At 37.8% G+C, this 1,103,220-nt stretch overlaps 1 protein-coding gene and 1 pseudogene across 5 annotated transcripts; both read right to left on the bottom strand.

Moving 5' to 3' along the window:
• Positions 1-241,354: 241,354 nt before the first annotated feature.
• On the bottom strand, positions 241,355-253,438 carry LOC106845592 (large ribosomal subunit protein uL4 pseudogene; annotated as a pseudogene).
• Positions 253,439-254,717: 1,279 nt separating this feature from the next.
• Positions 254,718-1,054,287, bottom strand: THSD7B (thrombospondin type 1 domain containing 7B). Of its 5 annotated transcripts, none has more exons than XM_044768990.2 (28): positions 1,053,995-1,054,287; positions 932,460-932,632; positions 773,398-774,208; positions 747,899-748,147; positions 735,690-735,859; positions 697,646-697,801; positions 685,658-685,855; positions 619,334-619,525; positions 617,380-617,614; positions 609,690-609,805; positions 582,412-582,541; positions 578,782-578,885; positions 490,936-491,130; positions 475,921-476,184; positions 438,964-439,142; positions 343,269-343,402; positions 336,074-336,224; positions 295,107-295,248; positions 293,278-293,393; positions 291,793-291,910; positions 277,827-277,972; positions 272,603-272,762; positions 271,805-271,978; positions 271,610-271,705; positions 269,268-269,350; positions 266,796-266,988; positions 263,252-263,339; positions 254,718-255,897 (listed from the first exon to the last, which is right to left on the bottom strand). In XM_044768990.2, the coding sequence occupies exons 2-28, from the start codon at positions 932,596-932,598 to the stop codon at positions 255,816-255,818; spliced, it is 4,821 nt and encodes a 1,606-aa protein (XP_044624925.1). In that variant the 5' UTR covers positions 932,599-932,632; positions 1,053,995-1,054,287; the 3' UTR covers positions 254,718-255,815. The 5 variants fall into 5 exon arrangements, with proteins under 5 accessions (XP_044624925.1, XP_044624919.2, XP_070363705.1 ...); XM_044768984.2 differs by having other exon boundaries at positions 254,718-255,576; XM_070507604.1 differs by lacking the exon at positions 271,610-271,705.
• Between the last annotated feature and the right edge of the window lie 48,933 nt (positions 1,054,288-1,103,220).

The raw sequence follows: 1,103,220 nt of genomic DNA, 5'->3' as shown, positions 1-1,103,220 counted from the left end.
GCACCCCTTCAAAGTACGGCTTCTCGGGATATATCCCCGTGCCTTCCTGCATGTAGTCTCCCCTCGTAGTCGTCCCTCCTTCTATAATGGCTAGCTTTCCCTCTTACCCCACTCACTGAAAAGCTCCCCATTCTTCATGTGCTGCCACTTTCCTGAAGCCTTCCATGTTTCCCTCAAAAGGATTAGCACTCATGCTCTTAATTTCTGAGCCTCATACAACTTTGACAGCATTCATCCTTGTGTTATGGTCTATTAATATATTTGCCTTATCTCCCCTGCTAGTCCCATGTGATTGTTTGTTGTTATGTTATGTGCCATCAAGTCACCTACAGCTCCTGGCAACCCCCTGTATGAGTGACGTCCACATTGTCCTATCCTCAACATCCCTACTCAGCTTCACATGATTGCCAGCTCATAAAGACAGGAACTGAGTCATGATTATTCTCTCCGTTGTGTGTTGCCCACGGGAGGCTTTTAATTATTTTAAATGATTAAAATTGTGCTTGAGCATTTCCACTTTTGAGATGTTCTCCACTATCAGATGTTCTTCATCTCTTTCATTATTGAGCAACTCTAATTGTTGTTAATACCTCTAACAATTCCATTTATTGAGCATTTACTATGTGCCAGGAACTGTGTGCATCTTTTCAAATTTAGTATAGGACTTTCACTTTGCAGTACCTCTGTAAGCTTCCCTATATTACAGATGGAAAACCGAGATTCTGGGAGGTTGGGTCCTTTGCTCAAGGATGCCTAACGAGGAAGTGGCAGGACTGGGCATGTAATTCTAGTTTGTCAAATCCCAGGACCAGTGCTCTCACAAAAGTCTTTCCATTCAGCCAAAATCTGCCTCCCTGTAACTCCTACATAGTGTTCCTCTCTCTGCTTGCTTAAACTAAACAGAATGAGTCTAATTCCTTCTCCATATAACACCCGTTGAAAAACTTGAAATTGGATCTTAGGACAGCCCTACTCCTACAGGTGTCCCTTCCATAGTTCATAGTTCTCACTCCATTCAGGCTACTACAACAAGAATATCATAGACTGGGTGGCTTCAACAACAAGTATTTATTTCTCACATTTATTTCTGGAGCTGGGAAGTTCAAGATCAAGGCACTGGCAGATTCGGTGTCTGGTGAGGGCTTATTTCCTGGTTCTTAGCTGTCTTCTCACTGCATTCTTATGTGTCAGAAGGGTCAAGACAGCGCTCTGGGATCTGTTGTATATGAACACTAATCCCTTTCAAGAGGGCTCTACCCTCCTGACCTAATCACTTCCCAAAGGCCTCCCCTCGTAATACCATCACATTGGGGGTCTAGATTTCAATATATGATTTGGGGAGTGTACAAACGTTCAGTCCATAACGGTTCCTAATTATTTCCTTTACAATATAGCTTTATATAATCCATTACGCTGCTCTCCTTCTTTGGACAAGCTCTAGTTGGTCAGGGTTCCTTTAAAAAATTGGTGTCTGGAAACAAACACAATGTACCAAAGGCTGCCTAACCAGTGCAGACTCTTACTGTCCAGCTTTAGGCTAGACTAGTGTTTCCCAACAATGTTCTGCACAACCCAAGTTCTTTCAGGTGTTACTAGGTGCTCTCCAAAAAAAATGACTTCCATGGTCAAATAATTCAGAAAGTAGCATATTCAGTTGCTTCCTCTGGATAGTCATAATGGACATTAACATATCAAAGATTCATAAAACATTTGTCACTTTCCCTGTTGAAAGCCAATACACTATGTTTATAGCATTTCTCTGGTTAGTCTTTTGGCCCCTTCAAAAATAAAAGAGGGAATCTTGTTGTTTTCACCATGACTTGATTTTGAGTAAATGCTGGTTTTGACAATCACAACTTCCTTTTACAATTGCATATAGGATATCTGTTTCATAATCCTTAATGCATCTGGAGTGTCCCTAGGGATTAAAACATCTAACTGGCTGTTTGGAATTACTAAATTTTGAGAATCCGTCTTTTCTGCTTTTTTTGAAAATGGGGGCAACAGTCTGGCATATCTATTATTTTCCATGACTTCTAAAGGTTACTGGCAACAACATCGTTATTGCTTTTACAAATCATTTTAGTATATTGGGATGTGATTCTTCTAGGCCTTGAAAGATTGCCTAATTTAGAATTCTTAGCAGTTTCCTTACCTATTTTGGGCTTCTGTCCCCTGTTACCTACCATTTATTAAGCTGTTACTGTGTCAAAGTGCCTTCCATACCTTATTTCATTTAATACTCCTAACCCTCTGGGGATGGAACTATTGATATCATGAAGCAAGGCTGAGAGCAAATAAATTGTACAAGATCATGTAACTCATGAGAGAAGAGTCTGGATCCAAATTCATGTTGGTTAATTCCGTGGACCATTTTCTTTTTTTAATTACATCATACTACCCCACCACTCCGTACCTTTCCAACATGAAGATCATTTGCCATGTTAGAGAAGACTGAAACAAAGAAAAAGTGGACTAATTCTGTATTCTTTCTATCACCTATTAATATAATACTATCCATGCTAAGTCAAAAAGCAAAGGGTTTCCCTTGTTTATTCTTGTTGTTCTGTAAGTGCTATGCCAAAAAACAAACAAAGGAACAAAAGAGAAGAATAAACAATAGCAAAATCCTAAGGACTCATTTTATTGTACATAGCGTTCTTCAGCTATCTCCATTCACCCTGGTCTGTAGCCTTCTGAACAGTATTCTTATTGGCCTGGCCTCTTATCCTTAGTTGAATGCCCCATAGCACAACGTATATGTATATTATAATGGCAGTATTGTTAAATTATCTTAATCAAATAGTTAGAAGAGTCCCATTTTATTTTCCCTTGTTAAGAAAAGGAGGAAGGTATCTGATGAAAATTGATTGGCTCACTTGATGTGCTGGTTTGTTTGAAATTTAGCAGGCAGGCTGACCCAACTGTGGTCTTAAATGGAGGTTTGAAATCATAGTACATAAAATTTTAGAGCTTGATTAGTCTGGTAATTTCAGGCAAATATGATAGATATCGGGAATCTTACTTTCAACAGGACATTTGGCTAAGTTTCTCCTAAGTGTAGAAGCAAGCCAAGAAGCAAGAGACCTGACTGTAACACAAGCTTAGCCTCTTGCCAGGTAAATGACTTTGGGTAAACGAAGTAACCACTCTAAATTAACCCCCCTCCCTGCTATATATAAATATGGGGAAAGAAAGTAGACTAGATGATCTTTAAGGTTTCTTGAAGTTCTAATTAGTCTTCGTCTTTTAAAAGAGAATAAATTACTATGGGCTCATTAAACTAAAAATAGGTATATACGTAGCTAGTAGAGCCACTGTATCCAAAGACTGTCAATAAATCATAAATGATAACCTGAAGCTAGTCTCTGGGTAAGCAGCCCCTTGAATTTATATAAAATGCCATTAGCCACATTTTATCAATGTAAGTTGCTTAAGCTCACACAGCTGGTAATAATGCCATATGTCTCATTGTTTTTAATGGCATAGTTATTTCAATTGCACTTTATTAACATGGACTTTATAATGGTTTTGTTTTAATTAACTTAAAACAGAAAAAAAAAGGCCCCAAATACCCAGAGAGGAGACAAACCAAATGAAATAATGCAGAAGAAATATTTGGAGAATAATTAGTTGAGACAGAAGAGGGTGAATGGGTAAACAAAGAATGTTAAAAGCTATAGAATAGTAATCAGTGATATTTAGAGGCATAAAGCTTATGTGAAATGATTAAGGGTAGGAACAAGTAATGAGACAAGACAAAGAAGAAATAGTCTGTGAAATTGGTAAACAGAGACCTCATTAAAATGGAGTCAGGAGGCCAGAAGGGGGAGTGCTCATGCCCTGTGTCCATAAAAGAGGCCAACAGGAAAGAGAAAGGCTTCCTCTTCTTGACTGACAAAAAGCTCAGCCAATGAGAGACTGTCCCAACTCAGCCAATGAAAAGCTACCACACTTTGAACTTTCAATTCCTCCAGTGGACTCTTAGTTTACAATAGCCCTCCCAACTTCCTCTTCCCCTTTATGAAAGAATTTCTCCTGACCTTGCAGCTCTGGGACTTACACATGGCTTGCCATGGTTGCAGACCACTAATTGCAATTCTTTGCTGATCCTGAATAAGCCTATTTTTTTCTGGAGAAGTAACTGGCTGTCTGTTTAAGGTCAACAGTTCGTATTTAATAATCCAAAATTTTTAAAAAATCACCTGGAAAGGTCTAGATCCCCTTTCAAAGATAGAGGTTGGTAAGTATTCAGAACCTGGTAAGTTATCAGGAACTGGACAGTTATCAAAAAACAAAAACAAAGGGCCAGGTCAGTGACATAGTGGTTAAGTTTGCATAGTGGACAGCCTGGGATTCACTGGTTTAGATCCCGGGCATGGACCTATGCACCATTTATCAAGCCGTGCTGTGGCAGGCATCCCATATATAAAGTAGAGGAAGTTGGGGATGTTATCTCAAAGCCAGTCTTCCTCAGCAAAAAGAAGAGGGTTGGTGGCAAATGTTAGCTCAGGACTAGTCTTTCTCTGAATAAATAAATAAATGAACATAGAAGAAAAGTTCATCAAACAAGCTTTGCCTGAGTCCATAAGATCATCTCAGTTACTGACTTCAGTGACCCTAAGAGGTAGGTCTAAGGTTGAATTAGGGATGTGGTGAAGGTTAAGGGTTCATGTAAGAGAAGTTTTTATAGAAAGAGTGGTAATGGTAAACAAACTTCTGCAGCATTTGGTGCAGAGGCGTGTGCTCAGGGATATGCTGGACTAGAACAGTTTCCCATCCGGGAAGCCTTATGTATGCATCCAGAGACTTAAAGGAATACTCATGTCCATGGGACCCAAAGATTACTTTTTAAAAAATCATCAAAGCATAATTTATATACACTAAAGTACACAAATCTCAAGTGCATAGGTTGAGGAAGCTTTACATGTGTATACATCCTAGCAGATTAACTCATGTCTGCGATCAATAATACTGACCCCTGCTCCAGATAGCCACCATTCTGACTTTTATCCCCATAGATTAGTTTTCCTGTTCTTTAACTTCATATAAAAGGGCCATAAACAATATATTCTTTTGTGTCTGGCCTCTTTTACTCATCATAATATTTTTGAAATTTGCCTATTTTTTGGAGGCGGGCAGCCATTTATTCTTTTTTATTGCTGGACATTATTGTATAACTATTTCATAATTTTTAATCCATTTTTCTCTTAATGGACATTTGGGCTATTCCAGCTTTTGGCTATTATGAATAAAGCTGGTCAAAACATTCTTATATATGTCTTTTGATGGAAGTTTGCACTCATTTTTGTTACCATGAGTGAAATTATGTCATAAGTAAAAGTTTAGCTTTAGAAGGTATTGCAAAAAAGTTTTGCAAACATCCACAATCACATAGTATAAGGGTATTTGTCGCTCCATGCCCTCACCAGTTCTTAGTAGTGCCAGTCACTTTTGCCTTATTCCTTCTGGGGGTGAAATAGCAGTATCTCTTTGTGGTGTTAATTTGCATTTTCCTCTGAGTAATGATTTTGAGTGTGTTTTCAAATACTTATGGGCCATAAAAGGTATATATTCTTTTATGAAGGGCCTGTTGAAGTCTTTTGTCCATTATTTAAACTGTATTGTATTGATCTATTTTTTTCTTGGTTCAGTTTTGGATGGTTGTATGATTCTAGGAATTTATCAATTTCTTCTACATTATCCAATTTGTTGGCATATAGCTTTTCATAGTATTCTCTTACAACCCTTTGTATTTCTGTGATGTTCACTGTAATTTCTCCTCTTTCATTTCTGATTTTATTTATTTGAGCCTCCTCTCTTTTTTTCTTAGTGAGTCTGGCTCAGGGTTCATCAATTTGCTTAGATTTTCAAAGAACCAGCTCTTAGTTTCAATGATCCTCTTTTTTTTTTTTTTTTTTTTGGTGAGGAAGATTGTCCCTGAGCTAACATCTGTGCCAATCTTCCTCTATTTTGTATATGGGATGCTTCCGCAACGTGGCTTGGTGAGAGGTGTGTAGGTCTGCACCTGGGATCTGATCCCACAAACTCCAGGCCACCAAAGTGGAGTGCATGAACTTAACCACTACGCCACCAGGCTAACACCCATGACCCTTTTTTATTGTCTTTTTAGTCTCTCTTTCGTTTACTTAAACTCTGATTTTTATTGTTTCCTTCCTTCTTCTGATTTTGGGCTTTTTTTGTTCTTTTTCTAGTTCCTTTAGGTGTAATTTTAGATTGTTTATTTGAGATTTTTCTTGTTTCTTGAGGTAGGGCTGTAGTGCTATAAACTTCCCTCTTACTACTGCTTTTGCTGCATCCCATAGATTTTGGTATCTTGTGTTTTTATTTTCATTTGTCTCTAGATTTTTTTTTATTTCTTCTTTGATTTACTCATTGAGCCAATAGTTGTTTGGTAGCATGTTGTTTAATCTCCACATATTTGTTACTTTTCCAGCTTTCTTCTTGTATTGATTTCTAGTTTCACACCATTGTGGTCATAAAAGATGCTTGATGTTATATCAGTTTTCTTAAATTTATTGATACTTGTTTTGTTTCCCAACATATGGTCTATATTTGAGAATGTTCCATGAGCACTTGAGAAGAACGTGTATTCTGTTGCTTTTGGATGGAATGTTCTATTATATCTATTAAGTTCATCTGGTCTAATGTTTCATTTAAGGCCAATGTGTCCTTGTTGACTTTCTGTCTGGATGATCTATCCACTGATGTAAGTGGGGTATTAAAGTCTCCTACTATTATTGTGTTGCTGTCAATTTCTCCCTTTAGGTCTATTAATAATTGCTTTATATACTTTGACGCTCCTATGTTAGGTGCATATATATTTATGAATGTTATGTCTTCTTGATGGATTGTCCCCTTTATCATTTTATAATGTCCAACTTTGTCTCGTTATCTTTTCTGGCTTGAAGTCTATTTTGTCTGATATGAGTATGGCTACACCCACTTTCTTTTGGTTGCCATTTGCTTGGAGTATTATCTTCTATCCCTTCACTTTGAGCATATGTTAGTCTTTAGAGCTGAGATGTGTTTCCTGGAGGCAGCATATTGCTGGGTCTTCATTTTTAATCCATCTAGCCACTCTGTGTCTTTTGATTGATGAATTAAATTCATTTATATTTAAGATGATTATTGATATATGTAGACTTAATACTGCCATTTTTGTCTTTTTTCCCATGATTGCTCTATATTTCCATTATTTCTTTTTCCTTGTGTTTGTTTGCCATTTCAGCTGGTGGTTCCCTGTGATGTGCTTCTCAGTTTTCCCCCTTTTTTTTTGTTTTATGACTTTGGTCTGAGTTTTTGTTTTGTGGTTACCATGTGGTTTATATAAAAAGTCTCATAGATGAGATAATCCTTTTTCTTCTGATAGCCCTGGGGGGAATTTTTAATACTGGGATCTAATTGTGAAGGTACTAGAAGACCTAAAGGGCAAACAGAGTTGGTGAGACAAAGCGCCAGGAAGCTCCTACCACCTGTAGGGCTGGAGGGATGAAGGAAGAACATGGTGGTACCAAAGCTCTGAACCTGGGCTACCTAGTGAGAGCTATAAAAATGGAGGGGACAGGGGCTGGCCCCGTGGCCGAATGGTTAAGTTCGCGCGCTCTGCTGCAGGCGGCCCAGTGTTTCGTTGGTTCGAATCCTGGGTGCGGACATGGCACTGCTCATCAAACCACGCTGAGGCAGTGTCCCACATACCACAACTAGAAGGACCCACAACAAAGAATATACAACTATGTACCGGGGCTTAGGGGAGAAAGAGGAAAAAGTAAAATCTTTAAAAAAAAGAAAAAATGGAGGGGACACAGTCCCTCTTGGAGAAGTTACCTGAAACCTAAGCAATTTAGCAGAAATACCCAACATCTCACCTGTTTCTACAGTCTCATCATTGCCAGTTTCCCCCTTTACTGAAACTAACTGCGAACTTGTTGGCAAGAAAGTTTGGGCAGTGTAACATACAGGATTTAGCCCTCTGTAGTATTGAACAGAACAGGAGAAGGTCCAGAAATGGATCTGACAGCACACAGGCAATGACCAGCAGAAGTGCCTGCTATATTAATTTGCTATGAGAGTTAAGTTAAAAAAATCATAGAGCAAAACAACTAGAATATATTAAATGCTCAATGAATGCCAGATAATCACAGTAAAATAGTGAAAATAAAAGCTATTCTCACTGTATTATGCTATTATTATAGCTATTATGATATTATTATATGTTATATATTATATGATATTATTATAGTTATCATGATAGGTACAGAGTCAAAGGAAGGCCAGTATTCCTGAAGTCTTAAAGAGCTGAGATGATTGACAGTGATCATTAACTTCCTCAGGTCCTTGGGAAGATTGGCTTTGTTTTGGGAGGAGGGCATTTGGTTGAAAATTATTTCTTGGGAATCTATAAGGGGTTCATTGAGCTCATTAGAAAGAACCATCAGTGGGCACCTGGACTACTCTGGCCTCTGAAAGTTTCAGAGCCGGCCATGAGCAGGGTCAGTAGGTCCCGTTTTCCTCAGGCACTCAGATGGAGTTAGTAAGTAGAGTAGTGTGTTCTACTTCTTATCACTCTAGTTACTAGCTCCCTCTGTGACTTCGAGCAAGGAATTAAATCAGTTAGCTGGAGTTTCTTCAAATGTAAGGAACTACGTCCCGTCATCTCACTTCCAGTTCTAAAATTCTAAGATTATTTGGATTTAAACCTCTTATTGAGAGATACAGCTAATATTTCAGGTTGGAAGCAAGATGACATTTCTCAAAAACTTGGCACTCTGTATGCCTCCTTCTCTGACTCTTTGGTACCCACTTTCTCTAAACTCAATGCTATTTTTCATTTTTAAGCACAGATTATGCCATCATAATCCACTAACTATTTGGAAAACATAAGGGGATCATAGTAATTATCCATATGCTCTCAGGCAATAGAAAATAATTAAGATCTGTTTATCAGTATGGCTAATTAAAAACGAAAAGCATATATACCAATGTTTGTTTTATCATTTCCTGTACAGGCCTCTAAGAGTTGTTGCTGATATCTATAGAACCTAAGGACCTTGCTCCTTTCCCAGGATGTTCTATAATCAGACGTTATACATGGGGTGTCAGGCAGTTTAAGTAGTTTAAGTAGCTGTAAGCACAATTGCCGTTACATTTCAGAGTTATCAATTCTGAATGCATTTTGTGCAGTCAAATTTGCAGTCAATAAACATAGGATTAAAGGAGGAAGCAGAATGTTTACAAAGTGCATATAAAACCTCTCTATTCTGTTGTTCCAAATAAGTACTTCCATTGGTACAGTTCTAGCAGCAATGAAATGCAGATTGGGTCAAAGACAGTGAAAGTATGTGGAATTAACTTGGTTACTTTTGAAAATTTGCTTTTGGGAATTCTTAATACATGTGTGGGGGCTATCCTGCCTTTAAAATATCATACTACCACACAAAAAAGCAAAAAGACACAGAGGGATTTTTGCCTCCCACAAATTCCTGCCCTATTTTACAGTCTGCTTTTAGTTTGGATGCCAAAGGAAACGCTGGTTGAAATTTCAAAGTTGGTTAAAACTTTTCACAGTATTTGTCCTTTCACTAGTCAGATTAAAACGGAAAAACTCACCTGTTTTTTATAATATTGCTGCTAGAGTCATTTTCTTAAGGTTCATTTTATCACCTTTTTATCTCCAGTCAGGATAAGAAATGAATGCATATTGGAATTTAATTTGTTTAGGGAATTCATTTTGTTTAATTTGGTTTTATAATACTAACTGCAATCCAGCATTGAGAAGAGATAGCTCAAACTCCTTAATAGCCTTATCCAGAGAGATTTCCATCATGAAAATGGAGGAGAGGGGGAGGTAGATATTGATGATATTCAAGAAAATAATTTTAGAAAACCCATGGAATGAACTCAACTTATGTATAAAAACCCAAATTGGAATTAGAATTCAAAGCAAGGTCTCAGTGAATACAGAGCCTTGCACACTGCTGCTAGATGCAGACAGAGGGAAGAATAAATGAGCTCCAGCTTTTGAGAAACTTAATTAAAAGTTATATCAAACTTGGGATTCTCCTGGAAGAATTTGTACTTTCCTTAATAAAGGCTGTTTCTCATTGAGAAGCAATTCTAATTTTATACCAGGGTTGCAATTCTATGCCGAAAATGGCCTTTCTGTGAGATCTTGTTCATTTTTGCAAGCACAATATATCCCCACCCCCAGAACCTTCCTCTGGCATCCTTACAGGAGAGCAGTTGCCAAAACAGTGATAGGAATGTGTGATAGGAAGACAATAGCTCTTCTTTGAATTTTATTACTATGAGCTACAGTGCAACAAAAATCCAGACCAAGAGCAATGCTGAGGTAAGAAGGAAACCAGATTCACCACCCAGATGGGAAATTTTCATTTCCCATTTTAAAATTCTGGTAGGGACAGAGAATAGGTCAGTGGTTGCCAGAGGTTAAAGTTTGGGAGAGGGTCAGACTACAAAGGGACAGCAAGGTGGCATATTTTTGGCATGATGGAACTGTTCTATACTCTGAGCATGGTGGTGGCATTTGTCAAAACTCCTAGAACTCCTGGAACTCAAAAAGAGAGATTTTTACTGTGTATAAATTTAAAAATAAATAAACAAGCAAACATTATCAAACTACAACATTTTTAAAAAGTATGACAGTTTGGCTTTATGTTACATGTGTCCACCAGTAGACTTGACATCTGACTGGTATTTCTCCACCTCCCTAGTTACTATTTCAAAGCCCCCTTCCCTCCCACCTCTCCTCAGTTTCCCTGCTTCCCCAGGGTTTGCTATGATTTCCTGATTTCTCTTCTTTTATAAAAGAAAACCAAGGCCTCAAATTAATGATGGTGATGAAGAGAATTCAGACCTGGGAAAGAGCATTTTGATGGTGGGGAAAATGTGCTGATGGAAAAGTTTCACACAGCAAGTTGGTGAGGGTGGGGCTCCTTTTTTTGCAAGACCTCTGTGAGTCTGAAAGAGACGGAATAGGGAGAAATGAAGACAAGGACATCATAATAATCTTACCTTATATTTGGAAAATGTGTTATAGTTTACAATAATCCTAAACTCACTCCTATAGTTCTCTATCAACCTGCTACTTTAGGTGGGGATCATTATTACCTTTTTATAGATGGGGAAGCTGTAGTCCAGAACAGTGAATTGCTCATGGTCACAGTGCTAGTATATGAAAAAGCTTATACTTGAGCTAGGATCCCTGGTTCTAAGCACTGGCTTCAGTCTACAACCCATGTAGCTCTGCCAAATTACTGAGCCCAAAGCAGGTGACAGCAGGGTCACACCCAGTGAAATCCATGCAGTCAGTTGCCCAAAGGGTGTGGGTAGGAAGTGAGTCAGCAATCTCCACTGTGGGCTTGTTTTGTAGGGATAGCTTTGCAGCGAATTCTGTGTTGATGGGTTCACTCTTACTCTTTTAATTTGGTCTAGAAAAGCTACAGAAATAAGTAGCTCAGAGTTCTCTCAGTCAAAGGCCACGTCCACAACAGGCAGCATCAAATTGAAAATTCAAACCCAGAAACTGGTGCCTGAGATCTCATCTCCCATGTGTTGAAGGAGAGGAATTCAATCAATTCAAGGATGAACATGACAGACAGATTTTCCCTCATGAGGCAGAAGTTGATTAGCTAGAGATAAAAACCTTTGCTTATTCTGTGCCTTGTTCCACAAATGATTTGAGAAGGCTAACTGGGAAAGCACATATCTAGTCCTATTAGCCAAAAATACTTCAGGAAAGATGGACCCCAGCATTTCCTGAGAAATTTCCTCATGAGACTTTGGTTTTGCCAAATGTTGTGTGTTTTGCTTTCTGTAGTAGATTCAGTATTTCTCAATATGTTTCAAAGTATAAATAGCAAGCAAACCAGTTAAGCAAATGCCCATCTGGTTGTCTAATTTCCTCTTTTTAAATAGAGAAAAAGAAATCGCCTTTGGCTTGAGGAAAATCATGGAAGAGAGTTGGTGGCTCCATTCCAGATCTGATCTGGCCACATTAACTCATGTAGCGATGCCTGAAAGTCATTTCATCAGAGGAATGATCCCTGATCCCCATAATCCAATCCCCTCCTCGCCCCCTGCAGCCTATTTTTCTCTGATATAATTTAGCTCGTTTCCTTCAAAACATTTATGAAAATCTTCTTCATTAGGCAGAAATACCAAGGGAGCAAGGTGTGTGTTTGAGCCATGGTTGGATTTGTGTGTATCTCCAATGCCTCGCACAGTTACTGGCACGTGATATAGGTTAAATTAATGAATGGAGTGGACTGCTATGGGAGTGCCCATATGTTCCAGAAAAGCTGTGCTGCCTTTCCTTTATAAGCCAGAGACAGACTTTCTTCTCTCCCTTTCATTCCTCACTTTGCACGGTAGGAAGAATATGTCTCATGTCAGACTATTGTGGATACATGGACTGCCCACCAGGGGTGTTTGAGCAGCAGGAGGATATAGAGCTACTCTTTCTACCTGAAGAATGAGGTTTCCTCTTGCAAAATTTGAACAGGCTGGAAGGCAAAAATTAAAGTGATTATTCCTAGCTTTTGCTCCATTTTGGTGTGGGAAACTCAGTATCCTAGGAAGTAAAATGTGCAAAAAGTTGTGGAAAGACCACAGGGCTTTTTGTAATGAAACCCTAAAAATAGCAGAACTAGAATACTTTAGAGAGCATTGTGGCCAGTGGTTTTCAACCCTCACAGTGTATTGAAATCCCGGATAGAGACTGAAATAAATGTTTGGATACCTGGGCCCTACCTCTAGGGTTTGGATTCAATTGGTCTCTGGTATTTTGTCATTTAATTTGTCCTCAGAGCTCTCCAGGTGATTCCTTTATGCATCCAGCTTTCAGAACAACAAATATTAACCAAAGCTATAATATACATCAGTCAGTCGTCTTGGCTGCCCAGCATCTGAACGCAGGCCCTGTGTCCAGGGGATCCCCCACCTTGTGGATTGTGTTGGAGGAAGCACCTTTCCTCATGTTCCCTAGCTTCCCTTGCAGCTGGAGGAAGGGTGTGAGGGCCTGAGAGTGAGGTTCCTTCAATCAGATACACCAGTCCTGGACTTTGAATGAGAACTGAAGACCCCAGGATACAGAGGTCACAGCGACTTTGCTCTGGTGGCAGTGACTGTGACACCAAGAATTACTTTTTGGGCAACAGTGGAAGCAGGTCCACCTTAGCATCAGTTTCAGCAGCAGCAGCATCCTCATCACATCAATTCCAGGGCATCATTTCAGGCTTGTTTCTGGCAAGCAGTGCCGAGATCCACTTTTCCAGGCCTCCCTGTGAGACAATCAAAATTCTTGGGAGGATTAAAGTAAATAAATGCCTCTTCTGCCTAGATCAGCTAGACTCGGTTTCTGTTGCTTATAAAGAGGAATCTTGAATACTAAAAATGATTTTTTAAAATTTGTTTTTTTAATGGCTATTTTTCTTGGAATCTTATGGTTCTGCAGGCATCTCAGGAGCAATATGGAGAAGACAGAGTTAAGCCAAGTCTCCAGTTCTCTGGGTCGCTGTCCCCTTCAACCAGAGAAGCTCAAATTAAACGTTTTCTTATGAAAAAGGGCTTCTGCTAAAAAAAAGTTGGATACTACATTTGGATGTCAGGGAAGAGGTTCTTTAGTCTCTATCAAATTCCATTAATTTTTCTAGACTTTGCGTGGACAAAGACAGAGCTGTTCTTCTAGACTTGCGTGGAAGATTCTAGTAATAAACTGAGCCAAAGTGACTGCCTGCTCCTTCTCTGACATTCAAAATTTGTCCAGTTTATATTTGTAACCAGGGGTCTGGAGGACTAGTGTAGATCATATTTCTGCCACTTCATAGCTATGTCACATGGGAGATATCTTATTTCCACTAAAATTAAATTCCCCTTTCTGTAAAATAGAGCAACTAGTACTCTTCTGTTAACCTCACATGATAACTGTAATGTTCAAATGATATAACAAGTTCAAATGATATAGTAAATAAAGTCATCTTATGCACTTATAAATTACTCTATGCATGCAAGGTGAAATTGTTGCCATTACTGCATGAAATCTTAAATCAGTTGGTGAGTTTGTTTCCTGGATGTTAGTGAACTGAACTAGTTTATCCAATGGGAGAAAAAGCTGGTTCTTGTCACGGGAGGATGTATAGTCTTGCACCATGGGTCTGTGATTAATTTTGAGGTGATACTGAGATCTTATAACGTATAATCTTTATACTTCAAGTGCCTATACACTTTGAATGATTTACTTGCTTTTGGTATATTATTTGTGGAGAGATTTAGCAGTAATAAAAATGATTAAAGGACAATATCCCTTATATGTTAATTTACATAAATTTGTATATTTATTTATAATTATGTTCAAATATCAATCAAAGAATGAATTTTGTTAAGCACCTTCAAAGTATAACACTACGTGATTCCATGGTTACATGAAGGTGGGCAGGAAGTGCTTGGATTCTGCTCAGTAGTTAAGGAGCCGTTGGAAGTATTTCAGAAGATTCATATGAGAACAGCAGTGTTTTAATAAGAAGTAAAGATTAATTGGATGATAACAATTAAGGAATTAGAAGGGTGAAATATGATGCAAAATTCCTAATTTGGGAAATTAAGAGAATGACATTAAAATGCCCAATGCAAAGAAATATCTGGCTAGGTGTTTTAGGTGAAGCTTTAGAACGTGTAGAAGCTTCAAATACGACCAGAATGAAAACAGGAACAAGTACAGAATATTCTTGATCTGTATCCACTTTTAACAATCACTGCCACCCTGTGGCTTATGACCCTGCTTCCACTGAAGGAAGAAACCCTGTTGATTCTTGACTCTGCAGACCTGAGCAGGGATGAAGCAGAACAGAAAGAATACTGACCTGGTATAGCAGAGATCTATGTGTTTGGAGCACAAGGCTTAAGGGCCTAGTAACCTTGTGCAACATCATAACACGTCTCGTCGGTAAAGATCCTCTAGCTATAAATGTCTGTACTTTCATGATATCTTATGAAACTCACAGCCAAAGCTGGAATCCAGAAAGATTTCTGATGGCAGTAGATGTGGGTTAAAACTGCAAATCCCATCACATATGTTTGAATTACTCCTTTCTCTTTCCTTTTGACTCAGTAAGCCTCATGTCTCTCCTGAATTATTAAGTAATGGAAGACATAGGAAGCACAGTAGTGAAGGAAAGAGGAAGTAATAGGTAGACAGACAGAATCACAGTGAGAAAGATAATGAAAATGAGCAGCCCGGGAACATTTCAAGGAATAAGTTAACAATTATATTTTTGTGAGGCAGCATCATCAGCGTAGCTGCTGATGATCTTGATTCTGAGAGCGAATATTTCGTCTCAGGGCCAAGATTCCATCATCTATAACTTCTTATCATTTCCCAAGAACAACAGGCCATTTTAAGATTTCTTGATACCTTTCTTAACACCTCCTGTAGCTTGGAAATTCCACCCTGCTATCTACACATTTCCTTCAGAAACTCCTCGTTCAAGGTTCCTCATGCCGAAAAGACTTCTAAAACTCTAAGCAGAGACAACATTTCTCTCCTCTGTGGCACCACTGATTGTATTTTGTTTTCATCTTACCGTATTCTTGTCAACTCCCCATTATACTCCTATCAAAACAGTATGTGTCCTATCTGTTTAAATGCATATCAATACCACTGCTCTTCGGCACTTCGGCCTTCTTCAGATCAGACACTTTGTCTTTCAATTCTCTATTCCAGATACTCTTATGGCTGACAGCTGCTAGAATAGCTAATGCCTCTCTCACACATCCAGGAGAATAATGCTGGGGGAGGAGTTGAATAAGCATGTGATAGACCTAGACATCAGGTTCTCTGAGGGTTAGGGAATGAAAACAGTTTAAATAAACGTCTGCATGCTTGTAACACCCACTGGCCTTCTAAATGGTTTCTTAGGGCCCCACTCAGGATGCATAGGTAGAGTCTGCCAACAAGTGGGTTTTATCATGGAGGCTGACCAAAGGGGTGGCTTTTTCACTGAGGATCCCTTTACTGATGATATGTAGACAAAGTTTCTGAGGCTGCTTCCTTTATCTAGAGAGCACTCCTCCACCTTTACCCAAGGGTATAGCTCCTGACTGCCAGTCAGTGCTCTAGAAGCAAAGTAAGAGAGGATGTCCAGGAAACCTAAGGTTAAATATGCAGAATATGGAGGAAACAGAGATCAGCCAAGGAAAAGAGGAAAGATTAAAAAGCAAAATAATACTATCATTAACAATCTGAAATAGATAAGAGATGGTATTATATCCATAGGACTAAAGTGCTATGAAAAAGGAAATTAAAAATACAATAGCCAAGACAAATGCAATAGAAAGGTTAGAAGATGAAATTAAGGATATCTCCTCAAAAATAGAGCAAAAAGGCAAAATAAATAAAGTTGAAAATGGAAGCAGAAGAGGTAGAATGAGAGAAATGACATCACGAGAAGGATTTGACAGAAAGGGGCCATGAGCCAAGCAAAGCGGGCAGCCTCTAGAAGCTGGAAAAGGCCAAAAAACGGGTTCTTCTCTAGACCCTCCAGAAAGGAAGGCAGCTGTGCCAACACGTTGATTTAGGCCAGTGAGGTGCATTTTGGACTTCTGGCCTCCAGAACTAAGATAATCCATGTTGTTTTATGCCCCTAAATTTGTAGTAAGTTGTTACAGCAGCAAAAGGAAACGGAAAAAGACCATATTGCATTGATTATTTATTTCCTTCTGTGGTCATTTTAGCTCATTTACTGCAGTCCAGCTCCCCTTATCCCTAATCCCTAATCTCAGGGAGTCTGCCTTTCCCGCAAGATGTGGTCTCTCCTTTGCTAGAACACTCAGCCACCTCTACTCGCTGCACTTGGATCAGTTCTAACTCCTTGTTGGCTTCAAGTCCCAGGACTGCAGTGTCACTGAGTTAGCTCAAACTCTAGCTGTCCTCTGGCACTCCCACCCTTATCCCCTGATGAAGACAGCAGTGACAGGGAGACTAAACCTCCTGAGATTCTCGGGCATCATCACATGGACAAAAAGGGTGCCGCACCATGACTTCTTTGACCCCTTTGGGGCTCAAGAGCACTTACGTGACTGTTTTCAACTATGGATGAAGCTTAGAGATCTCCATTGAACTCTCCATGCGCAGTTTTTAAACAAAAATGCCTTCAATTACCTAGCTTATCTCTGACTGAATCCTTGATGTCAGTGAGAAAAATTATCCTACTGGGATCCAGTTCTTGCCAATCTACAAATAATTATTATCATTATTATTATTATTTTAAAGATTGGCACCTGAGCTAACAACTGTTGCCAATCTTCTTTTTTTTCCCCTGCTTTTTCTCCCCAAGTCCCCTCAGTACATAGTTGTATACTTTTAGTTGTGGGTCCTTCTAGTTGTGCCATGTGGGATGCTGCCTCAGCGTGGCCTGATGAGCGGTGCCAGGTCCCCGCCCAGGATCTGAACCAGCAAAACCCTGGGTCCCAAAGCGGAGCATGCGAACTTATCCACTTGGCCATGGGGCCGGCCCCCACAAATAATTATTAAATAAGGGTGTTTCTTTTGGATTGGCAAAAACTGCTGGAAACTGGGACCTTTAACCAGAGATCTAAGGGGAAAAGAGTAAGTTGGTCTATCAAGAACATAAATAATGACTGAGAGATCCCAAAGCAGACTGCGGAGTGCAGAGGCTGCTAGTGATGGGGGAAACACCAGGAGTGGTAGGAGAGATCCAGCAGAGGCCAGGATCTGCAAGAGAGGTCAAGTTCATTTGAGTTCAGAATCCAAGTCATATAAGAAAGTGCCTGGCTTGATAGCAATTTGCCCCAATTACCCATTGCTCTCTGACCTAAGACTAAAATCTAATTATACTCAGCGTGAAAGGGGGCCTAGTGGGAGTTTAATATTCACAACCTCTCTCCGATCTCTTTGATAGAGCTCTCAGAGGTGGCCTACAAACGTAAACAAGCCTGCAACCAGGATTTTGCATCACTCTGACTAAACTCCATTTTAGGAGACAACCAAACTGTCAGGGATAAAGAACAGATTCTCCTATCTCCTATGATTCTCCAAGGTTGTTTTTATTAAAGTGAAAATTTCCCAGGCTTTATGCAGGGCCCACGCATCGATGAAAGAGCTGCCTGACCAGCAGCAGAGCTATAATTGTGCTCTCTTCTTCCTGAACTCAGCACTTGGCTGTTCATTAATTAATGGTGCACCCCATGAGCATAGCATTTCCAAACTGTGGGCTCCTAAACAATTCCTTGGTGAACACAGTGTTGCCTGCATTAGCATTGCTGCTCCTTGCTGTTACGGACTTCTAATTGTAATTTTATTCATTTTTCATTTGGCACGTCTGTATCAAACTTCTAGTGCAATAAGCCACTTTATTAGCTCTTGTGGAGGACGTAGAGATAAATAGGATGGAGTCAATGCCTCAAGGTACTGAAAGCTGGCAGCTGGGACAACCCCTAGAGGAAATGTAGTGTGTGGCCATCACTTTGGAGTTAAGAATCCAAACCCCAAATTACTTCCCTCTTCTCTAAGCCTTCTATTTTTACTATCAGCAAAAATTTTTCCTTTATAATTTTAGTTATAAAATAACAGATTCCAGAAATGTTTGTGCCATGCTATTAGACTCTGTTGGATACTGTGATTGGTGTTAACCTTCATCATTAACTTATGAGGAAAATGATATACTTTCCTATTATATATATATATATATATATAACCTGAATTTCCCCAGTTTTCATGAGACTATCATAAATGAGGTCAAATAATTGGCTATAACCTATGTTTTCCTTGCTTTTGCCTCCACTTACCAATGAAAGGCTTCCAGGAACACGTATATTTCTAGTCAAAGAAACATGCAAGATGAACTCAAGGCTGTCCACTCCTGGTGGGCCTAGTGAAGTCTGCACTACAGTTGGGATCCCTGCTCTGCAAAGATGAGAAATTTGGGCTCTGTGAGTCGGTGAGTCACCCAAGGGCACACTCTTGTCAGAGACAGAGCCGGCTCAGACTCTGCACTTCTGACTCTGAGTGCAGTATCTTCTCTCTGTGTTAGAGCCAGTCCATCTCTCGTCTAAATAGAAAAGTCATCACGTATTATCCCACTCGTGTATGTGACTATGTACTTTCACAGACACACAGACTAGTTTCCTCTGGCTGATAAGCTAGAATTGCAAGAATTGAGTGACAGCCTGGAGGAAAGGCAGGACAGAGGATTTGGGGTCTGAAAGAGGCTTCATGAGACCTTTGGGCAGCAGTCCCTGAGGATAGTGAACCACAGGGACTCAGTGTGCAGGCCCCAAGAGGGGCCAGTGCCAAACGCAGGCCTCACTAATGGTCAGGGCTGAGCATAATTTAGATGATATTATGTACTTAATATCTAGTAATATCCAGTAGCTAGACCACAGACTTCATCACTAAGCAGAAATCCGTGTAAATATTAACCCATTGCCCACGCTATGCCAAGCACATATACCATGATTTGGTAATTTTCATCTGTTTATACAATCTTCGTAAGCCCTTAAGGTCTTTGGGAACAGAGAATGTCTATTCCTTCTTGTACACCCTAACCACCTAGCTCATAATGCATGGTTAATAGATTTTTTTACTTCAAATTCCAAGTGTAATGGAAATTCAACAATTATTAACCAAATAGATCTCCCTTGAGTAGGGCCAGTAGCCTTCCTTAGGATACATGGGACTTCCCATGTACCTTATTATAATGAACAGCTCTGCTGTCATTGATATGGTTAACTTCAGACTCCCCTCTCCCTCTTTGAACATCAGTGGCTGCATTTTATTTTTCTTGTTTTGCAGAATTAAGGAAGCCACACCCTCAGCTTCTTGGAGAAAGTGCTCTTCTACTGCCACTAAAATATCTCTTCTTGGAAGGCCATGACCTCAGAAAAGTGAGCACTTGACTTTTCTAAGGTAGTGAGTATTGCATCTCCCTTACTTTAGACAAGTATTGAGTCACATATTATTCCTGCTTCATGCCCCAGTCTGTTCACTCTTAGTTCTTTCTTCCTCTCTCATCTTCAAGTGAGAGCTTCAGATTGCACAGGAATTCTAACTGCACCATCCCTTTTACTCTCAACATTTCTATGAGCTTCAAGTACTCAAGGAGAATTTGTTTCTCTCTGCTTACCAACTGAATTGGTGTGGACAGAAGGGCACATACCACACACCATTTGCAGGAACTATTTCTTATGATCAGTAATTTTAAAGCAATACACCTCCTCAGGCTCTTAAATATGTCATCCCAGGAGCTGCTGTTCCCTTTTTCCCATCTCCTTCATCATCAATGTGTCAGACATGCCTTAGGCCTGCTGGGCATCTGCTGTTTACCAGTGGGCCCCTCTCTGCACCCAGCCCCCTTGTAAAGCCCTCTGAGGAATGAATTATGGAAAGCACAGGAGCCCACAGGGAATACAATCCAAAATGTTTTAGTTCCCGGCTTGGCGAAAATAGGTAGTGAATTAACTGAAGGTTGCTCACTGTGGGCGCTCTTCATAAGCATAATATTTAAAATTTGAAAATAAGTAACTCCTTCTCCTGTGATTTCTGAAGTGATCTGGATAGCTCAAAATGGTGATTTTACATATTTGATTTAACCAAATTTTGAGAGAGAACTGTGGGCTGGACGTTTTATATAATTCTGGTGATATCCTGATGAATAAGACAAGGGCAAGGGAAGGCTGTAGACTTACTGGGGGAGACAAACATATAGCACGAAAATTAGAGCAGTGTGTGGTTAGAACATCAGTAACGCTGTTGACCAGTAGGAATGCGGAGGAGGGTCCTTAATGCAGCCTAATGGAGGTTGGAAAAGGGAGATGGAGAAATTCTCTGGAAAGAAAAGCTACCTAAATTGAAGGTTAAAGATTGAATAGTTAGTATCTTTTAAAAAGGGAGGAGATTGGTAGAAAGGAGAAAAAAGAATTCTTAATTCTGTTTTCCTCCAGCTCATATGTATTATTAGCACACCCTGGGAAACCTGTAACTACTGCTTCTGCAGAATTCATTACACCTGGCAAATTCCATGGTCCTCTGCCCCCATATAATTTCTATGCATTTGCTTAATTAAGATGCTGTGATAGACTGGGTAGACATTTCCTGGCAATTAATAGTCAGCTGGTGGAGCTTAAGTCTTGAAGCAAAGCTGTGAAAATATGCACTTATATTTATATAAAAAGTAGTCAAATTATTACCTTTTCATGTCTTGATCAGCCAAAAGTTGAAAAGGCACATTGTTGTGGTTGACAAGCTGCATTTACTGTTTGGTTCTTTGCCTAATCACTAAAAGCCATCCACAAATAAACAGGAAGAGAGAAGCATACACTCTGAGGTTGACACTTTCTGTTCTGCGTTAGGTGTTTGGAATCCAGGTTAACTTGGAGAACTTTTCTGAGTGTAGCTGCTGGTTAATACTGGGATTAGTTATGTAGAGATTTGGGCGCAATCATCGTAAAGACTTTTACAGATGTTTTTATTTAATCAAGACAGGTTTGTCAGAGTTCTGCCTAGAGATGGTGGAGTGGGCAAAATGAGTCAGGTGATTTTCTTAAAAAATCTCTTTAAAAAGTGTAATACATGAATTATGCATGGAAATGACAGATAGTATGGGTTATTTACCTGTAGTGAGTTCATAGAAGATTCTAGGCTTTGCACTGAGTGTTTTCCATTTGTAACAATTACAAGGCTCTGGAGATACTTTCTCACTTAAGTTCTCTGATGGGTGGACTGAATTCTTGCACCCCATCCCACCATTTGGGCTGAACCACGAGACTGGAGTTTTAAAGGAAGTTAGGAACAGGAAGCAAATGATGTAGGACAAGTTCCACTCAGACAGGAAGGGAAAGTTAAAAATGAGCTTACCCCTTACTGTTCTAAGGAGTAATAGAAGAAGAAAAAGATAGAAATAGAGCGAAAAGATTCTTATTCCCCCTGCCTCACCTAAGACTCACACATCAAATGCAGAAATTTTTTAGGAACATAGAAATAGGAGTGGGGTAACATACAAATATCAAGGGAATAGCTTACTTTCCAGGACAGACTGTGGGGGAGGCTGCAGGACCCTAAAACAGCCTGTCCCTTCAACTGAAACCAGACCCAATGTGGCACTGAAGCAATTCTATGGCGGATGGGTTCAGGATGGGTTCAGATACAGGAGCCCAAGATGGTGGTCCTAGCTCCTCATTGTTTGCACTTGGTATGAAAAGAATCCAGAAGTTTCCATATGCCCCAGAGAAGAGGTGGAAATGGTGAGAAAGGAGTGGGACAACTTTTCAGAGGCTGTGAGTAAGAGCAACTGCGATATAATGAGAGTGAACTTGGAGAACACATAAGAATTACACAAGTGTAGTGTAGATTAGAATATAGATCAGTCTGAATCCAAAATCCATGGTCTTACAATGATGACTCATGATTTCCGTTTTTTCCATCTATATAACATATCATATGTATGTCTTAGGGTTAAATGCTAAACAGTACATCGTTGGAGCTATTAGTTGGAGAAATGAAGAAACACAAAAACATTGATTGCTCAAGAGGTAGCAAGCAGTATGTGGTGTTGGTTTAATTGGGAGAGAAGAGAACAGAGCTGAACCATTCAATACAACAGACATTTATTCAGCTCCTACTATATACATGGCACAATGTGAGAATAAGATGATGCGTAGACCATAACGAGGTGCAATAGGATATGCTACAAACCAGTGCACTGAAACTGATTTTTTCCTGTTTTTAAAGCAGCTCCTTTCTTGCTCTAATCTTTGTAAAACTAAAGGCAGTATCTGCACCTGTGTGAAGGAGATATGGCAGAGAGCTCTCAGGAAGGATTGAGCCACTTAATAAATTTGCAGCCTCTTTTCACCTTGTTGTGATCTCGCTCTCCCACTGCGCTATCTGTGGCCTCTATCGCCTATTATGCCTCTCTCATTTTCTTTATACTCTTATCCAGTTCAGCTTTGTTTGTCAGCTCTTATGCAACCTACAGGAGTGGAATTCTCCTTGGACTCTTCCGGCTCAAACATAAATTGAAAAACAGCAACTTTGGCAGCGGCCCGTTGGACACATTTCAGTGCACTCATATCTCAACAAACTGAGTCAAAGAGGCCGGCTTGTTTTTACTGACAACCTAAAGACAAAAACACTTCAGGGTTATGAAAAAGGCTTACTTTGAAAATGCAGTAAGGGGGATTGTATGGAAAAAAATGAATGGCAATGGAATTTTACTGTTTTCAAGAAACAAAAATTTAAATTTTTAGGCTATTAAACCCAGATTTCTGGGAAAAACTGGGCGTTTGTTTGTATCTTTTAGAAAAGAGCAAAAAATACTGTGTTTAATTCTCCTAGGAGAATTAACTAGGAGGGGAAGTGTGTTCCTAGGAATGTCTCACAAAGGAATGAATGCCACACCCAGCCCACTCTGCTTCCAAGCTGGACCAGCCTGGAGTGGAACTGGGAGGTCCCCTACATGCCCTGAGACGACCCCAATGGCACGAGAGAGTAGCGTGGGGCTTTGGTGCTGGGGAGATAAACCTGTCTGAACTATGGCTTTCGGGTGTGATTAAGGTTTATGTGGGATTCCTTAGAAAGAGTAGAGGGGGTGAAAGGAAGATATATGTGCTTTGCCTCTGCCTCTTTTTCTAGGGTCTTATCCTAGCTCTTTTGCTGTCCATTCCCACCATGACTGAAAACATGGAGCACACTCAGGGATTTACTCTCTTTTCTTGTGTACACAGACCTACTATATACAAATCATGACTCTGCATGTAGAGTGTGGGAGCTTCAAGACTTCTCGGATGAAAGTGGATGAAGCTCTTCACCACTCCCTGCACATACATCCTCAAACTGACACATTGGCTCTCTCCTCATTCTCTAGATCTAAAACATAAGCTGTATGCGGCCTTCTGCTTCCTCTTCCTTTTATGAACACATTTGCTCATGCACTTCCTGAGTAACATAGCTCCATAGGCAAAAGCAGGTGGGAAAATGTTGGGAAAAGAAGTTGAAAGTAACTAGAGAACATTCTGGAAGAGCTAAGAAAAGGTACACTTTTTCTTTCTTCTTTTTTTTTTTTTTTTTTTTTTTTTTTTACCATGTCTAGGAACACCAAGGGCTACAGTAGAGATAGTTATTCATCAATACCCTGGGCACACTCTAGATATTTCTCAATCTCCCTTGCAGTTAGGTGACATATGACCGCATCTGGCCAGTGGGACATGGGCAGAAGTGATCACTGCTCTTGGCCGCTTACCCTCCTGCGAACAACCCTCTTTCTCTTCCCTTGTTGCTGCTGGATGTTGATACCCAGGGAGACCTTGGAAGCTCTGCACTGAAGATAGTGGATCCTCTTTCAGCCTGGATCTCTGAAAGACTGTGTATACCATTGTTGTGGACTGAATTGTTTCCCCCGCCAAAAACTCATATTTTGAAGGCTTAACCCCCAATGTGACTATATTTGCACATAGAACCTTTAAGGAAGTGAATAAGGTTAAATGAAGTCATAAAGATGGGGCTCTAATTCAATAGGACTGGTGTCCTTATAATAAGAAGAGACACCAGAGCTCAGTCTCTCTCTCTTTGCGAAAGCACAGAGAAAAGGCCATGTGAAGACACAGCAAGAGGATGGCCATCTGCAAGCCAAAGAGAGAGCCCACACCAGAAAACAACCCTATGCATGCCGTGATCTTGGACTTCCAACCTCCAGAACTGTGAGCAAATAAATTTCTGTTGTTTAAGCACCCAGTCTTTGGTGTTTTGTTATGGTGCCCAAGCTGACAAATACAAACATAGATCCCACTTTCATTCCCATCTCTGCTGTGGATTGGATTTTACATGATGAGAAAATAAACCTCTTTTTTTGTGAAGCCACTGAGATTTCAGGCTTTATCTCTTACAACAGCTAGTGTTTACTTTTCTAATGCAAAGACAATGCAGGGCTAATCAAGTTTGTGATATCCCTTTTCTCAAAGTGTATAGGCTAGAATTTATGCAAACTTTACCTCATTGTAAAAGGTTCCTTGGGTCAGCTCCAGAGATTATCTTTTTAAAAAAGAAAGAAAACCTAACATCTCTTTATTTATTTAATTTTGTTTTTCTTACAGTGTAAAATATGATGATTTAATATACATATACATTGTGAAATGAATACCACAATCAAGTTAATTAACACATCCATCACCTCACATAGTTACCTTTTTGGGTTTTTGGTGGTGAGAACACTTAAGATCTACCCTTTTAGCAAATTTCACATATAGAACAGAGTATTATTAACTATAGTCACCATGCTATACATTAGATCTTCAGAAACTTTCATTTTATAAGTGAAAGTTTATATCCTTTGATCAACATCTCCCCATTTTCCCACCCCATGACAATCACCATTCTACTCTCTGGTTCTACGAGTTCAACTTTCAGATTCCACATATAAGTGAGATCATACAGTATGTGTCTTTCTGTGTCTGGCTTATTTCACTTAGCATAATGTCCTTCAGGTTCACAAATGGCAAGATTTCCTTCTTTTTTAAGGCTGAATAACATTCCATTGTGTGTGTGTATAGATATATATGTATATATATATATCTCATTATATATATCACACATTACATTTTCTTTATCCATTCAGTTACCAAAAGACACCCAAGTTGTTTCCAGATCTTGGCTATTGTGAATAATGCTGCAGTGAACGAGGGAGTACAGATATCTCTTTGAGATACTGATTTCATTTCCTTTGGATATATACCCAGAGGTGGGATTGCTGGATCATATAGTAGTTATATTTTTAATTTTTCTTTTTTAAAGATTGGCACCTGGGCTAACAACTGTTGCCAATCTTTTTTTTTTCTGCTTTATTTCCCCAAACACCCCCTGTACACAGTTATATATCTTAATTGCAGGTCCTTCTAGTTGTGGGATATGGGACGCTGCCTCAACGTGGCCTGATGAGTGGTGCCATGTCCGCGCCCAGGATCCAAACCCTGGACCCCCGCAGCGGAGCGCGCGAACTTAACCACTTGGCCACGGAGCCGGCCCCCTATATTTTTAATTTTTTGAGGAACCTCCATACTGTTTTCCATAATGGCTGTGCCAATTTACATTCACACCAACAGTGCACAAGGGTTCCCCTTTTCCCACACCCTTGCCAACACTTGCTATCTCTTCTCTTTTTGATAATAACCATCCTAACAGGTATTAGGTGATATCTCATTGTGGTTTTGACTTGTGTTTTCCTAATGATTAGTGATGTTGAGTGCCTTTTCATATACTTTTTGGCTATTTGTTTGTCTTTTTTGGAAACGTGTCTGTCTATTCAAGTTCTTTGTTTTAATCAGGCTGTTTGTCTTTTTGCTATTGAGTTGTATGACTTCTGATATATATTTTGAATATTAACAGTTTATCAAATATATGGTTTGCAAATATTGTCTCCCATTCCACAGGTTGCCTTTTCATTTCATTGATTGTTTCCTTTGCTGTACTGAAGCTTTTTAGTCTGATGTAGTCCCACTTGTTTGTTTTTGCCTTTGTTGCCTATGCTGCTGGTGTTATATCCAAAAAATCATGGCCAACACTAATGTCAAGGAGCTTTTTCTCTGTGTTTTCTCCTAGGAATTTTATAGTTTCACTTCTTACATTTAAGTTTTTAATCCATTTTGAATTAATTTCTGTGTATAGTGTAAGATAAGGGTACAAGTTCCTTCTTTTGCATATAGATACCAAGTAATCCTAACACCATTTATTGAAGAGATTGTCCTTTCCACATTGTGTATTCTTGATGCCCTTATAAAATATTAATTAACCATATATGTGAGGGTTTATTTCTTTGCTCTCTATTCTGTTCCATTGGTCTATGTATCGATTATTATGCCAGCATCATATTGTTTTGATTACTACAGTTTTGTAATATAATTTGAAATCAGGAAGTCAAGAGACAAAGAAGGTCACTATATCATGATAAAGGGGTCAGTTCATCAAGAGGATGTGACAATAGCAAATATATATGCACCCGACATTGGATCACCTAAATATATAAAGTAAGTATGAACAGAGCTGGAGGGAGAAGTAGACAGCATTACAATAATAGATACTACACTTTCGACAATGGATAGACCATCCATGCAAAAATCAATAAGTAAATAGTGATCTTGAATAATACTATAGACCAAATGGAGCTAACAGATGTATACAGAACATTCCATTCAACAGCAGCAGAATACACATTCTTCTCAAGCACACACAGAACATTCTCCAGGATAGATCATACAGTGGCTCACAAAACAAGTCTTACAAAATCTAAGAAGACTGAAATCATGTCAAGTATCTTTTCTATTCATGATGGTATAAAACTAGAAATCAGTAACGGGAGGAAAATTGGGAAATTCAAAAATGTGTGGAAATTAAATAAAACATTACTGAACAACCAACATAAAGGCCTAATGTTACCTTGGCTTAGTCTGAAGAGGCTTCTGGCACAAGGCTGGATTAGGGCCAGATATAAACAAGGAAACAAAAAGTGGAGCTGGGATACTTATAAAATTCACACGTTTGTATCATTCTTCAGAGATGGTCTGTACAAGTTGGCGCCATCAGCTCAATATTTATTAAAAAAAAATCATGTTTTAAATGTAGCCAAAGAACTTTCTAATTAAAATGATATGATTCTCAACCAATATTTGGAGGGTAATGCAGCAAGGATCAGGGAGAATATATGACTTTGAAAATAAATATATTATTTGGCCACCGAAAAGTAAAAGCTCAATCTATCTAGTGTGTAGAGATACACAGAAAATAAACCATCTTCTAAGAATACCAGTGATTTTAAAGGGACTGAAGTATGGTGGGGGGAGGCTATCAGAAGCTCCATGCAACTTCACAAAACTTTATATTTATCAAAAGGGAGTATAAGTTAAAACAGCCTAAGAAACAAGAGCTTAAGGTATTCTATCCCTGACATTAAAGGTCTATGTGGCCTTGGGTAAGTCCCATAACCCAGCTGGGCCTCAGTTTGTTCATCTGCAAAATGAAGATATATTGAAATACTTTATTTATAAGATATGTGTATATGTGTTTATGAGCAATGTGAATTTATATTTACAAATGTCAAGGTTTCTTAGTTGTGGTATAACTGTAATAAAACAAATAAAGTGACACATTTTATTTTCATGACAACCAGCTCATCTCATCAGGTAATACTGATCTTAGGGCAATATTGTCTCCAGTTTCCAAAGCCTAGATCTTATGTCTCAAAAATAGTGGTACCTAACTAGAAATGCTTTGTGTATTCACCTTGTAATAATAATTTAAAAAAAGAATCAGCCTGTAAGAGTAACTAGATTAGACAGCCATGTCCCTTGAAAGACCACATTTTCTGAACATTAATTTTATCTGGAGGAGTAAGACACAACACATGTATCTAGTACCCAACCTAAAGCCTCCGCCACCACAGTGGGAATTAGATCTCAAATTGTCTCTAAGAAGGGCAGTCATTCTAAAGTTATTACAACTCAACAAGAGCAAAGGGATGACTTAATCAGAAAATTTGATTCCTGAGACATAATAAGGCAGGCTAATTGAGGAATGGGAAATGACCCTACGAGGGACATTTAGCATCATCACCCTCAAGAATCATGTCAGAAAAATCCAGAACAATATTCTCTGGGTGGTACATATTTAGAAGGGTATGTGCTACATCAGCTCTTCTTTCCCTTCCTGGGAAACTGATGCTGCCCAGCACACAACTGAATTCAAAGCAAGAACATACTCTAGAATGTCATCTCATTTCTAAAGGACTGAGAAATCTCAAGAAAAAAATATAAGACATTGGTGGCAGTAGGGGAGGGTGATGGGAAATTTCAGGGGCAGGAAGTATTTTTACATAGAGATAAATCATGCAATGGCACTTTCTGAACTGCAAAGAAGAAATAATTTCTTTTTGTTGTTGTTGCATCTAGGAATAAATTGCTGACTCATATTCCAGATAAAATAGATTCTATTAATTTAGAACTTTTCTAAAAATAGGATGGCTTAAATTGGGATTAAAAATCTCCAAGGGTGTATACCCATGTTCATAGCAGTCAAGAGGTAGAAGCAACCCAAGTGTCCATCCATGGATGAATGGATGCAGATAATGTGGTATATACATATAATGGAATATTAGTCAGCCATAAAAAAGAATGAAATGGTGTCACATGCTACAACATGGATGAACCTTGAGGACATTAAGTGAAATAAACTAGTCACAAAAAGATACTCACCAAAGCAAACAAACAAAAAACCCCACTGTTTACTCTCACAATGCCTGGCAAAAAATAGGCACTCAGTAACTGCTTTTTTTTCTCTCTCAATACACACACAGTGTTTGCCCTTCCTGAGCTCAAGAAGGGGAGTAATCAAGCAAACAGGCTTCAGCAAATTTCGAGGGAAGCAATATGGTGCATGGCCTTGGGGCTGTCTAGACAATACGAGAGTCAGTTCCTGATTCTGCCATTTACTACCTGTGTGATCCTGAGCAATTCACTTAACCTCCTTGATCTTCATTTTTATCCTGTGTAAAATGATTACATTAATAATAATGTCTGTAAAATGAAGTTTGAGAGCCTGCATGCCTTCTAGTAATAGACCAAGCATTTGTCTCAGGGCTCCAATTAATGTAGCTGTTGGTTTTATCCCTGGGGGTCCCGAAGAGTAATTCTAGAGACAGAAATCCTTAAATATACCTCTCCAGAAAGGTAGATCCAAAAATGTCTCCCAAAGGGAAGCTGCAGAACATTTCTCCCTCAGCCTATAGTTGGATAGAGTGATGAGGTATCAAGATGAAATCCTATAAAACTGAGGGCTGTTAATACATATCATTATTTTATTGAGGACCTAAAAGAAGTGACTAATAACATATATTTTTAGAAATTGCCTCAATATAGTTTTTATTAATTTTTTAATTAACATTTATATAGTTTATATAAAATCTGCATATAAGAGACAAAGGGTTATCCTTGGTCTACAGCCAGTTTCTGACAAGACAGTTTTTTTAGAAATATCTCGTAGAGTAAGAGGCCCTGACTCCAATACAGTTGGAATGTGGTACAGTGGCCCCTCTGAATCCCCCAGTTCTGCATCTGCAGATTTAACCAACTGCTGATCTTATGTGCTACGTTTACCATTCGCAGTTAGAATCCTCAGATGCAGAACCCGTGGATTCAGAAGGCCAAGTAAGGGACTTGAGCATCTGCAGATTTTGGTATCCATGGAGGTCCTGAAGCCAATGCTCCACAGATACCATGGGACCACTGTATTTGCTTTTGTTGAAAGTGCTGATTTCCCACTTACAGAGTTTATATATTCAATATAGTGTTAATACACAGAGTTCACCAAACTCTATGGAATCTGCCTTCCTACTCGAGTCAGTGCCCTGCCTTATGCTAAATATAAAGCTCCCTGCAAGAGTTTCCTCAGGATGCTATAACAAAGGATTGCAAACTTTAGGTGGCTTAAAACAGTATGATTTTATTCTCTCACAGTTGTGGTCCGAAGTCCAAAATCAAGGTCTGAGCAGGGCCGTACTTCCTCTGGAGGTTCTAGGGGAGAGCTCTTCCTTGCCTCTTCCACTTCTTTGGGTTTCCTGGCTTGTGGTGGTGTAACTCCAATCTCTGCCTCCATCTTTACATGGCATTCTCCCTCGTGTCTCTGTGCTCTTCTCCCTTCTTTTAAGGACACCAATCATTGGATTCAGGACCAACTCTAAATCCAGGATGATTTCATCTCAAGATCTTTTTTTACATCTTAATTACATCTGCAAAGACTCTTATTTTCAAGTAAGGTGTGTATAAGTTTAGGGGGGCGACACTATTCAACCCTCTAGGTCTCTTTTCCTTTTTAACTAATTTCTATTTGGTTAATGATGCCTCAGGTTTATTTAGTGACAAGAACATCTATAGTTAATTGCTGAGTTTCTCATTAGAAATGGAAATATGGCTGTCAGCAGCCAACAGAAAGTGTGGGCCAGCAGAAATCCTACCCCACTCCCCATCTTAGAAAAAAAGAAAAATCAAGACATGGAGACATGAAATATGCTTTGGGTCTATGTTTTCCTGTAGCTTTTGTGTATTTCAGTCTCTTACTTGGAGCTTTATTCATGTCTTATTTTTTAATTTTAGCATAAATGAATGTTGCATTGCCTTCAATTTACGTTATTATATTTTTACACCAACTGGTTTGTATGTGTGGTGTTGGCTGGTTTTAGTTGTGTGTGGGTGTGTGTGTGAGTCTTTTTCCTAAGGAAGAAAAATACCAAAACTTAAGAATTAGGTCAACAGAACTGATGTTATTAAATGCCTACTATGTATCCAGGCACAGAGCTAAGGAATAAGAACAATGATGAGTAATGGCTGTCCCTGCTCTCAAGGTGCTCACAGGCTATGGAGGAGCCTGCAACCTGGCAGCAAAACAGATAAAAACAAACCATGGAGAATGTTTCTCTCTACAAAGGTCCTCCATCTTCACCAATTGTAAAGGCTCTGGAGTCATTGGAATTTTGTAGAAGAAAATGCAAGGAGATTATTGCAGCTGCATCTGTGTGTCACCATGACTGCCCAGCACCATGGGGGACAAGGGTCCCCTCTCAGAGCAGACTCTGACCAAAAAGAGACTTTATCAATCCGTCTCTGCTCTAAACTTCCCTCAAAATAAATTTCTCTCCTTTGTGAATCTGCACTTTTGAAGAGAAATCTCCCCAACTTGGGGCCATGTCTATGTATAAGAAACAAGATTTTTATAATTTTGTATATATTCTTTTTGTTGTTGTTGGCTTATCATTAATTAAAGCTTCTGTCTTCCTGGGATCTTCAAAGTCAGTGCTTTGCCTACATGCAAATGCTTCACTGTGTTGGATTCTTCCCACAAAACCACATGCTCATTTCTCCCACAGACTGCATCTTCTATGAGTCTCCACATAAATGGACACTGCAGACAGAAAGCGGCTTTCTCTCTCAGCAGGACTTGACTGGTCCAGGTTTCCTTTTTGCTTTGCTGAGTTGGATCTCAACGTGTCAAGTCTCAGATGCATCAGAGGATTTGTCTTTCCTGCCTACACCTTTAATTGCCCTTTGCTCCTGCTGTTATTTTCCATTTATCTTCTTGGGCTTCTTAGTTTCGTAATGTATTTTTGGACATCATTTGGGTAGAGAGAATCATGGAAATGAAGTGAGAAGAGAATGAACTTTAGCACTCGGCATCAGGTTTGTTTGCTAACCCTTATGCGTTTGTTTTTGTGCCTTCCAAACACTGTATTTTTTGGTCCCAGGAGCCCTGGCAAACAAGCTGTTATGCACTTACATTACTGATTTATACTTCCATGAATCTGGTACTAGAGAAAGTTCTGTGGTAAATAATTTAAAAAAATCTGTTTACAATGATAGCTGAGGACCACTGAGGGTGCCTCTCATGACTCCTGTTCCTGTTGCTGACCTTTGTCAGAAGACTAAAGTTCGTTGAGACCAAGTTTCCACCAGACTTTTATTTTCCTCCACGTGAAACTACTTATTTCCCAAAATTAGGACCAAGAATTTTACTCTCTCATGCAGTAACTAACAATTCACTCTAAGAAAGGCACAAGAAGAGGGGAGAAATTACAACTGCAAAAAGTAACTCTTTGAGTGGACTTGTAAAGGGCCCATTTCCTCACAGAGTAGGAGAAATTGAGTATGTGTATTATCAAAAAACCAACAAACAATCCATCCACCAACATGAGTGGTAGGTGGGGTGGGATTCTCTGTCTTATTCACTTTTGCTCTTTAACATAAGAGCCATTTTGACTGTAGGAGCCAAAAGCTCGGTCTGCCTGGTCCGTCATGTTTGGCAGAGTATAATCAGACAGGGCAAGTGACAATGGGATATGTCCTCTAGGCTTTGTGCATCGGTCAAAAGGAGAGAAACTGTCATTTCAGAATCCCAACTTTGAAGGTAGACAAACCAGAGTTTCAGTTTCAATCCAAGCCCCTCCTAGCGGTGAGATCATCAGTAAATTTCTAGAAATGTTGGAGCTTTGGTTTAGTTAGCTATAAAGTGAGAATAATAATTTCACCAGAAAGTCCCAGTTCCCTGCTGGGGACAGTTGGCATGCTAAAAAGAGTAACTGCTTAAAACCCAACAATAAGAAAACAAACAGCTTGATTAAAAACTGGGTCAAAGACCTTAACAGACACCTCACCAAAGAAGATATACAGATAGCAAATAAGCCTATGGAAAGATAGTCTACATCGTATCTCATCAGGGAAATGCAAACGAAAACAATAATGAGATACCTCCTAGAATGGCCAAAACCCGGAACACTGACAACACCAAATGCTGGTGAGGATGTGGAGCTTCGAAACTCCTTCATTGCTAGTGGAAATGTAAAATGGTACAGCCACTGTGCAAGGCAGTTTGGTGGTTTCTTACAAAAAAGAAATACTCTTAACATATGATCCAGCAATCACATTCCTTGGTATTTACCCAAAGGAGCTGAAAATGTATAGCCACACAAAAACTCGCACACAAAAGTTTATAGCAGCTTATTCATAACTGCCAAAACTTGGAAGCAACCAAGATGTCCTTCAGTGAGTAAATGGATAAATAAACTGTGCTGTATCCAGACAATGGGATATCATTCAGTGCTAAAAAGAGATAAGCTATGAGGCCATGAAAAGGCATGGAGGAACCTATATGAATAGGTTACATATCGTATGATTCCAACTATATAACATTCTGAAAAGGCAAAATTATGGAGACAGTAAAAGGATGAGCAGTTGCCAGGGTTGGGGGGGGTGGAGGGAGGAAAGAATAGGCAGGTCACAGAGGATTTTAGCACAGTGAAAATACTCAGTATGTTGCCATAATGATGGATACATGTCATTATACATTTGTCCAAACCCATGAGTACAACACCAAGAGTGAATCCTAACACAAACTATGGACTTCCGGTGATTATGACGTGTCAATGTAGGTTCATCAGTTGTAAGAAATATACCACGAGGGGTGAGGGTGGGGGGATGTTGTTAATAGGAGAGGCTATGCATGTGTGGGAGCCTGGGGTATATGGGAAATCTCTGTACCTCCCTCTTTATTTTGCTGTGAATCTAAAACTGCTTTTTTAAAAAAATAAATAAATAAAGTCTTATATTTTTAAAAAAAGAGTAATTGAAGAGAGTTTAAAGAAGAGATCATTTAGGATGTAGACAGAATTAAGGGAACCCACCAGGAGTAGTGAGGCACCCAGGGAATAGCAGTGGTAAAAGCCATACCACTCTCAGATCTGTGGAGGCAGGGGAGGTGGCAGCTCTTACCAGAACATTTGAGAACTTTTAAATAACAGAAACTGCCCAATAAAGAGCTGTTACAGTGACAGATGCTGCCACTGTCCAATCACTGCCTGGCAGGGTGGGGTGGACTATATACCCCTCAGGCTCTTTCCTTTTGCTTTTCAATCACCTGGCAGTTTGCTCCATTGGCTGCATGCAACAAAATGTGAGAGGACAAAGGAGGACAGGGGTGGAGGTGAAAGACACCGGGTTCCAGGACACAAATTCTGAGCAGAAAATGATGAAGAATGGATATAGAGGAGCAAATAGAGAATATTTAGGATCTCCCTATATTAGATGTTTCTTGTTTGCCCTGCCTCTTTTCTTTGGAGTAACTACAACTCCTCACTCAACAAAACTTGGATGAGGCTGGAATAATAACACCCTATCCCCCTTGACCAGGACCAATCAGAGAATTTCATTCCCCTGAACTCCAGTAAATCAATCAGACTCAACCTTGCGATTTAATTCTGGAAAGAGAGTCCCTTTTTCATTTGGATTATGAACAGCAAGGATGTAGACTTACGCCAACCAACAATCATCTTTCTGGCTATATAGAAAGACCTGGCCTGACAATGAAGACAAGGCAGAGAGGGCACAGAAGAGTCCCGAGATGGGGACAAAGTGACTTTGATTGAAGCCCTGGTTCTAATTATATGTTAAGACAGTTTCATTGTTTAATATTCCAGTTATATGAATCTTTAATTTCTTGTGTTGGAAGAGTTGAAAGGGCAACAAGGAACTGTGAAGTATCCAGAGGTTAGCATCAGCAGGAAGTCTCTATTGTGCCAGCATTGGGGCCCAAAGGAAGGCTTTGGTACGCATTAGCTGAACTTACTCATTTGGTAAAGGGAGTCTGGGGAAGACTGCATTCATAGCAGAGCCAGAGAGGGGCAGGGGACGGCTTTGAGAGCCAACAAGTGACCAACACAAATGGTTAGGACACATCAGCTCTCTTTTTCTCTTTCCTTTCAAAATGCATTACAAACTTTGGTAAAGGACAAACTTTGCACAAGGTGTTTTTGTTTTCAAAGTCCAGAGGATGGTGATCAAGTTATTTTCTGCTTATACATTTTAGTAAGCTACATTTAAGACAAGGCTGTTGGGTCTGATATTTAAGTTCCTTTAAAATATGGTCATAATTTATGGGCATGAAATAACATGACTGAAAAACGTGAAGGTAAATTATAATAGAGTCACATTAGACGACTTGCTCTTTTTCATCACTGTGCACTTTCTTGTCCTTGCTAATGATACTCCCTCTGCCAGGCTTACCATCCTCTTCCCCAACTCTCTTTATTGAAACTTATCTTCACATCACAACTTAAACGCTATTCCTTTAAGAAAGTTACACTGGTTTGCCCAGACTTCATTTTATCTTTGCCTTCTTAAACCTTTATATCACTTTCATGGCACTTAACAAATTGCATCTTGTATTTTAGATATTGAAACGTCTATCTTCTCCTTCGATAATGGACTATGTATGAGTTCTACACGGGCAAAGAGTATTTTCCACAATTTTGTATCCTTCGGAGAAGGTTTGAATGATCCCTTGTACCTACTAGGTACTTGATAAATGTATGTTGGGGTAGATGGACATCGGGAACAGTATCAGAAATCTAAATTCCATTATTTTCATGTCACATTAGGTTGATTTGCAGAATAACACTGCCTCAGCTTTCTCATCTGCACACTGAGATCAGATTAGATGAATTCAGAGGTCCCGCCTGGGCCTTTTCTAATTGCTTAATTTCAATTGGAAGCTAGAAGATTAAATTTGTAAGCAGCAATTTTCTAATTTCATTCCAGAATTTCTATTTGGGGAAAGCTAACATTCCATGATCTCACTCTTGGTAGACTCTTTCTCAAGAGTTTCCATGGGGCTAAAATTTACCCACACCTAAAAAAGAAATGGGAGTGCCCCATGATCCTCACTCTTCTTTCTCTTCTCTTATGCCGTTACCCTTGTGATTGCCTATTTTGCACCAAAAAAGCACCTTATTTTATAAATACTTTGTAAAGCATAGCAAGAAATAAAGGAATAAAGATTACAAAATATTACATTCTATAAAAGGATACTACTCCTAACGCATCCACAAAAAACCAAGTTCATAAATGCTGTATGTCAATTATGATGGCAAAATATGTATCTATATAATACATGTGATATAATGGATGCTATTGGAGTGGCTTTGGCATATTTATTAAAGTGTGTTTTTATGAAAATAGACAAAAAGTATAATGTCTGCTGTATGCAGTCACATGAAAACAGATAAATACAAAAGCAAGCATAAGAGGATTCAGCAGAGAATTTTGAGCCTGAACAATTAAGTTTCAGGCAAATCTTATGTGGTTCATAATTTTAGGCCTTGATTATGCAAAGCTGCCAATTCAATTTTACAATGCAAAGAAATGTTTGGCATGATTATCAAGTTATATTTACTGTTCTGTGGATCTACTAAAAGATGGACTATCTTGAAAGAGTCTGTTCCAATTACCTCTGAACACAGTCTGTTCAAATTACCTCTGAACACGCTTTTAGATCCTCAGCGGTAAGCAAAAGTTGACAGAGTAAAATGTATTATTCTTAACTCGCATCGGCATGTGAGACTTTAGAAAATGGTAGAGCAAATGATGACTCAGCTGCAGAGACAGAGAAATGATTTCCAAATCAACAAATTCAGAGAAAAAGTTGCTGATGCTAGATGAATTGCCACATGTTGCCACTTTCTTTCACATGTGTCTTGGTAGAAAAATCTCTTATAGAACTTTTCTCACCCATTAGAATAAAGTGTTCGCTATTTTGAATCCTTACCTGCTGAAAAATCAGGATCTCAGAGGACCCACTGCTTAACCCAGAGATGAGAGGTTGGGGTGCAAGCTTGAGAAACTGGTAGAGTACTAAATTCTGGACCACTGTTCCCCCTCCAGCTTCTCTCTCTCCCTCTGCAGCTTCTCGCTCTCCAGCTCCCTCTCCCTCGAAAGAGTTGTTTACATTCGCTGAATTCAACTCCCCTTCTCCCTCCCCCGTTCCCTGTTCAACATAGTCTGTTCAGGCTTTTGTTCTCATCCCTCCACCAAAACTGCTTTTAGTCGACATCATCAATGACCTCCATGATACAGATGCCAAGTTTCCAGTCTCAATTCTCATCTAACTTGAGACAGCGGCATGAAACACAATCGATTACTCCTTGAAGCATTTTCTCTTGTCTACCAGGACTGCACACTCCTCGTTTTCACTCACTGCCTCCTCTTTTTCAAGGTCCTTTGCTGGTTCCACTTCTTTCTGACAAATTAATGTATTTCATGGCTCAGTCCCTGAACCTCTTCTCTTCTGTCTGTCTATACTCACTGCCTTTATAAGTTCCTCTAGTCTTAGATAACTCCATAAGGGACCTCTCCCCTGAGATACAGAATCAGTGATCCAGCTGACCACTTGCTATCTCCACTTGGGTGTTCAACAGCCATCTCAAACTCAACATGTCTAGATCCAGACTTCTGATATTCACCCCACCCTCACCAAACCTGCTTCTACAGCCTACCCCAACTCAGTTCACAGTGACAGCATTCTTCTAGTCAGGAGTGGGACTAGGATAAAACAGGTGAGTCGCTTAGGCGCAAAATTTAAGACATTCAGACTATCATGCAAATGCCAACCCTGCTTTTGCATGACCCTGAGAATGCGTGCCTCCTGAAACTGTGACCCCTCACTCACCTCACTCTAGTCTCATTCTTCTACTTGCTGAAGCCAAAAACCTCAGCATCATTCTTTATACCCCTATTTCTCTCACTCCCAGGTCCAACCTATGAGGAAATCCTGTTGGCTTCAACTTCAGAAAGAGAGGCTGGTCTTCAGTGGAAAGGCTCAAGGAACAAGCAGCGATGGTCTCCTGGGTCAAATTTTAGACACATCGCAGTTGCCAGGAGGAACAACTGGTCCTGAGGGTGTACACTGAAATGGCAGGTTTGTGCTGCTGTGGTCTCGTACCTTAGCTGTTGTCACACTGGGGCCCCAGGTTTCCATGCCAGAAGCTGGGCATTGCCCAAGGCCTTTTGGGGTCCTGCAAGGCTCCAGATTGGTGGCCTGTGCTTGTGCAGTTTGCTCCCCCTGCTGGCTTTGGGTGGTCTCTCTCCTGCACAGCTGGCCCATTCCACCTCAGGGGCGAGTGGAAGGCGGAGGGTAAGGCATCCACATGTATCAGGGTTTGTGTGATAGGTGGTTTGAGCCCACTCCTTCCCAAGAAGTCTGGGAAGCAGCCGGGCAACCCAGGTGTTTTTCATCCCAGGATTTCCCTGCTGGTTCCCTAGAACTTCTGAGACCCCACAAGATCTGGCTTCCTCTGGGAAGAGTGATCAGGGCTGCAGAGCCCCGGGCCTGATTCTGCCATTCTCTGAGCTGACCCTGATGGTCAGCATATCCCAGCCCATCCTCTCCCTGACCCTTCATCTGGACCCGCACTCACTCTGCCCCACACAGCTGAAGTGCACCCATTTGCCTTCCTGGGAAACCCCACACTCCACTCACCAAGACCAGTCCCTAGTGGCGTCCCCCAGCCCCAAAATATTTCTGGCACACTTCCTACCGGGCGTCTGTAAGATTTGCTTCTCCTTCCCCTTGAAATTAGGGATGGCTATGTGATTAATTCTAAGCAGTGGATTACAGCTGAATATGTGTGTAATTTCTGGCCAGCAAATTGGTCAGTTGAGATGTTCTAGAACCTTCTTCTCCTACTGCCACAATTGGAGATGCTCCAGATGGCAGAACTTCCATCAGCCTGAGCCGTAGAATAAGATTAATACAGAACAAAGCCCCCACAGAAATGCAGTGGGCATGTAGCGTGATCTAGAAATGAACCTTGGTGCTTTAAAGCCACTGAGATTTGAGGATTAGTTACCATCTAGCATAGCAGAACCTGTCCAGATTAATCTAACCAGGTTACCTCTAGCTTAAAGGCAAGATGATTAAATTCTATACAATAAAATAGTAAAAACAATATCTAAGTTTCTTGTGAAATATCCAAACTTTGAGAAACATGCTTTTAATAACTTAAAGGGAAACACACACACTCCTGATATGCCTTTAGAGGCATCATTCCAGACATAGCAAATAATCCAGTGGTTTTGATTAGATTAACTGTAAAATTGTTTACAGTTGTGCATTTACCTGGTATGAGCCTTATCATGCTGGTTCCTTCTTGGTAAGCATGATCAATACTTATTTATTGGCCATGCATTGACCTTTGAGGATAAGATAGAAGGAAGATTAGTGTGTGTACAATGGGGTATTTAAGTATTTGGTCCAGTTATTGAAGAAATAGTCACAAATGTCAAAAATAATGGAGTAAATTTTTTATAAATATGTTTAAATATTATGCTTCTCCTAAAGAGAGGAAATCAAAATTCTGGGGTTGTATCCACAAAGGCAGAGAACTAACAGAAGCTGGATGCACTGTTTCTGGGGCATTTTTTCCCCTCAGCTAGCAGCGACATATTTAGGTACAAGGAAAAACCACTGTATTGCAGCATGATCACTACTGTCTGTGTTAAGCAGGTTAGAGACCTAGGGCAGAAGCGACATCAGCTGCCCTCCATGCGGCAGCCTGCCTTTGATGCAGTCAGAACTCAGGGCCCATCGGGCCATGGGTCCCAGCTACCCTCTCCCACACTCAAAAGGAATGACCTTCCAGACGTATCACAAGTACCCTCTCCTCGGTAGAGCTGTCCGGATCCCTCCTAGGAAAATTAGTTACTCAATTTTCTTTATCCTGCTAATGATATTAGATACCTAATTAGGGCACTCATCAGGCTGTCTGATTCTTTGTTTACATGTCTGTCTCCCTGACTAAACTGTGGGCTTTTCAAGGGCAAGTGCTCCATCTTAGTCATCTGTGTCTTCCTCAAGACCTGTACTTGCCATTTTCTTGGTACACGTTGGTAATGTGGGAAGGACTTAGGGGTTATTTTGGGGTAGAAGGAAAGAGGAATGAATAAAGAGAAATAGGGAAAGAAGAAAGAAAGGAAGCAAGTGAGCAAAGCTGCAAGGAAGGAAGAAAGGGAAGGAGTTTACACGTTCTTGCCTTTTGTCTGAAGGTCTCCATGGACTGGCATAGGCTTCACCAGAATAACAGGAAGACGACCGAGAGAGGGTATCTCAGAGTCAGGGTTGTCACATTCCTCACACCTAACAATGCGGCCACATAGCTGACTAATTCTAGGATATTCTGTTTCTTCCCACTAGCTGCCTTGTTCAACGTGTGAGACTGTTGCCTGTTATGCCACTGACTTCATAGAGTAGTAAAAGCTAAGGATGAATTAGTTTTATAGTACATAAAACATTTAGTTTGATAGGTTATTCTAGTTTCATATATAAGGAAACTCAGCCTTATTATAGAAGTTGATAAATTGGTTCAATACATTTTATCGAAAGACAAAGAAGCGAGACTTCTTTCAGGTGGACTAGAGAAAGTTTCTAGGTTCCCAGAGGGTCTTAAGCCTCAGTGTGAGCAGTTGGTACATTTGTTTTGTATTTCTTTGGCCAGCTCATCAATTTCCAATGAGTGGTGATGTTTTTGCAAAAGGTAAGTTACAAAACAAAATATTTTACATTTTGTGCTCCCTTCTCTCATTGAAATTTTTGTGGGCTTAAAGGATTGAAACTCTTCAGTTTAAAATGGAACTATTATTAAGGGAAAAAGTTGAAGTTTTCTGAATTATTAAATTGAAGATTCAAAAGTGTGCATGTAGTTGGGAATATTGATTATAATTTTAATGTTCATGTTCTTTTGTTCCAACACTACCATTTCCAAAAATTTATTCCACAGAAAACTACAACATACGCACAAAGTTATGGCAAAAATTATGTGTGGCAAAATTATTTGCAGTCATGAAAAATTCAAAACAATGCAAATGGTTTTAATAGACATTTAAATAACTATATTTAATGGAGAGTATGTTATAAGCTAAAAAAGAAGGGTTATTTTGAATAGCCAAAAAAAAAAAAAGATTCTCAGATACATATTCAGTAAAAAAAAAAGTTTTGGGACCACATATTTGGATCATTCCATTTTTGCAAAACAAACAAAAAAGAATAAAAACAAAAGCTATGTGTGTATACACATATGCATGCCCACAGACACAGACCAGGACACTTTTGTGAGCTAACGGAGACACTGTTAATATTTATATCTGAACCATCAGCGTGAGACAGGAGTGTCTAGAGAAAACCAGGATATATGGCCACTTTAATAACAGACTTTATATTCTGGATTATATACTTTTGTAGGTTTGTTTTGACGTGAACATGCACTACTTGTAATAATAAAATTTAATTTTTTTACTTAAAGTATCTATGGAAAGAGCACTGAGTTAATCTTAAACTTAGATCTCAAGTCTGGTACCTCTAGTTCTCTGAGAACTACCTCTCTTTGTTCCAATGCTGTTAGGTTGATCTATCTTCTTCAGAACATGCCCCGCGGTATTTTAAATTCATGTATCACCAGGACATTCTTTTCTCCTGTTCTCTTATTGTCAGAACACACTGTTAATCCTTTCTGACAATCTGACCATTGCAAAGCTCCCAGGCTTGTCAGTTTTATCTTCTATCATCCAAGTATCCATAGCAGCAGATTTATGGTACTATATAGTCTTTATTTTCGTCTTTTGGATTTTTCCAAAGATAAATTAAAGTATCTATTTAAATGGATGATGGGTGACCACCCCCTTTTGCTGGTTCTTGTTGTTAATGAGGCCAAAGTAAAGGCCTTTGCTGAATTCCCACATCAGCTTGGTTGATTAGTCCTATCTTTGATAAGTTGCAAGCCATACTCACATGACAGTCTTGTAGATGGTGCTATTGGTCATATGAAGCCTGGAAAAGAAAGTGTAGTGATAGGGATCAATACAGACCCATTTCTGAGCAAAACACATCTCAAGGCATGTGCATGATGACTGCTGAATCAGAGGTATTATCTTCATATTCAAAGACTAGCATATAATTATTAAGGAGAGAAATGTAAAGAACATGAACAGCTTGATGATGGAATTGGTTCACATTTATTATTAGAAATCCTGTTTGAAATCCAGAGAACAACTCAGTCGATAAAAACATGTCAGAGAGTAGGTGACAAAGAATATGAGAAAATTACAACTTTTTCACCCCCACTAAATTCAGCAGTGTTTTGCACCAAATTGCTTACTTGACTGACTGAGTACTCTGGCCCTGCAAGGATATGGACTGAGGGAGTTATTCTTTCTGCCTTTGTTTCAATCTGTGATGCAGCTGTTCCCAGATTTACACGCTGTGCTGGTCAGCACGACTCCAGGAATACTCAGGAGAACACAGGCATACATTCTCTTTTTCAACAAACATCCATTGAACATGAAATCAGACTTCTCCTGGTACTGGGGGTACAATTCAGAATAAGTGAAAGGTTGTGAAGTTTGTTTTTGAGTTTAAAAAATAAAAGCATTTCTGTGTGAAATAGAAATGCCACCATGATGCTCAAATACACAAGATAATGTCATTGTGAAATTGATCCAGAATTATCAGCTTCTTCAGTCTTGTCCTGTACCTCAGTTGGAACACATTTAAAAGCTAATGGAGAGGAAGATGGCAGAGTAGGAAGCACCTATTGTCTCCTCACCTAGACAGTAATTGTACTGGCAGAATCTGTCTGATGTAACTATTTTGGAACTCTGGAGTCTATTGAAGGTTTACAACTTCCAGAGGAATGCTTGGGTAGTAAATTCAGTTAATTACAGTCAGTTTCAGCTGTTATCACAGTAGCACCTACCCATCCCAACTCAGGCCATGTGGCAGGCAGCAATGCACAGTTCTCTCAGAGTACCTTCCACAAACTGGTGGGAGGCAGGGTAGACAGAAAGGACCTTGTCCTCCAAATATCAGGGATCTATAATCTGATTACTGATTGCTGCTTCTGAAGTATACACAGAAGTGTACACAAAAAGGTGAGTATCCATCGTTTTTGCACCTACTCCATTCCTACTCCATTATTGCAAGCCCCTCTTTTCCTGCTGAAGTGACTTTCAGGGCATTTAAAGGGCTGATGCCCTTTGATCCCACCCTTCATTCTTCTATTTTCCTCCCCTTTCAGAGCCAGACATTAAAGACCAGAACATTCAACAACCACTACTTATACTAGGAAAACTAGAAAGTGACCACATATGCCCAGGGAAAGGCTCAGAAAAGACCTTAAGCTTATTCCTGATCTTTGGCAAAGAGAGCCTACAACAATCCAAAGGAAAAAAAAACCCCAATAACAATAACGAAACTCAGCAAACCCTGGAAGAAGGAGAATCTGATTTCCAGAGTTGCCATGTTGTTAGATTGAAATGGCCAGTTTACAACAACAAAAAAATCACAGGGCATGAAAAAAAAAATGAAACAGGAAAATATGGCCCTTTCAGTGGAAAAAATAAACAGAAACTATCCCTGAAAAAGACCTCATGGCAGATATAGTAGACAAAGACTTTAAAACAACTGTGTTAAAAATACTCTAAGAGGGGCTGGCTCAGTGGTGTGGTGATTAAGTTTGCATGCTTGGCTTCAGTGGCCTGGGGTTCTCTGGTTCAGATCCCAGGTGCAGACCTACATACTGCTCATCAAGCCATGCTGTGGTGACACCCCACATACAAAATAGAAGAAGATTGGCACAGATGTTAGCTCAGGGCCAATCTTCCTCACCAAAAGAAAAAAAAAATACTCTAAGAACTAAAGGAAGATGTGGAGAAAGCAGAAAAAAAAGTATGAGCAAAATTGAAATACAAATAAAGAGATAGAAAATCTAAACAGAAACCAAAAAGAAATTCTGGAACTGAAAATTACAATAACTAAAATAAAAAATTCACTAGAGGGATTCAAAGATAGATTTGAGCAGGCAGAAGAAAGAATCAATGCATCTGAAGATAGGAAGATGAAAATTATCAAGTCTGAGGAACAGAAAGGAAAAAGATTGAAGAAAAGTGAACAGAGCCTAAGCGACCTGTGGAACACCATCAAACAGACAACATATGCATTGTGGGAGTTACAGAGGAGAAGAGGGAGAGAAAGGGGCAGAGAGAATATTTGAAGAAATAATGGCTGAAATCTTCCAAAGTTTGCTGAAAATTATGAGCATAAACTTCCAAGAAGCTCAACAAACTCCAAGTTAGATGAACTCGAAGAGATCCATGCTGAGAAACATTGTAATCAAACTTTTGAAAGACAAAGAAAAAGAGCAAATCTTGAAAGCAAGAAGAGAGAAGCAAATCATCACATACAAAGAATCTTCAATAATATCATCAGCAGATTTGTCATCAGAAACTTTGGAGGCCAGAAGGCACTGGGCTAATATATTTAAAGCGCTAGAAGAAACAAACTGTCAACCAAGAATTCTTGTTTCAGCAAAACTCTCCTTCAAAAGTGAGGGAGAAATTAAGACACTCACAGATAAACAAAAGTTGGAGGAGTTCGTTACCACTAGTTCTGCCCTGCAAGAAATGTTCAAGGGAGTCTTGCAGGATTAAATGAAAGGACACTAGATGGAAACTCAGAGAGGTATGGAGAAATAAAGATCTCAATAAAGGCAAATACATGGGTGATTATGAAAGCTCGTATTATTGTAACATTGGTTTGTAACTGGACTTTTTGTTTTCTGCATGATTTAAGAGACTAATACGCTAAAGAAAAACTATTAGTCAAAAAGCTAGGATTATTGTAATTTTGGTTTATAACTCCAATTTTGTTTCCTACATAATTTAAGAGACAAATGAATTTAATAGAACTAAAGGAAATAGGGGACTTAAACAACACAATAAACCAACTAGATCTGACAGGCATATATAGGACACTCTAGCCAACAACAGTGTACACATTCCTCTCGAGTGCACATGGGACATATTCCAGGATAGACTATGTATTAGACCACAAGTTAAGTCACAATAGATTTTAAAAGATTGATGTCATACAAAGTATCTTTTCCAACCACAATGGGATAAAGTGAGAAATAGAAGAAAAAGTTAGGGATAGAAGAAAAACTGGAAGTGTCACAAAATGGTAGAAATTAAACAGCACACTCTTAACAAGTGGATCAAAGAAGGAATCACAAGGAAAATCATAAAATCCTTACAAACAAGTGAAGATGAAAACACAACATACCAAAAATTATAGGATGCAGCAAAAGCAGAGCTAAGGGGACAATTAATAGCTATAAATGCTTAAGTTAAAAAACAAGATCTGAGGGGCCAGCAAGGTGGTGTAGTGGTTAAGTTTTCTCACTCTGCTTTGGCAGCCAGGGGTTTGCCAATTTGGATCCCAGGCATAGACATACATGTTTATCAAGCCATGCTGTGGCAGGCATCCAACATATAAAAAATAGAGGAAGTTGTGCACAGATGTTGGCTCAGGGCCAATATTCCTAAGCAAAACGAGGAGGATTGGCTGCAAATGTTAGCTCAGGGCTAATCTTCCTCAAGAAAAAAAAAAAAAGATATGAAACTAATAAATTAACTTTACAATTTAGGGAACTAGGAAAAGAAGGACAAACTAAACCCAAATCTTGCAGAAAGAAGGAAATAATAAAGATTAGTGCAGAGATAAATGAAATAGAGAATAGAAAAACAACAGACAGAATCAATGAAACTGAAAGTTGCTTCTTCAAAGAGATCAACAAAACTGATAAAACTTTAGCTAGACAGATTAAGAAAAAAAGAAGGTTCAAATTACTAAAATCAGAAATGAAAGTGGGGACATTACTACCAATTCCACAGAAATAAATAGGATTATAAGAGAGTATTATGAATAATTGTACACCAACAAATTGGATGACTTAGATTAAATGAACAAATTCCTAGAAACACAAAACCTACCAAGACTAAATCATGAAGAAATTAAAAATATGAACAGGTCTATAATCAGTAATGAGATTAAATCAGTAATCAAAAACCTCCCAACAAAGTAAATCCCTTTACAAAATGACTTTGCTGGTGAATTCCACCAAATGGTTAAAGAAGAACTAATACCAGGCCTCCTCAAAGTTTTCCAAAAAGTTGAAGAGGAGGCAACAGTTTCTAACTAATTCTGTGAGGCCAGTATTACCCTGATATTGAAGCCAGACAAAGACACTACAAGAAAGGAAAATTAAAGATCAGTACCCCTTATGAACATTGATGCAAAAATCCCTCCAAAATACTAGCAAACCAAATTCAGCAGCATATTAAAAGGATTATACACCATGAGCAAGTGGGATTATTCCTGAATGCAAGGATGGTTCAACATATGGAAATGAATCAATCTAACAAACTACATTACCAGCATGAAGGGAAAAAAACACATGATCATCTCAATTGATGCAGAAAAAGCATTTGAAAAAGTTCAACACCCTTTCATGAGAAAAACACTTAAAAAACTAGAAATAGAAGGAAATTACCTCAACATAATAAGAGCCATATATGAAAAACCCACTGTGAACTTCATACTCAGTGGTAAAACACTGAAAGCTTTTCCTATAAGATCAGGAACAAGGTAAAGATGACCACTTCTATTTGACATAGAAGTTCTATCCAGAGCAATTAGGCATGAGAAAGAAATAAAAGGCATACAAATTGGAAAGAAAGAAGTCAAATTATCCCTGTTCACAAACGACATGATCTTATATGTAGAAAACCCTAAAAATTCAACACACAAAAACAAGTAGAAATAATAAATGAATTCAGTAAAGTAGCAGGATACAGTCAATGCACAAAAATCAGTTACATTTCTATATACTAGCAATGAACAATCCAGACAGGAAATTACAAATACAATATTATTTATAATAGCATCAAAAAGAATAAAATACTTAGGAATTAACTTAACCAAAGAGGTGAAATATTTGTACAATGAAAACTGTAAAATATTGCTGAACAAAATTAAAGACATAAATAAATGGGAACACATCCCATATTCGTGGGCTGGCAGACTTAATACTGTTAAAATGTCAATACTGCACAAAACAATCGACAGAATCAATGCAATCCCTACCAAAATCCCAATGACTTTTTTTTTGCAGAAATAGAAAAAAAGCCTCCTAAAATTCATATGGAATATTAATGGACCTCGAATAGCCAAAATAATTTTGAGAAAGAACAAAACTGGAAGACTCATGTTTCCTGATTTCAAAGCTTACTACAAAGCTACAGGAATAAAAACAATGTGATACTGGCACAAAGACAGACATAGAGACCAGTGGAATAGAATAGACAGCCCAGGTATAAACCCTCACATATGTGATCAAATGATTTTTGACAAGGGTATGAAGACCATTCAATGAGGAAAGGACATCTTTTCAACAAATGGTACGGGGAAACTGGATAGCCACATGTGAAAGAATGAAATTGGACCCTTATCTAATACCATACACAGAAATTAAGTCAAAAGATCAAAGATCTAAATGTAAGACCTAAAACAATAAAACTCTTAGAAGAAAACATAGAAAAAAAGATTTACAACATTGGATTTGGCAATGATTTCTTGGATATGACACCAAAGGCATAGGTAACAAAATAAAAAATAGACAAACTGGACCTCATAAAAAATTTAAAATTTTGTGCCTCAAAATACACTATTAATGGGTAAAAATACACCCCACAGAATGGGAGAAAATATTTGCAAATCATCTATCTTGATAAGGAGTTAATATCAAGAATATATAGAGAAATCCTAAAACTCAAGAATATATAGAGAAATCCTAAAACTCAAGAATATATAGAGAAATCCTAAAATTTGACAACAAAAAAACAAACAACCTGATTTAAAAATGGGCCAAAGATTTGAGTAGATTTTTCTCCATACAAATGTCCAATAAGCACGTGAAAAGATGCTCAGCATCACTAATCATTAGGGAAGTGCAAATCAAAACTATAAGGAGATACCATTTAACACCCATTAGGATGGCTACGGTCAAAAAAGACAGCAACAAACATTGGCAAGGATGTGGAGTAATTGGAACCCTTGTGCACTATTGGTGGATATATAAAACTGTATAGCCACTGGGAAAACAGTACAGCAGTTCCTCAAATAATTAAAAATAGAATTACCATGTGATCCAGAAATTCTACTTCTAGGTATCTGACCCCCAAAATTGAAAGCAAGGTACACCCGTGTTCGTAGCAGCATTATTCACAATAGCTAAAATGTGGAAGCAACCTAAGTGTCCATCGATGGATGAATGGATAAGCAAAATGTGGTACATGTTGCTACCACATACATGCATACAATGGAATATTATTCAGCCCTAAAAAGAAAGGAAATTCTCCAACAGACTGTGCAATGGACTAACCATAAAGACATTATGCTAAGTGAAATAAGCCTGTCACAAAAAGATAAATACTGTATGATTCCACTTGGAGTAGTCAAAATCATGGAAGCAGGGGCCAGCCCCATGGTATAGTGATTAAGTTTGGCATGCTCCCCTTTGGGCACCCAGGTTCGCAGGTTCAGTCCCAGGTGTGGACCTACACCATTCATCAGCCACCCTGTGGTGGCAACCCACATGTAAAGTAGAGGAAGATTGGCACAGATGTTAGCTCAGGGCTAATCTTCCTCAAGTGAAAAAAAAAAAGAGGAAGATTAGCAACAGATGTTAGCACAGGGTAATCTTCCTCAGCCAAAAAAAAAAAAAAAACATGGAAGCAGAAAGTAGAATGGTGGTTGCCAGGGGCTAGAGTTCAGAGGGATGTGGAATTACAGTTTAATGGGTACAGAGCTTCGGTTTTATAACATGAAAAAGTTCTGGAGATGAGTGGTGGTGATGGTTGCACAACATTATGAATGTAGAACTGTGCCCTTAAAAATGGTTGAGATGGTAAATTTTGTTGTATGTATTTTATGAGAATAAAAAAATTGAAGAAAAAAGCTAATGGACAACACTGTTTTATGTTTCAAAGAGGACAAATAATATAAGAACACATGATTCTAGCATCTTCAGATATTCAAATAAGTAAATATCTCATATATATCTCAGTTTGCCCCAATATTTTTAAAACATATTTATTATTTTCATTTTAATGAAACTGTCTCCAAAATACCTTAATAATTTTTTCTCTGATCAGAGGAATTTGGATATGATGAATATGAGTTCATCTTTTCTTTGTGACTAACGATCATTACTGGACGTCATCAGCTTTGGGGCTGTGCTTTTAAAATGTGATGCTCATTGGGTTTTTGAGGTATAATGCCCGCCCCTGAACTAAATGACCCCAAACTGCTCTATAGTTGTTGATTTTGCTACAAATATTGTTTCCTTCTTCACTCCCATTTTGTATTTCAGTGTATCACATTCTAAATGTTTTTACCAGCTGAAACATCAGAGAACATTACCAAGATTAGTGATCATCCCACTAAAGAATAAACGCAAGATTTGTTTTCGCCAGAAGATGGATGAATAAAGTTACTGTATAGCAGTATTTCTCAATCTTGAGCATACCTCAGAATCTTCTGGAGGGCTTGTTAAAACACAAGTTGCTGGGCCCCACCCCAGATTTTGTGATCCAGCAGGCGGAGAGTGGGACCTGAGAGTGTGCGTTTCTAACAATTTCCCAGCTAATACTTTTGCTCTGGGAACCGCACATTGAGAACGACTGCTGCAGAGCAAAGTGGGATGGGGGCAGTTTGAAATATCAGTAAGAATTTGAGGTTTTAGGAAATGTTGGAAATCTAGACGTCTACAAATAGAAAAAGGGGAATGTCATTTTTCTCTTCACGTATTGGGTGTCATATCCATGGAGCTTGTAACACAAAGGAGAGCTATGGAAAAAAATCCAGGTATTTGTACAAAATGGTAAATTAGAGTTACATGTCGGTCCCCTAAGAGGTTTTAGGAAGATATATTAAATACTTCCATCATTATAAACTGACACTGCATCAGATAGCCTTGATCTCCATAAAACGTCTCGCGTTGCCTCTCTCACAGACTGGTCTGGATGGACCATTGGTTTGACCCCGTGTGGCATTCCTAATGTCTCTATATTCTAATCCATTGGTTGCCACTAAAGTGCTTTGCCAACAGATTTTGTTCTCAGATAGTGCACAGCACTGAAAAGAAAATCACTTTGCAAATCCAGTGATTTCATGGGCCACTAGTCTCTCTGCATTCTCTATTACCCAGTTTATCTTTTGTTCATTTAATGCATCACAAACAACATTGAATTAGTTTGTTGGACAATTAGGTAAGATATTAAGCTAAAGATGTACATATAAATATGTCAAGTAATTATTTTAAAACTACATCTGTAAAGAGTAGCCGGAGAAGGTACTTGGTGACGGCTTTTCTCCTGCTTTTTCTAATAGTTCAACGCGTCCCCATTTTTATAAATAATACACGTTTCTCTAAAGTGTGCCTGGTGAAAGAATTTTCTATAATGAATGTTTAAAAAATAATTTCCAAGGAAACCAGCTCTTGTAAACATCCTAGAAATGTCAGGAAATTAAATTGGTGTTTGTTAGTAGAATGAATATCCCAAATCAAATCCACTCTTGCAAATGTTGGCTGAGACCTTGTTTCTAGTCTCTCTGTCTCTTGCTTCCTGAGCTGTGGCTCCACAGCCCTCCTGCAGTTTTCCCACTGCCCTGACTTTCAGCACTAATCCTGAAATGTTGTTGGGGAGATTTACATGGCTGCGTGTCTGGAAGCTGTAGTTTGATCCTGTTTATTTGGCCTCTGCTCTAACGTCATACATTAGCTCTGCTAAATGGATCTCAGTTTGACCCTAAGTCTTATTTGCCTGCTTCCCAGGCATCTAAGTTTGATGACTGAGCTTCAGCCTGATCTCTGTTCCTGAGCTCCTCTTTCATTATCTGCCATTGCCCTTCTCAGGAAGAGGTAACCCAGTCCTGGATCCTGGCCCATTGGCTTGGACCTTCCTCTGTAGTGACAGATACCCCTCATTCGAATTGCTTATCCTTCCTGTAAGAATGAGTTGTCTCATATTCCACCCATCTGTTTGGAGGGCCAACAATTCATTCGTGATCTTTTGTTGATATTTACTTACCGGGAGTATAACCTGCTGTCATTTTATTCTATTGTCATGCGCTTTGGTCTCTACATCTGTAACAAGATTCATTTACCCAGATCCTGTTCAGTGATTGAGTCTTTTCCTAAATCCTGATCGTTTCTCACCTCAGCTATATGACAGTAAGTAACTGGACTTACCTGCTTTGGTCATTCTGAAAATACTGAGTGCTTATTGGATGCTTGGAACTATATTGGCCGCTGGGGAGATGGACATGAACAAGACATAGTTTCTTCTTAAAGAAACTCATTCTGGATGATGGAGTAAACAAGGAAACAATTGAAATACAATGTTTTAACAGGAAGTTCTAACAACCTTTTTCATAGTACCAGTGTACATAGTACCATAGTTCAGACAATTGTCCTTCCACAAACATTCATTCTACTAACATTTGCCTAAAACCTACAGTGTACCAGGTATTTTGTTTTCACATTGGGACTGGATCCAGAGAACCTGTCTGAGAATTGTGAGTCAAACCCAGACATTCACTCTGGCCTGGAGTGTCCAGACTGTTACCTCTCAGAGACTAATGTTTTGTGGCTTCTGGTCCTAAGAAGTCAAGAGGAACCCTTTGTAATGGATAGCCTCTGAACCTGGCTCCTTCTCCCTCAATTTGCAGATGATCTACCGTGAACCCTGACTACAGGGTGAGGAGCTGTAAGTTCAGTCACTTTGTTGCCAAGTCTGCTTTCTTTCCAGAACCTCTGAATCCAGTGTCAGTCTGTTCCATTTCACCCTTCTGAATCAGCTAAAGATGGTTATCCTGAAGGGATGAAAGTTTTCTGAGCTCATTGCAGTGCTTGTTGGAATAGGTAGAAGGAGTCCCTGATGATAAATCTACTGTAACTTTCAAAAGTCATTACTAACCCCTGAGTAGCAGGAGGTTGAGTTTGTGTTTCCAGTGGATGTGTTTCCAAGATGTCCCTTACTACCTAATTCGTTGGAGAGACACCTGAGGAGTCTCTGGAACTCCCTGAGTGAATAGTGACTGCCCAGAGACTTCTAAAACATTCTTTAGGCTGAGTTATTAAGACTGCCCAAAGCCTTTGGCTGGTGGGATGAAATCTGGGCCTGAGATGAATATATCTGGGATTCCTTGGGACATCCTGGGAAATGTGAGATTGCCCTGGTGCCTCTAATACTAACTCTAGAACTAATATTCACTTCGATAATCCCTTTTGCTCCACTTCCCCAATTCTAAACCGGCCCTGGTCCACTGGAGGATAATTTGGAAACAAGCCTGGAAATAACTTCCTTACCTATCAACGTTCCTGAAGTTTCATGAGGACTCTTAAAAGAAGAGACAGGTGTTTGGCTTAGAGAAGGTAGGAAGGCCAGGGTGAGGAGAGGGCTCAGAGGCAGTGCGATCACCGTAGGGCACTCCAGAGACCTGCAGCCAATGGGACTAAAGCAATGGCCACCGACACGTGACAATCCAAAGTGCTAATTTCAGTGTGCTTCTGAGATTATGAAAATACAAAATCAGTCACTTAACCTCTTTTAATATCTCATCTATAAAACTTATAGATTCTACCTCACAACACTGTTCACATAATCTAATAAGGAAAAGCACATTAAGGTGCTAAAAGTATTTTAAGGAGTTAGGTAAATATAATATATTATTAGGGTAGATTATAGATTATAGTTCTATCATTTGTCTCTTTCTCATTTGCTTATTTACTGAGAAGCTTTTAGGAACTTTTGGTTAATTGTTTTTCCTTCCCTCCTTGTTCATGAGCAAGTATGTCTTATTGAAGTTCTAAAATATCATTTCAAAGTTAATAAAGTGTTTCAAAAATCTAGCTATGTGCCTTATTTACTCACAATATTTTATCTGGAAAGTTGTTCTTAAAAAAAATAAAAGGTCTATTTACTGTGATGAGATCAAGGCTGACTATAAACAAATGCTTGCAGACCAACAGAACAAGTGTGCCCAGCAATATGGATGACTTTCCCAAGGTACCATAATCGTTCCTTAAAGCCGTTATGAATTATTCCATAAGCCCATATTTAGAGACTTTTAAAAATGCAGATCATTGGTCTGAGAAACCATGTTGTCTCCAAAGGAACATTTGCAGGCTGTCATGCAAATCTGCATTTGAGCTACTTTCACATTATGATCTTAGTGAATTCTTGACCAGATGGACTTGAACAGCTGCCACCCATGCCCGGGAAGTCCCTTTGCTTGAGAAGACAAAATAGCTCATTTGTTTGCAATTCCTTCCTGAAAGTACACAAGGGCAATTTTCTACGCTGTGAATTACTTCTATCAGAGCAACATTTTCCCTGAAAGACCATAGCTCATTATGCTATTTAGAAACAAACAAAAAAATGCACAAACATTTTTTTTCAGGAGTCTTATAATTTGTGCCCAGAAGGGACAAGTTTCTTTTCAGATTAAGTTTTAAAAAATGTTCCTTAGTTGCCATTATGTTCAAGCTGACATGGAAGGTTATAACTGAGAAAACCTCCTCTGAAATAATAACGCCTTGCGTTTGTATAATACTTGATAACTTTTCAAAGTGCTTTCAGACACATTGTCTCATTTGATCCTCAAAACAACACAGGAAGGCAGGGAAAGTGAGTGTTTTTATTCACTACTTTATAGATAAAGAAATTTATTCATCCTGGAAATATTATCTGAGTATCTACTAACTCCATTGTAATTTACTAAATATTATAGAGGATGAAATAACATGTATTCCCGAAAGAGGAATCTATTTTGTAGATAAGACATAAATACACAAAGCTAAATAATGCAAAAAAATGTACAGTATGTTTCAAAAGATGACAAAAGGCAATATATAAAAAAAATATATGGTTAAAATATTAGAGATACTTAAGCAAACTGTGTTCTGGAAGATTCGGGGAGACTTTTTAAAGCAGGTGGCACCTAGAATATGTATGCCTTGAAGGAGGCTTAGAATTTGTGGAATCCATGAGAATGTTTACTCTTTGGCATCACAATCATGTACTCATCATGTGATGATTTTGGCATTCATCTGGTTTATCCTGATACTCCATGCTGTAACTGTTTCTATGGCACCACCCCGGGCAAAAATGTTGGAACAGCTATAGTTTTTAGAAAATTCTATCTTACTTGAAGTTGCAATCTCTATCTCTATAATTCTACCCCTTGCTGACTGGAGCAAGACAACACCAACGTATTTTCTCTCTCTGTGGAAAGCATTTAATATATCTGTAGACAGCTATCAGATCTGTCCTTAGTTTTTTCTTCTTTCCATTAAATCTTTAAACTTCTCTAGGAACTCACAGTCATTATCATACTGCTGGACCTCTGTCTTATTTGTCCAAATTACTTGTGACTTTTGCCATCCCAAATTGATACACCATTGTAGGTATGCAGAGTTAAGTAAGATTCTTACCTTCTGGCCTCCACACACTGTATTTATCTTTTCAGTTCACTTTCATGTAAGTTAATACTGTCATTTGTGAATGTTTATAGTAACTATCATGTAAAAGCTGCTTAATCAATATGCCTGGAATGAGTTAGGAGGGCTTTCCTAAAGAACAAAGGCCATTTTCATTGCATGGCTTCTTTTTCTCTTTTTCTTCTTTTTCTTAAGTCATATCCAGGCATATCCACCCACATGATGCTTGCATAAGGGATTAATACCAAAGCTCCAATATTGCAATGATCTTTGGTATTTTGTTTCTGATTTTTATTAACCAGGAAAAATAAAAATTAATAGCTCATGTAAATTAATAAGCCAATACTGACCTCTGGTGTGTAGTGAAGAAATTGCTTACTGGATGAACTAGTGGACACTTGGGAAAAGTTTTATGTTTTAGTGTAAGAACACCTTTGTCCAAGCAAAGAAGTTTCCTGAGTTATAATTACACACATGGACACTGGGGAACGTAAAACTAATGGACAGGCTAAATGGAGAGAATTTCCCCATGTGAGTCCCTTGTAGTAGGTGAGTAAAAAGGCAAAGAGAACTACTGACGCTAGAATAGCCCCGTTAGATGATGTTTCTGCCCGATTTGGTCAGCTTTGAAGCAACTGAACACACAGTGAGTTGAGAAATGATCTACCTTCCTTCACTTGATTCCATGTGAACTGGATTTTTTTTAAAGACCTGTTGTGAATTTATCTGTTTCCACCTCAGATGGGAGATGTATATTCATTGCCTGCTATGCCCCAAAATACCTCTTCACTTATTTCAGAACAAGGTCCCAAAGTCATCTTTTTCTAGTCTTATTTGCTCATTTGTTCTCCTGTAATTTTCCGAAGCTATACTTTATGCCTGGGATAGACTTGCTTTATAATTTAAAAGCCTAATTTGGTTAGAGTGGTTCTTATTTCAGATGCCCCATTCTCCTCCCTATTTTCAGTATATGCTCTTCCCTCACACTACGTGCTAAAGCCAAATTATCTATCAACCACCTCCCTCCTTGGTCCTCTCGTGGCAGAGCCACTGGGGAGTGCACAGCAGGGGCTACAAACCCGGTCAATTACCCTGCAGACAGAGGTGTCAGCCGTGCAGGTTCAGGCCTCAACTGCCACCAGCAGCTCTATTGCTGCCTTACCCTCTCCTGTAGGAGTGCTCAGAGGATCTTAGAAACTCACATGTTGGGGGAGTATCATGGGGCTGGTAGTCAATGGACCAGATCTAATTTAATCCTGGCACTGCCACTGACTTGCTAGGAGACCTTCTACAACTCGGTTCAATTCCTAGACTGCTAGACTTCTATTTCCTAATCTGTAAAAGGGGATGATTACACTAGACCATCGCTAACATCCCTTGCGGTGCTCTAATTCTATAAATCTGGGCTCAGGAAGCCAGCTTGGAACCCTGGGTTCTTTACTGCCTGCAGTGCTCCCTTAATTCCTTTCTCCTCTCATTCTCTAGTTTGTTTATGCTTTTCTACTGTATACTTCCTACATACCTTAATCCATTGTACTGATTACACTGTACTGAAACTATTTGTCTTTTTTCTTCATTGGCCTAACATACTGCAGACTGTTATTATCCATTGAGTGAATGAAAAAAGAATAAATGTCTTGTCTTCATCTGCTCTTCCGTATCCGCCATGTAGTCCTCAGAAGCTCCTGGGCCCTGGAAGCTTTGGAGTCAGATCAACCTTTTGTCCTGATTCTGCAAACCAGATAATATGCAAGAACGTTGCCTCTCCAAAACTCTCAAAGGTGACGAATAGTTGTGATCCATACTGGAGGAAAATGGAAGACACTGGATTGTTAGTGGGGACTGAATCTCAATGCATAACAGAATGAGAAGCTTTAGTTCCCAGAGCCAGGCAGACTAGGAAGAAGCAGGTAAAAGGAAGAGTTTGCGGTCAGGGGAGGAAGTGGAGTTAGTGAAACGGCTTGAGGTTGAAGATAATGTAGGCTGAAGTTCCGGTGACTGTTTCCAGCTCTTGAGGTGGCCACAGGAAATTCTTAAAACTTGGAATTAAGTTTGATTTGACTAAATTTGCTTGCCTATTCAACTCCCAATTTCCAACTTTCAGTAAACTCTTCTATACTCACAAATGCCTTGTGTGGGTAGCTTTTCATGGAAAACAATGAAGAGGATGAGTAAGGCATCAGGGTCTGTGGTTCTCAACCTTTAGTGCTTAGAATCACTTAGGGAGCTTTCAAAATCTGGGTATTGACGTTATACTCCAGAACAATTACAACAGAATCTCTGGGGGTGAGGTCAAGTTTTATTTCTTAAAAGATACCCATGTGAATTTAACATGCAGCTGGGTACTGAACCACTGGCCAAGGTATATAGCAGAGAGCTGGCAAGCATCAGAGCAGTTGGAGAGAGTTGTTATGCAATGATAGATTACAGCTACATTTAGCAACGTGAACTCATCCAAACAACTGCTCAGCAACTGTGCGTATGTTGTTTTTTAACCCACTCTATTTTCCATTATTGAAAAGAACTATTTTAATTTCATGAAACTTAACTCTCCCCAATTCCATTGATAACTTCAACAAATGATCTATCTTCTACTTTTCAGAGATAATTGATGTCCAAAATGAAAAATTCCTTTGTTTCTTGCCGCCAGATCTGTAAATCTGTTTTTGTCTTCATTCTTTTTTCACTAGTGCCTTTTCACCAATGTTTGATGACCCACAGTCATCCCTCTCCTTACAGCAAAGATTCAGAAACACAGATGTGTGTGTGTGTGTGTGTGTGTGTGTGTGTGTCTTTGGGGGAAATAAAACAATCCTACCAACAAAAGACCCCTCTGAACCAATGTAGAAAAAAGAACAGTTTATTACTAAGTAAGCATTATCAAATTTACATGCTTGCAAAGTAGCAAAAGAAGTGACTAAAAAACTAGACAGATTATCACATAATTTACTTAGCAAAGCAAAAGCAAGAATAACTTCTCTTATCTCCTCAAGAGAAAAAGGGCTACACTCGATGATAGACCCCTTGTGAAAGTCTCCTGAGTTAATTTTGGAGGTGAGTGTTTAGAGTTCCAAGGATCAGAAGGTCCCCAAACTTGCATTGTAAAATCAAAAGATTGAGCCTGTTAAGATTCCAAGGAGACACTCTAAGGAAGGGAGTGTGGGGAGAGTGCCAGCTCCCTCCTCAAAGAAAGTTTCATCATTTTATCCTTATGGTATGCACTGGTAAGTATATACGTATTATGTTCCTTAGTTTTGTCCAGTGGGAGGTCCTAAAAGCAATGACACTCCAGTAGAACATCTAGCACCTAGACTTTGGTATCTCAACACCATTTTTCAATAAAAGGATCCAGTGCACATTTGAAAAATGGTAATTGTTGGACTAGGGTAGGGAAAACGCAAGATGAGCCTGGAATATCTTGTGGTCCCAGAAAATAAAAAAAAGTGCTAAAAAGAAATAAAAAGTAAAAGAAAAAGATAAGTGTTTGTTGGAAGACACAGCAGCTGTCTTGAAGGTGCTCCTAATGGTTAAAGCTCAAACAATTTGAGCAATAAAATAAATAACGATGTTACTGGATTTTGTTCCATAGAATAGAATAAATGTCCATGAGTCTATAACCATATAAATAATTGGATAAGTAAATAAATGGAGGAGGGAAGACAAGTCTGCTTGAAAAAAATTCTAAATAATTAATGTAGATGACAGAGGAAGATGGGTAATCACCATTAGGCAATCCCCACGATAATAGTCATTAGCGACAAGATCCCCCAACAGATGCTCCAATTAGTGGGCAAAAATTGGGGGTAAATGGGGCATCTTCATTTCTCAAATGATCTCCTTAAAGATATTTATTAGCTACAATGGGAAAGATAGTATTTTTTACAATAGAGAAATCTAACAAACACAACCTGAGCAAGGTGATCAAGATAAACACCATCAATCACAAGACATACCATCACTATCACATAATCCCTGCTATGATGTGCTGAGAAAGGAACAGCACTTCTGATTATTTTTGCCCCAAATGAACATCCCCAATCTAATCATTAGGAAACATCAGACAAACCCAATTGAGGGACATCCTACAAAATAACCAACCAGTACTCTTCAAAGGTAGTAAGGTTCTAAAAGACAAAGAAAGAAAGAAACTGTCTTAGATTACATGAGGCTAAGGGAACATGACAACTAAATGGGGATTGGGATGGCAATTCCAATGGCAAGGCAGGATCCTCCGTAGAATCTTGGGACAGAAAAAGAATGTTTGTGGAAAAACAGATGAAATTTGAATAAGGTCTGAAGCTTAGTTAATAGTATTATACCAATGCTAGCTTCCTAGTTTTGATGATTGTACTATGGTTATAGAAGATAAAAGCATTCAGGAATGCTCATTGTGGGGTATATGGAAACTCAGGGGTATACAGAAATTTCCACAACTTTTCTGTAAGTCTAAATTTAGTTCAATACAAGGACAAAATACACTCATGCATAGAATACTAGGCAGCTATTTTTTTTTAAATGAGACTGGTATTGGTCCTACAGTATATAGGTGCTATAATGCATAGGAATTTTGAACTTTTAAATGAAAAATAGTACAATTTATATAGCATGATACTTTGTTTAAAATTTCTGTGCGTATATGCTCCATGTTTTTTGGGATGTTGCCAGAAACATACAATATTAGTTGGGTGATTTCGTTGAAAGTGACTAAAGAGTTACTAACAGTGGCTTAAGCAATCAAATAATTCAGTCTTTCTATATAACAAGACCTCTAGGAATGGCAGCTACCAGGCTTTGTGCAGCAGTTCAACAATGTCACCAAGCACCCAACTTTTCTCTAACATTCTGCTCTGCTATCCTTAGCATATTTGATCTTCATCCTATGTAATTCTTCACGCTTATAAGATGTCTACCAAAACTCCAATAATTATGTCTTTAAACAATAAAGCCAAAGAAATTTTTAAAAGTATTCGTTTTTTTGCCATCTCTCTTTCTCATCAAATGTCAAAATCCTACCCATAAGCTCTCTCCCACAGCATGTTTCCTAATACATCTGCTTAGTTAGAACAGGATCAAATGTTCATCTTTAAACCAATCACAAGCAAAGGGGAATTAAATCAACATTTATATTAGTCAACCTTTGCTCCAGGAAGGCAGCTGGAGAAACACACTAACAGGTCAAGAAACATATGCTTGTTATTCTTGCTTGTGAGTTTGTGGATTAGTTGCAGCAGTTCCTCATTCCTGGACCCATTCTGAAGCACAGAAACTGCCTGAGACATATGATTGTCATAATTCAGGGCAGGAGTGCAAGAGGAGAAGCAGAAACACGTGATATTTCTTGAAAGCTCTGCTTAAAATAGTCACCCTCTCACTTGTACCCACATTCCATCGGGTAAAGGAATCATAAAGCCAAGCCCAAGTCAATGAAACAAGGAAGTATTCTCTTCCCTCACTGAAACATGGCCAGGGTGGGGAAGGACCAAATAGTTATCAACAAATTAGACAATCTACCACAAATTCATGGCCTAAACCAATCATGGTTCATCCCTGCAGATTGGGAAAAGAATCCATGTTCTGTGCACTTGTTGCAACACGCACAAAATATGATTATTATAAACTAAGGAAATAAGGAATTATGGTTATTGGGTAGGCAATCAACGTTATCTGAGAGAGTTCACATCAACATCATGATGCGTATGCCTGGGCTGGAGACGAGAGTGGGATAGGCAGAGACCACTGTGAGGCAAAAATAAAACAGTGCTTGTTGACTTCTCACTATTTAATCACATAAACTAGAAGCCTTTTCTAATTGGGAAAACACACAAAGTTGGAAAAGCAATTCAAATATGGATGAAAATAGCACTGGTTTATTTATTGACTAAGCAGTTTAATTCACCAGTTGGAAATAGACTCATTGCCTTCCAGAAACTATTCTGCCTTATTTCAAAAAGACTGAACTCTATGTAATACCACAATATATCGAAAAACTCTCTGACACCTTGGGTGAAAAACTCCCAATTGTTTTACCTGCAGGACAGCAACATTTATACTGTTTTAATTCTGTCCCATCCAGTGGCACAGACTGTTCACTTATGTTACTGTCATGGGCAAGTGATGCAAGAAGAGAAACATTGCTGATCTGTGAAATTAGACAGTACATTAAATCTGTCTTGGTACTTAAGCCACAGTAAGTACCATGTTTAATTGGGTTTATGAAATAACATCTTGTTCAGGGCAAGGATCAGTATGGAAGAGAAGCTATAATGGATGCTAAATTAAATGCCTAAGTTAAAGCTAAACTACTACATGTCCAAGTCAGTAATTTCAGAACTATGACTCCCAAGTGAATCACGGATTGACCTCTTTGAGCATACTGTAGGACACACTTTGTGTGACATTATATGGCATTCATTTTAAAAGCCTAATCTGACTGCTTTCCAATTAGATGCCGAAAAAACATAACTGGGAATGCTCTCTCTTTCTCTGCATTTCCTGACATTTTTTTCCCAATACTAAGTTAATGAATGGCTTCAAAGCTAAAATCATGGAAAATGCAAGAGCTTACCCAATTGCTAATATCTGAATCTTAGGTTTTATCAACTGTAACATATCTAAAGATACAAACCCCACCTTTTCTGGTTTTCTGGAACCTCTAAATGTGGAAATAAAGACCTCATTACATGTGGAAGTGCCATACCAGGCACAATTTTCATAAAGGGAATTTAAATGGCTGTTTTAATTTGTAGACTAGACCATGAGTGCCTGGAATCTAAGACTAATGAGCCACTTTCTCAGAGAATTGCCTCTTCTAAATAAACAAGTCCTTTTGCACTGACCCAGGAACCTGAGTTGTAGCTGAAAGACTAATTATACCAATATGATCCTGGGCACAGCCACAGTAACAAAAAGAATATTCTCTCCATCTTCAAAGTTAGATGCTCATTCAAATAAAATTTATTATCAATTTATTTATCTGGATCATCTTTAATTTTTTCCTTTGCACCTATAAAGGAACTGAAAGACTTTTCCTTTTAAGAAGCATTTTGAAAATCCATTATTTTTACTTTTTTCAATATGTATATAAAAACTCCTCTATAAATGAATTCCAAAACTAAATTTCTCCCTTGGTAATTTGATTTGGAAGAAAATTAGAACAAATCATTATGAACAGAATGCTTTCAATTAAGACAATTAATTAAATGTACAAATACAGAATACATTTGAATGCACAATTAGATGATTGATTATACTGGAAACCTAATTTTACACTTAAGTTGCCAGCCACACCCCCATCTTGAGCTGTTGACCCACCACAAGTGACCGCAAGGTTGGACCTTACCTTCAGAGGAAATGACCTCAGTGAATCGTGTTTCTGCAATGATTCTAGAATCACCTGATAGTGTCTGTCTTTAGCCTGCAGTCAAAGGCAACATGCATGAAAGAGTTTTCTTCTTGCCTTTGTTCTTATTTTTAAATCAGCATTTTGTTTGATTTTAAGTAAGTGATGCATATCTTGGCAAATTGTGAAAGGCCTCTTTTATCCCTTTGTACTTAGTAACTCTTTTCTTTTCTGTTACTCTTCAAAAGAAAGTTGATAATCAAAATATTAAACATGTGTGAAAAGGTACTGAGCTTTGAATTTTTCCTTTAGAAATTTAGTATTGCATTTCAAGTTGTCTTTAAGTTATACATACAAATATGTGGAATCTGCCAGTTGCTATTGGCATTTGTGGCTTAGGAATGCCCAAAAACTAGCCAGGACGATGAATTTTACTGCCTTCAGGAGTGGAAGAGGTGATTCGCAAGGTTTGTAACGGATATGTATCAATGTTGCTCTAAAGATTGAAGAGATTCCCATATCATCCTAGAAACAATTTATAGTTCCAGAAATTAGTGAAAGTCATTATTTGTCCTCTAATCAGACGTTGTTTTAAGTTCTTTGCAAATATGGAAAATTTGAAAAATGTTTTCAGGATTCTAAAGAGTTGGTAATAGGGGAAGGAAGAAAGAGGTAATGAAAACGAGAGCGTTTGTTGAATGTCTACCATGTGCCAGGAAGTGTGCTTGATATTCTCTTGTATTACACCTATGCGTGTCAATTATTAATAGATCATCTCTCAGCTCCAAACCCACCCTCTTATACCTTTTCCTGTGACACTGGGTTTGGAATTCTGCAAGCTACCTTTCCCAGAGGCAGCACGTTTGTTCCACAGAGCATGATGGGAATGTCTCTTGGATTAAAGACATCTCCCTCACCTGAAGTATAGTCATTAGCATTTCAGCTCATTGAGTTAGATGTTTTCCCCTTCAGATAACTTTTAAAAATGCAATTGTCCATCAAAGACAATAGTAATAACCTTTAGGTCACTGACAGTTCAATATTAACAGGTTTGCCAGATAGTTTTCTTCAACCATAGTGGATACTCAGTCACAGAGGCAGAATAGGGAACCTGGGTAGATAGGAAAAAAACAGGTGTAAGAAAAGGATATAGACAGCATCATAGCTTACTGACCTCATAATTGTGTCTTATTTTGATCTTAGAGCTACTGAGGGATAGCCTAGTTTTCCCTATTTTGTGTGATTCTTTGATCCAGTTGTGGTTTGATCTTTGTGAGCTGACTGTAGGAGGAGAAATAGACAAAGATACCTCATTGTTAACAATCTTTAACCAAGAAATCCAAAACAGTGGTTATCAACGTTTGCTGCTCATTGGAACTGGGAAATTTAAGAAATACTCATACTTGAGTCCATGCCCAGAGATTGAAAAAAAAATCTTCTAGATGATTCTGAAATCCTAGTGAAGGTGAAAAGCCACTGCTCCAAACAGTTAATCAAATGAACATTTACCAGGTGCCCACATGATTTGCAATTTAGGAAGGCCTACCATAAAGGAAAAATGTAGAAAAGTTGCATACTCTCCTACTTCACCTTTCAGCGTCCAAGTCCATGTTTTTTCTTACCTCCAACTCCATCTTTGGCCCCAGCAACCTGTGCCTCCTGCTGCTGCAGGGAGCTATCAGTTAAGGGACTGTTCCATTGGACATCTAAAGACTATGGTTGTAACAGAAAATGTGAGATATCAGAAAGCTCCATTTTTAGTGAAGAGGTGAAAGAGAAGCAGGTTTTCCTAGAAAACTCTGTGAGTGATGCAGGAAATTCCCTAGAAATTGTGCAGTTTTGCAATTGTGGTGGACTGGAATTGGCCACCCCAAGATATATCTGTTGGGCATGAGGATTGTTTGGGGCTGGTTACTTTTAAAAACTGCAGACAGGAAAGAAACTCTGAAAAGTAGAATTTACTTACCCTTTGTTAAGAAACATTTACATTGTAAAGGAAATCTCCATCTGTAAAGGTGTTTCCCTCTCTGTACCAGGAAGGAGGGGGGATGACCTTATCTCTAGAAACTTTCATCAATGTGGAAGGCAAGGACTCAAATCTGCATAATAATCTTACTCTTGTTTACCGTACTTGTCTGGTAACCTCCTGTAACTGACTCCCCCCACCCCTAACATCCTCCTTTGTCTTTAGCTGAAGATGATATTTAAAGTGGTGGCTTTGGCCATTTTGGCAAGTTGCTCAGTTTGCCTGAGCCTCTCCCATGTATACATGTTATAAAGCTTTGTTTAATTTCCTCCTGTTATTCTGTCTCATGTGAATTTAATTCATGCTCTGGTCAGAAGAATCCAGAGTGGGTAGGGAAACGTCTTCCTCCCCTACACAATGATATTTGGTTTTCTGGGAAGACATAAACTGAAATATGAATAAAAGACAGAAAGTTAAAGATTTTTCTCAGGACCAGTACATAACTTTGAAGAAGGCAACCAGGAGAGTATGTAGGATCACATAGCTAGAATGAGACAAGGTAGGAAAATGAACATGAGATAAGAAACTATTATGACCTCAATAAAATTTTTAAAAAGGAAAAGAAAAAGAATTGTGTTTGTTTTTGAGGACTCCACTCTGTCTATGGGCCTAAAATTTCTACTACTTCCTTTGTGTCTTTTTCCTATTTTCTGTCTAAAATTGTTGGGTTCCCTTAATTTTAACTATAGCTTGAGAGGAAGGATTAGCAGAGTCCCTAACAGGCATTTATTAAGACACTACCCTGGGGCACTGCCCCAGGTAAATGGTTGTAAAATTTGAGCATGTGGTCAGAAACACCCAGAGGGTTTGTTTAAACAGACTTCTGGGCCACACTCTTGGAGTTTCTGATTCAGCTGATCTGAGCTTGGGCATGAGAATGTGCATTTCTAACAAATTCCAAAGTGATGCTCCTATTGCTATCTGGAGACCACACATTGAGGACCATTGCCTGTAGGGATGAAAAAATAAATCAGATATCAGCAATCTGTCCTTAATGAGATTCTTAAGGAGATGTGTTAGGGATGTATTTTGTCATATGTATGACAAAATAGGAATATTGGCAAGTAACATATTTCAAAAGTAAAATATACTGCGATACATTCTAGAAGTTCTGAGACAGATACCTAATTAAATAGTGAGACGGAAGAGGTTAGAGATGACAAAGAATAATACAGACAGTGGGCTACAGGGATTGTGATGGGCTGTGGGGCTGAGTTTATTAGGGAACACACACCAGTGAAGAAATTCACTGAATATTTGGGCCTAAAGGGAAAAGCTCAGGGTTTAAATGCTAGAAAGTGGGGGGCCACGGTGCTTATGCTAATTAAGCACTGAAAATTCACCTTTCACAAATGGCCTAGGTCTGTGCATGAGATCTGTAAACTAGTTCCCTAGTTTACTGATCATGAGTCTTCAATTAGATCCAGAAAGGGTCCGGGGTATGGGGTCACTCAAATCCTTTGTGGTTTAACAGCTTCAGTTGGTTGGGACCCATTGTAATGAAACACATTTAATTTTTTTGCTTAGGCAAGTGCTTCTGCAAGTGAAAAATTTTCTTAATGCAGAAAAGAATACCTGGAGGGGCATCAAGAGTTAGGTCTCAAAAGCAACGCTGGACAGGGATTGACACAGGGTCTTTTGGCCAAGGGTATTTGTGAAATAAAAAATATCCTGAAGTTGGAGATAGAAAGATCCTTGGAGAATTGTTGAGCAGATTGGGTTGGCTGCAGTGAAGGGACCATATGGGTCTAAAAGGAGAAATAAAGATATTTATTTATCTGCACAGCATTTGAAAGGTGTGACCACAGATAGCAAGTGTAATCCCCCTAGAATGACAGTTATATCCCAAGTGAGTGGTGGGCTTCCATGTAGTCACATGGAAACACTAAATATTTAGATTTACGCTAAAAATAAACTTGACACCTAAGAGACTAGAACTTTTTACTTTGTTATACATACATGGGGGCTCGCACACATTGTATTATTCAGGGAATTTTCCCAACTATATTCTGTACAACTATATTTTTTTCCAACCTTAATCTATATGACTACCCAAGCTTTACTCTATTTGATTTTTGGCTATTTTCAGATTGCGCATATAGTCTCAAAGGATCATTGAAGAGATTCAAAGAATCTTTGATAGGTTCTAAGGAAAATTTTGTGAAAAAGAGCAACAAACCTATTATTAGTAACAGAAATGGCAATGTCATGAGATACTTTGAAGAGGTGGCACATACTCAATTATATAATTCCTGATCTGTCTGTTAAAGAAAAAATATCCTTAATAAAGTAATTCTGAGACTCTATATTTACACTATTCTAAAATCTTTATAGGTGTTTAGGTGTGAGAAAAAATTAGACTCAAAGCATGCCTGGGGACCCAGTACTGATGCACTATGTAATCAAGGTCAATACAATGTCCCACAGGCTGTTCTCTGGGTTAGCCAATATACTGAAGCCAATTTACCATAGAGATTTTGTAATTTAGCAGAATTAATTTCTACACCAATTAAACAGATTAAGATATCAAATAGTTTTCTTTCCATTGAAAAGTCAAAGAGAAAGTCTTTCTATAAACGAGAAAAATGAAAGGCAAAGTAACCATTTTTTCTTCTAGTCATGATGAAACTAGAATTTTCTAATAGATTCTAGACTCAAAGTGGCCTCCACGTCCTGACACTTCAGGTTGTGGTGAGGGTATCATGAGAGGTGCTGCATGCAGATGTGAAGGATCACTCTAGGCTCCATTTACCTTATTCTGTGTGCCCAAAGTCTCTGGTAGAAGAGCAGATGGAAATGGTAAGAATTTCTGATTAGAATGGAATGGGATGCTGTTGGAGGTACAGTTTCCTGGGCCTGAGAAGGATAAAGGAGACGGGGAAGAATTGAGACAATTGCTTGAGAAAAATATAGAAGGAAAGCTATAATAGCAGTGTTGTTTAAGAAGGTCCCGCCCATCCCTATTTTTAATATGAAGTCTCCTTGAAAGTCTAGATATATATTATGTATAAATTTATTAATAGCTTTAGTGTCCATTTAAAATGAACAATTCTGAGTTTACTGGAAAGCATTAAAAGATGGAGGTCCACTTTTATTTACTTCCAGATGTATATCCAGTTGTATCTATATTATTCATTAAATAATCCATCATTTTCTCATATAATTGAACTACCACATAGATCATTGATTACTTCTCATGTATATTGGATGCTATGTCTGGATTCTCTATTCTGTGCCATTGATCTATTTGTCCTGTCATCTAATTACAGAGATGAATTAATTATTCAAAATATTTTCTAATAACTGGTAAATCATCATGTTATTTTTCTTGGCTATTCTTTAATAATGGTAAGCATCTTCTATAGAAACTTTAAAATTAACTTCTCCAATTAAAAAGATTTGTTGAGGGGCCCACCTGGTGGCTTAGTGGTTAAGTTCACGTGCTCCGCTTTGGTCGCTCAGGGTTTGTGGGTTTAGATCCTGGGTGTGGACCTAGCACTGTTTATCAAGCCATGCTGTGGTGGCATCCCACATGAAATAGAAAAATATTGGCACAGATTTTAGCTCAGCAACAATCTTCCTTAAGCAAAAAGAGGAAGATTAGCAACAGATGTTAGCTCAGGACCTATCTTCCTCAGGAAAAAAGAAAAAAAGAGTTGTTGAGTTTCTGATTGGAATTTCATTAAACTTAATTAAGGAGAATGAACAGTGACATGAAATGAAGTTTTCTCATCACAGATTGTGTGTTTCTTTCAGATATATACCTTTTAATATAATTTCATAATTTTCTTCATGTAGACCAGTGACTCTTGAACCCAATACCACATTGGAATTACTTACGAGTTTTAAAAAATGCTGATGTATGGAGCTCACACCTACAAGTTCTGATTTGTTTTGTTTGAGGACATCAGGATATTTTAAAGTGCTCCAAGGTAATTTTAATGTAAAGCCAAGGTTGAGAATCATAAATATAGATCTTGTGCCATTCACGTTTAATTTATTCCAAAGTATTTTATAGTTTTCTTGGAGCCTTTTCCAATAATATATCTTCAATAAACTTTTGAATCTCTTCTATTCGGTTTAACCCATCCTAGTTTCCTACTTCTTAATTTGGCAATGGACACTTTGTTAGGAATTCATTCATTTACTCCAGGTTTTCAAATATATTTCTATGGAGTTCCATATTCTCTTTTTATTATTTTTTTGGTGTTGCACTTGAGTTTCCTTATGTATTTTCTTTTTTTTCTGGGTTTTCTTCTTTTTCTCTAGCAATTTGGCTTTACTGGTTAATGTTTTTTGATTGTTCTGCCTGATGTCCCTCTCTCTCACTGCTGGCCCTACTTTTCTTTTTCACCTCATTGGGACCCATCTGATTATTGGAAAAATACAGATGGTGTAAAAAAAAGGGGCTTTATCCCTGTTGGCCTCCTCTGTCCGGCCCCTGCCAAGGCAGCTGGGTGAAGCTTCTTGCCTCTTTGTTGTCCAAACACTCAATTTACTGAAAATGCACAAAATCCTCCACTTACACATTTGGCTTCTTCACTCTTTGGGGATGAGAAAGCTCAGCACCTTATATGAGACCCGTGTGGCCATTCTCCCAGATGTGCCCTCAGATCTTTGAAAGCCAAGTTAGTCCCTGGATAAGTCACTTTTTTGTCAGTGCTCATCCCTAGGCAATGACACTCTTCTTTCTCCTTTGATCCCTTGCCTACCCCTGAGGGAGAAATCCCCACATCAGTGCTCTCTGTTGAAACCTGAACAGAGGCTCAGGTGAACCAGATCCCTTCCTGCTGGAGCGAAGAGGAAGCTGGTTCCATTTAGTATGCCTTGTTCCCTACAATGGTAAGATAAGAGATCATTAGATCACACTCCACAGCATTTCATGAATCTCCCAACTTGCCTATCTTTGGTAAATATTCAACTTCACCCTGCCCTAAACTATCTTGTCCAAACAAATATCACAAAGATATTCTTCCCAAATTTATAGGTTTATCTAATTGGCTTCTTTGGCTGATGTTGCCTAAGGAGAGGAAGAAAAAAAGCCAGCACACAGAAAGTACATATTAGGAAAAATAGTGCTTAATGGGCATGGTGCATCTAAAATCTTTTGTGCATTAATTATAAAGACAGTGCATAAAATTTGATCCTTTAAAAACTTCTTTTCAGTGTTGATGACAAACTAATACCCCACATCAGGGAGAGTGTTTTATAGTTATTCTAAATATCAAAGGGACATCATGAGATTAATTGAGGAGCCTCATATAAACAGCCATTGTACGGCACTGAACTTATTTTGGTAACGTATGATCTATAACAGATAGTAAAACAGCCACAGGTAAATTATGTTTTCTGTGGTTTAATGAATATCTGATCTGGCATTAGATTTCTTGATGGAATTTGAACACCCCTGGTCAACTACCAACAAAAACCAAGATGAAAAATGGGGGCAGGGAGTGGAAACCTATTATTACCTTTCTTCGAATATTTCTGCTTTAGCTTATAGACAAGTGGATTTTTGCTTCTCTTTCAGGTCAAGGAATGTGAAGAGAACTATTCTAGCCACATTCTGTCTCCACACAGAATAGTCACCTGTTTTGTGAAGCTTTTGTTTGTATGCCTGAAAAACACTGGGTCACATGATCAGTGGAAAAGTTAACCTGGCCCCCGAAAAGAAAATAGGCTTCTCCCAGGTTTTTAAGTCTAGTTTCTCTCCCTTTACTCTGTCTGGACCCAGACACAGCATGCCCTTAGACTTCTGGTCCCATATTATACTTCCCCCCGAATTGTGGGTGAAACTCCAATATTCCATAGCTCTTCTGCCTGAATTTTGATGGGTAAGTCATGTCAACTCTGCCTCCTATGATCACCCCTCTTCATTCTCATGTTCCATGTTGACCTCAGTTTCCAGAAGTGTTTGCAATTAAGCTGTAGCAGAGAAGCCTATCCTATGGGAATTTTTAGACCTCTGTTGATGCTATAAATACTCCAAATCATCACATGGAGATTCACGTTTGTTTTCAACGTGTTAGAATGTGAAGGAGAGGATTGCTAGCTCACTGTCATTCCCAATCCCAACAATTTGTAGAATTACTTTCATTGTTCAGCTGGCTGACAACTAACTTTTCTAAGAAGTCATTTTTTCAACGAAATTTAACACTGACTATTGCCTTTATAACATTAGATTTCATGCATTAACCTCGGTGATAACTATGTGTTTTATAATTTCTAACACTATACTTTCTCTCTGTCTAAAGTGATCTACAAAAAGACCCGATTTTAGACATATTGAACTGTTTTGGATTTCAAATCAAAACTAGTTTGACTGTCAAATGGTTAAGAATAAATTGATTTTATGAAAGCTTCTAATAGGATTAAATTCAACATACATTACCATTAATAATGGAGTCCTCTGCTAGATATGCAAGAGAGAAAGTCACGGTGCCCAGATCTACAGTTTATTGAGGACTTTGACACGTATAGTTGTCTTAACCAGTTCAAACTGCTGTATGAAGATAATGCAGCCTGGGGGGCTTAAACAACAGGAGTTTATTTCTCACAATTCTGGAGGCTGGAAGTCCAAGATGAGGGTGCTGGCAGATTCAGTGTGTGGTGAGGGCCTGCTTCCTGGTTCATGGATGACTATCTTGCTGTATTCTCATATGATGGAGAGAGAGATCTCTCTCCCATCTCTTCTTACAAGAGCACTAATCCCATTCATGAGAGCTCCACCCTCATGACCAAATTCCCTCCCCCAAGGCCCCACCTCCTAATACCATCACACTGGGGATGAGGCCTCAACATAGGAGTTTGGGGGGACCACAGATGTTCAGTCCACAGCAACAGTGAACACTGTTGATGGTCCAGTCGCTGCCCTGGATCCTTTGCCCTTTCTGTGGACCCTCTGACAGCTGCTCTGTGCTTTGTCCCTGAAGGCCTGCAGCTGAGACTCTCCTTGGAGACCTCTGCAGAGAACTGGGGGTGGGGGGTTGGGGTTCTTCTAGGGATGTTATGACCCTCCGAGCAGCAGCTCGGCACTGACCGGCATCCAGGATCAAGGCTGTGAAAGTCTGGCCCCCGGCCTCCAGTTGGATGGGCTGAAACTGGACTTTGTCCATAATCACAACCTTACTTGTCTTCTCTTCCCTACCCTGCCTCCCCCACTCCTTCCATATTTTCTTCTGACACCACTTTCTTAATAAAGCACTTCCACCTGATCCCTCATCTTGAGACATTCTTGAGGAGAACGTGAACTGAGACAACTTATAAACAAAGAGCTTTACAATAGAATAAGAGAACAACTTTTGTGACCAGAATATGAGCAGAGCCCTTCATGACAGAGACTGCACATTAATCTTAAACCAACAACAGCCCGATACTCTGTGGGGATCCCTCAGAAATATGTGGGTAAGATTAGAGGAGGACATGACTGGCAAAGACTGGGAACCTAAATCGATAAAAGCGGATTTATTACAATGATCCCATTTCTACTCAGAGGTTACTGAGGTCCAAGAAATGAGGGCTGCACACTGAGTAGTAATGTGAGACCAGCCTAACGGTGAAGGAAGTTGGCAACCTGTTTTATATCTAAATTTGGAATGAACACCAGAAATCTGTTATATATGTAAATTTGTAATGCAACACCAGAAATTGTCTCCTTTACAGGTTTTCCACAGAACCTGAAATATAATTATAGGAATTTATTGAATTTAAGATACACTTGTATCCGGGAGAACAGAAGCAACGGAGCATAGGAAAGATAGATCTGGAAAAAATAACTAAAATGTTATAAGTGATTACCTTAGGAAGGAAATAAATAGAGATAGATTTGTTTTGAATTTGCTAAAATTTTGTTTATTCTGCAAATTTTCTACAATAACATGCATTAATTTTATAATGTAGAAAGTTAGGGGCCGGCCCCAGGGCCGAGTGGTTAAGTTCGCGCGCTCAGTTTCAGCAGCACAGGGTTTTGCTGGTTTGGATCCTGGGCATGGACACGGCACCACTCATCAGGCCATGCTGAGGCGGCATCCCACATGGCACAACCAGAAGGACCTACAACTAAAATATACAACTATGTACTCAGGGGCTTTGGGGAGAAGAAGAAGAAGGAAAAAGAAGATTGGCAACAAATGTTAGTTAGCTAAGGTGCCAATCTTTAAAAAAAAATAAATAAAGGGCTGGCCCAGTGGCATAGCAGTTGGGTTTGTGCGCTCTGCTTCGGCAGCCTGGGGTTCACCAGTTTGGATCCCAGGCTTGGTCCTAGGCACCACTTATCAAGCCATGCTATGGCAGGTGTCCCACAAATGAAGTAGAGGAAGATGGGCATGGATGTTGGCTCAGGGCCAATCTTCCTCAGCAACAAGAGGAGGATTGGCAGCCAATGTCAGCTCAGGGCTAATCTTCCTCAAAACAATAAAAATAAAATAAAAATATAAAAAGTAAATTAAATTTTGATTACCTCATAACTTTATACTTAAGACATTTAAAAATAAAGTAAAATTTCCATTACTAGGAAATTGTTAATAATTGTGAACATTCAAACAGGGAAATATTGTACAATCATTAAAAAAGTTTAGGGGCTGGCCACCCAGTGGTGTCATGGTTAAGTTCACACACTCCTGTTCAGCGGCCTGGGGTTCACAGATTCAGATCCTGGGCACAGACCAACACACCACTCATCAAGTCATGCTGTGGTGGCATTCTACATACAATTTAGAGGAAGATGGGTACCAATGTTAGCTCAGGGCCAATCTTCCTCACCAAAAAAAAAAAAAAAAAAAAAGTTTATGAAGTGTTTTTGAATGACATTGAAAAATATGAGATATTATCAAATAACAAAGGCAGGATTTAAAACTTTACATGCAACTTGATATCCTCTATATTAAAATATTTAGGAAATATCCTAAAAGGCATTACACTGTACTATGAGTTAATTTTTACTAGATTATGAAATAATGGATTTTTTCCTATTATTTGCATTTTACAAATATTCTGTACTGAATATTTACAATCAAACAGAAGTAAACTTAGTAAAATTTGGAGATGTGTGCTTAGATCCTCCTGGGTCTGAAATGCTAACATCCTGAGATGGTACTTCTTCACATGCCTGGGAATAATTAGTTCTATCTAAGACATTTGAACTAATTTATGCCTTTAAATTGATCCCATTTCTCTCTGCTACATTTCCCCATTTTCCTCCAAGCATCTATCTTTCTTTGAATGCCTGCCACTTCTTTGTCTCAGGAAAGCTTAAATTTACTTCCAGCAGTTTCCCTCACATTCACATGAAAAATACACATCTGCTTGTGTGTGTGTTTTCCTTTTTTCTCATATCTCACTGAGAGCACGCTAGCATTTTTCTGATGATTTACGGAAAAGTAAATATAGTTTTCCATTGCTATTCACCCCATGTAAATTTCTAATGATCCCAAATGTGAGGGTGTGTCTGACAATGACGCTTGGTAAGAAGCCAGCTGCTCTTTTCATTTGAGCAATAGTTTGATATTATTCAACTCCCTAAGTGAGCTTGTTTGTTTCAACAGCTGTTGACTTCATCTCCTTCTCAATGGATGAAAAGAAAAAGGAGAAAAGAGAACCCTTCCCTCCATATTCCTTGCCCGGCTACCTTTCAGCAGGCTCTTTACTGGGAGGTAGACCTCTTATCCATTATTAGAATCAGGGACATTTGGAGCTAGAAAGGATCTAATGGATTATAATTGTCAAGCAGCCTCTTTGTGAAGTAGTTTTGCATTGCATACATTAAGGGAAGTGTCATTAACCACTTTTTGTCAGATAAGAAAATCACAGCTCAAATCCATTAAGTAGCCTGCCTCTGGTCACAAATCTTGGGCACGGAGAAGTCGAATCACTCCTTTCTTTCTCTCACAGATGGAACTGTAAGGTCTGATAAACTTGTTTGCTGAAGGTCTAATCAAGGATATAAGCTGTAAAACAAATCTCTTGTTAGGCTTCTATGCTGACTTTTAAACACTTGGTTACAATCTTCAAGTAAGGGGGCTGTTCCTGAGGGCTGTGAGGGAGAATCTGTTCCATCCTCTCCTGTAGCTTCAGGCATTTGTTGGCCTGTAGATGGCGTTCTCCCTGTGTCTTCACATTATCTTCCCCCTGTGTGTTATGTGTATGTGTCTGTCTCTGTGTCCAAATTTCCCCTTCTTATAAGGACACAAATTATAGTGGATTAGAACCAACCCTAATAACCTCATCTTAGCTTGATCTTCATAAAGATCCTATTTCCAAATAAGGCCACATTCACAGGTACTGGGGTCAGGACTTCAATGTCTCTTTGGGGGACACAATTTAACCCACAACATCATCCTAATTCACCACACATGAAAGCTTAGCAATTACAATGCCAGGGGCTCCACATATCACCTGTGATAGGATCCTTACTGCCATTTGGCTGGTGACATAACTCTAGAACCCCATCCATAGAGTCTGGCTTCGAAAACCATCACTGTACTCTTGGTACCAAATATCTTATGTAGGCTTTCCAGAAGCAGACCCTGAAATACAGCTTCACGAGCAAGGGATTTATTAAGGGCTAGAGGAAGCAAGTGAAAGAGAAGGGAATACAGGACAGAGATGGGCACAATTTTAGACAACTCCGCAGTCTTAGCCTGATCTCTTGGGGAGCTCTAGACCATAGATTAGGTGAGAATTTGCCTGACTTTGAGATGAGGGAGCCAGGCTTTCGGATTCTTGTATAGTCAGTCATTGGTCACGGGCAGCCCCAGACAGACCTAAGCAACTGAGTCATGTGTGGCTCTCCCTGTGTGGAGTTGAACTGACTCACAGCCAGCTGTCTGCAGAAGGCCACAGGTGCAGGGCATTTGGAACAAATCACAGAAACTAAAGGATGCGTAGATACACCTGGTAATGTGGATTGGCAGGGATCGGGGGAGAGCATGAACAGGGTCCACTACACAACATAACACACTCCTTCTCGCTTGTGTATGAAACTTACAACGTAACACACTCCTTCCCATTTGTGTATGAAACTTACTGTGGCTTCAACACATGAGTGTTCAGATAAGACAGGGTTACTCTGGAACACTGAGGACCAGGAGGACCAAGAATCCTTCATGATAAGACTCAGCATGTCCTGGAAGCTGGCTGTCATGGTATGTGAGAGAGGTGCCTGGCAGAGGTCATTCTCAGATCAGTGGCAGCTGCAAGCAGGAGGCAGCTGGATCGTGGGGTGGGAGTGGCAGGAACCAGCCCTTCAGGTCAGCGAAACAGAGCAGCAGCGGTTGGTCCTGCTGGAGACCCTGTTTGTGGTTCCCCCAGAAACTTCCACAGACAAATGCAACAGAAGCAGTAGTGGGGGCCTCACCGTAACAGGTCTGTAGGTATAGGTGGGGAAGGAATGCTTATTATTTTTAAAGTGTCACACTTTTTCTTTTTAATGCTAGACAGGTATGGCAATCCTCTGTTAAGGACAAACATCATTTTATTTTTTTCTTACAACGGTACAGAACATTCACAGGGCTTATTAGAAAGATTTAGTGTATGGAAGGTAATTTGAAGAAATAGATTAAGTTGAAAATAATTAAAAGAAATCAGATAGGGGCAGAAAGAACTAGCAATTTACTCGAAGGCAGGTAGATTTCAAACCAGGGAGCTATGAGGACGAAGCCTACATAAATTCTCTCTTTGAAGTGGGAAGTGTGCAGGAAAGGAAAAAACAACTGTCAAATGCTCTGTGCCCAAGATTTAGGTGTTCCCCTGAGACTCAGTCTTGGGAGTGAAGATTAAATATTTGTGATAAAACTGAGATTCTAAGGGGTTAATTGATTTTTCTCAAAATTACACAGCTGAGGAATTTGCAGCTCAAAAAAAAAGACAAAATCACTAAAATCATAACTGAGAAATAGGTGTCTTTTTTGCTAACAGAATGTTCCATAGCAAATCCTACACTTAGGCTTTTATAACCATGGCCCTAAACCGTGCCCAACATCCACCCACCCCCACTTTCCCATTCTTCCCGGCAGACCTCGTATTAAGTGTCGTAATATACGACGTCTCTGATATACGTAGCCAACATCAGCACACGGTTGCCATTTATTAAGTTCCTGAGGCAAATTAGCATCAGCTTTGCCCCGGCTGGGCAAATGTTTCTTACGCATCTGACCTTTACCTGCAGCGTTCTTGCGGAGTGCGTCTTACATTTTGCAGCGCCTCTCTCACTTGGATCCCATTAGGAGGGATTTGTGGCCACTAGACTGAAGCTTGCTCAGAGGGGCCTTCAGGTGTGAGGCAGCCAGCTTCCGAGGAGGCAACATCTGGACTGGTGTTTGAGGCTGCTCCAAGCCGCTGGCTTAAAGCTTGTAACGTTTTTTTTTTTTTGGACACGTGGGCATTTAACATCCCCGGAGTTACGTCTAATATGCTCTCCATGGAATGCTGAAACGGCAGAAAGCAGAGCAATTTAGGTCGAGATTGTATTTTACCTCTCCAGTGCCCTTATTTGGCATTTCGAGATTTTGTCTCTCTGGGCCAGGGCGCCCTCTCGTGGCCAAAGATCCCACTGATTTGGTAACAGCCTGACAGCAATGAGGTTAAGATCGTGCTCCACGCTCTGCGGAAGGGCGGGGCAGGCCCAAAGGCAAAATCCTTTCACTATCTCTTCACTCCAGCTGCAACAGCAGCTAACCTTAAATTTTAACTTAAGCAACATCGTGTTTTTTATGGAATATTTCTATTCGGAGGCTAGATTTCGTTCTATTTTGACCAAAAAAAAAGAAAAAAAAGACCTGCTTGGAAAAAGTCTTAGAAATGTTGACTTTGGTATGTTACCTGAAATATTGCTTCCAAAGCTGACCATTGCTTTCCTGTGACCATGACCCTCAATCCATGGCAAAGAGGGCACTGAAACTCATGTTCTGTGAGAGTCAAGCTTATTTCATCTTTTAATGTGAGCTCTTCATTCTCTGAGTGGATCCCTGGACTCTGAAATACAAGTCATCTTTGATGAAATCCTACCCACTCTGCAGGTTTTACTCTCCTCTACGCTGTTTCTAAACAAGAGAGGTTATTTTACAATTTATTTAAGTTATATTTCAAGTTACTGGAATATGGAAGAAATTAAACACCACAAAACCACTGGCACTGTTATAATTTTAATCTATTTCCTTTTCTTCTTTTTTATATGCATTTACACTATACATATACATGTATACATAAAACATATATTTTGCCCTACAACATTCATTTTTTCATGTTATTTAAAATTTATGATTATATATTATATGCTATGTGATATATATCATGTTATAATTAAATATAATATCTATTGTTTTATTATTCATAGCTTTTTTGATAATGTTGATCAATTATTACCTTGAGTGGATTATATTCAGAGAATATGCTATAGCTATTAAAAGCTTAACAGCAAAAGATCTGGACTAAAGCTGACCTCGTAAGCCTGCATCCAGTTTATGGGAAGATCTTTGGAAATGTATATATATAGTCCACCTTTCTCCTAGAAGCAGATAAGGTTATTAAAATGTAACTTGTGTTCCTAAATTTAACATGATTTGTGTGCTCCTCTCACCAAAAATAAACTACAAGGAAGAAGAGAATTTTGCACCTGAAAGATCCAAGACTGTGCTGCCTTGTGGAGAATATTCTTACAGACTAGCTCCAGCTCCGCCTCTCATTGTCCATAGTGTGTGACCCAAGGGATCAGAGTTCATGCCGCCTCCAGCTACTCAGGCCGTCCTCCTGGGAAGACGGGTTTGCCGGAGGAAACTTTGTATACAGTGACGCCCTGGAAAATATGTCCCTGTCTTCAGTCACAGTCCATCATGGTTTTGCTTGCAGTTACCCAGTCGTGTAGATAACTCATACCAAGTGAATTCAGGGCTATTTTGGCCAACCAGGCAGCCGCTGGCAGTTTGGGAGGCACAGGGCATTCAAAGTCTCTGAAATCCCTCACACCCTGCAGGCAATACCCTCCCCAGAGTGGGCTGGTTCCTCAGGGGAGCCCTTCAAAGCACAGGCAGGGCTGTTTGTATCTATTCTCTCCTTAAATCAGAGAAGGTGACATCATACACACGTCTTCCCATGACACCTAAGTGTTACAAAATGCCGACATTGGCCACAAAGATAAAGATAAATCATCTTGACCAAAATGGGCTGGCGCTTCCAATGAGCAGCAGAAATTCCAGACATTTCCCCATTACTTGGCACCCTTAGTGTCAGGGGGATATGAGGTGTCTGGACTTGAGAATTGGGGAGCATGGGGACGCCTCCTCCGACTCCCTCCTTCCAGAGAAGGGTTGTCTGCCACTTTCTCGCTAGCCTTGCCCTCTGCCCAGGTCCTTTCTGACCTCCTCGCCAGGAGGTAAAAACTTTAGCTTTCCTCTGCTCAGGAGGGGCAGAAGTGGGGAAAAGCTGGGTAGATAATTGGGGTCCAAAGCATCTCATATGTCACCCTAACTTGCATTTGCTCTCAGCATCATAACGCTATCTTAAAATATATAATTTTTAAGTAGAAAGAAAGAGTCCCCTTCTTTTCCGTTTTGTACCTGAAATTATTGTGAACAATTTGGTTGCTTTGTGTCAGTCACATTAGGATTCTCTTAAGATATACTCACATATTATCATGTATCTGGCAGGCATACGCTAATGTATATTGTTGTAAAATATGCTTATGGGTATTAAATAAATACCAGAGATAATTATTGTATTTCATTTCAACTTTAGTCCACAGCATGGGACCTCTTCTGAAAGTGTGTATACAAAAATGATTATGTCGAGTATGGCCAAAAGCATTATCTTCCTTTCTTCTCATTCCTGGAAAGTACTCCATTTTGTCCTCCCTCCAGAATTTTGTAATTGCTGTGGGGGAGAGAGAAACTAAATGATGCTAAATTTGCTGAGTGCAAATCTTTAAAAACTTCACAGGTAAAGTTGCCACAAAAACATTGTTTCAAAATAGTGCTTACCACTGCTTTAATGAAGGAATCAGCTGAAGACTTGTCTGACATGAAGTTATGCCATCCTCACAACATCTTTCTCCCTGTGATTAAAGTTTATAGTCCTCATGTCCTAATTTAGTTTTATTCTCTGCTGTCTATAAAATATATTTAAGCTAATGTGAATTTCCTTTCCCTACCCTATTTCCCTATTAAGATCTTTAATTGCTCTCATTTACCGAAACAAGTTTAAAAGTTGAACACACACGAGGGAAACGTTAAGGAAATGTAGCAGAGTCATCATCATGTCATAACCAAACACACATTGATTGAGCTCTTACTAAGGGCCAATCCTTGTGCTAAAGCACTTTACATTCCTTATTTCATTTATTGAATGAAATTCTGTAACACTCTATGAGCTAGGAACGATGAGATGCCCATTTTGCTGGTGGGGAAACAGACCTGGAAAGGATGTACATTTTCATAATATCATTTTCCTGAATTTAGCAACTTATTAGAATTCAGTCCTGCCTGACTTCACATCCTGAGAGCTTAATCTTCACCCTTAACTGCCTCCTGTGTCCAGCGTGAACAACAGAGACAACGTCTATGGATGGATTCGAGCCTTCTCCTTGGTACCACATGGCCATGTGGACTCCTGTTTGTCTTCTATACGAAACTTCATTTATCCTGAACCACTCCAGATAGCCTTGCTTTCTTGAATACTGACAGTTTTCTCAAGTCCACATTCTCTCTAGATAACTTCATCCAGTGTCATAGCTTGAAATATTACCAAAATGCTGATTATTTCCAAATTAACACATCCAGCCATGACCTCTGCTCAGACTCTAGATTCAGACATCTAACTGCCAAATGAGCACCTCTGAGGGCTGGGATGTCTAATAGACATTTGGAATTTAAATCCAAACAGAAATCTTGGCTCCTCTTTGTCCCAAATCTGATGCTTCCTCTCACTTCCAATCTTGGTAGAAATATCATGTCTGATCCCCTAGTTGCTAGTAGCTCAGGCCCCAAATTTAGGAGTCAACCTGGATTCCCTATTGATGAGGATTTTTAGGCTGCTTAATTTTAAAACGGTTTATGATGAGGATTTTTAGGCTGATTACTTTTAAAACTACAGATGAGAAGCAGGCTCCGAGGAGTGGAATTTGCTTGTCCCTTTGTTGGGAAACATTTACATTTCTAAGGGAAACCTCTATCTGTGAAGATGCCTCCCTCTCTGTGCCAGGAAGAAGGGGGATGGCCTTATCTCTAGAAACTCTTAATCAATGCCAGAGGCCAGAACTTAAGTTGTTTACTGTCTGGCAACCTCATGTAACTGACCACCCCCCCCCCCCAAATCCTCCTTTGTCTTTAGCTGAGGATAATATTCAAGCGGTGACTTCTGCCATTTACTCAATCCGGTTTGATTCTTATCTAAAAGTTGTGGGACCACCAAATGGCCAGACCCTACGGGCACTGATACCATTTTAACTTTTTTACATATTCTTTGTCTTGTAAAGAGATAACTCACATACCTATGCCTTAAATTTAGCTCTAACCCTCAACTTGGGGCAGCAGAAGCTCTGATTGCCCATGGGTCCTGTCCCCATGCTATTCTATTCTCTAAATAAAAGATCACTACTGCCAGATCTTAAGAGTCTAAGAAATCTTTCTTTCGACTCCTCGGCTCACAGACCCCGCATCACTATTTCTCACACTTCCAGTCTGTTGGAGAAGCCTATCAGCTTTATCTTCACAAGACATCCTAAATGGAGTCCACATCTCTTTTGCAGCTACCCCTCCCCGATGCCCCCCACGACCCCCACCCCCAGCCAGCCCACACTTCCGTTATCTCTCTCCTAAATTAATGCAATAACTTCTGACTGGTCTCCTTCTTGCATTACTATTTCTTTAGCACCTCAGTCCCAGGCTGTTTTCCAAACAGGGGCCACATCAATTTTTTCTAAAACATTTATCAGATCACATTATTTTCCACTCAAATTTTATAACGGATTTCCATCACACAAAGAACAAATCCAAGGTCTTCATATGCATCTTCTGGGCCCTGGGTAATCTAGTGCCTGGTTATCTTTTGGGTTTAGCGCCTACCCTTTTCCTTCAATCGCTCCATCACTTTTGCCTTCTTTTCTCGCTATTCATCGAACTCTCTTAGCTCTTGCTGCCTTCGGGCCTCTGACTGGCTCTTCTCTCTTCCCCCAGATATTGATGTTGATCTTTTGTCATTTCTGTCACTTCTGAGCCTTCTCTCTGACTATGGCACTCCCCTGCCACACACTCATTGTGTCCCTCTATCTTTAGGCTTTATTTTTTCCTCACAGCCCTTGTCACAACCTAACCCTGTATCACATATTGTTTCCTCAACTTGTTCACTGTCTGTTTTCCTCATTAGAATGGAACCTCCCCAGGGCTAGAGATTTTGCCTGTTTTGTTCATCTTTGTATCCCAAACATTTAAAAGCATACTTGGAACACAGAAAGTTTTAAAAATAAATGTTAAATCAAAATTTTTTTTTCTAAAATAAGCTTTTATATTCTGTATTCTTGGATTATGCAGAGCGCAACTGGCTTCCTCTAAGATTTTCAGCATTTCTTAGAAATGCATGTTGTGCCAATCTGTTAGAAAGTACAGTTTTAGAAGGAGAAGTATGATGAGAGAGTGTGGAAGGCTGGAGCCCACTGTGACCTTTGTCTTCATCTTGAGCGTCAATGTAACAGCCACGTGATGGAGATGTTTCTAGCTTTTGTTAAGCCATCACTGATTACATCACCCTTGCTTTTCTTCAGTTCCTTTGTATGCTATGCCATGTAATAAATTTCTCTTACAGTTTAGTTGTTTTTTTTTTCCTGTTGAATGCTTATTTACACCTCAAGATACAGTTAAATTTTACCCTCATCAGTACTCACAGTTGTAATATTATCTTCCTCCTCTTCAAATAGATAGGTAATTATATATAATTTTCCTACAGGATTTATTATATTATTGCAATTTGGTTACTGAAAGAGCTAGATTTGGTGGAGTACAAGCAAAAAGTAGCTACTTGCTTTATCCAGTAACTTTCAAATTCTCTTTCTTTCATCTTTTTTTCACACCTGGACGTTAGTTTGAGGAGATTCCAGACTTTTTCTGGTCACATTCAGGCACTGAGTGTCTCGTTTTCAAGTAACTGAAAGCCTTATCTAAAGCTATTTAAAAATTTATTGGGAAATACCAGGGATCTAAAGTAGCCAAGATAATTTTGAAGAAGAAGAAAATTAGGATTTATATTATCAAATATCAAAACTTACTAGAAAGCTAAGTTAAATCAGACAATATGGTATTAGACAAGGATGGACAAATAGAACAATGAAATAGAGCAGCTCAGAGCAGACCTCATTTTTGACAAAGGCACTACTATAACTCAGTGTGGTAGAATGGTCTTTTCATAAACGGTGCTGGATCGATTGGTTATCTACGAGGGAAAAATTTATTTTGATGTCTCCTCATACCCCACCCAAAGATCAATTTGTTATGGATCTGACACCTCAGTGAGAAATATAAAACAATGTAGCCTAGAAGAAAACACAGGAAACCATTTTTGTGGCCTTGGGATAAGCAAAGGTTTTCTAAACTATGCACAAAAATGATTAACCATGATTGTTAAATAGCCTTCTTTAAAATTAAGAATTTCTGTTCATCAAAAGATATCATTCAGAGAATGAAAAGCCAAGCCATACACTGGGGAAAATGTTGTGGTAATATATATCTGACTCAGGGCAAACAACCCAATAAAAATGGTCAAATGGTTAGAAGAAACAGTACACACACACACATATACACAGGCAAAGAAATGGTCAATAAGCGTAAGAAGGAGTGTTCAACATCATTACTTATTGGGAAAATGCAATGAGATATTACTACACAATGGCTCAAATTTAAAAGACTACTAAATAGAAAATTTTCAAGTTCAGGAAGCAGAGCAGCTGGAACTCTCCTACACTGCTGATTGCAGTGTAAATATTTACACCACTTAAGAAAACTGTTTGGCGGGATCTAACGATGTCAAATGTAGTCTTCTATGACCCAGCAATTCTACTCCTAGTAGATACCTGAGAGAAACATGCATACAAATATGTTCATAGTGGTTTTCTTCCTAATCGTCACAGCCTGGAAACAACTCATCCATCAGCAGTGGAATGGATAAACAAATGGTGATACATTTCACACAATGGATGTCTATACACCAATAAAAAAGTGCTACTGGTACACAACATCCTGGATGACACTCACAGACGCAATATTGAGGGAAAGAAGACCAGACACAAAAGATTTCCTACTGTAGAACTCCATTTACATAAAGTTCCAGAAGAGTTAACCATTTAAAATGAAAAAGGTCAGGATAGTGGGTGTTTACTCAAAAGATCTGGCTGGTGGTTATGCACATGTAGAGGCATATAAATAGTCATCTGGCTGCACACTTAGGATTCTTCACTTTATGCGAACAATTTCTTCAAAGAAAAAGAAATGCCAACCTAGGCTTTGCAGACCCATGACAGATGTCCACATTCTGCCTCTTTAATCTTTGGCGTGTGTAGGAGAGGAAAAAAAGTTTTCCTCTGCCCTCCTAAATTCAGTGGCAGGGGCCCTACAGATTAAACTGACAAGAGACAGATTAACAGGAGAAAAGAAGCAGCGTTTACCCATGCAGCGCAAAGGCACGGAGGAGAAACTCAGGGATGAGTAACTCCAAGGGGTGGTTAGAAATTGGGGTTTATGTATCTAACTTAGTAAATGATGGGGAGGAGGAAAAAGGGCACTTATGAGGAAACAATGAGTGTTTGGAAAGATAAATGGGCTTTCACGAGAACAAACAGGAAATAAGAAAGTTTGTGATAATGTTTTTTTATACAGCTCTGAGTGGTCTTCCCAACTCCTTCAGGGCCATAAAGCTCCCCAGGAGAAGGGATTTGCAATAGGTTTTATTTATATTCTCTCTTCTGGGAGCAGATATGAACCAAAGAGGAATTATGGCAGCCCTATTTCCCAGAAGTTGCTGCTTTTAGTCAGATAATGGAAGCTCTGAGAAAGCTTTTTTTGTTTTTTGGGGTTTTTTTGGTGAGGAAGATTGGCCCTGAGCTAACATCTGTTGCCAATCTTCTTCTTTTTGCTTGAGGAAAATTGTTGCTGAGCTAACATCTGTGCCAATCTTCTTCTATTTTGTATGTGGGATGCTGCCACAGCATGGCTTCATGAGTGATACATAGATCCTCGCCCAGGATCCAAACCCGCAAACCCTGGGCCCTTGAAGTGGAGCGTGAACTTAACTACTATGCACCAGGCTGGCCCCTGAGAAGACTTTTTAAAAATTCTTCTTTTTTTTTTGGCATCTGTTGACTCTCAAATGTCTTCAGGTTAAAATAATCTTTACACCAGAGTGGCATATTTTGGGGTGGCATATTCTGACCTCTTGAGATGCTCTAGTCTATTCTTTGGGGATGGCCTACTTTGGAGGGCACCTCCCTCTGCACCATTCCTTTGCAGGAACTCTCAGAGTCACCTCACCCTGGCAAGGCCACTGGAGTCTTTTAAGATGACCATAGGGTTGCTACCTCCCACTAAATGGATTTCTCCCACATGAAAATCCCAATCCCTTTGTCTTTCTCAATTCTGGAATTACAGACTGCTCCCATTAGGTCTTCTCTCTTTACTTTGCAACCCAAAGCACTTCGGCCAGCTTCTCACAGAGGTTTTCTGACAAGAGTCAAGCACTGATGCCTTCCCTTCGGACTTCAGGGGTTCCCGTCAAGCTCTTTAAGCGGATCTTAGAGTGCAGCCTTCACTTGCCTAGAGCGGGTGGGGGAGGGGCTTTGAAGGGAAAGGAAGGGGCGTGATTGCTAACAATTCTCTTCAAGGAAAACCAATCTCTTCTCCCCAATCTTCTGGCTTCCCCTTTACAAATGCTCTTGTTTGGGGGCTCATAATAGGCTCAGGTTTGCAGAGCCAGCTTGGGGACCACCTATCAGGAAAACTTGTTAGATAGTCTGTCCTCTTCACCCATCACCATTGTCTGTACTGTTGAATCTCAGGAAAATATCAGAGACCATTAGAAAAAAATGCCCTTACATATTTGTAGGCGTAACTACTCCTCCCCCTGCATTATCCACACATTGAGAACAGAGATTGGAATGTATTTCTTTGTATCCAAAGTGCCTACCTCAAGTCTGACCATGGCCTGATATTTAACCAGGTTTTCGGGAAAAAATGCATGAGAGTTATATTTGTTTAGAAACAACACACTAGTCTTGGAAATTTATTATAATTTAAGCATTCATAAAAGTGCAGTCTCAATGCCTTTGCATGCATCAGGACAAGCTAGGTTATGCTCCAATAGCAAACAAAACAAAAGTCTCAGTGGCTTAAACACAGAAGTCTTATTTCTTGCTCATGCTACATGCCTATTGTAGATCTGCAAGGGGGTGACTTCGGGTTCCAGGCTGATGGAGGCTCCATCTCCACATGTTTCCATGATCACAGACAGACGGGAAAAGGAAAAATATGAATCACATACTGGTTTTTCAAGATTCTGCTCAGAAGACATATGTTAATTTCCCTCACATTTCATTGACCAAAGCAAGTTGCAAGGTGAAGACAGATGTCAACGAGATGGAGAGGTCTAATCCTCTCCCAGAGAAGGGCAATGAATATTTGTGAATACTTCAAGCTAGCGTACAGTCATATTTCATAAACCAGGATTAATCACTCTTCAAATTTGCCGTATTTTCCTCCAGTGCTCTTTCTTCAGTTTCTAAAATGATGATTTTATTTAATATCTATGGATTGCTATATTCCAGTCATGGTTCTAAACATTTAAATATATAAATTAATTTAATCATCACAGTAAGCCTATGAGGTTAGTACTAATATCATAATTTTAAAATGAGGAAATAGAAACTCAGAGCAGTTAGGTAACTTGTCCAAAACCACACAGCTAGAGGAAGAGAGATTCGAACTCAGCAAGTCTAGTTGGAGAGACTATAACCTTAGTCATATCTATCTATCCAGCTATCTGAAATGTACTGTATAATTACTATATATAATTCTATATAGTATATATCTGAACACACATATAGATCATGTGTAATGTATGCCCCTTTTTAATTTAGAATATTATAAAATGTTGCAAAAGCTTTTCTAGATTTCTGTCTTCATCTGGACCCTACTTTGTCCAAATATTATGAACTTGGTGCATGTACTTCCAGTCTTATTCTGCACGTTTTCATAGTAAAATTTTCCATAAAAAATATAATATTGTTTTTTGCCTTATATTTACATAAATGACAATATTTTTGCCACTTCTTTTACTCAGCATTATATTTTGGAACTATAGCCTTTGTTGATAGATCTAGATCTAGTCCCTGCCTTTACAGTTTAGCTCACTCATTATTTTCTAACCACACCTCATAGTCACTGGATCGTACACTTGATTTCTCAAGAGTCAAAGACTTTTTGTTTTTCTGGGGGGGTTTTTGCTTTAAAATTTCTTTTCTGTAAAAAAAATTAGGGAGTCTCGACAAATGCTAAGAAAACTGTGTTCTGTGGCTTCTTTCAGGTTTTCAATGATAGGGTCTGGAGGAGAGCCTTTTAGTGAGAGCAGGAGGATTCATGTCAGCTTTTAAAGTCCACTGGGGGACTACTTATTCTAACCGTGAGACAAAAGATCAAAAGCTCCACTTATCACTATAAATCCAGCAATTTGAAAGATACCGCATATCATGATGTCCAAATATGTCCCATATATGACATCACGAAAACTAAAAATCTGTATAGTTGTAAGTTAGATTATCTTCTGGATGTTCTGTATGATAAAAAATAGCTGATATCGATTCTGTAGACAAGGATTTCAAGGGTTCAGAAAGACAACGTTTTTTCAACAAAAGTGTAAGTCTAAAATAGTCATTGGTCTTTGATACAAAATATTTCTGTTAGAAGACACAGGCAAAAGTATGATCTTATAAGTTGTACAATAAAATTTGGGGGGAGCTATAAATATTTTAAGATTTATATATTTTTTTTTTAAATCAGAGAGAATTTTTTCTTCTTTGAGCAGAAACATTTGATTTCTTGAAATGTATTTAGATTTGACACCTTTACCTTTTCTATTTTGTGACCTGATTTTAATTTCCTCACCTATGGCACATGTGTTGAGCAATGTATTTCACAGTGAAGTCAAGACCTGTCGGAGTTCTCCTTCAGTTTCAAAGATTCTAGAGAATATATGATATAAGTTATGTAAATTTTTATGTTTTTCAGTGATATTGATGTTGTTTTATTTTTATTTTATTTTATTTTTTTTCTGAGGAAGGTTTGCCCTGAGTTGACATCTGTTTCCAATCTTCCTCATTTTTTACTTGAGGAGGATTAGGCCTGAGCTAACATCTGTGCCAGTCTTTCTCTATTTTCTATGTGGGTTGCCACGACAGCGTGGCTTGATGAGTGAAGTAAGTCCACGCACAGGATCTGAACCTGTGAACCCAAGCTGCCCAAGTGGAGCGCATGGAACTTTAACCTCTCGGCCACAGGGCTGGTCCTAATATTGTTTGATTTTTAACTCTCCATTTTGTTAATCTGAGATTCTCAAAAAGAATTTGTAAGTTTTTAATTTTTTTTTATATACTCTGGAAGAGTGTTCTTTAATATTTAAATCCCCTGTTGGTAAAGCATTCTGGGTCTTGTGTAGCTTGGGGGAATAAGTTTTAAGTTTTTCTTCAGGTCTTTTAAAGTTATAAAAATTTAAAAATTTTCTTAAGTTACTTAAAGTTAGAAAATACTATTCTGAGTTTAATTGGTCTGTTCACAAGTTTTGCTAAGAATAATTTTGTTACTATTTTCATTTGCAAAGTAGTGTGCCATTGCAGATTTTATTTCTTATTTTATGTGAGTATTGAGATTTTTTTTAAATTTCCAGTAGGATATTTTGGAGAATTTGTTGTCCATTTATTATTCCTCAGGTTAAAATGTGGCCAGGGAATATTATCACTAATATTTCAGGATTTAGATTTTTCTCTATAGCTTAGTGTATTTATTTGTATAGAAGTTCCATGGAGAGCATAAAAGAATATTTGTACATTTTTTATAAGCTTTCATATAAGATATACATTATTGATTATATAATTCATATGTGCTATATCTATAGTTTCCTTTTGTTTAAATTATTTGTAAATGACTGAAGGAGGTGTGTTAAAATCATTTCCTTACAATGTACTTTTGCTTCTCAAATTGCAATGCTATGCTATTCTATGTGTATATGTGTAATGTGTATAAACATTATAATTATCCATAAGAAATATTTTTATCCAATTTACTTATTTTCGCTTTAAATATTCTTTGTCATACATTAATATTAATGCTCATTCATTCTTTTTTTTTTAAAGATTTTATTTTTTCCTTTTTCTCCCCAAAGCCCCCTGGTACATAGTTGTGTATTCTTCATTGTGGGTTCTTCTAGTTGTGGCATGTGGGACGCTGCCTCAGCGTGGTCTGATGAGCAGTGCCATGTCCGCGCCCAGGATTCGAACTAACAAAACACTGGGCTGCCTGCAGCGGAGCGCGCGAACTTAACCACTCGGCCACAGGGCCAGCCCCAATGCTCATTCATTCTTTATTGATGCATGTGTGTACCCATCCCTTCCTCCTCCATACCAGCCCATAAAGTCAGAGGACCAAGCAAATCTACACTGTTATGATGAGAAGTTTGATTATGAGTAAGGAATCAAGTAATGGGAGTTAATTAGATGACCAGATACCTAATGAGATTCTGTTAAGAGAGGTAATACATTCACTTTCACATTGCACGATTCTGAAAAAGGGAGAATCTTTAAAGTTTATAGGCAAAAGTTCTCTTTTTTTTTTTACTGCTTTGTATCTAAGTTTCTCTTTTATCATGTTAAAAGTTTGAGTCTTATAGATAACATACTATAAGTTTCTGACTCACTTCAAAATAGATTCTCACGGGGTGGACAGCAGATCCTGATTCCCTGTGTTTGAGGATCAACCATGCAAATTACAAGGCTAGGTTCCAGCTTCCATTGGCTGTAAAATACGGCAGACCTCAATGCCTCCTCCAACTGGGGCCCCTCACATTCTTTATGCTTGTAATACAGACTTTTCTTTTGATTTATTTTAATAATTATCATTCCAAAACAGATTATAGCTACACAAAGTTTCTTGCTTGGAATGACACAATATCTTCACTTTTATGGTTATGACATGGTTTCTATCAGATTGTTCTGGCTCTCTATTCAAACACTCGGGTCCCAGAAAATCTGAGAATGGAAACATTTAGATTAGTTATAGTATTATGATGCCAGATGACATGTCCATGTCCATTTTTTTGGTGATCTGTAAAGAATGAGACTTGGTTGGAGGAAACATTGTGGCACGATACTGAAGTAGTCCAATTCATGCTGGTCGTTACAAACCAAATTTGCTGAGTGCTGCTTTTCTTCTATAAGACCAAGGTTGACAGTGGCTGATCCCCCCACTCCAACTAAATATACACACCCACATACACACACAGAATCCTACATCCCTCAGTAAGGGGAAGCTGAAAGGGAATACATTGGCTGACATTCTGTGTGCCAGCACCAGAATGTTATTCTCAGAAGAGCTGGAAAGATTAATGATTACTTCTCATCCACTACCCTCAGCCCAGCAGCCATCTTCTGAACTTGGTGACATTAGGTTCTGCTGGGTGTTTATTGGACTTTGACTTTACCCGTGATGTCTTAACTGTTGGTCAGACGTCCTTCCTTATTCTGATCTCACCTGTGCTATATCTTGAAAAGATTCCACAAAATTTCTATTTTTAATGTGGTGTAAATATTTCCCTATAGATTGGGGGAGTTTGAAAGATGATGGGGAAAGTACAAGGCCAATTTGCCCTGTTCTATTGAAAAGTATGTCATTTAGTTAATTTAGACTGTTTAATTAACTGTATCAGCTGTTTAATGAATTGCTATGTAATAGTTGGAAGTATATTGAGCTGAGATTAAGGACACACAGACCTGTTAATAACTTACCACAAGACCTTATGCAAGCCACTTAATCCATCTGGGCTTCAGGTTTCATATGTGAAATACGAGATAAGGATTGATCTCTAAAGGTCCTCTCACCTGTCTTATTTCATGACTTTGTGGTTTGTAACAATGCATTTAACTGAAGCGTTGCACTAGGACTCATTTCACTACGGTTTGATCGTTATGAGTTAACCCTCACATGAATATGAAAGTCCATTCCTATATAAAAAGGGAGTGCCATTCCCTCTGAAATTTGAGCAGACTGCAGCCATAACAAACCACTTGTGTACACCCACCTCACTTATCTCTCCTGGTAATTGTTCATTTACAATACTTGATATCGTAGACATTTTAAGGACCATTTCTCCTGGATCTTCTTGCTGAAAAACATTATGCTCCATTACTCAGTGTTTAGAACTAACAACTGTTACTCTCAGCTTGTTGTCAGCTGGCTCCCATTTTTATCTTCAGAGCACTTATGATGGCAAAGGGCATCATTTGAAAGACATTAAGGTCAAGAAAGTTTGTATTCACGAAGTCCCTGGTCCCTGTCAATTCTTCAACAAAATATTTAATCACGTGCCAGCTGACAGGAAGGCAAATGCTTGCTGAGAAGCTCCATTTCACTGAGGAAATAGCAAACAAGATGACTGCCTATAAAAGGGAGGTAGTACCCTCCTCACAGTCTGGTTCATTTATTACTTCGTGCCCTGACAAGTCATACAAAACTGTCAGATGCAGAAGTGTTCTTTAGATTAGTGTACAAGATGACAAAATCAGTTAGCTAAATTGAACAGCTAATTTTTCAAATATATTAATCATCCAATACCCGAAGAGTTTTTTAAATTGTGGTTTGATATATATTTGACTATTAGAAAGGATCGTAGGTGTTACCTTGAACACCCTCTGAACCAGCACAGTGAGTCCTTCTAATATAGCCATGACAGGTGGCCATCTGGACTTTTTGAGCATGTCATATTACAAGGAAATCTCTATTAACAAGATAGATATTTCTCTTTTTGAATAAGTTTTAAAAAAGTGATGTTTACTAATTTCCGCTCAGTTTTGTCAGTTGGTTTTAATTTTTCACCTACATCTTTATCCCCAACTATATCTTTCACCCCTATATCTGCATAGAGAAAAGAAAGACTTCCCTCTTTCATTCATGCATGTAGTCATACGGCAAGATGATTATTGTATATATAATGTATGTGTCTTTGTGTATTTAGCGCTTACTACATATCACACACTATGCCAGATACTAGAAGAAAATAGGGATTAAGGTAGAAATTGTGGCAACCCTCAGAGAATTTACTGACTAGGAGTAATATGCACAAAAACTGTCCATTTCAATATATGTCAGTATTTCAAATTTTTGAATACAAGTTTTGGGAAATAACTTTACATCTAATGACTTTATATGTGTTCAACCTTCCCCACCTCCAAAATTAATAATTTTAACAGTATATTACATTTGTAAAGTACTTACAATATTGCATTGCATCTGTGCAGTACTTAATAGAATAATAATTACAAACCGTGTTCGTAATAATTGAGTGCCATTTCAATAGTACTTTGATGTGTATTGTTACCTTGACTTTATTTTTAAGTGTGAGGAGACTGAGATTCATCAGGTGACTCATTCAAAGTCAGGAATTAGTGACTGGAAGGGCCAGACTTAATACCCAGTTCTCCAACTGTTAGGCGTCTCCTGAGTAACAGTCATGGAAAAAGAAGCCTTGGCTTTCGAATAGGGAAGAGCTATTCTCCATTTTGAATCAATCTGATAAAGTGATACTAAATAGCACAAATGGCAAGCCGCTCCAACAGTGGAATGGACATTTAGAAAAGACTTCTTATATATGCATATTTACAATATCAATCTTTATAAGGAAAATGTTTTCAACTGATGCTCAAATTATAGCGACAGAGTCATTAGAAATATGGCATTGCAATTTTAACCTGAATAAGTTTAAATATGTTTTTAAGAAACAAAGACACTTCTATAAATAACCCTGGGAAGAAATATTGAGGATATCTACATTTACTATGCCAGTGGACTTCAGGCTTCACCCAGTCAGTTAAGCCCTACTATAAATAAACTGCAAAGCTAGCTGTAAAATAAACACCAACAAATGTCACAGAACATTTGGACCGCTTAACTCTCAGGATGTTATCTTGACTCAGTTTGAGGATGAGTGACATCCGGTAAATACACATTGTCCTGAAACATTGTTCATCAGTGACAGAAGAGGCAGGGGTAAGTCCATTAGTCCTGGGAACGAATACAAGTGACCAAGAAGAGTTCTTAAAAATTTATATTGTTATATATAGACTGTTCTTCTGCCATGACAACATTTGCTGAGAACCACAGAAATAAAGGCATTTAAGCTTTTATTTCTTAGGGCTTAGGAACAACAGACAGAATTCATACTTAAGTGCTGAGGCTTAATCATCATCATTTCTAGTTAACTTCAATTTCACAAAATTTGTGAAACACATACACACACACTTTAAATGACTTTCCAATTCCAAAAGTGAGAAAGTAGACAACTCCCTTAATGTTTTCATGGCTGCATTGATTTTTTAGAGTTCATGTTTGCAGGTACATTTCAATTTACAGATGGCGATAAAATAGTCATAAAAAACCAAGTACACTATTTTTCCCCAAAGCCTTATTTCACATACGCTCCACAAGGAATAATAGTAGGATACTTAAAGCAAGGCAATGTTAGAAAACTTGAGAGCAACGATATCACTCACTGGATAGATAAATAATTAGAAGTTACAGAAAATAATACTTACCTACATAATCCATTCACCTGTATACTTCAGCAAAGAATATTTAAAATCCAGTTTCTTTCCCTGCGAGTCAAACAAATGCATCTGATTCCCTTTACTCCTCTTTTATGTAATTCTGACTCTAAAACTGAGGGGAGGAGGAAGATGGAGCTAGTTATGGTCGGAGAGAGGAGGGCCTCCGAACCTTCAAAATTAAATATGCGATAAAATATGCAGTAATGTACAGTATAATTTTCCCATTTTAAAGGATGCATAATGCATGTTACACTACCTTGCATAGTGTGAATGCTTTCCTAATTTTGTCAAAAGCATAAACTTCATTTTTTTCTCAATAAGAGCCAGCGGATATACTCTACCCAGGGTTATAATTTGGCCTTTGTTTCGAAACAAAAGCTAATAAATAACTTTGTATAACTGAATGACAGTTTACACTTCTATTGACAGGAAAAGATCAAGATCCATATGGAAATGGCATTCTTGTTCCTTAATGACATGTTTATTTGGTGTCACTGGACATTGATGAATATCATTTTCTCAAGACCTAGAACCCTTTTCTTTGGGGCTGAAAGAACATTTATATTAAGTCAAGTTTTCTTTAACATTAATGTCAGAATTTGATTACATGTTCCCAAGTTTGTACTGAACTCCTTTCTTTGTGAGATTAAAATTGTCTCTGAAATGAGTACTTTCTTATCAGACTGTTTTTAAATTAAAAAGGTAATGAGACTGATGTGTTCATCGTGTGTGAGGTGCCATGAGTTCAAGAACCATGGAGGAGCTGTCAGTCTTAGGCACAGGCATGCCTTTTGTTTACACAGTGGTGTGCATTAGAGCGTTATACCGTAGATGCAGGGGCTTAGCTGTTTCTGTCTGTAAAGGTTAGATAAGCCTTTAGCTTCAAGTAAATGAAAACTTGAATTACAGGGCTCCAAATGAATAGGGGTGTATTTTTCTTAAAGAATCAAAAAAACAGCTTGAGTAAAGAAGCTTCTGGAGTTGGTTTAACAGCTTGATAGCAGGGGTAATGTCCCAGATTCCTTGTGTCTTTGCTTCATCCTTGCGCCCTGTGGTCCAGAATATCTACCCAAGTCCAGGTATCTTGTCTGCATTAAAGGACAGAATAAAAGGGAGACCAAGCCACAGAGCCTGTAGTCTTTCCAGGAGAAGTCAGGAGTGTTTTCATCTTAATTGCCGGGGTCATATGGTTATTCTGGCTGCAAAGGATCATGTCAAAAGGAGCATTTAGAGTTTCCAGGTTCTAAATGTAGAGGCGAGCAAAATACTTGGGTGAGTATTGGGTTTGCAAACCTGCAGTGCCTGCTATAACAGTTGATTTTCAATCTTTTTTGACCAAAAAGCCACAGAGGAGCTACCTGCTAAAAGACTCTTTAGGCTGGCAATTCAGAGAAACAATAGTTTGAATTAACAATCTCCCTTCAGTGAACCGGAGAATAAATTAATTGGTTATATTTCTAACATGTACACTGGTTGAACTTATGTTATGTAGACTTTTCATTTTATACATACATATATTTATGTAATATATAATATATAGTTATATATAAGCAATATATAATAAATAATATATATAAAATAAAATGTCTACATATATGAAATGTGTGTATATGTGTATATATATGTAATTTATATACATATACATATGTAATCACACATATGTAATTTTCCCCCTTCAGGTCTTTAATCAAATGTTCCCTCTTCTGTGAGGCCTTCTATGGCCATTCTGTCTAAAAGCATTACACTCTTCCAACAAAAATGTCGCCACTGCTCTCTATTGATTTTTTTCCATAACATTTATCACTAACTATATATTTCATATATTTACCCTATTCAGTGTTTTCTCTCACACTGGAAAATAAGTCTGATAAAAGCTGACATCATCTGCTCCATGTCTGTCTACCCTACTCCTGGTCCAGTACCTGCTGCATTGTAAGTACTCCATAAACACGTGTTACAGAAACCAATGAGTGAAAGTCGCTACTGAGTTCAGAGAGAACCTTCTCATCAGCCAATAGATTCCTGTGAGCTAGGACTTTGATTCCACTTAAATTGTTGAAGATGAAATAGAGTTATTCATTCATTTTCATGGTGGCGTAATATTGATTAAACTCAACCCATCATTTGATACCTCCTTATTCTAGATATCATTGATCCATCATCTTGAAGGCAGGTAGATTTGCTTTTCCTATTGAGGGTACCGGAAGTTTCAGTTGAACTCTTTATGATCCTGTAATAACAAGTTTCTTCTTTTCTGCTCAGTGAGGATAGCCAAATGGTACCGGGAGAAAGACAGTCTGAATAAAGTTATGTAGATCAAGATGTGCTGAGAAAGATGTACAATACACAACTCATCAGAAATGTGGAATATAGAGAAAAATTAAAATTCTCCTTCATTATTTGGATTCAATTTAAGGAATTCCCCCTAGTACATAACAATAGGTTTAATGTGCATGTGCTTAACTTTTCAAAGCCCTTGTACATAGCTAAGGGCATACCTGTATTCCTCTCATACCGCTAACTGGGGACCTGTCTCCCCCAGCGACTCTAGTGCCTTGAAGACAAGGATTATTTCTTCATTTTTGTGCCATTTAGTTAAAACATTCATTTAGGTTAAAATGTATGTATATTTATATATAAAATGCATATTTTGTACTTAGATAGATATCTCCAGAGACTGGTTATTAATTGATTACTTCTTGAACTTGGAGTTGGTGGATCAATTCTTTCTTCGTAGTTTTAGAGACCAAACGAGACCAACTTTCTGATTCCATTCTGTTCTGTACAAATTTGACATTAAGACAGCCAAATCTCTTCATTGATACAGAGGTTGTGAAATGTATGACCTATTCTAGTTTGTCAATCATGAGATCTTACTGAAGATCTGAAAGGTCTTAGCACAAAATCAAGTAATTGGAATATGCTTTTGAAATTACATATTTTCTATGCCTTCAAAGAAGATACAGTATTTGACTACTTATAACTTGACAAACAGGCCACTCCTCCCAAAAGTTAAAGGTTTATCTGCCAATGCAGACATTTATACTTCTTGTGAAGAAATGCTTTCATTTTCTGCTTGGTTAATTTTGCTTCATAGTACTAAAATTCAGCTCATTCTGCCAATACACCTAGTCTTAACTCTTTTGCCCTGTGGATTTTATAAAAGTAATAATTTAAATTATTGCCACATAGAAAGAAATACAAGCACTTTAAAATGTGCATTCCTCCAACACAAATTTGATCATTAAAATTCCATGAAGTTTCTTCAAGAGCCTCCCAGTCATCTTAAATACTAACTAACCGCTTACTGCTGTTAGCTTCATGGGAAGAAAGCCAATGGGGCATTGCTGCATTTTTTCCCAGGTATGCCGTTGAAAAGACTGTGAAGATATGTCCAAACAAGTGCCTCCAAGGGCAAGTCTGTGCTGTTTTTCAAAATTTGTTTCAATGACCACAGACTGCTTCCTGGGTCAGATGATTGATTAGAGGTTGTTTCCTTCTGGTTTCTGTACCTGGCAGGCTGCCACCCAGCAAATTTGCATCATAATGAAAACCAGGGGTTTATATAAGCTCCATGTGATAACATCCGCTTAAACACGTACTGGAAAGTTTTTAAAGAGATGGTCCTATCTTTGAGTCCTAGTTTTCAGGTTACTGACCAGATGCTTGACTCCACAAGCTCCTGCCAGTGTTCTCCTCATTGCAGCTGTACAAAGGGTGTTGGATTCTCCCACTGGACATATTGAACCTAGTTGCATGATGACAATCTCCAATGGATGATGTTAAAGAAATTGTAAATTTCCATTGTGAGCCAGTATGTGCTCTGTTTAATATATTAAGGAGTCCTTATACAGAGTGTTGGGCGGTTAGATCAACCAGTATTGTCTAAGCTGAGATAAATTGCCAGATATCTCCCAGCTTCATGCTTGTAATTGACCTATTTTCAATGTTTTACACAGGACTACTGTAATTGACACATAAGGAGCATAAAATCTTTTTATAGTGAAGTTCTAGATCAGTCAGTTAGATTAATCTCAACCCCAAGGGCAAGACATCCCTTGGGAGACAGGGCATCTGAAAAGAGGAAGAAAACGACCTTAGAGGAGAAACTTAGTAGTATTCATCCTGGGTGATAAACCCTTCTCCTAGACGTGATACATGGCCACACAGTTACAGGCATTCCATAGTATATAAAAAATCTGTATTTATATAATGCATGGGTTAGCACAAATCAATTAGTAAAAAATAGCAATATCAAGACATAAAAAATAAATTAATTAATTATGTGTATTTGGAATATATAGACATATGCATTAGATCTTACCATTGAATAACTATACAGAGAGATACAAAGAACTTTTTATAATTTGCATATCAGCTTGACCTCCAGGAAACAACTCATTTATTCTGAGCTAATATACAACAAATCCTGGTTGTCAAAAAGGATGAAGACCGGGGCTAGTACTTCCATAGTCACATAAAGTCACATGTGACAAGTCTTCAGTCTATCATCATCATTGTCATCATGCTAGAGATGGACTGACATTTAATATCAGAGTTTCAGTTTTACTACAGTTGCTTATACATATTGTATATAATTTGTTAAATGTGTTTATCTTGATGTAAATATTTACCAATCTATGTATAGTATATTCAATATTTTGAGTAAAGTACTTATCGAAAATTTATTTTATTGCCTTTGTAAAGAGCCAAGTTACAGAACACTATTATGGACATTATCCATTGATTACATTGTTAATAGCACCAGATAAACTGTACTGAGTTCCAATAATTTTAGACAGAGAATGGTTTGGGGCTATTGTTCAACTCCCATCTCCTATAAGGCAACTGTGTCTGTTAATACGAATTGTAAAAATACCTCAGGGACTTTTATAATAAAAAAACTGTGTATAATTACAGTAAAGCCTCAGTGTTACCACAGTGATTGAAGTATAACAATTCAATTTTGTGGGAATATGGGATTAAATTGCTGTGAAGTTAATGAATTAATTGGTGCAAGTCCATATAGTTAGCCAAGATGACTTTCAGTGGCCTGGGTGTGTGATCTAAATCCATACTAGTTTGGGCTGTACTTTGGTACCCCTGGTGCCTAGTGTCCATGTTGGTTTAAATATTGATGGGGTTGATTTTGGGTCTTGTGGAGGACTGGGCTTCCCAGACCTCAGCAGGGATTCCAGAAAGCTCTCTATAAGTTGACATCTGGAGTTGGGTCTCGAGAACACTACGGATGCTGGGACTTCCCCTGAGTCTCCCTGCCCCGCAGAACAACATATTTGCTTGCTATTTCCCTGCCTGACTTCATTTTCCTCTACCCTCCTTCCATTCTTTCCTACCCCCACAGACATCTAGAATTATAGACTGCTCCACACTTGATGAAGGATAGAGGCAATCGCTGATTGTGTCGTGTACGAATTTATGTTATGGGTTGTGGCATGTTAACATGAGGTTTAATGTTTGGATGCTTCAAATTAATATTTAATTTCACTAAAAAATTAGTGCTCCTTAAGCTTTTTAACTCATCTAACAAATTTTTTAAAATTTATAAGTAATATTTAAATAAAGGTGAGAGCAGTCTCTTTTATTTTACTTAAAATTGATTGATTAACCCAAGTGAAGCAGATAATGTCCCCTAATCAGTGATTCCCACTTACCAACTTAGCAAAGTACATTCTCTTAAGCATACTAAATTGAACTTATAAATTTAACATATTTTATTTATTTATTTATTTTTTTGAGGAAGATTAGCCCTGAGCTAACATCTGTTGCCAATCCTCCTCTTTTTGCTGAGGAAGACTGGCTCTGAGCTAACATCCGTGCCCATCTTCCTCTACTTTATATGTGGGACGCCTGCCACAGCATAGCCTGCCACATGGTGCCATGTCCGCACCCTGGATCCAAACCGGCGAACCCCAGGCTGCTGAAGCAGAACGTGTGCACTTAACCGCTGCGCCACCAGGCTGGACCCAACATATTTTATTTTTTAAACATAAAAAACTTTATTAATCTAATAAATAAATCAATAAAAGTTGAGGACAGAGTTCCTATAACTATTTCAATTCAATTCATAGACTTAATCATAATTTCTCATAGCTAAAAACTGCAAAACTAATCTATCAATGTTTTCCAACATTACAAATATTTTAAATAATATACACAAATTATCCCAAATTTAACGTAAAATATTAATACTCTGGTTTGATTAATTATTACATATTACACATATTTCTGTGTCCGCCCAGTGCTCTAGACAGTTCTCAATGAACTAATCTCATTTAAGTCTTCTCAATAACATCTTAGTAGGCTAACTTAAAACACTGAGGTCTGAGTATAGAGCTTATCTGTTTAAGTTTGACATGGGGACGTGAATTCTACCAGAATGATTTTACCAGTCTCCTTATAGTCACTATGTCAGCAGGTAAACTGAAGTTCATGCCTTTCACCTGGAATTTGGTTTTACATTCTATCCCCTTATCCAATGTTCTGAACCTCTTTTAAGTTTTAATGATGATTTTGATGGACAAAATTTTACCCCCATCCTCAGGTTTTTGAATTTCCCATTTAACATGTGTCTCATTAGCAGCAGCTCTGTTATCATTTGCTGATATCCTATTGTCTCTGGCAGCCCTTTCATACTTTTCTTGTTCTTAGTTGGCCACAAATGTGTAGACTGACAACCTCATTAAATAAATATTTGAAGAATGATTTTTTCAATGAAACTAAAAAGAACATATTATCTATTTGACACAGATGGTTCCAAGATCCATTCATTCAGTAGTTTGCTTCAACATGATTCTCTTTGACACTGACTGAGCAACTCCTCCCATACATCGAAATTTCTCTAACCATAACGTATAGACACTCATAAATCATTGTAAGTTGAGACCTCTGAATGGAAAATGCTATGAAGGGACTAGAAATACATCTATCATATATATATTTCGGATACCTCCAATTTGAGAGCTAACTGCAATGTCATGAGTTTATTTCCCAATGTATAATGTTGATGAAACATAATACTTTGCTCATATCTTATAACCAAGCCACTGGATATAACCACATTATTGTTCTTGCAAAGAAGTGAGATTGGTGATCTAACGCCTCTGATTATTTTCCCTGGAAGTAATTGCATAACAATGGATATATAACATTTTTTTATTGTTTAGGATATAAAGAAATATTGTTGGTACACAGTTCATATATAAATATGTATATAGACCTACATCAAAAAATCCACCAAGCAAGATTTTTGAGCAGAGAGTCAGTAAGTTATGTGTTTTTCCTTAGTGCAGATTTACAAGAGACACAGCAAATCTGGAAATACCTGGCTTAAGAACAATGAAGTCATAGTTTCTTAGACCTAAATCTTTTCCATGAGAAGGAAAAAGGTCATAGTAGACATTGGGTGCTATCTGAGTTTGCTCTGAGGGTTTCTAAAGACAATGCTGAAATTAACACTTCTTGAGTCATTATCACATACTGCCATTGAGGATACTATTGAGAAAAAAATGTAAGCAGAAAACAAGAATATCCTATGGAAGCCCATCTACAGTCTTTGACTATCTTTGTAATGACTTCCTTTCATTTTTAGCTGGAACTAAGAAGAAAATACCCAATTCTGAAAGACATATTTATCTTCCGAGACAATGTTCGCTAATGTCATTGTGAAAAATAACCAGCCAGCCAGATCTAGACAGCTGGTAAAGGCAACAGTCATTTTACCAGTTGTTCACCATTAAGGCTTAAAATAATTCTGCTTGAAATCTTTGAACAACGGTACATAAGAGACAGTTATTTTCAGGAACATATGCAATGCTAACATAATTGAAAATAAATATCTCCCAAAAGTTAATGTGGATGTGGTTTGAAAGAATGAGTCACATGCAATTAATAACTAAACAAGATGAACAGTTATCGTTCAGGCAAAGATATAAACTTCAATTCAGAAAGTAAAGTGCCTTTAGAAATAAGTGAATTAAGTAAATATGTTTATTTTTAAAATTAGAAAATATAGGGAAAAAAATCAACTTACTTAGTTCCACTGCACAGGAAGAACTCTTATTTGCCATTTGGTATGGATCTCTGCAGACCTTTTTTTCTGTGGAGGGAAAAGGGGCGGACACTGGCAAATGAGCAGCTCCAAAGCAGTTGCAGGATTTAAGAGAATGAGAGAAGAGAGAAAATCAGTTAGTGTGTTGTTGTTGTGGATGAGGCATTTTATAGCCTTTAATATTCTTTGAGAACTATAGGTTTTATATATGTTTTAATTGATTTGACCCTCAGGCATATTTCTTTAAATGCATCTCCATTCAGAGTTTGGACCTTATGAAGCCTGTGGATTCACTGGGGTTACAGTAATGTTTAATCAATTTTATTTCACAGCAACATATTGTGAAAATGTTTCTGTGTCAATAAATATATTTCTAAAATATTTTAGGGCTGACTTTTGTAGAAATGTGACGTATTTCATTAACCAAGTCCGTTTACAAAAATACAGATGTAGTTTTCTTCTTTATCCTATTACATAAAGTGCAACAATTAGTGTTAGATAAATATCTGTACAGATTTACGATTTTCTTAAGAATTAATGCCTAGTAGTAGAACAAGATGAGTTAATATAGTAGACTAATTTTACCTGTCTCTTTTCCCTTCCAAGCGTGCATTAAAATGGTTATATATAAATATTAAAGAGAATAAATGCTAACAGTGAGAGAAAAACAAAAAAGAATCATTGGTGGACGTGCAGTTTCAATAAATTCTGGGATATTGATGGCATGGCAATATGACTGATAGAAAAGGAGAGAAAGTCAAAGCCAAGAACAAGATGCAGTGGAGGAAGAAGCAAATCCGACAGGCAGACCTCAGAAATACTTGGTTTGTTGTTAGCGTATTGGAGATTTAAGAGAAAAAGGAAACAAAGCAGGAGATTAAAGAAAAGTCTATCCATGGGGTAAACATCCCAGTTTCTTCTTCACATCCCTTTCCCATACACTTGTAATGGAGCATTTACTCCCAGGGAAAATCTATGGGGCTCTTTCCTAAACAAAAAATCTCCTGCTTGGAATTATGGATGTTAGGATGGGTGTTGACATTCTCCTCTTCCTGGTCATGTGCAGTACACACAGCTTAGTCAGATCCGTATCCTACTATCCTAAAGTTAAGCCTGCGTTTTATACACATATAGCCTTTCTGGTCTTCCTTCAGCACAACGGAGAACTCTCGCAGTCAACTGAAACTCGCAGACAAAAGAAGAGGAAACCACAGAAACTTCCTGGGAGAATCAGCCCAGAAGCAAGGATTACTCTCTACATATGAAGTTGACTAAAGTATTGAAAGAATAAGATAAACGCACTTTTAAATTCAGAATGCATTGCTAACATTTTTTCCACCTCTTTCTTAAATCCGGACAATCAGTAAAACAAAAACTCAAGCCCTGATTTGTAGTGTTTACCAATTTCTGTGGTGTAAATGCTTTCTCCATTGGAGATTTCAAACCATCAATGTGGCATCTTTGAACACTCAGTTGGGAGGAGATACACAGAGTACATCATCACATAGTATTCACAATGTAGAAATAGATGCAAATAACCTCAAGAGCATCAATAATAGTAAAAATAATTGAGAAGTGGTGAGTTTTTAATACTTATCTTTGTTTTTAATATATGTCCATTTAAAGTTTATCTAATTTAATGTTTAATAATGACCACATTTAACACCTGCCTCACAAAATTTCTAGTAATTTTACAGTTGGCTTTTGTGAACAATTACAAGCCAGCTCCCACACACCACTCACCTTAAGAACTTCTTTTCTGCTGACGACTTTTCCAGGATTGTTCTTCTCCCAAAACGTTCAACGCATTCTTCAGCTTTCATTTCTTGGTAAGATCTGTTTTGATCACACTATTTAACACTGCAGTTTAAATTACCCCTAACCGGCATATGCTGTTCTACTTGCTGTACTCCATTTTTTTTCTATAACATTTCTCACCTTGAATACACTATATTATTTATTTATTAGGTTTATTTATATTTTCACCTCCCTCCTCCATCTAAAATATAAGCTCAAGGGGCCCAGGAATCTTTGTCCATTTTTCAGTATCACAGCCAATAACCTAAATCAGAGATTCAACTTATAGTTTTAACTCACATTACCTCTTCAAAGAATGTTTAGAAATCCCCAAACACTCCCAAGTCCCACTTTAATCAATCTCTCTGCCTGTCCTTGATTATATTCGTCAACGTCCATTGTCTATTATACCAAAATAAATGTCCGAAAAGGTTTAAAAGTCAGTTGAATTATTTTTTATGAACTTGATTGAGGAAAAAAATGTAGATTATTTGACTACATTCAACTAACTTTTCTTGGGGAGATTTCATGTCAAACAGTTCTGGGTGTGTCAATCCAGTCTTGCTTTCATAGATGGTTAAAATTAGTACAATCATAATATGTGGCTGCTGAAATCTTGACCTCGGATTTAATTTCCAAACACAAGACAATTGATAATTCTTGATAATTCTGATATGTACAGAACTGCTCTTACCAAAGCTCCTCAATCCCTTGACTAGATACGATCAGAGCTGATGAATGTGCATTTGTGACTCAACCAGGTTCTGTATTTGAATTTGGAGTTAATATATTCCTGAGGAAAATCATTATAGTGTGAGTGGTTGGGGAGTGTGAGTCGTATCTTCTGTTCATTAAGAATGTTTTTATCTATAAATGTTAATCATTACCCATTTACCATAGAGTTTAATGAGCTCTAGTTAGAAAGAAGCTCTTAATTGGTTTAAAAACAACTTTCAATATCTTCAGAAGACTAAAAATCAACACGGTCAGATAATTAAGCTTATCATTTACTTCAGCAATGTACACCATAAATTAACAATTTATTTTAATTGAAAAATCTTTTTACTTTTTTAAAAGGGTAAAATTCAAGAGTTTTTAGTATATTCACAGGATGTGCAACTATCACCACTATCTAATTCCAGAATATTTTCATCATCCCCCAAACAAACCTGTACCCATTAGTGGTCACTCTGTATTCAGGTCTTTTCCCAGTCCCTGGCAAGCACTAATGTCTCTATTGACTTGCCTGTTTGGGACATTTCATATAAATTGAATCATACCATATATGGCCTTTTGTGTCTGACTTCAATTTTTTATAATTAAAGTATAATGTTTTATATTTGTGCATAATAATACATGCATAATGTTTTCAAGATTCATCCACATTGTAACATGTGTCACTACTTCATTTCCTCCCTCCTCCATTTTTTTGACAGCTTTATAGAGATGCAATTCACATACCAGTAAATCATACATTTAAAGGGTAAAATTCAGTGACATTTAGCATATTCACAGAGTTGAGGGTCATCGCTAAATCAATTTTAGAACATTTTAATGTTCAAGAAAGAAACCTTGCTCCCCTTAGCCATAATGCCACAATTTTCCCACCCACTCCTCACCAGTCCTAAACAACTAATATAGTTTTTGTCTCTATGAATTTGCCTATTCTGGACACATCATATAAAGGATCATATAATGTGGTCTTTTGTGACTGACTTCTTTCACTTAGCATAATGTTTTCAAGGTTCATCTATTTTATAGCAGATTTCAGTGATTCATTCCTTTTTATTGCCAAACAATACGCCATTGTCTGGATACACTGCATTCTGTTTATCAGTTTATTAGTTGATGGACATTTGGTTTGTTTCCACTTTTTGGCTATTACGAATAATGCTATTATGAATATTCATGTACAAGTTTTTATGTGGACATTTGTTTTCATTTCCCTTGGACCTATATCTAGTAACGGAGTTGCTAGGTCACATGGTAACTCTATGTTTAACCATATGATGAACTGATAAACTTTTTCACAGTGTCTGCACTGTTTTACTTTACCATAAGCAATGACTAAGTGTTGTAATTTTTCCACATACTTTTCAACACCTGTTATTATCCACCTTTTTGGTTTTAGCTAGCATAGTGGATGTGAACTGGTATCTCATGTGGTTTTAATTTGTTTTTACCTAATGATTAATGATGCTAAGTATCTTTTTATATGCTTATTGGTCATTCATATATGTATATATTTGAAGAAGTGTCTATGCAAATCCTTTGCTCTTTTAAAACTCAGGTTATATATCTATTTGTTAAGTTATGTGTTCTTTATATATTCCACTAAACCCTTATCCCATATTTGATTTTAAAATATTTTATCCTATTCTGTGGGTTGTCATTTTACCTTCTTGACAGTGTCCTTTGAAGCACAAAAGTTTTTGAATTTTTGTGATGCCCAATTTATCCCTTTTTTCCTTTGCTTTTTTGTGTTTTTGGTATCATGTCTGAGAAACCATTGCTTAATCCAAGGTCATGAAGATTTACACCCATGTTTTCCTTAAAGAGTTTAGAGTTTTAGCTCTTACATTTAGGTCTTTGGTTAATTTCAGTTAATTTTTGCATGAGGTGTGAAGTAAGGGTAGTCCAACTCCATTCTTTTGCATGTGGATGTCCAGTTGTCTCAGTACCATTTGCTGACAAGATTGTTCTTTGTCCGTTGAGTTGTCCATGCACCCTAGTTGAAATCAATTGGTCATAAATTTATGGTTCTATTTGTCTTCATTCCATTGATCTATATGTCTGTCCTTACACAAGTACTACATTGTCTTAATTACCATAGCTTTATAGTCAGTTTTGAAAATGGGAAGTGTGAGACCTACAACATTGTTCTTTTTCAAGATTGTTTTGGCCATTCTGGGTCTCTCAAATTTCCATGTGAATTTCAGGATCAGCTTGTCAATTTCTGTAAAAAAGCCAGCCGGGATTTTGACAGGGATTGCATTGCATCTGTAGATAATTTGGGAAGCTTTGCCTTCTTAACAATATTAAGTCTTCCAATTTGTGAATAGGAAAGCCTTTCCACTCATTTAGACCGTGTTTAATTTTCTTTTAGCAATGTTTTGTGCTTTTCAGGGTACAAATCTTGCACATTTTGTTAAATTTATTCCTGTTTTACTCTTGTTGATGCTTTATAAATAAAATTTTCTTAGTTTTGTTTTCAGATTATTTATTGCTAGTGTATAGAATGCAATTGTTTTGGTATATTGATCTTGTATCATGCAACCTTGCTGAACTTGTTCATTAGCTCTAATAGTTTTGTTTATTCGTTTGTGTGGATTCTGTAGGTTTGTCTACATACAAGAGTAGGTCATTTGCAAATATAGATGATTTTTCTTCTTCTTTGTAATCTGAGTGTTTTTTTTTTCTTTTTTGCCTAGAACCTACAGTATTAAACAGAAGTGGCAAGAAGGGACATCCCTATCATGTTCCTGATTTTAGAGGAAAGCTTTCACTTTTTCACCATTAAGTATGATGCTGGCTGGGGGGTTTTCACAGACGCCCTCTATCATATGGAAGGAGTTCCCTTCTATTCCTAGGCTGTTGAATAATTTTTTTATTGTGAAAGGGGTTTGGATTTTGTCACTCTTCTGTGTCTATTGAGATGATTGTATACTTTTTTCTCCTTTTTTCTATTAGTATATGTACTAATATACTAATAGAAAATATAATAATTTTCTATTAGTATTTCTATTAACATTGATTTTCATAGTTCTGAACAAATTTTGCATATTTGGGACAAATTCCACTTGGTCATGGTGTATAATTCTTGCTGTATAATCCTATTGCTGGGTTGATTTGCTAGTATTTTGTGGAGGATTTTTGTGTCTACATTCATAGGAGATAATTGGTCTTCAAGTTTTTAATTTTCCTTGTGATGTCTTTGTCTGGTTTTGGTATCAGGGTAATAGTGGCCTCATAAAATGAATTATGCTTTCTCTTCTTCTATTTTTGGAAGTGTTTGTAAAGTATTGGTAATTCTTCTTTAAATATTTGGTAGAATTCACCAGTGAAGTCCTTTCCTTGTGGGAAGTTTTTGATTAGTAATTTAATGTCTTTATTTGTTTTAGGTCTACTCAGATTATTCATTTTTTTCTTGAGTCAGTGTCCGTAGTTTGCGTCTTTCCAGGAATTTGTCCATTTCCTCTAGGTTATCTAATTTGTTGGCATACATAGTGTTCATAGTATTTCCTTATAATCTTTTTTATTTCTGTATGATTGCTAATAATGTTCTCACTTTCATTCCAGATTTTAATAATTTGAACTTTCTTCCCTCACCCCCCAACTTTGGTCAGTCTAAGGGTTGTAAATTTTGTTGATGTTTGTGAAGAGCCAACATTTGGTTTGATATTGTTTTTTAATTCTCCATTTTTCCCGACACACTAATCTTTATGTTCTTATGCTTGCTTTGAGTTTAATTTTCTCTTTGTTTTTTACTTTGTTAAATAAAAGGTTATTGGTTGAAACTTTCTACTCTTTTGATAAGACTGTCTACTGATAGAAATTTCCATCGAAGCACTGCTTTCATCACATCCCATAAATTTGTATGTTGTTTTCATTTTCATTCATCTCAAAATATGTTCTAATTTTCCTTTCCATTTCTTTTTTGATCCATTAGTTATTTAAAAGCGTGATCTTAATTTCCACATATTTGTGAATTTCTCAAATTTTCTTCTTTTATTGATTTCTACTTTCATTCCATTTTGGACAGCAAACACACTTTGTATGATTAAGTTTATTGACATTTGTTTTATGTCCAAACATGTGATCTATTCTGGAGAATGGTCCATGTGCACTTAAGTAGAATGTATATTGTGTATTGTGGGTGGTGTTCTATAGATGTCTGTTAGTTCCAGCTTGATGATAGTGCTGCTCAAATATATTTCCTTGTTGATCTTCTGCCTAGTTGTTGTATCCATTATGAAAAGTGGGCATTGAAGTCTCTAACTACCATTATTGAATTTCCTTTTCTCTCTTAATTCTGACAATTTTTGCCTCATGTATACGTTAGGGCTCTTTTATTAGGTGCATAAACATTTATAATTATTATATATTCTTAAGGAATTTGCCCTTTTATCATTATAAAATATGCTTCTTTGTGTCTAATAACAATTTTTGTCTTAAAGTTTATTTTGTCTGATATTAGTATAGTGCTCCAGCTCATTTTTGTTTACTGTTTGCATGGTATGTGTTTTTCCATTCTTTCCCTTTCGAACAACTTCTGTCTTTGAATCTAAAGTATATCTTACATTGGCAGCATAGAGTTGGATAATATTTTTTATCCATTATACCAATATCTGACTTTTGATTGGAGTATTTAATTTAAATAGAATGTAATCAGTAAAGTAGGATTTACATCTGCCATTTTACTATTTGTTTTTTGTATGTTTCATGTCTTTCTGTTCCTTTATTACTTCCTTCTTCTGTGTTAAATAGACATCTTCTAGAGTGCCATTTTAATTCCCTTACCATTTATTTTGATATATATGTATTTTAAAAATCAATTTTCTTAATGGTGACCCTGGGGATTATAACTGACATCTCAATTTATAACTACCTATTCTGGATTAATATAAACAATTTCAATATTATACAAAAACTTTGTTCCTATATAGCTCCCTCCCCCTCCCCTTTTTGTGCTGTTGTTGTCATACAATTTACGTCTTTATGTATTGTATATTCATCAACACATGTTTATAGTAAGCACTTTATGCAGTTACCTGTTAAATAAGATAGGAGAAGAAAAGTGTCACAAACAAAAAATACACTTATGCTATCTTTTATATTTAAATATGTAGTTAAGTTTACTGGTGCTCTTTATTTTCATGGGTTTCCAATTACTGTCTAGTGTCCTTTGATGTCAGCCTGAAGAACACCCTTTTGTATTTCTTTAATGCCAAGATTGCTAGTAATCAACAGTCTTTTTCTTTCAGCGCTGTGAATATGTCATCCCACTGCCTTCTACCTTCCATTAGTTTCGGATGAGATATTAGATGCTTATGTTATTGAGGATCTCATATTCCTGCTGCTTTCAACATTCTCTGTCTGTAGCTTTTGATACTTTGATTATAATGTGGATCTCCTTAGATTTACCCTAGTTAGTGTTTGTTAAACTTCCTTGATGTGTAAATTTATGTTTTTCATCAAATTTGGGAAGTGTTTGGAAATTAAGTCATCTCTTTCAATGCCTTTTTTCTCTCCATTCATTTTTGGAGTCCCATTATGCATATGTTGGTATGCTTGATTGTATCCCAAGGTCTCTGAGGGTCTTTTGATTTTACTCCACTCATTCTCATTCTTGTCTTCTGTCTGAATCGTTTCAATTGACCTATCTTCAATTCCATGCATTTTTAATTTCTGCCTGCTCGAATCTGTTGTTGAGCCCTTCTAATGAATTTTCCATTTCAGTTGTTGTACTTTTCAACTCCAGAATTTCTGTTTGGTTCTTTTCTATAATTTCTATATGTTGATATTCTCTATTTGGTAAGATGCTATTCTCATACTTACTTTAATTCTTTAGACATAGCTTTCTTCAGTTCTTTGAATATAAAATGGTTGATTTAAAATCTTTGTCTATTAAATCCCATGTCTGACTTCCTTGGAGATAGTGTCATTCCCTATTGTTGTTGTTTTTTCTCCTGTATGTGTAAAACTTTCTTGTTTCTTTGCGTATCTCATTTTTTTTTTGTTGAACACCGAACATTTTAAATAACGCAATATGGCAGCTTTGGAAATAACATTCTCTCCCCTCCCCAAGGTTCACATTAGTTGCTTTTTGATATTGTTATTTGTTTAGTGATTTTTCTGAATGAATTCTGTAAAGTCTGTACTCTTTGTTGTGTGTGGCCACCAAAGTCTCTGCTCAGTTAGCTCAGTGGCCAGTTAACGATTGGATGGCGATTTTCTTAAATAACTGGAACCAACATGTCTCCCAATCTTTGCCAAGTGGTTCTGTGTGTGTGTTCAGGCATGCCTTCAACACCAAGCCAGGCAGAAGACAACTCTACCTTAGCATCCACCTCCTGCTTGTGCAGAGCTTCAAGGTTAGCCATAAGTGAGAGACTCGGTCCTTCTCAGGTCTTTCCTGAACATGTGCACAGCACTGCGCGTGGGCATGTCCTTCTAGATTCTTGGGAATATGTCAGAGCTTTTTAAAGTCCCTATGAACATCTTGTTCCCCAGCTTTCCCTTTATAGCTTTTTGGTTAGCCTCTTGTTTTCCCATCTGTTATCCACCACCTTATGCAGTTTGAAGTTAAATAATTGTCTCTCAGTGTTTTCAACAAACACCTCTTGGAGACAGGCTGTTCATCTTGGGTGAGCTCTGAGCCAGGTAAAATAACGACATCTTTGTGGTTGGAGTCTTCCAGGGAACCACCAGATGAACGAAATCATGACGGTTTTCTGGGGAAAGGGTTTTCAAGGAGCTTCAACCCATTCTGCCCCTTCCAGTGGCTAACAGGCTGCTGTTTTTCCCTGAGATTGCAAGCAGCTTGTTTTCAAAGCTATAGCAAATCTGGAGGGGTAGGATGGAAATAGGGCAGGTTAAAAAGCCACAAGCTCACTGTTTTTATTGATATCCTGCCATTTTTCTTGAACAAATACTTTGAATAGCTGCAAGCCTTATTTAACTTTTAGAGTTCTGAAAAAGTTGATTTTGACAATCTTTTCTAGTTTTCTCATTGCTTTTACAGAAACAAGAATATTTGGAGGTCCTTATTCTGCCATTTTCATTGACACTACCCCTGAAAAACATTTCTTAAATGTAATTGATAATCTTATGTCTGTTATAATGAGAAATACTTTTATAGCAATACACTGTGTAGGCTCTGCAAAATAAAGGATAAAATTTTTAGTATGAATTATGAACAATGTCCTAATAATATATTTCCTATGATTTTGGATTTTTCTAGCAAAAGCCATAACTGTGATAGTGAATTTCTGAGGCGAGTGGAAGCACGTTAGCCTATTCTGGATTCAGCTATAGACAGTCTCATGGCACAGACGTTAGCAGCCAGCCAAACAGTTTACATACCCCAACAAAAAGAGGGTGCTCATCTTAAGCAAAGCCTCTAGAGCAGATCCAAGACTAACAAACAAAAAGTAGATTCTGAAAATAACAAGGGCTGTGTTTGCCAACGGAAAGCTATCCCTAGATGAAAAAGCCCATAGTCACACATCGGAACTTTTAGACACATCTGTGAGCACAGCTATGCTCACTTGGGAAAGTCATATTAAAATAGGAAGCCCAAAGATCCATGGTCACAGGAGGGATCCAGTAGCAGAATGTTCCGAGGGGCTGTTTTCCGTTTGAGATTTCAGGTAAAATTTGGGAATTGTCTTTAATGAATTTATGAAAAACACGGGGTTGCTCAAAAGGGTATCCTATGTTGTAAGCATATTTTGATTCCCATATTTGAGAACGCTAGTTTAGAATGAAAATTGGAATTAAACTATGTATTCTATCACTACAGTATACTTCAACCATCTGCTCATTATTCTAATTTGGATTTAATGTGAAAGTGAGCTAACAGTGATTGGTATGATTTGTCGTTTGAAAAGATTCCAAAATAATGTGATTAGATCAATATTTAGTAGAAACTTCCCTGGAAATCAATCTAGTTTACTGGTGGAAAAACATCAAGTATTTCATTTTACTTTGTTTTACTGTGAAATATATACATAGAAAAGCCTATACAACTACATAAGTTACAAGTAAAGATTAACAAATAATTACTTGTACAATGTCTTGCAATAAAATACAATTGTTACAATTGTGGTGATGCTGCTGCTGGATACCCAAATTATACCAAACCAGTAAGTGGGAGTTCTTCAAAGTATCTCCCATATCCTTTTAAAATATTTGATTCATTTTCAAATGCAAATTAAGATATCTAAGCTCACCTAATATTTTCCCTGTCTAAGGCATGGAATGAGCCAATAGCTCTGATTGTTTTTAGTGAAGAATGACATATAGAAACTGTATGAGTGCTAGTTGTCCCCATTGCCACTAGCATCAGATTCCTCCCAGGAATGGTCAGCGAACTGAGCTGGGACACACGCACCCATACACACAAACATATTTAAAAATCATGAGTTCACTCTGATAGTTTTAGTTAAATTTTAACACTATGTTTCTATCTTTTTTATCCACTGAATAATTTTGTTTCTAATAGCATTAACAAATTTACTTGTTGCTTTATCCTAAACACAGAATTTTCAAACATTCAAATAGTTTTACAGTATCATTATTACTGTTGGCAATAACACTACTAAATGAAATTTCAAATCTCGTTGCTCTTTTTTGTCATTAGACAGTTATTTTGTCCTTTTAATTTTTTTGCTATGTAAAACATCTTCATGGCTCAGAAGCCAAAATTATATAAAAGGGCATATTCCAAATTTTCACTTCTATTCCCTATACTTTGAACTCCCCATACCCACATTTAAAAACAATTAACTTTTAATATTAAAACAATTTTAGATTTCCAGAAAAAACACAAAGATACTACAGAGTTCCCACGTACCCCAAACCTATTCTTCCCTATTATCTTACATTAGTATGATACATTTGTTCCAGCTAATATACAATTAACTAAAGTTTGTAGTTTTTCAGATTTCCTTAATTTCTAAACTAATGTCTTTTTTGTGTCCCAGAATCCCATCCAGGATACCACATTATATTTAGATGTCATGTCTCCTTAGGCTTCTCTTGGCTGTGACAGTTTTCAGATTTTCCTTGCTTTTGATGACCCTGACAGTTTTAAGGAATATTGGACATATGTGTTGTAGAATGTCCAGCAATTTGTGTTTGTCTAATGTTTTTGTCATGTTTAGACAGAGGTTATGGGTTTGGAAGAAGAAGACAACAGAGGTAAAGGGCCATCCTCATTACATCATATCAAGGCTACACAGTAACAAGATGACTTATCGCTGTTGATGTTGACCCTGATGTTGACTACAATGTTTACTATGATGTTGACTTGGCTTGAGGTAGGATTTGCCAGATTTCTCCAAAGAGAAGTTATGCTTTTCTCACTTTCCATACTATACTCTGGAAGAAAGTCAATACATGCAGTCCACACTTAAGGGTGGGAAGTTATGCTCCATCTCTTTACAGGAGGATTATCTACATAAATTATTTGGAATTCTTCATGGGAGATTTGTCTTCTCCCGTTTATTATCTATTTATTCAACTATTTATGTCAGTATGGACTTATGAAGAATCATTTTATACTTCAGGTTATAACCCAATACTACTATATTTTGTTTCTCAAGTTGACCATTGAGAGCTCTTCTCTTTCACTTGGCTCCTGAGTCCCTTTGACATACTACCCTCTTGTTTGTGTACTTCCTTACTTTCTGGCACTACATGATGTTCCAGGTTCATCTTATATATTTTCTGTTCCAGTCCTAGAAGTATCCATTTCTCCAAGCATCCCTGATTCCTTTTATTGGGACTGGTATTGAAAACCATGATCCTGGTGCTGGGTATGCTCATTACCACTGGACCCACTCCCACATTTGATAGGAAACATTTTAGTAGTTTCTAGACTATAATGTCTGTATTTTATTTTGCAAAAAAAACAAATATATTTGTACATGTAAAATAAATAAATATATGTAATGATATATCCACATAAACTGACATATTAATAAATTATCCATTGAATAAATTTTATTAAGGATTTTTATCAGGAATTGAATTTCTTAAGATGTCTATTCAGATTATATGAAGATAGTCATATTGTTTTGTGTGATATATAGATATTATATACATATATATATATATATATATATCTAGAGTCATTTCATTAATGCATTTACTAAAATTGAAGCATCTTGCCTTCCTGAAATAAATCCACTTCATCTTGGCATATTAATTTTATAATATGCTGTTGGATTTTTACATCAACATGAATAAATGGGATTGGAGTGTAATTTTCATTTTTTGTGCAATCTTTATCAAGTTTAGATACCAAAGAGAATTTAGAATAACTTAAGCAGCTTTCATATGATTTTGACTTGAAGGTCTGATAGAATTCTCCAGTAAAATCATCAAGTCCTGGTGCTTTTGCAGGGAACTTTTTTGTTAGTTTTTTTTTAAACTTTTAGGGAATTAGACTGATTAGATTTTCCTCTCTACTAGGATCAGTTTTAGAAATTTATATTTCTACAAGACTATCCATTACATCTGGATTTCAAAGTTATTTGCATACAGTTGGGCAAAGTAGATTCCAATGATTCTTCAAAATTTTCCTTTGTGTTGATGGTTATTTACATTGCCACTATTTATTTTATTATTTTATCCCTTTTCATACTTTGTTAGCTAGTTTTTTCAAATCTATTTTTTTCTCTTTTTTTTTGGCTGAGGAAGATTCACCCTGAGCTAACATCTGCTGTCAACCTTCCTCTTTTTGCTTGAGGAAGATTCACCCTGAGCTAACATCTGCTGTCAACCTTCCTCTTTTTGCTTGAGGAAGATTCACCCTGAGCTAACATCTGTGCCAATCTTCCTCTATTTTGTATGTGGGTCACCACCACAGCATGGCCACCGATGTGTGGTGTAGGTCTGCGCCCGGGGAACCGAACTCAGGCCACCAAAGCAGAGCACACCAAATTGAACCACTAGGCCATGGGGCCAGCCTCTCTCTTTTTTTCATTAACAAACTAGACTATTCATTAGTTATGTATCTGTTCTATTATTTTCTTTTTCCTAATTTATAATTTTTCTGCTTTATCTGTTGTTTCCTTGCTTTCTTTCAGAATAATTTTTTTTTTATCATTTTCTAAATTTTGAGTAGGATATTAAGTTCACTTGTGTTAATTTCCTATTTTTTATTGATATAAGTATTTGACTATTTTCCTTAGATCATTACTTTAATTATATCTCATATGTAGTGTTTTCATTATTTATTTTAGAAATTCTAAAATTTGATTTATTTGATAAAATTTCTTTTCACTCAAATATTATTTTATATGTAGTTCCTAAATTTCCAGTTACAAAGACCCTTTCCTTCCTTATTTTCTTGTTTTATTATGTTGAAATCAGACAAGGTTAATATGTTATTTCTACTTGCAATGAATTGGTTTTGATTTGCTCCTAGTCAATATTCATGACCATTCCATGGGCATTTTTTAAAAAGTTGTATTCACTATTATTGGTGTACATAGTTCAACAATACCAATTAGATAGATCAAACTTATTGATGTTTTATATACTTATTTTTTGTCGAAATTACCTGTCCTATACTGAGAGTGCTATATTAAATTCTGATTTTTAATGTTTCTATCTTTTATCACGTATCCATTATTGTGTGTATAATGATGTTTGATATATATTAAAATAACTGGTAATTGTTTTATCTCCTTTGTAAGTTATGCCTTTGTTATCAATGAAGATTTTTTTTCTGTCTAATTTAATGTTTTCAGATATCAAAATCACGGTTTATTACTGTTTGCATTTGCCTGGTATACATCGTCTGTCGCTTTATTTTTAGTCTTTCTGAAGCACTTTGGTGTATTTAGATTTGTTTCATGAGACAATTGAAATTTTTTTCTGTTAATAGAAGTGTTAGGCCCAATTACACTTATTTGACTGATATTTTGATTTCAGCTCTGTGATTTTTTTTATGTTATGTTCATTTGGGTTTTTTTTTCTATGTGGCCTTTTCTGTCTCACTCTGTCTCCATTCAGATAGCAATATGAATATATGTACATACATACATATATGTATATTTATCGTTTGGCGCATATGATAGACTATGTGTTTTTTTTGTATCTTTATAGTAATACTTTTATTTAAAGTTTTAGTTCCCTTTTTTCTTATTGGACTCTTACAATTTGTCAGATTTAAATGATATCTTTGACTTCCACTTATACATATGACAGTCAATGGCTTTATTTTACTCCTTTCTTGTTTTTCCCTTCTCTTTCCATTTTTAAAAGTTATTTTGTTTCTTTTTTATCTGAGCATGTTATATTTGCATTTTATTCTTCCATTTTTACCCAGCTTTGAGTCTTAGACCCAAAATTAAATATTCAATGCTTTCTACCAATGATTTTGCCAGTTTCCTCAATTATCTCTTAGATGGAAAAAGTTTATCTACTAGTAACTTCTGCAAAAAGAATGCCTGAGAAAAATACTCATAGATTTTCAAGGATTTATAACTGTTTTTTATTCCTATGGCCTGATATTGTAAGGAAACTGGAACTGAATATGAAATAATTAGATGATAATTTTTATTGGGTTTCTTGAAAATATTTCTCTATTGTTGTGTTGCTTTCCCTGATTTTGTTGATGAGTCTAATTTCAACCCAATTTTCTTTCATTTGTAAGTGACTTTTGCTTTAGGCAAAAAAACCAAATCACTTTACTCATCTTTAAAGTCCAATCATTGAATTAGGAAACAGCTAAGAGTTGATAATCCAGGTTTTCTATTAAAAAATTTCTTGAATGATAGTTTTAAATATTGATTCAGTTTCTATTTTTTCTTTTTCCTTTTCCACAGACTCCAATTATATATATGTTGAATCTTCTTTGCCTCTCTATGACTTTCATTGGACTCTAATTTTTTATCTATTTTTATTTCATTTTCTTTGCTCTTTTAATTCCTATTATCTGTACTCTTATTGAACTTTCATTTATACCTATTTTGCCTTGTGTCTTGCAAATTTTTTCTTTTCTTCTGTGATGACTTTGTTTGTTTATTTATTTTAGAGTCAGACCTTATTTCACATATCTGCTGGTTCAGATTTTTGCAAATTTATGATTTGTGGCATTTGTACTTGTTCTTCTGATTGTTTGAAAGAGTCATATTTCAGGGCCCTCTCTTCAGCTGCTTCCTACCTTTCTTTCATCATTTAATGAAGGGAGCCCCCTCTTCCACATTGCCTTCTCCACTCAACAAAACCCAGAAACAAATTTTTCCCCAGGGCTGTTTCCTCTGCTGCCTCACATATTCCAATCCTTTTTCTATTTTTTTAACTCCCCAGCAGTCAGTGCTCTGATACACCAGGTTTCAAACCTATTCATGTTTTTCCACACATTGGGTTCCTTTTCTTATGAGGGTCCATCCTAATTGATGTAATCTGTGTTCCCCTAGGGAAATCTGATGCATCTCCTGTCTTCTGCACAATCCATACCTAACTTGCCACAAATGCATGGACTCCATATTCAATTCTGATGATCTACCTTATTTATTTGCCCAATTCAATGTAACTTGAAGTTCTAGTAGTCTTTATCTTCTAGTTATCTGGGGTGTGTATTCTGGAATATTTTTATTTTTATAGTTAATCTGTATGAGATTTTTGTTGATATTTGGTAAGATTTGAAATTAGGGGCCCATCATATTTTCAAAATCCTTCTTCATGAGGAGTTTCTAAATTAGTAAGTATATTTAGCTTATTTTACATTAATTATAATAAATTTTGAATTGGTGATTAATGACAGTAGTATAGTAATGATGATGATAACATCATTAATAAGAAGATGATATATAGATATTAACAAGAAAATATAGAGAGGCTTATTTTTAAATTTTCCACAGTATTTTAAGAATTTTTTAAAATTTTGTTAAATAGATAGTTAACAGGACTGGGAGCTGATTCTATTATCATAACTTGACTAAACTTCAGATAGAGTCATTAGAGTCAATGATATGCTCTTCAATCTATTTTATGTTAGACCATTAAGTTGTGTTAAACAGCACATTGCAGCTTGCCAGAAAGAATAAAATGAGAAGGAAAAGGAAGCCATGCTAGTCAGGGGACAGTTTTCACTTTGTGATGGTTTTTTGATATTGCAATTGAATTGTCATTTCATCTACTTCAATCTATTTGGTTGAGTAGACAATTTACTGTTTTTTGACCCTTGTGAGCCTATCCTTCAATGCCATTTTACAAGATGTTCACATCTAGAAAGATTCGCTAATGCATCATTATTTATTACTCCAAGGTTATTATGGCATTTAGATGGTTAAGATTTAATTCAATGTACTGACCTTTCAACAAAAATTAAGCATCCTAGAGTTAAGAATCATAGGTAAAAATTGGATATCCTCAATTAAAACATCTTACTATGTCTTTTGGGGATGGGTACTTCCAATAAAAATGATCAGTTCATTTCTCTTTGTCATGACACAGATAAGTACTAATAATTTTAAACATTTTGTCTGAAAGAAGGTAGTAACCCAAAACTTTGAGGCATATAATGCCTATCGAAGAGAAAGATATTTAGAATCTACATTCAAATTTGTTCCAAAACCTATGCAAACTAGCAGATGTCAGCCATATCTCAGTTCGTGAAGCATAATTAGTTTGAATCCATTGACACTTGGATATAAAGAACATGATATTTAGGCAAAGAATTGAAGGAATCCAGTTAGAATGTTTCCATTTGTTACCGTTAATGTTCAAAGCTAAAAAATCATCTGGTTGTACAAAAAATTACAAGGAAATAATGTGCTAAACTGAAATTCCTGAGACAGCTAATGCCAGTTGACCAAGGTGGTATTTTCTTCACCCCTGGTTAAGCATGACATGATTGGAAAAGTTGTTCTTCTAATCCTAAGCTTCCTCTGTGTTTCTCTATTTAATCAGTGTTTTTAACCCGAAGAGTCTATTACCATGACTGATGGCAATTTAAAAAATTAAACATGGAAAATTGGGACAATCTTTTGGAGAGCAATCTGTCATTATCAAAATACAAATCATGCATGCTCTGGAACCCAGGAATTCTATTTCTACACATGTGCATGACAGATATACATGTAGAAGTATACATGCATATTTGTAGAAAAATATCTAGAAACTAAATAAGTAACTATCAATAAGAGACCGGTTAATTGCATAATGGTACAGATATATAAAGAAATACTAAGCAGCTTTTGGAAAGAATGAGGAAACCAACATAAAAATATGTTTTCAATTTGTTATGTGATAAAACAAGTCACAAGTCAGTATATATGCTGTAATGCCATTTATGTAAATATATTTGTGTAAATATATACATATATGCATATATGCACACTTACATGTACATATTAAAATGTATGGAGATATACATGTGAAACAATAAAAGAAAGGGAAGGTGAGTTCAGGAGATTTATTTTGTATCTCATATTACATATTTTTTTAAACATAGAACATATATTTCTTTTCTAATATTGATAGCAATATTTAATGCAAATGTTTGAGCGTAACACTCAGAGATTCTATTCTGTTTCAAATATGTAAGGTATAGGTCAAGTACTTTTACAATTTTAGAATCTCCACAGCTGATTTTTATGCATACTGCTATTATTTTCTGAGCGTCTACTATTTGATGGGAATCCCACTAACACTGAATAGCCAAATGTTGATCAAGAACAGACAACAGGGGGAGTGTATTATTCAGTTTATGCTGCAGTAACAAATCAACCCCCAAAAATCCATGATTTAGAACAATAAAAGTGACAACAACCAGTAGGTCAGCTCTAGGACCAGGTTGAAGGAGCAGCAGCCGTGTGGGGTCTACTCTTCTCATGACCAGTGTCAGGAGCGTGAATTAAAAGGCAGAAATAGGCAAGACATCTTGAAGCATCTGCTCTTTTTCACCCAGAATAAAAACCGAAGTTCTTCCTTTGGCTAACGAGATCTACATAATTTGTTCATCAGATACCTCCCTCCCCCCCCCCCTTATTCTGTCTGTTGCGCTTTGGCCTTTGGCTATTCTTCAAACACTCCAGATATGCTCATGTTGCTGCGACTCTGAAGTTGCTGTTTCTTCTACTTGAGGCAATCACTCATCATTTGCAAAGGAAATTCACGTCAAGAGAAGAATCTTTGAATCTCTGTCATTCAATATTAATATTTACATGTTTATTTAAAGTCATATAGGACAATATTTAGATTTACAATAGAATGAGTGCTTTTTTTGATTAATCAATAAAATAAATTACTTTTATTTTTCAAATTCTCATTTTACTCAAATCCAAAGGAAATTACAGTCACATAGTATCTTCCTGACTGATATTTAGGATTCCTGAAGAGTGGCTGTTGGTTTATTCTACAGACATTTGAATTTCAAATCTAGCAATGTCTTGCTACAAAAAACAGACAGAAAAAAAAAACCCTTGGAAAGTGTAACTATGGCTTTCATATTATCTTCTTTATCATGGGATAATGGGACAGCTGAAATTTGTTTCAGCCTCATGACAAAGATGGGAGAATCACTTTTTGGTTTCTAATTACACTGGCTAGAACAGACATGTGAGTTCCCCCTAAAATAATCTAGTTTTTGCACAGCCTTTGCTGGCATCTTTTAAAAAACATTTCCAGTATGGTTGAATAGTTAAGCACACCTCATTTTGCATTTTGTTTGCTGTGATATTTACATGACAATAGCAAAGTAAGACACAACCAGAATAGCACGGCGATGTCCTAAATATCAGTTCATTTTAAAAGCACAAGTACCTTATAATTAAAGTAGGCAATAGCATTGGTCTTTATCATCCCCTAGCAACCCTTTTTCATCCTGTTCCTGAATCTCTTGTCCTTTAGATATGGCCAAAAGAGGGCACTGGCAAAAGGTCAGAGGGCAGGAAGAGACAAACTTCCATATTCCTCAGGTTGCCTGTGGGAGATCAGCAATAGCTGTACTCCCCCATCTACAGCCAAAGCTCCTATTGAGCAGCCTCTCTTACAACTGCAGCTCTCACAGATTCTGGCAACCACTTAACCCCTTCCCTTCAGACCTTGAAGTGGCAATGGCTTTATACTGCTGTATTCCTCTGTGCTTCACCTTTTCTTGCTCCTTCCCTTGACTCAGCCTCCGGCTTCCTAAATAGCCCCTTCATTAAATTCTTTCAATGACCTTCCTTGATACCCATTTGTTTCCTGTCCAAGACCATGATTAATGCAATCATCTATCATGCACTGTGACCTACAAAAGTTTTAAAATAAAAATGGTAAGGGTGAGAATAAGTTAGTTTTCCAACTGGTAAGTCTATTTCAAATCATAAAAATGAGATTCAACTAATCTAACCTCTCTTTCTAGTAGACTTGTACCCGTGTTCTTCTGACAACTGGGCTGAACTTAGTCTTGCTAATCCTCTTCCTAGATCCCCAACCCTTTGACTCCCCAGCCTGTTGGGACCTGATAGCCATTGAGGGAAACCAAGTGGCTTACCTGCTTGCTTGGATTTTGTTTTTAGCATATTGGGATAATCTGTTTACTTTAAAAAAATCCTGGGGGCCAGCCCCATGACATAGTGGTTGAGTATGGCATGCTCCACTTTGACAACCTGGTGTGGATCCCAGGCATAGACCTACATCACTCATCAGCCATATTATGGCGGCAACCCAGATATAAACTGGAGGAATATTGCAACAGATGTTAGCTCAGGGCCAATCTTCGTCAGCAAAAAGACAAAACACAAAAACAAAAAACCCCTTTTGTATAGTTAAAGGATTTTTGCTATGTTTAAAAATATTAGTCCCCCTTTCTAATGACAGGAGTAATACATGAATATATTATTATTTCATAGTAATTTGAAAATATTATTTCAAATGATATAAAGCATACAGAGTAGAATGTAAAAAGCCTCTTTGTTACCTCCTAATCTTTCTTCAGTCCCTAGAAATAAGTGTTCTTTAAAAATCAACTAGGCCTCCCTTCAGTCTTTGTCTATGCACTGACATGCATATCTTATTTTTATTTTTCACATCAATAGAATCATATTATAATTATGTGGCAATAGATGTTACATATATATCTTATATATATGTTATATAAAGGCAAGTTTCTATATGTATATTGCTATATTCATATACATATTATCATATAAAAGGCATATCTCTATATTTTGATCTATCTGTCTAGTCTATCTGTAGATGCCTTGGGTCTCTTTCCAAGTCTATACATATTATTATAATTTGTAAGTGCTACATAATATCGATAGAATTAACGTATTTTTTCACTGTTGCGAACAATGTGGTAATAAACCACTTTCTCACACGTGTTTAATTGTATACTTTCTTTGGGATAGATCTCTGAAAGAAGATTGCTGAATCAAGAAATATGTTCTTTGAAATTTTTAATAGATACTGTCAAATTGCCATATCTATTAGCAGTCACTCCCCTTACCCACTCAGCCCTAGATGACAACTAACCTACTTTCTGTCTCTGTAGATTTTCCTATTCTGGATGCTTCATGTGAATGGAATCATAGCTTAGCATAATATTTTCAAGGGTCATCATGTTGTAGCATGTGTCAGTATTTCATTCCTTTTGATTGCCAAATAATATTTCATTATATAGATATACCATGTTTATTTATTCACCAGTCAGTGGAAACTTGGGGTACTTCGTGTACTTTTTGACTATTATACATAATGCTTCTAATACCATCCATGTACGAATTTTTGTGTAGATGTATGTTTACACTTCTCTCGGGTATAGAGCAGTGAATTTGCTGGGTCATATGGTAACTCTAATGTTTAATATTTTGAGAAAATTAGAAATTATGACTTCAATATCTATAAACCTGGTTTTATAAATTCAATATCTTCTGGACTTTCTGAAGGTAGTAATCAACATTAGTTTTTCTTTATTATTTTGTTTCTTATTCTTTGAATTAACTACTTTCTCTAGTCACCCTTCTTTCCTTCCATCCTTCCCTGTTTACTTGCTTCCTTCCTTTGTATTTTATGTCTATCTTTTCTTTTGTATTATATATTTATTTTTTCTTTTGTGTTCATATTGTCAACTTTCCTTGCATGCTTGTAGATTCTTGATTTCCTGTTCATATTCAAGAACAAGGCAGTTGAGAAGTTGATGGGGGCTTTCGTTTACATGAATGGGGACTGTTAATTAGCAAGAATAACTAAGGAAGAAGTAGATCACTATCTCATTAGCTGGGGAAATTTTAAATGATTGAAGCTGGATGTCTTTGAGCCAGGGTACCAATGCTCAGGGTACTCAATGTCCAATGAGTAGTTGAGCTACTTCACCAAATGGTATGCTTCATTATTGCTGTGTATTCTTATCTTAGGAAGAAGAGAAGATAAGCGCTGTTGTCAAACCACCATCTAGGAACATCATATTTAACATCATTAACATTATTTTGGGAATTGATGGGCTCAAGTTACACATTTGTAAAACTTGGGTTTTGGTCTAAAACAAGCCCATACTGTTTTATTGTTGTTAAATCAAAACTTCTTACTGGAAACCAACTTGTTCTCTGGTTTTTACTATTTCCATTAGTGTTCCTGCTGCTCTCCTTGTATCCCATATTCAAATACTTGAAGTTGTCTTTGGATTCTCATCTCTCTTCTGGAATCCAATTTAGTAATTTGTCTTGCATCTGTCCCTCATTTCTGTTTCCCCTGGAGCCACCCTTTGCCTGGACTTCTATAAAGTTCTTTTAATAAGTAAATCATATTTGTCATGAATGTGTCCACCCTTGAAGGAAGATAGTGTCTCTAGAGCCAGGTAGAACTGGACTCAAATTCTGACTTTGTCACGTATTGTCTGTGTGAAATAAGAAACTTATCCTCTTCAAACTGCTATTTACTCTTTTATAAAGTTGAGATAATCGTAATTCCTACCATAAAGAGTTTTGGGGAAGGCTAAATGATATAAATAATGTAAAACACTTCACCCAGTGCCTGACACATAGTAAGTACTAAAACTATTATGTTTGGTTATTTTTCATTTTATTATCTGTCAATTTTTAAATATTACATTTAATCCAACATTCTTAACACATAAAATAAGAACTATGGCTATTTCTTTCAAGTAGTTTCTCTTTTGCACAGAAAACCACTTCTCGATTCTTAATGACAAATCAACGGCTTCTAGCATTTTGCTCTATTTTTAACCACTTGCAATCTAAAAATCACAGATTCCTATAACTTCTTTTTGCATGTCAACCTCATATTGAGAAATCTCAATTTTTCTTCCACTTGCCTGGATAACACAGCCGAGACGTCTTATCTGATATGGAAGGTGATTTGCTATCTGATCTCTACCAACTTTTGATTCACCATTGATGCCCCATTATTTCTGTATATGAATGACCCATTCATTCCAGCAAAATCATCTGCTTAATGTCTAAAAGTTTACATTATATATTCTTGTCCCTCTCCTTTTTCTGATGAAATGACCTAAATCATTCCTTGAATTCCCAATTCCAGTTTCTATTCCTACTTGAAGTCTGAAATCTATGGTTCTTAGTTTTTCCATCATTGTTTTTTCACATTTATGACAAGCTATGTAGTACTTTCATTAATCTTTTTTACAAGTATGAGAAATCTCTAAACTTAAAGTCAGGTACCAGGTGTATTTCACCATTATTAGTCAGTAGATGGTAAGCAAGGAGAGGAGAACTATTTGTAATTGTTGTTACATGCTGTCAGGTCAGGTCTGACTCCTGGCAACCCTATGAATGAGTGATGTCCGCTAGGTCCTGTCCTCAACAACCTTACTCAGCTCCTGTAGACTCATGCCTATGGCTTCCTTTATGAAGTCAATCCATCTCATATTTGGTCTTCCTCTTTTCCTGCTGCTTTCTACTTTTCCCAACATTATTGTCTTTTCCAGAGAATCCTGCCTTCTCATGACGTGCCCAAAGTAGGAGAGCCTTAGTTTTATAATTTTTACCTCCAGCTATAGTCCAGGTTTAATTTGCTCTCCTTTGTAATAGGGTATTTAAAAAGTTCACCCCTTTGATGCAGCCAATCCAGTTGGCAAAACCTAGAATGAAGAGTAACTCAAGATGCAGAAACAGTGTTATGCATACAGATATTCACGGTAGTTTGTTTAAAATTGCAAAAATTTCAAAATAACCTAACTATTCAACTATATTAATATAATTACAAACATCACAGTGCATTAATTTGGTAAAGAAATATATATGTTAGAAATGAGGATGTAATCTGTATGAAAAGCATAGGGAAATCCCTCTCCTCATGTTCCTTACCATTTATTGAGTACTTACTCCACACCAGAGTTGGTATAAGAGGTCATATAAATCCATTAATTTCATTCTCCTTATATCACCTAATGCAGTTGGTATTTCTGCTGTTTTGTTATTCATCTATTTACAGCACTGTAGCCATTATATTTGCAAACACTGGGAAAGCTTGCTGATAATGTTGATGAGAATCACAGTGTCTGTCTTTCAAATGAAATACAGAAAAGTAGAGCTCTACTGCCATTTTGCATTTTGATCTTTTTGGAGGGGACTTGTCTTCATGGGTTTAGGCTGTTACAGTCATAGAAGTATATTTGAGCTCCCATGTCATTGCCAAGGTAGGTGACCTGGAGTCAGTATCTTGTTATGTGTTCTAGCTTTCCCTAAGGGCAATCATCCATTTGCAGAGCAGGTGATCTTCATAAAGTTTAAAAACTAATAGAGCATGGGCACTCACCAATCAGAACAATGTCACAGCCAAAATGAAAGGATACCTGCATAGGTAGCCAGTGAGCCCGTACCTGAGCATAGTGTGTGAATATCCACCCTGGAGACTGGGGATTAGAAAGTTACTTGTGCTGTCCTCTGCCCTTTCAGTCACACGTCGTCAGCAAACCCAGAACTATTAGACTCTTAGTAATCAACTTGTGCTTCCACGGATGGCTGAGCAAAGTTTTAATGAGACACTCCTTTAAAACATTGAAATCAGTTTCCTCATGAAATCCCAATAACCAAGATAAGTAGGGTTTCCAACAACCTATACTGGGAAATCTGTACAGAGTTCTTAATGAAGTGGCAAAGATAATTACAGACTTCTAATTAACTACTTAATTGCTATGAATTAGTAAATCTCCCAGCTTGGATAGCTTTTACTCAGTTTTATGGTTGAAAAATACATTCTCTTCAAATTTTTTTGTTATTCCTTCAGTGTAATTAACCATTTCCTTTTACCACTGACCTTTGCTAAGAGACATTTTATCATTGTTAATCCTTAGCTCTTGTTTTTAATCATCCAAAAAATTAATGACTTTAGCATCAGTAAGCACTTTAGCTTAGAACTGCATCTATATAAATTATAGAACATTGAGTCACATGACCTTGAGACTAATGTAGCCTATTTCTTAAATAGATGAGAAACCATCCCAAACATCTATTACCAGGGAAAGGAGAGCATTCACTAATATTTTATGATACATTCTGCGTCTTGTTATGTATTAACGCGTTTCTCCTCCTCATCATTCTCTCATTACAGGAATGAGAAGTGCATCGTAATGGGACAATTAAGTTTCACCTTTAATCCAGGCTAGGGAAGGGGAAAATATTAAGAATCTCCTTCAAAACATTCCTTTTCACTAACTGGACCTGTTCACAGAAGCTTGACACAAAGACTCATTGATCCCTTTCTGCTGATTATAGAAATAAAGAATCATAGAGTAGAAACAAAATTTTAATTCAATGTGTTGACAGAAGAAACCAAGAAATTTTGTCATAATTAGTATATGACATGTAACACAGCTGTTCTTCCTTAACCCTATGGGGGGTATAAAATATTCCATTACTCCTACTTTCTCTCACTGGTTGCTTTTAACGCTTATTACATCCATTTGCTCATCTACTCTTTCATTATTTTATTTAATAAACCTGTTATCACCTGGAGGATCTAATCCAAAACGAAGGGCAAATGACAGTCCCTGATCCATTTTGAATGCTCTTGATGAAAATCCACCCCACAAGCAATCCAAATGAGACCCCTCTCAGGGTCACTTTCTACAACCTAGCAGGGAGGGTATGGAGGTGACCAAAGTTGGAGAGGGGACAAAGATAAATTGTGTCTGCAAAGACTGATCAGTTGAATAAAATTAGAAAAGTCAATTAAATATCTTTAAGGTTAGTTTGTTTATATATATTTGGCTGCTCTGTTTTTAGGTAACATCAGGGAAATCAAAGGGGTTAGAGATGCAGAGTGAATATCACACTCTTCTTTACTCTCTGTGTGAACTTCAGAAAGTCGTTCGACTTCTTTAGCCCTCAGTTTCATCAATGATTAATTCTACCCACCTTATACTGGGCCAATAAATAATGTGTATCTACTTCTTAGTAGAGTGCTTGCCATTTCTTAAGTACCACATAAATATTACCAACCAGTCCAATCTATCTACGTTCTGAATTGAACTAGCTGCTTCTTTCTAAAAGCCAAACTCTATACAAATTCTGTTTTCAAAAAGTTCCCAATGAGGCAGAGAGGAAGCAAATATGATGGATTCTTGGGTGAGTCCTTTCCAGTGTACTCACTGACTCCCAGGCTCTGCTGGAATGTGGCCTTAGCTACCAGCAACTGGACTGAGCTGAAGGTCTTGTCACCCTGAATTAGTGTGCTGACCTCGGCATTTACGTTGAGCTGAGGGTTGAAGACTTCTCCTCGCTCAAGCTCCATGACTTTCTCTGAGACACGTGCTTGGCATATTCACAACAGTGCCATAGAATGTTCTTTCCGAGGCACCGTTGCCCACAGACTCTGCCATAGCCTCATTACCCAAGCCACGACCGCCTCCCCACCCAGTCTGTCTTGGCCTCAGCCGTGTTAACTCAGGATGGAGGCTGGGTTTGTCAAGCTGCCTTTAACGTCCCCATGCTGAAGTCCCTGGGATAACGAACATTAAGCTTGTGCAGCCTGAGAGGTGTGATGATCTTGTTGCAGGTTCTAGGTTTTCCAGTCCCCACGTAGTCCTCCATCTTTGGAAGTTTACAGAGATGCCATCAGGAGTAGAGCTGTAGCCACGTACAAAATGCATGACCCTTCTCAATGCTGCCACCAAAGTGAGAGGGTTCACAGAAACCCGGGAAGCACTGGTCATGGCCACATCTTTCCTGCTTGTTCCAGGAAGTTCTAATAGATCTGGAAGGAAGTGTTCTGTTTCCCGATTCTGTCGGGGGCATCAAAAAAACCTCAGAGGTAAAAGTAAAACAGAGTATTGGCAACCTTTTTATATTTCTAATGTGCAAAGTAGCATTTTGCTCTGTAGTGTAGATATTCGAGGAATTCATGCATCATAGCCATGAAAGAGTTATATAAATCCTAAGATAAAATATGTATGAAAAACATATTAGATTCAACTAATTCAGAACTTTTTACCAAAGTTGCAGAAATCACCTTCTCTAACGAACATGTTTCTAAGTAAATTTATTATTGAATCAAGATTTTAGGAGACTCATAGATTGAGCCTACCTAAAAACACATTTTTTTGTAATAACGTGACTATGTTATATATGGGTAGCTCATCACCAACGAACTTTTTCATTCGTTATTTCAGAACTTCCACTTGAAAATCAATTTTAGTATCCTAAGAAGGTTTTAAAAAACATTTTAATTTTATTGCTAAAAGTTGTTTTATATCAGTAGTTTTATAGTCTTACAATGGGGTGATCAGAGCTGCACATTCACACAGAGGCGTTCATCATTGTGTCACCTGGAGGGCCGTCTCACCCTGGCATCCAGCTCACACCCATGTGCCCCAGGCACCACCAGGACCAGAGTCAGCTCTGCCATGGGCCTAGTGTAGAAGCTATTTTTGATGGATAGAAATTGTGTTTTCAGGTATGAAAAATGATTAGAAGCAAATCTATTAGTCATTTTTGTCTAAACTCCTGCCTAAAACTGTCAAATTAGACAATGCCAAACCATCACAATTTCATTAGGGAGGAGTTAAGAGAGCACACGTTTTTGCTTGTGATTTTAACTACTGCACACATGCGGCCATAATCTGAGTGCTGGAGGTGGGCCTAATTCTTTCACTCCACTGTTACACAAAAGATGACCAGGTAGGGTCCGTATATGTGGGACAGGTGTAGAGAAGAAGTGTACATGTGTATATGGAGGGAGGGGCAGGAATTTGATGTGGATTCTGTAGTCGCGATTTAAAGAGCAAAATTTAAATACAAATTAATTACCAATACCAAAAAAGGAAGACGCCAGAAACGATAGCTTCTGCCATTAATTATTTTCCCACTAGATGGCAGTATAGTGTAAGCAAAAAGGAAGTCGGGTTCCTCAGCCTTGGGCTTCTCTTGCTGCTGATAAGGGCTGCTTTACTGCTGTTCAGGAAAAGAGGAAAATCAGCCAAGTCAAGGCTATCACCTTCGAGGGGTAGGACCAATCTGGACTGATCCCAGGGCAGCGGAGTCCTAGAAAGAGCATGGACCTTGTGGGTCTCAGCGCCTGTAATTCCTAGCTGTGGGATCCCGGCAGGTTACTTACCGTGTCAGGGCCTCAGTTTCCACATTTGTACAATGGGTCTGAATATTAATATCTTCCTTACAGGGCTGTTATGAACATAAAATGAAGTAATATAGTTAAAAGTCTTAGGATGTAATAGGCAGTCAATTATTAATAGTTCTTTCTCTTCTTTGGGGAAAAGAATAAATAGAATTTAAATTTTGGACCTTAAGCTCGTATAATCTCCAGGTATGGCTGTGATGAAATGAAGAGTCTTGGAAAGTAAGGAGAGATGATTTATTCCTTACTCTTCTTTAGTTTGGCTAAAATTTTCCAAAAAAGCAATACCATAACCATCGCTCCACGCTCTCAAATGCAGTTGCTGTCTACCCATCTCTCCACTGTGGCTCAAGTTCACCTCCTGGGAGAGGATTGCCAACTTTCCCTGAGGTCTGTGATGCTAGACCGACATTTCCTGCTCCCTACGCCTGCAACGGGTTGGCCTTCAGCCTGAGGGTGCGCGAGAAGCCCAAATAGCAGAATTTGATAGTGTAGTGAGTTGAATGGTGACTCCCAAAAGATATTTCTACCTGGAACCTGTGAATGGGAACTTATTTAGAAATAGGGTCTTTGCAGAGGTAATTAAGTGAAAGATCCTGAGATGGAGTGTCCTGGATTATCCAGGTAGGGCCCTAAATCCAATGAGGTATCCTTAAAAAGGCAGAGGGAGATTTGAGACAGAGAGGAGAAGGCCATGTGAGATGGAGACAGAGACTGCAGTGAGGCAGCCACAAACCAAGGAGCACATGGAGCCACCATAGCTGGAACAGGCAGGGTGGGAATCTTTCCTAAGGTCTTCAGAGGGAGCATGACTCTGCAGACACCATGATTGCAGATTTCTGATCTCCACAACTGTGAGAAAACAAATTTCTGTGGTTGCAAGCCACCAAGTTTGTGGCAATTTGTTACAGTAACTGTAAGGGACTAATACAGATTTATATCAAGAAAATTCCTGTTCCCAAATATATTTCCACTGTTGCTAGAAATGCCTTCATTAGCAAATTTACTCCTTTGGTTTAAATTGCAGCCTCTTTTAAAATAAAATGCATAAGGTCCCTTAGGAAAGGTAACATGTTTCAAAGAATGAATTTTTCATGTTGTATACACTGTGAATGGAAGGTTCGGATCTGCAGAAAAGCGCTGGGTACTTGGAAGGAAGTCATTCTAAAGAGGTGAAGGGGATTAGCTCTAAAAGACCAGTTTGACTTGCAGAGAAACTTGTCTGGCATTTGGCCCAGTGATTCTTCATTATTTCAGTGGTTCTCAATGAAAGAAGCCAAGATTTGGAGAAATCTCGAGCAGTATTGCCATCTAAGACGATCTCACTCTACTAATTCCAGTATGCCCCTTGCCAACAAGATAAGGCATCATAAGGCCAAAGGACACAGGCCCTCACAACTAGCATTTTCCCCTTCCAGGCCATGAAGCAGTGCCCAGAATCCCAGAATTCCTTGCCCAAATGCCCCGCAAGCCCTTTTCCAAGGCCCACACAACCTTCTTCTCTAGGTCTACACTCCCTAGGGTGGATCACACCACCTGTGTGCACACTCCTAGGCCCAGGGCTATGAATCTGAGAGGCTCTCCTCGGCGCAGAATGGGGCCACAAGTGGAGAGCAGAGGCTCCCTGAGGCCCAGGACCTGTCTATTTTGGCACCACTACATTCTGGCCAAGGAATTTGGTGATTCTAAATTCAAACACAGCCTTCCTAGTCTTTATAAAGGAACATTTGTCAAGTAGAAGGATTGAACATATTTTATTAAACATTTGTTAGGTTAAATATAAATTAAACGTTTAGACAAATGGAATGTGGGCCTGCATTCGTGCCCTTTCACCTGGGCCCAGCAAAAGCTAGCGGTGGCCCCGCCTCTGAGACACATAGCACTTTAGCAACAATCCGTGAAGGCAGGGCAGTGAGCCAACAGCAGTCCATAAAAGGCAGGGCATAAAAACAGAATCACAGCGCTGGAAGTGCCACAAGAAAAGTCTTGGAAAGGAATTGGTAGTAAAACTTAAGAGCTGCACTAGGCGTGCAAATGACCACGTGGTAGGAAGCAGATAAGGCTCCATCATCTCTCAGCCATTTGACTTTTAAAAAGATACATAAAGTCTTCACACTGCAGTGTCTTCAAACATAAAATTGGGATGATTAAACCTCTGTCAAAGAGTTACTATGAGCCTTCAGAAAGGAGTAAACTAGTCATTGCTTTAAGTGAGGACACAGTCTGAGTGCCATATAAATTGTAACTGTCCTTGCTGTGACTGCTGACAATTCTCTCATGGTCTTACTGGGGCTTGATGGGATGAGGCCTGGCACTGGGTGGAGCACTGGAATGAACACCTTGCTCAAAACGTCAGATGTCTCAGGAAATGAGGCAAACACTGTTATTCAAAATTGACTTTTGCATGGACAAATATCTATGTGTGGTGAAAATAAGCTGCCGTAAACAACATTCTAAAGGGATTGATTATCTTGTCTGCCCACTTTAGACCCTAGATGTGAGTCTTAAGTGTGATTTTCAGTTTGGGCTAGCTCAGACCAGATCTCTCTCTGACATGATCCAGGGAGAATTATTGTTATTAATTTTTAATAATAGGATACTTTGTGACAAAACAGATGGGCTATTTCAAAATGAAAACTATATGTAGTTTACTAAAAGTAATTTGAGCGTAGTTACATATAGTAAACTAAAAATTGTAAATAGCAAAATCTTAAATTTCATTCTCTCTTTGCTAACGTCTGGTGAAATCCTTGGTCAGCTAGAAATGCTGACGGGAATGGCTTTGGTTTTGGCGTAGCTCAGAGTTCTTTCTTCTTTCTCTAAGCAGAACTTGTCAATTTCCTGTGTGGGCTGCATCCCTCTGGGTCCTTTCCAGGCGGCTGGGACGGTTGTTTCCTTGTATCACAATCTTCACTGTGAATGCAGAAGTTCTTCCACTCCATAGCTACAACCACTGACAGTTCAGATTTTAAGTCACAAAGTCTTTACACCAGCTATCTCTAAAAGAAATTCTTCCTCTTCCTCTAGTCTGCAAAAAGCCAGCCTGCTGGCTGTGGGCTACTCAATGGCCAGGAAAGAATGGCCTCTCTTTCTGCTGTGTTGGGTCAGTATCCTCGTTCTGTCTTGGCCTCGTGTGTTTGCTCTGCCTTCTGCCCACTTGACTCCACGTTGTTCTTAAAGCTGTGACAGTGAGTAGGCTTTTAAGATTCATGGGATTTTTTGTACTTTCAGCATGCAAAGAGGAACTTTCCAATTAGATCTTAGCTAAATATTGATTCTCCATTAAGCAGAAACATAAATACCATTTTATTTCCTGTGTAACCACATTAAACATCTTCCCTGGCTACAGCAGTCCAAGTTTTATGATTTTTACTCTTTCTTACCCAGTGGTCATTTGGCTGCTGAACCACCCTGATAAGGCAGACTGAGAAAACCAGAAGAGAATGGCCCCTGTCATATCACTAGCCAACAATACTATACCTTAGCAGTGATCAAAAACTTCAGTTCTGACTTTTAGGCATGATCCAGGCAGATCTTTCTTGGGAGCTTATCAATAGCTTGAATAAAGATATTGATGAATGCAGAAAGGTGGAAGAGGTAGCTATTACACTTGAAGTCAGAATCAGAAGAGAAAAATGTCTTTACTTGGGAAGGATGAGCAGAAGCCAACAATGTCCAACGCAGGATGGATAAGTGAAATTCCTGCAGTGAAGCTGGAAAATGTGCCATCCAGGAGCAGGAAGGGGAGACGTGTCTTAACAAGTGGGTGTGTACCAGAGACTCATTCTCCACATCAGGGTTAGAGGCTGCTGTGGTGTTCAAAGCACTTCATGCTCTGTTCTTTACCTTCCTGTCTAGACTCTTCTCTAGTGACATTTTCTCCCAATTCACTCTCTTCACACAGGTAATGGGGAGTTAGATTTTAGTTCAATATAAGCAAGAATTTTTAACAGAGCTGTCCAAAAATAGAATGAACTTTCTTCAGAAGCAGCCAGTCCCCCCAGCAATAACAGGGGTTCCAGCTGAGGCTTCATAACCTTTTGTGAGGTAATTTCAAAGAGGATTGCAGTGTAACTAAGCAAATAGACTTTGGAATAAAAAAGTTCAAAGACTCTCTTTAAATAAATGTATTATTTTGGGTCGAGTGGTGGTTTCTGGAGCTCAGTGGCCTGGTTTTAAATCCTCTGCCACTTAGCAGCTGTGTGACCTTCACATGTCATTATAGCTCTCTTGGCTTCAACTACCTCATACGTAAAATGTGAACAATAGTACCTTCCTCACGAGTCCTGTTCTCAGCTTTGTATGAGGATTAAGCCAGTCAACGTACATAAGACTCTTAGAACATTATGTGACATATAGTAAGACTTAATAAATGTTACTAATTATTATTATTATTGAACCACTTAAACTATGTTTCCTCCTTGGTAAAATAAAGATAATATTTACCTCGTAGATTTGCTTTAAAAAGGAAATGAAGTATGATTAACATAATGCTTAAAACGCTAAACAACCATGATTATTAGTTTGATGAAATGTTTTGCAGTGTATAATATTCAATATTTCTTATAAACCCAAGATTCTGTGATTAAATGACTCACCAATGGCCAGATAGCAGAAGAATTTTCCCAGCGTGCTCTGTGGAGACAGATGCCTAGAACTTGTATATGGAAACAAAACATTCCATCATTCCATACAATTTAATACATTGATTATTTGGGGGGAAGGGTAGAGAGGAAGATGATGAGGGAGAAAGAAAGAAATGAAAACTTGAAGATAATAATTCTCACTCCCAATATTCCATGAAACAACATATGGGCAATTAGTTACCAAAAGAGAGATAAAGAAGAAAACTGCACTGGTGTCATATTCTTTCTGATGTGCAGTGTAATTTTTAGTCTTCATTATCATTGTATTTTCATTGGGTTTGAAAAATATGCATTTTTGAGTGTGAAGGATGGAAATTGATTTCAAAACTCCTACTTAATTTTTCAACTATATTCTAAAGACTGTGAATTCCTTCAGAGTCTAATCACCTTCACTGAACTTTATTACGACATGTGAATTGCGTTTCTCTGTGAATAACATTTTTCAAATATATTTCTTGACATTATGGATTCAAAGATATTTCTAATACACTTCTCTCTTCTATTCTGGCATTAAAATGTAAGAACCAAAACACCTATTCTCATAGTTCCCAAGCCTCTATGAATTGGAATTGAGCACTCTGTGTACAGCTTTTATTTTGGTTTTCTAATTGAGCAATTCATTTATAGCTCTGTGTAGTAAATACTAACTGGTCTGCATGCAGGGGGCCCTACAGAAGATACAAAGGGAACGTAGAGCTCATCCCAGATTTCTAAGTTCGTATAATCTAGTTGGGGTGGAGGAAGGAGAAGGAAGTAGGAAGTATGTCTACAAAATAGCTAAGCAATAACACAGACAGTGCCTGCTTACAAGGTGGGCACTGTCAGTACACTTTGGGCTTCAGAGATAACTCTGCACTGAACTGGGGGAAGTTATCTTTCTTAAGGGGTGCTACTCCAAGGCAACAGCAAATGCTGGCTCCTGATGTCTGTATTCTGTGGTAATGGGCAGAATAACCTCACAGAACCTCTATTTTTCATCTACAGAATCAGCGTAATAATGTTTCCCTCGTTTGCTGGTTGTAAGAACTAAAGACGATGTGTGGGTGAAGACTGTCATGTGAAAATAGTAAATAGCTGTGAGCTTCTTATCTTTATCCTTGACATGCAATGTCGCTAGAGTTCAAAAGGATAGGTAGAATTCAGAGACATACACAAGGATTTGAAATCTGAGTTTGTATGACACATTGAGGGGAAAAGGAGTAAACCACAGGAGTACAAGTTCCGTGCTGACACTGGGAGTTTGGGAAAATTTGGAAAAAATATGAGCAGCTCAGAAGAAAGGACACTGAATCCCAAACTAGTTGTATTTTTTTTTTTTTAATATAAGCAGGAGTGAATCTATGTTTTTTAACTTAAAGCTTATATAATTGGGTACCCTCATAAGAATTTTCATAGAAAATTAGGTACAAAAATGAACGTTTATTTCAAGTAAGGACATAAACCACAATAAATTACAAATTTTTAAAGGCTGATATATTTCAAAGACACCACAAAATTTACGAAAATAGCCTAATGTTATTGTGAACCAAAAAGGATATATACCACTGAAATGGATTGAAATGTATTCCCAACCAAAATTCTTGTTATACGGATCCAATAGTGAAAGCAGAAAGACATCACAATCTTAACTGATTTGGGTTAATATGTCATACTTTTGGTAATTTTGCAGTAGCGTATGACCACATGAACATGATGCTGGATCTGCTGCCAGTGAGAGGCTCTCAACGTTAAGCCTCATTAACTTTCGGGCAAATCCACCTCTGCATAAGGATAATGGGAAAACCACTGAAGTGAGTCATCTGAACTACTGTTTTAGGAAGATGAATCTAGTGTTGTCACAGCTAGAAAAGCAACTGAATGTGGAGGGACCCACATTTAGAAGTCAAAGAAGTGAGAGACATCAGAGAGAGTTTCAACACTTATTAGATGACTGATAAGATATGGACAATGACAGAGAGGGAGGACTCCAAAGTGACAGGAATGTTGAGCTCACATGACTGAGTGGATACACACCAGAGGCTTTAGCAAGGAAACAGCTACTGTCTTTAAGAAAATCTGTCCACTTCATATTGGCCATGGATTTCAGGACATAAGCACATCAAGTGGCTGGGGAGAAAGGAAAATGCCCTATTTGTAGCCTGATTGACCTCATCAAACATAGAAATAGAATGAATAGTTATTCCAGTGCTTATGATGGTTAGAAATCAGGGAGAGATTGGGTTCATCCTGTGGCCGCACTATTGCCAGAGTCTAAGGATCCCCAACTTAACCTAGACCCAGTTTTTAGAAGATTACAAAAGAAAATATACTCACAGCAAATAGAAAGCCAATTATTCTTGGTTATTGTGGGGCCTCTGTGCAATTTCCCAAATGGGAACTGTAGTAACCTGGGATCCACCATATATAAAACTCATTTTGCTCAGATTAGAAGCCTTCTCCCTAAATCTAATCCTGAATCTCAATCCCAACCATGATGGGGGAATGGAAGCAGCTAGACAGCAAATGAGAGAGTGTTTGCCCACAGTGCCTTTGTTGAGCTGGCCTAGAGCCTGGGCACTAGTCCCACCGGGCTTCCAGATGAGGTGAAAAGTGAGCATCCAAATTAAGAAGGGGTAGCTGGCCAAACACTCCAGCCATGGAAAGAAGCAAGAAGGGGACAATATCCATATTCTGTCTTTGGTAGGCAACTGGACTCAATCCACCATCTTCCCTGACACTGACTAAGCAAGAGAGTGATTCCAACTCTGTGGCAGCAAATTTGCTTTCTCATTTGATCATCACATTCACTAACAGGCAAGCATTGTTAGTCCACTTCACAGATAAGCTAATAGGCTCCAAGTTTAGCTGCTTCATCCAAAACTTTTTGCTACAAAGGCAATATCAAGCTAATAATTAAGATAGGTAACATAGTATTGTAAGTAGTTTAACTATGCTAGCTCATGTAATTATCACCACAACCCTAGGTTGTGCTATTACTATCCCATTTTACAGATGACACAACTGAGGCATAGTGAAGTCAAGTAGCTTGTCTAAGGTTATACAGCTTAAAAGTGGTGAGAGTGAAGGCAATTTGGTTCCAGAACATATAATATTCACCATATGCTGTTCTGCCTCTCCAAGATTTCAAAGTATGACTTCTGATTCCACAGCCATCCTTCTTCAGCTCATTCCACTACCCTGACCTATAATACACCCAGATTCCCCCCCCCCCAAAGACAGAGAGGAGAAATTTGTCCTGAGTGCCAATAGGAGAAGTAGGAAGGGGGAGAAGCACCTGGAGGGAAGGCGGTCAGCTCATTTTTGGAAATGCAAAATGGAGATTTGTGAATGTCCCTGAGGAAATGGAGCCTTCAGGGACTTGTCTTAGAAATGTACATCTGAGAGTCAGCAGCAGGGGGTAATAGAGCTAGGTAATGAGATAGGATCTGCTCATGTATAATTACGTAATTAAAATAATGATACCTTAGAGTCATTTAGTACTTTATAATTTCGAAAACACTTTTACATATACTATTACATTTAATCACCTGTAATATTTTTAAATTTAAGTGATCTTGAATTTGTTGCATGTTACAAAAATTTTGACTGTGTTTTTATTCCAGAGATAAAAGAACAAGATGACATAGGAGGGCAAAGAAGCTGGCATTTGTTGAACTCATGCTGTGTGCCAAGAAATGTGCAAGGTGCTTATGCCATTATCTTACTTAATCCAACAACAAATTTATGAGAGCAAATCATATCTTCACTCAACAGACAAAGAAGTGAAGGATCAGAGAGTTCATGTAACTTCCCCAGGTAACACAACTAGCAAGCGTTCAGCCACGTTCTCCCGGTCTAACTGTGACCTCACTCCCTTACACGACACTACAGTGGGCTTCTTTTGAAAAAAGTCTTTCCAGGTGTGCTAGCCCCTTACATGTCATCCAGTAGATGACACTGTCCAAATAGATACTTCTAGCTTTGGTGCTTTGTACTATTCATTTATTAAGTCCTGGTTGTTCTGGATACGTATCACTCATACAGTCATACGATATGAATAGAATGACGAATAAGAAAGCTGTCAATACATCCCCCATGACCAGCAAACTCACACTCCCGCTTCAGGCCCAGTTCGTCTGGCTGCAATTATCTTCCACGTGACCAGCCTTTGCTCTAAAATCAAGCTGCATCCCCAGCCATGTTGCTCTTTCTCATCTGCTAAGACTTGCTGAATTAATATGTTTTATCTGCCTCCTCCATCCCTCCTATACTCTTTACTCTCTGATTCCCAGGACTTCTGTTGACCTTTACAACTTGATTTCAACCCTTACATCTGCTGGGTCTCTTCTAAGCTCAGTCCCCAGCAGACGAGGCCTGATTGTTGAACTCTTTGGCTAAGAGATTTAGAGTTCAGGAAGCCTGGGATGGAGCTGTTAGAATCTATGTTAGTGTTTTGTTTAAGTTTTTATGGTGTTTTGTGCAAGGTTGAGGCTTTGTGGAAAACAGGGCTCAGAGGAACCTGGATAGAGTTTGGTCAAGGAGAGAGTCTTTGTCATGACAGAGGATTGGTGAGTGTTGTTTACAATCTTTCCTTCCCTTGGTGTCAACAGGTGCCTTTCTGCCACTCAGTAGGATTAAGGATAAACATCTATGTAGTATGTGTTATGTAGCACGTAGCACAGGCCTGACTCAGAATGAAAGAGTTTCTTATACTTGACATTGGGACCTCCTTTTATTTAGCACTGACTCAGACCCCTTGTTCTTCTCCAGTGTCCTGTCTTTTCCTTCTTATCAAACCTGTGGTTCCAGTTGGCCTCTCTCTGTTTTGGGGAGAATATGCCAGAAAGAAAGTGGTGCGTAGTTAAAGAAATTCCCACAGAAGTGGTGGTCCTTGCCTTCAAGGCCTCAGTCCACTTTTTAAGATCCAATGGCCATCAGGGCCATAGAAGCAGCAGTGTTGCCATGGCAGCATGACTAGGCTGAATCTTCCTGGACTCCAATCCCCTGGAAGTATTTCTTTAGGATTCTTCAGAAAAGGAAGAACCCTGAGCCAGGTTATCCCCTAAACTGCCACAACACAGCCAGATGGGAAATGCTATCACTTAGCCATTTCTTAACCTGTTACAGTCTGGTCAGTGTGGGGGCCATTCTCCTGAAACTGTGGCACAATGGTGAAAGACATATATTCTTGGACTAGACTCACTGGTGGCATTGCGGCTCTTTTTACAAGCTGAGCGTCTTTGGGTACTGCTTCTCTGTGTATCAGCTTCCAATCTGTGAAGTGGGATGGTAACTTGTGAGGATTATATGATTGATGTGTACAAAGTATTTAAAACAGTTCCTGACATAAGCAGCTTTTAAGTATTTGCCATTATTATCCCAAAGTTTCCGATAACTTTCCAGTTGTCTTCCCCTTTGGCAATAATTTATACTGCAGATTACAGATTTGTTTTTAAATGTCTTTCCTTCTTTTATGTGACTCAGACCCACTTCTGCCTTCTGATTTCTCTCCTTCTCCATGTTCCTACTCCTTCCTGTTTCCCACTCCCCACCCAAATTAGGCTATCTCAACATTTTGTTCATGGCCATCTTTCTCTTGTTCTCCATATGTTCCCTTCAAACAATTTCAGTTTCTTCCTGCAGCTTCTTCTCTCATGACAATGTGGATGACTCAAAGCCCCTGTTCGGCCCTCAGATGGGGCTTGAGACTTGGCCTTGTGGTTGGAACTTGCGTATTGATTCAGTCGTTGATCAGCTTTGGCATCAGAAAAACTTTGAGCTTTGCTAGATGAGTGGCATACCTGGTAAATCACTTAATTTCTCTAAGTCTAGTTTTTCTCCCAATAATGTGGGGGTGATAATAATAGTTTCTACTTCATAGAATAACTATATGCATTAAATGGACAGTTTATATTAAATTCTTGGCAGAGTGCCTGGTGTATAGAATGTGTTCAAGCTATTCTATTCAACTTCTCCAATCCAGCATCTAAAACCCAGATTACTGCTCACTTCCCACAAGAACCGGCTCCTCCTCGAAATTTCTCATTACTATCAATGGTACTATCATGTTCTCAGTCACCGGCTTTCATGAGTTGAGTCATCTCTGACTCTTCTCTTTCTTTTATACCATATCTGATGGGTCAGCAAATTCTGTTGCCCTTTGTTCTTCAGGTTCTTGCTGATATCTATGTTTGCCCACTCCACTCCCCCATTTTTGTTGTCACTGTCCTATATCTTATTTGGTCTAATATGCTAGTCTGCTAAATAATCTCTTTGATTTTGTAGCCCCACTCCTATATTTGGATCTTCAATTGCTACTGGCAAAATCAGGGTCACAGAAAATGTTAAAGGCCTGAACATGATAGATATGTTGTGTGTGTTTTAAAATTTAACATTGAATGTCTTCAATCTTTTCAGTATGTTACAAGGCACATTATTTCCTTTGCTTTTTTATTCTATCTATTTGGTGTCTGAAGTTTTTTGGATTTGCAACCTCTGCTAACCTGTTAATGCCTATCCTTCGATGGTGTAATGAGGAGAATTGTCCGGAAGGGAACCCGGCAGTTAGCTGAGATTTGGGACCTTCATCATACCTCAACTTCCCAAGTGGTCTCCTCCCCCCACAGAGAAGACTGTAACATCTCATGGTTTCCAAGGGCTGCAAATTCTGGCTATTTGCCTTCCCCAGACACTTCCTATAAATAGCTAGCGCCCCAAATTCAGACTCCAACTGACTAAGTAATCTGTGCATTTATCCACTGTGATGCTTAATTTTATGTGTCAACTTGACTGGGCTAAGGGGTGCCCAGGTTAAACATTATTTCTGAGTGTGTCTGTATGGATATTTCTGAATGAAGTTAGCATTTGAAAATGTGGACTCAAGTCTCGTAAAGCAGAGCTCCCTCCCCAATGTGGGTGGTCATCACCTAATCTGTCGAGGGCCTGAAAGGAAAAAAAGGCAGAGAAAATAAAGAATCCATCCTTTTTGCATCCTGCCTGCCTGCCTGCCTGCCTGCTGGAGCTGGGGCATCAGTCTTCTCCTGCCCCGGGACTGAGATTGGCTCCTCTGGTTCTCAGGCCTTTAGACTTGGACTAGAATTATACCACTGACTTTCCTGGGTCTCCAGCTAGCAGACAGTGGATCATGAGACTTCTCAGCCTCTATAGTCGCGTGAGCCAATTCCTCATAATAAATCTCTTCCTACATATAAGGATATTATTAGTTCTGCTTCTCTGGAGAACCTTGACTCATACATTCACTGATGGGCTAATTTCCCATGATTTTCCTATAAGAAATGAGAGTGACAAGGGAAAGTGGACTGTCAACTACTGCTTGGATTCTCCTCAAACTCAGCACTGCCTTGACCCCAGCACACTTCTCTCTGGGATGAAAGGAGAACCAGGGCTCCCATGACTTCTTTTCCTTGCTTATCTTCAGCCTATTTAAGCTTCCCTAATGAAGCTTGTTCCTTAATTCCTCCCATGTGAAGTTATGAATGTTGTACTGAACCCTAGGGTATTACAGGTGGGAACCCAGAAGTGATCTACGTTACCAAAACAACCTGTTAGCCTGTTATGTAAAGCTCTTTATAATCCTGTGACCAACTTGTCTTTCTTCCATTTCTCCTTTCAGTTTATCTTCTACACACACTAAGGCACCCAGCCTTTAAAATCACTACTTCGTGGTTTGCTCCCTCTACCTTTAGGAAGTTCTCATCCCGTTCCTATTTCCTCCTGCAGAGATGCTGCCCACCTTCCGCCATCTATTTTAAAGGCCTCCTAGGAAAGCCTCCCTTGAAGGCCAGTTATGGAAATTTCTCTTCCCCTAGGTGTTCTTCTGTAGACCACCCTTATCACACGTAACACACAGGGCCTTTGCTGGTGAATATTTGGATATATTTTTTTTATCCTCTTCTCCTTCAGAAATAAGACTGGTGTTATTCATCATTGTATGTCCCATAGTCAACACACACTGCTTTGCTGGAAGTATTCAATAAATGTATGGTAAAATAGGACTATGTGTCATAGCATACATGAAGAAAAAGATGGCCTGTTGAAACGTCTGGGGCTTTCAAAACTAACACAAAGCTTCTCTTGAATTTTAAAGGCTGTACGATCCAATGATTCAGTGAATGCAAACTACAGCTACAGCCTTTCCCTGCCGTTCTGACTCATTGGAGATACGTCTTCTAAGTCTGAAGGACTGGCAAGTACTCCGAAATGAGTTTTATTTGTTGTCTTTCTTAGCTATACAGAGTGAATAGCCCTGATATTTTTATTTGATTGTGTTTGGTCCTCAAATTACTCTCAAGCAATTTGGCTGGGCAGTGGGACCTCACTTCCTAGCCAGCTTACTTATCAACACAGCAGCTGTTTTCTGTATGTGGACCACCACACCTATTTCACTGTCTTGTATATTCAAATATATGTCAAATATGAGTGAATACTTGAGAAGAAGTCTGCATGATAAAACGTCTTTCATCTTATGTAAAATAAGACTGTATCAACAGGGTATAAAACTTCTGGATATAATGTCAAAACAATCTAGGTGTTTGACATAAGCCATACATCCTCCAAGCATTTGCCTTTTTCTCCCATAAGATGTTCAGTATTCTTTCGAGTAAATTTTTTAATTTGTGATTGTTGGACTGATTTATTCTGGCCTAAAATAGGGATGAGTGGAAAGCAAAGCTGTCTATATCTATATTCTGACAAAGAGCTAGTTTTTTTTGACCAAATTCAAGCCAACATAAAGTAACCAAAACCTTAATTTCCAATCAAGAGTCATAGGGACTGACTTCACTTTCTGTACAACTTTACTTTCTGAATGTTAGAGGCTTCCCCAAATTCATACATTTAAGCCCTAACCCTCAATGTGATGGTATTAGGAGGTGGGACCTTTGGCAGATAATTAGGTTTAGATGCGGTCTTGAGATATAGAGCTCCCATGATGGGCTGAGTGTCCTTATAAGAAACAGAAGAATGACCAGAGCTCTCTCAACCTCTCTGTCCACCGCGTGAGGACACAGCGAGAAGGCAGCAGCCATATGCAAACTAGGAAGAAGGTCCTTACCGAGAACCAAATATGCCAGCACCTTGATCTTGGACTTCCCATCCTCTAGAACTGTAAGAAATAAATTGTTTAACTCATCCAGTCTATGGTGTTTTTGTTAGAGCAGCCCAAGCTGACTAAGATACCCTCTTGCATTAAACAATTGAAACATAAGACAAAACATGCAAAGCAATAGTTTTTAGACATTGAACAACAGAGTGTGCATCACAGTGATTCCCGAGAGAAAGGATGCAAACAAGATGAACCCTGATTGTCCCAGCCTACTGACCAGAGAATTTTCAGGCAACGTTGTAAGGAGGGAAACCATAAATGGAGCCTGGTAGTCTTTCTGAGTTGAGGAAAACACATTTGGACTTCAGGGAGACCAAGGAAACTAGAATTTGTGGGGCAGACTACTAGAGACAAAATAGCTTCACAAAGAGAGAGTTCCAGAGATCTTCAGAGAGTTTTTCTTGGGCCTTTAGATGAGTACACATCAGTATACATGATGAACTACCAATAATTAGGGAAGAATCATCACAAAGAGGCCGGAAGAATAATACTTGGAGCTCGCACAGGGCCAGGAACTGTTCCTGTTTCCACCAGCCAAAGTGGAAATATCTCCTAATCTATATGCATCAAGTGGAGTCTTCAAAATGGTACTACCTTAGAAGTAGGCTAAATAGGCCCCAAATAAAGGCTGTTCTATCCCCAACTAACAGATTTTAAAAGTAAGCCTGAAAAGCATAAAACAAATGATTTAACTGATCCCAGAACAAAGCTCCAAATATTTAAAGGAATAAAAAAAGAGCTAGCACAAAATTCACAATGTCTGGCATACACTGACAGTGTCACATATACCCTAACTCATTGAGGAAGGAAGAAACATACTGTTTCTTGACTGAATGAAGAGAATGACGTGTGAGCTGTTCTTTTCTGACATTTTATTTGGTGAAGAAGCTACAGTAGGAGAGGACTGAACTAGGTTTACTTTCCTTTATTGTCTCAGTCTCATAGTGTGTGGGCGCCAGTGCACAGAATCTACTCTTTTAGACTTGGTTTGACATTGAAGAACACTAATACTTGTCACTATATCTGAATAATCTACAGAGAGGAAAAATATATATCGCTGGCTGGATTTCAATGAAAGGCAAGGACACAGTATACCACACCAGTTATGCCATCAATAAAATATGTCAGAAAAATATTTCCTTTAAATAGGATTTTTCTGAATTGTGAATTGCAAATAAATAAGATCTACTATTTCTTGTCTTATGCTCTTATTTTTAAAGACATTAAAATACAAACAACTCAAAATGTTACAGCATCCAGTCTAAACCATTCAAAGTTATTTTGCATGCTGTGAAAGAGCCAAGAGATAATTTGTAGCCAGACATATCCAGAGGTGCTTTATTTATTTATTAGTATTTTATTTATTTATTTATTAGTATTTATTAGTCCTATGACTTGAACAATTTATTTTAACTCCCTGAGTCCCAACATAAACCTTTATAAAATGGAGATAGTGACACCTGTTGATGCAAATAATTCATAATCAATATATAAATAAAAATTGGGGTGAGTTTATTGTGATCCAGATCTGAGGACTAGCCTGGGGATTTCCTTCTCAGGGAAGGAAGGGCACCAAAGAAGTGGGGTGTACAGAGTGGTTATATAGCATCTTGAAACAAAGAGCATACATCACATATAATGTCTCTTTTACAGTTGTCAAGAGATTACTTTGCTGACACAGCAGATTGGTGAACACAGCAGGTTGGTGGCCACAAGGTGAGTGGTCACAAGGTGAGAACAGTAGGTCAGTAATTAATCCTTAGTTTAGGGAGAGATGCTTATCCTAAAGGAAATGCCAATATGAGGGAAACTACATCCCTATCTTTAAGGACATCATTCTTGTCTTTGGGACATAGTAAGTATTTAAAGCAGATGTACAATGCATACTCAACAGGCCACATCAGGCCCTTTTGGAACGACAATGTCAGGCTGAATTAGTTTGAAACCAAATGGCTTCCTCACATACTCCAATGTATCCTATTGCTTTTCATTTATTTGTCACACCTCATCTGGTAATTGTACAGATTAAGTGAGGTCATGAAAATAATCTCTCTCACTCAGCTCTTGGCACTCAGTAGGTGATCAACAGATGTTAGTCCTTCCTTCACTTGCTATATCATTCTTGCCTAAACATCTTAGCATGATTTAACATTTTAATCCAGTAATGAGCAGATTCATAGCTTTACTCAACATTTGGGAAAATAAATTTGGTCACTTCCTGAACAAGATGGCAGACTGGAGCCAAACTGTGTGCCAACTCTGTGGCAACAGACTGTGTGCCAAAATATCATTGAAATTAGAATATGAAAATACAATGGAATAACTCCTTAATAACACCAAGAATGGGAAGCATGCCTCAGCAAATCAGATATTTGGGGAAAGTGGATGGGATCACATTGACATATAAGCCAGAATACAGGAAAAAGTCTAAAGAAGGTGACTTCAGAAATATGAGCTGTGCTTCCTGGCAGAACCCTGGAAAAACTTGAGGTTCAGACTTGTTAGGCAGGGAAAGCAGGAAGCGTGGGGTAATAATTAGAATAATTCATTTTGAAACTGCCTATATGAAAGCTAAATTGATTGACCTCTTTCAATTAAAATACTCCCACATACACCAAGAATCAGAAAGCAGTGCAATTTCCCTCCCTAAGAATGGAGAATAATTTTCCAAAGATTTTGAACAATCTATCCATGTAAGGTTAGGATTCCTAGTAAGGGTATGTGTGCCTAAGAGTAAAGCACTTCTCTTTCTGTAGAGGGGAAGGGAAGTTTGCCTACCTACTCCCCACATGTGCACCCTTAAAAGGAAACCTGAAAAGCAGCTGTCTTGCCCAGACACCCAGGACTTTTAGACTTATAGGTAGTCCTTCAATTTCAAGGAGGTTTTTTGTTGTTTTTGGTTTGGTTGTTTTAAGAACCAAGTTGTCAGATTGTCAGAAGAAGCTTAGATCAAACATCCAATTATCTATGGTCATCCACTTCACTGATTACTCATACATATGGTAGAAAGACAAAGGCAACTCGACATTTGAGGAAAGCAAATGGCTCAGTTTAGGATTACCAAAAGGAATACACATATCAACTGATCAAAGGAAAATAGATATAATTCAGTTGAGATAGAATAATTATTTTAAACTCCAATTTTTACTTTTAAAGAGAATTGAGAAGATATTTATCTTCATTATACGTGGACCACTAGGAGAAGAGAACGTTGAGCAAATACAGAAAGTACTTGAAGTAAAAACACAATTGAAATAAAAAAATGAGAAATGAAGGGTGAGGAAATCAAACACAACTACAGCCAGAAGCCTCTTATCTTAGGAGATTATATCTAATACAAATTCAACATTATGATTTAAAAGCTGGAAGATTTCAGTTCAGACTGAAAATTTAATTAAAAAGGAGGGAAGAGAAAAATTCATGAAGGAGGAAAATTAATTTTTCTTTTTTTTTTTTTGAGGAAGATTAGCCCTGAGCTAACTACTACCAATCTTCCTCTTTTGTTTTGCTGAGGAAGACTGGCCCTGAGCTAACATCCATGCCCATCTTCCTCTGCTTTATACATGTGACGCCTACCACAGCATGGCTTTTGCCAAGCGGTGCCACGTCCATACCCAGGATCCAAACAGGCAAACCTCAGGCCGCTGAGAAGTAAAATGTGCGTACTTAACCGCTGCGCCACTGGGCCAGCCCCAGGAGGAAAATTAATTAATGAAGAAGGAAGAAGAGAAGAGAATTTACTGGACCTACCTACAAAAAGACAGAAATGTTGAACTGAAGCATGAATGAAACAAGGTTGAAACTTAGACACATCCTTATGAAAGTTCAGAACACCAAAGATAAAGTTTCCTGAAAGAATAATATAAAATATCTCAATAGTAAATAAACAAAAATTGGTATCAAACTTTTTATCAAAAGCACTAGATGCTAGAATAGTAATTCAAAATTATGAGAAAAACGCTCAACCATACATAACAAGCCTGTATCAGTCAGAATAGGCTATGTAATGCTGAGGTAACAAGTAACCCCACATGCTTTAGTTACAAGACCTATTGTGGGTTCACTGTTCCACAATGTCTTCACCCCAGGATACAGGCCCCTTTCTGGGTTATGGTTATTCTAGGAATAGAGGGAAAGAGTGTACCAAGAAGAATGACTGAAAGATGGAAGTGACATTATTGATTAAATATCATTACTTCAATGCTGGACGATTTCAATTATGTCATAAGGAAACCATGGGGGTTCTTTTAGACAAGAGAATAGAGGTTGATTGGGAACCATCAGACAAACAAACAGCTTTACAAGAAGGTAATATTTGAAAAATAAAGCCAAACAAAATATGATATGCTTTAAACAATTAATAGAAAAGTTTAAAAGATAATTATTTTGACTAGGTCCATTCTTTTTTCATCAGCATTTTCTACCTGATGTCAAATTATATTTCATTCTATGGGATCAAGCATACTACTTGGTTCTGAAAGAAGTAGTATTTGGATAATCAAAATAATACTATTTATTTGTATTCAGATTTTTAGACTCTCAGACTATAGAGATATCTGAATTAATTATGGTTTTATACTATAAAATATATCTCATAAGTCTTGATACTCTAATAATACTCCAATAATGGTATAGAAGGAAGAAGGGTGATTATTGAGAGTATGAATTTCCTTCTTTTTTTAAGGTTTAAAGTTGATGGGAAAAATACATTGGCCCATAAGTTTTATTTACATTATAAGGAAATCTGTTGAACAAAATAATAACTAAGAACTAAATAACTAAAATAATATAACTCTCAAAACTTAGAATAAAAGGACTTGGTGGATGGTAGAATAATTGAACTAAATCCTTTAGTCTTCAATAGCTGAAGAAAAGAAAACTATCCTAAGTTGACAAATCAAGCAATGGACTCATATACATATAATTAAAATATCGTTAACCACTAGAAATCTAAACACATGAATAGCTAAAAGTCTTTACCTGTGAATTACCTGGAAATGGCAATGGTATCATAGATTTTTTCATTGCATTTCATACCATTCTGTGTATGTATTATTCTTTAAATTAAAATACTGATCAAATTAGAGCAAATATGATAGAATTTAGAAAATTTTAAAGTAGAAAGTGCCTATAAGCTACCATAATTCGTACTTGGCAAAGTTATCTGAGAAGAAGAAGAGGTGCTAAATTCAGGAATTATTAGCACTTAGTAGATACACATGAACAAAATTCTATTGGATATGATTTTTTCACAATTTATGTATCTCATCCTAGTTTTTCCATAGAGCCTAGTTTTATTCTTTTATTACCAATCAGATTTGTCTCCTCAGAGGCCCATACTGCTTTTGACATCATGCCTTTGTTCTATTTTTCTGAAACAGTTGACAAGTTGATGACCCATTTAACTAGAATATTCTCCTTATCAAATATTCTCTTTCATTCAACCAGGTGATAATTTTTGGAGAACCCATTATGTGCCAGGCATTATTCTAGGGGCCAGTGAGGGTACCCATTCATAGAGATGGCCACCAAAGATATGCTGCCTTTGAGGAGCTTATGGACTATCAGGGAAGAGGCAACTTCAAGACCCTGTAGTAACTTCTAGGATGGAGGTAAGTAAAGATATTTTAAAGACATAAAAAAAGCAGTTTCTTAATCCAGCCAAATGGGGGTCTGAGAGGCATGCTAGAGTAAGAGATGTTTGAGTTGCTCTTGAATGGCTAAAAATTGGTGGTGAAAATAGGGTCAAGAATTGGGTATGGCTTTCTAGGCAGAGGGAGTAGCAAGCGCAAGTCATGGAGGCATCACACCAGATTGGGTTTTTGGGTAACATTAGTAGTCTGTGTTCCTGGTCCAGAAGTTTCATCTGAAGAAATAATGAGGATGAAGCCAGAGATGGAAATAGTTTAATCATGACAGAGTTTATTCTGGAGTTTTATTCTGGAGCTGCTGTTTCTTGAAATAGTAACTGATCATACAGACCAGAGTAATTGCTCCCTACTCAAGCCTTTCTAGGCCACTTACTCAGGGTCTTATTCAGCTTATTTTCCACTCATCAAAAATGCCATGGATTTCGTTTTTCCTCAGTAAGAATCTGCATTCCAGGAGGCAGAGACTTTGGTTCATTTGTATCTTCCATAGATGTCAGCATTGTTCTTGGTATACAGTTGTACTAAATATAGATTGTTGCATTAAAATGTTCAGGAAGATGTTTATTAAATACGATGTGATAGACCTGTGACAGTCTACTTCTTAGGATGTCAGCTAAATGGATAAACACGGTATCATTGTAGATGTATTTATTTCTTCAACATGAATTTTGGCATACCTAATTTTAGAATATTTCTCTTTTTCGGATTACTGAGATTAAATGGGAAATATAAATGAAATGCTACACTATTCTCTCAATTTATTTTTACACTTAAGACTTTCCCTAAGTTTAAAACAGAAATGCTTTCATCAGAATATGTCTCCATATTCGAGAATAACATCACCATAAAATGAGTGTTAAAAATAGCTTTCGGTTCTCTTGTCAGTCCAGACTGCCAAAGTATTGTGACATTTTTAGGCAAGTCTAGATCCTCATTTTCAAATGAAGGTTTGACTTTTCTTCTAAATTCTGGGCTATGTATCAGCCAGACACCTCATTAAAGCCTAGGTTTGTTAAAATAGAGGAAATAGCAACTTCTAACGTTGCTTCTATAATATGCACTATCTATAACAAGCCCAACAAATAAAACTTGAATGGCTGTAGAGTAAGGGAATAACTAATTAGTGAGATGCATTATAATGAAATCAGAGAAGTTAGAAAATACGACCTGAATAATAAAAGGCCAGAATATTTTGTATACAATGGAACTCCAGGAAAATATCCTATGAATTCCAAATAATGAGTTCCCCACAGGAGAGCAGATAATAAACGATTTTATCATTTTACTTTGGATTTAATTACCTCCTTTTTAGCTACGGTAGATAAAACTATTGGTTGTTTTATTATGCAAACAATCTTCCTCTGTGTCCCCATCTCACTCTCCAGACCGTGTGTCAGTCACATTACAAATGCTCAATAAATGTTGGTTGCACAGAATTGGGCTTCTAGATCCAACATCTTTTCCTGAGATGAAAGATGGGAGAGCCAAATCAGAATAAAACATTTTTTAAGTTTTAAAACATTTACCTTCCTACTGCCAACCTTACCCTTTTCAAGGCTGCTTTGCACTCACATCTGTTAACTTGTCCAAGTGCCACATCGCGTTCATAGGGTTTCCTAAGTTGAATGATAATGTGCCTCTATCCCCACTACCAAACTTTTCCTTCTCCATCTTCCCTGAAGAAGTCACCCGCTAGGTATCCATTGCCATTGTAAATTTGTGGTCACCAGCCTTAACCAGTCCCTTCTACTGTGTTTCTCTACTCAACTCTCTCCCATTTCCTTTAATCCTCCAACACCTCCCTCTGTGGGACTCACAGCAGACAATCTAGTCTCCTATTTCTTTGAGTAAACAAACGCAACCAGAAGCAAACTATTTCAGCTTCTTGTTATGAAGACCTCAAGTCTCTCTCCTCTTAAACCCATCCATTCTGCCTTGACTTGTGTCAAAATGATAGTGGAGTCCTTCCTCCAGTCTAAGGCTAATCTTCCTGGTCCTCTGATGCATTCTTGGAATTCCAACTCTTTTAATCATCTTCCTTCTTTTTGGTACCCTCAAACTCTCTTTCTCTACCAACTTTGCATACTAGCATTTCAATATGCTCCAGACTTCAAACAAAAAGACATACTTACCGAACTTTTACTTCTAGTTACTACACTCCCTGTGCTGCCCTTCAGAACCAAGTCTTCTTGAAAGTTTCCGACACCAACTGCCTCCAGTTCTTTAACCCTTGCTTCCGCCTCACCCCATGGCAAACTAGCTCACCCTGCCCTATGCAGAAACTGCTTTACAATATCACTGATAACAGGCTTGTCACATAATTCAATCACACTCTTCAGTTCTCTCTAGCCTTAACCTTCATAAACAGCATTTGCTCTTTGACACTGTGCAGAAAAGAGCTAACAAAGCAGGTCTGACTGCTTATCCTTAGAAAGGCCTGCTTACAAGGTTGGCCCTTGGGGGGCGTCCAGGAACTTGGATTTAGGGAGGGTTCCTCCAATTCCCAGAACTGATAAGCATGGCTCCTGGTACCTAAACCGCCTGTGTAAACAATAGGGTTTATGCTGAACACATGCTTTCCTTCAGGCAGTCTGGAATTTTGATATGTGCAAGGCAAAGGGTACTTATGTGACCAGCCCCCAATAAAAACTCTGGCCACTGAGTTTCTAATGAGTTTCCCTGGTTGGCAGTGCTTTATTTATGTTGTCACAACTTGCTGCTGGGGGAATTAAACATGTCCTGTGTGACTTCCCCTGGGAGAGGACACTTGGAAGCTAGTGCCTAGTTTCTTCTGAACTTCCTTCATATGCCTTTTTTCCCTTTGCTGATTTTGCTTTGTATCCTTTCACTGTAATAAATCAGCCCTGAGTACAACTATATGCTGAGTTCTGAGAGTCCTTATAGATAATTATGGAAACTGGGGGTGGTCTTGGGGACTCCAACCCAAAAACCCACTCCTTTAAAAATTCTCTCCACCTCTAGCAACACACTTTCCTCATTTTCTTCCTGCCTTTCTGTGTCTTTCTTAATTTTTTAGATGCCCTTTTCTCTCTCCATCCACTAAATGTTAATGTATAGTGGGCTCTCTCTCTCGGTGATATTTCATTTATTATAGCATCACCAGTGGCAGTTTTTATGCCAATGATTCCAAAATTTGTATTTTCCCTCCAAGTTTCTCTTCTGACTTTCAAATTCTTATATTCAATTGTCAAACATCTCCACTTTGGTGTCTCACAGATTTCTCAAATATGACAATTCCAACACTGTGCTCTTGCTTCCCTCCTCCAAATCTTTCTCCTCCAAGGCTTTCCAACCTCAGTGGTGGAACCATCTCCCATATCTAAATCATCCACAAGTTCTAACGTTTCTACCTCTAAGCTTTTCTTTCTTTTCTTTGTTTTTTTGTGATTTTTGGTGAGGAGATTGGCCCTGAGCTAACAGCTGTTGCCAATCTTCCTCTTTTGTTTTTCTACCTAAAGCCCCAATACATAGTTGTAAGTCATTCTAGTTCTTCTACATGGGACACCACCCCAGCAGGCCTTCATGGGTGGTGCTAGGTCTGCACCCAGGATCCAAACTGGCAAACCCTAGGCTGCTAAAGTGGAGCATGTGAACTTAACCACTCAGCCACGGGGCCAGCCCCTCTAAGTTGGCAAGGTCAAATTCCAATTTCAGGGCTTTCTGACTCAATCATCCGTCAATTGGTGGTTTTTAATACAAAAACGCTACTAATCAAATTAACTCAGAGCTTGTTGGTTTTAAATCATGCCTTTAAAAACGTGTCACAATGTTCTGTGGCAGGAACAGTCTTTTTCGAGGTACTTGACTCTCTGCCCTTCATTCAAGCCCTCCTTAAGCCAATGGTTCTGCTTCAGAGGCAACGATCCCTCCAGCAACCAAAAGATTTTACAAATGCTTAAATGAGTACAAAATAAAATGATCCTCATTTTTCTGAGTGTCTTTAATTTCTTATTCCTTAAATAAAATTTAAGTAAGCCCAGGGCTTTCTTGAGAAAGCAGCCTTCCACAGGCTCTGGATGTTTACATATGATTACAGTGTTAAATAAGACTGGTTGGCAAGGAGAAGCATTTTTGCTAGTAAACCAAAGGTTGCTTTGGGTGAGTTGATCAAGTTGGGCGCATTAGATTGTTTCCTGACCTGTAATACAGCCTCAAGTCTGATGCTGAAGCACGTTCCTCCTGCTCCACCCCAGCTCTACCTTCCTCTAATCCCTTTCCTTCCACCTGTCCTGCATGTCCTTCAGTCTCCCTTCTTTGACATAGAACCGTGACTAAATCCTAGCAGCTCTGCCTTCTTCATCTCCTAGCTTATGTCACTCTTCTAATCCCTATTTTTAAGCCTCATAATCTCATGTGTGGTTGAGTCATTTTTGTACTCTGAGTAGAAGACGATTTATCAGTTCCGCTTATTTGTCTTTATAATAGGACAAATGTTGCCAAGGAGAACAACACAACCCAAAGCAGCTTAAACAAACTAAAAAAAATGGGGACATTTATTGCCTTAGGAATGTAGAAAGGATACTCGGAATTGAGGAAGAGCTGTAAGAACCATGGCCTCACCTCATGGACCAACACAAGGATTCAAACTCCATTTCTAATTTTTTTTATCCTTACCACCACTTTATTAAGCCTAGCGGAAAGATGGTTTAATTCTCTCAGCATCTGGATATCAAAAAATAAGATAATCAAAAGCTAAATGTTGGGCCAGCCCCATGGCCTAGTGGTTAAATTCAGCATGCACCGTTTCAGCAGTGTAGGTTTGGTTCCTAGGCGTGGACCTGCACCACTTGGCGGGTGGCAGCCATTTTATGACAGCAACTCACATACAAAATGGAGGAAGACTGGCACAGATGTGAGCTCAGTGACAATCTTCCTCAAGCAGAAAGAGGAAGATTGGTGACAGAGTTTAGCGCAGGGCAAATATTCCTCAACAAAAATAAAAAAACTAAAATGTCAACAAATAATCAAAGTAATATCTATCTCTTGGACAAATTACTTGTTCGGTGAGATGGGATATAACAATTGGTCAGACTTGGGACATGTGCCCATTCCCAAATCCTGAGGAATGTAGATGAAGGAAGGATGGTTCTCTGGAGGGAGTGGGGGAGACTAACCATGGGTATACCTGCTGATGTGCTGTAAGAAAACTGAGATAACAAAGAGCTCACGCACTCGCTTAGGCAGTAATTAGCTGAATGGCTTACCCTCCCTGTTTCTCAGTCTTCTCTTTTTCCTTCCCATTATGCTTGTGAGTACCAAGCATAATGACGTAACAGAGACAAACTATTTAAAAACTTTTAATGCTGTATATAATTAGGGTGTTGACTTCCTCCAAGTTTTGTCTGTTGACTTTTAGCTTTTGATTACTTTTTTCCCCTTTGCCATGACAAATCCTGGCTTATACGACTTCTGGGGTAATTTCATATCTGGCAAAGTTGAGTTTCAAAATAGAAGAATTTCTGCTATGTTGTTGCAACAGAAAGTCGTATCACAGATGCCGTTAAACATCAAGTAGTCCTGGAGGAATGCCACTCTCTGCATGTCCCAGGAGAGGGCTGCAGATCTGGTCACTTGTCCCTGGCTAGATATTCTGTTGCATAGTGGCTGCCTTGTCTCAATTACCTTGTCCTAAATTTGAGAGGTGTTCTGCATCCTGGGGTCCACAGCATACTAACAAAGCAAACTAGGGCTAGTAGTCATTATTCCACAAAGCAAGTGCACTAAGACACCTACAGATACAAGATGACAAGCTGAAATCTGAGGGTCACATCAGTCAGAGGTCAAATGAGAAAGCCAAGGAGGTTGAGAGAACGTGTTTCAGAGCATGATCTTCCTGCCCCTGTTCCTTACTTGCTTTTACACAATAATATTTCACTTTGGACCAAATCCACTTATCCACTCTTATATCTGCATTTCTTTGCTTCTTTAAGGTTGCAAGCAGGAGGCATGAACATGCTGCATTCGGTAACATATCTTTTTCAAAGATACTCAGAAATGTAGGGTGGCAAAGAACTTCAGTGCTTCATCTAGATAATTTTTCAGGCTTCTACTAAGACTGGGATATATGACAGGTCTTATGGAAAACTAGGAAAAGTCTCAGGATTCTTCAGGACTCACACTATAGGCATATGTACTGCCTTCTCTCTGCACCCAGGAATTCATTTCCACGAGAGAGAAACTGATAGACTCTTTGGCCACCACACAAAAGAGGAACCCTACTGGGTGGAATTTTTCCCCATGATATTTTAGGGGCTGCCTTTTCTTCAAGTGCTAATCCATGAACTCATTTAGGTCATTAAGAGAAAAGGTTTGCTATTATTCAATATGTGAATCACGGTTATTTGTGCATCTTCTTTCCTGCGAAAGTAGCTGGGCTTTTGGCAAGAACATGAGGCTGCATTGTCTAGTGAACATCCTTTCCCTAATCCAGACCTAATTTCCAAAGGGAATAGACCCAAGAATTTATGCATGCAATTCACTCACTGAATGAATATAACTTAAACATGCCAGGTACTGTTATACTCTGGAAATTGAAAGATCAATAAACCAACGTCCTTAGATATGGAGGAGCTTACAATCAAGTGGAGCAGACAGATATGTAAATCGTCAGTGTAATTTAAGATGGTAAATGCTGTAAGAGATGTATGAATAAAATGCCTTGGAAACACAGAAGGAATGAGTTGAACTCCCTGGGGTGTCTAGACAGACTAGAATCCTCCAGTTATCTATCTCTCGGAAGACTGCAATAAGAGGAAGTAAAGGACTATTTGGAACCACTGGCTCAAAAGTGGATCTTAAAATAAAAAAGATTTTCTGCAGTTTAGATGAGCACAACAATGATGTGTCCTGATGTCTAATGACTAGGATGACTGTCTAACGTAAGTCCAAACTGAGAAACATTTGAGACGCAAAGGAGGCTCTTTTCAAAGTTACTCAAGGGCAGCCAGCATGTCTTTCATTATCTTCCCCTAGATGCAGACTTGGAGACAAGAATTTGAAAATAAGCCACTTATTTAGGAAGTTATCATAGGAAGCAGCAGTGGGAGAGTTGAGGAACTAAGACAAGGACTGGAGGGAAGCCAATAATAGATACACGTCAAGCCACTTTCCACTGGGGTCAACTGGGGATCTATCCTGCTGAGAAACTCTGAACATCAATCTAGAACATACCTCAGAGTTATCCCCAAGGGGAAAGGAAACTGGGCTGTTTATTCTTCAGCTTCCAGCTTTCATTGTCTGAGGGCCACTCACAGAGGAATAAATAACTACGTATGTCTGGCCTGCCTTTCTTTTGAGCTAAGAGAAAGCCTTATAGAGAGAGTCCCAAGTGCTTGCACTGGGACACCTGAGACAAAGACTTGAATGTGATGTGAAGGTGTTATAGGTGGAAAACAATAGGATCTGCTGTAACATAGTAACTAAGACTGGGACATATGATCTCCCTACCAATGACCCTATATATATATTAGGAACACATTTTTTCAATCTCTCCTTGAATTGAATATGAATCTGAAGACTTCAAAACAAATTTTAGGGAGGCAAAAAACTTCCATTATTAGACTTCTCCTAAGCTCCTCTCCTAATATCTTGCTCATACAATTCCACAATTATATAAAAGCTCACTGGATGGCTATGTTCCTTCATTCGATTACAGTTGCTCCATCTGTACTTGCTTGTGAAAATGCTCTAATTACAAGCATGCGTTTAATTAAGCACCTTTTTAGTCACTTAGCATGGAGTTGTGAAAGCTGTAAAAGTGAGAATCAGTTATATGAGACGAATAGCAAAAAGCGTAATAAACCCACCTGTTTGAAATTGGTGGAATAAAATGAAATTCTAGAGCAGTAAATATTCTGAGCAGCAACTTCTACTTTATTGTTTTGCAAAAGGGCTTTCAAATCATCATTAATGCCCAAAGTAATTAATGAATGCCAGATGGAACGTGAAACAGGGCCACATCCATCAGGAGGTGTTTTCTCAGAGTAAATGAGGCAGAGCTTGGAAAGTTTTCACCTCTTTTAGTCTTGGTTCAAAGAAGGCTCTTAGAGGCCTTTTTACATGCTTTGGAGGAAAGCTGCATGCGTGCCTTGACCTCTCTGATCCCAGATATGAGACACAACACTTTCCTCTCACCCACCTCTTTCTAATTCAAGATTCTGTGATCTGACCCCGTATGTCTTCAAGCGATTTTCCTTCTTCCCCACTAGGTAAAAAGAACAAATCTGAGAATCTAAAAACCGAGGGGGAAAGAGAAAGAAAGGAAACCCTATCATTTCATGTGGCTAAATCATGAAAAGGAATGAGTCAGTATTTACTCCATGGATCTCTGGGAGCCGAGGTATATATTCACAGCTGAAGCGTATCGTCAGTAATTAGTACTTCCAAAAAGTCATAGAGACAGAAGGTCTGAGGTTCTATAAGGTCCTGAAGGACAGGGACGCAGGTGCATAACCTAGGGAATGTCAACATGCAGGGAGATATTGAAGATACGGTATTGTGGGGTTTGGTGGTAAGTCAATATGCAAGGACTGTGTTCTGCGACGCAAGAATGGAAAGACTGTCCATTCTTTAGACTTTTCTATAACTTTCCTTGTATCTGAAACTTTGGCAAGTATCAAAAGGAATGGAATAAACTCTTCAGTTCTAGCAATGAAAATTTCATTGGCAGAATAGTTTCTGAGGATTTTATGTGGAAAGACTCAATCAGAAATGAAGCAAAGGAGGATGAGCTATAAGGAAGTTCTCCTAAGAAGTGAGTAACACACAAAGGTATATAGACAGCTCCATTGATTACACTCCAGGTCTTGAGTTTGATTCTCATCCAAACCAGTCAGAAAGTTGGAAATAGGGGTTATACAAGTTAGAAACAAACGAATTTCCACCATTTGAAAATGATGATATATTGAGCCATTTCCTTACTTGGCCTTCCCATGCTTACTCTCCAATCTGGGCTCCTGGTCATGTAGTCCCAATTAACTGAATTACTATTACCCACTATCTTTATCTTTCATCCATCTACACGATAGATCTACCTACCTTAAAGGTCAAACCCAAGTCTAACCCTCTCCAGGAAGGTTTTCTTTATCTGTTGAGTCCACCCTGAACTTTCCCTCTTCTGAAATATTTTGATACTCATGATCTGTTCCACTCAATTCTTGACTAAAATGTAGTCTGTTCTACAATGCCTGCTGTTATTTACACACATAGCATTATGTCTCTAACTAGACTTTAGGTTCCTCCAGCCACGACCGTGACTTATACTTCTGTATACCCATACTATTGAACGTAGAGTAACATGGCATATGGACTGCTTGAGCTAGAATAGAGATTTAATTTTAAATCCCAGATTTAAGGATGAGGCAACTGAGACTCAGAAAAGGAGAAAACTTTTCTAACGCCTTTAAAAGAGTTAGTTACAGTGTCAAAACTGGGGTATAAAATTTCTGACTCGTTTAATGCTTTTCTGTTATACCAGATACTCTCCAAGATCTAATATGTAATGGGACAAATTTAATCACTTTAAAGTCCTGGAAATTCTTATGGGCATTCTTCAAAACACAAAGATCAGAATCCACCATTTTCTGGGAGGGAAGGGGAACCTTTTTAAAAGTTGAAAAACAGAAGAGTTTCCCTCAAAAGAAGATTTAACCCATTTTGGTTGGAGCAGAGAGGTCTGGTTTTTCTTATCGCTGTCTCTGCTCTTTGGTTCTATCTAATAATCAGCAAGAAGGAGGGTTAATGTCATTTAAAGTAAATCACTCTACCTGACTATGAGACCATCTTTCAGTCTTCTCTAGCAGTTAGGAAGTCTATAAATTTGGTGACAAGTGACAGGTAGAAAAGGTCTAGCTACAACTCGAGACTTCATCAAAAACCTGCCTGTCCCTTCCAGCTATAGATCACTCAGCATTTTTCTAGCAGCGTATGAACTTTCTTCCAAATCAAAAAGAACAAATACATAGTAAGAGAAGAAAGGGAAAGGGCAGGCAAAGAGCACAAAGTGACAGAAAACACCAGAGAAGTCTCTCTTGCAAAGCTTATATTTCTTGACCCCCAAACTTGACCCTCAAACCTTACCCACAGGTAAGAATGTGACAGCTGCCAGTCAGCAGACACACGTGTGAGCTGCTGAAAATACATAACACCTGGATTTCTTAAACTCTGACAGCAAAGATTTGCCTGAAGGAATCTTATAGGGACATTGCACATCCATCATGGGGACAGAAGCAACAATGGGCACTTACACGAGTGCTGTGTGAAATTAACAATCAGCATACATTTTCCTTGAATCTTGAACAAACAGCAGAGCCTTCATCTTAGGGGAAAAGGCTGACCAACTAATTAGTCCTACGCCTGGCAACTTGAAGTGCTTCTAATCAACTTCTTGATTTTTAAATTTGTTTTGCATTAGTATTTTTTCTCTCTTCTGGGCTAGGAAGTTATCAGAGCTGCCTTAACATATTCTCCTATTTCTTTCTCTTTTCAAATGCAGTCACAAAGTTGGATTTTTGAAATGTGATTTATTCAAATTAATTCACATATGAGAGAAAATACTGGGTATCTTTCATGTTTTGAATATCTCATAAAAAAATTCAGACTTTACTTGACAACTAAAGGAAATTAGAAAACAATTTATGCTTCTGCCTCTTTGAAAACTGCTCCTTTGACTTACCCATGATTTTCTTCCTATTGTGCCGAAATAAAATGATTCCTGGAAACAAAGATAATAAGAGGGCGGGTCCGGTGGTACAGCAGTTAAGTGCGCACATTCTGCTTCAGCAGCCCGGGGTTCACTGGTTCGGATCCCAGGCATGGACCTCCGCATTGCTTGGCAAACCATGCTGTGGCAGGCGTCCCACATATAAAGTAGAAGAAGATGGGCACAGATGTTAGCTCAGGGCCAGTCTTCCTCAAGAAAAAGAGGAGGATTGACGGCAGATGTTAGCTCAGGGCTAATCTTCCCCAAAAAAGAATAAATTTTAAAAAGATAATAAGGCATGCCCTATTTGATGCCAGTTATAAAACAATTTGCTACTGAAATATATTTATGTGTGTATGTAAATTTTAGCATTGACTTGTAATACACTTCACTACAAGTTAAAGCTGATTTATTTTTCCAAGCTTTTTAAATGCTATTACACACTTAGAGTTAATGTGACTTAGTGTTGTGATTCAGAGCCAGGCCTCGGGGGAAGTGAGTGAGGCTCCTAGGGAGCAAACTTTAGGAGACTCTCAGGGCTGACAGTGCCCTTGCACGACCCAGAGAGAGTGCCTTCTTCAGTTTTGCACCCTAGGAGTTTCACTGGCCTCACCTTGGTTCCAGCCCTAGTTGCAAATTGTGCCCTACACTCTTCACCAATAAATGATGTGCCATATTAACTTGAACTGAATACTGCAGTGTTGTCTACCCTGATACGGCCTCTCTTCTTACCATTTCCTTGTGTTCTAGTAATAATTTAGACCTATAAGTGTCTGATTAAATGTATGCAAGGGATAGAAATGGGTCAGAGATACAAACGAGGATATTATATGAGGAGCTAAAATGCCAACTCCATCGTCCCTGAAAGAAATGAAGGACATGATGGTAAAATACCAGAAAGTAATTGGGATCGGGAGAAGCACTTTGGAATTACTAAGGGTATTATAAATTTCCCTGCCTGAGATTACTGACCAATAATTATTCGAAGTGTAGCTGGAAGAAACTGTGGGTGGTAGCATGTTCCAACTTCAGGAGATTTGAAGAGAACAGAAGTTGCCAGTTTATGCCTCTGGCAACCATCTCCTCAGACTAACCTATAAAAACTCAACACAGCTATGATTCAACTATCTCTGGAGCTCATGATTTGGTGAGCATCTACCTTGTTCTATTTTTCTAGATACCCATCACTTATTAACTCTCCATTCTCATAGCAACCTATTTTACAGATGAAGTTATGGCGTATCAGAGTGATTTCGGTGATTGCTTGGCCCCCAGGAAGCTAGCGATTGTCAGAACCTGGAATTTAATCCAAGTTCATCTAACTCCAAAGCCTTCAGTATGGATCACTGTTTGTGTTACATGATTGTATGATGTGAAAACAAAGTAATTACGTACTGTAATTAAAGAAGCTAGGATGATGTTATAATCCATCTGAATATATTGTGATTAGCCTGATGACTTGGGCAATATGTAAGCATCTCACCCGAAAACCAGATCACTAGACTCTGTTTAGTGGATGTATTCTTATTAGGTTTTCCAGTAGAAACACAACACTACACTACACACACACATTTGGACACAGATTCAAACAAACATTTTTCTCATCTCAATATGCAGAATGAAAGATCAGCTTAGTTTTCCAGTGCTTTCTAGGTTAGCATAGGCTTGCAGATCATTGGCATCCCTATAAACTTTTAGAGAAACATGTACCTGACCCCACAGTTATTAAGAGATTTTCTCCTAAGTTGTTTCTTTCTTATTTGAGAGATAAATTGGAAGGACTCCATCCATTCTCATACACATATCACTGTTTGTGTAAGAACATGGAGTGTGCGCACGGGAGGGTGGGACTGATATTTGTTAAACATCTTACACATGACAGACACTCCGCTTAGCTCTTTACATCGTTTTTTATTTTGTACTTACAAAATTTGATCATGTTCTATATTTTTCAGAAGTCTTCTGGTTACATGTGACAGAAATCCAACTCAAAATGGCTTAAGCTAAGAAGTGGTTAATAAAGCAAACTCATAGAACCACAAATGCAGCAGTAGGCCGGCTGCGGGCAGAAGTGAATCCAGGGGCTCAGACGATGTCATCAGGGCACAATATTACTCTCCAAATCTGCGGTCTACATACTGTGGTCCTGGCTAAGTTCTCCAACAGGCTCTCGAATCATACAAGCAAAATGGCTGCCAGTAGCTCCAGCCTTCTGTCTGTACCTCCTCAGTTCCAAAAGAAAGCAAATTCATCTTCCAGAGTTACTGCATTGTGTCCCAGGACGGAGTCTAAACGGACCACTGTGGGTCACATGATTAGCTTTGAGCAAGAAACAGTGACAAGAAGAATTTGGTGCCCGATTAGCCAAACCTGTCTTCTACTGCCTGTTTAGTGCTGAGGCGAGAAAGACTTGACCTGAAACACACAGGTTTAGTTTGGGGGAGAGTCAGGAATTATCAGAAAACAGGGGGATGGGATAAGCATAGAATTGCTGGATAAAATACAGGATTCTCATTTAAATTTGAATTTCAGACAAAAATGAAAAGTTTTTTAGTATAGGTATCTCCCAAATATTTCATAACTTTTAGTATAAATATGCCCCACGCAATATTTGGGACAGATTTACAATAAGAAATTCTTCATTGTTTATGTGAAATTCAAAGTTAAATAGGCATCTTCTATTTTTACTAAATCTGGCAACCCTAAATAAGCAGAAATAGCAAAGGTCCACAACAGAGGTCCTATCATTTATATTTTTCACATGAGAATGTTATAGCCCAGAGAATTTCCTAACAAGCCCCAAATCATACACATATTGATTATCTTGACGGGATATAAACCTATGGCTATCTGATTCTAAGGACCTTGTTTTTTCTACTCCCACCCTTCCTCCCCCCACATCCCTTAAAGTAAAGGGCCCATGTGTTCCCCGGAACTAAGAAAGTAATCTTTGCTTTCAACTTAGTGGTGCTTAGCTGGGATCAATTGAAATGATCTCCTGACTCATCACCACCAACTTCAGTAGGATCAGCAAACATTTGCAGCTTCACGTTAAGAATTCAAAGTAGCCAATATTCTGTAAAACGTATCTTTTCCACCAGGTTCTTCCCACCAGGTTTTTCACCTGACCCATTGAATGGAGGGTTCCAAGGCAGAGGGAAGATGATCTGAGAAGGGACATGGAGATTACGCAGAAATTGACCTCCATTACACACAGCTTACCAATAAAGAAATAAAAAGGGGGTTTGGTAGCGCCTGGAGCCAGAAGTTTCAAAAAACAATGACAACTTGGGCTCTATGGAAGAACAGGAAGTTAAAACCCTAAAAGAGGATTTAAAGAGAACAAAATTTTTGTTTCATTGGCTTTAAGTACATGAAGCAAACACTTATTTTAGTCTCGGTATTATCACACTAGTTTTATCTGTTTTGTTGTCATTTCAGGAAAAGCATGCAACTGGTTCCATTTCATTGCCTGAATACAGTATATCCATAATGTTTTTTATCACCTTGCAAAATTAGTATATTAAGGTTAAATGAACCTTTTATTTTAATTACGAATCTTCTCACTGTGCTTGCAATCTTCCCTCTGAAGACAGAGTACAAAGAATTGAGAACATAGATGAGGGAGGAGCCAAGAGAATCCTTGCTTAAACTAGTTTATTAGCTCATTCGGATGGATTAGCCCCTATCATTTATGGACACTCCATGTAGATGAAACCAAAAAAAAAGGCCAATTCTGACAAAATAGTAAGACATAGCCATGAAATCAATAATTGGATTCAGTTAATAGGTCATTTTCTTCAGTCCATCCATGTTTCCAGAATGATCCACCACCAAGTTGACATAACCAGGAAGAAAATAATCATAACCATAACAAAAACACGACACTTTCAGTGATGTAGGCTGTATGCTAAATACTTGTATTAGCTTATTTAAAATTTGCAACAATTACATGAGGTAGGTTTTATCTTCGCATTTTGCAGATTAGGAGAATATGGTTCCAAGATTTGTAATGGCATTTGCTCAGTGGCAGAGCTAGTGTTTTAACACAAATCCATTCAGTTTCAAAAGCCCATCCTGTTAACCACTGCACCACACTGTTCTCTAGGCTGCAAAATAAGTATAAACACAAGGTCAGAAAAGCTTTTACTGTAAAGATATTCATTCACATATCAGCTACTCATCAAAATTATTTAAGTAGATGAGCTGTAAGATTCCTTTCAAGAACATAATCCCCTGAGGCCTAATACCCTCACGGGGAATCTGTCCTGACTGTGGGACACAGAGCCCTTCCCCATACTCTGATGCCCCGGGCTCCTGTCTTGGGACCTGACCTAGGACTTCCTTTCCTGGTCAGGCCCTAACGGTCCAGGCAGAACTGCCGTGGCCTGGAATGAGCACTGCAGCCCTCCTTACATGGAGAATCTTGCGACACTTTGCGGCTAACACCTCGGGTAGAAGGAGGTGAGAGATTCTGGTTAACCCCACATCCTGGGTCCTGGATTTTCAGCTTTGCTGCTCTTCTCTGAAATACTCCTTTGTATTTCCAGTCCGTGATGATCCAACGAGTCAATTTGAAAAACTGTATTCCTCATTATACAATTGAGGAGCTATCTGGACATACACTTTTGAGGTAAAATCCATAGAGGAGCTGCCATTCATTTTTCGTGACACCCCACAATTCGCAACCTCACCCCCTAATGCCCTCTCCTTCTCTATAAACACCACTACCACTTAGCGGTTCAGGCCACAGATCCTAATGGATTCATCAGTAACCAATTACCTATGGCTGTGAGAATTAGGGGTGTGGGTTAGAGTAAAAAGCCAAACCACAGCCACCTGGGTGAGGACTTGCACCCTGTTTAATTCCGTGACTGATCAGTTTTGTACCTAGTGTTACCACTCAGATTAGCTGTGTTTTTTTTTTTTGAGTCATGTATTTTTTTTGAGTATGCTTTTTTTGTTGTTGGGGAAGATTAGCCCTGAGCTAACAGCTGTGGTCAATCTTTCTCTTTTTTTAATTTCTTTTTCTCACAGAGCCCCAGTACATGGTTGTATATCCTAGTTGTAGATCATTCTAGTTCTTCTATGTGGGATGCTGCCACAGCATGGCTTGATGAGTGGTCTGGTGTAGGTCCAGGCCCGGGATCTGAACTGCTGAACCCCAGGCCACCAAAGAGGAGCATGCAAACTTAACCATGCAGCCACGAGACCAGCCCCAGCTGTGAGAATTTTAACCCAGAGGAGTCTAATATTTGGAATCCCCAGTTCCAAGTGATAAGTACAGAAAATTCTATAAGGAGAAATATATTTTTTCATTCCTCAAATCATACTCTCATATGTTGATGCTGTGTTATCTATATACAAGCCGACCTTGGCAACATGGACGAAGGAAAGAGCCTGTACTGGGAATTGAATCCAGGGACCCCTGTTATAATATTGGCTGCGGCTGAAGTGGGGGTTTTAAGGGGAAAAAAGTCATTTAATCCCTTTAAGACCACTTACGAATTTGTAGATAATTTCTAGAACCTTGTCCAGATTGCTATGCTTTTATGATTCAATATAATCTAGTCAAGGAGGAATTTCTTTGCCTAGAATCACCTGAGTACTTGTCTTAGTTCAGGCTGCTGTAGCAGAATACCACGGTCGGGTCTGGGGCAGGCCTCTTCCTGGTTTGCAAATGGCTGTCTTCTTGTTATGACCTCATGAGGTGGGCGGGGGAGCGCGTATCTCTTCTTTTTATATGCCTTTGCATCACTCCCATCAAGAGGCCTCCACTCCCATGACCTACTCTAACCCTAATTATCTCCTAAAAGCCTCGCCTCCCAATACCTCCACCTTAGGTATTAGGGCTTCACCATGTGAATTTTGGGGAGACACAAACATTCAGTCCATAACAGTACTTTTTGTCTAAACATCGCTATCATTATACCCATTAAAAGGTATTTCTTAAGTGTCTGCTAATGTTTCTCTGCCAACAAGAATTCCACAGACAGGGAACTTTCCTGGGTAATTCTTAAAAAGATAGCATTTGCTTATTGAGGACTTACTACGCTCCAAAAACCGTGCTAATACGTGTTCTAAACTTTAAAGCAACTCTTCAGGGCAAGCATGATTACTCCCTCTTTGCAGTTAAGAAAACTAAAGCTCAGTGAAGTTTGTAACTTATCTTAGGGTAAAAAAAAAATGCTAATTGGTAGAGGCAGCAAGATTTCACTCCAAAGAACCAGATCCTGCTTCTGTTCATAGGTATGAATGGAAAACTAGCATTTTTTCTGTGTTACTGCTAAGTGGAGTAAACTGGACAGAGAATGCAAGAGATGAGGGAATATTATGGCATTTCTTCCATGAAGTAGAGCGGGGTCATTAAGGGATTGATTGCTCTGTAGCCAGACCTGTGTTCAAATTCTCTTTCTGTGTTATTTGCTCTGTGAGCTCAGATATTAACCATGTGTTTCTGATGTTTTGACATCTGGGGCCTTTCTGACCCAGGAGAGATTGCCTCTCCCAGGTTTAGCCCATTCCTAGAGATAGTAAAGGACTCACCTGGGAGTGTGACTTTCATCTGCAAACCAACCAATCTAGAGCCCATACCCCCATTGGCCTCCTATATGGGGCTCTTACACACCAGGCCAGTATTCCCCTGCCCTAACCATCCAGGGCCAGGTACCAGATAACTAGGGGCAGCCCCGTCACCCTAGAGCCAGCTGAAATTGTTCGAACAAGCCAATCCTAAACCTGCTTACACTGCCTCACCTGTTCCTTCCCATGGAAGCCACAATAAAGGCTCCTGCCCACATTTTCCTTCCGTTTCTTCTGCCTCCTGATCAACCCTGGTGCTGCCCTGTGTGTCCTTGCGTGGCGGAGCATGGTGTGCCTTCTCTTGGAAACCGTAACAAGGTATTTTTCAATTACCGTTATATCCTGATCTGTTGGCTTCACCATATCTGAATAATGATAAAAATCTACATTTCAAAGTTCCTTAGGAAATTCATTTAATCTCTCCAAGCCTCAATTTTTTTCTGTAGAATTGTTGATCACAAGTTTTTAATATGAGGATGTACACGAAAGGCTCAACATAAGGCCAGGCTTGTGGTAGGAATTCAACAACTGGTAGCTTTGTTGATACTATCTTTAATCAGATTATTGTTACCATCACAGAGTGTGCCTCTGGAAAGCAGGGACTGAATCTGACTCACCTCTGCATCTCAAGTGGCTGGCAGAGAGTAAGCACTCAAAAAATTTTTGAATTTAAAATAAGTTAAGGCATTTTTTCTTCTGAGAGGCCCCTACAACTTATGTTGAGGATCTAGTTTAGCTAACCTGTCTTTATGATCAGAGTGCTATAAATTATCAGCGCCTTTGCAGAATAGTTGAGCAAAACTATTAGTTCTTGGGTATACATATTTTAAGCCTATTTATTTTCTAGGTAAATGCATGAACATAAGAAACATTTACACACACACAAACAATAAAATGACAGCAAAATTCTTCCATATGTGCTCTTCTCAATCCTGCCTTATAAACTATTGAGAGGTTGGTGTTTGGGATATATCCTTTGAGAAGAAAATTTACACATTCTTTTTAAAATGAAATTAATAACAAGCAGAACCTGGTGTCTGGTGGGGACAAATGAATGCTGCTGGAAACAGCATGCATTCTTCCAAAATTGTTCCATCTTACTTTTTCAATTCTAATTGTGAATTCCAGCGGCATCTTCGAGCATGAAGGCCTGGTGAGTGAAGTGGAGCCACTCTTAGGAAGGCTTTGGATTCAAATGACAATTAGTGAGGAATGAGATGATCTGAGCTTCTGTCCCATATGGGCAGGCTCTGATCTCCCTCCAACATGGGTTTCTTTATCTGTGTGGGGGAAGTGTTCCCCAGTGTGCCAGGCAGAAAGCATTGGTGTTAAGAGCAGATACTGTCTTGTCTGGACGATAATTTCTTGGAAACTAAAATTTCTCTATAATAACTCCAATAACTTATAGCAGCTATGAGAGAAGAAATGGGTGCTGTAGGAAATTCCTAAATACCATTAGCACTGACTCCGACTAACAAGGTGATTACAAAGTAATGGCCACAAAATTGTCCAGGGATTCCCACCGCTTCTCAATCTTAGCTCTCTCACCCTCTCTGTGGGCTGAAGCCAACTGGTTTAAGAAGGAACTTCAGTTCTCCTCTTCCAAGTCAGAGGTTTATCTTTTCACTTATGTTGCAACATCTATCTCTTATTTCACATAGAAATTAGGGCAATAGCAAAATTTGGACTAATATCAGTAACACCCTAATAATTTATGATTTTTATCTGCTTTTAAACCCACTGATGTTATATGGCTAAAATTGCTTCTATTTTTCTGACGTTGGCTAACTGTTGGGGTTGGACTGAAAAAATACTCTATAAATACTATTTAAATTATCATTTATTCTATGCCTACTGTGTGCTGGGCACTATGCCAAGTTTATTGCACTCATTATTTCTAATTCTTACAAAAATTCTCCCAGCTAGACATAGTCGTTTTACAAATGAGGAAACTGAGACTCAAGTCAAATTGGGCAAGAAAATTCATTCAGATATAAGTAGTGGCCCATGACCCCTACAGCTCATATCGTCTACTATATCTTGTGTTTCAAATTACTGCATTTTCGGTGAATTCTCAGAGTTTACTAAAATCATTTGGTTATTTAACATAGGAATTCACACTATTTTTGTCCTTGGGCATATTAAGAAACAAGAAAGAAGGAAAGATTTTTTGGTTGAGTCAGATTTGTTTGATTCCATTGCATTTCTGCGGAAAGCTCATCTTTTAGGCCTTGTCCAGCCTCCAAATCGAATGTCTGTGCTTTTTCCTTTCCTGTGGAAACATTTCCACTCAACTGTGGGGAGTCCCAGGCGCACACCAGGCACCCTTCTGATGTCATAGTCCCCAAAGCTGAGCTAGGATGGCAGATGTTACATGACTTCATGAAGGCCTGGGATTAGGTGGGACTTTTGATGAGGCATTAAATTTGGAGCTTAGACACTTTCATGTAGCAAGAACTGCTGGGCTGTTGATAATGCCTGGGGCCTAGGCCTTTAATCACCTGGTGTTTGTTCTGTCTTGCTAAAGTGATTTCTTCAGCTTATTGTAAAACAATAAGAATTATCAAACAGAAAGCTGCTGGAATGCCAGCAAACAACTGGCATTTCTGTACTGTGATACAAGCTAAGTATAAAAAGTTTAATGAGAGTCACCCACAGGAGACTCATGGTAGAGAGAAACAGTGAAATCCTGAGGAGCGAAAGGTCTGAGCCGGTCCCGTGGCACCCCCAGGACCTAGGGAATGAAAGGGCAGCCAGCCTCCTGGTATGAGCGCTTTATCAGCATCCCAGTTAACCAACGGCTATTGTGGCTGTTTTGTTCCCCCTCTCTCTCTGTTTCTTTTGTTTGTTTTTGCTTCTTAAGAGTTTAAGGCTTAACGCAAAGGGTTATTTTTGTTTGTTTTTCCTCAGCCTTATCACAAAGTGTTAACGCTGAGAAACTGGAAATCTCTCAGAACTAAAGCCCCCTCTGGCTTCAGCTTTGTGGTGGTGACAACCTGCTCTTCCATGCTGTACTTTACAGATTTAACATGAGGATTTTACATGTTAAGGGCGCCCAATATCACCTAATACTTTGGTTGCTATTGGGAAATATTTTGAAAAAGAGCATATTGGTATGGGAAAGAGAAAACAGTAGTATAGCAGATCACAGAATAAGAGGGCCAGTTTTTGTGACGCAGCTTTGCCAGGGTCAAAATAAGAGGAAGCCCAGGCCATCCAGCACACTTCTCCTTGCGTGTGAGTGACATCAAAATGCCAGGTCGAAGGGTTTTCTTAGACTCACACAAGATATGATCAGGAGTAGAGATCAAGCTGAGAAATTCAAGATAAAAATGAGCAGATTTGAGGAATATCCCTCAGTTCACACATAGATCTTCTCATCTATGCCGTTAAATGAAGTCTCCTCAAACACTCTTCTTACTTTTTTCAAGATTTACAAACCCACAGAAAAACGCAAAAGAGAAGACAGGATAATTCATATTCCCTAGTCCAAACTAACTACTGTTAAATCTTGGCATATTTGATTTGAGCCAATGCTTTTTTTTTTTTTATCTTTAAACATTTATCAATTGTTTTTATAAAATGGAAAAATGTTCCTGTAGAATTTTTAAACAAAACACAAAAGTCATATGAAAAGATTTTCCACATTACGTGTCATCAAAATGCAAATTAAAATGACAATGAGATACCACTACACACTTATTCGAATGGCCGAAATCTGGAACGGTGACAACACCAAATGAAGATGAGGATCTGGAGCAGCAGGAACTCGCATCCATTGCTGGTGGAAATGCAAAATGGTACAGCCACTTCAGAAGACACTTTGTGGCAGTTTCTTACAAAACTTAACAAGCTCTTAAATATGTTCTAGCAATCACGCTCTTTGGTATTTACCCCAAAGAGTTAAACTTATGTCCACACAAAAGCCTATACACAGATTTTTCATAATGTATTCAGAGTTGCCAAAACTTGGAAGCAACCAAGTTTTCCTTCAGTAGGTGAATAGATAAATAAACTGTAATACATTCAGACAGTGGAATGTTATTCATCACTAAAAAATGACCTGTCAATCTATGAAAAAGTATAAAGGAACCTTAAATGCATATTACTAAGTGAAAGAAACATATGAAAAGGCTTTATACTATACGATTCAAACTGTATGACATTCTGGAAAGGGCAAAACGATGGAGACGGTAAAATCATCAGTGGTTGCCAGAGGTGGAGGGATGAATAGGTGGAGCACAGGGGATTTTTAGGGTAATGAAACTATTCTGTATGATACCATCATGGTGGATACATGTTATAGTATATCAATAGGATGTGTGTTTCTACAGTGAACTGTAATGTAACCTATGGACTTTGGGTGATAAGGATGGTTCAATGTAGGTTCATCAATTACAACAAATGTACCACTCTGGCATGGGATGGTGACAGGGGAGAGCTCTGTGTGTTTGGGTGTGGGAGGACACACAGCGGGTAATGTGAGCTTTCTGTACTTTCTACTCAATTTTTTTGTGAAGCTAGAACTGCTTTAAAAAAAAAAAATAAGTCTATTAGAAAATACACACACACAAAGGTGAAATTTTTTAAAAAAAAGCTATTTTACCATCCACATTTTTATTAACATATTTCAATATTATTTTCTAGATCTCCAGACAGATGAAATTGATATACGGGTAAAGATAAATGAGCGAATATACTTAGATAAAATGAATTTATAAAGCACATACTATTTTAATAACGAGGTTTTGACCATTCTGGATCCTTTGTCTCTCCATGTAAACTTGAGAATAAGTTTGCAGCTATCCATAAAATAGCTTACTGGGAACTTGATTGGGATTGCATTGAGTCTATAGATTAAGTTGAGAAGAACTGGCATCTTGACAATATTGAATCTTCCTGTTCATGAATATGGAATATCTCTCTAGTTCTTCTTTGATTTTGTTCATCAGAGTTTTTTAGTTTTTCTCACATAGATCTTGTGCATATTTTGTTAGACTTGTACTTAAGTATTTCATTTTTTTTGGTGCTAATGTGAATGATATTGTATCTTAAGCTTCAAATTCTACTTGTTCATTGCTCGTATGTAGGAGAGCAATTGACTTTTGTATGTTGACTTTGTATCCTGCAACCTCAGTATATTTGCTTATTAGTTTCAAAAGTTTTTTGTCAATCTTTCAGATTTTCTGCATAGATGATGATATTTGTCAACAAAGACAGTTTTATTTCTTCTTGCCAATCTGTATATCTCTTATTTCCTTTTCTTGTCTGATTGCATTAGCTAAGACTTCCAGTATGACATTGAAAGGGAGTGGTGAGACGGGACATCCTTGTCTTATTTCTGATCTTAGTGGGAAAACTTCAAGTTTCTCACCATTAATATGATGATAGCCAGAGGTTTTTTGTGGATGTTCTTTATCCGGTTGAGGAAGTTCCCTTCTATTCCTAGTTTGCTGAGGTTTTTATCATGAATGGTGTTGGATTTTGTAAAATGCTGTTTCTGCACCTATTGATATGATCATTTGCTGTTATTACTAATTGACCTCTATATATTGTATTTTTCATAACTGATATTTTAATTTCAGTCTCTGACATAATCTTTCCCCAGGGAAGATTGGCTTTTGCTTCTGTCTTGTGGTTAGGCTAAAGCAGATTCACTTAGTCCAATCAGGCATTGAGCTAATTTGAAGTTGGACTTCTATCTGTGAAGCCTCCTTATTCCAATTTACCTTTATTCTAAGTGTATGGCCCTCCTAGGGCCTTGTAGGGTGTGGCCATTTGTAGTTGGTTGCAACTGGAAATCTGGAATATTTAACAGGGCTCTTTCTCCCTCATGGTTCCTGAATTTTAACTTTTATTGTTCAGTCCTGTGAAACAGGCAAATCCCTGCTCAGATTCTTAATTCCTCTACTTTCCACTCAGAACCTCAGAAGCTGTGCTACAAGTTTGCATTCGTAAAGTTTAAAGTGGAAAAATGGCACAAATATAGGCTTCACCAATTGGGGATTTCTTTCACTCTAGACTCTTCACCCTGCACTTGCTTTTTGCTTTGTTCTATCTCCAGTGGAATTAAATAGAATATATATTTAACAATAGATATCTGTTCATTTTTCCTGTTTACTGAAACAGACTTGGTCTGAATTGTTTGTCCACCAAGTCCAGAAGTGGGATTTTTTTTTCTTCTTGAAAGACATTTTAACTGGGGAAAAAAATTTTTTGACTCTATTTTTTCTCCAACTTTGAAGTCATTGCCACTGCCTCTGACATTGAATACTGCTTGGAGAAATCTCAGTCTCACCTTGACAATGATTGAGTCTTCTACCTGTGTATCTAAAAAGAATCTTTATTGGTTCCTGACCTTTTACAGATTAACTAGGGGCTATCTTTGTAAGAAGGTTTTAGGATAAAGTTTTCTTAAATATGAAATGCCATCTTGATATGCAAATTTATTTTTTCTGTCTTTAGAAACTAGAAATTTTCTTGCATTATATTTTGAATTTTTTCCTATTTCATTTGTAGTGTTCTCTACCAATTAACATTATGATGTATTGTTGTCTGTATTCTTTAACTTATTACTATCTTGCCTTTTATCTGTATTTACTGTGTTTGTATCATGATTTTCATCTGTCAGTAATTTGAATAACAATGCTTATTCTGTTGCTTTGTTTCTAACTTACTTAATTTCATAATGTTCTTCATTTTCTAGGTAAATTTGTACTTCTATTTTTATATATCATTTTGTTTTAATATGTTGTCTTTGAGCTCTTGCTGCACTAAGATTTTATAATATGAAAGAACTCAGAGAAATTTGCTTCTAATTCTTGAATTATATTTTCATCTGTCAGGGGCTTGTTTTCTGTTTTTTGCATGCACAGTGCATTTGTTAAGGTAATTTTAGGTGCCATAACAAAGGAAAAGTGTCTATAGTGGTTCATATGTGATAGAAATTTCTCATATATTGATATTCCTAAGAGTGGGCAGCTGTCTGCCAAGTTTCTTTTCCAAGAACCCAGGCTCTTTCTATCTTGCGGCTGTATCATTTTCAACACATAACTTTCAAAGTCAACATATTTGTCTGTATCAAGCTGGTAAAAGGCAAATAACCATATTGCATCTCATGTGGAATTTTTAATGGGCCAGTTCTTTCCTCCTTTCCTTTATTTTCTTCTTTCTTTCATCCCTCCTTTTCCTTTCTTTTCTTAGATTGGCCTAGTTGCCAGGATTGCTTTATCTTTTTATTTTCTATTTTGCTCCTTTTGGGGAATGAGGAATCTCCATCTACACATTCTATTTGCTCTTATAGATTGTGGTTAACTTTTAGACTCTCTCCCCAGAAGTGTATTTTTGCTTTTATTTTTTCTTTTTCACCATGAGCCATAGTGAAAGCTGGATATTATTTCCATTTTTCTATAGCCTGAGGAAATGGCAAAGCAATGGGTCAAACTCAGCTGAGGTAGCGTGTATTCTTGGTAAGATTAGCTTGAATCTGTTCTCTCTCCTGAGACTTTTGTAATGGGAATAACGAAGTATGTAATAACATTTATTTCTCCTAGCTTTGGCTAGGGTGGGCTGGTTATGCCATTCCATTGGGAACACATCAGAGAGATTGATTTTTCTAGAGTTATGGTACTTAATCAAGGTGGGGGAGAGTGAGAGACACTATTCCCTTGGCAACACACCTTAAACTCTAGATCATATTTTGTCTTCTTTATATAGCCCTCAAGTCCTTCCATCTCTCCAAGAAGGTCAGTTCCCTACTTTAAAATTTTCAATTTCCTGTCATAGGGATTTGCTGTATTCTTTCCAGTATTCTGCCATCATAATCCAGAATTTCCAAAGTGTTCTCAAATGTTCAAGTTACTCAATTCCTCTGGGACCTCAGATGCTGGAGTAATCTTGCATTATCATACAGTCACATGAAGCAAAAGAAACGTGTCCCCTGATGTTCCGTGTCTATAAACAGGACAATAAGTACGAGGTTCCCGATAGATAAGAAGCCACCTTACTTTTAAAATAAATAAGTAAATGTCCCGCCTAATATAGGAAAAATGATTGCTTAATCACATACCCTCTCGTTGGGCTTTTTAGTTATTTCCTTTGATCAAAGCCACACAGAAAACCAGGGCTGCCCTAATGAAAAGATTGCCCTGGATAAATTGGAAACTCTCCTTTTGTACACAAACAACTATTATTAAACATATTCATTAAAAATAACTCTCCTTTTGACAAGGTAAATAATATTTAAAGATAAGACATTTATAGCCAAATTAGATTTATTAATGAAAAAATGGAAACAGCTTGGGGCAGGCCTAGGGGCACAGGGGTTAAGTTCGCGTGCTCCAGTTCTGTGGCCGAGGATTTGCCATTTCAGATGCCAGGCACAGACCTACACACCACTTATCAAGCCATGCTGTGGCAGGCATCCCACATATAGTAGAGGAAGATGGGCACAGATGTTAGCTCAGGGCTGATCTTCCTCAGCAAAAAGAGGAGGATTGGTAGTAGATGTTAGCTCAGGATTAATCTTCTTCTTCAAAAAAAAAAGGAAACAGCTTTAATTTTCCCAGAGAAACAATCATGTAAACAATGATAATTCTCAATCATGGGAGATCATGAAGCTTAAAAAAAATGTTTAAATAGTTGTAAATGACATGGCAAAAAAATGATAAAATGTTCTAACCAAGCTGTCAGCTCTACAAGATCAGAGACAGTGTCTGTGCTGTTCACCATTTTATCCCCAAGCATATTGCAGTGTCTGGCAGTATAGACTGAAGGAGCAAATAAAAGGATGGATCTGACTACCTTCCTCCAGGAAAAGGAGGATAACATGGTCGGTGATCAAGTGTAATCAATTCCAACATACCACTTCCAAATAGAGGACCACATCTAAAGGACACTCCCTAAGATACCACATAAATTAACTTTTTTTTCTCTCAATGGAACTTGAAGTTTTTGAGTCTTCTTAATGAATTCAGGCCATTTAAAAATCTCAAGAGAAATATACATCACATTGAAATTCTACCAAGTTCTAAGCACCCACATTCTTTTTTCTTAGCTCTGCTCCTAATTACTATAAAATTTTGACAAGTAGTTCACACATTTAAAATTCTGTGCTCTGCTCTTCAGATTCCCCAAATCCTTTAATCATCTCAACTCTGTGAGCTGTGTCAGCGCGGAACCAGGGAGGAGTACCGCAGCCAATAAGGAGTGGAGTGGCCCAGTGCGTCCCTCTTTCAAGCCTAGAGTGGCAGACAGGATACAAAGTAAAGCATAGCCACAAAGCTGGGGTATCTGTTTCAAAGACCGACTGAAATTTAATGAAAGGGGAAAGATTTCATTAAGCTGAAAATCAGAGAAACCAAAAAAGTTTGAGACATTTTACTTTTAGAGGAGTCAGGAAATAGCAACTTTGAAATCAAAGAAGGTTGAGGATTTTGAATACATTGTCAGGTATTTTTAAAATATCTGCTTTGCATAGACTCAAGTAATATTACAAAGAGGGAGAACAATATGACACTTTTCATTTCTCAGCCCTTCAAAGTTTATTCATCAGATCTTCACAATTTTGTGAATTGTTTGACTTATCCTCAGTTAGCTGATAATTCATAAAAGGGATAGATTGTCCATCCATTCGTTCACTCTCTAATTCAACAAACTAGTATCAAGTCAATTTGCTAGGCACAGGATAAAATACAGATCCTGACCATGTTGTGGACAGGTAGACAAATGAACAGATGAATAAGGACAATAAAATTCTAGCTGGTTATCAGGAAAAGACATATAGTTTCATCTCTACCTCATTCTATAAAGTAAAATCTTACCAAAATATTCATGTGGCATTTCTTGAAAAACATACAAAAGGACTCAGCTTAAATGTTTATCCTCATCTTTTGAATGGTGAGAGCAGATAAAAATAATTAGGTAGGAAACATGCTACTATATGTAAAGACTTCAAGTTCATCTAGCTTTTCCAGGGCTGGGCCAGAGGAGGGAAAGTTAAGAGCGTGCCCTCTGGGACTTGACTATCTGTGTTGCATCCCAGCTCTGCTTCTTTCCAGATGTGTAAACTTGGCCAAAGTTTTTTTACACCACATACTTCGATTTCATCATCCTGAGATGTGAATAGTAATAGTACTTATCTCACGGGGGTTTTGTGAGGATTATGTCAAGTTAAGATATATAATGAACTTAAAATTTTGCCCATCCCATAAAAGTAGGATATAATTGAAGCTATTATTACCACTAAAGATACGTCATTTCATAAATGAATCAGAGAGCAAACAAAACATGCATTCTGAGCATGATGATGTAAAAACTATATGTTTTCATGTGTGTTCATATATATATAGGCATATAGACACATAAAATTATTTCTGAAGCATATATATTCAACTGTTAACAATAGTTCAATCTTTGAGTGAAGACTAGGGGTATGGGAAATTTTTTTTTAAATGAGTGTCTTTCCAATTGTCCCAGCATCATATATTGAAAAGACTATTATTTCCCCCATTGAATGATCTTGACATTTTTAGTGAAAATCAATTGACAATAGATGCATGGGTTTATTTCTGGACTCTCAATTCTATTCCATTGATCTATATGTCCCTATGCCAGTACCACACTGTGTTAATTACTCTAGCTTTGTAGTAAGTTTTGAAATCAGGAAGAGTGAGTCCTCCTACTTTGTTCTTCTCTTTAAATATTGTTTTAGTTATTCTGGGTCCCCCAAAATTCCATAGGAATGTTAAAATCAGCTTGATAATTTCTTCAAGAAATCATCTGGGATTTTGATAGGAATTGCCTTGAATCTCGAGATGAATTTAAGGAGCATTGCGATCTTAACAATATTGTTTTCTAATCCATGAACATGAGATGTTTTTCCTTTTATTTAGAACCTTAATTTCTATAACAATATTTCGTAGTTTTTAGAGTATACATTTTGTGCTTCTTTTGTTAAATTTATACTCAAGTATTATTAGTGATGCTATTATAAATGGAGTGGTTTGCTTTTATTTTGAATTGTTTGTTGCAAGTATATAGAAATACCATTGTGGGGCTGCCCCAGTGGCCAAGTGGTTAAGTTCACGTGCTCCGCTTCGGTGGCCCAGGCTTTCGCCGCTTCTGATCCTGGTGTGGACATGGCACGGCTCATCAGGCCATTCTGAGGTGGCATCCCACATAGCACAACTAGAAGGACCCGCAACTAAAAATATGCAACTATGTACTGGGGTGGGGGTGCGAGGGAGGGGTTGGGGTGTGGAGAAAAAGGAAAAATAGAATCTTTAAAAAACAAAAAAAGAGAAAAAGAAATGCAATTGCTTTTTTGCGTATTGATATTATATCCTCCAAAGGCATTAAACTCATGTATCAGCTCTAATAGTTTTTTAGTGAATTCCTTAGCAGTTTCTATATACATGACCATGTCATCTGCAAATAGATATAGTTTTGCTTTTACTTTTTTCCTTTCCAATTGGGATGCCATTTCTTGCTGCCTGCCTGCCTGCCTGCCTGCCTTCCTTCCTTCCTTCCTTCCTTCCTTCCTTCCTTCTTTCTTTCCTTCCTTCCTCCCTCCTTCCCTCCCTCCCTTTTTTTTTCTTTCCTAATTGCCCTGCCTGGAACCTCCATTGCAATGTTTAATAGAAGTGGCAAGAGTGGACATCCTTGCCTAGTTCCTGATCTTAGAGGAAAGAAGCCAGTCTTTCACCATTCAGCATGATGTTAGCTATAGATTTTTCACAGATGCAATTGATCAAGTTGAGGAAGTTTCCTTCTATTCCTACTTATCTTAATGTTTTATCATGAAAGGGGGTTGGATTTTGTCAACTTCTTTTATATTGATTGAGATGACAATGTGGCTGTTTGTTTATGCTTTTTTCTATTCATAATGGTGTATTACATTAATTTTCAGATGTTAAATCAACCTTGCATTCCTAGGATAAATTCCACTTAGGTGTATAATTCTTTTCATATGTTATAATTTTGTTTGCTAGTATTTTATTGAGGACTTTGGTGTCCATACTCATGAGAAATTGGTTTGTACTTTTCTTCTGATATCTTTATATGTTTTTGGTATCAGGGTAATACTGGCACACAGAATGAGTTGGAAAATGTTCACTTTTCATGTATTTTTTGGTAGACTGTGAAGAATTGGTATTAATTTTTCTTTAAGTATTTGGTAAAATTCAGCCATGAAGGCATCTTTTCCTGAAGTTTTCTTTGTTCATAGTTTTTTGATTACTTACTATAGATTCACTCAGATTGTCTATTTTTTCTTGCATCAGTTTTGAAGTTTGTGATTTTTAGAAAATGTGTCAATTTCACCTCAGTTATTTAATATATTAGCATACAACTCTGCAGAGTATTCCTTTATAATCTTTTGTGTTTCTGTAAGATCAGCCATAATGTTCCCTCTTTCATTTCTAGTTCTAGTAATTTGAGTTTTCTCTGTTTTTTTGTTTTGGTCAATATACCCAGATGTGTCTGAATCTTGTTCATCATTTCAAAGAACCTCTGTTGGTTTCATCAGTTTATTATTATTATTTTGCTATTCTCTACTTAATTAGTATCTAATCTTTATTATTTACTTCCTTCTGCTTGGTTTAGGTTTAGATTTCTCCTTTTTATCCCTGTTGCTCAAGTGGATGGTTAGGTTATTAAGTTGAGATGTTTCGTACTTTTTTAAACATAATTTTCCTCTAAGGACTGTTTTAATTGCGTCCCATAAATGTTAGTATGTTGTGTCTTTATTTTTATTAATTTCAAAGTATTTTCTAATTTCTCTTTTTATTCCTATGACCCACTCATTATTTAGGAGTGTGCTTTTTAATTTCCACGTATTTTTGACTGCCCCAGATTCCTTTCTGTTACTGATTTCTAAATTTGTTATCCATATTTTACTACAAAAAAATCCAATAGACAAAATAGAATGAAATATTGAAAAATATGGTATTAACCCAAATAAGATAACAGCAATCAAATAGTAACGTGGTAGACTTAAACCTAATTGTAGCAATATTTACATTAAATATAAATGGACAAAACATTTCAATGAAAAGGCAGAGATTATCAGGCTGGATAAAAAGCAAGATCCAACTTTATAATATTTATAACAGAGGCACCATAAATATGAAGATACTCTATATTTAGGTTGCTTTAAATATAAGACTTTTAAAAGTAAATGATGAAAAATATATATTATGCAAATATAAATTGTAAGACAGCCAGTATGACTGCATCAGATCTGACAAATTAGGCTTAAAGACAAAGAGTATAACAATAGAAAAAGAGGACCATTTTGTAATAATCAAAGGACAAAATCCTGCATATAATCATTTATGCACTGAATAATAAGAGATTTCAAAATACATCAAACCTAACTATAAAAGCCAAAAGTAAAAGTAAAATAGGAAATTCTACAAACATATTTTTAGATTTTAAAGTGATTTTAACACCTCTTGCTAATTATTAGGGTAAAACAATAAATTATTAAGTATACAGAACATTTGAGTAACACTTGGGTTGTTCTAAGGTTAGATTTCCTGAGAAACAGACTCAGAGACAGATATTTGCATGCAGAAATTTAAGGAAGAATGCTTTCCTAAACAACTTTAAAGAGTCGAAGGAAATAGAACTGAGCAGAGAGACAATTGAACTGCTATAGTATAAAATTACAGAAATTAAGATTGCGTGGTCTTGGTGTAAGGATAGACAAATATTAGAGTCCAGAAATTACCAGTAAATGTATCGTCAACAGATATCTGGCAAGATGCCAAGATAATGAGAAACGGGCAGTCTTTTAAACAAATTTGATTTGTGAAACTAGTTACTCAGGTAGAAAAAAATGAACAGTTATAATAATATGATAGATATAAAAATATGGTATATAACTTAAAAAATATGATATATAACTTATATATATATGACAAAATACTTTGTCCAGAATATATAAACTATGAATCAATTATAAGAAGAAAATCAGTCCAATTTAAAATGACAAATGTCTTGAACAAATGCTTTCCAAAGTAAGATATAAAAATGGCTAATAAACACACGAGATCATTTTTAACCTCATTAGTCATCAGGAAAATGCAGACTGAAATCATAAGGACACACCATTTTGCACACACTATAAAAGGTAAAATTAAGATTTACAATGTCAAGTGTGGAAAAGGATATAAAGCAACTGGATCTCTCATACACTGATGATTTGAGTGTAACATTATCCCACCCCTTGGGAAAACAGTTTATTAATTTCTTAAGAAATTAAATACCAATATTGTGACCCAGCAATTCTACTCCTATTTACCCAAGTGAAATGAAAATGTATGTCCACAAAAAAAGTTTGTGAAAGAATGTTTATTACAGCCATATTCATAATGGCCTAAAATTATGAACAATCAAATATATATCAACAGGGAAATGGAAAAAGACATTTTGGAAAATTCACACAATGGCTCCTTCTCAGCAACGAAAAGGAATGAATCACTGATACACTCAAAAATGCAAATGGATTTCAAAAAGATTATGTTGAACCAAAGAAGCCAAGCACAAAATAGTATATACTGTATGAGTTTTTTATATGAAGTTCCAACAGACAAAAGTAAGCTATAGTGATATGGTGACATAAATCAGATCAGTGACCATCTTTGTGTGTGTCAAGATGTGGCAGCAATGGAGAGATAATTGTGGGATCTTTCTGGGGTAATGGAAATATTCTATCTCTTGATTGCAGTGGTAGTTACATTGGTATACAAATTTTGCAAATTGTATTGAACTTGCACTTAAAATCTTTGGATTTTATCAAATGTAAAGTACCTCAATTTAAAAAGAAATTTAATACATTACTTTTCAGTTCTTGAAAAACAAAACAACTCAAAGATGAAACCTCATAAATTGGAACTTAATTAAAACTAAGACACCAGGAATGGAGAAAGTAATGGTTAAAAAAGCATTGAATCTATACACATACAGAATTAAAATTAAATGGTTGTAAAAATTATGATTATGATATAGAATACAAATTTTTAAAAATTTGATCATGAAAATATTAATATGGCTATACATGATGGGGTCAAGAGTAGGAAAAAGTTTAAGCACATTAATTTCATCAACTTCTATCCTATAAACAGTTATAATTATTGTAGATAAACTTTTGCTACAGATGTCAACTGGATGCTTAGAGATATCCATGCAAAACATTTTCTGGTAAAAAAAGAAATATCTTTTTCTATACATATGTAAAAGAACTATACATGTGATCCAAGGATCCATTTATGTGGAAGTATCATGCTCGATCATTGAGTATCAGGCTCAACCATTAAAGGTGTGTCTTAAAGTTTATAAAGATTTTCATGTTTACAAAAATGGAAGATTTAATTAAGTAGTAAAACAAAGGAAGGAAAAAATCCCCAGAAAAGCAGAGATACTAACAACAAGGTTATAGTAATATATCTTGTATTTGAAATAAGCCTAGGACTGGCAGAAACTAAAGAATTTCTGCCAACCTCAGCAACATGACTCCCAATCTCTGTATGCTTCTGTTACAAGTTATGCATTCTGTGAAGGAAGATTCTAATGAGCCCATGCTGAATTAGGATCTAAAGTGGATTCACTGGCTGTGGCCAAGAAAATAGAGGATGATGTTAAAGAGATCCGAGCAGATGGCACCCACTCCAATGTAATTACCAAAGAAGAGAAAATAGTCATGAGCTGAGAGCACACAGTAAGATGTGCCTACTACATCAGATGTTCAATTTTCTTTCTTTCTCTCTTTCTTTTTTTTTTTTTTGCTGAGGAAGATGGGCCCTGAACTAATATCATTTCCAGTCTTTCCCTTTTTGCTTGAGGAAGATTGTTCTTGAGCTAACATCTGTGCCAATCTGCCTCTATTTTGTATGTGAGATGCCACCACAGCATGGCTTGATGAGCAGTGTATAGGTCCATGCCTGGGATTCGAACCTGCGAGCCACAGGCTGCTGAAGCGCAGCGTGTGCACTTAACCACTATACTACCGGGACAACCTCTTCAGTGTTTTTTTTTTATTCTCCCTCTTTTATATGCTATTTAGACCATATGTTATTTCTTTTATTAAAATTATCTTCTTGCATATATCTCAGAAAAAATGTGCCTAGATTTATCTAGTCCCACGAAAGTCATTTTTCTCCAGTTGTTCTAACACTGAGGACGGTTTTCTTAAAACATTTATTTGAAGAACCCTCTAGATCAATTAAAAAAAGAACTAAAATGAGCCTTTTCATATTGTGTCTCTATTAGTTTTATATCATTGAACCAATAGCCAGTTCTAGGCTTATATTGAGTAAACCCAGTTCAGCCCCCAAATAATTATTAATTTTTTAAAAAATTACATTCTGAGACAATTTTTATCTCAATTACCTGGATTTGTCCAAAGAAATTCTTCAGTCTTAATTATTTGCCAAATATTTTCAATTCAACAACTTCATAGCATTAAACTAAGAAAGAGTTAACAACTTTAAGATACACAGATTAGGAGTAAAAATGTTAATTGAAATTCATCAGCTTCTCATATGGTTAATGTATTATTGAACATATTTCTGGTTTCATGAGAAAATTAGAGTTGATAATCTATGTAGTTTTCTCATGCTACCATTTATGCAAATGGCATAGTGGAAGAATCAGAGACTTTGGGGCCAGACAAACTGAATTCAAATCTTAGTTCTGATCCTCCAGCAGATAGATCTTCAATTTCCTTAACCACTCTGAATCTCATTTGAGTTATATATAATAGAAAAATGATGTATAACTATGATTTGATATTATGAAATGTATTAATAATGAAAATATTACGGCAGAACCTCACAAATAGTCGTTGCTTCATAAATGGTTACACCTCTTATAAGAAGTTTTCCCTATAAGGTGTGAGAAGAGATGAAGAGAGAAATGCTGACACATGGCTGAATGTAATGGATATTCAATGAATCTTTGCCTAAGAAAAGAGAGAGAGGAGAATATGAATTCAATAGAGAGAGAATGTATTGTTAATAGTAGGAAACACCAGCAAAGGCACCTACTAGGTAATCTTCAGAGCAAATGAGCAAGAAGAAAAGCTAATAGCTTTCTGTATCCAGAAGTTGTGTTTTTCTTCAGATGTATACAATTTGCGGTGCTTTAAAATTAACAAACTATTCTTTGTTAATTTTATCCACCTTGTGTGGTGATACATAACCTTTTCTATTGCCCCTATGTCAAACATCTCAGACTAAATTTGGCTACAGTATCAAATAACTCCCTAAATCTAAGTGACCTCAACAGAAGTTTAGTTTTGCTTGTGTTACATTGTCCGTCGTGGATTAAATGCAGCTCATTGTCTTTACTGTGGAACACAGGATGGAGGAACAACTCTTATTTGGGAGACTTCCAGTCCTGCCGCAGAGGAAAAGGGAACGATAGGACACGATGGCCCCAAAAGCTTCTATTCATCAATAACACACGTCATTTCTGCTCATATTTCGTTGGTCAAAACAAGTTATGGGTTAGACTAAAGTCAGTAATTTGGGGTGTATAATCCTCCCACAGGAGAGGGTAGAAAATATTTTTGTAATAATCTAATCTAATGGAAGCTCTATTCTTCCTCTTCCAAAAAAATTTGTATGGATTAAATAAGTACTTAAATATTACCATGGATATAAATTCATATTTTACTCTGGTTTTAGTTCGTAGTAGATTTCGGGTCCTTTCACTGTATGTCAGGTATATCAAGAACAAACCAACAAGAACTCCTTCAAGTGTCTGGCTGATGCAGCTAGATAGATAAAGCTTTGATCATTGGCGTGCTATCAAAATATTATCTTCAGCTGACAGATTGCTACACTACCATAAAATCTGGATAACTATTGAAACCTGATGCTAGGAGAATTTCTGCATTCTAAAACATTTAAGAGTTAGGAAAAGAATTAAGTTTAGAAGGAAAGAAAGAGAACTAACCTTGTCAGCTCAGCAAGATCACTGCTGACATCTACTGGATGGAAAATTAAGCAGAAAAACTTGGTCAGCCTCTGAGAACTATTGTTCTGAAAAAATCCAGAACTGGCTATTAACATCTTTTTGACCATCCAATTATATTTGGAAGTTATTTTATGGCATTATGATGGCAGTTATGACAAAAACTATTTCGCAGTAATATTTTATTGAAAAATTTGACCAATCCCTCTGTCGGTATATATTAAAGCATCCACCACATGCTGAGCATCGTGATATGCACGCGAAATGATATCTAACAGCTTCCAATATTAAGGTCATTCACTGTACCAGAAAATGTATTAGCTGCTTATGTATAATGTTTCACCTTATCTTGTTGTCAAGAATTCTGAAAGTTTTGAGATTTCAGTCTTCTTGCAAACTGGTAAATTAGCCCGCCACAGTTTCATGGATGCTAGTAGATTACATGAGGCTCTTGGTTCAGAAAAGGACTGTTTGTTACCCATAGTGATAGTGGCAGCCAGGTTAGCTGCATTTTTTTGCACTGTGCCTCCAAGTCCCAATTTCCACATGGCTAATTGAAGAGGGACAGAAAGCACTTGGACATGCTGCAGGTTATGTTAGAGGAACTCTGTGATTATAACTCTAATATTTCATAGTAGGCAATAAGCATGCCTGCCCTTTGCTCCAGAGGGATATGTTATCTTCTTTATATTTGATGGTAAGCGTGTTTGCACTTTGCTCTGGAGGGAAACGCTATCTCTATCTTCCTAAGGCTGTTTTCTATACAAGCATCCTTAAAAAGATAGTTCAAAATAATAGACAATAACTACCTTTCTTACAACCTGTAACAAAACATGGGAGATCCCTGGAGGTTTTTCTCCCAACAATATCTTTCCCTCATTGCTACTATGTCTTGGCTTCTGGTGAATTTTCCCATGAGCATGCCAGTCTGCTGGCCACTCTCATTAATCTGAACAACATAGGCTGGGATCAAGTCCATCAATTTGTTTCATGTATCGTTTCTAAGACCACCATCACCAGTATCCAGGCAGCAGGAGGAGACCAAGCTGCAGTATTGACCATTCTCCCAAGCTTGGTGCACCAAGATGAATAAATTCCATAAACCATCAGAGTCTACCACAGAAATACAGATATTCTCTTCTTAGATTTCTGCATTGACCTTTCTACTTGGTCCACAACCTTAATCCAGGTATAAGGGATTATGCAGACTTCATTTTGTCCCACAAGGAGGAAGTCTAGGACAATTCTATCATGTTTCACAACTCTGGCCATTGAGTTGTGGCTGACCTGAATGCATTCCAGAGCTGAGGTGGTGTAATTGATCATGTCAGCTAAGTTAGGGGGCCAATTTCATACTACCTTTTCTAGTTAGATGACTTCCATTGCAGGAATAACTGCCCACAGGGTGGGTATAATTGATTTACTTATCTCTCCAGGAATCTCCTCTGAGTAACTAAGGGTGACCAAGTTTTGGAGAGATTTCTACAGTCATATGAGGTTACATGATCTACTGCTGTTGTTTTCTTAAATAATTGAAGGTCCTCTAAGGTAAAGTCACCACGTTCTCAGAAGGAAGTGAAGTTAATGCCTGGCTTCCACATAAGAAGCAAATGTGCATGCTACCTTTGGGAATAAAGTGTCATTTACGATTGTTGGTGCCCCCAAAGCAGGACCTATGTTGGTCAGGGCCACAGGTTGACAGAGCTTTTAATATGGTCTCCTGTCTGGCCAACAGACCTTAGGGTCCCCAGTTGAGTTAAAATAATTGAGCCAAATCCTTGTTTTGGAGGAACTATTTGAAAGAAGTCTCTCCAAAATGTCCTGTGTGTCTATGCTGCCAGTTGGGCGGAATTAGTCTGCTGCATGGGACTGAGCAAGGTCTATAAGAATAGAGATGGGGAAAACATCCAGATGTGTTGACAAATATTCTACATGGGAGGTACAGGAGATGCTTTCTCCAATAGACTTCTCAGTAAGGTTAAGGGGAACGGTCAAATTATGGTCACAGAGAGCTGGTGGAAGATAGTACACCAAGCAGTCAGTTGAATTTAAAGTGCTTACCATCTGTTTGGAGAGCAAAACCACAGCATTTTCCTTTGTGAAAAAGGCTTCAGGGGTGATTCTTAAAAATAAAGATTATTAATGTACCTCCCTCTCCCCTTCCGTCCCTTCTGGTGTCTGAGGTTTTCCTCCCCATGGTGTCAGGATGTTGTTCTCTCTCCATTGCCACAAAAATCAGTGTGCCCCACTTCAGCATCAGTAACTTCACCTTTTTTAGTCATCTCTTACTCACACCTAGACTTTTCATACAGATAGTTTAGGTATGAGAGAGAGAAGGGCATTTTTACAAAACTTATAGAAACCTATTTTGTTCCTCAATTAGGCTCTGGGTGGGCCACTTCCAGTGGACTCAGTGGTCAATCTAGTCTACCCAGGAGATCATTATCCTATGATCTAGGACCATGTCAATAGAACAAAAGAATCCAGATAGGTGAACCAGAATTAAGTTTATATTCCTTATGCCCCCATTTGGCGGGGCTGCCATCCAAAGAGTTTACTAGCCAAGCTGACCTGGTTTTTCCACTAGGGAAAAGTAAGAAGCTTAATGCCCAGAATTGTAAAGGAAGAATCCTGAATTTTCAAAATAGATCCATATAATCTTCCACCCCTTTGATCTTGATCATTACCAAAGAAGCAGCCACAAAGAGAATCCTTTTCTGGGCACAGTTGCATTCAATGACCAAACTGCCTTACTAAGGTGTGTATACAAGGAAGACATGAGAAAGGTAGAGTCAAAAATCATTCTTCAGTTTTTGAGGAGGTCTTTGCAATGTGCAATATTGGATATATGGGAATGGAAGGGAATATGGAAATTCCATCAAATACCTTTATGATCAACTCATTAAGTAACTTTTGTGATCAAAAGCACTTATCAGATGGCAAATGGTTTGGAAGTCCAAACTCATGACAAGGATTGGTTTTAAGGGTCATAACTGTGGCCAGATATAGCTGATCATACAGGAACACCATAACAAGAAAAAGAGTAAAGAGTGGTAAAGCATCACTTAACAGCCTTAAGAAGGAGTCAAAGGTTTGATCCAGCCAATCTACAGGAGTAGGTGAGAGCCACACCCTGTCCAATGTGGTCTCCCTCACCACAAGACAAATGGGTCAGCTGTTGGCTTGGATCATGAGTCTGGCAAGTGGTGGTAACCTCTGCATCAGAAACAGAGTCCTTTATTTTGTGCCCAGCCTATAGTGGTGGATATATTGCCCTATCTGGTATGATGATGAATCCAGACAACAACGGCAGCAATCTGAACAGTGCAAGCTCAAGTAGTCAGTCTCAACAGGGAATGGACTCTGACCATCTATACTAACAGCCAAGATGGTTTCATTAGCAGACATGATTTGTTTTCACAGCTTGAGACCCCAAAGAAGGTTTACTTTAATCTGCCATTCTATAGTATACCAAATGGCAGACCAAACAGGTAGGCCATTGGCAAGAGCCCAAGAGCCAGTAAAAATATAAGAAGGTTCACCAAGGGCAGTATTACCCTCTGAACTGAGCAATCACATGCATTTCGGTTTTTCATAGCTGATGCTGTGATTGAACAGCTGCAGCAGACCATTGGGCACCATTGGGTTTCAGCTTAGGTATGCCATCACACCTAAGGCACAGAGGCCCAGGCACTGTATTGAGAGCACAACTGGGCCAGCGGTTTTGCTTCAGATGGTGGAGTAGAGTATAAAGATTCCCCCAAAGTGATAGTTGTCAGATGTAATGTAAAAAACAAGATGTCACCCCAGGCCAGGCTGTGTTCTTGAATATACCAGTTCCATTTGATAAGCAAGGCTTGTTGGGCCTTTCCTACCTTGTTAACCATTGAGTCTAAATTGATGCATGCAGAAAAGGGACTATTAGGCTCATAAGGCCTCCATGGGTCTAGTGTTCAGTACCAAGAAGAACCCAACAGCAAGCCAATAGTTGCTTTTCTATAGAAGCGTACCTGATTACCATATCAAGGAGCCAGCAAGTCCAAAACCCAAATGGATGACTTCAGATGGAGGCTGCCTCTCTTTACAAGGGGATCCAATCAAAATAATCAGTCACAGGGATTTTTATCTTAAAGTATCATTAGAAAAATCCAAGTAAGATGAATGCAATGAAAACCACACCTAGGCGCAGCATAGCCACTCTGTCAAAATCCAGGGATTAAAAGGAAAAGCTTTAAGGCACTAAGAGAAAAAAAAAAATGATCCATTACGTAAAAGGTAACAACAATAAGAATGATGGCCAACTTACTGTAAGAAACAATAAAGTTCAGAAGAAAATGGAATGATATCATTAAATTGCTCAAAGAAAAAATTCTGTATCTAGGAAAATCTATCTTTCAAAATGGAAGGCAGAATAAAAACATTTTTAGATGAAGAAAAAAAAAGTAGAGTACTCTGCATTCCAAGAAATGCTGGACGAATTTCTTTGCTCTGAAGGAAAATGCTACCAGTTGATAACTTGAATTTCCAGAAGCAAAGATTATTGGAAATGGTACATATAGAACACTAACTTTGTTCTCTTAATTTTTTATAAATGACAGATTAAATATATGCATATTAATATAAAAATGGACTATAGACTCTAAGAGGCAGAGAGTATTAGGCTGGACAAAAGCAAGATCTAACTATATACTTCCAACAGGAGATGTATTTTAAATATAAAAAGTAATTTGTACTTGGTATTCTCATAGACAGCAGGCACACTATCTTAGGTAGCTAAACCAAAGTTTTAAATTAGTCTGCAAATATTTACAGGTAAAAAGTGTAGAGACTGAGATGGAGTCAGACTAGAGGTAGTGGTGGTGGTGGAGATTATCATCATCATCACAAGAGTGTAGTTTTAAGGCCTAAGGAGAAAAAAGTGAGAATCTGACACATTTTAAAAGAAAAAAACTGGAATTGGTGACAAATTGAATATAAAGTGAGTTGAAAGGGTAAACAATGACTTTGGACTTATCACTGAGGCATTCTCAAATTAACATTTTATTGAGCAACGCTTTTTTGTCAATTCAGTGATTTTAGTGGTTGCCATAAAGGAAGCAAATACAGTTTTGAGTACTTGATTTTCTTTTTTTTCCCCCATTTGGCCTCAATCATGACAGATGTGTTCCTGGATGGGCAGAGCCCATTCAGAGCCTTAAATTGTGAGAAATGGCAGAACCCAAGTAGTTCTTGAGAGAAGAGACACTGAGCTTCTACAAATTTTTTTTCAGAAAGTTTTTTTTTTCTCCTATTCCTCAGCTAAATTTCTCCTTCTGGTACTATCAAAATGCTCAGCTGTCTTTTTCTCCTTACTAATCTTACTAATTCTTACATGTGATCTTATCTGTAATGGAAAAGCTTATCTTGCTGAGGAAGTAAGACTTCAGATACACAATTCAGTTTTAACACCAAGAATCCACAGCATGTTTGCCATCTCAACTCAATATACAGAGAGATGCATGTTACCACATTATGAGAACCTGGAGTAAATTCCACACATACAAACACATTCAACTTCAGTATCTCTAACTTATGAATAAATGACACCTAAAATCAAAGCTGTTTTGGTTTTTCCATGAAGCGGAAATGTTCATCCTCAAATCTCTCTAGGAGTCTTCTTGGAGGGTTGGATTCATTGGAGAACAAGTTGTGCTCATTATTATTATTAATTTTTTTTGCCAAGTCTCATGGGGATGTTTTAAGAACAGATTTTCCTTTAATGTCAATGGTTCCCCTATGTTTAGATTAGCTTTATCAGTTCATAGCAGAATAAGAAATAGCCTCATGGGGATAATATCCCTGAAAAGGAGACATTAATAATCCAAATAAATCCCAACTGTCCTGAGGAGATAAGATATGAAGAAATGAGAAGGCTGAATGTAGATTGAATGAGAGACATCAAGTACAGAAAAGACTGTTCTAAGAAGGAAACTACCTACTATTCTCTGTTTGAATACACACAATTTTTAGACATTGATGTAGTGATTTACTAGAGCAAATACTACAAGATTGATAAAAATTTACTGTCTTCCAAAAGCACAAATTGTAAGCCTCAAACATATATTGCATTATAAAGCCAGTTGACAAAGCATGATGTAAAGTAATTCTACAATTTTCTTTCCTTCCCAATTCTGCTGAAATGTCCTCAGCTAAAACAAAGGGACTTCACATTCAATGGTAAATATAGAATATTTTGAAAAGTAAACTGTTTCTAGAGGGTTAAATGTATGGTCTTGGATAATGTATATACTCCTTTGGAATAGTTATTGATTTTGTTTCTTGGCTATATTGTTTTTCATTTAGGTCAAGCACACAAGGATAGAATTAAGCCGCATTAGGACTGAATTTTATATATGCAGCTGCTTACCTGTTTAGTCCACTTAGGGCACGAGAATCTTCACTCTAATTTTATAAAAGGGTTTCCATTCGTCTTGTAACAAAATGTGGAGGGCTCTTTAATTGGTGAATACACGAGAAGACTAAAAGAAAGACAATAAGAACTATATAACATTTAATTTACACATATATAATTGACCCTAAAGTAATTCAATGGCTTTTGATGTTTATTTGCATTTCTAATTGCCACTGAGCTGCTGATAATCTCTAAGCATGTGCTAAAGGACTAGTTCTGATCTCTGAGTTCTCTTTTTGGGTGTGCTCTAATGTCTGCTTCTTTCTTTGGGTTCTAATGATTTATTTTGTTTCTACTTTTGCTCATGAGACAGCCTTTAGCAATTGATTTCCGTAGAGGCTGTATTTTACTCCATAGTTTCTGCTCAATGCTAGCTTCCTGTTTTTCATATTCCCCCAAATAGCTGTGGGCTCTTGCAAGCATCTACACTCTGCCTGCGGTCTGTGGCTGTCCTGTCATCTGTGTCCTCTGTGAGATCAATATTAACCCGGGTGCTGTTGAGATGGGTAGGGTGTTTCAAAAACCTCTTCAGTGGTAAAAGTCACTTTCTTCCCAGAGACTTTATAGAAAATGTGTTGCAATCTAGCTTAAGCCAATGTAATATGGTCATTCACAATTAGGAGGTTCTTTTTTGGTTGATACTGGGAAGTCTCCAGTAGTTTAAAGGTAGTTGAGAGCTATAGGTATTTCCTTTACAGCCTCGCTACCAGGTATCTGGTTACAATGAAAACAAATTCTGCCATACGTATTAAGATTATTAGCAAGCATGCACAAAAATAATCATAGAACATGTTCAGTAATATTGATGTAGTCCCAGGCCTCTGTCCATTTCATTGTTCTAATGTCACCTTACATAATCACTAGAACTAGATGTGACATCATTCTAGAGGTAGCATTGACTTAATGTTATAGTTGGGGTGGATGTCAAAATTCTCTGATAAGTGATTGTGATGGTTAATCTTATGTGTCACTTTGACTGGGCCGTAGGATACTCAGACATTTAGTCAAACATTATTCTGAGTGTTTCTGTGAGCGTGTTTTTGGATGAGTTTAACATTTTAATCAATAGACCGAGTTAAGCAGATAGTTCTCCCTAATGTGGGTGGACCTCATGTTATCAGCTGAAGGCCTGAATAAAACAAAAAGGCTAACCTTCTCCCAAGAAAGAATTCTTTCTGCATAACTGCCTCTGAGCAGAGAGATTGGTTCTACTCTGACTTTGGCCTTGAACTGAAACATCAGCTCTTCCTGGATCTCAGACCTGCCACCTTCAGACAGAACTTAAACTATTGGCTCTCTGGTCTCCAGCTTGCCTCCTGCAGATCTTAAATGTTGGCAGCCTCCATAATTGCTTTTGCCAATTTCTCGTAATAATTATATACTATAATCTCCTATTAGTTCTATTTCTCTGGAATAATAATACAGTGCTAAAATACAGGTCTAATTTCAGAATCCTAAATCTGAGACAACATTCCATAGAATTGAGGCCTACTGGGTTTTTTCAGTTCTTACTCTGTTCTTATAAAGGTGTTGGGCTGGGACATGTTGCCCCACACAATAACTCTACTCTACACTCATCTTAAACACCACTCAGTTCACTGGGGAAAATGAATTTTCTCATATAGTATGTCAATTTTTAAGGAGTCTGATGTTGTCTGGAGATACAGACAGTTGAAGCCTCTGGACTGGAGGCTTACAGAGTTCTAGGCTGAGGCATTTCCAGTCAAGGAACTTTAAACATTCAATCAGTGCACCTAGGTTGTAGACTAAAAATAATACACACAGATAGTGTCTGTGCTGAGGTATCTTAAAATCAAATACAGACAACATAACAAAACAGACCCCTTACTGAAAGTGCATGGGCAGCAAAACCCTTTTCACAAAAGCTAGTGCTTTCCTCTCAACAGTGGTAACTTGAGGCCTTTCTGTTTCCTTACTGTCTGTCCTATCTTATGTGGCTATCCAAGAAATATGGTATTTCATATTTTGTACGAGACCAAATCTTCAGATTAAGGCTCTATTATCAACACTTTTAAGGAACATGTAGAAACAGTAGAGACAGCTGTCTTAATGTGACATAGTCTTACAAGTTTGTGGTCAGAATCTCAGCTCACAAGCTTTTCTGAAGATATACCATTTCACTGTCCAAGTAGAAATACATCTTGCAACATTTCATAGAAGCAAATTTCATAGCTTCTGGATTCTCTTGAATATGTGAATTCACAGACGAAAAACAGACATCCACTCCACATTATCCCAGCCTCTCAGTTGGATAGTTCTTTCTTTAAAATGATTCCAAGTCCTAAACATTCTCCTTCATATGCCTTCCTTTGACTAAGAAAATAATATATACTTCTCAGTCTCTTTAAATTGCTTAAAAAAAAAAAACACACAGAGCACGGGGCTGGTGCTCATTACCACAGTGAAACCCTGGCATATAGATGAGATCATCTGGGGACTAAAATATCTTCTCTTTTGATAATATCCTTTGTATTTTAGCATAGCTATTGCTGGTCAATTTCTGATGTTGACTCAGCTTAGAAATGTCAAGAAACTTAGTTTGATTATTGCTACCCACTTGCTAACTGTACTGATTTTCAGCCTCAAACGCAGTGGCTAATTTTAATTTCAAACATATGAAAGAGACTGCTCCAAGCCAATGGCCATATCCAAATAAGGCATGTCTCCTATCACTCTGGCACCTAACACAGGAGAGCAACAAGGAAAGGGAACTTCTGAGTCTAACCTGAGTGCTTCTGGGCCAACAGTTATTTCCCTCCTCCTGTATCCTCCTCACGTTTCCCGATAAGGAGAGCTTCACCCCCACTTCGACTTATAAGGGTATAGCAACAATATACTGTTTAATGAGCTCCCAGCTTATTATTTTGGCTAAAATTTGGGCCATTTTCACCTGGATAAAATCTGAAATGGAGGCATCGGCAACCTGGTACCCTAAAAGGCAAAAAATAGTTTTCGTAAGTCCTTAATAAGAGGCCAGTTAGCTAAAAGCAATAGGCCAATCAGTTATTTGACTGGATTACTTTCTTACCTGAATTTAGCAGCCTATTGAGTTAAAACAAGTAACCTAGAAATGGCAAACTAAGTGGGATCCCTTCTAGGATGTTAGAATCTACTAGCAATATGTACGACCTAATCTGATAGGTTACTATGACACTATCCAGATTGGCTGAGGCAACCGGTGGGAGAGGAAACACTGATTGTATGACTAACTTTGCTCTTGCAACCTTCTTCCCCTCTCCACAGTGATTTTAGAAGCCCCTGCCAAGTCCAGAGCTGCCTCTGCTGGCTATGAACACCAGCTAGTTTTGTTTGGGCAGGTTTTAGTTTTGCCCGGTGGCCCTGAATGCTTGGAGGGTCAGGAGGAAAGGGCTGCAGCTTCCAACTGCTTTTACGGTCTCTGGCAGAAACAGCAGATTGAAGCAAGATTTCTAGGGGGAAGGGAAGAGAGCATAGTAGAAGCTTATGTGGTACCAGGGAGAAAGTCAGAGGCAGAAGACAAAGAACACTATGGACTGGGGTGGCAGTCACCCCAAAAAGCGACACAACTGAACTGATGAGGTTAGAGTGCCTGTGGGGGCAGGAGAGCAAGGAGAAGCACCCATTTAACAATCAGATCAGTAGCTGCCTGTGCACCGCCATAAGGAAATGCAAATGCGACAGGGCTCAAAGGGGAGAATAATGCACCCTGTCTTCAACTGACAAGTTCTAATTGTCCTGCAGGGCTGGGAAAGGATCAGCCTTTGAAGGAATACACTTCTAAAAATACCAAGCGGAAACCTCAGGCCTTTCAGGTTGCTTAGAAATCTCTGTGCCCTTTCAGAATCTCTGATATAAAGGAATGCTCAGCCTTGCAGCCTTTGGCTGGTGTTAAAGTGACTGAGGAGGAGGAGCTGAACAAATGGGCATGTAACAGGCTGAATTTCCAGGTCAGCATTTAGGAAGCCATAGTTAAGACTGGCTTGATTTTTTTCTTAAAGCAGTATTGGTAATTGTTCAGAAGAGAATTCTTGAGTCCTAGAGTATAGATTCACATTGCAGCTCTGCCACCCACCTTGTGACCCTGGAGAACTTAATTCCATGCCTTGCTTTACTCAACCTATAAAATGAGGGGACTAATGCTGCTGAGAGGATCAAAGGGATGATGGGTATAAAGGGCTTAGACCAGTGCTTGGCACAGACTGATCAACAAATGTTTCTTATGATTTCTCATGGCCCCCACCTCTTGGCATGTGCCTGCCTGGGCTAAAAGGAAAGCCTTCAGAATTCTATGCCTTCTCTTGACAATGAGAATATACATGATGGCTTGGTCCTTTTCTGTATTTCTTTTTAAGCGAAGGGTTTGGATGGTGATAACAGGAAGGATGATGACAAAAAGACCTCTAGGGAATGGTGACAGGCTCCCACACAAAGAGGATTGGAGGAGAATTGCTGTTTTTGTCGTCTTTTCTATCTATAATTAACTGAAGCAACAAAGCTTCGTAATGTCCTTTCTTGGCATTTTCATCACATGCCTTGAGCCAGTTCCAGGTGTCACAACAGGAAAACTTGGTAGTGCTAAGCTAGTTCCAGAAATTTGTTGGAAAATAGCTTCTGAAGGAAAGAGGCCAAGCACCTTACACAGCTAAACTATTGGAGGTGTTGTGAGAGGTCGAAACCTTTCGGTAAGTTAATGAAGTAACAGTCTCCCACCTGCAGCTTACATCCCCTTGTCAGTTCAATTTACTTTCTTGCCCATTTTCCCTTCAGAATGCAAGGCCATCAGAACTGAGTTTCATCTCTTTTTGTTGTGGAATCCGTTTTATATTCATTTCGTTACTGTGTGGCATTTTTATATTAGGAAAACCACATTCGCTGTCATGAAATGACCCTAAGGGAATAAACCATGAATTATCTTTAAAACCTGGTAAAAGATTTTGAAGTTATAAACAAGTAATAAAATAATTTGCAGGCACTGTTATTTCCCTACTAGATTTACTCTTTAGGACTATTTTGTGGCAAGATCAATTTATTACACAAATTATTGTAAAGATGGTGAATGGCTATTCCAATTTTTATTTACTTTACTTTCAAGTTGGAAGAGAACTACAGGTGGAAGTTGCAGGGAAAAGCTCCAATATCAAGTTCACTGAAGAATTAGAGAAATAATTTTAAAGTGAGCAAGCACTTTCAGGACTTCACATCATGTTTAATATAAGAGATGGAAAAAAATTCTTTAAATCTGCTATGGAATAAAATTGTTAAAGTTCATGTACATACATACATATTGACATTTTATACCAGCAAGTAGTATGCCATGCTATAAAAATGACTGGGATCAAAGATGTACCAAGAGGACTTCTTATTTTGCTTTTCTTTTTTTGCCAGTAATTTGTGTTCTTATTGTTTTGTAACAAAAACTCTCTCTAAAGATCACTCACCAGTATACAAGAGTGTGTGTGTGTACAGCCAGTTCACTGACACTACTAGTCATTTTGCCTGCTAAACTACCCCCTCTTTATATTTTCCAAAATTTCAGTAACTCTAGCATTTGGGATGGGGGTAGAGAGAGAGAAAGAGTAAAATAATAACTGATTTTTCAGAGTTGTAATATATATTTAAAAACGCGTAAAATGGAAAAGTAGATTAAAGAAGAAAGAAGAAATGGAAGTGAAGAAAAGATAGGAAAAGGGAGAAAAGCAAAGGAGGAGGGTAGAATGAGAAGGAAAGGAATGGAATATTGAAGAAAGAGAATTGGAAATTAGGGAAAGGAACTGAAAAAGAACGAACCAGGGAGAGAGAGTCTCTCAATTACCCATGAGCAGGAGGCTCAGAAATAGTTCCCCGAGGGAAGCAGGACTTTGTTAAAGAATGGGAGAAAAAGAAGAGAATTAAATGACTACAACTTCTCTCTCGGTTGAAGAGATAATAGGAAAAGGAAGTCTTGCCAAGCCTCAACTAGAAGTACAGAAAGCAGGCTTGAAAATAGTTTTGAAAAATCATCATCTCTTGTACTGCACCTCCTAAAATACACATAATTTACTTCCTTTTTATGTAATTATGTTTCCATGAGCCCTGCAACTGTTAGGGATTGAATTTGTCTGCCTGGGCTTCCTGTAACTTTTAAACAAATTGGGGATTTATAGTCCACTCACACAATGAGAAGTCTGAAGACAGGTATTTGCAGGCATTGCTGCTATCAGATCTCCCAGTCCAAGCTTTTGTGAGTCTCCTGGCTTTTCTTTAATGGTCTTAAGATGACCGCTTCGGTGCCAGCTCTCATTCTCCCACCAGGAAGGAAGAAAGGAGATGGCAAAGGTACAAGGGCATGACCCTGTGAGTCTACTCCCTTTAAAGGAGTTTTTCAGGAAGATCTGTCAGCTACTTGTACTTATATCTACTTGGCCAGAGTTGCATCACTTGGCCATCGCCGTTTGAGGGAGGGACAAGATAATGTAAGTTTTTTTAAGCTGAGCCTTTTGTTGCTGCCACAAAATTGGGATGTCGGTAAAGAAGGAGAGAATGAAAATTAGGTAGGAGCTCTCTTTGAATTGTGTAAATTAAATTTATTGAAGTTAAAATAATAGATAGGACTGGCCTATTTCTTTGTTGATGATATGAAAGTATTACGTTTCTCAGTGAATACTTATGTCTTAGAGAAGATAATTCATCCAAAGCCATAACTAAATGTTTACTAATGGCTACACTTTCTTTTCTTTTATTATACTCCAATATTCACTGGGGAAAGATGAAAAATTGACTTAAATATAAATAAAGGTACTAGCTACATGAATAAAACAAACATGAATAAAAAAAGTACTGCTTGTATCAGTGGCATGGATGACAACAAATCTCTGGAAACACTTAGGAATCATTTGTAAGCAAAATTCCTAATTTTAAAAATAACAATTTTGGCAGTTTACACAGGAACATTATGATTATATAAATTAGATTAGCTTGAATATACAAAGTAACAATGAGATAAAAGACACAAAAGGTAGGTGGTCCATGCTCAAATGATTTGATGAATTACTCAGTCACCTAACTCCTTCTAGTTTTCTGCTCAAATATTTTCACTACAGGGCTTCTATTTTTGAGGTTACTTCACGGACAAAGATGATTTCTGGGGTTCAAGCCATCTTATCTCCAATACAGGCAATAAGAAAGTAGAAGTGATACCGAACCTGAAATGAGTTCACTCACCCACTGTACAGCAAGCCAACCTCTAACATGGGGATAGTGGAAGAAAGTAGGAATTTTATTATTGCGTAGGGCTGAGCAAGGAGAAAGGGCAGCTAACACTGAAATCCCAAACTCCCTGAAAAGCTAAAAGGAAGTGTTTTTATTTGGGGTTTTAGGTAAGGGAGGGGGAGCATATGGCTTTGCTAGTTGAAGCTTTCCCACCAGCCTTTCTTTGGCCTTGAGCCTACTTGAGGAGAGGAGGGAGCCTGTGACCTTGCTGGTCAGCAGCTTTGCCACCAGCCTGTATCTCTTTGTGGGGAGGAGATAGTGAATCCAGGTGCTTGTCCTTGGTGGTGTCTGTCTCCGTGGAGGATAGTGGATTCTGGAGCCAGGAAGCCAGAGAGTAAGCAGGGAATGGGTGCTTTGGTTTTAACCCCATATATACTGGGTTTAATGTAGGTAAACTGATGTCAGGGTTGGTCGGTATCAAAAGGGAGGACAGAGAGGCTGTGGAACTAAGTCAACTCCTGCTAAGAAACTTTCCAGAAAGTCCCATAGCACACTGGGTGGTAACATTTTCACACACCCACAACTTGTTGAAAGGAAGACTGGAAAAAAATAGTGGAAAGTTGATCGCATTGCCACTCTAAATAAACAATGAGTCCTATTTTTGTAGAAGTGGAGATGGATATTGGGTGGCAAGTAGCATCTACACTATTATACTTATAGTTAGGAAGGTTCTTGATACATGGTGTGCCTCAACAAATACCCAGCCCAATTCATGATTAGAAGTAGCAACTTCATGGTTTATATAACACAACAAAGCAATAAAGAAAAAAATGTTTCAGTTGCTTACTGTAACACACATATATTTGCAGCCTCTGCCCTTGTCTTGTGCTCACATTTAGGCTAGGCTTACCATTTGGTAGCCAACCCCTAAATCCCAAATATCCAACCTTGAAAGATTTGCTGAATAATAAAGATGTCAGCGAACCTTTGTGTGCAGAGATAAGGGTCACTTTGCATATGATGCAGGAAATGGCCCTGTATGCCACTTTAAACCAACTGGTCTTCCTTCATGGGTTTTTTTTTTTTTTTTTTTTCCCTCTTTGGTAGCTACATCTCTCTCTTCTGTCCCAATTGTTGCTTCTTCAGAAGCTTCTCCTGCCATCTGTTTGGGCCAAATTCTTATTCAAATTCCTAAGGCCTTCAAATCTCATTCACAGCGACACCAACAACAAGCCCAGAGGTCTTCAAAATGCAGACCACATAGTGCCCTTAATTAATCTCACTACATATTGAGCAATTGTTTGCTGTTAAGATATAACAAGGATTTGGATTCTTAGCAGAGTACAAGTGCATATAAAGCATCCTCATGGGGTTCCAGGAGTTTGAACTCCAGTGTAAAGTAGGCTGTACATTTCGTGAGAACAATGACTTGTTCTGCTTGATTACAAGTGAGTGCTGTGTGCATCAGCAAGAAAAATCATGAGCAAGTCTCACCATTGTGTCTGATCGAGCCCAGCATACCTTCTCTGTACCTAAGTATTCTCTCCTTGGTTCATTTGCTTCTTTCAGCAAATGTTATTCTGCAGTCTTTTCTGCTCACTTTTTCTAATGAATATCAGAAAGAGATATTTGATCTTTTTTTTGTAACAGTAGCAGAAAGTGTGCTCCCCACAAAGCTAATAGACATAGCTACCATTTATTGTAACTTTCTGTGTGCCAAGCACCGTGCAAGTTGCCTTACAGATTTTATTTTATGTCACCCTCTCAATGGTCCTTCAAGCTAAGTATCTTACGCAGAGTATAACTAGAATGCTTGGGGAAGAAAGGAACCTAGAATACCTTGATTGAAATTTTGTACTATTTTCATTAATACAGAAAGAATAAAACCATAAATTGTTTCATAATTTTCATAGATGATTTTTTTCTACTTTGACAGTTTTACTATAGTTTTGTGGGTTAAAATATTTCCCAACCAGCCCTACCCTGCCTTTGGGAGATTGAGAACAGGGCACCTGCCTCTGTTCTCTGTACCTGGGCCACCTATACCTTACTTAAGATAGTTAACATATCGGTGAACTACAGGTGGAGAAGCTGAAGCTTGGAGACAGTAAGCAACTTGCCCACGGTTATGGAACAGGACAGGGATTTAAAATAGGAACTCATCAACTGCAAAGTTCCTTCTCCTAGTCATTATGCTATTCAATCTACAAGGTTCTTGATATTAGGAGAGGCTTTCCCATAAAGGAAGAATAAAACTCTTTTGGGTCAAAGCTTGAATGACCAGAATACTCATTAAAGAGTATGTTGGTAAAAGTTTAATGACCAGCTATCAAAAAAAAAAAAAGAAGAAGAAGAAAACTCAGCCCTAATTTTTAGCATTTGCCAATTTCTGTGGTGGAAATATTCCCTCCATGGCTGATTTCAACACCATGGTGACAGTGTTGACAGAGGAGTTGGGAGAAGATGTGCACAAAAGCCTCTCATTAGCCAGTGTGAGCCAGCACATCACGGACTGTATGATAATTAGTAACGGTATCTGTGTTCTGCATTAACAATTAGATCATTAACCAATCTGTGAACTAATATGGCAATATGTTGTTTGGGAAAGATTTAGATTTCTCAGCCAGGTCAATCAGAATTGAGTCCTGGCCATCCTACTAAATAGCTACATGACCATGTGATTGGTGGGCAACTTATTCATCCTCTCTGAGCCTCAAATGCTTTATCTCATACGTGGAGATAAGACCACCTACCTCTTGAGATTAGGTGAGTAGCTAATGTCATAACATCAGGAAATTGCCTGGCACAGGGTAAATGTCAAGTATTTTTAGTTCCCTACATATTAACACTTAGTTATTTGTTTTCATTTCATTGACAAGCGTTTACTGAATAATAAACACAAAACAATAACTTTTCCTGGCTTTATGAAATATGTATTTTTTTGTTTTCCATATCACGAAAAGCCATTTTATTTTCCAACTTTTCAAAGAGATGTTAATATAAGAAATATTTTACTCTCCTCTAATGTCACTTTTAAAGGCAATATACCAACTAACAAAACTAGCACAAGTTAAATGGTGACTATTACCTCCGTCTCAGTATTGAGGAGACAGTAGGGAGGAGAGATCTGCTCTACCTAAGTAAAGCCCCAACTACTCCGCATCTGCCAATTACTATGAGACAACATGCAGTTTCAGCATTGCCAGATCTTTCCATTTTTCTGAAGAACCAGGAATCTGAATCTTTTTGTGAAACCTCCTAATTTTGATTTTTTAAAAATTTTATAACTGAAAGTTTATACCTTTTTGACCATCTTCACCCCTTTCACCCACCCCTACTCCCTGTCCCAGCAACCACCAATGTTTTCTGTTTCTGAGTTCAGTTACTAATTGATTGATTCCACATATAAGTGAGATCGTATGGTATTTGTCTTTCTCTGACTTATTTCATTTAGCATAATTTTCTCAAGGTCCATCCATGTTGTTGCAAATGGCAGAATTTCCTTCCTTTATTATGGCCAAATAATATTCCATTGTGTATGTGTGCGTGTGTGTGTGTATATAGATAGATAATCACAATTTCTTTATCCATTCATCATTGATGAACACTTAGCTTGTTTCCATCTCTTGGCTATTGTAAGTAACATTGCAATGAGCATAGGTGTAAAGATATCTTTTCAGGTTAGTGTTTTCATTTCCTTCAGATTAATATCTAGAAATGAAATTGCTGAATCATACGGTAGTTCTATTTTTGACTTTTTGAGGAACATCCATACTGTTTTGCATAGCGGCTAAACCAGTTGACATTCCCACCAACAGTACACAAGGGTTCCCTTTTCCCCACAACCTCACCAACACTTTTTATCTCTTGTCTTTTTCATAATAGCCATTCTAGCAGGTATGAGGTTATAGTTTACTGTGGGTTTGATTTACATTTCCCTGATGATTAATGATGTTGAGCCTCTTTTCATGTACCTGTTGGCAATCTGTATGTCTTCTTTGGAAAAATGTCTATTCAGATCCTCTGCCCATTTTTTAAATCAGATTGTTTGTTTTTGCTACTGAGTTCTATGAGGTATTTAAGTTGTTTGGATATTAACCTCTTGTCAGATATGTGACTTGCAAATATTTTCTCCCATTCAGTAGGTTGCTTTTTATTTTTGTTGATGACTTTCTATGCTGTGCAGAAGCTTTTAGTTGGGTATAGTCTCACTTGTTTATTTTTACTTTTGTTGCCTTTGCTTTTGGTGCCAAATCCAAAAAAATCATCTTCAAGACCAATATCAAGGAGCTTACCACACGTGTTTCCTTCTAGGGGTTTTGTATGGTGTCAGGTCTTGTGTTCAAGAATTTAATCCGCTTTGAATTGGTTTTTCTGTATGGTGTAAGATAATTGTCCAGTTTCATTCTAATTTTTTTTTTTTTTTTGAGGAAGACTAGCCCTGAGCTAACTGCTGCCAATCTTCCTCTTTCCGCTGAGGAAGACTGGCCCTGAGCTAACATCCGTGCCCATCTTCCTCCACTTTATATGTGGGATGCCTACCACAGCATGGCTGGCCAAGTGGTACCATGTCTGCACCCAGGATCCAAACTGGTGAACCCCGGGATGCTGAAGCGGAACGTGTGCACTTAACCACTGCACCACCGGGCTGGCCCCCTCATTCTAATTTTTAAATATCTTATTTTAAAACATCATGAAACCAATACTGCATGGGCCAGATCTGACAGATCTGCTACTAGTTTGCAGCTTGTGTATTAATGGATGAGGAGGGCTTGGGTAGCAAAAAAAACATAGAGAGTGGAGCCTGAACAAAGTATAGAGGGAGGTGTGATGAAGGGAGAGGCATGCTTCATGCAGAGTAGAGACTCTGCCACTGCTGGAGAGAGGTGCTCATTTAGTAGACAAGCCTGGATCAGTACTATTGGAGGAAACTAAGCACTGTCTAGAATTCCAAGAAATAAGATTTTTCTTTCATAAACAACGGAGACTTTCGCTATCATGGAAAGTGATATAATTAAACTGGTGGTAGCTGAAGATGAATTTGAGAATGGGAAGCAGTAATAAGTATTTTAAGAGCCTCATCTTTGATGCCAGGCTGCCTGAGTTTGCATCTGGCTCACCATTTTATAATTTTGTTACTATGGAGAAGACAGTTTCTCTCTCTGGGCTCATGATAATATTATTGTGAGAACTTAATGAATTACTGATTATGAAGTGTTAGGTAGTGCCTAATACATAGGAAGCACTCAAAACAACATTAGCTATTATTATTAGTGCTCAAATAAAAGAAATGAGTGGCAGAACCCTTGGTGAAGAGGTCACTATAAAATGCAGGTATAAATTGTTCAGTGACAGTGTCAAAGGCATTTGATGGCCTTAAAAGGAGAAGAAAGATGGGGAAGTATAAAAGTAAAGACTGAGGGCTTTTCCTGTTTTTCTTTAACTTGGCTAGTAAGAAAAATGCCCTACCTTAACAAAAATGAGGAATTGTAAATGAGGAATCTTGTGATCAGGGAAGATGAGTTCAACTTTAGATGTGAGTAGAATTTGAGATTAAAAAAAAAATACAAAGTGCAGTCAGCAGTTGAAGATGTAGGACAAGAGGTAGGTTGCAATTTACATATGACACATTTACTGAACAGTGAATGATGAGCAGTACCTTATGTTCAGTGTCTTAGAAAGAAAACAGGTACAAAAAACACAGTCTATGGCCTTCATCAAACAGTATGCAGTTGATTTAACAAGAAAGATTAGACAAGGACACAAATGGCCATTCCACCAGGTAAGCACTGAAAAAATGGTGGCAACATGTGCTCTGGGTGTTCACAGGAGAGAAAGATAATGTCCAAAATGGAGGAGCACGGGAGGCTTTTGAAAAGGCTTCCTATGGAATGAGCAATGTTGTGGTGCAGAGATGGGGGGGGGATGGGGAAGAAAGTAAGCTTGAGACAATTCACACTGGGGAATATGGAGGGTGCATTGAGGATCAAGGATCGGGTTAGTTTGGCTGGAATGTGAAGGTTCTATGGGTGGACATATTGAAACAGAAAAATTGGTCAGGAGCATATTAGAGAGGTCTTACCATCAGGATGAGGACTTCCCTTTTAATGCATAAGGTGAAGAGTTTGCACTGAGAATTTTGGCAGTACAGTAATATAAGGAATCTCTGCTTTTGAAAGATGGCCATTTTAATATAGGAGAAGGCAAATAACTATATGAGGTACAATCAGTGTGATTTAGCACTGACTGTACGAAGGTGGGGAGCTTGAAGGAGGAGATTAGAAATGCTTTTAGGAAAAGCAGTGAAGTTGTGCAAAGCAGCTGATGCCCAGGAAAACATCTGTAATTCAGAAAAAAGACTGAGCTTTAAATTGCAAATTTAATAGTAGGCTAGAAATCATTGTTGAAACCGGAAAACAATTGGGGTTGTCAAAGGAGCAAATTCAGAAGAAAAGAAAGATATTCTGTCTTAGAGCCTTGGGTGATACCTGCATGGAAGGGGTGGAAGGAAGAAAACATACTGAAAAGGACAGAGAAAAAGGGGTCATCAAGGTAAAGGAGGAGCTGAGATAGTGCCCTGTCATGGAAAGTAAATACACAAGGGTGCTGGCAGCAGAGAGCCAAAATCATGCTTGGGGATGAGTTCCTGGGCTTCCTCCATCCTTTTCCTTCAAAGAAAAGGGAGTTTGTGGGAAAAGGTTAAGCATCCAGTGAGCTCTGTCCAACTCTGGGGAAGGCCCTGCACTGTAGGGGGCAGAATAGGAACTGCCAGAAATAATTCAGAAGCCCAAAATATTCCAAATCACAAATAAAAAAATGCAATTGGATTTCTTGGAAATTCATTTACATGTTATACACCTATATAAATTAACTTATTTAGATTTTTAAAAGTTGTTTACTTTTAATGGAAATGTCTGGTTCTATGTAGACATATCATGTTAATGGAACTCCATGGCACTAAGGAAACCATTTTATAGTTTAAGATTTGTCAACCTTGACACCACCACTGACATTTTGGACTAGATATTTTGTTGTATAGCACTGTCCTGTGGCTTGTAGGATGTTTAGCAGTATCCCTAGCCTCTACCCACTCTATCCCAGTAGCACCCCTTCACAGGTGACAACCCCAAATTTCTTCAGTTGCCAATTATCCATTGCAGGGCAAGATTGTCCCCTTACCCCTGCCTTGGGAACCACTGCTACAGTTTAATAGTAGTCAGAGTCAGATCTTTTCTTTTTTTCCTTATGCAAGTGGAAAGAAAACATATGTAGGCAATGAATTTCCTAGAGTAATAAAATTATAGTTACCAGATTTGTGACATAAAGATGTCATATATACATATATGTGCAGAAAGAATGAGAGAGAAAGTTATGCTTTCAAGTATCTAACAAGTAGAAGAGGCTGCAGTTATAAAACCACAAAATAAATTAACCATTATATCTAAACAGATATGCCAGAGGGTAGTATTTTCATTTAGTGGCAAATACAATTAAACCGACATTCAGTTTGAAGCAAATAAAATCCTCCATATATCTGGTGGCATCTTTACACTGATATAAATTGCAGTGAGAAGCAATTTGTATAAATCACTATTATTCTAGAGAGAGATATATAGACCAAGCAAATCTAATGTGACAGCTGTTATAAATGTCGTCATTATGGTTTTTCATTTCAATTCAAACCGTTCATAGACTTCCTCCACTGATTGTGTTAAATAGGGGATTGAAGCTTTTCCTGTCAGAAGAGACAACCGTTTTTTGAAACTTTGCTACATAGCACTCAGGTTGAGCTTATTTACCTTCCTGTGGGTAAAATGGGCTCCAAAATATGGTATTCAAAGCAAATACCTTGGATCAGGAATAGGCTGAGAATCTATCTGAAATCAGAAATTACAACAAAACAAAGAAGAAAAATTTTAGTCACTATGTAAACAATTTTAGATCAGTCTGTGCAAAACAATAATGCATTTTATATTTTTTCATATCAATAAATATTAAAATGCACAATACAGGGCCATATCAGTGGTTCATAAAGGTCTCAATTCTCATATGCAGAGACTGTAAGAGGTGTCTTGTGGCAGAAGTTGGCAATTTCTTTTTACTCCCTCAAATGCAATGGATGATGGAGAGCAAACTTTATCTGTCTGTATAGGTATGTCTGTAAGGCTATTTCATGAGCGATATTATTTCCTCTTAAGATCTTTCCTAAAATAGCAATATACTGCTTGCTATCTATTGGGGGTGAGTTGGCTATGAAATCTTAATAGCAAAATGCAGACTTTATTTTGAGATCCTTTTCAGAATCATGTCTAATATTTATTACATACATAAGTATGTATGTACTTACATGTAAGTATGTATGTACTTACACAAGTATGTAATAAATATTATAAAATCTTTATGTGTATAATTTATTTTATATATATATATATTGTCAAAATACAGCACAATTAAAGATTACTCTTTTGAAAGAGCAGATACCCATGAAACCAGAGTATCCTGGGCTTTATTAGATGTTATGGACTGAATTGTGTCCCCTCAAAAATTCCTATGTCGAAGCCTTAACACCCACTGTGACTGTATTTGGAAATAGGACCTATACGGAGGTAATTAAGGTTAAATGAGGTCAAAAAGGTGAGGCCCCAATTCAATATGACCGGTGTCCTTATAAGAGGACGAGACCCCAGGTGTGTATATGCTCAGAGAAAAGGCGTGGGAGGACACAGTGAGAAGGTGGCCATCTGGAAGTCAAGGAGAAAGGCCTCAGGAGAAACCTAATCTGCTGACATCTTGATCTTGGACTTCCAGCCTCCAGAACTGTGAGAAAATAAATGTACATTGTTTAAGTCACCCAGTTCGTGGTGATAATTTGTTATGGCCCATCCTAGCAGACAAATATACCAGAGAATGTCACCTTTGCCTGAATTCCTCAGAAATTCCATGTTCACTACTACCATTTCTTAGACTTACAAGAACATACAGACTTTGAAAGATTCTGCCTCTGCATATACCTCCAAAATTCCCTATGCATGAATATGTTTCTATCCCAAAGGAGAATTTAGTAAGACTTGCTGTTCTTTCCTGGTGGAATAGTAATGCCTGTGGGCCTCTCAAGACAAGACTCTATAAACCATTGGTTTTCAGGTTAGTTGACCAAGAAAGTTTGGGCTAATGCCATCTTGGTCATTGCTCCACAATGATAGTCATAAAATCTGACACAGCTGCTACTGTCTTGAAGGACAATGGCCGGGAATATTCATTGCTGCCATTGTATTCTAGATGTCATTTCTTCTACTGAGAAGAATAGGGCTGTTGCCACTAAGACTGTGGTGGTTGTTGGTCACAGATCTAAAAACAGCAGGAACAAAGCACCTATCCACATGGAGCTTGTAATTGAGTGAAAAAGGCGGCAATTAATTATCTTGTAATTAAAATGAGAGCATTGTCATGTAACTGAAGTACCTAAAGCTTTCTCTGAAAAAACAACTTTAAGGTTGAGGCCAAAATAATGTATAGTAATCAACTACTTGAAGAGTTAACCAATGAAAAGCATTAGTGAAGACCTGAGGAAGTACAGAGGTGGAGGAACCTGGGCAATTGAATACCTGTCTGCTAGACCACAGTGAGCATGCACAGTGGTGCTGGACAGGCAGTGGGAGAAAAGGCTGGTATGAATACATACTAGGGGAAGACTGGAGACCCCACAAGGATGCTTGCAAACCACTTTTTGTGTCTGGCAAAAAGTGAAATCTACTTTGTAATGCTTCAAGGTGATTAATTTTACTATGCCAAATTTTAAAACAAATTACCTTGAAGTGATGATTCCACATGTCTATTGGTAGTAATTGAGCATCAAGTGAGATTAATTCAATTGATTACATGAGAGAATTTCTTTGAGCTGGTGCAGAGATCGCCAGTGTTGGATTTGTTACTTGAAATCTACGTCAGTGGGAAGCACTTAAGATGTTTGAAATGGAGCTAGAAGGTGTCTTCAAAGCACAGAAAACTCTGACTCCTGATAAGAGTCTCCATTTGCCCAGAAAAGAATAGGGTTGTCTCTTAGTTTGTTGCAGCCCCACAGGTCCGCTGCCTGAAGAATTACATCTCTTGAGACTAACTCTTTGCCTAACCAGAGAGTCGCCCAGAGTTTGGGAGTGAGAGTACTAGGACCAGAACTCCACCCTCCTGCTATGTTCTGTGCCTCCAACAGGAAGGTGAAGTGTGTGGTTCTCTCTGCTGTGTTAAATGCCCCAACTTAGTCTTAGATAGAAGAACTATATCTTTGATGACAGGTCACGAAAGCTAGTTAGTATATCCTCATTCACTTTCCTACCAGAGAAAGATTCCTGCTTACCTTTCAAATCATTTCGGAGTCAAAGTCACTTTTGAAAGACTTAAGTAGTCATTGCCTCAGCCACAATCTGTTATAACCGAGCCTGATATTTCAGCAAATGAGTCTTAAATGCAAATGGCTCAACAATGCTTTTAGCCTATAATTTATTTCTAAGACGCTTATTATTGTCTACCCCAGAGCTGTTGAAATTGTTTAAGCTAGAAAAGTAGTGATGCCTTTCAAAATGAAAACTAAGTAATTAGGGATGGCTCTCAAAATACCCCCCAGGTAATCACTGGATTCATCGAGCAAAGATAATTGGTGAAAAGAGACTTTGTTTTAAATTTTTATTGTTGTTGAGTTACTTGATAGTTCCTACAGTTAAGATTTGAACATTTATGGGTAAAAGAAGTCTTAGTTTGCCCAAATTTTAGTTTTACTTATTTCCCACTCAACCTAGCACTGAAATTAAAAAAAAAAATCAGTTTCTTCTGGGATGCATGCATGGCATAACCTTCAGAGATTTATTACTCAACACTGACTCTATATAAGACACATAATAGGGGCTGCCTGGCTACATGGGGAAGACAAAGATGAATAGGAGAAATACTTTTTCCTCTAAGGGGAACACCATTTAATGGAAGAGAGAGAAAGATACCTTAATAAATATAACACCAACTATGAACTGACAGCTACTGAAAGTAAAGAATGAGAAGTGCCATTAGATCAAGGCTTTGGTGCGAGTTGATCGTGAAATAAGAAAAATATAGAGATTTTTCATCAAGTTAAATATGTTTAATTGAAAGGACTAAACTTAATTCTAAGGTAAAGGTCCTTCCTGATTTTTTTGAGGTGAAGACAATTATTTCACGAAAAGATGGTGATATAGACGGTAAGGTAGGAAATCTTGTGAGGGGCTCAGAATCTCTTTCCTTTACCGGACAAGAAAATCTAAGTCTCTGAGATTCACTGTTTTGAGCCAAAGAGGAGCAATTCAGTACCTCTGTTTAAGGATGTCTTCATGAAGGAGGTAGCCTTGAGGTAGGTCTGCCTTGATGGACTACTCAGCATTCTATCCGACTTTGTTCTCTGCTTCCCACAATGAATAAATATTGTTGACAGAAGAATGGATACTAAATAGATCACTCTAGTCACCTTAACATTCAAATAATATTGAAATGTTTCCTACAATCAAGAGATTTAACTCATACATATTGTATTAGTGAAGTCTCTTTTGTTGAAAGAGATGGAAAGCAAGTCAAGGAAAAATGTAAACACTAAATATGAGAACTTATGAATATCCCCTAGAACCCAAAGGTAGAAAAAAACTATACCTAGCCCTCAATCAAAAAGAAAAGACATCTAGAAGACATAGTCACACCACAATGCCCAAGTTCACTTGTTCCAGATCAAGTTATTGATGGAGACTAACTTGATGTCTCAGTATTAATTCCATACTCCCAGGAGATCATCTGTTAGATGCAGTATGAAACGGTGACCCCACCCCGACCCGCAGGTCAAGTTAATTTCATCCTGGGATGAAGAAGGGGAAATAGACCCATGGATTTATGTAAAATAATAATCACGTGTCAGATACTACTTTAAAAGCAGTACTTGTGTTAGTATTGTATTATTTAATTGTATTATAGAACTAATATTGTATTTATCATTTAAACCACCCGGCAGTCAATGAGGAAGTATTGTAATTATTATCCTCAATTCAGAGATGAGGAAAGTAGGGCCCAGCAAGGTTAAGATCCTTGCTTAAGGTCATATAACACTGAAGTAGAGCTTGTATGTAAAATCTTGTAACTTTGTGGAACCAAAACTTTGTCACATGACTCTTGGGCTTTCATGCCTGTGGATCAGAGGGCAATTCCCTCAAAAAGGGGGATCCCTGTGAGTTGGAGAGACTATAAAATACACGGAGGGTATTCTAACTGTGACCACTGAAAGATGCGGTCATCCAAGTGGCAGAAAATTTTATTTTCTCAAGACAAATGCAAATGAAAATTGGATTTTTAGAATGTGCAATTAGGATATGAACTCAGATACAGCATATTATTAAACTTGTTCTCATTTTGATCTGGTTGTGCAAATATGTTCTAACTGACAGAGAAAAAACAATTACTCATTATCAAAATAGGCGTAAGCTAATTGTCATGCTGAATTCTTTCTTATTAAAACTACATTACTTTATAATCTTAACAAAAGTTGAGAGAGAGTAACAACTTATAGAGATTTTAGTAACCACATTTAATAAATACTGCCATTTTGGACATTGGAAAATATCTTGACCATATACTTTTTATATACCAGTTATAAATATCAAGTCATTTTAAGTATTAAAAGACAATACAGAGTATCATTGTGATGAAAGACACGGTCCAAGATGAGCTGGGGAAATATAAAATTATTTGAAAATATAAATTGGTATAAATAGATATTGGCGGTAAATTATCCAAATCCAAGAAAATAAGCTGACAAAGTTGAACTTATTGTGAAAAAACTGTGATGTACCTCAGTGTCTTAAATGAATATCCAAGGAAAACTAACTAAATATGCAATAAATTAACTATAGTTGCCATGCTATGTATTACCCCGCTGACTTTTTTATTTTGTAACTAGAAGTTTATAACCTTTTGACTCCCTTCACTTATTTCTCCCTTTCCCATACCCTCTGCCTCAAGCAACCACCAGTCTGTTCTCTGTGTATCCCTCAGTTTGGTGTTTTGTTCTTTTTCTTTTAGATTCCATATATAAGTGAAATCATTCAGTATTTGTCTTTCTCTGTGTAACTTATTTCACTTAGCATAATGCCCTCAAGATCCATTCATGTTGTTGCAAATGGCAAGATTTCATTCTTTTTTATGGTTGGATAATATTCCATTGTGTATATATATGTTACAATTTACTTATCCATTCTCCCATCAGTGGGCCCTTCGTTTGGTGCCATATCTTGGCTATTGTAAATAATGCTGCAGTGAACATGAGGGTGCATATATCTTTTCGATTTAGTGTTTTCATTTTCTTAGGATAAATACCCAACAGTGGAAATGCTAGGTCATATAGTAGTTCTATTTTTAATTTTTTTAGGAAACTCCAAACTGTTTTCCACAGTGGCTGCATCAGTTTACATTCCCCCCAGCAGTGCACAAGGGTTCCCTTTTCTCTATATCCTTGCCAACACTTGTTATTACTTGTCTTCTGATAAGTCACTCTGACAGATGTGAGATGATAATCTCTTTGTGGTTTTGATTTGCATTTCTCTGGCAATTGGTGATATTGAGCATCTTTTCAGGTACCTCTTAGCCATGTGTGTGTCTTCTTTGGAAAAATGGCTATTCAGATTCTCTGCCCATTTTTTAATCAGATTGTTTGGTTTTTTGCTGTTGAGGTGCATAAACTCTTCATATATTTTGAATATTACCTCCTAACAGATATAAGATTTACAAATATTTTTGTCCCATTCAGTAGGATGTCCTTTCATTTTGCTGATGATTTCCTTTGCTATGCAGAAGCTTTTTAGTTTTATGGGACCACAAGTGTAAGCCCTACTGGCCCCCAGAGTGAGATGATCTGGAGGTATCCCCCGGTCAGTAGTCACAAAAGTTGGGCCTCCAGATGAATGTACAAGCTCCTTTCTACCAGTAAGCTGTAGCAAGGGAGTGGGAAAGTAAAAATATGGCATCCTCTGGCCTACATTCTCCAAGAGCACTTCTGAAGCTTCTAGATGTATGCCGAACCTGAAGCCTGCCCCTAATGCCAAAGCTCCATGACTAGCATGTAGGCATCTTTCACAGAAAGTCCAGGGATATATTTCAGTCTGCTGTAAGTGTAGCGCCCTGGGTGTTGCAGCCTGCCAAAAACTGTCACTCCAATTGTTACAGTCCCATAGGATTAAGGAATGCAAGGCCCCCCTGGCCACCAGAGCCAGGCAATCAAGGGGTATCCCCTGGACAGCAGCCACAAAAACCAGAGCACTAGACATTAAAACTGAGGTACCAGACATGTACAAGAGCTCCCCTCTGAGAGATGCTGGTGCTCTGGAGCACGGCAGAAGGAAAGCATGAAGAGAGTCCCTACCTTCTGAGGTCTCAGGAAAGGGTTCTAGTTGGCCCTTAGATGTGTGTTTAATTAGAAGCCTACTCTTTAGGTGCAGCTATGATGATAAGCTAATAGGCGTCTTTAACAGAAAGACTGAGCTCCTGGGTCTGTTGCCTCTTGCTGTGCCCTGAGGTGGTAGCTGTTTAAGAACTCTTTCTCTGTTGGTTACAGTTATGTGGGACCTGAGAGTATAAGCCTTGCTGGTCATCAGAGCCAGGCAATGTATGGGTGTCCCCCCGCAGCAGCTACAAAAATCACAACACCAAACAAGGTTATAAGCTCCTTTCTGAAAGACACCAGTGAGCTGGAGAGTGCAAAGACTGCATCCACAGGCTTCCATTCCCTGAGAGCACTTCTCTAGGTTCCTATAAATGTGCCAAACCAGGAGCCTGTCCCTCAGGCCAAAGCTCCTGGACAAGCAAACAGGCCTCTTTCACAGAAAGACTGGGGGTGTGTTCCAGTCACTGTCTGTGCAGTGCCCTAGGAGTGGTGGCCTGCCAAGAGCTGTCTCTCCAATTGTTACAGCTCTGTAGGACCCAGGAACGCAAGCCCCCTGACCTCCAGAGCCAGGTGATCAAGAGGTGTCCCCGGGGTGGCAGCTGCAAAACCTAGGTCACTAAACATAAAAACCAGGTCACCAGGTGTGTGTAGAAGCTACCATCTGGGAGACACTGGTGCTCTGGAGCTTGGCAGAGGGAAAGAAAAGATCGTGCTCACTAGCTGGAGTGAGGCAGAGGAGGAGTACAAAGATGGCCCCTACTGAAAAAGGGAAAAAAAGGAGAAGAAAAAAAACAAGAAGAAAAGGAAAAAAAGAATTTAAAAAAAGGATATGAAAAAAAAAAGAAAGAAAAGATGATACCTGTTGGCTTTAGCAAGGCGGAGGGAGAGCAGAAAGATGGCGCTCACCAGCCTCTAACCACAGAAAATATCGCAGCAGGCCCCTACACCTCAGACCAATGCATTAAAATTAGGAAACAATGGGGCTGGCCCGGTGGTGCAGTGGTTAAGCACACATGTTCTGTTTCAGCAGCCCGGGGTTCACCGGTTTGGATCCTGTGCATGGACATGGCACCCGTTGGCAAGCCACACTGTGGTAGGCGTCCCACATATAAAGTAGGGGAAGATGGGCACGGATGTTAGCTCAGGGCCAGTCTTCCTCAGCAAAAAGAGGAGGATTGGCAGCAGATGTTAGCTCAGGGCTAATCTTCTGCAAAAAAAAAAAAAAAAAAAATTAGGAAATGAGTCTCTTTCACATGAAGTCTGGGTGCTTTTCAAAGGGATGCTTCTGCATTGGGCCCTGAGGTGGGTGAGTCAGCATGTGGGCCCTTTAAGAGCTGATTCTCAGTTCACCACAGTCCCTCAAGTCTCATGGGTACAAGCCCTGTTGGTCTTCAGAGTCTGATATTTTGGGAGCTTCTCTCTCAGGTGCTGGTCTTAGCAATTGGGGTGCCCAATGTAGGGTATGAACCCTTTGCTCCTCAGGGAGAAGCTCTGGGTTTTGAGTTCCCTGGTGATTGTGAGTCGCCACTCTGGGGGTGGGGTTAATGGAGAGATTGTGTCTCAGTCTTTCCGACCCTCTTCGATGTGGTTTCCCTCTCATTTGCCTGATGTGAAGTGGTCACTTCACCAGTTTTTAAGTTTTTTTCAGAGGAAGTTGTTCCATATATAGCTGCAGAGATTTAATGCGTCTGTGGAAGGAGGTGAGTTCAGGATCTTCCACATTACCATCTTAATCTGGAACTCTTGAGTAAAGTTAAATAGTCTGAAAAGTACACTTATTTTCAGTTAACCTACAGTGACCATGAAGAGGTTTTGAGCCCAGTGGGAGCTGGAAATAGGGGAAAACAGTGCTAGAGGTGGATTCCTCTTTTCCAGTGGTGCAGGTCTAAAGATCATGGCTGCTGATCCTACAGGTACCTCAGATTAGATGTGTCTCAACTCTTCTCATCTTTTTCCTCAAACCAGATCCACATATCTTTCCAGTTCATCTCCTTTTTGATTCCATAGGCTCTTCTTTCTTGCCTCTATTACCCTGCCCCCTATTCCATGTTACTCAAATACAAATCTGAGTAATGTTCTGTGTAAGCATATTCAATGGATCTCCCTGCCTTTGGATAATGTGAACGCTGCTTATTATGCTATGAGTAACTCTCTACAATCAGCTGTTCTCTACCTCTAAAGAAGTCCATTCCATAGTGCCATTTACATTTATACTTCTGTCACTCTGGTCTAATTATAGTTTCCAAATATTTCGAGTATCTTATATCTCCACAATATCCTGCCTCTGTTTCCTCTGCCTGGAATGCCGTTCCCCAATCTATCCAACACTTAGCTTCAAATCCTTTGCGAAGACATCGCCTAATTATTCCAGGCAAACATAGCATCTTTTGTCCTCCAGTATATTCTGAACATGCTTTTGTAATATTACCTAAACATTTTATTGTAACATACCATTTATGAGTCTGTCTTTCTCATACATATTATAAGTTCTTTGAAGGCAATACTCATATCTATTTCATCATTGTGTCCCCAACACCTAAGCATAACATTGCTGAGTTACATACTAGTGTTACATACTAGTATCCTAGCAGTTGTGCCTGCACAATGTTCTAGATAAACTAGAAAAGAAAGACAATCCAGATTGTAATGAATTGTGAAATTGTATTATTCTTCCAAAGTCAAGACTCTTTCAAAGCAAGTAAATGGAACTCTCATAGTCATCTCAGAAGTATTTATATATATGCATTGCTTTTTTTTTTTTTTTTAAAGATTGGCACCTGAGCTAACAACTGCTGCCAATCTTGTTTTTCCTTTCTGTTTTTTATCCCCAAATCCCCCCAGTACATAGTTGTATATTTTAGTTGTGGGTCCTTCTGTTTGTGGCATGTGGGACGCTGCCTCAGCATGGCCTGATGAGTGGTGCCATGTTGGCATCCAGGATCCGAACCAGCGAAACCCTGGGCCACTACAGTGGAGTGCACAAACTTAACCACTTGGCCACAGGGACGGCTCCAAAAGTATGTATTTTAACATAAATACCTTTCTTCTCTCATTAGTTATAATTTGCTCACAGATTTTTGCCTTTATATATTAATAATCCCATCATTTTGAATAATAACAATGTCTTTCCATTATTTGTCTTTTCTTATCTTACCAGACTGGGTAAGACCTTTAGAATAATATTGAATAGGAGCAATTATATCGGTACCCTTAACTTATTCCTGATTTTAAGAAGAATATTTCTGACATGTCTTTATTAACAATGAGAACTCATGTAGATGACTCATGTTAGGCTAAAGGAGTTCCCATTTATTATTAGTTTGCTGGCAGTTATTATCATTAATTGTTATTGAATTTAATCAAATGGTTTTTGTATATTTTGAGATAATTTCTCTTTAATTTCTAAATGTAGCAAGTTACATCTATAAATTTGTTTTTAAATGTTAAACATCACTACATTCTTGGACAAACCTGATATGGTCATGATATTTTTTAAAACAAATGCTTAGATTTGATATGCTAATACTTTTTAAAAAGATGTTTGCATCTATGGTCTGAGTTGGCCTGTAATTTTCCTTTTTACTTACTTTTCGTCTTTTATTCTTGCTTTTGCATCTTTAATACTTTCATTTTTCTATCGTTTATCTTATTTACATATTTGTTTATTCACTGTAACAAAAAAAATAAATCTGGTAATATTATTAGGGTTGTATCTTTTTTTTATTTAAATTATTCTAGTTCTCTTGTTCTCATCTTTCCACATGTATCAATCCTCACCTCCTATCCAGGAATGTAGGCATTATTCAAAATTTCTCCATTATCTCACAGTAATATTTAAAAATATGTATGAAGATAAAATACATAATCAGGGGGCCGGCCTCATGGCCAAGTGGTTAAGTTCATGCGCTCAGCTTTAGCAGCTCAGGGTTTCACTGGTTCGGATCCTAGGTGTAGACATGACATGGCTCATCAGGCCATGTTGAGGCAGCGTCCCGCATAGCACAACCGGAGGCACCCACAACTAGAATATACAACTCTGTACCAGGGCTAGAGGGGTGGGGGGGCGGGGGGGGAGGAAGGCGCTTTGGGGAGAAGAAGGAAAAAAACAAGATTGGCGATAGATGTTAGCTCAGGTACCAATCTTTAAAAAAAAAAAAACAAAGGCATGATCATATACGTTCAAATATATTGAAAGTCTGGGTGACTTTGATAAGAATTCAATTTTCTACACACTTTCTTTTCAGCATCTCACTTTATTCACTTGATGATACTTCATAGAAATATTTCCAAGTCAAACAGTAGCTCTAAATCTTTCTAATGGCTGTATAATAGTCCATGGTGTGCACATATCATTACTTATTAAACAGTCCTTATTGAAGGTATTTACCTCTTTTTTTTTTAACTATAAAAAATGCTGCAGTTAACATTGTAAATATGTTGTTATGCCCTGGTGGTTTAATTTCTATTATTTGATTTCCTAGGAAATATATTCCTGAAAACTTGTATATTTGATTCTTTTTCAGTAAACTTTTAATAATGTATATCATACATACTGAATTGTGCACAAATTATAAGTGTACACCACATGGTTTAAGGTATAGAAGATTAGCAGTATTCTATTGTTGAACTTTACACAGAATGATACAGTATATTCTCTCTTGTGTATGACTTCTTTTGCTTAGTATGTGTGTGAAATTAATCCTTCTTACATGTAAAATTATTGCATTATTCTCATTATATAATACTCCATTGTGTGAACTGACTACACTTTGTCCAATCCACAATTGAACATTTGAGTTGTTTCTAGTTTAGAGTTATGACTAACAGTGCTGTTATGTACAGTGTTGTACATATCTTTTGGTGCACATGGGTCTGTGCATACATAGAAATGGAATCATTGGGTCACAGGATGTGCTTTTATTCCACTTCAGTGGAAACTGTTACAAAGTTTATCTAAAATTGCTATACCGATTTATACTCTCAACTGAAGGATATGAGGGTTTCTATTGTGCCACATTCTTACCAACACTTGATACTATCTTTTATTTTTCTAATTTAGCCATTCAGAAAATATGTAGTAATAACTCATTGTGGTTTCAAATTCAGTGTATTGAGAACTAATGACATTTGACACTTTTTCATTTATTGTCCATTTGGATATTCTTTTTTATAAATTGCTTATTCAGGTCTTTTGTTTATTTTCCTATTGTATTACCTTTCTTTTATTGGTTCATAATAATTCTGCATATATTCTGGTCACATATCTTCTACTTCTTGCTTTATCTTTTCACTCTGTGTAATGGTGTCTTTTGATGAATAGATATTTTAAATTTTAATGTAGTTCATCTATCAATCTTTTATTTCGTGGTTTATGTTTTTATGTCCAGCATAAGAAATCTTTGCCAACCTCAAGCTTATCAAGATAGTCTAACATATTTTCTTCCAGAAGTTTTATTGCTTTATCTATCACATTAGATTTATAGTCCTTCTGGAATTGGTTTTTTGCATATGGTGTGAGGTACATGTCAACATTAAATATTTTTCTATATGGATATCCAACTGACTCAGCATCAAGTATTGAAAAGACAATTCCTTCCACACTATATTAGAGAGTCATCTTTGATATAAATCAAGTGGCCAGATATGTGTAGAGTCTTTTTTTGGACTCTCTATTTTATTCCTTTGATTTATTAGTCTGTCTTGCACCAACACCACATGGCCTTAATTGGTGTAGCTTTATAATCAGTTTTGATATCTGGTAATAAAATTCCTCCAACTTTGTTTTTCTTCTACAGATTTGTCTTGTTTATTCTTGGCCCATTGAATTCTCAAATATATTTAAGAACCAGCTTGTGAATTTACACACAGACATATTATGGAATTTTCTTTAATTTATAGAACAATTTGGAGATAATTGGCATCTTTACACTTCTCAATATTGCAATTCATAAAGCTCCATTTACTTAGGCAGGCTACCTTTAATTTCTCTCACAATTTTTTTGTAATTTTTCTGTCTTATGCAACTATTAGTTTTATTCTTTGATATTTGATGGTTCTTGATGCTAATGTAAATGGTATCATTTTTAAGAAAACATGAGTTTTTAATTGTATGTCATTACATAGAAATACATATTTATTTACATAATGACCTTGTATCTAGAGGCCTTATTAAATTCATTTTTAATTCTATTTTTAATAATATTTTATATTTCTATAAACATCATGATGCCATGTGTGAATTATGTCCATTTTGTTATTTTTCCTAAACTTTATGCATTTTTTTCCTTGCTATATTGTAGTAGAGAGGGCTTTCAGAATATTGCACAATGTTGGGTAGAGGTAGTGATAGTAGACATCTTCTTGTTTTTGATCTAATGAGGAAAACTCAATAGTTCCCTATTAAATAGAATACATTATAGATACATTTTTATATAATTTTAATTGAATTAGAGCTTACATGCAGTGAAGTGCACAAATATTAACTATTCAGCCTAACTAATATGTACATATGTGTATACTTTTGGAATTACCACTAGAACAACCATCAATAATCGTAGGACTAATCAGAGTACATTCCAAGCATCTCAGCTCAGATGTGCCCCCTCTTCCATTTCTACCAGTGCCTCTGGCTTGGTGACTGAACCTAGCTGGTGTTAAATGGGCAAGAGGCTCGTTGATGAAATTCATAAATCATTTTCTGGAGCATAGAGCATAGTGGGAAAATGTAAAGGTTAAATTTGCAGGGATGAAGGTAAATATTCAGCCTTTTTCCTCCTCAGAATTTACTTTTCCCTTTGGTTGAAAAATATGTTCCTATGCAAAGTCCCAACAGCTACCATAGCATCATCCTGAGCTGATATCAATTCAGTCACACTTCTTCCTGAAACCTAAAGCAATGCTCTTTGCTCTTCATATAAGACAGCAGTAGAAAATGGGTGAAGAGTGAGAGAAACCTATTTTATGTTAATTTATGTTGGAGTTTTGATCTCAGTTAAGTTATAGATAGTCACAAAAATCAATTGATTAGTCTAAGAAAAAATATATAAACTTTAAAAATTATCTACTTTCCAAAGCCATCAAAGAACTATGGGCAGAAAGAAGTCTAAATAAAATAATTTTAGGCAGATGGTAGCTCTTGGGAAATGAGCAAAGACCAGCAACATTCTTTGTTTCTTAATGAAGTTGTTGAGTCCACAGAAACAATTTGGTGGAAAAGTAAGATCATTATAGGCAGAGGAACATTAAGGAGAAAAGGGGGGACCACTTGAGATTTTTACCACAAGTTGGCTGATATGGCTGCTAACCAATTCTCCACATAAGGAATTTGGATGGCAAAGCAGTGGTCCTGGAAAATTGAAAGCTGCTTGGAAAGTGAAGAGAAGTTGATTTCTCTTTGATTGAATTTCAAAGCCCTGCTGTATCACAGGGCCTGATCTCACTGTGGAGAACACAAATCACCTAAGCTACTCAAAGTGAAGATAGGAGCACCTAGCTGCGTAACAGAGGAACCAAGCAAATCCTTTCCAGAATAATTTATTATCTGCCTGCATCTCTACTGCTATTTTGTACCTAAAGCACAATTCACACACACAAAAAAACTAGAAAACATGCAATGTAGGAGGACAGTGTCACTCACAATAAAAAAGTAAAAAAGACAAAAGAAGCAGAACCATAGATGGCACAAATGCAGGCTAAAAAATAAGTATTGTAAATACCTCTATTGATATAGAGGAAAAGATGGATGAAATGGTATAATGGTGAATTTCAGCAGAAAACAAGAAACAGAAAAAATGGAAATTCTAGAACCGAAAAATGTAATAATTAAAATAAATAATTCATTTGATTGGCTTAAAAGTAGAGTGGACCAGGGCCAGCCCGTGGCATAAAGGTTCAGTTTGTGTGCTCCACTTCTGTGGCACCAGGGTTCACCAGTTTGGATCCTGGGCTTAGACCTACACATCGCTTATCAAGCCATGCTGTGGCAGGCATCCCACATATAAAATAGAGGAAGATGGGCACTGACATTAGCTCAGGCCAATATCCCTCAGCAAAAAGAGGATGATTGGTGGCAGATGTTAGCTCAGGGCTAATCTTCCTAAAAAAAAAAATAAGTGAACCCAAGAAAAAAAGGATTATTAACTTCAAAGAAGGTGATTTGAAATTATCTAACGTAAAGCACAGAGGGAAAAGTAAATAATTTTAGAATAAGTGATCAGAGCCCTTTAAGAGAAAGTCAGATGTTCTTATATATGTGTAGTAACAAATACCTGGAAAATAAACTTGTAAAATAATACAATTTATGATAGCAGCCAAAAACACTCCATAAAATATTTGATAATTTTTAAAAATTATTTTATTCAGGTTATATTTGCTTACAACATTGTGTACATTTCAGGAGTACATCACTATATTTCAGTTTCTGTATAGACTGCATCGTGTTCACCACCAACAGTCCATTTTTTTCTTTTTATTTTACTGAGATCATATTGGCTTTTTAACATTGTATAAATTTCAAGTGTACATTATTAAATTTCAGTTTTTGTATAGATTGCATTGTGTTCACCCTCAATAGTCTAATTTTTATCCATCAGCATAGAAATGTGTCCCTTTACCCCTTTCACCCTCCGCCACCTGCCTTTTCCTCTGGTAACCACTAATCTATTCTCATTATCTGTGTGTTTATCTTCCACATAGTGAAATCATACATATTTATCTTTCTCTCTCTGACTTATTTTGCTGAGCATAAAACCCACAAGTTCCATCCACGTTAGCACAAATGGCACAATTCTGTTTTTTTAATGACTTAGTAGTATTCCATTGTATATATATATATATATACCACATCTTCTTTATCCATTCATCTGTTGATGGGCACTTGGGTTGCTTCCACATTTAGTTATTGTGAATAATGCTGCAATGAACATAGGGATGTGGATATCTTTTTGACTTATTGATTTATTCTTTGGATAAATACCCAGTAGTGCAATAGCTGGATCATATGGTCTTTCTATTTTTAATTTTTTGAGAAATCTCCATACTGTTTTCCATAGTAGCTGCACCAGTCTGCATTTCCACCAGCAGTATATGAGTGTTCCCTTTTCTCCACAGCCTCCCCAAAACTTATTATTTCTTGTCTTGTTAATTATAGCTATTCTGACAGGTGTGAGGTGATATATCATTGTAGTTTTGATTAGCATTTCCCTAGTAATTAGCCATGTTGAACATCTTTTCATATGCCTATTGGCCATCTGTATATCTTCTTTGGAGAAATATCTGTTCATATCCTCTGCCTATTTTTTGATCATGTTGTTCGGTTTTTTTGTTTTTGAGTTGTGTGCATTTTTTATATATTTTAGAAATTAACCCATTGTCAGATATACGATTTGCAAATATTTTCTCCCAGTGGATGGGCTGTCTTTTCAGTTTGTTCATGGTTTCCTTTGCCTTGCAGAAGGTTTTTAGTCTCATGTAGTCCCATTTGTTTATTTTTTCTTTTGTTTCCCTTGCCTAGGGAGACATATGCAAAAAGATACTGCTAGAACCAACGTTAAAGGGTGTACTGCCTATGTCTTCTTCTAGAAATTTTATGGTTTCAGGTCTTACATTTGAGTCATTAATCCATTCTGAGTTAATTTTTTTTCTTTTTTCTTTTTTTTTTTTTTTTTAAAGATTGGCGCCTGAGCTAACAACTTGCCAATCTTTTTTTTTTTTTTTTTGCTTTTTCTCCCCAAATCCCCCCAGTAGATAGTTGTATACTTTTAGTTGTGGGTCCTTCTAGTTGTGGAATGTAGGATGCCACCTCAGCATGGCCTGATGAGTGGTGCCATGTCCACACCCAGGATCCCAATCAGTGAAACTCTGGGCCACCAAAGCGGAGCGTGCGAACTTAACCACTCAGCCATGGGGCCGGCCCCATTTTGAGTCAATTTTTATAGTCCAAGAATATAGTCTACTTTCATTCTTTTACACACGGCTTTCCAGTTTTTCCAGCACCATTTATTGAAGAGACTTTCATTTCTGCAGTGTATGTTTTTGGATCTTTTGTCAAAGATTAGCTGTCCATAGATGTGAGGTTTGATTTCTGGGCTCTCAATTCTGTTCCATTGATCTGTGTGTTTATTTTTCTACTAACGTCATGCTATTTTGATTACTATAGCTTTTGGGTATATGTTGTAGTCAGGGAGTGTGAAACCTCCAGCTTTGTTCTTTCTTCTCAGGATTTCTGTGGTTCTTCAGGGTCTTTTGTTGTTCCCTATAAATTCTAGGATGCTTTGTTCTATTTCCATGAAGAATGTTATTGGGATTCTGATTGGGATTGCATTGAATCTGTAGATTGCTTTAGGTAATATGGATATTTTAACTATGTTTCTTCTTCAAATCCATGAGCATGGAATATCTTTCCATTCTATTATGCCTTCTTCAATTTCTTTCAATAATGTCTTATAGTTTTCAGTATATAGGTCCTTCACCTCTTTGGTTATGTTGATTCCTAGATATGCTATTCTTTTTGTTGAGATTGTAAATGGGATTGTAGTCTTAATTTCTCTTTCTTCTAGTCAATGTTAGTGTATAGAAATGTAACTGATTTTTGTATGTTAATTTTGTACCCTGAAACTTTACTGTATTTGTTGATTATTTCTAATAGTTTTTTCTTTTGGTGGAATTTTTAGGGTACTCTATATATAGAATGTCATCTGCAAGTAGTGAGAATTTTACTCCTTCCTCTCCTATTTGGATCTTTTTTGTTTCTTTTTCTTGCCTAATTGCTATAGCTAAAACTTCCCATCCTATGTTGAATAACAGTGGACATCCTTATTTTGGTCCTGCTCTCAGAGGAATAGATTTCAGTTTTTCACTATTGAGTATGATATTGGCCGTGGGTTTGTCACATATGGCCTTTATTATGTTGAGGCACTTTCCTTCTATACCCATTTTATTAAGAGTTTTTATCATAAATGGATGTTGGATCTTGTCACATGCTTTCTCTGTATCTATTGAGATGAGCATGTGTTTTTTATTCTTTATTTTGTTAATGTGGTTTATTACATGGATTGATTTTGCGGATGTTGAACCATCCCTGCATCACTGGAATAAATCCCACTTGATCATAGTGTATGATCCTTTTAATGTATTGTGTTTGATTTGCTAGTATTTTATTGAGGATTTTTGCATCTATATTCATCAGTGATAGTGGCCTATAATTTTCCTTTTTTATGTTGTCTGGTTTGGGTAACAGAGTAGTGTTGGCCTTGTAGAATGAGCTATGAAGCATACCATCCTCTGCAATATCTCAGAATAGTGTGAGAAGGATAGGTATTAAATCTTCTTTGAATTTTTGATAGAATTCACCAGATAAGACATCTGGTCCTGGACTTTTGTTTTTTGGGAGGTTTATAATTACCGTTTTGATTTCCTAGCTGGTGATTGGTCTATTCAAATTCTCTATTTCTTCTTGATTCAGTTTTGGAAGGTTGTGTGATTCTAAGAACTTATCCATTTCTTCTGTTACCCAATTTGTTGGCATATAGCTTTTCATAGTCTTTCTCATACTTCTATGTATTTCTGTGTTATCCTGTGTAATTCTTCCTCTCTCATTTCTGATTTTATTTATTTGAGACTTCTCTCGTTTTCTTGGTGAGTCTAGCTAAAGGTTTGTCAATTTTATCTTCTCAAAGATCCAGCTTTTAGTTTCATTGATCCTTTCTATTGTCTTTTAAGTCTCTACTTCATTTCTTTCTGCTCTGATTTTTATTATTTCCTCTCTTCTGCTGACTTTGGGCTTTGTTCTTCTTTTTCTAGTTCTTTTAGGTATAGCATAAGATTGCTTATTTGAGATTTTTCTTTTTTCTTGAGGTATGCCTGTATTGCTATAAATTTCCCTCTTAGTACCACTTTTGCTGCAGCCCATAAGAGCTGGTATATTGTGTTTTCATTTTCATTTCTCTCCATGTATTTTTTCATTTCTCCTTTGATTTCTTCATTGATCCAATAGTTGTTCAGTAGCATGTTGTTTAGTCTCCACATCTTTGTGACTTTCCAATTTTTTTCTTATAGTTGATTTCTAATTTCACACCATTGTGATTGGAAAAGACACTTGATATGATTCTTCTTAAATTTTTTCAGGCTTGCTTTGTTCCCCAACACACGGTCTATCTTTGACAGTGTTCCATATGCACTTGAGAACAATGTGTATTCTATTGTTTTTGGACAGCATGTTCTCTGTATAGCTATTAAGTCCTTCTGGTCTAGTGTTTCATTAAAGTCCACTGTTTCCTTGTTGATTTTCCATCTGGATGATCTATCCATTGATGGAAGTGAAGTGTTAAGGTCCCCTACTGTTATTTTGTTGCTGTCAATTTCTCTCTTTAGGTGTGTTAATAGTTGCTTTATATACTTTGGTCTTCCTGTGTTAGCTGCATATAGATTAATAAGTGTTATGTCTTCCTGTTGGAATGTCCTTTCTATCATTATATAATGCCCATCTTTGTCTCTTGTTATCTTTTTATCTTGAAGTCTGTTTTGTCTGGTATCAGCATGGCTACACCTACTTTCACTTGCTTGCCATTTGCTTGGAGTATCGTCTCCCATAACGTCACTCTGACCCTGTTTGTCTTTAGAGCTCAGATGTGTTTCCTGGAAGCAGCATAGTTTTGGGTCATATTTTTTAATCCATCCAGCCACTCTGTGTCTTTTGATTGTAGAATTCAATCCATTTACCTTTAGAGTGATCATTGATATATGAATGAGGGCTTAATACTGCCATTTATCTTTTGTTTTTTAGTTGTTCTTTATTTCCATTGTTGCTTTTTCCTTGTATTTCTGTCTGCCATTTCAGTTGGGTGGTTTTCTGTGAAGTTTTTCTCTATTTTCTCTTTATTTATGATTTTTGACTCTGCTTCGATTTTTTGTTTTGTGGCTACCATGGGGTTTGTATAAAAGATCTCATAGATGATACTGTCCTTTTTCTGATAGCTTCTTACTTTTATTAGCCTATGCATGCTCCTTCCCTTTCTTCTTCCCCTTCTGTCTTTTGATTATCACAAATTCTTCTTTTTTGTTTTGTGTTTGTGACCAAATAGAAGTGGTTATAATTATTTTTGATGCTTTATTTCCCTTTATCTTTTTATGTTATAATGTTTACTAACCTATTCTGATATAGAGCTGCAATTTTCTGATTCTGTTTATCTCCTTGCTTAAGGTTTTATAAACCTTTGCTTTTTAGTTTCAAATAGGAGGGGTTCTTTCAACATTTCTTATAAGGCAGGTCTAGTGGTGATGACTCCCTCAGCTTTTGTTTGTCTGGGAAAGCTTCTATTTTTCCATTATATGTGAAGGATAATCTTGCTGGGTAGTGTATTTTTGGCTGATAATTTTTGTCTTTCAGTATTTTGAATACATCATTCCACTCTCTGCTAGCCTGTAGGGTTTCTGCTGAGAAATCCAATGAAAGACTGATGGAGCTTCCTTTGTAGATTATTTTCTTCTGTCTTGCTGCCCTTAATGTAAAATGCATAATAATTTTAAAGAACCATTTGTAAGACCTATACGTTGAAAATTGTTGAAAGAAATTAAGTCAAAATAAATGGAGAGATATATTATTGTCATAAATTGGAAGTCTGAATATTAAGATGCTGTTTCTCCTAAACTTGATCTATAGATTCACATTCATCCCATTTCAAATTCTAGCAGGTTTTTATTTTAGAAGTGGAAAGTTTATTCTTTATAAAAAAAACTTATAAAACTTATAATATATATATAATTCCATGTTATACATTAACATATAATTAATTGTTATAATGTATAACATATTATACATTATATAATTATAATTTATATGAATTATAAAACATATATGATTATAAGTATACATTTTATATGTAAATTCAGAGAAAGATCAGCCAAGGGAATCTTAAAGACAAAAATTAAAGATAGAGGACTGACTTACCATATTTCAAGACTTAGAATAAAACTACATTAATTGAGCCAATGAGATATTAGTATACAGACAGACAAATAGACCAATGCAACTAAAAAGAAAATCTAGAAATAGACCCCTATACGCAATTACTTGATTTTTGACAAAGGCACCAATGCAGTTCAATAAGGTTAAGGAGGGTTATTCAATTTTAAAAGTGAATTTATTAGTCAGGATTTTGCAGGAAAATAGAAACAATAGGATATATTCAGCTATAAAAGAGGATATTTATTATAGGGATTGTCTCATGCAGTATGCTGACCAAGTTCCACGATCTGCTTCATCTGAATGCTGGAGAGCCAGGGAAGCCAGTGGTGTAACTCAATCTGAGTCTGAGATGGGGGGATGGCATTGTGTAAGTCTCAGGGTCCAAAATCCCAAGAACAAGAGCTCCGAGGTCTGAGGGTGAAAAAAGATGGATGTTGCAGCTCAAGAAGAGAGAAAGAGAAACAAAGAGAGAATTTGCCCTTCCTTTACTTTTTACTCTCTTCGGGCTACCCGTTCACACTGGTGAAGATGGATGTCTTTAATCAGTCTACTGAATCAGATGCTAATCTCTTCCAGAAACATCCTCACAGACACACCCAGTAATAACGTTTTGCCAGCTATCTGGGCCTCCCTTAGCTCAGTCAAGTTGACACATAAAATTAATCATCACAGCAAATATTGCTGGACAAATTGGATATTCAAATGGAAAAAAATGTTTACAAAATCAGTTCCCATTGACCCTCTACCTCACCCCTCGCACCAAAGTTAATTTAAAATGATTCATAAACCTAAATGTCAAAGCTAATATTTTAAAACTTCTATAAGGAAACATAGACAAATCTCCTGGTTTAAGCTAATATTTCTTAATTAGGACAAAAAAGGCACTAACCATTAAAAGTTGAAAAGTTGGACTTAAAATTAAAATCTTCTTCACATCAAAAGATAAAGAAGTGAAAAGACAAACCACAGAATCAGAAAGTATGTTCAGAAAACATATATCTGGCAAAGGATTTATATCCAGAACATATAAAGAAATCCTACAAATCAATAATAAAATGATAAACAATTTTATTTCTTCAAATGAGCAAAAGATTTGGATGAACACTTCAGAAAATGAGGTATCTGTATGGCCAGTAAGCATATGAAAAGGTTCTCAATGGAATGACTAATGCAAATTACATCCACAATGAGATTTTAAAGTTAAATAACAACAACAACAATAAAAAAACACTACACCTACCACATCAGTTACTATTAAAAAAAGACTGAAAACTCCAATGATTTGTGAGGATGGAGGACAATTGGAATTCCTGTGTTGAGAGTCTAACATGGTGCAACCACTTTGGAAAACTATTGACTACTCTCTGATAAAGCTAACCAAGCTTTGATCATGTGAACCTGAAGTTCCACTCCATATATGACTATGCATGTCTTGCACAAGAATGTTCATTAAAATTTAACTTATGAAAGCTCATAACTAGAAGGAACCCACATCTTAAGCAATAATAGATTGGATAAATAAATTGATAACTCCAAGACTTTCAAACACAGTAATCCTAAACTGCTATGAATAGGAATCAAAAATTTCTTTGTTGAGTGATTTGGTGAAATCCTAAGAGAAATCACTCCTACCCTGCCATGGATTGAATATTTGTGTCCCCTTGAAATTCATATGTTGAAACCTAATCCCTAATGCGATTGTATTTGGTGGTGGGGCTTTGGGGAGGTGATTAGGTCATGAGGGCAGAGCCCTCATGAATGAGATTAGTGCCCTTATAAAAGAGGCCCAACCCAGTGGCATAGTGGTTAAGTTTGCATGCTCTGCTTTGGTGGCCTAGGGTTTGCACATTCAGACCCTGGGTGCAGACCTATACACTGCTTGTCAAACCTTGCTTTGGTGGTGTCCCACATACAAATTAGAGGAAGATTGGCACAGATGTTAGCTCAGGGACAATCTTCCTCAAGCAAAAAGGGGAAGATTGGCAGGAAATGTTAGCTTAGAGCCAATCTTCCCCCCCACACACACAAAAAAACAACAAAAAACAAAACGAGAGAGACCCGAGAAATCTCTCTCACTCATTTCTGTTATGGTGATGTTAAAGCAAAAGGACAGCAGTCTAGGAAGTGGGCTCTCACCAGACACAGAATCTGCTAGTGCCTTTATCTTGGACTTCCCAGAACTGTAAGCAATAAATCTCTGTTGTTTATAAAGCCACACAGTCTATGATATTGTGTTATAGCAGCCAAACCAACTAAGATATACCCCAACACTTTGATTTTAGAACCTATTCATAGGTGAGACCGTTGCTAATTTAAGACAACTTAAAGGGGCTTATGGCATGCTTTAGCATGCTTCTGACCTTGAAGAGGTCAATCTCCTAGATGTTGCTATCCATAAGCAATTTCACCATTCAATCAAGCCTGTTTCTTATGGGTTAGGGAAGAATGTGGTAAGACTGCTGAATTTAGTAGCCTGTTGTCCCACTTCATGTGTCATACAATAAGTTCCCTAGTTCAAAGTGATATTGTGTGGAATGCCTGGCAAAGGATAATACATTCTGTAAATCCATTAATGGAGGTGTTGGTAAAGGTATGGGCTAGTAAATATGAACCCGGAATATATTTCTATCTCTGTGAAGTCAACTCCTAGCTCCCTCTATGATATAAACAATCAGCTGTCTATTGGCTAGTTGGTTTCCTTGGAAATGGTGCTATTTGGGGAGCAATATTGGTGTCTGTTATTAGCAGGTTTTGCACTCAAGAATGATGATATGTAGTTAAGATTTGGTGAGGGAAAGTACAGGCTACTGAGCTATGTATAGCCTCCACACCTATCATCACGTCCTTGTTGTACATGAGCCAAATGAACAAACACCAGAGTGCCTGGGGAAAGGCTGACTGACATCAGAAAATGGATCAAGTGTATCTTATTATTAAGGGTGTCCTACCTTGTGGCTACCCTCTAGTGGGCATTTATGTAGAACGTGAATATCTTGATACTCTATGCCAAGGTATTCATTAATTTACTTTACTCTCAGACCTCGTTGTCATTAGTTTCCAAAGTTTGTTCTTTTCAAGTCCCTGACTTACCAGCCAGCATATAGTACTACCTGTGAATTGGTGTTAATCTTCACCATGGACCATCTCTCTTATGTAAAGTGGGAAGATACCCCATCACCACTATCTTCCTCTTTTCTCTATTTTCACCTGGTGATAGAACACTCTGCAGATCCATTCATACTCTAGATCTTTCCATTTTCCTTTTCTATTAAGTTGTCTTATATTACTTTCCATAAGGCTATAAGGAGGATAAGGAAGAGACAATGAAGCAGCAGGAGTAGGCACTGAAATCTGAACAACTTTGTACAGTTTACCCATGCATTCTGGACCTGCTAGTGCTGGATTGCGTGCTATTTCCACTGCATAATGCGATGGCTGCTGAAGATGTTCCAATTCTATGATTTGGCAAATTATGTAGCACCAAATACATAATGGGCAGGTTAGATTGCATGGATACTTGGTGCCTCTAGTCGTGTATTTAGTTTCTCCTAGTGCCCACTAGCAAACCAGGGGCTGCTTTTCAAATGGAGAATAGTTGTCAGATGAAGAGGACAAAGAGGACATGACCCAACTCCAAAGTCCTCAGTGCCTGCACTGTGGTTCTTCAATGGATGCTTGGTAGATGTTTCATTCAGCATCTCTCTAGCAGAGGTATTTCCAAAACGGTGTGTCTGTGAGTTGTAATTCCCAAATGACAGGGCAGCTTTCTCTGCAGCCTGTAGTTGTTGCAGAGACTTTTTGCTTCAAGACCCCACTCAAAATCAGGAGGCTTTCAGTTCACCCAGTAAACAGCTTGAAACAGCATGCCTGAATAAATTATAGTTACCCCAAATCTGGAGTATCACTGCCGTTAGGTCTCTTTCTTCATTGGTGAGGCGGACGAAGAATAGTGGTTTCCTTTTTTACTTTATAAAACATATGCTAACATGCTATAGATCAGAGGGTCCAGAAGCTTTGATGTGGCGGCCCTGAACGTTCACGGGTATTTATTGCACACCTCTGACACACACATGTTTTACTTCCTACTCTCGAGGTACAATGAGGAAAATATTATCAATATAATGAACGAGCATAATGTTTTATGGGGTGTCAGGAAAATCAAGCTCCCTTTGGAATATATTATGGACAGAGAACAGAAGGGTTAATATAGTGTGGTGACAAGATTGTAATAACAAACTGTTGTCCCTAATATGTGAAGATAAATGGCTTCTAACTAATTTTGTTGATACGAAAGAGGGAAAACATTGTCAAGTTAGTATCTGTATACTAGGTGCTAAGGGCTGTGTTGTTTTGTTCCAGAAAAATACCACATTCAGAAAGACAGCTGTAATTGACATCACTATCCGATAAAGTTTGTACTGATGTTTGCTAGGAGACATCTGGCTTTTGCACTGTTCAGACAAGATAAAACAGAATGAATAGCCCTCATTCCACGGATCAGAAAACCATATTTTGAGAAGCACTGAGCTAGAATAGCAAATTTGTTATCTGAATCACAGAACAAGGGCTATTTTGGTAGGTAGGGTTCTCAAAGTATGATCTCTATCATGATCACTTGAAAACAGATATGCGAGTTGGTGGCTCCATCAGAGACCTGGTGAGTGGTGCCCAGCAATCTGTGTTTTGAGAAGTCCTTCAGGTGAGTCTGGTGTATGACAAGGTTTAAAACTACTGTTCCCTTTACTTATTATACCTGTGTCGAGTCTTAATTCTTGGGTAGAGCAAATCACCACAGGATATATTTGAGCTTTCACTGAACTCTGTGAGATGGATTGGAGAGAGCCATTTATCTATTATCTGTCTTCCATAAGCCCCTTTCTGGCTTGTGAAACACATTAATGTTTTCAGTACCTAGGGATTAGCATCAGTGAATAGTCAGTAGACACTTATGTCCAGAAGGTCTGTGTGTTTCCATTTTGTAGTTCACAAGGATCATGGGAAATGGCCACAGGTATCTCTGAGAAAGGCTTGAGATATGATTTATAGTATAATACATGGCTATGTTGTACAGTTTCCTTTTCTATGTAGGGACTCTAGGTCCATAAACTAGCTTGGAACTGAGTGTTGTATAAGAGGCGACAATTCTCTACTACAGTGAAGCAGATCTATGCCACCAGACCTAGAATTTTTCATCCTGTTTACGTAAAGTAATGCCTTAACAAACTTCCAATCTGTTTCATTTCTATGGAAATTGTGATCAATTAACAATCACCACGGATGCCTATGTGTCAAAATATTCTGATTACTGCTCTGTCCCTGTCAAATTTTGTGACAATTGTGCCTAATTTTAGTTGCAGATTTTTAAGTATAGCAACCTGACGTTTCCCGTATAGGATCTTATTATTCTCATTGGAAACAGGGAACCCAATTCCATTGCAGCATCCTCCACTATCATCTCTGACCTACAGAAGTCAGCCACTACAGAACTTATCATGGAAGCTGGTGACACTTGTCAATGTATTTCATTTTTAATTTTTCTTCCAGTTGTATTGAGATATAATTGACATACAGCACTGTGTAAGTTTAAGGTTTACAGCATAATGACCTAAATTACGTATATCGAAAAATGGTTACCACAATAAGTTTAGTTAACATCCAGCATCTCATATAGGTACAAAAAGTGTTTTATTTCTTTGTGATGAGAACTTTCAGGATTTACTCTCATAACAACTTTCAAATATACCATACAGCAGTGTTAACTGTAGTCATCATGTTTGTATCTTTGACCACCTTCATCCACTTCCCTACTACCCATCTCTGGTAAACACAAATCTGATCTCTTTTTCTATATGTTTGGTGGTGGTTGTTTTTGTTTATATAAGATTCTACATATAAGTGAGGTAATACAATATTTGCTTTCACTGTCTGACATTTCACTTAGCATAAGGTCTTCAAGGTCCATCCATGTTGTCACAAATGGCAAGAATTCCTCCTTTTCAGGGCTGAATAGTATTCCTTTGTGTGTATACACACACACTTATACACACATACACTGCATTTTCTTTATTCATTTATTGATGGACACATGTCTTGGCTATTGTAAATAATGCTGCAATGAACAGGAGGGTGCAGATATCTCTTTGATGTAGAGATTTAATTTCCTTCAGACATACACCCAGAAGTAAAATTGCTTGATCATATGGTAGTTTTATTTTTAATATTTTGCAGAAATTCTGTATTGTTTTCCATACTGACTGTACCAATTTACAATCTCAGCAACAGTGCACAAGTGTTCCCTTTTCTCCACATCCTCTCCAGCATTTATTCTCTCTTGTCTTTTTGATGATAGCCATTCTAACAGTTGAGGTTACATCTCATTGTGGTTTTGATTTGCATTTCCCTCATGATTAGTGATATTAAGTACCTTTCCATGTACCTGTTGGCCATTTGAATATCTTTCTTGGAAAAATGTCTATTCAGATTCTCTGCCCATTTTTTAATTGGATTGTTTGGTGTTTTTTACTATTGAGTTGTATGAGTTCTTGATATATTTTAGATATTAACCCTTTATCAGATACATGTTTTACAAATATTTTATCTCATTTGGTAAGTTGCCTCTTTATTTTGTTGATGGTTTTCTTTGCTGTGCAAGTTTTTAGTTTGATGTAGCCCCACTTGTTTATTTTTGATTTTGTTGATGTGCTTTAGGTGTCACATCCAAAAAATCATGGCCAAGGCCCATGTCAAGGAGCATCTTTCTTATGTTTTCTTCTAGGAATTTCGTGGTTTTAGGTGTTACATTCATGTCTTTAATCCATTTCAAGTTCATTTTTGTGAGTGGTATAAGATAGGGTTTAGTTTCATTCCTTTACATAGTACTATCCTATTTTCCCAGCACCATTTATTGAAGAGACTGTCATTTCTCCATTGAGTATTCTTGGTTCCCTTGGCAAATATTAGTTGCTCATATATGCAGGGGTTTATTTTTGGGCTGTTGATTCTGTTCCATTGGTCTATGAGTCTGTTTTTATACCAGTTTGATACTGTTTTAATTACTGGAGCTTTATAATATAGCTTGAAAACAGGAAATGTGATGACTCCCTCTTTTCTTTTTCCAGGATTTCTTTGACGATTTGAGGTCTCTTGTGGTTCCATATACATTTTAGCATTGTTGTTTCTACTTCTGTAAAAAAATGCCATTGGAATCTTAATAGGGATTACATTGAATCTATAGATGGCTTTAGGTAGTATGAACATTATAACAATATTAATTCTTCCAATCCATGAATATGTAATATCATTCCATTTATTCATGCATCCTTCAATTTCTTTCATCAGTGTCATGTAGTTTTCAGCTCCTTAGTTAAATTTATTCTTAAATAGTTTTTTTGATGAAGGTGTAAATGGGATTGTTTTCTTTATTCCTTTTTCAGTTAATTTATTGTGAGTATGTAGAAATGCTAGGAACTTTGCATGTTAGTTTTGCATGCTGCAACTTTACTGAATTAGTTGATAGATGGAACAATTTTTAGGAGGAGTTTTTAAGATATTCTACATATAAAATCATATCATCTGCAAGTAGAGACAATTTTACTTCTTCCTTTCCAATTCTGATGCCTTTTATTTCTTTTTATTGCCTTAATGCTCTGGCTAGGACTTCCAGTTTAATAGGAGTTGACTCCTATGTAGAATAGGAGTGGGAAGACAGGCCACACTTATCTTGTTTCTAATTTTAGAGTAAAAGATTTCAACCTTTCCTTGTTGAGTATGATGTTAACTGTGGGCTTGTCATTTATGGCCTTTATTATGTTAAGCTATGTTCCTTCTATACCTAATTTGTTGAGAGTTGTTGTCATGAACAGATGGTGAATTTTGTCAAATGCTTTCTCTGTGTCTTGATTTGCGTGTGTTGCACCATCCTTGCATCCCAAGTATAAATCTCACTTGATCATGATTAATGATCCTTTTAATGTGCTGCTTAATTCAGTTTGTTAGTATTTTATTAAGAATTTTTGAATATATGTTCATCAGGAATATTAGTCTGTCATTTTCTTTCTATTTTTCTTTTCTTTCTCGCTTTCTTTCTTTTTTTTTCTTTCCTTTCTTTCTTTCCTCCTTCTTTCCTTTTTTCTTCCCTCCCTCCCTCCCTCCCTTCCTTCTTCTTTTTTGCTGAGAAAGATCAGCCCTGAACCAACACTTATGCCAACCTTCCTCTACTTTATATGTGGTTTGCTTCCAGAGTGTGGCTGATGAGTGATGTAGGTCCATGCCCAGGATCCCAACCCACAAACCCAGGCTGCCAAAAATGGAACACACAGAACTTAACCATTAAGCCACGGGGCTAGCCCCTGTCATTTTCCTTTCTTTGTAGTGTCCTTATTGGGCTTTGGAATGAGGGTATTGCTGGCCTCATAAAATGAGTTTGGGAGTATTCCCTCTTCTTCTAATTTTTGGAAGAGTTTGAGAAGAGTTGGCATTAATTTTTCTTTAAGTGTTTGGTAGAATTCACTGGTGAAAACGTCTGGTCCTGGGATTTCTTCAGTGGGAGATCTTTGATTACTGATTCCATCTCCTTACTTGTTATTGATCTGTTCAGATTTTTCTATTTCTTTGTAATTCAGTCTGGGTGGGTAATATGTTTCTAGGAATTTATCCATTTCTTCTAGGTTATCCAGTTTGCTGGTGTATAATTATAGTCATACATAGCAGTCTCTTATAATCCTTTGTATTTCTGTGATATCAGTTGTAATGTGTCCTCTTTCATTTCTAATTTTGTTGATTTGGGTCCTCTCTCTTTATTCCTTGGTTAGTCTAGCTAAAGGTTTGTCAATTTTGTTTATCTTTTCAAAGAATCAACTCTTAGTTATGTTAATCTTTTCTATTGTTTCCCTGTTCTCAATTTCATTTATTTCTGCTGTAATCTTTACTATCTTTTTCCTTTTTCTAACTTTGGGCTTCATTTTTACTTCCATTTTTAGTTCCTTGAGGTGTAAAGTTAGGATGTTTATTGGAAATCATTCTTGTTTCTTAATGTATACATTTATTGCTATGAACTTCCCTCTTAGAACTGCTTTTGCTGCATTTCATAAGTTTTGTTATGTTATGTGATTATTTTTCTTTGTCTCACAATACTTTTTTACTTGCCCTTTAATTTATTCTTTGATTCATTGATTTTCAGAAGAGTGTTTCTTTACTTCTATGTATTTGCGAGTTTTCCTTGTTATTGATTTCTAGTTTCATAACATTGTGGTCAAAGGAGATAGTTGACAAGATTTCAGTCTTGAACACTAAGACTTGTTTTGTGGCCTAACATACAGTTCATCCTAGAAAATGTCCATGTGCTCCTGAGAAGAATGTGTATTCTGCTGTTGCCAATAGAATGTTCCGTATATGTCTGTTAAATCCTTTTGCTCTATGGTGTTGATCAAACCACTGTTTCCTTAGTGATTCCCTGTCTGGTTGATCTATCCATTATTAAAGTTGTTAAAGTCCTCTACTTTTGAATTACTGTTTATTTCTCCTTTTAGCTCTGTTAGTTTTTGCTTTGCACGTTTAGGTGCTCTGAATTTGGCTGCATGAATATTTATAATTGTATCTTCTTGATGGATTGATTCTTTTTTCACTATATAATTACTTTCTCTGTCTATTTTTATGATTTTTAGTTTAAAGTCTATTTTGTATGATATAAGTATAGCTACCCCTACCTTTTGGTTACCATTTGCTTGAAATATCTATTTCCATTCTTCATGTCAGTATGTATGTCTTTAAAGCTAAAGTGAGTTTCTTGTAGGCAGCATATTGTTGGATCTTGTTTTTTAAAATCCATTCAGGTATTCTGTATCTTTTGATTGGAGAATTTAATCTATTTACATTTAAAGTAATTTTTGACAGGTAAGGAATTATTGCCTAGAACCATTGCCATTTTGTTGTTTTCTGCTGTTTTGTAGATCCATTGTTCTTTGCTGTTTTTCCCATTAACCTTAGGTTGTTTATGTTTCAGTTTTATATTGTGTATCTAATGAAAGATTATTGTGGTTATGGTTACTTTTAATATGTTTTTTTTTTTTTAGCTCTAAACTACAGTTGTATGTGAATTATGCACCACCATTACCGCATTAGAGAATCTGACTTTGACTATATATTGACCATTACCAGTGGGTTTTATGCTACCTTCACATAATTTTATGTGTCCTTTTACTTCCACTCGAAGAACTTCCTTTAGCATTTCTTGTAGGGCAGGTCTAGTGGTAATGAACTGCCTCAGCTTTTGTTTGTTCAGGAAAGTCTTTATCTCTCCTTCATTTCTGAAGGACAGCTTTTCTGGATATAGTATTTTGGGGTGACATTTTTTTTTAATTTCAGTAATTTGAATATGTCTTCCCATTCTCCTCTGTACTGAAAGCTTCCAGCGAAATCTGCCTATAGTCTTATGGGGATTCCCATGTATGTGATTTGTCACTTTTCACTTGCTTCTTTCAAAATTCTTCCTTTTACTTTGACAATTTGAATTATATTGTGTCTCAGTGTATCCTTATTCGAATTCAATCTTGATGGTCTCTTTTGGGCCTCGTAAATCTGAATTTCCATTTCTCTCTCCAGCTTTGGGGAGTTTTTAGCCAACACTGCTTTCAAGATATTTTCTGTCCTTTTCTATTTCTCTTCACCTTCTGGGATTCCTATAATGCAGATATTGTTTCTTTTGATGGTATCCCATAATTCCTACAGACTTTCTTCACTTTGTTGTGTTCTTTTTTCTTTTTACTCCTCTGACTGGATAATTTTAAATGTCCAGTCTTCAAGGTCACTGATTCTTTCTTCTGCATGGTTAAGTCTGATGTTGATGCTCTCTTTTGAATTCTTGACTTCAGTCATTGTATTCTTCAGCTCCAGGAATTCTGTTTGTTTATGGAGTTTTTTCCCCTGAAGGTTTCTGTTTCTTTGTTGAACTTCTCATTTGTTCATGTATTGTTTTCCTAATTTCATGTAGTTGTCTCTCTATGTATTTTTGTAGTTCACTAAACTTCTTTAAGAAGATTATTCTGAATTCTTCATCTCATAGTTCATAGATCAGCATTTCTTTAGGATCAGTTATTAGAGCTTTTTAGTCTCCTTTGTAAACATGACGGAGCAATGTTTACTTGAGTTTTCATGATCCTTGATTCTTTATAGTGGTATCTGTGCTTTTGAGTAAGCACTTTCCTCTTCCAGACTTTATATGTTCATTTTGGCAGAGACAGTTTTTCACCAGTCCACTCATCTTGGGGTTCTGGATGTGTCAGCTGGTCATGTTCTTGGGCAGGTATGGTTTGCTTTTGGGGTCTATTTTTGGGCAAGGCCACTGCCCAAGCACTGATGGTAGGGGGAGAAGTACCACTGGCTGGGAAAAGTTGGATATGATTTCTGGTTTTGTTCCCTGCCCAAGAGAGGCTGTAGGGTGGATCCTGCAGTTTCCTGGGTTCTCTGGTCAGGCTTCCTAGATGATGGGACTCAAGACAATACTCAGCAGTAGGTGGGGCTATGAATTAGCTTCCCTGCCCTGGTGAATCAGTAGAACAGGCACCAAGGCCTACACAGATTGTTGTTTGAGGATCTGAATCAGGCAATACTGTGCACTAAATTCCATGGCTAGATGGGGCCACTGGTTTTGCTCTGCAGACGAGGAAAATCACAGGCTCTATTCTCTGTTCACGTGCCACTGTAAGCGAGACTGTAGGATGGGGTACACAGCTTCCCATGTACTCTGGTTAGGTTCCCTGGTCAGGGAGGCTGAAGGCTGTATTTGGCTGAGAGGGGGACTATGAATTAGTCTCCCTGTCTGGGTGTGGCCCATATACAGGCCCCAAGGCCAGCAAGGCTCTTGTTTGGGGATCAAATTTGGCAGAACTATGCACCAAGTTCCCTGGCATAATGGGCCACCATCCTGGCACTGTAATTGCGTAGAGCTGCTGGTCAGGTTCTCCACTCAAGTCCCTTCATAATCACAGTTGCAGCACCAGCTACACAGATTCCTGGGAGCTGTGGTTTGATTTCCTTGTCCGGTTGGGCTGGAGACTATATTCAACCTTGAGCAACTCTATAAGTTAGCTTCCCTGCCCAGATGGGCCTGCAGAATAGGCCCCAGGACCATCAATGCTCTTTGTTTGGGAATCAAATCAGACAGAACTGCATGCTAAGCTTCCTGGGCCACCACAAAGGGCCACCATATTGGTTCTGTGTATGCAGAGCCACTGGCTGGGCTTTCCATTCAAGAGCCATTATAACGGGGGCTGCAGGGTAGGCTACTGAGATTACCTGAAACTCTGGATAGGTTTCCTGGTTGGCAGGATTGGAGGCTTACAGATTACCTTCCCTGCCTGGGTGGGAAGGGGGGTGGGATGAGGCTACAAAATAGACCCCAAGGTTGGCAATACTCTTATTTGGGGAACTAATCAGGTGGACTTGTACACCAAAATCTCTGGCCAGATGGGGTTGCTGGCTTGGCTCTTCAGAAGAGCAGAGCTGCTGCCTGGGCACTCTACTCAAGTTCTGTTGAGCCAAGCAGTTTCCCAGCTGCTCAGGCCTGGCTTCCTGGTCAGGTGGGGCCAGGAGCTACCCTATGTAGTGGGTGGGGCTACGAGTTAGTCCCCCTTCCCTGGGCATAGTGGCAGAACCAGCTTGAAGAATGTCAAGGCTCTTTTGTTTGAGGTCTTGACTCAAGCTAAAGCATGCTCCAAGTTCCCCGGCCAAAGAGGGCTACTGGATTTGCTCTGCAGATGATTAGTCCTGCTCTTCAGGCTCTCCATTCACGTACTGTGGGGTTAAGCAGCTTACCAATTGTTCTGATCAGGTTTTCTGGTTGTGTAGGGCCAGCAGCTATACTTAGCAGTGAGTGGGATTATGAATTAGCTCTCCTGCCTGGGACGAGGGGCTGACCAGGCTCCAAGGCTAGCAAGGCTCTTTATGTGAGGTCCCAAAAAAGGCAGACCTCGTGTCTCATAGAGTTCCCTGGTAAGGCTACATCACTGTCTTGGCATTGCAGTTGAGCAAAGCCACTGGTTGGGACTATTACTTGGGTGTTGAAAGTATGAACTCTGTCTGCCAAGATCCAAGTGCTGGTTGCTACAAGCCCATCCCTCCTTCTCTGTTACAATTCAATTCCTAGTAGTCAAGCCCTGCAGATTCCCCCACAATCCCCGTGAGGCCAGACCAGAGTGGGACTCCCAAGAAGTGACCCACAACACTGGGGGAGGTTGATGTCCCACCCTGGGCTCTCTTTTTCACACTGGAAGAACTGTAGGCTCAGGGGAGTCCTCTTGGTTCTTTGCTTAGCCAGCCTGGGGGAAGAGTGTTGAGGTCAGTGTGCAGCCCCTTCCCTTACCCGTCTTATGCAGTCCATCTTGGTCTTTGTGGTGCAGGTGATTCTTCAGCCTCACCTCCGTGTTCTAGGATTTTCACAGTGGTGTCTTGACCACAAATAGTTGTTAGTTTTTCTTCTGATGAGGAGCAAAGTTGGGTATGACTTATGTCACCATCTTGGTGACATCATTTTCCCAATTTGCCAATGCATTACTTAATGCCTTGGTGAAGGCATTATGCTCCAAGCATTCCATGAGGGCAAAGTTAGTGGGTAACTGAGCAGGTTCAAAGAAATTCCATTCAAAAATCTCCATCTCCTTGAGCATTCCTCCTCTTCTTCCAGAGCACATCTAATCCACCACTGAGTCCAGGCTTAAATTAGCCAATCTAGATGTCTATTAACATAATTCCTACATGCTCAAGGTAACACATTAAATCATGAATTCCAGGTGACTAAATCTATGTCAGTAAACTCAGGTTAATCAAGTCTTATATTATTTTTTATTTTTGGTCTAACATCCCTAGAATCCATTCACATGAATGCTCCTCAGATTTCTGCCTAAATAAAGTTGGTGAATGTTTTCATCTTTCTCACCAGGTCTGTACTTCACATTCTGATCTAATTCTCCTCTGAGCCTACGGGGAAATAAGTAGTGATGGTAACTGATCTTGAGGAGAGTAGGCATCCCAAATTTCTGAAGTTTTTATCCAGGGAGAAGTCTAATCTCCTAAAAAGGGGAAGGAAGTTTGCCTTTGTTGGCAAAGGAGTTCCAGAGGTATCTGCTGGTTTAAGTTCACAGGATTATTTGTGTCTTCTCAAATGCCCTGTCCCATATCTCAGGGTTCCACTCCTTCCAGACCAGTGGTCTTGTTTTAATGAAAGATATCTGCAATAATTACAATCAAGCCTTGGGCTTTATGTCTCAGCCATAATTTTTCTGAGACACTAGCTGGCATACAAGTGTTCTAATTTTTCACCCATATTCTGAGATGGCATTCATGGCCTTTAATTTTTCCTTTTCCTTGTTTGTGCTCTCCTGCATCATTGTAATTATTTTGTTGTCATAGCAATCAAGGGCCATAGGTAATCTCTCAACGTCTCACTCTCTATTTGCATTCCATAACATTCTACCACCAGGATTAACCTTGGTATTTGTGAATACATTACAAGTCACCAATTACTAGAGCAAGAAAATAATTTGTGCTCTCCTTAAACATATGAGCAATGAAATACTAGAATCCTAAGTTTGGGGGTCACTCTGGTACAAATTTCTTTATCATTCAGAGGTTAAGCAGGAAAGAACAGCTGATTGATTTGATTAATAAAAGTATTTTTAAATAAATGAGCAGGATTAAGGGAAACCAACAATCCTAAGCAAGTTTCCCCCTTATGCCTAAAGGGGAAAGAAAAGGAGACAGAGGGAGTGGGTGCTGGAACCCAGAGGGAGAATCTCTAGTTGTATAAGAGAGCCACTTTACAGAAGCTGTGGCCTTCATTAGAGGGATATAATCAATCTATGGCAATCCAGCAGAGAGGCAGCTGGGTGAATAAATAGTCTCTCTTTTTCTCTCTCATCTCCTGCCAGTCCTTCTCATTGGCTGATGTCTACCAGAATCCAGAGTCCAAGGAAGCCCATTGATGTAGTTCATAAATTCAGTCTTCCAGAGATGGTGGAAAAGAGTTCAGAGAGTGGGTGGGTCTAGAGAGAAAGATGGAGAACATCTAGCACATACTCCCATTTATTTACATTTTCTTTATTGCCTCTAATAAAGTGTTATCCTACAGAGAGGTCTTATACATCCTTTGTTGAATTTGTTCCCAGTGATTGGGGGCAGGGTGTTATTATTTCAAATGTCATCTTTCTATTGCATTTCTAACTATTTGTTGTTGGTATAAAGAATTGTAATGGACACCAATATTTTGATTGCCTATCTAACTTACCAAATTCTCTTATTAATTTTAATAGTTTGTAAATTCTTCTGTATTATCTGTGAAGACAACTTTTCATCTGCAAATAATGTTTTTTTTTTTCTTTCACAATCTTTATAACTTCCCTCCCATCTTTTGTTTTTTGTCTCTCACTTTCTCTTTGATTAGGTCTTTGTTCAATAAGCTGTCTAACATGGTTTGATCTTTATGGAATAAACAAATTTAAGTTTTATGCAGCAAGCTTCTTTTCTTCTTGGAAGGTTTCTGTTCTGCTGGCTTCATTTCAGCTGCTAACTTCTTGGTAGCCAGAGCCTTTCCTCCCATAAAAGGCTTCTTCTGATTCTTAACACCAATAGCCATCTTTCCTTTCTTTCCTACCACAGGCTTCTTGTCTGGAAATCCCTTCTTATTTGATTTGGCTTCAAGTGCTGCTGCTGCCTTATCCACATGGAATTTGTGACTCTTGGCCTGGCCAAAAATGGTGTTCTGGCACATGGTCTTTGCATTCAAGTTTAGCTTCAACATGATTCTCAGTTTTTTCAGTGGATTCTTCTTTGGGACACTGAAATTAATCTTCTTGCGTGGTACTCAGAGGGCTCTTTGGATTTCTGAGCTTTTCAAGATTCTGCTAAGATCTTTACTGAGCATCTTGTGCATGGGAGGATTATAGTTACTCTGAGGGAGACAGCTTTATGCCAAGTGCCATACAGATCATCTAACTTGTGGAGAGCAATACCAGTCCAAAGGCAGAAATTCCACATGCCCAGCAGGAGCAAGTGTCAAAATGTTAAGTTTGCTTACATTAAGCAGAGAAATTCCAAGATGTTTCTGATGGCCTTGATAATACTGTTGTCCTCATTACAGAAGATGCAGGGTCCCCTGAACTGGATATGATGCGGCTTCTCATTTTGCCCTCACCTGCTCTCATTTGCTGAGAGGCATAGACATATTTTATATCATTCCAGGCCTTAAGTTTCTTAAGAAGCAAGACAGCCTCCTTGGTCTTCTTGTAGCCTTCAACTTTATCTTCAACCATCATAGGAAATTCAGAAACTTCCTAAATACAATAACCTTTAGACATGACCAGGGCTGGTAAGACTGAGGCAGCCAGGACAGAGCAGATGGCTTATTGCTTCAGTGTAGTGTTCACTCTGCAGTGGCAAGAAAGCCAGGTTTTGGTTGGGGAACACATTTGGCTCCCACAACATGTATTTCTGAAAACACCCTGGCCAGACTGTGAGTCCCATCACCTCAAACTTTGGGTTCCAGCCACAGCTTTGCCAGTACTCCAAGACTCAGCAGTGGTGTGATGACCTGCTAATTCACTGACAGCACAAGGCTGTCTGTTGTTTTTGCACAATTTGGTGTGAACAAAGTTCACAGTGTCTGGTCAAATGGGAGCCTTGAACACAGCAGGCAAGTGACATTTTTGCCAGATGATCCCCTTTTTGGAGTACACTGATATCAGTGGACATGCACAAACGATGGTGGGGAGAGGAGAAGGCCATGATCTTCTCAACTAGAAAAGCTCCCCCCATCTTATTGGGCTGGCTAGAGCCTCTTAATGTATGATATTGAAAGCAAATGATATCAGAATTCCTTCTTTTATTTTTTATTTAACACAAATATTTTAATATTCCATTACTGTATATTGAGTGTTATAAGTTTGTATAACAACATTTTATCAGGTATCTTAATTACCTAGTGCTGCATAACAAGTCATGTTAAAAATTAGTGACTCAAAACAACAATAAACACGCATTATCTCATATCATCGATGGATAATGAATCTGGGAGCACCTTAGGAGTATCATTCTGGCTTGTCTCTCATGAAGCTGTAGTCAAATTTCAGCCAGGGATGCAGTAAGTTGTAGTCAAAATATCAGTCAGGGTTGTAGTCATCTGAAAGATTGGAGTGGGAGTAACAGCTTCCAAAATAGCCAACTCATAAGACTAGCAAGCCGGCACTTGTTGCTGGATGAAGGCTTCAGATCCTTTCCGGATGGACTTTAAGGTTGCTTGAGTGCCCTCACAACATACTAGCTGACTTCCCTGAGAGTGAACAATCCCAGAGACAGCAAGGCAGAAGCCAAAATGTTTTTATAACAGCCTTCAAAAATCACACAATTATTTCCTCAGTACCTTATTGGGTACACAGACCAGCCCAATACAGTGTGAGAGGGAATTACATAAGTGCAGGAATACCAAGAGGTAAGGATCATTGGGGGCCCTTTTGGATGCTAACTACCATATCAAGTTAGTATTTTTCTACTCCTTCTATTAAGAGTTTTATCATGAATTGGTTATCAAATTATCTTTAAGTATTTATTGAGATGATCGTGAGGGTTTCTTGCTTTGATATATTGATGTGCTTCATTACTCTGGCTTATTGTTAATCAATTAATCTTATATTCTTGGATATATCCCCCAAATTGTCATGATGTATTTTGCTAGATTAAATTTGTTAATATTTTCTTTAGAATTGCATTTATTAGTGAGATTTGCTAATGATTTTCATATTTCATGAACTCTTTTGTTGTTTTAGATTCAATGGTATGGTAGCCTCATTAAATGAGTTGGAAAGTGTTGTCTCTTCTACAATTTCATGTAAAAGTTTGTGAATGTTTGGAATTACTTAAGCAAAGTCATCTGTGCCAGTTATTTCTTGTATTGGAAGATATTTAATTATCTATTGCATTTCTTTAATATTAAGATGTCTTCAATTTCTTTCTGAGTTTTATTTTTTTATGAGAATTTTCTGTCAATTTTATTCTTAGGAAGTTGATCGTGTTATTACCATTACTTTTCACTCTCTATACCATGTAATATGTCTCTTTTTTATTATAGATATTCTTTATTTGTAACTTTTCTCTTTTTCTTTTGATTAATCTTTCCACAAGACTATGTGTTTTGCAGTATTTTAAAAAACTTGACCTTTGACTTGGTTCATCCTCTATTTTATATTTTTCCAAAAATTTTCAACTCTATGTGACAGCTTGTCTTTGTAATTTCCATACAATTGTGGTCTTACATGTTTTATATATGCTTGGTATGAATGTATATTCTCTGCCATTGGATGTGATTTTCCATAATTTACAGATTCTAATTGTACTCACAAATTTACAATTTATCTATTTAAGTGATTATTTACTGAAAGAGATGCTAAAAATCTTCCACTCTGATAGGAAATTTGATCATTTCTCATTTTACCTTATTCAACATTTTATTTTATATTTCAAGCTATATTAATGTATTACAATAATTATGATTATAGTTCTTGAAAAATTAAACCTTTCATTATTACATAAAAACTCTTTTAGCCTAGAATCAATCCATATGAGGTTGAATATGCTCTCTTCAGACATGAAAAGACTCAGAAAATTTGCCTCTATGCATCTCTTCTGAGGAATTTATTTGAGGATGTTCACCAGCAAAATAATGGGGTAATGTAAGAAGAGGGAAGTCATGGGGTCTAAGAAAAAATGGATTCATCCAGACAAACAATAAATAGAAGTCTTGGAATTAGACCTCTATAAAAAAAGAACCCTAAAGTACAACCAGTTTGGATGGAGAAAGAGAATGAAGGACTCTGGGAGCTTGGTAACTGGGGAAAAACAAAATTTTTATAGCATACAATCTATATTTATGATGTTAAAAAATTAGGCTATGATAAATGTATGTAATACAAGGAGAAAAAACAACTAGACACCCAAGAGGGGAGGGGGAAGTGGCAGCCCAAATATGAAGTCAAAGAAAAAGGAGCATAATTTTGAGCAATTAATGAAAGAAAACATCTATTGGAATGGATGTCTAGCGAAGAAAATATAATCCAATGTGCTACACGGTCAACCAGAATACAGTGTTGGTCATTAAAAATGACTGTGGCATGTGGATGAGAGGAGGTGGGAGAGAAGTGTTAATAGTCTTATTATAAAAAAAGAAGGGTTCAAAAGACAACTGTTAAAGATTTAGAGGTTTAGGGGCTGGCCCGGTGGCACAGCCGTTAAGTGGGCACGTTCCTCTTTGGCCCGACTTTGCCAGTTCAGATTCTGGGTGTGGCCATGGCACCGCTTGGCACACCATGCTGTGGTAGGTGTCCCACATATAAAGTGGAGGAAGGTGGGCATGGATGTTAGCTTAGGGCTAGTCTTCCTCAGTGAAAAGAGGAGGATTGGCAGCTGTTAGCCCAGGGCTAATCTTCCTCAAAAGAAAAATATATATATATACAGAGGTTTACATATATATTTAAATGTAAAATAGAAATGATAGAATGTTTAAGATAATATAAGTATGAAAAATTGGGAAGAGAACATATCTGCAAGCTCATCTTTCATATCATGAATTCAATAACTATTTTCTAAAATTAATAAATACTGCTACAGGTGTATTTTCTGGATTTATGGAGCTGTGCATTTACCTATGTAAAGCTGATGAAATTACTCAAGAAATTCCATGTGTTTGGAGTCAGCTGCTACACCTCACATTGAGGGTGAGACCTAAACACTCACTACCCTGTAAATAAAACTGTGGGTCACTTTGAAACTTTGTGGTATCCCTTGTATTTTCTTTCTAAGACACGCATACTTGTTAGAAATCTTACTCTTCAAAGAAAGACTTCAGAGGGCTGACTGGGTGCTGGTTGTGGAGGAACCAGCAAGGTCATGTTGGTCTGAAGGAGAGTGAGTTTGTTGGCAAATCTTCCAACCCAGATTGCTTGATGGCTATCTGGGGGACAGGTACTGGACACTAGAACCAAAATGGATAATAAATGAAAAATCCCTTGAAATTTGAGTTCCTCAGCCACAAGACAAAAGACAAGTTGGAAGCTAGTGAGCATGTTCTGGGATGACCGTCTGAAGCCCAGAGGATTTTTGATGTGTTGTCTTAATGGGACAGGCATTGCTTGCTATGTGTATTGCGCTGGCATGAGAGCATAGCAGCAATTGGGGCAACCAGTGGGTTTTGTCTCTTGATCTGCAAGCTCACGGTTTACTAGTGGGCAGAATGGTGACAGAGTCTGATGATAATTTTTCAGCTTGTATGAAAAAGCTGATTTCATCATTGTGTGAACATCAAAGAGTATATGGAAGGAGGACAAGATTTGTCACCCTAAAAAGTGTCTCTTTAACATGAGGAATATTTTAGGCTGATTATTTTTAAGAAAAAAATGATTTGGGCCAGCCCAGTGGTGTCATGGTTTAGTTCGTGTGCTCCATTTCAGTAGGCTGGAGTTCACAGGTTTGGATCCTGGGCACAGGCCTAGCACTGCTTGTCAAGCCAGGTTGTGGCAGCATCCCACATAAAATAGAGGAAGATTGGCATAGATGTTAGCTTAGTGACAATCTTGCTTCCCCCAAAAAATGAAACAAAGGACTTGGAACGTTTTTCTTGTTACCTCCCCCTTAACTGCCTAAAAGAATTCAGATTTAAAAGCCTGTCTCAGGAAGGAGCTATCACAGCATAACATGAACTAGGTGGTAGAGAGGGAGGAACCTAGAAAAACCTGTTTGTGGGCTCCCCTCCATGTTTTCTGTTTCCATGTGACCACTCATTTTCCAAATGTTTGCTTTTCACCTACCTGTGAATTGCCTTCCTTCCCTTTGAAGTCACTAACTTTGCTTAACATTGAAGTCACTAACAGCTGCTTTTGTCTTTAGCTGAGGATGGTATTTAAGGTGAAAGCTTTGGCCATTTTGGTGCATTACTTGGTTTTCTTGGTTTTTCCCATGTATATATGTTGTTAAACTTTTGTTTTTCTCCTGTTAATCTGTCTCATGTCAATTTAATTCTTAGACCAGCCAGCAGAGCCTAGAAGGGTAGGGGAAAATTTCTTCCTCCCCTACTTAGACAAACCTAGATGGTATAGCCTGCTACACCTAGGCTATATAGTACTAATCTTATGGATCCACCATCCTATATGCCATCCATCATTGACCAAAACATCATTATGCAGTGCACGACTATATATTATTATAACAGGCCACTTTACAGCATGTAGCAATACACCATCCTGCCCTGTTGCTCTTGAATTTTATGTGAGTGAATGAATGCTGTCCTTAAAGTCCACACAATGCTCCCCAGCCCCCAGGGAACAGTGTGCTTTAATTAACATATACATTACACAAATATCTGTTCATCTTAGTTTTGAGCATGAAAGGGATTGAAATTTGTTCCACCAAAGAAGCAAAATCAACACGCTCAGAGGCTGAGGGCAGGTATATTAGCATTTCAGAGGCTCAAGTGTCATAACTGGTTTAACTAAACAAAGCCATAATATACATTTCAGAAAACTGCCAGAAAGGAAAATCACTTCTGTATTTGAATTCAAATAAATTCAGCGCCGTGTATCTGCACTCTGTATACCCTTGCTAGGATTTCTACAAATTATTTGCAATCAAAGTCTTACTTAAACTTGTTTCAAAAGAGACATAAATTTGCCATCTTTCTTAAGCTGAAAGGTTTGTCCTTACAAATTTATGGAAATATCTTGTATCCTTAAAAGTGTCTGTTGATCTGCTATTTTTCAATTTCTACCTAGGTGCAATTATTAAGATTTTAAACTTTAATTATAAATGTACTCATTTTTGGGGGGAGATGGCCTAAGTCAATTGGTACTGGCATATAATGCCTAGAAATAGATTAATCAATGCAAATGAAGAAAACACACCAAATATTGTCATGTCTATATTTAGTGTTTCTGTAAATTGATAAACTAGAAGTTTGGTCTTTTAAGGGAAATCTAGGAAGTTAAGGAATTGAAATTACTATTTAGTACTTAAAAAGTTATTTTTCATCTTTTCTGAATCTTAGGATAAGGCAAGATAGTGGTGTGGTATCAAAATATTTGAAAGAGATGATGCGGATAAAAATGTAACAAATTTAAGATCTTAAAGTCACTCTGTTTAAAGAGTAGAATTAACAAAACACAGTTTTTCAGGTAAAAAAATGTATAGGACTTAATTTGTTGTTGCCATTTCAAGCCTCTGTTTATTTGGTGTTCTAACTTCAGTGTAAAACATTCCATCTTATTCTTCATTTAAACATGAAATGATAATTTTTTTAAATTTTAAAATTAGAGGCAATTATTCCAAATTGTCAGACTCTGAACACCATTGGGACTGCAGATTGTGCACCTCCAGTTGGAATCATTCACATAGAAAACATCGAGAATGGTGACCCCCCATTGCGCACCTATATGTGACTGGAGCTCCGTGGGGCTGGGCAGTGCCCTGCAGCCTCCATGGGGGCTGTGAATGTTTATCTTTTGTGTCAAGTATACAAAGAGGAGGACTTGAAACTCTTCGCTAGATGTCCTCTCTCTCTCTCCCTCTCCTCCTTGTTGACAACTCTTTAAACTGCCCAGGTATCTTCTTCATTCCCCTAGAGGTGATTAGCCTCCTTGGCTTGTCCTGTCATTCTGTCCAAGGGAAGATATATTACAGAAGCATTAAGAGGGACTATCTTATTCTGTTAAAAATGAAAGAATGGGAACAATAACTCTTAGGATTCTTCAGTGACCCTGCATGGAGCACAGCCACATGGCCACGCTTGACATCACAAACAAATCAGTGTGAAGATCTTAGTTTGCGATGTTATACACAGACATTCTTAACATTGGTTAGGCTACAAGATTGTGGGTCATAGCTTGTCTGTTGGTTAAAAGATTAATCTTAAGTAGTTGTAGGCCTATTTTAGTGAATTTGTTACAACATACTGAGAGAATCATCTTTCAAAGTACCTAACCTCATCTGTAAAAAGAGAATAATAATTTATTTCTTGCCTAATGTAGTGAGCTACACTATATTAACTCTTGAGTAGTTTCAGATCTCCTCTTGTTGGTCTTAAATTTGGGTTCTCTGAGGAAATGCTTACAAATATATATATATAGAGAGAGAGACACACACACACATGCATATGCATATATATATGTATTCTCAGGCAATGTTACAGTCAGGAACAAAACTTCCATAAATTGCTTTTAATGGCAATGGCTTTGGATCCTTTCAAAATGCATCCTTTCAAAATGAATCCTCCATGTTTTACTTCTATTCTTTCCACTTCTCTGGAACTTTTTGCTATTTCCTGTCTGCTGTTCCAACTGCATGTTCCCTGTCTACTATTGATTTGGTTTTGTTTTTTTGTCGTGAAGATTCTTTGAGCTAACACATGTGCCAGCCTTCCTCTGTTTTGTATGTGTGTTGCCACCACAGCATGGCTTGATGAGTGGTGTAGGTCTGTGCCTGGGATCCAAACCCATGAACCTGGCCCACTAAAGTGGACTGTGCCAGACTTAACCACTATGCCACAGAGCCAGCCCCCCTATTTACTATTTTGTCATACGTAAAGATAGTTATGTTGAATAGCTGTTAATGAGAGGTGTTTGGGTAAAGCGTCTGGTGATAGGGAACTTGGAGGAGAAGTCCATATTATTCCATTTTAAAGAAACCCTTTATAAAAATAATATCTGTACAGAACATATTTACTAGGGGTGAGTGGTCATACACAGAAAAAAGCCCTTTGACTGCTCCCCTTGTGCTTTTAAACATGTAGCAAATCAATAGTGTTTGATAGAGAGATATTTGGAGATTTGAGAAATAAATTGAAGCTGTATTTTGTGGCATGAAAACAACCACCAAAAAATGAGGCTCAAGCAGTTATTCATCCCTGAAATGAAAAACAGGTCCTTGGAAAAATAGACATGGATATCTAAAACCAAGAGGTATTCATGGCCCTTCAGAAATACAATCCTGATTGGCTGTGTATCAGAGGTCTCTTTGAGATTACATTCACCAGATTTCAAATTTATAAGGAAAACACAGCAAAATGCAGCGTCTGACAGATATGGTGTGAACTACTAGCTTGAGTTCATGTTTCAACACTAGATTGCACCACGTTTCTTTTGATGATGTCACATCTTTATGAAGCTGGGTTTTCATTGACTGCTGTGATCAAAGTGAATGGAGAAAGAAAATCTGTATGGAATAGGAAATAAGGATGGCAGCATCCAATCTGATTCCAAGGTTTAAGTTTCAGGAGCACAAATCCACTTAGTATGTAACTGTGGTTGCTGAAAAATGAAAAAAAATTTTCTTTTATGTGTATTTTTTTAATGTTACTAAGTTAAGCATCAATTATTAAGTTGTTTGACCCTAACTACTTCATAAACAGAAAGGTTAGTTATTGCCTTTGGTCTATTGAGCACTTATTATCGAAAAATTATGGAGACACTGGGGGACCTATAAACCAAGAAAATCTGGAAACTTCTGAATTACACAGTTTTGTTGTTTGACACTTTTGAACTGTTTTAATCTGTTGATTTTTCTTTGATAATAATCAAGAAAGCCAAGTAACACTCTAGGAAGGTTTTTTGGTGTGTGTACGTGTGTATGTGTGATCCCTAGACTGTGGCTACATATTCCCCATCTCCTCAGTCTAAATACCAATGAACTGAAGCAGGGTTTTCCTAATTAGGTATCTGAGTAGCATGTTCCGCTTTCCACAACTCCCACTTCTGGTGTGAGATTGATGAAGCTGCTCCATAGTAGACACAAGATAGAAGCTCTTTAGTAGGGAGAATCTTAGTGATTTGGTTCTGAGAAGCCCCACCATAGGAGGTGTAAATGATAAACCGTTTCACACTGCTGGATGAAGGAATTGACACATCATGATTTGTTCTTGGACCAACCCAAGAATGTGAAAATTATTCTCGCCTTGGTCCTGATTCTAAGGAATGTGAAAATTATCTTAAATCTCTGGGGCAGCAATGTGGAGCCAATTAGCACACCTTTCCTCCATGCCATCAAAAAGTCTTCACTCTTCAAAGTGTAGCTCAAATTTCATGTTCTTCTTAAGCCCCTCCTTAATCCCGCAAATGAAATTACTCAAGCCTTCCTTGTGCATCCATTTATATGCATCCCTTGGTTCATAAATTCGTTAAAAATAGAAATATACTCAGGAAACCTTTGTTGAATTGTCTTAATGAGCCTCATAATCTTAGCAGTAGCCACAAACAATGATTTTTCTTCTCTTTTGGAAAACAAATATAAGAAATTATGATTATTGTTCATTGCAGGACCTCTTAACCTTATGACATTCATATAAAATGATAATAATTCTATAACATGTCAGGATAAATGGATAAGGCCATGGCTGACAGAGAGAGGGGGCTCTGGTCACACCCTAAGTGGAGGGGAATTGATATCTGAGCATACCTGTAACCCGTGGGGGGCACACTAGTGCACTCTATTATATTAATTGGTAAGCTGGGTTTCATTGTACTTTGGTTACAATAATATCTTTGCATAAATTTCTCAGAAGACAACTGATTACATTATAATAAATGTAATAAATAAAATGAAATTCCCACAATCTGTTTCAAAATCACTGAACTTGCTATTTAATATTGTTATTGAAGAACTGGGCAGAGCTTGCCAGTAATCCCATCTCTCCCTGAGGCTTCTGCCCACAAAGGAATGTTCTGACATAGAGTCACTGAACACCAGTCTTTTGGGAGTCCATTACCATAATCATTTCTCATTCATGGAGTATTTGCTGGACTAAGATCTGTAGCATAGGCCAGGGAAATAACACAGATCAAGGGGCCTGGTCACTCCAGGGTAAGGGGGGAAGTAAGTCATGGGACCATGGTGGACTGGATCACATGATGTCACTCCACTGTTTAAAACTCTCTTGTGCCTCCCCATAAATTTAGAATAAAATCCAAATTCTTCACCATGGCTTTCACGGTCATATGCTATATACTGCATATTTCTCTAACCTCATTCACTCATTCTACGAATACTCATTGAGTACCTACCATATTCCAAACATTTGGGATCCAAATATGAACAAAATTAAGATCCTTACTCTCATAGTGTTAACATCTTGATGCAAGAAAGAAATAGACAATAAGCTATAAAAACATATAGTAAAAGTAATTTTAGAGATGACAGGGCTATGGAAAAAAGGAAAAGTTGGGAAATCTATAGGAGATTGAGAGTTCAAGCAGGAATGGGGTCAGCAATTTTTTTCCATTCAGGACCAGATAATATTTTAGGTTTTGCAGGCCATAGAGTCTCTGTGGCAAATTCTCATCCCTGCCCTTGTAGCACAAAGGCAGCCGTGGACAACATGTCAATGAATGGGCGTGGCTGTGGTCCAATAAAATTTGACAGAAATAAGTAGTTGGCCTGACTTGGCCAATGGGCTGTAATTTGAATACTCCTGGATAACAGTATTCAACCATTACTGGGGAATGACTCACTGAGAAGGTAGGATTTGAGCAAAGTTACTTTCTGTCTCATTGTCTTCATAGTTTTAATTAAAACATTTATCATCAAGTTAATATGTTTATTTGCATGTTTGTCAGCAAGCTTTGTTTCTAACTCTGCCTCTGAGTATGTAAGTGCCATGAGGGCAGCAAGCTGGTCTCTTTTTGCTCAGCACCTAGAATAGTGATGGCACACGGTAGATATTCAACAAATATTGGTTAAGTGAATGAGTGGAGAGTGAACGTCGTTTCTTAAGACAGCAGCCGATACTCAGTTTCAGCAAATTATTACCAGCAAATTATGAGAGATTGAGGTGTTTGTTACCAGATCTTAAGTTTTCAAGAGAAGCTAGAGATCCAAATTATTGTCTAAAGTCTCTCAATTTCAAATAACTGCAACTAAGCAAAAAATATAAAACCTCTGCACGTCAAAATAAATATATCGCAAGCTAGTTATAGAACTTCTGCTATATACGCTCATGCTGTTGAACCAATGAACAAAAGCCACACTGGCCACCAGGACCAGGCTATCAAGGGATGTGTCTTCTGGGCAGTAGCTACAAAAGCTGGGGCCCCAGATGTGTGTACAACCTCACTTCTTGGAGACACCAGTGACCTCCGGTTGGGTAGAGAGAGCCCAAAGATGGAGCTGGCTGGCCTCACTCATCTCAGAAGAGGATTGCAGTTGGCCCCTACAGGTATGTTTAATTAAAAACCTACTCAGGCCACAGCTATGAAGATAAGCTAATAGGCGTCTTTCATGGAAAGACTGGGGTTTTTTGTCTGCTGCCTCTGTACTGTACCCTGGGGAGAGGGTAGCTTTTAAAAAAAAATGTTTCTCCCTTTTTTATAGTCCTGTGGGACCTGCTAACATAAGCCCTACTGGCCACCAGAGCCAGTGGATCAGGAGGTATTCCCTGGGTGGCAGCTGCAAAAACCAGGGCACTAGGCAAGTGTACAAGCTCCTTTCTGGGAGATACTGGCAACCTGGAGTGAGGCAGAGTGAGAGGGCAAAGATGGTGCCCACTGGCCTCCATGGTCTTTAGAGAGTATTTCAGTAGGCCCCTAGATGTATGTTAAATTAGATATGTGCCTTTCAGGCCAAAGCTTTTAAGATAGGCAGATAGACTTCTTTCATAGAAAGACGGGGCGCTTTTCAGTAGTTGGTGCCACTGCGCTGGGGCCCTGAGTGGTAGCCCTTGTGAATCTGTGAGCCCTTTAAGAACTGTCTCTCAGATCCCTATAGGCTTGTGCGTCTTGGGAATGCAAGTCCCTTTGGATCTCAAAACTAGGTGTTTTCGGGGCTGTCTCAGTTGCGAGTCTCAAAAGTTGGGGTGCCAGATGTGGGGTTCAAACCCTTTGCTCCTCAAGGAGAAGCTGGGGGTTGTGAGTTTTCTCCGGATTACGGTTGGCATGCCAGGCATGGGGTTTATGGCCAGACTGTGTCTCAGCCTCTTCCACCCATTTTGATGTGCATTTTTTCTCATTCAGCCGATGTGTAGGAATCACTCAGTGAGTTTTTGGATTTCTTTCAGAGGGGACTGTTCTATGTGTATCTGGATATTCAGTGCATCTGTAGGAGGAGGTCAGCTCAGGATCCTCCAACATCGCTGTCTTAAACAGAACCCCACTTTGGGTTTATTATTAACGTCTAACGTAAGAGAAAAACGATTTTATCTTCATTTTGTGGGTCAACTGCGGCAGAGAGAATTGGTATCCTTGTATGGTATCATGTAGGTAGCAAAGGGCACAGCTGGGTTTTGATCTCAGAAGCAGGATCTCTTGAATTGCTGTGAAGACTATTGAAGCTTTAGCTAAAGCGAATTTACAAAAGTACAGCTCTAGGAGTTTTTTCCTCAACCACGCTGTTGCCATAAGCTATTCTCTTTGCATAAACTTCTTTCTTTTAAAATCATGGTGCCATTGGACAAAATCAGTTAATCAGTGTTAAATGGTTAACAGAAGTCATAGTATAAGTGAAAACATCCTCTATCTTGCTCATTGTATCACATTTCTACCTTTCCCATTTTCTCAGGTCTTTCCGGTCATTTACATAACGGTGTTTGCATTATTACAGTGGTTGGTTCGAGTCTTAACTGAGCTTTAAATATTCCTTAAAAGCTACTCTAATTGTTGTTGGCTTTTTTTTTATAGTATACTTGACAGTGTTGAGAATGTGGGGTAAGATTCCTTTTCTCTGTCAGTGATTTCAGCTGTCAAAATCTAAAACAATGACACAGGGAAACATTAAAACTTTTTCATCAAAGCAAGGGCATTTCAGAAGTGAGTAAATCTAGAACAGCCAACATCTCAGTCTCTTGAGCACTTTATTTGTTATAAATACAAGTCAATACCACAAGATGGCACCTTCTTACTTTCAACATCTACGATTACAAACAATTATCGTCATAAAATGGTTTCAGCTTTTCAATGTGTTGTTTTGGATATTATTGAAACCTTATAAAAGCAAGACTTGCTACATCAGGATCGGCGTTTGATGTATATTAAATGAGGTCAGAATTAAATTCAAAAGAAGAATTTATAAATATTCAGATAAGAAAATTGAAATTACAAAAGCAGAGTTTGTCATCATTAAACTGAATTACAACTGTATGTGGTTAACGCTATATCTACATGGCTAAGTTTAGTTAAAATACAGTTTTAGTAATCAAAGAATCTACCTCATTCTCCAATATAACCACCTATTTCATTTGTACACCCTAACATTCAGTACACATTTCATTCAGAAACCACCCAGCTTTCATCTAGCCCAGCGATTGCGTACATTCCATCTTTTTCAATAGACACAACCCATGAAGTGCCATCATCCCCTGGCTACAAAACAAAATACAATATTTAAAGATAAAAACTCAGAGAATTTCTGAAATGGTAACCCATTCTCTCTGTGTTCATGAAAATAGGCAATCCAATTTGAAAGTCTTTGAACCAATGTAAACTCTAGAAACTCAGTGTTGAAGTATGGGAAGAATAAAGACCTGCACTAATATAGTGCGTAACAATGCAGTGTCAGACTCGTCATTTACAGTAAATGCCTTGATTGGACTTTCCTCCGGATTGTCATGCTGCTGAAGATAAAGTTGACTCAAGTCTGTGGGAATTCCATCATGTTTTCTTCCTCCCATTTCCAAACAGGAAGAGAAGGGTTTTCAGGTCCCTCGAGAAAATCAAAAAATTAAACACTCACACCCATAAACAACTGGAAAGCAAAATGGCAGACCAAATAATCCTTGACTCCATGTCAAAATGAAGTTGAGGCAATATTACTTTTGCAATATTTGTATTCTGCCCAATATATCACATCATGAGATTCCTCAAAAAACTGAGAAGTCTGAGAGCTACAAAAGAGAAAGCGGTTAAGGCAGTTGATGTCTACATTTGGATTTCTTTTTCAGGTTACATGTCTAAGTCTCCATCGTAGGCTAAGGTCAGAGGCTTCTGTTGGGGAGGTGTGCTTTGATGTGGTTTTGGCTTCTTGCTGCAAAGGGAAAAGAATTCCTGAGATAAAGTTCACGGAGCTCTGTTTTACTGTGAGGTACAGAAATTCAAGTGGTTAAATGACAAAAGATTCATTTCTCTTTTATGAATTTCTTTGATGAATACTTGTACACTTTAACCCTGTGTTAAGGAGAAGCCATTGTGCTTTCAAAATCTTAAAAATGGTTTCGCGGAAACAATTAACTTGGTTAGAGGACTACTTCTCCCTCTTGGTCTTGTTTACACGCAGCAATGTGACATCTGCTGCTAATTCCTAAGCTCCTGCGACCTCCACGTCACAGATGTTTAACATCATAAGCAGCTGGAGCAGCCAGACTCCTGTGCCTTCCCCTAGTCTTGTTTTTAAGTAAACATATTTCTGCTCTGGCCTGAAACCTGACACTTAGCTGCCAAATCACCAGAGCCGGTCAGGAAAATTGCACTGATCGTGCACCACACAAAGCTATTCTCACCTGGTCTGTTTTACCTGCGATCAACAACTTTGCCAGGTCAAGAGGGCTGCTGTTCCTTCTCACAGGGAGAGATGCTGAAGTTGAGCACCATTCTCAAATCACACAGTGATGCCCCAGATTTGGGGCAAAACAACTGCCTTACACTCTGATTATTAGTATGGGTGAACCTCCATTATGTTTATGAATATTCATAGTTTGAAGTCTTTATTTAAAGCAACACACTGCATCTCACTCCTCCCCCCCCCCCCCCACACACACACTGTACTGTTTCCCTTCCTACTCAACGCCTTTGCTTTGCCAGGCTTCCAGAGCCAGCATTCTTTTGACCTATTCTCACTAGCAGGGAGCTATCTCCCTCCTGTCTCTAAATTTATTTTACAGTAACAGCTATTATTAATTGGATGCATACTAAGTGCCAAGCCCTTTGCTGGGCATCTTACATAAAATATCTCCATAAATTTCAGGAAAACCCTGAGACGGAGGCATTAGGATTATTGCTACTTTACAGAGAAGGACTAGAGAGGTTGTTTACCTTCCCTCAGGTGACTGAGTGAGTGGCAGAGCCCGGATTCTAAGCAAGTCTAACACCCAGACCCACACCTTTAACCTCCTCAGCACATTCTCTCTACACATGTGCCATTAATTAGGCACTTGGGAGAAACAATTTTTTTTTATCTGTACATATGAATTAATTTTTATACTCTAAGTGAATTTAAACTAAAAGCAAACATCTCAATGTGTACAACTTAGTGGCATCTAGTACATTCACAATGTTGTGTTACCACTAACCCTATCTAGTTCCAGAACATCTTCATCACACCAAAGAGAACCTCTGTACCCGCTAAGCACTCTCCCCGTTCTCTACCCCGCCCCTGCAGCTCCTGACAACCACTTACCAACTTTCGGCCTCTATAGATTTGCCTATTGTGGATATTTCATATAATGAATTCATACTGTATGCAGCCCTTTGCGTCTGGCTTCTTTCACTTAATGGTTAAAATGGAAAATTTTATGTGAATTATACCATACTAAAAGAAAGATGTTTGATAAAATTAAAATGGTTGTAGGGAGAACCTCCTATTTTAAAATGCTCAAGTTCCAATTCAAGGAGAAAAACTATTTGGTTTGATGTTTGAAGCAAATTATAGAAGCTAAAGAGAGAAATTAAAAATTATTGAAAAAGAAACTACTCCAAAGAACCACAGATCCTATCAGTGGCCCCACCCTGGCACTGGGCATGCAATGGGTGCTCACTGGATGAGTGCTGGGTGCTGGGCACGGGCTGCAGGCACACAGTTTCCAACCAGAGAAGCTGAAGAGAGGCAGAAACATGTTTTAGAATCCTCTGCAAAGGGACCTGCAGCCTCCGACTTCCTGCTTCCCGGGTCTTTTCCATATCGCAAAGGGTATTTATTGCATAATTAGCTGAATAACATTCAACTTTAGATTAATATACATGTATATTCCAGTGGCTCTTGTCACATTGCTGGGCTCAGGCTCTGGCATGGACAATGGATCCAGCTTGAAATGCAGTCCTGAGTAGCCCAATCTGCAGCACTTACAGGTACTAAGAAATCACATAAGTAAGAATTTATGACAACTTGCAAGTGACAGTTTGTAGATCCTGGTGGTGGCAATGGTGATAGTGGGGGCTGTCCTAATATCAAAGAAGAATATGAGTAGGTTCATCTGAAATGACAATAGGGGTCTTCCGCCTCCCACCTCTCCTGCCTTTTTGAGGAGAGGGGGAAGAAATGTAGGTGATTCCAGTCAGAGTTTGTGGCAATCCACTCTTAAATGGTATTTGCTCAGGACTATTAGGCAAAGAGACATGGGAGAGCTGAGTTCTGGGGAGTGGGGAGGAGGGATAGAGATGGCTGGATCTTTATAACAAGACAATGATAGTGCCAGAGAGATGGCTAAACTGGGCCAACCTCGGTGAGCCAGGCCTGGAAAATTGTGCTCAAAATATCAGATATTATACCAGTTTCCAAGGATGGAAATATGAACATTGTGTCCACCTCTGTGAAAAAAGAGTGAGCTCCTACTATGTAGGCCTTGGATTTCTGTGGGCCAAGGGGTGTGCTTGGGATCATTGTGATGAAGATTGATTTTATTATGAATTTTTTCATATTGTGTAACCTCTCAAATTACAGATACTAAGATCACAACAATGAATGTGAGACATTGAGAACTTTTATAGAGTTTGAAAGTTCTCAAATTTTGGCAATTGCTGAATAAGATGGTACTTTGCTGGGTAGCTGTGGCTTTACAAAACTTCCTGGTCAGTTAGAAAGAACCTAAGAGGAGGAGCTGAGCAAAGCAAAGCCAGCAACCAGGAGACAGGTCTTCAGAGGCCCCTGCTTCCTTTCCTTTCTCCCTTACTGGTATTCATTTTCCCCTTAAGAAATAAGGGTTTGCCTTTTTTTTTTTTTTAAAGGATTTTTCCTCTTTAACTCCTCTGCTCAATTAGAAAAGGTGTGATCGCCTCACTCACACTAAATCAGGACCCACAACTGCCTGGCACATAGGCTGCCACCACCACTAGTCATGCTGTACCCCCGGTGCACACCTCTAATCCATCATGCTATTCTTTCCTGTTGGGCCGAGGTACAGCCTCATAATTCTTCCTAATGGAGCACTCTTGACAGCCACCCCCATTTTTAGAGTTGGCACAAGAAATAAAACCATTATGCGACCCTGGCTGTAAGAGATCATTGACTGACACATTTTAAAGGAACCTCTTCCACGATCATTTGCCTTGTAGCAAAGGATAAATCCATTAAGGCAGAAATGTGAGCTCATTACGAACTGACAAGCAAGCTGCTGGCGCTTCTTAGTGCTGTTGAATTCAAGCTACAAGGACCCATCCTGAGGCCAGTGGAGATTAAATAGCTTGATGAAAGCCCGAAACACTCTTTTGTATAGGCAGCTACTTGTGAGAGCCGACCCTCTGGAAGTGGGGGCACCACTCAAACTTGGGCAGAATGAGAGCCCATTTACTGAATTGTGCTGAGCAAGGCAGAATGGATGTCGTTATCCCAAGTAACTTCCAGGCACTATGTCTAGATTAACTACAAATTCACCCAGTGGTCATCCTCACTAAATTGCCTCATGGATCTTTATTGGCAGGGGACCTGGGGAATCAGTAATATTTCAAAAACTCTGAACACTAATGGCAGATGTACAAAGGGTTGTATGTGCACAAGGTGGTCCTTAAGAAGACTATTTTTCTATATTTTGTCAAAAGCGTTCCCAAGTGTTGTTATAAATTGCTTTCATCTGAAGTATACACCTAAGAGTTGGCATATTACAGCAGTTCTCTTGTCCCAAGCCTTTTATTTTGGAGCAAAAATATAAAATCTCCAAAACTCATCCTCTAACTCTTCTGCAAGCTATTTAATAGAAGGAGATGCCGTGGAAGCATCTATTTGGATTCTTTAGGCATCTCATATGTAACAGTAAATGGTATGTGTTTTGATATCAATAGGTCTGTTCCCAGGTCTATGGCTTAGTTTACTTGGGAAAAGAGCAGCCTCTAAAAACTGTGAAAGCTGTAGATACCACCTTGAGTCTAAAGAGTTTTCAGTATTATTCATGGGAAAGAAATTACAGAGACTGGAAGACCAGTGGAAAGAGTATATCCTCGGGGGTTAGGCCAATCTGGAGTTGGTTTTACCAGGCTAATGATCTCAGATAAATTACTTAACTTTTCTGAGGCTCACTTACTCTCTCTTTAAAATAAGAATGAAAATAGCAACTTCTCATTCACTTATTATTACATAGATTGCCTTATGTAAGGTACTTTGTTTGAAATATAAATATTAGATTCTTTTTCCTGACCTTTGTCTCTGAAAATCATGGGCAATAAATTGTTTTACTTATCCACTCTTTTATTCACCCACTTATTCATTTGTTCAATAAATATTTATCAAACTTGTGCTCTGAAAAATACACCAATGAAACATAGTCATTACACCTCTTCCCCTTCCCCCCCACAAAGTCCTTGGTGTTGAGTGGACGAGGAAGATGTTGATACAAATAACTACACTATCAGTGTGGAGTAAATGGAGGAGGTACTGACAAGTTATTCCAAACTGTTTGATAAGGAAAATTTGACTTTTACTTGGAAGAACTGGTGGAATGCCAATAGCTAACGATGAAAAATTCTTTCTAGATGATTGGGACATAGGGAATAAACCATGAAGGCACAAGCCTCCTTGTGAAACTAGAAAGTGCCATTGTAAGTGCCCTAATATAAGGTTACTTCTTGCCAAAAATTATCCTTCAGAAAGAGGTGGTAGCCTTACTCAACCACTATAAGTCTTTCATATTATGAGGAGCTACCTTTACAATACAAAAGTTTTTTCTAAATAGAGAGCATAAATATACATACACAGTACAAATAAAAAGGCCAACTTCTCTAATATATGGTTCTAGGTACTTGGGTCTTGGGATAAAAGCTCTGAAACAGCAACACAAACAGATTCAAAGCAGTGCTTTAGCTCAAACAACTGGATGGAAATGAATATGGGAAACTTGAGGAACTGAATGTGATTGTGGAAAGGAGACTAAAGCAATGACAGTGTGACTGATCTGAAATAAGATGTGAACTTGGAATACAACCGTGTTAGGAAATTAGAGAAAATGAGTATTTTATAACAAAATAATATGTAATGTAGGATTATTGATGGCATGTATAATTAAGAACATTGGTTACATAGTTAAATATGAGAGTAGAAAATTTACTATTTTTTTCAGAATAAGAAAAGTTTATTAGGGAAAGAATTTTTTTTTCTACAATGATAAAATAGAAGATGAAGTTGAAAGAGTTGTTCGGGCTCAAATTGTGGAAGCCTTCCATTGACTGGCCAGGCAGCTAGAACATGACTTTCATTTTGCTGTCAGTGGGAAGCCACTGCTTGTGTCTGGGTAGGAGAGGGACTGATCGCCTGGCCAAGTTTTAAGAAGACTAATCTGGCTGTAGAATGCAGATGAGAGCATTTGTAACAAGTCCAAATATGCAGCTATTGTGCTACTCCCAAAGGGGAATTATTTAGACCAGGCATTGAGGATAAAAATAATTGATATGAGAAATAATGTATATAAGTATTTACGTAATTTGGTTACTGAAAAGTAAAGGGAAATTCCTTTGATCTTTTACATGAAAACTTCCTTAGAAAATTGTTTCTTACCAGAATTCAGTGATGTATCTAATTAATCCCCAGAGCCTATAGTCAGGCAGAAAGGGCCTCGGTAAATATTCATTAGTGAAGGAACGGATTAAGATTAACACAATTTTAAGTTAGAGGAAGTGAGAAATATAAAAAGGCAAAATTAATGAGTATTACTAAATGTTAATTTTAGATATTCGAGGGAAGAGGGAACCATAGTATCTGAATTTGGGGATGTGGCTAGATATAACAACTAGAACATATCCAAGCTTTTACAGATGAATAGACTATCTGATTATCTTACACTGTATTGGGCCATTGCTTTGAGAGCACTTTCTCATCTGTCAAACCTTCATGCCCTTTTTTGCAATTTAAGACCTTTCCCTCTTTTTGTAATGTTTTCTGGTAGTTCAATTCTTCCTTTCACTATGAGCCTCATATAATGCTTTCAACTTCACATTTGTTCATTAAGACCAGATCTAGTCAACGCCTACAAAACTGATCAATTCAAGCATAAAAATAGGTCAAATCATTAGATTATAGGGTGAATGACCAACTGAGGGTGTTACTTTTTACTACAACACTGTGGAAACATAAGTTGGATAGAAATTCAATTTCTAGAGATTCAATTTCTATCACGATAAGTGGCAGAAAGAATTAAAGTCATCTTATTTTCGTCACTAACTTTCACCAACCAAGAGCAAAGATTTAAAAACCTGTGTAGCCTTGGAAACAGAATTTGAGGCTAAATGTACAAAGGCTGGATTTGAATCGAGATTAAAACTTGGGTAAAAATTCAAGGAAATAGTCTATGAGACAGATGATGAATATAAATATCTCGCTTTGGAGAAAAAAGTGAAGTAACACTTTGATCTCATGAAAATAAAAAAATCCTTTGAAAATTTTGCTTAGGAAGCTAATAAAATATTCTCAACACACTTAAAAACATTCAAATATATTTACATCTGCCTGGTTTCAAGACCAGCTCATAAGCTAAAACGTATTCTGTACGATAAACTAATCACAATTTTCTGAGAAGAATGGATTTTCAGAAACTAGTCACTTACAAAATGGAGTTCCTGGAATTGGCAGTGAAGTTTCCTCTCAGGGCTGGTCAGTGTAGATAACACCTGGCTCTACTATTTACAATATACTAACAGGCTGTTTGGACGGACTGGTCAAACAGTTAACCTGTTTGTTAACCTAACTGATCAAAATAGGCCAATTTAAGAACAAAATTTAAAAACTAGAATTATCTAAAGTAATGGTTCTCAGCCTTGGCTGCATTTTAGAATTACCTAGGGCACTTTTCATCATGCAGACTACATGAAAGACTAATTAAATCAGAATTTCCAGGGCTGGGACTGGAGTACCTGTCCCCAGGAGATGCCAGGAGTTGCCACTGTGCAGTCAAAGCTGAAAACTACTGATCTAAATCAAAATACTAAAACGGGAAAGTCTTGACTAATGATTTGTCTCTTATACTTTCTGATGTTATTTGAAAACCAAATAGAAATGTTATTTCAAATGAGGACAATAAAGATAATCTCCCACTTGAGCTATCCAACAATTCTACTGTTGGTGACTATTTGGGAAGTCAAGGCTCCTGTTATAATGGCCAATGGTCCTGACTTGTTTCCTTTTAGTATAATATGTTTTTATATACCATAAAACATGGAATATAAACTTTTTAATAATTAGTACTTACCAAACAAGGTAGGAAGTAAATACTAGGAAAATCATGATAAGGAAACCACCACCTGAAACGCCATAAACCCAAATTTTTACTCGACCATCTGTTTAAAATAGAGATAAAATAAGCTTAGTGTACAAAAGCTGTATTTCTCATCTGAACTTACAATATATTTCCCTTCTGAATTCTGAGACTTGCATAGGTCATAGGTAGAAATATACATATGTGGCAGCTCTCAAATGAAAAAAAAAAAAAAAAAACAGGTAAAAACCTAAGACAGTCTACTAAATTTTTCACAATGCTAAACAGACACTGACAATCATTACTTCATAAAGTCTAAAAATTGGCAGGCAACTTTGAATTTATTTTCATGTCTGTATAGTCATGCATATAATACAGAAGTATTGCAAAATATTTTGACAACATAAGTAGAAAAGAGAAATAAGGGACAATCCTGCAGGCAAAGAAAACTACTATGATCATCTTGGTGGCTTTGCTCCCTGAATGATGTTGGGTAAAAAAAAAAAAAAAACTATATGACCAAACAAGCTAATCAATTCACCAAATTACTGTAAAATTATAATTGCATGTGTACGTGGATACATTATTTTGGATTTGATATCTGCTAGAGTTGAAAAACAGATTATGCAAATAGTCTCATCAATTTTGTGATTTTCACTATATAAGGTATAACTTGAGTCTATGTATGTCTTTTCTATATATGATAGAAATTTGAGTTATTTCTAGAAATCTAATGTGTTTTGTTCCATTTTATGTGAGCATACAGTTAACTAAACTTAGAACTGGACTGACCAAGGCAATGCCTTAGCATCCCAACGAAACTGCATTCCTTTCAGAAAGATATATACACACGGAAGTTTCACTAAACTACATATGTGTTTTTTTCAACCTGCAGTTAATTACACTTAGTATCTTATTCTAAGGCTTCTGTGAGATGAAAAACCAAAGTCTTTTGTAAACAACACTTGTTTGAAATAAAAATCACAATTATGTTCAATTATATTACGACTACCTATTATAGTTTTTGCTTACAAGACACTTCCAAGCCTCAGTCAGGTTTTAGAATGAGGTTTTAATGTAGTAATGATATTTTTCTATGGTCATAAAATTTTTAACAAAGCTTTGATTCTGATCTCTTTGAGACACTAATGATGAAATCCCCTATTCTGAGTGTTTTACACTGGCAATAAAAAAAAAGACTTCCCTGAGTGAGAACACACCTTTCATCTTATTACCCCTAAATCTCACAGAGCTGAAGCACTGGGAGGATTCAGTGTTTTTAAATCCCTAGAGTAGAGGTATGTGGTCCATGACCTTTAAACCATGTTACTGAAAAAAGAATTAATAAAACTTTTTATAATAATAGAATGGATTGGATCAAACTTCAAACTATTGAAAAAAGATATGTAGTGAAAAATAAGTCTTCTGCCATCCTTGCTCAGTTCCCTCCCTAGGAGCTACCACTGTTACCAGTTTCCTTGTGAATCATTTCATAATTTTCTCTGCATATGCAAGCATATGAGTACATACACACAAAAAGATCTTTTTTAAAAAGACACAAGTGGAATATATCATTCACTTTGGTACTTTTTTTTCCACTTAGCAATATATGTTGGAAATATTTCCATGCTAATTCATAAAAGCTGGCCTATCTCATTCTTTTCAATATATCGGAGATATATTACAGAATTCTATCATATTTTTTCCCATTCTATTTATAGACATGTAGGTTGTTTCCACTCATTTGCTATGTACCAAGCAATCATGTAATGAATATCATTTACATACTTCTTAGTATATGTGTATATATTTGTATGGTGAATTTCTAGGAGATAAATTTTATGTTATTTATTTTTGTAGGAGAGAAATTTTAGATCAAAATGTGTGATAGTGCCCAAATGTCCTTCAAGATGTTACTCCAGTTTACACTGTCATCATGAAAACCTAGTGAAAGTTATAAACTCTCTTCTCAGACTAAATATATATTATATATATGCTTATATACATACGAATGTACACAGTGGTATATATGAATGCATACATATGTATGTAGGTATATATACATGTGTGTGTATACACACACGCATTCAAATATATGATACTATTGATGCTTTAGTTAGACCCCCAAATATTAAGGGACCCATTTTCCTGGGACCTCACCCTAATTCTCTTCCAGAAATAAGGTCTACAGGCAATGGGTGAACCTGCCTACATTTCATATCATGCTTCCTTCAAATTTAAATCTACTGCTAATTTAGTCACAGTGAATATGATGGTTTTAAACATCTATGGCATTTCTAGACATATAGGGGAATCAAAAGTGAATAAGATATTGTGGTCATCCTCTAAAGGTGGTTGAAGAGGGTACATCTTGTTTCCCTCACTAAATCTAGAGTCCTCTGGGCTGGAGCTCTGGTTTTTGCTTCATTTAAGCACATCATCAAGGCACTTTGGGTACAGCAAAGGCCTAGGGTCTGGGAGCAACGTTCCCAGGGCATATTATACCTGATCTTGTCTGTCTCTTCCCTCTCCATGCCCTGTCAGTTATGCTATTTTCCTGTCATAGGTAGCATTTTGTTCCCTAGAAGAGGTATGTATGAAAGACACAGAGAATCTTACTTTCATTTTCTGCCCACTTCACGAAATGGGAAGCGGAGACCAGTGCTATGGAAAAGGCTTAATGACTTGCCTTGAAACCTTCCTGTCAGGTACTGGTGGTTTGAGCTTGGTCAAATTAGTTTGAACTGCCTGTTCCAGATTCCTAATCTCTAAAATGGGGATGATGGCATCTCATTAGATTGCAAGAACATAATGAGATGACTCATGCAATATAATCAGCACAGAACCACAGAATACACAGAAAGCATTTAATCAACATTCACACCTGTCCTTAATAATCACCTATTCTTGAGCCCTACAGGCCCAATACTGTGCTAATACTAACAACAGTCCTGCAGGGTAGATCCCTCTAGACTGATTTCATAGATGAGGAAACAATTCCAGAGAGGTGAAGAGACTACACTCAATCATAAAACAGGTACATTCTGAGCCACAATGCCAAGGGTCTCTCTGCCTCTAAATTGGTGCTTTTTTCCATTTCTCTAGTGTTTCTCAAGCCAGATAGGGTCCCTGAACATTTCCTAAGATATCTGTATGTTCTTGAGAATCTATTCCAATTTTTGCTTTTAATTTCAATTATATACACAAAATCAGTTATAAAAGCAAAGTCTTTCACAGAGATAACTAACAATTAAAAGCTATTTTTAAAGGTTAATATTTTGGTTACTTAATTCAGTGTCTCTTAGGGGTTGGCAGACTTATCCTCAACCATCCATGAGAACATTTTACATTTAAAGGGGACCATACATACATTATGCAACACTCAAATTTGGGAAACCGTGAACTAAACCATATTGCCTCTTCCTTCTCTCCTCTTTTTGCCCTTCCCTCCATTCTTCACACCATGATCAGGGGCCACAATGTGAACCCCAACCCCCCACGAGAAAATCTGCATTTCTTACTCATAACTGAAACACACCTGGATCAAGGGGTTGGAGAGACCATCCTTTAAAAATATCATGTATTTTTGAATTCACAGGTCTGTTTTTCCCAGCAAGGTTTTTCACATCAGCTTTCTTATCCTCTGAGCCAGGTACTTTCATGCAGTAATCCAGGAAACCATTTGATCTCATTATCTCTGTATAGCCCTTCTCACAACCACAGACTCCACCCTACAGAATAAAAATATGTCTAAAGTTACACAGTGAGTTGTGCAGATGAAAAAAGAACAACTTAAGTGTTGGAATCACTTAATATTTGCATGCTATGTCATGGAAATTTAGGGTTTTTCAGCAGCAGACTTTGCCAAAGAGATGAAAATCCCATAAACAGTTCATCTTTCTGAATTCTAAAGCCAACCCTTAAATAAATTATCAGGTTTTTCTAGCGGTTTACAATTCTTACACTTTCCAAATATGAAATCAGAATTCTTTGTCAATAGAGGGCATTAACTACATCCTTTTCTCTCTCATAGAGATGTTCAAGGCAGTTAATCAAACTAGCCCCCGCTCTCCCTCCAGCTGTTTTAGATTCCTGTCCACCCTCCAACCTGCCCTTGATGCTGAGAAGCACAGCAGCAGGGATTATGTACATGGCGTCTTTGAGGTCTCTTGCTACTCCAGCTGCTGAATGCCTCTGCCACCTTCTACCATTAATCACTGACTAGTCTGAACTACCTCTCTGCTTGTTGGCTTGGTTCAGCACTCAAGGAGAGCAGCCCAAGTGGGGAAAAAAAGAGTTCACCAAAGGCACATGTCCAAGAGAGGGATGAGATTTATTTATGATATGATATCTCATATACAATATATCATATATATCCCTCTCTTTAGTAGCCCAAATGTCACTACCACATCATATCATCACATTCCTAGTTGGCATTGTGATAATGTGTTCTTCGTATCTGTCTACGGATTCCTGGTCATTTTCATGCACAAAAACCTCTCCAAGAAGCTGACTTTGATGAAGTATTATGGACAAGGATTTCTATCCATCTCTCGAAGTGGAACTGAAAATAATTGTTCTTCCTTCCTCCAGCAAACAGAGATTATAGAGAAGAACAGAAAAAAATTAAGCATAAGATTATGAATCTCTATGACTTTGCTATCAGTGCTCCTTACCTAAACTGTTTAATCTGGCATTTTCTGAACGGGCCCTACCTCATGTAGTACTCATGTCAATCCTTATCAATCAGCCAGATTTATTTAGATCATCAATTGTTGACTGAACACATGATTTTGAGGAGTGATAGATAACTAAAGTTAAAGAGGGCACCTCAATCTTCTACAAAAGGAAAAGGTAAAAAAGCATATAGTATAATTAATAACTGCCCACAGTTAGCAAATAGGCAGCAATCATATAACAGTGACAATTACTGTGGTATTTCCAGTTACTTATAATTGAAGGCATTACATAGTGTTCAATGGAGAGAACTAATTAAGAAAATTTGTATCTGCTTGGCAATGAAAGCCATCTTGTCAGGATGCATGTCTATTAGTCTGAGTGAAGAGTTATAACCAGTCTCATAGGCCAAAGGTTCAAGGGAAAAGGTAATGTGTGTTTTATTAAAGAGGGTATCCAGAGAGTTGGTGGAAATCTACAACTTCTATCTTGCAGATATCATTAGCCCATGAAGTTGCTGCTGATATCTTCTTCTCCTTTGCTCCTCTGTAAGCTCAGTCACTAGCTTTTCTCTGGTAAAGAACTAACCCACCTTGAAGTAGAAGAGCCATAAAATAGGATTGAGAGCTTTAATTATTTTTAACCTAATCATTTTTGGAAAGAGCATACTATAGGAAGAAACCTGTTTCCTTGAGAGACATGGCATAACTTTTTTTTAATATATATGCACTGCACACTATGAGTGCCATTGATTGGAATACAGTACAAATTTTGCAATAATTCCTGAGCAGTGGTACATGGGAATTAAGAGGCGAAAAAGGGAAGAAATGTTTCTGCTTTAGAAAAAAAATTAAAAATATACACATACACACATACAACTATTATCCATAGCCACATATTTGACTTATTTAAAATGAACTAAAAATTTACTCCCACTAAAGTAATCATAGTGTAATCAATTTTACTGAATAATATTTAGCAAAGATGAACATGCATTTATAATATCTTTCAAAATAGTTTAGGTATATGAAAGGTTAAGAGTGGGGGAAATAAATCAACTGAGAACACATTGATAAATAGAGCTAACATAAATTAAATATCTGAAAGCCAGATTTGGCTGTCGACAGACTTAAAGAAAAACAGACTGCTTTCCTTAACACACGGCCCTGCAAAGAAATTCTTAATAGCTGTGATTACTCCTGCAAATGCCTCTAGATGGTATCATGGGCATGTGGAACTGCTGCATGGGCTATAGCAGAAAGGAAATCGTCAGACAGCAAATGCAGAACACAGCAATTAAAACACTTGTAGAAGTCTCCAGCATCTGACTTACCTGCGTACAGTAGGAGAAAGGTTTTCTGCAGGCTGGATTACACTGCCGGATAGCAGCCGGACGCGCCTGAGGGGAGCAGCCTCCTACAAAGGAAGTCCCACCATCACTTGCAGATTTTTCTATGATAAACATTTAAAAAATGTTTTCTCTTCCTCTCTAGCACTGGCCACTTTGTGACAGTGTTTTTTTTTTTTTTTAAGCTGTTTGCTGACATGTGGCCCAGTCTTACTTTATTGATTACTCCAAGATGGACTGTTTGAGATGGGAGGCTCTGCTAGCAAACAATGTTTGCAGTAGAGTTTTTATACCTGCTCATGGGCAATGTGATTCAATCATATGGCTATGCTTGAGGGCAAAGTCTGTGAGTGCCAGGATCAGTAAAAGAATTGATGAAATCTCAAATTTAGTTCAGGAGCAGAAAATATGTCTGCTTGAAGACTCATTCCACATATTTTTTTCTCCAGCTCCTGAATATCCCAACTAGGCACTAGGCCAATTCCCAACGTGCAAATGCTAAAAGAATTCTGCTAATCGAGTCATGGGACCACAGTTCAAATGCTTTGAAATACATTTAAAAATGTTACCAATCAGGATATATAGACACACACCCACCCACACAAATTTTTAAAAACAGATGTGTACGCTCCAGGAGAGGCACTCACACATCTGACACAATACTTGCCAGTGCTCATTAAAGGTTTCGGAACAAATGGATGTAACATGCATGCCCCTATAATCTGAAAATCATTTCCATGTCAGTCTTGCCTTCCTGGCTTCAAGGAAGCAAGTTAAGAAGGTGACATAACGTTCGAGGACATTATTTAAACCTTATGTATAACACTGGTTGCATTTATAGGTTCTAGCCTTTGCATTACTATAATTGTCAACCAATTATAGTTTATGATTTTATAGCTAGCAAAAAGCTTTGTGCCTAGGGCAATGTAGAGAGCAGTCAGATTTACATTTTCCCTGGGAATGAAGCAGCTAAATTCTCACTGTTACTGGAAAAATAAAACAAATCATCCATACAAATAAAACAAATTCCACAATCCAGAATTAGCACCTAGGTGTGAAATTGATAACTTGGGCCTTCGTGGCAATAACCACGCAGTCCTGTTGCTACCAACTGTGTTTGCAGGGGGTGTTTTCCAGTCTTCAAGCCAGTGGTCTCCAAAGTACAGTGTGTGCATCCTGGGAGCGGGCATCTCTTGTGAATTGGGAAGAAAATATTTGAATTTATATAGTTTATACAACATTTTTGTTTAAATTTTAAGACTGAAATTAAACTCATGATATGGAGCAGATGATTCATCAGATGTCCCAGTGTTGTACACTGTGCTTGAAGTACTCTGTGCTGAGAAGTTGATAGTGTAAACCTCACCAGTTTAACCCCTAGTATATTGCAGTGTGATGCTTTCCATGTTCCTAGTTAGGTAGATTTGCAGTACCTTTAGTTTTAACAATAACTTACAAAAAGGACAAGTATCTTAAATTATTGAATGGAGAAACTACGGAATAAAGGGAATACTAATAATGCAAAAATAGGTAAACAAGAAAAAGACGGAGCTGACAATTCTTTTATTCCTATAGAACAATAAAAATTCTCCCACTCCTGAGATACGCTCTTTGTCAGCCACATTATTTGTACTAAGTGAAAACAATGACAATTTAATTTTCTCTTATAGGAAGGCATCAACATAAAAAACCGTTTAAATTATTGGGAAGATCATTTGTAGATCAAATTGTATCCACCATGATGAATGAGGAACGCTTCCTTCGGTCTGTATTTAGATATCAAGTAATAATCATGACTCGCGCAATATTCAAATACTATGCTTCCAGTACATGAATGCAAGCATCTATAGTTTACAGCAAAGAAGTTTTTTGCACCAGTAACAAATAAGATTTTAATTTTTTATGATATCTATATCAACCCTTTTAATTTCAATTTCTGTATATGTTTTATAATATATATTAGCATAGCAGTACAGGAATATGATATGTTGACATATGTCCTCAAAAACTTTTCTCCAAGAAGGTACAGGATTTGAAATTTTAGAGACCATCGTTTTAAACTAGCATGTGGCTTTTTCAGTCTCAGATCACAGTATTTAAGGAAGTTTTACTGTGTTTCAGCTTATTTCTTTAGGTTGTCTGATATATTACGGGTCTTCAAATAGAACTGTTTGCTGTCTGAGATGCAGAGGTCTAAGGACAATTTGCCATGAAGATCATCTAAGGCTATCTGCCCAGTCTTCCCTTATAATTTGTAAGGTACTTCTCACAAACAGCAACAGCAGGGATCTTTCTGAAGTGCCCACACAAATCTTAGGTAGGAATACCTGTGACATTAATGCCATCTGAACGTTGGCACCATACAGTGCGTTCATTATTGTTCCAAAGACTTGCTTTCCATGTGTAGTGATAACATTTGCCTCCTGCAAGCAAATACGATAACAGCGGTTCTATTACACCTCACATGAAATCGAACAAACATTGATCAATCAAGGCTAAGAACTGAAAAGTGCTCTTGGTACCTGTACAAGGGCGTGTTTCTAGAACCTGTTCGGGACAGCTGTCTTGGTTCTCAAAAGACTGAATTATAAATGTTCTTGACCTAGACTGGCGGCCCATTGCCTCAAAGCTTCTTCCATCGATGCAGGTCAGTTCACACGTGCTCCACTCTGACCATTCGGTCAAATGGCAGTCTCCTGGATGATGTGCAGTACAGAGCAGGGGGGACAACAGGAAAAGTGGTACTTGACAACACTTACATGGACAATATGTTACATGCCATATTATAAGGATATTTTAAGCCACCTTAAACTTATGTCACACAAGCTAAGTTGCGTTATTAGGGTTAAAATAAACTCATAAATTTTGTGTAACTAATAATGACCTTCACAGTTACATAGAACTTGATCATTGAACAGAGTGCTTTCACAAACCTATAGTCTTGTCCCCATCATGCCATCACCCATGTATGCATCCACTCATGTATTCAGTCAATATTTTTTAAGTGCTAGCCAATGTGCTAGGTACTGTCAGGTCAAGTATTATTAACATATTTTCTAGATGGAGCAACCATTACTCAAAAGGGCTAGACTCTATACCCCAGGTAAAACACAAGTGAAATGATAAAGACAAGATTCCAACTTAACTCTTAAATTTCCAAGTCTGGTGCTTTTCTTTTCCTACAGCTTTATTAGGGGCAAATTAAGCACGAGAATATTCCAAAATGATAACCACAATTAAAAATGAATTAAGGTTACTAGAAGATAGATAAATAAAAAGATCACTATGGAAGGTACTCCCCATTGTTTAAAACTGCATACCTGGGCAAGGCACAGAACAGGGCTGCTTCAGGATGCTAACTTGAAAGGGCATTTCTCCACACAGTGCATTGTCTACATGTATAGCCCAATGAGAGATTGAACCATTGTGGACCACGCAGGAAAGGCTGCGGATCTGGACTCCTTCCCCGCAGTCTCCACCCTGAGAGAGGAAAGGATGCTGTCAGAATTACCCCAACAATTAGCATCTCAGAGTTTTGATTCCTGCCACCCCCTTGCCCAAGAAAACTCTAGTTGTGTATTTCAGCAACTTCCTCCTCTTGAGATTTATCTTTCAATTGTTGACAAGAAAGTATCACTGAGCAATTCTTCTAGAGCTGAAAGAGAAGCAGAAGTAGAAAGGCAAATTTATGCCATGGAATTTATGTACTCAGACTATGACAATTCATTTTGGAACTCAGCCAGGATTGACTGAAAAAGAAAAACAATACATAATTTGTCTAGGTGTGTGTGATAAAATGGCCTAATCCATACTCACTCCCCAAAAGAGCATGTATAGCCACAGGGCATAAATTTCTCTCTTACTTTGCTTGCTTTTCTTCCGTAGGGAATTCAGTACTTTCTCATATGGATTAGGCTGTGGTTTCCACTAAAACCCTGATTTTCTTTATTGCCACAAGAAGTTGTTTTCCTGGTATCCCTTCTGTGCTGAATGATATTCTTTGAAGAGATTTCATACAAATTCCACTCAGCTTATTCTGGGCAGTTCGAAAAAAAATCTGTGCAGTGTCTCACAGAAGCAGAAGCTTAGACTTGGAGGGCTCTTAGTGGTTATCTAGCCCAACTGTCTGCCTGATGTTATAGCAGGAAAACTTGCATTTTTGGCAGATACTCATGAGATGAGTTTTAGTTCTCAGTTTTAGTCAGGTGCTCACAGTTCAAAAAGAGGTCCATTGGATATTTGGATAACTTTATACCATAGCTCTGTTTTTACATAAATACCTTAGTAAACAGTACCTAAGGCAAAGCTTTCATGCTAAGGAAGTGAAATCCCAGGATGGCAAGAGAGAGGGTAAAAGAACTGTAGCAGGGACAGAGGGAAAACAAATATAAGCTAGTGTGCTAGCAAGCTGGCCTCAACTCCACAAGAAAACACAGTTGGTGTCTTGGCCACCAAAACATCTTCCAGACAGGCCATGTGGTATCACTGGGCCTCAGTATCATCCATGATGGGGGAGGAGGGGAAGAAGGGAGAGGCATTTGAATGCCAGCTCCTCCTTGGATCCAGTTCTCATTGATCAACCTTCATCCCAGGGAGTAGTAACCTCACTATACTTGCAAGATATGTTACTCAGCTTCCCCTACATCTAGAAGTTGGTGGCAGAGCTAGAGCCTTCATGATTACTATGGTATGATTGGAGAGAAAGAGAGCGAGCCTTTGCACCTCTGTGGCTGCAGTAAGGGGTGCTACATGCTAAAACCATTATTAGTTTACAGTCTGATAACTGTGCTCTGCACTGGGAAACCGAGTTTTGTCATCTCCTTATCCCTTCTCCCCTGCAGGACCCAGAAACTGCATGACCTAGGCCTGGGAGCTTCCATGGCTCTTGCAGTGGCAGGAGTGAAGAAGAACAGGGTGGTCAGCTAAAGCAGTCAGGACAGTGTTCCAGGGCATAGAGCAGGTGATCCGGGGCCTGATGGGCCTGCCAAGCACCAAGGTCAAGGCACTGTGGCAGCATCTGCTGAGAGTCGAGGGCAGATCGCGGACTGACTGCTGGAGGCGCAGGATGTTACAAAGTGGCTGCTGAGAAAAACTCTTGACATAATTATGATTCTTGACATAGTTACGATTCAAACAGATTGGCCAAAAGAGAAGGTGAGACTTGGAGGAGGTCCAAGTTAAAGCCTGAAGAATCCAAATCAGCACATAAATTAGGGCCATCATATCCTCTCCTAGAGATGTTTTGACAAGAATTATGGTTTGTTTATCTAAGACGGCAATTTTCACACTTGATTTATCAATACTTTGTAATTGCTCTAATAGTTTCTATGGCTATTGTGAAATTGCCAAAAAGAATTTACTCTAATTTTGAACCTAAGTGCAGTTTTTTTTGGAGATAAGTGGAGATTTAAAATCAATTCACAGAATTATTTGAAGCAAATGTTCTAGTAAATGTTTATTCCCTAGTGGAATTGTCTAGGGTGTATATAGTATCAGACTTTGTGTACTTGGAGAGAAGGGTCTGAAGCTATTCCAGCATGTATGAAATTTGAAATTACTCCTATCTGGAACCGCAGGTAACAGAAGATGTGATTGATTAGAGTTTTGTTTGACATTCCAGGAGATGGAGTGTGAAGAAATGACGGGAAACAAGTCTACATCAGAGATCACTTTAAAAACCAAGACAAAAAAATATGCTCCTAGTATGTATCCATATTCCACCTTAATCTCTTATACCTTTGACAACAGCCATGATATGAAGAGAAATCAGCAACAGAATGATCAATTCATTCATAAAACACACATTCACTCACTCTAATTCATGAGACTTTATACACCAAGGACTGAAAACAGACCCAGGCTTCTTGGAGCAAGATTGTCAACATCGAGGCTTCTCTCACCGACTCTTCACTGTCCTGACCACTAACAGACATTTGGACACTCTGAATTGGCATCTCCACCAGACGTGGATAGGCAGATGGTGCTAATAATCATAATCATAGTTTTAATCAAAATTATAATAGCAACTGCAATTTATTGAGCTCTTAATTTATGTCAGGTGCTATGTTAAGCACTGTATATAAACTGTCTTATCCCTACCAAAACCCCTAGAAAAATAGGTACTATTGCTACCTCCATGATATGGATAAGAAAACAGGAACTCGGAGAGTTTAAAGACTTGGCAAAAATTGCAGAGCTAGGAGCTGGCAGAACCTTGACCAAAATTAGGCTTGCTAGACTCCAGAGTCTCGGCTCCTAAAGCAGATTTATCAACATGTACGTGGATACGTGTTCTCAGCTGAGGAACCTGGAAAGAAGGAGTTAGGAAACTAAAAAACAGTGAAGCTTGAGAATAAACACTTCCTTTCATTAATCTCTTTCCACATAAGATGGTGGCAGAATTGGTGCATCCACTGTGCCCTGCGCAAGCTTCTCTTATTATGGTTTGATACACTTCATGTCAATTGGCCACTTGAATATCAACACCACCCTCAGTGAATGAGCAGGTTATAAACCAGTATTTGGCAGGTTAGGATATGATGGGACAAGGAGAAGCAGAAGCGCAGCTGTGTGAGAGGTGTTCTTCCTTTGTGTGCAAAGGCCCACGTGTATTTTGATCAGTAATTCCAAAATCTCAGTTTATATATAAATCTAAGAAAAGGCAACTCACTGAAAAGATATTGTGTCACCTATCTCACAAAGAGTTCACAATCAGGCTTTGGGAAAGGCAGTTCAAACTCAGGGAAAACTCAAATATCATGCTTCCCTTTCTCTATGGCCTCTGCTTTTTTGTGTGTCATCTTCTTTCTTGCTTCTGAGCGACTGACTTTATCTATAAGGTGGGAAAATGCAGCAGCTAAGCGTTCCTGAATAGAGTATCTTTGAACAGCTTCAATTCTATTCCAAATTCTTGGGGAAGAATGCTGATTGGCCCTGTTTCGGTAAGGTGCCCACCCCAGAATAATTAACTACACACTGGTGTTTTGAGAGCTTTGTCTGGATTAAGTCGAACTCAAGTTTCCTCCTGATTGGAAGTGTCCGTGAGTCAGAGGAACCTCATCTAGAAGTCTAAGGCAGCTCTGAAATTTCTGGATATATAAACCAATCACCTTCTCTCGTGGTCTCCAGTGCCTTCGATTCTGGGTTATCTCCAACAGATGCCACAAGCCCCAGCCTCATCAGTACTGCTACAGAGAATGTTCACAAGCCACCACTCTTGCCCCTATGGTTCCGGCAAAAGCTCAAGATGTGACAGCAAAATGAAAAATGACATCTGGCTTATCCCCATAATGTTCTTATGGGACAAGTTGGCAGAATTGTCTATCAGAAAAGGCTACTGACACCTGAGAAGACAGATACAAGGGAAAGTACAAAAGAACAAGTAAGGTCTAGCAGCAGTTGTATGCCTTGTATGACTCAGAGCATGGAGTGTGTCAGCCCTCCATCCATCCTTCCTTCCCTCTCTCCTTCCTAACTTTTTTTTTCTCTCCCTTCCCCTGCAATGGGTTCCTAAATTCCTTCCATTTTCTTAATTGTAAGTGATTCCAAGCTGCATTTCAAAATTGCTGAAGATTTAGGAAAGAGGATTCTAGACTAGCAGACAAAGTATTCATATTTAAAGCCTATAGGTTATTATCAAATTAATTAGCATGGTTACCTTCTTTTCTGTAAAACGGAGACTGAACAAATGTTCCACACATTTTTGATCCTCTGGGACTTATTAAAATACATGGGCATTTAACTTCTGCAAGATAATAATGCTGCGTGACAATGTCATCCTGACAGGAACACTAACCATCTCTATGAGAATACTCTGCAGATTTCTTAATGCATAATCAAAATTATTGTTACCTAATTAAAATATGCTTTGGAACATGAGCTGAAGGATAAACTAGTAAAATAAGAAAACAGGAAAAATCAATGTGCTTTTTCTTATGCAAGAAGCCAGAGAGAAAATGCAGTAGAGGATCTTTGCTGATCCAGCAAAAGCTCCGGGTATGTGATATATTATGATGTTGCTAGGCATTTATATTTCAGGCCAATAAAAAAGTAATCAATGAGGAAAGTGTAGTAACCTTGGTTTGTGTAATAATGTTAAAATATAACTTTCATACACTTTTGGTTTTCTGCCCATATGCAAGATTTTGTCTAAGCCTAAAAGTGCCTCTTTAAGAAATACAGTCTACAGCAAGCTGTGCATTTCCATAGCATCAGGGTTTGGCCTAATTCAATAACACTTTGATATTTACAAAAAGCCAAGAAAATAACAGAGAATTCTTGAGGATGCCAAAAGAGATTGAAAGTCCCATGATCTGGTCCATTATAAGCAGGGCCTAATGAATGGCTATTTATTTTCCAAGCAATATCACTCTGCATGAGGTTAAGTCATTTGGTTGTATTTTTCCATGTTCTCCATTGCATACAAATACTCTGTGCCAGGCCCCTGGTGCTGTGAAATTTATTCCATGAGAGAATAGGTTTGACCAGACAAGTGCTTTGGACATACTGAGAAGCATTTCTCTTGAGTGTCATTACACGACCTACCTCCAATTTACATGCAGACCAGTTGCTGAGGACCCAGCTGTAGCAGGGGGTCACTGGGCAGGTTTTCTGCTGGGTAAGCTCTGTAGGGCACGGCCGTCCTTCTCCTTGGGTTGGCATAATGACAAATCGAGTCCGGCTCATTTGACCTAAAATGATAAGGAAGGTGTCAGCTTTTCAGTTAGACTTTGGCTTAGAAAAAGAATTAAAGGACAGAATGTTGCCTTACATACCTAAGTCTTCATTAAAACACACTGTTAAAATTGAATGATGTACACATGAAATTTCTATAACATTATAAACCAATGGGACCGCAATTAAAAAAAACACTGAACTTTGTCATGTGCAGCTTTCAGTTTTTCTGCCTTTTTAATTTAAGTTTCTATAGATTATCTAAAGTCTGCATAATGCTCAAGGATCTGAAATTTTTCTGTCTATCTTTCTACTTCTTTAGTCTCCCTAAATCCAAACTCTGTATTTGTTACCAAATACATAGACTGATTCCGTAAACATTGGCAGAATGTTAATTCATTCAACAAATATTTATTAAGCTCTAGTAGAATCCAGGTATCCTGCTATGTGCTAGGGAAACAGTGATGAAATTGCCAGGTGTACCGGCTGCCCTCACAGACCTTATGTTTTAGACTAGGATTACAAATATTAAATAAAAACAGAGAGAGTTGCATCCTCATTGTCTGTTAGGTTCTACATTAGCATGTAAGATAAAAATTTCACATAACCTAAATTACCCTAGAAATCCCCTAGGGAGGTGCCACTGGCCCCCCCCCCACCCCCTGCCCCGGGTCTCAATAGAGTCTTTTAATTAATTCAACATAACCAATTTTCCTAGAATTCGACTCATTTTTCTTTTCACTGAGCACAAGATAAAGTTGTTGCCTTGTGTCAAGGAGCCATAATGTTTGAAAAAGATAAGTTCAAATACTTATATTCCATTTCATAATGAAGGAAAATTGGTTAATCAGAATAGCTGAGGAAAGAGCAGGGCTCCCATGTCATCTTTTGCCAATACCTAGGCATTAGGTCATCAGCTTGTTAAGTGGCATAGTGGATGGAATTTAAATGCTTGTGTTTCTCTCTCTCTCTTGCTCTCTCTCCCACTCACTCTTGTCCTTACTCTTCTTTTACTGATGAGGTACTAATTGCATATAGTTTCATTACTATTAGTTATCTGTCAACACGATGCCCTTCTATTGTTGTTATAAAGTTAATTATTTGTATCTGTATTTGTGGTAACTGTTAAAGAAAAATAGAGGGTCCTATGAGAGCATGTTATGGGGATGCAGCCCAGTGTGGGAAGGAATTAGAGAACATTGCCTTGAGCAGGTGAGCTTTAAGCAGAAATCTGAAGGAATAAGCCAGATGTGATGTACAGGTTGTCCTACACAGAAGAAAGAGCGTGTGAAGAGGTCATGAGATGCAAAGGAGCAGAACATGTCTGAGGACCTGACAGGCTAACGTGACTGAAACAGAGAGAGCTAAGGGAAGAATAGATTGGAGCAATGCTGTTAAAGCTATTCAATATGGGGTCTTTTAGTCAATGATATCTTAAGAGAAATGGAAAGCTAGTGCTGACTTCACACCTCTACAAAGAATTCACTCGAAAGCCCTGGGTAGGAATAATTCTCAGATGCCCTCAAGTTCAGGGACAAGTAAAGGTGACTCACACTTTCAGTGGACTAAACCACTTAGTGGCCACCAGAATATTATAGATTTGGTGGTAAACTAATTCTCTCTGAGAAAACCCTTGAAGAAAACTAAAAGGTTCTAATCACTGGTTTCTAAATTCCTTGAGATCTGGGCTTCTATCCCTAACATGGTGCTTCACATATATTAAGCACTAATTTAATATTTAATTCATATTTTCATAAATTGTCTAAATGACATCTAGTATCTGAGAATGTGTGATGTAATTATTGAGCTGGTATCATGTGCTAAGCAATATTCTGTATACACTGACTCAATCATAACAACTCTAGGGTAAAATTCTATTATTTTCCCATATTTTAGATGAGGAAACTGAGGCACAGAGAGTTTAAGTCACTTGTCTAAGGTCAAAAGAGTAGTAAGTTGCAGAACAGTATTTTAAACCTAGAAATTTTCTTTACAGAAGCTGCTATGTTAGCCATGATGCTGGGCAGACCCAGGCAGGAGAGCAAGAACAGTACCTGTCTAGGTCTTTTATGGGAAACATGAAAATTTGTGTCAATGATAACATGGGCTTAGTGAACAACAGAATCTACCCATTCTGCATTCTTGGGCACTGAGTGGAACTCGTGTGTGGAACATATGTGTTTGGACAGACGTTCTTCCCAGCATCATTAAAATCAACTCATACAGGTTGAACATCACCTCATTCACATGAAATGTTGTCCATGCTTGATGAACACATTAGGCTCAAGATTTTACATTAATTCTTAAATACTTTTCACTTTTATAATAATCTTTGTTTATTCTCTTGACCTATTACCTCAATGTCATTATAATAATTGCATTCTGTTCTATATCCATCTTTGTAAGAATAATGACAATGCAGTGTTGCTTTTATCACAGCTAAAGAGGCTCTATTTCATTATAACCAAATAACTTCAAGCTTGTTCTTGAATTGATGGCATGCAGATGGCCATTACTTTAGAACTATTTTATTTATTTCCATTAAAGCGACAGATATCTTCTACTGGACATAGAGATAGAGGGAACCTAATGAATTGAATAGAAAAAAAAATGATGCTATTGCTTTCTGAAATAATGAAGTCTTAAAACCATTCATTGAAAGCACAGCCATATATGGGGCTGGCCCCGTGGCCGAGTGGTTAAGTTCGCGCGCTGAGCTGCAGGCGGCCCAGTGTTTCGTTGGTTCGAATCCTGGGCGCGGACATGGCACTGCTCATCAGACCACGCTGAGGCAGCGTCCCACATACCACAACTAGAAGAACCCACAACTAAGAATATACAACTATGTACCGGGGGCTTGGGGAGAAAAAGGAAAAAATAAAAAAAAAATAAAAAAATCTTTAAAGAAAGCACAGCCATATGATTTCTCTGCCTTTTACTATCCAAGCACAAAGATAAGAGTTTCAAACAATACCAATTACTACCAAGAGTACATTTTTAGAGCCAAAGAGTGCATAATAAATCTACATTTTGAAGTATATTGTCATGTTTAATTGGCTAACAAGAAAGTTCAGTAAGAAAAACATTGCTAAGCCAGGCATGAGAGCATATAAGGTAACTGATTTGATGTTTCTGTGGGCTATTTGATATTTTTAAGTCAGGGATATTTAGTTGTATAAGTTAATCAGAGAAAGTACCCTTCGAATTAGTCACTTTCACAAATCCTGAAGCTGTAAGTATAAAATCTAGACACATGGTCTACAGATGGTATCAACAAGGAGGGCGGCCATCGCCATGGTAGTCGTCAAATATTACTGGGATTCCAAACATCAGACTGCATGGAATAGTCAACCAAACAACTCTCTTTCAGCAATGACTATTCTAAAAGGGACCCCTAATGGCAGAAGCCTGAACAAATTGTTTTGGTGATAGTGAATTTTCACGTGAGAGGAAGAGCAGTGGAGGATGTGGCCAAATTAAAGATATTTAAAAGTATGATGTGATATAGAACAAGAGAGAAAGAGAATTTTAAAATAGCTAATATACGGTGAAAAGAAACCTGGACTTGGCGTCAAAATTCTCTAGTTGGAAACATTTCTCTCAAGTCAACAGCTAGTAAATGATGCGACTGCGTGAAAGCACTTTAACTCTTCTGAGCTCGAATTTCCTCTTCTGTAAAATAAAATTAAGTACACAGAAAGTCCTTATTATCTGAGGATAATTCATGCAGGGAAAAACGCCACTTAAAAATGAATCCGTTTAAAATGGGAATTAAATTATTTTTAATAAATAATGAAAAAATGTCTAAATGGGACTGTTTCTGGAATTAGAAAGTATGCAAGTGGGTTTATTTTATCTATATCAACTACCATGTAGATTATAATTGCAATTATGCACTCATTATTAAGACATGGAAAAATCAGCTATTGATGTTTCCTATATATTATGATTGCCCTATAAAAGACCCATGGTTTTATGACTGACTTTTGCAGTTTGACATAGAATTTTGGGCCTTTGAGTCATTTTTCGTCAGTTTCCTCAAGAGCGCCCTCTAATCTTTGCTGTACAGATTGCTCCATTTTTACCCCTTTGTTGTGAGTACACATTCCACTTGCAGCTAGAGATTGACCAACTCCCCTGATGCAAAGACAGAACATGTGTGTCAATGGAGGAGGCTTGTTGGCTGGGAAATGGCTTAAAGTGGTCAGTTCATTAGTGGATATTTGATAGAATGAGAGGTTTATGCTACCTACAGAACTCACAATTATGGTGATTTAGGCGAAGAATGCTCAGATGAGGGGGACTCCTTGGACCTACCTCACATTGGTTATATGAATTAAAAAATACTAAACATGAACCACCTAACAACACATCTAAACTACAGTTAGCTGCTTGTTAAAACTTTTAATATTTTTAAGCAGTTATTTTAACAATGATTATTTCATATCAATTCCTAGAACTGGCCCTGGAACAAGCCTATGATGAGTATATAAACCATGCTACCTGTATTCTGTTGGGTTTATAATATTAAATGCACACAACTATGAAATCCACAATGATCTACCCTGGTCCCAACCCACCAAATCCATTACACACTGGCCTGGAAAACTTTGGCCTTTAGAGTACAAGTGAAAGTTGCTACCACGTGTATCCTCCTGCTTGCAATCTGAGAGTGACAGAATTTTCTTAGACCTCTTGTATGGCTTTTTTCCCCAAAAGCATAAGATATGAGATGAGGAATCTATTTGGAACTTGAATTCAACAGTAGATATGGACAATATGCTTAACGAGAAATATCAATAAGATGTAGGAACAGAAATTCACTCATTCTCTACTCACCTGCTCCTCAGGCTATAAAAGAAAGATACTTCCTACAAAATATGTTTCCAATTTAATAAAGACCCAAATTATGGTAGGGTAAGTTTGCTAGCAATTCTCTCTGAGACTTTTCCTCTCCTCCCTTGGGGAATATTGTGAACTCATTATAAGCAACGGTGATATTGGGCCTTCTATTAAATTAGCAATAATTACTTGCAATGAAGGAAAAATGATTGCCTGGTAAGAACTCCAGAAAAAAAATAAACAGAGGCATGCTAGTTGTAACATACACAAAACCCAAGGAGAGGCTAGTACTGGTACGTGCATATACGTTTAAAGCATATTGGAGCAGATCACATTTCCATTGAACTCATCAGTAGTCAGACTTCATTCTAAGGCTCCACTGACAAAGCAAATGTGAGATATTTCAAGCAGCATAAAAACTCAAACCTGGTTAAAAATTTGTTAATTTATACCTTCATAAAAAGAAATGAAGTCAAATGCAATGGTTCCCTGTTCTGACCACACCCTCAGATCCAAAAGCCAGCCACCATGCACCTGCACAGTGGAATGCTTTAAACAATGATTCTTCTGTGGCCCTGACACATGGACATTGAATTAACTAAAAATTACAGTTTTTATAGCTCTGGACAATTTGAATATGACCCAGGCAAAAAAATGTATATATACAGGGGAAAAAGGAAAAGGAAATGCAAGAATAACAGAGCAATGAAGAACATGCCTATTTAACCTTAAATAGCTCATCAAACAAAATATCTGAGCAATTTACATGAACATACTTATAAACTCCAATGACTGCAGACATGTAAATATAACAACAGTAGTATACGAAGTGACCTTGAACTTACAGCATGTTATTTGAATATTACTATTACTGGTTTCTTTTCCACCTGGGCACTATGTCTTTGGAATATGAGTTGAATTTTCAAGGCACATGCACAATTGTTGGCAGGGAATGCTCTTCCAGAGCCAACACCCACTAGGAGTTGTCCAACTTACACCACCCAAGATGAGGTTCAATGTACTAACCTCAAGTTGCTGGTGGTCCTTCTTGATGTGCACCCCAAAATTGGGTTATTGAATAAAATGTTTCCACTTTTAAGTATTTCCTCCTATGGATTTATTCTTTAGCTTTTGGTACCTGCTACCTAATGTTAGTCAGTAGCAAATACCAGCAGACGACAAAATAAATGAAAACGAAACAAAGGGATACTAATAAAAACTTCATTAATAGCTAGTCATGTCAATCTATTAATTTTAATCACATCTCTGTGATTAAGGCAATTCATTGTACAATACCTTTGTCACTATAAAAGTATTGCTCGTTATGGAGGGAGGGACTAAAGTGAGTGCATATAATGTCCTATGATATATAAGTGATACAGCATTTTCTTGCTTAGTTCTTTTGCCTCTTTATCCTGCTTTCTTCATTCATGTAGCTCTGAGAGCACCTGCTCTCCTCACCCCCCTCAAATAGATCACTTCAAGAATCCTAGTCTCAGACTCTGCTTCAGACAGTTATCAATATTTAATATGTGGCAAACTGAAGCTCAGAGAAGTTAAACATTTCTTGCAAAATCACACAGCTGGAAGGAGTGGAACGAAGGTTTGTCTTACTTCAAAAGCATGTGCTTTCCAACAGATCTCATCATCACAGTCACAGTCACAAGTAGTAGATGCCACGCTGTAGTTAGGCCACTTGAGCAAGTTTGGGAGGTGCACTCAGGTGTACCCTCTGCAATGTGTTACCTGGATTCATACACTTTGTATTTTTCTTTAGTAAAAAATAATTTAAATTATGGTGCTAACACCTTTCTCTGTGATAACTATTTTTGGGTACTTGTCAGTGTAAATTTCTGAAAGCAATGACAATTCAGATTGTCTGTAAAATGCTCAGTTACTTTCATGCAACATTTTATGCTGGACATCTACCAAAAAGTGGATGTAACTGTACTTTTTACGTCTCAACAAATATGTGGAATTTTTATCCAAGTTTATTTAAGTGTAAAAATTGTTTTGATTATATACCCTGGTGGACATGGATTTGGAATCAAGGTTATTTTCTACTGTAATGGAGTGAAGAAAAATTACAGTCCTGATCTGCAACAGAAAGACAGAGCTCCAGCATGTGTTTGGCCTTGTTAGAGACGGCAGATGCAGCAATGGTTCTTCACTCAGAGCTAAAGTTCAGAGGTTTCCTCTGTAGAGGGATGCTTTGGTTGATCTGAAAATTGCTTCAGGTACCCAGATACCCTTCATCCTAGAGAACACTTAGCTTAGGCAAGGTACAGATTCCAGAAGCTTTTCAGAATAAGATAGACTAATCCCAGCCATGACCATCTATCTGGGAGTGATGTCAGCTAAGCGAGGAAATGAAAAAACCACAGCTCAAGAGGTCAAGACAGACCATGGTATCACAGGAGTGAGATAGGTCTTTTAAGGGCAGAATATCAGGCACCTTTGGCTTTGCTCAGCAATGAAGAGTTCCAGACTTCTCTGGAGCATGTTTATGTGTTCTAACTGTTGACCTCCAGTTCTTTTCTCAATGATCATATTTCAGCTCCATTAGAAGCTAACAAAACTTGATGGATGATTGTAAGTACCTCTCCACAGCAGAAATACCCCAATGGGGAGCTCTCCAGGATATGCAAAATGAGAAGGTCAGAGAGCATGATATTGGCAATCCTGGAGCTACTCTGTCCATCAGAATCACACATTCTCTGTCTGTAAGATTGGCTCCCTGCAGCTATATTCTAATTAGATGGACTAGATAATATGCAACATTATCGATTATGAAACAAGTATACATTTAGGAGAGACCAATTAAAATTAAAATTCAGAGAGACTTCTTCAAGCGCTCATTGCCCTTTGTGTTCCAATCTCAGATGCATTTCTTCTGCTTAATGTTAAATATACCTATAAATTAAGAAATTTTTTATAAAGTGATATAGCACCCAACCCAGGGCCATGTATGTAACAGGAACATTTATATGTACTGAGTGTCAAATGCAAAGAGGCAGAGTGTGACAAATGGGGCTTTGAGATGCCTGAACCTGGGTTCAAATTTTTCCTTCACAACTGACAGGCTGAATGACCTTGAGAAGGTTACTTAATTGCCTATCACCTCACCTATAAAATTATGTCTATATTTCATAGTACTGTTATATAGAATTACTAAAATACTGCTGGTATCAATAATTGCGCCTTTGGCCAACAGATAATAAAAAAGCACTCTAACATTTCATCATTTAACAGACAAAACATAGTGCAAGTTCTGGAAAGACTAGCTCTGAGTCCTACAACTTGCCACTGGAGAAGCCAGGTCTAAAACTCAGATCTTCAGATTTCTTGTCTAGTCTTTTTTTTCCCCATTCTACAATTTAGCTTCCTGTTGTTTTGTTATAGGAACTAATTACCGGATGTAGTAAATAAGTTTGAACTGTTATACCTATTGAACTGTGCCTGATCAAGGATTCCATACTGATCACATTTTATCCAGATACTAAAAATGAAGGTTACTCACTTGCCTTTGAAATCTGAAAAAAAAAAAAGAAGCTGGAAACCACAAAGTGTCAGCGCTTTCGAGTTAACACAAAACTATTTTTTCATTATGAGGTAGAATTGGCAGAAAAATTATATACCATCTGAGAGACACAAGAGGCAGGCTTGTATAGATTACTTGGTATAGAAAAATATTATAAACTCATATACACTGCATTAAAATATGAAATAGGGAAAAAATCATAGTCTGGGATTAATAACATTCTTAGATGTTATCAGTTAAATAATAACTATGAATAATTCATGATATGCTAAATTTAGGGAGTTCTACATTCCACTGAACTGATGAAAATTCAACAAAGAACATGACTAATCCAAATATTAAGCTCTTCTGTTACAAGCTTTGATCTTTGAAACCTATCTAAAAAGATCCCTTAGTGGAAGCTTAGAATCTGTCTCTCTCTAACGTGAAATAAATTGGATTCAAACTGTTCTGACCTTGACAACTTTAACACAATTAGAAAGTATATGCCAAGCATCAGGCGGACATTAAAGAGGCAATCCAGACGCTTGGAAAATAAAGGAAGAGCTCACTTCACAATTTCCCCTCAGATCACTGTAGTTCTGTGGGTTTGATGGTGAAGCGCGTGTGGCTTGTGGGGAAGCATCCGGGACACCGAGCACACCAGGTTTTGCCCAACAACCCAGTGAATTCATAAACAGAGACAACTGTGTGAACTTTTGCCTTTGATAAAGAAGTTGGCCAAGAGCCGCAGGTGCTGAAGTCAGACTCCGCGCCACGTGCTTGCCCACTTTAATGTGACTAAATAAACTGTCTCCTATTGTGGACTCTGCCTCATTGCCACGACGAGCAAGAAAAAAGAAAGCAGCTCATACAAAAGACAGCTGCTGGCACACTGTCATAGAAGAGACAGGTTTCCAAACTTTTCAGCTCCAGAGTTTGGTCTCTTTTAAGAAACAAGTTCACCTGTGCCATACATTTCTGCTTTTGGTTGTCACTTGCTTGTTGTTTTTAAGTTGTACTGTGTGAGAACTGAGGCATCATTTAAATATAGCATTCTCTCATCTTAGAAATATTACTATGTGCCTGGGGAGTGGTGATCAGAGAAGACGGAGCTGGAAGACTGGAGCTGGAAGTCTGGAATGGGGAAGAGTTTGGGGGCTAGTCAGGTGTAGGCTGTCTCAGCAGTGTCCTGAGAGTAGATGCTTAAAAATTCAAGGGCCCTGTGTCCTCTTCTTTGTACTGTTCAATTTATTTTTTAAGATTGAGGTTGGACACAAATATAATTAGAAAAATACTCATTTTTATATTTTGGTTTGTAGGTCCCGATATAGAGCCTTGATTACAATAGGTAGTCAAAAAATGCTTGTGGGATTGAACCCTGAGTAGCCTGGTAAAGAAAACACTTGTTACAAGATCTATGGCACCTTGTCATTCAATTTTGACATAAATATCACCTCCTCAGCGGCCTTTCTTTCTCTATCCCTCACTCCCCTGCTAGATGCTTGTTATTCTCCAGCACATGACCTGTTTTTGCTTCATCACAGCACTCATCACCATCCGTTACTTCTGTGTTTATTATTTTCTCTCTCTCTGTCAAGTCATCACCATCCAGCTTTCCACTAGATATTAGTTTTATGAAGTGAGGTGATTTCGTTTGCCTAGGATTTTATCTGTTCCAAACACAGTGTCTCCTCAGCGCCTGGGAGAAGGCCTGGTACTCAGAAAGCTTCCAATAAGTATTTGCACAATATACGAATCAATTTCTTCTACAGCCCTGCCTTCAAGAACAGAACTCAAAATAGCAAGGTCACCATATAATTTATTTTCCACACTGCCGCTTTTGACAATGAAAGAGGACACCATTAGGTGCCAGGATAATAGGTGTAAACTTTATAAATCTTTGTTGAATGAATAAAGAAATGATGGAATACATACACATTTAGATCCCTGGAGGGTTTGTCACATATCAGGATTATGGAATATTTTTTAAAAGTCATTATTATATCTGACAGTTTAGGAGATTAAGACATCTAAAGGTCAAGAAGAGATTCTCAAGAAGTTATCCTCCTAGGCCCTCAGAAATTAGCTAGAGGTGATTTATAACTAACGCCATATTTATGTGCCGATGGTTTCCGGTTAGATGATTTCCAAATGCTTTATGAAACTTGATTTCTCCAAGTAGTTAACATTTCTTCCCTAGTCTCCCTATGCCTTAGTTCACACAATGACTCTCCTTAGGAAATCTTCGATTGGTTGTCTTTATTATTCTAAGGATTAGAAAAGGTGGTTTAAGTTCAAATTCTAACTGCCTAGAATTCTTCAATAGTGGAATTCAGATTTGTAAATGTTTCTTGTTTGTTTTTCTAGTAGCAAAAAGGGTCTGAGAAGTCTCCATCACTAACAGAACTGCTTGAAAAATTAAAATGATATTTTAATACTAAACTTACAATTTGGGGTCTTCTTTTTAAAGGTAGTGTGTTAGTATAATACAGCAGCCTGTCATATTTCACTAACTTGATAAAGTGGCAGAATTAGGACATTCAGGCAAAAATAACACAAACAGATCTTCTGTCTCCTTCATTGAACATGTTCTTGGGTAAATGGTACCTAAGACTTATATATTTAGTCAGAGGGAGAGGAAAATGGCCACTTGCAGGTGCTATAGGCCTGTGGGCTCATGATCCAGTCTGCAAAGTCTTTCCCTTCAAGCTTTCCCCTATGGTCCAGAGCCACCTGGACAATGACAAATATTCACCGAAATCCTTCCAATGGGCCAGGTACTGTGCTTCATGGGAACTTCAGGGATTCCCCCATGAAGAACCCAAACAGGGTCTGTGGGCCCATAGAAAAGCAGACACTAAAATTCAATTTATATATGATAAAAGTAGCAAGAGGTAGTAGTGAGGGTGATGGTGAAATGATCCATTTGAGGAAAGGTGTCAAAGTGCAAAGAAGTGTACGTGCAAGGATGTGACTGAAAGAGAGAGCCAATGGGACAGTGGATGGTGATGTGGATACAGAGGCAGGCACAGGTGAGAGCCTGTAAGTCCTTGTGGACTATGCTCACAATACAAGATTTTGTCTTTTCTCTACTTTTCCATGCTACACTTTACCACTGTGAGAGTCACACATCCCAGCAGAGGCCCATGAAGACAAGACTGCAGTGTTTATGGCTGTGGGGTAACCAGGTGGGTCACCACTGGAGAGATGAACAGCTAGTTGTTTTGATGAAAGACATTGCTAATGAGAATGACACCTCTCATTTATATGAGTCTTTAGTGAACTCATCAACATGCAATATTACCTACTTGTTTACTGTCTATTGTCCCTCAAACAGATTGTAGGCTCCATGAGAATAGAAAAATTGTCTTTTTCCCCCCCTACTGTTATATCCTCAATACATTGAACTATAACTGGCACATAGGCATTTGTTTAAAGGATAAATGAATTGATGAATAACTCAGGTCAATAGGAAAAGACTTGTTCAGATTTGTGGTTTTAAAATATCACTTAGTCTTTGACTGTAGTGTATGGATTTTGAGTGTGTTAAAAGGATGAGATATGAAGGCAGGAGATGAGAGTGACTGAGTCTATGGAATAATCTTTAAAAGATCCTAAGGAGTCTCCAACAACTTGCCCTACTACTGGTGCGTGGGAAGATGGAAACAGAAATTAACATATACTAAACCTCCATGATGTGCCAGTTACTGTGCTAGATGCCTTCATGTACTCCATATCATTTAATTCTCAAACCGAAAACAATGCCTCCAATATGTGCATGAAATACATTTTATAGATGAAGAAGCTGAGACTGAGACACATTGTAATTTGCCTAAACAGCTGCAGTTTAAACCTAGATTTACCCAACTTTAAAGTGGAGCCCAACTGGAAACTATACCATTGCTGCCAACCAGAACATAGGAGGAACTATAGGTCACTCACTGAAATCTTGATCCTAAGACTTACGATTTGGTTTCCTGAGGTTCTTTGGGGGCTCTCAATTGTGCTGGAAATGGCATGTTCTTATTACTAGCTGTTGTGAGTCCCATTTTCATTTTGAGTGATGCTCTTTGAAGAAGTAGTTTTTAATTTCCTTAGCCACATTTTCATAATACATATCCTTGGTAGTGTTTTCAACTCTGCCTTCTCCAGGATCTTACAGCTGAGTTCACTGATGAGCCCCTTTTCCACGCTGGGCCCGACCTCAGTTCCTCAGACAATCCCAGTGAAGGCAGAGAATTACCAACAATCCCAGCAGTAATTTGTGAGTAGCTTAGAAATGAGCCCATATCATAGTGACAGTGGTCCAGTCACAGGACTTCTAGAAAACTGCTTCCAAATATGTTGTTGGGCAATCAGACCCAGGTCTTGGTATCCCCTTCTCCCACCCCAATTCCATGATCCCTTTAACTTGCAATTCTTCTTCTCTTCTCCTGTGCTTCATGCCTAATCATATGACAGGATTTCTTTCTGGGTTCCTACTTCAAATTTCTGACATTTACCTTGTGATAAGTTGTAACTCTCATTCAGGACCAGAGTCCTATCCTCAACCACAGCTCTGTGCTTTCCTGTTATGCTCTTGTTGCTCTCTCTTCCATGGACACACATCTTGCTCTTTACTTTAGCCCAGTGGCTGAAGTGCCATCGATGTTTCCATTTTCCTAGCTTTTGAGTATTGATTGCCTTCTGCAATCTTTGTCATTGTGCATTACCCAGCCACTGAGATTCTGGGAACTTGTGGTAGTGACTGCTATTTGTCCACCGAAGGTTCATACTCCCTTTTCTCCATAGAGTTGCTGAGGAGTGACTGGCTATCCAGAAACCACATTTCCTGTCCTATCATCTTGCATTGAGCTGGGGACATAGGACTAAGTTTTGTCTAATACAATATAGATGCAAGAGACATATGCTACTTCCAATCTGGCCCATCAAAAACTTCACAGAGCCTGCTGGATATCACCCTCCAGAGAAACCTGCTTACATTAAAGTGATAGGGCCTCCATCAACCTGTGTCCTTGATTGACTTTTTGAGACAGAAACTACCCCTCCCCTTTATGCAAGTGAAAAGTTATCTCTAGCCTATGATGTTAAGCACTGTGATTTAAGCTAAGCCACTGGGGTTTGTCTGACACAGGAGCCAGCTTTACTTATATAATACACACTTCTTCCAAAAACCACTGAGGCCAACAGTTTTTTAATTGCTTGAGCTTATGACCTTTTGAATGAACACTGTCCCACAGAGCCAGCAGCCCCTCTGGTAAGTGCCACTGTTATCACGTCGGCTCTGCAACCTCTGCCTACCCATAAGGACTGATATGAGGGCAGGTTCTCTCTCTCTCTTCCTCTCTGGTGAGCCTCATGTTGCCTTCAGTTGGCCAACATGCCTTATGCCTATTTGTCAAGCTATGGCATATTGAAAGATATTTAAAAACTAAACTGTTTAGTGGGAACAAACATAGGGAACCCACATACCTCCATGGCCACAAGTCTGTGAACACTCTGTCCAAGCTGTCCACCCTGAGAGCTGACAGTTGACCACACATTTCACCAGGCAGTGCATGCTCATTCTCTGGGGCTTCTCCAAGTTATGCTGTAGATGGAAATAAAATATGATGTTACTGGAGAAATCACATCACCATCAAATCAAATCACATCACTATCAAATCACTATCCTTTTATGGGAAAGACTGCCCTTTATTCTTTGATAAGAATCTCTACATTTTCGTGGGGAAAAAATATTCTTTCCTATGTAAATTGGTGGCAATCATAGAAAAAATGGTTGTCCTTACTTCCGAAAATAGAAGTTTGTCAGCCCAAATTTCTTTTTATAAAGTCCTCTACTCTAGAATAGATCTACAATTAGGGTACTGGAAAAGCAGGCGGTTACATGACACAGAGATCTGTCCTGTCACTCAGCCAGCAAGGAAGCAAGAAGATGCTTCAGTGCTAAATTCAGGCACCTGCACACTTCTGGCTGGGCTAAGCGTTCAAAGAGAGCTCAAAACTAACAGCCACCTAGGCTAAAAAGTAAATAAGAATAAAACCAAAATCAACAACCCATTTAAAGTTCATAACAAAAGATCAATTAGGCTAAAAACATAATCATGGTTTTAATAGTAGGAAAAGTTTGTGATACAGTTTATTTTCTTCTTGTCCTCTCTGAAACTAGCATCTGGGCAAAATCGACAAGTTTTCTAATGGCCAAGGTAGAAAAGGTCTTGGTGAAAGAATAAACCATCTAAGAAATACAGAAAGAATAATGAAAAATTCTGCTATAGGAATCACACAGTGTTTGTGTTCCTTTAAAGGAAAACTTTGACATTCAATACACGTTAAATGTTAGCAATGTCCACATCAAGCTAAAGTTAATGAGTCTAGCATGATTACTTGCCAAGTGGGCAAAATAGAAATTATCATATGGGATTTACGATCCATTCACGAAATACAGATATTCTAGATAGCTTAATAATTTAAGATTTCATTGAAATTCTTTGAATATTTGTTGGACACATGGTATTTGGAAAGCAGAGAAAGTGATTTGCTAAGCAAATTAGCAGAGTATTCTAACAGCAAATGTCACTGTTCATCTTACCTGAAGGTACAGTGTTTACCATGTATGCTAATGAATCAGCTGCCCAATACAAAGAGTGACGTCTAACTATTAGAGTCACTTCATGTCAGTAGCTTTTGGCAAGCAAGGATATCTAAATAAAATTCTTGAAAATAATAAAAACAAATTTTTTTAAATGAACCCATTTCCCCTTTTCTGGTCATTTTGACTAAGTTCAAATTAGTGAGATCTAACTGTACTATACTAGTACCTCTTACTCTAATCAAACTTGAGCTGTGATGAGAAGAAATTAGAGTCTATCATTTATGTTAAGCATCATGGAGCTTACAGACCAATATTAAGAAATACGAAGCATTAGGTGTGAGATACAAATATAAATGAATTACCTGCTCGCATTGGTCCATGCCAACTGACTTGCCATCACTGCGCACACAGCTCAGAAGGCGGGTCCTGACGCCTTGCCCACAGGTCGCATTTTCACTCAACTGGCATGTACTCCACTCTACAGGCATAGGGTCACCACAATAAGTTTCAAAATTATGGCCATGTGAGCAAAATACAACAAACCTTTGATTATCTGCATTGGTGGAGAAGGATAGTGAGCACATAATCCTAACACCATTTCCAGGTTGCTCCTAGAAGCACCATGCAATTCTTTTAGTGTAAAACAAACAATCAAACAACTAAAAGTGAATTACCTTCCTAAATTTGCTTCCTTGAGGCAAAAAGCCAAATGGTTTGTTAGAAACCATCTCACAGTTGGCTGGGTAGGAAAGGAAAGACACTAACCAGGATGGTGAAAGAAAACTAGTTTGAAATCATCTGTTTTCTAGGGATAATCAAGACAAAAAATAACCCTGAAATGATGCAAGTATTTTATGTAAACTTGAAAATGTTTTCAAGGAATAAATCCAATCATCTAAACCATTTGGTGCATCTGGTACACTGGAGACAAGAGAAGTACCCCAGAGAGGAAAGAGGACAAGGTATACAAAATTATATGGACTGTTACAGAAACTCTAATTTTAATAAAATTATTCTCTCATGAGAGAAGATTTTATAGATTTGGCTAGCTGTATTACAAAGTAGACAACTGGGAGATAGAATAAATTATCCTATAATTAATCTGCTTCTTAACAAACTCTTACTGTCGGTGTGGGTAGAAAGGAAGATCCTTGATCATGTACAACAAGAACCTCTTTAAGAAGATTTTCCATATTTGGCAGATGATCTAAGAGTTTAATAGAAATAGCAAACCCATGTATAGTCAAATCAGTATATTACAGACATGTTCTTCCAGTAAAGCAAATTTCATTGTATTTCTGAAAAATTACCATAAAAAACAAGGATCTGAAGCACCTTTAACTAAAAAAAAGGGCAAATACACCAGGTCATCTTTCACCTATAAAGACAATCCGACAGCCCCAGAGAATTCACTGTGAGGTTTTCTACATGAGAAATCTCAGCAGGGTCTCGGTGACCTCGGTGGGGAATTTGTTTCAGAAAAGGCTATATTGCTTTGCCTCCGCAGGCATGTGGCGGTTTGGTTGTCAGTCAGTATTGAATTCAATGTTGAGACTTAGCACGGTTCTACATTTTGTGGCATTTTGTATATCTGCTGCTGCAGAGGATGGCAGGTAGCATATCACTGTGACTAAATAGTCTTGGTATTAGACACTGAGTGCTCTAGTACCTGGTAAAACCTGAATAGAGGCTGAATAATGATGCTGAGGTAATTCCCAGCGCCTCAAAAACATGCCTGTCCAGTCAAAACCACCTACCGTTCATCCTTATTAAGACCCATAGAGCAAGTACATCACAAGCTTGAATTTCTTGAAATAATAAAGGCCATGAAATAGCTAAATTCTATGACAGCATGATTACATTCTTTCCTGAATGGTAAATTATCCCCGGCTACTTATTTTTGTTGTTTCGATTCATCATGGCTTTAATTCAACTTTATTTTGAAACTTTGCCAAGTCTTTCTAAGCCTCTCTGAATTCAGAGATTCCAGGTGGCCTTGCTGAATCTACATGCCAAGTGTGGGCATTTCTTTCCGTAAAGAGACACTGGAAATGTCAAATTCTTAGACTTCTGTGCAATATACTCGCATACCCTACTTTCATTCCCTAATCTGGAAATCAAAACACATGCAAACATTCCTCTGTTAGTCAATGTTCAGGGAAAGTGGCATGATTGTGGATTTCAACTGTACCTGTTAGATTGTACTGGAACTGGAAGCAGTTTTCATTGAGGAGGCAAGGCCGCACCTGTGAGTCTTCAGCACATGTCCTTGAGCTCAGCGAGGGCCTCAGCAGATGCCGGGTTCTTCTCTGCATTGTGTGGGGATCACATGACTACAGAAATCAAAGGTCAGGGAGAGTTAGAAAGACTCCGAGTTAGCTGATAAATTATATTGATTATCTGTATGTATGTATACAGGGAAGAGAGGATCGAGAGTGTTAAACAATGTTTAGAAAATAAAACCATTCTGTGAGTCACTGTAAACAGTTTTTGTTTTGTTCACTTGACAACTCTTTCTTTTCCTATGTTATGCTGAAGCCTACATTTCTATCTCCCATGTGTAATTAGGCACACGGCAACTATTTTAATAAATTGCACACATCTGTACTTTCATATAGTCTGTCATGTAGCAAGAGATTAATGAATTTTGAATGTTTAGATGAATGTAAAAAGGAAGACACTGTCCCTGTGTCCTCATATTGTCTAGCCCAATAGAAATAACCACATAGGACATTTTAATGAGAAAATTATTATATCACATGGGTCCACATGTACCTCTTATAGCCTCAACTCATATAATGTCCTTGAGCCAGGTAAACCTGCCTGCCACATCTCACCCAACTGCTCTATCCACAATGGACTTCAAGCTCCTCCTACTAGAATAATCTTTCAACTGTCCTAAATCCTAACCTGCCCTTTCTTTAGAGCACTAATCAGGGCTTCATCACTGACAGTCTTTATTTGAAATAATGATAAATTCTTCTCTTCCTTCCTAAGCAACCTTCCACTCATGCTCAGAAATTACTCTACAGAATTTACTTGTAAACACCTATACACACACATATACTTATCTGCTACACTTGCCCTTATAATACTGCCTTTCTTTCTTATACCCTGGCTCCCCTCTTTATAAACTCTTTGAGTGCATGATAGATCATAATTTCCACTTTCCATGTCACTCCCTGAAAATCTTGGCATATATTTTACACAGTAATTTTTCAATAAATACTATTAAATATGGTCACAACAACACAATTCCAGACCCAGAAATCTAAAGAGGCACATAGGTGCTTAAACCACAGGAGAAATAAAGTCTTTGAATTAAGGTCACCAAAGTATCATTTCCATAATTGGTATATTTTATTTATTTTTTATTCCTTTTACTTTTTCAGATATTGTAGCAAGAACACAAAGTATAAACTGAATCCTGACTGTTAATCAAAATTATAATGATTGCACTAAAATATACAGAAAAATGCCACAAATTTTTCCACTAATTTTAAATGTACGGAGGCATTGAAACACATTTGCGATCCATGTGACTTTATAGTTGGATAATCTGTCAATACTTGTAAAGTAGTTTTAGATTTTAATTGTATCAAATTGTCTCTAGATGATCAAGAAGGGCCACGGAAAACAGGTAATTATTCCTAATTACCTGCACATGAATCCCACACCAAATGCTTACCAATAATTTATTACCAGTTCACCAATTAATTCAATTGTTTGTTTTCATGATGGGGAATAGTAACTTAATGATTTGCCAGAGAAAGAAAACGAAGATATCTTGGTAGATACTCTTGATTAGTGTTCTATTGCTTTTCCACCCTATAAAAAAATCAGTTAATGTCTGCATCAAGTGAATATGGGTAAGGACTTTCGTACCTTGTTAGTCCAAGCCATTAAATAAAGCAAAAGAGAAAATATCACATACAGACACAGGCATGCGTACACAAATCAAATTACGATGTAACCTTGAACCACTCACTTATATACTCTATATCTTAGTTCCTCATCTAGAGCTGGATGAGAAAAGGGGGGGGGGGTGGTTAGTGGTGCTATTTGATGAAATTTAAGAACTTTTGCCCTCAGACCTCGCAGTCTATCAGTCTCTAATTCTGCTAGATATGGTTTTAAAATATCTTCTGGAGCCTAACCCTTCATTCACAACTATGTAGACTTTAATAATCACTTTCTAGAAATTAAGATATTGAAAACCAACACTGCAGCTAAATCTCTTACTAACTCTTTATCCACAGAAACAGGCAAAGAGAGGAGGGTGGGTGTCTGAAATCCACAAACACAATCCAAACTAGTATTTTCACATTCCACCTTATGAAAATTGTCCTGGCACTGCTGACAAGTGATAGATGGGTTAGTGTTTCTCCTTATGTCTTTCTCTCTATTAGATATTTATAGGAAGTTCATAAAATAATGAATTGGTCACAGGGGAGATGAGGGTGGGGCTAAAACAACAAAAAGAATGGCAAAGGCAGTTTACATCTGGATGAATTCGTTATTGGATCAAGACTTCTCAAATACAAACCTAGGTCTCCTCTCCTCCAGAGTATTTATGGAAAGACATATTGTCAATTTCCTAAATAAAGAAGTGAGAAAGTGATGTGTGGGTAACTAACCCAAAGTCAACTTTGGACCAGTTTCCTTATAAAGGTCAAGGTTATACAGCTAAAGTTTATTTGCTAGGGAAGGAGAGGGCCAATAAGAACCGATTAGTTTCTGGAACATAAGCCTTTTTATGAGACTAGATTTTCTAACTTATTACCTTCGAAAACCAGCACTTACCTTAAAGTTCAATCCTTCCTTATGATATTGTACCTTCACACCTTTTGCTCTCTCTAGCAACAAGGCCTTTACCCTTAGGCCCAACCTGAATATTTGTCTTCACCCCTCAAAATCAAATCAGATATTGCTTCCATGAGCCTCCACTGACATCCTTGCACTCATACAGATGGAATCACCTAATCTAGCAAACATTTCCACTGTACTTGTACACATATGGAGGTGTGTGCATTCTTCCCATAGGATCTTGGAAGAGAGAGTCCATGTCTTAAATTTCTTTGACATTGAAAGGCTTGTTCTGTATCCAGTGTACAGTATGTGAATAATAAATATTTGTTGTGTAGCACAATTTGGTTCTTCCTGAGCAATAAGACTGGATTTTTTTAAGCTGCCATTAGCAGACAAATGGTCAACCCTGGACTATGATCATATTGCATGAATGTAAGGGGTCCCCAAAGGGACCCCTTTTATATCTGATAAAAAGAGAATTTTATCTTTTCACTAATTCTCACACATTTCTTATAAAATATAGAAGACATTTCCCAGTACAATTGACTCCATCATTATATTAACAAAAATATCAATGCACGAGTTTTAATTTACCCATATAAAATGTTAGATAAAATATTTTAAATAAATCCAAATAAGAATGTATAATTTGATATTCTTCTCACTAACATAGAACTATTAACAATCACAGTTTAATAAAACTTGGCATAAATCCAGATACTTGTGAATTTAAGTCACTCTGCAAATTTTTTGTCTGGAGATGAGCATGACTCCAAGGCCTGGCCTTGTCAGCCCGCCATCAGATAGAGAAACCCAGTGCCTTTATTCTGTTACAGAGTTTATCTGATAATTCAAAATGGTTTTTCCCTCATTTAGCTGACTAGCCCTACTGTCAGTAACCCTGCTGTTTCTCTCTATATCTTTCATGAGATAAAATGGATATACAAGCTATGAACTTGAATTTTCTTGTTTGGAAAAATTGGGTAAAAAGTTTCACAAAATACCACTGCAATGCTTTGTAAGGAAATTGTTAATGAAATTAAACCCTGATTCTCAAAGATTGAAAAGGGATGAGAAAACCTCGATGGGAGAAAGATCCGGGCCTGAAGAATTGTTACTCATGCCTCTCATGCTTAATAAAATTCTCAGAGATTCCAAGGAGATGGTTACGGAAGTGAAAAAAAAGTTCTTTGCACATCACAGTGCAACAAGGAGAGCAAAGTCAGAAGCATATAGATAAATATGGTCAGTAAAATTAAGCGATAAGTTCTCTCCACACACCTTAAACTATGAAGAGGTGGGGTCCAGTGACTGAAGTTACAGGACCTGTGTGATATCAGCATCTTATAGGAGGAAGCAGAAGGTAAAACTGGGGTGTATGGCATACTCTAGAACACCAAAATGGAATATTAAACCTGAGAGGAGGAGGATTTTGCATACTCCAAAAGCAGGTGAATGGAGGGGTCCTGGAGAGGTCTGGGGGCTGCTGCAGTCTTGGTCCAAGGAACTCTCGTTGTTAACAAGCCAAAGCTCCCTTCAGGATAATTCCCTGCGCTGAAGAGAAACTGGTGGGAAGAGTGTCCAAATTGAGCAAATCAAGAAAAATTACAAGGGAGAAAAAGGGAGGGTCTATAAAACAAAGGGGGAAGGAAAAGGAATCCAGTAAATCTCATGAGGTAAGCTGCTATATTTTTGAAAACTCAAAGAAAAAAAAAAAAGAGAACCCTGGCCCATGAAAATGAGATTAAGAAAAAAATAATCCTCAGCCACACTTCCTTCTAAAAGTTCATGAAACTTGATTTCATAGAAAAATAAGCAAAGAAAGGAATCATATTCAAATCCCACAAAAGGATAATATGAGGAAAACGAGAATGAAGTTCAGAATAACATCCCCATAGACAAAAAAAAGTGCAGCAGAAAGACACGCATGAAAAACACGTGAAAACTACTATTTCCAAACGAGCTAACAGTCATTTAGGAAATGACATGAGATATGAAAGAACAACGTAAATAAGAATTAGAAAAAGTCGGGGCCGGCCCGGTAGTGCACCGGGTAAGTGCACATATTCTGCTTCTCGGCGGCCCGGGGTTCGCCAGTTTGGATCCCGGGTGCGGACATGGCACCGCTTGGCACACCGTGCTATGGTAGGCATCCCACATATAAAGTACAAGAAGATGGGCATGGATGTTAGCTTAGTGCCAGCCTTGCTCAGCAAAAAGAGGAGGACTGGCAGTAGTTAGCTCAGGGCTAATCTTCTTCTTCAAAACAAAAGTCAAGGCTTAAGTGATAGAATTCAGTAAATAGAAATAAAAGGAAAATTGTTTTCATAAATGGAGATGAAATTGGGAGAAATACAAGAATAAAAATACAACAAATAGTGCCTTAAGGAAAACAGAAATGGAAAAAGAAAAATTGAAATTAAAACATTTAAGGAGCTGGTCCCATGGCCTCGTGATTAATTTTGGTGTGCTCCTTTTGGCTGCCTGGGTTTGGATCTCGGGCAAGGACCAATACCACTCGTTGGAGGTCATACTGTGGCAGCAACCCAAATACAAAATGGGGAAGATTGGCACAGATGTTAGCTCAGGGCGAATCCTCCTCAGCAAAAAAAAAAAAAAGAAAAGAAAAAGAAAGAAAACATTTGAAAAGAGATCCAAAGAATTTGAGAAAAATTGGCAAATAGAAAAGTGAGGCAAAACAGATGCTGCATGCATATAATAATATTTTTTGGTAAAGAAAACCTAAGCAAGAGAATAGAACTTCACAAGACATTCAAGAAAACTTTCAAAAAAGAAAAATATTGGAAACTACTTATTGAAAGGGTACATCAGAATCACCAATCCTGAGACTTATCCTAGTAAAATTATTAAATTTTAAAGAAAAACAAAAAACATTCTTTGAGTATCTAGGCAAGAATACCAGATGGTTTATAAAGGAAATAAAATCATATTGTCAGTAGACTTTTTAACAGGAAAACTTCATGCTGGGAAAAAACCTGGAACCATTATAAAGATACACAAAGAAGAAAAGAAAAAACATGATCAAAGGATTTCATATCCAGAAAAGCTCACTGACAATGAAAAGATCAGACCTAAACTGTGACACCATGCAAGAACTCACATGATGATTTCATAATGATACAAAAATAGTCACACATAGTGAAAGATGTTAGGAAAACAACTGTTTATTTTGAAAACTGGTAAATTAAGGGCAAATAAGCTTTTTTCCTGCCTTTTCTATACCTAATGGATTAGTAGCTAATTAAATAGCAGTTGAGGCAAAATTTCTTCTTACAGTAGTACTTCCATAGGTAAATGAGAAGAATGATAGAATTGGAATGTTGTCATTTTGTATTTCCTAAAGGATATAGGGTCTAGGCCTTGACCATCAATGATAGCTAAGCTTACAAAAAGAGATAACCATAAATTATGTGGCTCCTGAAAAAGAGCACACCTTCTGTGAAAGAGTCTTGACAAAGTAATCAAATCTGAATCTGATTAAGCCTCTATATTCATAAACTCCCAATTCACAGTAAATGCAAGGACAGAGAAACGTGTTAAACCTCACCATGGGGATGAAATTCACTAGACAGACTGGGAAACTCTATAGGTAATAGGACCTCTTTTCTTTACCAATAAATTTCTAGGAAGAAAAAACAGAACAAAATAGGATGAGAAGCTAGACTAAAAGAGATTTAAAGACATATACAAAAACAGGCATAACTAAATTATAGTGTGTGGCCCACTCAGATTACAGATCTATAAGGAAAACGTTATCATAGAAGTCAGTACAAAGTTGACTTTTGAGGGAAGGAGGAGACGCTGTGAAGCTCTTTGTGGGTAGCTGGCAAGTTTCTGCCTTCTAACCTGGGTGGCTGTTTCAAAGGTGTTTGCCTAATAATGTTTAACTGCACATTTGCTTATGTGGTTTCTGTATTTGTGTTAAAACCCATAATTTAAAAAGTTTCAAAAAATCTCTCTTATCATCCCTGGAAAATTTAGGTTTCTTTTCATTACGGGACTTGGTATCCTGACAGGAATCTTTTCCAAAGTGTGTTGTTTTCTACAGTGTGTTAATGGGTGTCAAGAGAGAAAAGGGTTTCATAGTCAAATGCATTTACGAAACATTGCACTAAATAGTGGTAAACCAGGATTGTTACAGCAGATCTTTACTATGTTTGGCAGAGTCTCTTATTAAATCTATTGTCTCCTTTCTTCCTGGGCACAGGACTGGCTGACACATCCCAGCCTGCCCTGCTGTTAGGTGTGACTATGTCACCCAGTCTGACAAAAGAAAGGTACACAGAAGACTATGTGTGACACACCACTCATCCCTAAAAACTCCCACATTCCCTTCTCCATGCTCTTCACTCTCTCCATTAGCTGGAATAGTGACAACCAGAATGACTGGAAGCCAAACTTGAAGATGGCAGACCCTCCACTAGCCTGGGTCCCAGAATGACTGTATGGAGCACAGAGTGTCCTTTCCTCAACGAGAAAACCCACTTAGGGCTGTTTTGCGGGAGATAAATAAAATTACATTCCATTTGAGGAACAGATTGAAAGCCCAGAAATAAAACCACACATCTATGGACAGCTTATCTTCGACAAAGGAGCTGAGGGCCTACAATGGAGAAAAGAAAGTCTCTTCAACAAATGGTGCTGGGAAAACTGCACAGCCACATGTAAAAGAATGAAAATTGACCATTCTTTTTCACCATTCACAAAAATAAACTCAAAATGGATCAAAGACCTAAAGGTAAGACCTGAAACCATAAGGCTTCTAGAAGAGAATATAGGCAGTACACTCTTTGACATCAGTTTCAAAAGAATCTTTTCGGACAACATAACTCCTCAGACGAGGGAAACAATAGAAAGAATAAACAAATGGGACTGTATCAGACTAAAGAGCTTCTTCAAGGCAAGGGAAAACAGGATTGAAACAAAAAAACAGCTCACTAGTTGGGAAAAAATATTTACAAGTTATTTATCCAACAAAGGGTTAATCTCCATAATATATAAAGAACTCACACAGCTCAACAACAAAAAATCAATCTGATGAAAAAATGGGCAGGGGACATGAACAGACATTTCTCCAAAGAAGATATAAGGATGGCCAGTAGACACATGAAAAGATGCCATCATCACTAATCATCAGGGAAATGCAAATCAAAATTACACTAAGATATCACCTTACGCCTGTTAGAATGGCAAAAATATCCAAAACCAAGAGTGACAAATGTTGGAGAGGTTGTGGAGAAAAAGGAACCCTCATACACTGTTGGTGGGAATGCAAACTGGTGCAGCCACTATGGAAAACAGTATGGAGATTTCTCAAAAAGTTGAAAATAGAAATACCTTATGACCCAGCCATCCCACTACTGGGTATCTATCCTAAGAACTTGAAATCAGCAATTCCAAAAGTCCCATGCACCCCTATGTTCATTGCAGCATTATTTACAATAGCCAAGATGTGGAAGTCACCTAAGTGCCCATCAAGTGATGATTGGATAAAGAAGATATGGTATATATATACAATGGAATACTACTCAGCCATAAAAAAGGACAAAATCGTCCCATTCACAACAATGTGGATGTACCTTGAGGGCATTATGTTAAGTGAAATAAGCCAGACAGAGAAAGACGAACTCTGTATGACTCCACTCATAGGTGGAAGCTAACATATAGACAAGGAGAACTGATCGGTGGTTACCAGGGAAAGTGGGGGTGGGGGGAGGGCACGAAGGATGGAGTGGTGTACCTACAACATGACTAACAATAATGTACAACTGAAATTTCACAAGATTGTAAACTATCATAATCTTAATAAAAAAATTGTAAGAAAAAGATTTTAAAATTAAAAAATTACATTCCATTTGAGCCATTACAAGGGATTGTTTTTGCCAATTTTCTATAACTACTACACTGTACACTGTGACTCTAAAATAGTCTTAAACATTTATAAATTTAGCTTTCCACGCACATTTTGGGAAACACAGACTTACAGATTTAAAGACATAGGTGAGTGTGAAATTCTTTGTTAATTAAAGTTATTAATTTATAATCTATATAAATCAGTTGCTTTCCTTGAAAACTCTTCTATTAAGATTTCCATTTACTTTAAACAAAGAGTTTTTGAGAATACATTAGATGCAAGGCACTGCACCAATGAATAAAATATCATCTCAGGGAGAATTTTCCTTTTATCCTTTGGATTTTCAAGACATCATACCTTGTCTCCCCAAAAGACTTACCCTTAGATTTTAAAAGAACATGTTAAGGGCTTAAAAGGAAATATAGCTATTTCATCTTGCCTATAAAACAAAAGCGCCTATTGTATTTGCCTCTCAGGAAGTTAACTTTAATTTGTATTGGAAAATAAGGTGGCATGTGACTGAGGTCGGTCTTAGTCATCCAAAGAAGTGTCTTTTCAAACTTCAAACTACGACATATAGTGGGTTTTGAACACAATATTAATAACTAATACTTTTATAGTGCTTACTATATGCCAGTCATTGTTCTAAGTTAACTCATTTCATCCTTATAATAGACTTATGAGGTAGATATATTATTTTGCCCATTCTACGGAGGGCACAGAGTAGCTAAGTAATTTAATCAGATCACACAGCTAGAAAAGGGAAGAGGCAAGATTCCAAGCCCATCAGTCTTATACTAGAGTCCAGGTTGTTAACAACCATGCCATCTTGGTTTTCAGTTTAGTGAGTTAAAACTAGCACTTTTAAAGCTGATAGACCACATCATGGAAAATGTCCATCACATACTCAGGGTGAGAATTATTTCATGAAACTTTTATTTCTGTAATATATAAAAAGTATCTGTAAGTAAATAATGATGTGTATGCTCATTTGTGATTTAAAACATATTTCTTACAGTGTGTCATGCTCAAAATGTTTAAAAGTCACCAATCTAACAAAAAATTCTTACCAAAAGAATTCTTTCATTAAATAGACTGTCATGATCATTACTGTCAAACTGTGTTTTCATTATATAGGTTTGTTTGTTTTTTATTTTTCAAGTGTGAACTATAACTTTTTAAAAAAGGGGTAGATGTTCATTCTATTTTTCTTTCTAGAGTATTTCTCCCTACAGTAAAAACAATTTTCTTCTTTAAATATTAGGATTAATTTCAGGATAGAACAACTATTACATTAAGTTTGTACCTAGAAAATTCATATTTATTTTCAATTATATGGGATCAAAAGCACAAATATGATCCTGTTAGAAAAATTAATTTCTAAAGCATACTCCTTCCCATAGGAAACAGCCATAGGGTTGGGTTGGTGCCTCTTTCTGGTTAGGTCTAGATAAATTGGACCCAACCAGAAGGGAGAGCAAGAGGGGGTGCTTGTGTCAACTCTTCATGTGTTGAAAGAACAATCACATTAAGAATATTTCCTTCTATGGGGTTCTTTGTAACCTAATAGGAAGTGGAGTCAAAATTTAAAACTGTTGTTCGCCATTTAGGCATGGGCTAGCACACAAAGATTTTGGCCATAAATTGGGAAGGAACAGAGCCGAAGTGGGTACTCCAGCAGCAACACACAGAAAGCATTCCACTACCCATGTTTTGCCTCCTTTCATCTAATGATCTAGACATTCTCTTTACCTTTGCCAGCTTCTGTAAATACACCTAATCCTAGAGTACTGGTTCTCCATGTGTGGTTCCAGGACCAGCAGCATCAACATTACCTGGGAACTTGTAAAAAATGCAAATTATTGGGCCCCACCCCAGACCAACTGAATCAACAACTCTGAACTCTCCCGGGGGGGGGGGGGGAGTGGGGGAACACAACTAGAGTGGGGGTTCAGGAATCTCTGTTTTAATGAGTCCTCTAGGTGATTCTGATGCACTCTCTAGTTTGAAAACCACGGTCCTCGAACCACTGTTTGAACCTTATATGTCCAATGACAAGCTTCTAATTTCCCATCTTTCCCACCTCTGTTGATGGCAACTCCAGCCATCAGGTCAAAAACTTTGGAGTCATTTTTGACTCTATTTTTCTCACACCCTACAACCATAACTCTCTCCTCTTTCCTACATGTAAGTTCCATGAGGGCTGGCACGTGGCTTCATTGAGTGTTGATATTCCCAGTACCTAAAATAGGCCCAGGCCCATAAGAGATATTTGATAAATAGATTTCAACAGACTGTACGTTAGTGAATGACAGCCCAAGTCTTGCAAGGGCACTCTGGCATTCTCGTTGGCTCAAATAGAGAGCACATTTATCCCTTAGTCTCCCCAAGACTTTAGGATATTTAATGAGTTTAATGAGATTAATGGATATAAGCATTCTGAGTTCTTAGGAGTTTTGGATTTTGCAAGTGCAGTGAACTCATTATTAACACATTTTGAACAGGTAAAAGACAGCATGCAACAAAGAAATATTTACTATGACATCATAGCAAACCTGATCAGAAACTAAAATTCCGTAAACTAAAATAACTGGTCAATCAGAAGGCCAGAGGTTGGATTCCTGGGTCCTACAGTGATGGGCTCTGTTTCTTCCTAAGCTTTACCCTAGACCTGAGTGGTCAAACAAGATACACAAACCTATGTAAGGCAGAATAGCCTCTTATACCTTCTGCTTGTCTTTTGAGAGCTAAAATTGATAACAATAATGGAGACCCAAAGCATATTCTGGGTGCTGTCCTATCTCCCAAATAATAGCAACAGGCACCATTTTAGAGGATGATTGCATGCCTAGTACTGCGATGAACATTCCATGTAGATTATCTCATAAAGCCCTTCAGGCTCCCAATAAGATAGCTGTGCTTTTAATATCCTTGTTCTTACAGATGATGAAGTTAAAGCTCAAAGAATATAACAACAAGCCAGGATTTGAATCTGGAAGGGCTAATTTGCTCCTTAGTATCTTCAACTGTTTTACTTGTCAAGTAGTGGTACTTGTGGAATATTTTGAGGTGTGGACAGTAAAACAATGCATCACAGAGGTGTATTGTGATTGTGGCTATTGTAACTGCTATTTATTTTAACCTGAAAAGCATTTAGAATAGACAGGAGTAATTAGAGATGGAGAAAGAGAGAGCAAACAGACACAAGGAATTATGGTTTATAAACTAACCAAAAAGCAAGATAAATCACAGACTGAAGAACGAGAAAGTTGAGCTAGGGAATAGGATGATGAATAAGGCTTGCTGCCTGCCTTTGGGAGCCTACAGTTCATGAAAGATGCTCCCAGTCCAGGGCCTGGCTCATCAGATTTAGGGAGCTAATTGGAAGGAGGAGTGCCAGACACATGTCTCAGTATAATGGGCCTGACAAGAGCAGGGGTAGAAGCTATGATATCATCAACATGATATAATGTCCTGGTAAGACTTTGCTGGCCTACTGCTAAGAGGAAGTTAGGATGACACATAAATATCAGGAGATTTTTGCTTAGCTATGATGTTTAAGCGAACATTTTATAATGGTCAGAGACAAACCAAGGCCAAAGCCATTTGATCTGCTAGAGGAAGAAGAGTGCTATGAAATTCTATGCACAAAGCTAACAACACAGAGGGTGCACATGGGGCTCCGATCTGGATTCATCCTTTCTAGTCAAACCATTGCCCTGGACTCTCACTCACATTGTACCTTTTCTTCCTTCTCCCACTCCATCACTCCCCTAACTCTCCTTTGCCTAACCAACCCTTACTCAACTCTGAGGTTTTCACATGAATATTCTCTCCCTGGAAAACTCCACTGATCCTCCCAGCGATTAGAAAATGTGCCAATATATGCAGTCATGACACCCTTTTCTTTTTCTCTTTTAACACCTGCTATGCTATTGAAATTGATTAGGAATTTTCTGCATTCCTCATTAGACTGTAGACTCCTTGAAGACAAGGAATCTTCATCATTATAGCCCTAATGCCTAACATAGCATTCGTCACAGGAGGCACTTACTATTGGTTGAATACATAATATTTATTTTTGTACTATGTGCTAGACATTGTGCTAAATCATTTAGATGTACTAGTCCTCACTCTAACTTCTGAGTTGTGCACTATTATTCCAATTTTCCTGACTTATTGAGGTTAAATAACTTGCCCAAAGTGCCAGTGCTAAGAAGGAAGACCAGGAGGAAAATGAATACAATGCATCTGATCTGTTTCTAAATCTCAGACTTATTTCCTACAATTGTTTGCTCATCATTGCTACGTACCTCACACTTGCCTTTCAACACAGAAATTAGCATCTAGAATGTAATACACAGAACTAAAGTGAGAAGGTCCATTTTACCAGAGGGTCTTCCAGAATAGGAAAAAAATCTAGGGGATGGGAAGATAGTCTCTATAATATGTGTAATTATAAACTAATTTGATGGTAAAAAAACCCATAGGATTTGTATCTGCAATTTCAGAATTATTACTATTTTTCTATTGTTATCATGTAATAAATGTAGTATTTTAAAACTTTAAAAAAAAACCCTACATAAATATGAAGAACTAAGGAATACTAGTGGGATATGATAAATCTAATATAGCCAAACACATTGCATCTTTAAGAAATAATAGTTCACTTAAAATTATTCATAGATATTTTTCAAGGTAATATGTATATTGTAACCAAAATGGAAAGGAGGTTAAGACTTTGTGAGAAATACATAAACTTGAAAAAGCTTAAGTGTGTCTAAAATTCAGCAAAGATCTCTCTGCCCATTATGACTCATCAGATATGCCATTTTATGGAAAAGTTCCCTGGCAATCAATGCTGTAGTGTGCTTCAGGGGTAAATACATTTTCACATTCTTTTTCCATATAACCAACTTGGGGGATTGAAATGATGCAAAGGAAGACGTGTAGGATAACCTTCACGTACTATAAACACATGTTTAAAATTCGAAGTGAAAACCTGGCCTTTTCTTCTTAGACATGAAACACACATTTGGGATGGAATAGAAATCACAAGTAAAATGGCATATAGATCACAAACCTGAGTTCAAAACTGTTAATACACAGTACTTTGACACTAAAGTTTTAATAAAAGCCATACTAATAATGAAATATCACTGATAATAAAGACAGATCTCTCATAGATCAAAGAGAAGAACAGAGTCACTTCAAAATATTAAATTTTATATTTCACCATTTTAAAAAGTTTAAATAGAAATTCTTTTCATACTTCTTGAAGAATACTCTGTACTCACTTTCAGAAAGCTATGAGCAATCAGAAATACTGATCATACTGAATTTGGGCTCTCACTCTGATGGTTTAAAATTTTCAATATTATTAATTTTTGATGCATTTGTAATCCCAATAAAATCATATTTGATATTCCAAAAAGTAATAATTAGACTCACTTTAATAGATCAGTAAACTGAGCTTCAAAGATTGTCAGCAACCTCTGAGAGTCACACAGCATAATAAACGGAATAGAAACAAGACTCTCAATACCCTTTTGTTGCTATCTTCTTGGATGTGAAGAACTGTATCTAATACTGTCTTTATATACCTGCTTTATTAATAATGTTTTACCAATATTGAGTCAATAGCAAGAAGAATAATTTTATTTTTAGAACTGTAGCTAATTAGTCTTCAATCCCCACTCCAAATTATATGGGTGACTAAAACCTTGCAAGTACACTGTTCATTGTTCTGGATGTTCCTATGTTAAAACTACCCTATAAATAAAATTAGAGATTTCAAGAAACTATTTTAGCATACTGTGATTATGAAGGAGGCATTGGCAGAATTCTATTTCCTTAAAAAATTAAAGTCATTGCCTCTGGAATACAAGTCATTTCTCCTTGTCTCTGTCTCTTTACTTGTAGATATACCCTATAAAATTCAAAGTGAAGACGATAAATTAAGTTTGAGAGCATTTTGAAGAACAAAAAGCATTCTACAATACAAGGTGGAGCTGTCCATATTGCAATTGTGGGGCACTCAACTGAGGGGAGGAGTTCATGCTTGACTGTGCCATGAGACAGCAGTTCAGCAAAGCATCACCTAAATGAAAGCTAAGAGCCATCATGTTCCAACTCATCGCCAATTACCCAAACATTGGAGCCTTCAATCAAGTGCCCCCAGAAACAAAGTGAAAATTGGTAGAGCACAAAACAGATGACAGTCAGACTCTGGAATGTGAGCAGTGACCATGAGGAGGGCTGATGACTGCTGAGGCAGAGTCTGTGGGGATGGTAGATGCACATGTGTGGCACAAACAGAACTCCCCATTGCAAGGATTCTCCACTCTCTATTGACATAGACTCAGAAATACATAACACGTTTAAAGGATAATTTAGAGTATATTCCCTCAAGAAGTATGGTGTGTTCTCTTGGCCTGGAGGCCCAATGCGACCAGCGAGAGGTGAAAGAAATCAAAATAGGTAAATGTGGGAGGAGTAGGCGGCTGTAAGTTGGAAACTCAAGCACAGTAAATGGAGGCAAAACTTCAGAGCATTCTGTTGAATAGACATGATGAACTTTCGTAACATTAGAATGGCTTGCCAAGTTATGAACAAATAGGTCAAGTCGAAAGAATATAGATGCCAACTTTTGAATTAGGCTCAATTTTAAATTCCGACTCTGTGACCTCAGGCATTATGAATCTGATTAGTTATTTCATTTCTGTATTTTTCACTTTCTTTGCTAATAAATAGTGGGCTACTAATGCTATATGGTGAGTATTAAATGATATAAAGCATACAAAATGCCTAGCACAGATAAACACCTTTTTTTATTCACTTTTCCTCAGAAGAGTGGTTCCACAGATACACTGAAACCAATGGTCTATATAATTTCCAAAGCTGAATGCCCATTTTGCTTCTGATGTGTCCTAAGTTCTAACGAAATTAGTGGAGTTAGGAGTAGACAGAATGTGACTGCATTGGTTCCTATATGATAGTGTGTGTGTGTGTGTGTGTGTGCGCGCGCACGCACGCACGTATGCAAAAAGAGAGAGGGAGAAAAAGGAGGAGGAGGAAAAGGAGGAGGAAAAGGAGATGGGGAGAGAAAGGAGAAGAAGGAAGAGAGGAAAAGTAGGAGAGAGGAGGACAGGAGGGAGAAGGAAGAGGGGAGAAGAGAGAGCAAAGAGGAAGACTAAAGACATTGCAAAATGGTCACTCCCTGTGGCCACAAGCCTGCGGAGAATTTCTGAGTCTTCCAGGAAGGATGGTTTGGTAGGGAAAGGGCAAAAGGCTACATGAGTGATGACCCACCTATAAGTAGTGAGTCACTATATGATTCTGGATGAATCCTTCTTGTCGTACATTAAATCCTCTAGCCTCTATTAAAAAGTAAACCTTTATAAAATCATTCAAAATGAATTTCTTTCAGCTAGATGTTTGTCAATATCATATGAGAAGGGAGAAAAAAAAACAAGAGAAAACTCTCTAAGGTTTTCTTTAGAGGGTTGCAAATCATTGAATTATGAATTACACGGATATTTACAAGCTTGGCCTAGATAGAGTATAGTAATCTATAAATGCTGTTCAAGTGATTTATGGCACAACTGTTCTAACACATTAACAATAGCAGGAAATATATTTAATTTATTCTCAGGGATTCACATTTACATTATTCACACCAAGCCATTTATAGGGAAATGTGCAATGCTTAAACTAAAGTGAATGCATCTCTAGTGGGTTTTGAACAGTTATAACTGTCTAATAAATGCCTGTATCCTGACTTACTGTACAGGCCAATATAAATGTTCCCTAGCTCTCATGTAAGCACTTCTTCATTCTATGAATTAGTGAACAGCTCTGGAATGCATGGAAGAATCCGTAGACTGACAAAGTTGTCTGGGTCCTAAATGATAAAGAACGCACTTTCTTTGCTGAAATTTTGCTAGAGCATGAAAAAGAAAATCATCTTTCATTCCTGATTCCATATTCTAGATTTGTCAGCTATAGCAGAGTGATATATTTCAAGGTTCTGAGGATCTCTTAGCATATTTGGCTACTGTCTGGAAAATGTACCATCTGGCATAGTATGTCATTGGTTTAATTGGCACTCTACCTGCATCAAAGACAAAAATAATATTCTGGGCTTTTTGGGTTCTTTCTAAGAAATATATACACTCTTGGAGACTGAGTGAAGGAGAGAGAGAGAAAAGCAGAAAGATGTGGAGAAAGAAGCAATAAGAACAGGAATGAGAGGGAGTAAGGGAATGAGACAGGTAGGAAGAGGGAGCTGTGTGCTAAATCACAGGGGCTTTCACATGTTCTATCATTTATTTCTCTCAGGAACCCCTTGAGACACAGTTACCAAAGTAGCTATTTTACATATGTGAAAAGTGAGGACTATATCTCTAGATAGAGATAGTGTAATTATAATTCTAATAGTTTCCCGACAATAAACAGGGTAGCCATAATTTAAAATAATTAAACTGAAACTGCCAAAACTGTGTCCCCTTTGCAGGTCTTAACTTAGAAAGTTCAATGAACAGAACGTTGCTCTTTTACAAATTTAGACAACTAAGTTTTATAAAATGGAACGATAGTATGCATTTGAAACATAATACATTTTATCAGCTTCGTGTCTTTTGTTCTTGATCATGCCTCCAGTTTCTCTAACTATGTGTTCTCTGTCTCTTGGCCATTGGTCAAGTCATTCCTTGCCACTGTGCAAACACTCAAGTGAACTAGAAGCCAATTCCTCCTATGATGCCCAGGTCAATCTATTATAGCGATAAGATATCTACAAACAACCACTATCTTTTATAAAACAATAGTTTTTATCTCCCCTCTTTTGCACACTGGACCTTCTTTGATTAGTAAATGACTTTGACAGCTAGCTTGTACAGCTGATGCATTTTAAACACAAAGAAACCTGTTTCCAAGCACTAAAAGACCATGCCCTGAGGCCTAATAGACCTCGGAGAGATCCATGGTCTAAGCTTGTTTTAAAGCCAGGGAATGATAACTCAGTTTTACAGGTGTTTGATAATATAGGCAGAATTTCATTATTCTAAATGCCACTATGACAAAGATTATATCCAACAATCTAGTTCCATGTAACATTTGATAATCCATGGCAACAGTAATTTGTTGTATTAATTACAATGATGCTTTATTGCAAAAAGTTGCCTAACAAGAATTTTAGGCCATTTCTTTCAAACTAAGGGTCATTCCCAATGAAAATAAAGTGTAAGACTGTATCATATTAACAAAGTAATTCTCATTACTATTTCTCTGGAAAAGTAAAAGTCTGAGTAGGGAAGAGAAGAGAAAAGGGCTTTATTTACTCTTTATTTAGTTCTTTTATATAAAGAGCTTTATTTATTAATGAAAATGAAAGTTCTATATTGTACTTTATTAAAAATCTACCTCAAAGTTTTCCACTAACCCCTAAAAAAAGAAAGAATCAGAATAAGTTAGTTTTGGTAATTGACTAGACCATTACTAGCTATTGTACTCTGAGAATAACTACTTTGTCTTATATCCTCATCTACAACATGGACATGAACATATCTGTCTCAAATCCTTCATGGTATGGCTATGAGATCGTATATGTGAAGGTGTGCAATTATAATAAACATTTCTCTCACTCTGGGTTTCCTCAGCACTCACTGACACATTCAGAAGAACCTAGTTTTACTTTGTCTTGATTTTTTCTCTGGTGACTCTGTGTGTGTGTGTGTGTGTGTGTGCACATAGAATAATCAGATGGAAAATAGAAATATACCCTTGCGTCATAAATTTTACCCCATTTTTATAGCTCTCACTATATCTAACCTTTTCAAAGTTGTGCCGATATTTACTCTTAAATTACCCCTAACATTAGCTACTTCCAATGTATTAATCTCCATTCTAACAAAATTTCAAAACTATGTACCATATTACCTCATATCCAGGATTTTGCAGCCTGGGCTACCAGAAATACTAGTTTTGAAATATTCTCTGTTTGTGAAATACTACACAATAGCTTAAATATTTATGAAACTAATGAGCAAATGTTATTGTATCCTTATAGTTTATTGTTTCTATGGCAATGCACATTGTCTGGCATCTCTGAAACTTATACATAATCGTCTTGTTTTATTAGCTCATTTCGAGCCTTTAAAAAGAATGTGAAATATATAATAAAAGACGAGTAAATAATCCTCTGATCAATCGACTGTTACTGGACCATAGAAACTAGGCACACAGTACTATCTACTTCGAAGAGGAAGAAAGGAAGAGGAGGAATAGTAGAAAGGAGGAAGAGAAGGAGAAAGGAGAGGTGGAGGGGAGAGGAGGAGCAGGAAGAGGAGGGGGAAAGGGGAACAAGGGCAGGAACAAGAGGACGGGGGATGGGGAGGGAGGGTGGGAAGAAGGAGAGGGAGAAGAACAAGGAGAGAGAGAAGAAAGTAAAGAAAGAACTTTCAGGGACTTACAGCACAGTTCTCACGTTAGCTCAATTTGTGTGGCCCTTGAATTTGATTGAAGTCAATTCATTTTATTTTGATGTAAGATAAAAACAAACTGAGATACAGCTAGAACTATTTGATACTTGATCAGTGTTTAACTCTGATAAGATTTTGGTTTCAGGAGCTTTATCTGCTCATCTGAGCAATCAGTAGATGATGTTTGAACACACAGGTAAATGAAGTGTAATTAAGGGAATACCTTTAATGGGAGTTTTAGGAAGTGTGCAGTTTTCAAAACACACATTAATTCTACATGCTGGCAATTCAAAAATAACTGCTTAATCTGTCATTCAAGACCTTTGTTCTCTGCTCCCATTTAAGTGAGTCCTTGTGGTTTGTTAACAGCTACACTGTACTCCAAGTAAGACAGCTTCCGCCCTGTCCCTGGAGGATGCTATATCATCCAGTATGTATTCATGCTTTTTGTCTTTGTTCGGGATTTTCTATCTGCTTTCCAGGCTAGTTAGATATATGACTTTTACTAGTTGTCTTTCTCAACCTCTTGGGTTTACCATAATCTCATTCTCTTATGCCACTACAATAAGATTTAAAGGCTGAAATGTATTTGACTATTTTGTTTGGTTCTCTGTTTTTGCTACTTGTGTAAATAATGTTTCTCTTCACTGAGATTCTAAGTTTTTTATGGATTAAAACAATGTAAATTTAGATCTTCAAAACTACCAAGCAACTTATAAGCTCCCTAAATCTTATACTCAATACTTAATAATTTGAATTAAAATATTAAATAGACATCTAATATAACCTTCACCTAAAGAAGTTTGTATTAAATTCGATTATTTTAAGAAGTTTTGTGTGACTAATAAGTCATTCATGATGGATCTGTATCTATATCTGTCTTCATTGCCACACACTCACATATATATATATTTAAAGATATATATATACACACATATATATATGTACACACCCACACACAAAAATATATTCTTAAAATCAGATTCCTCCTAAAGGATAATCAGCAACAAGGAATATTAGCTTATTTATAAAAAGATAGTTAATCTGTTTTAAAGTGAAAGTTGAGTACTTCCAAACTAAGCCAACATAGTAAAGCTTTAATTAAATTGATATGGATTGACATTTGAAAAAGTTTTAAGCTAAAAAGAAATTGATTTGGAATTATACCAACAAGACAATAAAAGTGTTAGGAATCAGGAAGCATTTCTACATATTACACCACTCTTATCCCTTTGAGAAAGTGTTTATCTCTTGATTATCAGGATGTGTCTGCTTTAGGACTTCTGAGTTGGCCATGTACTATAACTATGATAGAAAGCATAACAATACTTATGAAACTCACCACAACAATCTTCTCATATTACTTCCCATGAGATGATATGGTACAGAAAGGAGAGACTTGGACAGACTGACAAGTGAAGGGAGCAGACGTGACATTTTCATCTCTTCTTATAACTAAATCTTGTAATTTTGGAGTAAAGAAGTATAGGAAATGAAGCAAGGAGGAGAATTTTGATTTTGGAGGCCATGACATATGCTACAGTGGAGAAATATAATAAGGAAAGGAGTCCATCTCATTAAGACCGAAAACATTGTGTTTTCTACAGAAAAAGAGTGTTTTTAGCATTAATGAATTCAGCATAGTAATGACATATAAGGTTAATGTTTAAAAATTAATGAATATCTGTATAGTAGCAACCAACAATGGGAAGATTAAAGTAGCAATTTCATTTATAGGTAACATCAAAAACATGAAAACAAAAGTAAAAAAATAAGATATGCAAGACCTCTATATTGAAAACTATAAAGTATTGCTGAAAGAAATTAAAGAAACCCTCAAAAATGGAGAGATAAACCATGTTCATGGATTGGAAGATGATTGTTAAGGTATCAGTCTTCTTCGAATTGATCTATAGATTCCATGCAGTATCAAAAAATACAGCGGAATTGCTGGAATACATTGCCAATTCAATTCTAAAATGTATATGGGAATGTGAAATACACAGAATAGCTATGAAAATCTTAAGAATTAAAAATTGGAGGATTTATATTATCAGATATTAATTCTTACTTTAAATATACAGTAATTAAGTGTAATATTGATATGTGAATAGATAAATAGATCAATAGAACAGACAGTCTAGAAACAGAAACACACATAACTGTCCACTTCATGGTATACAAAGGCAACAATGTGATTCAATGGAGGAAAAGAAGGTCTTCAATAAATGATACTGGAGGAACTGGCTATCTGTATGGAGATGGGGAGCATCCAGCCTAGAGTACATACTCTTGGTGCACCATTCAGATTCCTTTGTGTATTTTTACCTGCTCTGAGTACCCTTTTCTCTGCTTCTGCCTGGTTTGTGTCTAGTTACTTGCACCTGAGACTCACTCTCAGATGATTGCCTTTGGACATTTATCTTGTCTTTCTGAAACACTAAGGAGAATTAAAAGTGCCTACAAGATTTAATCCTCACTCAAAAAGGCAGCCTAAAGCTGGTGAATGACTAGTGGCAGGGGACACAACCTAGTTCCTTTGCCTCAAGAAGGGACAACTCTGTGGTATAATTATGCACCAGAGCTACTTTCAAGATCAGGCTGAGTCAGAGACTTCATTTGAAAAGGCACCCTTGCTTGGTTTCTTCTCCTTTTCAATTTTGCATCCCCACTACCTTATTGGTTTTTCCAGGAATATTTCCTTAATAAATCACTTTCACTGAATTATTGGCTCAGGATCCAACTTTGGAAGAATCCAAACTAATACACTCCTAAAACATGCTACACATGAAAATTTTTTTTGAGATAGACCATAGATCTAAATGTGAAAAATAAACCTATAAACCTTTCAGAAGGAAATATATGAGAACACTTTTATGGCCTTGAGTTAGGTAAAGATTTCTTAGACATGGCTAAATAGATATTAACCATAAAATAAAACAGTAAATTGGACATCATCAAAACTAAAATCCTCTGCTGAAACAAAACAAAAGAACCCACTCTAATGAAGGTAAAAAGATAAGCTAGAAGTTGGCAAAAAATATTCAGAATGCATATATCTAACAAAGGACTTATATCCAAAATATACAAAGAACGTCTTTAAATCAATAATAAAAATAGGAGAGTAACGTCCCCAAGATGGTGGAATAGGTGGTTCCCAACTTCAGTCCCCCTCAGAAAGACAAACTAGCAACTATCCATAGACGAGATGCCTTTGTGAAAATGCCAGAACCTTGAGGTGAGGCCAAAGCTCCCCTTTGGACTACAGAAACTGAGAAAAAAAACTGCATTAAAAGGTAAGAGGAATGGTTTCACTTTGGCCACATTAACTCTCCCCCAGGCTGGCACAGCACTGCAACCAGAGGGTCTCCCTGGGCCTACAGTTTCTCCAGTGGGAAAAAAAGAGAGCCCAAGGTGCGCATACAACTTCCCCAGTGTTATAAGGCCTTCCCAGAAGGCCCACCTATGTCTTTCGTCATGGGGATCACTGCGGGAGTCAGCAAGCTGCACCATTGTGGATAAGATAGAGATAGACAAGGGGAGCGGGGCTCACAGCAACCATTGCATGGATCTTGGCAGACCACGTTTATGCTGGAAGTGGCACCCAAGCAGAGATGCCAGCCAGCAGCCCTGTCCATCTGAATAGCAGAGCTAGTGACCCCATCTGGCTAGGGAGCTTGGTTAGCAATTCTGTCTAGTTTGGGTCCCCACCAATGGCCATCTGGTCATGGAGCCCATTTTACAGCCCAGCCTGGACAGTGAAGCAAGTCAGCAGCCCTGCCCAACTGTTGAACATTGTCTCCAGCCACACCCAACTGGGAAGCCTTGCCAGAGACCATGGTCAGCCATGGAGCTTATCTAATGACTAGCCTGGGCAGAGGAACAAGCCAGGAACCCTGTACAACTATTGAGAGGAGCCTCTAGTCATGCCTGACTAGAGAGCCAGCCAGAGACTCTGAGCAGCCGTGGAGGCCATCCTACAAGCCTTGCTTAGGCAGACAGCCAAGCCAGCAGCTTAGCCCAAATGCAGAGCATAATCTCTGGCTCTGCCTGACCAGGAAGCCTGACAGTGACCACGGGCAGCCTTGGAGCTCAGCCTACAGTACCATCATGCTGTGGAACTCAGCATACAGCCCCACCTAGCAAAAGAACCCATCTTACAGCCTTCCCCAATTGCTGGGAACAGCTTGTGGCCTCAATCAGGCAGGGAACCCAGCCAGCAACCCTTCTCAATCATGGAGCTCAACAAGTGGTGCTGTCCTATTACAGAAACAGCCTATGACTCTGTCCAACGAGAGGTGATTGCAGAGCCCAGGTAGTGGCCCTATCTGATGATGCAGTCCAACCAGCAGCCCTGCTTCACCAGAGAGCCCAGCCAGTGGTCCTGCTTGAATGTGGAACCCAGGCAGGACTCCTACAGCCTCAGAACATGGGCAATGGCCCTGCCCAGTTAGAGATAACAGCAAGCCTCACCTGCTTGCAGATGTTACTAGCTAACCTATCCAGAAGTCCAAACTGAGCTGACCGGTGAAGGTCTTTCCTTGCAGAAGGGAAACTTTACAGACTGAAAGAGGCAGCTGCTTCCTCAAATGCATAGATACCAATGCAAGGATACAAGGAAACAGTGGCTTTGTACAACACTATAGGCAAAGTGGACCTAACAGACACAAACAGAACATTCCATCCAGCAGCAGATACACAGTCTTCTTAAGTGCACACAGAAAATTTTCCAGGATAGATCATATGTTAAGTCAAAGAACAAATCTTAACAAATTCAAGAAATTTGAAATTATATCAAGTATCTTTTCCAACCACAATGGCATAAAACTAAAAATCACTAACAGGAGGAAAATGGAAACTTCACAAATACATGGAAATGAAACAACACACTCCTGAACAACCAATGGGTTAAAGAAGAAATGAAAAGAGAAATTCAAAAATATCTTAAGATAAATACAAATGGAAATACAACATACAAAAATTTATGGGATTCAACCAAAGCAGTTCTAAGAGGGAAGTTTATAGCTATAAAAGCCAACATTAAACAAAAAGAGAGATCTTGTGCCAGATCTGATGGCTTAGTGGTTAAAGTTCAGCACATTCTGCTTTGGCGTCCCGAGTTCCACTCCTGGGTGCGGCACACCACCACTCACCTGTCAGTAGCCATGTTGTGGCAGCGGCTCACATAGAAGGACTAGAAAGACTTACAACCAGAATATACAGCTATGTACTAGGGCTTTGGGGAGGAAAAAAAAAAAGGGAGAGAGGAAGATTGGCAACAGATGTTAGCTCAGGGAGACTCTTTCCCAGCAAAAAAAAAAAAAAAAGAGAGAAAGAGTACTTGCTTCAGGCCTTTACTGAGGTTATTATTCTTTAACAAAAAAAAAAAGAAAGATCTCAAATAACCCAAGGAACTACACCTCAAGCAACTATGAAAAGAACAGACTAAGCCCAAGGTTAATGGAAGGAAAAATAATACGTATTAGAGCAGAAATAAATGAAATAAAGACTATGAAAACAATAGAAAATATCAACAAAAATAAGACTTGGTTATTTGAAAACTTTTAAAAAACTTATAAGCCTTTAGGCAGACTCACCAAGAATAAAAGAGGACTCAAATAAATAAAATCATAAATGGAAGAAAAGCCACCACAACTGTTATCACAGAAATACAAAGAGTCATAAAGGACTGCTGTGAACAGTGACATGCCAACAAATGGGACAACTTAGAAGAATAAGTTCTTAGAAACATACAACCTACCAAGACTGAATCATAAAGAAATACAAAATCGGAACAGATAAATAATGAGTGAGATGGAATCAATAATCAGAAATCTCCCAATACCGAAAATCCAGGACCAGATGGCTTGACTAACAAATCTTGCCAAACATTTAAAGAAGAACTAATGTCAATCCTTCTCAAACTCTTCCAAAAAATAGAAGAGGGAACACTTCCAAACTCATTCTATAAGGCCAGCATTACCCTGATACCAAAACACAAAACAGCAAAAAAAAAAAAAAAAAAAAAAAAAATCAGCCAAATGAAAAGGCAACTTATGGAACAGAAGAAAATATTTGCCAACCATATATCTATTAAGGCATTTATACCTGAAATATATAAGGAATTCATACAACTCAACAGCAAAAAATCAAATAATCAGATTAAAAAATGGGCAAAAGGCCTGAATAGACATTCTTCCAAAGAAAACATACAAATGTCCAACAGGTACATGAAAAGATGCTTAATATCTCTAATCACCAGGGAAATGCAAATCAAAGCCATATCACTTCACAGTTGTTAGAATGGCTATCCTCAAAATGAGAAGAGATAACAGTACTGATGAGGATGTGGAGAAAACCACCATACACTGTTTGTGGGAATGGAAACTGGTACAACCATTATGGAAAACAGTACAGAAAAAATGAAAAATAGTACTACCACAAGATTCAGCAATCCCACTTCTGGGTGTATATCTAACGGAAGTGAAAACACTATCTTGAAGAGATTCCTGAACACCCATGTTCTTTATAGCATTATTCACAATAGCCAAGACATGGAAACAGCCTAAGTTATAATTCAGCCAGAAAAAGACGAAAATTCTGCCATTGGCAACAACATAGATGAACTTTGAGGGCATTATGCTAAGTGAAATAAGTTGGACAGAGAAAGATAAATACTGTATGATCTCATTTATATATGGAATCTAAAAATGTCAAATTCACAAAAACAGAATAGAATAGTGATTGCCATTGGCTGGGAAGTGAGGAAAAATGGAGAGATGTTGGTCAAAGGTACAAACTTTCAGTTGCAAGATGAATAAGTTCTAGGGATCTAATGTAGAGCACGATAACTATAGTTCACAATACTATACTGTATACTTGCAATTTGCTAAGGGAGTAGACATTAAATGTTCTCACCACAAAATTTCTAAAACAGGTGCCTATTTGAGGTGATGGATATGTTACCTAATCTTATTGTGGAAATCATTTCACAATATATATGCATATCAAATTATCACACTGTACAACTTTAAACTTATGCAATGATATTTGTCAACTATGTCTCAACAAACCTGGGGGGGAAAACCAAGCCCCACCCCCAAATAAAGATAAGTCAATGCATTTAAAAAACAAACAGGTTAAAGACTTCAACAGGCATTTCATAAATAAGATATCTAAGCACCCCCATAAGCCTATGAAAAGTTACTCAACATTATTAATCTTCAGGGAAATGCAAATTAAAATTTCAAGGAGATATTATTACAAACCCAATTAAATGGTTAGAATTTAAAAAGGAAAAAAAACCCCAGAAAAGTCCTAATGTGGATGAGGATGTATTAGAATTGGAACGTTCAGATATCATTGAAAGTAGTATAAAATGTTTTATAACTTTGAAAATTGTCTGAATATTTCTAATAATAAATATATACCCATTCTATGACCTACCTATTCCACTCCTAAATATGTGTTCAAGAGAAATGAGTGCATATATCCACAAAAGGACACACAGAATGTTCAGAGTAGCTGTATTCATAATAGCCCTAAACTAGAAATGACCCAAATGTCCACAAACAAGAGAATACATAAATAAATGAAGCTATGTTCCTACAGTGAAATACTATTTGGCAACAACAAAGAAGAAACCACTGACATTTTCAACAATACTCACAAATCTCAAAAACATGATATTGAGCAAAATAAGCTAGACATAAAATAATACATACTGATTCCATTTATATTGTGAATTACATAATATTAAGCTAATGAGATCAGATACAAAGGTACATACTATATAATTCCAATTACATGAAGTTCACATCTATCACACTAGGTGTGACAGAATTGTAAGAATGGCGGCTAACTTGGGGTAGGAAACTGCATGGAAACTGAAAAGTGGCATCAAGGCGCCTGCAGGGTGCTAGAATTGGCCTATATTTTGATCTATTTGGTGGTTAATCAAATACATAAAGAGTAAAAATGCATCAAGTTGTATCCTCAAGAGTTGTGAATTTTAATGTATGAAATTGACACCTCATCAAAAGACTATTACAAATTTGCTAGAATTGTAAAGGGAAAATGTATATATAATACCCTAAACCATACTATAGTGGATAATTTAAAAAGTGCAGCGTGGATAAAGATGCATCAAGCAATAGGTGAAAATGAGAGGTGGTGTAGGAATAATGGCTATGGTCTTAGAATACACTAAAGCACTTGAAATTCTGGCATCATAAAGTTAGAAACTCAATGAATCATTCCAATGTGCTCGAGGTGATATTCACAATTAAAATACAGCAATTAAAGAGGACCATGTTCTAATAGAAAAAGATGAACATTTTCTATGTGGAAATCTACAAATAATATGAGATTATGTAGCTGAAAAGCTGAAAAAAATAATCATGTAGATCTATAATTTCAGATTACACTGACAAAGATAGGAAATTTGGGGAAGAAATAAAATAAGCTAAATACCTTAGATATGCAGGGTTCAAAATTTAATGTTTGTTCATAAGTTTATAATAGAGAAACATACAAGATTTTTTATAAAAATTAAAGAAAGTAGTAATATTAAATTACTCAAGTGCATAGAAAAATGCAAGGCATAGTCCATAAAGCCAATGGAAACAATAGAAATTTGAAGGATCCTTTTTTAAAGCATAAAACACAAATGCCAGTTATAAAAATCCTCAGGTGAGGATCCCAGGCCGGACCTACCAACACTCGTCAAGCCACACTGTGGCAGCATCCCACATAGAATAGAGGAAGATTAGCACAGATGTTAGCTTAGTGACAATCTTCTTCAAGCAAAAAAAGGAAGACTGGCAACAGATATTAGCTCAGGGACAGTCTTCCTCAGGAAAAAAAAAATAAATTAATTAAAATAAATTTTAAACACTCCTATGAAAGGCAAAAAACATAATGTATACTTGTAATAGTAGTCTTCTTTAAAAGAAATAACATAAGAAAAATTTGAGTGAAGATAACACAAATAAAAATTAAGTGAACCAGAACGACCTATGTCAGATGAAATGGAATAAAAAGGCACAGTTTTGGTGAAACAAAGATCAATTGAAAATTATTGAAGCAAACATTTACGAAGCTTATTGTGCTAAATAACATGGTATCAAACTATAGAAATAAAACACAATTATAAAGGCAAGGAGAATTTGACAGAAATATAATCATAATAGCATACTCTAGTATGCTGAGTACCACTGTCAGTCTGTAACTTTTCAAGTTGGCTAATGACAAATATAGACAAAAGAATATTGAAAAATAAAATAAACAGAGCTGAATTTTTCCATTCATGTGCATATATCCTAAGAAAGGCAATAATTCATTTTTTTCAGGCATAGTGGAACATCAACAAATATTGATCCTACACGAGTCTCCTAAGCAAACCTCAAGACAGTTTTAAAACAAAGAGAAATAAAAATGATTAAATAACTAGGAAAGGTTCTGAAATTTTAAAACTTACATATACTTTGTAAAACAACTATTTAGGACATAAGTACATTTGTATCTTGACGGGCTTTTTAGACAACAGTGAAAATAAGAATACTTCATATGAAATTTAAGATTAGAGCCAAACCCTTAATCTTCTAGCTGGTCCCACCCTCTCAAATTCCATTATAGATAAAACCTATAATATTCCTGATATTACCATCCTTGAATGTTTTCTTCACAACAAAAGACAGTAAACACATTAAAAAGTGTTTTATTCTAGTTGAAAAATATGTACCATAAAATCCAAAGAAAATAGATTGATAAGCACAACAAGCAAAAATAACAAATTAGGGAATAAAAATACAAAGACTAGAATTGGTCATGAAACAAAACTTTGAAATTGAAATCACTAAATTGGATAAACTTCTGCAAATTTAACCAAAATAAATGAAGAGAAAAAACAATAAACAATGGAAAATGAAAGCAGATACAATAACAGATAAAGAAAGTCTCCTCCCCAAGGGGAATTTTTTAATGTATCAAAAAAAAAGGTTCCCACAATTAACTCAAGGGAAAATAGAAATCCTAAATGGTCTGATAAACTTAGGAAACTGAGGACATGACTAAAGGTCCCCTATCAAAAGGCTATGTCCAAACATTATCATATACAATTTTTTTTTTTTTTTAGGAAGATTAACCCTGAGCTAACTGCTGCCAATCCTCCTCTTTTTGCTGAGGAAGCCTGGCCCTGAGCTAACATCCATGCCCATCTTCCTCTACTTTATATGTGGGACGCTACCACAGCATGGCTTGCCACACGGTGCCATGTCCGCACCCAAGATCCGAACCGGGGAAGCCCAGGCCGCCGAAGTGGAACGTGCACACTTAACCACTGCACCACCATGCCAGCCCCTGACATATAAATTTTTTCAACCATTGGGACTCACATACTTTCTTAGCTCAACAAATGTTGAAAAGAAAACACAGAAAAAAACATGAAAAGTTTATTTTACAGCACGGAGATAACTGTGACTTCAAAAGCTTGCAATAGTAATACATAAAAAGAAAATTATGTCAATCTCAATTATACAAATATGATACAAAAGCACTTAAAAAATGTTCAATTATGTAATATCGATACTAATATATATTTTTTAAAAACCCAGCGCTACACTAAAAAATACAGTACACTGTGGATGGTTGGGTTGTTTTTCCTGGGAAAGCAAAGATGATTCTTATAAAGAACTTACAAAATATCACGAGATCAGCAATTTACACACACACACGTACACGTCTGCACAGAGTGACTGCAATGCACGCCAGGTATTTATTAAAGAAAATCTAAGATCCATGCCTGATAAGGTCTCATACACATATAGAAATAAACATGTTGCTATCATAGTCAGATATACTAGCTGCCAGTCATGGGGCCTGTCATATCCAAATTCTCAGTCCAGCTGGCTTCACCCTGCCCGTAGTTCTAGCTTGTTCTTCATGGTGGGATGAGGCTCCATGTGCCCCACATTGCTGTGTCTGGGCCAAAAATGCTTTGCCCAGTATTAGTCACGGTAAACCGCTCAGCCGGTGGTCTAGTTCTTCCTGGGCCTTGCACAAGAGAACGCTGTGAGCACCTTTCAGGAGAAAGGAACAGGGACAGCGCAGCTCAGACACGCAAAGTGAAGCGCAGGTACTGACAGCAAAGAGAAAAATCAGGAAGACCCGGGAAGAGAGATGTGGACTCAACAGACAAGAATTTCACTTCAATTTTCTATGATTTTTTTTTTTATATAAGTGACAGTTTGGTGGTCTTGGTCTTAGGTTTGGTCTTGATTTTTTGTTCCTTGAAGCCAAAAGAAAATTATTACAGATTATCTATCTCAATCCAATAGTCAGTAATGGCGAAATCCTAGACATTGCAGTGAAACTCAGCAATATGACAAAGATGCCCCATAACCGTTAGTATATAATTAGTCATGGTTATTGTTAGCTCTGCCCAACTACAGAAGTTCTGATAAGAAAAGAAAAAATTATACACACATCAGAATAATGATACATTCATTATTTGAGATGATATAGTTATCTCTCTTAAAATACCAAAAGAGCAGACCTAAAATATGAAAGAGCAAATATAAAAGTCTAGTGAAATGAGTAGAAACATGAAAAGAATTTTTTTAAACCCCAAAACTTTGCCTCCATGCCGGCAATAACATTTTAAGTATATAGTGTCATTTAAAATAGTAATGCTTAAGTATAAACTTAACTTAAAATGTCTACATAAAGAAGGCCACAAAATTTCATAGAGATATATAAAAAAGTGTTGAATTAAAAAAAAATGAAGTATACGAATTATTAAGATTTTACAAAGCTGGAAGTTGGACACCAAAGATTTATTTTTATAATTCTCTGTAATTTTCTATATGCTTAAAACTTTTCATGATTAAAAAACAAAGAGAAAATATACCATGTCTTAAAATGGATAGAATGAGGTAAAAATCTTTTCAAATTAAATACTGATAAAATAAAAATTTTATGAATATCCAAGTATTTTTTCTTTAAAAGTTTAATAAAAATGTTAGGGGTTTTATTAGGACTAATAAGATATGTAAATAGCCCCAACACGGAAAAGGAAATAAATGATAGGATATATTTGTTTAAATATTGAAAGTATATATTTAAGCTATATGAATTAAAACAGACAACACAAGAGTCAAATACCAATATACTGACCAGAATAGAAGTGTCAAAATGCCAGAAACACACACACACACACATATATGCAAATACACACTTTCAGTATGTAGTAAAAAGTAAGAAAAAGGAAATAATCATAGATATATGAGATTAAATGAATTAAAAGAGAAAATTACATATACTTTACTTGAATTAATTTTTTAAATTTAGCAAAAAATATGCCACATTCCTGCAATATATAAATGACTAAAATTGGCTCAAGAAGTAGAAGATTTCAAAAGAACATAACTGCAGGAGAAATTGGAAAGGTTTTCAAAAATACACCATTGAAATATATTCTGGCTCCAGATGTATTTAACATTTCAAAGAACTAATTCCTATATTTTAAAAAATTAGTCCAGAGAAAGGGAAAATGTGGAAACCTTTCAAATAAGCATAATATTAAATCCAATATGTTAAGATGGGAGGAATGAAAATGGGTGAGAGAAACATCCTGAACTGATTAAAATGATGATAAACTACAACCAAATAGTTTACTTTGAGAATAAATGCACATTTTAAATTAGAAGTTCTATTTTAAAATCATAATATTTATAAAGGACAAACTCTAAAAATAATGTCAGTAATACTAAAAAGCATTTGATAAAACTGCATAGTCATTACCAAAAACACATATATGTATATATAGATATATTATAGTTACATATATATTGAAATTTAGAGAAACTTCTTAAACATGAACATGAAAGAGTATTGTTTAAAATGGCTCAAACATCATGTTATGATTAAAACCAAGAAAAGACTGAAATGATTTTTTATTTGATTTTTAGCATTATTGAGAAAGTTTTGCTACTAAAATGTCTAGAAAAAAACACATTAAAGTAATTATTTGCATATTATATGGTTTTGTATAGGTTACATGATTATACAATGAGGAAAACCTAAGAATATGAACTAATAAACAAAACTACCAGTAGAATTAATAAGAAAATTTAGAAAACGTGGTGGATGTAAGTTACACATAACACCCAACAGTTAAATTAGATACTAGAACTAACCAGTTAGAAATGCACATGGAGAAAAAGCATTACTAATTGTCATGAAAAATTTAACTGGATGCAAGAAAAACATGAGAAAACTCTTACGAACAAACAAACCAAAAAAATACCTAGAATATGGAACACACAAACAAGTTACTGGAGGAATACTCATTTGGAATTTAATAAAAAAGGCTTATCTCAAACTATATACAAAACTAAATACCAGATGAGTTAAATATCTTTATATATTTTTAAGCAATTAAAGTATTAGAAACATGTTTTTAAAATTGTAAATCTGTGAGCTTTTCAAGCAAGAATGAAACTTAGGTTCCTAAAAACTAAGTACTTTTCTGTGGCATGAGACACCATAAATTGTGTTAAGATTCAATTGATAAAGATTTTAGTTGTAGATGGCAAATTATACAGAACCCCTTCCAGAAATATGACTATAATTATATTAAAGGGATCAAAATGAAAGTAAAGGAATTTGTTGTTAAAGGTGTACAAATGATGATGATGATGATGATGATGGAAAGGCGCAACAGCAAAAAATTAGCAACTGGAAAAGCAATGTGAGAACTGCCTCAGCTGACCTGGGAGTACCAAAGCTCAGATCAGCCATGGGGAAAGTGGAACTTGATTTGTTCTGTAAAGCCCCCAAAAGACCAGGAATTTGAGCAGCAAGTATATCTGAAAAAGGAGGTGGGATTAACACTCAAAACTAGAGCACTGATTGAAAGCGTGTTTTTGAAATAATTAGACCCCCCCACATACCCTCTGCCCATTTGGCATAGCTAGATGCCTGCCTTCCTCAACTCTGTCTAAAGACTAGAACTTTATTATTCAAAGAAGGGCAAAATAGAATTCTCTGCACTGGAGACTCTAGGCACCACTGAGCACAGAACTATCATTTTGAAAATAAAGGGATTAAGTAAAAGACTGCCTACACAACAAACGTTGAGACTTTTAGCATTTTTCCCTATTTTGTTCTCAGAATACTATCAACCATGCTTATATGATCCAGAAGATATTCTCTGAGAATTACAGCTAGCCCTAGATTTAGAATAATTTCAGCCATTCCTTCTTTAAATATTTTTCTGTCTACTGCCTCCTCTCCTTCAAGAGCTCCAATTACAGTTATGTCAAACCACTTAATGTTCCACAGATCGCTTGGTCTCTGCTAATTTTCTTTGTCTTTTTTCTTTCTTTGCTTTAGTGTAATTTCTATTGATATGTCTTAAGTTCACTCATCTTTTCTTCCTCAAAGTCTAATGTGTTATTACTCCCATTTGGTAAATTTTTCACTTTATACACTGTATTCTAAATCTCTAAAAATTACATAGATTCTTTTCAACATCTCCTATTTCACTCCTCATGATGTTCATATTTTTCCTTAAATTCCAGAGCATACTTAAAATATTTATTATATCTGCTTTTAAGTTCCTTATCTTCAATTTCTATAATCTGATATTTCTGGGTCTGCTTCCATTGACTGGTTTTCCTCTTGCATAATTTGCCTTCATATGTATAGTAACTGGGTAAAAGATACACGCAGAAAAATGCACATATGTATAAGCAGACCAGAGCTCAAGAAATAAAATATTACCAGCACTACCCAAGCCCCTATCATGGCTTCTAGTCACTAACCACTCCTAGACATAGTGTCTCTCACACCATTCAATTTTGGGGCTTTTTGTCTTCCATTTAAGTGTGTTGAAGTTTGTTTTGGCAGTCAGTAAAGTTACTTGTGGATCAGGCTAATCCTTCCAAGGTTTGCCTTTAAATTTCATTAGGGAAATTCTAGAGTAGATTTTAATTTAGGGCTAATGTAGCCCTCTTCCTGAGTCATAACCCTTGTTGGGTTATTACCAAATGGCCTGAGGGCTTGAGTAGGTATCTCTGTGCTGGCAGGATGGAATTAAATCGTCTCCCAGACCTGTGTGAGCTTTGCAATGTGTACAACTTGCAGCTCCCCCGAAGACTTTCTTTGCCTGAACTCACAGAGTTTCACTCCATGCATATGCAAATTAGTATTTAGCCAAGAACTCAGAACTGTGTAGATATCTAGATTTCTTTCTTTGCCCGGCTAAACCCTTTTCAATATTTTGCCCTTCAAATTTCAGCTTCTTCTACCTCTCAGATCTCTGATCTCTGGCTCCTCACTATCCTCTTGTAGGGATCTCATTCCTGGCACCACCGTCCAGAAAGAACCTCCATCCAGAAACTATGGTGATTGCAAGGCTCACCTCACTTGGTTTTATTCCCTCAGGACCATAGTTCCATGCTACCTGTTGTCCAATGTGTGAAAACTATTGTTTTATATATTTTGCTCTTTTTTTTAGTTGTTTACAATAGAAGCATAAATCCAATCTGATCCAAGTAAATCCAATGCTACTCCTTCATTGCTGGAAGTGAAAGTTGTCTGCCCTCTCCAGTTCTTTTTGAACCAGCCTTACAATCATGCTGGTTTAATCATTAATAAATTAATTAATCTTTGACACTTTGTATGAGTCATGATTTTAGCTTTTAAAAAGTATACTCCTACAGCATGTCAAAAAGTATCGTGGTTATGTTTTGCTGTAATTGTGATTAGTCATTATCTCTTAAGAAGATATATAGAAATATTAAAGGATGAAATAATATGAAATGTGGGATATGCTTTAAAGTTATCTATAAGAGAACAGATAAGTGGGGAAGAAGAAAGAAAACTGTCATATGTAGATAATTGTTGAAGCTGGGTGATCAACTTATGGGGTTCATTATACTATTTTTTCTGGGAATTTCTATCATAAAATGGAAGTATAAATAAAGATAGATACAGAGAGAGAGAGACAGACAGACAGACAGACAGAGATATTGAGAGCAATGGAACCCTTATTTTGTACTCCAAATTGGTGATAATGAGATTCAAAGAAATCACACTATATAAGAAAGAATGATAACAAACATATTAAATTTGAAAAATTGGAGCAGCCCAAAGACTACTTTTAGAAGACTGCCATTTGCTGCTATACTGTGTGAAATGAGGCACTGGTTTTGTAGGGCCTAATGCGGTTCTGGAAATAAGAATGGTTCTAAGTGATATTAAACCTCATTGCGCACTGGGTAATGAATTATTAGCTTCTGACAAGAGCCAATATCAATTTAGTGGAAGCGACCAGAATTTGCAGGCCACAGTATAGAAAATTATCATCATTCTCCTTCTCTGGCTTTCAGTTGAGTTGAAGAAAAGCACTAGCCAGCCTGAGGGTCGTGACGATTAGACATGCCTTCCAGAGACAAATATAGGCTGTCATCTGCACGTTACAGACTACGAGGACAGGCTGAAGAAGCGCTTGGAGCTGAGTACTAGTAGCAAATATTGAGGTAATCTGCTTCCCCAGAAACATAACTTTCAGAAGTAAGGTGATGAAAATGCTAAGTCGTCAGTAATAAAATCTCATTGTTGACAGTCTTTACCAGAAATAACACTGGAGCACCATGAAAAAAAGGTATTTTTCTTAACTGCAAATGCTTAATTCTAGAACACTTAGAAAACTGGTCTGTAATTCTCTCTTTTCAAGCAGTTTCTTTGCCTGAAGGAGTAATAGCAGTGTATATCTGTCAGTATACATCTGCATTGTCTTTCACCAGTATATCCTGCACACATGCAGAGTTAGAGAAAAGAGAAGAGTCTAGAAATAAGACTATTTTGAAAGCACAATATTAAGTCTACGAGAGAATCCAGATTGAATCACACTGATGCTGTATGCAGTTTCTTTCAAAGTCGTCCTTTGCGATCCTTCTTCAGAGGTTGTCCTGCTAATAACGCAAAGATTTGAGTTACTGTTCGATCATGAAGTTGCATTTGGGCCGCTGTTAAATGAGTCCCCAGTTCCCACAGAGGAAGGGGATGCCTGGCTCCAGTTCTAGCCAGACTGTCATGCATTCAGCTGGAAGTGAATCAATCAAAGTTCAGGCAGGTTTGCTAAACTTAAGTCATCATTCTGGAGAGGGTTTCCAAAGGTGTGCTTCCGTAAAGTACACATTGGTTTGGAAATTCAGCTCCAAGACCCTCTTTGCTTTCTCCTATCAAGATTATTGTCTAAGAAATTCCTTTGTTGAGCCTCTAAGGAGAGTCATAAATGGAAAATCTGTATTACTCAGTGGAAATTTTCTTTGGGTATTGGTAGCATAAATGAAGAGAACCATATATTCTTTCAGGTATGTCAGGGGCTGAGCAATTTCTGCATTCAGAAATTTATAAACAGCTCTTAAAGAATATATGATTCTGTGAATACTCATCAGTATAATTTTGAAGTATGAAGGATAAGGATAAAAATTGGAAAAAATTAGGTAGATAAAAGAGGCATATTGGGTAATAAGCAAGGAACTATTAAATATATACATATATATTTGTACATACGTGTGTATGTAAATATACACACACATACACATTCCTTTAAGGAGTGAACACTATTGCATATCTTGTTTTCATATGTAAAATCCATAAGCTTCCTTTCACATTAAAATATTCTAGAGAAGTGAGCATATTAGAGTCAAAAAATAAATGATATATATATATATATGAGAACAAGAAAATGAAAATAACTGAAACATGATTTTCCATTTTCTTCAAATTCCACCTTGAATTGTTTGTTTTTGCTTGATCCATTTACAGTCTCCAGTCCTTCTCAAAACAGTTAAAATGGTCCCAATACAATTTTTAATGCCTTTGTTTTGTTTGCTCTTTGGGACACTTTGCAATTGGCAGTTGCTATAAGGTCAGCAACCCAGTCATTCATAATTATCTTTCTGATGCCTTATTTTTGGGGACTACTATTAAATTTGGCATGTCATTTTTCAGCAAAGGAGGTGACATTTTATTTCTGTAAGATCAAGCAATAATTCATTTCATGTGGGGGAAGCAATATTTCCTGTATGGCTTAGAAAATGTATGGCTACCTGTCTTCTGCTTCTTGACCACACTGTAAACAATGTAAAAGGGAGTTTTGATCTGCTGCTGCTTCTTCTTTTTTTAAAAACCCTATTAAGTTATATTCTGCGCTATTCACTTTAAACATATTATCTCTAATCCTTAAACAATCTGAACAAAAAGCTCTTATTGTCTTTATTTTCCTGTTAAGGTACCTGTAACTCAGAGGGCTGAGTAATTTGGCCACAATCACAGAGCCAGCAAGGATCCCAGGGCGTTAGATGACTCCTTTCCTTTCCTTCCTTGGTAAACTATTCAAATGAGGTAGATTATTCAATTTAGAGACATCTTCCTTCACAAATCCAATAACCAAAGTAAACCAGAAAAGGAGACAACAGATTTTATAGGCTATAATATTCTCAAGGACAGGAAGTATGGCTTTTATTTCTTTTGTAGTGGTTGGGAGTACATAGACTACCTGGGCTTAAACAGTCACTGTGCCTTTTACTAGCTCTTTAAAAGCAACAGGTTACTAACCTCTCTGAGGCTCAGTTCACTCATCTATACTTTGGGGAAAAATAGTATCTATTTCATTGTGCAGATTAAGTAGGATAATAAATATAAAGTGCTAAGCACGTTGTCTGGCACATGCAAAGCATCTGTAAATATAAGCTAAGTTTCCACATAATGATAGGTGTTCATTCAATGTTCAACAACAAATAACTGCAATTAAAGTGAGAAAGAGAAAGAACGTGACTTGGACGTAATGCCCAAGAGCCTTATGACTCAGAATCTTCCCCAGAACAACAGGATCAGCATCACCTGGAAAGTTGTCAGAAATGCAAATTCATGGGCCCCCACCCCAGGCATACTGAATTGGAATCTCTGGGGTAGGGCAGAGAAGCTGTGTGTTAACACACTTTCTAGAGGATTCTTATGTGTACTAGTGTGAAAATCATTGACCCAGAAGTGAGGAAGTGCACTTTTAATCATTTTATATAGTGCCTACCACATAATCAGTGACCATTGTATGAACTAATAAACACTGCTAGTCAGCTATTGAATCCTTCGCTACACCCACTCAGCATGTATTTATAAAGATACTGAGGACTGTGCCTCAGTGGCGGCGATGCTAGGTCACAGGTTTGGCCTCAGAATGCAGGGCACATACTATGAATTCAAGAAACACTTTTAACTGATTAATTGGTTTTTCTAAGTTTCTTTTAATTAACTGGCAAATATAATTACTTCGCCACATTTAAAAACATATTAAGCTTATTTCATATTAATCATAGTTTTTTTAGAGAAATCAAAATATAAATTTCAGAGTATTTTTAGATATATAAAAGAATCATATTTTTGTCTCAGAAATATTCTGAGGTTTTTTGGGGAGCTTATTTTTTGTTTGTTTATGTGTTTGGCTCTAAAGAACCATCCTGGGAAGAAAAAGAAGAAAAAAACCCATAGTGAATTGGTTTCATTAAGATGTGTCACACTGCAGACTATCTAAGGAGAATTTGGTAAAATAAGGGCCAATACTTAGAATCTGCGAATCAGCACATGGTATAGAGAACAATTATACAATAATTGTTTTCTTTTTCTCAGAAAATGCACATTAAAGTGCTAATTAAACTTCAGGCACAAAGATCCAGCTTCTAACTTTGCTATAATCATGACTATGATCATTGTCAAGTACTGCTTAGGCACCTATGATGTTGGTGCACTATGATAAGATGTTGCAATTTATTAAAATTATGCAAAATACCTAGAAATAGGGAAGATAATCAGATGTGCACCCTGATTACCATTTTTTCCCCATTTTAAAGTCTTTATTTATATTGTAGAGCAGCGGTGCCATCCTAGAAAGAACAAGGCTATTGTGGTCAAACAGACCTGAGTTACTGTTATAACTATATCATAGTTATAAAACGCCAGCACGGTGTTGGTTACATAAGATGTGCTCAATGAAAGTTACTATTGTTATTGTCATAGCTGTTATTATTATTATGTAACGTGAAGGTACATAAGCAGTTGAAGGAACAACACTGTCACCTCATGCCGACAAGCGAGTAACTGTCTATGTCATCTTCTAGACACATGAAAGGAGGTTGGAACATTTTTTTCTCTCTCCAATTTCTAAACACTCCAAAAACAGAGTGATTATGTTCAAAAAAGCAAACTTTAAAGGAAATAGCCTTTAGAAACCAGAAGAAAAAAACACAGGATGCCAGGCCATCACAACATTGTATAAAATGCTCCTACAACAAACGTTTTAGTTCAGTGGCCAGATATCTTGACTTAAGAGGGCAACGTTTTCATTACAAAGTGATTACAGCTTAATGGAGCCTTCTGTGAGCAAATTAGAAAAAAAGAAGTGAGGAAGATCACGACCTCTACATTTAATTAAACTTCAGGTTGCTAATTCTTCTGCAAGTTGATTAATAAACAGTGTATGCTACCACAATCTCTAAAGTGTGAATATATGTAGTCAGTCATGAAATAATCATACAGACAGGTAAAATAACTTGCTTTATTCTTAAAATAAATGTTGCATCTTAAAGAAAGAGAAGTATTAAGCCTAAATCTACCTTAATTCTTCAAAGATAAGTGAGCCATGGATGTAAGAGCGAAGGTTCTGGCTTCATGAGACAGAACAAGGTTCATTCCTACCTCCATCACTTACTCCGTGCGGAACTTTGTGCAAGCTACTTAGCTTTTTTGAGAATCAGTTTCTGCATTTGTACAATGGGACTGATAATAGGATGTACTTAGTAGGATTGGTGCAAGGAATAAAGGGAATAATTTTTACATGTGCCTTGCATACAGTAAGTGCTCAATAAATGTTAACTTTCATTATATTCAAGCTACACACTAAATAAATGACTAAGGGCAAACATTCCATTCCTACAAATTCCCCCTTATTGAGGCCTCTTCATCTTAATATTGTTTTGTCCTACTCACAAAGAACAGCTCAACAAATAAAAAAGAATAAGAAAGATAAATCTCTTTCAAGAACACAATTATATAAATGTCAAAGGTAAGTTTGCAATAGTTAAGGAATCAATAATTAAAAACTGCAAATATAGGATATTAGCTGATTTCAAAAATATTGTCCATTTCCATACAAAGATTTTACACAATCTTTCTACAAATTGTCAGTATCATCCTTGAATTCAAAGTACCCTAATTCTTCCTTTCCTAATGTTCAGAGCCATTTAGCATGTTCCTTACCCTCATTTGCTGTATTAGCTCTTTAGGCAGAAATACATGTCTAAAATATCAGAATTTAACATCTGAGAATATTAAACCACATTACTTGAAGAATATTTTACCATACTCCTGTTATGTTTCCATTTTTAAAAAAGAAGAAAAATCAAGACAAATACTTTATTTAGACTTCAAAATTTTTTTTTCTTTTTTTTTTTTTTATCAGCTTTGTATGAAGAACATGATAAAAGAACACCTCATCTTTGGGAAAACAGAGAAAGGCAAAAATAGATCATCACTAGCAGAAGCTAAATTACGCAGTGGAGTTGAGCCACTAAGATATAATTGATTCTGCCAGGATAAAAATGGAACAGAACCAAGAGATTATAATGAGAACCATTTTGGTACTACAGAAGACCCCTTTAACAATGGGCGTGCATTTCAATCCCAGTGTGATCATTATAGGCTCATTTTCCTTGTTCATGTTCCCATGATAAAGGCTTTACGAGAACCACTGGCATTTTAAATTGCTCAGTCTTACCAGCTGAAATTCTTTTTCTTTTGCTTTCTTAGGCAAAAGTATTTTCCCATGTTACTAGAAGAATGCTTTGGAGAGTGGCATTGTGAATATACACAGAACAACAGCGAAGGCAGCACCGGAGACTAGGGCATTGACAAGGGAAGAGAAATTACCTGTGGGCATCTGCTCCAAGGTCCCCACTGGGACATGACACATTCATTGGGACACATAAGAGAGCAGGATTGGGTTTCTCGAGGAATTTCATCCTGGTTGCAGAGGCTGTTATCCACTACTCCACCTTCACTCTCAGCAGCTTTCACACATCTATAAGGCAAGATCATAAGACAGCTCGATTACTTCAGACGGTGGAGAGTCAATTTAAAATAGTTATGATGGATTATAGTTACTTACCCCTCAAAGACAGTTAAACATAAAATAAGCCCAACAGAGAAACCAGGGGAAAAGAAGTTCCCTCTTCACCCAGTCAGCCTTTATGGAGTGATAACTCAGCGTAGAACCCTTTATTTAGCAGAGAACAATGGGAAGACAAAGCCGGAGAGAACAATGGGAGACAACTGTCATCCTTGAGGAACTTTCTATCTAAAGAGACCTACAGTACTTTTACTCAGGTCCAGCATAAAGTGAATTTTCTTTTTATTGTAATAAATCTTGAAGGCTCTCCTTCTCTGAATGAATCCATCGCTTTGTGATAGCTAGAGGCTCCACAGTTCCTGTGACTCTTGAGACCTTCCCTAGACTTCTATCTCATATCATCTAAACTTTCCTAATCTTGTGCAACACGATGAAGGTCATGGCAAAGTGATGTGAAAAATAATTGAACATGTTTTTCTTTCAGGAATTTTCTGCATTTTGGTAAGGAATTTTCTTATCAAAAACCAAAGGGCAATGAGCAAGCTTTTTCATGCAGCAACTGAACACGTGATATAGATGCATACATTATAGTTGCTTGGTCTACTGTGTGTCAGGCTTTGAGATAAGTGATGGTGAAGATGAGATAAATAATCATGCTATTGATTCAATCAAATTAAAACCAAAGTGTTATATACCACTCTATCTCCACCAGAAGGGCTTAAATAAAAAACATGGAAAATATCAAGGGTTGGCAAGAATGTGGAGCCATTGTAACTCTTCTTACTCCACTGGTTGGAGCATAAACTCTTTGGAAAGCTAGTTGGCAGTATCTACTAAAACTAAACAGGTATGTACCATGTAACCCAACAATTCGACTTCTATTTACATATGCAAAAGAAATGTGTTCAAATGTGCACCAAAAAAACCCTGACTGAAAATGTTCATAATAGCACTATTCATAATTAACCAACCTAGAAATAGTCAAAATATTTAACAACAGTACAACAGATAAATATATTGTGGTAAATTCATCAAATGAAATGCTATAAAAAAAATGGTGGGAACCCGTGAACTATTGTGACATGAAAGCACATGAGTGAAGCTCACAATATAATGTTGAACAAAAGAAGCTAGACACAAAAGAGTATCTACTGTATGTTTCCACTCCTATAAAGTTAAGAAATAAGCAATTCTCATCTATAGTGTCAGAAGTCAGAATAGTTGTTACCCTTGGGGAATGGTTACTGATTGATTGGGGCTTAGGTAGTCCTGGTAAAATTTTGTTTCTTGGCCTCTGGGCTGCTTACATGGGTGTGTTCACATTGTGAAAATTCATCAAGCTGCATTCCTATGATGTGGGCATTTCTCTGCCTTTATATTATATTTCAGTTAGAAGTTTATTTTAAAATTGTTTTCTCAAAAATGTTTAATAAAGAGTTACTACATGCAAGCCTCTTTTGACAGGTGTTGGGGTACATTGTTAATAATGATTCATTTAGTAAATATTTTTGAGGCTTACTATGCACCAGGCCCTGGCTTGGCTGCTAGGGCACAAAACTGAAAAAAAAGACAAAGATCTCTCTTGTTATAAATCTTTTCTTCTAGTGATAAGGATCAAAGCAAAGGTGACAATGACAATGATGATGAGATAAATGGTGCCATTTGCTGATCCGGTAATTTCACGCACAATACCACAGCCAAGAAATAAGCATTTTAAGAGGGGAGGCTGGAGACCTTTTCATGCTCCCCAAATCATGCTACACTGGAATGAATTATCCTATACATTAGGAGTTCCTTTTATACATACAATAAATTTTAAAAAATTCAAAAACATTAAAAATATTGCAACGCAGTCTATCACCAGGTACAAAATAAAACTAGCTTTATGAGGTGCTAAATAATGAAAAACTATACATTACATAAAGGAGGTTAACCGAGAGTGGTTGAGAGAAGTAAGTAATGCCTTCTAATGTAGGGAGGCATGATATACAGTTATCTACGAACTTTAATTTCTCCTGTGGTGTTAGTCAATAGTGGAAGCAGGGACCATGGGATGGCTTAAATGTCTTTCTCTGGACAAACTTAGAAGGTAGAATTTGCTTTCCTTCTTGCCTGCACACTCTTAGCTGATGTCCTTTTATTATTTCACTGAGAAAGAAGAGGTAAGACTTCTTTCTGATCAGTATTGTCCAGTTGAACATACGCATTAGTCTTTTTTCACTCCCAATACAAAAGTAATAGTAAAGGAATTTCTTGCAAAACAAACAATAAACAAACAAAAAAAACACACCAAGGAGGAGGGAAAGGCATTGCCCTACAAGGAGAAATAACATGGAAGATGACAAAGGTAATAAATGCAAAATAAATGGGCTAGTGGTAACCACCTTAGCACCCCAAGAAAGCTAAATACTAAGCCTTCAAGGGAAAACAAAGAAAGTAACTCCATTTATACCACAGAACACATGAAATATTTGGGAATCTGCGGCACCAAGTACCTCTTGAAATGTGGATGAAAGTGAGGCTGAAAAACTGGGAGATTTATTGAAAGTGTGTTTAAGAACCACCCAGGCCCTCAGATCCCCTCCCATAATCCACACAGTGAGGTGATGGCTCCTCCCCACCACTGTAGGTTATTGAATGTTTATTATCTGGGGAGGGTCACAAAAAAGGTCTTGGGTTCCTCTTAAGGAACATGTTCCTCTTAAGGATGGGCACATCCTATTGAAAACAAGGGTTTAAGTAAAAGTTAACATACTGAAAAAATTACCACTGAGTAGCTTAAACAATGCTAAGTTATTATCTTACAATTCTGTAGTACAGACATCCAACATGGATCTCACCAGGCTCACTCAGCACTTTGGCACAGCTGCATCCCTTCCTGGAGGCTCTAGAGGAGAGTCCATTTCCTTACCTTTTCCAGGTTCTCGAGACTTCCTTTTCTGGAGTTTCTGACAAGCCCAAGAGTAAAGACTTAAAAAGACTGAAATTTCAGGAATGTTCAAGTGAAAATGCCCCTGAGGTATGCCCTGCATATCCTGCATTATCAGTTTCCCTGCCACTTCTCCCTTCTGTCATCACCTCATTTCTACTTAAATTAATTGCAAAACTGCTCTAAATAAAGCATGTCTATATTTGCTATTGTGGGGGATCAGAATAGGTCACCCCAAAATCTGTCTCTTTGGCTTATTTTTAAGGACAAAAGACTCTGAAAGAAACTTTGACCTTTGCCCTAACCACCTAAAGAATTCAAGATAAAAGGTCTGTTCCAAGACCTACCACCACAAAGATAACTCTGGGTACGGTAGACTGGGAGGATCCTTGCCAAGCCCATTTTCATTAAAGTTCTCTCTCTCAGGTCACACTGTCTGTAGATCGCCCAGCAAACATGGGTTTATCAAACATTTGCTTTTCCATCTCCATGTAAAATGCCTCCTTCCCCTTTGAAGTCCCAAATCACTACTCCCAACATCCTCCTTTTTCTTTAGCTGAAGAAGTGTTTAAGGTGATGGCTTCAGCCATTTTGGCAAGTTACTCAGATTTCCTGGGTTTCTCCCCTGTATGCATGTTATGAAATTTTGTTTGACTTTCTCCTTTTATTCTGTCTCATGTCAATTTAACTCTCAGACCAGCCAGAAGGACCTAGAGGGTAGAGGAATAGTTCTTTCCCCTTACACTATCTCCACTTCCTTGCCTCCTCTCCTTCTATTATTACTTCTCGAACTTATTTTAATCACACTTTTATTACCATACAGAGAAATCTCTTGTCACCATTCTCAATAGATTCTCCATTACCAAATTCAATGGTCAATTCTCATCTTAGTAGCCTCCCAGAACCATTTGAAACAATTGAAACATTTGAAATAATTGATTATTATTTCTTTCTTGAAAACTCTCTTGTTTATCTTCCCATTGTCTTGGTTTTCCTCCTATTCTACTGGCTCATTCTCAGTCTCATTTGTAGCTTTCTTTCTCTTTGCTCAAATCTGTGAACACTGGAGTTCCCCAGGGCTCAGTTTCTTACATCTTTTCTTATTAATAAATATCAAGTTAATAAGCTGCCAATGCCCAGCTTTATAGCTCCCCTTCTCTCTCTGAAATCAAGATTATAATATCTCAGTTAGAAGCCTAATATTTTCTCAAATTTAATGTGTTCAAAAGCTGACTTTTGATTTTCTCTCTCAAACCTGCTTCTGATCTTCTTCTTCTCCACAAATGCCACCATCATTCCTATGATTTCTCAGGTCATAAAACTTAGCAGTCATCTTTGATGCTTCTCTTTCTTCCACATTCTATAATTACTTCATAAGCAAATCCTATAGTCTTTACCTTCCAAATATATTCCAAATGTGACCTTCTCACCATCTTCACTCTTCCTAAACCCAATGTGACCATCAACCTCTCTCACCTGGAATTCTGCAATGGCCTTCAAACCTTCATCCCTGCTCCTACTTATATGCCAAATACTATAATACCTTCTCTACATCCAGCAAGGTCCTTTTCAAATCTAAATAAGAGCATCTCATTCCCTCTGTCTCAAGCGTTTCATAGCTTCATGTTGCAGTCAGAATAATATCCTTTCACTTTGTTGTAGAAGATGATATGATTTGAGTACTGGCACCATCTATACAGGGCATCTCGTTATAACAAGCCAAGAAGGTTCCTGCTTTGGACATTCCCTCCCCCTTGAATTCTCTTTCTATAGATCTTTACATTCATTGAAGTCTCTCCTCAAATATTTTGGTGACCTATCACTCCAGAACAGTATCCTCCATCACTCCATCCCAATTTTATTTTTCTTCTTGTTATTTCATAGCAAAGACATTACATTATATATTAATTTGCATATCTATTTTGTAAGTTCTTTGAAGACAGAAACTTTTTTTCACGTTTTTTATCCCCAGTTCCTAGAATAGTGCCTGAGAAGATAAATATTCATAATATTTTTTGAATTAATAAATGATTGTAGTAACAGATGAATCATGAAGATGTCCTACAGTTTGGAGATTTTAAGAAAGAGAAAAGATGAACTCTTTCACTCATTCTAACAGCATCCTATTAAGGTCAATAATAATTTGGAATGCAAGATGCTTGGAAAATCTGCTTCACATATCTAAATGTGATCATACACATAAAGTATGTAACACAATGAGAATGTATTAGTTTCCTAGGGATTCCATAACAAAATGGCACAAACGGTGTGGCTTAAACAACAGAAATTGATTTTCTCACAATTCTAGAGGCTATAAGTCTTAGAGTAAAGTGTTGGCAGAATTGTTTTCTTCTGAGGTCTGTTTCCTCGGCTTGTAGATGGTTGTCTTCTCCCTGTGTCTTCACATGGTCTTTTCCTCTATGTGTGTCTATGTCCTAATCGTCTGTTTTTATAAGGATACCACTCAGATGGAATTAGGGTCCACCCCAGTGACCTCATTTAACATTAAGTATCTCTTTAAAGACCCTGTCTCCAAATACAGCCACATTTTGGGTTAGGACTTCAACACATAAATTGGGGGGGGGGGCACAGTTCAGCTCATAACAGAGTGAAATTTGGTAGTTGTGCTATTTTTATTATATCAGGCTCTGTAGGTTTGAGCTGAGAAGTAAGACTTAAAGGCCCTTTGGTTCAAGTGTGTTTTTCCTCAATCAAACTGCGACAATTCTGTCAGTAGTAGTTTATTCTCTTAGAGCTTTCCTTTCTCTCCTGAGATTTTGCTTTAATACTGCTAAGAGGCCTGGAGGGAAGGGAATGAGAGAAGCCACTTCTCATTTACATATTACTTGATAAACTAGATTGGTCTGTCATTTTTCAAAGCCATGAGAGAATAAGACACAGGAGACACAGATTTTGAAGGGAAAGAGGTAGAAGCCCGAAGTTTGTGACAGCCTGAGCACACCAGTCCCCAAGAGAAAGGACAAAGAACAGAGAGAAAGAAAGACAATTTGTCTACTAGTCACTTGCTTGGGTTGGTGATGAGGAGCATCTCTATAATTTTGCCAACAGCTATTTCTTCCAATATGCCTTCCAGTGATTTTGCACATTGGAACTAAGTCTTAGACGTGGTGGGTATATACTGAATTACTGAATAAAGTAAGTTCACTGATGGTGAATAATGATCAACACACATAAGTAGGCTCTGCCTTGGTAACTGACTTCAATCTAACAGTTAACTCAATAGGGAGTTATCTGACTTGGGCACTGTTTGTCCATTTGAAACAGAGCTTCCTAAACCTGGCAAAATGTTACACTACACTCATGCAATTGAATAGTTGACTACTATGTTCTCTTCTTTATTTTACATGCTAATCATTGTTTATCATTAATATTTCAGCTTCTGCCTGTTCCATGTCTAACGTTTATTGCCATTTTCCTCAGTGGTTAAGGAAATTCTTCTTCTTTCTTCCAAAATCACTTCCAAATAGACCATTTTGAAGAACTCAGGCCTAGTGTTCCTTTGGTTACCACTGCTATATTTACAAAACAAAAATTTTAAACAAGCTCCTTCAGTAGATAACCCAGCATTCACTAAAATCTTTGAGATGTTCTCTTTTTATTTTTAAATATGTTGCTACTATTCATAGGTATTCTTATCCTATAGTTTCCAAGGCTAATAGTGGGGGTTTAAATTGGCCTTTTTAATGTATTGACATCCAAAATTAAGATAACATCCATTAACTATACTAACCATAGAGCAAAAAACAGACATGTCAACACTCAAAATCTCCTACTTTGTCAACAGTGATGGCCATGAATCAGTAGAGGGATGCCAACCTGCTCCATGCAGTTGGCTTTCCCACTGAAGTCATCTGCAGGAAACAGTAAGGATTGTGGCTGCATTGCAGAGAGAATCCCACTATACACATGGCAGCTCAGGGCACATAAGCTTCCATGGGTACTTAAAGATGAACAAAAGCCAGAGTATACGGTTTGAAAATCAGGGTGTAACTGTTAAAATATATCAATTCCACCGCCCCATCCCAAACGTCTCCATTTCCACACACCTGATTTTCCTAGATTGCGTTCCTTCTCCACAGGGCAGGGACTTCAGCTCGTTGTGGATTTTGCATGGAGACCAGTGTTCTACAACCCAGGAATACTGATTGCACTCACTGTAACATGGGACTGCCTCATGCACCTGTCAAGAACAGGAAAGGAAGAAAAAAATTACGTGGAACTATCCAAGTCATAGAAAGATAGCGTATCTTTTAGTAATGCCTGCTGAACATAACCTGAAAACAACACTCTGGCCCAAACAGCCAAATTACATTCCCAAAAAGTAAGATATATTTGGCTTCTCTGAAATTACTGACTTGCCTAAAGAAACATACAGGGGAAATCAACTAAAATATGATGATATGACTTCACAGAAGGAACAAAGGACAGTCATTTCCTACCGCCAAGAATAGGAATTCCATTATCATTTCATTTCCTCAAAGAGCTCACACAGCATCTATTAGATGGTTCAGCTCTCAATTATATGGTATATTGTATTCTCAGATGTACTTTAAGATATCAATTGAAACAAATATGTAAGGAAAATTTACTCTTGGATATAAGAGGTTCGTAGAATGCATAAGAAAAGTGGTACAATTTGCACCGGAAATTTCTTTTTATGCTCCTAAATGATCAATGCTAACAGGCAATCATTTAGCCTCCTGGGCATTGTGGCTTCATATGAATTTAGCCATTTGTAGGATGCTTTCAGAGCACAGCTAAAACACACACACACACACACAAGACAAACACTGCTAAACTGTCAGAGGCTGTGCGTGATTACTGAGTGTGAATATTCACAGTTTTATGGTAAAAACAATGAATACAGTAAATGAATTATTTGGTTACTTCCTATGCATTTGTTTGTGATTATATTTTCCTGAAAGCGTATTCCAATGTATAGTGAACTGAGTTTGTCTGCCTCTTTGAGGCTGAGTTTAAAATGCCTGACTTATCGCTAAGGAGCATAGCACTCTTCCCTGGTAAGAAAAAACTGTTCGATTGTGTGGTATGTTACTCTAGATCACAAAGATGGCTCTAGTATAGTATGCTGATGAAGAGTTCTTCAACCTATTGCCAAAACAGTTAACTAATTTTTTTCCTTTTAAATAAGAATTTAAGTCCTTTCCTCCCCTTGCCTTTCTAATTCCATAAAATTGTAAATGATGACTAGGCAGTGCTATCCAAACAGAACCATTACTTGCAAGTCCCCGCTAAATGCAAGGGAAAGCACGATGTAATGGGATAATCAGAAAACAAGATTGGAGCACTGTCAGCATGTTAGATGGAAATCAGATGAGAAAAGGTTATTTGTGAGACTACATCTTAGGAATTGCAAATAATGTCGGAAACTACTTTTAACTGTGGGGTTCTATTTGGCTCTCTCACACAGAGTGCACACGAATAAGGGAAACCACAAAGTGAAAAATATGTGAGGGCAAAATGAAAGGAGATGGGAAAATAGAAGTGGAAATGGGTGTGAGGAAAGTAAGGAATTAAGTAATAAAAGAATCACATTTCATGCTGTGAATGCTGACAAGATGGAATGAAAGGGTCAGAAGCAGGGCCTACATTAGAATAAGGGAGGTAATAACTTGTAAGGGAGAAAAGTCTTAAACTTATAGGAGAGTAGAGGTAAGAGAAAAATCTATAAAAATGAAAAGACATGACCCTAACAGAACAGACACCAGGAAACTGAGCTGATGACAGCTGCGGGTGTAGCCGACCCAATGGCACCATGGAAATGAAGCTTTCATTGAATTTATGGTTTTGTTCTATAAACTCTTTAATATGTATTAGACAATTTAAAGAAAGGTTTTTTGCCTTTCATATGAGATACAAGAAAGTCTGTCAGAGCACTTTGCACTAACAGGACGTGGACAAAAAATTAATTAAAAAAGTAATTTTTCCCACACCTCATGCATGAATCTGAGAGTGGATGGATGGGATCTCGTCTCTGAGATGGACAGATTTTTCTAAAACTGTCGATACTAAGCAGAGCTTACATATCCACCCTCCCTCCCATATAAAGCTCAGATGGAAAATGAAAAACTGCTTAGTTGTATGTACTGCTGAGACACATTTGAACCGCTGGTCATATATTGGTTTACTATTTTTACTCTTCATGGCTCCAGAGAGCCACACCTGTAGCAGAGTAGCTAACCTCAATGACAAGCTATTGGAAGACAGGCAGCAGGTCCATGTAGGAAGACATTAACCCACCTTCTTGACTAACGATGTAAAAAGCAGCACCTTTTAAAGAAGATTCTCCAGACACATGGATTTACTTGATTTTTTTCCCCATATGTGTCTGCCTTTTTTGGTGGGGGGGAGAAGATCAGCCCTGAGCTAACTACTGCCAATCCTCCTCTTTTTGCTGAGGAAGACTGGCTCTGAGCTAACATCTGTGCCCATCTTCTTCTACTTTATATGTGGGATGCCTGCCACAGCATGGTGTGCCAAGCGGTGCCATGTCCATACCCGGGATCCAAACCGGCCAATCCCGGGGCGCCAAAGCAGAACAAATGCACTTAACCACCGTGCCACTGGGCTGGCCCCTGTGTCTTCCATTTTAATATTGCTTATATCATCACTTATAGCTGACAAATCCCTACTCTTCCTCAAAAGTCGAAGTAAACCCCACCACTTCCACAAGATTTTTCCCATGAGTCTAGTCGGCATGTCTTTGGTACTCAGTGACAGTCTCAGTTTTAAGCAGACTTGTAGCTTGATTATAATGTCAGGGTGAACATGTACGGAGCTGAGACAGTGGTAGTGGTTAGCACTATACTGTGGGTTGCTGGTGGAGCAAACACATTCGATAAAATCATCAACTTGACTCCTCCACATGTCTCCTGTTCTCTCATACTACTTTAGGTATTTTTCTCACCTTGTCTTAATGACCGTATGTCTACAGTCACACATCACATTACAACATTTCACTCAATGACAGACTACATATATGACAATGGTCCCATAAGATTAGCAACATATAGCCTAGGTATGTGGTAGACTATACCATTGAGGTTTATGTAAGCACAATCTATGACGGTCACACAACAAAATCGTCTAATGACATATTTCTTAGAACACACCCTGTCATTAAGCGACACAAGATTGTACTTTGTACCTTAAATAATACTGAGGCAATATGCTCACAGAAACACAATTTACACTCTCCACACCTAAATGTGCTTCTGGTCCTAACCAAAGCCAGACCTGGACTATCAGTATTTGTTCATGTGACTACTCGAAAAAAACTTGAGTCTTAGGCAGGCAGGGACTAAGTTTCCATGATGTCTTTATTTCACAAGACCTGATGGGTGATGTGGGGGTGCTCAATAAGTATTTGTTGAATTGAAACTAATTTTTGAGGGAGCTCAGGTCGCTAAATGGCCTGTACTTAATTCTCTAGCAAAAACAGCTCTACTAAGTGGAACATGTAAGGGATATTTTACAAAGCCCAAAGGACAATAAGAAGAAACAAAAATGAAAACCTTTTCTTTCCATTATGAGGCTTTGGTGAAGAATAACAATCACTATGTCATCAAAATGTGAGGCCTGATGATTTTGTTATGAGAAACAAAGACTGTCCTTTAAGAATGTGAGAATTGTCTCTTTAGAGTCCTTGTCCATCAGGCAAGGAATCTTACCTAGAAGATCAAAGACACCCACGAGAGACGAAAAGGCAGTAGCATTCAAGAATAAAAATTAACTACCCAGATGTCCAATTTCTTCTCCTGTCAGTCCTTTACATTCTGGCTATTTCATATTTACTTGGTGCTTATTATAGTTTTATAATGGAAATGTATTAAAGCATGGACTTTATCAGGGAATCATATGGAAATGTTCTGAAGAAAAGAAATGAGCCGTGGGAAAGTTAAATGAAAATCATTTCTAAATGGCACAAATTAGGAAGAAAATAACAGGGTTTAATAGGGCCATAGATGCTAAAAAAATGCCACTGAAAAATCTAAATCCTCTGAGAGAGGTAACATTTCATTTTCCTAGTAATGAGTCCTATTTGTTACTTCTTCATTGGGGAACTGTGTTTTTATAATTTTGCTAGTTCCAGAGTCATATCATAAACTCATTCATTGAGTCAGTCTTTTAATATTTATTAAATAAGCCTGTGCTCGTTGTAATTGATCAATTTAATTAAATACTGTTTTCTGATATCACTCTCTAACTACAGACTGACTTCCTTGGTATAAACTTGGAAGCTGGGTCTCATTAGGGCTCAGTGGATGTCATTATTGCATATCACTCTTAGGGTTCAAAAGCTCAAATAAAGCAAACAATCCAACAAGAACCACAGTAAAACAAAAACAAAGACAGGAAAATTCATGGCTTCCAATTTTCTGTAGTAATAACTCTTTCCTCCGTGAAGCTGCCAGTCAAGACTCAGGTAAAATCTTCAGGCTTGAGACCTCCAAGCTGGGTACTATGGCCACTTAGTAGAACTTGGAAATCAGTTTAAAGGTCAGTCCAGGACCAGCGGTCCCTGCAAGTCACAGCCAGGGTCTGTCCCATTGGAATGTGAGAGGAATTGGTCTCCAGAAGTGGTGAGATCAATAAAGCATTATGGGTTTGCTTCTCCTCAAGTTTTGTGAGTCCCAAGCCAGCCCTGATGGCCTAGTAGTTAAAGCTCAGCATGCTCTGCTCTGGCAGCCTGGGTTCAGTTCCCAAGTACGGAACCACACCACTTGTCTGTCAGTAGCCATGCTGTGGTGGCAGCTCACATAGAAGAACTAGAAGGACTTACAACTAGAATATACAACTATGTGCTGGGATTTTGGGGAGGAAAAAAAAAAGTGAAGAAGATTGGCAACAAATGTTACCTCAGGGTGACTCTTTCCTAGCAAAAAAAAAAAAAAATGTTGTGAGCCCTTAACATAAGATGTACAAATTTGCCTCTGATCATGTCTAGGATCCTCATCTCTTAATTCAAAGAACTTTCCTCTCAGCCCCTCTCTACTTGTTTATGCTTCCTCTCTTTCCTCCTCCAGGGCTCACGCTTTTCCTTCAGAAATGTCCTCTGGGCTATGCCCTCCCTCAACTTAGCAAATTCTGCTGCATTTTCTCATTCAATCAGCAACTAAGTTATGCTCTCCTCCGTTATGACTTGTCTGACTGACTGGGGAGTATCACATTTACACAAATCACCTTTTGCTTCCATTTTTGTTAATCATGTATTTATATCTGTTTGTACACAATGAATATATGCACATTGTCCTCACACAATGGCACCCACATGCTTTACAATGTGTCCGTCAATAGTCCCTGGTCATGAGTGATACCACAATAATGTTGTGTAAAACTTTATAGCTTATATAAGATATTCTATATTTTAGGTCTCAATCATTACAATCATTTGAATTAGACGAGGTTGGTATGATCCCTATTTACAGGTAAAAATAACTACAATTTGAAGAAGCAATGTTAGTCATTTATGGCTTATAAATGGCTATGCTGGTACTCAAATGAGATTATTTGAGAATCCCACTCTGATGATGCCAATAGTGCACAGGCTCTGCCTGTTTAGCTTGTCCCGGCACATCACCATGCTCTGAGAATATCTTTCCACAGATGAAGAGAATGCTAATATTTGTAAATTCCTGAAAAAGAAAAACCAAGATCAGGATTTTCAAAGATGTCTATATGTAGATGATGCTTATTACTTTATACAGAAAAAAAATATTGCCTAAACAACTCATCCTTACTCTTCGGGTATAGGGTCTCCTTTCACAATTTCAAAAATCAAAAAAGCGTCTCAGAAAACTAACATCCAAGTGCAAAGTAAGAGCCGGCCTATGTCTTTTAGATGGTTGCACTTCTTTGTGTGAAGACTGTGGCTTAAACAATATCCACAAATGTTTTTAAATTGGTATCTGTGGAAAAATCATTATGTTTCTCATTTTGTGCTATAAGTTGCTCAACTGGGCAGCATTTAGAGTCAGGTTTTTCTGGCGATCTGGAGTCCAGTGATCCATACTCAGGTGTACAGGTAATTGTCAGTTTTAGCCCACATGCTCAAATCTGAGGCCTGGCTGCCCTCCTCTTCCAGGATGTTTTGACACACTATCTTCTTTAGCTATACAGCAACTGAAAAGACTTCCTCAGAATGCCCTGAGCTTAACATCATGCCTGGTGTGTGAGATTAACCATTGGCTTTAAATATGCATTATACGTTTTCTTTTCAATTTTGACATTAAAAAATCTAAACATGAACCTAATAATGCAAAGTGAGCTTTATCTGCAAAATTTATTGACAAGTAAATTGTTGAACTTTAAAGCCAAAGGGAAGTTTATTAGAATAATACGTTGGTAGCTAAGTTCCCGATCTCCTAAGCACAGTGGTTTCCGAGCTGGATGTGTAGACCCTGAGACCGGCAGCATTATTACAAGGGGCCCATGAACACATTCCCAAATCAAAGGGCGTCTGTAGTCTCAATGAATCATACAATCTCAAACATGTTGGTACCACCACTTGTCAAATGAAGGTAGGCGATGTGATTAATGAAGTTTTAATTTCATTTGAAAGCACTGATGAATCTGAAATTGCTAGAGAGTTTCTCAATCCATGCTGACTAAGAGCACAAGGTTCACATATCAAAAACTCAGGGAACCCCTGCCTTTACATGTAAAGAAGAGAAGAAATAGCAAAAAAAAAGAAAAGAAGAAGAAGAGAAGAAAGACTAACAAAGAGGCTATACCCTAAAATCACATGACTGTTTATATTTCGATAAAAGATATGTTGCACAAATAAGTCCTTTTCTAAAAGTAAATATTGAAGAATATTTTTTACTGAGAAGTTCTAAACTCCAGATTCTTTACCTTTTATTTTCTAATGGTCTTCGGCACTTAACCCCTTCCCTCCAGCGTGAATATCACTGATGAGCTTTTAAGCACAGAGTCATCAAAATGAAGACCAACATCCATGCACAGCTAAACCATCTCTATCATCCACACAGTCCTATTTTCCTTCCCATGGTAGGGGTGGGGGATGGGTTGAGGGTGGCTACTGAGCCTGAGTAAGAGTCTCCCCAAGCCATACGTGTACTTCCTCCCCTTCCCCATGTTTTCTCCCTCCTTCAAGGATGTCATCCACAGCCCAAACACTACAGAGGGTATTTAACAGAGGAGAGACACAAAGCTCTCATCTAAAAGGCCATGATTAAAGCTCAGTTGTCTGTGCTGATATAGTTTAGATTATTTATAATGGCAAACCAGTAGAAATGCCTTAGGTTTTTTTAACGCATAATATTATTTCCCCTATAGCAGACTTACTTGTCTTGTTGTGTGGCATTTCAATGACTATGAAATCTAAACCATAGTCTTAAAGTGAACTGCATGGTAAGGGACAATCAGCAACGTAAATTATTGTTGTGCAGATCCTATAAAGTGCATGATATTCTACAGTAAAGCACTGACCCACACACATACACATGAGCCCTGAATGGACTCCCTCTGTGCCTGGTGTGCGTTACAGAACTAAGGGAGCATATTGACATAGGCAACTTAGGGCAAGCTGAACTATAAGGCCCACACTCTGTACCACAGCTCTATGTAACAATCATAACAAATATAATGAGAGAGGGAAACTCACTGCAGAGTCTGGACTGCCTTCTCCACTACCCTGGGAGATGCCGCCCACTGTCATGCTGTGTTATGGCAAGAAATCAGATGGGATTTTGTAGACTGCTCACAGCATGCCAGGTACTATTGTCATGGTGGTCCTTTGGATTTTCATAGAACAGATTGCAGTTATCAGTCAAACTGAAATGAAAAAAAGCAATCCCATGCCAACTATGATCGATACTTCCAGAAGACTCTGGAAGACCCAAACTCATAGCCCTTTAGAAAAGAGGTTATGGATGAACCTTGAGAACATTATGTGAAATAAGCCAAGCAACAAAGGACAAATACTGCATGAGTACACTTATATGAGGTATCTTAACTAGACAAACTCATGAAGCAAGAATAGAATGGTTGTTGTCAGGGACTGAGGGAGTGGGAAATGGAGAGATGCTAACCAGTGGGTAGAAAATTTCAGTTGTGCAAGATGAATAAGTTCTAGAGATCTGCTCTACAACACTGTGCCTATGGATAACAAATACTGCATTACACACTTAAAAATCTGTTAAGAGGGTAGATCTCATGTTAAGTGTCTTACCACAATAAAATTTTATACAATTTTAAAAAGCAGGCATGTGTCTTAGAGAAAGTTATATTGCATCAAGAAAACCTGATGAGAACACAAAACACTTTTGTCCTTGCTATCTGTGAGATATTGCCTAGGAGTCTGGTGCAAAGATTAGACAGATAGATAGATACATAAATAGATATGTAGATGGATACAGACAGACAGATGGAGTGAGTCTGGGTTCCAGAATATGACCACCAGAAATCAGGTGAGAAAGGAAAGCTTTCTTTCTCTGTTGCAATAGAAAAGAGAGTCTGAAATGGAGATTATTTTGCTGTATGGCAGGTAACAAAAGTTTACAAGTTGTACACATACAGCAATGCTAAAGCAGAGGTGAACAGATAGTTCTCAGAAACCGGTGTCCTAAGGGTAAGCAAATCAGAAGGGAACATGCAACTGTTTGGGGTTTATCAAAAAAGGAAGGAGGAGTTTAGGCCCAAGGCTTGCAATTCATTATGTAAGTGTCAAATGGAAAAGAAGGCTTTGGGGAAAAACCTTTACTTTCCTTATTGTCCTTTGCTGAGAAAGGCTCTTGGGCAGCTCCCACTTATTCTTGCATTTGAGAGCATCTTGTTATCCCTATACTCTAGGATACATGCAACTATCTCTTCACTCAATGAATTCAAGAAGCCTATGGGTGCATGCCTAGGAAATCAATACAGTTTGGATTATAAAAACATGTTTGTATAAAAAAGAAGTATAATCCAAGTTGCACACTCTTTAGACAGAGAAATCCTGTGCTCCTACTGAATACAAATGCGTAAGGACAAGTAGCCCTAGTTAGGATTAATCTAATATGAACTACTTTGGATAGGAGATGTGTCAAGCAATCAAGTAAACAAACTGAAATCAAAACATAAGTCTTATGAACTGTATACAAGGGCCAGGGTACACACGGGATGAAGCCTGGAAACTGTAGCCAGCTGGGGTAAGTAAATGGGAAAAAGTGATGAGGTAGAATTTTATTTGTATACAATGGAAGCCATGAAAACGTCAGATTCATATCAAGAGAGATATTCCAAACAAAGTTTGGGGAACATAAGTCATCTTGAATGCGAGGGAGATGAAAGTGTGACCGTGCTGAGACAGGCGGAAATGGCGTCTCAGTATGAGGTTATAGTCATGGAATAACGATCATCATAACTGCTATTTTCACAAAGCTCCCAAATAACAAGGAAGAAGAGACACCAACATTTGGTAGTGAAAATGAAAAAGATAACCCAAACATCTGTGCTACTTTTTGGAATCATTTAGGATTAGTACAGACGGTCCCTGACTTACGATGGTTCAATTTAACGATTTTTCAACTTTACAACGGTGCGAAAGCGATATGCATTCCGTAGAAATCATACTTCAAATTTTGAATTTTGGTACTTTCCCTGGATAGCGATATGCAGTCAGATACTCTCTCCTGATGCTGGGCAGCGGCAGCGACCAGCAGCTCCCACTCAGCCACGTGATCACAGAGTAAAAGATGGATACACTTAGAACTATTCTGTCCCCATCCAACCATTCTGTTTTTCACTTTCAGTATAGTATTCAGTAAACTACATGAGACATTCAACACTTCATTATAAAATAGGCTTTGTGTGAGATGATTTTGCCCAACTGTAGGCTAACGTCAGTGTTCTGAGCACATTTAATGTAGGCGAGGCTAAGCGATAAAGTTCGGTGGATTAGGTGTATAAAATGCATTTTTGCCTTAAGATATTTTCAGCTTACGACGGGCTTATCAAGATGTAAGCCCACTGTAAGTCAAGGAAGATCTGCATATTCTAGAACCTAGCAGCACATTAAAGCTTCCCCTTTTTCACCAAGAGGATTGTGAAGAAAAAGACAAGGCATCAGCTTCCCAAGAGCCCTGAATCCTGAGGAGTTCTGCTAATGAACAGAGCAGCAGAAATTCTAGGGTATTTGCCAAGAAAACTTCTTCCTAACATATTTACCAACTTATTTCATCTTCCGTTGGCTTAGCTGGGATAAATCTGATGCCATGTATGACTTGAAAAGCAATCTAGTCTTTAGAAGGTTTGTTCAGAACTTACCAATATTCACAGTAGACAAGCACAAAACTGGCTTTCAGGACCACATTTAAAAGGAAAGCCTCGTAATTGGTAAGAAATGCCTTTTCACATGTTTCTTTTCATGCAATGAGAACTCTGGGCCCACCATGCTACATCTCTTAATCATTACCACAAACAAACATTTTCCACTCTGAAATGCATCAGAGTTCTCACGTCACTTATTCCAGTCAATCAGGAAGTTACAGAGAACAGGACAACAGAAGGAGCCATTAAACATGGCCATTATTCTGTCTAGCAAGACCAATTTAAAAAGAAGAAAAACATGAAAATTGCAGTCTGCAATATCCATTCCTAATTTGGCTAATTTCTAATGCTCTTATGATAGCAGGCAGGACGGGAGGAGGAGATCACTGTATCTTTTCATGCAAGAAAAAACAGACATAATTATTAATTCCTTATAGTTTGGGACAAAAGAGAAAAATAAAAATAATTATTATAAAATATCCCTAAGGAGACTTTTTGCCCAAAGCTGTTATGTGTTACACACACACTGTGATCCTTTTCCTCTTCTGTAGATGAACGTGTAAGGAAGCAGTTCTCAGGCTGCACTGTGCTGTAATAGTCTTCCTTGTTAAAATACAAGGCCAGCCACAGCACAAAATGGCTTTTTAAAATACGAACTCTTAGTGTGAGTCCTCCCACAAACCTGATGTGTCACGGACAAAGTTAAAGTGAAACATAGAGCCACAAGTGATGTTTTATAACCAAGGATGGCACAGCCTGACCTTTGGAGGAATGAGAGGCAAGATTGATTAGATAATGGAATCCCTGCCATTCACTTACATGGTGATAAATTGGGATCTTGGCTCCGATTTCCACCCTAATTTCATCAGTCAAAGACTCTTATTAGGGACTAATTGAAAGCTGCTGCTTTATGGAATAAAGAGTATTTTGTTGGAAACATTCTTCCTCTGAGGCAGACGCTGAAGAAGAGATAAAGTCTGATATAGACCTTTTTGGCTCTTTGCAAAAATAAAAATAGAAGATGATTGCTGAGAGAAAATGATAGTTTAAGGCAGACCTTAAACCTGTACCTGACTTCACTTTTAGAAAACTTTATTTTGACCAAAGGAAAGACAGCTGGTGGTAAGGCAGAAGTCACATCTAACAAGAACAAATATTAACTATACACAAGTAATAAACCCATTCCTGGGTACCTGCAAAACTCAACTTATTTGAAAAATTTAACAATGAAGCTCTTAAAATGTGTGACAGAATGATCAATTAACCTGTTTACGTAAAGTAGGCAAGTTTCTACAAACTTGGCCTTGATAAACAGTTAAAACATAGATACATGTGTGTGTGCAACCAACGACAGCCTTTCTGAGATATTTATCAAGAACTAGGAATTCCAGAAATCACTTTTTCTGCAAACAACCATCCCCCAACCCTACCAAAAAAAAAAAAAAAAGAAGAAGAAGAAGAAAAGAAAGAAGAAGAAAAGAATGTGATGTGTCATGTCCCTGGTTTTATACTCCATGCTCAATAGATGTCTACTGGCATAAATGAATGAATGAGTGCAGAAATATTCTCCAAGCATGCTTCCTGAAAAGCATATCTAGACCAAACCATGATGCTGCTGTCACCTGAAGCTTAAAGTTTTGTCTTCTTTGTAATTAACTTTATAGGAATTTTAGTATTATGCATCAATAATTCAAATCTAATTGCTTGTAATTGTACTCTGGTCGCAAGATTTGAAAGTAGGTATCCAAGTGAATTGACAGAATCTTTCTGACATTTCTTAGATTTATATGAATTCAAAATTCTCATTTCTGATTTCTCTGAATATAGATGCTAGTTATTGCACAGTATTACCCCAGTTCCCCATCCCAATTATGGATGTCTTGAATTAAGAAAAATACAAGCTTCTAAAAGGATTGACTTTTTCTTCCCTTGAAGACAGGTAATATTCAAGGTGGTAACATTCACCATGGCTAACTGAAGGCAGACCCTGCTGGCATGAGAGAGTCAGGCTCACAGTGACAACTGGATCTCTCAGAAGAGGGGGACAATATCTTGCACATCTCATGTTGAACATAGCATGAGGCATATGCTGGGCGGATGATAGGCTCATAATAAATGCATGTTGAACTTAACTGAACTCTAGAAGTATAGGACTTATGGTTCCATATTTGAGCTGGCATCTCACTTGGGGGTCTATTAAAATATTCTTCCTTAGCAGGAATTGCACTGGTTTGGATTGATAAAATGGCATGCTAGAGCAATTTAGGAGATGGGCAGCATCAAGTACTTTACTTGTATTGGATTCCTGTCCTCCATTATTGGATTCCTTGGTTGGATCCTATTAAATTGATAATGCGGTCCTCTTTGGGGGTGGCTTCATTTCAGTGACGGGTGAAGCTATCCTTTATACCGAGTGAAAGCTTATCTGTGGTCTAGTGAGCAGAGGAGTATGAAGGAAGCTATGAGAAAGGGGTTTTGTTTCAGGTTCTGCCATTGATTTCCTGGCAGCTCACCTAAGGGACTCTCAGGGTCTAGCTTTTGTCTTCATAACCTGACATTAATACTTACTTTCAAGAGACGTACAGCAATGGAATTGGAGCTTTAGAAACTTTGAGAGGGTTCACTATAATAAGTAATATTTGTTTTGAGTATGATTAGCACTGAGGCATGCAAGTGAAGAAATTTTGGAGCTGAGAGTAAACTCTGTCATCATCTATTCCAACTGCATTGTTTTTGTCATCAAAAATACATCTGCACTACCATGTAGATTAACCTAATAAACTTTGAATAGTTGCTAACACTGCACCCTTTAAAACTTGGGAGAGGTGACAGATCGAAAGACATAGACAAAAGCCTTGAAGTTTTATGCTTTCTCATCCTCCACAGCACCTAACACATTGCCGAGAAAAAGAGAGGCACTATCATTTACAGCTAAGCCAGCAAAACGACCTGAGTCATCCCAAAAAGAGCACTATTACGTCTGATAAAGATACAAGGGAGTATTTACAATTCCATAGTCACGTCAATTTCTGACATTTCTCTGGAGCATGAAATGATTCCTCCTAATAAGGAAAAGTCTTTAATTTTATAGCTAAGACATATAAAGTGTCCTATGCTGAAAGATAATTAAAAACCATTAACAATTTAGGGATTACTTACTACATAGAAGGTAGAATATAAGGTATAGATGAAGAAGAGAAAGAAAAGAGAGTATGAGTATCATGAAAATTATTCATCATTAAAGATATGCCATCTGATAACAGTTACAGCCATATCTTTAAACAGTTGGAGCTTTTAACAGTTGCAGCTAAATCTCTTGTACTTGCTTACTCAGCATTAATTCATCAGCTATTTACTATGCTCTATTGTGTAAGGCTCAGAATCTCCTTAGACACTAGATAAATAAAGAGGACATGAATCCTTTAATCTTGTATAAGTGTTGGCAAACTATGGCTCATGGCCAAATTTGGGCTGCCATGTATTTCTTTCCTTTTTAAAAAATGAAATGTAATTTACATATCAGAAAATTCACTCTTTTAAGGTGTACAGCCCAGTGATTTTTAGTATAGTTGCAAAGTTGTGCAACTATAACCACTATCTCTGATTTCATAATATTTTCATCATCCCCCAAAGAAACCCTATCCCATTAACAGTCACTACCCATTCTCTCCTTCCTCTTGCCCCTGGCAATCAAACACTAATCTATTTCTGCCTCTATGGATTTGCCTGTTCTGTACACTTCATATAAATGGAATCATATAAGATATGGCCTTTTGTGTTTGGTTACTTTCAGTCAGCATAATATTTTCAAAGTTCATCCATGTTGTAGCATGAATAAGTACTTCATTAATGTTTATGGCTGAGTGATATTCAACTGTATGGAGATACCAAATTTGTTTATCCATTCTTCGCGTTGATGGACATTTGGATGGTTTCCGCCTTTTGGCTCTTATGAACAATTCTGCTATGAACATTTGTGCGCAAGTTTTTCTATGGTTATATGTTTTCAATTCTCTTGGTTATATACCTAAGGAATGGAATTGCTGGGTCATGTGGAAACTCTATGTTTACCCTTTTGGGAAACTATCCAAGAGTTTTCCAAAGTGGCTCCAATATTTTACATTTCTATCAACAATGCATTAGGATTACAATTACTCTACAATTTTGTCAACACTTATCGTCTGTCTTTTTGATTATAGGTGCCTTAGTGGGTGTGAAGTGATAGCTCATTGTGGTTTTGATTTGTATTTCCCTAATGTCTAATGATGTTAGCATCTGAGCATCTTTTCATGTGCTTATTGGCCATCTTTCTATCTTCTTTGGAAAAACATCTATTCAAGGACTGTGCCCATTGATTAATTGGGTTTTCTTCCTAATTTTAAGCCATAAGATTTCTTTATATATCCTAGATACTAGATCATTATCAGATATATGATTTGCAAGTATTTTCTCCCATTCTGTGGATTGTGTTTGCACTTCTTGATTATGTCCTTTAAATTGCAAACATTTTTAATTTTGAGGAGGTCCAATTTATCTCTTTATTGTTTTTTTTGTGGGAGGAAGATTGGCCCTGAGCTAATATCTGCTGCCAACCTTCCTCTTTTTGCTTGAGGAAGATTGTTGTTGAGCTAACATCCGTGCCATTCTTCCTCTATTTTATATGTGGGATGTTGCCACAGCATGGCTTGATGAGCAGTGCGTAGGTCTGCGCCCAGGATCCAAACCCATGAGCTTCAGGCTGCCAAAGCAGAGTGTGCGAACCCAACCACTATGCCCCTGGTCTGGCCCTAATTAACCTTCTTTTCTTTCTTGAGTTGTTTAAGCCTTAGGTATCCTTTGCCTAATCCAAGATCACAAAGATTTGCACCGATGTTTTCTTTTAAGAGTTTTATAGTTTTAGCCCTTACATTTCAACCTTTGATCCATTTTGAATAAATTTTTTATATGCTTTAAAAGAGTGGTTCAGATTCATTCTCTGAATGTGGGTATCCACTTATCCAAGTACCATTTGTTGAAAAGACTATTCTCTCGTCATTAAATTGCCCTGATACCCTGTGTTAAGTTTAACAATGGCCTCACAAAGATATCCACATCCTAGTCCCTGGAACCTGTGAATATTACTTTATTTAGCAAAAGGGGCTCTGCAGATGTGGTTAGGATCTTGTGATAGTAAGGTATCCTGGATTGTCCAGGTGAGCCAGATGTAATTAAAAGGACCCTTATAAGAGGATCATAGAAAGGTCAGATACAGAAAGACATGTGAAAATGAAGCAGAGATTAGAGTGATGTAGCCACAAATACTGGCAGCCTCTAAAAGCTGAAAGAAGCAAGGCACAGATTCTCCCCTGAGGCTTCCAGAAGAAACTAGTCCTGCTGACCCCTATGAGACTTACTTTGGACTTTTTACCACCAGGACTGCAAGATAATAAATTCATGTTGTTTTAAGTCACTAAATTTGTAATAAGTTATTACAGCAACAATAGGGCACTAGTACAGCACCCTTGTCAAAAGTCAATTATCATAAATGCATGAGTTTATTTCCAGATTCTCAGGTCTATTCAAATGATATATAGGCCTATCCTTATGTACAACATATTTTTGATTATTGTAGCTTTGTAGTAAGTTTTGAAATTGCAAAGAGTGAGCCCTCAAATTTGTTATTCATTTTCAAGATTGTTTTGACTATTTTGGTTCCCTTGACACACTTGTATGATTTCAATCCATTTATGTTTATTGAGACTATTATATGTCCTAACACATGGACTATCCTGGAGGATGATCCACGTGCAATTGAGAGGAACATGTATTCTGCTGTTATTGGGTGGAGTGTTTTGTACTTACGTATTTAGCTTACCTTTACTGTTACTCTTTATTTTTTCATGTAGATTTGAATTATTGTCTAGTGTCCTTTCATTGAAGCCTGAAGGATTCCATTTAGTATTTTGTGTAGGGCCAGTGAACTAGCAATGAATTCTTTATGTTTACTTGGGAGTTTCTTAATTTCTCCTTCATTTTTGAAGAATGCTTTTACTGGATATAGAATTCTCAGTTGAATCTTTTTTCTCCCGGCACTTTGAATATATCTTCCCACTGCTATCTAGTCACAATAGTATCTAAGGAGAAGTGAGCTGTTAATCCTGATATTGATGATCACATATATGATAAGTCACTTCTCTCTTGCTGCTTTCAAGATTCTCTTTTTTGTGTATGACTTTGGCATTTTTTATTATGATGTGTCTAGGTGTAGATGTCTTTGAGTTTAGCCTGCATGGAGTTTGTTGAGTTTTGTTGAGAAAAACAGATCAATGTTTTCATCAAATTTAGGAAGTTATGGCCCTTGTTTCTTCAAAGATTCATTCTGTCTCTTTTCATCTCTCCTCTTCTTCTGGGACCTTCATTATGATATGTTTGTATACTTGATAATGTTCCACAGATTTCTGAGTCTCTATTCATTTTTCTTCATTCTTTGATCTTTTATTCCTCAGACTGGAAAATCTCAACTGACATTTCTTCCAGTTAACTGATTGTTTTTTCTGCCTCCTCCAATCTACTGTTCAGGTCCTCTAGTAATTTTTTTTTTTTATTTCAGTTGTTGTACTTTTTAACCGTAGAATATCTATTTGGTTCTTCCTTTCTATCTTGTAATTGATATTCTCTATTTTGTTTGATATCATTCTTATACTTTCCTTTAGTTATTTTTAAAGTAGTTTTTCCTTCAGTTTTTTTTTTTCTACCTTTAAGAGTTTTTTTATATGTTTAAGTATTTTAAACATAGTTTAAATAGCTGATTGAAATTTTTGTCTGGTAATCCAACATCTTGGCTTCCTCAGAAACAGTTTCTATTGACTGTGTCCTACCTATCGACCGTATTTTCTTTTTTCTCCGTATGTCTCACAATTTTTTTGTTGAAAACTGGACACTTAAAATAATATAACATAGCAACTCTGGAGACCATATTTTTCCCTCTCTCCAGCATTTGTTGTTGTTTCTATTTGTTATTGTTGCTATTGTTTTGTTTGTTTAATGACTTTTTAAAACTAATTCTGTGAAGTTTGTGTTGTTTTTCATGTCTAGTGATGTCTCTGTCTAACGATCTGACAGAGATTCCCTTTAATGCCTGGCACCAACAACTCTCCCAGTCTTCAATGAGGGGCTCTATGTGTGTGTGGGGGGACACATCCAACGTTCAGCCAGGCAAATTACAACTCTACTTTTACTTTCGTTTCTGCTTGCACAGAGCCTCAAGGTTAGCCTGAGGCAAGAGGGTCTTGTCAGGGTTTTCCTGAGTATGTGTACAGCCTAGGAACATGTCAGAGTTTTTCAAACCCCTATGGACATCTTGTTCCCTAGCTTTTCCTTGTAAGCTTTTTCTTATCCTGTTGTTTGCCTCAACTGGTAGCTAGTCTCAGTTAGCTGCAAGTTAAGCAATTGTCTCTATTTTGGACCAATATCCCCAAGGAAAAAGCTGCTCATCCTGGGTCAATTCTGATCAGGTCAAACAAAGACATCCTTGTGAGAGGGGTCTTCCAGGGAACTACCAGGCAATCAAATAATGACAATTCTTCAAGAATAGGACTTTGAAGGAGCTTTCACCCTGTTTAGCCCTCTCCAGTGGCTGTGAGATTGCTGATGTTTTAACACAATTTTAGGTAGCTTCTGTCAAGCTACTGTGGAGCTAGGGTTGAGAACATGGAAATAAATTAAGCTGAAATGCAATAAAGCTTTCACTCCTGAGATTCAGCCATTTTTCTTGGATAAACACTCTTCTGGTCGCTGCATGTCTTTGATTAATTTAAAGAGTTCTGAGAAACTTGATTTAGACAATTTTTTGCCAGTGTTCCTCTTGCTATTATGTAGGAAGGGATTTTGGGAGAGCTTCTCCACTATTTTTGCTGACATTGTCTATTCCTTTAAATCAAGTTTTACTGAGTCACAGCCACTCTCATTCATGTATGTATTGTCTATGGCTGCTTTTGTGCTACTGTGTTAGAGCTGAGTAGTTATGACAGAGATCTTATTGCCTACAACGTTATATTTGCTTACCCTTTCTCTACACTTCACAGTTCATTTTATGTAACACATTATAAATCTATATTAAACTTTTAATTTTTCAGTTTTAAGATTGTATGACCAAGTTTTAGAGGAAAATTTCAAATGGGATCCTTTTTTTGTGTAAAGTTAAATAAAATAAAATATGCTAATCAATAAGATGAAAGATTGGTTATTTAGAAAGAAATATGTCATGAACTAGGAGGAGAATGTCCACCATCTTCAACCTACAAAGAGGGAATGACTTTAAGTTAACAAAATGAAACATTTTGGGTCAATAAGCTTAAACAATCCACCAGGTTGCATGGCCGTGCAGCATGGCACATAGCCCTCTTAGCAAAAAGTTATTATTCTTACTCAGAAAAAAAAGTTTCTATAGGACTTTAAGAATTCATCTTGACAAATCATTATAACAATCTTGAAAGTCAAATACAAAAATATGAAATGAATAATTAATTTCAGCAAAATCACCCTCTACATAAGCTGTTTATAGATGCCCAGACCGTGAAATGGGAGACAACCCTAAGAATATCATGCCATGATTTTACACACTATATGACCAGAAAAAGCCAACTTGAACACTTAGATGAAGTTTAGACACAACAGGAGGTATGACAGCACAAAATTCCTTGAATGTGAAAGTCTGCTACTTCGCCTCCAATCGACAGAAGACTATTGATCATCCAGGTCTGGAGTTGCACATTTTATACGCTCCCCAGAGTATGGAATCCAAACAACCTAGCCATTTTATTTTTCCTTGTTAGTCCTTGCAAAACCTTGCCCATGAAAAAATCTGGATTCTCCTGTGACTGACAAACTCACTTTAGCTGTACTTAGCTCCTGGTCCCTAAGGCATCATAAACATCACTCTAGTCTACTATAGAGGTAGCCTCTGAAACATTACTGATGTTTTTATTCATTATATGACCAACAATATTTCAAACAAAATTGGGGCAGACAGAAAGAACATGTGGATTTATTAAAAGTATAAAAGTAAAGAACTTAGGATTTATATGAGATATTGATGTAATCGTGAAAAAAGACTAATGCCTAAGAAAAATAAGAAGAGAGACAGAGAGAGAAAACTGTGATATTCTGAATGCTATTTGCTAAGAATTTGGTGATCCTAGAATCAGCAACTCAATAGAAAGCTATGTATGGAATTCTCAATACTAAGTTTGTAGCTATAGAAATCATGTACAATGCTATCTAATATACTCCGAAAGTAGAGAGCAGATTTAATATCAGAAATCTTTTCAAAGCCTGCTATTTCTGCTGATTCTGAAATCTCAGAGCATTGTTTTCTTCATATCATAAAATAAGCCAGGCATGGCAAATTTAGGCAGATATAAATCAATTTTCTGGGTTTCTGAAATAGTCATTTTGCTGACGTAAAGGAATTCATTCAACAGCAACATATAAGAGACTGACTCTCCTATGGGAGTATTTTTCCTTCCATGTGTGAACAATGTTTTGATCAAGATTTACAAAGAGAAAAAAAGCTGATTTGTGAAGAAAAACATCAAAGTTTCTTTTCACTAAATGAAAGCAGTAAAGATCAAAACAGATTGCAACACCAACCTGAGCCTTTGTAGAAGTCCATGTTGGCAGTGCATGACAAGCAGAAGGGAAAGAAAATTATATATGCATTAGTTGAGCTGCTATTATAATGCAAAATTGAAAAAAAAAGTAGAAATCCTTTCCCCTGGTTACTCAAAATTAATGGCTTACGTTTTAGCTAGAATTTGAATGTTTCCCTCCCAATTCTCAAGCAAAATACCCTCTCTAAGTGAATAACAAACATGTGATTGTGTGGGAATAAAGAACTCATGGATATGAGAAAGTTGAGCAGATTTTCTCTAGCTGTCCTCTGGCTATGAGAGCTGATTGCTAAAACAAGGCTTAAGGAAATACAATAAATCTCTGAAGCTTAACTCAAACTCCCTAAGAGGTATCACCGTTACAGCTTTAATCATGGCCAAAAAAAAAAAGACATAAGAATAATCATTTTTGAAGGATACAGCACACCGAGACTAGACTAACTCTTCGAATGTGAATTCCATGACATTTGTTTCTACTGGGTGCTCCTCCCTCCATATATCTTCACTCCTTAATCTTACCACTATTTTAATTTTGAACTCACTTGAGTGGTTATTTAATTATTGTCATCTCTACAACTAGATTATATGCTCCCTGAGGGCAGGGCCATTTCATTTTGTTGCTCATCATTGTATTCTTAATACTTATCCAGTGCCTGACATAAAGTAGATATTTCAAAAAATACTCGTAGAAAGATGAATGGATGAATATAGTATCAATTACAAATATTTAGATAGATCTGAGAATTATAACCCAAATCCAAAATGTATTTGAATTTGAATTCAAATTCTACCCTTTTATGTAATATATCAGAAATCTTAATTTACAGAAAAATAGTTTCAAAGAAACTAAGTTGGTTAGATTAATTAAACATCCATATACCTTGCATCTTGGGAATTCTAATCTCATTTGAATAAACCCATTATCACCACAATCTATAAATAATGGTTATTTACAACCAGAAGTCACTGAGCTCAGAGGGTTCCACAAACTTCACAAGTGGCCAGACTTATTATCACTACTTCAAAAATAGTATTAAAATTTATACATTTGCCAGATATAAATTATATAGGCTAGTAAAAAGAATAGCCTTGGCTTCAGATAGAAATATAAAAATATTAAAGTACTTAATGATAAAAACTCAGGAAAATTCTTGACATTAGAGAAATGTCTGTTTCATGATAATTGCTCGATATAATTAACTCCCAGTTAAGTGATCAATGAACAATGAACAATGCTCCCATGATTATTTTATTGCACATTAGTATCAGATCTATGGGTATGATTTATGTGCTGCGTTAATATTACTACCAGATCTTGATGATTATTGCCCATGGAATGGAATTTAGACCAATGAACAAAGAAACTTTGGTGTATTGCTTGTTTCATTCCTGTTCTATAGACACCCTACATTTTTGCCTTGTTCTGAAGTTAAAGTTAGTAGTGTTCTGGGAATACAGCTCCACGGCTCACGGTTTGCTAAAACTATTTAACTATGGCTCATTGCACTTCGACAGAAAATATATACAAATATGTGTAAATAATGAATGCATTATTAACAATAAAGGCCAAAAATTCTCTCAATGCATAATAATAAGTTATTTCTTCAATAGAAATGGTTAAATTTCTACAGGGTAATAAATAAAAGCAATCAAAAGCACCTCTTTGTCAATTCTCAGGATACATAGTGAAGAAGTTTTCCAAAGCAGTAAAATCATATTAGATATGGGAATTTGACTATACTTTAAGAAACTAAGTTGTTTTTCAGAAATTACATACATTACTTTTCCTTTTTCTGTCTTTTTAAAAATCTTGGTGCCATAATTATTTAATCTCTGGTTAAAATATATAATTTTGGGATAAGATTAATCTTCTAGTCTTCTTGAGCAAACTTCTTTAAGATATTTCAACCACTTATACTTCTATATGCAGCCTTAAGTTTTCTCTTTGGCTTTACTCAAACTGCTATTTCTACTTTCAAAGGCTATTTCTACTTTCAAATACTATTATTATGTAAACTTTAATGTACCTAAATAGAAACTGTTTAACTTTCCCATTGGACCAATTCCATTTTCACATGTCTAAATACTATTCTTTCTTTAAAGCTCAGTTCAGGTCTTACTTCCTCATACCCTAAATTTCCACAAATCTGTGCCTCCACACTCCCTTGAATCCCTGAGGCTCAACAGACAGCTTTTTTATTTTTATTTTTTTGAGGAAGATTAGTCCTGATCTAACATCTGTGCCCATCTTCCTCTATTTCATATGTGGGACACCTGCCACAGCATGGCTTGATAAGCAGTGGGTAGGTTCATGCCTGGGATCTGAACTGGCGAACCCTAGGCCGCTGAAGCGGAGCATGTGAACTTAACCACTGCGCCACTGGGCTGGCCCCAACAGACAGCTTTTTATACCTATGCTCTAGCTCCCTAGATGCAGTCTGAGTCTGTTTTGAGACTGATATCCATAGCACATACATCAGACAAGTTCAGACCAATTCACTTGACTACTCAAAACCCTGCAGGGGCTCCTATCACCCTTAGAACCAAACCCATGGTTCTCTTACTCATGGCCCACTGAGCCCTAAGTAACCCCACCCTGCCTATTTCTCTAAAATTATCTCCAACTCTCCCTGTAGCTCATTTCACTCCAGCCACACCACCCTCGCTGTTCCCCAGAGAAGAAAGTGAGTGCCTGCTTCCAGGTCTGTCCCTCTGGCTATAAGATTCTTTCTTCAGGCACTACAGCTTCCCTTTTCACCTCATTCTTGACTGGGCTCTGATGTCACCATCTCAAAGAAATCTTTTTCCTGATCATTCTCTCCTCCTATCCTTGTTTATTTTCTTCACGCTATCCATCATTATCTGTAACTATTTACTTATATGTTTACTTCTTTGCAATCTATTTCCTTCACTAGCATTTGAGCTTCATCAAAGCAGAGCTTTTGACTGTCTTGCTCTTAGCTGTATCCTAGCATTTGGCACATAGGAAGTACTAAATAACGACTAATTCCATTTATAATCACCACTTTATACATTAGGCACCTGGTATAATGTCTTAAGCATGGACTGAGAGGGTTGATAACTACAGAATAAGAAAAGTTGCTAAAAAGATAATTCAAAGCTATACTATATTATATGCAGTCAATGAGGTCATTACCCTTAAAGATATAGGGATAGATGTTAGAATTCCATTTTCATGCAATCTGATTTATTCATTACCTGAAATTAAATATTAAGGACAATTAATATAAATAGTAATTTAGGCAGCTTTCTAGGAGATATGAACATCTTTCTTTTTTTTCCATGTGTGTTCCTGCACAGACCTCCTCTGCTTTTCCACGAATAATGAGTTTTCAGCCAGATGTATTAACAAGAATGAAGAGAAATGGTACAGACTTATATAAATAATGAATGCTTACCAAGGGAAATGTGAATTTGAAATATTAACCATAAGTAAAAATGAAAGATTTGTTATCAAGTTTTACATATTAAATATTTTCCATAGTATTATCTGTATTCACAACTTTTTACAGAGCTACACACCATAAAGTTAAATAAAATGCTAAAGAATATTTGAAATATAGCTTAGAAAAAATTGGAAAAATAGAGATTTTTATGAATGGATAGTTAAAGAGGCTTTCAATAGACCAAAGCAAATTTCAATTCTAGGAGGATATATAAATGGAATATCTATTTTTTGAAATATTATAATTAAACCAAGGCATACCATATGCAGTCACTCTCTCTATTTTAATGTGGGATCACATGAAAGAATATGCTATTATATGGCTTTTATATGAAAGTTATCTGATATGATCATAAGCAATATGCTTTTCAGCTTATTTTAGATGTTCACTGAGAAATGCTAATGACATATTTATTACTTATAGATCTATGTGTATGTTTCTATATATCTTAAAATTGGGGGAAAAAAGAAAATTCATATTGATAGCATATATTTTTAACATGAAATGCATAAAACTTCCCCATAAGTTATGCATTTACTTTCTATCTAGTGCTTAATGGTAAGAATGAATTAAGTATTATTTACATTTTACACATTAAAGAAAGATAGAAAAGTTGAGTGAAACAAACACAACTCAAACACACTCCTCTTTCCTTAGAGTACCTCTATTTTGCTCTGTCCTCGAAGACCAAATGAGAAAAAAAATGCATTTCCCAGGAATCTCATCAACGATATTTTTCAAAAAGTACATCTTCTAGTTGGTCATAAAATGCTATTCTGTGCTCACAATGACATAAAAGGAATTGCGATATGCTATTTAATAGCCACCAATGACTTCTCAAAATAGATATACTGCTGTTAGAATCCTGGTTCTCATTAATCCTCTGCAAATAGGTAACAGGCAGAAAAAGAAATGACTATTTCTATTGGATGGTGCAGAAACTAAAAATGGAGGAATAAAACTGGATCAAAGTCAAAAGAGGAAATAGTAGGATTAGGAAAATAATCAGTGTTTCAAACTGTGGAAAATCAAAGTTGGAACAAAACAAGCTTCTTTCCTAATACTATTAACTGTGTGTGTGTGCACGCCCACTCACCCAGGTGCCTGTGTGATCACGTGTGCATGGGTAGAGTCATTCAATATATACTTTTCTTTTAGGACATTGGAATAAATAAGAGTGATATTGGAGAGAGGAAGCTCCTAAGATTGCAATTGCCAAATCAAGTGTTTAGTCAAAGTTTCCATTGTGCTTCTATCTAATAAGAGAATCAGTCAGGCAAACAAACAACATTATCAGAGGCAGATTGCTGGTTCTGAGAGCGCTTTAATCAGATGCAACTTGCTGAAATCTCAATAACCTGGAAAACCCAGTGGCAGCCCAGGCTAAGGGGGGTGTGTGCTATGACTACATTAAGACAAATATAATAATCTATCTAGGGAATCGTTACTTTTTTCTTTTTCAGAGAGCTATTTACATAACATTTACAATCCACTGCTTTACATATCACTAGACTAGGTCCTTAAACAAAGCCTCTGTTGGAATAGAAGATCTAAAACAAATATGCCAAAACCACAAATAATAACAACTTAATGCTTTGCTTAACTTCTTGCTGTATATCAGAATAGCAAGAATCTGTTTCTTGTTTGTTTGTCTTTTTTAAATAGGGTGTTGAAATGAAGGGGGAGTAATGGAGTTAGTGGATTAAGGTAAATCTGAAAGTTATAAAATAACAAAGAGTTGTTTTTCAGGTAAAAGTAGAGAGGCAGGTAGATTTTACCAGTGTAGGAAAAACAGGTTTTACTCTGTTTTCTTCTTATTTCCTAGGAAACTTGTCCTGGACCATCATGTTATGGCAAACTGGAACATTCCTAATACTAGAGGAATGAGTCAGGAATAATGCATTCTGAAGAAATTAAATTAGCAACAGGGAGTCATTTATACCTAAAAGCAATTTGGTGAGTTAAAATAAAGCAAATGTGTTTTGTGTTCTCCATCTAATATTTTTAAGCTACAGCATTAGGAAAATAAGCTATTTCATCATGCATACCTGTACAATTATGTATTTACATACAAATATTACATACTATGTACATTGCATAAGATACATTACATAGATATGATGTATATAGATATCAGATATAGACATATACTACAGATGTACAGATATCTATATCATATATCTATGTCTACCTTATCTGAACAAACTATGTGTAGGTCAGATATTCACTTCCCCATTTTTCTGACCCCAATATTTTAAGATGTATGAACTATATTTTAATATCAGAGCCATGGCTTATCTACTATTTTGACTCATTATTTTTCATCAGATATTTTCATCCTATTAACTGTAATTTCATCCATATAGCCACTAAATAGCTGGTGTATAGACATTTTCATAGTTTTCAGTTATTATAAAATTTCTAAATTAACCATTATTAAAAATTACAAGTGAGATCATAAAATTCTATAGAAAAGAGCAGAGTCAGAATAAAAATGAGAAACAAAGATGTAGAGAGAAAGCCAACAATACTCTGCATATTGAGACAAACTCCGAAGGATACACACAACAGATAATCAAGCATTTAATCGTTTATAGCAAATCATCTAATTTCTTGCACTCTCTAATAAGAAACTTTACCTCAGAGATGTTCATTTTTCCCTGTGGGCTGTGATCCCATCAAATTAAATCTGAATTAAATGTGTTTTGTAGAAATTTAGTAAATTATGAAACACATAGAAGCAGAACGGTCTAGAATAATTCTTTTTTTCCTTAATCTAAAAGTTTTGCCATTTCTATAATTAGGTCATCTCTGGTTTCTTCAATGATTAGTAATACCAAAGATCTAAGAATTTATTTTTTAGGAGGCAAGACAGTAATAGCTCCATGTGTTTAGAAAAACATTCTTTATCGGCATTTGATATGCAGAGAAAATAGCAAAATATATTTGATCAAGACTGTTCTAATAATATCTCAAGAAGCAGATTCAAAATGATCCTAAAGTAACTGCAAGGCTTGTTCATTCACTCACCAAACATTCATTGAACACCTACTGTTTTCTCAATATTATGCTAAGCAATTAACCTGGCAAATCAGAGCTCCTAACCTCACTTCTTTAAGATTCAACTCCAAAAATACAATTAAAATGAGCTCTTCTTTTCAAGTACACTTTGCTCTGTCAAATACACTTTCTCTGTTTATTTTACAAAAGTCTAATCATCTCTATTTGGCTATGAGCCCCAGAATTGGGCTCATTTCTCCGCCAATAGCACCACTTGATATTCTACGAGCAGAGACTCACCCAGTCTCCATGTCGCTCCAGCCAGACACTGTACCTACTAAGAATTTAAAGTCATGCTGAAATTAAGCATCCAACAGTAGGTAGTGGTATAATGCACACAAGCATTAAAGGGAAATAGTCACATAGGCTCTTTTGTCTTAAGTGCACCTTTAGCCCTTGCAATTAACTGCAGGTGTACAAAATTACATGCAAATATAATTGCATCTGAAATTAGCTGACTGCCTGTGTAACTGGTCAGTTGTAACCTCCCAAGAGAGTCTTTAGTTAATTATGCCAATTATTAGGTAATTATAGGTATAATTATACAAATTTCCACGTAATTATATTGCTTAAAGAACTCTAGTGCGGAAAATAAGATATCCACATAAGCTTTCAGAAGATTTTCATTAACTGAGAGTGCTGTTTTCAAGTGCTTAAGAACTGAATTTCACACTAATAGTTCTTAGCCTGGGGGCCTGCCTCTGGACTCAATCATTGCTGACTTGAATCAGATCCATACTTTTTCCAACAAAGTCATGTAGCAAGGGCATCTGTGTCAAGATATTTTTTGGGTTCAGCATTAAGTCTATGCCATCATTAATTGCAGAAAATATTATACTCTGATAAGACTGCTTTACTGATCTTCAGAGCCCTAGCAATGTAAATACCATACAGTCAAGTGCTGTTTTCAGAGGAAAGCAGGGTGTGCAGCTCACCAGGGCAGCTCTCACTGCTGTGGGATAGCATACCTGTATTCCCCTATAAGATGAGCTTGCTCACGGTGATTTTGTTTTTCTGGCTATGAAAACAATGAGTTTGAAATCTTTAAACCTCCCACTTAACAATAAGAAGATTAGGCTACAAAAATGCTTTGCACTGGTAGAAAATCTATCCCAAATATTGCATGTTTGGATATTTGAGAACTGTTGAATCTGGCTGGTTATATATCAAATTCAAGGATCAATGGTATCCTCTGTATCCTAAGTCCAGCAACTAAGCTCTTGCCATATTCCTCGTGGGACCAAGCCCTGCCACTTACCTTTGCAATTCTAGTAATAGGTCCTACTGTTGTTCCCATACGCATTAGTCTGTTTTTTTTTTTAAGATTTTATTTTTTTCCTTTTTCTCTCCAAAGCCCCCCGGTACATAGTTGTATATTCTTCGTTGTGGGTCCTTCTAGCCATGGCATGTGGGACGCTGCCTCAGCGTGGTGTGATGAGCAGTGCCATGTCCGCGCCCAGGATTCAAACCAACGAAACACTGGGCCGCCTGCAGCAGAGCGCACGAACTTAACCACTCGGCCACGGGGCCAGCCCCACTTTAGTCTATTTTGCACTTTACAGAACCCTGTCTCCTTTTTCCATGTCTCCTGAAGTCCTACTTCCGCATCCTGGTCCCTAAGATGAGGCTTGTAATATTGATCACTGGGGGTCCCCCTTAATGTAGCCTCTTTGGACCTCCTGGTTTTGCCTGAAACAGTGTGGTTCATCTTCCTGTCTTGGTAAATAAAAGAAAAAAGCCTAGTGCTAAAATAGCATAATCATCCAAGCAAGGCCAATGATCGAGCGGCCCTGAAGCTCTATCTTGTCGTCATTATAAGGATTATCTGACATATCCAGGAATATCATTCATACTGAAACTGAGACCCATTTCAACTGTGCTCCAGCGACACCATTTGCAGGGACTGCAATATGAATAGTGTACCTTGTCATTGAGAAACATGGTGAGGCCTGGCATGTCATTCAGGCATGTCCAGCAATATCCCCATGCAAATCTACAAATGGCTTAATAGATCAGATTGCAGCATCTTTTGTGGTCAAAGAAAAGGCTGTAAATCTGTGAGATGTTCAATTTTTAAAAAATTGTGTAATTATACATATTTGTGAAACATTGCTCTCTCTCTCTTTCTGTATATATATCACTTTCTTTCATAACACACATTTATATATCAGAAGTTCCAAGAGTTCCAAAAAGAAGCAGCTTTAAATTTTCTAACATTCATGTTTTTCAAACTTATTTTAACATGGAACCCTTTGGGGAGCAGAATATAACATCCCTGGAACATGCTCTTAAAAACACTGTTCAAAAGTTCCATTTGTAAACATAGCTTGCTCATTTTGGATCCCCAGAACTTCTTTACCTATTAGTCAACAATTGACTATTGCAAAGGGAACAAGAGGTAGACACACGTCTGTAGCTGATTGCAAGAGCAATCATAGGATGCTGATCTTTTTCTACAGATCTGCACAGCTTGTACACTCTAATTCTCCCAGGTGTACTACAGAACATGCTGTGCTACTAACAGTAACTGTTTTTCAATTAACAGTCAATATTTAGAAAGAGCAGTAAAACAAAATTTAAAAGGCTCCTTTCCACTTAATTCTTCCTACACACTAGTTAAAAGGCACTTTCTTTCCCTTTTAATGTTAATTGAATCATCATCCACTTGTCACTCGAATTTCAAATACGTGGGGCAGGACACTCCCCGAAGTGCTGCCACAAAGTTAGATGGCCAAACTTTAAACCCATGGGGGTCTAGTCTCATCTCTCATCTCAACCACAGCCAGAGAAATAAGTGTGATATCTAAAGGATGGTTTAATTCTCCTGATGATTTTTTTAAACATATCCCTCTCTAAAAGCTTAAACTTTCCATTTAAATTTCTGAAGTTTTCTGTGGTTTCTCTGAGCACGAATGCACTGTGGATGTCTTTTTAAAACTTTTTGGAGGATTCTAAATTCCTTAAAAGATCCAGATTCCTTGGAAATTTTATACTACACCTGCCTGTCTACAATGCTTGTTTATTCTTCTTCAAGCCTCAACTCTCATTTCACCTTCTTTATCAGGCCTCCATAAGCCCAATGCAATTATTTAGCCTTTATATTTTGGACAATCATAAGTCCCTTAGCACATGCAGGCCTTATGTTATCAAATAAATTTTAGGTGAAAGAGCTAATTCCCTAATTGCATTGGAAATCCCCACTTTGCCTGAATATCATGGTGCTCCTAATGCCTGTCACAGTGAATCATTCTTCCATTGATTCATTTATTCATTACCTTATTCACTCAGTACCTCATTAAATAATAACAATTGTATCTGGATTGCTCATAGTCCAGTGGAGGAGGTGAGGGAGGGAAGTATGATAACAGTCACGTAAAACAAACACTTCATAAAAGTAAAAAGTGTCTTAGGAAAAGGACTATGTCTGTCTGTAAAAGTAGGGGAACCCTGGAAGATTTAACTTCACCTCTGTCACTAGCAGTAAGCAGGAATTTGTGAAGAGAAAGATTTTTCAGGTGAAAATAATTACAGGTAGGAAAATTTTAGTGATTAAAGATAATTATATGATCAAGGAATGCCAAGAATTTTTGGTCTGGCTGGAATATAGAGGGTGGAGAAAGAACTAAATGGTAGAAAGATGAGTCTGGAAAGTGCCAGGCTGTCAAGTGCTCTGTGTGCCATCCCAATTAATGTGGTCTTTATCCTATGGGCCAGTAGGTCTTGAACTTTAGCAAGTAGTTCAGAAGCTCCTAAAGATTCTAAGAAAGTAGGTCTGCCATGGAGTTCAGGAGTACGTATTTGTAACACCTACAGTGATTCTGTGCTGGTTGTCCTCAGATTAAATTTTGAGAAATGCCATGTGTATGCAATGGGAAACCAAAGAGGGTTATTAAATAGGCAGTGTTGGGGGCTGGACTAAACTGGGGAGTTTAATCCTCCACTGCTAGGAGGCTTTGGCACTAGATCAGGCAAGGGATGTCAATTTTAATGACGGTTATAAACTCTTATTTAGTTAGTTAGTTAGTTGCTGCTACTCTTGCAGAAGACAAGTTGTGTCTGAATGATCTATAAGTACACTTCTAAGTGCAGTGCAATAAGCAAAGACATCGCACTATAAGTAAAGACACTAATATATCTTTTGTTTGATTCACAATATTCAGCAGCCATCACTCTTCTCTTGTTACACAACATATTATCCCACTTAGGCCTCATAAAAATCCTATGAGTTAGTCACTACTATCTCTAACAAATGAGGAAACAAGGGCTCAGCGAGTTGAAATGACACGCTCAGTGTTACACAATGCATACGTGATAACAGTGTGGATTAAAGTCTAGGTCTATCTGACTCCTTTTCTACATCATGCTGCCTTTCCAAATAACTGCAGAGTTACCTCCAAAGTATGCAATGAAATGCAACAGACATCAATTTTGTGCACAATAAAGTTGAACATGAATTTGATATTATTGAAGGTTAAAAATATAGGTATCCGATCAGTTTGTCTCATGACTGTTCTTATTGCAAATGGCAAAACCTCAAGACCAATGGTTTAAGCAAAATGGGAATTTATTTATTCTTATGGCTGAAAAGTCCATGGTAGACTTTATGTATCACTTAATTCAGTGAACCAAAAAAATGACTCTAAAAACCGGTTTCTCCCTTCCCAGCTAATGACTGCTTTCTCTTTGTTGTCTCTGTGTTCAGTTCCGCTGGTCCTGAGAAGATGGCTTCCTCCAGAGCTCCAGCCTCATATCTGCCAATGTTCGAGTCTAATGAAAAAGAGCACATTTTTTTCCCCAGCAATCTCTGTCCTGAGCAGTTGCAGTTCTTGTTGGCTCCCATGTCCATCCCTGAGTCAATCTCCGTAGCCAGGGCTACTCAGTGTCTGATTCTCCATGTGAGAGACTCCTGTTTGCCATTGCATAGGGTCAACTCCGCCCAGACATCGCAGAGTATGAGTGGGGAAAATGGTTCTTCAAAATAAATTTGCATTAATGGTACCAAGAAAGGGGGTGTCAGTTCGGAGAGAGCAACACCAGCAAATATCCATGATGTTCAGCCAAAGAAAAGAGCAAGATAGCTGACCGTGGATTTATATTATTATGGCAGAATCAATTAAACTCATTGATGAATTAGAAAATATTTTTCTAAATTTCCTTATTTCCTTAGGATAACACACAGCCAAAATAAATGAAAATTTATTTTAGCAAGGCATATGTTTTTATACGGTTTCTACACATACACACAAACACTGATTTCTACAAGACTATTTTATTAATTCAAATTGAATCCATTCAAATAAGATTATTCTGTAAACAACTGACCGAATTCTGTTATTCTGTTTTCAAAATAGCCCACTGTTCAACTGAATTCAAGCACATTTTAAAAAACTTTAAACTAATTTGTGTGCACATGTAGCCACAGTCATTCTCCTGCCAAAGTACATTGGTTCTTTTAATCCTTTAATCAATACTTCCTTCTAGCAATTCATATCTTTTTATTCCCTTTCCAAAATCATTCATTTCTCTGAAGAATATCTAAGGTTTTGCTGATCCATCCCTTTGGTGGTTTCAGATTGGAGAAGCAGTACAAAATTCCTGGGAGTTTTCCTCTTTGGTGATATTTTATGTTCTTTTGAGTGTATGTGTTAATTTTCAAGCTGTTAATCCTTCAAATCACAGTTCAAGCCTCCAGGACATCTCTCCTCTATGCTCCAATAGACTGTTATTCAAAACACTTATCACAGTGTGCCACAATTAAGTATTAATACCATAATAATGAAATTAATTAATAATGCAAATGAAAATAATTATTAATGAAACTGAAAAAAAATCAGTTTATTCCTCCATAAATTAAAAGTTTATTGAGGTCATAGCTCTGAATTTTCAGCCTCTAGGACAGTGTCTTGCAAATAATAATTATTGGTTGCTTGAATGAACATAAAAGAAGTCATCTGGTAACTGAATATTTTATTTTTTCAAGAAGTTGATTTTGCACCATCCTCCTGGATGACAAGGTTAGGAAGGGAATGCACCCAGTAGCCAGGTCTTCTCTTCCTGCGAGGCAGAGGCTAGTAGGGGGCATGGCCCTATCCTCCTGTCGCCAGGCAGCAAGTACACTGACACCGGGGAGAGAAGGGAGAAGTGAGGCAGAGAAAACATGCCAAACGGTTGCCAGGTTGGGAGGAGCTGGAGAGGTGCAAACATCTGGAGCTGAAGTGTTATATCTGGGAAACAAAGGGCAAGGCACAAAAGAAGAGATACTTACAGACTAAGGAGGAAAGGGGTTGGCTGGCACACCAACTGTCACAGAGGCTGGGTGAAGCTAGCTTTTATGTGACTCATAAATAGAAATGTATGACTACATTAAGAGCTAGGAACAGAGAGGGTAATTTGGTTACATAGACACTTATCAGCCCCCTCTGACTCATTAAACACTTATAAATGTGTGAACTCATCAGCAGTTCTTTTGCTCTCTGGCTTTTTTTCCCATTAGTCGCTACACTTTCTGACTATAGTATTCCCATTTGTAAGCATGGCACATTGTGAAATATTGGTATTAATTATATTTAAACAAATTAAATTGCACTAGCATGTTTGCAAAGTGTGGCCGACATCGATCAACACAACAAACTACGAACGCAAAACATTACTTAAGCTGCATAATGACAGCATATTTTAAAATTCATCCCTGAGTGGCAGTTAAGAGTTTCAAGAGAAGAGAGAAAAACTGTACATGGTTGCAACGTGGATAAATAAGTATAAGTAACTAGTTCTTGGAAAGGGGTTTGCCTAATGAAACGTGTGGGCCAAAGACATGGTAATAGGCTGCCTGCTCAAGTGAGGAGACACTCATATTCGCTGCTCCCAAGGAGGTGAAAGTTCTCACCTCAGCTCTCACCTGGGGCAGCGGTTCCCTTTTGTGATGTTAAGAGTTAGAATAAACTGTCTTGTTTGGGGTCAGTGACAGGGAATGCTAGAAATTGTACATGATGTGTGTCTTCCATTTTTCTTCCATTTTCTCCTTAGCAGTTCTTGTGCTGACACCATCCCTTGTAAGTATACCTCTCACGCGAACAGAACATTCATGTGTGGCCCCACTACCCCTGGTATTTTGAACCTCTTAATGAAACAACAAATATTTATTTCATACTCAGTACCGAGGATGTGCCAAGCATATGGGGAAAGTAAATCAAATTCAAGCCAACAAACAAAAAAGACAAACCAACAACAATCCCATAAAACATGCAGCACAAACTCCTCGGTCTTCAATCCCAGTTGTTGGCACACATGAAAAGAGAGTGAGCAACCAAATGCCAAACAGTGCTGTCGATAATTAAGTGAATACAAGTTCTAGAACAAACTATTCAAAACATTGAACAATCCGTATGGCTGTGTGACAGAATAAGAAATATATATTTTCTCTCTGCCCCTGATTCCTGACATAGAGCTTCTCAATCCCTTGGAGTTTCCTGGATAAAAAGCATCTTTGGTTCCAATAAGGTGATTCATGATGGGCTCCCGGATAGCCCCAGGATTGAGGTTGGCCCCCAGAAAAGCTTTTAGCTTGGACTTTTCAGCCCCAACCCCCAACCTCCATGGAGGGGAGAAGGGTTGGAGATCGAGCTCATCACCAATGGCCAATGACTTAATCAACCATGCCTACATAATATAACCTCCATATAACTCTAAACAAAAGGGCTCAGCGAGATTCTAGGTTGGTGAACACATCCACATGCTGGAGGGGGGCACACCCCAACTCCAAGGGGACGGAAGCTCCTGCGTGAGGAACTCTTCAGGACTTCACCCTATATACCTCTTCATCTGGCTGTTCATGTGTATACTTCACAATATCCTTTATAATAAACTGGTAAATGTAAGTAAATGTTTCCTTGAATTTTGTGAGCTGTTCTAGCAAATCATCAAACCTGGGGCAAGGGTTGTGGGAACTCTTGAATTTGTTAGCAAGTCAGACAGAAGTGTGGATACCCTGGAGACCCAATACTTGCGACTGGCATCTGAAATAAGGGCAGTCTTGTGGGACTGAGCCCTTAAACCTGTGGAATCTGACATTAACTCCAAGCAGTTAGTGCCAGAATTGAATTAAATTACAGGATAACCAGTTGGAGTCCAGAAAGTTGGAGAATTGGTTGGTGTCGGGAAAACACCCACAAACATTTGATGTCAGAGGCGTTATGAGTAGAGAAACAGCTTTCCTTTAGGTTGGCACACACCAATCAGAAATGTCAATAAACAATCATAGGAAGGTGAACCAAACAAGTACATATCCATGGAATATCAGTCCTGAGAGGATGGGCTGCCCCAGTAGGCATGACCTAAGATTGGAAGTTCACTTCAGACCACTGCATATCAATTTCCTGACCTCACAAATAAATGCCTTTTCTGTATACTAGATACTTACAAAACAGAATCTCAGCTCCTTGAGAGTTGGAACTGTTTCTTATTCAACATTTAATACATGGCAGTTGACTCTATAATATTGATTTAGCAAACATAGACAAGGATGCAGCAGACACCTATTAAAATTGCAGACATTTCTGTTCCAGACAGTGAGGGAAGGTGAGGAGGCACCTATTTTAGCTTGGACTCAAAAATAGTAGTGAGCAGGAAAGAAAGAAAAATGAACAGTGAGCTCTAACAAGCATGGCTCCCACGCTCTGGCAGCCATGCAGCAATTTCCAGTGGTCCATGGCAGAGATGGAGAGCAGGCAGTTCCATATGAAGAACTTCTTCATGAGTTGGAAAATGTCTGTTAGGCTAACTGCAAAGCCTCCCCAGGCTGTGTTGGGATTTTCCAGTAGCTTACTGAATATCCTATTAGTATCTCAAGGCATTCTTTTAAAATGAGGTTTTGATGCCAATCTTTTGACATTTTGACAGGCTACAAAACTCAAAGCAGCAGGACTTTCTGTTGTTGCTGTTGCTAGTGTTTCAGTGCAGTAAATACACATGCAGTTTCACTTAGTAGCCTGTAAATAGAGTTGGGTGAAATCCAGAAATTGATTAGTAGACTATTTTAACGGAAAAAAATCCATAAAAAACTATCTTGACATAAAATTAAATTCCCTTAATGTAATTTTTAACTAGGAGGTATGTGTTGAGAACTTGTTTATTCAGAATATGCTACAGCAGTGGTTTTCAACTATGGCTTCACATTTAGAATCGTACAGTGATCTTAAAAAAAAGAAAAAGAAAGATGGTGCCTGAGTCTTACCCTAGAGCTTAAAACAAGAGTGTGCCCTAGAGATGTATAAGTAGAGATTGCAAGACCTAGGTCAGAGCTGACTGAAACGGTGTAATGGAGTAACCACGACCAGCTTAGACCCATCTTGATGAACTCAGTGGAGTTGGATGTATAATTGACTGAATACCTTTGGGTTCTACTAGCATTAAAAAAGGAATGGAAGGAAGAATGGCTATTGGGCAGGCAATCATGGGGTAGGCAACCAACTGTGTCTACCATATATTTCAAGTATCTAAAATTGTTCTTAGAAATTTTCAATGTAAGATGAGAAACTTACCAGAGCACAATTTGAAAATGATAGTTTTTATCATATCAATTCTTCTAGTACTCTTCCTATTCTGTGTGAGTACACAAAGGTAACAGGCAACAACTTAGGATAACGTGGGATCAGATTCAATTATTTCTATGCTTCCTCCTATTTCTAAAAGCCCATGACTCAAGACACCACGGGAAATTCCAAACATGAGAAGAAACAGACTTTTCCGCTGTTGAAAATATCATAATCTTATGAAGACACAGAGACACATGGAAAACTTTTTTTTTTTTTTTTGAGGAAGATTAGCCGTGAGCTAACATCCATGCCCATCTTCCTCTATTTTATATGTGGGATGCCTACCACAGCATGGCTTGCCACATGGTGCCATGTCCGCACCAGGTTCCAAACTGGCGAACCCTGGGCCGCCAAAGTGGAACGTGCGCACTTAACAGTGGTGCCGCCGGGCTGGATCCGGAAAACATTTGAAAGTTAAATTGGCAAATAAAATCAATGTGGTAAAAATTGAACTTTTAATTAATGATAGAAGAGGCTATTAGCAAAATAAAAATAGCAACTTACACTCAGCACTGAATATATACACAATCCATTTCTACATGTGTGAATCTGAAATAATATTTATATGATTACAGTGGCTTAAGGAAAGTACATTATTACTTGCAGCATTTTTTAGATTGTGGCATTTACACTGTAAAACACCAATCCTCCAGGATATTCATTCAGAACACACGTCTGTTTAGTAGGCATTATGTGGAGCGTAATCCACTATGTGTTAGGGATATTTAAGATGAATGAGATGAGATCCTTGCCATCAGACAGATGAACAACTAGTTTGAATGCAATCACCCAGCACAAATGGTAGTAATTGGCAGAGTCTTAAATGCAGAAATGATCTATTGGGAGTAAATGTATGTGGTGTCATAACATATAATTCTAAGTGCTCCGTTCTGCTCTGCTGAGAGATTTCTAATCTAAATCTGCTTTGTTCTCATTCAAGTAGCAGGTAGGCCCACTATAAAACTTTGCCCTTATGGAGCTGGATTTATACAAATGACAACAAAATAATACAAAGGAGTGGAAAGTTCAGAGCAAAAGGAGCTGCAACTAAGGTTCCTAAGTGCCAAAGAATTCCACTGCTGCCCCATCCTTATTCTTTCCTCTCCATTATTAAAAAAAAAAAAAAAAAATGAAAACCAATCCGCTTGAACTGCTTTCTTTCCCTCACCAGAAAATCATTCAAGAAATATCCATCAAGCACTTCCATGTGGCAAGAAATACAGTAAACACAGAGAAGAAAATCAAGCATGCAAGGCAGTGACAAGTCTGTAAAATATCTGGGTTGTTATCATTCTGTTTTTGAGATGAATGAAGTGGACATATAAATTGACTTACTCATGTTACAAAAGAAACACATACAAAGCTAGAAATTAAGCTTAGGTCTTTTACATCTAGATGCCATTTATACAGGGCATCCATGGAGGTGTCTTGGTAATTGCACCAAGAGAGGTTTATCTGAGCTGGTCCAAACCTTGGCAAAAGATGGCCCAGCCCATATGATCCTCAGGCTGAGTTCAGAAGAAAGGGAAGTTTACCTCCATTTAGGAGGCTGTACAGGTTTATAAAGTGCAGAGCAAAGCAGGACTTGTGGGATTGTGCTTCATGACCCCCACGAGGAGAGATCTGAGCACTGGGTATCTTGTGCTTGAACACAACACAGAACATGGGGTGATGTTACTCAAAAGCTCAGGGACACATGCCAGGAGAGCCTGCCCTGCTGTGCGAATGTCCTATAATTGACAGGCCCTCCAATGCTCTGCTGTGTGACACAGAGACCATATGCTAAGGAGCACTCCTGCTCTGTGGGGAACCAGATTGCCAGAGAAGTCTCAAAAGCCAGGCAGATGCCAGCATCCCCTCTACTGTCCCTGATCTACCAGAACAGCCTTGCCAGCTGGCATCTCCACCTCCTCCAACCAGGTTCTGATCACAGAAAACAAATAGGGCTGAGACACTAACAGCTCTATTCCTCTGCATTAGTACAGCCCTGCCAGTGAGAGATGGATTAATGGGTAAGGGAAGGAGTCCAAAGAGAAGGCAAAGAGGCGTGGGGTGAGCGCCTCCTCCCGGCTTCTTTTCCTTAGACAAATGTGTGCTGTACTTTTCATGGCCTGTTGTAATTCATCCATTGGGTCCCTACCCATTAGAGACTGAGCTTCTTGGTGACAGTGATGGTCTCATTGACTTTCATGATCATAGATCCTACCTGGCACAATGGCTGGCACAGAGAGCTCAACAAATATCTGTTTTGCTATTTGTGTTAAGAATAATGCTGTGATGCTGAATTGGAATAGGATACCTATTAAATAAGGACTGTGAAATTTCTATAATTTGGGACCCTGAGATCCCAGGAAGAGCTTCTTCTTACCCAGAAATTCATACAAATTAGACATCATCCCATGGGCAATGCCCAATGGCTATTTGACTCTATAGCAATTTTGCTCCTGTGCCAGCTATACTGCCAGGCAGCAGAAACAACAACCCCAACCTTAGCTCCACTCCAGGTCAGAGAAATGATTGGAAATAGGGGATGTTAACATTTTACTTCTGACTGACCACAGAGCCCACCTACAACAGTTCATGAGACAATTCAAACAATTTGGAGATGTGTTAAAGGTCCAAGGCTAATGATTTTAAAGCACTAATCATGATTTATCCAGCATATTAAATAATCAAACGTAATTCTGGAGAAATTTCATCACCCTCTAGCATTATGAAAGCAATAATACATAACTTCAATTTAAAATGAAGCATTGCCATGTTTATTGGTTTCCTAGTGGATACACTGTGCCACAAAGATGCTGAAGATAAAAGTCTCTTACACCAAAGCATAGCATGTGAACGGACTGGTAAAAAGAAATCAAGCAATAAATAAAGGACACCACATACATTACCATTGATACAAGTGCTCCTGCTGCCACAGTGCTTACCTAGGAGACTTGGGACATAAAAAACATCTTTCTTTTATACATTTAACGCTTTCAATGGAGAGTTGAGAATTAGTTTCAGTCCTAGATTCAGCTACTCTCATACAGGCAGAGTAACTAGTTCACTTATTTATATCTATTTTGACCCTCTGTTAAATAGGGGTGCTTCAAACACGTTAACTATCATTATCATTATATATTATATAATAGAGTGCTTACCCTAGTGTCTGGCATATGATTAGCTTTCATAACAATTAGATTCTATTAGTTATAAAAGTTGTCGTCATCATCATCATCATCATCTTTGACGGAACAGATCAATAAAGCTGGACAAGATCATAAGAGAATTAACTGATCCAGGGGGCAGACCCTGTGGCCGAGTGGTTAAGTTTGTGTGCTCCGCTTCAGTGGCCCAGGGTTTGGATCCTGGGCACGGACATGGCACCACTCGTTAGGCCATGTTGAGGTGGAGTCCCACATGCCACAACTAGAAGAACCCAACAACTAAAATATACAACTATGTACTGGGGGGATTTGGGGAGAAAAAAAGAAGCAGGGAAAAAAAAAAAAAAAGAAGAAGAAGAAAAAAAAGAATTAACTGGTCCAAGCTCTCCTTTTTTCTCCAGAGAAGAGAAGAGACATTCTGATTACTAATGTATCACCAAAGTTACACAAATTAGGCAGAAAAACGAAGTTGGGAATGCATTCTAACTGTAAATCTAGAGCTTTTTCACCTAATTATTAAATAACATAAAATGTGTTTAGTTTATTAAGGGCATTGGACAATATCAGAAACAAAGAATCTCTACCTCTTAGCATCTCTCTTGCAAAGTTCTTGTGTCAATGCTTCCCACACCTCTGGGCTCTCTGTCTATATCTGCTCAGCTGTCTTACTGTCAGAAAGGGAATGGCAATATGTATTGACAACATCTGATATTTTTTGCTGACATTCACTCGTTCTTTGAGACATATGTTTCCTTTTAAAAGCGTCAGTGACCAAGTAAAGCTGTTGCTTTTATATTCTAAGTACTTATGAACTGTTGCTAAGAAGAATTTGAAGGAAATAATAAGAAGGTCTAAATGTATAAAATAGGACAGCTAACACCCCTACCTAAGGGCAGATATTTTATATTTTATTGCCTTTTAATGTACTAGAATTTACCTATGAAGTTTCAGCCCCAAACTTGTCCTTCTATACTCACTTTCAAACTGCTAGGGCTGGAAGCCTGCAAACTACAATTTGCAGACTTCCTTGCTAACAAGTTTCTGGTTATATTCTGTCACTTAGAAGTACTCATGCCAAAAGAGAAATCAGTAAAAAGTTAGACATTCCGCTTGGAGTGGACCCTCCTGTAGTGGTAGCAACAGCAGCAGCAGCCCAAGTTCTACTAATTAAGCATCTTAGAAGTAGCAGCTAGCAGTTCCATCAAACAGACAACAGCTCCTGCTCACAGCCACCTGCCGTGGTTCCAGTCCCATTGGAGGCAACTGTTCTAACAACGTTAGTGGCAAGAATGCTCTTATGGGCATCACCCCAGAGATGGTAGCAGCTTCCTGACATCTGGGTAATGTCTTCCTCCTCTTTTTTTTCTCCAGTTCTTCTAATTCTTTTGCAAATTTTCCTACAAAAAAATCCTCCTCTGACTTAAATACCCAGATTGGTGTTGATTTTCCAACTGCACAACGACTAATGAGATACACTTACCTTTTACAAAGACTCTTCAAGCGTATTGCTATCCCCACTTCACAGATGAGGAAAATAATTCTTAGGAAAGTTAAGTGATGTGCTCAGGGTGATCTGGCTAACAAATAAAAGAGGTAGAATTGGAACTCTAGTTCTATTTTGCTCAGATGTCCTTATTACTCAATGTTAAGAACTATCTATTTAAATGTGCTATGAAAATTTTAAATGTATTTTATTCTAATTTTGAAACATGATAAATTTATAGAACTTGGGAAAATATAAGAAATAAGCATTGCCTTTTAAGTCTCCAAATGAACTGAGCAGTTCCCCATGGCCTTTAATTGATGTGATATACAATACGTATATGTCACATACACTGCCATATATATCAGCAGTAATGGAGGGTGTAAGGTCAATTCTGAGGCCTTCATCAATTTTCAGTTGATGTCTAGTGAGAAAATGCTATCAATAATGAAAAGAGACAGAAAGTCACCGAAACAGGGAGGAAAAGAGAAATATAGTGAGGCGTATAGACAGAAAGCAACTGAATTACTACTTTGAGACATATAAAATTTTATTTTACAAAGGTAAATGGAATGACATCATCAAACTCTGGGCCTGACACAATTTACAGCCCCTCTCATCACCTCTGGATATCGCTTGTCTCCCAGTCCTCAGACTTGGTTCATAGTGACTCCCACCTCCCACCGCTGTCTCGTCTGCAAACTCTGCTCACTCTCTGGACCACCCCTGATTACGTGTTGGTTTCCGGAATAGCCCTCACCACACTTCCTCCAGCTTTGCCTCAGGATCTGTTTTCTAGGGTACCTTCAGTAAGACAGAAGACAAAGAAAATCATTCTTCATGAAAAATTTACCTATTTTATTTTCATATGTGACTACATACTTTACAAGTTATTGAAAGTTTGAAATTTTCAATGAACACAATATATTTATGCCTACTTGTGATATTTGGATTGTATCTTTCTGACTGTAAATTATTAGAGGATTTTGTCTTTGCTTTTCTGCTCCATTGGTTAAGCCTAGATATTTATGTGAAGCTGAATCCTCTCCATTTCCTTCACCTCCAATTAAAACATCAATGCTATAGAGATGTCACCAATTTTTCAACAATTCACTTTATTATGCCCTTTCAGGTATGTGTTGTAGCAAAACTTCCTATCTCCCCAAAATTCTTGACCTCAGAAAATTCATGTGGAATTGCAATGTAATCTGCTGCTTATTATTTGACTGGCTGACTGTACTAAGCATAGGGTATGAATTAGAGAAATAAACAGCATTGCTAAAAATATGACAAAGAAACCCCATGGCTTAAAGAATCTTGAGTTCTTCAACATGGGAAAGCTTGAGGAAGACACTTGGGAAATATCAGGGGTCTATACTATATACCCTTCTGAGGTTTTCAATCATGTTGCTTGGCCATTTTCAGGGTTTTCTTTTTCTGGTGTAATTCAGCCAATGTCAGAAGGTGAAGAGCAATCCTTGAGAACTGGTGATATTGCCTTAGGTTTGTTTCTCTAATGCTAGGGAAGAAGAGACTGTATATAATGGTGACTATCCCAGAACGCCTGAATTTGAATCCTGGCTCTAATGTTTACTAGCTGGGTGATCTTAGGCAAGTCATTTATCCTGTTTGTGCCTAGTTTGCTCATCTAAAATGAGGACTATAATAATTCTGCCTCAAAGGAGTGCTGGGAAGATAAAATGAATTATTACATGTAAAGGATTTAGAACTGTGCCTGTAATAAGTTGATCTGTAAATACATGATATCTTTTATCATAGGCTTTTCAAGGTCCTTTAATAGTATCTAATGTTCATTTAAAAGAAAAATGATATATACATAAAGATTCCATGAGTGATTTAAAACGATTTATGAAAACATTTAACATAAAATGAAAGAATTCTACTTCTAAGGATGCCTTGATGAGGAAGGCAGCTGATTCTACTCTGCAGAAAACAGGTTTAAAATTGGTCAAAATTATTAAAAATACCCATTTCGGGACATTGAAAAATGACCAAAGGTAGGCAACGATTTGAGAATTGTTCACTTGTGAAACTGCTAATTCACCCGTGAGAACTGTGATTCTGCGGCTGCACTGCTGCACACATTCCCATTCTCTCAGCTCGCATGGCACAATCCCATAGCTTTACCAAGTGGTGTTTGCAGACTCAGCTCAGGGCAAGCAGCAAAGCAACTAGAAATTTAAGTGAGGAACTTTGGAAACGAAGAAGATGTAGAAAGGCAGAAAAAATAAACTCTCCATAGACCCCTGGCTTACTCTTAAACTAAGCATTCAGGTAGGACACATCAGGGACCCAGGTAAAAACTGAAAGCCTGGGGAGAGTTGAGCATGCTATTGAGCCCATTTGTCAACCAACACACAGCTCAGGTGACAGAAGATAGAAACTTTACTGGATTGGGTTGTGTGTGCATAACTTCTGTATATATCACTGGCTGACCATGAAACTCTGCAAAGGAAACAGGCTTTCAAACACTGAACAGACATATGGACTACACACTCCAGGGCAGACAGATTGTGCAGTTTAAATGCAGGAAATTTAATTGCCTGTTAAAGCAGCATAACAACTCTCAGAATAAAAGAACACTGACATAAAAGTAACTACAAACATATCATTTACATTGTCCAGTTTCTCACAAAACAAATTACTAGACATGCAAAGAAACAGGAAAGTTACCAATGCACAGGGGAAAAAACAGTCAATAGAAATTGACTCAGAGTGAATTTAGCAGACAGAGACTTCAAAGTAGCTATTCTAAATTTGCTCAAACTGAAGAAAAATATATACAAAGAATTAGAGAAAAACATGTCCAAAGAATTAAAAGATATAAAGATAACGAGCAAACAGATAAATTTGAGGACAGATCAATATCCAATTCAAAGAACACAAAGAAAAAAATGTTTAAGAGGAATGAACAGAGCCTCAGAAATCTGTAATACAATATCAAGCATTCCAACACTCATACAATTGGAGCCCCAGAAGATGAGAGAAGGAAAGGGGAAGTGAAATATTTTAATAAATAATGGCTAAAAACTTCCCAAATTGGTGAAAAATATTAATCTATACACTCAGGAGGCTCAACAAATCCCAAGTAGCATAAACACAAATGAGTCTGCACCTAGATGCATAATGGTCTACTGCTGAGAGCCAAAAATAAAGATAAAATCCTGAAAGTACCAAGAGAAAAGTGACCAATCACATACAAGGGAAAGACTATATGATTAATGGCAGAATTATCTTCAGAAACAATGGAAGCCAGAGACATCAGAATGCCATTCAAAGTGCTGACAGAACAAAAAAATCAATGAAGAATTCCATATCCATTATGGAAAACCATTCTTCAAAAATGAAGGTGAAATAAAGACTTTTCCAAATAAGGAAAACCAGAAAAAATCTGTTGCTAGGAGAACTGTACTATAAAATATGGTAAAAGTAGTCCTTTAGGCTGAAGAAAAACAACACAAAATGAGAACTTAGCTACGGTGGAAGAAATGAAGAGCACCAGAAATGATAAATATGGGATAAACATCTAATAACACATACACACACACACGCACACATGCATTTCTCTTTTCTCAACCTCTTTATGACACAGAATTATATAAAGCAGAATTTATAATATGATATTTTGGGGCTTATAAAGCATACAGATGTAATACACTTAACAATACAAAAAGAATGGGGGGAAAGGGAGCTACACTGTGCAAAGTTCCTATATTTTACAGAAGTCAGTGTTGACTTATATTACACTATAATAAATTAATGATGATATTATAGCCACTAAAGCAATCACTTTAAAAAGAGTAAAGGAATATAAATAGAAGGCATCAAAAGAGAGGGTGAAATGGTTATTAAAATACATAAAAGGGAATAGAAAGAAAGAATAGAGGAATAAAAATAAATGAAAGAAATAGAAAACAAGTAACCAAATGCCATATCTATATCCAACCATATCAATTATTGTATTAAATGTGAATATACTAAACACATCAAACAGTAGAGATTTTCAGACTGGATAAAGAAGAAACAACTATATAATGTCTACAGGAAACACACTTTAAATTCAAACACATAAATAGCTTGAAAATAAAGGGATGGAAAAAGTTGACCAACCAAACAACAAGAAGAAAGCTGGAATGGCTATAATAATTCCGGACAAAATAGACTTCAAGAGAAGAAATATTACTAGAGAAAGGGATTTTATATTTAATGATAAAAGGAATAGCAAATCATAAGCCTATAACAATTATAAAAGCAGAAACACCTAACCACAGAAGGGGTTGCAAAGGGGCACGAGAGAAATTTTGGGAATAATGGAAGTGTTCTAAAACCTGACTTCTTTTTAGAAGATTAGCCCTGAGCTAACATCTGCTGCCAATCCTCCCTTTATTTTTTGCTGAAGGAGACTGGCCCTGAGCTAACATCCCTGCCCATCTTCCTCTACTTTATATGTGGGATGCCTGCCACAGCATGGCTTGCCAGGCAGTGCCAGGTCCGAACCTGGGATCCGAACTGGTAAACCCCAGGCCGCTGAAGTACAGCATGCAAACTTAACCACTGCACCACTGCACCAGCTCCTACAACTTGACTTTGGTAGTAGCCAAAACTCCTCTTAGTGTATGCTTAGAGTGGCTGAATTTTATTGTACATAAATAAAGCTACACAAAGTTTAAAAAAAAAAAGAAGATAAAAACATGCACTGGGAGAGACAAAAATATGACCTTAGGCTATATAAGTCTGTCACAGGGTTTTCAGGGCCCTGGGGAAATATTTTTGGTGGTGTTCCAGTGTATATAAACAATTTGAGTCCTCCAAAGTCAATGTCAGCATTCTTCTGGTAGCCTGATCTCCTGTGATCCTGAAAAACACATATTGCTCTGGTCAGCGAGAACGATTCATTGGCCAGCTTGCTTTTCATGAGCCAGGACCTGGTTGTGGTGCCCCAGGACAGGGGTGAGCCCTGGGACTTTTTGGTTAACCCCGCATGGAACAGAGTGTTGGAGATCACCCCGAGATGGAAAACAGAGAGAACTCCACTTAGGTCCAGGTCGAGGTCCAGCTCAGGACCCTGCCCCAATGGCACTGGTCATCCTGGAAGATTCTAGGCGCAGGAGATGTATCTTCCATCACAAAGGGCATTCTAAAACTCGAAGTCCCGGCTTGCTCAGGTCTGAGGGCAGTATGGAGACTACAACTATATATATAAATTCTATTTAACTAATTCACTTTACAAATGATTTCTTTCAAACACTTGAAATCTAAACTTAGTTTTGTTCAACTTGGTTTCCCAATAACACTTTAGGGTGTCATTACTATTTAACAAATACAGTGACTATTGTATGCTGGTCACTATTTTAACTGTTTAGCAAATATTAACCAATTTCACTATTAGAAGAGACTCGTGAAGTAGATACTGTTATGTTTTTCCCATTTTAAAGATAAGGAAACTGATGTCCAGAGAAGTTAAATAACTTGCCCATATTTATGCAGCTACTTAACAGTAACAGGGTTTGATCCCAGGGAGAGTGGGTCCTCAATACCTGCTCTTAATCATTATGCTATATTGATTAGAGCCTATATCAGCAGAACAGTTATTGATTGGGAGGGCTAATGCTTTTAGCCCAAAACATCTTTCTACAAAGTCTATTGCATCCAACATAAATCAAAAAAAAAGAAAAAGGAAGGAAAGAAGAGAGGGAAGGAAGAAAGAAAATGGATTTGAATATAGCAAGAATTCAGGTCTGAAATTAATCTCCTATTTGAAGGGAAATTATAACTTTTCAAGGAGATTTATTCCCATTTACTAGGTATTTCAGGCCCTTAAAGTCACAAGGGAGGTGGTGGGGATTTATGACTCTGAAGTTTCAGCCACCTGCCTAAGGTGGCAGAGTTAGCTAGAAACAGAGTGGCTCTGACTCTGAGCCCAACTGAGCTTATTCCATCAAACCTGACTCCTGAATTTTCAAGTCACTGAACTCCAAAGTCAGGGGAATTTGTTGACGAGGGAGAAAGACAGTGGACTTTCCGGTATGATTTATATTCTGAAAATCCCAAACCCATACTGCGTGATTGCAGTTTGACCTCCCCTGGGCTGGCAATTTTGGACTTTGTGTCGAGGTGGCTCTATTTTCAGTGGTTCGGAGAAAAGCCAGAAGGTAGGATTGTTACCTTCTGGCAGGAGAGTGGGACTCATTTGTAATTTCCGTCCCATTGCCAGCTGTCATTGTAAGATGATGGTTGACAAATAGGCCAGAGTTTGGATGAATAAGAATACTCCATTCCTGGAGGGATTATCTGTTTTCCTTTCTAGGATATAATTATGTACTGTGCTGCCCTCCCAAGTATCTTCAAGCACCTCCAGTCTTCCAGCTGAGCTTGTATTGTTATACTAAAGTAAACACTACTTTCTTCAGAAAACACCAATTATGTGATTGTTATTTCTTCCAAGCCTCTGGAGATGAGTGTGTCTGCTGAGTTTAAGGTTACCAATTTACCTTTCTTTAAATTTGCTGGGCAGGATTCCTTTCTGATGCAGAGATTTTTACTATCGGCTGCCTCCTGAGCCCAGGAGCCGGGCTGTCTCACAGTAGCTTCCAGAACATCCCTGGACAACAAGGACTTAAAGTCCATTATCACCGAATCATGGTCTCATAATGAGGTCATCACAAAACTTGAAAGAACATTGTAAAAGAGAGATTCTGGAGAGAAAGATGCCCACTTTCTGAAGCCTTTTGTCTAGTAAATGCTAATGGATAAGTCTGCCTGTGGGCTTTCCGGAGCCTCCCTCCCAAGTGTCTGGAAGCCTTTCCACATGCCCTGTGCTCTCCACAAAGCACTGTTTGAGAGTCAGAACTATGGAAAGTCAAAGGCAGGTAGATTCAGCCTTTTAGAGAAATAAAAGGGTTATTTTAATTGGCTGATATTAGCATAGAAATAAGGCTTTGGATACATTTTTATCCACGCATACTAAAGAAATCAAGAGTAGGGAAGAAAATACTTATTCTGACTAGAAATGGTTCTCCCAAGGGCTTAACAAACCTCTAAGGCAAATCCCCCTCAGGTGTAAATGAAGAGGCATCTAAGGGCTTTTTGTGCTCACAAGTCGCGTCTGAAACAAAGCCTCTGGCTGTATTAACCATGGTTCTAGCTTCTGTATACTTGATGCTTTACCATCCGCCCTACATGCATATGCTGGACATTCCTTGTTCGGGACAACGCGATAATACATATGCCGAAGTCACCTTGCCGTGGCCTCCTGCTCCCCCACCTAGCCCAAGCACTCTTCGGGGGAATCTTCCTGGGGTGCACTTTTCAAACACAAACCAATCAGTCCGGAGCCCACACCCCAACTTCCTCCTTTATTGGGCTCTCACACTCCAAGCCATTATACACCTGCCCTAACCACCCCAGGGCCAGGTACCAGACAACTAGAGACAGTCCCTATGTCCCAGAGCCCACTGATGATATTCAAACTAGCCCATCCCACACCTGCTTATCTGTCTCGCCCATTCCTTCCTGCAGAAATCACAATAAAGGCTCTTGCCACAATCCCCCCCAACTCCCTCTGCCTCCTGACAACCCTGGTGCTTTCCAAAGTGGACTCCCATGCTGTGATGGGCCCCCTCCTCTGGGGATCTGTGAGTAACAAACTATCTTCTTTTTTTTTGTGTGAGGAAGATTAGCCCTGGGCTAACATCCATTGCCAATCTTTCCCTTTTTGCTTGAGGAAGATTGTCACTGAGCTAACATCTGTGCCAATCTTCCTCTATTTTTTACGTGGGATGCTGCCATAGCATGGCTTAATGAGCGGTGTGTAGGTCCCAGCCCAGGATCTGAACCCACAAACCCCAGGCCAGCGAAAAAGAGTGTGCTAATTTAACCACTACACCATCAGGCTGGCCCCACAAACTATCTTTTCAATCGTAGTTGTCTCCTGATCTTTTGGCCTTCTATACCTGCAATTTTATATTAATATACTACATTTAAAACACTGGCTATTTATTATGCATGGTTACCACACTTTGTACAACATTCTCCCAGAAGCCTGCTCACAGATTATTGCTCCAGGGATGATCATGTGACACAGAACAGCCACCTACAGACTGGACAGCGGCCTATGAGTTGATCTGGTACAAAAGTTCTATGTAAATGGGCTTCCTTGACGGCAAGCGAATGGAGGAGTAACGGATCCACAAATGTGGAGAGACCAATCGCTGAGTACTCTCCACCACTGCAATCCAACGTGTGGTCCTGGAGCCAGTGGTATAAGCAGCTCCTGGGAGCTTTTCAGAGCTGCAGAATCTCAGGCCCCTCCAAAGATCTACTGAATCAGAACTGCATTTTAAAGAAAATCCCTAAGAGATTTGTATGCTCATTAAAGTTTCGAAAGGCACCATTGATGGCCATCATGAGACTGAATCTCTCAGAACCTCAAGGTGCTGATCTCTGAAGTCCTTCACTGTGTTTACACTGAGGCCAAACTTCCCAGGGGATGCTCCCAGGCTGTGATTGATTGTGGGAAGGATACTACACAGGCCCATTCTGGGGAAATGTGGAACTCCCCTGACAGATGAATCTGGTTCAAGGACTCTCTGATGGGCTTGCTGAATTTCCCTCAGAACTGCAATCTAAGATGTTTGCACCAACCTTTCTTCATTCTCTCCCTCCTTCACTCAGGGTCAGACCTGCACTGTAGTCCAATGACTATCCCAACACCATTGCATTTTTCTCTCACAAGCATTTTCCCCAATAAATTGCTTATACCTTTAATCCTGTCTTGGAGTCTGCCTTTTGGACAACCTAGATTAAAACCTTGCTCTATTTTAGGCAGCAGATTCCCAGATCTGCAAAATCTACCAAATTGATGCAAATAAAGAAAATAGTTGGAGTTGCAATTGCATGGATATAGATATATATCTTGCCTCACCAGCAAAGCAACTTCCTGAAGTTATGACCCAAGACTGAATATCAGACAGATGTTGGACCCAAGATGACTATACAGCAATGATAAAAAAATGGGAGTTTACTAAATCTTCAGTAGGGATCTAATTTTTGTTTGACTCAATTGTATTACATCAACAGCCATTTTAGGTGAAGATAACAAGAAATCTCCTTGTTTAAAGGACAGGTGTTTGAATTGTTGCTGTTATTCTGGGCAAACTCATAAAGAAAAATAGTCAACCTACATGGATTAGATGGAAGGGAAATAATCCAACACCAACTCTGGAACCTAATCTCTCAAGCAGCTCAGTGAGAGTTGAGGAAGAATGACCAGGCTTTAGATTAGACAGATGTAATAATGACTATCATCTAAAAAATACACAGGGGAAGAATTTTTTCCAATTACATTGTATTCCATGTATGAATATACATATTTTGCATAAATTTCTGCAGGACTCTAAAGAATGCTATAAATCCAATTCATCATCCTGAAAATAAACATTACAAACCATGACCCATGGACTTAGAGATGATGTACAGGGCTGAGACTGACCAGACATGGTCTTCAAAGCGAAAGTTATTTGAGGATAAGGTATGTTCAGCACCATAATGGTGACAATCATGGCACTGAATGAATCTCCGGGGATCTCATTTTCTCTTTCTATACTTTGTAAGTGGTTGTCATCTCCACTGAACAGAAAAGGAAACCAGGGTTTGTAGAGGTTATGTAACTTGAATGAAAACTATGCATCAAGAAGGTAAGTAATCTGGAATTGGAACGCAGGTCTGTTTGTATCAAGCCCAGTGCTATTTTTATTACTCTCCAGCTGCACGGCTTAATATTCTTCCCATGAGAAAGGCATAAACATAAAATTATGTAACTATAGTATCTACATGTAGAGCAATGTATAATTTTCAAAGTAATTTCATACATCTCTGTCTCCCAAAATACAGCATGTTTATTAGTACTGAATGTAGTGACAAGCTTAAAAGGGAGAATATCTCTGACTTTCACCCATTCTCCAGGGGCTGACGTAAGAGTGATGGTGACAGAAAAAAGGGCACAAGGAAACATTTTTGGGAGGAATGTTTTATGTATTGATTGAGGTGTTAGAAATGTTCCATACTTTGACTGGGGTGACAGTGACACAAGTGTATACCTTTGTCATACCTCATTGAACTGTACTGTACACTTAGGAATGCATTTTATTATATATAAATTAAATCTGAATAAAGCTGATTTTGTAAGTCAAAAGAAATGTCCCAAGGTTAAAAAAATGGTATGCTTACAGATTATATGTTCCTTTTGGATGCATGATTCTCTGCAAATAGCAATGATAGAAGGAAGGTTTTACTTAAAAATATGCATTTTTTCCTGCTTTTTTGGAAAAATTTCTTACTGTTTGCAGTGTATTATTATGTAAAATATGTAATATATAATAATGACTATCATCCTCCAAAAATTACACAGGGAAAGGACTTTTTTTCCCAATTACATTGTACTCTATGAACGCATACACTTTGCATGATTTTCTGCAGTACTCTAAGAATATAAATTCATCAGCCTGAAAAAACACATTACAAACCGTGACCCCTGGAGTCAGAGATATCACAGGGGGCTAAGATTAGCCAGAAGTAGTGGTCTTCAAAGTAAGGGTAATTTGAGAACAAGGTGTGTCAGCAGTGGATTAGTTAAAGGGGGAATTGTCCCAAGGTGTAAAAATTCCAATTCATTTAAATTTATCCAGCTAATATTTATTACAGCCATGATGAAAATTTTAGCTCCCAGTCAGCTGGCTAGTCTTAATCCACAAGAAAGGTAGTTGATTTGGAAGCATTTACTTAGTGCCAAGAGTCAAGTTTAGCAAGAAGCTAGACTGTATTTCATTTTGCCCTTAAGGTTTCATTAACAGAATCGATGTACTTCCTTTCAAATGTCAGAGTTGTTTCTTCTCTTTCTTTTTCTCTCTTTCTGTCTCCGTTTTTCTGTCTGTCTTTCTCAATATATATATGTACATATACAAACACATATACACTCATACACGTATGTGTGTATGTACATATCTATCACTAAGGATTTATGTTGCCCAGTGAACTGTGAATCTGATTTACTCTCTGACTTGAGAACTACTAAAGTACAAAATCATTACCATGGAAGAACACTAATGTTAGAAGAATAATAAATACAAGGATTCTATCCTTAAAGCATAGAACCTGACTTCATCATCATTGGTTTTATTATCTAACATATTTTCATATTATGCTACAATGTTTCACCATGTATCATTTATTGGCTTATGAGTTTCTTGTATTTTGACTCAGGATAAGCACTGAGAGCCGACAAATTAACACTTTTAGCTTGTGCATTGATCATCAAGGCCTGTTTAATACTTTCCTGTTTAAATTATTCAATTCATTAGCCAGACCACAGCCGCCAACCAAAGCACTTCTAGTTGCGTTCAGGGAAGCTCAACATTCTTCACTGACAGAGAAACCTGCTTAGATTTCCATCACTACCCTCACAGTTAGCCACTGAATTTAACTTACCTCTGCTCTTCTGCGGCTTCAGAGATGTTAATTTCCTTGCTAACCCACAATTAGAGGAGTAAATCATAGGCAATTTTCTCAAGGAAATCTTGAGTTAAATGCAAATTGCTTGAGTGATTCCTATAAGTACAACCACACTGATAATGCATCGATGATCCTTGTGTGTGTGTGTGTGTGTTGGGGGGGTGCTCTAAGCTTTATTCTACTTTAAGGCAAGTTTCCCATCTCTGAAGCAGTCTAATCATGAGTAAAGCAAAATGAATGGAGGAATAAATTCATTTTCATACTCTATCATAGAATAAAACCTAATCAGCAACTTGTTTGAGATTATATATTTTGACCTCTTTAATAAAATACCTTTACCGGATTTATCGTTTTCTTTTAAAAGTAGATGCAGAACACCTCGGTGTAACACTGAAGTGATTCTAATATCAGGAATGAATCCATTCAGCATTCTCTACCTATTGGGCTTGCATTTTATTGCACATACTTCATGCAAAGATACACACCATATTCTATTAAGAGAGGTCATTCTTCCTCCTCTTTGCTAGATCGTGGAATCTGCTCTTTTCAGCATATGAACACTCTTCGGTGTTGATTAGAGAGACAGGTCTGCAGATATCAGTGGTATCTAATTCCAAAGGGATATATGGAGTGAATCCTTAGCTCCACGATTTTAGGAAAAAGCGCTAGGTAAAGCCATATCCTTCCCCGACAGAACTGCCCTTTTAAAGTAAATGTCACAATTCAGGGTGATTTTAAACATTGACCTTCCCTGCCAGGCAGTTTATTTTACCTTTGTGGGAGGTACTAGAATGCTTAATTTTACCAATCTCAAAATTGAAAAATGTTCCTGTTTTTTCTCCTTATGATATAAGAAGCCACAAAACCTGGAAGGTACTAAGCTTAAAGTCACGATACACATTTTCAATAATCATTTCTTGGGCAACTACCATTTCTAGGCTCTAGGAGAGGCTGTAACAAGGCAGTGAGTGATGGACGTAGCAGATATGTAATATGCACTTCTCCTGTGCAACAGTGTTTGGAAATGCCTCCAATATGTTTTCTTAATATGTGTATAAACAAAACGGTACATACTAATGAGTGCTTACTGAATGTCAGATACCATATTAGGAAATATGCACACATCATTTTGTTTAATCCTTACAAAAACTCTCAGAAATACATATTAGTATGCCTATTTTACGGACGTAAGTAGCTCCAGAGAGTGTAAGTGACTCTCAGGATCGCACTAGCAGTAAGTGACAGAGCAGGAAAGCAAACATCAGTGTGCCTGACTGAAAACTTAGACCTTCATAATTTGCCTCATTTGCTTTGTTGGTGTGTGAACTCTCCAGCCCGGGGAACTCTAAAGAAGAAACTGTGACACATATTAAACTGAAATGAGAATGGGGCCATCAGCCTGAATATGCACACCTACAATATCTGCTATTGAGTCAACAAGACATCTCTGAATTACCCACCTAATTGCCCTAATTTCTATTTGCTGTGGCTGACCTAAACATAGAGTCAAAGTTTATGCTTAACTTATGTTTGATTGTCATGGTATTATCCCATCTTATGCACTCGGAAAGGTTTTGTTATTCACCATTCAATTCTTTATTCTGAAATTTCAAAATGGTATTTTAATTAGGTCAGGGTTTCATTAGTGAGTGATGGCTTTTAAAGGAAAGGGGAGTCTTCAAGTAGAAGATGATTTTTGTCTGAACTCCATGCTTAACCAGTGGGTATCTTCAAATCTATCTGCTTTTGTTAATTTTTCGCAATATTGTCAGGGATTAGATACCACTAGAACATTTCATTATCCTCTCTTTCTTCATAAGCTGTGTTCCTTTTGACTTAGAATATTTTACCCTCATCTTTCCCTCCAGGATTCATGTAGTTTCAATATCCTCCTCCTTGATTCTGGATCATGCTCTATTACCTGATCTCTTTCAATGTGCTCCTCCAAGAATTTCTGATCATCTTCAGGGGGTTTTGGGAGGATAGGGGAGGGAGTGGCTAGACCTACTCACTTTCTTGATGTTGACATACAGTCATCACATGGAATTTCTCAATCAGTTCGCTCCGATCCAGCTCATGTTCCCCACTGTTGATGTGCTCTGTGATAAAGCTCTACTTCAAGGAGCTTCAATACTGTCATGGCTCATGGAGCCCTTGGAGAGAACACTGATATCCATTGATGGGCACTGCTGAGAACTTAAGCAATTTAATACTTGTCAGATGTAAACAATATCTGGATAATATGAGAACCCATCAGGGCTGATGGCTGGTATTCTTTGCCACAAAATATTGAAAGATCATAAATAGAAGATAATGGATCCTCCAATACAAAATTGGGAATAGATACAAAATTAGAGCAATGAGTTGTGAGAAGATAATGAAATGTTGCAATGAGGAAATTATTTTGTTGCTGCTTATGAAAGCATTGATTAGAATCTATTGGTGCTTTTAGCCAGGCAGAAAACATCCATATCCTGTCTTCTGCAAGCGCTAAGATGTATTCAAAATTGCTCAAAATTCTGCAGGTTGGACAAGTCCCTGTTTACAAGAAACAATTGAGACTAAAAGACAAATTGGACACTGGAATACAATAGATTGAAGGAGCAAATGTCCTGTGGCTCTCACTATTACATATATATAATTGGTCCTATTATACTAATAATTGAGATTTCCTGATCTTGCCTCAGCTACTCACACCAGACCTCCAGATTTACCCTTCTTCTGGAAGATGCTCCCAGCCTATCCCAAGTTTCCTGGTAGTACTGGATAGGTGTTCACAGATGCTTATGAGCCAGGTTCTCAATCACAATCCTATATGAGAGCTCCAGAACCTCCCTGCCCATATTCTTTACCTAGGAAGCCATCTGAGGGAGCTCAGGACTGCCCCTGCTAGTGGTCATGGTGACAAGGCTTATATCCATGCCAAATGGGCAGTCTGTCTTGATCCTCTAGAGGCCAGAACACCATAAGATTCTTGGCAGAAGTGGGGAGTATATCCTTTTCCCCACCATGGGGCAGCTCACTCTCATTTAGACCCTGAAGTAATTTTGCTTTCTCCTAAAGTTTCACAAAGGCTACAATGAAGAGCATTTCTTCAAGATATAATACTCACCTGTCTCCCCTCTTATAACTACTCCAAGTGGCCAACTCCTACCCCTCCCTTTTTTATTCCCTTTGTCTCTGATTGAACAAAGGATCTCTATAGGTGACTACCAAATAACCAACAAACAATTAGGAGCTCCCCTCCCACCTTCCACTTCTCTCTTCAACAATAAAATACCCCCATCTAATACATCCAAAGAAAGGCCCCTGGCCAGTAAACTTTGTAAACTCCGAAGCTTAGTTTAGGATTGGCAGGACATCTTGTTGTAGATTATTCAATTTGAGAAGATATATAGGATCATCTGGTCTGATGCTTTCATTTCAGGGTAGGAGACTGAGACCTTAGAGACATGCCCCATGTCTCAGAGCTACTTGGTTATGAAATCAATTCCAATTTTCTAAATCATGATAATAGATTTTCTACATGTAAAACAAGATTCCACTGTCCCTTTACAGAGACATGATACACTGAACTCAAAAGTCTTAAATCATCTTTTTATCCCCTGTGCCTAACACAACACCTCGGCACATGTGGTGGGGAGGGGGGCTCCAAAAATAACCCTCAATGAAGTCAAAGAGAAGGTACTATAATCCTTAAATTAATTTCATTTCATATTTATCTAAAAAACTTAAATCACAAGATACATTAGTTATCATACTATTCTTTCATATATGGCTAAGCTCTTTATGCCTTAAATATTTCAAATTGCAATGGTGTGAAGCTAGTATTATATGGTACAACGAGTTCTCTTATGGTGCTTAGCATCCAGGGCTGCAAGAAAAGCAAATTACCATCAAATCTCAGTTCTCGACAGGAAGGTTACATTTTGTTTCATCTTGGTGAAAAATATTCCTTTGAGATTTTTGAGCCTTAAAAGGAAACCAGCTCTCCATGAAAACCAATATTAGTTTACTCTCTTAAAGTTGAACGTGTGACTTTAAAAATGGGAGCCAATGAAGGAGTCATGAAATCTTCCTGTTCTTTAATAACCCCTTTATTTCACGAGGGTAATTTTAGTCAGCGGTCTCTGGCAGTCAGAATTAGGTTATACTGCTCTTAGAGGTTTTGTAAAGGAGTCAACAATTTTTCTCCATATTTCCAGAGGAAATTCTTCATTCAGGAAATGATTTTTTTGCTATATTCTATCATAGAAAGGCTGCATGCAATTGGTAACTTTGGAAATGGATCTAATCTCACAACAAGGATGAAATAAACACAATTAATAATATAGATTTAAGGGGAGAGCTACACAGTTTACAAACAAACTGAAAAAATTTTTAGGATCTAACATTCTTTTGCCAGGAAGTTGACAGAAAAACTAATTATATTAAAAGTTATGGTACCATCAATGTTAATAAACAGAACTTTATCTTCTTTAACAAGCACAAAGAGGCTTAAAGTGAGAGCTAGTGTGTGTGAGTGCGCATGTGCAGTTTCATCTGGAAGCCTAACAAAGTAACCAGCAATCTTTCTGGAAGTCTCTACTTGCATTAGAGATTGGGCAAGGGTTCACCTGGATTAGCATTTCTTAAGCTTTTCTTGGATTACAAACCCTTATAGAACCTAGTGAATATTATGACCGTTCTCTAGAGAAAAAACGAGTGGACATACAAACAATTACAGTGAATTTTTCCTACAATTTCAGGTGGTTCACTGACCCCAGAATACATGAAATAGATGATTGGAACCTCTGAAGGGTAACCACTGAGTGTATTAATTTTTAAACCCCTAAGGTCAGATATGTGTAGGCACTCAAATATTGTGGCTGAATTAAAAATTATCCTTATGAAAAAAGTTAATGAGAAGTCGCAACTCTATGGATATAAATTAAATCCATTTTTAAACTGCCTGTACTCATAGGGTGTTTACAGCATAATCACTTTAGAACTCTTCCAATTATAATAGTTTATCTTATAAATAAGTGGATCAGAGGTTTATGCTGCCAAAAAGATCAAATATTGCCCATGGTTTTTTAAAAGTGCAGTTGAAGGAGAGAAGTTATATTGATGTAATGGTAATTATAACTGGTAGTAACTTAAAAGAGCTGAGCGCATGAAAAGAAATCTGCATATAATAAAAGCTGGCCTTATACTTGGGAGTGTAACAGAAACTACAAAGCGAAAAGGAATCAAAGTAGTAGGAAATTAGCCTACAGGTGGGAGGCACAAAATTTTGACAGGGATCCCTGATTAATATAACTAGATTTAAGTTAATCTTTAAAATGTGGAAAGAGACAGACCCAGATTAGCTAGAGTTGAAAGTGTATTGATTTAGTTGTCAGACCAGGCTTAGTCCAAATCTGTCACTCTTCGTCTGTAGAAGGAGAACTTAGGCAAGTCACCTGAGAGGACTGGGTCCAGAATCTAGCCACTACTTGTAAAATGATGGGGTTCATTGGGGCTGGCCCCGTGGCCGAGTGGTTAAGTTCGCGCGCTCCGCTGCAGGCGGCCCAGTGTTTCGTTGGTTCGAATCCTGGGCGCGGACATGGCACTGCTCATCAGACCACGCTGAGGCAGCGTCCCACATGCCACAACTAGAAGGACCCACGCGAAGAATATACAACCATGTACGGGGGGGGGGGGCGGCTTTGGGGAGAAAAAGGAAATAAAATAAATCTTTTAAAAAAAAATGATGGGGTTCATTACTGAGCTTGAAAGTCTTGGGTTTGGGTAGCTTTAAAAATTTAACTTTCTTTGATACATCTCTACTCACAGAATTTCAAAAGATGGCTCAAACTACAACTCCCCAATTTCAAATTTTTCTTGCTTAAATTTTTGTGACTCTGATTTGGGGCACATAATGTTTTAATAAGTAAGGGTAAAATAAGTAAAGAACAAATAAATGAGTCTAAATTGAAATGTAATTCCACTAAAGAGAAAACTGTTGTCTTTAATTTTTTTAATTTGGAAAATAAACTGAAAAAATTTGCCAATGATTCTAGTGGGCTTGAAAGGAGGTAGAACATTAATTTTATATGTTAGTTTTGTCAAAATGCGCCATTTTAAAGTTGAGAAGCATATATTTTGTCCAAGTATAGAAATCAAAGATATATTGGAGCAGAATTTTGTTCTGGTAAGAACCATGTGCATAGTCCCTCTTAGATAACTAACCTCCCACTATTCAAGTGCCCCCATTCCTCATACCTTAGTGTGACAGGCTACTACCCAGATGGACTCTTGGGACCCCTTGACAGGCTCTTGAAACCATCACTGGGTGGTTAATGAGGAATGAGGCTCACTTTCTAAATTACTAACTTATTCCCTCTAGAGTTTTTTCCAAGATAGCCTTCGGGGTGATGGATGTTTTATTCTTGGAAGTGGCTGTAAATGTGGAGAAGAACACTTCCAAGAGAGTAAAGCCCAGAGTAAACCTTCCTGGATTTTGGAATTATTATGAATGAGGGAGTGAGGGAGATAAGATCTAATTTCCTGCCAATACCAAGGGAGGAGAAGGGTTCAGGTAAGTAGAGTGATTCCAACATCTGGGGAACAGAAGGCAGCAGCTTTTAAGGAAAAGAAAGAAGGCAAGGCTAAAGGGCCTATTGTCTTATTGCCTTGTCAACATAGTATACCTACCATTATTTTCCCTGGGTATTATTTAATTTGAAATGGTATATTCATTGAAATTCTTTTGCACTTCCTCCATGTACTACCAATAGAAAAGATTACAAATTGGCTGAATTAACATTTTGAATACACAATACTTAGCACTGCACTAAGGAGTCTGCATATCATATATAGAGAGAGAGGGGCAAACAACCAATAATTACACCATGGTAAGTGACAAGTCATAGAGGGTACCCCAGTATTCCATCGGAATGCAAAGCAGCACTAACTGGGATTTGAGATGGAGATGGTGACAAGGACATCATTCTTGAAGAAGGTGATACAAAGCTTGAGTATTTACACATGGTAGAGAACAGAGAAATGGATTGGGTGGGCAGGATGGGGATGAAACAGAGTGCACTGTCTGTGGGAAAGGAGGAAGGTTTGAATGAAATTCAGATGACTGGAGAGTGTCCACAGAGGCATAGCACCTGATCATAAAAGCCATGGATACAAAGCTAAGGAGGTTAAACCCTCTATTATATAATAAATGGTAGCTACAAAACTTATTATGGAAGCCAAATATAGCTTAAGAAGTTAAAAGTAGATACAAGGGAGTAAAAATATGCAGGAAGAGTAAGGGGTAGTAGGCAAGCATGGTCAAGTGATGTTTGATAAAATCTTGCTAAGGAAAATGAGATGAGCAATTTGCTTTTATCTGCTAAACTAGATCCTTCAAAAGGGCAAGAGAATAAGGAGCCAAATTGCATTCCCTGTCCAATATCACATGATCACAGGTTCACTTCTGATTAGGGTACAGAATGAAACCACAATGTACAGGATCTCAACTAAATACCATCTTCATTTTTTCTGTACTTAACTTACTCCCAGAAATAAATGCATGTGAAGAAAAACTGGCAACAGTACCCATTTATTTTTTAAAAAAGTAAATTCTAAGGAATACTTTATGCTTGATTCAATCCATTCTCCTATATCTTATGAATCTTCAACTACTGTACTCTCAGATACAAAAATGACGATATTAAGGAAATATAGGAGTCCAAACATTAGAGAATATTCCATTCATTCCATGAAACAGATCATGCTCTAGTTAATAAGGCTTTGAAATAGACTAATAATTTTTAAGCTATTTTCAACAGCAAAGATTAAATTAGTAACTTTCTGTTAATCACAGCTTTTAAATTTAATAATGAATGCCCTCTCTTCATGCTTCTTGGTTAATCAGGAGACAGGAAGATTGATTTCTCTTGGGAAGATGATATGCTATTGTTCAATTTATTTACTGGTAAATTTTATATTCAAAAACTTGAGGCATCAAATTTAATTACTAAGCTGATGATTCCATATATAAAAGGGTAAAGTACTACAAAATGTGAAGGTTGAAGCTGAAGTTTTAACATTATCATTTTCCAAATGATGCAGTGGTATAATACCAAATGGTAGGTAAAGATCTCTGAGTGCTGATATCATTCTTCTTAAGCTACATTCTGATCAAAATGAAAAGTAAAAAAATAAAATAAAGAAAAGAGCAGGGTATAACATATTTCCATCATGTTACTATTCTCTGCCTTTTGGATTTCAGAGTTTAAAGGTTGTCAGCATCTTGATTCACATCTGTGTGGCTTTGTTTCTCTCTGATCCACAAACCAAAGGTAAAATTGGACTCATAAGCTGACCTTTACCACCAGCCATTCTTTTATTTGAAGATGATAATGGATTTTCCTTATGGTGGAAGTTGTGAGCCATGAGTGTCCTCACTTATCTTACTGTTCAAGTGTGTGAAGTGGTGACAGCAGTGGAGAGCAGGAGGAAGCTGCTCTTAGGACAACAGAAGACAGGCATAGCTGCATCATGGTTTATTAGCCTCAGAATGTTCTCTGATTACATATAATAAAGGTAATCTCTTGCTGACATTTAACCTGCATCTTTGTGGCCAAAATAATAAGACCTATTCTACAAGCTGTTAGAAAAAGCAATTATTAAAACTATAAAAGAAAGGCCTCAGTATATTTGGTTCCTAACTTCCTATAAATCTCTCTCCAAAAAAAGTGGGAAAGATTAGAGGAATATTATGGATAAAACATAAAAACAACAAAGAACTGCTGTTCAAAAATATCTTTCTTAGCTTATTGCCATAGTACTTGAAATTGCACCATTTCTAATTGCTAACTTGTTACTTATTAACTGCTAATTTATGTTAGCCACTATGCTTGGAGCTTTACGTATATCATCTAATTTAATCATGGCAAGATTCCTGAAATGAAGCCTTTGCTAACCCTTTTTTACAGAGGACAAAATCGAGGAATAAATGGGGCCAGAATGACTACTCAAGTTTTTTTTTTTTTTAAAGATTTTATTCTTTTTTCCCTTTTTCTCCCCAAAGCCCCCCGGTACATAGTTGTGTACTCTTCGTTGTGGGTTCTTCTAGTTGTGGCATGTGGGACGCTGCCTCAGCGTGGTCTGACGAGCAGTGCCATGTCCGCGCCCAGGATTCGAACCAACGAAACACTGGGCCGCCTGCAGCGGAGCACGCGAACTTAACCACTCGGCCACGGGGCCAGCCCCATTACTCAAGTTTTTTTGACTCTAAATCTCAAGTTCTTTTCCTTCATCCTATCTACCTCCTCTGTACTTAGCTTGAATCAGGAATTTTTCTTTTGCAAGGCAAATTATATTGGGCAGATGACAATACTATGCCTGTCAGCCACTTACTTACACCTTGGTGTGACTTGTTTCAATTCATTTGGTTTCTTCCCTAGAGTTGGCTGTGTGGATGCAAGAGTGGGGTTGGGGAGGTGCCTAAGCAAGGAAGAGATGGTAAGAGGCTCTTAGCAGGCACATGGACCCAATGGATGTACGGCGAGTAGGGACATTGAGCCCTGGAAAATAGGTGCAAGATGGAAAGAAAAGAATGTTTAAAAAATTAAATTCATCATTTTGCCATTAGCCAGCCCTACTTAACTTGGATTGGAATCTGTTCTGAAAGTTGGCAAATGAAGTTTCATTTCCCTTGCATTGCAATACTGGGTATGTACTTGTATCCTAGAGTAGCAGAAAAGGAATTCAGGGTTAAATGCAAAACTGTAAAGGATGGATAAAGTTGCAAAGAGAACTAATCAAGAAATTGCTCTTGTCTTCCTCATTGAAATGCAAAGATTAGCTCAGACCAAGATCAGATTAGAAGAAGTACTTCTAAAAAAGAAAATGGAAAGAAAAGAAAGAAAAAGTAAAATAAAAAGGAAATGAATGGCTTTAGATTTTATAAGGATCAAACAGCACTGATTGCTTAATAAAATCAGGTAATAATCACAGCATTGTAGAATACCAGACACAATCTGGAAATTAATAGAGTTATATACTAATTTCCTGGGAACAATATAATTCATTTCCTTCAAATAATTTTTCCCTAACTTGTAACTCTTAAATGGTTTACTTTCATTCAATTGACATTGAAAATAGGGAAGGCACAATCTTTTTAAAAGGAAATTGAACATAATTTCAACCAGTGTAGCATGAAACAGGTCTTAGCTCAAAGTTGTGGCCAATAGCAAGATGGTTTCCAGTAGCGTGGGGTGAAGAAGCTTGTCAACAGCTACACTTTTGGAAAACCCTGCATCCAAACTTGTATTCATATGATGGCAAAATAATAGTCCATCTACTTAAAAATATGGAGAATAGAGAAGCAAAAAGCAGCAGTTAAATACATTGCTTGGCATCAGGTAATTAGAACTGAACACTTGACTTGACTTTATATATTTCCTTCAGTTCCTGGCTGTTACATAGACCCAGATTAATGGACAAGTCAGAAATAGTAATAATCTTATCAAAAAAGTTGGCCACACTTATAATTCTCGATAGTCCAATAGTTAATTTAGAAAAAATGATGATTGTGTTCTCTCTTTCTCCTTCATCCTCCCTCGTCTCCTCTCACTTTAAATCCCAGTAAGAGGGGAAAAAAATATCACTTTCTTGTGTATGTGTGTGTAAGCCACATGTGCATGCACATGTCTATGTGTGTGTTTCCTTCAAAGGTCAACAGAAAAGCTTCCTCTTTGTTTTGTTGAGAGGTCTCAGCTTTATTACACAGTGTTATTATGCACATAGCAAGTAATCAAATTGAAAATGGTCTATCTGTTGAAGAATACATCCTTGTAATACTCTGGGATAATTCTCTTAAGTAAAAATAGTGATGATCTCATTATTGTGGTGTGAGAGAACCCTTTAGTCTCTCCTCTTCAATCCAGAGTGAGTAAAACATCCATAACCCAACAAAGGCTACATTGCATAACACACCAGGATGCTGAAAAGATTCACACATTGGTACGTATGAAAGTGAGTGGATTGGCACACACAGAGGAGGTTATGGTAGAGGCAGAGCCCAGGATCCTGCATCTGTGGCTGTGGTGGCTGAACCAGCCACCCTCCACCCCCAGAGAACTCAATGGGCAACAGCAAAGGCACATGTGTGACTCCAGAAAGTGAGTTGTGGTGGCTCCTGGGGTCACAAGAAGCTGAGCTGCAGTAAAGACAGAGCCCTGTGATCCTGGGTCCCCATCTGCAGCTTGGAGCCTGGTAGCAGTGGTTGGAGGTGCACAGAGGACTCCTACATCCCAACTACAGTGGCTCCTGTAGCCATAACGTAACAGCCACTAGCTGAGACAGTGCCCCACAAACCCGGCTCCCTCCCTACACTCTCCCTTTCCCTGTCAGCTCTTCCTGTGGCCCCAGTGGTGAAGCCAATAACCACAGTGACACCAACATCAAGGCATCAGTGATCCCCAGAGGCACAGGCAGCAACACCCAAATAGAGGCTATGGATGAAGGTATTTGCAGATCCTCAAATATAGCCAGAGATAGCTGAGGTAAAAGAAACCAAAAACTAGCACTATAGCACCACCTACTAAAAAACAAAAGAAAGACTTCTAATCTCCAAGCATTTGAAAAATTAGAATCAAAACAAAGCTATATCTAAATAAAAAATCTGTTTGTTACAACAAATGTCCTGGAAGATAAATAACTTGGCAAGTACCACAAAAAGCCACAGCACCATATTATCACAAAAAGAAAACAATTCTCTAGAAACCAAACATAAAGTCATGGAAGATTGTGATCTGATAAAGAATATAAAAGTTGTCATGAAGAAACTCAACAAGCTACAAGAAAACTTAAAAGGCAATTCCATGAGCACAAGAATAAAATCAATGACTAGAAGGAATATTTTAACAAAGAGGTTGAAACTCTAAAAAAGAACCTAACAGAAATTCTGGAGCTGAAGATTTCAATAAATGAGATGAAGAATTCATTAGAAAGCATTGGAAATAGAGAAGATCATATGGAAGACAGAATTAGAAAGCTCAAAGATAGAAACCTAGAAAGGACACAGGTAAAAAGGAGAGAGAATTTAGATTTAAAAAAGGAAAGTTAAAATTTTTGAAAATTCTACAACTCCATTAGGAAGGGCAAAATAAGGATAATGGGTATCCCAGAAGGAGAAAAGAGAGAGAAGGGAGCAGAGAGCTTATTTTAAAAAGTAATAGTTGAGAACTTCCCAAACCATGACAAAGAACTGGATACACAAATCCATGAAGCTAATAGAACACCCAATTATCTCAAAACAAAAGGCCTTCTCCAAGACATATGATAATAAAACTGTCAAAAATCAATGACAAAGAAAAAAATATTAAAAGCAACCAGAGAGAAAAAGACAATAACCTATAAGGGACCCCCCCCCCCCAATTAGGCTATCAGCAGATTTCTCTGCAGAAAACCTACAGGCCAAGAAAGAGCAGAAGGACATATTCAAAATATTGAAAGATAAAAACTGTCAGCCAAGAATACTCTATCCAGAAAAGTTATCTTTCAGATATGAATGAGAAATAAAGGCTTTCACAGACAAACAAAGGCTGAGGGAGTTCATTTCCACGAGACTTGCCTTAAGGAAATATTGAAAGGAGCTCCCCTACCTTAAATGAAAAGGCAAAGGTATACAAAGTTTTGAGCAAGGTCATAAATAGACAGAATCAGAAAACTTCAACTCTGTATCAGAACGGGATAGTATACACTTAATTATAACAAAGGTTAAAGGGAAAGGAAACATTAAAAATAACTATAACCACTTCAAATTGGAAAAAAACTGACAACACAAAAAGGAATAATTTGTGACACAAAATATGTGTAGGAGGGGAAGAGGAAAAAGATCAAACCTGCATAGACAAATGAAGATGCTATCAGCAGAAAAAGAACTATCTTATCAATGAAACCTTTTATACAAACTTCATAGTAACCACAAAACAAAAATTCACAGCAGTCACAAAACATTAACAAAGAGGAAACCAAGAAACACAGCATGGAAAATCACCCAGCTGAAATGGCAGAGAGAAACACAAGGAAAAAGAAACAATGGAAACATAGAGCAACCAGAAAACAAAAGATAAAGTGGCAATATTAAGTCCTCATATATCAATAATCACTCTAAATGTAAATGGAGTGAATTGACCAATCAAAAGACACGGAGTGGCTGGATGGATTAGAAAACAAGACCCAACAATATGCTACCTCCAGGAGACTCATCTCAGCTCAAAGACAAACACAGGCTCAAAGTGAAGGGATGGAAGATGATACTTTGAACAAATGGCAACCAAAAGAAAGTGAGTGTAGCCATAATTATATCAGACAAAACAGACTTAAAACCAAAAAAGATAACAAGGGACAAAGATGGACATCACATAATGATAAGGGGGACAATCCATCAAGAAGCCATAACATTTATTAATATATGAACCTATCATACGAGCACCAAAGTATGTAAAGCAATTATTAACAAACCTAAAGGGAGATATTAACAGCAACAAAATAATATTAGCAGACTTTAATATCCCACTTATATCAGTGGATAGGTTGTCCAGACAGAAAGTCAACATTGGCCTTAAATGAAACATTAGACCAGATGAACTTAAGAGATATACATAGAACATTCTATCCAAAAGCAGCAGAATACACATTCTTCTCAAATGCACATGAAACACTCTCAAAGACAGAATATATGGTGGGAAACAGAACAAGTCTCAATGAATTTAAGAAGAGTAAATTCATATCAAGCATCATTTCCCACCACAATGGTATGAACCTAGAAATCAACTACAAGCAGAAAGCTGGAAAAGTCACAAATACGTGGAGATGGAACAACTCTTGGATCAACGAAGAAATCAAAGGAGGAATAAAAACTATCTAGAGACAAATGAAAATGAAAATACAACATACCAAAATCTATGGGATGCAGCAAAGCGGTACTAAGAGGAAAGTTTAGAGCAATACAGGCCTATCTGAAGAAACAAGAAAAATCTCAAGTAAACGATCTAACATTATTCTTAAAGGAACTAGAAGAAAGAACACAAAATCAGCAGAAGGAAATAATAATTAGAGTGAAAATAAATGAAATAGAGACATTAGACACTAGAAAGAATCAATGAAACTAAGAGCAAGTTTTTTGAAAAAATAAACAAAATTGAAAAAACTTTAGACTCACTAAGAAAGAAAGAAAGAAGACTCAAAGAAATGAAATCAGAAGTGAAAGAGGCGAAATTACAATGGATACCACAGAAAATACAAAGGATTATAAAAGAATACTATGGAAAGCTATATGCCAAACAAATGGGTAACTTTGAAGAAATGGATAAATTCCTAGAATCATACAACCTTCCAAAACTGAGTCCAGAAGAAATAAAGAATCTGAACAGACCAATCACTAGCAAGGAGATTGAAACAGTAATCAAAACCCCCCACAAAACAAAAGTCCAGAAACAGTCAACCTCTCTGGTGAATTCTACCAAACATTCAAAGACTTAATACCTATCATTCTCAAACTCTTCCAAAATAGTGAAGAAAAGGGGATGCTTCCTAACTCATTTTATGAAACCAACATTACCCTGATACCAAAGCAGACAATGACAACACAAAAAATGAAAATTGCAAGCCAATATTGCTGATGAAGATAGATGCAAAAACCCTCAACAAAATATTAGCAAATCGAATAAAGCAATACATTAAAAGGACCACACACCACAACCAAGTGGGTTTTATTCCAGGGATACAAGAATGGTTCAACATCCACAAATCAATGTGAAACACAACCTTAACAAAAATAAAGAATAAAAATCATATGATCATCTAAATCAGAGAAAGCATTTGACAATTTTCAGCATTTATTTATGATAAAAACTCCCAGTAAAATGGATATAGAAGGAATGTCCTTCAACCTTATATGACAAACCCACAGCTAACATCATATCCAATGGTGAAAAACTGAAAGCAATCCTCTGAGGAACAGGAACAAAACAAGGATGCCCACTCTTGCCACCCTTTTCAACATAGTCTTGGAAATGCTAGCCAGACCAATGAGACAAGACAAATAAATAAAAGGTATCCAAACTGGAAAGGAAAAAGTAAAACTGTCACTATTTGCAGATCACATGATTTTATTTATAGAAAAACCTAGAGAATTCACCAAAAAACTATTAGAAATAATAAATGAACACACTAAATTTGCAGAGTTCAAAAATCAATATACAAAAATCAGTTGCATTTCTATACACTAACAACAAACTAGCAGAAAGAGAAATCAAGAACACAATTTCATTTAAATCGCAACAAAAAGAATAAAATAGCTAAGAACAAATTTAACATAGGAAGTGAAAGACCTATTCATAGAAAACAGTAAGACATTATTGAAAGAAATTGAATAAAAGAAATGGAAAGATATTTCATGCTCATGAGTTGAAGGAATACATACAGTTAAAATGTCCATATTACCTATAGCAATTTACAGATTCAATGCAAACCCAATAAGGATCTTCCAATGACATTCTTCATGGAAATAGCACAATGAATCTTAATATCTATATGGAACAACAAAAGACCACTAATAGCCAAAGCAATCCTGAGAAAAAAGCTGGAGTTATCACACCTCTTAATTTGAAAATACACTACAAAGCTACTGTAATCAAAACAGCAAGGTACTGGAAGAAAAGCAGACACACAAATCAATGAAAGAGAGTTGAGAGAGGAGAAATAAACCCACACATTTATGGACAGGTAATTTTTGACAAAGGAGCAAGAACATACAATGGAGAAAAGAAAGTCTCTTCAGTTAATGATGTTGGGAAAACTGGACAGCCACATGCAAAAGAATGAAAGTACACCATTATCTTACACCATACACAACGATTGACTCAAAATGAATTAAAGACTTGAAGTTAAGATAGGAAACCATTAAACTCCTAGAAGAAAACATAGGCAGTATGCTCTTCGACATCAATCTTAGCAGTATATTTTCGAATATTATGCCTAACCAGGCAAGGGAAACAAAAGAAAAAATAAACGGAACTACATCAAAATAAAAATACTTCTGTATGGCAAAGGAAACCACAAGCAAAACGAAAAGACAACTTACCAACTGGAGGAGGATATTTGCAAATCATATATCTGAGAAAGGGTTAATATTCAAAATATATAAAGAACTCATACAACTCAACAAGAAAAAAAACAACCTGATTAAAAAATGGGCAGAGGATCTGAATAGATATTTTTCAAAAGAACATGTACAGATGGCCAACAGGCAAAATCACTAATTACTAGGGAAATGAAAATAAAAAATAGAATGAGAGATCACCTCCTGTCTATCAGAATGCCTATTATTAACAGGACGATGGGACTGGCTCCGTGGCCGACTGGTTAAGTTTGCATGCTCTGCTGCAGTGGCCCAGGGTTCAGATCCTGAGCGCGGACATGGCACCGCTCCTCAGGCCATGCTGAGGCAGCGTCCCACATCCCACAACTAGAAGGACCTGTAACTAGGATATACAACTACGTATGGGGCGGTTTGGGAAGACAAAGCAGAAAAAAAACAAAAGATTGGCAACAGTTGTTAGCTCAGGTGCCAATCTTAAAAAAAAAAAAAAAAAAAAGACAAGAAATAACAAGTGCTAGAGAGGATGTGGAGAAAAGGGAACTCTGATACACTGCTGGTGGGAGCATAAACTGCAGGAGCTACTATGCAAAACAGTATGGAGATTCCTTAAAAAATCTAGAATAGCCCTACCATATGATGTAGCTATTCCACTTCTGGATATTTATCCAAAGAATATGGAAACACTAATCTGAAAAGATATATGCACCCCTGTGTTCACTGCAACATTATTCACAACAGCTAAGACTTGGAAAAAATTTAGGTACCCATTGATGGATGAATGGATAAAGAAGATGTGATATATATATATACAACAGATTACTACTCAGCCATAGAAAAAAGATTAAAACTTGCCATTTGCGAGAACATGGATGGACTCTGAAGGTATTATGCTAAGCAAAATAATTCAGACGAAGAAAGACAAATACTGCATGACTTCACTCATATGTGGAAGATAGACAAACAACCACACAGATACAGAGAACAGATTGGTGGTTACCAGCGGAGGACGAGTTGGGAGGAGGTGAAAGGTGGTAAAGGGGCGAATGTGTACAGTGGTGGATGGCAACCAGACTTTTGGTGGGGAACATGATGTAATCTATACAGAAGACAAAATATCATGATGTACACTTGAAATTTATACAATGTTATAAATCAATGTTACCCCAATAAAAATAAATACAGGGACATACACAAAAACTACATTCCCATGTTCATGGCAGATTATTTACAATAGCCAAAGTATAGAAACAATCTAAATGTCCATCACAGATGAATTGATAAAGAAAACGTGGGATATGCATACGATGGGATATTATTCAGCTTTAAAAAGGAAGGAAATCCTGCCATATGTGACAACATAGATGAACCTTGAGGACATTATGCTAAATGAAATAATCCCATCACAGGACAAACACTGCATGATTCTACTTGTATGAGGTATCTAAAATAGTACAACCCAGAGAAGCAGAGTGGAATGGTCATTGCCAGGAACTGGACGGAGAGAGAAATGGGGAGTTGCTATTCAACAAGCACAAAATTTCAGTTATACAAGATGAATAAATTCCAGAGATCTATTGTTCAACATTGCACCGTTAGTTAACAACATTGTAAGAGGGTAAAATCTCCTGTTAAGTGTTCTTCCCACAATGGAAAAAAAAGAAGGGTCAACTGAATAATTCTGTTAACCCTCACTAGTCTATGGACCTAAAACTTAGATTTTAAATAGACCATTTAGGTAATTAATTGTTATGATTGTAACCAGAAACACAAATGTAACAAAGGTTTAACTATATCCCATGTTTGGATATAAAGGATTTATTTGGATAATCCAGAACATACTTAAGTTTCTTTTTATAAGAATTATCTTTGTAATTAGAACATAATCATAAATACACATGTACATAGTTCTTTTAAACAACTTATGGGCTGTCCAGACTATGTACACTATCCCCTGGGGATCCTCTAACCTCAGATGGATATACTGCCATATAAGCAATTAGAATATTTGTCACCTTCTCAACAACAACGATCTGTTAGCATCTTCTGAAGGACAAAAAAAAATTTTTTTTTTAAAGCTTTAGGTCCCTATTAAAATCTTTAACTTACCTTACTTTCTAATATCATTAGAAATGCATTTTTAAAATGTGGTCTGTGTATTTAAACTGTGAATTGTCATCAATATAAAACATAATTAAAATTTACACTATAAATTCTATGCCATCTAGCAAAAAGAAAGTTCTGAAAAGTCACCGTCCTGACAGTCAATTACTATGACAGTCACAGTAGCTTGCAATGAATTAGTACTTAATGGACATCTTTTGAATGTTCGTGGCCAAATGTTAATGGTCAAGAAATACATACGTTTAGCTATACTCACCTTATACACAGTGGTTTATAACATCATCATCCAGTGATTACTCTCATGTTCCGTTCTGTTCAATCTATTTGCATTTCTCCTTGGTGAAACCCAAATTACCATTGATTTCTCTGATGGATTTTTCTAATGAGTATCTATTGTTCTTGAATTGCTCAAGTGTTTTTTCTATGTGATACCACATGGGAAAAGAAAATGTTTTTCCATGGACTTTACAATCAGTGGTACAGATGTAACGAAGAGGGAAGGAAACAATAAAGGAAGAAGAGGTTATCTCTTGGAACTATGAGTGGTTTGAGATATGATCAGTCATTTCAGGCTGGCAAAATATAAAAACATTCTATATGGAGGAGGTATTTAGGATATGTGTGTTGTGTGTGTATGTATGTGTACACATCAGGAAGGATGCTGAGTCTCAGTTCAGGATTTCCTATTTTTACCCACAGCTTTATTGAAGTATAATTGATACACAATAAAAGCTGCACCTGTTTGATGTGTTTGACAATTTGATGAGTTTGATAAACGCATGTTATGAGCTTGACGTGCATATCAACCAATGATACCATCATCATGATCAAGATAATAAACATATATATTATATTCAAATGTCTCCTTGTGCCCCCATTTTTTTGGGGTAAGAGCCCTTAAGATGTGATATACCCTCTTAACAAATTTTTAAGTGCACAACACTATTTTATTAACTATAGGCACTATGTCAAGATTTCTTATTTTTAATCATTCACATCATGATTAATCTGGATCTCATCTTCCACAGAGTGACTCAACAGTGATTTTAAAAGCTACAGTAAGAATTTTCAAATATATATTTTATTTTAATTCAATGAATGCAATGCTTAAAATCAAAACAACTTATGGTCACTAAGACTAAATTGGTAAACACCAAAAAAACAAAACCTAATTAACTTTATTCTATTTGCTATGGAATTGGGTGGATTAATATTTTCTTGAGAAGAGAAAATACATGAGACCAAATGTACGTCTTTTCTATTTGTTAGCATTCTAAGCCACCTAGAAAAAACGTACAGTTCCTCCCTTGATCAAACATAAACAAGCATGGAAAATTACGGCAACGTGAACGGAATTTTAACTTTATTCCTAAAAATTAGTGAACCAAGGGCAGCCAGGATGAGTGCTGCCTTGGGAATTCTGGAAACTTCATTCTAGTCCTGGATTTGCCCATGATGTTATGAAAATCAATCATATTATGTATCTGTGGCTCATGGTACAGGAAAGGAGAAATTTTGTGATGGACAAAGTTCTTTCTCCATTAGCATTTGGCTATTTCAAACTCAACCTTAATTCATTCAATCCTAGTGATTTGCAACTCTACTCTCAAGCAAGGCACCGCTGAGTATTCCCTACTCCAAAAGTTGATAGGGCATTGTGTTAGCCTATTCATCTCAGAAGATTGGTGATTCTGAATAATATACTATGTTTCTGTACATGTACACATGTAAAATGGAGGAAAAGAAAATGAGAGAAGAAAAATGTGAAACGGCAGTCTCATATAGATGAAGCCACTCTCTTCATAGTTTTTAGAAGTCATCTTTTTTATCACAGATATCTAGGGTGACAATCACTATTTCTCCCAATGAGTGAGAAAGATTTGTGTTATTAGCACCTCTATTTCCAATTTCACCATCAATCAGTGAAAATCCTATATCTTGTATTACAAGCAGTTGGTAAAACTATGGGTAGGTCAAATCTTAAAGTCATCCCCCCAAATCTACTTCTCTATCAATGTTTTGAACCTCAAAGTGCCTTTTCCCCAGAAGATATATAGACATATAATGTATATGTACATTGGTACATCTACATATATGATGGTTGTACACATATATAAATGTGAGAGTGTACATATATGTGAGAATACCTTATCTAGTTAATTAAGTAGTATTTATTTCATAACATTCCTTAAGAGTAATTTATATCTGATTTTATTATAAAAGTTAATATCAGTTGAAATTTCTCACCTTTTTAGTTCTCCCTCAGTATGTCCTGTTTGTGCACTCTGCTATGCTTCAGATCTAAATATCTGGCTACTGATTAGAAATCTTCACCTACCTACCTTACAGAAGTTCACACTAAACAAGCATGTCTGGAACTAATCGCATCACATCTAGCCCTCAAGGTGTTCTTTGTCCATTAATAGTATTAGCATCCCACCAGCCATCCAAGCTTAAAAGACAACTCTTTCTTAGCCCTCCCTGCCTCAAGTTCCAAGCCGTCAACACATCCTGTAAATTCCATCTCTGAAATGATTCCTAAGGCTATATGCAGTGGTACTTGACAACTGCACTGTTCCCTGCCTCCACTGGTGGCTGTGGGCCTTAGTGCCTTCCCCTGCTCAGAAGGCCTTTCTTCTGTTTTCTATTTGTTAAAATACTCTGACTGGCTAAGCTCAGTTGTTACTCATTCTATGAAACCTGCCTTAACTTCATTAACTAGAATTAATTGTTTCCCCCTCAGTGCTTCTAAAATTCCATCTATTAAAAAAAATAAAAATACACAATAACTAGAATTCACTGAAGCAGGTGCTGTGCTTAAGTGCCTTCAGGGTAAGGGTTAGATCATATTCACTTCTGACTGTATTGCCCCTGGCACAGTCCCAGCATAGTCAATGACCATTAAAGGTTTCAGTTGGGATTAGGGGCTTCTGCTCCCTCATGCACTGGGTCATTAGAGACAGGCATTTGCTAAGACTCTGGAGACAAACTCCCTTGGGTTTTAGTCCTAGATCCACGACTTAACAGCTGTACAACTACGGCAATGACTTAAACCTCCCTGAAGATCATTTTTCTCATCTATAAAAAAGGCACGAGAGTAGGATTAAGTGAAGAACTAAAACAGAAAATACAGGTAAAGCATTTTGCTCATTTGTTTGAACTCTTAATATTATTATTCCCTCAAGCAGAAGAGCCAAGAGAACATCAGAACAGATGGTGGTTTGGTGTAACAGTGTGTCAAGGGATGAATAGCTGTAGGTCTCAAGGTATCCTGCTGAGTGTCAAGTAGGACAATACATACTCACATAGCTTTTATTCATGACTTCTGTCACTTAATAACTTCCTCCTCTTTCTCCCTCATCAAGCTGTTTGCTAGAACCAGAGAATCTTGTGATGTTTTGATGTTCCAGGAGTCTGAAATACAATCCATCTATATTCCCAAGAACCTAGGCTGTATTGGGCATAAGGATGTACCATATCCTTCTTTCCTTTCCTCTCATTGTCAGTTCTCCCTGTTCTAGAACAAGGAGAGAAGTTGGAAAACAAGGTGAAAAGCACAGTTCTGAGAGTAAAAGCCAAGAAGAGAAATCCCTAAATGGAGTCTGGAAAGAGGAATAGTTATCCTTAGAGGTTATTGAGCCTTTCAGCTGGGAAAGCTATTTCTAGATTGCCAGTCATAATTAAGAAAGCTGTGAGGCATACCCAAGCTCAGGACTACCTATGCTAGCATTTCTCAAACTATTTTCCAGGTAAGTCCTGTGATTACTCAATGGGGGTTCTATGATTAGATAAGTTTGGGAAGTACAACATATCATTTCTATCCTGTCACCTGGAGATTTACACTGTATATTAGTATATTAAAAGTTTTATAAAGAAAAAATGATTTTGTTCAACCCTGTATTTCTGAAAATTATTTGAACATGAAAATTACACAATTACCTCTACCCTTAGATGCTAATTAATTTCTTGGTGAACATGTGAAATATAGTTGAAAAGCTACCCTATACTAATAACTAAAGTATGCAACAGTTTTGTATGCAAAAATGAGTCTTATGGCTAAGCTCTTCCAGGATGCTATTGCCCCCGGTCCCAAGGAACCACATCATCTAATTTTAGAGGCATTTGTTCCTCAGAGCCCTTGGGTGTATGAAAGGGCTAAGAGGATCTGCTATTTTATTTATGCGATCTCTTATTTTTAATACCTTCTCTAACTCCAGATATTCTGAAAAACCGTTCATTTGTGAGGGGCCTGAGGATTGGCAAACTACAGTCCGCAGGCCAATTCCAGTCCACTGCCTGTTTGTGGCAATAACGTTTTTGTGAAACCCAGACACACTCACTTGCTTATTTATTGTTCATGGCTGCCTTCCCATACATCAGCAGAGCTGAGTAGTTCTGACAGACACCAGGTGGTCCACAAAGCTGAAAATATTTACTCTCTGGCTCTTTACAGAAGAAGCTTGAGGACCCTGATTTCTAGGATTATTTTTTATTTAAAATCAGATGACATCTTTCTAAGAGTAATCATACAGAATCTGCTATCCATATTAATTCAATCTTGGAAATGTCTAGTTCATAACTTTAGTGCCAGGGCAAAACCTTACAACTATCATAGATGTAAAACCAAAATATCAAAAACTGATATTTCTGTTTGAGCTGCAAAAATCATGGCAGGCAGAAACTCTCAATGTTTTGAAAGGTAACTAAGAGTTGTATGCATAAGACTTCTGGTTGAAGTTTTTTTTCCAGAATTCTGACTTGATTTTCAAAGCTTTAGAAAGTTGTCTTTTAAAAAAATCTAGATGCTTCTCACAGTCCCTCACATGGTTAAAGTTTTAATCTTGTTAATTTATTAAGGCACTTAAATTTAGCCTCTTCTGAACAGTAATGAAAATCTCTATTTGAATTATAATTAATTGGCAAGTTCTTGAAACACGCAATTTAGTTTAATCAAAAGTGAAAATTCTCATCTTTTCTGAATAAAGACAGATCTTAGTAATTTCTCAGTATGTAGAACACTCTACATGTAAATTTAATAAAATAATCTAATACTTACAGCTGGGTTTTTTAATTGAATTTGATGAGACCTTCATGGATACCACGATAAATGCCATGTGTTGACATTTTAAATGAGCATAATGTACCGTACATCAAAATGAGTTTCTGAAAACTCCATAAGATAACATGGGCACAGACTTTTGTAATACTGAGATGATAGCTATGATTTTAAACTGCTGATGAAAGACCATCCTGAGCATATTCTTTTAGAATTACTAGTGGTAGTCTAATACTATATTCTTACCCCAAATGTTAAAAAGCATTCCAAAAGTACTTCAAAAGTGATGTCTAAAGACTTTAATCTTGAATGTATACTATATATATATATATATGAACAAAGACTTCAATATGACTGTTTGAAATACAGAGAGTAAATGACATCACTCAAGCACAGTGAGGGCACTGGTCTTTCTGAAAAGAGTTCCCTTGTCTCTTAGAGTCTCTGAAAAAGAATACCTAGTCCTAGCGAGACTTACACTTGGAATTACAAGGAGCTAAGAGAAAAAAGTGAGTAGAAAGGGGATATAAGCCCTTAGAATGATTTATTAACATTAGCAAAAGGATTAACACAGCCACACACTGTGGTACCTGATTTTTGCATATTATTTTTTCATATGCTAATTCAATAATGTAGATACTATTACCACCATTTGTGATCACGATATTGGGATTCTGAAGGCTTATTTTGCCAAAGATCAAACAACAAATAAATGATGATGAGTTTTAAGACATGTTTACTGGATTCCACGCATAGGCCCTTATAGCTGTGTCCTATGATACTAATGGAGAGGTTGATTAATTAGAGCAGATCTAAAGATGAACCAAGAAAGTACAATTAGCTCTTTTAAAATTTTGACTGTCACTTAGGGTGTCTTTCTTATGAACCAGATGTTTGAACTAACACAAAGCTTACAGGGGTAAATAAAGGAACACATCTTGTCAGATTCCCACACATCCCAGCTAAGTTCAGTTGGTGGTGTGGTCTCTACCTTAGGAGGCTGGGGAAAGAAAGAGCCACTGGTAAAGCCAGAAAATAGAAGATAAAAGGCAGACCCAAGGGAGTGAACTTTGACAAGTAAAACCTGAAACCATTCCATTTCTTTCCTCCAGGTCTGATGACTTAAATGAGACCTGGAATAAGAAAAAAAGAATCCAAGGGGAAAGACTGATTAATGGCACACAAAGCGAGTTTTCAGAAAAGCTTGCATTTACCAAAACCCAGAAGATTGAGGAGCAACTTAAGAGCAGTATTTACAGAGAGGAATTGTAAATGGCATGGTAAGAACATAAACTTCAGTAAGAAGAATTTTGGTTATGAGTGAAAATAGCTTTCTGAAATTGAGGAGCATAAAAATTGTAATGTCTTGGCAAAAGGGGGTAGTAAGCATTCTTAAAAAAAAAACTCAAGTAGTCTTATAATGGACTTACTGTGACTAAGTGAGAAACCTAAGAGAAAATGCTTTTCTTTAATCTCCTCCCCTCCTTTTCGGGAAGTTCTGTACTCATCCTTCTACTTCTACTTTTAAGGTAGTAGTTTTCAAAGTGTGATTTGTGGACACCTGGGAGGCCTTGAGGCACTTCCAGAGGGTCTATAGGTCAAAATGACTTTCATAATAATACAGATGTCACTTTTTTTTTTAACTCTGAAGACATTTGTAATGACGATGCAAAAGCAATTGTGGGTAAGACTGCTGGTAACTAAAATGAATAAAAAACTGGCACAAAATTGAACTAGCAGTCCTTGTATTCTTCACTACACACATGATACACACTTTTATGATATTCTGCCTGATTAATTTTGAAGTGTACATAATGCACTTCTACTGCATAGTGAAGTTTGATAGTTCTCTTGAGAAAAGACACTTGTGCAATTGAGTTGCAAGCTGAACTAGCTCCTTTGATCACGGAAGAACATTTTCACTTAAAATAATGTATTACAGACAAAATATGATTATATAGACAAATATTTAGCAGATAATTTCTCAAAAATGAAGTGAGTCTGTCATTCTAAGTAAAACAACTAACAGTATTTGTTTGCAGTTATAAAATTCAAGCTGTAAGTGAAAATTAAAATTCTAGAAAACATGAATCTGCCACTGTAAGCTTGGGCATTTCCCAATACTTAAGGACTTTTCTGATAAGATTGGTGGTAATATTAATGAATACGAATTTTTGATACTGTATAGTGCAATATGTCACTATTTGAGCATAACTCAATCGACAAATATATTCCAAATGACCAACTCATGGAGTTACAAAATCATGCATGGGTTAAAGATTCTTTCAAACTGCCAGATAGCCCAATGGATTTTAATGTAACAGAGTATAAAGAGTGGATTGTGGGCGAGCCCTGGGGCTGAGTGGTTAAACTTCTGCGTGCTCTGCTTCGGTGGCCCAGGTTCACAGGTTTGGAACCCTGGTGTGGACCTACTCCACTCTTCAGCCATGCTACGGAGGCATCCCACATACAAAAAATAGAGGAAGACTGGCACAGATGTTAGCTCAGGGCTAATCTTCGTTATGGAAAATTTAAAAAGAAGATTGGCAACAGATGTTTGCTCAGGGCAAATCTTCCTCACCAAAAAGAAAAAGTGGATTGTTATGATTTCAGATTCCACATTTCAACTAAACTGAAAAACTACTACTTGTTAAGATTTGGCGTATTATCAAAGACTATCCAAAGTTATCTAAAAAGGTCTACTAAAATACTCCTCCTTTTTCTACCTATATATCTGCGTAAGGCTGGAATTTCTTCATAAACTTCACTAAAGCAACCTACTGCAAAATGCTGAATGCAGATATCAAAGAAATTTGCAAAATGCAAAACAATGCCACTTTTTAAAGCTATTTTTTTGTTTTAGAATATAGTTATTTTTTATAAACATATTAATGCTATCATGTAAGGGATTTAATTTTAATTACTTTAAAATAAATAAATCCTTTTTTAACTTCTCACTTTAAATTTTGAGTATAATAAACATAGATGTAACCTATATAAACAATGCTCTTTGGAATCCTTATTAATTTTTAAGAACGTAAAGGATTCCCAAACCAGACAATTTGAGAGGCCCTGTTTTAAGGGCACTTTCCAAAAAGGCTTGTAGATGAAACTCTAATTTCTTTCCCATTTCAATTGAAATACTTTAATATGTATTCCACAAATCTCACACTCTGGCATTAAAACAAGCAATTAATATTCATGAGCGGCTACTACATGCTATAAACAAAACACTACAACGTGGGCAGGGAGAAGATGGCTAAACAAGGGCCTCCAAATCAAACACCTGCAGATTCTAGGAACGTGACATAAATGAGTAAAATAACCCCCATCTAAACACTAAGCCCTTTCCATTACTTGAAACACTCTACATTATTTTTCTATCATTCATGTTATCGTTTTTTTATTTTTTTCCTTTTTCTCCCCAAAGCCCCCCAGTACATCGTTGTATATTCTTCGTTGTGGGTCCTTCTAGTTGTGGCATGTGGGACGCTGCCTCAGCGTGGTTTGATGAGCAGTGCCATGTCCGTGCCCAGGATTCGAACCAACGAAACACCGGGCTGCCTGCAGCGGAGCGCGCGAACCCAAACACTCGGCCATGGGGTCAGCCCCCATGTTATTATTTTTGATGGAGACTTGAATTCCCAAAATAATGCTTTCATCCTAAAGCTACCATAGGAAAGCAGTAGCACAAATCTCATGATAAACGGTCACCAAGAGTACTGCCGTCTGGCTTTCCCTTCAGCACAGAGAAATCCTCTCTGGCGCTCCTCCAGCTGCACTTCTTCCCTGTGGGTGAAGAACCTGCAGAGTCAAGGGGATATGCCCACCAGCAGCCTGCTTTCCGCCTTCTTCTAGAGCCTCTTAGACCACATTCCACGAACCCTGGACCCCAGAATTCCGTGTGAAATGAGTCAGAGCTGCTTCTATGACTTGTGTGAGCCTCTTCTCTAGATTTGTCTTCCTGAGGAGTGGGACCGTACTCCTCTTCCCACGAAAGTAGCCCTAAGCTTGAAGAGTGGGCATGGGGTGTCTGTCTGCAGTGGATAGAGCTTGCACAAGGGACAGAGCAGGGGCTGGAGGAGCAGGAGCTCAAGCCACAGGCTGGAGACTGTCTCTCCCTATGGCACCACATTCCACCTCCGAAATTTGAGAATCCCAAATTTGAATTTAGCCATCAGGGTTGTTATGAAGGTTTATTTGTTCAGGTAGGAGGATACAACATATTTTACATAACAGATTTCTTTGCCTTGATTTAAAACCTTAATTACTGAAACATATGAAATGTGGCTATCTATTTGTATTCTCTTCCCTGCTCACAAATATTAAGAGATGAGCCTGGCTATTGATGCTTGGCCTAGACGTAAGGGAGAGGGGTGGAAGATGGCCATTACACTGGTGTATTCTTTCTAAAGAAGACAGGCATTCTCAAATTTACCTGAAATTTGCGAGATGTTCTGATTTTTAGAGATGAAAGGAATCCAAATTTTAATGTAAAAATTCCTCTTTTTAAAATTTTGACAACTAATCAAAAAATTGACAGCTCGTAGCAAATACTGAACAGTCAAAATAACCTATAGGTGTATGAACCTCCAGGCTATAATATCTGGACTTGAAGAAAGTTTATAATACAGCGGGGCTTCCAAAGACCTTCTCCCAGAATCCTCACCAGCATCATGATTAACAACGATGTTAATAATATTAGCTACTATTATAGAAAGTCTAATACAAAGGCAGACACTATATTAGGACGGTTGAACATGTTATCTCAGCAGCATTCATACCTTCAAATGCTTTTTCTTCTATAGGAAAGCTTTGGAGCTCAACTATCAATTTTCGCCTAGGTAGTTCCCTTTATAATAACGTTTAACAAGAAACCTGTTTTTGCTTTTGCATGGTGACTTGACAGCAGCCAACTATAAAGTATGTAGACTAGAACAACTTACCTGGTCTGTGGAGGGATTAAACCCTGGCACAAGTTGTAATTAAGTGAGTTAATTTGCTTCCCATATCGATTCCAGGCCTGTTATTCAATAACAGATTCTGGGCAAGTGAAACTTGAACCCTTCTGAGCAATATGGGTATTAGGCATGAAACTCTTCTGCTTCTATGCCAATAAAGTGTCATCTCTTGATTATGATTTCTTTTATAGCCTTTACATAACTCCTTCAAATGGTATTCTAGATGGGCTATAAAGTAGTTAATCAGAATAAATTAAAATTTGTATTTAGCACTAAAATGTAAATTAATTGTATGTTTTCTCCAAAATCTAACCATTTTAAACATCTGGTATATATATTTTAGTGCTTCATTCACTCTAACGGTGATAATTTTAGCAAGTTGTTAAAACTACTTTTCACTTCCTCATCATAGCCGTCCAAGGAATGCAGCTAATGTGTCAGCATCGAAGCATCTCTTATAAACTCATTAGAGAAACAACCAGTCCTCTTTGGTTCATCATAAAGTAAAATAGAGCAGAACATTATCATCTGCCCATTGCCAACCAGACAATGAAACCACTGGCCTCACTGTGAAGAAAGTTTAAGGTTTTCAAGAATCAAGGACATTAAGTACAGAAAATTAATCATTTCACTGACACGTTTTATACTTTTGAATACCAATTTTCACCAGCTGTGATAGTTTCTTTTGTAACACCTGCTAGAGAGTAGAAAAGATGCACAGCAATTGTATTTAAGCATAGCAATACTTTTTTTGATGATTAAGGCCAAGAGAATTATGGGAAATTCATGACTTGCAAATGATATAAATTATATAAAGATTGAAAATGTTCATAGCTTACTTTTAATTAAGTAATAAGACAGAACAGATTTTTCAGTAGTTTTGAATAATGTGCATTTCAAATGACAGGCAACAATTTATGCAAAGAGGATCATATACTGAGTTCAAGATGTTCATATTTCATTTTTACATTCCAAAGCTGTTTATATTCAGTTTTTCTCTCTTAGTTCTTTGCTATCCCTATTTAGCTTTAAATAACTAACTTGACCAATTATTTCCAGGGAATTATTCAGTACTTTACTCAATTATCTTTCTGGTTTGGTTTCCTAGATATAGAGGACTTTGATTCTACTGCTTGCAATTCCAAGGGGAGAAAAATAAGAGAATCCAGGTAGGTCTATACTCAGGTCACCAAATGTTCCATTTATATGGATTCTTTTCTGTGGACTTTATTGAATGCGTCATTTGTTTCAACTTCATATAGACATGGTTTAAGTCACTACATGTAGAAAAATCACCATTTTTAAAAAAGTGGACAAATATAAAGTTAGCAACTCAGTTTTCAACAAAAAGCTGCAACCTCTTTTTCACAAAAAAGAGAAGAATGAACCACACCGACAAAGGAAAATGACTGAATCAAAATTTCCCCTCCTACTCCATACCCCAGGGCGTGATTCTGCTTGTCTGGTTGCTACCTCTGAGTGATAAAGTCAAACACCATAATGAAGCCATAAGGGCAGTAAATGTAAGCTAAAAATGGAATCTGAACACAAAGTATCTAAATACATATGCTAACCATCTTAGCTCAGGCCGCTGTAACAAAAATACCATAGACTGGGTAGGTTATAAACAACAGAGATTTATTTCTTACAGTTCTGGGGGCTGGGAAGTCCAAGATCAAGGTGGTGTCAGATTTGGTGTTTGGTGACAGCCTGCTTCCTGGCTCACTTGGAGGAAGGGTCTATCAACCGCTTTGGGTCTCAGGTTTATAAGGGCACTAATCCTATTTATGAAGTCTCTACCCTCAGGAGCTAATCACCTCCCAAACGCCCCACCTCCATCACATTGGGAATTAGAGTTCCACATGAATTTTGGGTGGGAGTAAATTCAATCTATAGCACTTGGGCTATTCTCCAATGACTCATAATTTACTCAGAGCAAAGAATGTCACACCTTCACCATGTCAGAAGTTCTATCCCCATACATAAAAAATCCACTTGCCTCCAGAACATTTCTTTTTTTCTTCTTCTTCTTTTAAATTGTTATGAAAGCATACGGACTTTCAGTGACATGCCTGTGAGTGCTCAGCCCTTGGAAGAATTGTGATGGCAACAGAAGACAAGATAGATACCTTCTAGCAGCCTCAAGTCTCAGGATGAACCAAAACAGACATGTGCAAAATGCAAAAATCTTAGCAAATAACTACACGGGTATGTACTATTAAACTGAACTCTAAGTGTTTGAGTCTCATTGCTTTACATTTTCTACGATTCCACCTTCACCTATTCTGAATTTCTCATCCCTCAGGGGCTTTTCAAAATTTTTAAAGCAACATTTCTGAATCTAAATATAGAAATCTCCTTAAATGAACAATTTTCACTGAAATTTCTTTTCCATAATATAGGTTCTTATTTCACTTTCACACAAAATGATATTCAGCTCTAGTTATTCTGCCATCTGCTATTGTTACTCGCATTACCAAATGGCGTCACAATGTTGAATAGTCTATACAAGGTTTAATTTGAATTGAAACATTCTGGAGGAATCCAAAGGAAATATTAGACTTGGCTTCCTTCATTAGTGTTATTATGATCCCTCACCAATATGTGCATTATTCCAGTATGCCTTTAAATTATTGGTGAAAAACCTGAGAAACAGTTGCATGCGCTACACAGGGCAGGGAAAACAGAAGGAGAGACATGTGGTGTTTGAACGTATTGTTTCTCTGATTTGAGGTCTGCTTATTTAGCATATGGAGAAAGGCACTAAAATATTGCAAAATGGAATGATGCCCTTGCCAAAAAGAGAAGTGTCACAGAAGAGCCCCAGTCAAGGTAATTCATGTCCTCATAGAGAAAGTATTACTTAAGGTAAAAAAGATTTTTTGATATTCAATTAAAAACATTACTTAATTTTTCTACCTCAATGTAAGGCTCAAATTGTTACTTAAAGTTATATTCTTATCAAATTAAATGTCAAAAAGAGAATAAACTTAAGAGTATATAGTAGACATTTTTGTTCACCCAACACATATTTCACCCCAGGTGATTAGTCTAGGAAAGAGCTCATAAACTGGTATGCATTAGCATCTCAAAGTCTAATCTGCAGACCAGCAGCTTTGCCACCATCTGGGAGCTTGTTAGGATTGCAATTTCTATCCCCTTTCCCCTAGACTTACTCAATCAGAATTTGCATTTTAGCAAGATCTGTCACATTATTCATATGCACATTAAAGTTTGAGAAGCACTGCCCTATCACACCAGCATCTCATGGTGAATTTCAGGTGTGCCTGAGACATTGACATTACCATCCCACATAGCCTAGGGTCTCAGGCCATTCACTCCTGCTGCAAGCAGATTTGAACACGTATCCCTGTTTGCCAGGTGGACATTAGAGAGACTTTCATATGTGTGACAAAGCTTAAAAGGTTGAAAAGTACTTGTTAGGGCTAATCAAGTTCATCCCATGAGTCCTTCCAGTGATTAGTTGGGAAATGGACACAAAATCCAACTTGAGTCCATGACTTGTGAGGTGAAGTCTTCTAGAGGAGCCGGGGAGGCTCTGAAGAAATGTTATTGTTCCTAAGATTCCCAAAAGAGAAACACTCTTATTCTTCTGGTCACTGCTATGTCTGAAACTACTGATGGCAGTTATCTTGCTAACAAGCTGAGGATGAAACCCACACTGAAGATAACAAAGCAGAGCTACTCAAGGAAACGATGTCCTCAGTGACATTGCTGAGCGACAGAACCAACCAAATCTGGATCCTGCATTGCCACTGGGTTTCCTGTTACATGAAGAATGTATTTCCTTATTTTTTCAGTCAACTGGGGTTGAAGGTCCTGTTAGTTGCAAATCTTCCAATACAGGTGAGGAAAGGCAATTTTGCTGTGGAGCCCAAACTGGTTTCATGCATATTTGAAGAAGATAAAGCAGTTCTGATGCCACGAGCATCTAGAGCATTATCATGTGTACTTTCAATGTACCCAACCACTCACTCAAATTTCCAGGAATTCAAGTTCTCAGTGGAAACTCCTTGAGCAGTGGCATTGAAATGAGCTTCATCAATATCTCCTCGTAGTACATCATTCATTCTCAGTGTTTGCTGAATGAATGAAAGAATGAATGAATGGTGTAGGTTCACTGAATTAAAGTTGCCTTTCAAAACATTTACAATTACAGTCAGCCCGCCATATCCAAAGGATTCAAACCTGAGGATATGGAGGGCCGACTACATGTATTATTGTACAATGCCATTTTATGTAAGGAACTTGTGTATCCGTAGATTTTGGTATCTGCGGAGGTTCCTGGAACGAGTCCCCAATGGATACCGAGCAATGACTGTACCTTAAAATTCCATTTTATCATTATCTCTTCTCTTTTTGAAAGCTACCAGGGCTCATTAACAAATTACTGTTGCTAAGAAGTCCCTGTCCACATTATATGCTTATGTCATTTTACCTGCTGTGTTACATTTCTATATGTCTCCTCCCAATGTCCCTGGCACAAGGACACACGTGTAATATTTGTTGAATGATGCAAAGCAAAGCACATTTACTACCACATCATACCACCCCAAACCGTGGGGCCATGGGATACCTTGTATTTGTTTTTCTACATATCAGGAGTATCTGCACAGCTACCAGGTAAGTCCCCTCATGCCCCAGAAAAAGGCAGTTGTTGGAGGTTACATTTTCAGTTAAATCCTCTCGCAAAAGAGTTCACTTGCTCACAGTAAAGACCATTTGCCTTTAGCGGCACAGGGAGAGTCGCTGTCAGAGGGATTGTGGCAGGATGAGGTTAGAATGCCCCTTACTTGTCTTCCTAAGAGAATAATGAGCATGTAGTGCACATCCGTGTCAGCGATGCTTCTTACTGCACTTAGGTTCATTTGGATGGAAGAGGTGTTCAAAGAAGGAAGGAACAACAATGGACTGAGAGAAACGGCCCCTGTTCTAGTCAATAATTGGGTGTCAAGTCACCTGCCTGAGCGCTGGTTACCTCATTTGCAAGATGATGGCATTACATTAGACAGTAGTTCTCAGTCCTGGATGCACAATAGAATCACCTGGGGATTTTTAAAAACACAGTTGTATCCCACCAGCATAAATTATGATTTAATTGGCTTGGGTGGGGAAGCAGGAATATCAAGCTTCTTGAATAAACTAATGTGCAGTCATAATTGAGAAATAGTAGATTAGATACGTTTAAGTTTCTTCCTAACTTGAACTGTCTATTATTCTAACATACGACTGTCCTGGAACATCTCAGTTATGTTCGGTCAGATACTCTTCTTTCATGCCTGGAGAATGCCACCCACAAGTCTCACATGCAAGTCCCACCCTACTCTGCCTCCTGCTTATACCTACTTCTAGGCAAAGAAAACTGTACTTGGTAGCAGTCATAGAGAAAAGGACACAATATTCTGCACAGCTCCTAAAGGGAAAAAAGAGGATATACATAGGGTTGCTCTGAAGCCCTTTGAATGATCTTATTTCTATCTCATGAATTGGGGCGAAGCTTGGTCTCTGTACCAGATTTACTCTTTCCCATCACCTTGGTCCAACATCCACAAAGGGCATGCAACCAATTTCAGGGCAGACCAGATGAGACTACGCAGCCAGATGATTATAAATCTATTTTATCCCAAATGCAAACTACTCAAAATATACCTCTAACTGACCACTGGGCTGTAGTGAACTACGTTTTTATTGGAAAAAAGTGGACTTCTTGTTATCACATGGACAACACAGAAATTATACTACCCCTGGTAAAAAATTACCAATTGAGCAACTTCAATGGTTCCAGGTACTTTAAATCCAGTATAATATCCCTCCAGGTTAATATCAGTAGCAACCTTTCACTGTGCTCTGGCCAAATTACAACTGCCAGTATCTGTATCTTTGTGCCCGTAAGCCTTTTCCAGAACAGAGGAAGCCTGCCTATGCTTAGCCCAAAGTGCATAGACTTAGCATTCCCCTTAACCAGAGACTCTCAGAAACTTTCCTATGAATATCCTACTTCCCTGGCCCTTCAGGTCTGACAAATCTTGGGCATGTGTTTTGCACAGTTTTGCAGAGTTCCCTACAAGCTTAAGCTCCAAAGGCCACTATGGTACCTGGCTTTTATTGGTTTCTTCCCTTCTTTGTAGCACTTCTTATTCACTTTCTTAATGGTGTTCTCCACAGATGATAAACAATTCTTGTTCTCCAATTCTGTCTCAGGCTCTGCATCTGGAAGAACCCAACCTAAGACAACACCATTATCCACTTTCAAGGCGCTCATCAGGAACTGGGTAGTATATCTATCTTGGGGGTAGTGGGGAGAGATAGCCAAAGAGTAAAATGAAAAATAAATGAGGAAATCATATAGTCTGAAAAGGAGAACCAAGGTAGGGTAAATGGGAGGAGTGGAGGTGTAGGGAAGGCAGAATATAGTATTAAACAAGTGGTCAGGTAGGATTTAAAATCTTTGGATTTAAATCCAAAGCTTTAGAAATATAAAAAAATACACTTATGCAAGTATCAAATGCCCTTTTAAATGAACAAAATATAAGATTTTGGACCAATGATGAATACAACACCGTTGTGTTCCTTTGCTCCCCAAACAGAGAAAAGCAACAGCAATTTTACTCTGTGTTATTGCCATTCTGATTTATGACACATGGTCTCTGCTGGCCCCCATTTGACATACAGCACGTTAGAAAGTCAGATCAATTCAAACTTCTTTCCTAATATCACTACTCAAATTAATTTACCTTCAGTTCTAAGAGTGACAAGACTGTTGTCCACTAGGATGGAAGATGGCTTTGGACAACCCGTCTTCTCTTTGGGAACATTCTTTGGAGGTGAATTTTGCAATTGGTTCCATACCTACTTTCAGCACAGGTGATAAGAACAGTGTCCCTTATGTTGTCCTCTAAGACAAAGAGATTTCTTTTCAAGAAAGCAAGCCACAACTCCCATCTTCCTGTTGCAGTCAATATCTAAATGGCAGTAGAGCATGATTTTAATCCAATGTAAGGGAATTTGATGAGCAGCTTCCAGAGAAAGGGCAATCATGTAAATCCAAATATCTATTTTCATTAAAGAATGTTTGGTGACATAAAATGAAAGGCAATTCTATTAAAAGATGCCATATTAGACATCAATCAATTGATAGACATGATCAGCCTGAGAATATGAAGCTCTCATTCTTTATGAAAAAGCCTGTATGACGGCTGATGAGAAGATAGGAAGAAGTGGCCCCTTCCTCCTGACTCATCAGCAGCTTCCCTGGCCACAGGGCCTTGCTAATTTGAACATGACTCTGAGCTCAGAGAAACATGGTTGGAGCCAGATCATGAAATGTCTTATAAACGGAATCATGTAGTTTGTATTTCATCCCGAAGGTAACAAGAGACCTGTGAAAGATTTTATGTATGACCAGATTTGTGATTTAGACAGTTCACTGAGGCTACTGTATGAGGACTAGAGTGGAGGGAGGAAGGGAGATTAGAGGCAGAGGAAATATGATGGTTATGAGGGTTGGTAGGAGAGAGGTGAGCAGAATCAACAAAAAGATAGTGCTCATGCACCTGTTCTCTTCGGGAAGAGAGCTATCACTTGGGAGTTGACAGTAGTATCTGAGATACTGTGATATGAGAATTGCTGAGATGAACAGTTAACACATCCATATGGCTTTCACGCCTCTTTTCATGGTGTCTGACAGGTCATACTTCAACTTAACTGGAATTATGTACTGTCTATATTTAGTAAGATCTGTTTAGTAATTTAAAATGAAATGCCTATTATCTACTGAAGTTGAATATATGCATATCTTATAACCTAGGAATCCTGCTCTTAGGTATGTACCCAACAGAAATGCACACACGTGAGCACCAAAAGACATGGACAAGAATGGTCACAGAAGTGTCATTTTTAATAGCCCCAAACTGGAAACAACCCAAATACCCATCCTTCAACATTAAAAATGGATAAAATGTGGTAAATACAATAAAATAATGGGATATACACAAAATATAACATAAAACAATGAACAAAATATTGCTATGCATCACAAGATGGATAAATGTCACAAATGTAATGCTGAGGAAAAGGCGGACACAAAAGAGTACATAGTGTGAAATCCATTTATGTAAGGTTTTTTAAACGATAAAATATTTATAGTGTTAGAAGTCTGAATAGTAGTTCTATTTGGTAGAGGAAGGTGGTAGCGAAGGAGGTGGAGCACAGAGAGGGGCACCTGAGATGTTGATGACATATTATTTCTTGACGTGGGTGCTAACTGAATGCGAAGGTTTGCTTTGTGAAAATTCATAGAGCTCTACCCATGATGATTTGTGTATCTTTCTGTTATATTCCTTAATAAAAATGTTCATACAAAAAAAATCCAAAGAATTACAACTTCATAGGAAACTAGTTACAAATATGTAAAAAGTTATATTCCTTTTTTACCACTAGAAAAAAAATGCAATGCTGAATAAGATATTTGGGAATAAAATAAAAGTCTTCCCATACAGGAAGCAAATGACAGTAGCTTTTACTATGCATCTAAGCTGAGTTACTACAACCAAATATTTGACTTCAAAATGTTCCAGTAGCTAAATGTAAAAAGAGAAGCAACCTACACGACTTCGTTCTAAAAGGCAATATGGTACAGGTGAAAGCAAACTGAATTGCAAACAGAAATCATGTGCTAGAGACTAAGGAAAAATAATCCTACCTAACATATATCGACTCTAAGCACTTCCTATATATCAAACAATGATGTACGAAGATTGTATTTATTTTCATCTTATATTAATTAATACAACAATCTTACGAGATAGTCATTGTTATACCCATTTGACAGATTATGAAATTGAGACTCAAAGGTTAAATAATTGTCTCGTTTCCACAGCTAGTAGATAGCAGGTCAGCGCTGAACTTAGATCTGATTGACTCTTAACCCCTTCTATACGCTCAGTGGGTGAAGCTGGGCAAGTAATTACGTCCCTCTAAGCCTTAGTCTCCTCTTCTGTACAACGGGAGGGTCCTCTCAGATTTGCTTTGATTAGCAAACAAATAGTAGTTGTGTTCCTTGTTTAGATTAAGAAGGGCAGGCTAAGTCAACTGCAGAGAAAATCTTTTGCAGAGATGAACTCAGCAGAAACGGTACCCTCAGTGCCAAGAATCTCAATTCTGGCAGTGTTCAGCAACTTGCCTAATCAGAAGAACCAGCAAAAACAAATCTTTGTCAACAAATGCACATTCCAGGATCCACTATAACTGTCCTGACCACAGGCTCCAGAGCAGCAGCCTGGGAAACTGTTTTTATACCAAACTTCCAGCCCACCCCCCATCCACAGTGATTTTTCTATTCTTATGATCAGTGAAGGTTATGAAACAATAAACTCTGGATTTCAAAAGATTTAGATAAGCTTCTAAGAGAGACTATTTTTTTCTTGACTCAAGTTATGTAGAAAAAAATAAATTCAACAAATGCTTTTCTGCAGCAATCTATCACAGGATCTAGTCAGATCTACATAACTTGCTTTCTGATAATTTAGTATTGGGATAAAGCTTGAAAAATCCAAAGGGTACAAATCTGCACCTAGTAGATAAATAAGTCCTAGAGATCTAATGCACAGCAAAGTGATTATAGTCAACAATATTGTACAATAAACTTCTCTTAATTATTCTCATCACCAAAAGGAAACGAGGACTATGTGACATGAGAGATGCGTTGGCTAATCTATAGTGGTAATCATATTGCAATATATAAATGTATCAAATCAACACATTGTATATCTTAAACACCATGTTACATGTCAGTTATATCTCAATAAAACAGAAAGAACTGTAGAATTCGTATGCCATCTAGAATCTTATTTTTAAATAGATATTAAGCAAGTTACTTATTTATTTACATTTTAGAAGGTGCTACACTCTCAGTTCACGGTTGAATTTCCTAATGAGCATATTTAGGTATAACCAAATGCCTGTGGTTAAAGTCCGATCTATACTCCTTCAATTCCTCAAGGGAGGAGGAAAGTTTCCATTCTGTATTTACAGCTTAAATGACAGGATGATTCAGGAAAGGCATGAAAAGTAGTTCTGCCAATAGTTTTTCTAGAAAAGAACTTGAGAACTTGTACTTGAAGTACTTGGTTAAGACAACAGTTTTGCAAAATTGCAAACATAGATGATGCGATTTCCTGTTGAAGCTGATGTTATATAATATAATATTGCAGGAATTAAGGGGCTAGTGATAATATGAAGAATGGGGGCATGTTGAAAGATTTCCAGAGACAAAATCTGACAAAATTGGCCTGCTTTACAATTTGACAGCTGTCCCCAGCTAATCCCGAAAACTCTGCTAGGGACAGCAGTACGGACGTTTGCCCAGGCAGCCTAGTAGGAAACATCCTAGAGGTACATAGGAACATCTTGAATAAAAACTAAAAGTGAGTTTGAATATATGCAGATTAGCAATACTCAGTGTTAAAAACACAGTAAAATGCAAGACAGAGTGGACATCAAGTATAGGAAAATTGCTTCTCACGAGTGATTCTGGCAGCTCTCGAGAAAAATGATCAAAGTTTCAAAAGATTTTAACAAGCCTGAGGGGTATTACTTTAGAATGATCAAGAGTAGGGTATGTGTGGACGCAAATGTGGCGGGAAGAGGAATTTCTTGAGAAGAAAAAACAATTTTTCTTGGTGATGGCGACAGGGCAAGAAGAAAAAAGAAAAATTGCCTCTCCTCTGAGCTCTACGCAGCTCAATTAGTGCAATGTCACTTGAGAGCACGGAACTTGGGTTGGCAGACAGGCATAAAGGATACAAATGGAAGAATACTAGCCCTGAGGAGGCATTTCATGCTGCCTCTGAGATGGGGTGCGGTGTACCTGGGCTGTGGTATAATACCTACTATGTTGGGGAGAGGCGAAATGTTTTTGTCTCTGTTAAATCCTCCCAAATAACCCTGAGGAATAAATCACTCTGCATCCCTTAATTCTATGACATATGATGTTTCATACTTAAAGCAAGTTCTTATCAAAGGTGCAAACACCCCCACTGCCCCATGCAAGAACAGTACAGCTGAATGTACTTAATCATGAATAAGCTTGGGCTGCCTTCCATATTAATGCTCGAGATGCCTTCTTGCTCATTACAGTCTGGGGCTCCTGCCAAAGTACTAAGTCCAAAGTGAGCGGACTCTGCCAGGAATGATCTGGACTAGGTTAGGATGAGGGAGTCGGGGTGGTCGAAAAGAAGCGAGAGGCCAAAATTGGTTAAATCAAATTAAACCGTAAGTGGAGCCATATTTTTCTGGGTAAACAAACATTCAGATAGAATGACAGTTATCCTATTTCCACATCCTAATATGCTGCTAATAATTAATGAAGCAGTATTAAAATGAGCATAAGCTATTTCTCCATAGAAACATTTTCTCATCCAAAAGTCTTTTTCTAAGGAAGAAATGTTTATGCTAAAATATATCTGTATATATCTTTGGAAAGAAAGTCTTCTTTAAAACATTATTACTCTGCTATGAAAAATAAAATGCATTATACTCATCATTTCCAAATTTAGCCCACTTCTCTTTGGGTAGAAGGCACATCTTTAAAATAGCAATTGTTTCTGGAAATGCACATATTTAATTTATATCCTCACATTCAGTTGCAAACATAACAAAAGCTCTTTCAAAAATGTATTTAAATAGACAGCATGCATTTAAAAAAGTATAGGTAATGAATCTTAATGTAAGATTTTTATTCAAACACACTGTGAACACAGATTTGCAACTTATAAACAAAATATAATTTCCTGGAACTTGCTTGTCTTGAGTTGTATAACTCATAAAGGAAAATGTTAAGACCAATGGAGGTTTAATGCCCCATATTCAATCTCCTATTAAGCAGAATTTCAAAATAAAAAATATACAGTAAAAGTGCACTTAAATCCACTCAACATATTATAGACTAAAAATTAAAATATGTATTGTATTATGCACAGCAGAGTCAAGGGCATCAGCCAACTGACCTGATAATCCAGTAAACTATTTAGAAGTTTTCCACCCAGATAAGAGCTTTGGGTATGCTGCATGCCTGAGCTATTTAGCATCACAAATATTCTTAGCAGAAAGCCACTCAAATATTGCTGTCACTTCAGCACTTCTAGAGAAAGAGCTATCATGTTGATAGGTTCTGGTTTAAAAGGGAGGCTTTTTATGAGACATTATAAATATTGATTTCACTAACAGATTCAGAACACTTTATGAGCTTGTGTACATAATACCAATCTTTCTATTTATATCACTGAGTTAGATTTCAACGGGGATCCAAACACCCAGGATTTTTCAGGCAAATCTTGAAAGACTCTTTGGGCAATAATAGTTTGGAAGTTCTTATTTCTTTCTTCCAGAAGAGCTCGTGTTTTTGAGAATTTGAATGACAAATCACAGCATAAGAGACCAAAGTTCTAATAAATTTTTTTTTTCCTAGGGAACTAGCCACCCAGGCATCCAGAGAGAAGGTTTCTTTTCAAATGAAGCGTTCCATGAATATAATTTGACAACCTGCAAGATGGTGTAGTGTGGGCTGGAACGAGTCACAACAGTAGAAAGACAGCCCTTGACATCAAAAAGACCTTATGATCTAAAGAGAGATAAAGGAGAGTGAATAAGCATGTGCAGCTATGCTAATATTTACATAGGCCTATGCATAACATATATAGACGCATAAGGAAGTTCAATATTTTTTTTAACGAACAGGACGTTTGGCTCAATCTGACATATACTGAATTTTCCTCATGCACAGGGACTAAAGATATGTGCGTCTCTTACTGCTATAATTTGGTTATATTTTTTTTTAAGCTCTAACTTATGGGTGAATGGATGATAGAGTATTAATGTGGTTTCAAAAATAGGAAAATAAATCTAAACCTAAAAACCAATTGGAAAGGAGACAAATAACCTAAGGCCAGTGATAAAATTGAACTTTACAAAAGAGCCACAGTGGGTGTACCTCTAACTAGATCATATTTCCAGCTTAGAGAAACAAATAGCAGTCTCTTCTAAAGAAGAATTGCCATAAATAATAGAAGCTGGGGAATATTTCCTAAATAATGAAAATTCCTGACAACTCAATTTATTTTCAGGTGAATTAAGAAAATATGGACACCTTCAAACAAATTTCTGTGTATAACATCACACACACAAAAAGGGAATTCTATATGAGAGCGAATATATAATGAAGTCACCACAGATAGCCTTCCACAAATATACTTACAAGTAAACACGTGCTTGCTTTAGAAAAGCCAATTGCTCTGAGGAGAATTTGTTTTAAATTTAGGATTTTTCACAACAGTATTTACCTTGTCCTTCACAGACTTACAGGTGAGAGGAAGGGTTTATTATTTATTGCCCTGATCAATTAACTTACATTAAAATATAAAGTATGCATTGCGGTGAAGTTTTTTGATTCAAGTTTAATTAAGCCACATACATACTAGAGATCTGAGATCTCTTCATATCAGAATATACTCTGTACTAAATTTATTTCTGATCATTAAATCCTAGGATTCATTTCTGAGCATCACAACAAACAAATGTCTTTGGAATGCTACAATTCCCTTCCTGAACTCAAAAGTTAGAGAGACCGCCTGCAGACAGGCCCACCCTCACTTAATGTTCACCATGGAATTTATCTAAATTATCCTCGAACTTGGGCTTAGTTTTTAGCTTGTACTACTTCTTAAGGTAACGAGTTTTACATGTCAGTTAAGTGTTTAGAACAAGTTTCCATTGAGTTATAACAGGCTTATATATACCTTTATCTCATTCAAACTCTCGAATTTGATAGACACATTTCTATACATTTGCCTTTGCACACTGAGAGTATAGTCTTAAAGTCTATGTTCAAATGAAGTCCTTTATTCTCTTGATAATTCCCTAGTTCATAAAATTAGCATACTAAAATTAGTGTTTAACACTAGTGTTATAAATGCTTAGCTTTCATTGATAGTTTTGAGGAGAAGATGTAAGAATTGTCATACATTATTTATAACTACAGATGCTTAGCAGTTATTTTCCATTTTAAAGGCCTGAAAAATTCCCTGGGGAGGGTCAAATCATCCTCATACAAAGTATTCACTTGAAAGTCTTCCTCCTGACCATACACCTGTTTTATTCCTTTCTTTGTACTGGAGTAAGGCTTATCTCCCAGACTCTCTCTCCTCTAATTACTTCCCTCTTGTTTTCATTAATCATATCTTGCTCTTCCCTTCACCTAACTACTGTACTTGTAGAGGTGTTTTTCTGGCAACTTTTTTGTTGCTTTTATGATCCTCTGCCTTGTTTTCCACAATAGCTTTACATATGCTTTGAGTGAAGAAATTATGGTCATTATTTTACAACATAACCTTAAAAAACAAGACTAGCATAATACTCTGCGCTGTCTCAGAACATAAATATTTTTTGCTGGAATGACAATTTTTCATTTTCAGTGAGTTATGTGTCTTTTATCAAAACTTAGGAAAAAATAGCTAGAGATATTGGTCCTGAATTGACAAATGATACCTAAATACAAGTAGTAGTAGACACATCATTCAATAAGAATATTCCAATATAATTAAGAATGCTGAGGACGGCAGTTTTATTAGACATCTGTATGGAAGACTATCCTTCAAGGTTCCATTTACGAAAACAGCTTTGACTTTTGGGGAAATGTAGAGAACTAGCTCAGAAGAGACATGAAGAGCTCTGGAAACACCGGCAAGACTGAGAACAAAGAAACCGAGGATGAGGAGTGAGGTGAAGGAAAAATGAGAATACACCTTTGGCGCATATTGATGAGGCCACTAATTATATTTATCGCCATAAAGTCATTGACATTCTCCCAGCATTATTAAGTATATACATGTGTATGTGTGTATATATATACACACAGGCACACCACCTTCATAATATCATGATTAATCAAATTATACTTCGAGATTATTTAAAAATCAACTAGATTTAATTTCTATAACATTATTATTTCTAACAATACCAAAGTGGTCTCAGCATTACCTAGGAGTGGACAAGGCTTCTATTACTAATTCCATTATATTAATTTCTGTCCTCTTAGCTCCTCTTTTGAACTTGTGGTGACTTTTAATGAGCTACTTGTAACAAGATAATGACTTCAATTCCAACAAGAAATAATGAAAGGGATAATTTTTTTTTTAGCATTTTATTTCTTGCTTTGTGCACTTTACCTGATTCTTGAGATCCAATTTGGGACACGGGCGACCTCCATTGTAAGGTTTTTCTTTTAGCCATTTGGATCGAATTCTCACTCCAATCCCACAAGATGAACTGCAAGACCCCCAACTAGACCAGTCGCTTAACTTGCAATCAAACGGACAGGGGATGACACATTCTTCTTGAATATAACCTGAAAGAAAGAGATTTAAGAGAAGGGAGGAAATTCTGGTCAGAAGGTACTAACAAATTTACTTTCTGTTTCCACTATCACAGCTCAGATTGCTCAACAATGTTCCCACAGTGGCTTCAATAATTTTCTACTGAAATAAACAAAGTTTTAAGAGAGAGACATGTGTGATTGTATCTTCATTCCAAATTTGTGCCATCTGTTTACTTCATAGGCAATTCTGGGATGGAAGGAGAAAGGAAAAGTGTGGTTAGTCCTGCTTTCGGATAAGAAGATATGAAGCAGTTCAAGGCTAATGATGGCACCATCTCCCCTCACTGGGCTTTGTGTCTTACAATTCACCATCTGGGAACAGGGAGCATAATAGAGTCAACCTTTCTTAGTGGCTGTGATCTGAAAGGCTTTCACTGGGCAAGATCTTGATTCTCACCTCCAGGTAGTGTGACGTGGAGGTGGGAGGAGAGTGGACCACAAATTAGAGAGAGCAGGATATTATTGCAAGAAGAAAGTAGAATAGTGAAAGGTGTATAATGAGATATGGGACCGGAATCAAGAGATATGGGTTGAAGTGCAGATGCATATGTTCTAGCTTTATTCGGTCTTGTTCCTGTCCTTGGTTCACTTCTTGCTACAGTCTTTCTCTGGATGATCTCATTATTTAACCATCACCTCTACCAATCACGACCAAATATGTATTTCCAATTCTGATCTCTCTACTGAGTTCTATACCACCTACTGATACACTCAGTTGGATGCCCAATTACCCCCAAACTCAACATGTCAAAAACTGAGACCATAAATATCTTCCTAAAACATTCTAATTCTCTTGTATTCCTCATCTGTTTTTTCTTTCTTTTTTTTTTTTTTTTTGAGGAAGTTCAGCCCTGAGCTAACTACTGCCAATCCTCCTCTTTTTGCTGAGGAAGCCTGGCCCTGAGCTAACATCCGTGCCCATCTTCCTCTACTTTATATGTGGGACACCTACCACAGCATGGCTTGCCAAGCGGTGCCATGTCTGCACCTGGGATCCAAACCTGCGAACCCCGGGCCACCGAGAAGCGGAACGTGCGAACTTAAGCAGTATGCCACTGGGCTGGCCCCTGTATTCCTCATCTTAAATAACTGCAATATGTCTGATTCCTGTACCCTGGTGTACATGCCTGTATAATCTCTTTCCCTTGAGTCTGGGCTGGATTTGTAAATATGATAGAACATCACTCCCTTGATTAGGTTACGGTATGTGGCAAAGGGGACAAGAACTCACAGATATAATTAACATGACAAATCAGCTGATTTTGAGTTAATCAAAAGGGAGATTATCCTGGGTGGGTCTGACTTAATCAGGGGAAAACTCTTGAAAGAGTGACTATGTTCTTTTTGTGGAGAGAGAGAGTCTCCTGCTGACCTCAAAGAAGCAAATAGGCACGCTTTGAAATGCCTATGGAGTGGCCACCTGGCAGGGGACTGCAAACAGCCTCTAGGACATGATGTCACCTCCTGACTGTCAGCCAGCAAGAAAAGAGGGGCCTTAACTTTATGGGTGTGTAGAGATGAATTCTGCCAACAGTTCCAAGGGAGCTTGGAAGAGGAGCTTTCCCCAGTCAAGTCTCTGCTGTGACCTCACCTCAGCCTTGGCCCATACCTTGACTGTATCCTGGTGAGACTGTTAAACAGAGAATCTAGAGAAGCCAGCCCTATACTCCTGACTCATGGAAACTGTGAAATAATAAACATTTTGACCTGCTAAATTGGTGGTAATTTGTTATGCAGCAGTTGAAAATTATCAGATTATCCACAATAAAAATCTCACAGTTATCTTAGACCTTCCTCCATCTTTTACATATAATTAATAGGTACAATAAGTTCCTATATTGAAACATCACAAATATGTCCCCTACTCTACAATTCCTTTGTCAGTCCCTGGTTCAAGATGTCACTGTTTCTGGCTCAGAATACTGCAAAATTCTCTCCAGTCATTTCCCTCTTTCCTAATCATTTCCTTTTGGTATGGGTCAGTCACTCTGAGGAAAAAGTTAATTTTCTAAAATTCATAACTTGGTTACTCCTCCTTTTAAAACCTTTGCTGATTCTCCACCGCCTTAAAAATAAAGTGCCAACCGCTTTGTAAAAACTGTAAGATTCTTTATAAAAGGTTCTAAACAAAGGTTTTCAAACTTGGCTGTAAAATATATTCCTGATGTTCAGGAAAATCTGCAGAGCAATTCGAGCAGAATCTCAGAGGACAAGAGCTAGGCATGGATAGTTTTGAAACATCCCCAGGGGATTCTAATGTGCAGTCAAGTCTGAGAACCACCTCCCTAACTTGTTTTCTCCCTGCCCTTCCCTCTCATATATCTTGAAATATGTCCATACAGACTACTCCATCTTCTCCCATAATATTCATGCCTTTCCTCCTGCAAAAACTCTGCTTTCTCTAACCACTTTAGCCCTCCTGGTTCATCACTTCAACCACTCTCTTGCCAATATGGCTGACCACCCAGCCCTATCGTTCTTCTGCCATATGCCAGTCTGGTAAAATGTCAGAGCTAGACTGGTCCAGCTGTTTTCTACTCTGTGCTTAACACTGGACTACCAAGCAGAGATGAAGAAAATGTTAATACCACACTGTGACACTTCAATGTGTAGTCTCTGTCGTCAACCGGGTTCTCACACTTCTTGGTGATTCTTTCTGAGTTTCCTTCTCACTCCCATTCCACATCACAGCTTTTCCAAACCTTCTCCACCTGTTTTCAAACTTTTAAGACCTCACTTCCACTCTCCCCTCCCCAAAATAGAAAGAAATGAATAAGAAGAACTCCTTCAATTTCCTATGAATATATCTGTATGCACTGCCATCTTTTTTCTTCTCTCTTCATGTTCCAATGGAAAAGCCATCTATTTTCCTATATTAGGTACATTTTCACCACTTGCTCTCTCTCCAAACTCTTTCAGGACCTTGTTTTGTTGATTGCATTTCCTTTCTCTCTCTCAATATGTTTGTATTATATACATTTATTTTATACTGATATTTCTCTTAGATAATATTAGAATGACTTTATATTCCCCAAGAGAAAGTACACAAAACATATAAGAGTCATCAGGAAGGGTTCTTCTGCACTTGAAAAAAAAAATGCTCCATTTGAGGTTGTTAAAAGACTAATTCTCTATTGTTTAACATAATTGTAATTCTACAGTCCTTTCTAAGGAGATTTGATCACCAACTCATTATTAGGTACATAACAAATGGTAAATATAGGATTAAATAGGGGCCACAGGCATTACTTAATTTTACAGAGAAATTGAGTCACAAAACGATTCCATTCACTACTGAATAAAAAAACAGGACTAGTAATTAAGTGGAAGTAACTCTCATGGCATGCATGCCTCAAATATGAAATTCCAGAAAACTTCATATAAATAACTTAAATGTTTGAATGCCTATATAGATCCTATCTTAAAGAAGATTTTGAATTAGATGCCCTTTTAATTCAAAGAGATTTTAAATCATTTTCATCTATACCTGCATATTAAGGATTTTAATTAGAGAGCTTCTAGCAATACTTTTCTTTTTGTTCCCCATGATAACATGTAAACCCAGAGGATCTCTATGAAAGTCAAGGTCATAAATTCAATGAGCATAAAATAATTTTGAAATTCAACAGGACTAGGCAACAGTGATATTTATTTTTCAGGAAAGTTATTTTCACGCTAGAGTATACCCCAAAGGAACGCCCTGAGTGAGAACCATTAACAATTGCATATTCTCATACATATCTCATAATTGAAAGGATTAGTTTTACTCACATACTTAATACTTACAATTTTTGGCAACAGAATATGATCAAGTTGTCACTACCTACAAGGTTAACCTGCCAGATGAGAACACCAATTCCGACTATGGAAACTTTCCTAATGTTTCTAAAACTCATTTACATAAAATATACCACAGCATAGCTTCACTGGCAACATTCATAAATCTAACTTCAGTTGCTATGAAAGAAGCAGTTTTTCTACCAAAAATATTTTACACTATAATTTATATGCAGAATACATTGCTTAGAACATCATATTACTTGGCCTGGGGATGCTTTGATGTTCTATTTGGGTTATCTGTATGCATATGAAGTTAGGTATGAAACAGTCATTACAGAATTATTAATAGAGCATACGCCCAACATTGTGATTTTGTAAACCATATATATAGTAAGTGCTCGAAAAGTATCTGCTGATCTTCTAAATAGAGATAACTGAATAGGATTCGTAATGGTATCTCTATTTATGTTAAACTGGAGGAATTTATTTAATGACTTATATGCATTAGGGCTGAAGCCCAGGGACCTGGAATGCCTTTCAATCTATATTACTAACCCCCAAATATTGCTTTGTAGGTTAGAGCAATGGATGGAGTGAAAACGTAACTCTCTGAATAAGCCAGTCTCATTGATAAAACTACTTCCTAGAAAATTACCTGCCGTATATTATTTTTTCTCCATCACTTAAACACTAACACACTTCTCCCACGATAAGATCTTGTTTTGGAGGATATGAAGGAAGAAAATATTGATGAAATTAAGCTTGAAGAAATAACCTAGATTAATTTACTTATATTTTTCTACTGTGTAAAACAATGGCAGACATCCTACTAGACGGTGCATGCTCTACTTACTGACATTTTGCTAAAATAATGAAAACACAATACGAAAAATAAGACAGGGAAAAGATAAATATTATCTCTTCCTCACTTCAAAGTGAAGACCTGGGAGAATCTTGTGAGTTAAAATGATATCATGTCTTCATTTCTCAATATTTAAAGATTTACTGTTTTAATTTGTACATTTTGGTACTACTATTTATCTAGTATTGCACCATCCTTAAAAGTATCTGATGACTTAAGTCAGAGAAGTTTAGAGTAGATATTTGCTTAGGAGAGGAGGGGAAGAAATAGGGGCAGATGTTTTGACACTGTTGCAAGAAAGACAGTTTGAAGAATTAGATTAATACTTTGCCAGTGTTCTCCAGGGAATAACTGACAGTATGAAACATTTTTTTAAAATCTCAATCCATTAGTGTGTGGAAATGTAGATCACACTCAATAAGGTTGCCAGCTTGCTTTGGGGAATTTATATTTTGGCCTAGGAATACTCCTCATGAATACCAGCTACATTCTTTCAAAAGTGGTTTCAACCTTGGTTAGGGCTCTGTGGGGCCTGAGAGAGGAGAGCTGGAAAGCATCTAAACTATCATTCTCTTCTTTTTTAAATTTTGAGTTATTAAAAGAAAGTTTTTGAAAACATCTTTATTACATATATAAAAACCCATCAGCATAAACTCTCTAATGTTAAACATTACCACATGATTATAGTATTGCAAATAACAAAGTATCTTATTTGAACCCACAACCTAATCAGATACATGAATTATAGCTGATTTAGAAGTTACACAAAGTTCAAATAATCACATTGACAAATACTAAATAAGTTTTCCTAGATTGCTTAAAACTCAAATATTTCATAACATAATTATTTATTAAATTTTATTATATCTACCAGAAAAAAATTCTCTAAGTGTCAAGCAGTTGCCTTAATTAAAAATAGAATTTACTGGTGTACTTTATTTTAGATGCAGATGAGCTATTTAAGGTAATCTAGGCAAAAAGCTTCATTTTATAGACTGGTCAGAATACAAAGGGAACTCAAACCTGGACTTGACTAGGATACCCAGCTCACTATCAAGTAGAAAAGTTATTATGGCTCCAGAATGTTCTCTTTAGTGCTAGAATGACAAAGTAGAAAATCAACCCTGCCCTTGAAGAAATTCATATTTTGGAAGAGATTAGTCTTATAAATGAGCAAAAAACATAGAGTATAATCAACTACTTAAATTATATAATACAAATAACATATACAAATTATATGTCAATTTGAGGTAACAAATGGATTCTGGCTTCAAGTTTCTAAGTAATTCATGTGAAAATATTAATGACATGACTTGTGGTAGACACAGGTTTTTGACTAATTGCTTATCCGGTTCACTCGCTATAACGAAATGTATCAGTGTCAATTTAATCAATCAACCAAATCATATAAAGAAATGATGTTTTAAATTGAGTTGTCCAGGCAATTTAATCAAGATGGTGTCTCCAGTTGTTCATATAGACAGAGTTTCAGCATTAATAACCTTGTGCCAGGTTCCTCCAGGCAGACAAGAGATGTTTTTCTCTTAGAAGATATTGAGGATATTAGAAAGAAATGAAACACTAGCCACAGAACAACCTGAACTGTTCAATTAGGACTCTGTGTACTAAAGCGGTTTCTATGATGACTACAAATAAGTGCTGTTAAAATTAAAATGACTGAATGCTTCAACCACATAATAAACTTGACATTTGAAACACTACAAAGATACACAGACGTTGACAAGCCAATATTACTGAGTAATTCTTAGAACTGTGGCTTCGAGAGCCTGTATGACATCCTCTCATTACATCTCCTCGCCCTAAGAAAATCTCAAATTATACCAAACCTTCTCTACTTTACATTTCCTTTAAAAGTTCTGAAAGCTGATCTCAGAGCATGTCTTGTATTCCTCAGGGCTATTCCCTAAATATTTGAGGTTCTGCTCCCGGACATGTGGTATGACTGCACTTCCCTGCCCCTTAAGTTGGGTAAAATCTTATAATTTGCTTTAGCCAATGAAACGTGAGCAGAAGTGAAGCATGCCACTTCTAGGTGGAAGGTTTAAGAGCCCGATATAATTTGACGCACCCTTTCTTTCTCTATGCCACAGGGACCAGAAATGTTCTGTATAGTGGCTGCTCCATCAACCATGGTCCTGGAGTGAAGCAGAGCCCTCAGCAGACCCAAGATGGACATGGGTAGTGAATGATCTTTGTGGCTTTCAATCACTGAGATCTTGAAGTTGTCTGTTTCATTTGTTACTGTACCATAACCTATCTCATCCTGATGGAGTATCTTCAGAAGATGAAGTAAAAAGCCCCATGGAACAAATATTTAGAGTATTTTGGAATTGATATATAACGTCCTGAGAAAATAAGATTAAGCTATATTAGCAGTTAGCAGTCTGATGGCAGCACCATCAAATGAGAATGTGACTTTGCAAAAGTTGAGCCTATGGATGTATATTTCAGGAAAATTTATAATTTATTATTTAAAAAAGGACTGGTGATATGGATTATAAATCAAGGTCTAATCTTATATGATCTGGAATAAAATATTAAATCTCAACAGTTCAGTTTCCTCATGTAAAAATAAAAATGTAATAATACTTGTCCTTTTTAACTACCTTTAATACTCTAAGGTCAAAAAATATAATAAGTAGAAGTTTCTGGAAAAATTAACATACAATATAAATGGCATACTAATATTTTACCACTACTGAAAGCAATATAGCAAGGTAGAAGTTTTTTTTCTTGTCTTGTTTTTAGTGCTAGTTAATGACAGAGACTATAATTCCATAAAGATATTTTAGCAGAAAAATTATAGGAAATAATTTTCAAATTTGGGTACCATTTCTCATTCCAGATCATTTCCATATAAATTAAAGGCTAGGATAACATTGATGGAATAAGAGATTCTGTATTGCATCAGTAAATCAATTGCTGTTTGAGTCCATCTCTGTCTTTCCAAGTTGGCTGTCACCAGCCAAAGCCAGATACTCTCTCACGGGGACTATTATAAAGGCCCCTTAACTGGATCCAGGTCTCCAATCTCTTCTAATCCATTCCATATCTGATTAGCTGCCACATTAATGTCCCAAAATGAAATTCTAAATATATCATGACCTAACTTTAAAAAACATGTAAAACATGGCAGAATTTTGATAAAAGAATGGACATGAAGAAGGTATTGTAGATAGGAGAGATACCACAAATTAAGAAGATGCGCATGGACCCAAAATGTTCATAAGTCAACAGAGAAATCTTCTGTACAAGAATTAGAGGTTGAGGGGAAATATGAAATGGGCTAGGTTAGGTGAGGCCACACTGGGAGGTCATGCTGGAGGCCTTAAAAAGCTGATTAAGATTCCTGATATTAATTCAGATGTGCAATCGGATTGAAGAAAAGAAAGCATGAGAACAGAAATTTTTTTTAAGAGATGATTGGAAAATTCGAAAGTTAAGTGACAAATGGCAAGGCCTTAGGCTAAAAGAGCACTAGATTTATATATAAACATTGAATTTACATATATATGTTGTTAGAGAACAATGTAATGAAACATGACAGAGTATTGCTTACTACTAGCTCTGACATGCACACATGGCTAATATACTGTCTAAATGGAAATGACTATCTTCAAAACCACCAATGAACCAGCTCTCTAAATAGCCACTTCATTTCCCAACTGTTAAGAAAGATTTTATAGAATTAATTCTAACAATCAGCAATGGCCAGTTTCTGAGTACGCAGATGTTTCTAAGTATCCCATGGGATTCAGAAATATATGAGCTTGGAACAAAAGTGTTTCTGTCCTTTTTGCTTCATCTCCTAGGTCCCTACAGGAAGCTCTCACCTGAATCTAGGGCCAGCATACTAAATGTATTTATTGTCTACTTGCTTACCTATTTTGTTTATTTATATATTTATTTTGAAGCCAAGAGTTCAGTATTGGGAGATTTCATATGAAAATAAGGATTTCTGATATCTCTTGAAAATGTGGAAGATCTAGGAACACCTGGGTCCTCCTCCTAGCATGACAACAATTGGCTGGAACTGTGTAGCAGGGCATCTTCATATGAAACACACCCTCATATCTATTACAGTCCCTGAGAGTGATAGTCCAAACTTCTAAACTAAGCATTTCGCTACAAAAAAAGCAAAGCAAACATTTAACCCATAATTTCAATATAAAAACAGATGGAGTGGGGACTGCTTGTACTGTAGGGAAAGGTGGAAGATACAGAGACCCACCCGTCTGGTCTCACACTGCTCATCACATGACAGGATCTATGAGGAGCCTAGCTAGGAACCTCCACCTTGGGAGAGGCCCACAGAACAGAGAGTTTCTAAAGCTTAGGCTTCGTTAGGTGAACTAACGAGTTTTACTGTCATCAGTACCCAAGCATATTACTAACACCAGCATTTAAACATAATTCCTAAAGGTGGCAACAAGAAACATCCAAAATACCTATGACAGCATGAATAACTAGACCAAGGTGGATGAAGTCACCCTCCATTCAGAGCCAACCTCCTTCAAACTCTGTAGCACAGGGGCCAGCCCCATGGCCAAGTGGTTAAGTTCATGCACTCTGCTTCGGCAGCCCAGTGTTTAAATGGTTTGGATCTTGGGCGCGGACATGGCACTGCTCATCAGGCCACGTTGAGGCAGAGTCCCACATACCCCAACTAGAAGGACTCACAACTAAAATATACAACTACGTACTGGGGAGATTGGGGGAGAAAAAGCAGAAAAAAGAAAAAAAAATGATTGGCAACAGTTGTTAGCTCAGATACCAATCTTTAAAAAATAAAAGATTATAAAAACAACAAAAAACTCTGTAGCACAGAGCAAACATCATTAAGTGATAAGGTGTGCATGAAACAAACTTCAGAAATGAAACTCTACTTTTTATTTGCTGGAATCTTGGGTCATCCAGACAATGATCTGTACTCTTGAACAATGAAACAAGTTGTTATTACAAATTCTAAATTATAGATTACACGATGAAGAAAATTTACCTCCAAAAGTTTGCTTTTGCCAAAGAACTGCATCTTTCACTGAGCTAATGCAGAAATCAAGGTACTGGAATGAGTTCACAGTACATTAACTCCTTGCAAGTTATTGTAAAAACCTCTGAAATATCACCAAGGTGTTAAAATTAAATATGACTTCCAGCCTTGATTTACACTGCGTGCTGGTAATGGTGGATTGGTTTCACTTACCAAGAAATTTGTTTTTTAATGGATTGTGCAATAGCTAACCCAGAGAGTTACATTTAGGCTTCTCTTGTCTTCCATAGACAATCAGATATCTTATGATTTTACTTAACGATATTTAAGGACATACCTGCTAAAGGAACAAAAGAAGTTGCGGGGTGAGGGGTGGAGGATGAGATATTTAATTTTCCTCTAAGAAATTGAAATAGTCAGCAATCTTCTAGTTACACTAATAGTGTCAAAGAACTATGGATAATTCCAATGCACAAAAAGAGAGGACTTTTTACGCAAGAAAAAGTCTTAAGGGCGACCAGAAATAGCCCTTGGAAGAGAAAACGAAAGCAACAGAAAAAGAGAGCTTATTAGTTTCCTTGGACTGTCAAAACAAATTGCCACAAACTGAGTGGCTTAAAACAGTGAAAATTTATCCTCTCATGGTTCTGGAGGCCAGAAGTCTGAAATGATGCTGTTGGTAGGCCTGTGCTCCCTCCAAAGTCTACAAGAGAAAATCCTCCCTTTCCCTTCCAGTTTCTGGTGGCTCCTGGTGCTCTTGGCTTGTGGCAGCATACCTCCAATTTCTGCCTTCTCTTCACATGGTCATCCTCCCTGTGTGTCTCTGTGCCTCAAATCTCCTTCTTCTTTCTTTTGTAAGGACATCAATCATTGGATTTAGAGCTCTCTCTACACCCAGGATGGTCTGATCTCAATTCCTTAACTTAATTATATTTACAAAGACTCTATTTGCAGATAAGGTCACATTCACAAATACTGGGGGTTAGGACTTAAATGTATCTTTAAGGAGATATACTTCAACCCACTAGAGAGAGGAATGAAGACTATGATAAGGAAGGCACTATAACACATGGATGAGAATCTGGCCTTTGATATCAAGCTGATCTAGGCCTATATCCCATGTTAACATGAGGGGCTTCATTCCTCCAAGCGTCAATTTTATCATCTGTAACAAAGATTGGCAAGCTATGGCTTGCAGGTCAAATCCAGCCTCTGCCTATTTTCATAAAATACAGTTTTGTTGGCACAGAGCCACATACATTTGTTTAAGCATTTTTTATGGCAGCTTTTGTACTGCATCAGCAGAGATGCGACAGACAGTATGACCCACAGAGTTGAAAGTATTTACTATCGGGACCTTAATAGAAAACATTTGTAAACTCTGATTTATAAAATGGGGATAATAACAGTATCCACTGGATAAGATTATTGTAAGGGTGAAATGAGAGCATGAAACAGTGCTGATCACATGGCCAGCACTCAGGAAGTTAGCTGTTACTATTACAGAGGCATAGTGCCATGGTGGATAATAGCATTGGCTTAGACATGAGAAAGGCCTAGGTTCAGAGTCAACCAGGACACTTATTACTAGTGGTATTAATTTGTAGCTGTCATTGAATCTCTTCAGGACTTGATTTTGTCATCTGCAAAATAGAGATAATTATTATACCTACTTCAAAGAATTGCTCTGTAGATTTGAGGGTCTGGAAGAAGGGTTAGCCATTGCTGCTACTATTACTATTCTCCAGCAAAGATGATATAACATCATCTTAAGTGTATGAGATGGGGATGGGAAGTAAGAAGACAACCCAGTTTGAGAAATTCCATAAAGGAGAAGACTCAACATCTTAAGTCTTCTCAAGAATGATGCTTTCTCCTCAAGGCCAAAACATGTGTGGCATGCAGGGATGGGTAGAGTGCTCATGTGAATTTTGTCTATTTGTTGATCAAACAAATAGAGCAGGTAATGATTAGCTTTTGGTATATGCAATTAATAGTTCTGTGTTAATTAATAGTTCCACACTAATTAAAGCAGAAATGTTTAAAATATTGAACAAACAGAGCTTGAAGCCCACATAAAGATGGAGATGAGATTATAAGACCTTAAAGACAAACTCTTATATTGAACTCATTATTACCTCCCACATCCCAGTCCTAACCAATCACATTCCTCCTTATGTGTTGCTCATCCTGTTCCTTTATTAAAGTCCAAGCTCTTCGAAATGCTTTACCGGGACTTCCATAATCTGTTGCTTCTATGTCTCTCCATTACATTAAAGATGCATGAAATTCCTTAAATTCACAATGTTCAACAAGTGGTAATAATTTCACGAAGTGGAGATAGAATTCAGAAAGCACTGAAGACATCTTCCTTTGTTTTACTTCATGCTCTGCAAAACCATCTTAACTTTATAGGGATCTCTTTACAATCATCATCAGCTTAGGATGGAAGCTGAGGCTATAGCTGTGTATATCTGGAGTATAGCTCTGATTCACAAAAGTGATGAATTATCTCATCCTGTGTTAATTAAGATGTACTGCACTCATCCTTCCAATGTGCCAAAATATGACTCAGAAAAAGAGATGAGATAAAACCTTCAGTGTTATCATTCAAGAGAATTGAGATATTATCAGCTAAGGTATTTTAAGGTGTGAATGTTTGTTTTGGATCTGTTGGAAATGATCAGGGGAAACAAATCCGTACCTAGATTTGCAAAATTCAAGGACACAGTACACAGACTACAGAGCTAAAAATGTGGCTCTGACTTTGATTTCACATATGGGACTCAAAATCTGAGAGCTTGTCAACAGTACAATTCAAAATGTAGAGATATGGAAAATGGAAAGCAAAAAGAGGGAAGAGTTGGAGGAAGAAAAGATTCTCACCATTCAAAGGCTACTAACTATTAATATTTTGTTATATTTCTCCTTTTTCATTAATGTTCTCATTTCTAGTGTTTTTTCTCTTGGTAAATTATACTTATACTATCTTACTAGCTACCTGGTGATCATACCACAACACAAGGTGCCATTATAGAACTATTCACAACATCGTTAGTTGACTGGCAAGACTGGAATAAAGCCTGGATAATTTATCACTATTGGAAAAGAAATATAAAGTGCTGAATATGTGTAAAAGATGGAATACCATATAGTGCCCCCAAAGGAAGAAACAAATCTACATGCAGAAGAATGCCTCCAGTTAATATGTTGATTGAGGGACACACTCGAACCAATTGTATGGATGAAAAAACAAGCTGACACTCCTAGTTGGGCACGCTTGTATCAGCTCCCTAACCTCTCTATTCTTTGATTGCATTATCTGTAACATGATAATAAAATTAACATCTAATTGATACAGTTGATATAAGAATAAAATGAGTTAATAGAAAAAGAGCACTTAGAGATAGGTATAGCCTATTGTAAATGATAAATAATGATAACTAATATCTATTTATCAGGAAAAAATTAGAAATAGAACCACCATATGATCCAGCAATCCCACTACTCAGTATATATCCAAAGGAAATTAGATCAGTACCTCAAAAAAAATATCTATACTCCCATGCTCATTGCAGCATTATTCATAATAGCTAAGATATGGAAGCAACCTAAATGTCTGTCGATGGATGACTGGACAAAGATAATACGGTATATATATATACAATGGAATATTAGCCTTAAGAAAGAAGGAAATCTTGCTATTTGCAACAGCATGGATGAACTTGGAGGACACTATGCTAAGTGAAAGCCAGACACAGAAAGACAAATATTGCAGGATTTCAATCATATGTAGAATCTAAAATAGTTGAACTTATAGAAGCACAGAGTAGAATGGTGGTTGCCAGATGTTGGGGGATGAGGGAAATGGGGAGATGTTGGACAAAGGGCACAAAGTTTCAGTCGTAAACGATGAACTAGGTCTGGAGATCTAATATAGAGTAGGTGAATACAGTTAACACTATTGTATTACATACTTGAAATTTGCTGAGAGGGTAGATCTTAATCGTTCTTACCATACAAACAAAAAAACTGTTAACTATGTGACATGATGGATATGTTAACTAGCTTGATTGTAAGGATCATTTCACAATGCATCCATATATCAAAACAACAGACTGAACACTTCAAATATATCCAACTTTTATTTGTCAATTATACTCCAATAAAGGTGAAAAAAACAAGATAGATGTATATTATAAATGTAAATTAAAACACAAGCTAAATAATTATATATTTATTTATATTTATACTTAAGGAACACATATACTTTAATATAAACAGATGCAGATTGGATTGGAAGGTTATAAATTAAATATGAAGGGAACTAATAGGATTGGGGATATAGAGTGAAAGGGGAAATTATGAAACTGAATTAAAAATAAAAGAAGGATGTGCATGGACTGAAGATGAGAGCATGCAGCAACTCAGATCCTTTCTCCAGGAATTTTAAATGTGAAACACAGAGACGGTGGTAGAGACAGGGGAGGAAGCGGAAGGCTAGGCCGTCAAGCGAGATTCAGGAGATCAAAAGACACAGAGTGACAAGAACGACAGGGTCATATCATGGGGAACAGCAAACAGAGGGCAGAACAGGAGCCAATGTGGGTTTCCTCCTAAGATCAAGGAAGTTCTCTTGCTTCCTTAGCTCCCCAGGTATCCAAGAATGTGCCCCAATACCTGGTTACTTCAGTTTGTCTTCATTCTTTGAAATTAAAAATAGCCTAATAATACATCAGTTTGATTGGGTACTCCAGAGAAATTTCCTGAGGATGTCCATGATAAAGCAATTTAGCTGAACTTGAAACATAAAGCATAAGGACACAGAAAACTACTACAATGACCTTCAAGATAATTATTATTTTTCTCCTGCTCAAAGCCCTGCAGTGGACATTGGCTGGGGCAGGAATGGAAAAAACAGTATAGTTAAGGTCTCTGGGCATGGTGATCCACTGCTTCACTCCTTTGCATCCCATCGAGAATCTGAAAAGGTTTAAAATATTTGAATATCTTCCAATGCTACCATAGCAAGACTGAGCTGTGTGGGCCCTGAGATTTCACTCCTGGTAAACAGATGTTACATTATAACATAAGCAAAGCCCCCAGCAGGGTGCCTAACAAATATCTTGCCTCTTGCTTTATCCAAACATGACTCCAATATCTAAGAAAAATCAGTCAAAATTTATCACATTAATTGATTGCTACTTACATTGATGATATAAGTGGGAAGGAATATAACTGCTGAGAAATATGGAATATAGTTCCTGGGACTTAATCTTAGGTATGAGGATAAGGAACTTGGAGGGATATAGGTGGTATTAACATGTTTTCCTAGAAGAAGCCTCTGAGAAAGAAGAGAAAGAAGGGGATAGAAAGTAAGGCGTTTGCAGTATGGATAGTACTGAAGACTATAGTTAAGTTTTTCAGGCTATGAAACATAATTGGCCTCTTGGCAAACAATTAAGTACTGAGAGGAGAAACAAAAGATGCATTTTGCAGCTGACATGAACTATACAGCTTTCAGCTAAACTTGAAGGAGTAGGAGGACAAATGGACAAGAAAAAGTATACAACTGAGAAGAGGACTAGAATCAAGAGTACAGGAGGCACAAGTCCTTGGAAGGAGAAAATAACAGTAGAAATTGAAGAACAATAATTGTAACCACCATTGTCTGTAGACGAACACACAGAATATGGAAAATAAACACAGTAAAGCAAAGAGTTCAAATCAGCGTAGGAAATATATTCTTCAGTTACATCCCCACCTTGTCTTGCCTGCCTACTGAACAGCATCACTGAAAGGAACGATAAGCATTTAACGGACCCATTCCCCTTGGGTGCTATGTAACTTAGCTTGGGCTTCAAGCCATTATCTTTGCTCAAGGGGGCTGGGCCTGGCCACAGGGGACAGAACTATAGGAGGTTAACACAAAACTATGGCAGAGTCTGATTTTGACAAAAATCCATGAGCATACTACTAAAGAGCTTGTGAATACTTCCACAAAGAAGTGGGCATTGGGTGTCAAAATGGGCTCATTCAGATCAATTCAGAGAAAGTGCTCTAATTTCTTTTTTGATGGACTTACTAGATTGGTAGAGAATAAAGAAAGGTCTGTTATAGGTAGAAAGCAATCCAATAAAAACTCTTTTCAGATACCCTCAGAAACAAGTATAAGGAGCTGGATGGATTTTTGTAGGTCCCCAAACAATGTTGACTAAGGATCAGTGCCATCCTGAGGGATGTCTCCTGCAGCCATATGCTGAGGGAGAAATACTTGGTCCTTTTTTGTTCAACATTTTGATTAACAACTTAGATAAAGATACAGATGGCATGCTTACCAAATTTGGGGATGATATAAAGCTGAGAGTTATAGCTAATGTGTTGGATGTCAGATTCAAGATTTAGTGCTTAACAAGCTGGAATAATGAGCTGCGACTAAGAATGTGAAAAAGAATACAGGGAAAAGGACAGTTCTGTGCTATAGGACCCAAAAGGTAACTGAACAAATATACTCAGAATCGGGGATACAAACTTGATAGCAGTTTCAAAAAAGAAGATTTCAGGTTTTTTTTTTTTTTTTTTTTTACTGCAAACTGAAAATGCATTGATAGTCATTATACAAATTAAATTATGCATCTTACGTATTTTAAAGGAAATTCATCTACCAAGAATTATTTGAGATGGTACAAAACATGCACAAAAATACAATTAAAATGGCCCAAAGAAAGTGGGAAAATACAATACAATGTTAGGAATACTGTATTCCTTCTTATTCAAGAGACATTATTTGAGCATCTACTCTGGCCGAAAGAGTGTTCTCTGCCTATTTACACCTACTCATCCTTCACTTTTTAGATCATATTTTCTTCCCTAGAGAGGCCTTCTCTGATTCTCCAGTTTAAATGATGTCCCGTCTTGTCATTCTTTCATAGTACCATGATCAATTTTGCGAAAACACTTAGGACAATTTGAAATCATATATTTTGTGTATATATTTTCTGAATATATCTCTCAATTACTAGACTGCAGGCTCCATGAAGGCAAGGACCACACATGTTTTGTCTAATGCTGTACAATCAAGGTGTAGACAGTTCTTGGCACATGGTAGGTGCTCAATCAATACGTCCTGAATGAATGAATGAATGACCTAAGGATTGGGGCTAATAATGTGGAAGGGGAGAAAGACATGTAAAAAGATAGAGTCTAATATAAGTCATGTTCTACATGAGAGTATGGCTATATTCCTGTGAGAATATGGGACAAGGCTGGAGAAGTTGGGGAGAAGTTTCTTTGAAGAAATTGACTTGGGGTAGGGCTCAAAAGAGGAGGCATTCACTTGAAGAGAAAAAGACACCAGACTGAGGAAAAAAACATAGGCAAAGGAATGGAGTCACACAAGGACAGAAGGTGCATGGGGAACAGCAGGAGGAAGTCCAGTATGGTCACAGCATGTAGGACATGAAATGTGTGGTTGAAAGTGACTTTGGGACATTACGCTCCCTTTACCATCATTTAAGTATTTATTGCCAAATGGAAACATATTGGAGAAAAATGAGCACAATAATGGAGGCCAAATATTGCATGTGAGTCTGTTATGGCAGCCTAAGCAGATTAATACATAGTCTGTCCCCACACCTCTCTCCTTCCGGGCTGAGGCAAGCACTAATCTTTCTGTCTCTATAGATTTGACTGTTTTGGACATTTCATATAAATAAAATCATACATTACTGGGTCTTTTGTGATGGACTTCTTTCACTTAGAATGATGATGTCAAGACTCATCTATGTTGTAGCAGGTATCAGTACTTCATTCTTTTAATTATCAAATAATATTGCATTATATGATAGGCTACATTTTATTTATCCATCGATCAGTTGCTATAAATTTCAGTTGTTTCCACTTTCTGGCCATGAGGAGTAATGGTACTAAATATTTGTGTTTTATGTTAAATATATGTTTTCATTTCTTTGGGGTATATATTTCACTTCTGTTGAGTCATATGCTAACTCTATATTTATCTTTTTAAGGAAACACCAGTTTTCCAAAGTATCTGCCTCATTTTACGTCCCAACCAATAATATATGAGGATTCCGATTTCTTCACATCCTCACCAACACTTATTTTTTGTCTTTTTGATTGCAGTCATTCTAGTGGGTATGAAGTGACAGCTTATTTTAGTTTTGATTTGCATTGCCCTAATGAATAATGATGTTGAGCATCTTTTCATGTGCTTACTGGCCATTTGTATATCTTCTTTGGAGAAACATCTATTTAAATCCTTTGATCATTTTTCACCTGGGTTATCTGTCTTCCTATTGTCGATTTATAAGACTTCTTTATATGTTCCAGATACAAATCTCTTATCAGATATATCACTTGCAAATATTTTCTCCCATTCTGTGGGTTGTCTTTATATATTCTTTCTTTTTTTTTTTTTTGAGGAAGATTAGCCCTGAGCTAACATCTGCTGCCAATCCTCCTCTTTGTGCTGAGGAAGACTGGCCCTGAGCTAACATCTGTGCCCATCTTCCTCTACTTTATATGTGGGACACCTACCACAGCATGGCTTGCCAAGCCGTGCCATGTCCGCACCTGGGATCCAAACCAGTGAACCCTGAGCCGCCGAAGTGGAACATGCGAACTTAACTGCTACGCCACCAGGCCAGGCCTGTCTTTACATATTCTTGATGTTGTCCTTTATGGAATGCAAATTTTTTATTTTGATGAAATCCAATTTATCTATATTTTCTATTGTTGCTATGCTTTTAGTGTTGTATCTAATAATACTGCCTAGCTCAAATCACAAGAAAAAGTGAAAGGAAATAGTGGTTTCATATATTGTTGTTCAAGGAAATAACCAAAAGTCATATTTGCCTTCTTCATTACAACATTTTGTTCATTACAATATTTTCTCTAATAATTTTCCAGATTATGTTCTCATTCACATAAATTCCCTTGTGTGGACACTACACATGAAGAAATAAAGAATATGACACAATGTTAGTGCTTCTAACACTTGAGAAAAGTTTCCAGTTCTTTCTCCTTTGCACATCCTTAAAAAGTTTAGCTTCAAAAATATAACAGCCTTAACGTACTGTGGTAGGCTGAATACTTGCCCTCAAAGATACTGGTTTCTAATTTCTGGCACCTATAAATACCTTATATGTCAAAAGATACTTTGCAATTGTGATAAAGTTAAGGATATTGAGATGGAAAGATTACCCTGGATTATCAGCATGGGCTGGATAATCATACATGTCCTTATAAGATGGAGGCAGAGAGAGATCTGAAACAGAAGCAGCCAATGAGACACTGAAACAAGATGCTATGCCACTGGCTTTGAAGACACAAGAAGAGGCCATGAGCCAAGAAATGCAAGGAATGCAGCTCTAGAAATAGGAAAAGGTCAGGAAACAGACTCTCCCCTGAAGCCTCTGAAGGGGAGCATACCTTACCTTGATTTTGAACGAGTGAAACTGATTTTGGACTTCTGATCTTTAGAACTGTGAGAGAATAAACACGTGTTATTCTAAGCCACCAACTTTGTGGTTTTGTTACAGCTGTCATAAGAAACTAATACACATGTGTACATTAAGCTTCTTTATACACAAGTACAGATTTACATTCTGTGTTTTGTTAACAGTTGTTGAATACGTATGATGTGGTGACCCTTTGCCAGGTGTTTGTGCTGATGGAGTGATGAGGTAGACACAGTCCCTCCCTCAAAGAGCAAACCCCTCTCTGTGGCCAGATGGACTAGCAATAACGTAGGGGAAATGTGAGAAGCACTAGGATTCGGGACCTGCATCTTGCTAGGAGACAAAGCAGATATGCTCAGCTCCTAATGGGATCTAGGGGATGGGAAAGGCCTGGCTGGCAAGACTGCCTGTGGTTTCCCAGAGGAGGTGACCTTTCTGAGGTATGTCTAGAAAGGTTATTAGGAGTTAACTAGAGAATGAGGTTGTAAGAGGGAAAAGTTAAAGTCATAGCAGAAGCAAAATGTACAGGTACAGAGGGCAAAGGCCCTGTGAGAGTGAACGGTAGGTATGAAGATATGCAAGACTGCGAGAGGCTGGGGTTCAGCAAAGGAAGGATGAGGAGCCAGCTTCAGGGGTTAAAAAAGGGTAAAATCATGAAGGGCTTTCTATCCCATGCTAAGCATCTGGGCCATAGGTTGACACTGAGAGTTTAAAACCTATGAGAGTGATAATGAGATTTGGTTTTGGAAAGATTCCTCTCATTGAAATAGGAGAAAAGGGGGCATGAGGGAAGGACCAAGTGAGGACAGCGGAAGGACAACCACTGCAGGGAATCTAAGGGAAAGGTGAAGAGGTCTGAGCTCACTAAGGGAGAGCAACTGTGATGGAGAAACATGGACAGAAGAGAGAAACATCTGTAAAGAGGCGATCTCATATGAATTTCTTTTTTTTTTTTTTTAGCAACGCTCATATTAATGCAAACAAAAAGGCAGAAGAGGCAAAATTTCAACATGAAAAACATAGAAACATATACATCTTGTCGAATTTAAGTTTTCTTGCCCACTATTAATTCCTCTTGAGTGGTGATCTGAAGAGCTTCTCAATGTCTCAAGAAACATAAAGGTGTAGAGGATTTAGCCAACAGGTCATTTGGCAAAAGCTGCAGGTGACTAAAGCGTTTCTATTTCTTTCTGCAAGACAGGATGGGATAAAATCGTTCCATCCCTTCTGTGTGGTGGACTTATGAGCACAGCTCACAACAGTTTAAAAAGTTTGTCCCATCTTTGATATACACAAATCTACGCCAAGACGCTTTGTAAAATGCTCTCTTAACCACCTCAGTTGATAAAGATGTAAGTTTCAGGCCTCAAGCATACTCTCCCAGCTCAGCCAAAAGAAACTTGTCCATATGTAGGTGTAACAGAAATATTTCAATGATTTAAAATTCAACACATAGAGAGAAAATATAAACTTTCTAAGTGTACTAAGATTAAATTCACATTTTTTTTCAGTAACTGCAAATATGTGAAATAGTGGTCTTTAAATCACAAAGATATTTTAGGTTATTTATTTATTTTGCTTTGTCTGCTATCCATACCTCCTTATATATGATAGCAAGTTAATAAAATTGCTGTAATAAAGTTAAGCTGAAAATGCTAAATTATTTCTGGATGAAATATTAATGAAGATAATTAATTGCCTTTCAAAATCAATCATAATTTATCTGAAATCAGCTTTAAGACAGATTATATTTCCATTGTATAATTTGATGAATTAAAATGTATTCACATAATTATCAGTAGATCACTTGGAGAATTGCTTTTCTGCATTCTTCCATTCTTACAAAAACATGACTTGCCTACTTGTAGCAATGTAATTTCGTTTCCTCTGATCCCAAACTGTATAGCAAGGGAAAGGAGAACCACGTATTTTGTAGTGTTTGTCTGAACATGTATTGCACAGCTGACTTCTCTATGAATTTGATTATACACAGCTTTTCTACACAAAGAGCTGTCATACCACACACGCACACACTTCAGAACTTTTATAAAGGCATATGTGTGTTGACTTTTGTCATGTCTCAACTAGTCTTTTCATTCACTCAGCCAACCTATACTGAGAGCTGTGATGGGTCAGACTCTGTGTTAGGCCTTGGAGATGGAGAAATGAACATGATTCAGTCCTGAATTTCAGTGAGCAATCAGTTTAGTAGGAGAAATAGAAATCTACATGGAGAATTCTTTTTTAAAATAAAATTAAATACAATCATAAAGAGAAACACAAGAAATCATGGGAATCCCCTGGATGATCCTCTCACCTGTCCTGGGATGGAAGTATGGGAAATGCTTCCTGGATCAGGAAGCAACTGGTCTTATCTTAAAGAATGAGGAAAGGAGGAGGAAGAGCATGCAAGGCAGGCTACACGATCATGGAAGTTATTCCATGGCCTGTTAAGAAGCTGGTGTGTGAAGGGGATGCCAGGAAAGACTGCAGGCAGAGTACTGGCCTGGTCACATTTGCCTTTTAGTGTGATGGCCCATGGCTCTTGGCATGATAGATGTCAGGCGGATAAGTTAAGGCAAAATGCTTTAACATCTATTAACAGGCGTAGTAGATAGCAAGATAAAATGAAAATATTAAGAGACACTTAGGAGACAAAACTACTAACACCTGATGATTCAGCATGTATTAAAAATACGTTTTGAGTGCCTACTACCTTTCTGGCACTATAATAGGTGCTATGGATACTGATGGAAAAATGAAAGAAAAACAAGCAGTTCTTTCTCTCTTGGAACTTTACCATCCAGTGGGGGCAATAATCAATAATTTTTTTTAAAGTAAATATAAAATATTTCAGTCGGTGATTAAATACTATGAAGAAAAATAAAGACTGGTAAGGGGAATAGAAAGTTGACGAAGTAGACTGATTTATTAGAGGAGTTAGACAAAGACTTGATATAAGCAGATTCCTAAATGATGGGAAGGATGAAGGCAGGACAAAAGAAAGAGGAGAATACAGTGGGGGTGCTTTTACGTCCTGCTCTTTGCCAAAAAAATCACCCCAAAACAAAAAAACAAAACACTGGGATAGGAGACGTGGTAGGGAGTGACTCACCTCAAGTATCTTAATTTTGGTACATGCTATTTTGTCGCCCAAACCACGTAATCTCAGTCATCTTCTGGCCTTTTGTCACATAATTGGGAAACACGTTATGCACTTTGGCATTAAGCAGTGATGGGACTTACAGGAACTAAAAATTGCTGATAGTATGTAGACACAAATACCTTTCTCTTTTTTTTAACAAAGTGAAATTTTAATATTAGTCCCCAGAGTGATGTTCTCAAAGCCAAAGAACTTGGCTGAGATTATCTGTGGCTTGAATAATCCATCGGATCCATTACCATAGATAGTTCAGAATTTACTGGACTGTATCGCCCATGGCTATATGTACCTCCAGGGGGCCCCTAGGGATACCTCAGCATGGGGACTAATTATCCTCATGAGGAAATTTCTCTGAAATTATCCTAGGAAATCCCATTTGTCTTACAGATGCAGATGGAAGACAAACCCCAAGTAAGAGATTAAAAGGGAAAAGTATTCACTGTTCTTATTAGGAGAGCCAGACGGAGGTCACTGCTCTGTGCCTGTTTATACATGATGAAAATAGAATTCCTCATTGTAAGCTAACTCATGGATATAAAAAAAATCTCTTTATCAGTAACTGCTAAATGTTTTTATTTTTACTTTATCCCCTTTATAGATGGGTGTGTGTCTCTAGAGGTGACACAGTGGAATATTTTCATTTACTATTTAAAAAAAAATTTAAGATGCACCATAAAAGTATCTTAACACAAATAACATAAAAGTTATGATTCTATGGTAAAATTGATCAAAGCACTGTTTTCATTAGGTGAAAATCTTTTAGATTCTCTAATAGCTTTTGCTATTGCTTTGCAAATTTATTCAGTTATCAATATCTACTCTTCCTTGAAAATATTTTCTTTTCTAATTTGAAATGATCATTCCTAAACAACAACAAAAAAAATACAAACCCATGAAAAATTAGAGGTGAATGATAGATAATATATAAAAAAGGCTGACTGGCATTTGGGATAATTTTGTCAATTCTATCTCCAAACTATGTTTTAAACTACTTTTTCTCTATTTCTTTATTGCTACCATCCTAGTCTAACTTAAAATCATGTGTTTCCTTCAACTACTGCAATAGTCTCCCAATGGCATTCTTTCCCCTTTGAAGTCAATCTATATACAGTAGTCAAAAGTGATTTTTTAAGAGACAAAGAAGGTCATTATATAAGAAAGGAGTCAATCCAATGAGAGAGTATAATATCTATAAATATTTATGCAGCCAACAGAGGAACACCTAAATATAGAAAGCAAATATTAACAAACCTAAGGGGAGAAATAGACAGCAATACAATAATAGTAGGCAAATTTAATACCCTACTTACATCAATGGATAGATCATCCAGACAGAAAATCAATAAGGAAACATTGGCCTTAGATGCATTAGAACAGATGGACTTATCAGACATACAGAACATTCCATCCAAAAGTAACACAATATATATTCTTCTCAAGCACACATGGAATATTCTCCAGGATAGATTATATGTTAGGACACAAAATGTCTTAATAAATTTAAGAAGATGGAATTCATATCAAGCATTTTTTCTGACCATGATGATATGAAACTAGAAATCAATTTTAAGAATAAAACTGGAAAATTCACAAATATGTGGAGATTAAACAACATGCTACTGAACAACTAATGAGCAAAAGAAGAAATGAAAAGAGAAATCTAAAAATGCTTTGAGTCAAATGAAAATAGAAACATAACACACCAAAACTTATGGGATGCACCAAAAGCAATTCCAAGAGAAAAGTTCATAGTGATAAATGTCTACTTCAAAAAACAAGAAAAATTTCAAATAAACAACTTAACTTTATCCCTCAAGGTATTAGAAAAAGAACAACAAATGAAGCCCAACGGTAGTACAAGAAAGGAAATAACAAAGATTAGAGAAGAAATAAGTGAAATAGACACTAAAAAGCCAACAAAAGAAATGAAACCAAGAGCTGGTTCTTTGAAAAGATAAACAAAATTGACAAAATTTTAGCTGGATTCACCAAGATAAAAAGAGAGAGGAGTCAAATAAAATCAGAAATGAAACGGGAGATGTTATAACTGATACCTCAGAAATACGAAGGATCACAAAAGACTACTGTAAACATTTATATGCCAACAAATTGGATAACCTAGAAGAAATAGATAAATTCCTAGAAATACACAACCTATCAAGACTGAATCACAAGAAAATAGAAAATCTTAACAGATCAATTACTAGTAAGGAAATTGTTGGGAGATTTTTGATTACCGATTCAAGCAAAAGTCCAGGACCAGACAGCTTCACTGGTGAATTCTACCAAACATTCAAAGAATTGATACCAATCCTTCTCAAACTCTTTCAAAAAACAGAAACGGAGAGAACACTTCCAAAATCATTTTTCCCTGATATCAAAGTAAAACCAGGATGCCACAACAAACAAAAATTACAGGCTAATACCCTTGATGATCATAGATGTAAAAGTCCTCAAAAAATATTAGCAAACCAATTCAGTAATACATTAAAAGGATCATATACCATGATTTAGAAGGATTTATTCCAGGGATGCCAAGATGGTTCAACATTCACAAATCAATCAATGTGATACATCACATTAACAAAATGAAAGCTAAAAATCATATGATCTCAATAGATGCAGAAAAAGCAGTTGACAAAATTCAACATTCATTTATGATAAAAACTCTCAACAAAGTGGGTATAGAGGCAATGTACCTCAACATAATACAAGCCATATATGATGAGCCCACTGCGAACACCATACTCAGAGGCAAAAAAACACTTTTCCTCTAAGATCAAGAACAAGACAAGAATGTCCACTCTCACTACTTTTATTTAACATAGTACTGGAAATCCTAGGAAGAGCACTTAGCAAGAAAAAAAATTAAAAGGCATTCAAATTGTAACAGAAGTAGTAAAACTGTCATTACTTGTAGATGGCACAATATTACATGTAGAAAATCCTAAAGACTACACCAAAAAACTGTTAAAACTAATAAACGAATTAGGCAAGTTTGCAGGATACAAAATGGAATACACAAAAACCAGGTGCATTTCCATACACTAATAACAAACTATCAGAAAGAGAAATTGAGACGGTAATCTCATTTATAATTACATCAAAAAGAATAAAATACCTAGGAATAAATTTAACAAAGGAGGTGAAAAATTTGTACACTGAGAACAATAAGGCATTGATAAAAGACAGTGAAGAAGACACAAACAGAAAGATATTTTGTGCTTATGAATTAGAAGAATTAATATTGTTAAGAAGTTCATACTACCCAAGCAATCTATAGATTCAGTGCAATCCCTATCAAAATATCAATGGCATTTTTTAAAGGAAATAGAACAAACAATCCTAAATTTGTATGGAACCACAAAAGACCCTAACAGTCAAAGCAATCTTGAGAAAGAAGAAGAGAACTGGAGGCATCACACTTCCTGATTTCAAACTATATTGTAAAGCTACAGTAATCAAAAAATTATGGTACTGGCATAAAAACAGACACAGAGATCAATTGGAAAGAATAGCAAGCCCAGAAATAAACCCATGCATATATGGTCAATTACTTTACAACAAAGGAGCCAAGAATATACAAAGGACAGTCTCCTCAATAAATGATGCTGGACAGACACATGCAAAAGAATGAAACTAGACCACTATCTTATACCATACACAAAAATAAACTCAAAATAAATTAAAGACTTAAATGTAAGATCTGAAACCATAAAGCTCATAGAAGAAAACATAGGCAGTAAACTCTTTGACATCAGTTTCGGCAATGATTTTTTTTTTGATTTGACACCAAAAGCAAAGGCAACAGAAGCAAAAATAAATAAGTAAGATTACATCAAATTAAAAAGCTTCTTTCTGTTGTTTCCCTTGCCCGATTAGACATGGTACTTGAAAATATGCTGCTAAGACTGATGCCAAAGAGCATACTGCCTATGTTTTCTTCGAGAAGTTTCATGATTTCGGGTCTTACATTCAAGTCTTTAATCCATTTTGAGTTGATTTTTGTGCATGGTGTAAGGGAATGGTCTACTTTCATTCTTTTGCATGTGGCTGTCCAATTCTCCCAACACCATTTATTGAAGAGACTCTCCTTTCTCCATTGTATGCTCTTGGCTCCCTTGTCGAATATTAGCTGTTCATAAGTGTGTGGGTTTACTTCCGGGCTCTCAATTCTGCTCCATTGATCTGTATGTCTGTTTTTATGCCAGTACCATGCTGATTTGGTTACTATGGCTTCATAGTATATTTTGAAATCAGGGAGTGTGAAACCTCCAGCTTTGTTCTTTTTTCTCAGTAATCCTTTGTCTATTCGGGGTCTTTTGTTGTTCCATATAAATTTTAGGATTCTTTGTTCTATTCCTGTGAAAAATGTTGTTAGAACTTTGACAGGGATTGCATTGAATCTATAGATTGCTTTCAGAAGTATGGACATTTTAATGGCATTAATTCTTCCAATCCAAGAGCATGGAATCTCTTTCCATTTCTTTGTGTCTTCTTCGATTTCTTTCAACAACGTTTTATAGTTTTTGGTGTACAGATCTTTCACCTCTTTGGTTAAGTTTATTCCTAGGTATTTTATTCTTTTTGTTGCAATTGTAAATGAGATTGTATTCTTAATTTCTCTTTCTGCTACTTCGTTGTTAGTGTATAGAAATGCAACCGATTTTTATATGTTGATTTTGTATCCTGTGACTTGACTGTATTCATTTATTGTTTCTAAAAGTTTTTCAGTGGATTCTTTAGGGTTTTCTATATATAAAATCATGTTATCTTCAAAGAGTGACAGTTTCACTTCTTCTTTTACAATATGGATCCCTTTTATTTCTTTTTCTTACCTGATTGCCCTGGCTAGCAGCCTATTTTCAAGTACGATGTCTGACTGGGCAAGGGAAACAAAAGAAAAAATGAACAAATGGGACTACATGAAACTAAAAAGCTTCTGCACAGCAAAGGAAACCATCAACAAAACGAAAAGACAACCTAACAATTGAGAGAAGATATCTGCAAGCCCTATATCAGATAAGGGGTTAATATCCAAAATATACAAAGAACTCATGCATCTCAACAACAAGAAAACCAACAACCCAATTAAAAAATGGGCAAAAGATCTGAACAGAGATTTCTCTAAAGAAGATATATGGATGGCCAATAGGCATATGAAAAGATGCTCGACATCATTACCTATCAGGGAAATGCAAATCAAAACTATAATGAGGTATCACCTCAATCCAGTCAGAATGGCTATAATTAACAAGACAGGAAACAACGGTTGGCGAGGTTGTGGAGAAAAGGGAACCCTTGTACACTGCTGGTGGGAGTGCAAATTGTGCAGCCACTATGGAAAGCAGTATGGAGTATCCTCGGAAAATTAAGAATAGATCTACCATATGATCCAGCTATCCTTTTGCTGGGTATTTATCCAAAGAACTTGAAAATGCAAAGGCATAAAGATACATGCACCCCTATGTTCATTGCAGCATTATACACAATAGCCAAGACTTGGAAGCAACCTCGGTGCCCATCAAGGGACGAATGGATAAAGAAGATGTGGTATTTATACACGATGGACTACTACTCAGCCATAAGAAATGATGAAATCCAGCCATTTGTTACAACATGGATGGACCTTGAGGGTATTATGCTGACTGAAATAAATCAGAGGGAGAAAGTCAAATACCGTATGATCTCATTTATAAGTAGAAGATAAAAACAATGACAAACAAACACATAGCAATGGAGATTGGATTGGTGGTTACCATAGGGAAAGGGGTGGGGAGGGCAAAGGGCATGATTAGGCTCCCATGTGAGGGGATGGACTATAATTATTTTTTGGGTGGTGAACATGATGTAATCTACACAAAATTTGAAATATATTACAATGTACATCCGAAAGCTATATATTGTTATAATCCAATGTTACTGCAATTAAAAAAATTAAAAAAATTTAAAAAAGCTTCTAACAGCAATGAAAACCATTGACAAAATAAAAAGAATCTATCGAAGGGGAGAAGATATCTGCAAACAATATATCTGACAAGTGATTAAAATTCAAAATATAAAAAGAACTCATACAACTCAATATCAAAAAACAAAAATCCAGTTAAAAAATGGGCAGAGGACCTGAATAGACATTTTTCCAAAGAAAACCTACATATGGTCAACAGGTACATGAAAAGATGCTCAACATCGTTAATCATCAGGGAAATGCAAGTCAAAACCACAAAGAGATATGACCTCACAACTGTCAGAATGGCTAATCACAGAAAGGCAACAAACAACAAGTGTTTGTGAGGACGTGGAGAAAAGGGAACCCTAGCACACTGTTAGTGGGAATGTAAACTGGTGCAACTACTACAGAAAACAGTACGGAGGTTCTTGAAAAAAATTAAAAATGGATCTAGGCTACGTTCCAGTGATTCCACTTTTGGGTATTTATCCAAAAAAATGAAAACACTAACTTGAAAAGATATCTGTACCCCATGTCTATTGCAGCATTATTTATAATTGCCAAGATATGGAAACAACCTAAGAGTCCATCAATGGATAAATGGATTAAAAAAAGTGTGGCAGATATATACAATGGAATTTTATTCAGCAATAAAAAGGAAGGAAATTTTGCCATTTGCAATAACATGGGTGAATGTTGAGGGTATTATGGTTAGTGAAATAAATCAGAAAGAGAAAGACAAATACTGCATGTGAAATACTGATTTCACTTATATGTGAAATCTGAAAAAAAACCTCGTATAACCACAGAAAAGATTTGTGGTTGCCAGAGGCAGGGGTGGGGAGTGGGCAGAACAGGTGAAAGGAGTTAAAAGGTGCTAACTTTCAGGTATAAAATAAGTAAGTCATGGGGAAGTGATGTATAGCATGGTGACTATAGATTAAAAGTTTACTGTGTATATGAAAGTTGCTAAGAGAGTAAATTTTAAAACCTTCTTCAGAAGAAAAAAGAGTTTGTAACTAATGTGTGGTGATGGATGTTAACTAAATCTATTGTGGTGATCATTTTGCAATATTATAAATATCAAATCATTATGTTGTATACTTGAAACCAATAATTATATATAACATTAGTTATATGTCAATTATATCTCAATTAAAAGGTGATTTATTGAAACCTAAATTGGATTACATTACCTCCTCTTCTTCCCTGCTGACGATTTCACTTAAATTAGATCCACACACCTTGCCTTGTCAAATAAGAGTCTGCCTACTTCCTCAACCTCACTTCACAGAATTCTCTTCTTACTCCCTACCTTCAGTCGATAGGGCTTCCTTTGTTTTTTGCAACAACTTCTTTCCTGTCTTAGCATCTCAGGACATGCTTGTCCCACTAACCACAATGACCTTGTATGTACTTTTTTTTTTTAATTTTTTTATTAATGTTATGATAGATTACAACCTTGTGAGATTTCAGTTGTACATTTTTGTTAGTCATGTTGTGGGTATACCACTTGCCCCTTTGTGCCCTCCCCCCACCCCCCCTTTTCCCTGGTAACCACCGATCTGATCTCCTTATCAATATACTAACTTCCACCTATGAGTGGAGTCATATAGAGTTCGTCTTTCTCTGATTGGCTTATTTCGCTTAACGTACTTGTATGTACTTTTGACGAGGTCGCCTCCTTCTCACCCTTCACATATGAAGTTTATGTCACTTCAGTGAGGACTTCCCTAAAGTTCATCTAAAGATTTTCTATTCAGCATCCTGAGAGCTAATGAAGACTTGAAATACTTTTATTCATTTTATTTCTGTCTCCCACTAGGCAATAAACTGCATGAGTCTCTGATTCCCCCTAACTGTACTCTCAAATCATAGAAGATCACCAGGTACAGCACAGGTGTTCAATATACAGGTTTTGATCAAACAAATGAAGACCCAATATGTAGGTGATGTCAGCTTTACAGTGGTGTAAATGATTCCTCTCTTCTGTCTCATTTTATAACAATTAACTAGATGTCCATAACCAAACAAAGGTGTGAATGAGCAAAGGCTCATTATGCCACAAAACCAAGGAGGTTTTTAGTCAATCTATGCTTTTGAAAATAAATGAGACCTCTATTGGGGCTGTGGATCCAAGAGAGCTGGTGAACATGCCCCACCCCAAATCACCACAATTGGGACAAAAATAACCTGGAGAGTGCAAAACCAGGCAGATACCCATGGGTGAGAGAAAAGTTGCGGAAGTCCAGTTTGCCTGAGGGGAGATTCCAGCATGCCATTGGAGCAGGACAGAGAAGACTTTGGATGTAGAGGAGAGGGAGGAACTTGTCAAGGTGTCCTCTCTCTCCACGATGACACTACAAGGGGCTGGAATTATGGTGGTGGCAGTGGCTACCTCTCCCACAGAGGAAGTGGAAAGCAGTAACCTCTCTCACAGAGGCAGTAGAAACTGAAAGTGGTGAGTTACTGCCCAGCTATTTAAGTTGTATGAGTTGCACTTGGAGAAAGCCATTCTTTCCAGCAGCACCTAGATTTCTGAGAAGGGACCTCCATGACTGGGGGGAGGGAGAGAAAGGGAAGGAAGTAGATAAGAATATCAAAAGGCATTAAAATAACAAATGTCCTGCTATTTGCTTCAGGACAAAAGCAGGAAGACCCCTCACAAACATCTGGGAGTACCCTACTCAAGTATCCCACCATCAGGCCTGTGGACACCGCCAAAGTCCGGAGTGCTGAGCCTGAACTCCACCCTCTGCCAACTCCACTGTGGGTTTCTTGTGCACACTCCTGAGTGCAACCTTGTGCATGCTTCTTTATTTTTATTTTTAATTTTTAAAATTTTTTCTTTTTTAGGAAGATCAGCCCTGAGCTAACATCTGCTGCCAATCCTCCTCTTTTTGCTGAGGAAGACTGGCCCTGAGCTAACATCCATGCCCATTTTCCTCTGCTTTATATGTGGGATGCCTACCACAGCATGGCTTGCCAAGAGGTGCTATGTCTGCACCCGGGATCTGAACTGGTGAACCCTGGGCTGCCGAAGTGGAACACGTGCACTTAACTGCTGCACCACAGGGCTGACCCTTGTGCATGTTTTTGAATGCATCCATGAGAGCAAGCTCCTGTAGACACAGAAGATGCTCAGCTAATAGGACAAGGGAGAAACCACAAACTAGCTATAGTGCCACCTTCTGGAATACAAAAGAAAGGTTTCTAGTAGCCAGACCAATGAATTGTAAGACCAAAGACCTAAAATCTTAATTAAAGAAGAACCTGCTACTCCAAATGAAGAGCAAACTAACAAACATTATGAAAAAAACAGACATAAGGTATCACAGAAAGAAAATGATAATTCTTTGGCAACTGAACTTAAAGGCACAGAATATTGAGAGCTAACTGGTAAAGAATTCAAAATATCTGTTATGCAGAAATTCAATGAGCTATAACAAAACTCAGAAAGATAGTTAAATGAACTCAGGAATACAATTAATGAACAAAGGAGTCCTTTCACAAAGAGATTGATATTTAAAAAAGAGTCAAACAATTTCTGGAACTGAAGAATTCAGTGAATGAGATAAAGAATGTAAGAGAGAGTTCTGGGAACAGGGCAGACCAGATGAAGGAAAGAATAAATGAATTGGAGTATTGGAATATAGAAATAACTCAGAAGAGGAGAGAACTAAGATTTTTAAAAAGTGAAGAAATGCTACAAGAGCTATAGGATTCAATAAAAAAGTCAAATATAAGAATGACTGGTATAACAGAAGGAGAGAGAGGGAGAAGAAAGCAGAGTTTATTTAAAGAAACAGTAGCAAAAAACTTCCCAAACCTGGAGAAAGACTTGAATATACATGTCCACAAAGCTGATAGAACACCCTATCATCCTCAATGCAAAAAGACCTTCTTCAAGACACATTATAGTGAAACTGTCAAAAATCAATGATAAAAAAGAATCTTAAAGGCGGCCCGGGGAAAAAAGAAAGTAACCTATGAAGGAACCTCTGTTAGGCCATTAGCAGTTTTATCAGCAGAAACTCTAAAGGCCAGTAGAGAGTAGAATGATATATTCAGAGTGTTGAAAGATAAAAATTGCCAGCCAAGAATTCTTTATCCATCAAAGTTATCCTTCAGATATGAAGAAGAAATAAAAGTTTTCTCAGACAAAGAAAAGCTGAGCGAGTTCACCACCACTAGACTTGCTTTGTGAGAAATGCTAATAGAAGTTCTTCAAACTGAAACAAAAAGAAGCTGGTCAGAGACATGAAAACATGTGAAAGTACACAACACTCTGGTAAAGGTGGAAAACAGAATTTTAAAAATGTAACTCTATTAGAATGGTGTGTTAACAACTTAACTATGGTATGAAGGTTAAAGGAAAAGAGTATTAACAATAGCCATAGCTACTATAATTTGATAAGGAATAGACAGTATAAAAGAGGAAATTGTGACATGAAAAATATAAAATAGAGGAGTAAAAGGGTAGATCTTTTATAGGTGAATAGAGATTAGTTGCTGTCAGCATAAAATGAACTGTTTCATCTATGAGATGTGTTGCTATCAGTATAAAATGAACTGTTTTATCTGTGAGATGTTGTATGTAAGCCTCATGGTAACCACAAAGCAAAAAATCCAGAGTAGATTCCCAAAACATAACAAAAAGAGGAGGATGGAGCAGACCACCATGGAAAATCACTAATTTACAAAGGTAGGCAGAAACAGAGGGAAAAAGAAACAAAAAACAACACTCAAGTATGTGCTGCTTACAGGAGACTCACTTCAGCTTTAAAGACACACATAGGCTTCAAAGTGAAGAGATGGAAGAAGGTATTTCATGCAAATGGAAATCAATAGACAGTGAGGATAGCCATACTTACAGCAGACAAAAATAGACTTCAAGCCAAAAATGGTAAGAAGAGACAAAGAAGGTTATTATATTATGATAAAGGAGTCAATACATCAAGAAGATATAACAATCTTAAAGATACATGTATGCAACATCAAAGCACCTAAATATATCAATAATAAAAGATCCAAATGGAGAAATAGACAACAGAACAATAATGTAGGGGACTGTGAGACCCCACTGTCAGCAATGAATACATCATCCAGAGAGAAAATCAAAAGTTGGAATTGAATCATACTTTAGACAAAATGGACTTAACAGATATATATAGAACATTCCATCAAACAGTAGCAGAATATACATTCTTCTCAAGTCCACACGGAAAATTCTCCAAGACAGATCATATGATAGGACACAAAACAAGTCTTAGCAAATTTAAAAAGAATCAAATCATACCAACTATCTTTTATGACCATAATTGTATGAAATTAGAAATCACCAACAAGAAAAGACTAGAAAATCTAAAAATATGTGGAAACTAAAAGCAACCAATGAGCCAAAGAATAAATCAAAAGGGAAATAAAAAAAAAATTCTCTCAAAACAAATGAAAATGGAAAAACAACACATCAAAACCTATGGAATACTGCAAAAGTAGTTCTGAAAGGAAAATGTATAACAATAAATGGATATATTAAGAAACTAGAAAGATCTCAAATAAACAACAACACCTCAAGCAACTAGAAAAAGAATAAATTAAGCTCAAAGTGAGCAGGAGGAGGGATATAAAGATCAGAGTGGAAATAAATGACATAGAGACCAAAAAAAAGAAAAGAAAGGATCAACAAAATTAAGAGCTCATTTTTTGAAAAGATAAACAAAATCGACAAACCTTTTGCTAAATTAAGAAGAGACGACTCAAAATTAGAAATGAAAGAGGAGACAGTACAACTGCTACTATAGAAACACATAGGATCAGAAGAGACTGTGAATAATTGTACACCAACAAATTAGTTAACCAAGAAGAAACGAATAAATTTCTAGAAACACTCAACCTACCAAGACTGAATCATAAAAAAATAGAAAACCTGAACAGACTAATAAGTAAAAGGATTCAATCAGTAATCAAAAACTTCCCCAAAAAGAATATCCTAGGGCCAGATGGCTTCACTGGAAAATTCTACCAAACATTTAAAGAAGATTTTAATGCCAATCTGTCTCAAAATCTTCCAAAAGATAGAAGAGGAAGGAACACTTCCAAACTCATTCTACAGGGCCAGCATTACCCTGATCCCAAGCCAGATATGGACACGACAAAAAATAAAACTATAGACCAACATCACTTATGGATATAGATGAAAAGATTCTCAAACAAATTTTACCAAATCAAATTGAAGAACATATTCAGAGGATTATACACCATGACCAAGTGGGATTTATCCCTGGGGTCAAGAATGATACGATATATGCAAATCAATAAATGTAATACGTCACATTAATAGAATGAAAGATAAAAATCAAAAGATCATTGCAATAGATATAGAAAAAGCATTTGACAAAATGCAACATCCTCTCATAACAAAAACCTTCAACAGATTGGGTATAGAAGGAACATACCTCAACATAACAAAGGTCATCTATAACATTACACTTAACGCTGAAAAACTTAAAGTTTTTCCTCTAAGATCAGGAACAAGATAAGGTTGCCCACTCTCACCACTCTTATTCAATATAGTACTGGAAGTTATAGCTGCAATTAGACAAGAAAAAGAAATGAAAGTCATCTAAATCAGAAAGGAAGAAGCAAGACTGTCATTATTTGCAGATGATATGATTTTGTATACAGACAATCACAAAGATTCAACCAAAAAACTGTTGGAACTAATCAGAAAATACAGTAAAGTTTCAGGATACAAAAAATCAACATAAAGAAATCAGTTGTGTTACTATACACTAATAATGAAATAGCTGAAACAGAATAAAACTATTTCATTCACAATAACATCAAAAGCAGTAAAATATCTATGAATAAATTTAACCAAGGAAATGAAGTTCTGCACAATGAAAACTATAAGACTTTGTGTCTTCTTCAATTTCTTTCAACAAACAAATGTAAAGACATCCCATGATCATGGATTGGAAGAATTAATATTGTTAAAATGTCTATACTACCCAAAGCCATCTATAGACTCAATGCAATACCTATCAAAATTCCAATGGCATTTTTCACAGAAATAGGAAAAGCAATCCTAAAATTTGTATGGCACCACAAAGGAGCCTAAATATCCAAAGCAATCCTGAGCAAGAACAACAACCTGGAGGTATCACACTTCCTGATTTCAAACTACATTACAAAGCTATAATAACTAAAATAGTATGGTAATGACACAAAAATAGACACATTGACCAACGGAACAGAATAGACAGCCCAGAACCAAACTCTTGCATATTCAGTCAATAAATATTCAATAAGGGAGGCAAGAACACCCAATGGGGAAACAGTGTCTTCAAAAAATGGTGTTGAGAAAACTGGATAAACTCATGCAGAACAACAAAATTAGACCCTTATCTTATACCACTTACAAACTTTAACTCAAAATGGATCGAAGACTTAAGCATAAGACCTAATACCATAAAACTCTTAGAAAAAAATGTAGAAAAGAAACTTCCCAATATTGGTCTTGGCAATGATTTTTTGGATATCACATCTGTAAAATTCCTAACTTGTTTAGTCTTAAAAAAAAAAAATGTAGTAAATAACCATAAAATAGAGTAGGAGATTCATAAGCTCCATTGTAATCATTAGTCTCAGCCTCTTCCATCAACATTTATCCCAACTGTATTTATTTTTAATAATATTATTTTATCATTTTATTTTATTTTATTTTTTTGCTGAGGAAGATTCTCCCTAAGCTCACAATCACTGTGATCTTCCTCTTTTTGTATGTGAGCTGCTGCCACAGCATGACAGCTGACAGATGAGTGGTGTAGGTCTGTGCCTGGGAACTGAACATGGGTTGCCAACGTGGAGCACACTGAACTTAATCACTAAGCCACCAGGGCTGGCCCTATCCCAGCTGTATTTAATCTTCATTCTTTTCTCCATTCCCCCATATCTTTCAAATTCTCCCAAGGTTCAAAACAAAGACAGCCTTCTCCCTGATTAACATCTCACAGAATTATCCCAGATTGCTTAATTTCTTTTCTACAGTTGTTCTATTAATTTAGGCATACTTACACATTACATTGTAAAGCTTTTTAAATCAACTTTCATTGGTATTTTGTCAACTAGCTTAGAAGTTCAAGGTGTGATGTGTTCTGTGTATATGATTAGAGTACCAAAACCACTATTAAATGTACTCATTTGTACTGGGCTTTGGCTTTTTCAGTGAAGTAGAGCAACTGCACTCACTCACGATAAACAAGTGGCCAAAGGTAAAGTATAGAGTGAGGTGAGTCAAGGATCCAAAATAATCACGTTCCTGGTAATCAGTGAGAATGGATATGTGCATTTCATACGCCTATATTTTATGAAAGCCGGTATGTTATTGACAGAACTAAAACAATTATTAAAGAACAAAGTTACTAATTCTAGACCTTGGACAAATCTCCCGGACTGTATGTCAATGCTCTCATCTCCTGCTCCTCACCCATCTCCTTACCAGAGCTGCTGCAGTAGGAGGGGTCAACAGGTCTTCCATTTTTATCAGAGCAGGCAGTTGCTCGAAAGCGCACGCCTTCTCCACATTCTTTGCTGTCTCCCTGTACTCGCAGTCCTCGCTGAGACTCTCTTCTGCCTTCTGGAAGAATGCAATCTGACCAGTTTCCATAAGGTTGAGATACAAATGTATCACAAGGACACAGTTCCGTTTCCACTAGAGGGTACAGGTCAGCGTCCTGGCATTTCTCCTTTTTCCTGCTTTTCCCTGTGCCAACAAATGACATTGCTGTGTTAATTTCATCTCTATTGTTTTGTTAAGTCACTCACATTATTGTATTTACAAGCTCTTAGAATATTTAATCTTAAATGAAATAAAGCCTTTCTTTTTTTCACTCTTTTGCCATTAAAGTAAATCCTTGGACAATAGAAGAAACTCCCAAAGAAACTGTGAAATTCATATTAATTAAAAAAAAAAAGGTTTCATGTTGGAAAGTGGCAAAAAATACTTAAAAGATGTTTTCTATAGTGGTTCAGCAGCTAGAAAATTATTATTAACCTATTTAATATTATTTTCCTTATAAATTGATAAAAACTGATTACCTTGTCTCCATTTTCCTTGAAATTAAAAGTTGCCAGATTAAGCAAAGAAATGGTGTAAATATTAACATTCTCCCTTTTAAAGTACATCTTAAAAAACAGTTTATTCAAAGAACAAAGTGATATCCTCTCATACAATGGCCCTGGAGTGTGGCTGGGTGTAATCTGGGGTGTGGTAGACAAAGTAGAACATAATTTAATTGTCCCCATCATGCAGCTCACAAATTCTGACACAAACAATAAATTGAAATAAACGTTAAAATCTTATTGGATAATTTAATCTGAGAAAAAGATATGGCTTCCACTTTGAGAGACCTTTTTAACTTAAGTACCCCAGAACATGACTTACCTTACCAGTTGATTCTGACGGACCTTTTAGCTGTGACCCCATCTTTGAGTAATGAGAACACATATTTTTCACAGCTTTGAGTATTTGATAATCGTGTTTAATGGGCTCCAAGTCAGCCTGTAATAACTTGATTCAACTTTGTTGCCAACACACTTCCTCTAGATTCCTAAACATTTTCCTATATCTAATTCCATTTTCTATTTCCTCATTAGCTAGTTATAAAAAAGCAGGCAGATTTTTGGTCTATTCTAGTATTTATGGCTGTTATAGAAATGCTTGATACAAGCTGATGCATGGGCTACTTTCTCATTGTCAGATAGTTTACATTACATACAGCAATTTTATAGTTGTTGCCTAGAGAATTGACTCTAAGGTCTGCCAGGACGCTTATGGCCACAAGAAATAAGAAGAATTCCTACAGGATCTGAAATGATCCTGCAGGAGCTTCAGCCACACCACTGTCTCTCTGGGAGGATATATTCACCTACCTCTACCGTTAGGGGCACTTACTGAGAAAAATCTTTAGAAGCACTGCCTCTGTCACAGCTGTGAGAATCTACTGGTTGAGAGATATATCAATGGGTAGTGACTGGCTCCTTCCTATCAGCCTTTAACCTGCCCAAGTCTCCGGTGCTTCCCAAGCTTTCAGAGTACTGTTGCTTCATCTCTTCAATTTCAATTCTCTTCTCAGCACACTTACCCCTGGATTCTGAGTCTATCTATTCCTTAAAACTACTTACTCTTGTCAAAATAAAACAAAGACCTGGAATATCTTTTATTCCTTATCTTTCAGACTTAATTGCTCAACGATAGTTCAGAATTTTGACTACACCATCATTCCTGAAATATTCTTTCCAAGTTCCATCTTATCAAACCTTTTTGTCCCTCACCTCCCCCATCCCACACTTCCATCATCCCTCTGATCATATCTTATTTGTTTGTTGAATTCTCCCTCTGTACCTCTCTTAACTGATGGCCTTCCTCAGGGTACTGCCCTTGGTTCGCTTCTTTTCTGATTCTACATCTCTACTCACACGGAGTTTAAATAATCATCTAGATCTCTTAAATCCCTAATTATTATCTTCATTCAGCCCAGATTTCTTGGTTAAACTCCTGAGCCACAGACTGGAAATGTACACCTAAAGGACCAATCAAACTCAACCTGGCAAAACTCACACTCATCCTTTGCACATCACAGCCTTTCTTTCTCTTTCTACATTTCCCAATTCTACCAACATGACCAAATAAAAAACTGGAATTCACACTTTAATCATTTTGTTGCACTACCTATATCTGTTTAATGGCCAAGATCTATCATTTCAAATGTCTAAATATCTCTTGAATCAGTCCATTGTTTCCATTCTGACTGATACTACCCATATTTAACCCACCTTCAAATCTCCCACTGTAACAGCTTCTTCCAAGACCTTATTGCCACTGTACCTCACCCCCTTCAATCTATCCCCCACCATGAAGCCAGAACCATCTTACAAAGATGGAAAGACGATCACATCATTCATCTACTTAAAACTCTTCAGAGACTCACCATAGTTCATGGAATGAAGTCTACACTCCTCATCATGGTCATCAAGGCTCCATAGGATCTGGGCCCATTAATATCTGCCTCCTGCCTATATTGCACCACTCTGCCTCTAGAATGTTACAAGCTAGTTATACTGATAATCTTTCAGTTCCTGGAAATTACTCATTTGGCTTCTGGCCTTTGCATGTCTCACTCCAGAAATTCTCTCCATTACTACCCTCCCTCTACAGCCTAGTTAATGTCTATCTTTCCTCCGGGTCCCAACTAATAGATTGCTCCCTCCAGAAAGCAATCCTGAACACAGTCTTTGTCTCAGGTCTGGAAGGGGTGGTCTTTTTCTTTACTTGCATAGCTTGTGTTGGGTAGAATAATGGCTCTCCAAGGATGTTCATATCCTAATCCCTGGAACCTGTGAGCATGCTATCTTAGAAGGCAACATGAACTTTGTAGATGTGACTAAGATTATAGACCTTGAGATGAGGAGATTGCTCTGAATTATCTTGGTGGGTCCAACTTAATCGCATAGGTCCTTCAAATCAGAGAACATTTCCTGTCTGAGGGTATATGACTATGAAAAAATGGTCAGAGAGATGTGATGCTACTGAATTTCAAGATGGAGGAAGCCATGAACAAAGGAATGTGGGGAGCCTCTAGAAGCTGGAACAGGAAAGGAAACAGATTTTTCCCTAGAGCCTTCAGAAAAGCATGCAGTCCTGCCAACACCTCGTTTTCAGCCCTGTGAAACTTGTTTCTGACTTCAGTCCTACAGAATTGTAAGATAATAAATTTGTCTTGTCTTAGACCACCAAATTTGTGGTAATTTGTTACAGCAGCAATAAGAAATGAATACAGCACCCTACATAACAGATATTGTAGCAGGTACTGTGTTGTGTTGTAATTGTCTGTAATAAAGATTTCTATCCCCCATTAGATTGTCAGCTCTTAAGTTAGGATCATGTCTATCTATTCCCTTGTAGTATTCCCAAGGCCTAGTACACATAAGTGATAACAAAAAATATTCATTGACTAATTGAGAAAAGAAGTTTTAAAAAAGGAAGAAAGAGCAGGAGGGAAGAGGAAAGGAGAAACTGTGAGCGAGAGTAAGAGAGGGAGAAGCAGGAAGAAAGAAAGAAAATATTCAACTATAAGACAACTGAAAGTTACTGGCAGAACAAATATCTGTACAAATATACACTGGGTCTATATTTCTGTATTTGTGATATCCTTCTTGATTACGTGGCATCACTGTTTGAAGAAGGATTTGAGCAAGTTAGTTAAAGCAGAAATGGTTCTCAAAATGAGAAACAAATTATCAGTGGTCCGTTACTTTGATTACATCCTAGTCGAAGTCAGTATTAACCTTTGGATTCAGAACCAGCCAGTACTAAAAAATAAAATAAATCCCTAATACAACTCTAAGACACTTTTTCCTCTTAAGTCAGAGAGAAATTTGTGACTGATCTCATAAAAACAGAAAACTACAAGTAAATATTAAATATGTGTGTATTAGTTATCCAGTTATTTTTAATATATACATAGGAATAACCTGGACACATCTTCTACTTAATGGATTATTTTCAGCATTGTATAAACACCTACTTTAATTACTACTCAATCTAAAACCTGTGATGATATAGTTTAGGTACAGATATTGAATTAAAGCCTCGTGTTAAAAATGGAAAAAATAAACCTAAGCCCCATAGATCAGCTCCTAGTCACTGGAACGGAGTATATTTGTATCTGCATGTTTCTCCACGTGTGTCCATGTTAAAGAGAGAGACACACTGTTTTAAAACAGTCTAATTCCATGCCTTTCACTATCATTCATGCTAGAGATTGCAAGTTTACTCCCAAATTATATGCGAGAAACCAAAATACAAGCATTAGTATCACAACAATAAAAATAAGTTTTGAGAAGTAGAAAATTTCATTTCACTACTGTTTTTTGCTCCACAATGATACTAAATGATTCATTTGATTTTTTTCACAACTCATGTATTTCATGAAACTGACCAGTGGTTTTGGTGTCACCTAGACAGAGGATGCACAAAGATCAATCAGCCAGCTAAAAGCATAGCAGTTAATAATTTAGAAAAGAAATGCTAAATAGTTACTTAGCAGGGGTAATTCTTGGGGTAGAGTTTGAGGAAAAATGTACAACAGTTCTTCCAATATTTACATAAAATATATATTTTAAATAAATGTTAAGTCATTAAAGTTTTGGCAATTCATAAGACAAACTGCACTAGTTGTAAAATGAATAAATATCCTAGAATTTTCCATATATTCCATTGTCAATTTGCAGGTACAAAATATCATTAGGAAACCTTTGAGAGAAGATGGAAGTGTGGGTGGACTCTGAACTTACCTCCTCCCATGGACACCACAAATTCACAACTACCCTTGGAACAATTACTGAGCCAACTGAAAACTCATAAAAAGAACTCCTGCAACAAGGGACAGTCCTGACTGTGGTGGAAGAGGCAGAAATTCCTTTCTGGAGAGAAGGAAAGCAAACTTCGTAAGCCGTGGCACTTCACGGCTGGCCAGGAGCAATCTTAAAGTACACAGGCCTCCCTGGAGGAGTGGGAGATCTGAGATGAGGAATGTTACCACTATAAGCATCCTTTGGACTCAGCACAACTGAGATAACTGTCATAATATCTGGCTTGGCTGGCTACTAACAGCAGTGGGGAATACCTCCAGAAAAACTATCTGATGTAAGAGAAAAAAAGCCAGCTCTTAAAGAGCACACGCACAAATTCACCTGTTTCTGAAAGCAACCTAAAAGCACCAGAAAGAAAGGTGCACAGTCCTTTGGTAAAAAAGACTCACCTGATAGGCTCTTGGTGCATCTCGGTGAGAGGTGAGACCTCAGCAGGAACTTAGACATTGGTGGCAGCCGTTATTGTGACCTGGTACAGGCATGCTGACTAGGATGCTAGTAGACACCATTGGAGATCTTCCCCTGGCCTGTCAGCCCAGGGTCCATCCCACCCACTAGAGCACTGATTTAAGCCAGCACAGCCAGGGCAGGCAGCCCACCCTAGGGACTGGTCCCACCCAACAGCAAGCCCTTGGGCAATGTGTGGGCCTGCATAGGCTGGATGCCTGGATCCTCTGCAGCCAGGCAAGTGGGTACACCTCTGAGGGGAAGGGCATCTTTGAGGAGCTGGTGGAGTGTGCAGGGCATTGTTGCAGTGTGTGGGGCCACTGAGGTGGAGCAACTGGGTCTGCTTCAGGGGGTTAGGGCACATGCATTAGGGCAGGACTGTGTTGATGGTGTGTGTGGCCCTGTGGGCTGTGGGGGTGTCAGCTGCAGAAGAATTGTGTTTCTCAAACAGCCACACAGGAGACTGGCCCCACCTTCCAAAGCCTGAAACAACTGGATGCTCCCATGCATGGGGTCAGCTGCAATCCTGAGAGAGCTGACAGGAGCCTTCTAGGCTGGAGGCCTATAGCAATTGTAAGCCCCTGAGCCTAGCAACCAGCCATGATGGGGCCTACTCACTGAACAGAAAAACTACAAGAGGAATGTGCTATTAGACCTTATAGCCAACTGTGCTGGGGCTCCCTATGCCTGATAAAGTGACTGAAGGGTCCATAATAGCCACACACAGCTGAGCATAACAACCAGCTGGCCAGGGGGGCAGACTAGCTTCCATGGGCACCTACAGCAATAACAACCCTGCCACAACAGAAGGACACATGTAACCCATACAGGGGACACACCTGGAACATTTGCAACTGGTGATGAGAGGGAAGCACATTGCTGAGCCTCTCTCTTACATAAGGCCACCTCTCCAAGATCAGAAGACGTAGCTGACCTACATAATACATAGATATAAGAACAGAGAAAGAGGCAAAATGAGGAAGCAAAGAAATAAGTTCCAATAAGGGAACAGGACAAAACCCCAGAAAAAGAACTAAATGAAACAGAAATAATCTACCTGACAAAGAGTTCCAACAAAATGTCATAAAAATGCTCACTGATCTTAGGAGAAGAATGGATGAACTCAGTGAGAACTTAAACAAAGAATTGGAAAATATAAAAAGGAAACAATCAGAAATGAAGAATACAATACTGGGCATGAAAAACTCACTGGAGGGACTCAATGCAGAGTAGACAATACAGAAGAATGGATCAGTGAGTGGATGAAAGACTAGAGGAAATCACCCAAGCTGAACAGATAAAAGAAAAAAGAATTAGGGGCTGGCCCCGTGGCCAAGTGGTTAAGTTCACATGCTCCGCTGCAGGCAACCCAGTGTTTCATTGGTTCAAATCCTGGGCGCGGACATGGCACTGCTCATCAGACCACGCTGAGGCAGCGTCCCACATGCCACAACTAGAAGGACCCACAATGAAGAATATACAACTATGTACTGGGGAGCTTTGGGGAGAAAAAGGAAAAAAAAAAGAAAAAAGAATTAAAAAGAATGAGGACAGTCTAAGGAACCTCTGGGACAATATCAAGCAGACTAACATTCATATTCTGTGTCCCAGAAGAAGAAGAGAGGGACAAAGGGGCAGAGAATCTATTTGAAGAAATAATAGCTTAAAACTTTCCTAATCTAAGGAAGGAAACAGACATCTGGGTACAGGAAGCACAGAGAGCACCAAACAAGATAAACCCAAATAGGCCCACAGCAAGACACATTGTAATTAAAATGCCAAGAATCAATGATAAAGAGAGACTCCTAAAAGCCACAAGAGAAAGGAAACAAGTGACATACAAAGGAAACCTCATAAGGCTATCAGCTGACTTCTCAGTAGAAACCTTACAGGATAAAAGAGAATGACACAATATATAAAATGCTGCAAGGAAAAAAATCTTCAGCCAAGAATACTCTACCTGGCAAGGTTATCATTCAGAATGGAAGGAGAGATAAAAAGTTACCCAGACAAGCAACAAGTAAAGCAGTTTATCACCAAAAAAAAACAATCTTACAAGAAATGCTAAAGAGACTTATTTAAGTGGGAAGCAAAAAACCACAAATAGGAATAAGAAAATTATATACAAAAAAAAAAAAAGCAATACAATCACTAGTAAAGGCAAAATACAATAAAGGTAGCAGATCAACCACCTACGAAGCTAGTATGAATGTCAAAAGATAAAAGTACTAAAATTACCTATTTCAGTGATAAGAGGGTAATGGATACACACACACACACACACAAAGAGGTTAGATATAATATCAAAAATATAAACTGTGGGAGGAGGGGAGTAAAAGAGTAGAGCTTTTAGAAATAGGTCAAACTAAAGAGACCATCAACTTAATATAGATTGCTATATATGTAGGTTATTATATATGAACCTCATGGTAATCATAAACCAGAAACCTACAATAAATACACAAAAAATTAAGAGAAAGGAACTCAAACATAACAGTAAGGAAACCCATCAAATAACAAGAGAAGAGAGCAAGAGAGGAAGAAAAGAACAGAGAAGAACTACTTAAACATCCAGATAAAAAGTAACAAAATGGTAATAATTACATTCTTATCAATAATTACTTTAAATGTCAGTGGACTAAATGCTCCAATCAAAAGGCATAGGGTGGCTGATTAGATAAAAAACAAGACCCATATATGCGACATACAAGGAACACTTTGGACCTAAAGACACTCACAAATTGAAAGTGAAGGGATGGAAAAAGATGAAAATGGCAATGAAAAGAAAGCTGGGCTAGCAATACTTATATCAGAAAACATAGACTTTAAAACAAAAACTGTAACAATAGACAAAGAAGAGCACTACATAATGATAAAGGGAACAATCCAACAAGAGGGTGTAACACTTGTAAATATCTATGCATCCAACACAGGAGCACCTAAATATAAAGCAATTATTACCAGGCATAAAAGGAGAAAGACAGTAACACAATAATAGTAGGGACTTTAGCACTCCACTTACACCAATGGATAGATCATCCAAACAGAAGATCAATAAAGAAACACTGGCCTTAAACGACAAATTAGACCAGATGGAATTAGTAGATATGTACAGAACATTCTATCCAAAAGCCACAGAATTCTCATTCTTTTCTTCTTCTTCTTCTTTTTTTTTTCACTTTTTTTGCTTTTATTCTCTGCTGTATAACACTTTCTGGAATAGTGCCTCACACATAGTATGGCTCAATAAATACTTTTTCAATGAATTAATGAATATCTAAATCAATGGAGAAATAAAGTACCTACTGGTAGAAAAAAATCAATATTCTAAATGTGTTAAATCTAGTCAAATTAATACATAAATTAAATACTCATTCTTTTCAAATGCACATGGAACATTCTCCAGGATTGATTACATATTAGGCCACAAAACAAGTCTCAAGAAATTTAAGCAGACTGAAATAATACCAAGCATCTTTTCTGACCACAATGGTATGAAAATAGAAATCAACTGCAGGAAGAAAATCAGAGAAGCCAAAAATATGTGGAGATTAAATAAAACGCTATTGAACAATGATTGGGTCAATGAAGAAATCAAAGGAGAAATCAGAAAATTCATGGAGGCAAATGAAAATGAAAATACGACACGCCAAAATTTATGGGATATAGCGAAAGTGGTTCTAAGAGGGAAATTTATGGCAATGCAGGCCTATCTCAACAAACAAGAAAAATCTCAAATAGATAATCTAAGAGCACACCTAAAGGAACTGGAAAACGAGGAACAAAGCCCAAAATCATTAGAAATAAGAGAATAATAAAAATAAGAGCAGAAATAAATGACATAGAAACTAAAAAAAACCATAGAAATAAAATCAATGAAACCAAGAGCTGGTTCTTTGAAAAGATAAACAAAATTGACAAACCTTTAGCTAGACACACCAAGAAAAAGAGAAGGCTAAATAAATAAAATCCGAAATGAAAGAGGAGAAATTATAACAGACAGCTCAGAAATACAAAAGATTATAAGAGAATACTACGAAAACTATATGCCAACAAACTAGATAAACTAGAAGAAATGGATAAATTCTTAGAATCATAAAACTTCCAAAACTGAATAAAGAAGAAATAGAGAATTTGAATAGACTAATCAGCAGTAAGGAGACAAAAACAGTAACCAAAAATTTCCCCAAAATAAAAGTCCAGGACTAGATGGCTTCCCTGGTGAATTCTGCCAAACATTAATAATCAATGCCTATCCTTCTCAAACTCCTCAAAGAAATTGAAGAGGGGGAAGCTCCCTAACTCATTCTACGAAGCCAACATTACCCTGATACGAAAACCGGACAAGCACAGCACACAAAAAGAAAATTATAGGCCAATATCTCTGATGAACATTGACGTAAAAATCCTTCAAAAACATACTATCAAATCGATGGGGCTGGCCCCGTGGCCAAGTGGTTAAGTTCGCGCGCTCCGCTGCAGGTGGCCCAGTGTTTCGTTAGTTCGAGTCCTGGGCATGGATATGGCACTGCTCATCAAACCACGCTGAGGTGGCATCCCACATGCCACAACTAGAGGAACCCACAATGAAGAATATACAACTATGTGCCGGGGGGCTTTGGGGAGAAAAAGGAAAAAGTAAAATCTTTAAAAAAAAAAATTTTTTTTAATTAAAAAAAGAAAAAAAAAATACTATCAAATCTAATACTAGAATATGTTAAAAGGATCATACACCATGATCAAGTGGGATTTATTCCAGCGATGCAGGGATGGTTCAACATCTGCAAATCAATCAACATGATACACCACATTAACAAAATGAAGAATAAAAATCACAAGATCATTTCAATAGATGCAGAGAAAGCATTTGACAAGATATAGCATCCATTTATGATAAAAAAAAAAAAACTCTGAATAAAACAGGTATGGAAGGAAACCCTCAACATAATAAAGGCCATATGTGACAAACCCACAGCTAATGTCATTGTCAATAGAGAAAAACTCCAAGCTATCCCTCTAAGAACAGGAACCAGACAAGGATGTCCACTTCCACCACTCTTATTTAACATATTATTGAAAGTCTTAGAGCAATCACTCAAGAAAAAGAAATAAAAGGGATCCAAATTGGAAAGGAAGAATTGAAATTGTCACTATTTGTGGATCACATGATTTTATATATAGGAAACCCTAAAGAATCCATGAAGAAACTTCTAGAAATAGTAAATGAATATGGTAAAGTTGCAGGATACAGAATCAACATACAAAAGTCAGTTGCGTTTCTATACACTAACAACGAAGTAGCAGAAAGAGAAATTAAGAATACAATCCCATTTACAATTGCAACAAAAAGAATAAAATACCTAGGAATAAACTTAACCAAAGAGGTGAGAGATCTGTACACTGAAAACTATAAAATGTTGTTGAAAGAAATTGAAGACAACACAAAGAAATGGAATGATAGTCCATGTTCTTGGATTGGAAGAATTAACACAGTTAAAATAGCCATACTCCCTAAAGTTATCTACAGATTCAATGCAATCCATATCAAAGTACCCACAACATTTATCACAGAAACAGAGCAAAGAATCCAAGAATTAATATGGGACAACAAAAGACCCTGAATAGCCAAAGCAATCCTGAGAAAAAAGAAGAAAGCTGGAGGTATGACACTCCCTGATTTCAAAATATACTACAAAGCTATTGTAACAGAACCGCATGGTACTGGCACAAAAACAGACACACTGATCAATGGAACAGACTCGAGAGCCCAGAAATAAACCCACACATCTATGGACAGTTAATTTTTGACAAGGGAGTCAAGAACATACAATGGAGAAAACAAAGTCTCTTCAATAAATGTTGAGAAAACTGGACAGCCACATGCAAAAGAATGAAAATAGACTATTATCTTACTCAAGACACAAAAATTAACTCAAAATGGATTAAAGACTTGAATATAAGACCTGAAACAATTAAACTTCTAGAAGAAAACATAAGCAATATGCTATTCGACATTGGTCTTAGCAGCACATTTTCAAGTACCATGTCTGACCGGGCAAGGGAAACAATAGGAAAAATAAACAAATGAGACTACATCAAACTAAAATGCTTCTGCGCAGCAAAGGAAACCATCACCAAAACAAAAAGGCAACCTAACAACTGGGAGAAGATATTTGCCAACCACATATCTGATGAGGGGTTAACATCCAAAATAAATAAAGAACTCATACATTTCAACAACAAAAAAACTAACAAATCAATCAAAAAATATGCAAAATATCTGAACAGATATTTCTCCAAAGAAGATATGCAGATGGCCAACAGGCGCATGAAAAAACACTCAACATCATTAACTATCATGAAAATGCAAATCAAAACTACAATGAGATATCACCTCACTCCCATCAGAATGGCTACAATTAACAGGACAGGAAACAAGTGTTGGAGAGGATGTGGAGTGAAGGGAATTCTAATACACTGCTGGTGGGAGTACAAATGGGTGCAGCCACTATTAAAAACAGTATGGAGAGTCCTCAAAAAATTAAGAATAGAACTGCTATATGATCCAGCTATTCCACTGCTGGGTATTTATCCAAAGAACATGAAAACACGAATGCATAAAGATATATACACCTCTATGTTCATTGCAGTATTATTCCCAACAGGCAAGACTTGGAAGCAACCTAGGTGCTCGTCAAGAGATGAATGGATAAAGAAGATGTGGTATATATACACAATGGACTACTACTCAGCCTTAAGAAATGATGAAATCTGGCCATTTGTGACAACATGGAAGGACCTTGAGGGTATTATGCCAAGCGAAATAAGTCAGGGAGACAAAGTCAAATACTGTATGATCTCACTCATAAGTAGATGATAAAAACAACAACAAACAGTCACATAGACACAGAGATTGAATTGGTGGTTACCAGAGGGGAAGCGGGGAAAGAGGAGGATAAAAGGGGTGATTAGGCACATGTGTCTAGTGATGGATTCTAATTAGTCTTTGGGTGGTGAACATAACATAATCTATACAGAAACCGAAATATAATGATGTACACCTGAAATTTATATAATGTTATAAACCAATGTTACTGCATACAAAAAAAAAAGATGGAGAGACAGGTAGAGGGACAGTTATAAGGCAAGATGATAGGTGTTAAAATAGAGATATGTGCTGAGTGTTTGGGAAATACACAGTAAGGGCAGTCAGCCAAGACTTTGAAGAAGGTAATGGTCAGGGAAGGCAGGGGTAGTACCTTACCATAATCCTGAAGAGCATGAGGTAGTTGGAAAATGGTAAGAGAAGAAGAGAGAATTTCAGTCAGAATGACTAACCCAGAGAAAAGGGAAAGCATGACACAAAAATCAGTGGAATGACAGGTTGTTCAGAATGTCTAGTAATAGACCGCATGGTGGAGTAGGGTAGAGGAGAGATGAGAAGTGTGGCTGGCTGGTGAGGGGAAGTAGACTGAGATCATGAAGGGCCTTGTATTCAATACTAGAGAGTTCATGTCATGTCTCCTTATGTTATGTCAAGGATCTCTACTCCTTTGAAGAGATTTAAGAAAGGAATGGCGTGACTGGATTTGACTGTAAGTAGAACCCTTCTGGCCAATATGGAAACAAGTTAGGAAGATATGCAGTAGTTCAGGTGAGACATGATAAAGGCTTGAGTGTAGGCAGTGGAGATGGAGAAAAGGGATGAATTAAAATGATGTTAATTAGAAAGAGTCTCCAGGCTTCAAACATTGACAGGGTTGCAAATTTTCTTTGAACATGTCCTATGTCAGCAGCCTCCCTGAGTTGCATTTACTCTTCCCTTTGGCTCTGGCTTTCAGGTCTAATAAGCAGCAGCGGACTCACCTCTGTCTGATGGCCTGCTCCAGCACCTCACAGATTGACCAGCCTCTCTATTCAAACACACTGAAAATAATTTTTGCTTGCTCTTGGTTTTATGAGAATTGAGTGTCACTCTTGCCTCTTAGTTTCTCCAGTTAGATCCAGACCAAATTCCATAGTCCCAAAAGAAAACTGCAGCTCATTTCAGGTTTACAACCCATCGCTATCCTCTTCTACTTTTCATTATTGCCTTTCTTCTCTTCTCGTTGCTTCAAAGAGCACTCATGACAAATATGGATGTTTGTACTCAATTCCATCTCTTCCTTGACTGTTTTTTCCCAATCAAGATCAAAGTCTACTTTGGTTGCCAAGGGGATCATGCTATTAGGTATCTATTTACCTGTCTTTGAGGGTTACCACCAGTGTGAAAGTTACTTTGCATAAAAACAAACACACAAACAAAAAACCTTCAAGAGGAAGTAAAAAAAACAGCCACTAACTAAAAGCTTTCTTTCCCTCTAAAGGAAATTCTCTTCATCTCACAGATATGAGAGAGTTGCTATGATGATGGCTTCCAAAACATTATGTATGAACATGCAAAGCAAGTTTCACTAAGTTGTCCCCTAAACTTGAAATTACTCCTGACATACACATTCTATTGCATTATATTATTTCTCCATAAGAAATTTGTTTTACCTTGGAAACACAAGCAACATTGTATAAAATCATAGACCCACAGATCTTTGTAGAAGACAGAGCACAAAGTATAGCATATTTTATTTAATGTTTCTACTGTGATTGCATGTTTCATCTACGCTTACGAATGAGCTCCTGACTTGTGTACAGAGATCCTGTCGAAGGCTTTCATGAATCAAGTAAATCTATTAGAGTGAGTTAAATTTAAAACATCATCTAGTAAGCAATCCATTCAAAGGGGTCTTGCAAGCAAGAGAATTAGCACTTGAACTGCTCATAAAAACAAATGGTGATCTCTGCTTATTTCTTCAATGTCAACACCAATTTTACTATCCCAACGATTATTTTGGCTTTTTTTGTTGTTTTGGTTATTCACTCCCTGAATTAAGTTTTCTGCATATACAAGTACATGTAGAGTTAAGAGAAGTTCTGGCATGTTTATCTAGACAAGTTGTACAATACACTATTGCATCAATTATTTGTTTATTACAGGCAAAAACTGCTCCAGGACCTTGATTAAACTATTCATTGCTTTACACTCCGTTAAATTTCATGGATGTAAACAGAACCCACAATAATATACTGTAAAAGCAGAATCCACATATATAATTTGCTTTTTGCCCTGCACTAGTAAAATTTTAAAATGTCAAATTGCTTATAAGGTAATGGTAAAAGACGATGATATAGGTTAGATCTGCCTTTGATGTTTTGTTTTGTTTTATTTTGTATATATCAGTAGTGACTGTTTTCAACTTTGTTGAGATTCTGGCTGACAAAACACCAGAAACTTTGCCACTAACTACTCCAGGGTAGTTGGTGGATATGTTGCCATTTATGACTACAAAGATTATAAAGCTGTAATAGAGAGAAGCTTAATAGCTATAGTATGGTTCACATCTTTCATCCATTTCACACATATTAATTGAGTATATATTACTCGCCAGGCATAGGCACAGAGGGTACGTAATGGCGGGGAGGGGTTTGGGGAGGGGAGAGACCTGATAGAATTTCCTGTCTTTCTGGAACTAACATTCTCCTTGGAAGGTTCAGTAGTGCATCACTTGTATGAAGCTAAGGAGTGAAAGGCACATCCTACCTGTGAGCTGTCGCCGTCTACTCCGGGTTGTTTCACAATTTGCAGAGCAAGGTGTAAACTTGGACCAAGCGGTGAAGGTGCAGTCATCTCGACACGGGACCGTGCATTCTTGCACAAGGGGAGGCATGCCATTCGTCTGCTTGAGACACTCTGTCATTTCTGCTGACTGGCTATCATCAGAGATGCATGAGACAGCTAAAAAAAAGAAAAGCATGGATTCTTTTATTATCTTGATTAAATCAGCCTGCTGCTGGTTCTATGACAAAATAGCAGAATCCCCCAATGTTTGAAAATTTGGTTATCATTGTGATTGCAAAAGGTGTTCAACATAGCCAACCTTATTCTCCTGCAAATTAAATGTTTATTGTTGCCACCAGAGGTTTTTGAAGATGTAATTGGTTTCATTATTAATCCAAACCCTGCATTGACAGCCACCAAAATAATTCTCAGTAATTTATTGTACATTCTGCTTGTGAGCACCTGATTTCTAGGGATGATATAAAACTAGGAAAGAGAATCTGTAAGAGAGTCATATGAAGACAAAAAAAGACAAAACCATAAAAATCATATGAACTATACCTAGATTTGAATTTTGTTTGTTTGCTTGTTTAAATGGCACATATGGAAGAGGTCCTATTTTCACTTCCCAGTCAGTATTTAAAAAGGAATTTCTGCTGTCTATCAGTAAATCTTTTTCTTCTTATCAACATTTTAGGATCAGTTAAAATTTTTAAACCATCTTTTTCAAGTACAGGTATAATCTGTCCAGATAATTCTCATTACAAATATCCTATCAATTGCAGATAACTCTTCAAAGTTTCTCTCACATGCTTTTTCAACTAGAATGTCTCTGGTCATACCATAAAATAACTACCAATCTCGAGGTGAAACACTTATGAAATTTTACTTAATTTTTCATTTGGTTCTTTGGAATAATGGCTTTTTATTCAATTACCAATGAATGATATTTTTGTGCATCTTTTATTCGCACTAATTATGGACTTTCTAAGGATGTGTCTTTATATTCTCTAGGCCAGCATTTCTCAACCTTGGTACTATTGACATTTTAGGTTGGATGCTTTCTGTGTTTGGGAACATGAATGAGTCTTGTGCATTGCAAGATATTTAGTAGCATCTCTGGCCTCCACCTATTAGATGCCACTAGCACACACACCCTTCCAGTTATGAAAGCCAAAAATGACTACAGACAATGCCAAATGTTGTCCCCAGTTGAAAACTACCCTTCTAAACTGATTCTGAACCATGGATGTCGATGAGAATACAGAGATTCCATAGCATGACCTCAGACCTACTGTGTCAATATGCCTGGGGGAGAAGTCTAGGAATATTTTTGTCTTTAAGTGTCCCAGGTTGTTCTGAACTAGCCTGTCCACTGACCACCCATACTTGGTGTGGATGCCTATGGAAATAGTGTTAACAGATATTTGCTGAGTTCATCATCCTTAAGAAATCATAGTTTAGGATCATTTTTATTACACCTCTTTAAAATCTACCAAGTTACAAGGAATAAAGAGACCACAGCTTAGGATCAACGTTGTTAAGAACTCGTTAAATCTCTCTAATACAGGGCAAGTATACATAGAGCCTTCTTTTAGTTGCCCATTCTTCTTACATTCCGAATTCCTTCCTTTATTTTGAGCACAACAGAGACCAAGTAAACCTGAAACCATATATATATATTTTAGAACTAGTGAAAGCCGAACCCATCTAATGTTTTTGGACCAAGGAATTAACTAAGATGAAAATGGATGTACACACAATATTTCTGAGTTTGTACATCTGCTCTGTGGCAAGAGGGATTATTCATTGATTTTGAATAGTTTTTGGTTTTGTTTTTATCCACATCCTAGGAACAAAATCCATCACACATCAAGCCAACATCATCTGCGTTTTCTTTGTTGGAAATATTATGGCCAATAATAATGAATACACCAAGATACTTTATCTTAAATAGGGTACAAGCAAACATTATTTGAAGTGCCAATTCGGTGTCAGTTCAGCAAACTTTTAATATTTTTCCAAGATTACAATGCACTGAATAACATGAAGAGGAATTCTAAATACTTTTTAAAAGCACTGCTGTTTAAAATTTAAACCTCTATGTATATACAAATGAGATTTTTCCAATGAAATTAAATTAATTTTAAATATTCATATTCTATAATTTCTTTCAAGTAAGTTTAGAATTTGAAAGCTATGATGAATATTCAATGATATTTTGAAGTTCTACAAAGTATCTAAATTAGAATACACTGGATTTATGAATATCTATATTGAGTTATTTTATATTAAAAAAGGGATGCATTCGAAATTAAGAAATAATAGCTATACTATATGATGCAATTCACAGACATTCATGGCAAATGGTATGAATGCAAATTCCAACTCCAAACGTCCAGGAGTTATGTGAACTGAGATCAGTTATTGAAATTCTTTATGCTTTAGTCTCCTCATCTTTAAAATGAGTATCATAAGAGCACCTAGAACAAAGAGTTGTGACAATTCTTAAAACAGCATCTCACACACACTAAAGGGCTCAATAAATGCTATCAACTATTATCATCCTTTATGTTTGTTTCCAAATTTGTTTTAAAACAAGGAGGCTGACAGTTCTCCTAGGAAGTATACACGGACACACTCTCATTCTCCACAGCTCTTTCCTTCGTTGGTCATTTTCAGAATCTGAGGGACAAAGGTAAGAAGAAAACTATGGTTGAATCTTCACCTGATTTCTGGTGCTACACTTAAAATCACCATTAATCAACCAATATATCAGGTACGTTCTAAGTGCATTCACTGTATTAACAGGGCTATGCAGAACGAATCAGATCCATCACTCCTCTACAAACTGAGGTAGTAGAGTAGTTCAACCAAGACGTTGGAGATTACTGAGGGCCACAGAGTACATTCAAAGTTGTAAGGTGAAGTTTGACAACACCACATTAATCTGAAGACCACTGCTCCATGTTACTACTGACAATCTATTAACCAAGGGTGAGAGGCAACTGTCACATTACAGATCGCACGATGATCAATTTAGGCCAGGCATCATGCTCTTCAGATTTCTTCAAGCTCAAGATTCCAATTGCTTTTCAAGTATGAAAAGAAGCACTAGAAACAAAAACCTGAACAAGTTAAATAAAAATTTTCTTCTTGGGAATGTTCTAGTATAAAAGGAATCCTTTAATTAATAAACATTTGTTGAATGGCTGGTTATTGAATTATATTTGAGGGTAGGAAAATATTGGAGAAATAGCAAGCAAGAAGTCCGCAGGACTGGAAAACTAGCAAAAGAAAGACAACAGATATTCAAAGGAAATGAAAAGAGAAGACATTTGGAGTAAATGGGGATAACTAATATCTATAGGTACAACCAATTCAGAGGCTCCTTCCATTGAGCAAATCATAGTCAAAGGATATTCCTAAAAAATAATAAGTTTTAACCTACACTGGAATTCAGTGACCAATACTAAAGGTATAGACTCAAGTCAGAGAACTTCTTTCGAGGAATAAATCAGAGGTGATAACAACATGTACTGATAAAATTGTAGGCCTTGGTGTCAAAAAGAACTCCATTTTTTTTTTTTTTTTTTTTTTTTTTACTCTTACCTTGGGCAAGTTATGTCAACTCTCTTAAGACTCAATTAGCTCATCCATACAATGAGAATGATAATAATACCTACATCATATGATAAATTCATGCAGATGAAGTGCTTAGTACAGTACTAAGCACTTGGTACATTAGTCCATGTGCCCTGAGAGTTACCTATTATTATGATGGAGGCTAAGTGGAAATTAAATGTAACAAATAGTAGGAAAAGAAGAATCCACCACCACTTGTCTTGGTTTTTCGTTCAAGAAGAATTTTCCAAATCCCACCAAACACTCTTGACCTCTAAGAAGTGTGACTGGAGCCTCCCTTGAATTATAATGTTCAGGTCAGTAGCCTCTTCCAAAGACTGCATGGTCCTCCCAAGGATACTGTCTGCTATTTTTCCAAGTGATGCTCTGTGCCTTCTGCTTACCGTCTACAGAAATGAGGCTTATAAGCTACTGGATGAGATCACAACTCCAAGAAAAGTCAGAAACTGAAATCTAAGTCCTGCTGGGAATTCTTTCCAGAAGCACCAAAACCAATATCCTTAATGCTTAAGAGTTTCATGAGAGGAGAGCCAACATTTGCAAAACAGGAGTGCTGGCCATATTTGCATCTTTATACCTCACTTACCAAGGTGGCCATACCCCCAGAAACAGGTACCACATCTTTCTGTGTTAAAGTTGAATTCACAAGAATTTTAACACCTGAGGAAGATTTAGTTGCATGTATCAAACTTTTCTGACCATTAGAATCATTTGGGCTTCATTACTGATCAGAAGAGGCGTGCGTGGACACAAGTCAGAAAAAATATCTGATGCCTTAGGATCAGGAATAGACCTTGCTAAAGTCACTTTCTCTGCCTCCATGGTGGTCTAGCTGTTAGACTTTGCTTATTTACCTGGATCTTTATTACCTACATCTTCTGTCCTAATAGATCTTCCTGAACTGCATCCATTCATTCACCCATTCACTTATTTGGTTGCAAAATATGTAAGGAACTATGAACAATTATAAAAGCCTTGTGTGTGTACACACATACACACATACATATAAATAATCAGGCTTCTGGGAGGCTACATTAGTGGCAGTGACAGGCAGGTAGACATATAGAAATACAACACTGTAGTTTCTCTGATGGTGATAACCAATGGGGAAACTCAGCATAGAAGGGAAAAGTGGGTGCTTCAGTCTTGAAGGGAAAGGATGTGTAATGGGCAGGCAGGAAAAAAATAAGCCATTACAAAGAATTTATCTGCCAGACATCTGCTATTTAGTTGAACTCTGAGTCTTGGCTCCTTTGGATCATAGCAAATTACTTGCAGGCCATGATCTAGAGAAAATATTTCTCTTTTGGTGCTTTTAAGTATTTAAAGAGTACTGTGCTATACTAGTGGGAAAGGTCTTTCCATTAGGAAAGGGAGAGGCATTTACTACTGACCCTTCCTGTCATATATTTCCGCCTGAACTGAATTGTTTAAGAGTGGCAATTCAATATTTAATTATATTGTATTTATTAAACTTGAAATATTGTTGTCTTTACTGACGGAAAATTGCACTCCCAGGTAAAATTAGTTCAAATAGCTCCAGAATAATCTCATTATTATGCACTGTTTCAAATTTAGTTATCTTCTGCTTTGGGCAGAAAGCTTTCAGAGTAGCTGCCTGCGACAGCTGAGTGTTCTTGTTCGGGAATGATGGGGAAGCAAGTGCTTGAGCCAAGCCACTCAGACAAGAGCTCTCAGACAAGAACAGTCACTGGGCAAGTGGGTATGGTAGGGTGACCTGGAACCCTCCAAAAATCTCTGTGAAGCCTTAGGTCACATTTTCCCATTCATAGTGTCAGCAACATATATAATACACAGACTTGAGTTCAGCTACTTCATCTTTCTCTAATTACTACTCAGGCTGCGTCTTGAAAAAGAATCAGCAGAAAGGAAGAAGAGTTACTAATTGCTTTCCCCTGTTTTCTGATTTTCAATTCTAGCAGCATGAAAAGGAATGCCCTGACACAAAATGTAAAATTATCTGAGAATTTAGCATAAGAAGCAAAGAATGAACTTGTATGAATTCTCAGGGTGTCTCATCGTTAAATATTTTAAAGGAACTACTGTGAATGTGGGATGGCTAGGCAGCCCTCTTAGGCTGTAATGATGACTAAAATGAGCAGATTATTAAGCATTACTAAGTGGCTAGTCTTTCTGCCCCCATCACCTCTAAGCTCTGATAGTCAGACACTCTGTGATTAGTCTGTCTTCTTTTCAATTATGATAAGAAGAGGGCAGGGGTTGCTGGCCTTATGATAAGAAATGATAATGTTCTGTCTGGAAATAAGTGATGGAGCCTGCTACTTCAGATCTGCCCGCATTCACCTTCTCCAAGGACACACACATTACTTTCTGAAGTTGCTCCCAATCAGAGTTCAACTCTACTAGTTGACAAGAAACAGTAGGAAGAATTTATTTCAAGAGGTCATGATTACCAGGAAATGGGGGGCACGACAGAAAACTAGAAGGGCTCTATTGCCGTCCTGCAATGGTGAACTGCTTAAGTCAAGGTACAGAGCTCAATTTACATGCAAAGCAAGGGGCAGAGAGGGTAGCAACAGTTCACCTCAACCAACATTCAGACAACGTGCTCTAGATGTCAAGCCCTGCCCTAGTGGCCTGGGATACACAGACGAAAGAAACATGGAAATAAAATTTCACTATACTAAGGGTCCTGTAAGGGCACAGCACTGGGGCCTCAGGCACTGTGCCATCAGAGGAGCCTTCCTGGAAGAAGCGATGCAAGAAGGATGAGTAGGATGTCGCCAGGAAAAACAGCATGAGCTGAGCTTTGCACACCATGATGCCTGTGCAGAGAAACAAGCAATAAGACAGGCTAGCTTCCTGCCCTTGCTATGGACACTCGTAGGACTCTTTACTTCCCTTTTGATATGACTTGCAACACTTCTAATTACATGTCCCATGTCTGTGTAGCAAAGTCACAGATATAAGGACTCTATGCCAGGTTGCCCCAACATGTATGAGGACTAGTGATAGAATACAAGAAAAGGCCACAAATCACAAGTCTAAACACTTAAAAGTTATCACTGAAATTAACAAACATGCAATAGATCAGTTCTATTCTCCTACCTTAATACGTATGTCTTCATAACAACTTGCAAAGCCAGATTCCGATAAAAATTGAGATGACTTGAAGTTTCAGGCTAGAATGTGGCAGCACAGGGACAGCGGTCCCAGTCCTGGGTTTCTGGCCTGCCTCCCTCCTCTTCGCACCCACAGCTTGAATCTACCCCTGGAGGGACCTTCCTGCACTCATGAGTTGGCACTGCAGGTAATCTCTCAAAGCTCAATACACAAATCAGGCAGCCTTGTCCACCCCTCTGGCCTAGGGTGTACACATAGGCTGCACAAGCTTTCCTCAGAGGTCAGATTCTGCAAAGAGGTGGCTGCAAGTCCCTGAAGTTGGCTCAGAGCCATTTGGGCAGGAACTGCCAGAGTCCTGATGATGGGGCAGAGTTTGGATAGGGGATGAGTGGGGAAGCATAGGCTCCAGCGGGGCTCCTCATCCAGGTGAAAGGAACAGAGATGGAAGAAGGCCAGAGAAGGGCCCTCTAGGCCATAGAGGCCAGAGCAGCCCACCTCTTGCTCTTGCTGAGTCTAAGGGCAGAACTCTACTCCACTCCGATTATTTTATTATAGACTGATGTAATCTTCCTTAAGAGCTCCCTTCCTAGTAGGCAATCAGGAAAGGTACAAGTGCCAATGAATGCTATCTCAGTTTTGGCTATTTTAATTAATTTCCTTCCTGTTTAAATAATTCTTTTCAGGTAAATGCACGGTCTAGCTCTTTGAGCCACTTCTACTTCCCCTCTCCAGGATGGCACCTGGTGCCTGTGGCAGCCAGCAGGGTTCTTGGATCTGCGTGAAGGTACTTCAGAAGCTCTCTGGGTCTTTGCCAGCATCTGAGGTAAGGATAGCCCTTGTCTACTTGGCGACTGCTTGCCCTGGAGACATCTGCTGCTGAAGTCTCATCTCAGGCTCAAGGACTCATGATCGATTCCCTCTCAGCCTGGTCAGTGGCCATCATCCTCTAGCTGATGAGGTCTCACCCCACCTTCGTACCTGCTGGTGTGGAATATCCTGCCAGGGCCATATGATCAGTGCCCTGGGAAAGCCAAGGTAGTTCTCCTGGTGAGGATGCCAGACGGCACCTTCAGCTACCACATCTTCCTCGGGGCATGAGGGAACTTCTGGAGACTCTCTGTGGAACAGGAAACTCAGGGAGCATCTAGGGAGCCATTAAGCCCTCCTTCTGAAGTGGGGCCCCTGTAAGGCATCTCTTTCCAGAGTTCCAAACAGGCCATGGAACAGAAATACTTCAGCTGTTTTCTTTTTTCTTAGCCAAACTCTCCACCTCTAGAACACCAGCCCTGAGTCAGAGGAAACCATGACACACATTCCTTCTGCTTACCCTCCCCTCCACATCTCTTCTCTTTTCCTTCCTGTCACCCACCCTGGCAGGAAGAGGCTCCTGTTTGACAGACTACCCCTGCATTGCATCCATCTCCCATCTGTGCTGGCCTTTTCCTGTCCCTTTCCCTGAAGCCATAGTGGCAGACAGGATGCAGAGAGAAAAACCTGATTGGATTAAGGATATAAATTCAGAAGCATTTAAAAAATTTGAAGCCTGCCATACACGTGCTTCACCGCCAGGTGCAGAGACCTAGGAGACCTGAGCCTGTGCTGGCTTGTATACCCGTGTGCCTCCTAATAAGCGACTGATAGTCATTAAGGTGCCAGTAAAAACAGTAGATGGGTTCTTTGAAGCCCACCATGGAATAGGCAGCAGGGGTCGTTAGACAATGTTTGTGGCGGGGAGTTAAGTGTCAGGTACTGAAGGACTTAGATACTCTGCCGGACAGCCCAACACCACTCCTTTAGTATCGGGAAAGACCCACCAAATTTTTTTTAGTACTAATTTGTTTCTAGGGTATTATTGCTTTCCTTTTGCTGCCTCAACAAATTACCACAAATTTAGCAGCTTAAAAGAACAGAAAGATGTTTTCTTACAATTCTAGGAGTCAGAAGTCGGAAATGAGTTTCACCAGGCTGAAGTTAAGGTGTCAGCAGGGCTGGTTCCTTCTGGAGGCTTCAGAGAGAATCCAGGTACCTTAGCCTTTCCAGGTTCCAGAGGCTGCCTGCCTCCTTCACTCCAAGCCCCTTCCTCCAGCTTCAAAGCCAGGAGTGTAGTTCCAGCATATCTCCCTCTCTCTAACTTCTGCTTCTGTCATCACAATGCCTCCTGCTTCCCTCTCATGAGGGCTGTTGGATTCTATTGGACCCACCTGGGTAATCCAGAATAATCTCCCCACCCCAAGATGGTTAACTTAATCACAGCTGCAAAGTTTCTTTTGCCAGGAGGGGAAGATATTCACAGGTTCCAGGGACTAGGACATGAGCATTTTGGGGGTCATTATTCAGCCTACAATATAGGGCAAAGGTATTTCTTCCTAGTTCTGAGGCCTTGCTTCATCCACTAGATAGGAACAAGGTCTACCTCATCCACTCCCAATAGTAGGAAGAAAAGCACATTTGACACTATCACGTTTACCATGACTCCCCCGTTCTCTGCTTTCACAACAGGTTTGTTTTGTTTTGTTTTAATTCGTTGGTTTTTCAATCATCCTGCCTGGATTCCCTCAGCTGCCTTTAGAACTCCTCTCCCCCACACTCTGTTGGAGTGTCCTTAGAGAAAACAGAGAGGTGGACTTATTTCTTATTCAAAACCAAGCATAATTAAGAATGTGCATCTAGGGGCCAGCCTGGTAGTGCAATGGTTAAGCTGCACTTTCTGCTTTGGGGGTCCAGGGTTCGCTGGTTTGGATCTTGGGTGCAGACCTACGCACTGCTTGTCGAGCCTTGATGTGGCAGGTGTCCCATATATAAAATAGAGGAAGATGGGCATGGATGTTAGCTCAGAGCCAATCTTCCTCAGCAAAAAGAGGAAGATTGGCAGCAGATGTTAGCTCAGGGCTAATCTTCCTCAAAAAAAAAGAAGAATGTGTAGCTACATTAAACAAAAGTGCATTCTAATGACAAATACGAATATTTAGGTCAGTCTGAGCCATGTAAACTGCAAAGCCACTTTCCTCCATCCAACTATCATGCTACAATTGTTGTCATCATCAATGAATGAAGGGAAAATCTCTTCATAGATATTGGAATTGAGAAGGGAGTGAGAAAAGCTGGAAGAAATAGAAAGTTCTATATCCTGGAAAAGAAGGCTAACTCTATGCTTTCTTTCACGGCAAGCAGGTCTTGTTGACTCTACTAGGGCGATGTGCTCTGAACCATCCAGTGTGTATGATGGCAGCCCTGAGCCACTCCCACATTCCACCCCATGCTCAAAAGCCAAGACCTGGCTAGACTTAGAATGCACATCAATAAGCTCACTAGAATGCTGTGTGGATTGAGTCTTCCCAGCTTGTCTCTGGCTAGTTACTCCTGCTGCAGAAGAAAGGGAAGGATGGCTCTAATCCTCTCCCCAAGTGGCCAGCAAGTGTGGGGCAGGGCCAGGAGTCCTGGCAGCATAAGGAGGAACGGAGAAGGTGCCACCTAGCACGGCATTTCCCCGGCAGGGAGATTGGGGTCACCCCAGCCTAACCAAGCCAACTTCTCCACTCGAGGATCAAAAACCCAGGCCCTTCCCCTTTGGACTTCCATCACCTGAACCACCAACCACTCCACATACACTAATTCACTCAGTGGATGTCCTAGAGATTCCATTTCTGTGACAATTTTTAGTAGTAGGGAAGACATTTTTACTTGCTAGTATCCAAATGAGTTGATTTGGAAGTAAGAGCCTGTTCTTGCCACACCCCAAGTGCTTTCATTTTCCCCTTGTATTTTTCTCTCTCCCTATGCAGAGCACAGTGTGGAGGAGCACCGTATTTAGAGCTCTCATTCTTCAAAACTAGTGTTTGAATAAAGTGTGTGCTTATTATTACATGCTGACTGACATATATGCAACTTTTGAGTGGAGCACCGTGAGTTGTGGAAACTGAATTAAACAATAAACCTGTAATTGCTTGTTAGGAGCTTTAATTGACTCATAAGTACCATATGCAAAGCTATGTGGCTGCAGGAGCCCAATTATAAGCTTGCTTATGGAAAGATACAACTCATTTTGCATGTTGCAAACATATTCTCCAATTATTGTTGCCCTCTTAGAAAAAAAAGAATTTTCAAAAAAATATGAAATGCTTAGTAAGCTAATAATGTATACTTAGTCCCTAGGTAAACTTGAAGCACTTTATTTAGGTCCTAACACAAGATCAGAAGATGCCTAGTTAAAAATGCTCATTCACTTTACTTCCAGGCATTTAAGTCCTGAAGCTCTCTGTGTTCACAGCTAACCAAAGACATGTACACAGACAGGGCTCTTGACTTAAAGGTATTTGCCCCCTAACTGAGAAACATTGACAAGAATAAACATTTCAGGAAAAAAAGAAAACAAAATAAAATTACAAATAATTCGTAAATTACATCAAAAAAAAAAAAAAAAGAGCTAATACCTGTGAGGATCACAGAGGAGGAAGTAGGGAGCCTAATTATAAGCTTGCTGCTGATCTGGTGTGGCAGATTCCAGAAGGGAATGCTAGGAATTGTGGTCAAGTTACCCAGGCATGGTTGGAGGCAAAGTGATCAGGCTCAGCTGTGGGCCTTGGGGAGTGGGTGGCGGGAGTGAGAAACAAAGGAGATCCAAATAGACGACTTAGTAAAATCAGAACATCAAGAGGTTCCAGATAAGCAGATTGAAAACCTTCAACAACTAGAGTAGAGAAGGAGTAATCGGTGGGAATCCTAAATCCAAGGAAGAAAAGCACTAAATCATCCTTCTCTAGGACACGGTGTAGCCTCACGATGGTGTCTGCATGAACACAAGTGCTCCCAGAGTAGCTTTAGACTCCCATGATCTCCGTTAACTCCAATGAAACCACCCAAAACAAATACGTAAGTACAAAGAGTAGCTTGATGGTCAATGAAACTGTAAGATAAATATCTTCTTTTTTTAGAGATTGGCAGCTGAGCTAACATCTGTTGCCAATCTTCTCTTTTTTTTTCTTTTCTTCTTCTTCTCCCCAAAGCCCCCTAGTAAATAGTTGTATATTCTAGTTGTGAGTGCCTCTGGTTGTGCTATGTGGGACACTGCCTCAGCATGGCCTGATGAGCAATGCCATGTCCGCGCCCAGGATCCGAGCTGGGGAAACCCTGGGCCGCCAAAGTGGAGCGTGGGAACTTAACCACTCAGCCATGGGGCTGGCCCCAAGAAAAATATCTTATTCCCCAAGCACTCCTTCCCCTAAACTGGACCAAAAATATATATGCTCCAAAGAGAGGACATGCTATGCAAACTCAACTTTGAAAGTTCTTAGCCACTCCTTCCATTTAGATTGCCTCTCTGAATCTTTCTTCCAATAGAGAAATAATTAAAACCTGTATGGAAGAAAACCATTATAAATGCATATAAATCATCACATTCAGCAAGACATTTGGCAGCAATCACTCTAAATTGTCATGACAGTGAATAGGAAGAACCCATCACTGCAACCAAGCCTTTTACACATCAGTGATTGTCTCCCTGATTTTATAACACCTAAGAGTAGCTCCATTTATCCCAGTTGACTTTCTTCCATTAAAAATAAGTCAATGGGGAATAACTACTAATGGTATAGTATTTCTTTTTAGTGTGATGAAAATATTCTGGAATTTGATTATAGTGATGGTTGCACAACTCTGTCAACATACTGAAAACTACCAAATCGTATGCTTTAAAGAGTGTATTTTATCTCAAGAAAGCCGATAAAAAATTCATAACGTAAATATTCTGAATCTCAAACAAATGTAGTTTTAGAAAAAGAGCTCAGAAGTCATGTCACAAAATCATGTGAACTAGATGCTGCATTTCTAGAAATAATGGGAATCATAAGCATTTACCAGATAGCAAAGAAATTATCCTCCCAAAAGTTATGCCTGAAACCATTTATAACGTTTATAAACAAGGGTGTGCCTATAAATAATGAATTAAGATTATATCATAAATGCAGTTCTTTTCACATGTTTCTGACCTGCAAAGTTTTATTTTTAAATTTTGTCCTCCATTAAAAAAATTAATACATTTGCCTAGACTTTCTGCAGTGCCATATTTATCAAATTAGAATTCTGTCCAACACTATTGGGAGAATACAGTCTGTTGAGCCACGAAACATAGCAGCAACATTAAGACAGAATTTCTGCCTTAAGAGGGCTCATAATCTATACAGAATACTCAACTTCCAATATGTGGGAGCAAAAATCCCCACTAAATATATAAATATCTGTGAACTACCTGCATGTAAATGTATTCAGAATACATAACATTGTGTGATAGTGAGAGCTAATTTCTTACTATGCTATAAAAATCTTCGAGGTAAGAAATCATCTAACTCCCTTTATAAATGTGTGTTCTTTTTCTTCTTTCTATATCATGGCCTCATTAGAGGTGGAAACTAACGATGAGATGCTTTCTAGTATTTCCAAGTCATTTTTCTCACAGACACTAAAAAGACATCACATCAGATTCCTTCAGAAATATCTCCCACTTCTAAATTCTGTGTCTTATGCTGAACTAAGTCCTCAATTCAAATTGTATAAAAGTTTTTTGACATTTCTTTTATATAGTTGGTAAAGAACTCATACACACTTCATTCTACAGAATATTGCCCGTAACTATGCAATATGCTAGAAGCTTTATGCTCCTCCAGCCCCTATTTTATGTACATGTACAGGGGATGTATATTTGGCAGCTGTGAAAGAATAAATATGCTAATTCACACATTGCATGTAGAAGGTGATTTATTCCATTTTTAAAGGAATATGACAGTATTTACATAAGTTTCACCTGTATCTCTACCAACAGCTGTTGTGCAAAACCAGCTTTCAAATCAGGAGGAAAAATAGGGCAGGCATTTTCTAGCAGTTGTTCTGGATTTGACAGATGGATGTTGCTTTAGTTACCTGCTGCATTTCAGAGAAAAGCACAGGGAAGAGTTGGGCCAAATTACTGTAGCAAGTAATTATAGATTTTTAAAAATGTACTTACTCTTCAAGTATACCAGGTAAGATTCGTAAAAGCCTGTGTAAAACAAAAATTTTAACTATATGTGCCAAGAAATAAGCTATCTTGATAATGAGTGCTGTCTCATTTATCAGGAAGCTAAACTCAGTGTCATATAATCATTCTAGTAACAGTAACTAAGTAACAAATGAGATGTGAAACAAATTTAGAAATAATTTCATGTTCTCTATTGAAAAGCAACTGCAAAGACCCAGGATATTAATTATCTCATTGCTACAGAGAAACAATACATCAGCACAATATCCACATTTATTTTCCTCTCTCACCAAAGTATACTGCATTTCCTTGTGCATCTGTCTACTTAAAACGTCTTCTTGGGAACTCTCCTCTTTCTACAAATGATTTCTCCTCTTTGTAGATCACTATGAGTACTCATGCTTCACATGGAATCGTAATCACCACCATTATAATAAATTGTCTGTTATATGCAAAGCTGATGCCATGTCAAGAAGACATTTATTTTCATTTTGCTGAGTCTCCTCCTCCATAGACTCTGCCAAGATGCTGCTGAAATTATCTTTATCCATCCCCATTACGTCTTTAGTGCCTCCAGAGACCATGCATTTGCTACATCCTTTATGAAAACAAATCTGTTACCCTTTAATTCTGGTTCTAGGATCTCAAACTTAATAAAACCTTATAATAAAAGTCTGAGTAATGGTAGATTCAGAGGATCATATTGTAGTTCATGTGCACTATACATATTCACTAGTCATACAACTTAGTTTCTCTCGAAAGACTTTTTAATGAAGAACAACTCACTTCATATAATATCTAGATGGATTATGAAAAAGTCATATGCAAGAAATATGAAGGAAATTAATATGAAGGAAATTTTAATGCAACAGCAAAACCGGCTATTGAAAGGCTTTCTATCCAGAATAATGACATTTAAACTCAAAGATTCATTTCGTAAACAATCAGCGCTGTGCTTATGTGAAATTGAATTTGTTTAAAGTGATATATATCTCAAAATCAAATGACCACCGATTTCTTATGTGTAATTTTTTACCTGCGAAAATTCACTAAATTAAGAGTAAAACTGCCTTCCGAAATCTTACCAGTTATAAGTTCTTTAAGTCAGGAACTTGATCTGCTTTTACCTTTAAGCACTGACAAATAATTAACCTCAATGTGACTAACAAAATTCCATTCATACATTTAACTACTTTGAGGTAGTACCGGCCACCCGTATGGCTCAAATTACCAAGGTTAGTTGGACTTGTAACTAGATCTTCTTCTGATTACACACTGTTCTACACATTTGCTTCTAGTCTTCATAACACCCAGGACCCAAGCACAATCTGAGAAGGCAACATGGCTAGTCGGGAGAATGAGTCTGGCTCTGACTTTTCCTGTGATGGCTGTATGAGCCACTGGGCGAGGCTCATCAAGACTCAAGGGTACTTACATCCAAAATGTGAGTTGGACCAGGATGATATGGTTCCCTTCCAGCTCTGATACTCCAGAATTATATTATGGATACAAGTATGTACAGAACATTCTTGTGTATATTGTTGCAAGCCACGGTTCTACGGAGAACTTGCAGGATTAACACAGCCAACTGGTACTAAAGGAAGCATTTATGCATAATTGTTTTTATTTCACTCAGTGACATGTTGTTAAGTGCACACAGCATGCTAACACACAATGGAAAACATTCTACAATTTTGGCAAAAAAATTTCCATACTTCACTTAGGAAGGTATTTACATAATAAATATAAATTAGCTGAACTTCCAGGTAAAGAAGGCAGAGTGGAAACATGAATATACTTTTCTTCCCTTTAAAACCTCAATAAAATCTTTTTGACTCCTTAACACACTAAGCTTATGGGAAAGAACAGAATGGTGTCAAGAGTTTGGAAGCCATTAACCAATGGACAAGAGGTTAAGGATTAAACAAATCAAAGAAAATATTTAATTCCAGTCTGGAAATAGCAAAAGCCAAGGATTAATCTGACTTACATGACAGAATCTCTAGAAGTGAGATGAATGGGGGGGAACAACTGTGCTTAAAAAATTAGAAATAGGCCATATCGTATTTATGAAGCAGTTGGATCCCTAGCTTGCTCTCTCTCATGCCACATTGCTACAATACTGACCTTCTCTATCTCTTTGCAAAAGACTGAGGATAAAAAGGGTATACCAGGGGCCAGCTGGTGGCGTAGTGGTTAAGTTCACATGCTCTGCTTTGGCAGCCCAGGGTTTGCAGGTTCAGATCCCAGGCACAGACCTAGCACTGCTCGTCAAGACATTCTGTGGCACCATTTCACATAAAATAGATGAAGATTGGCACAGATGGTAGCTCAGTGACAATATTCCTCAAGCAAAATGAGGAAGATTGGCAACACAGGTTCCATCAGGGCCAATCTTCTTCACAAAATAAATTTTTTTTTTTTTTTGAGGAAGATTAGCCTTGTGCTAACTACCGCCAATCCTCCTCTTTTTGCTGAGGAAGACTGGCCCTGAGCTAACATCTGTGCCCATCTTCCTCTACTTTATATGTGGGATGCTTACCACAGCATGGCTTTTGCCAAGCAGTGCCATGTCCGCACCCGGGATCTGAACTGGCAAACCCTGGGCTGCTGAGAAGTGGAACGTGTAAACTCAACTGCTGCACCACAGGGCTGGCGCCAGTAAATAAATTTTTAAAAAGGGTATACGTAGGCTTTCTGGAGTGGAAGCTAAAGGCCTAGTTGAGAACATTTCTTGCTCATGGTCATATGGAATACAGAGACACTTTACTTTCTTCCCTAACTTACAGATCACGTCCCAGGAACACTGATAACCAAGTCAACCCCCTCCAGGCAGCCAATTCGAAAGTCTTCTTCAGGAAATCCAAACAGTACAAGAGGAAAGACCCAACTATGGTGAAATGAGAAGTTTCTCACATGAACAGCTCAGCCAGATTGCCCTACTTTCAAGCTGGCATGAACAGCCGAATGTTATAACTCAATGTTGTCACCTCTAAAAAGAAGCAGAAAAGCAAGAATTACCAGATAGATGAGGAAAAGGTATGACAGCAAAGACAGTGACCAATACAAATCATGAGATAGAAACAACTTGGAATGAATTGAAATATTGTAAGGGGGAGAAAACATTGAGAATAAAAAGACCATCACTGACACCATTGTACATATATATATATATATGATTATATATTATATTATTATTACATTATCATTATAAAGATATTTCAACCATGTAACTATAAGGGAACACTCTGAAGAAAGAAGATTGAGGAAATAAAGATCTTTTAGAAATGTAAATGAAATCACAGAAGTTAAAAGAGAAACTCAATACAGTGTAATATTAAATTAAGCAAATCTTTCAAAAGTAGAGTAAAAAGACAAACAGATGGAAACTAGGAGAGAAATAGCTTAAAAAAATCTATCCGAAAGATTTCATAACTGGAGTTTAGAAATTCTAGAGCTAGAGAACAAAAAATGCAAGGAAGCAAATCATTTAAAAACAGTTCAAGAAAATTTCTAGAAAATGTATGTCCAAATAAAAAGGAATGCTGAATGACTAATAAACACAATTAATACAGATCCATATGAGGGTACATCTTAGTGAAATTTTAGAACAGTGTGGACAGATCTCAAAAGCTTCTAATTTCTTACCCCTACCAAAATCTAAAAGGAAAATATCTGCAAAATTCTAAAGGAAAATTGTTTCCAACTTAGAATTTTATACCTCACCAAATTATCATCCAAGTGTGAGAACAGAATGAGGACATTTTCAGACATTCACAGTTATGAAAATTTTACCTCCACATCCTTTCTCAGGAAACTAGAGAAGAATGAACTTCCCTGAAAGAAGAGTGTAAACCAAGAAAGGGCAGAGGACAGAATGAGATGAGAAGATGATGCTTAAGAGAGATCCCAGGATGACAGATAGACATTAAATATAGAGATTGAGTCCAGAATGAATAGGTCAGAAAGAGCCATGAGAATGTTTCAGAAGTACAAATCTGCTGCATCAGATCATCTTGAGGAAACATTTGCTCAACTAGTGTAGAGTTTGTTGTTTTATTTTTCAATGCAAAGAAGATGAAAAACAAAGCAAAGAAAAAAATCTAGAACATTGCTAACTCCAGGACTAATAAAATGTTGCACGAAAGGAAAGATTATTACAATTGACTTACACATGGTAAGGCTTTCAAAAACCTCTATATAATCATACTAACATAAACATTGAATATATTGATCTAATAAAATTACATTATAACTAGAGACATACCTTGTTTTATGGTGCTTTGCTTTATCATGCTTTGCAGATATTGTGTTTTTTATAAGACTCTCTACCAGCAAAAAGATTATGACTCACTAAAAGGCTCTGTGATGGTTAGCACTTTTTGGCAATAAAGTATTTTTAAATTAAGGTATGGACATTGTTTTTTTAGACATAATGCTATTGCACACAATAGACTACAGTATAGGGTAAACATAACGTTTATATGCACAGGGAAACAAAAAATTTGTGTGACTTGCTTTATTGTGATATTTACTTTATTGTGGTGGTCTAGAACTGAACTCGCAGTATCTCCCAGTTGCGCTTGTATATGGGAAAAATGGGAAGTGTGCCTGCACAGCGAGGGTGGGAGGAGGCAAGAGAGCTAAATCCTTGTTATTCATAATAGGAAGGAAACAGTTAATGCTTAAATCTGAAAATATAACAAGTCACAAACCAAACATATTTTTTGGAGTTATGGTTTACAAAACAACATAATCAGCTAAAATAACTGAAAGTAGTTGACTCCGAGGAGGGGCAAGTGGAGGCAAGGGGAAAAACCTCATAGAACTATTTTAATTGTTCATTCTTATTGTACAACTATTTGACTCTTCAAATTATGGGCACGTATACATTTGATAAAAATTAAAACTAAAATCAAAATGGATGAGTGGATGAATAAAACAGATTAAATCTAACATCTTTAAAATACTCTAACAAGTACATAAAATAATATATCAAACTAAATACATAATATACTGGTTTATGCATCATAAATACATTCTTTATAGGCAAAGCCTTTCTAATTTGCCTGCTTTTGCCAACTACAATGAAGCGTAATTTCATATTTCAGTACTCTAGGTTCCACCTATTTATTTCTTATCTTTCCCCACAAAATGTGGGGAAACAATAACAATAACAATAACAAAAAGTGGCAGATTTTTTTTCTTCTGACTTTGTGAAAATAACAGAAACAGCTATTCATTCATTTCATTTATTAATGGCTTACTATGTGCCAGGTATTCTATTAAGCATTTAAAAGTATAAACACACACAAAAAAGCTCAGTCTTTGGCTTTCGACAGCTTAAGTGTTGGTTGGGAAAGAGGTTGGTTAGACAGCTGATGGAATTTACTTTTAACTTCCAAGGGAAAAACTAGAACAGGACTTAGAGAAAACTGCTGATAACAGAGGTCAAAATGATGAAGATGAAATGCAGTGGTTGTTGGCTCATAATGAGAGATGAACTAGCAGGAACACCAGGGTCTACAAAACAGAGTACTTGTTACTGGGTTGTGCAGAAAGGCAAAGCTAGTTTGTTACTTAGTTCTTGGTTCACTTTCCTTATTTAGAACTATTCTGCCCCTTTCAGGACATTCAACCCCCAAAGATTACTGAATTAGAAATCACGTAATCTCAGATTTTATTTCCGTGTTCCTATTTCTCCATTTCTAAGACAGAAGCATTAATTTCTGTATCCCTTTGATTTCACAAGCCACAAAGAAATAGTCCGGTGCAAATCCAAGGCAGTTGACACGAAGTCTGGTATTAAGGGCATCATCTCTCCTCCAAGCTGCTATTCACTAAAGCAAATAATATCAGAAGTCAATTTGAGAAACTGCTGAAAACCAGTAACAAACCCAGGCCAAAATAATCTCCTTTTATTCTGAGTCAAGACAAACTCATTAGTCACTGTGAGGGATCTGCTTCCTTCCAAGCTGCATAACCTTATGGGGAAAAGGGATGCAAATATGTGGTATTGTCCTTGGATACTCCCACCAAAAAGCCAGCAAACAAACCAGGAAGGGATAGTGAGCAAGCTCAAACTGCTGTGGAAATGTAAATTCGTGTAGTCACTATGGAAAACAGTATGGAGGTTCCTCAAAAAATTAAGCATAGAAGTACCAAAAAACATAAAAACACTAGTTCAAAAAGATATATGCACCTCTCCGTTCATTGCAGCATTATTTACAATAGCCAAGATATGGAAACAACCAAAGTGTCCACTGATGGATGAATAAATAAAGAAGATGTGCTATATATATATACACAATGGAATACTATTCAGCCATAAAAAAGAATGAAATATTGCCATTTGTGACAACATGGATAGACCTTGAGGATATTATGCTAAGTGAAATAAGTCAGAGGGAGAAAGCAAATACCATATGATTTCACTTATGCGTGTAATCTGAAAAATACCAAAAGCAAACAAACAAAACAAAATACAGATAGAGAGTACAGATTGGTAGTAATGAGAGGGGAAGGGGATTGGAAAGGTGAATGAAATGGGTGAAAGGGGTCAATTGTGTGGTGATGGATGGAAACTAGAATTTTGGTAGTAATCACTGTGTGATATATACAGATGTTGAATTATAATGCTGTACACTTGATACTTATATAATGTTATATACCATTTTTAACTCAATAAAAAGGAATCAAAATATCTAAAAAAATAAACTGAAATATTTTTTAAAAGAACTTAAAAAATTTGGTGGCCTTTTGACTTAGCCTGTAGATTTGCTTTGTACATGTGCATAATATTAAAAAAAATACTTTAAAAAATACTTTAGGCATGATAACTCTAATTTTACAGAAGCTCCATCACCGTCAATGGCATTATTCTTGCCCTAATAACACATCTGTGCAACTTGCTTCACACCTGTGTCTCTGATTTCTGATTAACTTCTCCTTGTATACATAAGGAAACTGAAGTTCAGTGATGTAAGGTGACTTGCCAAAGCTGAGGCAAGTAATTAAAATATTTTTTGTTTTATTTTATGGGTCTAGAATCCAGATTTATTGAGAGCCTTTCTGGATTTCTACTACACAGCCTTCTGAAAGGAGAGGTTTGTTGACTATAGCATGAGGATATGAGACTAGCAAATAATTTGACCGACTAAAGCATGGATATCAGGGGAAGACGTCAAGCAAAAAGGAAAAACAAAAAAGGTCACATTTTTCATTTTATCTACTCAATTGCCTAGAAGGATTAATTCTGAAATAGGTACATAGTAACTTTTTCTTTTTTGAGGAAGATTAGCCCTGAGCTAACTACTGCCAATCCTCCTCTTTTTGCTGAGGAAGACTGGCCCTGAGCTAACATCCATGCCCATCTTCCTCTACTTTATATGTGGGACGCCTACCACAGCATGGTGTGCCAAGTGGTGCCATGTCTGCACCTGGGATCCGAACTGGTGAACCCCGGGCCACCCAGAAGCGGAACATGTGAATTTAAGTGCTGCACCACACGGGCCCGGCCCCCATAGTAACTTTTAAGATGAAATATCATCACTTTGGAAGTAAAGAGGCAAAACAAAAACTCTTGCACTGTATTCTTTGAAGTAGTTCTGCTAATATCAACTTCAGAAAGAATTTAAAGCATTTCTGGTAGGGAAATACAACAATAGAGATTACAGCAAAGGGAATAACAGAAAAAGGAAAAATAGCTATGGAAATTCTACATTTTAAGATTGTATTAGAAGAGGAAGTAAATCTATTAAAATGTCTATATTTTAATCTAATTATATAAGTCCCCATAAAGTATTAAAGAATTATTGTAATTAATATCCCCAAATGTTTCCCTTGCTATAACCTCTTGTGTGCTACATGTCCTTCTGACATTTCTTCTCCTCAAAATATCCTATTAATATACAATCAGTAAAAGAAAAATAGAACAAAAACTAGGCATTGATATGCATTTCTTGAAAATCTTGCAAAGATTTTCTGAAATCTAAAAAAGGCAAATAATCAAAGAATCATTACCCAGATAATGGGCCCTTGAACTTCTCTCAATAAATGTGTACATCAGCAAAAATAAAATGTAACATTTGTACGATGTGACAATTTACCAAGAAATTTGCAAAGATCTTATTTTATTTAACCTTTATCAAACCTCTGGGAAGTAGGTCAGGTAGGGAATTATCTCCATTTGAGAGAAGAGGAAACTGAGGCTCAGAAATGCTAAAACTCATGCCCACAGTGTCAGCCACAAATGCAAGTTTTCTGCAGCCATCCTATTCCATAAGTCACACGTTACGAGGTAATGTTTCTGAGACGTTGTTACATTCATTAAAAAAGTTTGTAGACTTCAGGATGTTCTTGTTAGGCAAATTAATTTCTAGTATTGATTATCTGAATTTAAAAAATGTAGCAGTTACTCAGTTAATGTAGCCCTACTAGATATATTTTAAGCCCATTTTTAGCCATAATGCTAGATTTCACATCAAGATTCCTATACAACAAGTAAATCACTTATTCATGGATTTAGTCATTATTTCAATAAAAATATTTTGAACACCGTCTTAAGAGGTGGTACGGGATTTCTGAATGTGGACTCAGAGGGTTGCGGGAAGGATAGAAAAATAAGTATGGAACAAACCCCACTGTCTAGGCAGGACCTTACAGGAGAGCAGGAGAGATATGTCATATGCACAGCTAAGAAGAGTACCCAGTGCATGATCTCTTTTCCTAGAGGTTCATGGTGCCCAGGAGGAGACTAAATGTTCTAGCAAGTGTCGAAGGTTACAATAGCCCACTGGCTCTCATGCGTCTTTAAAACGTAGGTCCAGAGTAAATTCAGACCAGAGAAAAGCTGGAGGCCTGTCTGTAGCATCCTGCTACCTCTATCCTACTGCCCTCCTTCAATGGAGCCTACCCCCAAACCATCCACCCCCTCTTGGCAGTCTTCCTTGGTAGTTATGCAGTTTAAACTTCCACGTAATCCCTCTAGGGTTCACCTCCATGATAGGCATCACCTCTGCCATGATGCCTTGACACTGACTCCCCTTTGCTCTAATTTAACTTAGATAAAGCTGGTTTTTCTATGTCCCAGTGCCCCACCAGGTCTTTCTTTCAAATGCAACCTATCAGAGTCCTAGTCCACTCCCCATCGGAGGCTCCTGCCACCTCTGGACTGAGTGGTGGCTGGGATGCTTCTTGAAGTAGCTCCTTCTCAGGACCATGAATGATGCAGATGATTCTGCCTGATAATATAATATGGGAAGGAGAACATCCTACAAAGAGGAAACAGCTCGGCTAATTAGCCCTCCTCGGACTAAAACCTAAAGTTTGCGTGGGAAATAAGACTATAAAAGTAAGCACATACAAAATTGTGGAAGGCCCTGGATGCTCTGTTAAGGGCTTTGGTCTCTATAGGTAATGGGAATGTGTGGAATTTGTTTCGTTTGTTTTCAGCAGAGAAATATGTGTTTTAGGATATCTGATGAACATCGGTAACTAAAACCCTTCTTTGAAAACAGCTGCAGGCACTCAGAGAACCCACAAATCCATACATTTACAACCAAGGGCACTGATGTAAATGGTTTATGAAAGTTGACAACCAGGTTGTGATACCTGGAAAAGTAAAAGTTACTAAGCCATGTTGAAACAGTTACCCATTGAATAAGTATTTACTAAGCACCTTCTAAATGTGAGATACCGTGTTTGGCAATGAAGAGACCCAAAGTATAAGCTATGGCTTCTGCTTTCAGTGGGCCTACAAGTCACTCCTGATAGCTCTGGCTTCCCCTGAGTCTCCAGGCGGTGACAAGCAACACTAAAAGTGAAACGGAGGAGGTCACTGCAGCTGCCAGTAGGGCTGCTTATCTGAGAGCCCTTCTCCGGAGTGCATTCCCCTTGTTTCCTGTGATGTTATCGTTCATAAATCAACAACAGTCTTGGCATTGTTTAAGATATTTTTTCAAATTAATTTGGCATGTTCATAGCCAGTCTTAAATAAACATTTTTTTTGTAGTTGTAATAAGTTTACATCTAAATCATCTGCCGTCTGCAAATTAAATCAGCCTTTAATCACAACCAAAGACGCTCTTGCAGATGCTATTACAGGAAAGTGAAAGGTCAGCTCTATTTTGAATCATTTGATAAAGCAAGAGCAAGAGAAATAAGGTTCTCATTAGAGCCTTAGCTAGCCATTTAAAAAATGTGTCTTTTCAGGGAACATGTCTATGAGGAAATGTCAGTGGGAATCTCAGAATTCCTTTTAGGCGGTAAAAAAAAAACCCAAAAACCTGCCTAAGGAACCTTCTACCCTGCAAAAGAAACTTGCTTTTCTTGTTCTCAGATATTTGAAAGAACCAGAATCTCAGGACTGGTGCCTGAGGGCACAAAAGCACACTTAAGCAAGAAAAAAAGCCAAAGAAAGAAAATCACCATGAAAAGAAAGAAGGGAAAGCATCAGGCCAAAAGCACAAGAGAATCAACGGAGAAATATTTTGCTGTGAAATGTGAATAAGTGGTAGGATTAAAATGTGCACTTAGAAGAGAACTATTAAAGACAGAGAGTAAAGCCTCTCTTGCCCTCTGGAAGGTTCTAACAGGTGTGAATAAGAGTGAGCTGAGAGTAAATGATCATTGCAGCTTTTCCCACAGTTATTACTACATGGGCTATTGCAATTTCACCACTTTTATTTGTCTCATCCTACACCACTATTGATCAAAGTCTTGCCATTTGGGGACAGAAGATAAGAGAGGGTGGGTAACAGCAATGGTCATGCACTAGTCCTCAAAAGAGAGACAAGTTAGACTGTCCATTTTCTCCAAATATCTTTTTCAAATGGCAACTCTTTCCAGCAGTTTCATTTAAAGTATGTCCAGATGGCCTCAAAACAGGCAAACCAGTAATGAGAAGAGGAGAGAGAGCACTGAACTTTCCAAACAACTAAGATGTCGAGGGCCCAACATTTTGCTACAGGCTTTAAGAAATCATTGGTTAATGCTTATAATAATCCTGTAAGTCAGATAATATAGTCTTTGGTTTGGAGATGAAACTAAAGCTTAGAAAGCCTATTATTTTTCTCCAAATCAAAAAACTAGTAAATGGACATGTAGAGATATCAAGATTTACACCTGTGGGTTTACATGCTTCACAGCCTGTGGTCACTGCAGTATACTTAGATGCTTCCAAATGGGGAAATAGATATTTTTGAAGAATAAATACATTTGAAGATGTTTAATTGTAAAGCATCAATTTTATGTTATTTTTTCTTTTCACATATTTTCCTTAAGGTTGACTTTTCCTGGGCATTTACTAAATCCTTCACTTAGCGAATCATACACATATAATGTCATTAATATATTTTGAGGTATATAATTAGAAAATACATTTTCTACAAACACATAATATGTTACCAAACCAAATATAGCAATGTCTGCTACCAAAAAGTAATACTGTGCACATGTGTGTGTGCTTTTCTTCACTAAAGAGAGAGGTATTTGAATGTACTTTACCTTGAAGAGTGGGCACTGACACTATGTCAGTTATCTACTGATGCATACAAAGTATCCAAAACAAAGGCTTACAACAACTGTGGGTTACATGGGCAGTTCTCCTGGTTTTGCCTGGGCTCACTGATGGAACTACATGCATCTGAAGGATCAGCTAGACGCTGAGATGAGCTGTCACAGATGGGTCAGCTGGGTCTCTTTTCCATGTGATGTTGCTCCTTCGAGGAGTACAAGGCTTCCTTAAATGATGACAGCAGTTATCCAAGAGGACAAGGTCCAATGGGCAAGTACTTATCAAATCTATACTTATGTCATTTTTACCGATGTCTCATTGGCCAAAGTGAGTCACATTTGCAAACACAGAATCAGTGCCGGAGGGGACTACACCAAGGACAGAGATACCAGGCTATGAAATTCATTAGGAGCTATTAAAGTAACACTCTACCACCAATACCTTTTTGGACTTGAAAACGGCTTTCCTTGCGAAGGGGGAGTGAGCAGTTTTGTTCAGGATCTTTAAGGGATGTTATCGGTTGCTTGGTCTTTGAAGATTTAAGGGGAAAAGATGTCTAATCTTTAAGATAGATTTTTAAGAGGGAAGGGAGAGCAAAAGTTGTGGTCCATGAATTGGTAGATGATGGAATCAGTCCTGAATGGGTGTCGTAGGCCATGTACAGCCTGGAGATGGGGATATACGCGAGAAATAAAAGTCCTCAGCATGAAGAGATGCAAAATTGGTAACCCCCCACAGTGCACCCTTGGCCAGAATTCACACTAAGGGTTGTGAAAGTGTCTTCACACAAAGAATCCTGGTGGCCCAGTGATACTTAATGAGGATTAACAGGACCACACAGCAGAGTAGCTTTCAACAGCAACAACTCGCATCAATGAGAAGCCATGCCTGTAGTTGACTTCGGGATGCCCATTCTCTCCCTGGCCAGATGTGCACGACAGACTACCACATCCATGATTTTCAGAAGAGAATAAGATAAAGTAGATGGGCAAAAAAGCACAGTGTTAGTTAAACTTTGCTGAGTACTTTCTATGTGCCAGTTACTATTCTATACTCTACAGTTGGCTTCTATTATTATGCCCATTTTTAAAAGAGAAGGAAATAGAGGCAAAACAAAACAAAAAAAGGTTAATTAACTTTCCAAACCCTAGGAGATATGGCAGAGCTAGGACTCAGAGCCAGGCAGTCTCGCCCTAGAGCCTGGGCTCTGAACCACTGGTCATGCTGCCTTCATAGGAAATCAATTAATTAGAAAAATTAATGGTGTGACTATATTTGCGACTCTTTGGAAAGCTCGTGCTGATTTTAAAAAGCATTCATGAATTAGGAAGTATCTATTAGTATGTTTTAATCTTACCCGTATTTCTGGTCCCTTTTCAGATCCCTGCATCTGTGCAAAAATATACTTATTTTTTCCTCACAGTGAGCTGACATTCCTTATACTTTTCATCTCGTTCTACTTTTAGAAGAACATATAGGTGTTACAATATGTCTGTACAAAAGAAATCCTTTATTCTTATTGAAAAGTTCCTGCTTACGGTTGTGTCATTTACTTCCTTGTAAAATAGAAGTCAGTCATATGATATTACTTATTTTGTAACACAATTTTGATAGGCAATTCTGACCTTCTGGCCTTGCAGTATATAAATGGCCATCCACATTTCAATGTTAGAGTTGATGGCAACTGGTTTATTTTTACTGCTCTGGCTCCAGCAAAAATAAAACCCACCGTAAGAACATGAGGCACTTAAAAAGCTTTAAAGTTTGCGGCTCCTTTTAAAAAAGCATAAATATTTGAGGTCTGAAATTCATTCATGATTACTCCTTTCACAAACCATCAAAAATTCGAATCGTTCCAAATAAATCTATTAAAGATACTTGAAGTGGTGCTTACTAAATTTTTTTTATTTGGTGGTTTACTTTGCCATTTCCTTGCTAGGCTGCAGTAGTCCCTTGCTATTTTTTTTTATTTAACAGTTATTTCCAATCTCTCATAACATCTGCTTGAAGCCTGACTGTTAATTTCAGGCAAAATGAAAATGCATTCAGGATATTCCCTTTTGATTAGATGATCAAGACACAGAAAAAAATGACTGCTCAGATACCCAGAGGGCCCTGAAATCTGAACTTCAATCAAAATAGGACTGAGTTTATGAGCTGTTTTTTGAACCAAAGTAGTCCCATCTTGATTCTAAATTTCATAACCACAAAAAATATGCAAGATTACCATAGATTTCATAATATGATATGTAACCATGAAGCATAAAGCATAAACCATAAACCAACTGCTAAACAACTCAGTCACAGTGATGGTAGAAGCTGTATGCAAAACTCTTAACTTGAGGCTAATTCTTATCTGCCAGATGTATTGTGTATTATTTAAAAGGAAAAATTATAAAATTAATTACTTGGACATCTATAGCAGGAAGAAACTAAGTGTAGCAGTATGTTATTTTTATATTGCTTAGCAGAGGATTTAAATGGATGAGTATTAAAGAAAAATGCATCCACTTGGTCAAACTATGAATATGATTATAACTTATTGTCTCTTTCCAACAGTCTACCTATAGGGGATTTAATCCATTTCCTTTTCCTCCTAAAAGAGGGACTTTTAAAGGGTAAAGTGTTGTGCATAACACATTTACCAGAACTAAGATTTCCAGAGTAAAGAGCTTTTTTCTGACTGCTTTAATTATATTAATGCATTCAACACCCAAGATCTATGAGGCCGTGGGGATGCAAAGTCAAGTAAGATGTTACTCCAGCCCTTAAGAAGCTCATAGGGGACAGCCTGGTGGCACAGCAGTTAAGTGCTCATGTTCCACTTCAGCGGCCCAGGGTTCACTGGTTCTGATCCTGGGTGTGGACATGGCACTGCTTGGCAAGCCATGCTGTGGTAGACATCCCACATATAAAGTAGAGGAAGACTGGCCCTGGGCACATGGGAGAAACACCAGACAACGTGGACTTCCGTAGACTCTGCTTTCTAGTGCATTTGTCCTGGTGATCGGCGGAGCTCCCTCTCTCTGACCACCTCATCTCATTCCGAAATGAAACATAGGCAGGGTAGGTTCTCCCATATGGATTATCCTTGCCATTTTTATTTACATTTTTAGCTTAATTGGCTGAGAAATGGGGTGCGCAATGGGGTGAGGGAAGGGGATGGAGAGAACAAACTTGTATTCCTTCGTCAAAAACATGAAGTGAAAGATATTAAATGGTAAAGTATATGCCACTCTATGTTGGATCCTACACATCCTTATTTTGGAGTCCACTAAGAAAACATTGTTAGCTTCAGAGTCAAGAGTGCTCTAGAAATTATGGTATATGCTCAGTAGAGGTTAAATCTCACAGTCTTGAGAAACTTGTGGGCAGCTTTGCAAATTAAGTGAGAAGGAAGATAAAAACATGCTTTGGGTGACTGGCTATGTAGACAGTTGGGTGCTTTGCTTAGGCTCAGTAACGTTTCTTATAAGTAAAAATCCATGATGACAGTAAATCATTGTTTAATAAATAAATAGTCCATGATGTAAATAATAAAACCATTGTTTGTATCAGTTCTCAAACTTCTGTCACTCTGATAGATTAAACAACTATTCAACCCAAACATAAAACCCCAGTGGGGCCAGCCTGGAAGTGCAGTGGTTAAGTTTGCACGTTCTGCTTTGGCGGCCTGGGGTTTGCCAGTTTGGATCCTGGGTGTGGACCTATGCACTGCTTATCAAGCCACGCTGTGGCAGGCGTCCCACATATAAAGTTGAGGAAGATGGGCACGGATGTTAGCTCAGGGCCAGTCTTCCTTAGCAAAAAGAGGAGAGTTGGTAGCATATGTTAGCTCAGGGCTAATCTTCCTCAAAAAAGAAAAAAAAAAAAAAAAGGAAGCTCATAATCTCATGGGAAAGACAAATATATAAACAAATAACTATAATAACAATGTAATAAAATCTTTCAGTGGAGATATGCACATAGTTGTCTGGAAGCAAGCAGAGAGGAAAGAAGTACCAGCTCTGCCTCCAGGGCCAGCTATGTAGTTACAAACAGGATTAGTTAGAGACAGAGAAGAAGGAACAGATATCAGATCCAGTTGGGAGATTGGAAAAGCAGGCCATATGGCTGAAGATTGCCATTCTCTAATAAAAAGTGACACAGAGAGATTGATTTAAATGTGTTGTATGTTTCTGTTGTAGCTACTGCCTACTAATTCTTCCAAAATATACTCTGCCTCTTTCTCAACCATGTGGAATCTCTTGAAGTACATAAAATAAGGATTCTGAAAGGTTCAAAGGAAGGCTTCTATGTAGTTGACACTTCTGTTGTATTTGACAGGAGTAGGTGTAAGATCTTTTTGTTCATATGTATTTATTTATAAGTCTAGAAAAAGGAAAAGGACAAATCCAGGTGAATTCTCTGCTAAAGGATTTAAAAGAATGTCAGGCATGAAAACAAACTACCTAATTTACAAGGGCTCTAGGAGATCTGAAAGAACGACTCCTCACTCCTAGGATTCTTCTAGGGAAATCCATGCCATTGTCCAGGATAGGATACAGAGTCAACTCCTGCTTTGGAAACATTCCAACTTGCAAGGAAAGGAGCTTGGTTGGTTGGATCAGTGAAGGATACACAGGGAGGGAGGCTGGGATGCAGAGACCACTGTCCATAGCTGCACACTTGGCCTCTTGGAGACCTTGGAGAAAAGTTCACCATCAATCAGACGCCAACAGCAATAGGAATGATCTAACAGAACCTCTGGTAACCGATGCATGCTGCTAGCCTCTCACATGAGGTTGTCTGTGTCTCCCTAAGTTAGAATTCCACTATACTCATTACTCAGTTTCTCTCACTGCTTTTCTTACTATCCACATCTCCACTTAACTCTTGACTTCTTTCCTGACCTTCTTTCTACATATAATCATATAATATAATATAATCATATTGAAGGCTCGAAAATGTTCAGGTGAAAAAGGAAACCTGTTTAACTCTGCTTAATAGTTAAGAGAATTCATTTTAAGATACGACTTTAGTTTTTCTGAACACTTTTTATACCTCTGAACACTTAAAACTCTTTCCACAAAGAACTTAACTTTAACTCTAGTTTGGGGAGCACTGCTTTAGTTGGCTTCAACTGGAACACTGATATCTGTTTGCAAGAGTTGTGGGCACAGTGTCAGTGACACACAATACACACTCAAGAATTTATCTATCAGGAAGCACTCGTGGACACTGTCTCAATAGAGGGCTGCAGTCATGGCAGGAATTTTGAGTCCTGTAGATCCTATTCTAGGTAAACTCCATAAAACATTAGCCAATAACTTTAAAAACAAGACTGGTTAAAGAGTCTCTAAGACTGAGAGGATTCAGTTACTCAATCCATGAGCCAGCTCAGGTTGGCTGTTCCAGCAAAACCAAACTGTTCTTGAGAAGGAAGAGAAACAAGTTTTTGCCTCTCCTTAAAAAAAGACACATGCAAGCATGTGGATGCTCAGAAGCAATCATGGTGCATCTCACGTGAACCATTTGCCTGTTAACTTCATTTGGATCATGCAGGCAGATGAGAAAAGTAAGGGAGAGCAGAATCTCTATTTCGTCCTAGCACTCAGAATCCTTTCCTTTATAATTATATGAAATGGAATTTTTTTCCCTCCCTTCTTTTCTCTTTTTTAGGTAAAGTGCTCCTTTGGGGATAGAATAAATAACACAAATATTTAATGCTTTGTGGTTTTAGGAAGGATTAAAAGAAAACTATCAGTTTTATTAAAAGGCTATCCTTAAATGAAACTCGCAGCTGGTAAAATTTATCTCCGTGCCCTCCCATCTCCAGTTGTCTTAGCTACATCTGGATCTTCCCTCTACTTCCTATGTGCCGGTGTCTTTATGCTGCCAGTTACCCCAGTCTCACGCTGTTAATCTTCTAGATTTTAGCTATTTCTTGAACTCTATCAAAACTCACTCAGCCAGTGCCTCATTCTATCAGAACTCTGCTTTCTATTTAATTGGAAATCATCCCTACTAGAAATGGCAGCTAAAGTGATAACCTACTCTGCTTATGCACAGACAGTTGAGTAGTCTTTAATTTTACCAACAAATAAGCTGAAGCTTTAGAGGCCATGACTTTCCTGAAGTCTCAGAAATATTGCACATGTCCTGATGAAAATATACTACTTCATTGGATGGTGATAAAAATATATATCAAATGTATGGCTTTAGTATTCAGTGTTAAGCATACCTTGATAATTACTTAAGTTATTAAATGACACCTAAAACTCATACCACCTTCTACCACTTGACCTTTAAATGATGAAGTTCCTCAGGGCTTGGTCTTAAGCCTTCATCTTTTTTCTCTTAACATTCTCCCTCTCTCTTAGATTAGCAGATCTCATCCAATCTCAAGAATTCAATTACAAATGGTGATATCAATGATTACCAGGCTTGAATCTGCAACTCAGACCTTCCTATTTAGCTCCAGTTGTCTACTAGACATCTACCCGAGGCTATTTTTGCAGGCTTTTCAAACTTCACATGTGCAAAGTTCTATTAGTGTTCTTTGATTTTTTCTGCTTTTTCTCCCCAAATCCCCCCAGTTCATAGTTGTATATTTTAGTTGTGGGTCCTTCTAGTTGTGGCATGTGGGACACTGTCTCAGCATGGCCTGACAAGCAGTGCAATGTCTATGCCCAGGATCTGAACCGGCAAAACCCTGGGCCGCCGAAGCAGAGGGCACGAACCTAACCACTCAGCCACGAGGCCGGCCCCTGTATTAGTGTCCTTTTCTGCATCCTGTTCCACTTCAGTGGCTAACTCATTTGTGACGCTGCCATTGCTCAAACCAGAAACCTGAGTGTCGTCCTGGATACTTCTCCCCTTTTCACCCCCCTATCCAATTAATCTTGAGTATTCTACTTTTTAAATATCTGTTACACACATCCTTTTCTCTCTGTCTCCTCTGACATTTTGATACCAAAGCTACTAAAATGTCTTCAATGGACTATGAAAATAGCCTCTTACCTGGTCTCTCTTAATCCAGTCTCCCCCGGCCCCCACCAACTCATTCTCCGCATTGCTGCCAGAGTGATCTTTTTAAAACATAAATCTAATCATGCCACTCTCCAACCTAACTCTCTGCAGTGGTTCTATTGCTTTCATCATAAAGTCTAAGTACATTACTGTGGCTTACATGCTCCTGTAAGATCTTCCTTTCCTCTCCACTGATGTAGCTTTACTTTGGGCCACTCTAACTCTCTCTATCGCTAGCTATAATTCAGTTCCAACAGTTCCATTTCAATTATTTCAATGCAGTGAACAACTTCCTTACACACACATTTAGACATAATATTCCCTTTCCTGGAAATACTGTCTCCTTTTCTTGACCAATCAAGTTCCCTTTATCCCAGTCTCAACTTTATTAAACTCACTCATTTACTCTGAACTTTCCCTTTATATTACTTATCAGTATAACAATTGCCTATTTTTATAAATATTTGTTTAGTACACAACTTCACCATTAATCTACAAGGGTAGCATTGTATATACAGATGGTCCCTGACTTACCAAGGCTTGACTTAGGATTTTTTGACTTGATGATGGTGTGAAAGCTATATGCATTCAGTAGAAACCGTACTTCGAATTTTGAATGTTGATCTTTTCCTGGACTAGTGATATGTGGTAGGATACTCTCTCATGTTGCTGGGCAGCCACAGTGAGCCTCAGCTCCCAGTTAGCCACGTGATCACAAGGGTAAACAACTGATAAACTTACAACCATTTATACCCATCCAACAATTCTGTTTTTCACTTTCAATACAGTATTCAGTAAATTACATGGGATATTCAACACTTTATCATAAAGCAGGCTTTGTATTAGATTATTTTGCTCAACTGTAGGCTAATGTCAGTGTTCTGCGCACATCGAAGGTAGGTGAGGCTAAGCTATGATGCTCAGGAGGTTGTTTTAAACGCATTTTCAACTTGTGATATTTTCAACTAACAATGGGTTTATCAGGACGTATCTGCATCATAAGTTGTGAAAGATCCATACCTTGTTTTCCATTCTATCCCTAGTACCCTGTTACGTAGCATGCTACCTAATAGTACTTCTTTTAAAAAAAAAAATTAGTGAGAAACACCTAATACTAAGAGACCTTTTTAGTGACACTTGATAGCAGTATCACTCTTTCCAGCCCCTAACTGTGTTTTCCATAGTAGAAGTATGAGAAACTTGGTCTAGCAAATTATGATTAACAATTGCCACACCTTATGACTTACCTGGGAGTTAGCAGACAAGATAGATACCTTTAAGACATTTCTCCCTCCTAATATCTGATAGTTCTTTTGCTGTTATGACTTTAGCATATTCTAGTTCTCATTGGCTGATCAGTGAGCAAGATTTTGATAAAGTATAGGCTCTTAAAAAAGGAGAGGGAGAGAATAGAAATTTGAAATAACTATCACAAGTCACTACCTGGGTATTCAAGAGTCAAAGAAAAATGATCTCAATAAAATGTTGAACACAGCAGGCAATAGCAATAGCCTACTTTGAAACTGTAACAGGAAGCAGAGTCTCCAATAACTATAAGTGGGTCAGACATCTTTGCCCTCCTGGCATAAGTTTTTAAGGCAATTGAAAGGTTCATGAATTAAAGATAGACCTTTCTAAAATATTACAGATCTATAGCTATCACCTGGCACATTATTTAACAAATTGCTAAGGATTTTCATGAACTTTGCACATGACAGGCATGATTCTTATAAATAGCATTGGGGTACTGTGTCCCAGCTGGCTTTAATCAGTTGAAATGGAATGCAATCAGCACCACAAATTAATAATATTCCTTTTTATGATCATTTTAACCCATAAAAAATGACAAACGGGTAAAAATGCTGTTAAAAAAAATGGAGACAAAATAATGTCTCCATAGGGAACATGTTAGTCTGATTTGAAGATTCCCATGATTGCTTATCCATGATTTCCCAAAGCAATAGATTTAAACAGATGTTTCTGAAGCCACTTTCCATTTTGATCATATAGTCAAATAAAGGGTTTTGCCATGGGACAAAATGTATCACTAACCTTATCTAAATTTGTCCTAGTCTGTGGAAATAGTTACACACACACACACACACACATATGCACAAATGCACCCATGTTCACATTCAGGAAATCACCACTTTAGGTGGCCAGAAAAATATTATTTCATAATTATTTTATAATGTTATTGATTTTTCAAAACTTTCAGATTTATTATCACTTTTTAAAACCTCAAGAAAAATAAAGAACAATATCCTGTAGCCAGGGGTAAGCTATCTATATACATAAATGACTAAACTTTCAAGACAATAGGAATGAAAACTGCAGCATTTAGATTCCACTCCCTTGACCTTGACCTTGATTAAGTTAAAAGTTTGTGTTCCATCCCCCGCCCCAAGTAAAACTGGAAAGGTGAAAAAGAACGTATTTTTAGAGATAGGATAATGAAGTGTTCTACACAGCTCATGAAATACTACTACTGTTTCAGATAGACACTTTGATTTAATGTGCATTGGCAGACAATTCAAAAGTTATGACTGAGCCCTTATGTGACCCACGCACTCACTACAAAGCTTGAATTACTCATTTGTTTATCTCATAAAGCATAGGCTGGCGTAACATAAGGACAGTTCTAGCACACTCCATGGAGACATAATCTGTAATTGTTTAAACTGATAAAAGGCTAACAAAATGGATTGAACACTGCATTTTGAGGCCATGTGATTAAAAGCACTCAGAAAATCAGAAACTATAGAAAATGAAAAAAAATGTGAGTCTGAATATCTAGCCTTGCAGTTATGGATACTGTCACTAGGCATTCAGTGGCAAACAATTGCTTTCTGGTTACCAAATCCTGCCCAGCTTGTGACACTACCATGTGTAACCTGAATCTAGATGGTCTATTGGTGACATTTTAGCCATATCTTTTGCTGAGTGTCTACATTAATTGGATATCCGTGAAATCATGCATTTGGTTCTTTCACAATATCTTTCTTCACATTGAAAGCCTTTAAGATGGGTCAAATGCCTCCATACAGACTTTTCTACATTGTTGAATTAACACAAACAAAGTGATGAATGGTCCAATTTAAGCGCAACTACTGTGAAACTCTGGTCTAGATTCCCTCAGTAATGTTACATTTTTTGAAAAAGAAACCCCTACAATACAATAACAAAAAGAACAAATAATCTGTTTAAAAATTGGGCAAAGGACTTGAATAGACATTTCTCTAAAGAAGATATACAAATGGCCAACAGGCATATGAAAAGATGTTCAGTATCACTAGTGATCAGGGAAATGCAAATCAAAACCACACTGAGATATCTCCTCATACTCCTTAGGATGGCCATTACCAAAAAACAAAAGAAAAACAAAACGGAAAATAACAAGTGTTGGCAAGAATGTGGAGAAATTGGAATCCTTGTGCACTGTTGGTGGGGATATAAAATGGTGCAGCCTTCATGAGGGTTTCTCAGGAAATTTAAAATAAAATTACTATGTGATCCAGTAATCCCGCTTCTGGACATATATACAAAAGAAGTGAAAACAGGATCTCAAAGAGATATTTGAACGCTTATGTTCATTGCAGCATCATTCACAATAGCCAACATGTAAGAACAACCTAAATACCCATTGACAGTCAAATGGGTAAATAAAATGTGGTATATAAGTACAATGGAATATTATTCAGCCTTAAAAATGAAGAAAATCCTGTCCTATGCTACAACATTGATGAAACGTGAAGACATTATGCTAAGTGACATGTCAGACACAAAAAGACGAATACTGCATGATCCCACTTATACGAGGTATCTAAAGCAGTCAAACTTGGGAACAGAAAGTAGCATGGAGGTTGCCAGGGGCTGAGGGGAGGGGAGAAAGAGGAGTTATTATTCAATGGATATAGCATTTCAGATTGGTAAGATGAAAAAGTTCTAGAGTTCTGTTGCACAATAATGTACATATAGTTAACACTTCTATACTGTACACTTAAAAAGGTTTAAGACAGTGAATTTTATGTTACATGTTTGTTAATCACAATAAAAAAAGAAGCCCTTGAAACAAAGGTAAAGAGGGTAAGGGAAGGCGCATGAGGCTGAGAAGCAGCTGACAGCACCCAAGACTCACACAGAAATCAAGGGGCAAGTTCTTCATCTCACCTCCCCCCACCACACCAACCACCCCAGGACATTTATTCAAGGTGAGGCACAGGTGTTTACTAACATAAAGAAAAAAAAAAGAATATGCCTTGTTTAGATTACTTATTAGGTTTATTTGGATTAGGTTTCTTTTCTTACTTTACTTACTTTTTGTCCTTTCTATTATTGATTTATTTGGCATCACTGAATTGCTCGCTTCCTAAACTCCATTCCTAACCTCACAAACTCTTTAGTCCACAGAAGCTCCATGTCCTCTCCTTCCTCCTCCTCTTATCTAGATTGAATGTTTGTGAGGTCTGATGCACTGCTACTTCTGTCTTTGTTTAATGGCTCTTCTTGGTCACAGTCACTATGTCTTGCATGCCATATTCGTTCATTCATTCATTCTCATCTATTTCAATTGAGGATCTCCTTAATTAACATTAATTCTTATATCTCATTATTTTCTGAAATTATTTTTTTCTCTACTGCAGCACATCTTTCAATTCTTTCAGAGAGTTCTAAGTCTAGAAAGCATTATATGTTTTGTATGTCTAATTTTTTTAAGCTTCTTCTTCTCACACATTGGTAGGATAGTGTAGGTTTGGCATAAAATACTAGGTAGTAAGTTATTTTTTCTCTTAGTTCTCTGAGAGTACCATTTTATTATCTTCATGTAGTCAGAATGCTTAATCAGAAAACCGGTATCACAATATGCTTTATTCTTAGTGTGCTTTCACAATTAACTCCTTTTCAGAGGGGAAGATTCTTCCGTTTATTGAGTTTTCTTCCTTCCTTTGGTGATGGTGACTTTCCTTAAATGTCTTATGACTAATAATTATTGGCATTTGTTCATGGTTGCGATTTTCTATTAGACTATTTGATGTCTCCATATATACCACATGTCTGAGGGTGGGGATTAGGGAAGGCAAGAAGTAACTTCCATGGCTTGAATTCAAGCCTGTGTTCACAAGGAAAGAGTAGGGGGCTGAAGATGTAGTCAATGAAGATCCTGGGGTCAGTGTCTGGACAGGGCACTCCCTATTCCACTTGAGTATCATTAACTTATCTTTTCCATGTAAGCTACCAAATATCAGGCTCCCTCTGATAACCTGTACCGCACCACCGCTGCTTGACCAGGTAGGAGCAGGGCCATATGCAGGGGTCACCCTATCTGTTCTTGTTCTGTTAATGGTAACTACACCCTTTCATTTGCTCTTAGACCATCCTCATGCTCTTTCTGCTCTTTCTATCCATTCTTTCCAGGCATGATATACCCTTGCCTTTGCAGCAGTTAATTCCAACATAATAATTAGAGACAAATGATTCTTCCCAACTTGTGATGTTTCCTCCACATGAAGGAAGCTCCATTAACTGTAACACTCCTTGTCTGTCTCGTCCTCTTCATTATCCCTCCCCTGGAGGGGAAGAAATTTATTGGGGTATTTGAAATAACGGTCATACAAATCCAGCATCTTGCTTTTCTTCTCACTCAAAAGTGGGCCTGCCTGCAGAAATCATGAGGTATCCTCTGCTCATCCACACTATGGGTGTTATAGGGGCAGCAAGTACATCTCTAAATGTGGGAGGCCTGTCCCAGTCTGCTGTTGCCACGGCTAGCTGGAAAGTCTGTTTCACACTCATATTTGGTCACTCATTTGTCCCAGATATAAGCCACATTCTCCAATATCAGCTTAACAAGCAAAATATTTAATTCCTTGTATCTCAACCCATTGTCTTTTTTCTCAATTCATTGAGAACTCAAAAACAAAAGAGCAACACTATTTACTAGGCCATCTCAAAACCTAATGTGTATTTGAGACCACTGTTTTCATAATCTCTCCAAACTTATATGTCAGCAATTTCTGATCCCGAAAGTTTCAATGTATTGCAAAAGAATGAAGTTATGCATTAGTTAAATTATTTTTTCTGTCATTTCTAAGGATTAAGTAGGGGAGTTGTACACTATGGTATGTGCTCAGCTTAACATCTGGAAATACACTCCTTTTCTAAAACAGACAAATAAATACATAATCTAGTCCAGAGGTTCTCAACTGGGGGTAATAGTGCTCCTGTAGGTAGAATTTAAAAATGAGAAGCATTGTAGTTGCCACAATACTAGGTGGCATTTAGTATCTAGGGACAGAGAAGCTAAACATCCTGCATTGCCCAGGGCAGTCCTGTACAATAAACAGTCATCCTGGCAAAATACCAATAGTGCCAATGTTGAGAACCATGGCTTAGCCTAACACTTTGGTTACTCAGATAATTCTCCTCTGACTTCTTTGTAAAACCTTTACATTCCTTGCACATGAGTTTTAAGATATAATTCATCTAAAACCTGGAATTTTAAAGTAAAGTATGGATATCCCTTAAATTATACAATATGGAGAATTTATCTCAGATTTGTATCTTTTTGATTAAAGGAAAATTCTGTTTGTAAGAGCACAGTTCAAGATAAAAAGTCTATAATGAAGGAAGTGATTTCAACTTCTATTGACTACAAACCACAAGAATATCTTCTATGTGATGTATATCTCCAGTGTACCAGACACTGAACCAGTACACTTTCACATTAAAACAATCATACGAGGTAGTTATTAGACTTCCACTCTAGAGAAAAGAAAACTGGGGCATAAGATTAGACAACCGGCCAAATATCACCTGGTTAGTAAGTAGAGAAGTTGGGATAAAACCCCAGGTCTATCTTTATATATATACATAAATATATAAAGCCCATTCTCTTCCCGGAAGTCAATACAGCCTCGTTACATTGTTAAATTAGGGAGCAAGAAGAGAGCTAAAGAGAGAGGTATGGATAAAAAAGAAGCCATGTATATTTGTAAGTGGAATAACAGCAACCTTTTTCTGCCTATCCCACACCTCACCAAAGCCACCTAATAAAATCCCATGACTGCTTCCTCCCAGTGTTGGTCCTACTCCTAGCATCACATCCTCATAATCACTTGGATCAAAACACTTTCCTTTATTACTCTCATGAGAGACCAATTTATTAACAATAGCTGACCTATAAATTTCCCCAAAACCTCAAACCACAAGTGAAGAGCTTTTCTTTTTTTTAATTCAATTTAGAAATTAGGGCATCCACTTTAATTCCAGTCCCCAATCCATCCCTTCACAGTACTGTGCTTGTCTCTCTGCTTCACCAACTCCCGTGTTCCCAAATATGGCGAGAAAGACTTCCTCTTGATGTTTTTATTTTTTCTTCTCTCACAGCACTCAGTAGAGCATTAAGGAGCTTGTGCTCATTTGCTCTCCTCTCGTTATTTTTGCGTCTACCAAAAACACACCTGTTCCAGTGATTTCTGGATGCACTGGATGCACACCATCTGACAGGAACAGTTGTGCTTATTTGTTTGAGCAGAAGGACTGCTTTTCTAATGGCACAGGACTCTGATTGATGACATGGTTCTTGGAAAAAAGTACCAGAGGTCAGTCTTTAATTTGTTTTCAAAAGACACGTATTCAGAAAAAAGAAGTTTGTCCTTTGTCATTTTTTAAGAGAAAGTTCAGGCTAGGACCTCCTTCTGTCACTGAGAAATGAATTATAAGTTCCTCGGGATTAGAGACCTGTATCTATTATATATGCTACCTTGTGACTACATACAAGTGGTCAATTAGTTACAGAATCATGGAAAAGAAAACCTGCTGATGCAAAGGGACCTTAACAAAATCTCTAAAGAACAATTAACCTCCACAGATATGAGCTTTTCAAACTTTTCTGTCCTTCTTCCCTTCCATCAGCAAATAATTTCATGGTGGATAGTGTACCCAGATGCTTTGTAATTGACTGAAGGATGAGGTTCTGGTGTGTCAGATTCAAAACTTCCTCCTCTACAGCATTCCATGCCACATCCTAAGCAGAATTTTGGTTTCAGTGAAGCAACATCAATTATCATGGTAAATTAGCATTACTAATTTAAAATATATGAGGTTTTAGTTTCTCTTGCATTTAACTTGTATTAATTTATAATTCATAAGCAGTGAAAGTGTAAGGAATATTTTCTTAGTTTTATGACTTTAGATATTAAGTGGCATTAAAATTAAACTAATTTGAATCAACACTAGGTGTGTGTAGTAGTTTGTCGTCAAGATGCCATCATCAATTTCTTCTCTCCCTTTTGCTCAGGCCATTCCCCCATTGAGAGTAGGAGGCCAGCCCTCCCACTCCTCAACCTTGAGTCCACTGGCCTAGAACCATGTTGATCAATAGAATATGACAGAAGAAATGATATGACTTCTGAGGGTAGGTCATCAGGAGCCTTGTAGCTTCTACCTGGGTGCCTTGGAACACTTGCTCTGGGAGAAGTTGCCTATCATGTAAAACGTCCAACTATTTTAAGACTGCTGTAATATGAGGAAGCCTAGCTAGCCATTTGAAGGGACCATGTGGAGAAAGAAATACCTGACTAGCACCTACCTGTTGAAACCATTCTTGAGTGAGTTTCAAACACGCAACTAAAGAGGCCTTCAAGAGTCTCAGTGGCTGTTTGAGGGACTCCAAGTGAAAAGCACCAAACTCAGGCAGCCAATCCTCAGAAGCATGAGAACTAATAATACAGTGTTGTTTTAAGCCACTACATTTTGGGTTTATTTGTTATATAACATTAAATAACCAGAATAAGATCCATAAGAATATATTTTTTCTTCTTGAAAAAAATGTTAATATACGGAGGCAACCTTAAAGAGTTCCCAGTGACCAAATCTGGGAAAATTTGAGCAAGAAAATAATGATATTAATGGATTATAACCCATAGAATAAAATAACTATCATGAGTCAATACCAATATAAGTAATTGAACAAATAAATAAATGAGGGAGAAGTGACAATTCTGTCAGTAGTATACAAATGAATAAATACAGTAAGAATAATAGAACTAGAAAGTCACCATTAGACAAATACCACATTTATAAATTTTGCTGGTAAGAATCATTGAGGGTTGCTAAAATTAATGAGTAAAAGAATAATGAGAAACAAGATATTTATGTAGTGTCAAAGTAACTTCTCCCCCAAATACATATTAATTACAAGAGAAAAACAGCCACTTCACAGTGGAGAAATCTGCCAGATACCACAATGACAAAGTGATCAAAATTAACCTGTAATAACACAGGTTGATAGCATGTATCCCATTTTTGCCAAAAAGCTATAACCTCAATCTAATGAAGAGAAAAACATCAGACAAACCCAATCCTAGAAACATGCTATAAATTAAATGACAAGTGATCTTCACAATTGCTAGGGTCACGAGAAAAAAAGACTGAAGCCCTGTCCCAGATGGAGGGAAATGAAGGATGAATTACAATTAAATGCAACGTGGGATCCCAGATTGACTGTTAGACCAGAAAAACACAACAAAACAAAAATAAAAATTCATGGGACAATTGGTGAAATTCGAATAAGGTTTTTGAATTTTGAAATTTGAATAATCTAAGCATTAGTAGTAGTATATCAATAGTAATTTCCTGGCTTAGATAAATGTATTATTATTATGTAAGATGTTAACAACAGGCAAAGCTGGCATACAAACAGTCAGTGTATTATTTCCAACTTTTCTATAGGTCAAAAATTAAATAGAAAGTAAATGTAAAATTGATACATACAAAAACTGGGGTGGAGGAGGATAGGTATGACCCTAAAGATGCTTCATTTTATTCTTGAAGAACAGACATTTAAATGGTTATTTTTAAGGACACTTAAAAAAAGTAATGGGGAACTTTTATGTATGTAATGCTTTAGTAAACAGCTCAAAAAAATGTCCATCTATAGCTCAAGGTTGACAAACACAGTTGTGTGATCTTCTGTCCAAGAACACGGCTTCAGAACTTAATTGCCTGTCCTGTGGTGCATCTCATTGCAGCTCTTTAGGCTCCCAGCACAAGAAGCAAGACCATGAAGAGAGCTGCTGTTACTGCAATTGATCTTCTGACAGTTTAACATACAATCTTACTTCAGTTTGATATGGAACCAATTCTGGAGGTTGAAATGGAAGAGAAGGAGGTTTAAGTCCTCTAACATCATCTCTGTAATTTGTTTTCTGATACACAGGGCAGATCCATGGCTGTCACGTGGATACTGCAAAACCCTGTGCCCCAGTGGCCACAGAAGATTGGACCAAAAGTTGAAGGGATGAAAACCAACCTTATGTGAGTCAAAGTGGAGTCAGACAGATGCCATCATCTGGTTCCAGCATAGCTTCCGCAGACAATAAAAGGAGAGGTTGGGGAGGAGGCAGATCCCTTAGTAGCGTTTCCTGCTTCAGCTCTTTATATAGCAGTTTGGCAAGCAGTTAATTTTCTTAACATCCAAATAGAAACATTAAACTATAAATAGCACCCCAATATTTAAAATCACCTTGAATAGTTTTGATGATTTCATCGTCATGATGAACTGCCGCCCTGATACTTCAGTATTGATGATTGAGAACTTTCTTCTACTGGCTCAAGAAAGCAACACTGAACTTTTAATGTTCAACCAACTTTTATACTTTTATACTTCTCTAATTAGTAAGTACCTGTGTTCTTCGAAAATTAGGGCTACTAGATAATAATTACTAATGGTTCACTAGTGGAATATCTCACCATCAGAATGAAGCCGCATGAAAATTAAGGAAATAAATAAATAAAGCAGTAGGAATGAACAAACTACTGAAAACTAAAGAAGAAAAGACAAACAAACATTTCAAGCCCGGCAGGGCAATATTCTTCGCTTAAAACCCAAGAAAGTTTCCTCTGAATGTGCTATAGCTGAATCCTAATCACCATTCTCTGTGAGGGTAAAAATCACCTAAAATCAATATTCTGGCCTTTCTTAGACTTTTGCTATCTCCAAAACCAGCATTTGATCTATTTACTCAAAGTGCACTGAAGGGCAATAACTACAACTCAAAATCATCTTCCTACCCTCTCTGTACTTAATCTGGTTTCAATCTGTTTAACTAATGTAATGCATGCCAAACATTATTTCTCTTCCCAAACCAATATTATCACCAACTGTTGCTGATTTATTTAGAGACTATGAGCATGGGCTATTAGCTCTGGCAGGAAAATTCAGTGTGGATGAAAAAACTTCCTTCTAAGAGGGAGGCAATAAAAGAAAAGTTAAACTAAAAGAAGCAAGGATTGATGAATTGCTTACTAATCTGTTCTGTGTTGTTCTATGGACCCTTCATGGAAATAGCAGAAGGACGAAGATCAGAAACTGTTTACACACAACCCTTGGAGAACACCCTCTTCCTTAGCCATCTACTACAAATAGGTAGTGCTTTAGTTACCTTATCTATGAGCACTCAAAAAATCCCAACACTAGGCAATTCTTGACTTAAATAGGATCAAGAGGCAGTTTCTAACATAAATGGTTGGATTCCAAAAGTTCATACGTTACCATTAACCTAATTAGAATCTCCAAATAAGTACGATATTTTCCCATAGAAATAAAATGTTCCTGGTGTATGTAGTAAGAAATAATCATATCTAATTGTCTTCTAGAACAGAATCTATACGAGAAAAATGCACTCAGAAATAACCTTGGAATGCCAGGAGCCCATGTCCTTACCAGAGGCCCTGCTGGGTCAATAACTGATGCTGATGTCTTGGGGCAAAGTCCACAGGAGAGGGGAACTAGGGGAATGGGGAGGAATGGAAGCATTTATGGGAGGCATGCTGAGGAGTTAATATTGAGCTAAAGGTTCAGGGAGAATTTGGCACAAGACACATCATGGTGACAGAAGGGACTGAGGGCTTGGGAGTAGAATCAGGATGTAGAGAAAAAGAAGGCCCTTCTCCCATCACTTGCCTTCTCTCTCCTCATCTATCTTCTAACTCCCATAGAGCTAATGCTGGGCTGGGATAAGCTGAGGAGGGAGGGAAAAGAAGAGTGGTGGTGGAACAAAATGTACCAAATAGTCTTCTCGCTTTCTCTCCTCCTGTTTTGGTCACTAGCATTGAGGTAGAAAAGGGATGGTATAGAAAAGGGCTGAGCAAATCATAGCCTGTGGGTCAAATATGGACCGCTGTCTTTTTGTAAATAAAACTGTTTGGATCGCAGCCACAGCTCTATGTTTATATATTGTCTATGTTTGCTTTTGTGCTAAATGGGAAAGTTGAGTAGTTGTGACAGAAACCACACAATCTGCAAAACCATCTGGAGCTTTACAAAAAAAGTTTGCTGACTTCTAGTTTGGATCCACACTGGAGAAAGGGCTTAGGTATGGATCAAGAAAAGTCATTTCAAGGGAGAAAACTTTCCCATGTAACCCTCTCTTTGCTACCTCACCCCATCATCACCTGCATGGCCTGCTACAGGGTGCTGTGGCATTGGGATGATGCAACAGAAGGAGACGGAAGAGAACAGAAGGGGAGATGCCTGAGCAGTGGCACAAAGTGTAGAACTAAGGAGAGGGAGTGAGAAAGTACCTGGGGCATCAGAAGAAAATGGAGTATCTTTAGCTATTCAAGGAAAGCTACCTGTCTTACAAAAGGTCCAATAAAGACTCTCTCCCTTGCTCTCTTTTCTCTAGTCGTCTATGCTATAACATTTCAGATTTTGTCTACCGTCTGGCTCTCTTTTTAATCTACATGGGAATCTTATTTTTCTCAACTAGGCAATAGCTTCTTTATGTGCAAGAACTCTACGTCTTTTACGCCTTCCATGTGTCTGGCACAGTGTAGGCACATGCTGAGTAATATAATCAAGAGTGACTGATTGATGAATTAGGTACAGAAGCTATTTATTTATGTAGAGGTACTCAAAGACAGGAAAATATAAGATTTAGTTTAGCTGAGTGAGGTTCCCTGAAAATTTTGAGAATTCACTGATTAAGGAACCATTATTTTTTACAAATATCTAAATTTTCTTGAATTTCAAGAAGGTGCGACTGGAAAATAAATGCATTTTTACTGAAGATTTTTGTTTTTTATCCATTTTTAAAAACTGCATTGTGAGAAGGCTGAAATGCTATCATTATTTTTCATCTTTCAATCTTGGCTCTCTATCGCGTGCTTGTTATGTCATTACTCATGATGTTCTGAGTGGTTACATGCTGAAGAAAAGACACTGTGGAGACATTCCAGTGATGAAAGAGAGCCAGTGAAAAGAGAGGCAGATAAGAGACAAAATCCAAAATTTTATAGCATAGACAATTAGAGAAAAGGAGACAAATCAAAATGCAAAATTTTAAAGCATAGACAACTAAAAAGAAGAGAGCCAGAAATAATGTTCAATTCCTGCTTTCTGATGGCTCTCAAGAACTTCAGAGAAATACTCACTAACAAGGGATTGCATTTTTAGCATCATACTATCTGTGCCTTTGGCTACCTTGCCATAAACTGCCCCTAAGGGAAATTAGAATGTTGATTAATGAAATATTAACACAGTGCTAAATGTAATAATAATAATAGCATACTATTACTGGTGACAATTTTATCGTGACATTATCTAATTTAATCTTTACAATCACTTTGTGTCACATTATTAGCCCATTTAGAAACTGAGTCTATGAATGATTATGTAATTTGACCAAGGTTACACAGCCAGATAGCAAGGAAGCCAAGATTGGAATTCCAGTCTACCTGATACTAAACTAGATCTCATGTCTACTGTCCTCTAGTTTCCTCCCAGAGACATTTATTTATACATACATAAACTAGAGTTCCTAAGCATTACACAAGATACTGGGAAATCAGGTGTAGGCACAACAGACGAGTTTATAGTTTGGTTATTATGGAGTGTATAATCTGGTCTCATCACATTATTAATTAAAGCATAGATAGTATTCAACTAATCATAAAAATTCAGAAATGAAAGTTGTGGTAAATGCTACGAAGACATGAGGTGTCATAGGAAGATCCTAGCAATATGGTGGACAGAGAAGTTTCCCATAACGAGGAAAGTATTCCAGGACAAAGGGAGACCTCTGCAAATGGCCAGTGGTTGAAAAGAACAATGTCTGTTCTAGGAACTGAAAAAAGACCAGTGTGGCTAGAGCATGGATTCTGAGGGAGGAAAGGGCTTTCCAGGCAGGGAAAGGGGCACAGATATGCAGGCCTTTGTCAACCATATTAAGTACCATACCTCTGTTCTAAGAGTAAAGAAAAATCACTGAAGGGTTTTAGGCAAGCAAACAATATTGTGTGATTCCCAATTGATTTCCATACTTAAAAGAACATCTGCGCTGCAGAGTGGAGAATGGACTGAAATGCTAATTCAAACTAGGGTGGTGGTAGTGGAGATGGAGTCAATCTGAGAGCTCTTAGAAGACAAATGTTGAGAATTTGGTGCTAGGCTGGAGATGACGTGGGAGAGATGTCCAGGATGACGCCAGAACTCCTAGCACGGATTAATGTTCCCCTTCACTTGCACAACTATTTCCCTACCACACAGACCCGCTCACTATTTCTCTGGGCAACTTATGGTGAATTGATGCAAATGGTTCTTTAGTTCTTGGATGTATATGACCATATGACCACCTAACTCATTCTGTTGCTCACTAAACCTTTCTAGGTGATGAGGATTTGGGAAGGTATGGTGAAGAATAGGAAAACCAGCGAGGCATCAGTAGACAGTTGCCTTCTAATATTCCTTTTCAAAGGAAGAAATAGAATCATTACTAGTATATATTCTGCAATGTTTTCTTGACTCATGTTTTAGGTTGAGAATAAAAAGATTTTGTTTTTGCGTTTGTTTGTCACAGTAAAATAAAAATAATAGGACAATTAACAGTGTCCTGTTTAACATTTAAATGCTTTATATTAAATTTCAGATGTGCTTTCCATGAAATTCAATACAATTAAGCCTTAGGGTCAGAGGACAACGAAAGCCTGTTGCTACTGGCAACTGGCTACTATATTTGTTTATGAACTTTTTTCTGTCTAACTTTTAATAGAGAAACTCTTACATGGTAAAATAAATTCAAAGAAAAATTAGCCATTTTTTCAAATTCATTTTTAAAAATAATATATTTTCTTTATCTAATTGATAGGACCGATACATATTTATCTAAGAATAACATGTCAAATCTCATAGAACCATGTCCTACTTACAAAGGGGAAGCAGTGAAAAATGCCAATTAATTGTAAATACCTAATTAGAAAGCAAACATCCCCATATCAGTAAGGGAAAGACATTATAAGAACTTTGCAATTCTTTGCCTCAGTGGTGTCTTGAAAATTCATCCAGCTGAGAAAAAAATGTCAACTTGGGCTATCTGCTTTTTGAAATGTCAGCATACCTTTCACAAAAAGGCCCCTGCAGAATTATCTGGAAACTCCAAAGGCCACATCTGTAGAATTTGACAGCTTTTATTTAAAATGACTAATTAATGCTGTTTAGCTATTGTGTTATAAACAAATACATGTGTGGGACTAGCAATTATAATTAATTTCATTCTCTAACAATTCTGAAATTGTTGCCTGAAAACATCTTTTTACTACATCTAGCTTTACACATTTCACAGTCAGAGCTTACATACAACTACATGCTATAAATAATTGTCTCACTCTGATTTATTGATCTATCTATGATAAGTTTGCAATAAATATTTAATGATGGAGAAAGACACAGGAGAAGGAACGGGAGGTGGAGGGAGGAAGTACAAAGGGAGTAAACAAGTATAACAGAGAAGAGGGTGGAAGGGAAGGAGAGATGGAGGAGATAGAGGGTAGAAGAGCGAACGAAGAGGGAGGAGAGAAAGGCAATGGAAGGAAGTAGGGAAAGACATCATTGGAAGAGTCTCAGTCACAGATTAGATTAACTAATCCTAATAAGGCTACCCTAAATTTCCAATCCTCGGCATCATAAGTAAAAACCCCTCTATATATCATACACAAAAAGTAACTCAAAATGGATTAAAGACTTGAATGGAAGACTTGAAATCATAAAACGCCTAGAAAAAAACATAGACGGTACATTCTCTGACATTGGTCTTAGCAGTATTTTTTAAATATTATGTCTCATCAGGCAAGGAAACCAAAAGAAAAAATAAACAAATGGGACTATCTCAAACTAAAAATCTTCTGCAACGCAAAGGAAATCATTGACAAGATGAAAAGACAGCCCACCAACTGGGAGAAAATATTTGCAAATCATATAACCAATAACGGGTTAACTTCCAAAATGTATAAAGGACTTATACAACTCAACAACAAAAAAGCAAACAATCCATTAAAAAAAATAGGCAGAAGGGCCGGCCCTGTGGCCTAGTGGTTAAATTTGGCACATTCTGGTTCAGTGGCCCAGGTTCGGTTCCTGGGCATGGACCTACACATGGGTGGCCATGCTCTGGTGGTGACCTGCATACAAAACAGAGGAACATTGATAGAGATGTTAGCTAAGGCGGAATAACCCTTAGGAAGAAAAAATGGGCAGAGGATATGGACAGAAATTTTTCCAAAGAAGATATACAGATGGCCAACAGTCACATGAAAAGATGTTAAACATCTATAATTATTAGGAAAATGCAAATCAAAACTATAATGTGATATCACCTCACACCTGTCAGAATGGTTGTTATTAAAAAGACAAGAAGTAGTAAGTGTTGGAGAGGATGTGGAGAAAAGGAAACCCTCATACACTGCTGGTGGGAATGCAAACTGGTGCAGCCACTATGGAAAACAGTACAGAGATTTCTCAAAAAGTTAAATATGGAAATATCATATGATCCAGCTATTCCACTTCTGAGTTTTTATCCAAAAAACATGAAAACACTAATTAGAAAAGATATATGCACCCCTATGTTCACTGCAGCATTATTCACAACAGTCAAGACTTGAAAGCAACCTAAGTACACATCAGTGGATAAATGGATGAAGAGGATGTGGTATATACACACAATGGAATACTACTCAGCCATAAAAAAGAAGAAATTGTGCCATTTGTGACAACACAGGTGGACCTTGAGGGTATTATGCTAAGTGAAAGAAGTCAGACGGAGGAAGACAAATACTGTAGGATTTCACACACATATGGAAGATAAACAAACACTTTGACAAAGAGAATAGATTAGTGGTTACCAGAGGGGAAGAGGATGGGGGAAAGGCAAAATGGGTAAAGGGGCACACATGCATGGTGACAGATGGAAACTAGACTTTTGGCAGTAAATACAATGCAGTCTATACAGAAGCTGAAATATAATGATGTACACTTGAAATTTACACAATGTTATAAACTAACGTGACCTCAATTAAATAAATACAAAAACCACTATAACGAGGTACTTCTAATATTAACATTAACAAATCAAAATTAACCAATCAAATCCCGAATGCATTGGGTGCTTGGAATGGGCCAATACTCTTGGGCAAGGTCAATAAGGAGGTTCCACAATGCTCAGCGATGTTACTGAATATGTCATGCTTCACAGTGGCCTGGGGTTGCCAGACCCTCACCTGGCCAGATTGTTCCAGCTTTCTCTAATGCACACCTGCATTAGACTTTAAATCAGACTTCAGTAGGAGAATATGCAAATACTGCAAAAAGTACACTCAGCTTTCATTTGGAAATGACAACTTACTAACCACCAGAGGAAGGAAGGATGACTCAGTCAAATAGAAATAAAACCATTAAATGTGTGGATAAATGTGTTTTCCAGGAAAGAATCAACAAGCTTAAGTGTTCCAGCATTGACCCGGAGACAGATTTTATGCATTTCTTATTTTCACACTTAAATATTTATCACAAAACACATTTAAGCATGCCTGCTGTGTGTATAAAAGTACTCTCTATTTTATACTCTTAGAAAGTCTTGTGTTTACAAAGAAAAAGGAAACACAGACATACAAGTTAACAGATTGACAAACACCCTTTAAAACTACATTTTTTAACTGCATTTTTCAGGGAGGTGCCTTCTTGTGACAATCATTTATTGATTTGTGCTGGTTTATCTGCTATTTTATGAGGACTCAAGTCATTTTCAGTTGTGTACTTCCAGTTTCATCAACTATATTTTGCTTCCAAAAAAAGTTCATTCCACTGTCTTCTATTTATTTTGATATCTCCAAACAGTTCTGCATTTGCTAGACCTGAAATCCATGCCCTGGACTAAAGGACCATTTTTCTTACCAGAAGGACAGTATGAGAGAACTGGCAGCCATGATGTTGGGTGGATTTCATGTTTTTTAAAAAATATATAACTTAGCCTTAAAAAAAGACAAAATCGTGCCATTTGCCACAACATGGATGGACCTTGAGGGTATTATGGTAAGCAAAATAAGTCAGACCGAGAAAAACAAATACTATATGATTTCACTCATATGTGGAAGATAAACAAACAAACACATGGATACAAAGAACAAGTTGGTGGTTACCAGAGGGGAAGAGGGTGGGGGAGGGCAAAAGGGGTAAAGGGGCACATATGTATGGTGACAGATAAAAACTAGTCTACTGGTGGCAAACATGACGCAGTCTATATAGAAACTGAAATATAACAATGTACACTTGAGATGTACACAGTTTTATAAGCCAATATAACCTGAATAAAATAATTATAAATAAATAAATAAATAAATAAGTAGTCACTGCAAAAAATGAAAAAAAAATACAGCCACTGTTTCCTCTGTCAATCATTCAGCCTATCACTTTTAGGAATCTAAATGGCTTTATATAACTTACTATGAAGTTCTTTAGTTATGTTTACATTGAGCATCAATTACATGCCTGGCAAAGATGTAGGCATGCTCACATATTGTTATAATACTGTTTGTTTTATGCCTTGTTTATTCACTCTTCCCCTTCCTGAGAGAACCCTAAGTTCCCTTTGGGTATCTACCCCCCTTGCTATGATCATGTGCCTCAATAAGAGAAAAGCCCCTCACCAGTGCCAGAGATAGGCTTGAAGAGTCTAAAGGTAATAACCCATCAAATATTGATTGAATCAAGAATGTAAACCTAAGGAACTAGAACTTGACACACATCCCTTCTTTTTGTGTGCGTATGTGAGGAAGACTGGCCATGAGCTAACATCTATTGCCAATCTTCCTTTTTTGCTTGAGAAAGATTGTCCCCGAGCTAACGTCTTTGCCAATCTTCCTCTTTTTTATGTGGGATGCTGCCACAGCATGGCTTGATGAGCAGTGCTGGGTCTGCGCCTGGGATCCGAACCTGTGAACCCTGGACCACCAAAGCAGAGTGTGTGAACTTAATCACTACGCCACCAGATCGGCCCTGCAAATCACTTCTTAATGTTCCCATTAACAAGAGTGGCTCTGGAAAGGGCTTGAAATCCAACCCAAATCAATGGTACATAAGAGAAGATTTCTGAGAGCTTCTCGGAAAAATGCTCCCTCACATGAATGAGAAGGCACTGGGAAGATACGGCTCTTCTCTTTTGGAAGTCTCATGGTAAGTCTGGAATGGCATAGCCAAGGAGAAGCCAGTGACTGAAGGTGGCACAGAACACAGTCAAGACAGTCAGAAAAAAATGAAGCAGACACTAAGTCTTGACTTCCAGGTAATAGGATAATTAGAGTTTTAAATTACTTCCAGCAAAAAACACCCCTCCAAAAACATTTACATCATCTCATTTCATCATATCAAATATAAGAAATAGCTGTTATTCCCATTTTACATATATGAAATTTAGCTAACATGTGTTGAGTGCCAGACAGTGTGCCAAATGTCTTTTTGAGGATAATCTCATTAAGCTCTCAAACAATTGTCTGAGATTGTATCTCATCATTTTAAAGATCATGAAACTGATGGTGGATACAAAATTTCCCCACGGTCAGGCAATGCATACATGAAAAAGTGCAGGTGCAGTGAAACCCATCACAAAATCTCCTTCCGTGATGTCATTTTGTCCGGGATAGGTATTTTCAAGCTGCTCTCCCTGCTGTCCTTGCTCTTTTCCATGGAAAGCAAAAATAGGAAACTAAAAAGCCATGGATGAAAAACAAGCCAAAGTAGAGGTCAGTTGCTTACTCTCACTTCAGTTTGGAGCTTTCCTTCTCCCTGCACCAGATATGGGTCCTCTGTCTGTGATTAGCTTTTTTTTTTAAAAAAAAAAAAAGAAAAGAAAGAAAAGAGGTGGGGAAAAGAGCTAGAACTTGGAGAGATGATTTCTTATTAACCTGCGGCTGCCAGTCCAGGGACTAGTTCTTTCTATAGCAACAGAGTCCTGAATAGACACACCACTTAATGCCAACATCTACGGCAAAACCACAGGCCAGATTAGAAATGAAACTGCTGAATTTGAGTAAATGTCATACTATATCATGGAAACTGAGCAACCAGTTGAATGCAGTTAACTATGAAATGCTGACCTCTAAGGAAGAGGTGCCTATTGATCAAGCTGACTCAGGTCTGAGGCTTTCTTCTTTCTGGGAGAGAGCTCCTTGGAAAAGGTCAATAATACGGGGCTTTGATTTTGTTCTGACTCCCATTTTAATTTGTCTTTTTGGTCCTTTCTTCTAACTAGTCCTTCATAGTTTTCTATTCTTGATTTGATTAGCATTTACCTTTTATACAAAAAGTAATTTTTGAAATTTAGTTTTTCTACAGGTATACAATTTTCTTTTTCTGTGAAATTGTCCATTCTTAACAAAGGGAGAAAAACTGTGCTGTAAGAATCCATACGAGAAGGTAGCAATCCCTGGAAAAACTATGTCTGTTAGAAATCATACCATTTATACCCCTTTTAACTACAATCATTTTGAGGGTAGGAAATATAGAGGCAATTTTTTTGTCATTATTTCACAAGGTGTCTAGTAAGATTCAAAGCAATGAATGAATGGGTTCTGAAGTATTCAGTAATTTCTCATTGAATGGAATAAACATCAATTGCATTAATTATTGGTTGATTATATTTTTCCCCTTAGGGATATTAATTCAAGCATTGTAGGTGTGGATATATCTCTTATAGATATATGGATATATTTATAACTCATTAGGGAAGAGATAAAATATCATTAGTTTATTCTTTTATCCATTAATTGAACAAATATATATTGAGTGCCAACTGTGTGTCCAACTACTCAGGGTTCCAGGGCTGTGTATGTTAATGGGGTTGATCTTGGCCTTAGGGTATTTAGGACACAGAGAAGAAATCAAAAATTGCAAAATCATGTGATAAGTGAAAGGAAAGGAGCCCCATGTGTCAACTTCACAATGTGACCTCTCACTTTTACCTCCTAAGAGTTTTGACAACAGGAGAAAAAAATAATCAAAGTCTCAAATGATGATATCTCTTTTGTGGACACTCATGACTATGAGCCTCAGAGAGTGATGTATTTCCTATTTAAAATTCACTTTCAAAATTATTATGACCTAGGGAAAACACGGAAATAAATGAAAGGTATTACTCCTGACAATAATGTGGCGTTTTGCTTTGCTAGACCAAGAACATTTATTCTTGTCAAGTAGAATCTCATTCATCTCCTAAATTTTCTCATATAAAATGATGAATATTCATCTGTGAAATTTATGGAATTAATATCTTTCAAAATTACCAATTCACTGCAGTTTGTTTCCAGTTTAGCTTGAAGACAAATTTGTCATTAGGTTTCCAGTCAAATTTATTCACATAAGCAAGAAACTAAACACTTACCTAGTTGCTACTACTTAATCAAAATAGCTTCCTTCACTCCCTCAATAGCTAATAACTGTCAAAGAAGAGATTCAAGCCCAGAGATGTGTGAAGCCAAAATTCTCTCCTTAATGCCACACACTGCCTTCTAGTATAGTCAGGGAAGAGTAGACACTTTAATTCATTCTTTTGATTGAAAATATATGTGAAATATGATATTTCAATGGGAAGTGGAGGAGTGTTATAAAGTTATTTTTTCAGGCAATAAGGGAGGAAGGATTTCACAGGAATACAAGAGGACACTTTGAACATCAAGATTCTGGTGAGAGAAGGACACTAGGGTCTATGGGAGCCAGAAATTCAGGCTACTTGTTCCCTTGCTAATGGACTGAACAGTGTTTCCATGACATCCCCTCTGCCTCTACCTTCATATTTGTTACAGTCTACTCTCTGTCAGCTGTGCTGTGTTGTTTTGTTCTTATATTTTGTCAATTCTTTTTAATCCTGTAGTTTCTGCTCCCTCATAGTTTTTCTCAGTCAAAATTTTAATTTGAACTTGATCCATCATGGCCTCTTTGACTTCGTCATCACATTTCTTGAGTTTCTACTAAATTGTGTACGTAACTATGTGTTGACTGTCTTGGGCAGTGAGCTCATCTAGGAGTCAGGAATGTAGAGCCAGATAGTAACACACGTGGTTGGGCAAGGTCTACCCTTTCAACACGAGCTTTGTAATGACTTTCCTTTACAAAAGCTGTGTGAGAGTTAGACAATGTTCTTGATGTGTTTATGATAGAGATAACTAAACATCCTCTCCTCCACGTCTCCCAAAACCAATTAAAACTAGGTTTCTCTACCTGCAAGACAACAAAATGAGGCTCTGTGATAAACAGAGATGTTTCAAATCTAGCAATCAGAATGGATCAGATGGTATTCTTGGCATTTCTTACATCTTACTTAAATTTATCATAACCATTCCTAAGACTATGGTTAACCAATATCTGATCAAATCTCAACTCAAAGTCAAAATATGCTTTTGCCTCGGCTTTAGTCAAAGATCTATCACCTAATACTTATGAAGTGAAGAAGAGCAGAGTTAAGGATGTCAGCTCTGGAGTGAGACAACATCCTGGATCCTGAATCCTGGATCAACACTTTCTTGACGAATAAGCCTGGTGAAATTAATTTCTCTATGACTTAGCGTCCTCCTACATAAAATGGGTACAATAATCCTACCCACCACATAGGATTTCTTAAGGACTAAATACAACAATCCATATACTGGTTAGAACAGAGCTGAAAAAGTAACGTTCATCAGCTGTTATTATCACTATATGCCTGGCTCCCTGCTACCTGCTCTACTCCCATAATTGCATTTTAATCACCATAACATCTCTGCTGGGAAAGTGTTATTGCCTGTCTTCGGCAGAGAAGGTGGTAGATCTGGGACTAGAATTAAAGTTTTCACAGGAACTTGAAGTCCAGTGATTTGCAACTTTATAAAAGCTTCTACTTAAAATCAAGATTAGGGTTTAAATTATGATCCCACATGAGGGAGGAAAAGGGAACTGAGTTTTGGAATGAGCAATTGACTTTTTAAAGTTTCAAAATTATATTCCCACAGTGGCATTAACACTTGACAACCTTAATGCTCTACAACCTTAAAACCCTGCTTAATTCAACATATGAGGAGTAATGGCAGTGCATAGGCAGCCACAATGCAGAGTCTTGGAGTGCATAAAAAGCATCTGCTTCCCCATAATGTCTCAATGAATCATTATGACAAACAGAAATAAAGCCAATGCATCTCACTGTATAGCTGATGCTGCTTTTCTGCTCACAACGCACAGAAGTTAATTATTATGAACAGATGTGCTTAGATTGGACAAGAATTTATACTCCATGAAATTCAGCATGGACTAAAACAACACAATATGGCTGGTATATTTGTATTTCTTGGTGGTTGTTGAAAGGGATGCACTGTTCACCATCCCAGCGTGTTTACCTGAATGCCCTTGAGGGCTTGCTTTTCTTATTGCCAAGCACTTCACATACATTTCACTCCAGAAGAATCCACTTTACACATAGCCACACTGCCTCACTCCCATGGTGCCTGTGATTGGCTGGCTCAGCTGTTGACTTGCCAGACTAATGAAACCAGGATTACAGGTATCTTCCCCATTTGGGGAAGTTAACTTTATTCAGTATCATGGTAAGCCTTTCTCACTCCTTCTGGAGCAGGTGATGAGAAAAGAAAATGTGGATTCATTAGCACAAACACAACATTTCTCCTATAATAGCTCAGATTGCATAGGTGTGATCTTCACACATAAAGCACAAGGCACACAAAATCGATCAATTATCCATTCACTCAAAAGATACTTATTTTAAATTTACCCTGTTCAATAAATGAGTTATTCATTATTTAGGTCTAGGCTACTCAAAGATGATTAAGAACTTTTTCTGTTCTACCTTGTACAGAATTTAGCATCTAAGGGACACAATGCTCTAAACTACAGCATATGTTAACTGCTAAAATGGAAAGAACGATCTCATAAGGATATTGAAGAAGAGAAAGATGATGAAAAACTATTTAATTTGAGGGTTAAATATGGGCTGACTTCTTTGTGAAGATCTTATATAACTAACCTCATTTAATCTCACAGCTACTTTATGGCATTGGTATTACTATTGTAATTTTAAAGATGAGAAACTTGAGGCTTAAAGAAATATTAAGTAACTTGTTTAAGGTACACCAAGCCCAAAGTCAGAGAGCCTGGATGAGAGCTGTAAATGCATTCTGCTGCCTGACATGGGGAAGCTAGAGCAGGGGAGGAATAATTCTGTCTTGGAAGATGGGAAGGCTTCATAGAAAAAGTGTCATCCAATCTGGGCTTTGAGGATAAGCAGAATTTTATCAGACAAAGAAGAAGGGAAAAGGCATTCAAGGTAAAGGTATAGCTGGCCTAAAGCCAGGAGCAGAGAGAAATTCATGAATTTGCCCTAATTTGGACATACTTCCTTCCAGTTCACCTTTGTCAGCATTATATATATATATATATATATATATATATATATTAATAAAACTCATTCTTATATTTATATATGAAAGCATGACCTCAGGCATTTGGAATAAAGTTACAACCTCAATACTAGTCCACATATTATAGTCAATTTCTACATGGGCCAAATCTACAGAGATTAACTAAAAATTAATAAGGATCTATGAAGGACACATCTGCATATAATGTTATTTCCTTAATCAAAAACTAATAAATCGTACTGAAGGTGTGTGATTTCAAAATAGTTATACTTTCCAGTAAACTCGGATGATTCTTTTTAGAGAAAAAAGACAGGTTTTTTTCTAGGCAAAAATACAGCACAGAAGGCTAAAAATATTTAACAGTGCTGTGCTATGTAACAAAATATATCAATACAGTTATGGAAAAATATACGATATCAGAATATGTAAACTGGGCTATAATGTGATGTAATTATGATATCTTTACACTTGTGTGAGATCACATGCTAAATACGAGTACTCTGATGAGAAAAAAACAAAAAGGAAGAGTCTATATGGGAGCATCTGTCAGTTAGGAATTGTATTCAGCTGCTAATATCAGAAATCCAATTCTAGTGGCTTAGAACACATTAAATTTTATTTTCCCTTTTAGAACAAACCCAGTGATAAGTGGTACAAGGCTGATAGGGCAGCACCCCTAGGCTCTTTCTGTCTTTCTGCTCTATAATCCTTGCTTCATGCCCTCCACCCTCAAGGCCACAAGATGGCAGCTAGAGCTCCAACACACTCATCCACAAACCAGGTAAGAAGAGGCCAAGGGTGGTTCCAAGACAGCTCCGTTTAAGAGTATTTCCCAGAAGCCCTACCCAAGTTTCTGCTTATAACTCACTTGCTACCTTTAGCTTCAAGGGAGTCTGAGAAACAATGATTTTTTTTAAAAAAGCTGGGAACCCTTAAAAATGCCAAGTTGCTGTTATTGAAGATAAAGGAGAAAATTAAAATTGTGTAGGCAACTAGAAGTCTCTGCTATGAAAAATCCAAAGTGTTACGTAAGTTGAGTAGATCAGCGAGTTAACTAAGTTGAGAAAACAGCAGCAACAGTAATGATGGCATCCTTGCAGGGCTTTACATTTATACAGTGTTTTTGAAATCCCCACAATATTGAACATGACGTGATTAAACAGCAATGGCCTAGATTAAAGGAACTCAGGCACACAGATACTGAGACACAGAAATTGTCACTGAGGGATCCCTAACAAGAAGTAATTCTTCTGCCAAGAGCATTCTAAACTGCTCCTCTGTGACCACGGCAGATGAAGTGGCAGGTGGACAAAGACACATCATTCTCAGGTGAGAGTTACAGCTGCAGGTACCATCATGCAGCATGTTCATTATCATGTGAAGAAGGAAGTCAGAGGCCTACCGAAAACACTGGAGGCAAGAAAAACTTCCACAGAAACCAATGGGTAAACATCCATTCCCAAAGATTTGAACAAGTACACTGTGAACAAGTGCTCTTAATGAGAGAAAAGTAAGACTAGCACCTCTCTGTAGCTAGTAGTAAGAGCCTTGAAGCTGGAGGTGGACATCATGGTAAAGATCAATGTGATAAGACCCGGGAGATATAAGAGCAAGAGCACCCCCAAGACAAGGACGAAGAGTACAGGGCAGAACATTTCCGAAGCCATGTGTGTGGTACATTATGATCAGTGCCTTAGTGAGGAGGAACCGTCTCTCAGGACGCACTATGTGTCCTTCACAGAAATTGACACATACAGTCTAGTCACTTTAAGAAAGCTTTTTTTTTTTGTCTTCAAAAGCCCCAAGTTTAAGAAGACTCTGTGTTCTTCATGGAATTATAGAGAGTCTAGAGAGATAACTCATAGGAGGTATTATACTCTAACAGAGTAAAGATTTTAGGGTCAGAAACAGTAAGAGAGAGAGGCAATTTCCAGTACAAAGTTCTGCTTAATGAGTCTTATCTCCAGATATTGTACACATTACACCTTTCCATATTTGATGCAATTCAATCTTCATAATATCCTTTGGGAGAAACTATTCCCAACGTAAAGATGGGAAAATTGCAGGACAAGGAGGTTAGAAGGTTAAAATTAAGGTTACACAGCAATTAGGCGTGGAGACAGAATTCAAATTCAGATAATTAGGCTCCAAATTTTATGCTGTTTCTACCAGAAAGGAGTAGAGAAATAATGTAGGACCATGGCTCTCCAATGTTATTTTCATTCATCATATACTCCCCTCCCTCCTCTGCTGTCCACAGCCTGAATTTTCGTTAGAGGGGGACAACCTCCACTCTTGCATTCTGTAGATGTATTTGAGACAGGATCCACTCCATCTTGCACCTCCCAGGGCATATACCAGACTTAGGGCTGACCAATGAGAGTAAGGTGATTGGTTCTTGGACATGACCCCAAATCAGAATATTAAGCCTCAATGGGCTGCACCCTTTGGAAAGGAAAGTTCTCACTGTCCTGTGGTTGTTAAGCCTGAACTGGAGAGATACTACCTCATGGCAGGGGACAGCCAGAATATGGAGCCAGAACATAAGGAAGTAGAGCCAAGCAGAAAACTGAAGCCCTGATGACATCGTTTAAGTCCCCCAATCCAGTCATGTGTGACACAAGATCCACAACCTAGAACTTTCAAATATGTGAGACAATATGATCCTTCTTTTTGTAATTAGCCTAGTTTGCTATATTTTCTGTTAATAGTAATAAAAACAATCTTGACTAATAAAGTTAGTTAACAGAAGATAAAAATATGATGTAACTATAGGATGTAATTAATATTGATTAGTTAGAACTCAATCAGGAAATTGCTACAGGGAACACTTTTTAGAGCCCAAGTGTTATGAGTTAATAAAACTGTTTTTCCCTGGGCAGATTTGCAACTTTTTTTTGTCTGGCAGTGTTTGTGGATAAACTATAAGAGCTTAAAACTAATTAGAATGTTCTAGAGACTTTATTTTTTTTGACTTGACATAACTTGATCCTCTAAAATAAATAGTCTGGTTACCATATTTCATAAAGCACCTCTACAGGTAGGTAATTGTAGAAAATATAGTCACACCATATCATGAAGAAGATTTATGTATAATAGGCTCATTGTACAATTATCAATAACACTATTTGAACACCTGGTATTCATAAAAAATAGTCTATTTTAGCATGTGAAAGGACTTGAAATGACTGCTCACAGATGTTTGGGGAAAGTAAAAATAGACCCAAATATTACTATGTAGGACAGTGTCATTTTACTGATAAGAATAATACCTGATCAATATTCTGCAAAGATGAAGGAACAGAAAAAAAAATCCAAGATATACTAAAAATTTATATTTCAACATCACCTGGGGAAAACTGTCAACTGCATCCAGGGATCAACGTAACACTCTGAATAAGAATTACATCTATAAATGCTTTCCATTTATACTCTAAATTCTACAGATTTTCCCCTATGGTTTTACTTTTACCCTTGAAATAAAGATTATGTCAGAACCTGCCAAGTCAGAGAATTAAAAAGCCTTAATTATCCACCGGGAGTAATAAATTTATATAATGTTAACCTCATTCAATGATTATAAATTCTACTTCTTTCAATGGCTTGCTCTCTCCACCTAACCTTTCCCTGCTCAAGTTAAGATATATATGAATCTGATCACCGTTTCTTCACAGCAATTAGTTCTTATTAGATGACTGACTCCTGTGAACCTATATATTTTTTTCAAATTTGGGCAATATATGAAAAATCGGAGGGAGGGGAATAAACCCATCAGGAAACTACTATAGCAAATTCCTTATAACTTTTTTTGGCTAAGCATCAGAGGTAATTGTTAGCACAGAAATGAAGACCGTGGCATTCTGTTAAGATAAATCACTTAACCTTCACTATGCCCTACAGCTTCTTAGTTTTAAGGATTCTTTTAAAATACCATTTGTGCTAATCTTTTTTTCCCACACATGTAGCCTATGCAAAGACTATAATTTCTAACTCATCTGTGATAATATACACCTCTCTGCCATAATTGCCAATATATTTTCACCAGATTTATCCTGCTGAAATAATAAATTTAACCCAAGTAAAAATTCTGAGATGCTATCAAAGACTCTGGAATGCACACAATACCAAGTCTTAAAAGTCAAAATAAAAATTCAATGAAGTATTCAAAAATTCACAAGGGAGAATAAATACCTAAAATTATGAAAATAAGTGGACAATGGGAAAAATCAGGTCTAGTAGATGTTAAGACATTTTAAAAAACTAGGGATATTACAATAGTAGAATTATTAGTCTATGAATAGTTGGATCAAAGAAGGAAAATAGGATACAGAAACAGACCCTAACATGAGAAATTTTGATGGTCAGCTTTGCAAATTGTAGGAGAGTTGGGATAACTGGCTGCCCACTTGGGAAGTAAAACATTCAATCTCTACCTCAATCTTTCTCCCAAATATATTCCAGCACAATAAAATAATTAAATTAAGCTTTTTAATGTAACAGAAAAAGAAAGTATACATAGTTTTTTTATAATCTTGGGATAAAGGGACTTTTCTAATATAACACCAAATCTAGAAACAAAAAAGTAAAAGTTGATAGATATGCACCAAAAAATATTTAAAAATTATGTACATCACTCCCTAAATCCTGTCGAATAATTTTTTAAAACACATAAAGAGTCCTAAACAAGGTGAAAAGACAAATATCAAATTGGGAACATATTTGAAAAATATATGATAAATAAGAGCTTACTATTCACAACATACCAAGTAACGCTTTCAAACTATAGGAAAAGACAAACAGCTGGTATAAAAATAGACAAAGAACTTTGAGAGGCAACGTTTACAAAAGGAATATACTCGGCTAAGAAATACTAGCAATCAAAGAAATCAAGTACAAAAACAAGTTGTCACTTATTGATTTTGATTGACAAATACTAACAGTCTAGACTAGACCTAGCCTTAGCTAAAGGAGTGAAGCAGTAGGCACTGTCCTATGCTGTTGTTGAGAGAATAAAATGATACAACATTTCTAGAAGCCAATTTGGAAATATTTACTAAAATTTCTAAAGATACATGATCTCTGACTCAGCAATTCCACTTTTAGAAGTAAATCCTAAAATTAAAAGTAGACAAAGTTGTAGTTCAGTGCTATTTCTAACAGAGACACACCTTCACATCAGTCAGTAATAAATTGGTTATCACAAAAGGGAGCATTCATATAAGCAATAGCTTTGCCTCGATAATAAAAGGACTCAGAAATGTCTAATTCTTTTTTTTTTAAAAGATTTTATTTTTCCTTCTTTTCCCCAAAGCCCCCTGGTACATAGTTGCATATACTTTTAGTTGTTGGTCCTTCTAGTTTCGGCATGTTGAATGCTGCCTCAGCGTGGCTTGATGAATGGTGCTAGGGCTGCGCCCAGGATCCGAACCTGCTAAAGCCTGGGCTGCCAAAGCAGAGAGCGCAAACTTAACCACGTGGCCACAGGGCCAGCCCCAGAAATGTCTATTTTTATTAGGAGCTATTAGGAAGCAAAAAGCAGGTGTGTTTCTGTGTATGTATGTATAAAAATATGTTTGGAAGGTTGCTGACTAAAATGTAAATAGTGGTTTCCTCAGGCTGGTGAGATTTCAGGTGATTTTTATTATATTACTTTCTTACAGTATTCTGTGTAACAATGGGTTTTTTAAAAAAATATGTAATATCTTTGCAATCGTAAATAAAGCACACTGTACTCTTGAAACTAAGAAAATTACAGAAATAAAATAAGCAAAAAAAAATAAGCTACTTGCCTGATACCTGTAACTTGACAACTATGTGTCAATGCATGCTAATGGACAATTTAGGGCTAAGATATATCAATTATTCATAATGATTCTGAATGAAATCTACAATAGGGCTTCTTAAATGTGGCATGCTATAACAATGGTATTCCATCACTTATAAAGCCTCTACCTAACTTCACAGCAGAAAATTGTTTCTGCCAGATCTCTATTCATAGATGAAAGAAGCTGGAGCAGAAAATAAGCTGGTCTGGAACCTGATCAGGAAGCTCAGAGCCAGTAAGATGAATCATCACACACTGTTTAAAAATGCCTGCTCTCTTATTCTGGGTGATCTTTTCTCCTCAGACCTCAAATAGAGCAGAGCCACCTCCGTCACAGCTGAGGCTGTGGCCTGAGTGTGTGAGTGTGAGTGCATATGTGCGCCATGTTGTAGGGGTAGTTGAGAGGAACGAGAAGGGGTCAATTTAATATCTGGAGGAAAGGATGTTGGGAAGCTTCTATTCTTTCCTCTACGGTGCATCACAGACATTTATCAGATGAGACAGCAGGGATAGAATGATAAGAGCTTGTATGACAGGAAATAGGTACCTTATTTGCATCCCTACCTCCTAGAAGAATTCTTATCTCATAGTGGCAGGTGGTAGCAGCTCCTGTGAGTGAACTCTAAGACTTCTATCATCAGAACGAGTGCCTAGAGAGGGGCATCCTTGCTGGTCAGATTCTGGACTCCTCTGATTGACAAAGGCACCAAAGTCAAGAATGATAAGCTCTAAAATTCATGCTGATCCTACAATTTACTCTGAGAAGAATATAATTTATGCCTTTGCAACATAAACCTAATTTATGCCCAGCAGTGTCCAAACTGCACAGGGAACAGTAGAATGATCTTCAGTAGTGCATGACCGTTGTTGTTTACCTTTCAGGAAAATATCTGTGGGGTTTCCTAGGAGTGGAAGCCTCGTAGCATTTTCAGGGACACATTTCACACTTGTCACTTGACATTCACATTTCCACACTCCAATAAATAATGCTGAAATTTATCCAGAGCATTCTCATGGCTTTTCTAACATGTGTGTCTTCAGAAGGTAAATGAACACCACCGTCGGATTCAGGATGAAGTAGAAATTGATATTGATTCACAGCTTCCTCTTATTTCTGGGTTGTCAAGACATGTTCCTAGAAAATTTAGTGTCTTTTGCTCTTTTCCTACTTGAGAATATCTAATGCTTCCTCTCATAGTGGAGGATTTGGGAGTTACCATGACTGAAGGTGATCTGTGGTAGGAGGGCTAAAAAAGGAGCCTCTCACAGGTCTGCTGGGAGCATCAATATTAGAGGTATTAGCAAGGCAAAAAGTCAACTTGAACTCCCCTTCTATTTAGGGTCTGCACGGTTTGTTAAACCTGAAAGAGCTGCTAATCCCGAAATAATCCTTCCCTTTCAGGAGATATGACCATTTTGGAAAGCTGCTGCAGAAGCCCAGTTTCAAACTCATCCTTCAACTGCAAATATAAATGAACAACCAGGAATCCTAAGACATACGAGGAAAATCAACAGCTTAATAGAGAAAGGCCAAGATGAACAGAGATAATGGAGATTACAGAAGAGAAGTAAAGTATTCCTGTTCTGAAAGATTCAAGAGGCCATTGCATCAATTTTTTAAAAAGGTTGTTATTTGAAAATATTGTGTTCTCTCTTTCTGTCTTCCTTATACTTTTTGGAAACGGGACAATCAGAAAATAAGAAATAATTATTTATTAAGAATTTTACAAAATAACATGATTGGTATTTACAAACACTCAATAAACATGTTAAAAAACAGAATATACATAGCTGAAAACCATATCAGAGATCTGGAAAATAATAAAAAAAAAATATTTCAAAGGGAAAAAGAAAGGGAGAGACAATAAGAGAAAAAAATAAGGTATAGAAGGTAAATATAAAAGATCTATATCAGTCTAAAGATATCACAGAGGGGGCTGGCCTGGTGGTGCAGCGGTTAAAGTCTCATGTTCCACTTCTCGAAGCCCGGGGTTCGCCGCTTCAAATCCCAGGTGTGGACACGGCACCGCTTGGCAAACGCCATACTGTGGTAGGCGTCCCACATATAAAAAGTAGAGGAAGGTGAGCACCGATGTTAGCTCAGGGTCAGGCTTCCTCAGCAAAAAAGAGGAGGACTGGCAGTAGTTAGCTCAGGGCTAATCTTCCTCAAAAAAAAAAAAAAAAGATATCACAGAAAGAATAGAAAGAATAAAATATAATTCTTCTTTATTAAAGAGACACATAAATCTTTAAATTTTGCCCACTGACTACCGAGCAAAAACTAAAATAACTAAGCAATAATATCTTATTATAATAATAAATGATACAGATGATAATAAGAATAAAGATGATAATGATGATAAACACATTGGCAAATTTTTAGAAAATTTTTGAAGTCCAGACTAAAAAAAAATCTTAAAGTCTGGAGAAAAAGAAGGAAAAGGTCACAAAAACAGGCTATCTAAAAAAGCATGTGTGATGGCTTTGTAACATGTTAGCTTGGCTAGTTTCCCCGAAATGACATTTCCCAGAATTCCCTTCCTCATCTATTTCAGGTTAGAGGGAGCCACAAGGAAGACTCCTAGAGACTGAAAGGAGGAATGGAAGCAGCCCCTGTTGCGTAGCTCATACACATTGCTGCTGATCTGCTGACTTGCCCTTGGCATGAAGCAGCAGCTAAGCTTACAACTGTTCTACCTTCCCCTGGATCCTCCTTTAGCTTCTCTAACTCCAGGGCCAGGTTGTATCTTTAACTCTGACAAAGAACCCAGCTTCGGCAGGATAAACGTCATTACTAAGGTCAGAGGTGGACCCGAGTTTCAATTCGTCCTTGTGAGGTTCCAACTAGTGCTTGTGGGTTCCAGCCTACTCATGACCTCTTCCTCCTGAGATTTCCCCCTATAGATTTCCAGCTTCAGCATCAGATGGATGTAGCCTTACAGAGACTGTTTAATTAGTTTCCACAAGGGCGTAAGCCACCTCCCTTAATAAGTCCAGATCTCCTACTTGTTCTGCTTCTCTCATTGATCCTGGACTGATACAGTGAGTGCCTCATTGGCATAAGATTTCTGACCCACAACATTGGAGGGGCATTATTTCAAAGCCAGAATGTTATAGCCATGTGCTGCATAATGATGTTTTCATCAACAACGGACCGCATATACAACGGTGGTCCTGTAAGATTAGGACCATACAGCCTAGGTGTGTAGCAGGCTGCACCATCTAGGTTTGTGTAAGTGCACTCAAGTATGATGTTTGGACAATGACGAAATTGCCTAAGGATGCATTTCTCAAAACGTATCCCTGTCATTAAGCAACTCACAACTGTACTCAATTAAACTGTCCTTTCAGTTTGACGAGAAGATAAGATCATTTTTGAAAACATAAAATCTCACAAAATTTATCACTTCAGGACTCCTGAAAAATAAGCCAAGCAAAATTAAATACAAATCCAAGAAAAAGGAAGTAGAAAAAAACTTAACTTCAAGTCCTAGTTTCATAATCATGTAGCAGATCTAGAAAGCCCTTCGGATATGTCTTCAAGAAGACAGTATTCCCCATTAAGCAGACTGTATGACCAAAATCCTAGAATACACAGGTGCTGAGAAAAATATATATCATCTTTTTTAAAACAAATAAACAAACGAAAAAGGAAACACTAGGAAAAGAAAAAAAAAGAGCCATGGTTCATAGATGCAACAAGCTAAACACAGTGTGACTTGAAGCAATTAACAATGTATACCAGAATTTTCTGGAACAACGACAGCATACATATACCAGTGAAGAAACCATAGAGGGGTAAGGAGGCCTAGTGAGACTATAAAGTCATGTGTTTTGTAATTTTTATTTAATTTGTAATAGGTATTAACTATAATCATTATCCCATACAGTACTATTTTTTTCTTAAAAAATCTTTTGTCATTTATGAGAATTTTGCCTTTAAATCAACCTTTCCCTTATTATCATTCTTAAATTTAGATTTATATATGAAAATATATTCTTTTTTTAAATGAATATAAGCTTCACAAGGCAAGGGCTTTACCTGAATTGAAATTACTGAACCGTCACTTCCTAAAATAATGCCTAGCACATGTTTGGTACTTGATAGATATTTCTTGAATTAGCTAATTAATTAAAAAAATTTAGGAAGATTTAGTTTGCTGTTTAGATATCAGTGGTACATTCTGATTTTTAGGACACAATTGACCAAGTATTATTAATGGAAATAAACTTACGGCCATTAAGAAACACAATCAAAATTACAATAATAACTTCAACTTTTTAATGTTTCTCTGAATTTTTTGAACTTTAGATTAATTTTTGAGAACCACATAATTCTATTTTTGAAAACGAAAAAAAATATTTGAATTACAGCAAATCTCTCATGTTCATATCTGTTCCTTTTATTCTGTTACACTTACATAAAATAAAACATAACGTTTTTAAATAAAAATATTAATAGCTGTATTTCTAGGAAGTGAGTTTAGGAAAAAAGCATTTGCTTTTTCCTATGAAGTATTTGCTTCATACAACATACAATTTTTCCTTACTTTCTAACTTTTATACTGATAACATGTATCAATTTTACAACCAGAGAAAAATTAAATGTAAGTTAAAAAATGAATGAGGAACTTCTCACATATAATTATATGGAAATGCATTTGTATTATTAACATTCAACACAATTGCAAAGGTTGTAGCACAGTGTGAACCTATATTTTAAAAGTGCCTCTCTGTGTGTCTGTGTGGACATTTGCACATGCGTTTCTGGAGAGATACACACCCAGTTATTTTTGAGTCTTGAGAAGTGAGATTATGGTTGGACTGATAAAGGGGAAGGGTTGAATTTACACTGTATTGTTTTTCTTTCCTTCTCTTTTTTTAATGGTAATAACTTCATTTCTTAATACATAAAAATTTTAAAAAGTAAAACTCATCCTTTCTTGCCTTTAAGAACATCCTTCCAGCAATTCTCTCCTTTTGCCATCATGAGTTTATCGTCCCACTGAATCATTCCCTTCAGCTACTTTTTTTCCAATATTAGAAACAAACAAAATAAATGAACAAACAAAAAATCACTCCCTTGAATCCACTGCCTCTTCTACCCCACTTCTTCATTCCCTTCATATCAAAAGCTGTTGCAAGGTGTTTTTAGTTTTATTTTTTTTCCCAGTCACAGGCTCCAGTTCTGCCTTGAACCCCCTGCAGTCATGCTCTTTCCTTCCTCCTCGCCACCTCCTTAGAACTGTCGTTTTCAAGATCAGCAATGACCTCCAAGTTGCTGTATCTTATGGACAATTCTCCGACCATCTTACTTGTTCTTTCAGGAACATTTAGCATCATCAATCCCTTCTCCTCCTTGAATTATTTCCTTCTCTTGGTGCCCCAGACTCCATATTCTTCTGGTTTTCCTCCCATACCTCGGGCCTCTTTTTCTCTGTCTCTTTTGCTGGTTCTCCTCATTTCCCCAATCTCTTAGTCTTGGCTCACTCCTTGGACTCTTCCCTAGCTACGTGGAATCTCTTGCTGATCTCATCCAGTCTCATGGTTTAAATATCAACTATGTACTCATGACTCCCAAAGTTATATCTCCAGTCGTGCTAGGATAGCCTTTCTCTCATGATGTTCATCCAATCCTTTTACAAATATCAACAATCCCTTCAAAATATATTAAGAGTCTGACCATTTTGTACCTCCAACTGTAGCATCTTGATCGAAGTCACCATCATCGTTCCTGTCAACATTCTAGTAGCCTCCTGATTGGATCCTTCCACTTATAGTCTACTATCCACTCAACAGACATGTAAGTCAGATCATATCAGTCTTCTGCATGTAGCCTTCAGTGGCTGCCCATTCCACTGAGAATAAAAATCAAAAGTCCTTATACGGCTCTTCACAATTTGCTTCATCTCCTCCACCTTTTTGACCTCCTCTTTCCCTTTTCTCCTCCTGGTTGTTCTGCTCAAGTTTCACTATCTATTGCTGTTCCTTGAATGCAACAGGCTCTTTACTATCTTGGGACTTTTGCATTTCCCAGATATAAGCATCATTCATTCCCTCCCCTCTTCCAAATCTTTGCTCACATGCCACTTTCTTAGCAAGAGCTTCCTTGATCAATATGTTTAATATTAAACTATCTTCTTCACCCAACTCCTATATTCACTGTTCTTCTCTCCTGATTCATATTTCTCCAGCACTTACACCTGACATCATATATCCTTATTTTATTTTGTTGGTAATCTATTTATCTTCATCATAATATAAGTTCCAGGAGGTAAGGGAATTTTTTTGTTTATTAATGTATTCCAGTATCTAGAACTGATGCTTATGATATAGCTGGTGCTCATTAAATGCTTATTTAATTTATTAATAAATAAATAAGTGAATGAATTAACAATCATGACTGAGAGAGCCAGAATTACGTATTGAAAGCTGGGGTCCAGAGCCAGTCACCCGGAGCCAGGAAGGGAAAAACAAGAGCAGTAGTTCAAAAGGAAGCTAGGGCAGTTGGGTTAATGCCCATCATAAACATTAATGGGCCAGCTGTGATGCAGTGTCGGGTGCAATAATTTCTTTAAAGAGCCAGGGGGAGCGAGGTTTTTATACTGCTTTATGAATTATAAGAAAGGTCATAAATTTCAATTATAAAAAGACTTTAACTCCTTTGTCAGTGATGAAAATTGCAATAAAGAACTTCATATTTAGCAAAGCCACATATACTTTATTCTCCACATCCCACCAGGGTGGTTTTTAGAGCTTCAATGCTTTTTCCCGCATGTCCCCTGCTGTCTCTATCCTCACTGGCCTGTCTTGTCCTCTGCTATCCTCAGTCACTGCGAGAGCTCTTTCAATGGTTCTTCTCATACATGTTTCTTCCATGATCTCTTACTTTTCCCATGTTGCAGTATCAAATCAACCACTCCTCATCACAAGCATGAACATTTTTCCTTGGCTGATTTTACTTCTCCTTTTTCCAGCATGTGCCTTCTATTACAGCACTGCTATCCTCTCATGAATTCTTAGACATTTCTCACCTCTAAATTTTCAGGCAGTATAAATTACACAATGGGGACAACTTACTCCCTCTATTCCACATAGAATTGGTAATAAATTTTGAAAATTTCATTTTCCACGTGGAAATGTCCTAAAGAACAATAGTTGGATAGGAAAAAAAAAAAAACACACACAAAGTTATCCTATAATCACTGGACCAATTTGTGCCGCTAAAAAGGTAGATGAAACCAAGACGGCATACCAGACAATTATATTCCAAGGGAGGAAGCAAAGATGGAAGGAAGGAAGGCAAACTTCTAAGTTTTCATGACCTTTTATAAATTACAAAATAATATTCCCAGGTTAAGCTCTTCATTATAGCTGATTAAATGATATTTGTATAATCAGTATGGATATTTTATTTGGAATAAATTAAATTTTTTTCTTTATTTTGGTTTAGAAACTTGCAGAGGGCAGGAGGAAGTAGGAATAAGAAGCAACTAAAATAGCATTAAGTTTATAAATGCTAAGTATAATGAGATTCCTATTTGATTTCCCCTAGCACAAAACATGTAAGAAACAATTCCATCCATGAAACAGGATTTTGAGAAATCATAATCAACCTTTATCTACTCCTATTCATTCCATGAAGTAGACAAAATACTTTTCACAAAGCACATAACACTGAGACACAGCAATGCTCCTGTAAGGAATATTGTTCAATACGTCATAGCTCGATTGAGAGAACAGATGTAAATGATTGCATATAATATCATGTTTTATGGTTTAAAAGTGATTTCTCAAAAATATAATAAATCTATTGAGAAAGAAAGTTTAAAAATCATATCTATCATTCACTTGTGCCAAGACAATTTCCTATACTGAACAGAAAAAATTCCATGATACAATAGCAACTATTCAAAGTTAAAAATAGGTATAATGTATAATGTTTAATAGCCAGTTAAGCCTATAAGTTTAGATATCTTTTCAAGTGTGATAAGAATGTATTGATATTTTTTTAAAAAGATAAGATATAGAAAGATAAAAAAATAAATAATAATAAAGCAGCTGATAGTTGCACTAAAATTTTGTTACTTTGTAGCCCTGCCCTCTGAGATTTCTGGATCTGAAAAATATAAATGCAAACTTTCAACAGCACAAAGTAAAACCAATAGCTCCTATAGTTCATCATATATTTATACATGTTTAAATAAAGATTATACCAAACTAGTTCAGTAAAATTGCTATGGAATACATCTATAAAAGTTAGGTACTTTGGGTTCAGTCCAGGAGTGTGAGAGGAGAAAACGATGTATAATACCAACTTCAAGGTCATGTAATGTGTCATGATGGAACTGGAGTTTAAATATTATAGTTGCCATATTTATGGAATCACCGGTTGGAAATCAATTTATTCCCTTTTAGATATCTGTGTATTTCTTACCTGGAATTTGTGGCTTTAAAAAAAATTCTCAAATCTGACCAAACTGAACTCAGTATGCTTACCTATAAAATATGTAGGGAAGACTATGGAAGGGAAGGGATGGTGGGAGAGTGGGGTCATCTCACTAGATGTTTTCTGAGATCCTCTCCCACTTTCAATAGCACAAAGTAAAACCAATAGCTCCTATATTTCATCATATATTTATACATGTTTAAATTCTTTGGAATTCTTTGGAAATTCTTTGGAAAATTCTTTGGAAAAGACAACAAATATAAACAGGAATGCACAAATTCAAACATTAAAATAATAATAATAATGCACTTTACTGGAGACAAAAACAGAAAAGGCAAAGCAGTAAACATGAGCCAGATAACTGATGTTATGTCAATTATAGGGAAGACAGTTTGATGAAGATGGGTTATATTGGTTGACCAGTGGCTGAGCGTATTAGAATGGCTCAAGCAATGAGCAAGGAAGCCACAACATCCACGAGTTCCTAGTCATTGGAGCTTGACCCTAGGGACCAGCCACTTGTGATGGTTAATTTCATGTGTTAACCTTACTGGGTCTCAAGGTGTCCAGATATTTGGTCAAACATTATTCTGACTGTGTCTGTGAGGGTGTTTCTTGATGAGATCAACATTTGTAGTGATAGAATGAGTGAGGCAGACTGCCCTCCCAATGTGGGTGGGCCTCATCCAATAAGTTGAAAGCTTGATTAAAACAAAAAGATTGAGTAAGCAGGAACTTCTCCTGCCTGACAGTTGGAGCTAGGACATTGTTTCTTTCTGGCTCTTCCTGGGTCGCGAGCTGGTCAGCATTCAGATTGGAACTTACACCATCGGCTCTCCTGGGTCTCCAGTTTGCCCACTGCAGATATTGGCACTTGTCAGCCTCCATATTATGAATTATGGGGGTTCTTCAAAATATCTTCAATATATCTGACTACTCATGACAAGCAGAGTATTTGCTTGTCAAACCTGTCATTTAGCAGTCAATTTTAGTATTGGTGTTAACCAATCATTACCAAATATGAGTTGCACAAAATGATTTAAAATCGTATCTGGCATCATAAGTTTAGAGTCTATAGTAGCTACATTGCTTTCAATCACAAAATCTAAAAAGGTGAAGGAATGTCTTCTACAGCATTCTTGAGAGAGAATTACCTAGCTTCAATAGCTCCATGAATGGAGCCTTTTTAACTCACATGTTAGCCCCTACATTGTGGGGTATTTTTATTTTGTAGAAAGTTCTATGTTAGTTGGCTAGAAAACTGAGTCACTGCACCAAGAAAATAACACCAGATGACTTCTAAGAAATAAGTGAAAGAAAGACAACCCTTAAGTGTAATAAGAGTCAAGCTAAAGAAAAGTAGGAAAAAAATTCTCATTAAGCATAATATAAATAACTTAAAAATTTGCAAACAATACAGCATGAATTCTATTCATAGTCTAGGAGCTTATGGGTCAATAGAGAATGTTTAGAAGAAATTTGTGGCATGGATATAGGAATTTAAAAAGTCACTGTCAACCCAAATGGATTTTTTCTCCCAAAGAATCTTGATCCACTTACAACAGGAGAATAAGGTTACTTAATTTTTTATGTTCTGGTTTAATGTGCTGCACCCTGACTTAGTGATAGCCATAAAACATGTACCATAAATAAAGAAATTCAAAGGAAGAATTCAATCCTCAGGGAGTGAAAGACAGGTCACACAGGACATGGATTTACAAAGCCTAATCCAGCTTGACCAACAGAAGATAACACATTCTAGGATGTCAGGCATTAATGGAAACAAATTAGTCACGAAGAAGCTCAGCATTTAAAGAAATTGAAGCCTGGAAATTCCACTAACTAAAAGACTTTTTCATTTCAGGAGAGCAAGGTGCTCTATTTAAGACTGATATGGGTTTCACCGTCCACTTGGCATTTGTGCTCTGTTTGATGGATAGGGAAATGATATGTAGCAAAATTCAAAATTCCCAAGGGAATCATATAAAAGGAATAAATGCAAAGAAAAAAATAGGTGTATGTGTGTACTAAATATATTTTAGAGAAAAATACTAAGAATTTGTCATTTAAACAGAGTATTATAAACTAGGTAAAATAGAAAACTAAATATTTATTCAATTGACAATTTGTGTTGTTTTTTTAGACTATTTCTTTAGCATTTGTTGTTATGATATTGCTGATTGTGCTAGTGTTTTAACTGGAACAGACTCTGCTGTTTTTCTATAGTGACTCCAATGAGAAAATGTGAAGAAAATGGAGACAATTACAAGCTCACCTAAGAAATTACATCTAACACATGTGAGCAGATAGCAGCAGTGATATTGGGGGGAGAAATGGGGGAATAAGGAAACATGAAAGTAGGATGTTAATAATGATTTAATATGGGTACATGTATATGTGTGAGTTGTATATTTGAAACTCTTTCCATAATAAAAAAGTTAAAAAGTTAGCATTAGTTTGAATTCCAACACCACAAGAAAAAGTAAGCCACAAGTTATTGATTTTCCAGATATTTATTGGGTACCTAGAAGGTGCTAGACACTACACTATGTATAGGGGACACAGAGATGAATAAAACACAATTTCAGTGCACCAACAGTGTCTCCTGACAGATAAGTAGATGAACAGTTAGGACTAACACTAAAAGAGCCTGAAAGAAGGATGCCATGTGAGAAGAGAATCTCCTATCTAGAAACTACGGTAAAGAGCTTGAGCAAAGGAAAGAGAGAGGACAAACCATGTGGGGAAAGTGAAGTGTGTAGCTGAATTAGGTATGAGGCAGTGGTGACTAGGGCCAGGTAAGGGGAGAAATGAGAGCAGGGGCCAGATTATGAACAGCCCTATATTTCATGTTTTAGAAGTGAACACAGATATATTAAAAATGTATAGTGACATAAGGAGAAATTAATTCTGGAATAATTATTTATAAATATCAGGCATAGATTTGGAGATCAATACATTATAGTCCAGAGATAGTAATGAGGCCTTGAACTAAATTGGCAGTAGTAAGAAGAGAGAGAAAAGAATATATTTGGGGTAGAATCTATAGAAGGCTTCTATATCTATAATCGTATGCTTAATAAGATACGATTAGTTAAGAATTGAGAAGATTCCAGAATAATTTCACAGCAATGCCATTCTTTTGAATGTGGAATATAAGAATAACAAGTTGAGAGTATTGATGTATATCAGTTAGGGATTTAAAACTGCCATCAAGAGAACCAACTCTGGTTTATTTAAGCCAAAGAGACAGTGAGAGAGAGAGACAGAGAAAAAGAGAAACAGAGATGAAGGTAGGGAGAAAGGAATGATACGAGGTGTTTCACAGAACAGGAGAAAAAATAACCATTTCACATTTCCAAATAAAAACTACAGCAGTTCTTAAGTTTGTATCAAGAAGACTCTATTGAAAGAATCACAATTGGTTCATTCAACTTAATATGCAAAAATCAGGAGACTAGAGTCTTAATGACTGGCTGGGAAATGATGCCACAAATACGTTGGCAAGGAAAGGGCAATCTGATTCACAGTTCCACCAAGAAAGAAAAATCACTGCTCGTATTAGATTGGTGGTAGAGATAGGGAGTGTTGATATACAAATTAAACCTACAAGATGAAATAAGTGAAGAGCAAGTTATGCTATACATAGAAAAGCCAATTCAGAGTGAGATCATGAGGAAGTCATGGTCTAGAGCAATTAGAGATACTGGGATGATGAAATTGCTGCTGGAAGTCAGGGAGAGGTGAGGGCATTTGTATCCAACAAATATAGGTAGTTAGCATGAAGGAATAAATAGCTTAAGATGGAAAAAAACAGTAGATAAAAAACAGTTCTGGAGTTGTTTCTGGTAATGTAAGGAAGAAAAAGTACTTATTAAATGCCAAGTCTGTTAAGAGTAGATTAGATTGTTACAATAATACCATTACAAATTAAATTTAGCAGGTTCTAAAACATAAACACAGAATAAACAGCTCTTTATGTGGAATATAACTAGACCATTCACATCACTCCAAAACCCAGGCTTTCAAGGGAACTTACTGGTAAGATGAGATGGCACAGTACTCAAATTTTCAGTCTGCACACGTGTTTCAGATTTAATTACGAGTTTGCAGTTTTGCAACTGTCCTATTACCATCCTCCATCCAACTGTAAATTCTAAAGTGCTCTGGATGCACATATTGAAACAAATTCTTTAAAAAAGCCTTTAGCATTTGTAATTAATTTACAGCTATACATGCAGTTAATCAATTAGCTTATGCTATTAACAATGAGTACACGTTGTAAGAAATGTTATTTATATAGGAAGTATTCTGATTAGTCCTTTAAATGAAAAGGTATTATTAAATTAGATCTGTTTAATCATGAGGAAGTGAAGGTAACACTACCCTTCTGGTTCTAGAAGTAGGTGTTCTCGACGTCAGAACAATTGATATGCCACAAGCATATCAGTTGTGCCTGATGCTCCCCAGTCATGACCATCCAAAATGTCTCCAGATGCTGCTAAAGGTCCGCTGGGGAGCAAATTCACCACTTTCTCTAGAGTATTGGAAAACCAATACTCTAGAGAAAGTGAAGCAACACCTTTTTCACACTCTGCTCTAGGTAATCCTCCCACTTTCACATAAATTCATGGAAAGGCACCTGATGACTATACAAGTTCAATTCATGATCTTGACACCAAAGAATCAAGTTGTACAGTATTTTATCATCACCTCATTGTCTCGCACTAGAAATGCACTTTTGAAGCAATTTGTAAAATATGCATACTATAGAGTAAAACTGATACAGCCTCTACTCTTGGAGGCTAAACACTCATATAAGCACAGTTCCTTTTTCCGTGACTTGATTTAAGCATAGATAAAGTACTTTATAATAGTAATTTTCATTTGTTATACTTTCTGTTTTTCCTTTTATAGAATAAAATTATACATGCATTACAAGTACTTTTTTTCATTATATTTGGCCAAAGGTCTGATCTTTGTATTCTGGTACACAGAATAATAATTAATGAACAAACATTTATTGAGCAACTATTATGCATATAGTATAGGGATATTTTAGAGCATTGGTGATATAAAGATGAATAAGGTACATTCTCTGCATTTTGGGAACTGAAACATACAGTATGAAGGACATTCAAGATATAATATAACTATAAAACATAAAGTATTTGTAAGTAGGGAGTGTATATTGAGAAGTGCTTAACAGCAACTTAAAAAATAGAATTTTTTGAAGAAGGAGAAAATATTTGGGATGGGATCAGGAGGAGGTATAGGATCTCAACAAGTGGAAGATGATAAGGAAGAGACCTCTAAGCTGAAAAAGAAACTTGAAGTTGACAAGTGCTTTGTGATACCTGGAAAATGGCTAGTTGGTGGGAGCTGTGAGAGACAACAGTGGGAGAAGCGAATCAGAATATGAGCTTAGGAAGCTATTTATGGCACCTGATAATAGCTTTGATTGGGAAAAGGTCAGTCACTGAAAATTCTTCTGTAGGGGAGTGTTAAAATCCAATGAATCACTCTACATGGATGGCCCCGGCTTCAGAACTCAACAATGGATTTGTAAGAAACATGCCTGGAGCAAGGAGAACAATTGAGAGGTTGCTACAACACCCCGGAAGACAGTAACAGGGGTCCAGAAAAGAAAGAAGAGACCATGGAGGCCTTATGAAGATGGAACTGATAAGATTTGATGGCTGACCCTCTCTATTAGCGGGTAGGTGGAAACACAAGTACTTGAGATTGAAAATAGGAAGAAAAATCCAGTCCCTGGAGGAAGAAAGTAAGTTCATTTTTGGAAACAACGAATTTGAACTATCAGTTCAAAAATTATTGTCTGCAGGGCAATTAACTTTCAGCAGGTAAAAATTCTAATCTGGAGTTAAGAGAGATATTTCCCTTGAAATAAAGACCTGATGATCATCTCTAGAACTTAAATTCTGGAAAGAGACGGGGTTATCTGGGGAGACACTATAGAAGAAGACAATAAAAGCAAAGAGGAGAACTATGAAGAATGATGCCGTACAAAGTTTGGCTGGAGGAAGAGAAGTCAGGCTCAGAACCTGGGACATAAGCATTCACGTGAGACAGAGAAGCACAGGAGAAAAGTGGGACATGACAGTAGAGATGAGGAGTCTCAAAAAAGAGGTAGACTCTTGTGGGCTCAAAAAAAAACTGGATTTACAATTAGAAGATCATGGGTGACTAGTGGGAAAGGGGTTTCTATGGACATTGAACCATTTTATAAAAGCTCTTTCACCTTTCTTCCTCATTGTTCCTGCATCTGTACTCTGTTATCTTCTAGAGTTTAGAAGAAAGGAAAAAGACTCTCAACTCCTGAATTTACCTCTCCATTCAGTCACATCCCTTACTGCCTCTAGAATCACGCTCCATCTAGTATTTTCTCCCTCTCTAACAGCTTCAACACATTTCCCCCACTGCTTATTTCTATTTTGTGTTCATATTTGTACAGGGTGATCCTCTCTTCACCGTTTGAACCCTGAGCTATAAAACTACTTCTTTTCTTGTTTTATTTGACAAACATTCTGTAAGGTCTTCTACTCGATATCTGTTTGCTTCCAGTCCTTGGTCTCAAAACTATAACCTTTTTGTAACCTACAATTACTTTGCTGAGACTAGACTCTGAATTCTCAGCTATGTCCACTCAATTGCCAAATCCTTTCTTCCATCTTTATTTACCCAATTATTTCTAAAACATTTGGCAATACCACATGTATATTTCTTGAAAATTTTACCTCCACAATTTTAATGATATTGTGCCAAGATTTTTCACTAATGTAAAGATGTTAGTTGGTATTTTGTGAAAAACAAGCTGTGTGGGCAAATGGGTTTGGGAAAATTCCCTGCTTAAAAAACAAAAAGGAATAAAAAGAGAAAGACAAAATCATGTCATTTACAACAACATGGACAGACCTTGAGAGTATGATGTTAAGCAAAATAAGCCAGATAGAGAAAGACAAACACTGCATAATTTCACTCATGTGGAAGATAAAAATACACGGACAAAGAGAACAAACTGTCGCTACTAGAGGGGAAGGAGATGGGGGGCTGGGTGAAAGGGATAAAGGGGCACATATGTATGGTGATGGACAACAATTAGACTACTGGAGGTGAGCACGATGAAGTGTATTCAGAAACTGATAAATAATAATGTATACCCGAAATTACACAATGTTATAAACCACTATGATATCAATAATTTACTTTAAGAAAAAGTAATAGATTTCTTCACAGCAGCACTCTAAAAGCCTTCAATTGGCTAATTCGACATTGAGAATTTCCACGAGGAAGACCATTTGGTCACAGAACCCTCCTTTTTTAATGTAACCAATGAAACTCTCCATTCATTTATTTTAATAAACCATGTGCTGCAAGATTTACCTTCTCCTTGGATTGGAAATATTCCTCTCTTCCAAGCTTTGAAAAAGAAAAGGAGATTAACATATCCTGAGCATCTATAAACAGTGGTAAAAGTAGCAAGAAATTGGAATTATTATTCCCATTGTAGATGGGAAAATTGAGGCACAGATAGGTTAAGTACATAGTTTGATCAAGCTCACACAAGGAGAGAACGGCAATACTATGATTTGAGGCAAGGTCCTTCACATTCCAAAGTAGAGGAACATTACTTTCATCACCCCAGATTACCTCTGGGTCTTAGGCCTCTACTCTTTCTCTGTGCTCTCTCCCAGAAAGAACTGGCATCAACTACAACCTTTAAGCAGATGATTTCAAAATACATGTTATTTTTCCAGAAATGATTATTCTTGCATACTTAAATACTGCATAGCTCCCTCTATCTCTATTTTTGTCAATTATTTATGTCAATTTTTGAGTCAATATTGTCTATTCTCATTGGTCTAAAATGACTGAATCTTTTCAATTCATCACTATCCTTTGTTCTGTATATAAATTTCGCTATTAACTAGCATTGATTTTTTTCTTAAAATGACTTATGTGTATTCCTTATAATCCATCCCCAAAGTCACTATTCTGATATAGGCTTTCAAGTCCTTTGTGGTATAACTAGAAAGCCTCTGTGAACTCCAAACTTCTTACTCTCAGTTCCTACTTTTAATATCTTGCTATGAGGATGATCATCCTATCAACGTATTGAGTTTAACTGACTCTAGTAGGGTTTTCATTCTCATTCTTCATGTGTCTGAGTTAAAAGATTGGGTTTTTTTATCCCACATTGTGAATCCTTCAAAACATAATTGGCCTAAAAACACACTTATTTTGCAACTTTTGTATCAATTGGAATTCAGAGTAGTGGTTTGTCTGAGTTTTGATGCTCCTGTTAAAATAGAGCCTATAGAGCAAGTGGGGAGTTCCTTCTCCTCTTACTGCTACTAAAAGGAGTGTTGAAGTTTCTGTTTTCTTTAGAAATGCAAATAAAAGTATAAAAACATTACCTCCTTCTGATACAAACCTAAGATGGCTCTGGGGCTAAACGGAAATGAGTACCTTGACCTTAGTAACTTGAGAGCTAAGAGAAGCCAGGAGATTCACATCTATTTGAAGAGACTGAATTCTGGTCCTGGACAAGGGAAGTATAATCCTATTACATTTACACAGTTTGCAGTAGACTTTGAAATTCATATTAATCTTCCTGAAGGGAAGATACTTCTGTAACTGAGAGCCATGCAGTCAGAAGAGAAAATTATTGCTCCTAGTTTAGTAAATGACTGCATTCCTCAAATGAGAAAAACATTACTGCCTACCCATCCCCTCCCTCAATATCCATTTCATCAAAGAAATATATACTGGGGGTACAGGTGGGGTGGAAGTGGACTGAAGAGTTACTTTGTGCTTTGCTTCATAGCTTTTTATCTAAGAAATGGAGAAACTGGCAAAAGACACCATCTCTGAATCCACTCTTGGTTTCCATTGTCTTACTAAAGCACTGTGCCTTAGGTCACTCACTTCCTTTAATATTTATTTTTAATTTATTGCCAATTTTTTAAAATGTACATATTCTATCTGCAGCAACCATGAAAGTCATAAACCTAATCCTACCCTAAAACATACAAAGGAAATGAAAAATACTTCCCAGAATCATTATTCACTTACATTAAAATGCAATCTTTGCTATAAACCCTGCACTTCACTCTCTAAAATAGTGCCTACAGTATTATGAAACCCATTCTTTTGGAAAAATCTGAGGATATTTTAATTTAGAGAGTTGCCCTACACTGTCAATTAATTTCTACATTCTAACTTGATCTTCCTTTTATTTTCACACTTAAAAAAACTTATATTTAGAAGAGATCATTTTAAAGTTCCTTAAAAAATAGTTATTACCAATCATTTTGGAACCAGGTGCTAATTAGTAAGATAAATTAATAAAGAACATTATGTCCTCCCATTGTTAGTCTGGTGTTGCAGTAAGAACTGAAGTTAGAAATCCCTCCAAGAATGATCTTTAATATAAAGAATACTGGAGTCTGATTATTTTTTCCTATGAGATTAGCACGGTTATTAAAAATGATATCACAAAAGTTATTGAAAATAGTATTGCTCGTTGCCTAGACTGGAAACTCTAGTACATTGATTTGGGATCTCAAGTGGTATCATGCCCTCCCTTCTTGAAACTGAGAGGAAAGCTATTGCCACTTGTCTTTTCCCATTTAAGAAACAGGTACATCTGTGGAAGGAGTTCCTGAGGTAGCTACTGGAAATGCCCACAGTTCACAGCTAATGTGGCTATTTTTGTTGAAGTCTTGAAGTAAACAGAAGTTACTCTAGTTTCCTTCCCTGCAAACCTTTTCCCTCCCCCTCCCACACTAAAAATAAACCAAAAATAGGAAACACTGTGACTGTATCTGTCTTTGACTATTGCTCAGTCACAGTTAAACCCCCTATCTTTGTTTTCCTCTCTGAATCTACTGAAATGACTTCTTGTGATCTCTGTAGATGAATATGAAAGAGAATGAACTTGTGCAACTTATAAGGTTAAATTACTATGCTTCCTCCATCTAGAGAAGTCCAATCATCCAGAGAAATTCGCTTCTTCTTTTAAAATGCAAGGATACTTGTCATCAGAAAGAAGAGCATGACTAACTGATGGGCCATTTTAACATTTTATTGACAGGCCATATCATTTCTTTATTTCAAAATGTGTGTTTTTGCTGTATTTTTGTGTGTTTTCCAGACAAAAGTTGGCTGATGATCTGACAGTGGTTTAGTATCTTTATCTCTAACTTTCTCCCCATGAAGCAACATAACTAGAGAAGAACAATTTTCAGTCAGAAAATTAGAGTATTCAGATCTTTAATATGAATAGTTTCCTCTTAATTCAGCTTATTTAATATATTTACTTACCTCTGTTATATATAGATATACAACTTATATTTATATAGTTTATACAATCTTAGAAAATTATATAAATCAATTTTTAAAGACTCAATCACATATTAGAAGCCCTAGAAAATTAAATTATGAAATAGTGTATGAAATAAAGCATACTTCACTAAAATAGCAGACATACACATACACGTATTTCGTGAGAATCGTCCCTTTTGAATACCAGGTACTATTAGTTTACTATTAAGGGCTTTAGACTACTTTTTTCCTTAACTTCTTCCTACCTATTTCTAACCCCTTTCTTTTTTACAAATAAAGGTAATCCAGAACTTATTTTGAAAGTGGATTATTTTGTCCCATTTTTTTCTGGAAAAGCACCTTTATTTTAAACAAATTTCTTGAATGCAAAGAAAACACACAGATTCCACCAAAACTATTGTGTAAGAAGAGGATGCCTCTTATAGTGGCAAAAACCAATTAAGGGAGAACAAAAAGATTTGACAGGGATTAGAGATCTGCCTCCTTTGGTCCACATAAACATTGTTCAGTGAAAACAAACCAAAAAAGAACACAGGTACTTCATGGAAGTCAAGGATATCTTAGACAAGACAACTTTGATCTCCAGTTAGATGCCAAGTTTCTCTTCTATGATAGAGTATAGTTACTCACAAGCTTATGAATGAGAAGAAAGTACTGTCCAAAAGAAAAATACTGGCAAGTCCATCAGCCTAGTTTTAAAGTAGTCACTGTGAATAGCAAAATAAGAGTCATACCATATCAGTCCATAGACAAATTCACTCTCCTTTGAGGAATGCCAGCATCTTCACTTTTCTTTTTTTAGTACTAGAGTTTCACCCTATTAAGGGCAGTTTCCTCAAAGTATATTAGGATATTTAAGTTTCTTATACTCTCATTTGGCACAACAGCTAAGCTACCATCCTTTTTTTATTCAGATTAAGCACAAGAAGCTGGCCAGAGAGAATAGCTCTGTCGCATAAGTGTGGGATAACCAGGACAAAAAAAACAAAATGCCCACTTCCTTGGAGATGGTACAGATATTTCGCTATAGCTATGATTCTATCTGCCTTTCTGTTTTCTTTTCTTTTACTTCTTTCTTGATTAGAAGAATATTACACAAATGTATTCTTACTATAAATCGATTTACCAGGTCAGCAATATAAACACAATAAGGTAAAACAAGGGGTACTTCTGTTTTGGGCAGTATAATGGCTTAGAAATCACAAAAGACCTTTCTAATGAAAAACAAAAAAAATGACATAAAATATATATGTTATAAATGGATTTCTGGGCTTGCCCAAAAGAAAGGAACCCCAAAGCACACAACAAAGTGAAAGCTTGGGATGCAAGGTAAGCAAGAAAGACAATTTTCATCCTGAGGATTTCTATCAAATCTTGGAGACTGAACTTTCCACTTTCCTGGTTCCAAGTCCCGCTATGGAGAATCTCATAAAAGGCCCCATACCAGAAGTGATGGCCACAAAAGCTGGCCCTCATTGTAAAGGTGACCTAGAAAGAAACATGCCAAGCAAAATGTCTTGGCAAGGCCACTTGCCTGTCTGAAACTTAACACTGGAAGGAGAGGGGGAAAAAAAATCTCTTGTGAGGCCTAAACTGGCCTTTCCATGAGTTTATGATCTGAATTCATGGTCCCTCTGTGATTCAAAAAATCCTCAAAGAGAAAATTAAATTTAAAGTGTTTCCAGATTGATGGGGCTCCCACGGGACTGAAGAGTGCTACAGCTGCCCGGCCAGCATGCTGAAGAGGTGGAGGAAGGGAACCAAATGAGGATCTCATCAGTCCCTGTTCACACTCTCCTTCCATCCTCTTGACTTCACTCTAGCCCTCATCTCCACCTCCTCTGCCTGATGTCCAAAGTCCACAACCGCTATGGCTCTATGTCCCCAGAGAATAAGCCTCCAGCCTCTCACAAAAACAGGAAGAGGTAGAAACCTGACTGTGCAAAAGATGAGGAACTGAGCAGGGAGAGTGCTCACTGCTCCTTAACCAGAATCAGACTTTCAAAAGCCCCTGTTTTTTCTTCTACCCCCAACACACACACACACACACACACACACACACACACACACACACAACCTTGCATACTTTCCTCTCCAGAATGTGGTGATTTTCTGGAGTTGCCCAGGCCAAATCACTTTGTTTCTCTTCAGCCTCCTCACCTTCACCCCTGCCAAGACTCAGGTATAATTCTGTTCTGCAAAGTAAAGATGGGAGTAGAATGTCTTTGCTCCACTGTCTTAAAATTGGAGACCCATCCTACTACTTTAAAAGTGCAAGTTTCCCAGCACTAAACACTAGGAATCCTCTAATGTGGATATCTAGCTCGGGGCAAATTCAAGGAGGTCACTTGCTTAGTCTGAATGACTATCAAGCCTCCAGCTAGAATTCATTTAAATTAAAATCCAAAGTAGAATTCTTCTAAATCAGATAAAATAATTTCTCATTTATGTAATAATTCTACATAATTTAGGAGCAATGTCTCTGCAGAATTTACTAAGTAGTTTTGTAATAAAAACCAACCAGTATGATAATCCAGTACCACAGAGTGTCAAAGCCCAGGTCACCATATAAAGGTACACACTGCACAAAGGGTCCATTTTTAAAGGACTTCACTCATGTAGATATTGCTGATCTAGATATTTTATAACAATTTTCCAGCAGAAAGTAGGCAAAGATCTTGTAGTAACAGGGTAATATTATTACAATTTTCTGACATACAGAAGTAAATGTTTTAAGGAGTGGTCCTTTCTAATAATTGACACAGAGTCACTGTATACCCTCACAGTAGTCATGAATCAAAGTACCTTGCCAATCAAATATTCATATGTAAATGTTCTGAAAGGGACATCATTTGCAGAGCGTAACTGTTATGGACTGAACTGTGTCCCCCCAAAATTCATTTGTGGAAGCCCTAACCCCAAGTATAACTGTATTTGGAGATAATAAAGACCACCAGAAGCAGATTGCTTTCAGCTGGCAATACCGGCAATACCCCTTCACTCTCCTACCTCAGGGGTATATCAACTCTCCAGTCCCATGTTATAGTTTAGTTTGCAGGGATCTCAATCATCTTTCCCTTCAACAAGATATCACATTGGTCCATGATGACATTATGCTGACTGGACCTAGTGAGCAAGAAATAGCAACTACTCTAGACTTATTGGTGAGGGTGGGAAATAATATGAAAAAAATCAGGAGCCTTCTACCTCACTGAAATTTCTAGGGGTCCAGTGGTATGGGGCATGTCAAGACATCCCTTCTAAGGTGAAGGATAAGTTGTTTCATCCGGCCCCTCCTACAACCAAAATATAGGCACAACACCTAGCGTGCCTCTTTGGATTTTGGAGGCAACATATTCCTCATCTGGCTGTGTTACTCCAGTCCATTTACCTAGTGAACTGAAAAGCTGCCAGTTTTGAGTGGGACCCAGAATAAGAAAAGGTTCTGTAATAGGTCCAGGCTACTGTGCACACTGTTCTGCCACTTGGGCTATTGGATCCAGCAAATCCTGTGGAGCTTCAAGTATCAGTGGCAGATAGGGATGCTGTTTTCAGCTTTTGGCAAAATAGTATAGGTGAACTGCAGTGCACGTTCTTAGGATTTTGGAGCAAAGCGCTGCCGTCTCTGTGGACAATTAGTCTCCTTTTGAGAAACAGTTTTTGTCTGCTACTGGGTCTCAGTAGAGACTGAATGCTTAATCATGGGCCGCCAAGTTGCCAAGCAACCTGAACTGCCCATGATGAGCTGGGTGTTATCTGACTCACCAAGTCATAAAGTAGGGCACACACAGCAGCACTCCATCATTAAATGGAAGTGGTACATATGTGATTGGGCTCAACCAGGCCCTGAAGGCACAAGTAAATTACATGAAGAAGTGGTCCAAATGCTCATGGTCCCAACTCCTGCTACAATATATTTTTTCTCTCATCCTACACCTATGGATAATTCCCTATCCTCACTGACAGAGGAAGAGATGACTCAGTTCTGGTTTACACGTGGTTCTGCATGACATGTAGGCACAATCCCAAAATGGGCAGATGCATCACTACAGCGCCTTTCTGGGACATCCTTAAAAGACAGGGGTAAAGGAAAGTCTTCCCAGTGGATAAAACTTCAAGCAGTGCACCTGGTTGTTTGCTTCTCTTGGAAGGAGAAATGGCCAGATGTGCAATTATATACAGATTCTTGGGCTGTGGCCAATGGTTTTGCTGGATGCTCAGAGACTTGGAAGGAATGTGATTGGAAAATTTGTGACAAGGAAGTTTTGGAAAGAAGTATGTGGATAGACCCCTCCAAATGGACAAAAAAAATGTGAACATATTTGTGTTCCATGTGAATGTTCACTAAAGGGTGACCCATAGAGGATGATTTTAATAATCAAGTGGATAGGATGATCTATTTTGTGGATACCAGTCAGCCTCTTTCCCCAGACACCCCTGTCATCACCCAATGGACTTATGAATAAATTAGCCATGGTGGCTGGAATGGGGGTTTATGCGTGGGCCCAGCAACGTGGCCTTCCACTTAATAAGGCTGACTTGGCTATGGCCACCACTAAGTGCTCAATCTTCCAGCAGCAAGAATGAAGACTGAGTCCCCAATACAGCACCATTCCCCAGGGTGATCTGTCAGCTACATGGTGGCAGGTTGATTATATTGGACCATTCCCATCATAGAAGGGACATTGTTTTGTTCTTACTGGAATGGGCACTTATTCTGGATATGGACTTGCCTTCCCTGGAGGCAAGGCTTCTGCCAAAACTACCATCCATAAACTTATAGCATGCTTCATCCATAGACACGGTATTCCACATAGCATTGCTTCTGATCAAGGAACTCACTTCACAGCAAATGAAGTGTGACAATGGGCCCCTGCTCATGGAATTCACTGATCTTACAATGTTCCCCACCATCCTGAAGCAGGTAGCTTGATAGAATGGTAGAAAGGTCTTTTGAAGACTCAGTTACTGCACCAGCTGAGTGCCAATAGCTTGCATGGGGGAAAAGTTTCCCAAAAGACTGTATATGCTCTGAGTCAGCATCAAATATATTGTGCTGTTTCTTCCATAGCTAGAATTCATGGATCCAGGAATCAAGGGATGGGAATGGGAGTAGCACAATTCACTATTACCACTAGTGACCCACTAATAAAATCTTTTGCTTCCTGTCACCTGCGATCTTATGCTCTGGTGCCAATAGGTCTTAGTTCCGAAGGGAGGAATGCTTCCACTAAGAGAAACAATGTTCATTGAACAGGAAGTTAACACTGTTGCCAGGCCATGCTGCCTCATGCTTTTGAATCAACAGACAAAGAAGGGATTTACTGTGCTGGCTGGGATGATTGATCCTGACTGATACAATAACCTATACAACAAGAAGAGAAACTTAACAGTAAATATGTCTTTTAGAAGAATTATCAAACCACTGCAATGTAGTTGGTCCCACACTGTCTGATTTTGCTACATATGTCCCTTTAGTGACAAAGTGGTCGTATTTTAAAAATAAAGCACTTTTTATCAATCCTCATTACTGGCACTTGGATTATGAATGAAACAGAAAAGTGAGCAGTCTGATGAGTGTTCAGTGCTTTACAGAGATTTCAATATGCCACACCTTGTAGACACTGGTGATAAAAGGCATTTCTACTTAGACCCAAAAGCCTATTCACAACATCTTCCAGAAATTTTAATAATTCTTTTCTATGTATATTATATAAAGAACACACAGCAAGTGTGTATATAACAATTACATTTAAGTAATGATGATTAAAATTAACCAATTAAATTATTGAAATTAGTTATCCTTTTATTCATTCAGCAAATATTGAATTAGCACTTAAAATGTGTGATGTATACTATTGTCTAATCTTGACATATCCTTCACTCCCTAGCTAATATCCAATGTACATTTGGAACATCAGCATTGGGGTATGCTGATGACTGAGAATAGATATTTGCTTACATTGCATTAATTCTTAGGTGCACTAGCTGGTTATGGTTGAAAGATGGTAAAATATCAACATTAATGCCAAACAAACTCAACCACTGCTAAATATAAATAATCCAATCCTATAATACCACAACTTATTCAAACATAAAACTAAGCAGCAGTTTATAAGAGAAACATAATTTTAAATCATATTTGACTACAAAAAATTTTAAAGTCCCCTTACCTCTTGTTTGTACCCCTTTTCCACAGGCTTCACTGGTGCCCATTATTCCTTGCCTGACGGACTCTGGCACCAAGAAACAAGGGCTCCATTTCTGCAGCTTCCACCTGTGATTACAAGGAATAGCAGACTAGAAATTTCACCATGACAAACATACAAAAGAAATACTTGAAACAGACAAATTTGAAATCCAAAAGCATAAAGATAGTAATTCAATAAAAATGGATTTGAAACCAATGTCATAAAATAGCACCAGGGATGACAATAGTCCACTCTGCCCCAGATTCGTAGTTAATGCAGTAATTCCATTTCTTAAATGTGGACATTTTGCACAAAAACCTTAGTTCATACAGTGAAGAGCCATAAAAGCATTAGAAGCGCAAATCAAATCTAGAAGGCTTACCTCTTTATGAACTTAAAATTGCTTAAAAAAACAATAAAAGAGAAAATCTCTATGTTCCATTGGAGTATTAGAGAATCAAGATTCAAAGACCTGAAAGTTTGGGGTGCAAATCTTGACATTGATCTTTTGCTTCAAGTATTTTATAAGATGTTTCCTAAGACTTTGGAGTAACTCTAACATCTCAGTAGGTTATAAAGTAAAAGGGAGGTGGGGGGCCACAGAGATCTATCTTACATGAAAGTTCATCTCAAGGAAGAGAAATTGATCTGCCTCTGATGAATTACCAATATTTCTATTCCTCAGATAAAGTAATCTCTAAGGAAGCCTTCTGGCTTTCCACTGTTTTCCTTTCTCAAGTCAACAAGACTCTCTCTTTTTATGATCCACAGGACAGACTGTGACTTCTGTCCTTTAACCTGTCTTTTCAGAATGTTCCACATAACCCATACCCTAATTGTAACCAAGACTCTGTTCATTCACTTAATATATTTTTATTTCTTTTTCGTATAAGCCAATACCTCTGATAAGAGACGCTACTTCAAAGAATGGAACAGAAATATGAAGCAAAAACATCACTGACTGGTTTTGCAAGATGAAAAGTTCTAGAGACTTGTTGCAGAACAATGTACATAAAATTAACACTACTATACCGTACACTTAAAAATGGTTAAGATAATAAATTTTGCGTTATGTGTCTTTTACCACAAGAAAAATAAAAGAAGTCTTAGTAACAGAAAAAAAATGTATACCAGAATTCCTTTGATCAGGAGAAGTCACTTTAGGGAACCCTCTTAGTTATGTCAGAAGACCTTAATATAGTGGGTGGAGGTCACTTCACATAGCCGGCCATGAATATCAGCACGCACTACCTCCTCACCCCTCTTCTAGACTAAATGAGTCTCAAGTTCTTGGACAATTGGAGGTAAGTGAGGCAGAGGTGGTCTTAACGGAGAGATATAGACCATCTTGCAGAATCAAGTAAAGTATATTACAATGTAAAGTTAAAAAATATGTATATATCATTGACTTCATTCAAGTGGCCTCCATATTGGGAATAACTGAAGAATTGGGGAGAAATCAGGGAATAGTAAAACAGAAAAACACACCATGTTTAAAGAAATCACCTATTAATTTTAAATAGTTGTAACTTTACTTTGTATATGCATAGACTCACTCAGTATAATTCAAAACACAGAAACTGAAATGATAAGGGGTTTTCAATTAGGATTTATCATTCATTCAGATCCCTTAAGCTTACATAGCCTTTCTAGACCAGAATGAGACCAAGGAATTCAACCTAGTGTAGTGTGCTTCATAGACTGAAATAGGAAGGAATTTTCAGGACTCTCTTGTTAAACTCTCAGTTTTCAGATGATAAACCTGGGCTCAGGAGGTTAAGTGTCATGCCCAAAATTGCCCAAGTCAGGGCAGGCCGGCTGTCAATCTCAAATTCCTGGATGTTCAGCCACAGACTCTTGGCTATATCCCATTGCCAATTCTACGCAGGGATATACCGCCCATACAGTCTTCCCTTTTGTTGGGAAATCCTCAAATTCACAGAAAAATTTCTATAGACATTTTGATTCTGTTTTAATTTGGTAAACATGTGAACATGTCACTTTAATGGAGTAAAAAAGAAGAATTGGAAGATAAGATAAAGGTCTATATTAACCTGCCTCCCTAACATACCAATGAGGGAGAAAGCAAAACCTAAATTGGAAGCACATTGCTCAAAATTCAAGGATATTTTACTAAAGCACAGAGAAGCATGCTGATAACTTGGACACATATTAAACCACACATCAGGAGAAATGATACAATGATCCAATCCATATGCAGCGGAACTGATTTCTGGGGAAAATGGAAGGAGGTCAATAATAGAAACTAGTTCAAACACGAGTGGCTAAATTGAAGTCCAGCAAGAAAGTAAAAAGAGTGGACAATAGAGAGGAAGAGGCCACTAACGGCTTCTAGGATTTTCTCTGATTATAATAGCCTTGGGTTCAGAAAAATGTCTAATAATATTTGATTTGGCTAATTTTTTCAATTGAGTGTTTTCCCTGAGAGCTCTTTTGCTGGACTCAGAACTTTCAATATTTATACATGGCACAAAAGGATGAATATTGACAGTGTTTCCACAATGTCCCTGTAGTTAATGAGACAAAATTAGCAGTCTGGGCACGTCCCCAGTGTTTATTTACAGCTTCCCCAAACTGGTCATCAGATAGAAACAATAGGAGTAAAGGGATGATAAAATCAATAGTAATTTAGATTTCTTCGTTGATACCCTAAACTTTAATGTGAGTCATCTTCTAAAAAAAACAAAGGAAAGAAAAGAAAAGGAACTTGTATTTTCCCCAATAAATCAGCCCTTGAATTTCACAGCTTTAAGATATAGTTTCTCAAATAATCAGGAGAGACACAAAGCATTTTTGCTAAAGGCATTTTTAAGTGTGCTGATAACTATATGATTTTCAAGACCATGGACTTTATTCACAAATCAGTAAAACCCAATAGTGAATTTAATCCAGATGTACTTTAAAGCAATATTTTAATCCAATGTTAAAAGAGTGGAAGTTAATGACCAAACACACAAACCTCAGGTATTGTTTTTGTAAATAATAATCACCAACTTGCCAAGAGGGAACAACTAGGTAACATATAGTTTAGAAGTTACTCTTTTTGGTTTTTTTAAAAAAATATTTTTTTCACAGGTTAAACTTCTTTTTCTAATTAGATGTTTTTTAAAATGTGCATATGATAAAAATTTAGAACCAAAAACATTTTTGAGTTAAAACAAGCAACCATTAAAGAAGTACAAATTTGATTTTTAGTTCTTGGTAAAAAGCTTTAGGATGAAGACAATAGAATTAGATAAGTTATCTGTGTGTATATGCATGAGTGTTTCAGGCAAAGACCTCATCCTGAACCTCTTTGGAGCCTGACCCTGAAAACTGATTGCCTGGATGGCAGAATTCCAGCAGCTCATTTACAATAAAAACATGTTTGTTTCCTTTTTCCTGTTAATTAGACTTTCACATTCTTTGTCAAAATAGATTCCAGATAAGAGGGGAAAGCATTGAGGTACTCGAAGATAAACAACATTACCTCATCTTATTCCTCACTAAGCAATCATATTTTATATGAAAGAAAATAGGTCAGATTTTATATGAAAGAAAATAGGTCAGATTTTATACTAAAGTCTAATGATTAACTCTGAAGGTAATTACCGATATATGGGGCACATTGAGACATCTTCACATTCTCGCTCTTCAAATAAGGTATCTGGGCACTCCTGGCCTCCGTTGGCTGCTTCTTGAATGATAATCCTGTATCGAGACTGTTTTATTGTGGCATTTCCTGAAGAAAAGGAGAAATAAAATTATAGTGCCCTTTTAGGTGGAGAAAAATCCAGGGTTAGGAAGCAATTGAAAAAAAAAAGAGATGAGGTAAGAGCATGTGAAAGGACTAGCTGGGAAACGAGAATAAGAAGCAGAGACCCAGGTTTTATACTTAACAGTAGACTCAATCTTACTTCTATGAGATAGACACGTAATACTTAATAACCGTGATTTCAAATCTACTTATTCTAACAGGTAAAGATTGTTTCCCATCGTCTTAATGTATTTTAAATGAATCATAATCTATATTACCTGTGGCATAAGAGTTACATTGCATAATCTGAGAGGGCCCAGAAACCCTCTTTGATCTCAAAATAACAGCTCAAGGAGCTAGGGTTTTACTACTGGCAATCCACTCCTTCGGGCAAGGAACTTCCTTCTGTTGGCTACTTTTTACAACGCAAACACTCTTCTTAAAATTGATACATTACTAATGTATTTATTTATGGGTATTGGCTTATTAGATTTCTTATTTCTCATTACCTGAGACAATATGCATGTAATTGAAATTTAGGGAAGAGGCACTAAAATTGTGATGGAACAAAATATTGTCTACTTCATGGTTTTGCTGAGAAGCAGAAGTATTAACAGGCACCTCAATAAAAAGACAGCTGATGTTTGCTTTAATGTGTTGGAGCCTTCATTTCATAATCTTTAGATGCCTTCTGAATCAACAACAGCAACAAAAATCAATTATAGTTATAGTGGTTATCAACTACTTCAATTACTATATGCAAGTTATTGAACTAGATAAGAAGATACGAATTCTTGAGCTTACATTTAAACAGAAACAAAAAGGAGCAGATAGATACACAACTAGTTACAAGCCATTGTAGGGAGAGAAGTGACAGACAGGGGTGCAGTGTTAGGAGAATATAGAAGAAAGAGCGATAATTTGTGTCCCTGGAAACCAGACAGATCACGGAGGAAGCAGATTGTATTATGGGACTTGAAGTCTGAACAGGAAAAAGAAAAATGACTGAAGTCATTTCAAGGCAAGAAACAATTTTTTCTTTTCTTTTCTTTTCTTTTTTTTTTTTTTTTTTTGCTGAGGAAGATTAGCCCTGAGTTAACATCTGTGCCAATCTTCCTCCACTTTATATGTGGATTGCTGCTACAGCATAGCTGATGTGTGGTGTAGATCTGTGCCCGGGATCCAAACCCACAAACCCAGGCCACTGAAGTGGAGCACGTGGAATTTAACCACTATGCCACGGGGCTGGCCCCAAGAAAACTGTTTGAGTAAAGACACTGAAATATAAGGAATGGAATGGAATAAGGCACATGGAATTTATAGAGAAAGACATGCAACTGCATTCAGAAGGAAGATGTGTGTGTATGGCTTGTGTGTGTGCACATATGGAGGGTTATAAAGAATGGAGAGCAGGGGAGTGTAGGAGAAAATGGAGTTAACTGGTAGGTTTGAGACAGATAATGGATCTAACTATGTTAAGAAGAACATTTCTAGAAAGCCAGTAAACTAAGTGGAGTAAAATAAAAGAAAAAAAAAAAGGAGGTTTCATTAAAATTATTTATTCACATGGTTTTAAAAAAATCATTAGCACAAAAAGGCTCATAGTGAGAAGCAATTGACCCACAAGCCATTCCCTGCCCTCCTCCTCCCAGAATATTTGGAACCGTTTCTGCATTTAGTTCTTCTGTGGTTATCTCCAAATCTATAAATAATATGCTTATGCCATTACTTCTTGATTTATTAACTTTAGACATCATCTGACTTTCTGCTGTAATTGACAAGAGTTTACTTTGCACCACCTTTCAACTTTTTATAATTATATCACTATTTTTATGCCTCTACTGGTTATTTAAAAGCTTTAAACAAGCCATATTTTTTTCAGTCCCACTCCTTACTCCTGTCCTCCATCAGACCAGCCGCCACAATTCTAAAGTGTCTTCCTGGGTAGATGAGCTTCCCCTTCTATTGCCACCCACATTCCTGCTGAGTTAGGTCATGCTTTCCTGTGCTGTGTCACAGTTTCTCGGCTCTTCAGTCTTTGTCCATTACATCTTTCATAAATGAGTTTTGGCGCTCTCATCCTTCAATGGTCCTCTCCTTTTGTTTTGGATGAGGAGTTAGGGCTTTTAAAATTCATTTTTATTATTTTAATGAGATTATGAGTAAAAGGGGAGACCAAGACATTTACACATTTCATGATCTTGAATTATAAATTAAGGAGATGTATGGGATATTATCTATATCATATTACATATTATATACATTTTCTACATCTATTCTATTACAGATCTCCTTTTTTTTCCTTTTCCATTTTTAATCTGCTCCATATCCAGGGAACTGATCATATTAGAAGTGTATCAGTGACCCCCTTCTCCATTTGCTTCTGGTTAGGTTTGGCCAGTGGGCAGATGGGGCACACAATGGAAGGAAATAAAGATGGCAAGAGGAGAGAGAGATAGATTGGGGTATTTATTTCACCAGATTTTATCCTCTGGATCATCTCAAGATGGTTTCCTACCCCTACCCAAATCCCCAGTTCCTGTGAAGGGGACACTTCTACAGCTACCTTCTCTGAGATCTAACTACTCCAACCCCTACCAACTTTCAGGCTCCCAACGTGGGTAGTCCAGGTACTGAACCATCTCCTGTTAATTTAAGTTACCCTGCCCATTCCTTTGTAAATACTCCCTTCGTTAAATTTTACCCAGTTGCCCCATTTGAGTGGGCCACTTGTTTCTTGCCAGGACATGCTAATAAATCAAGGAAGACAATCTACTATTTGAGAGAAAGGAATGCTATAATTGGCCCCTCTCTAAAAGTAGTTAAAGCCCTCTGAGGAGTATGAAACACAAGGTAAAAAAGAAAAAAAAAACTATAATTAAAACAGTTCTACATAATAATGCAAAAGCAATCTCAATTTCAGTGGGGACATCTTTATAAATAATAACTCCTTTAGGAAAAAGTCTCTTCTCCCACTCTCAATTAATTCCAATTACACTCTACTTACTCTGAAAATCATTTTTTACCTTTAGGATATGTATGTGAATGGGTGTGTGTGTGTGTGTGTGTGCACATGTGTGTTTTGTCCAAGTGTTATCTTAGGTGACCAGAAACAAAGATTGAACACAATAGGAAGAACGAAAGGGATGACTTTACCTCACACTGAGAGAAAACATGGATCAATGCCTCTCCCTTCACACTGCATGCACGTGCAAACACAAAGCACATGCACCACACAAAGGACACTCGCATGCAGAGGTGCTCTGGTTTCTGGTGTAACTCTAGGGCAAATAATTCAAAGTTTGGGAAAAACAGCTGCATTGATTATCACATTCTAAAGTGGTTCGGGTGGAGGTTGAGAAGGATGGGTTCTACAGGTAAAACAAATTTTTAGAATAGCGGTAAGGTATTTCCGGAAAGAAAATTGACTGCCACTGTACAGAAATGAAGAAGAATTTATAGGTATTTGAAGAGAGAGAGAAAGATAAGGGAGGATCTTAAGATAGGGAAACAACACCAGGATCTGTGAGAGATTTGCTACGAGTTTCTCTTTCTGTGTGAATGTGTGTATTTCTTTCTCCTTGAACTTTGGAATAGTCACATTTAATATTCGGTTTAAAAGGAATTTTCCCCTCGGTATGGTGTAAGTGCCTCAATTTATGACCAAACCTACAGCAGAGTCAGTTACACACAACAGACATGATTTAGCCGGCATCATGGGAAACTCAAGGGCAGGCATCATCTAAACTTGGGACAGAGCAGTCAACAGTCTTCTCACTCCAGCTCTACTTTGAAGCCAGCATGAGGGTAACAGTTTTGTATCAAGGAAGGACAATGATTCCAGAAATCCAAGAGGTAATTAGAAACAGAAGAAGTAGACACCAGCCCCATGGCCGAGTGGTCAAGCTCACATGCTCTGTTTCCCTGGGCCTGGACTTAGCACCACTCATCAAGCCATGCTGTGGTGGCATCCCACATTGAGGAACTAGAATGACCTACAACTAGGATATACAACTATGTACTGGGGATTTGGGGAGAAAAAAAAATGGAAGATTGGCAACAGCTGTTAGCTCAAGGCCAACATTTCTCACCAAAGGAAAAGAAAGAAAAAGAAAAACGAAGAAGTAGATGCCTCTGGCAGCATCCAACATCATGGTTTGAAGTCAGACAAGAGAGAATGAACAAAAGGCTAAGTGAAGCTCTCAGAAAGTGATGTCAAGCAGAGCCTCTCTTTCCACTGAACACACAAGAAGAAAAGGATTGCTGGGAAGTAGATAAAGAAAGAGGAAGATAGTGGCTTTGCAAGTGGCAAACATTTGGATTACATATGTGTGTAAAACGTAGTAGAAGTTTCCAGGAAACATCACCTTAATCTATATTGGATCCACTTCTGAACATTTTGCACATGCTATCTTATTTTATTATTGCAACACTTTACGAGGTTGGTATTACTACTACTATGATTGCTATTATTCCCATTTTACAAATAAGAAAATGGAAGGTGGGAGAGTTACATAATTTGCCCAAAGTCACCTAGCTAGGATTAAAACTGTGGTTAAACAGACATCAAAGCCCATAATCTTCCCGTAAGAGACTTAATAGTAAGATGTAGAGAGAGGGGCATTCCAGGGACAAGTTCATGTCACAGCTCCTTAGTCATTCCCAAGAGATCTTTTTCCTTTTCTAATCAGTTCTTCAATAGTACCCTGTTGGCAGAAGTCTTCAAGTGTCAATAAAAACACGGTGTGTGAGGGCCTTTGTGAGTGATGCTTCCAACCTCATTAGGGCTATGAAAAACAACAATAAATTAAAGTGCTTGTTTGCAAACATAAACAACTGCTCAAGCATGATTACGGCTAATAAACAACTAGTCTAATTTCAATTTTGATTTATGCATATTTTATTATCACTAAGTCATCAGGCATGATTAAACATAAGTTATTAATTATAGTCAAAAGAAGTAACACTCAAAGAAGATGTCAACTTAAAGATCAAGAACCATATTTAATATAGGAAATATACAAGTGAGCTAGAAACATTGAGGGACAGTTACAGATTCCCTGTGAAGGTCTACACCAGTCTCTCCCAAAAAGATGGCAGCAAAGGTGGAGGGAATCAGGATGTAAAGAGCACCTCTGGGAGATTCACAGCCAGGTAAGCTGGGGTGCATCACACCAAATTGAAGAGTCATGACTGTTTAGCTCTGGTGCCAGGGTTATTCAATCAACGATTTGGAGTAAAGAACTGCCCCTAAGTTTCCAATCAGTTTGCACTGTAAGAGTAGGGAAAAAGCAAGCAGAGCACAGGAGAGCAGCGTGAACATACACCCTGGCCGAGGGGAGAGGCAGGGCTGGAGAAGAACACAGGAGGATAGGGCTCCTAAAGGCAAGTGGATGTGCAAAGTAGGTGCAGGACGTTTACATATCAGCAATGTGCACAGATATTCCAATGCAATCTGCAGAATTCTAAAGGTAGTTTTTTAAAAAATGACCACTCTAGCTTTCCCTTTTTTCTCAAATATCTCCATTACTAATAGCTCTAATAGATCTCTGTGACCCATTCTGCTTCATGGCACCAATATTCTTCCAAGCTTATTGCCTTGGAACTCTTGGTTGTCACCTGGTGCTCTCTTTCCTCCTCCTCACTTACACATCCAGTTCACCATTAAGCAAACAAAACCAAAAATCTGCTGACGATTCCTCTTTAATTGGTCCTGAAGCCAAAACATGGCACCAATGATATTTTAAGATTCATATCATAAACAACTACACGTTAAATATTCCCAGGAGTTGAGTTACAACTCGAGGGTCTTTTAGACTTCAGGCAATTCCTTTAACCTTGAGATGCCTCAGCTTCCTTGGCTACAAAACAGGTCAAATAAAAGTTTTTATTTCATACAATCACTGTGAGGATTAAATGAGATACTGCATGTAATACATGTACATATTGCCTGGTACAAGAGGTCTTCTCTAGCATAATAGGAGTTCATACAAGACTCATGCAAGTTCATGCAAGTGAGAAGAAAGATGAAAGAAAACAGACGAGGAAATTCTTCAATGGATGACGCTCTTTCTAATTAAAAGAAAAATGTAACAAATTGGTCTTCTGTTCAGTGCTGGGTCTCATCCACATTCTAAACATCTAGGAGTAGACTATGAGTGGCTTAAAATCATTCCCTGTTCCTGGTAAATTAAACTACAGTTGCCACACAGTTAGTACTAACCACCTTCTCATAACATTGGAGAAGAAGGGACAGGGTGTGTAAATGTTCCGTTGGTTCAGGGCAGTCCTGATGAATGCCTGTTATCCTGACTTAAATATTAATAGCTCATCCACTCACTTTCAGAAGTGCCTCAGTTGGTGTGAGAAATTGTATGATCAATTGGGAAGAAGACTGCCCCTCCATGTGAATGCAAGAAACAAGCACATTTCGTTTCTCACTGCAGCGTAGGGTTGCATTTCCAATGTGTGGAAAAGGTAAACTGCACTGCTGTTCTTAAAATTATCTCTTCAATCTGACCACTGGACTTTTTTATTTCTTGCCACAGAATTCTGCTTGGGACAGCTGCTCATGTTTCAGAAGACGACTGTTTTGTGCCCCAAGCACACTTGCTCATGAATCATTAAATTAAAAATTAAAGGGCAAGGAGAGTATAGGGCTTACCTCAAAATAATCAACTGGAGCTACTTTATACGTGTTGTTATGATAGAAACATCACAAGTAGATGCTAAATAACTAAAGAGAACTGGCATTTAATCAAAGTGGAGCATGAATACAAGGAGAAAATTTTCACTTGGCAAAAATTCCAGATGGTCATTGAGAAATCTGTTTCTAAGTCAACTCTATAGTCAGACAGGGATCACGATACAATATTAGGCAGCCAAGTTTCTTCAACATTAAATCCCCTAAAAAGTACATTCTCTTTACTGACTAATTACACACAAGAGAATACCCCTTTCTAGTTTACTCACAACCATTGTTGAGATTTAAACAGAGTCCATTTCCTTTGTAGAAAAGATATAAACCAGGATTCACCACCAGCCCAACTATCTCCCACTTAAATTTAGAGAAATAGATACTGTGACTCTGAGTTCTCATAGGGAAGCACTTACCACATACAGTGTTATCATCATCGATAAATATTTATCAGGCGTCTGCTATACGTAGGCGACGCACCTAGGTGTTGTGTGTTAGACTGCAATGTACATACATGCATTATTAAATCTCCCCAGTGAAGCACAAGTGAAATTTGATGGATGGATAAGAATGCAGAAGTTCTCCATAGTTTTAGAAGCATTCAGCAATGATAGTATAAACTTTGTATTTATTATCCAAAAGCCACCAATCCAGCAATGCTCTCTTTGTTCAAGGAGAAATGGAGGGCTTAAGTGGTGAAAAATGCAATGCCCTAGAAGAACTATGAGTAGGAAGTTTTCATATCCTTCCTTCCTATTCGTCTTGGTGTTCCTTATATAGAGCAGATACCTCAAGAGCAGCCTCCTTCCCCAGAATTCCCTCCCCGCCTAGATTGCCATGTGCTTCAAAATGCACACGGAGCCAAAAACCTTATCTATATATGAATGAAATTAAACACAATTGCAAAGCTTTTCTGCTAAACTTCCCAGAAACTTTGAAAATAGTCTCCAGGATATCCACACACTTCTTTTCATTTTGAAACACTGCCTGAAAAAAATGTATTCTGTATTCTTAAATTTTCATAGTCATCATTCACTTTGCAACAGAGGCCAAATTCATGGCTCTGGCAACAGACAAGACCTCCAGGGCTCTGATTTCTAATCCCAGCTCATTATTGAATTGCTAAATGACCTTGGTCAATGCACTTAACCTTTCAGAGCTTCAATTTTGCTTGTCCTATGTGGATAATACTGTGGAGACAAGCCACAAGACAGCTGTTGGGAATGCCTAATTAAATGGAATTTAAAGCATTTTGTAAACGTAATATACATATATATATATAACTAACCACTGAACTTAAAATTCTTTAAATGCAAGCCCTTACCACAGATTTCAGAAGAAGCCACTCATTTTATATCTGGATAAAATATCAAGGATGACAGTCAAGGCAAGTAAACATTTCCTCTCTTTCGTAGGCACCACACGCTCATTGAAGTCTATGCAATAGTTCTAATTTCCAGGGACTATCTCCAATTGCCTCTACTTCCTATCCTCAACCACTGGTGCTCTTAAAATGTCTCCAATCTGGAGCACTAACCTTATCAAGCAGTGAAGGTCTTTGAGCCTGGCCCTTTCTCTCTCTACATATCAGAACTGAAGTCACCTTCAGCTGCTCTTCACGTCTACTCAATTCATGTGGTCCTTAACCCTGGCTGCATATTAGAATCTCAAGGGATCCTTTTACAAACTCCTAATGCTCCCTCAACTCAAACCATTTAAAACAGAATCTCTGGTGGATAGGGCTCAAGTATTGGTATGTTTAAAAAATCTCCAGGGCAAGGAACCACTGATTTAGCACAATTTAATTCTAGCATTTCTTATTCATCCACTATGTAAAAGAGGAAAAAGACAATGCAGCATGCTTAACCAAGCAATAGAAAACAAATGAGCACCAGCTAAATCACTACTGCTCTCCACACATTTAAAAAACGCAAACTGCCCTATAGCTAAGTACATCATAATGAGTATAACTGGAAATGTATACTATAAATGAGGAGGGTTAACAACACTATTTATAATGATGAGTTGCACGGGTCTTTTCTTCTTGCCAATGTGTGCTGAAATGACAGGGATTTATTTTTCCCCCTATCCTGACCCCTTTTTATTTTAGCAGATGAAATGTCTAGTGGCTGCCTGCTACAAGGCTCCCTAATGCGTTGCACTCTATCAGCATTAAGACTGAAATGTACTGTAACACCATACCGCACTGTATACAGACAGGTTTTGGGGAACACAGATGTCATCCAAGATAGAAGCTCAAGAGGCTGTCATCATTGTTAAGCATGAATACTGAACTATATATTATAAAGACCCTTTTAAATAATCCATGTTGCCCTAACCTATTAATGCTTTATATACTCATAGGAATAAAGGATGCTATTCATGCTTGGCATTGTGCTGACAGCTAGAGGACAGAAGGTCTCCAGGTCAAGTTTACATGTCATAGCACAATGAGGACAACTCAGGCATGCATAGCTAGCAACTTCAGATTGTCAGTTCCTCCATTCTTCTTAGAGGAGAGTGAAGTGTATCGCTTGGCCATTTGCTATACAGAGCTTGACGTGTTCTGAATGAATCACGAAGGGAAGCAGAAAATGACACCCCAAAATATACCGCTTTGGCATATTGATTATTTTGAATTAATGGTATTTGAAAAACAGCCAGGGCAAGCTCTGACCCTACTTTGTGCCCCCAAAAGCAGGAGATAAATCTTGCATGTGAAGGGTACCTTCCCTGTACCAGGAGGGCAGAAGGCATCCTTATCACCAGAGACAGGGAATTTAGGGCTGAGAGTGCTGTACAAACAAACCTTGTTACTTCTTCCAATTTACTACCCCAAGACCAAACCCCTTTATCTTGTCAATTCTTCATAAATATATTGTTTCTAAGTCTAAAAGGTATAAAATTGGTCACTTCTTTGAGTCTCATATTTTTATGGGACTCCTGTACATACAAAATTAAATTTGTCTTTCTCCTGTTAAGCTGTCTTATGTCAATTTAATTATTAGACCAGCTGGAGAACCTAGAAGGAAAGAAGGGAAAATTCTTCCTCCCCTAAACCACCACTCACTGCGGCTCAACCACACAAATCTTGGTTTCTGCAACTCTTTGCATCTTTCTAGGATGTGTCTACACGTAAAAACTGGTGTCTCTGAATGAAAGGCGCAGGGAATCACTCAGACATTAATATCAGTTGTGATATTAAAGTTTTTGTTTTAGGGATAGTGGCAAGACAAGTTAAAGTAAAATAACTCTGTGAAGGCAAACCAATTAAAATAAAGTTTTTTTTAATTTTTAACTACAAATTCTAGCACAAGGTAGACAAAGACTCTTAATCATCCTTTCTATTCATGAGGTACATGTTATTGCATATCTTGCTGTCTTCATTATTTTGTAGCACCAAAATAAAGTCACTGGTTTTACAAATTCCTTTCTTGGCTTAGTGTTGATATAACAACGTGACTTTTTAGAATCAGTGAGTCTGGAATCCCAGGTCTGCGAACTCGGGAAAATTACTTATCTTCTGGTGTCTCAAAGAGAAATAATTAGAATACCTTATTTGGGGCTTTGAAGATGAATAATCAGGTAATGGAATGTAAAGTAGTTAGTTCAGGGTTTGGAATCTGGTAATACATAAAAACGTTAGTAGACAGGTTAGTGTAGGGGATGGATTAAGTGTACTATCTCTCTCTCTTCATCTAGATAACCCCTATGCTTCCTTTGAGACTGAACCTTTTTCAAAATGTCTTTCCACCCCACCCTCAGCCAAGCGCCCTCCTCATGCTTCCGTGGATCTACAAAGGTCATGTTGCATCTTTTTGTCTTCTTGTCTCTCTGTGCCTTCAGACAGTGAGCCTCTCCAAGTCTTATTGTAGTGCTTAAAACCTAGAAGGCACATAACAAATGATTGTTGAATAAATAAAAGGATGAATGAGTGAAAATCATGACCAGATGAACATATAGCCATCTTTGTTGTTAGTGCCATGGAGTTGATTCACACTCCTAGCAACACTGCATACAGCAGAGCAAAACCCTGCCAGTCCTTTGGCTCCATCCTCTCATCTTCCAGCACTGTATCAGACAATGATCTCCTGCTATTCATGACCAATTTTTTCGGCAGTGGGTGGCCAGGTCTTTCTTCCTAGTGTGTCTTAGTCTGGAAGCTCCGCTAAAACCTGTCCACCATAGGTGACCCTGCTAGTATTTAAAATACTGGTGGCATTGCTTTCAGCATCACAGCAACATGCAGCTGCCACAGAATGACAAGTGACAGATGAGTGGCGTGGTTCCCTGACCAGGAAACGAACCCAGGCTGCAGTAGTGACAGCACCAAATCTTAATCACTAGACCACCAGGGCTGGCTATATAGCCATCTAAAAAACATTGTTTTTCTTGAATGGGAAGTTGGAGACATTAGTTTCTAGCAATAAGGCAGACTACATATCTGCAGAAACTCTGCCATCACAAAGAAACTTGAATGCTGGAGAAGTTTGTTTTTTAATTCAGTTTCAAATGTTTATCTTTTTAATTTGGAAGTTTTTAAATATATAAAATGAACCCAATGTATTGGTCCATCAGCTTCAATAATTACATGGGCCAATATTTCTCATCTATACCCCTAACCACTCCCACACACACAAATTATTTCAAAGAATATTGAGACATATTATCATTTCATCTGTAAATATTTCAGAATAGATTTATAAAAGATAAAGGCTCTCTTTTAAACATAACCATAGGAACAACTACCATATATAGAAATACTAATACCAATTAAAATACTCATAAATACCCAACTGTCATTGAGTTACAATTTGGGTCCCAATTGTCAATTGGGTTATAATTGGTTGACATGTCCTACAGGTTCCTCTTCCTTTTCTTTTTTGTTTCCTTTGCAATTCTCTTTGAAATGATTTTTAAAATATTCTATAAATGCATGGCTAAAAATGTAAGAAATTAAGGGAAATTTCTGGAGCACTAGCCCTTGGGGAAATTTCTCCACTGCTGGTGGTTAAAGTCTGGATTTTAATGCCTATAAAAAATCAGTAAACAGGAGACAAAGCCCACTGCCAGAGCACAGGGCAAGGTTTGGTCAGACACAAGCCCCTCCACACACAGACAAATAAAGCCTGAGTCCCTTGGTGTGTGGACTAGGGAAAAACCTGCTCTGACAGAGAGAAAGAGTGGGCATGCTTTTCTCTCTTGGCCTTGACTCTAGAAGGAACAGAAAAAGATGAAAGAAGTCACCCAGAGATTTCCTATCCAGATGCCTCTATGTGTGTATGTGTGGAGCTGGAATTCACACTATTCTATGTGGAAGAGAGCCCAAGACATAACTGTTGATAAGGCGATCTAAATTGCTCTGGAAGAAGAATATTGAAATCCTCTAAGTAGGAGATACCATTCTAGAAATTAGGAATACAACAAAACAAAAGAAAAAACCTTAGTCTTGGCCTCATGGACTTTACATTCTAGTGGAAAGGGAAAGACAGTAAAAACATAAATGTCAAATATTTAGTGTTTCATATGCAATTAAATGCTGTGCAAAAACCAAAAACAAAACAAAATGTAGAAAGGGGTGCTAGGGAGTGTGTGCATCCATGTGTGGTAGGAGTGGAGGAGAGTTGTCATTTTAAACTTCAAAAGCCTCAACAGGAAGGGACTATTTGAGCAACAACATGAAGGAAGTTTGGGCGTCATCTATATAATATCTAAGAGAAGAGAAGCTTAGGCAGAGTGAATAGTATTGCAAAGGCTCAGAGCCAAATTCCAGAAAGAGCAAGGGAGACAAGAGTGGCTGGATCCTTGGGTATATTGGAGTGAAGAGGAAAGATAAAAAAGGAGGTCAGTGTCCCCAATGGAAAAAAAAAAAATTAGATTCCTATCTAATATCATACTTAAAAATGAATTAGCAAAGACATAAGTAAAATTTACCAAAGGAAAAGATAGGGTAATAGCTCTCTTTTGAACAGGAAAAAATATCTTAAAACACAAAAATGAAAATCATAAAGTAAATGACTGATAAATTCAACTATAATGAAATCAATAATTTCTGCTCATTGAATGGCAAACCTCACCCTGAATGGTAATATTTGTACTACATGGACCAAGCAAGGTTTACTCTCCAGAATATAATCTTCAAAACAATAAGAAAAGTGACCCAAGCACTTACCACATTTCACTTACTTGCCAAGTTCTTTACATTAATCAACTCAACCCTCTCAACGATCCTAAAACAGTTACTCTTATCATTTCCATTTTGCAGGTCAGAGAATGGAGGCACAGAGAGGTTTTGAACGTCATGCAAGGTGCCAATAAGTGATAGAGAGGACTTGAAACTCAAGCAGTCTGGGTCCAGAGGATGTGTTCTTACCTGTTCTGCTTCACTCCCTGTGACCCTACCTCACCCTGCCCCTAATCCCTCCATCCCTCCAATCCTTGAATGCTCTCAGCTGAGTATGAGAAGAATGTAGTCCAATAACATTGTAATCCAATAATCTGGGTTAATGTGTTAGTGATTGGATATGGCAACTGTTTCCAAGAATCAAATCTCAAAGTCAGTTAGGATCCTGGCCCCTAGAGAAAACCAATAAGGACCAGGACCAGTGCCATGGGCATATAACCTGTGTGGGCCCATGGGGCCCCAGGTTCAGTGGAGCTCTTGGTTTAATGTTCTGCTGCAGCTGTCTTGAAATTCTTAGTAATTTTTGAATAAGACACCCACATTTTCATTTTGCTCCGGACCTTGCAAATTATGTTGCTGGTCCTGATAAGAACAGATGGTAATGTGGGGAATTAGTGAGATCCTCTTTGTCTTCGGGCTCATTTTACTCCTTGGAAGCACACACTCAGAGAAGTGACTAGGAAGAGTTTGCTTCATCCTGGAGTTCTGACAGTTGCTTACTGTTTTTGTTTTCTCTTAGCACTTCCTTGAGCAGGAGAAAGGGTTTGCATAATCATCCAGTTACATGAACTCCACAGGATGGGTGAAAAACCCACTACACATCAGGTCATGAAGACACGCTATTAAACAATGTTGAGTTATGGTAATTTATATGCTTACCTATGATTCAGATATTTTTATTCAAGAAAACAGATTGTCCCCATTTCTTCCCAGATAATTCAATAGCCTCATGATTTTCCCACTCATTTCCAATGCTGTCTAACCTCATTATTTTCTGTACTATTTTTTTTTCTGAAATACAAATCTGATTTTATCAAACTCACACTTAAAATTTAAATTATCTATCAGAATTCCAGATAATGTCCAAACTTCTTAGAATGGTATAAATCTCTTCATGAACTGGCTCCTGCATATCTCTCTAACCTAATTCTTATCACTCCTTCATATGCATTATGCATCCCAAGCATCACGAGTTGCCTGTAATTCACTTAATTAAAATGTACCCTGGTGCTGCCAACCCTCTGCACACACATCCCTTCTTCTATCTCTGAGAAACCTGTACTCCATGTTTACTTGGAAACTCCTGATCTACCAAATCTTGCCTCCTCTGACCACTTAACTAGAGCAAGACTCCCTCTTCTTTGTCTGCTTAATACCCTGTGCTCATTCCTGTTATAGAACAAATATGTTTCCATACTTGAATCCCCTACTGAAAAACCCCTTAATTAAAGTAACCTCATCTTATTCGTCTTAATGTTACTAGCAGTTAGCACAAAACTTGGTATATAATAAACCCTACAAAAAGGTTTACTGAACCAAGGATACATTCATTCGTTATCATTCATTCAATAACTATTTTGGCACTTACTTTGTGGCAGTCACTATTCAATGTGTTTCAACAGTGAACAAGACACAGAGCTTACTTTCTAGTTGGGAGAATGATAAGTGCTATAAGGAAAATAACATGGTATAATGAGCAAGGGAAGGTGATTTCTAATAAGGTTGTGAGAGAAAGACTCTCTGAGGCATGACATTTGAACTGAAAACAAAGTGTTGATCAAAAGACACTCATGCAAAGAGCTGGGAAAAGAATATTTTAGGGAGAAGCAGCAAGTGAAAAGCAAGTGAAAGTTTAAACAAGATGGAACAAGCTTGGTCAGAAACGAGGCAAGAGTCTCTGGAGGAGACTAAAGGAAGCAATAGAAGGTAGGACTGGAGTTCACACAGTTGTGGAGCAATGGACTGTGAGGGTGGAGCCCTCTTGATGCTTCCTTCCAAGGGCAGGGAGATCCATTTCCACAGCCCTAATTGTCCCTGAATTCTCTCCACCTCCCTCATTTGTGTCTGCTTTGGGAAGGATGAGTCATCTAAATCATGACTTTGGGAGAAAGAAGTGAACATATGTGGCTCTTCTTTCTCTCTCCTTCTCTTTCTTCAGGATATATCTGCTTAGACAGTGCACATATTCTGAATTGTTCTCAGTCATGCTCATTTAAGTTTTTAGGTGTCCAACATGGACTGTGGCCAGGTAGGTAAGCCTGTCTAATTCTGAGGTTGAGAATCAGCTGATATTTTGATTTTCCTCTGCTTTGACTCTCAATTGCTTCTGAATTTTGGTGTGGGAAAAGGTGGGTGGGAAAAGATAGGTATCCATAAAGTCCAAGACCAAGTAGGAGTTTGTTGGTCATGTATAATTTTATTTCATATTCCATGCAATGTAACAAAATATATATTTACTAAATTCCTATTATTGTTCTGCCAGAAGCAAGTCAATCTCTCTCTCTCTCTCTCTCTCTCATTCTCTCTCCACACACACACACACACACACATACTTCTAAGTATCTTCTGTTTATAAAATTAATAAATCTATGGCTTAAGCTTGAGTACTCATGGATCCTACAACTTACTCAGGGGAGACAAAATGGAGGACAAAGAGGGAATTATCACATGTTGAGCAACTATTACTGAGCTAGCCTCTTCAAGTAGGATAAGAAAGCCCTAGGAGTAAGTTGTCTTACAGATGCTACATGTATATCTATGCTAAAGACGAGCATATGGAGTCTTAGGGAGGTTAGGTAAATTTCATAACATACAACTAGGAAATGGAAACAGCAGGAGTCTATCGAATTATGTTAGATTCTAAAGGTCAAGCTCTTTTCACTACACATGATCAAATTAGAGAGAAGCTCAAGACAGAATTATTACCAAGCACTAAACTGAATATAATCAAATATCAGTTCAAAAAGTGTTGCGGTCATTTAGCAATGGGAGAGGATATTGTGGGTTCAAGTTAGAAATTAACATACCACAGAACTTGTCACTTCATTCACACAATCTACATTCCTACTTTGGTTATCATCCATAAGGTCTCTAAATAAAGTTATGATATGCATATTTTAGGTATCAGAGCAAATTAAATTTAACTTGGAAAAATCTCAAATGGCAGAGAATCTATCATTCCTAGCATACTTTTTTTGGATGTTTTATTCCTTATCATTGAAAACACATCATTCAGTAGATACTCTATCTGAACCATCTCCATGTAGCAGCTTAATTTTGAAGGAACTTAAAGAGATTAGCAGAATATCCAGTGATGACCTTTCTATTACGGAACACTTAAAAGTTGTTTGTCTAAACCAGGAGCCATCTACTTCATTTTGAACAAGAATTTAATATTTCATTGATTTATTATCATACGCAAATTATTTGATGTTCTTATAAAATCTGGAGTTACAAATTGACATATTAAGATCCCAACATTTAACTCCACTTCTAACTCTATGCTTTGTTATAGTAATACAAATTAAATACTTTATAAATCTACCATCATATCAGCTAACTTAGTGAGTGAAAATCTCCTGAAACCACACTCTAATTTAGAATCATATTAAAATGGGACCGAAGTCAAGGAAGTGAACAATAATTATTCTATTAAATTGTAGAAAATAATTTAATAAACTTAAAGTAACACACCAGTTAAATCGAAACTAATTTATTCTATTTCTTCATACAAAGTACATTGAAAGCCTAAAAATAAACTCTTAATTAGGTACCTGGGTTTCTGAAAGGGAACTCACTCACCTCTACAGGCAAATGAGGACTATATTGTATTGCATTGTATTGTCTGCAGAGAATTCTAGAGATTTGAGAAAGAAACCAGCCAGAAGTAAAAACAATTTGAAAAGAAAGAGCATTCGCATCCAAAGAAACACGGATTTTTGCCACCAAGGCTAACAATAAATCATTATGAATATCCATGTGAGCCACAGAATTTACTTATGGTAACGTAGTTTGACTGTTGAAAGAAGGATGTTAATAGTGCTTTAAAGCAACTACTTGATGCAAACTAAGACAGCATAACAGCGGATTTCAGGTACAAAGGACAGAACTTCATGCATCAAATCTACATTTGTTTATTTTGTTTGCTTTTTTTGTTTATTTGATTTTTTTGGGTATGTTAATTTTTTTTTATTTTTTTTAAGACAACACTGTTTGTGATAGACTACTGATAGCAATGATAGCAAGGGATTTTGATAAGAATTCAATACACACAAACTGCATATTTTGTTTGTTTGAAGTATAATATCTGGCCCAGATCATGCTCAGGGTGAGTGCTTTCTCTCTCTTCCCAGTTTTGATTCTATACGAAGGTGTCATTTGACTGCATTTATATTCCCTGCAGCCTCATTTTCCTTTTCTATTTTTCTACTGAATTTACAACAGCTCTCTTCCCAATCTGAAGCTCTGAAGTGAAAAGGGGATGGCTTTTGCGTTGGGAGGTTTTGCCATTCCTCTGCCTAGAGGTCAGCACCTAGAGAGACTGGTGGAAACATAAGGGAGGGAATAAGTCATGTTCTGAATTCTCTCCCAAACAGCCAAGCTTGGGTGTCCCGGACAGTCAATCTCAGAGGTGAACAACCACCACGTCTATCTGAGAGGAATGCTCCTGTAGTCAGTTCCTGCCTCCTTCCTGCACCACTGTCCCCTTCCCTTTCCAGATGGGTCCTGATCTGAGGGGGCTGGTCCACAGGTGGCTGAGTATTGTGGAACCTGAGACAAACTGAGCCACGAAAACTCTCTTACTTGGTAATTTGAATATACAGCCTGAAGGAAAGTGTCTGTCAGTGTTGAGTGCTTGACTTAAGTTTTGCAGAGCAGAGACTGGGACAGCATTTATGGGGCTCCAGATCTGCTAGTTACGATGGTATAGAGATTCAGAGGAAGCCCCTTAGAAGGGGCAGAACACAAATGCACACAGAGAAGCAGAGATGGGAGGAATCACATTGGCTTTGAGAGTTGAAGAGAGAAACCTCAGTTCCTGTTTGCATTTATGGTTTCCATAATGCCTACATAGAATTTTCATCTTATTTTTGAACTTTTGTGAGATTTCCTGTTATGACTTCCCAACAAGCCCCTTTTTACCTAAAATAACTGAAAGCCATTGATCCTTCAAAACCAAAATAGACTTGACTAGAACAATAGAGTAGATGCAAGTTATACATTTCTTAAGGAATCCATTTGCTCATGGTTAAATTAAATGTCTCTACAGATAGTGGTTCTCAAATTTAATGTTTTAGAATTACTAAGGCAGTTTGTTTAAAAACGCAGATTTTGAGGCCCCAGTCCCCACTTCAAAATCACAATATCTTAGGGTTTTAACAAGCATCCTAGGTAATTCTGAGCTGGAAGTTCATGGGCCACACTTTGAGAAACCTGTTCAAATTATTCTAAGTCCTATCCTTGAGGAAATCTAGTCCACTGAAAGATTGCACATGACCACAATTTTGCATTTCAACATTAGACTCTCAGGTTTAAAACAAAACCCTATGAAACCCTTTACTGCATTTCCTATGGACATATTGCCTCAATTGGTGACCGCTGTTGAAATGTGAAATTTCAGTAGAAAATGCCTTTTAGGAATTAGCAACTGAATAGCCTTTCCTTCCCATGAGATGCATATACAAAGTCATTAAAAATAATAATAAACAAAAAGACTGATGGACAAATGAATGAGTGAATTAATGAACAAACGAGTAAACAAATAAATAAAAGGGATGGAATATGTTTCCCTTCTAATCACATTTGCCAGGAAACCAGAGACAGATCTGATTCTCTAAGTTTCACATCTTCCATCTCCAGCAGTCAGCCAGCATCATCATGTGTGTTCTTGCAGAAGCTGCACAAATCATTTATGAAAGAAATTTAGTTGTAAAGGCAGATCCACTTTCTTTTGAGAAGTTTGTTAGGTTTGCTTAAGCAAATAGGTTCTAACTGGCATCCACTTACTTGATACCGATTTACCGAATTTTAGTCTGTCTTTAGTTTATTTCTAGGCACTTCTGGAATGAAAACTGAAAAGTGCTCAGACCTCAAGGACTTCACATTCCTTCAGAGGGACACGAAACACATTTACCAACAGGTAGAATGCAAGTCATTCAGACAGGGTTATGGAACTCAAGAATGAGAGTGGTTATTTCCAGCAGGCGCATCAGGACAAATTCTGTGGAGGAGAGAAGGATTTACATCTAGTAAGATGGGCAAACAGTAGAGAAGAGGAGAAAAATATTCTAGACAGAGGGGAATTCTGATTTTCCTTACTACTTTCTCTCATAGTACTCTGAATTTCTGCCTGTCGCATACCACATTTTGCATATTCATTTAGATAATTATATGCTCAATGCCTTTAGTTTCCTCCACTAGACTGTGGAGGGATGTGTGTTTCACTCACCACTCTATGCGTATACACAGTACTTAGCACAGCACCTGGAACACAGTGATCAGAAATGTTTATTGTTGAATAAATGAGTGGTTAAGACCCTAGGATTCCATGTGGTTTTGCCATTTAATAGTTCTGCAATCTTGGGCACTATATCTAAGCCTTTATTTTCTCATGTGTAAGATGGGGTTGTAACAGTTCCTTCCATATATGGTTGAAGAATTAAAGAGGATAATACATATCAATAAATTATAGCTATTATTAGTTTGACAGGAAGAGACAGTGATATGAAGCAAAGTCATGTTGAAGTTATAGCTTTTTAGTAATAAGAGTTTGAACTTGTCTGCTTTTTATTCTATAACTGTATAGGCTCCCCAGGAAAGGCAATGTAGCAAGTTTAATTTAAATCAGGTTTCTTGACCTGCTCTTTGCTCCTTTTGGACCAAATGACCAGGAGAGCTTCCCATGAAGAGCCCATTATGGAGTCATTTATGGAGCAAGACTAATAGAACAGCTGTTCCTTTGTCATCAAACTCTCCTGATGGTCAATGAAATAGCACACATGACAGCAATGTGTGAAATATCTACAATATGCAGAGCCTGTGCCACAGGCCTAAGAGGTACCAGCCTTCAAATTCTTGAATTGCTAATAAACAAACAAGATTAGCTGTGCCTATGGATATAAGAAATAACTTGTTGTGGGAATGAAAACGGGCAGGCTCTGGAGTTGGAGAAATCTGGATCCTAATTCTAGCTTTGCCTCTGACATACTGGGTAACCTCCAGACCATTTACTTCATCTTTTTGAGCCGGGCATTCCTCACCTCTTAGTCATGTACAATAGACCTACCTCCTGGCGTCATTCTAGGAGGTAAAGAAAAGTCTCAGCTAGTGGTACTGTGAACTCCAGGTCCTTATAATTGTACATCAGTCTCTGGTCCAGAAAGAAGAGGCAGTAGGGACAGGAGGCAGATGTGGACTGAGAATGTTTCCTTAGCAGCTACTACTTGGACTAACATTTGCTCTGACAGAGAGGTGTGGGTAACACCAACTTAGAGCTCTGACCTCTGAGCAGCAGCTCTCCTTATAGCCCAATGGTGTTCTTCCAGGTCTGGATATGGTCATGGGCTCTAATAAAATGATCTAAAAATAATTAGGTTTGTTTCTTTTTCCAAATCTGATTTTTTGCCAAATCAAATTCATCTCATACTGGGTTTTAATAGAGACAGGCAGAAGGTGCCAAATTTTAAGGAAAAGAACACATGGGAGACAAAAAAAGAAATTAAGAGAATTTTATCTCTCTTTTTTTCCCTATGATTTGAAAGTTTCTTTTATGAATTTTATCAGCAGAACTCCTCAGTTTGGCAGAAGTATGACTGAAAACTGTAATCTCTACAAGCCCAAGTGTTTATCATTCCTCCTACTAAATTTTCAGGAATATTTATTGAGTACTGAAACTATGTGGTGATCTATGGGCTTTAAATTACACACTAACAGGGGCATGTCACCACCAATGGAGCTTGTAAAAACAAGGGCACCTGTACTCTGTGTATCGGGGCTGGGGCTTGGGACATATATGTGAGATACACATCTTATTTTACTTAGTTTTTCAAAAAACACATGGGAATAGATAACATCCAAAATTCATAGAGCTGGTAACTGAGATTTAGGTTAAGTCACTTTCTCAAAGAAAGTCATTAGATCATTATATTGCCTTCAATGCTATTTTGGGGGCCAGTGTTCCAGGCCCCAAATCTTGGTTACTCAAACACAGTAGATTCCTCATTATTTAGGAGTAAATTAGCACTCCATCCTCTACTTCCTGGGTGGACAAAAGTACAGATGGGTCTGTGGGGAGAAGGAAGGGATCATATGTCCTTGAAAGGGGTAAGTAAAGAGAGAGAGTGGTGCTATTATGCCTTGGAGTAGGAGAAATTCTGAAGTCCAGAATAGGTGATTTTTGACCTATTTGACATTCCAAATGACCAATTTCTTTCCCCTTAATTGGCCGGGACCCATCAAAGAATCCATTAATGCTGTAGCTTCATCTAAATGGAAATAAAGTATTTAGGAATTAGAACTGGATGTGGGAAAGATATGGAGTTCACTTGCACATTCATTCAGCAACAATTACTGAATGCCCAACATATACCAGACGTTGTGCTAAGCACTAGAAGTTCATTAATGAAATCAGAAGACTTCTGCCCACTAGATTTTATCATCTGTCCAATAAAAAAAAAAACAGACATGAAAACAAGGTCCTAATAACAGCACACAAAGGACTATATACTGCAGGACACTAATATAATGAAAGACAAGTTCCTTGATCTTAAGGAACTTACATATTAATAATAATAATAATAATAAATTTCCATGTACGTGGCATTCTTCCATGTGTACTATTCTCATTTAATCCCTATAACCACTCTCTGAAGTATGCGCTAATATTATCTCATTTTAGAAAGGAGGAAATTGAAACAAAGCAAGTTTAAAGTGAGTCTAAAGTGACTTTTTGCAGCAAAGGTGGGATTTGAACCAAGGAACTCTAACTCGAGAGTCCATGCTCTTAATCACTGCACTATACCACCTAGGCATTAAAAGCACTACTGATCTTTGATACTGAAAACTCAAAACACAACTCCAGGAGGTTTGACACAGGAACAAAGGATACCACTAAATGAAGCTTCCTGCCAATTCCCACCAGCAGTTTGCCTGTGGCCTTCCTGTTACTATGACACTGCTCTCCAGCTTGCCCCTTAGGGAGGAAAGTTAAAGGAGCTCCTTAAGCCTTTAATTTTTGAGATTGACAAATAATTAATCATTAGCTCCATGGTTTCTAGAAAGTTACAGGAACAGCCATTTTGAATATGCCTCATTTTATCTTCCAGGCTAATAGCTTTATCTCCTACATATTTTTCCCCTTCATGGCAGTGATATTCACATCTAGGAACTATACAAAAACAATCCACTGGTGGTGGAAGACGTGATAGAGGTAGTACAGGCAAAACACAAGTGGTCATAGGTTGATGATTATTTTTACTTGGTGATGGCTACACAAGAGTACATTCTATTAACCCTTAATATTTTGTATTAACATTGTATTATTTATGCTTATGTCTTAAATTCACATTATTAAATGTAGAAAATGTAAGTGAGCCCCTTTAAAGATAGTCTGAGAGAAATCTTGGAAAGTCAGTACTGATTTGTGACTTTAATGTAAAAACATTAGATGTGATGCTTATGAGAGCAGTGGCCAAGATGATTTCCAATACTACTCAGGCAAACAATTATCAATGATCTCCAACAGCCGGCTAAAATGTATGGGAAGACATCCTGTAAAGTATAAAACACTAAATGAGTGTTTCTCATCCCTGCCCACTTGTAAGAGTCATTTATGGAGTCACTTATTAATATTGCAATGTCCCTTCAACATGAAGACATTCTGACTAACTAGGGCTGAAATGAGTCGGACATCTGTACACTGAAAAAACTCCACGGGTCTGGGAACCTCACAATAAACAAATTGTTGCTATTATTAAGCAATACAACATTGGATGCTTCAGGCAGGCACTTGCTTTACAGGCTTAAGGAAGAATAAGAGGAAATAGCAAGAAAAGTAGCAAAGAATGGTTCTTGATCATTTGGCTAATATATTACTGGGACTTAAAATTTAGAAAGATGAAAACAGGGCCACAGCTTGATAAATATTTGGTTTGCTTAGAAGAATGGGGGACTACCATTAATCCTTTAAGGAGAGACTCCGATGAGGCAGAGTAAGAAGATAGGAAGCATGGCTTGCTACTGGCTAGAGATTGTTCACAGCTTGAGAATGCTTTAAAAGTCATACAGATTTAGATCATGAACCCAGCCAAGACCAAACAAAACCTGATACAATTCCCCCAATGCTAAGGCAGAAATCCCTCCTGGTACACTCTACCCCCTGTACCCCCTGGGCTTTCTGAGAGGTAGAATGGATTTGGTTTGGAATTCACATAATCCAGTGATTCCTGGTCATATCAAAATTAAATCATGTCTCGGAGTAGGCGTCAGTATATTTTAGAGATCTCCAGGTGATTCTATTGTGCAGCCAAATCTGGGGACCACAAACATAAACTCTTCTCAAACTTGATGACCCAACATGAAACCACAGCTGCAAAAAAGAGTTCCTCTATCCTCATTAGTCGGGGCTGCCACCTGCTCAGGCCCATCCTTCTCCTGATCTCTCAGTTTAGGTTAAACCACTTCTTTCCACCCCAATCCCACCCAACCTGTATCCCCACCTGCTGGTCTGTCCCCAGTCCACACTTCTCACTTTACTACTTTGACCATGTCATTGCCTTGCTCAGAAATTTCTAATGAACCCCATGCCCACCTGGAGCTTTGTAACCAACATGCAGGTATCACGTGGGGGTTTGTCGAAAGGTACAATTCCAGGTCCTGTCAGAGTCTTCTGAATTAGAATGTGCATTTTAATAAGATCCCCAGAGGACTTGCATAAGCCTTTAAGTTTGAGAAGTACTGCTTTAAAACACTGTTTCCTAAAGTATCTTTTGAAGGACACTCTCAAGGACAGAAAATCTACTGCCTGGATTCAAAGCCACAACTTTCTCTCTCTTTACAGGACATATATCCATTTAAGAAAATATTTATTGAGTGACAAATATGCCCCATACCATGCTGGGTTTAGAGGATGCAACAGTGAAGACGACAGAAGTGGTCACGCATTCGTGGACTTACAACCTAGCAAAGGCAAAGTTAATAAAGATAAGTCTAGGAATGTCAGAAAGAGTATGTGCAGGATGTGTGGGGTGATCTAGCTAATGAAGTGGATGGGGGAGGGTCTAATGTAGTCCGGGAGATGAGAATAACATTCCCAGGGGAAAGAGTGCTGCACAGCAGGTCCCTGCAGATGCACAGGCCAAGGGCCCAGAAAAGAAGGGCAGCTGAACACAGTGCCAGCCTTACACAGCAGGTGCAAAGGCTTGGAACAAGGATAGAAATGCTTGCCCAGGGCCTACTCCATGCAAGACAGTGCTCCAAGTGCTTTCCTTATATGTAGGTGTGATTATTAACCATATTTGATGGATGAGGAGACTGAGGCACAGAGAGATTAATTAATGTACCCATCATCACAGCACAGTCCTTGGACATCAACCCTGGCCATCTGGTGCCAGTGTCTATGTTCTCAGCCACTGCATTCTATAATGCTTGAGCTGGGAAGAACACGATGCATTCAAGAAGCTGAAAAACACGTCTTATGTCCAGTTCAAGCAGTGTTTGTCCATGGATCTATGGTCCTTTCTCTTATCATACGAGGAGAAGTGCATTACCATTCCGTGGCAGCTTCTTACAACTCAAGTTTTGGGTATTCTATAGTTATTGAATCAGAATTTCTACCCATGGAGCTGAAAATCTGCATTTTAATAAGGCTTCCAGGTGATTCAGAGGCAATAAAGCTTGAGAAACATCGGTTTACGGCTACCAGTTCCTCCAATAATCTCCTCCCTCTCATAGTCCTCCCCTAATTAACCCATGGTTATTTAATAATATTTTGGTCCCTAGGTATAAATGAGACATGAGGGTAAATAGGATTGAAGTGGAAAGCTGGAAGAAATCTGAAAATTGAATCTTTCCTCCTTCAGGCCCCCTGACTGCCAGGCTGTGAAAAGAATTATCTAGGCTTGAAAAATTGGAGTCAAAAAGAGACCACAGAGACTTAGAACTACTTTCACTACAATGCCAGCCATTTAAATAATGAATAGAATCTCTGGAAATGGTAGTAAAATTTCAAATTGCTGGAAGAGCAATCATTTCACATGCCCTATGATTCCTCCACTCTTAGCCAGTGCTAGGAGAAGACTCTCAAGCAGCCAGGAGAGAGAATTTTCTTGAATGTAGAATACATGACATAGCAGTAGCTGAAGAAATCTCTGGCCACTAGGGCACCCTGACACAACACAAATAATATGCCTCCTTAAGTGTGGGGGATCTTGACAGCTCCAACACCAATATCTGGCTGCCAATAGGAGACTCTTTCTAATTCAGTCTTTTACGTTCTTATAACCCTTTAACAGAGGAATTATACTAATTTCTCATGAGGAAGCAGCTAAAAGAAATAGCTGAACGTCAATAAAACTCCATCATCATAGATTATTTTATCTTCTTCCACATTTCCAATATTTATCTTTAGGAGCTTGAATGTTTTTCAGGTACATTACCATTAAAATTCCAAAATTCAGCCTCCTAGATGCTGCCTTTCAGATGGTTCAGAATAGAGATCATAGCTTTTCTTACCCACTCTGTCTGAAAACGATGTTCCCCGGGCTACTCAACAAACACTTTCATCCAGTTCCCTTACTTTGGATCTTCATTCAGGAATATGAGTTTTAAAGAGTTTCTGGAAGAAGTAGTTGTTTCCAACCCTCAAAATATCAGATAAATATTCCACTGTATTTTCAAAGCTCTTCCATATTCCATATATTTATTTCTTATTCTATCCATAAGCAAAGCTCATTAGGTGCTATTATACTAATTCTGTGATAAAGGATCATTAAGAAGATAAAATAGCACATTTATAAAAATTTTATGCAGGTGTCCCAACATTATAATATAAGACACTCATGATGATAATCTTCAACAGCTGTCACTATCCCTTTGCCAATCACTGAGAGGTGGTTTGAAGTGGCAGTCCAATCTCTGTCAATGTTGGCCCTATTGTCCTGTCACTCCCATGAAGATGTGTGAGTCAAAGAGCATTTGAGGGATCCTAGGTGCACAAGGTAGGGATTTTCGATGTGTCAGTGCTCTCAATCTCTGTGACAGGTTCTCTCTTTGCAGAACTGAATACTTCCTTTTCCCTTCCTCCAGGAGGCTAGTGCAGCAATAGAGTGAGAGCCATGCCCTGCTTGCGAGGATGTGACTGCCAAGAGAAAGCCAGGGATGTGTGGCTGAGACTCAATTTACTCTGGGAACTACCGTTGATATTCTTTCCATCCTTCCTTTTCTTGGATGTGCCTTTTCTTACTGTGGCAATGGTAAGATTTATAGGACCGAGGGTAGGGTGTGAGACTACAGAAAGGGACCAAGTTATTAACTCTAGGTCTTAGGCCAAAACAGAGCTTTGAGACCTGGAGTACTTGTATCTCCACAAGGACTAACTCATCAGGGGACTGCAATAAGCATGGGGAAAACATATGTTCTAAGAAAGAGGGTCATTTTACCAAAGTGCTCCTGTGTGTTTCTTACGATTTAGGTATTAAGTATCCTGGATCACAGCCTTTGAAATACACCCAGGTGTATCAAGCATCATCATTAAGAGTAAAGAAATACAAATCTCATATTGCCAATTTCTGTACCTGGTCAACACTTTTTAATGTATCTTCCTTCATTCTCCCACAGGCTTATATTTATCAGTGATGCAAGCATAGTGTTTAAGGCACTATATTCTAAGGAAGATACCTGGAGTCAGACTCTCAGCACACAGCAACCACAAAGAAATTGTGATGATGATTATGCTTATAAGGAATGACATGTGAATAGTTGTTCAAAATGCCACAACTGGGTTAATAGAAGATGAGCACTCCTGAAATGCATACCAGTGAAATTATGGCATATAACTGAATATGTTTTCCCTGCCAAGTTTTGATGGATCTGGAAATCCAAGGCTGCATTTACAAATGTTACAAACCTTGTTTCCAGAGTGACAGGAAAATGGAAAAGGAGGGTACTCACATTCCACAATCTCCCACCTATTTAGCAGCGGGGAAAACAATCGGGTTGTTAGGAAAGAAAGCACTAAAAGAACAGAATCCACCTACCTGGTTGGCACAACCTCGGGCAGGGTGTCCACTCACTGAAAGCAGTCACAATACAGTCTTTTTTGCATGGGAGGAGACAAGGACGTACTGTTTCAGGCTGAGTAGAATCTGGACATCTGTCAATGTAAAGAGAACCTATCAATGCCTCCTGGACAAAGTAAGTGGTTTAACATAGAACCACAGGGTTTCAGAACAGAAAATATTGTGGCCCTGTTGTTCCTTTTATAGACAGGGAAGAAAGACCCAGAGAGGTGAAGCCACTTGCCCAAGGGCTCACAGCCAGAAGCAGAGCTGAACCAGACTTCAGTTCTCTTGACCCAGAGATCAAAATACTTTTCACTAGACTGGGGAAAGAACAATTCCTGAAATTAATGAGGAACAAATGCTAAGAAAGTGTTTCCTCATCAGCATCAATTCAAATATTTGATTTTTTCAGAATGAACATATCTGATATATTTTTTGAAAAGTGTTTTATTCAGGGTGATATACCAAATCAGTGATATCCTACAAAAGGAAGTGGAAAATACAAGGCAATATATGGATATGTTGGGAAACAAAAATCATTGAAGATCAGTTAGTTATACTATACATTTTTGAAAATTAACAGAAATTTAGAATATTCAAATAATTGGCAAGTGTCTCTTTAGAACATGCTGATTGATGAGTTGGAGTAAGCAAAATATGACAGATCACAAATAACAAATATACTAACTGGCAGTAACAAGAGAAATACTTCAACTGTGTTATTTTGCTGATCATTAATGCTCTAACTTGGGAGGAAACTAATATAAATAGTCAACGGATTCAAAATCACTTGAAAGAACTAAAGTCTCAGAAAATGGCAATCAGGTTTTTGTTTTCTTGCTTGCTTGCTTGTTTTTATGAATACAGAGAGCTAAAAACTACATGTATTATCTTCTAAAACAGCGATATGCTAAGAAGAAAAACAGGAAAGTACTCACAACGTATAGTATTTGCATTTCAAATTGTATCCCATAAGTTTCTTACAAAGCACAGAAATGCACTGTGTATAAAGCTTAACAGCATGAGCTCTAGCACTAGATGGTTAGTGCTGAGTTAAGTGCTTTGGCTACAGTCCTTCACTTGTTCCTAAAGATAACAGTGAGAGGCATTATAATCTTCATTTTCAGATGATAAACTGAGACACTGAAACAATAAATAATGGACCCAAAGCCACATGGGGACAGAGAACTTGAAAAAAATTATGATAGAAAAAACACCAGTCTAGCAAGTCCAAATAGACAATAGAGCTTCCCGTAGGAGAGAACAGACAATGGAGGAGATAAAGTTAACAAGGAAATAATGGATTAAAAAGCACAGAGCTGACCGAGGGATGACAATTCAAAGGAAAATCCATCAATTGTACACAAAATGACCAACATGCAAACACAGAGACTGTCCAAATTTCAAACACCAAGAAAAATTTTGTAAGAGAAGAGATAATAATGGTTGAGGGAGAAGAGAAAGAAAATAGATCATCTAAGAAGGGAGAAGAATCTAACTGACAACAGACCTCATCAATTTACATAATTACAAAAAATAAAAACATTTTCTTAGATTTTAAACTTTAGACACAATACATAAGCAAAACATGGAAGACAGAATTTAGCTGTGGAACGGAACGTACATGATGTCACTCCTGCCACCATAAGGTGAAAATGCAGTAGGCAAAAGATGAGAGATGGAAGGGGAAGGAGACAGAGTAGAGGTTTAGATGTCTTCATCCAACAAAGAAGTGGGCAGAAAGACAATCTAAATATAAATGAAATCAGAAATAAAGTTCTAAGAACATGAATCAAAAGTACTAATGTCACAAACCAACAGAACACCAACAACATGGGGGGAGTAGGGAGAGATGTTACCGTAAGTGGGCTAAGGTTCATCGCTTTCATGAGAGGGAATCAAAGGATAGACATTTTAAATTGATAAATGAAGAGATATATGAATGGTATGTGAAACATACATCATTCACGGTTAGGAGGTAAATATCAGAAAGGGAGGAGGGGTAAGAATATACACTTGTGTTTGCTTGTATTAACATAAAGACACAATGGACGTAGATAAGAAACTAATCGAGTGGTTGCCAGTGGAAGGACAGGAGGTCGAGAAGCGGTGGATGAGCACAGGGGTGGCCATAAGGCTTCTCACTGTTATATATTATATATCTCCTTGTATATTGTTATAATTTGTGAACCATGTGAAGGCTTACCCAGTCAAAATAAAGAGAGAGAGAGAAAAAAATCACATCAACTGTTAACACGTGTTTGTTTGGAGACGTAGGGTACTAATTGGAGTAGGAGATGGTTGGGGACCTGGTGCTTTCCATCATCAGTCCCTTATTTTACTTCTACTATGTATTATTTTACTTCTTCTATGGAGCATATAATACTTTGATAAAAATAAAGTGGAAAATTTATATATTCACAGAAAAAGAACTGCTCAATACATTAATTATTAGCGGTATTATTATTAACTTCCTTAATACACTATCAAAGAACTGTCTATCAAAGAGATCAATTCAATGAACATAACAGTAGAAAGAAAGAAGCCTGTCTTTATGAGGATTTGGTGATATTTAAACAAGCTACTCTGGGAAGGAAAATTTATGTCACATTGCACTAGACATAGCAAAACACACTAAAATCATTCCCAAGTCCTTAACTGTGCTGCTGTTTATTCTAACTCCTCTCCAATTTCTCCTGGTATAGGGTTGGAAATGAAAGTACAGCTTGAGTAACATCAACTTCCCGTGTCCTCAATAGAGCTGGGGGGCCTACACTGACCCAGCCAATTCTCACTCACTCATGAATTCACAAAATAGCTTAGAAATATGCGTGGCATTGCCTTCAGGCTTTCTGAAGAGGGTGGCTTGTATTGTAGAGACCTTGTTCCCTTCAGTCAGGAGGAAGCGTTAATCATTTTTAGGGAACTGATACTGTGTACTTTATTTACCCTTTATTGTCATCACTCACAATAAATACTCACTGGGCATAATGTCAGGTTTCCATAACATGGCCCCTTTCTCTTTCTGTGTTCTTCCTTTAAGTCCATGAGAGAGAAACAATATCACGTCCTCAATGGTAAAGGTCAAATTCAGGTTATGTTGCTTTTATAGAGGCCATGACCTGAGGGTTCTCCTGGAATGTGATTTCTGGTCTCATAGGAGCCAAATATTTTCCTGTCAATGAAACTGTCTTTTTTGTTCATTTCTTATGCCAAGAGGTTGACCTTTTTCTCAGGGGTTCAACTTCCTCTTCCTTTCTATTTACATGTTGTCTACCCTCTCAAGGATTATCACATTTCCAATTTTCATAAATTTCCTCTTAGTCTTCAAAAATATTCTCTTTGACCATTAGGAACTTATGTGCCCTCCATTTCTAAAAGCTGTAAGATTTTTTTTTTCTGTATTGTTGTATTGTCATTGACCAAAAAAAGGCTTTTGACATCTTTTGTGCTGCTGTTTTGTTGCGTGTGTGCAGGTGGGTGGGTGGGTAGGTGCAAATGTGCACACACATGCATGCAGGATACATACACTAATTTCAAAAGACTTGATGGTGGAATTCCATCTTACATCATATCTTAAAAGTGCCATATTTTAGCTCAGTGTAAATATTTAGTAACCGTAAGTGAATGATTGAATAGTATTCTATGCTATTGGAGCCTGAGGATAAATAAATCCCTGGGGATATTAGACTAATTTATCCAGCCATTTCCAAAATAAAATTGAAGTCTTAAAACCCAGGGAAACATAGGGATACACTTTTTAGTTAGCATAGAAAGTATGTCATAATTTATACTTTCTCATTTCCTGTAACACTCTGATCCTAGATTGGCAGTGCTCTTGATAAAAGGATGAATGTACTTCATTTCAACGAATGTATTTTCCTGGACTTGCACTGGGATGTTCTCTAACAATTGTCTTTTTGTCACCTTGTAGCCTTGGGTCCCTTATAAGCACTATGCTGAAATGCATCAAATTAAGTTACAAAGACCTGCCTTTCTTCAGTTATGCCTCCATCATTGAGATGCAGACACACAGTGCTCCATCTCCTTGAACAGCCCTGTGACCCAGGAACTGATGCACTGTCTCACTCAGTTACCCAGGGCAAACCTGCTAACTTTTTAAACAGTAAATGTTTAAATGGAGCTCCGTATTACTATATTGCACAAAATACCAGATGTTTTCACATTAAAGGCAGAAAGGGCCTTATCAGGACTTTTGGAAGGCTTTGAGTTGTGTGTTTTTAATCTTTTTTATTATTTTTTGTACACTGCAACTGAAAAAAAAAAGCACTGAATAGTCAAACAAAACCCCCGAAATATCCCAATAAGCTCTCACTTCTGTTTCAGTTGTGTCCTAGCTAGTTCTCATTTTCTGATATGATCAGTTCTATTACTCACACAATGGTAACATTCTCACCTATACAATTACATGCAACCAAAATACCAACCCAGGGAAGCAAGAACTTGCAAGGAACTCTGTGGCTCCCAGTGCAGCGGGTTTAGAGATAAAACACATTATGTTAGCCCATCCGTTCCATGGAAACATACTTCCTTCTCTCTACTTTGAAGGCACCTCTTCCTTTAAGATATTTTCTTCTTCTTTCTTATTTCTATCCCCCTATCCCCACCCCAGGGATTTCACAAGTGGCAGGGGATCTTTTTCCACTGCAGTAGCTTTCACAGGACAAAGAACAAAAATACATATTTTTTGAAAGGGCAGAGCAAAGGATACTTTCCACTGCTGATAATCTCACTATCTCCCTATGTGCCTCACTGGACACTAGGTATTAATTTCTTAGCTCAATTAATCTCATTAACCTCAAGAATTTTAATTAACTTTACTAAAGGCAGAGTAAGCTCCTCATATTTAGCAGGATTGTTTGGAGACAGACAGTCAGAATGAAAACTAGGTTGTTAAGTCTCCAACCTCATTAACAGTGCAAAAAGTAATTAACGATGTCTTTATATATGTGTGTGTTAGGGGAAACATGTGTGCAAGTTGTTTTCTGCGGTGGTAAACCGAGCAAAACTGGAGGTTATTCATTGTAACAGTAACATTTTAGTCTCATGTAAATTTTCAAACAAATGCATATTTGTGAATAATGCTTCAAACTATAAACTTTTAGTCTTAGGATTTTTTTGGTCACAAAATATTAAGTTAACATCTGAGTAAGCTGATGTGCTCAGACTTTTATTAAAAAACTGTCATTCAAAGTAGTTATGAGCTTAGAAGAGGAAATAGAGGGCTATTTGTACATATAATCCAACTTTTCATGTCCAAATAGCCCTTTAAAATGTGATGATAACTTATTCAGTAGGTGTCAGTCTCAATTCTAATGCCCCTTTGCTAAGACACAGATAAATTGCATTCATATCAAGTGGATTTTTCCTGTTGCGGATCACAGCTGAAAAGTTTTGTGGATAGGAGATCAGACTTCAGGCATGCTAAATTTTCTCATTACTACAAGGAATAACAGTTTGCTGCATTTTATGTAGGGTTTACTACTATACCTAAGGCATATTTATTTTTATTTGTATATTCAAGCTAGTATTTCATGCATCATTTTTAAGCAGTTGAAAATTTACATCATAAAAATAAACATTATCAAGGCTGCAATCCTTCTGAAGATAAAAGGAGTTCCATGTCTGCATAATAACTTTATTGCCCTTTTAGGATTTTACTGTAACTCTATGAGTTGGATTATCACCTGAACCAGGTGATATGCAAACATTATCATCTGTGTTTGGCTATAACTTCCATTATTTCATTCAGTCCACATGGTGCTATGGATACTAGGCAAGTTGAAAAACACAAGTGACATAGTTGATATTCCAAAAAATACAAGCAAAGTACAATTGGAAGCTAAACCAGAAATAACATTTATGAGTTAGTAACAGCAGAAGGTCACATGCATAATGTATTCATTATTCTTCATGGCTGTCCCCTTTGCCAAAATTCATCAGGGTAGATAAAATATGTTTTCTTTATCAAAAGATAAAAAAAACATCAGGTTCATTCAATCTTCTGCAGTTCATATCCAAACCTTGTCAAACCCTGTCACTTTCCTGCACACAGGTCTAGTTCACGCACAAATTCTAATAATATTTATGAAACACTAATGATATGCCAGACACTGTCCTAAAGTCTGGAGTTTCATCAATGAAGAATGTCCAACCCCAGCCCTCTGGAAGCCACATTCAGGTGGAGAGAAAGATGAGGTCTTCCTAGCCGTGTTTTACTTCAAGTCATAGTTATCTTCGCTTGCATTTGCAAAACCATCGGCACATCACATGCTCCAACACCAGTAACATCTGGCCAGGCTGCACTATTTCTGCCCTCAGCAGTTCATTTCCCCTAACTGAGCTTCCGTGATGTTCCTTACACACAGCTAAAGTGGTTTCCATGGCAGTATGGATAAGGCCCAGAGCCTGTCTTCATGGTGCCCCAAGATGAAAGTAATCAGATGTTTGAGTTGCCCATGACAGCAACACAAAGTGGACTGAACTAGGCAGAAGAGTAGATGTATCTGCCTGTGTTTCCAGGAAGGGCAGGTGTGTACCTAAGGGAGATGGGACCAGCATTTGATGCTGCCAGGATTTGTTCTGCTTCAGTTTCTACTTCTTTCTAAGCATCAGTTTTACTCTATTCTCCTGTTTTTTCCACCACACCTGACCACAGCTGTGGCAACTCTCAATTCATATACTTAGAGCATCACGAACAGAAAAAAGAGTGTTTCATTTTCCCAACTTGAAATTCCTGGGGAAGAGCTCTAAGTTTCCTAGTGTCTTGACACTAGACAAAAGATTGCACCAGCCCATCTTGCTGACCCACCACCTCTGTGACTGGGGTGGGGTCTTTTACCACAAGAAGGGGACTAGTTTAAAGATGGCCACTGGGAAATCTCTATGGATAAGATAGTCACCCAGTCTCCATACATTGCATAGATCCCTTACATTTTCTTCTACACTGGCGTGCCTACACAGACGCAAGGAACAGTTATGTCTCCTCATTTGGTCTAGAGATGAAATTCCCACAGCTGAGTTCTCTAGTCAATTACTCTTTTTCCTCCATAATTTGCAATTGTTCTTGACTCTTTTGTATATCTACATGCAGTTCCCATGTCCAAATTCTCCTACTGTTTTTTTTTTTTCAATTTATATCTCCAAGTGCAGAGTATAACATGCATTAGATTGTAACTTACTTGAAGGCATGAAATAGTCTATTCAAAATGGCTGTACAGATTTATTGCTCACTCTAGAAAAGATCACTAGAACCTAAAGAAGAGTGTAACATAACCCTATCCTGTCAAAGTGTAGAATCTACCTTCATGTTGACTTCGCCTGTATATGATCGAAAAAGAGCCCAAAATACTAAGATCAGCTCTAGAAAATGTGTTTGATTACTCAAACTGATTCAATATTTGCAGGCATTATTTACTTTTATCCACTAACTAATGCACATATTATAACTTTACTAATGATCCATATTGGAGTTATGTTTACCTCTATTTAAGGCAAATTTTTTATTCTTTAAGAGTCAAACAAAACAAAAAAACTTTTACTCTAGCACAAACTGAGTCATATTCATTGCTTGCTAAATGCTTTTGACCAAAAGCACTCGGCTATGCAATAATCATGTGAACTTTCTATAAATTATTGATAATACCTTTTGGTCATCACTTGTCCCACATGACTCTTGACACAGAAGACCCTCCGTGTCTGAATGCCCACACCACAGGTAGCTTCTCCATTCCAGCCAATGGTTTCATTAATGGCAGTTACCAATGTGTCTGCAGAACAGGGGCTCCAAGGTGATGTCTCCCAGTAGAGCTGCATACAGGAATGGTCATTGCATGAACGATATTCTTGGAGGGCCTGACTAGGGGGGCATGGCTTTCCACCTGCAAAAAATCAAAATCAGAAAGAAGGCATTGTTGTTGCTGTTGTTATTATGATGTTGCTGTTTTTGCTACTGCCATTCTTATTTTTGTTGTTTTTGCTGTTTTAATGGTCTACAAAGATGGCCTTTTGGACACAAGATTCATAAGGCCTGAGCCACTGCACCCTTTTTCCCACTCTAAGGCCATGGTTCTTCTGTTCTGAGTAACAACCTGAGACAATATATTGTACTCCTCTCTCCTAAATAATGAGCAGTAGTATACATAAATTAGACTAAAAATTGATTGATTCTACTGCACACCTCTTGGGGCATGTATCTCTGAGATAAAGTCCAAGGAAATCTCCTTTCATTTGAATATTACTCTGCTTACATAACTTAGTCAGACACGATAGCCCATGACCTTAAAGTGATATTAGGTCAAACACACATATACACACAAATTACCTAACCTATATTTGGTCTCTCCTTCCTAAGAAAGCATTATTTTTCCCAGAGAACCATTTTAAGACAACTGTCCTCCATCAAACAGTGCATTTTACTGCAATTAGAGAAATGCAGAGGTACCTCTTAAAGTTTGGCAGGAGAGAGCCAGTCCTTAAACTCTGAAATATCATCGGATAAGGTGTTATCCACTAGCAAGGAGACCATACAGATGTGCATCCTTATGGTATTGGGTGAGTCAGACAATCAACTTTCATTACTGTCTTTTCTTTCACATTTTTATATCCATGTAAAAACAGGTATTTATCTAAAGTATTGATTTTTTCCTACTCTTCCACACTATAATGTTTTATTCAGTGGGCCAAATGCTCAAGGAGATTTGTGACCTTGGTTTTGTTATTCTTGCTATTTTTTCCCCATTAAATATCACTGGCTTTTTTCTCCTTCCAGAAATATAAAAGACAAGAGGGGGACGCAACAGCACTTTAAGAATATGAAAAGCTGCGTTCATCTTGACCCTGACCCCATTTCTCAGGATCAAAGAACAGAATCTTGTTTAAAAAGGAGTTCCTCACAGCCAGTGGCCACACCACCCCGCTGTTCTAAAAAAGCCATAGGCAGACGAAGCCAAGAGAGGTCCTGAAAGAAATGCCGCCTGTGTCTGGGGACATAGACCATTGCTATCAATGATAGGAACAGTTGCTCCTCTAATTTGTTCTGATGTCACCCTTTTACATTCCCATAGCACATTTTAGCTTCTTCAAAGTCGTTTTCACAGCCTTCATCTTTTTCCCTCTCACAATATGCCAGCAGGATAGAACAGGAAATCAGGGCACACGGATCAGGTAGCTTGTCGATGTTAGTGGCAGTTACCAGTCAAGAAGCCACGTCTCTTGATTCCTAATTTGGAACTCTTTTTACCAAACTTATTCCAATTATGATCCCAACTGGATGAGCTATCTGAAGCTGGATGTGTGTCAACCAAACTTTGTCTTCTTCCCTAAAAAGTATAATAAAAAATAACATCCATCTGATTCTCATGGCCTGTACATAGGTATGAGTTAAAACAATTCATGTAAATATGGGAACCCAGCATAGATGACCTAGAGGATTAAAGAGAAAAGGTATGCATGGAAACAAAACTATTAATTTGGACTCAGGGAATAGAAATATCACCTATGCATGGCTGCTTCCGCAATATGAACTCCTCAATTACTTACCGGAAAAAAATAATAATTGGGCAATTCACTCCATTCTTGAAACTTTTACTATTACTCACCTTCTCCAGCCAATGCCAGGATAGTTCTCCACCTGGTCTGTTTCCCATCTGAGTTTTTATTTGAACAAGAGTGGGAGCAGGACGACCACTCTGTCCACTCACTCAGCACACAATCCATTCGGCAGGGAATTTCGCAAGCCATCTGTTCAGGAGGAGGAGATGCTGAGCAGAGACTCCCTGATACATCTTCTCCTGTAATCAACAAGATCAGGACAGATGCTAATTAATGCACAATCAAGGCCAGTCCAAGAAACATTTAGGTTATTACTTCCTCTGTTACTTCAGTTTAACTTAGAAGACTTCCCCTGGTGTCTAAACCAATAGAGTGCAAAAAATGATGGCTTCTTCAGCCGTTCATGATATTTATGTCAAGAAAAACTGCCAGGAGATCATTTGGCGTTTAGAAAGGTAGATACCACAGCAAAACTCCCATTTGTCATCCTTCACAGGGACAAAGTGGGCTTCTTCCGGGAAAAATTTAGCCATGGATGGCTGGAGATAGACATGATTGACGTGCTATTGACAACCATATGTAACAAGTATATGTTCTTCTGCAAAATGAGGGCCAGAGGTAGTCTGTTGGCCTGCAAACCACAATTTATGTTGAGCATTCTATTCTACCCTATAAAGAATTTTATCATTCTAATTTTCTATTGAGTGCTTTCACCTCTAGGTATGTAACCTTAAGCAAGATTATCACACGATGATTCTTTTGTTCTGTTTGTGCATAGTGGTGAGTAACCCCAAACTACAATGGAAATGGACTTGTGGCCAAAAGTATATAATCTTGAGACAAAAGTTGAAAGCTAGTCCAAAATTTCCCTACTTCATTTACTATTCCCCCTTTGAATGATCTGATGAATTACTCAAACCAAAACATAAAAAATATATACATATATATAATGGGGGATGGTGTTTTACAATTAACAGATGTTAAGACTAAAGGGATCATTTTTAAGGTACTTTTCCATATCTGAAATGATTACAATGATTTTTTTAAAACTCTCTTTTAGCTTATTTATTCACTATCCTTAGAATTCAAATATTGCTTTTTATAGATAATAGTTCAACTCTTACTACTCTGACCACTTTCAGTCACCTCATGAAAACAGAAGATATGAAGAATGGTAATATCATTTATAGTTTGAAGTAACAGCATGAAATGTGGAATAGCAACTAGAGGAGAGAGGCAGTTCTGTTTGTGTGACTTTAAGCCTGTGGAATCCACTTGTCATAATCTGTCTGACACAAAAAATAACTGCAAAGGGGACTAATATTTATGGCACATCTCCTTCGTGCCAGGCATTGTCCTCATAAGAAGCTCTGGAGGTAAGTGTGACCCATCTCATTTTATAGCTGAGGAATTAGTGGCTCCAGAAGGAAAACTTTCTCAGGGTCACACAGGCCTTAGTTGAGAATCAAATTAAAACTTTCTGACTCCAAAATTTCTGCTTTTCCCATTAACCGTGCTGTGTCTAATTCCAAGGAAATGGATATTCCTTTTCTGAGGAAGTAAATAAAACAAGCTGACAGTGAGCAAGACTGCCTGGAGAAGATAGTGCACTGCTAATATCTGCATTCATATTTGTAAATGAGTCCCGGCCCATTGCGCTTGAGGAACAAATAAAACTTTCCAAGCATTATGAGGAGTAACAGAGATTCCAGCAGTTAATCATGCTGAAAGACCAGTTCTAATCATTCTCTTTTCAGTCTCAATCTATTTTCAGGTGAGTCCACACTGTTTGGTACACACACACACATGCACACAGATACACACACTCTCTCTCACACACATACACCAATACAGCTAAAGGATAATGCTTGCCAAAGTACAGAAGCAGGCAAGCCAAACAAAATGCTCAACCTACAGTTAATCAAATTCAACTTCCACATTTGTGAATAATATTAGCATAATTTGTATGCAAAACACTTTAAAGCAGTGTGTTGCAAAGGACATTTTGAGGAATAAGATATTAGTAGGGCTCTTATTAAAAAAAAGTCGGAGGAAAGCTGAGAACTACTGGGGTAAAACAGTAAAATTGGAAGAACTTCGCAGAGTGTTGAAAATGACAGTGCAAATTTCCTAGGGTGGAAAAGGTATGTAGTGTTTTCCAGCTTTATTTGACCAATAACCATCTTCTTTGAGGACAATCTCTCCTAGAAATGATATTTTTATGAATACATTTTTAGAAAACCCTGCCTTCAAGAGTTATAAAATCAACAATATGTGATAAGCCCATACCATGTCCAAGGCTTGTGATGGGATAAAAAAGGTGAAGATGCTATTATTTACCCTCTAAAGCTTGTGATCAATAACAGTGATGAGCTATAAACATACAAAAATAAAACTTAGTCCAAAAGTAAATACCAAGTTGCAAATGTGTGTTTCAAACAGAAAACACGTAGTGGTTCCTGAAAGAGAAGAATTTCTAGGGGACTAGCATACAGTGGAAGGCTTTCAACAAGGAGAAAGAGAAAGGTTAAGAATTGGTGGCAATGGGGGAGGGGGTATTTCAGGCAGTGGAAGTGTCAACAAATGTATAGTGGCGACACCTGAAGTTTATATAACATTCTAAACCTCAATTTAAAAAAAAGCATAGTGGTAGGAAAATACAAGGAATTTGGAAGACAGTTAACACTGAAGCTACATGAGAAGAAGAGAGTCCGAGTTGGAAGAGTTACTTGACATTAAATTCTGAATGACTCAGACTGACACACAAGTTTTGTTGTATTTCTGCCTTCCTTAAATTCCCAGTTGCTCAGGTTTCCCATGCCCCGAATTTAACATCCTCCCTGGTCATCCTTTAGCATGCTTGGTATTCACTTTGGGTGTTCGAATTCCTTTTAAAACTTAAGCTTTCATATAAACTGATATACCCATTTCCTCAGTGCAGTTAAGTGTCAATATGCCAACATTTGGATAGCTTATCTATACACACTAATTCAGAAATGTGAGCAAACAGATGAGACTTTTCTTTAGGGAAGCCAAACTAATAGTCATAAGCAGGCTCTGCAAATTGCATCTGAGCTCTTTTAGAAGAAATCTTGCAAAAGGAAAACTGCACAATGGGATCCTAGTCACAAGGTCTCCTAGCCTGACACAGTAGAGTGTCTGAAGGCAAATCCTAGTACAATTTATCCTTTTATCACTTAACTTCTTTGAACCTCAGTTAAATCATCAGCAATAATGAAATAATCACATTTATCTTTCAGGGATATTCTGAGGATTAGAAATCATTTATGCAACATATATAACAAGGTGTCTAACATATGGAAGACAATACATAGAAACCTCAAAAAATGCTTGCAAAGATATAGACCACAAAAGCTTAATGGCCTTCTTTATCTGAAAAATCTGAGTATTTATGTCATAGCCATGGAAAGCATTTGCTTTACCATTTATATATGTGTACAAATAACTACCAACAGCTTCACAGGCTGGTTCACGTAAAATATAAAGACTATTTATAATTATCCAAATCATTTTATTGATATAGTTGGCTAATCTAAACCACTTAAGAGGCAAAAATAAAGCACTTGAGCCTGAATAACCTCATCTTCCCATCTACATTGGTATAATTATCTTCCCATTGTATAGAGAGAACCCATTTCAAAAGATGATCATTTACACTTTCCCTGTTTTCATTTTCTTGGATGGATCAATGAGACTAACTGAAGTCTCAGGCAAGCATGGAAAATAAAGCAGCCCATGGCACAGAAACTTAGCCATTAAAAGTGATTTTCACAAGCTCTGATAATCTAATGTCATAATAAAACAGAATATATTTAAGAGGGAAATTGAATTCATCTTTCAAGAAGACTCGAAAATTACTCCAGTCCTCATCAGGCTCCCTGGGATCAATAGTGACAAACCCCACATTCTCTCCTCATGGAATAGACTTACTTCAACCAGTTGTGATTCTGAGAATACGGCATTGGTGCTGTTTCAACCTTGTCACTCAGTATTTCTTTTAATAATTTAATGTGGTGAAATCCACATTATATAAAATAAACCCTTTTAGAGTAAACACTTCAGTGGCATTTAGTAAATCACAATGTTGCACAACTACCTCCTCTACCTAGTTTCAAAATATCGTCATTGCTCCACAGTAAAACTCCTTACTTATTAAGCAGTACCTCCTTATTACTCCCTCCCCTCAGACCCTGGCTACCAATTTATTTTGTGTCTCTAGAGAGTTCTTTATTCCGAATACTTCATATCAATGAAATCATACAATTTGTGATCTTTAGTGTCTGGCTTCTTTGACTTAGCATAATATTTTGGAGACTCATCCATGTTGTAGGACATATCACTACTTTATTCTATTTTATGACAGAATAATATTCCATTATATGTATATATCACAACTTGTTTATCCATTGATCCATTGATGGGCACCTTTTGGCTATTGTGAATAGTGCTGCTATGACCATGCTTATACATGTACTTGTTTGAGTATCTATTTTCAATGATTTTCAGTATATACCTAGGAGTGGAATTCTGGGGTCCTATTTATCACTCAGTTTTGTTTGTTGGTAATTCCAGAGACTGTGGCATAGAAGCCAGATGACTAGGTCTTGGCCATAGTTCGCACTACAGTTCTCATGCTTGCCCATTCCCTGCTAAAAGCAAAAACACTTAGCTGAAAGAAAGATTCTTGAACATATAAATATATTCAAGAGTCCCTAAAAATGTTTCTTTTTCCAGTTTGAATGTATATACTACTTAAAGTAGAAATAGCTCATGGCAGACTCTCTGTGGCTACTGGTCAAACAACCAAGTAAATTTAACACTAATATAGCTATCAGACTTTGGGCTTTCCATATCAAACTAATGTTTAAACCATGCCTGTCGTATATACTACATCCTGTGGCACTTTTTGTTTTGTGACCTCCAAGGAACTAAAGTTTACTATTATGAACTATCATCTATCTTTTATAACAACAGAACAAACAACTATAATTCTTAGTTTTCTGACCTATACCATAAGTGTTCACAAAGAGAAAAGATACAGACAAAATAGCAAACGAAAGAGAAATCCAGATATTCACAAATCTACAGTCTGATCTGAAAAAGTAGACTCGCATTTTGTCATTATACAAACTTTAAACTACCTTACTCTTCCAAAAATAATGCATTCTGGGTACCTTATTGATATTTCTCCATGTATACTATCATACTATCTATGGAAAATAATGAAACAGTTATCGAAAATACTCTACATGTCATAAAATTTTATGTCCTATTTAAATCTCAGAAAAGAATGCCAATAAATGTTGATTAAATGCTTGCCAACAGCTGAGTAAGATGTCAACTGACAGTACATAGCAAATTCACATGCATTTAATTCCATTTTTTAAATTTAAATGTTATCTTCTTCTTCTTCTTTTTTTTTTTTTTTTGAGGAAGATTAGCCCTGAGCTAACATCTGCCGTTAATCCTCCTCCTTTTGCTGAGGAAGAGTGGGCCTGAGCCAACACCTGTGCCCATCTTCCTCTACTTTATATGTGGGACACCTACCACAGCATGCCTTGCCAAGTGGTGCCATGTCCATACCCGGGATCCAAACCCTCGAATCCCAGGCCGCTGAAGCAGAACATGCACATTTAACCGCTGAGCCACCAGGCTGGCCCCGAATGTTATCTTCTTAAAGGCAAGTAGTCCCTGGCCACTTCTGGACTGAGACCCTAATCAGCTAAAGAAATGTTTATATTTCAAACCAATAAAATCTGAAACAAAAGCTAAGGGCTAAACAAAAGCTATGTGCAAAAATGCACGCCCACAATGCAACTGATGTTTCTGCCTGCTAATTTCACAATTTGAAGCTTACTTGTCTATCTGTTTTACACATATAGGAAGACAAATAAAGAAACCTGATGCTAAGTATTATCATATTAATAATGACAGAACAACAACAACTGCAATAAAATAACAACAGCCTCTGATATTTGGGACAGCATAGAGTAGGCTATACTCTGCAGTAACTACATTACATGTAGTGGTTTACTGAATATTCATATTAACATCATTAGTTAGGCACTATTGTTACACTTGAGGCACAGAGAGGTTACAAAAGTTGCTCAATATCCTATAGCTAGTAAGTGTCTGAACTGGAACTGGAAAATAGATCTGTAAGACATTTCAAGCTGTATTCTTATCTGTTACACTGTATTGTTTCCTGGTTCATGTCTCACATATGTCCTCATTACATTACTTTCAGCTGATGCCAAACCATAAAGAAGGGTTTCTACACAATTCATTGCCAGCTCTTCAGTCAATTTAGTATTGGAAAGAGTACGCCCAAAGGAGAGAGAATCTTGGTTATCTGGGAATTGCATCATGGGATGGGGCAGAATAGGGCAAAACTTTTCAAAAGTAGAAAAGATAAACAGAGTTCAGAATGGAGAGATGGAATAATAAGATAGAACACAAGACCAAATAGGAAGAGGAAAGCAGGGACATTCAGCAAAAACAGTACAATGTATATTAGATAAATAACACAAACACAAGCAAAAAATATAGTAATGATATAAGGATGCTCACGAAGTGAAATACAATAAAACTCTAATAGCTGATAAAAGAAAAAAAAGAGAACATAAGAGCAAAGGCTAAAATGAACACGGGGGAAAACACAAAAGAAATGCTAAAAAGAAAATACTTTAGGAAAGAAAGAATAACAGCTAAAAATAAGAAGACAATATTTCCAAGGTAAACAAGTTTACAAAGGCCAGGAGTTCGCTGACATCGCACCTACATGGTGGTGAGCCACTTGCTCAGAAGCCTGTCTAAATGAGCCGCTCTACCAGGTTCCTCAGCATACAATCAACAATAGCAGCTAACACTTTGATCACTTAAAATGTACCCAGAGCAGTGTTACATTTTACCTGTATTTATCAACTCATTTAATCTTCAAAGCATTAATAATAGTAAATGCATATACTGTGTGTAGTAGATGTCAGTTATTACTCTAAGGGGATTGCATACATCAACTCATTTAAATGGCACAATACTATGAGGTAAGAAATAGCATTATGCTCATTCTATAGATGAGAAAATTGAGTCTTGGATAAGTTAAATAACCTGCCCAAGGACAAACAGAAGCAAAATGGTGGACCTTGAATTTGGATCTGGGCATCCTGGCTCCAGATCCCATTTCTTAAACATGATGCCCTATGGACACTCCTATCTTCTACTCCCTGTCAGGATAATTTATGTACCTGGCTATACAAGGCCTGATCTGGGGGAGAGTCAGTAAAGTGTGCAGTATTACAACACCTTTAGCTCATGAATACTGTACTAAGTTTTAGGGTGAGAAAAGATGCAAAAGAGCAGAAACTCTACAGGATTTAGGAGCAAATTACAGTTACTCAATAAAACCTATGTAAAATCTAACAAATGTCTCAGTGCTGAGATGTCACATTTCAGGGGGAAGCAACCACTATTTTATGTGCATGTAAAAGGATTGAAATTTACTCATTATGACTTAGGTATGGAAAAAAATAACTGTTTATATAGCTCTGTTTTTGACGCCTACCAAAATGTGACCCTGGAAAATAATGATTTAATTTTCCTAAAGACAGCAATAATTTGCTCGCAAGCCCCAATTTCTGTTTGGTAGTTCGGGGCAGCTGGGTGTTGGGGAAGGAAGACGGAAATGTGAATATATCCATTTAAAGAAACTTAGTACCTCACGATGTAACTAAATCTTTTCAAAGTTAACTCAATCTCAGTTTTTCAATGTTTCTCCATTTTCTCCTTTCTTCCATTCTCTTTGGGTGGCAGCCAAGTGTAGGAGGAACACGTGTGTATCAGTGTTACACACTCTTTTGAATTTCGCTGGTTCCCTACAGAGCCATTTCCATTGATTCGGCCTTTGTGTATCACTACCCAGTCTTTGAAGCCTGCACCCACTGCTACATTCCAGGGTCCCTGTCACAGCTTCTGATTTTCTAGTCCACATACTTTACGCTCACCTACACCTGACTCCAAGCTAGTTCCAGTTTCCTGGGGCAGTCAACATTTCCACATCCCACACCGGGATTTTGGGATTGACCTCATGTCATAAATAGGTCCAGAAGACCAGGTTGGAGGGTGGTTAGCAGCTAGCTCAGGCCCAATCTGTCTAAATGCAGCACATCATTGTCTCACTATTCCAGCCCCATCCCTTTATGTTGAGGTACAGGGAATCCTGAGTGCAGAATCTCTTCCCAAAGTCTCAAACAGGAGAATGAGGCACTGGCCCCTCTGATTTGGCTTTCCCTTTAACCTATCTGGAATGCCCATAATTTTCATTTCCTGAGGCCAATATTTCATCTGCAGAATGAGAGGGGGCCAGGGCCAGCATACATATACCTCTTCTTGACACTCTCCCTAGGCCTCTCCTTTCTGACCCAGGAAAGCTGCCAACATAGGATTCTAGCTTATGCTAACCTGTATTCTGAGTCCTTTGGCCTCTGGTCTTGATATCTGGAGGGAGCTATTTGCAGTTTTCAAAACACTTTTCTCCCATATGCCTGGCTCTTGCATATGAAAGCCTGGCTTTCAGGATTATTGTCTCTGAAATGAGCTTCAAGATTCCATTTTTAGGCACTGACTTGTTCTGCCTGTTTGCATCTGAGGTACAATAATCCCAGCTCTTTTGGACACAGTGGACAGCTCAGGAATCAGGGGGCGGGGCTGCTGTCCAAAAAGGCACAGAAGTGCACACTGAAAGAAAAGCACACTGAGAGATCTCAAAATACGATCTGAAGACATCTGCTTAGTGTGAAAACCCTGTTTCTCATGAGAATTTTATAGAGAGACTCTGTAAAATTTCCAAAAGATGAATCCAGAATAACAATATCGGAGTAAATGACCTTTGTAATGCAGGACATGCTTCTTCAAAAGGGAAAATCTTGGAGAAAATAAACAAGGCACTATAATAGACAGAATATTTGAGAGGAGTTGTGACACCTGGATTTGAGTCCTGCCTTTACCACCTACCAAAATGTGGCCCTGGAAAAACGTTAAGTTGTTTTAGGCTTCAGATGCCTTGTATTACTGGCAGGAGGGCCACTGCTATTATCCTTGATTATACTATCAGGTCTGGTGATAGATCAAAGAGACTAATGCAAGATAATACCGTGGAAATTGCCAAGCTGCATTTATATATAATGTGGCTTTTCATTAGCAGTGAAAATGGGGATAAAAGACATTCCAAATAGAAAGATGATTTGGGTCAAAGACACTATGTCTATCCTCCATCCCAATTTTATCTTAAATAGAAAAATAAAAGAGGAACCAAAATGATTATAAAGGCAGAAATAATATTACTCATTTCATTTGTCTACCTACTTATCTATCTATATATCTAGCTATTTAGAAAAGGATTTGGACTACCTTAAATATGTGGTTCACCTCTAGAAAGTACTTCAGGTTGTCTAGAAGATTTTAAATATTTGAAAATCAATAGTTTTAAGTTAAACTGGGTCAGGCAATAGAGTAAACTGATAATGTATCAGTACAGAATGATCATTTCTCTCTGTAATGAACTTTCAGAAACATAATTTTAATGCCTATGAAAGGAAAATATGTTGTAACTTATTGACTACCTCACAATAATTGCACAATTAAGTTTTCAATTTCTCCGTGATAAATAATACTGCAAAGAAGGCTCTGGACGATGTCATTGACTGCTTTCCTAAGAATAAATTTCTAGAAATGGAAAAACAAAGTCAAAGGATACGAACTTCACTAAGGTTCTTGCACAAAAAACCTTGCCAATGTGTTTTATTTTCATTATTTATCACCACTCTCAACATTTTAATTTACGTACAAAAGAATTTACTCTGTGTTGTACAGTTCTACGGGTTTTGGCAAAAGCAGAGAGCCTTGACTCCACTACCAAAACCATGATACAGAACAGTTTCACCACCACAAAAATCTCCTTGTGCTGTCCCTTTGGGGTTAACCTCTCCCCAACAATCCTAATCCCTGGAAAACACTGATCTGTCCTCTGTCTCTACAGTTTTGCTATTGTCCCCCAGAATGTCATAAACATGAATTATTCAGCATGTAACCTTTATAGCAAAGTGCATTTGAGGTGCATCCACGTTGCTGCATATATCAAGAATGCATTCTTCTTGTTGCTGAGTAGTGTTCCATTGTACGGATGGAGCACATTTTGTTTATCCTTTCCTCTTAAAGGACATCTGGGTTGTTTCTACATTTTGGTGATTATGAATACAGCTACTACGCAGGTTTTTGTGTGAATATAAGTTTTCATTTCTTTCGGGTAAATAATTAGAAGTTTATTCTAAATTGCTGGGTCTACATAAGCGTAGATTTTTTAAGAAACTGCCAAACTACTTTCCAAAGTGCCTGTACCAGCTTGCATTCCCATCAACAATGTATGGGAATCCTAGTTGCTCTGCATCCTTAACAGCATTTGATATGATCAGTTTTTTGTTGTTTGTTTAATTTTCATCATTCTTATAGGGGTATAGTGGGATTACATTGTAATTTTGATTTGTGTTTTCCTAAAGACTGATGATGTTGAGCATCTTTTCCTGTGCTTATTTATCTCTACATCTTCACTGGTGAAGTGTCTATTCATATCTTTGACTCATTTTTTAATTGGTTTATGTTTTAAACTGAATGTCTATCCCTCCAAAATTCATATATTGAAGCTCCATTATGATAGTTTTGGAAGTGGGCTTTTAGGAGGTAATTAGCCTTAAATTATGTCACGAGACTGGGACCCTCATCATGAATTAGTGGCCCTATAAAAATAGGAAGAAAGAACACAGAGTGAGAAGAATGAGCCAAAAAGCAGATCCTTACCAGATACCAAATATGCAGGCACCCTGCTTGAATTTCCAGAACTGTGAGAAATAAACATCTGTTGTGTAAGTCAACCAGTCTATTGTGTTTTGTTAGAGCGGCCAGAGCTGACTAAGACAGCTCGTTTGTTTTCATATCATTGAGTTTTGAGAGTTCTTTATATAGTCTGGATACAACTTCTTAGCCAGATTTGTGATATGCAAATATCTGCTCACAGTCTGTGGTTTTCCTTTCCATTTTCTTAAGAGTATCTCTTGCAGAGCAAAAGCTTTTGATTTTTAATTAAAATTTTAATTTTAAATCTGATTTTTCTATTTTTCCTTTATGTATTGTTCTTTGGTGCCATATCCAGTTTGCTTTTAAGAAAACATATTTTCTGGAAGGAACAAAAAATATATTGCCTGCTGTAAAGAAAAAACCTGAAACTTACATATTAGGACCCAAAATTTCATAATTTTGGATACAATGAATTCTCTAACGATTGTGTGTTAATGTATAAGTTTTACGCATTTGGTGCTAAATCACAGCTTTCTGATGGCAAATATTTACTAATTTAACAAGTGAGAGTCCAGCAATATACTGACAACATGTCGGGTTTCTAACCTCAACATGAACTGAGACACAGGGTAGCATAATGGACCCTAGAGTCAGACTGCCTGGGTTCAAATCCTACTTCTGCCACTTATTTGCTAATATTTAACTTCTCTGTGCCTCAGTGTCCCCATCTGTACAATGAGGACTTCTATTTCATAGGAGACTATGAGGATAACAGCACATTTTTCATAGCACTTCTGTTCTCCTAGGTTATTATAAAAATACAATCAATTTATATATGCAAAGCCCTAAGGATAGGAGACTACAAGATAATAGTTAAAATAATAGTTATTATGATATAATTGTGGTAGTAACATTGAAATTTATAGACCTAGGAAAACTCTTTTCATTTCAACAAATTTTTAAGCTCAGGGCTCTGAGAAGCTTGCCTTTGAATAAAGTACATGAAAGGCAAGATAAGTCTGCCTTTTTCTGGAGTTGGTACATCTCTCTTTTCTGTCTGAATCACATCCTGCTACTGTAGCAACCATGTTAGCACCAGTTCTGCCCTTCAGACCCTGAACAGTTTGAGATCTATGAAGAATATCTAGAATTCACCAACATCCTCTAAGAATTTTGTACTGGGGAAGAATTCTACAAAAGCAGAACATTTTAAAGCAGCCAAATATCCCTGATTGCATAATTCTCAGAGGACAAGCATAGTGTCTCCCTATAGAAAGCATTGTGGATGCCCTTTCCCGTGCTGGATCCCCTGGCTATTAAATGGTTCCAATTCAATTTTGCAGAACATGGCCGGGGTCTAATGATACTTTTGTACCCTATTGAAGAAGCATAATAAAACGACAAACACAAACTATGTTGAAGGCGTGCAGTGTCGAACTAGTGGAGAATAAGGCTACATCATTTTCTCATCAAAATGTTGCAGACTAATTAAGACCCTAAAATAATGATTGTATACTGCTTTTCCAGTTTGTTTCACAAATTTAGTTCAGATATAGGATTACAGTACCATAGACCAGAGGCCACATAAACTAATGCTCAGAAAATGTTTCATTATCCATTGGAATTTGAGATCCAAACAGAAAACAGACAGCTTTTAAAAGCTTAGTTCAGTCTTTCATAAACCAGACAGGTGAAAAACATAAAATCTCCAAATGAAAATTAGGTAGGTAATAATTAGAAAAAGAGAATGGTGAAAGAATGACCACTGAAGCTTTATTAAAATTCTTATTCAAGTCAAGTTGATTTCGGGTGGAAATTTGTATGTATAATAAATAAACATGCTTTCACCTAGATTAATTATATGGATGCTATGATGTCCAAGAATATATGGAATTCTACTATAATAATTGTTACCTACTATACATCACTAGTATCAAGACTGAGACTGATGTCTTCTAGGGAGTGAATGAATTCTAAAGCAGAATAAACACTACCTTTTTTTTTTTTTTTTTAAGATTGGCACCTGTGCTAACATCTGCTGCCAATCTTTTTTTTTTTTTCCTCTTTTCCCCAAAGCCCTCCAGTACATAGTTGTAGATTCTAGTTGTGAGTGTCTCCGGTTGTGCTATGTGGGATGCCACCTCAACATGGCCTGATGAGCAGTGCCATTTCCATGCCCAGGATCCAAACCAGTGAAACACTGGGCCGCTGAAGCGGAGTGTGCGATCTTAACCGCATGGCCATGGGGCCAGCCCCTACACCCTATATTTATTTGTCTATTTTCCCCAACTGATCTACTAGTTATAATAATAACTCAATTTGACACTGCCATTTTTCCAGCCAATCTCAAATGGTTAAAATAAAATCAAGAAATGAACTCAAGTAAAATTTAAAATATTAAAAAATAATGTATGCTGAGATAGTTCAAAATACAAGGAGTAAACTTAAGGAAAAATGACAAAAATCCAAACGTCACTTTATAGCATTGCTGAATACCCCTCGATACTTCATAAGAATAATTGTGACGATTTGATTCAAGCTATATGCTCGGAGTAATAAAAGACGAATGCAAACATTTGAAATCTGTGTACTCCTTTTTCTTCTGCACTGAGACAAAAAAGAAACATGCTCTTATTTCATGGAATAAAAATTATTTTATTGGATGTCTGCTTTACTTAAGAGGTCAAATCCTTAATTAAATCATTACTAATTATGTTGACATGTATTGACTGCACAGCATGGTTTCTTTGGAAACAATTTAAGAAAATTCGATATTTCTGATCATTTATCTTATTCTAACTGGGCCACTGGTTATAAGAATAATTTTCTAATCCTTCTAGGTAGTTAAACTAGAACTTATTGGGTTATTTCTACATCGATATTTTTTCCTGAGACATAATAAAGGGAGGGAAACGTGCTCGTACATTGAAGTTTGTACAATGTCTTGTCTTTAACCCATTACAATGCTTGTTTGGCCAAGAAAATGATGTATCTTTTGTATTCTGAATCCTGAGTGCCCAGAAGAGTGAGGGCTCATAGTAAGTATTCAATAAATGATAATTCAATTAAAATAAGTATAACTGAGCTGAACAGATGTTTTAGAGTCTAAAAATATTCTGGCGTCCACAGGGCTAGTACAAATTGTGGAAATTTTAAAATGCTTAGGAATGAATCAATATCAATATATCTCATCAGAGCCCTACTATTATGAGTAAAAACATTGGTTTAGAAGCAGAAACACCTGAGTTTGAATTCTAAACTGTCCTTAATGGTTGTGTGTCACTGGGTAGCAATTTTGATTCCCTATTCCTCATCTAAATATGTGAATAATGATTCCTACCAATATGTCCCAGGAGTTACATGACGATTAAATGAAGTAAGATTAAAGTAATAGGCACATAGTAAGTATTCAATATGTGTTGGTGATGATGATGACGACGATGACAATGATGATGTTGGTCTACCAACCTCAATTAGTGCTATTAGATTTTGCATAGTTCATTGTAGATACAACCATATCTGTGAATGACTGTTCTAGCATAGGAGACGAGTAGAGAAGGATGTAGAAAATGGGCATTTATGCAAAGCTTAGCCAAGCATCATCTGATTTGTCAGTTTGTTTGCTTGGGCAGTGGATCTGCCTGTCCAGGATTTTTATTTTGCTTGGGGTAATATTCCATTAGCATACATTTCCTCAGGGGGAGATGCTGAGAAACAATGCTGGATGGCAAGAGGAACATGTCAAAAGGAAAACTTTGCAACAGGGGCTGTCATTTAGGTAATCAAAAATGACTGAAAGTGCCAAGAGGGAAGATAGCAGAATATCCAAAAAAGAGTTAAATTCCCAATACACACACTTCTCAGAAGATTCAGGGGCAAACTTTCCCTGAGGCAGTTAAGGGAAGGTAACCTAGACAGTGCTATTTGAGCATCCTTAAAAATGAACATTGCCTTTGCCAACCTGAGCATCTGACGCTTATTCTGCCTACAGACCTGGCTTCACGTGACTTTCCAATCTAGTTTATGGAGATCACCCAAAGCTCAGGAAAACACATTTTTTTTTCACTGTGAAGTTTTAGAACTATGAAAGCTTAATCACCAATCTGTTCTGTATATCAACTCAAAACTGAGCTGACTTACAAGATCTTTGGGGAGCATGCGAAACCCAAGCTTGGACATCTGGGTACCACATCCAGCTCACAAATAATTGCACATTGTTTTTTACTAGGCTGTGACAGAGGGTCCTATAATTTCATATATATGAAATTTCAGCAACATGGAGAGGGAAATCTGTTCCATTTCCCTCTTTCATTGCTTTACCCAAAATTTCAAGCCTTTAAAAAACAATTTGGGGCCTGCCCTGTGGCCGAGTGGTTGGGTTCGCGCGCTCCGCTGCAGGTGGCCCAGGGTTTCGTCGGTTCGAATCCTGGGCGCGGACATGGTGCGGCTCATCGAGCCACACTGGAGCGGCGTCCCACATGCCACAGCTGGAGGGACCTACAACTGAGACTGTACAACTGTGTACCAGGGGGCTTTGGGGTGAAAAAGGAAAAAAATAAAAATCTTTAAAAAAAATAATTTGAAGACTCACTCTTTCAAATTGAGATGTGGAAATGGAAGAAGAGTATGTGTGATAATTTGCTTCAAAATACAAAAAGGCTCAGAATTAAAGAAAGCACTATTGCTTCTCTAACTTAGAAAATATTCTTCAGTTCTCTTCACTATTCAGTTATTATAATCAGAGAATATCCTCACAACTGCTTTTGGTAGAATGTTTTTATACTTATGTGTGCAAAGGACGAAGTATGTAAACAGAGGAAAATATTAAAACTTTCAACGTTAATCTATATTTTAATACCCAAGCATATCTTGACAAACTTTCAAATACAGAATGCATGAAATTCATAAAATATATATGAGCAAGATTGCATTACTGTTTCTAATTTATTTTCCCCCTCAACAAAATTTTGTCTTTGAATTCTTAATTATTATGCCATTATTCAATTGACTACCCAGGCAGAAAATACAATAAAGCTTTGCTAATTTCATAAAATATTGAAACACTGACACTGCAAATAGAATTTCACTATCTTTATGTACTTCTGGGCCTATCTCACAGTTTAATCTAAAAACCCAGTTAAGGAATGCATCATTTCTTAGACCTTTATGCTGATAAACTAGTTTCAACATCTGAGAGAAAAATATTCAATATTCAGAAATAACATTTCCACTTGTTCAAAAGTAGTCAAAGCGCTAATTCACAAAGATTGAGAGATTAAAGAAAACAAATGTGGCTAATGTCTTGACATAATCCTTCCAAAGTAAGTGTGCCTCCTCTCCACGTGCAAGGTTTAGAATCAGAACTGGGTCAAAATCTTGCAAGAAAACAAAGACTATTTCCAGGTAGTCATCTTCATGAAGTCAACATTTTAAAACATATTGTGTTGTCCTAACTTCCTAATCAACAGATCTCCTTCAGCTCAGAAGGCATACAGCACTCTACAGGCCAGCATGTTCATCTCTCATTCCAGAAGGCAAACTCCTTATACCAAACAACTCTACTCTCTATAGAGACTTGACGATCTTGGTTTCCAGAATTCATATAATCTGTCTTGGAATCGGTGGCTGTTGCAGAAGAGGATGAGAATAGTTTCTGTCAAAATGCTTGCATCTCTCTTTACCTTCTACCAAAGGCATGACTTTAATGACCCACATATTTATTGTATACCATGCTAGAGATGCTTATCAGAGTTCATATTCTTATTTTAATAGCTCTATTTACATTCGTTCTATGGTTCCTGATGTCAGCAACCTTATGTTCTAAACAAAGGGTAGATGGTAAACAGAAGGAAAAACCAGGTAAAAATACACAAATAGGGGCCGGCCTGGTGTCTCAGCGGTCAAATACACACGTTTTGCTTCGGCGGCCCAGGGTTCGCCGGTCAGGATCCCAGGTGCGGACATGGTACTGCTTGGCAAGACATGCTGTGGTAGGCATCCCACATATACAGTAGAGGAAGATGGGCATGGATGTTAGCTCAGAGCCAGTCTTCCTCAGCAAAAAGAGGAGGATTGGCAGCAGTTAGCTCAGGGCTAATCTTCCTCAAAATAAAAAAAAAAGTATAAATAGGTATAGTAAAAACATTAAGTGCTTCTTATTTCCCAAAAAGAGTAACAATATATACGGGGAAAGCATATATACTGCCAATAACACCTAAAATCCATAGGATAACGTTACCAGCTAGAATCAGAGCCTTCAACTTAGTTTCTTTTCCTCCCACCTGAAACATACTGACATGCAAAATTGTATCTCAGAATAAAATATATTATTATTATTTTTACATGTGACTGAATTTTACTATAAAGGAAACATTAAAAAATATTCTCTTAGGAACTGATCGGTGGTTGCCAGGGGAAAGGGGGGTGGGGGAGGGCACTAGGGGTGAAGTGGTGTACCTACAACAGGACTGATAACAATGTATAACTGTAATTTCACAAGGATGTTAACTTTTATAACCTTAATAAAAAAAAATATTCTCTTATTTTTTGATGTTTGATCATTGTCAATCTTCTCCCTTGCTTGTCTTTCCATTATGTTAAATTGGTCTTCCACACATTCTAGGAAGTGAAATCCAGTCATCCTATTAACGTCAAAGGCTCGTATCACTCTCTAAGGCCATATGCAATACACAATATATAGGTGTCTTCCTACATGTATATCTGATATATCCACATTTATACCAATCATAGTAATTATGCACAAGAAAAAGAACTTTTTTAAAAATCGTGCTTATATATCATTTGTTTAATTAAGACACTATGCTTTGATGACAAGCATGAGCAAATAAAACTGGCTAAGATCTTTGATTGAACTTTAGACGTTGGTCTAACTTTTTTTTTAATTTGAAAAGAACATAGGACCTTTGTGTATACTTTTAGAAGTTAAAAAGATAATCATTGAATTTCGAACAGCACTGCCGTTAATTCTACAGAGCCTACCAAATAAATGGTGATTCTCGACATTAAAACCATAAACAGAACCTGAATTCATGGTTTCAATACATTAAAACTCCATCCTAATGTAATTAGTGCACTCTAAAAATTTCAATTGCATAGAATATAGAATTGCCTTACTGTGAGGTTAATGGAACAATTGAGATGCACCTGAGCAGTTAGTCAGAGGCGTGTTCCGGATCTGGCTCTGCCATCCAACTCTGCCTGCCTTTCTTATTGTCACAAAGTGGCCATTGTCTACTTCAGTTTAAATGAGGTTGGGAACAACTCCAGGTCCTAAGGCTGCCTGAGAGTTCCAGGATCAAGGTCAAGATTTCAAAATGGGTTTGTTAGTATTTCTCTTGTCAGCCTTGTGTGGCTGGGAGAATACTGGGGATGAGCAGACCGACTCTGCTTCTCTGCTTGAATTTTGTTTTAGTGTTAGTAGATAATCATATATTATGTATGATTGTATGTTATTATCTGCTATGATGTATGCCATATCATACTATTAACTCTATTACATAAAAATTTAAAGTGTATTATGTTATATAATATATAACCTAATATTAATGTCATCTAAAAATATTATATTATCTTATATATAACGTTTCTATTATATAGGTTAGCCTAATAATATTAGCTAATATCAGACATATTATATATAGTACATGTTATACCATGTATTATATTATCCTATTATATATTATAATTAAAAGCTAATTTAGTACAAAATCCAAGTGGAGGGAAAGAGTTGGTACCATATAACATCAGATATATTGAAGATGTGTCAGATATATATCTAATATCTATGTATCCATCTACCTATTTCATTGGAACATAAATTTTAAAAGTGGCCATAGAAAATTTTGACAGAGCTTATACACTGTGTCAAAGAAAAAGCAGAGACGGACTGTAGTTAAAGTAGTAAAAACAGATTTTATTGAGGATTCTTGCAACTGGGGAAAAGAGACCTCAGTACAGAAGTGAGCTCAATTCTAAATACAAGGAAAAGTGAGGATTTATAGCCAAACAACAGAGTGAGGAGTTGGTGGATGGAAAATTACTACAGGGGTAGTGCAATTCTTCCTAAACTGACCTAAAAGGATTCCTACTGAAGGCAAGCCAGCAAGATAGGACATCACAGTGGCCGGGGCGGGGGAGGTGGGGAGGCGCAGCTGTTAAAGGAGGATAAGAATTTGATCAGATATTGAGAGAGAACAGATATTAAGGGTCAGGCTTCTCTCTAAACTGACTTAGCAGGATTCATGCTAAAAATGGACTCTAAAAGTATAGGGATAGCCCAAGGTGGGGCCTAGTCAAGCAGAGGGCTCAGAGGAGCCTGACTAAAGTTTGGTAAAGGAGAGAATCTTTGCCAGCTCCTAATATGATAATATTCCTCAGTATATTTAGAATTATCTCACACCTCCGTTCAAATTCAGGCTTTCAAAGATACTACATACTTGGTAAGTTTTCCTTATAATTTTTTTTAGCATATAGATATTAGCTTATGGAATTTAGAATAATATCTGCTTAGGCAGACGCCATACTCTGGGCCTAAACTGGACTTCATTCCTGTCCTTGAACCTTTATTTAAGTATCAAGGAGAGTATTCTAGTTCTTATTTTGATTCTTATTCTAGTTCTTATTTTGATTCTGGAGCCATAGGAATTTTATATCATTGGCTGTTCTATCCCAGGCCTTTTCTTCATAGCATCTTAGTTTTGTTCCTGGAGCTGCAATCAAGACACAATGCAATTATTTACATATTAAACATACCCAGTACTCATTTTAAAAATGCTTTATGTTCATTACTGACTAAGGATTACCTTGAGCAATATAACTTCTGAACTAAAAGTCACAGGACAAAAATGACATTCTTTGTGCAGTAAAGAAAATGCCAACTTAGAGATGAGGCCTACCTTAAAGTATTTGATATTACCATGTCAGCTCTCAATGCAGTCCACTTTGAAAGCCACTAGTCTCAAGACCATGTTTTAATTTGCTTCAAAATTATGCTACATACTAATTCTCTTGGACACATTTTCAATTACTCAGTCTGATAAAAATCTTGGCAAGTCAGATTAGGCCTTGAGAAATTTTCAAGCATTCTCAATCTTGCCAAATATTGGTAAAGAGATTTCTTGTGAAGCCTTTTCATAATTCTGATATGAATAGCTGACTCTATACCACTTAAGTGGCTCAAACGCTAGTGAAGACAAGGCCTTTGAAAACAAAATTAATAAAAAGTCCACTCACCACAAAATGAATTCAGGAAAAATCACCTATAAAACTATGATATCTGCCAAAAACAAACAAAAGGTAAAAACTGACCAGAATCAAAGGGTAGTAAATCCAAAAGTGATATTGGTTTACATAAAATGTAGCTTGTAAAAATATTTGATAAAATAAATACTTAACAAAATTGTTGACTTTTCAAGAACATGTTAGAAAACATCACTACAAACACTGTTGTGGTTTTATATTTGTGTGATTTCCTATTTTTAGATTAATGTTAGAATTTTCCTTTATTTTATTTAGCTTCAAGATGACAGAATCTGTTCTATTTTTCTCAGCATGGTATCCTCACTCCCAACACTGAACCTAGCACAGCATATGAACATAACAAATACCTGTTGAATGAGTGCATGTATGCCTAACAAGGAAGCTTGGTTTTTTCCCCCAACTTTATTGAGGTTTAATTCAGATATAAAATTGTGTTAATTTTAGGTGTACAACATGATGATTTTGATACATGTATATACTGCAAAATGATTACAACACAGTTAGTTAACACATCTTTCACCTCACATAATTACCATTTTTTTTGTTGTGGTGGTGGTGGTGAGAACATTTAAGACCCACTCTCTTAGCAACTTTCAGGTATACAATACAGTATTGTTAACTATGGTCACTATTCTGTACATTAGATTTAACACCCACTCTCTTAGCAACTTTCAGGTATACAATACAGTATTGTTAACTATGGTCACTATTCTGTATATTAGATCCCCAGAACTTATTCATCCTATAACTGAAAGTTTGTACTCTTTGACCAATATCTTCTTATTTCTCTGACTACCAGCCCCTGGCAATCACCAATCTGCTCTCTGTTACTATGAGTTTGGCTTTTTTAGAATTGACATATAAGTGAAATCATATAGTATTTGTCTTTCTCTGTCTGACTTATTTCACTTAGCACAATACCTTCAAGGTCTATCTATGTTGTCACAAATTGCAGAATTTCTGTCATTTTATGGCTGAATAATATTCCACTAAATAAATATACCAACTTTTCTTTCTCCACTGATGGACACTTAGGTTGTTTCCATGTCTTGACTATTGTGAATAATGCTGCAATGAACATGGGGGTACAGATATCTCTTTGAGATAGTTACTTCATTTCCTTCAGATATTTACCAAGAAGCAGGATCACATGGTAGTTCTATTTTAATTTTTTCAGGAATCTTCATATTTTTTCCATAGCGGCTGTACCAATTTATATTCCCATCAACTGTGCACAGGGTTCCCTTTTCTCCACATCCTCACCAACACTTGTTATCTCTTGACTTTTGGATGATAGCCATTCTAACAGGTGTGAGGTGATGTCTCATTGTGATTTTGAAATACATCCCCCTGATAATTAGTGATGTTGAGCATCTTTGAGCATCTTTTCATGTATCTGTTGGCCATTTGTATGTCTGCCTTGGAAAAATGTCTATTCAAGTCCTTTGCTCATTTTTTTAATTGGGTTATTTGTTTTTTTGGTATTGAGTTGTATGAATTCCTTATATATTTTGGATATTATTCCCTTAACAGACATATGGTTTGCAAATATTTTCTCCCATTCAATACACTGTCTTTTCATTTTATGGATTGTTTCTTTTGCTGGGCAGAAACTTTTTAGTTTGATGTAGCCTCACTTGATATTTGCTTTTGTTGTTTGTGCTTTTGGTGTCATATCCAAAAAATCATTGCCAAGACCATGTCAAAGAGCTTTTCCTCTATGTTTTCTTCTAGTTTTACAGTTTCTGGTCTTATGATTAAGTCGAGCCATTTTGGGTTAATTTTTGTGAGTGGTGTAATATAGGAGTCCAATTTCATTCTTTGGCATGTGAATACCCAATTTTCCCAACACCGTTTATTGAAGAGACTATCCTTTCCCCATTGAGTATTGTTGGCTCTCTTGTCAAATACTAGTTGACTGTATATGCATGAGTTTACTTCTAGACTCGAGTCTGTTCTATTGGTCTTTGTGTCTGTTTTTATGCCAATATCATACTGTTTTGATTACCATAGCTTTGAAATCAAGAACTGTGATGCCTCCAGCTTTGTTCTTTCTCAGGAATGCTTTGGCTATTCAGAGTCTTTTGTGGTTCCATATGAATTTTAGGATTCTTTTCCTTTGGAATTTTGATAGGGATTGCATTGAATTTATAGATGGCTTTGGGTAGTGCGGACATTCTAATAATATGAAGTCTTCTGATCCATGAAAACAGGATATCTTTCCTTCTCTTTCATCAATGTCTTATAGTTTCAGTGTGTAGAAACTATACTTTGCCTTCTTCCTTAAATTTATTGCTAAGTATTTTATTATTTTGATGCTATTGTAAATGTAATTGTTTATTTACTTTTCAGATAGTTTACTCAGTGTATATAGAAGTGCAACTGATTTTTGTATGTTGATTTTGTATCCTGAAACTTTACTGATTTCATTTATGAGTTCTAACAGTTTTTTGGTGTAATCTTGAGGATTTTCTACATATGAGATCATGTCATCTGCAAAAAGAGACAGTTTTTCTTCTTCCTTTCCAATTTGGATGCCTTAAGGCTGATTGTCAATCCTCGATTTTCTTTTTGCAATCTGATAATAGGTTGGTGTTCATGTAAATTCTATGAAAGACACCTTGAAATAATAACCATAATAGCAATGACAAAAATAAAAAAAATAAATTCATGGGGCACAACAATTTATCAAGCAATTTCCCACACCATGAATCATACAATCCTCACCATAAGTATTAGCAGAGGTATTAATAGTCTTGTTTTGACAAGGGGCCTGAGACACAAAAAGAATAATTGGACTGCCCCAAGTCAGCTAACACATGGTAAAGTCATATCTCAAACACAGGTCTTTCTACTAAGATTATTTATAAATTCTATAATAAAAGTTCATGTAAATGATTAAAGTACATTATTATAATATTAAAGTAAATGGATTAAAAGTGAAAATTATATAATGTGAATATTACTCCCAAATAATTCAGCACTTTACCTTATTTTTCATATAAAATACTGGCTTTGTTGAGAAAATCTTGAGTTTGAGACATTGAGAGCACAACTATGACATATTCTCACATGTGTTTGTACGTGTGTGTGTATGTGTTTGTGTTGCAAGTGCAGGGTAGGCAGAGTCTGCGTGAAGTAACAGAGAGGCAATCTGGGTTAATAGTTTTAAATCAGCTATGTTCCACTGTTCACTGTCAAATTTTATTAACAAAAGTATCAAACACTTGGACCATAAAATATTCTTTCTCATGGCCAGCACCTATTTCTGTTTATGCAAATCCCACTTCCTGAGCTGAAGTGAAAGATATTTGAGGTCACCTGATACCTTTGAAACATCAAATGTCTGGAAAGTACCTTGTCATAATAGGTTCTCAATGAATGTTCACCTTCACAAGCTGCTGAACAAGAGGAGGAAAAAAACAAAAAAGCCAAAAAATACAGTCAAGAAAAAAATAGCTACTCTTCCTGAAATCAGTAGGATCAAAGTTTGGAAGACACAACTAGAACATGAATAAATTCTCTTTTTTTCCCAAATGAATTATTTTAACAACACTTTAGAATAAATGAAAGATAAGGAGCTCAAAAGCCATGTGGCATCCAAAAGCCTGATACACCTAGAGGGCTTAATTCTATCTTCCAAAACAACGGTTTTAAAAACTTTAACTAGAACATAATCTCACTGAATGACACAATGCAGAAGTGAACATAAAAGTTGTACAAGAGACACATTAAACACTTTCAGAAGAAATCAATGTTTATTGCTATAGTCTTTGATACTCCTCTCATCTCTACTTAAATGCTGTTTAAATGTATTACTATACATCAAACCAAGTCAGCCTAGTAATTTCTTATAAAATTCTTCCACGCAAAGTTTATAAAAATTTGGCAGTGACGTATAGGTATTTTATAAAGAGATTTATCCTTGAATGTTTTCAGTGTTTAATCTTGAAAAGAAAAAATAGAGGCTCCTACATGACTGTAACAGCAAATACTTCAAATCGGCTTCAATAGGTGATTTTAAATAAATGCATATATTTTAACATCTTTTTATAGAGTACTTCTTTTCCTCATACATCTCTGCACACATTATGTAATTTTTTTCCCAACTACATGTAGCAGAACTTTTTAATATTGTATGCCTGTGTGCTTAGGCACGATCTACTTATGCTTATTGATTACTTAGTGGTAATAGCTACTTGAATGTCAAAAAGTGAAAGCCTGATAGACTTCGAAGAACTTACATGATACAGCATCATTGAAAAGAAAAATAAGTAGCATGCTGTGTTAGTTTGCTTAGGCTGACATCACAAAATACCACTGAATGGGTGGGTTTAAACAACAGAAATTTATTTGCTCACAGTTCTGTAGGCAGGAAGCCCAAGATCAAGGTGTTAGCAGGTTTGGTTTCTGCTGAAGTCTCTCTCCTTGACTTGCAGACTTCCACCTCTGGCTGTGTCCTCACATGGTCTTTCCTCTGTGCATGGACCTCTCCCATGTCTCTTGGTGTGTACAAATTTCCTCTTCTTATAAGGACACCAGTCAGCTTGGATTAGGGTCCACTCTAATGGCATCATTTTAATTAACCATCTCATTAAAGGGCCTATCTCCAAACATAGTCAAATTTTGAGGTACCTGAGGGTTAGAACTTCAACATATGAATTTTTGGGGAAACACAATTCAGCCTATAACACATGCCAAGTTACCATAACTGTAGCATTTCTTAAATTTAGATAATACTTGGTAACTGCCCTCTACCTTCCATGTAGTTAGAATTGCAGGTAAACTAAATAATTTCTTGGGCATTATGGTAGTGATTTGATCATTTGTAGAATCCAGCAGTACCTAGTTCAAGTTCTTAATTTGAATATTAAATGATTTTACTGATATGACCAGATTCTTTAAATAGTTAATAGGCATAGCAGTAATTATATTATTTCCAGGTAACCAATATAGCTGTGACTTATGTCTTGAACACAAATCTGGCACACTGTCGGACCTGGTAATAGTCACTAGTGAAAAGACTAAACTCAGTACATTCATTCATCCACTTTCTTATCTGTTTATTTTTAATGGGAGAAAACATGTTGTGCCAGGAGTTACGGATCCAGGGAGAATTAAAGTATGCTTCCTGCCTTCAAAAGGGTCAGAGTCTATGTAAGCAAAGACCTGTTTGATCAGTATTATAACATAGGTATTTGAGAACAGCAATGATGGCACAAAGGAGGACGTGATCAATAATATGTGCAGAGATCAGGAAAGGCTTCACAGAAGAGGTGGCAAAGGAACTGAGGCTTGAATGAATAGGAACACAAGGAACTCTAGGACAAAAGTGTACAGTCCATATTTCTGTCCTTGTGTTCTTGTCGCATCACCCACTTCTTAAGTGACCCCACCATCAACTTTTACAAGTAAATCAATTCGATGCCATCTCTTAGTATCACTACAAAAGCCACACTGGCTACCCACCCTTACAGCTCATTTCATTTCTCTTTTTTCTCTTCCCATCCATTTTTATGATGCATGATTTACTGACATTCTTTTCTCCCTGCCAACCATTTTCCTCATGCTCTGGCAGCTAAACGATGAACAGCAAAGCAGTATCCAGAAATTTGTCACCACCTGTTGCCTCATATTCATTAATTCAATAGTTCTTGATTAGCTGGTGACACTTTACAATATATGCCCTTTCTATGGCAACAGGGTTAGGTAGAAAAGCGATGTAGTGAGATGAACCAAGCTTTGCACCAGAAAGACCTAGATTTGAGCAATAACATCACCCATTTCTAATCTTCCAGCCTTCAGCAAATAATTGAAATTTGCTAAGCCTCAATTTCTTCATTTGCAGTAAACAAAATTTTGATAATAAAGTCAACCTGGTTGAGTTGTGAAGCTATGAAAGCACCAGAACACAGTAGGCACCCCTGATAAGTAGACATATTATCATCCTCTCCCTCCGCTTCACTTTATATCCTACCTCTTCAATTCATTCCTTCTGGTACTCTCCTAAACTACCTAATGAAATATATACATATTTTTCCTAACATCAACATCCTCTCCCCCTCTGAACTTTCTTTTCTAGAAAAATAGTGATTACCTTCCTCAAGCTTCACTTGATCAATTCACATCCCTTCTGTGAAGAGCACACATTCTTGCTCTAATTAGATCAAGTCCCCCCTTACCTAACTGCTTTTATTTCTCTCAATCTATTAACTTGTATTCACAGCACCCACCATGAAAAAGCATCTATTATTCTTCTTGCTTTCAACTTCAAGTACTGTCTCAGCAAACGGTATGCCCATGAATACTGACTGTCTAATAAAGTTAAACAAAAAGTATCCTTGCCCTTACACAGAAACGTTACCACAAAATATATATCTTCTTTGTACCCATAACTCCTCCTGAGCAAAACTCTCCACAATTTTACTTCATTCAAACATGAGCCCTGTTTAATTCTTATATGGAGAGCAGTATTCTTACCCCTGTTTCTAGATTACAATCACCAGGGGATCTAAAAAAATATATTGATGCCAGAGTTCAATTAAATCACTATGTTTAGGATGGAGCCCACTGATATTTTTTAAAAGCTCACCAGGTAATTCTAATGTGCGGTCAGGGTTGAGAAGCTCTGAATGGCAAGTGGCTACATAAGATTGTATGTTTGGGGCTTTAAACATTTTCATTTATGTTTATTATTTCTCCCTCATTAATTCTACTGGTGAATGTAAAGACCATTTCCCTGAGTAGTTTGCCCAGGTGCTAGATACTTGCCCTTAGGCAAGTCATTTCACCTCCCATAACCACAGTGTGTTGATCCTCAGAACTGACTGAGGCCTCCTACCTCCCAGGGTAGTGTTGTTAAAAATTAAATGAGAGTGCAGTTGTAAGATGACCATTCAGAGCAGTCAATGGCTGCTTAAGAATCACCCACTAAAAATGAAACGCTCTCCCTCCAAAATCACCCTCCACCATCCACACCCCATCTTTACAAAAACAAGCGAATATGAAAGACAGGCAAATCAAAAAAAAAAAAAAAGGAGAATCTTTGCTGAAAATGTCATCTACCTTCTTTCTCAGAAGAGGCATAGATTGCTATTGTCAATTTACTTCAGTACTATAAGGAAATGTTAGTAGATAATATTAATATGGAGAAATATACAGACAACGATCCGTTGCTGACAATATTCTTAATACAATGATAAATAATGTAGTAGAAGAGCAAGTAGGGTCTGAATTAATGCAAACTTCTGTAAAATAAATGTACAGCTCTTATAGAATAGCTTCCCTGGGGTTTATGATGCACATAATGTTCAAAGTGAAAATATTTAAATAAAGGTAAGGCTCTTCAGAGCCTAGACCCTTTAAATAGGGAGCCATTTCTACCCACTTGCATTTTTGTAGAAAGGGATGAACTTGGAGGAAAACAGCTTCCAATGCTGAGAGTGATGTTCAGTCATCTAAAACCATAACACTGTAGAGGTCTCATATCTACTTAACTCAGAGATAACAGTGAGAAAATAGCTTTTGCCTTTATTGTACCAAAAACAAAACAATAAAAGAACCACAAATTACATAATGAAAAAATGGAATAAGCATTAAAAAACGGGGCTTAACCATCATTTCCTTAATTTCCTGGAAACCTCCCAGCAAGTAGTCCATCATTACTTGATTTTTTCCAGTAACAATAACTTAGATCTTCCTTATATTAACTGAAAACATTTCTCATAAATTCCATTCGTTTGTAGTAGAAGAATCTTTGGGATTCTCTGAGTCCCTTTGGGACCATACAGAACAAAATTCAATACATATTCTACATGGCAGAGTTTCAAATGCCTAATGATAACTTTTACAAGTCCCAAGAATCTTCTCTAAAAAACTTTCAATTTTTTCACTGTTGACACTCTACTCAGCAATAAAACTAGCATTAGAAAAATGGTATCTGGTGGCATCCTGCCATCTTCCTTCTACTGGGCTTTGGACTACGGTAGGATCTAAACTTGGTTTGCTCAGAGTCAACAAACAAAAACAGATGAGGTCAAAGACACTCTTTTAGATCATCCACTTATGATGCATTCTGACCTTCTAGCCTCTCACACAGTAATTGGGCGTTATGTTCAGATCCAGTATTTTGTGATGATGGTTTTTGTCATGTATTAGTGAGGTTCCTGACTCTAGTTTTTGCTAATCATTTTCATAGTTTTACAAATGCCAATGTGTTTTAGTGATTCTTTCCTCTTAGTAAATTTGCTAAAATTCTAGGTGAAATCATTGCATCATAAACTATGAAAAAAGCACATATCCCAAATCACACTTTTCAAGTATAACTTCTTAAGATTTTCAGTTGATTCTTAATTTCCTGATGTATTTCATGTAGGTAATACAAAAGAGCAAAGCCACATATATACTAAATAAGTGCATATGTATATAAATAAATGTTATATATGTATTTCTAAGAACAAGTCTCTTTTTTGAAATGATTTCTTTAAAAAAAAATCAACTATTGAAGGTCAATTATATTTTCTCAAAAAGTCTAATTATTTAACCCCAGATCTCAATCAAACATAGACAGCTGAACAGCAGAGAAATCAACATGCAAAAGGTCACTAATAAAAATTCACAGCTTATATTGCAGAAGAAAATATGAAAATCTGAAGACCACAACACCAAGAGAAAATAATATGCACCTGAGTCCTCCTGACCATTACTAGGCTTTTTCTACTTGAAGACAAGTAAATAAGAGGGAAAACTAATTTTTCCCTTTTGTCCCTTCATTCAAAATTTGATGTATTCATATCTTGAGTTTATTTAGAGGAACATTGAAGCAACTTTTTTTTAAATTGATTTTTCTTTTAAAAAAGTTGCAATGCTAACAGATTGGAATGTTATTTTCACGGTGTCCACCACAGGTGACACATAACAGACTGTCTTTTACATAGAAACCCCAGGGGATGCAACAACACACCTCTTGTCTGTCATTCTATTCCAATTATCATCGCATCACCAATCTGAGAAACATTTGATGTTAATTCCCTTGCAGTTCTAAACTGTTCTTTTCCCTTTAGATTGTCTATGGTTATCTTTCTTTCACACACTCATATTTCTCATTGAATGACCTGCATACTCCCACCTGATGAGGAAAAGGTTGTCTCTGAGGGGAGCGTGCTATATAGTACTGTATCTCCAAGCTCTCTGGATACCAAGGTTCATGCAAAGGTGTGTGTGATGATAGACTTTTGAAAGTTCCTTTTCAAAATTTTTACTTTAATGAATAGCAATTCAAAGTGAGAAATACAGCATGCAAGATCCTGTTTTCTGAAGTTCAAAGACCCTACTTTTTCACACACACACACATACACACACATACATCTTATTTCTTGTTGATACGTTTTAAAGTCCCCATGCTATCAGCCATCTCAGTTCTTAAGTGCATTAAGCAATCCTCATAGCTACTAATAAATTATACTTTCAACTACTAACAAATTAATTTAAAAAATTTGTTTTTCCCTTGTCTCATCTCTCAATAAACAGGAAAGATAAAGTATTGAGCTAGAACCAGAAGCACGACCAAGTCTAGTTTACATGTAAATTAATTATTTAGTTAACTAATTAACAAATAAATTAGATAGTTTATTTTCCATTCCACCATTAAGAACCAGAGAAATGTACGTTATTCAAATTTGAATTCTGTGTCTTTCCTCTCTTAGACCCATGCTAAGGTCAGACAATTGAACACAATTATTTTCCTATCCAGGAAAGGACAAATCAAAAACCAGCTTTAATTCAGACATTTAAAATATCAATAAGGAAGAAGGAAGTTCTTGTTCTATACACTGCTTGGTACCTTAGACCAGAGAATATCTTATCTAAGAATTAGGAACAGTTATTATTTCTATTTCTAGAGAACAAAGTAAATTTAAGAAAAAAGTGAGGAAAATTCCAACAAAAGAAAAAGTTGGGGCTAGCCTTGTAGCCAAGTGGTCAAGTTCACAGACTCTGCTTTGGCGGCCCAGGATTCACCAGTTCGGATCCTGGGCATGGACCTACACCCTGCTCATCAAGCCAAGCTGTAGCAGCATCCCACACAGAAGAACTAGAATATCCTACAACTAGGATACACAACTATGAACTGGGGCTTTGGGGAGGGGGAAAAAAAAAAAAAGAGGAAGATTGGCAACAGTTGTTATCTCAGGGCCAATTCTTCCTCACCCAAAAGCATACTTCAAAAAAAAAAGTTTACATCAGACTTCTGATTTGGCAAAGATGTAACAGCTTGATAGATACCAATAATCTCACTGAGAACAAACTTAAAAAGCCAAATAAAATACTGTCTGTCTATCTATCTATCTACCGATCCATCCATCCATCCACCCATCCATCCATTCATCCATCTATTGATCAATCCTCATAGGAGAACTGCTGAGTCAAATAGGAATCTGAAGGTCAAGATTCCAGAAAGATGGAATCACAGAAACTTGACTACAGTCTGCAATCTCTGTCTTTAAAGCATTTGCCTGATCTTGGTGTGAATCTGGGCCAAATTCATGGAGCCATAAACTTCAGAAATCCTATGAAACCCTCTATTAGTTTCTTAGGGCTGCTGTAACAAACTACTATAAACTTAAAACTTAAAGCAACACTAATACACTTAAAACAACAGCAACCTATTCTCTCATAGTTCTGAAGACTAGAGTCCAAAAGAAAGATATCCTCAGGGCTGTACTCTCTACAGAAATTCTAGGGGAGAATCTGTTCCTTTTTCCTTGTAGCTTTCCACAACCCTGACTTGTGGTCACACACCCTCTAATTTGCTCTGTCGTCTTACATCACCTTCTTCTCTCTCTGTCTTCTCCTATGGGTGTCTGTCTTCTCACATCACCTTCTTCTCTCTCTGTCTTCTCCTCTGGGTGTCTGCCTTCTCCTCTTCTCTCTTATAAGGACACTTGGATGGCATTTAGGGCCACCTGAGATAATCCAGGATTATCTCCTCATCTAAAGATCCTTAACTAATCACATCTGAAAACACTCTTTTTCCAAATAAAGGCACATTCACAGGTTCCAGGAATTGGATGAGATATCTTTTGGGAAGCCATTTTTCAGCCTACCACAAATTCAAGGAAAATAACAACAAGAAAATCATACATGAGCTCATTCAAAAAAGCAAAATCCTAAAAGAAAATTCTAATAAATTTGCCACATAGAAATGAAAAATCTCTTTTCTTAAAGAAACACTGTTATGAAAGTGAAATTGTACAATACACAATGAGGAAAAAGATGGTGTGAAACAAAGAACTCAAGTACTGAAAACCAAGTACTCTTAGAGATTAAAAAGGAAAAATGCAGAGAGATAACTGGGAAAATGGGCAAAGACCCCTGCAGGAACTTCACAGAAGAGATAACAAACGGCTGAGGAAGATAAGAAAAGGGCTCAATCTCTTTAGTTATCAAGGAAATGCAAATTAAATCACAAATGAGATACTGCTACTCTCCCACCTGAATGGCTGAAAGGAAAAGACCAACAGCACCAAAATGGACAAGGGCATGTAGCCCCTAGGACTCTCATCCACTGACTCTGGGGTCTTAACTGGTACAGCCGCATTGGAAAACTGTGGCACAGCTTCTATTAAAAATGAGTATATGAACATCATATGACAATAATTCGGTTCTCAGGTTTAAATGCAACCAAGACACACATAGAAATCACCATCAAAATAAAATGCATAAATAAATCTATTATAGTCAAATAATGGGTTGATATTTAGCAATGAAAAAGAATGATGTACTTGCCACTAATATTCAACATGGATGAATCCTAGAAACATACTGTTGAGTGAAAATAGGCTATTTCTACATAAAGTTCAAAAACAGGCAAAATTAGTCTATGACATTACGAGCCAACATAATAATTACCTGGACAGTGTGTGTAACTGGGATGCGGCATAAGGAGGGATTCTGGAGACTTAGGAATGTTCTATTTCTCAATATGGTTACTGGGTACCTGTGTGATTATATTTCAAAAAATCATCGTGGGAACACTATAATTTATATTGATTTCTATATGCATAATAGACATTATAAAACATTTACTTTAAAAATAAAACTGATAGACTCATTTAAAAAATCAGTTCCCGATTAGCCAAGAAGGAAATAAAAATGGGAAGAGAGGTCTAAAACAACTTGAACACTCAACTTAAAGTATTTACATAAATTTTATGCATATGATGCTACAATAAGTGGGTTCAAATGGAGATGTAAATTGAAACTGATGATTTAGTTCTCTCACTAATTCAACAAACACTTACAGAGCATCCGTATCATATTCAAATTGAGGTGGGAATGAGTAAGGTATATAGAAATATAGCAGAGGAAAAAGGCACTTCCGTGCTCTTGAAAAATTTATAGGCATGACAGAGAAAAAGATACGCATGTCTGAAATATCTAAGGGAGAATGCAGTGGTACTGCTGTAAGGATTTGAGTAAGGGGAAAATAATTAAAGACAGAAAAATATTCAAGTTTTCCAATGCTCCTTGAAGAGTTAAAAGGATGTAATTATGTGACGATTCTGCAAAAGTCTAGTCAGATTCTGAGGCTATTTCTTCCCAAATCTCAGTTGTGTCTCTAGAAATATTTAGCCACTAGCATTGTTTTCTCATTAATCATTCTAGCCAGCTGGCCTTTGGAAAACATTTTACACTAGCTTCATATTTTTCATTTTCTCTATTAAAACGCATTTCCAAGTAAAGTTCAAAAGTATAAAAAGATTGTCATATTTGCTTATTTCCCTTAGTTAAGCAGAACCTAAAGAAGAATGTTCAAAAATCTGAGATAGGGAAATAAATTATCCTCATTTATCAAAGGCAAAGATGAATATACTGTGTTTATTCTCAAAACTCTCTTAGCGGTATTCATCACAGCATGATTTTTTTCTCCACTCCATGAAACGAGTATTGGAATTAGTTTCCACAGTCTTTTCAGAATGATCACCTCTAAAACCAAGTATATAAGATCCTTGGAGACCTACTACGAGGAAATAGCTAATATGTCTGCATTTCAATACATGAAAAATGTAAACATATATTTTATATGTATATATGAAAATATTTTTTAAAACATTAAGGTAACAATGTTAATAAGCCAAGTCTTGTTAATTATTGGGATAGAAGGGAAAGAGTGAATGGAGAAGGAGCTTTAAGAAGGGGAAATTTTATTTCTGATTTTCTGTAAATATTTTTAAGTATTTACAATGTGCATCAATTTGTATATCATATATTCTTAAACATGATTAGGCATACCATATTCAATATACTTTCTAGGGAAGAAAAAAGTGGAAAATAAAAGCCTGAGAAAAGCATTGTTTTTAAACCATGTTCACCATTGCCAGTGAAGAGCTACACCTAGAAGGCTATGTAATAGAACTCGCTTGTAGAATGAGAGGACATAGTCATTATTTATCCAATCACACTGTAGATCACCCTGGACTGTGCTGGGGATGCTGTGTAACTCAGCTCTGCCCGCTAGTGGTACTTTGAGGAACTCCAACCTTTTCATACTGTGGATTGTTAACTTCAGATAGATAGTACGATCCAGGAGGTTCAAGCGTCCCTACTCAAAGATCTTAGGTAAAACCACAACAATATCCCCCAAGGTGGGGAATAATTAGAGTAAAAAATAACAGCAAGGTAATTTAAATTCTTAGTATAAAAAACAAAAACAAAAATGCCTTCCAAAAGAGTTTTCATGTATAACTGTTCGCTTACCAACAAACCTTAAAGGTTTGTGTCGAAGATACAATCATTTAATGAGACTCCACAGAAAAAAATGAGTTAATCAGGATACATGTTCATTTTTATATATACAGAGCTCCTACCCCCAGCCTTTTTCTAAACACATTTTTACTACTCAAAGAGCATCTACGCAGTGGAGTTGGGAAGGGGGCATTATGTAGTCATCCCTCAGATGGTTGAAAAGTAGCAGCTGACACCCTGCGTCTTCTCCTGAGAAAACTAAGTGGTTGAAAGTAGCAGCAGGATTGTCTTGCAAGTGCAGCTTCAAAAAGCTTGGGAGGAACTGTGGAGGAAATGCGAACTGCAGTTAACCATTTTTCCATTTACTCTCAGCAAGCAGATTTTAGTTAAACATAAGTCATTTCTCTCTAAATGTCTTGATCTACAATTCAGAGGTTTAGGGATGATGTTGCAGCTTACACCACTGACAGCTTATAAAGACAAAAATACCACTTCTCATATTCACCTTTTGAAATTGGGGGGAGAGGGACAGGTAGGGGAGAGAGGAATCCCAGAAGGAAGAAAACAAATGAGGAGAAGAGAAATTCACTCATCCCATTGACTTCTGTACCCATAACACCTCTGAAGAATTTCTGATAAATGAGTGTACAGACTCATTAGTATTTCCAGTTCTCTTTTCTCCCTTTGGTAAAGAAGTAAAGAAAAGTAGGGACTAAATAATTAAAGAGCAGGCAAGCAGAAAGATGGAGTAGCAACAGAGGCATGAAGGACGTACTTGCAACTCCTTGGAAATAAATGCCCCCCCAACACACACACCCCACGGATGTGCATCCAATGTGTGCAGGAGTGTGTGTGGAATAGGACGAGGCCCAGGTCATTTGATTGATGTGGGATTCAGTCGGCTATCGATGACCCTGTGGACATGGTCTCACTCTCATTAATTTAATGGGCATTTCTTACAATGAAGGAAATCGTGTTTTCAGCTTTCACAAACAATGTGTGCTAAACTCTCTGAACAAATGCTGATGTCATAAGATTATGGGTAGAGAAGGCTGAGGCGATTTCAGTGATGTTCCTAAGCACCCAGAACCCAAGAACAAAGATTCCTCCTGCCCCTTTTGACTAGAGCATTTCTGAATTGCCAACTGTACTTCACGTGCCCCCAAATCACCTTCATTAAACTTACCATTTACTCTGACATCTACTCAGGTCTTCAATAGTTCCCCATTCCATAATGTCCAAACTTCTCTCTCTACAATCAGGTGTTCCTATTTCTCTTGCTGCATGCTTTTTAACTTACCCATATTTTGGTCTTTTAATTTTTATTTCAATTTATTTTTTACATGGTTTCATACTGCTATGGACTGTCCCCCCAAATTCATGTGTTAAAATTTAATTGCCAATATGGTGGTATCTGAAGGTGGGGCCTTTGGGAGGTGATTAAGTCATATGGGTGGAACCCTCATGAAGGGGATTAGCATCCATATAACAGAGACCCCAGAGCTCCCTTGCCCCTTCTGCCATGTGAGGACACAGCGAGATGGCTATCTATGAACCAGGAAGCCAGCCCTCACCAGACCCCTAATCTACCTGAGTCTTGACGTTGGACTTCCCACCCTGACTATAGTATACTGCTATAGCAGCCTGAATGGAGTAAGACACAGACTTACATAAAAGTTATGAGAATAAAGCAAAGTATTTCCGCACACCATTCAACAAGATTGCCTGAATGTTTCATTTCACTACATACTAAACTGGATTATTCCTCTCTCTCTCTTTCTCTCTCTCTCTTCAAGTCTCTTCCTTCCTCCTTCTCTCTCTTCTGGGCTTCATAAACAATGTAACTTAACATTGAAAATAATATCATCATCTAATTTCCAGATACTTTTTCAGATCTTGCAAATTATATCAATAATGCAAATCCAAAATCATATCATATTTTGCATTCAGTTGTCATCACTCTTTTTCTCCTTTAATCTGAAGGTGTTCCTCAGTCTCTATGTATTTCATGACATAATTTTGAAGTTATTTTGCAGAATGCTCCTAATTTGTGTTTGTCCAAAGCTTCTTCATGGGTATATTAGATATTTCCTCATGATTAGACTCACAGTGTACTCCTTTGGCAGGCAGGAATACCAACCACAGAAGTGATGCTGAGTTCTCCTTAGGGTATCATAACAGGAAGAGCATGCTGTGCATTACCCTCATCATTGCTGATATTTGATTGTTTAAAGTGATGCCTGCTAGTTCTTTACATTTGTAAAGTTATCATTTTACCCTTTGTAATTAAAACATATCTCGTGGGCATATATTTTCAGATTATGTAAATATCTTGTTCCTCCTCAAACTTTCACCCACTAGTTTCAACATCCATTGATGATTTTTGCCTGAGTAAATTATTATTATAATAGTTGCAAATAGTGATTTTCTAATTCCATCATTCATCTCATATTTATGAGTTGGTTTCTACAGCAAGGAAGAACTTTCCATCCCCCTCATTTATTCATTCATTCATTTTTATCAAAGTAGATTCTTTATACTTTATCCAGTAGATTCTAATATTTAAATATAACTTATTTGGAGCTCCAATTGTCCAATATTTGGCCAGTAGGAACCCCTCCTGCATCCTTTTGCTATGTCTTCACCATTGTTTAAGTATTTTCTTACTTTTGGCACAAGAAGATGTTCCAGCCTCGTCTTATCCTTTTCCTAACCCAGTCCTGGAGTCAGCTATTTTTCCAAAGTGCCCAGGTGCATTTTAGTGGAGAATAACATTTCGAAACCAAGATCTGGACTCAAGGAGTATTCATTGCTACTGAGGTATGCATGCTTCTAGAAGCCCTCAGGGAAAAGCTAGAAAATACATACATGTTCATACACATACATGTACACACATGTATATGCATACACATGCACTCATCTACATATATGCATACATTCATTTACATGCAATGTTTTGCTTTCTTCAGTTTTTAAATAAACTTTTTATTTAGTATAATTTTAGATTTTACAGAAAAATTACAGTACAGAGAGTTTCCATATATTCCACAACTCACTTCCCCCTTATTTACATCTTCACTGGTATGGTACATTCATCACAATTTAATGAACCAATACCGATACTTTATTATTAAGTAAATTCCATACTTTTTCAAGATTTCCTCATCCAGTGACGTTTTCCAATCCAGGATCCCATCCAAGTTACCACATTACATTTAGTCATTATGTCTCCTTTAGTTCCTCTTGGCTATGACAGCTTCTCAGATATTCTAGGCTTTTGATGACCTCGACAGTTTTGAGAAGTGCTAGTCAGGTATGTTATAGAATATTCTTTCAATTTGAGTTTGTCTGATGTTTTTCTCATTGTTAGACAGAGGTTGTAGGTTTTTGGGAAGAAGAGGTAAAGGGTCATTGTGATTACTCCATATCAAGGGTATATACTATCAAGATGACCTATCATCGTTGATGTTGATCATGATTACTTGGTTGAGGAACCGAAGTAGTGTTTGTCTGGAATTTCTCCACTGAAAAGTTATTTTTTTTTATTCCATACTATAGTCTGGAAGAAAGCCAATACATGCAGTCCATACTTAAAGGTTGGAAAGTTATACTATACCCACATGAGGGTAGAGTAGCCACATAAATCATCCAGAATTCTTCACGTGAAATTTGTCTTCTCCCCCATTTATTTATTTATTCATTCCCTTACTTATATTAGTATGGACTAATGGATTTTTTATTTTATATTTTGGGTTATAATCCATACCACTTTATTTTGTTGCTCAAATTGTTGCAGCTTTGGCCATTACGAGCCCTTTCAGGTACCTCGGTGTTACTTTGACATACCTGCATCATTGTGTATACATGTGTATGAAAGAATCATTTAGCACTTCCTTTTTCTGGCACTACAAGTCACTCTAGGCTCATTGTGCCCCTGTGTTTTTTTCTTTTTTCTTTTTGAGGAAGATTATCCCTGAGCTAACATCTGTCATCAATCCTCTGCTTTTTGCTGAGGAAGACTGGCCCTGAGCTAACATCCATACCCATCTTCCTCTACTTTATATGTGGGACACCTACCACAGTATGGCCTGCCAAGTGGTGCCATGTCCACACCCGGGATCCGAACCAGCGAACCCTGGGCACCGAAGCAGAACGTGCGCACTTAAGGGCTGCGCCGCCGGGCCGGCCCCCATTGTGCCCCAGACTCATGTCTTATTAATCATCATTTTTCCAAGAAGCCAGGGTTCCTCTTATTGGAGAATAGTACTAGAAACCAAGGTCTGGGTACTAAGAGGGCTCATTGCTACTGTGTCATTGTTTCTGGGCCCAATCAGCTGACAGAGCTAGGAAATCTCTCTCTCTCTCTCTCTCTACATATATATAGTAACCCAGGTAGATACACACATCTATAAATATTTCTATATGTATCCATTTGTATCTATATTAAGCAAAATACAAGTTCATAGTGATATCTCCAACTCTAACCTATTACTACACGGATCATTCTAGCCTTTCCCCCTTCCTTGTCTGTCACCTTCCATTCCAACAGTGACAAATCTGGCTCCCACTATCCACCATCTACTTATTCAATTATTCAATTCCAGTATACATGAAGAGTGGTTGCAGAATCGCTAACCGATACCCCTCTGTGTGGGAAACAATCTTATCACCTGCAGTTGCTGATGTATAGTTCCTTTCGCCCTTAGTCTAACACTTTCCAGTCATTTCCAAAGTTACTTAGGTCAGTACCTTTTCTGCCCACACTCTTCAGTGAAGTAATTCCATACATTTTAACACAGTTAGATTATTTTGTCACAGTCTACTTTCCATCCTAAGATTCTAACTAAAAATAATTTTCCCTATGGCTTTTCTCAAGATTTTATTTATCTTTGGTTTTCTGCAGTTTTGTGATGATATACCTAAATGTATTGGTTGTTTGTTTTTGGTTTTTATCGTGACTGCTCTTGAGCTTCCTAAACTGCCCCATTTTTTTTCTTTCTCCCCCTTCTGCCAATTACATGCATGTTATACCTTTCAAAATTGTCCCACAGTTCATGGATGTTCTGTTCCATCTTTTTCACTTCTCTTTCTCTTTTCATTTCATTTTGGAAATTTTCTATTGACTTATCTTCAAACTGACTGATTCTTCCCTCGCTCTGCCCCATCTATTCATGGACACACCAAAGGGCTCATTCTTCATTTCCAATACAGTGATTTTTGTTTCTAGTTCCTTTTGATTCTTTCTTATATTACCCATTCTTGGATGTTGCTACTTAGCCACTAGAGCCATTAACATTTTAATCATTATTATTTTTAAATTCTCTGCCCAATAATTCCAATATCTGAGTCTGGTTCTAATGATTGCATTGTCTCTTCAGAGTGTGTTTTTTCTTGCTTTTGGCATGCCTTGTGTTTTTGTTGAAAGTTGGACATGTATCGGGTAATAAGAACTGAGGTAGACAGAACTTTATTGTATGAATTTACATTAATCTGGATAAAAGTTGGGCTGTGTTTAATTTTGGTTGTAAGTAAAAACATCAAAGGCTTCAAATTCTTCTAGCATCATTGTTGTTGTCTTCCCTCGTGCCTTTGGGCTTCCCTATGTCCTCCTCCTTGGAGAGAGTCTGTATTTTGTAGCTCTTTCAACTGCAATCCACTGATACTGTGCTGCAACCCTGGTGTGTAGGGAGCCCTGGTGGTAAGGCCAGGTGAGGAAGAGCATTCTATCATCTTATGATTGAATCTTAATCTTTCAGTGTTCCTGTGTCTTAGGGCTGTGACCTTCACCGTGTTTCTGTGATGCTATACCTTTTTTCTTCCTAGCCCCTATTATTTTTCCCGGCTGCAGCATTCTTAATCTATTCCTTCTGTTGACTTAACCCCCACCCCTACCTAGGTGAGAAGGGGGCTGGAGTAGGCAGGAATCCCCTTCCCTGAGTGGGATAAAGTTTTAGAGTTGAGCCTTGGTAAAGTCCTGTTCCAGGGAGAGTAGCCCTTGTGATGGAGGAGACTTGGCATATCTCACAATTGCTACTCTTTCTCTCCCCTTGCCAGTGCTGTGGGAGGGAAGGTCTTTCTGGGAGCTTTCCCAGGAGAACCTGATGGCACACCTGAAGGGAAAGCCCATAAAAGTGTGGGCCCATCCCTTAAACTGGGACCCATAAGAATTGCTCACTGTCAAGCTAGTCCACATTCCTCCACCTCTAGCAATCTGCCAGAATTATTATTTATGTGTTTCTATTTACAGTTCCAGCAGTTTCTGCTCAATATACACAGATCTCAATTCCTGAATTTTTGTGGATGCACCTGTTCTCCAGATGTCAGAATGACGGTTTGCTCTGAGATCTTGGTTCTCTGATGGTTCTAAGAAAATTGGTTAATTTTTAATTTTTCCAGTTTTTTCCAAATATAAATATGAAAGTGAAGACTTTCAAGGTCTTTACATGTTAGAATTAAAGCCAAAAGTCTCTATATGCATTTTTATGTCTCTGTATGCCTATGTATCATTTATCTATTTATCTATCATATATCACACACTGAAGGCCATGCTTCATACTGATATCCCCAATTCTAAACCAAAACCACAGAATTCATTCCATGATTTCTTTCCAGATTTAAAACTCACTTCCCCAACAATGCAAAACCTGGCCCACAGAACAAATAAAAAGTAGTTTCAGAATTGCTAACCCATGCCTGTGTAAAAACACCTTTTTATTAGGGAAGTAGTGTTCAATATTTCTTTAGTTTTTTTGGTTTTGTTTTGGTTTTCTTTTGTCTTTTGATTGACAGCATATGATCCAAATACTATTTTTAAAAGTTATTTGAGTTAATTCACCACTGCTCTCACTTCATTGTGATTATGTTTATTTATTTTAAATACAGTTCAGTTCATTTATTTCTATTCGTTTTTGCTTCAACTCCACATCCTCCTTATCCTTGTGGACTTTATTTCTTTTCTATTTTTTTTATTATTATTTTTTGGAATATGTAAAACATTAACATGGTTCTAAAAATCAGCTCCGTTAAAAAAGGTATATTCAAAAAGGGGTCATTCTCTACCACCACCATCCCCAATTCCTTCTATCCTTTCCACTCAGGTCCTACTCACACACTCTAGGTAACCAATCTTAATCTCTGGGTTTTCTTTTCTGTGTTTCTTAATGTTCTCTACACAAAAGGAAGTATAGTACGGTAACTTTTTTGCACTTTGTATCTTTAACACTATGTCCTGGAAATAAGTGTACATCAGTTCATTAAATCATCCTCATTTTTTTACAGCTTCATATCACATCACTTTGTGGATATATCATAGTTTATTCACCACTTTCCATTCAACACCTCTCCTATGTATGAGTGTTGAGGTTATTACCAATATTTTGTAATTACAAACAACGCTACAACGAATAACTTTGTGCATACATCTTCTTGCACTGTGGGAAGCACGTTTTCTGGGTAAACACCTATAAGTGGGAATGCCAAATCAAAATATAAAAACATATATTATTTCAATATATATTTCCAAATTTCATTTCATAAGGGTCAATATCAATTTTTATTCCAACCAGGAACATGTAGAGATGCCTGTTTCCCTACAGTTTCACCAACAGAGTGTGTTCTTATAATTTTTTAATATATGCCAATCTGATAGGTGAGAAACCAGCTTAGTTTTCATTTGCACCATCCTGAGTAAAGGTGAACAAATTTTTATATGCTTAAAGTTCATTTATATCTGTCTTTTGTGAATTGTCTGTCCATGCTTTTTCAAAATTTTACATTGATTTTCTTAGCTTTTTCCCTCATTTTTGAGGGATTCTTTATATACTAAGAGTGTTAATCTTAACTTTTTAGCTATGATATACAAAATAAGCAATAACAAGTAAGAAATAACTCTTCAATCAGAAGAGACTAAAAAATATCACAAGAAATTACTTAGTAAACCTCTATGCAAATGAATTTGAAAATCCAAATGAAATGAATAATTTCCTAGGGAAATACACTTTACCAATATTAACCTCATTAAAAACAGAAAGCTTAAACAGAATAATTTTCCTAGTACAAATAGAGAAAACAATCATAGAGCCACACCACACCAGGCCCATATGGTTTCACAAGGGAAGTCTTTGACCTTCAAAGACTAGACAGGCCCCATGCACTATAAATTGTTACAGAACATAGCATTGATAACTAAACCTGATAAAGACACAGAATAATACAAAATATTAAAATGTTTGTTAATAATATAGAATATAAAACTATGGTTAAATATTAATGCAAATATTCTAAAATAATATTAGTGAACAGAATCCAATACCATATCAAGAAAATAATACCCCACGGCCAAGTGGGACTTATCCAAGGGAGGCAAGGTTGGTTCAATATTAGAAAACCCACTTAGATAATACATCGATTGACAAAGTTCTACATGCATTCCTGATTAAAAGAAAAAGAAAAAAGAAGAAAATGGAATTGGTGGACATACTCTTAAAATATATTGACCTTAATCCTAAAGCCAATATCTGTCTTAACAGGGAGACATTAAAGGTATCTCCTCTAAGATCAGGTAAAGGCAAGACTTCCTACTTTGTCTACCACTATTCATGTATTATCCAACACCTTTAGACAAGAGAAATTGATTATCTGGGTAAAAATTGAAAAAAAAGAAGTAAAACAAGATTCTTTCTGGGGATGATACGATTGTATACTTGGAAACCGCTAGAGAATCAATGGTAAAATTAACTCAAACAATAAAATAATTCAACAAAGTAGCAAGCTATAAAATCAACATAAATCAATAGTCTTCAATTATACATATAATACTTTATTAGAAGATACAAAGAGAGAAAAACACACGATTTGCAATAGCGACAAAAGGATAAAATATTTAGGAATAATTTTATCAAGAAATGTATAAAAACTATATAAGGAAAATATTAAAACACTCCTGAAAGACATAAAGGTTGACTGGAGTAGAGGTAAAGACACCTTTGGTCTTTGACAGGAAGAACCAACATTAAAGAGATGGTATTTCTCCCTAAGTTAATTTATAAAGTCAATACAATCCAAAAAAAAAAAAAACTAACATACTTTTTTATTCCCATGGAACATTATCTTTCCAAGACTGCCTGCTCAGATCAAGCATGCACTTTTAAGAATCTTCCTAGGAGTGAAAGTTCTAAATTGGAGTGAATTTTTCACTGTTTTCAAACATAGGGTGATTTTTTTCTTTCTTTTGGTGGCTTTAGGTCAATTTTAGTCTACCGCTAGCTCCCCTGTTCCCTTTTTCTTATAGTGTACCCTTCTCTCCCCATCCCTTGGGTACGCTTGCACTCCCTGAAGGCAGGGCGTGCTGGAGCTAGCTCACTGGATTTGGTATTTATTTTTCTACTCAGTGCAATTGGAAATTCGGTTCTTCTCTGTCTTCTAGTTATGCTGAGGTTGTGGGTTTTGGGTAGTTTTGTTTGTTACTCTCATTATTCCCTATTGTTTTTTGAGGAGAAGTTGGGAACACCTATTTTACATGACCTGCACTGCCTTGGCTTATTTAATCCTTACAGGAACCCTGTGAGGTTAGACTATTAACTCAATTTCCAGATGAGAAAGTTAAGGCTGGAAATTCACTCTTTTATCTAATGTCAAATAGCTAAAGAGATCAGGAGCAAAAAAGTACAGAGTCAGAAGTATTACCCAGGAGGCACAAGTTTACGTCTATGATTTGCTATCTAGGTCTAAGAAAAGATTTATACATCAGCATGCAGGCAAAAAGTTTTGTATGTGTTCCCATCCTATGGCTTCTGGCTTTCACATTTGAGTTTATATAACTAACATTCCTTAAACAACAATTTCTTGATTTTATAGGAATCTGCTATGTTTACAAAAAGTTCAGTGGCATGCTTATCACTGAGGGTATCAACAAGATGGGACACAGTGCTGCCAACAGCATCTGCAGCCATTCCTTTCTCCCAAAATTTGGGTCCATGCTTTCTTGTTTTTGTCTTTGTGTACGTGTGTGTGTGTGTATGTGTGTGTGTGTGTGAGGAAGATTGGCTCTGAGCTAACATCTGTGCCAATCTTCCTCTGTTTTGTATGTGGGATGCCACCACAGCATGGCTTGATGAGTGGTGTGTAGGTCTGTACCAGGGATCTGAACTGGTGAACCCTAGGCCACCAAAGTGGAGTGCATGAACTTGCTACACCACCGGGCTGGCCCCTCAAGATGCTTTCTGATCAATCAGATTTGTCCTGTCACTCCTTATTTCCATCTTAATAACCCTCTCAAAAATAAGCTAAAATATACTCACATACAACCTAGCTTACAAACATACATGAATATCCAGAGGGGTGTATGCACACAATCACACACACACAAACAACTGGTGTAGCATGGGTATGCATCAGGTTGATGGACTCTAGAGATGTCTGGCAAGTCATAGGAGAGGGGCTGGTCTGTGGAGGGGTACCAAGGGTGGATAGACAAATGACCATTTACCAACCCATGCTAAACTATTTTAAGATTTCCACAACCAGTACATCTCTCCACAACCAGTATATCCTCTGAATATCAGCCATGCAAACACACACACATACTCACACACATATATATATATATACACACACAAGCTTTCCTTTCTAGTCTATGGAAAAACACATCAAGATCAGATTTTGAGACAACATATCCAATAATTTAGCTTAATATAAAAACCTCACTCAGCATTTTCAGGCTCCTAGTCCTTTGTCCCAGGTTTTCCAAAGGTGAAAGTGAACAAGGAAATACTGATTTTCCTTTTAAGGTGAAGTTCTTTTCTTTTCTTTTTTTTTTTTTAAGATTGGCACCTGAGCTAACATCTGTTGCCAGTCTTTTTTTTTTCTTTTTCTTCTCCCCAAAGGCCCCGAGTACATAGTTGCATATTCTAGTTGTGAGTGCCTCTGGTTATACTATGTGGGATGCTGCTCAGCATGGCCTGATGAGCAGTGCCATGTCTGCTCCCGGGATCCGAACCAGTGAAACCCTGGGCCACAGAAGTGGAGTGCGAGAACTTAACCACTTGTCCACAGGGCTAGCCATTTGTTTTCTTTTTTATACATTTATTTAAATAACAAGACTTATTAAATTTAAAATATGTATTACCTGAATAAAGCATGCAGTTATAGCAAGAAGCATAAAGGTGGTGTTCAGATGAGAGGAGTTACGGAAAAGATTAGCATGGTTGTTTCTTATTTATGTGGCAATTGGAAAATCTCACTATTCTGGAAAAATGCCCATTGCTTTTCTGCTTCTAAGCCACTTGGAATCTTCTCCCCATCTCCCATTTCTCTTCTCCAGTATACAAATCATATCACTGCTTCGAGTCTCATTTCAACCCACACCTTATCCAGAAAGCTCCCCTACTGCTAATCACCCTGGCCAGATAAGACATTCGTGATTAATCACCAACAGCACTTAACTGCTCCTCCCTTAGGAGTTTTCCCTTGCTTATACCACTTCTGAATGCATCTTGTTCACCTCCTATACTATAAGACTTTTAGCGTATATTTTATGCATCATCCCACATCCTAGAACACCTATACATGCCCTCACCATGTTTTGCTGAATAAATACATGTATGTGCTGGTATATTATTTATGATATACTCATGATCAAAGTGGAATAAACCTAGATAGATAGTCATAGGGGCTTTCCCCATCTCCATCTTTTCTGCCACTCTATTGTCAACTCTCCGATCCCAATAATACTGTAGGAGATAAAAACCCACAAAACACAAATGTAACAGCAGCAATTCTTCTTATAATAATTCCTCCTAAGGAAAGCATGAAGATTCAGTCATACACATATTTATCTTAGCATTATTTGTAACAGCCAAAAAAAGTAAACACCATAAATATCCAACAATAGGTGACTCTTTAAATAAACCACAATGCATTTGTCCTATGAAATACAATGAAGCCATTAAAAAATAATGTAGAAAAACATGTAAATGATACATAAAGTACTCATAACACAGGGGCAGGTTTTTATTCATTACATATACTATAATCCCTATCTGCATAATCAGGACTACGTAAGACTATGCACACGCTACAATAGGGCAGATATTTTCGGGTACCCAACCAAATGGGAGGACCAGAGAATGTTTCCTGGAGGAGACAACACCTAAGCTGAGATGAGTGATTGAGTGAAGGAGGGAGGGCAGCAATGGCCGTGTGCTAGAGAACACGCCCCAGGCAGATGGAGTGGTGTGAGCAAAGGGTCAGAGGCAAAAAGAAGCATAAGTTTAGTGAACCCCAAGTAGTTTACTAAACATTATATTCAGACATCTAGTAGGAAAAGTAGCAGAACTGGGACAAGCTCCAAGTTCCCTACTCCTGTGCCAGGCTGGCTCAAAGCAGAAAGGCAACTCCTCATCCCAACCTAATCTCCATACTTCGTTCCCATCTGAGCCTTGAGGGTACAGAAAGGAACAATGGAAATATGAATAATAATTAGAGAATTCACATAAACTTTTGAAAATAAATTATACATGGATTATAAAAGAAACACAAGGTTGTCTTGTAATAACAACCTAATGTGGAGAAGGTCCAGTTGAGGAGGGGTTCATAAATTCTGCCACTAATGGACAATAAGTGTTTTATTGAATAATACTTGCCAAGCCAGTAGGTGAAGGGACCAAGGATGCAATATTTGGGCTTTTAAACCTGCTTGCCATTCTCAGGAAGAGTGACTTCACCTGCAGAGGTTATTTCCAGCACCTCTGCAGGCTGGGAAAACCCTCATGAAGAGAGAAGCCCCTCCAGGTCCCCAAGACCTTTTGTAAAGGCAATGGCACACAGCAGTGGGCAGTGTGCCTTGGGTGATCGCCTGTTAGCAGCAACATGACTGTGAAATTGCAGCATCTCTCAGGCCCGGCTTAGCCCCGTGATTAGTGGTCTGCCCCTAGGAGACATACAGCAATCTGCTGCCAGGCTGTCAGTGGGCAGTGGTCTCCCAGAGCAGCAGTGACAGCTGACAGGGTATGTGCCCCATCACCTCGCCACATGAGGGAAAAGGTGCAATCCCCTAAAAGTCATGAAAATAACTACACTTATCAGAGCGTGATTTCATGACATTGTGAGCTGCATATCATTTCCTCTGTGAATTAAAGTGGTGGATATGCATACATGCTTTAACCAGCCCCTGGGAGGGGATCCTTGTCCAGTATTCATTTAGCACTGAAGTTGTCATTCTGACCCATGAAGGCCCAGGAAAGGATGACCAGAAGAGCCACGCAGTATGACAAAAACCAAGGCTGTAAATACTTAGAGATAGTTTTGCCAAGTGTCACCAAAGTCAAAGCGTTTAGAAAAAGAGCAAGCTCCCTTGCTACCGGCAGGTCTGGCAGAATCCTTGTCACCATGGCAATCCCACACTCCCAACCCTCTTTGGAGACAGCTTGGAGCAGATGTTATGATGTTGATTCTACATTGTATGCTGCCCAAACGTAGGCAACTTGCTCCAATTCCTCAGGCATTTTGAACTCAGAAGAATTAAAAACTGTCAATAAAACAATTGACATAAACTATAATATACTAAGTGCCTGGTATATCCCAGATGCTGAATAATACATGACGCGTACACTGACTCAAGTAACCCTCACCTTAAGCCTGCAGAGTTCATAAAATCATCTCCATGCTATTGACTATGGGAAATACTGAGTAGACAATAAGGGGCAGAAAGTTCCCAGTCAGTCAAACCCAGAACTAAGCTTCAGTCATCTGGCCCTTCACAGCATTAATTGTGGGATACTGTGCTCTCATTAATCAACAACTTTTCCTGGCAACCTGGAATCTTCAGCCTTCCACATATAGTTGACCTTATGCAAGTCACTGGATATGTTTAAAGTTGACCTAGATGATGTCTAAAATCCCTTCTATGGTTGAAACTCCTTGATTCATTTGAGCCTTATGATATGCTAGTCATGGCAGGCAATTTAGAATCATTAAGATAGTTTCTATTTTCAAGGAGAATATATTATATGAAAGGAGCTCAGATTAAAATATACAGTTCAGCAATTAAGGGTAAAGCTGTGTGGTAATAATTACATGTGAAATAGGAGAGGAGAGAAAGCAACGGTCAATTAGGGCAGCATAGTCAGGGAATGCTCCACCTCCAATGCTGAACATGGTACCATGGTAAACAGAGGAAGGGAGTCAAGTGACCAGAAGACCCAAATGAAGAATTCTGAGGCTCCTGTGGATGGAGCAGACTTGAACCTGAGCTCTGGGGGGTGTAGATCATGGATGACATGGGCCCTGTGGCCTTCCCCTAGATGCGAAACTGTAGGCTCAATGAGAAAGACCAGAGCCTATAGTCAAGACCATGTTGGGTATGGACAGCTTCAGGACTGCTGCTGGGGACTATGTTATAGGGCCTATTTATATACAGTTATTTGTTTGTTTGTTTTAATTTTTTGATTATTTCCCTCATAGGTTCTTAGAAACAAATATGAAAAATTTTTGGTAGGGAAAACCCAGTTTCCATGTCAAGAATCTTTGAAAACCTGATTTCTGGTGGAAAGAGCTGGTCCCCAGGTTTCACATAGCTAGTGAGTGACTCTGCATAATATAGCAGCAATAGAAGAAGAAGTAAGAACTGAATGCAGTGAGGGGGAAAGTCAAGGAAGACAATGAGATGGGAATTAGCTGCCGAAGGGTAGAATGAGTTGAAGAGAAATGGGGGCTGATGTGGTGAGACTGGGCTTGAGAGAATTACTATGTGACCAAACTAGGACACTTCTGAGATTGCAAAAGGGGGGCATTCGTGATTATGTAAAGACAATGGGAAAGAACTTCGTTTTACTGAGCAAAGTAGGTGAATGGTAATTCTATGCAAAACTCTTCTTCTATCCTTCCTGTGAAAGCTTCAGTAAATTATCTGTTTCTCACAAATGCCTGGATGTATCTAATATCTATGAGGACAAAAAAAACCTCAGGCCTGCCTTCAGATTATCACACCATAAAAAACAGAGGTTGCTCCCAAGGACTGCAGAGCATTGAGTAACACTAGGTCAACCCTGGAAGTTACATGATAGCAATCCCCAAAATGTCATCCCTGGGAATACTGTTCTACAAAGTGTCAGTATGCACATTACAAACGAAGTGTTCAATACTCAAATAATTTTAGGAAGCTCTCAAGGAAACACAATTAAGTAAGTTTCTTCAAAGGTGTTCTTCTTGGAGTCCTTTCTATGGCAACATGCACTAGTAGTTTCCATAAGAGGAAAATAATGTATGCAGCATTTTGAACTTTTATGTAACCAGAGAATCTACTTTTCTAGGTCACTCGTTAGGAAGCCCTGGAACCAATGTCCCACGGTACATGATTTGGAAAATTCTCTGTTAAAGAGATGAATTAGATTTCTAGATACAATATCTACCCACAGTGCTCCAACTCATAAAAACAGGAACATCAAAGTAGCCTTATTTTGAGAAATGGAATATCCATTTGCTGAGAAATGGTGTAGTAGAAAGAGGACTTGGCAGACTTCTAAGTGACTGGATTCTAGTCTCAGCTCTACCTCTCTTTGAAAAATCAAACCCTTTTAATCTCAATATAATGACAGGGTTGAATTCAATGAATAAGAGTCTTTCAGTTCATAAATCTTGTGATTCCTACCGTGTCATTAAGTAGATCTAACATTCCTCAAACTCATCAAACAAATACTGAGTGCCTTCCATGTGTCAGGTACTGTGCTGAGGAGATGGATGAACAATGAGCCCTATCTTGCCCTGTCTGGAGACAGTATCTTTATCCCCTGAAGATTTCCCATGGAAAGCAAATAAAGGATGTTTTCTCAAATTTGGCATAAAAATCTTAATCTTGAATATGTACATTGTTAGGAAAGGGTGTGGATGCGGGTACATTTGAAAGAAAATTAAATATAATTAAAGTTGATTACCCAAGTTGAGAAATATTGAACTATATATCGAACCATACAACAAAGGAAATACCAGTTGAACATTCTTGTCTAATAAGCACAAGATATTATCTCACGCAAAATAAATAATAACATACTTCTTTCACCACAGCTCAGCTCCCTCTCTCAGATTCTCATGCTCTGTCTCGGATGGTAGCAGTGGTGGTGGTTACTCTGGCCTCCAAAACCATATCTCCAAATCTTAGATTTTTAGCTTCTTAAAAAGCAGAGGGATCAGGAATATGTCTGCCTAAGCCACGCACTGGTCTGTCACATTTATTCACGATTATTAACTCCCTTTCACGAAAGAACTTCAGCCCAAACAAAGCAATTTAGAATTCAAAACACTCTCTGCCTGCTAAGTCATAAAAAGGTAGTGCTGCTCTTGGGCTTTGTGTAGAACAGGCACAACATAGTCTCTTTGATGGGTTATTGTGTGGAGCACACAAATCTCCTGAGGAACAGACCAATCATTCCTTCCTGACACGCATCCACACTCTGGCTGGTTCACACGCCTCCATCCATCTTAATCCTTGAGAAGCTATGCCGCCATTCCCCAACACCCACCTCTCCCTTCACAAGGTAGTTTCTAAGAGCAATAGCTATCCAATACAAAGATTTGACAATGGATTATGCTTTCATAGACACAAAAATGACTCCAACGTCGTCCCTTAATGAAAGAATCAGAGTACGACACAGGGAAGCTCAGCCCATACTCTCTTTATCCTATTCCTTAAGCCATCTGGCTTGTCTGAACAGAGTTTTTAAAAGGCACCGGGAATAAAATTTCATGACCTCTGGCTAGAAAGTCCCCACAGATTTTCTTCTTTAATACAGTTTTGCTTTGTTTTGTTTTTAACATGTTGATTTTATTGCGGGGAGCTTGTTCTTTTCTGGGTCAGTGTTTGCCATTTCTGGGGCTCCTTTTTGGGGATACCCAAACATTTGATCAAGTATGTCAGTTTTGTTCTACATAATGTAACACTACACTATTTATTGTGATACATGAGTGAAAGGGGAAATGACAAAATAAAACAAAACAAAACAAAAAGCTAAAAGTTGTTCATCTATGACTATATAAGTACATATAATTCAAAAGAGAGTAAAGAAGTCTTCCTAATAACTTCATTTCAGGTGAGCAAAATGAAGCCTCATATCCCCAAATGTCTATTATCACCCCCAAGCATTAGTTTTGGCCCATCTATGTTTTATGAATAGATTTCTAGTGCAGTGGGAATTCTATTATTTGACCTTACCTCTGGCTCCCTGACTCCTTTTCCTCCTCTTCCCCAAGATATTGATTTAGGGAATCAGAATTATACTCGTAGCTAATATAGATATATAGATACAGATATAGACATAGATGGATATATAGATATGGATTTTTAAAATTTTCCCCTAGATTGCATAAGGGATAAAAATACTAGTCAATTTCTCATTACTTAATAATTACTGTCTCAACTTCATGTTCCAATATAGAATCCCAGGATTCAGGAGCCAAGACCTTGGAAATATACTGGTTCAGGAGTAAGAAGACAGCACAAGTGTTTGCCTTGTGACTTTAAGCCATAAAACCTCCCTTGTCTTCAGTCTCCTCTGTCATAAAAAGAGGGTAAGCCACTAATTCCTGACTACCATGCAGGGCTGCTGTAAGGAGTAAAATGAAATAATGTAAGTGAAAGTAAATGTTTTGAAAAGTGTAAAGTAGTAAATAAATGGAAGGTGCCATTATCTTTAATCAAAACCACCAGAGAACGCATGCATTTTTCATCTTTATTGCACACTATAAACAAATTTGAACTCTAAAACTGAAATCAGCCCAAAGTAAAATGTTAGGAATGACAATGAGTCATTTTTCACAACAAAGAAATTGATTTTCCATAGATGTTCTTTCCTGTTGCATGTAAAGACCTATATCCATCAATGCCTACGTCCCCTGTTTTGACATGGGTATAATTATGGCTGATCACAGAGTCTCTTGGTTCACGTTACTATCAGAGCCTGAGACCACTAAGTTTCCTCTCTATTACCACAGGGATGTGACAGGATTCATAGCAAATTGCGCCGTTACCAAGGCATTTTCTTCAATTAATTAAAAAAATAAAAGTAATTATTTTCAAGAACGTGCTCTAAGCCTGAAGCTTGAGCAATGCATGCATCTTCTAGTTCAAAGGTCTACATATTTTATGAACATCATTTTTAACCAATGCTTTCAAACATCTGAATTGACTGAACATTATCAGACATTTTACTTTTGCAAACAAGATCAACTTCTAGAAAAATTCAAAATAGTTGCCAGATCCTACATTAAGCTTTTATATTATTTTATCTAACCCTCAAAACCAGGTATATTGTACCAATGTTAATATTTGGTTCTTGATCATTAAACTATGGTTATGTGAGATGTTAACAATGGGAAAGTGAGTGAAGGATATAAAGGAACTCTTTGTACTCTTTTTGCAATTCTTCGATTTTTCTCTAAGTCTAAAATTAATGCAAAATAAAATTAAAAAACAAAAATCTTACAAAATAGCATCCTATTCTCATGAGTCTGGACACTAGATCTCTTCAGAGACTAATCATTTGCCTAAAGTCAGTTATCATTTTCATTAATTTATAGCACCAATTCACTCTATAAAAGGCAGCTTATTTACATAGCATAAAAGATAACAATTATAACAGAAGCCAAGATTTTCACAACAGCAACCACATGTCAGGAACTGTCTTAAGAACTTGACATAGATCAAATCAATACCTATATTAACTCTATGATACAGGTCCTATTCTAATTTCCATTTCACATGAGAAAACTGAGATGCCAAGGAGATCAGTAACTTGCTCAAGGTCACACTTCTGGGAAGTGAAGAAATGATGATGATACCCAGTAAACAAGATAATATTCAAATGGCAGGGAAGAAAGGCAGAAAGTAAGAGGGGGAACATGAAGTGAATCCATGAGGGAGGCAATATGGGCACCTGATCAACAGTACCATTTTCCAAGTGCATTCAACAAATGTTGACCATACGATCAGGAGATGGACAAGCATGTTTGATCTAGGACCGGCCAGGGTTTCTCCTATGGATCCTCATACAGGATGCTTATACATACAATTTAAAGGACCTAACTCTCATACCATTGAAGAAATGACAATGAGTCTTGTGGGGAAGAGTCTTATAACCTGACACACTATAGGCAGCTGATGCCACAGCAATATACAATTCTGCAAAAACAATTCTGTAGGTTGTCAATATTGTGCTCCAGGCACACAGCTGTCCTCTTCCGTGACTTAATTCAGGAAAAGATTTCAGAATATCTGGATGCATATTGTTTTTCTCAGCTGCGCTTGTGATAAATATTGGATGGGAATGATTTTGAGATTGTACTCCTGCCAAGTTCCTAAAATACAGGTTCTACTTATCCCAGTAAACACACTCCCAGATGCCTCACTATTCCTCTAAAGAAGAAGTCACGCTTCTCTCACATCATTCTCTCACACTTCCTGGAACACATTATAAAGTAAGAAACCTTATTTACCAATCAGGAAACTGACTGGCCCTTCTGACTAAGTGAATTTCCTACTTATCTAAAATCTAAAATTTTAACTTGCAGTATGATCTTATTTTAGCAGTTTGCTTTCAATTGCAGTTCATTCAAAATATGCTGCAAATTTCCTTGTCTTATTTTTATTTTTATTTTTTTGAGGAAGATTAACCCTGAGCTAACATCTGCCGCCAATCCTTCTCTTTTTGCTGAGGAAGACTGACCCTGAGCTAACATCCAGGCCCATTTTCCTCTACTTTATATGTGGGATGCCTGTCACAGCATGGCTTGACAAGCAGTGCATAGGTCCGCACCCAAGATCCAAACCGGCGAACCCTGGGCCACCAAAGCAGAACGTGCAAACTTAACCATTGTGCCACCGGGCTGGCCCCTCCTTGTCTTAAATTTTATTTAAAATCAATCAAGTAATTAAAATTCATTATTTAACTAAACACAACCTTTTCTTGATATCTTTGGAAAGACTCTGGGCATCTTCTTGCCTGTGGCTCTCCATCAGAAGAAATCCTCCAAGGGGTGACCGGAAATATGTGGAGACATTTTTGGCTGACACAATGATTACAGGACACAACTGGCATTTTATGGGGAGAAGCAGAGATGTCAAATATCCTGAAGTGCAGGAAAATCAAGAACAATGCAGAACTGTCCTGCCAAAAATGATAATAGAGGATTTACAGAGTTATCCTCTCCTGCCAGAATAGTGTGGCGATTCGTACCAAAGTAACCCTGAGAGGTCTCCAGCCTCCATGTAAATGCCTTCAGGGACAATGAGCTCATTATTCTAGTCACCATTCTAGACAGTTACAATGGAACATGTATTCACATGGTAAGCCAGAATTTGTCATCTTTTAATTTCTACCTATTTGCATTCTGGAACAATATGTCGCAGGGAAATTACATCCTCTTCTCAATGAATCACTATATACATATATTTATAAAGCTCTGATATAATATTAAAGACCACTCTTGTGTATAGAATTTGCTTGCTTTTTACCAAAACTCCCTCAAACTTAAGGATATGCCATTATTAGCAGTTCTGTTATTGCCTCCCTGTAGGAATATCTCTACTATGAGGGAGTGAAAAGCTGCTTGTCCCTAAATAGCTGTCTCTTACTTTCTCCTTTCACATGTCTTTTTCAAGAGAAGAGCTTTTCTTGCTATTAGCTATTGCTAATCCAGTCTGATGAATAAATTCCATGCTGGTTAGCTGTCTGAATACAATCACGATTAGAACTAAAGTTGCCAGGGAAAACCAGATAACTAAGTACTACACATCTAACTCAAATACACCTTGTGCCAGAAGGAAGCATGTGTGGGCTTTATGTTTTCATTGTACCTGGTGGCCTCTCTGTTGGTCTTAGCTCACACCAAGTGAAAGAGGCAAAAAGCTTAGGGTACAGTTAGAAATGGGTTTCATCTTTCAGGCCCACACCTGTCAGTTGGCAGTGTTTGCCTTTAGAGCTGCACCGAGAGTAAATCTCAGATCAAGACTCATTTAACAAAAAAGAGCATCTTAACTAATGGAAATTACTGCATGGGTCTGAGACACAGCAATGTCAGTGTTGTTGGTACATGTGGTACGCATTTGCTGATATTGATAAAGTAGAACAGCACTGGTTTGGTGTCCTAGGTCTGGAGTTCAAAATTCTAGTGTTAGAACATAGGAGTTGAGTGACTTCAGGCTATCAATATCTCTGGGCTACAATGTCCTCATCAATAAAATTGGAATAATAATAATAATTCCCAATTGGACTGTTGTGCAAATCAATTGAAATAACTCTAAGTTCTATAAATATTTATTGAGTACATCCTAATACACCAGACACTCTGGCATCCTGCCAAGAATAAAACAATAAATGAGTCAAGGTCTCTGCCCTTGAGAAGCTAAGAGTCAAACGGGAAAAACAGACAAGTGAGCAGATCATTTCAATATAATGTAGTAAAGACATTGATAACTGAATCACAAAGTGTTATGAGAACACAGAAGACAGGCACCCCATCAATTAGGATTATTACTTCAGCAGCTGATACAAACTCGGATAGAAACTGGCTTTTATAATAAGGAAATCTATTGACTTACACAGCAGCCAGTGCTTATACTGTTGAGCAGTCAGGGGCCCAACAATGTCTTCTAGAACTCAGAGTGTCTTTACATCTCTGCCCTACTGTACACAGCAATGCCTTCATCCTGAAGCCAAATAACCTGTAGATCATATGATGGATCATGGGAGCAACTGAAAGAACAACCTTCCTTGTTCATGTCCCTCTTCTCACATCTCATTGGCCCAAACAGATCTAACCTCACACATTTCTGAGGCAATCATCTATAAAGGAAATGAAATTATCATAACTGACTGTGACAAATAATCTGAAGTGGGTGGTAACCGTATATTCACTTGAGATTCTAGACCAACTTAAAAGAGGTGGAAGGCCAGCCCAGTGGCACAGCCATTAAGTTTACACGTTCTGCTTCGGCGGCCCGTGGTTCACCAGTTCAGATCCCGGATGTGGACCTACACAGTGCCTGTCAAGCCATGCTGTGGCAGGCATCCCAAATATAAGTAGAGGAAGATGGGCACGGATGTTAGTTCAAGGCCAGTCTTCCTCACCAAAACAGAGGAGGATTAGCAGCAGATATTAGCTCAGGGTTAATCTTTTGCAAAAAAAGGAAAGTGAAAAACAAAAAGAGGTGGAGTAGGAGTGGAAGGATGGTCTCCTGAAGGACATTAATCCAAGTTTTTAAAGGATATGTAATAATTAATTAGCCAAAGGAAGAAGAGGAGGATGAGCAGCTCAAGCAGGGGAACAACATGATAGTGACTGTGCGGCAAATTACCACAGAGGTAACCAGTAGGAGTAGTACTTATTGTGAACTATACATATGCTTGTTGTTGATTGAAACCTACCTATGGAGTAAGAGAAGTATCCTGGTCTTAAGATACCCCTAAATTAATTTCAAAATACTTTTTCTTTCAGTTCATGTTTCTTTGAAATAAAATGTATGATTTCTCTAAACTGTTTCTGAGTTCTACTTCTTAAGTACCTCTCTATGAAAAATCATATAGTTCTTTGTGCATAGCAGACACTCAAGTCAATAAGTATGGCATGGCTACAACAGCACAAAGGGCTACACACTATGAATTCTTAATTGTGAATCATATCAATTAGATAAAGCATATGTATAAGTTATTTTAATTGATGAGTACAAAAAGTTCTTAAGTCTACGTAAAATTTTCTTTTAATTGATTTCATGTGGGATGGATGAGCCTTTCCAGGAGAGTTTTACTTCACTACATTTTCCTAAAAACACTCAAATGGGTACAGCACAGGTAAGCCTCTGACTGCCTTTCCTAATCTAGTCATTTTGGCTATCTTATCAGTGAAAATTACTTCATCATACTAGAAATGTGTTTTAATCCATGTTCTTTAATGTCCCTTTATCTACAGACAGGGAAAAGTAAGGAGATGCTATGTTAGCAGTAACCAGCCAAAGGCCATATAAAACAGCCAAATACCACTTTGAAATGTATTTCTGAAGTAGAAAATAACATTATATCCCCATGACTAACACTACAACTAATCCTCGTTAGTAATACTAGTGGAATTCACAACAGAGTAAAGAAACTCAGACCACGCCCAGGAAGTTGAAAGTAATAGGAAGGGTGACAATCTCACATTAATTCCTACTGAAAGGCTGGGTTGACCATTTAATCACATGAACTACATTCTGAAGTATCAGCGCAATCTACAATTTATTTTGCTTTCTGAATCATATGGAATGGGAACAGAAAGTGGATTGCCCAGTGAGAATTTCAGAAGACAGAGAAAAAGGAGAGAGTCTTTCTATGAGAAATATAGGCACACTCAGGAAGCAATTTACTCTACGCTATTTCTAAATATTATAAATCTGAAAAAATCAGACCATATTTCATCTGATTGTGAAATACTAGTGGGGTCGTGATGTGAATATAGTCATTTCTTTAGGTACCTCGGTAAAAGAGAAAAAAAGACACAAGCTATTTTGCAATATCTAGTATGTAACAAGGTGGAAAGAGGAAGTAATTCAAAATACAATACCTGTTTATCATCAGAAAACATACAGTAAATATTTTTAAAACTGCATTGCAGTTCCTCTCTCCCTAGCATTTAAATTGATTCACCAGTTTACATGTACTCCCCACCTTCTCATCCAACATGGATGGGAAAACTCTGATTAGAACAAGACTCTATTTTCCTCTTTTGGATTCCCTCACTGCCAAATATTATTAGAGTTTCACCTTTAATTTCACTGCGAGCCATCTAAATGAAAGGAAATGAGGGACTTGGCTGCAGGAACTCTCACATTGAATCTCCTTTGCAGTCTGATTCCTGTAGTGTGAATAGCAGCCTGATCTTATTGGCACTTTCAACTGCAATGTCAGGTTCATTTCAAAATTTAATACAACCTATTTGTCATCACCACACTTCCTTCAGCAAGAACAGTGACACCAAACTGCTACCAGTTGGTGGTCTGAAAAAGATAGCTTGCTGAAAACGAAAATTCTCTCCTCTAAATCTAAATAACTCATCTCACAAGCTATGTGTCTTCTGTTTCTGCAAGAGTACACTATTGCTTTCCACTATTTGATTCTTTGGTAATCCATCTAGGTAACAATAAAAAAATAAAAGAATATTTACTCACTGCTTGCTTTTGGAAAGACAGTAATATATTTCATGGATTTCAAAAATAACTTCCCCAGCAGGAAACAAGAAACAACAGATTAGAATCAATACTACTGCTGGTTCTGACTAACTGTAAGATATGCCTTTCACTGTTCTAGCCTACCTGTGTTACACACTCACATTATGAGGCCGCCCTAGGCCCCCTTCTGCCTTGAACAATGTTTTTCAAAGTATGGTCCTTGAATCAGCACCACCAGCATTGCCTAGGAACTTGTTAGAAATACAAATTCTTGAGCCTCATCCTAGACCCACTGAATCAGAAACTCTGCAGTAGGGGTCAGAATTTTATGTTTTATTTTATTTTATTTTAGGAAGATTAGCCCTGAGTTAACATCCATGCCCATCTTCCTCTACTTTATATGTGGGACACCTACCACAGCATGGCTTGACAAGCGGTGCCATGTCCACACCCAGGATCTGAACCGGCGAACCCCAGGCCATCAAAGTGGAATGTGTGAACCTAACCACTGCACCACCGGGCCAGCCCCAGAATTTTGTGTTTTTATAACCCCTCCAGGTGATTCTGATATGCACTGTCACTTTAGAACCACTGATCCAGAACAAAGAACATAAAGCAACACATTCCCCAAACACTTCAGGCTCAATTTTCCCACGCAAATAATCCTCTTAATATCCAAAAGAAGTCTGTTTTTCTTGTTCATATTTAGAAAAAATCCAATACACTCTGGAATCCACTGCAAAATGAAAATATGAATAAACTAGTCCTCCCATGAGAGTTATAAAATTACTTGATTGTTGGAAAACAAGACTCAGGAGGAGGTCTAAGTTACTGGCATTGCCTCACTGGGAAGGAAAGGGGGTTCAATAATGTTTTTTACATTTTCAAAGGGAGGACAAAAGCTGTATATTGAAGCCCTTCAGATAATACCAAATAATTGATAAATAGTGAGGGTTGCTCAAAATATTGAATGAGCTCTTATGAGAGACTATGTCATTTTTTCCTTGGAAGGTCATTCTTTAAATATTATCAATATGATGTGATTTGAATTGGATCTTGCATCTTCTCTAGGAGTGGATCCATTAAACACCTTTCCAAGTATTCTTGTCTTGGTTTGAGTTGTACCATAACCAAACTCTGTAACAAAGATTCTTGGGTAAGTATTTATTGGGGAGTAACCTCAGGGAATCAGTGCAAGAGTGAGGGGGATAGAAAGGGAAGGAGGCTGATCAAGGATGAGTGATGAAATAAGTCACCACTATGAGTAAGTGGAGCTTCATCTCACTGGGAACTCTAGGACACAATGGAGAGCACACACTTCAAGGTTATTCCATCTGAGGGGCAAAGGAGCTGGTATTTATATACCAACTCTCAATCACTGGTTGAAGGCTGCTCCCTGGGATTGCTAGTTCCCTGGCTCTTCTGATTGCATATGAGAGCAAAGAAGGCTCCAGTGGCCAGAGAAACTCCTCGGGCAAAGAGATGCAGGTGGCATCAGTTGGAATTTCAGGCTGACATGCACAGAAACGGATGGCCAAGGGAATCTGGGAAGGAAACAACAGTATGTGTGTTAAGTGTGACTACGCCAAAAAGCCATTTCTCTGAATTTGCATCAGAAATATTAAATGTATGTCCATGTTTATTCTCCTCTGTTTTGATTCCTCTGAATATGTAGCAATATAGTTCTAAGATTCCCAAACCTTATGCAAAGGTAACTGTGTTTTTTTCCAACTCAAAATAGAAACATATAAAAAAATAATAATAGTCTAAGAAGAAAGTTTAAAAAAAGATATATCCCAATTACTATTATCCCTTTCAAAATGCACATCTTAATAAACTGCAAACTTATTTCAACTAAGGTGCCACTGCCCAAAACTTTTTGAATATTCACAGTTGAAATTTATTTTAGAGGCTCTGTGTTCTCCATAGTGGCCCCAATTTGTATTGTCCCTTTAATAGGTTGATTCACTGCAGGAATATACTTGTGTGGTAAAGAAATACCTGATGAATAATCTATCCCTCGTCCTTCCTAAAATAGAAGAAAATAAACATTGTGCTGAAATTGCAGTTAGAAAATTTTGTAAGAAAAGGGAAAAAATATACAGAGGAGAAGTAAAGCATCACTCATTGAGCAACACGAGATACAGCACGATCAAAGGGTTTAGAAAACAATGACTTGAGAACACAAAAGCAGTTCTATTTAGAATTCTGGTGAGTCACAAAATATTCTGATAAATAACTTCTTATCCAAATGGCGTTTGACCTTATTCTCACAAGTGAGCCAAAGAATATTTCTTGAGACTTCAAGATAAAAAACAAAACAAAGCAAAGCTTCCAATTCCAATCATAGATTTTTTTTAAAAAAATTAACATTTTAACCTAACTCAGGTAAATGATTACTCTAGCATGCTTTCCACCAATTAAAGTCATCCTAGAAAAGGTACTTATGGTGTTAAAGCTTACAAGCACTTGCCATTTTAGCCAAGATTAAAGATCACATTTTTGGATTGTTCAAGGTTAACAATGGAAGGCAAGAACTCAAAGAAAAATCCCTCTAAAATGAAAAGCAAAGTCAGGTTAACGATCAGAAATCATTCCTCATGCTTTCTGTGCAAATATACATACCACTTAAGGAAAATATTTGCATGGGGAAGGTCCAGTGAAACTGTGAAAAATAAGAAACCTTGTATGCAAAGGAGCCTTGCAGCGACACCAGGAGACTAATTTCATGTACCTGTCAACATGAGAACTTTGTTCTTCCTGATGTATTATACTCTTTACCCGCGTGGGTATTTGCTTTCAACAAGTGCGGAATGTACGCTGCATTATCTCTGAATAGAGATGGTTACTGAAATATACAGACATTGTTTTTGTTTCTCAAGACAGCTTATTTGGCAAGCTATGGAGCAAAGCATGTGGTGAGTACTCAGGGTCTGACAGCTCCAGTAGGCAGGCTGGCATTTATCCAATGACCCTATAGTGTCATCTGCCCATTGTGTATTATGAACCCATGAAAGAGATAAGTAGTGGTCACTTCCCAGCTGCTAGGAATGCTGTCCACTGCCCTGGTATTATGGGGATTTTCCCAACCTTCTCTGGGAAGATGTCACACAGCAGTAAACCTTCATCAATTGTCAATGAAACTGAGCAACAACAAACCAGTTACATGTTGGAGAAACAAAGTTTAAAACACAGTAAATTAACTTGATAATCTAAGGGAGAAATATGTTGGGCTTTCAGTTTGCATCACACTCCATTTACTTTCAAATGCCCACTGTGAAATGTTGGAAATGTACTTGTCATTGAGATAAGAAAAAACTAGGTAGAGTTCTAGTTTCTATACTCAGTAGATTTCTATTGACCCTGCTAATGATAAGATGTTGTACAAAAGAAAGAAATCAAAGCTGATCCACCAATCAAAGTAGTGGAAATCAGATTCCAAATCAGAATACACATTCATGTAATCTATTATACAATTTTCTTCCTGAAAATAAATATTACTGACTAACAAATTGTTTGCTACTATCACAGGCTGGGTGAGAAATCAGGAACTTTAGTGAGACTGATTGGACAGTAACAGTAATAAATCAAAGTAGAGAATGAGTCAAAGCCTATCTTCAGAGATAGCTATAAAAATTCATAGATGATGCCTTGGCTCTTAGACAGTCCAAAGTAGGTCACATCCTGAAACTAACCCAAAGTTTTAGGTAAATCAAATTGCTATTTCCAGTTACTTCCTGGCTTTAATGTGACATAGATTGTGTATTTTTGAAGTTTCCAAGCTAACATATAGTCTGAACGAACTTCTGGGGAGGAAATATGTCTTCCTAGTGGTATGAGTAATGCCCAACAAGACACTATGAAGAGTCCTATGGAATCTTGATCACAGCTACATGGAAATCTCTTGGCTCCACAACCTGAAGGGGATGTAAATATTTTGCAAGGATGCTGAACGTCCCTTTGGTAAATGGGATACCTGGAGGGAGTTAATATGGACAAGCTAAAAATAAGAGGTAAAGCAAGTTACCTTGCAAATCATAGCAAGCCTCAAACTGGATAAGATCTAACATGAGTCCATTTGCTTGTTTGTTTAATCAAAAAGAAGACTTACTTTCTTGCTCTCATCCACTTAGCTCTGAATAAATTCTGGAACAAAAGGCCTATGAAACAATTAATAAACTCAGAGTGATGAAAAGAAAACTACCAAATGTTACAAGGAAAGAAAATCACAGGAGACTTATTAAATATCTCAACCATTTTTTCTCTCCAAGCATTTAAATGAGCGTCAACAGTTCCATCAATTCCGGCAGCTACGGAAAGACAATGGTAATATGTGGAGAGTCAAACAGGAGCACTTCTCTGCCAAACTTCTATCATCAATCATCCGGAATCTCACAGAAGCTCAACCGAGAAAAGTGCAACCAGAGCACATTTTCAATTTCTCACTGGACAAAAGACTGCTTCCGCTATCAGGAGGTCAGCCTGTTCTCCTAACCATGACTGTGGCCATTGCCTCACAAATGAGGAAGGAGTCATCCAGGTATTTAAAAACCACAAAGACTTCATAGAACTGATAGGAACCAGCAGGAATTCTTACTTTTCCCCACAGAAATTGAGATTGTAGGTCGATGCTGAAAATTAGTTATTTCAAAGGAATAAGCGATAAAATTCTAGAACTGCTGTAAAATGGTAAAGTTGATATTTCTGTAAAAAGGGTTCTGCACTCAATTTCAAAGTGCAATTCTCCAACATCAACTGGGTATCATACCACTCAACTTAACTCTGACACCATCTATCCAGGAAGAACATCAGATTCCGTAGGTAAAGGGCTCAGTCCCACAAGACCACCCTCCACTTCAGATGCCAATTGCAAGCCTAGGTTACCTGTGCTTCTGACTGACCAGCTACAAACTGGAGGTTCCAACGACCCCTTCCAATTCAGGATGCCAATCACAAGTCCAGGTGGTTAAGTGTACTTCTGACCAAGTGACTATAAATCAGAGGTTCCCATTGATGTCGGGTCAGTGAGCCGAGGAGTCGAAAGAAAGATTTCTTAGACGCTCAAGATCTGGCAGTAGTGCTCTTTTATTTAGAGAATAGAATAGCATGGGGACAGGACCCATAGGCAGTCAGAGCTTCTGCTGCTGCTGCCCCGGCTACTGCTGCCATGGGAACAGGACCCATGGGCAGTCAGAGCTGCTGCTGGCATGGGGAGCTGCTGCTGCCACGGGCATGGGGACAGGACCCATGGGCAGGCAGAGCTGCTGCTGCTGCGAGTTGAGGGCTAGGGCTAATTTTATAAGGCATGGGTATGTGAGTCATCTCTTTACAAGATAAAGGAAAGAACATGAAAAAAAGTTAAAATGGTATCAGTGCAGGTGGGGTCTGGTCATTGGGTGATCCCATGACTTTTAGACAAGAATCAAATCGGATTAAGTAAAGGTCAGAAGCCACCACCCTAAATCAGTTACATGAGATTGCCAGGCAGCAACCAACTTAAGTTCTTGCCTTCCCCATTAAGAGTTTCTAGGGACAAGGTCATCTCTCTTCTTCTTCCTGGTACAGAGAGGGAGGCACCTTTTACAGATAGAGATTTACCTTACAAATGTAAATGTGTCCCAACAAGGGCAAGTTCCATTCCTCAGAGCTTCCTTCCCTGTCCCAGTTTATCAAAAGCAATCAGCCCCAAACAATCCCAATGCCAAAGAGACATATCCTGGGGTGGCCAATTTCAGGTCCCTACAAGGTCATCCCCCCTTCCTTCACAAATGCAAATATCTCTCAAAGAGCAAGCAAATTCCAGTCCTCTGAGCCTGCTTCTCATCTGCAGTTTTAAAAGTAACCAGCCTAAAATCCTCATCACCCATGACTCCCTCCTTGGGTTTGATTAATTTGCTAGAGCAATTCACAGAACTCAGGGAATCCATTTAACTTACTAGATTAACAGTTTATTATGAAAGGATATAACACAAGAAAGCCAGATGGAAGATATGTATAGGGCAACCTGTGGGGAAAGAGCGCAGAGCTTCCATGTACCTCTCTCCCAAAATCTTCATGTATTCACCAACCCAGAAGCTCTCTGAACCCTGTCCTTCATGGAGGCTCCATTACATAGGCATGATTGATTAAATCATTGGCCATCTGTGATTAATTTAACCTCCAGCCCGTTTCCCCTCCCCAGAAATCAGGGAGTGGGACTGAAAGTCCCAACCCTTTATTCATGCTTGGTTCCCTTGGCAATCAGCCTCATCCTTAGGAGATTTCCAAAAGTCATCTCATTAACATAAACCCAGTTGTGGTGAAAAGGGGCTTGCTATGAATAACAAGATACCCATTTCACCTCTATGAAAGTAATTTCAAGAACTGAGGACAAGAGAGGAAATATTATAACAAAAAATGCTCCCATTGCTCTTATCACTCAGGAATTCCAAGGGTTTTAGGAGCTCTGGCCCCTAAATGGGGACAAAGACCAAATATATACTTCTGTTTATAAATCAGAATATCACACTCTGCAATATTGAAGAAGACAGAGGACAAATTGTGAAAGAAATGCCCAGGCCTATGGACATAATATATCAGGTTTGTCAGGCCTCCAATACCTGCTAGGAGATGACAAAGCATGACAGTCATCTGTCATTGGGTCTCAACCAAATTATCTTCTTGTTTACACAGCTGGAGGTTGGGAGGAAGAAGTAGTATGGTTATTCTAATACTCATTCTTATTTTCAGTTTATAAAAGACTGCTTTCTGCATAATTCCCCCAGGACAGAACCCAGTAATAAATGGGCATTGTAAGTAAAATAAGCTTACAGCGTATTTTGAATGGTTCTGAGCCAGGCACTTAACTAATCACTTTTACACAACTAACATAACTCTCACAACCTGAGAGTGAGAGGGAAGTTTTATTATCTCCACTTTACAGCTGAAAGAAAGATGCCTCCACAGTTACATAATTTTCCTGAGATCATCTAGCAGATGAGTAGCAGACTTGAAATTCCAACCTGTCTGACTATAGAGCCCAGGTTTTAAACCACTATATTACTCTTCCTGAATTCAAAGAGAAGCATTACAAAAGTGATTTTATTTACCTCGGTTAATAAGCTGCATATATGTTACCACAATTCAAAAAGTATTTGATAATATGAAAAGTCAATATTTGTTTTAACTACTTAGTCAAAAAAGACTATAGCTAATATAATCTGTCGTCACTCTCTATTTAATTAAACAACCACCTGGTTTTGTGAGGTAACCAACTACATAATTTGATAAAATGTCTGATTTGGGCAGTCAGTGATTAAAAAAAGAAGGAAGGAAGGATGGAGAGGAGGAAAGAAAGAAGGAAGTGAGAGAGGAAAGGGGAGAAAGGCTGAGAGAGAGAAAGGAGAGGGGAGAAAGGAAGGAAGGAAACAGGAAAATGCATTGCTGAAGGTCATCCTGTGTGGACGTTAATATCCATTATGAATCCACTTTGTAATTTCCTTCCATTCTGTGACTGACTTCACTTCATATTTCAAAACATCTCAGTCCACACACCAAGAGCATTAGAAATGGGACTTCTCATGATAGAGCTGATTAACAGACACACTCCATATTCTTCCAAGAGACTGAATTTTTTTAACTGTAGGATAGTTTTAAATGTCACTTTCTGATTTTCATGTGACTTACATATTTTCTAAATCATATTTCATTTCAAACAACCATTATACTAAAAGCGTGGTGATGAAGGAAAGACACCATTGTTAATAGTTTTGTAAATCTTGACAACTTATATTTAAAAGCAGTTCTTTAGAAATGTTGTCTTATGTCTAGAACTGATTCTGGTCTAATGTTACATAAATGAAAAGATATAGCTTAGTATTTTTTTTCTTTTTAACTTGGAGGGAGTTGCAGCCCTAGAATCTTTACAAGATAGTATTTGTTAATAATATATAAAAGCATGTTACATATCCACTTCAAAAGAGGCAAGTAAAACTTATTTTGCACTGATAAGTTGAAGACTACCCAGAGGATTTCTGTATTCTATTTGTATTGATAAATTAAAAACTCCAGAGAAATCTCTAGGTTCACTGTATTGCATTTAGGCATAATGAAATAGTGTTCTTTTGTCATGGAGTATGTGGCCCCATATTAAATCAAGCCAGCTTGTGTGCAGCAATGTGTCACTTGACTTAAACACAAATATTCAAGGATAGGAAGGACCATGTTTCCCTCCCTTGTGAAAATGACCTGGTGGAGAGTGGTGATGAGCCATCTGGCAGATATGACTTAACAGTCCTTGTGTTTCTTGGCATCATACCTTGGTCATTCTGGCAGACAGCCTTCAGGATGCGATGTCCCAGGCCACATTTTCCATGATCAGGGATACAGATCCCTTCAGATGCCAGCCATCGATAACACATTGGATCCTCACAGGGAACAGATTCCACCAAATGAGGGCAACGCCCTGCAGGCCCTGTGGATTCCATGAGGACATGGCGCTGTCTCATTCTAAAGCCTAGAAAGAGAAAAAGCAAAAGTTCCACAGGATTCCATCCTCATCCAGCAAAGGAAAAGGAACAGTAGCTAGGAAAGAGATAAAACTTTTATTTGAATAGCTATAGCTCTAAAGCATGTATTATTATGATGTGTTTTATTTTGTGGAGAATAGGAGGATAAGAAAAGGAAGGGAAAGAAACGGAAAGAACTAGAGCAGGAAATCTGTCTTCCAAGAGTTTACAACCTAGGAGCAGGAGAGACTAGACATAATCAGAAGGATAATAAGCAGCATATGTCTAATGGTATCAATAAACCAGTAAAAATAAATAAAGACTTACAGAAATAGCCTAAACATAGATAAATTCAGGTTTTGTTTTTGCTGTTGCTTTTGACATTCTCATTACTGTGTATTAAGTCGAAATACATGTATATGTCAGCATATCTATGGTGCCTGGACATTCACAGCTTCGTGCCCTGAGATTTCCAGGTCAGCCTGCCTTGTGAAGACAGTATCTTTGGACTGTACTCCCCACACTGGACAGATGTGGGTGTCTGGACTATTATTCAGTTAAAAAAAAAAAAATGAACTGTGAGACTAGGGCCCAAAGACCACCCATAATTAGAATATAAATGGACCTTACATGTTATAAGCTTACACAGTCACAATTTTAATGTCATAGGAGTCAAGCAGGTACAAATTGAGGGAAATGGGTTAACTATGGACTGTTGGGAGGGGTGAGGTCTGTGGCTAAATGGAGAATGTGTGCTTGCTCTAAAACGATTGGCTATTATGCAGATTCCATTGACTGTCGCCCTGAGGGAATGTGGACTCCCTGTTGTCAAATCTTTCAGTCTGGTTTAAGAAGCAAGAAATCCAAGTTATGTTTTATTATTATACGAAATCTCCCTGTTTTTAATGATGGAAACTAATTTACATTTAAAAAAAAAGTGAGTGAGAACTAGATAAAACCCTTCAGTCTGAGTTTTCAATTGCTGACCCTCATGATATATCACTTCTAAAGGCTATGCCTACCTTCCATGGATCTCATATTTTATATTCCATTCTTTAATATTGCAAATTCAACCAACAGATTTAATTCTTTTAATTCCTTTTTTTTAATGAAACCAATCTGATTGCATGGTAACATTTTAAGTAATTATTATTCATTTATTCCTTGGGGTAAGTAAAAGAAATAAGATACTTTGATAGGAAGATAGAGAGCATTCCAAGAATGAGAGTTAGATACCTCACCACTCTTCCTACAAGAGGAGGAGAGAAGGACAAGTTAGGGAGCACGAGAGGTAAAAAAAAGCCAGGTATATCTCTCTCCCAGTTTTGCCAGGGCCATGCCTATTTTCCCACCAATAGTACAAAATGAAAAGTTAGAAAGCTCAAGGTGTAGTGGGCAAAAGACTGGTTCCTCCTAAATAGCACAGCCAAGGAGGCAGAACAAACTGACACATGGTTTTAAGCCACAAGAGGGAGCCGAGCTTCCTTAGAATATTGCAGAGCTGGGCAAGTATTTTAGATAAAAAGTCATAAGTGTCTTATTTGGGTTTTCTTGGGCTTGGGTTAATCAATGACCTCCCTTTAAAAGAGACTCTTAGACTCTTACATAAGGATCAGCCACCTGTGGGAAGGCATCATTCAGTCAATCAGAGACCACGTTCTCAAGGCATTGAAAATATTAAGATCAAGGGTGATTAAAACAATAGATGGCTTCTGCCCTGCTTCCTATCTCCAAGTCTATATCATTACTTAGTCAAAATAGAACCTGTTGAAGGGCTCAGCTCCCTTCCTGGGCCACCTTGAGAAAAGATGCAGGAAACACACACACTTCTAAACTACACTTAATGAACATCCAACTGTAATGACCTCTGAACCCTTGCCGCCACACGACTTGGATGACCTCTATCCTTACACGGAATGCCCGTGTGCTGCTTATTTATTGTCTTATGTTTGTGGGTGTTTAGTTTATATCTTTGAGCAGGACACGGTACGGTTCTCCATGATTTACATTGTTTGACAACCTGCTCAAAAACTTCGCAGTCTTTACTGAGGAATTCTGGGTGTCCTATTACCAAGAGCTTAATGCCATTGAGGCGCATGTGCAGTTTTCCTCTGTAAATCAAGTTGCATCCGTCTCACCATAAATCTATAGATTACATCTCCTCAGTCAATAAATTCTCTCAGTCTTTCATTTGTGGTGCCCTTGTCCTGACTCTAACTAGGATCAAGTCACAGCACAAGCTCAGCATAAAACAAAAACCTTGGATTCTCTTGTTAGCACTTAACTTTAAGCACACTCTGGTGCTCATGCCTGTAATAGACAGCAGGCTTCCCCCAGGTGCTTCTGTTCTGAAAGATACACAACTGCCAAGTCCACAGTGGCTGGGGCCAAACAACCACTTACCTTCCTTTCCTAAATTCCATATTAATCAGATAGCATCATTCGGTAAACATTAACTGCCATATGTAGATCACTGTAATGTACTGAGGGAAGCCACAGAAGGAAGAGAAAACATAAATCAAATCTTCACAGAGCATATACTCCAAAAAGGGAAAAAAGGCACATGCATTAATTAATCACCGATCCTATACCAACACTGTGACAGCCACTTTACTTATATTACCCCAAATTAGTAAATCCTCAAAACTATTTCATCAGTTACTATTCTCATTTTACATATGTGAAAACTAAAGCTAGAAGATACTTTATTACTTCTGCAAAGGCACGTTACTGATTAAATGAATATGTATGAAATTCAGCCGAGGTCTTTCTGAGCCATTACCTCCTTACAAGAAAGGATTCAAGTCAGCTCTTGCGCAGATGTGTTCTTGCCCCGCTTAATGCAGTGAATCTAAAGGTACCACGGATCAGCTCCTTAAACTAAAGGTACACAGATTAGATAGTGGAATTTCAGCCACTGGATAGCAAAGAGTTATAATAATCACTTCCTGACCACAAATTCAGTTCACCTTTAGTGAAACTAATATTTGTAGGGTTTTATTTTTTTCTATGAGCCCAAGGATTTCGTATATATTTTACTGGTTTAGTGTATATTTTACTGGCGATCATTAGGAAACAGCAAATCGTGGGTCAGGGAGAGAAAAGGAAAGAAGCACAAACGGTAGAAGGGTTAATGTTCTTTAATTGAAGCCATGGGAAAGTTTAAGGAAGCTCAGGAGGGTAAATCCAGGTCTGACGACTGTATTTCTTCACGTTCTAGTGGCCCAAAGTGTCCACGTGAGCTTCCATGCAGCTATCCAGGGCCAACACTGTGTCCCTCCACCAACTCCACTGGGACAGGCTTGAAGCAGAGCCAGCAGGTTGACCACAGATGACAGACACTTATTCCATCTTAAGCATTCCTTTTGCTCCTCATCTCTGGCAGCCTTGGACATTGGGTAAAAACTCTGAGTCAAAGGACCTGAGCAGACTGAATCTCTGATTCCAACTCTCTAGAAATTGACCACTATTCCTGCAGGGGGTAACATTTTATAGTTTCATTACTTACACCCTGTTGTGAATATAGAAAATAAGAAGAAAGAATGATAAGGTAACCGTGAGCACGAGAACTCCCAATGCTTAGAATGAGAAGTAGGCATGGCCCCCACCAGCCCCAACACACACAGACACAGATAAAAAGAAAAAGAAAAAACTATTAGCGTATGTATTACTGTAGCCACCCCTTATCTGCAGTTTCACTTCCCGTGGTTTCAGTTGCCCATGGCCAACCGCGGTCTTAAAATACAGGCAGACCTCGTTTTATTGTGCTTCTCTTTACTGTGCTTTGCAGATACTGCATTTTTTACAAATTGAAGGTTTGTGGTAATCATGTGTCGAACAAGTCTGTCAGGGCTGAAGGCTCAGATGACGGTTAGCATTTTTTAGCAATAAAGTATTTTTTAAGGTATGTACATTTTTTTAGACATAATACTATCGTGTACACATAGACTACAGTATAGTGTAAACATAACTTTTATATGCACTGGGAAACCAAGACATTCATGTGACTTGCTTTATTGAGATATTTGCTTTATTGCAGAGGTCTGGACCAAACACGCAATATCTTCAAGGTATGCCTGTATTAAATGGAAAATTCTAAAAATAAAAACTTCATAGGTTTTAAATTGTGCACTGTTCTGTGTAGTGTAATGGAATCTCTTGCTGTCTCACTCCATCCCACCTGGGATGTGGAACATCCCATTGTCCAGTGTATCCACGCTGTATACACTGCTACCCACCTGTTAGTCACTTAGTAGCCATCTCAGTTATCAGAGAGACTGTGGTGGTATGGCAGTTCTTGTGTTCAAGTAACACTTATTTTACTTAATAATGGCCCCAAAATGCAAGAGTAGTGATACTGGCAATTAAGATATGCCAAAGAGAAGCCATCAAGGGCTTCCTTCAAGTGAAAGGTGAAAGTTCTCAACTTAATAAGGCAAGAAAAAAATCGTATGCTGAGGTTGCTAAGATCTGCAATAACTTTTATTACAGTATATTCTTATAATTACTCTATTTTATTAATCGTTTTTGTTCTTAGTCTCTTACTGTGCCTAATTTATAAGTTAAACTTTATTATAGGTATGTATACATAGGAAACAATGTGGTATATATGGGGTTCAGCACTATCCGCAGTTTCAGGCATCCACTGGGGCTGTTGGAAGATATTCCCCTTGGATAAAGGGGGGAATACTGTATCTGTGACAAAGCAAAATGATTTTCTAGACTTCTCATTAAAGGTACATCTATCGAGCAGGCAAGGATGGAAAATGGAAATTTTCCCCATTATTGTTATATAAGATCTAAAATATGTCACTATTTTCTTATTTTAGAGTGTTATCTAAATTGATTTGTTTCAGAGAATAAAAGACTATCTTTGTAAAGATAGCCATGGCTTCTCAGTTGCAAATGCCTTTTCCCATGGGGATTTTTAGGACTTTAGGCATGACGACTGGGGAAGGAGGGGATATTGTATTAGAGAAGGGAAGGAATTCCTAAACTCCTACCCTGAAGGAGTCATCAATTGTGACATTGTATCAGCAAGACTCCATTAGTTGCTCTTTAGAACAACTTCTGTGAGCAAGAGTGCCTTTCTATAATATGTCTGAAAAGGACAAGGATGTCATACAAATGTATGCCTATGTATCCAAAAGAATTTTTAAAAATGCATTACACCTATGTGTAGAGTTCAACCAAGGTTATTTCTCTTTCATATATCTCTAATTATAACTCTCTGGGAGTGTATCAAAGATAAAGCAATGAATGCTGAAACCTGATCCAATTTAAATTCCCCTGAAAGGCATCCCAGCTTCACTTGACAAGTACCAACCTGCCGAGTACTGTTCCCTTGTCCACCTGTCACAGACCTGATGGAAGGTGTGAAGACTGGATACAACGGCTGGTTTTCTAACGTACTGTGAATGGCTGACAGCCACGAGCCTTAGATGATTTCTGATTGAAAGGTGTTAGCCTAAGAATAACAGCCATATGAAGATAATTTCTGCAATAACTAATTTTTTCTATTAGATAATAGAACATTTATTGCTTTCCCACCCTTTCCTACTGTTGTTGGTTTTTTTTAATATGAAAAAAAGGAACATGCCAAAGCAGTAACACAGTGACTGGGACAAAGACCAGTGAGGAGACAAAAGTAATTATCTCCAACTTCCCTCATTTATTTTCTTGCTATTGTTGTTTGCTTGTTTTTTCCTCAAATTCTCCAACTTGTACAAATATATATATAAAACATCTAGGAAAGTATGAATATCCTAGATTTCTGCTTGGAGGTTCATTGCATTCTTTAGGGTAGGGAATTCAAATGTGAAGCTAAACACTCCAGTTTACAGCCCAGAGTTCGGTGATGTTTAATGCATTAGCCTGTGTACTCCAGCCTCCATGGAATTCTAAACTGCATTTAGTTGGCACCAGTGAGTGACTCTGGCTGGACCCATGGCAGGACCATGAGACAGCCCGAGATGGAGAGGATCTTGGACTTCATGCTCAGGAGTCAGTAGAAAGAACAAGAAGATTACTTACTGTCATCACAGCATGCTTAGACTCCTTGTAGGCACAGAACTACTTCCCTAGAGGGAAAACCCCATTCTTTATTCTTCCCAAAAGGGATTACAGGCAGGTGGTCTTGGCAGGCTTTAACAAGACCTTAAAAATCAAAATTCTCTCTGCTCTAGGGAAGCGTTTATAAAACAGCAAACTCCTGGACCTGAATGACAATCAGTGCAGCTTACACTCTCTCCTGTCTGTGCCTGCTTAGTGCCCAGAACAGGTCATTTAGCCCCAGTATGGGCCCTATAAAACAGACTAATTCTCATCAATCCCAGCATGCCCCTAAACTCTGCAAGAGGCTGTGGTAACAATTCAGGTAAGAAGTTCTTCTGTCTCCGCCCTTTCCTTCAGCCCCAGAGGCTGAGCCTCTCTTTGAAAAATTTATTGTTTGGGGCAAAAACACACATCCCAGTTACTGGGTACTCTCAAGCTATTCTTGGTACACCCTCCTTTTTCTCACACAACTGCAATCTACTTTCCCTCTCCTTCCAAAGGCAATACACTGGTGCTAAAATGCATCTCATACCTGAGGTCTTATCTCCTACATCAGCTCTATGATTGCCCCTCAAGGTTAATGGTTCCCATTAGCCAATGTGCACATGGGCAGAGAACTTCTCTGCAAACCCCAGGGCTGGACTTATCCCTTTCTTTAGGCTTTTAGAGGAAATCACTAAGGAAGCCTAGTGTTTGAAACGGCACTGGACTGAGAAGACAGGAACCCAGGTTCTTCATGTTGGCTTGGCCATTATTAAATCTCTATGGGATTTAGGACAAATTGCTTTACTTCTCTACACTTTAGTTTTGGCATTTTATTAAGTGTTGTATCCTTGCTGAGCCTAAATGCTGCTGCAAATTTGGGCAGTATATGGGTTTCCCAGGGCTCCCAAAACAAAGTACCACACTCTGGGTGAGCTAAAGCAACAGAAATGTATTGTCTCACAGTTCTGGAGGCTAGAGGCCCCAAATCAAGGAGTCAGTAGACCCATGCACCCCTGAAGGCTCTAGGGAAGGGTCGCCTCCATGTTGCTCTCCTAGCCTCAGTGGTTGTAGGAAATCCTTGGCATTCCTTGGCTCGCAGAGGCACTACTCTAACATCTGCCTCTGTCTTCACATGGCCTTCTCCTTGTGTCTTCTGTGTCTCTGTATCTTCACATGGCACTCTCCTCTGGTGTATCTCTGGGTCCAAACTCCCCTCTTTGTATAAGGCATCAGTTATTAGAACAGGGCTGACCCCAATCCAATAAGACCTCATCTTAACTTCATTACATCTGCATTAACTCTATTTTCAGATAAGGTCATATTCACACGTACTGGGGATTAGGATTGAACACATCTTTTCAGAGGGCACAATTCATCCCACAAGAGGTGATATCCAGTGAATGTTGAACTAGGGTGTATTTTAAAGAGTTGACTTATACAATAGGGGTATAGGGGCCAATGAAGAAAGTTTGGAGATAAAAGCATCTTGGACAAATGGGGCAAATGGAGGAGGTGGAATGTTGTGAGTTTCCCAGCTAAATTCCATGGACTAGTTCTGAGTTATGTGGAAAAGGAAGACTGAAATAAAAGTTGAAAGCAGTTTTTCACAAAGGGTTTTGTGAAAATTTGGCTCAAGTGAGAAAAATTGCAGCAGAGAATTAGGAAAAGGAACATTCTCTGAATTGCTGTAGGGGGTCTATGGCACAGAATAAAGAGGACAAAGCATTTAATAAATATCTACTAAGTCTGACCCCAGCATCGCTTCTACCTTTTGTACTATCAGCACCTCACATTTCCTTGAGGGAGTCGCCCCTCCCCTACTCTCAATCTGTGATGCTTAGATGGAGCTGTCCCTTCAGTGGTGGTCACATGCCTAGAACCTGGCTACTTCAGCCCCACATCCCTCAGAGTAACTGGGTCAGGGATGAGCACATGACACAAAGCAGCCAATGAGATTCAATTGCAAGAATCTTTCTGGAACTATTAATAAAGACATTTCTTTCTATTTTATCTACTATTTAAAATGAAAATTATCTCTTTTTCTTGTGGTGAGAATTTTTAAGATTTACTTCTCTTCAAGTATACAATACAGTATTGTTAACTGTAGTCACCACACTGCACATTAGATTCTCAGAACTTATTCATCATATAATTGGAAGTTCGTACCGTTTGATTGATATCTGCCCATTTTCCCCACCCTCTAGCCCCTGGCAACCATTACTCTACTCTTTGTTACCAGGAGTTTTTAGAATCCATATATAAGTGTGATCATCCATTATTTGTCTTTCTCTGACTTATTTCATTTTGTATAGTGCCCTCAAGGTTCATCTATGTTGTCACAAATGGCAGAATTTCCTTTTTATGGCTGAATAATATTCCATTATATATATTATATAATATTATATGTAATATATAAATACCACTAATATAATAATATATTATAAATATATATAATGTTCTATATAATATTTATATATATTTATAATGGAATTATATATTGAAATTATATATATATATATATATATATAATGGGATACATATATACATTTATCACATTTTCTCTATCCATTCATCAATTGACAGACACTTAGGTTGTTTCCACGTCTTGACTGTTGTGAAGAACGCTGCAATGAACACGTGGTACAGGGAGAGTAGATCTTTACAGTGAGTAAAGCTCTCACCACACACACACACACACACACACAAAAGGTAACTAGGTGAAGTGATGGATGTGTTAACTAACCTTATTGTGGTAAATACTTCACCATATACATATGTATATCAAATCACCACATTGTGTACCTTAAAACAACACAATTTTACATGTCAATAAAGCTGGAAATTATATCTCAATAGAGCTTGAAAAAGCTGACCATAAAAAATAAGATATCATCTTTTATAAGATACCATGTTGATTTTATTACAATATTTTGGAGAAAAAGATACCTCTACATAAAACATACTTATTGATCTTGTGACACAGATCTAGAAACCTAAAACATGTAAAAAAGAGTGGATCTAAGAATCAAGGAAACAGAATTTTTAGCTTCATTCTCCAATTTGTGATTTGCAGACCGTGTTGAGGTTAACTTGTCTCTGAAAGCTTAGATAAATTGAAAGACATTCACGATCTGCCCTACTGAAATCATAAACAGTTTTATGCACTTGAGGTTAGATTATTAGGATGAGATTAGGGGTGCCTAATTTTTTGTTTTGTTTTAAATCAGATGTTAGTTGGATAAAATAATGCTTGAATATTTCCTCCAAAGAAACAGAAAACAATTAACTATATTACTGAAATGATTTAGAACAACATCTCATACTAGAATTTTTGTTAACAAACTTTAAGAAATAGATGTTTCAAATCAAAACATTACAGAAATTTGTTGTTGCCTTGTAATCCATCAGCCTGGGACATGAATAATCACTGAAAGGCAGATGCTAACTGGAACTAAATCTACTAACAAGACGGATATGCAAAATTTAACAGTTGAAAAAAAAGAGAAAATTAACGCTGGTCTCTACTTCATAGAGAAGGTCTGCCCTAAACTGAATCTAATACAGAGAGAAGGAGAACTAAGAGATGGAGAGAGAAAATTGCAAGTGGAAAGAGAACACAATAGAATAGAAGATGGTAGAAACAGAAGATTATAAACAGAAAGAGAACGAATGAGACAGACTGAGACCTGTTGACCTCATTGATACTTTTGTGTGCGGCCCTACCTTCCTTTCAATTTTTAGCTAGATGAGCTAATAAATTCCCTTCTTTAAGCTTATGCCAGTTTAAATTGGGTTTCTGTCACTTCTTGCCAAAACTGTCCCAAATAATATAAGGCCTATTTGACCTGGTGTGGGTTCTACAGCTTTGAAAGCAAAGGAATTCAGTGTTCAATGCAGGAAAGTTGTGCCAATACGGACAGCCATGGCCACAGCAGCTGGGGGAGCCTAAGTGTGACCTCAAATGACTAGACAGCAAACTTAAAACAGATTGGCACAGGTTGAACATAAGAGGACTGGTTCTAATAACACATAAGTCACCCTGACGAGTCACATATGCAACTACAAGAGACTTAAAGGGTCCAATTATACATGTGTGGATCACAAGACCACAAATTATGGGTATTAGTATTAATGGGGACTTATTTGTACACATAAGCTGAAGAGGCTTGGGGAATAATCTAGTAACATGTCTAATAAATGAGTAGCATGAGCTATACCCCTCCTATACCGCCCACCTGCTCCAGGTTCCATTGAAATCCAGATTTCAGATTTCAATTGTTTGATAAAAAAATTAAAGTCAGCTTCTTCCTGCCCTAGATTCAACGTACATCCTCCTCTTCTGCCTTAGAACAAAAGAATCAGAATAAAGAGAAAAGTCCAGGGATGTGAGTGTGTGAAACTGGGCATGCACATGTGTGCATGTGTGCATTCTGGGGAATTCTGAAATGTGAGTTTTCTTTTCTTTTTTTTTTTTTTTGAGGAAGATTAGCCCTGAGCTAACTACTGCCAATCTTCCTCTTTTTGCGGAGGAAGACTGGCCCTGAGCCAACATCCATGCCCATCTTCCTCTATTTTTTTTTTTTTAAAGATTTTATTTTTTCCTTTTTCTCCCCAAAGCCCCCCAGTACATAGTTGTATATTCTTCGTTGTGGGTCCTTCTAGTTGTGGCATGTGGGACGCTGCCTCAGCGTGGTCTGATGAGCAGTGCCATGTCCGCGCCCAGGATTCGAACCAACGAAACACTGGGCCGCCTGCAGCGGAGCGCGTGAACTTAACCACTCAGCCACGGGGCCAGCGCCCCATCTTCCTCTATTTTATACGTGGGACGCCTACCACAGCATGGCTTTTCCCAACCAGTGCCATGTCCACACTCAGGATCCGAATCGGCAAACCCCAGGCCACTGAGAAGCAGAATGTGCAAACTTAAGTGCTTCGCCCCCAGGCCGGCCTGAAATGTGAGTTTTCAAGTGGATGCAGAATTAAGCTGAGAGCACCAGTTTTGGTGCATCAAGTGCTTGGCTTTGTATTTTTTCTTTGCATGTGATAACTAGGATTAGTGATTAGCAAACACAACCTAACTTCTGGAATGTCCTTGGATCTCATTTCTCTCAGTAAAGAGAATATTTCTTTTTAGTACTGCCATTTAAGGGAAGATAATATCAATACAAACTGAAGTGTCAATGAAAGAGAAGTCAAGATGTCACCAAAAAAAGAACTTATGAAGATAGAGATGTGTCTATAGCAGCCAACTAAAGAAAACAAGACTCCAGAGGTCTATAAAATTCAACAAGCGCATAAAGTTTGAAGAATTCATGTTAAGCCTGAGGAAAACATCAAAAAGTAAACAACATACATAAATGCCCCTCGTAAAAATCCAAAATATAACATCAAATCCAGCATGTGGAAATCTGAAAATAAAGGGAGATAGCAAAACAGTTGTTTCCTGATGTGTTTACAGAAATCAGGTCTAATATCCTCAGTGTAACCATACATATAGGAAACAATAAGTTCTACCATTTTTGAGTAATAGTTACTTCACCAGCCATGAGCCAATTGGAAGGTCAATCAAGGTCAGATTCTGTGCTCTACAGAAACATCCCCAGTGGCCTCCCTAATAACTGAATGCTATCAGGCTTGAGCCAGTTATCTAAATTTTACAAACAAGTACTGTCTTAAGCAGGCTTAATCAGCTACTTAGCTACCAGAATAAATGTGTGTACACTGGAAATAAATGAAGCACACGCAAACAGGGCACTCACCTTTTCTCCCCTGAGGATCGTGGCAGTTCTCATGGACACACAGGCCCCAGGCTGACCAGGAAGATACTATACAGTCTGTAGAGCAAGGGATATTGCAGAGCTGAGAGGCTGATGGGGCAGGTCCCAAACACAATGTCTTTTCCACAGGTCTAGAGACTGAAGGACAAAAAGAATAATGGCCCATGTCACATTCTTCCGACATCCCTAAAATTGTTCTGTGTTTATTTGTGTGCCTGCCTTGCCCACCTCAGCTTTATGGTTGAAAAGAGTAAATGCAAACAAAACATCAACACTCTCCAATATTGGTTGCTTAGCTCCACAGTATTAGTATTTTGGGTGAGGAAAAGCAAAAAACACAGTGACAAAGGGTATGCACCTGAGTTTCCTGCTTCACAGAGTATTCCCTGGGAATTCAAGAGAGGACTGGAAACACAGATACAAATTATCTAGAGTTATGACTTAAAAAAAAATTAAATGGCTTTGTGAAGTTTCAAGATGAGTCTATCTTGACTATATAAATGACTGGGTTGCTGTGGAAAAATCAAAATCGAATCCCTGAGGTGGGATGTTTAGCATAACCAATCTACTGCTGTTACTCCCCTGAGGGGTGGAGCTCGTGAAGACACAGAAGAATAATGCTTCTTGGAATGAGAAGAAAATCAAGATCTGTGACTGCAGAATTACCCCCTGGAAGTCAGTTTCATTAGTAAGGCTACCCAAAGGCACAAGAGTGTCTGAGGAGCTATGGAGAATGCCAAACTAGGAGCCCTCCAGCTCTCCTGTAGTTCTGTAGCCAGAGCACACCCAGAACTGAGTCACTTCAGGATGCAGTAACTATCTGTCCATCAGCGTCATTCACCAAGTGTCCGATCTATGCAGACCTATTCTGGGCACCATGAAATTACACAGACGAAGGAGAAGACAAGATCCTGATCCTTGTGGAGTTCATAATATAATAGGAGCTGGGAGAGCAATACCTGAAAATGACACAATAAAAGAACAGCTACATGCAAAACTACACTTGCATAGAGTGACCTCACGCTAAGAAGGTTTTGCAGCAATTCAGAGCTTGTGAGAAAACGGTTTAAGTTCAGACAGTTTTATCTCATGGACTGGCTTATACTATTGTCTAAATATTTTCTCTCTGTCATTTTCATCAGTTAAGCAGATTAGAAATGCTTCAAAGGCAGAGAGTGGTGTGAGAGGATTGGGAGATGAACCACACCATCTACTTTGCTGCCTCCCTCTTTGCATAAGAAGTGAGCTAAATCCGGGAAAGTTGGCAATGCATCGCCTCTCTGACCAGCACAACTTTGAACCTAAACCAAAACAAGAGCAAAATTTAAAAAAAAAAAATACTGTCATGAATAAGTTGTAATCCCTGGGGGAAACAGTGTTTGTAATGAACAATGAGGCAGCTTGAGGTGATTATTCCAGTAAGTAAGGAAAAAAAAATGTTTTGTTTGCAACTAATTCTTTTACAGTTTACCAAAAATTTGAACTGACTTAAAACAAAAGGGAGGGGCAAAGCAAGATTGTCAAAGATCACAAGCCAAGTGGAGGAGACAGGGAAAGGAAGAGAGAGCAGATATTGGGGTAATGGAAAGGGTTGCCTGAGGAGAGGAGGTAATCAGACAGAGATTGTGCTGGCGATGACAACAGTGAAATGGGGAAGTTGGGGTGACCAAGACTGAGGATGTGCCTAAGAGACTGATGAGCCAGCTGTAGAGAAGAACCTGTGAGATGAGGAAGGGGTCTGTGATCCTTCCCTAGAAGTAAGCAAGGGAAGATGCGTGGCACAGCCACTCCCTGAGTACATCGTGCATTCATTCCACAACCACTGAGTACCCACTCTAAATCAGGCCCTCTTGGATGATGTCTGCTTTCAAGGAGTTCTCAGTCGAGAAGGGAAAGTCAAGTAGTACATTAACAAAATTGATGGAAAGAGATGCTTCAGAGCATTGTGTAAGTAGAGAGCTGTATAGCCAGAGATCTTAAGGCAGACGTGTGTTTAGGTCTGGGCCCATGCCTGTGAGCGCGTGTTCTCACAAATCCAGACTTTAGGTCCAAAAACAAAACCTCAGTAATGATGGGAAAGAAAGTGGGGTATATAAACTGATTCATCTAGGTATTTAATAAACATTTATAGCAAATGCCAGGCACTGGTTACAAACATCAATTTATTTAACTTGCGTAACTTTGAGAGACATACTATTATTATCCCTAGTTAAAAAATGGGGAAACTGAGACACAGAAATGTTTACTCACTTGCCCACATTCCCAATTAGTCAGCAGCAGAGCTGGGATTTTGGATCAAGGCTGTCTGGCTCCAGAGTCTGTCTCTTAACCACTGCATTACATGGCCTCGTCATCGGTCATTCAGCCTACATCGATAAGAACCTACCATGTGGTAACATTGTGTTAGATGCTGAAGCCAGAATAGTGAATAAAACAAATAAGGATCCTGCCTTCATGGAGCCCATATTCCAGTGTGAGCTGATACTAATCATACATGAGTCCATGAGCCCCAACAACAAGACTGGAAAGGCCTTACTGCTCCTTCCTTTCCTTTGTCACGGATGTGTCCCTGAACACCAGACAGACCTTCAGTGTCTGATGAGCAATGCTGAGAAGACACCACAAACCTCTCAGCTCCAAGACCTAGTAGACACTTGCTGCCACAACCTCTATACTTCAGGTTGAGCCCTGCAATTGAAACTAGTCAATACCTCAGCCAATGCCCAGGTACACAGTAGGCCTGTGCTAAATTTAGTAAGAAGCTCCAGAATGTCTAAGCAGGAAAGGCTTCAGGTTAGCAGCGCAGTTGGAAAGAGACTAGAGAATTTGTCCTGAAGTTGTGTTTGTCAAGAACACTGTGTTTACACAAATATGATGTTTATTTGGCTTATTTTTGGAGGGCTGCTGAAGATTATTGGGAAGTGTCAGGTTAAGCCCCCAGAGATCCCCTCGATAAACACCTGTCAACTGGTTGACTATTGGACTGCAGGGCTAATGGTACTGCTGAGATTTGGAAGTAGGGAGGGATGTGGTGTACTGGAGAAGGACAGGGAGGGATTTCCCTGGGGACTACTAAGAGACATAACTGAAGGCCCAGGAGTGGGAATGAAGCCATTTGTCACAGCACTCATGCCTCTTCAGCACCTGCTGCTTTGACGGACAGTAGATCTTAATCCATATCAATAAATTCTTCTAGTCCCAGGTGACATGTCTAAGATGCTTCATTTAGGCATTGAATCAATGTGCTCAGGTCAAACTCTCTCTCTGTCAGACCCCCTGGGCTACATTTGCTCCAGAAATAAATCATGAGTAAGTCACAAAGCACTTACCAGCTTCAGACCACTTAGATAGTCATCTCCTGGAAAGTAGTGAACACAGGCTATTTCTACGCCTATTGACTGTTAGAGCTAGATGGGAGCTTTAGAGCTAATTTAGTCTAATTCATCAATTTTACTGAAAAACTGAGCTCCAAAGACCTTAGGTAGTTTCTCTATGTTCACTCTGCAAGTCCAGGGCACAGAAAGATTTGAGACTTGTCCCAGGTGACTTACTCCCCTCCACCTGTCCCTCTTGGTTTTCCTTCCATGGAATGAAGACATCAGAAAGGAAAGACGAGGTTGTTTGTACCAAGGATATTTTGTTTATGAATCATAGTGACCAGAACTGAAGACAGTCAGTAACATGACAGATGCAAGGTATCCATAAAGGCTGCAGGCTCAACTGAACCCTTTAAACAAAATCCAAATCCTCCTCTCTTTCACTGCTACTTCAAGACCCCTCCAAACCCCTTCTCAGACCTCCCTCACCAAGTAGAAGGTCGTAAGACCAAAATTTACTCCACTTCAAACAACTATTTAATTTTTTCATATGTGGCTGTTCACGTTGTAATAAAATATCTTGCAGGTTGACGGGGGGTGGGGGGGAGTCATGACCTGGGCCACCTGGAACTGGATGGTCTGTGCAGTTTCCTCTTTACGGAGCCGCCATTTCTTCTTGGCCAAACTCCACTGGTTATGTTTCTAAGAAGAATTGCTGCTTTTCTACTCACCTGCACTCCTCTCTCTGAATCTACAGACTGAAATGGCTGTATTTCTATTTACTAACTCTGTCTTCTCTAATGCAATGAATCCCCGTTCTAACCAGCGCATTTACTGAGTGCGGGGCTGTGCTTGTCCCACTTTTTCAGGCTGTCTTTTAGACCATGCCACCTTGAAGTCTTCTGCCATTCCTGCGTTGACCAGTTCCCTGGACTAGATACACAATAATCCAAGGTCTTAGAGGATATTTAGGTTTTTAGGGAGTGATGATAGTCCCTGTAGAGACCTTTCACGGTCACAAAGTGTTAAAGAGCCAAAATAACTTACATCTTGGATAAATTGAGATTGCTACACAGCAGTACCTGTCTAAATGCTAGGGAATATATTATAGTATTCTAAGTGATCGTACATATGCAATAGTCATTAATACTCTGGATATTTTGGTGCCTAACCTGGAATTTTTCATTTGCAATAAGTAATTATTAAATTGACCTGCTTTACAAGAAACGTGGAAGTCTGCTACTCATGATTGCAAAGTTGCCTTAAATAATGAATTACTCCATGAACAGAATATTAATTAGCAAAGGGAAAAATATGCTGGGTAGGTAATATGTTTAATGTTAAAAAAAACTGTTCTTAATTCTAGAAATGTACAATGTTCATGATTTTCCTTAATGACAAGTTGATTTCAGATGAGCATACGAATTCAATCAAAATGAATTGTAATTAAGAAGAAAAATGCCTGTTGTGATCGTTGCATGTGACTACCATTGTAAAAAAAAATGAGTACTTTCACATTTTTTCCTTTGAAAGGAAATCAAGCTCTAATCCAAACTAATTTGAATTAACACAGAAATAAGTTGGCAAAGATCCACTAAGACTACATTCTCCCTCACCTCTATTGATGGCCATTTTGTAAGACCTAAATTTCAATATCTTTTAATGCCTCAAAAAGAAATTAAACTGAAATTGAAGTATAATATTTAATTAATCATAATTAATAACCAGGCATTCCTCCCTCGTTCATAAAAAAATGAGTTATATTTGCTTAAAGGAAAAAGAGTTATCACAGGAGTCAATGGCATTTTCGTGTTTTTTAATATACCTGTTATTGGATGGAAAATCAAGTCAGTCTTTCAAGATTCAGAAAGTGTTTGAGGCAATTCTGCCATGGCATAATTGAGCTCACCTTTCCCTCTGGAAAGAAAGACGTATTTTGAAGATGGTCAAGGATAGTCACAAGATATTGATTTTTTTCTAGTATTTTCAAAGAGGTGAAGATAAAAAGAAAGTAAAGATGATGTTTCTTCCTGGGAACTCCTAAAACCTGGCTTATTTTGCCTGCTTTCTATCTTAGAAATACCTGAGGACTACTGCAAATAACATGTTCCATCTTCAGCTCATTTTACATGAGATATTTGACTTCCACAATGACATCAACTTTCACAAAGAAGTGAGACAAAGAAGTTATATTCATTTCAATTTTCCAAATCAAATGCAGGCACTGTAAACCCCAAAGGGAATTCTCACTCAAAACTCAGGATCCCCTCCCTCCAGGAGCTTTCCAAGAAACAGCCATGATGGAAACAGCAATTGCTAAGATTTAATTCAAAACTAATGAAAGAGCCTACTTATGTAAAAATGCTGCTTTCTAAATGATTTTTGAGAAACAATATTGCCTCTGACATATTCATTTAGGGAGTATACTGACTTGGCAGAAATCCAATCCACATTACTGCTAAAATAAATAGGTTTCTTCTACAGACTGAAGGAGTCAAATGGTTGAAGGGGAAAGATAAATAATATTACAGTTTTAACCAGAAAGCTATTTTCCTTCAAGAAGCTCCATGTATTATTTCAATTGTCTTTTGCACTGGGATTTGCAAAATAATGCATCATTCTTTTAACTTGGTGGATAGAATAAAAGAAAATCTGTCTTCCAGCACTTATAGGCAGCCTAAAGAATTAAATCACATCTCATTGTATTATACCTAATAAAGCTTAATTTTAGCCATATTGTGACTCTCCTGGCAAAGTACCATGCAAACAATTTGGCAGGAGGATGCGTGTGTACAGTGAATTTAGTATCTAAAAATAATTATTTCAATCAGAAATAATTAGGTAAAATTTGGCTACATGTCAAAAAGTTTTCCAAATTTCATTCATTTCATATAGCCAATTAGAAAATGCCTCCCAACTAGTGATTTTCTCAATGCTACAGGGTAACAACACTATAGGCAAATCTGGAAAACAATATTCAGAATAAAAATGAAGACAAAACAGATGAAATATGTATACAATTTTAGAAAGTAATCAGAATCAGTATCCAACAAATACATAATTAGGAGAGAAATATAGTTGCCATCAGATCTATATTTATATATTTCTATCATCATACACTCTCTCTTCTGTTTTGAGAATTTCTTTGATTTTTTCTTAGACTTCTGGCTAAGAACTAAAAGAGGGATATGGAGAGGATGGAAAGAACAAGAGCTGACCTAAATGGTGTCAAAGTTAAAAATACCATTACTGATGAGAGAATAGAAAGGAGATAAGAGAAAGATGAGGAAGTGGTCAGGCAAAGAGAAAAAGTGAAAAGGCAAAGAGGAAGGAGGGAGAAGGAGCTATCTCCAGAGACGACAGCAGCAGAATTAAGCAATGCCGGGGAAGGACAGCTTTTAAAAGTGATTGAGTGCAAGGGTCCTCTTCATACTCAGCATAATGACTTCATTATCCCATAGAAACAAAGGAAGAGCTAAATGAGAGCAAGTTTTCCCAGGAATGACCACAAACGCCCACTTAACTGATTAATCTTAGTAATAATAGCTGATACTTATTAACAACCTGCTTGGTTCCAGGCACTATGCTAAAAAGCACTTTGATGCAATTTCTCATTTTTTCACCACAATCACTCCATGGTTAAGTACAAAGGATGAGCAAAAAGACTATTAAGGCAGCTCTGAAACTGGGGAAGGCAGACAAGTGGATACAAAGCTCACCTTCCACTGGGTACACAGAGTATCACTGGCACATTCTTGCTCCTTATCAGCTATATCCAACCCATCAACTGAGAGGGGGCAGAGGGGACAATAAAATGTCCCTAAGTCTATTGAGCAAGAATTGGAAAGAAAAAGGATGTTTTAAAACATACAAAAAAAAATCTGGCTGAGATTAGGATGTCCCAGAGGAGGGAAAGGGAACAGGAAGATTTGCTAAGAAGGAGGTGGCAAGAAAGCAGAGCTGAGTCTCCCAGACTTCAGTACTGGTCACAAGAGGACCTCTTAGTCCATCAGAACCAAGCAAGTGAGACCTTCGTCTGTGTTCATTTAGAAGGTAGGTATCTCAACCTGGGAATAAATGAATGGAAAATTTTAATAATGGTAACAAGACAGGGAAATCCATATTTTCTAAGGTGACATGGTCCTCTAAGAACAATATTGTTAACCCCAAAGCTGAAAGCTTTTTCTAAGGGATCAAAAAAACAAATGGGAAAATATGCGGTGATTATTTTAGAGGGCCAAGAAAGAACTATTTCTCTCTAAAATATGCACACCATCCTGTTTTTAAAGGAAGGGAAAATGAAGGCCTGTATCTGATATACTTGTTAGCATATGCCACTTTAAATTTGCAAATCGTTTTAGATGGAGCAAGTTAATTCAACTTCAAAGGAAGGCTCCTGGGATTCACCAGGTCCCTAAGTAGTGATAGGAACAAGACACCGCATAATAATTTCTGAAATGCAGAATAGTTCATTCTTTTGTATGAGGAACTCCATTATAAACTTTTAGAAGTAAAACAAAATTTACTAACCAAAGCCTCTGCATTGCAAAACTGGATGAAAGCTCCTTCCTCCCAGGTCAATTCACATATTACAAGTCCTACCTTGTATAGCTTTTCACTATGTCAAGGCCAAAACTGTAAATGAGTAACTTCTAATCCGGCTAAACCAATGGGGTCTAACATAGACCCAACTCAGAAGTCTCGAGTCAGAATAGAGAAGGGGCTAGTGGAGAGTATTTGTATCTTCAAATATCTTTACGATTAACAGGTAGGGGAGTCAATCTTCTGAGTAATTTATGGAGTATGATTTTGAAAAGCAAACAGGCAAAATACTACCCTTAAGAAAACCCATTAAATTGAGAGCTACTACTACCTGTGTGGATTGGGCAAATCTCTTAGCAATTGAGCTTCTATGAAATAAATACACTATCCCACGTTTCTCACCTTCATTACATTCTCTTCCCTCAGAGTCTTGGTAAACATTTTTTTCCCTAATCGTCCCTCCTTCTTCCACAACATTTTTACACCACAAATATACTGTGTGTGTGTGTGTGTGTGTGTGTATAAAGTGTAAAATCTTTTTCACCCCAAGAATCAGTTTTTGTACCCTTGGGGAGCAATATCATCCCCACTGAGAACGCATGGACTAGAACTCATATTGAACTTACGTGCTAAGCAATTTACAAGTTTATTCTGATTTAAATAGCAAAACAGTTCTATGAGGTAAGTACTACTAGTATCTCCAGGATCCAATGAGGCAACTGAAGTTTTAAAAGAAGGCCCATGCTTCTGCAATTATGAAATGGCAGAGGCAGGACTGGAACCCAGCCAGTGTGATGCTGGTTTTCCATGCTATTCATCACCACATTAGACTCTTTCAGTTCAAGGCTCCCAAATTTGTGAATTCATTGCACATTTCCATGGCTGTAGGCTAGAATCTATCTTTTACATTTGCCTATAGTGCTTCTCGATACCTGTGTTTTGCTTGAACTTGGAATCTATATGCTGATATTTTCATAGCAATAACCAGGACATAATATATTAACCAATAAGATATGCTATTTTCTGGTTGAATTCTGATGCATGTAGAGAATACAGACAATTTAAAACAGCTGATATGCTGTAGAAGTTTATGAATTTCTTCTTTTTCCTAAATAGTAGTCATGTTATTAAAAAGTTGTCTTGAGAAGTTGCATACTCTAATTTTTTACATTTGCATACATCATCAAACCAAAATAGGTTATAAGATCAAGAGGACAAAGATATATTTGTTTAATTGTCTTCTATGAAGTCTCACTTTCAGAGAGGAAGCATCAAAAATGAGACAATCATTTGACTTAAAAATGCACTTAGATGACTTTATATTAAAAGCAGTATTGATGTATTTATAGGTTATTAAATACAAATAAACATTAATTCTGAAAGTGTTAGTACCTATTTTTAAAAGGGCAGGTGAATTGAATTTTTCAGAGTAATATATATATATTTATCGCATAAACAGAGATACAGCTGCAATAATCTTTTTTTTTAAATTTATACTTTCTTAATTGAGGTGCCCTAACAAATATTGTTTTGTTCAATCCAGTGAAGCTCAAAGATAAGACATGTTCATCAGGACTATTATTTCTGGGGAGAAAAAGTCCCGAATGTATAGTAGTCCCAGTTGTTCAGATAATTTTCAGACCTTTGGCAGCTCAAGTTCTTTAAAGTAGACAACTCATCTTTGCACAAAATTCAGAGGCTCCCTAGGGGAGATCACAGGTAATGATGAAGCATCCTTTCCCTTCAAAGATACGCTCCCTCATGGAATCTTGGAATGGAAGCAATATTAATAATATCTTATACAATAGCCTGTTTCTACAAAAGAGGAAAACAAGGCCTAAAGTGGTTATATGACTTGCCTGAGATTAACCTACAGTTAGTATAAGTATCAACCTGGAATTCTCTATCCTGATACTTGGTGCACTCATTTATGGTAACTTAACTTAAAAAACAAAACAAAACAAAACTCTTGATTAATCCTATCACATCCTACTCACACCTGTACTTCACATTCTTTCAGGACACATTTTTCCTCTGCAGATGACTATGTTCTTTTTCAGGAAATGGGTGTTTCTTCTGCTTCTCAGTTAGGTTGCAACAACCCTGTTGTTAGGACTAGACCATTTACTTCTACCCAGACCATTTACCCAAGAGTCATTATTAGCATGTTTTCTTTCTTTTTTGTTTTAAAGATTGGCACCTGAACTAACATCTGTTACCAATCTTCTTTTTCCTTTCTTTAATTCTTATTATTCTCCCCAAAGCCCACCAGTACATAGTTATATATTCTAGTGGTAGGTCCTTCTGGTTGTGCTATGTGGGACACTGCCTCAGCACGCGTAGATGAGCGGTGCTAGGTCCGCATCCAGGATCTGAACCAGCGAAATCCTGGGCTGTCCAGGGAAGAGCACATAGACTTAACCACTCAGCCGCAAGGCCAGCCCCTGTTAGCAGGTTTGCAATTAGTCAAGCGCCTATCATCAAGCAGAAAATAAAATAGAGAACTCTTTTTTCAACAAGCAGTTTGAAAGAAACATTCCACATATGATGAACAGCTATGTAGCTATTTAAATAAGAACATAAATTAAGTTAAATCCCTACTACAAAACAGATTCCACAGAACACCACTCTATCTGACCTGCTCACCAATGTGACTCCAGCTCCTCCAACAGACAAGCAGAGTTGACATTCGACAAATATTGAATAAATACACAAGCGAATTAACATAGTTAAATGAGTTCAATTCTAACCCAGATATTAAAAAGGAAAGAGTTTGGTAGGAAAGATTTGATAAACATTTGAAAGAATATGGAGATACCTGCAGAATCCTAATATACAGGGTTCTACATAAGGTTGTACAAGCTGAGCCTGCAAAAGGTCACCTTGCCAAAGGGGCAAAGTGGGCACTGAAATCCAGCCATGCTCCTCTAGCCAAGCTGCGCCCTCTGGGTTATGCTCACAAGAGTATCTCTTTCTAATACTTCCAGCCAGAGAGGAGGCTTTCCTCTAATTCACACAATGACACAGTTTATGCTGCCCGTGGCCCTGCTCATGTATGATCTTAAAGAATAAGAGGTACCTGTAGTCAGGTCAGTTTAAAAGTTCCTCCTGGAAATTAGAAGGCATCCTTATAGTCATAAATTACAGTGAGTTATTTTATACTTCAAAATTTTGGGAAAAAATAGAAAATGCATCAGAGATGTGTTTTTAATAAAACCTAAGAGATACATATTTTAAAAAGTAAAAAGAAAATTCTGGTGACTAATCAAGAAAAGAAATATGATTCCATATCAATGAGAACACAGTACACAGAAGAACTAATCAGTAACAGATTCTCGGGGTCTGAGATTAGCCAATGCATTTAAAAATAAGATACCAAGACACAGAATGAAAAATGGCTAATGGAACTAAGAGCGAGGTTAACAGAGGCATGCATTAAAGGTTAGAATGCTAAATTTATTTGTTAACGATTCCAAGGCCCAAAAATTTAAATAGGAGCAGTGTAAAAGGGTCCACATTAGGCCACTTACCTTTGTAACCTCTTAGCAATGAGCAGTATAATTTTAAAAGGAAAAACTATGTTCTTCACAAAAGCAAGTATTCTGGAAGCAGAAAGTGCCTACTTAACACAGATCACTGTCAAATAAGACATGCCAACTGAACTGAAATTGCAATAAAATGGTGAACCACCAAAGCCCTCTTCCTGCTTCCTGATGGTAAAGCAGTCATTATTAACACCCAACCCTTTTTCTAGGCACTGCTACAAGGTCCCAGAGAAGACAGCACACAATCCTCTACTTTGGTGACCTTATAATTTGGTCAAATGAATTAGATTTGCACTTCAAAACTAGAGACTATTACAAAACAGGTATTAATTAGGCATCCATGTGCTTAGTACCAGTTGTATATGAGATAGAGATTCACGGAAGACAAAAGATCAGGGACAAGGTGAGAAATTCCGAAAAAGCCTGGAATAACCTCGGCATAATTGTGAAGTTGGTCTGCAGGGCCCTCTTTTTTTTTTTTTTTTTTTCCTGGTGTCTCATTTTTTAAGGTCCCAGGTATGCAGGACCCTCTTGCTGCCTTTTGCCCGATTATATACATGTTGGTGGGATGCTCGCTTGGGCTTTTCAACACTCTGAAGTTACTATTCCCTCTACTCCATATTAAATTTCGACTCTCACCATACAACTAATCTCATTTTGCATTTTGTAAGCTGATACTAGAGGACGTCTAGTCTAGTAGATGTTTAGTTGTCTATTATCTAGGACACCTAGATACTAGAGGACTAGAGGAAAAACAATTCTCATAAAATGAAACTGCACATATAAATAAATATGTAAAAATCCAAATGATAATCACTCAAAATATTCGTTTTTCAACTGTGTCTATGGTACTGCAAATTTAATCCACAAAAACATTAAAACATTGAAAGAATACTGAAAATTTAATCCAGCAGCACATTAAAAATTTAAAAGAGCAAGACTTTTGTCCCCTAAAAATGCAAGGATGGTTCAACATTGGGATATCTGTTAATATAACTTAGTGCATGATGAGACTGAGGGAGGAAACTTAAAAACCCATTTCAGTAAGTATATCTATCTATCTATCTACTTATCTATCTATCCATCTATCTATCTGTGTGAATGTGTATGCATGTAATGATATATGATATAATATGGTATAATATATGTGATATGATATATATGTACTATTTATTTATATACATATATAAATAGAGTATACATACATATATATACACACACACACACAAATAGACAAACTTCCTTACTTAATAAATGCTATCTAACATCAATCACAACCAAATCATATTTAAGAGTGAAAAACTCTAAATATTTAAGTCAGAAACAAGGCAGACACCAGCTAATATGCTATGATCTACCCTTGTACTAGATTTCCTAGCTATAGCAATAAAATTTAAAAAGACACAAAAGTTATAAATATTAAATGAGAAAAGATAAACATTACTATTTATTTATGATCATTGCCTAGATAATTTAAGAACATCAAATAAAAGCTGTAATAATTTATAAGATAGCATAATAGATAAAGTTTTAGGTATTGTCTTTAATTTCTCAATCTTCCCTCATGCTTATTTTTTAAAGTTACCTACTACATTTTATAATAAGTCTTTCTTTGGTTAAAAATATTATTGGTGTATTGTTTATCAAAGCATGGAGTGTCATATGTTAAAAAATGACTATATGTAAGAAGTTTTTGGTAACAGTTTAAACAAACCTCTAGCTATATCTATGTCTTGATCTACATTAAAACCTAAGTTCAGGGGCCAGCCTCATCGCTGAGTGGTTAAGTTCGCGCACTCGGCTTTGGCAAGCCGGGGTTTCGCCAGTTCAAATTCTGGGCGCGGACATGGCACCGCTCATCAAGCCATGCTGAGGTGGCATCCCATATGCCACAACTAGAAGGACCTATAACTGAAAATACACAACTATGTACCGGGGGCTTTGGGGAGAAAAAAAGGAAAAATAAAATCTTAAAACAAAACAAAACTAAGTTCACTGTATGCACTACCCAAGTGCTTAGCAGACAAGAGGGATAATAAAGAATAGAAAGCACAAATTGGAGGCTGTAGCAAGGCTGGGCTGGGGGGTGGGGGGGGGGGGCCAGTAGGAGTAGCCCAGGGAAGGAAGATTTTATCGCTGATATTGTTAAGAATTGCTGGTCTTGGTGATAACATTCTGTTACTTTATATTTTGAAGTAAGTATAGAGTCACAGGAAGTTACCAAAAAAAGTGTGCATGGAGTTCCTGTGTTCTTTTCACTAACTTTCCTCCATGTAACTTCTTGCATAACTAGAGAACAATATCAAAACCAGGAAATAGACATTGGTACAATCTACAGAGCTTACTAAGAGTTCACCAGTTTTACATGCATTCATTTGTGTGAGTGTGTAGTTTTATGAAATTTTTTCACCTGTGTAGATTCATATAACCAGAAAGACAATCAAGATACAAAAGTGTTCCATCACCACAAGGCTCTCTTGTGGGATGACCTTTATAGCCACACCCACCCCCTCCCACCACTAATTAACCTGGCAACTACTAATCCATTCTCTCTACTTTTTCTGATTGGTCCAATTTGTTTACAAATTCTTTACAAACAATGACCCCTTATTGGCTGCTGCAGATTTACCACTCGCATTGCCCTGCCCTTGGTTCACCACTGGGCTGCAATAATGCTCAGAGAAACTGGACATCTTATCTCACCGAATGAAATCTCAAACAGTTGGTTTAGCCAGCTGTCTCTGCATGACCTGGTCCTGGTCTAGGGCCAACCCTGGGACTCACCTCCTGCCTGTCTCCCTTGCCTCACCCTCCTCCATGTGAGACTCTTCTTGGCTCCATCAGGGAACATTCCAAGTACATTGCTACCCTGGGACGTTGCACTGTTTTCCTCTGCCCGGAAGACTCTTCCCAAAGAGCTGCAATCTCATTCCCTTCCTTTAGTTAAGTCTCTGCTCAAATATCACCTCTCAAGAAAGATTCTTTCTGACTTCCCTATTTAAAGTGATACATAGTCTTACCCATCTCGTCACTATTATCTCTTTTCTTAGGCAGTATTATTTTTCTTCATAGCACTTATCACCTTCCAATCTCTTATTTTTTGTCAAATTATCCATTATCTTCCTCTTCTCATAAGAATGTCAATACCACAAGAAGGACTTCCCTTTATTTACAGCTATATTCCAAGTGTATGCAACGGTTCCTAGCATATAATGGGTGCTCAATAAATATTTGTTGGATAAATAAATTCTCACTAACGATCAAGGAAATAAACTTTAAACAACAAGACTACATTTCTTTCTTATCCAGTTGGCAAAAACTAAGGACAAATGAAAATAGTACTGACAAGAACATGAAGAAACTGGCATGCTTGGGCACTGTTAATAAACTTTAACATGGTACGGCATTTTTGGAAGAAATTCTGGCTGTATCTATGAAAGTCTGAAATGCACAAATCCAACAATCCCACTTCTAGGAATCATATTAAAATATTGACATTAGACATTTAAACAAAGCTAGCTGTATAGCTCGATGTTCTCCTCAACACTATTTGTTATAAGAAATAAAAGTTCTAAATGCCCTACTAATGGGAAATGATTAAATTAACTAAGATCATCCCTATCTTGGACATTATGCAACTGTTATAATGAGGCATCTCTATGCATGTACCATCATAGAAAAATCAAGTGACGAAAGGCAAGTTGCAAAAAATTATGCCAGGTAAGCTTTCTTTTTTGTAATAAGGAAAAAAAATACACCTGAATGCACATTTAGATGTGTGTGTGTGTGTGTGTTGTACACAAACAAAATTAGATACGGAAGTATTTATGCCAATTCCTTTATAATAACTATCCCTGAGATTATTGGGGCAGCCTTGAGGGAAATTTTTTTAACTTTCTGCAGTACATATTCTTTATGTAAATTTTTATAATAACACATTTCTTTTGTAAATAAAAAAATGATTAGACAAAGGAAAAATTTCATGGAATGTAGTCTCATTAAACTAGTTCAGATTAAAGTATCCTTGACATGTAATGTCACAAAGTCTTTGGTATAATGTGTTATCCTTTCACTGAGGATACTGTTACTTAAACACAGTCTTAAGCAAAAGGAATAGACTCCTAATGGCAGAATTTCAGCAAAAATATTTCTACTATGGAAGGCTTCCTAGAGCATCTCACAATAAATCATGAAGGTGAATGCAATACCTGTGTCAATCAAAGGACAGTTTGGAGGAATTTCTAGCTCTCCTTTTATTCACCACCCAATATCATGGCCCACTGACTGGCAAACTACTCAAGGGTTTGGTGTAGACTGTTCAGGATTCCATAGCTGGAAGTCAGATGACTACAAACAGCTAGAGAGAAAATCCTCCTCCTCCTGCTCCTTAATCTTCTTAATACCAAGTGCCTACTGTGATTGGGCCTCCTCCTGGCTTACCTGAGGGTCCCATTGAGGCAATGGTCAGTGGGTGGATTTGCATTTGTATCACATTGACTCTACACTACATCCAAATTGCCTCATAAATGCGTTCCTTTAGATCCAGAGTAGTAGATCCTCTCATTACTTACTCAGCTTTTACAAGATAAAAATTATCAGCAGAAGAATTTCTCAAATGTTCTGCTAGGAAAATGGGAATGGCTAAGTGCGATCTAGTTAACATTACTTGAAAATAATTCTATGCACATACCCTCCTGACCCTCAATAAACAGCAACATGCCGACACTACAGAGGCTGCAAATTAACACTGCAGTTAATACTCAGTGAATAATTATAGGGTGAACTTCAAGCTGAAAGTAAAAGGAAAGAATGAAAAAGACCAATATAAAGCTGCAAAATGAAATAGATGGAAGACAGAATGCTGAATGATAGAACAAAATAAAACAACAGTGGAACACATTTTCAGTAATGCATAAGAGTAAATACTTGCGGACAGTCTAAAATAATATGAGCATATGGAATGAACTGGAATATAACAGAAGGAGGTAACTAAGATATTGTAAATAACACCATGACTTGCTGGGCTAGGGTACTCAACTAGAGTATGGCACACAATTTTCTTTAAAAAACACCAAATTTGATATTAAAAAGGAGGTAGGAAAATAATTCTAATTTGCAAAACTTTCAGAATATGGTGGTTTCACATCCATTTTCTCATTAAATGTCACAGCTCTGCTCACCTGCTTGGAAATCAATGAATCTAAATCTATGGCGGGTAGCTCATGGGAAGCACAAAAAGAGATGGAGGAAGAGAAGTAACCTTTGAAGAGACTGATAAGCCCAGCCAATCTGCTGGACCACATGGACATTACATTATTATTTTAGATGAAAATCCATCCTAATCCTTCCGAATGGGTAAAAGACTCCAACTTTACAAAAGAAGATATACAACGAGCACATGAAAAAGGACCCAACACCATTAGTCACCAGGGAAACTCAAATTATAACCACAATGAGTTACCACCACATACCCACCAAAGTAGTCAAAAGTAAGAAGACTGAAAACATTGAATATTGGTTAGGATACAAAGCAATCGGATCCTCATATTTCTTAGCTGGCAGGTTTATAAAATCACACATCTATTTGGAAAAAAACAAAGATTGGGAGATTTTTTTACAAAACTATACTCACCCTATTATCCAGCAAGTCTGTTCCTAGCTATTTACCCAAGAGAAATGAAAGCATTTGTTCACAAAAAACTTTGTACAAGAATATTCATTGCGGCCTTATAAATAATAGTTAAAAATAATCCTGATGTCAGGCAACAGGAGAATGGATAAACTGTGTTACATTCATACAACGGAATATTACTGTTCAATAGCAGGATAATATGGATGAAATTCAGAAATATTGTATGGAGTGAAAGATAACACAAAAAAGTACATACTATATGACTCCATTTATACAAAATCTAGAACAGTATAAACTAACCAAAGGTTATGGAAGTCAGATGAATAGTTGCTTCTGATGGGAGTCGGGGTGGAAATGGAATGAGACTGACTGGCAAGGGGCAGAAGGGAACTTTCTGGGGTAATGGAAATGCTTGCCTCTTGATATGCATTCATCAAAACATATACTTATCATCTGAACATTTTAGTATACGTAAATTATACCTCAATTAAAACTCAAATAAGTATGTTACGGTAAATGAGAATTTCAGCTGTGCAAACACTTTATGAAAATCTCATTCAACTAAAAGCAGAACCTGGTGAAAATTCTATTGGCAGTACATTCATAGTTGAAATTCTAAAGGAAGTTGGGAAAAGAGCTGCTATACCAGGACAAAGTCTGACAAATGAGAAGTAATCTGTGGTAGTGTAGACATGATGAGAGCATTGGAAGAAAGCAATTTGAGTGGGATTAACTGAGGTTCTGTCCCCTACAGTCCTAGTTAGCAGTAACATATAGATACTATTTTTCTAACTCTTAAGGTTTTGATTTGTTAAATGTAGTATGATCAACATAAAAATAATTGAATTGTCTTAAAAAAATACAAAAGGTACAAGTTTAAAGACGAAAAGGGGATAAAGAGGCCATCAGAGAATAAGAATTGGGAGGATGACATTGAGGAAGAGCAGTGGCCTAATGAGGAATGCTACTGAGTTAAATAGTTTAATTGGTTGTGTCTCTTCATTTTTTAGTTCCCTCAACTCTTCAGGAAAACATCCATTTCTCATTAAATCATTGTTTCATTGGAGCTCTATTTGGAGATTGTGTTCAGAGACTGAATTTGTTTCTAAGATAGAGATGAGTCAAGAGTGGGGACCACCATGGATGGACCACCTGCTCCTTCCAGGTTGCCCTCCAAGTTCCTTTAGAGTCTGTGAAAGAGACAGAGGGCTGAGCTAGACTTGCACCCCAGAGCTCAGAAATGCAAGCTCCAAAAGGATCAGAGGAAAGCCATGGACTAAATCCCTTAAGAAGAAATATATTTTAAGGTGTAGGCTCCTCCCAAAAAGGAATTTGGACCCCAAAATTGCAAGAACTCCAAAGAGGATTCAATAGAATCAAGCTCCAAGGGGACCTTATGAAGCTGCATAGGGAGCTCTTCAATGAGCACATATTTTTAAAGACTTCACAAATTTAGAAAGAAGGAAACGCAACCAACAGCACGTATTAGTGACTTCAGTATGGCATTATAATAATGTTATGAGGGCTAAAGCTTGGAAAAAATTGGGTCTGTGAAATTGCAAAGGAAAGCCAAAAGAGGGGAAGGGGTACTTTCAAAGTTTTATGGTGAGAAAAATAAGTAAAATGACTGGATAACTTTTCAGCTTGGGCGAGTAGAATAATGAGATATAAGGGGAAGAATAGCAATAACAATAGTTTAAGAGTTAACATTTACTGAATATTTTCTAAGTGCTAGGGACTAAGCTAAGCATTTTATGTTTACTATTTATTGGGGGGGAGGGGCAGGAAGATTAGCCATGAGCTAACATCCACCTCCAATCCTCCTCTTTTTGCTGAGGAAGATTGGCCCTGATCTAACATCTATGCCCATCTTCTTCCACTTTATACATGGGATGCCTGCCACAGCATGGCTTGATGAGCAGTGCGTAGGTCCACATCCAGGATCTGAATGAGTCCAGAACCTGCCCTTCTAGGCACCATGAAGTAATTTACCTTTGACACTCTCGTTGTTGTTATTACTGAAATCCTTGTCTACATCTGAAAAGGGTAGAAGCAACTTGATTAAGAAGGGATGAAAAATCTAAAATAGGCAAAAAGATCATGTAGCTTTTCAAAATAAAATTAACCTCCTGCTCTAGGTAAATTACAGCCCAGAATAGAGAGAGAATTTACATAACCAAGGCCTCAAACACAGTTTAGATGGGAGAGAAGGGCCCACAGGTGCTGTTTCCCTTGATACAAACATAATCATTCACACCCTCACCCCACTGGACTGTAGAAGGCCTGGCCCCTGGGAATGAGTCTGAGGATTCCCCCAGAATGGGAGTGCACATCCTGAGGCAGGTCCCATAATCGTTTGGAATGCTGGCTCAGCTCACCCAGGTAGCCCTGTCCCCTTGGGTCCTACCTCTGAAAGCTTGTACACAAGATCCCCTGGCTTCTCCACCTACCTTAATTCCCATAGGTACAGTCAACTGGAAGCCTCTATTACTAAGCTGTAGAAGTCAGTCAACTGTACTAAAGCCTTAAGGATGCCATACTGAAACTACCTTGCATAAAAAGAAATTTGAAACTCAGTGTCAGAGTTTAGTGACCACGTTCTTCCACAGAGAATCATCTTGCCTGGTCTTTCTTCCTCAAGGCCAGACCGGCTGCTCCCATTCCATGAGGACTTGCTTCCTTCAGAGGGCCCTCTGACTTGGAACACTGGTTAAGAACACGGGCTCCAGAGTCACACTCTCTAGATCTGAATCCTGGCCCTGCCATTGTGACTTTTGGTCAGTTACTGAGAGCTCAAAGCCTGGCTTTCTTCTATATGTGTATAATAAGGATAATATTGTTGCTTATGGTATAGGGATGTTGTGAGGATCTCATGAAATAATTCATCTAAAGCATTTATATGGCATTTACATCTCATAGCAGCACCATGCACAAAGTAAGCATCAACAAAGATTAATTATTTAGATTATTTCCAGGTTCTGGGAAATCTAACTCCCCAATATGGCAGCCAAGAGTCACATAGCCATGTAAAGCTATCAAGCACTTGAAATGTGGCTAATCTAATAGGAGATGCACTGTAAGTATAAATTATATAAAATTTTAGACACTTAGCACAAAAAAAAGAATTGAAAGATCTCAATTATTTTTATATTGATTGTATGTTGATATGATAATGTTTTGGATATATTGGGTTAAATAAAATATATTATTAACATTAATTTCACCTATTTCTTTTTTCATTTTTAATGTGCTACTGGAAAACTGAGAATTACATACGCAACTCACATTTGTGACTCACACTCAATTTCTATTGGATGGTGCTACTCAAAGTGTGGTCCAGGGAGCAACAGCATAGGCATCTCCTGAGAGGCAGGATACCAACCCCACCCTAGACCAACTAAATCAAAATCTGTATTTTACAAGATACTAAGGTAATTTGTATGCTCATTAAAACCTGAGAAGCACTATTCTAAAGGAAAAACTAGTTAACCTCCTACATTGTGTGCATGGCAAGGAGGGGAATCTCTTTTTACTTTATTAGAGAAGTTGAGGTCTCACTTGCCCAACCTCCCCTTTTTAAAGATTCCACAGAACTAGAAGATCCACCAAAATCCCCACTCCCCACTCTCACCCAAGGAACTTTGTCCCTTCAGGCTGCTTTAGATAGATTATTTGGGGCCTTTCTACATGAGGAATTTTGGACACAGAAGTGGAGGGAGAAAACAAACCAATTTTGAACAGTTATTCCAAAAGAGAAAAGGGGGTGGATTCCACAATGTATTCAGTGTGATAATAATCCCAGGCAAAATTCAAAGGCTGATTTTTAAATAGACAGTAACCATACAGAAAGGCAATCACACTTCATTATGAAATGATTAGAGTTCATTAAGCATCCTTTATGATGAAAGAACATGAAAATATGACCCATGAGGAAAAGTTGAAGACTGAGGGTGTTTGAAATAGAGGAAAATGTAGAGAATATAGTGTAGCTGTTTATAAATTTTTGAAGGATTTTTATACGAAAAAAGGATTAGTTTTATGTAGCTCCTAAGTGCAGAACTAGAAAAAGTGGATGGAAATTAACAAGAAGCAATTCAATCTAAGAGAAGTCTACAGAATAATTAGAACTTTATAGAGCAATGAATTAGTTATCACTAGCATGCAGTTGAAACCACACTCATGGATGCTTCAAAACGAAATCACTGCGTTTGAGAAAGGTTTGTACCAGACAACCTCCAGCCCCTTTCAAATTGTAGACATCCTTATTCACCTATCTCAGTTAATAAAGATAACAGGAATGGTCACAACAACACTGCTAAAGTTATACTTTGACATCTAGCCCTCACCTGCATAAAGAAGAGAAGAGAAGGTCATTTTGGAGCTGAGAGACAGTCACTTAATATTGGGCAGTTAATAAATGTATTGCTACCGTGTTATATGAACACAAGTAAGAAAGTTTCCCTATCTTACCAATAGAGAACATCTATTCCATTACTCTCCAATTAAAAAGAAACATTCCCAAAGATGAACGTACACATGGTTTCCCTCAAAAAGGAGGTGGGGTTTGGGAGGGAGAGGGGATTGTAGTAATTATGGAGCTTGAAATGATAATGCAGTCCAGCCCTTTGAGCAAGGTGGCGGGGTAGAGCTATATATACTGTTAAAACATATTAAGGAATGAGTCATGCAATATGCGTCTTTGCCATGACTGTCCCATCCAGGCCCTTAAAACTAACCTCACCTGCCCATATCCCAAATTAGTTATGGACCTCACCCATCTGCCAGTTCCATCACCAAACCCCCTTGCTCTCTCCTTCCCTAGTCCTCCTGTTTTTCCTGGCTTCGAGGATCCTATGGATAAACATCAACACTCTCAGAAATCTTCTAGTTTCTGTCCTCTAACATCAAATATCAAGTATACCTTAATAAAAATTTCTTTCACCTTCTGCATTTTCCCCCAAAATGCTCACCCATGTTCTCATTTGGAAACGATGATGAAGTACTCAGAAACAGATCTATTTCATAAGTCAGGATGCTCCCACCCAATGATATAAATGGTCAACATATTGGTAAAAAATGCTTACAATTGTAAATGGTATATGGAAACTGCTATGTAAAGCTGAGTCAAAAGTATAATATAATGTTCAAAATAGGGTGTAAGAAAAAGAAAATAAAGCTCCTTTAAGAAGTCTTCTATCTGACATAAAAAGAAGAACAAATCATGTTGACCTGTGACTACAAGATCTAAATTATACTATATAGGATTTTCGACTCTACTAAGGATAAAAGAGAAATCAGGAAAAAGTTTTACAAATTGAGCTTCAGAGTTTTAAGAAGAGAGTAAGAAGATCGATGTCTGGCATACAGACACCACGTCTTTTAAGCTTTAAGTCCACCTCAAGACGTTTGGAAACTGAGTAAAAAGAAATAATCATCTTTGTCTTTGAAACAGGTTACAGATTTTCGAGGATCTTTGACATAGTATTATCACAATAGAAGTTTTCTGCAGGGTCATAAAGGAAAGCCACGCAGCTTATGTAAGACGTAAGAATAATCAGGAAGCAGAAATCCATAAAATCCTAGCTGAAAAACAATTAGAGTTAGCAAGTCATTAAAAGCTTTGATGCTAAAGCCGCAAACTCCACACTGAGCCCTGACATCTAAAATCATTATCAGTGGAAACAAGTTCTTACAGGAGCTCTGTGCTTCCTGGGGCTGCTTTCCAGCCCCTACAACTGGAATAGTTGCCAAATTTAGCTAGAAAGAAATTATTAGACTAATGAGTAAATAAGTGTCAGGGGGAAAATCAGTTTTAGAGAAGGTGCATATTTTGAAAGCATATTAACTTTTAGGCTAGGGTAATGGATGGAGAACCCGGCAACGGGCCTTAGGTCCGCAGCTGACCAACTTTGAGAATCAAGCAAGTTTCAATGACTGCAGGTACGATTTGCCTATTTCAGGATAAAAATATTTAATTGTGTCAATCTTCTCTAAACTTCCTCATTTATAGGAATCATTTATTTTATTATTTTAAAAATTTACAAATTTCGGGGCCGGCCCGGTGGCGCAGCCCTTAAGTGCGCACGTTCCGCTTCTCAGCGGCCCGGGGTTCGCTGGTTCAGATCCCGGGTGCAGACGCGGCACCGCTTGGCATGCCATGCTGTGGTAGGCATCTCACATATAAAGTAGAGGAAGATGGGCATGGATGTTAGCTCAGGGCCAGGCTTCCTCAGCAAAAAGAGGAGGAGTGGCAGTAGTTAGCTGAGGGATAATTTTCCTCACACACAAAAAAATAAATAAATAAAATAAAATAAAAATTTACAAATTTCTAGGTCCACACTAGACCCACTGAAGCAGAATCTCTGGGGGAGGAGCCCAGGAAGGAATATGTTTAACAAGGACCAAGGTGGTTCATATCACCAGGTTTGTTGCTCATTACTGCTTAAATGACGCCTAAATTTCCTCTCAGTTCCAAAACTCCATTTCTTTGTCTTGTTTCAAGTAACAGTTTCTCATAGCTAAACAGAAAAATGTAGAAAGGTACTACTAAATCAACCAATAATTACATAGTTTACTTTAATGAAGTTATCTTTCTCAAAAATTACATATGTGGTTTCAAGCTTTATCCAGCCTAAAGAATACTAAATGAGTCTGAACAATTTGACAGTATACTGTAACTAGCAAAAAAATTGCAGGTATAGAATTTTTGGGAAATAGTGTGCTGATAGTGTCCCCAGTTAATTCTATTTCAGTGAAAGGAAACATTACAGAAAATAAGAGAAAGAATATGATGTATAAACAAATTTTCTTCAGAATGTAACTAACTTTTACATTGATATTTCCCACTAGCATTTAATACACCTATGAGAAGAGAATGAATGCATTCTATTATCCTTAGTTTATAACCAGATACTTTATAATTGAAGCCAAAATCGTGTAACTCAATTACCCAAGGTTAGTACCATTATCAGTGGTAAAGGCAGAATTAGAACTCTGCCTGATTTCCAGTTCAGTATTTCTTTCCACATAATTCCATTTTATCAAAAAGTAATAACTATTATCTCCACTTTATGTACATTTGAAAAGTCACACAATGAAATCTTTTTTAAAAATGTTTCTTACCTTGAAATTAATAGGTGGCAACTTATAGATACAAACTTTTAATAGTCTGGAGTAGAATTTCCAGAATATTAACTCTACTGGCCATCAATTTGGGAAAAATGATTTTAAATTTCACATCTCAAAAATTTCTGCAGGATAAGCCAATCTGTTACATATTTATTTCTCTATCCTTAACAAATTCTTCTCATAGCTTGTTGGATAAAGCTGCAAATCAACAGCCCAATACCTCTACAATATCTAATTGATTCAGGGAAATTGAACACATTTCTCAAGAAGAGTGTGGATGCTGCAGTTTTCAAAACAGAGAGGTCGTTTTCTAAATAAAAGTGTTTGTTTCTTGTGGTTTTTTGGCTATTATACCTGCCTTCTATGAATTAACACCACAAGGTAAGATATAAAATATGAGGTTGCTTTTAGCCAATCAAAGATTTTGGAGGACATGGGGGGAATTTCATTGTTTCATATGATGGAGATACTAGTTCTTGATTATAATTGGAAGATCAACAGATCAGTCACTATATACAATTACTTTAGTTACATTTTTAATAGTAAGGGATATATTAACCACTGTGTGCATGCATTTACGTATGTGTGTTGTCACGAGACAATTTCTTCATGGATCGGTCACACTTCTGCATGTCTTGTGATCGGAGATACTGACAGCTTTTGTTCCAGACTATCTATTCAGGAATGCTTATAGAGTAAACAGCCTTGGCACAGAAAGATAATGTCATCTTCTGGGGCAAAGGTTGTGCAGGTTTGCTTTCAACCCCTTGTGAAAGACTGAGGTTTCTAAAGCTCAGTGTCCCTCTCCTGTCACACAACTCACTAGGTGTGCAGGCATCACGTGGCCCCTGTTGTGTTGCACTGTGGGAACTGGGGCTCAAGAAACCAGTACAAATGATGATATTCTGGCTACTGACATTGCTGTAAATAACAAACTTCCCTTTGTCTCTGACCAAGGGGTCTCATGTCTTCTGCCAGTATCTGTGAAACAGTTGTAGGCTAACATGTTAGCTTGCAAGTAGGGTAATATCTGAGATCCTTTACAGTCCTTGATATGTGTGTATGTCAGTTACTCACATTTAAACTTACAAATAGCTCTTCCAACACTGGCTTTTGCACAATTCGTTCAGGATTGTCTTTTAACTCTCTGTGTGCTAAGAAATCCTAGAGAGTCATTCTATGACTGGGCACTTCAATTAAGTAGCTGAACAGTCCTGGGAAATTTTTTGAAAAAGTCAAAACTTTTGTTATGTATTCTATCATATCATTCCAAAATTTTCACATCTACCACTTTTTCGGTGTCAAACTGTTGCAATAAAATGCTTAAGTCATGGTCTGTGGAATTCTTCCATTAAAACCAACTAGGATGATTTGAATGGGATGCTGATGTACCTGATTCCCTAATTTCTAGTGCAGTACTAAATGTCTTAGCAGTCAATTCTGAATGTACTCATAGAGAACTCACAGAGTAGTGTGGTGGTCTCAGTGATTGAACAATCTCATGTAGATGTCAACTGGTAAGGAATTTAAGGAGTGTCCCCTCATACACACACCATACAAGATGCAGGGCAGAAAAGTGTCTGGCCAGGGCCTTGGTCATGTCCTTCCCAGACAAAACTGATCACACAATCTTATTACTGAAAGAAATTCTGCCATTGGATCATAGTCTAACGCCCTCATTCTACAGATGAGTTAGCTGAAGTATTTGCATTTTAATAGAAACTTTAAAGGACATACTCCTTTCCTCTTCTAAGTTGCTTGTTGTTTAATCTTGCATTTGAAACTACATTTTACACACTTGGAATATAATATCCATTATATTATACCCACATAATTCGTTTTTATGTTTCTCTCTCCAAATTGGCTTTGACCTCCTGATAGTCAAGGTTTATCTATTCATCCCTCTATCACTAATATTTGATAGTGCCTAGCCTATGCCAGGGCCTCAATAAATGTATGAATGCACAAAAAAGAAAAGCCTTTGGTGTCAAAAAGGAAAAACTATAACACCTTGTACTTATTGAGTGTTTACTATGCATCAGGTACTCTATCATGATTTTTTCTCCTTTTAATATGGGTCATCTCATTTAACTCTGATGACCCTACTGTTATCTCCTTTTACAGATGGGAAAACTGGAGGCTTAGAGAGGCTGTGTGACTTGCTCAACATCATACAGCTAGGAAGGGGGGAGCTGGTGCTCAAATGTGGGAGTCCCCACTTCAGAGCCTAAATTCTTAATTACTAAGCTATTTGGATATTTTTACCCCTTAACATCATATCACATAATCCATATAGTCATAAGGACTGGCTTCTTGTTTAATTCTAATAAACTCCAAGCATTTATTTATTTCTCAGAAGAGAAAGTGTTTTGGTAGGCAGAATAATGGCCACTCAAACATGTCTAAATCTTACTCCCTACTACCTGTGAATAGGTTAAGTTACATGGCAAAGGGGAATTAAGTTTGTGTGGAACTGAGATTGCTAATCAACTGACCTTGAGATGGGGAGATTATCCTGGATTATCTGGCCGGCCCAATGTAATCACAGGGGTCCTTATATGTGGATGAGGGAAGCGTAAGTGTCACGGTCAGAAAGACATTAGAAGGTGTTATGTTGCTGACTTTGAAGACAGAGAAAGGAATCATGAGCCAAGAAATAAAGGTAGCCTTTGAAGCTGGAAAAGCAAGGAAAGGATTCTCTCTTAGAGCCTCCGAAAGGAACACAGTCTTGCTGACACCTTGATTTTAACTCAGTGAGACTCATTTCAGACTTCTGACCTCCAGAACCATAAGATAATCAGTTTGGGTTGTTTTAAGTCATGAAGTTTCTCATTTGTTACAGCAGCAATAGGAAATTAATATGGAGTGTAATTAATAGAAAATAATCCCTGCAACAGAGACAGCTAGCTGACCCTCAAAGATTCAGGCTTCCCTTCCAAAGTGTACACTTGTTGCTAGAAAATGGCTACTCAGCCAGAGGGCACATTTTCCAAGGACCTCTAATTCCCCTACCCTCACTCCTCTGCATTGAGACAGGGACACAATGTCTAGTCTCTTCAGTGTGCTGTGAAAGTGTATCAGTTCTGAGTCAAGAGGTTTATGTTCTGGGTTCATGATTCTCATGTTCTCTGCTGCCTAGGTGATGCAATGCTAGCTTCTAGCCACAAGATGGAAACTCATGCACAGAAAGGTCAACTAGCTTGCCCAAGGCCACAAAGGATGGCTGGAATAGAATGAGCAGAGGGGAGAGTGCAGTCAGCTGAGGCTGGAGAGGTAGACAAGGACCACATCATACATGGCTCTAGGAGTGATGCTAAGAAGTTTTAATTCAGAGGAAGCCTATGAAGTCATTTTGCATGGGAATGATATACTCAAACAAGCTTTCTTGTAAAGTTCATTTGGCAGGAGTGTGGAGAAGAAAAATAATTGCTAATAGTTACTCTCTGGTTATTGTATAAGGCTCTCTTCTGGGTGGTATGTAATGTGCGTGTGTTCATTTAATCCTCACAGCACTCCTATATTCTAGGAATTACAATTATCTCCAACACAATTTATAAGTGATAGAGTGAGAATTTGGACAGAGGTAGTGTGCTTTTTGTGGTGGCTGCATATTGCTGTGATGCTAAGCTACGCCCCCAGTATTTCAGATACCAGCAGGGTCACCCATGGTGGACAGGTTTCAGTGGAGCTTCCAGACTAAGACAGACTAGGAAGAAGGACCTGGATATCACTTCCAAAAAGAATTTGGGCATGAAAACCCTATAAATAGCAGAAGAGCATTGTCTGATACGGTGCCAGAAGGTGAAAGGATGGCACGAAAAGTCCGGGCAGGGTTCTACTCTGCTGTACACAGGGTCGCTAGGAGTTGGAATGGACTTGACAGCACTAACAACAACAAAGAGCGTCTGCAGAGACCATGTGCTGAATCATATTAAACACGTCCCACTCTATTTAGATAGGAGTAATAGTAGAAAGAGGGAAATAAGTCGGGAAACTATTATAGTAGTACATATGAGAAATAATACTAGAAGGGGAGACAGATGGAAATAAATAAAAGATAATTAAGTAAAACATATATAGATAGAGAGAGAGAGAGCGAAAGAGAGAGAGAGGTAGAATTAACAAAATTTGGTGATAGATTGAATGTAGGCAAAGAGGTGAATGGCAGGGAAATATCAAGGACATTCCCCAGGTTTCTAGCAAGGGCACTCAGCAGAGAGAGAAACAATTTCCTGAATTTTGAAACACTAGAAAAGAATCTGATATGGGTTTAGGCAGAATAATAAAGAGCCCAGTACGGGGAATACTGGATTTAAAATGCTGGAGATTAGTCAAATAAAAATAGCTGGATCCAGTAGTGAGCTCCAAGCCTAGAAAGAATTGGGACAACTCAAATAAGTTTCATCAACTGTCAGAAATATGATTAAAGTATTAGAAAAGCAGATCTTGAAACAATAAAATGAACTACAATTACGTATTCCCCATGGAGACACATAGAACCTTAGAATTAGAATTGGCATCATATTTCAGCTGCTTTTCCAGCTTTTCTCTTGATGCAGGCATTGATTTTACTCTCCAGTAGGCCTGAGAAAATGACCAGAGGACACAAGGAGCAATTTAACCATTTTTAAGCACAGAGAGATCTTTCTAAGTGACTCTTCTCTCATGAGGATGAACCTGATGAGAGGTCCAAATTAGAGCAGAGAATAAATTGGTGAGAAAGTTGTGAAACGTTCCTGCAGGAAGGGTTGGACAACAAGAGGATATTTCTTCTATATTCTACTTTTCAGGGCATTCACATATTCAATAAGGCTGGAGAAATAGATTTAGAAGGAATAACTTTGTTCCAGAAATTGTGCTGTCAAGAGGAACCTCATTACGTCTTGGCTTGGTGTTTGAGAAAAATCTAATCCAGCTGATAAAATGAAGTTGAATGAGACACCCAACTACAGATTGTAAATGCAATAGTCTCAGCATGTTTTCCAAATGCAATCTTCTGCTCTGAAAAGGCGAACTTAACTGTTCATTAATGAAGTGCAGGTGTAGGTGAACAATGGAAATGAAGATAGAAATTGCCCCAAAGTAAAAAGAAGTGTCTACAACTGAATGGGAAGATGATATGCAGGGGTTTATGTCCATTTGTTCAAGAAATACCCACTGAGCTCTTACTACCTTTTGTTAGGCAGTAGGCTAACCACTGTGAAGTCGACCACAGTTACTACAACTGTTCTTGCTCTCAAGATTTATGCCAAATGAAAAGAAGAGGAAAAGGATGAGGAAGGGGAAGAAATGGAAAAATTGGATGATGATGAGGAGGGAATATATAAAAGAAGAAGAAGAAAAATGAGGTTGAAGGAGAAGAAAAGAGAAGGAAAATGAGGGAGGACAAGAAGAGTTATTTACAGCTCCCACCATACTTCAGGCCCCTACTGTGTCTCATCTAGACTGTTATAATAAATCCTCAAAATCAGTGTCTCTCATTCTTTCTTTTGACACATATTCATTGAGTTTTGTTGTGGCTGAGTCCTCTAGAAAGCAGAGACTACAATGATAACTTAGGTGTTAATACTTTATTTCGGAGGTGTGTGACCAGGAGGCAGTGACAGGGAGAAAACAGCAGGAGTAAAGCAAAGAAAATATGAAGTGATGCTATGTGATGTGTTATTGTGTTGGCTACCATTTCACATTAAACCATAACTATACACAGCAGAGTCACTTATTTGGAAAACAGGATTTCTCTGGAAGGATTGCAAGAATATACTGGAATAATATACAGGTGCACTGGGAATAGCCTGGCTCCCTCCTAAATCATGTTTCCCATTGGTGAAGTTTTACTCCTCAAGGAGTTAAATTTCCTACACGCCCAGGTTGTAGCCTCCAGGTTGCAACATCCAGCCCCTCAGCTGCTACTCATGCACCACATGCACCCCAACATGGTGTTTTACCAAAGTTTGAAAGTGAACGGACAACCATGTGCTTGTAGAGCATCAACCAAGAGAAAGAAAGAAGGTGGTAAAAGGAATATGAGAAGGGGCAAAGCTTGAATTCAATACAAGCATCTTTTATGTGCCAGGTACTGTGCTAAGTGCTGGGGAAACAGTAGTGAACAACATAGATGTGGTCCCTGACTCACAGACCTTGCACAGTAGCCTGGTTAACAATGCACAAAACAAGCAATTACAATGCAGGAAGATAAAGTGCTTTGATGGCTAAAGAGCAGAGACCCTATGTCATCTTAAAGGGTTCCCAGAAGGAACACTCTAAGAAGCAGGGGTAATCCAGGCAATAGGCCAGAGACAGGGATTAAGTTATGAGGGTCTGGAGGAAATGAGGAAGAACTTAGGATAGTGGTCAGTGGGCAGATAGAGACTGGCTCCAAAGACCTAGAATTTTAAAGAAATAGTTCAATATATTGTTGGAGCTCAGACTGCTGGATGGGGATGCAGAGGGCAATAGTTCAATTCTTACCATCTCATGGTCTGGTCATCATAAGGCCCAAAGACCACAACCTAAAATTCTACCTCTCCTGAATCCATAGTCCTTACCTTCATCCACCCCATATTCATGTCCAAATTGCTTATTGGTTTTATTGCGAATATGTTCTATGACTTTCCATTTCTGTATCTTTACTGTACCCATTTCCTGTTTCCTCCACCTGGGATTTTGTTCCCTCCACATGAACACCTGTTGAAACCATGCCCTTCCTTATTTAACGCCCATGAAAAGTCTTTCTTCTTCACAAACTTTTCCTATGTTCCCCACATCCCACTGGTTTAATCTCTCGTTCCCTGAAATTCCCATTTTCTTTTAAGGTACTTACCTCATTTCTGTAGTTATTTTTTTGACTTTCTCATCTCCCATCCTGTTAAAGACTGTTAAGGATCAAAAGTAAAATCGATAGATATAAATAATTTGAAATCAACGGTGGTTTCCATAATCTGGTTTCTCTGGAGAATAACAGAGGGATGTATTTAACTCTGGAAATTACTCAAAAATCAACTACCTAGTGTCATGAGCCAGATTTCAGTCCAAGCTGATCTTCTAAGTCCATTGATCCTCCTTATTTTCCTCTCCTTTGCATTCCTCCCCAATCTTTCCCCATGGACCATTTCCATCTCTTCGTGCTCCTCATAGCTTCTATTTTATCTGATTCTACTCCAGGCCCTCTGGACAACCTGGTCTTGGAACGGAATTCTGATATCTAGATAGCACATCATTTTGGCTTTGTCAATAGTAAAACAATTTCTTTCTCTGTGCTACCCCCCAAAAAAGAATTCAACGAAACTGAATATATCACTCTCTCACTTGAGGAGTTTTCCATTTTGAATTACATAAGCATTTGCAATTTGCTGTTTATACGATCGACACTGGCACTTGGAAACACAAAGAAGGACCTCAAGCATAGCCTTCAAGGGCTTTGCAGTCTAATAGGTGACACAGAAAATAATACCAATGGCTATAAATCAGGCAAAAAGTGTGTTACAGGGGTATGGACTCAGTGCAATAGCATTAGGAAAGTTGAAATACGACTGGTAAAATCATTGAAAAATCCAAACTCACATCCTATTCTAGTCCTTGACAATCTTGTTCTTCCATGATGCCACCTTGGCTTCAACAGCACACAGTATTGAATTATCAATTTAGTTGTGTTAACTTTAAAGAAATATATAATATATTGCAGAAAGAAGAACATGTGTTTTCCCTTTTTAGGAGATCAAATTAAGCAAGACTCACATATCATCAAAAAGGTCTACTTCTCCACAGCCATTTATTTTTTTCAAGAGTAACCTCTACTCAGTGCTAGGCCTTCTTCTCAAATATCTTGCCTCTATCATTTGTTCAAGGCAGCTCTCTCTTACTCTCATTTCAATCATGTGAATTAAACCTTCAGCTAAATAAATTGACAGTTTTAATGTCAAGAACAGCCTGATAATTTAATGAATGCTTAAAGTAGGAACTCTTTGATATTTTTGCTAAGCACAGTAATTCAATAAACACTTGCCATATCACACTAAGATTAGTTTGTTATACTTGATTAACAAATCACTAAACTGAAATACAAATGCAATGAAACAGAACCAGTAGAAACCAATCTCAATTGAGATTCCTGGTGACCAACTGCTTCTAAGTATTTAAGATTCCTTTTCTGAACTTTTCTCAGCTTCCACATTTTTGGAGAAAATATTTGGAAAGAATATTTTATATTTATGCTGACTTTCTCTTAAACCATTATCCCAATAATTGAAGATGTTTCCAAGGTAGAAAGGTCACAGCCAATAGCCTTCTATCTCTTGGTCTTATGTGAACGGCCATCAAATAACCTGTTGTTAATTAGGAAAGATTATTTCACTCAGTTATCACTGCTTCTCTGTTAACATAAAGCAAGAGAAAACGCTGTAACCCCATTCAAACAGTCTCATTTCTCCGGTAAGGGTCCACACTGTGGGAAGTTCTAAGTGCATTATTTTCCTGACACCTTATTCTCATACCCAAATGAGCTTATTGACTTTAAAATCAATTTATAAAGACTGATAAGGGACATTTCTCGGCCCTCGAATGATGGTGGAATATCTCTTTCAATTGCCCCTTAAGAAACCTGTTCATCTGTTTATAATGTAAATTACTTTATTTCATATCTTAAAAACTTCTTGGATAATCAGATAAATTTGCAAATAGGACATGACCACTCATGAGAATTCTCTCAGCATACTGACATTTTTACTTTCTTATATACAGATAAGAATATAAGATTTCTTCTGAGCTTAACAGCCTGCAGTGGGGGAAAAAAGGCTGCAATAGGTACCCATATTCTCACAAATAAAGTCTTAACTCCAGAATAGCACAAAAAGCCTAGCTTTCCAATGTCATTGTAACTTCATTATTCCCTGTGCTCCCCTCACACAAGGTCACCTGCCACCACTGAACATAAACATCTCCCTTCCTTTCCATATGTCTTCTTTGTACCCCCTAGAACATTCTTTCCTAATGATCCTCCAAACTCTCTTTAAGCAATACTTCCTTTATGAAGATGACCCTCAGGCATCAAGTCGTTTTAACTATGTTATGTATGTATATATATATATATAATGATCACATTACTTAAGACACTATAGCATAATTGTTAGTACAACTGTTGTTCCAATTAAAAGGCTAAATTAATGAGGCACCTTTATAATTTCAGTGTCTGGTACATAGCCAAAAACATAGCTGGACATAAATTATTTTTGAAAAAAAATGCTATTGGGTATTTATCCAAAGAATATACAATCAATAATTCAAAAAGATATATGTACCTCTATGTTCATCACAGTTTTATTCGCAATAGCGAAGACGTGGAAGCAACTCAAGTGCCCATCAACAGATTAACTGATAAAGAAGATAACTGATAAAGAAGATGTGGTGTGTGTATACATATATATACACACATATATATATATTTATATAAAACCATACAATGGACTACTGCTCAGACATAAAAAAGACAAAATCATGCCATTTGTGACAACATGGACAGATCTTGAGGGTATTATGCTAAGTGCAGTCAGTCAGAGAAGGACATATACCGTATGATTTCACTCATACGTGGAAGACAAACAAACAAGCATACACTTAGATAAGGAGAACAGATTGGTGGTTACCAGAGGGGAAGGGGCTGGGGGATAATGAAAGAAGTAAAGGGGCACATATGTATGGTGACAGAAAAAAACTAGACTCTTGGTGAACACGATGCATTCTACATAGAAACTGAAATATAATCACATACACCTGAAATGTACTCAATGTTATAAGCCAGTATGACCTCAAGAGACCCCAGAAAACTCATGCCCCTTCCACCATGTGAGGACACAAGGAAAAGACAGTCTTCTACGAACCAGGAAGCTGGCTGTCACTAAACAGTGACCCTGCCAGCACTCCGATCTTGGGCTTCCTAGTCTCCAGAACTGTGGTAAATAAACGTCCGTTGTTTAAGCCACTTCTCCCCTAAAAAAATAAACATGTGATTGTCATCCATCTTTTACTCACCAAATCATTATGTTTAAAACCAATTTAATGGACTAGAGACTGGAACAACATTTATGTGGCTCATCAAAGCTCGATACAGGTCAGAATTAAAACCAAGAACCAAAACATATTAAGTCTTCATACGCTAGTTAGACTCAAAACATATTAAGCCTCCATATACTACTTAGCATTCCAGGACACATTCCATTATCTGATCATGTACTGCCTTAATGCTAACTCTGGGCCCAGGATGCTAAACACATAGGACTTTAAGAACTATTCAATCTTACTAGAGTGGAGGGGTCAACTAATGCATTTACTAATTCAAAACTAAACTGTGTCCCATTCTTAAAGTAGCTATGTCCATTTGATGCCAAATAATAAATCTGAGATATGAAAAAAAAAATCCAGGTAGTATTCTGCTTAACTTCAACCATACCAATTTTTTATTTGGTTTTTGTTTTTCTTCACTATATAAATATATTCCATCTCTGTGCCACTTCACTCCACATTTGTTGATATCCCAGTCTCCAACCACATTGTCATGAACGGAATAAATTTGTCCCAGTGTTTACTAGATTTTAGAGGTGCAGCCCCTACTTCAATGTTTTACCCTTCTGAGAAATGATCTTTGAATGCAGACTGAATGGGTTTAGTTTCATTTGAGAAAAGGGCAAGAAGAAAATGGTCTCACCAAATCCAAGATTTAGATTTACAGGTAAGCAGCCCTTTTGCTGGTGCTTCTGAATTATAAAAGAGAAGCACAATTCTCCCTACAACAATAACTTGGAAACAAAGTCATAAATACTCCTCTACATTTTCATTCCCAATTCTTTTGGCTTGGCTACTATTACTAGTAATACTTCTCATATTTGATTGTTACAGCTTTATTTTGGTTGCACTTAAAACACCACATGCACAATGAACAACAGAACCAGGTAAATATGCCATAGATGTTATTATACTATTCCTACAAATACCATGAATTGAGGTTAAACGGGGAATGGGATATCACCAAGAATAAGTTATCAACAGAACTGCACTGAAGTCAGAATTCAGCCTCACCATCCAACCTAGGCAAGTGACTTGAAGGCCCCCTTGGGAGAAAGTTCGCAATTTTTTAAAAATTCTGGCATATAGAAATTCTATTGCATTTTATTGCATAAGAAATCCATGAAAATGGAGCTTGTTTTTTTCCCCAAGATTGTGGGTTCTTCTAAGATTAGATTCTCGGAATACAGAGCAGCCAATTTATAGTGGATGGTGGGATTTTGTAGGGAAGAAAAGTCAAGCAATTCCACTCCAGAGAGTGAACACAGTATGCTGGAGTGGAAGGAAAATTAACCTTGTGGGAGAGTCAACTGTGACCGAGAAGAGTTTCCCAAATCAAGGCTATTAAAATTCCTTCTCCCTCCAAAATCTAACATAATCAAAAAAAAAAAAAATGATGTTCACAAAAACTGAAATGTAAAAAATGTCACCAATTTTGGCCTTTATTCGGACGTTAGCTAAAAAGGTTAGAAATACTTAAATTCTGCCTCTTTAAACACATTCATCGGTCCCTTACAATAGTAATTCAATTGTTCTTTTGTCTTTAAGTTGAGCCACGAAGAAATTCCCACATTGCCAGATTTGTCAAATTACGTCCATAAATGATAAGAGTAGGAGATGAAAGCATTTATAAAAAGGTAAAGTGATGGCTAAAGAAACTTTCTGGCTCACTTTCACACAAGAGCAAAATAAAACTTTTGTTAACGATTACAAAGTTAGGTTGTAAGCCGTACCAGAGCTTTAAAGCAATTGTGGCTGAGGAGTATTTTGCAGCAACAGTTTGACTCACTGTATTCAACTTTGTACAAGAGTACATTGTCAGGTCATTCATCAATGTGTTTTCATCTCATTCCCACATCTAAGACCCTCCCTGAGAACTGACTTTTACCAGGCTTAGGGCTTTCTAAGCACTTTCTGTTTCTGTGTAAACCCACATATTAATTTGGAAGTTACCTTGACTGAGTATTTTTTCCTCCTCTATAGATGTGTGCAAGCAGATTGTAGCAGGGTTTAACAGGCTGCTAAACCTGCATTTAACACCTTTCCTCTATTTAACCCCCCACCCACATGTAGCATATGATTCCCACCTCTAGAATGCCTTCCTTCCACTTTCTTCCTAATTACAATCTTCCTGGTCAGTATGTTTCCATTAAGAAAGCTGTAAAGAATAAGATAGAAGAAACTTTAGAAATAAGTGATCCATAAGAAAAGCTATCTTTACTAAAGGAAACTTAGGAAGATGAAAATGTCTAATAGAAGATTCAAAGTTGAAGTTACAAATAGATAGATCATAATATATCAATTCTACAGAATTCTTATACATGTGTTGTCTCCTGAAGACCCTAGTACTGTAGACAACAGCAAAGGGGAAGAAGAAGGTGGAACAGAAAGATCACCAAGGTCTGAAAGAATAATCTGGAGCTTTTTATCTAGATGCTATTCTTCCAAAGTCAGATGAGTAAGCATACTCATGTTCTATCCTGGAACAGAAAGTATGTAAATTGTCACTTCCCAAAAGTGACATTAGAGAAGGAAGAAAATTTAACTATTATTTTTTTAAATAACTCTAAACCTAGAAATGTGGCACTGTAACTTCAATTATTGAAGCACATGCTAAGAAGTCTATAAAGATTATCCCTCTATGAGTCATAAGGTGAATCATCCAAGGCTATGGTCATAAACGCCTCTGGAAAGATGAGAGACCATGTCACAAAGAAAGGCTCCTTGTATGAAAAGCTTTACAGGATAGAGTGGATGCATTTCCATAGTACGAGAGCTTGCATCTTGCCTTCCTAACCAAATTCTATAGTAGAGAATTTATGTGCACACTCAAGGAAACAGCCCCACCTTCACCACATCTGCAGAGAGCACTGCTATGTTCTCCAATGTGGTTGGAACACGCCGTACATTCTGCTAAAGTGGAAGCATTATTGCCCACTCCTGGCTTTTCAATCAATTGGTTTAAATAAATCCGGGCCAGCTTTTCAGTCCCTATATGTTATTATTGACCCAAATCTGAAACAAATGGACTAGTGCTGAGGTTGTACCTGCCTAATAGATAGCCTGCCATGGAGGAAGTTGTTATTCCTCAACCTCTTCCTCTTTCTTCTTCTTTTCATATTATTTAAAATGTAGCAATAAAATAGTGGATCCTTGACATTTAAAAGTGATATGTCTGTATAAATTCCCACATTCACAAATTCTCACAAAATACTCTTGGATAAAACGGAGAATTCTATTAATTCATTACCAATTGACTCACTCCAGCACATCAGCCTCTTAGCTTGTGGCATTCGTTTGTGCTACAGATCTTAGGTATACATTCTCATTTAATTTTCTCAATGATCCTTTGAGGCTGCTGTTAGTATTATTACTATGATTATTTTTTTTTTTTGATTTATTTTTCTTTTTTCCTTTTTCTCCCCAAAGCCCCCCGGTACATAGTTGTGTATTCTTCGTTGTGGGTTCTTCTAGTTGTGGCATGTGGGACGCTGCCTCAGCGTGGTCTGATGAGCAGTGCCATGTCCGCGCCCAGGATTCGAACTAACGAAACACTGGGCCGCCTGCAGCGGAGTGCGCGAACTTAACCACTCGGCCACGGGGCCAGCCCCTATTACTATGATTATTAACTACTCCAAATTACTGCAAGTAGCAGGACTTAGGGATTGTTTGCAAATAATCAATAAAATAAATATTAAATTTGTGAATGCTGAGGGTCCTTTCTAGCAAGAAGAACACGAGGAGATGGTGTTGGAGTTGATTTCCCTTCCAATCAGCAGCACCACCTATCCCAGGAATGGGCTGCCTACCTTCCTTGGCCCTCTGTGTGGTGGATGCTAGCGTGCTCTGGGCACAGTACACCTCCCGGGTCTGGATCCCACCGCCGCAAACGGGTCCCGTGGCATGCCAGTGGGGATCCTGTTGCTCCAGGAGGAGAGAGACTTGGCATTCTTTCCATTCAGAGGTCCTCCAGGAATACCTGTTTGTTTCAATTTATTTAAAAGAAGAAGAAACAAGAAAAATGTAAAATTCTAAAGAAAACAAGTCATGATAGCAAACGTAAGTAATAATCTCTCTTTCTAGGGGTAAATGTTTGCCTATGGATAAAGAAGTCTACTGGTTTTGAACACTAAATTGCTTTTACTTCCTAGAGAAAAATCACATCAGCTTATCATGGTAATAGCAAAGGATGAGAGGAGTGAAGGAAGGACATATGGATAAACAGTGGAAGTGTCTCAGCCTTGAAGCTGTAAGAGAGTAAAGAATTAAAGTAAGGAGTTGGAAACTAAATGAGCCTAATTCACAGCAGGTGAACTTGTCATGGGGCTTCATTTCACAAACCTGTAGATGACTTTGTGTGAAAGATGGCCTTTCTTTTGAAATTAGTAGGATAGCGTATGAATGTGTGAATATATTATTTTAAATGGAGATAACCTACTTTTCAATTTTCTTGGTATAGGAAAGTATTTCTACCTGTTTGACCCCATTGGGATAAGGGTATAGACATTAAAAATGAGTTAATGTGCCACTATATTTAATTGATAAGTACTTTTTTTACATATGCAGACATGGTGTTATTTAAACTGATTTAGGGATATGCCCTCCTAGTTTATAACTAGTTAAGATACTATCTTAATAGACATACATGCCTATTTCTCCCTAAAGGGGAGAAAACACAATGGAGTTTGCACACAATTTGTAGAAAACAAAACAACCATAACAACACTACAGTAAAACCTGGAGAATTATTTAAGACAGAATTTCCTTTTGTGGGTTATTACAACATTCCTTAAGTCCATAGCATTAATATAACCCTATAGCATTCGCATAAATACCTACAGACCCATTTACTTCTGGAACAATAAACAAAATCTAAGGCCATGCTCGTATTTGCTGTCCCATTTCAGATTTAAGGCAAAATTTATCAGCTTTGTGATTGTTTAAAAGAAAAAAATAAACTAAAAATAAGCATGTGTTACCTGGCCTTATAGAAACTAGAGTAAAACTGAAATCAGCTAACAGATGTCAAAATCAGGAAGCAAATCTCAAAGAGACCTGATGGTGATCAAACCCTCTCATAATGAATGTCATCATTCTACAAAGCCTGAAAGCTGAGAATCATTCCTCTCAAGCCCATTGTAGAAAAAGGATTTGGACAATGCTTTTGGGTTTGTTGTAACACAATTGTTCTCCCTCTGCCTTGCTATTTCATTTTCACGTGTTTTTCCAAGTGAAAATTAGTCAGTGGGCTGGGTAAGAGTTTGGAGTGCGAGTTCAGGTCCTGCCTATGCCAGGGGAAAGAGAAAATAATAGGTTTCTAATTCCTGGGCATGAGAGACCAAGAGAAGTTCAGTTCTTTCCAGAAGTGAAGCTCTGATGCCCTTTCTCCTCACTCAAAGTTCTCACCCTGTTCTCTAGGGTCACTCAAGCAGGAGGCTTGTCCCTCATGTCTCTGAGTCTCAGGGCACAGGTAGCTCTGTATTCCAGGCCAAAATACAACAAGATAGGGGTGTGTTGGGGAGTATGGTTACCAAGTTCTCATTTCAAACCCTCTTTCTCCAAAGTTTCCCTAAAAGAAGAGCTCTCTGGCTATTAAGGAGGGGGCGATAGAGCAACTGACTCCAAGCCTCCTCTGATGGAGTTAGCCAATAAGACAGGCAAAAAAGGGATTGCATGGTGTAGATGCTAAACATGCATCAGAGCCAAAATGACCTGGGCCTTGCCACTTACTAATCATATGACTTTGGCGTAGTTCTGTTTTCCCATCTGTGAAATAGGGATCCTAATGCCAAACGTTGAATCTGGCGTATAAGAAATGTTCACCAAATGTTCATTCCTTTTCTCCCTATGTCCTTCTCCATGTGCCTTTTGCCCCTTACTGCCACAGAAAACACACACACACACACACACACACACACACACTTGACTGTACTTATGAGGATTTCATCAAGTCCTAATATTAGAGATCCAGGAATGCCATGGTGCAACTTCTGGCACCCAAAGTTCAGCAAATAGCATAAAAGAAACATAGAGTTTAGAAATGTAGCAAGTATAGTAATCCATTTGCTTGTTTGAAAGGAATGGGCCATGCTGTAAAAATTGCTTTTTCAATAAATTTATCATGACCCTATAAAAATTAGGAATGGAGGAATTTTGAAGTCATTATGGAGAAAAACGTAAAGTTTAATGACTCTGGTGTTATATAAAGTAACAAAAACCCTTTTGGTAGCTCATTGACCAAAAACACCCAAATTCCATTCACTGGCAAACAAGAAATTCTCCAGAGAAATCTAAGACATTTATCACCATCGCTATTGTTTATCACCTCAGAGAAAATACTAAGCCAGTAAGTGGCAGAGGAGAAAGCATGCCAGTAAAGAGGTGCTATACTCCTTTTAAAAATGCCGGTCTTTTCATCGTCTTTCCTCAACCATTTTCTTTATTTTTTTCAAAAGTGCTATCTCTGTTTAGTCACAAATCACCCGGCAGCCATGAAAACTGAACATCCTGAACTCCATCAACCTGGGAAAGTGTCTCTAGGATCTGACAGAATAAGAAATCAAAGGAGTCCGCTCAGCTAAACGTTACTCGCTTTCTCCTTTAGAAGTTGTTACAGAGGTAGTCCTCCAGCCTTGGGACAACTTGGCCTCCTGACTGCCTGGGACACACTCTTTCATGGCTAAGTCCCTGTCAAAGACCAGGCCTTTTCCACGCTCTCCCTCCCAACTCCGATGCCTTTCAACATGTCCTCCCTTTGTCCTTCTGCTTAGGAGGGAACCGCAGGGAGTCCAAAGGGCAGAGCCCCATCTCCTATGAGGGATCGGCACTTTGAAATCAATTGTGAAAATGCCTCAAGTAGAGAAGACAGCCACAGAATGAAAGAACTTTGTCAACCTTCATAGTCCCTTACAAATGTGACTGTGTAGGATCTGTTTGCTTTCATCAAAGGGTCCAGCTGAACAGGATAGATGAGGCATTAATTTATTTGGGCTACTAGGGTACCGTGACATATCCCTCAAGTAATAATAATAACAACCAATGTTTTCTGCATGTTGACTCTGTGCCAGGCACTGCACTAACAAATTAAGGTGAATTACTTCATTGAACCCTCCCAACAACTCTGTGAAGAAAATATTATTCCCCCTTTTACAGATGGAAGAATTGGCATAAAGAATAAATAATCTTCCAAGGTCGCATAATTAAGTACTAAGTGGAAGAGCAGGATTCAAAGTCAAGTGTATCTGATTCTAAAGTACATCTTCTTAACGAAATGACCCTCCAGTAAATGAATGGCAAACTCATGAAACTTTAGTCAGGGGATAGAGAAAACTAGTTCGGTAGGTAACAAGTGAACTGCTCAGCCATTATGAGGACAAGTATATATTGGTCTTGGTCTGAGGAAGTGCATTCTAGACTGAAGCAAAAAATATTCTATGTTGATGACAATGATATTGTCAGCGACAACTGATCAATAATATTTCACACTGCCAAAATAATTTTTCAGCCAGACTCAAACACAAATATAGCTTGAGAATATCTTATAGCCAATCATTTTATAATTAGAAGATCGTGGTCACTTAGTGTCAAATTTGAGCACTTTCAGGATATAATTGCAAATTAAAAAGAGAGATAAAATATAAGCCAAATAAAGGAATCTCTAATTGTAAAAATTCAAATTCCCAATAACTGGTGCAGAAGACAACTTTTTGAAGAGGGATGCCTTTGCAAGCCCCTGAAATCGAATTCCCCACATTGCTCCCTGGTCATTGTGAATGTTAGGTAAACCTTCTTCATCCATTCCTGTGAAAACAACTCCAACGTGCCTACCATTAGTGAGAGTGCACACTGTCAGCTACCATGGAACCCTAGACCTCTGAGAAGGGGAATGCTGATAACTCAAATACTGAACACACAGAAGAAACAACTCATACAAGGACAGTTTAGGTAACATAAAGATATGTGTGAGAGACTGAAGGCAGGAAGGAGCTAAAAAGCAGGACTCTGTAGAGAAAGAAATAGGCCTGCCCCAACAGTAAGCGAATCACTTACTCAACTCTGCGTTCATTCATCCTTTCTTCCAGGAAGTAATTCTTGAACTCCAGCTATGTTCCAGGCACACTTTCAGACAATAGAAATGCACAGTAGTGAGCAAGACAAAGTCCCTGACCTTGGAAAGATTACCTTCTATTGGAGTAAACACACAGAAATGCATCAACTCATAGCATGACATCAGATAGTAAAGAAGAGAAAGAAGGACGAGGAGAGCCATTTCAGTCCCATAACCAGGGAAGTCCTCAGAACCCTGAATAATACAAGGGATTGAGCACAAGAAGAGGTGGGCAAGGAGCATTCTAGGCAGAGAGAAGAGTATGTCCAAAGATCCCAGGGAGGGAGAAAGCTTGGTGCTTTCTAGGAAAGCACAGAAGCCAGTATGGTTGGGACAGATGGTCAAGGCAGGAAGGAGAGGAAATTAGGGTTGTCAGGGGCCAGGCTATATGGAGCCTTGTATGCCAGAATATGGACTGTGTTATTCCAATTGTGCTAGGAAATCATTGCAAAGTTTTGAGGAGAATAGTGATATGATAAGGCAACTTAAATTTTAAAGGACCACCCTGGCTACTGAATGAAGAGCAGACCATGATGGAGGGGGAAGGAGGGAGACAAGTTTGAAGGCCTTTGTCAGTCTAGGAGAGATGACGGTAGCTTCAACTGGGGCAGTCATAGTGAGTGTGGGGAGAAGGGATCAGATTCTGGGTATCCTGTGAAGGTAGAGACAACCTTCTAATGGCTTAGATGTGGATGGAGAGAGAGGGAGAAGCAAAGAATGATTCCAAATTGTTTTGGCCCCAAGTATTAACAGCACAATGTCTTGACACTGAATTCTTAAATGAGACAACCCAGGAAAGGGGAGAAAAACTCAAACATGAGAGCAACCATGTATTATAACTGTAAAATTAAGTTTTTCTTCATTTATCTCCTAGAATCTGCTTTCAGAATTGTTCTCCCATTCCTGAAACTCATCACTCAATTTCTTCATTTGTTCCCTATAATGTAAGTCTACTCTTAGGGAATGGTCAATAAATGTATCTACATGATACATTAAAAGTTAATATTAAATATATTATCATTCTAAGGAGGTATATGCAGTTTAAAAGAAGAAACCAAGATTAAGTCAAAGAAAATAATCTTCTAATGGTGGAAATACACATTCACATCAAGAGATATAAAAGACAAATTCTGGATTAGGAAATGTTATTCGAGGCCCTGAAATTCAAGCACCCAGCTAGCCAGCTTGTCTCCTGAGAGTCTTGTTGTCTAATCCAAGGAATCCTATAATCAAATTATTCTCCAAATTGAAGTGGGGAGGGCAGAAGAAGTAAGGAATTAATTAATCACTGTGAAGCAGTGAGCAGAGACATCCTAAATTAGCAAAGCCAAAATTAGAAAAGTAGGCACATTTAGCAACTATGTTTAAAAGACCTCCATCCTACTAATGTGACATAAAGTGATTCTAATAGCAATAGGATGGCAGGACCATCAGAGTTTTATAGCAACCTCTGCCCTTTAGAAGGCACGCTTTGTCACTTTCATACGGCTTAGAATTGCTTACAAAGTGTGGATTTCTTTCCTCCTTCTTCTGAAAGCTTAGATTTAAAGCAAAGCACCCTGGAATAGAATCTTAAGTGATTTAATGATGACAGATTGAAAGAATAATTGCATTAGTTAATGGTCATGTTTTGACTAAGCACATATAGATTTGCAAACACTCTTGGAATTGAAACCCTAGTGCAAGGTATTCAAATTAAATGTGTGTATATTAAAAATCAGTGTACTGCAGCATGACTAATTTATGATAATGTCTGTTGTCCTTTTAAAGTTGTAAATGCATTTAGAAAAGAATTAACTTGTCATTTTTTTTGCTGAACAGACGACCAAAATAAAGGGAACCGATCAAGCTTTATACATTTTATGCTCTAGTAATTTTTTATTGAATAGAGTGGGACTATTGATTATGGAAAGCTACTTTAAAGTGCAAAGCTCTTTGCTCTTCAGCAGATGGCTTTGCTAGCCAAACTCCACATATGTATTATTAATAGACTTCTATCACTATGCACAGCACTTAACAGTACGTTAACTTTCTTACACTAACAGGGGAACAAATCTTCCATCCAGGAGGACTTAAAGTGGCACAATGGGGACTCATGAAACAATATGCACCAGTAAAAGATGGACTCAATAAAAAGGCATCAAGTTTCTTTCTAGTGAAACAATTTAAAGATTCTTTGAAAACTGTTAAACTGTTGCTTCTTTTCTAAAACAGATTGTCCTGAGGATTGTAGGTCATGACTCCTTTACTCCTCAAGTGCCACAGAAAAGCTGCTTAAATAAAATAACAACAAAAAACCTTCCTTAAAGAATCCAGTAATTCATTTAACAACCATTTAATCAGCTCCTATTATATGCAGGGTGATAGGTGCTGTGGTGGACGGTCAACAGGTGAAGAGACCGAAGATGTGGTAGGTGATGTGCATGCCATTTTGTTCTGGAAGGCAAACTGTTACAAATTCAGACTGTAATCTCATTCCTCACACTGTTTGAAGTTGCTTTTATAACCAATGACAACAGAAACCTCTTATCTAGGAAACCAGACACACTGTTAGCAGAATTAAGGAGGCGATTGGGGACCATGTCACATCAAGCTCCCTGTGTCCATCCCTTCCCTGGGTAGATGTCCTTATTTAGTCTCCCTGATGATGCCAATTTCAGCTGCTCTTTATAAGAAATGACCTTGAATCCTTCACACAAACATTATATAATAAATATAAGCACAGAATAAGTACCCTGTGCATAATATTGTTCTGGAACTGTCCCTTCATTCATTTATTCATCCACTGTTTACTGAGCGTTTACTATGAGCAGGGCACTTTCATAGGCACTCCCCAGTCTAAGGTAGAGGAAAAATAAATAAATAAACAAAAAATCCATATCCAAATGTATGGGATGATGTGTGGGAACATTACCAACTATTAAACACTCAAAGAACATGGTTATGTTCTGGATGCTCTCATTTTTAAAGAGTATATTACGCAAACTTCTTAAGATGAATAAAGTAAGTGAATACAGACGGAAAGTTTTCAGTTTGCTAAATTCTGTATAATTAGCACAGTGACAGGCTGAAGCAAGTGTTGAACAAACATCTCTTCATGATACATCAACCCCATTCCAGCACTCACTCCATTCCAGCGGGCAAAGGGAGCCAACGACCAAGTCAAGTTTTACCAGCAATTTCTTTTCCTTGGCTCTATTTGGGCTTCAACATTCATCTAAAAAGATCCATCAACTAGTTCCTAGAGTTTTATCAAGAAAAAGAATTTTATCTAGAAAATCTAAATTTGGGTTCAGTTCCTTAAAGAGATGTTAGAGAGAAAAGGGATAGTCACCAGGGGGTTGTTTTACAAGCAAATCATAGGGGGCTGCAGGAGACCCAGATAGCTCTCTCAGTATGACTCTGCACAGGCAGACATTTTGTGAAAAATCTCTAGTTCACCCATAATAAGGATAAATTCATACATACCAGAGACAAGGAGGGATGGATGATGAGAGCCCATCTGTTAAGTGCCAGACCAGAGTATTGAAACAATGTTTTACAAATTGTCTTCTCTGTGCAACAATATCACACAATCTACGTAATACTATCAGCCATGCAGCTTCTGTCTAAGATCTCCTTAAAAGAGTTTTACTCTACATTGGTCACTGTCACCCTTTAACAGTCCTGTCTTACATTTCATTTCAAACTCTAAATGACCGTTTGAGAGGTAGAATAGCCATTTTTGCCTGAAAGCTGTTGCCTCCTTGTGAAGTGGCAGAAGTTGTTGGTAGGTCATCTGAGGTGTTAATTCCAAGAAAGATGTTGACATTTTTCAATATTCTTGTGTGTTATAGTGTCTCCAGCCAGAATGGGCTCTCTACTTAAGCACAGCGGATCTGGAGTGATGGCTCTTCCAGCATCAGGTCATGCCTCAGCTATCTGATACTAAGCATTTAAAATATTATAGCCTCCGTGTCCTCTGTCTTTCCTTACACTATCTAGTAAACGGGGCCACTCTTAGTGTTATGTTGGAGGCGGGCATAAAATTACAAGTAGACTGTGTAATCTTGGAGGAAGGGTTTCTTAGAGTCAACATATTTCTTGGTCAAAAATAGCAAACTCTTGAAACAAGCTTACAGCAACACAAGGCTAACTAATTCCCTTATAGTTCTAAAATGTCTCACGTTAGCATAACATAGACTGGTTAGCATAGCATAACTCCTTTCAAGTTAACGTAAGCTAGTTCCCCCAAGAAACTTCCAAAGTGTTCCCGTCTCAGGGATCACTTCTAGAATGGGCTCCTCTTGGTTGTAATTCCTTTCATGTAATCATGACTTAGAGATGGGCAGTCATAATGTTTAGAGCTAAAATGCCAATCAGTGGAGTCCAGTTGGTAAAAAAAGTATCTCCAAAGCTAAGCAACAAAAGCACTTTTTGAGCAATATTAATATGCAGGTAGGAGAGCACTTCTCTAGCTCGCCCCTCTTCTTGGAATCTTCTTCCCCTAATTACCTGTATGGCTAGTTTCCTCACTTCCTTCAAGTCCTCCCCTCCAAATCCTGCTTGTTCAAATGAGCCTTCTCTAATGATCTTGTTTAATTCTCTAACCTGAGCTGATCCCTCATCACAGCATCCCAGAAACCTCTATCTCTACCCTGCACTAATGTTGTATTTTTTCCACAGCTCACTCACAAAGTGCATAGCTTATTTTATTTGCTATATTTATTTGGTATATCTTCACTAAAATTTAAGTCCTATAATGGGGGAAGGAACTCTTGTCTATTTTGTTCTCTGAGGTTTCAAACACTTAACATAGTGCTTGGCACATAGAAAGAGGTCAATGTATATTTACTGAATAAATAAACACATCTCCTATAGTAAATGTGGTAGAAAGGTAAAAGTCAAACTATTCTAAGAGAGTTTAAGGGCCAGCCCCGGAGGCCTAGTGGTTAACTTCAGTGCACTCCGCTTTGATGGCCTAGGTTCAGTTCCCAGGAGCAGACTAACACCACTTCTCTTCAGTGGCCATGCTGTGGCAGCAGCTCACATACAAAAAGAAGAAGGTTGGAAGCAGATGTTAGCTCACGGGAGTTTAAAAAAACACTATGAAGAGTCACAGAAATCTATATTTTTCTGCTGGGGAAAAATACAGTGATGAATTGCTTGATGCATATGAATTGCTCAGGAATTCTGAGAAAGGAAAAATGAGCATTTTTGTTTCCTGATAAAATTTTGTTTACATTTCCCTTGTTCCCAGTGAATTTTAATCACCAATGTCAAACTAGAAACAAAAGTTAGGCCTTTCTGCTTTCCTGTGGTACAGGCCACAGTTCAGATTTCAGACAAATAAGAATGTCAGCCAATGTTAATTTTGTTGTTATTACTTCTGTATTCTCTTTCCACAACCGAATGGAATCATTAATTAACACAACAGTCTCCCTGGAAAACACTGGTTGTCATTCAGTGAATTTTCTAAGACTCCTATTTCCTACAAATTCGCTATTTGGGAAGAATTTTCTTTTTTAAATCTGACACAGTAACGTTTCCAAATAGCAGAACTAGAGGGTCAGGTTCACCTCCAATGAATTCTATCAGACCCTACCTTCAGATGCTAAGGTTGAACCAACTGAAAATCAATCCAGAAATCCATCTTGGGTACATCTTGAATTATTACCATTCTACACTATTTTCTTGGGAAAAAAGTGATACACATGAATACATATAAGTGTGTATATGTACTCTTCTCTGGGTGTGCATCTTCACAATGACTATCATGGGAGTCAGTGTGATGTAATGGAAAGAACACTGACTTTGAAGCCAAACAGACTTCAATTTGGATCTGAACAACGCCAGTTTACACCCCTTGTACTCTCAAAGTGTCCGATTTGGATGATAAACTCCTATGTTATTCTAAATAATCTTTATAAAATCTCTGATATGGTTATTGGCAACAGTAGTTGCTCAATAAAAGGTTGTTGTTACTTGATAAATGTAGATGCAACTCAGCTTCCTCAGCATCATCAGGAGGCACCACTCTGACTTCCAAGAGAATTATAATAGTTACTAACAAAGAAATGAGAAGAAAAGAAAATGGAGGGATATCTATAAGTCAACAAACTGTTGAAAATATCAGGAAGAGGTCACTAGCCACTTCATGAAAGGAATGCAGGAAAAAAGCACCAATATCAAGGTCATCATTAAACCCAGATTCTATTCCTGGCAGCATAACTTTGAGAACCCTTCTGAATTATGCCTCCATAGGGAAAAAAAATTCCAAATTAGCAAGAAGAAATAACATTTTTACCACCATTAAATTACTACAGTATGCCTTCCAAGGAAAGGAGAGATTCTCTTTCTGGAAGAAATGAAGACACCTGCAAATGTCAACAGTAAGGTCACCATTCTTGTAGTACCTCCTATGAGCTGAGCACTGGGACTGATATTTTACCTACCTGGTCTCTAGGTGTTCAACCTTCAACACAGGCAGTATAGTTAGACAAATTTTACTGAAGAGGGAAATGTCTTAGAGAAGATGTATAGCATGTCAAAGAACACACAGCTCATAAGTGATGGTGATGCAGTTTTAATCCAGGTCCAGCCAAGTTCAAAAGGGATAGAGACCTCAGGTTTCATGCCATTTCCAATCCCACGCTTTGCCCCAAAATTAGTGTTTTGAAAGATTGGACACATACGCAACACAACTAGGGAGGATTCTGTGAGACAACCAGTTAATCTGTAAAGGATCACGAACAACACCTACCTTCTCAGCTTTTGAGGTAAGGAATGATATGAATCTAAGGGGTCCTCTTAGTAAAAAGTGAACAGTCAGTATGTGAGGAGTATGTTGAATCTACACTGACTTCAACGGTGAGGCAGAGAAAGTGTGTGGCTAAGAATCTGACAGCAGGAACTCGCCCCTCTACCCACTCACCTTTCCCTGCCCCCCACACACACTATTTCAGGCTTAGGGAATAGCCAGGCCCAACAACACTCCCACTGAGTTTGTAACTCCTCTACCCTTCACACTAAAGTCTACAAGAAGCTATTTTTTGCCTCATTTGATTTTTCACTAAGGAAACAATTCTCAAATTTTAGAGACTATAAGAAACTATAGAAAAGTTCTATCTAAAATAGCTGCAGATTTAACAGATATAGTTCAGGGCAGCTGTCCATCAGGAAGTAGCACAAATTCATCCCCAACAGCTTCTGAACAGCCAGCCCCAAATGACTTCTGTCATTATCAGTTTAGGCCTATTATGAGCCAACAACCCAGAGGAAAATATATTGGAGGCCTTTATCAAGGGCTCTATAGCCAGGCAAAATATAACGAATAGCAAGATCTTAAAATACAGCTACTTGTCTGTGTTAATCCTATTCCCAACATTCTCTGGCTCCCTAGGGACTCTGGAATAGAAACAACGCCACAGCATGGCAGTGACTTTGAGAGACAGAACTGCATTAGAATCAAGGTCACTCATTAGCTGTGTAACCTCAGGAATTACCTTAATCTCTCTAAGCATTAATGGCCTCATTTACAAAATAAGATGCTATGAATGTCTTCTTAGGTTGTCAGAAAAATTACATGTGACATGTGAGGTAATGATAACTGATGGTTACCCAGCATTTATGATGTGCAAGATGCTGGATGAAGTAAGCCCTACTAGTAAATGAGTAAACTAAGGCACTAGACGTAAGGAATTTGCCGAAATTCACGTAATTAGAGTCACAGAAATATAATTGGAGCCCAGGGAATCAACACAGCCCATGCTCTTAACCCACTGTGCTTTACTGCCCAGTATGGAACTCTGTACTGAGAAAAGACTGAACAAATACGAGTCACAGCTACTCTTATTCTTGTGAACATCCCTATATCACATAACGTGAGGTTATATGGAACACTGAATACCCATACCAAAGAATGCACAGTACCTGGGACATGGCTGCAAAAATTCTCCTTCGACAATGCAGGCCTCTTTCTCAAGAAGTTCAGGGCACTCCCTTCCACCTCCAATAGCAACATGCTTCACATTGCGGCTCCTGCTCCTGAATCCTGGTGACAGACTCCCTGAACGACATGTCTTGGAGCAGGAACTCCAGGGGGACCACTCAGTGGTTTCACAGTCTTTCGGCAAGATGCAGGACTGGACAGTCAAAGGGAAGGAGTCTTGCATGCAAAGGCTAAGGAACAGAAGTGAAGAACAACAGGCCACAGATTAAATGGATGCAACTAATATTATGAAGTGCCTATAATGAAAAAAAAAATGAAATCTGGTTTAAGCATTCAAATGTGAGGATTTAAAAAAAAATGTTAGAGGTATCATGATAAAATATTGGAGGACATACATTGTAAGAATGGACGCTCTATTTCATCTCATCAACAAGAAGTTTCTAGGTTTTGACTTTTCAGAAATGGTTACCAGCTAAGGAATGCCCCCCCATCCACCCTCTCCACCCCACTCAAATTCATATGTTGAAGTACTAAGCTCTAGTACCTCAGAATGTGTCTGTATTTGAAGATGAAGCCTTTAAAGAGGTAATTAAGTTACAACAAGGTAACTAGGATGGGCCCTAATCCAATATGACTAGTGTCTTATAAAAACAGATTAGGACGCAGACACACACAAAGGGAAGACCACGTGAAGACACAGAGAGAAGACAACGATCGACAAGCGAAGGAGAGAGGCCTCAGGAGAAAACCCTGCTGACACCTGATCTGCGATTTTCCAGCCTCCAGAAATGTGAGAAAATTAATTTCTGTTGTTTAAGTCACCAAGTCTGTGGCACATTGTTAAGACAGCCCTAGCAAACTAATCCAGAAATTTAATAAAGGTTTTCAATTTGTGTATGTTTTTAGAAAAAGATGTCAATTTCCAAAATGGACATTCTTCTTCCTTTAATAAAGAAGGTCCTACAGTACGCGGCTCTCTGTATACTGTTGAAGTAGTGGTTTGTTTCTTCCCATTTGCCAACTTTCATTCTCTGTGCTCATCTTCCCCTGACTGACTTTTCCTGCTGGTCCAGGAGGACAGATACCAAGACTCCAACAGTACCAGCACTTGCAAGGAATTGCAGGGATTAATCAAGGGCTTTGAAAAGGGCTCCTAATTCTTAGTATTAGGAAGGGCACATATTCCATTGGATACATATTTACTTATTTTTAATGTTACTTTCACTAATCTGCCTCTTTGGTTAAAAAAAGAATCATACAGGTTCCACCTAGGGCCCTAGTCTAATTGAATCAGGGAGATTCCATTTTACTGGAATAGTGGGATGAGCACTAAATGGTGAATCAGAAAGATCTGGGTCCTGAATTTTGCATCACAATACATTAGCATGACCTTAGTCTCTTGGCTGGTTAGTTTCATTATCTGTAGGAAAAAAGAATAATAAAACGTGATCTGCTCATCCCCCAAATCTGTGGTAACCTTTAGTGTTAAGTAGAATTACCTCATAAACTAAAGCCCACAGCAAAGATCATTGTCTACTCACAGCAATGGGAATCAATCCGTTCATAGAAGGTGGTGTGCCTTTTTAATAAAACAGATATATACTGTGGATTTGTCTTTTAAAAAAAGAGATGCTACGGTAATTATATATCCTTGACATTTATAGAGTACATTGTCATTTGTAAATTACTTCATAAGTATTCAACTGTAAAGGAAATCTTTGAAACTAAAAATTACTCTAGTAATTCTTACTTCCTCAGGAAATGTTAAAGAAATCTCTTTACTGAAAAAATAAGGACAGAAACTTTTATAAAAATCAAGAGAAAAGTACCCTCAACTACATTAACGCTTCAATTACCACTTTAAAATAATATTAAATATCTCAAATATTCATAAAAGTAGAGTAACATAATAGATGCTCCCATAATTTAATGGCAAAGGCTAACATTTGTTTCAGATTTCATTAAATAAGTAAAAACTTAGAAATTCAGGTGAAATCCCCTATGCCCTTTGCAATCCTAGTTCCATCTCTCTTTCTCAGACACAGCCACTATTCTAAAATCGATTTGTATTATTCTCCATCATGCTTTTATACTTTAACTAGACATGTATATGTTCATAAATAGCACATGGCATTCACTGTCTTGCATGTTTTTAACAGTTTTACTTAACTGTTTTATTATACATATGACTCTAGAAATTATTTTCTTCCCTTAATATTACGACTTCTAGACCTATCCATGTTGATAAATGCAGTAATATTCATTCATTTTTATTAGTAAGTAATATTCCAATATGACTACACAGCAATTTATTTATTTATTCTCCCATTAGTGCATCTTTTGGTTGTGCTTAATTTCTTGCAATTCCACCGGACTATGTATTTAAGCTCTTTTCACATGTTTCTATGTTGTTAGACATGTGTGAGAGATTTCCCCTAGTATTTTTGCCTGGAGTTGGCCATAAAAATTCATGTAATCAAATCTGCTAGGTATTGTGAACTTTTCTTTCCTACATGCTCAAAACTCTTGGTTATTATCAGACTTACTTTTTCCAAAATGTTGAGAAGTGCATTCGACTTCTCAGATTACCAATGAGCTTTATATCCTTCTCATATCTGTAGTGACTACTCAGGTCTCCTGTCCAATGAAGTGACCATCCATACCATTTGTCCATTATGGTAGGCTGACTAACGGCCCTCCCAAAGATGTCCACATCCTAATGCCTGGAAGCTGTGAATATGTTACCTTACACACCAAAAGAGACTTTGAAGATGTGGTTGTTAAGGATTTTGAGAGGAAGAGATTATTCTGGATTATGCAGGTGGGCCCAATGGAATTACAAGGGTCCCTATAAGAGGGAGGAAAAAGGGCCAGAGACAGAGAAGGAAATGTTATAACAGAATCAGAGGTTGGAATAATGTAAGGCAAGAAATGGGTGAAGCCTCTAGAAACTGGAAAATACAAGGAAATGGATTCTCCCCTAGAACTTCCAGTAAGATAGAATAATGTCCACATTTCAAGATTTCTTCACTTTTAGGCTTCTGACCTCCAGAACTGTAAGATAATAAATTTGTATTGTTTTAGGCCCCTTAGTTTAATTTCCTACTGAATCAATAGAAAACTAATATACCCATTTTTCTATTGGGTTGCCTTTTTTCTTATTGAATTTAAAAATTGCATTCATACACATTTATAGATGATGACGATAAATAGATATAGAGAGATAAAAAGAGAGAGTCTATGCATAAGAATACTTCCTGAGTCCTATACAGTGAGAATACTGTATAGAATATAGCATTGTTGTTTGTTCTATATGTTACAAATATCTTTTCCCATAATTTTATTTTTAATTTTGTTTACAGTGACTTTTTGTGGTACACAATGTTTTTAGTTTGTTGTTCAATCTTTCACTTTATAGTTTGTGCTTTTTATATCAAGTTTAAGTTTCTTCCATATCTCAATGCCATAAAGTTATGCTCTCATATTTCTTTTTCCAGAAAACTTTTATACTTTCCAATTTCTTATTTAGGGCATCAATCAATTTGATAAACATTTTCATGTATGGTGTTTTATAGAACCTCTTTTTTTGGAAACATCAACACTGAACACATTTGTCCTTCTTGTTTAACCTACGTAATTCTGATTATTTTTCCTCTATTTTCAGTGTTTTTCTCTTTCAAAGAGATTTCTTAAAATTATCTTTAAGCTTTTTCTTAACACATTTTGCAATCAAATTTTTAATGTCCAAAATTACTTTCTTATTTCCTACTTATTCCTTTTTAATACTGTCCTACTTATATATCATGCATGAAATATTTCATTATGTGTCGTTGACTATTAATCATAACTTTCTTTTTTTTACTTTAGTGATGCTTTGCTCTTATGAATTAGAATGAGGTACACAGATTGGTGTCCAGATTGGAAGCTCTTTGATTATAGGTGGTGTTCATCAAAGGTAAACATCACTGTTAGCTGTTCATGCAGAACTCAGACCATTCTATTAGAGACCTGCAAATGTTGGTCTCCTTCAGTCTTTACTCTTTAGCTCATGTTTCTCCCAAAATAGGAATCCTCCTATCTCTTGCATCATGTGCATCGACTCACTGTTAGCTTTATGAAAGCTGATTGGAGAAAGAGCTGTCAGGGCACTCACAAACTATGTATGGATTTTCATTTAAGCTGCACATTCACGGGATAGTGTGTCACACTTAGACTATGTTCTGCAGGTAAGGGAGTAATTTTTAGGCACATTGAAAACATTTGTCCTCAGAATTACTTACTGCCTATAATTCTTAAGCCATCCAAGAATCTTATGTTAGTTAGAATAGAATAGGCTATATGGTGGTAACAAATAATCCCTGAAATCTCAATGGTTTAACAAAGTAAGTGTCCGTTTTCCTTTCCCATAGTTTGATGCAGGTTATTCAGCTCTCCTAGAAGGCACTGCTCTACCTGAAGACTTAAGGATCCAGCTTGCATCCATCTTACAGATTCACCGTCTAGAATACGTGGCTTCCAAGTTCACCTTTAGAAAGGAAAGGTAGACTAGGAGGATGGCCCAAAGTGATTAATGACTTTAGCCTAGAAGTGGCTTATGTTACTTTTGCCCACATTTCATTGGCTAGAGCTCAGTCAAATGGGTCCAGCATAACTGAAAAGAAGACAGTGAAACATCTTTCTGTGTGCCTTGGAAGGGGCAAAAATGTGCTGGCCATAGAGCTTTGTGTCTGATCCAGCCGTGCCATGTCAACTGATTTGCTTCTTGCAGATCTTCCAACTGAAGGGGCGCTTTCAAGCTCATCCAGTCTGCTAGGTAAATTATCACTCATCCATCTGCTTTCCAGTTCCCAAAATCTGTTGATATTTCTTTTGAGCTATTATATCCTTTCCTATTATATTTGTCCTTGAGAGTGCATGCCCTTTTTATTGTTCTACTGTTATTTAAGTGGAATTCCTGAATACAGCAGTAATAAACCATTGTATTCATTTTGCCATATTTAACCAGAAACCTGAAAAGTTATTTGATGTAAAGCTTTGCTAAATCCACATAATGATCCAATCTATAAATCAACAAATTCCTAAAGAGCTAATTTTACTCTACGCATGGTTAAAAATGCATGACTAAAGGGGCCGGCCTGGTGGCATAGTGGTTAAGTTTTCGAGCTCTACTTTGGTGGCCCAGGTTCGGAGTTTCAGATTCCAAGGGCAGACCTAGTATCACTTGTCAGGCCATGCTGTGGCAGCATTTCGTATAAAATAGAGGAAGGTTGGAAGATTGGCACAAATGTTAGCTCAGTGACAATCGTCCTCAAGTAAAAAGGGGAAGATCAGCAACAGCTGTGAGCTCAGAGCAAATCTTCCTCACCAAAAAAAAAAAAAAAAAGCATGACTAAAGTATTGAATAGTGAAAGTATTTTCATTTCTATTAATATTCTTATAAATTACATAATATTGGTGATAGAATTTAATACTTCCAAAATATGCTTTACAGTTAAAAAGTTATTTTATAGAAGTGAAATTGCAACTCAGAAAATATTTTAGAAATGTTAATAAAACAGTGAGCCATTCAAAAGCACCATTATTCCAATTATTTAGCAGAACACCGCTATCCATATGGTAGAAGCTTACACACATTATAGCATAATAACAAGGGAACAGTTGTCTCTAGAGTTTACAGATTCTAACTTAGAGAATGCTTGCAAGATCACATCATGAAAATAACAGCAGAGAAGAAAAAGTGAATGGAGAAATGAAGACAAATGAACTAGAACTGAGATAGGCTTAAAAGAAAACCAATTTGGGAAATAAGATAAAAAATATGTTATTTATTTTACCGATTTTTACACCAAACTGGTGGCACTGTTCTTTCACCAATCAAATTAATAAGATCTGAAAGAAAAAAAAGAACTTCAAGAAGAAAAATATGCATTTACTGAGGTCTCTGTGAAATCCTGGCTGCTTTAGAAACTAGATTTAAAAAGTGAACTGCCTACTACAATATAAGATTCAGCAAGTAAAGACATTTGAATAAGCAGAGTTTTTAAAATGTTGTCTAGAAGACAATTTTGAAAAGGTAAGAAATAATTTAAAATTACTAAGAAAAAAATATTAAGGATTACTGAGAAATTTTAGCTGGGAGATTATGAGTTTCCTTTTCTCTATAACCTCCTTGGTTGGCCAAATTAACCTGAGGCAATTTATGTCTTGTTTAATAAAAATAATGTTTATGTTAGGTTAGATTATAACTAATAGGGGCCACTGCTTGAGATATATAACCTTTTTGTTTCTAATTCTCAATAAAACGAAACTGAGCTATTAAAATGCCTCTTAATATCTTATTTTGATTTATACCATTTTAAACTTTTCAATAGGTAGTAAACCTAAAATCATGCACTAAAGCTAGAATAGCAATATGAAATTATATTTTAAATATGCTGTTCAGTTGCTTCTGTGAGACAAGAGATTGTTCTAGAGATATAGAGATAGGCACACAGATATACTGAGATATTAAATTCTTGAGAAGGAATACCCTTGAGAGTGATATTATATCAAAATGGAATGTTTTTAGTATTGTCATCATTTCCTGTTACTAGAAAGCATTATTTAACAGTGATTTATAATGCACAGCAAGTCTCAGAATAAAATGGGCTTTATCTTCTCCCAATTTCTTAGAGTACTAAGAATGATCTGTTGGTATACATTTGTGAATGTGGGTGTACATGATTAGAGATGAAGACAGTATCAGCAATCATCTGAAGGTCTTAGCCACGACCCTCATTTTAGAGGGAACTGAACTAATGTCCCAAAATTTATGTGATTTTCAATGGCACACAGCAAAAATATAGAATAGCCAAGCCTGAAATTAAATTCCTCTACCTTTTAGGCTAAATTTTGTTTATAGTTAATCCATGTGAGAACTCTTCATGTTACAGACTCAAATTTATAAGACCTGAAAGTTGCATTGAAAAGAAAAAGCCTATCTTGGCTTCCACGTTTGGGGAACATGGCAGTTGCCTGACTCTGAATGTCTCTTACCACCACACCCCCCAAAGAATATCACCAAGAATGGGAAATAAAACCATGCACTACCCTTGTGTTCACCATTACTGGAGACAGAGAACATAAATGAACACACACCTTTAAATCACATGTAAGTAGAAAAAATTCTAACAGATTACTCACAGACCACCTACTAATGAAAGTTACTGAGTGTAGAAAGCACAGGAGGGGCATCCTAACAAATTCCATGAAAAAGGACTACAGTCTTGAAAGTGTGTGGGGCTGGAAGTCGCAGTCCTGGAGAAGCGTTCCTTTGGAGGCTAATCCTATACAGAGAGAATGGCTGGTAGTCCTTAGAGGTGAGGCAGTGAAGGAAATAGTGAGGGAAACAAAGGTGAAACAAGACATACCAATCTTTCCCCACCACTGCTACCAGCCACAACAACCATAAATGAAACTTCACGAAAGAGGGCAGAACTGATAGAAGAGGATGTTTTTGAAATAGAAACTGTGTTCAAGAACTGAATAGGAACAGAAATAAAGCAGACCACGTCCATTCAAAACTACAATGAAAACTCAGAAAATGTAAAAGGTTTTCAGCTGCTCAGAAGTCTCCCCTTAACAACCAGGAACAAAGCAGAAAAACTACTGTGATACAACACACAAAACTGCAGTAAATATCCTCAATAAACATTTGGAGATATTAAAAAAAAAAGAAAACTACTCAAATCTACCCTGAACCAGCAATACTAAAACTAAGACTACATTGGGTAAAAACCAGAAAGAAATAAAAAGAGAATTGATTGAACCCAGGAAGAAAATAGAAGAAAAAATCATTTCAAAAATGAATACTGAATGACAAGATGCCCAAGAAAGAACAGATTCAAATGAAAACATAATGTAGGACATTAAAGGAAAGTAGAGAAAAAGACAAAGAGAGAGAAGATGAGATAATGAAGTAAAATGGGTCAGAGAAAGTAGATGAAATGGAAAATAGGCAGGGAGGTGCAACTACCTATATTAAATGTCTTAGAAAAAATTGATACACTGGAACAAATTAATGTTAACAAATATAAGTGCAAAAAGTTTAAATAAAAGAAGACCTGAACCAATACGCTGAAGGGACCCACCAGGTACCATGGAAGTCTGCCCCAGAATAATCAACTCCAAGACACACACTAGTAAAACTATTTGACTTGAAAGATAAAGAAAAACAATCAGATGATCAGGCAAAGAGATGAAATAACTTACAAAGATTAAAAAATTAACTGGCTACAGGCTTCTCGCGAACAACAAGGCTGCAGTGAAGTAGAGGTTTTCAAGGAAAGAGAAGAGAAAATGTGAACCAAGAATATTACATCCTGCTAAGCTGTTCTTCAAAGAGTTTTTAATCCGCCAAATTCAGGAAATACTGTGACTTTCCATAGGAATCTACTGGATGGTGAGCTTCATTCTACCAAAGACAATTGGGAAAGCTTTGGCCAAGAAAAACTGAACTTAAGAATTTCATATAAATGACTGTAAATCTAAGACTACATGAGGATGAGGTCATAGGTAGAAGAACATTATATAAGCCTTATTTGTTCTGACAAATAGAAAGAATTCACCTAAAAGATGAAAGGATAAAGGAGAGAAAAAATTGGAAAGTAGAATAAGATTATAGGTCATAGGGGGCAGTCATTTAAAACTGATGTAGCACATAGCAATAGATTAGTTTAGAAAAAGGGGAGTGAAGGGCTCTATAAAAAGTGTTAATACAAAGATAGCCCCTAAATTAAAAATACAAGCATTCCTAAATACTAAAAAATATATTTAAAAGTGAAAAGCATACACCGAATAAAAAATACAGTAAATATAATATCATATACACTGTTATTCAACGTAAGATGACAGAATTGAGACCAAACATAACAGTCATGTCAACAAATGTGAATATGCTTAATTTATTTATTAAAAGGAACTTAATGTTTATATTGACTCACAAAGCAAAACTCAACTCCATGTTGATGTTGAATCTGAAACTCAAAGTATGATAATTAAATAAGCTAAAAATAGATAGACAATAATTTATCATACAAATGAAAACAATAAGAATGCATGTGTCACAATCCTGATATCAGACAAAGTAAAATTAGCTGGAAAATATTAGAAGAGACAAATAAGGATACTTTATAATGCTGAAAGCTACATTTCACAAAGAAAATATAGCTCTTTGAATATCTGTGTATCAAATAATAACAGCAATTATGTAAAATATGAAAAATATGGATGATGCAGGAAAAAATATAAAAAACTAAAAATAGAAGAATTTAACAACAGTTTTAGTATGTCAGGTCAAGCAGACAAAAATTAGTAAAAACATAAAAAAACCTAAGGTGTGTAATCAATAAGTACATATATATTAAACAACTCACACCAATAATAGAGAATATACCTTCTTAATTGAATACAGAACGTTCATAAAGATTGATCATAGATGATAAGACTAAGACAGCATCAGTAGGTTCTATAAACTAGAAATATTACAAACAGCAATCTCTGCTCACAAGGCAATAAAACTACAAATTAAAAATAAAGCAAACAAAAGCACAACAAAAAAGCCTCCCTATCTGGAATTACAATATCTTACATTAAACAAATCTTGGGTGAAAGGGGAAATAGAAGGAGAATCTGTGGAATTTTTGAAATAAAATGATAATAATAAATACACTGCATGTTCAGAATCTATGAGATCCATTTACAGCAGGAATCAGAGGAAAATTGATAACCCTAAACACACAGGTTAATACAAATAAAGATAAATTAATTAAATACCCTACCCAAAAACCTAGAAGGAAAAAATAAATAAATACAAAGGAAACACGATAAAGAAAATGCAGAAATTAATGAAGCAGAGAAAATAAAAACAGAAGAACAAATTGATAAACCAAAATCCTGTTTTTTTCAAATCAACCAAGCAGACAAACTACTATTTTAAACAATGACTGAAGAGAAAAAACACACGTATATAAAAATAAAAAATGACACAGGATAAATAACTCTTCATGCAAGATATACATATATGTAAATAAATTTGAAAATCTAGGGGAAATGAGTCATTCCTTTCAAGAATATAGTCTACCAAAACTATTCCCAGTATGAATGGAACAGTCTTCATAGAAAAAAAATAAAGTTTTCAAAGATATATCTCACAGCAAAGCATCAAGTCCAGCTGAATTCACAAAGAAATTCTACCAAACCTTTAGTGACCAGCTAGAACCAAAGCTACATAAATTGTTTAGAACATAGAAAATGAAGGAAAACTTTCACGTTAATGTTATAAAGCAAGTATAATAATAACTTGATAAGAAAGCAAAAAGAAGAAAATGACAAAGTAGAGTATATATGACAAATGTACGAACAGTTCAATATTTGAAAATATATTGACATTATTCACTATATTAACAGGTTCAAATACCACATGATTATCTCAGGGAGCTATTCAAAAAGACTTGGCCAAAATTCAATATTCATTCCTAGTATAAACTCTTGACAAAAACGGGAATGAAGGGAGACTTCCCTAATATGATTAAATGTACACACACACACCCCTGTAACAGGCAGAATATCTCCCCGCTCCAGAGGTCCATGTCTTACTCCCCAGAACCTGTGAATGTGTTGCCTTAAAGGAGAAAAGATATTGTGCACTTCTGATTAGATTAAGGATCTTGAGCGAAATGGAGAGATTATCCTGGTGGCCCTAATGTAATCACAAGCTTCCTTATAAGTGAAACAGAGATGCAAGAGGGTGAGGGTCAGAGAAATCTTTCAAAGAATGATTGAAGATACTACACTGCCAGCCAAAGAATTTAAGCAAGCTGGAAAGAATACAAGAAGCTGGAAAAGGCATGGGAACCGATTCTGTGCTAGACTCCCCAGAATAAATCCAGCCTGCTGACAACCTGATTTTACTACAGTGAGATCCATTTCAGACTTCCGACCTCTAGAACTACAAAATAATAAATGTGTTGTTTTAAGCCACTAAGTTCATGGTAATTTGTTACAGCAGTAAGAAAACAAATACCTCAATCCTAAAACCAGAATCTTTACTTAATGGGATAATCCTGGAGGCATTCTCAATGAGATTTGAGAAAGCTAAGAATGCTCATTTTCTTCACTACTACTTAATACTTTTCTGGATTCAATACATTAAACTAGAGAAAAGAATTAAAGGCATGAGAATTAGAAAAGAAGTATAAAATTCTCCTTATTTGCTAATAACTTGACATTATGTTTGAAAATCACCAGAAAATACGTGATTAAAAATGGCTCAAATAATAAAAGAATTCAGCAAGCTACAAGTTATAAGATTAACACTTATAAATCAATAGCATTTTCTATTGACCACTTAGAGAATATAATGGGTGACAAAATGCCATCTACAATAGCAACAAAAATAATAAAATACTTAAGAAAACAACTTAAGAAATGTTCAAGATCCTTATAAATAAAACTATAAAACATTCCTAACAGAAAAAAAATAGACTTGAAACAAATAAAAAGATATTCCTTGTTTTTAGTTACAATGTCTCAACATAAAATGTTAGTTCTTTCTACTATCAGAAAGAGAAATTAAGAAAAAAATCTGATTTACAATTGCATCAAAAAGAATAAAATACCTAGAATAAATATAACCAAGGAGGTGAAAGACCTGTACACTGAAAACTATAACGTGTTAATAAAAGAAATTGAAGAAGACACAAATAAATGGAAAAATATTCCATGCTCGTAGATTGGAATAATCAATATTGTTAAAATGTCCATACTACCCAAAACAGTCTACAGATTCAATACAATCCCTATCAAAATTCCGAGGGCATTTTTCACAGAAATAGAACAAACAATCCTAAAATTTATATGGAACCACAAAATATTCCAAAGAGCCAAAGCAATCTTGAGAAAGAAGAACAAAGCTGACAGCATCATGCCCCCTGATTTCAAGCTATATTACACAGCTACAGTAATCAAAAAAGTATGGGTTTGGCATAAACATAGACACAGATCAATGAGGCAGAATAGAGAGCCCAGAAATTGGCCTGTGTATATATAGCCAATTAATTCACAACAAAGGAGCCAGGAATATACAATGGGGAAATGATAGCCTTTTCAACAAATAGTGTTGGGAAAACTAGACAGTCACATACAAAAGAATGAAACTGGAACACTATCTTACACCATACACAAAAGTTAACTCAAAATGGATAAAAGAATTGAATATAAGACCTGAAGCCATAAAACTCCTAGAAGAAAACATAAGTGGTTAGCTCCTTGATATTGGTCTTGACAATTTTCTGGATTCTACACCAAAAGCAAAGACAATGAAAGTAAAAATAAACAAGTGGGAATACACCAAACTAAAAAGTTTCTGCCCAGCAAAGGAAATCATCAACAAAATGAAAAGGCAGCCTACATAATGAGACAAAATATTTGCAAACCATGTATCTGATAAAAGGCTAATATCCCAAATATATAAGGAACTCATACAACTCAACAGCAAAAAAACAAACAATTTGATTAAAAAATAGGTAGAAGGTCTGAATAGATATGTTTCCAAAGAAGACATACTGATGGCCAACAGGCACAGGAAAAGATGCTCGATATCACCAACCATCAGGGAAATGCAAATCAAAACCACAATGAGATATCACCTCATACTTGTTAGAATGGTTATTATCAAAAAGACAAGAACTAACAAGCATTGGCAAGGATGTGAAGAAAAGGGAATCTTTCTGCATTGTTGGTGGGAACATAAATTGGTGCAGCCACTATGGAAAACAGTACGGAGGGTCCTTAAAAAACTAAAAATAAAACTACCATATAATCTGGCAATTCCACTGCCGGGCATTTATCTGAAGAAAATGAAAACACTAACTTGAAAACAGATATGCATCCCCATATTCATTGCATCATTATGTATAATAAACAAAGACATGGAAACAACCTAAGTGTCCACTGACAGATGAATGAATTAAAAAAATGTTATATATATATATATATATATATGTAACATTATATATTTATATTTTTATATATTTATATTATATATAAGGTTATATATGTTAATATATTATATTAATGACAATATATATTTTATATAATTCATATATATGTATAATTCAAGTATCTTTTTTTAATATTGAGGTATGTTTGACATATAACCTTGTATTAGTTTCAAGCGTACATGATAATCATTCAATATTTGTGTGTATTGTGAAATGATCACCACAATGAGTCTAGTTATCATCTGTTACCATAAATATATACATATATAATGAAATATTATTCTACCACAAAAAAAGAAGGAAATCTTGCCATTTTGATAAAATGGATAGACCTTGAGGGCATTATGCTACGTGAAATAAATTAGACAGAGAAAGACAAATACTGTATGATCTCACAAACATGTGGAATCCAAAACAAAACAAAAAACCAAACTGTAGTTACAGGGAACAGATTGGTGGTTGCCAGGGGCTGACGGTGGGAGATAGGCGAAATGGTGACGAGTTAAAAGGTACACACTTCTAGTTATAAAGAAGAAAGAAGATGCAATGTACAGCATGGTGACTATACTTAATAACACTGTACTATATATTTGAAAGTTGCTGAGACAGTAGATCTTAAAAGTTCTCATAACAAGAAAAAAAAATGGTTACAGATGTTAACTAGACTTATTGTGGTGATCATTTCACAATATGCACAAATATTGAATGATTATGATGTACACTTGAAACTAATACAATGTTATATGTCAAATATACCTCAGTATTAAAAAAAAAGGTACTTGAATTATTAAAAAAGATGTTAGTTGTTTCTATGTTAATTTATAAATTTAATGCAATCACAAGACAAATTCCAATAAGCTAGTTTTATTGAGCTAGACAAGTTGATCACAAATTTTGAAAGGAATGATTGCCTTTCAAGAATAATTAGGAAATACAGAAAAAGAATAGCTATGAGGAGGGACTGGCTCTATCAGATATTAAATTATATTGGAAAAGCCTCTGTAACTACAACAGAAGAGGACTGGCTCATAGACTAATGAAAGAGAACAGAAGCCCAGTAAGAAACCTACTACATGTGGACATCTAACACATGATAAAGATGTTCTCTCTATTACAGGGTCAAAGAGATCTTGAGGCACTTTTATAAATGGCACTGGAACACTAGAAAGACTTAGAAAAAGACAAAATTAGATCCATTCCCCACATCATATACAAGATCAGGGTATAAATTGATCCAAGAATCAATGTAAGAAATAAAATTGTGCGCACATTAGGAGAAACCATGGGTACGTTTAAACTGGATGTGAGAAAGGCCTTCTAACCAGGACTAAAATTCCAAACGCAATAAATAAATATACATATTGATCAATACGTGGATGCAGAAATTTTTTTTTAACTTTTGCATAACAAAAATTACCATAAGCAAAGTCAAAACAAAAACTGCCAACTGAGAGACAACATGAGGATATAAATCACAGATACAGGACTAATATCCCTAACTACAAAGATTTGAAAATGAGAGCAAAGACAAAACTTTCTATAGAAATAGAGGCAAACAACATAAACAGATGATTCATAAAAAGATCTATAAATATGGCCCCTAAATAAATAGGCAACTGTTCAAATTCACACATATTAAGAGAAATGCAAATTAAAACTCTATTATGATACCATTTCTCACATTTCAGATTGACAAAAAATCCAAAAGCTTGACAATATACTTTCTTTGTAACATTGTTGATGGAAATACAAGATGGCTTCACTCTCATGAAGGACAGTTTAGCAATATCTAACAAAACTTGTATGCATTATCCTTTTACCCAGCATTCAAACTTCTAGGAATGTATCCTGATGATATACAAGTAACAATATCAAAATATATGAGCAAAGGTTATTCATTGAAGAATTATTTGCAATTGCAAAATATTGGAAACTACCTAGATTTCCAAGTATAGGAGTTTGTTCAAATAAGCTATGGTATACAAGCTCAGTGAAGTACTATACAACTGTACAAAAAAAATGAGGAAGATCTTGCATAAGTGATATGGAGCAATTTCCAGGAAATAATAATAACTGAAAACAATGCAAAACAGATTACATAGTATGCTACCCTGTGTGTAAGAAAGAAGTGAAAATGAGAAAATATAAAGAAACATAGGAGGATAAACTGGAAAACAAGATGTTCATTATCTACAAGGATAGAAAGACACAGGATGAAGGTCTTTAGGATGGAGTAACACTTCTCTGAATTTACTTCATGTATACATTTGACTTTTGGTGAGGAAGATTGGCCCTGAGCTAACATCCACACCAATCTTCCTCTATTTTGTATGTGGGATGACACCACAGCATGGCTTGACAAGTGGTACGTAGGTCCACGGCCAAGATCTGAAACCCGTGACCCCTGGGCCACCAAAGCAGAGTGCAGGAACTTAACCACTATACTACCAGGCCAACCCCCAAATATTTTTTTTTAAATTAAATCAATAAAGATGAGAGGAGGAAAGTAAAATCTAAAACTAAAATAAAACTGAAAAAAAGAGAGAGAAAAGTAAAAGTCTTCCATTCCCATTCCCAACACAACAAAAGCAACAAAATATTCTCCCACTTTCAAAGAACAAATTACAAAAAAACTTTTGGTTTGGGGTCTGCATTTGTTTATGTTTTGGGAAGGTGTGGAATAGAAAATTTCTTTCCAAATCTACTTTGGTGGTAGAGATAAAAAACAAAGTAACAACAATATTTGAACTTTAGTAACAATATTCCTTTCATGGTCTTATCCTTCAGGACTTCCTTTCAGGGGAAATCTCAAAGTATTTATTTAAGTATAGTGGTCTGAGAATTTAAGGTATGTTTAACACGTACTAAATGAACACAGCTCTTAAAAGATTGTCCATGCCAAATGTTCCTCTATATTAAAACAAAAGTAAAATTCATTCATCTGAATTTTATTCACCCAAACAATAAATATGAATCACTTTCCTACTCATATAAACAGACTGCCTGTTCTACAGCTCAGATATCTTAACTCAGATTTACTTCTAAAAAGAAAAAAGAAAGAAAAAGAAAGAAAAGAAACAAAATGACACAGAAACAAAAACTGAATATACAAGACTACTTGATTTCATTAAGTTAATATTATAAAAATTCAATAACAGCATCACTGATATCTGAGAAAGAATGATGAACAGGCTGTAGGACAGCTATTTTAAAATGTAATTATGGAACCTCAGAGAAACTCCTGTCAAAACAAAAGAGAAAAAATAGGATATGCAATGAGACAATTAAAAACAAACGATCTTTAAACCCAATAGGCAAATCAATGATGAGGGAACAGAGTGGTACCAAGAGTAATACAATAGCCTACCACATTGCAAATATAACTGTGAAGGGAAAATTGCTTGAGGTGATTATTAAAAGTTACAGTAATCAATGGGAGAGCTACTAAAGCACATTCATTAAAGCTCTGTGGTGTTCTAGACTGAGAAAGTGACTTTCCAGCAAGGCACAAGCAGGAACTTGCACTGTGGAAGTAAAGACAGGATCCTCCTATTCTTAATGATATGACAACCAGCCACTGACACAATCAAAACAGAGGAAACAAAATGCCACTTGTCCTAGAGTCTCACAGAGTCTACCAAAAGGAAAGTGATCTAAAGGTGGACATAAGTACAGAGTAAAAGGGATCTGAACCAAAGGAAAATTTTTACCAATTAAGGGAAACAAAGTTTATCCTACAAGTCAATAGATACAAAAAAGCCAATGCTTTCTTGAATGTATCAGATCCACAAAAAGGAAAATGTACACTTTTCAGACATGGATTTGAGCCTTTTTAGCAAAAATCCTGGTGGACTGTGCCCACATAGTTTACCATATTGGATAGAAATGAGACAACATTGTCCACAACATGACCTCAAGCTGTCAAGGGTAATGTTTTTGTCTGTTGCAGTGGAAGGTAAAGAAACAAAAATGTCCCCACTGAACACCATGTTTTCCTAGTAACTTAAGCATTTCATGATAGTATATGAGTCATTTCATAATGCTTTGATGATGAAATGGAATGAATAGTATAGATCTCATGGCATAATGTTTAAAAAAGTTGTTTTGATTCAATATGCTGCCTAGAACTCAAAAGAGAATATGCTGACTTCTGGTTTCCATTCCAGGTTGAAAGGTATCGTTGCAGTTCTCACAACAAGAAAATGTCTGAGCAAACTGAAAAACAACAAGTTTTCTTAGGGCCATCAGAGAATTGTACTCACAGGGAAAATGGCGGCCCCCAAAATTAGAGAGACAGGTGGATACAAATTACTGCAGGAGACCCCAGGAGCAGAAACTGCCACTGGATCCAGTACCAGGGTAGGAAAACTTAAACTGTGGTTGATCAATTACTGGTGGTTCAGTGTAGACAAGCTGTTTTTTCTCTTTTTTTTTTTTAGGATTGGGCCTGAGCTAACATCTGTTGCCGATCTTCCTCTTATGTTTTCCTCCCCAAAGTCCCAGTACATAGTTGTATCTCCTAGGTGTAAGTCCTTCTAGTTCTTCTATGTGAGATGCCCCCACAGCATGGCTTGATGAGCAGTGTAGGTCCCTGTCCAGGATCCGAACCTGCAAACCCTGGGACACTGAAGCAGGGCATATGAATTTAACCACTACACCACCAGGCCAGCCCCTAGACAAGCGTTTTAATTAAAAACTCCAAGGGGCCCTGTCCTAGTAGAGATCCCACATTTTCATGAGTTCCACCCCCAGAAGTCCTACTGGTTCTCACAGTGAAGAGAAAAATCTTATGCTTCCAACAGGAGGATGGGAAAAGCAGCCATTTTGAAATATACCCAAAGAATTCTTCTTAAAAAGGACTGCCCTCAAAGGAAACTACTTTACCAAAGCTTAAACCAATTGGGATTTTACCAAAACCTAGCTTACCCAATTCCAGCCCCCTCTAACCTTCCTGTATTACCTCAGTGGGGAAGAAGGACTGAGAAGCATTTGTGAAGGGCATATCCCAGGGGCACAAGTTCAATAAAAGATTGAGTCCTAATCATAGGATAATAAAATGCTTTCCTTCTCCTGAAAACTTAGCATATCAGCAATAAGACCCCTGCATAATAACAGGGGACTACAACCGAAAGAACTTCATGTCCCAGAGCTTATTTAGGAAGAATTCTCTAAGGAAACCCAATGACAATAGTGAAGGCAGAGAAAAAATTAAAAAAAAAAAAAATAATAAGGACACCAGGGAAAATTTTAGCCTTTTATACCTATACCTACAGCAAACACAGCCTAACTCTTATCAAGATAAATATAATACCTTAAACTAAAAGCCTATTTATATCAGTTCCTTTTACCTAGTACATCATGTCTAGCTTTAAACAAAAGAATACAAGGCATACTAAAAGACAAAATACACAGTTTGAAAAGACAGAGCAAGCAACAAATTCAGACTTAGATACAGCAAAAATTTTGGCATTGTCACATGGGAATTTGAAACAACTGTGATTAACACGCTAGAATGCTCAATAGAGAATATGGAACCAAAGATGAATACTATGAGCAGAGAGATGGAAATCTCTGAAAGAATCAAAAGGAAATAATAGAAATAAACACTGAAACAGAAATGAAGAATGACCTTTGAGGACTCATCAATAGACCGACAGAGGCAAAGAAAGAATTTCCGAGCTTGAAAAAATGTTAATAAAAACTTACAAACTTAGAGAAACAAAGGAAATGAGAAAGACATAACAGAATATCCAAGAACTATAGGACAACCACAAATGGTGTAACATCCATGTAATGGGAATACCAGAAAGAAGAGAAAAAGAAAAAGGAACAGAGGAAATGTTTGAAGTAATTATGAGTAAGAATTTTCCAAAATTAATGACAGACAACCAAACCACAGATCCAAGAAGCTCAGGGAACATCAAACACAGGATAAATAAATAAAAAAGTAAAAATACACTTGGGCATACGATATTTAAACTGTATAAAATCAATGACAAAGAGAAAATCTTGAAAAGAAGCTATGGACAAGAAGTGGGTGTGGAGAAACACCTTACCTATAGAGGAGCAAAAATAAGAATTACATCAGATTTCTTTTCAGAAACCATTCGAGCAAAAAGAGTGGATTGTTAAAAAAAAAATTCCACCAATCTAAATTCTACATCCAGTGATTAGCTTTCAAAAGTGGAGAAACAAAGACTTTTGCAAACAAACATTGAGGGAATTTGTTAGCAGTTGACCTGCCTTGAAAGAAATGTTAAAAGAAGTTCTTCAGAGAGAAGAAAATGATATAGATCAGAAACTTGGATCTCCAAAAGTATAATTCTTCTTTGAATTTTTGGAGAAGGAATAAATGAAGGTAAAATAAAATATTTTATTTTTCTTATTCTTAATTGATCTAATAGATAATAATTTGTTCAAAATTATAACAACAGTGTATTCAGTGATCATAGGTTATAAGTAAGTGAAATTAATGACAACAATATAATAAGGGACGGGATAAAGAGATTGTGAATACTCTTAGAAAGTACTTGCACTAGGTGTGAAGTAGTATAGTCTTATTTGAGAGTGGACTTGGATTAGTTGTAAATTTACATTGCAAAGTCTAGGGTAACCACTGAAACCACTGATATGCTAAAAGAGGAAACAAAATGGCATACCAGAAAATGTTCAATTAAAACTAGAGAGATGGAAAAACAACGGAAGTCAAAAAGTGAAACAAAGAACAAGAGCAATGAATGGAAAACAATACTAAATGTGGTAGATATTAATCCAACTACATAAATAATCATTTTAAATGTCAATGATATAACTATACCAACTAAAGGACTGAGACTGTCAGAGAGGGTAAATAAGATTCAACTATATGTTATCTACAAGAAACTCACTTTAAATATAAAGATAAAGATAGAATAAAAAGTAAAGGGATAGACAAAGATATACCATGCTAACAGTAATCGAAAGAAAGCTGGAGTAACTACATTACTTCCAGGCAAAGCAGATTTCAGAGCAAGGAAAATTATCACAGATAAAGTGAAGCACTGCATAACAATAAAGGGTCAGTTCTCCAAGAAGGCATAGCAATCCTTGATCTGTATGCACCTAACAACAGAGCATCAACATATGTGAGATAAAAACTGATAGAACTGCAAAGAATAGATGAATCCAGTATTATAGTTGGAGACTTCAACACCCCTCTATCAGTAATGGACAGATTCAGCAGGCAGAAAATCAGTAAGGATTTAGTTGAACTGAACAGCATCATCAATCAACTGGATGTAACAGACATTTATAGAATATTTCATCCCACAATAGCAGAATACACATTCTTCTCAAGCTTACACAGAACATTCACCAAGACAGGGCACATTTCTGGGCATAAAACACACCTTAAGAAATCTAAAAGAACAGAAATCATACACAGTATGCTCTCAGGACACAACAGAATTAAACTAAAAATCAATAACAGAATGATGGCTGGAGAATCCCCAAATACTTGGAAATCAAACAGCACACTTCTAAATAAAGCATGGGCCAAAGACAAAATCTCAAGAGAAATAAACAATATTTTGAATTAAATCAAAATGAAAATACAACTTATTAAAATTTGTGGGATGCAGTGAAATCAATGCTTACAGGGAAAATTATAGAATTGAATTCACGTATTAGAAAAATAGAAATATCTAAAATCAATAACCTAAGCCTCTACCTTAGGAAACTAGAAAAAGAAAAGCATATTAAAGCCAAAGTAAGCATAACAAAAATAATAAAAATTAGAGTTGAAATCAACAAAATCGGAAACAGAAAATCAATAGAGAAAATAACCGAAACCAAAAGCTGTTTCTTTAAAAAGTTTGATAAAATTGATAAACCTTTAGACAGATTAACTAAGAAAAAAAATGAGAAGACACAAAGTACTAATATCAGTAGCGAAAGGGATTATCAATAATGATCCCATACACATTAAAAGCATAATAAAGTAATATTAAGAACACATCTAAGCCCACATATTTGTTAACTTAGATAAAAGTACCAATTCCTTAAAAGACACAATCAGCTAAAACTGACACAAGGAGAAACCTATAATCTGAATAGGTATATATCTGTTAAAGAAATTGAATCAACAATTAATAACTTGTGAAAAGAGAAAGCACCAGGCCCAAATGGGTCTACTGTTGAATTCTACCAAACATTCAAGGAAAATAATATGCCAATTTTCTACAATCTATTTCAGAAAATCAAAGGAGAGGAAATACTTCCCAATTCATTCTGTGAGGCCAGTATTACCCTGATACCAAAACCAGACAAAGACATTACAAGAAAGGAAAGCTAAGACCAACAGCTCTCATGAACATGTATGCAAAAATTCTCAAGAAAATATTAGTAAATAATATCCAGCAACATATAAAAAGAATAATACACCATAATCAAGTGTAATTTATTCCAGGTATGCAAAGCTGGTTCAACATTCAAAAATCAATTAATGCAATCTATTGTATCAACAGACTAAGAAGAAAAATCAAATAATCATGTCTAAACATGCAGGAAAAGCACGTGACAAAAACCAGCACCTATGCACAATAAAAATTCTCAGCAATTAGGAACAGAGTGGGACTTCAACTTGATAAAGAACATCCACAAAAAAACTACAGTTAATGTCATACTTAATGGTAAGAAACCAGATGTTTTCCTGCTAAGATCAGGAAAAAGGCAAGGATGTCCCTTGTCACCACTCCTATTTGATATCATACTGGAAGTTCTAGATAATTCAATGAGACAAGAAAAGGAAATAAAAGGTGTACAGATTGGAAAGGAAGAAATAAAACTGTCTTTGTTTGTAAATGATATGCTTGTTCTACATAGATAATCCCAAAGAATTAACAGCAAGAACAAGAACAGTAAAAACCTTCTGGAACTAACAAGCAATTATAACAAGGTTGCAGGATAAAAGGTTAATATACAAAAGTTGGCTGCTTTCTGCTATACCAGCAATGAAAAACTGGAATTTGAAATTAAAAACACAATACATTTATATTAGCATCAAAAATATATGAAATACGTGTCAATTGAACAAAATATGCACAAGATCTATGTGAGAAAAAGTATAAAATTCTGCTGAAAGAAATCTAAGAAGATTTACATAAATGGACAGATATCCCGTGTTCAAAGATAGGAAGACTCAATATTATATAGACTTTAGTTCTTCCCAAATGATCGATACATTACAAGCAATCCCAAAAACAATCCTGGAAAATTGTTTTGTAGATATCAACAAACTGATTCTAAAGTTTATATGGAAAGACAAACAACCCAGAACAGACAACACAACATTAAAAAAGAACAAATTCAGACGACTAACACCAGCCAACTTCAAGACTTAATATAAAGGTTCAGTATTTAAGACTGTGTAATTGGCAAAGCATAGATAAACAGATAATGGAATCAAGATAGAGAGCCCAGAAATAGAGCCACACAAATAGAGTCAACTGATCTTTGACAAAGGAGCAGAGGTAACTCAAAGGAGAAAGGATAGTCTTTTTCACAAATGCTGCTAGAATAACTGGGCAGGCACATTTAAAAAAATGAATCCAAGCACAGACTTTATATCTTCCCTAAAAACTAACTCCAAATGAATCACAGACCTAAATGTAGAACGCAAAACGGTAAAACTCCTGGAAGATAACATAGGAGAAAAATCTTGTTCACCTTGGATTTGCTGATTTTTTTTTTAAGATGTAACACCAAAGAATGATCCATGAAAGAAATATTGATAAATTAGACTTCATTAACTTAAAAAACTTCTTCTCTGTGAAAGACACTGTTAAGGGAATGGAAATATAGGGCACAGACTAGAAGAAAAGATTTTCAAAACACACACCTGATAAAGGACTGGTATTCAAAATATACAAAGAACTCTTAAAACTCAACAACAAGGAAAAAAATGACAACAAATAGGCAAAAGATCTGAAGAGATACCTCACCAAGGAAGATACACAGATGGCAAATAAGTATATCAAAAGATGCTGAACATCATATGCCATCAAGGAACTGCAAATTAAAACAAGATACCACTACACACCTAATAAAATGTCTAAAATCCACAACACTGATGACACCAAATGCTGGTCAGGAAGTGAAGCAATAGGAACTCTTATTCATTGCTGGTGGGAATGAAAAATGATGCAGCCACTTTGGAAGACAGTCTGGCAATTTCATATAAAACAAAGCATACTCTTACCATAATATCCAGGAACTGTGCCCATTTGTATTTACCCAAATGAGTTGAAAACATACGTACACATAAAAATCTGCACATGAATGCTTATAGTAGCTTTACTTATAATTGCCAAAACTTGGAAGCAATCAAGATGTCCTTCAGTAGGTGAATGGATAAACGAACTGTGGTGCATCCAGACAATGGGATACTATTAAGTCATAAAAAGAACTCAGCCATCAAGCCACGCATAGACATGGAGGAATTTTAAATGCATATTGCTAACTGAAATAAGCCAATTAGGAAAGGCTATATACTGTATTGCTCCAACTACATAACATTCTGGAAAAGGCTAAACTATGGAGACAGTAAAAAGATCACCGGTTGCCAGAGGTTTCAGAAGAGGAAGGGTGGGGTCAATAGGTGGAGCACAGAAGACTTTTAGGACAGTGAACCTATTCTGTATGCTATAGTAATGGTGGATACAAGTCATTATACATTTGTCCAAACCCACCCAATGTACAACACAAAGAGTGAATGCTAACGTAAACTATGCACTATAGTAATATATCAATATTGACTTATCCATTTTAACAAATGTACTAGACTAATGCAAGATGTACGTATGAAATCGTGTATGTGTGAAGGGGGACAGATGAGAAGGGGTATGGGAACTCTGTATTTTCTGCTCAGTTTCTCTGTAAACCTAAAACTGCTCTAAAAAATAAGGTCTGTGAGTTAAAAATCTGAACATGGTAAAAACAAGCAAACTAAAAGTGAAAACATTCCATGTAATATCCAATATGGAATATTAAGGAAACAATATTTTTACAGAATCTTCCATACACATTCAAACCATAATCACCCAAATCATCAGCTTAATCTTTTGGGCTTCACAGAGGCAGGCCACGAAAGTCAGAAAATCACTCTTCAATGGACTTGCCAGTTGTATACGGCATAAATCAAAATGAAGCATCAAAGATAAAATAGGCTCATTTGTGAAGTCAAATAAAAAAAAAACAGTCATCACATCATCACATTACTTTGTTCTTGAATAGCAGAAGTAATCTTTTAAGCTTTTCCCAGCCAGCTTAGATCCCAAGAAAACAGTAACTGATGATAATGATTAATTCTAGAGATGAGTGTTTTATTGTTTGGTAATTTAAGTACTATTGAAGGTATCTTAATTTAGAAGAAACTTTGTAACATACCAGCACTTCCATTTAAGATCTTCTGGGGGAAAATTAAACAAATACTACTTTCAACATATTTCTATGAGCTTACATTATGAGGTTTTATACAATTTAAAGTAAACAATTAAAAGTAAAACAATTACAAATCTTTTTTTTTTTTTTTTTAGGAAGATTAGCCCTGAGCCAACATCCACCGCCAAGCCTCCTCTTTTTGCTGAGGAAGATTGGCCCTGACCTAACATTCATGCCCATCTTCCTCTATTTTATATGCAGGACGCTGCCTCAGCATGGCTTGATAAGCAGTAAGCAGGTCTGTGCCCAGGATCTGAACCGGCAAACCCTGGGCTGCCAAAGCAGAGCATACAAACTTAACCACTTTGCCACTGGGCTGGCCCCCAGTCACAAATAAGTTTTAAGCCTAAACTATTGCTTTCAAAAGTTTTAGTCTATTGTCTCTATAGGGTTGTAATCCTAATTATTGCTTTGCAAGTTAATATTTTTATCAAATCAATGCCAAAGAAAGCATTCTTAGATTAACTTATTCGTATTATTACTGCTGTAAAAAACCTACAACTCAGATGTAAAAGAATCCTCTTAATCATGAAAACAAAAGTAAGCAAAAATAACTTTAAAAAACATGCATTATGAAAATGATAAATACTTACATAATTTACATCTCAAATTTGAGAGGGAACTGGTTTTTTTATCATTATAATAAAAGGCTCAGTCTTTTATTACTATATTATCAAAAGACCTATTTTTTTCAACTGGTTGATGTCTTGATAAAATCTGGAAATATATGACTTACCTACATAGTTGTACTGCTAATTATGCTAGAATTCAGAGCATTGCCTGGTGTAGACATTGAAATTTTTACAACTGAAATTGAAAACTTCTCAAATGAAACTTCTAAAACCCCAAATCCCAAACCGGAGGACAATTTTCCCTTTGCAGAAAATCATAAAGAAACGTTATATAATTGTCCTGTAAAATATTTGGGTGAATCAAAGATATAAACGCTGAAGGCCTCCTACCTTAACATCGCATTTTTTCCATCACTTCTTGTGCACCAAACCTGCCGGGTTTGATAACCTATCTCTATGTCCCAGGGCTTGGAATGGTGATGTGACTTGTAACTTTGATGTCTAAAGGTGACTCGTTCCTTTGAATCAGAGCTAAAATCCAGAACAGTTCTTCCGCTTAGGTTAAATTCTTTAAGATGAGGCAGTCTACATTTACTCCATGGTCCAACTTTAAGGCTAAAAGTATATTCCTCTTCTCCAAGAGGACAGGAAATGGGAGTGTCACAGGCTCTTGACTCAGTCAGATTGGGACATGGCGAACCTCCGTAGAGAGGGGGAGCAATGGCCGTGCGAGTTCTGTGCTGCAATTGCTTCCCACATCCCTTGCTACACTTGGACCATTCTGAGAACTCAGATACAACACAATCCCGGGGGCAAGGGATGAGGCAAGCTTGTTCTGTGGGGGGCTGGGGGGCAAAGTGTTCACAGATTTCATTTACAACCATGGTTCTGTTCAACTTCTGAATACAGTGCACGGTCCGGTGCTGTAGTCCATGCTGAGCCGTCACACACTCTGCAGTCCGAGGTTTGGTTTGGCCAAGGGCAGAAGGAACAAGCATACAGTGGTGCCAGTCAGAAACCTCCCACTGGAAGAGGTCGCTGTGCCAGTCACAGACTCGGAAGCAACTTCTTTCCTTCGGAGGCCTGTTGTTCTCATCACAGTTAGACAGGTGACTTGTCCACCCCTCAAAGTGGAAACACCACAGTGCACGACTCTGGACTCCTCCTGGCCCGCAGTCGCCTGTACACCTTCCCCAGGGGCCTACGGGCAGAGAAACAAGGGTTTCAATCATTCAGAGATTCCATGCCACCATCCACACGAAAACAGGGGTCAATTTGCACTCGACTTTGACACTTTCCAACACAACATGTATGAAATTATGAATTTTGATGAAAAACACAATTTAGTGGTTAAGAATGTAAATTCTACATGAGTTTTCCTCCATTGAAATCCCCATTCCATCTCTTACAGTAAAGTAAACTTGGATGAAATTACTTCAAATTTCTAGCCCTTAGTTGCCTTTCCTACATAAGGGAGAAAATAATAAAATCACTGACTTGTAGAGTTGTTCTGAGGATCAATGAGATAATGTGGTGCCAAGTAGACAATACACACTTAATAAATGATTGGTATCATTATAATTATTATGTTCCAAAGCCTACATATCTATCTCAATATTAATATTTTCTTGTTAGGCAGAGTTTCATCTAAAAGAAAAGCCCTAAATCCAGGATTTTAATAAAATAGGATTTTTCTTGTTTCCAACCCTTCAGCTCAGAAGGGAAATATGTTTAAAAATATAATCTGCCAAAATACCCTAAATATATTTTCATTTTCTAAATAGTTGTCCTCAGTTTTGGTTTTTGCTTGCAGAATGAATTGCATAAAAAAAAAAAAAAAAAAACAGCAGCAGCACTGACTTGCCTATGGGAATTCTGCCCCTAGGATCCTTGAAATATAACCATTTTCATTTCTTATGGGTATCAACTCCAGGTAAAGATTCCAAATTAGCTTGTAACATGCCAAATCTTTTAATGAATGAATTAGTTATTGTGGGAAAGAGTCCAAGAAATGGACAGTTGAAAGAGCTGCCCATTGATGCTTCTCACATTTTTTTGCATCTAATCTATAGACATACCAGCCAGCCTTATCCGGAAGGCTGATCATCTATCTTTTCACAAGGACAGCGAGTAATCACATTTTGTGTCAATGGAAAAAAAAAAATCGTTTCCACCCTTTGACTTTACTTATGTAATATGAAACTGAAAAAAGCATATCAGCTTAACCATTTAACCTTTTCCCCTATACAAAATGGTGATGATCATAAAGGCAACTCACGCACTGAGAAGCGTGTTAATTTACACAGGTAAGAGAAAGTACATTCTCCCTCTCTTTCTCCGAATCTGATCAAACCCTCAGAATGCCATTTAATTACTTCGTGGAATATATTTTCACGTGCATCCATTACATTTCTAGAAACAGTAAATATGTCCACAGTCATGTGCATTTAGAAAGAGACACATGCATCCCCAGAGAAACAGGTACTTGCATTTGGGGCCACATGCTACAATGAGTACAGGATTGCCCCACTATCCGGAAGTTTGCTTTACACCACTTTGCTTTTACGAAAGACCAACATTTGCACGTTTTCACTAACCGAAAGAAATCCAAAGAGGATTTTCACTTTTATGAGAAAAAGCAAAAACAGCATTTAGCATTTGTTTTGCAGTGAGCCTGTCGTATTTCAAGCCTTCCACATCAGCCACATGGGCCACAGTAGATGATGAACCTCGAGCTTCAACATTGAGGCAGGCAGACATGGAAGAAGGTGTGGACCTCAGTGACCTGCCTGAACTGATGGATTCAGACATAGTGAGATGAGATGTTAATAGATGACCATCTTCCTTGCTCTCCTACACGCAAGTCTCCTGCGCCTCCTCCCGCCCCAATCTCTGATGACTCAGCATACCACCAGCATCACCACCATCACCTCTTAGCCTCCAGTGTGCCTGCTGGCTTCCCGATTCTGCTAAGTGAATCTATATGGTATATACATTATTTCTACTTTATATAGGCTTGTACTCATACCATTCCTGCTTCTACTGCATGTTAGTGCTATTTTAGGTTTTATGAATTACATGATATGATTTAGTAGGTTATTTGTTGAGTCTGGGAACACTCAAAAATGTTTCCCATATAAATTAATGGTAATTGCTTCTTCACTTTATGCCAATTCATTTTTCAACAGGTTTCATAGGAACACTCTACTTTCAGATAGTGAGGGAAACCTGTACCTTTCACTTCAGCAGGATGACAGTTTTTGGATTTTAACATACACTGTCATCCCAGTTCTTCCTCACAGCCCTGTTCTGTATGTAAAAGTGGAGTTCTAGGCAATATCATGTTAGGCTACACTGCCAATTACTTCCGTCACGTTGCGAGCAAGATTAACACAGAAAATACGCTTGGCTCCTTTCAGTGCTCACATACCAGAGATTCCTCTTGCTGTATGGACAGAGGAGTTTCACGGGAGTAAGTCAGCTCTTGCTCACCAAAATACCCTTACGTTTACCCACCTGCCCAGGCATGTTGTCCCAGCACTGACTGCTCATGGTACAGAAAATGCACATGGAAAAAAAGCGGTGCTCTCAGCATAAGCTAATTTAATCAATGACGCTCAATTCTGGTGATTTCTTCCTAGATCACCCACAATTTTGTACTTGGTAAACTGAAATGTTTACTGTTACATGAAAGCTCTTTGCAGGCTTCACATGTCCAGATGTTCTGAAGCAGTTTCCGTTTAAGTGTGCCAGCCCTTGTCCATCATGTCAGAATATCCGCGCAAGTTTTTACTATTACAAAAAAACCAAATAACCATGGTTACTCAGTAAAGGAACATTTCAAAAAAATACATGATTGCAGCCAACTTTTAAAATCTGAAATCAGTCTTGAACGATATAAAATAGTTACTGGATAAAATTAAAGAAAGCTTTTTTATAAATCACTGGGTTTTAAAGTAATGGCTGTCAGTTTATCTCTACATGGTTGGGCATAAAATACACAGTTTTCCACTTAAGATTTTTTTATGTGGATTAAAGAAACTAAGACCAGAAAAGTCAAGCTAGTTCAAACCAATCCTGAAAAAGTTAATATTAAATTTAATTCATCTAGAACATCTTACAAAGTGACCCTTACTCTTACTTTTAAAACATTTGACTAACATATTTTCTTATTATGAAAATGTTGTTTTCTTCTTTTTATGTTTTTCACCTACTTTCAAAATTAAGGTAGCTCTTTTTTGTTATTTAAAGTCACTAATATTTTAAGCCTTATAAATTACTATTCTTTCCTTAGCTTTCACATCCTCCATCTATACAGAACTTTTACCAAATAGTAAGCTTTCCTAGATCAATGGAAGACAAAATATAACTATTAAGAAATAATTACTACCATTTATTGAGGACTAACAACATTCTGCTGGGCTTGGATGGTACCAGGGGACTGTTAAATATTCAGGAATTTTACCAGATGGTTGTTAAATAATTCACAGTTTAAAATCAGCCATGGTGGGAGTATTTATACAACACTACAAACCAAGGCAAATAAGGCCTTTTTTTTTTCTTCTTTTTAAACCGAGAGCAGGTTTATAGTACACCACTGGTGTTTTGCCAAGTGTCTTCCTTCCTCCCTTCCTGTTTCTCCAATAGTCCCGTGAGGTGGGGCTAGCATGCTCATTTTATCAGTTGGGGAAAAGGAAGCTCAGAGAAGTTACAAAGCACACCTAAGGTCACAGAGCTACTACATGGTAGACTACAGTGGGACTTCAGATCTGTGTGACTCCAAGCTTGGGCTCTTGCCCTGTGTTTGAAAAGATCCTTTTCCAGGGTATGCATTAGTATGTGTGACCCACCGCAAGACAGATCTGTTTCCTAGCTTAGCTATGATCTTGCCTCTTTGTTGGTTAATATTCCTTTGTATATGAGTAGACCAAGTAATCAAGGCGGTATGTGAGCAATAATTTCCCCCTCCAGACCCTGGAAGTTTAGGACAGCAGCTCTTGCACAGTTAGACACATGCATGTTTATAAACAGTCAGTACTTTGAGGAAGGCCCAGTCAAGGGGGAATAGTTTCTCTTCATGTTAAAGCAAACTTTGCAGACAACTTAAAAACATGTAAATAAGAAGCAAATGCAAAAATGAACTGTGTACACTTGGAATAAATGGAAAACAAATTGCGAACAAGATGTACGAGAGGGAGACAGGACCTCTCCGCAATTGACCTGTAATAATTTGCATTTCCCAGGCACGGAGAGAAAATGTGTTCCATGATTTATTTAGTTGTTTGACTATGAACTTTAAACACACACACTTGTGAAAATCACACAGCCTGAGGGATTTTGCCGTTTCAAAAAATACGCCTATGGAAGTAAAATGTGACCTGTGGTTTGAGAAATCTTACATCCGTTGTCCAAACTCAGAAACAGAAGACAATATTAAAAATTTGAGCAGTTGTATAAAGAAAAAAGACTATAACCTTTAAATTTACCAATAAATAAAACAGATGATTGTATTCAGAATATATATCTGAGATAAATAGTCTAAAGAAACATATAAGAAGCCCATGTTTTTCAACACTAATCATTTTATATTTCTTAGTTGAAAACAGGCAACAAGTAACAAAAATAAGACAAACTTTAGAACAACTAAGGAATTAAAAGTTTAATTACTGATGTAACGTGCCTCTAAACTACAACATGCTGTGTTACAATTCTCAGAAAACATTTCAGTGGTTTCATAGGAATAGTAATTCTGTACTTGTTTACCTGGACCAACATTATGTAAAAACATTATCCACTTGCAACTTACTATGCTTTCTGTGAGACAAACTCAGTTACTCTGGAATAAACTGCTAAGTATTTTAAGTCACATCAGCTTTAAGTAAGACGTTAAAATTTCGTTTTAGAAATAAATTATTTGGATGTGGAAGGGTAGCACTGATGAACTCTCAGGTCACATTCAAATTTCAGACTCTGTGATTCCTCTTTTTTTCTGCCCGTGTTTTTTCAGAAAGTGCAAATACAGTACTGCTCTAATGTAATATGCCTCTAGAAGGAGGAAAGTGCTGGCAAGTTTTATTCTCTTAATTAAGTTACCCTTAACTGGATTAGTTTAGATGAACGTATCACCCTATCTAAATCATCACATTTAAGACAACCTGTGGGATGCCTGAATTTTAGGTGTGGTATTCAGTAAGATGACTACAACAAAGAAAAAGGGCAATTCTAGGGGACATAGAGAATAAACTCACTGTCCATAGCTTCTGCACAGTACTTGCCACTGTTTGAGGTAGCAACTCTGATTTAATACCATTCTTGCAATAGGAAGAGATGTTTGTTTTATTATTCATTTTTCCAACCACAGCTTTTATTATCCTGACAGTGCTTTATTTTTAACTTAGGCAAGGTGGTTGAGGAATGACATGAATGACAATGCAGAGCTTTAGTATCTTAAACAAATTATTTGTGGATAATTACTATACCAAAGCACTCATAAACCTCACAATTACAAAGTATGATATCAAACAATATTGGCTTACCCATGAGATGCCTCACCTCCAAGAAATAGCTTGAAATTTATGTAGCAACTTGCACTTCTCAAAAAGCTTTCACATCAACCATAGAATAATTAAAGTAGCACTTCAATTACATTGTGGACAATTATCTAAGAAAATGCACTTTCTAAAATATATCAGAGAACCCAAGGAATGAGGAAAAGTGCCATTTACTAAGATAACAATTATCCATCACCCAGCACTTGGCAGGTAGTGTATTAGACTCAGATTATAACAATGAAAGAGACATTAAATACCTCTCACAAAACCTGTGCACTAAATATAATGGCAGTTTGCTCATGAATAGGACATCTGGCCCCTCCTTCAGGTCTATCTACACTTATTTTATACACAGTATTAACAATCTTAATGCTTTGGCTTCCCAGAGCTAATTATATCTAAAGCAGCAAACCAGAAGATGGGAGGCAACACAGGAGGCAGGTGCACTGATGGAAGCCCAAGGAGATGATAGTTTCCGGGTTTACATTTCTAAATCTATCCTGATAATTAATAACCTCCACAAGCAGGGGATGCACAAAGCCACCCAATACTTTCTAAATTCTCAGAGAAAATCTGCTCATTAGCTACATCCATTAGTGAGTCATGCATCGGATATCAACAGAAAAATAACATAGAAAGTGTAAAACCATAGAAAAAATTGTTAAATGAGAAGGAATTCAAACCTAATGCATTTCATTAAAAAACTCCACTGCACTTTTTACAGGAACCAAAAACATCCTCTATTAATATTAAAGCTATTTTCAAAACACATATTTGTGGCCTGAAGGATATGGGTGCTAAAGTATTCCATTAATTCTCTTTAGAAATATTTAACAGCAATAGTTAAGAGCTACCCAATATAACTTCATTTTCATAGGTATAAAGATTTCCTATTGAAGACAGTTCATGATTCCATGCAAGACCACCACAGAGCATTTGGACCGAATGCTTATACTTCAAGAAAGCATAAGCTGTATGGCTAACATCCTGGCTCTTTCTGTATGGTTGTGTTTTTGTTTGACACCTAACAGCATGTTCTAAGTCCATTTCATCTTTGTGGACAGACATCTCTGACTAAAAAGCAAACTGCATCTGTTACTTATCATTTATGATTAAAAATTATTAGTTGCCAGTGGCCAGAACATCCATTAAAAGTAGCTCGACAGCAAAGCAGATTAGAAATATATCTGAAAGACTCATCAGCTAATGCAAACACCACAGAGACAGAAAACCACCTTATAAAAATTGTTTATTAGTGTTTCTTGTTTGAGCTCTACATTCTAAAAATTCTGATGCCTAAAAGGAAATCTCAGACCTCACATACTTCACCGCATTCTAACACAAAGTGGATCTTCGCAGATCACTAAAACCTAAAGCTGGCTAACCACCTAGAATGTGGGAATGGAAAGATAATCTTACAGCTCACAGTTTTTGGAGGAGGAAATGAAGCTGAGACAAATTCAATGACTTGCCCAAGTTCACAAAGTCAAGTGGAGCAGAAAGGGGACTGACATTTCCATTCCAGACACCCAGTCCAGTGGTCTTTCCACTGCATTACACTGGCTTCCATTATAACACTCTAGGACTGCAAGGCAAGAATAAGGACTCTATAAATGGTTGTAATCCAAGGTGTGGGGCAGGGAAGGGACGAAGAACAGAACAGACAAGTCGAAATTATGTTAAAACACAAATAACACAAGCAATGAACCTCCTGTCAATGCTGAACATTTTTAGTCTCCTGGACTGGCACCTGGAGCAGATAGCTGCTCCCAGAGGCCCTTCACAATTTATTGTGTGAAATGGAATCCTTCCTGCCTTTCTATGCTTGAGAACATGGACTAAGCTACTGATCAAGGACATTTTTTGTCAGCAAGGTTCAGGGCTTTAGCACACAAAGGAAGCCTCAGACACCAATAAGAAATTATGTGTCCCTGGGGGCCAGCCCCGTGGGGCAGTGGTTAAGTTTGCACGTTCTGCTTCTCGGCGGCTCAGGGTTCGCTGGTTCAGATCCCGGGTGTGGACATGGCACCGCTTGGCGAAGAGCCATGTTGTGGTAGGCGTCCTATGTATAAAGTAGAGGAAGATGGGCACAGATGTTAGCTCAGGGCCAGTCTTCCTCAGCAAAAAGAGGATTGGCAGTAGTTAGCTCAGGGCTAATCTTCCTCAAAAAACAACAACAAAAAAAATTATGTGTCCCTGGAATAACTATAGGAATAACAATAACGGCTGCCATTTTTTTTGAACACCTACTATCTTCCCAATACCATATGTACACGACTGATATTATTCTGCTTTGCCAGATGAGACCATCGAAGCATGAGGTCAAAGAACTTGCTCAAGGTAAACAGCGCAGGAGCCCTGACACTGAACTCTCCAGTTCGATCGACTCCAAACCTTTTCCACAACAACTGCAGTCTAACTATTTTTAGCTGTTATATCTCTCGAGCAAATGAAGCTTTGCGATGCCCATTAGGTAAAATATATTTCTAAGAGGGTCTGTTCTGAGTGCAGCTGGCGTGAGGGGGGCTCAGGGCCCTGCCACCACTCTTCCGCTTAAACCCCTTGCCCCTGCCTTGGTCCCAGCTCAATGGCCTGGTTCAGTGATGGCCCCAGAACTCCAAGGGCCCTGAGACCTGTCAAAGGATATTTATGGGGAGTTCTCCTGCCATAAATATGGCTCCACTCAACTCCGACTTTACTTACAATAAATACTTTAGCTAAGCCCTCTAGATTCCCTGGAGAGGCAGAAGAAAATCATTTACTCAGCTGTTTTGTATCAGTTAAATGGAAAAAGCAATGAAGAGCAAGCCAGAAACAGGGTAGAGCTAAATTCCACACCATGTTCTTCTGAAGGACTTTCTCCCATAGCTTATTGACCACCCAGGCAGTGACTATACTTTAGGAGGGTCAGAAAACGGTTTGCTTTCTGTGTAGCAGAAACAGTTTGCTTTTTGTGTAACACAAATGGGTGCTTGGGAGGCTGAAATTTTTAAGCTGTGTCCCTGCCCAAGAAAAAATAGAATGAAGTGCTATTTCTACAGTGAATAATCAATACATGTTGGGCTTGATAAAGGAGGCCTTGTTTATTGCTATCTATTAGAGGCTCACTGGAGAAGCAGAAATGTTGGGACTACGCACAGAGGCTTTAAAAACATATAAAGCAAAAGGATGGAATGGCATCCATTTCATTTACCATTAAGCAACTCAAGAATTAATTTTGCCTGGATAAAAGTTGCACTAGAACATACTTTGAGATAATATTTTCTTTCTTAGTGACTTCAATTTTCTAATAGGTACATGGAGTATATCTGCTTCTCGACACATCTCTCTTTCTAGTAGCAGATATTCACGATGAACAAGTGAGAGGGAACAAAACGTAAACCACATTTTGGTGGACAGAACATCTAGCTCATGTAATTTTTTCCAAAGGAATAATTATTGCTGTTTTGAAAGAGCAATTTCAAGACTGTCTGAGACTCGACTCTTGTCGTCTGAAAAATAGTTTCCATGTTACTGTATTTGAAAAATATCTGAGAAACAGCAGTACCATGGCATAATCACTATATATTTTTTTCTATCTCGAAACAACTAGAAACACCTGTTTACCCCATATAGTCTAATGAACATCCTGAGGACTCTATTTACCAAGATTATATCCAACCAATCACCCATCAGCTTTGCCTCCTAAACATCAATCTAATCTGTCCATGTTTCTTCATCCCCACTGTCACCACGCTCGTCCAAACCACCACCTTTTCTTGTATGAAAGAGAAAAGCAACCTCCTGTCTGACCTTCCAGAATCTACTGCCCCACCTGACTCCACCCTTGACATCAATTCTTTCTCCATATTGCAGACACATGTCTTTTAATAATCCAAATTTGTGCCACTTTGTGTGCAGCATGTCATCTGTATGTCATTTTCATGGCTAAACTTCATCAGCAACTTCCCATTCCTCTCAGAATAAAGAACACCAAAATTATTAATATGACCTACAAGTGCCTACCTGATCTGGCCCCATCCCACTTCCTTAGTATCCTGATCATCTCAGCCACTCACATTCACTCATTACTCTCCAGTAATGTGGGCCATCTTTCAGTTCCTTCAATGCCCCAGGCTCCCTCCCATAGCTGGGTGGCCACATGAACTGTCCCTTAAAACAAATCACATGCTCTACCTCCTAGGGCCCAACTTAATTCCCACTGGATCTTCAAATCTTAAGTCATTTCCTTAGGGAACTCTTCTATATGCTCTGACACTACCTTACTCATCTACAAAGCATTCATCACTTTTTCAATTACAAATCTGACTGTATACTTCATCACTTAAGACTTGTCTATTCCACTTGATTTTAAACTTCATGAAGGCAGAAACATGTTGATTTTGTTCACCACTCTATTCCCAGGAGCAATGCAGTGCTTGGCACATGGTAAGCCTCCCATCAATATCGTACATTATTGAAGCTGGAACAAATAGCAGTGTAAGAAGCAGAATCATGTCTTATTATAATTAGGAGTAATTTCCCACTGGAAACTCAGCACATTAATGGGTTGAGGGTTTTGCACAAATGGGTGTAAAGTTAAAAAAAAAAGTTTCCTCTGTGTTTCCTTAGCTTATGCTTAAAGAAAGAAACCTCCAATGTGATGCCCAATAGAATTCTTAAATATTGGTTTTTTACAACTCTATTTGTAATGCCCATTATTCTCTGTTGCAACTCTTTTGGGCCCCTTCTTGCCAGGCTCCCCACAAAGTCCCTGCATTCAGGGATGGGGTGTCCGATATTCTTACGGTTAACATGTTAATGTTAATATTAACAAAGACTCAAGCCTACAGAGATACCTTTGACCTTAGACATAGCTCTAATCCAAATGTACTAGTTGATCCAGGAATCTCACTCAACAAGTAAGATGCTATTACCTTTTTTCTCAGGGGATTCAAATAAATGGGAATTGCTTATCAGGTCCTATCATCCCAGCCTACCACTCACAAACCTAAAAAGGGGCTAGAGATGGAATTATCATGGTGGTCACAGGTTCATTACAATAACAGCAACAGCAGTACAGCAGACACTGTGCTCAACACTTTACAACAATCATGTCACACGGTCCTCAAAGAAGCCTTGCAAAGTACACTAATTTTAAGAATTACCAGATGGCTTAAATTCCCTGGATATTTTCAGGAAAATTGGCAGAAGGAATGAAGAGAGTAAATGTGGTCTCTTTAGAGTTTGTTGACATGATTACATTCTCAGACACCCAGAAAAACAGCTAAGAAGGGAAGGATCTGGAAGGTGCGCATTAAGGCTGCTAACCTAGACCACTCCTTGGCCTGAGGAGGAAGCACCAGAAGCAGAGGGGAAACTCGAGAAACCTACTGGGATGAAGTTTCCCCACTAGAACCTTAAGGATTCTGTGGAAAATGTCTTCACGCTCACACCTTAGCGGGGCTTTGAGTGGTATTATTATTCGGAAGGGTGGAGTTTGGGTCAGAGACACGACTAACTTTGTGCAGAGTTGGGGAATAGGATAAATATGTTTAAGAAGTACATTTTGTTTACAGAAACATAGAGATTTATTAGGAGAGGGGCGATGGGAAGACATGTTTGAAAGTAAACATAGCACAACAAGCCTCTGGCTTTTTTTGCCAGAAGTCTAGTCCGTTAAGAAACTGACGTTGGATGTTTCTAAGGGAAGGATTCTCTTCCTCTGGTATGTACCTCCGAGCTCAAAAAATAAGTTCTTCCCTGCACCTTCTCCTATTTAGAGCAAAAGTGATAAGCATAGAGACTTTGGTATTAGTGAGAGAGGCAAAGACCCTGTATCTGCTCTTCAGAGAGAAAAATGGCAGCCTGGGGTTTCCAGGCAGAGCAGGCTAAGACCACCAAGCATCTCCCAGAGCTCCAAGGGCTCAGCACAGTGGGAAAGCCTCACAAAGGACCAAGCACCACATAGAAGTTCTAGAAAGTCAGCCAGCCTACCAGAAATAAGGGCCTTCTAAGTGGTGACCAGTGTGAATTGATGGCTAAGGAATAGCTGGACCCCCCAGGGAAAGAATGTGGGACCCTGGATGGTATGAAGGACTCAAAATAAATAATCAAACTACATTCAACAAAGAAAATTATATTTCTTGTACACCGAAGTTTTTTAGCTGAGATAGGTATCCACTGCAATAATCACCACCACATATAATAACTAAACGGAATCAAAGAAGTCATAATAAATACATCCTCCACCAGCCCGGGGCTGACAGCCCCACAGGAGATTCAAACCGTTTGCTCAACAGCACAGTAGAAAATCTATCCTCATTACCCTTTTCTAGCTGGGTGAGCATGTAGCAGTGGCCTGCGGCCCGTGTTGACTCTTTTTAGCACCCTGCAACCCCTGCACGATTGGAATTTCCCAGAGTGCTTTGTAGAAATTCAACTTGCAATGAAAGTGAATTGAAGAAATGTCATTGGAGTTATAGGAGCAGTTTACATTTACATAATGAAAACGGTAGTTATTATAAGGTACCATTTATCACTTGATAGACTTAATGTTAGTACACAGTTGATGGGGGGAAAAACCTGAATTTTAACAGTTCCTGGGGACAAGGAAGTACTATGCTTCTCCCTGCCTTTCCTGTAGTAACTACCTGATCTGATCCAACTGTAGAGACCATATCATCATTCAGGAATTCCCAGACTGTTTTCAATGGAATGACCATATCCTCTGAGATCAGTAGGCAGCGAGGGGCTCTATTATTAAGTAAATTTGGGGACAATGAGAGTTAAACAAAATTTAAAGTTTTGTTTTTGGAGGACTCCTCACGGTTTTTAATATACATTGGAACCACCAATAATTTATCCCTGGTGTGCAATGGTTCACAAACTTCTTTTCCAATGTCACTCTTTTCCTGGAGGAAAAACAAAAAAGGAAATATTTTGCATGCGTGATGCTTTTCTCTTGTTAGATGAGATAGTTGATTACATTTTTTAACCTTAATTATTACAGATAACATGAAATGAAAAGATTTTTATAATTCTAATTTTAGGATCCACATCATAAGTTGAGGTTAAAATGCAACTTCCAATCCCAAGCCAGCACTTACATCCCTCCCAGGATACGAGCACACAGAACTACAAAGCAAAAAAGGTATTAGAAAAGTCTAAGATCTGCCACCTGTTCACAAAGAATGACACGGATGTAAACACACAGGGGAGACCCACAAGTTTGCTGCTGTTAGCTGAGCAGTTTCAAAGACCTAAGACACAAGATCAAAGTGCATGCAATAGTGAGGAGGCTTCATGTTGGAAAGGCACGAACAAGTTCAGAGCAATCATTGAACATGTCACTAATTTACAGCCAACAAAGGGGTCCTGCATATGGCACATGTCCTCTAATTTAAGATTTTCTAAATCTAATTCCAAACATAGCTTGTGCTGTGCTGGGTTTTATTTCAGGATATGACAAGATGTACTTTATTGGTCACACATTAGTGAATTATAACAATGTAATCATTGATTCCAAGTTTAGAACACAGCTTTATTGACTCTGCGTGCCATGCCAGGAAAATCACATGAATCTGATATTCCGTAATAATACACAATAAGCAGAATTGATTTTTATATATTTATATATTTATATTAACATCATATTATAGATTAAATATATAGTACCTATAATATCATTATATTAACATATTACATATATTTAAGACAATTCTATTTTTTATGCATGATATATTTTATGTATTTTATTATACATATTTATTAGATAGTACATATAAATATACATGTAACATGATAGCATATTATATAATCATATTAGATATAATATATACGCATGAGTTTGTATGTTTGTATATATGCACACATACATATATATAAGTATATATATGTCTGTATGTTGCCCATCGATTCTGTTAACCTCTTAGCATATTCCATTAGCACATCTCGACACCCACCCCTAATATTCACCGCCTCAATGACAGAAAGTACTGCTTGTCTGCATCCCCCATCCCCATACCATCACCAACAACCTCAAGGAGTCTTTTTCTGCTTCCCTTCCTTCTACACAAACAAATGGATAACTATCCTCCTTAGTTAAAATTCTGTGCTTCTGAATACAAACATCAGAGAACTGACATCCAACGCTTAAAAAGCTTTAGTCCTTTCTCCACACAGAGACCACACACAAATTGATGAAACACAGAAAGGCATTTCTGAATCATTCACAAAATGATTAATTTATATTCCTTGTCATTTTAGAATGAACTATACTGTGTTATATCCCTGTTCTCCAGAAATCAATACTTAATTCATGGTCTAGATGTGGAAATTTAATGCGGACCATAACATTCTGCTCCCTGGGCACTCACTTACTGTAACACGCTATTAGAACCCTTTATCCCCCTTGCGATTGCAGAGAATTACTCTGAGCACCTCATAATTCCTATCTTGACGTTACACATTATCAAAAGCCTATATACCGCTTTGAAGTAATTGAAGTCCACACTACCTAATCTACATTAAGTTTTACTGAGGGTTTTCTTTTACTCTGTTCAAGACAGATGTAGTCTCAGCATGAGTCCCTCTCCTTTACTTTTTTTCCAGCTGACCATATAAACCATAGGATATGTTGGGAAACTGATTACTGGCTCCCAGAAGAAGATAATACTACCTCTTTGACTGTTCACCCAGGGAAAAGAAGAATCGAAAGTAGCTTTCACAGTCAGTCTGGGAGGGCCGGTGACCCCACAGCTCCTGTCTGCCTTTGCACTGGAACACATTTGTAAGCCTTGTCCAGCCTTCATAGCTCTCACTGAAGAGTTCCTTTGGGGGTGAAACACCATTATTCCTCCTTGACCTGCTTCTTTCTTGTGACAATCACAAAAAGCAATGGAGGCAGGGCATCGCTCACAGTGCTGCCAAGCCTTTCACTCTGGGGGCTGCAGATATGAATATTTTGTCAGCAGTCTGGAAGCCTGGCCTGAGGAGAGAGTGGGAAGGAGCACAGGGACAACAGCGGCCAGCTACGGCCAGAAAAATCAATGCCTTCCCTGATCATCTGGGCACGGTAAATGGACTGAAACACAGTACAGTGGGCTCGCAGTGTCTGATAAACTTGACTTAAGAGCTTGCATTCATTTATTCTTCCAAATATCTAAAGCAAAGGGTCAATGACAGTAACTACTTTACGCTAGGAGAAAGCAGGTGTGTAGGAAGTGCTTGCAAGCTACATATAGAGGCTTTAATCCAAAACTTGATTTTGCCATTCAGCACTCTATGACCTTAAGCAGAACTTTTTTGCCTTCATCGTCAATCGTTTCAATCTATAGGCTAGTAACAACAGAGATGATGTATATAAAGCTCTTGATACACAGCAAGTCCTGAATGAATAACAGGTCCACATGGGAGGTGTCATCTGTTACCAGCATCTTGATCTACAGAAGCATGGATCTCAAGTTCAGCATTTGACGTTTGGGGACAGATAATTCTTTGTTGTGGAGGGCTATCCTATGGATCGTAGGATGTTAAGAAGCACCCTTGGCCTCCACTCATTAAATGGCAGTAGCACCCCTCAACCCTAGTTAGAACAATCAAAAATGTCTCAAGACGTTGCCAAATGCCCCCTGGGGAGCAAAATTGCCACAATTGAGAACAACTGATGTACACCAGATCATTTAATCCTAACAAAAATCCTGGGAGGTGGGTGACTTGTCCATTCTACAAAGAAGCCACATTACCTATGCAGGATGCCAGCAGTAATCAGGGGGAGACACAGGACAGCAAGCAAAGAGTCCCAACTCCATCCTTGTGTCCCACATTTTTAAAATGTGTATTTTAAGGAACAATAATAGAAGTGTCACTGATGTCTATTCAGCATAAGTTCAACTTCTAACGGCCCAAAGTAATGTTTATATGATTGTGTTGTACCTTTCCTCCATTCAATAGCCTTCAATAAACAAATTTTCAGAGCCGCTCCTCCCCATCTACTTCAGGGCTACTTCATTAACTCCACTTTACCTCCTTCATCCCCTGCTCTGGAAACAACCTGCGGTATCAGACAGTGTGGATTTGAAGTGCAGTTTCTCCACTTTCTAGCGATGTGACTGTGGGCACGAAACTGAATCTCACCTTTACGTCCTGCAGAAAAGCAAACCAGATTTGGTCAGCTTTGAATTGTGCTGACAGCCAGCTCTCCATTGCAGCCTGCTACGCAGAGCAGAGGTGAAAGGTACAAAACTGCAGCTGTGGAGTGAATTCCTGCCCTCACGCTTTTTCTGCAGGGCCATCACCACAGGCAGCATGATTCTTTCCCCTCCATTAAATGCACTCTGCCTATCCACATGCTCACAAAGCTTAATCTGATCTCCTCACAAAAACACAAGTTAAAAATAATCCACTTTCAGGGGCAGGCCCAGTGGTGTAGTGGTTAAGTTCAGCACATCTGCTTTGGTGGCCCGGGTTTGGGGCTTTGAATCTTGGGCACAGACATACACTACTCATCAAGCCATGCTGTGGTGGTAACCCACATACAAAATAGAGGAAGAGTGGCCCAGATGTAAGCTCAAGCAAAAAGAGGAAGATTAGCAACAGCTGTTAGCTCAGGGCCAATCTTCCTCACCAAAAAAAAAAAGAACAATAATAGTAATAATCCACCAGCCTTAACAAATTGAATACAAGTCAAACACAACACAACTGCCCCATCTACTCTATGGCTAAGACATTGTGGAAATGGGCCCAGCAATGGGGCTTGTTAGAAGCCAACAGCATTGGCAGCTCTTTTCCAAGGAAAGGGACCAGGGTCATCAGCAGTGTGGATTGTCCATGAGGGGGCAATAAAGACCTGCTACCCAGCACAGACAAATGAGGCCTTTTCATCAGGTAGGTTTGAACATGACCATTTAGCTTTCAACCCTTTCCCTGTGGTGATTTTGAATGAGGAGGTTTTAATAAGATGCTTAAAAATCTCATAGAGAAAATGTCAAATATTTCAATCACTTTCCACTCCTAGAACTTCAAAAATCATGAAATATTCTTGAAAAGGACATTTTTAAGGACATGCAGACCCTTAAATTCCAAACTGAGTGATAGCTATATGACCATTTTGAGCCCAAAATACAGAATGAAATGAAAAACTATGGGTCAGAGTTCTACCTTGTGTTAAAATTTTACAAGGTAGAAAAAAAAATCTGATTGATTCTCCAAAGGAAAAAAACAACAAAACATTTTTATTTTTCTTAAGCATTAAAGATGAAAATCTTAACATATAAAGAATATTTGGGATTATCCTTCTCAAAGGTGATACCAACATTGATTACACTTTATCAACAATCTTTGATTTAAAATATCCTCCTTAATATCCCTAAAGTTACTTTTAATGTCCTCTGAATATCCTTTTCCATACTGTCTCTGAGACTTGCAGCTAATATAAACTACACTGCTTATACCACCTTGTCACCCAGTTGGAAACGTGTGAGAAAAAGCAATCTTAAGATACAACTTGTTAGTGCAAAAAGTACTTTAGCCAGATAAATCCATATTTATCTTCTTAAGAGAGGAAGAGAGGAGGGAAAAAAGCAAAACTGTGATTTCTCCCCCAGGTCAAGATTTGTTGGGGAATAAGAATAACACCTTCTTTCAAACAGAGAAGTGTGAAAAATGAAAACAGGAGACTATATTTACATGGAAAAACAAACTGGATTCATAAAGGCCTGTGCTCTTGGAACAAAAGTACAGTATTCACAACAGGTCAGATATATATTTATTTAGTTCAAAAAACATGAGCTCCATTTTCATATGGCTCTTCATTAGCCTAAGAACAAGGATCTAGTGTCCTTTTATATTTAGATCATTTTAATATATAGCATAAAATATTCAAGAGTTGAAGTAGTACCCACCTATATAAAATATTCAATTCAGTATTAAGTACTATAAATAGCTTGCACAGTGCTATTTAAGTACCATACGTAGTATTACAGTATGTATATATAGACACAATTCAACTCAGTATTAAGTGACTGCTATGTAGAAAATGTAGAAATCAGAATTATATCAGAAATATCAGAAATTGATATTTCTGCCCTCAGACTCCTTAGAATCCCCTAGGAAAGGAAGACTTAGCTAAAATAATGTAAATATATAGAATAATGAGTAATTAATCCAACTAATGTACAAAGGCTTTAGAAACAGGGAATCAAAAATTATTCAATCAGGGAACTGGATGTTTCATGGACAGCAGAATGTTATAACTACACTTTCTCCTCACTGAAGGAGGAATGAATGGGAGTGATGTGATGTGAGTAATTTTTGAGAAATTCATACCAAATAGTCTTGATCTTCTCAATCAAATGGGAAGGAAGTAGAGAGAGAGGTTCAGCCCAGATGCTATGAGACAGACCAGGAATCCAGTGGGGATGAGCCATTGTCTCTCTAAACCTGCTGTCTGGTATTACACTATGCAAATATTTAAAGGTCACCTGGCATCTGTGATAGAGATAGCCTTTCAGTGATACTCCTCTACTTTGCTGAGTCCCTCTGGGAAAGGAATACACATACCATTCTTTTTGTTGTTGTTGTTTTTTGAGGAAGATCAGCCCTGTGCTAACTGCTGCCAATCCTCCTCTTTTTGCTGAGGAAGACTGGCCCTGAGCTAACTTCTGTGCCCATCTTCCTCTACTTTATATGTGGGATGCCTATCACAGCATGGCTTGCCAAGCAGTGCCATGTCCACACCAGGGATCCGAACCAGCGAACCCCAGGCCGCCAAAGCGAAACATGCACAACTTAACTGCTGTGCCACCAGGCCAGCCCCTATTCATATCGTTCTGATTTGACACTTGCAGAACGATGTGCTTCCAAAGACACTATGCAGTAGTGGGAGGTATTTCAAAATAACCCTATTTAAGCAGAAGTCTATTTGTGACAAGTATGACATTTTATGTTTTTAAAATCATATTTAAAACATTGTAATAGTTCCTTCAAGTATACTGAAGTGAATGCTCACTCTTTGGCAACATTAGTAATGACAATACATTCATTATTCACAGCTAGTTACTTATAAGTTTGATACTGTAACTGAGGAGAAGAAATGAGTATTTCTCTGAAAAAAGTCACAAATATTATATTTTCCGTGTAGGCGACAGAAAACCAAGATGTAACAAAAAGATCATGTGTGCTGACATTTCATCAAAACATCTGTGGACATTCATATGTGGCTATTAAGCAGGAACATCGGGAAATGAGGACTACCTTTCAAAAAAAGAAATCGTAAGGTAGCTTTATTGAACAGTGAGTATTTCAGGTGAATTAGTGAAAATAACTAAAAGTCGCAGCATTCGTGATAATGGCTAAAGATACTTACAATTCTACATGAAAAACTCTGAATCATTTAATCTTCTTTTTTATGGAAAGTAGCAAGTCATTCGTTGTAAGTGTTTGCACATTTCGAATCTCTGGAAGCACATTTGATGTACTTCAGCGTACTGCCGACGTAGTAGGTAGTATATCATCTCATGACCACTGCAGCCGTTCTAAGGTCAAAGCTATTGCTTTTGGATTTGATACATTTTGTACATGATTTATGGATTAATTTTATGGAAAATATGTAAGCTATATGTCCAAAAAGCATTTTATGGTATTGTAACTATAAAACATTATAGTTAACGGGACGTCCTTCATCGAGGCATAGCAAAGCCCTTTCCTGACATTAGTTAATCCTTGTAATACTCCTTAGAGGCAAGGAACTATTACGTGCACTACCTTTTCTTAGAACACAGAGAGCACTGGGGATTTTCACAAGTCTACCCTGATTTAGAAATACTACAAATCATCAATGCATTTATTTGTCCGTTCTACCTAGAGTGAGCCCTAGACAATGTGCTAGGACCTGGAGATAGGAATGATGTGGAAAAACAGGAGTGCCATCCCTGCCCTTCCTCTTGGAAGTTGTAAAATATGTGAAATGTTTCCATTTATGGGGAACAAAACCATTTAGCAACATTTCTCTTATCGAGAATCTCATCCTAACAATCTGGAAACATACCTCTCTACAGTATCTTCTAGCAGCAAAAAGCTAAGCTTCCAAGTAGTGAAAATATATGACCCACGGGAGAGCACCTCTTGCCACAAAACTTACTGAGAATGACTTTCCCTGTGTCCCTAACAGGCATTGGTAGACTGGTGTCTGAGCAAATGAGTCAAAGTTAAATTGGAAAAGAGAAGGGAATGGTTAAATGCCGTGAGAAGTAGGTACATCAATAGCAAAGATCACACAGATAGCCTCATGATGCAAAAGGAGACACACATACCCCACAAAAACGCAAACAGTGACGCTCAAAGTTCACAGCTGCCCGAGGCCAATTAGCATCATGAGCTGAGAGTCCTGGAGCTCATTCCTTCTTGATCATGCTGGAGTAGGTTGTTTGCAAGAAACAGCCCCACATTTTCAATTCCCCCTATATCTATACCTTTTACCATATGACTTTGCAGCAATTCCATCAAGATGTAGAGTCTACTTCTCCATCCCCTGAAACTGGGCTAATCTCATGACTTACTTTGGCCAAAAGAATGTGGTGGAAATGACTGTGCCAGTTCTGAGAGAGGTCTCAAGAGACCTTGTGTTCTTCTGCTTCCTGTGTATTCCTGCCAACGCCACGTGAAAAAGCCAGGACTAGCCTGATAGAGGATGCAACGCCACATGTGCTTCCAAAGACACTATACAGTAGTGGGAGGTACTTCAGTGAGCTATGAGATCTCCTTTCTCTAAGGATCCAGCATGTCCTTCTCCTGGAGTATTTATTGCAGTCTGTATACAATACAGACATTTTTGTCTTTGTGTTTATACCAACAATCTTCCTCTACATCCACATACTTGTGCATGTGCATGCACACACACACAACTACTTTAATACACTGAAAAACCCTTGAGGGCAGGAGCTGTTTCTTATATAACAACGTGTCCAATGTGGAGTAGCATATTCTTATACAGAGCACAAATATTTGACCAATATGAGTTGAATTAAGGTACAATCTTTTTCACCTTAGCTACTATAATCTTTCAACCAGCAACAGGCTGTCTTAAAGTTATAATAAATCAGTGTTTCCAAAGCTGTGCTCCATGGAACACCAATCCTACAAAATGCTTATATAAATAGGCTACCATGATCAAATAACTTTGGGAATCACAATACAGTGACATACCTCCTCCCTTATAGATTAGCAATGCATGTTAGGATATTAAGTGCTCTGAGAAATCCCACAATAAACTATTTCAATACTGACCAACATTTTAAAGCATCTCTTGGTTCATATAACACAGAGGAACACTCAATGGGACACTGACTCCAGGAAGAATGATCTAAAGAGATTACAAGTATCAGAAGATTCTACTCGCCAGTCACAGTAGCCAAGAAAAATTAATTCTTCCTCAACTTAACTTTTTGGGCTATCCTCAGGAGGTGTAGAATTTGCTGTATTATGACAAGTATGTTTGCATATCTTTGAATGTCTTTAAAATAGAATATTAATTCCGAGTGATTTTTAAAATGTGAAAAATGTAAATAATCTAAAGGTACAATAATGAGGTAAGGGTTAGGTCTATCCACAAAATGCAGAATGTTTTAGCCATTAAAACAACACTTATATCAGGGCCAGCCCCGTGGCCAAGTGGTTAAGTTCACACATTCCACTTTGGTGGCCCAGGGTTTCACCAGTTCAGATCCTGGGCACACACATGGCACCACTCATCAGGCCATGCTGAGGCGGCGTCCCACATAGCACAACCAGAAGGACCTACAACTAGAATACACAACTGTGTACTGGGGGGCTTTGGGGAGAAGAAAAAAAACACTTATAAAGGGACTGGAAAATGCTTATAATATTATCTTAAGTGACAGAACAGGAAATATTTTATATTGTACCATTTCAATTATATAAAATTTACACAGAGATACTGGGAGGAAATAAACTAGAATATTAACAGTGGTTTTCTTTGTTGATAGGATAGGGAAAATGTATTCATACATCTGTATAATTTTTTATATTTTCTAATATAACTCAATATAAAACTAACAAAAAGTCAATTCCAGGCCGTCAGAAAGAGCCTAACTGTTGTTTACCTAACGAGCTCTTACCTATTTCTCAGGTGTGAGCTTAGATATGATTTCTTCTGGGAAACCATTCAGGACCCCATAACGTCAGCTGATGTCCTTGAAACTATCCACAGCATGCTGTACTCCTCGCTATCACGGCGCTTATAACTTTGCATTCCACTTTCTCCTTTACTGGTTATAACTTCTAGACTATAACCTCTCTCTGTCTAGCTCATCACTGTAATCCCAGTGCCTAACACAGTGATTGGAACATGGTAGGTGTTAGATAAACATTTAGTGAATAACTGAAAGTTTGGATGTTCTCTCACTTCCTGATTGTATTGCATAAAGTGTGGCGAAGATAATACAATATCTGTATTATGGAACAATGAAATTTCCCCCTGAAATTATATCTTTTATTAAGGCAGCTGATTTTTTTGATAACTTGTCGATAATTTAAATTTCCCAGGAAATGTGACCTGCAAGCTATGGCCTCCATACCTAGTTTAAAGGATGACAGAGATCCCTGCCATTTGTTATGTAATTCATCAGCATGACTATCTACGCACTATAAGGTTACAGGTGCTCCTGGTGGAGGCTCTCAATTTGCTTCAGGTTAGAATATAATCCTTTAAGTTTGTGAATCCAAAACAGTGAATTGCTTTAACATCAAACTCCTACTTAGGTAAAAAAAAATAAATAACTATTTAATTATGGAAACTTTTAATACAGAAGTGAAACTTTAATCAATTATCCTCAAAATTTCATGATATGGTACTTTGGGGTAGATATATGCATATGTAATAAAAGGAACAATAATAATAAGATTATCTAACATTTACTGAATGCTTACCATGCGCTGGGCACAATGCTAAGCAAAATACATACATTATCTCATTTGATCCTCACTTTATGAGGTAGATATAATTTTACTCTTTGTTGATGGAGAAATTGAAGCAACCATCTTGAGTTTACAATAAGTGTCAGAGTCAGGATTATGAACCCCAGAGTCCAATTTATTGATCATATTGTCATTACTTCTACAAATATTTATTGAGTACCAACTCTAATCAAGACATCGCTCTGTGTCCTGGGAAGATACACCAAACAGAAAGCCCCTGGGATCCTAGAGCTTACATTTTAACCAAGAAAGACAGAAACAAGCACATGCATGCATACATACCATGGCAAAGACGGCTGAATTTCTACCAAAACATATATTTTCTCTTTCATAGAATATATTTACCACTTGGAAGCAGTTGTTCAGCAGTTAATCATCAGGATTTAATTTCTCAGCTCCCCTTACATATAGATGTGGCCATGTGACTACTTCTTGCCAAGAGAATACGAGTTAAAGAGACGTGTTCCTTTTAGGTAAGGGCTTTAAGGAATCAGGTGTGGGGCATAATCCCCACTTCTCTTTCTCCTTCTGTTCTCTGGCTGGAGACAGTATTATTATTTATTAAAGTCCTAAGGAATAGAGGAAACTGCCTGAGTCTCCAAACCATCACTTGGAGGAAAGACACATGCAAACCAGGAAGACATGCCCGGACTGTTCTGTGAGTGATAAATAGGCATCTGTGGGCTAAGCCATCATATTGTAAGCTCTTTTTGTTATAGCAGCTAGCACTACAGTAAACAATACATAACACAGCAGTTTGATTTGAGTGCTGCCATAGAAATAACCTAAATATGTGGCAATAATTTAATGGCCAAGCAGTGAGTGTCATGGAACAGATATCACAGGCTAGAAATATGAAGACGTACATTGTATAGTTACAATGTATTTGAGAACACTAGTGCCTACAATAACTGGGAAGGCTGACCAAGCACCTACTTAGCCTATGGCTCCAGGGAGCTTGATTTCCAGTCTTAGTTTGTCTCAGGTTACACTTGCTGCTTTTTCCAATGTACTATAAGAAACTAGTAAGCACAGGGGAAAGTTGACTGTTTAGCAAACAGGAACGAAGGGACTTGCTGGAATGGAGACCAATGATCAATGACCACAAATAATCAGGAGATGAAAATGAAAAATGAGAACCAATGCTTATTAAAAATTATAATTTAAACAAATACACTCAGATGGAAACAAAAATAAGATTATAGGTGTTGCTTTCCAACTCATACATATTGTTTCAGGGGGCCACCATATGGCAAAAGGTGAGAGGCATGGGTTTGAGGTAGCAAAGAATCAAAGCGGTCTCAAAAAGGATACAGAGGAAAGAACTGTGGGTGGGGGTACAGATACACAGCATTGATTGGAAGCAAATAGATCAAAAGTTAACAAGTTTTGGAGGTGGGCGGAGCAAATTGGCGGGGTGAGCTAACCCGGGATTCTCTCCCCTCCAAAATACAACAAAAGATTGGAAGAACTGAATTTCAGAGAATAAACATAATGCCAGCTCGTTAGAGACCTACAATACCAAGAAGGAGGAGATCATAAACCTAGCTTTACACTCTCGGAGGCGCTGGAACGGTACAGAGAACATCGCTCCCTCCCCTAGAGTCTGCGATGGCTGTGGCGCAGGTCAGGAAGGAGTGGGGGAGGGGCCGTGCGACCAGAGGATCATCCAGGACTCCTGCCGCTGATTCAGTGGAGACCCGCTGACGGGGGGAAAGCTTCTGTCCGGGGACCCTATAAATCAAGGGCCTTGGGAGACCAGAGAACAGAACTGATCTGAACCCAGACCGGCGCATGTGAGTAACAGCCCCTCCCCCCCAGCAAAGCCAGTGGGCGCAGCCTTCTTGCCCCGAAGGCGGAGAGCTAACATGCCGCTCTCGACCCCCATCTAGTGGCGACAGGCTGTAACTGCAACTGAATTCTACCACCATGAGAAAAAACCGCTCCTCTTGCATCCAGCAATTTATAAAAGCCCCAGACCAGAAGGAAAACAATAAAAACACAGAATTAAGTCCTGAGGACTTGGAATTAGGTAAACTAAGTGATAATGAATTCAGAGCAGCTATAATCAAAAAACTCAATGAGGTAGAGAGAAAGATAGAGAAACAAGCCGAGTTCTGGAGTTACTTCACAAAAGAGATTGAAATCATAAAGAAGAATCAAAAAGAATTACTTGAGATGAAAAACACAATGGACCAGATAAAACAGAATACGGATTCCCTGAATGCCCGTGTAGACAACCGAGAGGAGCAAATCAGCATAATCGAGGACAGACAGGCTGAATGGCGCCAGACAGAGGAAGAAAGAGAACTAAGAATTTAAAAAAATGAGGAAAATCTCCGAGAGATAATGGATTCAATGAGGAGTAAGAACATAAGGATCATAGGAATTCCCGAGAATATGGAAAAGGAAAATGGAGCAGAAAGTGTGCTTAACAAAATTATTGAAGAGAACTTCCCAAATCTAGGGATCAATGGAGAAATGTGTGTAGAGGAGGGTTTTAGATCTCCTAGATTTGTCAATGTAAAAAGACCCACCGCAAGGCACATAATAGTAAAGTTGGCACATAGGAATGATAAGGAAAGAATACTCAGGGAAGTAAGAAAAAAAGAGAATAACCTATAAAGGAGCCCCTATCAGACTGTCAGCGGATTTCTCTACAGAAACCCTACAAGCTAGGAGAGAATGGAGTGATATATTCAAAGCTTTAAAGGATAAAAACCTTCAGCCAAGAATACTCTATCCAGCAAGAATTTCCTTCAGATATGAGGGAGAAATTAAATCTTTTCCAGACAAACAAAAGTTACGGGAATTTGTAACTAAAAGCCCTCCATTACAAGAAATCCTCAAGAAGGCTCTCATACTTGAAAAAAGAAAAAAGGGAGAAAGGGGACACAAGCCACAGACTAGGGAGACCGATGGATAGAACCAGAACAGGATAGCAAATATTCAACTATAGCATTAGGGTAAAAATAAGGAAACTACCAAAACAAGGACGATCTTAGCACTCTAACTACAAATTAATAAGACGAGTTGGAATAAAAAATGAAAATAATTATTTAGGAGGGGAAGAGCAAAGGGTCTAAATCAGTATTGGTCGAGTAAGTAAGAGACCACCAGAGAATAGACTACATTATACATGAGATGCTAAATACAAACTTCAAGGTAGACACTAAAATAAAGTACAGAACAGAGTCACAAATCATAGATAAGGAAAAATCTAAGAAACCCAGCATAAGAAATTGCAGCATTAAATGGGTAGTCTAAAGCACACAGGAAAAGAAACACAGGAAAACAAGATAATGAGCGACAGATTGACAGCATTAAGTCCACATGCATCAATAATCACTCTCAATGTGAACGGATTGAACTCTCCAATAAAAAGACACAGAGTGGCAAAATGGATTAAAGAACAAGATCCAACAATTTGTTGCCTCCAGGAAACACACCTCAGCCCCAAGGACAAACACAGACTCAGGGTGAAGGGGTGGAGGACAATACTTCAAGCAAATAGCAAGGAAAAAAAGGCAGGTGTTGCAATTCTCATATCAGACCAAGTGGATTTCAAAATAAGACAGGTAAAGAGAGACACAGAGGGACAATATATAATGATCAAAGGGACACTTCATCAAGAAGAAATAACGCTTATAAATATCTATGCACCCAACACAGGAGCACCAAGATTCATAAAGCAACTATTAACAGACCTAAAGGAAGATGTTAAAAACAACACAATAATAGTAGGGGACCTCAACACCCCACTCACATCAATGGACAGATCATCCAGACAGAAAATCAACAAGGAAATAGTGGAGCTGAATGAAAAACTAAAACAATTGGACTTAATAGACATATATAGATCACTCCACCCTGAAGGAGCTGAATACACATTCTTCTCAAGTGCACATGGAACATTCTCTAGGATAGACCATATGTTGGGAAACAAGGCAAGCCTCTACAAATTTAAAAAAATTGAAATGATAACAAGCATCTTCTCAGATCATAGTGCTATAAGGCTAGAAATTAATTACAAGAAAAAAGTTGAGAAAGGCACAAAGATGTGGAGACTAAACAACACACTACTGAACAAGCAATGGATCATTGAAGAAATTAAAGAAGAAATAAAAAAATACCTGGAAACAAATGAAAATGATAGCATGCCATACCAACTCATATGGGATACAGCAAAAGCTGTATTAAGAGGAAAATTCATAGCAATACAGGCACATCTTAACAAACAAGAAAAATCCCAAATAAGCAACCTTAAAGCACACCTAACTGAACTAGAGAAAAAAGACCAAATGAAGCCCAAAGTCAGCAGAAGGAGAGAAATAATAAAAATCAGAGCAGAAATAAATACTATTGAAACAAAAAAGGCAGTAGAAAGGATCAATGAGACAAAGAGCTGGTTTTTTGAGAAGATAAATAAAATTGACAAACCACTAGCCAGACTTACAAAGAAAAAAAGGGAGAAAGCTCAAATAAACAAAATCAGAAATGAGCGAGGAGAAATAACAACAGACTCTGCAGAAATACAACAGATTATAAGAGAATACTACAAAAAACTATATGCCAACAGAATGGATATCCTAGAGGAAATGGATAAATTCCTGGACTCCTACAATCTCCCAAAGCTCACTCAAGAAGAGGCAGACAATTTGAACAGACCAATCACAAGGAAAGAGATTGAAACAGCAATCAAAAGCATCCCAAAGAATAAAACCCCAGGACCAGATGGCTTTCCTGGGGAATTCTACCAAACTTTCAGAGAGGATTTAATACCCATCCTTTTCAAGCTATTCCAAAAAATTAGGGAAGATGGAACACTTCCTAACACATTCTATGAGGCCAACATCACGCTGATACCAAAACCTGACAAGGACACCACGAAAAAAGAGAACTACAGGCCAATATCACTGATGAACATAGATGCAAAAATTCTAAACAAAATTTTGGCAACCAGAATTCAGCAATTCATCAAAAGAATCATACATCAGGATCAGGTGGGATTCATACCAGGGACACAGGGATGGTTCAACATCCGCAAATCGATCAACGTGATACACCACATCAACAAACTGAGGAATAAAAACCACATGATCATCTCAATAGATGCAGAGAAGGCATTTGACAAGATCCAACAGCCATTTATGATAAAAACTCTGAACAAAATGGGCATAGAAGGAAACTACCTCAACATAATAAAGGCCATATACGACAAACCCATAGCCAACATCATACTCAATGGGCAAAAACTGAACCCCATCCCCCTGAAAATAGGAATGAGACAAGGATGCCCTCTATCACCACTCTTATTTAACATAGTACTGGAGGTCCTGGCCAGAGCAATCAGGCAAGAAAAAGGAATAAAAGGAATCCAAATAGGGAGGGAAGAAGTGAAACTCTCGCTGTTTGCAGACGACATGATCTTATATATAGAAAACCCCAAAGAATCCATTGGAAAACTGTTAGAAGTAATCAACAACTACAGCAAAGTTGCAGGGTATAAAATAAATTTGCATAAATCAGTAGCATTTCTATACTCCAGTAATGAACCAACAGAAAAAGAACTCAAGAATACAATACCATTCACAATCGCAACAAAAAGAATAAAATACCTTGGGGTAAATTTAACTAAGGAAGTGAAGGACCTATATAATGAAAATTACAAGGCCTTTCTGAGAGAATTGGATGACGACATAAGGAGATGGAAAGACATTCCATGTACATGGATTGGAAGAATAAACATAGTTAAAATGTCCGTTCTACCTAAAGCAATCTACAGATTCAATGCCATCCCAATCAGAATCCCAATGACATTCTTTATAGAATTAGAACAAAGAATCCTAAAATTCATATGGGGCAACAAAAGACCCCGAATTTCTAAAGCAATCCTGAGAAAAAAGAACAAAACGGGAGGCATCACAATCCCTGACTTCAAAACATACTACAAAGCTACAGTAATCAAAACAGCATGGTACTGGTACAAAAACAGGTGCACAGATCAATGGAACAGAATTGAAAGCCCAGAAATAAAACCACACATCTATGGACAGCTTATCTTTGACAAAGGAGCTGAGGGCATACAATGGAGAAAAGAAAGTCTTTTCAAAAATGGTGCTGGGAAAACTGGAAAGCCACATGTAAAAGAATGAAAATTGACCATTCTTTTTCACCATTCACCAAAATAAACTCAAAATGGATTAAAGACCTAAAGGTGAGACCTGAAACCATAAGGCTTCTGGAAGAAAATGTAGGCAGTACACTCTTTGACATCAGTATTAAAAGGATCTTTTCGGACACCATGCCTTCTCAGAGAAGGGAAACAATAGAAAGAATAAACAAATGGGACTTCATCAGATTAAAGAGCTTCTTCAAGGCAAATGAAAACAGGATTGAAACAAAAAAACAACCCACTAACTGGGAAAAAATATTTGCAAGTCATATATCTGACAAAGGCTTAATATCCTTAATATATAAAGAACTCTCGCAACTCAACCACAAAACATCAAACAACCCAATCAAAAAATGGGCTGGAGACATGAACAGACATTTCTCCAAAGAAGATATACTGATGGCCAATAGGCACATGAAAAGATACTCATCATCGCTGATCATCAGGGAAATGCAAATCAAAACTACACTAAGATATCACCTTACACCCGTTAGAATGACAAAAAATATCTAAAACTAATAGCAACGAATGTTGGAGAGGTTGCAGAGAAAAAGGAACCCTCATACACTGCTGGTGGGAATGCAAACTGGTGCAGCCACTATGGAAAACAGTATGGAGATTCCTCAAAAAACTAAAAATAGAACTACCATACGATCCAGCCATCCCACTACTGGGTATTTATCCAAAGAGCCTGAAGTCAGCAATCCCAAAAGTCCTGTGCACCCAATGTTTATTGCAGCACTGTTTACAATAGCCAAGACGTGGAAGCAACCTAAGTGCCCATCAACAGATTAATGGATAAAGAAGATGTGGTATATATATACAATGGAATACTACTCAGCTGCAAAACAGAACAAAATCATTCCATTTGCAATAACATGGATGGACCTTGAGAGAATTATGTTAAGTGAAATAAGCCAGCGAGAGAAAGATAATCTGTGTATGACTCCACTCATATGAGGAATTTAAAACTATGGACCAAGAACAGTTTAGTGGCTACCAGGGGAAAGGTGGGGTGGGGGGTGGGCACAAAGGGTGAAGTGGTGCACCTACAACATGACTGACAAACATTAATGTACAACTGAAATTTCACAAGATTGTAACCTATCAATAACTCAATTAAAAAATAATAAAAAAACAAAACAAACAAACAAACAAATTTTGTAGGAGCCAAAATAGATACCCAAAAGTTCCTGTACTTTAGACCTTCAATCTTTGCCTTTAAAGTCTCTATGTTCTTATTTTATACGCATTCCTAACAATCTTATTTAGTTTTCTTAGTCTTCCGTAGAGTAGAAACATAGGAGAAGGTAGTACATATATCAAGAAGTGATCACTGACAGAGTGATAGCAATGGATGGGACAAATTACACAAAGCAGAGCAGTCTGGACAGAATAGCCTTATATATTTGATTAACCAGTAAGGGTGTTGCTCAAGTGGAGTAATTATTATTCATCTTGACCAGATTCATCAGGGAAAAAAATCAAGTATTCTTTCTTGTAAAAAAATTTTTAAATTGAGGTATAATTGACATATAAGATTATATTAGATTCAGGGGCCGGCCCCGTGGCCCAGTGGTTAAGTTTGTGCACTCCACTTCGGCGGCCCAGGGTTTCGCCAGTTCGGATCCTGGGCACGACGTGGCACCACTCATTAGGCCACAGTGAGGCGGCATCCCAGAAGCCACAACTAGAAGGACCCACAACTAAAAATGCACAACTATATACTGGGGGGGGATCTGGGGAGTGAAAAAGCAGAAAAAAAAAAGGATTAAAAGTTAACAAGTTTTGAGAGCATTTCAATGCCAAAGAAGCCTGGCCTTTAAAAAGCCCTGGACTCTCAAATCCTTAAAGCAATCCTTGGTCTCCCAAAGTTTCATGCTCAGGAAGCAAGTTGCAAAAATTGCATAGCCTCCAAGGAATACACACTCCCAAAGCTCACTTCAGATGTGGCCATGGAGGAAACTGAACAAGGAAGACCTTCCTAGGAGGCAAGCAAAGAACCACAGAGAACAATGGAGAAGGGAGTTCCTCCCAAATGCAATCTAGGTTCTAAGTAAGAAAATCCCTCCATTGGAAAAGCAGAGTCTTCACAATCCCTGCCCCAAAGATTCTGTCATTGCTCTGGACTGCTGACTGCCATGTGTTTCTCCATCTTCCCTGTTTTGGATAGGAATTGTCTTGTACATATGCTGTGCCTGTTCTACCATTTTATTTAGAGGTAGGAGAGTGACAGCTCATCTTTCAATTAAGTCACCACAACTTGAGGAACCACATCTGGACCTGATGGAAAGAACTGAACATTACTCAGAGATTCTCAACTTTGAGGTGGATGCAGTATCTAAATAAGGATTTGGGTTGTCTTCCTTGAAGAGGAGGTGAGTATACGCTCTATGTGAGGAAAAGTTTATGCACAGAAATTTGTGTCAGAGGAGCAGATGTGGCAGAGATGTCTAATTTGCTACAAAATCCACTTCCCTCCTTCCATAGAATATTACTATTAGTGGGTAGCAGTTCACCAGTTAGGAACTCTATGCCCCATCACCTTCACCTCTTTGCAAGTAGTGAGGCCATGCAACTAGCTGTGACCAAAAGAATTTGAAGAGAAATGATATGTGCCCGTTCTAGGCCAAAGATTTTAAGAAGCGAGCAAGCTACCCACACACTTATTTTCCACTTGTGCTGACTTCAGACTCTAGAGAATAGCAGAGCCACAACATGAAAGTCATGTGGGACCCTGAATCTTCACATGGAGGAGAGTTGTCTGCCAAACAGGAACACTTACCTTGAACTATTACATGAGCAATAAATAAACTTCCGTAATAAACTATTATACTATTTGTAGATCTATTTGTTACCACCACTTAGCCTACCCTAAATGATTCACATCCATACATAAGGTTCCAAACAGTGAAGTTCTAGGCAGAAAATAAAACAGGGTGAAGGACAGAACTATATCTCAATTAGTCGAGATGATTAACCGAGATGGGACGATCACAGAAGGTGTCTCTGAAGAGGTTACATTTTATTCGAGAAAGGAAGAGTCTGGCTAAATCTGTGGGACAAGTATTTGGGGCAAAAATTATAGCATATGTAAAAATCTTAAGGTATAAATAGATTTTATACTTTTAAGGAAGAGCTAAAAGACCAGTGTTGAGGAAGCAAAGAGACAAAATGAGGAGAGGCAGGGAGAGCTGGCTTTGGGGTCTTACTGGCTTGGTGAGAATACTGGAAATATTTTAAATCTAACAGGAAACTCTTGGAAGGTTTTAAGCAAAAGAATGACGTAAATGATCTAGTTCATCCTTCCGGCTACATGGAGAATGACTTTAAATAGGCAAGACGGAAGAATGAGATCAGACAGGAGGCTACTGGAGGACTCTAGGCCTGGGAATAATGGCGGCTTGGCTAGAAGGGTAGTGGTGTTGATGGTGAAATGTGGTCAGATTGGGCTATATCTTGGAGCTGGAGCTGAAAGAGCTTGCATATGAATTGGATATTGTGAGTGAAGAAAAAATGAGAAACCAATGATACTAATGTGATTGGCCTGAAAAGCTGAGTGGATGGTGGTGTTATTCGCTGAGATGTGAAAAACTGCAGGAATATTAAGTTGACTGTGTGGGGGACAAATAGGAATTGCGTGTGTGTACTTTTAGCAGAGTACTTGACACAGGTTATGTATTAAATATCAATTTTTAATATAGGTATGCTAATACATGATTCTTGCTTTCAGGTCGCCCCTATTACAATGGGAGAGGTGTTAGAAGGACCCAACAAATATATCCTATTCCCCTTCTTGTCCTAAATTTGAAATTGAATGTGAAACAAATTGAGGAATCAACTGTATGGAGATCTAAATATCACTTTTATAAATAATGATGCTGATCAGAGAATATAAATTTAGACCCTCAGTTAAGTGGCCTTCCTAATACTAAGTCCTGCCTCCTTCCCTCTCAGAGGCAGCTCTGAACAAAAGCTTGCCTACACTGTAGCGAGGTTCCTACACACATAATGGAAAGCATATGCCAACACAGACTTTCTGAGAAGCAAGCCTAGAAGGGCCTGAGCCACATATGCCTAGATTCTTCTCCCAAATCCACCACCAATCAATTAAGTCTGTTCCACTCTCGTGAGAGAGAATGAGGCAATATATCATGAATCCAGGAATGTTCCCTACACAGAAATATAAGAGAAAGGGAAAAAGAGTTTCTCTCTTAAAACAACTATGAATAAGTGCATGTTACAGATGTCTGGAAACACCTATGCAAGATACAATGAAGACAAAAGAAGGGAACTTTCAAAGGATGGATGTCATTTCAAAGAGAAGTGTAACATGTAATGAATGGCCTTTTCCTTGACACTTCCAAACCCAGCTCTTGGAACTCAGGAACAGATTGAAGCAAAATTGAGATTTTGCCTTATTCCAGACAGTAAAAGAAGAAGAAGAAAAAAAAAACCAGAAGGGAGAAAAAAAAATGTCTTGTCCATTAGTTGAATTTGAAGTGAAATTCTGTTTTCCTATTTTCCAATCTCATATTGTATGGGTGGCTCATACCCAGAGGGAAAAACTGTCATTCTTCCTCCAGCGGCAAACTGCCAGCTTCCATTCCATCACTGCCATCACATCTTGCACGCTCCCGATGATTTACTGACAGAACTGATAACTCCATCTGAGGACTCTGCTTCTCAGGGCTTTTATCTTATTCTTTCTTGACTAACCATCTTCCCTGAGGGATTAAATAGTAAAACTACTGAAAAAGAGTCCACACGAAGGAAGGGAATATGCTGTAAAAATGGTGTTCTTGGCCACCAGGCTAGGTCAAAGTCCCTTACTTCCCCTTAATTTTTAGGTGTAACCTGTGGCCTAAAAAGGCATTGCTCTCCAGTCCATGCGTACTGGGCTCTGCTCTACATTGTAGGGAACTACATTTCCCAGATTCCCCTCCTGATGTTGGTTCACCCATTGCAAGGCACTGGGAGAAGACTGAAGGGGCAGAAGGCAGGGAGAAACTCTGGCAGCTGCTGGACTTCCTCAGTGTCTTGTCCCACTGGACAGCCATTTCCTCTGCAGTCCCAGTCCAGTCCCAACATGGCACGACTCCCACCAGATGAACTCTAAGAACTTCCCTCCTCCCTCTCATTGCCCCTCCAAATCTAGAGGTGGTAGCAGTTTCCAGTGGTTGCTAAATCTGGAATGGTTTACCATACTGTTTACCTTCTCAGCTCTTGTATTACTGTGTAAACAATACCCTATTCAATTCCTTTTGTTGAAATATCTAGAACTGTTTCTTGTTTATTGTCTGGATCATATCTAATACTGCCAATGTGTGCGTGGTTTTTTGTTGTTCATTTGTTTATATTCATTATACCAGGAATAGGCAAACGAGGGACCTGGGCTTACAGGCTGTTTTCATAAATAAGGCTTTACTGGAACACAGTCATGCTCACTCATTTACATATTATCTATAGTTGGTTTTGTGCTGCAACAGCAGAGTTGAGTAGTTGCAACAGAAACTTCATGGCCCACAAAGTCTACAATGTTTACTAGTTAGTCTGTCACAGAATGCTTGCTGAATCCTGCACTAAATAAAACAAGGGCCTCCATCTGGGGGCCCAGGTGGGCTTCTGGGAGCATTACAGTCTAGATCAGTGCTTCCCAAAAGAAAAACAATGTGAGCCACCAGGTAATTTTAAGCTTTCCAGTAATCACATTAAAAAAGGTAAAAGAAACAGGTGAAATTAATTTCAGTAATATATTTCATTTAAGCCAATGTCTCCTATAATCCCTTCATCTCATCAATATATAAAACTATTGAGATATTTTACATTTTTTTAAACTGTCTTCAAAATGCAGTGTGTATTTTACACCTACAGCACATCTCATTTTGGATGCTAAATTTCCGTTACAAATACTTGATTTCTATGTAGATTTCATAAAATTTACAGTTGAAAAAGGAGATTCACACTACATACCTATCAGACTAGATAAAACAAAAAACAATGACAAAACTAAACGCCAGCAAAGATGCAAAGAAACTGGCTCACTCATACATTACTGTTCGGAATGCAAAATGGTACAGCCACTCTGAAAACCATTTAGTTTCTTACAAAACTAAACATATAACTACCATATTACCTAGCAACTCGACTCTTAGGCATTTATCACAGTTAAATAAAAACTTCCGTTCACACAAAAACCTGTACACAAATGTTTATTGTAGCTTTATTCATAACAGCCCCAAACTGAAAAAAAAAATACAGATGTCCTTCAACAGGTCAATGATTAAACAAACTGTGGTACATTCACAGCCTGGAACATTACTCAGCAATAAAAAGGAACAAACTACTGAAACATGCAACAAAATGGATAAATCTCAAATGAAAGAACTCAGACTCAAAAAGGTGCTTATTATATGATTCCACTTATATAGCATTCTTGGAATGGCACGATTGCAGAAATGGAGAACAGATTAGTGGTTGCTAAGGTCAGGGATGCGGGGGCGGGGGTGGTGTGGAGGACCGTGGGTGTGACTATAAAAGTAAAAAGGGTACATGAGGGATTCTTGTGGTGAGGACAGTGCTCTGAATCTAACCATATAATGTCAGTATCTTGATTGTGATCTTGTGCTATAGTTTTGAAGATGTTATCACTGGAGAAACCAAGTAAAGGATACATGAGTTCTCTGCATATTATTTCTTGCAACTGCATGTAAAGCTACAAAATAAAAAGTTTGATTTTAATAAAAGTAGAATCATATAACCAAGTTTCTTCAATAACTTAAAGTTTTCCAGTCACTGAATCAAACATCAGTTTCTAAATTTTAAAAATTAATTTACTTTAAAAATTAAAAATTCAATCCCTAACCGCTCTTCCCACATTTCAAGTGCTCAATGGCCGTATGTAGCTAGTGCTAAAGCATTAGACAGAGGGACTTTAGGTTCTCTTTTTGAGCCAGAATGACTAAAAATATAGCCAAATTTTAGGCATTAGACAGGAAAATGGCCACGCAAAACTACTCCCAGAAAGCACACTTCCTATAAAGAAACACACATTTCTACTCGAAAAATTCTGCAATTCCAAAGGAGATAATGAAACCTCCACAGTAATAAAAACTAACCAGGTGTGACAAACTGCTTATAGAGATGCACAGTTCTTTAGACAGTTCCTCAGCCAGCTAACAGGTTATTGTCTCCTAGATAAGATGTACAGTTCCTCCTTAAACTCTCCTATTTGAAAAAAAGAATGAATAAAATAAAGTGAATTATTTTAGATTACAGCTTTTCCCACCAGCCCCTATCACTGTATGAACAGCGGAGTTTAGTATGATGTGCAGTCATGGCACACGTTCATAGCAGAGAAGCTGATGCTCTGCTCAGAAGACATTTGTCTCTCTGACAAGCTGACAAATCAGATTCAAAGAGGAAGTGAAATTGCGGCTCCTCCACACACTGGCTGCCTGCCATGTGGAGGGTCTCTTTTTAATAGAGTTCTGGAGAAAGGAGTAAAGGGTTCAGGGGTTCTGCTCTCCTTGGTGACCACTGTGATTAGCTTCTCGATGAAATAACAGGGGGTCCCAGCACAGCTACTTACATGCCTGCTCCCATCGGTGGGGCTTGGTTTAGGTACGCTCCTTTGAAATGGATAGCAATTAGATCAGGTTGTGCGAAAATCAGCAGGAACAATTTTCTAAAGGGATGGCAGCAGTTTAGCAGGACTGGAGAGACGTCAACAGCCCATGAATCTAACACGCAAGGCCCTCCACCTCTGGACCTTCCTGCCTATAGGCTTTATGTGCCGCCACCGTCTGCTCACACTGGCCTAGTAGCTTCCTTCAGAACCACCTGGACCACCCCTTAACTTTGCTTAGGCCATTCCCTCTGGCTACAATGACACCCGTTCCATCTCCTTTTAGTAGGGTGTTATTCCTCCTTTAAAGTCTGGTTAAAACCATATTTCCTGGAAATCCAACTAAGCTGTCAATGATCTTGCTTCTGCAGGATATCCACAGCTAATAATCATAACAGCTGCCATTCATTGGGCAACCACACGTTCCTGGTTCTGAGGCTGGCATTTTCATGTTGACTAACTCAATCCTCACAAACCTACTGGGCATAAATTAATATCCCCATTTTATATACGAGTAAACTGAGGATCAGGACTATTAAGCAGCTAGCCTAAGGTCACTCGGTGGGTAACTAACAGAACCGGTATTCAAACAAAATCTTTTTTTGTCTCCAAAACCTGTGCTTTTATCCCTATACAATTCTATTAACTCAAGACACAGCCATTTAATCAAACCATCTTTACGGACCATCTGATAGATGCCACGCACTGAGCTGGGCTCTAGGACACAATAAAGAACACATTAAAGGTACTCGCAATACAATTATATAAGTGCATTTGGTAAAGATACATATAAAGAATTATAAGGTTTCACAGAGATATGACATTTACAGTGGGTTTGCAAGATGTATGAAAGTTTGCCAGGTGGAGAGGACCTGGTGAAAGGCATGGCATGGGGCTAGAAGGACGCAGGATGATATATTCTAGACAGAGAAAAATACATGGACAAAGGCAGAAAATTATAAAAGTCCACAGAATGTTACAAATAGCTCAGCAGCGAGCTAGAAACACAGTCAAGGACAGCTTATATGCACTTGCTTTGTCACACATAGGTATTGGAACGTATTCCGTGGGTAACTGAGAGCAACAAAAAGATTTTTAAGCAGAGGATGATCAGATCACATGGTTACCTCTTTCGTTTATTCATCAAGTATATATTTAGTACCAAGCATTGTGCTGAAATCAGAGATAAAAATAAGAATTTTCAGTTGAATGGTGGAGAGAATCAAATAGACTGACAATTACAGAAAAATAGGATAACTCCTGGACAGAGGTGTGTGCAGGGTACTATGATGCACAGCAGACGAGGCACTGGTTAGAATGGCAGAGGAGGCGGGTGTCAGGAACGGCTCCTTGGAGGAGATGTCACACTGGGGGTGGCTGGAGGATGGACTGGATTGTGTTAGATGAGTAATAAAATGAGGGAATTGAAACTGTAATGAGAATATATTTGAGAATTATTTCATAACAATGATTAAAACATTTAGTACTTACTGGAATGGGCGTGGGAACAAGGAAGACAAGACGTAGAGGGAAGACTGGGGTTGTGACTAAAATCTTTAGCCCATTGAATTTATGGGATGGCAAAGTATTGGCAACAGCAAAAGCAGTAAGTTTGCAGAGGAAAGAGTCTGCATTCAGTTTTGTACACAATAAAAGGAAACTGCCAATAATTCACAAACAAAAAGAGAATTGAATAGAGAGAAAAGACTGGAAATGGAGTAACAGAATGTCAGCTACCAGTAACATGGTACTTTTTTTTAATATTAATTATTACATTACTTGTCTAATAATGGTAAATATTGAGGAACCTCATTCATCAAAATAGTACATGTTTGAGTTTGCTAAAATGATAAATCTGACTTTATTTGCTTTCTTGCTCCATAGGTGTCTTACACAGTGTAAACTGAATGCCCTGCAAATTTGTAACGTGCACTTGTAAGTATACAATGGGATTTTCCAGAAGCTGTATTTTGTTTGATGAAAGCGTCACTCTGAGAGCATAAATGTGTGCTTATGAACCCTTGTGTTTTTCCAATATTTTCCAAGATTTAGAGTATAGCTATGGGCATTTCCAGAGGTTAATCCAGTTTTTTCTTGGTACCTGTACTGTGCTCTTAGGTGGTTTCTTTGGTTTGACCAGCTACCCTCTTTGTAACTTCATTACCAACCAATAGATTATTGTTTCGAAATCTTAAAAATTTTCTTATGCTTATGTGGAAACACAATAAGAAGTAAGTACACTTTGTGGTCTTATTTTACAGTATTCTTAAATTTTTTTTGAAAATTGTTCTAAAGTTTAAAATTTTATCTGAGTTATTTTTTGAATTTAGTAATATTTTATTCTAAAATAAAATAAAATTTATTTATAATGCCTTTTCCTTATATTTAAGGATAGACTTGGTTTCTTAAAAGAGAAAATTGAAGACTCACTTTCTCAATGTACAGCAACATCAATCTATGTCTAAAGATACTCAAAAAGATCAGACTGAGGAAAGGGAAGAACCTACTTGAAAGAACGAATGAGAATAAGACAAAAAGTGTCTTTCCCTCGGCCTCATAGATGGTAATAATTTTTCTTATTATGTCTTATACAACAAAGCCTTTGCAAATATATTTATAATGGTGCAAGCTAAGGCACACCATTAGCTCTGAATACAACTACTTAGAATTTAAAGAAAAAGGAATTAGACATTCCTTTTTGATGAGATCTTCAAAAGCTAAAAATAATTTTGTGTAACTTTTCAAATTGCAAAGGAAAAAGCCATGGAAGCATCTTTCAGGGTAAGACATTGTATGCATTGAGTGGAGAAGGGCCCACAATATCTGAGTGACTAATGACACCTGTACGATTAACAGAGCGTACGGGATGTCCTGACATCAAAAGTTTGAGAATCAGGAATCTATGCTTCAGCCACATCCTCTGTTGTGCTTGACAGTCTGTTTCACACACTGGCATTTGCCAATTCAAACACAAATATTGTCCGTCTCGACAATGAGCAGAAGATATTAGCGCTTATGATGACTGAAAACCTGTACTTCCGTGTCCTGCCTCCTTTCCATGTCACACAAGCCAGCCATTCACCCCTGCTTTCTCTCCTCCCCTCCTTCTGGCTGACAGTTGGTGGTCCTTTCCCTCCTATTTTCTCAAAGGTACATGTCTCTCTTCCAGTCTCTTCCCCAAATTGATTCTATCTCCACTAATAATTGTTTTCCTTATAAAAAGAAAGAAAAAGAATGCACAGAGCCCCTTCTTTCAACTCCAGTTTTGCCTCAAGTTGCCAATCCATTTTTTTGTTTTTGTTTTTGTTTCTTTTCTGGTTAAGAAGAATGGATACATACTACAGGTCCACAATCTCTCATCCACAATGCTAATGTGCAAAAAGCTGTGAAAATAAAAGAAATTATTTTGAAACTCATTTGAGGGCAAAACTTGATTTTCTAATTTGGCAGTAAAAGCTGATGGAAACTGACAGCTGAAGTGAATAATCTTATATTCTGCTGTGGAAATATCATTATGATTGATTACAGTGTGCTGAGGGGGCTATGTAACAGAAAGCATATACGCAGTATATTACAGCTTTAAAACACCAGTATTTTGAAAAGCATCTGGCTCCAAGTATTTTGGGTAAAGGATTGTAAACTTGCACTCTCATATAAATCTCAATATTTAGGAGCAATTGCAAAAGTTTTTACACTATATTTTGATTAATACAGAGACTGATAGGAAACATCAGTGGTTTCCGACTTAAGAAGCTCGTCTACAGAATTGCGGTCCCGTTCACGCTACAGTGCTACATTAAGGTGCATTAACGTGTCTAGACAGTCTTCATACACCAGCTAATGCTCTCAGAGACTGTATCCTGGTCCAAGTCTGGAGAGTTGTCTCAATGAAATAAACCTTGATGATTCCCATGAGAATCAAACAACAGATACAAGGAGAAAATAAGCGCGGCCTCTCTCCCTGCCAGGAGCCTTAGAGAGCAGTTTTCACAGAAAGGTGTGTGCAGTGGGGAGGGCGTTTCACACTCAGATGTCAACGTTTGTCCAATTTACCAAGGAGGTGAGTTAGAGTATAGGCATATCATTCGGAATTGAGGTCAAAATCAAAGCTCTCTAAAAGATGTAGCTCGAGAGAGACGTGACAGATGACATTTGTCAAAAATATCTCCCAAAGTCTCCTGGATACTATATTCTTATATATCTTGAAACCCTCATATTTATTGTTATTCTTTTACTTTAGAAAATAAAAATAGGGCCACCAGTCTGCAAAAAGCTGCCGGTAAAATTTATTTTTGTTATTATTTGGTTATGAAAGCTCTCAGGGGTCTCCTTTACCTAATTATTCACCAGCAAAACCCCATCAGTCTTTTAAAGGGAAACAGCAGCAGAGGTGAGGCTGTAGACTCTGAGGGCAGGCTGTGGGCAGGAATCCTCTTCTGTGACTTTACGACATGACTTAACCTCTCGGAGCCTCCCTTTCCTCATATGTGAGATTATTACCTATCTCAAAGGGTTCTTGTGAGGATTACACGTGCTTTTCCATGTACAGCATTTGGCAGTGTCTGACACACAGTAAACATTCAACAAATGTTAGTGTAGCAAGATAGGAACATTCAGGCTCTTTTATTATGCAAATTTAATTATTTTCTTTTACCCTTCACGCTGCACTAGAAGAAGGGAGCACAAATACTTCCATTTCTCTTTCTCTCCTGGGAGGTTTTGATGACTAAGCCCTTGGTGCTCTCAAGGAAAAGGGAACTGATTTTTGTGTGCCACTAGTTCAGGTTCTGAAATTTGTAGAACATTAAAGTTTACTTTTGAAAGAAAAAGAGAGTGACTGGTGTTTAGGGAAGAGATAAAGAGTCTTAGAGAAGCAGGAGGCAAAGAGGGGTTTCCTGAGATTAGAAAGAGACTCTTTAAGGTAGGAATAATCGTACAGGAGACATTTTTGGTTCTGGAATAACAAGGACTCAGCTCTAATAACACTGACTGAACCCAGAAAGACAGAAATTACCTTCAAGGAACGAAACATGGTACGTCAAGGGAGAATGAAATTCATGTGGATTTCATATCAAATATGGTATATCAAGGGAAATGGGCTCATAAGGCCTTGAGGTATCCATCTTCACCAGTGATTTCCAGTCTCATCCATGGCACCAAAGCACCAAAAAGCCTCAGAGACAATGGATGTCTCAGTAGTAAGCTCTGTACACATGAGTGATAACTAGAAAAGCTCCAATAATATGGCACAATCATAGTGAGCGAGGAGCCCTCAAGTCTAACCACAATGAACTTCCCAACAATCTATCAGAATAACTCAGAGCCAAAAATTATGTAGACTCATAGCAACAAATAAAGGTCATGTTTCTTGGACACCTGGTGCTTAGAATGAGATTCATATCCTCTACTTTAGTTATCATTATTATGACTGTACTCCTATTTGTCATAGGCTCTTGGTATACAACAATGAGCAAAAGATATGGTCACTGCCCTCTGGGAGTTTACAGTCTAATAAGGGAGATACATACTTTAAAAGCAATTTTAATAAGTGGTGGTGTAATGATGCAGGAAATATGAGATAAAAGTGGATTCAAGAGAACACAACCAAGCTCAGAGGTCAGGGAAGGCCTCTCTGAGGGAGTGAGGTTAAGCTGAGACTGAGGATGTGAGAAGGAGTTAAGCAGGTGAAGCATTCTGGGCTGGGAAAATAGCATGGTCAAATCTCCAGAGACAAGAGAGAGCATGATGTGGTTAAGGAAATAGAAGATGTTTAGTTGGTCTGGAGCACAGAAAGCAAGGGAAAAAGTGGCTTGAGATGACGTTTGATGGAGGCAGAGGTCTGATCATGTAGGGCCATTCTCTCTGAATGACTTCAGTGAATTGACTAGGGCAGTTCACGGTTGTCAGGTGAGCCCTAATTGTCGTGACTGTAAAGATCACATAAAGCCCCTGAGGAAGCAGATGAAGGAGAGGCCAATGCTGATCAGCCTGGACAGGGAGCTCCAAAGGGGAACCAGAGAAGCCTGGAACAAAGCACAAAAGAACTAGATGTGGTGGTAATATCTGTGTAATTGTATGGTGCTCCTGGTAAATTAACAAGGACACTAAATGGAAATTAATTAGGGAATATAATATATCCATTACCTGATATAGAATAAGGTATTGTTATGGACTGAATGTTTGTGCCCCCAACAAATTCATATGTTGAAGCCCTAACCCTCAGCATGATATTACTAAGTGAGGCCTTTAGGAGGTAATTAGGGTTAGATGAGGTCACAAGGGTGGGGTTTTCATGATGGCATTAATGCCCTTATAAGAAGAGACCAGTGAGAGTGAGACTGTGTGTGTATACATTCTCTCTCTCTCCTCAGCCCCCCACCTCCCACCCCATCTGTGTTTGTCACATGAGGGGACAGGCAGAAGGCAGTCATCTGCCAACCAGAAAGAGGGCCCTTACCAGAACCAGAACATGCTGGCACCCTGATCTCAGACTTCCCAGTCTCCAGAACTATGAAAACTAAATACTTGTTGTTTAAGCTACCCAGACTATGGCTATTTTGTTATAGTAGCCTGAGCTGATAAAGACAGATATTTAAATTTTTATGGATGAAATGAAAGTTCTCCAGGGCTCACAATACTTGAAAACTCTAAGCTGAGGGAATGGCTTTGAGTTAGCAGGCATGCCTCTGAGCTGTTGTGGAAAAGCAGCAAAGAGAACTGTCAATCTTGGCCTGCAGGTGAGGAAATACATCTTAAGCAATGAGCCCAGCTATATGCACACACAGCATGCACCATCACACAAGTGCCCAATTACAAGGCCATTCACAACACACCAATTCTGCAAAATTATTTGCAGCCACACTAAACTGTGCTGATGGAAACCATGACCATGTGAGTAGCTGCAGAGACAGCTGAATATTGAACATAGGACTTGAATCCTGACTTGGCCATGCCCTAGCTGCACTGCTCTCGATGAATTACTAGCTTCTTTGAACTTCACTCTTCTCATTAGGATAAGAGAGGAAATAATTTCTTTCAAGGCTTTGTTGCTGGCAGAAACCCAGTCAACCAGCACAAGCGGAAGATGACTTTGTTTTAAGGATACGGATGATGACATGGAACCTGCTGGCACAATGTGAAGTCCAGTCTCCCCAGGGAAGGGAGGCAGAAACTAGAAAGCTTGTGGAAAGTAATTACTCTCAATGGCTCTGATCCCCAACCTCTGCTTTACGTTCTCCTCCACATCCTCTGCTGTCCCAACATGAGCATGGCGGACTGTGGCTCTCCATGACCACCAGGCTAACATTTAGTTACTAGTGGAGATGAACTAGTTTCTGTGAATCTTAATTCATAATTGCCAGGAGAGGACTTGGGTGCCCCAGCTCTGTCTCAGAGGCGGCCAGTCACATACATCAGCCTGGTCCCTACAGCCCTCCTTGAGGGAGGTGTGAAGGAAGGCTGGGGAAGGATCTTAAAGAAGGGTCTGTGGAATGGCAGGCAGCCCAAAAAGAATCCACTGCAGGGAAAGCTCACAAAAAGTGTGTTTAGGATTCATTTAATTGCTATATATAGTTAGCACATAAAATAATCAGTATGTTATAACCTAGCCCTTTACCGTACACTCACAAATAATTTAGTAAATATTCATTTCGTGCAGAGCTATCCTGACTGACTAAAATGAATCTGAGTGGGTATGGCATTTGATCCATGAAGTCTTCACCACATGGGCATTTCTCAGTTAAGTACATACCCCAGGCAGTTTACATCCAGTTGTTATATTTGGAAATAACACAATTCACTTTACAGTTTAAAAGAAATTATTTATGAGAAGTATGAGATAGGTCCGTGTTTCAGAAATCCCTATGCAGTCTGTTAAATGTGCAAATGAAAGCAGAAGGATGACTATCAATCATAACATAAGTGGAGTAAACACACTAGGAGACCTGAGATGTGATGTTAGAAAGCTGTGGTTGTCCTACACTTCCCAAATGTCACTAAAAGGACCTTGAATTTGGTTCTCCAATGTTCAATAGTTACCTGAAGGCCACACGAGTACTGAATTTTTTGAACAAACAGATACACTGTGAATAACAAGTTATATTTGGACAGAGAAAGAATTGAATGTGCAGGCTTTTCTTCCAGTGAGACCTATTAACCTTCCCTTCAAGAGTTAAACCAAACCATCAACTTCTAGAAAGACACATGTTTGATTTACTGCAATGGACATCCCTTTCTATACATTCCCCTCAAAGGAACTTGTTATCAAAAATAATCAAGTTCAGTGTTTTAAATGGTCATGAAACTACCTTTTTCATAAAGAGCTAGGTGGAGCCTTGTGGGCTCAGGTGGAAGACCGTTACTTAATGAGCCTGACTCTCCAAACTCTGGATCACCCTATATTAATATCTTCCTTCAGAAAAAGTCGTTCTGTAATCTCAGTTCCACCAGAATCAGTTACTGAACCTCCAAGGTATTTGTTACATTTGAATTATATGTTGGGTTTATAAAAAATAATAATAATTTCTAAAATGATTGATTGTTATGAAAACTATACCATTTGTGTTACCTATCACCTCTCCCAGTTAAGGATGGTGTTATTGGTGAAATTTTGTGAATAAGATATGCTTATGCTAAATTCAACCCACTACTTAATGAATGTCCTTATTCCAAGTATTTTTCTAGATGTTCTATGAAGATGTGAAGGTGACTAATGCATGGTCTCTCCTTTCAAAGAATTTATAGTCTACTTGAGATAAAAAAGATATAAGCCTTTCAATGAACAACAGTGGGCTCAGCTAATGGATGAAGATGGCAAAGATCAAACAGAAAAGACTCCAAATAGGAATTCTGAAGTAGAAGATACGGAACAGGCTATAGTGCATAGAGGAGGCTTTAGGCAGTAGGTGAAGTTCTAGCTGGGTCTTAAAGGACCGATGGGATCAAATCATTGGAGAAGAGAAAGGAGCCTGTGGTGCCACACAAGCAAACACAAGTGAGGCAGCAAAAGCACTTGCAGGAGACACTATACACAACAGTTGGAATGACAGAGAAGGTTCTTACAAGGCAGCAGTTTTCAGCAGAGACTGATTTTGGCCCCCATGGGACATCTGGCAATGTCCAGAGACATTTTCAATTGTTACAACTAGAGAGGGGGCATCTGGTGGTTACAGATCAGAGATACTGCTGAACATTCTAGAATGTACAGAACAGTCTCCAACAACAAAGAATTATCTGGGCCCAAAATGTCAAAAGTGTCAAGGTTGAAAAACCCTACTATAAGCTTAAAAAGGATTGGAAGTAGTTCATTAAAGTTGCCTTGTGTATACCAACTGAAAGAAAAAAAGGAGGGGTTGCTTAGGAAACAAATAGTATATAAAGTTTTAGAGGTAAAGCCTCCTTATACGGGCCTCACATTAAGACTGGATGGATTAAGGCTACGGGTTTGAATCATTGCATAGTCAAAACCTCCATTTCAAAGCAATAAAATCTACCCTCAGCTCCATCTCCTACTCTTGGTTTCAAGGGGAACCAGGTCAGAGAATGTAAATAGTTTAGAGTCACTATTAGGAAGATGAATCAGAGTACAAGTTCTACTAATGAAAGACTAATAGCATCATCTTGATGATAATGTTAATCATGATAATGATAAAATTATGATGTTAATTACTTCCTGAGAAGCCTTTCCTTGCCACTCTCTATAAAATAGACTCCTTCATCACTATTATCTTGCTATATTTTTTGTACCACTTTACATCTTTAAATATCAGAAGTTAGGTAGGTAGGTAGATAGATAGATAGATAGATACATAGATACATAGGTGATAGATAGATTTCAATTCTTCTTGATGCCTGGCCCAGTAGAATGCAAGCTCCACGAAGTCAGGGACTTAAATCCATTCGGGATGTATTTCTGGTTCTAGAGAGTTCCCCAAGGGGATTTTGAAAAGTAGGTGTTCATTAAATGTCTACTGAATGAATAAATGAGAATTACTAACATTTTTCTAGTGTATGTTATTACAAGGCACTGTTATTCCTTTATTTGAGGGATAACATATATTGGCACCGTGACTGAGACTCTGGTGAATGAGAGAGTTCTGAGCCTGCTCCTTACATACCTTACAGGCCAGCAAGCATGGCAGGCAATGGAAAAAATAAGCATAACCAAGTGTGATGTGTATCCATACAGAATACTGAGAGTAAAATGGAAGAGCATAGCAGAGACCCATAATCATGTCAGAGAAGGTAGATACTACTGCTCTTTTAATTTTATCAGTGACAAAATAGCAGGTCAGAGAACTTAGCAGAATTGTTCCAAGTCGTGCAGTTGAAAAGCAGAGATGAGACTCTCGTAAATATATACTGACCCCTTAGATATGAAGATTAATTCAGGGTTACTACTTTGAAGCACACATGTAATAGGAACCCTGCCTTCACTCTGTCAATATCTAGTTTCTTCTACTCCTGCTGTGAGGGTATCTGTACATGTCTGTGTATCTGACTGTAATGGATTACACAACTCCTCAAATCAAGATGATCTGAAGATGTCCACACAGTGAGATGACCTGCTGTCACCAGTTTGCCAGGATTGCACAGCTACAAGTCCTCAAGCAGAGGCATGGGGAGGATGGAAGGGGGTGAGTGGGGTGGAGAAGGGAAAGTCACCCGAATTTATTCAGAGTTAGGTAACAGAATTGGGGAAATCAGAGCTGCCTTCTTACTCTGAAATGACTGACACTTTCAGAACATATCTGAATCCAGAACAAATTTCTGGATGTACTGGCAAAGATGTTATTGTTTTCTGCAGCATCAGTAACTGCACTTATTTTTTCAGAAAATATTTACTAAACGTCAACTATGTATCAGATATTGAGCTGGTCCTCATCTGGAGACATTTTTAATTGTCATGCTTGGGGGTGAGAGGGGTTCTTCTGGCATCCAGTAGATAGAGGTCAGATATGCTGCTAAACATTCTACAACGCATGAAAGAACCCCACAACAAAGAATTATCTAGTTCAAAGTGTCAGTAGTACCAAGGTTGATAAATCCTGGTGTAGACCCAAAGGTCAAAAGAAAGACTTCCTGCCCTCAAGGACTCAAGTCCTGCAAATGGCAGTCCAACACAATAAGTGCCATAATGGACAATATCTAAGATGGCATAGGAGCCAAGGGAAGCAGTACCTATATCAGTAGCTATATCCACATTTTGACAGAGTCACCCAAGGAAATCATGGTTCTCCACTCTTGCTCTCTGATGCTCAAGATTATTTCTATGTCATAATTAATCTAGGTTTTAAATGCTGATGCCAGATATCACATCAAAGAATTAGGGAATTTACTCCCAATCATTTTTAACTTAGACTGTTCCTTTCTGTCTGCAGAAAAATAAAAAAAATCCCAAGTGGCATTTTAGGTTTAGAGACTGTCAGAAGCATTTTTACGTCAACCTTTAAAGAACAGGCCAAGCTGATGTTTCAAATAAAATAAATTACATTATAGTTTGTACATGAATGTGGAACAAAGAACTTAGTTCAAAAATGAAAGAATGAAAGGAGACCACTTTAAGGTCCCTTACATCTCCGGTGGTTAACAATAGGTATAATTTATGAACTATCACTCTCTCTTTCATAAACAATGATCTCTTTATTATGATTGTCCTCATTTATGTGAAACAAAATGTTCTACAAATTGTGATGTCCATGCAAATAGAGGGGTTCCTATAAGATAGGCTCTTATAGAAAATAAGAGTTCTCTCTCTTTATATTGAATAGAAATACACGCACACAGAAATCAACCACATCAAACAAAAGAGCATACTCAAATTTAACCTTATTCTGAGAGAGCGTACTTCCATCTGGTTAACTAAAGAAATACACCAAGCACTTCAGGTTGTTCATTGGGTCATCAATTCTGTTTTATCAACAGCTAACGAAGACATTTTACAAGATGACACCTGAAGACAACGTACCTTAGGGCTGAGTAATTTATTTTACAGTTCCCCCTTAGTTAAAGTTGATTTCCTTCTTATTTTTTATTTAATTTTTTTTAAAAAGGGGCTTCTTAAAATGATTTGTTTCTACATGTTCATCTCACTGTCTGCCAAAGGACATTCTCATTAAGATGCAATTCCACCTACTCCTCTATCATTACATCATTTAACAACGCGCTGCAAAGGTTGTAAAATTTAGAATGGGCTTTCCACTCCGGGTGGCAAATAGGAATTTTGGCCACAGGGTATTTTCCTCATCCAGCCCAATTTAAGACACAGTTTTTTTTCCGATAACACAATACTTACTCATGTTTTTGCTAGTGGAATGAATTAGATATGAGACTATTAAGTCTTATAGCCTTGACATCATATAAAATTTATCAGGATAGCTGAATCCTTCAAGTAATTATTTCTGAAACCAAGCCAACTAATATCAATCATGCTCAGAAAGGTAGTCCACCTATCATTCCATATTTTATGATGGAAATTGTTTTATATATATTAAAAGCATTAATAATAACATCAATTGACCTGGAACTAAAGTGGTATTTAGGTGATTTATAGTTAAATAAAAAGACTTCTGGCCTAATGAACTCATCATGTAGAGTTCTTTGTCCAAGTATTTCATTGGCAGTATGATCCTTATAGAAACATTACTATTGGTGTTTGTCTTAATTTTTGTTCTTTTATGTTACCACCAAAATAGCACAAGAGCGTCTCTTTGCAATTCTCATCTCATTATGTTGTACCTTTACAACAATTAATGGCCCAATGGTTCAAGGACCAGGCCACAAACTCCATTTATCTCTCACAGATGCAAACTTTCCAAGCCATCTTCCATCAACTTGTACTTTCTTCATGAGTTCTTTATTCTCTGATATGGAAATCTATTAAACTAGGCACCTCTAATCTCTTTCAGAGAGCTTCTGCCTTCATTTCACCATTAGGTGGTCATCTGTCTTTATTGGATGTTAATGTGATTCAATTCCACAGGAAACTTTTAATTGCTAAGATGCTTCATAGTGTAATTTAAACATTCCTGTAATAATTAGTATACATTTTAGTCATCTAAATTTTCTCAGACATAATTTAAGCTGCCCACAAAGTCTTTCCTTAAAGTAACAAATATCTCATTGAACTATAGCTTCATTCACTGCTGCCTGTTTGTACAACATGAATATTTACCAACTTAGAACTGAGACAGCCTGCATATGCACACTCAGGAATGTCTGTCTGCATGCAGATTTTCACTATTAGTCATATGCAATGATGTGACATAGAAAGTTTTCTAAAGTTACCCTAATAGATTTCAATGTGATACCTTCAAAACGAAGAGGACACTAAGATTAATTTGCTTGCCATCTACACAGCTAGGGAAAAAATGCTTTGCACAATATTGCTTTGAGTAAAATTCCATTTTTATCAAGGAAAATTCTCTTTAAATTGTTTATATGCCAATCTTTGACATCACAGTTTCATAGAGCCCATGACTGCTTGTTCAAAAACATTCAAATTCGTGACAAGATGAGAAATGTTTTATAACCAAATAGCTATAGAGAACATGGAAGACTAGATGATACAGATTTTGCAAAATGTAAAGTGGTCAACAAATAGGAAATGAGATATATGATATTCAATTAATTCATATTTGTTACAGTGTCAACCTGGGTCTCGGCATTGACGGCGGAGGGAGGATGAGGAGTATAGCAGGGACGTGTCAAACAAACCAGTAGGATGAGGATTACAAGCAATGTTCTTTAACACCCTTAACATAAATTCCAGGCCACATCACAGCCAAATGTGCATGCTTCTCACAAATATCCCATATTTATTCCCTAAAATAGCTCATATGGGAATTCAGGTTGCATACTTTTTAAGCTAGTTCTTACTGCTTTAGTATTTAAAGGTGTGAAAATGGTTCCCTATTCATTGTTGTCATTAGCTCAGATATTTCTTCTTAATAATTTGAAAATAATATAAAGTTTATGATTTACTGTAAATGTGTACACATACATACACATACATATATGCACACACACAAAATCTCAAGTGAGTTCTCGCCCCATTCTGGTAACACCCAAAACTATGTAATCGATACTTTATTAGATTTAGTTTAATTCTTAGGCAGAGACAAAAATGAAATCTTTAGAAGGTGAAACTTCAGTTAACAATACAATATGATTGTGCTATTTGAAATACATACAAAAGAATCTAGACAAATAAGCTTTGCTGTCTCTTCTTTATATAATGAAAAGTCTAGATTGTGGGTTCGTTTTTCTCCACAATAGAAGCCAAATCAATTGGCTAACTTTAAATTCATGACACTTGGCGACAGCAGAAGTAATTATGACTTAGAGTAGCCAACAATATAGTATACAATTACTTTTGTTAAGATATCTCAATTTCTTCCTACAGTAATGTCAGTACATGCAGTCTACCCTCTGAGCATTATAACATCTCACAGCTCAACTGATGCAAGAAGTCACAAGGTGCCCATGCAACAAATAAAGGATGGGCAGTTTCACTGATGGCAAAGCAGAGCTATTGCCCTGAGGAAAGAACATAACAGATGATATTTTCTGTAACATACCCTATATTTCTTTTCCTGAGGGAATTCAAACACAAAACAACTGGCATGCCTTGGCAGTTGAAACAACATTTCAACTCTACCAGCTGATTTGTTCATAAACATTTGTTGGCTCAAGAGGAAAATTATTGGTAAAATAAGTTGGCTGAGGACTGAAATCACATTTTCATTTATAGAGCCTGAAAACATTCCAGCTCTCCTAGTTTATATCAAATAACACTTTAAAGGACAGGCAGAAGAGAGTCTTTTCTGATATATAATACATATACAGATTTCATCAGGATTTTCTGAGCAGTAACATTTATTTAATAAGCCTATGTTCACTTTATAAAATTATTTTACAAAAGGTAAGAGAAGTTATAAAATGCAGTCATGCATGACTAAATTGTACCTTTATATGATATCCAACTGCAAAAAATAGAAGAATAATACAATGATTTAATTATTCACAGATATTTAGAAGATAAGTGATCTAAGGAAGCTGAACTATATTTTACAATAAAAGCTCAGTGAAATCATGAATATATTTTGAATCACTATAAAAATCTAACAAAACAAAGACTGCACATTCTTAACAGTAAATATTCATAAGCACATGAGAAATTTTGCTCAAATATTTGGGTCCAATAAAAATGTTCATGTACTTGGCTTATTATTTTGAACAGAATTTGAGATGATATCAACATCATCTCAATATTTCTCCAAACACACAAAGACTGCTTTTGGGATTTTAAAAGTAGATTTCTTCAAAGTTAGGTACAAAACCATAATTTTCAAGAAAGTTAAATTATTTGAGTCAGATATGCAATTTTCCCCATGAAATAGCCGTTATTTTGCATTTCATTACCCATTTTTTTTCTTACAATCCATCATAGGTGTCACACTGAAAGACTTCGGTAACCTCCATGAATCTATAAGTAAGCAATTGTTTCCTTAAGAATAATGTGATTTACAGACTGAAGAGCTATATTCACATGAGCTTATAGTGGTTCTTCTCGAGTGATGACTCTGTGAATGCGTAAGTGTGTGTGTCTGTGTATCTGTGTGTCTATGTGTGTTGGATCAACAGAAGGAGGGCACAGGTGAGTGAAGGTCAGCAGCCTCACTATGAATGTGTAAAGATGCATACTTCTAATTTTACAACAAGCACTTTTAAACCAATATAATGACATTTTTCTCTTTTGAGTGATGAAAAACATATTTTTCTACATGATTATCAATTAACGGTGATTTTTCAGAAACTTTCTATCTTTCCACAATTGAGACACTAAGGCAGAGTTTTAACTCTGCAGCTGAATGCTCAATTACTTTTAAGGGGCAGTGGTGGGGGGTAGGGAGGTGATGGGCATTTCTTAGGCATCAGTGGAAGAGGAGAGACAGGTTAGAGTTTTGTGACCAGAATTCCTGAAATCTACATGATATTTTTAACACCAAGAAGTCATGTAGCCCAGAAAAAAATTAAAATGTGGTAAAGTCAGATAAATGTCAGATTTGAATCTTAGTTCTGCCACATGCATTGTTTAACCACAGGCATATAACTTCACTGCCTTGTGACTCTTTTCCTTTGTAAGATGAAACTGATCATGTTCACCTCAGAATTAGCTGTGATGACTGATGAGCTGATAAATACAAAGACAGGCCTAACACCGAGTAGGTACACAGTAAACAGGTTCTCTGTGAAGATCATCCAGAATAGGCACCTTAAAGAAATCCATATGAAAGTCAGAGCCTTTTTAGTCTTGCAAAGGAAGGGACCTTTCATGTAATGATTTTGCATCTCAATGGCTGTCATTCCATGCCTTATATTTCCTCTTTATATCATATAGGGGATTTGTGGTCACTAACTTCAAGAATTTGCGCAACACTTCCATTGTTATATCCCTATTATCTTTTTAATCTAATTTCTGTTAAAGGTAAGAAAACACAGTAACCTGCTCCCTCTTCTCCCCTGCAAGAAGTTACTTAGCCTTTTCTGATTCCTGGAATACCCTTCCCATTTTCCTTAGCAAAACTTTCAACCTCCCTCTTTGAAGATTGTTCTAAAGAATCACGACTACCAATCAAATTACGTCTTTGAGTTTTCCATGCTATGCATTTATAAAAAGCAATATGTGGGTGTTCCCATTCTATCAACACAGGAAAACAGCATCTAGTTCAACTCTTCCCATTAGGCAGATCACCATAGAGTTGTTAGCTGATGTACAAACCAATAGATTTCCCAGTGAAAAACATCAAACATTTGAAAAGTCCATGAGGTAACTGCAGTCAACTAGATAAAAGACTTGAGTTAGCACATTTAGGGTTAATTTATGCAGAGACTGTATAAATAATGTTCAATGACTTCAACAATAATTGACACCCCTGGTATTGGTTTTTGCTGCCCACTTACTAAAAAGAGAGTCATTAACTATTATCTTTTTCTTCTAACTAAAATCTAGTTATAATATAAGAAGCATAAGAAAAAAATCTGGGGGCCAGCCTGGTGGCGCAGCAGTTAAGTTCTCACATTCTGCTCGGTGGCCTGGGGTTCGCCAGTTCGGATCCCAGGTGCGGACATGGCACCACTTAGTAAGCCATGCTGTGGCAGGCATCCCACATATAAAGCAGAGGAAGATGGGCACGGATGTTAGCTCAGGGCCAGTCTTCCTCAGCAAAAAGAGGAGGATTGGTGGCAGATGTTAGCTCAGGGCTAATCTTCCTCAAAAAAAAAAAAGAAAGAAAAGAAAAAAAATCTGAGAACAAAATGGAAAGTCGCTATAAAGCAGAGAAATAAAACTTTAAAAGTAATGAAAATTGGGGAAAATAAAGAACAAAGAGAGGGAAAAGAAGAAACAGGAACAATGATATGGAATAAAATATATATAAATTAAGGCAGGAAACAGAAAATTAAAATGCTAGAGTGATATAGACGATATTTAACATTTAGTGAACCTTTGTTAACAGTTCAGTTCATGTTCGATGTTATGGAGGATGATGGAAGACAAAGAGTAAAAGCAAAGAGGTATGATCCCTGTTTTCCAAGAACTTATAAAATAACTGAGGAGGAAAAAGGCACCTACCCAAAGAAAGTTTCAGCAAAACTCAAAACACCAAAGAGGAAATATATCTGTGTGTGCTGGCACACAGCAGATACAAGGAAAGGACATGGACTTTGGAGTCACTCAGGTCCCATTGTGACACTGAAGGGTCTTGTAATCTCGGGTAGCTCAGGTGACCCACTCTGGACCTCAGTTTTCTCATCTGTAATGTGAGGAGACTTTACTACATAATCCCAAAGATATTGGGAGTATTCTGTGATTCTAGTGCACTGAGGAGACATAGCCTATAATCTAGATGTAAAAAATTGTTGGAAGAAAAGAATTCTGAGGAGGAACTTAAACGAGGAGGTAAATGGATTAGTGACAAAGTGTCATAGAGGAAATTCCTGGCAAAGCAAAAGTCATGTACAAACCCCCAAAGCTAGAAATGTGGGAATCATATGTGGAAGACAAAACTCATACTTGTTTGACCGGAATGTGGACTCAGTCAGAAAGAAATAACAGTAGTGAGATGGGAAAGAGGATAGAGACTTTGAGACCAGCAACTCAACTGAAGATAGGACAACAGCAGAAAATACGTAGGAATAAAATAATGAAGAGAGTATCTGAAGAATGAATAAAAATATTTTTTAAACGGAAAAAGAAAACGGTTTGAAAAAGAGGGGCAAAGAAATCGAAGTGCAATTAAAAGTCAGAAAAATAAAAAGATAGCTCTTGGGTTGATAAATAGGAGAGAAAAATGAGTATGAAAAAATGAATGAGTAGTTGGTTTAGAAAAAGTGGTTGGTTAGAATGTAGATAAATGGTCAAAGATTGGAGCATTATTTCTGAATTGGAGCCGTTAGTACTGCATCAAAGTGGGCATCTCAGGGTCATTGGAGCAGCCAAGAAAGTTCGGCTTCTGCAAGTGGTTTAGCTGCCAAACTAAAGCATCTCCAAGCACGACAAATGTAGATGAGGAAGAGAAATTATTACAGAATTCTGATGAAATACTTTCTCCCTCCTGAGCTCAAAACCAATTAATTGGTCTAAAATTGGACTTCCAGCAGTACTGAAAGCAATGCAATCCAAACAATAATTATTATCTTAGCTAACATTTATTGAACCCTTCCATGCACCAGGTACCATGCTGTGTTTTAAAGGCACCACTTCATTTAGTGCTTCCTACGACAGAAGAGAAAAAGATGTCGGTGGCCAGAATATGTGATTCTATCTTGTTTATCCTTTCCTTGTTTATACATGAAATTCAACGCTCCTCATGGGCAAAAGTATTAAAAAGTCAAGCGCTGAGGGCAAAAGGATACTCTTCATCAGTTATCACCATACCAAGGAAGCACAGGGACCAGTATCATTACCACCTTATGCAGGGGAGACCAAATGAATCCACAGCATTAAATAGAAATCAGGGAAATGTCAAATGTGAAAAGGACTGCAGTGCATAAAAGGTAATTGAGGCCATATAACAGAACACATGCTCTTAAAACTTTCAGCCACTCATCTTTACTCTATAATGTAAACATAATATTACTACCTGGAGGGTGAATGAGGAACAGCTGAGGACAGTTTAGTTCTCATGAGGAGTATAATAAGGAAACATTGCTCAAATTTATAATTAACTAGATCGTTTCTGTAACAACTGTGGGAGACACCCTTTCCAAATGCAACAGCTTACTGTTGAGATTGCCTTCTTATAACTAAAAATAAAAAATAAAATAAAAACATCTGCAAAGGTATGCCTGGTCGTTCTCTAATTAATGATCAAAAATGCATTTACTTCAGCATAATTTCCTATTTTTATGTAAAGTCTTATTTGATTGTAATTAGCACAGACTGCAGAACTTAGTTAGGACTAATCATTGCTTAATGCAATCAGAATCCCAGAAGAACAATATAAACAGATTTTTATTGGTATTAGTGATGCAAACTTGTAAAATATAGAGCCAATTAACCTATAACAATGCTTCCAAAATATAAAATAAAAATAAATTATGGGTGCATTACCAAACAGTTTCATGAGTACACTAGGATCATAATAACAGAGTTAATCATCAAACCCCACAGGATCAGTCTTCCTTCTTAAGTGCTAAAGATAGCAGTCTCAGTTGTGATACACATTAAAATACGCTACCTCTTAATGAGATTAAGCATTAAAAGACTTTCCAAGACACTGCAGGTTATATCATGTGAACACAGTTCCGCAGTTAAATTCTGAGACAGGAAATCCACAATTGCTAGATATTCTGAGACAGGAAATCCGCAATTTCTAGATCACATAACAAAATTCTGTTATAGTCACTTTAAGTTGTGAAGAGTTAATCTTAGGGAAAAAAATCAGGGGGACCTTAGTAAACATTTCTGCTCTGCAAGCTTCAGAGCGTAACAGCAGCTATATTTCTCTTGTCCATTACATCCTAACTGTAAGTTTCCTCCTTCAGCTCCATGAAATGGTTTTTAAACCCTCTGGAGAGAAACTGGAAGCCAATATCTGCAGTTAGACATTCCTGTTGCAATTTATGAAAAGATAGTAAATGTAACTCGTCTTAACATAGAACTCTCTAATGAAATTTCTCCCTTGGAATTGAAATCCACCCTAAAATGTCTGGAATATTTCACAAAATTAGATTTGGAACTCCAACTGTTTTCCATCCATTTCCAAAAAGTGCCAAACTGAACACGTTAGCACAGGATGGATTCTCTTAACTGAGCCCTGAAGTAAAACTTGAAAAATACAAATTGGCATACAACTTTGACTGCACCAAAATTCCTTCCCAGCTGGGCTTCAGTCAGACAGTAAGGGGGAGGTGCAAAATTTGAAATATGTCATCTAAACAGTATGCTCATATTTCTTAAATATTGTGAGTTGCTCCTCACAATGCTACAGATTCATAGCAGTTTGTTGGTGAGACACATGCCAAAATCCTATTCTAGAAGGGGAGGGGAACAGATTTTAGATTTGGGGAATTAACTAATTAATCCCTTACCTGCTGCCATAATTTTTCAGTATTTCCAGGGCTAGTTCAGTCAAGTTCATACTGATGCACAAAAAGAATAAATCAAAACCACCACCACATTCGAACTAGTAACAAAATCTCTGGTTTACAGGCTGGCCTGGTGGCAGAGTGGTTAAGTTATTATGCTCTGCTTCAGCAGACTGTGTTTCACAAGTTTGGATCCCAGGTGCAGACTTACACACTGCTCATCAAGCCATGCTGTGGTGGCATCCCACATACAAAATAGAGGAAGATTAGCACAGATGTTAGCTCAGGGACAATCTTCCTCAAGCAAAAAGAGGAAGGTTGGCAACAGATGTTAGCTCAGGGCCAATTTTCCTCACCAAATAAAAGAAAAATCTCTAGTTTAAATCTATTATCCTCCACTACTTTTATCTTTCAAGTTTTCCTTTTTTCAGTCAACACACAAGTTCATCACACTCACCCTTTTACTAAACATGACTTAGCAGAGCTGATTAACAGGATTCGCCACAAATTTCTAAAACACTGTGTTGTTTATTTGGGACAGTTGTGTGGCTTTAATTTTAGTTACCAAGATTAGTTACCCATGCTTAAAATTTGGATAAAAGGAAGGCAGGGGTGCGGGTGTGTGTGTGTGTGTATGTTGGGGATTATTTAAAAGAGCATGAAATAGCAGATGATGATGAAGATGAATGCCACTCATTACTTCTTTCACCCTTCAAGTGGGTTTTTAAGCATCTCAAGGCTGTCACTTATGTTTCTGCTTCTTGAAACAGCTTTAGACTCAGAACTTGAGAGCTTGAAACTTGAACTTCCCATCCTCCTGAAAGGAACCACCACCAGCAGCATTCCAGAGTGATCTAAATGCTAAATGAAAGCAGGTTTGTACATTGATGCTAGGAAGTCATTCTCTATTCTATAGCCAATGAATACTCTCTCACTCTCAAAAACGTGTGTATGCAATACAATACTCCACATAACTGGACATTTAAAGCTTTACGTTTAAATGCCAATTCCTCAGAAAACTTTACAAAGACCTTCCAGCCTCTGATATTAGGAGTGTCCTCCCACAGATGGCATATGGAGAAAAGAAGCATGTCCGTAGACATTTTACTATGAATGAATCATGGATTAAAATTTATATGTTACACTCAAATGTACAGAAAAACATATTGCTATCCCATGAAAAGCAAGGGGAAAAAAAGAAATTTGCTAATAAGGGTGTCTTCATCCTTTCTTCTTTTCTTTGTTTTTGATCTTGTTTTGTCTTCTTTTCTGAGATAATCAGTGAGGTGTGGCTACAAGAGGAGACAGAAGAGAGACTCAGGGAAAAACACACTTTATTATACTCACAAGTCCCAGAGAGAGTTCCTCATGCCACAAGGAGACAACAGGAGGGAACCACAAGGGAATGCACTCAACTAAGCAGGTGAGGAGGAGAGAGAGTGAGGACCCATGGGTGCCTTTAGTGGGGGTCAGGTTTGGGTACACAGGAAAAGGCACGAGGGGATTTCACCAGCACATTTAAGGTAGGAAGGAGAACTGGTGGCAGGGACCCACCTTAGCACACTGGTGCACCTCCTCACCTGGGCCGGGGCTCACAGCCTGTTTGTCGGGATGTTGAGGCAGGAAAATAAGATGTTTTAAAGGTCACAATACGAGTCTTTTACCCTCTTTCGGTTTATAAGACTATTTTAGGGGGGAAATTCTGTCTTTTAAGAATAAATTATAGGTTTTCAGGGTTTTTAATGATTCCTCTTCACAAAATGGTATCTTCAGAGTAGCAGAAAGCTTAGGTGAGGCCATGGCAATTAAATGGGGTCCTTGATTTTTGTGTGGGTCTTTGGTTGGTGACTTCGTCTGGTCAAGTCCATCCTGACTGGCTTTTTTTCTTAGTTCAGTGCAGGCCAGTTCCCTGGCCACTTAATCCCTTGCTCGTGCTGGGGAACCCTTTGGGTTTAGCCATGTCCTGTGGCTTGACTGTGGCTTAAGCTAGGCACTCGGCAGCCTGTGTAGTACCAGGCTTTGAGCTCAGCTTCCTCTCACATCCCCAGAAGGTCACCAGGGAACATCTGAATCACTGCCAGGACACAAAGAAACAAGGATAGGCAAGGAGTTATTAACTCAGGCCCTCTCTGTGACTAAGCATTTTTATTTCACTGTGACTGGAGGGAAGAAACTACAACATAAGTAGATCACTTATATATACTCAACTCAAACAAGTGATCACTCAGATCACTTGTTTTTACTACTTCAGTTTCTCTTCTGTTCCCCTACTACCAGAGATCTTTACCATATCCTCTGCCACCTTCTGTCGGGGCCTGTGCTCCTGCTTTCCATTTTCCGAAGTGGCTGGAGTAGAAAATCAATGGATGAAGGTAAGGAGAAAAACCACATTGGTTTAATTTTTTCAAAATATTATCCCCACTGAGTCTAGTAAATGACAGCATCCACACAAAATCAAGGATATAACTTGTATAAGATATTTTATACTTTAATCTGCAAATAAACAAACCTCTCAAGCATGTGGATTTTGTTTCATATTTGCACTCTAGTTTGAGAAGAATAAAGTAAATGTCAATAAAACAATTTGATAAGCAGGACTTTCGACTAGAGAAGAAAGAGGAAATAAAAGAGTACAAAGTGGAGATAAAAGAGAAGAAAGAGGAGGAAGAAAAGAGCAGCAGTTTCCCACATCGGGAACATTCTCAGCTTAACACAGACTCAGCATAGTCTATTTCACTCTTGAACTTTATAATAATCCTCAAGGTTACCCATGACTAATTCAGTGGTACTAGAAGAAGATCTTGAATCCAAAGAACTACAAATTACATTATTAGACCATGTTTCCAAGGATAGAGTATACAAAATAGTATTAAAGATTTTCAACAACATGGATTTAAGAAAATTTGATCCCCATTACTACTTAGAAAATGCATTCAATAGAGATAACACACTCCCTAATCCCTCCGGTCCATGAAAGTTTAATCATAAATATTTCCAGTTCAGTCCAACATCAGAGAGAGTAAAGTTTAAAAAACAGCTCTCTCAATCATTTATTTACACTTCTACGCATTTGTTAGATGTATTTGTTTTGACACCCAACATGCTGCTTCCAAGGGTACCAATGAATATTGATTGATTAATAATGAAATTATTTTATTAAAAGCACCAATGTGTTCTTAGTGTTTCCAAACCACATGTTAAAAACATAGTCTGACTCATTTGTTAATAAATTAAAATAGGTTTTGATGTCTTCTCCAATTACCTATTGAATTGTGAAGTAGCTTCTTCCAGTCTGCTAGCCTTGTGCACAGACAGCTCAGGGAAAACAGAAATTAATGCTACAGCAGCATCTCTGCAGAGGTGTCAACATATATAGAATTAATATGTTAAAATATTAGCATAACTCCAACTAACGCTATTCATCTTTAAATTATGTGTTGCTATTCAGAGATACAAAATGTTATGTAAGATGAAGCAAGAAATAAAGATAATTCCTTAAGACCTTTAAGAGAAAAATCAGTTGGTAGATCAAGGAATGAGGGTTGAAAATAAATTCTCATGTGGGACACACCACAATTGACTCTGATCTTAATGACATGTACTCTGCCCTTGTTCCATCCATCTACTAATAAGATCTTGCATTAAAAATGAATATTCCAGGGCCTGGCCCCGTGGCCGAGTAGTTAAGTTCACGCGCTCCGCTGCAGGCGGCCCAGTGTTTCCTTGGGGGCGTGGACATGGCACTGCTCATCAAACCAAGCTAAGGCAGCGTCCCACATGCCACAACTAGAAGGACCCACAACAAAGAATATATAACTATGTACTGGGGGGCTTTGGGGAGAAAAAGGAAAAACATAATATCTTAAAAAAAATGAATATTCCAGAGAAAATTGCTTCAACACGTTTTTTCTCATTTTCCTCTCTAAAATGAGCACAAAAGCAGGTAACAATCACTTTTCTTTCTTAGCGAGGTCCGTGTGAGATTTTGTCTTCCTAAGATGATGAAGTCATGAGAAGAAATTATTTGCCAGTCTTATTCTTCTTTTCCGCAAGCCAAGAGAAAACTAGGACTGCAATATTGGTTCACATCACACTTCCCCAAAAATGTCCCCTTACATGAGGTCATTCCATTTCAAAAAAGAGCAACATACTCAGACTAGCTCAAGTTAAAAACAGGTATTTGTTGGAAGAATTCGGAGAAGAGAATAGAAATATAGTCAGGAAGAACAGCTTGGTCTCAGAGATGTAAGAGGTGAGGAAGTGTTGTTAGCTTTTCCATTTCTCAAAGATATGTATTTGCTGGTCCCTGCCTCCCTCTGCAAGCTTTGGCATTGCTACTCGCAATCTATCCATCTCCCCTCCCCCAAACCCTAACTCCATCTCAGTTTTTCTGTATTGATGACACATCAAATTCAACATCCATTGACAAAGGTCCATTTCCCACCTTCTGGTCACAGCTCCTACCAGAGTTTGCTCTGAGACAGCCAGGAAGCTCTGGGTTGGATAGGACTGATCCACTCCCTCTACTCTAGGTGCAAATTTTGAATTGCTTGAGAAGTCTGTTGACAGATTAACACACTGCTCTGAAAAATTTAGATAACCTGTTAGAAAGACTCCAGGAGATAAATGGGTTGTGGGAGTAATGTAGAGTCAGGCTAGCTCAGGCGTCATGAAAGGCAATGCCCTGTCTGAAGGTTACCAAAATCAAGCAACACTTATCAACTTGTATTGCAAATAGGAATATCACACATAAATGCAAATTAATGCCTATTTTTCTACTTTCCGGAAAATATAGACAAGACTCGCTACTTAGAAAATCTATGCACAGGGTTGTATGCATATGGATTATAATCTGTATATGAGCCTTGGTACTGGTGTGTTTTATTTCTATAACGTGGAGCAAACTGTTTAAACTCTAGATCTTTGTGTATGTATAGAGCAGCATATTTTCCCTTCTCTAAAATGGTTCCTTAACACCATATCAGATTGTTGTTGGGATTAAATGAGGTAACATCGGGAAAATACCTATCTCAGGACTCAGGACCCACGAACTTTCAATACATGCTGTTTCTATTCTCAAGCTATAATCCAAAGTCCTTACAAATGTCTCCATGCTTTCCTCTCTTACAAAATAAATAGTCGAATTCTCTTACTTTATGCCAGACCTATTCAATTATGGATTTCCTTCCAAATGCACCTACACACCAAGAAATCTCTCTTGCAAAATCTTTTCTGATTGAGGCAAGGGACTGGTGAAGTGGCAATGGCTGAGTTAGCCTTGAAGAGGGAACATGATTGAAATGGCAGAAGGATATGGAAAATACTTATCTGTACTATCCTCCCACTTACCATCTCAGAAAATATATTTACCCCATAATTTTCAATGATATGTATATATACATATATAGATATATAAATGCCTACATACGGTATAATATATATAGTATCATATACACATATATGTATTCATTATGAACACATTAAGTGACTCTCTCACACACACACACACACACACAAACACTCATGCATACACAACTCTACTTTTGGCAATGGAAATCATCTGACATTCAAACATCTCTCTGTGTCAGAGGTCTCCAACTAAATTTGACCTGTATGCTGAATCTGGTCAGCAAATGTGTTTTATTTGGCCTGAATATACTCGGGTCACACAGTGTTTTAAATGTGTATGAATTACCTACTCATTTAAAACTTTCAACAATGTAACATGAACATCCATATATCTACTATGGAAAGTTTGGTTGGTCTATAACCACTGGGACCACATCTCCATATGGGAACTCGTCCACTTTAGACAAAGCTCAAGCTCTCCATTTTACTAAAGACTCTACCACTCACTATTATATTCCTGACCATAAGGCTAAGTGTCACTTACTATTTGTCATATTACACCTGGCTTGCTTTCTCATTCACTTTACCTTCATGGCCCTTATGGGGATTTCATTTTGTGCACTCTGGACTATGCTTTTATATTCATTTCAGTGTCTTATTCAAATATTAGATTCCAAGGGGAAAGGAGCACATTGGTTTGACTTGCTTTTTATACCACCTGAAAGTGTCATATTCAAATAGAGATGCCTACTAAATGTGTGACATTAATGATGACAGTGATACAAGCACTCAATGATTTGTTCTTATATACAGCTGAAACTTATAAAGCAACCTCTTAGTCGCAAAGGCCTGTCGTGACAACCCTTGATTATTCATGGTCTGCTTCTCCACTTTATGAATCATTCAGGTAGCTTTATTTCTCTTCATTTTGCCCACCGCCTGATTGCCTCTAAGTATTTTCTCCAGTACAAGAGCATGAGTAGAAAGATGAAGGAACTAAAATCTCTTGATTAGATTATAAATGAGGGAAAAAAAGAGAAGAGATCCTTAAAAAGAGAGCAAAGATTTTGGGCTTTAACTTTGTTCTCTCTATTCCTTAGTTCTTCAGATAATCCAAAATTGGACAAATGCATTCTAGCAGACACTGGCAATGGCCCGTGAGTAGTCCTGGGACCATTCTGTGAGCTGGTATCAGGCTGACTTACAATTGCCAGTAGCTGACCTTTGTTCCCAGAATGAAGGAAAGGTGAGTTGCCCAGATGTGCTACTGTTTGGCAGGCCGGAATTGCTAAGGAGTTAACACCCCCAGGGCAGGGCAGTCTTCAACCAATGTCTTGAGACTTGGGATGCAATTGTCCTACCTCCTCATCCCTCAGTTATGTGTTTTGCATTGTTTCCCAGAGTCTGCCCTCTGAGTCAAGCTCCACGTACCAACTGCTATGCTAGTTTCATAGCTCACCTTGATTGGCTGCCTTCCCTTTCCTGCCTCATGTTCCCATTCCTATATAGGTTTTTCCTGCACTTCCCAAGTAAACTTCTTTCACTCAATCCTGGATCTCTGGATGTGCTGCTGGGAGAACCCACAACAATGAATATGTACATCGGAAATAGCTAGACTACCAAGAAGCAAACAATTAAATTGGTTCCCATGATTTTCACAGAACCACAATGACACTTTAAGATAGAAACTCCTTCAGCCTTCAATCAGTATAAGTTCTACTAGAGAACAAATTTTATGTGCCATACTTTAGTCATTTAAGTAAGGTCTTGGTAACTTGGAAAGAAACATTATTGTGAAACAAAAACAGTTTAGTCAAGCTTTTATCTTGGTTGATCTAAACTGTCTTTTTATTGCTATATCAATCAACTAAATGATTTCTTCCAAGTCTGAAATAAAATTATATATTGGTGTGTTGGGCAAGAGAGACAATGAGGGTAAAATTTTAATTTGTTTTCATGAACGTGACTTTGTAGCTTATATGACTGCTGAAGGGAACTCTGTAATTTTCATTATGGTAAAGTGATTAATGGAGAAGGTAAAGTCAAATAAGAAATCCTGTTTTAGAACCAGACAAGCTTCTGAAAATTGTGAAAACCAAACAGTTGCAGTTTGGCATTCGAAGTTTATGGACCTGAGTTCCAAAATACTCTTGACAAATTTAATTTGGCCTTGGGGCAGTGGTGAGGAAATAAGAGAATTTGAAGGAAAGAAGTGAGGCAGAAGAAAAACTAATGGGATGAAAGAACTGGCTATGAGGACAGAATGCAAACAATAAGGCTAAGTAAAATTCTTAATTCTCACTGTCTTATAAAGGAACAGCAAATAAACAGATTGTAAAATCAAAATGATGCACTGCACTCAATTTACCCATCCTTCCAGCCGCTCAGAGATGCGCTCGGAATCACCAGCTACAGTTTAATATTTTGCTATCCGGAGCCAAAGTGATACAAGTACCGAAGTCAAGAGAGAAGTCAAGAGGCCCACCTTTCCACTGCACATGCAGGCATGTTAGTGAATTCCAACAACACAAGGGAAACCAAGAGACAGATTTTGCAAATATATCATTTAACCAATGCATCTTTCTCAAGATCATGGTTGACCTTCATATTTTAATTTAATTTCTTACTCTCGTTATCATAGAAGCTTTTTATTCATATGACCAAAGCATTTTTGACTTACCTCTGTAATAGCAGCTATGTTAGAATCATTTTTTATATATTCTCTCTGACTAAATGGTAAGCAATTTGAGATTTGGGATCCTATCTTGCTCAATTTTGCATCACCAGAACCCAGCACTGCATGTGGTCCGTAATAACTGCTCAAAAAGAAAATCTCTTCAGGTAAAATGCTAAATTATATACCTAGTACTTTCTGATGAGGTAAAAAGTATAGCCTGTCTATTGAATCTCATATTTGTTCAGACTCTTTATATTTGACATATAACCATTTTTCTTTTCTATTCTTTTTTTTTTTTGTATCCAACTGTGCCAACAGAGATGATGTGACAGTGTTGATGTCTTTCCCACGTCTGAGTATACTGATTTACCTGCTGATTTGTGTTACAAATCACCTCATCTGTCATGTTATGCACTGTTTTGTTTCTGAATATTTTACTTTTAAGGGAATTTTAATTTTTGAAAATGCTCAGTGCTCAGAAGAAATGCCACTGGCCAGGCACTGTGGCGTGTCCTAATCATTATCTCCATCTTACCCAGGGTATTAGAGGGGGACAAGCAAACTAAAAGCATTTTCCTGGTTCCTCAATTTGGTGCATTTAATGTAGAAACCTGTTGCGAACTTGTTCACCATTACAGCAAATGTCCTATGAAATAAGGCCATTTTCCCCCATGTTTTGCAAACCACCTCCATCACGAGTAATTAGTGTCAATGACAGTGTTGCTCGCCCCACAGTCTGGCACAGCCCATCTGCTGACTGCCCTGTAATGCCCTCAGACAGTCTCAGGTTCATCTGCTCCCTGCCTGGCATTTCCCTCCTACAGTTCTGTCCATCTGCTGTCTTCATCGCACTGACCTTTTAACTTCCTGTCGATTTGCTGACTCTCTGCCACCCTTGCTCAGGCATCTTGATCACCTTGGGCTGACACAATGATCTGCTCTGCCAGCTTGTCCTATTAGCTCAGGCCTCTTTGCCCACTGACCATTCCATTTGACCTTCACATCACAGAATACTAAAATGAGGATATAAACCAGGCTGGACATTAGTGGAAGGAGCAAATGATGAAAAATCTCTAATCCTGAGTTCTGCTCTTGGCTCTGTCATTAACTAGATGCATAAACACAGACTAGCCACTGATTCACCTCTTGACATCAATTGTCTCATTCTAAAATGAGGGAATTGCATTTTATTATCTCTAAGAACATTTCTAACTCAATGATTCAAAGTCATCCTCACTTTTGGTTAGCCATTTTCATGAGGACTATTCAAAAAAAAGAAGGAAATACAGCAGAAGATATGTCACTAACAGGACAGATGCACAAAGAATGAAGAGAGAAAGTATGGTGTTAAGAATCAACACGTGGGAAACTACCAGAAGGCACTGTGACCCTAGTACAAGCCACTAACATTCTCACTTCCAAACAATCTCCCAGCTCCCTCCCATGACCCCTAGATTTTCATTTTATACCCAGCACGTAATCTGGATTAAATGTAAATGAGATCATATCACTACCCATCTCCCCCCATGGCTTCCTATTGCACTTAGAATAAATTCCGCATGCCCTTCCATGGTTTCCAGTCTCTCTGACCTCATCTTGCGTCATTCTCTCCCTTTTTGAGTTGCAGCCACACCAATCTTGGTTTGGTCTTTCCTGCACACCAAACTCATACCCATCTGCTTCTGGCAATTGCTACACTATCTGCTCGGAACACCTGTCCAGCAAACCATCCCATGGCCGGCGCCCTGTGTGATTCCAGTCTCAGCTGAAATGTCCATCTCTTCATAGAGGCTTTCTCCTGATCACCCTATCTATATCAACCCCACCATCCTGCATCACCAATCATTCCTACTCCAATACCCTGCTTTGATTTCTTTCTATTATTGATCTCTGTTGTCTGAATTTATCTTATTTATTTGTTTATTGCTTCTCTCCCCCTACTAAAATGTAAACTTTTGGGTAACGGGACCATTGTTTTTCCTATTTACACCTTTTTTATTCTCACTGACATGTGAGTAAAAACTCACATGACCAAAGTTGGAAATCCATGAAAGTCTTCTCAAGGGTATAGACAAGTTTCTTTAGAAAATGGAAATATTTTCAGAAAGTGAAGACAAAGCTCTCCCGCCTGCAGCCACACCAAGGACAGTCTTTGCTGGAAGCTCCTCACACAGGAACAAGTTTACTCACATATCAGTGGAGGCCAATCTTCCCAAGTAAGATCATCTGAAGTCATGTTCTGGCCAGAGAAAGGATTAAAAAACCTCAAATTACTTTTCAAAGAAGTCTCTCAACTCTCTCTGACAGATTTGAAAGCACATTCAGATTAGGTACTGCTTCTTCCACTGCCCGAGGCCACTCTCTTAGACAAGAGGTAAAAACCAAAAGATTTACAAAATTCAGACTGCAGTACCTAAGCTCATATTTAGAATCCCTACCTCACCTCTGAGCGCAGAGACACCAAAATCCAACCAGAAAACTTCCTGGCCCAACTTGCTTTCCTTAAAATAAAGCCTTTGGCAAATCGGTAGAGATCTGAAGAGCATCAGTGGGTCGTCTGGAACTGGAGGTGGGAAATGGGATTAACTACAAAAGGCACCAGGGGTCTCACTGGCATGGTGGACCGTTCTAAACCTGGATTTTCATGATGGTTGAACAACTCAGTAAATTTATCAAAATTATTAAATAGTATACTTAAAATGGGTGAATTTTATGGAATGCAAATTATATCTTAATAAACTTGTGTTGCTTTTCTTTTTTTAAATGAAGGCTTTGGACCAAATCCGCTGAGATTCCCTGGCTTTCAGTTTCACAGGAGACAATATTTCTACTCCATGCACAAATAAATTTTTCTCTTTTCTTCTCTCAACTTAATCTAAAGATCCGTGGAAGTCTTCCCTTGATAATATTACCAGAGGTTCCCAGAAGAGGTGGTTTCCACTCCAAAAATAATGCGTCATTTCTTCTTTAATCCCTTTTGGCAAACAGAAAGTGACTAGATATGAAATCTTTAACACACATCCTACACTCAATCAAATACAAAAGGTCTCAACTACCAGGTTACGTGAAATGTTGAGGGAATAATCCAAATCAAGTTAAAATGACACCAGTCTGGAGGTAAAATCAGGAGCATATGTTGTGTGGTAGAAAGGCTGGTGGGAATGATGGGCAGCCAGGGTTTTCTCAGCATACCCCTCTCCAACTTGATGCTTTCGATCTCCACAGCTGCCTCATCCCCATCTTCATGTAGTGGAAATGTAGTCACCATTTCTCACTTTTTTATTTTTCCAAAGAAACAGCTCTTTTTGCTCCTTTTTTAGGTATGCTTTTTTGGTGAGGAAGATTGGCCCTGAGCTAACATCTGTTATTGATTTTCCTCTTTTTTTTTTCTCCCCAAAGCCACAGTACATAGTTGTATAACCTAGCTGTAAGTCCTTCAAGTCCCTCTGTGTGGGATGCCATCACAGCATAGATTGATGAGCCGTGTGCAGGTCTCCACCCTGGATGCAAACTGGCGAACCCTGGGGCCACCAAAGCAGAGTGCACGAATTTAACCACTACATCACTGGGGCAGCCCCAGTGCTCACCTTTAACCCATCCTCACATGCCTGACATCTTGACTATGTTGTTCCTATTCCATTTATGGCTAATTTTAGATTCAGTTTTCACCCCATTTTTTTACATTTTCAAAAGTATTCCTTTCATCAAGGGACTAAATAAATGCATAGCCCTGATGGTTCCCCACCGTGGAACTGCCATAGGTGCAGCATACTTTCCCAAAAAGAACACAGCAATCTTTGTTTCTGCAGCAGTCGCAGTCATGCGCCCTGGCTAAACGACTCTGCAAATCAAAAGCAGGGCTCTCTTTTATTTGCTTTCTAGCATATATTTTGAATGCAAGATAGGCCAGTTCTAGATACGGGACTCACTGAGACGTTGCTGGAACCACTGTTTATCTAACTGCTCTTATCTGAGAAAGAGAGGTATTGATAACTACCTTTCTGTACTGCTGACAGGGAGTAAGATAACAGCATGGTGCTGTCACCAAGTAAGTCCTGAATTTAGGGCTAAATAACTCATAGTCAACACTTTTGCTGCCACTAACATCTCTGGACTCTGAGATGGCACCAAGTTGTTCCCAAAACCCACTAGACAAAGCTGTCAAAACAGCTTTGGTCCTGTTTCCAAAATTATAAGCTGTCTTTAGAGCCACAGTTTCTTGCCAGAGGGAGCTGACAAAGTGACAGAAATAAACTTTCTGGGATGATGGTTTGCAAAGGTACACTTGCTTCTATTGGCAGGAATGGTTATCTACCCTGTGATTCATGTTCTCAGATAATATACACTAATCTGACTCTGAAAAGATCATGGCAACAGCAGTGTTTTTTGACAATTCCTTAAGAAACCCAAAAGAAGCAGTCCAACTACCTCTACTTTTAGAAGCCTATTTATTTGCTTCCACATACCTGCTCATTTCACATCCTTTATGGCTAGGCCATGCTGTAGGATGGGATGGGCAGATGAAACCTATGGAAATGTGAGAGTAGGAACCTCACAGCACTACTGTCCACTTAGTAATTAATCACAGACTCTCTTGTTGGCGCTTATGAAATGTTTCCTCTTCTAAAAAACAAAATCTTACTTTCTAGGCCTTCATGTCATATTTTCCTCTCTGAAGGTTACTACCTCATGGGAAGAAGCTATGCTTACACTTTGCATCTTGCAAAACACTTCAGCTTGCACAGTCAGTGCCCAATGAATTTTCATTGACTTGAGGTGTTTGGATCGTCGAGAAACTTTCCCTTCCAAGTGGCCATGCTGCGTACTAAGCACACTGATAAAGTCCTGGTTAGTACACTGCAAGTTTCTGAAAGGAGGGACTTAGCATATTATATTCATCACATCATATATATAAATCATGGTATTTCTTCACTCTAACACAACACATTTCTCATTTCTCTGCCATAGTTCTTAAACAAATACTATGCACTATGTTACAGTTAGTGGTTTGTGTGTCTAGCTCCCTAACTAGGTTGTGAGTTCCTTGAGAACAAAATGGAGTCACATTTATCTTAGTATTCCTAAAACCTCACCCAGTGCCTCCTGCATAGTGGCTCTCAAGAGTTCTGTCAGAGCTGGGGATTGTGATAGGCACTGGACAAAAATGAACAAGACAAAGTCCTCACTGTCATGGAGCTCACTGGCCAACAGGAAAGAGAGTTAGTTAGTTAGCTAGTTAGTTAGTTAGTTAGTTAAAGCAATGATTACAAGATGGCATGGTAAGTGCTATAACATAGGTGGCCTGTGAACTTGAGCAGGTGAAGAGAGCCCTACTCAGATTGCAGGAGTCAGGCAAAGTTTTTCAGATAAGTTGATAATGAAGAGGAAATGTGGTGAGTGAACAGATAGAAGGGATGCATTCTGGATTTACAAAATTGACTTGAGCATAAAGACATGGCATTGATGATAATGGTATAGAACCGAGGCCTCTGCAAGCCATATTGCAGGGTGAGTGAGAACATTGGATGCCTGAGAGTTCCCCAGAGAAAGGACACACGGTTGCCCTCAAAAGAGAAATGGCTGGGGGGCCGGCCCAGTGGCGCAGCGGCTAAGTTCACACATTCCACTCCAGTGGCCCGGGGTTCACTGGTTTGGATCCCAGGTGCAGACCTATGCACCACTTGTCAGGCCATGCTGTGGCAGGTGTCCCACATAAAATAGAGGAAGACAGGCACAGATGTTAGTCAGGGCCAGTCTTCCTCAGCAAAAAGAAGAGGATTGGAGGCAGAGGTTAGCTCAGAGCTAATCTTCCTAAAAGAAAATTAAAAAATAAGAGAGAAATGGCTGGAATAGAATTAAACTAAAAAGCAGAGTTAATGATGAAACAAGAGGAAAAAAACACGTAGATTATTTAAATCATCAAATACCATATCTAAAGTAGAAAGTTGATTCTTATAACTATGTAAGCACACACCACAGGGCCCAGATCAACATGCAGCACTGTCTTCTTCTTGCTGATACTTCACTCTTTTTCATCTTCTCAGTATCCTGTGCTGGATGGGCAAAACCAGTCCTCAGCTCCAGCACTTGCCATCATTTTCAAGGTTAAGGTCACCTCACTAACAGAATCTTCTTGTCCTATGTAGTTTTAGCACTGAAAATACATATGCTATCTTGTTTGCAGTCCAGCACATTGCTTTCGTTTCTATTTAGAGCCGGGTGCACTGGTGTCTTTGAACAATATAACAAACTTCCTGGTGATCCTCCCACAGGAAGAAATTTTGCCAGCTCCCTAGATCAAGTCTCTGGAAGTCATTCTCTAGAAGTCAGTCATCATAAGATGTACTTCAGAGAAGGTTATTCAAAAATCAACAATTTGGATTTGTCTAAACACACATTTTTGCTGTAATAGAGATAGAAAATAAAGTCTTCTAAGTTTACTTATAAGTTCAGCATTAATTTATTCCACATACAAAGTCCCATTTTGGGGTTACAAGAAAAAAATTGATACTTTAAATTTTAATATAAAAACTATTTTGGAGGGTCACTCTATGGATTTCATCCAAAAAGAGGTCAAATATATACCATGACATTTTTTTCTAATTAAAGAAGACACTTTAATATCTAAATTATGTATGTATTCCCAATAGAAAGACAATTTTTAAAGAAAAATAAAGATAATCATATTCTTTCATGTCCAATAAGAATAAAGTTCATTTATTCATTCTCCCCTTGTTTTGACTATATCAAGTTTAAAAGTACACAACTATCTTTCATGGAACCAACTATGAAGACAGGGGGATATTATACTAACTGAGGCAATTGCCCATCTTAGAAAAACTGGGAAATATTTCAAAAACATACAAGATTACTGAAAATTATGTTGTTTCTCTCAAAGTATTTTTTAAAAGGTAGATCAACATGCATTATACCTTTTATATTATGTGCTCATATTCCTATACAACATTATTTTTCTATTTTGGCATACCCACATGCACACATTGAAATATACAACAAATAGTGATATTGGGCAATGCAGACAAATTAATCTAAATGATGTAGATAAATTACATGAAACAAAACAATCTAAAAATTAAATTATATACTTCATATGTCTAGCTCATCATGCTTTTGACAGGAATGATGTGACAGACTCAAACTGATCATTTCCCAATCAATTCAGGCATCTGGCAATAGCAGCCAACTCTTAAGCCATTTGATCACCATCTAAGCCATTTTGCAGAGTTACCAAGACACATAAATTCAGTTTTTTGATCAGCCTGACAAATCACATACATTGTGCAACAATCTGATCAACTGCTCCGTAATTAACATTTTTAATCTCCAAAACCAAATAAACTGATAAAGTGTCTATTCAGGGATAGCCTGAAAACAGTCTTTTATTTTTTTTATTTTTTTTAATTTTTATTTTTTTCGGATGTACATCATATTTCAAATTCTGTCTACATTACATCCTGTTCACCACCCAAACACTAATTATAGTGCATCCCCTCACATGTGACCCTAATCACCCCTTTTGCCCTCCCCCTCCCCCCTTCCCCAATGGTAACAGTCCAATCTCTAATGCTATGTGTTTTTTTTGTGTGTGTCGTTTTTATCTTCTACTTATGAGTGAGATCATATGGCATTTGACTTTCTCCCTCTGACTTATTTCACTCAGCATAATACCCTCAAGGTCCCTCCATGTTGTCACAAATGGCCGGATTTCATCATTTCTTATGGCTGAGTAGTAGTCCAACGTGTATAAATACCACATCTTTATCCATTCGTCCCTTGATGGGCACCTAGGTTGCTTCCAAGTCTTGGCTATTGTGTATAATCCTGCAATGACCATAGGGGTGCAAGTATCTTTATGCCTTTGTGTTTTCAAGTTCTTTGGATAAATACCCAGCAGTGGAATAGCTGGATCATATGGTAGATCTATCCTTAACTTTCTGAGGATACTCCAAACTGCTTTCCATAGTGGCTGCACCAGTTTGCGCTGCCACCAGCAGTGAACAAGGGTTCCCTTCTCTCCACACCCTCTCCAACATTTGTTGTTTCCTGTCTTGTTAATTATAGCCATTCTGACCGAGTGAGGTGATACCTCATTGTAGTTTTGATTTGCATTTCCCTGATAGCTAATGATATTGAGCATCTTTTCATATGCCTGTTGGCCATCTGTATATCTTCTTTAGAGAAATCTCTGTTCAGATCTTTTGCCCATTTTCTAACTGGATTGTTGGTTTTTTTGTTGTTGAGCTGTATTAGTTCTTTGTATATTTTGGATATTAACCCCTTATCTGATATGTGGTTTGCAAATATCTTCTCCCAATTGTTAGGTTGTCTTAAAAGCTTCTGCACAGCAAAGGAAACCATCAACAAAACGAAAAGACACCCTAACAATTGGGAGAAAATATAGTCTTTTAAACCATAATGTATATGTTCCATTTACTCACTAGTTATCTCTCAACCCAAGCCCACATTTTCTGGCCTCTGCTTTGTGATCTTGGGATGGAAGTCAGAAAACTACGTACATTTCTCAGATTCTCTCCACAACTGCCTTCTGGTTAGCTTCTGTCACTAAGAGGCACTGATGGGAGATTAGAAAGATGAGAAGGAGAGAAAAGGAAAGCTAAGACTCTCTGTTTCCAATTCCTGTCAGTACCCTTCCAACAGCAGTGGAAGCTCTAACTTCCCCTCCTTTTGGCATCTGAGCAGCAGCCCCAAGGCACACCTTGAGGACTAGGACTAGCCTTGCAGAACTCTCCCAAAGGTCCCAGCCTGCTGGATAGAGCCCCTCAGAGTTACCAGTCCTGGCCCCATGGTGGCCATTCCTTGAGCTCCGAGGTTCTCATAGCACCACCTCTTCCCTTTGTTATCTCAGCCCTAGGCGTGATAGCCACTTTGTATGACCACCAATTACTAGGTTATCTTTTTGATACTTTTTGATACTTTTGATACTCTCTCAGTTTCCAAATACTTATATTAAATTCATTCTGTTTTAAATGCCTACAGTATTTTCTATTTCTAGAATGGAGCCGGATTGGCATACTATAAAATATATTTTGACAGAACAATTATTTAATGCATAAGACTAAATAAAGACACACAATCTGGTTCAAACTCATATTTGCCATAAGACTTGTGCGAATTTGGGAAAATTACATAACCTCTAAGCCTCTGTTCACTCACATATCAATTAAATATAATAGTAATACCTATTTAAGAGATTATTATTATTATTATTATTTGTTCCGGTGAGGTTAAAAGAAATGATGCAGGTCAATCTTTCGACATAGCTTCTGGCATATGATAAACACTCAATAGATATTTACATTATTATTATCATTATTACTATTTGCCAAATACAACATTCCACCCAGTGTTACTACGTAATTGTGCATATTTTCAAAACCTACCTAGAGAAAAAAACATACAATTTCTACTAGACCATAACTCTAAAACTATGATAGTTTATATAACCTCTTGTACAAAGCATCACAGAAGGAGATAGTCTACATTAATTCTTTTATATTGCAAAGATATTGACTACAAAATTTCCATTCAAAATGAACTCAAGCATCTCAACTTCCTTAATCAGTAAATTTTACCTAAGAAAGTTATGCTCACCCTTTTATAAATTTCTCAATATAAACTGTAATTTATAAAACTTTTTATAAAAGTAAAATAGTCGTTTTGACAAACCACTGAAAGCATTTTTGAATCATAAGAATACCAAAACATTAGACTTAAAAATACATAACGCAAAGAGCAAATAATTATCAATAGCAGAACGAAAATAAACGTCAGAAGTTCAGATGAACATTCATTAAATTCCTATATAAACGATAATGAGAAAAAGAGCATAATCTGCATCATAATTACTTAGTCACTTCCATTTAGTCTAATTTTCATTAAAGCATAAAATCCTTTTGAAATACATGGTTATACAAAACATTGTATCACGATACTTTAATTTTAAAATATTGTTTCCCTAACTAATACAACTCATGGAGGAATAAAATATTTGCTTTCATCAAAACTCCACATACTAACTTGTACTCTCCAGAATGCTAGAGTACAAAAATATTACCCTAAATATTAAAACTCAAGGGTGTTACTTTAATGGACTTAATTATGCAAAACACCAAATGCAGGAATGTACTAACAAAACAGCAATTTGAAACAGATGGGTAATTACAACAGCTTGCTACAGATGGCATAGCAGCACAATGTATTCGTCAAGTTTGGTTTTGATCAAAAAAGTAAAGTGAAAATACTTTTCTACTTGCACAATAACAGAATGAATATGTTGAAGACATGGAAATCCATTTGCACAAATAAGTTTTGAAAATGATGAATTTTGCTTCTCCTGTAATGACAAACACTGATTTTAAAAAAAAAATTCCTTTGTAAGAAAAAAGTGCAGAATAAATAAAAACAAAGATATTTAGTCTTTAAATTCAATCTATATGCCAAAATATGATGTAAAAGAATAAACAAAGACTTCCACGTTGAAAAGCAAAAGCCGTTAGGGAATATGAAAGAACCCAAATGTGAGAAATAGACAAAAGGACAAGATAATAGTTACACATTTGAAAGAAGAATAAGGAAGCACGCAATTCAGAATGGCCAGTGCAGACAGGACAAGCTCTGCTCCTCTGGAAGAATGAGAAGCCTGGTTACAATGTAAAGGAAGGAAAAAAGAAAGAAAGAACATCCCCCAATTATAAGATTTGCACTTTCTAAGATTCCCTGCCTTGAGGTGTGGGGATGGGAATGTGAGAGTGATAAGGAAGGCAAGACTGGGGAGGAGAGATGATATGAAGAGGAAAGTAATGGGTGTAAGAAATTATATAATTATAATCTTGTTCAATTTACACCATAGACATAGTAAATGTTTTTAAATCACAATTTGGGGGAGGGGGCAATCTCTCTGAATTCAGTGATTCTCAAACTTGGGTGTTCACTAATCACTGGAAGAGGTTTCAAAATAAACCCATATCTATGTAGCTGCCCCATCCTCCCAAACAGTTTTGATTCAATTGGTCTATTGATCTGGGATGCACCCCAAGTATTGAGATGTGATAAAATCTCTGCAGATGATTCATACGTGCTGCAACATTTGAGAACCACCATTTTAATAGTTTAGTACTTTCTCCCTAGTAGTAACTTGCCTCAAACCCAAGTTTACTTAATGTTTATAAGTATGTCTAAAGTATTTTAAATGAACCACGGCTCACCCTTCATGATCTACAATAGCAAAAGTTTTCAACAGCATAAATACATTTCAATAGGGGATTGATTAAATGCTATGGAAAATTGTGTAATGGAATGTTATGGAGTGACTTAAAATTATAGAATTAGGTCTAATATTTATTATTTTATTTTTAGATAATATTTTATCAAATACATGCACATTGTTTAAAATATAAAATAAAAGATATTTTCTTGATAAAGTTAGAATGAAGTACTTAAAAAAGTACTGAAAGATATAATGAAGTATCAAAAAGGAATTTGCTTCACCTCTTCCTGTCTATTCCCCAGAGTAACTGCTTTGAAATTGATTTTCTCTGTGCAGATATCGACCATCAGATTTCTAAGTAAAATACTTATTCTTCTACATTTTAATTCATCAATGTTATTGTGTATTAATTTCCAAGGAAGATAAGGACATAGCTCTCACTGCTCCTGAACACTTCCTGTCCCAATTTCAGCAGAAAATATTGGTTGCCTATCCAACATTTATCCTTGGTCCAAGATTCTAAGCCCATCATGGTGGTCCATTCTCCTTGGCAGTGATTTGGTTCTAGATGTGAGCATATAACTAAGTCTAGTCCTAGAGATTTAGTGGGAAGTCTTCTAGAGAGCTACTGGTAAAGGTTTCCTAGATCCCAAGAAAGAGATTCCAACAGAGATGTTCTGGACTTGATCAGAACTGAATGCAATGCTTGGAACTTCTGCAGCCATCTTGCTATCTGCCCGAGGACAAAGCCAAAGGGAGGAGAGGAAAACTAAACATTCAGTGAGAAGTGGAGCCCAAGCCTTGCCAGCACTGTGGCAGTAGCTTTCCTATCTCAAACTTCTTAATATGTGAGATATTAAATTTAAATTTTGGTAAAACCAAATTGAGTTGGCATTTCCTATTACAGTCGAATGTGTCAACTAATATCTTTCAGTTGCTCTCTCCATCTTCCAATATAATTTTATTATATTTTATTGGTTAAATCAAGGATTCAGTGTTTGTGTTTTTTATCTATATAAGTTTTGGTCAGTGATAAACAATGATTACGTTTGATTTTCTATGCAATATTTAATGTTCTTGGAATTTAAAATTTGCCTCGTTTTTCATTTGCTTAGTTTGCTCTGTTCCTGTTTTCCTTCCTACACCATACATGAGACTTTCAAGGTAATTTTTCACATGGTAGAACATGTCTAGGGTGATCATGTAATTTAATATCCTACCTGGGACACTTCTGAGAGTGAAAGTATGTGTTATCAATGATTCTACCAGAACCTCAAGTATAAATCAGGATTGTACTGAGAAAACCGAGTCATTCAGTCTTCCTAAATATATCAAATAAGCCATTAATGCATTTTCAACTAAGGAGCTCCCTCCATAGGTCCTCCTGTCTCCAACTACAAATTGGACTGGTGCTTTTTAGTCATGCAAGCTACAATTCTATAACTTTCCATTATAGACTTCCTGGAAATTCTCTTTATCATACTCCTTGTTTAAGATACCCTGTGTCTGGCTCTCATGTTTTTTCTCTATTTACACAGAAAATACTTTCCAGTGGTTTCTGCTTTCTTGGTTATTCCATTGTTCTGTTGGAATACATCATTAAGTATTTTCTTGAAATAAGTTAATTTCTGAAAAATGGAAGTATAAAAACCTCATTGTGCTACATTTAAGCTTAATTAATAGTCTTGTTAGAATAGTAAAAGCTTTGATATATTACCTTATAGTTCCCAATCTTCCTATCCAGAAATCCAACGTAATTTTTATTCCCAATTCTTGGTATATAAACTTGGTTTTTTTCTCATGGAAAATTTTTAGGATGTTCTCTTTATTTCTGATATTTTGTATTTCGTCATTTGTACTTTGGAGCAGATTTGTCTCTTTTCACTTACTGAGCTAGACCTTGATAGCATCTTTCAATCTAGTTACTGATATATTTCAATTCTGGGAAATTTCTTGCTATTTATTTCATTACCTTCTTGTTTCAGTTCTCTTTTTCTGAAATTATTTATCAAATAGACCATTAAAGTTGATTTTTTAAATTTTTTTATATTTTCCTTTCGTTTTTATTCTTTTTTATGTTTTTCCTTTTCTTTCTTTTTTGCTTTTGTTTTATTTGGTTCTGAGCATTCCTCAACTTTATCTTCTAAATCTTTATTTGACTTTTTTCATACTTCTATTTTATTTTTAATTTTCTAAAGCACTTTGATATTCTCTGAGTGTTTTTTAAGCATCCTGATGTTGTGTCACAGATTCAATATTTTCTCCTATTTCTCTCAAGATACTAATTTTTTTTAATATTTTATTTTTTCCTCCATTCCCTCTTCTTCCTTCAGGTTACTTTTGTAGGTATGTGGTCATTTTGTTGATCTGTTTTATGACTTTCATGTTGGGTATTTCCCTCAAATGTATAGTGGTCTTGGCTGTTCAATTACACTGCACATGAAACACCGAAAAGCTGACTGGAAGCTTGTCCGTTGGTGAGTTTCACTTACAGTGATGAGGTGGCGGTTCTTTTTTAGGGGAGCCTCTGTTCCCCAAATACTGATTTTTCTAGGTCTTTCCTCTGAGGTTATTCAGTTACTACAAAGAAAAATCCTCTAAGTCTTGCCTGATGTGTTCTGGGAACAGGGCAGCAAATGAGGGCTAGAGGTCTGCATTTATTCCTTCCTTATACTTTCACTATTTCACAAAATATTTTTGCAAAAAATTACTATTATAATTAGATAATGCTCATAAACTCATATGAAGAAAAGAAAAGAAAAAAACAGGATAAATTCATGAAAGAATTGACTCAAAAAGTATTTTTGAGATCCCAGAACTTGTAAGGCATAATGCTTAATGGTCTCTGAAACTCAAAAATTATTGATTAAATATTTTTTCCAAAACAGTTTAGTCTGCTGTAGAGAAAGATACTGGCACAACTAACTTTAAAACAAGATCTCTGTTTCATGGTCTTACGGAGAGGTAAGGCTGGCAATAGAGGTATCCCTAACTAGTGCTGAGAGACAAAATGAAGTGGTGTGAGAAAAGAGCAGATATTTCTCATTAAAGGGATCTGCGAAGGTTTTGCGAATGAGCTAGACTTTATAAGACTCGAAGGATTTTAAATCAGATAGAGATTAAAATCAGATAGAGAAAGAGGTAAAAGAGATTACAAAAAAAAAAAGTCCAAGACACAATCACAAGAGAATCAAAGCAAGAGCCATTACCAGAATGGAGAGCAGACCAGAAGCTGCCATAGTTACGGGAGCTCAAGAAGTGAGTGTAAACTTGCAAATGTAGATTGGGGTCACCCAAACAGTATCTTAAATTTTAGGGTAAAGGTGTTGGGTTGTTTTCTCTGGGAAATTTAAAATTATTTGTATTTTTTATTTAGTTAGCTAATTCTTACTATGTGCTGGGTAACATGCTGCAGACTTTTCACATACAAATTATCCAACCTGTTGTTGGAGAGATGTGAGTCTGGTTGTGAAGTGTGAGATAGATGGAAGGAGAGAGAAACCACAGGACAAACCAAAAAGAGTTAAAAGGCTACTGTCTTCTAGTAAATAACATAAGCAGAAATCAATCAAAGATAGAATAAAGACCTAAATATTAAAATCTTCCAGAAAATAATACAATGCATAATTATGATATGCATAAGGTCAGGGTAAGAAAGAATTTCTTTAAAAAGATTCTAAATGCACTAACTAAATTATTGATGTTTGTCTACACCAAAATTAAGAACTTCCTTTTTTAAAAGACACCACAAAGAAAATGAAAATACAGACATAGCAGAAGAATACATTTGCATCATATAAAACCAACAAAGGTCTCATCCCAGAAACATATAAGGAATTCTTAAAAATCAATAAGAAATAAAGAGAAAACAAAACAGACAAATGGGCAAAAATACTTGAATAGGTATTTAACACAAAGGAAATCCAAATGGCCAATAAACATGAAAAGATCTTCAACTTCATCAGTAATCACAAAAATGCAAATTAAAACTACAAAGAGATGCTTTTAAACACATATATATTCACACACACACACACAAACTAAAAAATTTTAAAGCCTGATAATACCATATATCATTGCGATATGGAATAATATAGATACTCATATAATGCTAAAACTAATGTAAATTTGTTTCATCACTTTGGAAAAGAGCTTGTCAATAGCAGTAGATTCAAGATACACATACCCAGCAAGTCCACTCCAATATACAAATCCCACAGAAACTCATGCACATCCATATCATGATACATTCATAAAATGTTACAGCAGCAGTACTGCAACACTAAAGATAGAAACAATCCAAACTTGCATTAAGAATAGAATGGAAAAATAAATTGTGGAATATTCATTCAATAGAATGCTATACAGCAATAAAAACATACAGCAACCTGACACTATATGGATGAATCTCAGAAACACAGGTGGAATGAAAGAAGCAAATCACAAAAGATCCATATATACTATAATTTCATTTACATAAAGTTGAAAACTAACCAGTTTTGCTTAGGAAAGCATCCAGCAGTGGCAACTCTAAAGAAAAGAAATGAACACATTATTATAAACATCAGGGAAAGTACTTTCCTCTGTCTGAGAAAGACTGTAAGGATGAGGCACATGAGGGTACAGGCAATATTCTACTTCGCCTCAGCTGTTGTATCATGGCTTATCTTATAATTATTCTTCAAGCCTACATTTCTATGTATTTTTCTCTAAGAATATCTAACAACAAAAAATAAAATAAATATATAAATATTTTGAACACATGACTAAGGTAAAAGACTGGGAGAAAGAAAATACTAAAAGTAGAGGGACAGGCTACTGCAACAACCCAGGAGAAAAGACCTGAGGTCTTCAACAATGTTACAAGGGGAGGGAATGGGTTGAGAGTTATCACAGCAGAGGTAGAATTAATAGAACTTGGTGAAGGAATGGATACGATAACAAAGAGAAATAGAAGAAATGAAGATGTCTTCAAGTTTTTATCAAGTGACTGGTAGGATAAAGACACCATTTCATAGAAAAGGGCAATAAAGGAAGATGAGAAAGTTCAACAGGAGAGAGGGAGCGATGGTGACAGGAACAGCTTAGACATTTGAGATTTAACACCTCTGTGTGACATCCCTGTAAAGACGCCCCATAGGCTTCACATATTCGTTTAGAATGTAACTCTACTGCAATCATTTATTTCAAATAGCCAACTAAGAAATGCTTTTTTGAGTACCTTTCACCTGCCAAGTACCATGATGAGCACTATAGTACACGCAATAACACATAAGCATCATTTTCTTCCCCAGGAAGCTTACAACTTAGCCAAGGATGCAGGATATGTACAAAGGGAATGGCAGTTAAATGAAAGGCGAGGCTAAATGAGTTGCAGAGATGATGAGTGAGAGAGAGTTTAGCAAGGGAAGAGGAAGGATGAATGCATAGATGGATGGATGGATGGATGGATGGATGGATACAGAGACAGATGGATGGATGGATAGATATATAGATAGATACATAGTAGAGATAGAGAGGAAATCATTTATAACTAATCTTTCTTTTGATCTGGGTCCTGGAACATGTATAGAATTTAGAAAGAAGGAAAAAGTATTTCCAGGATATTCAGAGGATACTAAACAGACTGGCTTTGGTAGAATTAGAGGAAGAACAAAGACAACATGGGAATGGTAGGATGGAGCCAGATATTTTCATCAGCTGAGATAAGAAAAAAGACAAAAGAGATGAGAAAACAAAAGAGATAAGAAGGGAGGTAAGAAAACAAACAGAAGATAAAGAACACAGCTCAGAGACCATGCCACTATAGCAGTCAAAACAAAAAGACAGGAGACCTCCTCAAGATGGCGGTGTAAGCAAACTCTGAACTCATGTCGTCCCACGAACACAACCAGGTTACAAATATTTTTGGAAAAATTACCCTGGAGAGAAAACTGAAAACTGGATACAAAGAACCCCCACAACAAGTGACAGTCCTGACTAAGGAGGAAGAGGCACAAATTCCTGCTAGAGAGGAAAAAAGTCACCTTTGGGAGCAGCAGAGCTTCTCAGCTGGCCAGGTGGGAGCCACCCTATGGTACGCAGCCCTCCCTGGAGGAGTGAGGACTGGAGTGGGGGCCAATACTGCTATAAGCATCCTTCAGACTCAGCCCAACTGAGACTTACTGTCTGGCTTTGCTGGCTATGAAGTGCAGCAAGGATACACCCAGAAAATCTATCGGTCAAAAGCCAAAAAGGCCCGGATCTTAAAGGGCCCACGCACAAACTCACTCATTGCAGCAACCTAAAATCACCAGAGAGAAGGCTGACAGTCCTTTGGTGAAACAAGACTCACCTGGTGGGTTCTGGGGGCATCTTGGTGAGAGGAGGGACCTCTCCAGTGACTGAGACATTGGTGGGGGCCATTGTTCTGAACTGGTCCAGGTGTGCTGATACGGACCCCAGTGGGCGCCACTGAGGTTCATCCCTTGGCCTGTTAGCCCAGGGGTCTGCCATGCCCACTAGAGCACAGATTTAATCCAGTTCAGCCAGGCAGGCAACCCGCCCTAGGAACTGGCCCCACCTAACAGCAAACCCTCAGGCTACTTTTCAGCCTGCATTGACTGGGTGCCTTGATCCTCTACATGTGGGCAAAGGTGTCTGCCTCTGTGGGGCAGGGCCTGTGTGAGGACCAGGTGAACTGTGGGGGGCATTGGTGGAGATGCAGGGGCCTCTGCAGTGCGGTGTCAGGGTATGCTCCAGGGGGTTGAGAAGTGTGCAGGGACCAGGACTGTGTTGACAGCGTGTGTGGCCCTAGAGCAGGGTAAGGCTTATCAGAGGCAGAAGACCTGTCCTTCAAAAAAAGCCCTAAAAAGGATCAGCTGGACCTTCCAAACCCTGAAACAATTGAGTGCCCCTGGGCCAAGGGCCAGCCCCACTCAGCTGCACTCCTAAGAGAACTGACAACAGTCTTGTAGGCCTGAGGCCTATAACAACTGTAAGCCCCTGAGCATAGCAACCAGCTACACTGGGTACCAACCCACCTAAGAGGAAAACTGCACTAGGAGTGTGCTGATAGACCTTGTACCCAATGGTGCTGAGGCTTCCCAAACTGGATTTGCAAACAGCTGGCCAGGGAAGGAAAGATTAGACTCCCTTCCAGTAGTGGGAGCAACCCTGCCACAGCAGAAGAACACAAGTAGCCCACAAAAGGGTCACTCCTGGATCTCCTGGACTGATGACAAGAGGGAAGCACACTGCTGGGACTCATAAGGCATCTCATACATAAGGCCAATTCTCCAAGATCAGGAGACATAGCCGACTCACCTAATACATAGAAATAAGCACAGAGAAAGAGGCATAATGAAGAGACAAAGGAATACTTTCCAAGCCAGGGAACAGGACAAAACCCCAGAAAAATGACTACATGAAACAGAAACAAGTGACCTACTCGACAAAAAGTTCAAACAAAACATCATGAGGATGCTCACAGATATGGGGAGAAGACTGGATGAACTCAGTGAGCACATCAGCAAAGAACTGGAAGATATATATATATAAAAAAATCAGAAATAAAGAATACAATACTGGAAATGAGAAATTCACTAGAGGGACTCAATAGCAGAGTAGAGGAGGCAGAATGGAAAGACAAGCTAGATGAAAGACTAGAGGAAATCACCCAAGTAGAACAGAAAAAAAGAATTAGACAGAATGAGAACAGTCTAAGGGAACTCTGGGACAATATCAAGTGTGCTAACATTCGGATTATAGGTGTCCCAGAAGGAGAAGAGAGAGACAAAGGGGCAGAAAATTTATTTGAAGAAATAATAGATGAAAATTTTCCTAATCTGAGGAAGGAAACAGACATCCAAGTCAGGAAGCACACAGAGCTCCAAACAAGATAAGCCCAAAGAGGACCACACCAAGACATATTATAATTAAAGACAAAGAGAGAATCCTAAAAGCAGCAAGAGAAACGCCACAAGTGACATATAAAAGGAAGCCCATTAGGCTATCAGCAGACTTCTCAGCCTAGACCCTACAGGCAAGAAGAGAATGGCACAACATATTTAAAGTGTTAAAGGAAAAACCCTACAGCCAAGAATACTCTATCCATCAAGGTTGACATTCAGATTGGAAGGAGAGATAAAGTGCTTCCCAGACAAGCAATAATTAAAGAAGTTTATCACCAAGAAACCAGTTCTACAAGAAATGCTGAAGGGACTTATTTAAGTGGGAAAGCAACGACCACAAATAGATATTAAAAAAAAATTTGTCAAAAAAACAAAACAATAAGAAGAAAAATTAGGCCATAAAATCACTTGTAAAGGTAAAAATAGTAAAGCTAGCAGATTAACTACCTGTGAAGATGCTATGAAGGTTAAAAGACAAACGTACTAAAATCACATATTTCAATGACAAGAGGGTAATGGATAGACACACACTAAACAAGAGGCTATATATGATTTCAAATACATAAAATGTGGGAGGAGGGGGGTGAAAAAGTAGAGCTTTTAGAAAGAGGTCAAGCTAAAGAGTCTATCAGCTCGACATAGACTGTTGTATACATAGAATATTAAATAAGATCCTCACGGTAATCACAAATCAGAAAACTATAATAGGCAAGCAAGAAGGTAAGACAACAGAAATCAAATATATTACTAAAGATAGCCATCAAACCACAAGGGAAGAGAGCAAGAGAAAAAGACAGGAACAGAGAAGAACTACTAAAACACCCAAAAGGAAAAAAGGAACAAAATGGCAATAAATACGTATTTATCAAGAGCTATTTTAAACATCAATGGACAAAATGTTCCAATCAAATGCCATAAGGTGGCCAATTGGATAAAAGAACAAGACCCATGTATATGCTGCATACAAGAGACACACTTCAGACCTAAAGACACTCACAAACTGAAAGTGAAAGCATGGAAAAAGATATTCCATGCAAATGGCAAAGAAAAGAAAGCAGGGGTAGCAATACTTAGATAAAATAGACTTTAAAACAAAAACTGTAACAAAAGACAAAGATGGGCACTACATAATGATAAAGGGAACAATCCAACAAGAAAATATAACACTTGTAAATATCTACGCACCCAACATAGGAGCACCTAAATATATAAAGCAATTATTAACAGACATAAAAGGAGAAATAGACAGTAACACAATAATAGTAGGGGATTTTAACACTCCACTGACACCAATGGATAGATCATCCAAACATAAGATCAATAAGCAAACACTGGTCTTAAAGGATACATTAGAACAGATGGACTTAGTAGATATATACAGAACATTCCATCCAAAAACCACAGAATACACATTCTTTTCAAATGCCCATGGAACATTCTCCAGGATTGATCACATATTAGGCCACAAAATAAGTCTCAATAAATTTAAGAAGATTGAAATAATACCATGCTTATTTTCTGACCACAAGGGAATGAAACTAGAAATCAGCTACAGGAAGAAAACCAGAAAAGGTGCAAAAATGTGGAGATTAAACAAAACGCTGCTGAACAACAATTGGGTCAATGAAGAAATCAAAAGAGAAATAAAAAAATACCTGGAGACAAATGAAAATGAAAACACGACATGCCAAAATCTGTGGGATACAGCAAAAGCGGTTCTAAGAGGGAAGTTCATAGCAATTCAGGCCTACCTCAACAAAGAAGAAAAATCCCAAAGAGACAATCTAAAAGTGCATCTAAATGTACTGGAAAAAGAACAACAAACAAAGCCCGAAATCAGCAGAAGGAAGGAAATAATAAAAATCAGAGCAGAAATAAACGAACTACAGACTAAAAATGCAATAGAAAAAATTAATGAAACCAAGAGCTGGTTCTTTGAAAAGATAAACAAAATTGACAAACCCTTAGCTAGATTCATCAAGAAAAAAAGGGAGAAGGCTCAAATAAATAAAATCAGAAATAAAAGAGGAGAGATTACAATGGACACCTCAGAAATACAAAAGATAATAAGAGAATGCTATGAAAAGCTATATGCCAACAAATTGGATAATCTAGAAGAAATGGATAAATTCTTAGAAACATACAACCTTCCAAAAGTGGACCAAGAAGAAGTAGAAAATTTGAATAGACCCAGCACCAGTAAGGAGATCAAAACAGTAATCAAAAACTTCCCAAAAAATAAAAGTCCAGGACCAGACGGCATCCCTGGTGAATTCTACCAAGCATTCAAAGAAGACTTAATACCTATCCTTCTCAAACTCTTCCAAAAAATTGAAGAGGAGGGGAGGCTTTCTAACTCATTCCACGAAGCCAACGCTATCCTGATACCAAAACTAGACAAGCACAACATAAAAAAAAGAAAATTACAGGCCAATATCACTGATGAACATCGATGCAAAAATCCTCAACAAAATACTAGCAAATTGAATACAACAATACATTAAAAAGATCACACATCATGATCAAGTGGGTTTCATTCCAGGGATGCAGGGATGGTTCAACATCTGCAAATCTGTCAACATGATACACCACATTAAGAAAATGAAGAATAAAAATCACATGATCATCTCAATAGATGCAGAGAAAGCATTTGACAAGATGCAGCATCCATTTATGATAAAAACTCTAAAGAAAATGGATATAGAAGGAAAATAACTCAACATAATAAAGCCCATATATGACAAACCCACAGCAAATATCATTCTCAACAGAGAAAAACTGAAAGCTATCCCTCTAAGAACAGGAACCAGACAAGGATGCCCACTGTCACCACTCTTATTTAACACAGTATTGGAAGTCCTAGCCAGAGCAATCAGGCAAGGAAAAGAAATAAAAGGGATCCACATTGGAAAAGAAGAAGTGAAACTGTCAATCTTTGCAGACCACATGATTTTATATCTAGAATACCCTAAAGAATCCACTAAAACACTTTTAGAAACAATAAAGCAATAGTCAAGATGCGGCATACAAAATCAACGTACAAAAATTGGTTGTGTTTCCATACACTAATAACGAAGTTGCAGAAAGAGAAATTAAGAATACAATCCAATTTACAACTGCAACAAAAAGAATAAAATACCTAGGAATAAACTTAACCAAAGAGGTGAAAGATCTGTACACCAAAAACTATAAAACGTTGAAAGAAATTGAAGAAGACACAAAGAAATGGAAATATTACGTGCGCTTGGATTGGAAGAATTAACATCGTTAAAATGTCCATACTTCCTAAAGCAATCTATAGATTCAACGCAATCCCTATCAAAGTTCCAACAACACTTTTCACAGAAATAGAACAAAGAATCCTAAAATTTATATGGAAGAACAAAAGACCCTGAATAGCCAAAGGATTCCTGAGAAAAAAGCACAAAGCTGGAGGTATCACACTCCGTGATTTCAAAATATACTCCAAAGCCATAGTAACCAAAACAGCATGATACTGGCACAAAAACAGACATAGAGATCAAGGGAACAGAATCAAGAGCCCAGAAATAAACCCACACATTTATGGACAGCTAATAGTGGACAAGGGAGCCAAGAGCATACGATGGAGAAAGGAGAGTCTCTTCAACAAATGGTGTGGGGAAAACAGGACAGCCACATGCAAAAGAACGAAAGGAGACTATTCTCTTCCACCATGCAAAAAATCAGCTCAAAATGGATTAAAGACTTGAATGTAAGACCCGAAACCATGAAACTTCTAGAAGAACACATTGGCAGTACACTCTTTGACATTGGTCTTAGCAACATATTTTCAAGTCCCATGTCTGACTGGGCAAGGGAAACAAAAGAAAAAATGAATAAATGGGACTACATCAAACTAAAAATCTTCTGCACAGCAAAGGAAACTATCAACAAAATGAAAAGATAACCCAACAATTGGGAGAAGATATGTGCAAACCCTATATCAGATAAGGGGTTAATATCCTAAATATACAAAGAACTCATACAGCTCAACAACAAAAAAACCAACAACCCAATTAAAAAATGGGCAAAAGATCTGAACAGAGATTTCTCTAAAGAAGATATACAGATGGCCAACAGGCATATGAAAAGATGCTCAACATCATTAGCTATCAGGGAAATGCATATCAAAACTACAATGAGGTATCACCTCACTCTGGTCAGAATGGCTATAATTAACAAGACAGGAAACAACAAATGTTGGAGAGGGTGTGGAGAGAAGGGAACGCTTGTTCACTGCTGGTGGAAGTACAAACTGGTGCAGCCACTATGGAAAGAAGTATGGAGTATCCTCAGAAAATTAAGAATAGAACTACCATATGATCCAGCTATCCCACTGCTTGTATTTATCCAAAGAACTTGAAAACACAAAGGCATAAAGATACTTGCACCCCTATGTTCATTGCAGCATTATACACAATAGTCAAGACTTGGAAGCAACCTAGGTGCCCATCAAGGGACAAATGGATAAAGAAGATGTGGTATATCTACACGATAGACTACTACTCAGCCATAAGAAATGACGAAATCCGGCCATTTGTGACAACATGGATGGACCTTGAGGGTATTATGCTGAGTGAAATAAGTCAGAGGGACAAAGCCAAATAGCATATGATCTCACTCATGAGTAGAAGATAAAAACAATGACAAACACATAGCAACGGGGATTGGATTGGTGGTTACCATGGAGGAAGTGGGGAGAGGGGAAGGCAAAAGGGGTGATTAGGGTCACATGTGAGGGGATGGACTACAATTAGTTTTTGGGGGTGAACATGATGTAATCTACACAGAATTCAAAATATATTATGCTGTATATCCAAAAGCTATATAATGTTATAACCCAATGTTACTGCAATTAAAAAATAAATAAAATTGGAAAAAAATTTTAAAAAGACAAAAAGATATAAAGGAGCTAAACTATAGTAGCAGAAATGAAATAAGGAAAGTGACTAAAAAAATGTGGTTTGTAGAATTAATATAAAGTTGGTTTGAGAGGAGAAAGAAAACTTAAAGCCAACTCTGAGGTTTCAGGTCTAGAAAGCAAGATCCTTGAGGCCACTGAGAGAAAGAAGGTAGCCAGGAGAAGGAGATTTTGGTGAGGCACATGAGTTCAATTTTAAGCACTGGGAAGATAATGACATAGCAGCTGATTAATCAAGCAAAAAAGCCCAATATGGTCTTGGAAAATTAGAGCATTTGCTCAGGAAAAGAAGTCAGGTCAGGAGAAGACTGAAAATGTATGCACAGAGAAGTGAAAGCTGAATCTAGAGAAGTGAAAAAGACCTCTAACGAATTTATTCAAAAATCATGTATTGAGCACGAACCACATGTGATATACTCTACCAGGGACTTCGAGTTAAGAAGATATAAAAAGAACCATAGAGAAAAAGTGAAAGAAATTCACAAGTCTAACAGGTGGGAAGAAAATAAACCATTAAAAAATGTCTATGATTAGTAACTCCCCATTCCCCCCACCCCCACCCCAGCTCCTGGCAACCACAGAAATAAAGTTTCAACTGTGCAAGATGAATAATTTCTAGAGATCTGCTGTATAGCTTTATGCCTATAGTTAACAAGCCTGTATTTATACTTAAAAATCTGTTAAGAGAGTAGATCTCTTGTTAAGAGTTCTTACTACAATAAGTTTTTTTAAAGATATATTCCAGTGAAATAAAAGACAAATAAAAATCAGAAGCAAAAAGAAAAGGAGATTATCTCAACTGGATAGTAAAAAAAAAATGATTGAAGCAAGACTAATAGAGCCAAATACAACAGAGATTTCAAGGAGAAAGGAACAGAGAAAGGACCTCTGAAATGCCATTGGCAGTGAAAAGGCCATTGGTGAACTTCAGGAGAGCAGGACATTGAAGGGAAGCCATGTTGGGACGGGAGGACTCTGCGCTTGTCCTCTCTACCTAGAGCACTTCCTCCCGGCTGCTCCTTCACCTCCTGCAGATCTTTGCCCAAATGCCATCTTCTTAGTGAGACTGTCCCTAATCCTCCTGTTTAAAACTGTAACCCCTCGGCACTCCTTTCCATCCCCATACTCTCTTTGTATGGCAGCATTTATCACCACATATGTACTTACTTATATTTGTTTATTATCTGTCTGACTCCGCATAAACTCCATGAGAGCAGGGATTTATGTCTTGTTTGTTTGTAGCTCCAGTGCCTAGAATAGTGTCTATACAGAGGATGTCCTGAAAACCAAGTCAGGCAGTTGTATCAAAAGGAAGGCATATTAACTGTGTTACATGAAAGGTCAGACAATATGAGGACAGGGAACTGACAATAGGATTTTGGAAGACGACCTTCGCAAGGGCCATTTCCATAGAGCAGTGTGAAAAAACATCTGATTGGAATGGGTGAAAGTGTTAATGGGTAGTGAGGAAGCAGAGCTGGCAAGTATGGACAACCCTTCTAAGGAGGTTTGCTACATAGAGAAGAGGAGAAATAGGATGATAGCTGGAGAGCTAATTTTGTTTTGTTTTGAGATGGGAGATGTTATAGAATATTTGCATGAGGATGGGAATGCTCAAGTAGAAAGAGAAAAAGTTAGTAATGCAAAGGAAGGGAATAGTTAGTAAAGTGATACCCTGAGAAGTCAAAAAGGGGGCAGATTCTGGTGCACACAGCTGGGATGGCCCTGGACAGAAGTAGGGACAATTAGCCCACTGCGAAAGGCAGCAAGGCCTAGCATCGATGCACGCTGGCTGAAGATGAAGCAATCCTCTTCTGATTCCTTTCTTAGTGAAAAGAGAATTGAGTCTGTAGAAGATTTAAGAAAAGAAGATATGAAACAATTGTCACGGGCATGAGAAAGTGAATTCACCTAAGAAGATATGATAGAATCTCTAGGTACTAGTGAGTTCCTTTGGGAATTTTGTGGCATGGAATTTTAAGTGAGAAGGTCCGGGAACAAAGTTGTGATTTCTTTCCCGGCTACATGCAGTTGCAAGGGTGCAAGTGTAGAATGGACGAAGAGTTGGGTTTACCCGCTATGACTAGCAACATTTTCTACCAAATGATAACATAGTGATATATATAGTTGTAATCCAAAAGAATAGCAGAGCTTCATGGAGTCTGGTGTCGTCATTTTAGCACGTTAACACACACATATACATAAAGTCTAATAATCAAAAGGAATTATTTACTTGTACCTCCCAAAAAATATTCATGGAGATCCAATTCGAAACACACAAATATCATTTCCTCTTTCCGTTCACTAACTCTCTCACTCAGGGATACCCTTAAAACTTTTCACCACATTTTACTCACAACTCTCCCAATCAAAACTTCCGTGACTCAGGGTTGGCACGGACTCTGCTCTTTCCTGTTAATTTTCCTCTTCTGTTGCCTTTATTTTCTTCTACTTATCCTGAGCAAATCATGAGCCTGTCCAACACAAATTGCCTATCTTTTCTTCTCCTGTTCTTCCCTCCTAGTTACTAGTTACTCTGATCTGCAAAATAATAGAAAGGTGGGATGCAAAGGATATTAGAGAGCACACAGCACCAAACGGGCCAATCCAAAGTCTTCCACAGAGAGTAGGCTGGTGAATACTATTGACAAATTCACCCCTGTTACACAGGTTTTTTTTTTTTTTTTTGAGTAAGATTAGCCCTGAGCTAACAGCTACCACCAATCCTCCTCTTTTTTTTTTTTTTTTTTTTTGCTGCAGAAGACTGGCCCTGCTAACATCGGTGCCCATCTTCCTCTACGTTAAATGTGGGACACCTGCCACAATATGGCTTGACAAGTGGTGTGTAGGTCTGCACTCAGGATCCGAACTGGCGAACCCAACCACTGCACTATCAGGCCAGCCCCCTTACAGTTTTAATTACATAATTATTACCCCCCAAAAGCAATATTTTAACATATTGCCTCCATCTCCGGAATACAATATTCAGAAAGAGTAATGTAATCTCCATTTACCATTCTATTAGAACCTCTACTTTGATCCTCTGTTGAAACAAACAACAAATGAAAAGCACGGATTTCAAAATAAATATTTTATAATCAAAATTGAAGTATTAACTTTTGTGTTCAAACTGTAGGTACATTCTACAACTGGCAAAAAAATTCCCACAAATTCGTTATTTCCATAAGGAAAGTAAAAATCACTTATCTTTATTAAGTTACATTTCTCAGCAAAAATATATAGTATTTTTTGTGGTGCTTTAACATCATTTTACTGGCAATTTTTCCTCAAATGTTCTGTGAGAGTTTCTACAACAAAGTCTTAGAGTAGCTTCTCCAGCCCAGGCCAACTCCCATGGCCTCCCTTTCTTCTTTTCAACTGTCCTCAGAGACTCTATTGTCTTTGTCTTCAGTGGCTGACATGACATACCCTACTCCAGAGGTGCTCCCCTCCTTTTCACTCGAGACTGACTGTGGAGTTGGGTGCAGCCATCCCACCTCTCCACAGCTCTGCTGCTTCCAAAGGCAAGGACTTTTGCAACTCTTAGGATTTTCATTGTCATATACTGTAAAGAAATATAACAGACTTTGATAATATAGATAATTTATTCATTTCCTATTGCTGCTGTAACAAATTACCACAAACTTGGTGGCTTCAAACAACACAAATTTTGGGGCCATCCTGGTGACGTAGTGGTTAGTTCACATCCTCTGCTTCAGCGGCCCAGGGTTGGGGGGTTTGGATCCCAGGTACAGACCTACATACCACTCATCAAGCCACGCTGTGGAGGTGTCCCACATATAAAATAGAGGAAGATTGGCACAGATGTTAGCTCAGTGACAATCTTCCTCAAGCAAAAAGAGGAAGATGGGCAACAGATGTTAGCTCAGGGCTAATCTTCCTCATCAAAAAGAAAAAAGAAAAGAAAAAAAACCTTTCAAATTTGTTACAATTCTGGAGGTCAGAAGTCTGAAATGGGTCTCTCTAGACTAAAATCAAGGTGTTGGCAGGGCTATGCAGAGGCTATTATGGAAGCCTCTAGAGAAGGATCCATGTCCTTGCCTTTTGCAACTTCTAGAGGCTATCTGCATTCCTTGCCTTATGGTCCCCTTCCATCTTCAAAGCCAGGAATGGCCAGTCTAGTCTTTCTCATGCTGCCTCACTCTGACACCTACTCTCCTACCTCTCTCTCTTTCATTCACAAGGACCCTGGTGATTACATTGGGCCCATCCAGAAAATCTAGGATAATCTCCCCATCTCAAGTTCAGCTGGTTAGCAACCTTAGTTCTAGGTACAACCTTAATCCTGCTTTGCTATGTAACATAACACACTGTCAGCTCCCAAGGATTGGACACGAGTATTTTTGGGAGGCCATTATTCTGCTTACCACAGATAAAACCGTTGCAAAACTTAAGAAATCTTTTTAAGTTCTCATATTCATTTTCTTTAGTTGCCAAGTTTCTTGGTGATATTGTAAGTGATTGGAAGTTGTATGAGGCTTCTATTCTCCTCCATTACTCTAGAAGATGGAGCTCTCCACATTCCACCATTTATGAACAGCTTATGTTGACTCCCTTCCTCCATCATCGTTTACCTTCCCTAAACATAAAACTAAAGAAGCAATAAACCCATAATAATAACTGCTTCCTTGTTTCAAGTTGAACACGCATATGTTTGAAGACCTCCATAGAAAAGAGCTCCAAGTTCTGCCAGGAATGATTCATTCTGGGTATTCCCTCTTAATTTTACCATTTACATTAAAATATATATTCCTAAATACCAATCATACCTACAAGTTAATATGATAGCTTTCCACCAGAAGCAGAAATCTTAATTTTGACCAAAGAACTTTCCTGCTCTCACATTTTCAAACATGTCACTGTTGTTGTGTTTTATTTTCCACCTGCAAGCCCACATTTCATCCTCCATTATTCTATTTGTATGACCATAAGTGACAGTGCCAGCTAAAAAATTTCTCTATATAAAGAGATTCAAGATAGGAAACTTGTTGGACAGGCAAGGCCTAACCTTAAGTACCGTGTGTTAAAGCTTTTCTTTGAAAAGCAATTCTCAGAAATGACATTGAAATTATCCATTATAAAGCTATCCCATTGTTACCAACAATGATGGACAGACCATGGAAACTTTATATTTAGAAGAGACTTAGAGACCATTCCAGTTCAAGCCCCAATCCACTGAATGCCCTCAAATGAGTATGTGAGAGATGCGTCATACATCCACTGCAATATCACTTCAACCACAAACAACCCACCCAGAACTCACTAACTCAAAACGGTTAGTGTTTCAGCTCTCAGTTCTGAATCTGAGAGCTTTTAATTCTGAATTAAGTATGTCTTCCCCCAGTCTGATATCCTGGTTCTCTCCCTAAACTTAGTATCTGATTCTTGTCTCTGATGTCCTCCTCCAGAGTTTCTTTTTCTCACCAATTCTCAACTCTAGTTCTGTATAAACATCAGAATTATTTTAACCAAATAAACACAGAAACACCCCTGACTATTTTTATAATCTATTTATGGTAGAATTGGTAGAGGCAAGAACACCCGCCTCCCGTTAGCAATGTATTCTATTTCTAATCGAGATTTCAGGCTGAAAAACATTTGGCTGAGGAGGAATAATGGCTTTAAGTACCTTGAAATTCAGCCCATCCTGCTGAAAACTCAACAAGGAAACTCAAGACGATTCCTCTGACCAAATAAAATGTGTTATTTGAAAAAGTTCATGAAATGAGTGTTTTGACAACCAGGTAATTTTAAGAAAATGTGGACAGTAGTAGGTTTCTGCAAAAGTTGTGTTTAGGGGCAAAGTGAAACAGTAAATTCAGAGAATAAAAAGTCCTATGACAAAATGAGGTAGGACATCAGAGTACAGTTTCAGTAATTCACTTCAAGAAATGTTATAAATTGGAGTGGAAGGAGGCTAAGCTGCTGTTCAAGAGGAGAGAGTAACAGCTTACCTGTTTCACCTTCGACTTCCCTAAGCAACCACAAGTGGAAGTCTGGGAAGAAAGCCACACTGTCAGACAAGGAAGCAGGAAGTTATTCAGAAAGTCAAAATGACTGAAGCAAATTAGTTGAAACCGTATTACATCCAAGTAGTTCCTAGCTCTAGGATGTGCTAACGACCCCTAGTTAGTATCTAACCTCTGAGGTTTCCTTGTGACTCTGCCACTTGAAACCAATTCTACTTCTGAAAGAATCTGCCAGAATTCCAGGTTGGAAGGAATCCTCAAAGTCAGGTGCACTGTCCCTCCCTGGCACCACCACCTCTACCAGCATTACCACACTCTCTGTGGCTTGTCTATCTGAAACCCTCTCTGAGGAAATTCAGCCCACTTTGGGGCAGTTCTGACTCTCAGACTGGTTGGTCTTGTAGTAAGCCGAAACTTTCCTCCAAAAAATTAAGGCCAGTTTTGCTCTCTAATGCCATTTGGAAAAAATTTACTCATTCTCCCACATAAATATCATTCAAGTATTTAAAGACAGTTACATTCACCAAATCTTCATTCCTCTAAGGCCAACACCCCCAATTCCCTCAGAATCCTGACAGGTCCTCTCACCCTCTTCTCTCTTTCCTGTGAGCCCTATCCTTTGTCAATATCTCTCACGCACAATGCCAAAAACAGCCCAATTCTTCAGATGTGGCCTCATTTTCTCAGAATGAAAGGTGACAATTTCCTCCCAAGTTTGGGGTTTTGTATCTGGATGAAACCAGTCTCCATCTGAATCGATGCTTCCAAATGAACCATTTTGTCCAGTATACCAGGTTGTGAAATTACATTGTGCTTGCGATCAACTAAAACCACTAAATTATTTTCACAGTGCAGCTGATAAACCACACATCTCCTTCATCCCAGCTCAAGTAGTCTGCACTTTATTTGAAGGACACAACTATAGATCTTTACTTATAGAAATCCTTAAAGCTATTTTTGCTTTTAGTTAAAAAAAAAACATTGTTTCCAGTATTTGCATTTTGATAAATTCCAAAATATCTTTCTTCCCTTCTCCTCCTTTATTACTTCTACAGCTGAACTTGTTTCCACAAAGTCGATTAATTAAGATGGAAATATTAATTTGTTTAGGTAAATGTATTAAAAAGTCTATAATTAATAGGAAAAACTGATTTGACAAGTCTTACCAGTGTGCACCATTATAAAAAATCATAACTATTAAAGTCATCTTGTTACATACAAATAGTTATTGGAGACTTTTGCATATCCTGATTTAGATAAGCAAAATATTAATGCTAACTTTCAGCTTGGTGTCCAACTAATAAATATCTCCATTAATGGCTAACTTCAAGATGCTAAGAAAAATACTGACCAGATTTAAGCTACTAATAGCCCCAAGGCACACTGTTAGCAACTAGTATCTGGTTAACAATGCAACTTTAATCCTCACAATTCAAGTATAGTCTTTTAATTAGTCAAGAGTCCCTTAGGCTTTGGACTATTATTCGGCTCAAATTTTTCACAGTTTACCCACAAAGTGATGATATATGGTATCGTGTAAAGTACCAAAATGTACACGACCACATTAATTCATTAATTCATATCAAGAGTGCTTAAATCCAAATGCAAAACACAAAACTCAGGAGGTTCTTTGCAACATAACAACCAAGAAAATGAAATGTGTTAGTCAGACCAATGAAGCTGTATTTGTCGGAATTCTGCTATAAGTTTCAAAAAAATATTATCAATAACAATTAATAATAATAATAAACTAGCCAAGGCTAAATAAATAAATTGCATTGCCTCATACATTTAAAAGTCTAAAAAAAGGCCACAGCAGGATTCTGGACTCATAGAGCACCATCAGGACCCAGTCTCTCTCCACGTCTCAGCTCTGCTCTCCTCCATGTTGGCTGCACATGGGAACAAGATGGCTGCCAGCAGCTACCACCCTACGTCCTCTCAGAATCAATTTTTGATTGACAAAACATGTGTCTTTCTGTTAACACCAGCCCAAGACCCGGAAATAACTAAATGAATCAACATAAGAACTGAATGACACTGATTGGCCAGGCCAAGTCATGTGCTCCCTTCTGGAACCAGGAGAGAAGCCCTTCCTGAACACAATCTGAGGAAGGCAGAGGGAATTTGAGCTACTGTCACCAGAGGAAGGGGCAATGGATGTTGGATGGACACATACCTCAAATGGCCACTGCATAATCCTTGTAAAATTTTCATGGTACGCTAACCGCAGAACACTTTATCAGATAACAGAGAGGTAGGGCTGCTGTGGGCCAGACCAATAGGCAAACTTGTAACACTTCCAGGTGTAAACAGCCAGGTGATCTCTCCCAGATTTGCAAAACATGCAACCACATTTTCCATTTCAGCCAGTATAAGATCCGTTCTCACTCTGGGCCAAACTGGCATTGTATGATGCTAGATAATTTATTTTGCTGACATGAAGCTAAAAACCAGTCATGTCTGCTTTGCCAAGTCCCTTTGAGATCAAAGGTTTAGTTCAGGATTCATGTGGCTGGCTTCCTTACATATTTAAAGAATTTAGGGTAAATTTAATCTTCTATGCCTAATTTATTAAATTCCTACTGCCTGAGCGTAAGAATCTTAATGTTTTTTATGTGCAAGAAAACATGTAGTTTGTACATTCCTCTTTTCTGCTGCCTCCTAGGAGCAAAATGCCCTCACTTTTGCCCTGCTTTTACATTAACATCCTTCATATACAACTCGAAGAAATTTCTATAGCAATTTAAATTTGAAAAATCTAATTTCTTTTTAAAAAACCCACCTCTCATACCCTAAACCTAATTGGTACCATGCAATTTTTAAAGGAAACTACAACTTTAACGGAATTCTGACGGCTGATTCTGTGACTGGATTTCCTAAGGTGGCGTATCTGTTTCTCTGAGAGTTTCCTTTTTAAGTAGCATGGGAAGCTATTATTAGCACATAGGAAGAATCTATACACAGTAGATTATGTTAGTCATATCAAATCCAATTCCCTTCTGGAGTGAAGCTAATTTAGCTGGGTGATTTTCTAAATTAAGTTACAACAATTTGATGTTATAGGCTGAAACTTACTCAGCTAAAGATCTAGGTAAACAATAGTTCTGTAAATTTCCATTTCTATATCATCTCTATGAAGGTGACCCAATATATTCCAGCTATCTGAAAATCACCTTAAATTGCACACAATTCTATTGTTAAGTCTCTAGTCTGAAACAAGGGCAGAGTTCCCCTAAGCTGGGACTCAGGTTCACCGGTGGGTGGTCCTCATTTCTACATCATTAGTATGACTGGTCTTCCTTTCACTCTCCATTATAGCCTTCTAGGGTCCTTTTGATAAAAATGAATACAAATATGTGGACTTGAAGAATAATAACAAATAAGAAAGCAAGATTGCAATCTATCGATTAAAAGCAAAATGGGTTAACTCTAGAGTCTATTGAAATACACAAAGAAATTACTACAGGCAACCATATGCAAATAGTCAATCAAAAACAAAAAGTCTGGATACTGCAGGCTGAAGCCTGAGAACCCAGAAAGGCATTCCTTTACAGTCTAGTACAAGAGGCAAGAGGAACAATGTAAGACAAAGAATAGGAAAGCTTTTACGTGACGTTTTAAAAACAAGGCAGAGACACTAACGGGTCAATATGTCAGATGAAGAGGAAAATCACTATGAGATTAGTTGACCAAGAAAGATTTGCAAAACACTACTTTGTTTTCACCTGGCTGCACTTTGATGGGTTTATTCAAATCTCAGTTTAAACATCACCTCCTCAGGGAGCCTTCCTGCCTCCCAGACCAGACTAGCCCTCTCCCATTACATTCCTACAGCAGTCCACTTTTCTCTTTTGGAGACATTTCATAATCGAGATTTCATAATGAATAATGTAATGATTTTTGTAAATATCTGATTACTATATTGCCAGCTCAATGACCGCAGGGATCATACCCGTGTTCCCAGCACCGAGCAGGGTCCATAAATAATCCAATAAGTCATTTTTGAGGGAATAATTGAATGAACCATCTAAATCTCTCATTCCCTAGAATGTGACTCTAAAATAAAATCCTAAAGCATATCACTATTTAGCTGACTGGGTGAGGCTGTATTTCTGACATCTATTTCATTAAGTAAATCTCTTATATCTCTTCAATTCCAACTCTAGCAATGTGGGCAATTTTGACAGCTCTCAGTACCTTAGAGAGGAATGAGCATAGAAAACAAGATAATGTCCGTGAACTTCTCCAGGGAGAATAAAAAAGTTATTTAAGGATTAGGAATTATTGGCGCTTTAGGAATAGATGCTATTTGCAGGCTTTGTGTTTGCATGTGTTTTAGGATTGATGAGATTAATTTATGAGGAAAGTGATGTTCGGTTAATGCACGAAGATGGTAGAGTGGCTCTGGGGGCCATTTCTCTTTCCCTCATGGTGTTCCATTTAAACCTGACCCATGTGAACTCTTACTAACGACTTTCATATATCTGTACATAAATGGCATAAAAATTAAATAATCCTAGAAATAATCTCTACATGTACAAGAAAAGCTTAAGTATAAGGATCTACGATTGTTTTTACTGTTTCTCTGTTTGAGTCCCTTATTACTTGGGCAGTAAACATTAAATCCTAATATGAAAAGAAATTCCTGAGGCTGAAAATAGTTGTTTTTTAAAATAGCTTAATGTGTTCTTTGGAACCAGTAATCGGATTAAGCAGCAGTGTCTTCGAAGGAGTTAGCTGGCCTTGAAGCCCAATAAAGTGGTTTGTCTTTCCTGCAAAATTAATTTAAGAGTAAATTTTCATCTCTACAGAGGAGCCTTCAGCTGTTCATTCCTTTGTTCTCAAAGTACAAGTTAAAAACTATAAGTGAAAGGTGTTAACCCATGTCTATTTTACACTTTTTTCTCTACATACTTTTCCTTTACTTTTGTAATATTCTGCCACTTTTTATTAGATTGGTACCAAGTCTTTTGCCATATTAGCAACACAATATCACGTATTTATTTATTTACCTTGGCCTTCAATTTTTTTTCCCCTGAGGAATGAATAACTTTAGCAAAATATCATGTGATTTATTTAAAGTTATTTGGCTCAAGTTATAAGTTACCATACACATTTGCTTGGGAAGAATCCGTATGAAATTCTAAGTAGTTTATGAATTTTTTATTCCCACTAATAGCAAATCTCAGATATACACAAGGGAGAAGGTAATCCGCTATCTAAATGTTTTACAAGGGCATCTCTAGAGATTCAACTTTATAGGCTGTTCCAAGGTCAAAGGTGAAATGGGCTCAAGTCTTATCTGATTCTAGAGAACATGGTGGAAAACAAAAGAATAATAACTCTTTGTCATTGTACTCAGCATAAAATACATGAAGAATTTTAGGTTTTTTGAGAACTTCTTTGGAGGTGCTGGTAAATCATGCATTTGACATCGTAATTCACAAAGAGTAAAAATATTAAAACGGATTTGAGTCTCTTAGATGATTTACCGTCTTAGATGAAAACAATCCTCCAAAGATTAGTCTTCTGCCATTGAACAAGGCTGTACTTAAGTCACCTCAAATATTTCTAGGGAAAGAGATTCAATAACTTACACTAACAAGGAAACAATACTCACACACAAGAAAGTCTTCAGCCCACAGTATGTCCCTCAGTGCACTTGTATTTTTTTGTGGAAACTGAGAAATGGAAGCTACAGTACATTCTTCATATTCAAATGCAGGGAAATCTCATTAAAACAATTAACTTGACAAAGAACAACCTAAATCCCAAAGTTATTGCCATATCATGATCCACTGAAATATGTTTAGTTGAGGTGATTTCAACGAGTTCTTTACAAGTGGAATTTTTTTCCTGGTCCCTGTTTATTTAAAATGTGCTGGATATTAAAAAAAAAAAAATCTTGATGATGAGTTACCTGCATTTCAATGTCAGAGAGAAGCTGATTTATGATTTACATTGAAATTCCGACAGCTCCTTTTTCTGACCATCAAGGAGGAATGATAATGTTGGTGACTACCCTATCTGAAATATCCGAACTCAGAAATCCACCAACACTATCAAACCATCCTCTCCAACAAAACCCCATTCTATAGCTCTGGTTGTATCAGCAAAGGATGAAGGACAGAAATCAGAGAGGAAGTTGGAATAAGAAAATTTAATAACTACTGTCTCCTCCTTTTGGATTCATGCCACATTTTCTCTCTAGTTTATTCATTACAGAACCAGCTAGACATTAGCTGTGTTTTCTTCCCAGACATACTGGTAAGGAATGGAATTTATATATACAATAACTTCTAACAGTATTTCTTGACCAAAAGAAAAAAAATGCTTCATTAAAGTTCACTATATTAGAATTATACTTATATTTTTACCTAAATAAATTTACAGAGTACATTAATCAAATCAAACTACTTAATTTGTGTGTGTGTGAGAGAGACAACAATAGGGAATTGAGGAGTGAGGGAGAGAGAAAGAATATTTTATGATGTGTCTCTGCCTTATGTTACTCAATGAACCTATCTCCGGAAGACCAGCTCTCAAGTGCATACTTCATCCCCAGGTAGACTGATTCTCAATAAGGTTCCATGACACCTGTTACATTAGTGATGCTGTGAAGGCTCCCTCCTGCACTTCATCTTCTCCTGGAGATGCTAGAACTGAGAAGTGAATTTATGGGGAGAGTCTCAATTATCTAAACAGGCAGTTTTTCTAAAGTACTTTCAGTCTCCAGCCACCAAATATGGGGGTCTTTACCACTAGTACCACCCATTTGTATCTCTCCCCCATGCCTGCCCAAAACACAGCACAATCTGAGTAGAAACAAAGGAAGGAGTTAGTGATTTGTTCCTTTCCTCAACATCTAGAGAATACTAGGTACAACCATCAGCCTTTCCTCAGTGTCCCTCAAAAGAATTATGAAACAAACTGATGGGAGCATTGCAAACCAAGAGTAGTGAACACCACCATCTGCGCTGGAACATTTTCTCTCCATACCCACTGAACCCTAGAAACCCAACCACCTTTTTTTCACAATGGTGATTTTGGGGTGAGGGTAAGACTTTCCATGAGAAATTTTACTGATTTATCAAATAATTCAGACATCATCAAGGGTAAATTCACCCCAACTGAGCTTAATCTTAATATTAAGAATCATGCTTAAAGCCACTTTGATCACAAGGATAGACAGTGAAGAAGAAAGTCTGAGAGCTAACAGCCCACATGTAGACCAGTGGATCTCAACTCTGGCAGAATATCAGAATCATCTGGGAGCTTTTTAAAATGCAGATGCTCAGGCCTCACTGCAAACTACTTATCATCAGAAACTTGGGGGTATTGTCCCTGAATGGTAAGTTTTCACTCTTACCTGAGACTCTAACATGAGCCAGGGTTGAGAACTCCTGGTCTGCAACTACTACCTGTACCCCCTGGATTTTACTACAGTGCTGAGATGTTTTTCAACAAAAGGAGATACACAGACGGCCACAACTGCAACCCTGGAAGACGGTCAACTGCAGAACATAATTTCATCAATGAGGTTACGCTGTAGCAACAAAAACCCTCCAAATCTCAGTGGCTCAAAACAACAAACTAGGTGGATGAAAACACATGTCTTATAGACCCAGACATAAATGAAGGTTTCCTTTACATCATTCTTAGCAAGGAAATCAAGCTGAAGGAGACCCCATATCCATTCATACACAAAAGCTAAAGCAGGAAAAGAATAAACGTGGAGAATCCCACAATTGTTCTGAAAGCTTTCCTCCAGTTGAGACTTGCATTTGTGGAGAAGGCAAGTCTCGGTACCACTTAGCTCCAGAGAGAACAAGGAAGCATGATTGTACCATGTGACAGAAGGTAGAGGAACATAGAGTCAGAAATCTCTGGTGATCAGCACTAATGATAACCACAGTAGGCCAGGAGCTTACTTCCAGTCTTCCAAAAGGCCATTCAAACTGGGAGGAGATAACGCTTAGGAAGCTCCTCAAAAAGGCATAGAGGCCAAGTCCTCTGACAACCAGACATGCAGCCACAGACATTGCACTTATGAAGGAATTAGGTTAAAAAATTAGTACAGAAGGAAGAAAGCAAGTCTAGCAAAAAGCAACTTGGAAAATGAATTTAAAACCTCTCATGTTGACACATTATTAAGTGTAAATCCAACATAGCTAGCTTTGCCTCCCTGTTCAGCACAGGTCTCTGTTTCTTCAGTTGAACAACAGATAAAATAGTTGAGTCCCATTCTGGGGCCATGTTAAACGGAAATGCATTACCTTTCAACACAAGAATCTCACCCAGAGAGTCAAAATGCTGGAGACCAATGAGGGGGATAGCAGAATTAAATTTCCTATCTCAGTTTTAGTCCAGGATATATTATCATTGAAGGGAACAGTGGAAATATTTTTATATACTGCTTAAGTTGGTATTTTCTCTATAAATTTTTTGTCACTAAGACTGTATGGTTGAACTTGGATAAGCTAAATTCACACATGATGCAAGTCCACTGTTTCTATAACACATTAGAGCATATGCTCCTTATTCTTTTCTACCCATTCAAATTGTATTCAATTAAAGAATAACTGTAGCATCAAGTATTTGTGCAAAGTTGAATTATGTAAATGAGAGAGCAATAGGTCTTATAATATTTGAAATGTTGGAAATAATGTGAATCATTCAAACATTTTTTAAATTATTAAAACTGTATAGTAGAGGAAGACGGGCATGGATGTTAGCTCAGGGCCAGTCTTCCTCAGCAAAAAGAGGAGGATAGGTGGCAGATGTTAGCTCAGGGCTAATCCTCCTCAAAAAAAAAAAAAAATTAAAACTGAACAATTTCTAAGCCAGCAGGTTCAATGAATTGTAAGTTATATCTTATTATTACCACATGGCAACAAAAACCAAGGTTTTTTTAGAGTAGTCTTGAATTCTGCAAGTTTTCTACTATGCTATGTCAAGAATTTCTCTCACATAAAATACGAACCACATGTTGCCTACATGTTAGAGTCATTGTGAAGATTAAATGAGAAAAATGGCTGTATAGCTCTTAGCACTGTGCATGATAGATAGCTTAAGACTTAGTGTGTGTGAGTGAGTGAGTGACTCCGTGTGTGTGTGTGTGTGTGTGTGTGTGTGTGATATGTAAATGATGTTATCCTTAGTAAATTTCCCAAATTTCACCTTGTTGGAAATAATGTTTTTCTTGCCTGGATTTCCATGGTATTTTCTCCCAATTTTTAACATACATATATGAATATATATTTATATTATATATATATAAGAACATGTCTTAAAAATATATATTTCTTATATATGAAAATGTTTTAAAAATATACATATTCTTATATATGTCTTTATAATATGCATTTATATAGAGACATAAAAGTAAATATAATATATTTATATTTATGTTATAAAATTATATGATATATATTTATATATTATATACAAATATGTATATTATATATTATAATTAATTTAATTGAGAGAAAATACCATGGAAATTTAGGCAAGAAAAACTCTACTCCTAGCTGGATGAAACTAGGGTAGTTTCCTAAGGGATAGCAGCATTTGTATCAGGAAAGAAAAGTGGGAAAAATTCTGGCATTCTAAAGTGTGGCCTTGATTAGAACGTTCCAGCAGAGGCAGCAGCATGAGCAAAGAGGGGGGAATCTTGGGGTTGGGGTCCCATTCACTCAACCATGTGAAGTCAAGATTGCTTATGGGGAAAGAAATAGGATGTAAGCATATCACATTAGGTTGTATCTAGATTGTAAGGGTCTTGCCTGCCAGGTTAAGCAGTCTAGATTTTTCTAGAGATAGTTGGGAGTCACCAGAGGTTTGTGAGCAGGGGCACAGCATGTGTAACTTAGACGTTTCTAAGAAAGTCAATCTGTGATACATTGGGCAATAATGATGGATTTCTTCATGTATTCAGTCCATCGACATTTACTGTGTTTCTGTTTTATGACCCACACCATGCTAGGTTGAGACACTAAAAAAAAAAAAACAGAGCCAGCCCTGGTGGCCAAGTGGTTAAGTTCTGTGAACTCTGCTTCAGTAGCCCGGTTTCAGTTCCTGGGCACGGACCTACACCACTCATAGCAGCCATGTTGCAGTGGCCTCACATACAAAATAGAGGAAGACTGGCCACAGATGTTAGCTCAGGGTGAATCCTCCTCAGCAAAAAGACGATGATTGGCAACAGAAGGTAGCTCAGGGCAAACATGCCTCAGCAAAAACAGAAAAAGGAAAACTATTATGGAGTTAGAAGGAACAGGATTTGTTAACTGATAGGACTTGGTTTACAAGGAAGAGGAAGATATTCATGTCAATTCAGGGAGCTTATGGTGTCACCATTCACAGAGAAAAGCAGGACTGTCATGTGTGGGGCAGAGTTGACAGAGTCCATTTTGGATACATCAGTGTGAGATGCCCGCAGGACATCCCCATGAAGATGACCAGCAGACACCTGCTGTGCAAGATGGAACACGGCAGGGACAGACATATTTATAAATGGTCTAAATTGTAGTGTCAAGTTTCCAAGACAGAAAAAATGACAGAGAAAAATGTTTCAATTACTAAATGCAGAGCCAAAATCACGCAAAAAGTGACCTATAGAAATCTCACGCGATCTATAAAAATTAATAGATTATAGAAGCCCAGTCTGATAGTTCATTCTGATGCATACGTATATGCATCTTAGAATTAACGACCAAAGTAGGATTTCCCCTCTTTTGTTTCCTCATCTAATGGAAGAGCTTCTTCTCAGGGAAATGACCAAGGACAAGACAAATAGAAGGAAGAGAGAGAGAGAAACCAAAATGATCTGCAAATTGGATAATCTCTAACCAGGAAGGGCTGTTATCACAAATACTTAGATTTAAACTATATCTTCTCCAAGGCATCAGACCCATAACAGAGTAACTTAAATGGAAACTCAACCCCTGACTGGCATTCGATGTATTTTTCTTCGTTATAAAAGGTAGCCTTGTTTCTGAAAGCATTCCAACAAATTTGAGAAATCATATAAAACGTAATTCCCCTACCTATGTGCTGAAGGAATTTTTTTGAAAAAGGTGATAGGAATATTCAATACACCAAAATTACATACCATAATATATCAAATCTCTCAATTAACCAAATATTTCTAACTGCCTATCATGTCTGTGCCACCTCTCACCTCTCCCTTTTTGCCTTTCAAGCTGGTAAAAGCCAAAAACACAACAATAAATACAAAACAAGAAAGCTTCAAATACTTTCCCTGGTAGAAGAAAGACTCTCTTAGCTATATACAATCACGAGCATTAAGATTATAGAAAATGAAACCTACTTGAGGCTTAGTTTTGTAGACCCCCATTTATTATACACAGGGAAGAATTTCCTGGCTAGGACAGTAGTTAGACACATGAATATGCTCTGCTCTTTTTACACAAAAACAAAAGCTCTGTGTCACCACTGAGTACTTAGGATGAGATGGTGGTGGCTGGGGTGAGAGGATGGTGTACTAAATAATTTAAATTCCCTTTCTTAGGGATCCCTAGTAACAGACGCTGCACACTCACAAGCTGGCTAAACAGAGTTAGGGGTATAATCTGTGAAACAAAGCAAGAGAGCAGTGTTCAGAAGTGAGATGGTGAGATGCATATACAACACAATAATAAGAGTTATAATAGAGAGACAATATGCATATGATGGCTCAGAAGAGAGAAAGATAATTGCCTTTGGTCAGAGAGAAAGGAAGGCTTCATGGAGGAGACAGAGATGAGCTGATGCATGGGGAATAGCTGGTTATTGGGAATGTGTACACAACATTCATGGTGAAAGGAAAGATCCAACTTGACAGGAATTGTATTAGAAAATCACAAGGCATTAGGGGAAAGAGTTGTAAAGGCCAGTATATGCCAGGTGAAAGGGAATGGGACTATTTATTACAGGTAATGGGGGGGGAGGGAATTAAAAATCTCAGTAGCATGATAACATATCAGCATCTATGTTTGGAAAAGATTAATCCAATATCTTCCATTCCAGAACTGATTGGAAAAGGATATATCAGAGGGTGGAGAACAATTTGGAGGCTGCTGCTAAATAGAAATGTAAAGGTAATTTGAAGAAATTGTCAACATGACATGGTGATAAATTGGATTTGGGAGACAAACGAGGGAACTGAGCCAAGGCCAGGCACAGAAATGCAAGCCAAGGTATCCAGACAAAGGATTCAGCCAGTGAAAGGGATGGGAAATTCATTTTTATTGAAACCTGTTTGAAAGGAAGATACTTAGAAAAGATGCCTTAGAATCTTATTTTGCATGGCCAGGTAGGCTAGTTGCCAAAAGGCACTCAACGAAGAGCAAAGGAGTTATGCAGGACCCTTTCCGTTACTATTGTCAAGTCACATACATGTATCTTGAATTCGACAGCAGTGTGGGTTGGACTATTTTCCTTTTTTCTTCCATTAATTCTTTAGTGATGAGAAACTGCATGAGAACAAATATTCTATTTTGGCAGCCACCTCTGTCATGTCATACAAAGTCAGACTGGTTTATTCATCAAATTACTCTATTACAGACATGAACACAACGAGGACTCATCAATTTGGGTCCTCATCTTATTTTTCTTTTCAAAAGCTCTGTCCACACATTGCAGCATCAAATAACAACCTTCCTAGTGATGTACTATGGTACAAAAAAGGGAAAACGTGTTCAAAGACGAAGTCTAATCTCTGCTACAACAAAAGCAGAGAACATTATACTATCTTTGACTCCAAACTAAAGGAAAAAACGTTTATTTCAGACTCAGTGCACCATAAGTGCCTGAATAAAAGCCAAACACACGAAAACTATATATGTGTGTGTGTATAATATATCTGTATGAAATAAAAAATACGGTATTTGAGGAGAAACAGGATGGGGTCAATCACAAGCTTTCAATGTTTAATTTTTTTTTAAAGATTGGCCCTGAGCTAATATTTGTTGCCAATCCTCCTCTTTTTTTTTCTTCTCCCCAAAGGCCCCCAGTACACAGTTGTATATTCTAGTTGTGAGTGCCTCTGGTTGTGCTGTGTGGGACATCACCTCAGCATGGCCTGAGGAGTAGTGCCATGTCCATGCCCAGGCTCCACACTGGCAAAACGCTGGGCTGCCAAAGCGGAGCGTGAGAACTTAACCACTTGGCCGTGGGGCCGGCCATTGGTTTTAGTGTTTTAAATGAACGAAAAGAAAAGAAACCTCTGATTGCCTTTCCTTACTGCAGGATAAACTCAAACTGAACTATGCCCTTCGTCTTCCTTCAGCTCCTCTGTCTCTAAGTTCTGCATCTTTTCCTTCCTTCTCCCCTCCTGTCTTAGCATTCTCCATTGTTCAATGACCCAGGCTTACTTTCCTTCCTTTCAACCCTGATTCCTCTCAAAATCTCAAACTCAGCTGTTTAGAAAGGATGGGCTCTTCATTCCCTCCGAGTGCTGCTTCTCCAGGTGTGATCTGCAGACCAACCACATCAGGATCCCCTTTAGTGTAGGTAAAAATGCAGATTCCAAAGCACAACCCAAGTCAAACTGAGTTGGACTTCTCAGTCCCACCTACACGTCATACTCTGTTGTGGACTTCTTTCACTTCTTGAAGTACTCTTTTATTTTTCCTTTATCCTAATTCATCCTGCATAAAAATCAGATAAAAGAGAAGTGTGTCTTAAGAAAAGCCTACCCATGTAGAATGCGCCTACCTAAGGCAATATGCTCAACCACGGAAAGTATTGTATTTACTCAATCGCAAAATCAAGCAACTGCTCTACTTTGCTATTTCTTTAATACTTAAACTCAAGATCTCTTCAACCACAAGTGAGGTCATAGCACTTCCTGGACAAGAAGTATCTAGCATAGGTCCAAGAAGCAGATCTCTCTTATTATAAGAAAGTGAAGATGACCTACAGCCTAATTTGGGCAACTACATCAAGCAGATGAGTGAGTAGAGATGATAATATTAATTTGTACTTTGAGATAAAAATCAACTAATATTTATTGAATATCAACTCTACACAAGGAACCATTAAATACTCTGTAGCATACATGTAGATCAAGCATCCTGTAATTAATCTGGGAAAACAATGCCAACATATGAGCAATTAAATAAGATTTCAATTTAAAACAGAAGATTTGGCAGAATGCCTGCCAATTGCAGCAATCCAAGTTCAGAGAAGACGTAAATCAATTCTTCCTGAGACATCAGCAAAGGTTTTACAGAGAAGATGACATCTGAACTAGGATTAATTGGGTCTGCATAGCTAGAGCAGGAGAGGGACAGGGTTAGCAAGGTGAGGGAGGAGATGATGGGACAAAAAGGCAGAGATGGCAAAGCAAAAGCCATGTTCTAGAGAACTTGAGTAAAGTAGAGTGGCTGGAGTAGAAATTCTAACCAGAGGAAATGCAGGAGAAAGGCTCAAAAATGAGGGAAGAGATAGAAAGTAAATTAGTGTTGCCTATGGGTGGGGGTGGGGAGGGTAGGGAGTGACTGGTAATAGATACAGAGTTTCTTTTGGGGGATGATGAAAACTTTAAAATTATAATGTGGTTGCACAACTTTGTGAATATACTAAAAACCACTGAATTGAATATTTAAATAAGTGTTATGGTATATGAATTCTATCTTGATAAAGCTGTTCAAAGAAAAAAAAAGGAGGGAAGATGACCTTGACAATCATTGTCACAAAAGGGTCTTCAAAATTATCTCTTATATAATTATTCCCAAATCTAATAAATATCTCTGGCTATACCAAAAGATGTGTGACAACATTGTCCCTTTACTCTCCCCGGGGCAATCTTCACAGAGTGTAGAGTTCCTTCTCTTTCCTCCTGTTCTTATTTACTCCAAGGATGACAGATTTGGTTAGCATTCATCACCTTGGGAAGAGTAAATGATATTAGTCACACACGATTTCCTCATGTTGGAGAAATGACACTGAGTTCACCATGTCTCTGAATCTCAATAGACTGCTGTCTCTTAGCCCATGGAATTTTTCCATCAAGTTAAAAACACTTGCCCCCAAACCCATCCATTCTGTTGATATACAAATGGCTTATACTAGTTAATGATAGGTGAATTTTATGATATAGTTAATGTATTCCATCCAGCTTTATCCCCTACATTATAAAGAATGAAAATGAAACAATAAAAATAGCTTAACTACGGTGTTATTAGCAGGTGCTAAACACTTTCTATAGATTCTCATCATTACATTCTTACCACAATGCCATGACGTAGGTGAAAAAGCCGGGGCTCAGAAAAGTGTAACATTCCTCACTACCAGAAGGTGGTGAAACCAATGTTCAAGCAGGTCCATCTGACCCAAAGTCTATCAAGAAATGTTCCAAAGAGAGAAAAAGTAGAGTTGTGCATAAGCTGAAGTTAGAACATAGAAAAGAAGGCAATTTTATATCTAAATCATTTCTTAAAAGTCTTTGGGTGCTTTTAAGTCTGAATATGAACCTCTAATTGCCTTTCAATCCATGAACCTATTCTCATGACCAGATTCCACATAAATGCAGCTTTATCTTGGAAGAATAAGAATGTAAACATCTTTTACATTCATCTCAATTTTAAAAGTTTCTTGAATGCTCTAAAATAATGAATTTTAAGTTAGTATTACCTTGTCTATTCACTAGCTAAATTGTGATGTGATTTAGAAATAGAAATCTAAATACAAATGATTTAGCATTTTTATAGAATGAACTGAGATAGGCTAAAATGATTAAAATGTAACATGCACCCAGAAGAAAAAAGAAATTGCATGCTAAAATACTAAAATGACTTAGGTGTGCCTAATTTCTCTTTGCTACACTACATTTATTTTCTAAAGTTAATGCTGACCAATAATCTCTTTTTATTAAAAATTAATTATCCCTGGTGCATATACAACTGTTGTCTATCTTCATCCACACAAGATACTGAGATTCCCACATCTTGCCAGACCAACAAAAATTCTGTGGGTCTACAAATTCACCTGGCAGTAGTTCCTTTATGCAATGATAAAGCAGTGAAGTTATCCATGTTTAAGTGTAAAACAATGGAAGATATAAATTTATTTTTACCGGAAATGAGAGAGTGTTCCACTGTTCTGCACAATCCATTAACTACTATACCCAAACAAAGTCTTTATAATGTTATGTTTCTCATTTCATGAATTTTTATAGCTAATGTGTTTTCAGCCAAGAATAATGTGGTGATTAGAAGAGAGTTCAATAAGAATATGCGGCAATGAAGTAAGCACAGGAGTTGATGAATTTCTCAGTGACTAGAAATCAATTATTGATCACCAATTTTTGGAAAGCTTTAAATCAATTTGTACTCCAACAAGTTTCTGAAAAAATATTCAAGAGGAGTTAGATAAAAAGTTTTGAAACTCATAAGATATTGATTTTTCTAACTTTGTATGCTAATTTGTGGATTGAATAGTCCTTAATTTAATTAGACTAATGTCTTTTGCATGAACACGGCTTATAGAGAAAGGCTACCTAACAAACTGTCTGAATTTCTGAATTGATGTATCTTCAAACAGGGGAGAATGAACACACCTCTAGCTTGGGAACCTCAGTTAATAGCACAGCCCAAATAGCTATGGATTCGGAAGATCCATGTAGTTTCACACTTGTTTCTTATTTACTTGCCACTTTAGGTCAGTAGAAGAGATTAGGAACTGGTTAAAATTTTCAGTTAGATTCACTACCAATTAGGTTAATACAATTCAGCATTAGAATATGAAAAGAGAGCAGGCTCTTCATTTTGTCATAATGCTGAAGGATGGGCGGGACAAGGAACGGAAAGAGGGAGAGAGAGAGATTGATCATAGAAATGAGAGTAATGTAATTAAAATCTATCAATAATTAAAAAATCCACTTGGAGTCTCCTAACCGATCAATAATTTTCTATGACAGCCACTGGGTGGTAATTACAATAGATCTGAACTTATCATTTATTTTCTGAGTCCAACCTACTTGAGAATGTATTTAAAAAACAATGAAATAAGTCAAATGTCAAACAGTAAAAAAGAAAATGGATAATCTAGAAATGAAACAACTATCCTGTGAATAAAGTCTGCTATTAAGATACTTCCTGAATAACAGAAAACAGATTTCCATGTATAATTTTTCTCTTCTTTCAACTGTTCTCAATGCTACTGATACTTTATCTACACCCAGCTCAGCCCTACTGCCTATGTGCCCTCCAAGCTTCTCTGGGGCATTACCACCCCCTGGTGGCCAGAAGGGGGAACTATTGGGTCCCCTTTGCTTCCTTACTACCTTATTTCTCCCCTAACTCTAAGAATTCACAATGTATTTTCACTATTTCCAAAGCTTCCTGGCTGACTCAAGTAATTTCACCTCAAGTAATCAATTTCCAGATTCATCCATATATCCAAAAATCCATTTCCCAACTTCTGTGTCTCTTCCAACTTTTAATAAATTCCTTTAGGAAAATAATTTTCTACCTCTCTCCTTACCCTTCTTTCCATCTTCCTCTTTGACATCTATAATGAAATAAAAATGGATTAATAATTTTAAGGTTCAGGTTCAGGTAAGTCATCACTAAGAAGTGTATTATTTCTAGTGATAGGACTTTAGAAAATTATACCAAAGAGGCATAAATGGGATATAACTATATCAAGAAAAAGAGGTGTCACAAATGTAATGGAAACAAATATTAGTACCAGGACTAGCTACATTAAATGTAATTTTAAAAGATGTTAGATCCAGTAAATCTACATTAAATGTAACTTAAAAATATCAGGACTATTACTGTCTACATTATATAATTTGAAAAGTGTCCAAAATGTCACGTGAAATCTCCACAACTGTTTACCCCATCTAGTTATTTTTTTTTTTGAGGAAGATTAGCCCTGAGCTAATATCTGCCACCAATACTCCTCTTTTTGCTGAGGAAGACCGGCCCTGAGCTCATATCCATGCCTATCTTCCTCTACTTTATATGTGCGACGCCTGCCACAGCATGGCTTGCCAAGCGGTGCCATGTCTGCACCCGGAATCCAAACCGGCGAACCCCAGGCCACCAAAGTGTAACGTGTGCACTTAACCGCTGCGCCACTGGGCTGGCTCATATCCCATCTATTAAAACATTTTAACTAAATAAGCCTATATGTTGCAAGTGTTACAGGTTAAAAGCTAGTCCTAATGTAATTTTGTGGCTTTTTGTTTCTGGCAACAAAACATTCTACTTTCTTCATTATTAACATGGAATACTTTACAGACTATAATATGAACAATACAGATTTTTATTGGCTAATGATTGACTAAACACTCTTTGTGCCATTTTTTCTGGAGGGAAAGCTTTGTAGGTATCATGCAACCGAGGATCACAGGGATGTGAAGAACAAAATGTCACCTTCCTACAGCACAGAGCAGAGCTACAATGGCTGTGTGTGTTGAGAACACACCCTCACTGCTCAAAGAAAGACCAGGAGAGTGCAATTAATATAATTAGCACTGAGTCCGAACGTGACCCTCCACCACTGTGACAAGAGGCAGTCTCATGAAGAGAAGAGTCCTGGTTTGGAACCAGACAAACTGAGCCTTCGATTTTCAATCCACCATGTAAGTATCTATTTATCCTTGACCCAGTTGCTAGGTTTTCTGAGCGATGATTTTCTCATCTGCAAAATGCAGCTAGTAAGGCTTATGTTCTAGGGCTGTACTAACGTATGCACGTATGCATGCGTACGGACATATACACGTACACACGCACATACATACACACACATATACCTAGATTTCCCTCCAACCCCGGCTGTTGGTCTTATCACTACATCTGTCTGCATGCTTGCTGTCCATGAAGCTATAGCAATAGTGGTAGGCATATCTGGTCTTATGCCTTTATAGCCTTATAACAAAAGGGACGTTTCCTAACTAGAACAACTGGAAAAAATTTTGGCAAAGTACTCTTAGGCCCACATTGAGTTAAATAGTCATTGCTATACAAATTACTCTGCCCTGGGGTACACAGCACTATATTGAACCAGCTTGAGCAGGACTTAAGGGGCATGAGGTCTCAGCCGATAGAGGCTGGGTGGGCATCCTGAGCAGACACACATGCTGACCTATACAAAGACCATGTCCGCATCTTGGATTCCTTACTCTCTAGAGTTAATTTTTTTAAGTCATCAATCATAATTCATTTCTCAAATAAATCTATTAGCCTGAACGACTTTAGTAGTTTTCTAGCTGGGTACCACTTCCAAACTCATCTTCCCACCACTGTCCTTTCAGATTACTTCAGGCTCAAGAACCAAGAATGGTTTTGTGTGATCATAAAAGATCAAACCTCTGCCATTTAGCCTTAAAGCCCCTTCAATGCCTGGCCCTCCCTTATCCAGCCAACTTTAGCTGCTACTATTCCTTAAGATGAACCACTCTTCTTGTATACTTAAGAGTCCCTGTCAAGTCACAATCATTCTCCCCCAGGCCTCTGATTATACTAATCTTTTAGTTAAAATGATCTACTCTTGCATTTCCAAATCCCAATCATCCATTACAACCTAATGTTCCCATTTTGTCCTATTTTTATATACAACTCATACTAATTCCACCTTTCCTTAAATTCTTATAGCATCTAGGTGGAATCAATTATATAATAATTTATTTCTTATTTGTTTTGCCATCCTCCATTCAGGTTATAAGTGCTTTGAGAGTACAGATGTGTCTTTGAAATCTCTTCCTCTAAGATATCTTCCTTAGAGACACTGTCCTCTGTGTCTCTGTGGCCAGGCATAATGAACATATAACGGACACTCAACAACAAGCATTTGATTTTTCATGCCCTTTGCAAACAGAGAATTTTGATGCCCTAAACAGTTAACCCTAGGATAAAAACAAACAGAATTCCTCTGTCATTAAACTCATCTGTCTCATTTCTCCGTGGCTGTCATGAAAATGTTGCATTTGTAATTCAACAGTTAAGCCCAGTTCTGTTACTGGATAAAGGTCATCTTCAGATGGTCATGTGAGATAGGGGGAAACAGGAAACTTGCACATGTTTACAACCACTTCATTGCAGGTGACTCTCCTGCAGGGGAGACCTGACGCTCCTGGTCACAAATAGGTCAGCCCTCTGCTGTTGTGAACACGAGTAACCACCTCGTAAAAACACCTGAAAACCTTAACTCCAGAATCCGAAGTAGCCAATTCATCTTTACATCACCCGATAAGGAAAACACCAATTTCTTCACGTCTTAATGGAACTGATGTCATGGTTGCTATTTTCAGAGTGATGAAAACTTTCCAACTGAGTGGCTTCTTAAGGTGCCATTTCTTTTTCTTTTTTTCACTTATGATTCACAGAACCTAAAACCCACTAAAAATTGAATGTAAAACCTGACATTCTGAAGCAAATAGATCAGACCAATGACTTTGTAGAAAAACAAGACGTACATACTTTAGTACTGTTGATCTATTTATGTAGAAAGCTGCAGAAATGGGAAGTCAAAGCAGGAAGGGATCAGGGAGGGGAGCAATCACTGATTTAGAGTGATAAGTGTTTCAAAACTAAATTGAATAAACTAAAGCAACCATCTGTTTCATAAACTTAAATGATTAATTTTTAGTAAATCTTCTGAGGGGGCACTATTTTTGGCAGAGCATTAATTTATAAGAAACAGAACAAACAGGCAATCCAGATCATTTCATAAAGGATAACTACATTTCCCAGTTATCCATCTGGGCCCTTTTCATTTCAGTGGTTTAATTAAAACTCAATGGGATTATCAATCTGTTACATTTTTCATGTTGATGGTTATTACATTTACAGTACAGCAGGAGTACAAATTAAAGTGAGAAGATGATAAATCTCATCCCAAATTTCATTTCTGTTTCTCTAGTAACTAATACTCTGGTAATATTTTTTAGCTCACTCATGTTTATAGAACAATTTCCATGATTTTTTATGATTAAAATAATGGGAAAAAAAAAGAGACATGACTTAATAGCTTTTTTTTCTTTTGGCATGTAGTATATTTTATAACTCTTTTATCAACCCACTCTGTGGATATATTTGAGTTGGGCTCCTCAAAATCTATAATAAACTTGTTTTTACGACTTTATTTTTTAAAATATTTGTTTCATTCTGAATAAATCTTTTACTATTAAACTTCCTCATAAATAAGAAGCATATCATTCAATTATGAATTTGGGGGATTTACATTTATATGTGAAACTTGGTTATTTTCTGTTTAATCATTAACAAAAACAAATAATTACCTTTTTGTGTCAAGAATGTCTCTTCACCCCTAGACTATTAAATATATATTCTTTGGAGTATAATAGGGATATAGTCACATAATTTTGTTTACATTAAGATTATAAATTGGTTTAAGATAATGCCAAACACAGCATACAGTGGGCTATACTGAAAAAAAACAAAAAGCTATACAAATAGTTTCAAAATATTAAAAACTATACAACTATAAGCAAAGCTGTAAAAAATAAAATTGAAGCTGACTTTCAAAAGGAGAAACATATGTACAAAATGCTTCTCTCCCTCTCTACTCCCTCCCTCTGACCTCCAGACCTAGAGAAGATGTACATGAAAAAAAGGATATAATCCAACGTGTCTTGTCAGACAATCAAAAGGGTTTTACCTTGGTGACCACCCCTTAAGAAGAAGAGACAATTGTTTTGAAATAACTGATGTCAAAAACTGATCTGGAAAATCCCTACTCTTGTCAACATTCTGGTTGACTCCTAAGCACTGGTTGTTCCATATCAATGTCCGCCAGCAGTCAGTCCTGCCATCTACAGTCTGCTTGTTTGGACCAAGGTGGACTTCATTCCCTAGAGGGAAAATTCACTAGGTTCAAGTCAATCTTTCTCAGAAGGAAGCACACATTCCTCAGAAATGCCAACGAAATGCCCTGCAGTGTGACAAACTGAAGCCCTTTGCTACTTACACAGCTGACTTTATCTGTTCAACACTTTGAACAAGGGCTCTATCCCTGAAGCCAATTATTTAATAAGGATCCCACAACATTTTCTAAATGTCAGAAGATGTATGTTCTCTAGTGGAGCAGCAGTAGAAGAAAATCCTCTTGTTAGTATTCCAGAAGTCAATTTGCCTGCAACTCAAACCCTGTCTTAGGCAGCATAACAATGAAAAGACAGCTCCCCTGCAAGTCAGCATACCTGGGTGCCCCACCGAGATAGGCCTATTCTAACCAAGGGTGCATGGGTATGAGGTGAGTGACCAGGAAAAAGCTCACAGAGCAGGGGATGTTTTAGCTGTTCCTAAAAGATCAAAACAAGTTAATTATGTAGAGATAAGAGAGAAAGCCAGAAAAAAAAGTCAAAAAGAAAGGCAGAAATTGCGGGGGAGGATGGGGAAACAGGGGAGGGAGAGAAGGAGGGACAAAAAACTAGCAAGGAAGAGAAAGGCCCTTGCCTGGAAGAACAAGTAGTTCCACATTGCTCACAACTGTGTGTGATGGAAGACAGAATACAAAGCTGAGGCAGAAGACAAATCATAAGGAGTCTTTTCGGTACACAAAGGAATTCAGATTTTATCCTAAAACTGGTAGCGAATTACTAAAGCATTTTAAGCAGGAAAGTGTTAGAAGCAGGTTTGCATTTTATAAAGCTATCTTTGAACCAATTTAAAGTTGGAGACAAGGAGAGCATTTAAGAACAATAGGATGGCAATGCATTTGAGAAACAAGGTGAGACAAAAGGAACATTTAAGACCCAGACAAGGGGAAGAGAGTTAGTGAGTGGTAGGCTGGAATGAGAAATTGTCTATTAATACAGCCAGCATGGCTGAGAAGATCTCATAGAAATTCACAGAAATGGCAAGTGGAATGGACAGAAGAAGTTCTGAGAGCTGGTGATGAGCACAAGCTTGGACCAGTTGACTTGAGGTTACTAGGCAGCATCCAGGGAGATCTGCAGTCCATGAGTCAGTCTGGATTTCAGAAGAAATTCAGAAGTGTGTGTGTGTATCTCTCATGTATATATTCCGTAACCCATATGAATATTAAAAATGTAGATGTGCTTCTGAGTGCAAGAACTCAAGTAGAGTGAGCACAGGGAGAAGAGAGCTGCAGGCAGGTCCCCAAGGAATAAAGACACTAAAGAGCAAGTAAAGGAAATGAGCTTATTAAGAAGAAAGATGGAATGTTGGATGTAGGAAGAGATGTAGGAAGAAAATGAGAATAAGGTTTTCAAGAGAGGAAACAATTTCCAGGAAGAAAATACTCCAGCAGTGTCAAATGCATTAGAGATGTCAAGGAAGGTCAAGGCCGAGATGTGTGTTTGATAATCTTTACAATCAATTCCAATTTTATTTTATTTATTTTTTTTAAAGATTGGCACCTGAGCTAACATCTGTGGCCAATCTTCTTTTCTTCTTCTTCTTCTCCTCCTCCTCCCCCTCCCCTCCCCCTCCCCCCCTTCTTCTTCTTCTTCTTCTTCTCCTCCTCCCAAAAGCTCCCTACTACATAGTTGTGTATTCTAGTTGTAGGTCCCTCTGGTTGTGCTATGTGGGACACTACCTCTGTATGGCTCAACGAGCAGTACCATGCCTGAGCCCAGGATCCGAACCAGTGAAACCCTGGGCCACCAAAGCTGAGCGCGTGAACTTAACCACTTGGCCACAGGGCCAGCAACTACAATTCCAATTTTATAAGAAAGGTATTACCGGTATTGTTGTTGTTGTTGTTACCCTTATTTTAAGTGAAGAAAATAAAGGCTGTAAAGGTTTTGGAACTTGTCCAACCTAACAAGATGAGTGTTGGAGTAGAATTTTAAATTTACACTGTTCTAGTACCACATCTCAAGCTCGCTCTTTCTACCACAGTGTTTCACAATTTGACTGTAGAAATACCAGAAGTACATAGAGGTAAACAAAGGTTGAAGACAAAAGCATTTTTAAAGAGATGAAGAGAAAAGGCGGAGAGAGACAGGGAAACAGAGAGACAGAGCCAATACAAGCAGAGGGTAGGACTACTTATTGGAGCAAGTTAATGGAGAGAGATTATCAGAATGGAGAGTCCAGGGGAAGGGATGAGACCAAAATAATAGGAGGGATATACCTGTCTCTTTTGGGAGAAAGGAGACAATAATATATACACCAGCAAGGAGACTATGAAAATGGAAAGTATTTTGCCTGATGTTTTTTCTTGTTTGTTTGTTTGTTTTCTTGGTGAAGTTGATCAAGAAGCTTCTTGCAGAGAGGAAGGAGAGTGACAGTATTAGAGGAAACTTACAGTATTCTGCCTAGCATTCCTAAATTATTTTACCTTTTTACATTTTTAAAGGAGTATTGTCATATTCCTTTCCTTAATCAACAATCAATAAAATATGCCTGTTGTGTGTTTAGAAGGGATGAGAAGTCCAGAAAATTGTGTCACTGAATTTTTTTTAAATGTGTAAATAATAAGGATATTGAAGTAGTAATCAAAACCTATCAACAAAGAAAGCCCAGGACAAGATCGCTTCCCTAAAGGATTCAACTAAGCATTTAAAGAAGAATTAACATCAACCCTCCTCAAATTCTTCCAAAGAATTGAGAAGAGAAAATCTCCAAACTCATTCTATGAGGCCAGCATTACTCTGATACCAAAACCAGGCAAAGACACAATAAGAAAAAACAAAAACAAAATACAGATCAATATCCTTTATGAATATTGATGTAAAAATCCTCAACAAAATACTAGTAAACCTAATTCAATAGTACATTAAAAGGATTATATGCCACGACCAAGTGATATTTATACATGGAATGCAAGAATGGTTCAACATATAAAAATGAATCACTGTAAAATGCCATATTAGCAAAATGAAGGACAAAAATGACAGAATCATCTCAAATGATATGGAAAAATCATTTGACAAAATTCAACATCCTTCATGATAGAAACACTCAACAAACTAGAAATAGAAGGAAACTATCTCAACACAATAGAAATCTATATACAAAAAGCCCACAGCTAACATCATACTCAATGGTGAAAGATAAAGCTTTTCCTCTAAGATCAGGAACAAGGCAGGGATGTCCATTCATTCTCACCACTATTATTCAACTATGCTGGAAATCCTAGCCAGAGCAGTTAAAGAAGGAAAAAATAAATAAAAGGCATACAAATTGGAAAAGAAGAAGTGAAATTATCTCTGTTCCCAGACAAGAATCTTACATGTAGAAAACTCAAAAGATTCCACAGGAGAAAAAGAAAAACTGTTGTAGCTAATAAACAATTTCAGTAAAGTTGCAGGACACAAAATCAACATATAAAATTCAGTTGTGCTTCTTTACACTAATAATGGCCAATCCAGAAAAGAAATTAAGAAAACAATCTCATCTACTATAGGCCATCAAAAAAGGATAAAATTAATTAGGAATATACTTTCACAAGGAGGTGAAAGACTTGTACACTGAAAACTACAAAATATCGTTCAAAGAAATCAAAGACTGTACAAATAAATGGAAAGATATAACACGCTCATGGATTGGAAGCCCTAATATTGTTAAAATAAGTCCAAATTACCCCCCAAAATTTACAGATTCAATGCAATTCCTATCAAAATCCTAATGACATTTTTTTGCAGAAATATAAAAATCATCCTAAAATCCATACGGAATGTCAAAGAACCCTAAATAGACAAAACAACCTTGAAAAAGAACAAAGTTGGAGGCCTCACACGTACTGATTTCAAAACATATTAAGGCAACAGTAATTAAGACAGGAGGAGACTGCCATGAATATATATAGACCAATGGAACAGAATACAGAGCCCAGAAATAAACTCTTGCATATACAGCCAGATGATTTTCCACAAGCATGCCAAGACTACACAAGAAAAAAAGGACAGTCTCTTTAACAAAGTGTTGGGAAAATTGGAGATCCATATCCAAAAAAATGAAGTTAGACCCTTACCTTACACCGCATATAAAACTTAACTCAAAATGGATTAAAGACTTACATGCAAGGACTAAAACTATAAAATTTCTAGAAGAAAACACAGGGAGAAAGCTTCAGGTCATTGGATTTTACAATGATTTCCTGGATACGACATCAAAAGCACAGGCAACAATAAGCAAAAATAGACAAATGTGACTACATCAAACTTAAAATCTTCTGTGCATCAAAGGAAACAATAGGCTGAAAAGGCAACCAACCTACAGAATGGCAGAAAATATTTGCAAATGATATATCTGATAAGAGGTTAATATTCAAAATATATTCAGGAACTTCCATAACTCAACAACAACAAAACAAATAACTTGATTAAAAAACAGGCAAAAGACTTGAATAGACAATTCTCCCAAAAAATAAAAAAAGACGTACAAATGGGCAACAAGCATATGAAAAGATGTTCAACATTACTAATCATAAGACAAATGCAAATCAAAGCTACAGTGAGATATCAGCTCACATCCATTAGGATGGCCATGTCAGAGAACAAAAAATAAGTGTTGGTGAGGATGTGGAGAAATTGGAACCCCTATGCACTGCTGGTGAGAATGTACAATGGAGAAGTCATTATGGAAAAGAGTATGGGGGTTCCTCAAAAAATTAAAAATAGAATTACCGTATGATCCAGCAATCTCACTCCTGGGTATATATGCAAAAGAATTCAAAGCAGGATCAATGTTCATTACAGCATTATTCACAATAGCTAAGAGTTGGAAGCAATCCAAGGTCCATTGACACATTAATGGATAAAAATAAATATGCTATATACATACAATGGAATATTATGCAGCCTTACATAAGATGGAAATACCATTATATCCTACACCATGGATGACCTCACAGCCATTTTACTGAGTGAAATAAGCCAGTCACGCAAGGATACATACTGTGTAACCCCACCCATACGAAATTGCTAAAGCAATCAAAATAATAGAAACAGAAACTAGAAAGATGGTTGGTTGTCAGGGGCAGAGGAGAGGAGGTTGGGGAATTAATGTTTAGTGGGTATAGAGTTTTAGTATTGCAAGATGAAAAAGTTCTGGAGATCTGTGGCACACCAATGTGAATACACTTAACACCATTCAACTGTGCACTTAAAAGGGCTAAAGATGGTAAATTTCATGGTATGTGATCTTTAACACAATAAAAAATGATATTGGAAAAAATTTTTAAAAAAACAAAATAATTGTGGAACTGCATGCACATAAACTACATGAACATACAGAGGAATGGCACTGGGGTCAAAGAAAGCAATCTAGGCATCAGTGGTCTCTGACATGCGAATAAGAGGGTTGAAAGCTTGGCTCTGTCGTTATATGGGAAAGGTGGGCTATCATCAGCTTGATGAAAATAGAGACCAGTCATGGAAAAGCAGGTATTATGGAATTTCATTTCAGAAAAATATATAATCCTGTCAAGGTTATCTACTTTAAAAGCTAAATGGAGCAAACAAGGCTTCATCAATCAAGTGTAGCAAACAGAATGTATGTCTCCTATCTCTATTTCCAGCTCAGAGGAGAAGCTGAAAATGGAAACATACAGAGATAAGGAAGCTTATTACATTTTTTAGGTATAATCTCTGGTTGATGGCTGAAAAGATTATCAATTGGAAATTACATCATGGCCAACATAGTGGATGCTCCCCCCCAAAATAATGTAGTAGCTTTATTCAACATAATTCCCTTCTCCTTTCCATCCCCTTCAGAATGCTGGAAAGGCAAGATTTCCAGCCTAGGGAAATTGATTAAGGTGAAGAGGGAGTAGGAAAGGCATGGTCCCGGTAGAATCAGGTGGGAAAAAGTGGGCAGAAATGATGATACATAATTCTATGACATGGTACCATACTGTGGGGCATCAATGCCCTCTGCTCAGAGAATGACTGCAGGAGCCATCCATACTGAGGTCCCACAGTGGATCAGGCAGCCAAGAGGGAATTAAGGTAATTTGAGTTGATGTTAGACACAGTCACCTTGGGTTTGGCTGTTGATGTCCACCAGAGGTGGCGGCAGTGACTCAAGAACCGAGAGGCCAGACAGTGAAGAAGAAATAAAAGGATATTGCAGAGAGCATTGGGGCTTCTTATCCCCTTGCTAATATGTATAAAAGCATAGTTGAGACTACACAGCAAGATGTAAAGAGAAATGAATACTAAAAAGCACAAAAGCAACCCCAGGCTCCAATTTCTCCATCCTACCTTTACAGCTTGGCAAGTTTCTAAGGAAAATAGTCATCTCTGTGTAAAGTGATAACCTGTCAGAAAGATAAGGGACATGTGAGTTCCTACAATCTAGGGGCAGGGTGCAATTTGGCCCAATTGCTCTATTGACTATAATGAAAACTACAGCGCCCTGTTTTGCAAATAACAGTTTGCAATAACAGAGGCTCAATGAATTCCATCAGCTAATGATTTTTCCATTAGCATGCTACTTAATTCTATAATTAAGAAAATATTAAGAATCTTAAAAACCTAGAAAATTAAGGAAACGCTGAATTGAAAATTGCCATCCTGTCTATTCACTTGAAAAGCACCATCCAGCACTGTCAATAGTTAGCAACATCTGGAATAAATTCCCAATATTCCACCTTCTTCATAATCAAACTGCTTTCCACCTTCCTTTGCTTGGTACATGTTACCTGGCCTATGGCCTGATGTTAGAAATAAAATCCAGTATATGCTATTTATAGAAGTAGCCTTGCACATAAGCAGAATAGGATGCCCGCCTATATGGTGTTCTTTGTGGGGCTCCAGAATAAAAAGTCCCCTGAACTTCAACTTGGACAAGGCTGTGTGCCATAATTGTAGATTTGGTCATTTGGGTTAAGATATTGCACATTTAGAATGAACCTATTGGGAGGTAAGCATTCCTAGGAGAAGTAACTGATGTTATACACAGTCATTAACATAATTTGATCTGGGTCATCAGAATAAAGCAAGCCAGGCTCCTAAAAAGCAGACTCCTGCCAACTTAAAAGAGGTGTGGACAAGGAAGAGACGGGAATCCTGCAAGGGAAGTTGCCTGCTTAGGGACTGCCGGAGGCTAGTCCTAATTACCAGGAAATAATCAAGAATATATTTTGGCAGAAGAAAAAACGTGCTCCATGGTACTACCGTTTTAAGCAACTTTTTCTTTTGTGGTTGTTTTATGTGAGTGCCATTTTTAGTCAAGGGCTTGGCGAGAGTGAAAAGGATTAAAGCCGTTGAATTGCCAATTATTTACTACCGCTGCCTAAACTGCATCCATTTCTAAGGAATTCATCATTTGGGAAATTGTTTCGCTTTGGGGCTTGGGAAGCACTACTTTAAAGAACTAGAACTAAAGCCACTTTTTAAAGGAGTTCTAAATTGCGTGCATAACGAGGAAAACCTGAGGTATAAATGCCTCCATGAAGAGAATGCCAGGTGACCGCCAGCCCTGCCTCTGACAGTACTCACGCCCAGGGCGTCCAGATGTTAAAAGGAATGGTCTACTTTATTCAACCAGGTCAGAAGACCAGTATGGTATCTACCAAGAAAAGGAAGACAGCAATTTGAAGAAACTAATGTCCCTTTTAATTTCACTGGTTGAGTCTAGATATTTTTCTTAAATGGGGTACCAATTTAAAGTGGCACTACTTGAAAATCACTACAGAGGCCAGGTTCCTCAGCCTGGTCCCTGCAGCTTGAATTCAGAACCCCTGTCATAGAGGAGAAAAACAAAGTTCTGGACACTTTCTGTTGTTATCCTTCCCTCTAAGGAGCGTGAGTTATAAACCATTTAGCGATGGTCTTTAACTAGCAGGCCTGTAACTTCAGGGATGCTGTCGCTCGCCACAGTCAACCCCAACGTCTTCATTACATGCATTCAGGAAAAAATAAGGACAGGCTTGAGGATTCTGGCTCGAGGCTCAAGGATCCAGACAAGGATAAAAACAGATAGAACGTGGCAGCTATATTTAGCAAGGTGATTCACCAAGAGGAGGGGAGAGGAATTTAGCTCCCCTTTACTTTTCTATTTCCAACTTGCTGAAACCAGACCAGGAAAATGAACATGAAAGAGACCCAGGCTTTGATTCTTTACTAAAATAAGATTATGTGGGTGGGAGACCATGTAACGGAAAGTTTCCTCCAGAAATCAGGTGACAGGTCTGGCCGTAACCGTGTGACCTTCAACAAGCCGATTTTGTTTCTAGACCCAGAGTTCTTCACATGTATTGGGGCCCAGGGTAAGCCACCCCAAAATATCCCACAATAGAGTAGTAATTTGTTTGTTTGTTTGTTTGTTTGTTTGTTTTTGGCTGAGGAAGATTTTCCCTGAGCTAACATCCATTGCCAATCTTCCTCTTTCTTTTTTGCTTGAGGAAGATTAGCGCTGAGCTAACAACTGTGCCAATCGTCCTCTATTTTTCTTTTTTTTTGTATGTGGGCCACAACCACAGCATGGCTGGTGAGGGGAGTAGGTCCATGCCCAGGAGCTGAAGCCACAAAACCAGGCTGCTGAAGTGGAGTGGGCGGAACTTTAACCACTCAGCAACAGGGCCAGGCCCATGATTGTTTCGAATTAAAGTTGCTTGAGAAGCAAAAAGGGCATTCTGATCCTCCTCTCTCTGTCCTCCCTGAAAGGAGGAAACAAATCTCCCTTGGGAAAGGTGCTCTTCCTGCATCCTTATCACCAGAACTGGGGGATTCAAGGCCAAGAAGCCTATATAAACCAACCATGCTAATTTACTGCCTCAGCCTAAACTCTGCTTAAATTCTTCACTAATTATGTATCTCAAACCTAAGTTTCTTTGTCCTGTCATTCCTCACAAATTTATTGTTTCTTTGTGTAAAACATATTTATACTACCTGCTTTGTTCACTCTCCAAGCATCATTTCTCTATGATCTCCCACACATACCAATTAAACTGGTTTTTTCTCCTGTTAATCTGGTCCTGTGTGAATTTTGTCATTAGTCCAGCCATAAGAACACAAGAAAGATAGAAGGCGGGAATTTCCCCCTCCCGACACATACAAACTAAAGAGATCGTACAAGAATAATCTCTGTAGTCTATTTTGCCTTCCAAAAAAATCCATAACTAAATGTATTTATAATCAGACTAAATTTACAAATGAAAAAATAAACTTTTCAGAATCAGTAAAAATGAATGGAGGCTACAGATTCAAATTTCTGCATACTATAAGTAGTAACACTGCTTTGGAAATGCAATTAGTGTTCTAGAAATTTCTTCCATCTAACCCTAAGCCATTATATTTCAGTTAAAGGATGTTAAGCTTTTGGAGATTGTACTTGAGACTTTATGCCAAAGTAAAGAAATCGCTCAAGGCGCATTTGAATTTTTATGACTCTAATGATGTCAGTACACAAGACGGACTATTTCCTTTGGAAAATAAAGAGTCCTCCAGGGTGACAGAACAGACGGTGGGCCAACTTTTACTTATGGCTCAGGTTACATAGATGCTGTACCTTAAATAATTTATAGGATGTGATCATACTCAGGCCTCATCTGTGGGAACAGACTGAACTGAAACCAAATATGTCCCAATCTGTATCCTAATCACTGTTCAATAGCAGAGACGCGGTGGAGAGTCCATTAGGCTAGCCAGAGACTGGAGGCTCATGCTACTTAAGCACGGAGCAGATGCTCAATTCTGGGTAAAATGCCTTGTCCCACCCCACCCCCCAGCTGAGAGCTCAGTGAACGCAAGCTGACTCACTGCGTCAATTAGACAAGAGCTGGCTTCGGGAGATCAGAGAGAAAGCCAGGCTGCCATCAGCCTCATCCATTCCCACAGAATGAACCCAGTGAAGGAGGCTACTTCAATAAGCTAAATAATATCTACAGACAGTGTGGCAGAGCGAATACACTTCCACTTACCAACAGGAGCTAGAAGAATAGGAACAAAGGGAGGAATAGCAATATCACTCTTCCACACTGACGATTTCATATAAATTCAAACTTTGTGCCCCAAAGTCTGAGATTGGATAATCTCGTCATTGGTAAAAATCACACCATAGTCAAAAATGTTCCCCACCAAAGTAATTGATTATTTATCCAAATTTCCTCCTATATGAGACCGATATAAGCAGTGTGAATTTGAATGCTATTTCTCTAGGTATTTCTACAAACTTTCCTTTTAGAGCCTCATAACAATGCCATCTATAGCAGAGGCCGGATAACTCTAACTATCCATTTCACAGCTAGGGGTCCTGAGGTCTATTCACAGAAGCGCAATGCCGTGACTGAAGAACCAACTCACTGATTCATTGCACCCTGTAGCAGGATCCGTGTCCTTTTTCACTCGACAGGACTAAGTGCTATTTGCCTCCTCCATGCCGACCTGTGAGCGTGGAGCAGAGTCACATGCAGCAAAGCAGTCTCCGCACAGCTGCACTGTCTGGATCAAAAAGGAGGCAGGGGAAGGGGAGAGACTCCAGGAAAACCACGGCAGCCCCAAGCTGCACTTCACGCCCAGCTAGAAGCAATGCGGACAAAACATTTTCTAGATGGACCTCAATGAAAGGCACTATGGGATGGTGGAACGTGGGCAGGAGTCCCAGAGATCCGAGTTCAGGACTGAGTTCTGTTGCTCATGATCCGCGTGACTCTGAGCAAATTTCGGAACTTCCTTGTGCCCAGCTCTTCTCACCTGTAATACAGGGACACCTAGGCCTCCCTTGTGTTGTTGCTGTAAGGATATGAGTAAACACATGTTAACTACTCTACCCGGCACGGAAGGCTCTCCATTATCATCATTGTTCGGCTCCTGCCTGCTGCAGGCAGCCACCAAGTCCTTTCAAGGCCACAAAGTTCAATCTGAACTAGTAGACGCCAACATTCCCATCGCCCCTTGTGAGCACAGGTTAGTACATGCTCTTCCCACCCCATTCCCTGCAGGCTGCAGACGGTCAAAACCATCTCACATCTAACAAGCCACTGACATGTGCTCTTCCAGCCCTTTCTTTTTGGTAGCTAAAAGTGGATTAAAAAAATAAAATAACAACAAAGAAAAAACCCTGCCCTCTCCTTCCCTTTGGCAAAGTTTGGGATAAAAAGAAAGCAATTAAACAATTATTAGGCAAAGTAAGAGTGGCTCTTTATCTCCTTTTATACCTGAAGGGAAAGAGATGATTGGTTATTTCTGCAATCATTTTAAAATGTCCTTCAAGTATACACACTTGACACAAGCCTGGAAATGAACTGTCACGTTAAGCAGAAATCTTTTTTTTCCATATATTTCATCTTATACTATTGTAACCATTCAAAAATTTTAAGCACTTATTATATAAGGCACTAGTTTAGAACCAATGCTTCGGAATCAAAGTGGGTTTGAATCTTGGTTCTGCCACTGACTTGCTGTGTGACCTTCAGCTGGGTACTTAACCTCTCTGTGCTTTAGTCTCCAGATCTACAAAATCAAAATACTAACAGCACCAACCTCCTAAGAATCCACATGAGACAATAGAATATAAAAATCCATACAAAACAATTGGAACAGTGCCTTACAATTTAAAAAAGTAGTAAATGTTAGCAATTGTACTTAATTATTACTAAGTGAATCTTACAGGTCTTGAAAGAAATATGACTTGTTGAGCTAGTTAAACTTTTGAGAGTTTGAAATAGCATTTTATAATAAAATCACTGAAAAACCCAGTAACTCACGTTGCTTGCTGCTGTCAGAGGAGAAGCAACATCCCATCGCCACATTTACACCTGACATAGGAGCCACAGCAATGTATGATAAAGTTCTCTAGCTCTGGACTGAGGGTCCTGATTATTTCTATACTGTGAGAAACTAACTATTTCACCTTGATGTGGAAAAGATTTTTTTAAGTCCCTTAACTCAGTTGAGGGCACAGCGTGGTCCCCATATGAATGTTTCCTCAATGCTGAAATGTCATGGAAAAGACTGGTACCTCACTCTATTGCAGGGACATGGTCCCACTCCAGCTATCTACCATCATACCGCATAGACAAAACTCATCTTCTGTTTGGGGTATTTAATTGTGCAAATAATCCAACTCCCATCTAAGATAGCCAGAAGCCGTAATTGTGTTCCTTCAAGCTAAACGGCAATTATTTTTATCTTGAATTGTTCTCTTATAAGACAACATCTTAAAAACTTCAGTGCATTTACCTTATCTATTTCTTTATGTTTTTCAACAACATTACACTAATAATATAACTCAAAATTATATACCCATATAGTGCCTATCATTTGATAAGAAACTGATCACCACACTTCATATAACTTATTTTCATCCTCACAGTCCTATGAGGATAGCTATTATTATGACCTTTTCACAAGTGACACAACTGAGGCAGAGAGAGTGTGAGTAAATTGCCCAGGATCATACAGCTGGAAAGCACACAGACCACTATGCTGAACTCTTTCATTCCTCGCTTCCTTTCTTCCTCCCTCCCTTCCACCATCCATCTGTCCATGCACCACTCATCCATCTGTCCTTTGATCTATCTGCCCATCTTCCCATCTAGCTATTCACCAAGCAGTAGATGGGAAAGAAGAAGGAATGAAAGCACATGCTTAGAAAGAAACCTGGAATTTAACTAATTCGATTACAGCGGTAGGATTTGGTGGCTGTAAAGTGCTCACTTGTAGTAGGCTCAGCATGGCATGCATTATTAAAGAAACAGTGCTTTAAATGAATGCCATTTTTTCCAAAATGTAGACTAGCTCTTTTCAAGAAACCCAGCAGCTGTGAAGAGACATGTATAATCTTACTATACAGCAGTGATTTACTAAGATATGAACATTATATCTAAAAGGCAAGACATAATCAACAATTGTTCCTTTTCTTTCCGTAAGAAGAAAGCTAAGTAGAAGTATGCCTAAACTATCTTTCCTTCCTTAATGAAACTGCTATTGACTTTTCATCCTACTGAATCATTGCCTTGAAGCAATTTCTTTTAGCTGCAGGTTCTCACATTTAATTTGAATGTACGCTTAAGGGAGAGTTTATCAATAAAATCTCCAGAGGAACACCAAAAGGTTTTTATTAGAAAGAAGCAGTGAAAGCAATTTTATCAATTTTGCCCAACACAAAGATGATCAAAGAATTATTAATGAATGGCATTTAAAGACCAATTTCAGTGTGAATACGGCTCATATCAACATAATCATCACTCTAAATGTTCTCAGTGGGTAAAAACATTAAAGATTTCCGTGAGCAAAGCATAAATTTGCCTGCCCTTAGAGGAAAGAGCAATAAGTGCCTTTGCTGAAAGCCGGCTGTAAAGTTGATTTTGCTGACCACAATGAATATCCCCCAAGTTCTTGCAGCGTCATCCCTCCTCATGTACCCATTACTGAACAAAACATGACCTGTGGATTATGTTGTTGGACCTTATAATTCAGGTACCACAAAGCCCAATTTTATAGGTAAAGAAAGTGAGGCATGGAGAAGTTAAGAAAGTCACCCCAAATTATATAATTACCAAATGGCAGAGCCAGCATTCAAACTCATGCTTGCATGTTTCCAGAACCGACAGTCATAACCCCTGAATGGTTTGTATGTACAAAGCACTTTGATTCTCCTCTATACATAAAAAAGTTTTTGAATAAATAGTTTCATAACATTCATTAATGCTTCAAGACCAAGAATTTTTAGACTAATGAGACTATGTCTAGACAATGCCAATAACCATAAAACCCAGGTACACGTTAGAAAATAAGATTTTTTTTTTTTTTAGGAAGATTAGCCCTGAGCTAACATCTGCTGCCAATCCTTTTCTTTTTGCTGAGGAAGATTGACCCTAAGCTAACATCCACGTCCATCTTCCTCTACTTCATACGTGGGACCCCTGCCACAGTGTGGCTTGATAAGTGGTGCATAGGTCGGTACCCGGAATCCGAACTGGCAAGTCCCAGGCCTCTGAAGCAGAACGTGCAAACTTAAACACTGCCTCACAGGGCTGGCCCCAGGAAACAGACATTTTTAAAATAAGAAAACACTCTCGAGGTTCAACTAATTTAGTTTAGTTCTCAAATATACATTGGTATCACAAAATCCCCCTGGAGATGACTAAGTCCCTCTCAAAATATAGTCCCTTATACCTAAAAGTGCACAACATTCCAGAATGACTCCACCACAGACAGGACTAGTTCCAGAACCTTCTGCACACTGACCCATCTCAGCCCTTCCTCTTGGAACTCTTCATTCTCGCTGGCTCCTCTCCTGCCCTGCACCTCTTGTTTAACACTGTTAATCTGTACTCAGTTCTAGATGTTTGTCATTCAAGTTGTTTTCTCCCTCCTGGCAAAGTTTCTCCATAGACTGACACACTATTCAATGACTCTTTCCCCAGGAAACTGCTCCTGGAGTCCTGAAACCTAGGCCCTGCTCTTGAAAGTAGCTCAAACCAAGGGAGATGCCTCCCCACAGACCCCAGAGTGGCCTCTGCAGTCAATATACAGCTAAGAGCATGGCTGTCTTTTCTGCCTGCCAACAATACTCCTTCCTATGCTATTCCATTCTCAGGGTTCTCAGTCCGTCATCCCATTATGCCAGGCATTTGTGTTCACCCCCAAGGAAAACATGCAGAAAAATAAACAGTAACAATAACCAAAACCAGAACAAAATAATCAGTAACAACAAAAGGACTTAAGTAGTTTGTCCATATTATGAATACTAAAGCTTCACGCAGACTCTACCGATTTATTCATTTTGAACATTATTGGGGCATGCTCGCAAGCCCTCAACTAACAATGCCATCCACTTTTCCTCTTATTTCCAATACAATTTTGGACAGAATCTTAGTATTCAGGGTTTTTTAGATAAATAAAACCTCAAACTGGATTTTCTAGTCACACATGTATTTGCCATACACTCGTTCTTCTGTTCGCTACACATTTATTGAGCTCAAAACTGAGCAAGACTCTGGAATGACAACTGCGAGGGATACAAAGATGAGTTAGAAATAGTCTTGCTCTCAAAGGATTTCTGCTCTCGGAGTGCAAACAGTGGAGCCCCAGCCATCATCAGTAATGGACACAACAAGGAAAGTACTCTTGCTGTCCTTTCCTTGTCCTCCTCTTTGCCTCATTTTTGACCCTCCACTCCTCACTTGTCCAACCCCTCCTCCCTCCTGCCATCTTTTAGCATCTAAACTGCACGTGTCATCCCTGTCTTGCTCTCTGGTGCCATAAGCTAAAGGGATTATTTGGGTGCATTTTATAGAAAAGTCTCACTTCCCATAAGTTTACTTATTAAGTGATGTTCTATTTCTATGTATTCAGAAAACACAATCCTTAATATCCACACTTGAAATTGTCCTACCTCTTTGCCATTTAGAAATCTCTAATTCACTCAGTCTTTGCAGCTAGTTGTTGATGTAGTCAATGCAATTAACTAAGGTGTGATGCCATTCATTCCAAACTATTTCCTCCTCTGTTTGTCCCTTCAATAAGTATGCATCATGAGCTCATGTGTGCAGATGATCTCCTAGGTGGATGATGTCTAGACTTAGGGCTCCCAGGGACAGTTATCTCCTTCAAATGAGACTCCAAGCTTCATGATGGACTCCCACCTAGACTCTCAGTGTTCCACTTTTCAAAGCAACTGTTTAGGAGTAAAAGTTTACTTTCAAGAATATTATTGTTCAAATTCCATCTCTGCTACTCACCCCACTGTGTGATTCAGTTTCCTCACATGTAATAAGGGAACAATAATCTCATAGGATTTTTGTGACAATTCAATGAAATAAAGCATGCAAAAGCAATCAGGGATCTAATAACTGGTCAATGAACATAAATATTATTATTACTATTATTTCTAGAATTTCTTTTTTGAGCAGGATGAGCCCTGAGCTAACATCTGCCGCCAATCTTCCTCTTTTTTGCTGAGGAAGATTGGCCCTCAGCTGACATCCGTGCCCATCTTCCTCTACTTTATAAGTGGGATGCCTGCTACAGCATGGTTTGATAAGCAGTGCATAGGTCCACACCCAGGATCTGAACTGGCAAAGCATGGGCTGCCAAAGCAGAGTGTGTGAACTTAACCGCTAAGCCACTGGGCCGGCCTCTATTTCTAGCATATTTCGTGGATTTTTATAAGATTTTTCTTATATGTTATTAATTTTTTGCATGACACAGCATCTTACGTAGCTCTAGAGATTTTAAAATGAGCCTAGGAAGCACATTTTGGCAGCCATACTCAACATTTCTCTGCAAAAAAATTAAAACTATTAAAAATATGAAGCGTTTTAAATCAAAGCTGTCAAAATAAATTCCCTGAAAAGATTAAATGAAAACTGAATCACTCAATTTTGAGAACTTTAAGATACTAAATTTCCAGGCAAATATAAAAACTTCAGATAAATGTTTTTTCATCTAATACAGCCAGCTCTGTCAAATTTCTTCTACTATTAGTGTCATCCCTATCATCTAAAACACTGCACCGAAGGAGACATTCTATGGCTTAATGTTCGTGACATTTATTTTTCAGCTTGAGAAGGAAAAACACAAACCTCTAAGCTGAAATCTGTGTAGGCCAGTGAAATACAGCAGTTGTCTATTCAAAAGAAGGAGAAAAAGACAATTTTTTAGTACTTGAGATCATAATTATTACTCCAGCTTCTCTTAAACAAAACAAAATAAAAATTGTCAGATTTTAAGAAGCAGATTTTCACTACTCTAGTGAATTGTTAAAAGAGTTCAAGAAAAGAATTATTGGTTAATTCTAGGTGTAAAAATTAAGTTAATAGTAGTTTTAGTTTTTTAGACATTAAATGAATTAAACTTATTCATGGTACTTATTTATCATTTTATCATTTTCTTGTTTTGTTTTGTATTTTCTCTCTTGGTTATCAAACATTGCTTGATCCAGTATCAGAGAATAAACAAGTGGATTGAAATATATTCGCTTGTTACAGACTCGAAAATAAAAAATTCAAATTTTCATTTAAAATTTTAAAAACCATCAATATTTTCTACTTTTGTAACTGATTCAGTGAATAAACTCTGAAGACTACTTAATTCTCTACCATGCTTTATTTTTGTCCATTTTTAATGAAAAGTATTTTGAAATCTTTTTCACATTTCTTATCTAAAAAGTTTCTGTATATTTTTATTCCACATATAAATGAGATTATATCGCATTTGTCTTTCTCTGCCTGACTTATTCCACTTAGTGTAATGCCCTCAAGGTCCATTCACATTGTCACAAATGGCTGGATTTCCTTCTTTTTATGACTGCATAGTATTCCATTGTACATATATACACCATAATTTCTTTATCCATTCATCTGTCAATAGACACTTAGGTTGTTTTTGGCTATTGTAAATAGTGCTGCAATGAACATGGGGGTGCACATATCTCTTTGGGACAGTGACTTTCTTTCCTTCAGATATACAGACGTGAAATTGCTGGATCATATGATAATTCCACTTTTAATTTTTTAAGGAACCTCCATATTGTTTTCCATAAGGCTGCACCAATTACTTATACAATGTTTTGTGTCATATATCTCAATAAAACTGAAAGAAAAAAGAAAATTTCTGCAAAAACAACACCTTCAAATGTAAGATAACTATAAACATTTAATTGACATTTAATCGTAAACTATATTTTGTTCAACTTGTTGTACTCTACAAAGTTTAATAATAATTTTCACATTATTTTCATTTTAAAACTAAACTAATAATTCCATAGATAACTTCTACAGACATTTTATAGAAAAACTAAAAAGATCACTTAAAAGAGAGATCACTATTATTTATGTCCTACTTATTCCTCTGCTCTATCCAATATACAGAGTCACCTTTCAAGTATTTATTCCCTAACCAGGAAACAGAGGAAGACTCTGCAAAAAAGTTACTCAGAACTTCCAAGGCAAATATACATTATTCTAAATTACTATAAAGATGCATCTATACTCTTGCTTTTCTGTTAGCATAGTTAACGAATTCAAAAGAACAAAAATGATGCCAAAAATCTCAAGTTTGTCTTTATGACTAACGCCCCCCCATACATTCCCCTTTTCTACTAGGAAACACCCTGCAAGTACAAGAAAATCAGTGTGTGCACTTTCCCCACCCATACACTTCTCGCTCCCTCTCTCTATCTCTCTCCCTCCCTCCTTTCCTCTCATTCTCTCTCTCTGTCTCTGCCTCTCTCTCTATACAAACACACACATTCTTTTTTTTCTAATCAATATTCATAACACTTGGGCAGACTAGATAAAGTTAGGAGACTCCCATAGGGTATTTGCCCACAGCTGAATACTAAGAGTTCACTCAAAACCTTAGATTCCCCTGGAAATTCACTCCAGACAAGGGAAATAGGATAAAAAGGGGAATAAAGAGTATTTTTAAAGACCTCTATTAAGAAATGGAGCCAGTCTTCCTCAGCAAAAAGAGAAGGATTGGCAGCAAATGTCAGCTCAGGGCTAATCTTCCTCAAAAAAAAAAAAAAAGAAAGGAAAAAAAGAAATGAAGAGAAAACGAGAAAAGGGATCACAAAAAGCAGAGCAGAGATGAAAGCTGGGACAGAGCAGGTTAAGTGTGCTAGAATGTTGAGACTGTCTTCTTCCACCAGCAATTAAGTGAGAACCTTGATCTACACTTGCAGGGCTGCCCAGGCAAGCAGAATGCCACCAACTGACCCTGCCGGTAGCTGTGAGTGTCTCCCACTGGTACTCCACATTCAGAGCCACCTGCAGCCTTCTCTCCCCTCCTCAATATAAGAGGCTCCAACATTGCCCCAACTGACCTCTTCCATCTGACTTCCACTGGTTTTGTATCCTTGCACAAGACGACACGCTCCCTCAATTTTAGATTACCCATAATGATCATTTGTCTCAATGTACAATGATGAATTTGTCTCAAATTGGTTATTATTGGTTTATCTCCCTACAACCAAAAGTGATACATTATTCCTAATATACAATATTATATTAGATACCAGAACATCCTACCAAAGCTTGGGGAAGAGAAGAAGCACTCTCATGATTAGGGAAGATGACTATAAACCTAGCTATTAATTTAGGACCAATGAAATGGTCTTTCAAATATACAAACAACATAATTCATGCCCAGCACTTAGCATAGCGCCTGGCACATAGACAATTACAGCTTTTCCACTGTTCAAAGCAATATTTCTCATATAATCCTCGTATTCTCATAATGCTTTTGATACAGCCCTGTTAGGTTTTCTTTCTGCAATTGTCTGTTTATGCTACTTCATGAACTAGCTGGTAAATTCCCTGAGGGTGGAGAGAAGGAAATCATCCTGTATCCTCTCAGCCTAGAATGTGGTAAGTACCACGGAAAAATGCCTCATAAAGATCTGATGGCCAATTGAAGGAATGAAGGTGGAATTAAGTTTTGTAAAATTTCACCACTAAACTAAGTAGGATGATGATCAGAGCACTCAACCGCTTATCTGGAAAACTGGCTTTTGATTTTACCTCTACCAATGATTTCCCGCATTGACTTAGGCAAGCCACGTGCAAACGGAGACTAAGACTTACCTAAAAAGTTCCTAGGGTTGCTCTGAGGATCCCATTAGATAGTAAATGTGAGGATGAAGGCCAAGGATTAGTGAATCAAAGAGCCACTTCTCCTCCCACAAATTCAGTTTCCTCAGTTGAAAAATGGGAGGTGGTACCAGCTTCAGCACCATATGAGTCTGAGGAATTCCTAGCCCAACCACACCAAAGAAGTTCTCAGATGAGTGAAAATGAAAAATCACATCAAATGGAACATGCATTTGCTGAAAGCCAGATTTTTGTTTTCTTTTTTATTCTGGCTTTCTCTAACTTCTTTGACCAAATTAATTTATTTGTTCCAAAATTACCCCCCAGTGAGATCCCAAGGCCAATCACGGAAGGTCCCTGGGCGTCTCCAGACCACTCACTTCTTCTCCCCAGCTGAAATGCACCATCAATGCTTCAGTACCAACTGTCTGGTCCAAGTGTCCTGACCAGGTCAGAGATGGCCCCTGCCACAGAACAGCAAGACTCAGCCAGGTGCCAAACACCTCCTTTCCAATCCCGCTAAGCATGGGGTCCTCTACGTAACCCATCACAGATCGGCAGCCAGAGGAGGGGAGGGGGGAGCCCCACAGCAGCCACACCAGGGCATGCCCCTGTCTCTTCTGGAGCCAGCCCTGGAAGGACTCTGAGTGGGAACTCTTCCAGGAGTCAGGGTGATGAGGAACCCCCATCACTGCACACTGCCTCTGACCCTCCCAGTTTGGCCGCTGCCTCCACTTCTCTGTGTCTGCCTCCAATTCAAGGGTCATGACTGCTCACTCACTCAGATACTTCCCACCACCACCACCCAGGTGGATCCCAACAGAGGCTACCTCTGCCACGCCTAGGATGCCCCGGCAGGTGCTGCCAGGCAGTGACACCACTTCCACCCACCCCCCTCACCTTTGCTGAGGTTGCCTGCTCTCAGCCCTCATCAAATAATATTGAATTGGGGGAGGATGAAATGTGCTTTCTTCCCATAAATAAATGCCTGTTCTTACCCTCTCCTCCCCTTTGGGAGCATTTGGGGACACAACGAGGACTACATTTTGAACTTTGGCTTTAAGGTTTCCAAAAATCATGCCTCTGGCCCAGCTAAGAGAAGCCCCCAAGGAGACATTGCTGGGTCCTGAGAACTCCTGTGAAAGGTCTGATTCCTCGGCTGCCAGTTCTGTGAGACTCAACAAGAGGCCAAAGGGGTCTGTGTAAGCTGGTGGCCCTGAGCACTGTGCTGGAGGCATCAGCACTGCTCTCCAGCGCTGTCTTAAGAGCTGGAGGCTGAGCTCCTTCCATTTGTGTGACACAGAACCATCGGTCCTTTGAGCCTAGGGGACATGCTGGCCCTCCATGTGTCTCTGTCACCCAGGATAGAGGGATGGGGTTAACTGGGTGAACCTCCCTCCTGTCCATACTCCAGCTTCATAGCAGTCAGTCAGCATACCCTTTGAGGTATATGCAAGAGAAGCATATGCTAAATGTTTTATTCTCTTGTTTAATTAAAAAAAAAGTATTTGCAAGCAAGCAAATAACAACAAAACAAAAGACAAAACAAAATCACCTCTGATGTCAGGAAAAGATTACCCTCAGAAGCATGTTATCTCCCTGTGACCATCTTTTTGACCATTTCCACTCTAGATTCTTTATCGCCTTATAATTTTTTCCCAGCCAGAAGCTCAGTTCTCCTAGGCAAAAAGTTCAACGCTAGCAACAATTTAATCTCTTACGGAGCATTTCATATATGCTAGGTACTCTGCTCAGCGTTTTAGTATACTATCCAATTTCATATTAAAAAAAAAACCTTCTGGGGTAGATATCAATAATCCTGTTTCACAGAATATTGTAGTGTCACAATAAATGCTACATAAGTGTTTATCAAGTGAATGAGGGAAGGAATACAGTGCCAAGTAGAATACTGAGGCATGAAGATGCACAGTTGGCCCAAACTCACATGCTAGTAAAAGCAAAGCTCAGACGCAAACCAGTTTCATCCAATCTCAAATGTTGCTGTGCTGGATTAGATGGCAATGTTGGCCCTTCTTGGCACTGACGTTAAAATGAAATTTCCTCCCATGTAAATATTTTGGAGCGGCTCCTTCTTTTCACCAGGTTCCAGAGCTCCTGACCCCAGTCCACTTTTTCAAGTGCTTCTCCTTTGTCTAACGATGGGAGAGGAATCTTGACCTTCTGGCAAATGATTCTGGGCTTCTCCACTATGTTGTTTTCATCTGTCCTCTCTCCTGATTGAGAACTGTCCTCTAAAGTTATGGATTTGAGCTCTTGTTTTTAATGTCTTCCTATTATTTAGACTGTAAAGAGTGGAATGTGTACCAGTAGAGCCCACCATCTGCTCCCTCACAGCAGGCTCTCACGCCCATCATCAGTCCGTGCGGAAGAAGAAAGTCCGTGCGGAAGAAGAAAGTTCGCCGCACCTGAAATGGCGGGACGAGGCCGGACTCAGAGCACCCATATCCCAGTTCCATCTCTTGCTCCAAGCTGTCTTCCTTGCCCTCAGCTTGCTCACCTGTTATTGAGAAGGCCCGGTTTGGTGATGTCAATGTCCCTTCCAGCTCTAAAATTCTACAAAGACATTCATTTAAATGTATGTTTCATGATGACCCAAATAATCATAGTAACCTTTGAAACTACTAAACAATAAATTGTATGCTAGTTGATCTCTGGTGTCAATACTGACATCAGTGTTCAGACTGCTAATTTAATTACCCTAAAACGTGGTCCCTAACCATCCAATAAATTCAGCATAAGCATTTGTCCTCTCCTCCATTTTCTAAGCTCTAGACTCTTTAACAGTCCCAGAATTTCCATTATGGGACTTACGTGAACTCATCCCAGATTAAGACGCATCACTAAATTCAACCTTTTGACGTTTAGAGTTAAAGATGTAAAGGGAAATGCACTAGTTTTGGGTCAGCATGGGGGTATCAGATATCAGCGACCTATACTCTACATCTGTTCACTAATTCATTCCGAACACCGTCCCAACATACCTTCAAATCTGATTTGGGGCCTTGGGTTCTGTAATAATTAAATCACTCTCCCGCTCTGGAAGCTGGCTCATCTATTTCAAAATCAATCAAGGGCAAACAAATCAGAGAGTCTAACAAAGATGGAATAAGAGATGGCAAAGCCTAGCTTTTAATGCATCACTGGCTTTAATATTGAATACAAAATGGTTTTCAAAATACTTTTTAAATGTATCCTTGATTTATAAAAATTCTGGTACGAACACATAGTTTATTTCTTGAGTATTACAAATAAAACTCCCTGGGGGAATCTCTCCTTGTCAAAGTTCACCCTACTAGAAATGTCTTCACAATATCAAAGTGACTTAAAGAGCTAAAGTGACCTCCCCAATAATTCTTAAAAATTTAACCTAAGTACTGGGCAGTGTTTAATATCCATGAAATTCTTTTCAAACGTCCCCTTTCCAGTCATCTTGTTACCATCCTTTACAGACTTTATTGTTTACTTCAGAATGTCATGATTAGGAAGCACTTGGGCCTTCTCAGATAATATTCCAGAGCTTTTTCAAAAATGAAAAGCATTGAGGAAAGGATACATTCTTAAAATGTCCAAAGTTCTGTAACAATATAACTTAGAGGGAAATTCTTCTTGGCGTTCTTTCAGAATGAGTCTTCAAGGGCCATGTCTACTTGCTCCACATTGAGCTCAGTAAATGGCTCCCTATTTGAAAACAGGAGCTGTGTCTTGCTGCACTTTGTAATTCTCACAGCACAGCATCTGGCATATAGTAATGCCCAAGAACTATCTGCTGCATGAACAGAATTTTAACATTCAAGCATAAAGGCAGGAAAAAGAACCTAAGACATTTCAGATCAAAACTTCTCTTCTTATTAAAACAATCGGAAAATCCAAGGAATAAGAACACTTTCTTGATTTACAGAAGCACTGAGTAAAAGTTCTGATGATAGTTTTCCAAGTATCTGATGATAGTTTTCTAAGTATCATAAATTTATATTATCCTTCCACCTCACGCTTACAATAGAGATTCATATATGAGACACTTTCCAAAAGGAGGACACAAGCATTTTGTTTATTCAGGAACACACACCCACTCATTTACAGATTCAGAAACAAAACTCATTAAGTTAAAGCTCCATGCTAAAATCACAGCTGCGCATCCTTATCTTTCTTTCCTCAAAATCTGAGTCCACCATTTTTGATGGATGTTTTATTTTTCTCTTAAAAAGTAAGTTTTCAATCACTTTTAAATTGTCATAAAATATTTATTTTAAAAGTTACAGAATGCATGAAAATGAAAGAGAGTGGTATAAAAATGATATATTTATGATAAAAAGTATTCCTCAGAAATGGGAAGTACCAGATAAATGTAAGCTGATAAAGCATTAGATAAAAAGACTCTTTTTTTCTTTTTATAAAATGTAATAAGAGGCTTTTCCCTATGGTCACACTACTGTAATATTGAAAATGCTGTGCATACTAAAATATAGAGAGGCTTTGCTGTACCGTGTGGGTGTGTGCTGTGAGTGTGTGTGTGTAGTGTGTTCTAAATTAAGCGATGGTTCAGAGACAACCTAGGTTTTACTGATCGATAACAACATACAACTCAAAGACATCACTAGGGGAAAGGAGCCAAAGGAACCTTTTTAACTGTCACAAACAGCTTATTACAAAGACAGAGAAAGACAGCAAGAACAGACAAGCTCACACACAAGCACATCAGGCTCTGAGGAAGACCCAATATTGTATGGACCAAGTGGATAAGTAACATTGGTTTAGAGAGCCTATTCTCAACATCAGTGGGATACCAAGTAAGGGTACATCTCTCAGCTGCAAAGATGTCAGATCTTCATTCATGGCGTTCCAATTGGATTCTCTTTGAACATATGCCCTTTCAAGTGAAATTAATCAATCTCTTTATCACTCTCTGCATCTGAAGCCATAATCATTACCCAACCGCTGAGAAAGAAATGAAACCACTAATCGCACAGGGAGTACAGCTTAGTGTTCAGACCAGGAAAGTTTTTATTAACTTCTAATTTGAAAAGTGATTTTTCACGACTAGCCATAAAAGACATGCTATATGCCAGAGGCCGCACTACCAAAGCTGTCAGCTAAGTATCCACCAGCATGTTATCCACACGTTTAACAGCTGTCCAACTCATACTTTGTTTAAATTACTCAATGATCGAATCTTAACATCAACTTACAGTATTCGACATGTAATATTCTGGGTAGGAATATCAGAATCCATCTGATTCTCCGAACTTAACACAAATGCTGGTAAGTATCAAACACGGGAATGTCTAGTTAGTCATAATCTTCAAGTTCCCCCAGCAGCAATTTTAGGAACTCCACTTACAACTGTAACATAAACCGACTGAAAGGCAACGAACAAGATTCTCACCTCGTTGTAACTTCTTAAAACCTCCCACTATTTCGGGACAGAGCAGTGCTTCACTGGAAACTATAGGCATGTTCCGCACAAAACTGATTTATGTTAAGTGAAATACATTGTCCAATTGGTCCACCCTATAAAACTTGGCATTTGTTCCCAGAAGAAAAGTTTCAGTGTCAAAAGACTGTTTTAAAATCACATTTAAGAACGCAACAAACATCTTTGCACCATATAGTTGAATGATAAGTAGTAGTTACTTGAACCATATAACAATTCATAATATAGTAAATATTAAAGCAAAAACAAAACATTTAACTCTCAAGGGCTAGAATTATACAGCAGCAGACATAGACTGCAGGATTGATCTTTAAACTGAGTTTTAAGAAACAGAAAAGCAATACCTCTTCCGCATTCAAACCATACTCTCAACAATATAAGCTAAAAGACACTAGCCAGGTTCTGCTATGTCTTAATAGTCTGTTCATTTAACTAAGGGTATTTTTCTTAACATGGTTCATTGCTACTTTAAAGGATATTTGTTCTATTGATTTGTTTGCTATGAAAAGACTCTAGCCATGATAAGGCACTTCTGGACATGAGAGGCAGCAGTGATCATGAAAAGGCTCAGTTCCCCACTATTACATCCCAAGTGAGTTTTAACACACTATGAGCTTCTGTTGTCAGGAAATACTGCAAGTAAATTTTACTCCTACATTTAATATCCAGAAAGTCCAGAAAATTCTACGTAACACCCTAGTATCATCAATTTTCAATCAGGGAGTAGCTCAAGCACTGAATAATAAACTCAATAACCAATCATGGCAAGGTACAAGATGTATATAAAAATCAATTGCATTTCTTTGTACTAACAGTGAACAATCTTAAAATGAAATTATTAATTCAAAATTAATAAAATACTTATGAATAAATTTAACAAAATAAGTACCAGGCTTGTACACTGAAAATTTTAAAAATATTACTAGGGGAAATAAAAGAAATGGAGAGAGAGTCCATGTTCATGGATTGGAAGACTCAATATGGTTAAGATGGCAATTCTTCTTAAATTGATGTACAGATTCAGAATAATCCCTATCAAAATTCCAGTGGCCTTTTATGTGGAAATTGACAAACTAATCCTAAAATGGGAACTGAAATGCAAAAGACTCGGAATAGCAAAAGCAATTTTTAAAAAGAATAAATTTGGAGGAATTTCACTTACAATTTCAAAACTTATTATAATGTTATCAAGATACAGTTATCAGGACAATGTAGTACTGGCATAAGAACAGACATATAGATCAATGGAACAGAGCTCAAAGTCCTTATATTTATGGCCAATTGATTTTCACAAAGATGGCAAGACAATTCAATGAGGAAAGTATAGTCTTCTGAACAAACGATACTGGCACAACTGGATATCCATATGCAGGAAAATGAATTTAGAGCCTTACTCACCATACAAACAAGCAATTCAAAATGTATCACAGACCTACATATAAGAGCCAAAACTATAAAAATGTCAGAAGAAAATACAGAAGAAAATCTTTGAGAACTTGAATAACGCAAAGATTTCTTAGCTATGGGACCAAAAGTACAATCCATAAATTAAAAAATTGACAAATTGGGGGCCAACCTGGTGGCATAGTGATTAAATTCATGTACTCTGCTTTAGCAGCCTGGGGTTCGCATGTTGGGATCCCCAGCACGGACCTACACACTGCTCATCAAGCCATGCTGCGGTGGCATCCCACATACAAAAACAGAGGAAGACTGGCACAGATGTTAGCTCAGGGACAATCTTCCTCACCACACACACAAAAAAATTGACGAATTGGACTTCAAAATTCAAAATTTATGCACTTCAAAGATACCACTAAAAACTGCAAAGGCAAGCTATAGACTGGAAGAAAATATTTGCAAACTTCATATCCAAAAAAAGACTTGTACGCAGAACATAAAAAGAGCTAATGAAACTTGATAACAAAAAGACAAACAACCCAATTTAAAAACACAAAAAGGATTTAAATAGATAAAGAAAATATACAAATCGCCAATGAATACATGAAAAGACATCATTAGTCATTATTAAAATACAAGTCAAAACCACAATGAGATACTATTTCACACCCACTAAAATGAATTTAACCAAAAATATAGACAATAACAAATGTTAGCAAGAATATGGAAAACACGAACCCTCATATATTGCTAGTGGGAATTTAAAAGTTGTGGCCAATTTGGAAACTAGTTTGCAGTTTCTTAAAAAGTTAAGCATCTAACGCAGTGGCAGATGGCAACTAGACTATTGGTGGTGAACATGATATAGTCTATACAGAAGTTGAAATATGATGTACACTTGAAATTTATATAGTGTTATAAACCAATGTGACCTCAATAAAAAATAAAGTGACACTGCATACCAGTCAAAATAAACAAAGTTAAGCATCTACTTGCAATACAACCCAGCAATTCCACTTCCAAGAAAAATGAAAACATATGTCCACACCAAGACTTGCGCATGTACATTCATAGCAACATTATCTATAATAGACAAAAAAGTGGAAACAACCCAAATATCCATCCACTTGTGAATGGATTTTAAAAAAAGGTTACATCAATACAATAGATACTATACTGTTCAGCAATATAAAGGAATAAATATTAATATATGCTATAATATGGATGAAGTTCAAAAACATTATGCTAAGTAAAAGAAGACAGTTACAAAAGACCAGATCTTGTATGATTCCATTTATATGAATATCCAGAAAAAGCAAATCTACAAAGACAAAAATTAGATCAGCAGTTGCTTAGGCTGGAGGTAAGAATGGGGATTAACTGAAAATAATTAGATTGTGGTGATGATTGCACAACTTGGTAAAATGTAGTAAAAATTGAAATACACTTTTCCAAAGGGTAAAGTTTTGGCATATAAACTATATTCCAATAAAATTATTTAGGGGCTGGCTGGGTGGTACAGCGGTTAGGTTCGCACATTCCACTTCAAAGGCCCAGGGCTCACTGGTTCAGATCCCGGGTGTGGACCTATGCACCGCCTGGCAAGCCAAGCTATGGCAGGCATCCCACATATAAAGAAGAGGAAGATGGGCACAGGTGTTAGCTCAGGGCCAGTCTTCCTCAGCAAAAAAAAAAGGGGGGGGGGATTGGCAGCAGATGTTAGCTCAGGGCTAAACTTCCTCAAAAAACAAATTATTTAAAAAATAATCAACCCTTCATGTTAACAATTGCTAGTGTTGTAACAATGTAGAAAGCTGTAAAGAGAAGCCTCCACTTGGCATAAAACATTTGTTTATCTGGATCAGCAACCATCAAACTGATAACCATTTTACATGAAATGTGAAGAAATATAAAAGGTGGCAATTTTTTCTGGTTCATGAGCTTCTCTGTTGAGAATGGTAAATCACAAGCAGTTCTAAGTTCAAAGTTTCAAAAGAGGAAAACCAAAGACTTTTGCATAATGAAAATTCAAGTAGTGAAAGGGCACTGGGCTAGTCTTGGTTCCATCAATTAATATATATGCTATTCAAACTCAGCTTGTTCCTTACCTTGCCTACAACATCTCAGGCTGTTATGAGGACCATGTAAGATAAATAAAAGAGAAGGTAGCATAATATAATAATTTTTTGACCTTATGGCCAAACATAAAGGGGCCACTTGCATCTTTGCTTTTTCTCATTTCAAGTCTAAGGATGGAGGAAGTCGACCCAATGGACCCATTTAAGTTCAAACCTAGGTTTGATCAAACAGGCCTCATATTCTTGGTTCTTCAGAAAGCTTTGAGACTGCACTCTGCCTGGTAATTATTTTTGAGAGAATCTCACAGCTCTTGCTTTGAAAAACAATAAAATAGAATTTTATGAATGAAAATGATGGGGCACTATTTATTGGAGGTCCAATATTTGAAACAGCTCAGGCACATGAGGAATGCCACTAAAAATAAGCAATAAGATGGAAATTTTAAAAATACTTATTTTTGAAGATAAACCTTAAGGTGAAGAAAAAGAATATCAAATGACCTCTTGAGAGAAATGATATTCATCATATTTGTATGTCTATATATCCAAACTAAATTGCATTCTACATGTCAGAAGTTGGGAGGGACAAAAAATAAGCTCTTAGGGTAGCATCCACTTAATAGCAACAAAAAAGTAGCATTAATTGAGTATTTAACATGACTTTAGTCATGTAATATTTACCTTAAGTACAAAAAATCTTCTTTGAATATGTACTACAGAAAGTGAGCTATGTTTTACATATATTTTTCTCATTTATTACCATTTTACTGATGAGAAAGCAAAGGCATAAAGTTGAGGTCATACTCAGCTTGGCTTAGCACCCAGACAGTCTGGCCTTGGCGTCTGTGCTCTGAACCACTCTATCACCCTACCCAGGATGTAGTGTCAGCATCTGTATTGTTTGTGATTCTCTACGAAATATGCCAAGTCATTAAGCCTCAAAATGGTTTTCTAAAAAAGATTTAAAATGAAGCCACTCCTTTTCAACATAGTACATATACTTAGCAACAAAAATCTTTGAGCAGCTGCATTCAATTAAAAAATTATTAACCCTGAGGAAAAATCCACAAAAAAACATATCCATATGTTATTCTTACCATTTCTTATGTTACTTTTGTAGTGAAGAGTATCCATGAATGAAATCTACCATTGGGCGATAAAACCACTTATTTCCACAATAGCTTATTATTTTCCATTTTCCTCTTTTGGGGCTAAAACAGTCAATGTAAGAGGGTACATTCTCTACATGAACCACACTTTGGTTACCATAGTAACTCTAAAGAAGACAAGAAACAAAAAGATGATATAGTTCATTCATATTCATACATTTGCTATGAAAATAAGCTTTAACGGTACATAGAATTAAAGAGAGTAGTACATACGAGTGGTGGTAAATGTACACTTTTTGAATTATTTCTCTAACTGAGAAATATCTTATTTCTCAGATATTATCCGTGGAACTAATATCTGTAGCATAGATGTCATCTGTGGTTGCAAAGTTTGAGGAACTTTGTTGATACATAAAAATAATTGTGTGAATTGAGTAAATCCATAATCAACCCACAAGAAGGTATGCTTTTTTTTTCTTATTTGGTTCCAATCAAGATTGACTGTACTTTATGGTAGCTAAGGTCATGACCATGAAGATGTTTATAATGTAAGCTTTAAAGGTTGCTTTATAAATTCATAATAGTGTCTTTTAGTCTGTAACTCACATTTCAATATCACTTTGATAGGTCTGACTTGTTTTCATCTTGACATTTGTATTTCTTTGCATGGAATCCTATATTTTCCTAGTTAAGAATAATTCAAACTTATGTTAAGTATCAAAATTCTCCCATGGGGGGCTGGACCTGTTGCCAAGTGGTTAAGTTCGCGTGCTCCACTTCGATGGCCCAGCATTTTGCCAGTTCAGATCCTGGGCGCGGACCTAGCACTGCTCATCAAGACATGCTGAGGTGGCATCCCACATAGCAAAACAAGAAGGACCTACAAGTCGAACATACAACCATGTACTGGGGGGCTTTGGGGAGAAGAAAAAAAAAGGAAGCAACAGATGTTAGCTCAGGGCCAATCTTTAAGAAAACAAAAAAATTCTACCATGGAAGAAAAAGTTGAAGGGAGACATTTCCAGGTGGCCACAAAGGAATTTCCCCATGGATAATCTGACCTCCAGGGAGAATTCATTTCCATATCAATCACCAATCCTGCTCAGTCTGACCCCAATCATACAGAGACAATGAATATTTAAATTAAATTTTTAAAAATTTTAACCTGGGCAATGTTTGGTTGGCCTGTTAATTTTATTATAGACAGATTTTATAGCACATGCTCAAAGAGAATATCTGAGTCAGTCAGCAGAAAAATTAACATTTCAACACCCTTTCTATTCCAGAATAAATAGACAGCAGTAGAAGTGACCGAAAAGTCTTCCCATTCATTCTCAGTCTCGGAAGACCAAGAAGACTTCCCATTAACCTGGGGGACATGGCACCTGTACATATTTTCATTCCCTCCTAATAGGCCACCGAAGTGACAGTAAGGCATTAAATGACAGTAAATGACATAACTCACAAGGGTCAAAAATATAGAGTTAGACGCGGAGAACAGATAGCAATGAATTTTGGAACATGGAGAGCAAATGGAGGAGCTGTAAGCAACTTGACAATGTAAAGGAAGCTGAAGATTAGTTGTCTACAGAAGAGTATAGTAACAACAACAGAGAAAGCCAATTTATACTTGCAGAACTCTGGGAAGGTTTGGGACCTAGAGATGCCAGAAAGGAGTAAGGCTTGTGGCTTGAAATGGGGAATAACTAAAAGTCTATAAATGGAATTAATTAGCCCCTCAGATCCCTTCCTCTCTCCCTTCCTCAGTCTCTGCAGGAAAACAGACAGTAAAATTCAACTCCTCAAGAGAATGTTTTTGAAGAGAGCTTACAAAGTAGAAAACAATAATGAGGTGTCCTATTTGAAAGAGAGGAGCTAAGTGAAATGTTAAGGACTAAATGTTAAGCCACTTCTGCCAAGACCTCTGCCCTCATCCTTTTATCAGGAGCCCAGTGTAGGCAGTAGAGGAAGGGTTCATTTCAAAAGATGCTATGATGGTTAACTTCATGTGTCAACTTGACTGGACTACAGAATGCCCAGATATTTGGCTAAACATTATTTATGAGTGTATCTGTGAGGGTGCTTCCAGATGAGATTAGCATATAAATCAGCAGACTGGGTACAGCACATTGCTCTCCCCAGTCCGGTCGGGCATCATTCAATCTGTTGAGGGCCTGAATAGAACAAAAAGTCAGAGGAAGGAAGAATTCACACTCTGCCTGACAACTTGAGCTGAGACATTGTTCTTCTCCTGCACTCAGACTGGTATTTACACTATTGGCTTCCCTAGTTCTCAGGCCTTTGGACTTAGACTGGAACAACACCACTGGCTTTCCTGGGCCTCCAAACAGTAGATAGCGGGACTTCTCAGCCTCCATAATTGCATGACCCAATTCCTGATAATCAATTACTCTCTGTCTTTCTGTCTCCATGTCTCCCTGTCTGTCTGTCTGTCTTTATCTATCTGTCTGTCTCTATGTATTAAGCTAGCTAGCTAGCTAGCTAGCTATGGGTTCTGCTGGTTCTGTTTCTCTGGAGATCCCTGATTAATCCAGACATGACTAAATCTACCTTCCCTTCTTACATGGCTGTCCAACTACAAACTACATTTCCCACCTTCCCTTGTTGCTAGGAGTGACCATGTGACTGACCACATTCTTACCAATGGAATGTGACCAGAAGTGATGGATCATGGCCAATTTAAAACATATATCTGCAAATTCTTTGCCACTCTCCCCATCAAAAGGTGAAATCTAAGCTCCCTCCTTAGGGACTCTCTTGTAACCAACAGAATGTGGCAGAAATAATCACGCACAGATCCTAGGCTAGGTTAGAAAAAGCCATGCAACTCCTGCTGTTTCTCTTCTGAAACTTGCTCTGAGAGCCTTCAGTTACCACATAAGAATTCTGGTAACCCTGAAGCCTCCATATGGAGAGACCATGTGGACAGACTGCAAAGAGAGAGAGAAAGAGAGACCTGAAGAGTCCCAGCTATTCCAACCTTAGCTGTTTGACTCTTTCCAGTCCAGGTGCCAGATATGGAAGTGAAGAAGGCATCCAAATGACCCAGCCCTTTCCACCATCCCAGTGCAATGGCATAAGAGACCCAAAGTGAGAACATCTAGCTTGGCCCAGTCACCCTCAGATGCGTGAAGCAAATTGATGACTGTTATTGTTTGAAGTCAATTTCAGAGTGGGCTGTTACACAGCAATAGTGAATTGGAACATGTATGGAACTTCTATGTCACTTGTTTGAAATCCTTTGTTTTAGGCTTCAGCTCTGTGTCCTTTCCATCAACTGGAACATGGAAATGCCTGAAATCCAGTTTGGATGGGCAGGGAAGGAAAATGACCTTCCATAAGATGGAAGAAAACTGCATGGGTGAATGAACACATTGAGCAGAACCATTGATTAATCTGGACCACTAACTATGAGATCTTCACACAAGAGAGATAGGAACTGCTGTTGTTTTTAAGCCACTGTACTTGGGAACATCTTTGCTATAGCAGCTTAGATTTCACCTTAAATAATACCCTTAATAAGCCCCAGAGAAAAGACCTTTAGGCACTGATAGACATATATTTTTGAGGAGTTCATCCTCCAGTACAAAAGCCAGCTCACCACTCAGAAAGCCTGACAGTGAAGCCCAGCAGCTGAGTCAGGCACACAGAAGGCCCAATTGGTTTTCAGTGGTTCACTCTCAATAATGAGAAGCAGCAAAGAGAGCCAATAATCAATAGACATTAGAAGAATGTTCCCACATCAAAGGCCATGAGCAAACAAATAAATGAACAAAAGAGAAAAAGAGATTTAGAGGAAGCATCCATGCGGTAAAGAAGAGAAGGAAAAAAGTTAAATTATTATTAACATCATCTAAATGAAAAGACACTACAGCTACAAAAGGAGATGCAATTTTTTAAAAAATCGTAGAACAAATAAGAGAGGTTAGAAATTTAAAATGTTATAGTTGAAATAAAAAATATTCAAAGGAAGAGTTGAGAGATAAAATAGAATAAAAATTTTAGTAATTAGAATAAAACTACAAACAAAAGGCAACATAGGGGAAATATCTAAAAATTGAAGATCAGTTAGAGAGGTGAAACATCTGTCTAAGGATTTTTGGAGGGATAAGAGACAACAGCGGGGGAAATAATATAAAAAATAAATCTCAGAACTCTAGGGCATAAGCATATTCATTGAAATATCCTCCTAATGTCCAGCAAAAATAAAGGGGAGAAAGGACTGCCCTCAAAGTATATAATCATGAAATATCAGAACTTCATGAATAGAAAGAAGAAAACAAACAGGTAAAATACAAACAGATGAGCTCAGAATGACAAAAACTTCCTTGTAACAACACTGGAGGCTGGAATACAGTGGAGCAAAACCTTCAAACTTTTGAAGGAAAAGTGCTTTTTAACCTTGAACTCCACACCCAAGCTATCAGTCAAGTATATAGCGAGCACAGAGACCCTTTCAGACATGAAAAATTACTTCCAATGTGCCCTATTTTAGCAGTTTTAGAAAATAAAGCAATAAAGGCAAGGAAGAGAAGCAGAACAGGGGACAAGGGGTTCAAGATGAGAAAATGAAGGGATGTGCCAAAGATGAGAATTGTGCAGCAGTCAAGATTCAACTGAGAGGATAAAGGGCTGTAGAAACGTCTCCCAAAGAAAAACATGTTACAGTTTTTGGATGTTTCAAACAGTGCTTGGATGTTTCAAAAAATCAATAATGGGCATGTGAGACATCAAGTGGAGCTGGGGAGGAAAGCCACAGTAGAATCAAAGAAGGTGAGGAAAAAGAAACAATGAGGCAATTTTTATTTCCACGTAAAACAAAAAGCTGAAAAGAAAGGATGCAGAAGCACAGTACACTGCCTGGCTCTGCAGAGAACAATATCTATGCAGAAATAATAACATAAGCACTACTCATTGATTTCAATATTTTGCTGTCACAATTTTGAAGGGAGGTAGTAAGGTGGGAAAGGGATAGGAAAATGAGAGATAAATCCTCACCTCACATAACAGAAAATCAATAGGAAATATCCAATACTCATAAATCAAGAAATACTAATAAGGAGCATGTTACTTAGGAATACTAGGTGAACATCAGAATAAACAGCAAGAAGAGTTGAAACTGCTGATTCTGTGGAAATGAACCGGGAGACAACATGCAACTGTAACATCTCATCATAAAAACTGCAGTAAAAGTTATATTTCTAACTATGTGTACCTATTACTTTTTATAAAACATATATTCAACATCTTTTCCAGAGATGATCAGAAATGGTACTAGAGGGGCCGGCTCGGTGGTGCAGCGGTTAAGTTCACACATTCTGCTTTGGCAGCCTGGAGTCCTCCAGTTCAGATCCCGGGTGTGGACATGGCACCACTTGGCAAGCCATGCTGTGGTAGGTGTCCCACATATATAGTAGAGGAAGATGGACATGGATGTTAACTCAGGGCCAGTATTCCTCAGCAAAAAAGAGGAGGATTGGCAGGAGTTAGCTCAGGGCTAATCTTCCTCGGGAAAACAAAAAAAAAGCAGAAATGGTACTAGAACCAAGTAACATGAAAATATGGATCATTTATTTCCACATTTACTGATTTATAAGTTGACTTTTGCTTTCATTCATTTATATTCTTTCCTTAATATATATATCAAGTTCCAGAATAACGGGGATCATACTTTCTATTTCTTCCGTCTCCTCACTTCTCAATGCTCCTAAATACACACACACACATACACATGCACACATGCTGGCACACACACCCCCCAAAAGACAGTGCCCCTAATCCTACAAGTACTTAATGTGCTGGGGATATTTATGCAACACTTATTTATATTCTAGGTACTTGAAATATATCAGCAAACAAAATCAGCAAAATTCCTGTCCTTGGGGAGCCTACATTATAGTACTATTTAGAGAAAAAAAAGAAGCAAAGTAATTTATTTATATTATTTAGGTAATGTAGACTTTTTCTGACTTGTTGGAAGCATTATAAAATTAGTATTTGTGGTCTCTAAGGAAAAGTAATCAGAATTTTTAGCAGTGAATCCCATGCCATGTATGTCTATACTTTTTGATATCACAGAAACACCACCACTGAGAGTTTATTATACACACGCCTCTAAGATGAATTAATATCCATAGAAGTAATTAAAATTATTTCAATGTAGTCAAATTCCCAGAAGAAATATTTCATGGACTTCTAGCACATATTCAAAAGATTAGCTCTCTCCTAAGAACATTTTATTTTTCTCTAAGATTCCTAAATTTTTAAAAAATATATTTTTCCTTAGAGTATTTCAACACTGAAAACATTATTATTTAAACTATAATTAAATATTAACCTATGTAAGATCCTTTTTTATTATACTATGTTATTGTCATAATCGCTTTTTTTTTCCTTCCAAAAAGACTAATTCCAACTTATCTACTTTGTCCTCAGAACATAGGTCATTATTCTTACCTTTTTAATCATTGGGAAGGAGGTACTGAAATTAAAACTTTCCAAGAATCTGCCATATAGAAAGAAAGTTTTAGACCTAAAAAGTCAGTAAAATTACTTATGACCATTTATTAATAAAGTATATATAGCTGTCAAACTGATCTCCTCCTTTCTGTGTGTCTGAGGAAGAAAAGTAAGGAAAAATGGTATAGCACAAAAACAAGAATAAATATTTCAAACATCAATTTTTATATAATAATGATAAAAATAGTAACTAACATTTATTGAGGAGCCACTATACACTAGGTATTTCCATATATTGTTTTACTTAATTTTCAGACAGTCTTGTGAAGTGTTTACTATCCTCATTTTTGGATGGGATAAATGGGGCTCAGAGACATTAAATCACTCACTCCTCTTTAGATACTTAGGATTTGAACGTGGGTCTGCCTGTGTAGAAAGCTTTAGCTTGTTCTAGCATACTTGAGTGATCTCTTAGGATGACAAGACTATTAAAAGAAGCTCTCACAGAGAGATAAATAAAGACTTTTTTTCTTTAAGACCTTGTTATTCACAACAAAATTTGTTTTTCCGTCTTTTTATAAACTCACTTGCAAAATGCAATATTTGGAGTGATGAAAATGTTCTGGAACCAGATAGCGGTGATGTTGCTACTACACTGTGAATATACTAAATGTCACTGAATTGTATACTTTAAAGTGGTTAAAATGGTAAAGTTTATGTTACGTATCTTTTACCACAATAAGTTTTTTAAATGTCATTTAGCCCAAAGGAAGTACATTAGAAACTTACCCTATACATATGCAGGATCACAAATTTCAAGGCCACTTCTTCATTTCTAAGGCTGCACACTTAAATTCTACCTCATTGCTAATGACTTGCAAATTTACATCTCTAGTAGAGATCTTTCTCCTGAATTTAGACCCAAATATGTGACTGCCTGGTCAACCTCTCCACATGAATTTCCAGAAAGCCAAAATTTTAAAATGTCCAATCCCAGGTTCCTAATATTCGCTCCACACCAGCTCCTTTCCAGTCAGCACATACTAAATGAAGGCAACTCCACTCTCATAATTGCTCAGGGCAAAGCCTCAGTATCACCCTTTCCCTCCCTGCCCCCTGCCACCCACCCCCCATCAGTAAATCATGACAGCTTTACCTTAAATCAGGGTTTCTCAATCTGGGCACAATTTGGGACATTTGGGGCCTGATAAGTCTTTGTTGTAGGGGGCTGTCTGGTGCATCTGAGGATGCTTAGCAGCATCCCTGGCTTCTATTCATAAATGTCAGTAGCACACCCCAGTTGTGACAACCAGAAATATCGCCAGACATTACCAAATGTCTCCTGCAGAGGGAAATCATCCCTAGTTGAAAACTATGGGCTTAAATATATCCAAAATTCAACCCCTTCTCACCACCTTCACTGCCATGACCTTGGTTCAAGCTATTATCATCACACTCTTTATTTCTGCAGTAGTCTCCTAACTGGTCTGCTCCCACCATTCTCAACTGACCACTCACAATGATCCTACTAAAATCTTATTAAAAAGAAAGTCAGATCATGTCATTACTCTCCAAAACTCCCCAATGTCTTTCTATCTCACCCAGAGAAAGCCAAAATTGTTTTTCAACCTGTGAGGACATACCCTTACCTCTCTGACTCGATCTGCAATCACTGTCCTTGATGTTTCATTCTGTTCCAGCAGGCTGGCCTCCTCTCTGGTCCTCAAACATGCCACACACACTCCTGCTTCAGGGCCTTTTGTCCTTGTTTCCTCCATCTGGAATATTCTTCACTTCAATATCCCCATGCCTGGCTCTCCCACTTCTTTCAGGTCTTTACTCAAATGCCCTTCCTCAGTGAGGCATCCTCTAGCCCACCTACTTAAAGTTTCAGTCTCTCATCTTTCACTGTATATCCCTTTTCTTTGTTTTATCCTTCCTCCTGAGCACTTACCATCATCTGACATACTCTGTATTTAACTTCTTGATCATGTTTATTACCCTGTTCATGAGGACTGTGGATTTGTCTCTTTTAATCTTAACTTATCTCACATGCTTATAACAATGTCTGAAAGATAGCAAGGACTAGACAAGTCTTAGTGGAATGAATGAACTTCTTAGAACCAAAAAGTGAGGAATATTTTTAAGAGACCACTGGCTACTGTGGCTAGAGAGCATGATCTGTTCATCTCTACAAACCATGCAGACATGAATAGTTACATATCTACTTAAAACAACTAGCAACATCACTCCTTATCTGATACTCTTGCTGACATGATCCTTCTTTCTTGGCATGAATGACAGATTGCCTGACAGTAAATATAGATCAGAGGATCTCATCACAACGATGACAGGCATTCAACAGCCTTGTCAGATCAGTGACCCCACAGTCTACAGTTCACCAGACTCTCACTCAGTACACAAATCCCTAGCAACATAATATATCATTCACTTAGTATTCATCAAGCCATTGTTTTTCCAAAGCCAGCACTCACTCGTAAATGCCTCTAATTTGGATGAGGTTGACTAATATCTAACCTATGGACTCAGGGGAAAAACAAGAGACACCAGCAAAGTGTTGACACTTAAGTGGTTGACACTAAAATCTAAAGCCAGAGAATGGTTTCTAGGTTTCTAAAAAAAAGGTATATTTATCTGGGTCTCCATGGAAATCCATTCAAATTCCAGATTACACTGGACCTGAGGTATTGGATCTGATAACATACTTCAAAAATACAGCTAATTTCAACTGCAATACAGTTTCTTAAAAAATCCAAATTAAATATAATAAATTCATACATAAGCAGGTAACAGATTCTAAGATGTTGAGGTTGTCTTTGAAAGTGATGACCCAGAATTGCTCTAGAGCATAGGACTCCTCAAATTGGCTTATTGCTTACCTTTAAAATAATGTTGCGTTCATGTCAGCATTATTTACAGTAGCAAAAAACTAAAAACCACTGAAATGCCAAGCAACAGGAGAAGAAACATAGAGCGAAAAGGCACTGGTTAAATAAATTATTGAATAAAAATAAAAAACAAATACTATACAACCATTAAAAGATGAAATTGATCCATGTGCACTAATATGTCATGTTCATCAAGACATTGCTATACGATAAAAGCATGATTCTGACTGTACGAAGCAAAGTGTGTGTATATATGAACATATATGTATGTATGAATTAGTCATTTTCAGATCCACATTCTCCACTTTCCTCCCTGCCTAGCAGGCCACTCTGTACGGATACATCAATGAGCTCCCTTGCCTTGTGGCTTCTGGTTGGATTCAGCCAAGGGGAGCCCTGGCAGGGATGTGGGAGCAAGGGCTGTTCAGTCTCCTGGCCCCCTTCCTACTTTTCACTGCAGGTTGGTTATATCCCTCTAAAGGCCACAGCATCTGTCAGGCATCCTCTCCATAAAGTTTTCTCTCCAGATTCCAGAACCCACTTCCTTTTGTTTCCCCTGCAGACCCATAAGTCATAAAGATTGATACTAGCTCAGGACAATCCATAATTCCTTGTAGCTGTTCTTAAACCCTGCTCACACTTTCCCACTTTCATAAATAGTTTTTCTATTAAACTCTTCTCAATTACCTCCCTTGTGTGTACCATTTATTCTTTGGCAGAACTCTAATTATTAACAGCAATACTTTGTGTGTGTGTGTGTGTTTTGTGTGATTTATATATATAAATACGCATAGAGATGCATTTATATGCATAAGGAAATTTCTGAAGGATACATAAGAGATTGGAGAACAGAATACATCGGCTGGACTTTTTCTTTTAATTTTGTAACTTTTAAATTTTTTCTACTTCTAAAGTGTCTAGTCATATGCAAGCAATAAATTTTATAATTTAGAAGTGAGACCAAAGAGGAAAAATATCTAACATTACCCTTTTCTAGGGCATATTAAGAAGGAAAAGAAGAAATGAAAACCAGGGAAAAAGAGAGTGATGACGCAGACATTCATTTTGAACAATGCAATGTGTCTGATAAGAAGGATTTTCACTCTGAAACTTCAGTTTGACAGTTATCAAGGTGTTCATCCACTGTGGAGTGGGTCTGTGCCATCTTGTTCCAATGACCTACATTTAGAAAAGCGGACATTTTTAAAATTTGCTTCAAAATAGACCCATTTTCTTAACACATCTCATTTGTGTTTCAGATTTGCTACTTTCCATTTTAATTGCACTTTTTGACAACTCGACAGGCGTACAGTCATATAAATGTGCTTACTGAGATTTGAGAAAATGTTTAGTCTTTTGTGATTGAAACAAAATAGCCCCATTCACAGAAATGCAATAATAAATTTTAGAACTATTTTCAGAGCTTCCTAAAACTACTGTGAGGTAAAAAATGCAAATCACTAATATGGTATTAGAGCTCCAATTGAATTAATTTATTGGGGCTTTAATGCAATTAAATTTTCTCCAGACTGTATCTCTAATGGCACTGGGTTTTTTACTTAATACACTTTAAAGCATAATTCACTTTCATTTTTTCAAAGTCATTTAAATATTACAAATATCACTTTTATACATATTTCCATGCTGACACAATACTTTTGCAGTCTATTTTTAATTTACAGATGATAAGACTAAATGAAAACTCTTTGAGAACCATAGCTCTTCCACAACATCACATTTTCTCATTCCAAGATACTAAGTGTTTAATTTTTCTGTATTTTCAAGAATGGACTCTTGAAACAGTAATAAATATTTTAAATGATCTGATAGTGAAACTTTAAGAAAATTAAAATCTAGAGCAAAGAAAAATATCAGTGATACAAAGAGCCAAGATATTTGGGGCTCATAATCTCAGTTAATAAAGTATTAGCCTCTAAAATTAAATTTAACATATCTTTTCCACAGCCAAATTAATGAAATATTTAGAGAAGAACATAAGCTATATACAAGCCTCAAAATCTCAATTCAACTTACTCATATACTTATTTACAAGGTTGCTAAGGATCTTAAAACTCATTAAGGCGACTTTATAGTCAGAACTAATGAGCCAAGTTGTTAGGATAATTTTTCATGCTCCCAAAATTAGATATACAAGATCTATGCTAAAAAGCATTCAATAATAAATAGCTAACCAGTTCATGCCCCAAAAGAAAGAGACTTCAGAACTGGTCCAAAGCATTTTTAACTGGATATCAGCTAAATTCAGATGTCGGTTTTGCTACAAATGTGCTGTACAGTGGTGATACATTTGATGAAGGAGAAGCAGATGTAACTATGGAAATCATAACTTTAATTGACAACAACATGAAAATCCAGAAGGATAACAAGCATCACGAATGGAGATGACAATCATGCAGGAATAAAAATCAAATGTGAGTTATAGTATAAAGAAGAAGAGTCTATTTTTTCTCTCTGGATATTCCCACTACTCCACAAAGAAGAAGAACAGGGATGGAAAGAATATTCTTCTCATTAATGAAAATGAGACAAAGGAACAGTCACGACATTCCTACCTGGTTTCCAGATGAACTGATTATCCTTTTTGCCTTCCAAATGAGCTGCATGGGACAGCAAGAGAGAAAGCAGTAGAAATAGCTTCCTCATGCTCCTCCATACCCAGTGAGTGACAGCCAGATTACCCTTTGGAAACATTCTTCAGATTTTCAATCTCTTGACTTGCCTATTCCTAAAAGAAAAAAGAAAATCAGATAAGTTTCTTCTTTACAGAAATTATAAAAACTCTCTTTGACTGCTAGAACCTTTCTCATGATGGCATTACAAATTTTCTATTACCATAAAGGAAATACATGCAATATTAACATTTTAACATCAGCAGTTAATTAGCCATGTTTTCAATCCTTACCCATTGAAGGTATTATCAATTCTAGGGACTCCACAAACTCCCAGTCAATTGACTTTTGTTTTCAAGAACAGGGTTGGCAGATACTTGGTATAGTCCCTCCTTCTTCTCAGCCAAACTCCTCGAGGAGCTCATGATTTGTGAGAAAGATATGCCTACACAGCAAAGCCCAAAATAAGGCAAGGAATACTCTAAGGGTAGTATTAAAAAAGTGAGATGGAAAGATTGAGGAAGAGGCAATTAGTTCTTCTGTGGTGAGAAAAAAGAGAGGGAAATCTCACACAAAGTAATAACTGAGAAGAACCTTAGGGAAACAAGGGCTTGAAGGAGCCAGGAAGGGCATTTCAGGCTGAGAGAATGAGATGCTGATGCATTTGTGTTTGTGAACTGGTGAGTGGACCCATGGCTGCTATGAAGGACACAAAGGGAAGGGAGGAAGGGATGGAGATGAAATTTAGAACATAGGTTGGGGAGCAAATTATAAAGAGCCTTGAATGTCATGTGAGGGACCTGGGCTTCATTCTGTAAATAATAACAATAGGAATCAAAGGAGGGCAAATGACTTTTAAATGACACCAGTGTGCATAAGAATTACTGGTGGATGATACCAGAGAAATTGAGATCAGTTAGGAAACTGGTGAAATAGTCCAGGCAAGTATTGATGAATGAATCAATGATCAGGGGAGATTTGAAAGGTAATGCAGAGGATGTATATAAAGGATTTGGTTAACAATTGGATGGGATGCATGAGAGAGAAGATAAAAAAGACAAGACTGCAAACAGATGACTGAACCCACGGGATCCCTTTACCAAAGAGAAGAAATGAGAAGAGGGGCAGGTTTGAAAAGGAAGACAAAGGGGCATGGTCTCCTGAACTTAGTGGTTAAGTTCATGCCCTGTGTTTCAGTGGCCCCAGGTTCATGGGTTTGGATCCCAGGTGCGGACCTAGCACTGCTCATCAAGCCATGCTGTGGTGGTGTCACACATAAAATAGAGGAAGATTGACACAGATGTTAGCTCAGGACTAATCTTCCCCACAAAAAAAAGAAAGAAAGCAGAAGAAAAGGAAAACAAAAAGAATTTCCTTTAAAGACTATTAAGTCTGATGTGCCTACAAGATATCCAGGGAGCCTTTTCCAAAAGATAACAAGAAAATCCATCTGGAGTAAAGGAGAGCTGAGATAACTTGCCACAATACACATATTAGGAAAATCTATTGAGACAAAGGTAGGGGGGATAAAAGGATTAAAAAGTAAAAGGATATCAAGGGAAGAAGCTATTGCCCCTAAATATTTACCCACAAAATTGCTAGAAGTGGAGAGCAAATCTGACGGTGAGCTTCCTAGCGACCAAAGAAAAGTGGCAACTACTATAGCCCTCATGTACGAAGGGGAAAGTTATATAATCTTTTTTTTTTCTTATTGTTTTAAGGGAAGCCATTGCCCTGCTCCCAAGCACTGATGGAATTTACCCCAAGAGTCCTCATAAATACGGACAACGTGCTGAGCAATGTGCTGAACACATCACTTCATCAAATAAAACCGCCATTGGCAAGCTGTGTATACAGTGGAGACTCGGGGCCCTCCTAGAACACTCCAAGGGTACAGTAGCAAAGTACAAATCAGTAAAAAATGATTCTACAAGAAGTCAGGCAACAGAGTTCAAGTATGCTGCTCTCTGATGGCCTGTCTGGATCCAGGGACGAAGAGAATAAGTGGATAAGCAAACAAAAGCTTTTCTTCAAATTTCTGTATTGCACACCAATATTGAGAAGCGTAAAAGTGGAATGTTCCAGCTGAACTAAAATAGGGCTCTCTTGCTTGACTGTTTGTCTTCTTTTTCCTGGGATCTTTGAGGTATTACTGGACACAGCACAAAAACCTCTGGCCTAGAGAACTGAACTGGCCACATTTTCTTGTAGCAAACATCTCCGAATATGATTTACCAGGACTGTGCTTTTACTAAAGGTTGGGCAACATGGCTATTAAATTAGTTTATTGTAAGGCCATCACTGGCTCATATGGTATTTCTGTGTGAATCAGAAGGAGGTAGCCCCTCCTCAAATAAAAGTATTTTTAAGTTAGTATATTATCACATAATCCAAATTGTTCTGGCTGTGGGACATTTTTCAGACCCAAATCCACATTCTTTAGGAAGCAACACAACAGCAAATGGTTTAGAAATTGTATCAGGATATTTTAAAGTCTTCCTAAGTCTTTTGTCTTGATGCATAGTCGCTCCACTTCTGCTGAAAGGTAGACTGAAGCCAGGCCATTATTTTCCTCAGAAACCAACACAGAAATTTCTCGAGGCACACACGCACACACACACACACACAAATGGGTGGTTAATTCTTCATAACGTAGATTTGATACAAAGACTTTAGTCTGGACATTTTTCAGAAGACACCATTGCTAATGATTCCATTGAGACAGCTGAAAAGAATCTAAATATTACCCCCATAAAATATAAATGTAACTTTCTAGTGAATCCTACAAAGCAAATTAGTTGAAAAACATATCCCTGGGAAAGCCTTGAAGTGGCCTTCGGTATAATGATGGCTTTAAGTCATTGCAATGTAAGAGAATTTTTTATAAAAACAATGATTTATGTTTTAGGGTAGTTGATCTTAAGCTATTATCATTATTATTATTAATAATAACGTTATTAACTAGTAGGACTAGCTCTCTGCTGAGGCCACCTCTTCTACGAAAGCAAATCACCAGGGTATATTTGACTTTGTCCATTCTCATTAGTGGAAGACATACATCCAGGATATCTAAAAACATATTCAAGTCATTAAAATGCAACCTAAAGAGAAGGAGGACCAAAAGCATATTAGCTACACTGTAAATGGCTACAGCTGGGAACCAAAAAGAGAGTTAAAAGAATTAGGAGTCCCAGTGAGACCACATGTGAGCTGGAACGATTGGCCAAGAATTCATATATAAATATTTTCAATTCTGCATCAATTTTTGGATTTTAATTGCAAAAAAATAATAATAATACCCATTAAAATTACCTAAACACAGGCTGCTCTGAGCTCTGTCTCCTCTTAGGCTCCCTCACCAGGCCAGAGTCCCGTACTGAGTCTGCAAGGGACCCAACGTCTTTAAGGCTCTTTTTGTGTTCACCTAAGCCACCATTCAGTAGAAGATCCTGGGGAAGAATGGCTTGGGGAACCTACTGGATGCTTACAGTCACCACCTCTCCCAGCTATCACTAACACAGAGAGTGTCAGTGGAAACCTAAGACTGATCTTGCCAAAAAAATCTGAAATACAGATCTTAGAGAATGAACAAAAGCATCTCAATTTAGAAAGCCACAGTAATCTTATTCCTGAAACCCCTCCCACATTTTTAGTACCTGCATTACCCATAACTCTTACCTCATTACTTCCCTTTTCCCAAGAATCTTGAGGACAGAGGATGGGAAACTAGATTTGATGAAGCTTCCACCATTTGCCATGCTGCGTGTGTCACATACATACGTAAAATGAGAATCTCTGCTGAGGGATGGAAAGTGCAGGATGGAATGTGAACATAGGGCTGTCTCACTCCACTACACTACGTTGCATCTCTTTCCTCCAAATGCCTGAAACTCACTAGATTATCCCTTGGAAGACACTGGGAGTCACTCTTGTGTCCATTACTTGAGAAGCCACACAAGAGTTCACTATAAACAAAATTCAAGGAAACAAGAAACAATTAGAGAGTCCACTCCTCTGTTTGTATAACACAAATGGAAAAATGTTGCAACTATGACAAAATATACATACATATTATGCAGGAAACATGTGCTACCCACAACAGCATGAATAATTTATATCATAAAGGTTGCTGAGATTCCAAATCAACTTATTTACTATATACCTTAGGATTCAAAATGTATTTACCAGGCTAGCTCTCAACTGATGAATACTAAGAGAAATAAAAAACACGGTTTCTCCTGTTAGCCTCAGTTTTCTCATCATTTAAAGGCCATTCAAACTATGAAAAATGTGCCTTACACTTCATATGCATTGAATTTTCCTTAAATGTATTCTTATCGGTGAAGTCCTTGAATATTTAAAGGGCACAAAACCTAAAAAAGTAAAATAAAATAAAAACCGTTCCAATTTGCTTTCAGCCTGAAAGAACAACAATGAGTGGGAGAAAAGCAAACTTGGCCATGCACATCCCCATAGTGCCATCTCATGGCGACTGTGCAGGGACAACGGCTCAGTAAAGATGGCCAGGTAACAGGGGCTGGAGGAGAGGACGTCCACTGTCAGGACCTACTCAATTGCCGGGATGGCAACTCCAACCAGTTGCCTGTTGCAAGTGACTATTAACTAAACACTGCTGGGGAAACCATGGAAGCATTTGCTTTTTCTCAGCTATCTGCCTAATTTCGGATTGCAATATTGTGCATCCCATTTTATCTTTCAAAGTCTGTCAATATAAAATATTGACCTAAGTATTTCATTAACTTTCACCACAGCCCTATCAAGTATTTTCCCCCATTTTAGAGATGAGGAAACTGAGGCCTGGAGAGTTAAGTGACAAGCCCAAGGTCACAGACGTAGTAAGTTGTTTGCAAGCAATCTCAATGGGCTTCCTCTGGAACGAGACTAACACTGTAACCCAATATCAACACAAGCAAAGACTTTTCATATCCCTGAAAATGCAGATCCTTTACAGCTCCAGTAGGGTCTCTCAGCAGCTTGGGCAAGGCAATTTACATATCATCCACTTAACCCTCACATAATAGTCTGAGCAATTGTTCCTATTTTTCAGACGTAAAAGATGCTGATCACTCAGGATGTTAAATAATTATTCCAAGGTCACCTCAGCCAGAAAACATCAAACCGGATTACAAAACAGGCCTGTCACCTGTCACCAAAGCCCAATCTGTTCATTGCATCACACGTGGTGATCACGGCAGGTCACCCGGACTCAGAGGCTCAGGGTCCTCATCTACAAAATGGGGACAGTCACCCCATAACCCTTAGGGAGTAAGGAAGGGATGAAATAATGGATGGAGAGTATTACATGAGCACTGTCAGAGAGTGAGCACTCACTGAAGGGTTGCCATTGTTACTATTGTCATTATTCTCCCAAAACTCAGAGAAAACCATATTCCAGCAAAATTTAAGGAATGGTTTGACTGCAATTCTGTCCTACGGCAAAGGGAGGGGAGATGATTTTTCAACCTCCCAGTCTTGTGACTTTGTGGCATAGTTCTGAAGAGCTAGAAGCACTCTGTACCATTAAAGATTCACACTGACCCTGTGAAGGAGAAAACAGGTATTATCATCTCTATTTTATGAGAGAGTAACCTCTGGACTCACAATGGTATGATGTTTAGCAACTTCCTCAAGGCTTTTAACCTCCGGCCTCTTCCTCCATGCACCTAGCTCTGAGGAATCCTAAATTATGTCAAATATAAGCATGGGGTGCCTGCAAGCATACCATAAAAATAGTCCATCACATGGTTTTTGGCTTACTATATTAATAATTGCAATAGGTTTGAATCACAAAATGAAGTCACAGAAAACTTTGCCCAAAGTGCATACAAATATTTTACATGTCTCTGAGCAAAATCTTGCTACAGCATATAATAGAAAGAGGACTTGAAACAGGTTCACCGAAACCTTCAAAACTACAACTTGCTAGCTGTGGCAGACACTGCTATATTCTCTCTTTCTTCTAGAACTGTAACTTTTTAAGAATGTCCACCTGCCTGGTTAAAAAAGAAAAAAACATATTCCCAGACTTCCTTGCAATAAGGGTGGCCACATGACACAAATCTGGCCAATGATCTGAAGGCACAAGTATCAGGATGAGGGGGGACTTCCCTTTTCCAATAAAAATATAAAACCCCAAAGACGGAAGTGATAGTGTGGTCCTTTGCCATTGGCTCCTTTCTTATTATTCCTGCCTGGAACACAGATGCAATGCCTGGAGGTGCCAGAGGTATCTTGAGACCATGGGGATAAACACCACCCACTAAGAATGATGGAGTGGAGATGCAGAAAAAGCCTGAGACAGATGCCATCGTGGAATTGCAGCAACAGTCCTTGATGGTCAACTTCTGGATGTTCTGCTTTGTGAGAAAAATAAACCCCTTTGTTTTAAGCTACTTTTTTGTGTGTTTTGTTACATGAGCTGAAAGCAACTCTAACTCCTACAGTGTCGATGTCCCTAGATGCATACCTACATATACATACAGATATGAGTGTGCCTCTTTCTATTGACTTCTACAGATTGAAAGACAACTTCTCACATGGTTCAAGCAACACACTGAAACTCTCTGTAAACCAGAATATGGATGTGCCTATTTCTAAGCAGATGAGGTTGGGTTATTCCCCACATTGGCTTCTTCAGGTAACACATGCATTATTCAAAGAAAAGCAGCTATATCTGTTGTCATTTTTCCTAAGCGTCTTGCAGTGAAGAAAGGGGCACTTCTTGTATGATGAACTGTAAAGAAGAAAGGTAGTAATTAGTCTGGTAACCTGCCTCAGATTCCCCAACGAGGACAATCCATTCATATAGACACAGCCTAAAATAAGAACATATTTATGTAGCTTCCGTCTATGCAGTTGCCAAGCCCTCCCTGATTCTGAAGGTATTATGGACACATTCTTGTAATTTTAGAACCACTTTGTCATCACCTCATGGAAAATCATCTTATTACCTCAAGAGAATCATGTGCTCAATACCCCTTCACATTCCTGGGTTGTTGGTCAAATCTTCCACCACGCCCTTCTTCTTAATCACTTTTTTCACTTGGGACAGAGACACCATATCTCTTCATTTTCTAACTTCTCACTGGCTACTTCTTCTCAGTCACATTTTCTATGATTTCTTCTCATTTTGACCTATGGATTAATATATCTCCATCCCTGTCCTCAGATTCCTTTTCTTCTCTAGCTTTACTCACTCCTCCCCCAGTGAAATTGTCTAGTCCCCCAGCTTTAATTACCATGCTTCATGATTCTCATTTCTCCACATCCATTCCCATATCTCCAGCCCTGACTTCTTCCCTGAAATCATACATCCAACGGATCAGTGAATATCTCCACTTAGATGTCTGACAGGCAAGTCACACGTAACGTACATAACTGAGCTCAAGATTCCTCTATGCAGCTCAGTTCTCTCCTCAGCGTCCGCATCTCAGTAACAGCATCACACTGCCCCAGACCAGAAGCCCAGGAGTCATCCTGAAATCCTTTTCTCACATCTGAAAATCAATCCATCAGCAAACCTAGTTGGCAATATCTTCATAATCTATCCAGTATCGAGCCATGTCCCATCTCCTTTGTCACTAACTTCCTAGTGCAAGCTACCATCATTTCTCACCTAAGCTACTATAACAGCCTCCTAACTGGTTTTCCTGCTTTACTTCTTTGTTGTTTTCTATGCATTCTCCATACAAAATCCAGCACAATCTTAGGAAATAAAAATATGCTTTCCTCCTTAAAATCCTCCCATGGCTTTGCATCGCAGAATAAAATCTAAAGACCCTGTTGGTTGGACTTTTGCTTCCTCTCCTCACTACTCTCTCTTCATTCTGTGAGCCTAGACACTTTTTCAAGCCTCCTTCTTATTCAGGGATACACCTTTTCAAGGCCCTTCCCTCGCTGATCCTTAGGTATCCACGTGGCTTGCTTCCTCACTTCATTATTCTCAAAGCCCTTTCCAAGACCACCATCTGTTCAGCACAGTTGCAATCACTCTAACCCCGTCACTTGTTTCTTGTTTGTTTGTTTGTAACACTTGGAAAAGATCAATACCTGACAAGAGAGTGTACATCAGTTTGTTTATTTTCATCCTCTCTAGCATCATCCAAATACTTTACCCTGTTCACTAAGTGCCCAGCACCTGGAAAACAGTAGATGTTGAATAAAGATTTGCGAAATGAATGAATGGATTATTGAGTCTACATTTGTAATTTTTTTTTCTAGTTAAGTTTTCTTGATCTTGGACCATGATTTTTTTAACAGGAGAAAAGTATACAAATTTATTTAAATTTCATAACATGGGAGACTTCAGATGGAAATGAAGACTGGAAGAAACAGTTAAACCTGAGTATGTTTATGCTAAGTTTGATGAAGAGTGGGCAGTCATGTAGAAATATGACCGGTCAAGGAGTATGAGGTTAATGTAGTAAACTGGGAGAAACTTAGCAAGGCCTGTTTGTTCTGATTCTCGGAGTCCCTCTGTTTCATCTTTGGAGATAAGGATGCTCCTTTCCTCTGAGCATAGGGAGGGCATCTCTCACAAGAGGGTTTTTTTTTTTTTTGGAAGTATAATTGACATACAACATCCTATTAGCTCAAGCGTACATCATAGTGATTCGATATTTATATACATTACGAAATGATCACCATGATAAGTCTAGTCACCATCTGTCACCATAGAAAGTTATTACAACATGATTGACTATATTCCCTATGCAATACATTACATCCCCATGACTGATTACTTTTACAACTGGAAGTGCGTACTTCTTAGTCCCTTTCACCTACTTCTCCCACCCCCCAACTCCTCCCCCGATGGTAACCACCAGTTTGTCTCCTGTATCTATGAGTCTGTTTCTGTTTTGAATATTTGTTTAGTTTTTTAGATTTCACATACAAGTGAGATCATACAGTATTTGTCTTTCTCTGTCTGACTTATTTCACTAGGCAGAATGCCCTCAAATGGGCCACAAATGGCAAGATTACCTTCTTTTTTATGGCTGAATAATATTCTACTGTGTATATGTACATATACAACATTTTCTTTATCCCTTCATCTATCGATGGACACTTAGGTTTCTTCTATATCTTGGCTATTGTAATAATGCTACAGAGAGCATAACACCTCTTCAATAAACAGGGTAGCATACACTTCTTTGAATCATTTTCATTTTCTTCAGATAAATACCCAGAAGTGGAACTTCTGGATTGTATGGTAGTTCTACTTTCAATTTTGAGGATCCTCCATAGTGGCTGCCACTATGGACCATAATATTGATGAAGAGGCTTTAGCATAGAATAAGAAACAGATGGATAGAGAAGCTCATCTACTTGGAAAATTAAATATCTCAAAACATATTAAAAATCATTCTAAAATCCCCAGGTTTGGAACATACTAGTCCAAACACACAGGTAACGGGGTCTTATCCAACCCAGAGAACTATCTGCTGCAATTTAAGATAGGAATAAAAGTGTTCATTCTCATTTTAAAAAGAATCACATTTCTTTTCTATATTTTTTAGATGAACAAATTATCATTTACTTTTTTTAAAGCACAAAAAGGCTCCTAAACATAAAGTTTAGACCTCTAATGGGGAAGGAATAAAATTACGGAATCGAGGAAAACAAAATTTATCTAAAAGCAATAGTTTCTAAAATGTGTAATTTCCTGCTTTTCATCTTAGGACCTCCCTCGCATTATTATTCAACAAATACTATCACTACTGAACGCTGTTCTGCTTCAATAAAAGAGGCTGTCAGGACCCTAATTCTTGCAATTAGGAGGAAAAAGAAAATCACTGATTAAAATGCATATTTGTCATTTTTAATATTTACTATAATGTGTTTAGTTTACAGACAAATGGAAATTATTTAAATTAAGAACAGCAATAGGTTATCTCTTAAATAGCATTTAAGTTAGATTTTGCAGAGGACCATAGTAAACTTTACAATGTTATGAATTTCTTTTAGTTTGAGTTTCTGAATTCTCTGTGCTCAGTAAAGTTAATCCAGGAGTTGTAAAACCCTGAGAATCATTTGGGCTATGGTAAATAGCCAAAAACTTCCTCCCACCTTATAAATAAATTACAAACATCCCCCTCCACCACCCCCAAAAGATCAGAAGAATAGAAAAAGTTCTATAATGTCTATATTTTTGAAATCCTCAAGTGGAGGAGTGTCTTTTTTAAAGTAGGAGAAAATGAAAGTTAAAGTACGTAATGGAAATAAGATGAAAAAAACATAACATAGTCACTAAAGAAAAAAGAAAATCTATATAATCTGGTTGGAAGAGCTTAGGCTAATTTTAAAAAGAAAATTCACTCAATTAAAAAGCACTACGTTCTAGAAAAAGTAATAAAGTTAGTACAAGAACTTCTGTAGATATTTTAAGAAGTGAAAGAGGCACCTAATGGTGTTGGTCTATAGTCCACTCTGCTTAAAGGTGTAGGAAATAATTTGACAATCTCTTTCTACCAAATTTTTAAAATAAATATATATATATATATTTATATTATATATATGCTATATATATATGAGTGGAGACAGAGAGTGATTTTTTTGTGGTCTTATATTTAGCCATTACTCTGAAGAACTTTTATGAGAATTCAGTATAACTAGAATGTGTGAACAAGATGAAATCCTGTTCTCAAATGCTATTGACCTTTAAAATTAAAAAATACTTAATTACTCATTAATATTTTCTGCAATGTAAGATTCTAAATATTTAATGTCAGGAAAATTATCTAGTTAAACTGTAAATATAGCTTTGTGTTCTCTTGATTAATTATGCATCTACTGTTGCAAAGGAAGTTATTGAAAAATGTGTCTATAGCTGACATAAAATAATAACATGTTTATAAGCCTATAAAATTTTCTAGCAATCTCTTCCATTATCTTTTATAAGTTTTCAGTTATTGTGGTTGCGTATTGACCTTTAAGAAGTTGCTCATTACTTTCAGAAGATTTGATAGAATTTACTCTCATCCCCTGTCCTCTCATTCTTCCCAAAAGAATGAAGTGATATCTAAAAGAGGACATTACAGATAAAGTTGTAACACAAAAAGCGTTTTTAGATTTTTCTCTTATTATGTAAACCACAAGGAAAGTTGTAAGAACATGCTTGAGCAATGGAGAACAGATTATTTTCCTTCTACTATCATCTCCAAGGTTTTTTTTTCACTACCGCTAGATGTTTTAAATAGATCAACAAAGCCTGAATGCAGCTGTCTTAAGCTATATTTCATTTACCATTTTCCTACCTTAAAAAAATGCAATACAATCTTTAATTTCACAGAAACAGGCATAAATTGGTGAGACTAAATAAAAAGTCACTCTTTATCTTCATGTACTGTATTAAACTATTAATACGTGTGTGTACATATGTGTCAAATGACCAAAATGATCAAATGACCAAACTCAAAACCAAAATTTTCAGAGAGATTTTTCTCAGAGAAAAAAGACAAGTTCACTGGGTACTCTGGCAATTTGCCACTAGAAATTTTACATTTAGAAGTTTAATTACAAACTTAGATAAGTGGATTATAATGAAAGATATCTCTAGCAAGGGAGCCCAGACAGATGCATCATGAATGCATTAAAGAAAACACCAGAGAGAGAACTTTCCATCAGCAGAAAGATTTTAATTAAATAGCAATAGGATGGATCTCTTCTATGAAATGATATTACCACTACCCACAGTTTATTAAAACTACTTACTATATAATAATTTTTTGAAACCATTCCACTCTGGAAAGTATGCCTAAACCTTTCACTCTCAGTTACAAGGGCAGAAAACTGTGGGTCTGGAGAAGGAAAAGGCCCGTTGGTGAAATGTGAGAATGAAAAACCATTTATTTGTTTGCCTACTGTCCTTGATGAACCCTGCCTGAAGTGACTCCACACTTCATGGAGATACACAGGCTTCAGAAGAAAGCAAATGAGCCGACAGTGACCAGCAAAGTACCCACTGAAGGTTAGCAGTGGCCCATCAGGGCAGCTAAGAAGATGGCTGAGATCAGTGTTTCATAATGTCACATGTCTGCCCTTTTATTCTTGGCATGAATTCAGTTATTTACTTGGGATACTAGGTTGTTAAAGGAATGCATTTTCAAAAACCATGATAATATTCCTGTGGCCTCTGCAGTGTTCGACCAAAAGTTTGTTTCTTGAAGTCAGGGCTGTATTTTCTTCATTTTGTATGCCTAGCTTTTAGCCCAACATTCAGACCCAGTAGGTGCATGGTAAATGTTGAATGAATGAAGTTAATAGGTACAGCAGGGTATATTCTATTCTAATAAAATTATAATGAACTAAAAAAGAATTGGGCTGGGAAAGCCAGTAACCTCAAACACACGCAAAAAAATTGATTTCAATGAGGCTCCCACAAAATATTGCAAAATTCCATTCCTACAGACTTTCTTAGACACCTAACATCTACTATTCGCCCTATCAACATTACACATTTTCTAACACACACTTTGCAGACCATTGCCAATTCTACACTTAGAATGTACCAACAGGTACATTGTTGGAGGATCTCTAAGGTCCCAAGGAGGAAAACAGTATAACACAACATGGAAAATGAAATGCCAAATAGATATTTTAATAAAACAAGTAAACATTAATTAATGATTAGGTACAGTTCTTAGAGAAAGTTGAATGGCTCATGTCCCCTGGACTAACAGTCTTGAACTGTCAGATGTCTTATAATTTCTAGAAATAATCACTTATTTTTTCAGAGGTAAGAATGAATTTCAGGAAGTCTTCAAAGGATCTGGGCCTTTAAAAATCATATGTTTGAGCATAGCAAATTTTTATTAAAATTCAAAATATAACTTACTACAGATCTGATATTTGTTATATCAGGGCACTAGATATTAACAGCCATACAGACATGACCTCTGTCAGCTAGGGAAGAGGAATATCGCTCAGAAATCTGAAGGTCATAAAGAGATGTCTATGGGAATAAAAGCTATAGTCTGAAAGACAAGAAAAATCAGAAACTTCTTAAAATCATTCACACAAAAATAACGTGATCTAAACGCATTAGCGCGCAAACACAAGGTGAGCTTATGAAGAACTAGGTAAATGACAAGAATGAAACTAAAACAGGCATCTCACAAATGTTAAAAAAGAAATCTTCATTCTGCCCTTTTGGGTACATCACTGGAAAAGTAACAGTCATACCCACTCTATAGTTGTTTATAATAATTTTGCAGAACCATAGGTGAAGTCATCACCCAAGGTGATCAAATGACACAAAAATTAGCACAACACATCACCTTACGGGTCATTTGCATCACTTTGTTCTGTGACCACAGATACACCTTAATCCTCCATCTGCTTTAGAAATGTATGCCATTGTCATGGGGTGAAGGTGCTGAATAAGCTTAGCCAAGGAGAGATAACACAGCTCAACAAATCTTTGCCAGGTTTCTAAAAAATAGAGTAGAGTGATTCTTATAGAGGATCCATAGTCTTATGAGAACAGCACCATTTTCAACTGTTGATGTCAATTTCCAATGATGACATCAATTCCTAACTGACAATGTTATAGTCCCTTAACGATTTCCAATACACACATCTGTTGGGTCCCAGGGAAGGCCATCCCAAAATATCCCACAAGAACATACTGATCATTTTGAATTAAAGTTACTTGAGAAGTACAAAGAACATTCTGACCCTCCTCTCTCTGTTCCTCCTAAAAGCAGGAAATAAGTCTCCCCTGTGAAAGGAGCTCTCCCTGCATCCTTATCACCAGAACTAGGGGATTCAGGGCGGAGAAGCCCATATAAGCAAACTGTGCTAATTTACTACCTCAGCCTAAACTCTATTTAAATTTCTCACTAATTATGTACCTCCAACCTAAGTTTCTTTGTCCTTTCATTCCTCACAAATTTATTATTTCTTTATGCAAAAGATATATATAATGTCTGGTTTGTTCATTCTCTGGGCATCATTTTTATGATCTCCAATACATACGTACTAAATTAGATTTTTTCCTGTTAATCTGGTCCTGTGTCAATTTCATTATTAGTCCAGCCATAAGAAGACAAGAAGGATAGAAGAGGAAATTTCCTCCTCCCTGACATCACTATTTTCTTAAATCTGCTTCTCCTCCTCCTTTAGAGCAACTCTTCTTGCATCTTCTAGCTCACAAACACAAGAAAAAACTAATGTTGAAGTCAATGTTGAAACATATAAGAGAATATTGATAGCACTGACACAAACTCTTGAAGGATCAAGGAATTAAAAGAACGTTACAAGCGATTTCTGTAACTCAAAGTTTCTCTAATACTCTTATCAGTAATTGAATATTTCCAATGACAGGGAATTAATTCCACGCACTACAAAGCAGCCCATTCTATTTTTGAATAGCTACAATTAGGAAGACATGCATCTCAACCTGGAATAGTTGTTTTCCTTTATCTAAAGCCCTTGATCTTAATGCTTTCCTTTGCAGTTATAGTTGAAGTATGTCTCATCTGTCTGCCACATGACACAACTCCAACTTTCCTCTTTTCTAGACTAAACATGTCCAGCTCTTTCAACCATTCTCATAATTCATGGTTTCTATGTCTTTCACCAATATGGTCCCTTTATCCAGACATGCCTCCAGAAGGTGAAGGACAGTTCTCTGGAGAAGAGCATGACTGTGAGCTATCAGCAGCCAGATTCACAGTAGCTGGCCAGGTAAAGGAGATTTGGATGGAACAACAGCAGCCTCAGAAACAATCCCAAGTATAGAGGGAAAAAAAACCAACACCTGTGCACAGAAGTATTCATATCAGGGCCTATTATTAATGTTAATTAGAAACACAGTAATGTTAATTAGAGAGTCAGTAACCTAAATGTCTACTAAAGGAAATCATTAATTAACTTTACTATATCTTCTCAACAGAGTATTGTGTAGCTACAGTAGACAGTTATAAAAAATATAAAAATATGAAAAATGTGTATATGATAAGTTGAACAAAACCTCAATATTATATTTAACTAAAATTATGAGGGAAAAATCTATGCATTAAATTTTTTGGAAAAAAACATCCTAAGACTGTTAGTTGTATTTACATGGTAGAAATAGGAGAGATTTTATTCTTTGTCTTCTCACTTATCCAAGCTTTAAAAAAATTTTATTAGGACATGTAACTCAGACTACTTTCATTTTGCAGATTTCCTTTTTTTAGAAAATCAAGAGAACACACTATGTGTACCCAACACCAAATATGGCACAACTTGAAGCACATATTGAGTGCTTAATAAACATCTGGTGCCTGCTGGAAGAAGCCAACTCAGGGCAGCCATTTCACTGCACTGTGGATTTTGGCAATTTGTCAGTGAAACGATGTTTTTTCCAGGAAGGAAAATAATCTGTTGCAAAAGAAACTTTAATGACTACTTTAAAAATAGTGTTGTTTCCCCATGTAGCCATTCTTCTCCAAGTAGCAAAGAGGGGATGTGCTACTCCCCTCCTCTGTGCTCCACAAAGTTCATCTAAATGTGGAGTTACCATCAACTTTTAATGGAAATGCCTAGAGCAAGACAGGAAGCAGACCCCTGGGTTTCATGGTCCCGCGTAAATAATCAAGCCTAGGTTGCAAGATAACTTTTATATCTTTTATCATGAAAATTAAAATAAATGTAAACAATTTGCCTCTTTCAAGAAGGTAATCTCAGTTTGATTTATTTTTGTTGAAGTTGGTCCTGCATTCGATAATGAAAGCTTAAAATCAAACAGAGATCAAAACATCTACTCCCTCTGCTTTCCTTTTCCACTCCCCATAGCTGCAGCCAGCCACAGGACCCTTTTCCTAAGCAAACTGAAATCCACTGTAATATCTTCTTTACCCAAGATTCTTTGCTCCGGTTGGCTGTCCATTCAGAGAACTGAGGCCAAATTCTATCACAGTGATAGTCACTGCCCCAGCCAACTGCCAGCTGATTGCATTTAATATTATATGAATTTCTAGTGCAAAAGGATCTAGATGGTCCCTTGAATGCTGTTAAAATCTGACACACACCTAACTTCACGATATTATGTCTCAGCAACACAGTGAACAGAATCCCATGATTCTCCTCTTACTCTGACACGATATTTCATAACAAATATTGCAATCATAAAATATTTAATGCAGAGACAAAGTAGAGTATTGAGCTCAGGTGAAACCAAGGATTGCACATGCTACTTTTAGGATGTTTACCAACAAACTGCAATTACTGGATATATAATAAGTAAAGATGTAATTAACTAAACAAAGTAGACTATGTAAGTACCAATTTCCCATTACAGACCATGAGCATTCTACGTATTCCTAGAATGACTTCAAAGAGAAGACTTTGAAAGACAAGCAGATTTTAAACAAGGTTGGAGATGAGGAAACACATGGAATTCCAAGTAAGGGAATGATGTGAAGTAAGGTGCTAAGATTTGGAATAAAGCTTCAGAAATAGATTAGAACCACAAGGTAAATGTTCTGAAATGTGAATGCCTCGGATTTTACTCAATAGGCAATGGTGAGGTGATCAAGCGTTTCTCCAACAGGAGGCAATTCAAAACTGTACTTCAGGATATAACTGATAGCAGCACATAGGACAAATTAAGGAAGATGAGCTCAAAGCAGAACACTAGGGCAGTTTCTTATATGTAAAGATCCGCTATAGGTAGTAGACACTGTGGATGGAAAAATGGAAAGGCAGCAAGAGATATAACAAGGAAAGTGCAAACGTCCAAGGAGGAAGAAAGGAGATGGTAATAGCTAACAATGAGTTCTCCAGCTAAGAAACAAACAGTTAGAAGGAGAAACTGGTTAAGGAAAGTGATGACAATTTTTGCTTTGTCACAAGTTTGATATAATGATATAAAATTCACATAGCAATGTCTATAACAGAGGAGAAATGGAACTGAGAGAGGTCAAAGTTAGAGATATGATTGGAAATTCAGGCCCATTGAGTTGGTAGTTACATCCATGAAAGCAGAAAATCAGGCAAGCTCCCCAAGTGAGAGAATGCAGTACAGAAAGAGCAGGAGGCTAAAGGCTAAGCCTTATAGTCTGCTTATATATAGGAGAAAGAAGAGGGAGTTTCTGCTCATGCTATCTATTCTGGGTAAACTTCCTAGGCTAGGTCATAAAAGACATTGCAACCTTGGCCTTACACTCTCTTGATCATCTGGGGAACACCAGGGGCCATGTTGTGAGAACACTCAAGCAACCCTATTGAGAGTCCATGTGACAAGAAACTGAGGCCTCCTGCCAACAAAGAGCACTAATGTGCCAGGAATGCATGTGAATCCCCCTGGAAGCAGATCCTCCAGCCCCAGTCAAGTCTTCAGATGACAGCAGCCCCAGGTCATGTATTGACTGCAGCCTTATGAAAGACCCTGAGCCAGATTCCTGACCTACAGAGACTGTGTGAGATAACAAATGCTTATTGCTGTTTAAAACTATTAAATTTTGGAGCAATTTGTTACACAGCAATAAATGACCTACACTTAGTTTCTTTCTTTTTATTTCTCTAGATCTCTTCCCCAAAAGGAAAAGACAGTCAATGATAATGACTTTTACAGAATAGATACTGATTATTCTGCTGATGGATTAAAGTCTGCAAAGTAGAGTGAACCTGACTCAAAACTAGGAGAAGCAAATTCAAATTCCCATTCTGTCACTGGTTTACTCTGTGACTCTGGGTCAAGCCTCTTCATCCTTCTGAACTTCTACTTCTGCCTGTCCTGAAAAACGAGAATAATAATACTTAACACACAGGTTTATTGTGGGACTGTCTTACATGAGATAAAATTCTTGAGCACCCATCATCATAGGATCTAGCACATAGTAGATACTCAATAAATATGAAATGAATAAAAATCTAAAGATAATTCAAAGAGAAATTAGACTAAGAGGGTAAGAAATAAGTGGAAGAAACCATTATAGAAGTTGAACCATAAAATAACGAGGTCTTAAAATTAGAATGTGGCCTCACACAAAATATTTCCATGCCAAGTCTTGCCTCCTACATGTGGCAGAATAGGTCTATCTCACTTCTTCAGAAAATCTCTCCCAGGATATCCAAATTGCTAGCCTTTGGGCACATAACCTAATTTACAATTAATTATCTCAATACATATTTTCTGAGTGCCAACTGTGGACCAAGTACCGTTCTTGGTGCTGAGAATACAGCAGTAAACAAAATAAACTTAAAGCAGATAAGGGAAGAGCTCTGCAACTATCTGGAAAACAGTGTTCCAGGCAGAAGGAACAGCAAGTGTCAAGGTCCTGAGGCATGGAAGCCAGTGAAGTTGGAGTGAAGTGAGGAAGATAGAGGAAATGATGCCAGAAAAGCGACAGAGTGAGTATAGAGCCTCTGTAAACCACTACAATAATTTTGTTATTTTTACTATGAATGAGATGGGGAGACACTGGAGTGTTCTGAACAGAAGAGTGACATGATGTGACTTAGATTGTAGCAGAATCTCTCTAGTTACCTTGTTGAGAACAGGCTTTAGGAGGGGAAAATATAGAAACAGGGAGACTAGCTATGAGGCAGTTATGAGTGAAGGTGGTAAGAATTAGTCAAGTTCTAGAAATATTTTGAAGACAGTGCCAACAAGATTTGCTGATGGATTAGATGTGAGAAGAATCGAGGATGACTCCAAGATTTTGAACATGAGCAACTGAAAGGATGAATTGCTACAAACAGAGAGGGGAAGGCTGTGAAGAGAGAGGAACAGATGCGGGATAGGAGAGACATCAGGAGTTCAGTTTCATATGTTAAGATTGAAATGCTTAGGGGCTGGCTCCGTGGCCGAGTGGTTAAGTTCACGCGCTCTGCTGCGGTGGCCCAGGGTTCAGATCCTGGGCGCAGACATGGCACCGCTCATCAGGCCGCGTTGAGGCGGCATCCCACATCCCACAACGAGAAGGACCTGCAACCAAGATATACAACTATGTACAGGGGCATTTGGGGAGATAAAGCAGAAAAAAAAAAAAGAAGATTGGCAACAGGTGTTAGCTCAGGTGCCAATCTCCAAAAAAAAAAAAAGATTGAAATGCTTATTACATATCCAAGTAGAGATGACAGATAGGAAATTATATCCATGAATCTGTAGTTCAGGGGAGAGCCCTGAGATTTGGATATTTGATATTTGATATTTGAAAGGCATTAGCTACAAATAGTGTGAGGTTGGAAGAAGACACCAAGGTAATGTGAGTGAGGATAGAGAAGACCAAGAATTGCACCAAATCCATCATCAACAATAATGTGCTCCCTCCACTCACATCTTCGTCTCTTGTGAGTTTTCTCTCTTTCCATTTCCCTGGCTCCCAAGCTACTGCCCTCCACTCCTCAAATAAACCACGAATCATCTTCTCCAATTAACTCCAACATTAAACTGGGCTCCACACTTAACACTTCCAATTCCAGTTTCTGGAATGATTTGGTTTCTCTTGCTGCTCTCTTCCTCCACTGATAAACAATGGGAGAATTGATCATCAATCCCCACTGTCATTCCCACTATAGTTCAACAAATGTGTCTGACTTCTTCCTTCCTATCTTTCCTGAGGTTTTAGTTCTGGCTTTCTCTTTTGGGGTCATACCAGTCCTCTTAAGAAAAATACCAAAGAGCTTGTAGGAAGCCTCTTTCTAATGAAAAACATCCAGTGGCTGCCTATGCTTGACCATTCAGTCTTCTCTCTTAAATGCCACCCACAGTTAGGGGATTTGCATTCACAGCCACATCAAACCTCCAATCAATCCCTTTATTGCTCATTTTATTTGGTGACTGTCACTCACCCTTCCTCTGAAGTCACCCCTAGAACTCTGTAAATTCTATTCTCAATGTTGTGTCTTCTCTAACTGTTGTTTGCTATAGCCATCATCTCTATTGGATATCAATACATTGTTTGTTAAACCTGGCCAACTTTGAGTTCATCTTCTGCACCAAATCCAATTATTTAAGTGGAGAATTTTAAATTCTAGTTGAAATGACTTTTAAGATAAGTACACGCATAATACTAACTCCTTACAAAAGTTATTCTCAAAGCTTCATTTCAGACACTTTACAATAGGAAATGTTTGCTCCTTTTGAAAGTGATAAAATTATAGTTCATCAAGATTAAGTGACTTCTCTAAAGCCATGATTCATAGTTAGGACTTACGACTCCTGGTTTAGTAACCTGATAACACATCACAGTTAAAGCAACAACAAGTTGATTGATAAAAGGTGTCAACAGTAAGACACTACTAATTTCAGAGGACATTAGTTCATTGATGTATTGTAGCTGGAAAATCTCACATTCCTTCCTATTCATGAGAAAGAAACAAGAATTGTCAGCCCAATCCAAGTTTCCAGGAAGGTCATAAGAATGCACAGTTCAAATTGCATCTCCACTCTCATAATTTGTCCTTCCCTGCTGTCACTCCCATTATGGTTCAATTAACAGTGGAAGCCGGGAGCAACTTGATGAACATCTGTCGCATCCACCTGGAAATAATTCGATAAGAGCGCTCCATGGGAAGATATTACGGGATGTCAGCCTAAGTTTTTTCCCATTTTCACACTGGGTGGCAAGAACAACTCAGATAATGGGAAAGAGAAGGGTACTTCATCACATGGAAATTTTAGGTCAATATCCCAGTGTAGCATCCCAATACATATTTGAAAGGAATATAAAGATAATAATGCAAGTGGATTGGATTTATGAAGCTACATGATCATGATGGCATCACTGTTTTAGACCATATAAATAAAATATAGTGTTGGCAGAAGCTGCTGTCAAGCAAAGTATCACTATCTAAATAGTGCGTATTGTGTAAACTAACATATTTTTGATATATTACTTAATCATTTCACAAGATGCCCAATGATGATCTGGAAATGGACAAAAATGTTAAGGACCATTAGCCTTATATTGTGTGGAATGAATAGACAATGGTAATAGCAATTTAAGATAAGCCTGGAATGAACCACATTTCTACATGTCTGAAATTCCAAAATTAGACCTGGTTATCATTGGATAGACCTACAGATTCTTTTTAAATGTCCGTTATTTGTTGATTTCTTCAAACTAGATATTTTCAATTCACAAAAGAATTCCAAAAACATAGTGAAAATGTGCTGCCCAAGCCTACAAAGCTCTTTATTTAATAATCATTACTTTAAAATTGTTTTTAATTAGCATATCTAAATAACAAATCACTTCATTTAAATCGTTAATTATTTTCCCCAAATGCTGTGCCCAATTATGTTTTTAAGACAACTGTTTGTAATGCTACTCCCATCCAGAATAAAAAGTTGAGATATTAGGCTTAGGAAAAAAGGCTACAGGAACTACAAATATTTCAGAATAAAAAAAGACAGCCAGTGAATAAATATAATCGCCTTCAAGCAATACAATGGGTAGTAGACAGACAAGGACAGCAAACCGCTATTCTCTACAGATGCTAGAACAGCAAGAAATGGGCTTAAACTGCAGGTGCAGGAGACAGGATTTAATTTAGACAGAGGAAAGATGATACACCAATGTTCAACAATGGAGAACCAGTATTATGAAAGAAAGGACTCCATTTTTTTCTCTCAAATATTGTAAAACTGTTTGATTATTATGTGAGGTTTTGTTGGGTTGTCTTGTGTGAATTTAGCAACCCATATCTGGTGGACATTCAAACCGCTCCTCCAGATACACGAACCTTTCTCTACCTGATCATTATGACAACAAATTGCACATAGCTATAGAAATATAACACAGACACTGAATACAATAGATCCAAATGCAAAATTAACCACGTGGAAAAAAGACACACTGGATACCTAGAAGAACTTGAAAAGAGACACCTGCTTTAACATTTGCAGGGTTAGGGAAGAGAGAAGCACAAGTTTCTGCTGCTCTCGGCCACTTACTGCTGCATCTAGTGGAAATGTAAGCACGGCTTGTCATGGGAGCATAGGTCCCTTGGGATCAGAGCATTTCCACCCCACAGCCTGAGCTCAGGGTGGATATACCAAGTGTCACATGGAAAGCCTGACTCTGGAAACTCAAGAATTTGTCATTTTGTTTGTTGTTAAACATTTAAACTTGGTCACATCATTTCATGAACTCACATTTTCAAATTAGTGGCAATTTAAATTCAATATAGCCAATTGAAATTTTAATTTAATGCTTTTACATCAAATAGTTTTACATAGTAGATGCACCACATCTCTGGCGACTGTTGAAGTTAATCTGCTCAAAGCAGAGTAATATCACATCAAGAAACCAACCTAGGTGGCTATTCTAAAAGAATGAAAATTAAGCATGTCAGAAAAGTAGTTTCTGAGGCTGGCCCTTTGGCAAAGTGGGTCAAGTTCCACACGCTCTGCTTCGGCAGTCTGGGTTCACAGGTTCAGATCCCAGGTACAGACCTACTCCTTCATCAGCGATGCCATGAAGGCATCCCACATACAAAGCAGAGGAAGATTGGGACAGATGTTATCTCAGGGCTAATCTTCCCCAAGCAAAAGAAGAGGAAGATTGGCAAGAGACGTTAGCTCAGAGTGAATCTTCCTCACCAAAAAAAGAAAAGAAAAGAAAACTAGTTTCTGATATCTTGGTCTCTCTCTTTCTCTTTCTCTCTCTCTCAATCTCTGAATGGGAGAAAATATTAAAATGAAGATTCAAGGAAAACAATTAACAGGAATTCTCAACACCACTCAAATATGCACCTCATTATAATTGAGTGATCTATCTCTTCAAGAGCTAAGCAAATTGACCTAAGTTCAAGAGAGGATTTAGCACTGACATTAAAAGTCATTTTAAAGAAAATGTGGAAAAGAATCATGACGCTGAATGCAATAGTAAGATCCTTTAAGTGAAATGTAATGAGCAAGAGCTGGCCTCAGACTGCAGAAAAGGTAGTTGGGGTGTGCTTTGCAAGATCCGTCAACCTCCCCTTACTTTTAAGCCTTCCCAACTCCCTAAATGCCCAGATGTGTCTGGTTCCCTCTTAGAAATGTGGGAACAATTCATTCATTCATCCAACAAGCTTTTTTTAAGAGTCTACAACACGCCAGCGACTGCGCTAAAAATAGAAGTGCCCTGCCCTCCATTGACATGGAAGAAATTAAGAAGCAAACAAATACTTATGAAAAATTCTTTCTGAGAGTGATGAATGCTATGAAGGAAATAAAACAGGGTGGTGTCACAGAAAGTGATGATGGGAGTACGCAGTTGGGTGGTATACAGGAAAACTTCTTGAGAAGGTGACACTTGAGTTGAACTTACAAGATAAGAAGGAACCAGCCATGTGAAGACCTGGGGAAGAGGAAGGCATTATGTAGGCAGAGGGAAGAGTTATTGCAAGGCCACAAAGAGGAAGTGAGTTTGGTGTATTTGAGGGTAAAAAGGTGCTCATTGAGGTTGGATCATAATGAATGAAGAATAGAATGATAAAAGAAGAGGGGCAGGGAACAGGCAGGCACTAGGTCATACAGGGCTTTTTCAGTCTTGGTAAGTAGTTTGTCTTTATTCTAAGATAATAGGGAGCCATTGTAAAATTTTTAAGCAGTAGGGAGGATGGGTGATATGATCTGATGTATACTGGAAAAAAAGATGCTCAAATCTTAGTAAAGATGTACCCACTCTTCACAATATACATAGAAATAAAACCAAAATAGAATAAAAAACGCATACATAAATAAATGGAAAATCAAAGAAACATATCGCTATGGAGAAGCAGTGAGTAAAGGTAAAGCCATAGATTGCTGATCTCCATGTTTGGAAGTAGCAAAAGTGGCCAAACATTCATCTCCTGCTGTATAAAGAATATCAAAAATGCTTTACATAATATAGCAAGCAAATGAGATCCTAATTACTTGAAGCCAGTGCATGGGAAAGGGTTTCCCACATTTGTAAAAGAGATTAAAAAAAAAAAAAAAAAAACCCTTGCTGACTATCACTTGGGCTATGGCTTATTGAAAATGTGAGTAAGAGGGATGATACAGATACTAGCAACCAGGAACTGAACCAAGGTGCCCACCATTTTCATGGTTGGATCTCTCACATGCCCAATATCAAGTCAGGAGCAGGCAGTGCCACCACAAAACCCTAGGCAGAGGTGGGTAAGTAAAGAGAGAGAAAAAGATTATGAAACTACTTCTCATCAAAAATGATCTAGCTGCCTTGCCTTTCATATCTTCACTTCCCAACTTCCTTTCTCATCTTTCCTTCCTTTCCCCTTCCAACCTTGGCAAATAGAGCATCAGTGGAAGCAGGGCAATGAGGGAGAGTGAGTGTTGCACAGAGACTATGGCGATGTGCACAGAGAAAGTGGGATAATGCAGGGGAGGTCATTGACAGAGACAGGCAGGGTGGTGAGAGAAGTGGGGTGGTTGGGAATGGGTTAATTTAGAAAATATGCTAACTGATTGAGCAAAGAAGTAAATACACCAACGATAATGGGAGCCATTTCACACTGTCTGAGAATGTACTTACAAACACGGGAAGAGAGAAGACTAAAAAGAACACTGAGTGTTCAGTTGGAATTAGGAGTGCTGGTATGAACTCACAAGATTTAAATAAATAAACATTAAAATAAATATACACGTAAATATAGAGATATAACTTTACATATATATAGTTATAGACATAGGTATATGTATGATTATGTATGTGCAACCATATATACATACATATATATTTATTATGTACATCTATATTTTTTTCCTAACTGTGTGTCCAAAAGGAAATGACATTCATCTTAAGACCAATGGCGTCTGGTCATCCTAAGAGCAATGACATTCCAGTAGCAGTGAGCACACTGAATATCCTTATCTGGTCTTGAAATAGCATCTTCCAGGAAAAATGGTTGATTCCAGGCTGGGTCAGGAAAAGTAAAAGATGACAAGATGAGCCTAGAACATCCTCTTAAGCCAGAAAGTAAGGAAGTGCTCAAAGAATGAGGGATATACGTTGAAAGGACATAAATTTAGGACAATTTGAGTATCAAAAAAAATAAAAACTAATGAGTACAGGATTACACCCTGTTGAATAAAATTGGAGTCCATGAGTTCTTGCTGATATAATTAAAGCAAATGAATAAATAGATAAATGGGAAAGAAGGGAAAATTTTTCCTTATAGCAAAGTGCCAACCGCAAATGTAAAAATAATGATGGAACTAGATAATCACCATTTTGCAATCATAATAGTGGTAGTTAATATAAGCAGAAGTATCAATGAATGCCAAGCCTGATCAGTGGAGGTTTGGCATAACATAGCCATATCTCCCCACAAAAGGCTAATTAAACACAAAGGAAAATTGGTTGTTTTAAAGGTAAGAATTCTAGCAGCTACCATCTTGGCCAGGTAATCAAGGTTAGCATCAGTAGTTTTGGTGAGTCAACATTGTGTGTCTGCTGATTTTGTGCACCAAGAAGACCATGGAATCATTGTTATGGCATCCTGCCAAGAATGCATGGCTGAGTTTGGTCATGGGGAAACAATGGATGGATCCATGTTAAGGATCATCCTACAGAATTAAAGCCTGTACACTTTAAGACTCTTGAGGACATAATAGACAGAAAAAGATGGAGGAAGTGCTCCAATTGGAGAAAAGAAAGACCTGACAACTAAATGCAATACACGATCATAGAATGCATCTGGACCACACAGGAAAGAGAGATATTGATGGGCCAGATGGTAAAATTTGAGTGAGGTCAGCAGGATGAATAATAGTATTGTATCAGTGTCGATTCCCTGATTAGGAGGGCTATACAGTGGTAATATAAGAGAGTGTCCTCGTTTCTAGGATGTGTGCACTAGAGTATTTAGGGATGATGGACTTCATGTCAGAAAAAGACTACATACACATATACACCCAGGGATGAATAGAAATGATAGATGAGAATTTGACATAATTTAGGAAAGACATGAGCTCTCAGATTAAAAGAATATGTTGAGCATCAAGCAAGAAAACTAAAGAGAAATTGATATCTGGACGTATAGAAAAACTACAGGTGACAACACATAAAGAAAGAAGACTATAAATTTCTAGAATGAAAAGAGAAATGTTCTATAATGGAACAATTATTCTCACAACAGAGTTCTCATCGGCAACAAAAAACAGTGGAGCAATATCTTTAAATTGTTGAGGAAAAATAAATTTAAATCTCTAATTTTAGAACCACATAAATTATCACTCCTGAGTTCAATATAAAGACATTTTTACACAAACATTGAGAAAATTTAAGAAAACTAAGGAATACACTTCAGAAAGAAGAAAATTGAAAATAAAGGGAATATATCAAATATAAGAAGTAACAGTGAGCTCAAAATATTGATAAAAATGGATTAGTAAATTTAAAATATAATTGAATATTAGCTATACATAATTATTTGTTATGCTTCAAAACAGATAAAACCATCCTTTATCTAATACCAAGCAGCATATGAAAAAAGGTTCAACAACACTTCTTAGGGGAATGAAAATTAAAACCACATTAACATACCATTTTCCCAGACTGAAAAAGTCTTAAATATCTGATATTATAAAGTCTTGCAATAAAGAATTCTTATGAATTGCTAGCGGTGGTATCCACCAGTACAACCCTTTTGGAAAACTGGCCTTACCTAACAAACTCGAGGACACCTAGGCCCTTTTTCCCTGCAATTCTACTTCCAAGTATCTTATGGTATTTACTTGACCTTTCTTTCAGGCATAGCAGAGAAATCTTTCAAATGTACTCAAGGGTAAAAATATACACAAATGTTCACTATATCCCTGTTTTAATAGCAAAATATGGAAACAACCTAAATGGCCATTTAGAAGAAAATGGATAAATCGTCTTTAGTTTAGTCATACAATACAGCATTACACAGTTGTGAAAATCAATGAACTAAAATTACATTTATCAACATAGATAAATCTCAAAAAGTATAAGATTGAATGAAAAAGCAAATTACAGACTGAAACATTAAGTATGAAACCATTTATGTAAAGTTTAAAAACATCAAACAGTATGCTATATTGTTATAAATGCATAAATCTGCAGTAATAAATACATATCAGAATTATAAACACCAAAGAAAGGCTCGTGCTTAATTCAGAAGAGAGGTATAGAGGAATAGGTTTGAATGAAAGACCATAAGAGATTTCCAATGTAAAAAACAATGCTAATGTATTAAAAAAACTTCTGAAGTAAATAAGGAAAATTAAGATTTGATAAAGCTGGATGGTGTATACACAAATGTCACATGATTTGCTTCACTTTTCTGTATTTCTCTAATATTCTGTAACAAAAATACCTGAACAATTTTTCTAAAGACCAACCATTCAGCTTATTTTGGTAGACAACGAAATGGAATCGGGGAGGGTATTTTAGTGCATTAGCCCTCCCAAGGGTGAACACATTTACAGAACACAACTGGAGAGAGCAAGGTGGCATTTATAGCTATAAAACACTAATGGAGAACTACCAGGCTCTCCGGCCCCAGCACAGCTTCCTAGAGAGGCAGGGAAGGGACAGGACTTCTGACACTCCACAAATCTCTCCAGCAAGAAGACTTCCTGTTCTGCCCATGGGTAACTCTGACCATGGTTAGGTGAACTAACCACAACAGTTACCAACTCTAGTAATACGTAAGATAAAACCATTTCAGGGCTTAGGGAAGCACTATAATGTCTTGAAAAGAGCACACGTTTACAAGCCAGAAAGACTTGGGTTTAAATACAGCTCGGCAAATGATTTACATAGCTCCCTTACTCTTTCTCGAAGCTTCAGAATTCTCATCCTCAGAATGAGGTTGACATTACTTTACTTGCAGAATAGAGTGAGGAATAAATGAAATCACACATATAAAATGTAAGGTGTCTAGTAGGCACTCAACATGTGAGTATCTTAAACTTCCTTCAAGAAACACAGACATAAACAAAGACAACCAGATGTATCATTTGTGGGAAAAAAAAATGTTTTGTAAAGAAGAAAATGCAAGCCTTTACAACCTAAGATATCAAATTGCATTTGTCTTTGAATAAGTCATGTTACATTTCTCAGTATCAACTTTCTCATCTGGGAAATAGGAATACAAAATTTAACTTGCAGAATTATTGGGAAACTCAAAGACCACATATATTAAAGTGCTTTAGCATAAAAAGGCACTCAGTCACTCAATAAACAGTAGCTGTTATTATTATTGTTACTGTTGTCAATATCATTATTCTCTAAAAATTGAGAGGAGAGAGGAAAACAGAAGAGGAGAAGAAATTGGAAATTTGAGAAATTAATTATGACTTTTGAAACCACTAAAAATCTTGTTCAATCTACCATGTCTGCACAAACTTTCAAGAGAATAAGAACATTTCATCCTCAACGAAATTTTGCATAACTAAAACCCCTACAGCTTTCTCAAAATGATTGACAGTCTTACTCACTTCTTGGCAAAAAGTGAATAAAAAGATGTAATAAATGCTTAGGTCTTAAGTCTTCTTTGCTCTCAACAAATACATTCAGAAGAGCATAATAAAATCTAAAATTAAGATTTTCAAATGAGAAGCATTCTTGAAAAAGTTATTAGAATTTATATTGTATACCTAAATTAGCATCTGTCTTTTTATTACGTGTTCTTTTGTTAATCTTCAAATCTCAGGAACCATACAAAACTGTGGGTTACATTTTTGGTTCTCAAAGTGTGGTCCTCTGAGCCAGGAGCATGGGGGAACTTGTTGGAAACGCAAATTCCAGGGCCTCAGCCCAGGTCTACCGACTCAAACCTCCAGAGGGGGGCCCAGCAATCTGTGTTTCACAAGCCTTCCAGGTGATTCTGATTGCAGGCTAAAGCTGAGAAGCACCAGGTTACATAAGGAGAGATCCCCAGTTTCCAAATCGTGAGGAGAATAGCCCGGTGTTACCTGTAGTGCCTTGACCACATCTGCCAGAGGCGTGCTGTGCAAGGAATTCATACATTGGTCTACAGCCTGGATTAGAAGACCTCTAGGACCCCTTACATCTTTGTGGCTACAAACAATCGTCTCTGTGCTCACAGAAAGGTCTTCAAACCACAGAGAAGGAGGTTCCATATGATGACCTTTTAGGCCCGTTCCACCCCAAAAGTTCCATAATACACAACCCAGTATGGCAGGGGAAGAACCTTCAAATGTACACTGTAATCTTAGCAGATTTTTTCCTACAAGAAAAGATGAATACAGCTGAGATGTGTCACGCGGATTTAGAATTCCACATGTTCTGCTTCTAATGTATTCATTCAAATTAAATAAAAGCCTGAAGTGGAGGACAAACCCTGCCAGTGTCTGAAGTAAAAATCAAAGACATATATGAGAATCTAAAAAGCCAGAGATCTGCTTCCATGCTCTTTGACAAGGTTTTGAAGGGTGGGACTTAGGTAGAAAGCCTTGTGTGTGCACTGAAAGAAAGACCCTATCAAGCTCGAGGATTCTCTGCCCCTATTAAGAATCAACCGACAACTGTATACATGCATCTTTTATTCAGGCCTACTATAGAGAAATCTCTTAAAGGAACATTAATATACTGTATATGAAAAATCAAATATTCTACCATTTCAAAGTTAACATTAAATCCAGACACATATTCACCTGTTTCTAAACTGGCCACTAAAGACTTTCTCTGAAAGGCATGGGGCCCCTCCCAGGAATACCTGACCCCTTTGCTGCAGGAGACAGAAAGATCTTCAAACCCCCCCCAAAACACCCTTTCCCCTCTTAGCCTATAGTCTCTACCCAACAGAAGAAGGCTTCCTGAGTCCAAAAATTGCCCTCCAGAGAGTTCCAGATGGAGCTAAAATCAAGCAAATCTCAATGCATATTCATTTCCAGCATGGAAGATGCACTCACAAGATTCTGCTGGCCGAATTTGACTTCCTCATTCTGCACTTATTCTCACTTCTCTGTAACTTTATTAGCATAGTGGCACCTTGGCCTGCAGCAGAGTCTTTTTCTAAATATGACAGCAGCTTTCCTTGCCAGAAGGTTGATTCCAAATCAAAGTGATCCCATTTATTTCCACCCAAACTAACATGTGTTCACAATATATCTTCATTCCCACCTTTAATTCAGCAATAAAAGTCTTCTTCATGGGGCGGGGGGCAGGGGAGACCATAGGAAAATTGTCTCAGATGAAAGCTTTTCAAATGTGTCCCCTGTGACCAGAGCTAAGCTTTACATCAACTCTAAATAACCCACATGGTTACATATGGATCCAGTAGGATGTATAAAAATTGAAATCTCAACTTTTTGCCATTATTTTTATTATCAATATTTATTGAACATCAATAGAGTCCTAGGAAAGAGAATTGCTAGTAAATTCTAATGTTATTCTAAAGTTAATATGGAAGTCTGTGTCATAAAACCAATACAGTGCTTCGGCATGTGATTTTCTTCTTCACATACCAAGCTCTGGTCATATTCCTGCTGAATTCTACATCATACAAGTAAAAGAGTTATAGCCTCATAGGGCAATTTTCAGTGTATAATTACGATGATGCCTTTGTTGCTTGCACTCAATATGAATTACTAAGTAAGGTTAAAATGGAAGCACAAAGTGCTTTTTAATAAAACAAGGACATCTATAAACTATTCTCACGTTGATTATTTAGCATCAGCTTCATAACTAAAGAGAATCAGGTAGGTACTGGAGTGTTGCTCCTGCTTCTTGCAATATATAAATTTTATTATCAAATTACTGCAGCAGAAAGTGTTTTCATTTCTTTAATGAACGAAATGATTGCATTTCCTAGTTATGGCTCCTTTCCCATATGACACTAAGCATAAAAGAGAATCTTAAGAGTGGCTTTCAGACATTTGTCTCAGTACCTGGTGTCTCCTTGGTCACCATATTTAGATGCCTATTAGAAGAGGCAATGGCCTGGGAAGCTCGCTCCCGGAAGCCCGAATTGCTGTGAATATTGCCCTCCATGGTGACAACAGCCTCATGAATCAGGAAGACTGTCCACTCTTGATTTGACCACCGATGATAAGCATCCATCATTAAAAAAAAATAGAAAATCCCTCATTGGTTTCAGAAATCTAATGAGTATTCCCAGGGCCAAGATGAGAGACAGTGACAAGAAGATGTCTGACTATCTCTTGCACTCACCAGAGTTCCTTCAGCTGACCACCCACACCACGGCCAGTACCAGGGATGATCCAAATATTCCTTTTGTATACACAACATATCCTGGGACTGTATAATATCCCAAGAAATCAGTAGGAACTTTCAATTGAAGCTCCCAAATGTTCCGGAATAACTTTTGTTGGTGCCTCTCACTTCTCAACACATTTAAGAAATATTATTTGCATTTTTAACATAGTTATCTTCTTTAGAAGCAAGATAAATTCATGCTCACAGACTACCTAAATCTACTCTGGAAGAAACTAAAAAGCACATCCTGCCTTTGTGCACTACCACAACTCCTCTCCCAAACCAGAGTTCAGAACAGGTTAGCACACCATCCCATTATGTAATTGCTTTAAATAGTGTCGTTCTGATTTTATTCCCTTCTAATATGAAACCCCAGAAAATAAAAAAGAATTTGTGTTTAAACAATAAGCTTTTCTACCTGGCTCAATGATGCTTTTGTAATTAAACATTTTTATGGGGCAAAAAAAAAAATGAATGAGAATACAAAATCTTGTTAGAAAGCTTATTTAAAATCTGTATGCCTATTACTGCCACATTGTGAAATATATTTCCCCAGATGCTGTAAAGTTTGAAAGAAAAACCTTTCTCTTATCACGGCTTCTAGTTCTCCCTGGAACAGACTTTAGGACCAATGCCAGGTCCTAAATTCTTACACTACCTCTTGTACTAAGCACAGTGATTTCCACTGTTACACCTTTGATTGAGCTCTTCATCTCTTCCAGAATCTTCTTTCACTGCTGGCCTCCTATTCAGACCTCCCAGTCCTCTCACCTCCTCCATGATGCTGTGCCCAATTGCTCCAATGCCCAAGAGACTCTCCCTTTTCTGGTACTTCTTTAATCTGGAAGGAGAATTATGACTTTGTTTCCCCTCCCCAATCCAAAACCTGTTCTTTTCTCCCTCTGCCCTGGATCACGTCTGAGGTTTTAGTTGATAAGTCTGTCCATGCCCAAGTTCAAGTTACCCAGAAGCAGATGCTGAAATGGCGTTTGGGGCACAAGACCTTTACGAGACATTTATCTGCGAAGGGAAGAAGGAGGAGGCAGACGTGGGTGGAAGGAGAAGTCAAACTGCAATTCAGGCTTGACAAAGTCTTGGCAAACTCATCTTGGAGCTCTGGAGAGAACATCGCTGTTATTACTGTGCCACCTCAAGCCCAGATGACCAGGCCTTTATACGTTCTCCTAGCTCAGTCACTAGATGTGGGCTGCCCTGGATTGGGCACGACCTCAGGCAAGCAGGCTTTCTGTAGCTGAGACCAGCTGAAGGGCTGACAGTTAGAGGCTGTCTGCTGACCACACTTCCTGCAGCTAGTTGTTTCCTGTAGGAGGTCTCATCTCCATGTCTGCCTCAGTGGTCATCATCTGTTTGGGCTCAGATTCAATCTTGGTCCTTCCTCTACAAATTACCTTTCATAAGTTTCCAATTCCCTCACTATGTTAGGCCAACAGGAGGCAACTATGGAGCAGGAGAAAAGGAGAAGCCAGGGTATTTCTTTGCTTCTCTCTCTGTTGGGTCGCCTCTCCTCCCTGGTTCCAGCTTCTGCTGGAAAATCCTGCCCTCTGTAGACCGAGCACCCAACAGGCAGGCCAGCCATAATTCCAGCCTCCACCAAGTGACCCCAGCTACAAAGCTTTGGGAACACCTCTCCCTCCTCTTGTTCCTCCAGACTTAGGAATGGTAGCTTCCAGCTGTCACCTTGTAGTTACTACATTGTCCACTGTTTGGATTCTCAGATCTTCCATTACCTATGTTACCAACTCTTTATGTTAAATTCTCTCTGTTTGAAATATCTAGAATAACTTTTGTTTGCCTGAATGTACCCTGACTAATTCAGCTTTCTCAGAAACAAAATCATATGCAGAAGCCCAACATCTAAAAAAGATCAAAGTCATGGAGCTCTGCCCGAAGAGGGTTGGGAGCACAGTGCCCTCTGTTCCAGAGATGCCTCTGGCCTCTCAGAGTACAGTTTGAAATACACAATCTATGATCTTCAATTACTACTTTACACTTTGCCCCCACAGCTGGGGATAGCACATAGCTGTTGGGTCATGGAATCGTGCAAACTGGAATAAATCCCAGAGTTCAAAAGTCACCCCCATGTTCCTAAGACAACAACAATGAGTACCCCAGAATCCAACCATGTCACAATACAGCAGATAAGCAGCCACCTCAAAACTGTCAGGGTGCCCTATTTTGGACACCTCCTTATCTGTCCAGTACAGAGAAACAGCCTTACTAACGTACGTACCCTTTATCTGCAAACTAGGTGATAAGTTACTGCATAAGGATCATCTTTAGATACCTATAATAATGAATGCACGCCTCCATTATAGCACTGTGTTTACCATTGGTTCTTCATATATCTGTCCCTTCCATTGGAGTGTGGCCATAACTGTCTTAGTTATCAAATCTCATCCATAAGAAAGTGCATACAATATAGTCGATTCTCATTAATTTTCTCTCAAATATTAAAAAAGCTTTATTTAGTATTTCTTCTCCATTTTTATGGTTTATCTATGCATGTGGAATGGTTATGATGCAGGAGAAAAGAACAATGGGACACTCGTGAATATGATTCCATTACGAGGGCTAAGCAAGTTAATATAAGTATCATCAGAGAGAACTTCAGATGAAGGCAAGATTCCTCTTGGGAAATGTAAGAAATGTAATGTATAAACAGATGATAAAATTCTAACTACCCCCTTCCCGGTAGGCACCAATAACTGGAACAATGGGACATTGCCTTACTTCAAATGAATGATTCTCCTTGACAATAGAAGTATAAATATTGCCTTTAAATCTGTTAAGTTAAATGAAAGAAAAGAAAGCAATGTCTTAGTAGGAAGCAAAGGAAAAGCAGAAAGAAAGAACCACTTCATATGAGTGAACAGTTATTTTGCTCAACTTCAAAATTACAATAACATTTTTTCGGAAAGGCAGACCATGCCAGTAAGTACCTGATTAGAGTTCATTATTCATGGGGAAAAAAGAACATTTATTGAACAATTACAGTACATGAAGGATTGTGCTTGATGCTTCCACATATATTTTCTTGTTCAACCCCTAAAATAAGTGAAATATATTATCACCCCTCTTCATGGAGAAAGAAACAGAGACCTGCAAAGATTAAACTACTTACTCAAAGTCAAATAGCAAAGTGATGGGGTCAGCCAAAGCAATCTGATGTCAAATCCCCATACTTCTTCATTCCCACTGTTCTGTGATTTGGGTCAAATTATTGCTCCCTTAGTGAAAACACTTTGTTTATTATTTTCAGAAATGTTTTCCCAAAGAGAAGAGAAATTTACTTTGTGTTCCACTCTCAAATGTCGATTTTAGGAACATAGCTCAGTTTATATTTTCCTGGTAATCCTGAGGTAGAAACTGAGAGTTTCATTATGGCATTTTTCCCTGAAATCACCTCACTAAATAATTTTCCAATTATTGCTTTCATGCTAAGATAATATCTGTTAAATGCATGCCTATTTGTGAATTGGTATTCATCCCCTTATTAGAATTAACCTATCTTTGACCCTCATAATGGGACCAGATTGATATAGTTGAGATTAATGAGTCAATTATTTTCGGACAAGGTACAAGGAACACAAACTGCTTCACATGGTTGGTACCTCGTGGTGTTCTTTACTTCCTCTGTAGCTTTTGACACCTATAAAATAAACTGGTACGGTCTTTCTTTTTTCCCCCAACATAAGAATGATGAATACTGATATTTTCCCAAGAAAACAGAGAAATCATTTGGATGAAAAAGGAAGTGATAACACAAGAGTGCAAGCTCTTCTTTAAAAACAATTGTCTTCAAATCCTTTTATTTGGCAAATTCATGTTTGCACAGACTTAGCTGCCTTAGAGTCATTTTTATAGTTCAATTATCCTGCTAGGAGGACTGAGGTCTCATTATTGGTGAAGCAGGAGACATTGACAAATTAGCAACAGACTAACATGGGAAAACCCTAGAAATTTCCAAAATCGTTAAGAAAAACTTAATTATGATAGCAAGTATGAGATTCCATACAAATCTGCTTACATGAACTGATCCTTTCATTTCTTCAGACAAACTCTAAAATCTTTATTTTCTTTGCAGAGGGTCAGGGTCTATACTGTTGCAAGAGCTAAGAAAGGTTTGGGGGCCGGCCCTGTGGCTGAGTGGTTAAGTTCGCACCCTCTGCTTCAGCGGCCCAAGGTTTCATCGGTTCAGATCCTGGATGTGGATATGGCACCACTCATCAGGCCACGCTGAGGCGGCATCCCACATAGCACAATCAGAAGGACCTACAACTAGAACATACAACTATGTACTGGGGGGCTTTGGGGAGAAAAAGGAAAAAAAATCACAAAAACAAGATCGGCAATGGCTGTTAGCTCAGATGCCAATTTTTTTTTTTTTTAAGAAAAGTTTAGTTGGGTTCTTTTTTTAAATATATTTTCTCCATTTTTATGGTTTACCTACCACCTGTCTGCTAATGACTTCAAATGTGTTTCTCTAGCTCTGATTGCTAGTCTGAGATCTAGACTCATATATTCAACCATCTAGAAAATATCCCCAGCTGTGTGACCTGTAGACATCTCCAACTCCCCCTCTCTCCACTTGAAAGTTTACCCAGATAAATAAAGATAAGATTTGGCCTTTTGTGTGGCAAAGCCCTGACTGACCATTTTTCCTGTTCCTGCTTTTGGATATTTTCTCATTTATATAATGAAAGCTCATTACCTTTAAAAAGGAATGATATTAAACATTAAATATACAAATTTAAAATATTTCTAAGCAGATTATAAAGTCAGTTGGACTGTGTTCAAATCTTGGCTCTAACACTTCTAATTGTTTGAGTTTGGCCAAGGCATCTAACCCCTCAGAGTTCAGGTCCCTGGTATGTAAAAGGGATAGTAATGATACTTATCTCATAGGACTGTTGGAAGAATTAACAAGAGTATTAAATGCAAGGCATGTGGCTCATAGCACATGCTAAATAAATGCTAGCCACACTGAAGATAGCATAGGAAGTTCTTCTTGCTATTTTCTCTCTTCTTTGGCAACGACACCAACTATCCAATCAAACAAACCAAAAACTCTGGAGTCATTCCATGTTTTCCCTCTCATCTCCCACAGCCCTAATCTCCTGTCCTGTCACTTTACTTCCTGCATGCCTCTTGACTCTATATTTTTCCCTTTTTCCCTATCATCTTCTGCTACTTCCTACCTGATTTCCCAGCAGGCTCATTCCTTACAGTCAATTCTCCACACAACATCCAGAGCAAGTTACCTGCAACGCAAGTCAGGTCATATCCCTCCTGTGTTTAAAATCTTCCAATGGCCCCCATCTTTAGGATAAAGTTCAAACTCTTTTCCAAGACATCCAAGACCTTTGGTGATCTGGACCCTATTGGCTTCAACAACCTCATGTCTTGCCAGTCCCTTCAAATTCCTATGCCCCAACCATATAAATCTATTTAGAGTCCCTGAAGCTCACCATATTTGCCTCAATGCTTGCTTGTGCCCCTCCCTCTTGTCCACCTGCCAGACTGTTCTTCAACTTCCACCTCAGTGGTAACTCTTCAGAGAGCCTTCCCTGACCTGACCTGTAACCACCCAAGAAAACAGGTGATTCCCTGTTCTATACTCTGGATGTATAATTACACATACTTCTACAGTTGTATGCCACCAATCTTCCTTGTACTTATTCTTTTATCTGTCTGTTTCCTTTACTAAACTTGGTTCTCATAAAGATAAAATTGATATCTGTTCATTTTAATATCTCCAGGCCATAATACAATATCAGGCACATAGTCAGCCCTCAATAAATGCTTATTGAACACATGTCCTTGAAATAAGACAAGTATATAAGACATATATATAAGAGATGTCATTTTAAAGCCCATTGACTCTACTCAGATACATGCATCTGTCCAGGCCTGTTTAATTTCTTTGATGGATACCATGAAATTAGCAAGACCAATGTAAACAGACAAGATCGAGATGCTCATTGGGCCTCACAGAACCAGCAGAAAAAGGGGCTTATAAAACATTTTAATGCATTAATATTATCAATGTGTTAAAGAAAGGCAGCGATCACTTCTTTGTAAGGCTTTTCCCCTTACACTCTACACTTTGAAGGTCAAGTGCCGCCTGAGAAGAGGAGGAACGGTTCTGCCCAGAGGAAGAAGGTCAATGCTAGATGCTGAGTCTTGAAGCTTAAGTTACTGAGTCTATAATGAGACAATAATCTCAAAGATCAGAGTTTGTAGCAAAATGGAAAGTTCTGGGTTTGTTTATTATAAACTCCTCATTTACATGCAAAAAGTAAACATGTTGAATTCAGATCATAGAGCTTTACTGTGAGCCATAGGGTATTAGGTACGGAGGTATGACACTGAGGAAGCTCCCAGCTGACTGGAAGGAGAGGGAAAAGTTCTTCCTCTGGTTCTCATTAGCAGCGACTAGGGAGAGAGGGGGATAAGCAAGTGGCAGGAGGCATATCCTCCCAGCCAGGGGTGATCCTCAGGCAGTGGAGAGGAGGCAGGTGTGGTAGAAAACCTCAAGTTTATAAGGAAACTCCAGTGTAAGGGCTGCTTGGTCTTTGCTCCTCAGAGCATAGTCTAGAAAAATCTACAAGCTCCTTTGTCAACTCCTTTGTCCAGGATGCCATGGAAGCAACATGATAGTATCTCAAAGTTAGTTTAGAAACCCATGACAAAGGTTTCTAGGTGGGTGGGCAAAGAGTTCTCTCACTGAGCTCTGGAAGTCCAGCATGGTGAAGCCAAGCAGCTGAGAGATCCTGATATCCTCCCCACCAGCCAGGGCTCTCCAGGTGCTGAGAGAATGAAGGAATCTGAAGAAACCTGTGCTTCTAGAATGAGGATGTTGGAAACCTCAGGCAGGAAATTGAGATTTTATAATACAAAAACAGATTTCAGCAGTGAGTGCCAACACAGTACCCAGGTGCCAGGTCAGGCCTGTCACACATCTGCAGGCACAATGCCAGAAGCCCAGGGCCAGAGCAAAATGGCCACATCCCATCAGACTCCAAAAAGGCCCAGATGTCAGTGTGCCAGCCTCATAAGCCTCTCCTGACACATGGACACAATCTTGGGAAGCAGGAGAAAGAAAGGAGAGAAACTCAGGAAAGCTGGGTATTTACCTGCAAAAAATTAAATGATCAAAATATGATCTTTTTTAATACACGAAGAGATTAATATACCTTTAATTAGCAAGTTTATGTTTCCCCAAACACTGGTACCCAGTGGAAGGAGGCTGACAAGCAAGAAGAGATCAATTAGAGAAAATACAGGAACTATATTTACTGCACGTCATCATTTATAGTGTTTTAAATATTGACTCTACAACATATTTAAATGATAAAAAGGGAATTGACCACAATGCTTCTATCTGAGACCAAAACACAACTCTTCTCATTTAGGAATGGCCAAGCAAACTGCTTACTCTCCTTCTCTCTATACCCAAATTACAATCCCAACCCAAGGAAGAAGATCCTAAGAAAACCCAGAATCACATCCAGGTCATCAAACAAAAAAAGACTGACAAATGTAATTACTTGAGGATCAGTGATTTGATTACCAAAAGATTTGTTTACACAATTCTTTAGGACCAAAGCTAATAATAGCAGGTACCATATTTGAGCATTAACTCTAAACCAGGAGTTCGATATACATGATTTTATTTATTCTCTATAAGAAACAAATGAGTGCGGTATCATTTTTCCCAAAATTGATACAAATTTTACAAATGAGGAATGAGGTCAAGGCAAGTAAATCAAATTGTCCAAAAATTACAAAGCTGCTAATTAGACAGCCAGCATTAAACCTAGGTCTGTTTCTTTCCAAGCCGTGTGCCTGAACCCATTATGCTCTTTTGAGTACCTCTTAAATCAGATGTTCCTCTAATCTCAAGGGACCAGGACATTGTTGAGTATTCATAGCAACAAAGGATGGGATATAAAGAGAGAGTTTAAATCATCACAAATGAAAATTAGAGAATGGGTGAAGATATCAAGGAAAAAAGATGAACATAATTGCATCATTTATTCATTCACTCATCATATGCCAGATGCTGTTGCTGGAGACACCCACAATGCCATGTCCAAATGGAGCTTCCATAATTTCCAAGGAGATAGACAATGAACAAACAGGTGAAATAACCAATATTACTTCAGGTAATGAGAATAACTATAAAACATTAAGCAATAGTAGAGAATGACAGGGTTGCTATTTTAGCTAGAATAATCAAAAAACATAGTTCTGAAAGAGATGAGGAAGGAAACCCTGCAGGTATGGGGGAAGAGAAAGGAGCTCTGAATGAGGGGAGGGAGTAAGCCATGCACATATCCGGGGGAAGCACATTGCAGAGGGAACAGAAGCCCTGAGGTGGAGAGTTGATGGGCCAGAAGTGCAGCCAGTATAGCTAAAGCAGAGTGAAGGAGGTAGGGACAGAAGAAAGTGGTAGAAAATGAATAAAAAGTACTAGGCCATAACCAAACCATGGCAGACTTGCAGGCCATGGTAAGGACTTGAGATTTCAACCTCAGGAGGACAGGAAGCCTTTGCAAGACAGGGAGTGACAGGATTAGTTTTATATTTTTGATGGTTCCCTCTTAATACTGAGGGTATATACTGACCACTATAAGGTTAAGAGTGGACACAGATATCTTTTGGGAAGATGAAGCCAGTCTAATCTAGGAAGAAAACAGTTGAGCTGCTGGGATGAATTTATTTTGGGATATATGTGGGGATATAGCTTAAAAGTATAGCTGACAGGACTTGACAATAAACTGAATGTGAGATGGATGAGAAAGATGACGTTCAAGACTGCTCCCTAGGTTTTTTGGCCTGGGCAACTAGGTAAATGACAATGCCTTTTACTGAGATGGGGAAGACAGGAGAGGAGCAACATGGGTAGGAGTGTGTGTAGAAGAAATCAATAGTTATCATTTCAAGCATACTAAGTTTGAGATGATTTTAGATATCCAAGGAGAGATATTCAGTGGAAAACGGACACAAAAGTCTAAACTGAGGAGCTACTGAGGCTAGAAACAAAAATATAGACAACTTCAGCATATAGATGGCATTTAAAGCCAGGCAATGGATGAAATCATCTAAGAAGTGAGTGTAGTTAGATAAAAGGAGTGGTCCAAGGACAGAGCCTTGGAGCACTCCAATATTCAGAGGCCAACAAAGGATAGGGTTCTAGGAAAAGCGATGGAGAAAGGCCAGCCAGTGAGGTACCAAACTCCCTTGAAGGATGTTAGGTTGCAAGGTGGTTTTACCAATTGTTAGAATGTATATGAAACATTAATGCACATAAACTAATGAATCTCATCCCTACTAACCACAGAACTAGATGATAAGAGATTTCAATATTGTACATATGTGGGTGAACACTCCTCTTGACAGTTGAGATGGAAAAGCGCTTCCCAATTCTCTCTGCTCAACTCTGGTAAAAAGTGAGTATGTACCAACTCAAAAAAAGAAACCAAATTAATACATTTGTCAAATTTGTAGCTGGAGCTCAGCATCAGGGAAATTTTCATTTGCAATTACAGTCAGAGGATGTGTGCACAGAAGCTCACATACACATTTTTGAATAAATATGTTTTAAATAATGTAATAACGTTTCCAAAATGGCCTACACTGTTTTGACTAGCAGTTTCTTCAGCTCTGAAATTAACTTCAAATTCTTTAATTTCATATTTGAAAACAGACACCAGCTGAATGCTCTTCCCACATGCAATGATTTCCTTTTTAATAATGCAGTCTGCTGTTTTCTGAAACAAAGATTAAAGACTAGAGTCAGAAACTTCCTAAATAACTCTGATGAGATTAGTTTAATTTCTTCCCCAAAAGCAAAGATAAACAGACATTAATTCTCAGTCATTTTCTCTGTCTTTATGCATCTCAAACTTCTGTGTCCTTTTATCAATATTAGGGAGAGATTCAGTCCTTTATTTAATATCCCAAATGTGTACCAGTCTCTCTTTTTGGAATGTGGAACATTCAGGAAGTATAGCATATTTTCCAGAAAGGAAAAAAGCATCTAAGTCTTTTATTTCTCCATTGTTTGTGGGGAAACTAAAAGTCTAAGAGATACTATTTTAAATATTTTTGTGCCTAAGCATGAAAATGCTGAAACAAATTACCGATAATATGGTTAACTCCCAAAGGAGACCAAGGATATAATCAAAAGGTTGCCCAGAGAGTAAAGAGGGAGAAGCTCCTCAAGTCAGCTTGCCAAAGGCCTAATCCACTCCTGACACCAATGGAAAAGCAGATGTCACAGCCAGAGCTTCTTCACAGCAGCAAAACTTAATGAAATCCCATTCTATATCGCGATAATTTACATCACCAATATTCCTAATTTCAATGTTTCTCGACACTCTGTAACATCTCCCATGAGGCAAGCTAGCATTAATAACCCTATTTCAATAACTAAGGAAAATATGGTTTAGCAGTCACTAGAGAATTATACCCGGACTCAATTAAAGAGCTCAAAATGTCACTCTACTCCCCTCTCATTTCATGAATGATGCAGAAGCACAACAAATATAGCATCCCCTTTTTACATTTAAAGAGGTGTTTTTCTTTCATTTTGTTTTGCTTCATGACCTGGAAATTTTTCCTAACTTTATAAGTACCTTATCTGAAATGTTGGGCTTTATAGGTAGAGAGAGTCCTGGTAATCGGGAGATGTCCCAGTATCAGAGTCGGGGGAGCAGTTTCCTGTAGGCTGTGGGGGCAGATCTGAGGTCTTGGCTTTATCTCTACCATTTAGAAGCATCTGGCTTCCATTACATCACTTAATCTCTGTAAAGTACAGATGGTAGCACCTTCTCGTTGATATTATGAGGATAAAATGAGACAATGGGTATATCTGAATATTTATATTCAACCTTGTTTCATTAATGATTTAAAACATAATTTTGCATATTAAAACAAAATAGAAAAAGCAAAATAAATATGTCAGAAGCCACCAATATGGTCCTCTTTTAATAAATCCTGGAGTCAAGGCATTTCAACAACCTATAGAATTTATTTGCTTCTACATGCACAGATAACGAAGCTATAAGCCACAATCTTAAACACCTTCAGCATAAAACTGAGAACTCAACAAATATTTCACACAGTCAACCTACACACATTCCTTTGGGAAATAATGCTAGTGACAAAACAAGAAAGCAGAAACAAGCATTATTCCACTCTCTTTTACCGAGATATATGGGGCTTTTTTAAGGCATGATATCTACCACTTGGAAGACTCCACTGCCAATTTTAAATTGGAACAACGTCTGTGGAAGAACATTCAAAACTCAACTCCCAGCCTGGCAGGGAACAAGAAAGAGTGCAGCTGCTGAGCTACACATCTTTGCATGTTCTGGCAGAGAGACTGTGAGAACAACCAAGGGTGATATTCAAAACACTTAGCCACCAACAGGATGGAGGTTGACCAGGAACAGGGTCCTTCATAGCCTCTAATGTACTAGACACTAAGCCCTTAGCTCTTGGATTACAAGACGTTTCAGGAGGTCAGGGAAATATTTACCAACCAACAGGGAAGTATTTCAATGTTTTGACAAGAAACGTGATCATTGTGCTCTGTACTAGCTACATTTTAGTCATGAGAACAAATTCTCAGCAGAAAAAGTTCTGATATGAGTTCTGGCTACACTGTTGCACTCCAAAATTCCAGAAATAAATCTCAAAAAACTCTATAGGGATTTGGAGGCTATGCCACACATTGCAGACAAGGAGTGAAAGTTATAGTAAATATTTTTATTATCTTAATTTTAGTGTATTTTATAATTTTTATGAATTAAAGTGATTATCCATGTGTCAACAAACTTTCCTTCCCTCTGATCTCAAAGCCTTTTCATTTCCTTGCCGTCATCAAAAGCTGAGCGAGTAGACCTATTACACACGAGAAAAAAAGGTGCTTAATGATGGTCTAAATTATTCTACTTGCCGTTTTCCACTTTGCCTGAGTGAAAAATACTCTATTCTATGAACCAGGCTCTAAATCAGCAATTTTTAGATATGTGACTTTGAATACACAAAAGTAAAATTGCAAAGTAAGATATTTCTAACAATATTCACTACAAAGTCCTTTAAATTATGAGACCAACATTTGACCCTTCATAGTTATCTAGCCAAGATTAGCTCTAATTATTGTCTTAAATCTAATATGGAAAAAGATGGTCATTAAAAGTACCAAACAGATAATTGTTAAAAAAAAAAAAAAAGAAGTTCCTAAAAAGTAATCAAGATCTATGCACCTAATTGCCCTTTACTTTTAGACTTAGAGGGTTAATTTCTACCAGTATGAAAATTACCTATCACAGAGTCTGTTAAGAGATGATTAAAAAAGTGATGGTTTTAACTGGAAAACCCACAAATTTTTGTCTAGCTACCAATATTCCCAGACATAAGGCAAAGACAAACAAGATAAAAGTTATATCTAGAGGATGGACACTGAGCAGGCATCAAGAGACAGCATGGTGGAAGGAAGAGTACATCCCAAGTCTGCTAATTACTAGATAACCTTGTGTAAGTTACTTAACTTCCTGAGCTTCAGTGTCTCAACTATAAAATGGAGAGGCCGATACCATAAGGATCTAGCATAGTTCCTGCTACATGCCAGATGCAAGACAAATGATAGCTGTATTTTTAAAAGGTTATATGAATAGCTGCTGACTGGAACGGCCAGTGACAAAGTGGTTGGGCCACTGGGGACAGTACTATCTCATCCACTGTGGTCAAACTGGTAATTCAAAGAAATTTAAGCATAGTTCCAACCTCAAGAGACCTTAAATCCAGTTAAGGAAGCAGATCATTTAGAAGGAAATGAAGTGAACACATTTGCTAAGTGCTAAAGGAGCAGAGCAGACAATTATTGCAGGAGTGTCTCAAAAGGAAGAGATCCCAGTGTCCTGGGCAACATGGAGAAGGCCCACAAAGAAGGGCTGTGCTGGACTTTAAGGAGGAATAAGCCTTTACTTAAGTGGGCTAGGGCCCACTTAGGAGATGATATACCAAGAGTCATCAGCCAAGACTAAGGAATATACTCCCCCAAAGGGTGATATTAGGTAGAGCCTTGAATTCTCCTAAAGCCTCCAAAACCATTTGACTCTAATTACTGAAGCTTTCTCTTTGGTGCACCAACCTTTGGCAAGCCAGCAACAGCTGATGTCCATGGATTATTGATCAAGTCTATGCTACCAGGAAAAATATTGTAACAGATTATGTCTATACCATAGAAAAATGGTTTGATCATGTACCTTGGAGAACACCTCTTTACAAGGAACTTCAAGCACTTACAGACTCACCAATCTATCAAACGCATGGTAGAAGTGTATAGAGGAAAGCCCAAAGGCTCTGAAATCAGATGACTGGGTTGCAGCTTAAGTTCTGCTATCCAACAGCTATAAGACCTCAGTTCAATCATTTAGTGCCTCAGTTTCCTCATTCATAATCAGAATACAAATGTCTGCCTACCTATAGGATTAGTTTATTGTAAAGGTCAAATAAAAAGATGAATGAAAACATTACAAAAATATTAGCTACTAAATATGTATATTATTTTTAATCATTAGTTAAGATCCTTATTTCTTCTTAAAGTAAAGATATCATCAGTAGGGGCTGGCCCCGTGGCCGAGTGGTTAAGTTCGCGCGCTCCGCTGCAGGCGTCCCGGTGTTTCGTTGGTTCGAATCCTGGGCGCGGACATGGCACTGCTCATCAGACCATGCTGAGGCGGCGTCCCACATGCCACAACTAGAAGAACCCACGAGAAATATACAACTATGTACTGGGGGGCTTTGGGGAGAAAAAGGAAAAAATAAAATCTTTAAAAAAAAAAAGATATCATCAGTAAATATAATTTTCAGTTGCTTCTGATGAAAAGAAGATTAAAAAAACCCATCAACAAAGAGAGCATGGCTAAAAAGGATTATTGTGCAGGCCTGGAACTCTGGAGCAACACCCCGCTAAGGCAAACCAGGAGAGAGGGAGCACAGTTCTAAGCTTGTGAGAAGAAAGGCCAAATTGTCTTACTGATAGCAATTACCAACTGATAATTGTTTTATGTATTTATAATTGATCCACATATGTCATTTTCTGCTAAGCAATGCGACTCCTTCCTTTTCTAAAAATAATCCAAAATGAATCAATGGGTATTTATGTATCACTTACCACAAGATCTAACTCCTAATTTCAAGAAACCTGCAATCAAGGTGGAGTAAAAAATTACCAAACATTAAACAAGGAGCATTTCTGGACAGCAGATAAGTGACAAATTGTATATCGAACTAAATTCAATGACAAAAATATAGCCAATGAAACATTTTTGAAAAATAAGCCATCGCCCATTGAAAATATCTAAGTAAAGGTGTTCAGAAGTGAAAAGAGGTTTCAGAGACTGGGAGGAAATGAGTAACTGAAGAGTCCGAAAAAAAGAGAAGAAAAAAATTTGCATGTACAGTAAAATTTGACATTGGAGGAAGAAAACATCCCAGTTTCTTATTGAAACTCTATTTCCAAATCCTTAAAAGTTAGGGAAACTCAAAACACCTCACTGCACTATCTGTATAAGCTGAATAATAAAGGCAGAGCAAAGCAAGCATCCCCAAGAGGAAATACAAATGAATCTGAGTACCTGGAAAAACATACCTAGCAGATCACTGGGGGCCTAACTTACTTGTTTGGCTGTTTCCCATTTTATTCCCTTTCAATGGAAAGAAATATTCATTACGGTATGCAGCTAATTTTCCATCTTTTAATTTAATGTACTAAAACAGTTTTACATAAAAAATTTCATTTGTCAAATGCCAAACATCTGCACCTTGATTACAGCCCTGCTACTGAGATTCTGGTTTCTCAGGTACCATATGTCCTAGTATTTCACTTCAGTTCAATCTTTGTTTATGCAGATTCAGGGGTGTGTGTGTGTGTGTGTGTGTGTGTGCATGCATACACATGTGCACACGCACACTAGCACATGGGTGCACAAGAAAGAAAATGACATCTGGTACCTAGAAATAGAAAAAGAGCAGAAGTGCTATGAGGAAAGGCAACAAGATCTGTGTGTGAATATAAACTAAGCCACACACACAGGCACTCACAGTTACATGATGACACCCTGTGGGGTCACAACTTACGGCAGATATAATAAAGATAAAAGGAGGCAAGAGAGAAAAGGAGGGTTTTTTTTAGGGATGTTTTAATGTATAATTATCCTATAAATAAAAATTAAAGTAGTAAGGCATAAGGAAAATAGATGTAATGTATATGCTTCAAACAAAAATAAAGTCTAGATAATGGTTTTCGCCAAGAGATAATCCATCCCTCCTTCACCTGGCTTCACCTACACACCCATATTTTCCCCCAGGATCTTCCTGGCTTTTGCCATCCCTATTAATTTCGATTCCCAGCATGTGTGCCTCATCCTATTAATGAGCGCTTAATCTTCTTCTCTAAATTTAAATGAGACAACCCAGCAAAGAACAATGAGCCTGGAGTCAGGGGACTCAAGTTATGGCCACAGCTTTTCTTCTAATTAGTTAGGCAGCCTGGTCCAATTTACTGCACACCTGCCTTGTGTAACGCAAGAACTTCTCCTCTCTGAGTCTGTCTCCTGATACGGAAAGTGAAGCCTTGAAGCCTGCTCTCGAAGGTTCCCCAAAGCTCCCAAAGAGAAGGGGGTGCCAAGCAATGGTTCTTCTGTCTCTCATCTATCCCCATGAGCTCCATATCTGAGTTGGCTGGAGGGAAAAGCCAAGAGAGGAAGTGCCATGTGCAAAAGATGACGGCTCACACACATATGAGCCAAAGTAAAGCAATCCCCAAGTCCCAGCTCATAACCAGCTTTGTGCCCAGGCTCATTTTGGGCACTCCAATGATTTTTTTCAAGCATAAGGTATGTTCCTTGTCCTCAGAGAACTTACAATTTGTCCTTATAGAACTTACTATCTAGTAAGAAGAAAATTCTAATGTTCATTTAAAGAGAGAACAAGAGAGGACTCACACTTCAGGGATGAATACTAGAGGAGCCTTGAAAAGGGAGAACTTCACAGTATGAATAGCTAACGAAGACTTCATAGAGGAAATAAGGTTCCACTCACTCAAATACTTACTGAGTGCACACTCTGTGTCAGGTGCTAAAGCAGGCATAGTTCCTGCTCTCATAGAGCTTACGGTCTACTAGGAGATAGTCATTAACAGGAGAGGCCTAGGCTGCTATATGAGAGATAAAAGGAGCAGGAATATAGTAAGGAAACTCAGAGGGAACTTCCCAGAAGTGATGCTCAGGCTAAACTCTAAGAACGAAAAGGCATTAACCAGGTGAAGCAGAAGAGGTAAAGATATTGCAGGTTAAGGAGATAGCGTGTGCAAAAGGCCTGTGGCAAGCAGTCGCTTGTCGGTTCTTAGGAACTGAAAGGCCATGTGGATAGGGTGCAAAGAGCAAGGAGCACAAGATGATGTTTGAGAGGAAGTCAAAACCAGGCATGCTGGGCCCTTTAGACCATGTTAGCAATTTCACTTTAAAATGAAAACATCATCAGAGGTACATTTCTGGCAGCTGTGTAGGGAAGAGACTAGAGCAAGGTGAGAGTGGACATGGGGAGATGTTTAAGAGACAACTTCAACAGACCAGATGAGAAGTGATGATATGTTGGACTAGGATGGTGGCCATGGAGATGGAGGACACAAAGATGACCAAATGTGCAGAAGAAATGGATATTGGTGTGAAGAAGAGGGAGTGGTCAAAGATAGCAACTAGGCTTCTGATTTGCAGAATGAATAATAGTGCCATCAGATGAGAAGGGAACACAGACAAGGCTATTTGAAGGAGAGGATGATAACTGCCAAATGCTCTTAAGTGGTTAAGAAAGAAGAGGACTTTGAGTTTAGACACATCAAGGTTATCAAAGACCTTAGCGATTTTAAGTGGAACAAGAGGTCAGGTGACAGATAAGAGTGGACTGAGGAGCTGGAGATCAGGAAGTGAACAGAATAGAGTATAAATATACGCCAATCTTCACTCGTCTGTTAGCACCCTCATGGCTATGTTATGTCCACTGATACAACACACAAGAACAAAATACACACAACACACACATCTCACATCACTTACTAGAAATTAGTACTGCCTCCCCTGAATAATTGAAAGGGTGAAAAATGGACGAAATTCAATTATTGTAATCTGAAATAAAACAAAGCACAAAAGGAATTTCTTCTTTTACTCCCTTGCTACTATCTTTGTCTCTCTCTCTCCTTCTCTCCTTCTAGTGTAATTATCTCTAAATATCTTATATCTTTCTATTGACAACTAATGCCTACATCTTTGCAAGTACCAACTCAAGAAATCTGCCTGTATCATCTGCTAAAGGCAGTGGTCCATGACACATTCTCAGCACTGGGAGAGCTCCTGCATGGTCTTCAGTCCAGTGTCTGAGGCTGTGAGGTCCTTTCTGGCACTCATCACCCTACTGTCAATCTCCACTAAAGTGCAGCAACACGCTAGCAACAGAGGCTGGCCATCTAAGGGACACGGTTTCCTCAAATAAGACCACTTTCATTCTCTAGTGTATAGATGAATTGTTGGCATCTGCCTGGCCTGGAGAAATAAACTTAAATTCTTCTCTCCTTGCTGCTTAAAGCCACACATGATGCTTGTTCTGTTTGTCCCAAACACTTTAGGAATATCTATTCATCTTTCTTTTCAGGATGTTGATCCACATAGGTCTGGACACCAGAATACCATAAATACAGTTTTCTAAATATCTTGGATATTGTAACACTCTTTATTATGCTGTGTATTCCAAATCAATGAGAGACCCCCAGAAAAACTGGGTCAGAAATCCTGGAAAAGCCTGGAGCTGACCTAACATTGCCGGAGGGATTTAGTGACTCCTCATGATTCTCTTTTCTGTGGTTACTATAAGGTCAAATCTGCTTGTCAATCACAGAAACTACATTAACTACATTAATATTTAGCATGTTTTCTTTTCCTGTACTTGTTCTGGTTTTCTAATTCTAGGTTTCTATTTATCAGCACATCCCCTTTGATAAGAAAAGTCAGCAACTCTATCCTCAAAGAGATGGGGATATAAACACATAAATTAACCAACTAATCAATGTCTACCCAGAGTTAGATACTATGCTCAAGGTTATTATTAAAATATATTGGACCACTCCTTTTCCATCACTGAATATGAAGTGATGGAGACATCTTCCAGTGCAGAAAACATAGGGACTGTAGCGTGAAATGACCAGAAAAGCCTTATTGCTAAGAAATTCCTCTTCTATTTATTGGTTGCATCTGAAGTTCCATCACCTCTCTCTTTGGTAGTTTTCATGACTATTACAATGCAAACAAACATATTTTGTTAGGCATCATGAGTGAAGAATTTAACACAGATTTTGCTAGGACAAAAGGCTCCCTGTGCCTTCCAGAGGAAGCGAGATCTGACAGTATGACATGGAAAGGAAGAGAGGAAGAAAGAAGCTGAAATCGGAAAACACAACCTGAGCCTTGTCCAGTGTTCCTTGGACCAGCCCTACTGGAGTTACTTAGTGATCCAATAGCTCATTAACAGCAGTCAACAAATGAATAAGAAACCATGGGCTCAGGATTGAGCATAACCCTTTGGGGAAGAGAAAATGGGTCAGATTTATCTCCCAAAGTTTATTTGGAGCTACAACAAATGCACAAAACAATTTTAAACCACAGAACACCATAACAACCTCTCAATTATCAAGGTGGGCCCAATCTAATGGTGAGTCCTTAAAAGCAGAGAACCTTTGCTGGATGGGTTAAAGAGATGAGAGGGAAGAAAGCGAGACTGGAAGCATGAGAGGGGCTGGCCTGTTGTTGCTGGATGTGAAGGCAGAGAAAGGGGCATGAGCCAAGCAATGCAGGCAGCCTCTAGAAGGTGAAAGAGGCAAGAAAGAAGATTCTCCCCTGGAAGCTCCAGAAAGGAGCAGAGCCCTATTGACACCTTGATTTTAGCCCAGTGACACCCATGTCTGACTTTTGACCTAAGGATCTGTAAGACAATACATTTGTTCATTTTAAGCCATCAAGTGTGTGATAATTGGTTATAACAGCAATAGAAAACTAACTTGTTTTCCTTTATATTCTGTCATCTGTAAAATGAGGACAATTGTCTTTCATTTTTCTTTTAAATTGTTGCAAAAATGAAAAGGCAAATACTGGACAAAGATTTTTGAAGAAAAGAGCTGAGTGGGAAGAAATAGCATTTTAAAATTTTCTTCAATGCACCTCCTTTTCCTAAATTTTACAGAATTTGGTCAATCAGAAAATAAACCAGAAGCCTAATACATCTTAACAGTTTTATGGCATCCCCAGGTAATCAGAGGCAATCTTTCATATTGATCATAATATAAAACTAGTTGAGTTATAGAGACACATATCTAGTCAGTTCTTTGGCAAATATAAAGCCACCCTTAGAAAAATACAGTAATGAAATATTCTCAAAGTCAGTATGCAGATCGCCAACTGCTAGGCAAGTTAATGAGATGCAAAGCTAGGGACTTAGCATGCATCTCAAGCGCTGGTTCTGCATAAGAAACACAGTTGATTCTGATCTCATCACCTTCTCCATTTTTTACAGAAACATCTATCAGCAAAAAGAAGACATTCCATGTATTAAAAGTTTCCATATCCACCCTTAGCTATCAGAAACAGGACAGCAGGCCATGTATTAGAGTTTGCAAACCTAATAAAATATTTTGCAAGTAACATATTTAATCAGTCAAACACTGATTATATTTGGTACATTCAAAATACTAAAGCCCAGCCACACTAAATGATTTGTCAACACTCCAGGAACAGCCCTTTAAAAGAAATAACAGTGGGGTTTATAAATTAGGTGGGTCCAAAAAGAACGAGCTTCCAAGCTAACATAACAGAAAATCATCTCGTGGATAGGAAACAAAAAGGATCTTAGCCTCACATAATAGTAAATAATCAGAAAGTGCTTATATGTAACAAAAGAGTACAAATTCCAAAATTAATATGTATATAATATTAAAAAAAGAAAAGTAGAGAAGGGATCAAAGCAACTAACTACATTCAAATCTTGGCTGCACCACCTACTACTATGGCTCTTTGGGAAAGTCGCTTAATTTCTTTTCACCTGTTTCCTCACGTGTGATAATATTTAAAAATTTTTGCATTTAAAATAGCGCTTAAAATTTGCAGTTTTCTCCCCACTCCCCTCCTCACTTAGTTCTCCTTCTGCCACATGTCCCCACCAGAGACCTGGCCCTTTGTCATCAATGTCCCCAGAGTGTTTTTATGCGAAACCTTCTCGTTTCGCTGTAGAATCAAAATCCAGGAAGGATGGGTTAATCACACTCTGGTTAACAGAAACAGCACAATAATTAAAATCTAGATTCTTGTCTTTTCTGACACCCTGGTACAGGAGTGGGGTGGGGTGGATGGGTGTCTTGATGAGTAGGGGGGATCCCATGAAACAATCAGTTCCAGGCTGTTCACTCCAACGAGGTCCTGCCTTCAAACCACCACCCCCCACCAGTCACCTCACTCCCAATAAAATAGCATCTTTCCCTTCTCTAAACAGGAAAAAAAAAAGAGTGGTGAGCTCGGAACATTGTTATAAAGATTAAAGGAGATAATTGCAAAATGTTCAGCACAACATCTGAGCCACAGTAGCTACTCAATACATATTAAGGATTATTTTCATCAATTATGATCATCATCACCACGGCAGGAACAACTTAACACAAAATTAGCTAGAGAATCCAGTCAACGGCCCACAGTCCACCTGATCCATTTTCTCCATGTTTTGGTCAATTTCCTAATGCCAACAGGAACAATCAGAGGAAGGGACTTACCCAGATGTTCTTTGTTAATTTAGTAAAGAATCATGGAGGAACTTCTTTGGGATATAAATGTTAGAAGCAATTATATAATAATAGATTCTAAACCCAGAAAAAAGGAGGAGAAAAGTCAGGTAGACAATAAAAACGTACTTTAGAAAAGAAAATTCTGCCCAAATAATAAATTTACTAAAATGAGAATTTTGTGAAGAATAAAGAACAAATGGGAATGTCATGAAGAAGGTAAAAGTTAGGCCAGGTTTTATGTATGAAAAAAGTCAACGTGTGAAGATACAAGTTGAGAAAATGAAAAAAAAAAACATTATTGGCAAAAGACGTAGAGGATCTTATGAAGCAACAGGGAGACATGTGGGGGAAGGTTAAGTAAAACTTACTTTGGCAGCTGGATATCTTCAAATTGGCACAGCCTTAATGGCCCACGTTGGAGGAGAGTTGAGGAATGCCTAAATGTTATTACTAAGGGCCCCATCCTCCTTGGTTATCCATTATCTCTGCCTTTATCTTTGAAAAAATCATCTCATACTAGGATATCCTACATGTTAATACACCTCTTCCAGATGAAACACATCTCTTCCACATTAAATAACCAAGCAACTAACAGAAAGCATGTATCGCGACTATCGTTGTTCTAAACACTACCCAGGTCACAAAAGAAGGTGCTTATTAATAATACTGTCTTGTAATTAGAGCCCAAATTTCTTCAAGGAAAGGTCCCCAACAGAACTGCACAAAACAAATTAGAATTCACATGTTTACTGAAAATAAACAATTTAATTAACATACAGGGCTAAATCTGGCTAAATCTCTAGGACAGTCAGAACAGCAAAATCACCTACAGAGTTTTAAAAATTATTAGACTCTCAACTCCATCCTGGGCCTGGAGGTAGGCATCGCCTTTTAAACACTCTCCATGGTGACGTGTAGGCATGCTAAAGCATGTGCCCAGGCCTTCTTCCTCTAGCTCCTTCCACAGGACACTTCCTCCCTTCTTTTATTAGACATACTTATGTATATTTTAAGACAGGGCTTAAGAGCAACAGATTTCAAATCAATCAGAGCTAGAGTCGAATCTCTCTGTAGAATGTGAAAGCCAAGGGATCTCCCTAAGTCTCAATTTCTTCATCTGTAAAATGGAAACCGTAATGCCTATGGCACAAATTTGCTCTGTTGATCTGAGGACTAAATGACTCCAAGTGTTTAAGGTGCTTAAAGGAACACTTGACACTCATTTACCCTTCAGGGCAGGACCACCAGGAGTCCCCCAGGTGGTAGCAGCACCAGCAGCAGCAACAGGAGACGGGCTCAGGGTAGGCCTATGATAGCTTTTAGAAGGCCAAGATACCCCCTGGCTTTTGTATTTCAGTACACACACCTACACAAACAGCCTAAGGGATTCTCTGCTGAAATGAAATCACCCAAAAGTGAGTTTGGTGGAGGCATGTCTGGATGGGGTCTCAGCACCACAGTCCTCATAACTCTGACCAATCAACTCACCAAGAACGGCCGTGCACTGGTCTCTGCAGTATTCAGAGAAATACAAGAGGAAAGAAGATTGAACTTCCTCTTTATAACTCCCAATTGCTCCTCCAATTATGTCCTGGTTACTCTGTCCTCTCTAGTGTGAATGTGGCTCACTCTCCCTTTTCAGAGGAGCTTGAAATTAAGCTACGTGCCTTGATCCACGATCCAGGGCCAAGCCATCTCATTATGTTGCCAGTCATTCATATCCTGATATAATTTATTATGTTCTCTGTAGAGAGCACACATTTATTGAACTCTTACGAAGTCCCATACACACTGCAAGGCTGTGCCCTCTAAGGTTTACGAGAGAGCAAGGAGATTCATAGTCAAAGGTGGGTTGTGGAAGGTGTCACTGGTAGAAGGCTATAAAAGGATGTGAAGGCTCCCCTAAAGGCCACTGAGTTTGGAGCCAAGGCAGAGCACACACATTGCCTGTGCTGAGAACACCAAGGCCGGAGAAACTCACAGTAAACCACAGCCAAACAAAGCAAGGAGACCTTGCATGAGTCATGGCCACTCATCTCTAGCACCAGCCAGAGAGGCAAGTGATAACAGAGAAAAGGAATCTAGTCCACCTAGTCCAGCCACGGTGCTCGTCAATCACAGAAGAGGAGTCTTTCCCCACACCACCCCACCCCACCTGCCACTACCACCCTTACCCCCACCCATCAGCTGCTTAGGAGGCTGGGACTGGGAGGAGAGGGGAGGATAGAGAATGCAGTCTGTATGAGCCAGTCCCAATAGACGTTCTAGAGGAGCCAGAACCAGCGGGCTCTGAACTATTACACAGGATGGGGTTTAGAGTTTCAAACTGATTATAAAGAATATCAAGTATGACAAAATTATCAGCAGGGACTGAGAAGCCACTAGTTGACAACTTTGCATTTTCTTTCCTTCCCTCAGCAAGTACACAGAATATGGGAGTTTAAAAAGTGGAGATGATATAAATGAGTGAAAAAAAATGGTCACATAAATACATTACTCAGTAAAGATTGTCCACTCATACCTACCACATTTGCTTTTATTTTTTTAACTTTTCATTAAAAAAATCAAACTTTCAGAAAAGTTGCAAAAGTATTAGGTGAACTATATGAAATTGGCATTTTTATAAGCCCCAAATGGCCAAATATTGGTAATTTCATATGGCCCTACTTATTATTATTCTTGTAATTTATCTATAAGTTTGTTTTTTTAGTAAAATGAATTTTCACTTAGATTTCATCTAAATTCTTTAATTACAAACATTTTGTAGCATTTGCCATTTTGTTTTCTGTTGATTGATAGGTAGGCAAATATATAGCTAGCCGTAGATATAGATATATAGATATATAGATATATAGATACAGATACAAATATAACTGGTGGTGAAATTTTTATTTTTATTTATTTTTATTTTTTTTGAGGAAGAGTAGCCCTGAGCTAACATCTGCCGCCAATCCTCTTCTTTTTGCTGAGGAAAACTGGCCCTGAGCTAACATCCTTGCCCATCTTCCTCTACTTTATATGTGGGACGCCTACCACAGCATGGCTTGCCACACAGTGCCATGTCTGCAGAGGGATCCAAACTGGCAAACGCCAGGCCGCCAAAGCGGAACATGCACACCGCTCCACTGGGCCGGCCCCAGTGCTGAAATTTTTAAAAGTTGCAAACACCATGATGATTTCCCCCTAAATAGTTCAGTGTGTATTTTGTAAGAATAAGGACAATATCTTATATAATGGCAGTATAATTATCAAATTCAGGAATATGACATTGATATACCACTGTTATGTTACTGTATGCTACTGATATGCTACTGTATCTAATATACAGTCCACATTCAAATTCTTCCAGTTGTCCCAATAATGACCTTCATAGTGATATTTTCTAATCCAGGATCACATACTGCATTTGATCACCATGTCTCTTTAGTTTCCTTTAATCCAGAAGTTTCTCAGCCTTTCTTTTTCATTATAATATTGGTGTTTTTGAAGAATACAAGCCAGCTGTTTTGTAGAATGCTCCCTATGTTGAATTTATCTGATATTTTCTTATGTTTCCTTGCATTTGTGGCAGGATAACACAGACGTGATGCTGGTTCATTCTCACCGCATCACGTCAGAAGGCATGTGATGTCAATTTGCCCCATTGTTGGTGATGTTGACTTTGATCACTTGGTTAACATGGTGATTCCACTATATAAGTTACCATTTTCCCTTTATAATTAATAAGTAATCTCTGGAGAAATTAGCTACCATTTTTATATGCAGTTCAAAAATATTTATTGAGCACTCACCCTATCTAGCACCATTTCTAGCACAGAAAATAAAACAGACACAAATCTCTTCCTTCAAGGATCTCATATTCCAGCAGAGGTGAGCAAATACAATGATGTATAAATAATTAGGGATTCGGTATGCTAGAAGTTGAAGAGTGGTTATACAGGGATTTGTGTGCTTCCATTTTAAAAGGGGAGTCAGGGAAGGCCTCCCTGAAGAGTTGATATTTGAGCAAAGCCTTAAAGGGAGGACCAGAGCCAGGGGGAAGGGGAGAGCTTTCCAGACTGAAGGACCAGCAAATGCAAATAGCCTGAAGTGCCTATATATTTCAGGAACAGCAAAGAGCCAGTGCGACTGGAGCAGAATGAGCTGAGCAAGGAGGAGAATAGATTTCTCAGGATTCTTTCCTTTACAGCTGACCAAAATACTCCCTAAACTTCTACACTCAATTAAAAGGGGGAGAAAACAAAGGAAATATATTGGCCAAAATAATTTTGACACCCATGGTGGAGTTCATTTCAGCCACAGCTGGACTCGGGGGGCTTAAGTGAGGACCTCGGGAGCCTGCTTCTCTGATTTCTTGCTTCTGATTTTTTCTCAGCAAGTAGTAGCTCAGATGACCTTCCCAAGTCCAGCCTTTCATTGTACTCATTTCATCATCCCAAAGGGAAGTGAGTGCCTCTTCACTAGCAGACTGAGGACAAGTCCTGAGAGCTATGTCCACTGGCCTCAAGTCCCACTGCTGAGTAAATCCCTAAGAGGGGCAGGTGGAGGAGAAGTGGAAGGGGAGGGTGTTTGGATTGACAAACTCTGGACCACAAATCCACCCCAGAGCCCCAGAGGGCGAGGGCCATCCCAGTCCGGGACACAGCGAAAGAATGAGTGAGCAGAGATTCTCCCCAAAGGTAAATTAAAGTCCAAATTCTAAAGAAGGGAAGAAGGTACACTGAGCAGGAAAAACAACAGATGTGCACTATTAGTGCATTTACATAATTACACTTTATCTCCTTAAAAAAATAATAATGATCTTGACTTTCAAAGCCCCTGATAAAGACAATTTGACTGAGAGATTTTGCCCATTATATTAATTTCAAGGACACTAGTTGGGACCCTTTTTCCCCAGTGTTGACATGGGAGGATTGAGAAGAAATAAGCAAAAGAAAGTATTAAGCACACAGCTTCTCAGTAGTTTTCACGTTCATTAAATCTACTTTCGCCCGTGCATAAATACCTAATTCTCCACTGAGATGCTAGGTTATCAAGAGTATAAAAGTCTGATAGCACCTAAAATGACAATTCTCCTTTATAACAGCATCATTTTATTAGAGCTATAAGCAGTCAAGTCTAGGCCCCTAAAAATCAACTTATTTGAAAGCCAATGGACATTGCTAAATGAAAAAATTAGAAATGAGGAATCAGTGACATTTTATTACACCATTGTCCTTAACGCTCAAGTTAAACAATTTCACATAGAGGCTGAAAAACTAAATTAAAACATAAATTCTGTTTTAACCTAAAGGAAGCAAGGGACTGCGGTGGTTTCCTAACCCATTCCAGGTTCCTTGTAATGCTGAATACAATTCAACTTTTTTCTAAGAGAAATCATATTCTCTTTCTTTTTGAAACAAATTTGACAAGTAACACCAAATAAGACTTTAATATTTCTAAAATTCTACTCTTAAAGGGAAGCTTTCAAAATTGCAGATTAATCCAGTTCTATTCACCCAGATTAGATCTTACCAGCATTTTCCTTACTAGAATTGTTTTTTGGCTTAGAGAAGAGTGAACCAACAACGGAGGCCTTTATGGCATCTTCACAGACAGTGAGGAAGGTTGAAGATTTTCCCTCCGAGGATCTATTCTAACCTGTATTGTCGAAATGCAGACTGACGATCAATTTAAATACCTTTAGAATGAACAGTGCAGTTCAGCAATATAACCATATACAAAATATACCAAAAATAATATTTTGTTAATATGCCAGCAATAAGTCTATGGAAAATAATGGAATAAAGACTCTCATTCATTACACCAACAGATAAATAAGTCTTTGACGTAACATTCATGAGAGAAATATGCCAGTCCTATATTAAAAAATTACAAAACTTTTTTTCATATACACAGATGCAGATGCATAAACAAACACACAAACGTGGCTTTCATGTACATTCCCAGTGGAATGGAAATTTGTGCAACCTTCCTGCAGAGAAATTTAGAATTAAGTATTAACTCTTACAAATATGTATCCAAAGGAACCCAGAGTAAAAATCTATCCTAAGGAAATTATCAGAAATGTAACTAAGGATGAAGGTGGTTTATCTTTGTTATGTTTAATAGCAAAACAAAACCAAAAAAACAAAATTTCAAGAAAATTAACCAAACTGTGTGTCATTCATGCAATGAAACCCTACGCAGCTGACAAATAGAAATGGCAAGCAATAGGATATATTGGAGTATATGAGGAAGCCATTTGGTGTAAACCTAATTCGGCCTGACCTTGGTTTTCCCAAAAGGGCCTGACCGTGGCCATTGAGCATGCATTGTTTATCTGTTTCAGACATTCCCTATGGCAAAAACAAAGGCCCTTGAGATAAAGGTGCAACTTCCCTCCCCCTCCCAACTTTGGCATTTCCTTAAAGATTAAGCATCTTTCCTTAGGCTAGGAACTGATTGCTGCACTCACCTGTGACCACCCAGCTCAACACAACAGACTTCCTTCCTGCTGCACCCACTGAGATAGCAGACCCACTACCTGCTGTGTCCATCGAACACTGTGCAGACAGGGCAGTCTTGTGACTATTGTAAGAGGGACATTTCAATCATATGTGAAACATCCTCTTTGAGGGTATATAACCATTCTGTATACCCTCGCTTCTTTGGAGTGCTCCATTCCTTTGTGGAAGGACTGTCCCAGGCCATGGTCCTCACATTTTAGCTCAGAATAAACTCTCCCAAAGTGTCATTTATATATTGGTTATGGATTATTTTCATCGACACAGCTATTAAAATCATAGTTTTCAAGAATATAAAGCAGCCTTAAATATATTATTAAAGCAGTATAGCAAATTGAAGAGGCAGAATATTTTCCATTTCATAAAACATATGCATGTAATAGACACTTAACATTATCAAAAGACACCTTCCAAACTTCTCAAAACCCCAAATCTGCAAGCATCAACATAACAAAGAATTCCTCACATAAAATGCATCAGCTATAATGAAATAATGTTAAGGACCTCTTCACTCAGTACCTGAATAAACTCTAAAGAGCATGGGGCAGAAAAATGCCTTCTTCATGTTCCAAATAATCCCAGGGCAAATTCTGATGTGCCTCCCCTAATCCCCTCTCCCCACTAGAAGAAGAACCTCACTTTCAGTTGGGCATTTCTTCATCTCATTTCTTCAGTCAAAATTTACCTCTCTGTTTCTAGTGTGCCCTAGGTCTTCCAATCAAAGTCATAACCTAATTTGTTTTCATCCTTTTTAAGCAGTGTTTCCCCAAACTTTGGCCACGTGCTTACTAAGTTTACAATATTTACCAAACTTATATATTATCTGTTACTCTCTGTCTTCTTTATATGAGCTCATGTTTTTATGTAAATATTTTAGTCTCATATCAGCCATGAAATCAAGGGTTTGATGGAATTATTTTTCTGATATATCTTAAAATACCTTGATCAAAGAAAAAAAAGCATCTAATAAACTATCTCATATACTTACTTCATTGCCATCCATTCCAATAGGAAACACATGGGAAATGCCAACTTAACGGATGCTGATGGGCACTGCATACAGTTTAATAGAGTCTATCAGGAGAGACAGTGTCTGAATTCAAATTGGGATCTCTTACAGTACCAAGTCAAGAATTATGAAAGGCTGACCAGCAGCACATTTTGGAACGGGCCAAAGGTTTAACCTCCTTCTGCCTGTCTGGCCTGTGCAAGTCAAATCTTGCTCTAAATCAGTGAATCCTATGCTTCTTCTCTCCAAATTTCAAGAGGGAATGGCATTTATTTAGGAAATAAAAGATGTACTTAAAGCAATACAGATATATTTTCCTATAACTTTGCTTTAGATCAAGAGTTGACAAACTTTTTCGGTAAAGAGCCAGATAGTAAATATTTCTGGTTTAAAGACTACATAGTCTGTCATAACTACTCAACTCGGTCATTATAATGCAAAAATAGCTATAGATGATACGTAAATAAATGAGCTGAGCATGGTTATGTTCCCACAAAACTTCATTCATAAACACTAAAATTTTGAATGTGATATAATTTCACATGTGATGAAGTATTATTCTGCTTTTAATTTATTGTCAACCATTGAGAAGTATAAAACACCTTCTTAGCCAGAGAGCCATATGAAAACAGGCGGCAGGCTAGAATTGGCCCATGGGCCACAGTTTGCCAACCCCTGCTTCAGACTATCCGTGTCGACAATCTTATCACTGCCATACAAACTGATAGAACCAGAAGTCCAAGTGTTTGTAACAATTTTTCCTGAAGATTTCTTTGCATACACAAAAATTTATCAAGGCAATAAGAAATGTAATTTATCCAAAAATAATTTTTACAAAAAAGACATTTAAGTAGGACTACAATTGGTGTCATACAGTCACACATACATTATTACCAGAAAGTCCATTCCAAGACTAATCTGAGTGAACATTAATAACAGAGCTTTAACTTTTCCACTTCTTCCCATTAAAGGTCTGTCTTCATTTTACATGGAAATTTAGACATCTTCATCCAGGAGCAAAGCAATGTACGCAGTTCATGTAATTGTTATTCAACAATTACTCTAACGAAATTCTGACCAAGTTCAAAGATCAAAGAAAAACAGACATCAAAGTTGCCAACTGATGGTTCTGGAGAGCATGTGCAAAAGAACTCTGGGAAATACTGATAATTATGAGAGTCTGCAACCAACAACCTAGGTCAAAAAACCCAAAGTCACCAGTCCCTGTGTTGCCACATTCCAAGCTAAGTCACCAGGTGACTTTGCTGAGCTACAGATTTTCATATGTAAAATGAAGATCACTTAACTCATAAGACTTTTATGAAAATCAAAGGAGAAAAACCCTCTGTAAACTGAGAAGGAGAACACAAAAAATAATAAAATCTAAAAGAGAAATTTGGTAGAAGCATAGAAATAAGCTGATCCTACTCATTAAGTTATGTAACAAGCAATCTCACTTTGAAGAATATGGCTATCATTTCACCCTATGTTCCTGGAAACAACAAAAAATCACTCTGTGGAGCTCGCTAAAAAAAATGACAAAATAATGACAAATGACTTGACTTGAATCATAGCATTTTCATTAATATTATTCCTAATGTTTTAGTTGACCTTCAAAGATGTGTTAGGCCAAATTTGAAAACAGGAGTTAAAAACCTTCAGCTGTCTCCAAACTGATACCAGTATAAATACAGTCAAGCCGTTTGTCAACTGTGTGTGTGTGTTTAAATCATCTCAAAGAGCTGTTGCTCCATTTTTCCTTCTCTTGAGAAATAAGAAGTAGCCGTCATTAACTTTCCGACTAACATGAGCTGTGTAATCAAACTGTGAGGCTAGTCCAAAGGGTCTGAATGCACAGCGGTCTCCAGTAAGTCGCAGCAGGTCTGAGGGCAAGTTAAATGGCTTTAATTAAGAATAATAATAAAAAAGAAGGATCATTTGACACATAGGTCAATATTTTTCCTTCAAACCCGATGTAGGCATACTGGGAAAAAATCATTGCATATTCATCAAAAAGAAGCAAGTGTGAAGCCTCAGAAAGGATATTAATTAAAGAGAGGGAAAGCAATTAAACAGAAGAAAAATGTGGTGCATAAGACACACTTTTACCCAATCATATTATTCTTTTATCTTGGAAATCAACTGATTCAATAATAGTTGAGGAATTTAACTTACTGCTGGCTGAATGCCAACTGGTGTTGCTCATTTGTATCATCAGATATATGTGCACAGATTCATAGATACCCAATAAAGGCTGCTTGTATGAGCTTTCAAAAATATTATACTGATAGCACAGGGGCTGGCCCTGTGGCCGAGTGGTTAAGTTCGCGCGCTCCGCTGCAGGCGGCCCAGTGTTTCGTCGGTTCGAATCCTGGGCGCGGACATGGCACTGCTCATCAGACCACGCTGAGGCAGCGTCCCACATGCCACAACTAGAAGGACCCACAACGAAGAATATACAACTATGTACCGGGCGGCTTTGGGGAGAAAAAGGAAAAAATAAAATCTTTAAAAAAAGAAAAAATATTATACTGTTAGCACAGAGTTTACTATAGTCCAAAGAACAATGATCTCCTGAATTAGAAGATTTCAGTGTGAATCTGAGTACTGTTATTTATTAGTAGTATAACTTAGAAAGCTCATGGTGACACTACAATGAAACAGGCCTGAGGCTGAGTTCCACTCTACTGCCTACTGTGTGTGACCTACAGCAAATAGCTTCAAGTTCCTGAACTTCAATCTCCTCACCTAAGAAATTAAGATACTGCTGCCTACTTCTTTGAGTTGCCAGGATGACTAAGTAGGATAATGTATGTAAAGTATTTAGCACTGTGCCTGGCACAGAGAAACTTCTCAATAAATAGTAGTAGCTATTATTATTACTAATATTAATGTCATTATCATTTTGCTCAGCATCTGAGTTTTAGTTTATAGCTACTTCACCAACATCTTACCAAAATCATGTAAGCCACAGTATGAAAATGTGCTTTTTAGATCACAAAGAACCAAACAAATGCCTATACTGTTGTTAATTATCAAGCTTCGGGTCAACTTAGTGTTGTAAGTTTTTTATATTCTTTTCACATAATTCACTGCATATGCCATTAAAATTTTTCATGACAAACGTTATACAAACAACATGGGAAGGTGCTGGCTAATTAAACCAGGAAAAACAAAAACAAAAACACCATTCCTGGGCTGAAATACTGCTCAAAGTGTGCTGCAGCAATTTCTGAAGGGCTCCAGGACGAGTTTTCAAATTATCGATATTTTAAAATCAAAGATAGTCTTTATTTAGAATGATTAATCACTTACACATGATTCACCAGATCCTAAAACATTTGAAAACTATTGCTCTAATCACGTAATTTGCTGTATATTGCACTTAATAATTCATTTTCTGTTAGTTTAAATAGGAGTTGGAACTAAACTCAACTGCAAAACCCAGCCTTGGCTCTGCACCTAGAGGGGCCTCTGATCTCCTCCTCCATTGTGGTCCCTGCTCTTGGTTGCCCCCAAAATGGCCCGGACTCTGGGATTTTCTACCACTGGACCAGACATCTATCTTCTTTTCGCTGAGAGTTTGGATTTTCTTTTACAAACTCATGAAGTAGATGTAGGGAGTAGTACTTTTCCCATTTTTAGACCATCAGGCCTTAGAATAAATTCACAGTACACGGTAGGTAAACAATGGCCAACTGAAATAGCAAAAGAATGAGGCTGAGGACTTGCACCTTTCTTACTTTGGAGCTTTGAACTCTGCCTTCTTGGGACAGTTTATTATCTAGATTATAGAGTGCTCAGCAATTACTATTAGATTACTTCTTTAGGTCATATATATTAATTCCATAGTTCACAAGAATTATTGATTTATCATGAAAATTTCTCTTCCTCAGCCCTTCTTCAGCTCATTAGCTTATCATTACCGTTAATACATTTTACTTTGAAACAGGCAAGGTATTCACACACTAGGAACAAGCATTTCATGGCTGAATACAGCCTGTAGATATGGTTTGCTTGGTCTGAACAATGTTTAAAATTTGAATTAGTTTCCATCATTTAAAAATCAGGAGATTTTACACAAGACTTGTGATTTCTGGCTTCTGTTGAAATGTCTCCCAATGGCAACACAGGGACTACATTTACACATGGTGGCCACCGCTACATGCTCAGTAGTGGCTATCCTTTCTTGAAGCTGTTTGCTCTCCAGGTTCCCACAGTCCCCTGTGATGCCACATGGCTGATCTCTATTGGATTTGGGGTCCTCTGCTCTAGAGAGGAAATGCCTCTAAGATTGTGCTTTGCGATTGAGAGTTTAGTTCCAACTTGTATCTAAGCTAACATAAAATGAACCATTGGTAGATCCTGCTGACTGACTAGCATACCACACTTACCAGCACTCAACACGTTGTTTTAGAAAGAAGTTGATGAATAGAAGCCACCTTGATGGAGGGCACCGGAGGAGTAAATGAGACTCACCAGGACCCTCCGCCATCAGAGGCCACTGCATCTCCAACTTCTATTGAGCTAGTTCCTATTACCTTGTGTTCAGTTCCGGGGCACAAGCCAAGCATGATACCCAAATAAAGAAATCCAAACAATCCATGCCAAGAGCACTGCTGACCCACTGGTTACAACAACATCGTCACAGTTTATTTCTTTATCTTTCAGATGAGTTTGGTACTGTGTGATGCTTAGTCCACAAGAAACACACCTCAAGGATCAGACCATGTTGATCTAAGTTAGTAAAAATGGCATACAAACCAAGTAAAGTCTGATGTACCAAAGGACACAACAGCAAAATATCCATGTGCGATGCCCACTGCACTGCCAGAAAACCCATAAGGGTGAAGCTACCTTTCCTAAAGGAAGCCAATGTAAGCACTATCCAACAGCCAGCTTGAATAAGACATTCTCAGGGAAACCGCACCATTTCGGCAGCTATAGAACACATGATGTATCTTTTATGGTTTTATTTTTGGACAAGACATATCTTCATACCACTTTTGCAGTGGGGCACAGGAGATTAACTACCAGACGCAGGTTGGAAACTGGCATAGGTATCTACGGCGCTCTCCTGTTAAACTTAGCGACCGCTTTTATAGTCGTATAGAGACATTTTTAAAGAGATATCACTTCTATCAGCTCACGGAGAGAAGCCTGAAACAAATGATTTGGGTCTGTTTCCTTTCTCCTCTGGCAGAAGCAATTTCTTTGAAAGACTACTCTCTGGAAAATTCAAAGTTCGGCTTAGTTCCTCTGTGGCTGCTCTGCTCTCCAGGAAAAGCTTTCATGGGCCATGAATTCCAGCAGCAGCACCCGACAGCACAAATGAAAAGTAAAAGAGGAAGGCTCTTGTCACACTCCTCTTCTCTACACATTAACTACCCAGAGTCTCCTAAACTAAATCCAACTACTTTTTACCCCAAGCACAACTAGCACACAGCCTGCCTTTGCATGAATTCTAAAAAGGCATCCCCTACCTTCGAGGAGGAGGAATTGCAAAAAGGGCATCCCCCTCTCTGCTGATGAATCACAGTGAAAAGCTTGCCCGCTCAACCTGCCCATTCTCCTAGTACCTTCGGCAGTGCACAAACTACACAACTATGCTGGCTGGCATTTTTCTCCTTACCATCATCACCACCACCCAAAACCAAGCACAAGAATCTTTCACCCACCTAGCTGGTCTCTTGGTTTTCTTCCTCACTTACTCAGAGAATTCTCTACACAACAGGCTGAGAGGACTAAAATTTTAAATCAAACCACATCATTCCCATGCTCAGAATCCTCCACAGACTTTTAGTCTCATTCAGAATAAAACCATGGCCAGAGTCCCCAACTTTTCTATTCATAGTGTGGTCCATGGACCAGCAACAGTGCTATCACCCAGGAGGTTATTAGAAATAAATGATCTCAGGTCCCACCCCAGACACACTGAATCAGAATCTGCATTTCAACAAGATTGCCAGGTGATGCCTAGGCACATTAAAGTTTGAGAAGCACAGTCTACCAAATCCAACAGGACCCAGCCCTCACCCTCTCTCCAACTTCATGACCTACCACCCTCCCCTACTCAGTTCCAGCCACACTGGACTCCTCTCTGCTCCTCAAACATGGCGAACACTCTGCCACTGAGGGCGTCTGCTCCTACTCTTCCCTCTGTCTCGAATGCTCATCCCTCTGGACATCTGCCTGGCTCGTGCCCTCACCACTTTCTGATACCTGTTCACTATCACCTTTGCAGTGAGCCCCTCCCTGACCACCCCTGTTCTCCCCTGAAAACTCGAGAGTTCTCGAGACTCCTAGACCCCGTTTTGGTTTGATCATGACATTTTAACACTACCTTATATTGTATTATATTACATTGTGTTATATTATGTTTATATTATATATTTATATGAAAGTGTTCTCTCCCCCAAATATAAGCTCCATAACTACAAGGACTTTGTCATTTTTATTTTCACTGCTTTATCCCTAAGGCCCAGCATATAGTAGGTATTCAATAAATATTTGATGAACAAGTGAATATATGAAACTAGTGCTTCTAATGAACAGTGGCTTAGGCAAGGATCCAAACTTTTTACAGACATTGAAAAGATAACTTAGGTACTTCTGGATTCTGAAAAAAAAATAGCCATAGTTGACAAATAACATGGTCAAATCTCCAGCACAATACAGATCTACAAAAGACCAGATGACCCTAAGTAGCTTTAACTGTGGCCAGAAGCTATAGAATTGTTCAAAAACAGGAAATACATGCGTTTAAATTTAGGTATTTCTAAGGATGAAAGAATTGGTAATACCAAGGGCTAATGACGTTGTGGAGCAAGAGGAACACTCATTCATTGCCGGTGGGAATGCAAATGGTACAGTCACTCCGGAAGTCACACACCCAGGTATCTACCCAACTGATTTGAAAACATACATCCATACAAAAACCTGTTCGCAAAAGTTTATAGTGGCTTTCTTAATAATCATCAAAACCTAAAAGCAGCCACATTGTCCTCCAATAGGTGAGTGGACATACAAACTGTGGTACATCCACACTATGATGACACTACAGAATGATGAAAAGGAACAAGCTATTAATCCACACGACAACATGGATAAATCTTAAACATACTCGGCTAAATGAAAGAAGCCAGTTGACAATCTGGAAAGGTTATATATTGTATGAGTTCACTGATATGACATTGTGGAGAAGGCAAAACTCTAGACAGAAAATAGATCAGTGATAGCCAGGGATATGTCAGGGAGAAGCATGAGCTTGAATAAGTGAAGTAGAGGGGATTTTTTTAGGGCAGCGAAACTATACTGTATGCAACCGTGATGGTGACTACATGACACTACACATTTGCCAAAACCCACAGAACTTTATAGCACAAACAATGAACCTTAATGCATGTAAAATAAGAAAAAAAAACAATCAGGATGGTGCAGTATCCCAGGATGGAATGCAGACTATGACAAAAGAAGTTAACTCTATTCCAAATGTATGACATAACCTCACTGAAGGGAATGGGCAAGAAGAGGTGCTGGTCTAAGTAACTCTTGAAATGACTGGAAACTGTTAGACTAAAGACAAAAGGAACTGCCCAGAAGCACTGTGCTCTAGTTGATGAAGTTTCTCAAAGGGATACAAGCTAACAATTCTGAAAGCACTGTACATGGATACCAGGATTGGATGCCCTATGGTGAAAGTCAGGTTTCTCACCATTGAAGTGAGAGATTATAGACAAGCAAGGGGAAGAAGCTAGAATAAAATATGTGATAACAGATTAGAATTGGTGATACCAGTAGGAAGTCATGTTTAGCTTAATATAGACAGTGTATATATCCATGTAGTTCCTAGCTCTATCCACTGAATCTAGAAGCAATGACACCACGGGAGCAAAAAGCACACCCACTGCTCAGATCCCAGTTTCTAATACTGTTCTCCAACAAAAAGAACAAAGGTTTCTTGGAGAAATGACTGGTTCTAGAACTGGGGCACAAAACATACAAGATGAGCCAGAAACATCTTGTAGTGCCAGAAACTAAAGATGTATTCAAAAAACAAAATGACGGGGGTATGTCAAAGGGACACAGGAGCCAACTAAAACAACCTTCAATGGCCAAAACTAGAATAATGTGAGTAATAAAATAAATAGTGTAGTACTGCATTATTACCCAAAGTATAAGATAAATAGTCATGAGTCCATGGTAATATAAACAATTGTATGAATAAGTAAATAGAGGAGAAGAAATAAATCTCCTGTACATAAAAATTCCAAATAATTTACGTAAATATTGCTCTCCTGAAGGAGGCAGAGCGTAACTTCCCATCCTTTAAGTACGGGCTGTGCTTAGTGACTTGCTCCCAAAGAGCAAAGTACGGAGAAACAGGAAATAAAAACTAGCCTGATGAAAGATAAAAGACTAACACCAACAGTGAGGAGTCATGTTGACAGTGTGTACCCTTGACATGCTGAGAAGAACACCTCAGCTATGTGGTCTTCCTCCCCAAAATCCATAACCCAATCTAATCACCAGAAAAATATCAGGCAAACCCAAATTTAAGTGCATTCTACAAAATTCCTGACCATTAACTCCTCAAAACTGTAAAGATCATCAAAAATAGGAAAGTCTGAGGAATTGTCTTAGTCCAGAGGAGCCTAAGGAGACATGGCCATTAAATGTGATATCCTGGATGGGATCCTGGAGCAGAAAAAGCGCATTTGCGAATAACAAATGAAGTCAGAATAAAGTATACAATTTAGTTGCTAATAATTGGTCAGTATTTGTTCATCATTTGTGATAAATGCACCATAGCGCTGGAAGACGTTACAGCTGGAGGCTGGGTATATGGGAACTCTCTGTATTATCTTTATATCTTTTCTATAAATCTGAAACTATTCTAAAATTTAAAGTTTATTCAAAGAAATGAAGACAAGACTGAATAAAACATATTTCTCGTCCTCTTGCTAAGCTGTGTCATCTCTTATTATCATTTATGAAGTATCCTATTCATACACACACTATTCTTGATAGTTTTCATACATCATCTTACTTATTCTCATAACAGCTCTAGGAGCCAAGTATTATTCTCACATTTTACAGATAGAGAAAGAAAGATTATATAAAGGGCCTAGGACCACGCAACTTGGACGTGGGGAAGGTGAATTCAAGCCTATGTTTTCCTGACTCCGGAGCCCACACTCCCTCCAGTACATCATTCTGACTCTATAATATAATTCCTAAAAATTCTAAAATACCATGGACTGAAAAAGGCAAAAAAAATTTTAACTTCACTATCCTGAAGAAGTAGCTCCAACATCTGCAAGAAAACAAGAGTTAACTTTGGCAATGCTGTGGCAAAGTTATATTTGCCATATTTCCCAGGAGCCAGAATCACTCCTAGCCTAAATCTCCCTGGGGGGCTCCCGTCCTCTAAGTGGGCACCAGCATTAAATGACAGCAGCAGTCCAAGACCCTGGCAGACACAGGTGGTACACTCAAATTGGGCAACATGAGGAGGGCTCAGTAAAAGTATATTACAAAGGTGTTGGCTGGGTGTGGCGAAGCCTCGATGAATAGTGTAGTGCCCCAGAGCTAGCAACAGCAGAGCAGTTACCAGCCCCCAACCTGAAGGGACCAGAGAACAGAGCAGATACCTGAGCCTGAGAGAAAGAGCCAGGTGAACAAGGCTACCTGATACAGCTATAGACCCCACAGCAGGAGGGAGCCAGAGGAATAAAGTCTCCAACCTTACCTTTCTCCCACCTCAGGGGCCCCTTATAGCCAAACCCAATCAAAAGCCAATGGGCACTTGGGTTGCTTCCAAGTCTTGGCTACTACGAATAATGCTGCAATGAACATAGGGATGCATATATCTTTTCTAATTAGTGACGGAGAAAAACAAATACTGTATAATTTCACTCAAATGTGGAAGATAAACAAACACATAGATAAGGAGAACAGATTGGTGGTTACCAGAAGGGAAGGGGCTGGGGGCAGGGCAAAAGGGGTAAAGGAGCACAAATGTATGGTGATGAATGGAAACTAGACTTTTGGTGGTGAACACGGTGCAGTCTATACAGAAGCTGAAATATAACGAACTACATCCGAAATTTACACAATGTTATAAACCAATGTGACCTCAGTAAAGTAACAGAATTGAAAAAAAAAAAGCCAATGTCCATAGGAGCCTGAAGATGCAGCCAATATTTTTCTGCCTCCTGGAGCTCGTAGCAGGATAAATGAAGGAAGAGAATGGATGTGGAGGGACAAACAACAACTCTTCAACACACAAGGGAAAGCAGTTAGCTGTTCTACCTACACATAACTACAACTGACTCTGCTGGACTTAGAAAGGCCCATCTCACTGCCACCATTTCAGAGATGTACGTTGTCTCCCCTCAGACTCAGAAAACAGATCACCTCTCCTGTCCCATTGGTGGGGACACAAAAATGCTGAGCTAAACCTGTTAATGTACTATATTTTAATGCACTGTACTACCCCCTCTGACCATAATTGAAGCCAACCTAAAAAGACTGAAGCTTGATTACTAGATTGTTTACCTGCCAAATATACAGGAGGCTATTCCAACAGAATTTCTAGCAGTTGAAGGCAGCTGGTAAGAGACAGTGCTTGCTAACTGATCAATTCTCCTCAAGAGTAATAAAGATAAGGGTTATATGGAATCACTTGCACTTTCAGTATTTTTCAAGGTAGAGGGAAAGACGAACAGTCATGCCCTGGGTCCTTGAAGGTTTATCTCAGTTTACCAGTCTGCTATGTGGGCGGGCATCAGGAAATTCTAACTTAAGTTTGTTTAGCCGCCAGCCTGAAAAGGGCCCTGTGTTGCCCAACTCCTGGACCACCATTTCCATCAAATGACGGTAGGGATCTCCATTCCCTTAGGACAAAAAGTGAGCTTGGAGTGGCCCAAAGTGCTGGCCCTGACCCCAAGACCCCAAGGAAATTATACTTATCACTCTTAAAGGGGCTTAAAAGTACCCAAACAGAAAATACTATAAAGGTATTTTTTTTAAGTACCCAAACAGAAAGAGTGACTTCAAGAAAAGGAATGCAAATAATGCAAAGGTCCAAGTTGTCTGTAGAAAGGATGATCTGTGGCCTCCTCTTCAAGACAGTCTGAGACTTTCAATGAATAATGCCCAAGATCTTAACACTCTGGCTGACTTCCTTACGAAACACTGTAACATTACTGAAACACCTCAAGTTAAACTTTGATATTCATATTGATCTTCATGGTTTTACATTTAATAAAGAATCAGGTCTATTTTCTCCAGCATTAATATATTTAAGGATAAATCTCAAATAAATAAGGGGTGTGTATGTGTGTGTGTTGTAGTACAACCATTTATAAAACTGGTGCTAAGAGATGAAGGGATGAAGTAACATTGAACTTCAACCTCCACATATCCACATTAATTACTACATCCTTTCAATAACTCTATAAGGAAGATCTTTGCAGATGAGGAAACTGAGCACAGAAAGGTAATTAAGTCGCTGAAGATCACACAGATATAAGTGGCCAAACTAGTGTTCACAGAGCAAGCTCTTCCCAATGCACCACATTTCCTTCAGAGGCCATATCATACCAAGCTTTGTATAGAAGTATAAAATTTCATTTTTTATTCTATATTAAACAGCCAGGTAAAAACCGACCTCTGCATTTTCTATCAAACAGCCAATGTGGAAATTATCTTTCATAACACCCAAAGTCTTCTACATATGGTCCTATGTAAAAAATTTCATTTAGAATTTAATGTGGACAGAAGTTTACCTTTAAAAATTGACATGCTTCCTCCTTCCTGATAACAAAAATTTTGTAACCCATCATAATACACCTTCCCGTCTTGACTGTCAGGAAAACCAGCATCAAAGCTCAGACTCAATCAGAATAGTTCAATTAGGTTTTTGGTAGAGAGTTTGCTTTTTCCATCTTTTTATGGTCTTGAGTATTCACTATATTAATTTACTGTATGCTTAAAAATCAACAAGTCTTTTATTACATTTATATCCCAGGAAATATTATTTGATCCATGATATATCTAAACTCAGGAAGTAGGAATCCATAATATCGAGGACATTACTAGATATTTTATCAAATGTTCTTATAAATAAGCCTCTTTTCCTTAATCTGGACTACAGTTCATAATTTTTATGAGCTTAGATTTACCCTCTGAAAAATAATACCATTGGATCTGTTGTTAGATATTAGCCCTATTTGTTATAAGAGAAATGTTTCTAGCATGCCCATCATTAGGTAATAATAAAGATCTAAATAATAATAATGGTGTTAATAATTTATTTGATTATACAGCAAGTATTCCTCTAAGTGGAGAGGAAGGTCTCACATTTCTAAACCATGCTGTTGCAGTTCAGCAGGTGAATTAAATATTTAGTGGGCTGCTTAATATTTCATTGTAGACAAATCATAGAGGGTTTTGCCCACTCTTGGGTACAAAAGCAGTGATCAAATACCACATGTACATAGAAATTTAATTCATAAATCATTTTTAAAGGCATGACAGTCAATAGTACAGAAGTAGGGATGCTTAAAGGACCACAACACTGGGTTATCATGAAGCAATTATAGCATTTTGTTAGTGGAATCTTTTGTTATCCTCTCAGGAGAAATGACCTGAGCACTGGTAGACTTAACTTTTGTTCTGTACATTTCTGAAATCAAGAGAAACTATGTTCACTGCTCCCTTTACAAAGGAAGTCAGTACTTCAGCCAAAATATTCTGGCTCCCACTCGACTGCACAGCTTTCCCCTTTGTCTTCACTGTACATAGATTGCTAAAATCTATTTGGAAATGAAAGGAAGTTGATTCTCCAAGGATCCATGGGATTGTATTGCCTCTGGCTATTCTCACTTCCTTTCCCATATGGTACATTTCTGTCAGCTTTGAAAATCTCTCCTGATGGTAATTGGCAGTTTACCCCATTAACGTTCCCCTTACATTTAAAATGTTTTCCTCATTACCAGCTATTTCTTAATCTGCCCCTAATAATGGGAAAGAATAATCCATGTCCACCGAGTTACAGTGGTTCAGGGAGGTTTACAAGGAATTGCTTATTAAACAATTATTAACTGTTCGGAAACCACACACGCATTTGTGTTATTGTAACAGCCACTCATTTTGATACAAGTAGCTCACTAAATGTGCATAAGCCATTTCTTTACAATAACAGTTTAACCAGCATGTCTACATTATGCAACCAGAATGAAATAATGCTCTGGTTTAAGATCCTATCATTTCCTCCTCCGAAGTCTCCTCTTAGTTCTAGACCTCCAGAGCACAGCATGTGCTGAAAATTACTGCCTTCATTTTAGCCATTCAAAGCTGCAAAATCACACCCCAGCCCTCAGACACAACTCCACTCACTGCCTTGCCAATTGCAGTATAATACTGTTCAAACCATCCTCCTTGCTTTCAAAATGCTCTCTTACACTTGTTAGAGCCTCTTTAATGGGCCCTTCCTTTGCATCACTGCCATTTTTCTTCTCCTAATGTACAAGCTAACCAGAGAATATTGAGATGAAGAGCAGACAGAGAAAGAACAAACTGTGTGGACCCTATTTGAAGAAGTGGTCTTAACTACTTCAAGCTGAGATCAAAATAAACCTGTCTAAGAAGCCCAGGGATGAACCAGACTAGCCCCACCACCTCTCTGTTAAAATGGGTTTGATTCTAAACGCATCCAGCCAATGCTATCTCAAACGATTCTAGATACAAACTAAGTCTACAGAATGGAAATTAAACTTTGGAGGTCCTCAGTTTTTCTCATTTGTAAAATGAGAAATCCGAACTGAAAACAATTTCAAGATTTCTTTTAGTTCTGAAGTTATTTGTATCCCTTTTCTCCAGTGGTCACGACAGATTGCACTGCAAGTTATATCATTTGTCAGAATAAACATTTCCGCCTTCCAAGCAATAAATTATTTTGGGGGGCAGAGATATGTAAACCATCAAGAGATTTTGGACCATTCTTAGAATGAACATATGCACAGCGGATGAGAGGGAACTAGAAGGAAAAAACTCCGGGTCTACCTGGGAAAGTCAGGAAAGGCTTCATAAATTAGGTGGCTCTACATGTGTTTTGAAGGATGAGTAGGAGTTCACCTGGCAGACAAACAGGTTAGTTTGTAATAAGCCCAGGGAACAGCATAGGCAAAAAAAATGAAAGTCTTCAAGGTCCTAAGGTATTCTGGGAACTACAAAAGTTCTGCATTATCTGAGAAGCCAGAAAGTTCAGAAGAAGAAAATCTTGAAAGTTGATCTCTCTCTCTCTCTCTCTTTTTCTCTCTCCCTTCCTCCCTCCCTTTTTCTCTGTCTTGTCTCTTCTCACAGGGCTCCTACAGAGGCTTAGCCCATCATTCCAAACGTTAAGGTGGAAAACACAATAAAATGATGAAAGCCAACAGAAATCTGCATCCACTTGAAAAATAGCTCATCTTGCAGACATTTTACTTCCAAAATACAACCATTTAAGCAGATTTGAGACAAGTTGAACAATATGCTACATTAAACAGATTCACTTAGCTATATGATTAACAGATGAAAACACCCATTTTCCTCTTGATTATAGGTTTAAAGCTTTCTATTCTGATTTGTCAGTGACAAGTCATACTATATTACAACCCACTTTGTGGGGAAGATACCACAAAATAATCATCTACTGATAGATACTGAATATAAGCCACAGAGAGGTGAAATAAGCCATGAGATGATGAAGATAGGTTTCAAATCCAGGCAGTCTAACCCAAGAGCTTATGCTCCTTAATGTGATGTTAACTAGCTCTCAAAAGGAGTTAGTCACAAAAAAATACTTATTGTAAAAATAGTTGAAACTGATGCAAGCTGGACGAAATTTTGGTGGCCTAGGAGTTGAAAAATATTTTTAAGGATATGCTACATAGAAAATTATAGAATTGAATTTAATACGAGAAATAACATGGGAGTTCAGATACAAACAGGTCAAGTTTCCTTAAAAAATGGAACACAAAATTGTTTTTTAAAAGAAATCAAATTTCTATAGATCATCGCCCATTAGAATATTTTTTATTCCACCTAGAGTGGACACACATCTCAAAGGAAACTCTATATTTTTTAAAAGGCTTTCTTCTTTCAAATACCCTTTTTAAATTAATATTTACACAGTTATTTTATTTGCACAACGAATCAATCATGCCCATGTTAAGAACAGAAGTAAAACAAAAGTGACCCATCTTGGGATCTAGAACAGTGGAGACATCCTCGTATGTGTAGAGATATATTAAATAGGAATGAGCCTCTTAAGAATAATTTACTTAGGAATATAGAAATTTATGTTGTTCCCAATGAAAAGGCAATATTTCAATATCTGAAAGTTTTGTGTTCCTTTCAAAGTAACACTAATCTAGGAGAGGTACTCCACAGTGACAAAAAGAATTTGTATAATATATAAATAAACATGTGCTTGGATATCTATGTGTGTGCATACATGTGAGTGTCTGTGTGCATGTTCAGTTAAACACTCTTAACAATTAAAAAGTGACTTTGAACTCAGAAAGTCAAATGCTGATTGGCTGAAAAGGAGGTAATGACTTATAAAACATGTGAACTGACCTGAATTAAATTATAGACATATTTGGAACACAGGTCAGTGAATTTGAAGGTGAAATCGGTTGCAAAAAAAGCAATCTATGGAAACTATTGATGAACAAGGAACGAATTCTTTTTTTGTCACTGAAATAAAATAAATAGCCTCTAGTTAATGGTTCTAACTGTTCAAAAGGAGACATTTCTAACACTTATGAAACTTAAGTGTTAAAATTATTTTTCCAATCTCCTAAAACATTTCCAAAATGTATTTTGTGCTAAGCAATTGGACCATTAAAGCGTAGGTCAGTAATGAAATTACAGTAAAATCACAGGGCCAGCCAAAGTTTTTCTCGCTACATGAAAACGAATCATTTTTCCTATTCAGCTAACAGTGTTGAGCACTGTCCAACATGGCAAGTTTAGATGGAAGATATCACTGCTGTTTAGTAAAGAAGAGTAGAAAATGAAGTTCCTCATCAAGAAAGACAGCATTAAGCTTGGAAAAGGGAACTTCAGACAAATCCAAAACATCTACACATTCACACTGGAAGGAGCTGTATGAAAGTTTAGTAGACCAAAAGGCCAAAAAACTGGCTTGTGAACCTCTAGGTAAGGCCTAAAGGAAGTTAGGGAATGAGTGTAGACTACAAAACCAAGAAGAAAACAATACTAACTACTTCTACTGTCTATTTGTTTATGAGAATGCTTATGAGAATTTGAGTTTTCAAAGAAAATTGGCTAGGTAAACTACAGGCAAATGATTATGTTGTTTTCAATAAGTTCAACAGAGAGTCATCACAGCCAGTGTGGCCTTGGCCAGTGTGGATTTTGCAAGAGAGTAAAAAGGTTTACCAGCCAGTTTGGTGGTGGTTGTTTTGTTTTTGTTTTTGGTACAATGTTGATATCATGTCAGTCATTCTCAAGCTGGAACCACCTCTCCAGAGGGTCTTTTGGAAATGTGTGTAGATATTTTTGGTTGACTAAAGGTAGAAACTAGCATTCAGAAGACGCAGAAGGGGGCAAGAATGGTAAACATTTTGGAATATGTAGAATAGTCTTACACAGGGAAGAACTATCCCACCTAAAATGCTGTTAGTGACCCCATTAAAGAATAGTGGGATATTTTCCTACCCACCACAACCCCTCTCTCCAAAACTCAATCTACAGGAGTCCAAAGTAATCCTTGTAATTTTGTAAGCTTGCAAAGAAACCCAAGAACTGAACACAAAAGTTTTCAAGGAACTGTTTCCAAGTAGTTAGCAGCCAGTCAAGACTGGTCCACAATCAAGAGAAAGTCAGGCATATCTCAATGTGTAAAATAGGGGTTGCTAAGATGTAAGATTTGAGGAATCCAGCCTCTGAAACCTGTTATTCTAACGAGGGAGGAAAGACAGTGAAACTGAAGGAAATGACTTGGAGGGAAGGTATAATTTTAGAGCAGTGTACTGTGTCAACCAACAGCCACCCTTGAGTCTCAGGTAGGGACCCAAGAAATGATATTCCAAGTAGAAAATGGTCATAAAAGAGAGCATGAGAGAGAGAAAAAACAAACTTAATGGAATGCATACTTTTTCCAGATTCTTCTCTCACAATTTTAGTAATGACAGCCCTTTAAGTTCTCTGAAAATCATCCTACATACCAGTTTTTACAAGGATGTGGCTTGTCTTATGTATAATCACCTCCAAGTAAAGATCAGATTTACGAAATGGCAAGAGAGAAAATTCACCAGCCCATTTGGTACATGCAAAATACCCCATGTAGAAGTTCTCATCTTAAATAACCATAAGTGTTTGCATACAGTAGAGAGTACTTGGAAGCATCATTTTCTTTATAAAAAGGTACTAATGTTTTCAAAGTAGCATCACTTGATATCAGGATAATGCCTTGTTTGAATGATAAGACTGAAAGGGAAGGGTGAATAAAAAGCAAACCATGAAATGCCCCCTGAAAGGTTCAGAAAAATGAAAGTGCCAACACTCAATAAAAATGATTAAAATGTGTGCAGAATTGTATTGCTTTCCATCTGACCAGTCTTGAAAAGATCATGAACAATCATTATGTGTAATCAATGGCCTATTTATCTGCAACACATGAACAAGCCCACTTTAAATAAGCTCGACTCCATGGTCTTGACTCTGATGCTTTATCGGCACTGGTGACAGTTCACTGGGCAGATGTCTGCTCTGAGTTTGTTCATCCTGATGAAGTTGCCTATGGAAAGACTTATGTCTTCTCCAATAGTTTTTAAGTCCATTAATTAAAAATGCAGAGAGGTTACATAATTAATGTGTGTGTTTTAGTGACTCATGGCCTTGAAAGACGTAGAGAAAGAGGCCATTTAAATCTTCCCCTTGCCATGGGGATGGAGGAGGGTGATGAGTATCTACAGCAACCAATGGAGACTGGAACAATTTCTCAGAAAGAAAATTCCTCACCTCTCTCAACAACCTCTTCCAGTATCCGAGGGTTAGCAATACAGGAATACCACTCTGTTGTTCTTCAAAGGCTCTTGAGTGAACAAATTTGGCTTCTACAAAAAATATCCTAGACACTTCATTTATTACTAGTTATTCCTTCTCTCCCTTTTTTATAAAAACCAGTGAATCTTCACTTCTCTTTTTTGCAGGTCATCAAATATGGTAACTTAATATCTTGGCCAGTAAAATTGACAATGTTATATTCTGCCATACACTTCCAAAATTTGACTGGAGTTCCTTCAGAAAAGTCCCACATACAGAGGCAGAGAAAATTCTGTTTATAATTTTAAATGACTATTTTTTTAAAAACCCTAATCTTAAAAATAGAACTCCTTAAGGAGAGAGACAAATTCATGACCTCAGTCTTGACAGAATTTATATTGTGACATGCCTGTAATTTCCTAAAGTCTCTTTCCAAACCTAAAAAATATTGACTTTAGAGTAACTCAAAAATCCCAGAACTGATTAGAAGCACAAAGGTTAAAATATTGGGGCAATATTTCAATTTTATAATTTATTAATTAATCACTGAAGCTCTCAAATCAGATTTTATAACTAAATGACTCTCTACTGCCCCTTACAGGTACTACCCAACTCTTACAATCCACTCAAAAGATTTCATTGGGACCTTGGTAATAATTAGACTAGTTTCCAAACAGAACCTCTCAGAGTTGTGTGAATTAAATAGCCATCTAGCCGACTGTGGAAGCTCTACAGTTCCTATCAGGAATCTGTGCCATGTCAAAATTTACAAACCTTTCCAGGACCAAACTACTAGAATCACAGGAAAACAAAAATGAAAGAGTCCTCAAACACCAGCTAAAGTCACATCTCAGATGAAGCCAATGTCTGTATCAGGTTCCCTAACAATCTGCCTGACATGTCCTACATAGTCCCAGAAACGTTTCTCCCTTTTAAATGATAACTTCCTGACTTGTGCTTTTAGGATGCTTGCAGAGGCCACAGCCACTTGTTGCAGTCCTGCTGCAAGTACTAGAAAAAAAGGATAAATTTAACAACCATATTTTAAAAGATACCAAAAAGCAATGAAGTCTAGATGAACTAAAATTACAGAGAGAAAAGAATACTTTCTAGGTGAGAAGAGGTAATAGGTAAATGAGGGTAAGATATTGTGTGTGAAATATGCAAATGAGACTGATAATCAAGAGGAAAAAAACAGAGGCAGATTCACACATGATCCAGGAATTAAGTGTCAGCATACAAGAACTTTAAAAAATGTGTATGATAAAACTAATCATTAAGATGGACTCTAATGCCATGAATGCATAATGAAATCTCTAAGGTAACTACTAAAAATCATACAATTATGCATAACTAAGAAGACTAGATGAGAAAAAATAGAATAATAAAATACTCCTTTAATCTACAAGAAGGTAGGAGAATGAGGGCAACAAATAGAAAATGAAGAGCAAGATGGTAGATGTGAACTCATGTATGCCATTAATTATATTACATGTAAATGGATGAATAATCAAAAGAAAAACAGAATAGATAAACAATATCTAATTATATGCTAGTGTATTTGACAAGATAACAGCTCCCACAAAGATGTCCATGTCCTAATCCCCAGAACCTATAAATATGTTAACTTACATGGCAAAAGAGGCTAACAGGGACTTTGCAGATGTGATTAAGGATCTTAAAACAGGAGGATTATCCTGGCTTACTCAGGTAGCCCACTGTAATCACAAGTGTCTTTATAAGTGACAAGGGAATTCAGGCGAGTCAATGTCAGAGTGATGCAGCATAAGAAAGACTGTACTGGTAATTGCTGGTCTTGAATATGAAAGGCGGCCATGAGTCCATGAACACGGACAGTCTCTCGAAGCTGGAAAAGGCAGAGAAATGGATTTTCCCCCAAAGATTCCAGCAGGAATGCAGGCCTGCCAACACCTCGATTTTAGCCCAGTGAGACCCATTTTGGACTTCTAACCTCGAGAACTGTAAGAAAATAGATTTGTGCTATTTTCAGTCAACAAATCTATGGTAACTTGTTAGAGCAGTGATGGGAAGTTAATATGACTGGTTGTAAGAGAAACATCTTACATATAAGGATACAGATAAGTCGAAAGTAAGGAATGGTAAATGATACATCAGGCAAATAGTTACCAAAGAAAGCAAGTGTGGCTATATTAATACTAGACAAAGCAGACTCTTTGACAAGAAGTTTTCACTACACATAAATGGGGATATTTCATAAATATAAAGGTTTCAGTTAAACTAGAAGATACAGCAGTCTTAAATTTTTTAACTCAAAGAAAAACAAAAATATAGAATTAGCCAAATCCACTATCATTGGCGATTTTAACAACCTTCCCTCAAGAACTGGAAGAACAGGAGACAAAAAATCGGTAAGGGTGCAGAAGATATGAAGAACACAGTGAGCTAAACTGATCTAATAAAAAGTATATAGAACAATGCCCAACAATTACAGAATACACATTCTTTTCAAGCACACACAGGACATTTCCCAAGTAGATCATACACTGGGTCATAAAGCAAAACTCAACAAATTTCAAAGAAGTGAATCACATAGACTATGTTCTCTGATCCCAGGGGAATGAATTTAGAAAGAAAAAGAAGAAAGATAACTAAAAAAATCTGCAAACTGTTTGAAAATTGAGTAATATACATCTAAACAGAAAAAAGTGGAAATTATAAAATATTTTTAAGTGAATGAAAATGAAAATGTAACATCAAAACTTACACAATGCAGCTAAAGCAGTTTAGAGGGAAATCTTAACTGCATGCACGTATTAGAGACGTGTAACGGTGAAAATCAATTATCTAAGCTTCTGTCTCAAGAAAAAGAACATAAAAATAAAATTGAACAGAGTATAAGAAAGGAAACAAGAAAGATAAGACAAAAATTAATTAAACAGAAAGCAGATATACAGAATTCAATATAGCCAAAAAGCTATTTCTTTTAAAAGATTTGTAAAATTGATACACACTTAGCAAGACTGAACAAGAAAAAAAGAAAATACAAAGCACACGGATCAGGAATTAATGAGGGGTGTCACTGCTGACAAAAAGATAATTAGAGAATAATAAATTTGTCAACCCAGATGAAAGGGACAAATTCACTGAAAAATACACATTACCAAAATGTATAGAAAGACAATTGAAAATCTGAATCCATAATTAAAAACCTTTCCAAAAAAGCCCTGAAGGCTTTATTGATGAATGCCTTCGAACATCTAAGGAAGAAACAATGCCAAACTTAAACATACTACTTTATGGAAAAAATAAAGTGGAAATATTTCCAATTTATTTGATGAGGCTAGGATAATCCTGACATTGAAACTCAAAAAAGATATTACAAGAAAAAAATATAGACTGCTATCCCTCATGAACATAGATACAAAAATCCTAAAAAAAATTCGCAAATGAAATGTAGCAATAGATAAAATGGATGATACATGATTAAGTGGTTTTATTATAGAAACACAGGATTGGTTTAATATTCAAAAGTCAATCAATGGAGTATGCATTATAAAAGACAAAATTTGTGAATGGTACTGTATCAAAATTAAATAATCTCCTTTTCAAAAGATATTGTTAAGGAAAGGAAAAGATAAACCAGGTACTGGGAGAAAAATTTATGAAAAAAATATATATATATATATTAAAGAGCTTCTATCCAGGTTTTATAAAGAGCCCTTATACAGAAATAACTCAATTTTTTAAATGGGCTGAAGATTTGAAAAAAGACGTCACAGAGAAGATATACAAATGGAAAATAAGTATGTGAAAAGATGCTCAACAGCACCAGTAATCAAGGAAATGTGAATAAAAGCAAATAAGATACTACCACACACATATAAGAACGGCTAAAGTCAAAATGATGGACCTTACCATGCGTTGGCAAGGATATGGAGAAAGTGGAAATACCATACATTATTGATAAGAATGTACAATGGAACTGCTACTTGGGTAAAGTGTTTAACAGTTTCTTAAAAGTTAAACATACACTACCATACAACACAAGGATTCCACTTGTATATTATTAAGTTAAAGAAATGGAAACATATACCCACGCAAAAAGGCTTGTACCCAAATGTTCATAGCAGCAGTATTCATAATGGCCCCAAACAGGAAACAGCCCAAATGGCTTTCAAATGGTAAAAGAATAATCAAAATGTGATATAGCAATATAATGGAATACTACTCAGCAATAAAAAGGCATTAACTATTGATACATGCAACATGAAAGAATTTCAAAAACATCCTTGTAAGAAAAAAAGCCTAACAAAAATTATGTTTGTATGATTCTGTTTATACAAAATTTCTAAGCTGGGCAGTATAACTATAGGGCTAGAAAAAAGATCAATGGTCACCCACGTTTGGAATGGGGTGGGGACTCACTGAAAATAAACACAGAGCAACTTTATTTTAAAATAGGCTACTTTTTAGAGCAATTTGGGGTCCGCAGCAAATTTGAGAGGAAAGTACAGAAATTTCCCGTATACCCTCTGCCTCCACACACACACAGCCTCTCCTATTATCAACGTCCCACACCACAAGGAAACATTTGTTACAGTGGTTGAACTTACACTGACATTCATTATCACCCAGTCTGTTGTTTACATTAGAGTTCCCTCTTGGTGTTGTACCCTCTAGGCGGAGCACAGAGGATTTTTAGGGCAGTTAAGTTACTGTGTATCATACTATAACGGCGGATACATGTCCTCATCCATTTCTCAAAACCCATATTCATCCCTCTGCTCCCCGTAACAACTGGCAACCACTGATCTTTCTGCCCTCCATAGTTTTGCCTTTTCCAGAAGGTCACAGCGTTGGAATCATACTGTATGTAGCCATCACACCTTGGCTTCTTTCACTTAGTAATATGCATTTAAAGTTCCTCACAAAAGAATTTTCGAGGGATGTTGGAAGTGTTCGAACCTTAGACTGTGATATAGAAAGATGTTCGGCATCGTTAGCCATCAGGAAAATGCAAATCCAAAGCACAAGATACTACTTCAATACTCTCTAGGATCAAAAAGACCGATAATAACAAACATTGGAGAGGATGTGGAAAAATTAAAAGCCTGATTCACGGCTGGTGGGAAAGCAAAATGGTGCTCTGAAAAACAGTCTGGCAGTTCAAAAGGTTAAACATACAGTTACTGTATGATCCAGCAATTCCACTACTCGGTATACCCAAGAGGAATTAAAACAGGCCCACAGGAACATTTGTATACAAATGTTCACAACAGCACTACTCATAATAGCTAAAAAGTAGAAACATCTAAATGGCCACTAACTGTCAAATAAAATATGGTATATCCACACAATGGAATATCATTAGACAGTAGAAAGAAATGAATACTGACAGACAATGATGAACACGGATGACCCTTGAAAACATTATACTGAGTGAGAGAAACCAGTCACAAAGATCACATACTGCATGATTCTACTTCCCCGAAATTTCCAGAATAGGAAAATTCATAGAGAAAGAACTTAGATTGAGTTGCCAAGCTCTGGGATGGGGGACGCGAGGCCAGGGGTGGGGGAAGGCAGGAGGGGAGGGGAGGAGTTGGGAGCAACCAAGGAGTGACTGTTAATGTGAACTGGGTTTCTTTTTCGGGTGATGAAAATGTTCTAAAAAATCATTGTGGTGATGGTTGCACAGTTCTGTGAATATACTAAAAACCACTGAATCGCACACTTTAAACGAATGAATATATGAATCGCACCTCAATAAAGCTGTTACATTAAAAAAAGAAGAAGAAACCTGCTGTTTTGATGCAGTTAAAATAAAGCAAGTGGCATGAGGAAATGGTTGCATAACTATACCTTACCAGGTTTCTTTGTCCAAGAGCACTGTCTGTTGGCATGAAGAGGCACAGTATTTGCAGGGGATGGGTCCCTAGGAGTTGCTAGATTTCCTGATTTTGTGATTTTGCTTCTCTAGGACCATTGATTTTTTTTTCCCCTTTCTTCTTTCTTTCCCATTACTACCAGGTCTCCACTGGATGCTCCCCACGCCAAGTCACCCCCTTTTCCACCAGATGTTATGCCTTCCTGAGACAGCCATGTCTGTTCCCACAAACAGTCAAGTTATTTCCTTTTACTTCTGCAGTAGCCAACACTCCGATCTACAAGTCTTACACCTCCTCCTAAAATCTCCAATCTAGGTGGTACTTTCCCTTTTGCTAGTGAATATTGTCTCGTTCCATCAACCTTCCTATTTCCCTTCTCCTCTTTCCTGAGTGTCCTCTGCTGGACTTGGGTATTTCTCTAATCACAGGTATCTGAAGTTTGTAGTAGTCCAGGTCCCTCACCTGTGGTTTATCTGCTCTCTCTGTTGATCTGCATTCTTTCTTTGGAAGATGTGTGCATGGATTTGGATTTAGAAAGATGCCACTATCCAATGGGAACCTAGAAGCCCTTTGTAGCATTTTCACTACCACCAATATGCTAACTACCAGACTGGAGATAGTATAAATTACAGTCCTTGAAGTCTCCAAGGACTTTCATCTTTTTAGGGAGAAAACGTTTTAACCCAGACAATAGGAAACAAGATACAAGGCAATATATAATGGAAAGCTCTATTATCTTCAGAAATTGTAAATGTTATAGAAATTTGGAATAAAAGGAGAGATAATTGTAACAAATTATTGATAAAAGCTTCATGAAGAAGGCAGGATCTTAACTTTGATGAAGAACTACGATTTTGTTATAGAATTGAAATCAGGATATTATAACAGTATCTAGTTCAATAAACGTGGCCAGATATTACCTTAATATTTTGAGATATTAAACAGGTTTCATTTTCCTCTCCATTTTCTTGTATTCTCTATTCTTTCTCCCATTCAATCAGTGGGGTTGATTACCTGTGGGAAAACATAATTCACCAAAAGTAGGGTGGGGAGAGGAGCTGAGTTTCAAAAGCCTAGTCCCCAAAGAAACCCAGGCAAGTAGAATGTATAATACACACACACACACACACACACACACACACACACACGCTCCAAGCTAGGGAAGATTCCCAGGCACTAGGAGGCAACAGAGAGGTAGAAGGCTCAGCTTAGAATTTGGTAAGGCCCTGAGAACAAAGCCTCTTCCCTCCCCCAGGCCATGAAAGATGCCTGGATAGGTTTGGGAAATAAAAGAGCACAGGATATGTCTGTGCAGAGCTCCATCTTTCCTGTCACTTGAAACTGAAGGCTCCCTTGCTCATACAGTGTCATGTGTTATAAGAACTAGGAATCAAAAAGTTACATACTCTTCATCATCTAAACTATCCCCTAGACAAAGTTTTTATAATGTCCATCTTAGCTTTGCTCTTGTTTAGATTCAGAAACCAATTTTGAGGGGCCAGCCCCGTGGCCAAGTGGCTACGTTCACGAGCTCCGCTTCGGTGGCCCAGGGTTTCGCCAGTTCGGATCCTGGGCGCGGACATGGCAATGCTCATTAGGCCATGGTGAGGGTGCATCCCACATGCCACAAGTAGAAGGATCCACAACTAGAATACACAAGTATGTACTGGGGGGATTTGGCAGAAAGAGCAGAAAAAAAAAATGATTTGCAACAGTTGTTAGCTCAGGTGCCAATCTTTAAAAAATAGAAACCAATTTTGAAAATAGTATGCTTTCATAATGTTTTATTCATCTTTCCCTATTTCCTCATAATGGAATTAATTACTCTCTCCTCTGTAATATTCTCCTTATGTCATATATCAAGCTATGCATTGCCTATTTTTAAAGTGTCTGTCTCCTTTATTAAGTTGTGAGCCTCCAGAGAGTAGGCAGTAAATCTCTCAATCTTTGTATCAGCAGCTTAGCATAGTGGTGAACACACAGTAGGGACTTAGTGAATGGAACTGAAATCATTCGTTCAGATTAAAACTAAGTAGTGATTATCAATTCTTTAGGATTGGGAAATCTGTATTCACCTTTTTTAATGTTAAAAAGATTACTTTTTGCTGAGGACTGAAGTGTAGAAGGAAATGGCCTGGAAGCAATTTCAGAAACCATAAAAACTTTAAAAACCAAACTGTTATAATGCTAATTATTAAATCTTGGCAATAATATCCCTTTAAATAGTGATTTTAAACATCCTTACATCTCCAAGAACCTAATTTTGTACTGGATATGCAAATCTAGAGGTCATTTCATTTAATAAATACATACCTCCTAATCAGCTGCATACTAATGAAATTAATCTGAAGGCTAAATTTCAATTATGAATTATAGACCCTCATCTCTCTTTCTTGATTGCCTGAATTACATAAATCCGGAAACTTCCAATACATAGCAAAAGGATCTGATGAGAAAAACATCCTTTTCAAGACGCAACCAGGTGAAGTGAACAGTGTTGTGTCTCTAATTCGTAATTTTTATGTAACTCTCCTTATGCAAAATAATGATTTACAACCACCTAGTAAGTAACTCGGCTAAGTTAAGGCATGCTGCACAGGTTTGGATGCTTAAACTGAGCCATCAAACGTAAGATCCCCGAGGTTTGTAATGAAGGCACACATTTCAGCAAGAGGATTTATCCTGCTTCAGTTCTGAGAAATTAATTTGAATTGAAGAAAGAATGGTTTTTCCTCTCAATTCATAGCTCTTACAGTTTATTCTGAGCATGTTTTCTCCTAAGGAAAAAGAAACAAATATGAAGGAATTTTTTTTCCTACACCGAGTATGACATACGTCAGCTGCCATTTACACTTCAGTTGAAAATAATTAACTTGTGTGACTATAAAAGCAACAGATTGTGTTATTTCACAATGTGACACTGTAATTCAAATAACTATCTCAAATAGCGTATCTGAAAGAAAAATAATTAAAGAGTCCTAGCTCACTTTCAGTTAATTGTTCCAACAGATCACTAGGGCTCATCTCCAAGTAGAATAATGCTCCAATCAGAGAAAGTTCTTTCTCATTCCTGAAATCAATTGTGATTTGTAGAGCTAGACATGACTCCAGTAGCTTAAGGTATCTCCCAATGGGCACTTTGACCCCATTCTGGTTTGACAGCTTACTTCACTGAATCACAGAGCTGAAAGGAAAAATCCTGATGCCTCCAATTCAACAATACAAAGTGGATCACTGACTTTAAAATTCTCAACCATACCCTCTAGTTGGTATCAGCACAATCCTGTGTTATATTCATGCATCCCATTTCTCTTCTATAGCAGTCGCTCTAGGCTATGTTATGCGGTAATAACAAACCAACCAAAGTTTTAGTGGCTTCCAACCACAAACAAGGTTCGTTTGTCAAAGATGCTACATATTCATCACAGATCTTGGAGCCAGGTTGAAAGAGCAGCCAGCCTCAAAGAAGAGGAAGAAAAGTGCATTGGTGCAATACACAACAGTTCCTAAAACTTCTGCGTGGAAATAGCACTCATAATTTACTCTCACATTTTATAGGCCAAGGCAGGTCACATGGCCAAGCTATGTATGGCAGGCACCTGGAACAAGAGACAGTAACATGTTTCTAATAATACAATCAATAACAAGGTAATAATAAATAATATAATCTGCCATACCTTCTAAAACCACGAATCTTTATATTTCCCAAGAGAAACTTTAGATCCTACTCCAACTCTCCAAGGGATCTTGAATTTCGTCATCCAAGGGGAGAAACAGACCAGCCAAGAAGGCTCCTTCTCTAAGCTTACAGTCTAGGCAAATTTTACAAAACAGTTTGTTCCTAAAAACCAGACGTTGAAACCCTTTAAGAATTAAACACCATCCAATCCTCCCGGCAGGCAGCCTTAGAAGTTGTCAGGGTGCCAGAGCACAGGGTAATTTACTCTCGGCAAACAGAAAAGAATAATTTACATCTGGAGAGCTGAAAAGAGAGGCTTATGAAGAAATTGTCAGAGCTCATAAAATTCTGGTACTTAATCAAAAGTATACTACACAGACATAAAGGAAAGAGTATTCAAACTCAAGACTTTCCTTGAAAAAAAAGTCATTCAACTTCAATTTTTGAAGCATCTTAGATTTCATTTTTAATGTGCCTCAAATTCTTTGAAAAAGATTGGATTATGAATTCCATCATTTTCTAAACATTTATCCTCCCCTTACACTTATTCCAGGCCCAAACTCAAAACCATCCCTTGTTAAAACCACTCTATGCTTTCTTCTGAATTTTAGGCTCAATTCTTAGGCAATCTGATGTGTCTTGGCCACCAACATATCTCTCATCTAATGACTACTAAGATCTGACCACCTTCCTAAATTGAATGGGGAAGAGCTGATGTAGCCACTTTTTTAAAATTTTCCACGTCAACCTCCATCCCTGTAATGTACCTAGCCATTTCTTTTGATTCAAAATACCTTTATACATTACAATTAGTGCTAAAACTATTAGGTGAATGGTTGATGAGGAACTGCACATTTATATAATGCCAAAATAACCCCACACACTTTACTTAGCAGACAAAGGAGGAAACATATAATTGCACAAAGGAAATATCTGAGTCATCACCCTAATCTAGGCGTTAATTTTAGCATCATTAAGAGTATATGTCTTCTGATATGATGTGATCTGAAGCATCACCAAGGAAGCAAAGTTAAACAAAGTTGATAAGTATTTTAGACAAAATGTCCAGTTAACAACAGAGGAACAAGCTAAACACTTTGAAGAAGCAATTGGACAAACCCAGAAGGGAAGGCATTTCACAGGACAACTAGACAGATCTCTTGAACAAGGCAATGACATTAAAAAAAAATGCTCTTAGGGCCAGCCCCTTGGCTCAGTGGTTAAAGTTTGGCGTGCTCCACTCCCATGTCCTGGGTTCACAGGTTCAGATCCCAGGTAGGGACCTACTCCACTCATCAGCCCACATACAAAGTAGAGGATTGGTGCAGAGTTAGCTCAGGGCTAATCTTCCTCAAGAAAAAAAGAAGGAGGATTGGCAACAGATGTTAACGCAGGGTGAATCTTCCTCACAAAAAACACAAAACTGCTCTTAGTTAAAAGAAACATGGGGGCTGGCCCCATGGCCAAGTGGTTGAGTTCGTGCGCTCCGCTTCAGCGGCCCAGGGTTTCACTGGTTCAGATCCTGGGCGTGGACATGGCACTGCTCATCAGGCCATGGTGAGGTGACGTCCCACATGCCACAACTAGAAGGACCCACAACTAAAATATATAACTATGTACCAGGGGGCTTTGGGGAGAAAAAGGAAAAATAAAATTTTTTTTAAAAAAAAGAAAGAAACATAAATGCCATAACAAATAGAAGTAATATGTAGTCCTCTTTTGGATGCTGATTGGGATAACCAGCAATGAAAGACATTTGGAGACAACTGGGAAAATTGGAACATTTTTGGTTCTAAATGAACCCCTTTATAAAATTTATAAATTTATAACATAATCTATATATACACATATGTATTTACAGAGAGAAAGAAAGAGACCAAAGTGAAAATACACTAAAGTGTTAAAAGTAGTAATCTCTGTACGTTGGAATACGGTGACTTTTTTTCTGATTTTCGCTTGCTGGTATTGTCTAATTTTCTATAACACACATGCACTGCTTCTGTAATGATACAAGACTGCTTTTTGAGGCTTTGCCTCACCATAGTTATAGGACTAACACTTTGAGTTATAGCCTTGGGTTGGCTTTCTGATTTTGTTTGATCCTTGTGTATCAGTTAAACCTTTCTCTGTCTCCAAACTATGGGGAAAGGGGGAAAGTGGAGGGGAAAAGACTAACAGTTTTTGACTAACATTTTCGGTCACTGGCCTGGCATTTGACCTAATCTATTACATTTAACGTCATAATAACCATATAAACTGGGTATTATAATCTCTCTTTTACAGGTAAGAAAATAGCTCCCAAGAGTTACACCACATGCTTTAAGAAAGTGTATTGAGGAAGGAGAAGATCCAAGATGGCGGCGTGAGCAGACTTCTTTGTCTCTCCTCCTTCGAATCTACAACTAATTGGACATTCATCGCTTGACAAAGGATATCTATATAGCATCTCAGGATGTCAGAGAGACCCACACTGCTATACACTGGAAGGCGGACGGACTTCCCTCCGGGAGGAGGTGGAGATAGGTGAAAACTCTCCGACCCCGACCCCCAAACAGCCTAGAGCCTGCGGGCGGCTTTCTTCCAGCGGATGCCCCCAGAACATCGCCACACGCCAAGGGCAGGAGGGAGCGCACACCAGAGGAGCGACGGTGGAAACAGGTGAACAGAGCCCTACCTAAGCCCCCTGCAATTACACCTGAGCCCAGAGGGAAGCTCCAGAGTTACACACCAGAGGGGGTGGGGAAAACCCCTACCCGCCATTAGCGGAGAGGTCCCGCCCAGCATCCACAACGCCTGGGGGCTGCCGGAGAGAATCCCAAATGGCGTGCCAGCCCGCCGGCTGCCGCCGCCAGCTCCTCTGACCGGGCTTTCACCCAGGAGGGGCTCGGGACTACCAGAGATCTCCTGGGAGAGGACCAGGGCTGCATGGAGCTCCAGCGGCTGGCTACACAGCCCAGGGGTGAAACTCTAGAGTTCCGTCTCAGCAGCAGGCAGAGTCTTTACTGGCCATTATCAGAGAGGCCCCGCCCAGCATCCACAATGCTGGGAGGGTCCCAAAGAGGAGAATCCCAGGCAGGGCAGCAGCCGACCAGCTGCCACTGAACTCAAGGTATCCAGCTATCCCCCAGACAGGGCAATGGGCTCCCCAAGATCCTAGGGGAGAGGACTGGGGCTGGGTGGAGTTCCAGCGACCCGGCTCTGTGGCCCAGGGGGAAACTCTACAGTCTCACAGAAGCCTCAGCGATAGCCTCTGCACAGCACTAGTAGAGAGCACCCACCCGGCAACCACAAGGCTGGAAGACCCTGGGACAAAAGTAGCATAGCTAGGGGAGCTAACCAGACTGCAGAAGATGCCCATAGCTCTGCTGTGACCCATAGTGGACAAGCGAGATTTTGTGGGTGCCGACAGTGACAGAGCTGCAAATGTAAGTGATCCTGCCCCTGGCCACTGGGAAAGCCCATAACACCACTGCAGACCCTAAGGAGGGAGCACATCTAGGCGGTCTGCAACAGTAGGCACCAGCAGTCTGAAGCCCCCCTGTAACAGCCTCCACAGCTGAAGAGGGAACGCACAGGATCACTGTGACTGTGAGGAGGGGCCCAGGCCCAGTTAGCAACAGCTGATAGGCTTCCTGGTTGGAGCAGTATAAACAGCTGTCCCCCCACCACACCAGTAGAAACAAGTGGAAGCAGTAACTAAACTCTATCTCTATGCGGAGGCACAAATCTACACCATCAAGCAATATGAAAAAATATAATAAATCTCCAGAACAGAAGGATAATGACAAACACACAGAAAAAATCCCAAAGACAATGAAATATACAACCTAAATGATGATGACTTCAAAACAGCCATCATTAAAAAACTCAGTGAGTTAAAAGAGAACTCAGATAGACAACTCAACGAGTTCAGGAGCTATGTCACAAAAGAGTTCAATACTATAAAGAAGAACCAAACAGAAATACTGGAAATGAAGAACACAATAGAGGAGATTAAGAAAAATCTAGACACACTGAACAGTAGGGCCAATAATATGGAGGAAAGAATTAGCAATTTGGAAGATAGGAATATAGAAATGCTGCAGGCAGAGGAGGAGAGAGAGCTAAGACTAAAAAGAAATGAAGAAACTCTCCGAGAATTATATGATGCAATTAGGAGATGCAATGTAAGGATTATAGGTATACCAGAGGGAGAAGAGAGGGAGAAGAGGGCAGAAAGCCTATTCAAAGAAATAATGGCTGAGAACTTCCCAAACCTGGGGAGAGAGATGGAACTTCATGTGACAGAAGCCAATAGATCTCCAAACTTTATCAATGCAAGTAGACCAACCCCAAGACATATAGTAGTGAAGCTAGCAAAAGTCAATGACAAGGAGAGAATACTAAGGGCAGCCAGGCAGAAGAAATTAACCTACAAAGGAACCACCATCAGGCTTTCAGCAGATTTCTCAGCAGAAACTTTACAGGCTAGAAGAGAGTGGAATGATATATTCAAAAATCTGAAGGACAAAAACCTGCAGCCAAGAATTCTCTACCCAGCGAAAATATCCTTCAAATACGACGGAGAAATAAAAACTTTCCCAGATAAACAAAAATTAAGGGAGTTCATTGCCACCAAACCACTTCTTCAAGAAATGCTCAGGAAAACCCTCATTCCTGAAAAATCAAAAAAAGGAAAGGGACTACAAAACCAAGAGCAAAGGAGATAAGTAGAAGGACAACAACAGAGAATGGCAGCTCTCCATCAGAACAGACTAAACCATGGGACGAGAAACAAAGGAAATTGAAGAAAACCGGAAAACAAGACATAAAATGGCAGCGGTAGGCCCCCACATTTCAATAATCACTCTAAATGTAAATGGATTGAATGCTCCAATCAAAAGACACAGAGTGGCAGGATGGATCAAAGAACAAGACCCAACAATATGCTGCCTACAGGAAACACACCTCAGCCCCAAAGACAAACACAGACTCAGAGTGAAGGGATGGAAGACAATACTCCAAGCTAATAATGAACAAAAGAAAGCAGGTGTCACTATACTAATATCAGACAAAGTAGACTTGAAAGGAAAACAGGTAAAGAAAGACAAAGAGGGACAGTATATAATGATAAAAGGGACTCTCCACCAAGAAGACATAACACTTATAAATATATACGCACCCAACACAGGAGCACCAAAATTTGTAAAGCAACTCTTAACAGAACTAAAAGAAGACATCAACAACAATACTATAATAGTAGGGGACCTCAACACCCCATTAACACCAATGGATAGAACATCCAGACAGAAAATCAACAAGGAAATTATAGAATTAAATGAAAAATTAGACCAGATGGACTTAATAGATATATATAGAACACTTCATCCAAAAACAGCAGGCTACACATTCTTCTCAAGTGCACATGGAACATTCTCAAGAATAGACCATATTTTGGGAAACAAAGCAAGCATCAATAAATACAAGAGAGTTGAAATAATATCAAGCATCTTTTCTGATCACAATGCTATGAAACTAGAAATCAACTACAAGAATAAAGCAGAGAAAGGTGCAAAAATGTGGAGACTAAACAACACATTACTGAACAAACAATGGATTATTGAAGAAATTAAAGAAGAAATCAAATATTATCTGGAGACAAATGAAAATGAGAACACGTCATACCAAATCATTTGGGATGCAGCAAAAGCAGTCCTAAGAGGGAAATTCATCGCAATACAGCCTCACCTCACATAAGCTCACATAAGCAACCTCAAACAACACCTAACAGAATTAGAAAAAGAAGAACAAATAAAGCCCAGAATCAGTAGAAGGAGGGAAATAATAAAAATAAGAGCAGAAATAAACGATATTGAAACTAAAAAGACAGTAGAAAGGATGAATGAAACAAAGAGTTGGTTCTTCGAAAAAATTAACAAAATCAACAAACCCTTGGTGAGACTCACCAAGAAAAGAAGAGAGAAATCTCAAATAAATAAAATTAGGAATGAGAGAGGAGAAATCACAACAGATACCAAGGAAATACAAGGGATCATAAGAGAATACTATGAAAAACTATATGCCAACAAATTGAACAACCTAGAAGAAATAGACAAATTCCTGGACTCTTACAACCTCCCCAAACTGAACCAGGAAGAAATGGAGAATCTGAATAGGCCAATCACAAGTAAAGAAATAGAAACAGTAATCAAAAACCTCCCCAAAAATAAGAGACCAGGACCAGATGGCTTCTCTGGAGAATTCTACCGAACATTCAAAGAAGATTTAATACCTATCCTTCTCAAACTATTCCAGAAAATTGAGAAAGATGGAGAACTCCCTAATACATTCCATGAAGCCAACATCACTCTGATCCCCAAACCTGACAAGGACAACACAAAGAAGGAGAACTACAGGCCGATATCACTGATGAACATAGATGCAAAAATCCTCAACAAAATTCTGGCAAACCAAATACAGCAATACATCAAAAAGATTATACACCATGATCAAGTGGGATTTATACCAGGGACACAGGGATGGTTCAACATTTGCAAGTCAATCAATGTGATACACTACATTAACAAAATGAGAAACAAAAACCACATAATCATCTCAATAGATGCAGAGAAAGCATTCGACAAGATCCAACACCCATTTATGATAAAAACCCTCAGTAAAATGGGTATAGAAGGAAAGTACCTCAACATAATAAAGGCCATATATGACAAACCCACAGCCAACATCATACTCAACGGACAAAAACTGAAAGCCATCCCTCTGAGGACAGGAACAAGACAAGGGTGCCCACTTTCACCACTCCTATTCAACATAGTACTGGAGGTGTTAGCCAGAGCAATTAGGCAGGAAAAAGAAATAAAAGGAATTCAAATAGGCAATGAAGAAGTAAAACTCTCGCTGTTTGCAGCCGACATGATCTTTTTTTTTTTTTTTTTTATTAATGTTATGATGGATTACAAGCTTGTGAAATTTCAGTTGTACATTTTTGTTAGTCATGTTGTGGGTACACCACTTCCCCCTCTGTACCCTCCCCCCACCCCCCCTTTTCCCTGGTAACCACCGATCAGATCTCCTTCTCAATATACTAATTTCCACCTATGAGTGGAGTCATATAGAGTTCGTCTTTCTCTGACTGACTTATTTCGCTTAACATAATGCCCTCGAGGTCCATCCACATTGTTGTGAATGGGCCAATTTCGTCTTTTTTTATGGCTGAGTAGTATTCCATTGTGTATATATACCACATCTTCTTTATCCAATCATCAGTTTCTGGGCATGTAGGCTGGTTCCACGTCTTGGCTATTGTAAATAATGCTGCGATGAACATAGGGGTGCAACGGACTCTTGAGATATCTGATATCAGGTTCTTAGGATAGATACCCAGTAATGGGATGGCTGGGTCATAGGGTATTTCTATTTTTAACTTTTTGAGAAATCTCCATACTGTTTTCCATAGTGGCTGTACCAGTTTGCATTCCCACCAACAGTGTATGAGGGTTCCTCTTTCTCCACAACCTCTCCAACATTTGTCACTCTTGGTTTTGGATGTTTTTGCCAATCTAACGGGGGTAAGGTGATATCTTAGTGTAGTTTTGATTTGCATTTCCCTGATGATTAGCGATGATGAACATCTTTTCATGTGTCTATTGGCCATATTCATATCTTCTTTTGAGAAATGTCTGTTCATGTCCTCTGCCCATTTTTTGATTGGGTTGTTTGTTTTTTTGTTGTTAAGCAGTGTGAGTTCTTTGTATATTATGGAGATTAACCCTTTGTCGGATAAGTGGCTTGTAAATATTTTTTCCCAATTAGTGAGCTGTTTTTTTGTTTCAATTCTGTTTTCCCTTGCCTTGAAGAAGCTCTTTAGTCTGATGAAGTCCCATTTGTTTATTCTTTCTATTTTTTCCCTCAACTGAGGAGTTACAGTGTCCGAAAAGATTCTTTTGAAACTGATGTCAAAGAGTGTACTGCCTATATTCTCTTCCAAAAGACTTATTGTCTCAGGCCTAATCTTTAGGTCTTTGATCCATTTTGAGTTTATTTTGGTGTGTGGTGAAAAAGAATGGTCAATTTTCAATCTTTTGCATGTGGCTGTCCAGTTTTCCCAGCACCATTTGTTGAAGAGACTTTCTTTTCTCCATTGTAGGCCCTCTGCTCCTTTGTCGAAGATTAGCTGTCCATAGATGTGTGGTTTTATCTCTGGGCTTTCAATTCTGTTCCATTGATCTGTGGACCTGTTTTTGTACCAGTACCATGCTGTTTTGATCACTGTAGCTTTGTAGTATGTTTTGAAATCGGGGATTGTGATTCCGCCGGCTTTGTTTTTCTTGCTCAGGATTGCTTTAGCAATTCGTGGTCTTTTGTTCCCCCATATAAATTTTAGGATTGTTTGTTCAATTTCTGTGAAGAATGTTCTTGGGATTCTGATTGGGATAGCATTGAATCTGTATATTGCTTTAGGTAGTATGGACATTTTAACTATGTTTATTCTTCCAATCCATGTGCAAGGAATGTTTTTCCATCTCTTTATGTCATCGCCTATTTCTTTCAAGAAAGTCTTGTAGTTTTCATTGTATAGATCCTTCACTTCCTTGGTTAAGTTTATCCCAAGGTATTTTATTCTTTTCATTGCGATTGTGAATGGGATAGAGTTCTTGAGTTCTTTTTCTGTTAGTTTATTGTTAGTGTATAGAAATGCTACTGATTTATGCACGTTAATTTTATACCCTGCTACTTTGCTGTAGTTGTTGATTATTTCTAATAGTTTTTCTGTGGATTCTTTGGGGTTTTCTATGTATAAGATCATGTCGTCTGCAAACAACGCGAGTTTTACTTCTTCGTTACCTATTTGGATTCCTTTTATTTTTTTTTTCCTGCCGAATTGCTCTGGCCAGCACCTCCAGTACTATGTTGAATAGGAGTGGTGAAAGTGGGCACCCTTGTCTTGTTCCTGTCCTCAGAGGGATGGTTTTCAGCTTTTGTCCATTGAGTATGATGTTGGCTGTGGGTCTATCATATATGGCCTTTATTATGTTGAGGTACTTTCCTTCTATACCCATTTTACTGAGGGTTTTTATCATAAATGGGTGTTGGATCTTGTCGAATGCTTTCTCTGCGTCTATTGAGATGATCATGTGGTTTTTGTTTTTCATTTTGTTGATGTAGTGTATCACGTTGATTGACTTGCGGATGTTGAACCATCCCTGTGTCCCTGGTATAAATCCCACTTGATCCTGGTGTATAATCTTTTTGATGTATTGCTGTAATCGGTTTGCCAAAATTTTGTTGAGGATTTTTGCATCTATGTTCATCAGTGATATCGGCCTGTAGTTCTCCTTCTTTGTGTTGTCCTTGTCAGGTTTGGGGATCAGAGTGATGTTGGCTTCATAGAATGTGTTAGGGAGTTCTCCATCTTTCTCAATTTTCTGGAACAGTTTGAGGAGAATAGGTATTAAGTCTTCTTTGAATGTTTGGTAGAATTCTCCAGAGAAGCCGTCTGGTCCTGGACTCTTGTTTTTGGGGAGGTTTTTGATTACCGTTTCTATTTCCTTACTTGTGATTGGTCTATTCAGATTCTCCATTTCTTCCTGATTCAGTTTGGGGAGATTGTAGGAGTCTAGGAATTTGTCCATTTCTTCCAAGTTGTTCAATTTGTTGGCATATAGTTTTTCATAGTATTCTCTTATGATCTCTTGTATTTCATTGGTATCTGTTGTGATTTCTCCTCTGTCATTCCTGATTTTATTAATTTGCGCTTTCTCTCTTCTTTTCTTGGTGAGTCTGGCTAGGGGTTTGTCAATTTTGTTAATTCTTTCGAAGAACCAACTCTTTGTTTCATTGATCCTTTCTATTGTCTTTTTTGTTTCAATATCGTTTATTTCTGCTCTTATTTTTATTATTTCCCTCCTTCTACTGATTCTGGGCTTTGTTTGTTCTTCTTTTTCTAGTTCCGTTAAGTGTCGTTTGAGGTTGCTTACGTGAGCTTTTTCTTGTTTAGTGAGGTGAGCCTGTATTGCGATGAATTTCCCTCTTAGGACTGCTTTTGCTGCATCCCAAATGATTTGGTATGTCGTGTTCTCATTTTCATTTGTCTCCAGATAATATTTGATTTCTTCTTTAATTTCTTCAATAATCCATTGTTTGTTGAGAAGCGTGTTGTTTAGTCTCCACATTTTTGCACCTTTCTCTGCTTTTTTCTTGTAGTTGATTTCTAGTTTAATAGCGTTATGATCAGAAAAGATGCTTGATATTATTTCAACTCTCTTGTATTTATTGATGTTTGCTTTGGTTCCCAAAATATGGTCAATCCTTGAGAATGTTCCATGTGCACTTGAGAAGAATGTGTAACCTGCTGTTTTTGGATGAAGTGTTCTATATATATCTATTAAGTCCATCTGGTCTAATTTTTCATTTAATTCTATTATTTCCTTGTTGATTTTCTGTCTGGATGTTCTGTCCATTGGTGTTAATGGTGTGTTGAGGTCCCCTACTATTATTGTATTGTTGTTGATGTCTTCTTTTAGTTCTATTAAGAGTTGCTTTACAAATTTTGGTGCTCCTGTGTTGGGTGCGTATATATTTATAAGTGTTATGTCTTCTTGGTGGAGAGTCCCTTTTATCATTATATACTGTCCCTCTTTATCTTTCTTTATCTGTTTTGCTTTGAAATCTACCTTGTCTGATATTAGTATAGCGACACCTGCTTTCTTTTGTTCATTATTAGCTTGGAGTATTGTTCTCCATCCCTTCACTCTGAGTCTGTGTTTGTCTTTGGGGCTGAGGTGTGTTTCCTGTAGGCAGCATATTGTTGGATCTTGTTCTTTGATCCATCCTGCCACTCTGTGTCTTTTGATTGGGGAGTTCAGTCCATTTACATTTAGAGTGATTATTGAGACGTGGGGGCCTACCACTCCCATTTTGTGTCTTGTTTTCCGGTTTTCTTCAGTTTCCTTTGTTTCTCGTCCCATGGTTTAGTCTGTTCTGATGGAGAGCTGCCATTCTCTGTTGTTGTCCTTCTACTTATCTCCTTTGCTCTTGGTTTTGTAGTCCCTTTCCTTTTTTTGATTTTTCAGGAATGAGGGTTTTCCTGAGCATTTCTTGAAGAAGTGGTTTGGTGGCAATGAACTCCCTTAATTTTTGTTTATCTGGGAAAGTTTTTATTTCTCCATCGTATTTGAAGGATATTTTCGCTGGGTAGAGAATTCTCGGCTGCAGGTTTTTGTCCTTCAGATTTTTGAATATATCATTCCACTCTCTTCTAGCCTGTAAAGTTTCTGCTGAGAAATCTGCTGATAGCCTGATGGGGGTTCCTTTGTAGGTTAGTTTCTTTTGCCTGGCTGTCCTTAATATTTTCTCCTTGTCGTTGACTTTTGCTAGCTTCACTACTATATGCCGTGGAGTTGGTCTTCTTGCATTGATAAAGTTTGGAGATCTATTGGCTTCTGTCACCTGAAGATCCATCTCCCTCACCAGATTTGGGAAGTTCTCAGCCATTATTTCTTTGAATAGGTTTTCTGCCCCTTTCTCCTTCTCTTCTCCCTCTGGTATACCTATAATCCTTACGTTGCATCTCCTAATTGTGTCTGATAATTCTCGGAGAGTTTCTTCATATCTTTTAAGTCTTGCTTCTCTCTCCTCCTCTGCCTGCAACAATTCTATATTGCCATCTTCCAAATTGCTAATTCTTTCCTCCATATTATCGGCCCTACTGTTCAGAGCATCTGGATTTTTCTTAATCTCCTCTATTGTGTTCTTCATTTCCAATATTTCTGTTTGGTTCTTCTTTATCGTATCAAACTCTTTTGTGACATAGCTCCTGAACTCGTTGAGTTGTCGGTCAGAATTCTCTCTTAACTCATTGAGAATCTTAATGATGGCTGTTTTGAAGTCATCGTCATTTAGGTTATATATCTCATTTTCTTTGGGATTGTTTTCTGTGTATTTGTTGCTTTCCTTCTGTTCTGGAGATTTAATGTATTTTTTCATATTGCTTGATGTTGTTGATTTGTGCCTCCGCATGGAGATAGAGTTTAGTTACTCCTTTCACTTGTTTCAGCTGCTGCGGTGGGGGGAGCAGCTGTTTATACTTCACCAACCAGGAACCCTGTCCGTAGTTGCTAACTGGGCCTGGGCCCCTCTTCGTAGCCACAGTGGCCCTTTGGATTCCCTCCTCTGCCGTGGGGGCCGTCACAGGGGGGCTTCAGGCTTCAGGTGCCTACTGTTGCAGCCCCCTAGATGTGCTCTCTCCTTGGGGTCTGCAACGGTGTTATGGGCTTTTCCAGCGGCCAGGGGTGGGATCACTTATATTTGTCGCTCCGGTGCTGTCGGCACCCACCGACATGATCTTATATATAGAAAACCCCAAAGAATCCATAGGAAAACTATTAGAAACAATCAACAGCTACAGCAAAGTTGAAGGGTATAAAATCAACATACATAAATCAGTAGCATTTCTATACACAAACAATGAACCAACAGAAAAAGAACTCAAGAACTCAATCCCATTCACAATCGCAACGAAAAGAAAAAAATACCTTGGGATAAATTTAACCAAGGAAGTGAAAGATTTATACAATGAAAACTACAAGACTTTCTTGAAAGAAATTGACGACATAAAGAGATGGAAAGACATTCCATGCACATGGATTGGAAGAATAAACATAGTTAAAATGTCCATACTACCTAAAGCAATCTACAGATTCAACACTATCCCAATCAGAATCCCATGGACATTCTTTACAGAAATTGAACAAAAAATGCTAAAATTCACATGGGGCAGCAAAAGACCGCGAATTGCTAAAGCAATCCTGAGTAAGAAAAACAAAGCCGGAGGCATCACAATCCCCGATTTCAAAACATACTACAAAGCTACAGTGATCAAAACAGCATGGTACTGGTACAAAAACAGGTCCACAGATCAATGGAACAGAATTGAAAGCCCAGAGATAAAACCACACATCTATGGACAGCTAATCTTCGACAAAGGAGCTGAGGGCCTACAATGGAGAAAAGACAGTCTCTTCAACAAATGGTGCTGGGAAAACTGGACAGCCACATGTAAAAGAATGAAAATCGACCATTCTTTTTCACCATTCACAAAAATAAACTCAAAATGGATCAAAGGCTTAAAGATTAGGCCTGAAACAATAAGTCTTCTAGAAGAGAATATAGGCAGTACACTCTTTGACATCAGTTTCAAAAGAATCTTTTTGGACACTATAACTCCTCAGATGAGGGAAACAATAGAAAGAATAAACAAATGGGACTTCATCAGACTAAAGAGTTTCTTCAAAGCAAGGGAAAACAGGATTGAAACAAAAAAACAGCCCACTAATTGGGAAAAAATATTTACAAGCTACTTATCCGACAAAGGATTAATATCCATAATATACAAAGAACTCACACAGCTTAACAACAAAAAAACAAACAACCCAATCAAAAAATGGGCAGAGGACATGAACAGACATTTCTCAAAAGAAGATATAAGTATGGCCAATAGACACATGAAAAGATGTTCATCATCACTAATTATCAGGGAAATGCAAATCAAAACTACACTAAGATATCACCTTACACCCGTTAGATTGGCAAAAATATCCAAAACCAAGAGTGACAAATGTTGGAGAGGTTGTGGGGAAAAAGGAACCCTCATACACTGTTGGTGGGAATGCAAACTAGTGCAGCCACTATGGAAAACAGTATGGAGATTTCTCAAAAAGTTAAAAATAGAAATACCCTATGACCCAGCTATCCCACTACTGGGTATCTATGCTAAGAACCTGAAATCAGCAATTCCAAGAATCCCATGCACCCCTATGTTCATCGCAGCATTATTTACAATAGCCAAGACGTGGAACCAACCTAAGTGCCCAGCAACCGATGACTGGATAAAGAAGATATTGTATATATACACAATGGAATACTACTCAGCCATAAAAAAGGACCAAATTGTTCCATTCGCATCAACATGGATGGACCTTGAGCGTATTATGTTAAGCGAAATAAGCCAGACAGAGAAAGACGAACTCTATATGACCCCACTTATAGGTGGAAGTTAACATATAGACATGGAGAATCGATCGGTGGTTATCAGGGAAAAGGGGGGGTGGGGGGAGGGCACAAAGGGTGCAGTGCTGTACCCACAACATTACTAACAATAATGTACAACTGAAATCTCACAAGGTTGTAATCTATCATAATCTTAATTAAAAAAAAAAAAAGAAAAGAAAGTGTATTGCGGTGTTGTCTGAGCACCCTCATCCGGGCTTTATTAAATTTCTTGACTGGGACCATAATGCCTTTCCTCCCCAATCCCAGGGACCGCTACCAAACTGCTCATTGCCTCAAGGGGAAGTCTTTAAGAGAATCGGGAAACAGAAATCTGAAATTCTTGACTTTTAGGCTTAAAAACTGGCCTTGTATGTATGTTTGAAAAAGAGCAGAAATATTTAAAAAGAAACAAGAGAGTTAGAAACAGTTTAAGTTTCTAAGGAAGGGGGGTGGAGGGGAAAAGTCAGACCTCCCCCCAGAGTCATGTCCGGCTTTCCTTCTGGCACCTTGGGAAATGTAAGTGTCCCGCTACCCCTCCATTTTACTGTCCCCATGCTACGATGGCCCAGAAGACCAAGTAGTGACGGCCGCAACGGGCTAGGTAGAGAAGCTAGACTGCCTCACCAAGCTTTCCATGACCTGATGGAGCAGGGGGGAGCAGGTAGACACTACCCTCATGACCAAGGAGGGCAACGTTGGGACACACAGGGCAAGACAGCAGACCTGAAGAGCCTCCCACAGTGACAGAAGAGGCTGGATGCAGGATGGACCTAAGGAAGGGAAAGCAGGTGGGAACTGGGATATTCTGCAGAAGCCAGTACAAGCAAGGCCTGAAAATGCCAACAGCCAGCAAAGGTTTTACATCTCAGAACATGCCAGCTCGAACCATGGCAGACCTCTGAGGGCCAGACCCTTCTCCCACAACAGGTGCCACCCAGGGAAGAATGGCGAGAGGAATACTGGAAATTGAATAAGAAAAAAACAGATGTGATGAAGTTAACCTACAGTTCTGCCATCAGGCTGAAAGGCATTCTGAAAATAGAGATTGTCACACAAGAGAAAAATAAAGAAATTTACTTATTTGCACTCTTAAGTATGTGGCTTAAAAATATTGTAGCTAGCATAATAATTTATCCCCGTCTACAGAGCCAGCGGATGTCGGTGTAACTTGCCTTGTAAATTGTACTTCGCAGTGCTACTAACAGAGGAAAGTCTCACAAATATTTCACCATGATGACAATTTTATAGACTAAGAATAAAAAAAGTATCTTGCATATAATGCCTTTGAAATTCAGAACTAAATGTTAGTTCTGAAATAGAACTACAGAACATACATAGAGAAGTTCAATACTTTTTTGAAATTTAAGATACACTTATTAAAGAGCAAGATGAGCACAGATGTTAGCTCAGGGCCAGTCTTCCTCAGCAAAAAAAAAGAAGAAGAAGAAGAAGATTGGCAGTAGTTAGCTCAGGGCTAATCTTCCTCAAAAAAAAAAGTAAAACAAGATATACTTATTAAAATTAAATTGCACTTTTTATTTCAATAATTCTTCTTCCTTGTTAGGAGGAACTAGTCAATGACTTTAAAAGCCTCTTATTTGTGCATTTTAAATTTCTTTCATATATTTTACAAAAACAAAAAATGGAGCCGATGCAGTAAGCAGTCTTTTAACTGGCCTGAGCCCTTTAAGATCTCACCAAAAAAAAAACCTGCGCCCAGGCTTTTCTGCAGTATATAGCATTGTTGTGCTAAACGATAGAAGGACTGAACCAAATAAAAAGCTAACCCAAATAAAAAGAACGTTCTCATTCTCAGGGAGAATCTGTGCTCAAAATCATTATTTGTGAAAGCTCCATTTTGATTACTTTTGTTTTGCCCTAGAGAATACTTCAATATTCCACTGGAAATATAATTTCTGGAGGACAATATTGCCTATAAACCAGATGGAGGAGAAGGCAGGGTAAAGGTGAGAAGCACTGAGTTGCTGCTGTGACTTGAAGCTACAGAAAGACTTCACTTTTTAAAAAATATTTTCAATTATAACTCATTAGGAAAAGATTTTCATCCGGACACACATTGTACCCTTCAGGTTAGTTGGATCTATGTGACCTACACTTCACACTTTTAATATAAATAATCCATTAACCAGTAAGTTTTAGCAAGAAAACTAATTAACATCTTAACTGTTGAGCATTTCTCTTACCAAATTGATGAAGAAGCCTTTCACAATCATCCATAAGACAGTATTGATACCATTGGTCAATTTATTTGTCAAAAAGAAGGCAAAGAAACAGTGGGGCCACGCCAATCATTCGACCCATTGTGCTCTGCCTTACCCCAGCTCTGCTCTGTGGGGCAGGGAGCTGATTCCTGCAAACTACACTCCCCTAATCCCTCACCGACTGGCTTCCAGTTAAGTTCTTACAATGGAGGCACTGGCCAGAGATGGGGGGTGGGAGGACAGAAGAAACTGGGCATGTTTTTAGCCTCTCTTTTTCTCTCCCTCTACTTAGCATTTTCATCAATGGCTGTGACTCCTTTGTGGTGCCGGGTCCCTCTGGATAGCTCTGCCACTGGGCTCCGGTAAGATCACATCCTTCATTGGTGTCTCCAGCCCTATGTTGAGCAGCAGCTCCCTGATATAGCTAAGCTCTAAATTGCTTCACCATCCCATTTGGTTTCTTTTTTTAAATAAAAATTGCATATATTTAAAGTGTACAACATGATGATTTCCTGTATATATATACATACTGAAATGATTTCTACAATCAGACTAATTAATATATCTTCTCACAGTTACTCTGTGTGTATGTGTGTGTGTGTGTATGATGAGAGCACATGAAATCTACTCTTACAAATTTCCACTATTCAATATAGTATTATTAACTATAGTCATCACACTGTACATTAGATATCTAGAGTTACTGATCCTACATAACTGCAACTTTGTACCCTTTGACCAACATCTCCTCACTTTCCCCACCCCACCACCCGTGGTAACTACCACTCTACTCTCTGCTTCTACATATTTGACTTTTTTAGATTTCACATATAAGTGAGATTATGCAGTCTTTTTCTTTCTGTGTCTGGCTATTTCAGTTAACCCAATATTTTCCAAGTCACCCATGTTGTTGCAAATGGCAGAATCTCCTTTTTAAGATTGAATGATATTCCACTGTGTGTGTGTGTGTGTGTGTATATATACCAAATACATATATACACACACCACAATTTCTTTACACATTCATACACTGACAGACACTTAGGTTATTTTTTTAGCTCTCAAAAACACCTTTTAAATAAGTACCCCTAAGTTCTCTCCATTGAACAATTTGGCATGAGCTCTGTTTTCCCAGCTCAGTTCTGCCTGATACAGGGACCACGTAAACAATTAATGAAGAAACCATCCCAAGATTTTGCTCTCTAGGTAGGAAAACACGCTACACCATACTCAGCTGTAAACCTTTCACTCATAGGACATATAGCAGGCATAAGAGTCATGAGAAAATAGAAGAGAGGAAAATGGACAAACAGATTCATTCACTCATTTGTCAAGCGCCTACCACTAACCAGGCAGCAGGCTAGATGATGGGGCTGAGAAGATGACTGGAAGCCAACATGGCCCTGCCTTCCAAGTCTAGTCTAACGGGGAATACGGGCTTTCACGGAAAATCACACAAATAAGTGTAAGTCTACAACAAAATACAGTCAGTTCTGCTGTGACACTTGTCTTGAAATCATGAAATTGATACATTAGGGAACAATTTGAGCATAATGGTATTTTGTATTTGCTTATGCAGCAATTTCATCTGTGAGAAACACTGGACGAACAGGCAAAACCTGCACCCGGCTGAACAGAGGCAGGTAGCAATACACACACGGAACATAAGCACAGACCTCTTCCAGGAACCTCGCTTCACCTTGGGCGACACCCATCCGGTGGTACAACTTTCTGAAGGATTCCAGACAACCCTCCTTCCACCCCTTCACAACTCACAAGCAGTAGTCTTTATGAGGCCCACAGTGGATGTCAGGTCTTTTTCAAAGTGAAAAACCATATTTATTGAAGCCTTTATGCATTTTTTAATGATTTTACATGCGCAAAAGTGTACTACCATTTTGTATTAGTTTCTGATCTTTTTTTTATGTGTCACTAGGGAATTTTTTGAAATGTGTTCCCCTGTCTCATTTTCCCATTAGCCTTGTGATTTTTGTTTTGATTTTTTTTTTTTTTGCTTGAGGATTTTTGCTTTTGATTTTTGCTTTTTTTTTTCCTGCCTAAGCTAATATCTGTGCTGAACTTCCTCTATTTCGTATGTGGATCACTGCCACAGCATGGCTTGACAAGTAGTGTAGGCCCACGCCCAAGATCTGAACCTGCGAACCCAGGCCACTGAAGCAGAGCACGTTGGACTTAACCACTAAGCAACCAGGCCGGCCCCAGCTTTGTGGTTTTTATTGCGCCATTTTGCACAGCACAGTGATTTTTTTAAATGTATACATTGTATTAAACAGAACTGACCATATTTTGAAGGAAAGGGCAATGGTGTTATGAAAGCATATACTAGAAGAAAAGGGGTCTGGCACAGGGCCACTGCCCAGGAAAGAGGGAGAAGAGCATAGGAACAAGAAACTGGAGGAAGGCCGGGCATGGTAACTGGAAAATAAAGAGATAGAAGTATGGTCTGGGAGGAGGCCAGAGAGCTGCAGTGGGAGGCAGGGGCTGCATGTGGAGCCTGGAAGTGCAGGAAGTGGTGAGGGGCCATAGCGGACTAGCAGGAGGGAGCTGGGCACCTAGACAAGTCTCCAAAGGAAGTGGTAAATACGCCAAACATAAAGCAAGCCTCCATTTTCTCAATGATAAAATGCAAAATAATTTGTTTGGGGCCAACCTGAATGGATATATACATACATACTTTTTGGTATATATTTTAAGTTGAAAACATCTACTTGTAAAAATTTAAGTTATTAACTCCATTACACATTTAAAATCACAAAACATGACATTCTATAGTGGTTTTAAAAGATTGCTTTTTACACTCACACATTTCATGAAGCATTTTACTCACACTCTATATGCACCTGTGCATCCTTTATATTCACTAGTGCCATCAATGTTTATCTTCACTGTGGCCATTCCTCCCCTTCTAATTAGTTATCTCTTTAATTATAGGTGGAAGTGTGAACCTGTTTTACACTTCTATGGACTCAGGAACTTTGGGGAGCCCTAACAAACTGCCACCTGGCTTGTTCAGTGAAGAGTATGAAGAGAAGTAATTGTCTTAGATTTAAATGCTGATACAAAAGACATCAAATTTTGTACAGAGAATCTAAAAGCTGTGTTTAAATACTTAATCAAAAATTAGGTATTTAAGAGAATCTTATACGAAAGACTGTAAGGTGCTTCTTCTGACTCTGAGGAATAATTTGGAGATGGAGGAGTCCTGTACATATAGTCAAGATAAAAAGCAAGTCAACATTAGACAGAGACACTGGTGAGTCTTGGGGCAAACTAGAATCTGCTCACCCCACACAGGGGAGATCAAAGTCAGTTGGGGTCGGGGGTGGGGGCAGAGAGAGAAAGAGAAAGGCCAAATTCACACACACACGCACACACACACACCCAAAAACATGTATCTGTAGTGGACAGCCAGTCTTCAGCCTTTGCCAATCTGCTCCTTCAACTCTGGCCTTTAAATTTCACCCAGATTCAGACCAGAGTCCTTTGCTCTCCCACAATTCTGCCCATTGTACTCTGAGCACACAACCTTTTAGAGCAGGTCCCACAACGGTCCCTCCACAGAATTAGTACCATTTGCATCAATAGCCAGTCTGTTTGCATTCTTCCATAGAATTGTTGTAGACTGAGTGAATCTGTGTGTATGCATATCTATTCCTATTTATAGTAAAATCCCATTTATTATATGTGTAAAACCCCAGAAAACTTAAATAAACAGAATTTATAGTGCCATTCAATGGTAATTGATTTTGTTAGTGTTTCTGGGAATACTCCAAGTTTCTAAAGGAACTCTAAATCATCAAAGCAAGATTAACCTACCTTCAATAAAGTTTCCAAGTCTTTTTTCTTACTCTAATATGATGCATTTAAGAAATGCTTAAATTAGCTCCTACTATATACACAGTAATGTGCTCAGCATAATGGAGAGAATCCAAATGTACTACAAGGTTTGGGACCTTAAAGCAGTTACTATACTCATATGAAAAGAAAAGCAAGGAAAATAAACTAAGCTAGAATATAACAACATTTACATTAATGCCACTCACCAACAAAGACACTTTTCTTTCTGTTCTAACGTGTCCTGAAAAACTGGCTCATAAATTGGATTATATTTCCCAAAGGTAAAACATTATAAATTATAAGTAAGGGTTGTCTTCCTGATCAAGGACTTGGTACTTTATACAATATATAAAAATATATATTAAATATATACATAAATATATATACACACATATACACACATTCAATAACATGTCACAAAACAAACAAAAATTGCAAAACACCCTGGTAGTTATTTAACATAATATGTGTCCCCAAAATGGGATAATAATTATGTATAAATTATATAATGAGATCCAACATACTCAAGTGTACACACAGCACAAAAATAAAGCCCCAATGTAAACTCTAATGTATCATAAATTTTATTTAATGCCATAATGCCAGCTCCGACAAACACAAGCATATCATTAACCACAGTTTTGCCTGAATTGTTGGATTTGAAAGGGTACTTTGGGGATGACTTGATGGTCTGAGTCTTTTTTAAAAATGAGCTGATGCGTTCTTTGTCTCTACATAAATTTCCCTGCAGAGCATCTGAGCACTCAGAATTCTTACTGACCTTAGAGGGGACTTTAAGGACCAGGACAGGTGTTTAATAAATGTCTGCTCCTGATGGTTATGGCGGCATTAGTGCATATTTTCTCTTTTAAAAGGACTGACCTAACATTTATCTCCTTCAATCTCTCTTCTCTCTTGAATTTTCGTAAGGTGACAGATTCTGAACAAATAAAAAAGATGAAGAAAAGGTAAATATGGAATAAATCTAGAGTCTGTAAACATCTATCTAAGCATTTAGTTGGGAAACTCTACCCACCAGCAATTATTAGATAGCGGACGGAAGTATTCTTTGAAAGATGATTTCAATGGTAATGCTGTCAACCAGAATATTCTACAAGCATACCCTTCATTCTCGCCACACTCTGGATCAATAAGTTTGGTGCTTATAAGGGCATCTGTGTCTGAGTGCATGTTCATCTTTATGCATTCCTTTAAATTTTGCCCCTTTTAACTTCTTCAGGCTTCAAAGTCTTCTAGGATGAGGAACATGTCTGTGTACTAAGTAACATTTCCCTTCATCCCCCGCAGATTTAGCAGGATATCTTTCATAAAGGATTGTTGTATTTTCTACTAATTAATCCTAATTAAATTTCCTTTTACTTACTCACGTCTCACTCAATTTCCAAAGGCTGATATTCCAATTTCAACTTTATTTTGGAGCTATTCTCTTTTGGAAAAATGTCATACATTTCAATATTTTCCAGTTTACATTTAGTCCAAATTACCCATTTTGCTTGTGTAAATCTTCAGTAGTTATTTTGGCAGCTTTAAAACAGGGAATCAAAATGGTAGGATCATGGGAACTTTGCCAATCCATTCTTGGCTTTTCTAATATACTAAGATTCTTCTTTTAATCATCACAATAAAAAGAGACTGGAAAGTGTCCATTGGATTTGACAACTGGGAAGCAATTCATAACTCTGGCAAGAACTCTTTTCAGTGGGAGCAGTGGGGTCAGAATTCAGGCTGGGTGATTTGAAGAGTGAATGCACAGTGAAGATAGTGAGCAAACTCTACTAGTTTCAGAAGGTAGAATTGGAAGGAAGGGAAGAGATAAGGAGGTAACTGGAAAGGAAGTCAAGAGTAGATTCATTGTTTTAAATTGGGAAGACTTGGGCTTGCGCATACTACATTTGAACTTCTGATGGTACATTCCACAGAGCATTAAATTTCACTACATCACCCACTGCTTTATTTCTCTCCCATTTGTTTTTGCTCTTGTTCATAAAGTTTCTCGAAATCCAAGAGAATGCATCATCTGACTGGTTACACAAATTTCTCCCATCTTTGCATCTTTGCAGTATTCTTTCTTTCCCAAGGCTTTTCCTCTACTCCCTTCTATCTCATCTGTTGGTTTCAATAGAATGGTATTTCCAAACACATGTCTAGTCCCAACAGCTGAGAATCTTTTTCCCTTTCAGTTGAATTGTTTGCCTCCTCTTTCCTCTTCTCCTGTCATTTCTCATCTTGGATTTGCTATCACTTTCCTATCTTCCAAATATGTATACATTTTCTTTGGGGTATGGGTGTGTGTGCTCACGCATGCGCCCTACCAAATTTCCATCATCCTATGTTCACTTCCTAAGCCTTTACAGCATAAATGATGACATACTATTTTGAGCATCTCTTAGCTTTCATTTCTTGGGGCTGACTGATACTTTGCTATTTCAGATGCTTTTATCTTGTAGGCATTTACCAAACATCAATGCTTGCCAATTTCGTTGCCAAATCAATGGATAACTCTGTCCTTGTGTACGTTTCCCTGCCACACACTGACACACGCTGGGACAAAACTATTTACCTTAGATTATAAGGATTTGGGTCTCACTTTATTTAGACTGCGAGCATCACAAGTTTTCAAAACACAGAGTTTGAAAATGTGATCAAGTTCTCTGCAGACCAGTAAACCAGGGAAAAGTTATTCTGTCCATGTTGCCAGCTGGAGGGAAGTTTATTGTTGTTTTAATGAATCTTGCAGAGGTTTCTTAAGCCATGGATTTCAAAACACTATATAAAATAAAAATTTTATATTAAAGATAATATAAATAACCAGTCTTAAAGACTAGCCCCCATCAAAAATAATGTTAGGAAAACCATAATAAAAACAAAAAGCAGAAATCAGATTTTTGACAGAAAGTCCAGTTTCTTCCTTCCCATGCTGAATCTGCTAATCTATAAAACCCCAAAGATGCAATTTCATCTTCGAAGCAACCTTTTTTTTCCTCCTACTTCCAGATGAACTCCATGAAAATTCCTTAAGGGGATGGCTAATTCTTGTGTAGGGCTGTACACCCCACTGGGCCAAGTATAGTGCATTGCAAACCATAGAAACACAGTGTTTCTATTGGCTAATATTTTCCTTGAGGAACCCGGTAAGCTGGGAAGAATTATTTTAATCTATCAAAGTGTATTGAAGTCCTTGCAAGTAAAATACTAAAGAAATGTTTCCTGATGATCTGATGCCTTCACTGTTTATATCAACTTTTCTGTAACTGGCTCAAATAGCCAAATCAGCAACGCAGCATATTCTATGCATTTGATGGGCTATTCCAAGGGGGCTCCACTTCTGTAGGTTACACAGCCTTGCTGATTTTTAGCGGATCCCTTTTGCTCACAAATAAGTGTCACACTGATATTGTTTAGCTCTATATTCTTCAACAGTCATTGGAAGCCCTATGCAGGCATATGTAAACATATTGTTTATCCCACCCTACTCCCAACCTCTCATATGCATACTTCCAAGGATTACTTAGTGTGATTGAATGTCAAGGTTCTTTATCCTAGGGACAAAATATATATATATGTGTGTGTGTGTGTGTGTGTGTGTGTGTGTGTCTGTGTGTGTGTGTGTATAGTGTACGGAAAGAATCTGAGACTGAGATTAAATCTTGATATGACGACCGTGGCATGCTGAGAAAAGAGGCCCACACTTCCTTCAGGTTAACACCACCTTTTTCAACTGCAGCTGAGTTGTTAGAAGTCACCAACTGGAGTCGGCAGAGCAGATCCAGCCAGAGAAATAGCACTTCATTCATCTTCATTATTTAAAATGAAATTTTTACAAAGACGCTCCCATTATAAATAGGGCGTTATGGCTATATTTTAGTTCTTGTGTATAAATACAATTAATTCACTAATTTTATTTAATCCAACACATACCTATTGCACAGTTATTCTCTGCAAGGCGCTAAAATCCAAATATGAGTAAGATCTGTTCTCTGCTTTTATGAGCTCACACTTAGTAAGAGAACTAGACATACGTAAACAAGGTGATATGGCTTTGCCAAGGGCAGAGGATATGCATGCCATATCTTCCCAGTTAGACTAAAAATTCCTGGAAATTGGGGCTGGTATCAAATACTTGCCTTTTTCACTCTGTGCCATGGACACAGCAGGTGCTCAATAAACACTCTTTGAATTTATTCACATAGCTTACAAACAAATGCATCTTACACTTTCCATTCGTCTGTCTTGCTGTGTGAAAACTGCTTAGTTATTAAAACAACCTGAAAGATGTGCTGCACTGGGTATATTTTGCATCCACAAGCATTATGTTTTAATTCCACCAACTCTATAATCCAAATGAAATATCTACTATCCATGCACACAATATTAGATGACACATCCGTATAGTCTGTCTAAGGAAATTCCTCCCTATAATGTTTAGAATTGTTCTTTCTTTCCGACTGAAGCCTTGTTCTTAATATTTTTCTTTTAATAAGCAACTGAAGTTACATTTAAGCTACCTGTGTAATATGCCCCCTCCCAGAAAGAGATTTGGAATTATTAAAATGCTTCACACTATCATCTCTAGCCTGAATAGAGGTTGCACTTACAAAGGAAACAGAGGACTTTTTTAATATGTTCCATGCAATGAAAGGCAGGTCACATTCTGCTTTTTCAATTGAAGCACGCCACAGCCCAGAGGGTTGGTTGCTGTCAGAAATTCAACTTGAGAAAGGCCCTTCAGATTACTGAGAAGAATGCTACCTGCCAGGAAACGAATCAAACCTACCAAAAAATTACTACAATTTGATCAGAAATATCACTTTGGTGGGCCGCATGTCATTTCTGACTGCAGTAATCATAATAAGGATATAGTAAAAGAGGACTGAGAAACACGCATCAAGTGCAAATGAGAAAAATTGGTTAAGTTCAATCTTAGTTAAGGTTACTTTTTCCCTTCTCGTTCTTATTAGAGACAAGCAGATCCTAGGCAATGCCCATTTCACATTCACAGGCTACACATATACACAAGAAAACCAATAAAAACAAAACAAAAAAATAAATGACAAAAGAAACTGGGATTATTTCGCCTGGGAACAAGAAGGGTGAGATGACTTCATAATATGTATGAATAGTTGTAAAGCAGAAGAAATACAGGCATGTTCCATTTTCACAAACGAAAGGCATGTGGGATTCGTTTTTTAACAGATAAGATACAGAGAAATCTTCCTATCTTACAAGTTTTAAAGGTAAATGTGTTCCTGAGAGAAGTCATGAAAGTGTGTTAAGGTTTTTTTTAGAGATTATTCATGCTGGTATTTAAGGGCAAAGTTAATAAATAGATGAATGGCATCAAATACACAAAGACTGATGGTACACACCTTAGAAGGAAACTTAGCAGTCAATAGACAGCTAGTAGAGTGGAATTTTCATAATATGCATCCTAGGCATGTCCCATACAGTGGCCACCAGGCCATGTGTGGCTCTTGAGCATTTGAAAAATGGCTAGTCTGTATTAAGATGTGCTGGGAAGTGTAAGATACAGACTGGATTTCAAAGACTTACTACAACAAAGATGTAAAACATCTCATTAATAACTTGTCCATAACTGATACATGTTGAAATGACAATATTCTAGATATATTAGGTTAATAAAATATATTACTAATTTTTTTCCTTTTTTAATGTGGCTACTAGAAAATTTAAGATTGCATATATGAATTGTATTTGCGGCTCACATTCAATTTCTATTGAAGAGTGCTGCTCTAGAATCTGACTGCCTGAGTGCAGATCTTTCTTTTTTTTTTTTGAGGAAGATTAGCTCTGAGCTAACTACTGCCAGTCCTCCTCTTTTTTGCTGAGGAAGCCTGGCCCTGAGCTAACATCATGCCCATCTTCCTCTACTTTATATGTGGGACGCCCGCCACAGCATGGCGTGCCAAGAGGTGCCATGTCCACACCCGGGATCTGAACCGGCGAACCCCAGGCCGGCGAGAAGCGGAACATGCAAACTTAACCACTGCGTCACCGGGCGGCCCCTGAGTGCAGATCTTGACATGGGGCAAGTCACTTACTATTTCTGCATCTGTAAAATGGGAATAATACTAATACAATCAACTCCAAACTTTCTGAGAGGATTTCATAAATTAATATTTATAGAACAGTATCTGGCACATAGTATATGCTCAGTAAATCTATTATTACTATCCAATGCACACATCCTCCCTGCAGAATACCCTCACATGTAGTTGTTTGTCCTGTTTGAATACCCCTGAAGATGGGAAACTCACCTTTCCTGAAGACAGCCTATCACATTTCTAGATAGCTCTGAATGTGAAAAAGTTCATTCCTGGAATGAGTAAAACTCCCTCTTTACAACGTCAAATCTTTTGAGCATCTTTACATATGATTGTGCCAGAGGCAAAGAGAGAAACTGGTCATATTCCATATTTCTATAGAAATTGTTAAGAGACTTTGGTATTGGAAGTGGGGATATTATATATTCCCATGGAAGCTTACGTCAAGAGACCTCACGCTGACACAGCAAAACACTTTTAAGAAAGAGATCTTCAGAAATGTGATCTCTCATACATGCTTAAGCAAAGAACCATCCTTCTCTTCTTAGCAAAGCTGTCCCCTTTGACTAAGGACACTTTCCTGTTGGGGTGCACATAGAGCAAAGAGGACAGACAAGGGCACTCACCTGACCAGATTGCTCAGTCCAATCACAGGAGTGACTAAGGCCATTGTCAGTCCACCTACACTCACATCTGAAGACTGGCTTCCCCTCTTCCTGCTCTTTGTGCTAATTTCAAAAGCTAATGCTTTGCGTATTTGACAGAACAGTTCTGTCTTAATGATAAGCCATTAATGAAAAGGAATATGATGTAGGTTTCCTAAGTAGGTCTGGATTTTCTGAATCTTCCAATGATTCCTCAGGAAGCCCACACTTCTATATACAAATGTCTCAAGTTCTTTACAATTCTGAGATATTATAATCTTCACGCATAAGCTCTGTGCCAAATCAAAACAAAGCTTTTTTCCTATATTTCCAAATGACACTTCTAATCCAGGTAGAAATGGTCCAGCAAGACTCTCCCTGTCAATCATCTCCAGTGTGTGTGGAGGCTCCGGGCAGTAGGTGAGTGAGAGTATGCATGTGGGTGCATGTGCTCTTGCATTTGGGAGAAATTCCAGCAAAGGTTAAGACTAAACTTGTTGACCCGAACTTCAGGTTCTAGGGCAGTCTGGTGTATCAGAAGCAAAATGGGCCTTGCAGCCCAACAGGTGAGATGCAAATCTTAGTTCTGTGGTTTACCAGCTGCATTGGCCTTATATCAGGCACCAAAGGTCCCTCAGCCTCCATTTTCTAGTATGAAAAATGGGACTAAAAAATAGAACCTACTTTGCAACATTATTATGAGCATTAGCTAGTTTGATTCTAATGCACCTAGTCTGGTATGCAGCATGTCATAGATAAATAATTATCAGTCACTCTTATTCCCTACCTAAATATTGTTAAGCCTTGCCCCAGAGATCCTCAAAAGGCTGTCACCCAGGCGGCGACTCTCCATCACATTATCCTCTCCAACACTTTCCAGAATTCTCAGTAGAGAGTAGTGCCCTTTCTCATTCAAATCCTTACTATCAGAACTCCACAAGCAGATGCTAATAAGAAAATAGATTCAATCAAACATTAAAATTAGAATTTACCACCTGAGTTGTTCGTACAGAGAGAGGGCTCTGTGAATTGGCATAATCAGAGAAAGCTCAGTGGAAGTATAATTAAAACTGAATCTTCACTAATAGGTAGAATTTGGATAACTGGGGACTCGGGGTGAAGAAGGCATTTTTGGCCTTTTTAACTGGTGTCGGTCTTGTGGGTGTCTTAAAGGAGACAAGCCGGATAGACGAAGGTGGGTAATAGGAAGTTAATGGCTGGCATGAGTAAATTTGATGTCGGGCCTGCAACACTACCTTTTCCATTCAAAAAAGAAGCATAACTTAAGTTGTGTTTTTCAGAGCCCATCTAGCAGCGTTTTCATTTAGTTTTAGCTAGAAGAGACCCAGAAGAAAGCACCAAAGAATTTCCTTAAAGAGTCTGCAAAGTCGTCAATATCCCTTTCCTCTCCACGATTGGCCAGAAGATATTTGAGTTCATAGAATGGGTCAATTCAGGTGAAATGAAGCCCTGTTAACAATACTTAATCACAAAAATGAATGAAAGTCGATATGAAATAAATTGAGTTAATTCTGAAGACTAGAAATGGAGATGGAAAAAAATAATTACTTTTTCCCCAAAAGAAAAAAGCCTTGCTGAACTACTCCCACATACATACATTTTAATTAAGTGGTCTGAGACAGCTGTGGGGTAGAAGGATGGAGAGCTGTGGCAGAGGACCTGGGTTAGCAATTCGGCTCTGCCTCTTACCAAGAGTAGGAATTAGTATGCTTAGCTTATGTTTTGGGGGAAATCAAATTAAACTGGGTATAGAGTGGTTTTATATGAATTGATAACACAACTAAAAGGGGTTGAGGTACCTTTAGGCTCTTTGGTAATACAAATACACGCAAATGACAATATCTAAGTATTTTTAACAAATATAAATGCTAAACAGACAAAAAAATGAAAATGTAAATTGTAACAGATTTCAAGTTCAACTCCTTGATAAAGCCAATGGTTGCACTGTATTCTTGTTATGAGTAAACTATCAAGGGATGATATTAAAAATATTTACCAGGTGGTAGAGCTCAAGTACCCCCCAATCAGAACAGTCTCTGGCAGCAGCCTGAGAGCAGGTCCCAAGGCCCCCCTGCCACATCAAGTGGGGACTTTCTTAGTGGCTGTAACAAGAGGTGATCTAAGAGGTGTCAGGGGAGCGGCCTGTTACACTGAGGTAGTAATGGGACCTTCAGAGGCCTTAGAACAGCATCTGTTTACCTACTGGAACAGAAGTATTTCAATATTTTCACAACCAGTAAGGCTGTATCAATGCATACTGACCAAACCGCCCAAATATGTCCAACACAAGCATGAGAGGCAGAAATCAACAGAGGAAAGCCCAGAAGCAAACCCTGCAAGGAGAAACGACTACAAGCCTTACTCTGACTATAATTCAAATCTTTCATTTATGTCTATACATGGTGTGCTTTTAAAAATCACCACCTGAAAGAACCCGAAATTAAAATATGCATTACTACAAAACGACAGTCTAAGACCAAGGCAAAGGTGCCAAACTTCCCTGAAGTTGAGAACTTTTTTCAACATGGGGATTCTTCCAGAAGTAAGGAGCTGTTTGCTAACATAACACTAGGGTTCAGACCAAGAGCCAACCCTCGTGGAGGCAAGTGGATGCAACACAGTTTCCCTCCAGTCAAGGCACTGAAGAATCGTTTGTACATTCATTACTTAGGATTCTGTTTTTAGCGGCAGCATATTTAACTACAAGAGGATCATAATTAAAATATGCTTAGACGGGGTTGGCCCCATGGCCGAGTGGTTAAGTTCACGAGTTCCACTGCAGGCGGCCCAGTGTTTCGTTGGTTCGAATCCTGGGCGCGAACATGGCACTGCTCATCAAACCACGCTGAGGCAGCGTCCCACATGCCACAACTAGAAAGACCCACAACGAAGAATATACAACTATGTACCGGGGGGCTTTGGGGAGAAAAAGGAAAAAAATAAAATCTTTAAAAAAATATATATGCTTAGAGAGGCAAAATCAAAAGCAAGCAGCATGCCCCTTGCTGCAAAATACCTAAGGTCAACAATGGTAGCCTTTTGTTCCATATAGGAAACCTTTCTTTTTTTGAGGAAGATTAGCCCCAAGCTAACATCTGCTGCCAATCCTCCTCCTTTTTTGCTGAGGAAAATTGGCCCTGAGCTAACACCCATGCCCATCTTCCTCTACTTTATATGTGGGACGCCTACCACAGCATGGCTCGCCTAGCGGTGCCATGTCCACACCCAGGATGGGAACCCGGTGAACCCGGGGGGCCGAAGCGGAACATGCGAACTTAAGCAGCTGCACCACTGGGCTGGCCCCCATTTCTACCTTTTTATGGATCCTCACATCTAGATCAATGCCCAACTTTTCTGATATGAGGACCTCTTGTTTTTTTTTTTTTAACTTCAAAAGATCCTACAAATTCCTACATCAGAGCAAAGAGTTGTACTTTCAGAATCGGTTAATTGCAAAAACACCTAATGACCAAAAGCTAGTATGACTAGCGAAGCTTTTAAACGTATTCTGTTTTATTCATCACAAGAGCACCTATACACTCTTAAAATATACTAGTTCTTATACGTGTTAGATGGCTTAACTGTCCTACTCACAAACCAAGCCTGGACTGGACTCTCCACCCCGACAATAACCCTGAGCCCCCAGCAGCAGTGAAACTCTCTTCCACAGCACTGCCAGGGGTGGGTTCAGAAGTCCACCAAAAATCATGGGGTAATTGGATTTCACTAAGATTCTATTTTCCCCTTCAAATGGAATGCTTGATCTAGTAGCTATAGAATGCTCCTAATAAATCACAGACGGACTACAACTGAAAAAACAACTAAGTATCCATATTTTGTGTAAGTGGCCCACTCCAGGCAACATGGCTCCGAATAAACACGTAATCCCAGGAATTCAACGACTGTGATCCTCAATTCCTCCTCAGTCAAGAGTTCCACATACGCTGACAGGGAACTGCCGCTAATCCACTTTGTCTTGCTTTCATCAATTGCTACTGTTAGCTATTATGAATAACCACCTATGAAAACACTAGCAAAAACATCCACAAGATAATCCCAATTAATGGAGAAATTTTAAAGGGTCAATAAAATGTTTATCATCTTAGAGCAGGGTGCCATGGACCTCACATCTGTTGAAATGCTGATCCCACTCAAACTCACAATTTCTAAAATTTCTAGAATTAAAAGTGGAGTTTGAAATCCTCCTATTTCACAGGTTTTAGCATGTTAATTATCACTTAGATATTAATTGTGTTAGCTCTAAATTAAGGACATGTGTTATATTTAGGAAGTCGCCTACTGTTAAAGTAAATGTAGCTGTTACATACCAGTAAAACATCATCTTTTAGAAACATAAAGCACTTAAGTGAAATTCATATTCAAAAATCCAAAAGCATATCTAAGTAGCTCACGTAAATAGTTTTAATATTGTAATACCCTTTAGTTAGTCAAAGGCCCATCCTTTATGCTTTGTCTGTAGAGCAGCTCTGAGGCTGTGTCGTAAATATTAATGTTCTTTTCTCCACTAAGTCGTATAATTGCCACTACTTAGAATCCTTTAATCTGTTTGTCTTGATCGTGTACTTAATATATTGTATCATTTGTCATTTTGACTCTAACTCAATAGGACCAGTCGACTATTCGTCATCATTCTATTCAAACTTTTGAAACGATGTTATTACTTTAATGCCTAATCTTTATAAAGGTGTGCAGAACAGCAAAATTGCAGTTTTGGCATGATTTTTCTTTTCTTTGAAGGAAACATATGACTCCAGCTTCAGTTTGTGAAGTATAATGAAAATGAGTTGACATGCCTTGGAATTTTTCCTCTTTGGACACTCCTCTTCCACTAAGTTAGCTCCTATCTTTTTGTTCTGCTTTTTAAGTCTGTTATTTAAGGATGAACTTTTTTTACAGATATTAATAAAAGAATTATTCCTTCAGAAACAGGATCTGAAGCAAACAGACAAGGTCCTTAATAGCCTTTCTGATGAGGTACATTTTAGCAGTACCATTTTTCTTTAATTCTTTAACTTCTTTCTCTCAAAAGTCACACTCAGCAGAGAACAGAAAGGTACCTTTAGTTGCCAATTTATTAATGTCAATCGTCAAACAGTCGAGTTTGTGTTTATACTGTTTTTATGACCAGCAATTATTTTCTACCTGTCTGACAGTCCTTCTGTTCCTTAGTCCTTCAACTCTTAAGGACAGCTTTGATTATAAACAATGGGGAAGAGAAGATTAAGAAACAATGTAAAGGTAATTTTTCAAGTATTGATTTAAATATTAAGGCAGATATAAAGTAAGCCCACGTGTTACAAACTCTCAAAATGGACTATCGGAGACCACCAGCAACAGGCAGCCCTTTCTTGGACCACACATCCCCAAGCACTTACCACAGACTAATCTCAAATCTTCAGAACCCTGAATGGTTTGTAGGTGTTCAGCGCTGCTGGAACTGTCTGTGCTAATGTGCAAGACTATCCCACATTTTTGAAGTCAACAATTGTATCTCTGTAGGTTGTTACAGGCCAGGAGAATTATCTTCATAATTCCTTTTCACTTAAATTTGCATGAAGAAGAGTTCGCAGTCCTCAACTTGTAGCAGGTAGGTGAAGAAAATACAATGCCCAGGCATAGTAAGAAGCCAATTCCAGGGAATCTACTGACTGGCTCAACTACCCACAGAAAACAGAAAACTGGCCACATTAAGTTTCAAAAGAAGCCTCCTGGTATTAACGGCATTGAGGTTTAAAAACAGCAGTGCATCAAAGTGAAGCCTCAAGACAGGGACTTTATTCAGCTTTCAACCCACAAACACGTGAGCTTTTCACTCACCACTGGATAGAACTTCTTGATTTGGTTAGTAACATCCTAAGTGGCTTTCAGGAAGCCTTAATCAAGGCTGTAGAGTCCAGAGCACAAAAAAGCTTTCCCGAAGTTCACCGCCTCCCAGTTACCCAACAAACCCAGACTGTCCTGACACTGCCTGGGAGATAACTGTCTCACTTTGTCATCCAAAGACCGCCTGTCAAAAGGAAACTGCAGAAGCACACGTGCAAGCATGCACTCACACACGCACACCCCACAGCCTGGCTGGCATACCCCCTGCCTGCATGGGTTACTATTTCCATAATAATAGAGCACCCACAGGTGCACTCCTGAAAAACACCAAGCAGATTCCTCCAGTGGGGTTGTCATTTACAAAAGCACAAATGCACTTAAAGGTGAGAAATTGCAGGCTACCAGCAGACCACCCTGGCAATGAACAGAGTACCGAATAAACCTGGCATCTTCCATAGAACAAGCCAAGGTACCATAATCTTAGCCAAACTCCACCCTGGCCACACACGACATGGAACTGAATTGTAATAACTCTTAAGGGATGCTCTGAATGATTCCAAGAAAAAGTACCATTAGATCATGTGCCCTTCCCCGGAAACAAAGTTTTTTTCCCTTGTATTTAAAAAGAAACTGAGAGAGCGTACGCCCCTCTCCCCAAACACAGACCCCCAAAGCTTTCCAACTTCCAGACCCAAACTATGGGGACTTCAAAAAGCAGAGGTTTCATTTGCATATTCAAATAACTTTAATACTAGAGGAGGTGTTAGAAAGGAAAGATGACAGGAGCATATGGGTAGTACTTTAGAAATCACGCGTGCCCTCCTCTTTGTCCCTCACTCTTGCGCCCTGTTCCCCGTTTTCTCTTGATAAACAGCTTGGTCACTCTAGATTCTCGAGTCCCATTCTCCCCCAGCTCGTCCTTCTCCCCACGCAGGGACAGTGGAAATATAAACAGTTGCTGCAGCCTCCTGACACTCCACTGATAAATCTGAGGAAGCTGCAAAACTTCTTAGCTCGCTCAGCTATGCTCCAGGGGCACTAATGCCCACGCACGGCTTTCGCAGTCATCGCTACGGAAAGGGAACCCTCGGTCAACCTGTTTGCAAAGCCCGCAGAACTCCCCGCCCTCCGATCCTGGGCTCCGAGGCTCTCCGGGCAGGATGGGAGACCCCTGGCTCCCTTATCAGTACACCGGAAAGCAAGCTGGAAGTAGAAGAAACAGAGCTGCCGCCCCAATCCCATGGCTCGGTCCGGTTGCCAGAGGTCTGTGCCCAAGTCTCTGCGTGGGGTATCTCTGCCCGCCCAACCCGAGGGTCTTTGCACACTGTGCCCCTGGCAGCCCACCCTTCCCGCTCCCTAAGCCGGAGGCATCTGAGAAGCTGTTTGCAAGTTCCCGCGTTTGGCCTGGAGAAGGGGCGAGGGAGGCTGCCCAGGGAGGAAACAGCAAAGTCTGTGCCTGCGGCGCGCCCTCCCGCCCCGGGCCGCTGCCACCTCTCGCCTGCGCCGGCCAGGGACCGGGCGGGCATCCCTCGCTCGGGGCGCAGCGCGGCCGCACTCACCCGCCTCGCCCGAGCCGCCGCCGCAGCCTCTGGGAGCCGCCGAGCCCCAAGCTTCCCGAGCGCAAGAAAGATGGTGGTGTGTGTCGGGAGACCACCCATTCCAGCGTCTGGCAACCCGGCGGCGACTCTGGCTCCTCAGCACTGAAGGAAGAGGAGGAGGAGGAGGAGGAGGAAGGAACGGCGCAGTCGGACGCCATCTGCTGTACACCTCTGCGCAGCCATTGGCTGCCTGGTGTGTCCCCGGGAGCCGCGGGGCGCGGGGCCGCGGGGAGCCACCTTGCGCCTCGCCTCCCCTGGCAGCTGCTCCCCGCCTCCCCTCCCTTCTCCCTCCCCGCCTCCGCCTCCTCCTCCTCCCCTCCGCTAGCGGGTGCCCCCGCCCGACCCTCTGCTCAGCCTGCTCCCCTGGGCGAGAGCCGCGGGCGCGCTGGCCTCAACCCGGGCTCCTCCGCTCCCCGCGACTGTTTTCTGCAACTTTGAAGCTTCGGGGTGCAGGCGCGGGGTGAGGGGGACTCCCCAGCTGGCCTGAGCCTGGGTACCCAAGCCGCTGATCTACACGGACGGAGGCTAGCGCTTTGCGCCTGGGGGATCCACGAAGTGATGAGGGAGAAGGGAGAAGAGAGACTGGGGGTGCTTAACTCCTCATTTATAACCCCCCCCCGCCCCCCAACACACACACACGCGCGCGCGAACGCTCAGACACAGACCATAAAGCACACACACATACGCAGCCATCCCGCCCGGTCCGATATCCTGGTGTTCCTCTGCAGTCCCCGGGCACGAGAGAGCTTCAGTGTTACAGGGGAAAAGACAAAGATCCTAGCGGGATATATGGAAAAGAGAGAAAGGGAAAAATTGGGGGTGACTCGGGGGGAACACTAAGAGCTTGGTCCGCACCTGCCTGGACATCCTCTTGTTGAGGGGCTCCCAGAGGCTCTCAGCACGCGCAGACCAGACCGTGGGAAAACCCCTGGCTCCGGCCTCTTTTTTAAAGGGTTTTTAGTCCTGGGGCGTGGGAGGTGGGTGTGGGCACGGAGCGGGAAGAGCGCCTTTGGCTCCTGGGCGGCAGATGCCTGTGGTTGCAGAAGAGGCAGAGAGTCGAGTCGGCCCAGGTGAGGCAGGAGTGCTGAGAGCACGTGGGCAGGCTCCGAGGAGTCATAGCTCTGAGAGTCCTTTGCTTACTCTCTGACGTTTGTTCCAAACCCTCCTGGTTTTTGACACCTTTGATCTAGGGAACTTCTTAGGCTTGTTCAGAGGGATGAAGTTTCTTCAAAAGGGAGAAAAGCATGAGGACTACCTATTGCCAATTACAAGACATTTTGCCTGTCATATCTCTTTAAATGTGTGAACCCAGCGACAGCAGGGATTGTATCTTTTCGATTTTATCCAATACTTGGCACACCATGGGTGCTTAAAAAGAAGCAAAATAATCATGAGAAAATTAAAGCTTGATGTCATAGCACAAATTAGATTTAAGAGATAAATAGAGCAGCTAGGGTTGTCACAGGGAAAAAAATCAAGAAGAATGTAAGTGCCACTGAAAAGCGAACCGTGAATATGATGGTGAGGCGTTCTGATCCACCTTGCTGTGGACTGGATTCTGAAAGCCGGACAGGGAACCAGACTTAAATTTTAAACAGCCATTGCTCTTCTCCCCATGAGGACTGTCCTCGCACTCTGGGTTGTGCTTTTCTTTTTGACACCACTGTCTTAAAAATAAATTAGCTGCCATCAGATCCTAGAATATGCCCCAAATCCAAGACCCTAATTTATTACTCCCCAAAAAATAAAATACCAATCCTGTGAGCCTAGGGAAAAAGAAACTGGTCCATTATGTTTTCTTGTAATCTCAAAATATACAGATCAATAGCCAATGAGTCTCATTTAAGTAACTTCAGGAACAACAGCCAAAGAACAACATTTCTGTTATCTTAAACTGTTACATCCAGGCTTCCCAGATTTCAGTCTTACCAGAATCGACACAGCATTTTCAGACCACATCCCATGCACACACATCCATGTGGTGGAAAGGCCTGTGTTTGCAATCCTTCTGGAAAAAGGCCATCAAGGACGACTTCTGAGTATGTCATTTATGGGCACCTTTATAGTTACATATCCCCCTTCCTCTTAAGAGGCAGTGATATGTATATTTTTCTTGAGGCTGGCAATTTGATTTCAACATGCATTCTAATTGAATATGTTAGCCCATTCTCATTAACCCCTTACTCTATGTCAGTGATCACTTATCGTACTCATAAGAATATTTTTATTCTTAAGATGTAACTTTCATCCTCTGTTACATTGTTTGTATTTAGTCTCCTGTTTTTTCACTCTAGAATATAAGAGATAATAGCTGTATGGCAATTATGTCCTATACATTGGGCTTCTTAAAAGAAAGAAATAAGTAATTCATAAGATGAAGTCTAAATGATTTCTCAAATGCAAAAAGCCATAAACTTTAAAGATTGCTGTATTTTGTTAGCTTACTGACTCATTTAAACTACAAAATAGTCACTTTTCATTAAGGTGCTATTCCAACAACAGGTATTTCAGTATAGTTAAATAGTATAAGGTGCCTGAACTTTCTCTGATGTTGTTCAATTGCATACAAATCTGGTAGAAGGAAAATGTAGACATCTCTAGCTCAAACTCCCAATTTATGTTTCAAATACATATTTTACTGATAATATGAGTTTCCTGCCAAGATAGTCAGCTTTGGTCCTGAATAAAAACACTGCCTCAAAATCTAGATTAGGTTAGAAATATTAAAATTATAACCTAGGCAAGGAAAGAGGTGTTGTCAATGAAGACTGACTGGGGGGAGGGGATTTTACAAAATAAGTGACCAAAGAAAAGATTTGAAAGACCGTAGCCTTGAAAAATAGGCAACGTTATTATGTATAAGGAATAGATCAATGTTCCAATGTGGAAAATAAGCTGGAGACTATAAATTCCTATAACCCCACACATACAGTGCCAAAGGCTCCAATCCCCTTTAGGATTCCAGTGAGTATGGAATGAAACAATAGAACAAAGGAAGAGGAGAGGGGGTGGAAGGACAAGATCTCTTGGGACCAAGTCACTAGTGAGAAAGAACCAAGGGGGAGCCACAGAGGAAAGTAACCCGATACTATCCAAATACTGTTGGAGCCTGACTTTTCATTTTTGTTGTTACGTGTATTTGTCACTGCTCTTTCTGAACATGATGTTCTGCATAGTCTAACAAGCTGGATGGGAAGGTGCTGTGTGAATAAAACAGACAAGCATCAGCATTAAACAAATAAGAGGTAAAGAAGGCATATAGATAAAGAAGCCCAATTTAAAATAGGAGTGAGAAATGCAAGCCTGAGCCAGTATCTTGGGCTTGCCACTCAAGAAGTTGCTGCCCAGGTCTGCACCAGCCCATCCACTGAAGCAATGAATTGAGTCAAGTATTCAGTCATTTTGGGAAGCAAAACAGGAGGGTAGAGAAGAAAAGGAACCATGATTGTCTCATTTACAAAATTCATTCAGGCCAATTCCAGGTTGGATGAGATTCCCTGGCAAATCTGAACATTTTTCCTGCCAAAAAAGAGCATTTAATCCTGGCATACAAATATAAGTTTTGAGCTTGGTCCAGTAATTTGATTTTGATGTGTCAACATCTTAAAATACAATGTAAAGATAATGTATTGAAAAGTAGTGTAGTGGAATTCCATTGGCTTCTGGCCCAGCTCGGTCCCTCTGAGGCGCCAACACTCTCCCAGCAGACGCTCAGCATTCACAAACTTAGTCCTGAACGATCAACCTCAGTCATTCATTCAGCAACGTATTTGTTGAATGTCTGCTCTCCTCCTGGCACTGTACAATGTTTTGGTTATTCGGTGATAGAGCGGGCTGAGTCCTTGCCCTCATGGAGTTTACAGTCTAACAGAGGTGATAGACAATAAGCAAACAGATGCACAAATGATTTTAAATAAATAAAATGAAAGAAAAGAGTTTTGTGAAAAAGGAATGCAGTAGAGGGGAGTAGAAGGAGGGGCCAGGTTCAGGCAAGATCTTGCAGAAGAAATGATGTTTAAGCTAAGAGTCAAAAGATAATAACAGGTAGCAGTTATTAAATTATTATTTTCTAGATATTAGGCACTGGGCTAAGTCCTTTACATGTATCATTTAATCCTCATAACTAGCCCATGAGCCAGGCACTATTATCAACTCCGTTTACAATAGAGGCACAGAAAGTTTAAGCAACTTATTCAAAGTCATGCAGCTGATAAGTAGAAAAGCTAGGATTTGGCAAGGCAGTCTGTGGTGCATACATTTTTATCTGCTAAGATACATTGCATCTCATATAAGTGGACACTAGCCAAGAAAGTTGGGGATAAGATGACCAATGACCCTATGGCTGGAAGAGCCTGGCACACAAAGAACCCATCAGGGGACAGAGTAGCTGGAGACTAATGAGCCCAGGGGAGAGACATGAGGTGGGGTAGGAGCACCAGGCCAAGAGCACAGCTTGCAGGTGCTTGTAAGCCAATGGGTAGTTTTGACTCTAGGATCAATATGATCTAATTTAGACTTTTAAAAGATCTTCCACATGCTGTGCAGAGACAAACAAACAAAGCAGCAAAAGTGGAACAGAGACCAGTCATCCAGGAAAAACGTGGTGGCTTAATGGAAAGGGAGACACATGGACATGTTGATGGATATTTGGAAGGCTCGTTCATCTCTGCGTTTCTACTTCTGCCTTCCCACCTCCCTCCAAGTCTGACATCCAGTTCTTTACCTCAGGATCCAAAATCCTAAATTCTTTATCTCAGTCACTGGATCATGGTCTGTTTTCTTGTCACATACCAGTATTGTCGAGAGGATGAGCAGCGATGAGCCTCTTCTTTGGCCTGCTCTGGGACCTTTTCCTCTGAGCCCTGTCCTAGAATCCCCCTTCCATGCCCAGCATTATTTGCTGCTTATCCTCCAATAATATTTATTGACCAAGAGATGTAGGGTACGACGATCACTCCTTTACTGCTCTCTACATCACCGAGAGATAGCAAAATCAGAAGAGGCAGTCACTCGATCCACACAAAGCAAAGGAATATGGGCAGGCAACTTCCATACATATAAGAAATAACTTCAACTAATTTGGAAATAATAAAACCCCTGGAGTGACAACTTGGATCACATTCATAATGACTTGGTTTGTAAAGACCAGGTGTTATGTAGATTGGAGCTTGTTATTATCCAAAGATTTGGCAACCCTAATCCTCTTCTACTGGGCACAAAGCCAGGCAATACTCACAGGCCTAACTTTGAACGGGATGGGCAAGTGAGCCTGTATCTTCTATTTTGCTGTTTTCCAAGGACACAAGTCTATCTGATGGGCAGGAGGTCCCTTTTACAGGTAGGAAGGACAGAAAACATTGGAAAATGGCAGTGTTGTCAACAGATCACAAGCTGCTATGTTCCTGAGTGTGGTACATGGTGGAGAACAAACAGAAGAGGTTTTACTCACTTCTTAATCATTTAAGCTATAATACCCAACTATCTAGGAAACAAAAATTCCCCAATACACACAATATTGAAAGAAAATTTATCTGAGGAACTTTCATAACTAAAGCTTTCTAGCGGATTCTTCCTAGATTCTGATTATGCCATTTTCCTGTTGCTACCTCATTGCCTCTCCACCTTTCTCTATATTATGTGTTATCTTCCTGAAATAGTATTTTTCATAAAACTTTGATTCCCAGGAACCTACTACTTTCCTCGTCTTGTCACTTTGTCCCTTCATAAATATCAGCTCCAGAAAGTCTTCCCTGACCCTCCCCTATGCAAAATGGCATGTTCCATCTCTCTGTATCTCCTTGTCCCACCTTACTTTGCTTCTTAGCATTTATCACAATCTGAAATTTTTCTACCTAGCTGTTTCAATGTTTATTATCTATCTGTTCATCAAGAATGTAAGCCCCATGAGGTCAGGAACTATGCACACACACACACCCCCATACTTACAATAGTGCCTGGCACATGGTAGGCACACAATAAATGTTTTCTGAATGAACGAATGGGAAAAATTACCAGTTTACTGACTTTTGAAATTCTTCCTAATCTGGCCCACGCTACCTTTCCAACCATGTTTCTTGCCACTGCCTGATACACACTCTTTCACCAGTTTCGGGGGTCTTTTCACTTGCCCGTCACTGTCAATGAAGCTCTGATTCAGGCCGTCTCCATGTCTCCCTCCCCAGCCTTTCAGATCTGACCTCTCCTCAAAGTCCCACCTCCTCTAAGAAATTTTCTTAGATCTAATTTCATTTCACATTTATTTCTTCCTTTTACCAAACTCCTGTAATGCTCATTGTCTGTGCCATTCAGTTTTTCAATTAACTGTATACCACCTCATACTGTTCTCTAATGGTTTTGTAGCCATTAGCTTAGTCCTCTCAACTGCATAGTTACTTCCTTAAGGGTAGAGGCTAAGATAAATACTTCTTTCTTTCCTTTAATGCACATTTTTGTACACAACAGACACTCAGTAAGTACTTGTTCATGGACTAGGTATGTGAAGAATCTGAACGGGGAGTTAGGCTTCCTTTGGTCATATGATGTCAACAGAAACACTTATCACCTTATGTTTGTGACAACCAGCACCCTTGTCACTTTATGTTTGTGGGAGCTGATCTTGCCAGGGTCCAGCAAGACTGTTCATTCATTGAGCAAACACTGACTGAGAATCTGCTTTGTGGCAGATACCATTGTAAGCACTGGGGAGAGTCCTGGAGGAGATGATTATCTGTGGAAACAGACACTTAAATTGCAATATAACAAGGCTTAGAGGCATCCTGTGGACACGGTGTAAACCTTGAGGAGGAGCATCTGACCTAGTGCGGGGTAAGTCAGGAAAAGCTTCCCAGGCTGGATCTACCTACATCTGCCCAAATTCAGACCCAGGGAAAAAAACTTCTCAGATTTTGTGAACTCTGGCTTGAAATACTTTATCAAGGTAGCATTTTTACAGTGTGCTGTCCTCCACTTATGACTTCATTCTAAGAAATCACAGCACAGGCTCTCTTTCACATCCGACAATCTGGAGAAACACAACCACCATTACAATGCCTTTGCATGCTGCAAAATCATGCCTTGTGCTCAAATACTCAGGATGTGAACTCTAAGGATCCTATTTTCACACCTCATCCTCTTCTCTCAGCTTCCTAGGCACCACACAATCCTGGCTTTCCTCTTTTGCTCAACCTCTGTGTGTTAGAGCATATTAGAGTTCTCAATTGGACTCCCTTTTCCTCTCCATCTGCGCTTTCTCCTTCTCCTTAAGTAAATATGTCCGTTCCCATGATTTTGGGTAGTATCTTTTTTACTGAAAATGTCTAAATCCATTTCTGTCTGGCTGCACTAGTCAGTATAGGCTAAGTTGTGCTATGGTAACATATGAGCCCCCAAACCTCAGTGGCTTAACACAAGAAGGTTTATTTCTCTCTCATCCTGTATCACCAACACAGGGTAGCAGAACGAATGGTGACTCTGCTTCACATAACCCACTCAGGGTCCCAGGCTGAAAAGGGCTCTTCCATTTGGAGCATTGCTGGTCACTGTGGCAGCAGAAGGAGAGATCATAGAGAACCTAAAATTCCCTCTTCTGTGCTTCAGCACAAAGTGGCATAGCCCATTGGCCGTAGTACTAAGATGACCCTCACCAAAATGCAAAGTGGTTAAAAATATAGAAAAGCACATGAATATACAGTGAGCAGTAGCTGTCTCTGCCACACCACCACTGGACATCCTCGGTGCTCCAATCCCATATCCAAGTGCTTGCTTAACGTACTTTTTGACATCACCCATGGGCTTCCAACTGAACATTGATTCTTTTCCTCCAAACCTGTGTACTTCAAACTGAACATTAATTTTTTTCCCCAAAACCTGCTTCTCTTCCAGTCTTCCTTGCCTCTGTATATAGCATCATCCATTAAGTTGCTCAACCTCAAACTCTAAGAATTACCCTTCATTCCTTCTCTCGCTCACTTCACTCACATGGAAATAACTAGTTCTCTTATTTCTATCCTAAAAATAAATCCTACATGCATCCATTTCTCTCCATCTCCATGACCACCCCCTGATCTAAGCCATTACAGTCTTCCATGGTGGGCAATACTAGCAGCTTCCTAACCGATCTCCTTTCTTACATTCTGGTCCTCACACAATCCATTTTCTACAGAGCAGCCAGAGTGATTTTTTTTATATGGTACATTGATAAAATATTTTCCCTGCTTAAAACCTTCCAATGATTTCCCAATACACTTAGTATAAATTCCAAATTACTTATATCTGCCTTCTATCTTTCTCTGACAAGTCATCTCCTACTTTTCTACTCTGTGGTCACTAAACTACAGCCTTCCGTACCAATTTTAGTGCTGCCTGAGGGCCTTTGAGCCAACTCTGTGCTGTGCCTGGAATGTTTACCCCCAGACTGTACGCAGCAGCCTCCCTCTGGTCATTCAGATCTCAGTGTTAATATTATTTCCTCAGGGAGGCCTTTCTGAACACCTAAGTAAAGTAGCCATCAGTCACTCTTGACCATGTACCCCTACTCGGTTTTTTGCGTAGTACTTGTCGCTATTTGATATTTGCTATTTCTGTATTTGTTTGTCCACTGGAATGTAAGCCGTATTAGAGCCAAACTTTGTCTTCCTGTTCTTCACTCTTGTATCCCTCTGTGACTAGAGAAACAGTGCCAGGCACACAGAGTAGGTTCTCAATAGACGTGGACTAAAGAAATGCACTCATTAGTTCACTTAGAAACTCTGATGCCATTGCTCATTCTCACCTTTATTTTAAGAATGAGCATTGGCTTCTTTTCCATGTATCCTTTTAATACAAAAGACTTGGCTGAAATCCTTATTTCCAATTGATGGAGATAAATCTAAAGAAATGAAATAGTGAAGTGATCATCCACGTGTTGGTGATTCACAGTCTTCCCCTTGCCAATCAGAAGGAAGAAGTTAACTAAGGAGGCAGCTACTTGTCACATTTAGAGGTTCTTTTGACCCCAGTGATTAAGATGATGTGCCTGATGTGGTGAACTTTTATATTATCTTGCCAAAGAACTGTAACAACAGCCCTTTGTCACACTGAGTTCTCAATTTTGGTGATGGCTGTCACTGTTCGGAAGGAGATGACTCACCTAAGATTGGGGGATGGCGGGGTGGGGGCAGCGACGGGATGGGAGGCAGGACTGATCTGAGGGTCTATTTCCAAGCCCACTGAAATAAACAGAAAGTGAGGGTGCCATAATACACAGGCGCTTCTTGATACCACAACATTATATCACTTTGGTCCAGTTTCTAAAGCCCTCAAGGAAAGAAAGACCTTCCTGTTTCTTAGCAGTCTCCTCTCCCCAGACTGACAATGCCCAGAGAGTAAATGCAGTTTATCTCCTAGTGTCTGGTTCTATCTGGTCTCTCAAAATTGTCAGGACAGATAGCTGGGGCCTTATAAAGGAAGGTCCTCATACTGTGTCAGCCTTTATCCAGCACTGCTTTCCCTGAATATAATCTCACATCTTGCTTTTCAACTTCCTCCTGATCCTCCCCATCTCTGACTCCTTGATTTGACTTCCTGTTAATGGCCTCCTTTTGACCCCATGACTGCAGTGCCTCTCAGCATGCTCCTGCTATTAGGACAATTTGTTTTCCGTGTCAACCATGATTTGGTCCATCTCTAAAGTGATATTGCTTCAATCGAGGACAGCACCCTACCCAGTCTAGTCTCATCTCCATGTCCTTATTTTTCAAAGCAGACTACCTATCTAGGTTTACCCCACTTTGAGTTGTTGCTTAGAGCTATAACTTCCTCAGAAAGATAGTTGTTATGGATGGAATGTTTGTGCCCCTGCCAAAAATTCCTATGTTGAAGTCTTAAATGCCAATGTGATGATATTTGGAAGTGGGGCCTTTGGGAGGTTTAGATGAGGTCACGAGGGTGGGGTCCTCAGGTTGGGATTAGTGTCCTTATAAGAAGAGACCAAAGATCTTGCTCTCTCTCTCTCTCTTCCATGTGAGGATACAGCAAGAAGGTGCCCGTCTGTAAGCCAGGAAGTATGCCCTCACCAGAACCTGACCATGTCTACCCCGTGATCTCAGACGTCCAGCCTCTAGAACTGTGAGAAATAAGTGTGCGTTATTTAAGTGATCCAGACTATGGTATGTTGTTATAGAGGCTTGAGCTGACTAAGGCAATAGTTATTCACCTTTTTAAAAAGTCTGTGCATTACTCAAAAAACATGTTCTATTATCTCACAACCTTTAGAATCAGTTGAGGAGGAAGGAAGTCTTCTCTATTTCTAGTCTAAATTTCTCAGGGTTTAATTTAATTAGGGCTCACAGAAAAATGGAGATTTTTACCTCATGGAAAAAAATGCTTCCTATTTCATTCCTATAAAGAGAACTTTTTCAATCTTCAAGGAACCTTATTTCAATGGTATTTGATCTACCTCTGATTATACAATTATTAGCCTTTTGGTGATCTAACCAATGACATTTAAACGGCATTTATGTGCAGGGCTTGAATTTTGGAATCACAAAACTTTCGAGCTGAAAGATACCTCAGAGAAAATATAGTCCAACTCCTATATTTAAAAGATAAGGAAAGTTGAGCCCCAGATAGCTGAGGTATCTTGTACAAGGTCACACAGCTTGTCAAGAAGTAGAAGAGGAGAAAACATGGGAGATGGCCTTCTTACCATTCCACCTATAGTTGAAGAAAAGTATTTTAAAAGATAAACAGGACGAGAAATGGTTTTAGGCTCTTAAAAACAAAACAAAAAACCACCAACCTGATGCCTTCCTGATGTATTTTATCCCACTTGACGGATGGTATGTCATTAACACAGAGGAATTTTTCAGAACATAAGAATGCTGGCAAATCAAAATTTTGAAAAGAGGGGTTAATTTCCAGATCATCGGGGTGAAAGGGCATGGGAGGGAGTGGGAGGAGACGTCTTAAGAACAACAACCGAAATCATAGTCCCTGGAACCAGTTTCTCCTGCTTCTATCCTACTGGGAGCTTTTTGTAAGAGAAAACTGGAAATGTTCAGCTGCACACAGATTGCTTTATTTAGCAGACATTCTCAAAAAAACAACATGTTCTCTTGTGATTTGAGGCTTGATTATCTAATTTTCTCTTTGTGGTGCTCCTCCACCAGCAACCACCTGCTAAATGGCCAGAACAGACATGACTACTCTGTTAATGGTCTTGGCTCTCTAGTCTTCTCACTTTTCATGCTCTCCCTGGGAGATGCCATCCACTCCTATAGCTCCAACTGGAGGGGCCCAAACTCAGTCTCAGCTCTGACTTTCCCTCAAACTTTAGTCTCATTTCTAACTGCTCAAGCTGTGTCTCTACCTTGATGCAGCACAGCAAGTTTAAAGCAAAATCCATTACGGCCTTCCCCACGACCCCAAATCAGTCTGTCTTTCATAACCTATCTAATCTATTTAGCTTAACAGTGTCACCAGGCACTCAGTTGCCTAAGCTCAACCGTCAGAAGCATCTGTGACTCTTGCTTCTACCTCATCCACCATATACAGTGAATCACTAGTCTCTCCTGCTTACCTCTTCAGTATCTCTGGAATTTGTCTTCTATACTCTATTCCCTTATCATCTGCCCAAAGTCCAGACCCCAGAAACTTTTGCCCAGACTATTACAACAGTCCTCTAATAAGGTAATAATCTTATTTTGCCTACCTTCTCCACATCCAATACACTCCTGCTAAAAACTCTTCTGCGGCTCCTTATTGCCTACAGAATAAATTCCAAATTCTTCAACATGGAAAAATAGGTGACTCTAAATTTACTTACTTTAGATTAAATTTAGATATACTGAGCTTAAAAATGCCACCCTGAAACTTTTACCCATTAATAATGGATGTGTTCTCAAGAGCTGAATGTGCCATAAAAATCAACCTAAGCCCTCATAAAGAGGACCCAGTAGTGTGGTTACAAGAAAGGGCACTAAAAGCAGACGGAACTGGATGAAGTCCTGATTCCACCACGAACCACCATTGTGATCTCTTTCCTTATCTGTAAAATGGGGATGATGACAGTACATAATGCTTCAGGTTGTTGTGGGAATTACATGAGACATATATAGCGTGCCTAAGACCTAGAGGTGCTAATGAAGGGTAGATATTATTAGTAATATCATTATTATTAACATAACAGCTCTTTAAATATTTTAGGATAATTATGATAGGCCCCTCATTATTCTCTTCTTCAATCCAAACAACCCCACTTCTTGCACTGAGTTTCAAAATCACATTGTTTTGAGAATGGCTCTCTCTCCTGGTCTACTCCTCTGGATCATTAAGAAACTAACTACGACTTTACCATAAGACTTGAAGATAAAAAGGAACTCATCCTTCCTAACAGTTTAAAGGGGATTAATAAATACAAAGTCTTTTTTTTTCTCTTTTAATCATCCTTCCTAACAGTTTAAAGGTGATTCACAAATACGAAGTCTCTTTTTTTTGCTTTTAATCATTATGACTCTAAAGGATTAAACTCCTCTTTAGTGTATACTTTCTCTTCCTAATTGGGGCTTTCAAGGAAATTTTAGAGCAACTGTCTCAGACCACGAATTAGTCTCTCCTTTCTAAAAATGTACTTTCCAGGTTTTGGTCAGAGACTATTGGCAGGAAATGAGGGAAAGGTTTACACTTCCTTTCTGTGGCTTCCTAGAGCAGTGCTATCAATTTAGCACTTTTCATCGGCTCTGAATTTACAGTCATTTTAATAAGCAAAAGAGGGTAGTTAGTAGAGCAGCAAATTGGTCTTCTCTGGCTATGAAAATGAAAACAAATAGCACAATAGTACTCTATTAAAGTAACATAAGTACTCCCAAGAAGCCAAGATATTGTTAGAGATGCCTTCAAAATGTCAACAAATAATGAGATTGGGCAATGAGCCAATGATGTCCAAGAACATACTTATTTGCTTCCTATGTGAATTAAGTGATTCTTCGACCAAAAGTACCAGGGAATTTCCATTTAACACATTCAGAGTGTAGTTACTGTCATCTAGAGTGTGAATATTGAGGAAGTTTTAAAACAAAATTACTGTATAACCTTGATGGAGGCAGCACCACAAGAAAGAGCTCTTAAGGCTAAACACCTAATGTCTAAATACCTAGCATTAGTCCTAATGTTGGTCCATCACTCACTAGCCCTGTGAGCTTTGGCAAGATACTGAATCTCTCTAGACCTTCATTTACTCAACTATAAAATGAAGAAGGGGAAATAAGAACATGCTGTTTTGAAATGAGGACCAAGTCAAAATAATTCACATCAAATGCCTCACACAGTGCCGAGCACACAGTAAGCACTCAACAACTCTTGGACACACATGACTATGGTTGGATAATAAATAAAACTGCTATGAATCTCACCTCGTTTGTGCTTAGAAATCCAATGCAATGACACCAAGTGAAAAATTCAGTCAACAATTTTAAATTTTACCTTTTCATCTATTTGTTTTCGATCTACATAAAATCAAATACCAGTGGGCTTTTTGCCACTGAAATGATCAGCTTTTCTATCACCATGCAGACATGCTCTATGCCAATATTTCCTTTGACACACTGTGCTTTCTTGTTCCAAAAACTTAGCTGCCTCATAGAGACCTGTCAACTCTAAACAAGTCTTATTCCTGAAGTTTTGCTCAAGGTCAAGGAGTAGCATATGATTAAGAAAAAATAATTCAAACCGTGATTAAGAGTGTTCTCCAAAGTAAATGATTTTCCACCTTGGCAAAAGTGTTGATAATGAAAGGAAAGACTCTTCCTAAAAAAAAAAAAAACCCACCAAGCAGACAGGTGGCTTTAATTAGGTGTTAAATACAGGAACGTGAATAACTCAATCAGTTCATACCTCTGTCAACCTGGAAACTATTATTATATTTATTGCAACCAGAAGGGATGCAGGCAGCAAGCTCCAAGAGAAGGTTGGAGGACTGCAGGACAATTATCCAAGTCTCAGAATTCCTTAAATTGGATGGTGAGCAGATTCCCTACTGTTCTGTGAGGAGTCAGATACAAGGGCTTGCTGCATCCACTCCTCCTCCTCCACTGCCATATGGGATTCAAGTGGCATTAATTAGGTGGTGAAGACAGGGTCATGATTAACTAAATCCAGTCAATACAAAATTCCAAGATGTGTGTTTCATAAGCTGTTTTTCCAGTATTAACCTGGTTAAGTAAATAAACTATAGTCTTAATTCAAGAATATGTAAAATTCATTTTCTTTTGATTGATCAAAATATGTTCATAGATAGCAAATTAGCATCTGTTAATAAAAAGGCCAGTGCAGAACAAAACGTTGATAATAATATTTGCTAACATTTCTTGATTTCTAGATATGCACATGCATATAATTCTAAGCACTTCATGGATATTTAATCATTTATTCCTCTCAACCATTCTATGAATATCCAAGGCAGGTACTATTATCAGCCCCATTTTATCGAGGAGAAAACTGAGGCACAGAAAAGTGAAGTAAATTGCCTGTGGCCACTCATCTAGTAAATTGGTGAGCCAGAATTTGAATGCAATCATTCCAATCCAGAGCCCTTAATAATAACCTCTATACCAGTGGTCCTCAGCCAGGGGTGATTTTACCCCTGGGGGTATTCAGCAATATCTGAAGGCAGTTTTGATTGTGACAACTGAGAGAGGAGAACACTAGTGGCATCTAGTGGGTAGAAGCCAGGGACATTGCTAAACATCCTATAATGCACACAACAGCCCTCCACAAACAAAGAATTATCTGGCCCAAACTGTCAATAGAGTGAAGGTTGAAAAACCCTGCTCTGTATTACACTGCCTCTGGGATCAGTGATACCCCTGCTACGAAAAATGTGGTCCACAGACCAGCAGTACTGCATCACCTAGGAGCTTGTTAAAACAGCCCACCCCTGATCTACTGAATAAGAATCTGCATTTTAATAAGATCCCCAGGTGAGTCATCTGCACACGGAAGTTTGAGAGGCAATGAGTTATACCATTAACTCTACCATCCTGTTGATAGGTCTCAAATAAGACGAATACACCATGGGTCCCATACAACACTCTAGTCTCCATGCACAGGCACAGGGAGGGAATGGTAGGAAGGCAGTGGGGGTAGGGGAGAGGAGGATGGACAGACTCAGAAGGGCTGTAATATTACGGGTTGGAATTTTCATCAGCAGATGGTTACCTGAAGTAGCAGATACAATCAGAAGGCAAGTACAATCTGGGTCTATGAAAAAGGGACAAAAACAGCCATCGAAATACAATTCTGTCCTCAGGGCTAAGAATGGAAGACATAGGCAGATGGCCAGGAGCCAGGTAAAGCAGACATGGAGTAGAGGTGAGAGGAGCTAACACAACTGGGAAATGGGAGCAGGGGTGGGGGGCAGGATAATTGTCACAAATATATAAACCAGCCAGGACAGCAAAGCTTCTCACATCTGGGCATCAGCTGTGTGGGCTAGGGATTGGCCTGGTTTAAAGGGACAAGTAGAGAGAAGGCCCATCCCTGATGAGATTTGTCTGTATTTCCACAAAATGAAACTTTTCTAGAACACCTTTTTAACAGTTCATAAGTACCACCAAAATACAAAAATTCCAACAATAATGTGTCATTTTTTGAAGAAAAGACTCCCATCCTTCTAAGAAATACATGCACAGTGGCTAATAAAGAGGAGATGTAGAAAGAGTTCCTACGCCCAAGTGGCCCTCAGAGTTGACCACAAAGTGCTTGAGAACCGACACTGATGCATAAACCACTACACAATTTCGCATTTGGAGATTTAAGACAATACTTTCGTGGAAACATGTTTCCTCCCCTACAGGCTTCTCAAAGCAATAAGCAACATAAGAATCTTTTGTGAGCTTTACCAAATGTTAACTGGGAAACCCTACTGTTTTTAATTGTGCTTGAATAAATGCAGACCAGGATCTGCGAGTGCAAATAAAGTGGTTTCTCTCCCCTCCTCTGCCTCCAAATCACCTTTTCGTGATAGCTGGCCATTCCCAAAACCAAAGGTGAGGTGACAGCAAGATTGAGGCAAAATCCTCTGAGCCCAACCACTGTGAAAACCATTTCATGGTAAACTAATAATTTAAGAATACTATAGTTGTGGTTATCCAAATAATTTCCTTTTCCATCATTCTTGATTCCTAAATCACCACTCCAACTGTTGCATTAAAAGCATAGGATTTGGGGATGAATTGAACCTTAAAAGATTTTCAGCATGTTTTCCAAATGTGGGATCCTTTAATTTGGGGAGACAGGGTTACTGAGAATCAGCCAAGAGCCTTTTAAAAATGCATATTCCCTGGGCCCCATTTCCAGGAATTCTAATTCAGCAGATATCGAGGGGGCCCAAGGAATTTGTGCTTTTAACGAATTCCTCAGATTATTCTGATGCTCAACAGATTTGGGGAACATTATCAAGTTCAATTCTCTCATTTTACAAGTCAGGAAACGGAACCAGATACTTAATTCATTGTAATGCCAGAGCTAGCATCCTAATCTCCAAGCTTAATTTATTTTGATGACCTCATCCTGTTATTTTCTTCATTTTATCAACAACACTGCATAATAATAAAATATAGTGTCCTAGAGCGTGAGTCACCAAATGCAGAAGACTCCAGAAGTGGGAGCTAAGATCTCTTCTATTTTTTCCACTTCCCATCCTTGCTTATTTTAATCTAGATAAAAGTGAATCAACCTCTCAGATATTCCTAAACACCAGCCTCCTGGTCTTTCCCAGGGTGAGGATAGGAATGCTTCTCATGCAAGAGTCTGCAAATTAGCTGTGTAATCAATGACATTCCGTAATTGTATTTTCTCCTTTTCAATTTCTTACTTCTTCATTGTTCTTGAGCTCTCAGAGAATTTCCAGTCACACCCCCGAAAGAAAAATCGCAGCATTATAACTCAGAAACATCAATGTTTTGCCTCAGCAGCCCTATTCACTGGTCAACTTTGAAAACTGTAATTGCCTTTTTACCTACATATGTACATTCTTTATAAGAGGAAGTTGATTTTAAGCACATCCACTGTCTTCTTTAATTTCCTTCATTGCATTCTTGCTTTTCTAAGAAGTGACTCATCTAATTTATTCCCAAAACAAATAGCATTAAGAAAGGAAAAGTACAACCATTAAGATAGTGGTACTGTTTTGTTTTACTTTGTTTGAGGGGTAAGGGATACCAAAAAGACTCGAAGAGATTGTTACTTTTAGGCAAAGGCCCACTCCTGTTTGTGAAAATATGTCCAAATTCTGGCTGAGTTCATTTAGCTTGCTATTTTGCAATGGGATACAGGTGTATTGTCACTATGTCTATGTCTTTTTCAGGTGTAAAGATTAAAAGAAAAGAAGAGCAAGTAATCCTAAGAGCCACGGCTTTCCTGCACAGTGTGCCTGCTGTTTAGTCCAGAAAAGTTATACTCCTTTTATTGTGTCTTGATAGCCACATTATTTTCCTTGGTATTATCAAGTTAACAAATATGTTTGCATAAGAGATCCCAAAGCATATTATATCTTGTCTTCTTCATTTATCAAAATCCTGCAAGCTTTAGAGCCTATAGAGTATCTTGCCGCCTCTGGGAAGCCCTCTAGAATGATTCGGCTTCCACTCTTCCTACACATCTAGCATCACATAAGGTCTAGGGCTTTGCTACTCAAAGGGTGGCCTTCACACCAGTAGCAGCAGCATCACGTGGAAGCTTGTTAGAAATGTAGAATTTCGGCCCCACTCTAGAAGTGCTGTATCAGAATCTACCTTTTAGTAAGATCCTCAAGTGATTTGCATGTACTTTCAAGTTAGAGAAACACTGCTCTTTGCCAGGTAGGACTACACGAGAATTTGCTTCGAATCTCTTGTCTGCTCCCACTCAATTCTTACACCTCACAGGGAGCAACTTTTGTGTTCTTTCAGCATTTGGTACCTTGAGAAGACCATGGTGGAGTTTAAGATATTACTTGTGCAGCAGACACTGTTGTTTGCCTATCCAACAGCCATTTCTCACCTTAAATCTTGCTAACGGTACCTAGACTTCAATTAGGTAGGCATGTCCAGGTGCTCCCAAGGAAGTGGGTCCCAGCTCCATCTCTAACCCTGGGCCCAAAGGACAAATCACGGTTAGTTTATGCTGCTCCCACCTCTGTTCCCAGTGACTGGGGAGTAAGTATTGTGGTCAAGGACATAATTTTAACCAAGTTACAGATGAGGGAGACAGATGGTTCCTAGAAAAGGTTTCCAAACAATTACAAGAGACATATAAGCACTAAAAAGCCCCATTTTCTGCCTGTGGACATTTCTTGATGAAGACATGATCCCTAAAACTAAAGAGACCATCTTGTGAAGAGAATTAGCCCAGGGAGGATATTCAGAATGGTTGAGTAGAAAGTTGGGGGACCTTGATCTCTGCAAGCATCACTGCATCGTTGAATTCATCACCCTTGGACCTCTTTGCCTCAGCCAGAGACTTCTTGTCATATGACATATAAACCAATTTATTAAGCTATTTGAGTTGGATTTTAATTACCTAAAACTCAAAGTAATCTAACTGATAAAACCGTTGACTGAAATACCAACCAATAATTGAAGCTGTGCATTTACCCTTTACATTTATTATCTCATGCAATTACTATGTCACTTCCATGCTGAAGGTATTGTTGGCCCCATTTCACTGACATGGATACTAAAGTTCAGAGAGATTGAGTAAACATTTCCAAGATTTAGGATTTGAACCCAGATCTGAGAGATCCCACAGCTGAGGCATCGTCTTCCATTTTCTTTCCGTGGTTCCACTGGTTAATAGCCATGATAATTTACTTAGATCATTTTCTTGGGCCTGAATAAGAGTTGGTGTTGGGGAGGATGATGCTCCAGCTCAGGATGGGGAGGAGAGCCTTTTATAGACTTTCTTGAAAGTGGTTTATTATTTGCTTTACTGATGACGCTGCATGAACAGATGCATGGGTTATTTAAAATGGGAATAGTCTCATCCTACAGAACTATTCCCAAAGAATCCTGCAGCATGCCAAGCAGGCTAGCGATGAATAAAATAACGAAGCTCCCAGTTTGCGGAACTATTCATTGTAAAGAGATGTTGTGTTATAAAATTAATGAATCCTTCCAAGAGAGTTGATAACAATGAACTGATATTCAATTCCTGACACGTACACATGGGTCTGAAGGGAGATGAAACCTTTGCAAGTAGTGCCAGAGGAAAACAGAATACTGTACTTCTTTTAATTTACCAGTTCACTTTGAAAGTATGTGGCTTGGCTTTCAAATTTGCCCAATTTAAGAGAGCATCTGCATTCATTTTTTCAGATATTTTGTCTGAAAAAGGAGATAAAAAAATGTCCAAATATGTGGAAGTCTCCAAAAACCCCACCTAAATATTTCATTTGCCATTCCCACATGAGAGAGTGGTAGGGACACAGCCCCTGAAATGAAGCCAATGGTTTACTCAGGCTGCACTCCAAAATTATAGGAGACGAAAGGCTTTTTGACCAATCTTTAGTTCCCAAGGGAGTGTCTTTCTTAGTCTTAGAAACGTCATTTCCCAGGTGTATACAGAAACATAACAAGCAGCGATGTTTCTGGAATAAAAGGAGACACAAGCTTAGACACAGTTAGCAACATTAAAGGAAAGAAGCTGGCTTTCCACCAAAGTAAGACTCTGTTTTCACACAAAGTAAATGTTTTGGGTCACTGACCTTCTACTCTCCATGTGCAGACTATGCTTGGAAGGTCACTCTATGTAGATAGAACACTAAACTTTTGCTCTTAATTTGGTAATTTAATCAATTGAGTGGAAAATTCAGTCCCAATGGGTATAATGCATGTAAACAATGTTTGTCTTTTTGCATTTCGACCTTAAAAATCTCTCAAATCTATTGTTGGAAGTGACCAATCATTTCAGTTAAAAGAGATGAACTAATAAGTCTGTGCAGACACAGGCACTGCTGATTAATCTAAAAATGGTGTTAATTCACTCGGCATTTTATCCAAAGTATTCCATATTACCTCTTACAATAAGGACTCCGACTCATTATTGTGAGCATCAGAAAACTCTGATTTCTGATTCTTTCCCTATCAACTCAGCAGAACAACAACGAAAAAGACTTATTTCAGTATTTCATCTTCTGACAATTTCTGAGTTTGCACAGGCACCCTAGTAATTAGGAGGAAGACAAAAGATGTCTAGGAAGAGAGGAAAATGAACCATCCAATTGCTAAAGTTAAACGTGTTAAACCAATTTTTGATTAACACAACCTATGGAATTTTAATTTTTTCCTCCTAATTAAGAGTGAATTTAAACTCATCTTTTTTGATAGATCAGTCCCTCTGGATAATCAAAGAGCTATGATATGATTGATGATTTTCATATATTTTTGGAAGAGAATCTCCAAAATACTAAGTAACCATATCATAGCAGATTTTTTAAACTGTAGACATTTAGAGAAATAAAAATCTTGAACTATAATCAGTTTTAAAAAAAGAAAAACAACTTATTAATATATTGTGATAGTACTGATAGACATTTTTATTAAAATTGAAGGTACACAAATTTTAATTTCTATATAAACATAAATTTATACACATTGAGCATAAATAAATGCTGTTAAAGGGCATGTTTTCTTTAATATACACACACATATATGAAATTTTGATAAAGACATAATTCTAAATAAACAATATATAAGATGCAAAATAAACCACCAAGAATTAGAAAGCTGAAATCATAATTACTGTTAATTTTGCATAGCTTTTATCATAACAAAAAATTTAAAATTGTGACACGGCATTTAAAAAAAGAGAAGAAAGTTTCACTCACTATTTTCAGCCGATCCTTAACTCTTAAATTCTCACTAAATAATAAAGGCCCATCACTTTAAAATTTTTCAATAAGTAATATAAGACCATGACTGCCTACTCAGAGGCATATAATTATATATTTGAATAGATTGTTTATTCAGTGATGAGCATATCTCATAAGTGAATCTTGATTCCTTTTATACAATCTTCAAAGCAAAGGCAAATGGCAGTTGGGTGACAGTCTCAAATTTTTTCTCATTGAGAATGTTGTTTCTGCTGCCCAAACATTCTGCCAGCACACTTCCAGACTTGATAGAAATACAGAAGTCTTTACAGCAGCTTACTGGGAAACCCGTGAGGGCTAATGTTACACTGACAATTCTTAAAGGTGAATAAAGGTTTTCCTCTGGAGAGGACAAAAAGTTGCTAGAAATGTGAATTCTAATAGCTATGGAGGTAGGAGAATAGAGGGCATCACTCTCTCTCCTTTTAAAATCATTTTCCCTCTGTTGGTAAAGATTAAACAATCTTTTGATTCAAAAAATTTGTAAAGAGGGCTCTTTTCTGAATACAGCTACAACTCAAGACATCTATATTTCATTTTTCTCCTCTAGTTAAAGATTTGCTGACCAACCTAAATCCGAGAAGTTCTGTTCTTTGGAGTTCTGTTTTATACAATATTAGAAAGTAGGAAGGGACAGCAAAAATGATCTACTCCCACAGTTTTTATTGCATTTCAAGGTGTGAACCTTCCATGTTCTTTTTATTCCCCAAACCCCAATAGCTGATGTGATATGAGAACAGGGTTCCAAGGATATGCAGCAGGAACAATGAAACACGCCCGGGTGCCTCCTATGATCAACAGATCCTTGAACACCCACTTGAAATTTAGTTTATTAATTCCTTTAAATGCATTTCATACTTCACAAGTGTGTCTCTTCCCAAATCAGCATGCAGTTTGACTGCCTTGTTTGTTTGTCTTGGACCTCCTGCAGCTGTGGACACCTCTGTGCACCACTGTATATTCTCCCAACCTCACCCCTTGCTTGAGCCACTGTGAAAACTAGTTTTTCCAAGCAATTGCTTCACTCTGATGCAACCTTGGGATGCCATACCTCAAGCCCAAGCCTGAGTCCCATGCCCCTCCCTTCCTGCCCACCACTGTCTGGGAGCCATTGAATAAATACTTTCTTTGATCGCTAATTTTATATGTCAACTCGACTGGCCAAGGGGTGCCCAGATTGAATATTATTTCTGGGTGTGTCCATGACGGTGTTTCTGGATGAGATTAGCATTCGAATCATTGGATTCAGTAAAGTGGGTTGCCCTCCCCAATGTGGATGGGCATTGTCCAATCCATTGGCCTAAATGGAACAAAAGGTGGAGGAAGGAGGAATTCTCCCCTTTTTTCCCTGCCTCACTATTGAGCTTGGACATCTCATCTCATCTTCTCTTGCCCTTGAACTGGGATTTACATCATTAGCAACGCTGGTTCTCAGACCATCGAACTCACAGTGAATTACACCACTGGCTTTCCTGGGTCTCCCGCTGGCAGACAGCAGATAACGGGACTTCTCAGCCTCCATAATCACAAGACCCAACCCCTCATGTTAAATCTCCTTTGAGGGGCCGGCCCTGTGGCCAAGTGCTTAAGTTCGCGTTCTCTGCTGCGGCGGCCCAGGGTTTCTCTGGTTCGGATCCTGGCGCCGACATGGCACCACTCATCAGGCCACGTTGAGGTGGCGTCCCACGTACTACAATGAGAAAGATCCACAACTAAAATATACAACTATATACTGGGGGGATTTGGGGAGAAAAAGCAGAAAGAAAAAAAAAAAGATTGGCAACAGTTGTTAGCTCAGGTGCCAATCTTTAAAAAAAAAAAACTCCTTTGATATTCTATTGGTCTCGTTTCTCTGGAGAACGCTGACTAATGCATTTCCCTCTTTAGACAATTTTGAGATACATTTCATAATGTTTTCCAGAAGGTCCTGACAAGAGTGAATGAATATGAACTGTAGCAGTGGCCAATTCATCACTTATACTAGTTTCTCTCCTTCCTTATTCCATTTTCTTAGCCCCTCACTCCTACTCCCTGAACTCACTTCCCAAATCATCTTCCTTCACCCAAGGATCTAACTCAGGCTTGGCTTTAAGGAGGATCCAGCCAAGACATCTAGAACATCATAATCATAACCGTGGTTACCTCTGAATGCAAACCTGCCATGAGCTAGTTACTTTACTCAGAAAGCTAGCAGTCCTAAAAAAGAAAATTGACACAGAACGAGGCAGCAAGGATGTAAGTAGGATTCAAATCCAGATCCGTTGGAGACTTTCCACACTGCCTTCCATACAGTACTGTTTAGAACAACACTCTGTAGACATTGAGAACTTGGCATCCACAAAATGTTACATTTCAAAGAGCTTTCAAGTTGTCCATGTGCTTCCTAATACTGTCAATAACTGTTTTTTTAAATTGAGGTAAGGTTGATTTATAACATTGTATAAATTTCAGGCATATATCGTTATATTTCACCTTCCACACAGACTACATCATGTTCCCCACCAAAAGTCTAGTTGCCTTCCGTCACCATACACATACGCCCCTTTACCCCTTTTACCCTCTCCCCTCTTGCTCCCTGGTAACCACCAATATGTTCTCTGTATCTATGTGTTTGTTTGCATAACTACTCTTCAGTGAGGGCTTTCTATGTACCAGGTTCTGTGCATATTGGTGATATCATTTCATCTTTACAAAAAACCTGTAAAATAAGACAGACCCTATTTCCTCATTTTTGTACCACTGTGTCTGCCAAATAGACACTCGATACTTGTTTATTGAACTAAATAGAATTGAAATAAAGTTTGGAAACCACAGATCTATTCCATCTTCCCACTTCCTTTCAGAAAAATGAAGTAGACCTCACGCTCATAAATTTCCTGAAAACTTCCACTTTGTTCTTTGATAACATATTCTGATGCCTCAAGAACAAAGCGAAACATATTTTCAAAGCACAGAGTAGTAGTATCTTCAAAGGAGGAATAAAAATGTTGGATTCACTCAAGGAGATTAGTATCGTGGAATTATGGAGTTATGGGGAACCTCAGGAGGTTATCTAGTTTATAACCTTGCCTCCAGGCAGAACTACAACAAAGCCATCATGAACACATTTCTGTCTGTGTCTACAGGTCAGATCTTATTATAACCCATGATAATTCCGATCTCCAAATGATTAAAAGATCCCTCTGCTGCAACAATTGGCCAGTTTATTTCAAGCAGTGTTTGATAAGGCAAAATTCCACTAAAAAATGTTTTAGTGGACCAGAGAATGAAAACTCAAACAGGAGAAGAATTTCAAAAAGCTATGGAAAGGCCAAAGACTCTGGCAGCGTGGATTTGCATCAACTTGTTCTTTTAATTGTTTGAAATTGTAAAGCCTGGACTCTAAGAGAAATTAAAAAGCAAAGAAATTCTGAAACTATAAAAGTTCATTACACCAATAAAATAAATACCTATTTCTTATAGGTCAGGAGTAAACGATCATCATTACATGTACTTCTTTATTGGATTAATAAACATGGTCTTATTCAAGAGCCCCTGGGCAAATGTACAATAAAATGTGAACAAGGAGAGGAAGAGAAGGATAATAACTTCAAGCACCTTTTAACCCAGCAAGTGAGTTTTTATGTATACTTTTATTCAATTTAAAAAAATGCAAAGATCATTGATGAAAATAGGATGATAGCAACGGGGTCTAAAGTGCACGTATCAGAACTCCATTACAATCTAGCTCATTATTAAGTGCCTGTTTGCGTACAGCACAGGTCAAGACACCTCCTCTGAGACATCTGAACTGCATTCAGCAAAGCACACTATCAGATTCTCTCAGAGTATCAGGTTTATTAAAACACAGAGTCAAATATCTTCATTTACTACAAATGAAGACAACAAATGAACTTAATTAGCTAATATATTAATTAATTAAAGATATCTTAAAACTATTACTATGTTGTCCATTAAGGATAAAGATGCTGGTTTTGTGGAGAGGCAACTCTATGGTGATGGCAGAAATTGGCTTTTCTATGACGAATTTGCATGGAAATAGAATATTAGTTTTCTCATTGCCCTTTGTTCCTGGACTCAACTAGCACTCTCAAGGCTGCCTAACTGTTACTCAGAAAAAGGCAATGGTTTATCCAATATCATATATTTCATGTGTCCTTAGGGCTTGCTCTTTCTATTTGTGGCCGTCACTCCTTGAGCTACAAACCAAATTAATGACCAGTATAGGCTGCAGGGCTATCCTGTCTGTTGGAAGCCCCTACGATACATGTCCTCTGGAAAAATAACCAAAGTTGTTGTTGTTGAAATTTTCAGAATTTTATTTGGATGTCTTTCTAAAAGATGTGTTTCTGCCTCAATGTATTAGTACAGTATAGTTTAGTATAGTATTTGTATACTATAGTATAGTATTAGTACAGTCATGCATTACTTAATGATGGGGATGTGTTCTGAGAAATGTGTCATTAGGCAATTTTGTCATTGTGTGACCATCATACAGTGTACTTACGCAAACCTAGATGGTATAGTCTACTACACACCTAGGCTGTAAGGTACTAATCTTATGGGACCACCATCATATATGTAGCACATCACTGACCAAAACATCGTTATGAAGCATATGACTGTATTAGTATTATAGTATAGTACGGTGTAGTATTAGTATTAGCATTAGAGTATATTATTAGCATTGGGATCATAGTATAGTATAATACAAAGCAGTATAGTATAGTATTAGTAGAGTACAGCATATTAGTAAAGCCTAGAAGAATATATGGAATTTATATTTCTGTATTAGTGATGTAAGTAATGTTAGCTACTGTAATAAACAAATCCTGGAGGCTTAACACAAAACCTGTTTCTTTTTCACTAGTGTTCCATCTGACTAGTGAGTACAGCAGTAGGTTCCCAGACTCTCCATCTTGTGCCATGCTGTTGTCAGCTCCAGTCAGTGGAAAGGGAAAGAGAAGGTAGAAGGAGTATACCAGCTTCTTAACAGTCTTAAGTAGAAGTACCACATATCGCTTCCATTCTCATTCCATTCATAAGAACGAGCTTGTGACTGGTAGAGCCAAGGGGCCATATCTGACACAAGGATGGTCAGGAAATTCAGTCCCTGGCTGGGCAGCCATTCTCCAGCTCAAATTCCATCATGTGGCTGATACAAATGGATTTCGCTAGGCAATTAACCATCTCTCCCTCACTATTCTAGAGCACACACTTAAAAGGTTTTCCCTCTTACTTGTTGTCTGGTTGGCTGGGTTTCAGATAGGTGAAATTTGCTATATGGTTGAAGTATAAGATATTTGATGGAAGAGTAATTTCTCTTCTTATTCTACTTGCTTTCCTCACAGCCAAATTCAAGTCTCAAGTTTATCCATTTGGATACAATTTTTAGCAGATATCTAAATAGTTACTCTTCTTCCTGGTTCTAGATCCCTACCTACATGATACCAAATTATTAATATTGGAATTTGCAAAGAAAGTTGATCACTCCAATGTGGGCTCTTGTATAGACCTATGCTGTCTCTTATGAGCTTTGTGGCTTTTTTGCCAAATCTCTTATATATTCCAAGGTTGAGGCAATGTTCTTTTCCTCAGACTGCATTTATCCTGGGAAAAAAAAAATTCTCTTAAGCTCCTTATTTACTTAACAAACATTTACTGAGCACCTACTATGTACAAGATGCTGGACTAGACTATGGCATTCCTGGGCTATGTAAAATGCAGTCCCTACTCCCAGATAATTTATCAGTAACATAAAAAAGAGATCAGTCTTCTCTAAATTTTCTTTCTCCTTTCTCTTTGTCCTTACAGAAAAATACACCCAAATACTTATTTAGAAATCAAGTCCAGTAGAGGGCAGCACACACACACAAACACATACACACACCTCCACTAGAACCCCTGTACCCCCCCAATAAATCTAGCTGAGTAGATAGAACAAAGTGGAAGTTCCTTGCACAGTACCCAGCACATGGTAGGTATACAATTGGTAGAAAAAAGTAGACCTGAAATAGCAAAGAAGAAAGCATTTACAAATAGGCAGATGTGCCTTAAATAAAATTAGTATTCTAAAGGATAATAAAAACAACCTAATTTATTCTTCATGTCTCAGTAATTGTTTCAAAAACACAGTGTACATAGAATGCAGTAAAAATCCACTTATAGTGAAAATGTTCTATAATTCAGCTCTATTATCATATTACTGTGTTTGATTTGTTTTCTCTGAACTCTGATGCAGCTATGAAAATGAGAAAATCAAGTATAACATTTTTTCATCAGTGAAAATAGAGATAGATGAAACCTAATTATTAAAACTGTCATGTACCTTAGTCACCCACATGCTTAGATAAACTGTCCAGTTCTCCAGCACATTTTAACCATAAAAGAGAGCAAGAGATAAGCACTAACTCATTAACACTGTATGAAATTGCTCAGTTTATTAATAAAAGACTCTATAATAACAGAGCCTTGTGGGTACATAAGGGAGATTTATAACTAGCATTTGCAAAAAAAAATGTGTACACTTGCTATTAATAAATTGAGAGCAAAAGTTATTCTCCTTGCAATAAGCCTATATACATAGGTTGTGTATTGCGTTGTAATTATGGTCTTCAAACCATAGAATTGCTAAATTAGCACATTTAATGAAATCAATACGTTCTGGGCCTCAAAGAACCTTTGTGAGGTCTGCAAGGAAAACTATTTAGCATGGCATGGCTGCCCTTTACTTCCACAGAGTGCTGAGTCATCACCTCTAAATAGACACCCAATGATCGAACGTCTATTCCTGAAAGAGTAAGTAAGGTACCGTATTAACAAGTTGACTCATTTCCACTTAAAGAAAAAGAAAAAAATCCCTTTTATTTGAGAGTAGCAAAGTTTTGTTGGCAACACTATTAGCAAAATGGCTTCTTCCTCCTCTTTTCTAGATGAGTGTGATTGAGGTGAATAAATAAAAATTAGAAAGATAACAATGGCAAAAAAGAAAAATAAGGCATTTTCTGGAAGCCTGGGTCACATAAGATATTTTATCCTTCCTTTCACTAAGGTTGCAGCCCATTAGATTTTCACCCTGACATTTGGGTTTTTTAATACTATATTGGGTGTCAGAGTAAACATTTGTCATACTTTCAGATCAATTTAGAAAAAAAAATCAATATTTTAAAAGAGTATGTGTCAAAATGCCCCCTCCCCTTTCCCACTTTGAACTTTCTCAAGCTTTAAAAATTTTCCTTCAATTTCTTGCTTCTAAAATCTAAGTGCTTCCCTCCCCCTATTTCATCAATCCTTGAAAATGAAAAACGAAAAAAAAAAAATTATTCAATCTAATTATGTTGATAAAGGAGAGAAAATGGGTTCCCCATAGCTTGTTCTCTCTGGTAATGACAATTTCCAGAGGTGTAATTCTTGCAAATATACGCACTTTGGAAGAAGATGCCATCTGAAAGCTAGCAGAATAGGGAAGGCCTGAGTTTGGCCAGAACACGTTAGCAACTAAGTTCCCTTCTACGCTGGAAGGGAGAAAGTAACTTGGAAGTGTTGGGCTAGTAGTACTTGTGCTTAACAGGCTTCATTAAGTGATAGAACCTATTAACTTTGATTTCATGAAAGGCTTTTAAAAGAACGCATTTTCCCCATATAATTTTAAGCAAAGGGTGGACTCTCAGGGGCTCCTGAGTTTGAAATGTTCTTATTTGTATTGGAAGTTTGGGGAAGTTAAGTTCATTGCCCTCTCTGAGATTTACAAATTCTGTGTTTGCCACTTTTCCTCCACAGTTTTAAGTTGGTCAACCCTAAAGATCTCCATATTAACAATTCTCAAGCTTCTAATTTCTCACTGAAGGCGTAGATCAATTCTGCAGAGCTGCCTGCCCTCCCCGTTTCCAGATGGTGATAATACGTGTTCGAGTAGCACTTTACAGTATACAAAGCACTTTGTTGTGTGATAGCTTGTGTAAGGCACAGAAGCAGTGTGATGCAGGCAATGTTATCTCTGTGGACAGTGAACTGTAAGACACACCAAAAGCAGATCGACATTGACTCTGTCAGTCATTAGGCATGTGTATGACATCTTGTGCTTTTACTGCTTGTATGTGTTTTTTCTCTGCAATCGGCTTGTAAAATCTTCCAAAGATTATGTCATATATTTTTGTATCACCCTCCACTCTAGTACAATATTGAATAAAAAATAAATGTTCAGTAAATACTTCAGAAAATGAAAAGAAATGAATGCATGCATGAATGAAGAATGACTCCTTAGGGAGGAAGCCCTTACAATTTATCCTGAGAATGCTAAAGCCACAGCTTTTGAGTGTGAAGAAACGTGGGTCCATGTTCAGGCTGAATTGCTGTCCATTCAATTTCAGGCCTTGATCGCTTTCATAATGTGAAGAAGAGATGGAGCACAACTGATATCTTTTTGCTCTGTTGGGCTCCTCTCCCTCAACTTCAAGGTACCTCTTAGGACACTTTTCCCACTATCCAGAAAGTTATCCTTGCTTAAGCCTTAAGATCTTTCCTTCCTCTGAATTTCTACAGTGTTTGTAGTCAAGCCAGCACTCAATAATTTCCTAGCTTTTTTTAAGTTTATTTTTTGACAATCTTGTCTCTCAATTTTAAACTGTCTTCTATTCCTTTTGGATCTGTCAGAGTATTTAACAGAGCAGCAGAGTCACATAAGGGGCACCTATTAAATATTTTATTTAGAAATGGTTTCATTCTTTCATGTATTCAACAAATACTATCAAACACCTACTGTGTACCAGGGACTATTCTGAGCATAGACACACAGCAGGAATCAAAACAAAGTCATTGCCTTCATGGCGCTTATACTCTAGTTGCGAGAGGCAGACATAAACAAATATGCAAATAACTAGTGTGACAAATTCTGAGAAGTGCTATGGGGGAAATTAAGCAAAGAAGTGAATATCCTTATATAATATAGAAGAGTGGTCCAGAGCAGTGGGGATGGGAGTAGTGGCTATTTTAAGCAGATTAGACAGGGAACGTCTCATTGATATGGTGATATTTGTGCAGAGACCTGAAGGAAGCAGTGATGTGAGACATGCAGATATCTGAGAAAAGAGTATTCTAGGTTGAAGAAGCAAGTGCAATGGCCCTGAGCCTGGGTCATGCTTAGTACATCTAAAGAACATCAAGGCAGAAAGAGTGGCTGGAGTGGAGTAAGTAAGAGTGCTAGGAGATGAGGTCAAATGTCATGGGGACCAGACTGTAGGCCATTGTGGGCCATTGGCTTTTATTCTGAGTGAGCTGGGGAGCCATTAATGAGCTTTGTGGGGACCAACGTAATCTGATTTAGATGTCATACGATCATTCTGGTTGTTGGATAAAGATTAGAATGTAGGGAAGCAATAATGAAAGTACAGAGATCAGTTAGGAAGCTGCTGCAGTTATCCAGGAGGTAGTGAGAAATGTCTGGATTCTGGATATGTTTTGAAGATAGAGTCAACAGGATTTACTTATGGATCAGGTGTGGAATGAGAAAGCAAGAAAGGAGTCAAGAAGGATGCTGAGGATTTTGGTCTGAGTGACTAGAAGGATAGGACTACCTTTTGCTAACTTGTGGAAGACTGTGGAAGGAATAAGTTCTAGGAAGAAGACCATTAGTGAACTTTTGTTCATTTCATCTTAGGTGCCTATTAAATGTAAAAGTTATTAAGCACCCAACTGTTGTTCAGTAGAGAGGCCCAGAATATAAATAGAAACATGAGAGTCAACAGTATGTAAAGTTATTTTAAGCCATTAAGACGGAACGAGATCATTTAAGGAATAAGTGTAGTTAAATTAGACAAGTGAAAAGAATGAGCCCTGCAGCCATATTTATTTAGATGGCAGATGGGAAGCAAATAAGTAAGAGTAAGAAGAAGGATAAGAAGGTCAGAGAACTAAGAAAGACTTGTTTGTTGAAAGTTTATCAAAGAAAGTGTTTCAAGAAGGCAGAAATGATCAGCTGGGTCAAATCCTGTTGACAGATGAAGCAAGATGAGGATGTAAGATTGGATATAGTAACGCGGAGGTCACTGGTGACTTTGACAAAAGCATATTTGCTGGAGTGGTGCAGAGGGAAGCCTGGTCAGAATGCTTTCAAAAGATAATAGGAGGAACGGGATTGGAGTTGAGGAGGGGAAGAGGTTGCTGGATATAGACTATAACTTTTGATGAATTTTTCTGCAGGGAAAAACAGAATGGAGTGGTACTGTGTGTGTGTGTGTGTGTGTCTGTGTTTGTAATGTGCAGTCAAGGAGGACTTTTTTAAATATGGGAAATATTATCACATATTTATGTACTGATGGGAATGATCCAGTAAAGCAGAAAAAATTGATGATCCAGATTAAAATTTATACACTTTACAAATATCAATTGAATAGAGAATGTGCAATGTTTAGCCCTTTATGTAAACAGAGCAGAGGACATAGCATTGTGCTTTAAACATTGTTCCTCAGCTATTACTCTCATTTTGGTACCCAGGCTTTGTTATTGGTTCCCATTCGTTCGACATCCTTGATGGAATCAGGACATTCCTTTTCATCCCTTTTGCTACCTTTTATGCTTTCATTTTGTGTCGTGCTGTCTAAAAATGTTGCTTTTCATAAGAAAGAGAATCACAGAGTAAAACACAGGCACAGGCTCTATAAGCCTGTTGTTCCAGCTGCCCTCACAGGCTGGCGAGGTTCTTATCAGACTGGTGTCAGGTGGACAAATTTTGCTTTGGGTCATCAATAAAACTGGATGAGGTTCTCTTTTTGTCTTTTTTTTTCTTCTGAGAGCCTGGCTTTCATAGAGAGAATGCTGTTTGTGATTTTCTGCCTGCTGGGGCTATGGATTGTTGGGTCTGCATTTGGAGGAAGACAAACATCAGGGCAGGTACACAAGATACGAAGTGCATGAGCATCACTCTTCTACCAGCTGTTGCCATCTCTCATGGGGTTATCTAAGTCTGAATCCTGTCCTCTTCCAGGAAAAATCTCTGCTTCCTAAATATGCTCTCATTATAATCCTAATCCTTACATCCATCTTTCTAAGAGGCATAACTTCTCCAAGGATGATTTGGGCCTTCAGTAACCACTCTGGGAAATCTTTAAGATGGACAAACCTGCTCATTTGTGAGGCATCACAGAAAAGAAAAAGAATAAGATTACTTAGTGCCAATCGGCAGCATTTTTTGATCGGTAGGCAGAGGCCACCCAAGAAATTCTGAATCAAAAATTGCTTCCTAAAATCTTCTTAGGGCAAAGCTAATAAGCAATTTGACTAACTCAAGCAACAACAAACAAGACTCATTTCCCTAGGACATCCTCCCTTTCCTTGACCTCCAGCTGCCTCCCTATGTCCAGCTCTCTCTCTGTCCCCTTGTCCTTCTGTTCTCTCACCCACACCTCTGTCTACTCTTCTCTCCTTCCTCTTGCCCAGACTCCCTATTTTTCCCAGTGACTCTCCTAAGACTCCAAAATGCCAGTTGCCTCTAAAGATGCATCTTCCTATAAGCCAGGTAAGCAGGCAACTGTCAAACTTAACCCATTGACCCAAGCTGAATTAAGAACTATAATTAAGGATTTCCCTAAACTCAGAGAAGGCCAGCAACTATTCATAAAACTTAGAATTCTTTTGGGTACATAGGACCTAGAGTTACCTGACTTATATTAAATTGTACACATGTTGGACAGAACTTCGGAGGCTAAATCTTGAATGGCAAAGCTGACTGAAGTGACCCAGAAAGGGATGTACAGGATCTTGCCTTCCACAATAAACTTAAGGATCCAAAGAAAAAGGCTAAAATATATCTGAAAATTTCCTAAAAACCACACCTGAACATTTCCAGTAAACTTTGGTTGGACTGTAATTTAATCATGTAAACAGATAAAAGATGAAACTATAGGATGTTTTCAAGATACACTAGAAAACACCTTCAAACAACACTCAAGAGCTAAAAAGGTGTCAAACCAACAGCAGAGCTTTTATCTCATTTGTCATCAGAGTTAAATCTGATATTAGAGATCTAATTAAAGAACAGAAATTGGAATGGGAAATCGCCCCTTTACCTGAACTATAGCTCCTAGTAGAATATTTTGAAAGGGCCAGATGGGACCCCAAAGAAATTTATGGCCCTGAAGATCAAACAGCTAGTGGCCCACTTCCCAACTGATTGCCTATTGACAAGGACACTTATAGATATTGTAAACAAAGGGACACTGGAAAAAAAGATTTTTCCATCTTGCAAAATAGAAGCCAAGATGAAGAAAAAAATCAGAAAATTCACATCAGTGAAAGTGCTCAAAGGAAGGAAAAAGTGCCTGATACTTTGCCTTATCCTTATACACTGAAGGTGAATTAACTATAAATATGGATGGTCAACCTTATCAATTCCTGGTAGATACGAGGGTTACTCTTTCTACTTTAAGCTCTGCCGCTTTTTCTCAGCTTCTTTCTAGGAATAAACATATCACAGAGGTGGTAGGTATTTCAAATAACTCACTGATTTCTCTATGTCCCAGGCCTTAACTGAAAAACTCCCTTCCTGCTCAGTAATACTGCCCCTGAGATGTAATAGGGAGCATAACTGGCTTCACTGTAGAGGATCTCTGTCGTTTTTGGTTTGCTTGTGGAACAGGACTGTTATTACCTTTTTGCCTTCACCTGGGGAGGACAAGCATAGACCTGAACAGCTATGCTCAGGGGTTCACTGAAGCCCTCCTCCTATTTTTCCCGGTTCCTCAGTCAGACTTAAATGATCTAAACTGCCCTGTGATTTAGTTCTTATACCATATGTAGATGACCTTTTTAATCTTTGTTCAGTAAACGAGAAAGCCTGTATAGAGGATTCCATTTTCTTGCTCACAGCCTTAGCAAAAAAGAGACAGAAAGCTTTTGCCAAAACATGTCCATTACTTAGGGCATGACCTACCTAAGAAGGGAAAATCAGTCTCCCATTTTATGTCTATTTATATATATATATATATATATTTTTTTTTTTTAAAGATCGGCATCTGAGCTAACGTCTGTTGATAATCTTATTTTTTTCTTCTTTCTATCTCCCCAAAGCCCTCCAGTAGACAGTTGTATATCCTAATTGTAGGTTCTTCTAGTTGTGCTATGTGGGACACCACCTCAGCATGGTTTGATGAGCCGTGCTAGGCCTGTGCCCAGGATCCCAACCAGCAAAACCCTGGGCCACTGAAGCAGAGTGCACACACTTAACCACTCGGCCACGGGGCCGGTCCCTCCCATGATATATTAAAAAGTATCTTAACTTATCCTAGATCTCTTACAAAATGACAGGTGAGAGGATTTCTAGGTTTAACTGGATATTACAAATAATGAGTGCTAATTTTTCTGAGACTGTGACACACTGTGACACCTTGACCCTGTTGCAAAGGCTTATCACCCTTGTCTTAGGGCAATGGAATCTCATGGTTCTTCATGTAGTACAAACATTATTACTGACTAAGAACACACAACACTTTCAGCCAGCCAATTAACCTCTGATGAGATTATTATTCTCTCCCTCATATTGCTATTCACTGAAGCCATACCCTGAATTCTTCCACTCACTTGCCCCCACCAGAAGAAGGGGAAGCTTCTAGAGAACTTTTTTAGATCTCACTCAGATCTGTTAAAGACTCCCACTGAGTATTCTGTGCTAACATTTGTGGATGGAAAACTGAAATGAGAGGTTATCAAGCAGGATATGACATCACTAATTTAAGTTCTACTTTAAAATACAGCACTCTCCCTGAGCCAAAATCAGCCCAGAGGGAAGAAGTTATCGCACTTACTAGAGCTTATCAACTAGCCAAAGACCAGAAAGTAACCAAATATACAGAGAGCAGATATGGAGTAGCACATGATTTGGAGATGCTTTGGAAACATAGGGTGCTTATCACCTCTGTTGGAACCTCCATCAAAAGTGGACAAATTAGGAACTTTTAGATGCACTCTTCTTCCTATAGAGATGGCCATCATCATGATTGTGGCTCAAGCAAAAAGAATCATATTGAAGCTGAATAAAATGTTCTCTCAGATCATTATGTCAAACAAGCAGCCTTAACCAACATTATAGTCTATGCACATCCTCAAAGGATAAATCTCTGAAATGATTCAAAGAAATCACTATAAAATATCAATGTTTAGCCCCTGATTTCAAAGAGAAAGAATGAGAAAAACGTGGTTGCACTCTTCACTCAGATAATCTCTGGTTCTCTCAGGACAACCACTTGATAGCATCAGATGATTTCAAATGGATATTAGCTAAATTTCTCCATGAAACTACTCATCTTCCTGTAGACAAATGTCCTGTCTTAAATCAGTTTTGGTGGGAAAACTTTAAAAAGACAGCTGAAGTTATTTTCAGGTCATGTGTTATCTGTCAACAGCATAACCATGGAAAAACTATGAAGGTGAAACAGCCAGGAACCAAGACCTCAGGGGCTTTTTCAATGCCTTCAGATGGATTTTCTCAGCTTCTACTCTCCACGAGATGTGAATACGTTTTAGTTATTGTACATCTACTTTCAGAATAGATTGAAGCACTTCCTTGCCAAAAACCCACAGCCCTTACAGTGGCTAAAAAAGCTGTTTGATTTTGTGTTTCCAACCCAAAGCAGATGAACTTTTTGTTTTAAACAAATGTCAATCACACCCAGTCTTTTTTTTTTTTTTTTTTTGGTTGGAAGATTGTCCCTGAGTTAACATCTGTTGGCAATCTTCATCTTTTTTTTCTTTCTCTTACTGTCTCCCCAAAGCCACAGTACATAGTTGTGTATCCTGGTTGTAGGTCATTCTAGTTCCTCTACGTGGGAGGCCGCCACAACATGGCTTGATGAGTGGTGCATAAGTCCGCACCCAAGATCTGAACTGGCAAACCCTGGGCCCCCAAAGCGGAGTGCATGAACTTAACCACTTGGCCATGGGGCTGGCCCCAAGATGAACTTTTATACTAAATGACTGAGGAACACATTTTAGGGGAATCATTATAAAAGAACTCTCTAAGGCATTACCCCTTACTCAAAAACCACTGCCCTTACCACCCACAATCTTCTGGAAAAGTTGAAAGAACCAATATCATCCTTAAATTAAAATTAGCAAAACCTTTCACAAACTGTTGAACTCCTTTGACCAAATGTACTCCCAGTAGCCCTTATGGCCATAGAGTTCACTCGCTTGAGGACACATCATTTATCACCTCGTGAATTGGTAACTGGAAGGTCCGTGCATTTTAGGACTTCACCTCTGATATTAGACTCTGCCCTGCTGCATGCAGTTATGGCAAAATATTGCAAGAGATGCATGTATTATACCCAATCCTATCACGAGTAGTTTAAGGCCACTTTCTAATGACATTCTTAAACAGATTCTTCATGATCTTGAACTAGAAGATTCCGTCCATTGGAAAAGACATCAGAGAAAAACTGTTCTTGAATCTCATTGGAAAGGACCTTATGAAGCACTGTTAACAACAAATGCAGCAGTGAAACTCCAGGTAGTCCATCCTTAGGTTCATATTTTACAACCAAACAAGGAATTCCAAAGTTGACCCAATTGCAAGGCTACTGCATTAGAGCCTTTCAAGTGGAGGATTCTCAGAGATCCTCTAGAAATAGGCAATCTTTGGAAGTATGCAACTGACCCAAGACCCTCAAAACAAGCTGATGACCTCAGATAGTGGACAGGTTTCACCCAATAAGACCAAGACCCCTATCTAATTCCTTTTTGGTTTTTGCTTGCTTATAATACTTTTTCTTTGATTTTCTATCAACATCTTGTCATTCCTGTAATGATATTTTTCTCTTTTCTTTCCTCATTGTAATTGTTAGGTCCAAACACACTCATTCTAAAGCCATTCTTAGATTAGCCTCCGCCTTCAATCTTACTGACTGTTGGATGTGTCATTGGTCACCAGACTCCCATGATAAAAATCTCTGAGAGATTCCAGACTCATCAGATAAAACCATAGGGAATTACAGCTGATGGCATTTGCACTTCCACCTACGTGAACAAATGACCTTAAATCAATCTGTGACTTTGCTAGTGTCCCTCTCTCCCAGCAAAAGTAACCAACTACTACAATCCATTGATCAGACTCTAGATAATTCTAAAGTTGAACTTAACAACTTTCATAGGGTGTTGGGCCAAATCATTGCCAACTCTAAGAGACTAATAGAGATCCAAATATGTAACCCAGCTAACGAAATGTCGTAGTTCTTACCTTGTCTCATGAACAACTCTTTTATTCCTGACACCAAGGTTACTATTCCAGTAGTACAGGATAGTACTATCTTTGTGGCCTGGATGCCTGGTCTTGTTTGCTTCAGACTAACACCTCATGTACTTTAGGAATAGTATTCTGACACTTGTCTGTACATAGAGATTGTAATTCTATAAATCACCAGGGCTGAAAATTCCAACCCAGACAAGAGCTCCAAAATGAGGCCCATCCTTCATTATTCTTGCACTCCAACTGGGGGAATTATTAATTCATTCTTTATGTGAACAATCAGAGCAGTGTTCCCAATGGTCAGAATTATACAAATAGAAAGGACTGTAATAAACTTATCACTAACTCTGGCAGAAGTCATTAACAATACTATCTCTGCCCTAGATGGACTAGAGAGCAGTCTAAACTTGTTGGCACAAGTATTGATGGGCAATCTCACTGCTCTAGATTTCTTGTTAGCTAGCTATGGTGGCGACTAATTGCTAATACTTCTAGCTGTATTTGGATCAATAAAACATACAAGATAGAGTAGGCCATATACCTATGGCCTATGGGATTTGTTCTCTTGGCCTGAGTTTGGTAGTTGGGATTCCTGGTTCCAAATCTCTTACAAGGATTATTAGTTATTTTTTTTTATAGTGATCTTGATGCTGAACCATTGTACTCTATCCAGAGTCTTAAATGCTTCTGTACAGCTGCTCTCTCATCAGATGATCACCATGATGATACAACAACAAAAAGGTCAAGAAAATCTCACAGTATTATCAACTATGGAGACAATTAGACAATCCTCAAGAAGGAAAGAGCTGAATCTCTAGAATTCCATGAATTATTCAACCTCTCACTCTCAAGAGAATGACCAAAAGAAAGGATGAAGAGGCTGACTATACAAACAGACAATGGTCAGACCATACATGACAATAGAACTCTGACCTACAACTTTTGCAAAACCTAGCCCAGGAACTCAAACCACAACCTCTGCAGCAGTTGGCCTAGAATGGTCAGGACTTGGTCAATGACTATCTGCTTCCCTATTTTGTCCACTCTTCTAACACAAGACCAAGCAGAGACAACCAAATATGCTCCCCAAACCAATCATGTAAAATGCTCCACTTCTATTTAGCCTGCCTCCAGCTTCCTCATGCCAACAACTTTCAATCAGAGTGTAACTGAAGTCCTCTCCTTTTTGCACCATAAAGTTTTCCCACCACTCTGCCTGGCTTTAAGTCTCTGCCAAACACAAAGTGACGGTGGCTGACTCCCTTGCCATAGCAAGCTCTGAATAAATAGCCTCTGTTTGTCTTTATTTGGGTGATCTTTATTTACACACAGAAAATAGAGGAGAGGGACAGATCTTCACTGAACCCTGAGAGAAAAAGCCATGATTTGATTCACAGGGTTATTAGAAATCCAGTCCTGTCCCTGGATCTCAGGTCCCTCGAAACAAATCCATGCATTCCAAAGTAGGTTTGTTCAGGTTCTTTAAAAGAAAAAGCTATTCCATACTACTACATCTTTTAATTTTAAAAAAGTCCATTATCCAGTTGTCTTCAACAACAAACAAATTATTAAATCGTATGTCTATAGGCAACACCCCGATGAAAATGTTGGTTTGTTTAATTGGTGGCTATTATGACACTGGAGGCTGAGATTACATGAAAATTGAGTTTTTACTGTCTATATAGGTGATAAATCATATTTCATTTGAGACTGGAGTCTAATTTACAGCTTATGGCTTTTATATTACCTGTTGGCATGCTAAAAGAGGATGATGTAGACAGCTAAATAAACCATACAAATTGTTAAAAATTCAAATATTCACTTAGCAGAATCTACTAAACCACTGAGTTTGGTTGATATGAGCAATCAGACATGCAGATTTTTTAAAAGAAAGTGCCATTTTGGGGAGATGTACTTGCATAGTGTTTTGGGTGTTTTTGTTTCCAAAAATATCCATTATTCAAATATTTCTACAACTGAAGTGGAACTTGATGATCTTTCTTTTACAAAAAGAAAAATGCCATCCTAATTTTATTTTTTTTGTTTTAGGTGTGGTTCTAGAATGGAAGAAACCCTGGAACAACTCTGAGAACTCATTCTGCCTCCTGATGGACAGAAGGAGGAATACTCGGCAGTCATTTAGGGCTCAGAAGTCAAGCACCATCAACAGGAACGCTCCCAACACAGAGACTGCAGAGAGAGGCCTGCTGAGCTGGGAAAATGGTTGGTAAGATCTTTATTTAGGTAATGCCATGTGCATCTGAAATGACTATTAAAAATGTAGGATAAATTTATAAGCCACGCCTTTCAAAAATACAGCTTGTAAGACTTCTGGATCTTGGATAACCTGTAGGAATACTGGAGAGCAATATTAATGAAAGACCCTCAAACTACAGCTGATAACCAATAAGGGCTTTGGCAGAATCGATATCTAGAGCCAGAAAAATCTCCTCTTAGACCTTTGATCTCCCAGCAACTGGAGGGATAAAGGTTCAACTCACTTGCAAGTTTCACAAGGGTAAATTCTATGTCAGAAAATTCAATAGAAATGATTCAGGGATACCCTTGCTATCACTTCCACTTGGCAGTTAAACTCCTGATATTAGCCCAGTCTGATACCTATTTCTGTGAAACTTTATTCAAGGGCATTAGGTTCCTCCATGATATATTTGGGCATTTTTCTAACCCATCATAGAGTGGCTTAGGTATTATTGGGTGGCAACTTTCTTCCCTAAGTCTGCTAATCCATGCCTTTAGTGAAATCAAACAGAATATCCTCATTACCTCCTCAGAATAGTGATTACACTTCAGAGAATTTTCACATATATCAGGTTATTGGCTTTGAAAGTATATTCCAAAGGCCACCTGGGGTATGAGCAAATGGAGGTTTAGGGGGTCTCACATCAGACCTACTGAGTCAGACTCTCTGGGAATGGGATCCTATAATTTGCATTTTAACAAGCGTAGCATGTGAATCTTAGGCATAGACATTTCAGAACCACTGCCTGCAATCCTCAATCACTCTTGAAGAGAAGTAAACCAGGGATCTTGTCTCACTTGTTTTCTCAGCAACAAATAAGTGTTTATTGAGAAAATGAGTGAGTGAATTATTAAACATTAGAAATCATTTGAAATATGAGGTAAATAAAAGTCAAAGATCACTTTTCTGTCTTATATCTTATATATATATATATATATATACCTATATCTTATACTATATGATCAATTTAATTTTGTATCAGACCTGCCTGGGATGCCTGGTAGAAATTAAGATTCCTAGCCGTGCTCCAGACCTACACTCCTTACAATAAGGGGACTTTATTCAGCACTCTGGACAGCAGACACTTTTCACTATTGACAAAACACAGTGAAAATAATGATGACAATTAAATGTGATTTAATTTATTATCACAACAGCCTGAAATAGAGGGTACTGTTGTCTATATTTTATATATGAAGAAACATAAGGTAAAGAAAATGAATTATTTCCTCACCACTTAGTAAGAAGGAGATTCATTAGCTTAATTCATATCACCAGTTCACAGTGCTTATACCACATGGGAAAAAGAAAGCCTAAACATGGAGAGTGCATTCTCAAATGTTGAGACTGAATAAGGAAAATAGGCAAAGTTGGCATACCATATAATTGTTTCTAGTAAATCAAATCAGTAAGTATTCAGTGATAGTCTCTTAGGTACATTAAAAGTTAAATAGTAATACTAGAGTCAGATATCAAGGCAAGACAACAATACAGAACAGTTTCAAGATGTGTCTCATTCTCAAATTAATGGCCAAGAGAAAATCGACTATGAATCCAATGATGGAAAAGCAGATCACGACTGCAATGAACTGAGAGGGCATCTGGGAAAAGGGATTCAAGCTGGACTTTGGAGGGAGATAAGATTCAATAGTTCAAATGCAGTGAACAAGGTGTTCTTTTCATCTGCTTATTCGACATTTACTGGATTAGCTTTTAAATGCCAAAAATGATGTTAATTAACATGGTGACTGTTTTCCCAATATTCCATCCTTTGGGAATTGTCAATCTCCCATTTCCTGTGGTTTGAGTGAGGCTGACCACATCCACCTGCCTCAAGAGTAGACACATGGCTCAAGTGTGGGCATTTAAGTCCTCCATTCCCTTGGCCACAATGGGATAAGCATGGGAGTGAAGATAAACTGATCAGAGTCGCCTCTGCAAGTGCCCTGTCAGAGAAATTAAAAAATACTAACTTTCCCATCATATGAGAGAAAATGCAGTTAACATGCAATCTGCGTGAGAGGAGGTGAGCAAAAGAAGGAGCACTGATAAAAATCATTTGATTCCCTGAACCCAGACTTGCCTGGAGCCTGGACTTTTTCAACATTTGAGTCAATGAATTTCCTTTTATGCTTAAGTTAGTCTGAGTCAGTTTCTTTTCCTTTGTGGCCAAAAGATATTCCAACCAGTAAAGCAATGATCCAGAGTGAAAAATATTCACTGTCATCAAGAAGCTTACAGTGAGATAGTCAAAAAAGAATACTAATAATTATAATGCAGTATGATAAATGTTATAATGAATGTAGGCACTAGATGCTATGCTAGCACAGAATAGGACCACCTTATTCCTTATCTAGAGTTAGAAGTATCAAAATTCTGCCACTGAAAGGTATCAGTAGGGATTTATTAGCGTTTATCCTCTCTAACTAATCTTTTTTCTCTGTTATAAGTAGAAATGACAATTCAAACCAATCAGTGTATATTTTCTTCTAAATACATTGCATAAAACCATTAAAAATGGCATTGAAACCACTAAAAAGATTTGCACACATATTCCTTTATTTTCTTGAATTATTAATAAAGTTATAATTTATAAGGAACTTTATGATATGACCTTGCTTTACTAGAGAAACTTTCTCAAACTCAACATCACAAAGCACCATTTATGTTGTCTCAAAACCCTTTATTCTTTAGTTAAGTAGAAAATGCCTATTTTAATGATGACCTTCAGGTCTAGAGACCCTCTGGAGTCAGATAAATATTCACTGCAAATTGCTTTGATGTGTTTTTAGCCTCAGGGGAGTCACTTAAAGACAGAGGGAGCACAAAGTGAGGAAAGGGGAAGAAGCTGAAAGGAGACAATTCTACATGTGTAGTTAATCATGTATATGTTATGTTAACTACAGTAATGGAGAGAAGGGCAGTTACTAGTCATGTTAAAGTTAGGTTGACTTCAAGTTAGAACCAATATTAGTCAATGACTGGAAAAAAAGCAAATTTTGTATGGGATTGTCAAAGGGAAGGAGCACCAAGATTTGGTAAGCTCCATTGTAATTCAAGTGAAGGGAAAAGTCCTAGCTGCTCCAAGAAATACAAGAAACTTGGTGTAAATCCACAGATCAAAGGGTAAAGAATGCTGGGAGGTAGAAGGACAGTGGCCTTCAGAAATACATGGGCAATTCACAAAGTGTACAATCTAAGCAAAAACGATGGATAAATTAAATTCTGTTCCATGGACTAGCTGAATAGTCTTCTATGTAGAGAAAAGAAGAGGAAAAATAACCTCCTAAGATTATTTTCTGTTTGCCAATTCCATGATTTTATGAGGCTGGAGACTTTTGGTGAGCCTGAATGTAAGCAAAGTTAACCCTAGTTAGTGCAAGAGAGCACCAACCCCTTATGACCAAATCGAGTTTGCCTTGCCACGTAAGCAAACTCTAGAAACAGAACTCTTATAGCACAGTTCTCCCTCCAGAAGGAAAGGCAAAGCAGGGGAGAGGAAAACACTTTTGTTTATAGTATAAAACTTGCTGTTTCTAAAAGAGGGTCCAAAGGAAACTAAGCAGTAGATAGTAAACTCCTTAAGGATGCGCACTCTGTTATCTCCATCTCTGTTATTTCTGCCAACACCCCTCTCATAACTCTGCATGTGCTAGAAGACGATTAATATGAATCTAATGAATGCAGATGGATTAATTAATATTCAGCAAAATAAACAAAACTAAGAGGCAATCACTGGCTTGTTCTACCAAAATAACTGGACCTCCTGTAGCCAAATCTATCTAGGAAAATCTGAGGGTCTAGCATAATGCTTACCTCACAGTAGATGCTCTAAATAACTGACATTTGAATGAATGAATGAATGAATGAATGAATGAATGCAATCGATTCAAATTGCTGTACTGAGTCTTTCATCCTGATTCATATACACCCCAAATCACTAACACAGCATTCAATGCAGACAGATGATTAACCGAGGCAGAATGGCCAGCTTCTCCTTGCCCTGGTCTCACAGTTTTGACAATGTTAGATGAGCTTGGGATGCACCAGCCAGAAAATTGTCCTCCTCCCAGGAAAAATTCCCCAATTATCAAGATAGTGTCTTCAGTCCCCCTAAGTGAGTTCACGGAGACATACATGCTGACCTTGGGGAAGCAGTACTTTGTCTCTACTTGATCTTATTCAAATGCTGTGTGCCCAAGTCTGTGACTTTGTGGTTTATTTGCAAAAGAGCTTCTGTGTGTAGGCGTGCTGCCTGTTTAGAGAACACTTCTTGTGCCCAGCTCCGGAAGACCGCACACCGTTTAAACAAAGGATCTAAATCCATGGTTACATTTTGTCTCTCTCCACTTCCTTATGCTTGATGGGAAAGGCAAGACACAGAATATTTTCTAAGCAACTGATCTCTGGTTTTTGCCAAGTGACCCTTTAAATGTGGAGTGCTCTGGGGAGGATAGTCGCTCACCTTCTCAGGGGTGGGGGAAGCATACTCACAAATGGGATGAAATTTAATCCAATTCATCTAGTTTATCTGAAATTTCTCTTCAGAGCAGGTAGTGAAGCTAAGTGACACTTCAAAGTCCCCTGTCAGTCCCAAGAGAATGTGAAACCCCATGTAAATGACTGCATTTAAGCCGCCCTGATCCTGATATCCTACTTGTTTACTAGAAGAGCATCAGAATCACACCCTGCACTACCAATAGGGAAGAAATACCAGTCTCGACCCTATTCCAGTGAGGCTTCCTGCTCAACTGCCTATTAATCAAGAACAGAAATAATTTCTTCCTTCAGCTGCAAATGTAGTGACAAAAGCTTCCAAAAGGGAGAAGCTTGAATGTGAATGGAAGCAGCCTAACATCAAAGGAAGGGTTAGTTGAGCAAATTTCTCTACGGCTGCATCATCCCTTAACATAACATAATCCCTGGACCCCTTTTGTTTGAGAATATGAAAAAGTTCTGACTTTCTCCCTGAAACACACAAAGAAACAAGTAACATATATATTTCAGGTGGCCTGCAAGTCCCCATGAAGCCCATTCATGGGATTTCTAGGGGGTCCTTGTGCTCTAAGTTAAAAATTCTTGCTCCAAATTGTGCTTTTTTCTATATCTCTTTGCATCACTCCAACTAGGGGAAATATCTCATACTGTGGGGGAAGAAAAAGGAGAGAAGAAGAATCAGGAAACTCTGGTCCACATTTAAGGTGTTAAAAGAAAGCCCCATACCTTCCAAATACTCAAGCCAAATTCATGATTCCCAATCTAGGCTGCAGAGCTTTCATGCAATGAGTGTATGGTGCATTCTGTCATTCAGCAAGTACTTATGGAGCACCTCTCAGATGCTAGCCAGGTGCCGGAGCAGTCATTAAGGTTAGAGATGAAAAATGCTCTGTTCGTCTACAAAGAGCTTGAAAGATACAGATGAGTAATGCATCATAACACAGTATGATAAATGCTAATATGGATGCTAAGGTGAGTGTTGTATGGGAGTATGAAGGATTGAGGTGTGTTTGGAACAGCTGGAGAGCAGCAAGAGAGTCTCCATAGAGAATATAACACCTGGGCTGACACATGAATGACTAGAAGCAAGCCATGGGGAGAAGGAGGCTGCAGCAGAATGTGCAATGGCATGGAATTGAGAAGGAATGTGATGCTTTCAGAAGGGCAAGCAATGGTATGGCTGGAACAGCGGAAGTGCTTTTACTAACCACTGGAGGCTGGAGGAGTAGGTAGGGGCTATTTCCTGAAGTGCATCGTAGGCCGTGCTAAGAAGCTTGGGTTTTATTGAAGGAAAAGGAGAGCAACTAAAGGACTCCAGATGAGGAGTGTCATTTTAGAAAGGTCCTTTGTAGATGCCAAAAAAAAAAAAATTTAATTGCTGGATTCCAAAGAGTTCTAAGACTTCATAGAAGAGATGTCAGTCACTCCAACTCTGGATGATTCCAAAACAAATAACAATTAGAGCATTTAGTCACACCTCCCAAAGACCCTTAGCTTTATATGGATAGGCTGTATTTGACTTTGCAGCAAGTTCTTCTAAGTATAGAACATAATAACCACATTCCCAATAAAGATGAAGAATGTATTTATTTTTATAAATATATTTGCTTTCACCGTATTCTTTGAAATACAGTGTATGAGCTTTCCATTGTTGCTGCAACAAATTACCACAAAGTCAGCAACTTAAACAACACAAACTTATTATTTTATTGTAGGTCAGAAGTCCAACACGGGTCTCACTAGGCTATAACAAAAGTATTGTCCAGGCTGCATTCCTTTTTGGAAGTTCTAGGGGACAATATGTTTCCTTGCCTTTTCAAACTTCTAGCGGGCATTCAGATTCCTTGACTTGTGGTCCCCTTTCTCCATCTTCAAAGCCAGCAAGTTGAATCTCTCTCTGAATATTATTTCACAGTAACATTGCCTTCTGACCACAGCTGAGAATTGTTCTCCATTTTAAACACTCATGTAATTAGATTGGGCCCATCTGGATAATCTGAGATAATCTCCCCATCTCAAGGTCTGCCCTTTTAATTACATCTGCAATGTAAATTAATTTATTCAAACGTTAGGGAATTAGGACATGGGTATTTTGCAGAGGGAGGTGCATTATTCTGCCTACCACAAAGGGATCTGACAATTTCTCCTGCCTTCAGTTGTTACTGCTTGACCAGTGAAAGACCATTCAACAACGAAATATAACATAGTTCCATCTACTTTTAGCTTTCATTTTTAGTTAACTTAAAACATTTAATAAGATGCATATTTATGTTTAAGGAGTGTGTTAAGGCCTTGAACGTGCTCTCAATATCATCAACCACTGCACAGAAGGAAATCAATGAGGAACCAGTGCTGGCAGACCAAGCCAACAGTGCAACTTAACATGAGGATCTGGGGCAGACCGAAGCTGAAGAACATGGCTGATGTAGCCCTTTGAAGAATCATCTGAGAGATAGGATTCTCCTGAGACCAAGATAAGATATAAAGATTAAAACAGTATCAAAGCATAAAAAAAGTAAAGAAAAGCACAAACATCCATGTTTGAAATAATCTGATCAATATTATCAACAAGCATTCCCCATCTACCACATATATCCCAAAAGCGAAGCTAATGTATGTTTGTAGTTTCACAGCATCAAGCCTATTGTCAATACCGCATCAATAAATTGTAATAACTTAATCTTACTAAGTCTTCCAGAACCTTGAAGTTTGGTTTCAGACCAAGAACCAGGGTTCTCTGCCCTCTCTGGTCTTTAACCATTTTAGAAGGCTACACATTTTCCAAGACAAGCCCATCTGTTTCAAAGGACCTTAACTTTTCAACATTCACTTTGAGGAGAAAGTAGCCAAACATGCATATTACACAAACGTTAAATCTCAGTAATCTGGCTATACTTAATATGTGTTTCCGGAACACCCAAACAGTCTGACCATATTCCAAATTCATCACTAATTCAACTTTAATTTCTTTTATTTTTTACCCTTTGCTGTGTTGTCTTGAAACTCAGACTGTGTTCTATGATATCAATTCTAAAATAAATGGAAGAGGGGCCAGCCCAGTGGCACAGCGGTTACATTCGCACGTTTCACTTCTCAGCGGCCCGGGGTTCGCCGGTTTGGATCCAGGATGCCAACACGGCACCACTCGGCACGCCATGCTGTGGTAGGTGTCCCACATATAAAGTAGAGGAAGACGGGCATGGATGTTAGCTCAGGGCCAGGCTTCCTCAACAAAAAGAGGAGGACTGGCAGTAGTTAGCTCAGGGCTAATCTTCCTCAAAAAAAAAAAAAAAGAAAGAAAGAAAGATAAAATAAATGGAAGATATTCTGCTTTGGGGAATGAGGTGCCTTGAGAGGCAGTGAAGTCACTGCCGTGTGAAGTGTTCTGGCATATGGACAATCGTACACTAGGATGCTCAGAGGGGACCCACACATTGAGTGGAGGTAGGAGGTAGATTCTTTTCCAAACCTGAGATGCAATGGTTCAGTGATATATAAGATATGATAATGTTTGGGATGGTTCTGGGTTTCTAGAAAGCAAGGCACCTGAGAAATGTCCCCTAAAGGCTCTGCTCCAGATCAAGTAGCCCTGCCTGGAGGCATATGATGCAGTTCCACAAAGCAGGCAGCCAGCTCTGGGTTGTGATTTGAGATGCACCAAAGGTTGCCTCTCTCCCTGGTCTATGAGAGTCCATCAGGAAGGGAAGGATGTGAGGGGTTCTAGGAAGCCAGATTTGTATCAGCTGAGAGTATGGGGAAAAGACTCCAGGGAGAGGCCATGAGCAAACGAACTTGATGTGTTTAGAGACTGGTAAAACAATCTTGGAGAAGAGCCTATTGAAGAGAAAGGGAGAGAAAGTTGGAGGGGACATTGAAGGTCTTCCAGTGCAATCCTGTACATGAGTCCATAAGGTAGAGTCAGAATATGGAGGAAACTAAGTGAAAGTTTACAGAGTCTAAACTCTGACCTATAGGCAATGATGACTAGAAAACAGGCACTGGAGAGGCATGGAGGATCCAGTCTGAAGCCACCTTGGGTGGCAGTTCACCAAAGCAGATTGAGGAAAGACACAGAGGGCTGTGTGTTTGGTAAATGATGACTGGAAAGAAATATTAGACATTCCCATTTACTTCAATGGCCTGGTGCTTCCTTTGTTTATTCTCTTTTATGTTCTTATCAGTAACGTTACTTTTGAAAAGAACTCAGTCTTAGTTAACGAGACTCAGCGGAAAAGGGAAGAATTGTGTGTGTGCACACATTTGTTCATGTAGCCGGGCATGTCTGGTTCAGGGGAGCATTCATGGCCTAGAACAGAGGCCCCGGGGCAGAGAGTTGGGTGCCAGGTGGAGGGGACAAAAGGAGAGGGGAGCAGGAGAGTTTCATTATTCCAAACTGGCACATTTCCAATCACTTTTTCTAGTAATAACTTGGCGTGACAGACATGAGGACTAGAATAAAAAGGTATGAAAGGAAGCAGAATAAAGTGACAGGTCAGAATGTTCAATATACAGAAGAGACTTATAGAGAAGATTGTCAAAAAGTGATATGTTTTTGCTTTTACACTCAGTCTGCACCATCCACCAGCATATTCCCTGCCCCTAGGCCCAGCGAAGGGTGATTTCAGTAACTTGTTATACTCCCAGAGACCTTGGAAACTCTCAGGCGCACCAGTATCTGCTGGAAAGTAGACTATAAACAGTTTACTCACTCACCACTATCAGCCACAGTGTTTGAGCATGTACCCCCAATGTCAGTGTATTTATTTATAAACTGTAGTAAAAATACTCATTTAAAATTTAAAAAATAGAAATCTATAAAGGACGGCATAAAATGGGATAGACTATATTTTTAAACTAACATTTGTATTGCATACACTACATGTTGGGAACTTGTCTAAGCACATTTCACATATTAACTTATTTAAACCTCATAATAGCCCTCCAAGATAGATATTGTTATTAACCCCCAGTTTACAGATGGGGAAACTGAGTCATGCTGCATACAGTAACCCATCCAAAGTCACACAGCTGGTAAGCACCAGGACTTGAATTCAAACCTAATAGCTTTGCTCTAGCATCTGGGTCCTAACTTCTGCATTATACTTCTAATTCTTCAAATGCTAATTGCTATTCTGCTCTGCTGATCAGGATGGCATTAGCCAATCTTTCACGACATGCTGTGCACTTTAGGAGGGGTTAATCATTAATTACAGTGGCTGTAAATCCATACTTCAAATAGTCTTCTTGATAATCATATCTGATTTTCATTTTTACCTCTTGATATAGCTGACCAGGAGCTTTGAATGAGCCAG

Source organism: Equus asinus, chromosome 4 (assembly GCF_041296235.1).
Source record: "Equus asinus isolate D_3611 breed Donkey chromosome 4, EquAss-T2T_v2, whole genome shotgun sequence".
NCBI lineage: Eukaryota > Metazoa > Chordata > Mammalia > Perissodactyla > Equidae > Equus > Equus asinus.
This window is presented reverse-complemented; position numbering and strand designations above follow the sequence as displayed.

What these genes read in the sequence shown, in the direction of transcription:
- THSD7B (XM_044768990.2), bottom strand. Translation starts at nt 932,598, where the DNA reads ATGTTTCCAAAGGGTAATCTGGCTGTCACTCACTGGGTATGGAGGAGC. An exon ending in GCATGGACCAATGCGAGCAG is followed by an intron (nt 291,911 to 293,277) that starts GTAATTCATTTA and finishes TTCCATCTACAG; the next exon opens with CATAACTTGGAGAAGCCCCA. An exon ending in GGTCTGCATGTAAATTGGAG is followed by an intron (nt 272,763 to 277,826) that starts GTAGGTCGTGTA and finishes TTCCTCTCTCAG; the next exon opens with GGTGGAGACTGCGGGGAAGG.